At 45.4% G+C, this 1,098,887-nt stretch overlaps 4 protein-coding genes and 2 pseudogenes across 7 annotated transcripts in view; 2 read left to right on the top strand and 4 right to left on the bottom strand.

Annotated features, from left to right (window-relative positions):
* Positions 1-30,291: 30,291 nt before the first annotated feature.
* ADPRH (ADP-ribosylarginine hydrolase) lies at positions 30,292-62,368 on the bottom strand. 3 transcript variants are annotated; one of them, XM_075317581.1, is made up of 4 exons: positions 62,307-62,368; positions 46,881-47,235; positions 42,197-42,557; positions 30,292-36,942 (listed from the first exon to the last, which is right to left on the bottom strand). In XM_075317581.1, exons 1-4 carry the CDS (start codon positions 62,340-62,342, stop codon positions 36,555-36,557), a joined length of 1,140 nt encoding a protein of 379 aa, XP_075173696.1. In that variant the 5' UTR covers positions 62,343-62,368; the 3' UTR covers positions 30,292-36,554. The 3 variants fall into 3 exon arrangements, with proteins under 3 accessions (XP_075173696.1, XP_075173697.1, XP_075173695.1); XM_075317582.1 differs by having other exon boundaries at positions 62,245-62,335; XM_075317580.1 differs by lacking the exon at positions 62,307-62,368 and adding an exon at positions 57,166-57,274.
* Positions 62,369-202,152: 139,784 nt separating this feature from the next.
* On the top strand, positions 202,153-974,039 carry LOC142245158 (voltage-gated delayed rectifier potassium channel KCNH8-like). The gene is made up of 15 exons (XM_075317583.1): positions 202,153-202,599; positions 508,444-508,677; positions 661,493-661,627; positions 754,640-754,776; positions 821,313-821,559; positions 837,627-837,784; positions 838,155-838,347; positions 883,680-883,949; positions 886,025-886,224; positions 888,636-888,885; positions 892,324-892,538; positions 913,887-914,224; positions 963,881-963,987; positions 968,691-968,737; positions 972,401-974,039. The coding sequence occupies exons 1-15, from the start codon at positions 202,524-202,526 to the stop codon at positions 973,124-973,126; spliced, it is 3,333 nt and encodes a 1,110-aa protein (XP_075173698.1). The 5' UTR covers positions 202,153-202,523; the 3' UTR covers positions 973,127-974,039.
* Positions 266,611-272,296, bottom strand: LOC142245961 (transmembrane emp24 domain-containing protein 4-like; annotated as a pseudogene).
* LOC142245745 (uncharacterized) lies at positions 561,331-567,304 on the top strand. Its single transcript, XM_075318704.1, has 4 exons — positions 561,331-561,517; positions 562,217-562,367; positions 562,463-563,511; positions 567,237-567,304. The coding sequence occupies exons 1-4, from the start codon at positions 561,331-561,333 to the stop codon at positions 567,302-567,304; spliced, it is 1,455 nt and encodes a 484-aa protein (XP_075174819.1).
* A 93,541-nt stretch (positions 974,040-1,067,580) lies between the features above and the next one.
* Positions 1,067,581-1,098,887, bottom strand: part of ARMC8 (armadillo repeat containing 8) — a 218,410-nt gene continuing 187,103 nt past the window's right edge. For both annotated transcript variants that reach the window (XM_075317585.1, XM_075317584.1), the window contains 7 exons: positions 1,083,950-1,084,042; positions 1,083,731-1,083,880; positions 1,082,582-1,082,677; positions 1,081,821-1,081,916; positions 1,078,371-1,078,443; positions 1,076,191-1,076,284; positions 1,067,581-1,068,226 (listed from right to left, as the gene is read on the bottom strand). In XM_075317585.1, coding sequence (XP_075173700.1) covers positions 1,068,193-1,068,226; positions 1,076,191-1,076,284; positions 1,078,371-1,078,443; positions 1,081,821-1,081,916; positions 1,082,582-1,082,677; positions 1,083,731-1,083,880; positions 1,083,950-1,084,042 — 636 coding nt within the window. In that variant the 3' untranslated portion in view covers positions 1,067,581-1,068,192. The remainder of the gene's footprint in view (positions 1,068,227-1,076,190; positions 1,076,285-1,078,370; positions 1,078,444-1,081,820; positions 1,081,917-1,082,581; positions 1,082,678-1,083,730; positions 1,083,881-1,083,949; positions 1,084,043-1,098,887) is intronic.
* On the bottom strand, positions 1,097,046-1,097,159 carry LOC142246879 (U6 spliceosomal RNA; annotated as a pseudogene).

Genomic DNA, 1,098,887 nt, shown 5'->3' on the forward strand with positions numbered 1-1,098,887 from the left:
AAAGGGGTGCTGACCTGGTTTTTAGAGGCAGCACCAGGGCTAGGTTTGCTTGGGTGGGTTAAAGCTGAAAAGGACCCGGTCCTGACCCGTCCTGGTTAATAAAAATGTTTTATGCAACGTTTAAGTAACCTGCCTCCCGTTAAGGGAAGAAAGACAAATATTCATATAATGTAAATATGTCGACAGCCTGCGGACGGTCTGTGTTTAACGAAGGGGGAGTGTGACGCCCTGGCCAGCCAGGTAGTCACAAATAGGGCCCCGCATTACACCTTTCCCTCACAGGTAACACACAGCCAACCACAAAACCCTAGTCACCACCCTCAGGGCTTGATAGACACACCAGGGGGCAGAACCAGGCGGTTGGAAGACGCCCACCGAGGAGTTTTAGACAGCCCGAGGGTGGGAAACAGTTCAGTTCAGTTGGAGAGTTGAGTTGCAGAGTTCAAGGAGAATGGAGGTCAGGCCTGTGTCTCAGGCCTGAAGGCAAACTGACAGGTACCAAGGTAGGAGGCCTGGTGCCTTTGGCTAGGAGGCAGACGGTGGTCTCCGTCTGCAGGAGTCGGGAAGACGGCTCGGTGGAACCGAGGTGGACCAGGACAGGTTTGTAGCCTGCCGGTACCGACCCGGGGAACCGACTTGGAAACTGGAGCACACAGGGGGTACTCAGACCCTGAATCTAGGTCCAGAAGCGACTGGAACTAGTTAATTAACTGATTGAGGCCAGCACTAGAGGTCCTGTCCCACCCAAAGTCCCTAATAGAAGACAAGAGCCCACCGAGGGGGATAAAAGGCCACCGCCACGGCTCAGAGATCCCACGGGCCAGTGTCTGCAGGCAAGGGCTCCTTAGGCCACAACCAGCCGGAAGCGGACTCCTGGAGTTGCAAGCAAAGGCAGTCCACCGTTCTAAAACAGGTGCAGAAGAAAGACAGAGACCACCAGCCGGGTGGGGGAACCAGAACGCAGCTGGCTGCGGGCACCGACCACCATCACCTTGGTTTAACAGAGACTCGTGTGTTTTCTTAATAGTGAGTACACCAGCACCCTCCGGTCGCCCATCTCCCTGCACCGCCAAACCCCAACGGGTCCCGGGGCCACCATCCCTGCCCACGGAGGGGTTAACAACTTGCTGCACAACATCTCCCCCGGGTGCCCCGTAACTGCAGCGGTGGTGTCCAAACTCACCACATACCGTGGGTGGCGTCACGAACTCCGTACGGCCCAGCCCGTACATATACGTCCTACATCCATCATCCCATCACCCCCCTTTTTACTTGAAGTGACCACGAGAGCCCCCGGGTCCTAAGACCCTCGAGCTACCCACAGAAGGCCCAGATCTGAACAGCTCGGCTGCCGAGAGCGGGACGGTACATATGCATCTTGTGTAGCATGAAGGAAGGCACGGACGTCAGTCCATGCGAGTTCCACGCTCCTTCGCCAAGGAACTCCCATGTGCATTTATGACTTTGGTGCGACACTTACTTGTCTCTTCAGGTCAGTGTCCATCACCCCGCTGCCGGTCACTGTCAGAGACGAAGCAGTAAAACACGTGACACCAGAGTTCTCTTGGCAAACCAAACTTGTACAGTTTATTCTACACAATACTTTGGCAGACATGGCCTCACTTCTCATGGTACTGATTGTGACAGACATGGCCTCACTTCTCATGGTTCTGCTGTTTCTGTTATTGAGGGGTGCGCTCTCTCTACCTACCCTCTCTATCTTGGATTTCAGCCTCAAGATGCCGGGCCTATGTCTCCATTTCCCCACACCACTTTTCCTCACACCATCTTCTGCTTCTGGGCCACGATGGCTGTCTAGTCATACTACTTCCCTAAGCCCGATGGGGTGAGTCATAGGCCCCGGAGCTCTCAAGGTTATCACAGGGTTCCCTGACTTGCCTAACACCATAGCCATGTCTTTTCTTACTTGAACCCTATCCAGAACTAACTCTCAGCTCTCTCTGTACCCAGGAAGTTTCTCACTCTGCTCAACACTAGTTCCAACCCGCCAGTGAACTGAACTTGGCATTAAATGTTTCTATTACTAACAAAGTCCACCTACATAACATTCCTATGCTTTACATTATTTTCTATAAATGATATCCTAAACTTTCCATTGTCGGAAAATATCTGGGGACGGATTCATCATTAGACACAAACCAGAGGATCCCAACTGTCCCATGGACTATACTGAGGACCGTCAACTTTCTATCAGGGAATCCATTATATTTTACACATAAGTGTTGTTCTGATAAGTCCACACCACCTCCTTAGCGTTCCTCTATGCCCTTAGGCCATCCCCACTATGAAAGAGTTACATACACATAAAAATAGTTTGGTGGGGAAATCCTGCCAAATTTTTCAAATGTGTATTTACAGCAGAATCTACGCTAAAATAATAATAATAATAATAATAATAATAAGGACTTGCTCCCACTTGCGTATGGCATCTGATGTGAGAGCAAGTTGCCGGTCTTCCTCTTCACCTTGTTCCTTCTAGTCTTCCGACCATGATGTCCCCAGCTAAGATCTCGACTTGTTATTGAGTCGAGTTCTCCATCTGTGCGGTCTCCGAGCACCATTTTTTGAAGCCCACACCACTGACAGTTTCTGAGTATAGAAAGGAAAGTTCAGCTCACCGATCCTGCTATTCGCCCCTTGTTTGGACCCAGCGCACGGAAAACTTGGCTTCCAAAAATCCAATGAAACAAGAAGTCCAGCGCAGTCCTCAAGTTGTAAATAAAATCCAATGTTTATTTAGTAAATTTCTGTTAAAAATATAGCAGGACCTCATTTGAACATGACTAAGACTATGTGTCGAAACGCGTAGTTCGATGGGGTAATAGATTGATAATACCACTCTGCACACTGCTATATTTTTAATGGAAATTTACTAAATAAACGTTGGATTTTATTTACAACTTGAGGACTGCACTGGACTTCTTTTACTGACAGTTTCGGGTTGCTCATCCTGCCTCAGTGGCCACAGCGAGCATCTGGGACACCTGCACCGCCCGCGGCATCGCCCCACTCCACCACCGCCCCTGCCTCCTGTGACCCTGCTCCACCACCATTGATGCTGCCCCCTTCCGGTAAGACACCGGTAAGACGGACTCCAAATTTTTTTTTCCATTTTTTTTTCTCTAAATTTGGGGTGTGTTTTATCATCTGGTGCATCTTATAATACAAAAAGTACGCTAAGTCATAGCTTGATGATCCTTTCTTTGAAAGACATGTCTAGCTTGATTTGTTTGTTCCTCTTATCACTCCTTGTAGTGATAACATCCTCCTCCAGCGACAGATTTCGAAGGCGTTGATTCTTCTATCGTTCCTGTATCGTCACAATTTTCATATTTTTTGTTTTGCAATTCAGGCAAGGTATAGTAGTATATGGTATATAGAGGTGTATATTTGTAGGACTGGTAATGCTGGTCTTTGTACAGTTTGTTTTCTTCCGTAGAGGTATCATTCATCCATTATGTAGCAGTGGTAGTGGCTTGCTCACCTGATATCTTAAGACCCTAGCAATGACTCTGCTTCTGAGAAAGACATGTATGCACTCTTTCTGAGACTTAATAAACATTACTTAAAGGGGTCGTCATTGGCGAAATACAATTTTGACCAGTAGTCTGGATACAGTGAAAATTCCAAAATGTGACACACACTCGTCTGCTGTTGCCACCTTGGATCTGGTACCTGTAGATGGTTCTTTGATGATGGACTGTTCAAGTGACCAGACCACTGCAGCCGATCACTGGCCCCTTCTTTTGTGGCAACGGTACATCATCACTTTCACTCCATCAGATCCAAGAGTTGACAGCTGGTCTGTGTGTCTCCTCATTAATTTATTAGTCTTTTCTTGTGGCCATAACTTATAGTGATCACTTGATTAGGACATGGAACATTTACTACTATTTGTATATGACATACTGTTTGCTTTTATGTCAACTTCTAAATAAAAATGTGCAATGTTATTGATTATGTGAAGGGTCTTCATTACTCAGGTCAGATGGCCAGTGTCCAATTTGGGCTGTGGACAGAGGTTGTAATGCTCATGATACACAGAAAAGTGAAGAACTAACAGTCCTCTGCATACTTTACACTGCACATGATGCCAACAGTGTCTGTGGCGTCTGCAAAGGTTTCTCTGGGATGACAGCTGGTAAAGTGAGGTTCACTGAGACACCTGCTGCTCATCGCTTGTACATGTAGCAGAAGCCTATTGCTTTCTGCTGTGAAGTAGCTCTGCCATCTAGTGGCAGATGGCATTATTACACCATTGATAAGAACATATCAAAATCTCTTACTACATTTCTATGGTTATTTTAGTAATATCGAGCCATATAGGCATCTTTGCACCATATAGTGGGATAAAGCCAAGTTAAAACTTTGAATTACAGTGCATCGAAACTGTTTTATGGTTACTGCAGATAAAAAAACTGCAGCAAAAAAATATGCATCATGTTTTTATCGTAATTCTATTTTAGCTGGCATCCAAGTATCTCACATCATGAACGGAATTTCACAACTTGATATTCATATAATTTGCATAACTCAGCAACATTTATAAATCTGTACCTCAAGAACAAACCAAAATGAGCCGTGCAGTGTGAAATTAGACTCAGGCTCACATTGTGCAGTTTTTGATATATCCTTTTAAAGAGGAGCTTTAAAATGGATTTTTGTTTCACTTACACTTAGAACCTTCCTTAATTGGCGCTGCTCCACTGATTCTGAAAACGTCCTTCTCCTTCAATGTCCCTCGAATCCAACGCTATTCTCCCAAGATAATAATGCAGACCATAAAAATTAGCACTGGATAACAAGGACCATATCTCTGGAAATATATATATATTATATATATATATAATTGCCCTATTCTGCCTGTCTTGCTCCAAAATGAAGTCATTACAGTGACAACCGTCGCCACACCGCGCGTGCTAAAGAGCCTGCGACTAACGGCTCAGTTAAGGCTCCCTACACATATAACCAGGGTACACATTGGGTTACTAAGCAAAGCGCTTTGCTTAGTTACCCGATATTTACCCTGGCTACGTGTGCAAGGAGCCTAACTGAACAGCCCGAACAACGGGCCGACAGGACGGCACCCGACACTTTTCCCCGCACCCACACGGAGCCCCGACTCCCTGGTGAGTGCTGCACCCCCGGGAGCCCACACCGGCAACCCAGCCGACACATACCCACCGCTCGCCTCCGCCCCCCACACACATTACCCCACTCGGCTCCACCACCACCCGCACTCTGCCCTCCGCACACATTAGGTTGCTTTCACACTTGCGTTGTGAGGCATCCGTCACAGTGTGTTGTGTGACGCATGTGACAGATGCGTTGCAAAAAGTGTGATATAAAGGCAATGGATTCCTGTAAAAGAACATTTTGCGGGGGGTTTTTTTTGTGTTTTTTTAATGTTTCGCCGGGAAAAGGAGATTTGCGGTCAGGAGGAGAGAGAGAGAGACGTGACCGCACATCCCTTGAGTGACTGCAGTGAGCCACGCGATAAGCGGTGCCATCACTCAGGTGACCCGCGGCCACAGCTGCAGTCCTCCACCCGAGAGCTGTGTCCGCGGATCACCTGAATAAGGGCACAGCTGATCACGCGGCTCACTTCAGTTGCTGCGTGGAGCTGATAGAGAGCAGTCGTGTTCTACTGCCGCTCCTGTCAGCTTCATGTAGCAGAGCTGAAAGCGTCGTGGGACATCTGTGCATTACGTCGGACCTGGAGACGTATTTGGGGGTTTAATAAAGTGGTGAATAGGGGTTTTTCTTTGTCTTTTATTCTAAATAAAGGATTTTTCGGGTGTATGTGTTTAATTTCTTTAACTTACAGGTTAATCATGGAAGGTATCTCGGGGAGACGCCTGCCATGATTAACATAGGACTTAGTGGCAGCTATGGGCTGCTGCCATTAACTCCTTATTACCTCGATTGCCACCGCACCAGGGCAATTCGGGATGAGCAGGGTAGTGGTCCGGGACTGTCGCATCTAATGGATGCGGCAATTCCGGGCGGCTGCTGGCTGATATTGTTAAGCTAGGGGGCTACCCATAATGTGGGGCTCCCCATCCTGAGAATACCAGCCTTCAGCCGTGTGGCTTTATCTTGGCTGGTATCAAAATTGGGGGGGACCGCACGTCGTTTTTTTAAATGATTTTTTTTATTTATTTTACTGCACGATATAGACCCGCACACCGGCGGCTGTGATTGGTTGCAGTGAGACAGCTGTCACTCAGTGTGGGGGCCGGTCTGACTGCAACCAATCATGGGCGCCGGTGGGCGGGGGAAGCAAGGAATACGAGATTGAATAATGAGCGGCCGGCATTTTCAAAAGAGGAAAAGCCGCCGGAGCTTTGTGACAGCCGTGCAGCACCACGCCCATGATTGGTGAGTATGAGAGAGGGGGGAGAGAGACCAGGAGTGATTTTAAAGATTTAGATCATTCTGCTGGACATGCTGAGCATGCTCAGTAGAACGTGACGGAATTTGTCAGCGGATTCCGCCGCTTATTACATAGCGGCGGAATCCGCCACCATAGACAATCATTAGACACCTTGGCTGATTCCAACAGAATCTGTCAAGGTGCGTTATTTTAACGACCCAAAAAACGCTACATGTAGCGTTCCCTCTGCCTGACGCTGCGTCAAAATAACGACCCAGCATCGTCCAGTGGATGCAACGCAGACACTAACGTTACAGTGTGTCGTCAATACAAGTCTATGGAGAATAGCGCAGTGCATTAACGGACTGCGCTATTCTCCATAGCGGCGGATTGCGCTGAACGCAAGTGTGAAAGCGCCCTTACCCCGCAGGATGGGGGCACATGTCAGAGGATGGTGGCTGCACCACGATGGGGGCACATACCAGCATTGGGCCACATCACAGCATCAGCATATTTTTACTTAAGTTTACTCTGTTCATGGCCTTCTTTCATTACAAGCCATGGACATAATTAAACATTAGACTCATCTATTAAAACTGTTCCTTCTGTTGTTTGTCATTTTAAAACCAATAAACAATTATAAGAGTACTAAATTATACCTAACCCATCCAGTCCATTCATTACCTTATTATTCAATCTGCTAACCTACATACACATTCTAGACTACCCGATACGTTAGAATTGGGCCACCTTCTAGTATATGTATATATATATATATATATATATATATATATATATATATATATGCTATAAGCAGTTGAAACCAGAAGTTTACATACACTATCTAAAAAGACACATATGAATGTTTTTCTCACTTCTGACATGACATGGAATCAGAATAAACCTTTGCTGTTTTAGGTCAATTAGGAACCAGAATTATTTATGATTTTCCAAATGCCAGGATAATGAGAGAGAGATTGATTTGAGGAATTTTTATTACTTTCTGCAAAGTCAAAAGTTTACATTCACTAAGAGTACTATGCCTTTAAACAATCTAGGACAGCCCATATGATGATGTCATGTCTTTGGAAGCTTTTGATAAGTTTATTGCCAACATTTGAGTTAATTAGAGACACACCTGTGGATGTATTTTAATGTACACCTGAAACACACTGCTTCTTTGTGTAGCATCATGGAAAGTCAAAATAAATCAGCCAAGATCTCAGGAAGAGAATTGTGGACTTGCACAAGTCTGGTTCATCCTTGGGTGCAATTTCCAGATACCTGAAGGTGCCTCGTTCATCTGTACAAACAATTATACGCAAGTACAAACAAGATGGGAATGTTCAGTTATCATACCGCTCAGGAAGGAGACGGGTTCTGTGTACCAGAGATAAACATGCTTTGGTCAGACATGTGCATATCAACCCAAGAACTAATGCAAAAGACCTTGTGAAGATGCTGGCAGATGCTGGTAAGATTGTGTAATTGTCCACAGTGAAATAAGTACTGTATCAACATGGGCTGAAAGGCCTCTCTGCCAGGAAGAAGCCATTACTCCAAAAGAAACATAAAAAAAGCCAGATTAATGATTGCAAATACGCACAGGAACAATGACCTTACGTTATGGAGACATGTCATGTGGTCTGAGGAAACTAAAATTGAACTGTTTGGCCATAATGACCATCGTTATGTTTGGAGAAAAAAGGGAGAAGATTTGAAGCCTAAGAACACCATCACAACTGTGAAACACGGGGGTGGCAGCATCATGTTGGGGGGTTGTTTTGCTGCAGGAGGGACTAGTGCAATTCACAATATAGATGGCATCATGAGGAAAGAAGATTATGTGGCAATACTGAAGCAACATCTCAAGACATCAGCTAGGAACTTAAGCTTGGGCGGTAATGGGTCTTCCAAATGGATAATGACCCGAAGCATATTGGCAAACTGGTCACAAATTGGTTTAAGGATAACAAAGTCAATGTTTTGGAGTGGCCATCACAAAACCTTGATCTCAATCCTATTGATAATTTATGGGCAAAGCTGAAAAGGCCTACAAACATGGCTCAGTTACACCAGTAGTGTCAGGAGGAATGGGCCCCAAATTGCCACAAACTATTGTGAGAAGCTTGTTGAAGGATATCTAAAACGTTTGACCCAAGTCATACAGTTGAAGGGCAATGGTACCAAATACTAATAAAATGTATGTAAACTAAAAGATAACAAAGTCAATGTTTTGGAGTGGCCATCACAAAGCTCTTATCTCAATACTGTTGAAAATTTATGGGCAAAGCTGAAATGGCCAGTGCGAGCAAGACGACCTACAAACATGGCTCAGTTACACCAGTTCTGACAGGAGAAATTGGCCCAAATTCCTACCAACTATTGTCAGACGCTTGTGGAAGAATATCCAGACAGTGTGACCCAAGTCATACAGTGTAAGGGCAATGGTACCAAATACTAATGAAATGTATGTAAACTTTTGACTTTTCAGAGAGTAATAAAAAAGTACCTTAAAACATTCTCATATGGGCTGTTCCATATAGTTTACAGGCATAGTATTCTTAGTGTATGTAAATAAATATTTAATTCATTTGTGGCTACTTTGGGCCCTGCATACCGTATTCTATTATATTGGCTATTGATTTTTTTATTGTAAAAAAAATTAGGTTTTTGTGATTGTTGGTTAAGTTCTCCTAAAAAAATAAAGTGGTTGGAAACCAAATAGTCCAGCATTAACTGAAATTTATAGTCTTATTCTCTCAAAGAAAATAAGGCTTGGCCCCCAGACAATAAAGTATTTTTATTTATATGTTTTCACACAAAAAACAAACAATCAAATGTTAATATATTGTAATATCAAGTAGCGGATAATGTAGAAACTGTACTGTAGAAAATGCACAATAGGACAAGAGCTGTGGGACTTTTTATAACACAGCAGTTTGGGGTTAATGTCTACGTTTATTTCATCCTGCAGTACAATAATATCACCCAATTATCTAATTCCCAGGATTACAGGTCTCTATAGAGTGCTTAAACCCTTTTGGCTTTGCTCAGTAATTTCTATGTGTTAAATTCTGAGACAAAGCCAAAGGACATTCCAGTCAATGGCAGAGTTGAATCTAAATTCCAGAACCATTCCAGAAAATGCAGAATCCCAGTGTTCAGGCCAGGGCCGTACATAGAAATCACAGACTCAAAAGCAAAGTTCTAAATTGAACCTAAATACAAAAATTACGTATCAGCCACTCTACCACCATCTGCAATTCCTGGTATAGACAAAGGGATGCACGGATCACAGTCCAGCTGGTCATCAAAAGAAGCAATCCAAAAAAATCCAAGAAAAATCCAGCAATCCCAAACGATAAAAAATTCCAAGACTTTATTTAACATTTTAAAATTCCATGGGTAAGACTCCATTAAAAGGGAAACAGGTGATGCGTTTCGGATCCAATAGATCCTTACTCATATCTCAAATGAGTAAGGATCTGTTGGATCTGAAACGTGTTATCTGCTTCCCTTTTAATGGAGCCCTAACCATGGAATTTTAAAATGTGAAATAAAGTTTTGGAATTTTTTATCGTTTGGGATTGCTGGATTTTTCTTGGATTTTTTTTGGATTGCTTCTAAATGGAACCTACCACCTCTCTGTTCAAAAAAGATATTCGAATAAGGCGGGGTCAAATCTCTCAACTTTTATAAACAGTGAGAGGGACATGTATTGTGGCACATACAGAGGAATTATTCCCCTATTGAAGCCCCCAACCACTTTAGTGTTCTCTCCCAAGATACCCTTTTCATGGCTATTAGACTGATGTGCCTGAAATTACCCCACCCACTCACACAGAGTATTATATCCACACTGTGAATCCACCTCCCCACAATTTTACACCACAGTCTTTTCACACGTACAGCATAGTACACCCAAGTGACCTCAACACAGTATAAAATGTTCACGATATGATGTCTCTAAAGTGTGAAACCCCACAGTATGATATCTACATGGTTCCACCACACACAGCATCATGGCCCCCACATAGTATAATGATTGGTAAGTATGATGACCCTACAAGCCCCACACAAATATCATGGTTTCCACATTCCCACACATAGTATGATGCTCCACACAGTCCCTCACTTAGTATGATGCCCTTGCAGCTCACTCCCACTTAATATGTTGGCTCCTACACCTCCCCTCCCAGCCTTGCAACTTGGTATAATGCCCCATGAGTACAGATATTTAAATAAACACTATATACCTAGTCTCGTTCCCCAGGCGTGCTGTTCCAGTCTGTGCAGTGTGAGGACTCCACACACCAGGCGCGATGTAGTGACATAATTGTGAAGCACTCCATGGGGCCTAGGGGAATACGTGTCACCGGGCCGGTGAAGGGTCAGGAGATGTTACGGGTGGCCCTGCCCGGTTTCGTGACCCCGAGGTGTCCACAAAAAGGGATGGATGGATGGGAAGATGGGGATGAAGGATGTTGGGAGTAGTAGTTGTCTCGTGATGCCACCTGCGGTATGCGGCCAGGGATTAGCCGCCACTGCGGTCGCTGTCCTCTGGGGCGGGTGGTGTCGCATCTAGGATAGTTCAGCTTCCCGCAGGTGAAACTAGGCCATTGGCGCCAAAGTGCAGGGTGACGGCAACAGCAATGAAGGCCTGACGCAGCAGTTGTGGTTCCAGGTCTTTACTAACTGTCCGTGGGTTGCCCGGAGGTGCCAGGCTCCGCCGTGATGGGCTACAGCCGATTCCGGATCCTTCAGAGGTCAGAATGGGTGTGGTAGTCTGTGGGCCCTTCCTCCTGGTGCTTTGTGTGCGGGCCACTGGGCATGAAGCTACTCAGGGTCCCCTTTAGTGGTTGTTTAGTTCCCGTCCCATCTGCAGGTAGCGCGAGTCCTTGTCATGGCCCGACCGTAATCGTGACCCCGGTCTCTATTTGCCACTGTGCTCCGGGATCTGTGGTGGCCAGAGGGACCTGCAATCCCCCTGTCTGGTAAATTCTGGTGGTGCAACTTGAAGTATGCACCACTTTAGGGCTCTGTACCCTAGACTGCGCCGGTCCCAAGGGAGCAATCAAGCTCATCCCTCGGCGACCGTATCTCTCCAATGTTCCACAGGAGCTACCAGTAACCAGCTCCTTCACTCTCCACTGCTCTGACTTGACTCCCCAATTATGTGTTATTGCTCCTACTCTCCCTTGGTGGTCACTCTTCCCCTTGAGTCCCACTTGCTAGTGGGTGGAAGCCCCAGTGTTTGGTTGGCAACCTTAAGACCCGACCCTAGGCCAATCCCCAGTGGAGAGGGCAACCTACTGTATGTATTGTATGAATGTATGTAAAACCAGAACTGACCTCCTCTGGACCCAGGATGAGTACTGCACCTTAAGTGAGATACAGTACCCTGTGGTGACTGAAGCCTCAGGGGCACCACAATTGCACCTGCAGCGTGCTGAGCCCAAACACACAGGCAGATTGGTGGATATGTGGTAAATTTAGGTTGATATGTTTTTGCATTTATTTATTAAAATATCTGAAATTGTATGCTTTCAAAATAGAAATCTCACCACAGAAATTCGTTAAAGGGGTTGTCTGGTCTAAATCCTCAAGTCTGCATTACCTCTATGTGTCACTCTGTGACTGCAGCTTTTTGAATCCTCAAATCTCATGCATTGGGTGCTGTGAGGATTCCCTAATGTCAGAGCTGGGAATGACGGTCACAATTATGTGATATACAGACTCCCGGACAGAATCCGACTAGAGGAGTGCGGCCTCGCTCAATACTCTTGCAGTGGGCTAGGCTGCATCCATCTAGTTGGCATGTGGCTGGAAATCTGCATATCACATACTCGCGGCCACATGACCACCCTTCCCGCTGTTCCAATGAGTGAGATGTGAGAAGTCTGCAGTCACAGTGAGTTGTTTTTCCTCTAATTCTACATCTACTGGATGTCATCAGGCCAAATTTCTTGCACATTTCTTTGAATCTAAAAACCATCCTTGGATTTCTCTTCCAAAATTCTCTCCTGCAAATTGGAGTTACCTCATTGCTGACCAAGAAGTGGGATCTTGCAGTTCCTTCACTTTGCCATGCCCTTGTCAGTGAGCAGGCCCTCACAGTCTTCTGTGATCTTAAAGGGGTTGTTCACTACTCAGCATTAGTGTCCATATCACTGTAAAACTCATAGGGAAGTCTTATGTCAAATATCTCATGTAGTACATTCTGCCTCTGAGTGGCGCTATTGCAGTCTGCTCATCCCCATCATGTGACCCTCCCGGACTCCGTGACCTCTGAGATCCGGTGATGTCAGGTCAACTTCCAGTTGACCTGACATCACTGAGGCCAGCCCCAGTCTCCCTAAGTGACTGGGCTGTGGAAGTTGATGTGACATCACCAGATCTCAGAGGTCATGGAGTCTCGGGGATCACTTTATGGGGATGAGCAGACTGCAATAGCACCGCTCAGAGTTAAAAAGAACTACACATGGTATTTAACAAAAGCCTTCCCTATTAGTTTTACAGCAATGGGGCCACTAATGCTGAGTAGTGAACCAACTCTTTAAATTCTAGGGAGAGGAATGCACTGGCTGTGTTCCCAGGCATTACAGAGCAAGCATAAAGCAATGCCATGGACTGACTCCTGTGCCCTTTGGTCTGCTGGGATTACGCCATTGGATTATTATTCTTCCTAGATATTTCCTCAGATTTGCTGGAACAGCAGCTGCGGTACAGGCTGTAGAGGAATGAGGCACTGAGGGTGGAGACGCTACTGAACGTGCTGCGTTGCCTAGTCACCAAGTGCGGTGGCTCCACTCTCCATTGCCAAAACTATGTCAGTAATTCCTGGCGTGCGCAAAATCATTCATGTACAGTCATGGTCAAAAGTTTTGAGAATTACACCAAAATTATATTTTCACATGATCTGTTACCCTCTGTTTTTTAATTGTGTTTGTCTGATGTTTACATCACATACAGAAATATAATTGCAATCATATTATGAGCACGAAAAGTTATATTGACAGTTAGAATGAGTTAATGCAGCAAGTCAATATTTGCAGTGTTGACCCTTCCTCTTCAGGACCTCTGCAATTCTCCCTGGCATGCTCTCAATCAACTTCTGGAGCAAATCCTGACTGATAGCTGTCCATTCTTGCATAAGCAATGCTTGCATTTTGCCAGAATTTGTTGGTTTTTGTTTGTCCACCCGTCTCTTGATGATTGCCCACAAGTTCTCAATGGGATTAAGATCTGGGGAGTTTCCAGGCCATCGACCCAAAATCTCTATGTTTTGTTCCATGAGCCATTTAGTTATCACCTTTGCTTTATGGCAAGGTGCTCCATCATGCTGGAAAAGGCATTGTTGGGCGCCAAACTGCTCTTGGACAGTTGGGAGAAGTTGCTCTTGGAGGACATTCTGGTACCATTGTTTATTCATGGCTGTGTTTTTAGGCAAGACTGTGAGTGAGCCGATTCCCTTGGCTGAGAAGCAACCCCACACATGAATCGTTTCAGGATGCTTAACAGTTGGCATGAGACAAGACTGGTGGTAGCGCTCACCTCTTCTTCTCCTAATAAGCTGTTTTCCAGATGTCCCAAACAATCAAAAAGGGGATTCATCTGAGAAAATGACTTTACAACCAGTCCTCAGAAGTCCTGTACCTTTTGCAAAATATCAGTCGGTCCCTGATGTTTTTTCTGGAGAGAAGTGGCTTCTTTGCTGCACTCCTTGAAACCAGGCCTTGCTCAAGCAGTCTCCGCCTCACAGTGCGTGCAGAAGCACTCACACCAGCCTGCTGCCATTGCTGAGCTAGCTTGGCACTGCTGGAAGTCCGATCCCACAGCTGAAACAGTTTTAAGATACGGTCCTGGCATTTGCTGGTCCTTCTTGGGCGCCCTGGAGCCTTTTTGGCAACAATGGAAGCTCTCTCCTTGAAGTTCTTGATGATGCGATAGATTGTTGACTGAGGTGCAATCTTTGTAGCTGCGATACTCTTCCCTGTTAGGCCATTTTTGTGTAGAGCAATGATGGCTGCACGTGTTTCATTAGAGATAACCATGGTTAACTGAAGAGAAACAATGATACCAAGCACCAGCCTCCTTTTAAAGTGTCCAGTGGTGTCATTCTTACTTAATCATGACTGATTGATCGCCAGCCCTGTCCTCATCAACACCCACACCTGTGTTAATGGAACAATCACTAAAACAATGTTAGCTGCTCCTTTTAATGCAGGAATGCAATGATGTTGAAATGTGTTTTGGGGGTTGAAGTTAATTTTCTTAGCCAATATTGACTTTGCAAGTAATTGCTGTTAAGCTGATCACTCTTTATGACATTCTGGAGTATATGCAAATTGCCATTAGAAAAACTTAAGCAGTAGACTTTGTAAAAATTAATATTTGTAGCATTCTCAAAACTTTTGGCCATGAATGTAAATCCTGAAAAGAATGCATCTGCGATGGGAGGACTTCAAAATCATAAAGGTTATCAAATGAGGCGCATTTGGAGAGGTAAATGAGTAAATGAAAAGTATGGAGAGTATTTACACGATGAAAATCTTCAACAAATGGGAGATGCTCAAAACAGCTGAAATCTCCTGCTTTTATGAAGAACGTAACATGTTGGAGTATGGGGACTGTCAGTGGATCACCTCGTGAGAACTCTTTCTATTTAGTCATAGATTAATACACAGAAGAAGACCTAACACATGACTCTTCCACGATAAAGAGAGGTGCTAAACAAACTACAGATCACATTACTCAACGTATCACCGGGCTCATTGGCCAAAGATTAGCTAAAAGTACTGGCTGAAATCGGCCAGGATCGTCAGCCTTTCATGTGGGAAGATGGATGTGGTTTCCTCTCTCAGTGAATGGTCTTCAAAGCTACGTAACATTAAAAATATAGAAGAGATAGTAGCAAAACAGAATGACTGCTCTGATTTTCACTTTTGGCTCTCATGGCAAATTGTTAAGAATTCTCATGAGTTTAGTCCATTGGTAAGATAGCTCTACATGCTTGTCTATGCTAATGACCAGGGGCGAAACGATTGTAGTCATAGAGGGTGCAATCAGGCCCGTGCTGGAGGGAGTCCACCCACATCAGCGACTATTCCACCTGGATGTGTGTTCAAGGACGCAAATTCAGCTGCAATGTATTACTAAGGAGAGACCATTCTGGTCCCTACACCACAATACACTCCACCGGTCAATCAGAAGTGGCAGCTGACGTCGGCATGCAAGGCATTGGCCATTGTCACATGGCAGTGACATGCGTCGCCCACAGAAAACACACCAATATCAGCTGTTGACCTCTGCACTGGCTACAGAACAGAATGTTCTGCAAGCAGTTTGTATGTTCTCCCCGTGTTTGCGTGGGTTTCCTCCGGGTTCTCCGGTTTCCTCCCACACTCCAAAGACAAACAGATAGGTACTCTAGATTGTGAGCCCCAATGGGGACAGTGTTGCAAATGTATCTAAAGCGCTGTGGAATGAATAGCGCTATATAAATGAATAAAACTAATTATTATTAATTAAGGCTGTGCATCGTGGGAATGGGAGACGTGATAAGAATGTGTGTGTGTTTGTGTGTGTGGAGAGGGTTATGCATTAGAGAAGAGCAGCGGAACGATGGTTGGGGATATGTATACATGGTAGGGGCACAAGATGGAGGACATATATACCTAGAAGAGGTCCAAAATGAGGGACATACAGTATATACATGGGAGGAGCCCAGGATGGGGGACATATATACCTGGAAGAGGCCCAGGAGGAGGGACAGTAATACAGGATGAGGGATATTGCTACAAAATGAAGAAGGGGGGAGTATCACATATATCTTTATAGGAATTTGAATGCAATAAGGCCTCATACATCTGACCAATATGCGAGGCAGGTCTAGGTTTTGCACCAGGGCCCACTGGACTCTCGTTACGCCCCTGTTAATGACCATCACTTTACTATCAGGTGTTGGATGGTTTACTAGATATTCAGTAATAGGATGCTTTTACAGTTGTAATGCTTCACCCGCTCTTTTTTTCATCTTCTTTTAGCTTACCATTCTTTTACTTCTTTTCCTGGTATCTTTTGTATATACATAGAATACGCATATACAGTAAGCATTGATCAAGTTTCAAGTTGACAATTTTGTTCCTTGCGGAATATATGTTTGGTGTCTCTTTGTCTCTTTTAGTAAAATAAAATGTATTTTTGTATCCCCCTGTTTTTCTATGAGAGCACTTGAAAATGCATTAGCAATATTATAGCATCTACATTGCTTCTGTTTGTACTACTAATTAGATAAAATATATATTCATTGTTCTTTCTTAAAAAGAAATAGTGATTATACATAAGCTAGCACAGCAGGTGCGTAATGCCAGAAACAGTGCTCACAAAAAGCTCAAAAGAATCTTCATATTCAATGGATTGGAAACCAATTTGTTGTTCCTATGCTCAGGCTTCTGAGCGTCTTAAGGATCATCTGTCAACAGGTTTTGTTATGCAATCTCACAGCAGCATGAGTAAAAGCCGCTTTACATGCTGCGATATCGTTACCGATATCGCTAGCGTGCGTACCCGCCCCCATCGGTTGTGCAACACGGGCAAATCGCTGCCCGTGGCGCACAACATCGCTCAGACCCGTCACACTACTTACCTGCCCTGCGATGTCGTTGTGACCGGCGAACCGCCTCCTTTCTAAGGGGGCGGTTCGTTCGGCGTCACAGCGACGTCACTAAGCGACCGCCCAATAGAAGCGGAGGGGCGGAGATGAGCAGGACGTAACATCCCGCATACCTCCTTCCTTCCGCATTGCTGGCGGCCGCAGGTAAGGTGAGGTTCCTCGTTCCTGCGGTGTCACATATAGCGATGTGTGCTGCGGCAGGAACGACGAACTACATCGTACACGCAGCAGCAACGATAATTGGGAATAGGGGGGGCATGTCACCGATTAGCGATTTTGCACGTTTTTGCGATGATGCAAAATCGCTCATAGATGTCCCACGCAACGACATCGCTGAAGCGGCCGGATGTGCGTCACAAATTCCGTGACCCCAACGAGATCGCTTGAGAGATATCGTAGCGTGTAAAGTGGCCCGTAGAGACAGAGATCCCCGATTCCAATGTATCACTTAGTTTACTGAGTACAGCATTTGTAATAGATTTCATTTTCTCTGTTGCAAATTTAGTAGAACTGAAATGCTGAGCTGTCTATAACCCCACCCACAACACTGATTGGCAGCTTTTTGTGTACAATGTAATGTCATGATGACTTTGGGATAGCAGGGAACCAGAGCTCCTTTGCTGTCCCTCAAGCTAGAAGGCCCTATGCTATCCTTAACCTCAGGAATACTCCTGATGGTGTAAAGTCCTGAGTCACCTTCCTGGCCCTGCTCCTGACCAGTCCTGATATATATCCTCGTCCCCAGGGATAGCACAGCAGTGTCTTGAAACCACAGAAAAAGACAGACAAGGGAAAACCCAAAACTCTGTCACACAGTACGCACACACAGAATAAGACAATAAGAGTTTCAGGAGGAAAACAAGAGCAGGAAGAAAGTACAAAACAACAGGGGTACACTCCACAACCATATCAAGCAAAAAGTATCACTAAACACAACTTTCGCTAGAGAGGGTCTGGGACACCACACCTTACAGACCAACACATATTGAACTATAGCTGGCATGGGTAGAAGGATTCCAACAGTATAAATATAGCGGACTTTACACGCTACAATAAATCTAACGATGTGTCGGCGGGGTCACGTCGTAAGTGACGCACATACGGCATCGTTAGTGTTGTTGCAGCGTGTGAAACCTACGTGCGATTGCAATTGTACGAAAACACATTGATCGCATACACGTTGTTCAAATTCTAAAAATTGACCGTCCGGTTGCTCAATGTTCCCGAGGCAGCACACATCACTCCGTGTGACACCCCGGGAACGATGAACACATCTTACCTGTGTCCCGCCGGCAATGCTTAAGGAAGGAGATGGGCGGGATATTTATGTCCCGCTCATCTCCGCCCCTCCGCTTCTATTGGCCGGCCGCTGTGTGACGTCGCTGTGACGCCAAATGTGCCTCCCACTCCAGGAAGTGGATGTTCACCGCCCACATCGAGGTCGTATGGAAGGTAAGTATGTGTGACGGGATTTAATCGTTTGTGCGACACGGGCAACAAATTGAACGTACTGCACATACGATGGGGGCGTGTCACATCGCATACGAGATCGCATGTGTAATTGTAACGTGTAAAGCAGGCTTAAGAGCGGAACAAAATGTGATAGGTATCCCCACAACATGTGATTAAAGGAGCAAGCAGACTAGCAGAGAGTAACTCTTGCTAGCCTGCCTATGAATCAGCACACAGTAGTTCGACACCAAAGTCTGCCTGTGTTTATCCCAGAGTACCATAGGGCAGAGTGTGAGAATCTGCAATCTAAACAGAGTCCAATGCCGCCATGACAGTCAGCAAAGTTTGTGCAAAACTCTATGGAATATGTATATTTACGGAGAAGAGAAATACGGGTATAAGCTGCGCTAAAACCACACAATCCAGAAGGTTTGATTAAATCCCTTTTTATTTTCGCAGGTCAACGCGTTTCAGAGATATATCCATCTCCTTTATCAGGACAAACCAAAGGAATCTTAGAAGATTAGAAATAACGGTTGAAAAACTTTTGAAAACTGCTGCATAGACCATTCCAGGAAACAAAAAACTGCAACAAACAAAAATCTCCACAAATAAATCAGTTTTGTAAGCAGTTTCCACTAAAAAACTCAAACATACCCTTAGGTAATATATATGGAAACACATCAGGGACCAGTTTAGGGAATAATCTGAACAATAAGGCGCTTTCAGCATCTCTTGAACAAAATGTTGACTAATTTTACATCAAGTTAATTCTTACGTCTTAAAAATTAAAATGTTGACTGTTTTGCAATGTGTTATTGCTCATCTATAAAAAGGAACTTGAGAAATAGTTGTATGATAGCTGTTAACGATCTGCTAGTAAAATAGAGAAATATAATAGATTATTTTCAAGAGTTTCATTTTTTATATCTATAGCAGTCCTGACGTGTCCCTGAGGGTGTGAGTGCAGCCTTACACAGATTGATGATCGGAGTAATAGATTTTCTATTTAGTTTTTTTTCCTTAAATAAATGTCCCTGAATAAGGAAATATCAATTTGCTATAAACTTCCATGCAGGAACCTGTACCTAGATATACTATAAGGAAAACTAAGATTTTCTTCAGCTATGATTATATTGGTTGTTCTTTGTGGGAAAAGACCAATAACCAATAATCTATTAAATGTTGACCACTCATGTGATATTTTAGGAGGTAGTTTCATGTCCTAGCTGATTATACTGATGTATGGGCACATCATTTTGTTTGATCATCATTTAATAAATAATTTTCAACTCCAAACTGTATAAACGTGAATGCTTATTGTTTGGAGCAGATGAGGTGATGTGTATTTGTGAATGAGGGAGGATGCGGACTAAGGATATCACCAAAATGTGTCAAGGTGTGCAGAATTATTAGGCAGCTTTTATTCCTCAGGCAAAAATGGACCAAAAATTAGATTTACCTAAGGCCGGTTTCAGGTACATGTGACATCCGTTTTTAACACGGATGTCACACGTACCCATGTTATTATTTGCTGTTACTCATATGTCCGTGTTTTCACACGGACCGTGTGACCTCTCATGACCCCGCACACACACACAGAGACATGTCCTTTTTTTTCTCCGGCAGCACTGGTGTCACATGAATCGCACACTGATGTGATCTGTGTGACATCAGTGTGACACGTACTGGAGAAAACACGGGTCTTTTTAATAAAAAGATTTTCTATATTTCCCTGTATCCACTGATGCTGTTTCCGAATCTGCTGCCTCCCGCTCCTGACCCCCGCTCATTATACACTGAATATTCACTGCTCTGTGGAGCTGGAAGCAGCAGCAGAGCTGGGTGAGTATACAGCAGTGAGTGTGTGTGTCTGTCTGTGTGTGTGTGTGTAGTGAGGACCTGGTAGCCGATCATCATGGAGACAGCATCAGGGACTCATCACAGTTCCCAATGAACTCTGATGAACCTGTGAAGCTGTAGCGCGGGTGTTGCGGGGGTGTCATCAGGATGTCATCAGAGTTCATTGGGAACTCCAATGACCTCCTGGATGTCACTGTGTTTGCAGAATACTCACTTGTCCCCATGGTGCTGTCCTCGGTTGTGCTGTACCCAGCGCTGTCCCCACAATGCTCCGGTTTCCAGGTCCTGAGTGCGGTGAATAATCGATGAAAATATTGAGTAGGGGTTGCGAGCCGGAGGCAGCAGAGCCGGAGAAAACAGGTAAATATGGAAAATCTTTTTATTTCACAGACCCGTGTTTTCTCCGGTACCTGTCAAATGTATGCAAACACGTACGTCACACGTGTGACACACGTATCACCTTAACCATGCTTGTGACTGTTACCTGATTAAACACAGACGTCTGAAACCAACCTAACTCTGAAAAGTCAATAATTGTTACAAGTCGTACCGAGGGATGAAGAATTGTTGCTAAGATATTGGTGCATGATCACGGAAGTATCTAACAATGCAAATAGTCAACTGGGTGGCAAAAAATGTGATGAAATAAAAAAAATGCACATTATGTCCAGCGCTCAGAGACATGGCCGAGGTAAGGAAGGCTGAGCCTCAACCACCACTGAGCAAGACATAAGAGAAAAACATCAAGACTGGGCCAAGAAATAACTGCAGACAGATTTTTCCAAAGGTTTTATTGACTGATGAAATAAGGCTATGTTCGCACGTTGCGTTTTTTACCGCGTTTCTGCAGCGTTTTTGGCAGCAGCGTTTTTGGGCAAAAACGCATGCATTTTTGATTTCCAGCAAAGTCTATGGGAAAAGCAGAAATCCTGTCTGCACTTTGCTTTTTTTTCTGCAGCGTTTAATTTGCATATTTGTGGTCAAAAACCATGCTGAAAAAGAAGCAGCATGTCAGTTGTTTTTGCCATTTCTGCAGCGTTTCCTTAACATTGGAGTCAATGAGAAATGGCAAAAAGCAACCAAAATCACAATTCCTGCGTTTTTCATGCTTTTTACCTGCTTTTCAACTGCGTTTTTGGCTCCAAAAACGCATGCTTTTCTGGGCAAAAATAAATGGGTTCTAATGTTCCTTTACACACACACAATAACCGAAAATGTAAATGTAAAAAAATAATAAACTTTAGCCATTTTTCTGTTAAAATGTGCATAACCACTATTATTACATTAAAAATGATAATTTCCCATATAATTTTATTAAAAGTTAATTTTATACTTTTTTTCTCTTTTTTCATTCTTTTTGACTAATTCAACTTTATTTCTCAGTGTCTTGATCTCAAAAACGCATCTGCAGAAACGCAGGTGAAAACGCAGGTAAAAAGCGCTAAAAACGCACTAAAAACGCGGTAAAAACGCATGCGTTTTTAGCGCTAAAAAATGGTCAAAAGCCATTTGGTCAAAAACCAAGGGAAGGAAAACGTGCAGAATAAACTGCAGGTACTCCGACGCAACGTGCGCACATAGCCTAAGAGTGACTCTTGACAGACCAGATGGATGACCTTGTGGCTGGAACTATTAGGAACTCCTCACCCCTGGGTGATTTTCCGTTTTTTGCTCCCCTTCTTCCGAGAGCTTCTTTTTTGCGGGATCAGTTGTACTTTTCAATTAAACTATAAGTTTTACGATATAGTGTACAGCATAATGGGAAAAAAATCCAAGTGCAGTGAACTTGCATAAAAAGTGCAATTGCAACATTGTTTTGGGGTTATTTTATTAACTATGTTCACTTTATGCTAAAACTAATGTGTCAGTATGATGCCTTAGGTCGGTACGAGGTCGTAGATACCAAACATGTATACTTTTATTTTTATCTAAGGGGTTAAAAAAAATCAGAAGTTTGTCCACAAAAAAAAGAATACCGCTTTTGGCGCCATTTTCTGAGACCTGTTCTCATTTTCCGAATCTGGGGCTCAGCGATGGCTTTTTTTTTTTTTTTGCATCTTGAGCTGACGTTTGCATTCACACCATTTTTGTGCAGATGCTACTTTTGATCGCTTGTTATTGCAATTTAAAAAAAAAAAAAAACATTCCGGCAACGAAAAAACGTAATTTTGGAGTTTGAAGTTTTTTGTCGCTATGCCATGTACTGATCAGCTTAACTGATTTTATATTTTGTTAGATCAGGCATGTCTGAACGCGGCGATACCAAACGTGTATATTTTCATGTTTTTTTTAATTGTTCTATTTTGAACGGGGGTGATTTGACCTTTTTAGGGTTTTTTTTATTTTTTTCATATTTTTAAAAACTTTTTTTTTTACATGTTTATTTATTTTACTAGTCCTCTAGGGAACTTTATGGATCAGCAGTCTGATCGCTTGTTCATTTCTGTTGATCAGAGCTACACAGCTCTGATCAGCAGAAATGCAGCATTCCTGTGAGTGCCACCGCTCTGTCGGCTCTCACAATAAATATGTCATGGTCACATCAGGGGTCATCACATGACCCTGAGCTTCCATGGCAACCATTGGCGATCCCTGCTGCGGCCATTTAAATTGCGCTGTCATATTTTGACAAAGCGATCTAAGTGGCAAGCAGGTGCGGATGGATCACGGATCCACACGCGCCTGATAGCCCCACATATCTGCTGTCCAAATCAGCAGAGGTGTGGGCATCACCGTCGCATCACCACAGCAGCTGGCAATGATTACCACGACATGACCTACGACGTACCAGTACGTCATTGGTCGTGAAGGTGTTGAAGATGAGCTAATTGGACCTTTTCGGGTTGAAGATGGACTCAAACTAAACTCCAAAACTTCCAGCCAGACAGTTTTTAGAAGATACCTTCTTCAACCAGTGTCACAGAAAAAAAATCTCTGCATCTTTCAAGAAAACCATAATTTTTATGAATGGAAATGCTCTATCGCATGCATCAAAGTCTACACTGGTCAGCTGCCAGTAAAGACCTTAAAGGGAATTGATCTCCTCATCTGAGAGCAGCATGATGTAGTCAAAGAAACCCTGAATACAACGCTGTATCACCTAGTTTAACCCCATAGCGACGGCCTAACGTCTCAAGACGTCGGAAAAACAGGGTACTTATTCTGTTCCGACGTCTTGAGACGTCAGGCCGGAAAAAGCTTGTAGCGCCCCCCAGTGACGAAAAATCTCGGGGGTTTCAGCTACCGGAGGTAGCTGAGACCCCCAAGATTATGAATCGGGGTGTTTTTTTTGGACCCCGATAATGTGATCGCCGGTATATACCGTATACCGACGTACACATAAAAAAAAAAAAAATGGCAAATAATGCTGATTTCTTTCTCATCTGACATGATCAAACATGTCAGATGATAAAGAAATATAATCCTCTAGTGCCCCCAAGGCCCCCGGTACCGGAGAGTCCCCCCACCACCCCTACCCCGTCTCCGGAGCAGTCAAAATGGCGCCGACTCGCGCCGAAAACTGCAGCCGCCGCCGGCTTTGCATTCATTTCCCTCCGATCTGAAATGATCAAACATTTCAGATCGCAGGGAAATGTCCTCCCCCTGACCTCTCCTCCGGTCCAGCGGAGGCCTCTGGTCCACCGGAGCCCCCTCCGGTTCTCTAGAGCGCTCCCCCTCCCCCCCCCCCCTCCGGAGCATGCAAGATTGCGGCGCGCAGCGCGCGGCCGCATTCATTCTGCTCTTTCTGCCGCATGTGACACGTCACATGCGGCAGAAAAGTCGTCCCCAGGTCCCCCGGTCAGCCCCGTTACCTACCTGCTGCTCTGTCCCCGCGATCACTCCGCCTCCTAGAAAGCTGGCGGCGCATGCGCAGACAGCAGCTGTCAGCTGGATCCTTGTAAGCAGGGACGCTGACCTTGCTGCTGTGCTGTGGACCGGGGGAGAGTGAGTGCAGTAATCTGCAGCCACACTCCTCACATGGAGAGCCTGCTGTTCTAGAAAATGGGGGGTACGTTCTGTGAGCGTGCCCCTCATATTCTGGAATGAGGTTACTGCAGGTCACTCTGCCCTAGGTTGGACCGGGGCAGTGTGAGTGCAGTATTCTCAGATTACTGCACCCACACTGCTCATGGAGAGCTTGCTCTTCCAGAAAATGGGAGATACGTTCCCTGAACGTGCCCCCCATATTCTAGAAGGTCCAGAGTCGCCGAGGGACCTCCAAAATGGATTACAGCGACCGAAATTTATTTATTTTCAATAAATTGGTGAAAAAGGAATGTTTCGGGGAGTTTTTTTTTCAAATAAATTTTTTTTTGTGTGTTTATTTTTTTCTATTACTGACTGGGTTAGTGATGTCGGGTATCTGTTTAGATGCCGTGACATCACTAACCCCAGGACTTGATGCCAGGTGACATTACAGCTGGTATAACCCCGTATATTACCCCGTTTGCCACCGCACCAGGGCGCGGGATGAGCTGGAGCGAAGCGCCAGGATTGGCGCATCTAATCGATGCGCCACTTCTGGGGCGGCTGCGGCCTGCTATTTTTAGGATGGGAAGAGTCCAATAACCATGGCTCTTCCCACCCTGAGAATACCAGACCCCAGCTGTCCGCTTCACCTTGGCTGGTGATCTAATTTGGGGGGGATCCCACGTTTGTTTTTTTTTTAAAAAAAAAAAACGCCTGGGGAACCCTCCAAATTGATCACCAGCCAAGGTGAAGCTGTCAGCTGCGGTTTGCAGGCTACAGCTGTTTGCTTTACCCTAGCTGGCTATCAAAAATAGGGGGGACCCCACGTCGTTTATTTTAATTATTAATTTTTTGGGGGGCTAAATGCAAGGCTAGGCACCCTTTAGTGCCACATGAAAGGCACTAAAGGGCGCCAGCTTAGAATATGCAGGGGGGTGGGACGTTATATATGTTTGACATCTATCCATTCATCCATTGTAGCATTTTACGCTGTGTGCCCACAATCAGGATTTGCAGCGTTTTGGGAGCAGAGTGTTTTCCCTGCATCCATAGCGCTGCGTTGTGCAGTAGAAGCACAGTGGAAGGATTTTTAGAAATCTCATGCCCAATGTGCTTCTTTTCTCCGCAGCATACACTGACCTGTGGTGCAGCTTCCCGAGCCTCAGCATGTCAATTTATGCTGCGGAGACAAGAGTGTTCTCTGCAGGTAGCATAGAGCTCCACAGCAGCCTGAACCCAAATCGTGGGCATGGGCAGCTGCGTTCTCCCTTGGACAACACTCACATCTCTGCAGGAAGGCTGACACTGTGTACTAGACGTCGTGTCGCTGGATCATGGCCACATAGCCTAAAAGTGAGAAATTTGTTGCTACAGCAACATTTTTGTGAAGTACCTGTGGATTCAAAATGCTTACTATACTCCTGAATAAAATCCAGTTTCCAAAATGGGGTCACTTGTGGGGGGTTTCTGCTGTATAGGTACCCAAGGGGCCCTGCTAATGTGACATGGTGCCCGCAATTTATTTCAACTTTTCCAGAATTCAAATGGTGCTCCTTCCATTCCAAGCCCTCCCATTTATCCAAACAGAGGTTTTTGGCCACATGTGGGGTATCCCTGTGCTCATAAGACATTGGATAACAACCTGTGGGGTCCACGGTTTGTTGTTGCCTCTTGAAAAAGTAAGAAATATGATGCTAAAGCAACATTTTTGTGAAAAAAATGAAAATTTTCAATATGGCAACCTAAGCTTATCAAATTCTGTGAAGTACTCTTGGATTCAAACTGCTCAATATACACCTAGATAAAAGCCTTGAGGTGTCTTGTTTCCAGAATGGGGTCACTTGTGGGGGACCTCCACTGTTTAGGCACCTTAGGGGCTTTCCAAATGCAACATAGCATCCGCTAATGATTCCAGCCAATTGTGCAATCAAATGGCGCTCCTTCCCTTCCGAGCCTTGCTGTGCACCCAAACAGTTGATTTTCATCACACATAAGGTATCAGCATACTCAGGAGAAATTGCACAATAAATCTTATGCTGAATTTTTTCCTTTTACACTTGTAAAAAAAAAAGCTACCTGGTTGAAGTAACAATTTTGTAGTAAAAACGTATTTTTTTATTTTCACAGCTCAACATTATAAACTTCTGTGAAGCACCTGAGGGTTCAGGGTACTCACCAAACATCTAGATAAATTCCTTCAGGGGTCTATTTTCCAAAATGGGGCCACATGTTGGGGAGCTTCACTGTATAGACACCTGAGGGGCTCTCCTAATGCAACATAGCGTCCGCTATTGATTCCAGCCAATTTTGCAGTCAAATGGCGCTCCTTCCCTTCCGAGCCATGTCATGCGCCCAAACAGTTGATTTCCACCACATATAAGGTATCGCCAAACTCAGGAGAAATTGCACAATAAATTTCATGGTGATTTTTTTCCTGTTACCCTTGTGAAAAAAAAGCTACCTGGTTGAAATAACAATTTTGTGGTAACATTTTATTTTTTTATTTTCATGGCTCAATGTTATAAAATTCTGTGAAGCACCTGGGGGTTCAGGGTACTCACCAAACATCTAGATAAATTCCTTGAGGGGCCTAGTTTCCAAAACGGGGTCACTTGTGCGGGGTTTCTGCTGTTTAGGTACCTTAGGGGACCTCCAAATGCGACATGGTGCCCGCAATCTTTTTCAGCCAAATTTCCTTTCCAAAATTCAAATATTGTTCTTTCCGTTCCAAGCCCTCCCATTTGTCCAAACAAAGGTTTCAGACCACATGTGAGGTATCACCGCGCTCATAAAAAAGTGGGTAACAAACATTGAGGTCAAATTTTTGGAATTACCTCTTGAAAAAGTGAGAAAATTGATGCTAAAGCAACATTTTTCAGAAAATTATTAAAATTTTCAATATGACAACGTAACGTTAACAAAATCTGTGAAGTACCTGTGGATCCAAAATGCTCACTATACCCCTAGATAGAAGCCTTGAGGGGTCTAGTTTCTAAAATGGCATCACTTGTGAGGGGTTTCTTCTGTTTAGGTACCTTAGCGGACCTGTAAATGCAACATGGTGCCCGCAATCTATTTCAGCCAAATTTGCTTTCCAAAATTCAAATATTGCTCCTTCTGTTCCGAGCCCTCCCATTTGTCCAAACAGAGGTTTCTGACCACATGTGGGGTATCAGTGCGTTCATAACAAAGTGGGGAACAAGTTTTGTGGTCTATTTTGTTGTGTTATTTCTTCTAAAAGTGAATAAATTTGGGTTAGAGCAACATTTTTAGGTAAAATTTAATTTTTGCTTTTTTTGGGGTCACTTTTGGGTATTTTCTGTCATCTAGGCCTATCGAAGTCACTTCAAATATGATGTGGTCCCTAAAAAAATGGTTTTGTAAATTTTGATGTAAAAATGAGAAATCGCTGATAAACTTTGAACTCTTCTAACTTCCTAACAAAAAAAAATTTTGTTTCCAAAATTGTGCTTATGTAAAGAAGACAAGTGGGAAATGTTATTTATTAACTATTTTGTGTCACAGAAATCTCTGGTTTAACGGTATAAAAATTCAAAAGTTGAAAATTGCTAAATTTTCAAAATTTTTGCCAAAATTCAATTTTTTTCATAAATAAACGCAAAAAAATATTGTCCTAAATTTGGTACTAACATGAAGTACAATATGTAATGAAAAAACAATCTCAAAATCACCAGGATCCGTTGAAGCGTTCCAAAGTTATAACCTCGTGAAGTGACACTGGTCAGAATTGCAAAATTTGGTCTGGTCATTAAGGTGAAAATTAGCTCCGTCACTAAGGGATTAATGGAAACAGTGGTTCTGACACAATTAATATTTTTAGATTTAGCAATGCAGCAGAGCTCATGAAGCTGCCCCCACCCACACCAGGCTCTATGTACGATATGTATAGACAGTGAGCTGCTAATCACAGAAGGGGAAAAGTCGGATGAGTGCCCACATGCAAGCTATGATAATCTCCTTGTACTAAAACAAACATTGCAAGTATAAAACACCATGGACTTTGATAAGAGACGCATAGTAGAATTCTGTCTCTTAACTCTTATAGAATGCGGTCTTGAGATTACATAGCAAAAACCTGCTGAAAGATTCCCTTTAAAGATGAAAGAATAATGACATGGCCCCTTCCTCACAGGACCTAAACCTTATAGACTTGTGGGCCCTTCTTAAACAGGAGATTTACAGTGAAAAAAACAGTCACCTGGTTGGTGCTGACCAAAACGTTGATTAAGAACAGATTAAAAAACTGACAAACTTCATGGATGGAAGACTTAGGGCTCATGCGCACGTTACGTAATAGTATGCATTTACGCTGAGTATAACACTGCAGTGTAAATGCATGCGTCCTGCGTCCCCTGCACAATCTATGAAGATTGTGCATGACACGTGCGCATGATGCTTTTATGAACGCAGCGCTTTGGGTGCTAATATTTTGACCCAAATCCGTGTGTACATAAAAGCAGCATGTCAATTATTTGTGCACTATGGATGCAGCTTCCACTCTGTCTATGGTGGGGGCAGCAGCCAGAGAGCTGCAGTAACAAAAATACTGCATTAATTATGCAGTGTTTCTGCAGTGATTGGAAGCGCACATGTGCTGTCAAATCGCTGCGGAAGAATCAGCAGTTACGTGTGCATGAGCCCTTATGACTGTTATTGAAAATAAAGGTGGCTATATTGGTCAGCAATATGTTTTCAACACTACTTTGGCTTAGCCTTTGGTGTAGGCCGGGTTTCGTTCAGATAAGTGGCCTTGACTGTGGCAGATTGTTTCACACATTTTTTAAAAAAGTAGCAATAGTGGAATATGTATAGTTAATATTTTCAGAGCACTACTGCATTGCATGCAATTCAGAATTAAGAATACATAGAGTAAATGACAAGCTACGTTTACACGGCAAGTTTAACTGCAAGCAGAAGATCCAATGCATCTAGTGCCACCAATAGCAAAGCTATCAAAGAGTTGTAAAAGAAATATTAAATCCCTTTGAGCTCCAGTAAAGATGGTGATCGCCTCTACTAGTCTTGGGGTACATTCTGAAAGCAATGAAGTGACCGCTGCAGGCAATCACTAGATGGACTGGGGAACCTCCGGAGTATCAGTGCTGGAGCTACTGAGTATTTTCTTTTTGGGGGGGGAGGGAGGTTATTATCTTTGCTCCTCCATGTTTAACTTCCAAGTTTTGAAAACTCCTTTCATTTGTCGACATATGATAATGGCACAAAAAAACACTATCATTTCATAAGTTTATATTTTATTCTAGTCTGTTAAGCGCTGCCGATCACTGTGGGTCCAGGTCCCAACACTCCGCCATTGATGCCTCAACTCAGGGGTCTGAAGAGCACAGTTCCTGCAGGAGAGCACACAGTGCGGTGTGCAGCTGCAATACCGTGTTTTCCGAAAATAAGTCCTCCCCTGATAATAAGACTTAGCAGGAGTTTTCAGGGATGCTTAAATTTAAGACATCCCCTGAAAATAAGCCCTAGCCGCAGTCCAATAATGAAGTGTCCGTGCAGTGGTAAAAAAGTTTAAGATTCCTGTAGGACTCTTCATTATAGACAGCGGACACCCCCAAAAGAAAGATGAGAAAAGAGAGAAGACCCCCTCAATCATAATCACCAGACGCGGACCGGGAGCAGGTGAGCGCAGAACACACACATCAGATCACATATACAAACACTACAGATCGCATACATACAGAGGGGGTCTGCTTTTTGTGAAGGGTAAACTTACCCTCAACCATGTCTCCTCCAGAATAAGACACCCCCTGAAAATAAGACCTAGTGCTTTTTTCGGGGCAAAAAAAAAAATCTAAGACAGTGTCTTATTTTTGGGGAAACAGGGTAGTAATCCTATGAGTCTGTACACCGCAACACTTTGCAGCTTCTAGGTGAAAAAAGAAAAATTGCACACTTGTGAGATGATTACACTTTAATGATAAAACATCAATTAATATGGATGAAGAATCTGGAGTGAATGTTATAATAAGAAACTCTGGAAGTCTAGGACACAGAGCCCTGTAATTCAGGGCGACTTAAAGTGAATCTGGCACAAGATTCATGCCGCCTGAACCTCGAGGAACCATAAGTTAGATACTGGCCGCAGCGTTTCAGAGAAAAAGTTTGAAAAGCCGGAGATCATAGAGAGACGTTACTAGTCCAGCCGTTTTCTCGCAGCGCTCTAGTTGATTGACAGGTCTCTTCCGTGTGTGGGGGAAACCTTTCAATCACAAAAAGAGAAGAGGGAAGAAGCTGGCCAGAGTGGCGCTGGACTAGTTACGTCTCTCCAAGAGATGAGCGAGTACCGTAATGTTCATAATCACTAGACTCGTAACAAATAGTTGGTAACACTCGTGTATTCATTCTGAATAGCGAGTACAAAGCAAATCAATGGGAAATGTGACTAATTTTCTGCTGGACACAACAAAGAGGTCTGGGGGATGGGAAAATGATGAAACTGAATGGGGAGAGCCTGGAGAATATGCCTGCATATATGCATAATATATATCTCGCTCCTGCTCTTGCGCCAGTGATCAATAAGTATAAAGCACAGCTAGCCAAAGCAATGCAACAACCTAGATAGCTGCGGCATTACTGTGATTGGTTAAGAAGCCCAGCATGTTTAGTGGCTGCAAATCACGCGTCAATTGAGGCAATAGAAGATGAAAAATATATATACATTTTTATTAGGCAATACAATTAAAAATACATAAACACACATACATTTAAATGAACAAAGCGAAAAGATCTCCTGGTGTGCTGGGGGCATGCACATCAAATCAGTGGCAAAAAGGAAAAATGCAATTTTTTAACAATTACCGGTAATACCTTTCATATTATAACAAGTGTACAACTATAGCATGATGAAGCTATCGTGAAACGATCGTTGGGAGTGGTGTGTGGAGCTGCACATCACATTGGTATGGCCTAATTGCTTTAAAATTGTGGTTACATTACCTTTTCTATTACCAATCTGTATCTCATGTTGTTGCAATTATAGCTGTATCCTGTATGTTCCTCCCTAGTATACACATGAGTTACTTTTGATATATTCATGTATATTTCCTTCAGCAAATACTGTGTACTTGGACTGGTTGTATATTATGACATGGATATTTTATCCTAATATGGAAATGTCTTTTATATGGTATAATCCCCTTTGGGATCTATTGCTATGGCTGTACACCTGGATATAATCTTAAGGGAATTATCAGCAATTGCATTCATAGTTGTATCCAGCTCTTTCTAGTATACACAGTAGTTATTTTTTCATACACTTATATATTACACTCTGTGCATCTTGAATCTATTGAGTCATGGATATTCTATCTTGCCATGTAAAGGCCGCTTTACATGCAACGACATCGCTAACGAGATGTCGTTGGGGTCACGGATTCGTGACGCACATCCGGCCTCGTTAGCGATGTCGTTGCGTGTGACACGTACGAGCGATCGCTAACGATGCAAAATACTCACCAAATCGTTGATTGTTGACACAACGTCCATTTCCCAAATGTCGTTGCTTGTTCAAGACGCAGGTTATTCGTTGTTCCTGAGGCAGCACACATCGCTACGTGTGACACCCCGGAAACAATGAACAACACCATACCTGTGTCCTCCGGCAACGAGGTGGGCGTGACTTCCATGCGGCTGCTCTCCGCCCCTCCGCTTCTATTGGATGCCTGCCATGTGACGCCGCACGAACCGCCCCCTTAGAAAAGAGGCGGTTTGCCGGCCACAGTGACGTCGCTAGGAAGGTAAGTCCGTGTGACGTGTACTAGCGATATTGTGCACCATGAGCAGTGATTTGCCCGTGACGCACAAACGACGGGGCGGGTGCTTTCACGAGCGACATCGCTAGCGATGTCACTGTGTGTAAAGCAGCCTTAAAAGTCTGATTATATGCCACAATTCCCTTTTGGCTTTCATACTATAGTTGTACGCTTGTTATAATAAGAAAGGTATTACCGGTAATTATTAAAAATTGCATTTTTGCCACTGATTTGATGTACACGCCCCCCAGCACACCGGGAGATCTTTTCGCTTTGTTCATTTAAAGGTCTGTGTGTTTATGTATTTTTAATTGTATTGTCTAATAAAAATGTATATATATTTTTCATCCTATATTACCCTAATTGAAAACTTTTTTGGGTATATAGATTTTGTCGTATTCGGAAGATATCATGATTCAACTATGGTGTTATTTCCTTCTTGTTGAGAGATTAAATCAGGCGTCAAACTTGCTGGGCAGGACATATGAATATAGCGAGGCGAGTACACAAAAACTCGCAATATATCGAATACCCCGAATACTATCCGTGCGAGTAGCAAATAGTAACGATTACACTCACTCATCAGTAGTCTCTCCCTATGGTCCCTGGCTATGTTTTCTCTAAAACTAAGCAGCCTGCGTCTGATTCATGGCTGAGGTTCAGGAAAATTTTCTCTAGTGCTGGGTTCCCTTTAATAATCAACAAAGGTTTCTACAATTAGTTTTAGCTGTAATTATCATTCAATGGTCAAAGCTTTATACACCTAGTACATGTTTGATATATTATACACATTTTGTTCTCGATAGTAGCTCCAGAATACTATTGTATAGACTGTATGTGTGTTATATAGTCAGTGTATATTCCTATTATGTCTTCAGTAGGCACTTTTTATATGATATATGCCCGAACATCAACAGTCACAGGCGTCCAAGCATGTAGGAGTTGTATTGTCAGCAGGTACGAGATCCCTGACCTAAAGTATAGGCACCTGTGTGTACTTTTAAAAATATAAACATATTTAGTTTATTATAAGTCACATAAAGTTTGAAGTCGCAGAACCTCTAGGGAGCTAGCTTTGCGAATCGTTCATGCTTTGCATTTGGATGCAGTTTTCCTGAATGTATGTATACTGTATAAAGCTTCTTAGCTATACCTTTACTTTTAGTATAAACTGCTGTAAAATGTGTTCTGGGTATTACTATCCCAGGAAGCACTGACATATATATATATACATGAAAAATAAATGTAAACTTTTAAATCTTCTCTCAACAAGAGCGTATATACACAACAGGCGGATATGTACAGCTCTGTGTATACTTGTATATTGGTGGGAATAAACCTCCCCAGTCACATAAAAAACCACTGGCCTTTGCTTTTTGTTTTTACAACCTGGCTGGACTAAAGGAACTGTACAATATAAATTCCTCATTCTGATATTGGTCATAGTTGGCTGTGGTGTTCGCTTGTGCTGTTCTTTGTTCTATTTTATTACCGTGTATACTTGATAAGCTGAGTTTTCAGCCCATTTTTTTATGCTGAAAACACTTCCCTCGGCTTATACTCGAGTAAGGTTCCCATAAAAAAAAATTCTTCTCACCTGTCCTCTGTTCCTGCGGTGTCCCTTAACTGCTTCTTGAAGTCCGCAGGCACATAGACTCCTTGATGATCTCATTTGGTGCACAAGGCCGCTGCCGTCATGGCTTTACTTCAGTTTAAAGCTTTGATGATCGCGTCCGGTGCACGGGGCCGCTGCTGCAGTCATGGCTTTACTGCAGTTCAATGCTTTACAGCGCCACAAAGCATTCAACTGAAGTAAAGCTATGACGTCAGCCTTCAACGGTGGCCCCGTGCACCAGACGTGATTATGGAGGGGTCTATATGCCTGTGGACTGCAAGAAGCAGGTAGGAGGACACTGCGGGAAAGGAGGACAGGTGACAATTGTTTTTGTGTGTAAATAACAGCATAATAGGGGACAAGAAGGGGAACGGAATGAGGACATTACTAAATCATGGGCACATTGCTATGGGGCACATTACTACAAGGGGGGACAAGAATGGGGCACGTTACTATAGGACAGAAAGATGGATACATTACTATAAAGGGAGAACAAGGATGGGCACATCACATTTTATTGGTAAATATTTTAATTTTTGAAATTTTACAGTAGCTGCTGAATTTCCCACCCTAGGCTTATACTCGAGTAAATAAGGTTTCCCAGCTTATTGTGGTGAAATTAGGGGCCTTGGATTATACTCAGGTCGGCTTATACTAGAGTATATATGGTATTTGTTTTTCATTGACTGCTGTTTCCCTACACAATCGTCACATCATTATATAATATATATATATATATATATATATATATATATATATATATATATATATATATAAAATGTGTATTATTGGAAACCTTTGGAAATACAATACATATGGGAGAGAAGGGTTAATGATCCTCACCACCATAAAATAGGAGATCCAAGTAAAAAGTATAAAAAGTACGTTTGACAGCCTCCTATGAAACGCTTTGACAAATAAATCATTCTTTTTATTTAGATAGCCCATTTTATAGTAGCACGGATCGTTAACCCTTTTCTCTCCCCCATATGTATTGTATTTCCATGTTGGGTTCTGCTGCAGCCGTACTTACGCCATTACAGAGTTTCTGATTCTCACAACCGAGCCAGGTGAGTCTACCCCTTACAGTTATCTGCTGACAAATGTATAGGAGAAGACCCTATTTGCGCTTACTGTCTTATTGACCAGGAAATCTTTGGAGATATTTTATCTAGACCTTATTTAAAGGGAATTTGTCACTTGGTTTTTCCTCCCCATCTGAGAGCAGCATAATGTAGACAGAGACCCCGATTCCAGGGATGTGTCACCTACTGAGCTGTTTGCTTGATCTGCAGCAGAGAAAACATTGATTTTATTAAAATGTCAGCAGTTATACAGAGCTCATGAATATGCTGGACTACCTGCAGCACACCAAGTAGTCCTCTAATGATAAGCTACTGCTGATTAATCAGGGATTTTATAAAAGCTACACTACGCATCCCAGTAAGTGACACAGCGCTGGAATCAGGTTCTCTTTTCCTACATTATGCTATTCTCAGGTTATGTGGAAAAAACCTGGTGACAGATTCCCTTTACAAGATAAGACCCAGCATCTCTTTCCCTTTACAGCAAGTGACATGGCTGCTTCCGGTGTTCTACACCGATTAGATTTAGCTGTACACGACACCTCTCTTCACTTTTGCGTTTCTGACTGTCTGAATATCATCCCTCCAGCTGACATATTTACCTGTAGAGCTGCAGAATCTGCAGTGTTCATGGATAGGGCTATAGGAAGACTAGTCTGACGCACTGTCAACAGACAGTCAGTGCAAATGGTTAAGGCATGTAAGAAAAATGAAGTGCATCTTTACAATATAAACTTCCTTTTGCTGAGATCTGGTACATGACATTTAATTTTTTCTTAAATTCTCCTTATAGAGAAAAGTGACACTATGGAGTTTCATGTCTTAGGCTGAGGCCACAAGGGGATTAGTGCGAGTCCTCGCATGACACTCGGCACATGCTCGTAGCACAGCGGGAGCAGAGTGTCATGCGATTGTGGTCCGATCAGACCACAGTTGTGGAGGGGAGGGAGGAATTTATCTCCATATCTCCTCCGTTGCGGCTATTGCCATTCTCGCTCTGCACTCGCGTTATACCGGTGTAACGCGAGTGCAGTGCGATGTTTCTCTCTCCCCATAGACTTGAATGAGTGCGAGTGGAACAGGATCGCATTGCACCCGCAGCATGCTGCCACTGTTTTCTCGGTTCGATTAGGGCTGAGAAAAGAATCGCTCATGGGAGCTGCCCCATAGAGTAACATTCGGCTGAATAGAATGCGATGCTTTATCGCATTCCACTCGCTTCGTATTACTCACTATGTTTGCTGACCCTTACAATAGAAAAGTAAATCTACCGCTAAGTACCGTCTCCCAGATTACCACTAAAATGATCTTGTGACATATATAAACATATGAGAAGATTGCATTGGTGACATCTGTATTATCGGACCACCCTTATTTCCACAATGAAATGGGTCTATGGAGTCACCTTCTGCTCCTCCCAGATTTATAGTGATGGTTCAATGGACCATTTATTTGTTCCAAAGTTGCATCATGTTTCCAGTTACAGAAATCTATGAGCAATACTAAAAGGGATTGAGTGGTGCATAAAGGCCGTTCATTGTAAAGAATCATTGTTGTCTCAGAGCACAGACTTCTCTCAAGTATCGATGACTTATCATATAATCATTTTGACTGGAATTTCACTTATTTTAATGCTATGAATGAAATTTAAGTAAAAAGAACCTAATTCTTTATGGTAAGACTTTTTACAACTGAAGCCCATGATCTATACAAGATGGTAGAGATCCTTTCCCAGCTCTTCCAGTCGATCTCTGTACTCCAATTTCTTGTAGTTGGCTTTGGGGACACCCTTGAATCCATACATGCTTCCAAACCAAGCACCTGCAATGGCTGCAGTAGAATCACTATCCCCACCATGGAAAAATGCACGGTGAGAAAGTTCTGTCCAGTTGTCACCAGAACCAAGGATTGCATCATAAGCGATCATGGGTGCATCATGGCCGCTGCTTCCACCCCATCCACTGTAGCTGACCGATTTGTAAAACTGATCTCGTTCCTCAACATCGTACTTCTCGGGAAACCTCGGCTGAGATGTTCCATCCAGAATTCCTCTTTCTTTAAGATAAGACGTCCACTGATTTTCAAAGTAAGGCCTAGACAACACATAAGATAAATGTTACGTTACCCTATATATATGGTATATAGATGAGTGCATGTTGTCTGCTGGTGTGTGCCAAAACACCATTCCTGACAAGCCATTACATATTAAAACCTTACTGCAAATATCACAGTTCAGATGTGATCTCAGTGACTCTCAATAGCCCATTTATTATTTGTCACACTCAGACATGTCTGGGAAAGACTAGAAGAATATGACTATGAACTATATGTCTTAAGTGTGCCATGAAGGGAACATTGTGCTCATTGGTAACATCCATTCCATAAATAAACAATGAATGAGTAGTTAAAGGAGTAAATATCATTTTGGTGACACTGCAGCACTAATACCATATGAGCCAAGGAAAAAAAAAAAAAATCTCAAAAAGACTGACCCACGCAACCAACAGGTGTGAACAGGGCCCAGCTGAAGACACAATATAACTACAAAACACATACAGCTGGACACTAAAATGCTAACAGTGAATAAGGGAACTCTGGTATTGCATTACTGCTATAGGAATATATATATTAAAAAAAAAAAAAATACTTTGCTTATGTATTGGCCAATGCATGTGAGCCCAGTCACCATAGCAAGGCATATCACTGTATATGGGGAGCCTAACCTGAAATGCCTCTATCTGGGTTAAAAACCTCCATATCTGGACAGTTAGACTTCATTCCCCTTTATAGCTGGAGTGTAGCTCCAATTAGAAATGTAGTATAGTTTTCATGATATAGACATGTGACACACCCACACCGGGGTCTAGGCGGGTTACTAGTTACCAGGCCGCGGTGGCTCTGCTTCGGGGATGACGTGATGGCAGGCCCTGGTTTCGTAACTCCGGTGGTGTCATTAAAAAGGGGACTGAATGAATGATGGGGATGGTATTTCGTGATGACAACTGTGGTATTCGGCCAGAGATAGCCCACACTGCAGGATGGGACCCCTAGGGCAGATGGTGACGCAGCTGGGTTGGTACTGTAGCTCTCCACAGGTAGAGCTGGGCCCCAGGGTGGATGGGGGTGGTAGTAGTCTATGATGGCGGGGGTTACAGGGCAGGAAGTGCAGGTGAATAACAGAGCAACACTGGGATGCAGTCTCAAGGTCTTTATTCACTGTAGCCGATTCCAAGGTTACACACACGCCAGTGACTGCCTTTGGAGTGCCGGGATTCACTATGAAGGGCTCCAGCTGATCCCGGGTAGTTCGGAGGTCAGTCCGGTGCACCTTTCTGAAGTGTACCCTTTCCTGTCCATCTCCTGCACTGGCTTCTCCCTCCTGCTTTGCGCCTTTGCTCACTGAACCCTGTATCAGTGCCCATGAACCCTGTGGGGTGGCGTGAAGCTCTATCCCTTGGTCCTTGAGGGTCACCTTCCAGTGAATTTGTGTGCGGTGGTGGCTTTGGTGTGTGCAGTGACCTCAGCCGTTGGTTTTACTAGTGGAGTACATACAGTAGGTTCTTCTCCTAGCCTAGATACCAGTCCCCGTGTTGCAGCCAAGTCCTTCCAACTGTAGATTGTATGTGGAACAAGGCCACGGGAGAATGTTGCACTACCCGTGGTCCCTAGGACCCCTTCGGTCTGTGCCCGGGCCGAGCAGAACCAACTCCAGGCCGGGGGCTTCAGTCCTTCAACTCACTGACTAAAGCCTGCTTTACACGCTGGAATTAATCGTGCGATCGCACCCACCCCCATCGATTGTGCGGCACGGGCAATTTGTTGCCTGTGTCGCACAATGCAGTAACCCCCGTCACACGTACTTACCTTCCAAACGACCTCGCTGTGGGCGGCGAGCATCCACTTCCTGAAAGGGGAGGGACGTTCGGCGTCACAGCAACGTCACACAGCAGCCGCCCAATAGAAGCCGAGGGGCGGAGATAAGCAGGACTTAAACATCCCGCCCACCTCCTCCCTTCCGCATTGCCGGCGGAATGCAGGTAAGCTGCAGTTCATCGTTCCCGGGGTGTCACATGGAGCGATGTGTGCTGCCTCGGGAACAATGAACTGGACGTTCGATTTTTAGAAAATGAGCGACATGTCAACGATGAACGAGAAGGGGAGTATTTCAGCTCGTTCATAGCTGTCACACACTACGATATCACTAACGATGCCGGATGTGCGTCACTTACGACGCGACCCCGCCGACATCTCGTTAGATATATCGTAGCGTGTAAAGCCCGCTTAACTCCACTCTGTGTTCCCACTTGTACTACTGTGTTCCCACTCCTAAGGCTATACCACCCCCCACCCTGGCTTCGGGTATAATTACGCCCTTGCCATGTCTAATGAGGTGTTTTTGAGCCTGGGTGTTGTGCTTTGGGTGAACCGGTGTTGATCTCCTCCTTACCCAGCAGGAAATACCTCATGTGCTGGGCATTGCAGCTTAGATATCCATGGTTACCTCCTCTCATAGTGACAGTTGTTTGTGGTAGTACCCATGAATACCTAAGCTACAAGGCCCTGCACATGATGTAAGAGATAACTATATCAGGAGAACTATACTACATTTCTAAATGGAGGTATTTACTAATATTAAATCTACTACATATTGTGATAGGATCTTGGAAATGGAAGTACCCAATCCCTTAATGACCCATGACATACTGGGTACGTCATGGATCATGTCACCATCATTGCCGTGGCTTGCCCCAAGCAGGCCTCGCCGATCCGCACACATATCAGCTGATTTCAACAGCTGACATGTGTTCCTGCAAGTAACAAGTAGAATCGCTTTCCACCCGCAACTTTTAACCCCTTACATCTCGCTGCCAAAATCTGGCAGCGAGATGTACAGTATATGCACGCGGCCATTACTTTTACTTACCGCCGCCCCCACCGGAAGTCACGTGCATGATCATGTGACTTCCGATGGTTGCCTTGGTAGCACAGCGTATCTGCAGATCTCAGCTCTGTAGCTGAGATCTACAGATATGGAAGAGCGATCAGATTGCTGATCCACATAGCCCCCTAGGGGAACTAGTAAAATAAAAAAAAAAACAAAAAAAACTAAAAGTTCAAATCACCCCCCTTTTGCCCCATTGAAAATTAAAGGATTAAAAAAAATAAAAAATATACACATATTTGGTATCGCCGCGTTCAGAAATGCCCGATCTATCAAAATATAAAATCAATTAACCTGATTGGTAAACTGTGTAGCGGCAAAAAAATTGAAAACGCCAAAATTGAGTATTTTGGTCGCCACAAGTTTTGCGCAAAATGCAATAACAGGCGATCAAAATGTAGCATCTGCGCAAAATTTGTTTCATTGAAAACGTCAGCTCAAGACCCAAAAAATAAGCAGTCACTGAGCTATAGATCCCGAAAAATGAGAACGCTATGGGTTTCGGAATATAGCGCAAAACGTGAGCCACTTTTTTTGGACAAACTTGTGAATTGTTTTTAAGCCTTTAGATACAAGTAAACCTACACATGTTTTGTGTCTACAAACTCGCACCGACCTCAGGCATCACACTGACACATCAGTTTTACTATATAGTGAACATGGTGAATAACATATTCCAAAAACTATTGTGCGATCACACTTTTTTTTGCAGTTTTTCCACACTTGGAATTTTTTTGCTGTTTTCCAGTACACTATATGGTAAAACTTATGGTTTCATTTAAAAGTACAACTCGTCCTGCAAACAACAAGCCCTCATATGGCAATATTGACAGAAAAATAAAAAACGTTACGGCTCTCGGAAGAAGGGGAGCAAAAAGAAAAAAAAAAAAAACCGTAGTGGATGTTTAAGTAAATTACAAAGTGGATTGTATTTACGAGCATTTAGATATTTTTGCCATGATTGAATATGAGACGGGCCCTTTAAATCTGTCTCATAGTTGATCAATAGGTTTCCACTGACAGAAAATCGAATGTCAAGAATGCCAAAGCCAGGAGAGAAAAATAACTGGACATTGGTATAAGAATTGCATTTTCTCACTTGGCAGTGCTGATAGAATATGGTCCTACATCTTGGCTAAGGGTAAGGGAGAGAGTGCTCCATGTACTGCTACTACAAGTGGTACCGTATTTTTCGGACTATAGGACGCACCGGACCATAAGACGCACCCTAGTTTTAGAGAAGGAAAATAAAATTTTAAGCAAAAAATGTGGTCATGACACACTGTTATGGGGCGAGGATCTGCTGCTGACACTGTTATGGGGTAATGTCCCCAAATTCTCTACTAAAGGTACCCCATCCTGGTAATGATCCTCCTGCCATATATTATACACACATATACATATATATATATATATATATATATACTGCCATCCTGTTATGTACTCCCATCCTACTATATACCTCATCCTCGCATATGGCCGCATCCTGTCCTGCTATATACCCCATCCTGGCATATGGCCGCATCCTGCTATATACCCCCATCCTGGTATGTGCTCCCATCCTGCTCATATGCCATCATCCTGCTCATATGCCCCCTCATCCTGCTCATATACCCCCTCATCCTGCTCATATACCCCCTCATCCTGCTCTATGTCCTGCATCCTGTGGCACACACAGAAAAAAAAAAAAATTATTTATATTCACCTTTCCTCGCTCCACGCAGCATCGCTCCTCCTCCTGTCTGTGCTGGCAGCGCTGTGTGGAGCCGGCCACGATCCCTGCAGCATCGCGATGTCTTCCGGTCTGTGCCGGCGGCGCGGCTGTGTGAACATGTGCGCACAGCGGTGACGTCATCGCTGTGAACACCGCTAGTCTCCACACAGCGCGGCCGGCAGACACGAGGAGATTGCGGTGCTGTAGCGGAACGATGACTGTACTGATTCACTGCACCCCGCACTGATGATGTTGTGCGGGGAGCAGTGAATACAGCTGCACATGATCACTACAGGCTGTAGTTGCCAGGGGTGATCATGCGGACTGGCAGTTTAGTATGCGTGCACCCCACGCCCATCATCCCGCCCACCTGTCAGCGATGGCTTCAGCGCTGAGAGATGGGCGGGATGATGGGTGTGCATATGTAATGAGTGGGCCCACGTGGTCATGGCAGACGCTGCTGCATTCTGCTCGTGCCCCCGGTGACCCGCTCCACCGCAGCACCCTCATTCCCTGCAGCCCTACATTCAGACTATAAGACGCACCCCCTACTTTCCCCCAATATTTGGGGGAAATAAAGTGCGTCTTATAGTCCGAAAAATACGGTATATAGGAGGCGAGCTGTTGTGTCAGTGTCCTACAGACAGTATGGAGATGTATTTTTCTATAGCTATCACGATTCCATACTCACCAGGCATCCAGGTTGTCGGACACCTCTTGACCAGCTTCTATGACATAGTCCTTTGCCAAAGGTAACACCACCAACAATTCCTTACCCCACTCGTGTGGGGGCTTACGATTTATGGCATATGCAGTGAATAATGCGGCTGCCAGTGAACCGAGGTATCCTGTAGGATGATGATGTGTCATCCTACCGCTCTCTATACTGATACGTATCAGGTCATTCAGCTGCTCAGGGCGTGGAAACCTCAATCCTATGCACATAGCCCTCATAGCCGCACCACATCCGCCAGCGTGCCTTTGGAATGGGATCTTCCATCCGTTTGGGACCTCAGGACGTAGCAAACGTGCATTATCTACGCATGTTCCTCCTATATGAACACAGAAAATATACCAGATAAGACAGAAACATGTTATGGAACATTTTTTGTAGCCTTAACTGAACAGTTTGATATATTTTTATTTGATGTTTAGGGTCTTTAAGGAAGTAGTTTTACCTTATTCTCAGTATTTAATATAGCTCCAGTACCGTAACTAACTGTGTTTTCAGATTACTGTTTAACGCCATTATCAGGTTTATTCTGGTCCTCAGCTGAACCTAATGACCCTCACTCCGACTACACAAGTCTATGTGAGTCACATTGTGGCTCTCTTAGGCCTGTTTCACATGTCAGTGATTCTGGTACGTATGGGACAGTTTTTATACGTACCAGAATCACGAAGATACACAGACCCATTAAAATCAATGGGTCTGCGCACATATCAGGATTTCTCACTGACTGTCTCTGTGCGGCATACACGCATGTCCGCACGGAGACATGTCCGTTTTTTTCTGTCATCACTGATGTCCCACGGACCACACTATGGTTTGATCCATGAAACATGTACCAGAAAAACATGGACATTGAAAATAAAAAGCATTTTATACTCACCTTGTCCAGTGAAGCTGGCTGCTGCTTCCGAGCTAGTTATGGTCATGCATGTGCATTTATGCACAACACAGTGACCCGGAAGTAGCTGCAGTGGCTCATCTGCCTTCATGGTCGGTTTGCAAATAAAATATAACAACATGTACAGTTAGATCCAGAAATATTTGGACAGTGACACAATTTTCGCGAGTTGGGCTCTGCATGCCACCACATTGGATTTGAAATGAAACCTCTACAATAGAATTCAAGTGCAGATTGTAACGTTTAATTTGAAGGTTTGAACAAAAATATCTGATAGAAATTGTAGGAATTGTACACATTTCTTTACAAACACTCCACATTTTAGGAGGTCAAAAGTAATTGGACAAATAAACCAAACCCAAACAAAATATTTTTATTTTCAATATTTTGTTGCGAATCCTTTGGAGGCAATCACTGCCTTAAGTCTGGAACCCATGGACATCACCAAACGCTGGATTTCCTCCTTCTTAATGCTTTGCCAGGCCTTTACAGCCGCAGCCTTCAGGTCTTGCTTGTTTGTGGGTCTTTCCATCTTAAGTCTGGATTTCAGCAAGTGAAATGCATGCTCAATTGGGTTAAGATCTGGTGATTGACTTGGCCATTGCAGAATGTTCCACTTTTTTGCACTCATGAACTCCTGGGTAGCTTTGGCTGTATGCTTGGGGTCATTGTCCATCTGTACTATGAAGCGCCGTCCGATCAACTTTGCGGCATTTGGCTGAATCTGGGCTGAAAGTATATCCAGGTACACTTCAGAATTCATCCGGCTACTCTTGTCTGCTGTTATGTCATCAATAAACACAAGTGACCCAGTGCCATTGAAAGCCATGCATGCCCATGCCATCACGTTGCCTCCACCATGTTTTACAGAGGATGTGGTGTGCCTTGGATCATGTGCCGTTCCCTTTCTTCTCCAAACTTTTTTCTTCCCATCATTCTGGTACAGGTTGATCTTGGTCTCATCTGTCCATAGAATACTTTTCCAGAACTGAGCTGGCTTCATGAGGTGTTTTTCAGCAAATTTAACTCTGGCCTGTCTATTTTTGGAATTGATGAATGGTTTGCCTCTAGATGTGAACCCTTTGTATTTACTTTCATGGAGTCTTCTCTTTACTGTTGACTTAGAGACAGATACACCTACTTCACTGAGAGTGTTCTGGACTTCAGTTGATGTTGTGAACGGGTTCTTCTTCACCAAAGAAAGTATGCGGCGATCATCCACCACTGTTGTCATCCGTGGACGCCCAGGCCTTTTTGAGTTCCCAAGCTCACCAGTCAATTCCTTTTTTCTCAGAATGTACCCGACTGTTGATTTTGCTACTCCAAGCATGTCTGCTATCTCTCTGATGGATTTTTTCTTTTTTTTCAGCCTCAGGATGTTCTGCTTCACCTCAATTGAGAGTTCCTTAGACCGCATGTTGTCTGGTCACAGCAACAGCTTCTAAATGCAAAACCACACACCTGTAATCAACCCCAGACCTTTTAACTACTTCATTGATTACAGGTTAACGAGGGAGACGCCTTCAGCGTTAATTGCAGCCCTTAGAGTCCCTTGTCCAATTACTTTTGGTCCCTTGAAAAAGAGGAGGCTATGCATTACAGAGCTATGATTCCTAAACCCTTTCTCCGATTTGGATGTGAAAACTCTCATATTGCAGCTGGGAGTGTGCACTTTCAGCCCATATTATATATATATATATAATTGTATTTCTGAACATGTTTTTGTAAACAGCTAAAATAACAAAACTTGTGTCACTGTCCAAATATTTCTGGACCTAACTGTATGTTTGAATAGTGAGACTATGCATTAACTATCAGATATAATTGTCTAATAACAATTTTCTGATCTATACTTCCTTCCTTTCCTCTTTCATCTTAATATCTCTAATAACAGAAAGTAGTAGATAGGGATGTTAAACCGCGCCACTGACTCAGCCGATCCAGGAGATTAATGGATAGGTGTTGCTTTAATTCATTACACAGATCAGGTCAACGCGTTTCGGGAGTCGCAGCTCCCTTCATCAGGACAGTCTGGCAAGCAAAACAAATGTGTTTTGCTTGCCAGACTGTCCTGATGAAGGGAGCTGCGACTCCCGAAACGCGTTGACCTGATCTGTGTAATGAATTAAAGCAACACCTATCCATTAATCTCCTGGATCGGCTGAGTCAGTGGCGCGGTTTAACATCCCTATCTACTACTTTCTGTTATCTGCTAACCTTGGGTCCGCTGCCGTGGCTTGGATACTTTTATATGCTGGTATAGGCGTTGTGACTTTCACAACCCCTATAGGTGAGTAAGACCACCCTCCTTGATTTTCCCCAATTGTCTGGGGTAAGACCCTATTGCGCTTTCTTTCCACAGTGTTTTTCTCATCTTAATATCTCTAAATGAGGAAATGTATATCATGTGATAGATGAATCTGAGATATAGGCATCATTTGGGGGTTTGTGGAGGAAATGATATCATGTTAATGTATGTCCGCAGGCGTATACTCTGTTGACATTTATATGACTACCCAATTGTGATACTAATTATTATTGTATGTCTATGAGTGTAATTTTAGCTTAAACAATAAAGAGATTTTTACATATATTTAGGGTATTTTGAGATTAAAAAAAAAAAAAAAAAAAAAAAAAAAAATTGTATTGGGACCCCTATACAATATTTCAGAAAGAAGATGTAGCTGCAGCGGGAGCGGAAACACATCAGAGGCGAAGAGTTCAATGTCTATGGCTGCAGCTCAGTGAGCAGACTGTGCTGCATGTGTGCTTGGGTTCCAGTGCCATCTTTCCTGCAGTGTTTGTGGCAGGTACGTGTATGTGGATAGGGCTGTGACAGGCAGGGCCAGGGCGTCGATGCCGGACGCCACAATACGAGTATACTGGTAACGTGGCGCGGTTAGGGCCAGCTCCTGTCCTATTAGTAGATGTGTGTGTGTGTGTGTACCAGTCCTCGGGTGCCCAGTGATGCTAATTGAATATCCCACGCAGTCTGACGTGCCCTCTACGCATGTGACCGGTTCAATGTCTATCCATTAGGTTTCACAGTGACACTAACTGGGTTACCTCTCGGTCTGACGTGTTCCTTCACACTTGACCAATACCTGTGTACTTGTGAAGCTAAAAGGGACATGCTATACGTTGGGGTGTGCCCTTAAACATCCCCTTTGTTCACATTTGGGTTTTCCTTAGTTGCTGTATCCGTCCCCCAGTCCCGTAGCGGCCTTGTCATCTGCCCAGCAGACTTCGGGCGACGATTGGCTTCATTTTATTTTATATCCAATCGTCCCCTCCGTAACACACTTTTAGTTACATAAAACCTATCAACTTTTATTTTATCCTTTTTTTTTTGGAAGGAAGAATACTCTGTATACAATCTGTCAGTTTGTTACAGATGGGCTTATAAGAAGCTGCACCGGAGGCTGATAGTTATCCACTGCCATCTTTCAGCTGTGTCACTGCGGATGGTGGGATGACAGAGGGACCACACATCATCCAAGCATTTAAATGTTCAGCACCTGTGGTGACTCCAATGACACTCCTTGTAGTGGGATGTCAGCTACACATAACAGTCATTACCCCATATGGCTAGACCAGATAGAGATCCTGGGTCATCCAACCGATCTAGCCATGCCTCCATTTAAATGAAGACTCAACTAACATGATCCTACAGTTACCTCCATTTGCGTAAGGTGTTAAATATGACTATTTGCAAAGTTATCTTTTTTTAAGCAAGTATATTACCTGGAGCTCTCCCGTCCATGTCGTCCATACACTCTTGGTATTCTTTCGCCAGTAATGGATATAAATTGGAAGGTTCGATGTTTTTTCCGGCCTTCACCAAAGCTACTGCGGTGGCGATATGCATGACGGTGTCATCACTCACAATCCAGTTCTTGACGTCTATGTTCTCGATGCCTCCTAATTTTGCCAGTGCAGCATGAATCTCCGGCCCTCTCCTGCAGAATTCCCAGCTGCCATTATTGTAACCGAGGGCATCGCCAGCTGCGCTGAGGACCATGGCGGCCACATAATTCTCCACTATTCCAGAACACATGCCAGCTCCAGAAAAAGGTTTACAGAGACCTGTAAACAAGAGCTGGAAACAAAAAGTAACATTTAATGCTCTGCATTTTCTCAGGGTTTTTTTCATGCTTTTTGGAAAATGTGCACATTGGAGTACATCCCTTACATACATGGATATACAAGTGTCTGAAATACCATCTTGTGTGTTCCATTTTCTTTCTACTTCTATACAGCCTGTTTGTTACAGTATACTGCGATCTTGCATAACATATTTATGAAGAGAACCTTCAAGTGAAATAAGTAGTGAACAAGTCGCCAATTTTATAAGAAAATACAAGTTCATGTCAATAAATTAGAATATCAAAGTTAATTTATTTTAGTAATTCAATGCAAAAGGGTTTTAGTAATGTGCGTTACATTCTGGTATCCTCCATTTTTAGTTAAAAGGGAATACAATACAAAAAGGGAAACATATTATATAGATTCATTACACACAGAGTGATCTATTTCAAGTGTTTATTTTTCATAACGTTGAGGATTATGGCTTACAGCCAATGAAAACCCAAAAGTCATTATCTCAGAAAATTAGAATAATTACCATAAAACACCTGCAAAGGCTTCCTAAGCATTTAAAATGGTTCCTTAGTCTGGTTCAGTAGGCTACACAATCTTGGGGAAGACTGCTGACTTGACAGATGTCCAGAAGGCAGTCATTGACACACTCCACAAGGAGAGTAAGCCACAAAAGGTCATTGCTAAAGAAGCTGTCTGTTCAGAGTATTGTATACAAGCATATTAATGAAAAGTTGAGTGAAAGGAAAAAGTGTGGTAGGAAAAGGTGCACAAGCAACCGGGATAACTGCAGCCTTGATAGGATTGTTAAGAAAAGGCCATTCAAAAATGTTGGGGAGATTCACAAGGAGTGGACTGCTGCGGGAGTCAGTGCTTCAAGAGCCATCACACACAGATGTGTCCAGGACGTGGACTACAAGTGTCACATTCCTTGTGTCAAGCCACTCATGACCAATAGACAATGCCAGAAGTGTCTTACCACAGGACTTGGCACCTATCCACACTGCCAAAAGTACCAATACCTGGTTTAATAACCACAGTATCACTGTGCTTGATTGGCCAGCAAACTCGCCTGACCTAAACCCCATAGAGAATCTATGGGGTATTGTCAAGAAGATGAGCAACACTAGACCCAACAATGGAGACGAGCTGAAGGCTGCTATCAAAGCAACCTGGGCTTCCATAACACCTCAGCAGTGCCACAGGCTGATCGCCTTCATGCCACGCCACAATGATGCAGTAATTCATGGAAAAGGAGCCCCGACCAAGTATAGAGGCATTTACTGTACAGACTTTTCAGTAGGCGCCAACATTTCTGAGTTTAAAATAATTTTCTCAGTTGGTCTTATATAATATTCTAATTTTCTGAGATAATGACAATTGGGTTTTCATTGGCTGTAAGCCATAATCATCAACACTAACAGAAATAAACACTTGAAATAGATCACTCTGTGTGTAATGACTAGAGATGAGCGAACCGGTCCCGGTTCGGCTCGAGGTCGGCTTGACGAACGGGGGTCCCGTTCGAGTTCGGTTCGTCGAACCGAACTCGAACGTATAGGCTATAATGGGAGGCAATCACAAACACATAAAAATGCATTATAAATGTACACAAACAGTTAATAAACATTGCCATAACACTTACCGGTCCTCGCGATCCCTTCTGCACTCTGTCTCCTGCCGCTATTCCATCCGATGATCGCTGAATCCTCCCGGTGACCTGCACTGCCAGCAGAGAAGCAGGACCTATCGTGACGTCAAAATAGCCATGTGACCAGTCACGTGGCTATTATCTCATTGGCTACAGACTGGTCACATGACTATGACACGTCATGTAGGACCTGCGAGTGCATCTCTCCGGTACACGGTGCACATATGTGTATCGCCGTGTACCGGCGACATGCTCTAGCACACGGTCGACTCCCCGTTCCGTTAGGGACCGGCTGACACAGCCGGTCATTAACGGAGATCACCGTTGCCATAGCAACGCAGTTAGCGGTGACGTCACCGCTAACCGCGGCTCCGAGAGCACCGTTGCTATGGTAACGCGTCTGTCAGCGTTACCGCTAGCAGCCAGCAGTGATCACTCACGGAGTGAAGGCTGCACACTGCTGCACGATTGTAGTGAGCATTGTAGTGAGGATGGAGGTTCCCCAGCCCCAAGTGATGAGCTGGTGAATCTCATCCTTCCTCACTACAATCGTCACTACTACTACACTAGAAAGAAAGAAGACAGAAGAGCAGGATCGTGGAGGGCTGACAGGGGTAATAAAGATGGAGTCTCTAATGTGTCTGTGTATTTATTTCTATTAAAGTATTTTTTCTCTGTGTGGTGTCTTTTTTTTAACCCTTTATTGGAGATTCTTAATGGCCGGGTCAAACGTGCCTGACATTAAGAATCTCTGGCTTAATACTGGCTGGTAAAACAAAGCCAGTATTAACTCATGATTACCCAACAAGCCACCCGGCTCCAGGGCTGTTGGAAGAGTTGGATACAGCGCCAGATGATGGCGCTTCTATGAGAGCGCCATTTTCTGGGACGGCTGCGGACTGAAATCCGCAGCAGAGGCGCCCACAAACCTCGGGCTAACCTGTGCTGCGGATTCCAATCCCCAGCTGCCTAGTTGTACCCGGCTGGACACAAAAATAGGGCGAAGCCCACGTCATTTGTTTTTTAATTATTTCATGAAATAAGTGAAATAATTAAAAAAAAACGGGCTTCCCTATATTTTTGGTTCCCAGCCGGGTACAAATAGGCAACTGGGGGTTGGAGGCAGCCCGTGGCTGCCAGCTGTACCTGGCTAGCATACAAAAATATGGCGAAGCCCACGTCATTTTTTTGGTGGGCAAAAAACTTCTGCATACAGTCCTGGATGGAGTATGCTGAGCCTTGTAGTTCTGCAGCTGCTGTCTGCTCTTCTCCATACAGACAGACAGAAGCTGCAGAACTACAAGGCTCAGCATACTCCATCCAGGACTGTATGCAGAATTTTTTTGCCCCCTGAAAAAATTATGTGGGCTTCGCCATATTTTTGTATGCTAGCCAGGTACAGCAGGCAGGTACGGCTGCCCCCAACCCCCAGTTGCCTATTTGTACCCGTCTGGGAACCAAAAATAAAGGGAAGCCCTTTTTTTATTATTTCATGAAATAATTAGAAAACAAATGACGTAGGCTTTGCCCCATTTTTGTGTCCAGCCAGGTACAACTAGGCAGCTGGGGATTGGAATCCGCACCACCGGTTGGCCTGAGCTTTCTGGGCCCCACTGCTGCGAATTGCAGTCTGCAGCCACCTCAGAAAATGGCATTTTCATAGAAGCGCCATCTTCTGGCGCTGTATCCAACTCTTCCAGCACCTGCCTGCTATACCTGGCTAGCATACAAAAATATGGCGAAGCTCACGTCCTTTTTTTGTAGTTTTTTGGCAAAAAAAATAAAAAATGCTTCCCTGGATTTTCCATTGCCAGTGAAGGTAACACCAAGCAGTGGGGGTTAGCAGCCAGTAGCTGCTTGGATTACCCTTAGCTAGCAATACAAAAAATGCAGCGGGAGCCCATATACATTTTTTTTAATTATTTATTTAAATAACTAAAAATAAAATGGGCTTCCCTGTATTTTGATTGCTGGACATCACAGTGCTGTAAAAATAAATCTTTAAAAAAAAATGACGTAGCGCTCCGCGGTATTTTTGATTTTCAGCGCAGATAAAGCAGACAGCTATGGGTTGCCACCCCCATCTGCCTGCCGTTACCTTGGTTGTCAATCAAAATACAGGGAAGCCCATTAATTTTTTCTATTTAAAAAAATAGTTAAAAAAAAAAAATTACGTCCCCCAATTTTTGATAGCCAGCTAGGGTAAAGCAGACGGCTGTAGCCTGAAAACCACAGCTGGCAGCTTTACCGTGGTTGGGGATCCAATGTGGAGGTCCCCTCAGGCTCTTTTTTATAGTTATTTTATAAATATTAATAATTACACAATAAAAGTAGGGTCCCCCCCCAAATTGGATCACCAGCCAAGGTAAAGCGGACAGCTGTGGTCTGGTATTCTCAGGGTGGGAAGGTCCATAGTTATTGGGCCTTCACAGCCTAAAAATAGCAGGCCGCAGGCACCCCAGACGTGGCGCATCCACTAGATGCGCCAATCCTGGCGCTTCACCCCAGCTCATCCCGTGCCCTGGTGCAGTGGCAAACGGGGTAATAAATCGGGTTGATACTAGCTGTAAAGTCACCTGAGATCAAGCCCAGCAGTTTGTGATGTCATGGCGTCTATTAGATACCCAACATCATAAACTGTCAGTACTAACAAAAACAAAAAAAAAAAAAAATCGACAAAAGAAATTTATTTGAAAAAAACAGTCCCCAAAACATTTCCTCTTTCACCAATTTATTGTAAGAAAAAAAATAAAGGGGTCCCACGACGACTCTGGACCGTCTAGAATATGGGGGGGGAGACACTCAGGGAACGTATCCCCCATTTTCTAGGAGTGCGGACCCTTCATGTGAGGAGTGTGGGTGCAATGAATCTGCACTCACTCTCCCCGGGTCCACAGCAGCAGAGTCCATGTCGTAATGGTTGCTACCAAAGCTGCAATGCCCTGCTCATGAGGTAAGGGCATGCCTAATCAGGAGAACTACTGTAGAGGAAGCTCTGCTCACTGGTATATAGGTGCTCAGAGGTAATAATAGATAAAATTAGTGAGTAACCTCGGCACTCTAAATCTCCCAGACTAAGTCAGTAAGTCCCAATGGATAGTAATGCAAAATCACTCTTTATTGGTCCGTATTAAGAACATTTTTTTTTCATAAGCATATATGTTTTTGTCCAAAACAAGTTACAAATGACGTTTCGGCCTGAGCCTTCGTCAGATTGGACTTATCTGCATGTAATCATGAAAAATGACAATAATCAGTATCACATAAGAGTGAGAGAACAATAACATAAACTCGAACAATGTAGAGGTACAATTGGGATGCAGCAAAAAAATTGCAACACAGCAAGAAATGAAACACATGATACAAATGTCATAATACAGTACAAGGACAATATAGTAATGACAAATATGGGGTCAGAGTAGGCTTAGACAGCTCTGGTACGAAAGAGATGTCAATCATAAAGTAACATGTGCAGTAGGTGTAGAGCTACAGTATGCATGGCAGAGCTAATGGGTAGACTGACCGGAGAAAAAGTGGAGAAAAAGTGGAGAAAAAGTGGAGAAAAAGTGGAGAAAAAGTGGAGAAAAAGTGGAGAAAAAGTGGAGAAAAAGTGGAGAAAAAGTGGAGAAAAAGTGGAGAAAAAGAGGAGAAAAAGAGGAGAAAAAGAGGAGAAAAAGAGGAGAAAAAGTGGAGCATAAGTGGAGAAAAAGTGGAGAGAAAAATGGAGAAAAAGTGGAGAAAAAGTGGAGAAAAAGTGGAGAAAAAGTGGAACACCCTTTGGTACCTTTCATGTGGCACTAAGGGGTGCTTAGCTTTGTATTTAGCCAAAAAAATGAAAAAAAAATGACGTAGGGTAGCCAGCTAGGGTAAAGCAGACGGCTGCAGCCTGCAGACCACAGCTGGCAACCTCACCTTGGCTGGTAATCCAAAACTGAGGGCACCCCACGCTGTTATTTTAAATTAAATAAATAATTAAAAAAAAAACACGTAGGGGTCCCCCAAAATTGGATCACCAGCCAAGGTAAAGCAGACAGCTGGGGCCTGATATTCTCAGACTAGGGAGGTCCATGGTTATTGGAATCTCCCCAGCCTAAAAATAGCAGGCCGCAGCCGCCCCAGAAGTGGCGCATCCATTAGATGCGCCAATCCTGGTGCTTCGCCCCAGCTCATCCCGCGCCCTGGTGCGGTGGCAAACGGGGTAATATATGGGGTTAATACCAGATGTGTAATGTCACCTGGCATCAAGCCCTGGGGTTGGTGAGGTCAGGCGTCTATCAGATACCCGACATCACCAACCCAGTCAGTAATAAAAAAAAATAGACGACAAACACATTTTTATTTGAAAAAACACTCCCCAAAACATTCCCTCTTTAACCAATTTATTAGAATGAAAAACAAATCCAGGTCTGGTGTAATCCAAGGGGTTGCCATGACGATCCACACTGTCCCAGTCAATGAAGAGCAGGATGTTCCCCATTGGCTGGGAGAGCAATGCAGTGACCTGAGCTAACATCAATGGGTCAGCCCAGGTCACTGCAGGGGATGACAAGTGCTGCTGTCAGCGAGGTACATTACCTGCGCTGATCTCCAGCACTGCCGACAGCACCTGTCACTGAGGTCAATGACCGGCGCCTTCACATCAAGTATCGCGAGAGGTCCGTGACGTCTCGGGTGGGAAGCGAGAGGTGATGTGACAAGCGGCGGCCATGGAGGACAGTGACAGCGCTGAGGTCGGGATGGCGGGACTTCATCACCGCAGGTAAGCCGAGCGGGGGGGGGGGAGGGCGTGTGTGTGTGTGTGTGTGTGTGTGTGTGTGTGTGTGTGTGTGTGTGTGTGTGTGTGTGTGTGTGTGTATGTGTATATGTATGTATACATGCTGCGGGCAGGAGGGGGCTGAGCGAGCTGAGCGGGGAGTGTGGGCTTCCTGCACGTAACTAAGATAAACATCGGGTTACTAACCAAAGCGCTTTGCTTGGATACCCGATGTTTATCTTGGTTACCAGCTTCTGGCAGGCTGCCAGCGATGGCTCCTGCACACTGTAGCTGGGGGTGGGGGGGGGGTGCGTGTGTGAGAGAGTGTGTGTGTGTGTGTGTGTGTGTGTGTGTGTGTGTGTGCATGTATGTATGTATACATGCCGCGGGCAGGAGGGGGCGGATCGAGCTGAGCGGGAAGTGTGGGCTTCCTGCACGTAACTAAGATAAACATCGGGTTACTAACCAAAGCGCTTTGCTTGGATACCCGATGTTTATCTTGGTTACCAGCTTGTGGCAGGCTGCCAGCGATGGCTCCTGCACACTGTAGCTGTAAAAAGCCCTGCTTTTTGCTGCTAGAACCGTTCTCGAACGTATCTAGAACTATCGAGCTTTTGCAAAAAGCTCGAGTTCTAGTTCGATCTCGAACAGCCCCAAAAATCACTCGAGCTTAGAACTGGAGAACCTCGAACCACGAACCGCGCTCAACTCTAGTAATGACTCTATATAATGGGTTTCCCTTTTTGTATTGAATTATTGAAATAAATTGCCTCTTTGATGAGGATATTCTAATTTATTATGCATTTATATATTTCTAAAGTGTCTATTGACATGAATTTCTCATCAGATGTAGATAACAACCCATTCAATGCACACAGGCAAATAAATCAAACAATAGATGTCCATAAATTTAGTGATGTGTAATAATGAGAACTGACACAGGGAAAAAGTATTGAACACACTTGCTGGAATTTATGTAAAGGGAACCTGTCAGGTGCAATATGCAATCTATAAAACAAGGAAGAAACCCCACATAAAATATTACCTTTAATAATACATTTAAAAGGTAAACTGAACCAAAATAAAACAAAAAAAAAAAAACAAAAAAAAAAAACTTTCATGGTGCAGGGGAGAGAGGGAAGGTAACACTAAAATTAGCAATACCGGAAAAAAGGCAGACTACAGACGGCCCTAGTGAACCCTAAGTCTGACCCTACCTAGCAATGGAGGGTATAACGCCATAGGGTTGTGGCGCCCCCATTCACCAACGGGAAACCCTAAGGCCATGTGTCCACGCTGCGGAAAATGCGCGGATTTTGCCGCGGATTTCTCGCGGAAAAGCCGCGGATTTTCCGAAAATCTGCAGCAGCGGCACTTCCAAGCCATTTCAATGGCATTTTGGAAATGCTGTGTCCATGCTGCGGATTTTTCCGCGGCGTATTTGCCGCGGATTTTGATCCGGAAAAATCTGCAGCATGTCCATTATTGTTGTGGATTTTGATCCGGATTTTGGCTATAGAATGGGGAAAAAAAAAAAAAAAAATACGCATCAAAATCCGCGGTAAAAAAAAAGGTGCGGATTTGCCGCGAAAGTCGCGGATTTTCATTCAGAAAAATCCGCAGCAACATTCTACCGTGAAAACATAGCCTTATAGTCCCTAGCTCACCCTGCACTATACACAAGTGAACACCCAAAAATTAGTGAAAAATAATACCAAATAAGGGTACTTTCACACTTGCGTTCAGCGCAGTCCGTCACTATGGAGAACAGCGGCGTCCGTTAGCGCACTGCGCTATTCTCCATAGACTTGTATGGACGACGCACTGTAACGCAAGTGTCAGCATTGCATCCGCTGGATGACGCAGCGTCGTTATTTTGACGCTGCGTCGGGCGGAAGGAACGCAGCATGTAACTTTTTTTTTTCACTGCGCATGCTCATTTTTTTTTTTTTAAAATCACAGAAACTTTATTTTGTTTCTCGGTGGCCGAACATTCAGCTGAGCGCCCGGCCGCCGGCATATGAGAGCTCTCAACTGAGCGCCCGGCCGCCGGCATATGAGAGCTCTCAACTGAGCGCCCGGCCGCCGGCATATGAGAGCTCTCAACTGAGCGCCCGGCCGCCGGCATATGAGAGCTCTCAACTGAGCGCCCGGCCGCCAGCATATGAGAGCTCTCAACTGAGCGCCCGGCCGCCAGCATATGAGAGCTCTCAACTGATCGCCCGGCCGCCAGCATATGAGAGCTCTCAACTGAGTGCCCGGCCACCGGCATGTGGGAGCGCTCAGCTAAGCACCCGGCCGCCGTCTATTGAGAGCGATCAGCTGATCGTTCACAATAGTCTGCTGCCGGTAAAACTGTAACATGGGACTGGTACATGGGACTGGTACATGGGACGCCTCCTGTGGACAGCACCAACAAAATGACAACAAAGGAAAGATAATAAAAGGAGTTGCTATGGGCAACAACACCCGTGCAGACACGACTCCTTATCTGCAAGAGTATAGCAGAGAGACAAAGCAAAGCACCACGTCCTTCCACACAGGCTGTCTCCAGTGAATCTGAATAACCAGCCCTGTGTGGAGGATTCTGGGACTTTTTAAAGGCCCAGACAAATTAGTAATTTACAGCACCTGAGGGAATGCAGCCAAGCAGACTTGCTAGAGAAGCATTAACCCTTCAGGTGCTAAAAGGAAAAAAACCTGTTTAAAGGGAACCTGTCACCAGTTTTATGGCCTATAAGCTGCGGCCACCACCACCAGTCTCTTATATACAGTATTCTAACATGCTGTATATAAGAGCCCAGGCCGCTGTGAGAACATAAAAAACACTTTATAATACTCACCTAAACCGGTCGCTGTGGTGCTGGTTGGCCCGGTGGGCACCCCTGTTCTCCGGTGCCGGCGCCTCCTCTCTCGGCCATCTTGCTCCTCCGTCTTCTGAAGCCTGTGTGCATGATGCGTCCACGTCATACACTCGCCGGCACTGAGGTCCTGAGCAGGCGCACTTTGATCTGACCTGCCCTCCTAACACTGCTATACACCCTACCTGTATGGGGCTTTTCCTACAACAGATATCACTATATCCTATGAATAGGTTTATAAATGTCTGTTTGCTTGGGCAGACATGGTTGGGATTCTCATCCGCAATAAGAAGCCTGAACGAAGAAGAAGAGGTTGAGCATTAGCTGAGCGGGATCTATTAGAAGTTAATGGGGCTGACAAACAGTTTAGTGCTATACTTGGGCCTCTGTCAGCCCCATGGACATAAAAATGGAGGTGCAGAGCCCATGTTTGACCGCTACTGCATTCAAAAGTCCCGTGCCTGTGGTTGAGAAATGAGGAGCAACTTGAGGCTCCGGACCCCTTTCTAATTATCCTATGGGGTCTCCAGCAATCAAAAACGTATCATCTATCCTATCGATAAAGTGATACATATCAATTGCTGGAAACCCACTTTAAAGTTAAAGACGTCAGTCCCGGTCATGTAGTTAGTCATGGTCAGGCACACATTAGACAGAAGAGCTCACAATTACTGCTGCGGTGGTAACCACTCTCCTCTTCATTGTAGCGCTGCACAGTTTCATTGGAAATCCCTGTGTCCTCTAAGTGCTTGTGGTTACAGTCAGCTTACGAACGCCTCACAGAATTGCTAAAATAAGACTGTCCCCTCCTCCATGACACACATGCAGAACGTCCGTAACGTCCCTACAATCACAGCTCCCACCAGTGTCTCAGGACACCGTATACACATGGTTAGCATTTGTCAACGGGCACGTGGTCATCACATCCTTTTATGCTGCTTGTCCATTCTGAGCTGTAAATAACTGGGTGTAAAACAAGGAGAAGTGATATCTTATACAGGTCAGGGCATATGACTCATCAAGACTGGATAAAATCTTGCTATCTAGTAGTGGTCTATTACTAAGAACAAGAGAAAACTGTAAGAAAAGCACATTGGCACCGGCTCCTGTGATATACCCCGCCCTTAGTACATAAATACAAAATCGGGCAGTAATGCGTTCTGTCACAGCTACATTTTAACGGAAGATTTCTTGACAAGGAATAGGATAAATAGGCACTGTCCAATATGTATTACGTACCAGCTACACTTTCCAGGACAAGGCACCTGTGGGTTCAAGGAGTTTATTACACCTTTAAATAAATTCCTTCAGGGGTGTAGTTTCCAATTTGCGGTCACTTGTGGGGGGTTTCTACTGTTTAGGTACATCAGGGGCTCAGCAAACGTAACATGGAGTCTGTTATCTATTTCAGCTCATTTTCCACTCCAATATGGTTCTTCTTCCCTTCTGAGCCCTGCCGTGCGCCCAAACTGTAGATTTCCACCACATATGGGCTATCAACGTACTCAAGGGATATTGCATCGTCAATTTTCTCCTGTTACCCTTGTGAAAATGCAAAATTTGAGCCTTAAGCATTATTTTTGTAGGAAAAAGTAAGTTTAATTTTTTCCTTCCACATTGCTTTAATTTCTGTAAACCACCTGAAGCGATAGTAAACTTCTTGAATGGCTGTGAGCAGTTTGAGGGGCGCATATAGATCCAGATCAGGTGAAGGAATCATATGGCTTCTTTATTCTGCCACCTACCTTTGGATTTATTGTCTTTTTTGGATGTCCTGTTGTGAGTGCTGCGAGCCTTCCTTTGTCACTGATGTAAAGTAGATATGTGGTGAAAGTTACTTATTAATGTTTTTGATTGACATAACTCTGGTTTAAGGGCAAAAACTCCAAAGTTTAAAAACTGCGACATTTTCAAATTTTTAGCTAAAAGTCTATTTACCACCAACATGAAGTACTATGTGACACACAAAAAAAATCACTGGGATCCCTTGAAACATGACAGAATTATTACCGTATAAAGTGACATGTCAGAATTGTATAATTTGGCCGGGGCAGGAAGGTGAAAACAGGCTCAGGGTGAAGGGGTTAATGTTGAGGAGTGTTTGGCAGGGGGTATAGGCTCTAGGTGGCAGGTGCTTATCGTGGTGCCCACCCTAGTTTAGATTATCTGCTTTTAACTTAAAGGGAGTGTGTCACCAGGTTTTTGCCATCTAATCTGAGAGCAGCATAACATAGTGGCAGAGATCCTGATTTTAGCGGTGTGTCACTGACTGGGCTGCTTAGTGTAGTTTTGATAAAATTGCTGTTTAATCAGCAGGAGATTATCATTAGAGGACTACTTGGCGTGCTGCAGGTAGTCCAGAATATACATGAGCTCTGTATAACTGCTAGATCTGCAGCAGAGAAAACAGTGATTTTATCAAAATGACAACAAACAGCAAAGTAAGTGACACATTGCTGGAATCGGGGTCTCTGTCTCTACATTATGCTGCTCTCAGATGGGGAGCAAAAACCTGGTGACTGATTCCCTTTGAGGACCCCTTTACACGTCAGTGATTCTGGTACATGTGACATCCGGTTTCATACGTACGAGAGACATGGACACATCAAACCTATTAAAATCAATGGGTCTACGCACACATCCGGGTTTTTTCACGGACGTGTGGCGCACACGTGTATCCATGTGTTCTTCACGGAGACATGTCTATTTTTCTCTGGCAGCGCTGATGTCACACGGACCACACACTGATGTGATCCGTGTGATATCAGAGTGACATGTACCGGAGAAAACACCGGTCTTTGAAATAAAATTATTGTCTGTACTCACCTGTCTCCAGCGCTGCTGTCACTTGCTTCCAGGCCCGCTCATTATGCTCATGAATATTCACTGCACCGCAGCGCACCGCAGAAGCAACAGTGCCAGAGACAGCAGCACCATGGACAGGTGAGTAAAAAGTTCACGGAGAGCACATGGAGAACACACGTGTGCCAAAATCAGGGCACACGGAAAAGCCATATGCACCTTCAACCGTGCGTTTTTATCACGGATGTGTGAAGGGTGTCTTATGTTTTTGTGCTGTAATATGATAGCAGCATTCTCTGTACTGCATTTTCCTGCCTTTGACACTTCTCAGCCCTATGTGCAGTTTTACAATATTGCATTATCTCGTTTCCACCTCTTTTTTTTTTTTGACACACAAATATAATGGCTTAGACCAGACAAGAAAAAAAAAATAATATTTATATACATACATACATACATACATACATACATAATGAAAGCAGAATGAAAACAGGGGTTCCCTTGCCGGTTTCCCAAGCTGGTACTAACCTGACTTCAAACTGGACCGGCAGCACCTTTACAAGTGTGGACAGGTGCGTATCTGTACATGATACAAAATATATGTAAAAAAGAACAGTCGCACACTGCGAAACCACAAAAATACTCTACCTAATAAAACATTTTTTGGAGGTATTTAGAATATTGTGATGCCCTGGACTAGTCAGGTCGTCCCAGGTAGTCACACACAACACCACACCCCCTCCCGATTAGGTGACTTCAGTCAAACTAAAAACCTTGTCACCACCCATCAGGTTTGAAGTCCACACCAGGGAGCGGAGCCAGGAGGTTGGCTCCGCCCACCAAGGAGTTCACAGGCCTGGAGGCGGGAAAACACAGACATGTTCAAGTTGACAGTGCAGAGTAGTTTTGACAGTGAAGGAGAGAGGTTGAGTTTAAGGGCAGACCTGCGCCCAGGCCTGCTATAGACTACTCCGGTGGCTGGGTCAGAGCCCAGTCACCTCTGGCAAGGAGGCAGACGGTGGTGGCTGCCTGCAGGAGCTGGGATTACAGCCGGTGGAACCGTAGGGGTCGGGGTCGGGCGGTGGCCCGCCGGTACCGAACCGGGGAACCAATTGGAAACCGGAGCACCAGGAGGGGTACTCAGACCCAGACGAAGCCCCGAACCGACAGGGCCGAGTCGAATCAACTGATTGCGGACTGGACTTAAGGACCTATCCCACACAAGTCCCGTTAGAAGACAACAGCCCAACCATACAGGGTAGAGCCACCGCCAAGGCATAGAGACCCAAAGGGCCAGCGTCTGCGGGCAAACAGGCTCCTACGGCATATACAAGTCGGGGAGCGGACTACCGGTGTCTAGGCATAGGAGTCAAACATTTACACACAGAGGTGCAGGAGAAAGGCGGAAACCACCAACCTATTCTGGGAGAAGTTGCAGCCGGCTGCGGGCCCCGTTCATCACCCCATTTGGTTTACCAGAGACTCTGGTGTCTTGTGTCATAGTGAGTACACCAGTGCCTTCGGGCCGCACCCCGCTGCACAGTATCAGCACCCAGCACGCACCCGCTCCCACGCCTCAGCACCTCTCTCGGGCCCCCTGGACCATCGCTCCCCATCCACAGAGGGGTCAACACCAAGCTGCGCAACACTGTCCCCGGGAGGCCTAGTTAACAGCAGCGGTGGTGTCCATCCATTCACCACAACCCATGGGTGGCTTCACGAACTTACAATCCAAACCAAACCAAACGACCGCAGCCCCGGCCGTGGAACTCCTCACCCAAGTCCCTGCGTGTAGCGCCAACTCCCTTGCAGAGCGACGTGAACCCCGGGTCCATGAGAGGCTCGAGCCACCACCTGCAGTACGAGCACGGATCCGAGCGGCTCGGCGGTCGCAGCCGAGCCTGCGGGGCGGTACAATATTAGAATGGCCATTGTAATACTAGCCCAGCGCCCCTTCATGGCACCCTCCTTTGCTGGGTCCTACTCTAAACTGCATCTTTCTGGGCTACTTAAAAGCACACACACATATAATATAATATAATATAATATAATATATATATATATATATATATATATATATATATATATATATATATATATATATATATAGCTCAGTGTATATATATGTGTGTACGTGTGTGTGTCCGCTAAAGGAATCCGCACCGTCGCATTTACAATCATGAAATTTTGCAGACGCTCTGTGACCCAGGGAACGTCATAGACTATGTTTTGACGGGAAAAATTAACCCCGCGCTTTACAGTTACTCTCAAAAATCCTGCCTCCATTAATCTGAATGGAGCTGGGAGATACGGGCTATTAACAGCAACTGTCAGTGGTTGCTATAGAAACAAAATAAACTGTTAGTATAAGAAGCTTGTGTGTGAGTGAGAGACAGGGAAAGAGACAGAGAGATAGAGACAGCCCGGGTAAAGAGACAGCCCGGGCAAAGAGAGACAGACAGACACACACATAGAGACAGACACAGAGAAAGAGAGAGACAGACAGAGAAACTGATACAAACAGAGACAAGACACACAGAGACAGAAACTCGAAGAGGGATAGTTGCTAACCCAGGTACTACAGCTAGTGTGTGTGTGTGTGTGTGTGTGTGTGTGTATATACAAAAATGTGACTCCCGTGGTGTTTCCGCCTGCTCACCTCTGGGTGTCGCTCCCATCTTTATATTATTTACAAATATTCTGATAAGTGAATATTGAGCCATTACAGATCGTTGTTCTTTCCTTCCTGTCTGTGATTTATCACCATTCTTCACTCAGCCCATCCCAACGTAGAGATCGCAGATAGCATAAAACAGTAAATGGTATAGTAATGCACAGTAAACACATGTTAAGACTTTAGAATCAGCATGTGTCCATGAGCCTAGAGGACTGCACACACCTGTCTACAGCAGCCAGCAATGGCCATATTCCCCGGGGTCTTACCTCGTGCTGGACTCGCCCTGTTCCAGGCGCAGCCGGCCTTATATACACTGCAGGTTACTCACCAGAAGCAACTCCCAACTTGTATTTCTGCTGAACATGTAGGAAGTGAGGCACTGCGCATGAGCACAACTGCTGTCAGATTAGTGAGAACGTCAGCGCCACCTGGTGGCAGAAACAGAGTATGATTTAAAGATCTATTCCTTCTATTTTGTCTGTATGGTAAATGCACGAAAATTCCATCTCTAACACACAAATAGTGTGATAAAAATGATCAGGTGAGTGGTCAAAGTTGGACTGTCCTCATGATAAATAGACATAGTGAAATATTTCATACAATTAAGCCAATTTTCCAAATAGTTAATTCTCAGTTTAGTTTTCAGTAAACAATCTATATGTGATAAAAAATATATTTTTTGTTAGTTTTTTTACACAGGTACGAAAGATTCTTAACCCAACACACATTTTCACCCCTTCTCCATGAAGTTACATTATGTTTATACAGTTCCCTATTGCTGGATGTCCATGGTGATCCCTAGTCCAGCTCAATCCGTATCCACATCTACATCACTAGACATATGGTAAGGTTTTAAATATTAGATGCTAGGACCGTCCCGGTATGAGTCACCTTAGTGGATGGCTTTCACATGGTTTTTTTTTTAGCAAAGTAACATCAACTAAGTACCCTATTTTATTTACATGCACTATTGCCATTTATTTACTTATTTTAGGGTATTTGCTCATGTTTTACTTTTTCTTGGGTGCTGCATATGGATGAACACTAGGCACTCAGATTGAAGAGCAAACAAAGGGAGTATTTATTTATACAATCTGAAAACATTTGTTACGTTTCAGTCCTACATATGGACCTTCATCAGAATAAGGCGGATTGCGTGAGAGTAAGTGGATAAGAATAAGTGCACCGAAATGGTGAGCGCGAAGTAAGTCTCTGCATGTTAGGCGCAATCATTGAAATTTCAAAACTGTTTTTGGATTGTATAAATAAATACCACCTTTGCTCATCTGAGAGCCAAGTTCTTATATATACAGTATATACATATATATACAGTACTAGCTGTACTACCCGGCTTCGCCCGGGTTAATAACTGCTGTTAACTAAATAGAATGTATTAACAAAAATGTATTCTGCATACAAAAACCACAAAACAAATAGATAGAAATGTAATTATTAAAAGGCAAAAACTAAGCTAATAGAAGCATTTCACAACATATATTTCAACACCACAGATATTCCACACAGATTTAACTAAATTGGCCAAGTAATGTGCTCCGTCTGTCTCTTTCCAGATCTGTCTCTTTCCCCGTCTGTCTCTTTCCCCATCTGTTTCTGTCTGTCTCTTTCCCTGTCTGTCTCTTTCCAGGTCTGCCTTTTTCCAGGTCTGCCTGTCTCTATCTCTTTCTTTGTCTGTCTCTCTCTGTTTCTTTCCCCATCTGTCTCTTTCCAGGTCTGCCTCTTTCCCAGGTATGTCTCTTTCCCTGTCTGTCTCTATGTCTGTGTCTTTTCCTGTCTGTCTCTTTCCCTGTCTGCCTGTCTTTGTCTGTCTCTATTTCTCTGTCTCTTTCCCCGTCTTTCTCTATCAAGGTCTGTGTCTTTCCCCATCTATCTTTGTCTGTCTGTCTCTCTGGCTGTCTCCTCCTTCCCTGTCTGCCTGTCTCTGTCCCTTCCACTCCTGTTTATTTGTGGCCATCACATTTCCTATGGTTCTTCAATTACTTCTCCTTCCCCATCGGTGGACTCCTTGAAAATCTGCAAAGATTGGATCTACACATGTTTGTTTTTTGCCCTCATGTTATTGTATGATGTACCCCTCTATTATTGGGTTTGTGCCTTCATGTCCTTTTTATCTATACATCGCTTACTACATTCCATATACCGTGTGGCTGCGCGCGTCTGCTGGTAGGCTGATTGCTGGAGGGCGTTTGCATGATGCTGCCCACTCTGGGCGCATGCGCGGGAGCTATGGAGACGTCCCGTCTCCCGCACATGCGCCCTGCTCGGTAGTGGTCCTCTGTCTGCTTCGCCCTCTGGCTTCCGCCCCCGGCGCATGCGCAGTAGCGGCCATGGTAATATCATGATTCACTACACCTGCGCTGACTCCTTATATGGAGTCAGCGCTTTCAAACAGATTACCTTCTTGAAAAAGAGCCTAAGCGAAACGGACGTTGAAGCCTTCCTCCACCTCCCAATAATAAGGAATAACGTTTGGAACACCATTCTAAGTCTGAACTGGGTGCAAAAACCTAGTAGTTTTTCGTTTGTGAACCCTCCCCAACCACACCTATTGCCAATCCATATCATACGCATAAATAGCCTGGGTCTCAGCTTCCCATACACGGTAAGTTTTTTTTAACTGCATGAGAGGACACACACAAGCTAGAGACCCCAACGTAGAGAAATACTTTGGCGTAGTGTTGGGGCTCTATTGCATTGATCAATTCAGTAGCTAAATTTCTCTTGATTCATATGTTCATGGCAGTAATGCAGATTCCATTTTTCACATTTTCACTCTTACATATAGCTATTGGATTTTTCAAGTCAGTATTCACACAGCAGTTTCTGCTATTTCATGTATTCCCCTTACATAGTCACTGGTGTGCATACCTTATCTCCCCATAGTGATGTTTTTTTAGGTTTTTGCACCCAGTTCAGACTTAGGCGGGCTTTGCACACTACGACATCGCAGGCCGATGCTGCGATGCCGAGTGCGATAGTGCCCGCCCCCGTCGCAGCAGCGATATGTGGTGATAGCTGGCGTAGCGAAAGTTATCGCTACGCCAGCTTCACACACACACTCACCTGCCGTGCGACGTCCCTGTGGCCGGCGACCCGCCTTCTTGTTAAGGGGGCGGGTCGTGCGGCGTCACTGCGACGTCACACGGCAGGCGGCCAATCAGAGCGGAGGGGCGGAGATGAGCAGGATGTAAACATCCTGCCCACCTCCTTCCTTCCGCATATCCTACGGAAGCCGCAGTGAGGCCGGTAGGAGACGTTCCTCGCTCCTGCGACTTCACACACAGCGATGTGTGCTGCCGCAGGAGCGAGGAACAACATCGGACCATTGCGTCAGCGTAATCATGGATTACGCCGACGCTGTACCGATGATACGATTACGACGCTTTTGCGCTCGTTAATCGTATCATGGAGCCTTTACACACTGCGATGTCGCATGCGATGCCGGAAGTGCGTCATTTTCAATTTGACCCCACCGACATCGCACCTGCGATGTCGCAGTGTGCAAAGTGCCCCTTAGAATGGTGTTCCAAACGTTATTCCTTATTTGTTAGTAGTTTTTCGTTTGTGAACCCTCCCCAACCACACCTATTGCCAATCCATATCATACGCATATATAGCCTGGGTCTCAGCTTCCCATACATGGTAAGTTTTTTTAACTGCATGAGAGGACACACACAAGCTAGGGACCCCAACGTAGAGAAATACTTTGGCGTAGTGTTGGGGCTCTATTGCATTGATCAATTCAGTAGCTACATTTCTCTTTATTCATATGTTCATGGCAGTAATGCAGATTCCATTTTTCACATTTTCACTCTTACATATAGCTATTGGATTTTTCAAGTCAGTATTCACACAGCAGTTTCTGCTATTTCATGTATTCCCCTTACATAGTCACTGGTGTGCATACCTTACTTTCCTCCACCTCCCCGCCCTGCCTTTCACTAGGTAATCTCTGGCTCCTTGCATTTCCTTGTCAGCGATGCCATCGGCATCTATTCACACCGCCCCCGCTGACACGGTCTCTTACTTATAACTGCTTGTTACATAATCTTTTCTTATACTCTTTCTAGTACCCTACCTTCTCCCCCTCCTTGGATGGTCCGGTTTGCAGTTGCGCCACTGTCCACCATAGCAGCATTTACTTTTTCATCTACCCTTTGGCATTCCCTGTGTCATACAGGCTTATGCATCTGGGCTGTCTACAATTCATTTACCCTTTTACTGCTGTGGTCGGCACCGGTGCTTCTGCTTACCGTATCATCCTACCCCCTCAGCAAGGGGCTGTATTGGTCACGTTGTTTAACTCTTGGCCAATTCCCTACCTTATTTACTATTGGTCTTTATTTTATATTTCCAATTGGGTCATACACCCCCTCTTTTTTGCAGCCTTACTTTTGTGACCTATGGTTATTCTTCTCTTTGTACTATAATCCAAGGGGTTCCTTTAACCATTGGTAGGCTGCATACTTAGTGACTTCTGACCTTATCCTCTTGACTCACGACTATACACACTTTTGTATTATGTACATCTTTTGTGGTTTGGTCATGACACAAGTTCTTTGCAGCCTTACCTCTGTGACCCACGGCTAATTATGGTCTGCTCCCCGACCAGTGGTGGGCTGCACCTGCATTGATTCCCGGCCTTACCCTCGGGATCCATGACTACCTTGCAGCTGTTTGGTTCCATGTAGCCTCACCCTCCTTACCCACGACTAGTTCCCCTTGGTTACTCCCTTCCCTCTCTCCCATTTCACTTCAGCCTCCATTGAGCCCTCCACTTGGCTCTTCTACATTCCTCTCATGTGGCAAGGTTAACAGGGTTGGTGTTTTGGTTTTATCACAATTGTGTTCCCTATTGTATTCAACCTTGTCTTCCATTCACACCTCTGTGGCCTCGATTTTATTATTTTTCTTCCAAAAAATCTTTGTGACTGTTTTCTACCAAAGAATAAATATTTTGATAATTAATATTCCTCAATAAATATAACTTTTTTGCATAATATAAGTGCCATTTTCTTCTTTGTTCTCTTTGTATAACATGTTTTGGTTTGAAGTTGGCACTCCTCCTGTGGGAACCTGCGGAGTGTTTCCCCCAGAGTATTGATTATTTAGCCATGTATGTTTTGTTTACAATCTGTCTCTTTCCCTGTCTGTCTCTGTCTGTCTCTCTCTGTATCTCTGTCTCTCTGTCTGTCTCTCTCTATCCGTCTCCCCACCGACATCTTATTACCTCACATATAAGCTTCTTATAGTATGAATGTCTTTTGTTCCTATAGCAACCAATCACAGCTCCTACTAATAATCTGTAGTTCCAGGCTCCATTTACTTTAATGAAGGCAGGTTTTTTGGAGAGTAACTGTAAAGCGCGGGGTTAAATTTTCCTGTGAAAACATAGTCTACGACGTTCCCTGGGTCACATGAGGTGTCTGTGCAAAATTTTGTGATTGTAAATGCGACGGTGTGGATACACTTTTCGATTCACTTTTTCCCCATTATGTAGATAGGGGCAAAATTGATTGGTAAATTGGAACACGTGGGGTTAAAATTTCGCCTCACAACATAGCCTATGACGCTCTTGGGGTCCAGACATGTGAGTGTGCAAAATTTTGTGGCTGTAGATGTGACGGAGCAGATGCCAATCCCGGACATACATTCACATACACACACATTCAGCTTTATATATTAGATATATATGCCATTTAAATCATTTTACAGTATGATCTAACTTCCAAGCAGGTGCGGGTGGATTGCGGATCCACCTGCGCCTGATAGCTCCACATGTCTGCTGTTCAAATCAGCAGACATGTGCAGGGATCACTGCCAGCTCACCGCAGCAGCCGGTGGTGATTACCGCTACACAACTAAGGATGTACCAGTACATCCTTGGTCATAAAGGAATTAAACAACAGTATGTTACTCAACAATTCATCTTCGTCAACAACTTTATACTCCATATAACCGGCACTTATTTTCTAGTCTACAAAACATATTCAGACACATTCTCAGTTTCCACTGAGTTGATACTCATCATGTGAGTCCCAGCACAACCCAGCCCGATGCTACAGTCCAATTCATGACGGTCACTTTCCCTTTCTGCGGCTCCACGTTCATTCTATTCATAGAGGAGGGGGTATTGCTACTATTGTCTGAGTATAGCCTTGTTCTCCTAGACGTTTATGTATCTATGTCACTTCTCTTCGTAGAGGAGGGGGTAAGGGGTTGCCAGTAGATGTTTGGGGAGACTCCAGCAGGAAAGCTGACTACACTCATGCACCAGTCTGTCTCCACCGGTTACCTTTCAGGCTTGGGGTTTTACAGCCCGAGGCCACTTCTTTAGAAGACTAGTCTCTAGCCTCAGCGTTATCTCACATTCCGTGTCTTGCTTGACACTTCGGGATCTCGCTATCTACCACATGGTCTCCTTTCTCCTGCCACAGGTTACCCACTGCATGCAACCTCAACAACTTACAGACTATATTTAAGTTTCTGTCACGCACTGAGTCTTTAGTAACTTTTCTAGAAGGAACTGTCTCTTTCCCTATGAAGTAACCCCTCCCATTGTGGGCTTCGTACAACACTTAACTATATCTTACCCTATAGTCTGGGAACCAAATATAAAAATGCTATTGTTATGATCCAGGAAAGCTTTTCCCTGCTGCTGGTTGCACCCAGCTCTGGCTTGGTCATGTCATGGGTTAACTTCCCTTGCCTCGTTCTGGATCCCAGGACGCTATATACTGCCTCTCTACCTATGGCTCAGTGCCAGTGATATTTCTGCCTTGCAGTGTATATACTGGCTCTGGTGAGTGTTCCCGATCTGTTCTGCCTCCCTGCTACTGTGTCTTGACTTTGACCCTCCCCCGTTTGCCTGCCTGTCCCAGCCCCTGACTTCCCGCTCCTGTCTGTTGTTTGAGTTTCCCTCTGCATACCTGATCTCCTGGCTTCTGACTCGGTTCTGCTTTCTGACTTTGATATTGATCCTCTCTTTGCAGTGACTCGACTTTTCTGGCTAGACCCTGACTGACTACTCTTTTTCCCCCTGGTGATTCGCCTGTTAACATTGCTGAAGTAACTCTGCTATACTTGAGCTGCCTTTCCATTACAGTGTTTCTTTGTCTCTCCTTCACTACTCTGCTGCCACCTAGTGGGCATTACGCTGTACTGTGTCTTACTAGCCTTTGTACAGCGTGACAGCTATACTTTACATTACCAGTTTACCACATATCACAGGTTATACTAGACAAGCAAACATCACATTATACATTATATTACGATGCACACGGCACAATATTTACAAAAAGATGCAAAACACAATTCCCACTACACTACATGATCGCAATAATCTGATTAGTGTCTACAGGGGAGGAACGTAACAGCAATCAGTCCACCTCCTTACAACATCACCTATACACACGCTAACAACAATACAATTTTACAGTCAGACACAGATGAACCATTTTACAGCTATGCACCCTGTAACACAAACACATTCATTCCACATATATACAGTCATGGCCGAAAGTTTTGGCACACTTGAAATCGTTCTAGAAAATAAAGTATTACACCTTGAAAATTATTGCAATTACAAATGTTTTGTTATACACATGATTATTTTCTATGTGTGTAATGGAGAAACACAAAAAAACAGAGGGGGAAAAAGGCAAATTGAACATAATTTCACACAAAACTCAAAACTAGTAGGTAAACAACTTTGTTTCAAGCATGTGATTCTCATTCAGACTCACCTGTGGCAAATAACAGGTGTGAGCAATATGAAAATCACACCTAAAAGCAGATAAAAAGGGGAGAAGTTGACATATTATTTGCATTGTGTGTCTATGTGTGTCACACTAAGCATTGAGAATAGAAAGAGAAGAGAATTGTCTGAGGGCTTGAGAACCAAACTTAAAAATGTTAAAATGTAAGTGAGTAAGCGAAAATCCTTCTTAGTCCAGTCAAAATACGGTTTGCCAGGAACAAATTCCAAGAAAGCGTTTTATGATTTTTTTTTTATTACTATTATATGTGGGGAACAACATATTAAAAGTTTTCCAAAAATTGATCGCCACAAAGGTCCTAACTATGACGTCATAAGACGATGACAGCCATCGCACTAAAAATAACGAACATTTCCCTATTTCAAAGCTGTAGCTGTAGGTTACAGACAAGTTTGCATTTTTTATACTATATATTTTCATATAACAATTTTTATACAAAGTTTTATACTAACTACATGGACAGGCGAGGTCATGACGTCATCAATGACGTCATGACATACATGTACATTTCTAGAAATTATAGAATTAATACACAGTGCATTTTATTATTATTATTATTATTATTTATTATTATATTTATTATTATTTTATTTATTTATTTTATTATATTTATTATTATTTTAAGACCTACTTCATCACTGAATAACCGTGTCAGGTCAATAGTCACTATTTTCATCATCAGACACTGCTTCCTCACTCATATTGTCACAATGCCCTTCTTGACATGGTCCGCATACCCGTGAACAGGTAAGTCCGTGTCTTTTGCAAGTGCACCGAAGTGTACTACAACCACGAGCACAATTGTAGTGAATTATTTTCAGAAGTGTTTCTGGCGCGGGTGAAGTATCCATCATCACTGGATCTAGACTGTTGTTCTGCAATTCCCATCCCCATTCAGTAGTGTCCATGGCCTCACCATTGTCCATCCAAAGCATCACCTGGAGGTAACTCCGAAGGGCATGATACTTCATTGCAGAGGAGGTCGGTGGCAGTCGTTCAGGTGTAACAAAGATCTTTATCTTTAAACTCCCTTTATCCGAGTAGAAATAAAGCTTGTTGCCATCGCCGGTTGACGAGTGATGAAGTAACAACACCAAAAGATCTGTATCTTCACCAATGAGACTAGTGCTTTTGTTGGATTACATTGACACTGCTGCCTTAACAATCTCCACATCTGCATTCCCCTCTGATTATATTACGTGGCAACCTCTGTCATTCATGCGCTGTGAAACGAGATTGATAAGAGACTGTTTGTTCTCCACATTCGAAAGGAAGTCCTCCTTTTTCCCGACAAATTTCGTTCCTTCAGCAATGTTCACTTTGTTACTTGTTCGATTTTTGCGTCGTCGCTGATGGATAGTGTCCTTAGTGTTTGGTCACCCAATGTAACCATCAAATACTATCGTAGCCTTACCATAATGCTTTACTGTGAAAAATGCATAGTCTTCAGTGATTGAACAATATGTCTTTCCTTCTGACCAATTCAGTCGATGGAGAAGAGAACCTCCGTCAAGAACATAATGTTCCACTTCTGGTACATCCTTGCCAGGGTCTTGGCTTTCATTGACCGCTTGTACTTAACTGAAAACAGTGATTGACCCTCCATTGTTGCCACTATTTCTCTGCCAATGGTGAACAGGTTATGGACATTCACATCCTTATTTGCATTGACACCGGTGATAATGTTGCGAAGAGACACTTCATCAGAGAAAGGTGAAAAGGTCTCTAGTTTATCTGCAATTTTCTCCAGGTCTTCATGATCTCTTCTCATCCTTGATGTTGTCGCCTCCTTGTGTTGTTCACTGGTGACAAAGCTCTGGCGAGTGAAACACTGCATTGCATCACTGTAGGAAGAGGACACTGGCACAGACAGAGTCCACAAGGCTCTTTGATGTTCGGACACTTCCTCTGGTGAGTCCTCCTTCAGTTTTTAGGGAGCGCATGAGAGCTTGCTCGATGACTAGGTTGCAACCCAGGCCTGCCCAGTACGCCTTACAACATGCAAGCCATTCATAAATCTATGGAAGACTGATGGCATATCATCTTCCCTAGTGGTCATAGACTGGAGGTAAAGGTAGGCGGCCTTCACATAGTTCCAATGCCCAGCAGCTGCAAGAATGGGAAAACATTCGGCTACAGCATGAAGGTGCATCAGCCAGGATCCTGTACGATCGGCCTCGATAAGCTCCCTTGCAATTCCTACCATCTTTTGGTAATTCAGCCATAGTTTACTGTTGCGAGAGTGAGCGGATAATCCGTTTCTTTTGGTGGACAAGAGGTGGACAATTTCACTAAGGCAGGTAGAAGTGATGACCTAATTCAAGTCACTCTCCCCTGTCAGTGTCCGAGCATACAACTGCTCAAATTCTTGCAACAGGTCTGCAAAACCGGGATGGTCGCAAAGTACTTTGTTTGCAACTTGCTTTAACATTTTACAGCTTTGGTGGCCATATTCTTTGACGTCACATTTGGACCCTTTGTGGTAACCCTATCTTGGTAAACTTTTAGTATGTTTTTCCCTACATGTATTACTACCAAAAAAAAAACAATAAAACGCTTTCTTGGAATGTGTTCAGGGTAAAGGGTATTTTTTTCATATTTTGACTGGACTATCTGGAAAAGCATCTTGTGAACAGATGAGACCAAGATAGAGCTTTTTGGTAAAGCACATTATTCTACTTTATACTGAAAATGGAATGATGCCTACAAAGAAAATAACACAGTACCTACAGTCAAATATGATGGATTTTCAGAGATGTTTTGGGGTTGTTTTGCTGCCTCTGGCACTGGGTGCCTTGACTGTAGGCAAGGGATCATGAAATCTGAAGATTACCAAAGGATTTTGGGTTGCAATATACCCAATGTACCCAGTGTCAGAAACCTGGGTTTGCATCCTAGATCATGGTTCTTCCAGCAGAACAATGACCCCAAACATACTTCAAGAATCACCCGGAAGTGGGTAGAAACAAAGCACTGGGAAGTTCTGAAGTGGCAGCAATGAGTCCGGATCTATATCCAATTTAACACCTGTGGAGAGATCTTAAAATTGCTGTAGGGAGAAGGCGCCCTTCAAATATGAGAGACCTGGAGCAGTTTGTAAAAGAAGAGGGGTCCGAAATTCCACTTGAGAGGTGTAAAGCGGGCTTTACACGCTACGACATCGCTAATGCGGAGTCGTTGGGGTCACGGAATTCGTGACGCACATCCGGCCGCATTAGCGATGCCGTTGCGTGTGACACCGTTAAGCGATTTTGCATCGTTGCAAAAACGTGCAAAATCGCTAATCGGCAACACGGGGGTCCATTCTCAAATCTCGTTACTGCAGCAGTAACGAGGTTGTTCCTCGTTCCTGCGGCAGCACACATCGCTGCGTGTGACGCCGCAGGAACGAGGAGGCTCCCCTTACCTGCCTCCCGGCCGCTATGCGGAAGGAAGGAGGTGGGCGGGATGTTACGTCCCGCTCATCTCCGCCCCTCCGCTGCTATTGGGCGGCGGTTCAGTGACGCTTCAGTGACGTCGCTGTGACGCCGCACGGACCGCCCCCTTAGAAAGGAGGCGGTTCGCCGGTCACAGCGACGTCGCCGGACAGGTAAGTATGTGTGACGGCTGTGGGCGATGTTGTGCGGCACGGGCAGCGATATGCCCGTGTCGCGCAACAGATGGGGGCGGGTACCCACACTAGTGATATCGGGACCGATATCGCAGTGTGTAAAGTAGCCTTAAGAAGCTTGTTGAGGACTATAGGAAGTGATTGATTGCAGTTATTTATTCTAAAGGGTGTGCATCCGAATATTAAGTTGAGGGTGCCAACAATTTTGTCCAGCTCATTTGTGGAGTTTTTTTGTGAAATTATGTCTAATTTGTCTTTTCTTTCTATTTTTTTTTTGTGTTGTTCCAATGAAGACAAAAGGACTAAACATGTGTATACCACACAGGGTCGGCTCCAGGTATTTGTGGTCCCGGGGCGAAAGAGTCTCAGTGGGCCCCATCCTCAAGTAGACAAGCACATACCAATACGTACACATACAGGCATACGTACATATACATATTAATAACAAACTTCTCATATATGGGCTAACCATAATTTCACCGGACTAGCCTTGGTATAGCTAGGCCAATGTATGCACTACTCGATAATACATATTGAAAACAAAGAGGGCAAGAGTGCTTTGTGCAAAAACAGACAATTTTATTGAGTACACAAACAAGCACTATGTAAAAAAATCTAAAAGAAACCACGGGAGAGTGGGGAAGGGGAGACAGGTGGCCAATTAATAGGAGCAAGAGGTTTCCAAATATTGATGGTATGGTCAGATATTACAAGGCATGGTAAAATATGAAGAGAACAATTCTCTAATTTAAATTTATAAAAACAAATTCACAAAAAATACATATAAACAGACATAAATCTATACACAGTCATATACACTGATATTACATAGATATACACATGTTACGAACCGGCGCCGCCATAGCCGCAAGCAGCCTGCTGCGGTTCCTGTTGCGCCCAGGCGCCGGCTGCCGTTCTTGGCCGTGCCTCGGGTCGTCCAGTTGGCTGTTCCTTCCACCACGTCTAAGTGTGGAGAGGCGGCTAGTGCGCATGCGTGCGCCGATTTACCCCAGCCAGAGTTTAAGCCCGGTGTTTTGCCTAGTGAGCATGCTCAGCCTGATTGTGTTATGTCTGAGACTAAGTCCTCAGTTCAGGCTACTGAGCATGCTCCCACAATTAACCCTAACAGCCTCTTTGCACAGGTACTTGGACTTCGTGCTGTGTCTAAGTTCTGGGATGTGCCTACTGAGCATGCTCAAACTGATAGTCTGCTTTCTGAGCCTGTTGCTCAGGCTACTGGGCATGCTCAGACACTTAGTGCATCAGAGGCTAGGTCCGGTAAGGGCCTCACTGAGCATGTCCGTGAGGTGGCAGGCCCTGATAGGGCAGAGGGTGTCAGGTGTCCTGATGACGTGGCAACTCCGGACTGGCTCGCAGAGGCCCGCCCCTATGATCTGGCACCTCAGTATTGGTCGTCAGACGATGACTGGTGAAGTGTTTGGGGCGTGGCTGCCATGAGGTCATCAATGACGTGGCGGTTCCGGATAGGTCGCATGTGACGTCACTGATGACATGGCACTCTGCTATTGGACCTTGGTGGTTCCACCCTGGGTTTGGGGCGGACCCAGGTTATAAAAGGGGCTGGAGACAACATGGAGGTGCACAGTCTTCACTTTTGCTCAGTCAGAGCACACCTCCATGTTAGAGCCTCATTGCGGCATAAGCCTATGTTGGGAAGCGGTAGGTAGGGTTAGGCGAACGGTGCCTGTCACGCCAAGATTCGTGGCTCGGCACATCAGGGTCAGGCGCCGTGCTTCCCTCCTGCCGTTCCAGTCTTGCTATAGCAGCCCAGTGGCGTTAACTGGGCTGCGGCTGCTTTGCTTCCTGTCTGATTGTGCCCCCTACGCACACGGACTACGCACCTGCTGCGCCACCTGTCCGATTGTGCCCCCTACGCACACGGACAACGCACCTGCTGCGCCACCTGTCCGATTGTGCCCCCTACGCACACGGACAACGCACCTGCTGCGCCACCTGTCCGGTTGTGCCCCCTACGCGCATGGACAGCGTACTCCAGGACCCCTGTGGAGTTAACAGGGTGTTCCTTATTTTCCTCGGCTTCCCGGTCAACGCTACTGGTGTACCCATCTGGCCTGACGTGTCCTACACACACGTGGCCAGTCGAGAGGTGGCCAGAAACGCTAATCGGAGGACCGCTCGGCCTGACGTGTCCTACACACGTGGCCGACAGGGCGCTTTCGTGGCGGTCTTCCGGTCAACGCTACCTGGTTACCACCCGGCCTGACGTGTTTCCTGCACACGTGGTTGGTGTAGCTCTAGGTGCACCAAAACGCTAATCGGGTTGTTGTCCGGTCTGACGTGTCCCAACACACGTGACCAGTTCCCAGAGTTCCTGGGTTATCTCAGAGCCATCCAGCTCTATAGTCTCCGCCTAACCCTCAGGTGCCAGCAGCTCCATTGTCATCTGGAGCACGGTGGGCCCCGACTGGCGATTAGGATATATACTCCCTGGTCCTAATCTGCCGGTCCCCCCGTAACACACATCATACATGCACACACAGACACACATTAGAGATATTATTAATATGGGGAAGCCAGCAGTAGCCACACTTATCTCCCCACTTGTCTCCTGTCCAGCTCCTCCCGGGCATGTGTCTGTGCCGCATTGATTGGTGGCCATTACTAACAGATATGGCCACACACAGAGCACACTGACACTGCTGTATATACATCACAGGAGGGGCTAGGGGCTACAGTATATAAATCACAGGAGCGGCTGGGGGCATATGCATACATGTTACTGAGGTGTATGTGTCATGGGCGGGGAGGACGCCGCCGCTGCTGCACGCTCGCTAACGCTCGGGTCCGGCGCTGGTGCGGCTGCTGCTGCTCGGTGGCTCGAGCGGTGGGCCGGATCCGGGGACTCGAGCGGCGCTCCTCGCCCGTGAGTGAAAGGGGTGGTTGGTTTGGGAGATTTAGTCCGTGACGCCACCCATGGGTCGTGGTGAAGATGGGCACCACCGCTGCTGGTGACGGGGATCCCGGGAGTGATGGTGGGGAGCAGCTGGGATGTTGTTTTCCCCCTCCGTGGGTAGGGGTCGGTGGTCCCGGGGCCCGGTGATGATACGGGGAGGTTGGATGGCTGGGGTGCAGGGTTGCATGGGCAGCGCGGCGCGGTGCCGGATGGCACTGGTTTACTCACTCAGGCAGTCAATGACAGAGTCTCTGGTAAACCAAATGGCTGGATGGACGGGTCCCGCAGCCGGCTGCAGTGTCTCTCCCCGGACAGGTGATGGCGGCTGTCTTTCCCTACACCTTGATGTACTTGATTGACTACTATGGATCCCCAACGGTAGTCCTTTCCCCGGTGGATGGATGCCGGAGGAGCCCGTTTGCCCGCAGGCGCTGGCCCTTGGGTCTCTAGCCTTAGGCGGTAGCTGTATACCCTCACGGTGCGGGCGGTTGCCTTCTATCGGGTCTTTGGTTGTTAGGAAACCCCTGGGGTTCCGGTCACACTCGGATTTGACTATTGTCGGCGGCTCCAAGCCTGGTCGGGGTCCGATGGCCCTGCCTGTGTGTGCTGGCTTCACTTCGCTCCCCGGTCGGTACCGGCGGGCCAACGCCCGACCCCGGTCCTACGGTTCCGCGTTGCTTCACCACTCCTGCAGACGGCCACCACCATCTGCCAACCTTGCTGTCAGTGCCTGGGCCACAAACCCAGACACTCAAGTGCTTACTCCTCTCACTTCAAACTCCTAAACTGTTCTCCCACTTTTCCCGCCTCCAGGCCTGTGAACTCCTTGGTGGGTGGGGCCAACCGCTTGGCTCCGCCCCACCTGGTGTGGCATCAGACACTGGAGGGAAGCAACAAGGGTTTTTGTTTGGCTGATGTCACTGTCTAATGGGGGTGGGGGTGTTTGTATGTTATCTGTGACAACCTGGCTAGTCCAGGGCGCCACCTATGCATATTACTGGGTGCATAGATGTTACTGTGGTAGCATACAACTCTGGGGGGCATACACATTACTGGGGTGGGTGGCATACAACTCTTGGGGCATATTACATAAATCTTAAGTCATATGAAAAGGCTTGTTAAAGGGCCACTTTTGATAGTCAATTAATTTCCCCTATAGTGGGACTGCAGGGAAATTATAAACTTACTACAGGGTTTTACTTCAAATAAGAGAACAATGCTAGAGACATGGGCATAACAATCGCAGTCACAGAGATCGTGACTGCGACCGGGCCCAGGGGGCCCGTCAGCCCTACTGCCTGTTTCATTTGGATGTTCGTCTGAGGGTGCACATTCAGCTGAAATACATCGCAGCACAGAGACCCGTCGGTACCCTGCACTGTGATGTGCCAGCCGCCATTTAAGGCTATAAATATTCACTGCTTCCCACACCCATAATCCAGGGAATGGGGAGCACAGAATATGTTGGCACGGGGCAGCTGACCATGGTGTAAGTGGGTGCACCGCACATGACAGTGATGTCATGCACTGTGCCGCTTACACGCTGATTAGTTGCGGCATACCATCATCAGAGGAGAACACTGGGTGAGCCAAGGGAAGGTAAGTATAATCATTTTTTGTTGTGCAGTTCCAGGGGGTATCATATGTACCAGGATGTGGCCAGGATGAGGACATAAACCAGGTTGCGGCCATTATGGGGACATTTATACAAGGATGGGGCCATTATGAGGACATGTATACTGGGATGGGGTCATTATGGGGATATGTATACCAGAATGGAGCCATTATGGGGATATGTATACAAGGATGGGAGTATTATGGGGACATCTATACCAGGATGTGGCCATTATGGAGACATATATACCAGGATGGGGTGGTTATGGGGATATGTATACCAGTTTAGGGCCATGTATACCAGGATGGGGCCATTATGGAGACATATAGAGCAGGATGGGAGCATTATGGGGACATATATACTGGGATGGGGCTATTATGTGGACATATATACCAGGATAGGGCCATTATGGGGACATATATGCCAGGACGTGGCCATTATGGGGACATCTATACCAAGATGGGGCGACAATAGGGACACATGTACCAGGATGGGGAAATATATACCAGGATGGCGCCATTACGGGGACATATATACCAGGATGGGGCCCTTATAGGGACATATATACCAGGAAAGGACCATTATGGGGACATGTGTACCAGGATGGAACCATTATGGGAACATATATCCACAATGTTGCCATTATGGGGACAGCTATAACAGAATGGCGACAGATATACCAAGATGGGGCTATTATGAAGACATATATACCAGGATGGGGCCATGTTGGAGACATATAAAGCAGGATGGAGACATATATACCAGAATGAGGCCAGGATGTGGACATATACCAGGATGGGCCATGATAGGGACATATATACTATGATATAGCCATAATGGGGTCATACAGCAGAATGTGGCCATGATGGCGACATATACCAGGATGGGTCCATGAAAGAGACATATATACAAGGATAAGCCATATACACCAGGATCGACCATGAAGGGGACACATATACCAGGATGGGGCTATGATGGGGCCATATATACCAGGATGGGGCCATATATCCCAGGATATAGCCATGGTGAGGTCATAAACCAGGATGGGGACATGTTTACCGTGAAGTGGCAAAGGATGGGGGACATTAGTACAGGATGGGGGTCAGTACTACACAATGAAGGGGAGGGGGGCAACTTGAATGTCTTTATAGGATTTAGAACGCTAAGACTGCTCATAAATCTGACCAATATGTGGGGGGAAAGGGGAGGCCAGGCTCAAACTTTGCATCGGGGCCCATCGGACTCTAGTTACGCCACTGGTTAGGGTTACCTAATGGCACACTCTGTGCTTGGGAATCCTTCTGAAAATCCTTCTGAAAAGCCCTTTAAACTGTTACCTCAAATATTTCCATCCCCTCAAATATTTCTTTCAGTGTGAGGGTACAGTTTGAAGAGAGGGCAAAGTATGGATAGTGGGCATTGTGGCGAGTACAGTGTGAAGGTGTAGTGTAAAGATGGGACAGTGAGAAGATAAGGAAAGCATGGCAGTTATTGTTCATAAGGGAAAAGAGTGTATCAGTCACCTAATATGTAAAGCTTACTGTATGTATGTGTGTGTGTGTGTGTGTGTGTGTGTGTGTGTGTGTGTGTGTATGTCTGCTAAAGGAATCCGCACTGTTGCATTTACAATCACAAAATTTTGCACAGACTCTTCATGTGACTCAGGGAACATCATAGACTATGTTTTGATGGGAAAATTTAACACCGCGCTTCTTAGTTACTCTCCAAAAAACCTGCCTCCATTAAAGTCAATGGAGCTGTGAGCCACAGGTTATTAATAGCAGCTCTGATTGGTTGCTATAGGAATGAATGACATTCATAGTATGACAAGCGTATGTGTGAGGTAATATGATGTTGGTGGGGAGACAGAGTGAGACGGAAAGAGACAGACAGACATAGGCACAGACATTGTAAGAGGCAGAGAGGGAAAGAGACAGAGACAGACAGGGAAAGAAAGAAAGAGAGAGACAGACAGACAGACAGTAAAAGAGACAGAGGCAGACAGATACAGACAGGGAAAGAGATAGGCAGGGATAGAGACAGAGACAGGGAAAGAAATAGAGACCAGGAAAAAGACAGGGAAAGACACAGACAAGGAAAGAGACAGACACAAGGGAAAGAGACAGAGACAGTGAAAGACACAGACAGGGATAGAGACAGAGACAGGGAAAGAAATAGAGACAAGGAAAAAGATAGGGAAAGACACAGACAAGGAAAGAGACAGACACAAGGAAATAGACAGGGAAAGAGACAGAGACAAGGAAAGAGACAGGGAAAGAGACAGAGATAGATGGAGAGAGAGACAGTCAAGGAAAGAGACAGAAAAAGACAGACAGGGAAAGAGAGAGAGATAAAGACAGAGAGACAGACAGAGAGACAAAGATAGATGGGGAAAGAGACAGATGGGGAAAGAGACAAATGGGGAAAGAGACAGATGGGGAAAGAGACAGATGGGAAAAAAGACAGACCTGGAAAGAGACACACAAGGAAAGAGACAGAGACATAGAGACAGACATAGACAGGCAAAGCGGGAAAGAGATAGGGAAAGAGACAGACCTGGAAAGAGACAGACCTGGAAAGAGACAGACAGAGCTGGAGAGAGACAGACTTGGGAAGAGAAAGACAAGGAAAGAGACAGACAGAGACAGGCAAACAGGGAAAGAGACAGACAACAAAAGTTACAGAGAGACAGACAAAGACAGACAGGTAAAGAGAAAGTAAAAGAGACGGGGAAAGAAACAGAGAGATAGAGACAGACATAGACAGGCAGACAGGGAAAGAGACAGACAGAGAGACAGACAAAGACAGAAAGGGCAACAGACAGGGAAAGAGACAGACCTGGAAAGAGATAGACAAGGAAAGACAGAGAGATAGAGATAGACAGACACAGGCAGACAGGGAAAGAGAGACATAGCAAAAGAGACAGACAGAGAGACAGACAAAGACAAATGGGGAAAGAGACAGACGGAGAAAGAGACAGACCTGGGAAAGAGACATACCTGGGAAAGATACAGACCTGGGAAAGAGACAGACCTGGGAAAGAGACAGACCTGGGAAAGAGACAGACGGGGAAAGAGACAGATGGGGAAAGAGACCGAGAGATAGAAACAGACAAGGAAAGAGAAATACAGAGACAGGCAGAAAAGGAAAGAGATAGACAGAGAGACAGACAAAGACAGAAGGGGAAAGAGACAGAAGGGGAAGGAGACAGAAGGGGAAAGAGACAGAAGGGGGAAGAGACAGATGGGGAAAGAGACAGATGGGGAAAGAGACAGATGGGGAAAGAGACAGATGGGGAAAGAGACAGATAGGGAAAGAGATAGAGACAGACAGAGAGAGACAGAGAGACTGATGCAGAGACAAACAGAGAGACACATAGATATAAACACAGACAGACACACAGAGACAGACAGGAAAAGAGACAGACACACAGAGACTGGGAGAGAGACAGAGACAGTTACTATCTTGGGAAACGCTGGGTACTACAGCTAGTAGCTCATAAAGTAGGAAAGAAGGGTGTTTTAATTCATATGTTTGGATAGTGTGGCGATCATAGGACATAATAGGGGATGGTGTAGCCACCGTAACACATAGAGCAGAATGATGTGGCAATTATAGTTCATAATGGCGAAATGTTTTATTACAAGTGATAGTGTGGCGGGACAGTGTGGTGGTAATTTTTTGTGCAGGGAGTACAGTGAAGGCAATTATTTTTTCAGGTGCAAAGCGTAGGGCTTATTTAGGGTATGGCATGGTTAAATATTTGCATTCAGGGGGCTTTAGAAAGACGCTATTGTTTTTAATTCTATAGAAATAAAAGCAGCACTCCTCTAGATATGTTTAGGTGCTCGGATAGGCTCCCAATCCATATGTATATACTGTACAAGAAAAAATCTGGCACTCAGATGCATAATATGAATAGAATTTTATTTCTTGTGATCCATCAACCAATAAGTGTGATAGTGTAATGTTTCAGTCTTTTAGGGTACTTTCACACTTGCGTTAATTACCTTCTGGCACAATTCGCCCTTTTGGAAAACAGCGGAATCCGTTAACGGATTCTTCTGTTTCCCATAGACTTGTTTGGATGACGGATTGTGCCAAAAGTACCTGCGTTGTTTCCGCTGGCTGACGCTGCGTTGCTTCCGCCGGGCGGAAGGAATGCAGCATGTAACGTTTTTTGAGCGGCGGAATCCTTTATTTTTCACTGCACATGCTCATCTTTTTTTTTTTTTTAATCACAGAAACTTTATTTTGTCTCTCGTTGGCCGAACGTTCAGCTGAGCGCCCGGCAGCCGACTTTTGAGAGCGCTGAGCTGATCACCCGGCAGCCGGCTTTTGAGAGCGCTCAGCTGATCGTCTGGCAGCCGTCTTTTGAGAGCGATCAGCTGAGCGCCTGACAGCCGGCTTCTGTGAGCAATCAGCTGATCGCCTGGCCGCCGTCTTTTGAGAGCGATCAGCTGAGCGCCTGACAGCCGACTTCTGTAAGCGATCAGATGAGCGCCCGGCAGCCGTCTTTTGAGAGCGATCAGCTGAGCACCTGACAGCCGGCTTCTGTGAGCGATCAGCTGAGCGCCCGGCAGCCGGCTTTTGAGAGTGATCAGCTGAGCTGATCATTCACAATAGTCTGCTGCCGGTAAAACTGTAAAGAAGAAGAAAAAAAAAGTAAGCTTTCCGTTGTTTTGTATGATCCGTTGTGCCATTACTGTATATGCAACGCATCTGTTGCATCCGTCACACAACTCAATGCAATGGATGCCGTTCAACGCAAGTGTGAAACTAGCCTTATAGACCTTTATGAAACTCAAACTGTAAAACTAGAAAATATATGCATATAAGTAAATATACAGGAAAACACAATAATATTTACAGAAGAGATTCTAGACACATGCACAATTCTGATAGCACTTGGCCGAGTTATATGGTTGTGTCAGTGAGCCCTTAAGGTGGTGTCACACACAGCGACGACGACAACGACGTCGCTGCTACGTCACCATTTTCTGTGACGTTGCAGCGACGTCCCGTCGCTGTCGCTGTGTGTGACATCCAGCAACGAGCTGGCCCCTGCTGTGAGGTCGTTGCTCGTTGCTGAATGTCCTGCTTCATTTTTTCGTCGTCGCTCTCCCGCTGTGAAGCACACATCGCTATGTGTGACAGCGAGAGAGCGACGAAAAGAAGCGAGCAGGGAGCAGGAGCCGGCATCTGGCAGCTGCGAAAAGCTGTAACCACTGTAAACATCAGGTAACCAAGGGAAGACCTTTCCCTGGTTACCCGATATTTACCTTCGTTACCAGCCTCCGCCGCTCTTGCTGCTAGTGCCGGCTCCTGCTCTGTGCACATGTAGCTGCAGTACGCATCGGGTAATTAACCCTATGTGTACTGTAGCTAGGAGAGCAAGGAGCCAGCGCTAAGCAGTGTGCGCGGCTCCCTGCACATGTAGCTGCAGTACACATCGGGTTAATTAACCCGATGTGTACTGTAGCTAGGAGAGCAAGGAGCCAGTGCTAAGCAGTGTGCGCGGCTCCCTGCTCTCTGCACATGTAGCGACGTTATGATCGCTGCTGCGTCGCTGTGTTTGACAGCTAAGCAGCGATCATAACAGCGACTTACAAGGTCGCTGTTACGTCACAGAAAATGGTGACGTAACTGCGATGTCGTTGTCGTTGTCGCTGTCGCTTAGTGTGAACCCAGCTTTAGCCGTTCAAAGAGCACCGAGCTTCTGCCTCAGCACACACACGGTATATGGGGTCACTAGAAAGTTTATAATTCTGCACCCTGTTCTCACACAAGACAACTAGTAGAATAAAGTAAAATTCACTAAAAAAAATCAACACTAGTATTGCACAGAAAGTAGCTTTTCAGAGTAAAAGAACTATGATGAATACTGCTATCTCTTGGTGTTAGGTGCTATGTCCATGACCCAACAAATCAGAAGAAGTGGAACAGTATCAGTAAGGTGGTTTTAATGGTGCAGTGTTCACATAATGGTACATACAATACCTAATCTGGTTTATGTTTCATGTTTGCCACTAGATGTCTCCAAATACTTAGCTGTGCATGCTTTTGTCTTTTCATCATTTCAATCCAAGTTTATAAAATTGGAAGTTAAAAAATAAATAATCTGGAGTGAGGTCTATAAGGCAAATATAGAGGTGCAGGACGAGAAGGGTGGACCCCTTAGTGGTAGATAACCCGTAGCCGCTGCGTCCATGCACACATCTCCTGCGGTTGCTTATCCACTCTCACCATCCTGTGCTGCGACTACATAAAAAAGACTCGGGAGAGTCGAAACGTTACATAATTTTGGTCGCCTGCATAAAGAAATGCAACTGTTTATTGATTGTGGAAACAGTGTATTAAAATTAAAAAAATATATTTGCATCTATCCAAGAGTGTGCAATGAAGGCCGGGGCCACACGGGGCACTAGTGCGATGCTCGCATGACTCCCAGCTCACGCTGACAGCACAGCAGGAGCCGAGTGTCATGCAAGTGTCCCTGCTGCTGAGGTCTGACCGTACGAGCGGACCTCAGCTGCGGGGGGCGGGACGGCACTGTGGAAGGGTGGGCCAGCGCTGAGGAGGGTCGGGTCGGCAAGGAGGAGGGGAGGGAGGGATTTATCTCCCTCTCTCCTCCGTAGCCGGTTATTGCGATTCTCGCTCTGCACGCGCGGTACACCGGTGTACCGCGAGTGCAGTGCGATTTTTCTCTCGCCCCATTCACTTGAATGGGTGCGAGAGAAAAGAGTCTCGCATTACAATCGCCGCATGATTAGGGCTGAGAAAATAATCGCTCATGTGCGCTGACACAGGCTTAAATTGGTCCAAGTGGAATGCGATGTTTTATCGCACTCCACTTGTACCGATTTTCTCGCCGTGTGGCTTAGGCCGAACACGATTTCTCCATAATAGTTGAAGAGTTATTTTTAGTTGATTTAGGCTTTTAACATTAGACTCTGTCTTTTATCTGTTCTTTGGATTTCTAATTTACCCTTTGTAAGAAAGCAATGGTATTTTTATATGTTTAATTGTTTATAACTGTAAGCTTACGAGCAGGGCCCTCACTCCTCCTGGTATCTTAATTTTGTTATTTTGTATTGTCTCATATTGTCTGTACATGTCCCTTTCTTAATTGAAAAGCGCTGCGGAATATGTTGGCGCTATAGAAATAAAACTTATATTATTATTATAAATATTGGCAACATACAGTATATTCTGTTACATTAAAATGAAACACAATGAATTTCAGGTCAATGGTAAAGTGGTGGATGTCAGATGTATTATTAAGACTATAAAATTCACTGTTCTTCAGTTATTGAATGCATTTATTTGGTTTGCTCACTGTAAGGCCACGTGCACATGTAGAGTATTTGGTGAGTCTTTTAGCATCAGTATTGGTAGCCAAAACCAGGAGTGGAACAATCAGAGGAAAAGTATAATAGAAACACGTCACCACTTCTGTATTTATCCCCCACTCCTGGTTTTAGATTACAAATACTGATGTAAAAAAACTCACCAATTACTCAACGTGTCCACGTGGCCTAAAACCCATCCCCTTTACTGGAACCGTAATCCCACATGCTCACGTTGAGTATTTAGTACGTTTTTACCTCAGTGTTTGTAGCCAAAACCAGGAGTGGGTAATAAATACAGAAGTGGTGCCGTGTTTCTATTGTACTTTTCCTCTGATTATTCCACTCCTGGTTTTGGCTACAAATACTGAGGTAAAATACTCACGAAATACTGAATGTGTGTAGACGTAGTCGAGTCCCTATGATGTTTTATGTTATATGTTGTCTACCTGTACTGTGAAAGATGTTTTATGCTAAATGTGTTAATGGTGTTGATTGTTATAAATGTGTGTCTACATGTAAATGCTGCTAGCGGAGTGTAGGTTCTCGATGTAGTAGAGCCAGGGCCGTTCGCCAGCGGGCACCACCCAGCGGGTGGGCTGGAGCAGCGATAGATTAGATATCAGATAGGAAAGGGTTAAGACAAAGTAGAGAAGGAGTGACAGATGGCAAGTTCTTTGGCTGATAGTGCGGGCCTCATGGCATGCCAGTTCTGAATAAGGTTCGAATAATAGAAGACGTGGCCACAGTGTCAGAGCCAGTCAGGGAACCCTGAGGTAATCTCGTTAGGTCCAGAGCCTACGGCTCACCCCGGCGGGCTTAGAAAGTCGTGCGACTAGAGAAGGCATTGGGGACAAAAAGAAGACGAGAGTGTACGGAAGAAGGTTGAATGGAGACACAGACGTGGCAGCTTGAGGAAGAGTTCCAAGATTGCGGGGGACACTTCGAGAACGAGTACCCCAAAAACAGTAGAATCAGAACAGTGAGGAGTGAGGTCATGTCTGCCATAATGGAGTGAAGAATAAACTGAACGAGTTTGATTGCCAACTGGACTCTGTTGCATGGGTTACTATTTAGTCTATGACAAGGATCGGTAGCAGGGTGATGGGCACCAACCTGAAGAAACTAGTAAGTGTCGCGCACCCTACCCAATGTCACGGTTTACTTGGCAAAGAAGCGAGGAGCCCTTATGGCCCGGCATCTGTGCCTTCCCTCACGTGTGCGTGTGGCAGGTTCAGCACTGCTTCAATTATTTTTTGTTGACAGATTACATCGATGACATCATAGCTACAGTGAACATGACCGCTGCAGACAATCACTGTGTAACCATGTATTGCAAGATAAATTTCTTCACCTTATGGGATCTTGGGGCTAGGTTCTCTGCAACACGGCAGTCATGGCCATTCCACATAGCAGACATCTAATATTGCAGTTTTCTTTCTTATAGCTAATTGCATTTGTAGTTTTTTGGTGTCTGTTTTAACATTTATATTTTCTAAATTAGTTCTGCAGACCAGAGAATACGTAGATCCACTCGTCCTTAGCAAACATGTATTTGTTTATGCATAAGTGCTGTAAAATATGACAATGGTGACCTTTCAATGGCCAGGTGCTATTACCTCTCCAGCTCCAGACTGCCTGCATGTGCTCATACATTTTTATTACAACCTACTGATTATGCAGCAAACAGTGTAACACAATAGCGCTTTCAGTTTTCTTCGTGCAGGCACTGTCAGGTGTGTGTTCTCCATATTCACATGTACTGTCTGTGGTGTGTTAATAAATGAATGACCCAGATGTTGTGTGTATATATATATATATATATATATATATATATAAATGTGGAATGAAATACTTAACAAAAAAGTGTGAAACAACTGAAAATAGGTCTGAAAATATGGAGAGTGATGGGGTGCTACGCCAGATGACCTGGCCTCCACAGTCACCAGACCTGAACCCAATCGAGATGGTTTGGGGTGAGCTGGACCGCAGAGTGAAGGCAAAAGGCCCAACAAGTGCTAAGCATCTTTGGGAACTCCTTCAAGACTGTTGGAAGACCATTTCCGGTGACTACCTCTTGAAGCTGAAATGGAGATTAGAGGAGTGGAAATCTGTGCTTTGGTCTGATGAGTCCAAATTTGAGATCTTAGGATCCAACTACCGTGTCTCTGTAGAAAAGGTGAACGGATGACCTCTACATGCCTGGTTCCCACTGTGAAGCATGGAGGAGGAGGTGTGATCGTGTGGGGGTGCTTTGCTGGTGACACTGTTGGAATTTATTCAAAATTGAAGGCATACAGAACCAGCATGCCTACCACAGCATTTTGCAGCGGCATGCTATTCCATCCGGTTTGCGTTTAGTTGGATCATAATTTATTTTTCAACAGGACAATGACCCCAAACACACGTCCAGGCTGTGTAAGGGCTATTTGACTAAGAAGGAGAGTGATTGGGTGCTACGCCAGATGACCTGGTCTCCACAGTCACCAGACCTGAACCCAATCGAGATGGTTTGGGGTGAGCTGGACCGCAGAGTGAAGGCAAAAGGGCCAACAAGTGCTAGCCATGTCTGGGAACTCCTTCAAGACTGTTGAAAGACCATTTCCAGTGACTACCTCTTGAAGCTCATTAAGAGAATGCCAAGAGTGTGCAAAGCAGTAATCAAAGCAAAAGGTGGCTACTTTGAAGAATCTAGAATATAAGACATATTTTCAGTTGTTTCACACTTTAAGTATTTCATTCCACATGTTTTAATTCATAGTTTTGATGCCTTCAATGTGAATCTACAATTTTCAGAGTCCTGAAAATAAAGAAAACTCTTTGAATGAGAAGGTGTGTCCAAACTTTTGGTCGGTACTGTATATATATATATATATACACACACATACATACATACATAAATACATGAGGGGCTGCTGATAAGTCTTTGGCTTTACCCAGAAAAAACGAGATAGGATGATGAACCTTTCCATTTATTCCACATACTCTCCACTGATGTCAGCACACTTCTTACATCGTTATTCCAAGTTCTGTAAGGAAGCATTTCGGTTATGCCTCCATCCAGGCGGCCATGGTATCAGAAATGGTGTGACATTTGCTACTCCTGAGGTGTTTCTTCAGGTTTGGAAAGAGATGATAGTCGGAGAGAGCTAGATCTGGTGAATAAGGTGGATGGTCAACCAGCTGGAAGCCCAGCTCTGCCAGTTTTGCCGTGGTCGCTTGTGCAGTGCGAGCGGAGGCATTGTCTTGCAGGAACAAGATTCCTTTGGACAGCTTGCCTCGTCTTTTGGCCTTCAGAGCTGCTTTCAATTGGTCCAAAAGTTCAATGGAATACCTTGCATTGATGGTGGAACCGTTTTGAAGGTAGTTCACTAGCAGCATGCCCTCCTTATCCCAGAATACAGATGCCATCACCTTAGTGGCTGATTTTTGCACCCTGAACTTCTTTGGATTAATAGAATCACTGTGCCTCCACTCTTTTGACTGCTCCTTGTTTTCAGGGTCATACAAATAAATCCAGGTTTCATCCATAGTGACCAGGAAATTCTAATCAGTCCGGAAACACTGACAAATGGACTGGGAAGTTTTCACTCCATGCTTCTCTGATCTGTTGTCAAATATTTGGGGACCCTCTTTGTAGATACCTTCCTCATGTCCAAATGTTCATGGATAATGACACAAACACGTTTACGGGAAATCCCCATGATGTCTGCTATTGCTTTAGCTGAAATTCGTCACTTCTCCAATATGAAGTTGTGCACTGCAGTGACGCTCTCCGGAACAACAACCACTCTCGATCATGTAGGACGTTCCTCATCATTGGTGCTGAAGTGGCCCATTTTTAATTTGGCAACCCAGTTCTTAACTGTGGAATATGAAGGGCATTGATCCCCCAATGTATATATATTTATTTATTTATTAATTGATATATACACAAGTATATATAGTGGAACTTTGGATTAAGAGTAACTCCTTTCACCGCGTTCTGATCCGCTCTGGAGGTAACTTTCTGTACATATGCACTGTTTACTGTACACAGTATACCAATGCACAGTACAGTGTATAATGTATAGCATTTCTATCAATTTGCATTTGTGGATAGAGTATTGTACTTTCTTCTTAAGGCCACTTCACACATAATGTGATTGCTAACGACATCGTTGCTACGTCACAGTTTCTGTGATGAAACAATGACTTCTCCAGCGATCTCGTTATGTTTGACACGTACCAACGATCCGCCCCCTGCTGTGAGATCGATGGTCGTTGCTGAATGTCCTGGGCCATTTTTTGCTCGTTGGAGTCCTGCTGGGCAGGAGGGATCTGTTTGACACCTACCAAAGATCTCGTTAACGACCTAGATGAGAACTTAAAGTGTGACACGTAGGTTGCGTCACCTTTTCCGCACCCTCTCTACACCGAATGGTTGGCGCTGTAAGCAAATACTCAGGAACAAAGGAGGGATGAATCCGGGTGCAGATGCAGCTTCGATCCGAAAAGCAAGCAACCGGGAACAAAGTACGAATGAATCCGGGTGGAGTCGCAGGTTCTATCCTCAAAGCAAGGCTCAAAAAGGGACAAAGGATGAAGTGATACAAAGTTGCCTTCTAGGCCGGCCGCCTAATCAGAACGCAGTATTGGCCACCAATCAGAGCGGAGAGGTGTGGAAATGGTGATGCATATGCACACCTACGTGGCTTACAGCGTCAAACACTACGCCCCTATTCGAGGTCGGAATCGTTACATAGCTTCTGTGCGACAGGGTCCCAACGGCCAACGAGATCGTTATACAGGTCGCTGCATCGTTACTAAAGTCTTTGGGAAAATGACTGTGACATCTCACCAACGATCTCACCAACGATTTAACAACGATCCGGAAACCGTGACGTAGTAACGATCTCGTTAACGATCTCGTTATGTGTGACTGGACCTTATTGATAACCAGTACAGCACATTGCTTGTACTGTACCTCCCACACACAAACAATTCTATTGTAAGCTAATATGCAGTTTAATTTGTTTTACATCTTTTTACTGTACAGTATTTTGTATTAGTGTACTGTAATAATTTTATATGAATACAGTACATTAGTTTGTATTACTGTAATAAGTTTGTATAAATACAGTAAATATTTTTGGGTCGTGGAACAAATTATCTGTGTTTCAATTATTTCCTATTGGAAAATTTGCTTTGATAGAAGAGTAACTTGGTTTAAGAGCACATTCTCGGAACCAATTATCCTCGTAATCCAAGGTTCCACTATATCCTCTTCCTATTCTCTGCATCATCATGTGGTTTAGTTTATCCAACAGGGCCTCCAACTGTCGCAGGTATTTAATAGTTATAATCTTTTCATATGGGTCAAAGTGAGCCCTTATACTCCAGGATCTGGGTGCGATTGCAACCCCTGCACATATTGTAGTTACACACCTGTTCCAGCCCAGTGGATGAAGAGATCCAAGAAGTCTGGAAAGTTTGCTTTGTAACATCACATATCTAATTTTTGTTAACCATTAAAAGGTATCATAAACTACAAGAGTATCAGTTTTTCCCACTTCAGAGAAATCTAGTTACACCCCTGACACATATAGATAAATGTCATTGATTTTTTGAGATTGTACATCTTCAAGGAAACTGCAGTGTATATGTATCAGTTTAGATCTGAGTAGAATTTATTTAGTTAAAAAAATCCACCATTTAGTGCAGTTCATTCTAAAGGGTGGTATAAATAAGGTGACATGATATAATCAGTGTGCCGATACAGTGAGACTCTGCAGTAGAGCAGGGAGACATAGTGTACCTGCACTGCTGCTCTCCACTCTTGAGGCTGTGTGCGTACTTTGCGTTTTTACCTGCGTTTCCGCAGCGTTTTTAACTGCAGCGTTTTAATGCCAAAAGGCATGCGTTTTGATTTTCAAGTAAAGTCTATAGAAAATGGGGATTTCTTGTCCGCACTTTGCTGTTAAAAACGCATCGTTTAATTTGCATACCTTTGGGCAAAAACTCAGCGTTTAAAGAAGCAGCATGTCAATTGTTTTTGCCATTTGGGCAGCGTTTTGCTAACATTGAAGTCAATGAGAAATTGCAAAACTCAATCAACCTCAAAATTCTAGCATTTAACATACTTTTTTGATGCTGTAAACATGCGTTTTGGACCAATTAATTGCATGCGTTTTTGGCAAAATATTAATGGCATGATAAGTCCCTTTACACACACACATAGTCCGACAATTATTTTAAAGAAAATCCATAAATAAATGTATTTTATGCATAATTATTATCACAAATTTATCATTTTAAATTACAAAAGCCATTTTTTGATTGATATTAATCTGGATATTTGTTATCATTTTCTTCCGTTTTATTCATAGTGTTTGAATGTTTAAACTTTATTTAGCAGTGTCTTTGTATTCAAAACGCATGTGACTTTAAGCATTGAAAAAGCAGGTAAATCGCACTAAAAGCGCGGCTAAAACGCAGTAAATACGCACGCATATTTTTCGCGTTTTTGTGGTCAAAACCAACTTTGGCAAAAACCATTTCTGCCAGAGGATGCGTTTAGAACTGCAACTACCTCGACGCAAAGTGCGCACACAGCCTTAGGCCGCAGGTTGCTTTAGGTCTGCGGCCCGCAGAACGGCAAGTCCAGGGCAAAGTGATGTGATGATGTCATCATGCCGGGACTCTGACGTTCTGTGCGTAGCCCAGCTTGATGACATCACTGCGTCTGTCGGCCCGGGATCTGCAGCTGTTTGTCGCTGGACTTTCTGGAGTTAGGCTAAGTTCACATTTCCGCTAAAATCTATCAGTCACAATCCGCTGCTCTTGTAAACAGCGGAATCCGTTTAGCGGATTCCGCTGCTCCCATAGACTTGTATGAGCAGCGGATTGTGACTGATGATGCTGCGTTGCACCCTCCGCCCGACTGATCAGTCGTGGAACGACTGACCGCCGGGCGGGAGGAACGCAGCATGTAACGTTTTTTGAGCAGCGAGATCCGTCGGATTTCGCTGCGCATGCTCTCTGGCTCCCTGCACACGTCACCAGCTTTGGTTGGTTACCCGATATTTACCCTGGTTACGGTGCAAGGAGCCAGCGCTAAGCGGTGTAGGCCCGTAACCAAGGTAAATATCGGGTAACCAAGGTAAACATCGGGTGCTTTGCTGTTACCCGATATTTAGGCTGGTTACGTGTGCAGGGAGGCCGACACTTCCGCGCTCGGCCCCGCCCCCTCCCGCACTCCGCACATGTATGTACACACACACACACCTGTCCCCAGCCATGCAGACAAGCACTGACACCCTCGTCTGGCCCCGCCCCCTGCTCGGCTCCGCCCCCTCCCGCACTTTGCATGTGCACACACACACATACATACATACATACATGCACATACACACACTCACACATACACTCACCTGTCCCCAGCCATGCAGACCGCAGCACTTCTACTGACATCCTCAGCGCCTGGCCCCGCCCCCCGCTCGGCTCCGCCCCCTCCCGCACTTTGCATGTGCACACACATACATACATACATACATACATACATACATACATGCACATACACACACTCACTCACTCACAGATACACTCACCTGTCCCCAGCCATGCAGACCGCAGCACTTCCACTGACATCCTCAGCGCCTGGCCCCGCCCCCCGCTCGGCTCCGCCCCCGAACTCCGCCCCCCGCACACAACGGAATCCGACAAAGAATTCTGTTCTTTGTCATCCGTTGTACAGCGTTGAACAGCGCATCAGTCACATGCGTCAAGCAACGCATGTGACTGATACAAATCAACGGAAATGTGAACTTAGCCTTAGGTGAATATATATAATTATTGTTGTTTTTATTATTTTTCTATTTAACCACAATTCAAAAACAATGTCTGATTTCTATTAGTCACTTCCCCTGCAGATGTAGGCTGAATCATTCAGCCGTCACCTGTCTCTCTGTCTCTAACAGCCCCGGGTGGAGCAGCGCTCTGCCTGCGGCTATTAACCTGTTAAATGCCGCTGCCAATCTCTGACAACAGGAGCTGGGAAGCAATTGACATCGCAATAGGGTCTTAACCAATACCACTAGTGTGGACAGGCAAGGGGGTTCACTTACCTATTTCAGTTGGGTGATACACAACAAACTAAAAGTATATCAGCTGCTGCAGGTCCACAGGTGATGAGATAAAAAAATGGTAACGAAGGAGTGATGACTGGCTTGTATCTCTGCTGCTGTGAAATGTCCCATGAAGGTGCAGGACACACGAGGAAGAAAAAGGCTGTGATTTTATTTTCTACGCGTTTCGAGGTAATCCAATCTCTTCATCAGGAAAAAAAACAACAATACAAGACAGCAAGATAAAGACATCTTATAAAGGAGGTCACAATTAAAAAGGTGCCAAAAATGAACACACGGCAATGGCATGTCAGGGGTCACAGTCAGTTTGGTATGAAAGTGATTGACTGATTGATGCAGTATCCCCTGAAATAAAATCAGAAGTCATGGAAAAAATCTGTATAATCATGAAAGTTGAAATTGAAAAAACTAACATGGCTGTTTCCAACAGAAATTACATATATTAGTTTTATTCTGTTGGGGTTTTTTTAGAGTGAAAAAAAAAGGAAAACGAAAAAAATGTGAGTGCAGTGGGCATTGAGCTTGCAATGGTTAAGGGATGTAGGGATTTCCACCCGATTTAAGAGATGAGGCTCAAGGGAATATATTCTTTAGGGATTTCTACACAGATATTCTAGATCGCTGGACTTTGTTGAGTTCAAAGATGACATGATTAGTAAAAAAAGAAGAATGTTCTGACGTCTAGATGGCACAAGGCGTTCAATAGGGGTTACTCTACTATGCATGCTGTGTCCTATAACAATGTAAAAGAAAAATAGTGTGTGATTACTTTTTTCAGTGCTAAGTTCTTTTTCTTTCTTTCTTTTTCTTTTTTTATTCTTGGACCGGACCAAAAAAAAATAAAGAAAAAAACTATAACCTGCTGATATTAAAAGGTACCGAACCCGAACCTGTATTGTAATACTCATATATTAATATAGTCTAAATACAGTGAGCAAGATCTGAAGAATAAACAAGATGTGGTAAAAGTAAAAGGTAAAAGCAGGTGGGAGAATGAGTGAGAGAAAAAACATTGTGGAAAAACATAATGAAGGAGTGGATTTATATATTCATTGAAATGAGTGTATGCCGTGAGACTAAATCTGTTGAATTAAAGGGAATTAGTCACCAGGTTTTTGCCACCAAACCTGAAAACAGCATAATGTAGGAGCAGAGATCCTGATTCCAGCGATGTGTCACTTACTGGGCTGCTTAGTGTAGTTTTGATAAAATCACTGTATAATCAGCTGTAGATTGTCATTACAGGACTACTTGGCGTGCTGCAGGTAGTCCAGCATATTTATCAGCTCTGTATAACTGCTAGACCTACAGCAGAGAAAACAGTGATTTTATCAAAATGAGAGCAAACAGCTCAGTAAGTGACACATCGCTGGAATCAGGGTCTCTGTCCCTACATTATGCTGCTTTTAGATGAGGTAGCAAAACCCTGGTGACAGATTCCCTTTAATATCAAGGACGTGGTGTCAGCAATCGTGTGAAAAAGCCGGTGTTGTCATGACAACCCGGGGTCTGCTGAAGACCCCAGTGTCTGTTATCTCAGTACTGCTGTGAAAACCAGGCTGTCGTGCATAGGAGACTGTGATTTGTTCTATACACAGCAATGCTGATGCACTGCTATGTGTAGAACAAGTGATCAGACCATTGCAGGTTGAATTCCCCTGAAGAGAATATTAAATACAGTACAAAATAGAAAAAATGTTTTAAAAAATAAAAGTTCAAACTACCCCCGATTTTACCTATTTACCTACTGAAAAAACCTATTTCTTATCTATGCGCTCATAAAGGTCCGATCTATCAAATGACAAAATAAATTAATCCGACGGATAAACAACGTAACTATGAGAAAAAAATCAAAACACCAGAATTGCAGTTTTAGGCCTGTGCAAAAATGTAAAAAAAATGTAATAACAGCCAACCAAAGCATTGTATATACCCTAAAATAATATCAATGAAAAAATCTGATCGGGGCACAAAAAAACAAACCCTAACACAGCTCCAGATCCCAAAAATTGAAAGTGTTACGGCTCAAGAAAAGTAGTGACACAAACAGGATTTTTTTTCTTAAATTTTTTGAACCATTTAAATAAAACAAAAATTATACATGTTTGGTATGTACATAATTGTACTGACCTGGAGAATCATACTAACTGGTCAGTTTTATGGTAAAATGAACACTGTAAAAAGAAAAAACAAAAATAAAAGCAATTTCAGAATTTCACTTTATTTGCTATTTCACCACACTTGGATTTTTTTCTTGCTTATCATTACATCACATAATAAAATGGATAGGGTCATTCAAAACTACAAGTCACTTTGCAAAAAACAAAGCCCTCAGACAACTATATCGACAGAAAAATCTAAAAGTTATGGCTCTTGGAATCAGGGGAGAAAAAAACGAAAGCACGAGAATGCAAAATCGCCCAGTCCTTAAGGGGTTAAAACATGCATGCACTTTATTAATTTAGATTAAAATTCACCAAAATTTGTGTCCACTAGTACTGTAGGCACTGGCTGCCTATTCAATAGCTCTAGCTGTTACACCCTATGTGGCACAGGACGGGGATAAAAGTGAAAAATATCAAAAGAGAGCTAACAAAGAGAAAAATAGCCTCCCCTGAACCATCACCTATTTATCAACTCCTGTCAAAGGTCAACTAACTGTAAAGAAGACATTATTACTATTATTAGTATCAACAATCTGTACAAGATCATGTCAGTGTCTCTATGGCTATGTTATTGCCACATCAGTTATATTCTCAGTAGCTGCATTTAGGGTACCATCACACTTTAGCGACGCACCAGCGATCCCACCAGCGATCTGACCTGGTTAGCATCGCTGGTGCGTTGCTACATGGTCGCTGGTGAGCTGTCAATCAGGCAGATCTCACCAGCGACCAGTGACCAGTCCCCAGCCAGCAGCGATGCGTGGAAGCGATGCTGCACTTGGTAACTAAGGTAAATATCGGGTAACCGCGCTTGGTTACCCAATATTTACGTTGGTTACCAGCGCACACCGCTTAGCGCTGGCTCCATGCACTCCTAGCCACAGTACACATCGGGTTAATAAGCAAACATTTGCTTATTGCCTGATGTGTAACTTCGGCTACGTGTGCAGGAATCGGGGAGCCGGCACTGGCAGCGTGAGAGCGGCGGACGCTAGTAACAAAGGTAAATATCAGGTAACCAAGGAAAGGGCTTGCTTTGGTTACCCGATATTTACCTTGGTTACAGCTTACCGCAGGCTGCCAGACGCCGGCTCCTGCTCCCTGCACATTCAGATCGTTGTTCTCTCGCTATCAAACACAGCGATGTGCGCTTCACAGCGGGAGAGCAACGTCCAAAAATTAACCAGGGCTGTGTGTAACGAGCAGCAATCTCACAGCAGGGGCCAGATCGCTGCTCAGTGTCACACACAGCAAGATCGCTAATGAGGTCACTGCTGCGTCACAAAAAGCGTGACTCAGCAGCGATCTCAATAGTGATCTCGCTATGTGAGAAGCACCCCTTAGACTCAGCGCGTTTCACTCCATGAACCACTCACTGGGTGGGAGACATTAGGTGATGTTTACGGTGCTTAGGTTATGGCACAGACTTGAGAAATACTGAGCACCTGATGGTGGAGCTACTTATCTATGTAATATGCTTGCTTCTGTATGTACACTATACTCATGAGCGTAATGATCACGATCACAGGGATCACGACCATGATGGGCCCCGGGCATATAGGGGGCCCGCTGACCTCAGCGCCTGTTGCAGCCGGATGTGCGTCTGAGGGCACGCCTCCACCTGAAATGCATTTCAGCACACAGACCCTTAATCGGGTCGCTGCACTGCAATGTGTCGGCTGCCTATTAAGGATATGAATTTTAACTACTCCCCACTCCTATAATCCCACCCACCTCTTTGCACTGAAGCCAGTACTGACAAAAGGGCGAGATTATGGGCATAGGGAGCAGTGAAAATTCATGTTCATTGATAGCAGCACACATGAATGCCCAGCCACTAGTTTACTGCAGCTGCTGGGCGATCACGTGTGCCACTATTAAAGAATATGGATATTCACTGCTCTCCATGCCCATAATCCCGGGCGTGTGGAGCAGCGAATTTGCCGGCAACTGATGACGGTGTAAGTGGGCGTGCATGTGTGGCACCCCTGAGGCTTCAGTCGCCACAGGTTACTGCATATCCTTTAAGATGTAGTACTCATCCTGGGTAAGGAGAGGTTAATCGCTGGTGTTTCTCACATTCACACACAAAACACAGTTAGGTGTTTTCCCACCAGGGGTTGGCCTGTGGTAGGGTAGAGCGGGGGTGGCATCACGAAGCATGGGACTCTCCTGGTCACTGGGACAACCACCTGGGGGGTGGGCACCACTTGGGGAAAAGGGAAGGAGCATCTTGACACATAGCCAGTTAGCCTCAGGTACAGCTTGGGGTGAGACAGACACTGGGACCTACATCCAATCTTCTTTTACTTCACACATCTGGGAACGCCATAGGACCTGTGGCTTGGAGCATACAGCTCAGCCCGGGTTTTCCATAGCTACCGGGGATTCCAGGGTCTGGAGAGAGTGCAGGAAACACCCATAGCCCGTTCCGTATTCCACATACACCGGGATTGGAGGGACCCCAACCAGAAAGGACTCACAGTGGGAATACTGGCGGGGGCCTCGAATTGCTCAGGATCGGCTGGGGCCCATCACGGCGGTGACCGGCATCTTCCGGGTAAAGCCAGGACTGTAAGTAAAGAAAACCTTGAACCCGCAGAGACTGTGTCCGCCTGTCCTTGCCAATGCTGATGCCCCGCGCTTCGGCGCCTGCCATTACTACTCCCCTCCTCATCCTCCCCGGGGCCCGCTCCACCTGTGGGGAGCAGAAACATCTTAGCTGCTACTACCATCTGCCCCGGAGAACAGTGACAGCAGTGGCGGCTATTGCCTGGCCGTGTACCGCAGGTGGCGTCACGAAATTAAACCTCCATTACTACCCCCTTCTTTTTTGTACACCTCAGGGCCATGAAACCATGTGAAAGGGCCACCCATGACATCCTCAGACCCGACATCACCAGGCCCGGCGATGAGTAATTTAACCCTTGCCCCATGGATGCAACACATGACAGTGATATCATGCCCTGTGTTGCTTACATGCTGAGGTTAGTTGGATGACAGCATCGGAGGAGGAAACCGAGGGAGCAGAGGGAAAGTGAGTATAATCTATTTTTTTTTACTGTGTGCAGCATGATGGGCAATCATATGTACCAGGATGCTGCCAGCATGAGGACATATGCTAGGATGGGGGCCATGATAGGGACATATACCAGAATGGAGACCACCCCTCCCCCCTCCTCAGTAGCTATGCCACTGCCTGGACTGAACCGTATAGGCATCGTAACATCCTATTTCATCAGTATTCATAAGTTTACATATAACAGTAAACAATGTATTCTTCAGCTCTGTAGGAAAAATAAATTCAAGCATACAGTAAATGTCTATGATTACAATATCTCTTTAACACTAGAAGTCCCAGAGAGGGGTCATTTGACATTTCTACCATTGAAACCCTATGGAGCTCGAAATTCCTGGGACTTCTAGTGTTAAATATCAAAAACCTGCTGACAAATTCCTTTTAACATCTATTGTTGAGCAACTGTGAGAAAGCCCTTATACCTTTTAGATTGTTGACTACTTTGCACCAAGATCAGACAGTTGGGCTGACTCTCATGTAGCGTAAATACCTAGCTTTATACATATGAAAGAAATATATACTGTAAAGTTACACTGTTTAACACTAGAAGTCCCAGGAATTTCGAGCTCCATAGGGTTTCAATGGTAGAAATGTCAAATGACCCCTCTCTGGGACTTCTAGTGTTAATCTGGGAGCAGGATAATACAGGGAAGCAGACCTTAATTCCAGGGATGAGTCACTTATTAGGCTGTGTGCTGTAGTTTCAATGCAATCAGTATTTTCTCAGCAGGAGATTAACACCACTGGAGCTCAGTAGAGATGACCAAACCCAATGTTCGGTGTTCAAAGTTCATACCAAACACAGACTTTTAAAAAAACCCCACATAGTTTGGGTTCAGTGCTTGGGTGATATACGTGTGCAAACCACTGAAGTGAGCAGAGCTGTGCTCGGGTATGCTCTGTGCTCGGCCCAATATGAGCTGCTTACACTATGTGAACGGCTCGCACTGGGGGTAAGAACAACGTGATCGCATGTAGTGTGCACACAAAAAAAAAATGGAAAAACCCTGCCCACCGACCCCCCCGGAAGTGATCTGTTTTTAGTTAGGTGGATGTGGGCGGAGAGTCAAACTGCCAATCACTGACTTCAAATGAAGGTCAGATCATGTCCGGGTCTAGAACTGAACTTTATAAAAAGTTTGGCTGAATTCTCAGAACCCAAACTTCCACAAGTCCACTCATCTCTATAGCTCAGATACAGGCAGGCTAATCTGTGTAACCCCTCCCCCACCACTGATTGTCAGCCTGCTCACAATGTACACTGGAAGCTGCCAGTCTGTGTTGTAGGCAAGGTTATACCCAGTATAACACTTAGCTCTGCTACACCTCTATCAGACAAAACTGGTATTCTATGAAAACTGTACATAGCAGCCCAGTAAGTGACATATCCCTAGTATCAAGCTTTCTTGCTCCATGTTATTGTCGCGGGCGGAGGAGGGGACGCTGCGCTCTCCCACTGCTCGGGTCCGGCTGCCGCTGCTGCTGCGGCTGCTGCCGTTTGGTGGTGGCTCGAGCGATGGGCCGGATCCCGGGGACTCGAGCGGCGCTCCTCGCCCGTGAGTGAAAAGGGGATGGATTTTTGATTGTGGGGGTTTTTGATTATTGTCCGTGACGCCACCCACGGTTGTGGTGATATTAGTGACACCATCGCTGCTCTGGACGGGAATCCCAGGAGCGGTGACAGGGAGCAGCTTTGTTGTTAGTTCTCCCCTCCGTGGATAGGGGGTTGGTTGTCCTGGGGCCCGGTGATGGGGTAGGGATGGATTGCAGGCAGGTTACAGGGCCTGGTGAGGTGCAGGGTCGCGGGGGCAGCGCTGTGCCGCACGGCACGGTGGTACTCACTCAGCCAATGATGAGGACACAGTTCTCGGTAAAACACACGGCTGGATGGACGGGTCCCACAGACGGCTGCGGTGTTGTTTTCTCCCGGCAGGTTGGTGGTGACTGCCTTTCCCTGCACCTAAGTAGTTTGTACAGTTCCAATGGGTTCCCACCGGTAACCCGCTCCCCGGCTTGGATATGGGCCGGAGGAGCCCCTTTTGCCCGCAGGCACTGGCCCTGAGAAACGGTTGCCTTGGCGGTGGCGGTGTCTCTCTCACTTGGTTGGACTGTTGCCTTCTGTCGGGACTTGGCTGTTTGGAAACCCAGGAGGTTCCCTTCACTAACGAATTCGGCAAATTCACAGCGACTCCTAGCCTTGCCGGGGTCCGTAAACCCCTGCCAGATGGTGCTGGCTTCTCTTTGCGTACCGGTCCGGTACCGCCGGGCCACCGCCCGTCCACGGTCCTTACGGTAGACTCCAATCGGCCACTCCTGCAGACGGTCACCACTGTCTGCCAACCTTGCTGGACGTGCCTGGGCTCCAACCCGGACATCTGCAGTAGCTCAGCACACTTTTACTCGCTGCACTTAACTCTGCTCTGCACTCAAGCTCTGCCTGAGCTAAAATGACTACAGTTTCCTGCCTCCAGGACTGTGAACTCCTCGGTGGGCGGGACCAACCGCCTGGCCCACCCCCCTGGTGTGAACATCAGCCCCTGGAGGAAGGCAACAAGGGTTTTGTGTCTGACTTCGGTGTGCCTGCTGGGAGTGTGGGGTGTGTGGTTGTTGTTCTCTGTGGCCCCTGGCTTGTCCAGGGCGCCACATTCCCCCTTAGTTAAATGCAGACCGTCCGCGGGCTGCCCGTCCATCACCGGTTTTATTTTCACCAACTGAAAAATATAAAAAACGGTAACACACATACAATTTTAATAACTTCTTCCCACATCGGGAGGTACTCTTACTTAAACGTTACGGTTACGGCTTCCGCTCTCTCCCACCCAAGCAACCTGGCCCTGATGCTGCCCCTAAGCAACAGGCAGCACCCCTTGACCCCAGTCCAGCACAAGTTGCCTGAGCGGGTTCTGTCCTTTTCAGGGGACCCACGTCCATAGGGAACCCCTGAAACCCCCAGAAGATCGCCACCGGTTCCGGTGGTGGCTGGGCCCCAGCCTGCTCCACTGCGGGCCCTTCCTCCAAGCTGCCTCTCCGGAGGCGGTAACGGTAGAAGCCACAACAACATTTTTATTCACATGCCACAAGTTTGTGGTTGCCCTGCTAGTTCTCGGGCCTATTCATAAGGAGTTCCTTATGCAACTTGGTGAAGGGGGTCCCAACGGGGACCAGTTGCCGGCAACGACCGGTGCAAATCACGTTGACAATCAGGTAACTTTTCATCAATTATTCATTCTTTTTCATTTTCAAACTTTTCAAACGGTACTTTTAACACACAATGTTTCTGGTCCCAACGGGGGACAACTTTTAGGCGGAGGACCGCCGACTTCACTGCGCACTTTCATCATCCTCCGCCGGCCCTGGGTGGAAGAACACAGGTACCAGCCCCTCCAGCGCATAGCAGGCGCGACGGGGATGGGCCGCCCGGTAGCCATTATTTCCGCTCCAGGGAATGTAAGTGGCCTCCATGCCATCCAGGGCGATGACTCCTTCGTCCTCCTCTGAAACAGTCTCTGTGTCAGGACCGGAGTCACTATCATCCGACCCTGCGCCAGGCGGGTTGCCGCCAGCTGCCGCAGCCTCTGGGCTTGCCACTCTTCCGGCTACCGTTACGAGGGGATGTACGCCAGACGGATCAGCATCAGCGGGGTGCATGGGCGGGGAAGATGGGGGCAACATGGGGGCCAGGGGTAGACCGGGTCCCTCAGCCGCAGTGGCCGGTCCCTCAGGGACACAGGGGCGTGGGTCACTCACCAGCTCCTCCATCATTGCTTCCATTCCGTACACCCGGGCGACCGCAGCTACCTCCTCTATCGGGGCGGGATTTAGGCCTTCGCGCCTCCACTACTCGAGGAGATGCTCGAGCGGGAACTCTTCGCGCCCAAAATGGCGGCTTCTGCAAATTTTCGGCCGGATACCTCCGGCGGTTACAAGGTGCACCTCTACCAAACGGCAGAGCGGTAAGATCCTGTTCGTGACGCCAAGTTGTCGCGGGCGGAAGAGGGGACGCTGCGCTCTCCCACTGCTCGGGTCCGGCTGCCGCTGCTGCTGCGGCTGCTGCTGCTCGGTGGTGGCTCGAGCGGTGGGCCAGATCCCGGGGACTCGAGCGGCGCTCCTCGCCCGTGAGTGAAAAGGGGATGGATTTTTGATTGTGGGGGTTTTTGATTATTGTCCGTGACGCCACCCACGGTTGTGGTGATATTAGTGACACCATCGCTGCTCTGGACGGGAATCCCGGGAGCGGTGACAGGGAGCAGCTTTGTTGTTAGTTCTCCCCTGCGTGGGTAGGGGGTTGGTTGTCCCAGGGCCCGGTGATGGGGTAGGGATGGATTGCAGGCGGGTTACAGGGCCTGGTGAGGTGCAGGGTCGCGGGGGCAACGCTGTGCCGCAGGGCACGGTGGTACTTACTCAGCCAATGATGAGGACACAGTTCTCGGTAAAACACACGGCTAGATGGACGGGTCCCACAGACGGCTGCGGTGTTGTTTTCTCCCGGCAGGTTGGAGGTGACTGCCTTTCCCTGCACCTAAGTAGTTTGTACGGTTCCAATGGGTTCCCACCGGTAACCCGCTCCCCGGCTTGGATATGGGCCGGAGGAGCCCCTTTTGCCCGCAGGCGCTGGCCCTGAGAAACGGTTGCCTTGGCGGTGGCGGTGTCTCTCTCACTTGGTTGGACTGTTGCCTTCTGTCGGGACTTGGCTGTTTGGAAACCCAGGAGGTTCCCTTCACTAACGAATTCGGCAAATTCACAGCGACTCCTAGCCTTGCCGGGGTCCGTAAGCCCCTGCCAGATGGTGCTGGCTTCTCTTTGCGTACCGGTCCGGTACCGCCGGGCCACCGCCCGTCCACGGTCCTTACGGTAGACTCCAATCGGCCACTCCTGCAGACGGTCACCACCGTCTGCCAACCTTGCTGGACGTGCCTGGGCTCCAACCCGGACACCTGCAGTAGCTCAGCACACTTTTACTCGCAGCACTTAACTCTGCTCTGCACTAAAGCTCTGCCTGAGCTAAACTGACTACAGTTTCCTGCCTCCAGGACTGTGAACTCCTCGGTGGGCGGGACCAACCGCCTTGCCCACCCCCCTGGTGTGAACATCAGCCCCTGGAGGAAGGCAACAAGGGTTTTGTGTCTGACTTCGGTGTGCCTGCTGGGAGTGTGGGGTGTGTGGTTGTTGTTCTCTGTGGCCCCTGGCTTGTCCAGGGTGCCACATTATGGTGCGTAATAACCTGCTTGGATCTGAAAAATGGCATTGTAAGGACTTACTGAGGCATAAATTTCAGGGTGAGCTCTTCCTTGTTATTTTTTGTTTATCTATTTTTATATGCATTCCTATTTCAGTGTCTTGTGTCTGACAGGATTGGGGGTAGACAATTGTGCCGCCCCCGTGCCAGCAGCCGGCGCTGCTCGGGTCTGGGCCTTCTGGGGTGGTGGCTCGAGGGTCTCCGGACCCAGGGGTCTCGCGGACATGCCAAATAAATGGGGGGGACGTAGATGTACGGGCTAGGCGGTAATAAGTTTGTGACGCCACCCACGGTGTGTGGTGAAGTGGGACACCACCGCTGCTGTTGCAGGGTACCCGGGGGAGATGTTGTGCAGCTAGTTGTTAACCCCTCTGTGGGTAGGGATGGTGGGCCCGGAACCCTGTGACTCCGTGCAGGGGATGGCGACTGCAGGGGATGTTGGTAAAACACACAAGTCTCTGGTAAACCAAGGTGATGGTGGCTGGTGCCGCGGCCGGTGGCGTTCGGGTCCCCCACCCGGCTGGTGGTCTCTATCCTTTTCCTGCACTGCTTTGTGTAAGGTGGACTTTTCTAGTGTGAAACTCAGGAGTCCATTCCCTGCTGGATGTGGCCTAAGGAGCCGTGCCTGCAGACGCTGGCCCATGGGATCTATGGGTCCTGGCGGTGACTTTTTATCACTGGTCGGTGGGCTGTTGTCTTCTATGAGGGACTTTGGGTGGGACAGGACCTCTAGTCCTGACCTCAATTGGTTAATTAACTAGTTCCAGTTGGTTCTGGTCCTGGCTTCAGGGTCCGAGTACCCCCCTTTGTGCTACGGTTTCTGGGTCGGTTCCCCATGTCGGTACCGGTGGGCTACAACCCTGTCCCGGTCCACCTCGGTTCTGCCGAGCCATCTTCCCATCTCCTGCTGACAGAGACCACCATCTGCCTCCTAGCCAGTGGCACCAGGGCTCCTACCCAGGCGCCGTCCAACTTGAACTGCACCGCTGGAGCTACTCTTAGCTCCAGCCCACACTCCTCTCCAAACACTGTCTAAATCTAGACTCGAACTGCTTGTTTTCTCGCCCCCGGCTGTCTAGACCCCTGGGTGGGCGTGTCCCAACCGCCTGGTCACGCCCACTGGTCTGTCTGTCTCTCCCTAAGGGGGGGTGACTTGGGTTTTCTGGTTGGCTGTGTGTTTCCTAGTGAGGGAAGGTGTTATGAAGGGGCCTAACTGTGACTACCTGGATTTTCCAGGGCGTCACACAATCATTGCTGTTCCCTCATTGTTCGCTGATTCAAATAGACTGCATAATTATCCTCCAAATGTAGACTAGTACACCACAAGATGCTGATGTGATGCGTAATCTGCAGACAGTCCACAAATTAACGTGCAGAAAAAGGCACCAAACAATCTGACATGAAACAATGGCTAAAGTTTCTTGATTTACTGAACAAAGGAACAATATGTCTGGCATGATTAACAATAGTTCACCCCTGCGCAAGTGGAAAGATTTACCTTGAGTTGTCACTGCCTATCCTTAAGGCCCCTTTACACACTGAGACTTTCTAGCGATCCCACCAGTGATCCCGACCTGGCCGGGATCGCTGGAAAGTCTCTGGAGAGCTGTCAAATAGGCAAACCTGGCCAACGACGCAGCAGCGATACGGACCTGCAGAACGACCTAGCTGGTCATTGGGGACGTGTCAAAGCAGCTATTTGAAAGGGAAGTCGCTAACGTAGTCATTGTAACGGTGTCAAACACAACGATGCTTGCTGCGCAGCGGGAAACAAAGGACCAAAAAATGGTCCTGAGAGATGTGTAGCGATCAGCGACCTCACAGCGGGGGCCAGGTCGCTGATGCATTTCAATCACTGCAATATCGCTGGGGAGGTCGCTATTACGTCACAAAACCGGTGACGTTACAGCGATATCGCTAGCGATGTTGCAGTGTGTAAAGGAGCCTTTAGGTTAGGCCCTCATTATCTGATAGATGGGGGTGCAACACCTGATAGGGAGCAGTTGGAAGTTCTCGAGTGGTTTCCGAACACAGCAGCTCAGTCATTTCTATAGTGGCTGCAGCTGGGTACAGTAGATCAACTACCTATTCAAGTGAATCAGAAGGGAATCTGTAGTTCTATTGCCACAGCCGCTAAAGTTTTGAAAGAGCTGCTGTGTTCTGTATCTGAGAACTTCCAACTGTCATCACTGCCAATAACAGCAGATCAGCAGATGTCCATGGGGTGTCGCACCCCCACAATCAGATATTGATGGCACATTCTAAGGATAAGCCTTCAATAAACAAGTAGTGGCCAACTTCTTTCAGCAATTAAGAAGCCATTCTCTAGTTGTAGATAAAACCTTTAAGGCTCACTTTTTTAATAACATTGCAAAATAAATACAAAGTTGACTTACAAAATTAATTACTGTTACTGTCACAACAGGGTGAAAAGACGCTTCGCATGTGGCGCAAAAGAAGGGAAGAAACCAGGGAAAAAGGAGGCCCTGAGGGAGAATGGGATAGGGGTGACCCCTAAACACTCACCTGAGACTGAACCTTGCACTCCCTATCGTCCCTAGACAGATCCTAGACTTGGCTAGTCAGCTGATCATCAAGACGCTAGTTTTACTACTACAACAAGACAATGGGAGAGTGACAAATAATGGGAATAAAACAACAAATGGAACTCCACAGCTTTCATAAGGACAATGTGTCATGGGAGGTCAACATAGAAGTATTATAACCGGCATATGGGAGAATAAGAATTGAGTTTAAATAATGAAAGGGAGTGGCAGTAAAGGCCCCATATTCGTGACGCACATCCGGCCTCGTTAGTGACGTCGTTGAGTGTGACACCTACGAGCGACCGCTAACGATCAGATATACTCACCAAATCATTGATTGTTGACACGTCGTTCATTTTCAAAATATCGTTGCTCATGCTGGACGCAGGTTGTTCGTCGTTCCTGAGGGAGCACACATCGCTACGTGTGACACCCCGGGAACGATGAACAACAGTGCTCCTGCGTCCTCCGGCAATGAGGTGGGAGTGACGTTAATGTGGCTGGTCTCCGCCCCTCCACTTCTATTGGTGGCCCGTTGAGTGACGTCGCTGTGATGCCGAACGAACCACTCCCTTAAAAAAGAGGTTGTTCGGCGGCCACAGCGTTGTAACTAGGAAGGTAAGTATGTGTGACGCATACCGGCAATATTGTTTGCCACGGGCAGCAATTTGCCCGTGACGCACAAACGACGCGGGCGGGCGCAATCGCTAGCGGCATCGCTAGCGATGTCGCTGCGTGTAACGCAACCTTAAGGTGCAGCAGCTCAGGTTGGAGCTATATGAAATCTCAGCAGGATTAAAAAGGAACTTTTAACCCCTTGAACACCAAATGAAAATAAATCTAATCGCCCCAACCTAATCCAGATGTCGCAAAGGTCTCAGCCGGACGCAACACACTTGTGACAGTTATCTAGTAAGTAGTAATAATAATAATAATAATAATAATAATAATAATAATAATAATAATAATAATAATATTTTCCTTTTTCAGGTATTAAAAGGGAAATGCCGCAACACAGATCTTCAATAATCCACGCTATTTTGTCTGAATTACAATACAGTCCTACATCTCTGAAGCTTTTAACTTCTTCATCTTTTACTCTCTGGAGAAGTTTGTTGTGTGAGGGTAATTAAGTGTCCTTTTCATATATCCCTGTTTATTCCCATCTCTATATGTGGCAATGGGTTAACACTAGGACTACTGGACTCGTGACACCTACTAAACTACTGAATGTAGTCATTTTGACTACTGACGTGTTTTCGTTTATTTTTAGAGTTTCATTTGTAATAATAATGTATAATAATTATATTTTTTTAATGTATTATTATTGTGAGATCCAACAGTAATGCTTTGGAATGTTTTTTTCTGATTTTCTTTTATATTTTTCTACAGGAAATAACAAAAGTAAACTAAGTAAAATAATAATAATAATAGACGTTTTAAAATAATTTATTATTAAAGTGCACACATATAAATAACAACTCAAGAACAACAAGCAGAGAAAATGTAAGTGAAGGAGAAGAAAAATGAAAATATGGCGCAGAATCTCAATAAAACCGACCAACCGTTATTATGAAGTACAACCAGTAACTTTCTAAACATTTGTTGATTCGCATTTCAGGCATCGTCTTCAATTACAGCGGTACATTGCCCACAATGCATCTAGCTCCTCATCAGAAAGAGTAAACTCTTCATTATTGTTCCGGCGTGCTTCTGCAATAGTACAGTTCTTTATGTGAGTCAAGATAAGTGAATCAAAAAATAATCTCCATGTACTCAAAGGACTATCACTAATTATATTTCTTCTGGCGTATCCTGTAGGGCCGGGTGCTTCTCTAAGAATGTTTTGTTTTTCCCGCCTACCAGGTAAGTTTTCTCCAATCTCAAGAGGTTTCCATTGAATACCATCAGCTGAAACTAGTATTCCTGGAGATTCGCCTTCTGTGGTGTTGGTTGCATCGCCTTCGCCGCCATCGTCTTCTGTTGTGGATACATATCTGGGACGTTTTGCAGATTTTTTCTGTCCACGACCGGGAGGATGGTCGCGAGGCAACATCAACGCATGAGCCTGATCCCCAGTTGATGAGCTTGCAACGTCTGGCAAAAAAGTTGATGAATATTTAGAATTTTTGTTTAGTAACTCAGTGTGTGGAAGAACAAATAAATACACATAACTACTTACCTTCCAGATTTGTTTCTTCTGAGTCTTAAGATTCACTCAAAATGTTTTGGGGATTGAAATCTTCATCACTGTCCGTATCAATTTGAGTATCCTGACATTCGGATTCTGATTCATCCTCTGGTATGGATTGCAAAATAGCCAGAATATCTTCAGGCTTTACCGCACGTCTTCTAGCCATATTAGTAAATTGGAGAAATTCCACTTGAGAGTTCACTGGTTCACTGCTGAAAAATAGAAATGAAATGAAAACTATAAGAAATAATACATGTTCTGCCACCTTCAAACGTAGGTGGGTTGAATCAGTTGACAGACAGCTAAAGTCTTTCCTAAAATAATCGAATAATATGACAATAAAATGTTGTATATACCTGTAACAGTTTTCAGAGCTCTTATGTCTGCATCTGTTGTCTTTGTCTCTCCAAGTGAAATGAAAGTAATTTAGTATCCAGACTTAAGCTGGGTTTACACACTGCAACATCTAAAACGACATCGCTGTAACGTCACCGGTTTTGTGACGCAATAGCGATGTTGTTTGCGATGTTGCAGTGTGTGAAACCTATCAGCGACCTGGCCCCTGCTGTGAAGTTGTAATCGTTACAAATCATTCAGGACCATTCCTAGGTCCTTTGTTTCCCGCTGTGCAGCATGAAGTTTCAGTGTGTGAAGACTTTACAGCGACTTTGTTAGCAACTTCCCTTTCAAAAGGCTGCTTATCAACGTCCCCAACAACCAGCTAGGTCGCTCTGCAGGTCCGGATCGCTGTTGCGTTGTTGGCCAGGTTTTCCTGTTTGAACGCTCACTAGAGACTTAGCAGAGACTTAGGGAGGTCGCTATTGCGTCACCAAACCGGTGACGTTACAGCGATGTCCTTTGCGATGTTGCAGTGTGTAAACCCAGCTTTACTGTCTACTGCTAGGACCAGAGAAAAACACCTCCCTTCGTTAGCATAAGATAAGATAAGAGCCTACAGTTTTACAAAAAAGCTCTATTCACATCAGCATTACACAGTAATACAACCAGGTAACACAATGAAAATGTGAAAAGTTGACATCTGAATTGAACTACATCTATATGAACATCAGGGTAAATAAGATATAGTGAAAAAATTATGCACAAAACTTTACAGCAACTTACAGCAACGTTTAGTGACAAAAGGACAGCAAAATATAGCAGGTAGTCAAAATGACTACCTTTAGTAGTTATAGGTGAATGTTGAAATAAATGCGCAATTTTTGCACCAAAATTATTTATTGCCACAAAATCTTTTTTAACATCCTATTTGAGGAAATGTCACCGAGTCTCAAGCCGGAATTCCACAAAATGTAGTCACAGAGGAGAAATACATAGTGTAAAGTAGTCAAAATGACTACCTCAGTAGTTCTAGTGTTAAAGCTTTCATGCTCCAGTTAACTAGAGCTGACAGTAGATGAATGTCTCGCTGTGTGTATATATCTCCTAAACTGCCATCTTTACTGTGTGCATGAATCACAGTTGTGCACATACGACCTCATGATTGGTGGGCTACATATTCTGTGTACAGCCAACACGTTCATTCAGGACTGGAAAGAACATCAAAGAAGGACCACATCACTCATCCCGATCAGTTTACAGCCATACAACATTACCTCAGATCTATGCATTCCTCTAAATCATCCAGCAAATGATGCTGTATGATGGAGACTTGTGAGACAAGACTGTACGGCTCGGTGACAGAGGGCTTTAATGGTGTATTAGTCTGCGGCAGTTCTTCTATCTTCCTGACACATCCTATGATGGTTACAGCAATATTATACTGGCTCTGTATGGCTGGAATAAAATTGAATCATACTGTGAGGAGTCAGCGTAGAAAAACATGTCAACTGTAAAAGAAAACAGCTAATAAAGTTTATATAAGGGGATATAAAAAATATGTTTAACTTATAACACACATATATACAGTGTTCAGCATAAATGAGTGCACCCACTTTGAATACTAAGATTTTACTCAATATCTCATTGAATACAAGAACAATTTCCAAATTTTTGACAAGACTGAGTTTCATAGAACATCGTTTTAACCCATAACTTTAATAATATAATTGTCATTACAAATTCTGCAATTTAACTCAAATTAGTTGATGAAAAAATGAATATACTTCACATCAAAAATAATTTCATCTATTATTTTGTATGACGTTCATGATTTTTAAGGACAGCAGGAAGTCTTCTAGGCATTGAATGAAAAAGTTGGTGACATATTACATCATCTATCTTCTTCCATTCTTCAAGAACGATCTCTTTAAGAGCCTGGATGTTGGAAGGTGAGGGATGCTCAATTTGTCTCTTCAGGATTCACAGCACATGTTCAAATAAAGGGAACCTGTCACCAGATTTGGCTACTATAGGCTGCAGCCACCACTGGGCTCTTATATACAGCATTCTAACATGCTGTATATAAGAGCCCAGGCCACTGTGTAGAACGTAAAAATTACTTTATAACATTTACCTAAACGGTCAGTACGGTGCAGACAGGTCGGATGGGTGTTTCCGGTTCTGGCGCCTCCTCTTTTGGCCATCTTTGTCCTACTTTTTCTGAAGCCTGGGTCCATGACCCATCCTACATCATCCACACGCGCCGGCATTTAGGTCCTACGCAGGTGCATTACAATACTTTCACCTGCACTGCTCAGGGCAGATCAAAGTGCGCCTGCGCAGGACCTCAATGCCGGCTAGTGTGGATGACGTAGTACACGTCATGCACCCAGGCTTCAGAAGAAGAAGGACAAAGATGGCTGAAAAGAAGGCACCACACCCGGAGAACGGAGACACCCATTTGACCGGTCTGCACCAAACCGACCATTTAGGTGAGTATTATAAAGTCATTTTTACGTTCTACACAGCGGCCTAAGCTCTTATATACAGCATGTTAAAATGTTGTATATAAGAGCCCAGTGGTGGTGGCCGCAGCTTATAGTCACAAAATCTGGTGACAGGTTCCCTTTAACTTAAGCTCAGGAGACATACTTTAACACTTTCACCATGTTCTTCTTCAGAAATGCAATAGATGTGTGTTTTGGATCATTGTTTCATGGTGGAAAAATGCCCGTCTACCAAGGGCACTAAGTGATGATAGCATCTTCTCTTTCAATATAGAGCAGTATGTCTGTGAATTCATAATACCATTTGTGAAGATCTGAGGTTGTGGGTTGTATTAATTGCCTAGGCAGGTTAATGATGCAATTATTTTTATTCTTCTGACCACAGTCTTACAGCAACTCTGGTTAGATGGCCAAAACGAGAATTCTGTCCGGAAGAATCAGCCCAAATTCTTACTAACTATTGTGTGAAGCTTGTGGAAGGAGATCCAAAATGTTTTAACCAAGTCATTCAGTTTAAGGGCAATGGTACCAAATACTAATGAAATGTATTCAAACGTTTGACTTTGCAGAAAGTAATAAAAATGCCTTAAAACAGTTTCTCTCTCATTATTCTGGCATTTGGCAAATATAAATAACTTTGGTTCCTAATTGATCTAAAACGGGAAAGTTTTATTCTGATTTCATGTCAGATAGTGAGAAAAACATGCAGATGTGTCTTTTTAGAAAGTGTATGTTAACTTCGGGTTTCAACTGTATATGTGATTTCAATTGACATATAATTTTGTATCTAACATCAATGTGCCATTTCAAACAGGTTTTTGATGTGTTTCGTTTTTGCATGTATAAATGAAGGTAGAATTTAGCCCAGAATGGGTAAACAAGGGTTAACTGAGGCTGATAATTTCCACCTGTTGAATTGGCTATATATACAGTCATATGAAAACGTTTGGACACCCCTATTAATGTTAACCTTTTGTCAGGTTTCCAGGTTTTCCAGTTCTCTTTTGACTGCCCTTGCCCTCGGTTAACATGGAGGTTACCGTTCTGTTGCCCTACTTCCTGTCCAGCAGCTTAAAAGGCCGCCTCCCAGCCCAGTCCAGTGCCTGAGTATACTGCCTGCTGTGTGCTCCTGCTGTGTTTGCTGCTTATTCCGGATTGCCTCGGGATTCCCCTAAAGGACTACCTACCGATTGTCTCAGGACTGTACCCGGCTCTTAAGGCTGTGCCCGGATTCCGTTTACCATCTTCGGTCAGCACTCCGCCTGGTTCTCTTTTGGTTCGTAACCATCCTGGATAAACATTTCCGTACGGACACTCATTGACTTTACCGCTTGCTCCTTATCCCGGCCGCTGCGCATTTAGGCCTTCCGGGGTAGATTGCCGGACAGTCCCTGTATAGGGGTTCGCTCCGGTGGTCTCCCTGGGGGAGTCCGGTGCGTGGTCCCGGGAATCCCCTGCGCGTCTATTCCGGAAAGTATTGTATGTGTTATTGTATTGTTGTGTTTGTTCTGTTTCTACCGTGGTGACATACTATAAAACATCTTGTACCCGGAACTCGTCTCTGATTGTCATTGCCCTACGCTATCGAAATCCTCAGAATATAGAATAAGTATTACACCTTTTTTCTTTATAACAATTTGGGTTTTTGCAACAGCTATTTCAGTTTCATATATCTAATAACTGATGGATTGAAATGAGGTTTATTGTACTAACAGAAAATGTGCAATCTGCATATAAACTAAATTTGACAGGTGCATAAGTATGGGCACCCTTATCAATTTCTTCTTTTGAACACTCCTAACTACTTTTTACTGACTAAGGGTGCCCTCACACGAGCGTATAACTCGCATGAGTATCGGATCGCATCACCCGGCGCGGCTAGCTTCTCTGCTGACAGGAGCAGCTCAGCTGCATGTATTTCTATGCGGCTGACATGCTCCTGTCCGGAGAGTGTGCGGCCGCACCGAGTGATGCGTTCCGATACTCATGCGAGTTATACGCTCGTGTGAGGGCACCCTTACTGAAGCACTAAATTGGTTTTGTAGCCTCAATGAGCTTTGAACTTCATAGGCAGGTGTATCCAATCATGAGAAAAGGTATTTAAGGTGGCCACTTGCAAGTTGTTCTCCTATTTGAATCTCCTATGAAGAGTGGCATCATGGGCTCCTCAAAACAACTCTCAAATGATCTGCAAACAAAAATTATTCAACATAGTTGTTCAGGGGAAGGATACAAAAAGTTGTCTCAGGGATTTAAACTATCAGTTTCCACTGTGAGGAACATAGTAAGGAAATGGAAGAACACAGGTACAGTTCTTGTTAAGCCCAGAAGTGTCAGGCAAAGAAAAATATCAGAAAGGCAGAGAAGAAGAATGGTGAGAACAGTCAAGGACAATCCACAGACCACCTCCAAAGACTTGCAGCATCATCTTGCTGCAGATGGTGTCACTGTGCATCGGTTAACAATAACACAAGAAGCTGTATGGGAGAGTGATGCAAAAGAAGCCGTTTCTGCAAGCACGCCACAAACAGAGTCGCCTGAGGTATGCAAAAGCACATTTGGACAAGCCAGTTACATTTTGGTCCTGTGGACTGATGAAACAAAGATTGAGTTGTTTGGTCATACAAAAAGGCTTTATGCATGGAGGCAAAAAAACACGGCATTCCAAGAAAAGCACTTTCTACCAACAGTAAAATTTGGTGGAGATTCCATCATGCTTTGGGGCTGTGTGGCCAATGCCGGCACCGGGAGTCTTATTAAAGTTGAGGGTCGCATTGAATTCAACTCAGTATCAGCAGATTCTTGACAATAATGTGCAAGAATCAGTGACGAAGTTGAAGTTACGCAGGGGATGGATATTTCAGCAAGACAATGATCCAAAACACTGCTCCAAATCTACTCAGGCATTCATGCAGAGGAACAATTACAATGTTCTGGAATGGCCATCCCAGTCCCCAGACCTGAATATCATTGAACATTGTGGGATGATTTGAAGCGGCTGTCCATGCTAGGCGACCATCAAACTTAACTGAACTGGAATTGTTTTGTAAACAGGAATGGTCAAATATACCTTCATCCAGGATCCAGGAACTCATTAAAAGCTACAGGAAGCAACTAGAGGCTGTGATTTTTGCAAAAGGAGGATCTACAAAATATTAATGTCACTTTTATGTTGAGGTGCCCATACTTATGCACCGGTCAAATTTTGTTTAAATGCAGATTGCATATTTTCTGTTAGTACAATAAACCTCATTTCAATTCAGAAATATTACTGAGTCCATCAGTTATTAGATATATGAAACTGAAATAGCTGTTGCAAAAAACCCAAATTGTTATAAAGAAAAAAGGTTAACATTAATAGGGGAGCCCAAACTTTTTCATATCACTGTATGTGGTTCGTTTTATTTCTTTGTATACCTGATGAAGAGAGAGGGTCGCTCTTGAAACATGTTGTTTTACAAAAAAATAATTTTCTTCCAATCAAGCCTGAGACAGCGCCTCTCCATTGACAAAGTTTTTTCGTCACCTTTTCATCCCTTCATCCCTGGACTGGGAAAGGCATTGTGCTGCAGTCTCCATTATGCCAGAAACAGAGCTGTGCCTGCCACTGCACAACCCTCCCAAGTGAGCCTCTCCAGCAATCACCTGTCTCTCCCCGTACCTTGCTGATCTGCACCAGGAAAGCGCCTCTGGTCTTTTCGTTCTTTGCAGTTCAATGGAGATTGTGTCTCAGGAGATATTCACCCCAGTTTTGCTTTCTATTCCTTGAGATAACGGCTGTAAAATTACCTGTCAATTTTCTTCAACCTTTCTTATCACAAGATGTTCTTGTTTAGGTGTCAACTTTCATGGTTGGCCTGGACTTCTCTCCAGTCCCATATTTGTAAAAAAAAAATAAAAAAATAAAACATTTATCACTTTTTTCTACAGTAATTGATTGATAAGTAAAGCTTTGCTGATCTCAAGTGTTTTTACATTTCTCTTCTATGTAGTGCTATTGCTGACAACGTGAAATGGGAAGAGGTTTTATTAGTTAAGCAACACATTTTTATAGTCAAGAGAAACCTTAAAAAAAGAGGGTTGTTTGTACAAGTTCAATATATAGAAAATAACTCAAAACCGTACATAAATTCTTATTGCTGCTTTTAACAGAAAAAAGTGCATAGACAATCACAATTACAGTAAGTGGAATAAAATTCATATACAAAAGTAGTAACAATAATAAACCAGAAAAAAGATTTGGAGAAGGAAAAATATCCCACACTGCCTGGAATTGTGCTCCCACCTCTCCTACTAGCAGGTAAGGTCTTCAGATATCACCTTTAACGACCGCATGCAGTAATATTACGTCCTAGTGGTCATAGTGTTACTGCCCGCGGTCTGCTGTCGGCAGCTTGCCGCGATCGGCGCACATCTCAGCTGATTTTCACAGCTGAGATGTGTGCCTGCTAGGCACGAGTAGAATCGTTATCTGCTCATGCCGTTTAACCCCATAAATGGCGCTGTCAATATGTGACAGCGCCATTATAACGGCATCGGCGGTAAACATTTACTTACCGTCCGATACCGGAAGTCACGTGACGTGATCACGTGACTTCTGGTGGTTGTCATGGTAGCACAGGGTCATGTGATAACTCCTGTAGCTCATATGAATTACTTTCAGTTTCACTCGGTCCGGAGCTGAGTGAGGCAGAAAATTAGCATATCTGCTGTTTACCGCTGTATAGCTGTGAACAGCAGATATGGCAGAGCGATCGGATTGTTGATCTATATAGCCCCCTAGGGGGACTAGTAAAATAAAAATAAAAGTGAAAAAAAAGTTTTAAAAAATTAAAAAAAAAACAAAACATAAAAGTTCAAATCACCCTCCTTTCGGCCCATTGAAAATTAAAGGGTTAAAAAAATAAAAAAAATAAAAAATATACACATATTTGGTATTGCCGTGTTCAGAAATGCCCGATCTATCAAAAGATAAAATCAATTAATCTGATCAGTGAACGTCGTAGCGGCAAAAAAAATCCAAATGCCAAAATTACGTTTTTTGGTGGCCACAAATTTTGCGCAAAATGCAATATCAGACGATCAAAATGTATCATCTGCGCAAAAAACATACCGTTAAAAACATCAGTTCGAGATGCAAAAATTGAGTCATCACTAAGCCATAAATCCCGAAAAATGAGAATGCTACGGGTCACGGAATATGGCGTAAAACGTGCGCCACTTTTTCGGACAAACTTTCGATTTTTTTTAACCCTTTATATAAAAGTAAACCTATACATGTTTGGTGTCTACAAACTCACACTGGGCATCACACCCACATTATCAGTTTTACCATATAGTGAACACAGTGAATAAAATATCTCAAAAACAATAGTGCTATTGCACTTTTTTTTGCAATTTTCCCCATTTGGAATTGTTTGCCATTTTCCAGTACACTATATGGTAAAACGTATGGTTTCATTTAAAAGTACAGCTCGTTCCACAAAAAATTAGCCCTCACATGACCAGATTGAGTGAAAAAAAAAAATTCCGTCTCTCGGAAGAAGAATGGCGAAAAAAACCCCGGAAAGCGAAAATCGGCCGATCGAGAAGGGGTTAAATCACCTATTCCCTAATTTACCAGTGCACTTTATGCCTTTCCTATAGCAAGTTATTGATGGGAATATGTGTGTGTATTTTTTCATGCAGTGGCTCTGTACTGACCTGCCTGCTGGTGAGGGCTTTTTTGTGTTTTTTGGCTATTAGGACCAGCTCTTCAGGTTTTGTTAGACCAACTCTATATATGCTGGATCTGTGCCATTTATTTAGGGAGTTTCTTTTTCCTAGCAGCTGGGGATATTTTTCCTTCTCCAAATCTTTTTTTCTGGTTCATTATTTTTGCTACTTTTGTATATGAATTGTATTCCAATTACAGCAATTATGATTGTCTATGCACTTTTTTCTATTAAAAGCAGCAATCAGAATTTATTTACGGTTTTGAGTGATTTTTCTATATATTGAATTTGTACAAACAACCCTCTTTTTTTCGAAGATTTCTCATGCTATATGGGTTTATTGCATCTCTCACTTTATTATGAGGTCTTGTTTTCTTGGTATTTTTTCAACATTTTAATAGTCACCTGTTTGCTGTACACCTGAGTAATGAATAATTAGACTTTCCTGTGGTAGAATTCTTATTTATTAGGATTATATAGTCTAAACGTTCGCTTTGGCATGTACTCATTTTTGTAACATCATCTTGAATTAATTTGTTAGGAAAATTACTTTTTGGGTGTGAAAAATAACAAATCTTATTTGCTATCAATAATCCACATTTGTGGGAGTAATTTATAATATGGTATCCCATGGAAAATATTTATTTTGAAAATAAATTAAAGGTTTTCTGTGAAATCTGTTAGGGAGTACTAATTAAACTCATCTTGAGTCAATTTAGAAAGACACTAATCATCCCATATTATCGACTTTTTGGGGTAGAACGCAAACGCATGTGCACTACAATACACTGATCTTCACTAAGAGGGGCAGAGAGAAGTGTGCGTGCGCAGGAGCGCAGTGGAGGACTCTATGTGGATGATGAAGGCGCATCATCCACATGGAGCAGGGACAGAAGACGATGATGGAAGGAAGATGGGAGGCACTGGACCCAGACCAGTGATGACACCCATCAGACCCGATTGCCCCGCCGGTAAGTATAATAAAAGGTCTTTTTTATGTCATACAGTGCAGCTTGGGCTCTTATATACATTATATATCACTAGAAGGTGGCCCAATTCTAACGCATCGGGTATTCTAGAATTTATTGTGTAGTTAATGAATTATTTGTGTTCTATATATATATATATATATATATATATATATATATATATATATATATATATATATATAGATGTTGTTGTGTGTAGTTGCCAAGTGTTTGTGTAGGGCACTGTAAATGTTCTGGGTGTTGTCTGGGTGTGGGGGTGTGTGAGAGCGGTGTTGTTTGTGTGTTGCGTGTGTTGCATTGCTTGTGGAGCGCTGTGTATCTGCAGCGTTGTGTGTGTGTGTGGAGGATAATAGGAGGAGTAGTCCTGGGGGGAGAGCAGGATAATAGGAGGGGTAGTCCTGGGGAGAGAGGAGGATAAAAGGAGGAGTAGTCCTAGGGGGAGAGGAGTATAATAGGAGGAGTAGTCCTGGGGAGAGAGGAGTATAATAGGAGGAGTAGTCCTGGGGGGAGAGGAGTATAATAGGAGGAGTAGTCCTGGGGGGAGAGGAGTATAATAGGAGGAGTAGTCCTGGAGGTGAGGAGTATAATAGGAGGAGTAGTCCTGGGGAGAGAGGAGGATAATAGGAGGAGTAGTCCTGGGGGGAGAGCAGGATAATAGGAGGGGTAGTCCTGGGGAGAGAGGAGGATAAAAGGAGGAGTAGTCCTAGGGGGAGAGGAGTATAATAGGAGGAGTAGTCCTGGGGAGAGAGGAGTATAATAGGAGGAGTAGTCCTGGGGGGAGAGGAGTATAATAGGAGGAGTAGTCCTGGGGGGAGAGGAGTATAATAAAAGGAGTAGTCCTGGGGAGAGAGTAGGATAATAGGAGAAGTAATCCTGGGGGGAGAGGAGGATAATAGGAGGAGTAGTCCTGGGGGGAAAGGAGTATGATAGGAGGAGGAGTCCTGGAGGTGAGGAGTATAATAGGAGGAGTAGTCCTGGGGAGAGAGGAGGATAATAGGAGGAGTACTCCTGGGGAGAGAGGAGGATAAAAGGAGGAGTAGTCCTAGGGGGAGAGGAGTATAATAGGAGGAGTAGTCCTGGGGAGAGAGGAGTATAATAGGAGGAGTAGTCCTGGGGGGAGAGCAGGATAATAGGAGGGGTAGTCCTGGGGAGAGAGGAGGATAAAAGGAGGAGTAGTCCTAGGGGGAGAGGAGTATAATAGGAGGAGTAGTCCTGGGGAGAGAGGAGTATAATAGGAGGAGTAGTCCTGGGGGGAGAGCAGGATAATAGGAGGGGTAGTCCTGGGGAGAGAGGAGGATAAAAGGAGGAGTAGTCCTAGGGGGAGAGGAGTATAATAGGAGGAGTAGTCCTGGGGAGAGAGGAGTATAATAGGAGGAGTAGTCCTGGGGGGAGAGGAGTATAATAGGAGGAGTAGTCCTGGGGGGAGAGGAGTATAATAGGAGGAGTAGTCCTGGGGGGAGAGGAGTATAATAAAAGGAGTAGTCCTGGGGAGAGAGTAGGATAATAGGAGAAGTAATCCTGGGGGGAGAGGAGGATAATAGGAGGAGTAGTCCTGGGGGGAAAGGAGTATGATAGGAGGAGGAGTCCTGGAGGTGAGGAGTATAATAGGAGGAGTAGTCCTGGGGAGAGAGGAGGATAATAGGAGGAGTAGTCCTGGTGGTGAGGAGTATAATAGGAGGAGTAGTCCTGGGGGAGAGGAGGATAATAGGAGGAGTAGTCCTGGGGAGAGAGGAGTATAATAGGAGGAGTAGTCCTGGGGGGAGAGGAGGAAAATAGGAGGAGTAGTCCTGGAGGTGAGGAGTATAATAGGAGGAGTAGTCCTGGGGGAGAGGAGTATAATAGGAGGAGTAGTCCTGGGGGAGAGGAGGAAAATAGGAGGAGTAGTCCTGGAGGTGAGGAGTATAATAGGAGGAGTAGTCCTGGGGGAGAGGAGTATAATAGGAGGAGTAGTCCTGGGGGAAGAGGAGTATAATAGGAGGAGTAGTCCTGGGGGGAGAGCAGGATAATAGGAGGGGTAGTCCTGGGGAGAGAGGAGGATAAAAGGAGGAGTAGTCCTAGGGGGAGAGGAGTATAATAGGAGGAGTAGTCCTGGGGAGAGAGGAGTATAATAGGAGGAGTAGTCCTGGGGGAAGAGGAGTATAATAGGAGGAGTAGTCATGGGGGAGAGGAGTATAATAGGAGGAGTAGTCCTGGGGGAAGAGGAGTATAATAGGAGGAGTAGTCATGGGGGAGAGGAGTATATTAGGAGGAGTAGTCCTGGAGGTGAGGAGTATAATAGGAGGAGTAGTCCTGGGGGAAGAGGAGTATAATAGGAGGAGTAGTCATGGGGGAGAGGAGTATAATAGGAGGAGTAGTCCTGGGGGGAGAGGAGTATAATAGGAGGAGTAGTCCTGGGGGGAGAGGAGTATAATAGGAGGAGTAGTCCTGGGGGGAGAGGAGTATAATAAAAGGAGTAGTCCTGGGGAGAGAGTAGGATAATAGGAGAAGTAATTGACTCGCCCACCCCAGGGCTATGGGACACCCGGTGCCGGGCCGGACTAGTCCGGTGGTAGTCAGTGGTGGCTGGGCCCGGCTCCGTGGCCCTGGTGGGTGTCAGTTGAATATGTGGCTTGCTTGTTAATGGTTGTGTTCGTGACGCCACCTGTGGCATGCGGCTATTAAGCCGCCGCTGCTGTGTGAGGCCTCCGGGATGATGATATAGCAGCTATGGTAGAACTGCTCCCCACAGGTGGAGCAATGCCCGGGGCACAGTTGGTGCTTGTGAAAGTCTATGGTGCTGTGTGACTAACACGGTGCAGGGCCGACAGGCGAGGAAAGAACCAGGCACAAACAACAGTCTCTTTACCTTTTCCTCTTTTACTCTGGGAACAGTCCAGTCCTGGGAGACCGTTACAGGTGGTGATGGGGATCCGGTCGGCCTGGAAGTACTTGGGGTGATCTTTCTGGCCAGCTGAGTATGAGGCCTACTCCTGTACCTTTCTTGGTGATGATAGGACCCTGCTTCTCTGAATCCAGCAATGGCCCTCTTCGCTGCTGGGACCAATGGCACGTCCCTTCCCTCTGTAGGTGGCTGCGCAGGCCCACTCTCTGGTGCTTCTCCGCTGGGGTCCACACCGGGCCCTGATGCTGCAGCTGTACCTTGGATGTGTCTGGGCCAGGGGCTTGCAGCTCCCCTGCCCTTCGGATTCGGCTACCAGGGACGGATTTTATACCCTGGCAACCACAGACTCCGATGTCCGAGTCTCTCTGCTGCCTCTCAGCTACTCCTGCTTCTCTGGGCCAAACTGCTCCAGCTCTAGGCCTCAGATTCACAGGACAGCTCACTCTGCGTCTGTTCACTTCTGCTGCTCCCTACAGACTAACTAACTCCTCCCCCAGGTCAGGCTTAAGGAAGCTCCCTGAAACTTCAGGTTCAGAGCTCCCCCTACTGGCCTGAGAGAGAAACTGCGGTGGATGTTAACTTACTGGCCAGTAGATTTCCCCATTACCTCCAGGCTCAGCATTAACCCTCAGGAGGGCAATGCCGTTGTGGCGACCAGGTCCTAGGGCGCCACACTCCCCCTTAGTTAAATTCAGTACTCCCGGACTGTAGAAACAAAACATAACATGTCATACATTTCATCCCAATATGGGAGGCACATTCTCTTTAACGTTACAATCTTAAACATTTCTATAAGAGTCCAGTGTGGCTCCCTGCCGGGTGTCCATTACACTGCTCCATGGGGGACCCGCCGCGATCAAACCCCCAACGTAGGCTCTGGGCGTGCGTCAGAGCATTGATGACCCCACTCTATGCACGCCGGACGGGTTTTTCTTCAGGGGTGTTTGAGCACACTGGTGCTAACTATGAACAATTTAGGTGTTGGCCACCCATAGTCCAGTGGCCCAATTGTCCATTTTCGCAATCAAAGAAAAAGAAAACATTTTGTACACAACATGACAGACATTTTGCATAACTATTTACACTCTAATAAGTACTCTTTACTTTATACAGTAGACTCCCTATACCTTAGAGGGGGTTGTCCCCGAGTGCTGCGCTGGGACCTACGTAGCTCTGGTGTTTGCCCCTGACTACGTGGTGCGTCTTCTATCTCAGCACTACAGGTGGGCCTAACCCCAATAGGTAAGCGTGATGGTTGCCTTTGTGGTCTAGGAGTCGCCAAGGGTATGACAGGTTCACCACTGACAGGGGGTTGATCCTCCTGTTCCACTGCTGGCGTGTCATCTCGTGCTGGAGCGGACGATTCTTTAGGTGGATCCGGAAGCTTTTCTGTTTCTGGCTCGACCAACTGCGGAAACGCCAAAACTGGTACCACTATGGCATTGTTGATTCGGGTCCAAGTTTTGGGGAACTTCCCAAGGATGGTTTGAATCATCTCCCCTTCTTTCTCTTGACTTTGGGGACTTCCTTGTACTCCTTCCATTTCTCTTTGGATTCGGCACCGTTCAGGGCACGCTTTCAGGCGGTCTCGGGAAATTGCTTGACAGGTCTTGCCTTCATCTTTGCTTATGAGGCATACCTTACTATTGTCAAAGTTGGAGGGGATAATGGTGTAGGGCTCGTTTTCCCACTGATCATCCAACTTATGCGTCTTCCGCTTCTTCTTGAGGACTTGTTCTCCAGGTGCTAAGGGAGTTGCTGGGGCTGTTTGATTGTAATGCTGTTCTTGTCTCGTTCTTGCTTGAGACAGGCTCCTTTCCACGCACTCCTGGACCTTACGGTACCGCTGCTGCCGTTCTGCATCCCAATCCTCTATTTCTTGAACCGCCTCAGGCGACACAGTCCCCATCTCAAAGTCTACAGGCAACTTGCCTGGTCTGGCTCGCATCAGGTAAGCGGGGCTGCAGTTGGTCGAATTCACTGGGATGTGGTTGTACAAGTCTACCAGATCTGGCAACTTTTCTGGCCATTGGTTCCTCTCTTCCAGCGGTAGGGTCTTCAGCATATCAATAACCACATGGTTCATTTTCTCGCACAGTCCATTGGTCTGGGGGTGGTACGGTGTGGTTCGAATTTTCTTACAACCGTACATGTTACAGAACTCTTGGAACACTTCAGCCTCGAATGCAGGACCCTGATCCGTCAGTACCCTTTCCGGATAGCCGTGCGGTCGACAAAAGGATGCCTGGAACGCTCTAGCTGCCGTCCTGGCTGTCTGGTCCTTCACAGGCACTACTACCAGGAAACGAGAGTAATGGTCCACAATGGTGAGGGCGTACACATAGCCTGACCGGCTTGGTGTTAACTTCACGTGGTCCAGGGCCACCAACTCCAGGGGCTGCTTCGTGACAATTGGCTGTAGGGGAGACCTTTGGCTGGCATCATCCTTCCGCCTCAAGTTACACGGGCCACAGTCTCGGCACCATTTCTCGATCATCTTTCTCATGTGCACCCAGTGGAACCGATCACGGAGTAAGGCCTCCAACTTCTTCCACCCGAAGTGCCCTGCGTTATCATGATACGCTGCTAGGACCATTGGAGCATCCCTCTGCGGAACCACTATCTGCCAGACAAGTTCATTTGTTCGATAGTTGACATATCTCTTGCAGAGCTTGCCCTGGTAGGTGAACAGTCGTCCCCTCTCCTTCCACAGCTGCTGGGCTTCCTCTGGAGCGTCTGGGCCAAGATGGGTCTCAGCTTGCGCTAGCTTCTCTTTGACCAATCGCACGGCCGGGTCACCATTCTGTGTTTCTTCCCAATTATGGTGGAGTAATGGATTGACCGAGACCTCGTGCTGGTTTAAGCGCTTCACTCCCACAGCATGCTCACACTGTGAAACACCCTGGTGATGGAAAGCCGGTAACTCTATCTCTTCGAGTTCATCCAGGTCTTCTCCAGACTCGGGTAAGTGAGGCATTCTGGACAGCGCATCAGCATTGTTATTCTTCTTGCCAGCCCGATACTTGATGGTAAAGTCAAAGTTAGACAGCCGGGCCATCCATCGCTGTTCCATCGCACCTAACTTGGCTGTTGCCAGGTGTGTCAACGGATTGTTGTCCGTGAAGATGGTAAACTTGGCCGATGCCAGATAGTGCTTGAAGCGTTCAGTCACTGCCCACACAATAGCGAGGAACTCCAGCTTGAAGGAACTGTAGTTTTCTGGATTCCTTTCCGTGGGCCGAAGCTTCCTACTGGCGTACGCTATTACCCTCTCTCTGCCTCCCTGTACCTGGGACAGAACTGCTCCCAGTCCCACGTTGCTGGCGTCTGTGTACAGTATAAACGGTTGGCTGTAGTCAGGGTAGGCCAGAATTTCTTCTCCCGTGAGAGCCCCTTTCAGCCGGACAAAGGATGTTTCCAGTTGGCTGCTCCATTCAAATGGAGGGCTCTGCTTCTTAGCCTGCTTCGGCTGGCCCACCAGGAGATCTTGAAGGGGCGCTGCTATCTTGGTGAACCCATCAATGAACCTTCGGTAGTAGCCCACCAGTCCAAGGAACTGCCGCACCTCCTTCACCGTGGTGGGTCTTGGCCAGTCCTTGATTACCGTGACTTTCTCCGGATCAGGTGCCACGCCTTCTGCGCTGACCACATGACCCAGGTACTGTACCTTTGGCTTCAAGAGGTGACATTTGGACGGCTTGATCTTCAGGCCATATTTCGACAAGGACTCAAACACTTCTGCTAAGTGCTTCAGGTGGTCCTCATAAGTCTTGGAGTAGACTATTACGTCATCCAGGTACAGCAGCACGGTTTCGAAGTTGTGGTGGCCCAAGCAGCACTCCATCAACCTTTGGAATGTCCCTGGGGCGTTGCAGAGCCCGAATGGCATACAATTGAACTCACAGAGACCCATTGGTGTCGTGAATGCAGTCTTCTCCTTGTCCGCCTCTGCCACGGGAACCTGCCAATACCCACTGGTGAGATCCAAGGTGGAGAAATAGTTAGCTGACTTTAAGGCTGTTAGTGACTCCTCTATTCTGGGTAGTGGATAGGCATCTTTATGTGTAATGCGGTTAATTTGCCTGTAATCTACACACATTCTCATTGTACCATCTTTTTTCTTTACGAGCACTAGTGGAGCTGCCCAGGGGCTACAACTATCTCTGATAACCCCAGTCTCCTTCATTTCCCGTAACATTTCCTTGGCACACTGATACTGTGCGGGGGGTACAGGGCGGTATCTTTCTTTAATGGGATGATGATCACCCGTGGGGATTTGATGTTGAACCCCTTTCACCTGCCCAAAATCTAGGGGGTGTTTGCTGAAGACCCGCTCGTACTCCTGTACCACCCGGTAAACCCCATGCTTTTGGTGTGAGGGGGTGGAGTCGGTGCCCACATGTAATTTTTGGCACCAGTCTTCCGGCTGCCCCTTGGAGCCATTGTCTTCCGCCTGGTCGGACGGGATCAAGGGTTCCACTGCTTTAATGGTATTGTTGCTGACAGTGTACAATTTTGCCACAGTGGCATACCGGGGCAATTTGGCCTCCTCCTCCCCACAATTCAGGACACGGACGGGCACTCTCCCCTTGCGGACGTCCGCTACCCCTCTGGCTATCAGGACTCCAGGCCTACTGTCTGAATACATTGGTTCTACCAAGGCATGGTAATCCTGACCCTTGAGGCCTATTGCTGCCCGACACCATATCAACATTTCACTTCTTGGGGGTATTACAATGGGGAGGGGGTCACTTACCCTCACACTGCCAATTTCTCCTCCGGCCAGCTCTACCTGCTGCCTCCTCATCAGGGCTCTGATCTCCCTCTGTAGGACACGCTGCTGCCCGGAGCTGGCAGTTTCAGACGCCTGTTGTAACAAAATTATCACTTCGGCAATACAATTTTCTATCACATTTGTACCAAGAGTTAGCAGTGGGTCAGATTCTTTGCGATCAATATCTACAATTATCATCCCCTGACATGGCAATTCCACCCGCCCCACTTTAATGGTTACTTCTTTGTACCCAATCTGAGGTAAGGGCTGACCATTACTGGCCACAATTGTTAAATCATCATCTGGGCCATGGTCAATGTCTGAATCGGCCCAATATCTTTTGTACAGTTTGTGGGGGATGGTTGTTACCTGGGACCCCGTATCCAGGAGGGCATTCAAAGGGATCCCATCCAGCACAATAGGAAGGACCGGTCGTCCTCCCACATACTTGCTGCGGCTGGGGGTTGAGCCGGGCTTCCTTACACCTGGGGGTCGGCTCCTGGCCCCAGGCTCGGCCCATTTAAAGGACAGCGTCGTGCAATGTGGCCCGCCTGGTTGCAGTTGCGGCAGATCGGTTGTCCTGTTGAATCGTACCGGTCTGTGTCTCTGCCTCGGGTCGGCGGAATCCTTCTCTGTCGCATCCATGGGACGTCCTCTGGGCTGGAGGCCAACTCGATTTTCGCAGGCGAGGGGGTCATTTGTAGAGACTGCACGGTCTTGGCAAGGGCAGCCACAGTCTTGGTCAGCTCCTGGACCTGTTGTCTGAGCTCCGCAGTGGGATCCTTATCCAGGGACTGCGCCTCAGCCCCTGCAGTGGCTCGTGTTGCAGGCACCACCCCGGGGTACGTGATAGCAGGAGGCCGGAGGGGTACTGGGTCATTCGGCGTAGATTCTCTCAGTACCCTGATGGCCTGGTCCTTAAACTTGGCAAAGTCCAGAGCAGGGTTCTGCAGGACCAGGATACGCAGCTGGGTCCTGTGGGCATCTGACAGGAGCCCCTCTATGAACTGCTCAGTTAGGAGTTTGTCTTCTTCACGTACACCCTCTGGGTCCACCTGTTTAACTGCTTTCAGGGCCTCTTGCAGGTTTAGGGCATAGTCCCTTATGCTGTCTGTGGCCCGCTGCTTGCACCCAAAGAATCTCATCTTTATCTCTGCTGCGGTGCGGGTGTCAAACGTACTCTTTAGCTTGGCCAGTATCTGGGCTGCTGTCCCTTTATCTGTATCAGGCCATGACTTCGCTTCACGCTGGGCTGCGCCGGCTAGCTGTCCCATTAATATGCCCACCTTCTGGCTCTCAGTCAGCGGATACACCCGGAATAAGCTGTGCAGGCTTTCTCTGAAGTCACTCAAGGTATGGGACTCCCCGGAGTATTGCGGCAGCCATTCTGCTCCCGGTATGTATGGCATGGTGATCGGCATTACCGGCGCTACAGTGGGGGCCGGGGCGACGGCGACTGGGATTGCTTCTGCTGGTGCTGCGGCGTCTCGGGCTATGGCAGCCACCTGCCCTCCCTCTGAGTCGGACATCTTCCTCCCCCTTAGTGAACCTTACCAGGCTCCGTTCACTTTTCAAATTTTCTTCCGGGTCGCGCGGGGTTAACAGCGCTCTGCTCTGATGGCGCGCTCCCTTCGCGCTCTTTGTCAGGCACGCCCCCCTTCTTCCTGCGCTCGGCGAGGCTAATGGCGGCGGTGGTCTGCAGCCAGTACACAGTCTTTTAAGCACAATTCCGGCAGGCGCACAGTACCCGGTGGGACCGGGCACGAAATCCTGTTCGTGACGCCAAAATTGACTCGCCCACCCCAGGGCTATGGGACACCCGGTGCCGGGCCGGACTAGTCCGGTGGTAGTCAGTGGTGGCTGGGCCCGGCTCCGTGGCCCTGGTGGGTGTCAGTTGAATATGTGGCTTGCTTGTTAATGGTTGTGTTCGTGACGCCACCTGTGGCATACGGCTATTAAGCCGCCGCTGCTGTGTGAGGCCTCCGGGATGATGATATAGCAGCTATGGTAGTACTGCTCCCCACAGGTGGAGCAATGCCCGGGGCACAGTTGGTGCTTGTGAAAGTCTATGGTGCTGTGTGACTAACACGGTGCAGGGCCGACAGGCGAGGAAAGAACCAGGCACAAACAACAGTCTCTTTACCTTTTCCTCTTTTACTCTGGGAACAGTCCAGTCCTGGGAGACCGTTACAGGTGGTGATGGGGATCCGGTCGGCCTGGAAGTACTTGGGGTGATCTTTCTGGCCAGCTGAGTATGAGGCCTACTCCTGTACCTTTCTTGGTGATGATAGGACCCTGCTTCTCTGAATCCAGCAATGGCCCTCTTCGCTGCTGGGACCAATGGCACGTCCCTTCCCTCTGTAGGTGGCTGCGCAGGCCCACTCTCTGGTGCTTCTCCGCTGGGGTCCACACCGGGCCCTGATGCTGCAGCTGTACCTTGGATGTGTCTGGGCCAGGGGCTTGCAGCTCCCCTGCCCTTCGGATTCGGCTACCAGGGACGGATTTTATACCCTGGCAACCACAGACTCCGATGTCCGAGTCTCTCTGCTGCCTCTCAGCTACTCCTGCTTCTCTGGGCCAAACTGCTCCAGCTCTAGGCCTCAGATTCACAGGACAGCTCACTCTGCGTCTGTTCACTTCTGCTGCTCCCTACAGACTAACTAACTCCTCCCCCAGGTCAGGCTTAAGGAAGCTCCCTGAAACTTCAGGTTCAGAGCTCCCCCTACTGGCCTGAGAGAGAAACTGCGGTGGATGTTAACTTACTGGCCAGTAGATTTCCCCATTACCTCCAGGCTCAGCATTAACCCTCAGGAGGGCAATGCCGTTGTGGCGACCAGGTCCTAGGGCGCCACATAATCCTGGGGGGAGAGGAGGATAATAGGAGGAGTAGTCCTGGGGGGAAAGGAGTATGATAGGAGGAGGAGTCCTGGAGGTGAGGAGTATAATAGGAGGAGTAGTCCTGGGGAGAGAGGAGGATAATAGGAGGAGTAGTCCTGGGGGGAGAGGCGTATAATAGGAGGAGTAGTCCTGGAGGTGAGGAGTATAATAGGAGGAGTAGTCCTGGGGGAGAGGAGGATAATAGGAGGAGTAGTCCTGAGGAGAGAGGAGTATAATAGGAGGAGTAGTCCTGGGGGGAGAGGAGGAAAATAGGAGGAGTAGTCCTGGAGGTGAGGAGTATAATAGGAGGAGTAGTCCTGGGGGAGAGGAGTATAATAGGAGGAGTAGTCCTGGGGGAGAGGAGGAAAATAGGAGGAGTAGTCCTAGAGGTGAGGAGTATAATAGGAGGAGTAGTCCTGGGGGAAGAGGAGTATAATAGGAGGAGTAGTCCTGGGGGGAGAGCAGGATAATAGGAGGGGTAGTCCTGGGGAGAGAGGAGGATAAAAGGAGGAGTAGTCCTAGGGGGAGAGGAGTATAATAGGAGGAGTAGTCCTGGGGAGAGAGGAGTATAATAGGAGGAGTAGACCTGGGGGGAGAGGAGTATAATAGGAGGAGTAGTCCTGGGGGGAGAGGAGTATAATAGGAGGAGTAGTCCTGGGGGGAGAGGAGTATAATAAAAGGAGTAGTCCTGGGGAGAGAGTAGGATAATAGGAGAAGTAACCCTGGGGGGAGAGGAGGATAATAGGAGGAGTAGTCCTGGGGGGAAAGGCGTATGATAGGAGGAGGAGTCCTGGAGGTGAGGAGTATAATAGGAGGAGTAGTCCTGGGGAGAGAGGAGGATAATAGGAGGAGTAGTCCTGGGGGGAGAGGCGTATAATAGGAGGAGTAGTCCTGGAGGTGAGGAGTATAATAGGAGGAGTAGTCCTGGGGGAGAGGAGGATAATAGGAGGAGTAGTCCTGAGGAGAGAGGAGTATAATAGGAGGAGTAGTCCTGGGGGGAGAGGAGGAAAATAGGAGGAGTAGTCCTGGAGGTGAGGAGTATAATAGGAGGAGTAGTCCTGGGGGAGAGGAGTATAATAGGAGGAGTAGTCCTGGGGGAGAGGAGGAAAATAGGAGGAGTAGTCCTGGAGGTGAGGAGTATAATAGGAGGAGTAGTCCTGGGGGAAGAGGAGTATAATAGGAGGAGTAGTCCTGGGGGGAGAGCAGGATAATAGGAGGGGTAGTCCTGGGGAGAGAGGAGGATAAAAGGAGGAGTAGTCCTAGGGGGAGAGGAGTATAATAGGAGGAGTAGTCCTGGGGAGAGAGGAGTATAATAGGAGGAGTAGACCTGGGGGGAGAGGAGTATAATAGGAGGAGTAGTCCTGGGGGGAGAGGAGTATAATAAAAGGAGTAGTCCTGGGGAGAGAGTAGGATAATAGGAGAAGTAATCCTGGGGGGAGAGGAGGATAATAGGAGGAGTAGTCCTGGGGGGAAAGGAGTATGATAGGAGTAGTAGTCCTGGAGGTGAGGAGTATAATAGGAGGAGTAGTCCTGGGGAGAGAGGAGGATAATAGGAGGAGTAGTCCTGGGGGGAGAGGCGTATAATAGGAGGAGTAGTCCTGGAGGTGAGGAGTATAATAGGAGGAGTAGTCCTGGGGGGAGAGCAGGATAATAGGAGGGGTAGTCCTGGGGAGAGAGGAGGATAAAAGGAGGAGTAGTCCTAGGGGGAGAGGAGTATAATAGGAGGAGTAGTCCTGGGGAGAGAGGAGTATAATAGGAGGAGTAGTCCTGGGGGGAGAGGAGTATAATAGGAGGAGTAGTCCTGGGGGGAGAGGAGTATAATAGGAGGAGTAGTCCTGGGGGGAGAGGAGTATAATAAAAGGAGTAGTCCTGGGGAGAGAGTAGGATAATAGGAGAAGTAATCCTGGGGGGAGAGGAGGATAATAGGAGGAGTAGTCCTGGGGGGAAAGGAGTATGATAGGAGGAGGAGTCCTGGAGGTGAGGAGTATAATAGGAGGAGTAGTCCTGGGGAGAGAGGAGGATAGTAGGAGGAGTAGTCCTGGGGGGAGAGGCGTATAATAGGAGGAGTAGTCCTGGAGGTGAGGAGTATAATAGGAGGAATAGTCCTGGGGGAGAGGAGGATAATAGGAGGAGTAGTCCTGAGGAGAGAGGAGTATAATAGGAGGAGTAGTCCTGGGGGAGAGGAGGAAAATAGGAGGAGTAGTCCTGGAGGTGAGGAGTATAATAGGAGGAGTAGTCCTGGGGGAGAGGAGTATAATAGGAGGAGTAGTCCTGGGGGAGAGGAGGAAAATAGGAGGAGTAGTCCTGGAGGTGAGGAGTATAATAGGAGGAGTAGTCCTGGGGGAGAGGAGTATAATAGGAGGAGTAGTCCTGGGGGAAGAGGAGTATAATAGGAGGAGTAGTCCTGGGGGGAGAGCAGGATAATAGGAGGGGTAGTCCTGGGGAGAGAGGAGGATAAAAGGAGGAGTAGTCCTAGGGGGAGAGGAGGATAATAGGAGGAGTAGTCCTGGGGAGAGAGGAGTATAATAGGAGGAGTAGACCTGGGGGGAGAGGAGTATAATAGGAGGAGTAGTCCTGGGGGGAGAGGAGTATAATAGGAGGAGTAGTCCTGGGGGGAGAGGAGTATAATAAAAGGAGTAGTCCTGGGGAGAGAGTAGGATAATAGGAGAAGTAATCCTGGGGGGAGAGGAGGATAATAGGAGGAGTAGTCCTGGGGGGAAAGGAGTATGATAGGAGTAGTAGTCCTGGAGGTGAGGAGTATAATAGGAGGAGTAGTCCTGGGGAGAGAGGAGGATAATAGGAGGAGTAGTCCTGGGGGGAGAGGCGTATAATAGGAGGAGTAGTCCTGGAGGTGAGGAGTATAATAGGAGGAGTAGTCCTGGGGGAGAGGAGGATAATAGGAGGAGTAGTCCTGGGGAGAGAGGAGTATAATAGGAGGAGTAGTCCTGGGGGGAGAGGAGGAAAATAGGAGGAGTAGTCCTGGAGGTGAGGAGTATAATAGGAGGAGTAGTCCTGGGGGAGAGGAGTATAATAGGAGGAGTAGTCCTGGGGGGAGAGTAGTATAATAGAAGGAATAGTCCTGGGGGAGAGGAGAATAATAGGAGGAATAGTCCTAGGGGGAGAGGAGAATAATAGGAGGAATAGTCCTGGGGAGAGAGGAGAATAATAGGAGGAGTAGTCCTGGAGGGAGAGGAGGATAATAGGAGGAGTAGTCCTGGGGGGAGGAGTCTAATAGTAGGAGTAGTCCTGGGGGAGAGTAGTATAATAGGAGGAGTAGTCCTGGGGTGAGAGGAGTATAATAGGAGGAGTAGTCCTGGGGGAGAGGAGTATAATAGAAGGAGTAGTCCTGGGGGGAGGAGTCTAATAGTAGGAGTAGTCCTGGGGGAGAGGAGTATAATAGAAGGAGTAGTCCTGGGGGAGAGGAGTATAATAGGAGGAGTAGTCCTGGGGGGAGGCATCTAATAGGTGGAGTAGTCCTGGGGGGAGGTGTATAGGTGCCCAATGTGTGTGGGGGGCATGGCCGAGCAGGCAAAGTGTGTGTGGGGCGTGGCTGAGCAGGCAGAGTGTGTGGGGGGCGTGGCTGAGTGAGCAAAGTGTGTGGGGGCGTGGCAGAGCGGGCAACTATGCAAAGTGGTTTACATACTTACCCGATGTGTATCATAGTTACCAGCGTACGCCGACTTCGGGACACGTGTGCCAGAAGCCGGGGTAAGCTAGTAAGCATGATACACATCAGGTAAGTATTCAAAGCGACAGTGCTAGTTCACTTTTTGTTTGTTGGTCTCCTGCTGTGCAGCACGCATCGGCGTGTTTGACAGCGGGAGACCAACGATCTTAATGGGCAGGGAGCCGGCATACGCTAGTAACCATGGTACACAATCGGGTAATTAAGCAAAGTGGCTTCCATGGTTACCCAATGTGTACCATGGTTACCAGTGTACGCCGGCAACCCCAGCAACGCGAGGGTATGTCTCGGCTGGGTTGCCGGTGTGGGCTTCTGGGGGTGCAGCACTCATCTGGGAGTCGGGTCTCTGTGTGGGTTCGGGGAATGCGTGCAGAGGGCGGGGCCAGGCCGAGCGTCCAATGCGGGGGGCGGGGCCAGGCCGAGCGGTAAATCCGTGCGGGGGGGTGGGGCCAGGCCGAGCCCAGCGGCCAATGCGACGGTTGTCACTGTAATGACATCATTTTGGTGACAGACAGACAGAATAAGGCAATTATATATATAGATTCTAGAATGCAATATATAAGAGATTACCGTTGGTGGCCGCAGTTTATAGGGTATAAATCTGACAGTTTCCCTTTAACTTATATGGGTTAACTAGAAGCTATGTATTAATCTATTTTTTTTACATTGAAGAGTTAAACCCATACCAACCATCATGCTCTTACACCAATATTTGCACTCCAGGATCCATTCCTGGCCTCTGTCTAAAGCTCAACATTTCTGACGTTGACTGAACGCTGACATTGTTAACAGCTACTGTCGCTGGCTTGTGGCGCCCCTGACCTGGTCAGGCACCACAGAGTATTGCACCCATGCGGGGACAATGCTTCCAGGTAATTTCCAAAGGCCAGGATGAGGTGCACACACAAACAGATAGTGACCAGGTCTCCCACACCACAAGAAGGGACCCTTGGGTAGCCAGTAAGGGGTTAACTTTCAATTCCCAGCTGGGGGTGTGTTCAGGGGCTGGTTGCTAGGAAGCAGGGCAGAGAGGAAGTGAGAGGAGTCGGGAGCTGGAGGTAAAAGTGTGTGGAAGGGAGCAGAGGAGCTCTCGTGTCAGACAGGTCCTGAGGAGTGCAGTAGCTGAAAGCGGGGGAGAAAGGAGTACCGTGGGTCGGCCTGAAAATCATCCAGAGAGAAGGGTGGCTGAGTACGGAGATCCCGGTATCCGAGCACACAAGGGGAACTAGGTCCCCAGTACAGGCAGCAGATCATCCAGAGCTGCTTAACCTACAGGTGGGGGGGGTACTTCATGCCCTCACCACGACTACACAGAGCTTGAGCCAAGCAGCAATCACCAGGCCCATAAGGGGACAGGGCCAGAAGCCATCCCACCAAGGCCACGCTGCCGGCAGACGAGCCAGAGAGAGGGGAGCAGGGTGGTAACAGCTTCCCTGGAGGGGTCCTACCACGCTTCAAGCAAAGGATCCTCCTAAAACAGAAAGAGTGCAAGGAAGGCGAGTGGACAGCTACCCTCAGAACGGCCTCCTGGAATTCCTGGTTCAACCTGGTTATCACAGTGTCGCCCGGGCATCTCACCGTGACCTCCAAACAGTGAGTAAACACGTTGAAAGACTTCTTGGACTGTGTTTGAGTCATTCTGCGACCTGTGGTCCCACACACATACACCGGGGCCTGGGGCTTGCCTCACTCTCAGGGGGCTAATATACTGACTGCACCCACCATCAGCCCCAGGCATCCCTTAATCTGCAGTGGCGGTCCCCGCTGACCGCAATACTGAGAGTGGCGTCACGACAATCCTAAAAGAAGGTTCCCTACCTGTGACCAGACTGTTCCATCCACGTGGAGTCCCTGAAGGTACTGCACCGACACATACTAGCGGGGCTTCACAACTTCTGGCGTCACGAACAGGATAAGGACTAGACCTGTTCAGACAGGTGACCGTGTGCCTCAGAGGTCCGACCGCAAAAATTGAACCGCCGCCATATTGCCATCTTCAAAAGCGCGCGCTGCAGCCCGCGCGAGGGAGAAGAGCACCGCCCACGAAGAGGTGTGGCCGCCCCAGAACCCCCACAATTCAGAGAGCGTTCTGATCCAGGAAGTGGAAAGGGGGCGCGGGGATTTTTGAAGAAAAATGGACGCTGCAGGAGGTAATGCCCCTGGTCAGGGCGACGCAGCCCAAGCGATGCCAGCCCCCGTCGCGCTGGACGCAGCAGCGCCTGGTGCCGGTGCCGCGGTCGCAGCCGCGCCGGCTGAAATCTCCCCCATAATGCCAGTTTCCTTGCTGTATGTCCCAGGAGCGCAATGGCTGCCCCAATACGCCGGTAAAATAGACACGCTGACCGGGTTTAAGAAGAAGATCAGCACCCTGCTAGACATGCACGCGATGACTGGTAAGCAGAGGGCCGCTGTGGTGCTGGGACAATTGACTGAGGCAGCAGAATTGGAAGCTGAGTCCTGGACCAATGATGACCGGAGCTCTGTTGAGACCATCTTTGCCAAACTAGCAGCTGCTTTTGAACACCGCACCGAGGGAGAGCTGAGGACGGACTTCTATAACTGCCGGCAGAAGCCCCAAGATAGCATAAGAGCCTATGCCCTCAGGCTGCAGGCTGCACTGCGGGCTCTCAAGCTGGTGGACCCTGTCAGTGATCAGGAAGGAAACCGGATGATGAAGGAACAATTCTTGCGGGGCCTGCGTTCTCCTGAGGATGGGAAGCAGATGAAGCTGTGGTCCCTGGAACACCCTGACGTGGACTTTGCCATTCTGAAAGACAGGGCAGTGAAAGCACTCCAACCTCCTGTGGACACAGACCCCGTCGCACCAGCATGGCCTGCCAGTTCCACGGCTGCAGGAGCGGAATCCTCCTCGCAGGCCCTGGTAACTGCAAAAGGACTCAACACGCCAGCAGAGACCATAAATACACTATCCTCCCAGGTGCAACAGCTCACTAAGGACGTCGCACAAATCCTGAAAGCAATACAGTTGCCCTCAGAGACCAAAGTCCCTCATCGGATCCTGCTAGCTGACAACCCAGAGGACGTCCCTTGGATGCGGAGGAGAAGAGGTCCCCCAACCCGAGGCAGGAGCAGTGATCGCTATGACTCATATGGACAACCCATCTGTCGTCGTTGCCAGGAGGCAGGACACTATGCAAGGGCCTGTCCTTTAAACGAGCCAAACCTGGGGCCGGGGGCCAGTCCTCAGGATTAAGAAGATCAGGCCCAAGTCGCTGCTGTGATCAGTACGTGGGTGGACGTCCTGTCCTGTCCATCGTCCTGGACGGGATCCCTACCCCGGCGTTATTGGACACCGGCTCTCAGGTCACCACGATCCCGTATGTCCTTTATCGGAGGTTTTGGTCGGACGACGATCTCCGACCACCGGACCCCTCCCTCACCATCTATGCTGCCAACGGACAACCTATAGACCAGATCGGGGTCAAAGAGGTAACCATAAAGGTGGGAAGGCAGGAAATGAAGGGACAAGGACTGATTGTTGTGGACACTGATATTAGAGAAAGGAACCCGCAAATGATTTTAGGCACTAATGTCATAGAAAATTGCCTAGGGGAAGTGTTGTTGTTGCTTCACCAGATTGTTGAAGGTGCTGAGGGCAGGTCGCAAAGAGCCTTGCAAAAGGAGATCCGAATCATTCTGAGGAAGCAACAGGTAAAACAGGCTGGCGGTGAGATTGGTAGTGTACGGGTGATGGATGCTAACCCCATTGTGATACCCCCACGGAGTGAAATGATGATGTGGTGTAGAGCAGTGGTAGGTCTCAGAGGACAAGATTACCAGGCTGTACTAGAGCCCACTCATTCAGACCACTGGCCCACGATTCTGACAGCCAGGGGGGTAGTTGATGTACACAAGGGACGAGTGCCTGTACGAGTGTTGAACTGTGGGGAGGAGGAAGCCAGACTACCAAGGTACGCTACCATAGCCAAACTGTTTACATGCTCAGATGACGCCATAACACCTGTAGGTCCCCTGACACAAGCTGACTCAAAAGAGGGCGAGACCTCCCAAAAGCAGTTAGAGGATTGGTGCCAGAAACTACACGTGGGGACTGACTCTACACCCGACTACCAGAAACATGGGGTTTACAGGGTCGTGCAGGAATACGAGCAGGTCTTTAGTAAGAACCCACTAGACTTTGGTAGGATCAAAGGGGTGCAACATCACATACCCACAGGCAGTCATCCTCCCATTAAGGAAAGACATAGGCCTATTCCACCAGCCCATTACCAGCGCACAAAGGACATGCTGAAGGACATGAAGGAGGCAGGCGTCATAAGGGACAGTTGTAGCCCCTGGGCGGCTCCCCTGGTCCTGGTAAGAAAGAAGGATGGCACGATGAGGATGTGTGTGGATTACAGACGGATAAATCAGATAACACACAAGGATGCCTACCCTTTGCCAAGGATAGAGGAATCCCTCGCTGCCTTGAAAGCCTCTAACTACTTTTCTACCCTAGATCTTACTAGTGGCTACTGGCAAGTATCTGTAGCAGAAGAAGATCGGGAGAAGACGGCCTTCACCACCCCAATGGGCCTCTGTGAGTTCAACAGCATGCCATTTGGACTCTGCAATGCCCCCGGGACCTTCCAGAGGCTTATGGAATGCTGCCTAGGGCACCTCAACTTTGAAACCGTCCTGCTCTACCTGGATGATGTCATCGTGTACTCCAAGACCTACGAGGACCACCTGAAACACCTGGCTGAAGTCTTTGAAGCACTATCCCGATATGGAATGAAGCTGAAACCATCCAAGTGCCATTTACTGAAGCCAAAGGTCCAGTACCTAGGTCACGTGGTCAGTGCAGAAGGAGTAGCACCGGACCCAGAGAAGGTCACAGTCATCCAGGAATGGTCCACACCTACTACCGTCCGGGAGGTACGTCAGTTCCTTGGCTTGGTAGGCTACTACAGAAGGTTCATCAAGGGTTACACGAAAATGGCAGCGCCTTTGCAAGAGCTCCTGGTAGGCCACCCAAAGAAGAGAGGAAAGATCTCCGGCCCGCCATTTCACTGGGGAGAAGCAGAAGAACACTCCTTCAGACAAATGAAAGGGGCCTTGACGGGTGAAGAGATCCTAGCCTACCCTGACTACGGTCTGCCATTCGTACTGTACACAGATGCCAGTAATGTGGGACTGGGAGCAGTGCTTTCACAGGTGCAGGGAGGCAAAGAGCGTGTGATTGCTTACGCCAGCAGGAAGCTCAGGCCTACTGAAAGAAACCCGGAGAATTATAGCTCATTCAAGCTAGAGTTCCTGGCCATGGTATGGGCTATCACAGAGCGGTTCAAGCACTACCTGGCAGCCACCAAATTCACTGTCTTCACGGACAACAACCCCCTGACCCACTTGGATACTGCTAAATTGGGTGCCATGGAGCAGCGTTGGGTAGCCCGACTGGCGAATTATGACTTTACTGTCAAGTATCGAGCTGGCCGCAAGAACGGCAACGCAGATGCTCTGTCCAGGATGCCTCACCTAGCAGACGAGGGTGAAGATGTAGATGATCTTGAAGAGATTGAGCTGCCAGCGTTCCATCGCCATGGAGCAAAACAGTGTCGGCAGTCGCGTGCCAACCGCCAAGAGGTGACCCTGAACCCACTACCTCACTACAACTGGAAGGAGACCCAGGAAAATGATCCAGCGGTAGGCTTGGTAAAGAAACTGATCAGCCAGCCTGGCGCCAGCCTTGACAAAGGAGCCCCACCTGAGGCACAGTACCTATGGAAGGAGAGGGGTCGATTATTCATCTATCAAGACAAACTTTACAGGAGCATCATTGACCCGAGGACGCATGAGAAGGTGTGGCAAGTGATTGTACCACAGAAGGATACGAGGATGGTGCTAGAAGCCTATCACAATGGTGCAGGCCACTTTGGTTGGAAGAAACTGGAGGCCCTACTTAAAGTAAGATTCTACTGGGTGGGCATGAGATCTGCCCTAGAGAAGTGGTGTCGAAACTGCGGGCCCTGCAATCTTAGAAGAAAAGACCAGCACAGCCAGAGAGCACCACTCCAGCCAATCCAAACTAAACGGCCCCTGGAGATCGTGGCCCTGGACCATGTAAAGTTGGCACCCAGCAGACAAGGCTACAACTACGCTCTCACTATGGTTGACCACTACTCCAGATTCCTGGTGGTAGTACCAGTCAAGGACTTGACAGGTCAAACTGCAGCCAAAGCTTTCCAGACACACTTCTGTCGACCACATGGCTATCCAGATCAAGTGCTCACTGACCAAGGACCAGCCTTTGAAGCTGAAGTGTTTAAGGAGTTTTGTAACCTGTACGGCTGCCAGAAGATCCGTACTACGCCTTACCATCCTCAGACCAATGGCATGTGTGAGAAAATGAACCACATCATTCTCGACCTTCTGAAGACTCTCCCATTAGAAGAACGAAGTCAGTGGCCGGAAAAACTGCCCGATCTAGTGGACATGTATAACAACATCCCTGTGAGTTCCACGAACTGCACACCGGCATACCTGATGAGGGCCAGACCAGGGAGATTGCCAGTAGATCTGGAAATGGGAGTTGAGACCCCTGAAGACCATCTACAAGGTGCTGATTGGGATTCCAACCGCCAAGCCCAATACAAGAAAGTACAAGAGTGTGTGGAGCGAAGCCTGACTCAGCAGCGTGAGAAACAAGAAAAGGCCTACAATCGAAAAGCACCTGCTGTTCCTTTGATGCCAGGAGATATAGTTCTCAAAAGGAAGAGAAGACGTCATAAACTTGACAATCACTGGGAAGAAGAACCCTATACTGTGTTACCATCGACGCTTAGCAATGAAAAGACATGCCGTATCAGCAAGGATGGAGGAAAAACAACAGCTGTCGTTTCTAGAGATCGCTTAAAGAAATGTCCTGAACAACTAAGAATCCCTGAAGAAATTCCCAACCCTTTGCCAGTTCAAGAACCAAAAGAAAAGATGATCCATACTGTACTTGGAGATTTTCCAGCAAGTTGGCCTCAATACAATGGAGCAGTAGTTATTCCGGTTATTACATTCCCTCAATCTGGAGAAGTAAGAGACCCAGAAGAACCTGTTCAGAACCTGGAAGAGCCAAATGTAGCTGAAGCAGAAGACCATGCACTGGTATCAATACCTAGTACACCCATTATTCACATTGAGACACATACATCGGGTGGGAGGACACAACCTCAGACAGATGACAGTATAGTACTGCGTAGATCAACCCGCAGCAACTTTGGTCAGCTCCCATTACGCTATAGAGAAAGTACAGTTTAGTTCAAAGTGACGGTATGAAATGTAATGTTTAACCTGTTTACAGTTAAGTAACGTTTAAGTGAAATGTGCCCACAAGGACTATTGTGAGACCTCTTTAAAATGTTTTCTTTGCACTAGTTTACGTGCACTTTAAAAATGGACCATCGGTTATGAACTGGATTTAACCACAAACTTTTGCATTGTAAAAAGTTACCTCCTTGGTATCAACCACAGAGTCTGCCTGTTGAGGGGCATGGCTCTGCACCAACAAGGGGGCACGCCTGTTTATGGGGCCTGCCCTCCAACACTCGGAAGCGGGTACGCCTGTTTATGGGGCCTACCTTACACCACTCTCCTCAGGAGAGGAAGATTGGAGGAAGGGTCTGGGGAATGTGATGGCCCAGACCTGGTCACCAAAAGGACCGGCGACCTACCTCCTGGAGGTTTTTGGGTGGGGTTTGGACATGTGGGTGGTTGGTGGTGGAATGGTACCTGGTATGTTTAAATGTAAATAATTGCCCCTGCGTGGGAAAAGTTTGTATTTACCTTTTTCTCTTGTCTTTGCAGCCCGAGGACGTGCTGATGATAACTAAGGGGGAATGTGGCGCCCCTGACCTGGTCAGGCACCACAGAGTATTGCACCCATGCGGGGACAATGCTTCCAGGTAATTTCCAAAGGCCAGGATGAGGTGCACACACAAACAGATAGTGACCAGGTCTCCCACACCACAAGAAGGGACCCTTGGGTAGCCAGTAAGGGGTTAACTTTCAATTCCCAGCTGGGGGTGTGTTCAGGGGCTGGTTGCTAGGAAGCAGGGCAGAGAGGAAGTGAGAGGAGTCGGGAGCTGGAGGTAAAAGTGTGTGGAAGGGAGCAGAGGAGCTCTCGTGTCAGACAGGTCCTGAGGAGTGCAGTAGCTGAAAGCGGGGGAGAAAGGAGTACCGTGGGTCGGCCTGAAAATCATCCAGAGAGAAGGGTGGCTGAGTACGGAGATCCCGGTATCCGAGCACACAAGGGGAACTAGGTCCCCAGTACAGGCAGCAGATCATCCAGAGCTGCTTAACCTACAGGTGGGGGGGGTACTTCATGCCCTCACCACGACTACACAGAGCTTGAGCCAAGCAGCAATCACCAGGCCCATAAGGGGACAGGGCCAGAAGCCATCCCACCAAGGCCACGCTGCCGGCAGACGACCCAGAGAGAGGGGAGCAGGGTGGTAACAGCTTCCCTGGAGGGGTCCTACCACGCTTCAAGCAAAGGATCCTCCTAAAACAGAAAGAGTGCAAGGAAGGCGAGTGGACAGCTACCCTCAGAACGGCCTCCTGGAATTCCTGGTTCAACCTGGTTATCACAGTGTCGCCCGGGCATCTCACCGTGACCTCCAAACAGTGAGTAAACACGTTGAAAGACTTCTTGGACTGTGTTTGAGTCATTCTGCGACCTGTGGTCCCACACACATACACCGGGGCCTGGGGCTTGCCTCACTCTCAGGGGGCTAATATACTGACTGCACCCACCATCAGCCCCAGGCATCCCTTAATCTGCAGTGGCGGTCCCCGCTGACCGCAATACTGAGAGTGGCGTCACGACAATCCTAAAAGAAGGTTCCCTACCTGTGACCAGACTGTTCCATCCACGTGGAGTCCCTGAAGGTACTGCACCGACACATACTAGCGGGGCTTCACAGCTTGTATGTGTGCCAGTAATGATATTCTAATGGTTCTCGCATTCACTGGTTTGCTTTTTAAAGTCTGTGTGAATCCTGCTTTATGTGTTGTGATTACTAGCCTGTCAGTATAAGACCGTTTCATGCCTTTAATAGAAAGCTGTCAGCCTCTGACAATTCTTGAGTAGCTTTCAGGGCTATTAGGTGAAAACCGTTCCATAGTAATATCTACAGAAAGAATGTAAAAATGCTACAGTGTCATTAAAGTGCACATTTCACAATCATTACATTGGGGTTTCGGCTGAATGCCTTATTACTTAATTGGCGTTTGAAAAACAGTGGATGCCCCAGGAAACTAGCGGAGTCAAGAAACAAAACCATACTGACTAGAGAGAAGGGGAATAATATAATGGAGTAAATCAGCTCAATATTGGAGGAGCTCCAACCTCGTGTAACTCAATGAACTGAACGAGGATTACTGAATAAATTCATTGTGTTTTGCTAGCCCATAATTATAATTTAGGAGACCCTTTTCTTAACTTATGAAACAAAATAGTTTGATGTATAAATGGAGATATCATATCTAAACTTTGCTTAGTATAAAAACCAAAGTGTGTAACATAATATATAAATCTTGTTAATACTGCTCGTGCCGTATGCCTCTGCTTTCTACTTGTTCTCAGGAAAAAAAAGGCTGGGGTGTTGTCACACAGAGGTTTTTACAAACATTGCCAACTATTATGGCAGTATCGGGATCTGTTCAGACTACAGATTTTGACACTCTGCCTGATAACTTCCCTGATGTCTGTGATCAGCGCGGGTAGACTCGGGCGTTCACAAACAGATTGATAATTCATAGGCAGGCTAGCAAGTTATTCTATACTGACCTGCTTGTTAGTCTCCTTTGATCACATGTTGTGGGGGGATCCAATCACATCTGCTTTCCTCCATTATATGCTGGCTAGTTCCTTCCTTCTATGCCAACTATAGTTTATCTAAGCTGGTTTGGTGAGGTATTGTGATCCAGACTAATTGGTGGTTGTAGTACTTATTGCTGTTGTCTTTTTGTTGCTACTATCCTGTTCTTCCTTTTCTCCTGAGTCTCTCATTGTTTGTTACTGTGAATATTAAGTGTGTCAGAGTTTTCGGTTTTCAGGAGCACAGCCAGGCATGAGACTCAGGCATCGCCACCATTAAGGGTAACCTTGAGGTTGGAGATAGCCTAGGGGCATGAGGGACAGCATAGGAGCCCCTGTCCCTCTCTATCCCACAGTCACATCATGACAGGAGCCCAAAATTCGGGCACACGGGCTACATGACAATATAGAGTGGGGGGAATTAATGGGTTAAAGATTATAAGGGGTCAGCAGACATGGACATGCAGGGTTCTGGATTGGAGAGGGGATAAAGGGGGCAGGGTTATAGGGGATGATAAAAGGTGAGTGAGGGGGTTACTACCTCCTTTGGCGTCTCAGAAACCCACAGCTCACCCACCTTTATTTTGTTAAAAAATGTGTTTGTAGCTGAGTATGTGTATTTATGTATATGTATAAATGTATGTATAGGTAGGCTGTGTGTATATATATGTATATATATATATATATATATATATATATATATATATATATATCTCCTATGTAGCAGCAGGGGTTATGTGCAGCAGGGTTAAGGTCTGGTTCAGTTCAAGATCTATTATCTGTTTACAGCCATTTTATATTTACATTGTTTGTATTGTTCTGTAGTTGTCATTGTTATGGGTGCCCATTTTGTGTGAAATATTTAATAAAAGGTATTCTGGCCATTTTATCCAGTTCATGGCAGTCATGTGTTTATTTTGCATACACCCAAGGGAATATGAGATATACTGGGTAACAGGGATTAAACAACCAGAATCCCCCTTTAAATTGTCAGGCCATGGAGCAATGTTTAGTATGGTATAAGTGGAGTATACTACTGCTTGGTGGTAGATGTGCTCTTTGGAGGAAACAATATGCTACAATGTGGGTAATATATAGCTTTTTGTAGGCAAGGTTTAGCCCCATGAGGAAGTATGACACTGTTTGAGTTTATCTGGGGACTGTATATGAATTTTTAAAGAAAAAGACCATGCATATATGATGTAAACACCAAACAATAATGATATGAATAAACCTTTATTGAAAAAACACCAATTAAAGTATAAAATTAAGCTATTAAAAAAAAGTATAACACACCATGACAATTACTGGTGTGGCTAAAGTGCATGTGGCAACCTGAAAAAAATGACACAAGTAAAATAATATATGTACAAGCCGAATGGTGATGCCTAGTCACATAGTGAATGTATAATAAAATGATGTACCAGTGCAATGATTTACATATACATGCATTGATATTAGCATAAGATTGCAACACCAAACTGCCAAAACTTGTGACTTCTGTAAAAAAATAATGTAGGCAAAAAATGTAGTACCACTGCTGTATGGAGTGAACAGCATAAATAGTGGCTCCACCTGGAGATCAAAACTGTGGGAAAAGGACGCTGCTAGAATAGAAGCAGAACTGAAATGAACAGGCGGAGAGGAGAGCAAACAAGAAAGCAAGATAGCTTACAAAATTAAGGTGCAACCAGGGTGTCAGGTGGGTGAGACCCCACGCATATCACTGTAAATGTGGCGCACCTGAGGCTTCAGTCACCACAGGGTATTGCATCTGCCTTAAGGTGCAGTCCTTATCCCGGGTAAGAGGAGGTTAACAACTGGTGTTCATAGCTTACACAACATCCTGTGCTCATAGCTTACACAATATAGCCAGCCAGCAGATACACAACACAGGTGGTCACCATAGCAATGGGGGTTTTCCCGGGCAGAGTGAGTCATCAGGAAAGTGGGGGCTGACTGGGGAAGTTACAGAACACACAGCAAATAACTCCAGAACAGTCTGAGATGCAGGAGAAGCCAGGTTGCTAAGGGGTGTGGTTCACAGCTCTCCTCAGAGAGACCGCCCAGGATGAGCGATTCTGAGCTATCCCGGGGAAGGAGAAAAGGAGAGTGCCAGGCCATCATGGCCTCGTAGGACCACGGCGGCAGAGGAGCGTGCTTCAGAGCTTCCTCCGTTAGGACCGGGCAGACTGGAAAGGACCGGGCAGACTGGGAGAAACAGGAGACGACCAGGTGGAGCTGGTGAGACAGGGGAGCAACACGGTAGCCGGAGGGTGAGCCCCAAGAATCCCTTCTGGACCGGCGCCGGCAAGGTGCCGAGTCATAGGGTAGAACATACTCCATGTTGGACTACCAGAATCTGCAGGGAAGGGGGATTTCATGTCCCATTGCCCACCACCACAGAGATCCTGGGGCACAGCAGCATATAGAGACAGGAGTCAAGACCACGGTCGGGCCCATAATTGTTTCGTGCTGCCTGCGAACGGGATGGTAACTAAAGCCAAGGACACTGGGGTCCCTCTTATGATTCAGTGATCGAGGAAGATCAAAGGGGTAGAAACTAGGAAACCCAGAGAATCACCAGAGTGGTTGGAAACTCAGCTGACTGCAGACCTTTAACTGACAACACAACTAGAAGTAGCCGTGGGATGTGCCTACGATGACCTGGTCGCTTCGACACAGCCGGAGAGCTAATTGTTCCTAAAGAGAGAAAAACAAGGAAAGCTACTCTGCCTCGGAGCAGTTCCCCAAAGTTTATAGGTAGCCCCCAAACATGTAAAGCCGGTGAGACAAGATGAAACACAGTACACAGGTAGAGAACAGATTCAGCAAAGATGAGGCCCAAACTATCTATATAGGAAAGGACAGAATAGAGCACTGTCTGCAGCTGCGCAAAACCCTAACAAAAAACCAACACACCTGATATGAAAAAACTGAGATCTCTCCCCCACTATATCAGTACTCTGGTGTTACTGGGATCCAAACAAAACACTAATATAGAGGAAGGACTGAAATTAATACAAAGCATGACAAAACAAAAATACATTGCAGAATATGGAGCTGGGTACACAGACATTCCACAGACATTCCAATAATCCAACTCCACCCAGAACTCCACACAAACAGAAACCAGTAAACAAGCCTTAATGCCACAGAAATAAAAAAACAGGAAAGTGGAAACAAACCAGCAACAGGAGACAACATTGATCACCGGCCCAGACCGAGAGAACACTACTCAGTAATATAGGCCCATTCTGAGCAGCCTGATTTCCAATCATCAGCAGCTGTCTGGCTTCTGTTAAGCATACTAACTCTACTACCAGCACTGCCACAAGATGGAGCCCCAAACCGGAACCCAGTCCAAATGTGTTCACAACAGGTCCCCAAGTAGCTTCACGCCACGAGGATCAAGGAGGAAGGTCTCACACTCTCCACAACACCGGTGGTGACCTCTGATTCATCCAGGAACGGCTGGGGCCCAGCACAGCGGTGACCGGTACCCTGAGGGCGGCATTCTAAGAACTGTGAGTAAAAGACCTGGACCCACAACCGCTGCCTCAGCCTTTTATTACCAGCGCCGGAGTCCTGTGCTTAGGTGCCAATGGCCTTTCCCCCATCGCCACCGTCCTCCCTGGGGCTCGTTCCACCTGTGGGGATCTGGACTATGTGAGCTGCGGTAACATCAGCCCTGGAAGAGAGTAACATCTCGCAGCGGTGGCTAATCCCTGGCCACGTACCACAGGTGGCGCTGCAAAGCAAAAACCCCCATCCCCTTGTACCTCTTTTCATGTAGCCAATAGGTCCACGGAGCCGGGTCAGGCCAGTCACAGCAACCTCAAAATACCTCTGGCCTCGTGGGGCACTATATCTACAAACAGCTTAGTCAGGGGAAGGCTCAGTCTATTCACACAGCAGAGAGAGAGGGGAGCCAGCACGATCTGAAAATGGCATGCATCATATAAAAAGTGCAAATTCACAGATTTATTCCAACTGTACTATAATATAAATTGAGATTTTTAGCAAATAATTGATCAATTCTTTGAGCCACCCCTATCAACATCACGGCAAATCTCAATAGGGGGGTCCTACACTATATTATGTATTTCATATGCCATGCGGCCTCCTAGATAAAGTTAAAAGCAGAACCATAATGGAGCACACATACCTGTAACCTGTATATAGCCGCTTCCATGTTGCAAAAAAGACAATTGTGGATAGAGACCAGCCTAGGTCCCAGCATGTGGAGCAAGCTCTACACATACCAGGACTATATCAGAACTGACCCTCCCAGTGCCAGAGAGCAACCATTGATAAAGGCGGACCAGATCCAAGAATGGTGCTTAATTAGCATTGCCTGTGGAAAGGGTGAGGCAACTGAATGTGAACAGCTACCAACAGGAGGAATTCTGACACTCCACCTGATGGTTTTTCTGGTGTCTCTGAACAACACAGGCAGACTCAGGCGTCAACCTGCTGTGTGCTTAGACACAGCCAGGAAAGCAAGAGTTAACCTCTGCTAGCCAGCTTGTTAGGCTCCTTTAATCAAATGTTGTGAGGAAGCCACTGCTCCTCTTATATGTAACCTGGATGAAATATTCTACCCATGCCAGCTATAGGTTATACTATGTTAGTCTGAGTGTTGTGGTATTCCAGACTATCTGGAAAGTGTTGCTTTTTGCTTGGAGTGGTTGTGGAGTTTATCTGTCGTCTTGTTCCTTCCTTTTTGCTCTTGTTTTTCTCTTTATCTTTTATTCTCTTTTACCTCTGTTTGTGTGTGCTGTGTGACAGAGTTTTGGTTTTCCCTTGTCGGTCTATTTTTGTGAGTTTCATCTCACTCCTGTCCTGGTCCCCCATGTGGGAAAGGCTATCAAATCAGGGCTGCTCAGGAGCAGGGCCAGGAAGGAGACTCAGGCATCCCCCACCTTTATGGGTATCCCTGAGACTAGGGATAGCATAAGGCCCCCTAGCCTGAAGGTCAGTTTAGGAGCACTGATTTCCTGCTATCCCCATATTCATCATGACAACCAGCCCCAATGTCTCCAGTGATGCGCATACCAGCCCCAATGTCTCCTGTGATGTATATACTCCAGCTTCAATATCTCTTGTGAAGTATATACTCCAACCCCAATGTCTTCTGTGGAGTATATATTCCAGCCCCAGTGTCTCCTGTGATGCGTGTACCAGCCCCAATGTCTCCTGTGAAGTATATACACCAGGCCCAATGTCTTCTGTAAAGTAAATACACTAACACTAATGTCTCCTGCAAAGTAAATACACCAGCACCAATGTCTCCTTTGAAAAAAAAGTAAAAAAAAAATAAAATTAAAAAAAATATATATATGTATATATATATGTATATATATATATATATATATATATATATATATATAAAAACATTAAGCAGTGGACCAGCTGACCTCAGAGCTCCGGTTTAGTAATACCTGGTCTTGCTTGGTTGCACGGAACAGGACTGGGAACACGTCCAGCAATAGGAGTAATCTTGTGGTTAGTTCCAGCAGGTAAGAAGACTTCAGGTGATAGTGCTAAAATCCAATTTTATTGAGCAAGTTTACAAAATTCCAGAGCTCAATTGGTAAAGTGCAGGATACATGCTGATCAGACTATGCGTTTCGGCGGTAAAAGGAAGCCGCCTTCTTCACGGTCTCAAGCTTGGAGCTAACCACAAGATTACATATATATATATATATATATATATATATATATATATATATATATATATATATACATGTGTGTGTGTATATATATACATATATATATAGTACAGACCAAAGGTTTGGACACACCTTCTCATTCAAAGAGTTTTCTTTATTCTCATGACTCTGAAAGTTGTAGATTCACATTGAAGGCATCAAAACTATGAATTAACACATGTGGAATGAAATACTTAACAAAAAAGTGTGAAACAACTGAAAATATGTCTTATATTCTAGGTTTTTCAAAGTAGCCACCTTTTGCTTTGATTACGGCTTTGCACACTCTTGGCATTCTCTTGATGAGCTTCAAGAGGTAGTCACCAGAAAAGGTCTTCCACCAGTCTTGAAGGAGTTCCCAGAGATGCTTAGCACTTGTTGGCCTTTTTGCCTTCACTCTGTGGTCCAGCTCACCCCAAACCATCTCGATTGGGTTCAGGTCAAGTGACTGTGGAGGCCAGGTCATCTGGCGTAGCACCCCATCACTCTTCTTCTTAGTCAAATAGCCCTTACACAGCCTGGAGGTGTGTTTGGGGTTATTGTCCTGTTGAAAAATAAATGATGGTCCAACTAAACGCAAACTGGATGGAATAGCATGCCGCTGCAAGATGCTGTAGTAGCCATGCTGGTTCAGTATGGCTTCAATTTTTAATAAATTCCCAACAGTGTCACCAGCAAAGCACTCCCACACCATCACACCTCCTCCTCCATGCTTCACAGTGGGAACCAGGCATGTAGCGTCCATCCATTCACCTTTTCTGCGTCACACAAAGACATGGTGGTTGGATCCAAAGATCTCAAATTTGGACTCATCAGACCAAATCACAGATTTCCACTGGTCTAATGTCCATTCCTTGTGTTCTTTAGCCCAAACAAGTCTCTTCTGCTTGTTGCCTGTCCTTAGCAGTCGTTTACTAGCAGCTATTTTACCATGAAGGCCTGCTGCACAAAGTCTCCTCTTAACAGTTGTTCTAGAGATGTGTCTGCTGCTAGAACTCTGTGTGGCATTGACCTGGTCTCTATTCTGATCTGCTGCTAACCAGCGATTTCTGAGGCTGGTAACTCAGATAAACATATCCTCCGCAGCAGAGGTGACTCTTGGTCTTCCTTTCCTGGGGCGGTCCTCATGTGAGCCAGTTTCTTTGTAGTGTTTGATGGTTTTTGCCACTGCACTTGGGGACACTTTTAAAGTTTTCCCAATTTTTCAGACTGACTGACCTTCATTTCTTAAAGTAATGATGGACACTCGTTTTTCTTTACTTAGCTGCTTTTTTCTTGCCATAATACAAATTCTAACAGTCTATTCGGTTGGACTATCAGCTGTTTATCCACCAGACATCTGCACAACACAACTGATGGTCCCAACCCCATTTATATTGCAAGAAATCCCACTTATTAAACCTGACAGGGCCCACCTGTGAAGTGAAAACCATTTCCAGTGACTACCTCTTGAAGCTAATCAAGAGAATGCCAAGAGTGTGCAAAGCAGTGATCAAAGCAAAAGGCGGCTACTTTGCAGAACCTAAAATATAAGACATATTTTCAGTTGTTTCACACTTTTTTCTAAAGTATTTTATTCCACATGTATTAATTCATAGTTTTGATGCCTTCAATGTGAATCTACAATTTTCAGTCATGAAAATAAAGAAAACTGTTTGAATGAGAAGGTGTGTCCAAACCTTTGGTCTGTACTGTATATATAAAATTGAAAATTCTGTTATACTTTCCTTTTAAGACAAAAGATGTTAGTGTATGATTTGTTTTTTCTAACCTAAACCTTAGTATTCAGGTTAAATTACCATGTTGGCACTTATGCAAGAAAACATTTTCCTAATGTTACACATGTCCCATCCCCCATCTAATATTCTCCACCCTTCCCTGTAGTATGTATTAGGTAATTGTTCTATTTTAAAATGCTAAAATAAGATCTACGGTGGAAATACTTCTTTTTTTGACGTGCCTAAAAATACATCCCTGACAATAGTTGTGTCAGATTAAATCAATCTATCAGTAATACTGCAAGTCTTGTGTGCCTAATACTATGTCCTGCACTGCATCTCCAAGCTCATAATGCGGAAAAATAATTATGTGATGCTTTGTATGAAGGACAGGAACGTTGCCGTCATACTTACTGTTTCACTCAGCAAAATGGTGAGGATCCACAAGGTGTAACCTTTTTATTCTGCTGCACCTAAAAAATAAAAATTCAAATGAATACTGTTCTTATCCAATTGCTATTATTAATTTTATGTTATTAGTATTCTAGAAACAAGTGGAAAACTAAAAAGAGCATTAAATTAGCAATTTACACTTTCTCCAAAGTCCAGAGAGCAGCGTAGTGTCTGTATCAACTAGGCCTTTATTACTGCAGACTTTGAGGGTGGTGTAACATTAAAATGATGCCCGTTCCCCCTTGTGCCAATTTGAGAAGTGTATCTTTTCCAGGCTTCAATAATTTAAACTCCTACGATATTTTTTTCTGAGTTCTTGACGCTGTGTATTTTTTCTGCACGAAAATAAATTAACTAAAAGCCTGTAATTATCACACAGAGGTTTTCTCTAACTTCCCCGACTGTCATGGCGATGTCAGGTCCTGTTCATATTGCAGATAGTGGCACTCCGCCTGAGAGATTCTCTGGTTTCTGAGAGCGACACAGATAGACTCAGTCATCGACTGTGGGCTGATTAATAGGCAGGCTAGCAAGAGATAAAGGGGTTGCCCACTACTTTTACATTGATGGCCTATCCTTAAAATAGGTCATCAATGTCTGATAGACTGGGGTCCGACACCCAAAACCCCCGTCAATCAGCTGATTGCAGTCCCAGCGACGGCAGCAGGCGGCCGGAAATGCTCAGTTCCTTAGCTGCTCTGTCTTGTGATAGCTGCCGTGGCTGGGTACTGCACATATGTCTCCCATTCTAATCAATAAGAGGCAGATGTGCAGTACCTGGCTGAGGCCACTATCAGTTGACGGTGCAGCTCCTGAATTGAGCATTTTCCTTCTGCCTACTGCCGGGAGCGAGAACAGCTAATCGTCAGGGGTTTTGGGTGTCGGACCCAGGCCAATCAGACATTGATGACATATCCTAAAGCTGGGTTCACACTAAACGACAGCGACAACGACGTCGCTGTTACGTCACCATTTTCGGTGACGTAACAGCGACCTTGTAAGTCGCTGTTATGATCGCTGCTTAGCTGTCAAACACAGCAGAAGCAGCGATCATAAGGTCGCTGTGCTACATGTTCAGAGAGCAGGGAGCCGCGCTTAGCGCTGGCTCCTTGCTCTCCTGCAGCACACATCGGGTTAATTAACCCGATGTGTGCTGCAGCTACATGTCACAGTTCAGAGAGCAGGGAGCCGCGCTTAGCGCTGGCTCCTTGCTCTCCTGCAGCACACATCGGGTTAATTAACCCGATGTGTGCTGCAGCTACATGTCACAGTTCAGAGAGCAGGGAGCCGCGCGCACTGCTTAGCGCTGGCTCCTTGCTCTCCTTGCTACAGTATACATCGGGTTAATTAACGATGCATACTGCAGCCACATGTCACAGTGCAGGAGCCGGCACTGGCAGCAAGGGCGGCGGAGGCTGGTAACCAGCGTAAACATCGGGTAACCAGGGAAAGGTCTTCCCTTGGTTACCCGATGTTTACGCTGGTTACAGCTTACCGCAGCTGCCAGTGCCGGCTCCTGCTCGCTTCATTTCGTCGCTCTCTCGCTGTCACACACAGCGATGTGTGTGTCACAGCAGGAGAGTGACGACCAAAAAATGAAGCTGGACATTCAGCAACGACCGGCGACCTCACAGCAGGGGCCAGGTCGTTGCTGGATGTCACACACAGCGACAGCGACGGGACGTCGCTGCAACGTCACAGAAAATGGTGACGTAGCAGCGACGTCGTTGTCGTTGTCGCTGTGTGTGACACCAGCTTAAGGATAGGCCATCAGTGTCAAAGTACTGGACAACCTCTTTAATCTCTGCTTGTTTGCTCTCTTTGATCACCTGTTGTGAGAAAGCCTATCACATCTGCTTCCCACATATACCGGTATAAACTAGCTGGGTCCTTCCTCCTATGCCAGCTAAAGCATGTCTTAGTTGGTCTGGGGTGGTGTGGAACCAAGATTTTCTGGTGCTTGTGTCGCGGGCGGGGAGGAGGGTGTCAGCACACCGCGCTCACTCCCTCTGCTCGGGTCCGGCAGCTGCTCAGTGGTGGCTCGAGCTGTGGGCCGGATCCCAGGGTTTCTCGAGCGACACTCCTCGCCCGTGAGTGAAAGGGGATTGTGGTTGGGTGTGGGGGATTGTTATAGTTCGTGACGCCACCCACGGTTGTGGTGATTTCACCACCGCTGCTCAATTCGGGGGTCCCGGGGATGGTGATGCGGAGCAGCCAGGTGTTGTGTTGCCCCTCCGTGGGTAGGGGTTGGTGATCCCGGGGCCCGGTGGTGGAGAAGGAGGTGCGGGGCCTGGTGGGCGCAGGGACGCGGGGGCAGCGCTGTGCCTTGCGGCACTGTGGTACTCACTCAGCCTGAGACTTGGACACAGTTTGTACGGTAAACCAAACGGCTGGTAGGACGGTCCCACAGACGGCTGCACCTGCACTCCCGGTAGTTGACGGTGATGTCCCTCTTCCTTGCACCTATGTTTGACTTGTGGTAGCGGTGGATTCCCTCCGGTTACCCGCTCCCCGACTGCAATCTGGGCCGGAGGAGTTCTACACTTTGCCCGCAGGCGCTGGCCCTGAGAAACTGGTGCCGTGGCGGTGGCGGTGTCTCTCTGCTTCAGGTTGGGCTGTTGCCGTCAATCGGGACTTGGTTGTTGGGGGATCTACGTCCCCTTCACTGACGGATTCGGCAACTTTGGCGACTCCTACCCTTGCCGGGGTCCGAGAGGCCCCTGCCCTGGTGCTGACTGTCCTTCGGAACACTGCTCCAGACCACCAGGCACACAGCCAACGGGGTCCTTCCAGGAACTTCCAAACGGTCCCCCTCCAGACAGTCACCACCGTCGCTGACCTTGCTGTTCTGGCCCTACACAAAGCTGGACCCTTCAGGCTTGCACACTCTCTGCTCTGTCACCACTTCTTGCTCTCCTCCTTTACTACTCTTCCTTCCTCCACTTTCGCTTCTCTGTTGTTTACTCAAGCCCTGCCTGGGCTTAACTCCTTCCTCTTCCTCCTCCCTGACTGTACTCTTGCCCTGCCTGGGCTAATCTGCCTGGTACTTCCCGCCTCCAGAGCTGTGATCTCCTTGGTGGGCGGAGCCAACCGCCTGGCCCACCCCCTGGTGTGAATCATCAGCCTCTGGAGGAAGGCAACAAGGATTTCTGGTTAGCTGTGATGTGCCTACCTGGAGTGTGGGGTGTGGTGGTGTTGTGACCTGTGACCCCTGGCTTGCCCAGGGCGACACACTTGTAGTTCTTGTTGATTTGTACTGTTGTGGAGTTCACCCCAGTTGTCTTTTGTAGTTTCCTTCCTGCTCTTGTTTTCCTCCTGAATCTTTTATTGTTCTAGTGTTTGTGTGTGTGTGTGTGTGTGTTTGTGTTTCTGTGTGTGTGTGTGTGTGCAATGAGTCAGAGTTTTGGTTTTCCCTTGTCTGTATTCATCTGTGTTTAACATCACACTCCTGCCCCATCCTTCCCTGGTGGGAGGGAGAGTGGGAAAATCAGACTAGGTCTAGTCAGGAGCATGGCCAGGAATGGGATTCAGGTGTCTCCACCATTAGGAGTATTCCTGAGGTTAGGGATAGCATAAGGCCCCCGGCGTGAGGGATTTATCCCTCTTTATTAGAGTTGAGCGCGGTTCGTGGTTCTCCAGTTCGCGGTTCAAGTGATTTTGGGCGCTGTTCTAGATCGAACTAGAAATCGAGCTTTTTGCTAAAGCTCGATAGTTCTAGTTGCGTTCGAGAACGGTTCTAGCAGCAAAAAGACAAGCTAATTCCTAGCTGGCTTTCCGCTGTAATAGTGTAAGTCACTCTGTGACTCACACTATTATGAAATTTCAGCGTATAGTGTGCGGGAACAGCGCATTCAGATCACTGCTGTTTGTATAATGGCGATCACCATTTTTTTTTTTTTCCTTGTCTTCCTTCCCTAAGCGCGCGCGTGTAGTGGGGCGGGCCAGCATGTCAGCCAATCCCAGACACACACACAGCTAAGTGGACTTTTAGCCAGAGAAGCAACGGCATGTGTGATAGGATGTCCATGTCACATGTCCCTGCATTATAAAAACGGACATTTTCCTCCAGCACGCCATTATCTGCCTTCTGCATCTTGGTGTCAGTCACCGCTGGCGTAGCTCCTGTCTCCGATACTGCTGTGTACGCTCTATACACAGCGCTATACAGAATAGGTATAGAAGTTTCTATTAGTCCTTGTAAGGGCTAATACCGGCCGAGTCAGAGCCATAGGTGACAGTCAGGTCCGTGAAAACAGATTTTAACAGCTACACAAGATGACAGCGTCTGTGTAGCTAAGGTCAGGGATTTCCTCGCTGCATTTCCCCATTAGGAGGGATAGAAAGTGAGGCTTCCCTTCCTCTACCCAGACCCACAACCCTGCCACTGTACCCTCCTGCCCTTTGCACACTCAAGCTCATTGTTACTAAGCCATTATACTAGCAAACACTGAGTAAACTTAGTGGCATCCTAAAATTGGCTGTTGGACTTCCATTAGTGTCCCACTAGTGCAAATCTATGTGCAGCACCTCTGCATTGCACACTCAAACTCATTGTTACTAAGCCATTATACTAGCAAACACTGAGAATGTGACGCCCTGGGTAAGCCAGGGGTCACAGGTCATAACACCACCACACCCTACACCCCAGATAGGTACACCAAAGCTACACAAAAATCCTTGTTGCCTTCCTCCAGGGGCTGATGTCCACACCAGGGGGTGGGCCAGGCGGTTAGCTCCGCCCATCGAGGAGTTCACAGCCCTGGAGGCGGGAAAACCAGGCAGTTAAGCTAGAGAAGTGAAGGAGTGAAGAGATGAGTTGAGGAGTTGAGTGGTAGAGGAGCAAGAGAGAGGAGTAAAGTGGAAGAGACAGTGTCAGTTAAGGAAGCCTGAAGTTGGTCCGGGTGTGTGCCCCGGACTGAGACAGCAAGGTCAGCAGACGGCGGTGACGGTCTGCAGGAGAGGCTGCTTGGAGGTTACCGGAAGGACTGTGGACGGGTGGTGGCCCGGCGGTACCGGAGCGGTATACGAAGAGCAGTCAGCACCATGGCAGGGGCCTTTCGGATCCCGGCAAGGCTAGGAGTCGCCGTGAATTTGCCAAATCCGTCAGTGAAGGGGACCTCTGGGTCTCCCAACAACCAAGTCCCGATTGAAGGCAACAGTCCAACCATTAGAGAGAGACACCGCCACCACCAAGACACCAGTTTCTCAGGGCCAGCGCCTGCGGGCAAAGTAGGGCTCCTCCGGCCCATAACCAAGTCGGGGAGCGGGTTACCGGTGGGAACCCATCGCTACCATCATCATCTTAGGTGCAGGAAAAGGGACCGTCACCGTCAACTACTGGGGAAAAGCAACTGCAGCCGTCCGTGGGAACCGTCTTTCCAGCCGTGTGTTTTACCGAGAACTGTGTCACCGTCTCAGGCTGACTGAGTACCACAGTGCCGTGAGGCACAGCGCTGCCCCTGCGTCCCTGCACCCCACCAAGCCCTGCACCGGCCCTGCCATCCAGCATCCCCCACCTCATCACTGGGCCCCGGGACAACCACCCCCTATCCACGGAGGGGAGAACTAACAACTTTGCTGCTCCCTGTCACCGCTCCCGGGATCCCCATACAGAGCAGCGGTGGTGTCCATACAATCACCACAACCGTGGGTGGCGTCACGGACAATAAACTATCCCAACAACCAAACCCCTTTCACTCACGGGCGAGGAGCGCCGCTCGAGTCCCCGGGATCCGGCCCATCGCTCGAGCCACCGAGCAGCAGCAGGCCGCAGCAGCAGCGGCAGCCGGGCCCGAGCAGTGGGAGAGCACAGCGTCCCCTCCTCCGCCCGCGACAACTTGGCGTCACGAACAGGATCTTACCGCTCTGCCGTTGGGTAGAGGTGCGCCTTGTGACCGCCGGAGGTGTCCGGCCGGAAAATTTCAGAAGTCGCCATCTTTGGCGCGAAGAGTTCCCGCTCGAGCGTCTTCTCGAGTAGCGGAGGCGCGAAGGCCAAAACCCCGCCCCGATAGAGGAGGGGCCGGAAAAAGGCTAAGGGGGACGAAATGGCGACTGGTCGCATGTAGCCGCGGCTATAAAGGCAGGGACGCCAGGACCCTGTGGCCATTTACTGGTTCCTGGAATAGGCCGCTGCTAAGGATGCTGAGTCCGACCAACAACACCGTGGTCCCCGCGCCTGGCCCCGCAGCGTGGGTGGAAGTCCGGACCGTCCAGCTAAGCAGCCATCTGCAGGTCCGCATGCAGCTCCTCCTGGAGGAGTGGGAGGCCGACATGGCGGAAGTGGTGGCGGCCATACGGAGACGCTAGGTGGAGGGAGTCTTGGAAGGGAGGGTAAGTGACCCACGACCCTGTACCCCTAGTGGGTCGGTCATCGCGGCTGAGGGACCCGGTCCATACCCGCTCGCCCTGCTACCTCCCCCGCTACCTGTGTTGGCTGCTGCTGCCCCGCCACTAGGCCCGCTACCACCACCACCGGTAGCGGTACCCTGCCAATCCGCCCCGGCGGACCGACCTGCAGCCGAAGCCCATGACCACCCTGATCCACTTCCATGGAAGAAGCCGAAGGCTGAGGCCGTCAGCAAAGATGCACCGGAGGCACGGCGGGGATGCAGCTGCCAGGAGGCAGAGCAGGTCATGTCACAGCGGGGTCCCTCATTACTGAAGGTGCCGGTCGTAGCCGACACTGAGGGACTCTGGCTGGGTCCGTCCCCCGCACACGCTGAACCGGAGCAAACAGAAAGTGCTCTCAACTGGGAGCGGCGGCAACAGCAGCTGCGCAGGGAGATCGATGCCCGAGAGGGGTGTAGAGCGGATGTGCATGCCCGCATGTATATGGAAGAAGATCGCCTGCAGCGAGCTACCATTGGGGTCCAGAGCGGTGCACCATGTGAAGGTGGCACTAGAGCCCCACGAGTGAGAATGGACTGTTGAGCCGCAAAAGGCAGCGGAGTGCCGCTGCACAGTCCCCGTTGGGACCACCAGAGAAATGTTAAAAGTTTTGAGAGTCTTTGAAAATGAAAGTGATTAAACCGAGGGTTTACCTGATTACCGTGATTTGGAACCGGCCGTTGCCGGCATTGTTGTCCCCGTGGGGACCCTTCAAAAAGTTGCATAGGGAACTCTCTATGGACAAGCCCATGAACTTGCAGGGCAACCACAAACATTAGTGGCATGTAAATAAAAATGTTTTGTTGCAGCAACCGTTACCGCCTCCGGAGAGGCAGGTTGGAGGGAGGGCCCACAGTGGAGCAGGCTGGGGCCCAGCCACCACCGGAACCGGTGGCTACCCTCTGGAGGGGAAGGACAGATCCCGCTCGGGTAACTGGTTCAGGACTGGGGTCAAGGGGTGCTGCCTGTTTCTTAGGGGCAGCATCAGGGCCAGGTTACTTGGGTGGGAGAGAGCGGCAGTAGCAACCGTTAAAATGTTACCGTAACGTTTAAGAAAAGTGCCTCCCGCTGGGGGATGAAGTTATTTTATTTGTATGTCATGTTTTTATATCTTTTCAGAAAATAAAACCGGTGTTGGACGGGCAGCCTGCGGACGGTCTGCATTTTGCTAAGGGGGAATGTGACGCCCTGGGCAAGCCAGGGGTCGCAGGTAATAACACCACCACACCCTACACCCCAGATAGGTACACCAAAGCTACACAAAAATCCTTGTTGCCTTCCTCCAGGGGCTGATGTCCACACCAGGGGGTGGGCCAGGCGGTTGGCTCCGCCCACCAAGGAGTTCACAGCCCTGGAGGCGGGAAAACCAGGCAGTTAAGCTAGGGAAGTGAAGGAGTGAAGAGATGAGTTGAGGAGTTGAGTGGTAGAGGAGCAAAAGAGAGGAGTAAAGTGGAAGAGACAGGGACAGTTAAGGAAGCCTGAAGTTGGTCCGGGTGTGTGCCCCGGACTGAGACAGCAAGGTCAGCAGACGGCGGTGACTGTCTGCAGGAGAGGCTGCTTGGAGGTTGCCGGAAGGACCGTGGACTGGTGGTGGCCCGGTGGTACCGGAGCGGTATACGAAGAGTAGTCAGCACCATTGGCAGGGGCCTTTCGGATCCCGGCAAGGCTAGGAGTCGCCATGAATTTGCCAAATCCGTCAGTGAAGGGGACCTCTGGGTCTCCCAACAACCAAGTCCCGATTGAAGGCAACAGTCCAACCGTTAGAGAGAGACACCGCCACCGCCAAGGCACCAGTTTCTCAGGGCCAGCGCCTGCGGGCAAAGTAGGGTTCCTCCGGCCCATAACCAAGTCGGGGAGCGGGTTCCCGGTGGGAACTCATCGCTACCATCATCATCTTAGGTGCAGGAAAAGGGACCGTCAACGTCAACTACTGGGGAAAAGCAACTGCAGCCGTCCGTGGGAACCGTCTTTCCAGCCGTGTGTTTTACCGAGAACTGTGTCACCGTCTCAGGCTGAGTGAGTACCACAGTGCCGTGAGGCACAGCGCTGCCCCTGCGTCCCTGCACCCCACCAAGCCATGCACCGGCCCTGCCATCCAGCATCCCCCACCTCATCACTGGGCCCCGGGACAACCACCCCCTACCCACGGAGGGGAGAACTAAAAACTTTGCTGCTCCCTGTCACCGCTCCCGGGATCCCCATACAGAGCAGCGGTGGTGTCCATACAATCACCACAACCGTGGGTGGCGTCACGGACAATAAACTATCCTAACAACCAAACCCCTTTCACTCACGGGCGAGGAGCGCCGCTCGAGTCCCCGGGATCCGGCCCATCGCTCGAGCCACCGAGCAGCAGCAGGCCGCAGCATCAGCGGCAGCCGGACCCGAGCAGTGGGAGAGCGCAGCATCCCCTCCTCCGCCCGCGACAAGTAAACTTAGTGGCATCCTAAAAGTGGCTGTTTTACTCCATTTGTGCCCCACTGGTGCCAAGCTATTTCCAGCACCTCTGCATGACACCCTCCTGCTCTGTTTTTAATAAGCTATAATAATAGCAAAAAATGCTGCCATTTAGTGGCATACAAAAAGTGGCTGTTGTACTCCATTTGTGCCCCACTGGTGCCAAGCTATTTCTAGCACCTCTGCATGACACCCTTATGCACATTTTGCAACGCTATTTTTATAGCAAACTCAGGGAATTCCTTGCTGCATTTCATCATTAGGAGGGATATAAAGTGAGGGTTTCTTTACTGTCCTGGTACACATAGAACACGGCCACTGTACCCACCTGCCCACTTTTGCCACGCCATTTAATTTGCCCAAAGAGCTGACACTTTTTCTGCCATCCTAAAATTGTCTGGAATACTAAGATATTGTTCCTTTGCTGCCAAGCAAGGTATAACACATGTGCATTCAACACTCCTTTCCATTTCTGGAACGCAATAATTAACTGCAGGTAGTCCAGCCAATCTTTCACGAAGGTGTAGGCGTGGATATAATGTTTCCTTCATCCAATGGTGGTTCTCTCGATGTCTGACAGCTCAACAATACCATCTGTTTGCACTTAAAAAACAAATGACGACCTGCCAATCACACTCCCGCTTACAGGTAACGGGGTGGAAGTTCAGTGTGAAAAAGCATGTGTGACTGCTGTCCCCACAGTCACAGAGGATGAAGAGCACGCAGATGCACGTGATGGGGCAGGCGGTGGTTGCACAGCCCTGCTAGGCCGCATTGTAGCACAGTGAAATTCCCATTGCGACTTATGCTTCATTTTAAGTCTTGTATTTGGTGGGATCCACAGTATGCAGCAAAACCACGCAACATGAAAAGCACTGTTTGCAGTTGGGTTCATAAATGATTCTTTCACTTTCCCAAAACAAACAATAAGAACCATGCATTAAATTGAAATAATAGAACAATCTATTCAGTTGCCTACTGCTTGCTAAGCCCTCTGCGTAGCAGCAGTAATTGTGTGTTTGTGTGTGTTTGTGTGTGTTTGTGTGTGTGTGTGTGTGTGTGAAGACAACTTACTAGTGGCGCATCACAAGAGCTTCCCAGTTATCTACCTAAACATAGACAAAACACATCACCCACCCTGAATACCCTTGTTAGCTGAAGCCTCACAGATAAGGCAGATGATAACAGTGTGAATGCAAACCACACAGCTCTGCAACACAGTCATGTAAATATTGAAAAGCAACATTCAATGCAAACATGTGTCGCTGTCCCTCTATGATTTAAACTGTACGTGACAATTTGACAGTGCAGAGGCAGCAAGTGTGATTGTCTATATAGTCGTCCTACCCGGAACAGATATGTGTTTTCATAATAAAACAAAGTGTTGCGTGCACGCATTACTGTCTGGGCACAGCCTACCGTACCCGGGTAATGGGATGTCCAGTTGCCATAAATACAGACTTTACGCTCCTATCATAGTTAACAGTATAGACAGACCCGGAAGAATGTTTGTCTGTGGCACAGGATGCTGCTCACTGGCGTTACGGTACTGTGGCGCCTTGGACAAGCCAGGGGCCACAGAGAACAACACCAACACACCCCACACTCCCAGCAGTCACACCGAAGTCAAACACAAAACCCTTGTTGCCTTCCTTCAGGGGCTGATGTTCACACCAGGGGGTGGGCCAGGAGGTTGGTCCCGCCCACCGAGGAGTTCACAGTCCTGGAGGCGGAAAAAACAGACAGTTTAGTTTTGGAGGTGGAAGTGGAAGGAGGTGAAGTGGTAGTGGAGCAACTAACTGACAGCGTCCGGGTGTGTGGCCCGGGCGAGACAGCAAGGTTGGGAGACGGTGGTGACCGTCTGCAGGAGTGGCCGATTGGAGTCTACCGTAAGGACCGTGGACGGGCGGTGGCCCGGCGGTACCGGACCGGTACACAAAGAGAAGTCAGCACCATCTGGCAGGGGCTTATGGACCCCGGCAAGGCTAGGAGTCGCCATGAATTTGCCAAATTCGTTAGTGAAGGGAACCTCCTGGGTTTCCCAACAGCCAAGTCCCGACAGAAGGCAACAGTCCAACCAAAGTGAGGGAGACACCGCCACCGCCAAGGCAACTGTTTCTCAGGGCCAGAGCCTGCGGGCAAAAGGGGCTCCCCTGGCTCATATCCAAGCTGGGGAGCGGGTTACCGGTGGGAAGCCATTGGAACCATCTACCGTACATAGGTGCAGGGAAAGGCAGTCACCATCAACCTGCCGGGAGAAACAACACCGCAGCCGTCTGTGGGACCCATCCATCCAGCCGTGTGTTTTACCGAGAACTGTGTCCTCATCATTGGCTGAGTTAGTACCACCGTGCCGTGCGGCACAGCGCTGCCCCTGCGACCCTGCACCTCACCAGGCCCTGTAACCCGCCTGCCATCCATCCCTACCCCATCACCGGGTCCCGGGACAACCAACCCCCTACCCACGGAGGGGAGAAATAACAACCAAGCTGCTCCCTGTCACCGCTCCCGGGATCCCCGTCTAGAGCAGTGGTGGTGTCACCAATATCACCACAACCGTGGGTGGCGTCACGGACAATAATCAAAACCCCCACAATCAAAATTCCCCTTTTTCACTCACGGGCGAGGAACGCCGCTCGAGTCCCCGGGATCCGGCCCACCGCTCGAGCCAGCACCGAGCAGCAGCAGCCGCAGCAGCAGCGGCAGCCGGACCCGAGCAGTGGGAGAGCGCAGCGTCCCCTCCTCCGCCCTCGACAATTTGGCGTCACGAACAGGATCCTAACGCTCTACCGACTGGTGGAAGTGCGCCTTGTGTGACCGCCGGAGGTGTCCGGCCGAAAAATTTGCGAAGCCGCCATCTTGGGCGCGAAGAGTTCCCACTCGAGCGTCTCCTTGATTAGTAGAGGCGCGAAGGCCGAAACCCCGGCTATATAGAGGAGGAGCCGGAAAGAGACTAAGGGGGACGCGGATGGAGAAATGGCGGCGTCCTCGAATTGGAACGCGGGAGTACCCGCTACCGGAGCGTCTAAGCTCTGGGGGCACCGAGGAGGGGTTACCTTTGAAGACTGCGGCCCGGGTGAGCTCCCCGCCGGGACCACTGCGTGGCTGGAGCGGGAGCTGGGCTTGTTCTGCTTGAAGGTGAGGGCGTAGAGCCTGCAGCAGCTGCTGGACTGGAAGGCGGAGATGCGCAGGATGGTTGCCGTAGTGGGGGCCCGTGAGCAAGGGGCCGCTGCGGCCGTGCCGCGTCGCGACCAGTCCACCCAAACCCCAGAACCAGCCCTGATTGCATGGGAGCCGAGGGCCGGCACCGCAGCCGGAAGTCCAGAGAGAATATCGCTGATGGAGGAGGGGGTTCCGACCACACTGCCCCCGCCACCGTTCTTAACCACCGTCAGTGGTTCTGGACTGAACTGCCTGTGGAAAGAGAACCCGATGTACCGACCGGTCCCCGAGTGGGCCGACCCCCTGCGGTGGTAGCCGCTCCAAAATCAGCGGAGCCCCATTGCAGTTGTCCCCGTTGGGACTATAAAAGTACCGCTTGAAAGTTTGAGAATGAAAAAGAATAACCAACTGAGATGTCACCTGATTGAAGCCCTGATTTGCAACCTTGATTTGAAACCGGTCGTTGCCGGCAACTGGTCCCCGTTGGGACCCCCTTCACCATTTTGCATAAGGAACTCTTTATGAACAGGCCCGAGAACTAGCAGGGCAACCACAAACTTGTGGCATGTAAATAAATATGTTGTTGTGGCTTTCACCGTGACCGCCTCCGGAGAGGCATATTGGAGGAAGGGCCCGCAGTGGAGCAGGCTGGGGCCCAGCCACCACCAGAACCGGTGGCAATCCTCTGGGGGTTTCAGGGGTTCCCCATGGACGTGGGTCCCCTGAAAAGGACAGAACCCGCTCGGGCAACTTGTGCAGGACTGGGGTCAAGGGGTGCTGCCTGTTGCTTAGGGGCAGCATCAGGGCCAGGTTGCTTGGGTGGGAGAGAGCGGAAGCCGTAACCGTTACGCAACGTTTAAATAAGAGTACCTCCCGATGTGGGAAGATGTTATTATAAATGTAATGTGTTACCGTTTTACCTTTTCTATTTTTCAGTTGTGAAAATAAAACCGGTGATGGACGGGCAGCCCGCGGACGGTCTGCATTTACCTAAGGGGGAATGTGGCACCCTGGACAAGCTAGGGGCCACAGAGAACAACACCAACACACCCCACACTCCCAGCAGGTACACCGAAGTCAAACACAAAACCCTTGTTGCCTTCCTCCAGGGGCTGATGTTGACACCAGGGGGTGGGCCAGGCGGTTGGTCCCGCCCACCGAGGAGTTCACAGTCCTGGAGGCGGAAAAAACAGACAGTTTAGTTTTGGAGGTGAAGTGGAAGGAGGTGAAGTGGTAGTGGAGCAACTAACTGACAGCGTCCGGGTGTGTGGCCCGGGCGAGACAGCAAGGTTGGCAGACGGTGGTGACCGTCTGCAGGAGTGGCTGATTGGAGTCTACCGTAAGGACCGTGGACGGGTGGTGGCCCGGCGGTACCGGACTGGTACACAAAGAGAAGTCAGCACCATCTGGCAGGGGCTTACGGACCCCGGCAAGGCTAGGAGTCGCCGTGAATTTGCCAAATTCGTTAGTGAAGGGAACCTCCTGGGTTTCCCAACAGCCAAGTCCCGACAGAAGGCAACAGTCCAACCAAAGTGAGGGAGACACCGCCACCGCCAAGGCAACTGTTTCTCAGTGCCAGAGCCTGCGGTCAAAAGGGGCTCTTCCGGCTCATATCCAAGCTGGGGAGCGGGTTACCGGTGGGAAGCCATTGGAACCATCTACCGTACATAGGTGCAGGGAAAGGCAGTCACCATCAACCTGCCGGGAGAAACAACACCGCAGCCGTCTGTGGGACCCGTCCATCCAGCCGTGTGTTTTACCGAGAACTGTGTCCTCATCATTGGCTGAGTGAGTACCACCGTGCCGTGCGGCACAGCGCTGCCCCTGCGGCCCTGCACCTCACCAGGCCCTGTAACCCGCTTGCCATCCATCCCTACCCCATCACCGGGCCCCGGGACAACCAACCCCCTACCCACGGAGGGGAGAAATAACAACCAAGCTGCTCCCTGTCACCGCTCCCGGGATCCCCGTCTAGAGCAGCGGTGGTGTCACCAATATCACCACAACCGTGGGTGGCGTTACGGACAATAATCAAAACCCCCACAATCAAAATTCCCCTTTTTCACTCACGGGCGAGGAACGCCGCTCGAGTCCCCGGGATCCGGCCCACCGCTCGAGCCACCACCGAGCAGCAGCAGACGCAGCAGCAGCGGCAGCCGGACCCGAGCAGTGGGAGAGCGCAGCGTCCCCTCCTCCACCCGCGACAGTACTCCTCACCAAACTCCAAAATGACTCCCCTCACAATTGAACGAAGTGTTTCCGCAGTTGCTCCTTCCTGTGTGCCAATTTACCCTAGCCACAGCCTAACTCCAGTGTTTCGCCAACTGAGCATGCTCTGCCTGACTGTGTCATTCCTGAGGCAAAGTCTTAATTTTGGGCTACAGCGCATGCTCGTTTGGACTGTGCCTGAGTCATTCTGCGACCTGCGGCTCAACACACTTACACAGGGCCCTGGTGCTTGACTCACTCTCGGGAGGCCACTACAACTAACTGCACCCAACATTAGCCCCAGGTGTCCCCTTACACTGCAGTGGCGGTCCCCACTGACCGCAATACTGAGAGTGGTATCACGAAAATACATATAAAGAAGCAACCTAAGTGTGACCAGACTCTTCCTCCACGTGGAGTCCCTGAAGGTAATGCACCAACATAACACCTGTGAGGCTTCACACTGACTGAAAAAAGCCTCTTTGCACAGGTACTTGCACTCCGTGCCGGGTCTAAGTCCTGTGTTGTGCCTAGACAGCATGCTGAAGCGGATAGTCTTTTTTTCAGAAACTGTATTTCATGCTACTGAGCATGCTCAGGCACTTACTGAATCAGAGGCTAGGTTGGGTAATGAACTCTTTGGCCCTGCCCCTGATGTGGGGAGCACAGGGAATCAGGTGTCCTGACAATTTGGCCAGGCTACTCCCAACAGGCTTGCAGAGGGCCGCCCCTATGACTTGTCACCTCATTGTTGTTGGTCAGACGATGACTGTTGAGGTGTTTTGGTTGTGGTAGCCATGAGGTCATCATTCAAGTGGTGGTTCAAAATAGGACGCTAGTTATGCCACTCATGACGTGTCACTCTGCTTTTGTCTCCAGGAGGTGCATTGTGGTCCACCCTGGTTTGGGACGGACCCAGGTTATAAAAGGGGCTGGAGCCAAGAAGAAGGTGCCCAGTCTTCTATTATGCTCCGAAAGAGCACATCTCCATGTGTTGAACCCATTGCGGCTTTAGGCCAGAGGTAGGCAGGGATAGGTCATCGATGCAGGCCGCCACCACAGTTGGTAACGCAGAACGTTTAAGACCAGCTCCTGTCCTACCAGTCCTGCTAGTGCAGCCCAGTGGCATAAACAGGCCTGCTGTTGCTGATGCACCTGCTGTCCACAGGTGTGTCCCCTATGCACACGGACTGCGTAACCAATGGCCCCTGTGTTGTTAACAGGGAGTTCCGGGGCTGGGTGGTTGTGTGGACCCTGTCACGCTAACAGGGCTCTAAGTCTCCAGATCCGAGTTGCGTCTAACTCGGTTCAGGCTACTATTTGTTTGAGAGTCAACCTGCTCTGTATCCTCCACCTAACCTTCCAGTTGCCAACCTCTCCTTTTCCATCTGTGAGCATGGTGGACACCGAATGGCGATTGGGATATCTACCTTTCTCTTTCTTTTCTTCTTAATATTTTTGATATAGCGGTAACATAGTATATACCACCTTATCCAAATCTGCCAGTCCCACCATACCAGATGTTGTTTCTTCAGCAAATGTTAATGTTGCTTAACCACCAAACCCACGGACACAAACTTTTTTACCCTTTCCAACACACCTGTTCCCCTTTCCACCAGCATCTGTCCTTTTTCAACTCAGTTTGTATATGACCAAAAGTGCAACTCTGCAGAGACACCGTACTCAACGCCGTCTCAGCAAAGCAGTCAGCCCTCGGTCCCTCAGATGTGGACAAGTAAGACCATTTCCTCCTATCGATGAAAAAGCGTTGAGATTCACTCTGTGCACCACTGGTGTTTAGTGGAAAAGCAGATGTAAGATTGCGTACCACCTTCTGCTGATACTCCTGCATACGTGCGTCCCTTTCTATGGCAGGAGTTATTTCGCAACATTTTGTGTTGTACCGGGGATCTAACAGTGTGGCAACCCAGTAGTCAGCATGACTTGTAATTCGTACATTCCGAGGGTCATGTTGTAGGTAGTGCAGCAAGAAGGCGCTCATGTGTCTTGAGCATCCAGGAGGACAAAGTCCTTGGTGTGTTGGTGGCGGAGAGGTGAGAATCGTGCCTCCTTCCTCTGCCCTCTCCCCACAACCTCGCACAACCAAAATGTGAGCAAGCTCTCACTAATCTGCTGAGTCTTCCATGCCCATCGCCAGTTCGTCCTCCATTTCTTCCTGGGCTCCTGCACCTTCCTCAACTGTTTTGCTGATACTATGTGCCCTTGATAATCCCTCTCCCCCACCGTACCATGACTGCCGCCAAGGTGCTGCTGACAGTCTGGACCTTGTAGATCTTGTTATCCCTTCCGCATATGACTCCTCCAGTACTTCCTCCCTTCCTCTTGGACCAACACCTGACTCCGAATAATACTTACAGTGTGTTCCATCATGTAGATGACCAAAATTGTCACGCTGAGAATGTCATCGCCAGTGTTAAACATCTGCATCGACATTTGTAAACTGTGTAGAACGGTGCATATGTCCTTGATCTGACACCACTCCAGCAGCGTGATCTGCACCACCTCTGGATCAAGTTAGCCCAGGGCATACGTCATAATAACGTATTTCAGCTGGGCTCTGTGGTGCTGCCACAGACGCTGCAACATATGCAGATTAAAATTCCTGCATGTCGGAACATCGCATTTCTGACGTTTAACCGCCAGACCTTAAGACTTCAGGAGTGATGAAAGTTGTTGAGCTACTGGGTGCGAATGATGGAAGTGAGCACATTGTGAGCGTGCCCGCTGTACAAGGCCATGTAGGCCGGGATGTTGTTTTAAAAATTGCTGGAGAATCAGATTAAACACGTGAGCCATACAAGTCATGTGTGTCACATGGGCCTGACGAAGGCACGCTGCCATGTTTGCATCATTGGCGCACACAGCTGTTAAGTCACCACCGTAGTCCGCTACGTCAATTTGTACTCCTGTCGCAAGGTGACAACGTGTTCCTTTCGTGCATAGTGCTGATGATGGGAGAGGAGTCGACACCAGCGGCGCAGGTGGACACAGGTTATGCTCACCCACTGGGATGCGTTACCTTGACAGATGCAGAACCACAGGCTGAATGCAGGTGGTGGGTATCTCACAGATGAAGTACCATCATTCAGCTACAACCAATGGGAAGACACAACACCCTTTTTTAGGCCCCTCCTGTCTGAAGACCACTGCCAGACATAGCTATGAACCTCTGTTTACTGTTACCCCCAGTTTAGTTTTATGAGCTGGTGTGCTTGTTACCTGACTACTTTTCCTGCTTGCTGTTTAGGTACCTCGTTGACCGATTTGCATGTCACCTCTGCTTGTTTTCTGATTAAGTCCTGTCCCTCCCATTCTCTTCCTCTTCCTCAATTAATGTTTTGACCCTGCATGACTACTATTCTCTGGAACTGCAGCCTTCCACAGGTATTGATCAACTTGGGCCCTGTGTCATTCAACATCACTGTATAGGGATTAAAGGGTTTCAGGGTTCTGGGGGTCCAGCTTGGTGAGTGGGTTCCCTCTAGCCTATCCTTTACAGCCCGTCTGAGTGTGTCAATCCAGGCAGGCGTTACACCATGCCCTCGACAGAAGGACATGTAGGCCGGGAAAGTGTTTTAAAAATTGCTGGAGATTCGGATTCAACACGTGAGCCATACAAGGCACGTGTGTCACATTGCCCTGAAGAAGGGCCGCAGACTGTTTAGCATCATTGTCGCACCCGGCATTCCCTGGCTGCTGGTTGAGTGGAGACAACCATTGATGAAACTCGGTCTCACTCTACAGAGCTGTATACGGATAAGGCTGCACATCAAACTTAGATAATAGTATAATGCCTCAAGCATATGGACAAATATTGGAATATACAATGAAAAATGCTACTTGCTAATTTGAACATGTGAATAATGAATTGCATACCTGCCATGAATATTAGGAAAAAGGAGATATTTAGCAATCGCATTGATCAATGTAACTGAGCCCCAAGGCCTCGTCAAGGCATATCTCTATATATTATAATATATATTAGTGCTCACTTCAGTTATCCTAGTTAGGGTCACAGAGCTAGGGACCCCAATATAGAGATATGCCTTGACGAGGCCTTGGGGCTCAGTTACATTGATCAATGCGATTGCTAAATATCTCCTTTTTCCTAATATTCATGGCAGGTATGCAATTCATTATTCACATGTTCAAATTAGCAAGTAGCATTTTTCATTGTATATTCTAATATTTGTCCATATGCTTGAGGCATTATACTATTATCTAAGTTTGATGTGCAGCCTTATCCGTATACAGTATGTAATTTTTGGCTTGCACTCATAATATATATATTAGTGCTCACTTCAGTTATCCTATTCAGTTATATGTAGTTTTTTTTCTGAATGTGAACACAGCTCCGCCCCTTTCGGCCATGTTTTTTCCATCTCCTATATAAGAAAGTCCTTAGTTACCCCTCTCCACCCACAGCAGTTTTTAATTGCAATGAGATGACACACAGTTAGGGTCACAGAGCTAGGGACCCCAATATAGAGATATGCCTTGACGAGGCCTTGGGGCTCAGTTACATTGATCAATGCGATTGCTAAATATCTCCTTTTTCCTAATATTCATGGCAGGTATGCAATTCATTATTCACATGTTCAAATTAGCAAGTAGCATTTTTCATTGTATATTCCAATATTTGTCCATATGCTTGAGGCATTATACTATTATCTAAGTTTGATGTGCAGCCTTATCCGTATACAGTATGTAATTTTTGGCTTGCACTCATAATATATATATTAGTGCTCACTTCAGTTATCCTATTCAGTTATATGTAGTTTTTTTTTCTGAATGTGAACACAGCTCCGCCCCTTTCGGCCATGTTTTTTCCATCTCCTATATAAGAAAGTCCTTAGTTACCCCTCTCCACCCACAGCAGTTTTTAATTGCAATGAGATGACACACAGTTAGGGTCACAGAGCTAGGGACCCCAATATAGAGATATGCCTTGACGAGGCCTTGGGGCTCAGTTACATTGATCAATGCGATTGCTAAATATCTCCTTTTTCCTAATATTCATGGCAGGTATGCAATTCATTATTCAGATGTTCAAATTAGCAAGTAGCATTTTTCATTGTATATTCCAATATTTGTCCATATGCTTGAGGCATTATACTATTATCTAAGTTTGATGTGCAGCCTTATCCGTATACAGTATGTAATTTTTGGCTTGCACTCATAATATATATATTAGTGCTCACTTCAGTTATCCTATTCAGTCACTCTACAGAGCTAACCGTCCACAATTCCTCAGCGGTGTCTCACATTTCCCCTACATTTCAAAGTAAACATTTGACCGCCTGATGGCCTTGAGCTCTGCAGCCAGCATAGTAAGGAGGTGTGTGGGATTCCTTGGCGCAGTTACAAGGAAGGGTGGCCTGACCACACAGGGTTTGGGCTGAGGTGCAGGAACAACACGAGGTTGATGAGGCAGAAGCAGTGGAGGAACTTGTACATACAGAGGAAGGATTTAAACACACAACTCGTGGGGACGGAAAGACTTGTACAGCAGACACTTCTCCATCTATCATCATAGTTACCCAGTGCCCAGTCAGCGACATGTAACGCCCCTGTCCATGCTTACTGTTCCAAGTATCTGTGGTGAAATGCACCCTGTCACACACAGAGTTTCTCAAGGAAGCGGTGATGTTGTGTGCGACCTGCTGTGTTAGCGCGGGCACCCCTTTCTTGGAGAAGGAGTGGCAAATGGCCATCAGATCTTGGGGCACTGCAATGGGCATAAGGTCTCGAAAATCCTCAGTGACAAAAGGGTGTAAAGGCAGCCTTTCTGTAGCTAACAAGTTTGAGATGCCGAAACTAAACCTCTTAGGCATGTCATGCACTTCGAAAATCATGTAAAAAACAGCGAGGGGACTCCAACCACAGTCTCCCTCGTTGCCACTAATTGGGCCACACACACCCCACTTGACTGTCATCAATTGATCCCCCTTTTCAAAATGAAAAAGATGCTTTGCATGAAGCACTCTCAAAAATACACGTGCCTTTCACGTCCCCTGGCTGACCCAGGGGAAGAAAAGTCATCTGAGAGCCATGACTTGTTCATCTTGGTTTTTTTAGAAACACAGCGAGGGGACTCCAACCACAGTCTCCCTCATTGCCACTAATTGGGCCACACACACCCCACTTGACTGGCATCAGTTGATCCCCCTTTTCAAAATGAAAAAGATGCTTTGCATGAAGCACTCTCAAAAATACGCGTGCCTTTCGCGTCCCCTGGCTTACCCAGGGGAAGAAAAGTCCTCTGAGAGCCATGACTTGTTCATCTTGGTTCTTATAGAAACACAGCGAGGGGACTCCAACCACAGTCTCCCTCGTTGCCACTAATTGGGCCACACACACCCCACTTGACTGGCATCAGTTGATCCCCCTTTTCAAAATGAAAAAGATGCTTTGCATGAAGCACTCTCAAAAATACGCGTGCCTTTCATGTCCCCTGGCTGACCCAGGGGAAGAAAAGTCCTCTGAGAGCCATGACTTGTTCATCCTGGTTTTTTTAGAAACACAGCGAGGGGACTCCAACCACAGTCTCCCTCGTTTCCACTAATTGGGCCACACACACCCCACTTGACTGGCATCAGTTGATCCCCCTTTTCAAAATGAAAAAGATGCTTTGCATGAAGTACTCTCAAAAATACGCGTGCCTTTCGCCTCCCCTGGCTGACCCAGGGGAAGAAAAGTCCTCTGAGAGCCATGTCCACATTGTCAGTGGACAGACACGTGTGCTTATCTGCCAGCAGACCCCCAGCAGCACTGAAGACAGGTTCCGAGAGAACGCTGGCTGCAGGACACGACAAGATCCCCAAGGCGTACGTGGCAAGCTCAGGCAATTTATCCAGATTGGAAGCCTAAAATGAGCAGGGCTCAAGTTGCACAGTAATGGCATCGATGTTTCCTTGCATATACTCATATATCTGTGTCTCCTCCTCTTTTTCCTTGTCCAGCTCTTTTGTTTTCGCATGAGTATATGTCCTTGTCACTTTTCCATGTGTTTGTGTTGTGTTGTGAGTTGTTTGTCACCTTTTGGACACCTTTGAGGGTGTTTTCTAGGTGTTTTTATGTGTTTGTGATTGCCTGCCATTGTTTCCTATGCGGTTCGAGTGGTTCGCCGAACCGGTTCGCCGAACCAAACTCGAACGAGACCTCCGTTCGGCGAACCGAACTCGAGCCGAACCGCGGCCGGTTCGCTCATCTCTACTCTTTATCCTACAAGTCACAAAGTCACATCCTGACTCCACTTCACTGTATCAGTTGCCAAAGCAAAATACCAAAAAGTATAAAAAATAAAGTGTCATGATTCATGCATGGTTCATGCCGTTCCTGAGCCGATGCATGTATCGTGCCTCTGAGGTTTAGGATTCTTGGGAGGGGCCTGTTCATTCTGGGCTTGTTCCAGGGCTAATGCCACCATATCTTGGTGCTGCTGCCTCCAGGATGCCACCAGTGATATTTCTGGCTCTGCTGTGTGCTTCGTTTCTGTGAGAAGGTCTCTGTTTCTTGTCCTGTTACCTGGTACTGTTTGTCCTGACCTCCGTTCCCCTTGCCCGACCTAACTTCCGTCTCTCTTGCCCGACCTGACTTGACCTCTGTCCCCCCGACTTGACCCGACCTCTGCTTCCTCAACCTGTCCTGATCTCCGTTCCTCCTACCTATCCCTCCTACCTGACCTTTCCTCCATATCTCCCTGTTGTCACGCTCCCCGGGTCCCCTGCCTCGCTCCCCGGCTCACCTGCCACGCTCCCCGGCTTCCCTGCCTCGCTCCCCGGCTCCTCTATCAGGCGTCCCCCGCTCCACAGCCTCCAGCCCCCATCACCTGCGCTCCCCAGGCGGCTCGGTCCCCGCTCCCGGCGCCCGTCGGCAGCTCTGCTCCAGGCCGGCTCCCCTGCCTCCTGTTCACCGCTCCCTGCCCTGGCTTCTGGCACCCGGGCCTCGCGCATGCGCATTAGGGCGCGCGCGCGGTCATTGACCCTTTCTTAAAGGGCCAGTGTCCTCCAACAGGATACTGAAGGATCAGGTACTGGGTATATAGGGGGATCCTTTCCAAGTGGGCGGGGCCTGTTCTTCGTGTTTTCTAAGCTAGGAGTCAGGTCTCCTTGTGTCTGTGATATACTCACCTATCTCTCTCGTAGAGCCGATCCTGCCTCGCCAACCGGTCCTGACGATACCCGAACCCCGAACGGTGACGGCCTGCCATCCCGTCAGCTCCTGCCATCTCCGATCCCTGTGGTGACCCGTCTTCTCGCTCCATTGGTTCCGGACTCTGCCTGACGACATCTCGGCCTCCGAACCTGAGCTCCGTCACCCGGACTACCATCAGAGACCCCGTGGTCCCAGGGACTTCTTTACTCCACTCCTCTAAACGGACTGTCCTGCTAGTGCTCCGGCTACCGGGCACCTTGCCCTCGGTGAGGTGTTCAGCCCAGTGGATCCACCTCCTGGGTCTGCCCGTCCACCTGGCCCTAACAGTAAGAACAGGCCATGGATCCCGCCGAAGCACTAGCGGCCTTGCAGCAGGAACTCACACGCCAGCGCGAGACCCAGACCCGCATGCTGAACTTCATGTCTTCTGTGGATACCCGCCTGAACACGTTACAAGCAACGGCCACATCCTTGGCATCTCAGATTTCCACTGTACAATCCACGGCCACAGCTCCCGTGGCAGCCTCCTCGGACGCTTCCAGGCTTCGTTTGGCTTCACCACCCCGGTACGCCGGAGATCCCAAGACCTTCAGGGGATTCCTAAACCAGTGCTCCCTTCATTTCAAGCTGCTTCCGCACTTGTTTGCCTCCGACCAAGCCAAGGTGGCGTTTGTGATGTCACATCTAGAGGGTGAGGCACTGGCCTGGATGAACCCCTTGTGGGAAAAGGAGGACCCTGTGACTACCAACATCCAGGACTTCCTGCAGGCATTCAGAAACACCTTTGACGAACCTGGACGTGCCGCTGCATCCGCCTCATCACTCCTCAGGCTACGTCAGGGGACTACGACGGTAGGGCAGTATGCCATCCGCTTCCGCACTTTGGCCTCCGAATTGGGGTGGAACAATGAAGCCCTCACCGCCGCCTTCTGGGAAGGACTCTCCAGCCGTATTACGGACGAGCTGGCAGGCCGCGATGTTCCTTCCACCCTGGATGCCCTGATCGCACTAGCCACCCGCGTGGACCTCAGATTCCAGGAACGATCCAAAGAGGTGTCCCGTGAGAGACATCCGATACGGCATTCCTCTCCTCCGCAGAAGCCCGCCGTACTTCAGTCAGCGTCGTCTGGTGTCTCTGTCCACGAGCCCATGCAGATTGACCGTTTGCGCCAGTCCGAACAACGCCGAGCAGAACGGCTCGCCAAGGGCCTCTGCTTCTACTGCGGAGAGGGCACACACCTTCTACGCTCCTGTCCAGAGAGGCCGGGAAACTCCAAAGGCTAGGGTTGGTAGGAGTCCCGGTTACGTGGACTGTTCAAGTTACAACGGGAGAGACGCGGTTCACGGCCGAGGCGTACCTCGATTCCGGGGCAGCAGGCAATTTCATCCAGCAGGCCACGGTGGACAAGTACCAGGTGCCTGTTACTCCACTCGACAAACCCCTCGTGATTGCCTCTGTAGATGGGAGACCCCTCTCTGACACCATCTCGTGGATCACCAAGCCGGTGGAACTACGTATCGGTGCCCTGCACACCGAGAACATCGCTCTCTACGTCCTCCCACACATGTCCCATCAAATCCTGCTGGGACTCCCCTGGTTACGGACACACGAACCGTCAGTCAGCTGGGGTACTGGTGAAATCACCCGATGGGGCTCCTCTTGCCACGAGAATTGTCTGAAGACTATACAGCCCATCCGACGACCTCCGGTTCCGGAGTCCCTACCAGGACTGCCCTCGGCCTATTGGTCCTTCGCGGACGTCTTTGATAAAAAGGAGTCAGAGGTACTGCCGCCACATCGTCCTTATGACTGTGCCATCGACCTACTCCCGGGAACTACACCACCTCGAGGACGGATATATCCGTTGTCTCCTGCTGAAACTAGGGCCATGTCTGCCTACATCACGGAGAACCAACAAGGGGATTCATTCGGAGGTCCTCCTCTCCTGCTGGAGCAGGCTTCTTCTTCGTTAAGAAGAAAGAGGGCGATCTACGCCCATGCATTGACTACCGGGGATTGAACCAAATCACCGTGAAAAATAAATACCCCCTGCCGCTCATCCCCGAATTGTTTGATCGGCTTAGAGGAGCTCGTGTGTTTACCAAGTTAGATCTTCGGGGTGCCTACAACCTGGTCCGCATCCGCTCTGGGGACGAATGGAAGACCGCATTCAATACTCGCGATGGGCACTATGAATACTGTGTGATGCCCTTCGGCCTCTGTAACGCACTAGCAGTGTTTCAGGAATTGGTGAACGACGTGTTCCGGGACCTTCTCTACGTCTGTGTGGTGGTGTATCTTGACGATATCCTGGTCTTCTCTCCGGACCTCCAGACCCACAGAGAGAACGTGCAGCTGGTACTACAAAGACTGAGAGAGAATCGCCTGTACGCCAAGTACGAGAAGTGTGTATTCGAGCAGTCTTCTCTTCCCTTCTTGGGTTACGTGATCTCCGATACCGGTCTGCAGATGGACCCGGAGAAGGTCTCTTCCATTCTCAACTGGCCCCCTCCTTCCGGACTGAAGGCAATCCAACGCTTTCTGGGATTCGCAAACTATTATCGTCAGTTCATCCCTCACTTCTCTGCTCTGACTGCACCTCTCTCCGCCTTGACCAAGAAGGGGGCTAATCCAAAGGACTGGTCACCTGCGGCCGACGCCGCGTTTGGCTCCCTGAAACAGGCATTTGCTTCTTCCCCTGTGCTCCACCGTCCTGAGTTAAACCGACAGTTTACCTTGGAGGTGGATGCCTCCTCCTCGGGAGCCGGAGCAGTGCTCATGCAGAAGTCCTCCTCCGGAAAGATGGTTACTTGCGGTTTCTTCTCCAAGAGCTTCTCAGCGCCTGAACGCAACTACACCATCGGTGACCGAGAGCTATTGGCAGTCAAACTGGCTCTGGAGGAATGGCGCTACCTTCTGGAGGGAGCAGTGTACCCCGTGATCATTTACACGGACCACAAGAACCTGGAATACCTGCGGTCCGCTCAGCGACTGAACCCACGGCAGGCCAGGTGGTCCTTGTTCTTTGCCAGGTTCGATTTTCAGCTCCATTTTTGACCCGCGGACAAGAATGTAAGAACAGATGCCTTGTCCAGGTCATTCATGCCCATGGAGCAGGAGGAGGAGACATCCCAGCCCATCATCTGTCCTAGTAAGATCATTCCGGTGGCTCCTGTCACCCTGGCCCAGATACCACCTGGGAAGACCTATGTCTCTGAGACTGACAGGAAAAAAGTGTTGCACTGGGGCCATGCCTCGAAAATAGCCGGCCATGCTGGTCAGAAGAAAACATGGAGTACAATTGTACGTCACTACTGGTGGCCATCCCTTCGCACGGACGTCGCTTCTTTTGTCTCAGCCTGCTCCTCTTGTGCCAGGAACAAGACGCCCAAACACCTGCCATATGGTCGTCTTCTGCCTCTGCCTATACCCTCCGTTCCGTGGCAACACATTGCGATGGACTTTATTACGGACTTGCCCCTGTCCTCCGGACACACAGTCATATGGGTCGTGGTGGATCGGTTCTCCAAAATGGCTCATTTCGTCCCTATGGCTGGACTGCCCTCTGCCCAGGAACTCTCTGACGCTTACATACAGCACATCTTCCGGTTGCATGGCTTTCCATCACACATTGTGTCCGATAGAGGAACTCAGTTTACCTCCCGCTTCTGGAGGGCTCTCTGCAAACATCTGGGAGTGACTCTGGTCTTTTCTTCAGCCTATCATCCTCAGTCGAATGGCCAAGTGGAACGAGTCAATCAGATCTTGACCTCCTTCTTACGTCACTACGTCAACGCCCATCACGACGACTGGTCCACGCTTCTTCCTTGGGCTGAATTCTCCCATAACCACCACGTCAGTGAGTCCTCCTCCAGCTCTCCCTTCCATGTCGTTTACGGTCTTCAGCCTTCCGTCCCATTACCTGTATCCTCTTCCTCGGATGTCCCTGCTGCTGATGCTGTAGTCCGTGACTTTTCTACAATTTGGGACTCTGTCAAGACGTCCCTTGGACGTGCTTCCCTGCGGATGAAGAGACACGCAGACAAGAGGCGTCTGGATCCCCCGTGTTTCTCTCCAGGAGATCTGGTCTGGCTTGCTTCCAAATATGTCCGATTGAAGCTACCATCATACAAGCTGGGTCCTCGCTACATCGGGCCGTTTAAGGTCATCAGCAAAATAAATGAGGTCTCCTACAAGCTGCAGCTCCCGGCCACGATGAGAATACCCAACTCCTTCCACGTCTCCCTGCTCAAGCCGGTTGTCCTTGGTCCCTTCTCCGCTGCTGCCAGTTCTGCTCCTCCTATTGCTGATTATGACATTTATGCGGTAAGGGATATCGTGGCCATGAAAACCGTACGAGGCCGACAGTTCTTCCTGGTGGACTGGGCAGGGTATGGTCCTGAGGATAGGTCCTGGGAACCCCGGGAGAATGTGGGTACTCCTCTGATCCGTGCCTTCCTGTCCCGGTTGCGGGGAGGGGGGCGTGGGGGGGTACTGTCACGCTCCCCGGGTCCCCTGCCTCGCTTCCCGGCTCACCTGCCACGCTCCCCGGCTTACCTGCCTCGCTCCCCGGCTCCTCTATCAGGCGTCCCCCGCTCCACAGCCTCCAGCCCCCATCACCTGCGCTCCCCAGGCGGCTCGGTCCCCGCTCCCGGCGCCCGTCGGCAGCTCTGCTCCAGGCCGGCTCCCCTGCCTCCTGTTCACCACTCCCTGCCCTGGCTTCTGGCACCCGGGCCTCGCGCATGCGCATTAGGGCGCGCGCGCGGTCATTGACCCTTTCTTAAAGGGCCAGTGTCCTCCAACAGGATATTGAAGGATCAGGTACTGGGTATATAGGGGGATCCTTTCCAAGTGGGCGGGGCCTGTTCTTCGTGTTTTCTAAGCTAGGAGTCAGGTCTCCTTGTGTCTGTGATATACTCACCTATCTCTCTCGTAGAGCCGATCCTGCCTCGCCAACCGGTCCTGACGATACCCGAACCCCGAACGGTGACGGCCTGCCATCCCGTCAGCTCCTGCCATCTCCGATCCCTGTGGTGACCCGTCTTCTCGCTCCATTGGTTCCGGACTCTGCCTGACGACATCTCGGCCTCCGAACCTGAGCTCCGTCACCCGGACTACCATCAGAGACCCCGTGGTCCCAGGGACTTCTTTACTCCACTCCTCTAAACGGACTGTCCTGCTAGTGCTCCGGCTACCGGGCACCTTGCCCTCGGTGAGGTGTTCAGCCCAGTGGATCCACCTCCTGGGTCTGCCCGTCCACCTGGCCCTAACAGTAAGAACAGGCCATGGATCCCGCCGAAGCACTAGCGGCCTTGCAGCAGGAACTCACACGCCAGCGCGAGACCCAGACCCGCATGCTGAACTTCATGTCTTCTGTGGATACCCGCCTGAACACGTTACAAGCAACGGCCACATCCTTGGCATCTCAGGTTTCCACTGTACAATCCACGGCCACAGCTCCCGTGGCAGCCTCCTCGGACGCTTCCAGACTTCGTTTGGCTTCACCACCCCGGTACGCCGGAGATCCCAAGACCTTCAGGGGATTCCTAAACCAGTGCTCCCTTCATTTCAAGCTGCTTCCGCACTTGTTTGCCTCCGACCAAGCCAAGGTGGCGTTTGTGATGTCACATCTAGAGGGTGAGGCACTGGCCTGGATGAACCCCTTGTGGGAAAAGGAGGACCCTGTGACTACCAACATCCAGGACTTCCTGCAGGCATTCAGAAACACCTTTGACGAACCTGGACGTGCCGCTGCATCCGCCTCATCACTCCTCAGGCTACGTCAGGGGACTACGACGGTAGGGCAGTATGCCATCCGCTTCCGCACTTTGGCCTCCGAATTGGGGTGGAACAATGAAGCCCTCACCGCCGCCTTCTGGGAAGGACTCTCCAGCCGTATTAAGGACGAGCTGGCAGGCCGCGATGTTCCTTCCACCCTGGATGCCCTGATCGCACTAGCCACCCGCGTGGACCTCAGATTCCAGGAACGATCCAAAGAGGTGTCCCGTGAGAGACATCCGATACGGCATTCCTCTCCTCCGCAGAAGCCTGCCGTACTTCAGTCAGCGTCGTCTGGTGTCTCTGTCCACGAGCCCATGCAGATTGACCGTTTGCGGCAGTCCGAACAACGCCGAGCAGAACGGCTCGCCAAGGGCCTCTGCTTCTACTGCGGAGAGGGCACACACCTTCTACGCTCCTGTCCAGAGAGGCCGGGAAACTCCAAAGGCTAGGGTTGGTAGGAGTCCCGGTTACGTGGACTGTTCAAGTTACAACGGGAGAGACGCGGTTCACGGCCGAGGCGTACCTCGATTCCGGGGCAGCAGGCAATTTCATCCAGCAGGCCACGGTGGACAAGTACCAGGTGCCTGTTACTCCACTCGACAAACCCCTCGTGATTGCCTCTGTAGATGGGAGACCCCTCTCTGACACCATCTCGTGGATCACCAAGCCGGTGGAACTACGTATCGGTGCCCTGCACACCGAGAACATCGCTCTCTACGTCCTCCCACACATGTCCCATCAAATCCTGCTGGGACTCCCCTGGTTACGGACACACGAACCGTCAGTCAGCTGGGGTACTGGTGAAATCACCCGATGGGGCTCCTCTTGCCACGAGAATTGTCTGAAGACTATACAGCCCATCCGACGACCTCCGGTTCCGGAGTCCCTACCAGGACTGCCCTCGGCCTATTGGTCCTTCGCGGACGTCTTTGATAAAAAGGAGTCAGAGGTACTGCCGCCACATCGTCCTTATGACTGTGCCATCGACCTACTCCCGGGAACTACACCACCTCGAGGACGGATATATCCGTTGTCTCCTGCTGAAACTAGGGCCATGTCTGCCTACATCACGGAGAACCAACAAGGGGATTCATTCGGAGGTCCTCCTCTCCTGCTGGAGCAGGCTTCTTCTTCGTTAAGAAGAAAGAGGGCGATCTACGCCCATGCATTGACTACCGGGGATTGAACCAAATCACCGTGAAAAATAAATACCCCCTGCCGCTCATCCCCGAATTGTTTGATCGGCTTAGAGGAGCTCGTGTGTTTACCAAGTTAGATCTTCGGGGTGCCTACAACCTGGTCCGCATCCGCTCTGGGGACGAATGGAAGACCGCATTCAATACTCGCGATGGGCACTATGAATACTGTGTGATGCCCTTCGGCCTCTGTAACGCACTAGCAGTGTTTCAGGAATTGGTGAACGACGTGTTCCGGGACCTTCTCTACGTCTGTGTGGTGGTGTATCTTGACGATATCCTGGTCTTCTCTCCGGACCTCCAGACCCACAAAGAGAACGTGCAGCTGGTACTACAAAGACTGAGAGAGAATCGCCTGTACGCCAAGTACGAGAAGTGTGTATTCGAGCAGTCTTCTCTTCCCTTCTTGGGTTACGTGATCTCCGATACCGGTCTGCAGATGGACCCGGAGAAGGTCTCTTCCATTCTCAACTGGCCCCCTCCTTCCGGACTGAAGGCAATCCAACGCTTTCTGGGATTCGCAAACTATTATCGTCAGTTCATCCCTCACTTCTCTGCTCTGACTGCACCTCTCTCCGCCTTGACCAAGAAGGGGGCTAATCCAAAGGACTGGTCACCTGCGGCCGACGCCGCGTTTGGCTCCCTGAAACAGGCATTTGCTTCTTCCCCTGTGCTCCACCGTCCTGAGTTAAACCGACAGTTTACCTTGGAGGTGGATGCCTCCTCCTCGGGAGCCGGAGCAGTGCTCATGCAGAAGTCCTCCTCTGGAAAGATGGTTACTTGCGGTTTCTTCTCCAAGAGCTTCTCAGCGCCTGAACGCAACTACACCATCGGTGACCGAGAGCTATTGGCAGTCAAACTGGCTCTGGAGGAATGGCGCTACCTTCTGGAGGGAGCAGTGTACCCCGTGATCATTTACACGGACCACAAGAACCTGGAATACCTGCGGTCCGCTCAGCGACTGAACCCACGGCAGGCCAGGTGGTCCTTGTTCTTTGCCAGGTTCGATTTTCAGCTCCATTTTCGACCCGCGGACAAGAATGTAAGAACAGATGCCTTGTCCAGGTCATTCATGCCCATGGAGCAGGAGGAGGAGACATCCCAGCCCATCATCTGTCCTAGTAAGATCATTCCGGTGGCTCCTGTCACCCTGGCCCAGATACCACCTGGGAAGACCTATGTCTCTGAGACTGACAGGAAAAAAGTGTTGCACTGGGGCCATGCCTCGAAAATAGCCGGCCATGCTGGTCAGAAGAAAACATGGAGTACAATTGTACGTCACTACTGGTGGCCATCCCTTCGCACGGACGTCGCTTCTTTTGTCTCAGCCTGCTCCTCTTGTGCCAGGAACAAGACGCCCAAACACCTGCCATATGGTCGTCTTCTGCCTCTGCCTATACCCTCCGTTCCGTGGCAACACATTGCGATGGACTTTATTACGGACTTGCCCCTGTCCTCCGGACACACAGTCATATGGGTCGTGGTGGATCGGTTCTCCAAAATGGCTCATTTCGTCCCTATGGCTGGACTGCCCTCTGCCCAGGAACTCGCTGACGCTTACATACAGCACATCTTCCGGTTGCATGGCTTTCCATCACACATTGTGTCCGATAGAGGAACTCAGTTTACCTCCCGCTTCTGGAGGGCTCTCTGCAAACATCTGGGAGTGACTCTGGTCTTTTCTTCAGCCTATCATCCTCAGTCGAATGGCCAAGTGGAACGAGTCAATCAGATCTTGACCTCCTTCTTACGTCACTACGTCAACGCCCATCACGACGACTGGTCCACGCTTCTTCCTTGGGCTGAATTCTCCCATAACCACCACGTCAGTGAGTCCTCCTCCAGCTCTCCCTTCCATGTCGTTTACGGTCTTCAGCCTTCCGTCCCATTACCTGTATCCTCTTCCTCGGATGTCCCTGCTGCTGATGCTGTAGTCCGTGACTTTTCTACAATTTGGGACTCTGTCAAGACGTCCCTTGGACGTGCTTCCCTGCGGATGAAGAGACACGCAGACAAGAGGCGTCTGGATCCCCCGTGTTTCTCTCCAGGAGATCTGGTCTGGCTTGCTTCCAAATATGTCCGATTGAAGCTACCATCATACAAGCTGGGTCCTCGCTACATCGGGCCGTTTAAGGTCATCAGCAAAATAAATGAGGTCTCCTACAAGCTGCAGCTCCCGGCCACGATGAGAATACCCAACTCCTTCCACGTCTCCCTGCTCAAGCCGGTTGTCCTTGGTCCCTTCTCCGCTGCTGCCAGTTCTGCTCCTCCTATTGCTGATTATGACATTTATGCGGTAAGGGATATCGTGGCCATGAAAACCGTACGAGGCCGACAGTTCTTCCTGGTGGACTGGGCAGGGTATGGTCCTGAGGATAGGTCCTGGGAACCCCGGGAGAATGTGGGTACTCCTCTGATCCGTGCCTTCCTGTCCCGGTTGCGGGGAGGGGGGCGTGGGGGGGTACTGTCACGCTCCCCGGGTCCCCTGCCTCGCTTCCCGGCTCACCTGCCACGCTCCCCGGCTTACCTGCCTCGCTCCCCGGCTCCTCTATCAGGCGTCCCCCGCTCCACAGCCTCCAGCCCCCATCACCTGCGCTCCCCAGGCGGCTCGGTCCCCGCTCCCGGCGCCCGTCGGCAGCTCTGCTCCAGGCCGGCTCCCCTGCCTCCTGTTCACCACTCCCTGCCCTGGCTTCTGGCACCCGGGCCTCGCGCATGCGCATTAGGGCGCGCGCGCGGTCATTGACCCTTTCTTAAAGGGCCAGTGTCCTCCAACAGGATATTGAAGGATCAGGTACTGGGTATATAGGGGGATCCTTTCCAAGTGGGCGGGGCCTGTTCTTCGTGTTTTCTAAGCTAGGAGTCAGGTCTCCTTGTGTCTGTGATATACTCACCTATCTCTCTCGTAGAGCCGATCCTGCCTCGCCAACCGGTCCTGACGATACCCGAACCCCGAACGGTGACGGCCTGCCATCCCGTCAGCTCCTGCCATCTCCGATCCCTGTGGTGACCCGTCTTCTCGCTCCATTGGTTCCGGACTCTGCCTGACGACATCTCGGCCTCCGAACCTGAGCTCCGTCACCCGGACTACCATCAGAGACCCCGTGGTCCCAGGGACTTCTTTACTCCACTCCTCTAAACGGACTGTCCTGCTAGTGCTCCGGCTACCGGGCACCTTGCCCTCGGTGAGGTGTTCAGCCCAGTGGATCCACCTCCTGGGTCTGCCCGTCCACCTGGCCCTAACACCTGTCCTCCAATCTCCTGTCCTGTCCTGTGTTCCCCACATCCTCCCTTTTCTTGCTCTCCGGTATCCGACCTCGGCTCTGTTCTTTGACTTTGGATAGTTTTCTCCTCGGTACACTTGTGACATCCCGGCATAGACTCTGACTGATCGACTATCCCTGCTCTTGTGTTAGCGACCTCTAGTGGGATTCTGTCTAACCACACTCAGGAGTTATTTTCCTACTTGAGTTCCTGCACCCCTTAGTGGTAGCTTGAACAAAGCAGCTTTATTTAAAACATGACATACCAAAAAGAAACAAAAAACGCATCATTTAAAAGCATCGCATTACTTCAACAATTCACTGGTTGACTGCAGTGGTCATTTGGACTGACAGCACACAAAGTCTACAAACACCTTGACAGCTGATCATATGCCATAACAAAGGCAGCCACCAGTGATTGACTGCAGCAGTCATGTGACTATACAGTAGAGAGATTGATGGTCGGCCAGGAATTGTTAGAACAGTTCTGGATCAGTGGGGTAAGTATGAAGTCCTTATTTTATAACATTTTAAGCTGTTTTCGGAATTTTTTTCTAGTGGCTAGACAGCTCAGAGAAAGGCAAACCTCTGAGACATAAGCGGGCTTTACACGCTACAATATATCTAACAATGTCTCGATGGGGTCACCTTGTAAGTGACGCACATCCGGCATCGTTAGTGATATTGTAGTGTGTGAAACCTACGTGCGATTGCGATTGAACGAAAAACCGTTGATCGCATACACGTCGTTCAATTACTAAAAATTGAACGTCCGGTTGTTCAATGTTCCCGAGGCAGCACACATCGCAGTGTGTGACACCCCGGGAATGATGAACACATCTTACCTGCATCCCGCCTACAATGCGGAAGGAAAGAGGTGGGCGGGATGTTTACGTCCCGCTCATCTCCGCCCCTCCACTTCTATTGGCCGGCTACCATGTGACGTCGCTGTGACGCCGAACGACCCTCACACTACAGGAAGTGGTTGTTCGCCGCCCACATCGACGTCGTATGGAAGGTAAGTACGTGTGACGGGATTTAATCGTTTGTGTGACACGAGCAACAAATTGAACGTGCCACACATACGATAGGGGCGTGTGCGATCGCATACGAGATTGCATGTGTAATTGTAACGTGTAAAGCAGGCTATAGTCACATCCAAGTATAAGTTTCCAGAAAATGTACTAGCAAGATCTTAAAAAGTGACGTCATTTACCGGACTACTTGCATGACACTATAATATAGAATAATATTGATCATAACTCAAAAACAGTGACAGATGCTCCTTCAATCAGTATAAGGCTTCATTTTGCTATCTTGAAATCTGTCATACTACATAACAGTAATGTGTGTAAGAGCAAATATCATGTACCGCTCATTCTGGAGGGCAGAATTGGCAGTATTTCCTTAGTGCTGTAAGCACCTGCAATTTTTAATATTTGAAAATGATCAATCAGAAACGATCCATTTTACATTTGACAACATTTTCCACCTATAGTCAATGTCAGATTTTGTCTCTACACCGTGTGCAGAATTATTAGGCAAGTTGTATTTTAGAGGATTTTTTTATTATTGATTAACAACTATGTTCTCAATCAACCCAAAAGACTCATATATATCAAAGCTGAATATTTTTGGAAGTTGGAGTGGGGTTTTCTTAGATTTGGCTATCTTAGGAGGATATCTGTTTGTGCAGGTAACTATTACTGTTGTGCAGAATTATTAGGCAACTTAATAAAAACCAAATACATTCCCATCTCAGTTGTTTATTTTCACCAGGTAAACCAATATAACTGCACAAAATTTAGAATAAACATTTCTGACTTTCAAAAACAAAACACCAAAAAATTAGTGACCAATATAGCCACCTTTCTTTATGATGACACTCAAGAGCCTACCATCCATAGATTCTGTCAGTTGCTTGATTTGTTTACGATAAACATTGCGTGCAGCAGCTACTACAGCCTCACAGACACTGTTCCGAGAGGTGTACTGTTTTTCCTCCCTGTAGATCTCACATTTTATGAGGTACTACAGGTTCTCTATGGGGTTCAGATCAGGTGAACAAAGGGGCCATGTCGTTATTTTTTCATCTTTTAGACCTTTACTGGCCAGCCACGCCGTGGAGTAGTTGGATGCATGTGATGGAGCATTGTCCTGCATGAAAATCATGTTTTTCTTGAACGATACCGATTTCTTCCTGTACCTCTGCTTGAAGAAGTTGTCTTCCAGAAACTGGCAGTAGGTCTGGGAGTTGAGCTTCACTCCATCCTCAACCCAAAAAGATCCTACAAGTTCATCTTTGATGATACCAGCCCATACCAGTACCCCACCTCCCCCTTGCTGGCGTCTGAGTCGGAGTGGAGCTCTCTGCCCTTTACTGATCTAGCCTCTGGCCCATCCATCTGTCCCATCAAGAGTCACTCTCATTTCATCAGTCCATAAAACATTTGAAAAAATCAGTCTTAAGATATTTCTTGGCCCAGTCTTGATGTTTTATCTTATGTTTCTTTTTCAAAGGTGGTCGTTTTTCAGCCTTCCTTACCTTGGCCATGTCCCTGAGTATGGTACACCTTGTGCTTTTTGATACTCCAGTAACGTTGCAGCTCTGAAATATGGCCAAACTGGTGGCAAATGGCATCTTGGCAGCTTCACGCTTGATTTTCCTCAATTCATGGGCAGTTATTTTGCGCCTTTTTTGCCCAATATACTTCTTGCGACCTTGTTGGCTATTTGCTATGAAACACTTGATTGTTCGGTGATCACGCTTCAAAAGTTTGGCAATTTCAAGACTGCTGCATCCCTCTGCAAGACATCTCACAATTTTGGACTTTTCAGAGCCTGTCAAATCTCTCTTCTGACCCATTTTGCCAAAGAAAAGGAAGTTGCCTAATAATTAAGCACACCTTATATAGGGTGTTGATGTCATTACACCGCACCCCTCCTCATTACAGAGAAGCACATCACCTGATTTACTTAATTGGTAGTTGGCTCTAAAGCCTAAATAGCTTGGAGTAGGACAACATGTATAAAAATTATCATGTCATCAAAATACTCATTTGCCTAATAATTCTGCACACAGTATACATTGAATTAAAGGGAACCAGTAACTAGGTGTTCCCAATATAAACCAAGGCCACTACCTTTATCGCCTCATTTACAGTAGTATAGCAACCTGTACATAAACCCCCAAGCATACGTCAATAAAATAAGGCCCCAGAAATTTATGGAAACAAAAAAGCGCTGGAGAGTTCTGAAGTGGCAGCAATGAGTTCTGATCTAAATCCAATTAACACCTGTGGAGAGATCTTAAAGTTGCTGTTGGGAGAAGGAGTTTTAAAATATGAGTAGCACTTTTGTTGCCATTTTCCGAGTCCCAAAGCATTCTTATTTTTTGGGATCTGGAGCTCAGTGGGCTTATTTTTTGCTCCTTGAGCTGGCGTCTTTGTGCAGATGATATGTTTTGATCGCCTGTTAAGGTCCCGTTACACGCTATGATTTATCTGCCGATATGTCGTCGGGGTCATGGATTCCGTGACACACATCCGGCATCGTTAGCAATGTCGTTGCGTGTGACACCTACGAGCGACTCCGAACGATCGCAAATAGGTTGAAAATCGTTGATCGTTGACACGTCGTTCAGTTTCAAAATATTGTTCGTCGTTTGGAATGCAGCAGACATATTGGTACGCTTGACACCCTGCCAATGACGAACAACATCCACACGACCGCCTTGGTCAAACGATATATCGCTGAACGATTTAGCGTCGTTTGTGAGATGTGTACGTGTGACCGCTAATAACCGACCTATGAGCGATCTCGGCAAATCGTAACTACGATCTGGGCATGTCACATCGCTAATGAGATCGTCAGATAAATCGTAGCGTGTAACGGGGCCTTTAATGCATTTTAAAAAATTGCTGTAGCCAGTTTGTAGATACCAAACACGTATACTGTATTTTTCGGATTATATTGTGCACTTTTCCTCCCAAAAATTTTGGAAGGAAATGAGGGGTGTGTTTTATAATCCAAATGTAGCTTACCGGGGGTGGTGAAGAATGGTCACAGGAGGCAGGGGCATTGTTGCGGGCTGTGCGCAGTGCTGCGAGCGGTGCGCTGTGCTGTGGGCAGTGCACTGTGCTGCGGGCTGTGTTGCAGCCGGTGAGGCAAGGGCCGCTATCCTGAAAATTTCAGCTGTGTGGGCTTCAAATAATGGTGCCCGAAGTCAACCTGTGTGCAAATGGCGCTCTCGGCTCAAGATCTTATCTGCGCATGCGCCGCCTTGAGTAGTGTCTTCTGTGCTGTGATGGAGCCGGCCATGTACACATTTTAGGGTATAGTACCGGACTGCTGCCTCTAAATCAGCAGGTGATGGGCAGCCTTAACATCTTCTTAGGCAGCGGCCCAGGGGGGCAAGTGCTCCCCTTCCCCTCGACCCTGTGCGCCCCTGGAGACATGGCTATATCTCGATAACAATATTACATTTATAATTGGAGATACAGTATTTGTTAATATTTTTAAAATTACTAAACCTACTACATGTTGCAATAGGATGTTGGAGAGGGGAATACCCTTTTAAGGCCTCATTCAGTCATTTTTTTTTCACATAACTGCTCTATTCATAATTTTCACAAATAGAATACTGACCCATTTTAGCTTATGTCTGTGTTTTTTTGTGAACAGTGTCTCCATGCAAATGACACGCCCGCCCCAAAGCCGGGGGACTCAGAACCGGGCCGGACTAGTGTGGGGACGTCAGCCGTGGCGGGGTCTGGTTCCGTGACCCTGGCGGTGTCTTTTGAAATTAATAAAGAGGGTTTTAAATAAAAGAAAATAAAATAAAAAGAGTTTTTGTCGACTACGCCACTTGCGGTGTGCGGCCAGGTTATTTAGGGCCGCTGCTGCAGTTTCTGCCAGGGTTTGATGGAGTGATACAGCCTGGATGGGTAGAGCCCTCCGCAAGCAGGGACAGGTCCCAGCAGTGGATGATGGGGGTAGTAGTTGGGAACAGTCTATGTGATTGCACACCATCAAGGAAACAGTCCACACCAATATTGTAGTTTAACTTGCCTTTCTTTACTTTGTTGTGGTGGTTCCTGAACCCGCGGGTGCCGATTCCAGGTGTACCCACTCCCCTTGTTCTCCATGCCAGCTGTTACCTGGGTTGGCTGTCCTCCGTGCACACTTGTTCTTGATGGGCTCCCGTGGCCTAGAGCTAGTTGGGAACCCCTCTGTTTCTGTCTTGGTCCTATTGCAGGCAGTCTGGTCTATTTAAGGGGTTCAGTCCCCGGTCCCCTCTTGTGCTGCTTGTGCTGCAGACGTTTTGGGTTGGTGATGGACCCTGGAGATCTTCTCGCCCGGCAAAGTTAACAGCTGACCATAAAGTGTCCCACTGTCCTAGGGTCTGTACCCCGCCTTGTGCTGAGTCCTGTGAGCCCTGGTTCCGAACTTCCACAGGCCCTGCGTGGTACCTGGAGTCTGCTGCTTCCACAGGTAACCCACGGTGCCTGGAGTCCTGTTCCATACTCCACAGTTCTCACTCCTTTTACAGCTCTCCGTTCTCACTGCAGGTCTTTTCAGTACTTTCCACTTTCTACTCCTTCCAACTACTACTCCTCTACTCCTCTCTTTCACTTCCTTCTCCTCAGACTTTCTAACCGACTCTTTCCACTTCCTCCTGCCTTTTCCAACTGACCACTGGCCCCTCCACCTCGCTGGGTCTCTCCCTCAGGTTGGGTGGTGACTATCCAATCAGTGCCCTCCCCTTTTACCAGTTACTAGGCAGTCTTCCAATTTGGTGGCTGTGTGTGTGGCCTAAAGGTGCTGGTGTGTTTGCTCTGGAACGGATATTCCGTGGTTTGTGTTTCACTGGTTACATTTGTGGCACCTGGTATCTCAGGGGTGCTACACAAACATCACAGAGACATGTTTGTATTTTACCGGCATAATGGATAAAAGTACCAACACTAGTCTATGGAGCTGTAAAAATCATGGCTATTAACATGCAGTTCATGTGTTGTCTATGACTAAAGGCTGCTTTACATGTTGCAATTTCATATGCGATCTCGTATGCGATTGCACTCGCCCCCATCGTATGTGCGGCACGGTCAATTTGTTGCCCATGTCGCACAAACGAGTAAACCCTGTCACACGTACTTACCTTCCTAACGACCTCGCTTTGGGCAGCAAACATCCACTTCCTGAAGGGGGATGGACGTTCGGCGTCACAGCGACGTCACACAGCGGCCGGCCAATAGAAGCGGAGGGGCGGAGAAGAGGGGGACGTAAACATTCCGCCCACCTCCTTCCTTCAGCATTGCCGGCGGGACGCAGGTAAGCTGAGTTCATCGTTCCCGGGGTGTCACACGGAGTGATGTGTGCTGCCTCGGGAATATTGAACAACCGGACGTTCAATTTTAAGAAAATGAACGACGTGTATGCGATCAACGTTTTAACGCACAATCACTGTCGCACGTAGATGTCACACACTACAATATCACTAACGATGCCGGATGTGCGTCACTTACGAAGTGACCCCGCTGACACATCATTAGATATATTGTAGCATGTAAAGCCCGCTTAACAATGCAAAAGATAAAAGAAGCTTTGTAACCTATTTATTTATCTATACATCAAAATCACTGATGAAACACTGATAGTAAAAAGTGACACAATGACCAAATTCTGATGAAGAGCAGATCCCAATCACTGAGGACACACATACCATTTTTATGTGCACGTGAACAAACACAGATGTCTGAATGAGGCCTTAGTAATTAAAGCAATTTAATAACTTGAGAACACTCCTTTATTATTATGGCCAATTGTGGCATATTTTATATAGAAGTATATACATAATAAAGTTGGTAATCACAGAACACGTCTGCTTCCAGGTGCCACCACCACTGTTAGCTGCTTTAGATGCTAGCAGTAGTAGGTTTGTGTCTCTAAACTGTAGCTTTTCATAGTAAACTTCAGAAAATAAATACTAAAATGGGATAATGAGATAATCAGAGTAAATAAGATTTAGTAAGTCTGTAAATTACTGAACAACGTGTTCCTTGACCTATAAGATATTGTACTTGTTCTGAAATGAATGCAGTGCGTACTCCATCTGCGATATAATAACAGCTAGCTATTGTGACCATTCTACGCCCGGGTGTCAAACATCTTTATTGGCACATTTTAATTTTATTGAAGCATTACAAAATGTATTTATTGTGCAAAAACATCAGGCCTCTTTCTCACGTCAATGATTCTGGTAGGTATGTGACACGCACATACGCAGACTAATTAAAATCAATGGGTCTGCGCACATGTGGAGCCCCATTACCTTCAGGTCGCCTCAGGGTCTTCAGAGACTTCACGTACTGGAGTTCTTCTGACAACAGGCGGGTCAGGTTAACTTCAATGGGAATCGTGACGCCACTCTCGGTAATTGCGGTCAGGGGGTGACCGCCACTGCGGTTTAAGGAGCGCCTGGGGCTGATGGCAAATGCAGTCTGATGTTATGGCCTCCCGAGAGTGAGGCTGGCCCCAGGGCCCAGTGTAAGTGTGTAGTACCACAGGTCGCAGAAGAACTCACACACAGGCAGCAATGTCTTTCAGGGTTTTTACTCACTTTTCTGATGGTAACGTGAGACAACCGGGGCGATGCTATGATGAACCAGGTGGAACCAGGTATCCCTCCGGCTGATGTAGGGGTGACTGCTGACTCGCCTTCCTAGCCCTTCTTGTTTTGGCTGACCCCTGACTTGTAGTAGTGCGGGAATCACCCAGGGAAGTCGCAATTGCCGTTCTCCCCTTTCTGACCCATTTGCTGACAGCATGGACCAAGGATAAGATGGCTCCAGTCTTGATCCTCCTTATGGGCCCCCTCGTTGCTGTTGATGCTGCGGGTTCTGTGTGGTTTGGTGAGGTACATACAGCACCCTCACCAGCAAGTTTAGCAGGCCGAGTAGATGGGTTCCTGCTCTGGGGACCTGTTTCCCCGTGCGGGCTTGGTCTACCGGTAGTCCCCTTACTCAGCCACCTCTTGCTACTGCCTAGCTGGTTTTCAGGCGGCACCACTGGGTAGCCGTTCTCCCCCGCCAACAGCCACTATAGATGCAGGGTCTGACAGGGTCCTGCTCAACCGCTCTACCCTCCAGATGCGGTTCCTTACTCCTTCTCCTTTGGCTGCCACTGCACAACTCCCTGTCTCCAGTCTCACTACCCACCACTAGCTGGGATGTGAGGGTCACGCCCCCTCCCTGTGACTGCCCAGGGGTCCCCTCTAAGCTGTGTGTGTGTTCCTGGTTCTAAGTGTCTATGTGTCCACACCCTAGTCAGCCTCTGGGATTACCTGTTTTGTACTGACCCAGTATGGGTGCAGTACTCAGTGGTGCCTGACCAGGTCAGGGGCGCCACACACACATCAGTGATTTCTCACTGACTGTGTCTCCGTGCGGTGCACACACGTGTCCGTGATTTCCACAAGGAGACAAGTCCATTTTTTTCTGGCATCACTGATATCCCACGGACCACAGTATGGTGTGATCCATGAAACACGTACCAGAAAAACACATACATAGAAAATAAAAAGCTTTTTATGCTCAACTTCTCCAGCAACGCTGTCTCCAGCCGCTGCTCTCTGCTGTTTCTAAGCTGGCTAATTATTCTCATGCATATGCATTTATGCATGGCACCGTGACCCGGGCGTAGCTGCAGCGGTGAGAGACACAGAAGCCGGACACAGCATCCGGAAGACTTCAGCACCACGGACAGCAGAAGCGGGGACAGGTGAGTTTATCTCCATGTGCTATTACAGTTACGTATCACTGATCACGCATAGCACATATAGAACACACGTGTGTCGTGAATTACGGGATACGGAGGGACATATGCATTTTTTACACGTCAGTGAAAAACGTCCGTGTTTTCCACTGACGTGTGAAACAGGCCTAAACCACATTTTTGGTGTAAACTCTGTGATCTTTTTTAAGTTGCCTTCTTGGTGCAGGACTTTTTGGAAGGGGCTTTTTTTTATGTATTCCGCCCCTGGCTGCTTTCCTTCCCTTTCTTTAAGGGGGTATTCCTATCTCCAATATCTTCTCCTAATATTTAGTAGATATAATAATAGTAATAATAATAATAATATTATCAAAAATTAGTATAGTTCTTCTGAGTCACTGTGTCGCTTACTTCATGTTCAGGGCATTGCAGGATCTTAGGTATCCATGATTATGACCACGAGCAACTAACTAACTGTGACTATATGCTTACTCGTAACCATGGATACCTACAGTAAGGTCTTGCAATGCCCTGAACATGAGGTAAGCGACATAGTGAATCAGGAGAATTATACTACATTTCTAATTGAAGGTAATTGCTAATATTATTGTTTTTACACCTACTACATATTGGGATAGGATCTTGGAAATGGGAATAACCTTTACATTTCGTGCCATGACAGCCACCATTATATCTATGTTCCCGCTGTAGTTGAATCATCCAATAAAATGGCACCAAAGTCAGCACGTTTGCATACCGCTATCTCCGGCTGTAGCACCCAGGACTATGGGGTACTCAGTTCCAGGCAGTGTCTCTACAGGGAATGTCACGATGGTGGCCGTTGCCCAGTTCCGTACCCTTGGCCCTTTTTGTAATGGGGGATATTTACAGGGGATTTGTGATTAAAGTTATTCGTAACACCACTTGCGGTGATGCGGCTAAGTGTAGGGAGCCGCCGCTGCAGGTTTTGCTGGGGCTGATGAAATGTGCAGCACTGATGACTTGGGCCCTCCGCAAGTAGAGTAGGTGTATGGTGCAGTGAGCGGTGGAAGAAGGAGTCCAGACAGGTATTCAGTGCAACTGGTTTTACTCACTTTTCTCAAGATGTTAACTGGTTGCCCAAGGCCGGCTGATTTCATCTCCAGGTCCCCTTCCTCCCAGTGCCAGTCTGGTTCTCTGGTACCTTCTTCCTCTGCACCTGTCTCTGGTAAGTGGGTCCCCGTGGTATGGAACACTGAGTGTCCCCGGTTTGTGGTTTGTCCACCTCTGTCCACCTGACGATAGCGCAAACCCTGTGGTGTTGGAGTCTCTGGTCCTGTCTCCAGCTCTCTCTTTGCTACTGAGTCTTCAGGGTTCTTTAGGGTCAGTAAGGTCCTTGATGGTCCCTTGTGCTGTACATGTGTTAACAGGTCGGCTTGAAGCTCTTTCCTGTCCTAGGATCCTGTATTCCGTCGGTGCGTAGTTCCTGGAGTACTCCACCGTACTCCACCGGCAACCACCTCTCCTGAGTACCAGGTCACTGTCAACCCAAGTCAGGACGTTGCTCAGTCACACCTCTCACTTTCACTGTCTTAGACTTACTACTCTCTACTGTCTTCCTGAGTTCCCGACTACTCTCCACAGTCTGCCCCTCCCACCTGGTCAACTAGTGGACTGGAGTGTCTCCACCTTTAGGCGGCCATCCATGGTCCCACCCCAGCATTGTATGGGGGGTTGTTGGGGAAAATTGGGATTACCTGGGTTTTTGTTGGTACTGGGGTTCTGGGTACCTGAGGGTGTAGGCCCTGCCTCCTGGTGGGGATGCAGAACCTTTTAGCACCCTGATGGTCTCAGGGGTGCTACATTTTATTGAAGACACTGTCTCTGCGTCTACCATCTGAAACAAATTGGAGACTGGTGATATTCGCAGAGACAGTATCTGCAATAAAATGGCGCCGGAGTTTGCAGTATGTGCACGTTCTCACTCTTTTTTTTTTAAAAGGCCCTTTGGCCAATCAAACAGTTCAATCCAGGCTTCAGACAGAGGGACACGTTCAGCATTATATAGTGAATGCCTATCAGGCACTTAGATGTGGAAATTAAGTTTGTTGTTTCTCCCATTTCTGAGAAGGAAAATGCATTGATTGTATGTACAGTACCATACAGTGCTTACTAGAGATGAGAATATCTTTTGAAATTAAAACATGCCGCTTTTGTCGAATTTTCCCAAAAAATTTGATTTGCAGCCAATAAATGTGCACTATTCTCAATGCTAAAAAGTTTGTATTAGCTTAATAAATAGATGTAGAGTAGTAAAAAGAGAGAGAGATCGAGAGATAAGAAGAGCTGACACTCTACAGGAGGGAGAGTGGACCATGCTGATCATAAGAATTAACTCTACAGGAGAGAGAATGAGGACCATGCTGATCATAAGAGCTCACACTCTACAGGAGAGAGAAAGGACCCCACTGATCACAAGTGCTTACACTTTACAGGATAGAGAGAGAGCACCTTGATAACCATAAGAGTTTACACTCTAGAGGAGAGAGAGATAAAGAGAGAGAGAGAGAGAAACCCACTGACCATAAGAGCTTACCCTCTATAGAACTGAGAAAGGATCCTGCTGACCATAAGAGCTGACACTCTACAGATGCGAATGAGAGACAGAGAGAGGACCCTTCTGATAGTTCAGCATTGGGGGGTGCCAAGCAAGTCTTTTTGCATCCTGCAAATCCAATCTTAGAGTATTCAAGTTTGTGTTAAACTGCAAATTTCAGAAAGTTGAACTCGATCTTCCACTGATCGATCCGTACCAACTTTTGCACTGACCCCTATTCATCAATGGGAATTTCCTGACAATCACACTTTTACATTAGAGACAGAATCTAACACCAGTCTCACTGCAGTTCTAAGTAATCATAATAACTTAAAAGACATAACAATTACTGATCTCGGGGAGACCAGCTAGAGAAAACACTGCCGGCAGCCAGCAAAAGCGCTCAACACAGTGAATTCCTAGGCGCATTGCCCCCTGGCAAGTATGCAAATCAAAAGGGTCCGTGGAGCCTCTGTTAGGAGTCTCGACATGGAAAATAGTCAGATATCTTTAAACTCGTCAAGAGCTGGATATTGACTAAAAGGGCCACTTAATATGGTGGTCTCCTAAAAAGAGCCACTCCTTGGCTAGGTCCTTCCCGGAGGGATATCTGGCTATTTTCCGTGTCGAGACTCCTAACAGAGGCTCCACGGACCCTTTTTATTTGCATAATACCTTAAAGGAATTGTCTACTTTTGAATCAGTGTATTCTGCAGAAGCTCCACACAGGAGAGGATCCATTACACAGTGATTAGTAAAGGCCACTTTACACGCACCAATATCTCTATCGATATCGCTAGCGAGCGTACCCGCCCCTGTCTGTTGTGCATCACGGGCAAATTGCTACCCATGGCGCACAACATCGCTTACACCCGTCACACATACTTACCTGCCTAGCGACGTTGCTGTGGCCAGTGAACCGCCTCCTTTCTAAGGCGTCACAGTGACATCACTAATCGACCACCCAATAGAAGCAGAGGGGTGGACATGAGCGGCCGTAACATCCCACCCACCTCCTTCCTTCCTCATTGCCGGCGGCCGCAGGTACGATGTTGTTCCTTGTTCCTGCGGTGTCACACACAGAGATGTGTGCTGCCTCAGGAACGACGAACAACATCGTACCTGCAGCAGCAATGATATTTGAGATTAGAACGACGTGTCAACGATCAACGATATGGTGAGTATTTTTGATCGTTAACGGTCGTTCCTGCGTTTCACACGCAACTACGTCGCTAACGAGGCCGGATGTGCGTCATGAATTTCATGACCCCAACGACATCTCGTCAGTGATATCGTTGCGTGTAAAGTGACCTTAAGACTAACAGGCTTTTTGTGGAGTGCACAGACATATTGGGGCCGATTTATCAATACTATTTAATCCTGAGAAAACACAAACTTACTTTAGATCATCTTAAAATATGACAAATGTATCCTTGTCATAGTGGTTGGTGCTGCTTGGCACATCCTAAAGCGGGCTTTACACGCTGCAATCTCGCTAGCGAGATCGCAAGCGATCGTACCCGCCCCCGTCGGTTGTGAAACACGGGCATATTGCTGCCCGTGTCGCACAACCTTGCTTACCCCCATCACACGCACTTACCTGCCCTGTAACGTCGCTCTGGCCGGCGAACCGCCTCCTTCCTAAAGGGGGGGGTCGTGCGGCGTCACACGGCAGGCGGCCAACAGAAGCAAAGGGGCGGAGATGAGCGGGACATAAAAATCCCGCCCACCTCTTCCTACCGCATTGCCGGTGGAGGCAGGTAAGGAGATGTTCCTTGCTCCTGCGGTGTCACACACAGCGATGTGTGCTGCCGCAGGAATGACGAACAACATCGCTAACATCCTGAAAATGATTTTTTGTTTCAGGATGACCTCTCCACGGCAAACGATTTTGCCCTCTTTTGCGATCGTTTAAGATCGCTCTTAAGTGTTACACGCTGTGATCTCGTTAATGACGTCGGATGTGCGTCACAAACACTGTGACCCCAACGATAATTCATTAATGATATCGTAGCATGTAAAGCCCGCTTTAGACTGTCTTTATAGCAACAATAAGGAATTGTCGGATGGTATTGCATCTTAGGTCACATTCACTTCTTTCTAATTCACTCACGGTTTAGCGCGGATCTCATTAAATTTGGGTTTTAGTGCATTTGTATTGATACATTTTCCTAAGCAATTTATTTTTTGTAAACCAGACACCATGACAACCATAACATTCGAATAGTCAATAACTTGTAAAAACAAGAACCTTTCCATATAGATGAAAGATTTATTCTTCCTCTACTGGAGGAAGCCATCACAGGTGGAATATCACAGCTGTAGCATTGGATGTAATGTTGTCCTTTGACCTTATATCTTTTTAACTGTTTCATCAAAGTGTATATCCATTATAAAATACTATATGTGGGAGTAATTCCTACAGCTGTAAAGTCTCTGCCATATTGGTTTTCTTATTGATTACCACCTACTGTGTTCTTTGAATGCTTCAGTATTTCTTCAGTGATCTTCAGAAATTGTCATTGTATTCCTTCAAATCCTTAGGAATAGACAGTATTGTGGAACATGGCAGGTGGCCCGAAATGCTTAATAGAGGATGGTGGGGTTGAATTGGCCAATCTCACTACAATGAACTCTGGACCACAACCAATGAAAGATTATAATTGAGTATTTGCACAAATCATTCATGAATCCAAACTGATTAAAAGTAAAACTGTGTGCAGAAGCTACCCCAAGGTTGAGTTTGACATTTGGCATAACTTAGTTCATTCTCATTACACTTGCTTTCTAATAATCCATTTAAAACTGCCATGACTTTCAACAATTTCCACACTTTGGACCACATTAGGCATTACCACAGCCATGTTGGTGCCTATCCTCAAGGTGCCACTTTAATTTCACGCAGTGACTACTGGGTTTCCGCTAGGAATAGGATAACCTCCAGTGAGCGCTGCAACAGTGTACGCCAAGAACACGATACAATTGTGGGCCCTGGCACTAAGGAGAGGGGAGCATGGTCAACTCCTACACTCACCTGAGGCTGATCCTTGCACTCCCTAACGTCCCGAAATGGGTTCTCTCACCAAACACCGATGACGTGCCTAGGCCCTCATTTGCCCTGAACTCACCCTGGCTAGCAAGAAGGCTGGTGAGAGCATTAGTCTCACAACTGCAATAATCCAACACATGGGTCGGGAGACAGACAGGGGAAATTAAGGGGGCTTTACACACTACGACATCGCTAATGTGATCTCGTTGGGGTCACGGAATTGGTGACGCACATCCGGCCGCATTAGCGATGCTGTTGCGTGTGACACCTATGAGCGATTTTGCATCGTTGCAAAAACGTACAAAATCGCTCTTCAGGGACATGGGGGTCCATTCTCGATTATCGTAACTGCAGCAGTAACGAAGTTGTTCCTCGTTCCTGCGGCAGCACATATCGGTACGTGTGACGCCGCAGGAACGAGGAACCTCTCCTTACCTGCCTCCCGGCCACAATGCGGAAGGAAGGAGGTGGGCGGGATGTTACGTCCCGCTCATCTCCGCCCCTCCGCTGCTATTGGGCGGCGGTTCAGTGACGCTGCTGTGACGTCGCTGTGACGCCGCACGGACCGCCCCCTTAGAAAGGAGGCGGTTCGCCGGTCACAGCGACGTTGCTAGGCAGGTAAGTATGTGTGACTGCTTTGGGCGATGTTGTGTGCCACGGGCAGTGATTTGCCCGTGTCGCACAACAGATGGGGGCGGGTACCCACACTAGCGATATCGGTACCGATATCGCAGTGTGTAAAGTGGCCTTTAGACACAAAAAGGAAAACACTCGAACTTCATCCAATACAGCTAAACACCACTGCTGCAATTGTCATAACTTCTCAGCTTCTTCCAGAGACTGGCTCCTACAAAGTGGTCAGCAAAAGAATTATGAGATTCTATAAGCGTCATCAGATGGTAAGATATGTGACTACTTATAGCAAAGGGGAGTCATTACAAAGAGCTGCACCTGAGATTAAAGGTCCAAAGGCTAGCTAGATAGGAAAGAGTCCTTAACCCCTACAGCACCAAAAGAAAACAAATACATTTAAGCACAAGCTGCAGGCCTGCACACAATAGAGTGTTGTGACCTTCTGGTTCCAAACTTGCCAGAGGTTCCCCCCCCCCCAGAGCGGGGCACACCCAGGACAATTACACTTTATTAATTGTGGTATAGGAGAGATTTGAGCCCCAAAATCTAAATATAAATTATAGTTCAAGTACTCCCAATTTTCATTGCTAAATGCTCTTCAATCAATAACAACATCTCGTATAAGCCTTCATTTGGAAAGCACATTAATACAGTATTTCTTTCTAATTAATCAACTTATTGCTAATCATTAACTGTAATTAATTATCTCATTAAATATTCTATGTAAGTAAAAGGAATAATTATGGTGAGGAAATAAAATACATTTCACAAAATATAGTGACAGAGAATGGCAATTAAATATATGATCCTTGAATGCAAAAATCCATTGTACTGATTATAACTGTAATGATACTTATCCAGAGAAAACAGTTGAATGGTGAAGTTAGAGATGAGGGGATCTTTTAAAATTTTAAATCGCCAGCTTCTCTAAATTTACCCATGAGATTTGATTTGCGGTAAATAAATTTGCTCGAATCTCTCTCAATACCAGAAAACTTGTAATTGCTGAGAAAATACACATAGGGAAGAGGGGAGAAATAAAGAGAGAGTGATAACCCTGCTGACCATAAGAGCTTACACTCTACACAACAGAAAGAGAGAGAGAGGACCCTACTGATCACAAGAACTTACATTCTACAGAAGAGAAACAGAGAGAGGACCCTGTTGATCATAAGAGCTTACACTGTACAGGAGAGAGAGACCTCACAGAGCATAAGAGCTTACAATCTAGAGCTGAGAGAGCGGACACCGCTGACCATAAGAGCTCAAACTCTACAGAAGAGAGAGAGGACCCTGCTGATCATAAGAGCTCACACTCTACAGGAGAGAGGACACTTCTGACTAAGAGTTTACACTCTACAGAAGAGAGAGAGAGAGAGAGAGACGACCCCACTGACCATAATAGCTTATAATCTACATAAGAGAGTGAACACTACTGACCGTAAGAGCTTACACTCTACGGAAGAGAGAGAGGTTCCTGCTGATTCTAAGAGTTTACACTTTACAGGAGAAAGAGAGAGCACCCTGCTGATCATAAGAGCTCACACTCTACAGGAGAGATAGAGGGAAGACAGCACTGATCATAAGAGCTCACATTCTACAGAAGAGAGAGAGGACCCTGCTGATCATAAGAGCTCACACTCTACAGGAGTGAGGACACTGCTGACTAAGAGTTTACACTCTACAGAAGAGAGAGAGAGAGAGACGACCCCACTGACCATAATAGCTTATATTCTACAGAAGAGAGTGGACACTGCTGACCATAAGAGCTTATACTCTACAGAAGAGAGAGGAGGACCCCACTGACCATAAGAGCTTATACTCTACAGAAGATAGAGGATCCCACTGACCATAAGAGCTTATACTCTACAGAAGAGAGAGGAGGACCCCACTGACCATAAGAGCTTATACTCTACAGAAGAGAGAGGACCCTGCAGATCATAAGAGCTTATACTCTAGAGAAGAGAGATGATCCCACTGACCATAAGAGCTTATACTCTACAGAAGAGAGAGGACCCTATTGACCATAAGAGCTTATACTCTACAGAAGAGAGAGGACCCTGTTGACCATAAGAGCTTATACTCTACAGAAGAGAGAGGACCCTGTTGACCATAAGAGCTTATACTCTACAGAAGAGAGAGGACCCTGTTGACCATAAGAGCTTATACTCTACAGAAGAGAGAGGACCCTGTTGACCATAAGAGCTTATACTCTACAGAAGAGAGAGAGACAGAGAACTCTGCTGATCATAAGAGCTCACACTCTACAGAAAAGAGAGAGGACCATGTTGACCATAAGAGCTTATAATGTACAGAAGGTAGAGAGGACCGTGCTGACTATAAGAGTTTACACTCTACAGAAGAGAGAGATTTATCCAGTGACTCTAGAGATGGAAAACAACACTGCCATACAAACTGTGCTCCATGGGATCCGCTGATGTGTGGTGTCCCTGGCACTGACCATCACTGTACAAGGTATGATAATATTTGCAATAATAGCTTACAATAGGTGCAGGACATTATGTAAGCTCACGTGGCAACACATAAAAACATTGCCCGCTATCAATACTGTATAATTCTTAAACTTAAGGAGCAATTTTTAAAAAAATGTTGTCTCATGCTGTTGCATAATTTGTGATGTTTGACTTTTTGTGGCACTTGTTTGACCCAATTAACGGGAATGCAGTGAAAAGCAAAATTGGCTTTAAAACATCCCCTCATGGTAACCATATTTTGTTTAGAAACTTTAGACAATCTTAAAATGCATCAATGTATCACAGTGGTTCATGCTGTTGATGAATGTGGTCTATCTTTAAGCTATGTTCACACATTGCGTTTTTGCTGAATTTTTTTTCAACCAAAACCTGCTTTCTTGGAAGTAAAAAAGTTGCTTCCAAAAAGCAGATTTTCCTGTTTTTTTGCTACGTTCTTTGTTGTGTTTTTTTCATGTGCTTTTGGTTTGTCATATGTCTACAGTATATATATAAAAAAAGTTAAATTCATTGACCACAAAAGCAGCAAAAATGTAGGAAAAACACAGCTGTGGCCTGTTTTTGAGGCGTTTTTGCACTATTTTATTGCTTTCAATTGTGAAATGATGCTGGAAAAACACTGAAAGAATTGACATGCTGCTTCTTTCAAAAATGCAGCAGTTTTACATTTCTGGCAGTAAAAAAAAAGTGTGTGTGTGTTAATGAGATTTCTGAAATCTCATAGCTTTTGCTGGTACTGTAAAAAGCAGTTTTTATTTTGCATAAAACTCTTGAAAAAAACGCTGCAAAAACGCAACACGTGAACGTATCCTTACACTGACAAGTCTGAGTGTATATCACCTATTAGTTGGTTTATTTGGGGCTATACACAGCACTGAACAAGATACCTATGCAGCTAGGAGGCGGCTATATTTGAAATGTAACTTGGGCCCCAGTTACAGAGGAAATCACACTTCTTTAAAAAAGTATTTAAATGGTGAAATTCCCCTCAAAGGTATGTTATGATCTTATGGAGACACAAATGTGTAAAATAAAAGACTAGTTAAAAAAACCCCAAACAAATAAAGCGTTTAAAAAAAACACTGCCATTCCAAATTGTTATTAGCGCTACCCTCATCGAATAGAAAAAAAACAAGTGTCCAATATATAAAAATAATTGTTACAGAAAGAAGGACAAATTTCAAACTGTATTTCAGTGTTCCTTTGTGGTCATAAAGAAAAATGTAAGAGAACAGACATGTATTTCCCTTATTTTCCTATTGATCATAGCAAAAAAAGAAATAGAGTATGAAAATATAAACATTATGCCCCATGTATCACTATATAAAGATCTAAAAATTATTTTAACATCTGAGTGAGATTTTTATTTTAATCTCTTTAAACTGCATGTATGAAGAATACAGAAAATATGTCTGGTCAGGGTAGATGGAGGGTTAGTGGCCCGGTCCTTAACGGGCTACTCAATAAGGTGCGAATCATGAAAGATCTTGGTGCAAATCGTGTTACAATTCTAGTTTGATAAATGTCTAGTGATTATGACTTGTACACATTATTTAATAATTACCGTTCTTTCATTATTTGGGAGTATTGTAGTCCACCTGCACTTCTAGATCGCTCTGTTTATCTTGTAGGTGACGGGATCACATTGTCAGGACACTATGGTGGCTCATTGTGGTGTGACCTGTGTGATTCTTACACTTGCAGCTGGAATAACATGACTGTGCTGATTCCAAGCGAGCTAGGTGCCTGAGCTCCTGCCCTGCCCATGTATCCAGCTCTCAGACAGGCTGTTACCTGGGAGCTGCCTCTTCATCTCACTCCCATCCTCCTCCTCCTCCTCCTTCTGCTGGAAACCCACGTGATCCTACATCTGCCAGAGAAGAAGAAAAGGAGAGAATGAGCGCACACAAGGGAATGGGAGCGCTTCATCCACAGCCAGGATCAGCACCACAGCACTGGAGAGCCTCCTGAGTAGCAGCAGCTCCTAGAAGAAGACCTGTTGTACTGACCTGCACTGCTCACAATAGACCACACTTGGACTCAACTTTAGCCACTTCCCTCCCTCTACCCAGCTCTGCAAATAAAGACATTGTCAAGGAAGAGCCATGCTTGAGGAGTGGATGTCTTCTTGTCAGCGGAGATCAGGCTGTGGGGGCTGATCTGGACCATCTCTGACTTCTCACCTCTCTGCTACTCCTTTGTCCACCCATCTTCCATCCTCTCTGTGCAGCCGGGCGTGCATGGATTAGCTGCTGAGAAGATGCCTGTAATGAAAGGCTTGCTGGCCCCACAAAACACTTTCTTGGATACAATAGCTACTAGATTCGACGGAACCCGTAAGTGATTTTGCAATGTATGGTCCTTCTAACCCTATATGTACTGCAGCCATAGGTCTCCATGCGGACCCTCCTGTGCTGTGCTATGTGTCTTGCAGCCATAGGTCTTCATGTGGACCTTGCTGTGCTCTACTATGTGTCCTGAAGCCATAGGTTTCCTTGTGGACCCTCCTATGCTCTGCTATGTGTCCTGCAGCCTTAGGTCTCCATATGGACCTTGCTGTGCTCTGCTATGGGTCCTGCAACCATAGGTATCCATCTGGACCTTGCTGTACTATGCTATATATCCTGAAGCCTAGGTCTCCATATGGACCTTACTGTGCTCTGCTATGTGTCCTGAAGCTATAGGTCTCCATATGGACCTTGCTGTGCTCTACTATGTGTCCTGCAGCCACAGGTCTCCATGTGGACCTTGCTGTGCTCTGCTATGGGTCCTGCAGCCATAGGTATCTATGTGTACCTGCGCTCTGCTATGTGTCTTGCAGCCATAGGTCTCCATGTGGACCTTGCTGTGCTCTGCTATGTGTCCTGCAGCCATAGGTCTCCATGTGGACCTTGCTGTGCTCTGCTATGGGTCCTGCAGCCATAGGTATCCATGTGGACCTGCTGTGCTTTGCTATATATCCTGCAGCCATAGGTCTTCATGTGGACCTTGCTGTGCCCTGCTATGTATCCTGCAGCCATGGTCTACATGTAGACCTACTGTACTTTGCTATGACCTGCAGCCATGGTCTCCATGTAGACCTGCTGTACTTTGCTATGACCTGCAGCCATGGTCTCCATGTAGACCTGCTGTGCTTTGGTATGTGTCCTGCAGTTTATGGAGCACTTACAACCTGTAGTCTTCTCTTTGTGTGATGCACAAAGGATGGATCTGCTAATGCCTATTTACCTGAAGTTTTCCTGTAAGATTCTCATCATTTGTGACCTGCTTGCTGAGCCTTCCAGTTACCTTTTAGTGAATACTACATACTCCCTTGTGATACCCATCTCTTTGTCATCACATCTCATTGTAGTAAACCCTAGTGAACATTTTGTCCCTCTTTGGTCTTTAGGAGAAACTCAATCCTCTTTAGTCCATACAATATTTAACATGAGTGACATCACAGGTTTAACCCTTTCTGTCATCACATGCAGTGTTTCCCCATCTAGAGGCTTCTAGATGCAAGAATTGGGAAAGACACTCATTTCTATTTCTGATCCAGGGATAGAATGTGTGCTGGTATGAATGGATAAATGTCACTCCTACACTTGCTGGCAACCATAGTGTTAAATGTTGATTACCCTGTACAATGATAAAGGCTAGATCTCTGGAAGGGGGGAGGATTACGCTTAATGCATAGTTATTTGCTATTTAATAATATAATTGTTGCATTTCATTGCATTACCACATTCTTGATTTAATATATCTCATATGTCTAACCTTCCACCCTGTCCCTTTGCCCGAGGGCTGGCTGCCTGCCAACAATTTTAGCTGCTTTGTAAAGTACATCAGCGCACACAGCCTGTTAAACTATTCTACTTCTAGCTCAGACTACTCCAGGGACCCCTCAATATCCAGCTGGTTAGCAGATTTTACAATGTAATTATTGAAGCAATGATAAATGCCTAGCTGGGAAATGTGATTAATGTGGATAATGTAATAGGAACTAGATCAAACAGATAGCTTGTGATCGTTATTGCATGTGTGTCAAGAAAGAAGAGTGTACATTCTTCAGATAAGTATCCTGGATTGTTCAATTTCATCTCCAAGTAATCCTTTTCTCATGCTCTTGGGTTTTGCTTTTAAGCTGGAAATTCAGCACCATGGACAGAGGCGTAAGCTCTCCTCCCATAGTGTTGATAGCAATGATTTTGGCACTTTGCACTCTAGTGCAATGTAGTAGGAAGGCTGATTTATTCCAACAAATAAGTAACCATAAACCTATAGAACAAATGCAGAAATGCATCATGGCCCTGCTCATGTTAATGAAACTGATTGCATAAGGAAATGATCAACTTATCCTGAGATATCATCAATATACCCAACTCCCCAGGAAGCTGAGCTGTATGGAAATAACATGAAAATTTGACTTTGCTTAGTTTATCTAGCTAAGATTTCCAAATACATTGTTATGTTCTGTGTTTATACAAATCATTGCGCGCCGGGCTCTGAAGATAGAGAACTGAACAATATGCTAAGTTCCTCTGTCCAAAAGGTTCCATGTAAATACATTATTGTCTTGTAGATGGCACAGTTGGATCTCTAACCATTTAGCTGCTTACAGATTAATAGCGTTCTAGGTTGGACATATTTGTTTGGTCCCCGATTAAAACAAATAAATGGGATACGATTGCCTGCAGAAATAGTTGAACAAAGAAATGACAAATCTTAGTGATTTATTCATGCGTACAACCTCAACTTTAAATGAAAAGCAGCCGGAGGGAAAACAAATTAAAATGCAAAAGAAGCTGTGAATTGTACAGAAAAGTATGTGTTATAATTTAGCATTATTCTGAAAATATATTGATGATTGCTTGATATTTTGGACTCACAGAAAACACATACTTGCCAATCTAGCAAGGTCTAAAAGGCCAAGAATGCAGTGAAAACGATTTGTCAGTTGGAGGCAGTGTTCAAATGTTTTATTTCTTCTTGAAGATAAATTGTATCAACAGCTGATTTGTGGATGGGAAACTATGGATTTCGAGTTCTGTATATGGATGGATTATATCAAAGTCACAAAGCAGATAATCTTCAATCACTTATAACAATACCATTGATTCAATGGAAGACAAGTGGCTTCTTACTGTGACACTAAACATACTCGTTACACCCTACAATATGATCCATGAAAAATAGCTGATTTATAATACATACATTATAATATATACAGCTTGGTTTGTAAATCAAAGTTTTCCCTTTCGCTCACAATTCCTAAGCAGATTATTTACGACATGATTTATTTTGTATTCATTTATGCCAAATATTTATTTGAAAAGTGTTGGCTGTTTGTGTAAATAAATAACAAAGAACACCTATGGTACAAAATAAAATTTACTAACCATGGAAGGGTTAAATACGTCTCTAATATTTACATTTTTTAGAATGTCTGATTTGCTTGGACATTATCCGGAAAGGAGTTTGCATACACTTGTTTGCGATCAGAGAGTAAGGTAAATATGGCAGGGTGGGACATAAACCTTATAGAATTCTAATAATATAATAATGGGTGGGTTATAATAAATGGAAAATACTCTTTAATTACCTGCTAAATGGCATACACACCACATGCTAAGCAGCCTCCATATATATATATATATATATATATATATATACACATATTCATTTATATTGCACTGTTAATTCCACAGCGCTCTACATACAATAGCAACACTGTCCCCATTGGGGCTCACAATCTATGTTCTCTATGAGTATATTTTTGAAGTGTGGGAGGAAACCGGAGATCCCGGAGGAAACCGACACAAACACGGGGAGAACATACAAACTCTTTGCAGATGGTGCCCTTGGTGGGATTTGAACCAAAGACCCCAGTGCTGCAAGACTGCAGTGCTAACCACTGAGCCACCGTGCTGCCCTTCATATATTCAGGATATATTCATAAGAGTCTGATTTTTCACCAAAATTCTATCAACTGGAATTCAGCTCTGTTCTTCTGAATAGGGCTGTTTTGGGGCAACCACATGGATTTCTACAAGCCCAGTTTAGATGAATGACATTCCCACAGCAATACTGCTATGTGTTAATACAAACTTACAGTTCCAAACAATACTTGTTTGCAAATAGGAAGGCATGGGAGTAGAAAGTGAATTCCCCTAAAGGGGTAGCAACATCTATTTAGCTTGTTTCAATTTGGCTCAGTAGTAAAAGCCAGCATAGCGAGGCATTGCCAAGAAGCTTTTATAGTCTTCAGCTGGTCAGGAAATATACTACTGGCCTTCGTTTACCAAACATAGTAAAATTTGTCATTTTTAAATTTATATTTCAAATTGAACTCTCCATTATACAATTCATATGTTAAATAATTCACTTTATATTTATTCCGCATAGATTTGTTTATTGATACTGTATATATTGTTCATAAAGTTAGTCACAGATTTGTGACAGGTGTATGTAATGACTTTGAATATTAAATTATTCACTTTATATTTATTCTGCATAGATTTGTTTATTGATAAATATTGTTTAGAAACTTGGTGACAGATTTGTGACATCTGTCTGTACTTCCTTTCACGTTCTGTAACGTTGCAATATTTGCCCTCCCAGTTTAAAGGGAACCTGTCACCAGATTTGGGGCCTATAAGCTGCGGCCACCACCAGTGGGTTCTTATATACAGCATTCTAACATGCTGTATATAAGAGCCCAGGCCGCTGTGTAAAACATAAATATCACTTTATAATACTTACCTAAACGGTCGCTGCGGTGGAGTTGGGTCATATGGGCATCTTCGTTCTCCGGTGTCGGCGCCTCCTTTTTCAGCCATCTTTGTCATCCTTCTAAAGTCGGGGTGCATGACGCGTCCTACATCATCCACACTCGTTGGCATTGAGGTCCTGCGCAGGCGCACTTTGATCTGCCCTGAGTAGGACAGATCAAAGTATTGTAGTGCACCTGCGCGGGACCAGTGAGTGTGTATGACGTAGGACCCGTCATGCACACAGGCTTCAGAAGGTGGACGAAGATGGCCGAAAGAGGAGGCACCGACACCGGAGAATGATGACACCCAAATGACCCAACTCCACCGCAGCGACCGTTTAGGTAAGTATTATAAAGTATTTTTTATGTTTTACACAGCAGCCTGGGCTCTTATATACACATGTTAGAATGCTGTATATAAGAGCCCACTAGTGGTGGCCGCAGCTTATAGTCCCCAAATCTGGTGACAGGTTCCCTTTAACATGAACTTTTTTTCAATTAAATCATATTTTATTTCTTTATCAGAGAAAATATTAAAAAAAATATTAAAATTGCTTTAAACAGTAACCATCATTTTATTTTTTTGTACAAATCAATAGTGCACATGAAAATAAGAAACTTTGTAATTTATCTCATCAGAGAAATCTTTTTCTTTCTCCACCTGTAATGATCAGTCATTTTCAAACTCCTCAGTTCACAGGAAGAATCTGTCTTCAATGAATTCAGACCTTCCCATTACTGAGCTAGGAGATGACAGTTGGTGCTCATAATGTTCTATGGAACTTGCAGCAGAATGTCTGTCTAGAGCTCCTCCTTCCCTGTCTAAAGAACTTTATGAGCACCAACTGTCACCTCCTCAGTAATACAAAAATCTGTCATCATTAAATACAGATTTTACCAATGAATTGAGAGGAAAAGATCTTTACAGGAGGAAGATGAAGCAGATTTGTCTGATAAGATGCATTACAATGTTGCTTATTTTCATGTGTACTATTGATTTATGAAACACTGACTTCTGTCAGCTGTTTTTTGCTACCTCATCTGAGAGCAGCATAATGTAGAGATCCTGAATCCAACAATGTATCACTTAGATTATTGTTCTAGCACAATCAGAATTTTTATTTTTAGCTATGTAGCAGGGCTAAAAGAGCTGTCCCCATCCACACTAGGCTCTCTATAGACATTGTACATTGATAGTGAGATGTCAATCAGAGGTGTGGTGTGCCGGACTGCCATGCGTGTGACATTGTAGTCAGAGCAATGAGAAGTCCTGTTGATAGAACAAACAGCAAATAAACAACAGATTGGACCTTGACAACACAGGCATCCCTGAATTCTATGTTTTAATCCTTGCAGCATGCTGTCTTCAGATTACATAAAAAAAAACTGCTGACAGATTCCCTTTAAGCTCTCAGAACGTAACACAGCATCAGGTTTTCTTCTTCTTAAAGTGACAGAGTCCATTATCGTGAGCTTCAGCTCTTGTTAAGCGAATACTCATATTATCGTGGAAAAGCATACACTCTTTCATGACTGAAACCTCAAATAATAGCATCTGTGTTTTGCCTGAATTGAGCACACAATGTATATTGTACCTAATGTACATATTTATTAAGTTACCATCTGTGCTTGGTAATACAGATGCTCTATGCTAAATCTTTATGCTGAATTACCATTGTTTTGATCACTATATTTTGTAGCTTAGTAACACAATGCTATTTATTTATAAGCATGTATCGCATGTCACATTTCCCTCTATGCCGCTTGTGCCGTGTCTCGCAGCCGCGCTGTTGATTTTTCGTTTATATTCATGTCTGTGTTTTGCATTGCCTACAATGCCTAAATCTCTGACAGATAATATGTATACAGCTTATGAGCAATTTCCATTTCTAGTCTAGTGCCTTGAGAATTGTACATATGCCGTAGGCTGTTATCCTTTGTAGTCCTCCAGTGTGTGGGTTCTCCAGAGATGTACAGGAAGGGATGGGGTTTACAAATCTGTTCTCCAGAAATCGGAGCACAAAGTAGTCAGATTTGGGCATTGCTATAGTATATTTCCACCAATAGCCGGTCTATACGACTGCCAATTAGGTTTAGAGTCTTGCTTGGCAGCTGACCATGTGAAGGCTTCAGGGCACGGGTTATATAAGCCATCACACTGATGCCTACTGAAGACAAAGTTCCTTGTCTGCCTAGGCTGCAGGATGAATGAATGGCAGCTTGCAATGTGACCTTTAAACCTTAGAAAGAAGGCATCCGATATTGAACCTTGTTCCTTCCTAGTTTCTTGGTTTGGCCCTAGACTAAAAATAAGATCAGATCCTTAACAAAATCCAGTTTTAGGTTGTGCCTGGGTAAAGCACTGACGTTAAAATAAAAGATATTTATTAAAAAATGACTTTCCTATTGTGTGCAACAAGTCCTGTGAGCGTGAATGCATCCCCCGGCTAGAAAGCTCTGTTCATTTAGCACATCACAGCAGCAATCCTCTAACTGATATGATTGTAAAAAAATTAAGTCTTTGCAACCATAATTAGGAGGGGAGGACAGATGGCAAAATTAGACATGTTAATTAAATCCACCTAGTTTACTGTGGATTATTCAATATCGTGAGCTTTATTAAAGCCAGAAACTCTCAATGCTGATGCCAGAGCAGTGGTAGAAGATGAGTAGCGGTTGACTGGTAAAAGCCGAGTCTTAAGAACAAATAGTAACATTCTTTTCTGCTGTATTTGTTTTCTAAGAGCAGCTAGTACATACAATGCTATGCAACATGGCAAAGGGACAAGAAAGGAGGCAGGGAATGATAATTAATTCTGAGTGAGTGAGTGAATGAATAGAAAAATAATTAGGTTGAAAATAATTAGCTATAATAAGATATTTAAAGGGGTTTTCCTCTTTCACAAAACTTTTCCACATAAGCTCAGTTAGGCCGGCGTTACATGGGACGATATATCGTGTGATCGCATAAGCGATCGCACCCGCCCCCGTCGTTTGTGCATCACGGCCAATTTGTTGCCCGTGGCACACAATGTCGTTAACCCCCGTCACACGTACTTACCCCCCGAATGACCTCACTGTTGCCGGCGAACATCCTCTTCCTGAAGGGGGAGGGACGTTCGGCGTCACAGCGACGTCACACAGCGGCCAGCCAATAGAAGCGGAGGGGCGGAGATGAGCAGCCAGAACTTGCCGTCCTCCTCCTTCCTTCCTCATTGCCGGCAGGATGCAGGTAAGCTGTGTTCGTCGTTCCCGGAGTGTCACACGTAGCGATGTGTGCTGCCTCGGGAACGACGAACAACTGGCGCGCAGAAGGAGGAAAGACATTACGAAACGATAAGGTGAGTATTTTTGCTCGTTCACAGTCGTTCCTAGCTGTCACACGCTACGATATCTCTAACAATGCCGGATGTGCGTCACGGAATCCGTGACCCCGACGATATATCGCCCGATATATCATAGCGTGTGACGCCAGACTTACCTTCAAAAAGCAAACTGAGTTGTTGAGCCGTTTCTGGGTACATAGGCACAACTTTCTCTACTTACAGCATTGGAGAGTATGCAGTTCAGGCAGGTAGTGAAACCATGTTCTGAGGAGCTGGCTGATGGTTAAAGACTATTGGCCAATGAATGTATAGTGGAACCCAAAGCTCTAAAGCTGGTGTCACACTAAACGACAGCGACAACGACGTCGCTGTTACGTCACCATTTTCGGTGACGTAACAGCGACCTTGTAAGTCGCTGTTATGATCGCTGCTTAGCTGTCAAACACAGCAGAAGCAGCGATCATAAGGTCGCTGTGCTACATGTTCAGAGAGCAGGGAGCCGCGCTTAGCGCTGGCTCCTTGCTCTCCTGCAGCACACATCGGGTTAATTAACCCGATGTGTGCTGCAGCTACATGTCACAGTTCAGAGAGCAGGGAGCCGCGCTTAGCGCTGGCTCCTTGCTCTCCTGCAGCACACATCGGGTTAATTAACCCGATGTGTGCTGCAGCTACATGTCACAGTGCAGAGAGCAGGGAGCCGCGCGCACTGCTTAGCGCTGGCTCCTTGCTCTCCTTGCTACAGTATACATCGGGTTAATTACCCGATGCGTACTGCAGCCACATGTCACAGTGCAGGAGCCGGCACTGGCAGCAAGAGCGGAGGCTGGTAACCAGCGTAAACATCGGGTAACCAGGGAAAGGTCTTCCCTTGGTTACCCGATGTTTACGCTGGTTACAGCTTACCGCAGCTGCCAGTGCCGGCTCCTGATCGCTTCATTTCGTCGCTCTCTCGCTGTCACACACAGCGATGTGTGTGTCACAGCGGGAGAGTGACGACCAAAAAATGAAGCTGGACATTCAGCAACGACCGGCGACCTCACAGCAGGGGCCAGGTCGTTGCTGGATGTCACACACAGCGACAGCGACGGGACGTCGCTGCAACGTCACAGAAAATGGTGACGTAGCAGCGACGTCGTTGTCGTCGTCGTTATGTGTGACACCAGCTTAAGGCAGGGTTCCCCAACTCCAGTCCTCGAGGGCCGCCAACAGTGCATGTTTTCAGGATTTCCTTAGCATTGCATGGGTGTTGGAATCATCAACTGTGCAGGTGATTAAATTATCACCTGTGCAATACTAAGGAAATCCTGAAAACATGCACTATTGGCGGCCCTTGAGGACTGGAATTGAGGACCCATGCTCTAAGGGATTCAGACTTTTTACAGCATGAAGCGCCGGTTACGTCAATCTTATTGTTATGTTTTATTACAGATAGCTTACTCATCAGTTTAAGGTACACAATTTGAAGGGGGAAGGGGTTATATATGTGTGTATCCTAGATTGCCTTCATTGACTTTAATGTAATCAGGCCTGCATTAGAATTCATTGTTTTGCATATGGTAGGGGGTTGTGCAGCTATAGTTCCACTCTGCAGGAGGCCTCGCTGATACACAGTCCTGCAGATTGGCCGGAGACTGCCCTCCTTCATACTTGGAGTTACATGAAACAAATCTTTAAGGGGGTGGGATGTGATCACCTCTTCTCATACAGGTGGCTGATGCCAAAAGAGATAGAAAAGCAAGGAGACACATATTTGGATGTTGTTGGTGCTGTGACTTGGAGGGGCAAGGATCTATTGCAGTGGCCAGGACCTTGTGTACATGAATGCACTATAGGGATTTGAGCTGGATACCCATGTTACGTTTCTGATATCCATCATCTGGATTGAGGAATTATCCTAAGTACTATTGTTGCCAGCTGGAGCTGGATACACTCGCTACAATCATGATATCCATCAACTGGAGAAGCATAAGGACTATGGTTGCTGTAACACCGTGCACGGAAGAAATGAAAATTGTTGGATTGTTAACCTGCCTTGGTGATTATTATAACCCACAACCGCTGATATTCACACATGCACTGGCAAAAATTCTGAATCACTCAGTGGTACAACACCCCCAGTGAGCAGGAATGCGAGAGGTTTGGGAGCAGTGAACTCTAGATAGAACATCAAGATAAAATAACCCATTTAAAGTGGTTGTATATCTTTTTTTAACAAATTAATTAAAGAGGTATTCTGGTTAAAAAAAAAGATTTCACCTATCCTCCTGAGTAGGTAATAACTTCTAAATCAGTGGTGGTTTGACCATTAAGCTCAATAATGACCAGAACAGAGGACTTCTGTATAGCATTTGAAAGAAGAAATCGTGTACATGTTCTACCCTTACTTCATTCATTTCATTTCCTATGGGACTGTCAGATATATCCGGTAGCAGTCCAGCAGAGAATGTACCAAAATGTTCCAGTTGTAGCAATCGTTTCAACATAAGGACTCCATCTAATCTAGAAATTATCACCTACCCTTATCATTCACTTTAGAAATGTCATACTTCTGAAGATGACAGCTTGGGAAGAGGGGCAGCAGAGGGTTTTGCATATGTCTAATCTATGATATTGAGAAAACACCCAAGTCTGAAGTGGTCTAAATTTTTCAGAATTGGCTCTATAGTCATCCTGAGTTAAATGGTCTAGAAAAGGATCAAGAATTGTACATGTGTCCTATGGAGACTCTTATGCGGGCGTCACACGAGACGATCTATCGTGCCATATGTTGTCGGGGTCACGGTTTTCGTGACGCACATCCGGCATCGTTCACGACGTCTTCTCGTGTGACACCTAAGAGCGACTCTTAATCGGTTGTAAATCGTGTATCGTGTACACGTCGCTCATTTTTATAAAATCGTTTAATCTTATTTGCGCAGGTTGTTCATAGTTCTCGAGGCAGCACACATCGCTCCGTGTGACACCCCGGGAACGATGAACACAGCTTACCTGCGGCCGCTGGCAATGCTGAAGGAAGGAGGTTGGCGGGATGTTTACGTCCCGCTCATCTCCGTCCCTCCGCTTCTATTGGGCGGCCACTGTGTGACGTCGCTGTGACGCCGAACAACCCACCCACTTCAGGAAGTGGATGTTCACCGCCCACAGCGACGTCGTTCAGCAGGTAAGTGCGTGTGACGGGGGCTTAACGACTTTGTGCGACACAGGCAGCAATTTGCCCGTGACGTACAAACAACGGGGCGGGTACGATCGCTCGTGCGATCGCACGATAGATCGTATCTTGTGACGCCCCCATTAGAACAATCATGATTCCTGTACTATTTGCCCACCACTGCCCTAGTACTGCCCAGGAACAGTCCTAGAGATTAGTGCTATATTGTTAACATTGCAGCCAAAATAGCCAACATAAGCAATATGTAGAGTTCTTAGAAAAGTGATTTCCAAACGTTTTACCATAAGAGAATCCCTAAAAATGTTTCCCATCTTAGGGAACCACTAATGTCATTTCTGCCTCCAAGAAGCTTCATGAAGGGCAGGTACAGCATTCTGTCATTCATTACCAGTGTTAGAACTTGGCTCAGATATGATCAGTTTTTCAAGCATCTGAAATTTGCTTGCCTTCCCTTCTGTAAATGTGACATGTCTTGTAGCTATGTTTTGGGAATTCTTGATCAAGGTTTCTTCTGGGAGCCCTATTACGGAAATACTGCCTTAGCATGAGCCCAAAAGAAATATAAAGTTGTAATTTAGGAAATGCCATCTGATTGAAAGAGTACTACACTTTTTTTTTAGCTATGTGACAAATGCTGAAAAACTCTGCAGATCAGTGGGGTCCAAGTCCTGAGATCTCCCCAAGGATCACACAATATACTTGTCAGATGTGTTGCTCAGGAAGCAGGAGCATGGTGCTCTTCACAGAGTAGAGTGCAAGCCCTTAGATTTTTTTTATTGAAGAGGTTATCCACTACTTTATAATTGATGGACTATCTTTAAGGTAGGTCATCAATATCTGATCGACTGGTGTCCGACGCCTAGAACTCCCACCAATCAGCTGCTCTCGGTGCCAGAGGCTGCTGCTGGTGGCCAGAAATGTTCAGTTTTGGAGCTGCTCCATCTTCTGATAGTGGTTGCCGCCAGGTACTGCACATCCGCCTCCAATTCAAGTCAATAGGAGGCGGATGTGCAGCACCCAGCCACGGTCACTATCAGAAAATGGATCAGCTCTAGAACTGAGCATTTCCGCCCACCTGCTGCTGCAGCAGCCAGTACCAAGAATAGCTGATGGGTGTTGGACCCCGGCTGATCAGACATTGATGACCGATCCTATAGATAGGTGATCCATGTAAAAGTAGTGGACAACCTCTTTAAGGCCCCCTTCTCCGGTACGTGCTAGGTCCGTGCCCACATGTACCGGAGACACGGGCACACGTAAACCCATTAAAATCAATGGGTTTATGTGCACGCACGTGTTCAGCCATTGGCCCGTGCCTCCGTGTGGAGCACACGTGAGCCCATGTGCTCCATACGGAGGCATGTCCGTTTTACTCCGGCAGCACGGGTGTCACGCGGCCCGCACACGTACCGCACGGATGTAGTGTGGATGAGGTCCCGTGTGACACGCGCCGGAGAAACACGTGTCATTATTTTAAAATAAAAACAACACATACTCACCTCCACCAGCCCTGCAGAATCTTCCGCTGCAAACAGTTGCTGGCGACCGCCGCACATTATGAGCGTGTTAAGGAGGTCACGGCCGCTGATCTCCGCCCCCCCTGTGCTCGGTCGGAAGTAGCATCAGCAGGGAGTGGGCGGGGCTGGAGCCGAAGATCAGTACCCTGGACAGCAGCAAGGACCACGTGAGTATGCAAATTACCGGTTCTCCATGTGTTATCGCGGATAGCACACGTAGAACACACGTGGCCCGCACGTACCTCAGACACATACTTACCAAACGCAACACGCAAGGAAAATACGTGTCTCGCGGCATGTGCGTGTGAAGGGGGCCTAAGCTAGTACACTCATCTTTGCAAGCCAATATAGAACCAGTGTTGAGTGAACAGTGATGTGCTTAATCCTCTTAGAGCAGACCTGGGCAAGGGGCGGCCCGCGGGCCACATCCGGCCCGCCTACTCTCTGTGACCGGCCCGCCTGGCTCAGGGCGTCCTTGCTGGCCGGTCACTGATGAGAGAAATCTGACCTGTTGTCCGGAGCTCCAGGCTCCGGGAGGCGCGTGGTCAGATTGCCCTCATCAGTGCCCGGGCAAATGCCGGGGCCCTGGAGAGCCGGGGGGGCCCACTCGGCCTCGTCAGTCCTGGTGACCCTTGACCAGGACCCACTCGCCTTAGTTCTGCTGCCCCCCGGGCCGAGTAGGAATCTGCAGCGCCGTCCCTTTAAGGAGCAAAGACTTCCTGGCTGAACTTAATCTGTGGGCGGAGCTACTGGCCGGCGTCCTGCTCATCCCACAGATGAGAGTTGCAGTGCCAGCCAGCGACCCCCAGCACAGTGCTTCTTTCCGGCTCTGTGTGGGCCCCTCTCCACCGTGACCTGAGCGGTATGTGCCCTCCCCACCCCCCGATTTATGGGCCCTGGTGAGCTGTATGGGCTCTTCTCCCCCCCTAGGTGTATTCCCTGCAAACCCCCCTCCCCCCCCCCCCCCCCCCCCCGGTGCCGTATGTGCTGGGCCCCAGAGCCGCGTGTGTGTCTGTCTGTCTGTATGTATATATGTAGCAGAGCTATGTGTGTATGTATGTAGCAGAGCTATGTGTGTATGTAGCATAGCAATGTGCAATGTGTATGTATGTATATATGTAGCAGAGCTATGTGTGTCTGTATGTAGCAGTGCTATGTGTGTATGTAGCAGTGCTATGTGTGTATGTATGTAGCAGTGCTATGTGTGTATGTATGTAGCAGAGCTATGTGTGTCTGTATGTAGCAGTGCTATGTGTGTATGTATGTAGCAGAGCTATGTGTGTATGTAGCATAGCAATGTGTATGTATGTATATATGTAGCAGAGCTATGTGTGTCTGTATGTAGCAGTGCTATGTGTGTATGTAGCAGTGCTATGTGTGTATGTAGCAGTGCTATGTGTGTATGTATGTAGCAGTGCTATGTGTGTATGTATGTAGCAGAGCTATGTGTGTCTTTATGTAGCAGTGCTATGTGTGTATGTAGCAGTGCTATGTGTGTATGTAGCAGTGCTATGTGTGTATGTATGTAGCAGTGCTATGTGTGTATGTAGCAGTGCTATGTGTGTATGTAGCAGTGCTATGTGTGTATGTAGCAGTGCTATGTGTGTATGTAGCAGTGCTATGTGTGTATGTAGCAGTGCTATGTGTCTGTATGTAGCAGAGCTATGTGTGTCTGTATGTAGCAGTGCTATGTGTGTATGTACCAGTGCTATGTGTGTATGTATGTAGCAGTGCTATGTGTGTATGTATGTAGCAGAGCTATGTGTGTCTGTATGTAGCAGTGCTATGTGTGTATGTAGCAGTGCTATGTGTGTATGTAGCAGTGCTATGTGTGTATGTATGTAGCAGTGCTATGTGTGTATGTAGCAGTGCTATGTGTGTATGTAGCAGTGCTATGTGTGTATGTATGTAGCAGAGCTATGTGTGTATGTATGTAGCAGTGCTATGTGTGTATGTAGCAGTGCTATGTGTGTATGTATGTAGCAGAGCTATGTATGTAGCAGAGCTATGTGTGTATGTATGTAGCAGAGCTATGTGTGTATGTATGTAGCAGAGCTATGTGTGTATGTATGTAGCAGAGCTATGTGTGTATGTATGTAGCAGAGCTATGTGTGTATGTATGTAGCAGAGCTATGTGTGTATGTATGTAGCAGAGCTATGTGTGTATGTATGTAGCAGAGCTATGTATGTATGTAGCAGAGCTATGTGTGTCTGTAGCAGAGCTATGTGTGTCTGTAGCAGAGCTATGTGTGTATGTATGTAGCAGAGCTATGTATGTAGAAGAGCTATGTGTGTATGTATGTAGTAGAGCTATGTGTGTATGTATGTAGCAGAGCTATGTGTGTATGTATGTAGCAGAGCTATGTGTGTCTGTAGCAGAGCTATGTGTGTCTGTAGCAGAGCTATGTGTGTCTGTATGTATGCAGCAGAGCTGTGTGTCTGTAGGCATGTATAATGTGTATCTATGTATGTCAGTGTATATGGCTGTATAGATGTGTCCGTTCTATATGTATTTTTGTGAGTTTGTCTTTAAATATGTATGTGTACGTATGTGTGTCTGCGTGTTGATGGGGCCCACTGGGACTCTTCCGCCTGGGGCCCACAAAAACCTGGAGCCGGCCCTGACCCTCATCACACGCTGCGTGTCGGGCAGGAAACAGAGGACAGATCCTGAAGCTCCACACAGTGTAGGCAGCGGAACGCAGGAATCTCTCCTCTGTTCCTTGCCCGACACTTTTCTCTGTGACACACGCGCGCCCTGATATCGTCAGTACGGTGCGCGTGTGTCATTTGAAAAGTTCCTGCCCGGAAGGAGAAGCTGCAGAGGCGGGGGCCGTATGGAGAGAGGCAGCGGCGGGGGCTCCTAGGAATACAGCGTCGGCGCAGCCTGGCCATGTGAAGGAGAAGCAGCTCAGCGGGGGGCTCGTACGGAGGTGTCTGAGGACGGGAACGATAAGAAGAGAGGTGAGTGGTTACTAGTAACCTGCGGGGACAATGGGGCCGGGCAGGCGGGGGGCTGGGGGAGAGGGGTAACTTTTGACAAATATTTGGGGTGTAGTGGTTTAGTATATGGGAATGTAGTTTTACAGGTGTGGTATATGGGGGGGGGTGTAGTTTTATAGGTGTGTAGTGGTGTAGTATAATACAGGTGTATATAGGAGTGTAGTATAATACTACACCCCTATATACACCTGTATTATACTACACCACTACACCCCTATATACACCTGTAATATACTACACCCCTATATACACCTGTATTATACTACACCCCTATATACACCTGTATTATACTACACCACTACACCCCTATATACACCTGTATTATACTACACCCCTATATACACCTGTATTATACTACACCCCTATATACACCTGTATTATACTACACCACTATATACACCTGTATTATACAGGTGTATATAGGGGTGTAGTAGTGTAGTATATTACAGGTGTATATAAGGGTGTAGTGGTGTAGTATATTACAGGTGTATATGGGGTGTAGTGGTGTATATTACAGGTGTAGTGGTGTAGTATAATACAGGTGTTTATAGGGGTGTAGTGGTGTAGTATAATACAGGTGTAGTATATAGGAGTGTAGTATAATACAAGTGTAGTATATAGGGGTGTAGTGATGTAGTATAATACAAGTGTAGTATATAGGGGTGTAGTGATGTAGTATAATACAAGTGTAGTATATAGGGGTGTAGTGATGTAGTATAATACAAGTGTAGTATATAGGGGTGTAGTGATGTAGGTTATCACAGGTGTAGTATATAGTGATGTGCTGCAGTTTATTACAGGTGTAGTATATAGTGATGTAGCATATTACAGGTGTATATAGGGGTGTAGTGATGTAATATATAGTGGTATAGTATATAGAGGTGTAGTTTATTACAGGTGTAGTGTATACTGATGTATATTACAGGTGTAGTATGTGGCGGGTGTAGTGATGTTGTATATGGGGATTGTGTGTGTATGTATACATTGTGTGTATGTGTATATATATTATACACGCACAGTATATATGCGTGTTTGTGTGTGTATATATATATATATATATACATATATATGTATATATATATATATATATATATATATATATATAATATATATGTAGAACCGAGTTAATTATATTAGTCCGGCCCTCTAAAACCATCCCAATTTCTCATGCGGCCCCATGGGAAAATTAATTGCCCACCCCTGTCTTAGAGGCTGTAGTTAGGTCTTGTTAAGGGACTGAAGCAGATTCATCCCCTTATGGGTTAGATGAATCCCTACAGTGAGGTCTGTTTGACCTGCATGTCTCAGTTGTGGCTTCGTTGTACAGTCCTGAGCCAGACTATTTGTGTCGGCTTTCTATTGTCCTTCTGCAGATTGACCACTAGTGGCTGTTATTATTCACTTTGAAAATTGTGCTGCATTTCTACTCCTTACCACTGGAGTCCGCTATTGTGTTTCTGCAATTGTCCTTTACAAAGATGGCTGATGTTGAATCTGTGGAAGCCATCTTGTTTCCTGTTTCGGTCTACTTAAAACTGCATGGGAGACTAACTCGTTACTTGAGTATTGTGTCTAGCCTTATGGTGGCTTTACATGCTACGACATCGCTAAAGCGATCTCGTTGGGGTCACGGAATTTGTGACGCACATCCAGCCGCTTTAGCGATGCCATTGTGTGTGACACCTATGAGTGATTTTGAATCGTCGCAAAAATGTTCAAAATCGCTCATCGTGACATCACCCCCTCTTCCCAATTATCGTTGCTGCTGCTTGGACGATGTAGTTCGTCATTCCTGCGGCAGCACACATCGCTACGTATGACACCGCAGGAACGAGGAACCTCACCTTACCTGCAGCCGCCAATGAGGAAGGAAGGAGGTGAGCGGGATGTTACGTCCCTTATCATCTCGGCCCCTCCGCTTTGATTGGGCAGCCGCTTAGTGACATCGCTGTGACGCCGAATGAACTGCCCCCTTAGAAAAGAGGCAGTTCGCCGGTCACAGCGACGTCGCTAGGCAGGTAAGTAGTGTGATGGGTCCGCGCGATTTTGTGCGCCACGGGCAACGATTTGCCTGTGTCGCACAAACGATGGGGGCGGGTACGCACGCTAGCGATCTCGCTAGCGAGATTGCAATGTGTAAAGCCGCCCTTAGGGGTACTTGCACGCTGCGACATCGCAAGCCGATGCTGCGATGCTGAGCGCGATAGTCCCCGCCCCCGTCGCAGCTGCGATATCCTTGTGATAGCTGCCGTAGCGAACATTATCGCTACGGCAGCTTTACATGGACTCGCCTGTCCTGGGACGTCGCTCTGGCCTACGACCCACCTCCTTATTAAGGGGGCGGGTCGTGCGGCGTCACAGCGACGTCACACAGCAGGCGGCCAATAGGAGCAGAGGGGCGGAGATGAGCAACATCCCGCCCACCTCCTTCCTTCCGCATATCCTACGGAAGCCGGTAGGAGATGTTCCTCGCTCCTGCGACTTCACACACAGTGATGTGTGCTGCCGCAGTAGCGAGGAACAACATCAGACCGTCGCGTCAGCGTAATTATGGATTACGCCGACGCTGCACCGATGATACGATTACGACGCTTTTGCGCTCGTTAATCGTATCATCGAACCTTTACACACTACAATGTCGCATGCGATGCCGGAAGTACGTCATTTTCAATTTGACCCCACCGACATCGCACCTGCGATGTCGTAGTGTGCAAAGCCAGCCTTAAGGCTGCTTTACACCAGACAATCTATCGTGCGATAGATCGTCGGGGTCACGGTTTTTGTGACGCACATCCGGCATCGCTGGCGATGCCGGCCTGTGTGACACCTCCTAGCGACGCAGTATCGCTCACAAATCGTGAGTCGTGTACTGCTCGTTAGGTTCCATAATATTGTTTAATTTAGTTGTTCATCATTTCCGGGGTAGCACACATCGCTCCGTGTGACACCCCGGGAACGATGAACAGCAGCTCACCTGCGTCACGCGGCCGCCGCCGGCTATGTGAAGGAAGGAGGTGGGCGGGACGTTTACGTCCCGCTCATCTCCGCCCCTCCGCTTCCATTGGCCAGCGGCCGTGTGACGTCGCTGTGACGCCGAACGTCCCTCCCACTCCAGGAAGTGGACATTCGCCGCCCACAGCGTTGTCGCACGAGAGGTAAGTATGTGTGACGGGGGTTACTGACTTTGTGCGACACGGGCAGTGATTTGCCCGTGACGCAGAAAGGACGGGGGCGGGTACGATCGATTGTGAAATCGCACAATCGGTCGTACCATGTAAAGCAGCCTTTAGTCTAGTTCCAGTCTCCAGCTCCTGAGAACTGTCTCATCCAGACTGTTCCCCCACCTCTTTGGATTATTCCTACAACCCCTATTGCTACAACCAAGAACCCCAACTACCAGTTGCTATTCCCTGCTCATACTCCTCTGGCCATTGGATTCCACCCATGATCCACCAGTATCATAACAGCTTGCTTGGCTGTTTTCAAGCTGTTTTCAGGCTCTAAAAGGCCAAGTCTCTGACCATTGACACTGGGAATTTCATATCGGTGGGAGTCCCAGTAGTTGAACCTCTGCTGATCAGCAAATTATTGTCTTTCATTGTTAGGAATAACCCATTATATGATGTAGGTTGGCTGGGCTGATGAGATGACTTAAATATGTGGTTAAATATGGATGTCATATGATGCAATGAATGCTTGAGAAAGCCCCCTATGTGGGTGGAAATGTTGATGTATATGTTGGAAGCAGCAATAAAGATGGGAATTACTTTCACGTAAATGAATGCACTCAAATTCACATTTCTAGTAACATTTATCAATCTAATGTATGAAAATAGTAAATGGAAACCAACATCTGCCAACATTTGTGTTCCCTATTGTCCTTCTGATCATTGATTGATGTTGGCTTGTAGTCTAATGCAATGTGACGAGTCTAAGTAACATAATTAAAATTGGCCAGAAAGTTGTTATTTCAGAAAGCTCCACAGTTAGACATAATTCTGTTTGAGGTCTTGTGAATGTGACCGCTACTCAGGAACAGACGTCAAATAGTTGTCAAACGTAAGGAAATTGGACCATATAGCAGTGGGTGGCATATACAGGTCTGTCCACTCCACAAAAGCAAAAAATACCGGCTTGTCTTTTAAGACAGTTAGTAGCTGACATGTGAAATGTTCATTAATTCATGTCATTATAGCTTAAAATGTCGGTGCAGCTTAATGGATGTGGCCCAAGAAGGTGGAGGCTGTCAATGATCCTGTCCTCAGATTGAAGAGTGACTGAACACAGCTGCCGGTTTGTTTCATACCTGTTGCTTGTCACAGACACCACTGGGTCTCTTCACACATACTCTACACTTGTTTAGTCTGGAAGTTGTGGAGCCTGTTAAGTATTTCTTACTCAACTCATCACAGATGTACAAACAGATTGAGCTGACACCAGCGTGACGAGGACCACAGCTTTATATACCAGCCCATAATGTGCAACCCTCCTGCAGAAACCATCAAGTTGTGTAACACAATATATTCCTCCTGTTGGGCAATTATGCAACTAATTGCTAAGACGCTGCATGTCCTTCATACAATATTTGAAGGGACAAGAGGTAAATAATGTTTTCCGCAGAGTACAAGCTCATCATGCGCCTAAGGTAATGAAATCATTAAAAAGATCTTACGACATAGAACAGTTTTCCGGTATATAATTAATGTTATCTCATTGTACAGCTTGATAAGACTTCAGCCTATACCCAATGAGACGGGACACTGTTTAGATTGTATTTTCTGATCTAAATGGAGATGAGATACTAGTTTTCTACAGTGGGATTGCCTGACACATGATTAATAGGAATTAATGAAGAAAACTGTGGGGAAATCCCTGGAGATTTCTCGGCAAATGTCCTAACACTGAACATTATAATTGCAGACACTAATTCTTTATTTGCTGGCCAAACACAGTTAATAATACAGCATGGCATCAATTTTAATTTTTAAATACACTATCGCTAGGGTCACGGTGACATATTTGGGTATAGTCAAAGGCAGCCATACAGAGCGGTCAGCATGTTCCTGGCTCTCTATCGAAGACAGGGTAATCCAGGATTTTCTGCCATCAGTTACCTGACTTCAAGACACAGGTGTGTGAGAAGGAAGACATGGGAATGGCTGATCTCCTGGGACATACACAGTATAGAAAAATTATGTTTCTTTTCTTTGTTTTTTTTTTACTATTGATTCCTATTGTATTCGCTTTCTGGTTCATTTTAAATTCCAGAAGCCATTATACACAAGACCCCAGTGCTGATGGTGTCAGTACGCTGTGTGCTTTACTACCAGAATTGAGGAGGAGCTCAGGAGCTTGGCGGATATATATCACTGATGGGCAGCGGGTCAAGAGTATGAGGTGTCGCTAGTAGTTGGCCAGAGTTTTGCACTGTGTTTTAAATGTTAAGTGTGCACTTGGCCACATGGGTCATGGATCACCAATGCCAAAAGGGGACAGACAAGAACTGCCACAGCAGGAGGTTAAAATGAGTGAATGAAAAGTTAACGATCAGTGGTGGGTGAGTAAAGCCCCCCATACACAATAGACTAAGGGTGGTGTCACACACAGCGACGACGAAAACGACGTCGCTGCTACGTCACCATTTTCTGTGACGTTGCAGCGACGTCCCATCGCTGTCGCTGTGTGTGACATCCAGCAACGACCTGGCCCCTGCTGTGAGGTCGCCGGTCGTTCCTGAATGTCCAGCTTCATTTTTTGGTCGTCGCTCTCCCGCTGTGACGCACACATCGCTATGTGTGACAGCGAGAGAGCGACGAAATGAAGCGAGCAGGGAGCAGGAGCCGGCATCTGGCAGCTGCGGTAAGCTGTAACCAGGGTAAACATTGGGTAACCAAGGGAAGACATTTCCCTGGTTACCCAATATTTACCTTCGTTACCAGCATCAGCCGCTCTCGCTGCCAGTGCTGGCTCCTGCTCTCTGCACATGTAGCTAATTACCCGATGTATACTGTAGCTAGGAGTGCAGGGAGCCAGCGCTAAGCAGTGTGCGCGGCTCCCTGCTCTCTGTAGCACAGCGACACGTGTCGTTATGATCGCTGCTGCGTCGCTGTGTTTGACAGCTAAGCAGCAATCATGACAGCGACTTACAAGGTCGCTGTTGCATCACATAAAATGGTGACGTTACAGCAACGTCGTTGTCGCTGTCGCTATGTGTGAACCCAGCTTTAGGTCAACTGAACACACCGATAACAATGGGTTTGGCTGACAGTCTGATGTGTATGGTTGTAACAATAAACAATTGAATGCCAGGAAAGTTAAAGGGAATCTTTCAGATCATTTTTGCTACCTCACCTGAGAGCAGCATGATGTAGATGCAGAGACCCAGAATCCAATGATGTATCATTTAGATTACTGGGTGCAGTGGTTCTGTCACAATCAGAGTTTTTAGATTTAGCAGTGCGACAGAGTTCAGAAGTCCCACACCAGTCTCTGTATGTACATTTCTATAGACAGTGAGCTGCTAATCACAAGAGGGGGCAGAGTCAAACCTAATGGCACAAGACAGCTAGCCACAGCAATAATAATGTCATAGTGATAAAACACTCAGTTTAAGTAAACAACAGCACAGGAGTGTGACATGTGACACATCGTTGAATTCTGTGTGTTTACCCCTACAGCATGCTGTCCTCAGATTCCATTGCAAATACCTGTTGACAGATTTCCTTTAAGGATCTGGCATGTCTGATTTTGGACTGTCAAGTCAATCCTTTTGTTCTACCTAAGCTAAGCTACAGCTGAAGATGTCTGGCAACTATTCTCTCATAGAAAACACAGGAGCACTCTGCTGAGTAATCAGTGTATTGGAAAGATAGATGAGATGGCTGCTGGCTGGCTGATCCGTTGCATCATTGGTCGGCCGATAGCCGACAGCCATGTAATGTGTAGGTCGGAGATTAAAAACTTAGTATTAAGATGTGCTACCCTAAGGGGTACTTCTTACTTAGCGAGATCAATGCTGAGTCACAGATTTTGTGACGTACCAGTGACCTCATCAGCGATTTCGCTGTGTGTGACAACAAGCAGCGACCTGGCCCCTGCTGTGAAATCACTGATCGTTACACACTGTTCTGGTTCATTTTTTGCTCGTTGGTCTCCCGCTGTGCGACACGCATCGCGTGTATGACTGTGGGAGACCAACGAGCACCGACTCTGTGTAAGCAGCATACGCTGGTAACCAGGGTAAATATCGGGTAACTAAGCAAAGCACTTTGCTTAGTAACCTGATGTGTACCCTAGCTACGTATACAGGGAGCCAATGCTGGCAGCCTGTAAGCGGTGTACGCTGGTAACCAGGGTAAATATCGGGTAACCAAGCAAAGGGCTTTGCTTAGTTACCCGATATTTACCCTGGTTACCAAGTGCAGCATCGTTACACGAGTCACTGGTGGATGGTGGCTGGTGGCTGGTCACTGGTGAGATCTGCCTGATTGACAGCTCATCGGTGACCATGTAGCGACGTACCAACGATACCTGCCAGATCGGATCGCTGGTGGGATCGTTGGTGCGTCGCTACGTATGACCCCAGCCTTAGTTAGGGCCACAAAACAGCAATAAAGATGGCAACTGTTAAGGATAGACTGCAAGAGAATGCAAAGTGACCAGGCAGGCTACTGCAAGATATTGCTATCATCAAGGGTTGACCAGAAGAGGGATTGTGACCATCAATCTTGTTGCCTCCATGTAAGTAAAGTTTTTTTAGTCATTATCTGTGTAAATCTGCATCCTTCTACAATCCCAGAGAGGGCAACCACCAAAGGCCACTCTGTCCTATTTACAGTAAGAATCATTCCATCCTATATCTCAATTTATAAAGGGTTCAGCCATCTTGCAATACAATATCAACAACAACCTTTTTACCAGCAGCACGAGGCTTAGGCTAGTTTCACACATCGTGCTTTTCGCCGCTTTGCCGGATTCGGCGCATGCCAGTACAGTGTATACAGTACATTGGCAGTGCGACATGCTCCGGTCACAAGCTGCCATGTGACCGGAGAATGTGACCGGAAGTTACAGCGCTGCCACTGTACTGCATACACTGTACTAGCGTGCGCTGAATCCAGCAAACTGGCGAAAAACTAGCCTTAGGTGTGAAAAAACATGACCCAGAATTGTTATTTCATGTAAATTATAATAAGTTAATACAACAGACATACGAGAGAGGCGACAGATTCCCTTTAAAGTTACTCCAGCATTTTGTCTGGTAAAGTTCTCGTGAGCTCACAGTATTTACTTATTTCTCACCTTACACATTTACTTGAATCTGCATAATCTGCAGTGTCAGAGCATTAAGGTATGTCCACACAATCCGGATGACACTGCATCATAGACACAGCGTCTTCCCTTCTGCGGGGATGTGTGTGCTCTCCTCAAGTGAAGACAGCGGTCCGTGCCCACGATCAGGGTTCCGGGTCCTGCAGACTCTCGCTATCCTTCTGGCTTTAGGCTATGATCAGTATCCGTTGAGTTTTTGACCCTGCAGAATTTCTGCATCATCTCCACACATTAGCTTACTTGTGTTTTTTTCATTATGTTTTTGTGCCCCTTTTTGATGTTACATTTTTATGTTGTTTTTGACTCTGCGTTTTTTGTCTCTGTTTGTTGTGTCATCCTTTAAATAAAGCCATTTTTTATTGAAATTTCCTCTTATTGACATCATTGGGTGTGGATTTCATGTGTTTTTGATGCGTTATCACCTCATAAACTTATTAAAAACTCATGTGTGTTTTTTATGGGTGGAATTTCCACATCTAATACATGTCTATGGTGAAAATACACACAGAAGACTCAGCGTACATGCAAGAGTAATTGACATGCTGTGCCTTGAAAAAATGCAACGCAGGTGAGTTTACTCAATGTAGAAAAGAAACACAGTGGAGATGAGATTTATGCTAATCCTGTCCACCTTGCCTGTACTGTAAAATGCTGCATTTTTTTGACACAGCAAAAAGGCTCAATCACAAAAACATGAGTAAAAATTATTGGGGCACGTATCCCAAATTTCCTGCTATAGGGATAAGCGAACGCGACCTGTAAAGTTCAGCGTTCATACTGGACACCTAGTGTGTGGTACTCGGACCCGAACACGGACTTCCTACATAAGTCCGTGTTTGAGTTTGGAGTTTGGAGTTCGGATGATGATGATGCAACGCAGCAAATCAACAAGCTTATGGGCATAGGAAGGATGCCTGGACACTGCTGAGAACAAAAAAATGACATGGCGTCTCCCACTTTTTGATAAACCAGTGTAGTTAAAGTAGACAGCTGCGAGCTGCAGCCCTCAGGTGTCTGCTTTACTTAGGCTGGTTATCAAAAATAGAGGGGACACCTGGCAGTTTTTTAAAAAAAAAAAAAAAAATATATATATATATATATATTAAAAAAAAAAATAATAATAATAAAAAAAAACAGTATGGGGCACCCCCTTATTTCTGATGACCCACCAAGGTAAAGCAGACAGGCATGAGGCCCAGGTGCTAGTAATAGATAGGCGTCTATCAGATACCCCCATTAGTATTCTGGTAAGTGTAAAGTAAAAAAACACACACATAAGAAAAAAATAGTTTATTTGAATAATGACTCTCTCTCACTCCCTTGTTCACCAATTTATTAATTACAAAAAAAATCCTTGAAGTTCCAACATAATCCAATGGTGTAATGTTCCTCGACATTCATCGAATCCTATGGAGCTTCCCCTGGGCCTCATACCAACTATCAATTCACAGTTGATATCAACCCCAAAAATATTACCCCGATTGCCACCACACCAGGTTCTAATGGATGTGCCACTTCTGCAGCGGCTGTGGACTGCTATTTTTAGACTGGGAAGGGCCAAATACGCTGATAATGCCAGCCCCCAGCTGTCTGATTTACCTTGACTGTTTATCAAAAATAGGGGTTACCCCACGCCATGTTGTAAAATTGATTTATGTGTAAATAATTTTTAAAAAACAGCATGGAGTCCCCTCTATTTTTGATAACCAGACAAGGTAAAGCAGACAGCTGAGGGCTGCAGCCTGCAGCTGCCTGCTTTACCTGCGCTGGTTATCAAAAAAGGGGGAACCCCATGCCATTTTATTTTACATATTCCTATCCACATTTGCTTGCAGGGCAATTGTCCTGCTCGTACCCCCATTTTTCTTCTTTTTACAGCCCCTTAGCCCTTACTACTACCATTTTACAGCACCATTTTATTTGGGGCCTAGGGTCAAGTCCAGGTACCGAACCAAACTTTTAACAAAAGTTCGGCCAAATATGTCAAACCTGAACATCCATGGGTCTGCTATATTCTATGCTGCTGTGATCATGCTGATTATTTTACTTGACTATAGGCTGTTCTAGTTATCCGAAGGATTGAATGGAAGATAAAAATACAACAACCCAACCTAAAACTTGGCCTAATACATCTACAAAGATGACTTACTTGAATATCATCCATGGTTAAAAATATAGTGAATTTCCTCCGTTTGCTTAAAAAATGGAAATGAGCATTTCCTTATTTCCTCTCTTCTGTCACATTATAAAGTATTATTTTCAGCTTTTTCTTCATTATATATGTTCCTGGAAATCCTAGGTGACACCCTGTATGCCTACTTTGGATCCGACAGTGGTTGTCTCCTAGTTCTATCAGACTCCTCAGCAAAATTGCCTGATAATGCTGTCATCCAGGAAATCACTGAATTGACTAATGTGCAAATTTACTATTCAGCATTTCACATAGGCTAAGAGTTCTAGCACCAGAATAATTGGTTGTCACTCACCTTTCCCAAGAGGAGATATCATTTAGAGATGATTAATGTAATTGCATACTGAATGGTAAAAACAAGAGGGATCTTACCATGTCTCCAGTCCAAAATCCTTCCGTGTGGATCACCGGCCTGTCTATACATGATGGGGCATAATACTCGCAGATGGCACTTTGTGCTATTCTTCTCTTATTTTGATACTGTCTTCATATGTGTCAAGTACAATGAAGGCTCCATATACCATACTTCATATTATAGCTTTCTACATTTTGGAGGTATTATGGTTATGTTCATGGGCCCTTATTCATTTCAGACTAAATTCACAATCCATAATCAAAAACGCCGCAAAAGTCACTGTAGTGAAATCAATAATCAATAAATCCCCAATTTATAAGCTAACATGAAACACTCAAAAAAACCAAAACGGAATAGTAACCATGACAACAATATAAAGATAAAATGCAGAATTTTCTTGAAAGAAATATGTTAAAAATACAAATTACATCATATAAAACAATTTATGGACTAAATTTTTCCCTTATTTTTAGTAGCAAAGCAAACAGGACAATATAGTGCTTAGTGCAAAGACCAATCATTAAATATAGCTAGATAATATTCAATAATGTTAAATAATATCCAATGGGTAAGGATTTTAGTAGATTGCTATTAAGTGCTAAGTCGGATCCAAACTACTCGCTGCGACATCGCGAGCAATCTCATTAGCGATGTGGCACGCCAGATCGCAGATGCGATCTGCCGAGATCGCACATAGGTCGGTTTTATGGCGCCGGTCACATGTGCGATCTCGGCAGATCGAATCTGTGATCTGGCGTGCCACATCGCTAACGAGATCGCTAGCGTTGTCGCAGCGTGTAAAGCAGCCTTTAGATATAGTATCAATTGTGTTGAATATCCAATATTTGCAATAAATTATATAAGCAAGGTCTATTACCTTAATGCGTGCTCTAGTGGTCCTGTTTGCCGCATATGAGCGCCCCCTGAGAAAGAAAAATGCACAAAACGCACGTTGGGATATCCAACAAACAGGACCACTAAACCACGCATATAATTTATTGCGAATATTGGATATTCAATACAATTGATACTATATCTAAGTACACTAAGCACTTTATTTTCCTGTTTGTTTTGCTGCTAAAAATAAGGGAATTTTTTTGTCCATAAATTGTTTTATATGAAGTAATTTGTATTTTTAACATATTTTTTTCAATAAAATTCAGTATTTTATCTTTATATATTTGTCATGGGCACTATTCTCTGTTTTTGAGTGTTTCATGTTCGCTCATAAATTGGGGATTTTTTGATTATTAAGTTCACAATCCGATTGTCATTACGAAAAGCATACAATTCTTCATCTGTATTCTCATCCATATGTCCATATTTTACATCCATATGCCATCTATTTCCATACAACAGCAGCTAGTAAAATTTACAAGACCAAATACTCTCTTATGCTAATAATTTATACAATGTATCCGTAAAAATAGTTATTTGGATGATCCATATTGGATCCAATATTTTTTTGCGCACCCGTAGACTTGAATAGGCGATTCTCATTAGTCTGAGTGCTGTAACCTTGCAGTTAATACTATTTTAGGTAGAAAAGAGGTATAGTGTGCTATATAGAGATCTCCGAGCGGTAGGCCATCAAAAGATGACTTCTCTAATTGCTGCAACCTACAAGATGTTTCCATTTTGACCCTATTCACATTAATGTGCTTTTCTGTTCTGTGTTATGTTCTTTTTTTTTACAGTGAGAAACACTTAAGCCTATTATTTCCCCATAAAAACAGCTGGAAACCTGACAGGCCCATTATAAGTCAATGGAATCAAACAGTATTAGTAGGGTTCCCTTTGAAAACTGAAAATGGCTAGAGAACATGACTCTCCAGCTGCGCGTGTGGAGTGTTTTCTAGATCTGCTCTTTAGCTAATAAGTGCTGGAAGACCCAATGTAAAGGTTTGGTGGCCATCAGTCGCTGCCCTTATGGTCCATACATTATCCCCTTGTGTTAGCTTGGAATATACATGGATGTGTTGACCTAGTTAATGCTGAGTAATAAAATCCTTTAATAACCATATTTTATTCAGTATTATATAACAAACATATTAGCAATTTTAGATGACACAGGACATTTATACACACTAGAGATGCGTCATTTTAAAGAATTTCTTAGCCCAGCAATAACATTAATGAATAACGTATGCACTAATTAGTTATCTAAACAGATTCCTTGTTCGTGATAACAGCTGCAATCTGTGAATTTTGTTTAATTCCCAACAGCCCCAACTCAAATATTAAAATAGGACACATTTCAAGTAACTGTGATAAACAGAATGTACTTAAGAAATTCCCAGATTTCAATATTTGCACTAACCATTCAAAAGAAAGGCCAAATTATATTCCTAAAAGAAATGTATGATTATTTCATATTGAACTTCACTAAAAATTGGAAATGTTAATGTTCAAAAATGTAAATATTGCAGGCACTGTAGTTATAAAAGATGTACTGTATTTTTCAGATGTAAGACACACTTTTCCTCCCAAAAATTTGGGAAGAAAATGAGAGGAACGTCTTAGGCTATGTGCCCACGCTGCGGATTTTGCGCGGATTTTGCTGCGGATTTGCCGCGGATTTACCGCGGATTTTCCGAAAATCTGTAGCAGCGGCAATTCCAAGCCATTTCAATGGCATTTTGGAAATGCTGTGTCCATGCTGCGGATTTTTCCGTGGCGGATTTGCCACGGATTTTGATCCGGAAAAATCTGCAGCATGTCAATTATGGTTGCGGATTTTGGTGCGGATTTTGGGTATAGAATGGGGAAAAAAAAAAAATCCGCATCAAAATCCGCGGCAAATTCGCGGTAAATCCGCGGCAAATCCGCGGCAAAAATAAGGTGCGGATTTGCCGCGAAAGTCGCGGATTTTCATGCAGAAAAATCCGCAGGTACATTCTACCGTGGACACATAGCCTTACAATCCAGATGTAGCTTACCGGGAGGTGGTGGAGAGGGTAGTAGGAGGCAGGGGCAATGCTGCGGTGCTGTGCTGCGGTGGCTGGGCTGGGGTGCTGGCGCTGTGCTGCGGCGGCCGTGCTGGGGCTGCGAGCTGCCGTGCTGTGGGCGGTGAGGGCTTCAAATAATGGCTCTTGGCTCAAGATCTCATTTGCGCATGCGTCACCTCTGTCTCATTGATATCCCAGCAGCAGACTTAAGGAAAATGGCACCCGGAGGTGGCACGTGCGCAGATGACATCTCAGCTTGTCATTGAGCAGATAGATCAATCTGTGCATGCACTGACTCCGGGTGCCATTTATTTGAAGCCCATACCACCAACAGTTTCTGGGACAGCATCTGGGACACCTGCCGCACCGCCTGCAGCATCGACCTGCTCCACCACCGCCCCTGCCTCCTGTGACCCCACTCAAGCATCGCTGCTGCCCCCCTGGTAAGACACCACCGGATTACAAGATGGACCCCATTATTCTTTCACTCTTTTTTTCCTCTAAATTTGGGGTGAGTATTATAAATCGAAAAATATGGTATATATAGGCGTTGTGATACGCGGTAAATTGTTACATAATGATGCGTCTTTCTCCACTTATTGTCCTCCTGAAGTCATCATCTGCTCTAAAATAAATCTGCATTGACACATGAGACAGACTTTAAGGCTGTCTGCACACACTGTGTTTTTCATGCATTTTTTATGCAGATTTTTTTACACAAATCTGCATGCCTCTCTTTATGCCAGCTATGCCACCAAAGAGAATTCTGAAGTGTTGTTGCACACGTTGATTATTTTTTTCCTTGCAGAGTTGGTACAAAAAACATTCTGCAGCATGTCATTTGTTGGTACGTTTTTTGCCTGCATTTTTAGTCCTTCCATCCATTGACATCATTAAGAAAAAGACATGACACAAAAAATGCAGAAAATACATGCCTTTTTGGTGCATTTTTTGCCAGAAGGTGCAGATTTGCAAGGAGTTTGTATGTTCTCCCCGTGTTTGCGTGGGTTTCCTCCGGGTTCTCCGGTTTCCTCCCACACGCCAAAAAACATACTGATAGGGGATTTAGATTGTGAGCCCCAATGGGGACAGTGTTGCCAATGTATGTAAAGCGCTGTGGAATCAATAGCGCTATATAAATGAATAAATATTATTATTATTATTATTTTTGCTGTAGAAACTTTCTGCACCAAATCTGCAATGTGTGCACATAGTCTTGTGCTCACAAAGGGATCAATGTACATGCTGTGCACAGAAGCCTCTGGATTGGGGAGTGTGAAAGAATAGAAGGAAGGGAGGGCTTAAAGAGGTTGTCAACTACTTTGACATTGATGGACTATCCTTAGGCGGGCTTTGCACACTACGACATCGCAGGTGCAATGTCGGTGGGGTCAAATCGAAAGTGACGCACATCCGGCGGCACTTGCGATGTCGTAGTGTGCAAATCCTTTTTGATACGATTAACGAGCGCAAAAGCGTCGTTATCGTATCATCAGTGTAGTCTCCGACATTTCCATAATGCCGGTGCTGCGACAGGTACGATGTTGTTCCTCGTTCCTGCGGCAGCACACATCGCTGTGTGAGAAGCCGCAGGAGCGAGGAACATCTCCTTACCTGCGTCCCAGCTGCAATGAGGAAGGAAGGAGGTGGGCGGGATGTTTACATCCTGCTCATCTGCACCCCTCCGTTGCTATTAAATAAATAAGGAATAACGTTTGGAACACCATTCTAAGTCTAAACTGGGTGCAAAAACCTAAAAAAACATCACTATGGGGAGATAAGGTATGCACACCAGTGACTATGTAAGGGGAATACATGCAATAGCAGAAACTGCTGTGTGAATACTGACTTGAAAAATCCAATAGCTATATGTAAGAGTGAAAATGTGAAAAATGGAATCTGCATTACTGCCATGAACATATGAATTAAGAGAAATTTAGCTACTGAATTGATCAATACAATAGAGCCCCAACACTACGCCAAAGTATTTCTCTACATTGGGGTCCCTAGCTTGTGTGTGTCCTCTCATGCAGTTAAAAAACTTACCGTGTATGTGTGTCGCCCTGGACAAGCCAGGGGCCACAAAGAACAACACCACAGCACCCCACACTCCCTGCAGGCACATCAAGGTCAGACACAAAACCCTTGTTGCCTTCCTCCAGGGGCTGATGTCCACACCAGTGGGTGGAGCCAGGTGGTTGGTCTCCACCCACCGAGGAGTTCACAGTCCTGGAGGCGGTAAAACCAGGCAGTTCAGTTTGGAGAGGAGAGAGAGCAGTTGAGTAGTGAAAGTGGAAAGAGAAAAGTGACAGCTAAAGAACCTGAAGTTGGTCCGGGTGTGTGGCCCGGGCGAGACAGCAAGGTTGGCAGACGGTGGTAACCGTCTGCAGGAGTGGCCGATTGAAGTATACCGTAGGGACCGTGGACGGGTGGTGGCCCGGCGGTACTGGACCGGTACACAAAGAGAAGCCAGCACCAGTGGCAGGGGCCTTTCGGACCCCGGCAAGGCTAGGAGTCGCCGTGAAGTTGCCGAATCCGTTAGTGAAGGGGACCTCCGGGTTTCCAAACAGTCAAGTCCCGACAGAAGGCAACAGTCCAACCCAGTGAGAGAGACACCGCCACCGCCAAGGCAACCGTTTCTCAGGGCCAGTGCCTGCGGGCAAAAGGGGCTCCCCCGGCTCACATCCAAGTTGGGAAGCGGTTTACTGGTGGGAACCCATCGAAACCATAAGACAGCGTAGGTGCAGGGAAAAGACAATCACCGCTAACCTGCAGGGAACTACAACACCGCAGCCGTCCGAGGGACCCGTCCATCCAGCCACTTGTTTTACCGTGAACTGTGTCATCATCATTGGGCTGAGTGAGTACCTCCGTGCCGTGCGGCACAGCGCTGCACCTGCGACCCTGCACCTCCACAGGCCCCGCAACCCGCCTGTCATCAACCCTTACCTCATCACCGGGCCCCGGGACAACCAACCCCCTACCCACGGAGGGGAGGATTAACAACCAAAGCTGCTCCCTGTGACCGCTCCCGGGATCCCCATCCAGAGCAGCGGTGGTGTCCACACAATCACCACAACCGTGGTTGGCGTCACGGACAATATCCCCAAAACCCAAACCACCCCTTTTCACTCACGGGCGAGGAGCGCCGCTCGAGTCCCCGGGATCCGGCCCATCGCTCGAGCCACCGAGCAGCAGCAGCCGGACCCAAGCAGTGGGAGAGCGCAGCGTCCCCTCCTCCGCCCGCGACAACTTGGCGTCACAAACAGGATATTACCGCTCTGCCGTTGGGTAGAGGTGCTCCTTGTTACCGCCGGAGGTGTCCGGCCGAAAAATTTGAAAAGCCGCCATCTTGGGCGCGAAGAGTTCCCGCTCGAGCGTCTCCTCGAGTAGTGGAGGCGCGAAGGCCAAGACCCCGCCCCGATAGAGGAGGGGCCGGAAAGAAACTAAGGGGGACGAAATGGCGGCTGGCAGCATGTGAGCGCGGCTATGGAAGCATGGACGCCAGGACCCTGCGGCCATTTACTGGTTCCTGGAAGAGGCCGCTGCTAAGGATGCTGAGTCCGACCGACAACACCGTGGTCCCCGTTTCTGGCACCGCAGCATGGGTGGAAGTCCGGACCGTCCAGCTAAGCAGCCGTCTGCAGGTCCGCATGCAGCACCTCCTGGAGGAGTGGGAGGCCGACATGGCGGAAGTGATGGCGGCCATATGGAGACGCGAGGTGGAGGGAGTCTTGGAAGGGAGGGTAAGTGACCCACGTCCCTGTACCCCTAGTGTGTCGGTCATCGCGGCTGAGGGACCCGGTCCATACCCGCTCGCCCTGCTACCTCCCCCGCTACCCGTGTTGGCTGCTGCTGCCCCGCCACTAGGCCCGCTACCACCACCACCGGTAGCGGTACCCTGCCAATCCGCCCCGGCCGACCGACCTGCAGCAGAAGCTTGTGACCGCCCTGATCCGCTTCAATGGAAGAAGCCGAAGGCTGAGGCTGTCAGCAAAGATGCACTGGAGGCACGGCGGGGATGCAGCTGCCAGGAGGCAGAGCAGGCCATGTCACAGCGGGGTCCCTCATTACTGAAGGTGACGGTCATAGCCGACACGGAGGGACTCTGGCTGGGTCTGTCCCCCGCACACGCTGAACCGGAGCAAGCAAAAAGTACTCCAGACTGGGAGCGGTGGCAACGGCAGCTGCGCAGAGAGATCGATACCCGAGAGGGGTGTAGAGCAGATGTGCATTCCCGCATGTATAGGGAGGAAGATCGCCTGCAGCGAGCTACCATCGGGGTCCAGAGCGGTGCACCATGTGAAGGTGGCACTAGAGCCCCACGAGTGAGAATGGACTGTTGAGCCGCAAAAGGCAGCGGTCCACCGCTGCAAGTTGTCCCCGTTGGGACCACCAGATTATATGTGTGTGTTTAAAGTTTTGAAAGTTTTTGCAAATGATAAATGAATGAAACCGTGGAAAGTCACCTGATTGCAACCGTGATTTGGAACCGGTCGTAGCCGGCAACTGGTCCCCGTTGGGACCCCCTTTACAAGTTCACATAGGAACTCCTATGAACAGGCCCGAAAACTTGCAGGGCAACCACAAACTTAATGGCTTGTAAATAAAAGTGTTGTTATGGCTCCTATCGTTGCCGCTTCCAGAGAGGCAGATTGGAGGAAGGGCCCGCAGTGGAGCAGGCTGGGGCCCAGCCACCACCGAAACCGGTGGCTACCCTCTGGGGGTTCCAGGGGCTCCCCATGGACGTGGGTCCCCTGGAAAGGACAGAACCCGCTCGGGCAATTTGTGCAGGACTGGGGTCAAGGGGTGCTGCCTGTTTGCTTAGGGGCAGCATCAGGGCCAGGTTGCTTTAGTGGGTGAGAGCGGAAGCCGTAACCGTTTACCGTAACGTTTAAGTAAGAGTACCTCCCGATGTGGGAAGATGTTATTATACTCGTATGTCTGTCACCGTTACCTTTTCATATTTTTTTTACAGTTGGTGAAAATAAAACCGGTGTTGGACGGGCAGCCCGAGGACGGTCTGCATTAAACTAAGGGGGAATGTGTCGCCCTGGACAAGCCAGGGGCCACAAAGAACAACACCACAGCACCCCACACTCCCTGCAGTCACATCAAGGTCAGACACAAAACCCTTGTTGCCTTCCTCCAGGGGCTGATGTCCACACCAGGGGGTGGAGCCAGGCGGTTGGTCTCCACCCACCGAGGAGTTCACAGTCCTGGAGGCGGGAAAACCAGGCAGTTCAGTTTGGAGAGGAGAGAGAGCAGTTGAGTAGTGAAAGTGGAAAGAGAAAAGTGACAGCTAAAGAGCCTGAAGTTGGTCCGGGTGTGTGGCCCGGGCGAGACAGCAAGGTTGGCAGACGGTGGTGACCGTCTGCAGGAGTGGCCGATTGAAGTATACCGTAGGGACCGTGGACAGGTGGTGGCCCGGCGGTACCGGACCGGTACACAAAGAGAAGCCTGCACCAGTGGCAGGGGCCTTTCGGACCCCGGCAAGGCTAGGAGTCGCCGTGAAGTTGCCGAATCCGTTAGTGAAGGGGACCTCCGGGTTTCCAAACAGTCAAGTCCCGACAGAAGGTAACAGTCCAACCCAGTGAGAGAGACACCGCCACCGCCAAGGCAACCGTTTCTCAGGGCCAGCGCCTGCGGGCAAAAGGGGCTCCACCGGCTCACATCCAAGTCGGGGAGCGGGTTACTGGTGGGAACCCATCGAAACCGTAAGACAGCGTAGGTGCAGGGACAAGACAGTCACGGCTAACCTGCAGGGAACTACAACACCGCAGCCGTCCGAGGGACCCGTCCATCCAGCCGCTTGTTTTACCGTGAACTGTGTCATCATCATTGGGCTGAGTGAGTACCTCCGTGCCGTGCGGCACAGCGCTGCCCCTGCGACCCTGCACCTCCACAGGCCCTGCAACCTGCCTGTCATCAACCCTTACCCCATCACCGGGCCCCGGGACACCCAACCCCCTACCCACGGAGGGGAGGATTAACAACCAAAGCTGCTCCCTGTGACCGCTCCCGGGATCCCCGTCCAGAGCAGCGGTGGTGTCCACACAATCACCACAACCCTGGGTGGCATCATGGACAATATCCCCAAAACCCAAACCACCCCTTTTCACTCACGGGCGAGGAGCGCCGCTCGAGTCCCCGGGATCCGGCCCAGCAGTGGCAGAGGGCAGCGTCCCCTCCTCCGCCCGCGACATATGGGAAGCTGAGACCCAGGCTATTTACTAGTTTTTTAACTGCATGAGAGGACACACACTAGCTAGGGACCCCAACGTAGAGAAATACTTTGGCGTAGTGTTGGGGCTCTATTGCATTGATCAATTCAGTAGCTAAATTTCTCTTGATTCATATGTTCATGGCAGTAATGCAGATTCCATTTTTCACATTTTCACTCTTACATATACCTATTGGATTTTTCAAGTCAGTATTCACACAGCAGTTTCTGCTATTGCATGTATTCCCCTTACATAGTCACTGGTGTGCATATCTACCTCCGTTGCTATTGGCCACCTGCCGTGTGACGTCGCTGTGACGCCGCACGGCCTGCCCCCTTAGGAAGGAGGCGGGTCACCGGCCAGAGCGACGTTGCAGGACAGGTGAGTGCATTCGAAGCTGCCATAGCGATAATGTTCGCTACGGCAGCTATCACAGGATATCGCACGTACAACGGGGGCGGGGACTATTGCGCTCAACATCGCAGCATCGGCATGCGATGTCGTAATGTGCAAAGTATCCCTTAGGATAGGTCATCAATGTCTGATCGGCTGGGGTCCGACACATCGCACCCCCGCCAATCAACTGATCTTGGTCCCAGCAGCGGCAGCAAGCAGCCGCAAATGCTCAGTTCCAGAGCTGCTGCATTTTCTAATAGCGGCCACAGCCAGGTACTGCACATCCACCTTCTATTGATTAGAATGGCAGACAGACATGCAGTACAGAGGACGGAGCAACGCTGGAACTGAGCATTTTGGGCTGCCTGCTGCCGCTGCCGGGACCAAGAACAGCTGATCGGTGGGGGTGCGAGGTATCGGACCCCGGCCAATCAGATATTGATGACATATCCTGAGGATAGGCAATCAATGTCATGGTAGTGGACAACCCCTTTAAGTCTACTTCTTACCTTCAGTACCTTCTGTGAATAATGATTTATCATACTTTAACATTTGGAGCATCACATTGTAAAGTTTTCTTCTAGGTAGCAATATGCAGTGCTGATTAATTGTTACAATTGCAGGCAGTATTGTGTAGGAAACCTCTTTTACTGTAGATTATTGCGCTTTTCATGCTAACGTATGCACAGAAGTCTTCATTTACTCTGATCACCATGCAGGGAACATGATCGTTTTCTACACTATGTTTATATAGTCACATAGTTTTCAGAAGTTTCTGATATGTTAATAATACAGCAGGAATACAATACCCCATATATAATGTCTAGCTAAATGCGACATCACAATGATGTGTAAACTGTAAGGTGATGGAGTTTGCGTGAGATTCGGCTACAGTCAGATGTTGTTTATGGCGGTATTCATAGACATGTTCTGCCTCATTGGGCCACAGACTCCATCTTTACACTAAAATGCTCCACACCTGTCATTGAAGTGAAAAGGTGAATGGAGATGGCCATGCTAAAAGAAAGCTTATTGTCATTTCCCGATGACCTGTGCTCCAATGCAGCTTTTTCATGTTTAGTTGCTAAAGTCTTTCCTAACAGCCATCTAGAGATACGAAAGTGGAAAAATAATATTTTATATAAATGTGTGAGGTCTGCTTTGGTTCAGTTCTATTCAGAGAAGCTTTGTGTGTTCTATTTACAGAATATTATTCTGAATATAGAGCCACTGCTATTGAATGCTTCCTCCATTACATTCTCATATTTACGATCTTGGCCTTGGTGAAATAGCAGTATCCCACCAGAGTTGTGCATACTCAGCACCACTCTCCAGGGATGAAAGAGTGCACCCAGTAACTAGATTTCTGAAGCTACTAGGTTGTAAACATGAGTTTTCCACTTTAAGGGCGCAGTCAGACAGTAATGAACAGACAATACTCACGTCGAAATGCAAGGACTGGCCGGCAGCTTTCCTGACTCAAGCTATGCGGCTATCATGCTCGGATCGAGAGAGCTGCTGGCCAGTCCGTGCATTGTGATATGTTCGTCATCCACGTTATTGTCATGGTTGTCTCCCTTCTGTTTAGAGACTAGTGACAGGTTTTGGACTGGATCCTCTCTTTTCCATCTAGACATTTCATTTAAACGAAGTTTCCTTTCTTTTGGTATCTCATGAGTTAATGTCGGTTTTGTTGCCATCAGCTCTTAGCAGTGCAGGTCAGCTGTAGCTTCATTTCAGCCCACGCCCCTTTAGGTTTAAATAGTGGGGTTTTCCCAGCAGTCCTTGCTGTTGATAGAATTCATTCTATTCTGGCCATTCTGGTGGAAAGAGTTGCTGGGGAATTGTCCTGTGCCCATCCAACTTCTACTTTGGAGTCTGTCTGCAGATGTAGGTTTGGTGCTTATATCCTTCTGTTTATCCCCGTCTGTCTTTCCTTTTCCCTCTGTGTTTATTAGTGCAGCGGTGGGACTTGTGTCTCCTACCAGCCATCTCACTAGCCAGGGGTTTTTGCAGGGCTGGTGAGGGATTATGTATCTGCCTTGGCGACGGGTTGAAATACCCCATATAGGGATGCTAGGGAGCTCAGGTAACAGTTTGAGTTCAGGAGGTGTCCCCTCACCCCTCTCCCTAGCCATAGGGTCCACTGTTGTTAAAGTGTCCCCCCTTTGTTTGTGGTGATTTTGTAGTGCGTCAGACGCCCGTTGGTCTGAATGCGTGTGTCACGCAGTGCATATGGACTTCTGCTACTCCGTGCATGACAAAACAATCACGGATCTCGGGGAGACCAGACAGAGAAAACACTGCCGGCTACTCCGTGCATGACAGTTATACGACTGTCTGACTGCACCCTTAGAATACAATCTCTAAATGATCAGATGCTATTAAAAATATAGTGCTTTGGCTGCAGTAATGATGTCATATTGACATCTCACATCACCCCTGCAGTCAGCCAGCATGAACTGCCAACATCAGTGATTGAATGGCTGTAGGCGTGATGGGAGCTGGTGACATGGCATTCCTGCTGCAGCCAAAACACTGAGCCCCGAGTAGTGTAGGGGACCCAGCGCTGGACTGTCTATCATTTTTTGTTACCTGTATCTGTTTGTGTTTGGACCACTTTTCTAGAAATGTAAGACCCATAACTCTCAGTGTTTTTAATATCTAATCAACAGGGTAAATAAATAGATTATAGAGGTATCTTGACCTGTCAAAGTACAAAATGACTCTGCGTTGGCCTCAGTTGAATAGAGGAAAACAGGGCTCATTAGCCTTAATTACCAAAGATGTAGCCATACAACAATGTAAAGTAAAAGTAAAGTAACATATCATGTTACTACACTACCGACTATCTGTAATTACCAAAGGATGCTCCTAATGCATAAGTACCCCATATATATTACTATAACATCATCTGAGCCTGCTGATATCAGCTGCATTGATTGACAGCCTAATATATACGTAGATGATATTGGGAGGAGGGAAGGATTCAGCTTAATCAGTTTCAGCAGCTCATTCTTTTGTTCTCCTTGGAGCATAGCTACCACCAGAGGGGTCTGATATTGCCTTTGTGCTTTCTAATCATGCAGGGTGTTAGACCAGTAAATCCAAGATGTTGTCATACATCTCACACACTAAGAAATAAGCTCTAGGCTATAGTGAGGCTGTGCTCTTTTTACCCCTGTATGTTGCTGCCTGCTTATGATTGGTCAGCATCATACCTGGTGAAGAAATACATGCCCCCAGTGAAAAATGTGTGATAACACCCACTTGGACTTTAAAAAAGGTTAACTCATTGGGTGCCAAATACTTTGATTAGTAATATCACTACAACAGAGAAGCAAATTAAATAAATTAAAAAAATGTATTCCATTCTGCAGCCACAATAACATCGTGCTTCCAGTTCAATATGAAAAATTTGGTGAAAGGTGCTCTTTAATTGTTTGTAAACTAATCACTTTGCAGGAAAATACATGTCCCATCCAGGATAATCACTATGCAATTTAGGAATCAATTTCCCAAGTGTTACGACTAAAGAGTGCTTTACATGCTGCGACATCGCTAACGATATATCGTCGGGGTCACGTCGTTAGTGACGCACATCCGGCGCCGTTAGCGACATCGCAGCGTGTGACACCAAGGAGCGACGATCAACGATCGTAAAAACGTCAAAAATCGTTGATCGTTGACACGTCGCTCCTTTTCATAATATCATTGCTGCTGCAGGTACGATGTTGTTCGTCATTCCTGTGGCACCACACATCGCTATGTGTGACACTGCAGGAATGACGAACATCTTCTTACCTGCGTCCACCGTCAATGAGGAAGGAAGGAGGTGGGCGGCATGTTCCAGACACTCATCTCCGCCCCTCCTCTGCTATTGGATGGCTGCCGTGTGACGTCGCTGTGACGCTGCACAAACCGCCCCCTTAGAAAGGAGGCAGATCGCCGGCCACAGCGACATCACAGGGAAGGTAAGTCCGTGTGACGGGTGTTAGCGATGTTGTGTCCCACGGGCAGCGATTTGCCCGTGACGCACAACCGATGGGGGCAGGTACGCTCGCTAGCAATATCGGTAACGATATCGCAGCGTGTAAAGTGGGCTTTAGTCCTTCCACTTACACGGGGACAAACAAACCAAGAGAGATGTAATACCTGTAATCAACAGGTCCTTGGTCATACAATGCCAGCAATAAAGGAGTGTGCATGTTGAGTATAAATAGCTTCTCCCAAGATGTGACACAACAAACAAAACAATGACGTGAAAACAGCCAAATGGAAGTTAAACAGAAGATTAAGGCAAAGGGAAGGGAAGACATAGGATCTATCAGCATTTGGACAGAGACAAAACAGGCTGTCGTCCAGCAAGGAGGTAAACTGACAACACACCGAGAGGTCACCTGATCGAGCCTCAGAGACAAGCCATGGCACCAAGTTACCAGAAAGAAAAAGCAATGAGAAGCTATGCTGTTGATATAATGACTATATGTTCCTTGCTTTGGTGCAAAAGTAATTTTTCAGAGGTAGTAAAGGAACCTGTCAGGTCCTGTATGCACCGAGAATCGAGAGTGGTTCTGGGTGCATATTGCTAGTCCCTGCCTAGCATTCCCAGCCTATAGTAGCATAGATAAAGGGATCTTTAGAAAAAGCATTTCTAAAGATCCTTTATGATATGCTAATGAGGCCAGCGACTATTCAAAAGGCCATTAGTTCCTTTGTCTAGTCAGCCCCCTTAGTGTGTAAGCATGCCCCTGTGGGTGTGCTAACATGCTAATGAATGTGCTTTTGTGAATGTGAATTTTCTAAAGATCTCTTTATGTATGCTACTAGATACAGGGACAGTTAGGCAGGGATTAGCACTATGCACCCAGAACTGCTCGTGGTTCTAGGTGCATATTGGACCTGACAGGTTCCCTTTAATATATTGTCTACAAGAACAATAATTGCATGATCTTTTCATTATCCCTCTGGTATCAGTATTTCTATAAAATGCTCCTTGTTATTTCTTTACTAAAGCATTAGTTATCAGATCTTGTATCTGAGCTTTACTGTCTTCACAAAGGTCACAGGTTCCACGATACATAGTGTGGTGTAGGTCACTTACCACTTACCGAGGGCCATTATTATAAGTCTCAAGGCCGCTTTACACACTGCGATATCGTTACCGATATCGCCAGCGTGCGTACCCGCCCCCATCGGTTGTGCGACACGGGCAAATCTCTGCCCGTGTCGCACAACATTGCCCGGACCCGTCACACTACTTACCTTCCCTGCGACGTCGCTGTGACCGGCGAACCGCCTCCTTTCTAAGGGGGGCGGTTCGTTTAGCATCACAGCGACGTCACAGCAGCGTCACTGAACTGCCGCCCAATAGAAGCGGAGGGGCGGAGATGAGCAGGACGAACATCCCGCCCACCTCCTTCCCTCCACATAGCGGCCGGGAGGCAGGTAAAGAGAGCTTCCTCGTTCCTGCGTTGTCACACGGAGCGATGTGTGCTGCCGCAGGAACGAGGAACAACTTCGTTACTGCTGCAGTAACGATATTTGAGAATGGACCCCCATGTCACCGATGAGCGATTTTGCACGTTTTTGTGACGATGCAAAATCGCTCATAGGTGTTGTGGCGCCCTGGACAAGCCAGGTCGTCACAGAACTGCACCAACACACCCCACACCCCGGATAGGCACACCGAAGTCAAACACAAAAATCCTTGTTGCCTTCCTCCAGGGGCTGATATCCACACCAGGGGGTGGGCCAGGCGGTTGGCCCCACCCACCGAGGAGTTCACAGTCCTGGAGGCGGGAAAAGGAGTCAGATAGAGTTTGAAGTTTGAGATGTGAGGAAGTGAAGTGGTAGAGGAGCAGTCTGACGGCATCCGGGTGTGTGGCCCGGACGGTACAGCAAGGTTGGCAGACGGTGGTGACCGTCTGCAGGAGAGGCTAATTGGTAACTAAGGACCGTGGACGGGCGGTGGCCCGACGGTACCGGATCGGAGAGCAAAGAGAAGCCAGCACCATCCGGCAGGGCTTACAGACCCCGACCAGGCTAGGAGTCGCCGTAAAACTGGTCAAATCCGTTAGCGAAGGGAACCTCCGGGGTTTCCCAGCAGTCAAGACCCGATTGAAGGCAACAGCTCACACCGTATAGGGAAACACAGTCACCGCCAAAACTACAGTTCCCAGGGCCAGAGCCTGCGGGCAAAAGGGGCTCCTTCAGCGTCCATCCAAGCTGGGGAGCGGGTTACCGGTGGGAAGCCATTGGAACCATAACACAACACAGGTGCAGGGAAAGGCAGTCACCATCAACCTACCGGGAGGAGAACAACCGCAGCTGCCTGTGGGACCCGTCCATCCAGCCGTTTGTTTGACCAGAGACTCCGTTTAAATTACTGGCTGAGTGAGTACCACCGTGCCGTGCGGCACAGCGCTGCCTCCGTGACCCTGCACCTCACCAGGCCCCGTAACCCGCCTGTCCTCCCTAACCCTCACCGGGCCCCGGGACAACCAACCCCCCTACCCACGGAGGGGAGAACCAACATCCAAGCTGCTCCCTGTCATCGCTCCCGGGATCCCCGTCCAGAGCAGCGGTTGTGTCACCAATTTCACTACAACCGTGGGTGGCGTCACGGACAATATCCCTACACCCAAACCACCCCCTTTCACTCACGGGCGAGGAACGCCGCTCGAGTCCTCGGGATCCGGCCCACCGCTCGAGCCACCACCGAGCAGCAGCAGCAGCCAGACCCGAGCAGTGGGTGAGCGCAGCGTCCCGTCCTCCGCCCGCGACAGTGTCACACACCACGGCATCGCTACAGCGGCCTGATGTGCGTCACAAAATCCGTGACCCCAACGAGATCGCTGTAGCGATCTCGTAGCGTGTAAAGCCACCTTCAGTTACATTGCAGAACCCTAAGGGAGTAACACAATCTGAGTCATCAGTTTTTTTGATAACCTGTGTTTTCCAAGAAAGTCACAGGACTACAAGAGGCCAAGTCTGTTTTGATGAATGGCAGAAGATATTACACCTCATTCCTTTTAATTATATCAGTGTGGTTCAGATCTGGGGCTTTGCCTGTCATCTCTGATTATAACTCTGTATCTGTCTACTAGGACATGAAGTGATGGCTATAGCAGAATGTGATTGCTCCAACAAAATCAACCAATCACTAAGACAAGATATGTCCTAGTAAAAAGGTTAAGTATTTAACCCTTGAGGAGATGACATATTGCATTTTCTTCAAAAGTGAAATATTCCAGTTATATACAGACCAAAAATATAAACACAACACTTCTGTTTTTGCTCCCATTTTTCATGAGCTGAAATCAAATGTCTATGACTTTTTATGTACACAAAAGGTCTTTTTCTCTCAAATATTGTTCACAAATTTGTCTATATCTGTGTTAGGCCCGTTTCACACATCAGTGAAAAACACAGACGTTTTTCACTGGCGTGTAAAACACGCACATGTCCCTGCGTGTGCCGTGAATCTCGGCACACGTGGGTTGTGTAAGTGCAATCCGGGCTCCGTTCTCCGTGACCCGTGATTGCACTTAGAGATTCACTCACCTGCGCCCGCTCCCGCTCTCCATGGTGCTGATCGCTCCCGCGACGCAACATCCGGCCGGCGCTGACCCCCGCAGCAGCTGTTTCCGGGTCGGCTGTGTCGCGCATAATGAATATGCGCGACAGTAATCAGCCGGCTTAGAAGCAGCAGGGAGAACGGGCTGCAGAGGACATCGCTGGACGCCGGGTGAGTGAAAATGTTTTTTATTTTAAAAGCACATTTTTTTCTGGCACGTGTTTCACAGACCACACCACTGCGTGGTCCGTGGAACATCAGTGATGCCAGAAAAAAATGGACATGCACGGAGACACGTGCAGTGAAAAATCACTGACGTGTGAGCAGACCCATTCATTATAATGGGTCTGCGTATGTCAGTGATTCTGGTACATTTAAAAAAAAGCACAAACGTACCAGAATCACTGACGTGTGAAAGGGGCCTTAGTGAGCGCTTTTCCTTTGCTGACATAATCCATCCATCTCACAGGTGTGGCAGATCAAGATGCTGATTAGACACTATGACTATTGCACAGGTGTACCTAAGGGTACCGTCACACTAAACGACGTACCAGCGATTCCGACCACGATATGACCTGGTCAGGATCGCTGGTGCATCGCTACATGGTCGCTGGTGAGCTGCCAATCAGGCAGATCTCACCACCGACCAGTGACCAGCCACCAGCCAGCAGCGACTCGTGGAAACGCTGCGCTTGGTAACCAAGGTAAATATTGGGTAACTAAGCAAAATGCTTTGCTTGGTTACCCGATATTTACCATGGTTAACAGCGCACACCACTTTGCGCTGGCTCCCTGCACTCGTAGCCAGAGTACACATCGGGTTACTAAGCAAAGTGCTTCGCTTAGTTCTCTGGCTACGTGTGCAGGGAGCCAGTACTGGCAGCCTGAGAGCGGCGTACGCTAGTAGCCAAGGTAAATATCGGGTAACCAAGCAAACCGCTTCGCTTAGTTACCTGATGTGTACCTTTGTACCATCTCTCAATAGATCATTGAGAGAAGTAGGAAAAGTTGCAAGTTTGCACGACTGCAAATATTCTAATTGTATATGAGTGGTCATGTGATGGATGATTGAGCTGGCATGCAGAGAGGAATCGTGATAGTGTGCATAATGCACGCTGTCATATAATAAATATATAAATTCATGGTTAGCTGGGGAAGATCCTTTTAAAGAATATCGAGATATTTGAGAGCATTTTGTTTAATTATTAACATTACTTTAGTTTATATTTTTGAGGGAAAGGCATCTATCCAATATGCATATGTAAAATGTCACCTAAGCCTCTCCTATGTAATGTTCACTATTTCAGAACAATGTCCGCATAAATCCATCAATTGCAGAAACTGAATTGAAATGTATATAAAATTGTATTGGCACAAATTGAACATTAAGACAGCAAATAGTATAAAGATTAGGTATCTCATACAATATGTGTTAGATCATTTTTGTCTGTGTTTATACCCGTACTCTAATGTGATATCACATCACACAGTACCCTGAACTGAAATTTGAACACAACGCTAACTTACAGGGTGAGCGTTACTGTCTCGGGGCTCCTCACGGTTTTTCGCCATCAACCAACTGTAACAATTGTTAAGTTACCCATAAAATCCATGGCTAATATGAACTATCCCAATATTTAGACAGTAAACAAGTGGAGAGTCTATCACACTGTGGTTAATATATAGTTAGAACATTATGGGGTTTATGTTGGCATAACTTATACCTAATGATGAGCGAGCACTACCATGCTTGGTAGCTCAGGACACGTAACAAACAATTTGACGCTTGGACGGGCTCAACTCGTGTACTAAATATAATGGAAGTCTATAGGGAATTGCTTGAGTTCCCCATTGGCTTCCATTATACTCGGTACAAGAGTCAAGCAAGTCTGAGCCTCAAATTGCTCGTTAAGAGTACCGAGCACCCAAACATGGCAGTGCTCGCTCATCACTACTTATATAACACATTATTTTATACTAACAAAAATAGAAAAAAAGCCAGCTTACCATATCATGAGTCCTTGGAATAGATAACTTCCAGTCTGTAGTTATTCGTATGGACAAGGGTCGGAGCTCACCGCACTAGAGGAAGTAAAGTGTATAACAGGAGGACGTCCAGCAAAAAGGCAGGGACTCTCAAATTGATTAAAAAATAACTTTTATTCCATGTAGTAAAAACGTCCAAGAGACAGCAAAAATGTCAGTATAGTCTATAATAACAGGTAAAGTGCTATCCATTAAAACAATGGATAGAACTTGTGCGCAAAAATTGGACCTCTGAATGAGCCCTTACTGTGATAGATACAAACCTACAGGAGCCACAAAAAGAAACATTTTTAATGCAATTCCATTGCAAAAATGGTTTGCAGCCAAAAATACAGGCATTTGATAAAAAAAAAAAAAAAAAGTTGCTCAATAGTGTCATATCTTTTAAATACAGAAATAATAAAAGAGAAAAAAATAGGATAAAAAAGAATGGATGAAATCAAAACAGTTGCCACTTTGGAGGTGTACCATATTAGATACACAAACAGAAGAATGGTATCATTGGTACAAACAGGATATAAACAGATTCATCAATCTATAAATCAGTTCCTGGAACTATCTGCCACTAATATGATTTTATTGCTCCATCCATGCATAATAGGAAAGCAGATGACATTTCATTCATGATCATGAAAGAATTGGTGAATACCATTGTAATGGATGTTTTATTAAATAGTTATTGCCTTAAAAGCCTTAGTGACGTGAAAATGATAAAAAAAAATAGTAATATAGAGAAAAGAAAACAAACAACAAAGGCCCCCTGCAAATGATCAGGGTGGATTTACACTTGGTGAAGAGGGTTTGATTCACTTTTCTAAAATAATGTAACTACTGAACAGTGCAATATCAAAAAGGAAAAGTTGTGTAATTATGAAAATCACAGGATGATGTTAATGTTATGTAAGTGATGAAAAAATGGAAGCAAAATTTTTAAAATATCTCAATTTATTTAGTATTGTGCATGAGCGCCACATGGAGAAATCCCCGCACTTACACGCCTTGCCTGCTATCAGTGAGATTATTAATAGTTGTCTGAGGAATGTTCTCCCACACTTGAATGTGCTTGCGCATGCAAATCATCAGGATCCACTGCTGGCAGCTCCCTTTGCAATTGATGACCAATGTCATCTCAGATGTGCTTGATGGGAGACAAGTCCAGAGATGCTGCAGGCCATGATAGCATTTAGGCCATCTAGGCTGCTCACAGTAGCACAAGCAACATACGTATTTTCGTTTCCTTGAAAAACAAGTTCTGGCACACTTTCATATTCCTTCATGAAGGCCTCTTCATGATGTTACCCAAGTGGTCTGAAGACTAATCTGTGGCTATCGTTGCATCCAAGACAAAAGCGAGAAATTGCTGAAGAAGAAAGACCAGTGTCATTACAAGCGGGGGGATGGGACTAGAGCAGAGCTATGTGCCATTACTAGCACCCCTGCATCTACAGCTCTCATCCCAAGGCACTGTCAGCTTTGCTCTACCCCCTTGGTCTTAGAAAAAATTACAATCTAATCTTTAGTAGTCAATTGAAATGAGAAATATAAAAATTAGGGATGATCGAATACCTCAAATATTCGACTTCGCGAATATTTTCCGAATAGGTCGCCGCTATGTGAATATTCGATGCGCGATGTAAGTCTATGGGAAGCCCGAATAGCTCCGAATAGTTGTTATTCGGATTTCTTATAGACTTACATTGCGCATCGAATATTCGCGAATAATAGAATAGCGGCGACCCATTCGGAAAATATTCTATAAGCCGAATATTTGAGTTATTCGATGATCCCTAATAAAAATCCATTTTTTTTTCCAGTTCTTCACCCACTATTCCATGATGTGGTTTTTCAACATGCTAAAACTGGTGAAAGTTTCTCATTAAGGACCATGAATAAATCAGATAAAATAATCAGATACATAGGTTTGGTCTAAGTGGTCAGGTGCTACATTTATGCTTGGAAGAAGTAAAATAACATCCCTTTTGTATCCAAAAATGGCTGCCAGGGAAGAAAGAAAAGAAAGTAATATGGATTAGCTTACATACATACAAACATATCCATAGGGCTTCAATCACTAAACAGAGGTTAAAAAAGTATCCCTTCAGCTTGTCAAGGTGGTATGTGTTGCTATACCTTTTATTTTTCAGTGGTTTAGTCAAGTTCAACAGACTGTGCTTTTATATACATAGTGCCATTGGAAAACAACATGTACTGTACCTTTATGATGGCACCCTACTGGTGATGTACGCCATTGTATGTTGTACAGTGAGGAAGGTCAGACCCTTTCAATGGAGGTACTTGATGGAAACTTGTCCTGTTACAATGATGGGCGATGCACGGTGAAATTTTTCATATCGCATCATGAAGGGAAGACAAAAATACTCTAGTTGCTAGACAGTAGGTGATGTCAGTGGGAGACATTTGGAAAGTGCTGTATGACGCGCAGTAAGCAGTCGCAGTTTGCATGATAGACTTTCCCATAGAACAAGTAGGATTCTGACATGTCACACTGCTGTTTGCAGTATGGCTGCATCCTTCCTCTGACATCTATTTAGTGGTACTGTGTCGCCCCAGGGACATCGATCTAGCTTCAGGGATGCCACAGGTCTTCTTGTTTAATAAGGCAACAGGTATGTCGGATTTGTATATATGTGTCGTGACGCCACTCACAGTTTGTGGTCAGGGATATGGGTGACCACCACTGCAAATTTAACGAGCGTCTGGGGCTGATGGAGTCTGCAGTTGGATGGTGTGGCCTCCCGTGAGTGAGGCTGGCCCCAGGGGCTCGGGTGTGTAGAACAACAGGTCCCAGAATAATTCAGTCTTAGTCCAGAAAGTCTTTCAACTCTTTTTTACTCACTGCGGATGTTTCTGTGAGGTAACCCGGGTGATACTGTGATAAACCAGGTGAGAACCAGGAGCTCCTTCAGGCCGGGCTGAGGGTAACCATTAACTCGCCTTCCTAGCACTCTTTATTCGGATAACCCCTGACTTTAAGTACCGTGGGGTCTATTTAGGGAGTCGCTACTGCCTTTTCTCCCTTTTTGGACCATTTGCCGGCAGCGAGGACCAGGTGAGATTGCTTCAAGCTTTGTCTCCTTATGGGTCCCTGCGTTGCTGCTGAGGCTCGGACTCTAGATGGTTGGTGAGGTACCTCTAGTCCCCTCACCGGGAGGTTTAGCAGATCAATAAATTGACATCTACTCTAGGGACCTGTACCCCGTACGTGCCTAGTCACCGGTAGTCCCCGTACTCGACTAACACTCTCTCTGTCTTTCTGACTGACTGGTAACCATTCTCCCCCACTAACGGCTACTCCATGTGCAGGGTCTGACTAGTAGCCACGCGCGTCCCCCCTAGCAACTCCCGCACTCACCACTACCAGACTGGCTCGCTCCTCCTACTTTCCTGACAGCCTCTGCACTTTAGCTCCCAGTCCCTTCGCTACACCCATTGATAAGAATTGAAGGCTAGCCCCCTCCAGAGACTACCCAAGGGTCCCATCTAATGGTGTGGGGGACCTGGTTGCTATGTGTCTTTGCGTACACACCTCATTCTGGCCCTTAGGATTACCTGGAAGTACTGTCCCAGCATGGGTGCAGTACTCAGTGGTGCCTGACCAGGTCAGATGCGCCACTGTACCCTTATACAACTCTATAAAAAGCAGACAAAGATGAAGCCTAAAGCTAAGCATTCCAAAATAATGAAGGAAATCTGGTTAGCAATTACGAGATGGGACAATTTTTAGTATGGTGGTGATTTCCTATGACATTAAATAGTCAATTTTAATGGATACTTAGATGTCATTGCACACAATTGGTAGCTCGTCAGACAGCAATAACAGGAGCCCTCTGTGCCGGCTGATTGTTCCGTGACCCATTTTGTTTTCTGTTAAGGACAATAGTGATGTTTGCTCTGCTATCCTACAAAAGCATCACAAGGATTTCCCCTCCAGGACTTGTAGCCTGAGGTATATGTTTATTTTGTGAGTAATAAGCCTAAAAAGCCCACTCATCCAGGAGCCAGCAAATTAATACGTTTACATAGGATCTATTACAGCAAGAGACACAGGACCTGTTTACTTTTCAGAAAATTAAAACTGAAGCAAACAGTGTAGACCATCTTGTAGGTTCAGTCTCCAGCGAAAAGACTTGTATCAATGCATCTCATCTTGGGCATAGCTACTGTTGCGGGCGGGGGCCAGACTTTACGGGGGGCTGCTCGGGGACGTTCAGGTCCGGTGGGTTTGCTGTGGCTCGAGCGGGAGCTGGACCTGGGCTCGAGCAGTGGTCTGCCGCCCACAAGTGAAAAGGGGGGTTTTTGTTTAAAAAGGGAGATTGTCCGCGACGCCACCCACGGTGTGTGCTAAAGTGGGACACCACGACTGCCATTGTGGGACACCCCGGGGGAGATGTATTATCAGCCGGATGTTAACCCCTCCGTGTGTAGGGATGGTTGCCCTGGGGCCCGGTGTCTCTGTGCAGGGTTTGGCGACGGCTGGGGCTTGCGCTCCCTGACGGACCGGGGGATGTTGAGTTACTCACGAGCAAATGAACCACACAAGTCTTTTGGTAAACCAAGGTGCTGGTGGCCGGCCACCGCAGCCGGTTGTACTCTGGTCCCCCACCCGGGCTGATGGTCGCCGTCTTCTCCTCTGCACTGACTGTGTTTGTGTTTTGGACTTCCCGGTCTGGAACATGGGAGTCCGCTCCCGGCTTTTTGTGTGCCTGTGGAGCCGTGCCCACTGACGCTGACCCGTGAGATCTATGGGCCCTGGCGGTTTCCCTAGCCCTCTCTGTGTGTGGTTGTCTGCTTTTGGGACTTTGGTTGGGACAGGACATATAATCCTGCCCTCAATTGGTTGATTAGCTAGGCCATTGGTTCCAGTCCTGGCTTCAGGGTCCGAGTACCCCCTCTGTGCACGGTTTCCGGTCGGGTCTCTGGTGTAGGTACCGGCGGGCTCCAACCCTGTCCCGGTCCACCTCGGTTCTGCCGAGCCGTCTTCCCGTCTCCTGCTGACGGAGACCACTGTCTGCCACCTAGCCAAGGCATCAGGGCTCCGACCCTGGTACCTTTCAACTTGAACTAACTCCTCCGCTGGAGCTACACCTGTCTCCAGCCATACTCCTCTCAACTTGAACTCTACACAGATCTACTGTTTTTCCCGCCCCGGACTGTCTAGACCCCTAGGTGGGAGTTCCCTAACCGCCTGGTCCCGTCCACTGGTGTGCATGTCTTGCCCTGAGGGGGGATGACTAAGGTTTCAGGTCGGCTGTGTGTGACCTAGGTGAGGGAAGGTGTTATGCGGGGGCCTATTGTGTGGCTACCTGGTTTTCCAGGGCGACACACTACCAGCGGTGCAGTCACAGATTCTGTGTTTCGGCACAGTAGTCAATGGGGGATCAGTTCAACTAAGGCCCCTTTTCACACATCCGTTTTTTTTGCCATCAGTTACAATCCGTCGAATTGTGAAAAAAAGGACTGCGACGGATGGCCTCACATTACATCCGTCTTACGACGGATCCATCGAAGAATGTGTGTCTGTTGGACTTAGGGGCACTTTGCACACTACGACATCGCAAGCCGATGCTGCGATGCCGAGCGCGATAGTCCCCGCCCCTGTCGCAACTGCGATATCCTTGTGATAGCTGCCGTAGCGAACATTATCGCTACGGCAGCTTCACATGGACTCACCTGTCCTGCGACCGTCGCTCTGGCAGGCGACCCGCCTCCTTATTAAGGGGGCGGGTCGTGCGGCGTCACTGCGACGTCACACGGCAGGCGGACAATCGGAGCGGAGGGGCGGAGATGAGTGGGATGTAAACATCCCGCCCACCTCCTTCCTTCCGCATATTCTACGGAAGCCGCAGTGACGCCGGTAGGAGATGTTCCTCGCTCCTGCGGCTTCACACACAGCGATGTGTGCTGCCGCAGGAGCGAGGAACAACATCGGACCGTCGCGTCAGCGTAATTAAGGATTACGCCAACGCTGCACCGATGATACAATTACGGCGCTCGTTAATCGTATCATCGAGCCTTTACACACTACGATGTCGCATGCGATGCCGGAAGTACGTCATTTTCAATTTGACCCCACCGACATCGCACCTGCGATGTCGTAGTGTGCAAAGCCCGCCTTAGTCTAAGGGAATATGCACATGACGTGCTTAAAGGGGTTTTGCCATCTCCATGATTCTATCTCAATACATAGTAGGTGTAGTAATAATAATAATAATAATATTAGTAAATACTTTCAGTTAGAAATGTAGTCAAGTTTTCCCAATAAGCTATGTCACTTACCTCATGTGCAGCCATGGCAGTAACTTAGATATCCATGGTTATGACCACTTGCAACTAACTAACTTTGACTATATGCATGGCATGGATATGTGACATCCCAGAACTATGGGATCCTCAGTCCTGGGCCGTATATGTACGGGGATGGTCTGTCACAGTTGTGTAATGGCCGATGCCCGGTTCCGTGATCCTGGGGGTCGCTTTTTAATAGGGAATATGTACAGGGGAGTTAAAAGAGTTTATATTGTGACGCCACTTGCGGGTTGTGGTTATGGTGATGGAACCACCGCTGCACAGTCTTTTATCACTGGGGCTGATGGTGGTGGCAGCCTAGATGGTAGGCCAGGGAGTGGATGGTGGGATCCAGTGCAGAAAGAAGGGAGACCACACGATGGGGATGCAGTGCAGCTTCTGTTTATACTCACGGTAAGGTTGAGTTCAGGCACTGAGGATGACTGGTAAAGGCCCCTGGTCCTCACTGGTTCGTGGGACCCCGTAACTTGGAGCGTTTGTGGGTCCCTTACTGTCTGTCGGCAGTCTCTCGTCAGCATGGCAGGCAGTGCGAACCCTGTAGGGTCGGTGTTTTGTTCCAGGCCCTGGATCAATCTTTACTGCTGGTGCTCCCAGATTCTTGGGTCAGTGAGGTCCGTGAAGGTCCCCTCACTGTGGAGGTATTTGTCAGGTTGCCTAACCTAGGGCCCTGTGCCCCGTCGGTGCTCTGGTTCCAGGGGTACCTGGCTATACCCTCCCTGCAACCACTCTCCTACGCCACCTAGGTCACTGCTACACGACCCCGTCTGGAGACATATCCGTCCCCTTCAACTGTCACTACCGGACTCCACTGTATGTGTCTGTCCCCTCCCACCGGGTTGCCATCTGGTGGACTGGACTGGCTCCACCTCTGGGTGGCCATCCATTGGATCCCTGACTAGTCAGTGATCCCTAATTGGGAGTGGGAAACGGGGGATGTTATGTGTTTTGGTGGTACTGGCACTAGTCTTCCAGGTCCCTGGGAGTAGGCCCTGCATATTTCTCTGGATGCAGTACCTAGTAGTGCCCTGAAGGGTTCAGGGGTTCTACAGATATCTTTGCTACTGCATTGCCCTGCTCATGAGGTAAGTGATATAGCTTTTCAGGAGAACTATACTACATTTCTAATTGGAGGTATTTGCTGATATTCTTATTATTGCTCCTACTACATATTGGGATAGGATCGTGGAGATGGGAAGTCCCTTTTAAGGGCATGTGCACGAATTGAGTATTTGCTGAGTTTTTTACCTCAGTATTTGTAAGCCAAAACCAGGAGTAGGTAAAAAAGTACATACTGTATGTTTTGTTTTATATGTTTATAAGATGCACGCCAAATTTAGAGGAGGAAAATATGACTCCACTAAACCACCACCGCCCCGGTAAGCCAAATCCATTTTGTAAGGTGCACCCCCATTTTACTCCCAGTTGTGGGGAAAAAAAGTGGGTCTTACAATCCAGAAAATACGGTATATGATGACATGTTTCTATTATACTTTTACTCTGATTATTCCACTCCTGGTTTTGGCTACAAATACTGAGGTAAAAAGCTCACCAAATACTCATCATGTGCACGTGGACATATACACTGACAGGTCCGCCAAAGTTTTCCTAGATCGATCCACTGTAGGAAAAGGCCAGTGTTTTTTCTCCCACAGCAGCTTTGTTGGGAGACCTGCTGGTGTTTTTTCTAAATACTCTCAAGTATAAAGCATATTTGACTTCATTTGGAAGAATTAACGTTTTACTTCTTTTATCTGCTGCATGGTTTCTGGCCACTAAAGTGGTTAACATAAGTACTGAAATGTGCACAACAATATCGTGTTGACACTGCTATGCATTATATTCATTTTTTGCTACTTTTGGCGTTTTTTTTAGTTGGATTCCAGGTGGAAAAATATGTTGTGTGCCCATACCTGAAGAGTTCAAAATGTTTCTTTTGTGCTGCGTCCTCACTGGGGATAGGGAGTGCTAAGCAGTAAATCCCCTCCATTATATCAGTGGGTACCTTATGGTGAGGGGTCGTGTTATTGAAATAGCTAAAGATATAACTAGACCAAGAAATTTTGTTCAAAAGTTGAAGCCAAGGCCTCTTTGAGATGTCCGTTGTTTACATACATGTTTTAATCATGTTTTTCATGGATATATAAGGCATATTCTGTGTAGCCAATGGGGCTGGTCACATGCATGGCTTTTATTGTGGACCGAGTGGCCACAAAAAAAATGTGGAAACATGTCCATATTTCATGAATCAAACTCACTGATGCAAGTCAATGGATTGGTGAAAAAAAGAAATAGCACTCTGATGCCATCCATGATTCAGCTCAGTGCTGTCTACCTTAGGCCCCATTGAAGTATGTCAAAGACTGGAATAACAAGTGCATAGGGTCTTACCAGATATAAAGCGATAATAAATAAATAGGTTCACTCACCTATAGGGGTTGTGAGAAAGTCACAACTCCTGTATTTGCATAGCAATGGTTGGAAAAACAGCTGTAGTCCCGAAGAATTGACATGAAGTATAGGTAGGAAGATCGGGTATCACGCCGCACTTATCACCAATCAAGCCGGAATTACGTCTACGCATTTCAGGGGTCACAGCCCCCTTTCTCAGGACAGTATAGCAACGACAAGGAAAGTATCTTTTTAGCCCCTTGTTATAGTGGTCGGTCATAAAATGACTGTAACCTTTGCTGTCAACTTTTTTAAAAAAAGTCCTGGTGATAATTTGTTCATATCTTTGGGATATAGTCAAATCTACAAAATCAATTCTGATCTCATCGACCACTGGAGTAAAAATTAGTCCCCATTCATTATTTTTTATAGATGCGAGAAAAGATTCAATATTGTTTTCTCTGTTGTCCCATATGAGGAAGAGATCATCAATATACTGTATCTTTTGTATACAATAATATATTTGGCAAAAATACTATCCTTGTCATTGCTATACTGTCCTGAGGAAGGGGGCTGCCACCCCTGAAACGCGTAGACTTGACCTAGCTATACAATAAAGACATGGATTTATTAATTCCGGCTTGATTGGTGATAAGCAAGGTGTGATACCCGATTTTCCTACCTATACTTTAGACCCCCTTTACACATGTTAGTCAATGTGTCTGTGTGTTCTGTGTGCTGTTTATGTGCTACCCATGTGACATCCAGATAGCACACGGGCAGCATGAACTTATATACTTACCTGTCCCCGGCGCTGCAGTCTCCGGTGCTGCTCTCACACTTTCTTCTGGTCCCACAGTCAGTGCAGTGAATATTCATGAGCATAATGAGCAGGCTCGGAAGCAAGTGTGACAGCAGTACCGGAGACAAATAAGCATAAAAAATACATTTATTTCTCAGTGACGTGTTTCCTCAGGTACGTGTTACACTGATGTCACACCCGGATCACATTGGTGCTGCCGGCAGAAAAGGGACAGATCACTGTGTGAAGCCCACGGACATACATGTGCTCCACATGGACACACAGTCTGTGTCAAAACATGAAGGTGTGCGCAAGCCCATTGATTTTAATGGGTCTACGTGTGTCCATGTCTCCGCTATCCACATACCAAAAATGAATGAACTTGGATCCAGCTCACTAATTAACACTAGAAGTCCCAGAGAGGGGTCATTTAACATTTCTACCTTTGGAACCCAGAGACGGGTCGAATGACCTGAAGGATTTTAGCTAACTTCCTATAATCACCGTCTTTTGTTCTGTAATTAAGGCCATTACTGTTGCACCACAGGAGGTTGTTGTTTTCCATTGAGTTTAGCCATTTAGTTTCTAGTTAGTTCTATTCATTTTATTGTACGTCATTTGACCCTCTTTCGGGATTTCAGGGGGGAGCTCGAAATTTCTGGGACTTCTAGTGTTAAAAGTCATTCTTTATTTGTCAAATGCAGAAAAGAAGTGATTGCGGATATCTGTAGTTGCTTTATTGGTTGGCCAAAAAAAGGTCACAAAATACAAACATAATAGTAACATAGGCTCGTGCTTTGTACCTGAATCATTGCATAATTTCTGCAAACTCATACTTAACCTTCATTCCTCATCCACTTGTACTACCGACTTGTTCTTTGATATAGAATTTACACAAGAAATGTTTTTTGTATTTACTTTCTTAATCTTTTGTTAGAAAAAATGTCTTCTGTGAAATATCCATTGAGAGATTTGTAAAAGTGAATGATTTCCAGGTTTGAAATGGCAGAGGGTTTTCAATAAAACAGACCCCAGCCGTGGTGCCTATGTTATAATTAGACTGGCCTGGTGCTTTGTAAGCTGGTGTGACCAGCTGAGGATTTTACGGCTGTTAACGTATTTTCATTGAAAGGTCACTTAGCTGGCAATTTACCGCAATCAGAGACAGCAGTTATGTTTCTTCTCTGTGTAAAAGTAAATATTTAAAGGGCACTTCTACTAATTGTACTTTGTGGCTTCATATGGTACACGCTGAAATCCACCATATGATTACACTTGGTATGTTGAAGGTCACTCAAGGTAGGAAACCGCACTCACAAAACCAGTTGTAAATTTCCCAACACTGTTCAGCCGTTTTCAATCAGCCAAGATTTCCATTCACACTTATTTCTGGGAAGGATCTAAATAATATTTTACTGCAACCACTGTTTTTTTCCGAAGCATTGTTAGGATCCAGAATATCCCAGCTTTTTGCTTGTAGGCACCAACAACTTGGCACAAAATTAAGTCATAAAAATAAATAAGTAAAAATATTAGGAAAAAAATATGTGGGATTAAAAGAGTTGTCCTCAGGATAGGTCATCAATATCTGATCGATGGAAGTACAACACCCGGTACCCCTGCCAAACAACTGTTCCCGATGCCGCTGGCTGGAACTACTCAGTTGTAGAACTGCACTGCACAACTCCATCAACAAAATAGTGACCTCGGCTGGGTACTGCACATCCACTCCCTATTGATTCGAATAGGGGCATATATGCAGTACCCAGCCATTTTAACCATGCAGTTGAATGGAACTGTGATTCGCAACTTAGTAGTTGTGACTGGGGTCGGTGGCACCGGGAACAGCTGATGAGCGAGGTATCAGGTGTCACACTCCCACCAATCAGATATTGTTGACTCCTCCTTAGGGTAGGCCATCAATGTTAAAGTCCTGGAAAACCCCTTTAAGGGCTTATGCAGATGCAGAAGTGTACACGCAGAGCCTATGGAGCAGTGCAAAGTGTTCATACAGCATTTTTGAAAAGTGTATACCATTTATTGGGAGTCTGTCAGCACAGAATGACTGCTCAAACCAAGTACAGGCACTCGGTGTACCCTTGGCTTTGTCAAATTTTTAAAAGGACTCTATCAGTACAGAATGACTGTTCAAACCAAGTACATGCGCTTGGTGCATCATGGGGAGGCCAAACAGCTAAGTGCACCTTCTCATCTATTTATTTTCCATCTATCTCCATCCTTCTCTGGTTCTATAAAATCATGGCTGTCAATAAAATATTAGACGAGGAGAAGAAGGAAAATATGCAGGTTGGAAGGTGCATGCCCCGCCATGATGCACTAAGTGCCTGTTTGTTTGAACAGTCATTCTGTACTGACAGAATCCCTTTAAATACTGTTCCTACCTATTGTTTTCTTTATATCACTGCTCATGTCTGGCTTTATAAAACCAGAACTGTCATTTAAAGAAGAGGGGGTGGATGGAGATACAGGGAACACAAGTAGGTGAATAGTTACACTTTAATATTTGGCTATGCAAGGGTCCATTGAGCGAAAATACTTGGTTTGAACATTCATTCTGTGCTCCCAGACTCCCAGACTCCCTCTAAGTGCTGACATTATAGGCTCTATTGGGTGTTAAATGTAATAATAAATAAGTCATGTTACATATAATCCCCAATTAATTCAGACTAGCATTTTCTAGATTGGTCTTAATGAAGGGAGCGTTGGAGTAACGTGCCTAATTCACACAGAGGAGTGCCATGTGCCACCACAGCCTGGTGCTAGTGGATATTTCTGGCGTAATTTACACTTTTGAAGCATAAATTATAATCATTTTTTGAGCACGGTCAGCAAACCTGGACAGCACTTGTGTAAAAATGTGAAAACTTGCAAAATTTCTGTGCAACTTTGAGTTTATCAAAAATTCTGCTAAATTGCCAACAGTTTTACACCAGAATTCTGGAGAAACTTGCTTGATGAATCAGGTCCATGGCTTTCTATGAAGTATGTGTCATTTTTTTTTTTATTACAGTGAAGCACACGTACTGTACGGGCAGATACTGTGGCTTAGTACAAGTGGAGAGCAGTAGCTATTCGAAATTCAGGAATATGTATGAGCACTAAGATCTTACCCTTGAAAAATCACTATAATGTGTCAGTCATTGATGTTAAGGTAATGGATTACAATAAGTGGGGGTGGAGGTTTGTCTTTCTGCTCTTGCTCTCCTGTCTAAAGGCATACAAACATAATATATAGTGGGGCAGGCCTTTACTTTGGGACAGGGAAATTTTTCTGGGAAATTAGCTAAAGCAAAGTTCCAGCACTTACAGTACTGGCAGAATGTTGATGAAGACAAACCATAGACTCAAACACTGTAGATGGCAAGTTCTACAACATAAGAATCAGGATAGTGTCTGGATTTATTAGACTGGCATGTGCACCAAAAGTAGAATTTTAACTAGAGTGAAGCGATCAGGCAAACAAGGCAACATCCTCTAAAGTTTTTTTTCCACAATTTTTTGGGGGAAATATTCAGTGAATAATAAATAAATAAATAAACTATATATATATATATATATATATATATATATATATATATATATTTATTTATTATAATACTGTATATATATGTATATATATATATATATATATATATACACACAGTATTTTTTATATATATATATATATATATATATATATATATATATATATATATATATATACAGTATATCCAGACAAGAAAACAGCTTTTCATATCATAAATATTTCATTTTTTTAGTCGTACATTTCTTTGACTGTATCTGTTTTCCAACAGAACAGAATAACCTATCATTTCGTCCAATCGAAATGGACATTTTCTGTCAATCTCACATGATGTGGTCCAGCACTACCAGTTTGTGTAAAATACACCATTACCAAAGGTTGCTGATCTAGGAAGTCATGTATTTTGACAGAAATATCATTTTATTCTAATTAGGGATAATTTATTAGGGAGAAAGGAGACAGGTGTCTTGAAAAATGATGAAGAATATTTTAGATGCAAAATACTTCTGACAAATTGTGTAGTCAGCAATGTAACAAATCGGGTAATTTTATGTTCTGGAGCAATTTCTTTTTCAAATGGCATAATAATACTGGCATTTATTTTATGTAGCAATCCTGTGTCACTTGGATAAAAAATGTGTTTACCAGGGAGTAATCACAGCGTACATCGGGATGAAACATTATGTCATAAAGTGATTTATTTGAATATTTTGGCTTAAAGTCATATGCCGTTGTAAAAAAAGTTGATCTCAATGTATGTGTTTATTACATGTTATTATGAATTATTACATACATTTTCAGTCTGCTTTTTGCGCATTGTTGTCCAAGAGCACAGATGTAGAAAGAGATGCATCATACGATAAATTGAATTGTGTAGCGCCATAAAATGCATGACCCCCCAATCCATTCAAATAAGTTAATACAAGCTCCTCCAGTGAGCAAACAATTGCAGTATATCTCAAAAGTGACTACAGCCCTCACATTTTTGTAAATATTTTATTATATCTTTTTATGGGACAACACTGAAGATATGACACCTTGATGCTTATTAAGCCATTTTCCCTATCCCGGTGTCATATGACTCAGTGTTACAATATCTCAGGTGTGAATTCTGAGCAGGTGTGTTAAATTTGGTGTTATCGCTCACACACTGGTCACTTGAAGTTCAACATGGCAGCACATGGCAAAGGATTATTTGAGGATCTGAAAAAAAGGTTGTACATAAAGATGGCTTAGGCTATAAGAAGATTGCCAACCCCTTGAAACTGAGCTGCAGCACAGTGGTCAAGACCATACTGCGGTTTAACAAGACAGGTTCCACTCAGAACAGGCCTCGCCATGGTTGACCAAAGGAGTTGAGTGCACATGCTCAGCATCATATCAAGAGGATGTCTTTTCAAAATGCTGTCCGCATTGTTGCAGAGGTTAAAGTGGTGGTGGTGGGGTGGGGGGTCAGCCTGTCAGTGCTCACACCATACGCCACACACTGCATCAAATTGGTTTGCATGGCTGTCATCCCAGAAGGAAGACTTTTCTAAAGATGATGCACAAGATAGCCCACAAACAGTTTGCTGAAGACAAGCAGACTAAGGAGATTACTGGAACCAGTTCCTGTGGTCTAATGAGATCAATATTAATGTATTCCAACATAATTAACAATCCCAAACACACCTCCATGACAACCACTACATTGGTAAAGAAACTGAGGGTAAAGGTGTTGGACTGGCCAAAAGTCTCCAGACCTAAACCCTATTGAACATCTGTGGGGCATCCTGAAATGGAAGGTGGAGGAGTGCAAGGTCTCTAACATCCACCAGCTCCGTGGTGTCATCATGGAGGATGGAAGAGGATTCCAGTGGCTCTTGTGAAGATCCAGTGAACTCAATGCCCAAGAGAGTTAAAGCTGTGCTTGAAAATAATAGTGGCCACACAAAATATTCACACGTTGGGCACAATTTGGCCATTTTCACTTAGGGGTGTACTCATTTTCATTGTCAGCGATTTCAACATTAATAGCTGAGTGTTGAGTTATAGAGGGCACCAAATTTTCCCTGGTATACAAATTGTATACTGACTACTTTACATTGTGTCAAAGTGTCATTTTTTCAGTGTTGACCCATGAAAAATATATATTAAAATATTTACAAAAATGTGACGGGTGCACTCAGTTTTGTGATATACTGTATCACCCCAGTGTTTGAATAGGTGAAATGTTGAGGCTCTCTGAACATCTCTATAAGAGCCTGGGAGAAAGGTAAACATGTCTGAGACTTTTCAAAGACCCCATAACTACCACAATGGCAACTCATGATGACCCCTCTTATTTGCTGTCTTCATTCTATGCATGTGAAGCACAATGTAATAATACTTTGCAATATATTCCCTTCAAGGGGTTTTACAGTAAGATAAAATGTGCACTAGATGTGCTTAACATTGAAATTAATACAACTTACTAATGTAATTTCATTATCAATTCTCAAGTGTTGTCTTTCTATCAGCCGAAACCTCAGATCCGGGCAGCTCTCCTTCCCTTTCTGTATTGACACAGGGCAGAGTTTCCTCCCTTTTAAAGTATTGATGACATTGATATGAAGGAGTCTGGCTATATGACTCATAAAGTAGTAAAATGTCAGGTTCAATAAAAAGGTGCTTCTTTATTTCTTGAATAATTCATACATGGGACATCAAGTAACATATGAGAGACGGTAGATGGACACTTGCATCTACGCGTTTCAGGTGTATACTACCATTAAGCATGGGTTACTTGATGTGCCATGTATGAATTATTCAAGAAATAAAGAATAACCTGTTTGAAGAACCTGACTTTTTCCAACATTATATTATATTCAGGCCCTGTCTGAGCCTCAAACGGCAAGTGATCGACATATATGGTGAGCTGGATTTTTTTTCCAACTTTCCATTTTCTTGAAATTTTCCTTTTTTACAACCATAAAGACAAGAATAACAAAATTACATCAAATATTACACTGTCTCGCGGAATGACTTATGTTAGATATTACCACACTGTTGTCAAAACTAAGTAAGAATCAAGAAGGTCAAGTTATTGGGGATCACATCATGGTCAAACGGGAAGGGGGTATGGGGAGAGTCCATGTCCAAATGAGCTTTTATAGGTGGAATGTTGGCACAAAAAGATTCCAATCTGAAGAAAACTGTCCATAGAATCATGTAGAGTGGCCATGAGCAGTTCCACCTTGTGAATGATCTTAACACGAACATATAGATCCTCCTTGGATGGCGGGGCAACTTTCTTCCATGATAGAGAAATTAGACATTTCGCCTACGTAAGGAGATGTAACAACAGTTTTGTTTCGGCTTTGCCTAAGTATGGTGGGAATACATTTAACAGATAGGTAACCGGGTCTATAGGAAGACTATTGGTCAGGACACTCTCTATCAAGCATGCCACCACCCTCCAAAATCCCACAAGCTGGATTTTCTAATAAAGCTATACTGTAGTTTGAAGAAAAAAAAAGAAGAAAATTCCAAAAATGAAATAAATTCTCAAAACATCATAAAATAATGATTGTATTTCCTAATCTATCAGCAGTGTAAAGCAATAATGTGTGATAGGGCGCCCCGAGGATGGAAAATCCATCATGCTACACTTGCAGAGTTGAGAATGAGCTTTTAGTCAATCGACCACGTAAATTCACTGGCTCTACCAAATTCACTTGATTTGCACCATTTCCAAAATAAGATGGGCAGTGTGTCTATCAGAAATCTTTGCACTTCTTTCGATGCCAATACTACTCATCTTAGCAGCAAGCCTGTACTGCTGAGTGAGAGCGATATGTTATTCCCTAATGAGGGTATGCACACAATGCAAAATCAATGATACCTGATAATTCAGCAGCAACAAGTAACTATGATCCCTTATCTGCCACTACTATCCTCCATCCTTCACTATTTAGCAGCATTTATTGTTACGTGCTCTACAGCAAATCTATAAAGGTTACAATTGGATTGCAATTAGAGTGAACTGAAAGCCGAGCCGTTCTAGCCGAAATGTGATCTTTCAACACTACATAGATCAGATATGATTACGAGACACAAACTTAAAGTGATATACCGTAGTTAACAGACGCAAAAACTCCGTGCCAAAGTTTTAGTGGTCCTCGTAAGACATGTCACCATGGAGGATTAACTACAGCAGTCATGTGTATGCACGTCATCAGTGGCAGAAAGGAAACAAAGACTGTCTGGGTCACCAGGTCATCAGACAACCATTTAAAGGGAACGTCCTACGTCATGCACACGCGCCAGCATTGAGGTCCTGCTCAGGCGCACTGCAATACTTTGATCTACCCTGAGCAGATCAAAGTGCACCTGCACAGGACCTTAATAACGGCACGCATGCATGACGTAGGACGCGTCATGCACCCAGGCTTCAGAAGAAGGAGGACACCAATGGCCGAAAGAGGAGGCGCTGCACCCGGAGAACGGAGACACCCATCTGACCATTCTGCGCCGAACCGACCGCTTAGGTGAGTATTATAAAGTAATTTTTATGTTCTACACAGCGGCCTGGGCTCTTATATACAGTATTCTAGAATGCTGCGTATAAGAGCCCACTGGTGGTGGCCGCAGCTTATAGTCACCAAATCTGGTGACAGGTTCCCTTTAAAGCAATGCCTCTCAAACTGTATGGTGCCCCTTAGTTATTAGTCAAGCACAGCTGTGGCAGTGATTTTCACAGAAGTGATTAAGGCTATGTGCGCACGTGTGCGCTCTGCACTGCACCTAAAAGGTGCGCTTCAGAGTGCAGCTGAAAAGCTCCGTTCTGAAGCGCATGGTGCCGGCAGAGAACGTGCGCTCTGCATGCAGCTCCTGCCATAGACAGAGCAGGGGCTGCCGGCAAAGCACACGGAAGAAGTGACATGTCACTTCTTAGAACGCGCGCTTCGGGCAGCAGCCGAAGCGCTGCGCTCTAAGACTCCACGTGCACATGGCCCATGCACAATCTCCATTGATTGTGCAGGGGACGCAGGATGCATGCAGTTACGCTGCGCTACAAAGCGCAGCGTAACTGCATGTAATTACGCAACGTGCGCACATAGCCTAAAGGTGCACAGGTAAGGGTGGATTGAGGGTAGACAGACTCTCGGGCAGTTCAGACTCTGTGAGCCAATTGACATGTAAGGTGGGAAGATTTCACTTTTATTTGTTACAAAGGATCCTACCCTGTATAGTGACATCATTGGTCAGGAGTGATGGAAATCTATAAATATGACAGCAGGTAGGACATGAGCAACTGGAGCTTTGAACCCACTGCTGGTCTTCATTTAGTTTAGGACTTTTTTAGATATATACATGTAATACTGGCTCGTATTTAGCAGACGGGGATAATGGGAAAACCATTCCTCTTTGTCCAAGTGTGGCAGGTACATAGTAAGTATGGAGAGTTGGGCATGGAAGTAGACACTTCACACTAGTTTCTTGGCCTCGAAAAAGCTCTTTAGGTGTCTCATTTACCAGATGCCAGTGAGGATAAGAATGAGCGTTTGGGCAATAGACCACCACAGGATGCGCTGGTGTGTGCTCTTGCTGGTAAGCCGGAATTGCTCTTCATGGTATCTCTGATAGTTCTGCTGCTTTTGGAGTTCTGCCCCACCTGATCCAGGAGTTGCCTGATGCGTAGCTGTGATTCTGTCAGTTTGTCTATTGCTGCGATCTCTGGGTAATTGTTTGTGTGTTCTCCAATCTGCATGTCAAACTTAACTCTCAGTTTGCCTCCAGCAAGAAAGGAGATTCTAGTGGAGTTGGAGCACAGGCAGATCTGGTATTCTCTGGGGGTGTGAGAGGTGAAGGTAAACTGGCTTTCTGAAGCAGGGAAGATGACCTTGCCGTCAGGGTCTTTCCCCTCCACATGCATGCCCAGACCTGGCGTAGATGGCAGGAAGGTCTCGGCCTGTTTGTCCCATAGCTGAGTCTTGTAATTTTATATCCTCATGGTCTCATCTGGGATCTCTGTGGCGCCCCTGACCTGGTCAGGCACCACTGAGTACTGCACCCATGCTGGGGACAGTACAATACAGGTAATCCAGAAGGCTGACCGGGGTGTGGTACACAGGCGCATAGTGATCAGGTCTCACACATGTACCCATGAGAGGACCCCTGGGGATCCCAGGAGGGGGAAAAGCCTTCACCTCCACTGGAATAGTGGAGGGGGCCAAAAGCCTCCATCTCCTCTCAAGGGGTGTGGTAAGAGAGTCTGGTTGCTAGGTGGCGTAGGCAAGAACAGGAGAGGAGGGGCAGTGAGCCAGGCAGTGCAGAGTCCAGGGAGCTCGAGTGAGGAGCAGATCCCGTGGGCTGCTGTAGTCTGACAGCGTCCGCGCAGTGGCTACCGACGGGGGAGAACGGTCAACTAGGAGTGCTACCCGAAATCCATCTTCAGCTAAAGAGAGAGCACGGAGTGGGAAGTAAGGAGACTGCTAGAGAGTACCAGGCCCAAACGGGCGGCAGATCCCGAAGCGGAGATAGATCCAGCTTTCTTTTGCTAAACCTGCCGGTGTGGGGCTCTCAAAGCCCATGCCACAACACCACAAAAGCCGCAGCCACGTAGCCACAGTTAGGGCCCATAGGTCACAGGAGGCAAGCAGCTGGAGTGGCCTGGTCCAGGCGACAAGCAAACGGCAAACGAAGGGGAGAGAGGCTGCAGCATCTTCCCTGGGTGACCCCCATAGGGACTCAAAGTCGGGGTTACCCCAAACCACCAAGGGCTAAGGAAGGCGAGTTAGTAGTCACCCTCACAAGTCAGCCTGAAGGACACCTGGTTCCCACTTGGTTCATCCCAGCTACGCCCGGGTCACTCACCCTGCCATCTGAAGTGAGTAAAAACCCTGAAAGACATCCTGCCTGTGTTGAGTCATTCTGCGCCTTGTAGTTCTACACATCTACACAGGGCCCTGGGGCTTGCCTCACTCTCAGGAGGCTATTCCAACTAACTGCACTCACCATCAGCCCCAGGCGTCCCTCAACCTGCAGTGGCGGTCCCCACTGACCGCAATACTGAGAGTGGCGTCACGACAAATAGAAGATTCCCTACCTGTGACAGAGATCCAGCCGAGTGGAGTCCCTGAAGGTAATGCACCGACACTGCACATGCGGGGCTTCACATCTGGCGTCACGAACAGGATAAGGACTAGACCTGTTCAGACAGGTGACCATGTGCCTGGGCGGTCCGCTTGAAAAATTGGAAGCGCCGCCATATTGCCACCATGAAAAGCGCGCTGAAAAACAACAGCAGCCCGCGCTGGGAGAAGTTACCGCCCACGAAGAGGCGTGGCTACCCAGAGATCCCCTGCAGAGTTCTGACCTCGCTTGTGAAGAGAGTGGAAGCGTCCAGAGACGGCGGGAAGGAAAGAGAGCCACAAGCCTGCTGCTGCAGAGAGAAGAGATGGAGTCCGGACGTGGATACCCAGAACCAGGCTCTGCTGCCTGGTGGTGCCGGGAGCTTGCTATCTTCTGCGATCAGCTGGAGGCCAGGATTATGCGACAGCTCAGTGAGGGACGCACGGAGCTTCTGGAGATGGCTGCGGCGGTTCGGACCTACGAGGAGGGAGCCGCGCGACGCCTGCCAGATCGAGCGGCGACGACTCAGATCCCGATGGTGCCACCGATGGGTGAGTCCAGAGTTGCCCCGGCCAGCGCAAGTGCTCCGACCCCTGCTGCTACGACCGCGGTCCCAGAAGAGGCGCCCGGCGCGGCGACGCTGAGCGAGGCCGCAGCCGCGCTAGGTGCGGCCCGCCAAATCCAGGCCGCCGCAGCGACACCCCGCCTGGCCCGCAAAGGTCCGACTGCCACGGCGATACTCATCCGTGCCGCAGGTGTGACGCTGACCCAGGCTGCCACCCTGCTGAGCCCAGTCCGCCAAGACCCCACCGCAGCAGCGACGCTCGTTCGAGCCGCAAGTGAGATGCTGAACCAGGCCGCAGCCCCGCCAGGTGCGGCCCGTCAAGCCCCGATCACTGCAGCGACGCCCAGCTCCACCTGCACGGACCCCATCGAGGATGCGACGCCAATTCAGACTGCGGCTGCAATGCCCAGTCCGACCCGCCAAGAACTGGCCGCAACAGCGACGCAGATCCAGGCCGCCGCCACGCCAGGCTCGGCCCGCACAGACCAGGCCGCCGCCATGCCAGGCGCGGCCCGCCAAGACCAGGCCGCCGCCATGCCAGGCGCGGCCCGCCAAGACCAGGCCGCCGCCATGCCAGGCGCGGCCCGCCAAGAAAAGACTACATCACCATTTATCCCGGCCTGCAGGGCCAGAGCAGACACCGCTCCCCAGCCCAAGGAAGTCCCTACTAGGAAATCCCTGGTAGGTGAGGACCCCGCATACTGGCAGCTGAAGGCTGACCTGGAGGCCAAGTTCCCACAGGAGATGGTGGACCGATACATGCTCCCTCCGCACACCCCTAAGGCAACCCCTGCAGCAACCACGCCGAAGAGTCCACCGCCTGGGCCAGCTGAGGAACACTCATCCCCAGCGCTGCCACGACCAGAGTGCAGCGAAGAACTAAGGGGGAGAGGAGGGCAAGAAGCTGAGGAGTTGCCCCCGGAGCCAGCAGCAGTGCTAGTCCCAGAGCCGGAGATGCTGCCATATTCCCGCTGGGACGAGGAAGACCTGACACCTCCTGCGGAAGAAGACCTGCCCAACCGCCCCACCTGGGAGCTTGTAAGCTGCACTTCGCAGAATCCAGCCCGCCAGACACAGCGCCGCAGCAGAACCCAGTTTTCCCCTGCACCGCCATCCCCAGAGCAGAGAGAAGTCACGGCCAGAGACCTACAAGAAAAACGGTTCCTGAGAAGAGCCAAAGCACAGATCAGAGGACCCCTGCGTCGAGGAATTGTCGAAGATTTCAGCCTCAAATCAGGGTACGGCTTTATAGTATCACCTGGTGTGAAGGAAGGGATTTTTGTCAATCGAAGGGATGTGAGAGCCCATTTGCCCAGAGGACACCCTGGAAGAAATTTGAAGATAGGAGACTCAGTGGAGTTCACTATGCATCAGGGAGAAAGAGGCTGGTATGCCCTAGATGTTGCACCATGTCCTAGAAGTCCTTGCAGAAGCCCTGCAGTCACAACAGAAGATGAAGACAGAGACACTGAAGAAGAGGAAAGAAAGGATCAAGAAACAGACGATAAAAGTAACAGATGCCCCAGCCCTACAGGCCCAAGCCCTGGTAAGGAGGAAAAAGGAGCAAAGTTCCCATAAAGTAAAGTACATTAAGTTACTGTTTGACCAGTTTTGAAGTTTGCAACGTTTTACAAGTTCAAGAATGTGCCCACATAAACTATTGTGAGAAATAAACCTTAAGGCTATGAACTGGCTATAGCCACAAACTCTCGCAGTGTAAATAGTTACACCAGAGGGAACCACCACCACCAGAGTCAGCCTGTTTAGGGGCTTGGCTCGTCTGCAACCAGGAGGAGCCCGTCCGTATATAGGGCCTTGGCTCACCTGCGACCAGAGAGCATGCCTGTTTATGGGGCCTGGCTCTCCACCACAAAGAGGGTACCTGGTCAGCACCAACTGTGGAGGCCGCCTCTACATCCTGCCAGAAGTGGCTGAAGGCGCGGATCCACCAGGCCAGGTATACCCTGAAACCACCAGCCCAGGAAAGCCGCCTCAACATCCTGCCAGAAGTGGCTGAAGGCGCGGCCAACGTGAGAGGGTTTTGGGTGGGTTAACGGACTTGTGGGTGGAGGGTGGTGATGTATGGTACCTGGTGCTTTTAAAAATGTTTTACATGTTTTAATGTTTTATGCATTTTAAAATGTTGTCTTGCAGCCCGAGGACGTGCTGGTGATAACTAAGGGGGAATGTGGCGCCCCTGACCTGGTCAGGCACCACTGAGTACTGCACCCATGCTGGGGACAGTACAATACAGGTAATCCAGAAGGCTGACCGGGGTGTGGTACACAGGCGCATAGTGATCAGGTCTCACACATGTACCCATGAGAGGACCCCTGGGGATCCCAGGAGGGGGAAAAGCCTTCACCTCCACTGGAATAGTGGAGGGGGCCAAAAGCCTCCATCTCCTCTCAAGGGGTGTGGTAAGAGAGTCTGGTTGCTAGGTGGCGTAGGCAAGAACAGGAGAGGAGGGGCAGTGAGCCAGGCAGTGCAGAGTCCAGGGAGCTCGAGTGAGGAGCAGATCCCGTGGGCTGCTGTAGTCTGACAGCGTCCGCGCAGTGGCTACCGACGGGGGAGAACGGTCAACTAGGAGTGCTACCCGAAATCCATCTTCAGCTAAAGAGAGAGCACGGAGTGGGAAGTAAGGAGACTGCTAGAGAGTACCAGGCCCAAACGGGCGGCAGATCCCGAAGCGGAGATAGATCCAGCTTTCTTTTGCTAAACCTGCCGGTGTGGGGCTCTCAAAGCCCACGCCACAACACCACAAAAGCCGCAGCCACGTAGCCACAGTTAGGGCCCATAGGTCACAGGAGGCAAGCAGCTGGAGTGGCCTGGTCCAGGCGACAAGCAAACGGCAAACGAAGGGGAGAGAGGCTGCAGCATCTTCCCTGGGTGACCCCCATAGGGACTCAAAGTCGGGGTTACCCCAAACCACCAAGGGCTAAGGAAGGCGAGTTAGTAGTCACCCTCACAAGTCAGCCTGAAGGACACCTGGTTCCCACTTGGTTCATCCCAGCTACGCCCGGGTCACTCACCCTGCCATCTGAAGTGAGTAAAAACCCTGAAAGACATCCTGCCTGTGTTGAGTCATTCTGCGCCTTGTAGTTCTACACATCTACACAGGGCCCTGGGGCTTGCCTCACTCTCAGGAGGCTATTCCAACTAACTGCACTCACCATCAGCCCCAGGCGTCCCTCAACCTGCAGTGGCGGTCCCCACTGACCGCAATACTGAGAGTGGCGTCACGACAAATAGAAGATTCCCTACCTGTGACAGAGATCCAGCCGAGTGGAGTCCCTGAAGGTAATGCACCGACACTGCACATGCGGGGCTTCACATCTCCTCAACGAAACACCGCTTTTCTGTCTCCCCGATGTGAAAGTAGAGACCCCGGGACAGGCCAAGGAGTAGCAGCAGCAAAACAGTGGGGGTAGATTGGGTCTGAGGGACCCACAACCCAGGGCGAGGGGATACATGGCTGACAGTTAACTGAAAGCCGAGCCGATCTAGCCGACATGTGATCTTTCAACACTACGTAAATCAAATATGATTATGAGACACAAACTTAAAGTGATATAGTTAACAGACGCAAAAACTCCGAGCTTTGATGGTTCTCGTAAGACATGTCACCACTGAGGTTAAAAATTAACTACAGCAGTCATGTGTATGCACGTCATCACTGCCAGCAAGAAAACAAGAAAACAAAGACTGTCGGGGTCACCAGATCATCAAACAACCATTTAAAGCAATGCTACTCAAACTGTATGGTATCCCTTAGTTATTGGTGAGATGCAGCTGTGGAGGTGATTTTCACAGGAGTGAAGAAGGTACAGGTAAGGCTGGAGGGTAGACAGGGCCTCTGGCAGTTCAGACTCTGTGAGTCCCACCTAGTCAACTGACCTGTAATGTGGTAGGTCAATATATGGGTGCTGTGGTGCACATTTGGCAAATAATTATATGCATCGGAGAAAGCAGGGAGCCCACGCATACATTTTTTCCTTGTGGACAGTGTTACACATAGTAAGGAGGGACACCATTATAAGGGACAGCACTTTACTTTAATAGTTTAGTACACAATATAATAAGGGATGGCACTATACATAATAAGAGAATACAATATGTAATAAGGGACACCACTATACATATTAAGAAAAATTACTATATAATACAGGATGACACTATAAGTAATAAGAGACGGTGCTAGGTATTCTGTGATGGTAGTAAGAGAAGATTCTATGTCGTGGTGGACACTGCTACTTGTAGTTACATTTTATGGGAGGAGAGTTTTTTTTACATACAGGAATGTTACTCCCATATCTCTGCATGCCATATATACAGTACAGGTACAGAATATTTGCAGCCAGTAACCAGTGATGTCACATATGTTTACAGTCGTCTTATGACTCTTATCCATCTGGTAAAACAATCATGTTGACATTATCCAGCCATTACTCATCTCGGCAGAATTTGCTGTACAGATCCCTGCACTCTTGAAAATAACATGATCACACATATACATACAGTATATGCCTCCTGTATAGAAACACTTCCATGCAGCGCCCCTGAATACAAATATCCCCTTCACTGTTAATATGTAATTAGTCACTGTACACCCCGTATTGAAAGTATAAATTAATAAGCCCCTCACTAAATACAATTAGTAATTTTTCCTGCACCCATTAAAAATTTAAATTAATTAGCCACTGTAGTCTTCCCTCACCTCGTTAGACACGCTATTCTTCCCCCTGACTCATTAACCATTCTGCCTGTCTCACCAGAGTTCATTACAAATCTATGTCCAGTGTCCTCTCCACCCTCTACTGTGGTCCTTTCCTCCCACATCCTTCTTCTGTGTCTTCTCCCTTCCACCACTGTGTTCTTCTTCACCAAAATTCATTACAAGCCAAAAATGAAGGCAAAGTAGATTATATTGGGGACTATCTGGCCATGGGAACCCCAGAAGACTTGATCCTGCCCTATAGCACATCTTCTGTCACCAGTGCCGCCATCATAGTCACACCCAGTCTATTTCCCTGAAATTTATCATCATCACATCATCAGGAGACATTGATAGAAGCAGTGTGAGTGACACCAGCAAAGCGGCACGATGATGAGTGACACCAGCAAAGCGCCACGATGATGAGTGACACCAGCAAAGCGCCACGATGATGATTTGAATGAGGGCAGTGAAAGTAGCTGTGGGCCGGTGCTGCTGTCACTCACTCTACTTCTACCACCGTTATCAAAGGAATTGTCATCAGGGGGCAGTGCTGGTGTCACTCACACTGCTTCTATCACTGCCCCCTGATTGTGATTTGTTTTAGGGAAAGAAGCTTTAGAAGAAGTGTTAGAAGCAAAAGTGTTTGAAGCAGTGATGGTTACAGTGGCGACTGAAGATGTGGTCATTTTTCCGTTACCTCTAATGGACCAGGATGTCATCAGGAGACAGTGGTGACAGAAGCAGGGGTAAGTGACCACAGCGCCACACCTGACATCCTTTTTAATGAAGGGTGATAGATAGGCATTGCAGGAAAGTGAGTGCAGCCCCAGCCTCCTGTGGCATCATGTTTGAGACGTCTCACAAACAAAACATCACAGAAAGTAAAGTAAAACAAAACATATTTAGGAAATAGCAGGATAGGGTGAACTTTAGGGAATTTTATAGTAAAGCTAATTTCAAAAGTGGGGGGAATCCAGAAGCTGCTGGCAGAAAAATGAACCCTGTGAAAAAATAAAGTGCAGAAGTGGTTAGGGCTTAGGCTAGGTTCACACTCCCGTTGTTTTGCATCAGTCACAATCCGTCGCCTTGAGGAATTACGGTATCCCGCAAAATATTTTGCAGGAATCCAGTTTTTCCCCATAGACTTCTATTAGCGACGGATTGTGACTGATGGCCCTTGCGTTGCATCCGCTGCGAATGGATCAGTCGTTTAGTGACTGACCGTCATGCGGGAGCAACGCTGAATGTAACGTTTTTTGGAGCGGCAAAACAACAGACTCCGCAGGTGTTCGTCACAATCTGTCACAAGCTATAATGAATGTCTATGGTGCTTGATTCCGTCGTAATCCGTCACACAACGGAATCCAGTGCTGGATTCCGTCATGCTCTACTGAGCATGCCCAGCATGTTTGGCACACCCAGTGGGCTGTCCCAAACACAAACGGATCACGACGGATCCGTCAAAGAACGGTTGCACAACGGATGTAACGGACCTGTAAACGGAATCCTGCAAAATTACACATCCGTTGCGTCAGTTGACATCTCAAAAACGACGGATCCGTCATTGCGTCACAACAACGGACCTGACGGAAGCACAACAACGGACGTGTGAACCTAGCCTTAAAGATAAGTATTTATAAAAGGCATTATAGGTATTGGACCACTCCTTTATGCTGTATTTTTAATTGTTCTGACTTACACCACAGGTCGTGAGGTCCAGCAAACAATGCTGCTGTCAGTGAGATTGAAGAGGAAACATTTTTAGAAGCATTGCTTAATTTAATTAATAATTTACTAAATTAGAACAGCATGTGTTAATCCAAGGTTTTAATGTAGTAGTTTGTATTAAGGCATTATTTTGGCTACAGGAACCACAATGTGATTGATGGATGAATTTGGATTAATTTATGGTGATATTAATTCTGTCCACCGAGACGATAGATTTATCCCTCCTTTAACTTTGTGCTCCTAGAGGGATACATATATAGGGGCTGCCACATTAGGAAGTAAGTATACGGGTAGGTACTGTAGTTTACGCCAAGCATCTGACAAGTTTATATTCATCAATCAGACTGCTAGATACAGTACAGAAAAGGGGTTCATCAAACCAGTGGTCATATTTCTACTGCTCTGGAATCCGATATATGTGGCTTTACACCAGTTTACACCACTCCAGATGCTTTCACTGATGCAACCTAAACATCATAGGCTGCAAAGCATCATCTCAAACTGGGCTTCACCTGAACCAGTTCTAATTTCTATGGTCTTTTCATACTGGCCAAAGAGATCTTTTGAGCTTTTCATGCTGGAAAGCCCAAGAGCAACTGCAACCCCTGCATCCTCTATAGCTATACCCAGTATTTGTTAATAAGGTAGAAAGAAAAAAAGAAGAAAAAGTTTGTGTTGAGTGTGTCGCCCAGAGAAGGGGGTACTCGGTCCCGGGCAGTGCCCTGAGGGTTTCAGGAGCGCTACATGAACATTATGTTACAAGCGAATGGTAAGAAAAGAGATGGAAGAGAGGTGTGTAAAGAGGAAAAATGTAAGATGTTCTATAAGTGAAAACCCCTGAATGTTTGGCGTTGCAGATGATAATATTAGACTTGGCTGCAGCTTCTTACCATAGAAACCTATTTCATGAAGCTCCTGAGTCCTGACACACAGTTTTACTGCAGAGATCTCTTTCAAAGGCAGTTTGGACTTCAGAAGTAAGAGCTCCTGTGTCGCCCACCTGCAGCGGTCGCCCCAGGGACACCGCTCCACCTCCAGGGACGCCACAGGGTCTTCACTCTGGGTAGATCTGGCTACAGGTATGTCAGGTTTATTTACATGGGAGTCGTGACACCACTCATGCTTTGCGGTCAGTGTTATGGGTGACCGCCACTGCAGGTTTAACAAGCGTCTGGGGCTGATGGAGTCTGCAGTCTGGTGGTATGGCCTCCCGTGAGTGAGGCTGGCCCCAGGGGCTTGGGTGGGTAGAACAACAGGTCCCAGAATAACTCAGTTTCAGTCCAAGATGTCTTTCAACTTGTTTACTCACTTTTGATGGTTTGTGACGTACCCGGGCGATGCTGAGATTAGCCAGGAGGAACCAGGTATTCTTTAGGCTGGTCTAAGAGTAACAGTTAACTCGCCTTCCTAGCACTTCTTGTTTCGGATAAACCCTGACTTGAAGTACCGTGGGATTCATCCAGGGAAGTCGCTACTGCCTTTTCTTCCCTCTTTGGCCCGTTTGCCGGCAGCGTGGACCAAGGAAGATGGCTCCAGGCTCGATCCTCCTTATGGGCCCCCTCGTTGCTGCTGAGGCTCGGACTCTAGTTGGTTGGTGTGGGACTTGTGGTCCTCTCACCGGCAGGTTTAGCAGATCAATAAATGGACGTCTAGTCTAGGGACCTGTTCCCCGTGCGTGCCTAGCCACCAGGAGTCTCCGTACTCAACTAGCTGACTTCCTCAGTGTCCTCCTGACCAACTGACTTCCTCAGCGTCTTTCTGACCGACTTTCTGGTAACCGTTCTCCCCCGCCAATGGCTACTACACGTGCCGGGTCTGACTAGCGTGTCAGCGCGTGTCTCTCCTTCAGCAACCCTTTTCTGCACCTACTGCTACTAGACTGACTAACTCCTCCTACTTTCCTTACAGCCACTACCACTTTAGCTTCCAGCCCCTCCCCTACACCCCTAGCTTTGCTCTAGAATCACTGCGTTGAGAAACTCGTGATGGTGTCTCCGCAGTGGATATGTTGATCTCCCTAAGGTCAACAATGCTTGCTTAACTACACCCCTAGCTGAGATGTGGAGGAACTGCCCAAGTTCTGCCCAAGGGTCCCCTCTATGGTGTAGGAGACCTGGTTGCTATGTGTCTTTGCGTACACACCCTATTCCAGCCTTTGGAATTACCTGAAAGCACTGTCCCAGCATGGGTGCAGTACTCAGTGACGCCTGACCAGCTCAGGGGCGCGACATTTCAACAGAGGATTGATGGTTTGTACAAGTCACATGCTCCAATGATCTGCTTCCTAGATTGTAAACTGTAAATTTGAACCAACTTGTGTCAGAAGTGTTGTCGTATGAAAGTGCTGTCGTATGAAAGTGCCATGAAAATGCACAAAGAATTTTATGTTAAGTTTAGATGAACCTGTAGCTTGGGAGTCAGATGTAGCTGTCGGGCCTGTGATCTGTGGCTTGCGGCTGTCTGCCAGCTTGGTGAATTAGCCTTAGGCGGACTTTACATGTTGCGACATCGGAAACGATATATCGTCGGGGTCACTTTGTTAGTGACGCACATCTGGCACCATTACCGACATCGCAACGTGTAAACCCTAGGAGCGATGATCACTGATCGCAAAAACGTCAAAAATCGTTGATCGGTGACACGTCGCTCCTTTTCATAATATCGCTGCCACTGCCGGTACGATGTTGTTTGTTGTTCCTGCAGCACCACACATCGCTGTGTGTGACACCGCAGGAGCGAAAAACATCTCCTTACCTGCCTCCTTGAAGGAGGGATTGTTCGGCGGTCACAGCGACGTCGCCGACTAGGTATGTGCGTGTGAAGCTGCCGTAGCGATAATGTTCGCTACAGCAGCAATCACCACATATCGCATGTGCGACGGGGGCGGGTGCTATAACGCTCGACACCTCTAGCAATTGCTTGCGATGTCGCAGCGTGTAAAGCCCGCCTTAGGTCTAGCAAACAACTATGAAGAGAAGATGGAGCTGAAGGTGGCTGGTGACCCTCTCTCGGAGCTGAAGGTGGCTCGTGACCCTCTCTTAAAGCTAAAGGTGGCTCATGAGCTTCTCTCAGATATGAACGTGGCTTGTGACACCCTCTTGGAGCTGAAGGTGGCTTGTGACCCTTTCTCGGAGGTGAAGGTGACTTGTGACCCTCTCTCGGAGCTGAAGGTGGCTTGTGACACCCTCTCGGAGCTTAAGGTGGCTCGTGACCCTCCCTTGTAGCTGAATGCGGCTTTCCTGGATTTAAAGGTTGGGGTCCTCTGGTCTATGGTATAACAAATAATAAGCTCAACATTGTGTTTACTTGTATGGACCACATGTAATCTACAAGGTCCGAGCATCTTGCTCTCAGGCAAGTATAAATTCTATATGAAAAGTATATATTGATCCACACCGCTTCTTCTTATAAACTATGCTTCAGTTAGAAAAATAAATTGAGATTTTTCAAAGCTTCACCTACCAACTAGTCAGTTAAAAATGGACAGCATGGATGACACACAGATGGCTTCTGAGTGCTAATATTTTTTCCACTAACTTATTAATTTGATTGGGCAAATTTAATCTGCAAATTGGATCAAAATTGTGCATGTGTCCAGTTTTTATGGACAATCTGTCTGCAAAAAAACATTCCAATAGGCTATAATGGGTACATGTGTTAGCCTTTGGAAAAATAAATTGCTCATATACAAGAAAAACAGACATCTGAATGAGGGTGAAGACACCAAGGCCCACGACAACAGAATTCCCTTCACTGCAATAATTACGCCCTATTGAAATCATTATGAGCATTTCCCTAATTAACAGAGGAGATTCTAGAAAGTAGAATACAGAAACTCTATTTATGTAGCCCGTGTTTCATTGGAAAAAGCAGATGGGCTGCCATGATGGTTCCAGCATAAAAAATTAACAAAATGTGCTGGGTTTATTGTGCTAACAGTTGCATGAGGCCACCAATTGTGGGAGATCTCAATTCCTTTCATTTGCTATAACCTATTAAATGAATTACTCGTATCCTAAATGTGAATTAAGCTATGCAGATAATAAAAATATATGAGATTGCTTAAAGCACATTGCAGATATACAATATATAAAATGCAATTTATAACTAAAGGCAACCTGTCAACTTGGAAATGCAATGTATGGGCAGCAGGTTATAAAGGAAGAGCTGAACACTACATTTGTGGGAAGTAATTCAGGAATCCATGTTCACTCTGGTCATAAGCGGGCTTTACACCCTGCAATCTCGTTAGCAAGATCGCAATCGATTGTGCCCGCCTCCGTCGGTTGTGCGACACAGGCAAATCGCTGCCCGTGCCGCACAACCTCACTTAACCCCGTCACACGGACTTACCTGCCCTGCGACGTCGCTCTGGCCGGCGAACCGCCTCCTTTCTAAGGGGGTGGTTCGTGCGGCTTCACAGCGACGTTATACGGCAGGCGTCCAATAAAGCAGAGGGGCGGAGATGAGCGGGACGTAACATCCCGCCCACCTCCTTCCTTCCGCATTGCCAGTGGAGACAGGTAAGGAGATGTTTGTCGCTCCTGCGATGTCACACACAGCGATGTGTGCTGCCGTAGAAACGACGAACAACATTGCTAATAAGCAGAAAATGATTTTTCGTTTCAGGACGACCTCTCCGCGGCAAACGATTTTGACCGCTTTTTAAGGTCGCTCATAAGTGTCACACACTGCGATATCGTTAATGACGCTGGATGTGCGTCACAAACACCGTGTCCCCGACGATAATTCACTAACGATATCGTAGCGTGTAAACCCCGCTTTAGCAGTCAAGTGAGAATCCTGAATTATAGATTGCCCCCCTACAGAGATAGCTGATAAGGACCACCCACTTGACTATTGTGCCAAGAATAAGGGGAAAATTCAATAGTTAAAATACAACTTATACTGAATTATTTCACACAAACCAACCTACAATATTAGACACAATTCATGGACCAATTGATTATCAAAGAACAGGAGATCCTTCTTACTAATTTTGAATTTCCCATTTACTTTCTAAATTTTTTAAGATTTTTAATGTATTGATCTATAGGCTACAAATGATTCTGTATGTGATTTTACTTGAAAATTTATGTCAGATAATGAACTTGGAGCTCTGAATCTTCTTGTAATGTATTGACTTTGCAAAAGGTGTTTAAGGAGTAACCATAGTTGAAATTTTTATTTCAGAAATCAATAGTGCACATGAATATAAGCAACTTTGCAATATATGTTATCAGACAAATTTGCTTCCTTCTCTGGCAGAATTAATAAGTCATTATCAAAATTCTCAATTGGCTCCTCCCTCTGCCTTTACCTCCTCCCTCTGCCTCTAGACCCTCCCTCTTCCTTTAGCTCCTCCCTCTGCATCTAGCTCCTCCCTCTGCTTCTAGCTCCTCCCTCTGCTTCTAGCTCCTTCCACTGGCTCTAGCTCCTACCTCTGACTCTAGCTTCTCCCACTGCTTCTAGCTCCACCCTCTGTCTATAGCTCCTCCCTCTGTTTCTAACACCTCCCACTGCCTTTACTTCTTCCCTGTCTCCAGCATCTCCCCTGCCTTTAGCTACTCCCTCTGCCTCTAGCCCCTCTCTCATTTTCTAGCCCCTCCTACTGCCTGTAGCTCCTCCCTCAGTGTCTAGCTCTTTCCTCTGCCTCTAGCTTCTCCCACTGCTTCAAGCTGCTCCCCCTGCCTCTAGAACCTCCCACTGCATCTAGTTTCTCCCTCGGCCTCTAGCTCCTCCCTCTGTCTCTAACACCTCCCATTGCCTTTACTTTTTCCCTGTCTCTGGCTTCTCCCATTGCTTCTAGTTTATCCCTCAGTCTCTAGCTCCTCCCTCTGTCTCTAACACCTCCCACTGCCTTTACTTCTTTCCTGTCTGTAGCATCTCCCACTGCTTCGAGCTCCTCCCCCTGCCTCTAGAACCTCCCACTGCATCTAGCTCCTCTCTCTGCCTCTAGCTCCTCCCTCTGCTTCAAGCTCCTCACTAAGCTTATAGCTCCTCCCTCTGTCTCTAACACCTCCCACTGCCTTTAGTTCTTCCCTGTCTCTAGCACCTCCCACTGCATCTATCTCCTCCCTCTGCCTCTAGCTCCTCCCTGTGCTTCAAGCTCCTCTCTAAGCTTCCAGCTCCTCCCTCTTCCCATCCTCATAGGCTCTCATCAGCACCAGCTGTCATCTCCTATCTCAGTAATGGGAAAGTCTTCACTGAATGCAGATTTTACCTCAGAATTGAGAATTTTGATAATGGGTGATCAATTCTGGCAGAGAAAGAAGCAGATTTATCAGATAACATATATTACAAAGTTGCTTATTTTCATGTGTACTATTGATTTATGAAATAATAATGTAAACAATGGCTATGCTTTAAGTGCTGCTGTTTTGTCTTTTAAATTGAATCTAGAAGGCAATTAAACATTAATAACGAGATCAGTGTTTTGAACGATGAAGCTTTCCCTGATATTAAAATCTAAATGCCTTCCATCTTCAATGTTCATTGTTAAGTGGAACTAACGGCTAAAATTATTTTGTATCCGTCAAATTAAATAATAACCATTTATGTACTGTAATGCATCAGCGTCTTTATTAGTAATTAGTAGCAACACTTGGTGATGATCGTATTTGCTTATTTAATCAAGTGTGGATCACTTGCTGATCTGTCATAGCGTTCTACATATAAAAAGTGCTACTCATTCCGTTTAGTTCAGCTACAATGTCCCCAGCCCTACAAACAGCCAATGTCCTTTTTCGGAGCATTTTCCAAAGGCAAACAATTGGATAATTGCCCCAAATCTGGCTCCTTGCTTTCTGGCAATCAACTGATTTTTCTGGTGGAAGTCATCATGGCCAGTCACGCATTTCCCATTGAGTAGCCTCTTCATGAATAACACACAGTAGTATTACATAGTGGCTATTCCAAGGAATGGCTATCCAAGTAACACAAGGGCAGTTCGAGCCTACCAAACAGGAGCTGCTTATGTAGTGCATGGGGGTAGCTCGGGGGAAGCCCTCTTCTATGATACCCCTGACCATATTCCATATTGGGGTTAAAGTCATGTGACAAAATCTTTAAATTTTAAATGATAACCATGAACTACTTGACCATGCCCAATCCTACATGCATGTCTCTCTTCTTTGGTTAATAGAGAGGGGTCAGGTAGTGTAGCATAGGAGACCTGAGAGATCTGCTTTAATATACATAGTTTTTCACGCTAATTAGATCAAAGGTATCAGACCCTGATCACAAAAATTTTTTATATACCTGGTACTTAAAAAGTGTTTAAAATTGTGTATTTTAAAAAATCTGTATAAAGTAAAAAATTATTTTCTTATTCTCATAAATTAATCGTGCACACGGGGAGTTTCAAGTAAGTTCCCTACCAGACAACACACTCTTAAAGTGCAGTGTGATATAAACCTTTCTACTCATATAAACATTGTACAATTTACAAAAAGAGGCAAACATTTTCATCCATCAGAGCTTCATCAGACTCTAAGGCGGGCTTTGCACACTACGACATCGCAGGTGCGATGTCGGAGGGGTCAAATTGAAAATGACGCACTTCCGGCATCGCATGCGACATCGTAGTGTGTAAAGGTTCGATGACACGATTAACGAGTGCAAAAGCGTCATAATCGTATCATCGGTGCAGCGTCGGCGTAATCCATAATTACGCTGACGCAACGCTCCGATGTTGTTCCTCGCTCCTGCGGCAGTACACATCACTGTGTGTGAAGTCGCAGGAGCGAGGAACATCTCCTACCGGCGTCACCGCGGCTTCCGTAAAATATGCGGAAGGAAGGAGGTGGGCGGGATGTTTACATCCCGCTCATCTCCACCCCTCCGCTCCTATTGGCCACCTGCCGTGTGACGTCGCTGTGACGCCGCACGACCCGCCCCCTTAATAAGGAGGCTGGTCGCCGGCCAGAGCGACGTCGCAGGATAGGTGAGTCCATGTGAAGCTGCCGTAGCGATAATGTTCTCTACGGCAGCTATCACAAGGATATCGTACCTGCGAGGGGGGCGGGGACTATCGCGTGCGGCATCGCAGCATCGGCTTGCAAAGCCCGCCTAAGGCCAGTTTCACACATCCTTCTTTTTGCCGGTTTCGCGGATCCGGTGCACTCCCGTACAGTGAATACAGTACAATGACAGCACAACAAGCGCCAGTCACGTGATGTCATGTGACCGGCGCATGTGACCCGGAAGTTACAGCGCTGTCATTGTACTGTATTCACTGTACGGGAGCGCACCGGATCCACGAAACCGGCAAAAAGAAGGATGTGTGAAACTGGCCTAAGATAGTCTACTTGTCACATCATAGAAGTCTGTACCAGCGCTGAGCAGTATGAGGTACCCATAACCATTATAGGCATTGTACATAAGTACTCTATACTGTCTGCCATTCATAATGACTTGATGTGAACAATCTGATGAGATTAGCAAGGCCCTGGTCCATTGTCCATGCTGGTAGTCTGTGGCAGTATGAAGGGAGCCTTGTGCACCCCCTATTTCCCTATTGCGTTACGGTGCTTCATACGCATGGTGTTACTGGAGCTCACTAAGCAAAATGGGAACTGAAGATGCAGCAGATTGTAAGAGATTTGCAAGTAGAAGGAGGTGTGCAGTTAGTGGGATGTCTGCAGGTGATAGGAGGTTTTCAGCTAGTAGGACGTTTTCAGATAATAGGAGGTTTGCATGCACTAAGAGGTTTGTAGGCATAAGATTTTCAAGGTATAGGAGCTTTGCAGGTAGTAGGAGGTTTGCATGTATTAAGAGGTTTTCAGGCATAATATTTTCAAGTTGTAGGAGGTTTTCAGATAGTAGCAGCTTTTCAAGTAGTAGGGGCTTTGGAGGTAGTAGGAGGTATTTAGGTAATAGGAGGTTTACAGGGAGTAGGAGGGTTTCATGCAGGGGCGGATTAAGGGTAACCAGGGCCCCGGGCTGTTCAGGCTCTGTGGGCCCCCTCATCCCTACACAGGTCATGTGACGGGTCCATCATCATACACCTGAAACAGATCATTTCTGAAAAATAGTTGCCAAAGCTATAACCTAAAAAACGTTCAAATACGAAACAGTGCTCAAATGCATGTGAACGCTGGCATGCTGATAAACAGGATCCTGTTTGGCCAGAAACAAGCCTGGCGTGATCAGTCTCTCCTCTTTTCTCTCTCTCTCTTTTCCTCTCTCCTCTCTGCTCTCTCTTCCTCTCTGCTCTCTCTTCCTCTCTGCTCTCTCTTCCTCTCTGCTCTCTCTTCCTTTCTGCTCTCTCTTCCTCTCTGCTCTCTCCTCTCTCTCTTCCTCTCTGCTCTCTCTTTCTCTCTGCTCTCTCTTCCTCTCTGCTCTCTCTTCCTCTATTCTCCATTCTTCTCTATTCTCCTCTCTTCCCTCTCCTCTCTGCTCTCTTCCCTCTCCTCTCTGCTCTCTTCCCTCTCCTCTCTGCTCTCTTCCCTCTCCTCTGTTCTCTCCTCTCAGCTCTCTCCTCTCAGCTCTCTCCTCTCTCTCCCTTTCTCCTCTGTCTCTCTTCTCCTCTCTCTTTTGCCCCAGCTGTGTCTGAATTTCCAGTCTGTCATGTTCAGTTCCCCTCACTCCCGATCACATGACTCCAATGCCCGCCCATGAACTTCGAGTGACAGGATCCTGTAAAATAACACATGCGTTTTTCTTTGCAAAAACAGGATCCGCTTTTGCAGCAAAAAAACGTTCATGAGGCATGTTAAAAAAACGTAGTGTGAAAGCAGCCTAATCACACTAGGCTTCCTTTTAAGACAAAAAAACTCTCTCTCTGATTAAGGCTGCTTTCACACTACGTTTTTTTAACATGCCTCATGAACGTTTTTTTGCTGCAAAAGCGGATCCTGTTTTTGCAAAGAAAAACGCATGTGTTATTTTACAGGATCCTGTCACTCGAAGTTCATGGGCGGGCATTGGAGTCATGTGATCGGGAGTGAGGGGAACTGAACGTGACAGACTGGAAATTCAGACGCAGCTGGGGGCAAAAGAGAGACGAAAGGGGAGGAGAGGAGAGAGAAGAGAGGGAAGGAGAGGAGAGAGAAGAGAGGAGAGGAGAGGAGAGAGAGGAGAGGAGAAGAAGAGAGGGGAGGAGAGAGAAGAGAGGGGAGGGGAGGAGAGAGGAGAGAGGGGAGGAGAGAGAAGAGAGGGGAGGAGAGGAAAGAGAAGAGAGGGGAGGAGAGTAGTGAGGAGAAAGAAGAGAGGAGAGGAGAGAGGAGAGAGAAGAGAGGAGAGAGAAGAGAGGGGAGGAGAGAGAAGAGAGGGGAGGAGAGAGAAGAGAGGGGAGGAGAGAGAAGAGAGGGGAGGAGAGAGAAGAGAGGGGAGGAAAGAGAAGAGAGGGGAGGAGAGGAGAGAGAAGAGAGGGGAGGAGAGGAGAGAGGGGAGAGGAGAGGGGAGAAGAGAGGAGAGGAGGAGGAGAGAGGAGAAGGGAAGAGAGGGGGAGAGGAGAGAAGAGAAGAGAGAGAAGAGAGGGGAGAACAGAGGAGAAGAGAGGAAAGGGGAGAAGAGAGGAGAAGAGAGGAGAAGAGAGGAGAAGAGAGGATAGGAGAGAAGAGAGGAGAAGAGAGGAGAGGAGAGGAGAGAAGAGAGGAGAAGAAAGGAGAGGAGAGAGGAGAGGAGGGGAGAGGAGAGGAGGGGGGGAGGAGAGGAGGGGGAGGAGAGAAGAAAGGAGAGGAGAGGGGAGAGAAGAGAGGAGAGGAGAAGAGAGGAGAGGAGATAGAGAAAGAGAGAGACTGTGATCATGCCAGGCTGATTTCTGGCCAAACAGGATCCTGTCTATCAGCATGCCAGTGTTCACATGCGTTTGCGTGCTGTTTAGTCAGGATCCAGCAATTTGCAGTATTTGGACGCAGCTCAAAGTCGCTACAAGCAGCGTTTTTGAAAAATGTTAAAAAACTGCAAGTCGCTGGATCCTGACAATAAGGCACGCAAACGCATGTGAACGCATGTTGACGCGAGTCCTTTGCAAATGCATTGAAATGAAAACGCATTTGCACTGGATCCGTTTTTGCGTTAAAAAAATGTTCAGGACGCATGTTAAAAAAAACGTAGTGTGAAAGCAGCCTAAAAGGCTGCTTTCACACTAGGATTTTTTAACAAAAAACCCCTCTCTCTCTGATTAAGGCTGCTTTCACACTAGGATTTTTTAACAAAAAAACCCCTCTCTCTCTGATTAAGGCTGCTTTCACACTAGGATTTTTTTTTTTAACAAAACATAGCCACTGTAATGTTCCAACTATTGAAAATGGCTAAAACATTGAAATCCAGCCCTGATCAGTGCAGCTGTAGCACCGATCATTGGCTGGAGCTGGGTTACCTCAGTTTCACCCGCCCACAGCTCTGATTGGAGAAATCGGCCTTGTGACTGATCGGAGAGATCACTGTGGATCTAGGGCCGGTGACCACTCCCCTCAGCTTCACTCCAGCATCTGTGGAAGGTGAGGGGAGCAATCGGTAAGTTTAAAGACACTGTCTCCTTTCAGCCGCCGCCATTGCCCCCAGCCCCCACCCTTCAGCTGCTGGCTGCAGCAGTCACTGCCCCTGATCCAGCAGCACTGAACCCATCTGCTGCGTCCCCTCCATCTGCCGCCACCCCCTCCCCCCTCATCTGTTGCCTCCCCTCCCTCATCTGCTGCCCCCCCTCCCTCATCTGCTGCCCCCTCCCTCATCTGCTGCCCCCCTCCCTCATCTGCTGCCCCTCTCCCTCATCTGCTGCCACTCTCCCACCTCTCACCTTCCTCGATCTGCTGTGATCTCCCCACCTTCTGTGATCCCCCACCTGCTGTGACCCCACCCCCACCTGCTGTGACCCCACCCCCACCTACTGTGACCCCCCACCTGCTGTGACCCCCCCACCTGCTGTGATCTCCCCACCTTCTGTGACCCCACCTGCTGTGAGACCCCCCACCTGCTGTGAGACCCCCCACCTGCTGTGAGACCCCCCACCTGCTGTGAGACTGTGGCGCCCCTGAGGCTTCCGTCGCCACAGGACATTGCACCCCATCCAGCGGTGTGATGTCCATTCTGGGTAAGGAAAGGAGTGAACGCCGGTCCCTTGGCAAATCTACACTACACCCATTGTTAGGAACACACTGGGACCAGGGATAGTGGCAGCAACCCTCCCATGCTGCATGCTGGGAGGGGCAGTAAGACCCATCCCTGCTCCTATAGGGTAGATCAGAGCAACTGGGGAGGTGGGAGGAGCCACCAGAGAGCAGACAGTGAAAGGAAGGTCAAGTTTATTCAGAGAGTGAGTGGAGTTGAAGAGAGAGGGAAGGAGGAGGAGGAGGTCTGCGTGAGGCAGACGAGAAGGGGAAGAAGAAAGAAAGCTCTAGTCAGGCAGGAGCTAAAGAAAGAAAGTAAGTGACGCTTCCTGGTGAAGAACCTGGGACTCAGAGGGTCCAGGTGACACCAAGCAGAGGAAGAGAAGGGATTCCAGGGCCACAGATAGCTGTTGAGCTGTGGTGGCCTGTTCCACAGGAACATCGGTGGAGGGATCAAGCTGCAACAGGGGACGGTCCCTAGAAACCGGAGGAGTGCAAAATCATCTCCAAACAGTAAAAACCGAGGCCCAGGGAAAGTTGTAAACTACCCGGGCCACAGCCCACTGCAGAACCTCTAGAAAGGGGATAAACATCCGACAGGTGACCCCCCAGCCTGGAGGCTGTTGTGGAGGCCGAGCCAGGTTCATCCTACAAAGGCAAGGCTTAAGGAGACAGCTGTAGACAGAGACACTTGAGAGAAGGGTACCGGCTTTTACTCCAGAAATTACCCAGGATCGGCGGAGGTCCCTGACAGTGGGTCTCAGCAGTCCAGAGGCCCCAGTGTACACCTACCAGGAACTGTGAGTAAACAACTTGAACTGCACCCTTGGAGTTGCCTCTGTTATTTCATCTGCATAGACACTCACAAGCACTAACTGTGCCCCGGGGCACCGCTCCACCTGTGGGGAGCAGTACCACCATTGCTGCCATATCATCACCCCGGAGGCCTCATACAGCAGCGGCGGCATAATAGCCGCATACCACAGGTGGCGTCACGAACACAAACTTTATTCATCAAGCCATATTTAACTGACACCCACCAGGGCCACGGAGTCGGGCCCCGCCACCACTGACTACCCCCGGACTAATCCGGCCCGGCACCGGGTGTCCCATAGCCCTGGGGTGGGCGAGTCAAGACCCCCCCACCTGCTGTGAGACCCCCCCACCTTCTTTGAGACCCCCCACCTTCTGTGAGACCCCCCCACCTGCTGTGAGACCCCACCACCTGCTGGGAGACCCCCCCCCACCGTCTATCCGTCCCTCTGTCTATCTGTCCCTCTATCTGTCCCTCTGTCTATCCATCCCTCTGTCTATCCGTCCCTCTGTCTATCCGTCCCTCTGTCTATCCATCCCTCTGTCCCTCCGTCCCGCTGTCCTTCTGTCCCTCTGTTCCTCTGTCCCTCCGTCTCTCATCTATCTGTAGCACCCACGGGGCAGGGGTTAAATGTAACTCATTGCCGGGCCGGTGATGTCGGGTCAGGGGGATGTCACAGGTGGCCCTGCCCGGCTTCATGGCCCTGAGGTGTACAATAAAAGGGGATTTGGGTGATGGTGGGGGAATGATGAGGCTGATAGTCTTGTGACGCCACCTGTGGTACTTGGCCAGGGATTAGCCGCCGCTGCTGTCTCTGTCCTCCGGGACGGATGGTGTTGCAGCAAGGATGGTTCTGCTCCCCACAGGTGGAGCTGGGCCCCGGGGAGGATGATGAGGAGAGTAGTGGCCGTTGGTGCCGAAGCGCGAGGCGACAGCAATCAAAAGGCTGAATCAGCTGCTGTGGTTCAAGCCGTGATGGGCCCCAGCTGATCCCGGATCCGTTGGAGGTTAGAACCGGTACGGTGGTCGATGGACCCTTCCTTCTTGCGCCTTTACAGATGGATTCCCGAGCCTGATGCTGCTTGGGGATCCTGGTTCGTGTAGTGTTAGCTCCTGTCCCATGTGTAGGTGACGCGGGGCCGCTGTGGGGCTTGACTGTAATCACGACTCCGGACCCTATGTGGCAATGTGCTCCGAGATCTTGTGGTGGTCAGAGGGACTTGCAATCCCCCTGTCCTGCAGATTCTGGTGATACAAGGTGAAGTCTGTTCCACCCTAAGGCTCTGCACCCTGAACTGCATCGGTCCCACTCCTGTTCTCTCCTGCTGGAGAACACTCTAACTGTTGTGTAAGCTCCTAACTCCCCCTGGTGGCTGCTCCTCCCCCAGTTCCCTGTCACTAGTGGGTAGCCGCCCTCCATGTTTGGTGACTAGCTTAAGACCCGACCCTAGCCTGGTCCCCAATGGGGAGGGCAACCTGGTTGTGTATATGAGTTTGTGTTGTGGAACTGGTACCGACCTCCTCTAGATCCAGGATGAGTACTGCACCTTAAGTGAGGTGCAGTACCCTGTGGTGACTGAAGCCTCATCTATCTAGCCATCTATCTATCTATCTATCTATCTATCTATCTATCTGCTGAAAGAGCCTTAAAGGGAATCTGTCAGCAGGTTTTTGCTCTCCCATCTGAGACCAGCATAAAGTAGAAGCAGATATCCTGATTCCAGCGGTGTGTCACTTACTGAGCTGTTTTCTTTCATTGTGATAAAATCCATGTTTTCTCTGCTACAGATCTAGCAGTTATACAGAGCTCATGAATATGCCGGACTACCTGCAGCATGACAAGTAGCCCTGTAATGATAATCTCCTGCTGATTAACCAGTGATGTTATCAAAATTACACTAAGCAGCCCAATAAGTGACAATTGCTGGAATCAGGATCTCTTCCCCTATGTTATGCTGCGCTCAGATTAGGTGTTAAAAACCTGGTGACAGATTCCCTTTGAAGGGGTTGTTACTTAGGTCTAAATCCACAAGTCAGCATTATCACAATTTGGTTTCAATTAGTTTAAAAACTGTATGTGACACATTCCCTTAAAGGGGTGGTTCACCCATATTTTTTATTGTCTAGATCGATATTATATTGAGAAACAATGTTTCTCTCAAATACCTTGTGTTGTCAATAGTGCCTGTGAGAGGCGCTATTGCAGACCGCTGCTCCCCGTCCAGTGACGTACCCGTCCAATGCTGCCTCGTCACATCCGTGCAGCCGGCTACAGTCTTCCAGACTCTGAGCTGTGAGCGGTGTTTCACTGCTGTCACAGCCCATTTGCTCCCCCCTCCTCCTCCCTCCTAGCACAGCACGGCGCGTCTCCTGCTCCCCCCTCCCTCCTCCCTCCTCGCAGAACGCTGCAAGCAAGAGACTGCTGTGAGGGAGGAGGGAGGAGGAGCAGGAAGCAGATGGGCTCAGAATGTAGCCGGCTGCACGGATGTGACGAGGCAGCATTGGACGGGTACGTCACTGGACGGGGAGCAGCGGTCTGCAATAGCGCCTCTCACAGGCACTATTGACAACACAAGGTATTTGAGAGAAACATTGTTTCTCAATATAATATCGATCTAGACAATAAAAAATATGGGTGAACCACCCCTTTAAAGAAAAAAATAGGTATACCAAAAATAAATGTATACCAAAGAAGTTAGATTTAAAAAGAAAAAAAAAAAGTTAGAGTAAAGTAGGGCCCGGCCAAAAGAGTCCACCTTGTCGTGGTGGCAGGCTTAAAAAAATCTTTTGGCCAAAACAAAATCTGATGGCTGCGTGTGTGATACGGTGTTCAGTGTAAAGGGTTAATGTGTGATTGGTGAGGCTGTAGTGCAGAAGTGAAGTTTTCCAAGAGTGGCGGTGGGACTGTGGAAGATTCCTGGGGCAAAGGCAGAGCTGGGGCGGAGGCGGAGCTGGGGCGGAGCCTCAAGGGGGCCCCGAACTTTTGCCAGTATGGGGCCCTGAGATTCCTAGTGGCAGCTCTGAGCAGGTTTGCAGGTAGTAGGAGGTTTTCAGGTAGTAGGAGATTTTCAGGTAGTAGGAGGTTTTCAGGTAGTAGGAGGTTTTCAGGTAGTAGGAGGTTTGCAGGTAGTAGGAGGTTTGCATGTATTAAGAGGTTTGCAGGCATAATATTTTCAAGTTGTAGGAGGTTTTCAGGTAGTTGGAGGTTTTCCTGTAGTAGGAGATTTGCAGGTAGTAGTAGATTTGCAGGTAGTAGAGGTAGTAGGAGGGTTGCAGGTAGTAGGAGGTTTTCAGGTAGTAGGAGGTTTTCAGGTAATAGAAGGTTTTTAGGTAGTAGTTGGTTTTCAGGTAGTAGGAGGTTTGCAGGTAGTAGTAGATTTTCAGGTAGTAGGAGATTTGCAGATAGTAAGAGATTTGCAGGTAGTAGGAGGTTTTCAGGTAGTAGGAGGTTTGCAGGTAGTAAAAGATTTGCAGGTAGTAAGAGGTTTTCAGGTAGTAGGAGGTTTTCAGGTAGTAGGAGATTTTCAGGTTGTAGAAGGTTTTCAGGTAGTAGAAGGTTTTCACATAGTAGAAGGTGTACAGGTAATAGGAGGTTTGCAGGTAGTAGGAGGTTTGCATGTATTAAGTGGTTTGCAGGCATAATATTTTCAAGTTGTAGGAGGTTTTCAGATAGTAGCAGCTTTTCAAGTAGTAGGAACTTTGGAGGTAGTAGGAGGTATTTAGGTAATAGGAGGTTTACAGGGAGTAGGAGGTTTTCAGGTAGTAGGAGGTTTGCACATAGTAGGAGGTTTTTAGATAGTAGGAGGTTTGCAGGTAGTAGAAGGTTTTCAGGTAGTAGGAGGTTTTCAGGTAGTAGGAGGTTTGCAGGTAGTAGGAGGTTTGCAGGTAGTAGGAGGTTTTCAAGTAGTAGGAGGTTTTCAGGTAGTAGGAGGTTTGCAGGTAGTAGGAGGTTTGCAGGTAGTAGGAGGTTTGCAGGTAGTAGGAGGTTTTCAGGTAGTAGGAGGTTTTCAGGTAGTAGGAGGTTTTCAGGTAGTAGGAGGTTTGCAGGTAGTAGGAGGTTTTCAGGTAGTAGAAGGTTTTCAGATAGTAGGAGGTTTGCAGGTAGTAGGAGGTTTTCAGGTAGTAGAAGGTTTTCAGATAGTAGGATGTTTTCAGATAGTAGGAGGTTTTCAGGTAGTAGGAGGTTTTCAGGTAGTAGGAGGTTTGCAGGTAGTAGGAGGTTTTGAGGTAGTAGAAGGTTTTCAGATAGTAGGATGTTTTCAGATAGTAGGAGGTTTTCAGGTAGTAGGAGGTTTTCAGGTAGTAGGAGGTTTGCAGGTAGTAGGAGGTTTTCAGGTAGTAGGAGATTTGCAGGCAGTAAGAGATTTGCAGGTAGTAGGAGGTTTTCAGGTAGTAAGAGGTTTTCAGGTAGTAGGAGGTTTGCAGGTAGTAGGAGGTTTTCAGGTAGTAGAAGGTTTTCAGATAGTAGGATGTTTTCAGATAGTAGGAGGTTTGCAGGTAGTAGGAGGTTTTCAGGTAGTAGAAGGTTTTCAGGTAGTAGAAGGTTTGCAGGTCGTAGGAGGTTTTCAGGTAGTAGGAGATTTTCAGGTTGTAGAAGGTTTTCAGGTAATAGAAGGTTTTCAGATAGTAGAAGGTGTGCAGGTAATAGGAGGTTTGCATGTATTAAGTGGTTTGCAGGCATAATATTTTCAAGTTGTAGGAGGTTTTCAGATAGTAGCAGCTTTTCAAGTAGTAGGAGCTTTGGAGGTAGTAGGAGGTATTTAGGTAAAAGGAGGTTTACAGGGAGTAGGAGGTTTTTGGATAGTAGGAGGTTTTCAGGTAGTAGGAGGTTTTCAGATAGTAGGAGGTTTGCAGGTAGTAGAAGGTTTTCAGGTAGTAGGAGGTTTTCAGGTAGTAGAAGGTTTTCAGGTAGTAGAAGGTTTTCAGGTAGTAGAAGGTTTTCAGGTAGTAGGAGGTTTTCAGGTAGTAGGAGGTTTGCACGTAGTAGGAGGTTTTCAGGTAGTAGAATGTTTTCAGGTAGTAGTAGGTTTTCAGGTAGTAGGAGGTTTTCAGGTAGTAGAAGGTTTTCAGGTAGTAGAAGGTTTTCAGGTAGTAGAAGGTTTGCAGGTAGTAGTAGATTTTCAGGTAGTAGGAGCTTTGCAGGTAGTAGAAGATTTGCAGGTAGTAGGAGGTTTGCAGGTAGTAGGAAGTTTGCAGGTAGTAGAAGGTTTTCACATAGTAGAAGGTTTGCAGGTAGTAGAAGATTTTCAGGTAGTAGGAGATTTGCAGGTAGTAGGAGGTTTGCAGGTAGTAGGAGGTTTGCAGGTAGTAGAAGGTTTTCACATAGTAGAAGGTTTGCAGGTAGTAGGAGGTTTTCATGTACTAAGAGATTTGCAGGCATAAGCTTTTCAAGTTGTAGGAGGTTTTCAGGTAGTAGAAGATATTAAGGTAATTGGAGGTTTGCAGGTAATAGGTGGTTTGCAGCTAAGCACCACAAAGAAGGAAACCCAGTGTTTGGGGACGTCCATGGCTTCCCAACTTCAGGCAGTCATTGCCTGCAAAGGTTTCTCTACAAAGTATTAAAAAAGAACATTTTATTTATGCTAAAGTTAATTTGTCCAATTACTTTTGGGTTCCTGAAATGAGGATTTGTAGAAAAATAGTTGCAATTCCTAAACATTTCACAGGATATTTTCAATGACTTTAAACCTGAACATCTACACTTCAATTGGATCTCAGTTGTTTCATCCTAAAAAAATAATGGCACGTAGAGCCCATTCAGGAAGATTCAGTCACTGCCCAAATATTTCTGGACTATACTGTACATGTAACAACATTCTTAATAAGCTTAATTTCATAAGGTTACTTCTTTTATTAATGTGAGATTATGTATAGAGAAACAGTACATGCAGTCACAGGTTGGAGAGGTTCATTCATTGTTCTGCTATCCTTTGATGCCATTCTTTCAGTACCTGTGCTGTTTTCCTTCCATTGTGATGAGTGGGTTGTTGTACCCACCCTGCTAATGTTCCTATGAATAGTTTTCTTTCAAGTAGCTCGTCATAAGATCTTGGAAGTAGGATTCATTCAGGAGATATTAAGTGATTGTGGATACATGTTCATCCGTGATACTTGGGTTGCTCAGGATAAAAGTCTGACTTCAAAAGCTACAAGTTGATAGTGCTCAGAAAATGAATGAATGTTGTAGATCAATGAATACTTTAGAAGCCACTCTAAAATCATAGAAGTGATCTCATAAAGTAGGTGATTATATTATAGAAGAATATCAGTGTGAGTAATCCATCAAATGGAGAGTGTTTCCGACATTAAGAATAATCAACTCTATAATATAGCACAGCATGAGGCAATCCTATGATGTGTGTAGTAATATAGTGTTTGATTAATACATCCTCTTATGTCTTTAATCATGTAATGACTTGTCCTTACAGTTTTTCATCAGAATTTCCGACTATATTTGCATTATGGACTCCATATATTAAAGAAATACCTAACACGACACTGCATCTGCTTCATAAATAGTAAAATAAAGTTTAAAAAATGATCTGAGCTTACCAGAGCACGGAATTATGGACTAAACTCCAAGGTATAGATTCCGAATAGTGAAACCCATTCACAATTGTTGTGCCCATCCATTTTGTGCTAGTATCAAATACTTTTTGTAATTCAAATTTGCCACAGGCTCCAGGTGGTAGCACCTCTTCTTAAGTTTGATCACTCCAAAGGTGTTACGGTTGCTGTGGCACTGGAGACTATGTTCGGATTTCTTGCTACTGCACATGTGCGAGCACTGGAGACTATGTTCGGATTTCTTGCTACTGCACATGTGCGAGCACTGGAGACTATGTTCGGATTTCTTGCTACTGCACATGTGCGAGCGCTGGAGACTAAGTCCTATCTTGGAGCCATTGCACATGTGCGGGTGACATCAGCGCTGACACGAGGTCACATGTCTCTGACACCTTCTATGCCAATTGGTCGCAGGTCATGTGCTTGTGACACTTTGCTCGGTGATAGGCCAGCGTGACGTCATTGGTGTCATTCTGGCAGCGGATTGGCTCTGGTGTCCTCCATCTTGGATGAGGCACAGAGTCTATATAAGACCCTGACGCATGCCGCCCAGCGCTCAGTCTTCTTGGTTCCTGCATAGGAGAAGACGCTCTGTGCATGTCCCTTGCGGCACCTATTCTATCTAGGTGAGCGTTATCGGTAGGGTAACGCTCTTGTACCTTGCAGCTTATGCTGTGGTCCATATCCTCGCACCTTAGTGGAGCGGACATAGGCAGGTGCTTGCTGCACATGATCTGACTGGGCCTTGTGGTTCTATTCTGAGGTGAGCGCTATCGGTAGGGTAGCACTCCTGTACCTTTCAGCCGTACTGTTGCCCGTGTCCTCGCACCTTAGTGGAGCGGACATAGGTAGGTTAGGTGGTCGTTGCCTTCTAGGGTAATGCTCCACTACGCTGCCTCCTGCAGCAGTCCGTATCCTCGCACACTAGGGGAGTGGTCATAGGCAGGAGTTTCAAGCTAGCAGCCTTGCTGTTGTCCGTATCCTTGCACCACAAGTGGAGCGGACAAAGGTAGGTGCCATATTGCACACACTACACCTAGTCTCTGTGACTGTTAACTGAGACAGGTGTTTTCACGCTCACAGACTGTGAGACTTCTATGCACTTTTATGTTGTATTCCTCACTCTTTTGCATTTCCACTCCTATCTTATTCTAATAAGGTAGTCGCTGTGACTTAAACAGTATACGCCGCTATTGGTCTTGGGGACACTGTGACACAACAGTGTCAGTACCGCTTTGGTGGTACAGGTTTCCCCTATCCTCTGCCATACTCTACAGCAGAGCTCTGCACGGTGGACCCTGATTGTTGGATAGCCTTACATTCCCTTATTATCCGACAGCCCCCGTAACAAAAGGGTTGTATAAAATATGTTTTCATTAAAATTGAGAATTTTCATATTATAACATGTGTAGATGTATGATATGCTAATTAAACTGTCCCGGGAGGTAAGGGATAATAGGGGCTCCTAGACTGGTCCTCAGGTTAGGGGGCCCTAGCTGTCACTAATCACAGAGATACCTCTAGTGATGACGATGTCTGGGCTGCCTTACATGATCTGCTCCTGGCAAGCTCTGGTCTTATACCCCCACTTTCCCGCCTCAGGGGAGGACCGGAACAGGAGTGGTTGAACCCACAGATATAGGCAAACGGGAAAACCAATAACTCTTATCACACAGCTAGCACACATGGATATATAAGAAAATACGTGATAAGGAGGAAATTAAGAGCAGGGAGGAAGTAACCAGGCAACGAGAGGATTTCCACAGTGCACCAAGCAACACACAATAAATTACCAGCAACTGGGACACAACTGCACATGGACTGGTTTAGAAAAAGCTATAGTTAGCATGGGAAGACAGGCTCCACCATCTTAAAAAGGCAGGGAGTAACTGTGATAGGTTTACCACAACATGTGATCCAAGAAGTAACCAGCAGGCTAGCAGGGATTAACTCCTGCAAGCCCGATCACTAATGAGCACACAGCTGGCTGGTGCGCAAGCCTGCCTGTGCAACTGAGAAGCACCAGAGAAGGCATAGCGTGGAGTGTCATTCTGCAGTGTGAAAAACATCATATGCTGCCATGACACTCTGCAAGTTTAGAGCCAAACACCATGTGACATAAACAATCCACAAATTACTTTATTCATAAATTATGTTGTCTTAAGGCCCATGTACACGCAACAACATCGCTAATGAGATTCGGAATTCGTGACGTACATCCGGCCTCATTAGCAACGTCTTTGCATGTGTAAGGGGTGGGTAGACCCCTCACCAGGAAGCCTAGTTAACCCGGAAACGTTATTAATAAAAATGTTTTATATTGTATGCATGTATGTTGTTGTTAGGGTACCCGCTAGTGGCCGGGTGGGACGGCTGTCACCACAGTAGGGAGGAGGAGCCAGCAGGTTAGGAGGGAAGAAAGTGTGTAAGACGGGGTAGTAGTCTCTGGGACAGAAAAGAGGAAGGAACAGCCAGGGGCAGAGTGTGGCAGCTGAAGTACAGGGGAGCCGGAGAAGACAGGAGCGGGCGGAACCTCGTAGGGTGAAGCAGTCCGGTGTGGGTCCGGGCTGTGGGTAGCCAGAAGTGGGAGCCGGGCGAAGTGAAGTAGTCAGGCACGTCGCCCACTTGAGGGAACGCTATAGTAGACTTCCCCTCAGCTGAAGGAAGCGCCATAGCATTGTGCTTTATTACTGCCAAGTGTGAAGAACTGCGGAGAATAAAAGATGTTTGTTGTTTGCATTGACCCACGCCTGAAGAGTATTTGTGCGCCGGACAACACCCGCACCACCACACTCTGCCCCACCAAGGCACCTCCTGTTCCCCCAGTGACGGCGACGCCAGGGGTAAGTCTGACAGAAGGGGCCACGACTACAAGCCCAGAGGCGCCCCTGGCTCCCCGTTACAATTGGCGTAGTCGGCAGGATCCGGATCATATGCAAGGGGACCCGCTCCAAGAAGATGGAGACCAAGTGGTGCCAAGGGCCCCTGATCCGGACTCTCAGCGAAGATTTACAGTCCCATGGTGGGAAGAAGAAACAGTGCCTGAGGTGAAGGACCGGGCACAAGATGGCGGCAAGGTGGCCGTCGTCTGTGAAGAAACAGAAAGCGCGCGGAGAATTGGCGCCAAAAGAAGAGCCTGGGGCTGGCCGGTGCCGAAAAAGAAGTTCGGAGTACTCCGCCCAAAGAGGGGAGGTGCCGGTCCCAGGGCACGAACAGAGACATGTACAGTGGACGGTGTTGTAAGAAGAAAGAAGTGCCGTCGCGGAGGGGTCGATCTGTGGTGCGAGGCTAAGGGTGGAGTATCCTCAAGAGCGGGAAAAGTGAGCCCGCCTCCACTTCCTCTAGTCTCGCCACTGACCCTGACGCCATTACTGAGAACTAGTGTTGCCGAGAATATGGAGAAATTGGACGAGAGCCGTCTGAAGCAGGTGGTGTCTGCGGAGGGATTCCCTACCTACTTGCCGGCTGTACCCGGAGGACCGGGGCAAGCCAGTAGGGTGACTTGGCTCACAACGTGGGATGCGGAGACCGGTGCGACCACAACCGAGGTCCGGGCGACCTACGCCGCCCAACTGCCGTCGGGGAGCCGGATGTTGGGAGCCCCATATCCCTGCCCAGAGAGACCCCCGCCAGCCGCGGTGGGGTCTGGAGCACCTAGCCAAACTCCGGCAGAAACCTACGCCCCGAAATTAGAGAGAGACGACTGGGGTTTCTATTGGGACCCGGTGCTGCCGTCTCCCCTACCAACCCGAAGATCCCCGTCACCCGAGCCGGACCCAGTGCAAGAGCGGCTGCTTGTTGAAACCGTCGCCCGGGAGATCATGGCGGGTCCCCATGGCGAAGAGCTTGAGCGTCAGTATACCACCGGAGTGGTCGTCAAGTTCAACCAGAGAGAAGGGTATGGCTTCATCCGGGATGGCGAAACCGGCGACGACTACTTTTATAATCGCGTCAACTTGGATACAGAAGGCCTCCCGCAGCAGCTGCATACCCTATACCCAGGGGAAAAAGTACGATTCCTGAGGGAAATGGGCTGCCGGGGCTTGTTTGCGGTGGGGGTGCATCGTACGCCTACCGAGCAGGAGGCTGCCCAATGGCAGCAGGAGGTAGAATGGGAAGAGCACCAGGCCCGGCGACAAGTGCAACGAAGACCGGTGCTGGCTGAAGCCTCCCGACCCCGACATACCGTAGCTGTAGCTCCGGCAGTCATGCCCGTGCAAAGTACCGACCCGGAGAAGGGAACCTCGCCGGTACTGGCGATTAACCAGAACATTATTACTCACCCGACGATTGTTATGGGCAGTCCGCCACCGTCCCGCGCAGCGACCCCCTCACCTCCGTCAGAGACTGAGGAGCCCAAGCCGGGGGCTGCAGCAGCGGAGCAGCTCATCAGTCAGGAGCCTTTCCGGCGGCTGCGCCGACTACCCGGGCAGTCCCTATCGGAATACATCCAGGCTCAGAGGGCTGAGTGGCAACGGGCCTTCCACCCGGAATGAGTATCGAGACCGGAGGATGGCGGGACTGTTTTGTTTGAAGCCGGCGTGTTTAAGCCGGAGAAAGTTTTATGTTTGAGTTGCATATTCCGGAGTGAGCCTGCTTGCTGGACTGAGCCAGGGGCTCCTTCGCGTTATTGAGAGAAAAGCTTCCGTGTTCCTGCGGTGATCGCCAAAGACCGGGAGCGCTGCCAAGCCTCCGGGCACACCAAAGACCGGGAGTGCTGCTAAGCCTCCGGGCACACCAAAGACCGGGAGCGCTGCCAAGCCTCCGGGCGCTGGACAGGTTCGCAGTTGATTGAACATGTTTTATGTGGTTTTAACAGTTGTAATTTTAGATTGGAGCCTGGCCGGGAGGCTCAGGTTAAAGAGGGGAGGAGTGTAAGGGGTGGGTAGACCCCTCACCAGGAAGCCTAGTTAACCCGGAAACGTTATTAATAAAAATGTTTTATATTGTATGCATGTACAGTTAGGTCCAGAAATATTTGGAAAGTGACACAATTTTCGCGAGTTGGGCTCTGCATGCCACCACATTGGATTTGAAATCAAACCTCTACAACAGAATTCAAGTGCAGATTGTAACGTTTAATTTGAAGGTTTGAACAAAAATATCTGATAGAAATTGTAGGAATTGTACACATTTCTTTACAAACACTCCACATTTTAGGAGGTCAAAAGTAATTGGACAAATAAACCAAACCCAAACAAAATATTTTTATTTTCAATATTTTATTGTGAATCCTTTGGAGGCAATCACTGCCTTAAGTCTGGAACCCATGGACATCAACAAACGCTGGGTTTCCTCCTTCTTAATGCTTTGCCAGGCCTTTACAGCCGCAGCCTTCAGGTCTTGCTTGTTTGTGGGTATTTCCGTCTTAAGTCTGGATTTGAGCAAGTGAAATGCATGCTCAATTGGGTTAAGATCTGGTGATTGACTTGGCCATTGCAGAATGTTCCACTTTTTTGCACTCATGAACTCCTGGGTAGCTTTGGCTGTATGCTTGGGGTCATTGTCCATCTGTACTATGAAGCGCCATCCGATCAACTTTGCGGCATTTGGCTGAATCTGGGCTGAAAGTATATCCCGGTACACTTCAGAATTCATCCGGCTACTCTTGTCTGCTGTTATGTCATCAATAAACACAAGTGACCCAGTGCCATTGAAAGCCATGCATTCCCATGCCATCAAGTTGCCTCCACCATGTTTTACAGAGGATGTGGTGTGCCTTGGATCATGTGCCGTTCCCTTTCTTCTCCAAACTTTTTTCTTCCCATCATTCTGGTACAGGTTGATCTTTGTCTCATCTGTCCATAGAATACTTTTCCAGAACTGAGCTGGCTTCATGAGGTGTTTTTCAGCAAATTTAACTCTGGCCTGTCTATTTTTGGAATTGATGAATGCTTTGCATCTAGATGTGAACCCTTTGTATTTACTTTCATGGAGTTTTCTCTTTACTGTTGACTTAGAGACAGATACACCTACTTCACTGAGAGTGTTCTGGACTTCAGTTGATGTTGTGAATGGGTTCTTCTTCACCAAAGAAAGTATGCGGCGATCATCCACCGCTGTTGTCATCCGTGGACGCCCAGGCCTTTTTGAGTTCCCAAGCTCACCAGTCAATTCCTTTTTTCTCAGAATGTACCCGACTGTTGATTTTGCTACTCCAAGCATGTCTGCTATCTCTCTGATGATTTTTTTCTTTTTTTTCAGCCTCAGGATGTTCTGCTTCACCTCAATTGAGAGTTCCTTAGACCGCATGTTGTCTGGTCACAGCAACAGCTTCCAAATGCAAAACCACACACCTGTAATCAACCCCAGACCTTTTAACTACTTCATTGATTACAGGTTAACGAGGGAGACGCCTTCAGAGTTAATTGCAGCCCTTAGAGTCCCTTGTCCAATTACTTTTGGTCCCTTGAAAAAGAGGAGGCTATGCATTACAGAGCTATGATTCCTAAACCCTTTCTCCGATTTGGATGTGAAAACTCTCATACTGCAGCTGGGAGTGTGAACTTTCAGCCCATATTATATATATAATTGTATTTCTGAACATGTTTTTGTAAACAGCTAAAATAACAAAACTTGTGTCACTGTCCAAATATTTCTGGCCCTGACTGTATGTTGTTGTTAGGGTACCCTCTAGTGGCCGGGTGGGACGGCTGTCACCACAGTAGGGAGGAGGAGCCGGCAGGTTAGGAGGGAAGAAAGTGTGTAAGACGGGGTAGTAGTCTCTGGGACAGAAAAGAGGAAGGAACAGCCAGGGGCAGAGTGTGGCAGCTGAAGTACAGGGGAGCCGGAGAAGACAGGAGCGGGCGGAACCTCGTAGGGTGAAGCAGTCCGGTGTGGGTCCGGGCTGTGGGTAGCCAGAAGTGGGAGCCAGGCGAAGTGAAGTAGTCAGGCACGTCGCCCACTTGAGGGAACGCTATAGTAGACTTCCCCTCAGCTGAAGGAAGCGCCATAGCATTGTGCTTTATTACTGCCAAGTGTGAAGAACTGCGGAGAATAAAAGATGTTTGTTGTTTGCATTGACCCACGCCTGAAGAGTATTTGTGCGCCGGACAACACCCGCACCACCACACTCTGCCCCACCAAGGCACCTCCTGTTCCCCCAGTGACGGCGACGCCAGGGGTAAGTCTGACAGAAGGGGCCACGACTAAAAGCCCAGAGGCGCCCCTGGCTCCCCGTTACACATGTAACACCTACGAGCGAGTGTTAATGATCAAAAATACTCACCTAATTGTTGATCATTGACACATCGTTTATTTTCAAAATCTCGTTGGTCGTTGTGGACGCAGGTTGTTCGTCGTTCCTGATGCAGCACACATCGCTACATGTGACACCCCGGGAATGACGAACAACACCGTACCTGCGTCCTCCGACAACGAGGTGGTCGTGACTTTCATGCGGCTGCTCTCCGCCCCTCCGCTTCTATTGGACGCCTGCTGTGTGACATCGCTGTGACGCCGCACGAACCGCCCCCCTTAGAAAGGAGGCAGTTCGTCGGCCACAGCAACGTCACTAGGAAGGTAAGTCTGTGTGACGGGGCCTAGCGATATTGTGCGCCACGGGCAGCGATTTGCCCGTGACACACAAACGACGGGGGCGGGTGCTTTCACGAGCAGTATCGCTAACGATGTCACTGCGTGTGAAGCAGCCTTTACACCTGAACAATAAGATCAAAGGTGGCTGGCCTTCTCTTGCTCTTCAGTCTGCCAGGTGGCATATAAGTACAACACAGAGTTAATTTTACAGTATTAGGCAGCCAAGCCATTGGACAATGACAGGTGCAATGCATATAAGAAATGGAGAGACAGAAAGTCCCAGAACATATAATGCTGGCAGAATGCTGATAAAGTGGATTTGACCACTCAAAAAGAGTGGAAAACAAGTTACAGGAGAGTAAGGTCAGTTTTTCTTGACTGATATGTGCACCAAAAGTAAGTTTAGATTTGTCTTTTTGGGGGGGGGGGGGCAGCAAGGCTTTTGCACAGGTTTGTGAGAGAACAGGAATGCTTTAAGCTTCTAATTTTAATACAGTAAATGACTGAGAATGCCATGGGAACAGTCTCATAAAATCAAAGAAGAGAGAAGAAACTGAGAATGCCATTGGTTGGCACTAGCGATGTGATAAGAGATAAGGACTTTTTATGGGCTGTCTTTCAAACAGTCCTAATTTAATCTACGGGGCCGTGTGTGATATTACAAATGAATTGTGCTAAGCTGCAATAGAAGATAAAGGTCATCCTCAAGAGTGAAGTGTTTCCGTAAAGAAAGCGCAGCCGCATGCTTAATCTTACAAAATCAAATCCTATTCGAGACGCTTGGCTCAGACTTTTCACCATAGTTAGTGATAGGCACATCACTGTGTTGGTTTGTTCATCCAATCTATACAGTACATAATTGCAATACTTAGTAAGGATTATTTATTTTTCAGGGATCAACAAACAGCTTGACTCCAGTATTTGTAAAACTATAACATCTGGAGTCATTCAGAGAGCGTGTTTTTTGGGATCCCCTTGATGGGAAGAATGGGGGGAGGGGTGTCAGGAGAACCTACAGAGAAAAAAACAGTGCTGATGTAAGTGGTAGTGTTGGGAATCTATTGGTTGGATCAACCCTCCTAAGCCATCTATATGGGCATGTAGGTAATAGTACACTGCGTAAAATACTTTATCTGCAATCCAATGTTTTATTCGAGACAAATTCACACTTTTCTTATATGTAAATGAGGTCTTCCAGGCTATGGGGGATGATGCTGCCTGGAAGATAATTCTGTCTCTAGAGCTTATTGTACATAACAGGAGGAATTACCAGTGTGGGACAAGGAACTGTCACTCTACAAGAGAACTGAACTTTGTCTCCTTACAAATACATTTGCTACAGCTGCCACAGCTCTGCTGTATTGCAAACACTGACTACGTGTGATGGAGGCTGAAGCTGAGAGGAACCTGTGTCAGATATAATCACACATGGCTCTGTTGGGAGAACAGGCAAGCCGAGAGCGGCCATCACATATCACACTGGTAACACCCCTTTTATTTAAAATAATCTCTGGAGGCGGAGTTATATTCCAGGCAGCATCCTCACCATGGCCTGGAAGAGCTCATGAACAGTATATGAAGTGATAAAAGAGGATTTATCCACAACAAAACATCTGATATGAAACAGATAGGTAGGACATTTTTCAGCAATCTATAATCTTTATGGCCATATTAACCCCTTAATGACCGCGGGTGTTAAAATTATGTCCTAGCAGTCATAGTGTTAATGATTTATACAACTGAGATGTGTATCTGCTAAGCATGAGCAGAATCGTTATATACCTGTGCCGTTTAACCCCTTAAATAGCGCTGTCAATAATCGATTACTCACCGCCGAAACTGGAAGTCACGTGACGTGATGATGTGACTTCCGGTGGTTGTCATGGTAGCACAGGATCATGTGATGACTCCTGTAGCTCACATGACTCACTTACTGTTGCTTTTCACCCGGAGGAACACTGTCATCTTTCTATTTTGGTATGTGACACCAAGTGATCCCTTGGTTATAGACGTGTGTTCCTGAGTTGCTGATTGTGTTTTTTGCACAGGCAACATAGTAAGTGACCAAGGTGCTGTGGATTATTTCCTTTTATTTTCTCACTTACTGTTTCACCTGGCCGAGAGCTGGGTGAGACAGGAAATGAGCATATCTGCTGTTCACAGCAGTGTAGCTGTGATCAGCAGATATGGCAGAGCGATCAGACTGCTGATCCTTATAGTCCCCTAAGGGACCTAGTAAAATAAAAAAAAAAACTAAAAGTTCAAATCACCCTCTTTTCACTCCATTGAAAATTAAAGGGTTAAAAAAATAAAAAATATACACACATTTGGTATCACTGTGTTTAGAAATGCCCGATCTATCAACATATAAAATCAATTAACCTGATTGGTAAACAGCGTAGTAGCAAAAAAAAATCCAAATGCCAAAATTATGTTTTTTAGTCGCCACAAATTTGGGCTACATGCAATTAAAGGCGACCAAATCGTAGCATCTGTGCAAAAGTGCGCCTGACACAAGAAATAAGCTATCACTGAGCCATAGATCCCGAAAATTGAGACCGCTATGGGTCACGGAATATGGCGTAAAATGCATGCCACTTTTTTCGGACAAACTTCGGATTTTTTTTAACCCCTTAGATAAAAGTAAATCTATTCATGTTTGGTGTCTACGAACTCGCATCAACCTGAGGCATCACAACAACACATCAGTTATACCATATAGTTAACACAGTGAATAAAATATTTCAAAAACAATAGTGCTATCACACTTTTTTTGCAATTTTTCCGCATTTGGATATTTTTCACATTTTCCAGTACACTATATGGTAAAACTCATGGTTTCATTTAAAAGTACTACTCGTTCCGCAAAAAACCCTCACGTGACCAGATTGACTGAAAAATAAAAAAAGTTACGTCTCTCGGAAGAAGAATGGCAAAAAAAAAAACGGAACGCACAAAATCGGCCGGTCGTACAGAGGTTAATAGTTCAGATAGGTCAAATGTGGTGACAGATTCCCTTTAAATTCTTTTGACACAGCCAGTATTCAGAACATATCATTCATCTTTCCGGATTGTTTGTTTAACTTTTAGAAAGGTTTCTTATAATACCTGTCACTTCTCAAGCAAAAGTAAAATTCTGCTTAGGAAAATTCTAACATTTCGTAAATGTTAATTACTTCGTTATTACTTCATTACGACTTTGCTGAAAACATTTACAGATCATATGTAGCGTATATAGTTATGGTAATTTAAAAGTATTTTGCAAGAATTTTGCATTTTTACAGTTCTTTTATCTTAGCTGGAGCTTCATTCTGTGCACTTAGGTGCATTCAGGCAAGCGGTGAATTCAGGTCAGTGGGCCAGGGAAATGTGTCTTAAGCTCAGCCATTAACAATTTTCACTGAAAAGAACTCATGAATATATAGCGACTGTGTGTGCTAGCACAAATCTCTGCTTTCTCAAGAGAGCTGAAAGAAGAAGACATTTTGTGACAACTTAAATGCCATTCCATGACAAGCTTGGTTATAGGCTTTACTTACAAGCTGTTAAATCCAACTGTGGTAGAATTAGAGAACCTCACTTTCATCAATTACTTACATCAGCTTTATACTGATTTCTAGGAATGTTTAGTAGGAGAAGAGGTGTCACAGGTCTTGTCTCCTTAAGGTCCAGTCACACTAAGCAACTTACCAGCGATCCCAACAACGATAGGGATCGCTGGTAAGTTGCTAGGAGGTTGCTGGTGAGATGTCACACTGCGACGCTCCAGCGATCCGACCAGCAACCTGACCTGGCAGGGATCGCTGGAGCGTCGCTACACGAGTTGCTGGTGAGCTCACCAGCAACCAGTGACCAGTCCCCCAGCGCCGCGTGGAAGATGCTGCGCTTGGTAACTAAGGTAAATATCGGGTAACCAACCCGATATTTACCCTGGTTACCAGTGCACGCAGCTACACGTGCAGAGAGCAGGGAGCAGCGCACACTGAGCGCTGGCTCCCTGCTCTCCTAGTTACAGCACACATCGGGTTAATTACCCGATGTGTGCTGCAGCTACATGTGCACAGAGCAGGAGCCGGCACTGACAGTGACAGCGGCGGAGGCTGGTAACAAAGGTAAATATCGGGTAACCAAGGACAGGGCTTCTTGGTTACCCGATGTTTACCGTGGTTACCAGCCTCCGCAGAAGCCGGCTCCTGCTGCCTGCACATTTAGTTGTTGCTGTCTCGCTGTCACACACAGCGATCTGTGCTTCACAGCGGGACAGCAACAACTAAAAAATGGCCCAGGACATTCAGCAACAACCAACGACCTCACAGCAGGGGCCAGGTTGATGCTGGATGTCACACACAGCAACATCGCTAGCAACGTCACAAAAGTTGTTCGTTAGCAGCGATGTTGCTAGCGATGTTGCTTAGTGTGACGGGGCCTTTAGACCGAAGTTATCACTCCTTTCTGGTTATACACTACTCAAAAAAAGTTAGAGTTATTTGACTTTCGGGTGAAATTTCAGGATGATCCTAAATGCTCTCTAACCTTTTCAAGTGAGCCTAATGTGACCTTCTCTACACTTTTGGATGCACATGTCCAACTGTTCAGTGTTTCACCATTTTTTGTACAACTTGCTGTTATCTAACAAGGAGCTTAATGGCAAAATATACAACAGGTGTTTTATCCATGAATCGCCCAACAAATTTGGGGGTTCATCATGTTGTTCACATTTTGACATCATGAGACCAAGACAATACCTAACAATTGATCAACAGTATTTTCCTATTGCGAGGCTTCAAGCAGGATGTTTTCAAACAGAAGTGGCTACTGAGTTTAGAGTTTCACAGAGTGTCATCAGCAGGTTGCAAGAGAAATACAGAGAGACTAGAAAAGTCACAGAAAGGCATAACAGGCAATGTCTTTTGGCCATATCCCACACTGATGATGGCTTCATTATGAACAATGTCCTTAGACCTGAATAATGAATGCCACACAACTCCAGGCACATTTAAGGGAGGTGAAGGCACCCAATTGTCACATCAGACCATTTGAAAAAACTTTTACATCAGAGTAGTTTACATACTAGATGACCTGCAAGGGTAAATGACCACACCACCAGGCACAGGTGTAATTTATGCTGGATGAGGGACCAGTGGGCCTCCGTGCTCTTCACTGATAAAAGTCCATTCGTGCTGAGCACTAATAATAATAACATCGATGTTGGAGACATCAAAGAGAGTACTATGCATCAGCCACTGTTGTCACTAGACGAGGCTTTGGTGATGGTGGTGTTACAGTGGGGGCAGCTGTGTGTAGTCAATACAGAACTGCCCTACAGTACAGTGGTACACTGTACTGTAGGTACTGTACTGTGTACTGTGGTACACTGGTAAACTGGTACAGTGACAAGCCCCTACTACTGCAATAATATCATTAATTCACTCATTGTACCTCTGCATGAACAACACAGGCCAAATTTTATCTTTATGGAAGATAATGCTCTAGTTTATCAAGGTCGCATCATTAGGGAACAGCTGCTAGAGACTGGAGTACCTCAAATGGAGCGGCCTTCACTTTCTCCATACCTGAATCCCATAGAAAGCCTATGGGATCAGCTGAGTCACCATATAGACGCTCGTAGCTCTGTACCACAGAACCTCAATGACCTGAGGGCCGCACTTCAAGAAGAATATGATGCCTCGGCAGACAATACAGTCATATGAAAAAGTTTGGGCACCCCTATTAATGTTAACCTTTTTTCTTTATAACAATTTGGGTTTTTGCAACAGCTATTTCAGTTTCATATATCTAATAACTGATGGACTGAGTAATATTTCTGGATTGAAATGAGGTCTATTGTACTAACAGAAAATGTGCAATCCGCATTTAAACAAAATTTGTCCGGTGTAAAAGTATGGGCACCCTTATCAATTTCTTGATTTGAACACTCCTAACTACTTTTTACTGACTTACTAAAGCACTAAATTGGTTTTGTAACCTCATTGAGCTTTGAACTTCATAGGCAGGTGTATCCAATCATGAGAAAAGGTATTTAAGGTGGCCACTTGCAAGTTGTTCTCCTATTTGAATCTCCTATGAAGAGTGGCATCATGGGCTCCTCAAAACAACTCTCAAATGATCTGAAAACAAAGATTATTCAACATAGTTGTTCAGGGGAAGGATACAAAAAGTTGTCTCACAGATTTAAACTGTCAGTTTCCGCTGTGAGGAACATAGTAAGGAAATGGAAGGACACAGGTACAGTTCTTGTTAAGCCCAGAAGTGGCAGGCCCAAAAAAATCAGAAAGGCAGAGAAGAAGAATGGTGAGAACAGTCAAGGACAATCCACAGACCACCTCCAAAGACCTGCAGCTTCATCTTGCTGCAGATGGTGTCAATGTGTATCGGTCAACAATACAGCGCACGTTGCACAAGGAGAAGCTGTATGGGAGAGTGATGCGAAAGAAGCCGTTTCTGCAAGCACGCCACAAACAGAGTCACCTGAGGTATGCAAAAGCACATTTGAACAAGCCAGTTACAGTTTGGAAGAAGGTCCTGTGGACTGATGAAACAAAGATTGAGTTGTTTGGTCATACAAAAAGGCATTATGCATGGTGGCAAAAAAACACGGCATTCCAAGAAAAGCACTTGCTACCCACAGTAAAATTTGGTGGAGGTTCCATCATGCTTTGGGGCTGTGTGGCTAATGCTGGCACCGGGAATCTTGTTAAAGTTGAGGGTCGCATGGATTCAACTCAGTATCAGCAGATTCTTGACAATAATGTGCAAGAATCAGTGACGAAGTTGAAGTTACGCAGGGGATGGATATTTCAGCAAGACAATGATCCAAAACACCGCTCCAAGTCTACTCAGGCATTCATGCAGAGGAACAATTACAATGTTCTGGAATGGCCATCCCAGTCCCCAGACCTGAATATCATTGAACATCTGTGGGATGATGTGAAGCGTGCTGTCCATGCTCGGCGACCATCAAACTTAACTGAACTGGAATTGTTTTGTAAACAGGAATGGTCAAATATACCTTCATCCAGGATCCAGGAACTCATTAAAAGCTACAGGAAGTGACTAGAGGCTGTTATTTTTGCAAAAGGAGGATCTACAAAATATTAATGTCACTTTTATGTTGAGGTGCCCATACTTTTGCACTGGTCAAATTTTGTTTAAATGCGGATTTCACACTTTCTGTTAGTACAATAAACCTCATTTCAATCCAGAAATATTACTCAGTCCATCAGTTATTAGATATATGAAACGGAAATAGCTGTTGCAAAAACCCAAATTGTTATAAAGAAAAAAGGTTAACATTAATAGGGGTGCCCAAACTTTTTCATATGACTGTAACTCCACTTGTGAACAGCATGAGACATCGTTATCAAGCAGTAATTGATGCTCAAAGCCACATGACAAGTTAATGAGACTTTGACATTTTTAGTGTGTATACTCATAACTGTTGTTGGCTTTTGTTTCAATATATTGTTTGAGATGAGGAAATCACCATTGTGTGCTTCTACTTAAAAGTCCTACTCTCATGATAAATTATCACTGTAGTGTGAACTTTTTACGTTTAACATAAATTTCACCTTTAAGTCAAATATCCCTAACTTTTTGTGAGTAGTGTATAAGCATTTATACGTAGTAACTTTAATCAGAGAAAACCTAGCAGCTTAGAAATGCTGTGATGTCCATGAGATAGAGCAGGAAAAGCTGAGAAGATTGATATAGTGCATAATGCGAAAAGATTCAGTATAAGATGTATTCTTTTCTGCTTACCTAGGGCTTAGGAGTCCGGAGGGTGGTAATAATCATTTTCTCACATATTTCGCTGTATAAATTTGTATACATAGATAGCAGTGAATCATTATTTAGGCCATCTCTGAATTTTAAAAAATAAGGAATAACGTTTGGAACACCATTCTAAGTCTGAACTGGGTGCAAAAACCTAAAAAAACATCACTATGGGGAGATAAGGTATGCACACCAGTGACTATGTAAGGGGAATACATGGAATAGCAGAAACTGCTGTGTGAATACTGACTTGAAAAATCCAATAGCTATATGTAAGAGTGAAAATGTGAAAAATGGAGTCTGCATTACTGCCATGAACATATGAATCAAGAGAAATTTAGCTACTGAATTGATCAATGCAATAGAGCCCCAACACTACGCCAAAGTATTTCTCTACGTTGGGGTCCCTAGCTTGTGTGTGTCCTCTCATGCAATAAATGCTATTTCATGTATTCCCCTTACATAGTCACTGGTGTGCATACCTTATCTCCCCATAGTGATGTTTTTTTAGGTTTTTGCACCCAGTTCAGACTTAGAATGGTGTTCCAAGCGTTATTCCTTATTGTTAGTATTTTTTCGTTTGTGAACCCTCCCCAACCACACCTATTGCCAATCCATATCATACGCATAAATAGCCTGGGTCTCAGCTTCCCATACACGGTAAGTTTTTTAACTGCATGAGAGGACACACACAAGCTAGGGACCCCAACGTAGAGAAATACTTTGGCGTAGTGTTGGGGCTCTATTGCATTGATCAATTCAGTAGCTAAATTTCTCTTGATTCATATGTTCATGGCAGTAATGCAGATTCCATTTTTCACATTTTCACTCTTACATATAGCTATTGAATTTTTCAAGTCAGTATTCACACAGCAGTTTCTGCTATTTCATGTATTCCCCTTACATAGTCACTGGTGTGCATACCTTATCTCTGAATTTTAAACTCAAAATGAGTTTCCATGATTAAAATGCAAGTTATGCTGAATATTTTTTCACCAAAGTATTTATCAATCTGCTCCGCTCCTCATGCTTTATCTCAGTCATGCTACATGTTCAATATGATAGTTTCCTTTCAATTCCTTCCCAACATAGAACAGGCTATTATGTCCTATAATGAGTGCAAGTTTTTGGAGTGGACTCGGAGCTGATGCCACTCCATAAATGGCAAGTGCAGGCTGTATTATACAGTTGGCATCTGCCACAAATACCAGCAACCATCGCTAGCTCCAAATGCTGTTGTTTCAATCCAAAAATTCTCTGATAGTGGAATGTAAGTGGTTCAGTTCTTGCAGTATTTGGGGTGAACATCATGATGTCATAGTGCTAATAGCTTGACATTGCAGCCAATGACTTGGGTAAAGGTGCCCATCACTGCCATCTTGGTACACCATTCATTTCTCTATTTACTGTAATATTGTAGTATATAGAGCAAGTGGTAACATTATTGTAAATTCAAGTCCAATAAAGACAATACAAAATCTAATAAAAATAACAGAAATGTGTTTAGAAATATAAAGAAAGGTAAAATTACAGTATAAAAGTTTGATCCCCCTCCTTTTAAAAATAAAATCCTATAGTGACATATCTGTTACTATATAAATTCTGAAACTTGTTAGGTATATTTTGTAAAGCTTAAAAACAGAAATGTCTGAACGCCTGTGTTTTCATTGCTGCACCTCCATCTAAAAATGAAATTAGTGATTATAATGTTATACTTACCCCCAAATGGTATCAGTTAAAACAACTCGGAACACAAAAAAAAACAAACTCTCATACAGGTTCATTGACAAAGCATTTTAAAAAATTATGAATCTCAGAAATGGTGACATAAACCAAACATTTTTTTTTTTTTGCAACATTCAGATTTTTTAGCCATTAAAATATATAAAAACTAAACAAGTTTCATATCACCTTAATCATACTGACCTAAAGAATCTTATTGTCAGGTCATTTTTATAGTGCAGCATATGCTATAAAAATTAAATTAGAAAACCCTCTACAGATATTTTTGTGAAAGTGCTGCTTTGTTGATGCAATTAGCAGAGGATTATCTTTTGCCATATGCATCATCAGAACAGTATTTGCAGTTTCACATCACTGATTTGTCTGCAGCAGAGAAACACAGCTAACAAATTATGTAAAACATACAGGCAGCTATAATGATGTGAATGACAGAAAATAAAATCCACTAGGGAGAGTACTATAGAGGAGCAGAGAGTGCACAGTCCTGAGTAGCTTGACCATATACTGCCATGTAATGTTCACATACTCAGTACATACTGTACAATGAATGCATATTTTGCTATGTAGCTATCGTCTATCTAAACAACATTCATAATGAACAGATAGAGCAACAAGTTGCCCAGTTAGTGCTTTATATTCACAGACAGCTACACTGTTTGTCCTCACTAGGATTTTGCAAGCGCTCCCCAGTGGGATAGATTTTGTAGTTTACAAGGTCAATGGCAATGGACTTGGCCACACCCTGCATAATAATAAGTTTAACTTGAAAAAAAAATCTATAATATATTAGGTATTGGTTGATATTTTGGCCAAAAAATGCGAGCTTGCAACCCACGTCAAGGGTCCTCATTGTTTTGAGGTGTGGTGCACTTATATAGTGTTGGACAGCCTGCCTAGTCTAACAGTATGGGTGTCTCTAGGACCACATGCTCACATTGAGTGTTTGGGGAGTTTTTTACCTCAGTAGTTGTAAACCAAAACCAGGAGTGGGTTATAAATACAGAAGTGGTGATGTGTTTCTATTATACTTTTCCTCTGATTCTTCCACCCCTAATTTTGGCTACAAATACTGAGGTAAAAAAAACAAACACTAAATACTCACTTGGCCTAATACACTGTGCACTACATGTGTGTGACCAGTGTTCTATACAACCCTTTTTTGTATGCAGTCTCAATATTAGTTAATCATACCCTCTATGAATTGGTAGGTTGTGAGTGGTCGTCTCATCAGTATTTTGTACCGATAGTGCTTTCTTCTTTATCAAGGAGGAGCTGCTGCATCTTGTTACTGCATTAGTTTCTGTGTGAGCAGGTAAATACTGTTGCCCTTTTATTTTATTTTTTTTGCTATGTTGTGTTTGGAATTTTTGGGAAAATTTTAATTCCTTTTTCTGTGGCTTTGTCTTTAATTTTAATATTTTATGTTATGTATATATACTGTATATACAGTACAGACCAAACGTTTGGACACATCTTCTCATTTAAAGAGTTTTCTTTATTTTCAGGACTCTGAAAATTGTAGATTCACATTGAAGGCATCAAAACTATGAATTAAAACATGCGGAATAAAATACTTAAAAAAGTGTGAAACAACTGAAAATATGTCTTATATTCTAGGTTCTTCAAAGTAGCCACCTTTTGCTTTGATTACTGCTTTGCACACTCTTGGCATTCTCTTGATGAGCTTCAAGAGGTAGTCACCGGAAATGGTTTTCCAACAGTCTTGAAGGAGTTCCCAGAGATGCTTAGCACTTGTTGCCCCTTTTGCCTTCACTCTGTGGTCCAGCTCACCCCCAAACCATCTCGATTGGGTTCAGGTCTGGTGACTGTGGAGACCAGGTCATCTGGTGTAGCACCCCATCACTCTCCTTCTTAGTCAAATAGCCCTTACACAGCCCGGAGGTGTGTTTGGGGTCATTGTCCCGTTGAAAAATAAATGATGGTCCAACTAAACGCAAACTGGATGGAATAGCACGCCGCTGCAAGATGCTGTGGTAGCCATGCTGGTTCTGTATGCCTTCAATTTTTAATAAATCCCCAACAGTGTCACCAGCAAAGCACCCCTACACCATCACACCTCCTCCTCCATGCTTTACGATGGGAACCAGCCATGTAGAATCCATCCGTTCACCTTTTCTACAAAGACACGGTGGTTGGATCCAAAGATCTCAAATTTGGACTCATCAGACCAAAGCACAGATTTCCACTGGTCTAACGTTCATTCCTTGTGTTCTTTAGCCCAAACAAGTCTCTTCTGCTTGTTGCCTGTCCTTAGCAGTGGTTTCCTAGCAGCTATTTTACCATGAAGGCCTGCTGCACAAAGTCTCCTCTTAACACTGTTCTAGGGATGAGAAGGTGTGTCCAAACTTTTGGTCTTTACTGTATATATTATATTATTTTCTATATGCAATTAAATAAAGATTTTATGTTACTGTGTGTATTCTATTTGCTATTTATGCACATTTTCTTAGCGGTTTATCAGCAATTTGTGATGCTTAGCTGTACATTTACTTATGCTTTGGTGATACACTAGGGCAATTATGTGATCTTGTGTCGCACTGATGCCACATACGCCTTTGGACACTTGCAGACTATAATCACTGATAATTTGCTCAATGAGGAAAAAGAAGGTGAAGATTTAGCAGCAGATAAAATTCAAAGTTTCTTCTTTATTTCATCATTTAAAATCAGGGGGAAACAGGGGGATAGACCATCTCCAATAAAACCGTGACTCAGAAAATGCGTTTCAAACACATTTCATCAGGCATGCCTTATCCATTAACTTATATATATCTTTTCCATTGTAAGATGCATTACATATGACCAAGAACACCAATGTGTTCGAAACGCGTGTTGCGAGTCACGTTTTTATTGGAGATGGTGTATCCCCCTTTTTTCCCCTGATTTTAAAAGATGAAATAAAGAAGAAACTTTGAATTTGATATGGTGCTGGATCTAATAGTATGTACATTACACACTGTGATGGTGGAATATGGGGGGTTGTGTGTGGTTTTGTGTGGGTTCGTATTTTTAGCGTGGTGCTCTGTCCATTCTGTGTACATTGTCCTGTTTGACGGTTACTCCCTCCCCTGCCGGGCTTTTGTTCCTAAGTCTGGGGGAGGTGGGCCTGGGATCCACCTAAACTCTCTGTTTACCTGGGAGATTGGTCATTCTTCAAGAGAGAAGGAAGAAGATTGATCCACTGGGCTGAAACTGCGGCTTCTCAGAGAGACCTGGACATTTCTCGCTTTCTGGACTATATTTGTGTTTCTGGACTACTTTACCCTCTGTATGGTGGATTATTGTATGGACCGTTTGATTTGCTTGGAATAAATGTTCTTTGGAATGTTCATCCTTCTCTCGCTCTGTTGATTGTGTGATATCGGAGAAGAACCCCGTGACACACACCATTACGATTCAACAAGCTTGCCAAAAATGTATTTGGATGAACAATCCCTTTAAATGATTATTTCCATTGCAGCCTTTTATGGCTGAGAATAACTTTGCATAGACGCCAAGATTTGGAGGTAAGGCCAAAGAAACAGCTGAAAACAACTGAGATATTCTGTCTCTCATAGAGATGAATAGGAATTATAAAAACAGGGTAGCCCAGCAAGCTATGATGCTACATAACTCAAGATATACAGTAATTAAAGAGTTAAGGAAACAGTGTAGCTCGCCGTGTTACGTTGTTTTAGGTTATTCCCATTCATTTCCATGGAAAATATGGAAACAACATATCTCAGCGGCTCCCAGTGGTAAGTTCTGGATAAAGCTATTCCGATGTCAGCATTGAAAGGCTTAGATGGAAATAAGCCTCTAATGGGCTCAGTGTGAGCAATGCAGAGCTGCCATCATTTGTGTGGCCGACCACAAAACCCCTTTGCATAGGAGGCTCTGCATGCTGGATTCTGTATTATAACACAATGTTCTTTCCTACCCGATGGTTGTTGTTTCTGTGCACCTGCTACTTGTCAATGTCCCGAGCTCATGTCTAGGTTTTGTGCCGTCTATTTTTTTCCTGTATTTGGAAACGGCTTTTGCATTGCAAAGTGGATCAGGAGAGGCTAGACTGGTTTTCTTCCCGTCTCTATTTATCTATAATATGAAAGGTAAAGAACGATAGATCCAACCGGTTATGGATAATAGGAAAACGCGAATCCTTCCATGAACTGTGGCTTTTCCTTGTCAATCATTCAGCGCTAGATTCCATTTAACATGTGAATTAATTGCTTCTCTGTTGCCGTTGCTATTAGGATATATTCACTCGTGGAAGATTTATTGCATAATTTTCTGTGACCGTCCCATTTTTCTGAATTGGGCTTTTAGAAATCCATTTGCTTTCTGTTGAAATAACCGAGTTTAGATGAATGTACCGGAACTGATTTTCTATTAAATGTAGCAGTCTGCAAAAGAAATGTGTTTGTTGACCATTTCCAATTATGTAAATAGCGCAGACTTATAAAAGTGCAATTATTGATTTACGGACTCTGCATAAAAAAGGAAAACAGATGATGTCTTGAACAAACTACTGTGGGTCAGACAGCGTAAGCTATCCATGTGATAGCTGCCAGGGGAATGCCACATCTACAGTGGTTCTAAGTATTGAGCTTTCCTAATTTTCATTGGATTAGCTCTTGATTGCTTACCTGCAATTATGGATGCATATATATTTTTAGAAAAATATGGATTTCAGCTCACCCGTGTGATGTCCTTCAGGCTGGAGTGGATGCTCGTAGTCCCCCGGACAGGCAGGTCCGTGACCCAAGGCAACAGCAGGAAAAGAGGGATGGGACTCAGCACCAATTCTGTATGATAAAACTTGGAATCTTTATTTCAAAAATTAAAACGATCACAGGTCATCCAGAAAAAAACGCCATGCGGCTTGCCATGCGGCTTAGACCTTAGTTAATGGGTTATTGCCAAAAAATCATCTTGCTGATCACTGGGTGTCTGTCTACTGGGATCTCAAGTTTGGGACTTCAAACCCAGATAATAGGACATACTGTTATGCAGTGGAGGTGCACATACTCATCCTCCAATCCATTCATTGTCAATAGGAGTGTTGGAGAAAGCTCAGTACTGTGCTTTGCTCCATTAACAATGAATTGAGTGGAGGCAAAGAATGCACACGCCTCATCCATTCAGAACAGGGAGGAAGAGCCCAAACTCAAGATACTTGTCACACTAGGTATGGGGAAATATCATGCGACTGGCGAAAAGGAAGGGAAACTCTTTGTCTAGGGAAAGAAAGATGGTGACCCCTGACAGAACCTACTGCTGGTTCCTGGGGTCCTCAGCACCCTAGATAGGTTCCATACCTATGCGCTGACCTTGATACCTGACCCTGGGTATCCCTAGTGCTGGGCCCTAAATAGGGAACAGATGGGATGAGCTCTTCATCAACCACACTAAACCCTAAAGACAGCAAAAGAAGGGCACACAGGGAGAAAATGCATGAACCCTTAACTACAGATGACACAGGTAGAAGTTCAGCAAGGTTTTCAGCAACAATACCACAGAAGAGTACAAGCCGCCTGCTTGCAAACAAGGCTTGAATGAACTGAAAATATCACCAGTCCCAGTCCAAGGAAGGAAGGTGTATTTAAGCACCAAGAAAATACTGGTGATCAGAAGCTGGGTGGAAGTCGAGCTCCTGCTGGGTCTAAAAGGGAGAGAAATGAATCCAGCAGGTAAGCTTCCTAGGTGAAACTGAGAGGTTACTTCCAGGATAAAGTGGGCCACGAACAAGGAACAAGACCAGACTAGTTTTAACTGCAAACTATAACCTGGTAAGGGAAACAGGAGGTGAAACTCAATATGCGAAGTGAGTATGGACACCAATAAATGTACAAACACGCGGTTACTAAACCACGATCAGCATGCTGGGGTAGAGACCGATTCCAGTGGGACAGGAACTGGCAGGAACAATTTACCTAATCGGGAACTCCAGGAAGGAACAAGGTGGTGTAAATGTGATGCCCCTGCACTAGTCAGGGTGTCACAGGGAACTGCACTCCTTTTCTTATAGTGTAGAACCCACCCTCCATGGTTCTGGGATCCTAACCTTTGGTGTTGCTTCTATCAGCATTCAAATGCTAGTCACCTTATACCACACCCTGTCAGACACACCAGTGGGTGGTCTAGCTGGAATAGGCCCACCTGCCTAGGGGTCAGGCACACTGGTGGGAGGGACTTAGGTCAGTTCAGTGTCAGCTTTCAGTGAGAGAGAAATAAATAAGGAATAACGTTTGGAACACCATTCTAAGTCTGAACTGGGTGCAAAAACCTAAAAAAAATCACTATGGGGAGATAAGGTATGCACACCAGTGACTATGTAAGGGGAATACATGAAATAGCAGAAACTGCTGTGTGAATACTGACTTGAAAAATCCAATAGCTATATGTAAGAGTGAAAATGTGAAAAATGGAATCTGCATTACTGCCATGAACATATGAATTAAGAGAAATTTAGCTACTGAATTGATCAATGCAATAGAGCCCCAACACTACGCCAAAGTATTTCTCTACGTTGGGGTCCCTAGCTAGTGTGTGTCCTCTCATGCAGTTAAAAAACTTACCGTGTATGGGAAGCTGAGACCCAGGCTATTTATGCGTATGATATGGATTGGCAATAGGTGTGGTTGGGGAGGGTTCACAAACGAAAAACTACTAACAAATAAGGAATAGGAATCAGTGAGAGAGAAGCTGAAGTGACAACTCCTGGGGAGCTGGGAGAGGAGTTGAGTGGTAGCCCTCAGGGAGTGAGGATCTAGGGGAGTTGGAGCTCCCTGGGAGACATTGGCTAGGTCGCTGACGGTGGTCTGGGACTGGAGGAGTCAGAGACCCGGTTGCAGGGTATTGGAGAAAGGAGCCAGGCTTAGTTTTGGAGAACGGTCGGCACCGGAATATCTAGTAACCGGACTGGTACCAAGCACAGCAGGCTACTGGACCCTAGATCAGGGAGTAGCTTCACGCAACCTGATAATTAACCTGTGGAGGATAGTTTATGAACTGTCCCTAAGAGCTCAGAGATTTAAGGCACCAACACAATGATGGGGATAGGGCTTTCCAACCCATGCAGCCCACTGAAATCCCAAGTGTAAGCCATCGGGTATAGGGAGCGGGACCCCGAAAGCTTCAAGCCGAGGACTCACTCACAACCATCTACAATTAAGTGCAAGGAGGCAGGTCAAGACCACCAGCAACATCAAAGGGAGCTGATTCCCAGACAAGCTTCACTGAGGCAGTAGTGCTCAGAGACTTGGTTTACTTATGTGTTGGAGTCTGTTTAATGGTCGCACCAACACCCACACGGCCTGCTGGAGTACGCTGCATTTTCCCCACTGCATCCGGCATGCTGAGAGGCCTGCAGCCCGCATCCCTTCACCACCACCATCAGGAGTCCCGGGGCCTTCCTCTACCCGTGGAGGGAATGTCATCTGGCTGCCCCCGCTCCATCTCCCCCGGGTATTCCCATCGGCAGCGGCGCTACTCCCATTTACCGCGAACCACGGGTGGCATCACGAACAATAACTAATCCCCTGTAAATATAGCCAGGCCTTTTCATTTTCAAGTGGCCGCGAGCCCCCAGGTCTGGAGACCCTCAAACTACGGTAAATCCCGGATCTGAGCAGTCCGACTGCTGCAGGAGCAGTACATAAATCACTATGTGTAATAAGGAGCTGTCTCTGGACCAGCACACCAATTAACAATCTTAATTAAAACTAAAATTTTCCGCCCTTCCCCCACACGATAAGTAAACAGAAAATTACCTCGGGGTTAAACACATGCTAGCGGGATCCCGCAATCCATAAGGTTCAGTACTGCAGGCCTGACTGCTGCATATTATGTTTTAAACCTAGTTTGACACTAAAACCGTTACTGAAAGTGTGCACACTCGTCCACAAAATCAAAAAGATATAGGCAGTGCCTGAGCTCAGGACTTACAGTACCAATGGATTTATCCAAGAAAGTCTCTGGTACAAGGGGGTATCCGCTCCACTTCCATTTCCGCAGCAGCTCTCTAGGGCATTGGCAATCCCGAGGACAGATCACCTCAGGGCTTGGCTCTGCAGCAGTAAGAAGTGCTCAGATGCAGATCACCTCAGGGCTCAGCACGGCAGCAATAGGAAGGCCTCAGATGCAGATAACCTTATTTCAGGGTCTCTCTCAGTCTGTCTCTCTTTCCCCTGCCCACTTTCTGTCTCTTGCCCCTCACAGAATCCTCCCCTAAGGTTGAGCAGTGATCCCTATGGTGGATGCGAGCAGACACTGCAGCTGTGCAGACACCCCTCTGGTGGACAGAAGGAGACACTGCAGCTGTGCAGACACTCCTCTGGTGGACAGAAGGAGACACTGCAGCTGTGCAGACACCCCTCTGGTGGACAGAAGGAGACATTGCAGCTGTGCAGTCACCCCTCTGATGGACAGGAGGAGACATTGCAACTGTGCAGTGACCCCTCTGATGGACAGGAGGAGACATTGCGGCTGTGCAGACACCACTATGGTAGAGAGGAGGAGACATTGTAGCTGTACAGACATCCCTCTGGTAGACAGGAGGAGACATTGCAGCTGTGCAGCACCCCTCTGCTGGACAGGAGGAGACACTGCAGCTGGAATATCAGCAATATCACCACTGTCATACCTATACCAATGAGTATTGTCAGTAGGAACAATGGAAAGTCAAGGAACATTCTGCGCAGCCAGACGCCATGACCTTATATTGACAGAAACCAAATGACTGTCTGTGGTTATGGTGGTCTCCTAAAATGAGTCACCCCTTGGCTGGGCCCTTCCCGGAGGGATATCTGGCTAGTTTCTGTGTTGAGACTCCTAACAGAGGCTCCACGGACCTTTTTGATTTGTCTGTCATCCATGACACACCCGTGACAGTGCTCTAGTCTGTTCCCCAGCTATAGGGGATAACTTCATTTTTTAGAAATAACCCTTTAAGTGTAGGACACATATAGTTACAAATATTATAGCAGGAGCATCTATGGGATGTCTACAATAGGTCAATTTAATGGAATCGAGGGACAATGTATTGTTAGTGGTGAGAAAAGCGCACATACTTATCATAAGGAACAGGGCCACCATCAATATGACAGATTTACAATCCCTAAAGGTTGAAAGTGGTGAAAAGTTTGTACAAATGTTCATCTCATACGAGGACGTAAAAAAGAGGAACATTCATTTCACCAACACATTTCAGTTTATTATTGCAATATCAAATGTCAGTCTTGTTTAATTCCCTCAAGGAGCATCCAAAATATGTCTTCCTCCATCTAGATAAGGAAATCATCAGTAAATCCGGTCTCTCGGCAGTCAACAAAAGTATGTGGTTGCTCTATAGCTAGTGACTACTGGATTAACTGTTGATATGTTCCATTAAATTATGTGATCTGTAAAGAAAGGGGTTAAAACAATCTTCTAATGTAGTAAAAACCACTATGGCTCCAATAAGTGCTTGTAGGGTTTGGATTATTCTCGGACAGCGCAGTGTTTAGGCATTGTGTCACCAGCACATTACATATTGTTTAATAATGCAGAACATTTGTTTACATTTATTTGAACTTCTTTTTTTTTTAATCCATTCACCCTTCTATTAATAATCTATGGTAAGAAAAGTACCGAAATCACTGACAATAGGCTGACACTTGCTGTTCTATAGAGATGACTCTTCAGCAGTCCTCACATTATCATCATTGAAAGGTAACATCATTATATGAATAACACAGAATCAGCCTTTCACAATAGATGATGTTCACAGCTCACCTCCTCCTCCTCCCTGCACAGTAGCCTTTGAACAATTCGCAGAGCATGCCTAGAAAATTCTGTTATAGAAGTTAGTGAACATACTCAGCGTATTGTTTCCTGGGGTCGATAAAGGGTATGTAAAGCAAACCTATGAATGGTATCAACAGCAGCTTTCTCAGGAAGGCAGCCCCATCATTATGCACAGTACGTTTCAGGCCACCGCTCTCATATCACACTGCATATTTTACCTGAATATCTTTCAGACTTTTCGGAGGTATCTCAATATCTGGGCGGATAGTCCTCAAGGTTTGAAAGAGTGTGGTCGCCATCTATTCAGATACAAATTGTATGTACCCCCTTATAAGGTTTAGAGATGGCCCAATTTAATCTAATTATCAAAGGAATTATGTGACATAACCCATCGAGTCTCTAGGTCTGAGATTTAACGTGTGATTGTAAATTTGATTTCAGTCCTATCCCCACAACAGCATTATTTTATCATTGGTGGGAGCAGAGACTGCAGGGAGGAGCGGGGAGCTGCGGAACACCTTCATCAAGGAGCGGAGCTCAAACTTTATAACACCTTTGAATATAAAAACGTCCACTGATGCCTCCTCACAATTGTGTGTACGGCTCTTTCTATATATCCATTTAGAACAGACGCACAGAACAGATACATTGAATTAGCATCCTGTGCATTCCTATTTTACACATATTGATTTATATGGGGATCGCTTGGTTTCCATTTCTTTCTTAGTTTTAAAAAAGAAAAAAAGTGTTTTCCATTATAAGATTTTTTTCTATAAGTTATATATATGAAGTTTAACAAAAAGATCAAGATTATTCACTAATTGTTAATAATATTCATACCTGATCTCCTGGGGTTCACGTGACACATTGTTATGCCACATGTGAGCTGCAACCCATCAGCGGTCACTGATGGGCTGCCTCCCTCACACGTCACATGGATGAACCTCGGAAGTCCAAAGGAAGTGTGAGAACTGCAGTCCATTAGCGATCACTGATTGTCCATGGTGGTCACATAGCATAACAATGTCACGCAAACCCCAGGAGATTCACCACTGGCATCACTGGAACAGTGCCAGTGCGGGAGATGAGCAGTGTGGGAGATGAGAATATGTTTGTTTTTTTTATTTTACACTGGGGAATATAGTATTTGAGAAGGGGTTGTCCAAATAGTAAATTAGCCCTTTAAAATAAAATAAGGTCTATAAGTAAAAAAAAAAAAGGAAATTTTATTTTAGGCCAAGTCATCCATCAATAGGTGATACATAAATATTATGGTAGTTTCAAAAAGAACTGTGGTACCAGCCTTTACCATGTCTGCGGAGTGTTAATAAATGAATAGAGGTCAGAAGTCAGAGGCTGAGGAGTCAAGGATTCATTTCTGCACATGATAGCAGCTTTTTAATGGCTGTCATGTTGTTTTGAACAATGCTATATTGGCAGAAATACAGTATATACATGCAGTGGGGTTATATATACAGGTGATAGCAATAAATATTTTGTAATCGGCTTATTACAAAATTTTTGTTAATACAGTTTTACTGAAGATGCATTGTGGAGTAGGATGCGTTGAATTCATAAAGAGGAATACATCAATGAATAAATTTGGTGCATTTTTCTCAGTAGCGTACGCCTTCACATGCTGCGCAATGCAATACTCAGACCGCCTGTCAGTTCTCCTGACCCCAGCATGACAGCTTCATACTTATACATGCTATCATGCTCGGGTCAGGAGAGCTGCCAGCCAATTCGAGCATTGCAATAAGATCCTCGGACATCTTATAAAATTTTGTTTCCTTAGACCTCAGTAGAGCTTCTCATATAGCCAGATCAAATCTCATACTTTGCACTGACGAGGGACAATCATCGCGAAACACCGTGTCTGCAAATTGGGGTTCTGATCTGGTATAAATCCTAGGTCATAAGAAAAGGCTCGTTAAAGAGTCACTGTTGACTTTTAGGATTGCTACTTCCAATAGGTGGCGCTAGAGTTCGCCTCCTTCCTCTTTGAATAGACAATTTGAATATTTTGCTGTCCTCACTGGGCATCTTTTTTTGTCTGCATTTTTGAAGATGCAGCATGTCAATTCTTTTTGTGTTTTTTCTAGCGTTTTTGAGCCCTTCCAGTCAATAGATTTGACTTAAAAAATGCATTGGGCAAAATGCGGTAAAAAGGCATCAAAAACACGTGCGTTTTTGCCGCTGGTGCAGTTTTTGGGGCCAAAAAAGCTGCATCTTTGTGGTTAGGAAAAGATTCAGTGTGTGAACATAGCCTTAAGGCGGCGTTACATGCTACGATTTATCTGACGATATGTCGGCGGGGTCACGGTTTTTGTGACGCATATCCGGCATCGTTAGCGATGTCGTTGCATGTGCCACCTACATGTGACTCCGAACGATCGCAAATAGGTTGAAAATCGTTAATCGTTAACATGTCGTTCATTTTCAAAATATTGCTCGTCGTTTGGACCGCAGCAGACATATTGATACGTTTGACACCCTGCCAACGACGAACAACATCCACACGACCGCCTTGGTCAAACAATATATCGCTGAACAATTTGGCGTAGCTTGTGAGATCGTTACGTGTGACCGCTAATAAACGACCTATGTGCCATCTTGGCAAAATTGTAACTAAAATCTGGGCGTGTCACATCACTACTGAGATCATCAGATAAATCGTAGCATGTAAAGTGGCCTTTAGTGGTGCTGTTTGACCTGTATTCCTGTGCTCTGTTTGATTGATCTATTGTTGCCTGACCTTGGACCTCTTCTGACCACTCATTGTTTAGATTTTTTGTGCTTTTAAGGCCTAGTCACACTAAACAACTTACCAGCGATCCCAACAACGATACAACCTGATAGGGATCGCTGGTAAGTTGCTAGGAGGTCGCTGGTGAGATGTCACACTAAGCAATGCTCCAGCGATCCCACCAGCAACCTGACCTGGCAGGGATCGCTGGAGCGTCGCTACATGTGGAAGCATGCTGCTTACTAAGGTAAATATCGGGTAACCAACCCGATATTTACCTTGGTTACCAGCGCACATCGCTTAGCGCTGGCTCCCTGCACACCTAGCCACAGTACACATCGGGTTAATTACCCGATGTGTACTCTGCTACGTGTGCAGGCAGCAGGAGCCAGCTTCTGCAGACGCTGGTAACCACGGTAAACATCGGGTAACCAAGAAGCCCTTACCTTGGTTACCCGATATTTACCTTCGTTACCAGCGTCCGCCGCTCTCACGCTGTCAGTGCCGTCTCCTGCAACTGCACATTCAGTTGTTGCTGTCTTGCTGTCACACACATCGATATGTGCTTCACAGCGGGAGAGCAACAACTAAAAAATGGTCCAGGACATTCAGCAACAACCAACGACCTCACAGCAGGGGCCAGGTTGTTGCTGGATATCACACACAGCAACATCACTAGCAAGTTGTGCCTCAGCAGCGATGTTGCTAGCGATGTTGCTTAGTGTGACGGTACCTTTATCCGCTACTCTCCAGTTATTCTAACATATTAAACCAAAACTAAAAAAAAAAAAATGCACACTTTAGTCTGATTTGCTACTAATTTATCCTGGGAAGATCAGTAGATTGTGGATGTGTCCTAAAATGGGACTTCTACTAATTGATCCTATTATATTTTTTTATTTATAAGAAATGGAGATTTTTTTTTGTCAATCCCTTCTTCAAAATGCAAAAAACAATTTTGAAAATATCAAACCCAGTGTTTCCATCATCAATGTCACCTGTAATTTCAATGTTTTGAAATTTGCTAAAAAATGGAGCAGAATGTGGAGACAAATAGGATATAAAGCGCTGGAGCAAGATACTGATGGTCCCGGGGTCTACATCCACTGCGGAAGTAGAGCAAGAGATGCCAATGAGCTCCTATTACTTTCCCGTAGTGATAATTACAGAAATGTGGTTACTGTTTGTCTTTTTCATTTAGGAGAATATAGCTTTGGGCTTCACATTCAATTTTCTTTTGCACCGTTGTTCACACAGAAGCCCCTCAGTAAACAAACTCCTGCAGCTTCATTTCTATCCAGTTACAGGTTTCCAAGAAAAATCATTCGAACGTCTTGTTTGTTGTCTGTCCAGATTCATCAGTTGAAGTAATTCATGCAAATCCCAATCATCGCCTCTGGTAAAAGATATTGGAGTTTCGCTGTGCGTGTAGCAAATACTAGCTAGCAGACAGAGGCACTGCATTCCTTCAGAAGAAATTCTGCAGACATCCATCTTCTGCTTCCAGGTGTCTCCTGATCATTTCTTCTTACCGGGAATCTACAACAAAGATTCTATACAAAAGTGATAATTGATCTCTTTCTTAAACACTTCCCTACTATTCCAAATAGCTCAAAGTATCTTGAGATGAGTGGTGCGAGAGGACCAGCTTTGAAGAAATAAAAAAAAGTGATACTTTGATGGTAGATGTTTATGCTATATGTGTCTATATGTGGCCACCCGATGGTTGTAATGTGAATTGCCTCCTATCGATGCTATTGCAGGCATGTCACAATAATGTATTGAATTTATAAGAAAAAGGTTTTTATTTAATTTTATCATAATTTGTGCAAAAGGAATCAAACCTTTATTGGCACCTTATTAGTAGCTCAACCAATATATTGTATATTGACATTGCATATATATGTTCCTTATCTGCGCTACATGAAATTAGAAAATGAGGTTCTGCTTTTTTCCCACAGAAACATGCTCGGCTGGTATTATATGGCCTGTGTTTGGGGCTACAATACTATACACATGGGCAACATGCATCTGTCATATCCTCATGGTGGCCGAGCTTACTGTCATGGTAGCCAAGTTACACACACACATGCGCGCGCACACGCACACACACACACACACGCGCACACACACACACATACGCGCGCACACACAAAGTCCCCCAATAAAAATAGAATGAAAATTATAGTGGGATATAGTGTTTTTGCACCATAGCTGTCCCTTTAGCATTTGATGGTGGTGGTAGTTGTTGGTGCAATTAATCTTAAATAATGAGAATAAAAAACCTCAGGCATTCAGTGATACCAAAATCCCAGGGATTTTTCATGTGATTTAATTCATCAGTAGAAATGTGATGTTTTGACCTACAAATGGGCTTTTTCTTGCTTGAAAATACCCCCTGGGATGCTGTGTGCTATGCTGGTATGATTTGGCCAAGTGTATCCCTTGGATTGACCTGCAACCCTACCTGATGAAAGGTGTTTTTACCTGTGGTGCTGTGGACACACCTGTATACTGTATCCCCCACAAGTGATGTCACTTGTGGGGGTGGCGATAAACTCTGAACGGCGCTCTGACTGTCTGCTTTGCTCTTTTCCGGCTCATTATAGCTGATCTGAGCTGGCAACATAGAGTACACTGTCGATGTGCACATCACAAATTGACAGCGTGCACTGACAGAGCAGGGTCCAGGTCAGCCCTAAAACAAGCGTCACTGATGACGCTTCATTTCAGGTAAGGGGCAGAGGCTGTGGCAGGGACTGCAGCTGCTGCTCCTGATAATACTTTGTTTCAGAATCCCAGCATGCACTGGAATTCTCAAACTAAGTCATAGACAAGAAGTAGGAAACAAAAATTGATATCAGTTAGAAAGTATAGTTAGTGAACAGTTTGGAATTTTTCAGGCAAGCATATTAATAGGTAGTTTAGATTAAACTATTAAATAGATTGGGATTTGGCTGAAAATTTGTTTAGCCTCTAGAGTCTAGATCATCACTTTAAGGCACACCTTACTGATGTAGTAGCTCTGAGATTTTAAACAAGTGGCACGCGATGGTGCAGGGTTATTAACAGGTTTAAAATTGACTTAATCTATATATGACGCTTTTCATTATATTTTTTTGCAAACTTGAAACCCCATGATTATCTAACTCTCTCTTAACGGGTTAAAATTAAATAAAAAATTAGAAATGCAACCCCTTTGTCTTATATGGGAGAAATACCATCACCATCACCAAACTGATATCTGCAGAAAAGGTGAATTTACACAGTTCTGCTATTTCAGTTGCTAGAACAGGTTTACAGAGGGGACTGGTTTTATTTCAGAAAACAAATATAATTCTGTGAAAAATAAATCATCTCACAGCTCAAGATCAGTCTCCCTGCAGTCCTGATAAAAATACAAGGCTCTCTGTTTGTTGTTACAGATGCTTCAATGTAGATATTTCACACTCATTTAAATAAGCGAAAAACTAGTTGAAAGGAAAATAACACAAACTAAACAAGTCACATGAAATAATTCTGTATAATGTTGTAACTAGTGATGGATGGATCCGAGCTGTTAAGTTGGGAGTCTGTACCTAGGTGCCTGTGTATGGACCCCGAAGATGGACGTCTCAGGGAAGTCCACGTTAGTGTTCAGGTTTGGCCTCCCGGATAAAAAAAGGATGATTAAATCAGGATAATTATACTTACCGAGTTTCCACACAGCTGTCACACTGCTTCCGGATCCGCTCATTAAATTTTATGAATATTCACTCCATCCCCCACCAACCCTCTGTGACAGCATCTATGATTGGTTGCAGTCAGACTGCACCCCCACCCTCTTTGCCAGCATCTGTGATTGGTTGCCCTCACACTGTGTGGGTCCCCAAAGTGGAGTGCAAAAGTAAATAAATAATTGGAAAAAAGGGCATAGGGTGTCCTGTATTTTGATACCCAGCACAGATAAAGCTGATAGCTGGAGGCTGCAGAGTCCAGCTATGTGCTTTATCTTGGCTGTGTATCGAAATACGAGGAACCCCAGAAAGCTTTTTTTTCTTATATTATTTAAATAAATAATTTAAAAAAATTACATAGCATCCCTCCCAATTTTGATACCCAGGCAAGATAAATCAGACAGGTAGGGGGTTCTATTATCACACTAGAGAAGCCCATGGTTAGTGGGCCCTCCCCAGCCTAAAAATAGCAGCCCACAGGCACCTCAGAATAGGTGCATCCATTAGATGTTCTAAACTTGGCACTTACCCGGCTCATCCCAACTGCCCTGGTGCACTCTTTTTTCCAATTACTTATTTTTTTTTACACACTACGTTGGGGAGCCAGACAGCTAGTGTGAGGGCAATCAATCACAAATGCCAGCACAGAGGGTGGGGCCAAAGTCTGACTGCAAACAATCAAAGACTCTGTCACAGAGGGTGGGTGGGGGAAGCAGTGAATATTCATAAGATTTAATGAGTGGACCTGGAAGCAGTGTGACAGCCACGCAAAAACTTGGTATATATAATTGTCCTGCTTTAATCTCCATTTTGCTTCCTTTTGCAGCCACCTAGCTCTTAGTCTCACCATTTTATAGCACTTATGCTCGGATCCACATAGACTTATATGCGGTTTGGTGGCTCAAGTTCAGGTTCATGACAACACACATCTGGTGTACTTTTGAAGAAGAACAGGGTGAACGTAGCCAAGTGTCTCTTGATCTATACCCAGTCGAACAGCTATGGGAATTCTGAAGAGACAAGTTATCATCAGTCTCCATCCAGCATCCAGTCTCTAAAAGAGGTCGTTTTTGAAGAACGGAAAAAGATAGATATTGCGATATGTCACCAACTTGTTCATTCTATACCTACAAGACTTGGTGTTGTCCTTAAAAATCATGGAGGTCATATAAAATACTAAGTGTTGTAGTTTTGCTGTGGGGGTGTACTCATTTACACTGAACAATGTATATGTGACATCCTGCAACATGCTTTATAATGTGGCATGTTATCATGTGATGCTCCATATCACTGTGTTTCTGATGCGCTGTCTCTCAGCCTTGGATAAGATATATCTGGCAGTAAGTCAAGGTGTCATTTTAGTGACATAATTCTAACAATGTCCTGTCTTCTGTGCGGCTGAATGTATGAATAGTCCCTTCTTTCACAATGCTTCCAAGGTTGTATGCTTAGTTTTGCCTTGATGTTCTCATTGAAATTCTGTTCTGTATGGCTTATGAGAGGATATTATGTATTTATCACAGCAGTGAATACTGTATGCCAGCAATTCAGAAGATCCCACTATAATCTATATCTACATCTATCTGATATTTCCCATAGGCAGGACGCTATCTAAATAGCAAGTAGTTCTGGACTGCAGAATTACATTTGTATGTATGATTTAACATATTACAGTACATCACAAAAGTGAGTACACCCCTCACACTTTTGTAAATATTTTATTTTTGATATCTTTTCATGGGACAACACTGAAGTATGACACTTTAATACAACATAATGTAGTCAGTGTACAGCTTTTATAACTGGGTAAATTTGGTACCCTCTAAATAGCTCTACACAGCCATTAATGTCAAAAGCCGTTGGCAACAAAAACGAATACACCCCTAAGTGATTATGGCCAAATTGTGCACAAAATGTCATTATTTTGTGTGGCCACCATTATTTTCAAGCACTGCCTTAACTCTCTTGGGCATAGAGTCCACTAGAGCGTCAGAAGAGCCAGTGGACCCTCTTAAACCCCTCCATAGCGGCATCACAGAGCTGGTGGATGTTAGAGACCTTGCGCTCCTCAACCTCCTTTTTGAGGAGGCCTCACAGATGCTCAATAGGGTTTAGTTCTGGAGACATGCTTGGCCAGTCCAGAACCTTTACCCTCGGATTCTCTAACAAGACAGTGGTTGTCTTGGAGGAGTGTTTTGGGTCATTATCATGTTGGAATACTACCTTGCAGCCCAGTTTCTAAAGGGAGGGGATCATGCTCTGCTTCAGCATGTCACAGTACATTTTGGCATTCATGGTTCTCTCAATGATCTCTAGCTCCCCATATCCGGCAGCACTCATACAGCCCCAAACCATGACACTCCCAACACCATGCTTGACTGTAACCAAGACATACTTGTCTTTGGACTCCTCACCTGGTTGCTGCACATGCTTGACACCATCTGAACCAAAGAAGTTTATCTTGTTCTCATCAGATCACAGGACATGTTTCCAGTAATCCATATTCTTAATCTGCATGTCTTCAGCAAACTGTATGCGGGCTTTCTATAGTGCATTTTCTTTAGAAGAGGCTTCCTTCTGGGACGATATCCATGCAGACCAATTTGCATTATGCGTCGTATAGTTTGAGCCCTGACAGGATGACCCCCCCCAACCCTTTAACCTCTGCAGCAATGCTGGCAGCACTCATACATCTATTTTGAAAAGACAACCTCTGGAAATGATGCTGAGCACGTGCACTCAACTTCTTTGGTGGACCATGGCGAGGCCTGTTCTGAATGCAACCTGTCTTGTTAAACCTCTTTATGATCTTGGCCACCGTGCTGCAGCTCAGTTTCAGTGTGTTGTCAATCTTCCTATAGTCTCGGCTATCTTTTTGTAGATCGACAATTCTTTTTTTCAGATCCTCAGAGAATTCTTTGCCATGAGGTGCCCTGTTTAACTTCCACTGACCAGTATGAGAGAGTGTGTGAGTGAAAACACCAAATTTACCACATTCACACCTGAGAACCTCATAACACTAATCCATCACAGGAGTTAAAATGGCTACTTGGGCATATTTTGGACATTTTCAGTTAAGGTTGCACTCACGTTTGTTACCAGTGGTTTAGACATTAATGGTTATGTGCTGAGTTATTTAGAGAACACCAAATTTACCCTGTTATACAAGCTGCACACTGACTACTTTACATTGTATCAAAGTGACATATCTTCAGTATTGTCCCATGGAAAGATATACTAAAATATTTACAAAAATGTAAGGGGTGTACTCACTTTTGTAATGTAAACAAAGGAACAGGTGCGGCCCTGCACCACCAGTATTACCTGATCCTGCGCTGTGAGTGGAGAGGTGAGGTCGGATACTCCTAGGTGGATGGTGGTTCTCGCTCTCAACAGGAATTGAGTCCGAAGTAAGTCCAAGCACAGAAGAAAGGAGAGCTGCACCCACCGTTGCATTAAACCGTGCGGGTCCACGGCCGGATACAGGCACTCGGGACGACACCTGCATCCGGCCACGGATCTGCACGGTTTTATGCACACCTTGCAATAAGGTTGGATTTTATGCAACGATGGGTGCAGCTCTCCTTTCTTCTGTGCTTGGACTCACTTTTGTAATATACTGTATATGTTGCTTACATAGTTAGAAAATGTTACTATAGATGGCATTTTATGAAAATCTATATGTACAAAAGACTTATTAGTCTAATGTTTTTTTTTTACAAAAAAAATCTCCATTCTTTGTGTTATAGATCAAGATTGAATATGGTAGAAACAATGTTTACATAAATATGTACCGTAAATAAACGATCAGAAAACCATAGCTATGTGTATTCTTATCGAGCCATCCCACAAGCCAGGTCAGTGTCCTAAGGGCCCATCGTCTTCACAGAGATGCAGGTTGTAGAGGTGGGCAGCCATTCCTGTGGATATGCTACATATGAATATGCTAAGAATGTTAATCTGGGAATATCCATTCATTTTGTATACAGAATTCGACCCACCTCAGTCCCTGATGTTCAACATAACTTTCAACTTCAGACATTAATTCAATTCAGAAATTCTTTTTTCCCTATAAGACCTCGCATTTTGGAGATTCTTTGACCCCCCATTGTGTAACCATTACAATTTGGTCAATTTAGATCAAATCCTTTCGTGTGACCATTTTTTCTGCTTCTGACACCTCAACTTTCAGAACTAACTGGACACAGTATCAAATTGGTTTTGAATGGTGGAATCTTCTAATCGTTGGTATTTCATTCTTGTGATGATGACACTTGTTTTGTAGTCGCTTTGATTATGCAATTTTTTTATGTAGTGTAGAATTTACAGGCATTGTGTGAAATGAGCACCAAAGACAACATGTGCCAGGAGTTTACATGTTCTCCCCTTGTTTGCGTGGGTTTCCTCCGTGTTCTCTTGTTTCCTCCCACTGATAGGGAATTTAGACTGTGAGCCCCAATTGGGACAGTAATAATGATGATGTGTGTAGAAATTAAAAGTGCTATATATGTAATAAATAAATAAATGAAGGTATAGTATAGAAACTTATATTAGTCTACTTGGAAAAGAAACAATAATATTTACAAAAATCATTCGTAAATGTAGCCATTTTAGTAATGGTATTGTGTAGAATGTCTAGGCATTCCGAGAAACTTGAAGGCAATGTATAAATAAAAATAGTTTCGACATAAAAAATATAATCGTTACACATTTCCTAGGCATTCTGTAATTTATCCATTTTGTTTTAGGCAAAATGTTAAAGCAAATTGCTTTTTAAAACCACAAGAAAATGAGTAAAGGAGTTGACCTGTAATTAAAAAGTTCAGAATAGTTTACGAAAATAAAAGAGGTGGTGCTCACCTTCATTAATCTCCCGCAGCCTTCTGCATACTTACCCAATCCCTTCTCAAATATGATTCAAAATACCCATCACTTTTATGGAAAACCTCTGCATTCAAGAAAAACTGGTAAATAAATATGGTCAAAATTCAATAACTTTTTGTTAGGAATTCTATCCAATACCTTCATATCACAAGAACCTGTATCATGGACTCAATTAATATTAATGTCAATTCTTTCTATTATTTAATGTGATCAATGTGCATTAAATATGGATTTCGATATCCAGCGTAAATTTTGATATGACACTTTGTTTCTATATGCTGCCTGCAGTTATGAATAAGGAGAGATGTTCATTAATATTTATGTATCTTGAGCTTATAGTTTGATATATACATTCATGGCCGAAAGTGTTGGCAACATTGAAATTGTTACAGAAAAGGAAGTATTTCTCCCAGAAAATTATTGCAATTACACTTTCTGTCATACTTGTTTATTTCTTTGCGTATATTAGAACAAGACAAGAAAAATAGAGAAAAAAAGGCAAATTGGACATAGTTACACACAAAAGCCCAGAAATGGGCTGGACAAATTTGTTGACATCTTCCCAAAATTGTGGATACACAACTTTTGTTTCAAGCATGTGATGTTCTTTCAAACTCATCTATGGCAAGTAATAAGCGTGTGCAGTATGAAAATCACACCAGGAACTTGATAAAAAGGGGAGAAGTTGACTGAATCTTTGCAGTGTGTCTGTGTGTGCCACACTAAATATAGAGAGCAGAAATAGGATAAGAAAACTGTCTGAGGTCTTGAGATTCAAAATTGTTGAAAGTATCAACATTCTCAAGGATACAAATCCATCTACAGAGATCTTGATGTTCCTTTGTTCATAATGCGCAGCCTATTCAAGAAGTTTACATCCCATGGCACTGTAGCTAATCTCCCTGGATGGAAACAACAGAGAAAAATTAATGAAAGGTAACAATGAAGGATAGTCCGGATGGTGGATGTGCAGCCCCAATCAAGTTACAAAGAAATTCAAACTGTCCTCCAGACTCAGGGGCCATCAGTGTCAGCACAAACTATCTGCTGACATTTGAATGAAATGGATTGCTATGGCAGGAGACCGAGGAGGACTCAAATGCTGACATAGCAACATAAAAAACCCAGCCTGCAGTTTGCCAAAAGGGACGCGAGCAAGCAACAATCCTAATGGAAAAGTGTCTTGTGGACCGATGAGACCAAGATAGAGCTTTTAAGTACAACACATCATTCTACTCTTTACAGAAAACGGAATGAAGCTTAGAAAGAACAGAGCACAGTACCTACAGTCAAATATGGTGGAGGTTCAAAGATGTTTTGGGTTTGTTTTGCTGCCTTTTGTGCTGGGTACCTTAACTGTGTGCAAGGCATCCTGCTTCATGAAATCTGAAGATGACCAAAGTATTTTGGGTTACAAGGTAGTGCCCAGTGTAACAAAGATGAGCTTGCATCCTAGGTCATGGGTCTTCTAAGAGAACAATGACCTCAAACATACTTCAAGAAGCCCCCAGAAATAGATGGAAACAAAGCGCTGGAGAGTTCTGAAGTGGCAGCAATGAGTCCAGATCTAAATCCCATTGACACCTGTGGAGAGATCTTAAAATTGCAGTTGGGAGAAGGCATCTATAAGAGATCTGGAGAAGTTTGCAAAAGAAGAGTGGTCCACAATTCTAGTTGAGAGGTGCAAGAAGCTTGTTGATGGTTATAGGAAGTGATTTATTGCAGTCATTTATTCCAAAGGGTGTCCAACCAAGTATTAAGTTGAGGATGCCAACTATTTTGTCCTACCCATTCTAGGACTTTTGTGTGAAATTGTGTAAAATTTGCATTTTTTCTCAGTTTTTTTTCTGTTATTCCAATACACAGAAATAAAAAAATGTGTTATTGTAGTCATATTCTGGGAGAAACACTTCATTTTTTATAACAATTTCAAGGGTGCCAACACTTTTGGCCTTGACTGAATGTATAGTACATCTGCTCCCTCCACATAGTGCTCCCATAAATCAGCTCAAGGGGAAATGTATAAGCTAATGAGAGCACTATTTTTTTTCAGATTAAACATTTAAGCTCAATTTAATAAAAATGTAAGCCCATTTTACATTTGTAGTATTATTTTTAGATAATTACAACCACATATAACCTTTATAATTTATAGATTTTTAGATTTGTCTATTTTAGAAATCTCTTTGAGAACACGTATATGCGGTATTTGTTTTAGATCCAACTTAAAGTGTATATATTATTATGGGATGAGATAAAGTCAGGTATAATAACAGAAAAGGACCTGTTAGGTATTGAACATTAGGGCCCTTTATAGATTTCATAGATCAAAGGCATACTCTGTGTGCAGCCCGTGCAGTTCCAGGTCCCAATATATAAAAGGATCCATCACAATCAGAGATCACATGTTAAGCGCCATGGACTAAATGGCCTTATAATAATAAATAATAATAATATATGGTTCATAATAGCATCTAATAGTTTTCATAGGGGAGAACTGTTTTTTAAGTTATTTATTTTACTTACTCATTTAGCCCCATTGCATTCTACAGCTCTTTACAGACATCATCATCACTGTCCCCATTGGGGCACAAAATCTAAGTTGCCTATCAGTATGTCTTTGGCGTGTGGGAGGAAAACGGAAAACTTGGAGGAAATCCACGCAAACACGGGAGAACATTCAAATTCCTTGGAGATGTCCTGGGTGGGATCTGCCTGCAGTGCTAACCACTAATCCATGTGCTGCCCTATTAAAAAACAATTACACATCAATGAAGCACTGAGAAAAGCAATGACCACTACTGCTATGAATATTAGCTACCATGTTTCCCCGAAAATAAGCCCTACCTCGAAAATAAGCCCTACCTCGAAAATAAGCCCTAGCATGAATTTTCTGCCTTTTCAGTGTACGGCTTATAAGCCCTAACCCGAAAATAAGCCCTATTTGCGGTTCAATAATGAAGCGTCCATGTAGCTAAAAATGTTAAAGAATACTGCACAACACTTCATTAAATAAAGCAGACACCCCCAAAAGAGAGAAGACAGAAGACCCTGCCATCATACTCACCAGACCCATTACAGGACACTGTGGAACGCCAGGACCTGTGGTGGAATGAATCAAGGACTTGTGGTGGGACGCACGCACACACACACACACACACACACACGCATCTGTCTGGTGATACCGTACTGCACTTGGGACCAGAGATGCAGTGGAACTCGAGGACCTGTGGTGGAAAGCACACGCACACACACATCCATCTGGTGATACCGTACTGATCCGGGGACCTGGGACACTGTGGAACACAAGAACCTGTGGTGGAATGCATCAAGGACCTGTGCTGGAATGCACAAGCACACACACAAATCCGTCTGGTGATACTGTACTGCTCTGGGGACCTGGGACACAGTGGAACTCAAGGACCTGTGGTGGAATGCATCGAGGACCTGTAGTGGAAAGCACACACACACATCCATCTGGTAATACCATACTGCTCCGGGGACCTAGGACACTGTGAAATGTGAGGACCTGTGGTGGAATGCATAGAGGACCTGCAGTGGAGCACACACGCACACACACATCCGTCTGGTGATACCATACTGCTCCGGATATCTGGCACTCTGCGGAACGTGAGGACCTGCAGTGAAATACATCAAGGACCTGCAGTGGAACGCATCGATGCATTCCATCTCAGGTCCACCATCAGCTCCACCGCAGGTCCTTGCATTCCACAGCGCTGGCGGCCGGAAGTAGTACGGTATCACCGTATTGTGTGTGTGTGAGTGTGTATATGACATTCCTGCGATCCGATATGTGTGTGAGTGCCGCCCGGAAGCAGGGGAGGACACAAGGACCTGCTGGGAGTGCTCGCTGGGGATCACAGGAGGATCTGGGAGTGACGCAGATGTCCGGGGTCTGTTAACTATGATTCTCCTAGGGGGTATCTGTTTTTTTGGGGGGGGCAAACTTACCTCCAACCAATGTTTCCCCAAAAATAAGCCTTAAGGCCACTTTACACACTGCGATATCGGTCCCGATATCGCTAGTGTGGGTACCCGCCCCCATCTGTTGTGCGACACGGGCAAATCACTGCCCGTGGCGCACAACATCGCCCAGAGCAGTCACACATACTTACCTGTCTAGCGCCGTCGCTGTAACCGGCGAACCGCATCCTTTCTAAGGGGGCGGTCCGTGAGGCGTCACAGCGACGTCACAGCAGCGTCACTGAACCGCCGCCTAATAGCAGCGGAGGGGCGGAGGTAAGCGGGACGTAACATCCCGCCCACCTCCTTCCTTCCGCATTGTGGCCGGGAGGCAGGTGAGGAGAGCTTCCTCGTTCCTGCGGCGTCACATGCAGCGAAGTGTGCTGCCGCAGGAACGAGGAACAACTTCGTTTCTGCTGCAGTAACGATTTTTGAGAATGGACCCCCATGTCACCGATGAGCGATTTTGCACTTTTTTGCAACGATGCAAAATCGCTCATCGGTGTCACACGCAACGGCATCGCTAATGCGGCCGGATGTGCGTCACCAATTCCGTGACCCCAACGAGTTCGCATTAGCGATGTCGTAGCGTGTAAAGCCCCCTTTACTCCAAAAATAAGCCCTAGCACATTTTTTGGGTCAAAAAACAATATAAGACAGTGTCATATTTTCAGCCAAACACGTCTTCACAACATACTGCATACAATACATCCATAGTTTTAAACCTGACAGCCAGCTGCATTCTTGCCCATTGTCACCCCTTCACTTATGGGGCGGCCTCTAACCACAGCAAACAAATAGCAATCACCTGATTGATGTACACGTCTGCAAACATTCTGATGACTGTTGAATATTGTAATACCTCTGCTGGCAACCAGATAATTATCCAGAAATGCTCTAGGTTTCAGCGAGCAGACTGTACAGAGATCACATTGTTGATGGACCATGTGTACATGAGAGGGATCCTGACGAGGATTTACAAAAGACTTTGCTCCTTTGTACTGCCAGCAACACCGATCGTCCCTTTTGATGTGTGTATGAGTATGCGTCCCAACGGCCGCGCCTGCAGGGACCCAACTGATGTTTGATGTTCCAGTGATCCTGCCTCAGTCACCTCTGTATTTCCAGGCTGTGTGTATCTAATGATAAGGCTGCAGATTTTCTAGTTTATTTTATCTTACATGTCATCAATCTTGTTTTTTCTATCTGTAGCTGAATGAAGCAAGGCTATTTAGTTATGGGGGTCTAGGCAGGGCCGGCTCCAGGTTTTTGTGGGCCCTGGGCGGAAGAGTCCCGGTGGGCCCCATCCACACGCAGACACACACATACATATACATATTTAAAGACAAACTCACAAAAATATGTATAGAACTGACATATCTATACAGTCATATACACTGACATACATAGATACACATCATACATGCATACAGACACACACAACACAACTCTGCTAGATACATACACACATAGCTCTGCTGCATACATACACACATAGCTCTGCTGCATACATACACACATAGCTCTGCTACATACATACACACATAGCTCTGCTACATACATACACACATAGCTCTGCTACATACATACACGCATAGCTCTGCTACATACACGCATAGCTCTGCTACATACATACACACATAGCTCTGCTACATACACGCATAGCTCTGCTACATACACGCATAGCTCTGCTACATACATGCATAGCTCTGCTACATACACGCATAGCTCTGCTACATACATACACACATAGCTCTGCTACATACATACACGCATAGCTCTGCTACATACATACACGCATAGCTCTGCTACATACACGCATAGCTCTGCTACATACACGCATAGCTCTGCTACATACATGCATAGCTCTGCTACATACACGCATAGCTCTGCTACATACATACACACATAGCTCTGCTGCATACATACACACATAGCTCTGCTACATACATACACACATAGCTCTGCTACATACATACACACATAGCTCTGCTACATACATACACACATAGCTCTGCTATATACATACACATAGCTCTGCTACATACATACACACATAGCTCTGCTGCATACATACACACATAGCTCTGCTACATACATACACACATAGCTCTGCTGCATACATACACACATAGCTCTGCTATATACATACACACATAGCTCTGCTACATACATACACACATAGCTCTGCTATATACATACACATAGCTCTGCTACAAACATACACACATAGCTCTGCTGCATACATACAGACACACACGTGGCTCTGGGGGGCCCACACATGCGGCTCTGGGGGGCGCACACACAGCTCCGGGGGCCAGCACATACAGCACCGGGGGGGCAGGGCATACACCTAAGGGGGGAGAAGCCCATACAGCTCACCAGGGCCCATAAATCGGGGGGCGGGGAGGGCACATACCGCTCAGGTCACGGTGGAGAGGGGGCCCACACAGCGCCGGAGGGACGCGCTGTGCTGGGGGTCGCTGGCTGGCACTGCAACTCCTTCATCTGTAGGACTGAGCAGGCCGGTCGGTAGCTCCGCCCACAGATGAAGTTCAAACCAGGAAGTCTGCGCGCCTTAAAGGGACGGCGCTGCAGATTCCTGCCGAGGACTGCGGTCCCTGGAACTCGGCCCGGGGGCAGCAGAACTAAGGCGAGGGGGCCCCAGCCAAGGGCCCCGGCATTTGCCCGGGTATGCCGCGTGCTGACGCCGGCCCTGGGTCTAGGCAAGCACTTTTAGTGAAATATGGATCCGTCCTTATAACTGTAATCAATGTATAATCAGGATCATGTCCTTGACCCAAAAAGCTGTCAATTTTTATTTTCAGCTATTTTTGGAGATTCAAACTTTTCAAGTTCTAAAAAATAAAAAGCAAAATTAAACTATTAGGGACTTAACATAATAGATCACTACTGTATACTGATAACTTACTAATATCTTGGGGCCTCATAGCTGAGACACAAAGAAATTTTGACAACAGAGTTCTGTATTTGCAAAGTCCATTCTTAAAGAGAATCTGTCACCAGGGTTTTGACACCTAATCTAGGAGCAGCATAATGTAGGGGCAGAGATCCTGATTCCAACGATGTATCACTTACTGGGATGCTTAGTGTAGTATTGATAAAATCACTGATTAATCAGCGTAGATTATCATTACAGGACTACTTGACCTGCTGCCAGGTAGTCCAGCATATTCATGAGCTCTGTATAACTGCTAGATCTGCAGCAGAGAAAACATTGATTTTATCAAAATGATGGCAAACAGCTCAGTAAGTGACACATAGCTGGAATCAGGGTCTCTGTCTCTACAATTATGCTGCTCTCAGATGGGAGCAAAAACTGCTGACAGAGTACCATTTAAATGGATCACAGGAGTACGTACATGCTTGACCTCCGTTCCATTCGTTGTTTGTGGGACTGCCAGAAATAGCTGAATGCTTGGCTTGACGTTCTACTGCAGTCACATATACATTGAATGGAGCATGTCTGCTCAACCTCCATTCATAGGATCCAAACCCCCATCCAAGCGTTTGAATGGTCAGCGATCACTAAGGGGTACTTTGTACGCTGCGACATCGCAAGCCGATGCTGCGATGCCGAGCGCGATAGTCCCCGCCCCCGTCGCAGCTGCGATATCCTTGTGATAGCTGCCGTAGCGAACATTATCGCTTCGGCAGTTCCACATGGACTCACCTGTCCTGGGACGTCGCTCTGGCCAGCGACCCGCCTCCTTATTAAGGGGGCAGGTCGTACGGCGTCACTGCGACGTCACACGGCAGGCGGCCAATAGGAGCGGAGGGGCGGAGATGAGCGGGATGTAAACATCCCGCCCACCTCCTTCCTTCCACATATCCTACGGAAGCCGCGGTGACGCCGGTAGGAGATGTTCCTCGCTCCTGCACCTTCACACACAGCGATGTGTGCTGCCGCAGGAACGAGGAACAACATCGGACCGTCGCGTCAGCGTAATTATGGATTACGCCGACGCTGCACCGATGATACGATTACGACCCTTTTGCGCTCGTTAATCGAATCATCGAGCCTTTACACACTACGATATCGCATGCGATGCCGGAAGTACGTAATTTTCAATTTGACCCCACCGACATCGCACCTGCGATGTCGTAGTGTGCAAAGCCCGCCTAAGTTATAACTTTCAATCCTGAGAATACAACTTTAGAACTTGACATTACAGATATTCTGCTCATCCCATCACCTGCAGGCACTCTTCCCATATCTAATATATAAAGCTGAGTGTATATATGTATGTATGTGTGTATGTCCGCTAAAGGAATCCGCACCGTCGCATTTAAAATCACGAAATTTTGCACAGACACTTCATGTGACCCAGGGAATGTCATAGACTTTGTTTTGACAGGAAAATTTAACCCCACGCTTTACAGTAACTCTCCAAAAAACATGCCTCTATTAAAGTAAATGGAGCCTGGAACTACTGGTTTTAATAGCAGTTGTGATTGGTTGCTATAGGAACAAAATACATTGTCAGTATAAGAAGCTTATGTGTGAGGTAATATGATGTCGGTGGGGAGACGGCTAGAGAGAGAAAGAGACAGAAAGAGACAGAGACACAGACAGAGTAAGAGGCAGACAAGGAAAGAAACAGACAGAGACAGACAGGGAAAGAGACAGAGACATACAGACAGACAGACAGACAGTGAAACAGATGGTGAAAGAGACAGACAGAGACAGACATAGACAGACGCGGAAAGAGACAGACGCGGAAAGAGACAGACACAGAAAGAGACAGACGGGGAAAGAGACAGACGGGGAAAGAGACAGACGGGGAAAGAGAAAGATGGGGAAAGAAACAGAAGGGGAAAGAGACAGATGGGGAAAGAGACAGACAGGGAAAGAAACAGACAGGGAAAGAGACAGACAGGGAAAGAGAAAAACCGGGAAAGAGACAGACCGGAAAAGAGACAGACCGGGAAAGAGACAGACAGACAGGGACAGAGACAGGCAGACAGGGAAAGAGCAGACAGACAAAGATAGATGCGGAAAGAGACAGACCTTGATAGAGACAGACGGGGAAAGAGATAAAGAAATAGAGACAGACAAGGAAAGAGACAGACAGAGACAGGCAGACAGGGAAAGAGACAGACAGGAAAAGACACAGACAAAGAGATGGATAAAGACAGACATGGAAAAAGACAGAAAAAGAGACGGGGAGACAGACGGATAAAGTGACAGACGAGGAAAGAGACAGATGAGGAAAGAGACAGGGAAAGAGACAGACTGGGAAAGAGACTGATGGGGAAAGAGACAGACGGGGAAAGAGACAGATGGGGAAAGAGACAGATGGGGAAAGAGACAGACAGACACAGACATAGAGACAGGCAGACACAGAGATATAGAGATAGAGACAGACTGATAGAAAGACAGACAGAGATAGAAATAGACAGACAGAGACATAGACACAGACAGACAATGAAAGAGACAGACAGAGACATAGACACAGACAGACAAGGAAAGAGACAGACAGAGACTGGGAGAGAGACAGAGAGACAGTTACTATCCCGGGCATCGCCCGGGTACTACAGCTAGTTACTGATAATAAAGAGCAGATAATGTCCCCTATTTTGTGATTGAATAGCATTCCCATTATGCTTCTTTCACACATCTGTGTTTCTGGTATGTGTGACGTCCGTTTTCACACATACTGAAGACACAGACACACGTAGACCCATTACATTCAATGGGTTTGTGCACACGTCAGTGTTTTCACACGGACAGCGTGTCCGTGTGGAACACACGCGTGTCCATGTGCTCTTCACGGTGACATGTCAGTTTTTCTCCAGCAGCACAGGTGTCGCACGGCCTGCACACTGATGTGATCTGTGTGACAATCAGAGTGACACGTACAGAGGTCACATAAAAATAAATAATTTTTATACTTACCTGTCTCCAGTGCTGCTGTTTCTGCCTCCGCTGTTGCTTCCGGGCCCGCTCATTATGCTCATTGCATATTCACCACACTCACCGCAGACAGGAAAGTAGCAGCAGTGCCGTTGGTAAGTATACAAGTTCATGCGGTCTGTGTGCTATCTGGATGTCACACAGATAGCACATGTAGAACACTCACACTTACAAGTGCACACACAAATGCACCTTCACCACGGACCATGAAACACGTGTGTGTTTTCCGCAGACGTCGGAACGAGGTATTAAACTGGAGAAGATGCTGTAACACCAATGTATAGCTTCCAACCCTCCTGGATGGAGCGGCACTGTTCCGATTTGAGGAGGGCTGACCTGCTGCCCTAAGGAGTCAAGGTTATGTCCCAATTTCCACTCACTCTGTACGATGTCTTCTCTCCTGCCGTCTTCATTGCTCTATAGCTCATTGTGAAGATCTGAGGTTGTGGGTTGTATTAATCACCTAGGTAGGTTACCGATGCAATTATTGTAAGTTATTCCGTCCACAATCTTCCAGTAACTCCAAGTAGATGGCCAAAAGGAGATGTCCGCAATCCACGAGATCCCAAATCTGGGCTGGTAGTTCCACCTTCCCCGGTAGTTCTGTCGCGGGCAGGGAGGACGCCGCTGCGCTCGCTAACGCTCGGGTCCGGCGCTGCTGCGATGGCTGCTCGGTGGCTCAAGCGGTGGGCCGGATCCGGGGACTCGAGCGGCGCTCCTCGCCCGTGAGTGAAAGGAGGTAGTTTGGTTTGGGGATTTGGTCCGTGACGCCACCCACGGGTTGTGGTGAGGTTGGTGCTGCTGATGACGGGTATCCCGAGAGCGATGGCAGGGAGCAGCTGGGATGTTGTTCTCCCCCTCCGTGGGTAGGGGTTGGTGGTCCCGGGGCCCGGTGAGGTGACGGGGAGGCAGGGTTGGCAAGGTGCAGGGTCGCCTGGACTGCGCAGCGCGGTGCCGGATGGCACGGTTGTACTCACTCAGCCACAAATGTACGCAAAGTCTCTGGTAAACCAAACAGCTGGATGCACGGGTCCCGCAGCCGGCTGCTGTGACTTCTCCCGGACGGTTGGTGGTGGCTGCCTTTCCCTGCACCTTTGTGTATGTTTGGTCCCGATGGATTCCCACCGGTAACCCACTCCCAAGCGTGTATATGTGCCGGAGGAGCCCCTTTTACCCGCAGGCTCTGGCCCTTGGAACTCTAGCTGTGGCGGTAGCTGCATTTCCTTTTGCTGGTCGGACGGTTGCCTTCAATCGGGTCTTGGCTGTTAGGAAACCCCTGGGGTTCCAGTCACTGACGGATTTGACCTCTAATGGCGACTCCAAGCCTGGTCGGGGTCCGCAGGCCCTGCCTGTGTGTGCTGGCTTCACTTCGCTCCCTGGTTCGGTACCGGCGGGCCACCGCCTGTCCCCGTTCCTACGGTTCCGCGTTGATTCGCCTCTCCTGCAGACGGCCACCACCGTCTGCAAATCTTGCTCTTAGTGCCTGGGCCACACTCCCAGACATGGTCAGTTTGCTCCTCACTTCTACTTCACTCCTCTCACTTGCACTTCCCTAACTGATCTGACTTCCTTTTCCCGCCTCCAGGACTGTGAACTCCTCAGTGGATGGGGCCAACCGCCTGGCTCCACCCCACCTGGTGTAGACATCAGCCCCTGGAGGGAGGCAACAAGGATTTTGTGTCTGGCTGATGTGCCTGTCTCAGGGTGGGGGTGTGTGTTGCAGTACCTGTGACGACCTGGCTAGTCCAGGGCGCCACAGTTCCACCTCCCCCATACCCACAATCTCCCAACTTTTGGTTGCTCCACAGCTCTTGTATCTGTGGCGCCCCTGAGGCTTCCGTCGCCACAGAGACATTGCACCTCAGCCAGAGATGTGATGTCCCATCCTGGGTAAGGACAAGGGTACATGCCGGTTCACAGGCAAATTCACACTACACCTATTGTTAGGCATATTTTGGGACCGGAGATAGTGCCAGCTACCCCCATGCTGTAGGCTGGGGGGCTGTAAGACCCATCTCTTCTCCCATAGGGTGGGGCCTAGCAACCAGGAAAGTGGGAGGAGCCAACCGAAAGTAAGAGTAGGAACAGGAAGTTCAAGGTCAGTGAGTGGTTGGTAGTGAGTCGTGGAGAGGGAGAAGGAGAGGGAGGTAGTTACCTCAGAAGAGTGAAGGAGAGAAAGTGACAGAGAGAGAAGTTTCCTGGTAGAGATCCTGGGGCCCAGCTAGGCCCAGGTGACACCACAGACTGAGAAGAAAGGATTCCAGGGCCACAGAAGGCTTTTAAGCTCATGGCCTGTTCCACTAAAACATCGGGTGGAGGGATCAGGCTGCAATTCTGGACGGTCCACAGTCAGAGGGAAGAAAAACATTTCATCAGAAAGTGACACCGAGGCCCAGGGTGGTTGCAAGCGCCCCGGGCCACAACCTGCCGTAGATCCCCTGGGAAGAGGGCAAGATTTCAGCCAGGCAAGCCCTCTTGACCAGACTCTATGGTGGAGGCCGAGACAAGTTTATCTATAAAGGTCAAGGCTCTGAAGTCAGTCGAGGAAGGAGACACAAACAAGGGTGTACCGGCATTTACCTTAAGAGCTACCTGAGACCGGCGGAGGTCCCTGACAGTGAATTTCAGCACTCCAAAGGCAACCAGTCTGCTGTAGCCCTGGCAACAGTGAGTAAAGAACTTGAACTGCACCCCCTGGTGTTGCTTCCTTTATTCCGTCTGCACCGCATCATTCACAAAACCATCATAGCACCAACGGTTGCCCCGGGGTACCGCTCCACCTGTGGGGAGCAGAACCATCCCAGCTGCCATTACATCAGCCCCGGAGGCCCTATCCAGCAGCGGCGGCTCCATAGCAGCAATCCACAGGTGGCGTCATGAATATAATTCTACAAACTTTAATTAAAGTTACCACCCCCACTACTGCCATATTAGTTGACTCCGCCAGGGTCACGGAGTCGGGTGCCGCCACCACTGACTACCCCCGGACTAGTCCGGCCCGACACCGGGTGTCCCAAAGCCCTGGGGAGGGCGAGTCATATCTCCCGCCAAAGATTGTTATTGTGTTATGTGATGCGGACACTTAAACAAAATATGCAGAAAAAAGCATTTGAAAAAAACGCAGCATGTACTCTACATGTGAATATAGCTTTAGCATTACATTTTTATTACTTTTTTATGGGTTTATTAGGGAAAAAGAAACAATCATGCCATGTTTTTACATCACTTACCAATCACCATGAATAATCTGATAGCTGTGTTGTGTGGGCCGTTACGATTACAGCGACACCAAATTTGTCTCTTATTTGCTGATATGTGATGCAAATTATTGTTATTATTCTTTTTTTAAAAAAAAAGCTCATTAAAAATGTCATTATTTTAATTATTGTCAAGTATTTTGTTAAGAATAAAAAAGTCTTTCTTTTATTCTATCTTTAGAATAAAGGGACATAGAAATACACTGGTACACATAATGTATCGCTATGTATCAGTATAAACTGTCTATGTAGTCAGTGCCTGCAATGCAGCTTCAAATCTACCAAAAACCCCCACTGACATCACTGGATCCTTTGGCTGTAGGGTTTATCTCCTGCCAGCAAGTGTAGAGGTTGTTGGTTTAAGTCTCAGGGACACTCAGGCAAAAAGAGAAATCATGTTTTGCAAGTAGAAAGAAATTAACATTTTTTGCAATTTATTTTTATTTTTATTATTTTTAGTAGTTTTATAGGAAAAAAATCTGATCAGTTCGTCACCTGTAAAATACAGGGACATATAAATACACTGCTATGTACAGATGTATCTCTACATACCTGTATAATCTGCTTCTAGGTTCGCTGCCTGCAATATAATTCAAGTATCCTAAATTCTCCTATCTCTCATTGGTTGAGTTGATGCCGATAGACAAGGAGTTCACAAGTTTGAGTCTCAGGAAAGACCAGAAAAAGTAAACTGTTTATATAAATGATGTATGCTTGTGTGCAGATAGATGCAAGATGAGCTATGCAGCTGGCAAGGAGAGGTGAGAGGAAGTTGGAACAAAAGCTCTTGACTGCTGGGACAGCGGGACTGAGCCCTCAAATCGGGATTCTGGACAGTCCCACTGAATCTGGGAGCTATACTAAATGTGAAGAAATACCATGTTACAACATACAAGTCTGATGGGGCCACAGAGTGTCCTGGATCTTCCCTTAAAAAGTCTTCAGCAGCAGCGCAGAGTGAACACGTATTCTGTCCTTTTAATACAGCATCATAGCACAACTCCTCCTGCTTTGGAGGTAGAAATTGACCCCCTTATCTCTTGAGCTCCTGAACATGTTGCACCAATATGTCCACCCCTGCTTCCATATTATTGTTATCATTCACCTGCTTTCATGCCCCATGTAATTAAGAGTCTGTTATCTAACCCTTTGTACAGGCTAAATGCATAGCTGCTTTCAGGGGTTTGAAGAATATTTCTTTTTCACACGCTTAAGGGTACTTTACACGCTGCGATCTCGCTAGCAAGATCGCAAGCAAGCGTACCCGCCCCCGTCGGTTGTGTGACACGGGCAAATCGCTGACCGTGGCGCACAACCTCGTTAGTCACCGTCACACGGACTTACCTGCCCTGCCACATCGCTCTGGCCGGCGAACTGCCTCCTTTCTAAGGGGGCGGTTCATGTGGCGTCACAGCGACGTCACACTGCAGGTGCCCAATAGAAGCGGAGGGAGCGGAGATGAGCGGGACGTAACATTCAGCCCACCTCCTTCCTTCCGCATTGCCGGTGGGCGCAGGTAAGGAGATGTTCGTCACTCCTGCGGTGTCACACACAGTGATGTGTGCTGCCGCAGGAACGAGGAACAACATCGCCAATAAGCAGAAAACGATTTTTTGTTTCAGGACGACCTCTCCACGACAAACGATTTTGGCCGCTTTTGCGATCATTTAAGGTCGCTCATAAGTGTCACACACTGTGATGTTGTTAATGACGCCGGATGTGTGTCACAAACACCGTGACCCCGACTATAATTCATTAACAATATCGTAGTGTGTAAAGCCCGCTTATGTGTCCATGTTGCAGATTTAGTTGCATACATTTCTGCACCATTTTCTTATCTCTTGGCAGGAAAAAAAACAACAGCAACAAGAGTTTTGTTTTTTTTTTATTTTCTAACTTTTCATTGTGTTTTTCCACGTGTTTTTTTTCATTGCTTTCAATGAAAAACGCAGCCAAAAATGTCAAAAGAATTGACATGATGGAGATTATTTTCTGCACCAAATCTGCAAGGAGAAAATCCTAATCGTGTGCACTACACTCCAGGATTGTCATTGACTTTGCTGCCATCAGGATTTGCTTGCAGTTTTGTGACAAATGTGCACAGAGCCTAAGGGGTACTTTGCACGTTGCAACATCGCTACTGCGATATCGTCGAGGTCAAATCGAAAGTGACGCACATCTGGCGCCGGTAACGATGTCGCAACATGTAAAGCCTAGATGCGCCGATAAACGATTGCAAAAGCGTCGTAAATCGGTGATCTGTGTAGTGTCGGACATTTTCATAATGTCGCACCAATAGGAGATACGATGTTGTTCCTCATTCCTGTGGCAGCACACATCGCTGTGTGTGAAGCCGCAGGAGCGAGGAACATCTCCTTACCTGCCTCCACCGCCAATGTGGAAGGAAAGAGGTGGGCGGGATGTTTACGTCCCGCTCATCTCCGCCCCTCCGCTTCTATTGGCCGCCTGCCGTGTGACGTCGCTGTGACGCCCCATAGGAAGGAAGCGGGTCGCCGGCCAGAGCGGCGTCGCAGGGCAGGTAAGTGCCTGTGAAGCTGCCATAGCGATAATGTTCCCTACGGCAGCTATCACAAGATATCGCATGTGCGACGGGGGCACGTAATATCGTGCTCGGCATCGCTAGCCGATGCTGGCGATGTCGCAGCATTCAAAGTACACCTAAATGTCTTCTTTCCATAATGATGCTAAATTCACTTTGACTTTTACCGCAATCCATTTTATCATTGAAAATGTCTACCAGCACTTTACAGGATTTCAGAAAAACCCCAAACACTTTCCTACAATATATTTTCCACTCGCTAGTGTATGGGATTTAGACAGGACGAAAGATGCTCCAATATTTGCTTCTGTTAGCGCAGATGTTTAGTATGTACTATAGTTAAATAAATTGACATGGACAGCCTCTGTATGTTAGCACTGTCACCGTTATTGATCACTTCATTTGTCTTCTTTGCTAAATATTTCATTACATTTCCGGGATTGCTCGTTGCATAAAGCTGCTGTATGTCCTGACAGACAATAATGACACTTGAGTGCAATAATTAAGTTTCCGTACATAGCCTGTGGCTCAAGAAAAAGACTTCAGAGATCAATAATCAGTTAATTACTTGGTTTTTTTTCCTGAAACTTAAATAGATTGGCAGAGTTAAAGTTCTTATGTGTAAAAATCAACCCTTGAATCCATGTGATATGCTCAATTAAATCAAAATTTCCAATAAATTTGTACAGACAACTAAGTTTGCTTCAGTATAAGACTTGGCTCTTACAATCATGGCGATGGCTCTATGTATTTTAAGAAGCCTTCAATTGATCTTTTTAAAGGGAATCTGTCACCTACTTACCTGTGGGGTGGTCCGATACTGTCACGCTCCCCGGGTCCTCGGCTTCCCTCCCCGGGTCCTCTGCTCCGCTCCCCGGGTCCTCTGCTCCGCTCCCCGGGTCCTCAGCTCCGCTCCCCGGCTCACCTGCCATGCTCCCCGCTCTCCAACCTCCGGTGCCCGTCCTTCCCAGGCCCCCTGGTCTCCGCTCCCGGCGCCCGACGGCTTCCCAGGTCCTGGCCGGCTCCCCTGCGCCCTCCTCTCAGCTTCCTTCCCTGGCTTCTGGCACCCGCGCCGCGCGCATGCGCATTAGGGCGCGCGCGCGGTCACTGACCCTTTCTTAAAGGGCCAGTGTCAAATTACAGGAAATGATGCACATAGGTACAGGGTATATAAGGGGTTAATGTCCAAGGGAGCGGGGCCTGTTCTTCGTGTTTTCCCAAGCTAGGAGTCAGGTCTCCTTGTGTTTTGTGAGATACTTACCTCTCTATCTTCTAGAGCCGATCCTGCATCGCCATCCGGTTCTGCGGTACCTCGAACCCCGAACGCTGTCCATCTGCCATCCTGACAGTCCGTACCATCTCGGATCCCTGCGGTGACCCGTCATCTCGCTCCAACGGTTCCGGACCCCGCCTGACACCATCACGGCTTCCGAACCTGAGCTCCGTCACCCGGACCACCATCAGTGACCTCGTGGTCCCAGGGACTTCTCCATTTTCTCCCAGTGCACGGACTGTCCTGCTACCTACAGTGCTCCGGCTACCGGACTCCTTTCCCTCATCCGGGAGTTCGGCCCAGTGGATCCACCTCCAGGGTCTACCCGTCCATCTGGCCCTAACAGGAAGAACAGGCCATGGATCCCGCCGAAGCACTAGCGGCCTTGCATGAGGAACTCCAACGCCAGCGTGAAGTTCAGACCCGCATGCTGAACTTTATGACTTCCGTGGACACCCGCCTGACCACCCTACAAGCGGCAGTCACGTCTTCAACATCCCGAGCCTCCACTAGTCAAGCCACGACCCCCGCTCCCGTGGCTGCCTCTTCGGATGCTTCCAGACTGCGTTTGGCCACACCACCCCGGTACGCCGGAGATCCCAAGACCTGCAGGGGGTTTATAAACCAATGCTCCCTCCATTTCACGCAGCTGCCACATCTGTTTGCCTCCGACCAAGCCAAGGTCGCCTTCATCATGTCTCACCTAGAGGGCGAGGCACTGGCGTGGATGAACCCCTTGTGGGAGAAGGAGGAACCTATGACCAAGAACCTCCAGGAGTTCCTGCAGGCCCTTCGCAGCACCTTTGACGAACCCGGACGCGCCTCCGCGTCTGCGTCATCACTTCTCCGGTTACGTCAGGGAACACTGACGGTGGGTCAATACGCCATCCGTTTCCGCACCTTGGCTTCAGAACTCAGGTGGAATAACGAGGCCCTAACCGCCGCCTTCTGGGAAGGACTATCGGGTCGAATCAAAGATGAGCTGGCTGGACGTGATGTACCGTCCACCCTGGACGCCCTGATTACCCTAGCGACTCGAGTGGACATACGCTTTCAGGAGCGGTCCAAAGAGGTATCCCGTGAGAGACGCCAGGTACGGCATTCCTCTCCTCCACGGAAGCCCGCCGTACTCCAGTCAATGGCCTCTGGTGTCTCCGTCCATGAGCCCATGCAGATCGACCGTGTGCGACAGTCTGAACAACGTCGAGCAGAGCGGCTCGCCAAGGGTCTCTGCTTTTACTGCGGAGAGGGCACACACCTGCTACGCGCCTGTCCAGAGAGGCCGGGAAACTCCAAAGCCTAGGGTTGGTAGGAGAGGCCACCCTAGGTGCTGGGACTCTCTCAGACCCAGTCACATGGACTGTGCAAGTAACAACGGGAGAGACGCGGTTTACGGCTGAGGCGTACCTCGATTCTGGGGCAGCAGGCAATTTCATCCAGCAGGCCACGGTGGACAAGTACCAGGTGCCTGTTACTCCACTCGACAAGCCCCTCGTGATTGCCTCTGTGGATGGGAGACCTCTCTCTGACACCATCTCCTGGATCACCAAGCCGCTTGAACTGCGTATCGGTGCTCTGCACACCGAGAACATCGCTCTCTACGTCCTCCCACATATGTCACATCAAATTCTGCTGGGTCTTCCCTGGTTGCGGACACACGAGCCTTCAGTCAGCTGGGGCACTGGTGATATTACTCGATGGGGGCCTTCTTGCCATGAGAGGTGTCTGAAGACCATACAACCCATCCGGCGACCTCCGGTTCCCGAGTCCCTACCGGGACTGCCCTCAGCCTATTGGTCCTTCGTGGACGTCTTTGACAAGAAGGAGTCCGAAGTACTTCCGCCACATCGTCCTTACGATTGTGCCATTGACCTGCTCCCGGGAACTACACCACCTCGAGGACGGATATATCCACTGTCTCCAGCCGAAACAAGGGCCATGTCTACGTACATCACAGAGAGCCTGGCTAAGGGATTCATCCGGAGATCCTCCTCTCCTGCTGGAGCAGGCTTCTTCTTCGTAAAGAAGAAAGAGGGTGACCTACGCCCATGTATAGACTACCGGGGTTTGAACCTAATCACCGTGAAAAACAAGTACCCCCTGCCGCTCATCCCCGAATTGTTTGATCGGCTCAGAGGAGCCCGTGTGTTCACCAAGTTGGATCTTCGGGGTGCCTACAACCTGGTCCGTATCCGCTCAGGGGATGAATGGAAGACCGCGTTCAACACTCGCGATGGGCACTATGAATACTGCGTGATGCCCTTCGGCCTGTGTAACGCACCAGCTGTCTTCCAAGAATTAGTGAACGATGTGTTTCGGGACCTTCTCTACGTCTGTGTGGTGGTATATCTGGACGACATCCTTGTCTTCTCTCCGGACCTCCAGACCCACCGAGAGAACGTGCAACTGGTTCTACAACGACTGAGAGAGAATCGTCTGTACGCCAAGTACGAGAAGTGCGTCTTCGAACAGTCTTCTCTCCCCTTCCTGGGGTACCTCATCACCGATACCGGACTGCAGATGGATCCCCAGAAGGTCTCCTCCATTCTCAACTGGCCTCCTCCTTCTGGACTGAAGGCAATCCAACGCTTTCTCGGATTCGCTAACTATTACCGCCAGTTCATTCCTCACTTCTCGGCTCTGACTGCTCCTCTCTCCGCTTTGACCAAGAAGGGGGCTAATCCAAAGGACTGGTCACCTGCGGCCGACGCCGCGTTTGGCGCTCTAAAACGAGCCTTTGCCTCCTCTCCTGTACTCCACCGTCCAGAGTTAAACCGCCAGTTCACCTTGGAGGTGGATGCCTCCTCCTCGGGAGCCGGAGCAGTGCTCATGCAGAAGTCCTCCTCCGGGAAGATGGTGACGTGCGGTTTCTTCTCCAAGAGCTTCTCCGCGCCTGAACGCAATTACACCATCGGTGACCGAGAGCTATTGGCGGTCAAACTGGCTCTGGAGGAATGGCGCTATCTTCTGGAAGGAGCAGTGTACCCTGTCATTGTTTACACGGACCACAAAAACCTGGAATACCTGCGGACTGCTCAGCGACTGAACCCACGGCAAGCCAGGTGGTCCTTGTTCTTTGCCCGGTTCGACTTCCAGCTTCATTTCCGACCCGCAAACAAGAATGTACGCGCTGATGCCTTGTCTAGGTCTTTCGTGCCCATGGAACAGGAGGAAGAGACATCTCAACCCATCATCTGTCCAAGCAAGATTATTCCGGTGGCTCCTGTCACCCTGGCCCAGATACCGCCCGGGAAGACCTATGTCTCTGAGACTGACAGGCAAAAAGTGTTACACTGGGGCCATGCCTCGAAAATAGCCGGTCATGCAGGTCAGAAGAAAACATGGAGCTCTATTGTACGTCATTACTGGTGGCCATCCCTGCGCACGGACGTCGCCTCTTTTGTCTCTGCCTGCTCCTCCTGTGCCAGGAACAAGACACCCAAACACCTGCCATACGGCCGTCTTCTGCCTCTGCCCATACCCTCAGTTCCCTGGCAGCACATAGCGATGGACTTTATTAAGGACTTGCCATTGTCTCCGGACACACAGTCATATGGGTCGTGGTGGATCGATTCTCTAAAATGGCCCATTTCGTTCCTATGGCTGGACTGCCCTCTGCTCAGGAACTCGCGGACGCCTATATACATCACATCTTCCGCTTGCATGGCTTTCCATCACACATAGTGTCCGACAGAGGAACTCAGTTCACCTCCCGCTTCTGGAGGGCTCTCTGCAAACATCTGGGAGTGACTCTAGACTTTTCATCTGCCTACCATCCTCAGTCTAATGGCCAAGTGGAGAGGGTCAATCAGATATTGACCTCTTTCTTACGTCACTACGTGAACGCCCATCATGACGATTGGTCCACGCTACTTCCTTGGGCAGAATTCTCCCATAATCACCACGTCAGTGAGTCCTCCTCCAGTTCTCCCTTCCATGTCGTCTACGGACTTCAGCCGTCTGTCCCATTGCCTGTATCCTCGTCCTCGGACATCCCTGCTGCTGATGCAGTACTCCGTGACTTTACTACCATTTGGGACTCAGTTAAGGCGTCCCTTGCACGGGCAACCCTGCGGATGAAGAGACACGCGGACAAGAGACGCCTAGATCCTCCGTGTTTCTCTCCGGGAGATCTCGTCTGGCTTGCTTCCAAGTACATCCGACTGAAGATACCATCCTACAAGCTGGGACCTCGCTACATCGGGCCGTTTAAAGTCCTCGGCAAGATCAATGAGGTTTCCTACAAACTACAGCTCCCGGCCACAATGAGAATACCCAACTCCTTCCACGTCTCTCTGCTCAAGCCGGTTGTCCTTGGTCCCTTCTCCGCTGCCGTCAGCCCGGCTCCTCCTCCTATTGCTGAGGACGACATCTATGCGGTAAGGGATATCGTGGCCATGAAGACCGTACGTGGTCGGCAATTCTTCCTGGTGGACTGGGAGGGGTATGGTCCTGAGGATAGGTCCTGGGAGCCCAGGGAGAACGTGGGCACTCCTCTGATCTGTGGCTTCATGTCCCGGTTGCGGGGAGGGGGGCGTGGGGGGGGGTACTGTCACGCTCCCCGGGTCCTTGGCTTCCCTCCCCGGGTCCTCTGCTCCGCTCCCCGGGTCCTCTGCTCCGCTCCCCGGCTCACCTGCCATGCTCCCCGCTCTCCAACCTCCGGTGCCCGTCCTTCCCAGGCCCCCTGGTCTCCGCTCCCGGCGCCCGACGGCTTCCCAGGTCCTGGCCGGCTCCCCTGCGCCCTCCTCTCAGCTTCCTTCCCTGGCTTCTGGCACCCGCGCCGCGCGCATGCGCATTAGGGCGCGCGCGCGGTCACTGACCCTTTCTTAAAGGGCCAGTGTCAAATTACAGGAAATGATGCACATAGGTACAGGGTATATAAGGGGTTAATGTCCAAGGGAGCGGGGCCTGTTCTTCGTGTTTTCCCAAGCTAGGAGTCAGGTCTCCTTGTGTTTTGTGAGATACTTACCTCTCTATCTTCTAGAGCCGATCCTGCATCGCCATCCGGTTCTGCGGTACCTCGAACCCCGAACGCTGTCCATCTGCCATCCTGACAGTCCGTACCATCTCGGATCCCTGCGGTGACCCGTCATCTCGCTCCAACGGTTCCGGACCCCGCCTGACACCATCACGGCTTCCGAACCTGAGCTCCGTCACCCGGACCACCATCAGTGACCTCGTGGTCCCAGGGACTTCTCCATTTTCTCCCAGTGCACGGACTGTCCTGCTACCTACAGTGCTCCGGCTACCGGACTCCTTTCCCTCATCCGGGAGTTCGGCCCAGTGGATCCACCTCCAGGGTCTACCCGTCCATCTGGCCCTAACAGATACGTTCCGGTCCGATGGGCCTCCCTGATCTTGACCCGTTGCTTCCTCTATCCTTGTAATCGCCGTCCTCCTTCCTGCGTTGTGTGGATGATGGTGCATTCTACGTCATTCAAAAAGGGTTCTCTGTTGCTTGATAACATGGAAAAAGGGCCATCAGGCGTGGGGACACAGCACACCTTCGTCTAGTCAAGGCCTTAATTAGCATAGGAAAGCAAGGGTTATAAGTCATTTTTTTAAACATTCATACTAGTGAATAGCATTATACACGGCTGGTTAAGGAGGGAATATGGTCATACAGGTATTAATACTGCTGGGTTGGAGGCCATAGCGGACCTGACAGGTTCCCTTTAATCAAGTCCACCCACTGGACTTCTAGGTTCATAGTGAGCAAAAATGTAAAGGGATAAAATAAGTTAATAAATATTTTGTTACAAAACTATATAGTAATCTGATCAACTCCTTTTGTTCTTGTATCCTGCTGCTCATAGATAACACTGTATGTTCAACGTGAAAGGTTTGCTTTAAAAACACACTTGAATGAATGAGCAAAACAAATTATAAAGTTATACCAGATTTCTTGATTTAGATAGTAGCTTTACTTTTGTACTCTCTTTTTATAATCAGCAGTACAAATGAAGGTACAAAACTTTCTAAGAACTTTCTATTAGAGAAATATGTTTCTTCCCCCTTTATCAGTTACTTGTTCTCTCCCTGCAGTGATCATTCAATCTGAACTGCTCTAATCTGTCTACAAATCTGTCTTCAGCGATTGATGAAATTACACTTTCTGCTTATAAAACTTAATGGAGAGGGAAGGATGAGATAGAGGGGAAAAAAACAAATGGCACATGGAAAAACTACTAAGGCTCCTAGTGAAGAGGGCAAAATTACAGGATACAAGTCATATAATGGCCAGAAATAGTGTTTTTATAGTGTAAATACATAGGACAACTTATTCAGAAAGTGCCTTTACATTTCAAGCATCAATCATGCCAAGATCTAAAGGAAAACTTAACCTGGCTCATAGAGAGGTAGCAGATAGCAAGTTCCATGGCTTTTACAGTAATGCTGAGCAGCAGGGGTCCCCAACCCTTTTAGTTCAGAATGAAACCAGTTGTGATGAGCCACAATAGGTGTAAAAAATAGAACAAAAATGAGGTGAAATGTAAGATCACAATATAGGGAAGCATCTAAGTCCGCTAGAATGGGTAGCACTCTGACAGATAGGGGCTCTTTTAAGTTTGATAAAAGTTTTAGAAAGCAAAGATAAAGCAGGACCTATAGGTCATGGGTTTGGTAGACACTGATATTTTCAGGTCCCAGCGTACAATTCTAGTTTAGTAGTTTAAAGGGAACCTGTCATCTTGATATTTTTTTTATATTAAACCACCCCCAATGTGTTTTAAATGATGATATGTGCATCACTAACTTGGTTTAAAAAAATAGATGCATTTATCTTAAAAAATAGTTTATATGCTTAGGTGAATGTGAACCCATCAGGGCACTATTAGATACTGCATCCTGACAAAGATGCATGGCCTACCCCCAGGGACCTGGAAGACCAGTGCCGGTACCACCAAAACACATAACATTCCCAGTGCCCACTCCCAATTAGGGATGACTGACTAGTCCAGGACCCAATGGATGGCCACCCAGAGGGGAAGCCAGTCCAGTCCACTAGCTGACAACCCAGTGGGAGGGGACAGGGACAGAACGACAGAGGAGTCCGGTAGTGACAGGTGAAGGGGACGGATGTGTCTCCAGACGGGGTCATGTAGCAGTGATCTAGGTGGCGTAGGAGAGTGGTTGCCAGGGAGGGTACAGCCAGGTACCCCTAGAACCAGAGCACCGACGGGGCACAGGGCCCTAGGTCAGGCAACAGCTTCAGGCAACCTGACCTCACTGACCCAAAGAATCCGGAGGCACCAGCAGTAAAGATTGAGCCAGGGACCGGAACAGAACACCGATCCAACAGGGTTCGCACTGCCCGCCATAAGGATGAGAGACTGCCAACAGACAGTAAGGGACCCACAACCGTGCCAAGCTACGGGGTCCCACCAACCAGTGAGAGGTGCCGGGGAAAGAAACTACCAGATCACCAAACTGACACTGGGACAAAAGGGACCAGAGGTCTGTACCAGTCATCCTCAGAGCCACAGTTCAACATCACTGTAAAACAGAAGTTGTACTGCATTCACCAACGTGTGGTCTCCCTTCTTTCTGCTCCGGATCCTACCATTCACTCCCTGGGGCCCGGCCCTGATTGAGGAGGGCCTACCATCCAGGCTGCCATCACCATCAGCCCCAGCGGTAACCGACTTGCAGTGGCGGTTCCATCACCATAACCGCAACCCGCAAGTGGCGTCACAATATGAACTTTTTCATCTCCCCTGTATATATTCCCTTTTAAAAAGTGTCCTCAGGGTCATGGAACCGGGCATCGACCGTTACAGAACCGTGACACAGCATCCCCATACATATATGGCCTGGGACCGAGTACCCTATAGCCCTGGCCGACACAAATGCAGTAAATACCATAGGCTTTGGTCAAAGGGGTGGTACTTTTGCTGGGATTAGTCACTGTCACTCAAGTTCAAACAGGATTATTTCTTTAACTTAGTCATGCCCCCCATTGTAATTGATTACACCACAGGTCCTTCACCAGCACTTCTCTGCTAAGCTCCACCCATTATGGTTACATGGTCGTGACATCACCACAGGTCCTTCACCATCACTTCTCCTCTGCTGAGTTCCACTCATTACGGTCATATGGTCGTGACATCACCACAGGTCCTTCACTACCACTTCTCCTTTGCTGAGCTCTGCTCATTACGGTCATATGGTTTTGACTAAGAGACAAAAAGATTACATAGTTTGTTGTCTCTACTATCGTTTACCCAAGATAGTGCTTGGAACAGAACTATAACTATACGCACAGTACACGATTCCTAATATATAATGGTACTATGCAAAAATATTTGGTTCACTGACCAGAATGTGTTCAACCCTAAATCTATAGCTGTAGGCGATCCTTGATTGATTAATACCTGTCATTATAATTACGTGTGGACCCAGGAGATTGAGGCAGAATTAATAAATCCCTCAGTGGCTTGTTTAAGTTGTGGTTAATAAAAGCTTTGATTCTTCAAACTGTGACGTTTACTGGAGACCAAGAGAGTTAATGTGTGATTTCAAGGTGACGACAAATGACTGGAAGGTCAAGCTTTCTAAATCAGAGCATCATATCTATATGAAAGCTATCTGAATATGTGCTATGGAAGGAGAATATTAAAGCTGATTTTCTTTCATCGATATGGTATCTTGATGTATTTACCCTCCAATTAAAAAAGGAGATGCACTTTTCTATTGAAGTCGTGTTGTCCTGGCCTACCCTAGTTTTGGAAAGTTTTTGCTATAGTTGATTACTGAGGACGTGTTCACACTACAAAGGTGAGCTAACTAAGCATTCATGACTTTCTACGCCAAGTTCTTTCTCCTAAAATGATGTCTGCTCTCTATTTTTCAATGTTGGGTAAAATGTAATGAACTACCTGCATGAATTTAGTGATTTCATAACTTTCCATTCTGGGCAGAATTATTAAAGAGTAATAACGTTTAGTGACTCTTTAAAAATTTAAAAGGAAACTTTAAACTTGACAAATCCCAAATAAAAGTAAGTTTTAGCTTCCGTGAGGAAATAGATAAATCATGTGATAACTTTCCAGGAGACATCAGGTATGAATCTGAAGACACTTTTTATAATTTTGGAGGGGTTTTTGTGTTAGGCTTCTGTTCCACTGGCGTATTGCACAGACGAGTGCAATCCGATAAAACATCGGAATGTCCTAACTCTAATGCAAAATTATCGGGCAGTGTCCATCTACAATTGATTTCTCATGCCATAGCGGCATGTGGAATGAATCGCAACATGCTGCATTTGGCAGCGAGTCTCGGGTCACACACACCCATATAAGTCTATGGGAGCGTGTGAAACATCGCACTGCACTCACTTGTCATCCGACCGCAGTAGGATGTACGAGAGACAGGCAGCGGAGGAGATGGGGAGAAAGTGCTCCCTTCCTCTTCTCCGGGGCTGTGATCCGATCTCAAGAACCTCGGCTCACACTTGCAGCAGAGGGCCATTAGCATATCACTTCTGATGATGTGGCATCGGAAGCTATGCGCAAGTGGAAACGAGGCCGTAAAATGACAATACCTGGGGACTATCCTGCACAGGTGGAATTTCAGTAGACAAGATCCTCTATCTGGATGTCGCAATATTCACGGATATAGAAAGAGTTGTCAACATACAATAAGGGTATGTGTGCACGCTAAGTTTTTGGTGCATTTCTGCACCAAAAAACACACTTTGTGGCAGAAAAACGCACCAAAAAGCGCATGCATTTTTTGGTGTGTTTTTTTCCCTGCGTTTTTTTGTGAAGTTAATGCCTAGAGGGAAAAAATAAGCAATGTGCGCAAACTTCAGAATTCTCATAGACTTTAATCCAGATGTGGGAACAATCTGCACCAAAATAAACTTCACCAAATCTGCATAGAAAAACTCAGCGTGCTCATACAGCCTAAGGCCGTCGCTGTGTCTGAAGTATCCTGTATTAACTGTACTCTGAGCAGAAGTAAAGCCAATTCTGAACATGGCAATGTAACTTTATCCTCATTTACAAGTCATAAGGTAAAATTAGGAGAGTCTTATCTTTACTTAATTTAAGGGAATCTGTCACCAGGTTTTTGCCACCTAATCTGAGAGCAGCATAATGTAAGGACAGAGACCCTGATTATAGCAGTGTGGGACTTACTGGGCTGTTTGCTGTAGTTTGGATAAAATAACAGTTTTACCAGCAGGAGATTAGAAGACTAGTAAACATCTTGCCATGTAGTCCATCGTATTCATGAGCTGTGTATAAACCGCCCCCACCACTGATTGTTAGCTTTCTGCCTATGCACAGTATACACAGATAACTGTCATTTAGTGCACCACCAGATTATGGGTGTCAGGTCTGAGTATTCTTACATGAACAGTGTCCTGGAAAGGGGATTGGTCATCGTGGGCCAGTTGAATGGTCACCAAGGTCTCCAGATCTGACCCCCTTAGAATTTTATCCCTGATGTCATCTGAAGGGAATTGTCTATGCTGTGAAGATACAAGATGTGCAGCATCTGATACAACGGATACTGGAAGTCTGTGCTATCATTTCTTCTGCAGTGTTGCTATCAGTGTCTCAAGAATGGGAGAGGAGGGTTGCATTGACAATCCAACACAATGGGCAGCACTTTGAACACATTTTATAAGTGGTCATAAAATTGTAAATAACTAATTAACGAATAAAGTTACATTAAAAAACAAGCACACCATTGATTTTCTTGTGACATTCTCAATACGTTTGATGTGTTACATGACCCTCTTCCCACTGGAAAAAATAAAGTTAGATCCAAAGTGGCTGACTTCAAAATGGCCGCCATGGTCACCACCCATCTTGAAAAGTTTCCCCCTCCCATATACTAATGAGCCACAAACAAGAAGTTGATATCACCAACCAGTCCCATTTTATTTAGGTGTATCCATATAAATGGACTACCCTGTATATATATATATACAGTCAGGGCCAGAAATATTTGGACAGTGACACAAGTTTTGTTATTTTAGCTGTTTACAAAAACATGTTCAGAAATACAATTATATATATAATATGGGCTGAAAGTGCACACTCCCAGCTGCAATATGAGAGTTTTCACATCCAAATCGGAGAAAGGGTTTAGGAATCATAGCTCTGTAATGCATAGCCTCCTCTTTTTCAAGGGAACAAAAGTAATTGGACAAGGGACTCTAAGGGCTGCAATTAACTCTGAAGGCGTCTCCCTCGTTAACCTGTAATCAATGAAGTAGTTAAAAGGTCTGGGGTTGATTACAGGTGTGTGGTTTTGCATTTGGAAGCTGTTGCTGTGACCAGACAACATGCGGTCTAAGGAACTCTCAATTGAGGTGAAGCAGAACATCCTGAGGCTGAAAAAAAAGAAAAAATCCATCAGAGAGATAGCAGACATGCTTGGAGTAGCAAAATCAACAGTCGGGTACATTCTGAGAAAAAAGGAATTGACTGGTGAGCTTGGGAACTCAAAAAGGCCTGGGCGTCCACGGATGACAACAGTGGTGGATGATCGCCGCATACTTTCTTTGGTGAAGAAGAACCCGTTCACAACATCAACTGAAGTCCAGAACACTCTCAGTGAAGTAGGTGTATCTGTCTCTAAGTCAACAGTAAAGAGAAGACTCCATGAAAGTAAATACAAAGGGTTCACATCTAGATGCAAACCATTCATCAATTCCAAAAATAGACAGGCCAGAGTTAAATTTGCTGAAAAACACCTCATGAAGCCAGCTCAGTTCTGGAAAAGTATTCTATGGACAGATGAGACAAAGATCAACCTGTACCAGAATGATGGGAAAAAAAAAGTTTGGAGAAGAAAGGGAACGGCACATGATCCAAGGCACACCACATCCTCTGTAAAACATGGTGGAGGCAACGTGATGGCATGGACATGCATGGCTTTCAATGGCACTGGGTCACTTGTGTTTATTGATGACATAACAGCAGACAAGAGTAGCCGGATGAATTCTGAAGTGTACAGGGATATACTTTCAGCCCAGATTCAGCCAAATGCCGCAAAGTTGATCGGACGGCGCTTCATAGTACAGATGGACAATGACCCCAAGCATACAGCCAAAGCTACCCAGGAGTTCATGAGTGCAAAAAAGTAGAACATTCTGCAATGGCCAAGTCAATCACCAGATCTTAACCCAATTGAGCATGCATTTCACTTGCTCAAATCCAGACTTAAGATGGAAAGACCCACAAACAAGCAAGACCTGAAGGCTGCGGCTGTAAAGGCCTGGCAAAGCATTAAGAAGGAGGAAACCCAGCGTTTGGTGATGTCCATGGGTTCCAGACTTAAGGCAGTGATTGCCTCCAAAGGATTCGCAACAAAATATTGAAAATAAAATTATTTTGTTTGGGTTTGGTTTATTTGTCCAATTACTTTTGACCTCTTAAAATGTGGAGTGTTTGTAAAGAAATGTGTACAATTCCTACAATTTCTATCAGATATTTTTGTTCAAACCTTCAAATTAAATGTTACAATCTGCACTTGAATTCTGTTGTAGAGGTTTCATTTCAAATCCAATGTGGTGGCATGCAGAGCCCAACTCGCGAAAATTGTGTCACTGTCCAAATATTTCTGGACCTAACTGCATATATATATATATATATATAAAAATATATATAGAGATGGACATAGGTAAATTGATCAATAAAAGCAATTCACAGTGATGGATAGATGGATATGTGCAGGACACCAAAATTCACTATAAAAACAATACAGGTCTACAATTTATGGTCTGACAATGGACTGCTATCAAAATATTCGTTATGTCAGTAGTAAGGCCCCGTCACACACAGAGATAAATCTTTGGCAGATCTGTGGTTGCAGTGAAATCATGGACATATTGTTCCATTTGTACACGGCCACAAACCTGACACTGATTGTCCACAATTTCACTGCAACCACAGATCTACCACAGATCTGACACAGATTTATCTCTGTGTGTAACAGGGCCGTTAGTGAAAAATTGTGTGGGACATAAAAACCAAAATAAATATCATAGCCAAAACGATCTCACCCAAGTGTCAAAGAACCAGGAATCACGATCCTCAGATCTCCCAGATCACATTCACCACTGGGATACTGGTACACCGGGATGTTCTCGTTTTGTTTTCTTGTGCATTGCCATCCCTTGATGACGCTGAGAAGGAGAAGTGTGTCGGGAGGCACCCAATGCAGGTGTAGGGCATTATTCAAAATATGAGCAGAAATTAAAAGTGCTTGACATTAGACTGACGTTGATACGATTTTTCAACAGTAATCTGCTATCATTGAGTCATTCCAAACACCCTGGCAGTGGTGTTCCTTTACTTTAATGTCTTGGTGAAAACGCTCGCCTTGTTCATCTCTTACATCTCCAAGACTTTGACTTAAGAAATCTAAATGTGAATGCAATAAGTGCATTTTCAGAGACATGCGACATCCAAGATACTGGTATGCATTTAGCCGTTCCTCAACACCTTCAACATATTCTGGAGAATTATTTTTTCCTAAGAAGTTTTCACAGATCTACTTGAAGCTTTTCCACGATCTTAATTCCTTATCATTTAGGCGGGCTTTGCATGTTGCGACATCGCAAGCCGATGCTGCGATGTCACACGCGATAGTCCCCGCCCCCTTCGCAGGTACGATATCTTGTGATAGCTGGTGTAGCGAAAATTATCGCTACGGCAGCTTCACATGCGCTCACCTGTCCTGCAACCATCGCTCTGGCCGGCGACCCGCCTCCTTCCTAAGAGGGCGGGCCGTGCGGCGTCACAGCGACGTCACATGGCAGGTGACCAATAGCGGCGGAGGGGCGGAGATGAGCAGGATGTAAACATCCCGCCCACCTCCTTCCTTCCGTATAGCCGGCGGCGGCAGGTAAAGAGATGTTCCTCGCTCCTGCGGCTTCACACACAGCGATGTGTGGTGCCGCAGGAACGAGGAACAGCATCGTACCTGTCGCGGCAGCGTAATTATGAAAAAGTCGGGGCCTGCACCGATGATACGATAACAACGCTTTTGCACTCATTAATCGTATCATCTAGGATTTACACACAACGATGTTGAAAGTGACGCCGGATGTGCGTCACTTTCGATTTGACCCCACCGACATCGCACGTGTGATGTTGCAACATGCAAAGCCGCCCTTAGAGTTCCTTCAAACACATCATCTCTCATAAGCTCTCTAATCTGAGGAACAACAAATACCCCTTCCTCCAGTTTTGCTGGTAAAATGCTGGAGAATTTATGTGAAATGTACTGGTACCCTTGCAAATTCGTCTTTGCCATGGCTTTCACAATGTTTTTATTCAATCCCAACTTTATATCTAGTGGATGAAGAAAGATTTTTGTTTGAGCAACTAAAGGATTATGCTGAACATTGTCTTTACCTGGAGCATTAGATGTTTCTCTATCCCAAATCACAATGAACATAATGCTATACTGTATTTCTACTGTCCCACAAACACAAGAAGCAACAATATTTTGTGAAACCTCCTTGCATTCCCATTAGCAAACCAATCACTTTAAAAAAAACTAAGTTTTTTTTCTCTGGCGATACACCACGGACTTGAGGATTATTTCAAAATCGCGCTTTTATTAAATAACAATCATTCCATCGGTCAACAGTAAAAAACCCAATCCACGCAGGTATATGGACACGTGCTATGGGTTTCAACCACCGTAATGGTCTTAGTCATGAACTTGTTATTTAATAAAAGCGCAATTTTGAAATAATCCTCAAGTCCGTGGTGCATCGTCGGAAAAAAAAATTTAGTTTGTTTTTCCGATTGCCACATGACACACAATGTGTACCTCTGAGCTGGAGCAGGAACGAAATGCAAGAGCATACAAGGGTGAGATGACGCAAACTGTGTTTTTCGCAATCATTTTCAAATCTCCAGTTATTCCATTGATGATGCTTATATTGTATAGCATCCAAAACAACTGACAGATTTTCATAACTTTATTTTAGATTACATGAGTAAGCAATAGGGATTGATGATTTCATATTTCCATTGTGAAGCAACACTGCTTTCAAACTTATTTGGGATAAGTCAATAAACAATCCCCAATCTGCAACAAAATACTCTTGATTCAGTTCTTCAGAGGCCATTCATATTCTTACAGTACACCATTAATCCATCAACTGTGAAAAATTATGTTAAAGTGTTACTTCTGTTTTGGTAATAACACACTTTGACATCATCATGAAGAAAATTCTTCTGTCTCAACCTAGATTCAAGAAGTTCAGCTTTATCTTTTGACAATGAAAGGTCTCTGATGAGATCATTTAATTCATGTTGAGCAAACCGTTCTGGCTGCTCGGCTGCTTCATCAGGTACATAGTCATCTTGAGTTGAGGTCTCCATGTCTTCACCAGTAGCTTCAGCTCCATAGTCTTCATATTCTACTTCATTTTCATCCAATCCAAACAACAGTGGTACAGGAACTGGCAAGGTACCATCATGGGGAACTGGCCTAATCGCAAATTCAGGTTCAGGGTAATTAATCTTATGTTTGTTCTTTGTAGAAAAGCCTTTCAGTTTGACAAGACAAAAGTAGCCGTCATCACTAGGATTTTTGGCTTCTCTCCAAATCATGGGAACAGTAAATGGCATAGCTACTTTCCTCATATTTAACTAGTCACAAAGACCATTTGAACAACTTGAGCATATCATATGAGGGGCCCAGCATACATTGAAAATGCAGAAATAACAAAAATACTTCTATCTCAGAAACTTTATGTGATAGAGCAAAACTAAGCATATTTTTGGAATCAGCACATCAAACTCCATAAGGCCTCCGACACACATCCGTGCCGCCAGTACGTGTTTGGTACGTTTTTACACGTACCGGTGGCACGGAGACACGTAGACCAATGCTACCCTATGGTAGCAGGCACACACACGTAAAACCACACGGAACGTGTGTCCGTGTCGTTTGTACGTGTGTGCGTTTTCCCACACAGTCGACATGTCCGTTTTTCTCCGGGATCACGCAGGCACGGACCCGCTAAAGTCAATGGGTCCGTGCCTGCATGGACGGCACATGTAGCATGTCCGTGTGCTACATGCACCGTCCGTGTGCGTTTTTTAATAAGCGATGTCAGTAAATCTATTTTAAATTAGGTTGTCAGTCAATTAACCCTTTTTCTGTGTTTGTCAGTCAATATCCCTATGTCTGTCCGTCTCTATCTCCCCCTGTCCATTACTTACCAATCCCCGATCACCAGCACGGCGAAGAACAGCTGTGTAAAAGATACAGCGCCTTTAATTTTTTGAAAATGCCGGCCGCTCATTATTCAATCTACTATTCCCTGCTTCCCCCGCCTATGATTGGTTGGAGTAAGACACGCCCCCACGTCTATATTGTGCCGTAAAATAAATAAATAAATTGTTAAAAAAATGGCGTGCGGTCCCCCCCAATTTTGATACCAGTAAAGTAAAGTCACACGGCTGAAGGCTGGTATTCTTAGGATGGGGAACATGGCAGCCGTCTCCCCAAGATAGCTTCCATGATCAACCTGTTATTAAAATTAAATAAACACACACATTCCAAAAATCCTTTATTTAGAATAATTAAAACAAACACCCTCGTTCACCAATTTAATAAAACCAAAAAACCGATCCAGGTCCGCCGTAATCCATGGATGTCCCACTACGCTCTCAGCTCTGCTACCTGAAGGTGACAGTAGCGGCCACACACAATGACCGCTCTCTATCACCTCCAAGCAGCAACTGAAGTAAGCCGTGTGATCACCAATAACGTCAGTCAGGTTACTCGCGGCCACCGCTGGATCCTCCACCTGTGACAGCGAGTCACCCAAGTGACTGAAGTGAGCTGCGCGATCAGCGAACAAGTCACAGGTGAGTTGTGGTGTCGGGTGGGTGACTACAGCTAGCCGCAGGTAGCCTGAGTGGCGGCAGCGCTAATGTCGCTGCTAACTTCAGTTACTCAGGGGATTAGCGGACACCGGTGATTCCATCTCGGTTGTCCACTAATCAGGATGCCACACACAGACAGAGCCGTGATATGACAATGAAGTCAGGTGAGGTTCACCCGAGTTTATTCTCATCGCTTGTCTCTGTCTGTGTCGGCTGTCAGTGGGTATGTAGCAACGACATTTTACAACACACACAGATCTACAAATACTGATACCACACGGACATGACACGTACGCATACACGGACATTCCAAACGCACACACGGCAAGCATACGCCATCACGCAGATGTCACACGTACCGGAGAAACGCCCATAAAAAAACGGAACACGGCGAAAAACGGAACGTGAGACACGTACGTTTTTTATGCAGAAGTGTGTTTCAGGCCTAAAACAGACATATTACCTTTGCTGATGATTTTTTTTGTGTTGACCAGTGTACTAGATGATTCCTTAGCCAAGCTGGACGTCTGTCTGAGGATCATGCGTCCTGCATCTTTGACACGTGGGTGAGACCGTTTCAGTTTTAATATTTATTTTGGGTGTTATTGCCCACACATTTTTCCTCACTTATACTGGTTGCTGTAGGTCCTAGCGCCAGATCAAAATAAGGTGCATGAAATGCACAAATGATATCCGTTTTGTACAGTTTAAAGGTTACCTGTCACCGGATGTTTATAATACTCCCCTAACAGTCGGTGTGGAGCAGACTGGTCGAATGGACGTCTCCGTACTCCGGGTCCGTGCCTCCTCTTTTGGCCATCTTTGTCCTTCTTCTTCTGAAGCTAGTGTGGATGACGCATTCTACGTCATCTAAACTAGCCAACATTGAGGTCCCGCGCAGGCGTACTACAATACTTTGATATGCCCTATGCAGGGCAGATCAAAGTGCGCCTGTGCAGGACCTCAATGTCAGCTAGTGTAGATGACGTAGAGCCGAAAGAGAGGGCACAGACCCGGAAAACGGAGACATACATCTGACTAGTCTGCTCTGCACCGACCGTTAGGTGAGTATTATAAACATCCGGTGCCAGGTTCCCTTTAAGCATAAAACAACTGTCAGGATACAACATATATTTTTTATAAAGTATAAGTAGCATCCCATCAAGTAAGAAACGGTCATTTTTCTACCACAAAATAATTTATAATTTATTGATGATTTGCAAATTGTGTTATTTTCTTACAAAAATTTACATTTCTCTTTATTTTGAGCTGATCCCTTTGCTTTGAAATTATCTTGCTGAAGTTTAATCCTAACACATACGGTAAATTACATTTTGGAAACTCCTCTCAATTACTCTTTGTCTCCCCTCCCTGCAACTTGGTGTTCATGGTGCTAAATTTATCCATTCTTTATGCTGCTTGATGGCACACAATCAAGACAAGCACCGAGCTAATTAGCTTCCTTTGGGTAATGAATTCTGACTGTAAATTGGCGCATTGCTCCTACATGACCTTAATTGTATTTGATAGGCAGGGCTTGAACCACACACCTGTCATATGCCTATACATTCTCTAGCTTGTAGCTCCGGAGATGCAGGCGCCACTCACACTTTATAATTGTTCGCTCTGACAATTCGTTTGTTCTCAATGTTGGTCCTTTCTCTTGTCTCATAATGATAATGAAAGATAATTATAGCATTTAGGAAGAAAATGTTATAGAATTGAAAACTAAAAACATATTATTTGTAGAATGCGTCTATTACAAACATGCTGATATTATATATGATGCAAAAAATTTAGGCAGCATCCAAGTTATTAAGGATCAATACTTATCCTTTAGATAATACTCCAAACCGTCAACGTAAAATAATACAAATCGGCAGCACTCCAAAATTAGTTTTTTGAAGAAGTTAATTAGCTTTTTTACCCAAATGTTCATATCCAACATTACAAATCATGGCCCTAAAGACCACTTTACACACAGCGACATCGCTAGCGATGTCGCTGTTTACAGCACCCACCCCCGTCGGTTGTGCGTCATGGGCAAATCGCTGCCCGTAGCGCACGACATCGCTAGGACCCGTCACACGTACTTACCTGCCTAGCAACATCGCTGTGGCCGGAGAAGAGCCTCCTTTCTAAGGGGGAGGTTTGTTCGGCGTCACTAAGCGACCACCCAATAGAATTGGAGGGGCGGAGATGAGTGGCCGGAATATCCCGCCCACCTCCTTCCTTCCTCATTGCCGGCGACCGCAGGTACGATGTTGTCCCTCGTTCCTGCAGTGTCACACATAGCGATGTGTGCTGCCGCAGGAACGACGAACAACCTGCGTCCTGCAACAGCAACGATATTTGGGATTAGAACGACGTGTCAACGATCAACGATTAGGTGAGTAATTTTGATCGTTAGCAGTCGTTCGTGCGTTTCACACGCAACGACGTCACTAACGAGGCCGGATGTGCGTCATGAATTCCGTTACCCCAACGATGCAGCGATGTCGTTGCGTGTAAAGCCCCCTTAAGCCTTTCTCCAGCAGAAAAAAAGGCAAAAATGAAAGAGGCACTTTCATGTGCAGGAGAGTGGTACAAGCAAAGTTGTTGCAAATCTATACGCACCTGGAGTCTTTCTTACAGCTTTGCAAGGTAATACATTGAAAATTACGCTTCCCTAGCCCAGTTTTGGATACCCAATGACTGCACAAGTGAAACACACTGGAAGTAGTTTCAGACACTGTAATAAAAATACTTGAATTGTGTAAGCAAAGAGAATACAGTTGTGCAGATGATTATTGGCTAAATGTCATAGCTAATGATGGACGAACTTGCAGATATCCGGGATCAGCAGGACTAACCGGACTTAAAAAAAACCCAAAAAAATCGTGCAGAGGATACATAGTTTAATTATTTTATGACAGCGCTTTGAACTATTTTTGTAGACGTCTAAGTTGAGCTACTGAAATGCAGCACATTTCGTGAAGCTAATTTACTTTTTCTTTGTTGTGGATTGCTGCTGATTTTTCTTACTTTGCATTGTTTATATAATTTATTTGCTTATATAGAGCCATTAATTCCACAGCGCTTTACAGACATTATCATCACTGACACATCAACTGTGCATGCAACTGCTCTAACCACACACTTAGGGGTACTTTGCACGTTGCGCGATTGCTACTGCGATGTCGTTGGGGTCAAATCGAAAGTGACGCACATCCGGCGCCAGTAACGACGTCGCAACGTGTAAAGCCTAGATGCACAATAAACGATCTCAAAAGCGTTGTAAATCGGTGATCTGTGTAGTGTCGGTCATTTCCATAATTTCGCTGCAGCGACAGGTTCGATGTTGTTCCTCGTTCCTGCGGCAGCACACATCGCGCTGTGTATGAAGCCACAGGAGTGAGGAACATCTCATTACCTGCGTCCCGCTTGCAATCATGAAGGAAGGAGGTGGGCGGGATGTTTACGTCCCACTCATCTCCGCGCCTCCACTTCTATTGGCCGCCTGCCAAGTGACGTCACTGTGATGCCGCACGACCCGCCCCCTTAGGAAGGAAACGGGTCGCCGGCCAGAGTGACGTCGCAGGGCAGGTAAGTGCGTGTGAAGCTGCCGTAGCAATAATGTTCGCTACGGCAGCTATCACAAGATATCGCATCTGCGACGGGGGCGGGGACTATCGCGCTCGGCATCGCTACAATTGGCTAACGATGTCGCAGTGTGCAAAGTACCCCTTAGTTCAGTGCTCGTGCAGAGGTTGACGGCACGTGCTACTGAGCTGAATGAACTCAGTGACTGTCTGGCTAGAGTGCTAGAGCGGAGACTTCACTACTGTAGTCAGTAACTGAGCTCAGCATAATGTGCCTTCAACCTCTGCACAACTACTGAGCTCAGTATTTGGCTAGAGCAGTGTCACGCACTATTTATGTAACTTCACTGATCTAGTCACCACACCAAAACTGCAGCAGTGGTAGGACGTGAGCGCTGGAACCAGGGAGCTGAATACTTGATGAGTTTGTTGTTTTCTGTACTTTACATACTTTAAGAACTTTATTAAAAGTGAAAATCCCCGTTAAGGCAATGAAAATGAGTGCAGAAAAAGAAGCAACATGTCAATTGTTGGTGCGTTTTTGACCTGTGTTTTGCCATTGAATACAATAAAAAAAACGCATTGGCATAAACACGCCTAAAAAAGCACCAAAACACGGCAAAAACACATGCATTTTTTGGATGCGTTTTTTGGCCAGAGGTGTTGTTTTAAGGTGCAGAAATTTTCTGCAGCATGTGCATATAGCCTTATAAGGAAACTGTCACCAGTATATTTCCCTATAAGCTGCGTGGGCTCTTGTATACAGCATTCTAACATGCCGTATATAAGAGCCCAGGCCGCTGTGTAGAACATAAAAAACACTTTATAATACTCACCTAAACCGGTCGCTGTGATGGAAGTGGCTCAAATGGGCGTCTCCGTTCTCCGGTGCCGGCACCGCCTCTTTCAGCCATCTACGTCCTCCTTCTGAAGTCTGTGTGCATGACACGTCTACGTCATCCACACTCGCCAGTCCCGCGCATGCGCACTACAATACTTTGATCTACATGTTAGAATGCTGTAAATAAGAGCCTACTGGTGGTGGCCGCAGCTTATAGGGCAAAAAACTGGTGACAGGTTCCCTTTAAGGTGTTTTTGATAGAAATGACATAATATATATTTTCATGAATAAAAATACAAGTATTAAACAAATACCACTGGTGCTATCATTGGTGTATAGTTTACCAGGAAGATTAATGAAGTTGAGCCTTAAAGGGCCACCTGCATCTATCACCTAAGAACCCATGTAAATCTTAAGCTGGCCCTTGACCAACAGGTCAAGAATACTTCAAACCAGGACCAGCAGATTTGTCAGGTGTTAAAACCTTAATTAATTAATTGTGTTAAAACCTATACAGCCAATCTTTCCTACATAACAAATTATGTTTATATTTTATGTTACAGATTAAGTATGTTTACATTAAAACGTTATTTAAAAAAAAAAAATAATAGTAAATAGAATGTTTTCAAATATTTTATTGTATGACAACCTAATGTGAAATTTTGGTAAAAACAAAATAGATTTTTCCAACTAATGCTGTCCAGTCAGAGACATACAGAGTATTGTGCCGACCCATGAAGCATATGGACCTATTAGCAATAAAAAAAGACTATCAACCTGAAATGATATTGTAGGGAATGTTCACCCAAAATATTCAAAATATATTAAATCTGTTATGAAGAATTTCCAAGCATGGCAATCTGGCATGCAAATATTCTTAGCTTGTTCCCTGCTGAATGTGTGTTGCTGGCTTGAGTTCCAGGACATGAGTTAAGTCAGTTTTTATCTACAAAAAAAGTATATTAAAATATGAGATAATACTTAAATGCAAATTTAAAGTTGTACACAAAAATAAAAATAAAGCGGCAGGTGCCCGTGCAATTTCATTATACATTGATGTATACTTTAACTAAAAAGGATTTAAAAAAGTTATGGTCTCATTCAAATAAGGAAATAGTATCACTAGTTCTACACCTGCATTTATAAGGAGTCGGTCAATATGGAGGTATATCATCTGGAATTTGGTATTTCACTGTGTGTGATGACATACCAACGTAATTGTCTCCTTTTTGTTCTGATTTTGATGACTTCAGGAGACAGATTAGGCAAAAATCAAATTATATTTTAATTTTGGAATGGACCTTGTAAGAAATTAGGATAAGGTGAGGACACAGGAGAGCAAAGGTGATATTTTCTCTAAATCTCACATAAAGAATTGTTCTTCTAGTACCAGTAGACTGTCAGATATCCAGGCGTGAACATATCATTGGTGCAGCCAGGATCGGACTGGCCCACAGGAGAACAGGAGAATCCTCCGGTGGGCCGCTTTTCAGTATTAGGCCACTTACCCCCCCAAACATGATCAGACGTGGGTATAATACACTTGTTTCACTATGTACAGGCAATGGAAGCATCTCATCATTCATTTTACAAACTACCCAATATATTATTATAAAGAAGCTTATGTAAACTTGTGAATGTAATTTTTGCATATAGTTGATCAGTGGGCCCCAGAGTTAATGTTACTGGTGGGCCCCTGACACCCCTGTCTGACACTGGGAGCAGCCTGTACAGCTGCACTGGGGTCCAGGAGGTTGGGGGGACCATTTCTACCTCCAAAGCAGGTGGAATTGTGTATGTTGATGACCTCTGGGTGGCAAAGGGCTCATATATTGTTCTTGCACAGGGGCCCTTTTCTGTTTGTGTCTACCAGTGCAGGTATCATTATGTAGCAAAACCTGAAAGTATACTGTCTATAAATTGTATAATATTGTTGGTCTAGTCTAGTTAAGTTTTAATAACAGCTAGATATATGAACTGGTGGACTCTCTACCTCCCTTAAGAGCTCATTAATGTCAAGTCTTCATATATTGCATTTATTTATTTATAATCCTAAGTATCGTGCACCTGTTATGAATACTCACTGAGATCCCACGTCTTGAAGCCTAGCATTTACCTAGTATTGATGCATACTGCTGATCAACATTCAGATGGCACTGGTACCCAGTGTGCTGGTATGAATATTAGTTCAGAAGTTGGCTCTTATACTTATGTAAGCGGCAGATGTCTTCCATGTATAGAGGGGAGGGGGACATCAGTAATGTAATAAGAACACTCCTAAAAATAACCAGCTACAATTCTGTTGTGTAAAGTTAAAGAATATTGACACTTTAGTTGAATATTTTTTCCCACATAAAGGCTTTTCCTGGAAAAGAAAAAAAAAAAAGTACATTTCATGACAAATAAATTCCTAAATACATTTAATTAGGAAATCACAATATATTTTCCTAGGGTGGTAATCACCATTAAATAACAAGGTCTGCCGTTCTGTTATACTGACAGAAATCTGTCCTCAAATGTTAATGAGACAGGAGACTGTGAGCATGTGCAGTAGGAAGCGCCGCTGCAGTCACGTAGAGATAACTTATTCCATATAGTGTCATTCAGAAAGATATGGTAGACAGCAGTGTGACAGCCTCTTCTTTCATCAGCATCCCTGGTATCTCTAGTACTAGATCAGAAAGACATGGTGGTCTGCAATGTGAGCAGCCTCTACTTACCTCAGCACTCTTCGTATCTCCAATATTAGGCTAGATAGTTAGGGTAAACAACAGTATAAGCAGCCTCTTCTTACCTCAGCAGCTCTTGCAACACCAGTATTAGATCAGAAAGACATGAAGGACATCAGTGCGAGCAGTATCTTCTTACCACAGCACTCCTGATAACTCCAGTATTAGATTACATAGACAGGGTGGACAGCAGTGCTAGCAGCCTCTTCTTACCACTGTACTCCTGATACCTCCAGTATTAGATCGGGTGGACTGAAATGTCTGCAGTCCCTTCTTATCTCAGAATCCCTGTTGTCTCTAGTGTTAGATCAGAAGAAAGGGTAGACAGCAGTGTGATCGGCCTCTTCTAATCTCAACATACCTGGTATCCCAAGTATTAGATCAGAAAGACAGGATGGACTGCAGTGTGAGCAGCGTAAGAATACATATATTTGAAAATACATTAAATTATGGCATTAAAAAGATTGGCATTCAGGATGAAGATTCATTTGTGTTTTGGACCACCCCTTTAACTTCCTTCTCCCTGACTTTCTTCTATGCTGTATTCTGATAATATTAAAGGTTGTCTCGGAGGCTATATTTAGCCATTGATTTTAATTGCACCTCATTTTTTTGGCTTACACTTTTATCAAGACAAAGTTTTGCATTTATTCCCTTTCATACCAAGATACAATATATTATATCTAGTACAGTAGGTTATATCTAGTCTAATTGAAGTAATAACAACATTGCAAAATGATAACAGTAAAGACACATACACACTTTCATTAGACAGGCATACCAACTACATAGAGGCATGCTTACTTATGCACATCCATTACATACATACTGTACTACTGTACATACACATGTACATTTACTAACAATAAAGTGCATCAATCACCAGGAGTTTCCTGTGTAACCTAAAGCCAGAGCTATACTGGCACTAACAGGCTGATCCTATACATAGCTATAGTTGTCAGCTAGTATGTATAGGTTTTGAAACACAAGCAACTAAAGTTTGTAAAATGAGCAGCTTTTTGAATAGCAGCAACTGTCGATCAGCTGATAGCTGGGGTGGGCAGACAAAGTGATTCCTGCCCCACTGCCTGTCCGTCCCCCCTGTTATTTACTCTAATTCTATTATAGAATTGTTTTACTAAGTGACTAGAAGGACCTGTGCTGATGTCATACCCATGTGACCAGAAGGGGCAGAGCCTCAGGCAACATAGCTGATACCAGGAGGCAACATTATTTTTCTGTTTGCTGAGGCCCCACGCCTTCTGGTCACATGGGTATGACATCAACACAGGTCCTTCTAGTGAGTTAGTAAAACAATTATATAATAGAATTAGCATAAATAACAGATAGGGGGAGGACGGACAGGCCAGGGGGTGAGAATCACTATGAATACCCACTGCAGCTATCAGGTGAACTGCAGCTGCTGTTATTCAAAAAGCAGCTAATTTTACAAACTTTGCTTGCTTGTGTTTCAAAACCTATACATCCTAGCTGATAACTAAAGGTATGTATAGAATTAGCCTGTTAGTGCCAGTATAGCACTGGCTTTAGGTTATATTGGAAAATCATGGTGATTGGTGCACTTTAAAGTAAGCAAACAAACTGTTATGAGATGCAGTTATTTAAAAACAAATAAATAAATATGCTGTTATTATAGCACTGCCCTATAAATTCTGCTGCCCTAGGCACTTGCCCTCATGCATCAGTGTCAAATGCAGCCCTGGTTGTGTCATCACAGTCATTTATGGCATTTCCTCATACCCTGTGCCATAAGTGACTGAGATGACAGATTCCCTTTAATGGTGTATCTGGCTAGCCCCACATTAATATCTATTATGGCATCATTTTCGACTCCATAGATCACAGACTGACCTTTCTCAGTTTGTTGTCATTATAAAAGTGTCACCTGTGATGTCTCTTCTTGTGTCCACAATGCGTATTCTCTGATGTATTCTTCATGCTTTGTGGCTGGTGACAGGTAGTGGAGAGGGAGCTTTTCATGAGGAGAAGAAAATTGTCAATCCTGTGAGTAGAAGACATTCTGTTCGGATAAAGTGACTACTTAAAGTGTTTGATCTAACAGATAAAATGATGAGGTGACTTCTGAATATGTCTCCTCAGTCCTATTCATGGAAGCAAATCTTCCTTACAACAGTCTTGTAAATAATCAAGTGTGAAGGAGCGAGGATTTTAATCTTTTGAAATTCAAATTTAAAAGCTAAGGCAAGTTTTATGAAAAAAATTGATTTGTGGCCGATTGACTTGCAATGAATGCACCACTTGCCCTAAAAAAGCGTGTGTAAGATACTGAGGTCCCCTAGGACTGTATCCAACCCCTTTCAAGATTTTTAATAGAAATACAGTCTTAGTAATGTCAAAATGACCACAGCATACTGTATATGGCTACTGGTAAGTAGATTGTAGCTGTATGTTGTGCTGTCACGCACTATCTGTACAGTTTATTCAGTGTTTTATGTCTTTCTCTCCCTATCACTATTGTTAAGCAGTGACTTCCACTCATAATCCAGATACACCACATAATGACTGCTTTACTGACTGCCTTGGCTTTTATACAGACTATAAAAGTCCCTCCTGATTGGCTGTGCTAGACCGTCTGATGTGTTCGTTAGAAGACATTATGGAAAAGCCTTCTCGACCAACTCAGATGTCATGTGAGCATTCTCTGAATGATGCAATCTCCTGCAATGTGGAAAATGACTGCAGTTAAATTGAATTACAAACTGTTCAAATTCATTGAATTCCTAAAAATGTAACTTTAATTCGATTTGCATTGAATTTTTTATTTTTAATAAAGGATCATTATCTGACTGTGTGAAAGGGGTTGCAGTGGCATTGGAGTGGACACTCCACCAGGATCGCACCACTAGATTAACAGCAGCATTTAAGTGGTTAAACAGCAGCAATTGTAGTTTGCTCCTTTCACTGCCGTTACTGTCAGTAGCCGGCTGTATACCACGCTAAGGGCTAGGACACACGGCGAGTAAAACGGACCGAGTGGAATACAATAAAAAATCGCATTCCACCTGGACCCATGTTACTCTATGGGGCCGTTGCCATCTGCAATTATTTTCTCAGCTCTAATCGGACCGAGAAAACAGTCGCAGTATGCTGCGTGTGGAATCCGATCCATATTCACTCGCATCCATACAAGTGCGCACTGCACTTGGATGAAACCGGAGTGCAGTGCGATAATCACATCAGCTGGCAATGGAGGAGATAGGGGGATTAATCCCTCCCTCTCCTCCACAGCTGTGATCTGATCGCAGGATCAGATCACAGTGGCATGACACTTGGCTTACACTTGCAGCACAGTGGGAGCTTGCTATTTAATTTGATGCACTCGCATCAGATACCATACGCTCATATGGCCCCAGCCTAATATGTCATGTGGTGAGAAGAAGCAAAATAAATGATGTGGACATTAAAAATGAGAACAAGATTTTTATTTTAATGCAAACTGCTTTATATTTCTGAACTAATACATAATATATTTAGCTCAACTCCCAACAATACTGCAAAAATGTCTCTTTTTCAAAGCCAACACCAATGCAGCTGGAACAGCTTGGAACCTGACAGCAATACAGATCTGCATGTGGGAGCCCATCCACCTTCAAAACTTGCCAATTGTAATTGCTTGGGATCTGGGGAGTGTGTTTTGGGTTTTTTTTGGGAGGGGTCTACTTTCTTTTCGCGGTGTCTGCTTACTTTTGGGGGTGTCTGCTTTCTTTTGGGGGTGTTGGCTTACTTTTGGGGGTGTCTGCTTTCTTTTCGGAGTGTCTGCTTTCTTTGATGTAGAGTCCTGCTGTATTATTTAATTTTTCTAGCTGTTTGGACATTTCCTTATGGAACTGCAACTAATGCTTATTTTTGGGGTAGGTCTTATTTTCAGGGAAACAGGGTAGTTCTTCTTTGTTTAACCAAACTAAAATAAAGATTTAGCTGACACGTCTCTTCATTCTCCCTATGTGAAAATCCATTAGACCCGCAACACACATCCGTTTTTTTGTACGTCTGCGGTATGTATTTGCACGTACCGGAGACACGTACACACGGAGACCCATGTTATTCAATGGTAGATGGCACACACACGTAAAATCACACGGAATGTGTGTCCGTGTGATAAGTATGTGTGTGCGCTTTTCGGCACGGACGACATGTCCGTTTTTGGCCGGCAGCATGCAGGCACGGACCCGCTAAAGTCTATGGGTCCGTGCCTGCACAGACCGCACACGGAGTATGTCCGTGTTCAGCACGTTTCGTGCATGTGCGTTTTTACACTATCGATCTTATTTTTATTTTTTTTTAAATTAAATTCAGTATACTTACCTTTTTTTTGCTGTTCTCAGTCATACTTACATTGGCGCTCGTTTTTTTTCTTCCCCGGCTCATACCACTCCCCGATCACCAGCACGGCAAGGAACAGCTGTGCAGAGAATACGCGGCTCTGTATGTGTGCCGCATACTGATTAGCGGTCACCGGGCGGCTGCTGACTGATATTGTTAGGCTGGGGGGCTCCCCATAACGTGGGGCTCCCCATCCTGAGAATACCAGCCTTCAGCCATATGGCTTTATCTGGCTGGTATTAAAATTGGGGGGGACCGCACGCCGTTTTTTTTTAATTATTTATTTATTTATTTTACTGCACAGTATAGACACGCCCACCGGCTGCTGTGATTGGGTGCAGTGAGACAGCTGTCACTCAGCGTGGGAGGCGTGTCTGACTGCAACCAATCACAGGCATCTGTGGGTGGGGAAAGCAGGGAATACGAGATTGATTAATGAGCGGCCGGCATATTCAAAGTAATTGTTGCCGCGTATTCTCTGCACAGCTGTTCCTCGCCGCGCTGGTGATCGAGGAGCGGTAAGTATGAGAGAGGGCTGCTCACTTCAGTCACTCGGGGGATTAGCGGTCACTGGTGAATCCTTCACAGGTGACCGCTAATCAGTACGCGGCACACAGACAGAGCCGCGGCATGACAATGAAGTCGGGTGAAGTTCACCCGAGTTCATTCTCATCGCGCAACTCTGTCTGCTGTCAGCCGACATGTATCAACGACATTGTGCAACACACACACGGACATTCCACACGGACATTCCACGTACACATACACGGGCATTTTACACACAAACACGGACATTTTACACGTACACACGGCTCGCATACGCCATCACACGGATGCCATACGTACCGGAGAAGCGCCCCAAAAAAATGGAACACGGACCCGAAAAACGTACCGTCACACGGACGTTTTTTATGCGGAAGTGTGTTTTAGGCCTTACTGGCTCTCAATTGTACGGCAGCGTTACGGATGTCTTTCAGATTTGATGCACTGCTCCCATTTAATATGATGTTTCTTTAAAGCTTCTGAATAAATGAAGTTCATTTGCAGTTATATGGCATGTAACTAATACCCAGGGCTTACAGGCTGCGTGACACAATGTTAGAATGAGCCAGCTGATAAATACAACTAAAATCTCTGTTCAGGAAAGATTAATTCAGATCCTTGTGGCTTTTCTCTCTGTGATCAGGCTGTGTACTCAGGAAGGAGGGGGATTTCAGTCTGTTCAACTCATCATCTAAGTCACAGTCCCAGAACGAGCGAGTCTTTGGTGAGAGCGCAGAACAGGTCACAAAACGTAATGAATGGAAGTCTTACCCAGGATTCTGCTACACTTGAACACATTCTCCCGCACTTTACAGTCAGGGGTAAATGTTATACAGCTCATTTTTATTAAAGTCCTTTAGCTGCTATATCACTCATTTTTCCCTGCTGTATTATACTTGAGTTTGTAACTCATGGGAGATTTTAATCCCTCATTGTGTTTGAAAAATATGAATTGCTTTGTTGCTACTAGTTTAGCTTTTACAAGTTTTTAATGAAGAGGGATTAATTTATAAGACACAAATATCTCATAAACCTACTCCTACACATCAGTTCCGCCTGATGTGGTGAACAGTGTTTGTCTTTAGCCTCCGACAACACAAAACCGGATTAAATTAATTATTTTCTATTTAAAGAATGTTTATTAAATAGTGTTCCGAAGATGGAAAGATACATTCAATATGTCAGTCTCTGCGCAATCGTACTAGATATTACAAGAGTACTAACGGGGCCCTACATCTTAAGATGATTGTACACATGAGAAAGAAGTTGTTCGAGTCTACCGATTTTGGTGTGATCCGTCAGTTATATTATGCGCATGAATGGTCTACCACAGTGTCTATTGGTAGTGTCGCGCATGGAGTAGGAGATGTCCACATCTAACAAGTCACATGCGATCAGACCAACGGGCATCTGGCACTCTACAAAAACATCACAAACAAAAGGGGAGACACCGGGGTCACAATACAACATAGGTCCCTGCCGCTAGGGAGATGGGTGAGGGAGCTCCCTAGCATCCCTATACAGGTTCTTTTAACCTGTCGGCGAGCAGGACCCTCAGATGGCCTTAAACTCACCCTGCCTAGTGAGTAGGCCGACGAGTACACTAGACTCGCCACTACACTAATAAACACGTAAAGACAGACGTAGGAATAAACAGAAGGATACAAACACCAAACTTCAAAGCAGGCTCTAAAGTAGCAGGTGGATGGGCACAAGACAATTCCTCAGCAACTTCTTCCACCAGGCTGGCCAGAGTAGAGATGAATTCTAACAGCAGCAAGGTCTGTTGGGAAAGCTCCAGTATTTAAACCTAAATGGGGGTGGGCTCACAGCAGCTACAGCTGACCTGCACTGCTATGAGCTGCTGGCAACAAAACTGAAATTAAGTTATGAGACGCCAAAGGAAAGGAAATTTGTTTAAATGAGGACTCTAGATGGAGATGGGAGGCTCCAGTCCTAAGGCTGTCACCAGTCTCAAAACAGCAGGGAAACGACCGTGACAGGTAGATGTTGGGAGAATAAGAGATCATGATTATTGAATTTTAAGATGTTAGAAACTTTTTTTCCCATTAGACATAAGATGAAGCAGCTTATTTTGCCATTCCCTATTAAAAGGAAATTCAAATTATAATGAGTACTCACCAATCAATAGGATAGGTGACAACTACTAGATCGGTGGAGGTTGCATAGTGAAACCACTACTAATCAACCAGAGTTGGAGACGTGTGTTCCCCGTTTGAATGGAGGGACAATTCTGCATGCATGCTACCACTCCATGCAAACTCATTGATAATGATAACCGAGCACTGAATTCTTCTTAGGTTCATCACTCTGGTAGACATTGAATGGGCACGTGCATTTAATTCCCTATTCAAACAGGAGACACAAGTTACGTCTTCAAGTCATCTTTTCATTGGTTAGACAGCCACTGAGCTAGTAGTTACCACATATATTGTAGAAAAGTGATAATTGAGATAATATAACCGGAATACCCCTGTAAATAAATATGCAAGTTCTGCTCTGCACGATATTACAAAACCTCAAAACCTCTTGATCATTAGTTAAGAAGTTCCTCAAAATGGTTGTCTTTGATTAACTTATTGATTGCTTACAGTGGCAAGCAAAAGTTTGTTATTGAGAACAGTTAAGCAAGTTGAAGATTAAATGATCTCTAGAGGCCCCTTTACACACTGCAACATCGCTAACGATATCGCTGTAACGTCACCGGTTTTGTGACGCAATAGCGACCTCCGCAGTGAGGTTGCTGATCGCTACAAATCTTTCAGGACCATTTTTTGGTCCTTTGTTTCCCGCTGAGCAGCATGCATCGGTGTGTTTGACACCGTTACAACGACTTCGTTAGCGACTTCCCTTTCAAATAGCTGCTTTAACACGTCCCTAATGACCAGCTAGGTCGTTCTGCAGGTCCGCATCGCTGCTGCGTTGTTGGCCAGGTCTGCCTGTTTGACAGCTCACCAGCGACTCAAAAGAGACTTTGTAGCGATCCCGGCCAGGTTGGGATCGCTGGTGGGATCGCTAGAAAGTCTCAATGTGTAAAGGGGCCTTAAGGCTATGTGCACACAATGTGTTGTTGTAATGCCTGCCTGGATCTACAGACTCAGATGGGCTGTAATGCACAGGCTAGAGGGAAGCCACTCACCAAGCAGGACCCCCAGAACCCTGAAACTCTTTAACCCCTATACAGGGATTTGGAATTACACAGGGCCCAAGGTGATCACTACCTGTGAAAGGCTGCAGTCCGGAGAGCAGTAGTCAGGCAGGGTCAAACCAGGAATAGCAGAACAGGGACAGAATCGGCAGGCAAGGACGTAATCAGAAAACATAGCAGAGGTCAAATCCGGATCGGGCAGTGTGGTACATAAACAGCAGGCAGGAGGGTAGTCAGGAAACAAGCAGAAGTCAGAACACCAGAATCACTAAACAGAACAGGGTGGAACAGGAACCAAAATATTAGAACTATCTCTGGCAGTGGTCAGCAGACAGGAGGGGAATTAAGATGGGTGTGGTGTCTTCCCATTGGTTGTAGATGAATGATGATAACTTCAGCTGGAAGACACACGCCACCTATAGTCAACCAGTGGTACTGCAGATCCCAAGAAAACCCAGCCCAGTGAATGAGTGGAGCCTGCGCCCACCGGCGACGCTGGCATCGACTCCTCTCCTATCACCAGCACTATCCACGGTAGGAACACGGCGTCGCCTGGCGATCGGAGTAGAAGTCGCTGCAGCGGATTCCGGTGGTGACGTAACAGTTGTTTTATCATTTCTTGACGTCTTTTTGAGTGCAGTTATGTCACAAAACTGCATACAAATTCTTATGCCAACAAAGTCAATGATAATTCTAAAGTTTTGTAAACATGTTGCTTTTTTCCCCTTGCAGATTTGCAGCAAAAAAAATAAACTGCAGCATGCCAATTTTTTCAGCATTTTTGCTGCGTTTTCCCTCCCCAAATGCATGAATAATGCATTGGGAAAAAACGCATGCAAAAAACGCAGCAAAAATGCACTGAAAAAACACAGCGTTTTTCCTGCTATGCGATGCAGATTTGGTACAGAAATTTCTGCAACCAAATGCTCAGCGTGTGTAGATACCCTAAAAGTCATAAAATTAAAGATGACACATTTCCTTTGTGTTTCAGCCAAAGAAAAAGATTTTCATCTTTTACAGTTTAAAAATTGCAAAAAAAAAAGGAAAATGGGCCTATGCAAAAGTTTGAGCACCCTTGGAGATTTGTGCGCTCAGATAACTTTTACCAAGGTTTCAGACCTTAATCAGCCTGTTAGGGTTATAGTTTGTTCACTATCAGCATTAGGAAAGGCCGTGTGATGCAAATTTCACAGCTTTATAAAAACTAAGCCTCCTCTAACCTTGTGGCTAAAATATCAGCCATGGGTTCTTTCTAAGCAGCTGCCTAGCACTCTGAAAATGAAAATAGTCGAGGCCCATAAAACAAGAGAAGGCTATGAAAAGATAGCAAATCATTTTCAAGTTGCCCTCTCCTCATATCAAAATGTAATTGTCACAGGGTGTAACATGATCACTAGGGACAGGGGAGCCTAAACTGGCCCTCAGACTATCGAAACCCTTGCTGACCCTGATCCCAAAGATACAACTGAAGGTGATGATGTTTGGGCTGCCTTCCTAACCCTAGCTGCTGAAAAACCCTGGTCTAGTAGACCTCCTCCCTCAACCCACGGGACCAGGAGAGGGTCGGGATAGAAATGATTAATCCCACACAAATAAACAGATGGAATAAAAAACAAACTCAAACTCACAGGAATCACTCACAGAGGTATAGACAATATGTGATCAAGAGGAAACTAAAGGAAGGGAGAAAATAATCAGACAACTAGAGTATTTCCACAACGCACCAAACCACATGCAGAGGTTCGCCAGCAACTGGATATCAAAGCACAAGGATTGGGATTGCAAAAACTATCATTAGCATGGGAGACAAGGCCCCACCATCTTAAAAAGGACAGAAATGACAGGTCTCCTGCAACATGTGACTCCAGCAGTAGTCTACAGGCTAGTAGAAATTAACTTTTGCAAGCCCAATTACTAACAAGAGCACAGCTGGTCGATGCCTGAGCCCGTCTGTGCAACTCAAAAGTAGCATCGTGTGGTCTGTCCATCTCTGCTATACAAACAGCATCAGAAATAGGCCTGACACTCGGTGAGTTTTAAGCCCTACACCGTGTGAGAGTAATTAAGAAATGGCAGTTAACAGGAACAGTGGAGGTCAAGATAAGGTCTGAAATACCAAGCAAAATTTCTGTGAGAGCTGCTCATAGGATTGCAGAGAAGCAAATCAGAAACCCTTCTTGACTGCAAAAGACCTCCAGGAAGATTTAGCAGACTCTGGAGTTGTGGTACATTATTCTACTGTTCAGAGACACCTGCACAAAATGGCCTTCATGGAAGAGTCATCAGAAGAAAACATCTCCAATGCCCTCACCATAAAATTAGCATCAGAAGTATGCAAAAGAACATCTAAACAAGCCTGAGGCATTTTGGAAACAAATCTTGTGGACTTCCAAGGAAGATTGGATGAAAATCCCTCAAACAACAATTAAAAGCCACTTGACTGGCTACAAAAATCGTTTAACTGCTGTTATACTTGCCAAAAGGGGTGCTACTAGGAACTTACCATTCAGTGTGCCCAAACTTTTGCATGGGCCCATTTTACTTTTTTGTTAATTTAAAAATGTAAAAGATTACTTTTTTTTGCCTAAAATACAAAGGAAATGTGTCATCTTTAACTTTATGCCTTTTAGATAATTTAATCTTCAACTTGTTTAACTATTCACAATAACAGTCATTTTGAACAGGGATGCCCAAACATTTGCATGCTGTATCTATAGGCCACTAACCAATGTGCGGAGCTGTGGTGCTGACATCCAACTACTCTGATTGATGGTGTTAGACACCCACCGATCTCATGTTAATGACCTATCTTAAATATAGGCCATTATTCTGTTAAGGCCGCTTTACACGCAACGACATCGCTAACGAGATGTTGTTGGGATCATGGAATTCGTGACGCACATCTAGCCCCGTTAGCGACGTCGTTGCGTATGAAACGTACGAGCGACCGCTAACGATCAAAAATACTCACTTAATCGTTGATCGATGACACGTCGTTCTAATCTCAAACATTGTTGCTGTTGCAGGACGCAAGTTGTTCGTCGTTCCTGAGGCAGCACAAATCGCTACGTGTGACACCCCAGGAACGAGGAACAACAGCTTAACTGTGTCCTCCGGCTACGAGGTGGATGTCACTTTCTTTCGGCCGCTTTCCGCCCCTCCGATTCTATTGAAAGGCTGCTGTGTGACGTTGCTGTGACGCCGTACGAACCGCCCCCTTAGAAAGGAGGCGGTTCGCCGGCGACAGTGACGTCGCTAGGCAGGTAAGTACGTGTGATGGGTCCTAGCGATGTTTTTTGCCACGGGCAGCGATTTGCTCGTGACGCACAACCGACGGGGGCGGGTGCGTTCACCAGCGACATCACTAGCGATGTCGCTGTGTGTAAAGTGGCCTTTAGTCGCAGATAACTGTTTTAAGAGCAAAAATGGCCTTCTTGTTCTAATTGGAAGCCAACAATTGGGTAGTATTTTTAAATAGTGGTAGAAATGTCAAATTTTAAGATGAGGGACATTTATTGTTTTCATACATTGTCCCTATCCATGATATTTGTTAAAAAATATAGCACATATTTAATAATGAAATGTGAAATAGGAACACAGGAAAGCTCATGGAGGGATTTATCATAAGACAAACTGAATAAAAGAAGAGATAAACAGCAATTTACACTAATCCTTAAATCACTTCCATTGACTTTCATTGGGGTATAATTTGGGAAATTTATAGTAAAAGCATATCATGTACTTTATAATTATTTATTTAAGAATGTCTCCCTTCTTCCTCTGTCCTTCTCTATCCTCCTCCAGCCAATTTCATTCTAAAGATAACATGTAATAACTTTTTGGGCCAATTTTCTGGATCTGTTTAGTTAGGGATGAGTATTCAGATAATTATTAAAAGGAAATGAATGAGTCCGTGACAGTGATGATATCTGGTGTTACAAATCTGCAGCTGAAGCACACTCCGTTGTGCCAGTATAAAATGGGACTTCATGCTTTCTCTAACAGTAAGCACCAGAGACAGGTTGTTGAAAACAATCTTTCATCTAGACATTGTCACTATACCAGTAGTAGGATTAACCACTTTATTGCTGCACAGTTGTGAGGTGACAACGCTAATTATGAAAGTTTTTATCATAGATGTTTATCATAGATGTTTAACTTTAAAAAATGTAATATTAATATTGTTCAGATTTCATAAAACTTAGCTACAAACTCCATCTTTTTTAAGACAAACAGTAGCTGCAGACGACTTCTTTCTTAAAACATACCTGCAGACTCCTTCTTTCTTAAAGGGAATCTGTCAGCAGGTTTTTGCTTTGTAATCTGAGGACAGCATACCACTGTGTGTCTACCCATATCCTGTCCACCGCCATTAACTTGAGAACAGTGGCAGCTATAGGCATAGAAGTGGTGTCTAGGTATAGTAAAGTAGCCATGCGCTACACAATGAAACCACCTATAGTGCCACCTGATGGAAAACAACAGGGTTAGCATTTTTATCTCGAAAACGGAATGAGATAGAGAAAAAAAGTGAACTACAAAGTTGTATGGCAACATCAATTCAATACGAATCGATAACTTGCATACAGAAATGCTATGATTAGAACGTGTAAAACTCATAAGGCTGCGGACATGAAGCGATACCTCATGGAGACCTTCCTACAAGTCATTGGGTATGGTGGCTGCATGGTGTGGCCTCCACGCTCACCTGACCTGACCCCATTGGACTTGTTTCTGTGAAGTCACATCAAACAGCAGGTGTATGCGACCCCTCCACCAACATTGCAGGACCTACGACGACGTATCACAGATGCTTGTGCTTGTGCAAATGTGCCACCTACCATATTGCACAACGTGCAGCAAGATACAGTATGCTGTCCAGAGTCCAGATGTGCATTGCAGCTGACGGTGGCCACTTTGAGCATCAAAGTGAAATGAGCACCATATGTGTGACCAACATTCAATGTTTTGGGGGGAGTCATGGGTTTCATATCGTAGCATTTCTGTATGCAAGGTGTTGATTCGTATTGAATTGATGATGCCCAACAATTTTTTAATCCACATTTTTTCTCTATCTCGTTCCGTTTTCAAGATAAAAATGCTAACTCCGTTGTTTTCCACCAGGTGGCGCTATTGGTGGTTTCATTGCGTAGCGCATGGCTTCTTTACTATAGCTAGATACCACTTCTATGCCTATAGCTGCCGCCGTTCTCAAGTTAATGGCGGTGAACAGGATATGGGTGGACACACTGTATAGGGGTTAACACAGATCTAGGCATTGATTCTCTTACCATGCTGCATGGTTTTGTTTACTTGTAAATTTGTTTTTTTTTTGCACCAGGACATTATCATTGCTAGACTACATCAGCCACACCAGCTCATGAGCCCTAGTACAACACCCCCCCCCTTTTCTGATAAGCAGTTCACTGTCTATAGACATATTACATACAGAGCCTGGTGTGGGTGGGGTTAGCTTTCTCAGCTCTGCTTCATTGCTAAATCTAAAAATTGTGATTGTGTCAGAACTGCTGCACCCAGTGAACTAAGTGATACATCATTGGATTCAGGGTCTCTTTGCCTACATCATGCTATTGTCAGATGAAGTAGCAAAAACCTGCTGACAGACTCCCTTTAAAACATAGCAGCAGACTCCCTGTTTTTTAATACATAGCTGCAGACTTTTTCTTTCTTAAAATATAATTGCAGACTCCTGTCTTAAAATATAGCTACAGACTCTCTGTTTCTTAAAACATTGCTGCAGACTTCTTGATTCTTAAAACAGCTGCAGACTCGGTTTCTTAAAACATAGCTACACACTCCTCTTTTAAATTATAGCTGCAGATGCCCACTGTTGTAAATCATAGCAGGCAAATCTGTTTCTTTAAACAAAACTACAGACTCCCACTTTTTTTAAAACATAGCTGCAAGCTCTGTGTTTCTTAAAACAGCTGCAGACTCCCTGTTTCTTAAAACAGCTGCAGACTCCCTGTTTCTTAAAACAGCTGCAGACTCCCTTTTTCTTAAGACAAAGCTGCAGACTCCCGCTTTCTTAATACATAGCTGCAGACTCCCTGTATCTTAAAACATAGCTACCGACTCCTTTCTGAAAACATAGCTGCAAATTCCTTTCTTGAAACATAGCTACAGACTTCATATTTCTTAAAACATAGCTACAGATGCCTTCTTTTTTATAACATAGCTGCAGCCTCCCTCTTTCTTAAAACATAGCTGCAGACTCCCTCTTTTCTAAAACATAGCTGCAGCCTCCCTCTTTCTTAAAACATAGCTGCAGACTCCCTCTTTTCTAAAACATAGCTGCAGACTCCCTCTTTATTAAAACATAGCTGCAGATTCCCTCTTATTTTAAAACAGCTGCAGATTCCCTCTTTCGTAAAACATAGCTGCAGATTCCCTCTTTCTTAAAACATAGCTACAGACTCCTTTTTCAAAGCATAGCTGTAGATTCTATTTTGCAGCTCAGCCCAGTTATATTAAAAATAACTATATCACAACACCATACATACCATGATACTGTATCTCTAAAATACTTAATTTTGTTCTAATTTTACATGTCCTATCTTAGAGAAAAGAGCAAGAGGTTGAATGTATTTGAGACATATAGATATTATCGTAGAAATCTTGAAAAAAAGGCAGAATATAAGATATGTCAGTCAAACCCTTTTAGTACTATCTTCAGGAGGTAAATATTGTAAATTGTCCTTTATAATATATACACACTCGCACTTACATTTGCGAACTACCACTCAGTCAACACATACAGTGTGTCCACCCATATCCTGTTCACCGCCATTAACTTGAAAATGGCGGCAGCTATAGGCATAGAAGTGGTGTCTAGGTATAGTAAACTAGCCATGCGTTTCGCAATGAAACCACCTATAGCACCACCTGGTGGAAAACAACTGAGTTAGCATTTTCAACTCACTTTTTTTCTCTATCTCGTTCAGTTTCCAAGATAAAAATGCTAACTCCGTTGTTTTCCACCACGTGGCGTAATAGGTGGTTTTATTGCGTAGCGCATAGCTACTTTAGTATACCTAGACACCACTTCTATGCCTATAGCTGCCGCCATTTTCAAGTTAATGGCGGTGAACAGGATATGGGTGGACACAATGTATATACAAACATATTCCCCATCTCCCCCAGTGTTTCCATGTTGCGCAGCCCTACCAGATTAACATATATGTGAATATTAAATAAATCTGTTCTTCCATTTTTCCAGTCACAATATGCAAATTCATCTCAGTGAGACAAATTGAAACAAATGGTTGTAATCAATGGCACTGCTCCACAGAGACCCTACCCCGATACACATGAAGCTAAAATTCAAGCACATTATTTGCTTGCTGTTAAGTATTTGTTCTGTCTCCAGCAAGAACTTGGGGTGTTGCCTATTTCATTACAAAGTGTTGTGATCTGCAGCTTGAGCCTCCATCTGTTTAAAGTCCCAAGAGTTCTCTTAATATCGTTCATGGAGAAAATCTGTGTATGTGTTTAAAACTCAGAATGAAGGTTAGGATGGTTTAACTAATGTGTGCAGAAAGCTCAGCTCTACCAATACATGCATAATAGGATATTAGGGGCAGCTTATAACATTGTGAACATTGAGTAATTTCCAATATTAGGCACATTCTTATAAAAAAAGGTGTGAAATAAAACACTATACTACAGTAAGCAACACCGATAATTTACAGAAAACTAAAACAAATACAGTTAAAATACATCTCTTTAATAACGTAAAAAAAAATAGAAAACAAAAACAAAAAAGGATGAAATCAGAAGATGGCATTAAAAGGAGCAAAGTTGGTAAAAAAAGGGGGCAAATGATGCTTATACTCTGAGTGGCATCAAAGGCACTAACTTAATAGAGCCTCCATTATTGGGATCAGCCTGCAGCTTCCACACCGGATACCCTGGGTCTCAGACACCATAATCAAGAATCAAGCTACAAAGGGAGAAAAGGAAAATGCCAACCACCACCACATGGGGAAAATCCATATAACAATGGTGTTATTTTTTTTTCCTGGTGACCTGTTCAGCTCCTGCAACATATCACATTTGTTTTGTGATTACTTAATGTTGGATATTGTTTGCATTTTAGGCTGGTTGCATTGTTGGTGGAGGCCATGGGTATCGTAGCCCCGCTGGTGGAGACTGTGGGTATCGTAGCCCTGCTGGTGGAGACTGTGGGTATCGTAGCAGTGCTGGTGTAGACTGTGGGTATCGTAGCCCTGCCGGTGGAGACTGTGGGTATCCGTAGCAGTGCTGGTGTAGGCCGTGGGTATCGTAGCAGTGCTGGTGGAGGCCGTGGGTATTGTAGCCCTGCTGGTGGAGACTGTGGGTATCGTAGGAGTGCTGGTGGAGGCTGTGGGTATCGTAGCAGTGCTGGTAGAGACTGTGGGTATCGTAGCAGTGCTGGTGTAGGCCGTGGGTATCATAGCAGTGCTGGTGGAGGCCATGGGTATTGTAGCAGTGCTGGTGGAGACTGTAGGTATTGTAGCCCTGCTGGTGGAGACTGTGGGTATTGTAGCAGTGCTGGTGGAGGCCGTGGGTATCATAGCCCTGCTGGTGGAGACTGTGGGTATCGTAGCAGTGCTGGTGGAAGCCGTGGATATTGTAGCAGTGCTGGTGGAGGCCGTGGATATCGTAGCAGTGCTGGTGGAGGCCGTGGATATCGTAGCAGTGCTGGTGGAAGCCGTGGGTATCATAGCCCTGCTGGTGGAGACTGTGGGTATCGTAGCAGTGCTGGTGGAGGCCGTGGGTATCGTAGCAGTGCTGGTGGAGGCCGTGGATATCGTAGCAGTGCTGGTGGAAGCCGTGGATATTGTAGCAGTGCTGGTGGAGGCCGTGGATATCGTAGCAGAGCTGGTGGAGGCCGTGGATATCGTAGCAGTGCTGGTGGAAGCCGTGGATATCGTAGCAGTGCTGGTGGAGGCTGTGGATATCGTAGCAGTGCTGGTGGAAGCCGTGGATATCGTAGCAGTGCTGGTGGAGGCCGTGGATATCGTAGCAGTGCTGGTGGAAGCCGTTGGTTCACTTTATTTAGAATGTTCTTGGATCCTGTGGACAATGGCTGCCGCTCCATCATCTCTGGGTGTTACTTCTCTTTCTTCAATATATGGGCTGACCAGTGATTTTCCCAACTCCTCCATAAAAATTCTTCTTTTATATAGTTTATTTTTGCTCCAATTTGGGTCTATTTCACGCCATAACACGAAGGCATTGTTTGCCGACACATCAAGAATGTTGTAAAAACAACCATGGGGCATTGTGCTCATCAGAATGACCTGTTTTTTGGGAACGTAAGACACTACTTGGACTGGGTCTCAGTTCATAGTGGGGTACCACAGGGGTCAGTATTGGGCCCGCTTCTTTTCAACATATTTATTAATGACCTTGTTGGGGGCATGCGGAGTAGAATTTCAATATTTGCAGATGATACTAAACTCTGCAGGGTAATCAATACAGAGGAGGATAATTTTATATTACAGGGAGATTTATGTAAATTGGAGGATTGGGCTGAGAAGTGGCAATTGAAGTTTAATGTAGATAAATGTAAGGTCATGCACTTGGGTAGAGGAAATAAAATGTATGATTATGTACTTAATTGTAGAACACTGGGTAAAACAGACACAGAAAAAGACTTGGGTGTATAGGTGGATGGTAAACTTCACTTTAGTGGACAGTGTCAGGCAGCTGCTGCCAGGGCTAATAAAATAATGGGATGTATTAAAAGAGGTATAAGTGTTCATGAAAAAAATATAGTTCTACCTCTGTACAAGTCACTAGTGCGACCGCACTTAGAATACTGTGTACAATTCTGGTCACCGATATATAAGAAGGACATAGCTGAACTGGAGAGGGTGCAGAGAAGAGCGACCAAGATTATTAGAGGAATGGGTGGGCTGCAATACCAAGACAGGTTATTAAACTTGGGGTTATTTAGTCTGGAAAAACGAAGGCTTAGGGGGGATCTAATCACAATGTATAAATATATGAGGGGACAGTACAGAGACCTTTCCAAAGATCTTTTTACACCTAGGCCTGCGACTGGAACACGGGGGCATCCGCTACGTCTTGAGGAAAGAACACACCCGAAAAAATCCTTTATTAGAAATAAAAACACAAACATATACCCTGGTTCACCACTTTAATCAGCCCCAAAAAGCCCTCCTTGTCCGGCGTAATCCAGGATGCTCCAGCGTCGCTTCCAGCGCTGCTGCATGGAGGTGACCGGAGCTGCAGAAGACACCGCCGCTCCGGTCACCTCCACGCAGGTAATGAAGACAGCCGCGCGATCAGCTGCTGTCACTGAGGTTACCCGCTGTCACTGGATCCAGCGGTGGCCGCGGGTAACCTCAGTGACAGCTCAGCTGATCGCGCTACTCACCGCCGCTCCTATCACCTCCACGCAGCAACTGAGGTGAGTAGTGCGATCAGCTGAGCTGTCACTGAGGTTACCCGCGGCCACCGCTGGATCCAGTGACAGCGGGTAACCTCAGTGACAGCAGCTGATCGCGCGGCTGTCTTTATTACCTGCGTGGAGGTGACCGGAGCGGCTGTGTCTGCTGCAGCTCCGGTCACCTCCATGCAGCAGCGCTGGAAGCGACGCTGGAGCATCCTGGAGTACGCCGGACAAGGAGGGCTTTTTGGGGCTGATTAAAGTGGTGAACCAGGGTATATGTTTGTGTTTTTATTTCTAATAAAGGATTTTTTCGGGTGTGTGTGTTTATTTACTGTAATTTACAGATTAATCATGGAGGGTGTCTCATAGACGCCTGACATGATTAATCTAGGACTTATTGGCAGCTATGGGCTGCCAATAACTCCTTATTACCCCGATTTGCCAACGCACCAGGGCAAATCGGGAAGAGCCGGGTACAGTCCCAGAACTGTCGCATATAATGTATGCGGCAATTCTGGGCAGCTGTTGGCTGATATTGTTAGGCTGGGGGGCTCCCCATAACGTGGAGCTCCCCATCCTGAGAATACCAGCCTTCAGCCGTATGGCTTTATCTGGCTGGTTTTAAAATTGGGGGGAACCGCACGCCGTTTTTTTTAATTATTTAATTATTTTTTTCACTACACAGTATAGACCCGCCCACCGGCTGCTGTGATTGGGTGCAGTGTGACACCTGTCACTCAGCGTGGGGGCGTGTCTCACTGCAACCAATCATAGGCGCCGGTGGGCGGGTAAAGCAGGGAATACGAGATTGTTTAATGGGCGGCCGGCTTTTACAAAACAGTAAAAGCCGCCGGAGCAGTGTGAACGCCGTGCAGCGCCGGGGATCGGGGATCGGTGAGTATATAGACTGACATGGACAGAGAGTGAGGGACAGAGATAGTGACCGACTGACAGAGATTAGTGACTGACAGACATTGTGAGGCGCTTCAGAACGCAGCTTTTCAGCTGCGCTCTGAAGCGGACCTTTTTTAAGCTGCGGTGCAGAGCGCACACCTGCGCACATAGCATCAGACACCAAATTCGTATGAGGGATGTCACACGTTACAATTGACTAGGTTCGTGCAACAAAATGCTCAATTCTAGAGAATGATACGATGTGTTTGCGATCAACGGTTTTGCGTTCAATCCTGATCGCAAGTAGATGTCACACGCAGATACCTCACAAACGATGCCGGATGTGCGTCACTTACAACTTGACCCCAACGACGGATTGTGAGATATATTGAAGCGTGTGTAGCGGGCTTTAGAGTCTCCATTCAACCTTAAAAACTATGAAACTACTGTTGTATCCTCAGTAAAATAAATCATAGAACTATAAACGTCTCTCTTACTGAGGATACCTTGCGGCAGTTCTGGCTTATTTTTTCTAACAGTACCCAGCATGGTCATTTTTCTTTTCAGCAATATCTGCCCCAGTTGGTAGGATGTGAAAAAATTGTCACATGTAACATTTTGTCCTTTGAGTTTGTGTGTCCAATCAAAAACTACTCGCATACCTTGATTTTTTACAGCCCTTTCTCCAGTGTTTTTTCCTATGTATACATGAGCGTTTACAGCGTATGAACTTTTACGGTTGCATAGAGTCCATAATAGAACCAGCTAACACTAGGAAAATAAGAAAATCTTTTCATTTACAATGTGAAATGTTGACAACTGAATTGAGCTAATTCTGTATCAAAAGCTGGGAAATAAGATACAGTGAAAACATTTTGCACATAACTATACTGCAAGCGAATCCATCTGCAGTATCGTAATTTGAAAAGGTATGTATGTGTAAAACTGCACAGAAAAAAAGGACATAGATAAATTGATAAATAGTAGTGGATGCAATATATAGTCCAAAATGAGATTATAACTCCTTTATTTTACTCACAAAATGGCTGGAGATTAGTATAAAAGGACATTTTTGACCGAACAGTACAAGTGTAAAAAAAAACGTGGAGCAAAAATTAAACAAAAAGAAAACTACCTTTAGACCCGCAACACACATCCGTTTTTTTTGTACGTGTATAGTACGTATTTGCACGTACCGGAGACACGTACACACGGAGGCCCATGTTATTCAATGGTAGATGGCACACGCACGTAAAATCACACGGAACGTGTGTCCGTGTCGTAAGTACGTGTGTGCGCTTTTCTACACGGATGACATGTCCGTTTTTTGCCGGCAACACGCAGGCATGGACCCGCTTTAGTCTATGGGTCCGTGCCTGCACGGACCGCACACGTAGTATGTCCGGGTTCAGCACGTATCGTCCGTGTCCGTTTTTCATCACAAAATCTGAAACACTTGTTTCCAATCTATCAGGTCAATTGTAGGCAAACAACAACACCAGGATCTCATGATGAATGATTAACAACGTTAATTGGGTAAGAATGTGGACCTTTAAAAACGGACAGCACACGGACAGCACACGTGCGTATTTTATGTCACTACGGACATTCCACACGCACACACGGCTCGCATACGCCATCACACGGATGCCATACGTACCGGAGAAACGCCCCAAAAATACGGAACACGGACCCGAAAAACGAACCGTATCATACGGACGTTTTTTTTGCGGAAGTGTGTTTTAGGCCTTAGAAAGAGGAAATGTCAATTAACTACAAGTTTTACAACCACATAATGAATATTTAAAAAAATATCAACTTTCAAATTAGGTCATTTTTGACCGAACAGAACAGTTAAATATGTTTGAGTAACTTTTTTTTTTTTTTTTAAATGTTTTCTAGTTTTTTTTTAGTATAATTATTTTGAGTTTTTATAAAATTAATCTATAAGGAAATGTATCTTCCAGTAGATGAGGGAGGGTATTTATAAGAGAATCAATTGAACACTGATAATTCATGAGGAAGGGTTCATCCAGAAACGCATAGTTGCGGTGTTTTATACATATTTTTTTGCAATGCTAAATTAATCTTTCTCATCTAACATGCATGGAATCCATTATACTTATGGAAACATGGTTTTGGTGATTACCCAAACTGATGAAGAGGAGAGATCGAGTTGGGAGATCTTAGCCACCTTGTCCAGGAGGGTGAGTGATTCACAGAGCAGAGAAATACTAAGACAGCATGCATCGGGTGTGTGGTCTCCAATCACAGTGAGGAGCTGAGCAGGTCTCGAGAAGAAGGGGAGAGAGGGGGGGGAGTATATTTGCTTTGTTAAATTCTTCCCCTTCCCCATAGTGTAAAGGCCCAGTCACACTAAACAACTTACCAGCGATCCCAACAACGATACAGCCTGATAGGGATCGCTGGTAAGTTGCTAGGAGGTCGCTGGTGAGATGTCACACTAAGCGACGCTCCAGCGATCCCACCAGCAACCTGACCTGGCAGGGATCGCTGGAGCGTCGCTACACGGGTTGCTGGTGAGCTGTCACACAGGCAGATCTCACCAGCAACCAGTGACCAGTCCCCAGCCAGCAGCGACGCGTGGAAGCATGCTGCGCTTGGTAACTAAGGTAAATATCGGGTAACCAACCCGATATTTACCTTGATTACCAGCGCACACCGCTTAGCGCTGGCTCCCTGCACACCTAGCCACAGTACACATCGGGTTAATTACCCGATGTGTACTCTGCTACGTGTGCAGGCAGCAGGGAGCCGGCTTCTGCGGACGCTGGTAACCACGGTAAACTTCGGGTAACCAAGAAGCCCTTACCTTGGTTACCCGATATTTACCTTCGTTACCAGCGTCCGCCGGTCTCACACTGCCAGTGCCGGCTCCCTGTTCCCTGCACTCCTAGCCACAGTATACATCGGGTTAATTACCCAATGTGTACTCCGGCTACGTGTGCAGAGAGCAGGAAGCCGAGCCGGCACTGACAGCTGAGAGCGGCGGACGCTGGTAACGAAGGTAAATATCGGGTAACCAAGGTAAGGGCTTCTTGGTTACCCAATGTTTACCGTGGTTACCAGCGTCCACAGAAGCCGGCTCCTGCTGCCTGCACATTCAGTTGTTGCTCTCTCGCTGTCACACACAGCGATTTGTGCTTATCAGCGGGAGAGCAACAATAAAAAAACGAACCAGGGCTGTGTGTAACGAGCGGGAGAGCAACAACTAAAAAATGGCCCAGGACATTCAGCAATAACCAACAACCTCACAGCAGGGGTCAGGTTGTTGCTGGATGTCACACACAGCAACATCCCTAGCAACATCGCTGCTACGTCACAAAAGACGTGCCTCAGCAGCGATGTTGCTAGCCATGTTGCTTAGTGTGACGTGGCCTTAAAGGTCCAGTCACACTAAGCAACTTACCAGCGATCCCAACAGCGATAGGGATCGCTGGTAAGTTGCTAGGAGGTTGCTGGTGAGATGTCACACTGCAACGCTCCAGCGATCCCACCAGCAACCTGACCTGGCAGGGATCGCTGGAGCGTGGCTACACAAGTTGCTGGTGAGCTCACCAGCAACCAGTGACAAGCCCCCAGCGCTAACCAACCCGATATTTACCTTGGTTACCACCGCACGGAGCTACACGTGCAGGGAGCAGCGCACACTGAGCGCTGGCTCCCTGCTCTCCTAGTTACAGCACACATCGGGTTAATTACACGATGTGTGCTGCAGCTAAATGTGCAGAGAGCAGGGAGCAGCGCACAATGCTTAGCGCTGGCTCCTTGCTCTCCTAGTTACAGCACACATCGGGTTAATTAACCCGATGTGTGCTGCAGCTACATGTGCACACAGCAGGAGCCGGCAGCACAGGCAGTGAGAGCGGCGGAGGCTGGTATCAAAGGTAAATATCGGGTAACCAAGGACAGGGCTTCTTGGTTACCCGATGTTTACATTGGTTACCAGCCTCTGCAGAAGCCGGCTCCTGCTGCCTGCACATTTAGTTGTTGCTGTCTCGCTGTCACACACAGCGATCTGTGCTTCACAGCAGGACAGCAACAACTAAAAAATGGCCCAGGACATTCAGCAACAACCAACGACCTCACAGCAGGGGCCAGGTTGTTGCTGGATGTCACACACAGCAACATCGCTAGCAACGTCACAAAAGTTGTTCGTTAGCAGCGATGTTGCTAGCGATGTTGCTTAGTGTGACGGGGCCTTTAGTAACAAAGTTAACATTATTGTTATCTGGATTGGATTATCTACATCTGTTGGTGTTGGCTGGCTCTTTCCTTTTTTTCCTTTTGTAGCTGGATTTTTGAAAAAATGTGATTAATAAAATTCTGTTTTGTGTATCCAGCTCTTATGCAGACCTATGTATCGCAGTGGTTACTGACAATCTCTGTGGTGCAGTTTGGTAGAAATGTGGAGGAAGCATTAAATGGGGTTTTCTTATCATCATTTCACTTGCAAAATTGATTTTCCTTCTCTTTGTGCAGTATTAAGTTACAATTTCTGAAACTTCTTGCTGGCTGTTGTAACTTGATGGAGAAGAGAGCATTGGATGGAGTGTAAAGACAGCAGCTTAAAGGGAACCTATCACCACATTTTTGGCGTATAAGCTGTGGCCACCACCACTGGGCTCTTATATACAGCATTCTAACATGCTGTATATAAGAGCCAAGGCCGCAGTGAGAACATAAAAAACACTTTAAAATACTTACCAAATGGTCGCGCGGTTGGCCATATGAGCGTCTCTGTTCTCCGGTGCTGGCGCCTCCTCTTTCGGCAATCTTCATCCTCTTTCTGAAGCCTGTGTGCATGACACGTCTACGCCATAGACACTCGCCGTTCCTGCGCAGATGCACTACAATACTTTGATCTGCCCTGCTCAGGACCTGAATGCCGGCGAGTGTGTGTGACGTAGACGCGTCATGCACCGCAACTAGAGAAAGAGAACAGAGATGGCGGCGCCGGCACTGGACAACGGAGATGCCCATATGGCCAACCGCGCGACCGTTAGGTGAGTATTATACAGTGTTTTTTATGTTCTCACAGTGGCCTGGGCTCTTATATACAGCATGTTAGAATGCTGTATATAAGAGCCCAATGGTGGTGGCTGCCGCTTATAGGCCAAAAAAGTAGTGACAGGTTCCCTTTAATAAGGGCACTTCACACTTTGCCTTCTCATTGATATAAACTTGTGGCTTCTTATCCACTGCTGTCTAGGGATTGCACAGTTTTAGCAGAGAAGACGTGTGTGCAAAGTGTATTTATCAGTGTGTAATGTGTATGTAAATATTTTTGTGTAATGACTGAATATGTGTAATGTAATGTGTTTGTATGCATAAATGTGGGCATTATAGAAGTTTTATTTCTGCATATCGTACAGAGGTGTTATTTATGTATACTGTATAACAATACTACCTATGGGTATGGTATATAAGTTTTTATGTAAACTCAGCTAAGTTAGAACTTAGATTATAGCCTTGATAGGGCACTACACTAAATATTTTCTCAGCGTTAAAGGGAATCTGTCAGCAGGTTTTTGCTAACTTATCTGACAGCAACATAATGCAGGCAAGAGGATTCTGAATCCAACATTGTATCACATAGATTACTGACTGCAACCGTTCTCATATAATAATATAATTGAGTTTTAGGCATGTAGCTGGGCCTAGGGAGCTTTCCCAGTCATACCAGACTGTCAATAGAGATTGTGCATGCATTTCTAGTCCTGCAATGTTAATCACAGGGTAAAAAAGCCATTACTATAAGTAAACAATAGCACACACACAGATAAGAGAGGCATGGTTGCTTTTTGTTTTGTAACCCCTACATCATACTGTTCTCAGCTTACATAGCAAAAACCTGCTCACAGATTCCCTTTAAGAAATGAGTTATGAGCTCCCTATCACTTCCTCACTCTTTTAGCTATTTAACATTTAGTAAGTGAAAGAGGTAAAAAATGGGGTAACACATGAATGCAGTATAGGACTACACAGCATTTGTTAACTGTCTGTAACTAAAGAAAATATGGGTCTGAATGGAAACTAGACACAAGGCAGCTGGGAGTCTTTAATGAAATGTATCTGATAAATTTGAAAAATTAAAATGAGTTGTATAATTTGTGATGTTTTAACGATCTTCAAAACTGCAAGCCGTCAACTGTAAGCAGTTATTACATGAACAAGCATGATCAAAATAATTAACGTGGAATATTTCTGTTAATGAAATCCCTAAACAACTTGCAATCAAACAAGCAATGTCCAAACCATGCATATTCATGTCAAAACAGCATGCATTATTTGGAATGTACTTTGCGGTTTAATAGTTGCTGTTTTGTCTTCACTACTTTCTTTAAATGAAGTCATATTGTATTGTCTTAAAATGAAAGTGGTTGTCTGACAGTAGATTTTTTTTCTTTTTTATGCGTGGATTTATTAAAAATGATAAACATACTCACCTTCCAGTGCTCCCACCGATCCAGCGTGGCAGGTTGCTCCAAAGGTGGATGGCTCTAGATTTGGAAGTCACAGCCTGTAATTGGCAGCAAAGGTCAGGAGGAGCATGTCAAAGAAACGTCCAATGGTGCACTCTTCTAGACACTTATCTGCTGCAGCCGATTACTGGCTGCAGTGGTGCTGTGACTTCCAAATGAGCCCGAAACTGCTTCTAGAGCAAGTGGACACCTCTGAAGCGGTCTGTGCTGAATCTGCAGGGGCACTAGGAGGATAGTATGCCTTTGTTTACACTATTTAACCACTCCATCCCAAATAAAAATTATTTTACTGTCATGCAACTTCTTTAAAGGGAACCTTTCAGCAGATTTGTTGACTATAACCTGTGTCCACCACCAGTGAGCTCTTATATACGGTATTTCAGAATACTGTATATAAGAGCCCAGGCCTTGCTGTAGATAGAACGTAAAAACGCTTTTATAATACTCACCTAGAGGGCAGGGGGTGTTGCTGCTCTCTGGTCCGGTGCCTCCTCTCTTCGGTTTGGCGCCTCCACTCTCCGATCCAGCGCCTCTTCTCTCCGGTCCGGTGCCTATTCTCTGCGCCATTCGCCATCCTCTTTTGACCCAGCCCAGTATGTATGATGTGTCCTATGTCATCCACACAAGCCGGCATTGCGGTCCTGTGCAGGGACACTTTGATCTGCCCTGCTCAGAGCAGATCAAAGTACTGTAATGCACAGGCCCAAGGAAATGTGAAGGATTGCCCACGCATGAGCAGTACAATACTATATATAAGGACTCACTGGTGGTGGCCGCAGGTTATAGTCGCAAAATTTGGTGACAGGTTCTCTTTAAGCGCATGTGTCGCGGGCGGGGAGGAGGGTGTCAGCACACCGCGCTCACCCCTTCTGCTCGGGTCCGGCAGCTGCTCAGTGGTGGCTCGAGCCGTAGGCCGGATCCCGGGGGTTTTCCTCGAGCGGCACTCCTCGCCCATGAGTGAAAGGGGGGTTTTGGGATGTTGGGATAATGTCCGTGACGCCACCCACGGTTGTGGTGATGTGTAGCACCACCGCTGCTCTATGCGGGGATCCCGGGGATGGTGATGGGGAGCAGCCAGGTGTTGTGTTGCCCCTCCGTGGGTAGGGGTTGGTGATCCCGGGACCCGGTGATAGCTTGTGAGGTGCAGGGCCTGGTGGGCGCAGGGACGCGGGGGCAGCGCTGTGCCTTGCGGCACTATGGTACTCACTCAGCCTGAGACTTGGACACAGTTTGTACGGTAAACCAAACGGCTGGTAGGACGGTCCCACAGACGGCTGCTTTGCTTCCCCGGTAGGTGACGGTGATGTCCCTCTTCCTTGCACCTGTATGTACGGATGGTTGCGATGGGTCCCCACCGGTAACCCGCTCCCCGGCTTCAAGCTGGGCCGGAGGAGCACTACACTTTGCCCGCAGGCGCTGGCCCTCAGAGACTGGTGCCCTGGCGGTGGCGGTGCCTCTGTTGTACGGGTTGGGCTGTTGCCTTCAATCGGGACTTGGTTGTTGGGGGAATCTACGTCCCCTTCACTGACGGATTCGGCAAATTTGGCGACTCCTAGCCTTGCCGGGGTCCGAGAGGCCCCTGCCCTGGTGCTGACTGTCCTTCGGAACACTGCTCCAGACCACCGGGCACACAGCCAACGGGGTCCTTCCAGGAACTTCCAAACGGTCCCCCCTCCGGACAGTCACCGCCGTCGCTGACCTTGCTGTACTGGCCCTACACAAAGCTGGGCTCTCAGGCTTTGCACACTCTCTGCTCTGTCACCACTTCTTGCTTTCCTCCTTTACTACTCTTCTTTCCTCCACTTTCACTTCTTTGTTGTTTACTCTAGCCCTCAGCTAGACTTCACTCTTGCCCTGCCCGGGCTAATCTGCCTGACACTTCCTGCCTCCAGAGCTGTGAGCTCCTTGGTGGGCGGAGCCAACCGCCTGGCCCACCCCCTGGTGTGCATCATCAGACTCCTGGAGGAAGGCAACAAGGATTTTTGGTTCAGCTTAGGTGTACCTACCTGGGATATGGGGTGTGGTGGTGTTGTGACCTGTGTCCCCTGGCTTGCCCAGGGCGACACACATGTACGACAGGTGCGACTAGATGTATTGTTGGTGTATGTTCTAATTAAATGCAGCTGCAGTCAAGCAGGCTGATTGCCACTCCATACAACACCTATGGGTGTAAAAGAGAAAGCCGAGAGCTGTACTGTGGGTCTTTGATTATGATTATAATGAAATCCCTTTTAACAATATCATTCTTGCACATTTTTAACATTGTTTTCTCTTATCTGCTCAGTAATTCCCAGTAGTTACCCAGCACTAGATATATATTGTGCCTTGACTGCCCTATTGCAGATGCTTCCTTACCCTCTTATGTAACCACACTAACTTCCATTCAACTCTCATTCTCGATTCCCTTGAATGAACACATAACACCTCTTTTTGGATAAATTGGCCAGATTGGCCCTGTTATTAACAAACATGACATTAATAACAAATAACTATTTACACGCAAGGGAGGTTCTTGGAGCCTCAAACGCCTGATGGACAACCAAAGATTATTTAACAAACATCTACCGTTTTGCCCCCAGCCGTGACCACATGCTCGGGGGCACCTGTGTTGTTGGAAAACCTTATCTCTAACACTGACTCTCATGGAATCCCACCCTGGAGAGCCCCAAAGTCTGCCAGGCAATTACCAGTCCAAAATAACCAGGGAAGGTGGTCACCATCCACCCGATGTACCACCCCCTCAACCCAACATTTCCACCAACTCCAAGAAACACCCTCACCACCACTCAACGAAATGACCTAAGTGAAACAATTCTACAAATCATAACCCTTGCTACTCCCCCAAGAGATTAACCACAGAGCGGGACCCTCTCTGTTGGTGCTAATGCACCATTGTGGTGCCCCCCCTCATCACCTTAACCTATAAATATTCCCACCCTTTCTACCCACCCCCTTAACATTATAACCTACCCCTTTAAACTATTGACCCCACAAAAGCCCGCTCTGCTCCCTGCAGCTATATTAACCCTATGTTGGCCTGCAAAGGAGAGTCATGGGTCACTATGGATCTGCTTTGGCTCCGTTCTGCCTATAACTGGAATGATGGACACTTTAGTAGCTAAATGAACTTACAAGGTAAATGGCTGATTTCATAGCTGCTTGTGTTTTATGTTCATCTCACAAACCAGAGGGCACAGCATTAGGTTTCATTAACTGTAATAGCGGGAAATAAAAGTTGGGAGCACTGCTTTGAATTAGTAATTGAAAGAGCAAACTGGTAAGGCTTGTGATTTCAGATTAGGCTGACCCTCATGCTAATAAATACTAGGAAGAGGTGCACTTTTCCTTTACTGAGAAATATAGAAAAGAATCACGGTTGTCTACTCTAACCTTAATTTGGCAAGACAAGCTGATTGCACAGAGCTACATTAAAAATTCTATTTTGATAAGAAATGAAGGTTAAATAAAAGTTTTATGAACTGTACATTGTTGCAAAAACCAAGATTTCCATTATCAAATTTTACATCTGGATTGGATGATTATAATTTTATATCATTTGATGTTCAGTAGCAGGGGTATAATCAAGTCTCCTGTCATGTCACTGCTCATGAACACTGACATAATACAAGCCATACATCGGACTAAAGGGGGATTTACACGCTGCGACATCGCTAATGCGGAGTCGTTGGGGTCACGGAATTTGTGACGCACATCCGGCCGCATTAGCGATGTTGCTGCGTGTGACACCGATGAGCGATTTTGCATCGTTGCAAAAACGTGCAAAATCGCTCATCGGTGACATGGGGGTCCATTCTCGATTATCGTTACTGCAGCAGTAACGATGTAGTTCGTCGCTCCTGCGGCAGCACACATCGCTATGTGTGACGCCGCAGGAACGAGAAAGCTCTCCTTACCTGCCTCCTGGCCGCTATGAGGTAGGAAGGAGGTGGGCGGGATGTTCCGGCCACTCATCTCCGCCCCTCCGCTTCTATTGGGCGGCCGCTCAGTGACGTCACTGTGACACAGCACGGACCGCCCCCTTAGAAAGGAGGCGGTTCGCCGGTCACAGCGACGTCGCCGGGTAGGTAAGTATGTGTGACGGGTCTGCGCGATATTGTGCGGCACGGGCAGCGATTTGCCCGTGTCGCACAACAGATGGGGGCGGGTACCCACGCTAGCGATATCGGGACCGATATCACAGCGTGTAAAGTAGCCTTTAGTCTCCAATGCTCCTGAAAATGCTAATATGCATGTTTACACACTTTGTTTCATGCAGATTCAAACTATATATGTGCATGCCTTAAGACTTAAGGTCGCTTTACACGCTACGACATCGCTCAAGCGATCTCGTTGTGATCACGGAATTTGTGACGTTTTAGCGATGTCATTGCGTGTGACACCTATGAGCGATTTTGAATTGTCGCAAAAACGTTCAAAATCGCTAATCGGTGACATGCTCCCCTATTCCCAATTATCGTTGCTGCTGAGTGTACGATGTAGTTCATTGTTCCTGCGTCAGCACATATCGCTACGTGTGACACCGCAGGAACGAGGAACATCACCTTACCTGCGGCCGCCCGCAATGAGGAAGGAAGGAGGTGGGCGGGATGTTACGTCCCGCTCATCCTCCGCCCCTCCGCTTCTATTGGGTGCCCACTTAGTGACGTCGCTGTGACGCCGAACGAACCGCCCCCTTAGAAATGAGGCGGATCGCCGGTCACAGCGACGTCGCTAGGCAGGTAAGTAGTGTGACTGGTCTGAGCAATGTTGTGCGCCACGGGCAGCGATTTGCCCATGTCGCACAACCAATGGGGGCTGGTACGCATGCTAGCGATATCGGTAACGATATCGCAGCGTATAAAGCGGCCTTTAATCTTTCAAGTGTTTTGTAGGTTATTGCTGCGCATGTCTTAAGACTTTATTTCAATAGTATACATAGTCATTTATGATCATAATAACAGAAATAGCCTTGGAGACAAATATAAAAGCACTACTGCGCATATATCAAAACTCTGTGTTAAAAGAAAGAGACAAATTAGAAGTACCGCTATGGGTGCGGCTTGTATGCCCACCTTCGTAAATCTTTTATTTAGGCTGGTGGGAAGATCTTCTTGTATTCTGTGAGGATTTATTGTTTTACACTAGTCACATTTTATTTTGGGGTAGGTACATCGATGATGTACTTATCCTTTGGAACAGTGATGTGAATATTTTTCTATTCTAAATAATAATGAGATTGGAATGTTTTTTACCCATGAAAAAGGCCCAAAAATGATCAATTTTCTTGAGCTGAATATATCCATTAACTCTGATAGGAATGTTTTGACAAGCACGTATGGAAAACCTCCTGCCATTAATAATTTATTGCATTGGGAAAGCTGGCACACACCGTCTTCAAAGGCAGGGACCCCAAGAGGACAATATTTACAAGCACAGCATAACTGTTCAGGTGACAGGGCTTTTGGAAAAGAAAGTCAGAACCTCTTTAGATAATTTTCTATGAGGGCTATCTCAAGAAGGTGCTGAACAGAGCATTTAAAAGTAAAAATTGGGACAGTCTGTTAATATTGACATGAAAGAGCAAAGGGGAAAATATCATAAGGTTAGTAGGCACATATGATGACAGTTCCACTGATGTCTATAATATCCTATGGAAATACTGGCCCATTTTAAGGGCAAATGTCAATCATGGAACCTCAATTGGTATTCTTCCTGGTGTTACATACGAAAGAGAAAAATATCTATGGGAGCAGCCTACACATAATCACTTTGCATGTTACACACAATGTCAGGTGTCCAAGAACTGATTGTGTAAGCTGCAAGAAGGATGGAATCTTTGTGGATAGTGCTCTTTCTGCAAATGTACAAAAGGCCAAAGAATTTAAGACAACCTATGGTACAAATGATGCTATAAAGACAGGATTAACAGTACTTGTCCATGCTCGAGAGTATATGTGGGAAAAACGATACAAGAATTTAGGATGAGAATATCTAAACACATAAGTTCTATATATACTGAAACTGATACACCTCTGTCTAGACATATGAGGTTTTTCAAACAGAAAATCCCTTAGGCTATGTGCCCACGCTGCGGATTTACCGTGGATTTTGCCGCGGATTTGCCGCGGATTTACCGCGGATTTTCCGAAAATCTGCAGCAGCGGCACTTCCAAGCCATTTCAATGGCATTTTGGAAATGCTGTGTCCATGCTGCGGATTTTTCCGCGGCGGATTTGCCGCGGATTTTGATCCGGAAAAATCTGCAGCATGTCAATTATTGTTGCGGATTTTGGTGCGGATTTTGGGTATAGAATGGGGAAAAAAAAAAAAATCCGCATCAAAATCCGCGCCAAATTCGCGGTAATCCGCGGTAAATCCGCGGCAAATCCGCGGCAAAAATAAGGTGCGGATTTGCCGCGAAAGTCGCAGATTTTCATGCAGAAAAATCCGCAGGTACATTCTACCGTGGACACATAGCCTTAGAATTAATATTCTGGGTGTTAACACAAGTAACATTGGGATCAAGAGGGGGTAATCTGTATACTACAAGAAGAAGCGAGGTGGATCTTTAAGTTGAATTCATGAAGCCTATTTTGGTGTCAATGAGGGCTTTACTTTTCCGGCCTTCATTTAATGGTACCCAGTGAGACCTCTATAGCAATATAATGTACAGTATGTATATACAAATAATAATTATTTTTGTTGGAATAAAATGAAAAACTGCTTTGAAAACTCGTATATATCAAAAAAAGAAACAAGAGGAGGGATTTTAGTTTGGATATTTAGTGCCAAAAAAGTCGATGCTTTAGTTTTGCCATGATAAGTCAATGGAGTAGACAGAATTATCTGTGTATACGGTAAATAACTAAGATATAGATGGTATGGTTTAGTCCTTAAAATAAATAATACACACATCCAGCTGAAGTATGCCATGGGGTAGGTGGGCCTCATACACCAGTAATAACAGTAATGACCTGACGGCGGCCCTGTGTGTCTCATATGTCTGATTTTTTTCCTGCATAAGGCCCTGTGCGCAGATTGCAGTTTTGCTGTGGTTTTGGGTGCAGAATTGGTACAGTTTTTGTTCATAAACTTCATGCAGTCCTTCCCCAGCAAAGTCTAGGAGAAATCCAAAATATTGTGCACGCGTTGCATCTTTTTCCCTACAGGTTTTGCTGCAGAATTTCTGCAGCAAAAAAAGTAGCATTTCACTTTTTTTTTCTGCATTTTTCTGCGTTTTTCCCTGTTTTGTTATTGCCAATGTTAATAACCACAGGGACAAAACCGTAGGCAAATGACTCGCCCACCCCAGGGCTATGGGACACCCGGTGCCGGGCCGGACTAGTCCGGTGGTAGTCAGTGGTGGCTGGGCCCGGCTCCGTGGCCCTGGTGGGTGTCAGTTGAATATGTGGCGGATGACTTTAAGTTTGTATTCGTGACGCCACCTGTGGTCTGCGGCTATTAAGCCGCCGCTGCTGTGTGAGGCCACCGGGATGATGTTATAGCAGCAATGGTGGTACTGCTCCCCACAGGTGGAGCAATGCCCGGGGCACAGTTGGTGCTTGTGGAAGTCTATGGTGCTGTGTGACTAACACGGTGCAGGGCCGACAAGCAATGAAAGAAACAGGCACAAACAGTAGTCTCTTTACCTTCTCCTCTTTTACTCGGCAGAAACTTAGTCCAGGGAGACCGTCACAGATGGTAAAGATGATCCGGCCGGCCTGGAAGTGCCTGGGGTGATCTTTGGCCAGTTGAGTATGAGGCCTACTCCTTAATCTTTCTCTGCTGTTTTAGGACACTGCACTTTAGGTTTGCAATTGCCCTCTTGCTGCTGGGACTTGTTGTTCGTCCCCTTTTCTGTGTGGTAGACTGCGCAGGCCCTCTCTGGTGCTTCTCTGCTGGAGCCCACACCAGGCCCTTGGGATGCAGTTGTACCTTCAGATTGCTTCTGGGACAGGGGGCTTGCAGCTCTCCTGCCCTCCGGATTCAGCTACCAGGGATGGATTTTATGCCCTGGCAACTACAGACTCCGATGTCCGAGTCTCTGCTGTGCCTCTCTGCTCCCCTTGCTTCACTGGGCCAAGCTATCCAAGCTCTAGGCCCCAGTTTCACAAGGCAGCACTACCCTGCGTCTGCACTCTTTCACTCCTGTCTCCAGACTAAAACCACTACTTCCTCCCTTCAGCCAGACTTAAGGAATCCTCCCTGAAGTTCCAGGTTCAGAGCTCCCTCTGCTGGCCGGAGGGAGAATTGTGTTGAGTGTTAACTTACTGGCCAATAGATCTCCCAATTACCTCCAGGCTCAGCATTAACCCTTTGGGAGGGCAATGCTGTTGTGGCGACCAGGTCCTGGGGCGCCACACTCCCCCTTAGTTAAATTCAGTACTCCCGGACTGTAGAAACAAACATGACATGTTAGAACATTTCATCCCATTATGGGAGGCACAAATACTTTAACGTTACAAACTTAAACATTACTATAAGAGTCCAGTGTGGCTCCCTGCCGGGTGTCCATTACACTGCTCCATGGGGGACCCGCCGCGATCAAACCCCCAACGTAGGCTCTGGGCGTGCGTCAGAGCATTGATGACCCCACTCTATGCACGCCGGACGGGTTTTTCTTCAGGGGTGTCGAGCACACTGGTGCTAACTATGAACAATTTAGGTGTTGGCCACCCATAGTCCAGTGGCCCAATTGTCCATTTTCGCAATCAAAGAAAAGAAAAACATTTTGTACACAACCTTACAGACATTTTGCATAACTATGTACATTCTAATAAATACTCCTTCTTTTTCCCTTATACAGTTGACTCTCTATACCTTGGAGGGGGTTGTCCCCGAGTGCTGCGCTGGGACCTACGTAGCTCTGGTGTTTGCCCCTGACTACGTGGTGCGTCTTCTATCTCAGCACTACAGGTGGGCCTAACCCCAATAGGTAAGCGTGATGGTTGCCTTTGTGGGCTAAGAGTCGCCAAGGGTATGACAGGTTCACCACTGACAGGGGGTTGATCCTCCTGTTCCACTGCTGGCGTGTCATCTCGTGCTGGCGCGGACGGTTCTTTAGGTGGATCCGGAACCTCTTCTGTTTCTGGCTCGACCAACTGCGGAAACGTCAAAACTGGTACCACTATAGCATTGTTTATTCGGGTCCAAGTTTTGGGGAACTTTCCAAGGATGGTTTGAATCATCTCCCCTTCTTTCTCTTGACTTTGGGGACTTCCTTGTACTCCTTCCATTTCTCTTTGGATTCTGCACCGTTCAGGGCACGCTTTCAGGCGGTCTCGGGAAATTGCTTGATAGGTCTTGCCTTCATCCTTGCTTATGAGGCATACCTTACTATTGTCAAAGTTGGAGGGGATAATGGTGTAGGGCTCGTTTTCCCACTGATCATCCAATTTATGCGTCCTCCGCTTCTTCTTGAGGACTTGTTCTCCAGGTGCTAAGGGAGTTGCTGGGGCTGTTTGATTGTAATGCTGCTCTTGTCTCGTTCTTGCTTGAGACAGGCTCCTCTCTACGCACTCCTGGACCTTACGGTACTGCTGCTGCCGTTCTGTATCCCAATCCTCTATTTCTTGAACCGCCTCAGGCGACACAGTCCCCATCTCAAAGTCTACAGGCAACTTGCCAGGCCTGGCTCGCATCAGGTAAGCGGGGCTGCAGTTGGTCGAATTCACTGGGATATGGTTGTACAGGTCTACCAGATCTGGCAACTTTTCTGGCCATTGGTTCCTTTCCTCCAGCGGTAGGGTCTTCAGCATATCAATAACCACATGGTTCATTTTCTCGCACAGTCCATTGGTTTGGGGGTGGTACGGTGTGGTTCGGATTTTCTTACAACCGTACATGTTACAGAACTCTTGGAACACTTCAGCCTCGAATGCAGGACCCTGATCAGTCAGTACCCTTTCCGGATAGCCGTGAGGTCGACAAAAGGATGCCTGGAACGCTCTAGCTGCTGTCCTGGCTGTCTGGTCCTTCACAGGCACTACCACCAGGAAACGAGAGTAATGGTCCACAATGGTGAGGGCGTACACATAGCCTGACCGGCTTGGTGTTAGCTTCACGTGGTCCAGGGCCACCAACTCCAGGGGCTGCTTCGTGACAATTGGCTGTAGGGGAGACCTTTGGCTGGCATCATCCTTCCGCCTCAGGTTACACGGGCCACAGTCTCGGCACCACTTCTCGATCATCTTTCTCATGTGCACCCAATAGAACCGATCACGGAGTAGGGCCTCCAACTTCTTCCACCCGAAGTGTCCTGCGTTATCATGATACGCTGCTAGGACCATTGGAGCATCCCTCTGCGGAACCACTATCTGCCAGACAAGTTCATTTGTTCGCCAGTTGACATATCTCTTGCAGAGCTTGCCTTGGTAGGTGAACAGTCGTCCCCTCTCCTTCCACAGCTGCTGGGCTTCCTCTGGAGCGTCTGGGCCAAGATGGGTCTCAGCTTGCGCAAGCTTCTCTTTGACCAATCGCACGGCCGGGTCACCATTCTGTGTTTCTTCCCAATTATGGTGGAGTAATGGGTTGACCGAGACCTCGTGCTGGCTTGAGCGCTTCACTCCCACAGCATGCTCACACTGGGAAACACCTTGGTGATGGAAAGCCGGTAACTCTATCTCTTCGAGTTCATCCAGGTCTTCTCCAGACTCGGGTAAGTGAGGCATTCTGGACAGCGCATCAGCATTGTTATTCTTCTTGCCAGCCCGATACTTGATGGTAAAGTCAAAGTTAGACAGCCGGGCCATCCATCGCTGTTCCATCGCACCTAACTTGGCTGTTGCCAGGTGTGTCAACGGATTGTTGTCCGTGAAGATGGTGAACTTGGCCGATGCCAGATAGTGCTTGAAGCGTTCAGTCACTGCCCAAACAATAGCGAGGAACTCCAGCTTGAAGGAACTGTAGTTTTCTGGATTCCTTTCTGTGGGCCGAAGCTTCCTACTGGCGTACGCTATCACCCTCTCTCTGCCTCCCTGTACCTGGGACAGAACTGCTCCCAGTCCCACGTTGCTGGCGTCTGTATACAGTACAAACGGTTGGCTGTAGTCAGGGTAGGCCAGAATTTCTTCTCCCGTGAGAGCCCCTTTCAGCCGGACAAAGGATGTTTCCAGTTGGCTGCTCCATTCAAATGGAGGGCTCTGCTTCTTAGCCTGCTTTGGCTGGCCCACCAGGAGATCTTGAAGGGGTGCTGCTATCTTGGTGAAACCATCAATGAACCTTCGGTAGTAGCCCACCAGTCCAAGGAACTGCCGCACCTCCTTCACTGTGGTGGGTCTTGGCCAGTCCTTGATTACAGTGACTTTCTCCGGATCAGGTGCCACACCTTCTGCGCTGACCACATGACCCAGGTACTGTACCTTTGGCTTCAAGAGGTGACATTTGGACGGCTTGATCTTCAGGCCATATTTCGACAAGGACTCAAACACTTCTGCTAAGTGCTTCAGGTGGTCCTCATAAGTCTTGGAGTAGACTATGACGTCATCCAGGTACAACAGCACGGTTTCAAAGTTGTGGTGGCCCAAGCAGCACTCCATCAACCTTTGGAATGTCCCTGGGGCGTTGCAGAGCCCGAATGGCATACAATTGAACTCACAGAGGCCCATTGGTGTCGTGAATGCAGTCTTCTCCTTGTCCGCCTCTGCCACGGGAACCTGCCAATACCCACTGGTGAGATCCAAGGTGGAGAAATAGTTAGCTGACTTTAAGGCTGTTAGTGACTCCTCTATTCTGGGCAGTGGATAAGCATCTTTATGTGTAATGCGGTTAATTTGCCTGTAATCTACACACATTCTCATCGTACCATCTTTTTTCTTTACGAGCACTAGTGGAGCTGCCCAGGGGCTACAACTATCTCTGATAACCCCAGCCTCCTTCATTTCCCGTAACATTTCCTTGGCACACTGATACTGTGCGGGGGGTACAGGGCGGTATCTCTCTTTAATGGGATGATGATCACCCGTGGGGATTTGATGTTTAACCCCTTTCACCTGCCCAAAATCTAGGGGGTGTTTGCTGAAGACCCGCTCGTACTCCTGTACCACCCGGTAAACCCCATGCTTTTGGTGCGAGGGGGTGGAGTCGGTGCCTACATGTAATTTTTGGCACCAGTCTTCCGGCTGCCCCTTGGAGCCATTGTCTTCCGCCTGGTCGGACGGGATCAAGGGTTCCACTGCTTTAATGGTATTGTTGCTGACAGTGTACAGTTTTGCTACAGTGGCGTACCGGGGCAATTTGGCCTCCTCCTCCCCACAATTCAAGACACGGACGGGCACTCTCCCCTTGCGGACGTCCGCTACCCCTCTGGCTATCAGGACTCCAGGCCTACTGTCTGAATACACCGGTTCTACCAAGGCATGGTAATCCTGACCCTTGAGGCCTATTGCTGCCCGACACCATATCAACATTTCACTTCTTGGGGGTATTACAATGGGGAGGGGGTCACTTACCCTCACACTGCCAATTTCTCCTCCGGCCAGCTCTACCTGCTGCCTCCTCATCAGGGCTCTGATCTCCCTCTGTAGGACACGCTGCTGCCCGGAGCTGGCAGTTTCAGACGCCTGTTGCAACAAAATTATCACTTCGGCAATACAATTTTCTATCACATTTGTACCAATGGTTAGCAGTGGGTCAGATTCTTTGCGATCAATATCTACAATTATCATCCCCTGACATGGCAATTCCACCCGCCCCACTTTAATGGTTACTTCTTTGTACCCAATTTGAGGTAAGGGCTGACCATTACTGGCCACAATTGTTAAATCATCATCTGGGCCATGGTCAATGTCTGAATCAGCCCAATATCTTTTGTACAGTTTGTGGGGGATGGTTGTTACCTGGGACCCCGTATCCAGGAGGGCATTCAAAGGGATCCCATCCAGCACAATGGGAAGGACCGGTCGTCCTCCCACATACTTGCTGCGGCTGGGGTTTGAGCCGGGCTTCCTTACACCTGGGGGTTGGCTCCTGGCCCCAGGCTCAGCCCATTTAAAGGACAGCATCGTGCAATGTGGCCCGCCTGGTTGCAGTGGCGGCAGATCGGTTGTCCTGTTGAATCATACCGGTCTGTGTCTCTGCCTCGGGTCGGCGGAATCCTCCTCTGTCGCATCCATGGGACGTCCTCTGGGCTGGAGGCCAACTCGATTTTTGCAGGCGAGGGGGTCATTTGTAGAGACTGCACGGTCTTGGCAAGGGCAGCCACAGTCTTGGTCAGCTCCTGGAACTGCTGTCTGAGCTCTGCAGTGGGATCCTTATCCAGGGACTGCGCCTCAGCCCCTGCAGTGGCTCGGGTTGCAGGCACCACCCCGGGGTACGTGATAGCAAGAGGCCGGAGGGGTACTGGGTCATTCGGTGTAGATTCTCTCAGTACCCTGATGGCCTGGTCCTTAAACTTGGCAAAGTCCAGAGCAGGGTTCTGCAGGACCAGGATACGCAGCTGGGTCCTGTGGGCATCTGACAGGAGCCCCTCTATGAACTGCTCAGTTAGGAGTTTGTCTTCTTCACGTACACTCTCTGGATCCACCTGTTTAACTGCTTTCAGGGCCTCCTGCAAGTTTAAGGCATAGTCCCTTATGCTGTCTGTGGCCCGCTGCTTGCACCCAAAGAATCTCATCTTTATCTCTGCTGCGGTGCGGGTGTCAAACGTACTCTTTAGCTTGGCCAGTATCTGGGCTGCTGTCCCTTTATCTGTATCAGGCCAGGACTTCGCTTCACGCTGGGCTGCGCCGGCTAGCTGCCCCATTACTATGCCCACCTTCTGGCTCTCAGTCAGCGGATATGTGGCGCCCTAGGACCTGGTCGCCACAACGGCATTGCCCTCCTGAGGGTTAATGCTGAGCCTGGAGGTAATGGGGAAATCTACTGGCCAGTAAGTTAACATCCACCGCAGTTTCTCCCTCAGGCCAGTAGGGGGAGCTCTGAACCTGAAGTTTCAGGGAGCTTCCTTAAGCCTGACCTGGGGGAGGAGTGAGTTAGTCTGTAGGGAGCAGCAGAAGTGAACAGACACAGAGTGAGCTGTCCTGTGAATCTGGGGCCTAGAGCTGGAGCAGTTTGGCCCAGAGAAGCAGGAGTAGCTGAGAGGCAGCAGAGAGACTCGGACATCGGAGTCTGTGGTTGCCAGGGTATAAAATCCGTCCCTGGTAGCCGAATCCGAAGGGCAGGGGAGCTGCAAGCCCCTGGCCCAGACACATCCAAGGTACAGCTGCAGCATCAGGGCCCGGTGTGGACCCCAGCGGAGAAGCACCAGGGAGTGGGCCTGCGCAGCCACCTACAGAGGGAAGGGACGTGCTATTGGTCCCAGCAGCGAAGAGGGCCATTGCTGGATTCAGAGAAGCAGGGTCCTATCATCACCAAGAAAGGTACAGGAGTAGGCCTCATACTCAGCTGGCCAGAAAGATCACCCCAAGTACTTCCAGGCCGACCGGATCCCCATCACCACCTGTAACGGTCTCCCAGGACTGGACTGTTCCCAGAGTAAAAGAGGAAAAGGTAAAGAGACTGTTGTTTGTGCCTGGTTCTTCCTCGCCTGTCGGCCCTGCACCGTGTTAGTCACACAGCACCATAGACTTTCACAAGCACCAACTGTGCCCCGGGCATTGCTCCACCTGTGGGGAGCAGTACCATCATAGCTGCCATAATATCATCCCGGAGGCCTCACACAGCAGCGGCGGCTTATTAGCCGCATACCACAGGTGGCGTCACGAACACAACCATTAACAAGCAAGCCACATATTCTACTGACACCCACCAGGGCCACGGAGCCGGGCCCAGCCACCACTGACTACCACCGGACTAGTCCAGCCCGGCACCGGGTGTCCCATAGCCCTGGGGTGGGCGAGTCAACTTTTGGCGTCACGAACAGGATTTCGTGCCCGGTCCCACCGGGTACTGTGCGCCTGCCGCAATTGTGCTTAAAAGATTGTGTACTGGCTGCAGACCACCGCCGCCATTAGCCTCGCCGAGCGCAGGAAGAAGGGGGGCGTGCCTGACAAAGCGCGCGAAGGGAGCGCGCCATCAGAGCAGAGCGCTGTTAACCCCGCGCGACCCGGAAGAAAATTTGAAAAGTGAACGGAGCCTGGTAAGGTTCACTAAGGGGGAGGAAGATGTCCGACTCAGAGGGAGGGCAGGTGGCTGCCATAGCCCGAGACGCCGCAGCACCAGCAGAAGCAATCCCAGTCGCCGTCGCCCCGGCCCCCACTGTAGCGCCGGTAATGCCGATCACCATGCCATACATACCGGGAGCAGAATGGCTGCCGCAATACTCCGGGGAGTCCCATACCTTGAGTGACTTCAGAGAAAGCCTGCACAGCTTATTCCGGGTGTATCCGCTGACTGAGAGCCAGAAGGTGGGCATATTAATGGGACAGCTAGCCGGCGCAGCCCAGCGTGAAGCGAAGTCATGGCCTGATACAGATAAAGGGACAGCAGCCCAGATACTGGCCAAGCTAAAGAGTACGTTTGACACTCGCACCGCAGCAGAGATAAAGATGAGATTCTTTGGGTGCAAGCAGCGGGCCACAGACAGCATAAGGGACTATGCCTTAAACCTGCAAGAGGCCCTGAAAGCAGTTAAACAGGTGGACCCAGAGAGTGTACGTGAAGAAGACAAACTCCTAACTGAGCAGTTCATAGAGGGGCTCCTGTCAGATGCCCACAGGACCCAGCTGCGTATCCTGGTCCTGCAGAACCCTGCTCTGGACTTTGCCAAGTTTAAGGACCAGGCCATCAGGGTACTGAGAGAATCTACGCCGAATGACCCAGTACCCCTCCGGCCTCCTGCTATCACGTACCCCGGGGTGGTGCCTGCAACACGAGCCACTGCAGGGGCTGAGGCGCAGTCCCTGGATAAGGATCCCACTGCGGAGCTCAGACAACAGGTCCAGGAGCTGACCAAGACTGTGGCTGCCCTTGCCAAGACCGTGCAGTCTCTACAAATGACCCCCTCGCCTGCGAAAATCGAGTTGGCCTCCAGCCCAGAGGACGTCCCATGGATGCGACAGAGAAGGATTCCGCCGACCCGAGGCAGAGACACAGACCGGTACGATTCAACAGGACAACCGATCTGCCGCAACTGCAACCAGGCGGGCCACATTGCACGACGCTGTCCTTTAAATGGGCCGAGCCTGGGGCCAGGAGCCGACCCCCAGGTGTAAGGAAGCCCGGCTCAACCCCCAGCCGCAGCAAGTATGTGGGAGGACGACCGGTCCTTCCTATTGTGCTGGATGGAATCCCTTTGAATGCCCTCCTGGATACGGGGTCCCAGGTAACAACCATCCCCCACAAACTGTACAAAAGATATTGGGCCGATTCAGACATTGACCATGGCCCAGATGATGATTTAACAATTGTGGCCAGTAATGGTCAGCCCTTACCTCAGATTGGGTACAAAGAAGTAACCATTAAAGTGGGGCGGGTGGAATTGCCATGTCAGGGGATGATAATTGTAGATATTGATCGCAAAGAATCTGACCCACTGCTAACTCTTGGTACAAATGTGATAGAAAATTGTATTGCCGAAGTGATAATTTTGTTACAGCAGGCGTCTGAAACTGCCAGCTCCGGGCAGCAGCGTGTCCTACAGAGGGAGATCAGAGCCCTGATGAGGAGGCAGCAGGTAGAGCTGGCCGGAGGAGAAATTGGCAGTGTGAGGGTAAGTGACCCCCTCCCCATTGTAATACCCCCAAGAAGTGAAATGTTGATATGGTGTCGGGCAGCAATAGGCCTCAAGGGTCAGGATTACCATGCCTTGGTAGAACCAATGTATTCAGACAGTAGGCCTGGAGTCCTGATAGCCAGAGGGGTAGCGGACGTCCGCAAGGGGAGAGTGCCCGTCCGTGTCCTGAATTGTGGGGAGGAGGAGGCCAAATTGCCCCGGTATGCCACTGTGGCAAAATTGTACACTGTCAGCAACAATACCATTAAAGCAGTGGAACCCTTGATCCCGTCCGACCAGGCGGAAGACAATGGCTCCAAGGGGCAGCCGGAAGACTGGTGCCAAAAATTACATGTGGGCACCGACTCCACCCCCTCACACCAAAAGCATGGGGTTTACCGGGTGGTACAGGAGTACGAGCGGGTCTTCAGCAAACACCCCCTAGATTTTGGGCAGGTGAAAGGGGTTCAACATCAAATCCCCACGGGTGATCATCATCCCATTAAAGAAAGATACCGCCCTGTACCCCCCGCACAGTATCAGTGTGCCAAGGAAATGTTACGGGAAATGAAGGAGGCTGGGGTTATCAGAGATAGTTGTAGCCCCTGGGCAGCTCCACTAGTGCTCGTAAAGAAAAAAGATGGTACAATGAGAATGTGTGTAGATTACAGGCAAATTAACCGCATTACACATAAAGATGCCTATCCACTACCCAGAATAGAGGAGTCACTAACAGCCTTAAAGTCAGCTAACTATTTCTCCACCTTGGATCTCACCAGTGGGTATTGGCAGGTTCCCGTGGCAGAGGCGGACAAGGAGAAGACTGCATTCACGACACCAATGGGTCTCTGTGAGTTCAATTGTATGCCATTCGGGCTCTGCAACGCCCCAGGGACATTCCAAAGGTTGATGGAGTGCTGCTTGGGCCACCACAACTTCGAAACCGTGCTGCTGTACCTGGATGACGTAATAGTCTACTCCAAGACTTATGAGGACCACCTGAAGCACTTAGCAGAAGTGTTTGAGTCCTTGTCGAAATATGGCCTGAAGATCAAGCCGTCCAAATGTCACCTCTTGAAGCCAAAGGTACAGTACCTGGGTCATGTGGTCAGCGCAGAAGGCGTGGCACCTGATCCGGAGAAAGTCACGGTAATTAAGGACTGGCCAAGACCCACCACGGTGAAGGAGGTGCGGCAGTTCCTTGGACTGGTGGGCTACTACCGAAGGTTCATTGATGGGTTCACCAAGATAGCAGCGCCCCTTCAAGATCTCCTGGTGGGCCAGCCGAAGCAGGCTAAGAAGCAGAGCCCTCCATTTGAATGGGGCAGCCAACTGGAAACATCCTTTGTCCGGCTGAAAGGGGCTCTCACGGGAGAAGAAATTCTGGCCTACCCTGACTACAGCCAACCGTTTATACTGTACACAGACGCCAGCAACGTGGGACTGGGAGCAGTTCTGTCCCAGGTACAGGGAGGCAGAGAGAGGGTAATAGCGTACGCCAGTAGGAAGCTTCGGCCCACGGAAAGGAATCCAGAAAACTACAGTTCCTTCAAGCTGGAGTTCCTCGCTATTGTGTGGGCAGTGACTGAACGCTTTAAGCACTATCTGGCATCGGCCAAGTTTACCATCTTCACGGACAACAATCCGTTGACACACCTGGCAACAGCCAAGTTAGGTGCGATGGAACAGCGATGGATGGCCCGGCTGTCTAACTTTGACTTTACCATCAAGTATCGGGCTGGCAAGAAGAATAACAATGCTGATGCGCTGTCCAGAATGCCTCACTTACCCGAGTCTGGAGAAGACCTGGATGAACTCGAAGAGATAGAGTTACCGGCTTTCCATCACCAGGGTGTTTCACAGTGTGAGCATGCTGTGGGAGTGAAGCGCTTAAACCAGCACGAGGTCTCGGTCAATCCATTACTCCACCATAATTGGGAAGAAACACAGAATGGTGACCCGGCCGTGCGATTGGTCAAAGAGAAGCTAGCGCAAGCTGAGACCCATCTTGGCCCAGACGCTCCAGAGGAAGCCCAGCAGCTGTGGAAGGAGAGGGGACGACTGTTCACCTACCAGGGTAAGCTCTGCAAGAGATATGTCAACTATCGAACAAATGAACTTGTCTGGCAGATAGTGGTTCCGCAGAGGGATGCTCCAATGGTCCTAGCAGCGTATCATGATAACGCCGGGCACTTCGGGTGGAAGAAGTTGGAGGCCTTACTCCGTGATCGGTTCTACTGGGTGCACATGAGAAAGATGATCGAGAAATGGTGCCGAGACTGTGGCCCGTGTAACTTGAGGCGGAAGGATGATGCCAGCCAAAGGTCTCCCCTACAGCCAATTGTCACGAAGCAGCCCCTGGAGTTGGTGGCCCTGGACCACGTGAAGTTAACACCCAGCCGGTCAGGCTATGTGTACGCCCTCACCATTGTGGACCATTACTCTCGTTTCCTGGTAGTAGTGCCTGTGAAGGACCAGACAGCCAGGACGGCAGCTAGAGCGTTCCAGGCATCCTTTTGTCGACCGCACGGCTATCCGGAAAGGGTACTGACGGATCAGGGTCCTGCATTCGAGGCTGAAGTGTTCCAAGAGTTCTGTAACATGTACGGTTGTAAGAAAATTCGAACCACACCGTACCACCCTCAGACCAATGGACTGTGCGAGAAAATGAACCATGTGGTTATTGATATGCTGAAGACCCTACCGCTGGAAGAGAGGAACCAATGGCCAGAAAAGTTGCCAGATCTGGTAGACTTGTACAACCACATCCCAGTGAATTCGACCAACTGCAGCCCCGCTTACCTGATGCGAGCCAGACCAGGCAAGTTGCCTGTAGACTTTGAGATGGGGACTGTGTCGCCTGAGGCGGTTCAAGAAATAGAGGATTGGGATGCAGAACGGCAGCAGCGGTACCGTAAGGTCCAGGAGTGTGTGGAAAGGAGCCTGTCTCAAGCAAGAACGAGACAAGAACAGCATTACAATCAAACAGCCCCAGCAACTCCCTTAGCACCTGGAGAACAAGTCCTCAAGAAGAAGCGGAAGACGCATAAGTTGGATGATCAGTGGGAAAACGAGCCCTACACCATTATCCCCTCCAACTTTGACAATAGTAAGGTATGCCTCATAAGCAAAGATGAAGGCAAGACCTGTCAAGCAATTTCCCGAGACCGCCTGAAAGCGTGCCCTGAACGGTGCCGAATCCAAAGAGAAATGGAAGGAGTACAAGGAAGTCCCCAAAGTCAAGAGAAAGAAGGGGAGATGATTCAAACCATCCTTGGGAAGTTCCCCAAAACTTGGACCCGAATCAACAATGCCATAGTGGTACCAGTTTTGGCGTTTCCGCAGTTGGTCGAGCCAGAAACAGAAAAGGTTCCGGATCCACCTAAAGAATCGTCCGCTCCAGCACGAGATGACACGCCAGCAGTGGAACAGGAGGATAAACCCCCTGTCAGTGGTGAACCTGTCATACCCTTGGCGACTCCTGGACCACAAAGGCAACCATCACGCTTACCTATTGGGGTTAGGCCCACCTGTAGTGCTGAGATAGAAGACGTACCACGTAGTCAGGGGCAAACACCAGAGCTACGTAGGTCCCAGCGCAGCTCTCGGGGACAACCCCCTCTAAGGTATAGGGAGTCTACTGTATAAAGTAAAGAGTACTTATTAGAGTGTAAATAGTTATGCAAAATGTCTGTCATGTTGTGCACAAAATGTTTTCTTTTTCTTTGATTGCGAAAATGGACAATTGGGCCACTGGACTATGGGTGGCCAACACCTAAATTGTTCATAGTTAGCACCAGTGTGCTCAAACACCCCTGAAGAAAAACCCGTCCGGCGTGCATAGAGTGGGGTCATCAATGCTCTGACGCACGCCCAGAGCCTACGTTGGGGGTTTGATCGCGGCGGGTCCCCCATGGAGCAGTGTAATGGACACCCGGCAGGGAGCCACACTGGACTCTTATAGAAATGTTTAAGATTGTAACGTTAAAGAGAATGTGCCTCCCATATTGGGATGAAATGTATGACATGTTATGTTTTGTTTCTACAGTCCGGGAGTACTGAATTTAACTAAGGGGGAGTGTGGCGCCCTAGGACCTGGTCGCCACAACGGCATTGCCCTCCTGAGGGTTAATGCTGAGCCTGGAGGTAATGGGGAAATCTACTGGCCAGTAAGTTAACATCCACCGCAGTTTCTCCCTCAGGCCAGTAGGGGGAGCTCTGAACCTGAAGTTTCAGGGAGCTTCCTTAAGCCTGACCTGGGGGAGGAGTGAGTTAGTCTGTAGGGAGCAGCAGAAGTGAACAGACACAGAGTGAGCTGTCCTGTGAATCTGGGGCCTAGAGCTGGAGCAGTTTGGCCCAGAGAAGCAGGAGTAGCTGAGAGGCAGCAGAGAGACTCGGACATCGGAGTCTGTGGTTGCCAGGGTATAAAATCCGTCCCTGGTAGCCGAATCCGAAGGGCAGGGGAGCTGCAAGCCCCTGGCCCAGACACATCCAAGGTACAGCTGCAGCATCAGGGCCCGGTGTGGACCCCAGCGGAGAAGCACCAGGGAGTGGGCCTGCGCAGCCACCTACAGAGGGAAGGGACGTGCTATTGGTCCCAGCAGCGAAGAGGGCCATTGCTGGATTCAGAGAAGCAGGGTCCTATCATCACCAAGAAAGGTACAGGAGTAGGCCTCATACTCAGCTGGCCAGAAAGATCACCCCAAGTACTTCCAGGCCGACCGGATCCCCATCACCACCTGTAACGGTCTCCCAGGACTGGACTGTTCCCAGAGTAAAAGAGGAAAAGGTAAAGAGACTGTTGTTTGTGCCTGGTTCTTTCCTCGCCTGTCGGCCCTGCACCGTGTTAGTCACACAGCACCATAGACTTTCACAAGCACCAACTGTGCCCCGGGCATTGCTCCACCTGTGGGGAGCAGTACCATCATAGCTGCCATAATATCATCCCGGAGGCCTCACACAGCAGCGGCGGCTTATTAGCCGCATACCACAGGTGGCGTCACGAACACAACCATTAACAAGCAAGCCACATATTCTACTGACACCCACCAGGGCCACGGAGCCGGGCCCAGCCACCACTGACTACCACCGGACTAGTCCAGCCCGGCACCGGGTGTCCCATAGCCCTGGGGTGGGCGAGTCAGATACACCCGGAATAAGCTGTGCAGGCTTTCTCTGAAGTCACTCAAGGTATGGGACTCCCCGGAGTACTGCGGCAGCCATTCTGCTCCCGGGATGTACGGCATGGTGATCGGCATTACCGGCGCTACAGTGGGGGCCGGGGCGACGGCGACTGGGACTGCTTCGGCCGGTGCTGCGGCGCCTTGGGCGATGGCAGCCACCTGCTCTCCCTCTGAGTCGGACATCTTCCTCCCCCTTAGTGAACCTTACCAGGCTCCGTTCACTTTTCAAATTTCCTTCTGGGTCGCGCGGGGTTAACAGCGCTCTGCTCTGATGGCGCGCTCCCTTCGCGCTCTTTTTCAGGCACGCCCCCCTTCTTCCTGCGCTCGGCGAGGCTAATGGCGGCGGCGGTTTACAGACAGTACACAGTCTTTTAAGCACAATTCCTGCAGGCGCACAGTACCCGGTGTGACCGGGCACGAAATCCTGTTCGTGACGCCAAACGTGACTCGCCCACCCCAGGGCTATGGGACACCCGGTGCCGGGCCGGACTAGTCCGGTGGTAGTCAGTGGTGGCTGGGCCCGGCTCCGTGGCCCTGGTGGGTGTCAGTTGAATATGTGGCGGATGACTTTAAGTTTGTATTCGTGACGCCACCTGTGGTCTGCGGCTATTAAGCCGCCGCTGCTGTGTGAGGCCACCGGGATGATGTTATAGCAGCAATGGTGGTACTGCTCCCCACAGGTGGAGCAATGCCCGGGGCACAGTTGGTGCTTGTGGAAGTCTATGGTGCTGTGTGACTAACACGGTGCAGGGCCGACAAGCAATGAAAGAAACAGGCACAAACAGTAGTCTCTTTACCTTCTCCTCTTTTACTCGGCAGAAACTTAGTCCAGGGAGACCGTCACAGATGGTAAAGATGATCCGGCCGGCCTGGAAGTGCCTGGGGTGATCTTTGGCCAGTTGAGTATGAGGCCTACTCCTTAATCTTTCTCTGCTGTTTTAGGACACTGCACTTTAGGTTTGCAATTGCCCTCTTGCTGCTGGGACTTGTTGTTCGTCCCCTTTTCTGTGTGGTAGACTGCGCAGGCCCTCTCTGGTGCTTCTCTGCTGGAGCCCACACCAGGCCCTTGGGATGCAGTTGTACCTTCAGATTGCTTCTGGGACAGGGGGCTTGCAGCTCTCCTGCCCTCCGGATTCAGCTACCAGGGATGGATTTTATGCCCTGGCAACTACAGACTCCGATGTCCGAGTCTCTGCTGTGCCTCTCTGCTCCCCTTGCTTCACTGGGCCAAGCTATCCAAGCTCTAGGCCCCAGTTTCACAAGGCAGCACTACCCTGCGTCTGCACTCTTTCACTCCTGTCTCCAGACTAAAACCACTACTTCCTCCCTTCAGCCAGACTTAAGGAATCCTCCCTGAAGTTCCAGGTTCAGAGCTCCCTCTGCTGGCCGGAGGGAGAATTGTGTTGAGTGTTAACTTACTGGCCAATAGATCTCCCAATTACCTCCAGGCTCAGCATTAACCCTTTGGGAGGGCAATGCTGTTGTGGCGACCAGGTCCTGGGGCGCCACACAAAAACATGGTAAATATCCACCAAAAATGCACCAAACCTGCATAAAAATGGATGCACTTTGGTGCAGTAATTCTGCAGGTAGGTGCGTTTTTCTGTCAGAAGGTGCATTTTTTTGCTGGAGAAAGAAATCCGCAGTGTACGCAAATAGCCTAAGTTAGTTTTTTCTGTACGTAGCCTAACATTTCATTGTGATGCTAAACCATTTACTATGGCCTACTTGATGTCTTAAAGGGGCATGTGATCGTTTTTCTGTCATCCAAGAAAATCGGTCTGATTATGCTAATCACACTTAGATCAGAATGATCTGGTTTTTCTCACATGTGAAGATGGAAAAAATGTGTCTCCATCTTCTCCATTCTGTTAGTCCATGAAAATCTGACCCATAGACCTGAATGGCTGAGTGAGAACTGATTTACAGACGCAAATTGTGCATGCTGCAATTTTTTTTATCCTCGGACAGACTTGCGCCAAAGAAAATGTGCATTGCCCCATAGAATTACACATTGGGACAAGTGTGATCTGTCAAAATAAGGCCTAAGCCATATGGCGAGAAAATCGTTGCGAATTGAGTGCAATAAAACATCGTATTCCACTCGTACCAATTTTAGCCTGTGTGTCAGCGCACATGAGTGATTATTTTCTCAGCCCTAATCAGACCGAGAAACCAATCCCAGCATGCTGCGACTGTAATGCGAGACTCTTTCTCTCGCACCCATTCAAGTGAATGGGGCGAGAGAAAAATCGCACTGCACTCGTGGTACACTGGTACTGTGCGTGCAGAGCGAGAATCGCAATAGCCAGCTACGGAGAAGAGAGGATGAGAAATCCCTCCCCTCCTCAGTGCCAGCCCGCCCCTCCGCAGCGCCGGCCCGCGCCCAGCAGCTGAGGTCCGCTCGCACAGTCGGACCTCAGTCGCATGGATACTATCATGACACTCGGCTCCTGCTGTACTGCCAGCGCGAGCCGAGTGTCATGCGAGCATCGCACTAGTGCCCCGTGTGGCCCCGCCCGGCCTAACCGATAGCACTTGTCCAATTTTTAAGGTCATGTGTACGAGCCCTCACAAGGCTCTGTTCAGAAAAATGTAGAAATAATTTTGCAAATGTGCTTAGGTCATAAGCACACGTTCAGTATTTGGTGAGTTTTATACCTCAGTATTTGTAGCCAAAACCAGGAGTGGAACAATCAGAGGAAAAGTATAATAGAAATACGGCACCACTTCTGTATTTATTACCCATTCTTAGATTTAGCTTACAAATACTGAGGTAAAAAACTCACCAAATACTCAATGTGTGACTGTGGCCTTATAGTTCAATGGGACATTATTCTTAACGTTGAGTATCCAAAACACTGTAGCTGATTTACTTGAACACATGTCCACATTTAATATGACTCGATTGAACAGAAAAATGAATGTTCCTGGTAGTGAAGAGGTTAAGAAGATACATAGAAGCTAATATAACCAGCAGGAAAGGGAAAGAGTGGTGGATTTACTTAGTATACTGAATTTAATTATTTTCCATTTCCACAATTACATTATTATATTACTCTGCTCGCTGACATGCTGGGAGTCATGTTACTGCCAGTTTGAGATCATATGTTATCTAACACTTGAATAGGGATTTGATAAGCATAGAAGCAAGATACAATAGCCTCCTGCATGACACCTAGACCCGCAAACAGATACCCTGTGCTTGTAAAACATGAGCAATGGAGTGTAATTCAGTTTGACTCGAGCAACTGAATTCATCTTTATTTTTTTGCAGCAGCCTACAATAAAACAGATCCCATTGTAATATCAGTTTCTATAGAAAATATTCTTTTAACATACAGCTTTATATAAAAAGAGAGCTGATATTATTATTACATTAACTATTATGATTTTTTTTTTATTCCCTTGCTGCTTTATCATTCACAATTATGTTACCCTAGGTGTTAGTACCCGGCGTTGCCCGGAATAGTAACTAAGTCTCTCTCTGTTTCTCTGTCTCTCTCCCACTCTCCCTTTCTCCCACTCTCCCTCTCCCCCTCTCTCCCACTCTCCCTCTCTCCCTCTCTCCCACTCTCCCTCTCTCCCACTATCTCTATCTCCCTTGCTAGCACTCTCCCTCTCGCCCACCCTCCCTGTCTCCCTCTCTCCCACTATCCCACTCTCCTTTTCTCACACTATCCCTCTCTCGAACCCTCCCGGTCTCTCTCTGTCACTCTCTCGCTTTCCAACTCTCCCTCTCTCTCACTCTCCCTCTCTCCTTCTCCTCCACTCTCCGTCTCTCCTTCTCTTCCACTCTCCCTCTCACCCACCCTCCCTGTCTCCCTCTCTCCCACTCTCCTTTTCTCACACCCTCCCTGTCTCCCTCTCTCCCACTATCCCACTCTCCTTTTCTCACACCCTCCTTGTCTCTCTCTCCCACTCTCTCGCTTTCCCACTCTCCCTCTCTGTCACTCTCCCTCTCTCCTTCTCCCCGACTCTCCGTCTCTCCTTCACTTCCACTCTCCCTTTCTCCCAATCTCTCTCTCTCCCTCTCTGTCACTCTCCCTCTCTCCTTCTCCCCCACTCTCCGTCTCTCCTTCACTTCCACTCTCCCTCTCTCCTTCTCCCCCACTCTCCGTCTCTCCTTCACTTCCACTCCCCTCTCTCCCAATCTCCCTCTCTCTCCCATTCTTCCTCTCTCCAACTCTCCGCCTCTCTCCCACTCCCCCACTCTCCCTCTCTCCCATATAAGCTTCTTATACTAAGAATGTCCTTCGTTGCCTATAGCAACTAATCAGAGCTCTTATTAATAACCTGTAGCAAAATAGCAGCAGAACTGTGATTGGTTGCTATAGGCTAGCTGATAAATATCCTGGTTAACTGTCAAAACAGCCAATGTATTACGTCACACTACCAAATAGTAAGTAAGAGGGGTTTTTTGGTGAATAAATGAGTCACATGAGGCGTCTGTGCAACATTTCGTGATTGTACATGCGACATTGTGGATTCCTTTAGTGGACATACACACACACACTCAGCTTTATATATCAGATAGCTTTCTTTCTATAGCACTTGTCAACTCATAATAACTATTATTCTTATTATTAATAATAATAATTATTGCGCCATTTATTCCATGGCGCTTTACATGTGAAAGAGGGTATACAAAATAGGTACGGACAGGTACAACTAGAAATATACTGTAGTGATCGTTTTAGCTATATTGAAGATTTTCATCTTTTTTAATGCTATGTTCCTACGATGACTTCTTGGTGAGTTTTTTTATACTGCATATTTTCAAAAAATGCAAGTAACCTATTTTTACTTAATGGGTGCAGAAAAATCATGGAGTAAATCTGCAACATCAAAAATTCACCAAACACTCATAGGAACATTGTCTTAATGTTTATATATTTATGGGGCTTCATATTGTAATAAAGGACTAAAAGGAACCTTGATAAATACCTAACAGCACTGTATAGCAAGTTTCACGCAAGCAAGTAAAAAATCATCTGATTTTCATCCAGATAAAATTGACAATATTTAATTAATATTGTCTTTTGTATGCAATCCATAAGACATGCGTTTTTTATACTTCAGATATTATTATAATTCACATGCCTACATTTCCAAATTTCCTTATGTTAGGGACAGGGTATGTGCACATGGTGTCTTTTTCAGGCTGAAAAAGCAGTTACAGTATGCGAAACAAAAATTAACACATGCAAAGCAAGACAACCTGCTGGGTACATGTTCAGTCTTTTTTAGCATTTTTTAATGGCCTCGAAAGCTGTGAAGAAGCAGAAAAAAGTGACCTGTCTAGAAATGAGCGGACTGTGGAAATTCAGGTTCTGTGGGTTCAGCCGGACTTTGGATAAAGTTTTCTTCTGGACCCGGACTCGACCCGAACCTCATTGGAAGTCACTAATTGGGCAGTCGGGCTCTCCGCCCACATACAGCCAGCCATGAACAGAGCACTTCTGGGGGAGGGTGAAGTTTTTTATTTTTTGAGCACACTACATCCGATAACACTGATTTTACCTCAAGTGTGAGCCATTAAAACACTGCAAGAGGCTCGCCCTGGGCTGAGCACCGAGTGTACCGGAGCACAGCGATGTTCGCTTCAGTGGTTTGCATACGTAAAGCACCCGAACTCCAAACTTGAACACTGAATTTTCGTAAAGTAAATATTTTGGACGAATGCCAAACTCCAAACTTTAAATTTTGGTTCCTCTCATCTCTAGACATGGCCATTCTTCAGGCAACTTCTCCTTGAAAGCCACTCACTATAAATATATATATATATATTGTCACAGTAGGAATGAATTTGTGAATTTTACACTTTTTACTTTCTCATTGTTGCATGCCACTCATAGGCAGTGCTGGCTCCCCTCCTTTTTGCATATATATATATATATATATATATATATATATATATATATATATATATATATATGTACATAGAAAAAAACAGCTAAAAAGACAATTCAGGAAAAATACCATGATGTTCACATAGCCTTAAAGAATTTAAATGTATCCTTAACCCCTTCAAGCCTGGCCGATTTGTCGCTTTCCGTTTTTTGGTTTTTTTCGCCATTCTTCCGAGAGTTGTAACTTTTTTATTTTTCAGCCAATATGGTCATGTGAGGGCTCATGTTTTGTGGAATGAGCTGTACTTTTAAATGAAACTATAATTTTTACCATATAGTGTACTGGAGAACGTCAAAAAATTCCAAATGCAGAAAAATTGCAAAAAAAGTGCGATAGCACTATAGTTTTTGAGATATTTTATTCACTGTGTTCACTATTTGGTAAAACTGCAGTGTGGGTGTGATGCCTCAGGTCAGTGTGAGTTCGTAGACACCAAACATGTATAGGCTTACTTTTATATAAGGAGTTAAAAAAGTCAGAAGTTTGTCCAAAAAAAGGAGCGCACATTTTACGCCATATTCTGTGACCCATAGCGTTCTCATCTTTCGGGAGCTATGGCTCAGTGATGGCTTATTGTTTGCGTCTCGAGGTGACGTTTTTAACGGTAGCATTTTTGGGCAGATGCTTTGTTTTGATCGCCTGTTATTGCATTTTGTGCAAAAGTTGTGGCGACAAAAAAAACGTAATTTTGGCGTTTGGAATTTTTTTGCCGCTACGCCGTTTACTGATCAGATTAATTGATTTTATATTTTGATAGATCAGGCGTTTCTGAACGCGACGATACCAAATATGTGTATATTTTTTATTTTTTTAACCCTTTAATTTTCAATGGGGCAGAAGGGGGGGTGATTTGAACTTTTAGGGTTTTTTTTAAAAATTTTTAAAACTTTTTTTTACTTTTTTTTTATTTTACTAGTCCCCCTAGGGGGCTATATAGATCAACAATCCGATCGCTCTGCCATATCTGCTGATCACAGCTATACAGCTGTAAACAGTAGATATGCTCACTTTCTGCTTCACTCGGCTACGGGCCGAGTGAAACCGAAAGTAATTCCTGTCAGCTACAGGAGTCATCACATGACCCTGTGCTACCATGACAACCACCAGAAATCACGTGATCACGTCACGTGACTTCCAGTATTGGGCAGTAAGTAAATGTTTACCACTGATGCCGTTATAATGGCACTGTCACATATTGACAGCGCCATTTAAGGGGTTAAATGGCACGAGCAGATAACAATTCTGCTCCTACCTAGCAGGCACACATCTCAGCTGTGAAAATCAGCTGAGATGTGCGCCGATCGTTGCATAATGCCGGCGTCAGACCATGGGCAGTAATACTATGACCGCTAGGACGTAATATTTCTGCCCACGGTCGTTAAGGGGTTAAGAATCGGATGCTATATATTATCTGTAAGGGATCCAATTTTTTTTTTTTTTTTTTTACACACCCTTAGGCCTTCTTCACACGTCAGTGATTCTGGTACGTATGTTGCAGTTTTTATACATACCAGATTCACGGACATACGCAGACCTATTAAAATCAATTGTTCTGCGCACACATCAGTGATGTCCGTGTGTTCCACGCGGAGACAAGTCCGTTTTTTTCTGGCATCACTGATGTCCCACGGACCACACTATCAGGGCCGGCGTCAGCACCCGGCATACCCGGGCAAATGCCGGGGCCCTGGAGAGCCGGGGGGGCCCACTCGGCCTCGTCAGCTCTGGTGCACCTTGGCCGGGGCCCACTCTCCTTAGTTCTGCGGTCCCCGGGCCGAGTTCCGGGGACCGTAGTCCTCGGCAGGAATCTGCGGCGCCGTCTCTTTAAGGCGCGCAGACTTCCTGGTTTGAACTTCATCTGTGGGCGGAGCTACAGACCGGCATCCTGCTCAGTCCCACAGATGAGAGTTGCAGTGCCAGCCAGCGACCCCCAGCACAGCGTGTCCCTCCGGCGCTGTGTGGGCCCCCTCTCCACCGTGACCTGAGCGGTATGTGCCCTCCCCAACCCCGATTTATGCCCCCCCCCGGAGCCGCGCATGTCTGTCTCTGTCTGTATGTAGCAGAGCTAGGTGTGTATGTATATAGCAGAGCTATGTGTGTATGTATATAGCAGAGCTAGGTGTGTATGTATATAGCAGAGCTAGGTGTGTATGTATATAGCAGAGCTATGTGTATGTATATAGCAGAGCTATGTGTGTATGTATATAGCAGAGCTAGGTGTGTATGTATATAGCAGAGCTAGGTGTGTATGTATATAGCAGAGCTAGGTGTGTATGTATATAGCAGAGCTATGTGTGCATGTATATAGCAGAGCTAGGTGTGTATGTATATAGCAGAGCTATGTGTGCATGTATATAGCAGAGCTATGTGTGTATGTATATAGCAGAGCTATGTGTGTATGTATATAGCAGAGCTATGTGTGTATGTATATAGCAGAGCTAGGTGTGTATGTATATAGCAGAGCTATGTGTATGTATATAGCAGAGCTATGTGTGTATGTATATAGCAGAGCTATGTGTGTATGTATATAGCAGAGCTAGGTGTGTATGTATATAGCAGAGCTATGTGTGTATGTATATAGCAGAGCTAGGTGTGTATGTATATAGCAGAGCTATGTGTGTATGTATATAGCAGAGCTATGTGTGTATGTATGTAGCAGAGCTATGTGTGTATGTATATAGCAGAGCTATGTGTGTATGTATATAGCAGAGCTATGTGTGTATGTATATAGCAGAGCTAGGTGTGTATGTATGTAGCAGAGCTAGGTGTGTATGTATATAGCAGAGCTATGTGTGTATGTATATAGCAGAGCTAGGTGTGTATGTATATAGCAGAGCTAGGTGTGTATGTATATAGCAGAGCTAGGTGTGTATGTATATAGCAGAGCTATGTGTGCATGTATATAGCAGAGCTAGGTGTGTATGTATATAGCAGAGCTATGTGTGTATGTATATAGCAGAGCTATGTGTGTATGTATATAGCAGAGCTATGTGTGTATGTATATAGCAGAGCTAGGTGTGTATGTATATAGCAGAGCTATGTGTGTATGTATATAGCAGAGCTAGGTGTGTATGTATATAGCAGAGCTATGTGTGTATGTATATAGCAGAGCTATGTGTGTATGTATGTAGCAGAGCTATGTGTGTATGTATATAGCAGAGCTATGTGTGTATGTATATAGCAGAGCTATGTGTGTATGTATATAGCAGAGCTATGTGTGTATGTATATAGCAGAGCTATGTGTGTATGTATATAGCAGAGCTAGGTGTGTATGTATATAGCAGAGCTAGGTGTGTATGTATATAGCAGAGCTATGTGTGCATGTATATAGCAGAGCTAGGTGTGTATGTATATAGCAGAGCTATGTGTGTATGTATATAGCAGAGCTATGTGTGTATGTATGTAGCAGAGCTATGTGTGTATGTATATAGCAGAGCTATGTGTGTATGTATATAGCAGAGCTATGTGTGTATGTATATAGCAGAGCTATGTGTGTATGTATATAGCAGAGCTATGTGTGTATGTATATAGCAGAGCTATGTGTGTATGTATATAGCAGAGCTATGTGTGTATGTATATAGCAGAGCTATGTGTGTATGTATATAGCAGAGCTATGTGTGTATGTATATAGCAGAGCTATGTGTGTATGTATATAGCAGAGCTATGTGTGCATGTATATAGCAGAGCTAGGTGTGTATGTATATAGCAGAGCTAGGTGTGTATGTATATAGCAGAGCTAGGTGTGTATGTATATAGCAGAGCTAGGTGTGTATGTATATAGCAGAGCTATGTGTGCATGTATATAGCAGAGCTAGGTGTGTATGTATATAGCAGAGCTAGGTGTGTATATAGCAGAGCTATGTGTGTATGTATATAGCAGAGCTAGGTGTGTATGTATATAGCAGAGCTAGGTGTGTATGTATATAGCAGAGCTAGGTGTGTATGTATATAGCAGAGCTATGTGTGCATGTATATAGCAGAGCTATGTGTGCATGTATATAGCAGAGCTAGGTGTGTATGTATATAGCAGAGCTATGTGTGTATGTATATAGCAGAGCTAGGTGTGTATGTATATAGCAGAGCTATGTGTGCATGTATATAGCAGAGCTAGGTGTGTATGTATATAGCAGAGCTATGTGTGCATGTATATAGCAGAGCTATGTGTATGTATATAGCAGAGCTAGGTGTGTATGTATATAGCAGAGCTATGTGTGTATGTATATAGCAGAGCTATGTGTGTATGTATATAGCAGAGCTATGTGTGTATGTATATAGCAGTGCTATGTGTGTATGTATATAGCAGAGCTAGGTGTGTATGTATATAGCAGAGCTAGGTGTGTATGTATATAGCAGAGCTAGGTGTGTATGTATATAGCAGAGCTATGTGTGTATGTATATAGCAGAGCTATGTGTGTATGTATATAGCAGAGCTAGGTGTGTATGTATATAGCAGAGCTAGGTGTGTATGTATATAGCAGAGCTATGTGTGTATGTATATAGCAGAGCTAGGTGTGCATGTATATAGCAGAGCTAGGTGTGTATGTATATAGCAGTGCTATGTGTGTATGTATATAGCAGAGCTAGGTGTGTATGTATATAGCAGAGCTAGGTGTGTATGTATATAGCAGAGCTATGTGTGTATGTATATAGCAGAGCTAGGTGTGTATGTATATAGCAGAGCTATGTGTGCATGTATATAGCAGAGCTATGTGTGTATGTAGCAGAGCTATGTGTGTATGTAGCAGAGCTATGTGTGTATGTAGCAGAGCTATGTGTGTATGTATATAGCAGAGCTATGTGTGTATGTATGTGGCAGAGCTATGTGTGTATGTATATAGCAGAGCTATGTGTGTATGTATGTGGCAGAGCTATGTGTGTATGTATATAGCAGAGCTATGTGTGTATGTATGTGGCAGAGCTATGTGTGTATGTATGTAGCAGCGCTGTGTCTGTATGTATGTATCCAGCAGAGCTGTGTGTGTTTGTCTGTATGCATGTATGATGTGTATCTATGTATGTCAGTGTATATGACTGCATAGATGTGTCAGTTCTATATGTATTTTTGTGAGTTTGTCGTTAAATATGTATATGTATCTGTGTACGTATGTGTGTCTGCGTGTGGATGGGGCCCACTGGGACTCTTCCGCCCGGGGCCCACAAAAACCTGGAGCCGGCCCTGCACACTATGCTCTCTTCAGCCGCTGCTCTCTCCTGCCTCCAGGCCGGCTACTTGTGCTCATGCATATGCACTGCACAGCCGACCCAGAAGTAGCTGCAGCGGTGAGACAGTGGCGGCTGGACACAGCATCTCAGGAGATATCAGCACCACAGACAGTAGGCGCATGGACAGGTGAGTATAAGTGCCTGATCTCCGTATATTATCATGGATGGCACATGTGTGCCAAAATCACGGTACATGGAGGGATATGCGCACCTTTGTCACTTCAGTGAAAAACGTGTGTGTTTTTCCCTGACGTGTAAAAGAGGCCTTAGCTCGGCGAGTCTCATCCAAAATACAGAAACTAAAGCATGCTGTGATTTTTTAAGCTGACATTGTCATCTGTACAGCACTATTGCATAACATCAGTCTGATTGCTGTCAGTCTATTCTATGCTGACCCAAAGTACCTTCATGTTGATGTAACCTAAGTCTGCTGTTACATAAGTACTGTAGCTCCCTGTTGTAAAAACATAGTAGTGGAGTCTTTTAACGACTCCCATAGACTAGTGATGTCCAACTGGTGTCATAGGAACACATTCATCCATATGTGCCTAATCAGCGGCCCCCAGGAGAAGGCAGATTGATGTGGCACAGCTGCGTTCCTCGGGCTGATGATCAGGCATGAGTGCTCCTGGATGCTGAATACTAAGTTCAAACACGACAATGTATATGTTCTACGTATCATTATTTTATGTGCCAACAGTCCATGTTCCCTCTATATGTATTTTGAAAAAAAAGGAGAACAGATCTAGAATGATCTTTTTTAAAGTACGTTCACCCATTTGTGGCTAAGAACGTTTGTGAAAACAGCTTCTGTGGAAAGTGATGGCACTACATAAGCATGTATAATACCGTAGATAGGCAATCTCTTAGAGCAGGATAATGTAACCTGCCAAAAAATTGCTGAGAGAAGGCTTGATGAATATAATACAGAATTTAATTTATTGATTCGGCCTCCAAATTCTCCAGAGCATATTCTGGTCAAGAATCTGTAAGATGTGCTGGAAAGTCCACTGACCCTGCTGTGTGTTATATGCTGCCCGAAGAGCCAGTGCCGTCAGTAAATATCGTCTGTGCACCGAATTTCTATTGATGCTTGGGTAGGTGTTGGTGCCATCTGTTCCCTTGGTAAACTACTGTATGTACATTAATTATGTAAAAGAAATTGTGATTCATCAGACCAGATTTATTGCTCCATGATTAATTTGTAATGCTCTGACCAGTCTGCAGCTATTCAGCCCCATACACAGCAAGCCTTGATCTGACACCATTCTCGGATAGTCAACATTATCTTTTCAGCAATTTGGTATGTAGCGCCCCTAAGACCCTCAGGGCACTTCAGGGAACTGCATCCTCTAGGGGATGCAGGACCTAACCCTTGGGACCTGGAGTACCAGTGCTGATACCACCAAAGCGCAACCAAAATCCTAGTTCTCCACTCCACACCGGGCATAGAGGGTTAACCATGTAAGGGGATGGTCGCCATGGAAAGGAATGAGTCCCTGGGATTAGCCAGCCTGGTGGGAGGGGTCAGCAGTCAGTAGAGAGTAGAGAGAAGTGTGGCCCAGAGAAGAGGTGTGTGGATGTGCCTCAGCTGGGACCGTGCAGTGGTGACCCGGGGGCACAGGAGAGAGGTCGCCAGGCCGGGTACCGGAGATACCGCTGGGACTGGAGCACACACGGGGCACAGGGCCCTAGATCAGGTGCCAGTTCTACACAGTTCCATAAATACCTGCCCGGTGAGGACACCTTCACGGACTTCACCAAGCCAAATTATCCGGGGGAATCAGCAGTAAACTAGGATCGGGATTCGGACACTTACCTCCCCTCAGGGTTCGCACTACGAGCCCAAAACGCTCCACGCTACGAGGACCCAACCAACAGAGAGTGACGGGGACAGAGCAACCTGGGTCACTACATTGGCATTGATACTCCATGGGACCTGAACCAGCAACTCCTGGGTCCTAGTGAGTAGATACTGTTAAAGACAACCTGGTGTGGTCTCCATTATTATCCCTCATCATCTCCCAGGCACAGCCCTACCTGCGGAGGGCCTAACACCATTGCTGCAAGCAATTACTTTACCTCCCCCTTCCCTCTCCTTTCTTTTTTCCTATACCTATCCCCCCCAGATAAAAAAGTTTTATTCATACAATAGATCCCCACATGTATTCAAATAATGGTATGCTACGCATAATAATATCTTGATTATGTGGATTTGATATATTATTCTGTTAACCTTATCTTAATAAAAATATATGAAAACACCATTGCTGCAATCACCACCAGCTCTGGGAGTACCCACATTTAGCAGCGGTGGTTCTCTATCCTTAACCGCAACCCACAGGTGGCATCACATGACATTAACTCTATTCACCCCTGTAAATATCTCCCCTTACAAAAAGGGGCCCAGGGCACAGGACCGGGCAAATGCCACCAGAGTGACATTACCATTTGTTACCGCCCGTGATTGAGTACTCCCTTCCCTGGGCGCTACAGGTACAGTACACATTCTGGGGAATAGCCTGAGATGTTTTAGTTAATTCCTAAATGCATCAAAGAGACACTTATTACCCTTCAATGGGCTAGTGTTTGATCTACAAATGCCCTATGGCTAGAGATGAATGCACCCGTAGATGTTTGGGTTAGCCGGGTTCAGACAGACTTTAGTTAAAAGTTTGTTTCGAGAACCAGACTTGACCTGAAATTGTTCCAAGACCCCAAACTCCATATAAGTCAATGGGGACTTGACCTAACGGGCTTGACTTGAGTAACAAGTATAATAAAAGTCAATGATTGCGCAGCTTGGCTCTCTGCCCACATGTGGATAGCTTTAAACAGAGGATTTACGGGGGAGGGAGGAAGGTTTTTTTATTTGGACACTACATCCGAAAATGTTGCTTTTACCCTCAGTTAGAGCCATTCAGAAACAGCAAGTGGCTTTCACTCTTCAGAGCACATAGCATACCCGAACACCCTGATGCACGATTAAGTGATTACAATACAAAGAGCACCCGAACTCGGATACAGACGTTTTTAAAAAATACCCATGTTCGAGCCCCGGACACCCAGTGTTCAGTATGAGCCCCAACCTCTACAGTTTAGGTTCGCTCATCTCTACCTATGTCCATTTGACCCTCTTTCTAGTTTAGCATTTGTCCTTTTTTGGAACACTTATTAGATACTAACCACTGCTTACTGAGAACACCAAACAAAATGTTCTATTTTAGGGATCCAGTTGTCTAGCCATCACAATTTTGTCTTCATAAGAGCTGCTCCTTGCTAATTTTTCCAGTTTACAAAACATCAATTAAAAAAAACTGTCTGCTAACTTGCTGCCTAATATAATCCATCCCTTGACAGGTGCCATTTAAATGAGTAAGTGGTATTAATCTTACAGTGATCAGTATTTTGACATAATTTTGACAATATGACCTCTAGACACCAATATTAAGGATCTGAAAGAAGACCATCACAATGTGATTGAAGTGGAGACCTTCAGCTTTAATCCTGGGAGATATACAGTGGAGATCAAAATTAGAGAACAACACACAGTTTCCTAAATGTTAAGGTCATTGTCTCATCCTATGTGATTATATCCATGAGTAACCTAGCAGTATTTCATTTAATACATTGAATTTATTGTAAAGCACATAATAAAAATGTAAATTAGATAAATGAAAAAGAACACTGATCAAAATTAGAGAACACTTTCAGATTCCTGCAAGTTATTGGTGTTAATCTGGCACCTGGTGCTAATTTACTTATCTAACAAACCATATTTAACTGGCAGCCTAATTTTATAGTTTGCACTGACTTTGCAAAAATGATGTGCCATTTCAAAGTGACTGAAACACTCCAGCAGCAGATTGTCCAGATGAAGGCCAAAGGGGTGACCCTATCAGCCATAACAAGAGAAGTTGGTTGTTCCAAGTGTGTGATTTCAAAAATATTTAATCTTTGCAACATCACAAACTCCCTCAAGACGTTTGGTCGCCCTCGAAAGACAAATGCAAGACAGGACAGGATAATCTTCCTCGGTAATCATTTTAATACTGCCGCTGGAACTGCTTTCCAGTTTGCACTGAACATGGTAAGGATCTGTCTCGTCATACACTGTCACAATGTTTAAGAGCATTTGGACTGAAAGCTCACTCTGCTGTGATCAAACCTCTCAGCAGAAAGAATCAAAAGGCTAGACTCACCTTTGGTGAGAAGCATGTTGTGTAGACAGAGGAAAAGTGGTCCACAGTTCACTTTCACACATCAGTTTTTTGCCATCAGGTTCAATCCGGAAAAAAACGGGTAAAACGGATCCGGTACCGCATCCGTTTTTTCCCCATAGACTTGCATTGGTACCGGATTGTACCGGATGGCTTTGCGGTGCATCCGTTTTTTTCCGGATGCGGCAAAATTTATCAAAGCGGCGGCCGGAGGCAACGTATCTTGCAACGTTTTTTTGTCCGGCAAAAAAACCGCATCGCGCCGGATCCGGCGCGATACGGCGTGTTTTACAATGAAAGCCTATGGACGCCGGATCCGGCGCAATGCGGTAAAAAATGGATGCGGCTACCGGATCCGTTTTGTAAACTGCGCATGCACCAAATTAATTAAAAAAGCTGATCCTTCAAAAAAAAGGACAAACCGGATGCAAAAACGGATGCAAACCGTATCCACCGGATCCGGTTTTGTACGCATCCGGCATAACGGATCCGTTAAAAACCGGATCCGGTGGATACAGTTTGCATCCGTTTTTGCCGGATCCTTTGCATCAGGAAAAAAAAGGATTGTGCCTGAATGCAGAAAACTGATGTGTGAAAGTAGCCTAAGTGATGAAAACAAGTTTGAGGAAAGACTGAACCCAAAGTGTGTTAAGAAGTCAGTGAAAGGTGGTGGAGGAAGTGTCCTGGTTTGGGGAATGTTTTATGCAGCAGGAGGTGGACCTCTCACACAGCTACATTGCAGAGTGAATGCAAGTGTGTATGAGAACCTTCTACAACAACACTTTGTTCCTTACTTGCATTAATCACTCAATCAGCCATCATTTTTCATGCAGTAAACCCCCACCATCACACAGTAAAATGGGCAAAGCAATTCATTGAAACAGAAAACAATGAAATGTCCAGCCCAGAGTCCTGATCTAAACCCAATAGAAAACATCTGGAAAATCCTTGGTGACAAAGATATCGCCAAGAAACCCACAGCAGTCAAAAAATTGTGGAAGGGACTGGAAGAAAAGTGGACCAAAATCACACCAGAGCAGTGTGAGAGACTAGTGGTGTCCTATGGCCGCAGATTTGCTGAAGTTATTCAAAGCAGAGACCTGTACACTTCCTACTGATTGGTGACTGTTGCTACCTTCAGAAAATGTACTAATAATTTTTCTCTGTGCTCCTGTGACGCCCTGGACTAGCCAGGTAGTCACAGGTAGACCCAAAAAGGTGTAACCAGCCAACCTAAAAACCCTGAGTCATCCCTCTCAGGTCTTGACGTTCACACCCGGGGGCGGAGCCAGGCAGTTGGCCATGCCCTCTGAGGAGTTCGGATAGCCTGAGGCGGGAAAACACAAACAGATCAGTTAGGGAGTAGAGGAGAGTAGTAGCACTGTGTCAACGTCTGTCAGGGATCTGGGTAGGAGCCCAGATACCCTGTGACCAGGAGGCAGATGGTGGTTGCCGCCTGCAGGAGCTGGGAAGACAGCTGGTGGAACCGTAAGGGACTGGGACAGGGTAGTGGCCTGCCGGTACCGAACCGGGGAGCCAACTGGAAACCGGAGTACCAGGAGGGGTACTCAGACCCAAAACGAGATCCAGAAGCCACTGGATCACGTCAAATTCACTGATTGAGGTCTGGACCTTAGGTCCTTTCCCATCCCAAGACCCGAAAGACGGCAACAGCCCACTGAGGGGGATAGAAAGCCACCGCACAGGCAGAGAGATCTTACGGGCCAGCGCTTGTGGGCAAACGGGTTCCCCGACACACATAAAGCCGGGGAGCGGACTACCGTTGCTGAAGCATAGGCAGTCAAGTTCTACCACAGAGGTGCAGGAGAAAGGTGGGAACCACCAACCTGAGAAAGGGGCAAAGCGCAGCCGGCTGCGGGCACCGACCACCATCCTTTTTGGTTTATCCGAGACTTCGGTGTATCTGTCATAGTGAGTACAACAGTGCCCTTGGGCCGCACACCGCACCACACCATCTTGTCCGCACCTCACAACCACCAGGCCCCGGGACCATCACCCCCTGCCCATGGAGGGGTCAACACCAGGCTGCATAACACCATCCCCGGGAGCCTAGTTAATGGCAGCGGTGGTGTCCACATTCACCACAACCCGTGGGTGGCGTTACAAACTTACACCCCTAAACGCCACGGCCTCGGCCGTGAACCTTCCCCACCGAAATCCCTACACGTAGCGCCAGCTTCCCTTCAGTGCGACGTAACCCCCAAGTCCGGGAGGAGCTCGAGCCACCCACCGACGAGCACGGATCCGAGCGGCCCAGGGCGGTACACTCCAGTCATTGTTGTTCTCTAATTATGATCATCACATTTTAGGCAAAAGAAAGGTTTACTGTTGATAAAGTTTGGATATTTTGTAAAACACTGTTTTACAAAAAACCTTCAAATGTTGATCAATGTAGATTACATTATTTCTGAAAAAAGCAAGTGATCATACATTGTTCTCTAATTTTGATCTCCTGTGTATAAAAATATTGTGTTAACCATTAAATAATCATCGCCGCCTCAACAAGCTTTGAAAAAAATCAATTACAAGTGCAATTAAATAACTTTGTAATATAGCTAATCAGAGAATTCTTCTTCTTTCTTCATTCATAAGCCACTTCTTCCCCTCCCCCTGCCTACTGAACTCAACATTTACTATTATATGTTTATTATGATTACACTTTTGTATCACACTCCAAGTCTCTTGCATTTAGCACCTTCACATATCACATTTTCAACTATTTCACATTTAAAATATATTTATCGTATGACAGAGACTTCACAGTCTCTATTATGCGGTAGTTTATTTACATATATTTTGGAAATCATACTTTTTCTCTTGTTTTTCTTATCTCTTTTTTTTCCTTTTTCTTTTTTTTTATTGTTTGGTCGTCCAACTTCTCCTGACTATATTGCACTTTTTATTAATGTTTTATCATCTTACCCATAATGTGTTCCAGGTTAGAACACAACTGGTTATAATATTGCGTGATTCTTGGTGGCCACCATGAAATCTCCATATTGGGTTCCATTGTGACACACTAGTTGTCAATCTGTTCTCTTATTTCCTCCCCCACATTGGTGGTAAGGACCAGCATTACACGCACGCCATCTTTGTTTCCGGTTTTACTCTTGGCACTCCTCATCATTGCGGCCCAGCGTGACGTCACTTCTTTTCAGCCATGCCTTTCGCAGTGCGGCCCAGAGTGATATGCACACCGTCGCCATTTCCAGTATCCATTTTAACAGTCCTGCTTAATGTGGTTGATATGATACACATACTGCAATCTATTATCACTAGAGCGTACCCGTTGAAGTTCAGATCTACAGCTAAATTCGAAGTTTAGATAAAGATTGGGTTGAAAATTGGATTTGACCTGAACCCCAATTGAACTTCACTAATTGGGCAGTTCTGGTCAGCTAGCCATAAAAAGAACACTTCCGGGAACAGGTGGGCAGCGTATTTCCAATTTTTTTTTTGGCGCACACTACATCCGATCATGCTGTTGTTACCACCAGTGTGAACCATTCAAACACTGCAAGCATCTCCCACTGGGCTGAGCCTTGAGCATACCCATACACAGCGATGCTCGTGTGAGTGGTGTTCATACGTAAATCACCTGTACTCCAAATGTTGTTTTGTAAAGTCTGTGTTTAGTACAAACACCGAACCTCGGGTTGACATATCTCTCATTACCACCGTTGACTTGTGTGATTGGCATTTCCGGTGGTGCGCTCCATTGTGAAGCGCACCAGACTCCTCAAACAGTAATGCAGTTTATCATGATCAGCACACCTCTGACCTGAATTCCTCCTCATCCAAGCATGCAAATTACAGGTGTTTTATTTGTCTTTAATCATAGGACATATAAAGCTCTACAGCTGCACAGATAAATATGTATATTGACTGAACATCATTAACGTATTTAAGTGATTATAAATACTGACCAATTTTTACTTCCTATAGCCCTTTTTGCGTAACATGTGGGGCACACACCTTATCCATTTACTCTTTAGGTTGCACCACCTGTTCACGTGCCTCTTAGGATCTGGTGTTTATTCTGTCTTACTGATTTATTACATATCTTATGAAGGATGTTATACTAAGGACATCATACTGGTTGAATCTGTCCCCTTGTTGGGGTTTCCAAGTGGTATATTGGGACTATTATCTATACATGTCTTTGCTTTTTATTATTGCAGACACTGACCCATTTTTTATTGCTACATATTATTATGGATTAAAGTAGGTTCTCTATGTCAGGCTACCACCAGGGGGTGCAGGTACACAGGAGAGATGTGGTGCTTCTAGTTATAATGCGGCGTCTGCCCACTAGATGTTACCGGTAGTAGATGGAGAGGTAGCAGAATGTTCGAACACACCGAGAGTCAGAGCCGGGAGGTAACGTCAGTGCAAGGGAGAAAGAGGAGCCAAAGTCAAGTAGAAGCCTAAGGTCAGTAGCCAGGAGGTAACGTCAGGTACAGATGGGGAGCAGAACCATAGTCAGAGAGCAAGCCGGAGTCAGAAGCCGAAGGTTGAACATCAGTACAGTGGGGAAGAGGGATTGAGTGAACAAGACAAGAGCAGAGTCAGGGAGTCAGGGAGCAGAGACAGAATGGACGGAGCAGTAAACAGGAAAGAGGAGTCAGGGTAGGGGGACGAGGATCAGAACAAACTCACAAGAACCAGAAGTGCACACTGCAGAGCAGGAACTATCACTGGCGATGCTTTGTGACAAACAGCCCAAAGATAAGGCAAGGCGATTACTAAAACGAAGCACAGAGTAAGCCCCGCCCACCGGCAATGACCCGGAGAACACAAACAACATCGCAATAGACAAAACCCAATGGCTCTGCAGGAAGCAGAGCCAAAGTTGAATCGTGACACTCTACATGTGTTATCTTGTAGATACCTAGTTATGCATTTTGCCTTGTAAATGTTTTTTACTCTTCTCTGTACAATTTGCATTTTATAAAATACTAGCTGTACTACCCGGCTTCGCCCGGGTTAATAACTGTTGTTAACAAAATAGAATGTATTAACAAAAATGTATTCTGCACACAAAAACCACAAAACAAATAGAAATGTAATTATTAAAAGGCAAAAACTAAGCTAATAGAAGCATTTCACAACATATATTTCAACACCACAGATATTCCACACAGATTTAACTAAATTGGCCAAGCAATGTGCTCCGTCTGTCTCTTTCCAGGTCTGTCTCTTTCCAGGTCTGTTTCTTTCCAGCTCTGTCTCTTTCTCTGTCTGTCTCTTTCCCCGTCTGCCTGTCTCTACCTGTCTCTTTTTTTCTCTGTCTATCTCTCTATTTCTTTCCCCATCTGTCTCTTTCTAGGTCTGTCTCTTTCCCAGGTCTGTCTCTTTCACCGTCTGTCTCCCCGTCTCTTTGTCTGTGTCTTTTCCTGTCTGTCTCTTTCCCTTTCTGCCTGTCTCTGTCTGTCTCTTTCCTTGTCTGTCTCTATTTCTCTGTCTCTTTCCCCGTCTGTCTCTATCAAGGTCTGTGTCTTTCCCCATCTATCTTTGTCTGTCTCTCTGGCTGTCTCCTCCTTCCCTGTCTACCTGTCTCTGTCCCTGTCTGCATATCTGTCTGTCTCTTTCCCCATCTGTCTGTTTCCCCATCTGTCTGTTTCCCCATCTGTCTGTTTCCAGGTCTGTCTCTTTCCAGGTCTGTCTCTTTTCAGGTCTGTCTCTTTTCAGGTCTGTCTCTGTCTGTCTCTTTCCCCGTCTGTCTCTGTCTGTCTCTTTCACCGTCTGTCTCTGTCTGTCTCTTTCAGCATCTGTCTCTGTCTGTCTCTTTCACCGTTTGTCTCTGTCTGTCTCTTTCCCTGTCTGTCTCTATCTCTCTGTCTCTTTCCCTGTCTCTTTCTCTGTCTGTCTCTGTCTGTCTCTCTGTCTGTCTCTGTCTGTCTCTCTCTATCCGTCTCCCCACCAACATCTTATTACCTCACATATAAGCTTCTTATACTATGAATGTCTTTTGTTCCTATAGCAACCAATCACAGCTCCTACTAATAACCTGTAGTTCCAGGCTCCATTTACTTTAATGGAGGCATGTTTTTTGGAGAGTAACTGTAAAGCGCGGGGTTAAATTTTCAGATGGGGAGCAGAACCATAGTCAGAGAGCAAGCCGGGGTCAGAAGCCGAAGGTTGAACATCAGTACAGGGGGGAAGAGGGACTGAGTGAACAAGACAAGAGCAGAGTCAGGGAGTCAGGGAGCAGAGACAGAATGGACGGAGCAGTAGACAGGAAAGAGGAGTCAGGGTAGTGGGACGAGGATCAGAACAAACTCACAAGAACAAGAAGTGCACACTGCAGAGCAGGAACTATCACTGGCGATGCTTCGTGACAAACAGCCCAAAGATAAGGCAAGGCGATTACTAGAACAAAGCACAGAGCAAGCCCCGCCCACCGGCAAGGACCCGGAGAACACAAACAACAGCGCAATAGACAAAACCCAATGGCTCTGCAGGAAGCAGAGCCAGAGCCAAAGGTGAATTGTGACACTCTACATGTGTTATCTTGTAGATACCTAGTTATGCATTTTGCCCTGTCTGCACACTTTGCATTTTATAAAATATTGTCATTTTATAAGCTATATAGAGTATATATATATATATATATATATATATATATTGCTTTTCAGTCATCTGTTTGGGTCTTGCTGCCTTTCCTACTACCTGTCAAGTCTATCTATGGTTCGCTGTGGTCTCCCAGCTCATTATATGATATGTTAAGAAGGTAAATTAATCTACAGTTGATTCCAAGTGTTGAATTTGCATGTAATATCTGTTCACGGGAACTCTGAATATGGGATCCAAACAGGAGTCAGTACAAGCGAAGGAGACCACCACTTAGCTGAGGAAGAGCAAAACCAACCTATGGGAGACATAGCAGAGACTGGAACAGTTGCTACATTTTTCATCCTGCTACACCCAGTGGTTTTCACCTTGAGATTAGATTGATTCTCTGGATATCAAAGAAGTCTGTTACTCCTAAAATTTGATTTAAACTGTTAACAAAATCGTATAGAGGATTTCACCTTTATAAACATCATACCTGAAGAGAATATTGAATTAGTTTAGTTCTGTGGGAAAAAAAAGCGTTTTATTTCATATGTCCCACAGTGCACCATCGGCATGGCCACAGGCTCAGAATTGTTCTGCCCCCTCAATCAACATGCTGTGCATCACCCCTTGGTTTTATTGATAGTGCTAACTTGTCCAAACATGTGTGCATCTGTGCTGACACTGCAGGAGCTCAGCGAGCAGAGTAAACACAATGTCAGTGCACACTGCACAGAGGATCAAAAAGTAATAAGCAGCCCCAGCAGACAAGCAACCCCTCTTCTGGCCTGTCAATCAAGCGAAGGAGAGGTGCGCAGCATGCTAATTAAGATGGCGGAATGGTGCAGTGAGCCTTTGGCCTCACCAATGGTGCAATGAGGAGATGAATATGAAATAAAACATTTTTTTTTCAGAAAAACTAATAAGAGAAATCTATTAGTATGATGTATAACAAAGCTAAGTCTCATATGGCTTAAGTTAATATTTTAAATTGAATTTTGGGGGTGATAATCTCCCTTTAAATTCATGAAGGATCACACACTTTGACAATGATAAAGCTCATATACTCACCTGTTTGAGTGTCTTTACTTGGCCAGATATTGTGAAGGGTTTTGTTTGTTTCTGTATTATTCACTTTAGCTGTCTTAGAGGGTTTTCCAGGCCTCTTGCTCCTCTCGGCCTCTCCAATGCTTTCCTTCTTGAACCAAGTTATTGATTTGACTACTTATAGAGTTTTATTTTCAGCCTAATGATTTTTTTAGACTGTAAAAATGGAGGGACTAGTTTGTAAGACTCCTTAATTAAAGCCGAATATTTACACATCAATCACTTCTTGAAGGCTTTGTTTTTAATCCATTGTCAGCAGTCGAAATGATGAACACTCTATCACTGTCCAAGTCCTCCTCGACCCCACTGTACGAATTGTGATCTGTATAGTTTTATATTTCACTGTGAAGTCATCTTAGAATTGTCTAAGAACGTCTCTATCCTGTGAACCACGGTCCTTGCAGCTTTAATAAGTGTTAATGGATACAATCTGGAATACAGGGGGGCAGCTTGGGTTTAATACTCTGCACTCAATGCGTAATTCTTAACATACATCAAATCCATGAGAATGTGCAAATAGACTTTCATCTATGAATGAATTATGTTTGCCTGTAGTCAAGATTTATTCAGCAAGCGCTGAACATCTCCATTCCCTTCCTGGAGGGAAGGTAAACTGTGCGCATATTAATGCTTCTGTGTAGCACAATATAGTCAGGTTATTGTGGTATGTCAGAACGTGTTCTACTTAATATTTTATTGTAGAAGTCAATCATTAAAATATCATAGCAATAATTAATATGGGCTTCCCATTATAAAGCCAGGTTGTGTCACCAAAGATGGGTTATGTGTTTGCTTTCTAAACTCTTTGATGACCCATGGGGCAATTTCCTTCCCCCTCCATTTCTATAATTGCAGAGAGAGGGGCAATTGGGCTGCCAGTGTATCCATGTTGGGGGAGACCTCCAGGGGGTCTCTCTCAGGGTCATGGAGTAGGATTGCAAATCAGAACTGCGCAGATGTATATGAATCAGGAAAATAACCACACAGAGAAATAAGTCTCTATTTGGGAGAAGTGGAGGTCTTCTGCCTGTGTATTCAAAAGTATAACATTTTATACAGCTTTTTGGACAGTCCTGTAAAACAACATTCCTTTAAGTCATTCAGGTGTGTCTGGGAACAGACGAGAGTCTACTCAAGAATATTGCTTATTCATGAGTCTAACCAGTTTTCAAAGAACCTGTTCTATTGAAGAATGTCAGTTTACTTATTTATGAGACTACAAACTCATTACTTAGCTCTAAGCATAGTTTGTTTACATATACAATCCTTGCAACATTTCAGTCAGGTATATGTAGAAAGCAATACATAAAACATTCAAAATACAGATTAATCTTATTATATTATAATATTATTATACCGGACAAACAATTCATAGCCTAGGCCTTCACATCCGGGCCCCCCTGTGTGCTTCTGCTCACTGGGTGCGCCCTCTGATGTGTATCTCCCCTCTCCAAGCCCCCCCGCCCCCTCTGCTCCATTGACCTGTTCTCCAGTCCAGCACATGACTAATTTGCCTGCTCCACTCCTTCGCATGCAAATTATCCATCTATAGTAGCCAAAGCGACACTGCCGGATGCCTTTGCTGCGACTGTGACTGGGGCCCTGTGAAGAGGGGGGCTGGCCGGCCCGGGGCTTACTGCAACTAAGTAATTACCCCAGGCTTGGCCGGGCCATCCTACATGGTTGTAATGCCCTGATGGCGGCCCTACATAGATGTCAATTTTTTTAAATGGGAAGATACAGCAAATATTGATGTTTTCACGGAAATATAATGTTTTTTCTTGCGTGCTCCATAGTAGCTGCGTGGTCTGTGTCCATTGTGCACATGTTTTTGGTAGTAATGTACATTGTGTACAGGATCTACACTTTCCTCAATATGATGCAAGCTTCAAGACAAATGGTACTTTCTGCCTTCAAAAAGCAAACGCCAGGAGCATCCTGACCAGATTTGACTAGCCGTAGCTTGCTGCATATGTTGCAATAAGACCCATTTAGAGAGGCCATTAATAGGAAAGGAAAGTTGCAAGTCAAATATATGTATGAGATAGCCTATGAGATAGCCAAGATGATTGTGTATAAAATAAAGATAGTCACAGGCTCACAGCTGTAATGGCTGGTGAGATATGTAGACTGAAAGTCAAAAGTTCAATGCATTATTACCCTTTTGCTTCTTACTGTACTTCTATCAATAATTCCCTACCGTTCTCTATCTACACTATCTAACTGTTAATCTATTTTTTTTCTATTTCCTGTCTGATGACAATTTGTTTGAGAATCTCATTGCACACTGGGATATTCAAACAAAGTGTCATCAGGGGGCTGAGTCTGTGGCAGTCACTGGCTCTGCCTCCTCCCTGAAACAAAGCGTCATCATGACACTTTTCAGGAGATGGTCTGTTCCTTTGTGTCCATCCTAGTTCTTTCGAATGCAGCAGGCCCCAATGATAAAGGCTAGTATTAGACATGCACACAGATAGGGTTTGCATAGGATGTCATTCATACAGGTACATATATTGTATAGTGTCCGTTAGGATCAGTGGCGTAACTAGAGTTTGATGGACCCTGGTGCAAAATTTGGACCGGAGCCCCCCTCCATGTACACTGACACTTAGGGTACGGGATAATGACACTGACACTCGGGGTACAGGATAATGACGCTGACACTTGGCTCTTACCCACAGCACCCAGATTTCCCATGATCTGAAATCCCTCTTTCAGCACTCAGCTTTCCCATGTTCTGATTTCCATCTTGTCCTCGGCACCCAGCTTTCCCGTGCTCTGCTATACATTATTCCCTCAGCACCCAGCTTTCCCATATCAGAGCATGGGAAATCTGGGTACTGAGAGATGTATAGCAGAGCATGGGAAAGCTGGGTGCTAAGGGAAAGAGCCTTTTCCCTCAGCACAAAACATTCCCATCCCATGCTTGTATCTTTGTCCCCCCTCATATATAGTTCTCCAACTACTATTATAGCCCCCACATAGCCTTCCAAATAGTATAAAGGGTCCCACATAACCCTTCATATATTAGAATACACTTCCATAGTCCTCCATGTATTATAATGCATTTCCCATAGTCCTCCATGTATTATAATTCACTCCATAATACTCCATATATTATACTGCACCACATAGTCCTCCATATAATATACTGCACCACATAGTCCTCCATATATTATACTGCACCACATAGTCCTCCATATATTATATTGCACCACATAGTCCTCCATATATTATACTGCACCACATAGTCCTCCATATAATATACTGCATCACATAGTCCTCCATATATTATACTGCACCACATAGTCCTCCATATAATATACTGCACCACATAGTCCTCCATATATTATACTGCACCACATAGTCATCCATATATTATACTGCACCACATAGTCCTCCATATAATATACTGCACCACATAGTCCTCCATATATTATATTGCACCACATAGTCCTCCATATATTATACTGCACCACATAGTCCTCCATATATTATACTGCACCACATAGTCCTCCATATATTATACTGCACCACATAGTCCTCCATATATTATACTGCACCACATAGTCCTCCATATATTATACTGCATCACATAGTCCTCCATATATTATACTGCACCACATAGTCCTCCATATATTATACTGCATCACATAGTCCTCCATATATTATACTGCACCACATAGTCATCCATATATTATACTGCACCACATAGTCCTCCATATAATATACTGCACCACATAGTCCTCCATATATTATATTGCACCACATAGTCCTCCATATAATATACTGCACCACATAGTCCTCCATATAATATACTGCACCACATAGTCCTCCATATATTATACTGCACCACATAGTCCTCCATATATTATACTGCATCACATAGTCCTCCATATATTATACTGCACCACATAGTCCTCCATATATTATACTGCATCACATAGTCCTCCATATATTATACTGCATCACATAGTCCTCCATATATTATACTGCACCACATAGTCTTCCATATATTATACTGCACCACATAGTCCTCCATATATTATACTGCACCACATAGTCATCCATATATTATACTGCACCACATAGTCCTCCATATAATATACTGCACCACATAGTCCTCCATATATTATACTGCACCACATAGTCCTCCATATAATATACTGCACCACATAGTCTTCCATATAATATACTGCACCACATAGTCCTCCATATAATATACTGCACCACATAGTCCTCCATATATTATATTGCACCACATAGTCCTCCATATAATATACTGCACCACATAGTCCTCCATATATTATACTGCACCACATAGTCTTCCATATAATATACTGCACCACATAGTCCTCCATATATTATATTGCACCACATAGTCCTCCATATATTATACTGCACCACATAGTCCTCCATATATTATACTGCACCACATAGTCCTCCATATATTATACTGCACCACATAGTCCTCCATATATTATACTGCACCACATAGTCCTCCATATATTATACTGCATCACATAGTCCTCCATATATTATACTGCACCACATAGTCCTCCATATATTATACTGCACCACATAGTCTTCCATATATTATACTGCACCACATAGTCCTCCATATATTATACTGCACCACATAGTCTTCCATATATTATACTGCACCACATAGTCCTCCATATATTATACTGCACCACATAGTCCTCCATATATTATACTGCACCACATAGTCCTCCATATATTATACTGCACCACATAGTCCTCCATATATTATACTGCACCACATAGTCCTCCATATATTATACTGCATCACATAGTCCTCCATATATTATACTGCACCACATAGTCCTCCATATATTATACTGCACCACATAGTCTTCCATATATTATACTGCACCACATAGTCCTCCATATATTATACTGCACCACATAGTCTTCCATATAATATGCTGCACCACATAGTCCTCCATATATTATATTGCACCACATAGTCCTCCATATATTATACTGCACCACATAGTCCTCCATATATTATACTGCACCACATAGTCCTCCATATATTATACTGCACCACATAGTCCTCCATATATTATACTGCACCACATAGTCCTCCATATATTATACTGCATCACATAGTCCTCCATATATTATACTGCACCACATAGTCCTCCATATATTATACTGCACCACATAGTCTTCCATATATTATACTGCACCACATAGTCCTCCATATATTATACTGCACCACATAGTCATCCATATATTATACTGCACCACATAGTCCTCCATATAATATACTGCACCACATAGTCCTCCATATATTATACTGCACCACATAGTCCTCCATATAATATACTGCACCACATAGTCCTCCATATAATATACTGCACCACATAGTCCTCCATATAATATACTGCACCACATAGTCCTCCATATAATATACTGCACCACATAGTCCTCCATATAATATACTGCACCACATAGTCCTCCATATAATATACTGCACCACATAGTCCTCCATATATTATACTGCACCACATAGTCCTCCATGTATAAAGTAGCCCTTCAATTATTATAATTAATTTCTCATAGTTCTCCATATATTATACTACACCACATAGTCCTCCATATATAATATATAATGCATATATCCATATATAGTATATAATCCAGCCAGCCTCCCGAGGCCTCCATGTATAATAATGCAGCCAGCCTCCCCCGGCCTCCATGTATAATATAGTAGCCAGCCTCTCCAGCCCTCCATGTATAATAGTGCAGCCAGCCTCCCCAGGCATACATGTATAATAATGCAGCCAGCCTCCCCAGGCCTCCATGTATAATAATGCAGCCAGCCTCCCCAGGCATACATGTATAATAATGCAGCCAGCTTCCCCAGGCCATCATGTATAATAATGCAGCCAGCCTCTCCAGGCCTCCATGTGTAATATAGCAGCCAGCCTCTCCAGGCCTCCATGTGTAATATAGCAGCCAGCCTCTCCAGGCCTCCATGTGTAATATAGCAGCCAGGCTCTCCAGGCCTCCATGTATAATATAGCAGCCAGACTCTCCAGGTCTCCATGTATAATATAGCAGCCAGCCTCCCCAGGCCTCCATGTATAATGCAGCCTCCCCAAGCCTCTGACCACCGTGTACTCACTAATTTATATTAAAAAAAAGAACAAGTTCGCACCCTCTCTCTTCACGTCTCCTCGTTCCCCCGACGCTGCTTTGTCCTCACCGATCTCCTCGTTCCCCCGCCGCTGCTGTCCTCCCTGCTGCTCTGTCCTCACCGCTCTCCTCGTTCCCCCGCCGCTGCTGTCCTCCCTGCTGCTCTGTCCTCACCGCTCTCCTCGTTCCCCCGCTGCTGTCCTCCCCACTGCTCTGTCCTCACTGCTCTCCTCGTTCCCTCGACGCTGCTCTGTCCTCGCCGCTGCTCGTACTCCCCGCTGCTTGCTCTCCCTTTGCTGCGGTCGGCGTCCTCCTGTCCTGCGCTCTGTGCATTCAGCACAGCAGTCTCACAGGAGTGATGTCACGGCGCAGGCACAGGGGGAGAATGAGTATGTATAGCGCGGCACCGGCCGCGCTATGCTTCATCATTACTGTGCGCGGTGACGGGGGAGCCGCGGCAGCCGCTGACACCAGGCAGGGGGTCCCGGTGCCGCCGCTGACACCAGGCAGGGGGGCCCAGTGTCATCGGCGGCAGCGGGTCAAATAGCGGCCGCGTGGTCTGCGGCAGAACAATGCAGCTCCCCTCTCACTGACAGGAGCTGGCTGCTGATCTGCCGGGCGGTCGCCGGGCCCCTATGGCGACCGCTGCGACCGCAGTAGTTACGCCCCTGGTTAGGATGAATTGGAGTGTCTGTGCTATAGGGTGAACTTATGTAGTGCTTGGCAGCCCGCCTGATCTAATAGTATGGGCATCATCAATAGGCTGTAGGCCGGACACTGTGCATTACACATACCTGGGTGACTGGCGCCCTATGCAAGCTGTGCATGTATAATACTAACAGCCACCTCCTCCATGAATTGGTAGGTTGTGAGTGGTTGTTTCATCAGTATTTTGCACCTGTGCTGCCCCCACCTTTATAATGGTTGCCTGCTGCATCCTGCTAATTGATTGGTAATCTGACCTTGTGTTGGTAATGGCTGCTTCTTCTTATGTGATGTTTATGGGGCGTTATACACAGCTCAGTTTTCTGACCACTTCTACATCTAGAGAAACAGAAATCCTATCCAAGCTACACTAAGCTGCCCAGTAAGTGACACATCGCTGGAATCAGGATCTCTGCCCCTACATTATGCGGTCTCAGATTCCATTGCAAAAACCTGGTGACAAATTCTCTTTAATTTAGGGCATAACTATTTAAGAATTGACTTAAAAAGGTTGTCCTATACCCTAAGTCAGCTACTGGTCATTTTTTCTATACTTACCTACCTAACTAACTAAAACAAGAGAGCAGGAGTTCACAGGAGCTCCATGCCTTTTCATAAGTATCTAATTTACAGAATTAAAACAGAATTTCATTGACTGTGTAGCGTCCCTGAAACCATCAGGGTGTTACAAGGTTCAGCATCCCCACAAGGATGCAGGGCCTACCCCCTTAGGGACCCAGAACCCCAGTGCCGGTAACACCAAAAACCCAGGTATTCCCAGTTTTCGACAACAATCCTCCATACAATGGTACCTAGCTAGAGTGGGACCAATGGATGGCTGCCTAGAGGTGGAGCCACTCCAGTCCACTAGTTGACCACGTGGGAGGGGCAGACTGTGGACAGAGAGAACACAGGAAGTCAATAGTCAGAAGGGAGAGTAGGGAGTTGAGTAGTGACAGTAGAGGTGTGAAGGTGGAACTGAAGTGACATCCTGACTCGGGTTAATGGTGACCTTGTACCCAGGAGAAGTGGTTGCCGGTGGAGTACTCCCAGAACTACGCACCACCGGGGTACAGGACCCTAGAACAGGAAAGAGCTTCAAGCCGACTTGTTAACACCTGCACAACAAAGGGGACCATGAAGGACCTTGCTGACCCTAAAGAATCCGAAGACTCAGTAGCAAAGAGAGAACCGGGGACAGGACCAGAGATTCCAACCCCACAGGGTTCACGCTATCATCAGGCGGACAGAAGTGGACAAACCACAGAATGGGGACCCCCAGTGTTCTATACCACGGGGACCCACTTACCAGAGACAGGTGCAGGGGAAGAAGGTACCAGAGAACCAGGCTGGCACTGGGATGAAGGGAACCTGGAGGCGAAACCAGCCGGCCTCGGGCAACCAGTTAATATCTCGAGCAAGTAAACCAGTTGCACTGAATACCTGTCTGGACTCTTTCTTCCAATGCCCACTGCACCATACACCCGCTGGGGCAATACCCTATTTGCTAAGGGAGTACCATACTAGCTGCCAATACCATAGCCCCAGTAGAGACATTTTGCAGCGGCGGCTCCCTATACTTAGCCGCAACACCGCAAGTGGCCTCACATATAAACTTTATCCAATAATCCCCTGTAAACATCCCCATTACAAAAAGGGTCCAGGGCACGGAACGGGGTAACGGCCACCACTGTGACATTCCCCAGACGTACACTGCCCGGAACCGAGTACCCCATATCCCTGGCTGCTACAACTTCACTTGCCAATGATCCCATATATAAAGTGCCAATATGCTAATATTTACTCATACGATTTCTATGGACAGTATAGATAATTATTAACAGCTCTCCTGTCCAGACCTTCTTGTTAGGATGCCTTCCATTGTGGGCAGTACTGGCTGTGTAGATACAAACTGCTGAATGGTCAAGTCTATTTTTGCTCTATTGGCAATATAATGAAACAAGCTTCTAGTACTTAAAGTACAAATAGTGGCACCTTAGTTGCGGTATGTCACATTTCGGGTTTTTCTATAAATATATTATTCATACATATAGCTCTTGGTGTGTTATTTTATAGAATTACCGATCGCTCACCGTTGTATTTCCTGCCAGGCAGAAACAAAGCCAAGAAGTTGGAACTAATGGTAGAGTCAGATCAAACTCTTAGTGCAAACATCGTATTACCGTCACTCACATTTATCATTCGCTGTTTACTGCTCTTTGTTTGTTCTGATGACATTTTTATTTCACATTTTCTTTTTTTTTTGTACTATATTTTACAAGGAGCATTGTTGAAGTAGAGGCTTTTGGAAACAATTGTGCAACCCTGACTGTAGAGATTAGCAATTCACTGGCAGAATGCTTTATTGGAAATATGACAGCCGTGGTCCTTGAAAATATTCCAGACTGCAAGTTCTAGGTGAAAAGGACTGAGTGATGAAAGAATGGCAGCAGAGGGAATTGGACATTCTTTTAGTTGCTTTGCTATAGTATTGGTACATGTCTGATTATCAAACGCCAAAGTAGATACTTAAGGAAATACTAATTATTCTTTATTTTTTTTCCTGTCAAAATGTTTTTAATTTTGTAAAGCAGAACTTAAAGGGGGTTTTCCCACGAACAAAATTGATTTTAAAGTTGATTTTAATCAATAGATCTTGGAATAATAATAATTTCCACAATTGGATGTGTTTAAAAAAAAAATTCCTGTGCTGAGATAATGTTATATATGTGTCCCTGCTGTGTACTGTGTAATGGCTGTGTATGACCGTACAGGTGTTATGGACAAGATTATGAGTATATAGGAGTATATATGAAGATATCCATAAAGAACAGGATTTAAGATGCCAAATGACAATGATTTAACAATGATTCACCCCACCACCAAAACTGATTTGTATGGGCTCACCCAGATTAAAGCTGGGGATTCTTTCTGGCCAGTGATGGAGCCAGGTTTGCAGGTTTACAGTGAGGGTGCGTGTACCTTATCACCCAAGTGACACTGGAAGATGTTTTATGTATAATGTACGCAGTTTGTGGTGTGAAACACCGTAGGAGAGTTGAAATTGGGAAAAAAAAAATAATAAGAGAAGTGTTATTTCATCTTCAGTGAAAATGAATTGTAAGTGACACACGTATGTCGAAAAGGGAAATGGAGAATTCTCCCAAGGGGGGAGATTAGATGAGAATTGATGAGTAATTCTGAATCTAGCAACTACACTATGTGTATTTTACCTGTCTGTGAAAATAAGAAACATAAGCTGATATATAGGGTGGACTTGTGTGCTGTCTGTGGAGCACTGTGTCCACGTAAGCCCACCCCATTATTTTCTGTCCTGAATGCAGATTGCTTTCTGTCACTCTTTGTTTTGCCCAGCCCTGGGGCGGGGTACGGTATGGGGATAGTTATCAGGGTCTGACAGGAGATAGGGATTCGCTGGAGGCTCGGCCCTGACCACCATCAGGTCTACCGTCGAGATGAGGGCAAGCACAGGGTCCCTAGTTACAGGGTCAGCCCTGGGGTCCCTATATAATCCATATTCCCAGTGACAGATTGAATACCTCCTGAATGTAGATGTCACAATACATGTCACTCCCTCCCAGGCCTCTTCAGACGCCATTTTTGGCCAACACCTACTTCCTCTTTTAGCGGCTGTTTCTTATCGGTAATTATTTTCAGTGGACGTTTTAACTCAGACACTACATAGTTCATCTTTTGACGCCATTTTAGTCCAGCCGACACCCAGTTCCCCATTTTTGTTTCAGCAGTCAAAGCCACTGCTCTGTTTATTGCTGACATAGCAGGGACTGCAGAGGGGGGATATAGGGACCTGAAACACACACTCCGTTTTTGGTCATATATGCAGTTGTTCCCCATTGTGTTCCCACTCATGAACCTTAGCAGAGGTTATTGCTGATAGTCCTGTGGAAACCTTTTCCCTTCACTTTTGCATGTTTGTTTTTGCTGTATCTAGCTAGTATACAGTTTAGTAGACCATATAGACTGCTCACTATTAGTACTGGTGGACAGTGAATATTTTTCTGCCTATGGCAGTTGCTGCTTAGCCTAGTTTGAGATATTTTCACTTGTATGTTATCCTGCCTGGTATCCTGCACAAGAGTTCCCTGATAGAGAGGGTGGAGGTTCATGTGGTCCCAAGGGGACATTAATCATCAGGAGTTGGCATATATTAGGGTGTTTCTTGGCAGCACCCAGTAATCCTTTGTGTCTTAGTTTGCAGGGTCTGACAGGAGAGAGGGATACGCTGGAGGCCCGACCCTGACCACCATCAGGTCTACCGTCGGGATGAGGGAGAGTGCAGGGCCCCCAGTTACAGGGTCAGCACAGGAGAGGTAGAGTAGATACGCTCCACTGCTTTTTCCTAGTTGTGTATATGTAGTCAGGGGGTGCTGCTTGGTAGTTTCCAAACCCTCTTGTGCTCTTTTCTCTTTCCCCGGGATTTTAGGGGATCTTAGTTTTTAGAATTTCAGTGGTCTCCTGACCCCAAAGTTACACCCATTGCTCTTTCTTACAAACCTGGGTATAGTCTTTTGTATCAGGTCTCCAAGAGCCCACATGCAAACTACAGCTGGTAAGGACCAAGACACCCTCCTTCAAATGGCAAGACGTATGGAGATGAATCTAGCAGCTTACAAGATCACCCCACATACAGATGTGCAGCAGTCACAGTCACCTGAGTTACAGTCACGGTCACCTGAAGAGTATCATCACGTCATCTCCAGCCCAGAAGTCATTCTACCTGTTTGCCATGGAGGAAGACAGCATCCCCAGACATCTAAGGGACAGCAGCCCTTTGAACACTACTCAGCCAGATTGAACACCTACCTAAAGCACCAGTTGAAAATCAGTGCCCGTATGACATCACTGCTCCCTGACAAAGTCACCAATTCCTGGTGTCCGGTCCTTAATCCTGCTATACTTCTCCCTCTTCCAAGGGAGGAGTGTTCCACCTCTGACACCTTGGTGGAAGAGGTAGTCGACTCTGGCATAGCTGAGGAAACTCTGGATTCGATACAGTGACGGATACACCTTTGGAACCTGACTTAACCCCTTTGCGGATGGATCAAGATGTGCATCAAGAAGACGGTTCCACATGGGTATGGTGCTGGTAGCAGAAGACGCTGTGCTGATAGAGCAGTCGCTACCCGCATGCCTGTCTGTGAAGAAGCAGATGTATGTGCTCTCGCTGAAGCCTGCAAGATGGCAGCCAGCATCTACTCTGTGGAGGACAAGAGACTTGATCACTGCCAATGGAACTGTACGTCGCCATGAGGCCATAGAAGAATGGATGGAAGCTTTGCTATTGCCAGACAGAGTCGCGGTGAGCAGGGTTGAGGCCTACATTGGAGGAGTCAAGGGAAGCAGTAAGAAGTGTCCTCACTGACAGAACATCCAAAGAAGCCCCAAGACCACTTACCAAAGAAACAGTCAGTCAATCTGTGCTTTTTGAATGACCCCGATGTGAAGAAGAAAGGAAAGATGGAAAGTCTGGAGAAAACATTGTCCTGACCCTACAAGAGCAAGTCTCAGAAGAAGAAGAGGACTGAGATGGGGTGCAGCTGTGGGCTCCCGGAGACCATAGAAAGTGGGTAGTGACCTGCTTTCACTGCCAGCCAGAGATATGGCAGGCCTTAGACACAGAACTGACTCTACACACCCCATACCAGTCACAGAATAGAGGAAGGTTGGGAGGATGGGGCAGTGTAGAAGGCAAGGGCATGAGAGTCTTCCCCTTGAATTGTTCAGTGTCAGACACACCCCAGCAGGGACCACTAGGTTGAGACCCTATGAAATCCTGTTTAGAAGTACCCCCAGATACTTCAACTAAGCTTGTTGTTTGTTTCAACATTTGCCTAATACACGTTTTTGAGTTTTCTCCTCCAGATCCAACCAGATCTAGATTTTTCTCTCTTTTCTTTTTCTCTCTCCTCTTTTCCTCTCTCTTTTCCTCTCTTTCTCTCTCTCTTCTCAATCTTTCTCTCTCTCTCTTTCTCTCTCTCCTCTCACTCTTTTTCTTTCGGACGAAGATCCATGCATTCCACTACAAAGAGATGTCGGACCTGCCTGGGACCAGGAGATGGCTGTCTTCCCTCTTCTACCCGATACTTTGTGCCAGGACGATGATATCTAAGCATATGGACCAGAAGACGACTGTGCATCCCACCTTTGATGATGTCCCACCATTACCGCCTGAGGACTGAGGAGCATGAGACTTTGAGTGAAACCAACCCTGATAAATATTAGCCCATTAGAGGACTACTGCCACGTTCCCCCTTCCTGAATAATGTGTTCCAGCGGAACATAGCCATGAGGACAGTCTAGAGAATACGGTCAGGATATGGCTTCCTATGCATAGTCTGTTGGGTGGGGAGATTCATCCACAAGGGATGGGTTATCTCGTATGTGAGTGAGGTAACCATCGGTATTAGGACAGATCAATAGACTCGGGACAAGTAAGGAAAGACTTTTTGGCTATCTCCAAAGGGGGGACTGTTATGGACAAGATTATGAGTATATAGGAGTATATATGAAGATATCCATAAAGAACAGGATTTAAGATGCTGTTTCAGACTGTGTACCCCACCTAGTTCTGCATTTGGACATAAGACTCAGATAGTCTGGGCTTTCATGTGATGAGTGAATCATGCTGACATTGCTTAATATAAATGAGGAAGCAAGCACATTACAGTAAATTGTATATCACAGAATAAGCTGTTCTACTTTATCCAATGGGAGACGTGTTACGTATTCTTGGCATCTAGCCAAGAATACCGGTTAAATATCCGTACAACTTCCGTATTAAAGTCAGTCTTACTTTCTATTCATATCTGAGTACGTCTCTGGTGTGGGTGAAAGAGAGTGGAATGCATGCTACCACGAGTGACTCATAATTTGGACTGCAGACAGTTTAAGAGGGATGCATGACTAGATTGCATCAACCTAAATTAAGGCCTTATCACAGGGACATGGTGTCACGGACATACTGGGTCTGAGTGTCACTTGTTCTTGTGGGACTCTGCTTATTAAATGAATTCTCTTTCCTTTGAGGAGGATAGGGTTAATGCTAGGTTTCCTTCTAACAGTTTCAGACTAGAATTAAGCTATTACCTAACTATTTGTACTTGCTATACTTATAATGAATACTGTCTAATACTCATGTATTAATTCCGAATAGCGTGTGCAATGCACGTCAATGGGGAAGGCTCACAAAGTAACAAGTAACCCGAATGCCGCACTATTTGTTACTCACATGACTAGTACGGGATTCGGGTTACTCGTTACTTTGCAAGTTTTCCCCCATTGACTTGTATTGCACACGCTTTTCGGAATGAATACACGAGTATTAGACAGTACTCGTTATGAGTATAGCGAGTACAAATAGTTAGGTACTTGCTCAACTCTATTTCAGACTCCTGGTCAGGTGTTTCTGGTTAGGACCACTCCCAGGTCCTATATATACCCTCTCCTTCCACCAGAGGGGCCAGTTATTTTCCTATCATTTGGAAGGTGAGCCAGGAGGTGGAAGGAGCTGTTGTCTCTCACTCTCAGTTATGCTTTGGGCTGCAGCATTGATGTTTTGCTACAGCACTTTCCAGATGTTTGTTTATCATACGATAGTCTCTGAGTAGTCTGCTTTCTTCTCCCTTTTATGTTATTTTCCCTCGTACACTTTTAGTTGCTTCTTTGTGTGTGGTTGCCATTGTACAAGTAGTCCTTGTTTTTGTTGTTACCCATTTGTCCATTTTTGTTGGTGGGGTGGTTGTCTTTTGTTCTTGCCCATTCCCCCCGGGTGGTGGGTTTTGGATGGGGTTCATCATAACATCATGGACAAGGACAGGAGATAGAGCCTAGGTTGGAGGTCCGGACCTCCCTACCATTAAGGGTACCTCCAGGTATTATAGGGTGAGAGGAGGGTCCCCCAGCCTTAGGGCCAGTATAGGCTTCCCTGGGTTCACTAAAGGTACCCATGACACATGGTCTGATCGTACCACAACTTCTGGGCAGGGAGGATGCAAAAGAGTGTAAAGACATTACAGCACAGAATCACAGATGATTCTTTTTGTGAGGTAAAATATTTCTCTGCCTGTTTTTTAAAACTTTTTACCTCAGACACAGTAATAATTTGCGATCCTGTCCTATAATGTCTGTATACTATCTTTTGTGTCCTCCCCCGCCCAGGACCTGTGGTATGATCAGACCATGTCTCTGTACAGTCAGACACAGCTATTACACAGTACACAGCAGGGATACATATATAAGATTATCTCAGCACAGGAACATTTCTTTTAAATGCATCCAATTGTGGAAATGTTTATTATTCTAAGATCTATTGTTTAAAATTAACTTTGTTCATGGAGACAACCCCTTTAATCACTAATGTTCCCATATATTTTAGTAATATTTTATATACTTATATAACTTCAACCAAGTGGATATTTTTATTTCTCCAGTATTCAAGATGTTGATAAAAAGTTACAATTTTATATTGAGATGTGGGTAAAAACTTTAGAAAATGTACTGTATTTAATGCACACATTATATTATTTCTTCCATACAGATAAGATTTTATCATTTATCCCTCTGGTGCTTCAGAATGTATCGTGAACAGGCTGTGAAGCAAATAATAAAATAAGAATTCAGTGTATGTCTGAGGTTAAAATTTATGAGACTACAATTGTATTATCAACGCATGTGTAATGCCATGGACAGATTATCTCATTTGCCCATAGGTGCATATTGAAACAATTGAATTATAAAGAGAGTGCACAGAACAAGTCACCAAGCTAAAAAAAAACAAAGCATTAAACCCGAAGAAGGTGTTTTCCTACAGTATAGTGCAGCAAAAGAATTCTTTGGATTGGTGTTTTCATTGGTAAATTGATCTTGGTCAATACGTAAAGTAACATAATGTTACAAGCTCTGCAGAATATATTGGTGTTTTATACATATTCTTCTTATTATTCATCAAGCTTTCTATTCATCAGTGAGTCCCACATTTACAGTGATTACAATTCTGCTGATACTTTGTGTTCTGTCACTTTTTGAAAATTCTCAGGAGGCCATGCTCAAGAGATCTTCCACCCATGACAGCTCGTGCTGACTGGTAGGAAGCTTTTCCCTTATTACTTATCACAGTAAAGCTCAACGGGGTTGATATTAGGCGATTGTGCTGACAGATCAAAGTTCTGCAGCTGCTTGTTTCTTCTCCATTTATGCAAAGCATAGAAGTATCATTTGCATGGTCTGTTGTCGTGTTGCTTGGAGAAAATTTCCTCTAATCCAAAATTGACCTCAAATTCATTGTAATCTGATAAACATCTGTCATGAATCAGTTTGGACTCTGCTGTTGCAGAGTTGTATTTGTCACCTATCCTGCCGTGCCTCGTTCCCAGGATCACGCCACTTTATAAGGATGTCTCCTCCATCGGTGCGGCACCAGTTATAGCCCAGCAGCATGCGCGCTAGGTCCCTGTAAGTGTTCTTGATTCTGCCCGCTACCTCGTCTGACCTTCCTGACCTCGGTCTTCCCTGTCCTGCCCGACCTCCCTGACTTCAGTCCTCCCCATTCCGTCCGACCTCCTTGTGTCCGGTCCCCTCTGTTTTTGTCTTACTTCCGATCTTCCTCTCCTGTTCCCTGTTTGTTGTCCCATCCCTGCATCCCCTCCTCCTTTGCTTGCTCTCCCGGTTTCCGACCTCCGGCCTGCTCCTGACACTGACACTGCCTACTCCCTCGTACTGCGTGACCTCCCGGCTCTGACCCAGCTTGTACGACTTCTCATAGTAATCTATCTGTGATTACTCATGTGACACCTTGTGGTTTCATAGTCCTGTTTCTCACTCCAGTGTTCCAGTTCCCCCTAGTGGTGACTTTATAACATCATCTTCTCTAGATTGCTTTTTTATATTGTAAGCTCACATACATTTTACTGTTTGATTCAGACACCTTAGAGTAATGGCTCCAATAGACCTTTATATTTTATGTGTATTGCTCCCACTTATGGCTCCAAGACTTCTCCCGAGCTGCACCAATCCTCTGGAATGCTCTAAACCAAGAAACTAGGATGATTCACAACTTGCACAGTTTCAGACACTCCCCAAAAACACATCCTGTTAGGTTGGCCTTTCACCCTCCTTAATTGAAGTCAATTCATATATATCACCTCCACTATTTCTCAGAACATAATTCTCCCTCAGTCTCCACTGCACCCAAAAGCATCACAAAGATTGGCTGGTGACTAATTCATGCAGCATTTATCTATCCTCCATTTCTTTGAGATGGCTGGACCGTCGCTGTAAATAAGCACTTGAACCTTATGTCACCCCCCCACCTCACCCCATTGTAGATTGTAAGCTCTTACCAGCAGGGTTGACTTTATTTTGCTTTAATTATTGTATCTTCTATGACAGTTACTTATGTTTGTTTGTACATGGACCACTGAATTGTAAAGTGCTGCGGAATATGTTGACGCTATAGAAATAAAGATTATAATTATTATTATTTTTACATAGTTACACAGGTTGAAAAAAGACCTAGGTCCATCTAGTTGAACTTTCCTCCACCAATTCTACATTTCATCACTAAATCATTAATAACCGATAATGTTGTGTGTACTGAGGAAATCATCCAGCCCTTTTTTAAAAGCTGTTATAGTGTCTGCCATTACTACCTCTTGTGGTAGGGCATTCCACAGTCTGACTGCTCTAACTGTAAAGAACCCTTTCTTATTTAGCTGCCGGACTCGCCTTATAGTTACAACCCTTGACCCTAGAATTATTTTCTATTATTGTTATTATTATTATTATTTCTATTGGTGCCTGCTGACCAGTGTTGTCTTAATTTTTTACTCTTTCTGGATTTATTAGCAAAAAAAAAATCACATGCAGACAAGATTTTTTACAGACATATTGGAAAATAATAATAAATCGTTATGACTATAAGTGATCCATGTCTGCAGCCCATAATTCTGTTCTGAAGACATTGGCTGCATTTACTTTAAATGGTAAAATGATGATAATTACAGTCATAATTATCTGTACAAGTTTCTTCAGCGTCAAAGAAATCAAGGATGCCTGAAGTTTCTAGATACAGGGCAAAAAAGTGCCCTATTTTACCGGACTGACCTGGAATTTTTACACATTTGGCAGCCCAGCTCCTGGCTGTCTCCCTAAAGAGGATAGAAATTGGAGATGAAGGGATAAAAACTGCGCTGCTGTCCACAAGGAGAATACTGGTGCTTGATAGAGTGATTTTTATTCAACGCATTTTGGAGTTGACAACTCCATCAGGATGATCAACTTCATCAGGTGAAGATCCTGATGAAGGAGTTTTTAACTCCGAATCGCGTTGAATAAAATCACTTTTTCAAGCACCATGATTTTTCTTGTGGACAACAGTGCGACTCCTTCATCCCCAATTTCTACACTTAACGCTTTGGGGGCTGCAGCACCTGTCCTGGCTTCAATAGTGTTTGTGTCTCACACAACCCCTCCAGGTGAGCAGGCTATTTGTCATCCGATTTTGTTTCTTCACTGTCTTCTCAGATAAGACCCTATTTGTGCTTGTCACTTACTAAGCTAATGCATTCCCTAAAGAGGATGTCAGAGGAAAAGAGGATCTGACACTTTAAATTTAAGGGGTAAACTTTTCTCTATGCGGAGACCTGACAAACCAGTCTGGCTGCCAGTGAGGGGTCTTATAGCTGCAATACCCCTCTGGGAAATATTCAAATTATCTCTCTAGGGAGGAAGATGATGAACTCCAGCGCCACCTATTGGAAGTAGGAATCCTAAAAGTCAAAATTGACCGTTTAACAAGCCTTTTCATATGACTTAAGATTTATACCAGATCAGAACCCCAATTTGCAGACACGGGGTAATTGCCCCTCGTCAGTTCAAAGTATGAGATCTGATCTGGCTTTTGAGAAGCTATAGTTTGGACCACGGGGATAGACACCTAATCATTATGTCTGGTAAACTGGCAGACACAGACAGAATAGGACCCCTATGCAAGAATACTAATTGGGCCCTTTGCAGTCCAATAACGGATCATAATGCACAATTTTACCTACTGTAGAGGTGGAAATGGACCCCTTTATTTACTGGACTCTTGTGCAATTGCACAAGCTGCTCGTCTGGTGGCTGCTCACACCCCTGTACCCATACATGTTCATATGTATGGGGAGTGCGAGAGATAGCTGTCAGCCACAAATCAGTCCGTGGACAGCTATCCAAGGTGTATAGATGTGTTTAGACTCATCCGCTCTCTTTTATTGGTAATCTAGTTTGCCCATTCTTTGTATTTTGTTCTGTGAGACCACATTTGAGATTTCTGTTCTTGCTGAGCAGATTACGTTGGTATCTGGTGTGAATATTTTATGACAATACTAGTTTTGGACACCTTAAAAAGTCTGTTTCGCAAACTGCAGGCTCTGATTTATATTTTCTGCTAGTTGTACCTCTGGGCCTTCTGCTTCATTTTCTAAGTTGGTTAGATTCCGGTGAACCTCTCTGCATGAAATATTCAGTTACATGTATCTAAATTGTCTCAGAAAAGTCTAGTTGTCGATACCAGTCACAAGAGTTCACATTTTGGTTTTCCATACTGAGAGATCTCTTTTAATTTGACTTTACTTTATCCATAAACATTGAAATTTATAGACAATGAACATTTTCTGAACCATTATTCATTTCTGTACTCGAGATCCGCAGAGATGAATAACAATCTAGAGACTTGTGCACTTTCAGCGGCGTGCTTTAATCAGCAGTCTAGTCACAGCAAAGGCGCTATTAGCAGCTTTGTACTGATAATTGTAGTAAAAAAAGTTTCTGTTATTTCATTATAGTTTCTGGGAAAAATCTAAAGCTTTCAAAGATGGTATTGCCAAATTATCAAAAGAGGCATGAATAAAGGACATCTGCGGTTGTTTGTCTTATTAGAGTTCATAGGTTATAGGTTGATCTTCATAGACTTACGTCTTGGATCTTAAAAATTAGGGATGATCGAATACTTTGATTATTCGGCTTTGCGAATATTTTCCGAATACCTCGCCGCTATTCGACTATTCGATGCGCAATGTAAGTCTATGGGAAGCCCGAATAGTTCCGAATAGTTATTATTCGGGTTTCCCATAGACTTACATTGTGCATTGAATATTCGCGAATAGTCGAATAGCGGCAAGGTATTTGAAAAATATTCGGAAAGCCGGATAATCAAAGTATTTAATCATCCCTATTAAAAATTGACATGTTGATCCACAAGAAGGCACGACTCCCATAAAGTAGATGGGATGGGAAAAAATTCCTTCCTGACTTCATTTACGGCTATCAGACTAGTTCCCAGAATCAACGTCCCATCACAGAATCTAGTGCATATAACCTGTAATATTACAGTACATTACATTGTAATATTACTTTTGAAATGAATCAACCATTTGAACATCATATGGCTGAGAGTTCCAAAGTCTCACTCAAGGCCGGCGTCAGCAACCGGCAACCCCGGGCAAGTGCAGGGGTCATGGCTGGCTCACTCACCGTCTGCAGAGGCAGTGATATATTCTGTGGTGCCCAGGCCAAGTTCTGGGGATCGCAGTGCTCGGTACTGCAGCCGGGCCTTTAGGCTGAGGCCACACGGCGATTTGTGCGAGTTCTCGCATGACACTCGTCTTACGCTCGCACACAGCGGGAGCCAAGTGTCATGCGAGTGTCATGCGACTGTGGTCCAATCGTGCGATCAGACCAGAGTCCTCGCATTGCTCTCACAGCATGCTGTGACTGTTTTCTCGGTCTGATTAGGGCTGAGAAAATAATTGCTCATGGGTGCTGCCCCATAGAGTAATATTGGTCCGAGTGGAATGCGATTTTTTTTATTGCATTACCACTCACACCATTTTTCTCGCCGTGTGTCCTAGGCCTTAAATACAAACTTACACCCAGCGGTCACTGGGAGTGAGGGCTTGGCTGAATCACGAGGTATAGGACACGTTCACACAGCATGCTGTGCGTGGCCACGTCATATCACACAGCGCACCAGTTTACAGAGGATTCTCGGCTGTTCCTCCAGGACCTGCGGTGCTCAGTGCCGGCTCCACCTCCCTCTTCCTCTGCTGCCTCAGTAATTCTCTTGTGCTGCACAGGGAGATCGGGCTGGTGGTAAGATGCAGATATCATCTGAGATTGTGTACAGTGAGGAGAGTTACTGTGGAGGCAGGTGGCAGTGTCCATTACTGTGCAGTGTGGGGGCCTGATAGCCTGTATGTAATGAGGTGATGTATGTGTGTTTGTGCGGGAGGAGGCATATTAGACTGTGCACTGTTATGGTCTGTACTGTGTGTTGCACTGTATACACTGTTTACTTACTTTGTGGTGTTGGTGGGTGTTATACTGTCAGGGAGGGAATATTTATTAAAGTACATTTAAAAAAGTTATTTAAATATTGTAAAGATATACATTATATATAAATACAAATTTGGTTTTGGACCACCCCTGTAATCCGAGAGGTCCAGTATCGGTCTCCTGAATGGCCCATCATACTGTCATCTGTATAGATATATAGGGGAGTTATAGGCTCATCATACTGTGTATAGGGGGAGCTGTGGGGACATCATATTGTTTATAATACAGCTGTGGGCCCATCATACTGTGTAGGGGCATAATACTGTGTATAGACGAGCTGTACCTGGGAGACTCAGAAGGCATTGTTAAATATTAAGTGGACATTTAAAGTGAACCTGTCAGGTGCATTATGCACCCAGAAGCACGAGCAGTTCTGAGTGCATAGTACTAAGCCCTGCCTAACTGTCCTTGTAATTAGTAGCATACATAAATAGATCTTTAGAAAAGTATTTCTAAAGATACTTTATGATATGCTAATGAGCTCAGGGACTAGTCATGAGAGAATTACTTCCCCGGACTGGTCCACCCTCTTAGCATGTTAGTTTGCCCACAGGGGCGTGCTAACATGCTATGCAATGCCTAGTACTTCTTTACTCTAGACATAATGGATGCCCCCTTGTTCCTATCCCACGCCTATGTGTAAAAAGATCATTAGAGAGAGCTCTGCACGGTCCTCTCATATATTTGTACATTGCAATAAGATCGCCCCTAACCCTTCATTTTTCTAAACTGAATAACTGTCATGATGTAATCGTAGGAATGCGAGGGACAGGGGCTTCTATGATGTCCCTCATGCTAGGAGTCCCTAGGCTATCCATAGCCTCAGGGGTATCCCTAATAGGGGAGATGGCTTAGTTCCGTTCCTGGCTGTGCTCCTGACCAGAGCTAATCTGATTCCCCCCTCCCTCAAGGGAAGGAAGATTCATAAATGAGATGGAAACAGAGATAAAGAGAGGCAGGGGAAAACCAAAACTCTGACATAGATTGCAGACTTACAGGAACAAACAATGAGAAACTCAGGAGAAAAAGCAAGAGATGGAAGGTATAAACAAAAAGGCAATAAGGGTTAACTCCATAACCACACACAGCAACAAATACTACAACCCCCAGTTAGTCTGGATCACAACACCTCAACAGTCCAGCTAAGATAAACTATAGCTGGCATAGAAGGAAGGATCTAGCTAGCATATATAGGAGGGGAGCAGTTGTGATTGGCTCCCACACAACATGTGATCAAAGGAGACTCACAAGCACGCCAGTAGAGATTAACTATTGCTAGTCTGCCTATGAACTACCAATCTGTTGGTTGACGCCCGAGTCTGCCTGCACTGATCCCAGACATCAGAGAAGTTATTAAGCATAGTGTCAGAATTTGCAGTGTGAACAGATCCCGACGTCGTCATGAAAGTTGGCGATGTTTGTAAAAATGTCTGTGTGACAATAACTCCAAGTTCGATAACCTGTCTTGGTACTGGAGTTCACCCATTCCCTTAATAGCCTCGGCTCGTAGTTATGTTCCATATGCCACTATAAAGGTGTATGACAGAGTAGTCAGGATTTAAGAATCACTCATTATTGTCGTGTCTCCAGTATCTCTTATTTATTTTTGTGTGAATGTAAGCCTAGCTGTGGAAACTTCTGGTAATAACTGATCTAAACCATTTACTACTCGAGGGATTTATTTCAGAGGAAATTCTGCACCATATGTGTCCTATAAAATATCGCTCCATCTGTCCTGGTTTTCTAGGGACAGGCCTTTATGGTTTGGGCAAACTTTAACCAGGAAACTAAAACATTTAGATAACATTTTTTACAGACAATGCAGTCATTATAATTCAGACACTAAGAAACTGTATTTATAGAGAAAGTTCTGAAGAGATATACTGGAAATGTCCCCATGTTTCTTGGCTTTATTTTGAATGTGTAACCTTACATTTCTCTTTATTTAACATTTTATAGATGAATAAAAAAAATTAACCCAAATTTCAAAGGATTCCCTAGTTTTTACATTTTCTTATGTTTTAATGTCTGCTAATGCCAAACACAGTTATAGGTGTCCTCACAGTGTCAGCTGCAGAGCTGTGCCTGTCTATAACTAACACTTGTTTATCTTCCATCTCACAGGCAACCCATATGGGGCATCGGGAGCTGCCGGCTTTCAGTCATGCAGGCGTGATCGGAACAATTACATTCACCGCTCACAGCACTGAGAGCCGTGGTTGTATGCATTGACTGACAACCAACCTTTCAGTGCATCAGTACAGTACTAGCTGACAGTCAGTGCCAGGGCGTGCTTTCAGTCACCTCTCTCAGGGCTGAGGATGGTCCGGACATGGCTGCATGACTCAAAGCTGCTGCCACCCATGAGAAAATACAGTTTATTTTTTCCCAGGTGCCACACTTTCAGTACTGTGATTGGACACCATCATAATGCTATTAACCTGCAGATTAACCTTATATCTGCAGCTTAATAGTGTTATCAATAATATAGCTACTGGATCAGGGCGAAATTCACCACAACTTAGACATAAACAAAACACAGCTAGGTGAAAATAAAATATACCTCTAAATAGATATGCCTTATAAAAGTCACAAATTTATGACCCATTAAAAACACTGAATGTTCACGGCTTCTAAAAGAACAAGCATTATGTGTCATATCTGGTACACAGAACACTGTTGCCACCAACTGCCAAACCGGCCAACAATTATTACCTTTAAAGGAACAATACCTTTTGACCATTTCTCACTGGAGGCTAACAACTCTTATTGCCCCAATAGTGTAAACCACAAAAACAGAAGCAAAAAAAGGACCTCTCTCACCCAATTGCAGACAGTTACTGATCACGGAGTATCCGGTTCTTAAGGCAGAAGACTGACCCTTAAATCATGGCTCAGGATCCCCAATTTTTCAGCCGGTTTCTCCTCAGCATACCCCTTCTCCCAATGCATTTCTCGTCAAAATCATCAGGAGAGTATTGATAAGAGGTTTATGGTCACCGAAGTCCAGGTAAACCGGACACACACCACAATGTGTGCGGTAGCAGTGGACAAACAAGCGTGGCATCACCCGCACGGCCGCACCCTCTCTGGACAGTAGTATCTCAGCTACATAGAAATACATGCAGCCGACCTGCTCCTTTCAGGAGAGTGTGCGGCCATGCCAGGTGATGCCAATGTGAGACTCGTGCAAGTCACTTGCAAGTGTGACTCCAGCCTAACACTTACACTTTTACCTAAATATTATTGAAGAACAAGTACCAAGCAGTGGCTCGTGGACCTGCTGCCTATAGGCAAAGAGTTCACGAGCTCTAGTCCTAGCAAGACCAGAGAAGAATGCTTAACTTAATTATATAGTCAATGCAGTGGCTCAATGGTAGAGCTTCTGCCTATAGATGAAGAGTTCACAAGCTCATGAGGTCTAGTCCTTGGGAGAGCAGAGGAGAATATTTATTCTTTGATGATTATATAGGAAGTATAAGAAGCAATGGGAAAAAACTGAAAGGAAAGAGATACATATTAGACATAATGATGGGCGAATAGTAACATGTTTGGACTATTCACAATAAATACCAAAGTACTATTCTGGTATCCATCACGAATAACTTACCTACTGCAAGTCAATGGAGAACCCGAATAATAATTTTCTGGGAAATTTTCATGAAAAATGTTTGGGGTCCCCCTTAACTTGCAATAGGTTTATTATTCGTGATGAATACCAAAATAGTACTTTGGGATTTGTTACGAATAGTCACTGTTATAGTTACTGTTCCCTCATCACTAATTAGACTTTAGTAAAAACTTTCTGACAGTGGGGCAGTCAGAGAGTGGAACAGGCAATCATGGGAGGTGGTGAGCTCTCCATCAATGGAAATCTTTAAACAAAAGCTGGATAAACATAGAGTGGGATGATTTAGGAATACCTGTACTCGCAGGGGGTTGGATATGATGGCCCTTGAGGTCCCTTCCAACTCTACCATTCTATGATTCTCTTCATGGAAGCAGTATTCCTGAGTAGAAGTGATCACTTTTTAGTGGAATTACGCCTCTGGCTTTACTACAAAAATTTTCAGGAATGGTTTTAGTAACATTACAGACAGGTCAAGGTGTTGACCTTCAAACAATGCACATCTAAATGAAATAGGATAAGGCATCTGTGGCATGCACCAAAAAAGCCCACGCCTGATGCATGGGGATCCTACCTCACAATTTACAAGGCTTAAAGGATCTGCTGCAAATTTCTCTCTATTATCTTCAGATGTATTGAGGAGATTATGGTTTGATAGCTCAGAACTGTTAGGGCATCTTTGGGAAGACTCATACACTGGGGCCTACTTGTCGGGAGCAGTCTAAGGTAGCATTGTGTGCCAACCTGTTCCTGAGATGTACCATAGATATTGTAGCCAACATTGCATATTACACATAGGATGGATGTATGTAGGTAGTATGTTATTTTTTTTTAACTTAGACTCTTAGGCAAACTAATAGTGATGGGCGGACTCACAGATAACTAGGACCGGACTTTAAAAAAAAATCTGGTTCAGTCTCTGCCTGAAGTCCAGAGCAGGCAGTCATGTTCCATGATCGCGCGTTGTGACTTCAGATGCAGCAGAGCGGGAATCGTCATGGGACCTCGTGTGGATTACGTTGGACCTGCAGGGGTATTTGGGGGGTTAATAAAATGGTGAAAGAGGGTGGCTTTTGTATTTTATTCCGAATAAAGTATTTTTTCAGTGTTTCTGTTTATTTAACTTCCCTTGCAGATTAGTAATGGGGTGATGTTTCATAAATACCTTCCATTACTAATGTAGGGCTTAGTGGCAGCTGTGAGCTGCGATTAACCCCATATTACCGTGATTGCCACCACACCAAGGCAATCGGAAAGAGCCAGAAAAAGTGCTGGGATTGCCGCATCTAATGGATGCGACAATTCTAGATGGCTGCAGGCTGCTATTTTTAGGCTGGGGGGGCCAATAACCATGGGTCTCCCCAGCCTGAGAGCACCAGCCCCCAGCTGGGTATCAAAATTAGGGAGGACCACACACATTTTTTAAAATTGTTTATTTAAATAATTAAAAAAAAGCTGCATGTGGTTCTTCTTATTTTGATACACAGCCTAGATAAGTGCAGGGCTGGGGGCTGCATCCTGTAGCTGTATGCTTTATTTGTGCTGAGTATCATAATATGGGAGGATGAATCCAGGAGAAGAAAGAATAGCGGCAGCTCACAATGGGGTAAAGGCGGACAACAGCCGTTTCGCGCCTGCCGTTACCGCACTCCCCTCTCCCCCATCCGATGTAATCTGTTTGCACAGAATAAACGCTGCATTTACCCCATCGTGAGCTGCCACTATTCTTTCTTCTCCTGGATTCGTTTGAACCTTCATCTTGCTATGAGCTGAGCACCACCTGGGGCAGCAGTGAAGTCCTGTTACAGCTGAAAGTCTAAGTCTGTGAGTACGACTCCACTATACAGCATTGTGCTGTGGTGCCCAATTTTCCTTTTTTTGTTGCTTGCATAATGTGGGAGGACCATAAGCCAATTTTTTATTTATTTCTACTGTACTATATAGATACGCAGACAGGGTCTGTGATTGGAAGCGTCAGACACGCTGTCACTCAGCGTGGGGGCGCCTCTGACTGCAATCAATCACAGATGCCAGTAGATAGGGGAAGCAGTGCATATGCTGTGAAGGTAATGAGCGACCCCAGAAGTGAATGAGAGGCCACAGAAGCAGTTACAGCCTCATCGGAGACTCGGTAAGTATAGTATGCTTGCGTTATTATTTTTTCTTTATTTTTTTGTGTTACCCAAGTGCTGGACCCAAGTGAATCTTTAGCCGGAGTTCCCTGAGAATTCCGGGCCCAGCACTCAGGTACATTTGAAACCATAATCCCTATAAACTAACAGTTTATTACATTTGTTCAGCTAAAATCTCATCCTCATAGACAGCAAAATACAGAAAGAGAACTATAAGGGACCTTTTGACTTATTCCACCTCCCATTCTTGATCAAAATCTGTATGAGCTTGATTAAAGTTTTTTTTAGGTCCACCTCTTAAAACTAATTTTCTTTGTACATATATAAGCGGTAAATACAATATAGCTCCATGGGAGATAATGACACTAATTATCATTCACAAAGTGTTATTATAATCACAAGATTTCTTAGTCTAATTCTGCAAAAATCCTCTTACTAACAGTTATTAATGACAGACTAGACCAAGAAAATTACTTGACTTAATTGTCTTTAAATAATCCATTGTTATTTCATTCCCAAATTCTGTAGATCCAGTTATGGTTGTTCTAAGTAAGGAAGCATCGAAACAATGGAATTAAATATGAAATACATTCTTTAGATTTCTAGTAGAATGCGTACAATTAAAAGACGTGGGATGCAGATTTAGAAGTAGTGAGGTTTATCTGCAGTGTCTATCTGGTAAGACATATTTAGATGACAGTTTTGTGACATAGACTTCAAGGGGCCCCTGTGCGAAAATCCTGTCTGGGCCCCTCCATACCGCAGGAAAGTTATCTAAACATACTATGTACTTTTTATTACTAGTTTAGAATGCAGCGATCAAACCTTTATCCCCAACAATCACAAGTCATTTGTCATGTCTATCAAAAATAAAAATAATAACATCTGCTTAGATAAGACCCGATGCCTGCATCAACGCAAGAGAGGTACGGGGCCTGTACCAGCATCATCTGTAGCGGGCAGCAGAATGGGCACTATCTGTCTGCAAATGATCCTGGAACAGGCCCTGCTTCTCCTGTTGGAGATGATGCTGCCACCATATCAATGATGGACAAAGGAGTTTTATTAATTGTTTGCCCCCTCCACTCTTACTTCCAGGCGGCATTGCACCCCTGAGATCTAGAACCATTCTGCATAAGCATCTTGTGCATACAGTTAGGAAAATAAGTATTTGATACACTGCTGATTTTGCACTCTTTCTCACCTACAAAGAATGGAGAGGTCTGTAATTTTTCTTGTAGGTACATTTCGATTGTGACACAAGGGCCAAGAAAAAAATATCCCAGAAAATCACATTGTATGATTTTTAAATAATTAATTTGTATTTTATTGCATGAAATAAGTATTTGGTCACCTACCAACCAGCAACAATTCTGGCTTTCACAAATCTGTTATTTTTTCTTTAAGAAGCCCTCCTACTCTGCACTCATTAACTGAATTAATTGCACCTGTTTGAACTTGTTACCTGTATAAAAGACATAAATCCACACACTCAATCACTCTCCAACCGCTCCACCATGACCAAGAACTGTTTAGACTCCAAGGACAAAATTGTAGATCTGCAGAAGGCTAGGATGGGCTACAGGGCAATAGTCAAGCAGCTTGTTGAGAAGGCAACAACTGTTGGCACAATTCTTAGAAAATGTAAGAAACACAACATGAGTGTCATTCTTACTCAGTCTGGGGCTCCATTCAGGATCTCCCCTTGTGGGGTAAGGATGATTTTGAGAAAGGTCAGGAATCAGCCCTGAACTATAACAGGAAGTCCTGGTTAATGACTTGAATAGAGCTGGGACCACAGTCTCAAAGATTACCGTTAGTAACACACTACACCTTCATGGATTAAAATCCTGCAAGGTCCCCCTACTCACACCAGCACATATCCAGGCCCGTTTGAAGTGCACCAATGAATAGCTGGATAATCCAGAGGAAGCATGTGGTCAGAAGAGACCAAAATAGAACTTTTTGGTATCAACTCCACACGCCTTTTTTGGAGGAAGAAAAACTATTGGTAGTAGTTGGGTCTTTCGGCACATTAATGACCCAAAAAACACAGCCAGGGCAACTAAGGAGTGGCTACGTAAGAAGCATTTCAAGGTCCTGGAGGAGTGGCCTACCCAGTTTTCAGACCTGAACCTAATATAAAAACTTTGTAGGGAGCTGAAACTCAATGTTGCCCAGTGACAGCCCCGAAACCTGAAAGATCTAGAGAAGATCTGTATGGAAGAGTGGGCCAAATCAATGTTTTAATGTGTGCAAACTTGGTCGAGAACTACAGGAAACGTCTGACCTCTGTAATTGCAAACAAAAGTTTCTGTACCAAATATTAAGTTCTGTTTTTCTATTGTATTAAATACTTAATTTATGCAATAAAATGCAAATTAATTATTAAAAATCATACATGGGGGGGGGGGTTCTGTCTGTCACAGTTGAAGTCTACCTACAATAAAAATTACAGACCTCTCCTTTTTTTGTAGGTGGAAAATCTTGCAAAATCAGATACTTATTTTCCATACTGTACTTCCTTTCCTTCCTTCCTTCCTTCCTTCCTTCCTTCCTTCCTTCCTTCCTTCCTTCTGTCCTTTTTCCTTCCTTCCTTCTTTCCTTCCTGCTTTCCTTCCTGTCTTTCCTGTGTAACCCCTCCATTACTACTGATTGGCGAATTGCTGACAATGTACAGGGTACACAGTAAGCTGCTATTCAGTGTTGTGGGAAGAGGTTATATACATCTCAGCAATCTCACCTCTACTATATTTACAGCAAAAATAACAGGGATTCTAACAAAATGGCACCAAGCTGTCCAGTAAATGATTTAGGCTTTCTGCCCCTATATCATGATTCCATATTAATACACTTGGTCCAGTTCCCTGTCCCTGAAAATGGAAAAGATCAGCAGAAAAAAACTCCTGAGTCCCAACAGAAGATACAAAATGATAAAAAATAAAACAATTCAAATTTAATAAAAAAAAACTGTAAGCAACAAAATTCCATATTCACACCACAGATATATTGCCAGTAAATTGACTTCCCTAAGGGACGTGTAATTATCTTACAAATAGTATGGTCTTGTATATGTTTTTGAGAACAGGCTTTGGGGACATATCATTGCAATAGGCCATTATACAGACAACACTGTAAGTACAGCGGCACTGTTCCCCCTATGCTGTTGTGTAAGACACAGCGCTAATAGAGCTTCAGGATATTCGGCTGCGGCAACTCCCTGTGTTGAAAAATCCGACATAATATTGAAATAATTGGAGTTGTGGGTGTCCTGCTGGTTCTGGAATCATGGAAATCCAATTCATGGCATGTGAGGAACAGTGCAGCTTAATCTCTACATGTTTCGAAGTAATGTGACTTCATCAGGAGTATTGCAATACTGTACATAGTAGTAAGAAAAGATTTAAATAGCTCCAAATTTGGGAAGAGGGCGCCAAAAAAAAAAACGACACTCAGAGGGCGTGGAAAATGTATCTTCTTTCTGTACAAATAACTCTGAATCAGAGAAAAAGTGTGTGCGAAAAAACCTCAAAACATTTTATAGGTACAAAATTCTGTAAAAAAATCTGTAACTGATATACATGTAGATGCGGAGTAATTGGTGACCAGAAAAATGCCCACAGGAATATTGCCCACAGGAAAAATGCCCACAGGAAAATTGCCCACAGGAAAATTGCCCACATGGAAAATTGCCCACATGGAAAATTGCCCACATGGAAAATTGCCCACAGGAAAATTGCCCACATGGAAAATTGCCCACATGGAAAATTGCCCACATGGAAAATTGCCCACATGGAAAATTGCCCACACGGAAAATTGCCCACATGGAAAATTGCCCACACAGAAAATTGCCCACACTGAAAATTGCCCACACGGAAAATTACCCACATGGAAAATCGCCAATTGCAGCATCACAAAGTTTCAGATCTATGATATTTGAAGTGCAAGGTGAGGATGTTCACATAATAGGTGATCAACTTGTGATTTACAGTTGACCTAGTGTAAAACTGCAAAAATGCTGAAGATCTGTGGTTTGTAGCAACAGTCTGTCATTATCAGCGATAGATAGATACAGTCTGCTCTAATCTCACTGATTCTGCCTTACTCCTTCCACCAGCCCAAAACAGCAGCACATGCAGAACCAGCAGCAGTGTGATCAAGAGGAGCAATCTCTACTATCTGTACTCACAAAAGTATCACTGTATTATCTGTTGAGTTACATGTGACTGCAGGTCACATCTAATACATTATCATCTCAGGGGAGCCCACCAAAAGCAGGGTGCTGCTGGCAGAGATAGGGTACTTTCACACTTGCGTTCATCGCAATCCGCCACTATGGAAAATAGCGCAGTCCGTTAACGGACTGTGCTATTCTCCATAGACTTATATTGACGACGCACTGTGATGCAGTGTCTGTGTTTCATCCGCTAGCCGACGCTGAGTCGTTATTTTGACTGAGCACCGGGAGGAGGGAATGCAGCATGTAGCGTTTTTGGTGTCGTTAACACAACTCACCTTGGCGGATTCCGTTGGAATCCGCCAAAGTGTCTAATGATCGTCTATGGTGGCGGATTCCGCCGCTATGCGCTAAGCAGCGGAATCCGCTGATGGATTCCATCACATTCTACTGAGCATATGTACCGCCCTGGGGCTTGGCCGGCTGCCGAGCCTCTCGGATCCGGGCTCATGGGTGGGTGGCTCGAGCTCCTCCCGGACCCGAGGGTCACGTCACTCTGAAGGGATGCTGATGCTACGTGAGGGGTGGTGTTCGGTGGGGAGGTCCATGGCCGAGGCCGCGGTTGTTTTTGGGGGTTAAGTTCGTGACGCCACCCACGGGTTGTGGTGAATGGATGGACACCACCGCTGGCGTTGACTAGGCTCCCGGGGATGGTGTTGCGCAGCTTAATGTTGACCCCTCCGTGGGTAGGGGGTGATGGTCCCAGGGGCCCGAGGGTGCTGAGGAGGGGGGATTTGTGCTGGCTTGTTGGTGCGATGCGGTGCGCGGCCCGAGGGAACTGTTGTACTCACTATTACAGACACACTGGAGTCTCTGGTAAACCAAACAAGATGGTGGACGATGCCAGCAGCCGGCTGCGCTTCTCCCCTTTTTTCAGGTTGGTGGTTTCCGCCTTTCTCCTTCACCTCACTTTTAGTAGAATGGTGACTCCTATGTCTGAGCAACAGTAGTCCGCTCCCCAGCTTTGTGTGTGCCGGTCGAGCCCGTTTGCCCGCAGACGCTGGCCCGTGGGATCTCGATGCCTGGGCGGTGGCTTTCTATCCCTCTGGTTGGGCTGTTTTCTTCAGTCAGGTCTTGGGTGAGAAAGGACCTAAAGTCCAGACCCCAACCAGTGAATTCAACTCGGTCCAGTGGCTTCTTCTCCTCGTACTGGGTCTGAGTACCCCTCCTGGTGCTCTGGTTTCCAATCGGTTCCCCGGTTCGGTACCGACGGGTCACTACCCGGTCCCGGTCCCTTACGGTTCCACCGGCTGTAATCCCTGCTCCTGTAGGCGGCCACCACCGTCTGCCCCCTGGCCACAGGGTATCCAGGCTCCAACCCAGATCCCTGACAGACGTACACACTTTGCTACCACTCTCCTCCACTCCTGCCATTGAACTCTCTGTTTTTCCCGCCTCAGGCTCTCCGAACTCCTTGGTGGGCGTGGCCAACCGCCTGGCTCCACCCCCCGGGTGTGAACGTCAAGTCCTGAGGTGGGTGACTTAGGGATTTAAGGTTGCTGGTACCTTTTTAGGGGAAAGTGTTTGTGCAGGAAAATTGCCCACAGGAAAAATGCCCACATGAATATTGCCCACAGGAAAAATGCCCACAGGAAAATTGCCCACATGGAAAATTGCCCACACGGAAAATTGCCAATTGCAGCATCAGAAAGTTTCAGATCTATGATATTTGAGGTGCAAGGTGAGGATGTTCACATGATATGTGAAAAATGTCCACAGAAAATTGCCAACAGACATGAATGCCCACTAGGATTGGGGACCATGTAAGTCAGGATGGGAACATATATACAAGGATGGAGACAACGTGGACCATACATACCAGAATGAGGACCTTATATACCAGCATTGGGTCATATACACCAGGATGAGGACATATTCACCAGGATGATGGGCATATATACCAGGACGGAGGACATTACTACATAATGAAGGGGGAGGGGAGGCAGTTGATAAGTCTTGATAGAAGTTAGAACACTACAAGGGCCTGTACATGTGAGAACATGTGTGAGTAGGGGGGGGGGGCAGGTCCAAATATCACACTGGGGCCCATTGGACTCTAGTTACACCACTGCAAAAACATATCATACATTCCCAGCACGAACACAAGGTGGTACAAGCGACAGAGTCTCACCTCTCTGCTGTGCCTTTGGGGCTTTCAGGACCAGCTATGGCTACTTTCACACTTGCGTTGTTTGGCATCCGTCACAATGCGTTGTGTGACGCATGTGACGGATGCCTTGCAAATAGTGTGATAATAAAGGCAACAGATTCCTGTAAAATAACACGTTGCATTAGTTTTCTTTAGCCGAGAGAGAGCCCCCATCATCACCGCACACACACAGGCACTACCGCCCCCATCATCACCGCACACACGCAGGTACTACCGCCCCCATCATTAATGTACACACCAGCACTACCTCAGTGACATCCCCGCTGACAGCGCGATTCACTTCAGTTGCTGTGTGGAGCTGACAGAGAGCGGTAATGGTCTGTGGCCGCTCCTGTCAGCTTCATGTAGCAGAGCTGATAGCGTCATGGGACCTCTGTGGATCACGTCGGATCTGGAGGGGTATTTGGGGATTTTAATAAAGTGGTGAAAAAGGGTGTATTTTTGTCTTTTATTTCAAATAAAGGATTCTTTTGGGTGTATGTGTTTATTTACTTTCACTTACAGGTTAATCATGGGGGGTTTCTCATAGACACCTGCCATGATTAACCTAGGACTTAGTGGCAGCTATGGGCTGCAATTAACTCCTAATTACCCCGATTGCCACCGCACCAGGGCAATTTGGGATGAGCCGGGTAGAGTCCCGGGACTATCGCATCTAATGGATGCGGCAATTTCGAGCAGCTGCTGGCTGATATTTTTAGGCTGGGGGACTCCCCATAACGTGGGGCTCCCCATCCTGAGAATACCAGCCTTCAGCTGTGTAGCTTTATCTTGGCTGGTATCAAAATTGGGGGGGACCGCACGCCGTTTTTTTAAAATTATTTATTTATTGTACTGCATGATATAGACCCGCCCACCCGCAGCTGTGATTGGTTGCAGTGAGACAGCTGTCACTCAGCGTGGGGGCGCATCTGACTGCAACCAATCATAGGTACCGGTGGGCGGGGGAAGCAGGGAATACGAGATGGAATAATGAGCGGCCGACATTTTCAAAAGAGGAGAAGCCACCAGAGCATGGTGACAGCTGTGCAGTGCTGCGCCCATGATTGGTGAGTATGAGAGAGGGGGTGAGAGGGAGAGACCGACCGACAGAGAGCAATAGAGAGACCAGGAGTGATTTTAAACAATTTAGATCGTTCTGCTGGACATGCTGAGCATGTGTAACGCCCTGGATTAGCCAGGTAGTCACAGGTAGGTCCTTGCACAAACACCTTCCCCTAAAAAGGTACCAGCAGCCAACCTTAAATCCCTAAGTCACCCACCTCAGGACTTGACGTTCACACCCGGGGGGTGGAGCCAGGAGGTTGGCCACGCCCACCAAGGAGTTCGGAGCGCCTGAGGCGGGAAAAATAGAGAGTTCAGTGACTTGAGTGGAGGAGAGTGGTAGCAAAGTGTGTACGTCTGTCAGGAATCTGGGTTGGAGCCCGGATACCCTGTGGCCAGGGGGCAGACGGTGGTGGTCGCCTACAGGAGCAGGGATTACAGCCGGTGGAACCGTAAGGGACCGGGACCGGGTAGTTACCCGTCGGTACCGAACCGGGGAACCGATTGGAAACCAGAGCACCAGGAGGGGTACTCAGACCCAGTACGAGGCCCAGAAGCCACTGGACCGAGTTGAATTCACTGGTTGGGGTCTGGACTTTAGGCCCTTTCCCACCCAAGACCCGACTGAAGACAACAGCCCAACCAGAGAGATAGAAAGCCACCGCCCAGGCATCGAGATCCCACGGGCCAGCGTCTGCGGGCAAACGGGCTCTACCGGCACACACAAAGCTGGGGAGCGGACTACTGTTGCTCAGGCATAGGAGTCACCATTCTACTAAAAGTGAGGTGAAGGAGAAAGGCGGAAACCACCAACCTGAAAAAAGGGGAGAAGCGCAGCCGGCTGCTGGCATCGTCCACCATCTTGTTTGGTTTACCAGAGACTCCAGTGTGTCTGTAATAGTGAGTACAACAGTTCCCTCGGGCCGCGCACCGCATCGCACCAACAAGCCAGCACACATCCCCCCTCCTCAGCACCCTCGGGCCCTGGGACCATCACCCCCTACCCACGGAGGAGTCAACATTAAGCTGCGCAACACCATCCCCGGGAGCCTAGTCAACGGCAGCGGTGGTGTACTGTCCATCCATTCACCACAACCCGTGGGTGGCGTCACGAACTTAACCCCCAAAAACAACCGCGGCCTCGGCCATGGACCTCCCCACCGAACACCACCCCTCACGTAGCATCAGCATCCCTTCTGAGTGACGGGACCCCCGGGTCCGGGAGGAGCTCGAGCCACCCACCCATGAGCCCGGATCCGAGAGGCTCGGCAGCCGGCCAAGCCCCGGGGCGGTACATATGCTCAGTAGAATGTGATGGAATCCATCAGCAGATTCCGCTGCTTAGCGCATAGCGGCGGAATCCGCCACCATAGACGATCATTAGACACTTTGGCGGATTCCAACGGAATCCGCCAAGGTGAGTTGTTTTTAACGGACTGCGCTATTTTCCATAGTGGCGGATTGCGATGAACGCAAGTGTGAAAGTACCCTATCTCTGCCAGCAGCACCCTGCTTTTGGTGGGCTCCCCTGAGATGATAATGTATTAGATGTGACCTGCAGTCACATGTAACTCAACAGATAATACAGTGATACTTTTGTGAGTACAGATAGTAGAGATTGCTCCTCTTGATCACACTGCTGCTGGTTCTGCATGTGCTGCTGTTTTGGGCTGGTGGAAGGAGTAAGGCAGAATCAGTGAGATTAGAGCAGACAGAAAGCCACGGACCCACTTGGGGGGAGGGGCGACATGACCAAGGGGGAGGTAGGGAGTGATGGGTTAATAGGGACAGTGGTATATGCCTAATATGGCTTTGGGGGATGGTTTTAGCCGGGGAGGAAGAGGAGGAGCAGGGAAAGGGTTAGCTGGGAGAGGAAGGAGTTACCTCCTCTTCTGTTTCCGGACGCCGAACGATCTGCACGTGCACCTCCATGGCAGATCTTCAGGAGCTCCAGCGTCTGATTCAGGCGGCGGTCGCAGCGCACGGGCCCCTGGCAGTGCAGACCCACATCAGGGCTGCCGGGGTTAACCCGTCGGCGCTTGCCCCTCGTCCCCCCAGCAGCGGCGGGCGCCAGTCGCGGCCCCCCCGCAGGTATTCCCCGGGCGCGGGGGGGGGCGAGGAGGAGATGTAAGAGCCCCTCCAGGGACCCTCCGCAGAGTGCAGCGCAGCAGCAGCGTCTGGCTGCTGCAGAGGCCGGCGGGAGGAATCTTCGTTCCAGCCGCGGCGGTCGGGAGGTGGGAGTGGCCAGCACGGGGCCTGCTTCCGGTCCCGGCCTCCGGGCTGGAGTTACTGAGACTGCAGCGGCTCCAGGCCGGGAGCGCGCTCGGCGCAGGAGAGAGGCCAGCAGATCCCCCTGCAGTCGGCGGGGGGACCGCGGGGCTGCACGTGGCGGTAGGTCCGGCGCCGGGGGGGGGTCTGCGGTGCCTGACCCCGGTGCGGCTGAGAGAAGGAGTGACGGCGGGAGCCCTGCGGCAACCGCCGGGTCACTCAGTACCGCTGTGCAGCCCCCGGATGTGGCAGTCTCCCGTGGGAGCGGGAGGACTCGGCGGATGGAGGCCTGCAATAGCCCAGGAGGGCCAGAGGCGACGACGGCTGAGATCCGGAGCCGGGCGTCCGGTCGTCCGCGCCCAGAGGCCCCTTGCAGTCGGCAGGGGGGCGGGCGCAAGAGGTCGAGGCCCGGGGTGCCGGCGCGGGGGACAGGACGGTCTCCTGGGTTGTCACCCCGGGGCAAGAGATGGAGCGGGGATGACTCTGCCCACGCGGCGGCCCTGTCTGGCGGCCGTGGTGGGGGGGGTGCTGCGGCGGCGCCCCCCGGATGTCGGATGGAAGATGAGGCCAGCGGCGAGGAGGGGGAAGAGGCTTTCGGTTCGGAGGAGTCGGATGGACGACAGACGGAGGACAGCGAGGCGGCGGTCTCGGGAGACGCCGAGCGGCGGTCGGGTGAGACGGCCGCGGAGGCGGCAGGGGCTGCGCTGGCGGGGGGCTTCGGGGGGGGGGCGGCTGCGGCTACGGCAGCGCCCGCTGGTTTCGCAGTGTGGAGTCAATTGTTGGGGCTGTTGCAGGGGCTGGCGGCGGCTTCGGGAGCGGGGGGGGGAGGGGGCCCAGGCGCCGGTGGCGGCGTGGGTGGGTGCAGCCGGTTTAGGGGCCTCGGCGGCGACGGGGGGTGACGGAGCGGGTGCGAGTAGAGGGGGGGGCGAAGGGGGGAGTGAGACGGGGGGGGGAAAGGAGAAGGAAAAGGAGAAGGAAAAGGAGAAGGAAAAGGAGAAGGAGGATGAGGTGGTGCGCTTAGATGATAGGGCTAAAAGCGAAGTTTATGTTTGTTTTGAGGGCCCGCTGGGGGCCCATTTAAAGAAGGAGGTGCGGGAAAAAATTTGGAAAGGGGAATATGTGGAGATATTTTCTCTGCTTCCCCTGGAGAAATTTAATTTGGATAGGGTTAAGCCGAGTGATTCCAAAAAGGAGAAGGACGAGGAGGAAAAGCGCCGTTATAGGCTTATTCCTCGGACTTTTGCCAACTGGCTACAGGCATTTGCGATTTTGGCGAGCGTGGTCGGGGAGAAGGAGCCGGAGCATTGTTCGGCTTTGTTCGGCTACATGGATGCGATAGGGGAGGCTTATCGAGTTTATGGCGGACTGGCGTGGCTGCGCTACGACGAGCAATTTAGGCAGCGGAAGGCATTGCGGCCAGATATGCGTTGGGACCATAAGGATATTTCCTTATGGATGCGATTGATGTCGGCACCGGCTCAGCCCTTTCGGGGGGGCGCCGGGGGTTCGGGGGGGGCCGGGTCCCCGGCAAGTTTCAAGAAAGGTTTGTGTTGGCAGTACAATGAAGGGCAGTGCAGGTTTGGAGCGGCGTGCCGTTTTAAGCATGAATGCTCCGGATGTGGGGGGGGACATAGCTTGTCCAAATGTTTTAAAAAAGGAAAAGGAAAGGCTGGTGATGGGGCTGGTAAGAGGGACGACGCCGGTGAAGGTAGAAGTGATGGTTCCGTTTTTAAATAGGTATCCGGACAAGGAGGCGGCGGCGTTGTTAAGTTCTGGTTTTTCGGATGGTTTTCATATTCCGTCGGTTGTTAATGCATCGGTTCCGCCGTATCGTAATTTGCGTTCCGCTCGGGATCACCCGGAAGTGGTGGATGAGAAGCTGGAAAGGGAGGTGGCTTTGGGCAGGATGGGCGGCCCTTATGTCGCCCCGCCGTGCGGGAATTTGGTGGTGTCACCGTTGGGGGTGGTACCAAAGAAGGAGCGGAATAAATTTCGGCTGATTCATCATTTGTCTTACCCGGAAGGGTTATCGGTGAATGATGGCATTGCGCCGGAGTTGTCGGCGGTATATTATGTGTCGTTCGATAAGGCGTTGGACCTGGTTAGGGCGGCGGGGCGGGGTGCATTGATGGCAAAGGCGGATGTGGAAGCAGCGTTTCGGTTGTTACCGGTTCATCCAGATAGTCAGCATTTGTTGGGTTGCTGGTGGGATGGCAGTTATTATGTTGATCGTTGTTTGCCAATGGGCTGTTCCATTTCGTGTTCGTACTTTGAGGCATTTAGTTCGTTTGTTGAGTGGGTGGTTCGGGACGTGTCCGGGCTTACGTCCATCATTCATTACTTGGATGATTTCCTGTGTGTCGGGCCGGCGGGTTCGATGGTTTGTGCGGGTTTGCTATTTGCGTTGCAAAAAGTTGCGGCCAGTTTCGGGATTCCTTTGGCGCCGGATAAGACGGAAGGCCCGGCGCCGGTGATGTGTTTTCTGGGAATTGAAATTGACACCATTGCTATGGAATGCAGGTTGCCGGCGGAGAAGGTCCGTGATTTGAGGTCCGCAGTGTCAGGGGTAAAAGCGGCGAAGAAGGTGCGGCTTAAGGCGGTGCAGTCTTTGCTTGGAAAATTGAATTTTGCTTGCAGAATTGTGCCAATGGGGAGAGTGTTTGCGAGGCGTTTGGCGACGGCGACGGCCGGGGTACGGTTGCCGGCGCATTTTGTGCGGATCACAAAGGCGATCAGGGACGATTTGGAAGTATGGGATCAATTTTTGCAGCATTTCAACGGCCGGACGCTGGTGATGGAGAGGGTGGCGTCTAACGGGGCGTTGCAGCTGTTTACGGATGCGGCGGGGTCGGCCGGGTTTGGGGCTGTCTTCAGAGGTCATTGGTGTGTCGGGCAGTGGCCACAGGCGTGGCGGGAGAGCGGCTTGGTTAGGAATTTGGCTCTGTTAGAGCTATTCCCCATTGTAGTGGCAGTGGAGCTATGGGGGTCGCACTTTGCCGGAAGGAAAGTGTGTTTTCATTGTGATAACCAGGCGGTGGTGCACGCGATTAACAACTTGTCTGCTAAGTCGGAGCCGGTGGTGGTGTATTTGCGGCATTTAGTGTTGAGATGTCTGCAGTTGAATGTGCAGGTAGTGGCAAGGCACGTTCCGGGTGTTGACAACGAGGTGGCTGATGCTTTGTCTCGTTTTCAGTTCAGCAGGTTTCGGGCGCTGTTGCCGTGGGCGGACGAAGTTGGAGTGGAGTGCCCCGAGGATTTGTGGCATCTGGTGAGGCGGTGATCTCAGACTTGATTCGGAACTCGGTGACCGAGGTGACTTGGTGCCGGTATGCTAAGGTGTGGGCTGAATGGGAGGAGTTGTTGCGTCTGATGTTTGGTGGGGAAAGCGTGGATTACTTGGTGGCTTTGTTGTCATTGGTGAGTACGGATTTTTCAGCCGGGCGATCGGCATCGGCTGTGGCACATCGGGTGTCGGCAGTGGCATTTTGGTTAAAAATGAGAGGGGAGCGTGATGTTTCACAGGATTTTCGGGTTCGTCAGGCTTTGCGGGGCTTTCGCCGTGGCGTACGGGAGAGGGACAAGAGGCGCCCTGTATCGTTTGGTTTGTTGAGACGGATGGTGGGTGGCCTGAGCGGCATTTGTGAGTCTGTGTACGAGACGGTTCTATTTACAACGGCTTTCGGTCTCGCTTTTTATGGGGCGTTCCGGATAGGCGAGCTGGTGAGCCCGTCCAGGGTGACGGGTGGTGGTTTGATGTTTGAGGGCGTGCAAGTGAGCAGTAGTCAGGTGGAGTGCCGGATTCGCCGGTCAAAAATGGATCAGCTGGGCCGTGGTAGATTGGTGGGTTATATGCGGTTCCAGGAGAGGAATTGTGCCCTGTGCGTTTAGTCGAGAGATTTATGGCCGTGAGGGGAGGCTTACCTGGCCCGTTGTTGCGGCATTTGAATGGGTCGTTTTTGTCGAGGTTTCAGTTTGTGGCGGTGCTGCGGCTAAGTCTACGTAACGCGGGGGAGCGCCCGGAGGAATTCGGGTCGCATTCATTCCGAATTGGTGCAGCAACGGAGGCAGCCCGTTGGGGGCTTGGAGATGAGGTGGTAAAGCGTATTGGTAGATGGGAATCTTCTTGTTTTCGGCGGTATGTGAGACCGCAGTTGTTGTAGCATCATGGGACTTTGGTTACGTGCGGAAGGTTTGAGGAAAGGGGTGTTTTTTGATGTGTTGGTGGTTGTGCTGTTATTGGTTTTGATATTTTCGTTTTGTTTTATTTGTTATAGGGAAGTGCCTGATCTGGATCTTGGGGCACTCCTTCGTATTTTGGGGTGCCCGTCGGGCGGAGGTCCGCCCGAATGGTCGACAGCTGGGTTTGGATCGTGTGCAGGCGACTGTTCGATGGATCGGAGTTCGGGGCATGGAGTGGGGCAGGGTGGTCCCGGAATTTCGTTTCCATTGTAAAGTTGAGCGGCCCCCGGATGTGCTGGTATTGCATGTGGGGGGTAATGATCTTGGTGCCAGGGCGTCGCGGGATTTGATCCGAGACATAAAGATTGATTTACTGCAGTTGTGGAAGCGGTATCCTGGTTTGCTGGTCGTATGGTCTGACATAGTGACCAGGTTGGCATGGAGAGGGGCTCGGTCGGTGGAGAAGGTTAATAAGGCCAGGGCCCAGGTGAATAGGGTAGTGGCTAGGTTTGTGACCAGGAATGGTGGGATTGTGGTACGGCACAGGGATTTGGAGCCGGCTGATTGGCGATTTCGGAGGGGTGATGGTGTGCACCTCAACGAGGTCGGTCTGGATTTATGGGCGTTGGGTCTGCAGGATGGTGTGGAGCGTGCTTTTGGTGTGTGGCGGGTCCAGGCCACGTAAGGTGTCACGTGGTCTGTCCTGTGGCGGTGGGGGTAGGTCTGGTCCAGAGGTTTGGAAGTGATTGGTGGCTGGACCGGGAGTCATTGTCTTGGTATGGTGGCTCTCGGTTTCCGGGATGTGGCAGGCACGGGGTTCTGCCAAAGTGTGGGGGTCAATCCGTGGGTGATTGGCACCTCGTCTCTGGGTCGGTGTGTTGCGGCCGGGGACAGGGGGAGTAGTAGTAGTGGACTGGGCCTACCCCGGGGGGTATTGTAAATGTTATTGTCTATTGTTACCGTTATGTGGTTGTTTTGGGTCGCCCGTTGGACGGCGTCCCTAAGGTACTAGTCTGTAAAACAATAGGCAATAAAAAGGCTGCTGTGGCCATTTGAACCAAGTCGCATGCAGTCCGTGTGTTTAATTTTAGAGGATAAGGGGGTTTGGTTACACAGACATCATGACCGGAGAATCCTCCCTCAGCTGGTCAAGAAAGCCACGGACCCACTTGGGGGGAGGGGCGACATGACCAAGGGGGAGGTAGGGAGTGATGGGTTAATAGGGACAGTGGTATATGCCTAATATGGCTTTGGGGGATGGTTTTAGCCGGGGAGGAAGAGGAGGAGCAGGGAAAGGGTTAGCTGGGAGAGGAAGGAGTTACCTCCTCTTCTGTTTCCGGACGCCGAACGATCCCCGCCCACCCTCCCTTTGTGTTGTCATGTGGGAGATGTTTTTGGGTAGTTGGGATACCTTTTGTCACAGTAGCGGTGGGGGTAGGTCTGGTCCAGAGGTTTGGAAGTGATTGGTGGCTGGACCGGGAGTCATTGTCTTGGTATGGTGGCTCTCGGTTTCCGGGATGTGGCAGGCACGGGGTTCTGCCAAAGTGTGGGGGTCAATCCGTGGGTGATTGGCACCTCGTCTCTGGGTCGGTGTGTTGCGGCCGGGGACAGGGGGAGTAGTAGTAGTGGACTGGGCCTACCCCGGGGGGTATTGTAAATGTTATTGTCTATTGTTACCGTTATGTGGTTGTTTTGGGTCGCCCGTTGGACGGCGTCCCTAAGGTACTAGTCTGTAAAACAATAGGCAATAAAAAGGCTGCTGTGGCCATTTGAACCAAGTCGCATGCAGTCCGTGTGTTTAATTTTAGAGGATAAGGGGGTTTGGTTACACAGACATCATGACCGGAGAATCCTCCCTCAGCTGGTCATGTATCTATCTATCGCTGATAATGACAGACTGTTGCTACAAACCACAGATCTTCAGCATTTTTGCAGTTTTACACTAGGTCAACTGTAAATCACAAGTTGATCACCTATTATGTGAACATCCTCACCTTGCACTTCAAATATCATAGATCTGAAACTTTGTGATGCTGCAATTGGCGATTTTCTGTGTGGGCAATTTTCAGTGTGGGCAATTTTCAGTGTGGGCAATTTTCAGTGTGGGCAATTTTCCATGTGGGCAATGTTCAGTGTGGGCAATTTTCCATGTGGGCAATTTTCCGTGTGGGCAATTTTCCATGTGGGCAATTTTCCATGTGGGCAATTTTCCTGTGGGCAATTTTCCTGTGGGCATTTTTCCTGTGGGCAATTTTCCTGTGGGCAATTTTCCTGTGGGCATTTTTCCTGTGGGCAAATTTCCTGTGGGCATTTTTCCTGTGGGCAATTTTCCTGTGGGCATTTTTCCTGTGGGCATTTTTCCTGTGGGTAATTTTCCTGTGGGCAATTTTCCTGTGGGCATTTTTCCTGTGGGCAATTTTCCTGTGGGCAATTTTCCTGTGGGCATTTTTCCTGTGGGCAAATTTCCTGTGGGCATTTTTCCTGTGGGCAATTTTCCTGTGGGCATTTTTCAGGGAACCGGAGGAATTATTCATTAATGTGAAACATTAACAATAATGTATTTAATTAAAAAATGAGTTAGAAGAAATTAAAAAAGTAATCGAGTGTGAAAATATTGCTAAAAAAATACTGTTAAAGCTGAGAGAGAAGTGTGAGAAGGGAAAAATGTGTGTAGGTTTTCAGCTGTTTTTAATGTGTGCGATCAATATTAATGGTTATGTAATGTTTTTATCTATGGCAAGGCAGTGTAGGAGTATGTTTTGGTATGTCAGTTTTAATTACTTAGGATTAATAATATACGTTACAGAAGTTTCCTGCACGGGGCTCATTAACAGGGGCACACACCGTCCAATTCACCTCTGTTGTTTAATGCTCACAATTTTGGATATTTTTATAATTTAAAGGGGATATGCAAGATTTGTAATTTAATGGCCTATTAGATCCTTGGCGGTCTGACACTCTGTACCCACAACAATCAGATGTATAAAAAAGCTTCAGCCTCCTAAAAGCCTTATTGATTATCAGACATTATTCTGTCCCAATACTATTCTTTTCAATGGGTTAAAGTTGTACTAAACTGGAATGCATAGCACACCATTAGGCCCCCTTCACACATCCGTGTCTCTGGTATGTGTGATGTCCATTTTCACATGTACCGGAGTACACTGACTCAACTAGAACCATTAAAATAAATGGGCTTGGTAACACATCTGTGTTTTCAGATGGACTGTGTGTACATGTACAGCACATGAGTGTCCGTGCTCCAGTGACACGTCCGTTTTCTGCCGGCAGCACGGGTGTCACACGGACCGCACACTGATGTGATCCGTGTGACACGTACCGGAGAAAACACTTGTGACATAAACATAAAGACTTTTTATACTTACCTGTCTCCGGCGCTGCTGTCTCTACCTCTGCTGTTGCTTTTGGTTCCCGCTCATTATGCTCATTAATATTCACTGCACTCACCGCGGACCCGGAAGTAACAGCAGCGCAGGAGACAGGTAAGTATACAAGTTCATACTGTCCGTGTGCTATCTAGATGTCACACAGATAGCACAAAGACAGCACACGTAAAACACACAGGAACACGCACACACCTTCACCACAGACCGTGAAAATTGTTTGTGTTTTGCACAGACATGTGAAGGAGGCTTTACTAAAGGTATAGAAGCTGTGCCTCGTAGAGGCCTTGTGCACACTGCATTTTGTTTTGCATTTTGTTAGTGCAGATTCTTACCCAAATTTGCATGTGTAGCACCCAGGGGGCAGGGGAATTCAGGCACGGGGTCTCGTACTTGAGTTACTCGTCACCGGGCCGGTGTGATGGTCTGGGATGTTGCGCTGGCCTGCCCGACTTCGTGCCCGGAGGTGTACACCAATAATCAGGGGGTAGTAGTATATGTATAAATGTCATGACACCACCAGTGGTACGCGGCAAGGGATTAGGTTCCACTGCTGTCGTTGTCCTCCGGGGCAGATGGTAATAGCAGCAGAGATGGTGTCGCTCACCACAGGTGGAGCAGGCCCAAGGCGGCGGCGCTGGTAATAAGAGTTCAAGTCAGATGCTGCGGTTCCAGGTGTCTTTACCCACTCTTTGTGCTGCTCACCCGGGTAGTACTGGTCACTCGCTTTGATGGGCCCCGTCGAACCCGGATTCCTTTGGAGGTCAGTGTGATGTGATGCTCGGTGGGCCCCTTCCTCCTAGCACCCTGTGTGTTGGATCCCCGTGGATTAAAGCTACTTGGGGACCCCAGTCCGTCTCAAGTAGTACTCTTGTCCCTATTTGCAGTTACCGTGGCTCCGCAATGGGGCCTGGTGCTGTCCAAAGCCCCGGATCCTATCTGGCACTGTGCTTTTGCACTCTTTGTGGCCAGGGAAGATTGAAACCTCTTCGTCCCGGCAGATTCTGGAAAACCAACTTGAAGTGTGATCTTCCTTAGGGTCCTGCACCCTGCGTGGCGTCAGTTCCGAGGGAGCAACAAAGCTCACACCTCGGCAACCGCAAGAACAACTCCTGTGTCCCACTGGAGCATCGGTAAGACATGTCTGCTCCTGTGCTCTCCTGCTGGAGAACTCCTAACTGTTGTGTTGGCTCCTGACTCCCCCTGGTGGCTGCTCCTTCCCCGGGTCTCTGTCACTAGTGGGTGGTGTCCACCATATTTGAAGGCTACCTTAAGACCCTACCCTAGCCCTGTCCCCAGTGGGGAGGGCAACCTGGTGGTGTATTTGAGTGTGTAAGTGGTGAAACCAGTACCAACCTCCTCCGGATCCGGGTTAAGTATTACACCTTAAATGAGGTGCAGTACTCTGTGGCGACTGAAGCCTCAGGGGCACCACACATGTCTATTCTTATGCCAGAAAAGTCAATGAGAATTCTGAAGTGCTGTGTGCATGTTGCTTCTTTTTTTTCTTTTAGTTTTGGGTGCAGAAAAAAGAAGCAGCATGTCAATTGTTGGTGCGTTTTTTTTCCTGCGTTTTTATTTTTTTTTAGCCCTCTCACCCATTGATTTCACAAAAAAAACACATGGCACAAAAACGCACCAAAAAACATGTTTTTTAGTGTGATTTTCATCTACAAGGTACAGTTTTTAGTGCAGAAAATTTCTGCAATCAAAAACTCAGAATGCGCAAATAGCCTTAGGCCATATGCACACGTTGAGTATTTGGTGAGGTTTTCACATCAGTATTTGGAAGCCAAAACTAGGAGTGGGTAAAAAATACAGACATGATGGTGACGTGTTTCTATTATACTTTTCCTCTGATTGTTAAACTCCTGGTTTTGGCTACAAATACTGAGGTAAAAAAAATCACCAAATACTCACCATGTGCACGTGGCTTAAAAGGAATATTGGCAGGAACTCCATGGCTCCATCAAACAGCAATTGGCAACACTAATCTAATTTTGATGGCCTATCCCAAGGGCACAAAAATCCACTGTACAAATTTGATACTACATTTGCTATGACAACTCTGTGTATGCCTCCATATATTTCTACATAAAATTCACAGACATAGACAGAGAATGATACAAATCATGTTCTCCTACCTTAGAAAATATATAATGCCCCTTACAGGGGTTGTCCCTTTTTCTGGAAATCTTCATCCCCTGGCTCCGTTTGGTAAAAGAATAGAAACCGCGCAATACTGGTGAATCTTCGCGGCTCTCCCTGGTGTCTGGCATTGACTGTGGCATGGACGTCATGTTGACAGTCCAGAAGCCAATCAGTGAGCTCAGCGTCTCTGCCAGTATAGATGGACTGCCCTGCTCAAAGCCACTGAGCTCACTGATTGGTTGCCACTTTGTCCATGTGACATCAGGGCGCAGCCAATGCCAGAAACCGGAGTCGGACAGCTGGACCTGGTGATGGTATGTAAAGCATGGTTTATTTTTTATATCAAACTGTGCTCCGATATGAAGATTTGCTAACAGGACACAAGCCCTTCATCTGTCGTCTTCAATGCCAGTGCACTCAGGTTCTCCACTCACACATTATACATCTATAACTTGTCTTTTTTCAGTGGTATACTTTTTAAATTATAATGTATATAAGAAACAGAATATAAATCAGTTCCTGGGACTTTACTCACAGAAGAGAACAGAAGCGCTGATGTCTGTGACTTTCCACATATTTTACCCAGGATAGCTGCAAATATATTCAGCTTACGACCACCAGATGAAAAAGAGGTATCGGCAGAGCAAATGAATAACTGATCAATATACGTCTATTGTGCGCTGTTTCTCAAGAAATCGCTTTTTTATATTCAGTCGGAAAAGCAAAAAAAAAAAAAAAGGAAGAAGACACACAGACCCCAGACACTGGAGAGATCTGACTTTTTTTACTTGCTCATAACTTCAGATCTTTCTATGTGTATATCGCTGTGAGTAGAAAGGAAGGAGTTAATCTGTGCTGTCATGTAATACAGAAATGATGAGACCAGGTTCCTGGATGAGGGATTTATTAACGCGTTTCGAAGTTAGTAGATCTGCTTCATCAGGGCAAATCACAAAGATGTCAATTGTGATTTGTCCTAATGAAGGGTGCTACTAACTCCGAAACGTGTTGGCAATAAATCACTCATCCAGCATTGTGGTTTCATTGTTTTCTCGTAATACGGCAGTGCGGATTAACGGCTTCATTTCCACACACAGCCTTTTCTTCTGTCTGGGACCACTGCAGTCAGTTCATGCAATTAGGCCGCTTTCACACCGTATTATTACCTACGTTCACTGGTCCCATTGGAGCTTCCGTCCTAACCTCCCCACAAAATGGGTTTCAGGTGCATGTGTTGACAGGGCCATTTACTGTAATGGAGCAGACAGTCACCATGCTTTCTGTTTTGCACCATTTTCGGGCGTATACGCTTTCTGCAGGTGGATACCCAGATGCAGTCTACTACTTCTGGGTGTCCACCTGCAGAAAGCGTATATGTCCGAAAATGGTGCAAGACCGAGCACATGGTGACTCCATCTGATAAATTAAAGTCAATGGCCCCGTCGGCACATGTGGCTGAAACCTGTTTTGTGGGGGGGGTTCAGACAGAAGCCCAACGGTGAACGTAAGTCATAATGCAATTTGATAGCAGTCTTACAGTGGTTGTGACTTACACAACCACGCAAGGTGAGCACATGTACCCATATACATTGGTTTCAGTACCTGTTACCCGGATGAGACCCTATTGGCATTTTATTGTTTTTCCAGCCTCTACTGCTAATATGTATACATGAGACTCTAATCCATGTGGTGAATAGACTTTTTAAAAATGTTTTAAACCCCTTCATGACATGCAACGGTAAATCCTTGGCTATGTCTGTGCCCGCATTTGATCAGATCAGCAGACATGCGTGGCTAAGAGGCACGGGTGGATCGGATCAAACACTGACAGCACAATCTAAAGCTTTCTGGTGGGGATTATGCCGTTCCCCGCCGCCATCGGTGGCCCCGTGACACGATCACAGAGCACCAATGGGTTGGTATGGCAGCATGGGGTCAGATGATGACCCCTGTCGCTGCCATAACATGTTTCCTGTGAATGCCGGCACTCACAGGAGAGTAGCATTTCTCCTGATCATAGCAATACCCCATCGGGGGACTAGTAACATGAATAAAAAATGTTAAAAAAAAGTTTTAAAAAACGTGAAACAAATCTAAAAGTTAAAATCACCCCCCTTTTGCCCCATTGAAAATAAAACAATAATAAAATAAAAAAACGCACATTTAATATCGCTGCTTAAAGAAATGTCCGATCTATCAAAATATAAAATCAATTAAATCAATGAAAAAAATTTCAACACCAAAATTACATTTTTTGGTTGCCACAACATTGCATTAAAAGGCCATAATAGGCGATCAACACATAGCATCTACACAAAAATGTTATTAAAATATGCCAGCTCAAGACACAAAAAGTAAGCCATCCCTGAGCCCCAGATCCTGAAAAATGAGAACGCTGTGGGTCTTGGAAAATGGAAACAAAAGTGCAATTCTTTTTTTTGCAAACGTCTGAATTTCTTTCACCACTTAGATAAAAGTAAAAGTATACATGTTTGGTATCTATAAACTCGTCCTGACCTGGGAACTTATATTGTCAGGTAAATTTTGCAAAATAGTGCACAGTAAATAAAAATAACAAAACAAACATGTAATTGCACTTCTTTTGCAATTTCACCAAACTTGGAGTTTTTTTCGCTTTTTCAAGTACCGTATAATATGAAGAATGCTGTCATTCAAAAGTACAACTCGTCCTGCAAAGAAATGACTATATTGACAGAAAAATAAAAAAGTTATGGATCTTGGAAGAAAGGGAGGAAAAATGAAAAACAGAAAATTTCCTGGGGTGAAGGGGTTAAATACTTTATATTTAGTATTCAAGAAATGGTGAAAATATTAAGTTAAAATAGAATGGTCATGGCATAACACGAGGAATAGACTACCTTAAAAACTTGAGTGAGTAAAATATAAATGTACATAAATATATTAAATGCAACATGGTTTTGAATACCAAAAATCATGAGCTTATCGGTCCACCAGGGAATATAAAGTACTCTTCAAACAGTGCTTATCAGCTCACTGGCTTACTTAACTTCGTATGATATCAATATAAATGTTCTTTCAGTTCTTGTTACCATAAATCAATAAAAGAAGTAAAAAAGGAAAAAGGAAAAAAACATGTTTTTCACTTACCAAACTATCCACCAAAAATGAAGACAGAATAACACCTTTACTGAGTGATTAGGTTACAGTGGCTGCCCATAAAAGTCTATGGAGAATGAAGGAGGAGCTGTAGAGGGAGGCAGAGATACGGACCCCGCTGCTAAGTGTTTGCTACTTCTCCCATGTCTGAATTCATAGTATCATTAACCAGTTCTGCTCCATGATGTCCTCATTGCTGCTGCTTCAGGGCATGTAAAGCAAAGTTAGGATAAACAACTATAGTCATCCTGTGAAGCCAGTTGTCATACTTAATGCCATGATTTTGATTATGTATCTCTTATTAAATCTTTATGCTGATTGTTCATAGCTCTCTTTTTATTCAATGTACCTCTGAATCTCCTGCATTGATATATGTTTAACCATTCATTAAGATTTTTAGGATTAATGACCAAACAGTTTTTTTGTTCACCTTTCTGAATTTGTCAGCCTAAAGGCTGCTTTACTAGCTAGCGATGTCGCTCGTGAAAGCACCCGCCCACGTCGTTTGTGAGTCACGGGCAAATCGCTGCCCGTGGCGCACAATATCACTAGTACCCATCACCTGGACCTACCTTGCCAGCGACATCGCTGTGGCCGGCGAACAGCCTCTTTTCTAAGGGGGCGGTTCGTGCAGGGCGTCACAGCGACATCACGCGGCAGGCGTCCAATAGAAGCGGAGAGACAGAGAGCAGCCGCATGAAAGACACGCCGACCTCGTTGCTGGAGGACACAGGTACGGTGCTGTTTGTCATTCCTGGGGTGTCACACGTAGCAAGATGTGCTGCCTCAGGAACGACGAACAACCTGCGTCCAAAAGCAGCAACAACATTTGGGAAATGGACAACGTGACAACGATCAACGATTTGGTGAGTATTTTATATCGTTAGCTTTCGCTCGTACGTGTCACACACAACAACGTCGCTAACAAGGCCGGATGTGCGTCACAAATTCCGTGACCCCAACGACATCTCGTTAGCGATGTCGTTGAGTGTAAAGCCCCCTTTATACAAAATATGCTCCATAGTTTAGATGTTAAAATGTGATTCTCTAAATAACATTAATGATTGTGGAATTTTTCAGTTGCCAAACAAAATCCAGCAGACACTGAAACCTCTTCTAAGAACATAAAGGGTTAAAATTAACAATAACTTTCCTTTTGATGAATGAATCAGATTCACATGCAGATAGAGTGGGTGAAATAAGTATTGAAAACTTCACCAATTTTCTAAGTAAATATATTTATAAAGGTGCTATTGGTATGATATTTTTACAGATGTTGGTAACAGCCCATCCAATCCACACAGGCAAAGAAATCACATTATAGTTGTCCATAAATTTCTTAAAGCAAGGAAGCCACGGCACATGCACAGACTGACATGGTCTTCAGCAAAATGGCACTGGTGGTGGCATATGTACAGATTGAATTCTCATCTTGTCTTTGAGTCAAGGTCGAAATCTGTACTTGCGCCACCCACGTTGCCATTTTGCTGAAGACCATTGAATGTCAGTCCGCGCATGCGCCGCCATTTCTGTAGGCAATGCTAGTGTCAAATTAAAAAAAAAGGCTAGTACAAATGCAGCAGAGCTGAAGACCCTACCCCCAGTCCTGTTCGTTCCATGAATAAAAAGGATATTGCACCAAAATCAAAAATTAAACAAGAAACAGGCAACAGATTTTATCACTACAGGTATCTAATAAATCCATATAACAGGGCCATTATGACCTTACCTTTACTTTAAAGTGCACCAATCACCAGGATTTTCCTATATAACCTAAAGCCAGTGCTATACTGCCACTATCAGGTGGATTCTATACATACCTTTAGTAGTCAGCTCGGATGTATAGGTTTTGAAACACAAGCAAGTAAAGTTTGTAAAATGATCAGCTTTTTGAATGACAGCAGCTGTCAATAAGCTGATAGCTGGTGTGAGTTTTCATAGTGATTCCTGCCACCCTGCCTGTCCATCCTCCCTGTTATTTATGCTAATCCTATTATAGAATCCTTTTAGTAAGTGACTAGAAGGACCTGTGCTGATGTCATATCCATATGACCATAAGGGGATGGGACTCATCCAACAGAAAAATAATATTGCTTCCTGGTAATCAGCTATGTTGGCTGAGGCCCTGCCCTTTTTGGTCACATGGTATGACATCAGCACAGGTCCTTCTAGTCACTTAGTAAAACAATTCTATAATAGAATTAGCATAAATAACGGGGAGGATGGACAAGCAGGGGGCGGGAATCACTATGAATACCTATCCCAGCTATCAGCTGATCGGCAGCTGCTGTCATTCAAAAAGCTGCTCATTTTACAAACTTTACTTGCTTGTGTTTCAAAACCTATACATCATAGCTGACAACTGAAGATATGTTTAGAATCAGACTGATAGCGCCAGTATAGCACTGGCTTTAGGTTATATAGGAAAATCCTAGTGATTGATGCGCTTTAACATATTAAATTGTGATGACATGCTCTCGTTAATACATTTCCCCTATTGTCTCCATTATATTTTGTGTCTATTTCATTTTAAGCATGGAAATAATGCATACATTTTACTCATACTTCACATATTAAGGCACTGGACGTAGAGATCTTACTGTTAAAGATTTATCCAACCTAAAAAGAAAATTAAAGTCATCATCCAACGTTACATAAGAAAATAAATGAACAATATTTATCTTCTTCCCCTTTAATTTTGCCATGATGCTCATCGGTTGTACTAGACTTTGCTTACAGCCGTTCTACCGGCATGATGGTTATGTGCTGAGCGCTGATGTCACCTTGTAATAACTATGAACCACTGTCAGTCATGGGACATTAATGCACCAACATATTTCCAAAATCCATGATTGTATAATAATTTGAAATGTAACTAAATTTTGTATGAATAGTTAAGGTATTACTGGTATAGTCACATAAAGTATCCTATAGTTGCATTTGGTAGTGTACGGTGTACCTTTGCCATGGAGGCTCCTGTACAGAGTTCTACATTTTCAGCATGGTCATATATTATGTACTGAGCTTCATTTGGTCACGGTGACATCTGGAAATTGCTCCCAACCATATCATCTCATTAGTGCGCGAAGATTAGAGATTCTATGCTAAATGTGTGTTCCACAGCAGGTCACTGTGTCCCATCTAAGCAAGGACATCAATAAACTGGTCAACACTCTGGGAATGCCTCTTGTAGCCAGCTTATTAAAACATATTTCATCCAGTGGGGAAAAAACATTTTGTAGACTAGATATATATCACAGAGTCTGTAAACCTCCTCCAAAATCCATGCCCAGAATAACGAAAAAAATGCTGAAAGTAGTAAACAACACTAGATGCTGATGCACAATCTACTCAGAAGGCTATATCGTTAATTAAAGCAGTTAGAATAAAGGTATTTGTCTTTATTGTCAATTCAGAGGTCAAAAATACAGTGGCTTCAAGGGAACCGGCTGCCAAAAATGAGCTATTTGGATTTTAAAGGGAATCTGTCACCAGGTTTTACTACTATAAAGTCCTTTGTGGTATTGCTACGCTCAGAAAAGTCATCCGATGTATGAAAATATAAAAATAATTAACTAGGTTGGTAAACACTGTAAAAAAAAAATTAAAGAACGACAAAATTAATTTTGGGTGGGTTATTGCAATTCCACAAAAAATGCTGCAACAAGCAGTCAAATCATAATATATATCCCAACACAGTAAAATAAGCCATGACACAGCTACGTCAACCAAAAAATGAAAACATTACAGGTTTGGAAAAAAAGCAACATAACTCCTAAAATGTATTTATTACAAACTTCTGATTTTTTTTTGTGCTTAGTGTATACACATGTGTGTATGTGCTTGGTGTATACGTGTGTGTGTGTGTGTGTGTGTGTGTGTGCTATTTGTGCATACACATATGTGTGTGTTTGTATGTGCTTAATGTGCTGTCTGTATACATACATGTGTATGTGCTTAGTGTATACATGTGTGTGCTACAGTATGTGTGTATATACATATGTGTATATGTGCTTGGTGTATTCATGTGTGTGGGCTATGTGTGTATATACATATGTGTGTGTTTGTATGTGTGCTCAGTGTACGTATGTGTGTATGTGCTTAATGTGCTGTGTGTATACATATGTGTGTATGTGCTTGGTGTATATGTGTGTGTGTGCTATTGTTAGGTCCGGGTGATGGTGGATCCTCTGGGCCGTGTACCGGACTCCCCCAGTGAGGCAACCTGGAGCTAACCCCTATACGGGGACTGTCCAGTCACCCCACCAGAGGGCCTAGGTACACGGTAGCCGGAGTACTAGCCGGGATAGCGTCCCTCAGGGAACGGGTAGAATGGAGTCTTTGGAGCCACAGAGTTCTTGGAGACAATTACAGGAGTCCGGTACGGGTGCCAGTTAGGAAGCTCAGGCGGGATCCGGGTTAGCTGGATGTGACGGGGAGGCAGCCGGGTGAAGCCGGGGACCACAGATGGGCACAGGCAGACGTAACGGTGGTGGGATTCCCCGCTGACGGACACCGGAGGACCTCTTGGCAATCCCGGATTCAGGAGCCGGTTACGGAGGCAGAGCAGGCTCTATGGAAGAGACAATATTAACACAGGTAAGGCACATGGGGACCTGGACTCCTAGCTTGCAGAACTCGTAGAACAGGCGACGCCCTCCAGACAGGAAGCTCCTAATATACCTGACCCTGACTGATGCAATATCCTGTTAGGGAGTGCTGGGCCTTTAAGAGGAGGTCAGTGACCGCGCGCGCGCCCTAATGCGCATGCGCGACGCCCGAGTGCCAGAGGCCAGAGCAGGGAGTGGTGCCGAGGAGGACGTGTGGCTGGAGGCAGGGAACCCGGGGACCGGAGCGGTGAGTGAGGAACGACGCCGGGACCCGGGGAGCGTGACAGTTATGTGTGTAGAAAGATATGTGTGTGTGTGTGTTTGTATGTATTCTCAATGTATATATGTGTGTATGTGCCTAATGTGTACATATGTGTGTGTAACATATAGTGTTTGTGTGACATACTGTGTGTACATTGTATCCATTTATAAATCACAGATACAAAGACGAGAGTGCATAGATGTAAACAGGTCGGACTCGGCAGTCGCCCAACGATCGAGCAAAATGCTGCTCATTCACCGGGTGATTGGATTGTTTATGGTTCTCGGCAGCATTTTGCCCGCTGCGGACTGCAGATGTGCTGCTGATAACATGATACTATAGGGGACAGATTGATCTACTAGTGATCGTCCTGGCCCCAGTATTTTCCGCTAACTTGTGTAAAAAGGCCGGGAAACAAGCACTGAACAATTTCAAAATTGTCGCTCGCACTTGTTTAACGATTTTGTTTCATGGTCTGAACTCAGCTCATGCAAATGTTGCCTATGCCATATGTGGGCATATAGGGCCCCACTTTAATCTTTTGCCCAGGGTCCCACTTTGTGTAAAACCAGCCCTGGTTACAAGCTCACCACTAAATGAATCCTCATCCTATCCTATCATCTGATCCTCATCCAACCTTAAAGTTTTATAACTGTAACTTCAATACTTAAACTCAAGTTCCCATGATATGAGCTTTAATATGAGAAAAGCAATTTTCGGATGGTAACCGAACACAGAGAACAACTATTTGTATATTTACAATGTTCTTCACTGAATACCAAATAATAGGGTGTGCAGTAATACATTCAAGCACTTTTATCCATGAACAAAAAGGATTATACACCGCCAAAGCAATTTACAGATACAATTCATCTAATATTGTACCTCTTTAAAATAGGCTGCACTTCAAATTGCATTAACATTGTGCTGCTTCTGACTAAAGCAATAGGAAAAAGCTTTTAAAATTTCTTCTATCAACCATATTTGCTTCTGATCTTTAAAATGGCCGAGTATCTACTTACACCATGAATACAAATATAGAAAGTATTTGTGAGATTTTTATTTACTGTTGCTGATATCTTTTTAGTTATAAACAAGAGCTTACATTTTTCAAAATGAACCTTCGCTCCTTTTATATTTTACAAAGGTTGTTCAAGGCTTATGTATTCATGACCTAATTTTAGAATAGGTCAGTAATATCAGATCGATGGGTACTTGACACCCGGCACCCCCACAGATCAGCTGTCAGCAGGTAGTATAAGGCCTTGTGCATATAGTGCATTTTTGATGCAGATTTGGTGCAGATTGTGGCCCAATTCTGCATGTGTTCCTTCATGGCAGCTATGCCAGCAAAGTCAAAGAGGCTTCTAAAGTGCTTACTTTTTACTACTATTCTGCAGCATGTCAATTTTTAGTGCATTTTTTTTCCTGTGTCTTTAGCCTTTCCACCCAGTGACTTCATAAAAGGAAAAATGGATGGCACAAAAAACACCAAAACAGATATGTTTTCTGGTGCGTTTTTCTGCCAGAAGGTGCAGATTTGATGCAGAAAAAATCTGCAATTTGCACTCCCTGAAGAAGTATTGACATGAAACGTACGTTGGGGCAGCAGAACCTGACAGATTCATACTTATAGCCCATATATACTCATATTATTATTATCCCTTCAATCAGCATTTCCCTTAATAGTCCTCTTATGCACTTATGCGGTTATTAACAAGTCCATTGTACTTTTATGTCCACATTAACTATGTTTGATACTGTGCACTGAGCTGTTACTTATTATTTATGTCCCCAGCTAACCATGCTTGATATTGTGCACTGAGCTGTTATTTTGTCTATCTATGCACTTTTGCTGGGCCAAGTGCAATAGCCCTATTTAACTATTTAATTCAACATAGGATTGAGGATCTATTTTGCCTAAATTTTGGGATAATATTTATTCTTCCCAGCTTATCTGAAATTAAATCTATATCTTAATTATTTATTCTTTTATGCTGGGATTTTGCAATAATGATAGTTTGCAATTTTAACATATTCCAAAATTTGGTATTATTGTTATAATTCATATTAATTCTTTGGGCACAATGAGATAATTTATTGATTATTTATTAAAAATTATAATAAATTAAGATACTGTAATCACTGTACATATACATTGGGCTTTACCTCGTGGCTTTGACTTAATTATTAATTTCTGGATATGGAATTTTTTCACATGCACTTGGCACTTTTACTATGTGATATATATTTTTTATCCTAACATATTGTAAATCATTATATATTATCGGCATTGTCCACTCTTTTCTGTCAAGTCCTGATACCTTTACTACCACTATCTTTAATGTTGTTTAAAATTTTATGAATAAATATACTTTTGTTAGTGTTGTTGTTGTTTATAATGTGCACACATAGCCTAAAAAGGCGTAACATTACAGTTCCATACACCATGTAGTGGCCATTCTGAGGTACTGCAGCTCAGCTTCAATTCACTTCAATGGGATCTGAACTTACAGCATCTAAAAAAAGCAACTTCACAGTGTATGGTGCCATGCTGTTCCAGGTCTGGTTGCAGAAGTGACAACCAACAGATTGATTGGGGTGCCAGGTATTGGACCCATCCCCATTGTTTAACCTAAAGACAGTGTATGTGACTGCTCTCTGCATCTATTTTTTCATTTTGGGGTTTTGGTTCAATTACAACTCCAAGAGTTGCGTTTGTCTATAGAAAACGTTAAAGATTCTGTTTTTTCCAACTCTTTTCTTCCACCTTTTATAAATCGCATGGGTGTTCTAGCTATTCAACAACGGTTAGAACACTCCCAACAATTTCCATGTAGTGGATAAAAAAGAAAAGGGTGAAAAGTGCCCTTCACTTCTATTGTATTAGCGAGGCTCGTTGTACACATCAGCTTTAACTGGCGCGCAGTGACCCTAGAAATGTACACCCGTCAAGGTCATGAGTAGTGATGGGCAGATCCGGACTGTAAAAGTCCAGATCCGCGTGGTTTCAAAAGTTTCCAAATACCGGATCTAGGCCTGGAGTTCTTAGGGAGCGTCAGCTAACGATCGGTGGCCGGGAAGTCGGAAACTAAATAAAAAAAAGGAAAAATGAAAATAAAACAAGCACACTATACTTACGGCGTTTCCAGCGCAGCTGTAACTACTTCCGGGTCGCTCACTTTTCTTTCAGGGCCCCTTATTAGCCTCATACATATTCACTGCTTCCCAATTCATTGGCCATCCTGGTGTCTGTGAATGGTTGCAGTCAGAGGTGCCCCCAGCCTGTGGGACAGCATCTGACTGCTTGCAATCATAGACCCTGTCTGCAGGTCACTATTGTAGTATAATAATAAATAAATAAATAAATCAACAAACTGGCATAGGGCCCCCCTATTATGATACCCAGCACAGATAAAGCATACGGCTACAAGCTGCAGCCCCCAGCCGTGCGCTTATCTTGGCTGTCTATCAAAATGAGAGGAACCACATGCAGTTTTTTTTAATTTTTTTAATTTTTTAAATTTATTAAATAATTTTAAAAAACAGCACGTGCCCCCCACCCCCACCCATTTTGATTCCCAGCCATGATAAAGCCTGGCAGCTGGGGGCTGGTATTCTCAGGCTGCTGGGACCCATGCTTATTGCCCCCCCCAGCTTAAAAACAGCAACCTGCAAGCCCCGGATTGTCGCATCCGTTAGATGTAACATTCCCAGAACTTTACCTGGCTCTTCCTGATTGCCCTTTTGCGGTGGCAGTTGGGGTAATAAGGGGTTAATAACAGCACACAGCTATCACTAAGCCCTAGATTAGTAATGGGAGGCATCTATGAGATCCTCCCATTACTAATTTGTAAGAGAAAAGAAATAAACACAAACACCACTCTCTTTTACCACTTTATTAACCCCCCAAAACACCCAGGTCTGCCGTAATCCACCATTTTTAAGTGCCGGATTATGGTCCCCATGTGCCGGATTATGGTCCCCATAGACTTATATGGGCTTCGGTGTCCCTCCAGATATCCGGGATCAATTCCAGAGCTGATTTTTTTAATTTTAAGTCCAGTTAGTCCCGCCGATTCCGGATATCTGTGAGTTTGCCCATCACTAGTCTTGAGTCTATTACTGGTTAAAATTACTCCACCAAAGTGGCATCAATTTTGATAAATTAGACTGGCGGACTTATCCGTATGCCATCCCACCCATGTCCTTCCCATTTTAGTGAAGCTGTCTCGTAATGGCATGAACTGTCAATAGTTGCAAACTTTTTGTAGAGTTTCTGAATCGAGCCCTTATGCCAGCGTCACACGGTATGATCTATCGTGCAATCGCACAAGCGATCGTACCTGCCCCCATCGTTTGTGCATCACGGGCAATTAGTTGCCCGTGGCGTACAAAGTCGTTAAACCCCCGTCACACGCACTTACCTGTTGAGCGACATGAACTGTCAATAGTTGCAAACTTTTTGTAGAGTTTCTGAATCGAGCCCTTATGCCAGCGTCACACGGTATGATCTCTCGTGCAATCGCACGAGCGATCGTACCTGCCCCCATCGTTTGTGCATCACGGGCAATTAGTTGCCCGTGGCGTACAAAGTCGTTAAACCCCCGTCACACGCACTTACCTGTTGAGCGACATGAACTGTCAATAGTTGCAAACTTTTTGTAGAGTTTCTGAATCGAGCCCTTATGCCAGCGTCACACGGTATGATCTCTCGTGCAATCGCACGAGCGATCGTACCTGCCCCCATCGTTTGTGCATCACGGGCAATTAGTTGACCGTGGTGTACAAAGTCGTTAAACCCCCGTCACACGCACTTACCTGTTGAGCGACGTCGCTGTGGGCGGCGAACATCCTCTTACCGAAGGGGGAGGGACGTTCGGCGTCACAGCGATGTCACACAGCGGCCGGCCAATAGAAGCGGAGGGCCGGAGATGAGCGTGACGTAACATCCCGCCCATCTTCTTCCTTCCGCATTAACGGCGGGACGCAGGTAAGCTGTGTTCGTTGTTCCCGGGGTGTCACACGGAGCGACGTGTGCTGCCTGGGGAACGATGAACAACCGGCGCGCAGAAGGAGGACCGACATTTTGAAAATGAACAACGTGTCAACGAGCAACGATAAGGTGAGTATTTTTGCTCGTTCACAGTCGTTCGGAGGTGTCACACGGTACGATATGTCAAACGATGCCGGATGTGTGTCACTAGCGACGTGACCCCGACGACATATCGCCCGATATATCATACCGTGTGACGCCGGCATTAGAGTTGTTGACATAAAGGCCCAGATTCCATAAGATTTGCGGTGTGCTAATAAATTGGCCACTAGAGTAAGATGTGCCAAATTTAGTAAGAGGTGCACGCTACATAATGAATCTGGCGTATCTAACAAGTGCTGTCCACCTCCCCCAGAAATATACTCCAGTCAGGAAGCAGAGTACATTTCAGCACTAAGTTATGTCTCCAAAGTGGCATAACTTTTTTATGAATTTGGCCTGGGGCAGAGCCATGACCTGTTTTCCCCAGGCTTTGCCTATATTGACGCAGCTGGTGGGGGCTGGCATGAAAATGCCAAAACTTCCTAGTTGTGCATAAATTTTGTTATTTATTAAGTTGTTTAAAAATTCTGGAATAAACACTTTAATGAATCAGCCCTTAAATATATAACATTAACTTTTATTTAACAGTTTAAATAAACTGCAATTTCTATGAAAAGCGCAGTAGATATGCGAGATAGAAGCACGTTTTAAGCCGATAATAATGATTATTACTACTCTACAGCCTAAATATATAATGGCGTATGTCCAAGTAGGCAATTACATTTTAGGTTTCAATAGTTGAATAATTGAAAAGCATTTTAGTTGTTTTTTTCAAAATGCAATATAGTAATAGACAAGAAAAACATTACAAATGTTTGCCAGCAAAAACACATTATCAACCAGAGGGGAGGAATTATCATAAAGCAAATGCATAGAATCTAATTATTTTGGAAACTACTAAAGAAAATGGCAATGTTCCTGCAAAAGCTGTATTGATGACCTTAAGAAAGTGAATAAGCTAGAAAGAAATAATAAAACAGCCTTAATCTGTCCTGGTGAAGGGGAATAAAAGTGGGGGGAAACCTTGTGGAATGAACCGTTTTATTGTTCCAATTTATCAGAAGAAAAAAAAGAATCCTGATTTAAAGTATTATGCTATTATATGTTTATATATCTCATTACCAAACCCGTGTGTATCCATGGTAACAGACTACAAAATAAACCCTGTGCAGTCTGGTTCTCCAGTAATATTATCTTCTAGCTGTTCCCCCTATTCTTACTAAAATACATTACAAGGGCGGACATAGCATTGGTGCAACCCAGGAAGCCACACAGGGGCCCGAGAGGTAAGGGGCCACTTCTGCCTCCAAAGGTGGTGGTTGTCTCGTGTGTGTCACGAGTGAAAGGCAGTCATGTGGTTTCAGGCAATAGAAGGTCATAGCGTTTGGGTGCACAAAATGCTCCCTGACGTTCTGTTGTTCCTGTTGTTATAATTCATTGTACTAGGTAACTTTCCTGCTGGATTTTCATTGGTTCCCCTTTAGGACCCTGAGGAGATAAACATATGTCTAGCTGCTGATTATTAGTATTCCCCTTGTGCTTAAATACTCCTATCTTCTCTTGACTTGTGCTTGTGATATTCAGTTCATTCAGTACTGGTTGCAAGCAGGTGGCTTGTACTCATCTGTGGTATGATTGCTGCAACTTTGTTGAACGTCTGCCTGAGTCATCTGTGGATAAGTAGTTCATGCATTTCCCCCCCGTGTGTCCTCCTTGTGTCTTCCTTTAGCATTTAGTGATGTTGACGAAGAGCTCATCCCACCCGTTCCATATTTAGGGTCCAGCACTAGGAATACCAAGGGTCAGGTGTCTGGCTCGGCGCATAGGTGCGGAACCTATCTAAGGTGGTGAGAGACCCCAGAGACCAGCGGTAGATTTGGTCACCATCGCCCCCTTCCCTAGACACAGGGATCACCTTCCCTTTCGTTGCTTGCTTGGTACTTCCCCATACCTAGTGTGACAGTGGTATTATGTATTACAAAAAGCTAGTGGACTGCAAATGGCCCATGTACTGTTCTTTCACAGGGACCCTCTTCTGTCTGTGTCTGCTCCTGATACATTTAGTAGCTTACCTAGAAATAGGGGACAGATGTAGGTGAGCATGAAGACATGTAGAGATGAAACTTTGCAAAGCTTAGATAGAAGCTGTATAAAGATGTTCGAATATGTGTACATTGTACATACAGTAAACTTGTTTTTTTTATATATATATATATATATATATATATACATATATATATATATATATATAAATTATTTATCGCATACTTGATTTTCAATAAGGTAAAAACATTGCAAACATAAGGAATAATAAACCACAATACCAATACAGAAATAAAAAATGCAAAAATGAATATGGTTAATAAGCCCCAACCCAACCTTTACCATTCACTTCTGGAGATACAATCAATGTGTGTTTGTAGTATTACAGAAGAGCTGTGGTGCATAACCCTTAATGAAAACAGAAAATGAAAAAAAAGAACAGTAAGAGAATCAAAATTGGATTAGAAGGAGCAGTGAGAGGGTCACGTTGCTATGACATGACAACTGTACATTGATTTAAAGAGAATGTGTCACCAAATCCACTAAATCTGAGAGCAGCATCATTTGGAAACAGATACCAGCAACTCTCACTTATTGGAATACCTGCTTTAGTTTTGATAAAATCACTGTTTTATCATCAGGAGATGCTGCTATTTAGTGCTACATGTTCATGAGTTCTGTGTAACTCTGCCCCACCACTGATTATCAGCTTTCTGCATATGCAGTGTGTACAGTAAGCTGCCAATCAGTGGTGTGGGCGAGGCTATTCAGAACTCAGCGTTCAGAGATCTGGTAGATCTGTAGCAGATAAAACAGAGATTTTAACAAAACTACAGCAACCAGCTACATAAGTGACACATTACTGGAATCAGGGTCTCTACCCCTAAATCATGCTGCTCTCACATGATGAGAGATTCCATTTAATAACACGTTCACTTAGTTTGTCATATATTGTTAGTAAATAAAAGTTGTAGGTAGAGAATCAGGGGGTAAATAATCTAAAGGATGAGATTTTCTATTATTAGCAGTGATGCCTTACTTGTCATTGTCATATGTTGCCTGTTGTAAGAAGGTTATAATAATGAGTAGAAAATGGATTAAAACAATGATAATCTGATACTTGCTGATTATTGTTCTGATCAGTTTTTTAGATATTTGCAGTGAATAATTATAAAACATCTATTCAAATTATCTCATCAGAGAGGAAGGAGACAAACTCTAGCGCCACCTATTGGAGGTAGCAATCCTAAAAGTCAAAAGTGGCTCTTTAACGAGCTTTGTCATATGACCTTGGATTTATGCTAGATCAGAAGCTCAATTTGCAGACACTGTGTTTCAGGATGATTGTCCCTCGTCAGTGCAAAGTATGAGATCTGATTTGGCTGTTTGGCTGGGTTCTAAGGGGAAAACATTTCTCCTTGCGGAGACTGACAAACCAATCTGGCTGTCAGTGGTGAGGAGTCTTATAGCTGCAATGCTCCTCTGGGAAATATTCAAATTGTCTCTTCAGGGAGGAAGGAGACAAACTCTAGCGCCACCTATTGGAAGTAGCAATCCTAGGTCATATTAAAAGGCTTGTTCAAGAGTTACTTTTGACGTTGAGGATTGCTACTTCCAATTGGTGACGCTAGAGTTTGTGTCCTTCCTCCATGAAGAGACAATTTGAATATTTCCCAGGGGAGCATTGCAGCTATAAGACTCCTCACCACTGACAGCCAGACTGGTTTGTCAGTCAGTGATGAGGAGACATAGCTTTTTTCATATGACCTAGGATTGATGCCCGATCAGAACCTCAATTTGCAGACACAGTGTTTTCGGATGAAAAGACTTGTTAAAGAGACACTTAGGACTTTTAGGATTGCTACTTCCAATAGGTGGCACTAGAGTTTGTCTCCTTCCTCCCTGAAGAGACAATTTGAAAATATCCCAGAGGAGCATTGCAGCTATAAGTCTCCTCACCAATGACAGCCAGATTGGTTTGTCAGTCTCCGCAAGGCGAAAAGTTCTCCCCTTATAAAACATGTAAACTGGAAAATGACTGATCACGATTTTCTTGTCTTTTTTTCAGACAGCAATTTTGTCTTGGGGAACGCTCAGGTGCTGAACTTGTTCCCCATAGTCTATTGCTCCGATGGGTTCTGTGACTTGACTGGATTTGCCCGGGCTGAAGTGATGCAGAAGAGCTGTGCCTGTAAGTTTCTCTATGGCCAAGAAACCAGCGAGCAACTAAAGGTTCAGATTCAGAAAGCTCTGGACGAGAAAAGGGAGTTCAAGACCGAAATCATTCTCTATCGGAAGACTGGTGAGTAATGACTTGCTTCTCCCATCGAGAAGATCTGTACCGGTGTGTCTGCAGGCGTACCTACCTTTATCCATGGGCTTGGAAGGTGTATTTCACATACACAATATTTTATTTCACTGTATTGTTTTAAGATAAAATAGTTAATTAGCCAAAGGTCAGTAAGACTAATGTTATTGATGAGCCTACTCCATGATACAATAGGAAAAAACAGTTTGTATGTCCCTATAATGTTCTAGGTGTAAGAAAATATTGCAATATATCTTAATATATACACCAATAAGGCTACTGAAAGGGACTGAAAATAAATGAATGGATTAATAATTAACAGCCAGAATCCATCGGGGATGTACCGGCTTACTTTATTTTAATGTGTTTCCATTTCAGACAGTCGTTACCTAGCATAATACCTATTCTTCATAGTTGGCCATTCTGCTTGTTGGCCACGACTTTCTGTCATTCAGTAATTAGATACCTTAAAGGGAACCTGTCACCAGATTTGTCCCATATAAGCTACAGACACTACCAGTGAGCTCTTATATACTGCATTCTAGGATCCTGTATATAAGAGCCCAGGCTGCGCTGTATATATAAAAGATCTTTTTATTATACTCACCTGTGGGGAGGTCCAATCCGATGGGCATCACTGGTCTCAGTCCAGAGCCTCCTATCTTCCGTCCATCATCGTCCTCCTTCCCAGCTCTGTGTAGATGACATGTCCTACATCATCCACACAGAGGCCTCTATTTTGCTCCTGCGCATGCGCACTTCTCTTTGCCCTGCTGTGGGCAGAGCATAATACTGTAATGTATAGGCGTGGGGAAAGGTCGAAGATCACCAGCGCACGCGCACTACAATACTCTGGTCTGCCCCCAGCAGAGCAGAGAGAAGTGCGCATGTACAGGAGCACAATGGAGGACACTGTGTGGATGACGTAGGAAACGTCATCTACACGGAGCTGGCAAGGGGGACAGCAACTGCAGAGGATAGAGGTGGCGCCGGACCTGAGACCAGCAATGCCCATCGGACCTGACCGGTTTGGTGAGTATAATGAAAGCTGTTTTTACGTTATATAGAGCGGCCTGGGCTCTAATATACAGTATTCTAGAATGCTGTATACAAGGGTTTACTAGTGGTGGCTGCAGATTATAAGGGACCAACCTGGTGACAGGTTCCTTTTAATGTTCACAACCTGCCACTTGAAATATGATGCCCAAACTACAGGTAGCATACATCAGAGACCGGTTCTGTTATTACAAGGACCCAGGCTAAGGACAAGGAGACAAAGAAGACTAGTCATGGAGGCAGGACTTCTAGTCTCTGCTTAACTAACAGATCTCAGGCTGTGAGGTATAGAGGGGGACCTGTCAATTAAGACGTGTCATGGAGGAAAAAACAGAGAGGATCAACTCCTTTGACTAGCCTTAATCACCGTATCTCTGGTCCAATTTACGCTATGTTTTCTCTAAAATATTGCAGCATAGATGTTTATAATGAGGAATCGGGCTCTAATTCATGCAGCCTATTGGTTCAAGCTGCGTGACTCACAAGACAGGCTTCCTTTAAAGTGGATGTGTCTACAGATTTCACAACACAAACTACATACATTATTAAGTAGATCTCTTAAATCTGATGAGGCTGGTGTACTTACTTTAAAACATCAAGTCAGAGTGGCTGTATAATCATTTATTGAGTCCAGCAGTTTTTTCAATTCTGGAAGCACTTTGATAGGTTGTAGGACCATATCCATCAATGTAGAACATGCTTCATAACTATGAAAAATTGTGTATTTTATGGCTTCAAACTCCCACCACCAAGTGCTACGAAGCCTTTATATATAGCGCTTAGCATAAATGAGTACACCCCTCTTGCAATTAAAACTGTAATCATAATCTGACTGAACACAAGAACAATTTCCAATATTTTGACAAGATTGAGTTTCATTGAACATTTTTTTAACATGAAGGAAAAGATAATATAACTTTCATTACAAAATCTTCAATTTTACTCAAATTAGTTGATGCAATAATGAATACACCCAACCATTAAAAACATACTAGGTCTAGTATTTTGTATGATCTCCATGAAGAACAGCACAAAGTCTTCTAGGCATGAAGTGAACAAGTTGGTGAATTATTGCAACATATATTTATCTTCTATTCCTCAATAACGACCTCCATTAGAGCCTGGATTTTGAATGGAGAGTGATGACAACTCGTCTCTTCCCCATTGGTGATTTGAATGGGTTCAGATCAGGAGACACCTGGCCACTTAATCACTTTCACCTTGTTCTTTTTCATAAATTAAACAGATGTATATTTGGATTATTGTCATGTTAGAAAAGTGCACGTCTACCAAGGGCACTGAGTGATAACAGTATCTTCTCTTTCAATATAGAGCATGTGTGAATTTATGATACCATAAATGAAATGTAGCTCCTGACACCAGCAGTGCTCATGCAGCCGCACATAAGGAGACGATCACCACCATATTTCACTGTAGGCACCATGCATCTAAAATTTGTATTCCTCACCTTTGTGACACCATCAGTTTCAAAAACCTTTATCTTGGTCTCATCACTCCAGAGTACAGAGTCCTAGTGGTCTTCATATTTTTCAGCATTGGCCCTGGCAAATTGTAGGTGGCTTTTTTGTGCATGGGATTTAGGAGAGGCTTCCTCGTTGATGACAGCCCCCTGCAGTCTATGCCATATTGTATCACAGGAAACACTCACCCCAGATTGGCTTTCTATTTCATTACATAACTGCAGTGAACTTGCATGTCAACTTTCTTCAACCATTCTCATTAAAAGACACTCCTGTATAGGTGTTAGCTTCCATAGTTGGCCTGGACGTATTTGTGACATGACTGTAATTACATTTTCTATCACCTTTGCTACATTATTCTGACTGATAACTAAAGCTTTGATTATCTTCTTGGAGCTTTCAAATTTCTTGTGTAAATTATTTTCTTTCTCTGGTCTTGTGACATTTCTCTTCCATGTGGTGCCATTGCTGACAGCATGAAATGGCAAGGGGTATTTTTTGTTAAGTAACACACCTTTTTATAGCCACCTTTTGTTGCACACCTGTTTAGTGAATAGACTTGTGGTTGGATTGTTGTTAATTAGAATTGTGTAATGTAAAATTGAGCTTTGCTCTTAAAACTTTATTGGGGTGTACTTATTTTTTCAACATGGTTTTAAACTAATTTGTTAGGAAAATAGCTTTTTGGGCTATGCAAAATACCAAATATTGCTTGCAATCAATAGCCCACATTTGTGGGAGTATTTTGTCATAAGGTATCCCATAGAAAATGTTGATTATGAAAGGAAACTACAGGTTTTCTGACAAATCTGTTGGGCTGTGCTCATTTATTCCTAGTACTGTACCATCAGACTGTTTTGTTGGGCTATATTGTCCCACTATATGCTTCTGATTTCATTGTGTAGAACTCAGAGATTGTACATTGCTATATGGTCACGATGCAGTGCCGTTGGCATACGGAGCTGTTACCATTGTGTGCGGGCTCTATATGCCAATGTACATGCACATGGCTCTGCTTGAGATTTATCTCATATCCAAAGTGTTTGTGAATAAGTTGGCGCTATATGAATAAAAAAGAATTGAATACCGTGTGTTTCACAGAGACAAGCCAATCGAGCTTTTCTACCTAGAGACGCTATTTGATGAATCACTTAGTTACTTGTTATATGCACTAGAAAGAAACGCATACGCGACAAGGTTGACCCACCTTAGCTCCACCATAACTATTGTACATTGTTCCTTCTGGTCTAGCAGATGTACGAGTGAGGCCGCAGCACTGTATGTGTTAGTTACTGACTGGATTTGGTTCACGCTGTGCTTTGATGCTCTATATCACACAAACTGGCAGTGAGCATTAGCAAAGCTTCCAATTTCTCTTCCAATGTCTGCAGTTCAGTGAATCCTTCCCTCGGTGGTTTCAGGCTTGGATGTTTGTACAAATTAGTCATTATACACAGATGGGATGTCTTCTGGGGTTAAATATCTTTTTCAGTTTCCCAATATTTGAGAGAGTTTATCTCCGTCCTGTTAGATATGGAATCTCTGTGTTTACTCTAGATTGCCTATTTTTTTATACCGTTGTCATTATGTGCAGAAATGACACTATGTCCACACTGGGAGGCTCTTTGGGCGTTCTCTATTCCGCTCACACTTCAGCCATACTGGTCCATCCATCTATTCATTACGTTTTTTTTAATTAAAGGGAACCAACCATCAGGATTTTCATATATAAAGTAAAACCAGTGCTATACTAGCGCTAGGATGCTGAATGTAAGCATAGCTTTTATTTAGAGATTGGATGTTTTATTTCAGAAATATATGCAAGTAAAGTTCCAGCAATGCACTGTTATTTGATTGACAGGTGCAACAGGAAGGGAATATGTAGGTCGAGTCTTGTTATCTATTCGCCCCTGTCTGCCTGCCTGGCCTTCTGCGCCACTGTCACCATCACACACGTTAATTCCGGCACCAGTGACGCACCCAGGGCTGGCGGGGTACTCGGTCCCAGGCCTTGAATCATGGGGACATGTCACTGGGATGGCTGGTGCCCGCTTCCATGGCCCTGGGGGGTCACTTACAAAAGGGGAAATTAAGGAGAATGAAAATAAAAAAATGTTTTTCGTTACATCACTTGTGGTATGCGGCTATCTGGGGAAAGCCGCTGCTGCAATTTCTCTCACTGCTGGGACTGGTGGAATTGAGCAGCTTGAATGTTATGGCCCTCCGCAAGTAGAGCTAAGCCCCAGGGGAAAATGATACTGGTTGTAGTATGGTGAAAGTTGGTGATGCAGGGGTGTAGCAAGAATTCAGACAACACAGGATTACGGTTCAACTTGTGCTTTACTCACTGGTTCTATGAAGCTGCAACTCGGCTGGTGCTGGTCTCTACCAATCTGGGCCTCAGGTAATCCAGTTTTTCCTTGATCTCAATGCCGGTGTGGTGACCTGGTGAGATTTACTTCCATGTACCCATCTGCAGTTGGTCAGTCCCCGTGGCCTGAAGCGTTTTGGGGTCCCCTCCTGTTGTCACAGTCCTGGCGCATATGGCAGGCAGCTTGAACCTATCTTGGGTTGGACCTATGTCCAAGTTCCTGGGTTCCCTCTTTGCTGCTGTGCCCCGGACACTAACATTGGTGAGGAACCTTGATGATTCCCTCACCGGGCTGTTTGGCCATAATGACCATCGTTACATTTGGAGGGAAAATCGAGAAGCTTTGAAGCCTTAGAACACCATCCCAACTATGAAACATTGGGATGGCAGCATCATGTTGTGGGGTTGTTTTGCCGCAGAAGGGACTGGTGCACTTCACAATATAGATGGCATCATAAGGAAAGAAGATTATGTGGCAATACTGAAACAACAGCTCAAGACATCAGTCAGGAACAAATTAGTCTTCCAAATGGACAATGACCCAAATCGTACTGTCAAACTGGTAACAAAGTCGCTTAAAAATAACAAAGTCAATGTTTTGGAGGGGCCATCAGAAAGTCCTGATCTCAATCCTATTAAAAATTTATGGGCAAAGCTAAAAAAGGAAGTGAGAGCAAGGCGATCTACAAACATGGCTCAGTTACACCAGTTCTGTCAGGAAGAATGGGCCCAAATTTATACCAACTAATGTGAGAAGCTTGTGGAAGGATATCCAAAACGTTTGACCCAAGTCATAAAGTTTAAGGCAGGGGTCTCAAACTCGACTGGGTATAAGGGCCGCACATAGAAAAAAATAATTTGAGGGGCTGCATTCTTTTCAGGACAAAGTGACATTTTTATTCGTACCATACTTTTTTTTTCTGTACACCTATGGGTCAGTGTTTTTGAATATTTTTAGTTTGTTTATTATATTTCTAAACATTCTTGCTGGTAAAAAAAAATTCATGCTTTATTTTGATGGGGTTTTTTTTACATTTTATCCCCTTTTTGTAAGTAATGCAGTTTTACAATTAGCACCATATAGTAATCTTGGCCAATATATTGTAGTAATGTTCCCATCCTGGTCCTCATCTTTTAGTAATGTCCCTCATCCTGTTCCCCTTCTTGTAGCAATGTGCACCATCCTGGTTCCCATTCTGTAGTGATGTACCTATTTTTGTCTCCTTGTAGTAATGTGCACATCGTTATTTCCATCCTGTAGTAATGTGCCAATCCTTGTCCCCGTCCTGTAATAATGTGCTCATCCTTGTCCCCTTCTTGTAGTAATGCACCCCATTCTTATCCCCATCCTGTAGTAATGTCCCCATCCTGGTCCTCATCCTGTAGTAATCTGCCCCATCCTTGTCCCCATACTGTAGTAATGTCCTCAGGGCCACCACTAGGATTTCAGGGCCCCATACTGAAAAACTTTTGGGGCCCCCTTGAGGCTCCGCCCAGGCTCCACCCCTCAAACTTTCCTCAGTCTGCTGATGCTCTTGGAAAACCATATATATATATACAGTACAGACCAAAAGTCTGGACATACCTTCTCATTCAAAGAGTTTTCTTTATTTTCAGGACTCTGAAAATTGTATATTCACATTGAAGGCATCAAAACTATGAATTAAAACATGTGGAATGAAATACTTAAAAAAGTGTGAAATAACTGAAAATATGTCTTATATTCTAGGTTCTTGAAAGTAGCCACCTTTTGCTTTGATTACTGCTTTGCACACTCTTGGCATTCTCTTGATGAGCTTCAAGAGGTAGTCACCGGAAATGGTTTTCCAACAGTCTTGAAGGAGTTCCCAGAGATGCTTAGCACTTGTTGGCCCTTTTGCCTTCACTCTGCAGTCCAGCTCACCCCAAACTATCTCGATTGAGTTCAGGTCTGGTGACTGTGGAGACCAGGTCATCTGGCGTAGTACCCCATCACTGTCCTTCTTAGTCAAATAGCCCTTACACAGCCTGGAGGTGTGTTTGGGGTCATTGTCCTATTGAAAAATAAATGATGGTCCAACTAAACGCATACCGGATGGAATAGCTCACTGCTGCAAGATGTTGTGGTAGCCATGCTGGTTCAGTATGCCTTCAATTTTGAATAAATCCCCAACAGTGTAACCAGCAAAGCACCTCCATACCATCACACCTCCTCCTCCATGCTTCACGGTGGGAACCAGCCATGAAGAGTCCATCCGTTCACCTTTTCTATAAAGACACGGTGGTTGGATCCAAAAATCTCAAATTTGGTCTCATCAGACCAAAGCACAGATCACCACTGGTCTAATGTCCATTCCTTGGGTTCTTTAGCCCAAACAAGTCTTTTCTGCTTGTTGCCTGTCCTTAGCAGGGGTTTCCTAGCAGCTATTTTACCATGAAGGCCTGCTGCACAAAGTCTCCTCTTAACAGTTGTTCTAGAGATGAGAAGGTGTGTCCAAACTTTTGGTCTGTACTGTGTGTGTGTGTGTATATATATATATATATATATATATATATAAACACAACGTCTACAGTGTCTACAGTGTCACCTTATAAATATTGAAGAAAAATGGAGATGATAAACACTTAAAGAGCACATGTAAATTATATTGTGGGAGATTTTTTTCAATATGTTGTAGGATCTGTTATTCTGAGCAGATTTGTAGGTGTCTCAGAACCCGGATCTCTACCGATTTGCTCAGAATGAAAAGGCCTAACACAAATAAAAAAAATCTCCCAAAAGTTTACTAAGGCTATTTTCAGCTTCTGTTGGGTCTTGTGGCCAAGCAAAACAGGATTGGGGAGAATGTACTTACGGGCCCATTCACAGTAATGGTGCTGAGTCACAGTGTGATGTCAGACAATATTTTCAGCCATATATCCGTAGCTGAGGCGGGCAGCAAGACACACACTTTATGTGACTGCAAACTGACGAGTTGTAGAGTGTGTAATGTGCACATTATCACGATTCCCCGTCTGAGCCGGCGGTCACATGACCTCATACATGTGATTTGCATACTTACAGTCACACGCCTTACAAGATTCAGCTGGCTTCCCTCAATTCCCATTTATTGTGAGAAGCTGAACACCTTTAGCCGGCAGGTGATTGCAAGTATGGAAATCGCACTCACAAGGTCACCACTTTCCTGCGTCAGAAAATCATAATAGTTTGCACACCACAAGCTGTCACGATTTGGCAGTCATATAAAGCGAATGCAAACTCTTGTTCCGAGTCTGGACAACCCCTTTAAGGACATTAGCGGTATGTTTGGTCTTGTTGTCCTGCTGCAAAATAAATTTGGAGCCAATAAGACACATCCTTGATCATCTTACGGACAAAAATAATATCCGACACAGTACACGGTGACTCCATCTGCATCATCATACTCAATGACCCCATCAGCGTTTACGCACAAACGCTGTTTTTCAGGGGTTCGAACATACATCCCAAGGGTGCCCCTGAATGAATGATCAAATGTTGTGAAAATAGCCTTAAGGCTGCTTTACACGCTGCGACATCACTCAAGCGATCTCGTTGGGGTCACGGAATTTGTGACGCACATCCGGTTGCTTTAGCGATGTCTTTGCGTGTGACACCTATGAGCGATTTTGAATCGTCACAAAAACGGTCAAAATCGCTCATCGGTGACATGCCCCCCTATTCTCGAATATTGCTGCTGCTCGGTGTACGAAGTAGTTCATTGCTCCTGCGGCAGCACACATCGCTATGTGTGACACTGCAGGAACGAGGAACCTCACCTTACCGGCAACCGCCCGCAATGAGGAAGGAAGGAGGTGGGCGGGATGTTACGTCCCGCTCATCTCCGCCCCTCCGCTTCTATTGGGCGGCGGTTCGGTGACGCTGCTGTGACATCACTGTGACGCTGAACGAACCACCCCCTTAGAAAGGAGGCGGTTCGCCGGTCACAGCGACGTCGCTAGGTAGGTAAGTAGTGTGACGGGTCAGCGCGATGTTGTGCGCCACGGGCAACGATTTGCCAGTGTCGCACAACCGATGGGGGCGGGTACGCACGCTAGCGATATCGGTCACGATATCTCAGCGTGTAAAGCGACCTTTAGTCTTTATAGTGCATTTACACAAAACAAGGCCGTCAATCACCCAATGCATGAGTAAAACGTTCGGCCATTCAGTGAGCTAAGTTATAAGATTGCTGCTTAAATATCATTCTTCTCGACAGCAGATAGTCCTGCATAAATATGTGCTGCCGAAAACAGTTATAACATGTGCGCCCCTTCAGCCCCCGGGCACTTTCCGTTTTTGCGTTTTTGTTTTTTGCTCCCCTTCTTCCGAGAGGCGTAACTTTTTTATTTTTCCATCAATCTTGCCATATGAGGGCTTGTTTTTTGCGGGACGAGTTGTACTTTTAAAAGAAATCATAAGTTTTACCATATAGTGTACTGGAAAACGGCAAAAAAATTCCAAGTGCGGAAAAATTGCAAAAAAAGTGGGATTGTACAATAGTTTTTGGGATATTTTATTCACCGCGTTCACTATATGGTAAAACTGATGTGTGGGTATGATGCCTCAGGTTGGTGCGAGTTTGTAGACACCAAACATGTATAGGTTTACTTGTATATAAGGGGTTAAAAAAAATTCACAAGCTTGTCCAAAAAACGTGGCGCACGTTTTGCGCCATTTTCCAAAACCCGTAGCGTTCTCATTTTTGAGGATCTGAGGCTCAGTGATGGCTTATTTTTTGCGTCTCGACCTGACATTCTTAACGGTACCATTTTTGCGCAGATGCTACGTTTTGATCGCCTGTTATTGCATTTTGCGCAAAATTTGCGGCGACCAAAAAACGTAATTTTGGCGTTTGGAATTTTTTTGCCGCTACGCCGTTTACTGATCAGATTCATTGATTTTATATTTTGATAGATCGGGCATTTCTGAACGCGGCGATACCAAATATGTGTGTATTTTTTATTTTTTTAACCCTTTAATTTTCAATGGGGTGAAAGGGGGGTGATTTGAACTTTTAGGTTTTTTTATTTTTTTTTTAATTTTTTAAAACTTTTTTTTTTACTTTTTTTTTTATTTTACTAGTCCGATCGCTCTGCACTATCTGCAGATCTCAGCTACAGAGCTGAGAACTGCAGATTTGCTGCTTCACTTTCAATGCCGGCTGTATTCCGGCATTGAGAGGAAGTGACTCATGTTAGCTACAGGCGTCATCACATGACCCTGTGCTACCATGGCAACCGCCGAAAGTCACGTGATCATGTCACGTGACTTCCGGTGGGGGCGGGGTAAGTCACTGTCATGGCGGCGCCCATGTACATATCGCTGCCAAGACTTTGGCAGCGAAATGTAAGGGGTTAATGGCCGCGGGTGGAAGCGATTCCACCCGCGGCTAGCAGGCACACATATCAGCTGTTGATAACAGCTGATATGTGCGCCGATCGCCGCCGCCCGCCGGCGGCAGGGGGCGGGGCTTAGCGGCACACGATCCATGACGTATCTAGTACGTCATGGGTCGTTAAGGGGTTAAAGGGGTTGTCCAGGTTTACCAGGTGATGCAAGTGTACTGAGCAAGGCCGCACACATCTATTGGAATGTGGCCAGATATGTGCAAATTGCAGACATGTGATCACATGACAGCCGCTCTCACCACCGTCACTGGAAAACCCTGACAGCACGCGGTGCATCCCACGAGGATTCACATGTCTGTAGTCACCGTCCATTAAACGACTAACGATCAGTTTCATATAACCAAGCGGTCGAAAGTCATTTAAAGGCGGCAATTGTCCAGTATAAATGCACCTTAGATCCAGGTACCTTATTGGTGACTTCTTCTCTGATTGGTTTTGTCTCACTCAATTTTTCTTCATCTGGTCCAGACGCCATGATGACTTTTCACATCCACAGCTCATCTCCGCAGACTTCCATTGTTATGGACTCTAATTTGAATGCAGACAGATTTAAGGTAGATGCACAATTAGATTGCATCACAGTAAATTTATGACCGCCTTGACACCATCTTCTCCAGTCTTCTGCTGCACATCGCAATGCGATGCCCTAAAAAAATACCCATGTCATTATAATTACACCCAAATAAAAAATATACGCACATGCTGTGCAGTAAATAACCCATATACTGTGCACCTGAAAAATATATGTGCCCCACTATGCTCCCTGCCTAAAAAGTGACCCCACACTGTCCCCCTTATGATACATGGCCTCCACACTGTCCTCTTCATATACTGACCACTACACCATCCCTCCACCATGAATTATGGCTGCCACACTGTCTTTCCTTGTGTAAAGTATCGTTCAAACAATTGTCACTCATTAACCATGGCCTATATGCTGTCCATACAACATAATGTACCTGAGATATTATTATTATTATTATTATTATTTATTATAGCGCCATTAATTCAATGGCGCTTTACAAGTGATATGAAAAATGGCCTCCACAGTCCATATCTTCTGTGCCCCTGACCACACTGAACCCTCTCCATACTGTGTGCCCCCTTTCCTGACACCTGTACAGCCTCCATAATGTGCCGACTTGTATACTCCTCCCCTCACACTGTCCTTACTGCCATATTGCACCGTCACTTTGTATACTGAGTGAACACCCCTATTCCCCCTCCCACACTTTACTGTAAATGATCCTCACATCTTCAGCTCCACAGTGGGGCACTTACCTTGTCCCTCATGTTCACCTCTTTTGTGGTGCTCTATCTCACACATGCTGCATCCCCATATCTCACACACGCTGCATTCCAATATCTTACACACCCTGCACCACTCATATCGCATACACCCTGCACCACTCATATCCCACACACTCTGCTCTCCAATATCCCTCAAACCTTACAATTCAATATCCTCTAAAGACCTTGCACCCCAAAATCCCATAGCCTGCACCCCAGTTCCTACAGACCCTGCACCTCCATATCCCTCACACATTACACTCCCATATCCCCTACAGAGCCTGCACCCCCATACCCCACACACTCTGCCCCTGTCTTACACATAGTGCCCCCATAGCCCACACATCCTACCCCCATCTTACACACTGCCCCATTATACCACGCACCCTGCACCTCCCTTACACCTCTCTCAAACTCTGTGTCACCTCCCATTTGGGTCACGTGTTAATGACATCATTGCAGGTCCTTTACCAATACCAGGTATTGTCTTCCGTTTTGACAGGAGCTGATTATTTCTTCTCTGCCCCTGCAGCGCTCGCACAGCGAATTGCTCCAGTTCAGTCCTGAGTAGCAATAGCTTCGTGTGGGCCCCTCCAGGTCTGGGGTAGCTACACTACTGTGCAGTAGTGTGGTGAGGTCTCAGAGTGATCCTCTCATCACACTGCTGCAGCTGCATGCAGAGCCCTGCTCTTCCCCACTGACCTTGCCTCCAGCACATGTGGCTAATTTGCATGCGATGCAAATTAGCAATGTGTAGTGGCAGAAGCAACACTGCTGGGCCCCTCTGCTGCAGCTGTGAATTGGGTCAGTGAAGGGGGGCCCCACAGACCCAGGCTTAATAAACCTGAGTAATTACCCCAGGCCTGGCCAGGCCCCTCCCTCTTCACTGGGCCCCATGCACCAGTCACGGTGTATTGCCCAGATGGAGGCCCTGAATATCCGCATCCTGTAATAATGTCCCCATTCTGTAGTATTGTGCCCCATCCTTGTTTTCATCCTGTAGTAATGTCCCCATCCTGGTCCTCATCCTGTAGTAATGTGCCCCATCCTGGTCCTCATCATGTAGTAATGTGCCCATTCCATTCCTCATCATGTAGTACCCATCCTTGTCTCCATCTTGTAGTAATGTGCCCCATCCTTGTCCCCATCTTGTAGTAAAGTGCCCATTTTGTCCCCATCTTGTAGTAATATTCCAATCCTTCTTCCCATCCTGTACTGTTCTGATCATCCTTGTCCCCATCATGTAGTAATGTGCCCCATCGTGGTCCTCATCCTGTAGTAATGTGCCCATCCTTGTCCCCTTCTTAAAGTAAGGTGCACATCCTTTTACCAATCTTGACGTAATATGCCTATCCTTGTGCCCATCCTGTAGTAATGTGCCCATCCTTGTCCTCATCTTGAAGTAATATGTCTATCCTTGTCTCCATTCTGAAGTAATGTGCCCCATCCTTGTCCCCATCCTGTAGTAATGTGCCCCATCCTTGTCCCCATCCTGTAGTAATGTGCCCATCCTGGTCCCCATCCTGAAGTAATATGCCCATCCTTGTCCCCATTCTGAAGTAATGTGCCTCATCCTTGTCCCCATTCTGAAGTAATATGCCTCATCCTTGTCCTCTTCTGTAATAATGTGCTCATCCTCGTCCCCTGTAGTAATGTGCCCATCCTTGTCGCCATCCTGTAGTAATGTGTCCATCCTTGTCCCCATTCTGTAGTAATGTCCCCATCCTGTAGTGATGTCCCCATCCTGGTCCTCATCCTCTAGTAATGTCCCCATACTGGTCCTCATCCTGTAGTAATTTGCACCATCCCTGTCCTCTTCTTAAAGTAATGTGCCCATCCTTATACCAATCCTGAAGTAATATGCCCATCCTTGTCCCCATCCTGTAGTAATGTACCCATCCTTGTCCCCATCCTGAAGTAATATGCCCATCCTTGTCCCCATTATGAAGTCATGTTCCACATCCTTGTCCACATTGTGTAGTAATGTGCCCGTCCTTGTCTCCATTCTGAAGTAATGTGCTCCATCCTTGTGCAGATCCTGTAGTAATGTGCCCATTCTTATGCCCGTGCTGTGGTAATGTGCCCTTATGCATAAATTAATGACAAGCATACAACCTGCAGTAACCCTCAGTTCAATATCCCGCTGCATGACACTCTCCACCCTCACCTACTGTATCCTCACTCATCCCCTGTAGACTGTGAGCCCTCGCTGGCAGAGTCCTCTTTCCTCCTGGACCAGTATGTGGCTTGTATTGTTCATGATTATTGTATTTGTCCCTATTATGTAAAGTGCCATGGAATAAATGTTGCTATAATAAATAATAATAATATTAATAATAATAATGATAATATTCCGTGAAAAGCATATAATGGAAAAGCCTCTCTAACTTCTTGATCCCAATACTTCCAAAAATGATCATTTGCCTTTCATAGTAATAATTTTTGCCTCTCAGACTATCTGCAAATCTATTAATTGCTGCCCATTAAACTAACCATAATTTAGTGTTTTCCGGCTGACTGCATTCATGAGAAATGGAGAATAGTTACAAGCTGCGTTGTCAATATCTGCTCTGTCGGCTTTTGTTTCATGGAGCTACAGAATCTACTTGGAGTTATTTGAGGACACTAATGGTGTAATAATGATTTTATTTTCACTATATTCACATACTGTTATGGTAAGATTAATAGAGGCACATTATATAGAAATATTTTTACAATTTTCGAACAAAGTGACATCCTGCAAAATTATAGATGCAAATATGAAGGATTTCAAATATGCTTCAATTTACATAGATCAAGACAGTGTTGTTTGGATGAGTCTTTATTCGATTTAGAACTTTATACTAAGCAAGAACATGTGTTATTGCTGCCATTTTGATTATATATACCACCAAAAGTCAACCACACGTTGCTCATTTTTTCCTAAATTGACTTTGGTCCTTGCCCCGTTTTAACAAGAGACGATTTATTACTTTGGTGGTCTCCTTCATGGACAATGAGTTATTGACAAACTAAAGTGAAATTGTCAATTCTGACTCCGCAATTTCTTCCTTTTCGTAAGATTCCATCTCTGAACGACAGCAGCTATCAGGAAGACACCTCCTCACGGTCTTTGAAACCTCTAGAGCAGTGTTTCTCAACTCTAGTCCTCAAGACCCATCAACAGATCATGTTTTCAGGTTTTCCTCAATATTAGACAAAGAATAATTTCATCACCTGTGCAACATTAATGAAAGCCTGAAAACCTGAAAGAGGAAAACCTGAAAACATGATCTGTTGATGGGTTTTGAGGACTGGAGTTGAGAAACACTGCTCTAGAGAATATTTGTCTGTGTCCTTTAAGCAGATTGTGATGTCATTCATGGAGACGTTGATAACTGATAAAACAGCTCCTTATTATTGAAAATGAACAGTGAATAACTGAAACCGCTAAACTCTTTTGCAGGCAGATATCCAAGGTTGATTTCTTTCTCACTGCTGTAAAATTAATGCATCTATGGTAGACATGTTTACTGCTGAGAATTTAGGCTATGGTTACTCACACCAGTCAGACCTGCCAACTGCTGCTTCTAAACAACCAATTCTCAGATATATCCAAGCAGATCGCCAATTATTCAATGGCTGTTTATGCATATTGACCTGAATTTTGTCTGTGAAGGAAGGTATGGACTCCGGGCCATACGGGCTATGCACTCCTTCACCAGAGAGGGTCAGTGTGTGTGTATATGACTCTGGGCGAGGTGTGCAACACTTACTGGTTTCTTCAGGCTGGTGTCCATCACTCCAGTGCTGGTCACCGTCGTAGGTGAAGTAGTCAAACACATGACACTGGAGTTCTCTTTGCAAACCAAACTTGAACAGTTTATTCTTTTCACCATGATGACAGACATGCCCTCACTATACACGCTTCTGCTGTTACTGTATTTTGGGGTACTGTCACTCTACCTTTCCATGCTATCTTAGATCTCATCCTGGGTCTCCATTTCCCTACTGTTCTACTCACCACTGTCCAATTCTGGGCCTCGACGGCTGTCTAGTATCACGATTTCTCTAAGCCCACCGGGGTGAGTGGTAGGCTTTGGATATTTCAAGGTTACCTCAGGGTTCCCTCACCAGCCCTTACTCCATGCCACACCTTTACTCCTCAAACCCTCCCGCAGAACTGCCTATCACAAAGTCCATCTCTCTAACCAACTCACTGGCCATCTGTCACTCCTCCTTTCATTGACTCTACCCTATCGTATCTTATCCACTGCTGCTCTGTGTAGGTAGTGCCGCCTGCTACACGGTCCCGGCTCTGATACATCAGGGACCTACACCTCACTAGTAACAGTACCTCTTACCACACACATTTATAACACTCAACAACATATACATTATGCTTGGTATAAAACACATTCTGCACAGCACAGGAAAATAGAAAACCCTCCTCCTATATCTGCACAGAGAAAGAAAAGTCTTGTGCACGTAGAATATTATCGTTATCGGCAGCACATCATCTCACTTTGAAAAAGAATGATATGCTGCCAATAGAGACGATATTAATGCTGTCATGAATGATCCAATAACCCGATGAATAAACGTTCTACACAAGCCAATATTAATGCACAAGTGTGCTAAAAAATACTTATACATGATTATCAGCTGGTCTAAATGCATTTTAAATCAGTTTTATTGAAAATATTTGCTATTTTTTAATTTTTTTAATTGGTTTGTTATTACCTGTGCTGACTAGCTTCTTATTCAATTCACTAAATTCTGCTAGTTAGAGAGGTGGATGAGAATCTAGTCTACACATGACCACAACTATAAAAATCACATACTTGCAGTCACGTGACTACCCACTCATAATGGAGATAGATGGGAATCCTGACAGTATGTGCATTGCACACTTTCACTACAGTATTCTGCATTTGTAATGACTGCATCACTATATGTATAATTAATTACTGTATGACTGTATTGGTACTGGAAGGCTGCATTTTCAATGGATGACCATGAGTGTTTAGTAGCCTGTTTAGAAAGGCCAACTGCATACCTAGAAAGATTGTTAATATGATCATTCTGTATGCATTGAATATTATTGTTCCCTTTAGGATGTCTTGTATACATAGGACAATGTGCTAAACCAAACTTAAATTCTTTGTCACCCAACTATCAACATTTTGTTTGTTTATTGGGTGATTGGCACTTTGTTTATCTCAGAATGATCATTGCCCTGATTTTGGCTTATCAGCCAGTGTAAATGTTCTTTATAAAAAACTATGATCTTTAAGGCTCAATTACACAAGCGTATAAATCGGATGAGTGCAATCCGGGAAAAAAAGGGAGTTATTCAATGAGGCAGTGCAGATCTGCTTTTCTTTTACTGAGCTGTATTCGGTAAGAGAAACAAAGCGCACCATGATGCAATTTTATTTTGAGATTGGTGCAGTATGAGAAAAAAACTGGATGACAAAGAGACCATCAGTATAGAATCCAATTTTTATGGATACACTACAATTCTCTAAGGTGGGAAACAGTGAGTGGTCCCATAAATTACTGTTGATGCGCAAACCCGCAGATACCCAGGATCAACGGGACCAACCAGATTTAAAAAAAAAACCTTGTTTGGGTCCGGAATTGTTCCCGGATATTTAGCCAGACAATGGTCCCCATTAGAGATGAGCGAACTGGTCCCGGTTCGGCTCGAGGCCGGTTCGCCGAACGGGGGTCCCGTTCGAGTTCGGTTCGTCGAACGTTCGACGAACCGAACTCGAACGTATAGGCTAGAATGGGAGGCAATCACAAACACATAAAAATGCATGATAAATGTACACAAACAGTTAATAAACATTGCCATAACACTTACCGGTCCCCGCGATCCCTTCTGCACTCTGTCTCCTGCCGCTATTCCATCCGATGATCGCTGAATCCTCCCGGTGACCTGCACTGCCAGCAGAGATGCAGGACCTATCGTGACATCAAAATAGCCATGTGACCAGTCACGTGGCTATTATCTCATTGGCTACAGACTGGTCACATGACTATGACACGTCATGTAGGACCTGCGAGTGCATCTCTCCGGTACACGGTGCACATATGTGTATCGCCGTGTACTGGCGACATGCTCTAGCACACGGTCGACTCCCCATTCCGTTAGGGACCGGCTGACACAGCCGGTCATTAACAGAGATCACCGTTGCCATAGCAACGCAGTTAGCGGTGACGTCACCGCTAACCGCGGCTCCGAGAGCACCGTTGCTATGGTAACGCGTCTGTCAGCGTTACCGCTAGCAGCCAGCAGTGATCACTCACGGAGTGAAGGCTGCACGCTGCTTCCCGATTGTAGTGATGATTGTAGTGAGGATGGAGGTTCCCCAGCCCCAAGTGATGAGCTGGTGAATCTCATCCTCACTACAATCGTCACTACTACTACACTAGAAAGAAAGAAGACAGAAGAGCAGGATCGTGGAGGGCTGACAGGGGGTAATAAAGATGGAGTCTCTAATGTGTCTGTGTATTTATTTCTATTAAAGTATTTTTTCTCTGTGTGGTGTCTTTTTTTTAACCCTTTATTGGAGATTCTTAATGGCCGGGTCAAACGTGCCTGACATTAAGAATCTCTGGCTTAATACTGGCTGGTAAAACAAAGCCAGTATTAACTCATGATTACCCAACAAGCCACCCGGCTCCAGGGCTGTTGGAAGAGTTGGATACAGCGCCAGATGATGGCGCTTCTATGAGAGCGCCATTTTCTGGGACGGCTGCGGACTGAAATCCGCAGCAGAGGCGCCCACAAACCTCGGGCTAACCTGTGCTGCGGATTCCAATCCCCAGCTGCCTAGTTGTACCCGGCTGGACACAAAAATGGGGCGAAGCCCACGTCATTTGTTTTTTAATTATTTCATGAAATAAGTGAAATAATTAAAAAAAACGGGCTTCCCTATATTTTTGGTTCCCAGCCGGGTACAAATAGGCAACTGGGGGTTGGGGGCAGCCCGTGGCTGCTAGCTGTACCTGGCTAGCATACAAAAATATGGCGAAGCCCACGTCATTTTTTTGGTGGGCAAAAAACTTCTGCATACAGTCCTGGATGGAGTATGCTGAGCCTTGTAGTTCTGCAGCTGCTGTCTGCTCTTCTCCATACAGACAGACAGCAGCTGCAGAACTACAAGGCTCAGCATACTCCATCCAGGACTGTATGCAGAAGTTTTTTGCCCCCTGAAAAAATTATGTGGGCTTCGCCATATTTTTGTATGCTAGCCAGGTACAGCAGGCAGGTACGGCTGCCCCCAACCCCCAGTTGCCTATTTGTACCTGGCTGGGAACCAAAAATAAAGGGAAGCCCTTTTTTTATTATTTCATGAATTTCATGAAATAATTAGAAAACAAATGACGTAGGCTTTGCCCCATTTTTGTGTCCAGCCAGGTACAACTAGGCAGCTGGGGATTGGAATCCGCACCACAGGTTGGCCTGAGCTTTCTGGGCCCCACTGCTGCGAATTGCAGTCTGCAGCCACCTCAGAAAATGGCATTTTCATAGAAGCGCCATCTTCTGGCGCTGTATCCAACTCTTCCAGCACCTGCCTGCTATACCTGGCTAGCATACAAAAATATGGCGAAGCTCACGTCCTTTTTTTGTAGTTTTTTGGCAAAAAAAATAAAAAATGCTTCCCTGGATTTTCCATTGCCAGTGAAGGTAACACCAAGCAGTGGGGGTTAGCAGCCAGTAGCTGCTTGGATTACCCTTAGCTAGCAATACAAAAAATGCAGCGGGAGCCCATATATATTTTTTTTAATTATTTATTTAAATAACTAAAAATAAAATGGGCTTCCCTGTATTTTGATTGCTGGACATCACAGTGCTGTAAAAATAAATCTTTAAAAAAATGACGTAGCGCTCCGCGGTATTTTTGATTCTCAGCGCAGATAAAGCAGACAGCTATGGGTTGCCACCCCCATCTGCCTGCCGTTACCTTGGTTGGCAATCAAAATATAGGGAAGCCCATTAATTTTTTCTATTTAAAAAATAGTTAAAAAAAAAAATGACGTTGGGTCCCCCCATTTTTGATAGCCAGCTAGGGTAAAGCAGACGGCTGTAGCTTGAAAACCACAGCTGGCAGCTTTACCGTGGTTGGGGATCCAATGTGGAGGTCCCCTCAGGCTCTTTTTTATAATTATTTTATAAATATTAATAATTACACAATAAAAGTAGGGTCCCCCCAAATTGGATCACCAGCCAAGGTAAAGCGGACAGCTGTGGTCTGGTATTCTCAGGGTGGGAAGGTCCATAGTTATTGGGCCTTCACAGCCTAAAAATAGCAGGCCGCAGGCACCCCAGACGTGGCGCATCCACTAGATGCGCCAATCCTGGCGCTTCACCCCAGCTCATCCCGTGCCCTGGTGCAGTGGCAAACGGGGTAATAAATCGGGTTGATACTAGCTGTAAAGTCACCTGAGATCAAGCCCAGCAGTTTGTGATGTCATGGCGTCTATTAGATACCCAACATCATAAACTGTCAGTACTAACAAAAACAAAAAATCGACAAAAGAAATTTATTTGAAAAAAGTCCCCAAAACATTTCCTCTTTCACCAATTTATTGTAAGAAAAAAAATAAAGGGGTCCCACGACGACTCTGGACCGTCTAGAATATGGGGGGGAGACACTCAGGGAACGTATCCCCCATTTTCTAGGAGTGCGGACCCTTCATGTGAGGAGTGTGGGTGCAATGAATCTGCACTCACTCTCCCCGGGTCCACAGCAGCAGAGTCCATGTCGTAATGGTTGCTACCAAAGCTGCAATGCCCTGCTCATGAGGTAAGGGCATGCCTAATCAGGAGAACTACTGTAGAGGAAACTCTGCTCACTGGTATATAGGTGCTCAGAGGTAATGATAGATAAAATTAGTGAGTAACCTCGGCACTCTAAATCTCCCAGACTAAGTCAGTAAGTCACAATGGATAGTAATGCAAAATCACTCTTTATTGGTCCATATTAAGAAAAAAAAATTTTTCATAAGCATATATGTTTTTGTCCAAAACAAGTTACAAATGACGTTTCGGCCTGAGCCTTCGTCAGATTGGACTTATCTGCATGTAATCATGAAAAATGACAATAATCAGTATCACATAAGAGTGAGAGAACAATAACATAAACTCGAACAATGTAGAGGTGCAATTGGGATGCAGCAAAAAAATTGCAACACAGCAAGAAATGAAACACATGATACAAATGTCATAATACAGTTCAAGGACAATATAGTAATGACAAATATGGGGTCAGAGTAGGCTTAGACAGCTCTGGTACGAAAGAGATGTCAATCATAAAGTAACATGTGCAGTAGGTGTAGAGCTACAGTATGCATGGCAGAGCTAATGGGTAGACCGACCATAGAAAAAGAACGGAGAAAAAGTGGAGCATAAGAGGAGAAAAAGTGGAGAAAAAGTGGAGAAAAAGTGGAGAAAAAAGTGGAGAAAAAGTGGAGAAAAAGTGGAGAAAAGTGGAGCATAAGAGGAGAAAAAGGGGAGAAAAAGTGGAGAAAAAGTGGAGAAAAAGTGGAGCATAAGAGGAGAAAAAGTGGAGAAAAAAGTGGAGAAAAAGTGGAGAAAAGGTGGAGAAAAAGTGGAGAAAAAGTGGAGCATAAGAGGAGAAAAAGTGGAGAAAAAAGTGGAGAAAAAGTGGAGAAAAAAGTGGAGAAAAAGTGGAGAAAAAGTGGAGATTAAGAGGAGAAAAAGTGGAGAAAAAGTGGAGCATAAGAGGAGAAAAAGTGGAGAAAAAGTGGAGAAAAAGTGGAGAAAAAGTGGAGAAAAAGTGGAGCATAAGAGGAGAAAAAGTGGAGAAAAAAGTGGAGAAAAAGTGGAGCATAAGAGGAGAAAAAGTGGAGAAAAAGTGGAGAAAAAGTGGAGAAAAAGGGGAGCATGAGATGAGAAAAAGTGGAGAAAAAGTGGAGCATAAGAGGAGAAAAAGTGGAGAAAAAGTGGAGCATAAGAGGAGAAAAAGTGGAGAAAAAGTGGAGAAAAAGTGGAGCATAAGAGGAGAAAAAGTGGAGATTAAGAGGAGAAAAAGTGGAGAAAAAGTGGAGCATAAGAGGAGAAAAAGTGGAGAAAAAGTGGAGAAAAAGTGGAGAAAAAGTGGAGCATAAGAGGAGAAAAAGTGGAGAAAAAAGTGGAGAAAAAGTGGAGAAAAAGTGGAGAAAAAGTGGAGAAAAAGTGGAGCATAAGAGGAGAAAAAGTGGAGAAAAAGTGGAGAAAAAGTGGAGCATAAGAGGAGAAAAAGTGGAGAAAAAGTGGAGAAAAAGTGGAGAAAAAAGTGGAGAAAAAGTGGAGAAAAAGTGGAAAAAAAGTGGAGAAAAAGTGGAGAAAAAGTGGAGATTAAGAGGAGAAAAAGTGGAGAAAAAGTGGAGCATAAGAGGAGAAAAAGTGGAGAAAAAGTGGAGAAAAAGTGGAGCATAAGAGGAGAAAAAGTGGAGAAAAAAGTGGAGAAAAAGTGGAGAAAAAGTGGAGCATAAGAGGAGAAAAAGTGAAGAAAAAAGTGGAGAAAAAGTGGAGAAAAAGTGGAGCATAAGAGGAGAAAAAGTGGAGAAAAAAGTGGAGAAAAAGTGGAGAAAAAGTGGAGAAAAAGTGGAGAAAAAGTGGAGAAAAAAATGGAGAAAAAGTGGAGAAAAAGTGGAGAAAAAGTGGAGAAAAAGTGGAGATTAAGAGGAGAAAAAGTGGAGAAAAAGTGGAGCATAAGAGGAGAAAAAGTGGAGAAAAAGTGGAGAAAAAGTGGAGCATAAGAGGAGAAAAAAGTGGAGAAAAAGTGGAGCATAAGAGGAGAAAAAGTGGAGAAAAAGTGGAGAAAAAGTGGAGAAAAAGTGGAGCATAAGAGGAGAAAAAGTGGAGAAAAAGTGGAGCATAAGAGGAGAAAAAGTGGAGAAAAAGTGGAGAAAAAGTGGAGAAAAAGTGGAGAAAATGTGGAGCATAAGGGGAGAAAAAGTGGAGAAAAAGTGGAGAAAAAGTGGAGCATAAGAGGAGAAAAAGTGGAGATTAAGAGGAGAAAAAGTGGAGAAAAAGTGGAGCATAAGAGGAGAAAAAGTGGAGAAAAAGTGGAGAAAAAGTGGAGAAAAAGTGGAGCATAAGAGGAGAAAAAGTGGAGAAAAAAGTGGAGAAAAAGTGGAGAAAAAGTGGAGAAAAAGTGGAGAAAAAGTGGAGATTAAGAGGAGAAAAAGTGGAGAAAAAGTAGAGCATAAGAGGAGAAAAAGTGGAGAAAAAGTGGAGAAAAAGTGGAGCATAAGAGGAGAAAAAGTGGAGAAAAAAGTGGAGAAAAAGTGGAGAAAAAAGTGGAGAAAAAGTGGAAAAAAAGTGGAGAAAAAGTGGAGAAAAAGTGGAGATTAAGAGGAGAAAAAGTGGAGAAAAAGTGGAGCATAAGAGGAGAAAAAGTGGAGAAAAAGTGGAGAAAAAGTGGAGAAAAAGTGGAGCATAAGAGGAGAAAAAGTGGAGAAAAAAGTGGAGAAAAAGTGGAGAAAAAGTGGAGCATAAGAGGAGAAAAAGTGGAGAAAAAGTGGAGAAAAAGTGGAGAAAAAGTGGAGCATAAGAGGAGAAAAAGTGGAGAAAAAAGTGGAGAAAAAAGTGGAGCATAAGAGGAGAAAAAGTGGAGAAAAAAGTGGAGAAAAAGTGGAGAAAAAGTGGAGCATAAGAGGAGAAAAAGTGGAGAAAAAAGTGGAGAAAAAAGTGGAGAAAAAGTGGAGAAAAAAATGGAGAAAAAGTGGAGCACCCTTTGGTGCCTTTCATGTGGCACAAAGGGGTGCTTAGCTTTGTTTTTAGCCAAAAAAATGAAAAAAAAATGACGTAGGGTTCCCCCTAGTTTTGTAGCCAGCTAGGGTAAAGCAGACGGCTGCAGCCTGCAGACCACAGCTGGCAACCTCACCTTGGCTGGTAATCCAAAACTGAGGGCACCCCACGCTGTTATTTTAAATTAAATAAATAATTAAAAAAAAAAACACGTAGGGGTCCCCCAAAATTGGATCACCAGCCAAGGTAAAGCAGACAGCTGGGGCCTGATATTCTCAGACTAGGGAGGTCCATGGTTATTGGAATCTCCCCAGCCTAAAAATAGCAGGCCGCAGCCGCCCCAGAAGTGGCGCATCCATTAGATGCGCCAATCCTGGTGCTTCGCCCCAGCTCATCCCGCGCCCTGGTGCAGTGGCAAACGGGGTAATATATGGGGTTAATACCAGATGTGTAATGTCACCTGGCATCAAGCCCTGGGGTTGGTGAGGTCAGGCGTCTATCAGATACCCAACATCACCAACCCAGTCAGTAATAAAAAAAAAATAGACGACAAACACATTTTTATTTGAAAAAACACTCCCCAAAACATTCCCTCTTTAACCAATTTATTAGATTGAAAAAAAAATCCAGGTCTGCTGTAATCCAAGGGGTTGCCATGACGATCCACACTGTCCCAGTCAATGAAGAGCAGGATGTTCCCCATTGGCTGGGAGAGCAATGCAGTGACCTGAGCTAACATCAATGGGTCAGCCCAGGTCACTGCAGGGGGGTGACAAGTGCTGCTGTCAGCGAGGTACATTACCTGCGCTGATCTCCAGCACACTGACAGCCCCTGTCACTGAGGTCAATGACCGGCGCCTTCACATCAAGTATCGCGAGAGGTCCGTGACGTCACCGCCAGTGTCAGTCTCGGGTCGGAAGCGATAGGTGATGTGACAAGCGGCGGCCATGGAGGAAAGTGACAGCGCTGAGGTCGGGATGGCGGGACTTCATCACCGCAGGTAAGCCGAGCGGGGGGGGGGGGTGAGAGTGTGTGTGTGTGTGTGTATGTGTATGTATGTGTACATGCCGCGGGCAGGAGGGGGCGGAGCGAGCTGAGCGGGAAGTGTGGGCTTCCTGCACGTAACTAAGATAAATATAGGGTTACTAACCAAAGCGCTTTGCTTGGATACCCGATGTTTATCTTGGTTACCAGCTTGTGGCAGGCTGCCAGCGATGGCTCCTGCACACTGTAGCTGGGAGGGGGGGGGTGTGCGTGAGTGAGAGTGTGTGTGTGTGTGTATATGTATGTATACATGCCGCGGGCAGTAGGGGGCGGAGTGAGCTGAGCGGGGAAGTGTGGGCTTCCTGCACGTAACTAAGATAAACATCGGGTTACTAACCAAAGCGCTTTGGTTGGATACCCGATGTTTATCTTGGTTACCAGCTTCTGGCAGGCTGCCAGCGATGGCTCCTGCACACTGTAGCTGTAAAAAGCCCTGCTTTTTGCTGCTAGAACCGTTCTCGAACGTATCTAGAACTATCGAGCTTTTGCAAAAAGCTCGAGTTCTAGTTCGATCTCGAACAGCCCCAAAAATCACTCGAGCCTAGAACTGGAGAACCTCGAACCGCGAACCGCGCTCAACTCTAGTCCCCATATAAGTTTATGCGGGGCCTGAATCGTTCGCTTTATAATGGTGGTAGAAGGGTTAGGGGGATGAGAGCAAGCACTTTACACTTACCAGTCTCCCGCATAGCTGTAAAACTACTTCCGGGCCACTCATTAACCTTACGCATATGCACTGCTTTCCCTGCCCACCAGCAGTCTTTCAGGTGACATCATTAAACTTTGTGACTTCATCTCAGGTTGGGGGTGGACCACACATCATTTTTTTAATTGTTTATGTCAAGTAAAGGATTTTTGGGTATTTGTGTTTATTTCTATTCAAAAACAGATTAAAAATGGGGGGTCTCATAAACACCTCCCATTTCTAATCTAGGGCTTAGTGGCAGCTGTGAGCTGTCATTAACCCCTTATTACCCTGATTGTCACCATACCAGGGCAATCAGGATGAGTCTGGTAAAGTTCTGGGATTCTTGCTTCTAATGGATGCGGTAATTCTGGATTGCTGCAGGCTGCTATTTTTAGGCTGGGAGAGTCCCAGTAATCATGGGTCTCCCCAGAGAATACCAGCCCCCAGCTGTCGGCTTTATTATGGCTGGGTATCAAAATCGGGGGGACCTCACACCATTTCTTAAAATTATTTATGTAAATAGTTAAAAAAAAAAAAGCCGTATGGTGTCTCTCTTATTTTGATACACAGCCAAAATAAGCTACAGTCTGTAGTCATATGCTTTATATGTGCTGGGTATGATAATATGGGGGACCCTACACCAATTTATTTATTTGTTTAATTTTACACCAATATATACACATACACCACCTGTGATTGCAAGCAGTCAGACATGCTGTCACCAGGGTGGGGCACGTTCTGACTGCAACTAATCACAGATACTGGGACTGCCGGTGGGTGGGGGAAGCAGTGCATATATATGAAGGATAATGAGCACCCCCGGAAGTAGTAAGAGCAGCCCCAGAAGTAATGAAGTAATGTTATTGTGAGAGCCTGGTAAGTATAATGTCGCGGGCGGGGAGGAGGGTGTCAACGCTGTGCTCTCCCACTGCTCGGGTCCGGCCGCCGTTGCTCTGCGGCTACTGCTGCTCGGTGGCTCGAGCGATAGGCCGGATCCCGGGGACTCGAGCGGCGCTCCTCGCTCGTGAGTGAAAGGGGTGATTTGTTGGTGGGGGATTTGATTAATGTCCGTGACGCCACCCACGGTTGTGGTGATTGTGTGGACACCACCGCTGCTCTGTCTGGGGATCCCGGGAGTGGTGATATGGAGCAGCTAAATGTTGGTTTGCCCCTCCGTGGGTAGGGGTTGTGGTGGTCCCGGGGCCAGATGATGGGAGGGGTTAGGGTGGTGGACAGGCGGGTTATGGGGCCTGTGGAGGTGCAGGGACGCAGGGGCAGCGCTGTGCCACACGGCACGGAGGTACTCACTCAGCCCAAGGATGATGACACAGTTCACGATAAACAAACGGCTGGTTGGACGGGTCCCTCGGACGGCTGCGGTGTAGATGTTCCCTGCAAGTTAGCGGTGACTGTCTCTTCCCTGCACCTAGAAACGGTTGTTGGTAGCAATGGATTCCCACCGGTAACCCGCTCCCCAGCTTGGATATGAGCCGGAGGAGCCCCTCTCTTGCCCGCAGGCGCTAGCCTTGGGAAACTGGTGCCTTGGCGGTGGCGGTGTCTCCCCTTCACGGTTGGACTGTTGCCTTCAATCGGGACTTTGCTGCTGGGAGACCCGGAGGTCCCCTTCACTGATGGATTTGGCAAATTATGGCGACTCCTAGCCTTGCCGGGATCCGAAAGGCCCCTGCCAATGGTGCTGGCTTCTCTTTGTATACCGCTCCGGTACCGCCGGGCCACCACCAGTCCACGGTCCTTTCGGCAACCTCCGATCAGCCTCTCCTGCAGACGGTCACCGCCGTCTGCCAACCTTGCTGTCTCAGTCCGGGGCACACACCCGGACCAACTTCAGGCTCTGTTGCTGTCACTTTCCTTCACTTCCACTACTGTCACTTGCTCCTCTACCACTTCCTTCTACTCTCCACTCACACTTCAACTGAACTAACTGGTTTTCCCGCCTCCAGGGCTTTGAACTCCTCGGTGGGCGGAGCCAACCGCCTGGCCCACCCTCTGGTGTGAACATCAGCCCCTGGAGGAGGGCAACAAGGATTTGTGTTCTGACCTTGGTGTGCCTGCAGGGAATGTAAGGTGTGTGGTGGTGTCATGATCTGTGACCCCTTGCTTGCCCAGGGCGTCACAATAACATACCTGCTGTTCCCTATTTTCTTTCTTTTGCCTTTATTTTATTTAATTACCCAGGTGGCCGGATACTTATAGTTCCTGGAGTTCCCTGAGAACTCGGAGCACGGGATCAGTGCACGGGTACTTGGGAACCTGAGCAGAACCGGATTTTTACAGTTTGGGTCCGCCCATCACAACTGTTTAGTAAAAAAAAATAAAAATGGATTGCACACAGACAGGACACAGATGACAAGTGAGAAAATATCATCCCACTTTTCTGGATGAGAATGGGACTGATTTTCTACACGCCCTTGTGACCCCAGTCTAACTCTATTACTCCTGTACTTTGCTATTTGAACTTTGTTGAACTTGTATGGATGATGTCTTAATGCCTGCCATCCATGAAGGGTTTTTCTCCTAATGGCTAAAGTTCTCCACTTGGACTCCTCTACAGTGGGGAAAAAAAGTAGTCAGCCACCAATTCTGCAAGTTTTCCTCACTTAAAAAGATGAGAGAGGCCTGTAATTGACATCATAGGTAGACCACAACTGTGAGAGACAAAATGAGAAAAAAAATCAAGATCACCTTGTCTAATTTGTCAAGATTTTTTTTGCAAATTATTGTGGAAAATCAGTGTTTAGTCATCTAAAAACGTGCAAGATTTCTGGCTCTCACAGAGCTGTAACTTCTTCTTTACAAGGCTCCTCTGTCCTCCACTCATTACCTGTAGTAATGGCACCTGTTTGAATTTGTTATCATTATAATAGACACCTGTCCACAACCTCAAACAGTCACACTCCAAACTCCACTATGGTGAAGACCAAAGAGTTGTCGAAGGACACCAGAAACAAAATTGTAGCCCTGCACTAGGCTGGGAAGACTGAACCTACAATAGGCAAGCAGCTTGATGTGATGAAATCAACTGTGGGAGCAATTATTAGAAAATGGAAGACATACAAGATCACTGCTAATCTCCCACGATCTGGGGCTCCATGCAAGCTCTCACCCTGTGGGGTCAAAGTGAGCAAAAATCCCCGAACCTCACGGAGGGACCTAGTGAATGACCTGCATAGAGCTGGGACCACCATAACAAAGGCTACCTTCAGTAACACACTACGCCGCCAGAGACTCAGATCCTGCAGTACCAGACATGTTCCCCTGCTTAAGCCAGTACATGTCCGGGCCCGTCTGAAGTTTGCTAGAGAGCATTTGGATTATCAAGAAGAGTATTGGGAGAATGTCATATGGTCTGGTGAAACCAAAGTAGAACTCTTTGGTAGAAACACAACTCGTCATATTTGGAGGGGACAGAATGCTGAGTTGCATCCAAAGAACACTATACCTACTGTGAAGCATGGGGGTGGCAACATCATGCTTTGGGACTGTTTCTCTGCAAAGGGACCAGGATGACTGATCTGTGTACATGAAAGAATAAATGGAGTCATGTATCCTTCCATCAGCAAGGGCATTGAAGATGAAACGTTGCTTGGTCTTTCAGCATGCTCATGATCCCAAGCACACCACCAGGGTAACAAAGGAGTGGCTTCGTAAGAAGCATATGAAGGCCTCCAGATCTCAACCCCATAGAAAACCTTTGGAGGGAGTTGAAAGTCCGTGTTGCCCAGTGACAGTCTCAAAACATCACTGCTCTAGAGGAGATCTGCATGGAGAAATGGGCCAACATACCACCAACAGTGTGTGCCAACCTTGTGAACACTTACAGAAAACGTTTGACCTCTGTCATTGCCAACAAAGGATATATAACAAAATATTGAGATGAACTTTTGTTATTGACCAAATTCTTATTTTCCACCATAATTTGCAAAAAAAAATCTTGCCAAATCAGACGCGGTGATTTTCTGGATTTGTTTTCTCATTTTGTCTCTCATAGTTGTGGTCACCTATGATGTTAATTACAGGCCTCGCTCATCTTTATAAGTGGGAGAACTTGGACAATTAGTGGCTGACTAAACACTTTTTTCCCCACTGTATATTAGCCAGAATCCAGGTATAAAAGCTATTTTTATTTTACATTCAAATTACTAGCATTTATTATTTTTTCCCAGGGAAAAATGATTGTCGGAGAAACAAGTATTTCTCTGTATTTCTCTCAGTCTTGTTTTTTAGTGCTATTTTTATTCTCTAAAAGTACATTTCCACTGAAGGATTATCATAAACGAACTTTCCTAGGAACGCTCGTTTCCCGGTAATCTTGCAGTGTAAAGCAAGTTACATCCTCGTTCATCAGGTGAAATGATCACTTGTGATGCACAAAGATCACCGTTTTCTGTATAGCATTGTCCTGTACAAACAGAACTCACAATGTCAAGAACAATGGCAACCTATATGAGCAATTTGTTTACAGATTGTGTACATCCTTTACAGTAGGCTTCTTGTGTAAACTGGCTGCTGAACAACCACCGATCAGTAAAGTGCTGGGGAATAGAATGGCGCTATATTAGTAAAATATTAGATAAATATGTATAGGTATGTTCGGCTGCGGAAAATGCTGCAGATTTCCCGCAGCCGCACGTAACTGCATGTCAATTATTCACGAGGAATTATCTGCGAAATTCCTGCCTTTCCGCTATAGAGATACAGGAAGGGAAATCCGCAGAAATTCTGCACGAAATCCGCACGGTTTCCGCAGGTTTACCGCAACAGTTCCGCAGAACTACTGCAGCAATGGATAGCTGCGGATTCCAGGGAGTTGCTGCGTGAACCTGTGGAAATACCCGCAGAAAAGTCTGCAGGTACGATCTCCCGTGGGCACATGTCCTAATAATACATTTCATCTGTGATTTCCCACAATTCCCTACATCTCAAGGTTAATTAAGTATTTGATCAACAATATAGCGCCATCACTTCACCACTTTACAGGTGTGATCATCACTGTTCTATTGAGGCTCACAATCTACATTCCCTATCAGTAAGTCTACTATGTTTTGACATTTATAGAAGCAATGATTACTATGTAACACTAGTCATTTGTTTTTACTCTTGTTATGCAACTTGTGTATTATTATGTTTCACTTTTTAACTTGGAGTATAGTAGCTTTGCATCTTTGTAGTGCTTTTTAATTCATTTGTAATTGCACATCAATAACTTGTGGCGCTTGAGTGGATCAAGATAATAGGAGAAATGAGAAAACATGGAAGGAAGCGTGAAACACATCTGGTATGGCGCCCAATATACTGTGGTTCCTGCACTGCTTTTTATCCAGGCTGTGATGTTTGCATGTTCTATTCATTTATCTCCTTGATTATGTCTCCGAAGACATTTTTAAGTGTGCAATGCTAATCAGATTACAATGTTTCTTACCTCTGTTGGGACCGTATTATGTGTGTTTTCCGCACTCATTTGCATGTCATTATATTACCTAGAATGCCTCATTGAATTCACTGCCGTTTTCTGTTTTGTAATTGCACAGCATAGCAAGGAAAGGTCAGCCTTGGAATATTTTTTTCTGTATTTGATGTATTGATGATGGGGCAAGATACGACACATCCCATTTAAAGATTCCTAGCATAAAGGTGCATAAAGGTTAAACAATGATCCAAATCAGAGCGATACAAGCCTGAGCAGCGGTCATTAGGTTCACCTCCATTTTTGCTCCTGTTAAGGAGATATGAGTGCTCATTAGGAGATCATTGCTCTGTCTTACCGTGATTCATTTTTCTGCAGTTATCTCATGCTAATTGTTTCCTTGTACCATTAAGTGATCAAATGAATGTGATACATAACGTCTCTCCGGTTTTCATTCTTTGAGATTTTTTCATAGAAATGAATATGATAAATAAATGAACAATAGAACTGGAGTAATTAATGTTTATTTAATATTACAAGTAGAAAAAATAAAGGGAAGAGAACTGATGAAATAAGGTTTTGAAGCTTGCAAGCCACAGAAGACGCACTGTATTACACAGTTTTCCTGAAATGTATGGCTCTCAGGCTAGGATGTCAGAAAAGAGCATCTCTAGACAAGCAAGAATCTAAAACAATATTCTATATTATATGTATAGTGGACTCGCAGATAACTGGGACTAGCGGATCTAACCGAGTTAAAAAATCAACCCGCATCCGGCATGGGATTGATCCCGGATATCTGGCCGGACACCGGTCCCTATATAAATCTATGGGGACCAGAATCCGGCAATTAAAAATGGTGGTAGAAGGGATGGGGGATAGGAACAATCAGGCTGTACTTACCAAGGCTCCAGTGCGGCTGTAACTGCTTCTATACCGTTCATTCACTTCCAAGACCGATCATTACTTTCATTGCATACGCACTGCTTTCCCTTCCCACCAGCATCTGTGATTGTAAGCAGTCAGATATCGCGGGCGGAGGAGGGGACGCTGCTCTCTCCCACTGCTCGGGTCCGGCTGCTGCTGCTCGGTGGTGGCTCGAGCGGTGGGCCGGATCCCGGGGACTCAAGCGGCGTTCCTCGCCCGTGAGTGAAAAGGGGGAATTGATTGTGGGGATTTGATATTGTCCGTGACGCCACCCACGGTTGTGGTGAGATTGGTGACACCACCGCTGCTCTGGACGGGGATCCCGGGAGCGATGGCAGGAAGCAGCCTGGATGTTAGTTCTCCCCTCCGTGGGTAGGGGGTTGGTTGTCCCGGGGCCCGGTGATGGGGTAGGGATGGATGGCAGGCGGGTTACGGAGCCTGGCGAGGTGCAGGGTTGCGGGGGCAGCGCTGTGCCGCACGGCATGGTGGTACTCACTCAGCCAATGATGTACACAGAGTCTCCGGTAAAACAAATGGCTGGATGGACGGGTCCCACAGACGGCTGCGGTGTTTCTCCTCCCAGCAGGTTGATGGTGACTGCTTTTCCCTGCACCTGTGTAGTGTGTACGGTTCCAATGGGTTCCCACCGGTAACCCGCTCCCCAGCTTGGATATGTGCTGAAGGAGCCCCTTTTGCCCGCAGGCTCTGGCCCTGGGAACTTTAGCCTTGGCGGTGACTGTGTTTCCCTCTCTCGGTTGGACTGTTGCCTTCTGTCGGGACTTGGCTGCTGGGAAACCCAGGAGGTTCCCTTCGCTAACAGATTTTACATATTCAACGGCGACTCCTAGCCTTGTCGGGGTCCGTAAGCCCCTGCCGGATGGTGCTGGCTTCTCTTTGCGTACCGGTCCGGTACCGCCGGGCCACCGCCCGTCCACGGTCCTTACGGCTAGCTCCAATAGGCCACTCCTGCAGACGGTCACCACCGTCTGCCAACCTTGCTGATCCGTCCGGGCCACACACCCAGACCAACTTCAGGCTTCTCAACTGCTACTTCCCTCCTTCCACTTTCACTTCCAACTCTAATCTAGACTGACTGCTTTTCCCGCCTCCAGGACTGTGAACTCCTCGGTGGGCGGGACCAACCGCCTGGCCCACCCCCTGGTGTGGACATCAGCCCCTGGAAGAAGGCAACAAGGGTTTTTGTCTGACTTTGGTGTGCCTGACCGGGAGTGTGGGGTGTGTTGGTGTAGTACCTGTGACGTCCTGGCTTGCCCAGGACGCCACACAGACACTGTCACACAGGCTGGGGGTGCGTCTGACTTCAACTAATCACAGATGGCGGTAGGTAAGGAAAGCAGTGCATATGCAATCAAGGTAATGAGAGGCCCCAGAAGAGAATGAGCAGCCACAGAAGCGTTGCAGCTGCACTGGAGACTCGGTAAGAACAACCTGCATGCTTTATTATTTTTTTTTTTATTTTTCCTTTTATTTTTTTGTATGAGTGCCGGATCCAGATCAATACCTGGAATACAACGAGAATTCCGGGCCCGGGTCCTACACTCGGGTGCCTTTGAACTCTCGCGGGTCCGGACTTTTACAGTCTGAGTCCGCCCATCACTAGTAGTAACTATGAGCAGCCTTTTAATTCAAAGCTGCAATATTTATGGTCTTTCCTCTGCCATTAATTTCTGATACAGAAAAAAAGCTACCAGACAGCTACCAGTGTCAGCCATATTAGCATGTAAATTATTTGGCCCAGAGTTATTTCTCCTGATTAGCCTATAAACATTCAGGCGTAGATTGCTTATGCATATACATGAGAGAGAGAGAGAAATACTTTAAGCTGCTATCATACCCTAGCAGCTTTGAATTATCTCCAATGAAAGCAAAGGACCCCAAATGGCAGTTTACTTTTCTTAAACATCTGATTGCACTAATATTATATTGTAAGGGGATCCCACTTTATTTTTGCGGGTAAGTATAAGCAGTGGTGCATCTCCTGAATGAAATTCAAATATGGCTAATTCACTCACATTCAGACTGGAAATTTAAATTTGTGTTGGTTTAATCTTGTACCAATCGAATTTGCTGGGAATGGGTAAAAAAAATCAACAACTTGTACTCACCTGTCTTCTTGCCTCCTCATTGATCTCCACAGGCTTCTGATCTGCTCCACTGTCTTCACTCTTCTGTTTTCCATCTACTACTTCTGCTTCTGGGCCTTCGGTGCTACCATTCTTCACTGGGTCATTGATATTAATGATGTTTTTCGCACCGTTTGTGGTCAGGAGTGGCACAATGCATGTGACTGCATGGGGCCTAGTGAAGAATGTCAGCACTGAAGGCTGGGAAACAGAAGAAGATAGAAGAGAAAAAATACTGTAGAGAAGCCAGAGGAACAGCTGGAGAGGATTGGGGGAAGAAGTGAGTGTAAGATTTTTTTTAATCTCTTACTAGTTCTCAGAATCATGCAAAATGGCAACCGGCTGGCCACCCTCTTTCTGGAATTTTCAAAAAACATAAACATTTAAAAAATGTAAGATTTTGGAGAATCCAAATTTGAATGGAAATTCATAGGGATTTGATTTGTTACAAATCAATTTGCTCATCTTTCTAGGTGGGTCATTTATATTATCTCAGTTGAGTATGACACATTTAGTGTGCTTACACCAGTGTGCTTACAACTGGTTACTAAACCAGTTACCCAGAGGATCCTCTCTTTCCTAGCACCTTGCCCATGCATGGCCTGGTTGACAGTTCTTCCTTTATAGAAACTCACATTAGCTGCAAATGGAACAAGTACTAAATACAATTTAAAGGCCTTAGCTCCAAAGGGTACCAGGACCAGAAGCATCCACTTTATGGCTGATATGTATTAAGCAGTGGTTCAAGCTGAGAAATAAAACAAATAGCAGCACTCACTGTACCAAAAGCTAGATTTATTGTGGCATAAATCTAGTTTCTCAAAAACTCTAGTTCCTGTGATGTTGAGTGTTGCTATTTTTCCTTTCTCATCTTGAACTACTTTTACACTTGCATAGTGTGCACCATCAATGCCCTAAAGGTCTATGTCCTCTCCTGGTCTCTAACGGGTGTGCGGTTTTTTTTGTTTTTTTTATTTCAATATTTTAAGCAGTGGGTTTGATTATTCTGAAAATTACAAGATTGACAGAGCAGACCATTGATTCGTGAGTGCATACGTAAAGTGAGGCAGGGCGGTAGTCGTAGGGGAAGGATTGACGCCTCAACATGTTACATGAAGATGATCCTGGCTGGGTGTTGAGTGCGCAAACTTGTGTCATGTAGGCTGTTCCCCTGTGTAGGCCGGATGTTGCCATTGGCATCGGCTGGCCAGGATCAAATGGCAACTCGCTTACGCAAGGTAATCACCAGTTCAGTTTCAACAACAACTTCATCTTCATCAACTTTATACACAATATAGCGGCACACATCTTCCAGCACGTTTCAGTTGTACAAAGCATTCTCAGACATATTTACACATCCCTCCAGATTGTTTCTATTCTCGCTGTTCCTCTGCGTCCCAGCACAACCCAACCTAATGCTACAGTCCAATTTGTGATAGTTACTTTCCCTTTCTCCACGTCTATTCTCCTCATGATGGTGAGAGTCAGAGGTTTGGCCACTATGGTAAGAGTAGAGCCTTGTACTCCCAGATTCTTCAGAATCCATGTCTCTTTTCCTTGTAGAGGAGGGGGTACGGAGGTAGACAAGAGTGTCTCCTCTCCCCTTCTTTTGCCACAGGTAATTCAATGCATGTGGCCTTTATGACCTATAGACTATACATCTGTTTCTGTCACACGGTGAGTCTTAACTAACTTTATTTAAGGAACCATCTCTTTCCCTATGAGATAACTCCTCCCCTTGTGGGCTATTCAGGACACTTAACTACTTCCTGCTGTACAGTTGGGCAACTAGATAACTACATATAAAAGCGCTGTACATTATATGAGAAAATATTATGACACATTACATTACTACCTTACATCACAATTCACATAGCACAATATTTACAAAGCCGCAGGACACAATTCACATTACACAACATAACAATACAATAATGCGATAAGTTTCTTCAGGGAAAAGAATGCCACCACAACCAGTCCACCACCTTACACGTACGGCATCATAGGGTAAGGCTAAGGCTGTAGAGCACCTTTTTTCATCTAACACCAAAATCTCAAGGTAGTTTTTTTTGGATCGATATTTATCTATGTAGGTACCATTATAGTGGAGATTTGTCTTCCTTGATCAGTAACATTTACTGGATGCATTATTCATATGACTACACTACAAATACAGTATCAATCCAGATGTGAGTGAAATACCTATAATTTCTCAAGTAGCCATTTTGCTATCTGTACTGATTCCGATGGACGGCTCATTGACCTAGGCTATGGATCCAACAGCTAGAATATAAGGTAACTAAAATAATTCTACTGGTTCATGTAGTAGATTTGACTATAAATGGTGGTGTGACCTCTAAAAAAGGATGCAGTGTATATATAAAATCTATTTATAAAATCTAGAACATTCAGCGGCAAAGAACAGATGAAGCCATGGTGATATAACAGGTTGACAGTTCTCTGTGTTCTCTGTGAGTAGTTCACATTTTACCGCAATTCTCATGATCAGTCCCCCGAGTCCTCCTTTGTGTGAAGACGTAGATCAACGCTTACAAAGCTAATAGACAGGGCTGGGATTATTACTACTTCACCCAACAAGACACAGATGAAAGTCCAAGCCACCAGGAGTGAAGATTAAAACTTTGCGCAACCACAGCGTTGAGAGCCCTCCATGTTCTTTTATGTGCCAGGATCTACATCTCCATGACGGCTCACACTCTCAGCTTTGATTTCTGTTGCAAATCCTTCATCATTGGTTGAAATATTTAGAAGTGTGACTCAATCTGCCAACAAAGCCTGTGTCTGTTAATAATTCACTGCCTGCCAATCATAGGAATAGACATGTTACATTCAGGAACATTCAGTTGCTGTATGTGGTTGCTTGTAAAGTTGTTCTTTCTCTAGCTAATTTGAATTGCGATGGTTTTTGGGTCATTGTGCATTCATCTGGACTAGTCAGTGATGACCATTTAAAGGGAACCGGTCAGGTGCAATATGCACTCAGAACCACGGGCAGTTCTGCGTGCATATTGTATCTAGTAGCATAGATAAAGAGATCTTTAGAAAAATCATTTCTAAATATCCCATATAAGATGCTAATGAGGCCAGCGACTAGTCGCAAGGGCGTTACTTCCCTTGGCTAGTCAGCCCCCTTAGCATGTTAGCACACCCCTGTAGGAGTACTAACATGCTAATGAACGTGGAGCATCAGAGGATGGTCGCACTCACCTCTCCGCTGGCATCGCGTCCAACTCCTGGATTTTGGCTCAGTGCGCATGATCCCAGACTTTCGGTCATGCGCACTATGAACCCAGGTATACACGTCCTGGCTTCAAACTCGTGTAGTGCACATGACCAAAGTTCAGCGTCGGATGCGATGGCAGCGGAGAGGTGAGCGACCATGCCTCTGACGCTGAGCATTCATTAGCATGTTAGTACGCTCACAGGGGGGTGCTTACATGCTAAGGGGGCCATCTAGCCAAGGAAACTAACGCCCTTGCGACTAGTCGCTGGCCTCATTAGCATATCATATGGATCTTTAGAAATACTTTTTCTAAAGAGCCCTTTATCTATGCTACTATAGGCTGGAACAGTTAGGCACAGATTAGCAATATGCACCCAGAACTGCTTGTGGGTCTGGGTGCATATTACACCTGACAGGGTCACTTTAATATCATAAAAGCCTTTTTAATAATGCACCACAATATTTGTCCAACAATATACATCACTACTACAAAAATTCAAGATGTTATTTGAAACTCCCCAACCACAAACCCCAATCTCTGTACAAGCTTTGGTTTAATTTTACGTAGTGAAACGGACGTATGAGTCCCCGAATGCACCCACGTTGGGGGAAATCTGCTGCTTCTGCACACCTTATAATTAGTCCTCTGATAAAGCATAGCCAAATGTATAAAGTAATTACAGTACATCAAAAAATTAGCAAGAGCTATGTGAACCTCCTTCTACTTGCAGCATCATGCATATGTCATCCCATAATGATGGCATTGCATTGGATCTATTAATCAGAAGAAGAACAGTACATATGTAGCATATGTAGCACTCATGGGGCAAGGGGTTACATTTACACTTCGCCGGGCCAGGTGATGTCGGGTCTGGGGATGTCACAGGTGGCCCTGTCCGGTTTCATGGCCCTGAGGCGTACAATAAAAGGGAGGCTGATGATGGCTGCTTGTCTCGTGACGCTACCTGTAGTGTGCAGCCAGGGATTAGCTGCCGCTGCGGGTGCTGTCCTCTGGGGTGGATGGTGTCGCAGCTGGAATGGTTTACCTTAACACAGGTGGAGCGGGCCCCAGAGATGGTGATAGGGTGGTACTCTATGGTGTTGTACACTGGGAAGCGGGACTGAGGATGCGACAGTAACTGGACACAACACAGGCCGGTAGTTTCCTTTACCTTTTACTGGTCAGTTTTTATGGTCCCAGGTTACAGTGGTCCAGTCAGCTGGGAAGCAGTGAGGAATACCTTCTCTGCCAAGTAGGTTGGAGGCCTTCCTTAGTGCGCTCTGACTGTGGATCGCTGTGGCCTGGAGCAGCACAGCGTCCCTCTTCCTAGATGTGATTTTCCTTCTCCCCTGTGGCGGGCAGTGTGAGCCGGTATTTCTGTGGACCCGGGCTCTATTATGCTACTGTGCCTTGGGAGTCTCTGTTGGGCCAGGCGGTGTGGAACCTTCTGCCCTCCGGGTTTTACTGCTGGGCCATTAGTACCTGACAGTCGACTACCCCGGTGTCCTGATTCAGTGCTCGGTGCTGGAAAGCTTCAGCCAGCTCTCTTACAGCGACCGTTCTTTCACTGCTACTAGAGTTCTGAGTTTTCTCTTCCTGTTCCTCTCTCTAACCCCTCCCCAGCCCAGGATGCATAGGGAAGCTCGCCCCAAACAGGACTTGAGCTCCCCCTTCTGGCCTGGATTAGGAAGTGTTGCGTGTGTGATTGTACCTGGCATAGACGTCTCCTCGCTGCTTCCAGGCATAGCATTGCCCTCTGGTGAGGAGAACAATGCCACAGTGTTTCCCATGACTTCTGGGGTGTCACACATATGTATTCTGTGCTCTCCATCATACTATGCCCTCATACTGATCACCATGCTGCCCTGTCTAAACAGTACCCCCTCCTTACATTGCCCCCACACAGCCCCCATATATCAGGGTCATCAGAGCCCCTTCCCCTCCATACAGTAAAATGTCTATCACAGCCTCCCATACAGGATAATGTCTTCACAGAGCCTACCATACACTATAATGTTACCCAAACCCCCCATACAGTATAATGTCCCTTACAGCCCTTCATACTGTATCATGGCCGTGACAGCCCCCATATAAGGGCCAAATAATATACTAAAACTATAAAAAACGTATACTTTCCTAATACAGGCTCCCTGTCCACCTCACCATCCTCTTCTATTCTGTGTAACAAGGTGCACTGGTGTGCCGATCCCACGTCAGCAGCAGCCGGGCTGCTCGGATCCGGATCCACAGTGTGGCTCGAGTGATTCTCCGGACCCGGGGGTTGCGCGGACACTTCAAATAAAAGGGGACGTATATGTACGGGGATTGCTGTAAGCACTTTGTGACGCTACCCACGGTGTGTGGTGAGATGTAGCACCACCGCTGCTGTTGGGGAGCACCCGAGGGCGATGGGGGAGCAGCTGGATATTAACCCATCCGTGGGTAAGGATGGATGCCCCGGGGCCCAGTGGCTCTGTGCTGAGGATGGTGATTGCTGGGGCCGGCGCGCCCGGTCAGACCGGGGATATTGGTGTACTCACAGTCAAATGAATCACACAAGTCCAACGGTAAACCAAGGTGCTGGTGGCCGGCCGCCGCGGCCAGGTGTATTCTGGTCCCTCACCTGGGGTGATGGTCTGTGTCACTTTCCTCTGCACTATTCTTAGTTCTCCTTGGACTTCTCGGTATAGAACACGGGAGTCCACCCCCAGAACTACAGGTGGGAGCCTTGCCCGCAGACGCTGAGCCGTGGGATCTAAAGGGGCCCTATCTCCCGGGTTGGGCTGCCGGTCTGCTTGTTGGGACTTTGGGTGGGACAGGACCTGTAATCCTGTCCTCAACTGGTTAATTAACCAAGCTGGTGGTTCCAGTCTCTGCTTCAGGGTCCAGGTACCCCCTTTGAGCACGGTTTCCGGGTCGGTTCTCCGGTGTCGGTTCTGGCGGGCTCCAACCCTGTCCCAGTCCACTCCGGGAGCCGTCTTCCCGTCTCCTGACAAACACAGACTACCATCTGCCACCTAGCCAGCACGCCGGGGCTCCAACCCCGACGCTTTTCCTCACTGACTTTCAATTCAACCACCACTTCACTTTCTCCTCTCACTTCCACTCTGAAATTCAACTGCAACTAGAACTACTACTTTTCCTGCCCCTGGTTCTCTAGACCCCTAGGTGGGCATTTCCTTCCACCTGGTTCAGCCCACTGGTGTGCCTTTCCTACCCTGGGGGGGTGACTAGGGTTTTGTCGGCTTGGTGTAACCCTGTGAGGGAAGGTGTTATGTGGGGGCCTATTTTGTGTGTGACCACCTGGCGGTGCCAGGGCGTCACACTGGCAGCACAATGCAGACACATTATTGAGATGCCCGACATGTGTATCAAAGGCCTCTGACTGCTGACTACTTCAACTCTGTGGCCTACTGGAGCTGAATGGAGCTCCTTTGCTGCTGTACTAGCTCATACACTTACAATTGTATTTGCATCCGTAGACTAATGCCGGCGTCATACGGTACGATCTATCGTGCGATCGCACGAGCGATCGTACCCGCCCCCGTTGTTTGTGCGTCACGGGCAATTAGTTGCCCGTGGCGCACAAAATCGTTAAACCCCCGCCACATGCACTTACCTCCCTGATGACGTCGCTGTGGGCGGCGAACATCCTCTTCCTTAAGGGGGAGGGACGTTCGGCGTCACAGCGACGTCACACAGCGGCAGCCCAATAGAAGCGGAGGGGCGGAGATGAGCGGGACGTAACATCCCGCGCACCTCCTTCCTTCCGCATTGCCAGCGGCCGCAGGTAAGGTGAGGTTCCTTGTTCCTGCGGTGTCACACATAGCGATGTGTGCTGCCGCAGGAACGACGAACAACATCGGGACGCAGGTAAGCTGTGTTCTTCATTCCCGGGTTGTCACACGGAGCGGCGTGTGCTGCCTCGGGAACGATGAACAACCGGAGCACAGAAGGAGGACCGACATTTTGAAAATGAACGACGTGTCAACGAGCAACGATAAGGTGAGTATTTTTGCTCGTTCACAGTCGTTCAGAGGTGTCACACGGTACGATATGTCAAACGATGCCGGATGTGCGTCACTAACGACGTGACCCAGACAACATATCGCCCGATATATCGTACCGTGTGTGGCCGACATAAGCTCACACAGGGCATCTTTTGGTGGTTTTTGGTGCGTTTTTGAGGTCACAATGATGCACTAAAATGCATGCATTTCCTTCTCCCAGCAAAGTCTATGAGATTTTTACTTTGCTGTCTACGCTAGGCATCTTTTTTTGGCTGCATCTTGGCTGCATTTTTCAAGAGGCAGCATGTCAATTCTTTTTGCATTTTTACCGTGTTTTTGAGCCCTCCAGTCAATAGATTTTACTTACATAACGCATTGGGCAAAACACGGTAAAAACACGTTGCGTTTTCAGAAAATGAGATGCACTCTCAAGATGCACTCAAAATGCACATAACAAAAGATTCCCTGTGTGAACACAGTCTAAAGACGCTAATACAATAAAATGCTGGACTATAAGATGTACTTTTTACCAAGAAAAACTCCTGCTTTAAGGCTAAGATTGCACTTTGCGTTTCCACCTGCGTTTCAGCTGCTTTTTAGGTCAGTTTTGAACTGCACCTTTTTCATGCCAAAAGGCATGCGTATTGATTTTACAGCAAAGTCAATGGTAAATGTTGATTTTCAGACCGCACTTTGCGTTTCTAAACGCTGCGTTTAATTTGCATATTTTGTGGCAAAAACCACGCGTTCAAAGAAGCAGCATGTCAATTGTTTTTGCCATTTCTGCAGCGTTTTGCTAACATTGAAGTCAATGAGAAATGTCAAAAAGCAGCAAACATCAAAATTCCAGCGTTTTACCTGCTTTTTAGGTGCTGAAAACATGCGTTTTTAACTTCAAAAACGCATGCTTTTCACACATTAAAATAATGGAATAATATGTCCCTTTACACACACACATAGTCCGACAATTAAATTAGTGAAAAATGTTGTTTTTATTCCTATTTTTGCAATAAATTTTATTAATACGCAATATTTTCAAGAAATTTAACAAATTTCATTGTTAATTTATAAATTATGTTTCTTATTTTTTTCTCTTTTTTCAGTCTGTTTGACTATTTAATCTTTATTTAGCAGTGTCTTGATGTTCAAAACACATATGTCAACACGCAAGGGGAAATGCATGTAAAAAGTGCTGAAAACGCATCTTAAACGCGGTAAATACGCATGCGTTTTCAGCGCTAAAGTTCTGAAAAAGGCAACTTTGGACAAATCAATTAAGCCCAAAACGTGCGTTTAGAACTGCAAGTAGGAGAATGCAAAGTGCGGTCTTAGCCAAAGGGTGCATTTAAAGTGCACATTTTGTGGTGTCTCGGTCAAGAAAATTGATCGATGAGCTGGATGATGCTGCTTCTCTTTTCTTGGGAAATCTTCATGGCTGCTCCTCAATTCAAACCAGTGACCTTTCACTTGGGAATCAACCTAATAACACACTGAGCTATTAAAAAATGTGAGAACAGGTTGTAATTTGTACTATGCAGGAAAAAAAAAAGAATTCTTCACCATCAGAAGCAAAACAGTAACAATGCAGTGACATTACAAGAATCTGCATAGCTAATCATATGCTAAATAGTGGCAACTCAAATTTATATATGAGACAGCCAAGATGATTGCCTATAAAATGATGGTAGTCTCACATTCAAAGCTGGAGTAAATGGGGAGATGAGGAGCCTGAAAGTCAAAAGTTCAAATTATTGTTACTCTTTTGCTCTTCAGTATATTACCTCATTATTCTACCCTAGTACACACTAAAATTAGTGATAATTACCCCTCTACACCGTTAGGGAAGTTTTAATTAACAAGCAAAATGTTTTTCCTATTTTGTGCTGTCTAAACCTAAGGTGCATCTTACGTTAAGGAGCATCTTAGGGTATGTGCACATGTTGGCTATTCGGATGCAGAAATTTCTGCACCATTTCTGCATCTCTTGGAGGAAAATGCAGTAGAAAAATGTGTGTTTTTTGCCATGTTTTCAATGCATGGACAGATAGATAGATAGATAGATAGATAATAGATAAATATATAGACAGACAGACATACAGACATATAATTGCACAAAAAACCTATGCGGGGTCCTCCCATTATTTTTGTCGATCATCAAAGGTAAAGCAGACAGCTATTATTACCAGGTTGGGAAGATCCATAGGTTTTGGGCCCTTCCTAGCCTAAAAATAGCAGCCCGCAGTTGCTCCAGAAATAGCGCATCACATTAGATGCCCCAATTCTGGCACTTCGCCTCTGCTCTTCCCAATTGCCCTGGTGCATTGGCAATTGTGGAAATGGTAGCTGGGGTTGATGTCAGCTGTGTGGTGTCCGATTAACATCAAGGCCAGGTGTTAGTAATGGAGAGGTGTCTATCATTACTATCCTAGTAAATAAAAAAACCACAAACACAAAAATACTTCCCCTTGTTCACGATTTAATTATAAAAAAAAACTTATGCAAGTCCAACAAAGTGCAGGGGTTCTGACGTAGTCCAGGGAATCCATCGTAGTCCAGAAATGGTAGCCTGAAAGACATAAAAAGAGGAAAAGAAAAACAAGACACTGTCCCTTGTTCACCATTTTAGAGTATTAGAAATCAACTTTTCCACGCAAGTTCAACATAGTCTAGTGTGTCCCACAGTGTTCCTTGATTACTTAGATCAAAGGCTGTGGACCCTCAGAACGAGGCGTCATATACTTTTGAGCAGAAGCCACTCTTGACTCACATTGCACTCCGCGAGACCCGAGATTCTGATGAGCGGTGACGTCACCATCAGGTCTCATGGAGAACAGCTACTTCTCAAAGTCGCTGCTGCTTAAAGTCTATGTAATCAAGGAACGTTGTGGGAAGCGCTGGACTATGTTGGACCTACGTGGGAACCTTGCTTTTTAATAAATTGGTGAATGAGGGACAGTGTCTTGTTTTTTTTTCTCTCTTCTCTCTTTTTATGTTTTTCAGGTTTCCATCTGCGGTCTATGTTAGATTCTCAGGACTGTGTCGTAATCCCTGGTCTGTGTTGGACGTGCATGTTGTTTTTTGTTTCTGTTTTTTTTTTTTTTTTATATTCGCAAACCAGGGAAAAAAGCCAGGGAGTGTTTTTCAAATAAAATATTTTTGTGTGTGTGTTTTTTTTCTTTTTTACTTCCTGGGTTAGTAATGGGTGTGTCTGATAAATACTTCTTCATTACTAGCACTGGGGGAAACATCACTGAGGACACCAATATGAAGTCATATGAAAGCAATATATTTTATTAGAAAACAATAAAATTCATGACAAAACATGGTGTTAATCCGACAGAAAGAATAAAAGGAGCATGCATGTTGTAGGGTAAAATGTAGAATCACAGATGCACAGATGAAAATAATAAGATGGTAAAAAATATATATGTGAAGATATGATGGTAGCAGAATAATGGTACAAAATAGTAATAGAAATTGTAAGGGGAAGACAATTGGTATGTATGAAGTTATTAAATGCCAACTGCTATATATCACATTTACATATCATAATTGGAGTGAGAAGTCAGTATACATCGAAAGGTAATATAACCAGTATCAGATAATAGTAAGGATCAATAGTGCATATAAAGTGTGGGTGTAATATGAGGTCACTGTGTTGTATAATAAAGTGACATGCAGTCTAATGCAGTAAGTGTGATCTGTTGGAGAAAATCACTGACTTTTCTGCCTCTATAAGACATGTGAATATGCTACCATTATCAAGCTAAGATAAAGTGCTGCACATAGTGCTGTGCCAAGTGTTACCTGCTGATGGGATTCAGAAGTGTGTGCCAACCACCCTGACGCACGTTTCGGCTATTTTTTTCCCACGGTTTGATGCCAGCTGACACTCCACAGCTGACATCAACCCCAAGTACCATTACCCTGATTACCAATGCATCAGGGCAATTGGAAGAGCCGAGGTTAAGTTCCAGAATTGGTGCATCTAATGGATGCGCCACTTCTCGAGCTGCTGCAAGCTGTTATTTTTAGGCTTGTAAGGGCCAAATAGCCATAGACTTTTTCAGCCTGATAATATCAGCCTGCTGCTGTCTGTTGTACCATTGCTGTTAACAAAAGTTGGGGGGACCTCACGGAATTTTTTTTAATTTATTTTTTTCCTTTATCATAAAAAGCTGTCCAATAAGCTCCACAGGGTGCAATTTTATAATATGTCAGTTGCTCTCTTTCACTCTCTCTCTATCTATTTCTATCTATTATCTATCTCTATTTATCCAACAGAAAAAGAGAGACTTTCTTCTCCAATTATTAATTTAAAAATCCTTTATTTTTACATCAATTCAAAGGGATATACATATTAAAACCATTTAAAAAGAGAAAATTGGGGAATGTGTAAGATGCAAAAAAAAACAGACCCAGGACACAATATAAAAACATTGTTGTCTGAATTAAACCATATCATAGGTTGTAAGTATAACATGCAAAAGTATACACAGAATATAATGGATGGTAGTGCGATGCATAGGGTCACTAGGTAAACATGTATATGTTAAGATAAAATAAAAATAAACTGTGTGGGTGAATATTGGCTCCAAGGTGTGAAAGTATGGGAGTCTCACAAAGCGAGAACTAAGCCAGTGCAAACAAATGAGCAGACCAAGGTGCAAAATAAAATAACAACCACACATAACCATTACAATATGTTTAATACACCTGTAAGCAATGCAGGAAAATAGTTACCATATGAATGTGCTCCTAGAACATGCAGTGCGCATTTCACACCCATATTAAAGGGAACCTGTCACCACTTTTTTGGCGTATAAGCTGCAGCCACCACCACCGAGCTCCTATATACAGAATTCTAACATGCTGTATATAAGAGCCCTGGCCGCTGTGAGAACATAAAAAACACTTTATAATACTTACCTAACGGTCGCGCGGTGGGCCTAATGGGTGTCTCTGTTCTCCGGTGCCGGCGCCGCCTCTTTTTGCCATCTTTGTGCTCCTTCTTCTCTAGCCGTGGTGCATGACGGGTCCGTCGTCATCCACACTCGCCGACATTCAGGTCCTGACTAGGTGCACTTTTATTTGCCCTGATCAGGGCAGATCAAAGTATTGTAGTGCGCCTGCACAGGACCGGCGAGTGTGTATGACGTAGACACGTCATGCACACAGGCTTCAGAAGAAGGACGAAGATGGCCGAAATAGGCTTCGCCGGCACTGGAGAACGGAGACGCCCATTAGGCCCACCGAGCGACCGTTAGGTAAGTTTTATAAAGTGCTTTTTATGTTCTCACAGCGGCCTGGGCTCTTATATACAGCATGTTAGAATACTGTATATAAGAGCCCGGTGGTGGTGGCCCAGCTTATAGGGCAAAAAAGTGGTAACAGGTTCCCTTTAACACTGAGGCCAAATCGTTTTTTATTATCTATCTCGGTAGCATTCACTACTTTGCTGGCATCAAGATTCCATTCAGGTTTTGTGATAAATCTGAACTCAAAAATGCATAAAAAATGTGATAAAAACACAATATAGCCTTATTGTCCGAAAAATATGGTAGGTTATTGTATTATATGAAAAAATACTGTAGCTGTATTCTTATGTAGGATATAGCCCTTCCCTGACTAATAAATATGCTGTGCTTGGAAATTCCTTAAAGTTGCCATTGCCAATTCTGTTTGAAGCAAGGCTGTTTCCACCACTGTCTACAACAAAAAGATCTACATCATGAAATATTAAAAAAATGTATGCCGTGGGAATCATTCCTATAGTTATTTTACTGTAGAACATCCATGCATAAATCTAGTGGAGAGAAAATTATCAGCTCCTTTAAGTGTAATCTCATTCCTCCCTATGGACAATTATGTAACAAGTTCATTGTCACTGTTGGCAATGTGAGATGGCATGTCTGTAAATTTACACAACCCACAGTACGCTGGAATTCCCTGGAATATTTTGACCTTGTCCTACGGGTTACATTACCATACTGTAAGAAGGAATTTATTCAAAAGATGGAAACAAAAGAAACATTTTGTCATTGCCGGGGGCAGTGTAAGCCGGCCACAGCTCCTAACGCTCAACTTATAGAAGCATTCCACCCTAAATGCAGTTCGTAAAATGTCCTATGACATTGATGAATCAATTGCAAAGAATAGTTAGGATTTTGTGGTGAAAAGAGAGCCATAATTGCAGACTGGAATGGTTCATAAATACATTTCCTAAACAGTATGTTGGCTTATACCTCCTTGGCTAATGTCTACATGAATAAAAAACAGTAGAGCAATATAAAAGGAAGCCTGTCATGTCTGAAATGCAAATTAAACTAATTAAACAGTTATGTATAAAACTTATTATACAAGCAGTATTCATTTCATTACTGTATTTACTTTTAAAACTCGTTTTATTCCATATGCAAATGTAGGGGCTTCGGCGCAAGCCGGTGTAGCTAAGTCCTATGTGCACCATTATTCCACCTCAATTAGCAGAGCGATCGCTGTGAAGACCTTAACCACAGCGCTGTGCATACATACTGTCTATGAAGGAGTCAGCGGTGATCACACAGTATGGGAGAAGGCCTCCTTTCTGCATTATCATCTATCAGCATGTAAGAGGAAGGACTATGCCTGTGCACCCCTACCCTGAAGACACTGATCGCCTTTGAATCGCGATAATGTGACCTGTGTTTATGTATGCAATTTATTTGTGCTAAAAGTTTGTGTGGCCATCTAGTGGGTTTAGGTACTACTCCATCGTAAAGAGAATAGGTCCTGCCTAGCAACAAGAGGACTTAGGCAGGGAATAGTTAAGTTCTGTGGGTTGCACACAGGAGAAGGAGCCAGCTTCAGGGTACAGCCTGACTCTATCTGGTTTAGTAGTAGTAGTAGTAGTTGGAGTGTGTAAAGCAATACTAATAGGTAGTATAGCAAGTAGGAGTAGTGTGCAAGCCTGACAGAAAGCTTAGGCCTTAGAAAGAGGGTGTGGTATCTGTGACCTGATCATCACGGTCAAACTGGAAACAGAGCATGGGGTAACAACTCCTCCTGGGGACGGGTATAGGGTCACCTCTGTCCCACAGTTGTTAGTACCATGCCTGAAATCTACATGGTTTTCCTGGTCAGTGGACTGACTCCAGTGGTACCAGACTTCAAATGGAAGCTTGGCATAGACCTAGGCAAACACGTCGGAATTGAAACTATGGTAGACAAGGTGAGTCCAAAGGCTGTCGACACCATTATAGAGAATGGGTCTCTGTGGTTGGGACAAGACACTGGCCAGTGTGGACTAAATGACTTTATCATGTGGGACTGTGGTGTCAGAGAGTAAGGAGAAGGAGGAACAAACAGCAGCAGTAGTACCAGGAGTGATGCAGCAGTCTAACGTGAAAGTTTGGGTTAAAATCGATTATGCTGTGTGGAGACACGGGAGTCAGTGGGTGCTCTCATCCACTGACCTGGTCACCTTCAGAAAGACAGCATGGCCCAGGGCTCATCCCAACTGAACGCCCAACTTCCTTGACCATGGGTGGAACACTACTCAGACAACACAGGATGAGGGAATCACAATATTAAGACTTTATTGGATCCCCAAACAATTATCAGCATATAGCACATAACCAGCAAAACCACAGAATGTAACAACAGTTTCTCACCCTTCCGCTGGCTCACCAGGGATTAGAATGTCCATGCCTCAGAGCTTCCAGGGCTACTTACTCCAAACCAGCAGCACCCCGCTTTTGGCGGGCACCCACCGAGAATGGAATAACGCCAGATTTAGGAAGCTGGCTGAGGGCCGCAAAGCCTGTAGTCAGGTGACAGGATTGTTCTGAGCTGGATTCCTTACTTAGGTAGTCCTTGATATCTCAGCCGAATCCTTGCATTCGATGCTGAAGTCCATGTAGTATTATAATCCAGGTTCGGTTATGGCTTGCCAATCGGATCTGCAGATCCTAGATTGGTATCATGTAGCAAGAGTATTGCTGGGCAATGGACAGTCCTCCTTCTTATACCCCTGAGCTCTCCATTTAGGCCATTGGTGGATAAGACTGGGCTCTTATTGGCTAGATTTCAAGCCATGTACAAAATATCCCTAGTAGTAATGGTCTCTGGCAGAGACGAGGGAGAGACAACTAAGTTACATCGTATATAGCAATACACATAGTAATACAATGGGAGGTTCACATAATTGATTTGTCTGGGTATCTGACCTTCACTGGTCAAGGTAATTACATGAGTCAACAAGAACTATAACACTAGACTCCTAAGAGTCTTGTAGAAACAATGAGGGGCTTATCCCCCGTTCATAAACAAACTATCATCATGTCTGGCTGAATTTTAAGAAACTTAACCCATGCTAGGCACTGACAGAGTCCATGTCGTCACATGCTGTACTAAATGTTTTCAAATATTGTGCACACAGTATGGATCTGTTGGAAGTACTGTGTGAAACCTATAGTAAAAGATTGTTAAAAAAGGATCCCGAGTGTGTGTCAATGACTCCCCAGCAGAAGAATCCTGGTCAGCACGAGGGCCTAATCACAGGTGTGGCTTGCACACACAAAGACCACACGCCCAGCCAGGATCACCCCAAACAATCCCTTCGCCCTTGCTCTGTGCAGTAGTCTGTGGAATTTACCACCAAAGAAGGACTGTTGAGAAGCCCCTCGTCCACCGCCCTGCACTGCCACCACAAGCGGCCTCTTATAGATCCTTATTTATTAGTCTGAGCAGACAGTTGTCAAAAAAGTTTCTCTTGTTCTTGAAGACCCGACATATCTGCCCATCCTGTGGATAACTATTTGATTTTAATGAGAACAATGTATTGGTTCCCTTGTCCCATGGAGGCGCTGCAGGCGAATTGTACTGTTGTTGTCAGATAATCGCTGCAGATTCCAGATTATTATCAGTGTATGTTTCAGCAAAAAGCTATTGTTTAATGGGGGTATGCGTTTTATTAGTTTGCTACTTATAGTCTGATAGTGTAAGAAAATATTTTAGGTTACTTAGGAGTCAGTGATAAATATTGCACTTAGGGGCCCTTTGCACACTACGACATTGCAGGTACGATGTCGGTGGGGTCAAATCGAAAGTGACGCACATCCGGCGTCGCTCTCGACATCGTAGTGTGTAAATCGTTTTAACTACGATTACCGAGCGCAAAAGCGTCGGTATCGTATGATCGGTGTAGTGTCGGTCATTTTCATTATTTTGGCTACAGCTACGGTACGATGTTGTTCCTCGTTCCTGCGGCAGCACACATCGCTGTGTATGAAGTTGCAGGAGCGAGGAACATCTCCTACCTGCGTCCCGTCTGCAATGCGGAAGGAAAGAGGTAGGCGGGATGTTTACGCCCTGCTCATCTCCGCCCCTCCGCTTCTATTGGCCGCCTGCCGTGTGATGTCGCTGTGATGCCACACGACCCTCCCCCTTAGGAAGGAGGCGGGTCGCCGGCCAGAGCGACGTCGCAGGGCAGGTAAGTGCATGTGAAGCTGCTGCAGCGATAATATTCGCTACGGCAGCTATCACGAAATATCGCAGCTGCGACGGGGGTGGGGACTATCACACTCAGCATCGCAGCATTGGCTTGCGATATCGTAGTGTGCAAAGGGCCCCTAAGACTGTGATCATTAAGTCCAATATTTGGATTGTGTTGTTCAGGTTACTTTAAACAATAGAAAGGGAAGAACTCAAACTACAAAACAACCTAGAGTATAAATAGGTTTCTGCAGTCAGCGGACACAGATCGCCTGTTCCCCCCATACAAATCTCCCCCATAAGCAACTTCTGAAAGCATCTTTGAGTATCTGGTGTAAAGTGGGGTTTTTCCTTTGGCCATCCCTCTTTACTACAGTTTTTCCTTTTTTTCTTTCAGTTGTATATTTACCTAACATAGTATTGCTAATTGCTATTGTTACTAAATACGTGTAACTGAATAGTGAGAATGTGATTGTTTTTTCATTGCTTACAGTACACAGTTACAGTGTAGCCCATTTTTCTGGGAACATCTTGTTTATAACTTAAACTTTAAATTAAACCGCAATGTTCCGTCATTATTTAGAAAAAGAAAAACGTCCTTTTAATTGAACAGAAAGTAACTTTGGTCAAGAAAGCTGACACAATAGTGCAAGGCTCCTATGACCCAGAAGAAACTGTTTCTCATCATTATAAAATCACTAAATCATTTCAGAAAAATAGGCGAAATTCTGCTGTGTCCCACTTATAGACATGTATTGTCAGTTCAAAATGTTTAGTGCCGAGTACCGCAATACAGTGCTCAAAAAAATACCAACATACTATGACAAAATAACAGTTCAACATATAATGTAATTTGGTTATAGTACTATATAATGTCTAATTATTGTTTCTATAGATTAGTTTTCTGGCTTCACATTCTTGCAGGTTATTGGCAAACCTGTGTTAAAGGGAACCTGTCAACTTTTTTGGGGCCTATGAGCTGTGGCAATCACCAGAGGGCTCTTATATACAGCATTCTAACATTCTGTATATAACAGCCCAGGCCGCTGTGTAAAATGTAAAAATCACTTTATAATGCTTACCTAAACGGTCGCTGCGGTGGTTGGGCCATGTGGACATCTCCGTTCTCCGGGTCCGGCGCCTCCTCTTTTGACCGTCTTTGACGTCCTTCTTCTGAAGCTGGGGAGCATGACGCATCCTATGTCATCCACACTTGCCGGCATTGAGGTCCTGCGCAGGCGCACTTTGATCTGCCCTGAGCAGGGCAGATCAAAGTATTGTAGTGCGCCTGCGCGGGACCGGTGAGTGTGTATGACGTAGGATGCGTCCTGCACACAGGCTCCGGAAGGAGGACGGAGATGGCCGAAAGAGGAGGCACCGGACCCGGAGAACGAAGACGCCCTTATGGCCCAACTCCACCGCAGCGACTGTTATTTCTGCACACTGTCAGGATTCCTCTCTGTATGCCTTCTCTAGTGGCCATTATGTGACCACTGATATGGTTCCCTTTAAAGATTAAAAGATCAATACTTTCATTGGGTCCAAAACGAATTTTTTGGTGCTGTTCCAATTTCCGCTAATCGCCTGCAGCAGTACTATCATATCAACATATTCAGCCAATCACTGGGCTCAGCTCTATATAACAGCATTGATAATGTAGGAATATATCTCTGATGAAAGATAATGTAGCCAATGTTACATGCAGTCCTATGTAACACCACAATAATACTATGTGACTCTACTATTACTACCATATAGTCACATATGCCAATTTTACACAATGAGTTACAGGTGTTGTCTCCTGTAATCATAATCGATCATTTTTCCTTTTTCTTCTACATTTAGTCAATACTAATGATGTATCTAAGGCCTGCGCCACACATCCGTGCCTCCGGTACGTTTTTGGCATTTTTTGCACGTACCGGAGACACGTGCTGATGTTGACATACTATTTTTAATCTAAAAAGCCTCACGTCAGTGTTTGCGCACGGAGCGTGTGTCCGTTCCGTGCGTACGTTTGTGCGTGTCGAAAAAGCGCTGACATGTCCGTTTTCCACCGGCATCACGTCCTCACGGATCCATTAAATCCTATGGGTCCGTGTTTACACGTACGTGATACGGATGGCCTCCGTATGCTATCCGTGTGGTCCGTGTCCGTGTTTTAATTAGAAAGTTTGTTACACTCTGAAATACTTTCAGGTGGCGTAGCTAACATATTTTTTTGCACAAAACTAACTGTGCATTTGCAGAAGGAGTGATCAAGCAAGAAGTTGTAGTTCTGTGTATTGCAAGATCTATTTTGAGCAAACTTTCGTCTTCGAAATATAATAATGGCACCACGGGTGGACACGGAGAAACTTATAACAGCTGTCGAGACTCACCCACCATTATGGGATACACGTGTAGATGGTTACCATGACCGACTGACTGTTGATCGCCATTGGAATCAAGTAGCTGAGGAAGTGTACCCCAATAATGCATGGTCTAGATGTTCTCCTGCAAAGCGTGCTAAATATGGTAAGTTGTTGTATTTTTTTATAGTTATTTATTTAATATCTATATTTGGATTTGTTCATACTTTCAAACGGTGATTGTTTTGGCATAGTTATGTTGTCTTTTAGTGTAAAATCCTATGAGAAGAATTGGTCTATGTACTACTCAATATATTGAGTTCCTGTACACTTTTTTCATAGTATCACCAAACTTTCATCAGTGTCAAAAATCAAAGTATACTTAAATTTGTAATCTGACTTGGAATTCTTCATGAATTTACTTAATTAACTGATTAAACTGTCATGTTTTTTAAAATTCCCTGTTGTATTAGTCTAAATTTAGTATCACACTTGAAAATGTTGGTTTTTTTTTTTTTTTAAAATAAAATTGTTTAAAATGACATGTCAATATCATTACCTACATGTATCAAATAATATTTCGAGTAATTTATAGCCAAATGTCATTGCAAAAACACCAAATTATAATTTAAATATAGATGACAATTACTTAAAATATAATTATTCAGAAATATTATTTGGTTATGTGTGAATGTCTAAACATGTTTTTGAATGATGAATATCTAAATAAATTATATTTCATCCTAAGTATTTGACCAACATAATTGTGTTAAATTGTATATTAAATTTCGCAAACATTATTTAAATTAATGTGTGCAGAATTATGGAGAATGTTGCAAGTGACATATTTGTAAATTTTCCACAGTTGACTTGGTAAAAAGGCGTTGGCGTTCAGCCCGTGATCAGTACCGAAGGGAGTACAACCCTATGCCATCCTCATCCAGCCAAGGCCGCAAACGCAGATATGTCTACTATGAACAAATAAGCTTCCTAGCACCCATCTTAGAAGTTACACAGTAAGTTTTTTTTTTTCTGAAAAAAAAAAAAACCCTGAAGATAATTGGACAAAGATAAATGTTAAGATTGTAATATGTTTTTTCATTTCTTATAGAACGGAGGATAATCTTGACGAATCAGATGATGAACCAACAGCAGGTCCCTCTGCTACAGCCACCTCAGCATCAGAACAAGAACCTGCCAGAGAAGACATTGAAATTCCTGAGACTCAACAAGATGCAGCAAATGAATCACATGAGGGTGGGACAGAGAGTGCACAAACCAACACCCAAGGCTCATCAACGCAACAAACAACCACACCAGCTACACAATCAACACAAACAAATGTACTTCCACGTTTTGCACCACAACCTCTACGTGCAAGAAGAATCCGCAGACCTGAGGAAATGAGATCCTTACCGGAAATAATTGACACACGCATTATTCACATAATGAACACTTTAATTCCAGAAACAGATGCCGAGCGTTTTTGTCGCTCTTTATCAACTAGCTTAACCAAAATTCCTTCAGATAGGCAGGAACGTGTAAGAGCTGCTATGCTGACCCTACTGTCAGCTAGTCAGGCAGAACAGGAACCAGTGAGAGTGTATGAGGCCATAGAAAATTGGCGTACCATTATGCAACAACATACAGTCCCAAACACAACAGACAATCAAAATACAATTTCAACACAAACAACAATGGCAACTGTAATAGTCAATAATCCACTATTACAACAATCTGGACAACCTTCAATTGCTTCAAGTACGTTATTCCCAACACCAATTAGACAAGGGTATGTTGCAACCAATACTGGTGCCTTAAGCACAGTACAAAGTGCTACCTCTCAGCAACCCATGAACTATATGAATTTACAACCAACTCAAACTACTAGTTACTTTACTCAACCCACAAATATTGGTGGTTTACCTAATTTGTTTCCAGGTTCAACATACCCACAATCATTCATGATGCCTCATTATCCAATCTCAACTATGTTACCTACACCACACTTACAAACATCAGTCAACTATCCTCAAGGTCAACAACATACACACACACAATACCCAATTACCCATGTAGATCCACAGGTGTACTCAACCACAGGCAATGTGTTGGGACAAACCAGCATGCAACAGACTGTTCCACACACTACTGTAGCTAGTAATAGGAATGTTGTTCAGCAAACAACTGTTTCCATTCCTGAAAATACCATTTCTGAGGCCACACAAAACAACATACTCAGCAACACTCAGGTTACTTCACTAGAAGATCTTGTTGACTTGTGATGCACATTTTTGTTAATCTTAACAATCAAACAACAAATCTGATGAATGTGTCAAAATGTTAAAAAAGAGGGATTTCCAAAAATGTGCTAACTCAAAGTTGAAAAGATTTTAAAAACATGTGTGATTATACTTAGTGACGGATCACATATATGTTTTATGGCCTTTATTTTTGGAAATTTAATAACACATTTTTACCCAACCAATTTGATGGTTAGATTATTTCTAATATTCTGAAAACACAGTTTACAATTTTTTGGTCTATGACAATGTCCAACATGATAGCAACTTTATTGGCCGACATTTTTCAACATTGTAAGCAATGCACACATTTTCTTTACAATTACTCTTGTATGTAAAGTATATTTTGTATGTTATGAAGAATACCATCAAAATTTACATTTAGAAAAATTTAACACAAGATGAACAATATGTACATTTTTAATGTGGATGTGAAAAAATAACATCCTTACTTTATGGATTAATATGCTTATTCTTAATAAAACATTCTGTTTTTGAAGAAAAGAAACATGTTTATTATTGATATTTATTAATAATATTGCATTTTTTCAATAGACGATTAACATTATTAATGTTGTAAGTTTAAAATAAGTTTCCTAAAACATGATAGTAACACAGAAATGTACATACACATACATACAACATTCAGAAAACCATGTTGCTAACAGAAATGTCAGTTTATGATTAACGCATTTGCCCTTTAATACTAGTTTGATTTAAGCTCTTAGATGTTGAGAAAATTTAACCAAGTTCCTATAATAAAAAAAATTTATATTTTTATCAACACAAAACCATCACAATCTTAACAATCATCACTATTATTAGTATCATCAAAACAATTAAAGTAATCAGTAAATAAATTTCTAATTTGTAAACCAGATGTCACGGAATTATGAGACATAGGTTCACCTGTGGGATTGATAACATGGTTTATCTGAAATTCATCATCCACATAAGTTCCTCCTTCATGTATCCGACAGAAATTGTGAAGCACTATGGTAGCCTTGAGTACAGATGTGACAAAGGTTGGCTGCAACTGAATCGTTGTCTGATAAATGCGCCATTTGTTAGCTAAAATACCAAATGCACACTCCACATAACGTCTTGCTTTAGTTAGCCGATTATTAAAGTACTGTTTCCTGTCATCAATGGATCTCCTTGGATATGGTCGCATAACATGTTTGGATAATGCAAATCCTGCATCTGCTACCATCACATATGGTGCCAACGGTCCAGATGTACCAGGTAGGGCAACTGGAGGGGGGATCAATAATGAATTTTCTTGCAGGCGTTGGGCTAATCTTGATGAACGGAAAATACGGGCATCTGAGGCACTACCATAGGCCCCAATGTCTGCATAAATAAATCGGTATTCTGTGTCAACCAATGCCAAAATAACAACGGAAAAAAACTTATGAAAATTGAAATAACGTGACCCAGAGTTTGGTGGCTTTTTTACTCTGAAATGCTTGCCATCCAAAGCTCCTATGCAGTTAGGAAAGTCAACAGAGTCCTTGAAGCCCTTAGAGATTTTCAACCAATCTTCTCTGTTTGGCTGAGGCATCATTTGTTCTTTTAAATGTTGCCATATCATGTCGCATGTGTGACGTACTATAACGGCAATGGTTGATCGCCCCAACAAAAAATCAAAATGTAAAGCACTAAAAGATTGACCAGTCGCCAAGAATCTATGAAAACAAGACAAACAATGATTTACAATTAACACTATGTTTTTTTAAATTAAAACAATCATAAGAAAACACAAACATTGAATCGAAAATGAGATTACATCAATAAAGATCAATTACACATTTCACTGTGAAAAATAACACATTTACACAAATTACAAAAATAACAAATATATTACCTCAGAGTCACCATAAATCTCTCCTCTGGGGAAATGGAAAGCCGCATCCAAGTGTCCTGATGTTGCAAATGAGGTCGTAAAATATTTAGTAAGTAATCAAAACTCTCAACTGACAACCGGCAGTATGAAAAAAACTTATCTGGGAAATTCCGTAACTCAATAAATAAAGTATGGAAATGACCATGCATAGGCCGCATCATCATTAGTGGATGCACCCACAATCTGGTTCTTCTTACATTATCATAATGCAACATGTGCCGTCTAACGCCAAAACGACGAGATATAATCCAACATAAAAACACTAAGGCCTCCGTGGATAATGGCATTGCCACTATTTTGTCTCAACACATAGGTGCTCCAAGGCATAATACAAGCAGGAAACAGTTTATAGTTAACTTATATTTATGTCCTAATCACATACACCTATGTGTCATTTAATTCCAAGTAATCACCATTATCTCAATGTGTGAAACATGTGAAACACGCACAAAAAACGGACTGCACACGGAACACACACTGACGTATTTCACGCACAGGAAAACGCACACACGTACACACGTATGACACACGATATGCATACGGACACCACACGGAGGGGAAAAACGGACTGCAAATACGGAACACGGACACAAAAAACGGACTACACCAAACGTACGTTTTTTACACGTGAGTGTGGCAGAGGCCTAAAGCTGTGGAATTAATGGAGAAATATAAGTGGGTAACATAAATAAATAAAATTAATGAGACTGCTTTGAAGACTTCCATCTACAACTTTTTACCGCATTAATGCATAGACCTCTTTTTCGTTCATGCGCTCTGCACACACTTACCCACCTTTCCATAAAATCTATAGCAGTGTTTCTCAACTCCAGTCCTCAAGGCCCACCAACAGATCATGTTTTCAGGTTTTCCTCAATTAGGTTTTCAGGATTTCCTTAATGTTGCACAGGTGATGGAATTATTCCCTGTCTAATATTGAGGAAAACCCCTGAAAACGTGATCTATTAGTGGGCTTGAGGACTGGAGTTGAGAAACACTTATGAATAGTGTGGTAATCATCCAAAGTGTCCAGGTAATAAAAATGCCCCGCTAGTGCTGAGCACACTTATTATACCCTCCTTTTTTACCCCCAACAGTACTAGTGCCCCTAAAATTAACAGTTCCTCCACTGTTTCTCTACATAGTAATAGTGTCCCCTTTGTGATATAGTAACCATGCGTCCTTTCTTATTTCACACAGTAATAATGCCCCCGTGGTGCCTCTACACAATAATAGTGCCCCCTCTGTGCCTCCATAAAATGATCGGTTCCCTACATGGTAATGGTACCTTCTATCTGCCTCCACATGGTAATATTGCCCCACCCGTGCCTCTACACATGGTGCCATCTCTTTGTGGCCACATAGTGATAGTTCCTTATATTGTCTATGTTAGAGTCTTCATAGGGCCAGCAGCAGAGGAGGGAGGAGAACTATGTACAGATGAATGCTCCTCTGTCTCTTCCAAAATGACTATAATTACTCAAAGGCTGTATTTCATAATGCCAACATCAGACTTGTGTCTCTTCCAGAATGATTCAGGTGGTGCAATGATATCGTCATCAAGCTTCCTACACATGGAAGCACACTGTTCATTCCTTAAAGGTCAGGATCCAGATCACCAAGCATCCAGGCTTCTCTCCGATTTGCTGAACCTTTTATTATTTTTACTGGTTCAGAAGAATCCTGGATGAATCCCACTAGAGATGAGCCATTCGATCCACAAAGGATCAAGTTTGAGATTTGATTTGTGGTTCGAAAAAAAATATGTGTCCGACACCATCTCCCACACTGCTAAAACCTCAGAGAGCAGGCTAATGTCTTTTTGGGTGGCTGCACAGGCTTCCCCATAATGCTCTGCAGCTATGATATGTAGAGGATTATCATACCTTGTACAGTGGTTGTCAATACCTGGGCCATCACAGATCAGAGATTCCCAGTGAGGAACATTTTGTACAGTTTTCCATCTCCAGAGTTACTGGGTAAGTCTCTCCCTTCTCTAGTGTGAGCTGTTATAGTCACCGGGGTCCTCTCTCTCCTGTAGAGTATGAGCTTTTATGGTCATTGGGGTCCTCTCTCTAGTTTTTAGTGTGAAAGCTCTTATGATGAGTGGGGTCCGCTCTATTGTATAGAGTGTAAGCTCTTATGGTAAGCGGAGTCCTCTATCTCTCTTGTAGAGTGTAAACTCTTATGGTCAACAGTGTCCTCTCTCCTGTAGAGTGTAAGCTCGTATGGTCAGTGAGGTCCTCTCTCTCCTTTAGAGTGTAAGATCTTGTGGCCATCAGAGTTCTCTCTATTTCCCCTATAGACTCTAAGCTCTTATGATTAGTGTAGTCATCTCGCGCTCTCTTTTATAAAATGTAAGATCTTATAGTTAGTGGGGTCCTCTCTCTCTTTCCTATAGAGTTTAAAGAGGTTGTCCCCTACTTTTACATTGATAGTCTATCCTTAGAATAGGTCATTAATGTCTGGCTGAGGTTTGACACTCACACTCCCACCGATCAGCTCTTCTTGGTGCCGGTGGCGGCAACAGGCAGCTGGAAATGCTCAGTTTTGTCTTTAAGTAAATGCTTTATGAACACACAGCACTGCTACTTCCAGATGCTGTGCAAGGTATGATAATCCTCTAGATGTCATAACTGTAGGACATTATGGGGAAGCTGCAAAGCAAGGCAAAAAGATATCTGCTTGCTGTCTGATTCTTAAGTAGTGTGGGAAATGATCCTCCGAATAAGTTTTTTCTTTGTGAACCTTAATTGAATTTTAAAGTGTTTGAATTAACGTGAAACCACAAATTTCAGGAAATTCACCGAGAGACTTATCCAGTTACTCTGGAGATTAAAACTTAAGGGCCATTTACACGATGCAAATTACTCGCTAACGATTTATCATCGGGGTCACGGTGTTTGTGACGCACATCCGGCGCCGTTAGCGACATCGCAGCGTGTAACACGTACGAGCAACCTTCAACGATTGCAAAAGTGGTAAAAATCGTTGGTTTTGGAGAGGTTGTTCATTGACCAAAAATCGTTGTATGTGCAGTAACGACTAACAAGGTTGTTCGTCGTTCCTGCGGCAACACACATCGCTATGTGTGACACTGCAGGAACGAGGAATATCTCCTTACCTGTGTCCACCGGCAATGAGGAAGGAAGGAGGTGGGCGTCATGTTCAGCCCGCTCATCTCCGCCCCTCCGCTTCTATTGGGCGGCCGCTCAGTGACATCGTCATGACGCCGAACAAACCGCCCCCTTAGAAAGGAGGTGGTTCGCCGGTAACAGCTTCCTCGCTAGGCAGGTATGTGTGACTGTTCCTGGCGATGTTGTGCGCCTTGGGCAGCAATGTGCCCGTGACGCACAACCGACGGGGGCGGATACGCTCGCTAGCGATATCGGTAACGATATCGCCGCATGCAAAGTACCCTTTACTCTGCCATACAAACTTTGCTGGGCAGTGCTGATCTGAGATGACCCGGATACTGACTTCCCCTATACACAGTGTGCTTATCTGAGATGACCCGGGTACTGACTTCCCCTATACACGGTGTGCTGATCTGAGATGACCCGGGTACTGACTTCCCCTATACACGGTGTGCTGATCTGAGATGACCCGGGTACTGACTTCCCCTATACACGGTGTGCTGATCTGAGATGACCCGGGTACTGACTTCCCCTATACACGGTGTGCTGATCTGAGATGACCCGGGTACTGACTTCCCCTATACACGGTGTGCTGATCTGAGATGACCCGGGTACTGACTTCCCCTATACACGGTGTGCTGATCTGAGATGACCCTTGTACTGACTTCCCCTATACACAGTGTACTGATCTGAGATGACCCGGGTACTGACTTCCCCTAAACACAGTGTGCTGATCTGAGATGACCCGGGTACTGACTTCCCCTATACACAGTGTGCTGATCAGAGATGACCCAGGTACTGACTTCCCCTATACACGGTGTGCTGATCTGAGATGACCCGGGTACTGACTTCCCCTATACACGGTGTGCTGATCTGAGATGACCCGGGTACTGACTTCCCCTATACATGGTGTGCTGATCTGAGATGACCCGGGTACTGACTTCCCCTATACACGGTGTGCTGATCTGAGATGACCCAGGTACTGACTTCCCCTATACACGGTGTGCTGATCTGAGATGACCCGGGTACTGACTTCCCCTATACACAGTGTGCTGATCAGAGATGACCCAGGTACTGACTTCCCCTATACACGGTGTGCTGATCTGAGATGACCCGAGTACTGACTTCCCCTATACACGGTGTGCTGATCTGAGATGACCCGGGTACTGACTTCCTCTATACACAGTGTGCTGATCTGTGATGACCCGGGTACTGACTTCCCCTGTACACAGTGTGCTGATCTGAGATGACCCGGGTACTGACTTCCTCTATACACGGTGTGCTGATCTGAGATGACCCGGGTACTGACTTCCTCTATACACGGTGTGCTGATCTGAGATGACCCGGGTACAGACTTCCTCTATATACGGTGTGCTGATCTGAGATGACCCGGGTACTGACTTCCTCTATACACGGTGTGCTGATCTGAGATGACCCGGGTACTGACTTCCTCTATACACGGTGTGCTGATCTGAGATGACCCGGGTACTGACTTCCTCTATACACGGTGTGCTGATCTGTGATGACCCGGGTACTGACTTCCTCTATACACGGTGTGCTGATCTGTGATGACCCGGGTACTGACTTCCTCTATACACGGTGTGCTGATCTGAGATGACCCGGGTACTGACTTCCCCTATACACGGTGTGCTGATCTGTGATGACCCGGGTACTGACTTCCCCTATACACGGTGTGCTGATCTGTGATGACCCGGGTACTGACTTCCTCTATACACAGTGTGCTGATCTGAGATGACCCGGGTACTGACTTCCTCTATACACGGTGTGCTGATCTGAGATGACCCGGGTACTGACTTCCCCTATACACGGTGTGCTGATCTGAGATGACCCGGGTACTGACTTCCTCTATACACGGTGTGCTGATCTGAGATGACCCGGGTACTGACTTCCTCTATACACGGTGTGCTGATCTGAGATGACCCGGGTACTGACTTCCTCTATACACGGTGTGCTGATCTGTGATGACCCGGGTACTGACTTCCCCTGTACACGGTGTGCTGATCTGTGATGACCCGGGTACTGACTTCCTATATACACGGTGTGCTGATCTGAGATGACCCGGGTACTGACTTCCCCTATACACGGTGTGCTGATCTGAGATGACCCGGGTACTGACTTCCCCTATACACGGTGTGCTGATCTGTGATGACCCGGGTACTGACTTCCCCTATACACGGTGTGCTGATCTGTGATGACCCGGGTACTGACTTCCCCTATACACGGTGTGCTGATCTGTGATGACCCGGGTACTGACTTCCCCTATACACGGTGTGCTGATCTGTAAAATGTGATAGCTGCAGAGCATTATCGGGAAGCCAACACAGCAATTTAAATTGGCATGTGCTTGCTCTCTGATGCTTCAACAGTGTGGTAAATAGTGTTGGGCAAGTTTGTTTTTTTCTTTTTGCTAACTGCAAATTGAAGATCAAAATGTTCAGATTCATATGAATCTGCAAATGTCAGGAAATTCAACTCAATCTTGATCCTCCGTGAATCAATCCGCTTACCTCTACTCCTGGAACACTAGAGAAATGCATCATTTTCATATTGTTAACTTGTGTAACGATCCTATGATCTCCACAATTCCAGTTTTTCTTCTCGGTGTTGCATTTTCAATATTGAGGTGTATAGTTTAATAAGAATTATTTAGTGATTTTTTTTGTCAATAGGTGGGATTTGTTCATTGCAACTGTAGCTGACATTATCATTACATTTCTTCACATTTAGTATGTGCTTGCATTCAAATAGAGGGGAGTGGCTATAAGCCCCTGTACCCCTGATGAAGCCAGATTAAAAGGTGAAACATATTGCAAGGATCAAGCGGGCTTGTGTGATAGGTTCTTAACAACTGTAGTGGCTGATCATGGCACAAGGATGGTGTGTGTACTGCAGACACACTATCAGTCCAATTATTGCAGTAATACGAGAGCTGAAGATTAGTTCTTTCAGTTTGACAGCAATATTTGAAAAGCCACATATTAAGGACATAGGGACATAATGTCCTGCTACGTACAGAGAAGTACCAAGCGAACGGGAAGGGAAGAGAAATCCTGTGTCTAGGGAAGAAGAAGATAGTGACCGCTGACCAAATCTACTGCTGGTCCCTGGGTCCCTCACCACCCTAGATAGGTTTTTCACCAATGCGCCAAGCCAGATATCTGACTCTAGGTACCCCTAGTGCTGGGCCCTAAATAGTAAACTGATGGGATGAGCTCTGCATCAACTACACTAAACACTATAGAAGACACAACGAGGACACAAAGAGGAAAAGGCATGAACTACTTACTGATCATTAGATGACTCAGGTACAGGTTCAGCAGAGCTTTCAGCAACAATACCACAGAGGAGTACAAACCACCTGCTTGCATCTTCGGCTTGAAGGAACTGAAAATATCACCAGCACAGTCCAAAGGAAGGAAGGGGTATTTAAGCACCAAGAGAATACTGATGATCAGTAGCTGGGTGGAAGGTGAGCTCTTGCTAGGTCCAAAAGGGGAGAGATGAAAATCCAGGAGAGCTACCTATACTAATGAATACTGACAGCAGGAACAATGGAAAGCCAGGGAGCATTCTGTGCAGCCAAACGCTGTGACCTTCTGTGGCCAGAAACCACATGACTGTCTATCACCCGTGACACACCTGTGACACATGTTCCATCAGTAGTATTTTCATAATTTTAGTCAGTATTGGATTTATCCCATTATTGATTTTAAATAATATGCAATAAAATTTATATTTTAATAATGTTACTGGACATGGTGGAAAAGGGTAACGGTTTCCTGTCCATGCAAACAATTAAATATGAATCTTGTATATTCCACCAACATTCTGGAGGCTAAACTATGTAGATATTGTACAAGTTGAGATGAATAGAACAAACTGTAACCAGACTTCAAGAACTATGTATTTCAGGAGGATTAAACTAATCTTGTTAGGGGTAGTGTTCTTGAAAAATTGTACACGAGCTCTGAAATTCACTCTTTGCAAGGAAAAGAGGGCCATTGTCATGGTTCGCCTCCCCGTCCACATGGCTAGGGGGCGGAGCCTTCTCTCGGGCCTCACTTCCGGACCCTGGATGCCTTAAAAGCTGACATTTCCAGTGAACCAGCACTGGCTATAAGCTTAGCACTGCTTTGCCTGTGATTGCTGGTCCTGTGAGTGATATCCTGATCTGTCTGTTCCTGTGCCCCCGTGCCCTTGTCTGTTTTCCATCCCCTGGTCGTCCCTCCTGTCCTCTGTCCCCTCTCCTATTTCCCCACTCGGTTACCTCCTCCGGTACTGACCTTGGCCTGAATTTGACTCCGCTTCTTCTCATTCCTCCGGTCCTGCTTCTGCCCATACGATGTTTGACCCAGCCTGCCTGACCATTTCTCACATGCCCTGCCCTGCTTCTCAGCTGTGCTGTGAGGTAGTGTATGAGAACGCTGTGTATTCACTTCCTGGTTCTCATTGCTCTGTGTAGTGTCTTCTGCTGCAGAGCTCTGGCTCCCCCTGGTGGCAGCATTACAGCCATAAAGTAATGTTAATGCTTCGAATCAATTTACAAAAAAAAACAAAGAAATGAGTTAGCAGCACAAATAGAAATGGAACACTACCCCTTTAAAAGTACATAGGCTTCCTATATGGCCAGAAGACAAAAAAATTAAGGACACATCCCCATTGTACCACTTTGCCAGTCAGAGAGGGTGTAGCTCCAAAGGACCCCGACGCGCGTTTTGTGTGGGCTTCTTTGATGGTGGGGTCACAAAAACACTTCCCTCTATTTGTGCTGCTATTACTCATTGCTGCTATTGCACTTCAGCACTTTATATGTGATAGATCCTGCCCTTGCACTGTGGAACTTTATTAACTTTATATATATATATGTTTATCCCCTTAAAGGGAACCTATCACCAGTTTTATGGCCTATAAGCTGTGGCCACCACCAGTGGGCTCATATAGACAGCATTCTAACATGCTGTATATAAGAACGCAAGCCGCTGTGAGAATATAAAAAACACTTTATAGTACACACCTAAGGCTAGTTTCACACTTGCGTTGAACGGGATCCGTAGCATTGCATTGTGTGACGCATGCAACGGATGCGTTGCATATAGTGGCACAACGCATGCTACAGATCGTACAAAATAACGCAGTCCGTTGTAGTTTTTTTTCCTTGACTTTACACATCTGAGCATGCGCAGTTGTGTAAAGTCAGGTGCGTTAACGGAATCCGTCAAATGACGCATTCTAATGGAATCCGCCACCATAGGCGTCCATTATAAAAACAACGGACGCCTAACGGATTTCTGCAGATTGCGTTTTTTTGACACTCCGCCAAGCGCAGAAAAACGTTATATGCTGCGTTCCATCCGCCCGACGCAGCGTCAAAATAACGACGCTGCGTTGTCCAGCGGATGCAACGCAGACACTTGCGTTACAGTGCGTCGTCCATACAAGTCTATGGAGAATAGCGCAGTGCGTTAACGGACTGCGCTATTCTCCATAGTGACGGACTGCGCTGAACGCAAGTGTGAAACTAGCCTTAACCGTGGTGCTGATTTGCCTGCACAGGCGCACTACAATACTTTGATCTTTCCTGAGCAGGGCAGATCAAAGTGCGCCTGCGCAGGACCTCAGTGCCGGCGAGTGTGTATGACGTGGACGCGTCATGCATACAGGCTTCAGAAGACGAAGGAGCAAGATGGCCAAGAGAGGAGGCGCCGGTCCCGGAGAACAGCGCCGCCCACCGGGCCAACCAGCACCGCAGCGACTGGTTTAGGTGAGTATTATAAAGTGTTTTTTATGTTCTCACAGCGGCCTGGGCTCTTATTTACAGCATGTTAGAATGCTGTATATAAGAGCCCACTGGTGGTGGCCGCAGGTTATAGGCCATAAAACTGGTGACAGGTTCCCTTTAATACCATATCTAGTGCTGCTTTACCTATATAGACACTGTTTTGCCCACCACCATACATGCGGTTTTGCACGTTGCCAGCAATTTGGTGCTAACTCCCGTATTTTGTATCCTTACCAGCACCTCTTGTTCTCTTTATTTTTGTGTAATTGATATTTTCTACTGATGTGTTAATAAATATTTAGACTTTTTTCATCAAGGTAGTATTTTGACTTGTTTCTTTGTTTTTTTGTACATAACTGCTGAGTCTCTACCAGTTATTGGTATTTATTCTGTCCATTGGTGGGGTTTTGGTGGTCACTTGGTGGCTATCATAGACATTCCCCATATTACGGTTTTCAGATGTTGTTGATGCTTCCAATCAATGTTGGGTAAGGAGATCATGAGACGTTGTGAGGATGAACCAGGAGGAACAGTGTAATTACTGTAGACCTCAAGATTACTTTCCATTTTTAAGTTTAATTTTTCTTTTGATACCAAAATATTCTCTAGATAGATAAAAAGAATTTTCTTTAGTTATCCTCTTAACAGTTGAGCGAGCCCCGTAACGTATAAAGACGTAGAACTGAACAATGGAGACTATTGTTGACTTGAGCAAATGCATTTTGTGGAAAATACATTGGCATAAAAATACTGACTGTGCCTAATATTACAAAAGGCCAAATCATGCATTTCTAATTAGATGATTCAGTGTATCAATGTTTCAGAAACTGATCAGGTGGCAGATGGTGACACAGATCCTTGCAGACCAACACCTTTTGTCTGCCTCCCAGATGCCGTTTCCTTTGCTCTTGTGAAACATTTTCTGTAAGTGTTGACTTTGCTATCACTGGATATATGTTCTCAAATCTCTGGGAGCAGCAGGAATGCCACTCTGGTCTTTAGAGGACACCAATGTATTATGCATGTGAAAGCCTCACAAATTAAGAATCCTTCAAATGCATTGCCATCTGGAAACCAGAAGCCAATGGAACGAGTAATACAGTATTTTTGTCTTGCGATACCATATGTCTTTTCTGGATTCATTTGATGTGCACTTTCTAACCCAATCCCATGACCCATAAAATATCCAAGGGTCATGTCCCATTCACAGTATATTTGAGGTTCCTGGTTTTTCGCTTTGCTGCTGTCATATTTTTTGGTATAGAATTGTAGGAATAAAGCCCTTGTTCTAAAGTTTTATCATTAAAATCCTTTACTTATTGTTACATGAGATTTCTTTTTTTTTAGATTGAGACCTTCTTCTCCAAAATAAAAGATGTAATGTTAAAATATGTGGCCAATACTGTTATATTAATTATTTATTGAGTTCATTGCTTAACGCGTTCCCTGTGCAAAGCGAACAAAAACCCTGGCAATATTCCTAGATATTTGTTACAGCTTTATCTATCGTACATGCAGCACATAGAGCAATCTGCAGAAAGTACAAAGTATACTTTAGACATTTTTCCTTAAGAAAACCTATATTTTGTGCAATTTCCTAGATTTCTACTTTATTCAATTCAATTCAAATAAGCATAGGGATTCGGCTCTTAAAAATGCAAATTTTCTTTATATCAATTTCCTTAGAGTGCATCAAGTAGTAGAAATGAATGGCGTAATCAATGCGTTTCTAGGGGGCCGTATGTTATCCCTAAACTTAGGGATACTCCTAATGGTAGAGAATCCTGAGTCCCTTTCCTGGCCCTGCTCCTGACCAGACCTAGTCTGATTTCCCCCTCTCCACTAGGGAAAGACGGGGCAGACGTGTGATGTTAACCGCAGAAAAAAACAGACAGGAGAAAACCAAAAATCTGGTACACTGCGCACACACACATGCGCACACACATACACAAACACACACAGGTTTAGACAATAAGAGATTCAGGAGGAAAACAAGAGCAGGAAGGTAGCTACAAAAGACAACAGGGGTAAACTCCACAACTGTACCAAGCAATAAGCACTACTTCCACCAGATAGTCTGGAACACCACCATTCATCAGACCAACTAATATAAACTATAGCAGGCATAGGTGGAAGGATTCAGCCAGCATAAATTGGAGGGGAGCAGATATGATTGGCTTCCTCACAACATTTGATCAAAGGAGACTAACAACAGACTAGCAGAGATCGACGCCCAAGTTTGCCTGTGTTGATCCCAGACACCAGAAAATTTCTCAGGCAGAGTGTCAGAATCTGTAATCTGAACAGAACCTGACTCCGCCATGACAGCCGTCAAAGTTTATGAAAATCTCTGTGTGACACTCTTTTGGCGTGAAGTATAATATATCTAGAAATGCATTTCTATGTAAAAGTTGCATATTTTAGACAGGTAATATCTGTCTTAAAAATTATTATTATCATAATACATGTATCTTGCAGCCTTAAATAGTAACTCACATTTTTTATATATATATATATATATATATATATATATATATATATATATATATATATTTATAGTACAGACCAAAAGTTTGGACACACCTTCTCATCTCTAGAACAACTGTTAAGAGGAGACTTTGTGCAGCAGGCCTTCATGGTAAAATAGCTGCTAGGAAACCACTGCTAAGCACAGGCAACAAGCAGAAGAGACTTGTTTGGGCTAAAGAACACAAGGAATGGACATTAGACCAGTGGAAATCTGTGCTTTGGTCTGATGAGTCCAAATTTGAGATCTTTGGATCCAACCACCGTGTCTTTGTAGAAAAGGTGAACGGATAGACTCTACATGCCTGGTTCCCACCGTGAAGCATGGAGGAGGAGGTGTGATGGTGTGGGGGTGCTTTGCTGCTGACACTGTTGGGGATTTATTCAAAATTGAAGGCACACAGAACCAGCATGGCTACCACAGCATCTTGCAGCGGTATGCTATTCCATCCGGTTTGCATTTAGTTGGACCATCATTTATTTTTCAACAGGACAATGACCCCAAACACACCTCCAGGCTGTGTAAGGGCTATTTGACTAAGAAGGAGAGTGATGGGGTGCTACGCCAGATGACCTGGCCTCCACAGTCACCAGACCTGAACCCAATCGAAATGGTTTGGGGGGAGCTGGACCGCAGAGTGAAGGCAAAAGGACCAACAAGTGCTAAGCATCTCTGGGAACTCCTTCAAGACTGTTGGAAAACCATTTCCGGTGACTACCTCTTGAAGCTCATCAAGAGAATGCCAAGAGTGTGCAAAGTAGTAATCAAAGCAAAAGGTGGCTACTTTGAAGAACCTAGAATACAAGACATATTATCAGATGTTTCACACTTTAAGTATTCCATTCCTCATGTTTTAATTCCTAGTTTTGATGCCTTCAATGTGAATCTACAATTTTCAGAGTCATGAAAATAAAGAAAACTCTTTGAATGAGAAGGTGTGTCTAAATTTTTGGTCTGTACTGTATGTATATATATATATATATATATATATATATACTGTATGTACTTTTTTTTACAGGAATACAGACAAATCCCATAATGAAGTGTTTTGCAGAGTTTGAGAATTTTCAATGCTGGACAAAATTACCGTATATATATACATATATATATATATATAAATGTTTAGTTACGCTTTAATTTTTCCCATACATGAAAAGTCACACTTGAGAAATGACACAGTAGCCTCACCTTTATTTTTTTTTTTTACATTGGGAATTGTGCTAATTTACAGACGCAAAGTCGCAATATATGAAACATTTATTACCATCCAACATTTGTCATGCTGGACTGCTGCACTTTTCTAGCACAGAAGTATACCAAACATGCTTAACCCCTTCATGACCATAACCCCTTCATGACCCTGCAGTTTTTATGTTTTTGTCTTTTCCTCCCTTTCTTCCAAGAGTTGTAGCCTTTTTATTTTTCCATGAGTTTAGCCATATAAGAGCTTGGGTTTTTTTTCAGGAGAAGTTGATTTTTTTCAAATAAACCATTAATGTTACCACATAGTGTACTGGAAAACAGGGAAAAAATTCCAAGTGTGGTGAAATTGCTAAAAAAGAAGTGCAATTACACGATTTGTTATTTATTTATCTACCATGTTCACTATATGGTTAAATTGACCAGCAGTATGATTCTCCAGGTCAGTACGAGTACGTACATACCAAACATATATAGTCTTCTTTTTTGATTTAAGTGGTGAAAAAAATGTAGTAGTTTGTTAAAAAAAAATGTGCTTATGGCGCCATTTTCCGAGAACCATAACATGTTTATTTTCAGGATATGGGGCTGTGTGATGGCCTAAGCTGACATTTTACTGATACCATTTTTGGGTAAAACAATGTTTTGATCGCTTCTTATTGTATATTATTGCAAGGTTGCGATGGCCAAAAAAACATTGTTCTGGAGTTTTAAATTTTTTTTCATTACTTTGTTTACCGATCAGATTAATTTATTTTATATTTTGATAGATCAGACATTACTTAACGCAGCATTACCAAATATGTGTATTTATTTTTTTTTTAATCGATTTGTTTTCAGCTGGGAAAAAGAAGGGCAATTTGAACTTTTGAGTTTTTGTTTAATTTTTTCATACTTTTTAATTTTTTTTCACTTTTATTGTATTAACTAAGCTGGGATCATCTGATCGCTTGTGCTATACAGAGCAGGGCACCAGCATCAGAACTGCTCTGTATAGCAGAGATCATGATCTCGTATGAATGGCAGCTCACAGCCGGCGTTCACAGGAAGATCGTCATGGTAGACACAGTGACACCAATAAATGTTAATTAACAGCCAACCAGGAAATATCAATTCTTACACCAGAAATCATATGGGGCATGAAGCCCAACAGAATCTGACAATGAGATATAGTAAATACCCAGCAGGGGTCATGTATGTAAGTATCGTCACCTAAACGGGAAGAATGATGGAGGTGGAGGTATCTTTAGGCCATAATGATATAATACCCAGTTGTAGAGCATGGATAGGAGGTCATGGCAATGCCAGAGGGAACGTTTCAGGCCCCACGCGTATCGCTGCGGACAGCTTCATCAGCGATATTATGGCCTAAAGATACCTCCACCTCCATCATTCTTCCCGTTTAGGTGACGATACTTACATACATGACCCCTGCTGGGTATTTACTATATCTTATTGTCAGATTCTGTTGGGCTTCATGCCCCATATGATTTCTGGTGTAAGAATTGATATTTCCTGGTTGGCTGTTAATTAACATTTATTGGTGTCACTGTGCAGTTTTCATCACCAGGGACATGTCCTTTTTGCATACTCATGTGCCCATGGTTTGATATTGTACTGCAATTATTGAGGTACATGCGCTGTGTGCTCTTTTTGCCATTTTTTATGTTATAAACCCTGTGGGTTATGCTAACCCCATTTAATTAAATAGGAGGTATTGATAACCATTACTGTTGATTATTGTGCATAGTACCTTGTATGACTTCATGTGTGGTAATACCTTTTCCATCTGGTCATAGGGGGAACGTGTTTTGCACCTGTGCTATTCCTGCACATGTTAATTGGTTTTATGTATACTTGTGTGTTGTGTGCTTTTTTTGGACCGAATAAAAACTGTATTTATATAAAGTATATGGACCAGCATTGGTTATTTATATAATTGGGTTGCGCGCCCATTATGCATGAGCTTTTTCTCCCCTTTATCACTTATGTTGTTTCATGCAGGACGCAGCACCCTTGTCTTAATTACCATACCATCCGAGCTGTGCATTCGGTATTTTGTCTTAAGTTTATCATTGAGACACAACCTTTGATAAATATGGAGAGGCAGAATTGAAGTGAGTACACTAAAAATTTGGTAAAACATTCAATTTCTAAAAAATGTATTTACATTGTTGCTATTTTGTAGCAGTAGAAGAACCAAGCAAGTCAGGAAACCTCTGTATCTCAAGACAAAGCACACACTCATTTCCCAATACCATGCTCCCAATATTCCTTTCTATAGCATAGATATATCCACTGAACCTCAGAACTGTTCAATAATTCAGACCGTTTTCTCTAGGTTTTGTAAGAAAACGTCCAAATTCTAAGAGCAGTTTCCTTGAAGGTCAATTTAAAGAATGATATTTAGCATTGACAGATGATAAGACTGGTACGTTCCAGCTTATTGTGATACGTAAAAATCATCCCATAGGAAATGTCTGTCTTTAGGAGCGCACATTTTTCCTTAAACGTAGGTTCCTGTTTGCCAGGGGGCCGTCTACTGATGATTAATTGACAGTTTCGAGAAACTGCATGGTTGTCTGCCCAAACTGGACCTCCTCGAACGGTGAAAACAACTTTGCATCTGCGACATTGGAGGAGCACAGAGACACTACAGCTAATCGAAGTCAGCATTCCAACAAAAGCTTGTAAGCGCTGAACTCATTGCCTAGGAGGCTGACTATAACTGAGGCTGCAGATGTGGCCAGAAACCTAGGCAATTTGCAGTAAACTTTAGCATTAATAATCTCCCTGCTCTTGTTTTTACAAACAATTTGCAATGTTACACATTTAAGAAGTTAAATAATTCCTTTAAGGCAACATTAGTTCTATTCATTAGTCCCCTAAGCGAAAATTCATTCAACAGAGATTTTTTAGGATGAACAATGTCACTGATAATTTCACTCTTACTCTGTAATTAGAAACTAATGAACTGCTATTAATTAAGAAGTATCTTGAGGAAAGCAGCAGAAAAGGATGAAAAATAAACAGGAATGCAACAATCACAGTCACCGAGGGTGCGACCACAATCAGGCCCATGTGGGAGGAGGGCTCGCCAACACCAGCGGGCGTCCGAGGATTCACATTCAGTTGAAATGTATTGTGGAGCAAAGTCCCACTGGCTCCCTACACAGCAATACACAACAGCATGCCCATCCCAGGTGGCATTTAGAAGTAATGTCATGAGCCTTAGTGGGCAAGCCGAAGTCAGCATCAGCTGCCGGCTCCTGTGCCAGCTATAGAAGAGGACGCTGCATGTCGTGGGAGTGGGGTAAATTAAGAAGGACATTATTGCTGGAAAGGACCCAGTATGGGAAACATTTTACCAGGACGAGGCTCAGAATGGGGAACATTAAACCAGGAAGGAGTCTAGGATGGGGGACATTATACTAGAAAGGGGCCCAGGAATAGGAAAATTATACCAGGAAGGGGCACAAGATGGGGAACATTATTATAGGATGGGCCCCAGGATTGAGGGACATTATACTAGGAAACTGCATAGAATAGGGGACATTATTATAGGATGGAGCCCAGGATTAGGGGACATTATACCAGGAAGGGGCTCAGAATTGGGGACATTACATTCTGATAGGGACTTTAGATTGTGAGCCCCAATGGGGACAGTGTTGCCAATATATGTAAAGTGCTGTGGAATTAATGGAGCTAAATAACTGAATAAACATTATTATTATTATTATTACCGATGAAGCCTAAGATAGAAACAAAATGAGCATATACCCTGATCCAGATAAATAGTAATAGTACAAATAAATAACATAGGGTACTTCGTAACACTGTTTTTGATCAAAAAAGCATAAAAGCCATCCCACCCCAATTGGGACGGTCCTGTCATCCAGTTTTAAAATCTTACTTTGTGTCAGACGATATCAATATAGTTGGGGGCAGAGCAGGAATAGAGCCTGACTCTTTGGACACCTGGCCATGGGAGCTATATAAACAAAATGCCTTGTCAAAAAGGGTGACATGCCCTTATTGTACAGACTACAAGAAACTATAGAAAAACTAAAGATATAAACTGGATCATAAGTTAGTGTACATAGGAGCATGTTCACACTGTGGCCATTTATCAGAAGAAAACTAAGATAGAAACAAAACAAGCTTTTACCCTGCTGTAAGTAAATGGTAATAGTACAGATAAATAACATAGAGCACTTAGTAAAACAGTTTTTGATCAAAAAAGCTTAAAAGCCATCCCAGAGAGACAAGATGTACCCCAATCAGGATGGTACTATCATTTGATATTAAAACCTCATCATGTGTCAGACAACCTCGAGCAGGACTGGAGCCCGACTGTTTGGACACCAAGCCATCAGTAGCTATATAAATGAAATGCCAAGCTCAAAGAGGGGGGTTCCCATGCCCTTGTTTGTACACAGTACAACAATCTATACCAAAGTAAGGAAGGGGCTTGGAATTGGGGACATAATTACTGGAAGGGGTTCTGGATGGCAAACATTATATCAGTAAGAAGCCCAGGATGGGGAACATTATACCAGGAAGGGGCACTTAAGGTGGGACATTATACCAGGAAGGGGCACAGGATGATGGACTGATGGACATTATACCAGGAACGGGCACAGGAACCAGGACATTGTAGCAGGAAGGGGCACAGGATGGAAATAGACAAATTATTATTCTTACCTTCTCCCACTCCCACGACATTTAGTATCCTCCTTTATAGCTGGCTCAGAAACTGTCAGCTGGCTGCGGCGTGCCAGCATGGGCAGCACATGACGTCACTGCCATGCACTGCTCGTAACGGGCAAGCCAACATATTCTGCCGGCTTCTGTTTGGCGGGCAGAGTGTATTGCAGTGCAGGGAGCCAGAAGTTCTCCATGCCACCATAAATTTCACCTAAATGTGTGTCCAAGGACACTCATCCAAGTGAACTAAGAGCTGGCACTGGTGGTCCTAATTCTCGCACAGGTCCCATCACAATTGCACTTTATGTGTCCCTGCATATAACTTTTATGTTGAATGGCAAACCAAACTATGTATAATTTTTATATACCTCCATTTCAAGAAAAAAGAACAGGTTTAGCTGCAATTGCATATTTATACATACAGTATATGATAAGTTCTTCTAAGGAATTAATATAGATATATTTTTTTAAAGACTTGGCTCTTCAAAGAGCCATTGATCTAGCCAGCTAATAGAAGATCTGTTCTTCCATAACTCAGTTCAAAGCCGCCTGGTACCCTGCTGGGCTTAGATTGATCAGGGTAAGCTGCATCTTGCAGTTATTGCTTTATGTACACTATTTCTTTTGCAATGACCATACTAATTCTATTATCTGCTGATTTTTTTCAGCCTAGTGATTGCCAGTTTGCAAGCACAATGAAATAATGTTTAACCCTTTCTTACTTTTTCCTTCACTGTGTAGCTGCCTGACTTGTCTGCTACTTTTAACTACTATGTAAATAATGGGGTTTTATTTTCACCATGGATAGTGGAAGGGTAGTCAGGGCCCTAAGAAGTTCACATTGTGTGGGCCATCTGATCACTTGTGTTATGTGAGTGGTCATCTGACACAGAGGTCATAATTCTGGTGAAATGTCAAATTTCGGGTTACATAATGAACACAGGTGGCACTTACATTTTTCGCAGCACTTTACAATTGAGAGGTGACAAAATAAGAAAATACAGAATAACACATAAGTCAACAAATACCAAGAGGAGTGAGAGTCCTGATCGAAAATGTACAAACTATAAGGAATCTGTGGCATGTAACTCCTCAAACTGAATAAAGACCACGCCCTAGCTAAGGGTAGAAATTCTATGTAATAAGGGTTTTCACTAAGCATAACAAGGGAGGACAGTATTTAATAAAGGATGGTACTATACATAATAATTAAGGATACAACATAATAATGAATAGAGGCCACACCCTAGCTAAATGTATCAATTTTTATATGTAGTGAGGAAGGAGACTATGGAATAACATATGCCGCCATACATAATAAAAGAGGGACTCTATGTAATAAGGAATTTCACTATGCATAACAAAGAGTAAAGGAGGAAGGTGTTCACTTGCTGCGCCAAAGAGATCACTCCAGCAGATGTTCAGATTAATGTCACTTTATTAATCATATGGGTCAACGCGTTTCTGGAGCTTCTGCCCCCTTCATCAGGACCATCAAGAACAAGAAACATCAAGATTTGATGTTTCTTGTTCTTGATGGTCCTGATGAAGGGGGCAGAAGCTCCAGAAACGCGTTGACCCATATGATTAATAAAGTGACATTAATCTGAACATCTGCTGGAGTGATCTCTTTGGCGCAGCAAGTGAACACCTTCCTCCTTTACTCTCTGTGATCTGCTGTCTGCTGGTGGCTGCTGCCTGGGATCCGCAAAATACATGCTTTTATAGTAGTTGTGGCTTGCACAACTACATTTGGTGAGTACCTTGACTCCCCCCTCCCCACCCCGTACATATTGGGGTAAAACCCTATTGCGCTTGGTTTTTCCACAGTCTTCTCCACTATGCATAACAAAGGAGGACAGTATTTAATAAAGGATGGCACTATACATAATAATTGATTGACGATACAACATAATAATGAATAAAGACCACATCCTAGATAGGTGTATCAATTATTATATGCAGTGAGGAAGGACACTAATGGAGTAACATATGCCACCATACATAATAAAAGAGGAACTCTATGTAATAACGGATTTCACTATGCATTACAAGGGAGGACAGTATTTAATAAAGGATGGTAGTGTACATAATAATTGAGGATACAACATAATAATGAATAGAGGCCACACCCTAGCTAAATGTATCAATTTTTATATGTAGTGAGGAAGGAGACTATGGAGTAACATATGCCACCATACATAATAAAAGAGGAACTCTATGGAATAACAGATTTCACTACGCATTACAAGGGAGGACAGTATTTAATAAAGGATGGTACTATACATAATAATTGAGGATACAACATAATGATGAATTGATTGTACATAATAAAGGAGAATTACTGTAATAATGGGAGGCTCTATAAATAAGTGCAAATACAATGTCATAGTTGACAGATCATACATACTAGTAGCGCATCATATGTAATAATGTATGCATCATCTAAAATATAAAACTGAATGTGTGTATGTGTGTGTGTGTGTGTGTGTGTGTGTGTGTGTGTATGTATGTGTGTATGTCCGAGATTGGCATCTGCACCGTCGCAGCTACAGCCACAAAATTTTGCACACTCACACGTCTGGACCCTGAGAGCGTCATAGGCTATGTTGTGAGGCGAAATTTTAACCCTGCGCGTTCCAATTTACCAATCAATTTTGCCCCTATCTACATAATTAGGAAAAAGTGAAATGAAAAGTGTATCCGCACCGTCGCATTTACAATTACGAAATTTTGCACAGACACCTCATGTGACCAAGGGAACGTCGTAGACTATGTTTTGACAGGAAAATTTAATCCCGTGCTTTACAGTTACTCTCCAAAAAACATGCCTCCATTAAAGTAAATGGAGCCTGGAACTACAGATTATTAGTAGGAGCTGTGATTGGTTGCTATAGGAACAAAAGTCATTCATACTATAAGAAGCTTATATGTGAGGTAATAAGATGTCGGTGGGGAGACGGATAGAGAGAGACAGAGAGAGACAGACTGAGAGAGACAGACAGAGACAGACAGGGAAAGAGACAGACAGAAAGAGACAGACCTGGAAAGAATCAGACCTGGAAAGAGACAGACATGGAAAGAGACAGATGGGGAAAGAGACAGACAGACATGCAGACAGGGACAGAGACAGGCAGACAGGGAAGGAGGAGACAGGCAGAGAGACAGAAAAAGATAGATGGGGAAAGACACAGACCTTGATATAGACAGATGGGGAAAGAGACAGACAGAGACAGGCAGACAGGGAAAGAGACAGACAGGAAAAAACACAGACAAAGAGACGGGGAGACAGACGGGGAAAGAGACAGACCTGGAAAAGAGACAGATGGGGAAAGAAACAGAGAGAGACATACAAAGAAAGAGACAGACAGAGACAGGCAGATGGGAAAAGAGACAGACGGGGAAAGAGACAGACAGAGAAAGACAGACAGGGATAGAGACAGACGGAGAATGAGACAGACAGAGAAAGAGACAGACGGGGAAAGAGACAGACGGGGAAAGAGACAGACGGGGAAAGAGACAGATGAGGAAAGAGGCAGACCTGGAAAGAGACAGACCTGGAAAGACACACCTGAAAAGAGACTGACGGGGAAAGAGACAGACGGGGAAAGAGACAGACGGAGAAAGAGACAGACCTGGAAAGAGACAGATCTGGAAAGAGACAGACGGAGCACATTACTTGGCCAATTTAGTTAAATCTGTGTGGAATATCTGTGGTTTTGAAATATATGTTGTGAAATGCTTCTATTAGCTTAGTTTTTGCCTTTTAATAATTACATTTCTATCTATTTGTTTTGTGGTTTTTGTGTGCACAATACATTTTTGTTAATACATTCTATTCTGATAACAGCAGTTATTAACCCGGTCGAAGCCGGGTAGTACAGCTAGTATATATATATACAATTAATTATTCATGGTACCTTAGCCATTCCAATTTATAATCCATCATGCTCTTCTCCAATTCATTACACACTCGACAAGCCGGGCATGCGAGTGACTCAACACAAGGTGTCAAGGGGTACACCAGGGAAACAATACAATGGATGGCCCTGGCGCTAGGCAGAGGGGAGAGGGGGTCACACACTCGCTGGAGGCTGATCCCTGCACTCCCTAACGTCCCTGGATGGGTCCTTCTACCCGTGCACTATCACGTGCCTATGCCCTTGCTGGCCCTGAAGTCACTCTGACTAATGCCAAGGCCAGTAAGATATTATTCTTGTCACTACAATAGAAAAAGCACGAGGAAGGTAAGGCAAACAGGGGAAAGATACAACAAATAGTTCTCCACAGCTGCTCAGGCAGGAAGCTTCACAGCTGCAAAAGAAACACCTCAGCTCCTCCACAGCCTGGCTCCTACAAAATGGTCAGTTATAGAATGAGCTATAGCCAGCATAGGAGAGAGTGAGGAGTGAGCTTATATAGTGGAAGGGAGTGACTGCAGCAGAGATTTAAGAGCTACAAGTCAATGTCAGCAGGATAGAAAAGAGACCTTATGCCCTTCAGCACCAAATGGAAGTAAATGCGCTCCTACTGAGGTTAAATGATGAGTGGATTCTAAAACAGATCTGAGATCAACCAAACGTTGATACCCGCCGAGGTCTCAGCAGTGCACATAACACTCATGACAACGCTGTACTCTACGTCAATATTTTATTGTGCCTTTTTTTCTCATTCAATTATCCACTGTGCCTTTCCCTCCACTTATTCAATGCCCACTGTCGCTTGGCACCAAACCCAAAATCAGTCATCTCCTGATATTCCCACTACGCTCATACTCAGTGTGCACCATAGACCTCATTTGGTAGGGATCCCGCTGAATGGCACAGGCACCACAATGGTGGTGGGCAGGGAGCATTTGCAAAGTTCAGAATTTTTGTAATATACTTCAATCCCTTATTTTGCTTTCTTCTTTCCGTAACACCATGCTGCAGTGTTGTTTCAATGTCCTTTCAATGCACAGTTCAAGCTCTTTAAAAAAACTCCATTTAACTTCTGCTCATCAAAATGTCTACCTCATTCGAGCAATCTGTGCACAGAACGTTCCTTCTCCGATCCTCTCTGCATTCCTCCCGATTTGAGAGTCTGTATACATACAAAATATAGATACCATATAGATACAGAATAAATGTTTTTATCCAGTGACTTATCGGTGATGGACTAGATACGTAGTTACAGATGTAGACACCTTTTTAGGCTAAGCTCTACTGTGCCAAGAAGACGTAGGTGCTAGTTTCTCATACAAATAAATATGGTGTTTTGACTACTCGAACATTATTTTTGTGTTAACTCACAATAAAAACAATTCTGAGGTTTTCGTGTTCTTTTTTTTTCTTGTAGTTTTACAAAAACATGCATACTTCCAGCTGTATACAACTCTCAACAAACTCTCCAAGACTTCTTTTATTATGATCCTTCAATGTAGTCCATGCTGGGAAATGTAGTTTAACAACAGCTGGAGAACCGTGGGTATCTACTGTCATTCACTTCACAAAAGTACATACTGGCAAGAACAATCATCAATAAGACATGAAACAAATGAAGTAACCGTATCCCAATGAGACAATGGGGCTAAGGTCTACCTTGTTTTACACCATCCATATAAACATACGTATATCTTGCATGATATTTGCTTGTTGCTGCTTTCTTCAAGAAAGCAGTTTGAAAAAAAAATGGTGTTCTGTTCTCTGCTTGTGCTCCAGCTCCGAAACAACTTGAACAAAACAAGTCATCCATCAGTTTTATACCTGCGACTTGTGTGCTTCAAAACTATGCCAGCATTTATAAGCTACATTTATACACTACAATGCCACCAAGTGCACGCATATTATCCCCATTCTGCTTGTCCACCTCTTTTTTTTTATCTTTTATGTGACATAATCATTTGGAGTTTTTCAAGCTGTTTCCACTTTATAGCTTTTCTCTCCTTTCGCTTTTTGTTAGCTAGTCCTTCATTGATTTGATATATTGTGAAGAAATGAAGAATACTTAATAGGAAGTCACAGAGCTTGCACATCTTCAGACTGCCTGTGAGTTCATGTAAAGTATCGACTAATTCCATGATACATAAAAGATATTTATAACTCTGGTGTAGTGGGGGTTTGATGTATTGTTGGATGCTAAAACACTGGCAAAATTTGTGGATAACAATAAGTAGGGCACTGCGGTAGGCACTATATGGAAGGGTACACTGTGGCAAACCTCACTTATACAGTGGTATGTAAAACTTTGGGCACCCCTGGTCAGAATTACTGTTATTGTGAACAGTTAATTAAAATTTGAAGATGAAATTATCTCTAATGGAAAATGGGCAAATGCAAAGGTTTTGGCACCTTTGGAGATTTGTGTGCTCAGATAAATTTGACCAAGATTTCAGATCTTAAATTAGCCTGTTAGGGTTATGGCTTTTTCACTATTATCATTAGGAAAGGCCAGGTGATGCAAACTTCAAAGCTTTATAAAAACCCAGCCTCCTATTACCTTGTGACAAAAAAAAACAGCAGCCATGGGTTCTTCTAAGCAGCTGCCTAGCACTCTGAAAATGAAAATGGTGACGGACTACAAAGCAGGAGAAGGCTATAGAAAGATAGCAAAGTGTTTCCAAGTTACCTCAGGTTGAAATGTAATTAAAGCATTGCAGCTATCAAGAACAATGGAAGTCAAGATCAGGTGTTGGAGGCCAATCAAAATTTCTATAAGAGCTGCTCATAGGATTGGCAGATCAGAACCACTGTTGACTGCAAAAGACCTTAAGGAAGATTTAGCAGACTCTGGAGTTGTGATATATTGTTCTACTGTTCAAAGACACCTGCATAAATATGGTCTTCATGGAAAAATCCTCAGAAGAAAATCTCTCCTGCGTCCTCACCATAAAATTCAGCATCAGAAGTATGTGAAAAAACATCTATACAAGCCTATTGCATTTTAAAAGCAAGTCCTGTTGACAGATGAGGTTAAAATAGAAATCTTTGGCCATAATGATCAAAGGTATGTGTAGAGGAAAAAAGAGCACAGAATTTCAGGAAATGAGTATCTTGCCAACCATTAAGCATGGGGGTGGCTCAATAATGCTTTTGGGTTATGTTACAGCCAGTGGCACAAAGAACATTTCACGGGGAGAGGGAAGAATGGACTCAATGAAATTTCAACACATTCTTGATGCAAACATAACACCATCTGTAAAAATTCAGAAGTTGAAAAGAGGATGGCTTCTACAAGTTGATAATGATCTTAAACACATGTCAAAATCCACAATAGACTACCTCAAAAGGAGGAAGGTGAAGGTTTTACAATGGCCGTCACTTTCCCCTGACCTGAACATCATTGAAAATCTGTGTCTAGACCTCAAAAGAGCAGTGCATGCAAGACAACCAAGAAATCTCACAGAACTGGAAGACTTTTCCAAGGAAGATTGGATGAAAATCCAGTACAAGAATAGAAAGAATCTTGACTGGCTACTAATAGCATTTACAAGCTGGGATACTTGCCAAAGGGGGTGCTACTAGGTACTAATCATGTACGGTGCATCTGTTTATTTTTCTATTTTGTTAATTTACAAATGTAAAAGATGAAAATATATTTTTTGCGCCTAAAATACAAAAGTAATGTGTCATCTTTAGCTTCATGTCTTTTAGAGATAATTTCATTTTCAACTTGCTAAACTGTTTACAAACAGTAATTTTGACCAGCAATCCCCAAACGTTTACATGTGTATTCTCATCTCTACTGCCTTGTTTTAAGGCCACTTCACACATAACGAGATCGCTAACAACATCATTGCTACGTCACAGTTTCTGTGACGAAACAACGACTTCACCAGCGATCTCGTTATGTTTGACACGTACCAACGATCCGCCCCCTGCTGTGAGATCGTTGGTTGTTGCTGAATGTCCAGGGCCATTTTTGGCTCATTGGAGTCCTGCTGGGCAGGAGGGATCTGTATGTTTGACACCTACCAACAATCTCGTTAACGACCTAGATGAAAACTTAAAGTGTGACACGTAGGCGTGTAGTTGCGTCACCTTTTCCGCGCCCCCTCTGCACCGATTGGTTGGCACTGAGAACAGTACTGCATTCTGATTGGGTATCGCTTCATGCTTTGTTCCTTTTTGAGCCTTGCTTTGAGGATACAACGAAGGAGGGATAAATCCGGGTGCAGATGCAGCTTCAATCCGAAAAGCAAGCAAGCAACCGGGAACAAAGTACGAATGAATCCGGGTGGAGTCGCAGGTTCTATCCTCAAAGCAAGGCTCAAAAAGGGACAAAGGATGAAGCGATACAAAGTTGCCTTCTAGGCCGGCAGCCTAATCAGAATGCAGTATTGGCCACCAATCAGAGCGGAGAGGTGTGGAAAAGGCGACGCATATGCATGGCAACGTGGCTTACAGCGTCAAACACTACGCCCCTATTCGAGGTCAGAATCGTTACATAGCTGCTGTGTGACAGGGTCCCAACGATCAATGAGATCGTTATACAGGTCGCTGCATCGTTACTAAAGTCGTTGGGAAAATGACTGTGTGACATCTCACCAACGATCTCACCAACAATTTAACAACGATCCGGAAACTGTGACGTAGTAATGATCTCGTTATGTGTGACTGGACCTTTAAAGAAGCCTCTCATATTATTATATCAGTGATTTACAACTAGTTGCCACGTCCTCTCCAAAAGAGACTTTGCAACAGAAAAATTATAAATAATATACCCACATTCAATAAATCATTGATAACTGTAAATAATTAAGTTATCTCAGAGCATCGTGACTGGTATCACCTCATTGTTTTGTGATTTGGTATACAGAGGGAACTACTCATTGACAAGTTTTGACTCTTCAATATAAGGGTTTGCTCTTTAATATAAGTCTCGACTCCATTCCTTCAAACCTTTTTTAAACTGTTTCCATTGATGTATAAATTTTGCAGAAACCTTCAACCTCTCTTCTCTGATTATGAATTTTCTTCTTTTCTTTGAAATTCGTACGGATTACAACTATCCGTAAAGTACAACACCAGCTATGAACATTTTGTTTCTAAACCCAACATTTCATATGATATTCATAGGGAAAAAAGGTCATGGGGTTTTTTTTGTTGTTTTTTTTTTTTTTATAAAAAATTCATATCCACTGCATAAGAATCCTGCAGCCAACAGCAGGGGAAGCTAGCAAGAAGATCTGAACCTCTATATAAACAGTATATATACAGTGGGTAGGGAAAGTATTAAGACCCCTTTAAATTTTTCACTCCTTGTTTCATTGCAGCCATTTGGTAAATTCAAAAAAGTTCATTTTTTTTTCCATTAAAGTACACTCTGCACCCCATCTTGACAGAAAAAAACAGAAATTTAGACATTTTTGAAAATGTATTAAACAAGAAAAGCTGAAATATCATATGGTCATAAGTATTCAGACCCTTTGCCCAGACACTCTTTTCCTTGTCATCCTCCTTGAGATGGTTCTATTCTTTCATTGGAGTCCAGCTGTGTTTAATCAAACTGATAGGACTTTATTTGCAAAGGTGCACAACTGTCTATATAAAACCTCACAGCGCATCTCAGACCAAATGAGAATCATGAAGTCAAAGGAACTGCACAAGGAGCTCAGAGACAGAATTGTGGCAAAGCACAGATCTGGCTACGGTTCCAAAACAACGTCTGCAGTACTCAAGGTTCCTAAGAGCACAGTGGCCTCCATAATCCTTAAATAGAAGAAGTTTGGAACCACCAGAACTCTTCCTAGACCTGGCTATCCAGCCAAACTAAGCAATCGTGAGAGAAATGCCTTGCTGAGAGGTAAAGAACCCCAAGATCACTGTGGCTGAGCTCCAGAGATGCAGTAGGGAGATGGGGGAAAGTTCCACAAAGTCAACTATCATTGCAGCCCTTCCCCAGTCCGGCCTTTATTGAAGAGTGGTCCGACGGAAGCCTCTCCTCCTCAGTGCAAGACATATGTAGTCCACATAGGGTTTGCAAAAAAAACACATGAAGGCCTCCTAGACTATGAGAAATAAGATTCTCTGGTCTGATGAGATGAAGATAGAATGTTTTGGCGATAATTCTAAGCGGTATATGTGGAGAAAACCAGGCGCTGCTCATCACCTGCCCAATACAATCCCAACACTGAAACATGGGGGTGGCAGCAATATGCTATGGGGGTGTTTTTCAGCTGCAGGGACAGGACGACAGGTTGTAATTGAAGGAAAGATGAATGCGGCCAAATACAGAGATATCCAGGAAGAAAACCTCTTCCAGAGTGCTCTGGACCTCAAACTTGGCTGAAGGTTCACCTTCCAACAAGACAATGACCCTAAGCACACAGCTAAAATAACAAAGGAGTGCTTTCAGAACAACTCTGTGACCATTCTTGACTGGTGTAGCCACAGCCCTGACCTAAACCCAATTGAGCATCTCTGTACAGACCTCAAAATGGCTGTCCACCAACGTTCACCATCCAACCTGATGGAACTGGAGAGGATCTGCAAGGAAGAATGTCAGAGGATCCCTAAATCCAGGTGTGAAAAACTAGTTACATCATTCCCAAGCAGACTGATGGCTGTACTAGCTCAAAAGGTGCTTCTACTCAATACTGAGCAAAGGGTCTGAATACTTATGACCATGTGATATTTGATGTTTTTCTTTTTAAAACATTTGCAAAAATTTCTACATTTCTGTTTTTTCTGTCAAGATGGGGTGCAGACTATACATTTATCGGAAAAAAAAGAACTTTTTTGAATTTACCAAATGGCTACAATGAAACAAAATTTACAGAAATACCAGTACAATAGTAATATATAGTGTGCATCTCTATGATTGCCAGTAGGGGGTCTGGAAGGATTTTTCCACTATTTGGTATATTGATTTATGCCATTCAGGGATGATTTTTGCCTTCATTTGAGTAAACTGGTCTCAGCATAAATGGGAGAACCTTGAAGGACTTGGGTCTTCTTTACAATCTCCAACGCTTGTTAAAAGAAATATTTTTCGGCCATATATTTTTACAAGGTAAATAAGAAGAAAGTTGATATTTTAATGAATGGTTGGTTTTGTCTTTCCCTAAAGCCAAAATTTAAGATGCAAGTGTGAAGCAAAGTGAAAAAGCAATTACCATTGTTGTTATTTGCTGAGCTCAAGGAGCTAAATTAGCAGTTCTACTTCATTAAAACCCATGACCTAAATGATTACCACTGCTTGTAAATAGATTCCCGCAGTTTTAAATTCCCAATAGGCCAATGCACTGATATTAAAGGTTAATTACAAAATTTCAGAACATGGAGGTGTTTAGAGCTTTATTTTGTGCAAATGTGCATGCTTGGGCCAATAATTAACAATCTAAATGTTCTTCATAGCCAATATGCCTAAACAACCAATTTGTAGGTTTGTAAGAAGGGAAGTCCTGACCACTAGTGATGGGCACTTTTGCTTGGCACTGCTCCTCAGTACTCGTTTGATCATTGGGGTGCTTGAGGTGCTCGATACTCGATTGAGTATTCTGTTACTCGGGCACCATGCTTGAATCCCCGCTCTACATATTTTGCTGTTTTTTCCAGCCCAAAAACATGTCGACTACTGGCATTACGGTCATTACCTGGCCGGATACCGTCATTGTGTCTATACAAGACCCTAGAGTAGATAAAGCCTGCCTCTACTGCATGTTGGTGCTGCTCAGAAGTAAAAACGTAGACAAGTAAACAGCAATAAATTTCGGGACTCTTGTGAGAAAATAGGAAAAAAGAGTAATGTCTTCATGCAATTCAATTTTTGTTGTAGTATAGGCTGAAATTAACAAATCCGACATACAGTATCTGCTCTAGGATGAGCCTTTATCAAGGAAGTAGAATCTAATAGAAAAGTGACTGAGCAAAAATGTGTTTGTAGGAAATTTGTTTCAAGATCTATACATGTGCCCTCTGGGTTGTTATATGGGAATGACCGTCACTATTAGGGTTAAGTGACGTATGAGCCATATCCTTGATTATCTTAATAGAGGACTAAACATAATTATGGTCCCAGAGGTGTATTAAGAAACCTCTATATACCTAGTGGGGTGTGATACTAGCATGGTAACTCCCTATGTGGTAGACCTATAGGTATACAGAGTTAGGGTAGCCAATTAACACATTTATGTGTTATATAACCTTTGCACTGGTGGCCTCTCTTTGGAAAAGCCTAAAGCGAGCTTTACATGCTACAATATATCTTACGAGATGTCGGCGGGTTCACGTCGTAAGTGACGCACATCCAGCATCGCAAGTGATATCGTAGCATGTGACACCTACGTGCGACCCTGATTGTGCGCAAAAACATTGATCGCATACACGTCGTTCATTTTCTAAATATTGTTCGCTTTGTTGAACGAAACTGGTATATTGATACGTGTGACACCCTAACAACGACGAGCCTCATCGTTATTATGTATGTCATATGCGACGCGGGCTTGTCTCTCCACGCCATGCCTCACGCCCACCACTATGATTGGTGGTACCAACTGTGTTACAAATTGTTATTCGTGCTTTATAAGGCACACGCAACTCGTGTAATGTTAATTATTTATCCCTGTCTGCGGTCCGGTAGATCTAACGAGATATTGATTGATGTGGCATCGTATAGAATATGCACGTGTGACGGCTCAGAGACGACCTATGTAAGATCTCTTCAGATCGTATATACGACCTGGGCGTGTCGCATCACAAACGAGTTTGCATATGAAATCGTAGAGTGTAAAGCAGCCTTAATAGAAAAATATTGAGTGAGCGCTCTCGTAATATGCCAAATGCGCGCAGGGAGGAATCTTGGGATGAACAGCGGTGAGAAGGTGACCAAAGGTTGTATAACACATAAACATGTTAATTGGCTACCCTGGCTCTGTATACCAATAGGTTTAAATCTATTGTATCTATTCTATTTTATTATGATACCGCTCTTGTCTGCATTTAGTGTAGGGCAAGCTGTTAGAGAATGGATAGTGTATTAGAGGCATGTAGGCAGTGATTCTAGCTTTACAGACTTTGTTGCTGCATCCTAAAACCCAAAGTACTTTTCAGGCCTAAATCTATTTTATTCCCTATTAATACCTCTATTAGCTGCATTGAGGATAGGGATAGCTGCTGGAGGAGGGATAGCTTGGGGTTAGAGGCATACAGTCTGGGTATATAGCTTTTTAGTCCTTCTGCTGCTGCAACCTAACTGCGTTGTAAAATATGTCCCATATTTTCTTCAGTTTGGTATGTTTTATTGTTAGTCCATACAAGTAGCGTAATATTCTGACAATATTGTTCCCAGTAACAACCTGGGAGTTAGAGATGTGTCCAGACATCTTACCCATGCTGATCCTATTCCATTTGAGAACTTTTTCCATCCATTCCAGCAATTTCACTGCTCCCCAGACCTCCTGGGTGAATCTGCTGAAGAAATTATCTAATTTCCCATTGATTTCCATTATACTTGTTACTTGAGATGAGCACCTAAGCATTCTAACTAGCTTGATTCGAGTACTTAGCACCCAAGCATTTTAATGCTTGCCAATCACTATTCACCACCATTAGTGTGCGTCTCTACTTGGTGTCACATCCCGTCCACACATACACCCCAAGCTAATGCTGTGTTTCTTAAACTGTGCTCGGTATGAAGGAGGTTACAATACTAAGTAAGTCACATATTAAGGAAGAATCTGTGATTTTCTAAGCTAATTAGGTTCCGTCTGCCCCCTGTGCATTGCAGGCAATCACTGGCCTCAATTGACCCATTACATCCTATGATTATGCAGTGGTTACAAGGTAGATGTCGCATAATCAGCTATAGAGAATGACAGTGACTAGAGATAAGTAGATAAATTGGAATAGATTTGAATTCAAGCCTACAACAAGCTTGAAACAAGCCTACAACCTACAATAGCCCTCAGTCAGTACACCACTGTGCAACCAGCTCTGTCCTTACCTATTGTACCATCACCCATTCCCTGTAGACTGTGAGCTCTCGCGGGCAGGGTCCTCTCTCCTCCTATACCAGTCTGTTTTGTATTGTTAATGATTGTTGTACGTATACCCTCTTTCACTTGTAAAGCGCCATGGAATAAATGGCGCTATAATAATAATAAATAATAATAATTCAAATCCAATTTTAAAAAAATCTGCATTCATCAAAGTGCAATTTTTTTTGTTATTTGCTTTGTGCGGATTCAACAAATGTTTTTGTAAACCATAGAAGGTCCATCAAAAACTTAAAAAACCCCTATAGCAGATGCTATAACAGCTTTTAAAAAAGGGCTGGATGATTTCCTCAGTACAAAACATTGTTGGTTATAAATGACTTGGTGACCAGGTGTAGAACTGGTGGAGGAAGGTTGAACTAGATGGACCTAGGTCTTTTTTCAACCTTAGTAACTATGTAACTATGTAACTTATATTGACTTCACCACTCACCTCTCCGCACCCTCCGCTCCTCACCATTACCCATGTGGACCTTGTCACTTCTTTTGATCACCGTCCTTCACACTGAAATCCCCAGGCCTCTCACATATGAACTTCTGGACCTGACAGGTTCCCTTTAAGTATTATGTGTTGCTCTCTCTTAATTGCTGGACTTTTTCCATGTTTGGAATTGAAAGTCTTTGGATCCAGGCAAGTGTCCATGCAAACTCTAAACCTTAAAACCTATTATCTACCAATGTCCTATTTTTGGGCCGCCTAATGTTTTGCTTCTAGAAACTAAGATTTTACAATTAGGTCCAATTTTTTGTGTTGTGTTTGTAAAATGAATGTTGTCAAAACAGGAAATCATGTCATTGTCATTTTTAATTGAATATTCTTCCACCCAGAGAGCTTTCAAAACACCTATTTTCGAGTTTTTTTCAAAATTAGGATCATAAGCTGAAATTATTATTTAAAATCACAGTTCTGTGATCACAAAATTATTAGAACTATTGTTTATACTTGAAGGAAGGTATATAATGCAATAGCATTGATGTAGATTTACCAAGGCCAGAGTTATATTCAAGTGAAATTGCCGTCCCATTTTTGGGACATTGTCAGAATGCACAATCTATTTTCGATGTTTTTTTTTACATGGAAATATTTGTTTGATTCACTAGTTTTTATACATAACCCTAAATCATTTACAACTGATATGGCAGGCAGAGGTCTTTTAGTTTCATTTCTTCCTTCTTACAAGATAGTCTGGATATCCCTGGAATGGGGATATGGAAATGGAAGGATAATAAGGTTGTCACATTTGGCACGAACTTCAGCACAATAGAACCTTTGTCAACAGCTCGTAGGTACTCTCAAAACCAGAACAAACATGTCCAAATCTCAATGCCGCTGATGGTTCAGGAATATAATTCCCATATGGGGGGAGTTGATTTATTGGACAACCAAATCTCCCTGTACCGTGTCAGAATCTGTTCCAAAAAGTGGTGGTGGCCCCTTTTCACTCAAATGATAGACATTGCCGTTGTCAACACCTGGAGGGCATATCAAAAGGCAAATCCAGAAGAAAGTGTGCCACTGCTAAGTGTAAGGCGGGCTTTGCACACTACGACATCGCAGGTGCGATGTCGGTGGGGTCAAATTGAAAATGACGCACTTCCGGCATCGCATGCGACATCGTAGTGTGTAAAGGCTCGATGATACAATTAACGAGCGCAAAATCGTCATAATCGTATCATCCATGATTACACTGACGCGACAGTCCGATGTTGTTCCTCGCTCCTGCGGCAGCACACATCGCTGTGCATGAAGCCGCAGGAGCGAGGAACATCTCCTACCGGCGTCACTGCGGCTTCCGTAGGATATGCGGAAGGAAGGAGATGGGCGGGATGTTTACATCCCACTCATCTCCGCCCCTCCGCTCCGATTGGCCGCCTGGCGTGTGACGTCGCTATGACGCCGCACGACCCGCCCCCTTAACAAGGAGGCGGGTTGCCGGCAAGAGCGACGGTCGCAGGACAGGTGAGTCCATGTGAAGCTGCCGTAGCGATAATGTTCGCTACGGCAGCTATCACAAGGAAATCGCTGCTGCGACGGGGGCGGGGACTATCGCGCTCGGCATCGCAGCATCGGCCTGCGATGTCGCAGCGTGCAAAGTACCACTAAGGAGGAGGATTGCATTGGCCTATCTAAGCAAAAGAACACAATCAACCCCAAAGCGATGTGGACCTCAACGGAGTTAACTATTAGGTGGCCGAGTTAGTGATGACGTCAGATTTGATCATGGTAATCAATTGATAGAGCCAAAGAAGGTGTGCTTTATGTAAGAAAAAAACAACCAGAATTTGCAAACGGTGTGATGTTCCCCTTCATGCTAAGTGTTTTGCTGTATTCCATTCCCCTAACTGAGTTATTTGGAGAATTTTGTAATATAATATTTTGAAACAAAGTGCATACACATATTGTTTGCACAATAGTTTGTAAGCAAAAAATGCAAAAAAATAAAGTTGAATAAGTTCTATCTTTTCTGAGTTTTTGCTATCACTTTCTGCCAATGAATGAATGAAAAAACATCCTTGTAAAAATTTGGCAAATTATGTTTCTGATTCATTAGGACCCAAATCATTAAAAATCTGTCATTTAATAAAAAAAAAAATGAAAATTACTAATTTGGCAAGTAATGAGTTAACAAACGCTGGTTGTGAGCTGCCTTTTCTTAAATGTTCAAGAGAAAGGAAAGGTAACTTTCACATCTCATAGGATTGTTAGTCCTTATGAAGTCCAGCAACATGCATTTTCACAGCAGTACCAATGAACCGAAATTAGATCACTATGATAATTTGGTTCAAGCGAATGATGGGCAGTCCATTGTAATAACATGTGCTTTATTATCATGCATCACTCATGTATCGTGAAATGTCATGTCAAATGTCATTTTTATAATGTACTTTCTCTATATGCATTCCAGGAGGAAAATAAATAATCCCCAAATCTACATTGCACTATAGACTGTGGAGGTTGGTTCTAACAATTGTACGGAGCATATGTCGAAGTATGACAACCACGTCTCTCGTTTTCCACTGCCAAGTAGTATCATTGTCCCGTTGTATTTATACTCAATCTCACATGAATTGCTTTGTGACATATGGTTTGGGACTGTGTGACACAATAGAAAACAATTATTAAGATATCAGCTGTTATCAGAATACAATTTATGCTACAAAACTAAGGGTACCGTCACACTTTAGCGACGCAGCAGCGTTCTGACCAGCGATCTGACCTGGTCAGGATCGCTGCTGCATCGCTACATGGTCGCTGGTGAGCTGTCAAACAGGCAGATCTCACCAGCGACCAGTGACCAGCCCCCAGCCAGCAGCGACGTGCAAGCGACGCTGCGCTTGCACGGAGCCGGCGTCTGGAAGCTGCAGACACTGGTAACTAAGGTAAACATCGGGTATGGTTACCCGATGTTTACCTTAGTTACCAGCGCACACCGCTTAACTTAGCGTGTGCAGGGAGCAGGAGCCGGCACTGGCAGCGTGAGAGCTGCGGAGGCTGGTAACGAAGGTAAATATCGGGTAACCACCTTGGTTACCCGATGTTTACCTTGGTTACAGCTTACCGCAGGCTGTCAGACGCCGGCTCCTGCTCCCTGCACATTCAGGATTGTTGCTCTCTCGCTGTCACACACAGCGATGTGTGCTTATCAGCGGGAGAGCAACAATAAAAAACGAACCAGGGCTGTGTGTAACGAGCAGCAGCACAGCAGGGGCCAGATCGCTGCTCAGTGTCACACACAGCGAGATCGCTAATGAGGTCACAAAAAACGTGACTCAGCAGCGATCTCAGTAGCGATCTCGCTGTGTGTGAAGTACCCCTAAGGGCATAGTTATTACAGAGAACTTTTGCTAGTGTTGACTTAAGCTTATGCCAAGGTGTAACTAAAGGCTTATGTATCATGGTGCAGAAGATCAGCTTGGGCCATCTCTTCCCCATTACCTATGAGAAAAAAAAATGTTACCCTGTACATATTTTATGAACATGCATACAGTTGAAACCAGAATTCTACATTCACTATCTAAAAAGACCCATCTGCATGGTTTAATCACTATCAATAAATCAGAATAAACCTTTCCCATTTTAGGTCAATTAGAAACCAAAATTATTTGCCAAATGCCAGAATAATGAGAGCGAGAGAATGTTTTAAGGCATTTTTATTACTTTCTGCAAAGTAAATAAAATTACATACACTAGGAGTACTATGCCTTTAAACAATATGGGACAGCCCATATGATGATGTCCTGTTTTGGAAGCTTCTGATAGGTTTATTGGCAACATCTGAGTTAATTAGAGACACACCTGTGGATGTATTTTAATGCCCACCAGAAATACACTGCTTCTTTGTGTATTATCATGGGAAGGTCAAAACAAATCAGCCAAGATCTCAGGAAGAGAATTGTGAACTTGCACAAGTCTGGTTCATCCTTAGGTGCAATTTCCAGATACCTGAAGGTTCCTCATTCATCTGTGCAACAATTATACGCAAGTACAAACAAGATGGGAATGTCCAGCCAACATGCCGCTCAGGAAGGAGACGGGTTCTGTGTACCAGAGATGAACAAGCTTTGGTCAGACATGAGTATATCAACCCAAGAACAAATCAAAATACCTTATGAAGATGCTGGTGGAAGCTGGGAAGATTGTGTGATTATCCACAGTGAAATGAGTACTGTTGCAACATGGGCTGAAAGATCACTCTGCCAGGAAGAAGCCATTACTCCAAAAGAAACATAAAAAAGCCAGATCAATATTTGCAAATGCACAGAGGAGCAAAAACCTTAATTTTTGGAGACCTGACCTGTGGTCTAACGAAACTAAAATTGAACTGTTTGGCCATATGACCATCGTTATATTTGGAATAAAAAGGGAGAAGCTTTGAAGCCTAAGAACAACATCCCAACTGTGAAACACAGGGGTGGCAGCATCATGTTGTGGGGCTGTTTTGCTGCAGGAGGGACTGGTGCACTTCACAAAATAGATGGCATCATGAGGAAAGAAGATTATGTGGCAATACTGAAGAAACATCTCAAGACATCAGCCAGGAACTTAAAGCTTGGGCTGAAAAGGGTCTTCCAAATGGGCAATGACTTGAAGCTACTGCCAAACTGGTTACAAAGTGGTTCTTCTACTTAACCATGTAACTATGCTACTGAGCCTATGGCATAGAATTCATAATATATATAACATCTTTTACTGTTTATTTTTAGAATTTGTTTATTTTTTGGTGCTTGTATATTGCCAGCATATTCTGCAGTCATATCCTTTCAGGGCTTGGTCATAACCGTAACAGTTATTACCCTGTAACTACATAAATGAGCTTATGCCATAATGTTTATATAACAAAGTGTTAAACTGTTGTTTATTTTTATCTTTTTATTTCTTCCTACTTGTAGATCACTTTAATATTTTCTAGCACTGTACTGTGACTGTTGTCATTCACTTCCTAACCTAAGTAGGGTTATAGTGATAATCCAAGAAACTGGAACAGGGTGTGAGTAATCCAAGGAATGGCAGTAGTTCCATAAAAAATATTTTTAACACACAAGGTGTGTAACAATTAAACAATTGTTTTAAAAAAATTACAGTTACATTAATTACAATGCGTTTCGGCTATGGAATAAGCCTTGTTCAGGTATGCATATATCTATTAGACCTATAAGGATATGGAGCCATATAATCACCAAAGGGTAAGATAACACATATATAACCTTTATTAAACAGTAACACAGACAAACCAAATCAATACAAATATAATGAAAGTGCATGGTGCAGGACTACAAAACAGCTAGGGTGCCTGAGACAAATACCAAAATTCATAGGGGGAGGATTGTATCTCCATTGGGGTGTGCACATAGATGGTATTTAGCCTAGAGTAGTTATATCAATGCGACTAATATAAGGCGATATAATGCAAAAAAAATGTTCAGCACACTCACCAATAGTATTCTTATTTGGTATGTGGCACCAGTAAAACCCGAAACCTTTGGTATTGATATGGCTTCATATTTTTATAAGTCTAATATTTGCAGAGGAGCTTTTCACAGCTGTATCAGCAATTGTAATGATCCTAGTCCCCGATTTTGCCAGTGGTTACTTGGGAATATTCTATAGGTTTTGAGTTGCATCTCACATACATAGATCTTTGCATCACTCTATTACTTTAGTTTATTTGCGGAGTTCCACTGGAGGACACATCCACAATCACCGGAGGAGCAGCACTCCCTGCAGAATATTATAACGATTTTCAATGCCTCACCTTATTTGTATTATTAGATTTACTACACTCAGATAACGCTGCTATCGTCTCCTTTTTTATAGTTTTATCCAGTTTACTTATTCTCAGTAGGGTTATAGTCTCATACACAGTAGGTTAATTGTATACAAAATATAAAATGAGATAAAAGAGAATATGTAAATACATTAAAATCATCTCAAAGGTTCTGAGATTAAAAAACAGCCATAGGCTATTATTAATGAAGAAGAATAGCCTAGGGTTTCCTGACCCACAGGTCAGAACTCAAAAAATTTTGCCTCACTTTTCTTGCCTAATAACCTTCTCTTTACAGTACTACAATATATATTGGCAACTTTAAAGGGAACCTGTCAGCAGATTTGGGGCCTATAAGTTGCAGCCCCCACCAGTAGGCTCTTATATACAGCATTCTAACATGCTGTATATAAGAGCCCAGGCCGCTCCTAAACAGCCGCTGCGGTGGAGTTGGGTCATATGGGCGTCTCTGTTCTCCGGTGCAGGTGCCTTCTCTTTCGGCTATCTTTGTCGTCCTTCTTCTGTCGCCGGAGTGCATGACACATCCTACATCATCTACACTTGCCGGCATCAAGGTCCTACGCAGGCGCACTTTGATCTGCACTAAGCAGGGCATATCAAAGTATTGTAGTGCACCTGTGCGGGACCAGCGAGTGTGTATGACGTAGGACGCGTCATGCACACAGGCTTCAGAAGGAGGACAAAGATGGCTGAAAGAGTAGGCACCGGCACCAGAGAAAGGAGATGCCCATATGACCCAACTCCACCGCAGCGACCATTTAGGTAAGTATTACAAAGTGATTTTAAGGTTCTATACAGCGGCCTGGGCTCTTATATACAGCATGTTAGAATGCTGTATATAAGAGCCCACTGGTGGGGGCCGCAGCTTATAGGCCCCAAATCTGCTGACAGGTTCACTTTAACGTAGATGTGAAAATCAACTGTTTCGGTATTGTCACTCCTGGTTTTGATCCGCAGCTCTTATCTCACTCTTCCTCCCGTTTTTATGCCACATGTTCACACATTTATCCTGGGACACATTTAAGCTGGAACTTCCTCTGTGATTTCAGAATGCATGATCTAATTTACAAGAGATTTATAGCTGGCGTCTTGCACAGTATGACCACTGCCAGTAATCCTTGACATGTATATTAAGACAATGCTCAGCATACAGATTATTGAACGCAGCATGATAGAATCAGAGAAAGATTCATAGAGCTGCAAACTAAAAATAGAGATATATTTGAAGATAGATATGATATCAAGAGCTGCATTTGTAAAACATAGGATGAGTTTAATAAAAGGGGTTGCTAGGATTTCAAAAATGGATTTATTATCCAAAAACAGAGCCACATCTGTCATTGTGGTAAGTCTTGTATTAGATTTCATCCTCGTTCATGTGAATAGGAATGAGCTGCAGTACTTTGCACCACACACTGATCTAATTTTTTACACATGGAAAAAAATGTCCAAGTATCATCAGTGTCTTTTTATCTGATTTTCATTAGTGTTTCGTTGGTGTGTTAGTTTATACCATCAATGTTTCATCAGTGGAAAAAAAATGAATAAATAGCTTCTTCTATCCATTACATTATTTTTTACAGACAGCATACAGGTTGCAGACTGGTGCCACCCATGTGCTGTCTGCAATTTTGACAGACGCATACAATTATATCGATAATTTTGATCCATAAGTCCGATCAAAAACAGATATGTCTGCTTAACCACAAAAAAACCATGGACATGTTAAAAAGAATCTGTCAGCAGGTTTTTGCTATCTCATCTGAGGGTAGCATGATTTAGGCAAAGAGATCCCGAGTTCAGTAATGTATCACTTAGATTATTGGGTGCAGTCGTTCTAACACAGTGAAAAATTTGAGATTTTGAATGTAGTAGTGCTGGGAGAGCTGTCCCCGCCTACACCAGGCTTTCAGTGTACATTTCCATAGAAAGAAGCTGCTAATCACAGATGGAGTCAGAGTCAGACTACAACTCACCTGCCACTGAGATGCACTAATGATAAAGATAAGAGGCTTAAGGTCCAGTCACACTAAGCAACTTACCAGCGATCCCAACAACGATAGGGATCGCTGGTAAGTTGCTAGGAGGTTGCTGGTGAGATGTCACACTGCAACGCTCCAGCGATCCCACCAGCAACCTGACCTGGCAGGGATCGCTGGAGCGTCGCTACACAAGTTGCTGGTGAGCTCACCAGCAACCAGTGACCAGCCCCCAGCGCCGCGTGGAAGCTGCTGCGCTTGGTAACTAAGATAAATATCGGGTAACCAACCCGATATTTACCTTGGTTACCAGCGCACAGAGCTACACGTGCAGAGAGCAGGGAGCAGCGCACACTGAGCGCTGGCTCCCTGCTCTCCTAGTTACAGCACACATGGGGTTAATTTCCCGATGTGTGCTGTAGCTACATGTGCACAGAGCAGGGAGCAGCGCACAATGCTTAGCGCTGGCTCCTTGCTCTCCTAGTTACAGCACACATCGGGTTAATTACCCGATGTGTCCTGCAGCTACATGTGCACAGAGCAGGAGCCGGCAGCACAGGCAGTGAGAGCGGCGGAGGCTGGTATCAAAGGTAAATATCGGGTAACCAAGGACAGGGCTTCTTGGTTACCCGATGTTTACATTGGTTACCAGCCTCCACAGAAGCCGGCTCCTGCTGCCTGCACATTTAGTTGTTGCTGTCTCGCTGTCACACACAGCGATCTGTGCTTCACAGCGGGAGAGCAACAACTAAAAAATGGCCCAGGACATTCAGCAACAACCAACGACCTCACAGCAGGGGCCAGGTTGTTGCTGGATGTCACACACAGCAACATCGCTAGCAACGTCACAAAAGTTGTTCGTTAGCAGCGATGTTGCTAGCGATGTTGCTTAGTGTGACGGGGCCTTTAAACTAAGATTGCAGGTAAACTAAACCAGACTGAGATAAGACATGCAGGGCTGAATTTTCTGTTTTAACTCTTACAGCATGCTATTGTAAGGTGGTCTAGGGCTCTGCCACCTCCATAAATAAAAGCACTGTGATGTGCTGGATAAAGAACTGTGTTATGTTTGGTACGGCCACTAGATAGCCATGATGTAGTAATCGCTTACCTGGTACCTTCTGGGTAGAAAAGGGTTAATCGCAGGGAGGAGTGTAGTTAATAAAAAGGCAAGTAAGTAGGAAGTGGCCCAGTGAGGAGAAAGGAATAAGTAGCTGCATCTGCAGGAGACGCAGCAGGCCAGGAGCCCGTTAACCATAATTTGGCTGGACCTTTGGGTCAGACTTGTACCCCGAACATGCAGGGTTAGCGTGGGAAGGACTGATTGCAACTGCGTCCCTGTGAGTGGGTTAAATCTGTGCGGTCTGAGTGTCATCCATTTCCCTGGAAGGATACCTGAAGAACTCCCTCAAAAGACAGACGGTTAGTGTGACCCTAAAGAGAGGGTGGATACTAAACGTGAGAGCAGAGGAGTGTTGTTGTACTAGGCCCCTTCACTGGTGAAAGCTAAATCCCTGTGGGTGGGACGAAGTGTGCTAAAAGGACTTTTTGAATCTGCTATCATACAATGACGTCCTTAGAGGAGATGAGGGGCTTAGACATCTAGTAGACTCAAGTACCAGGGAAGCGGTTGGATTGCAAATTGTATACAGTAATCGTTGCCATTGGAAACCCCTTCGGGGGTCTATTCTGTGCCCGAATACTGCGTGATGAAGATATCTGTTTGATGCCACAAGGTATAGTTTCAGTGACCAAAAGAATATTGCGTGTCTGTGTGTCAATGTGTCAGCAAGTAAATGGCCTTATATTGTTTTATTGCATTCGAGAGGCGACTGGGGCGCAAGGTGTTAACATCGGGCTGCGCTGCAGCCAAGAAGCCTCTACTGCGAATATAATGGCCCCCGTTTGCCCCTCCAACACTATCTTCAGATTACATTGCAGAAATCTGCTGACAGAGACCCTTTAACAGCTCCATAGATTATAATTTAAAGGCAATCTATTTGTGAAAAACACTGATAGAAACTATACGTGACACGGGCTTCTCATTGAGGCCTAAATAATTCCAGTATTACTTACACATTCAGATTCAATTACATATATTTTACTTTTAAAATGATATTACTACTCTTTTCAAGTTTCCAATATTGATATCTCCAAAGCTTTACAAAGAATACAATTATAGCTATATGCACTAATATTGAGACTATACAGTGTCCCTCAAAATTAATTCTGGAGATACCATTATAAATTGAGAAAATTGTAACTGGAGAACATAACGGCTTGGATATCTCCCTGAACATAGTTGAGATTAGGATAGGCTTGATAAATACGGTGTAAACGTCAATAATATTTTATTATCATGTCAATAAAGGTTATATATTAATATATTGATCAACTTTAAGCCAGTGAAATTTTGAACATAACTGCTTGGACAATTATTTATTAGTTCCATAACTCCAAAATGTTAACCTAAAAATAAAACAGACAAAAAGAGAATTAAAGACAAATAGAGGATTAGTTCAGATAAAGCAAAGATCTTGAAGACAAAAACTTCTTGATCTTGTACATTACACATGTAGCACCCACGGGGGAGGGGTTAAATTTACTTGTTGCCGGGCCGGTGATGTTATGTCAGGTGTATGTCACGGTTGTAGACCCTGGAATTCCCGGTAGCTGTAGAGAACCCGGGCTGAGCTGCCTGCTCCAAGCCATGGGTCTTTTAGTGCTCCCAGAAGTATGAAGGTAGATAGAATATGCCTGGGCCGAAGTCCCGACTGTGCTCCTCACCCCAAGCTGTGCCCGGGGCTAACTAACTATGTATGAAGATGCTCCTTCCTTTTCACCAAGTGGTGCCCGCCCCCCAGGTGGTTTTCCTAGTGACCGGGAAAGTCCCATGCTTCGTGATGGCGACCCCTCTATCTACCCCAGGCCAACCCCGGTGGGAAAGCACCTGACCGTTTGTGGTTTGTGAATGTGAGAAACACCAGCAATTAACCTCTTCCTTATCCGGGATAAGTACTGCGCCTTAAGTGAGGTGCAGCACCCTGTGGCGACTGAAGCCTCAGGGATGCCACACACACAGTGTACCAAAAAATTTATATAGAGCCACCCTCACTTGGTGTCTAAAAGAGCAAGTCCTCCTAGCACAGGTAAAGCACAGTACAGGACCTGGTGCTGTTCTGTAGAGAGGCACTACTAGGCAGCCTATAAATGCACACTCCTCAGTAATTCAGCTGTTTTATTAATAAAATGCTCCTGCTGATTGGTTGGATTTTGTGAACACTTCCATTTCCATAGATTGATAGAATCTGTGGTGCTGTAAATTGAATGAGTGTTCAAATAATTATCCCTGAAAATCTATTATAGGTTCCATTTATAGTATCTTGAAGTCTTTGTTATTCTTGACGAATACTGGAATAGTTATTTGGGATTTGTTTTGAACAATCCAAATAGGTACTATCGCTTATCACTACATATTAATAAAGTGACTAAAAAACCACGGGGTTTCTCCTCTCCAACAGAGTCAACTGTGATCTATAGCACTGGTTAAAGGATATATCTGTGCTCGTCACTTCAGTTTGAATTTGTAATATTTGGCAGAATTCTTTTCAACCCTTATGCAAATAAAAATCTTGAGATGCAAAAGCAGTGACAGAGGGATATAACCCCTGCAGACAGTGTCTAGAAATGGAGACCGAGCTCTGATTGTAGAGAGACCTGACCTGTCGAATGGTATGAATTGAGAGTGAGTGAGATATCTCCCAATGCTTGGTAATGCAGTGAGTATGATCTCTGTGAAAACAGCTGAGACCTGAAAGTGACCTGAACCTGAGAAGTGTTAGGCTTTTTTTTTATTATTGCATTTTACCTTCTTATCATTGGCTTCATTAGGACTTTCACCTAAAGGCCTGGAAAATTATGCCTGAGGGAGCACACAGTGACTGTCTACATCATTAAAGTCAATGGCCCCATCAATGCATATGCTCGAATCCCATTTTCTAGGGCTTTAGACGTAATAACCAACAGAGCCACTGACGTGAGTGTAAATCAAGGTGAGAGCATAGTCTTATACAAATTTGTGATTCTTCGTTCCATTTGTTTATTCTGCAACATTCAAGCATAATCCCTCATACAAGTGTTGTAACCAAGAAGCCTAGTAAGGTGACAGACAGAGTTGCATACTGTGGCATCTGCTCCTACATTTAGTCATCAAGAATCTTTCTTCATGTTCTAACACAGTGTTCGTCAACTCCAGTCCTCAAGACTCACCAGCAGTTCATATTTTCAGAAGTTTCTTAGTATTGCACAGATGATAACTTAATCACATGCATAGGTGATAATTCCATCCCTTGTGCATTGCTAAGGAAATTCTGAATCATGCAATGTTGGTGGGTTTTGAGGACTGGAGTTGAGGAACACTATTCTAAAGGGGGCTTTACACGCTACGATATCGTTAATGTTTTATCGTCGGGGTCACCTCGTTAGTGACGCACATCCGGCGTCATTAACGGTATCGCAGCGTGTAACACTTACCAGCGACCTTAAACGTCCTCCAAAGTGGTGAAAAACGTTCACCATGGAGAGGTCGTCCTAAAACCAAAAATTGTTAATGGTTGTTTATAGATGTTGTTCCTCGTTCCTGCGGCAGCACACATCGCTGTGTGTGAAAGCGCAGGAGCGAGGAACCTCACCTTACCTGCGTCCCGTCCGCAATGAGGAAGGAAGGAGGTGGGCGGAATTTTCGTCCCACTCATCTCCGCCCCGCCGCTTTGATTGGCCGGCCGCTTAGTGACGTCGCCGTGACGTCGCCGTGACGCCGAACGCACCTCCCCCTTGAGGGAGGGATTGTTCGGCAGTCACAGCAACGCCGCCGACCAGGAAAGTGCGTGTGACGCTGCAGTAGCGATAATGTTCGCTATGGCAGCGATCACACGATATCACATGCATAACGGGGGTGGGTGCTTTTGTGTACGATATTGCTAGCAATTGCTAGAAATATCGTAGCATGTAAAGCCCGCTTAACAGATTAGTACAAGCTGTCATGGTCTTCTCTCCATTGCAGTGTTTAGTGACAAGTTCTGGGTCAGAGTCTCACTTTACCTTGTGAGACTCTGCTGATTAAGTGGATTCCCTTTCCTTTGGGGAGGAGAGGGATAATGGCAGTTTATATTCCAGCAGCTCCTGACTCCTGGTCAGGTGTTTCTGGTTTGGACCATTCCCAAGTCCTATAAATACCCTCTACTTTCAGCAAAGGGTGTCGGTTATTTTCATTCATTTGGAAGCTTGGCCAGGAGGAGTAAGGAGCTGGAGAAACCTTCTCTGTGCTTTTTGTTGGCTGCAGCATTGGTGCTTGCTGCACCAGTTCATGGTGTGCTGGTTCTATGGTTTGGAAGTTACCCAGTAATCTCTTTACTTCCACCATTTTATGTTGTTTCCCCTTGTGCATTTTTAGTGGCTCCTTAGTGTGTGGTTGCCGTGTGTACAAGTTGTCGTTGTTACCTCTGTTAGTCTTTATTTGTCGGTGGGGTTGCTGTATTCTTGCCCATTCCCTCAGGGTGGTGGGTTGTGGGGGAGGTCCTACCATTAGGGACAAGGACGGGGTCCCGGACCTCCCTACCTTTAAGGGTACCTCCGAGTGTGAGGGTGAGCACAGGGGCTCCAGCCTTAGGGCCAGCATAGGTTACCCTGTGTTTCCTGGGCATCCGTGACACAAGCATGGGTATCACTATAGGTGTGACGCCCTGGCCGGGCCAGGTAGTCACAGATAGGCCCCTGCACGACACTTTTCCCTCACAGGTGACATCAGCCAATCTAAAAACCCTAGTAACCCCTCTCAGGGCTAGATGGACACACCAGGGGCCAGAACCAGGTGGTTGGAAGACGCCCACCAAGGAGTCTGGACAGCCCAGGGCGGGATAGTAGTCAGACAAGTGTTAGCGTTCAAGTTGGAGAGGAGTGTGGGCTGGAGCTGTGTGCAGCTCCAGCAGAGGCGTATACCCCAAATTGAACGGCGCCAGGGAAGGAGCCCTGGTGCCTTTAGCTAGGAGGCAGACGGCGGTCTCCGTCTTCAGGAGCCGGGAAGACAGCTCGCTGGAACCGAGGTGGACTGGGACAGGGTAGTGGCCCATCGGTACCGACCCGGGGAACCGACTCGGAAACCGGAGCACACAGGGGGGGTACTCGGACCCTGAAGCCAAGTCCAGAATCTACTGGAGCTGGTTAATTCATCGATTGAGGCCAGGACTAGAGGTCCTGTTCCACCCAAAGTCCCGATAGAAGACAACAGCCCACCGAGGGGGATAAAAGGCCACCGCCAGGGCTCAGAGATCCCACGGGCCAACATCTGCGGGCAAGGGCTCCTTAGGCCACATCCAGCCGGGAGCGGACTCCTGAAGTTGCAAGCACAGGCAGTCCACCATTACACAAAGGTGCAGGAGAAAGACAGAGACCATCAGCCGGGTGGGGGATCAGAATGCAGCCGGCTGCGGGCACCGACCACCATAACCTTGGTTTACCAGAGACTCGTGTGTTTCCTTCAATAGTGAGTACACCAGCACCCTGCGGTCACCCATCTCCCTGCACCAAAAATCCCCAACTGGTCCCGGGGCCACCATCTCTGCCCACGGAGGGGTTAACAAGTTGCTGCATAACATCTCCCCCGGGTGCCCCGTCACAGCAGCGGTCGTGTCCAACCTCACTACATACCGTGGGTGGCGTCACGAACTTAATACGGCTCAGCCCGTACATATACGTCCTACATCCACCACTATAAACCCCCCTTTTTGATCGAAGTGACCGCGAGACCCCCGGCTCCGGAAACCCACGAGCCACCCACAGAAGGTTCGGATCTGAGCAGCTCGGCTGCTGCGAGCGGGGCGGCACATAGGGATAGCAGAAGTAGATTTCCATGAAGATTTCTGTATAAATGAGAACTGGAAAGATGTTGGGTTGCATAAAAAAAAGGGGGCAACTGTCACCTTATTTTCTACCTCCATTTCCAAAGGCAAGTTAAATTATCCGATGTGTCACATCACATGGCTACGATTTTATACCCATGTACAGAAAGTTATGTAATAATCAATAGCTATTAAGAATTTAGATTAAAAAAATATTGCAATATTACTTTAATACATCTGTTATTTCTGCTCCTGTAATATATTTCTTTTTGTAAAGAGCAGTGAACATAGAGTCAGAAAGATCTCCCAGCCATAGCCTTGTTCTTGCGAAAATTGGAAAAGCTATTAAGTCTTATAATAAGACCCTTTGCTGACTCAGTTCTACAATGAAAACTGTTCTTGTAATCATCAAATACAAATAGCCAAAAAAATGGCCAAGTAATTTTGGGAAATAAGTCTGGTGGGACAGAATGAATTCATAGAGGTGGCATTAGCCTATGATAATGACCACCTGCGACTATAGAGTGGCTCATCACTGTCACTTTGTAGCCCACATTTATCAGAGTGGCATAATTTTAGATAATGTCTTAGTTAAGTCATAGCCAATATATAACTGCATTTGCTAAATTTATCTCAAATTCACTGCCTTACATTAAGTAAAAATGCAGCACAATTTCTATACCATGGTTAATGTACATAGAATAGATATCCAAATGTTTCTAATTTGCAAAGCTTTGTGCAATTATTCAGGCTTTGTGTGGTCTTGTTGTGCTATAGCCATGTCTGGTGAAAAACCTTATGGTTCTCTCATTCAATATGCCGGAGTAGGATGTTCTTTAGACCCATTTATCACAGAAATCTTCTACATTAGAAGTAATAAAAAGGCTTCACCATAACTGTAACGATAGTCCTGGAAGTGGACCCACTGGACCGTGCACCGGACTCCCCTGTAGCGCTGCCTCGAGTGAACCCCTATACAGGGACTGTCGGCGTAACCCCAGATGGCCTAGATGCACGGAACCCGGGATCAGCAGGATTCGCAGGATAGCATCTTATAGAGTCTGTGGTGGATACAGGATGAGATCTGGGCCAGGTACAGATTAAGGGGATCAGACTGAAGTCCAGAATCGAAGACTGGTGTAGGTTAACGGGATCAGGCTGAAGTCCAGAATCGGAGACTGGTGCAGGTTAAAGGGAACAGGCTGGGAAGCTTGCTCAAGAAGGTACTCAGGATCTGTAGGCACAGATTTACTCCAAGCACATTGCATAGAGGGGCCAGAACAACTGGTACAAGAGACAAAATACAGGGACGCATTGAACAAGCACCGTACAAGGGAAATAGGAAGTCTTAAATACCCAAAGCTAATTAGTAGTCAGATGCCGGACAGCTGTGCTGGCCCTTTAGGCCTAGGTGAGTGCACGCGCGCGCCCTCTAGAGTGCATGTGTGAAGCCCGAAACCCGAAAGTCAGAGCTGAACCCACAGGAGGAGAGGCAGGACGCTGGAGCACAGGTGGCTGCAGTGGGAGTGCGGCATGGGGCCGGGACCGACGGGGGAAAGGTATGGACGAGGTAGCAGGACAGCGAGGACCCCAGGGGGCAACGCGATGGGTGGTAGGCGGTGCAGTCGGACCAGGAGCGTGACAATAACTCTGTGTTCCTCTGCTTTTATACAGTGGAATACAGTGATACAGAGTTTTTTCTTTCCAATTCCATATAAAACCAAAAAAATATTTCAAACCTGCTCCACGACATGCCATATTATGTATTAACCCATCACTGTGCTTGTTATTACTTCATGGATCTCTGTATGCTTTATCGTATGTCATCTCCTGTTGTGTCCAATGCCTTTCATACTGTTTCGTTTGTTCTTTGACCTGTTTTTGTTTTACCTAATACAGTCTCTTGTAATAACTATTTTTGTTATGGGTTTGTCACAATTTGTTTTTCAATTTTGTGTTTGCTTTTTGGGTTGCGCTATATTCAGTCCTTAACCCTTTACATATAAATTCCTGATTCTCCTTTATACACCAAGGTTAACTCTCATAGGATATATTTTACAGTAAATTTATTTGATTATTCAACAAACAAAACAATAATAGTTGCATACAGGTTGGTGTGATCTCTGAGACTCACCCACTTAAGGTGGCTTTACACACTGTAACATCGCAAACGACATCGCTGTAACGTCACCAGTTTTGTGACGTAATAGTGACCTCCCCAGGAAGGGAACCTGAGGCCGACCGGGACAGGGTTGTAGCTCGCCGGTGCCGAGAGAGAGGGGATCCGGTCTGGAGGCCATTCAAGCGGACTAGTCCAGACAAGAAAGAGACAGACAGAGGGTGTGGAAGAAAGGGCCCCTGGCTGTATATCTGGGTGTGGGACCCGAAGACACCTGCCAAAGATGACCGGCCATTGGTAATTTGGTTTACAATACAGACTCTGTGTTTACTGACCATCCACATCAGTACAGCCTCATCCAGCACCACGACTACCAACTGTAAGTTTCCTACTTCCTGCCTCTTAAAGAATGCTCCCTGCAACCCCTAACAACACCCTGGGCCCCGGGACTACACCTCCCCTACCCGTGGAGGGGATCCCACCTTGCTACCCCGCTCCATCAGCCCCGGGCGCCCCGATATCCAGGCAGCGGCGGTGTCACCATCCCTCACCGCAACCCACGGGTGGCGTCACAGACAATCTCCTGTGAATATCCCCTTTTCACTCATGGGCGATGGACGGCTGCGTGAGCCCCAGATCCAGCTGCCACTCAAGCAACAGCCACTGCCCGGATCCGAGTGTCTCAAGCACCCCCCCGGTTGTGATCTGTCCCCTGCCCGCGACACTATCATTCTTGATAGAATAATTGTGGGAAATATAAATGTGTTCTAGGGGCTGAACCAATAACTACCTTTCTTACGAAGAAAAGCTTGTTTTTTTTTTTCTGGAGTGTATCTTATTAAGAAAAGGGCTAAAGGAAAACATACAGTCCATGGATTCCTAGTCTCCTCCTATGCTTTTGGATTTTTAACTTTAAAGTCATTCAAGTTTTCTATCTTCCCACTTCTTTGTGGATGGTAAGAAGTATGGAAAGCCTGTAACAGACTGCAAAACTATAACTTTCTATCACTTCAGGAACCCCATAATTATATACCATGTTTTTATGAGCTTTTGAGCAGTACCCTAGTTGAAGCTTTCTTCACCGGACATGCTTCATGTCAATCTCAGAAGAGATCAACAAAAAGAAGCACAGGCTCATGTACACCTACTTGTGGTAGTTGTATATAGTAAATCTACAATCTCTGGAATGAGTAGGGCGGATGAGGGGTGTGTTTCTGTCGGGTCTTTACAGTTTTTACAATGTTGTGTCAGGCACATGTCATACAAGATTTGGTGTTCCTGTCACTTAGGTACTGAATAGAGATGAGCGAATCCAGGGAAGTTCAGTTTTGGAGGCAGCAGCCAAACCATACTTACACTGTTTTGGACTTGGCCGCCCGAACTCTAATGTAAGTCACTGATTGGCAGTTCGAAATTCCACCCATTTACAGCCAGCCATGAGCAGAATACTTCTAGGAGAGGGTGTGTTTTTCCATTTTTTGGAGGTGGCCCACTACAACCGATCACACTGTTGGTACCCCCAGTGTGAGCCTTTCAAACACTGCAAGCGGCTTGCACCAGGCTGAGCACCAAAAATACCTGAGCACAGTGATGCTCATGCGAGTGGTCAGCATACATAAAGCATACCAACCCGAACTCTGTTTTTTTCTTAAAGTCGATGTTAGGCCTGAAAACTGAACATCGAACAGGTTTGCTCATCTCTAGTACTGAATACTGACACCATCCATATTTTGTTCAGGCAAAGCACACATAGCTGTTTTTGTTTGTTCATAGCTTTTTGTCCAAATATGTTTGTTCATAGGTTCTCTAAGTAAACATGGAGAAGAGAGCTCGTGGTAGGCAAAGCTTACTGCTCTTTTTCCACAGACCTTCCTCAGTCAGCTGGATTACCTGCGTTTTCCTCTCGTTTTCCAGCCAAGTCACTTGCTTCTGTAGAGATTTCAGAATATCAGAAGTGACTAGTGCCACAGAGGTCATTTTCTCTATTGGTATTAAACTCTTGGTGGGTGCATCTGCACAAGCATTTCTTTTGGCTGAATCAGTGTTAAGTATGATCTTTTATCTTCAGTAAGCTAAGCTTAATCTGAAAAAAGAGAGCGTCCAACAAGACTACACCATGTGCAGAATTTTTAGGCAAATGAATATTTTGATCACATGATACTTTTTATAGATGTTGTCCTACTCCAAGCTGTATAGGCCTGAAAGCCAATTACCATTTAAGTAAATCAGGTGATGTGTGTCTCTGTAATGAGGAGGGGTGTGGTGTAATGACATCAACACCCTATATAAGGTGTGCTTAATTATTAGGCACCTTCCTTTCCTTTGGCAAAATGGGTAAGAAGAGAGATTTGACGGGCTCCAAAAGGCCAAAATTGTGAGATGTCTTGCAGAGGGATGCAGTAGTCTTGAAATTGCCAAACTTTTGAAGCGTGATCACCGAACAATCAAGCGTTTCATGGCAAATAGTCAACAGGGTCACAAGAAGCGTGTTGGGCAAAAAAAGCACAAAATAACTGCCCATGAATTGAGGAAAATCAAGCGTGAAGTTGCCAAGATGCCATTTGCCACCAGTTTGGCCATGTTTCAGAGCTGCAATGTTACTGGAGTATCAAAAAGCAGAAGGTATGCCATACTCAGGGACATGACCAAGGTAAGGAAGGCTGAAAAATGACCACCTTTGAACAAGAAACATAAGATAAAACGTCAAGACTGGGCCAAGAAATATCTTAAGACTGATTTTTCAAAGGTTTTATGGACTGATGAAATGAGAGTGACTCTTCATCTCTTCATGGGCCAGATGGATGGGCCAGAAGCTGGATCAGTAAATGGCAGAGAGCTCCACTCCGACTCAGACGCCAGCAAGGTGGAGGTGGGGTACTGGTATGAGCTACTATTATCAAAGATGAACTTGTAGGACCTTGTCAGGTTGAGGATGGACTGAAGTTCAACTCCCAGACCTACTGCCAGTTTTTGGAAGACAACTTCTTCAAGCAGTGGTACAGGAAGAAGTTGGTATCATTCAAGAAAAACATGATTTTCATGCAGGACAATGCTCCATCACATGCATCCAACTACTCCACAGCGTGGCTAGCCAGTAAAGGTCTAAAAGATGAAATAACAATGACATGGCCCCATTGTTCACCTGATTTGAACTCAATAGAGAACCTGTGGTCCCTCATAAAATGTGAGATATACAGGGAGGGAAAACAGTACACCTCTCGGAACAGTGTCTGGGAGGCTGTGGTGGCTGCTGCACGCAATTTTGATTGTAAACAGATCAACCAACTGACAGAATCTATGGATAGTAGGCTGTTGAGTGTCATCATAAAGAAAGGTGGCTATATTGTCACTAATTTTTTTGGGTTTGTTTTTGCATGTCAGAAATGTTTATTTCTAAATTTTATGCAGTTATATTGGTTTACCTGGTGAAACTAAACAAGCGAGATGGGAATATATTTTGTTTTTATTAAGTTGCCTAATAATTCTGCACAGTAATAGTTACCTGCAAAAACAGATATCCTCCTAAGATAGCCAAATCTAAAAAAAAAAAAAATACCCACTCCAACTTCCAAAAATATTAAGCTTTGATATTTATGAGTCTTTTGGGTTGATTGAGAACATAGTTGTTGATCAATAATAAAAAAAATCCTCTAAAATACAACTTGACTAATAATTCTGCACACGGTGTAGTATGCTCACTCTAGTTTTCAATATTGGACCATAATCATGAGAAATACCAAAAGCATATCTACTTTCTGTAAACACATTGGCTGTTTTACCTTTTGCTACTCTACACGCCCTACTAAGTTCCTTTAGCTCCGCTTCCTGTGCTGACAGATGAGGAGGCAATTATTCTTATTTTAATACACCATGTTGTGTAACCACAGCCTATCTTTAGTTGACCAGCATTTTCGTATCAAGATCCATTCACACAAAAATCAAATCTGTTAGCATTAGTGTGGGTGGATGTGTAGACAAACAATCATACAAGGGCTGCATAAACTGTGATATAGATGATATCCATGGTCTGCTGTATGACACTGGACTCAGGCTCTGAGTCTTAATGTTTTGGGGAAATTTAAACTGTTGTATTGTGACCTTCTTTTTCTCTGTGAAATGTTTGATGCCTTGTGAAAGGCAGTATACTAAGTGAAAGGCAGTATCCTAAGTATGCTATCTTCTGCTGACAAAACTATAACATATAAACACTGGCATGCATAACATATTTGGCTGCCCCAGTTTCTATTAAGAAATCTAAAATTCTTTCTCCAGGCAGCGCTAATTTATCCATTGAATTAGGAATGTTAAAATTATAAACCACTATGACACTCATGCTAGCTACTGAATTGCCAGCTTTCTAGAATGAGAAAGGATAATGCACAGCTATCTGTTTAGTTCATGGGGGCTTCAGTGTGCAATCTTGTTTTATGTGATATTGTTGTAGCAGACAATAGGGCCAGCCTCCTGCCATGTTTCCTCTCCCTCCCTGATAAGATATCATTCCCTTCATCATCTGAGCCTAAATCAATTCCAACCCCAACTCTTTAGCTACTTGCAACAGGTCTTTTGGGTCCTTCCCTCTCCACTCAGGTCATGCTTTCACAAGTCTCTGTATAATGGGTTTCTTTAGTGCAACCATAAAAGCAGTTCTCATCTTTCTCTTGAGTTATGTCTAAGTTATACATTGTTCATTCCAATTTTTCCAGAGCACAACACTGCAGGACTTTATAGTATTTCTCCCTGAGTCTAATGTCTTTAAAAACTCTGTTCCATATCTTATGTTTTAGCATTTTTTTTTATCGGTCCATTTCCTGCCTTATTTGTGCAATCATGTCTTACTCATTTGCATCTACTGATTCTTCAAAGTATTGACATGGACAGTTGTACACAACCTGTACTATTGAACCTGTCTGAAGAAAGGAACAGACTTTTTCTTGTAGTTATGAAGCTGTTTCAATATAGCACCCTTTGAGGAGGGACAATCACCCGTTCCTGAGGCATACTATTTAATGGCCCCTCCTGCATCATTAATAATTCTTGGGGTTGCCCTCCATCAATCCCACCTATTTTGCTACTCTCATCACCACTCCATGTTGACAGATGTGGACTAGGTGGGGTTTTGTCTCCTACAGGTATTATATGTGTTTAATCAGCACAGGCATTTTTGGAGTATTTGGGACATTGGGATTAGGCCTTGGCACATCTTAAACAATTGTCTTTCAGTTCTAGATTCTATACTCTACATACACTGATTAGCAAAGGGTAACAATGGTTTTTACTTTTGAATTTCAGGCTCCATAGCTCACCATAAACTACAGCTTTAAGGGTGAACTTACCTTTTTATTGACAATCATCTTGGCTATTTCATACACAAATTTGACTATTTAGTATATGATTATGTAGCGTCCTGGAAAACCAGGTAGTGGCACATACAGGCCCTCGCAGAACACCAATTCTACAAAGGGTTACAGCAGCCGACCTGAAACCCTAGTCACCCCCCTCAGGGAAGGACAGACACACCAGTGGGCGATGTTTAGGGATTTCAGGCTCTACCACGCACTAGAGGTGCTTTGGGGATAAAGAATCATATATAATAAACTAAACCCCAGCACTCAAATGAAGACAAAAAGGGGATATATGCGTAAGTGAATTTATTGACTGACACACTGCAAAAGGAACCTAACCAGTGCAACAGCACCAACGTTTCGGCATAGAGCCTTTCTCAAGGATGTTGCCTGAAAAGGTGTGAAAACAATAACAATAGTGAGTGCATTATGTACAGGTGATACACAGAATATTTACACAAATAATACAAATATACATGAAAGGTATACTGCGGATGGAACGTACATCACTGGTCAGAGTAAGGAAACACGGGTCTCGGAGGACAACCGAACACCAGTGGGCGGAACCAGGCGGATAGGGAACGCCCACCCAGGGGTCTAGAGAGCCTGGGGCAGGAAAACAGTTAGTTTAGATTAAGTTCAAGTTCGGAGTGGAGGTGCCAAACTGACAGGTGCCAGGGTCAGAGCCCTGACACCTTGGCTAGGTGACAGACGGTAACCAGGGTCTGCAGGAGATGGGAAGACGGCTGCGGGGATCTAAGGTGGACTGGGACAGGGTTGTAGCCCGCCGGTACCAACAACAGAGAACCGAGTGCACAGAGGGGGTACTTGGACCCTGAAGCCAGGACCGGCACCGACGGCCTAGCTAATTAACCAATTGAGGGCAGGATTATAGGTCCTGTCCCAACTTAAGTCCCGAAAAGTAGACAACCACCCACCGAGAGGGATAGGGCAACTGCCAGGGCCCGTAGATCCCAAGGGTCAGCGTCAGACGGGCACGGCTCCCAACCAGAGGACCGGGAGCAGATTCCTGCGTTTCGCACCAGGAAGTCCTATCTGGAAAAAGGTGCAGAGGAGAGAGACTTTGACTACCAAACCCGGGTGTGGGATCAGATACACCCGTCTGCGGCAGCCGGCCACTATCACCTTGGTTTACCACAGGACTCATGTGCTTTATTCCACCGTGAGTACCATCCTCGGCCTGACTGGGCATGCCGGCCCCTGCAATCACAATCCTCAGCACAGAGACACTGGGCCCCGGGGCATACATCCCTACCCACGGAGGGGTTAACATCCCGCTGCCATCACATCTGCCCGGGTCTACCATAAAAGCAGCACTGGTGCCATACCTCACCACACACCATGGGTGGCGTCACAGACAACTTACAACCAATTCCGTACAAATACGTCCCATTTTATTCAGAGTGTCCGCGCGACCACCGGGTCCGGAGAACTCCTCGAGCCGTACCGTAGATCCGGATCCAAGCAGCGGCGGCTTTTTTAGTTTTGCAGAACCTTGTTATGTCACCACATTGTTACTGTTTTGGTCATAAAAATCTAAATTTTAATTATTATTTTTGGTAATTTTTTATAAATCTACCTTTGGTTTTCAACACTTCCTGAATCCCTCTGGGCATGCGCTCAGTCAGATTAAGGCATGTCCCTACTGAAATCTGATCCCAGGTATCTTCTTCATTTTCCCAATGTTGGTGCATACTGGTCGTCTCAACCCTACCCATAAGTGTTCAATTGGGTTTAGATCTGGGGACTATGAGGGACAATCCAGCACCTCTACTTAATTGTCATTGAACCATTTCTTTGTCAATCTCAAAGTATGCTCCGAGCTGTTGTCCTGCTTGAACACTATCTTGACCTTTTCATATCCATCGTACTATAGTACTCAAGTGTATGAAGTAACTCGTTTTGTAGGATACTCACATATAGCTCAGCATTGAGACCCCCATCGATCCTGCTCACCATTGAGCCTTTTGCTGTGAAACAGCCTCATATCATCAGGCTTCCTCCACTGAATTTGACAGTTCCTTCAATTTCTTGATCTGTTAGCACCTTTTTCCCTTGTTTCTTCTAGACCAGGGGTGGGGACCATTTTTCTGCCAAGGACCAGTTGGATATTTCTACCATCATTCAGGAGCCACACAAAAATATGAACTAGAAAATTAACCAGCTATATTTAGTCAAACAAGTAATTAACTCACCCCTACTGTGATGGCTGGAGCGGCTTCTCTTTGGTGCGGCTGTGATGTTATGTGGTATTGATCATGCTTCTCACAACTGCTTTTCCAGGTTTGCGTAGGTGTGGAACGCAGCCAACTCTTTGTGATAATACGTTTTGTAAAGCATATACATCACATAGGAGACCCTGGGACTGCTGTATATATTCTATTGCTATGTTTGTATGAGATCCTTTGTTTGAGTGTCTCCCACAAGTGCAACCTTCCCTCACTTCCTCCTTTCCCAGATCAGCTGCACAATAGACCAGCGAAGGGAAAGTAGGGTGAGTCCTCGTTGAGCGGGGGCGCCACAGCGCTTAGGTCTAGGGTGCCAACCTCTGCGGTAAGGCAGGGCCACTATAGGGATTTAGTGGCCATACCCTGGTTGCACTGACTAATATTGACTCTGGTACTCATACACATTGCTTGATTATTTAATAGGCAGTATTAACCGTGTGGTTGAAAGGGACAGTTTAGTTCCCTCCTTTTCGCTACTGTGACCTCTTATTTGTACAGAGGGGTCTCGTTGCATATTGGCGAATTTGGGATTGGTTGTCCCAGATATGTGTTTTGTTTGTTTGGGGTTTGTTTTAACTGTATGAATAAAATTTGAATTTTTAAGGGGTTTGGTTTTTTTGGTCCATATATGTCCCTAAATAGAGGCAGGTTGTCACAGGTGTGTCACGTGTGACAGACAGTCATGTTGTTTCTGACCATCAAAAGTCACAGCGTCTGGCTACTCAGAATGCTCCCTGACTTTCCATTCTTCCTTGCAGTCAGTATTCATTGCTTTAGGTAGTTTTACTGCTGGATACATCTCTCTCCCTTCTGAACTCAAAAGGAGCTCACCTTCCATCCAGCTATTGTCATCAGTATTCCCTTGGTATTTACATACCCCTTCCTTCCTTTGGACTGTGCTGGTGATATTTTCAGTTCCTTCAAGCCTTGGTTGCAAGCAGGTGGTTTGTACTCCTTTGTGGTATCGTTGCTGAAAGCTCTGCTGAACTTTTACCTGAGTCATCTAATGATAAGTAGTTCATGCTTTTCCACGTTGTCCCCCTTGTGTGTTCTATAGTTGTTTATTCCCTATTTAGGGCCCAGCACTAGGGATACCTATGGTCAGGTATCCAGCTCGATGCATAGGTGCGGAACCTATCTAGGGTGGTGAGGGACCCCAGGGATCAGCAGTAGGTTCCGTCAGGGGTCACCATCTTCCCTCTCCCTAGACACAGGGTTTCCCTTCCCTTTTACTGTGTCCTTGGTACTTCCCCCTACCTAGTGTGACATAGGTTCTCTTGGTGGGACTCAGATCAACTATACTGTTATGGTATGCCATAATTATATGAGATAGGAATACTCCTTTAAAGCAATATTCTTTACTCGTAATTTGTTCAATGTCAACTTGGAACATTTTTTTTAGTAGCAAGACTCATATAAAATGGCAAGATCATCTGCTCTCTCTAATATATATTACATGGCAAACTGGTGCTGAGATCAACTACAAATGAAAAATAAAACTGTGAAATTCTCCAAGAGACCTTAAAACTTTGATTTCTTTTGGCTACTGTCTGACAAGGAAATTAATAAATAATGCCGTTATGTATAAAGGAAAACTTAAGGGAATTTCATGTTTCAAAGGCGCGCAATGAATGAGCTAGTTATCTTTTATAAACATTGGGAATTTAACAAGGATGGGGAAGCACATGATGGCAAAACCTTCAATAATATAAAAAATAACAGTAGCACAAATTGTCTTGGATCAATCGGACATTCCCAAGAGTGAATCCTTCTGTGAAATGTAACATCTGAACATGCAGATTGCTGAAGTTCAAACAAAGGCGTATTAACAATACCTCAAGTTAAGGGAAATGCAGAAATCTCATAGAGAAACACATTGCAGAACATGAACTGCCAGTCAGAATGTGGAGAGCATGGCATTATCTAGAGTATTCACTTGAGTTGCAATTGCGGACTCCTCCAGAATCTCTCCTGAGGTCCTGCCGTGATGCCATCGGGAAGATCCTTTGCTGTATGTAAAACATTATTGTAAACCTACTGTTATTATTATCATTGTACTCTAGATTTTAAAAAATATCCTCTAAAATCACATATGTCTATGCTGAGACCATGTGCCAACACCAAAATGTGAGTCTAAAATATTGATTTTGTTCTGGAGATGCTGGCAGATTCTGTGCAGATTGTAATTTCTCTTCTCCAAAACGCAGCACTTTTCAGTTTACGGCTTAACAATAATCATGCTCAGCCTTGTCAAGAGTCTTTGATGGACTTTAAGGAACCCATAAAATTGAACGTGAAGGCACAGTTATGCCGGCGTCACACAATACATCGGGCGATATGTCGGCGGGGTCACGTCGTAAGTGACGCACATCCGGCATCGTTTGATATATCGTAGCGTGTGACAGCTACTTAAACGGTGAACGAGCAGAAATACTCACCTTATCGTTGCTCGTTGACACGTCGCTCATTTTCATAAAGTTGTTTCTTCTTCTCTGCGCCGGTTGTTCATTGTACCCGGGGCAGCACACATCACTCCGTGTGACACCCGGGAACGATGAACACAGCTTACTTGCATCCCGCCGGCTATGCGGAAGGAAGGAGGTGTGCGGGATGTTTATGTTCCGCTCATCTCCGCCCCTCCGCTAATATTGTGTGGCCGCTGTGTGACGTCGCTGTGATGCCGAACGTCCCTCCCCCTTCAGGAAGTGGATGTTCGCCACCCACAGCGAGGTCGTCCGGGAGGTAAGTGCGTGTGACAGGGGGTTAATGACTTTGTGCGCCACGGGCAACTAATTGTCCGTGATGCACAAACGACGGGGCGGGTACAATCGCTCATGCGATCGCACGATAGATCGTCCCGTGTGACGCCGGCCTTAGTCCTATCATATGCCATCTAGCAAAGGGATCTGCACAGTAAAACTTTTAGGGTGCGTGCACACAATCAGGACCCGCTGCATCCTGGATGTGGCGGTACCTGACCTGCGGTCCGCGAGTCTCCTCCACAGGAGAATCCAGGAGACCGCAGCGGCCCATGCCTACGATCAGGGTTCAGGACGCTGCTGTCTCTTGCTTGTGTTCTCCCTACGGAGGAAGCTTGTCACTCCGCAGCAAAAAATTTAAAAAGTCACACCACAGGCCAGTCTTCGATGCGGGCCATACACACACAGTGGGCATGGAATTTCTAGAAATCCTGTCCAATGTGCTTGTACTGTACATCGCAGAGTGTTGGATGCAGCTGAAGAATGCTGGATCCAAAATCCTGTGAATGCTGATCATGGGCAGGTACCCTTATGTCTGACTGTTGTCTGTGAGAAAAATGGACCTCACACACAGCACTTGGACAAATGTTATTCAATTGGTCTGTTCCGATGACCGCCTGAAAAAAATTGCACTAGTCTATTCTGTATTTCATATGAGATGAGACTCACCTATTTATATCTATGGTGTGGAAATAAAATCAGATCCCATACAGTATTCGACATTTATGGATATATTGCAGTTCTTTAACATGGGAAACTGTATTTGGTATTGCAAATTTTATTAACTGCTGATTTGTTATGGCTCCTTTCTGGCGTCCAAACCAATGATCTCTGGTTGTTGGTCAGTTTCCCTCTTGGTTGGACCATGGTCAAAGATCTGCTGAAGGATCTCTTGTCTTTTTAATGCTCTGTCTTCCTGTTTCAATTCTATTCTGGTGTGTGAACTTTCTCGTTTGGTTTGCCCAATCACATTTTGTGAGGGGCTAGTTATACTTACTACTCACATTTCTCAGTGCTGGCTATATTTCTGGATGGATTATTGTCTGGACTCCCAACTCCTAAAGGGGGCTTTACACACTGTGATATCGGTAACGATATATCGTCGGGGTCACGTCGTTAGTGACGCAGATCCGGCGCCGTTACCAACATCGCAGCGTGTAACACAAATGCGCGACGATCAACGAGCACAAAACCGTGAAAAATCGTTGCTCGTTGACACGTCGCTCATTTCCTTAATATTGTTGCTGCTGCCGTTGCGATGTTGTTCGTCATTCCTGCGGCACCACAGATCGCTATGTGTGACACCGCAGGAGCAACGAACATCTCCTTACCTGCCTCCACCGGCAATGCGGAAGGAAGGAGGTGGGCGGGATGTTACGTTCCGCTCATCTCCGCCCTTCCACTTCTATTGGTCGGCCGCTTAGTGACATCGCTGTGACGTCGCTGTGACTCCGAACGCACCTCCCCCTTGAGGGAGGGATCGTTCGGCTGTCACATCGATGTCGCTGCACAGGTATGTGCATGTGATGCTGCCGTAGCGATAATGTTCGCTACGGCAGCGATCACCAAATGTCGCATGTACGACGGGGGCGGGTGCTATCATGCTCGACATCGCTAGCAATCGCTAGCGATGTCGCAGCGTGTAAAGCACCCTTTAGTTAAGGTTTTCTTACTGAGACATTTCTATTGCTATTCATTGTAGTTTGTTTATGTGAATCCATTCCCTGTCATATCCAATTTTGTTTCATTTAGGTTTGTCAGGGTTTCCACGTATTTTGTTATTTTGTTGTTTGTTGTACTCCATTGTTCCTGTATGACTGTGTTTGCACATTCCTAGCCTTACGTCTCCCTCTTTGCCTATGTGCACTTCACTACGTTTATTGTTTCTTTTTCTGTTACACTTGGTTTATAGCTTAGAGTACAGTTAAGGACACTCAGGGTCAGCCATCGACAAGTGGGGGCACCATTACGTTATCTTAGGGTGCCAACATCCGCTGTCAGGCAGGGACAAATCAGGGTTAGGCCTCGGGCACGTACTAGGCTGTTTTGGGACCTGTGGATTTCTAGTTTTACATCTCACCTGGTTTGTGCATCCCTGTGAGAATGTTATGGTTCAGATGTAACACTGATGTCTAAAAGTTAATGCCACACAGATGCCAAACAGATGACATATATATCCCATTACTGTTGAAAAATCATTAATTTTATTGGATTAAAAGTGCCCTTTTTTACACAGCCTGAGGCTACATGTACACAACAGTATTTTCAGTATAAATACTCTCCATGGATAAACTGGACATTACAGAGATAGCACTAAGACCAACGTTATTCATTTGGGCTGTTCAGCTGAGCATATTGTTATTCTGACCTATTGTCCGCTTAAAAAAATCACAGCATGCACTGGTCTCTTCAGTATTTCATTTGAGACTGGCCTATTCAAGTCTTTATACACAAAAAATATCAGATCAACCATATACCATCTGATTTTTATGAATTCATTGCCGTTATTAACATAAAAAACTGTATTTGGACTTGTAAATTTTTATTAACTGTTGATGTAGAATAGTGAATACCGTATCGGTAACAATGTAAATGAGAAATCGCCTGTTCTTTCTGCAAGACAATCTGGCAAGTTTTTTATATGATCATGTGAACTAAGCCGGAAGGAGATAAAAGTAAGAGGACCAAGTCCAGGCACACGTGCACTCAGTGCACTCTGTATTCACACATCAGTATGCCATATTGCAGTGCTGTCTGATTTATCCTACTGCACTCGAACCCATGGAATAGAAAAGATGTAGTCACACCTGCTAAAATCACTGATCTGAGAGTGAGATTCGTGAGACTTAAGGGTGCTTTACACGCTGCGACATCGCTAGCGATTGCTAGCAATGTTGCGAGCGATAGCACCCGCCCCCGTCGTTCGTGCGAAATTTGGTGATCGCTGCCGTAATGAACAATATCACTACGGCAGCGTCACACTCACATACCTGTTCAGCGACGTCGCTGTGACCGCCGAACAATCCCTCCTTCAAGGGGGAGGTGTGTTCGGCGTCACAGCAACTTCACTGCGGCGTCACAGTGGCGTCACTAAGCGGCCACCCAATAGCAGAGGAGGGGCGGAGATGAGTGGCCGGAACATGCCGCCCACTTCCTTCCTTCCTCATTGCCGGTGGAAGCAGGTAAGGAGATGTTCGTCGTTCCAGCGGTTTCACACATAGCGATGTGTGATGCCGCAGGAATGACGAACGACCAGCGGCATGCACCACCAACGATATTATGAAAAGGAGCGAAGTGTTAACGATCAACAATTTTTGACGTTTTTTGCGAACGTTGATCGTCGCTCCTTTTAGTCACACACAGCGATATCGCTAATGAGGCTGGATGTGCGTCATGAACACCGTGACCCCAACGATATATCGTTAGCGATATCATTGTGTGTAAAGCACCCTTAGGCTATGTGTTCACTTTGCGTTTCCACCTGCATTTCTGGTGCTTTTTAGGTCCGTTTTTAACTGCAGCCTTTTCATGCCAAAAACGCATGCGTTTTGATTTTCCAGCAAAGTCAATGGAAAATGGGGATTTCCTGTCCGCACTTTGCGTTTTTATACACTGCGTTTAATTTGCATAATTTGTGGCAAAAACCATGCGTTCAAAGAAGCATCAATTCAATTGTTTTTGCCATTTGTGGTGCGTTTTGCTAACATTGAAGTCAATGAGAAGTAGCAAAACGCAATAAACATCAAATTTCAAGCGTTTTACATGCTTTTTAGCAGCAGAAACACAGCGTTTTGGAATTCCAAAACGCAAACTTTTATGACATTTAAATAATGGAATAATATGTCCCTTTACACACACACATAATCCGACAATTAAATTAGTGAAAAATATAAATTTGATGCTATCTTACCACTAAATATTATAATACCGCTATAATTATTTGAAATATAACTATTTTCTTTATATTTCATATATATGTTCCTTCCCCCCCACCTTTTTTCATTGTTTTTGACTGTTTAAACTTTATTTAGCAGTGTCTTTATGTTCAAACCTCATCTTTACAAACGCAATGGAAAAGCATGTAAAAAGCACTACAAACGCGGCTAAAACGCGGTAAACACGCATGTGTTTTTAGCGCTATTTTGTGGTCAAAAGCAATTTCTGCCAAAGGATGCATTTAGAACTGCAACTAGGGTGACGCAAACTGCGCACATAGCCTAAGAGCAGGTCCTATTCTTATCCATTTTGTGGAACATACTCAGCCATTAAAATTTAAGGGAATAAAACATATGACACACAAAAGACAGACTTTGTACTTGTTAAGAGGCAATGGATAAAAAAAATACAGACTTCAGTCTACCAAATTTTATGGGGAAAAATTGGAAAAAAAAACAAAAATGCCAGATTTGACCAGAAAGTGAGAGGCACTACTGGAGACTTTACTTGCTGAAAACATAGGATATTTGCTTCAGTATGGTTAGAATTTTGTTTAAAAAAACTATTTAAATTGTGTGATTCTAAGAACATTTCAATTGAAAAAGATTAAATTGATCCTATGCCTTAAATTAAAGTCTATATGTCACCAGATTTCACAATAAAAACTGTACATTATCAAATGGATCTCTTAGATTTAATGAGACTAGTGTATTTCCTGTGAAAATCTGTCAAAATGGCTAAATATTAAGAAGACTATTTTAGGGGTATAGCTTTTCAGTGAAATAGCTCATAAGTCCAAATATATTCAATCTTCACCTATCCGGTATGACTGTCAGACAACTGCAGCCTGTACTGAGCAGTGTGAGATTTCAGCAGGGAGGAGGGACACTGAGGAGCTGTTACTCAGCAGGAGATTGCATTCAACTTTCACAAAGGATTATAGAGCCAATCCAAAAACAAAAAAAAGCATCCTTATAAGATCTAAGAGATCTATATACAGTAGTAATATGCAGACTGTATTTTGAAATAAGGCAACAGATTCACTTAAGGCCGTCAACATCACTGATCCATCTTGGTGATGAAAACATATGGACTCTACGTCAGGGTTGGACTGACCATCTGGCCGTTTTGGCAAATGCCAGATGGGCTGGTGCCTGCAGTGGGAGGCACATGCAGTTCTCTGCACTGTCGTCCCATTTAGATCCCTGCACTGTGCAGGGATAAACTGCAGTAAGGGGTAGGCTTACCCTGCGGTCAGAGGGGCATTTTTTTTGTGACCAAAACCTGATCTTGTGGCAGGAAATCTCCTTTGGGCCATGTGCGTTTTTTGGTGAGGATTTGGTACATTTTTTAGTGGCATTTTTGCTGCAGATTTGGTGAGGATTTGCTGCATTTTTTCTACAAAATTGGTGGTATTAATGAAAAATAGTTGCAAAAATGCTGCAAAGAATTGCTGAAGGCTATGTTCATACAGGGCTTTTTTGGTGCATTTTTTCCTGACCAAAACCTGATCTTGTGGCAGGAAATCTCCTTCAAGTCATGTGCGTTTTTAGTGCGTTTTTGGTGTGTGTTTTTGTGGTGTATTTGCTGTGGATTTGCTGCGTTTTTTCTGCAAAATGGGTTGTATCAATGAAAAAACACTTCAAAGAATTGACATGCTCCTTCTTTCACATCTGCAGCACAAATACAGGTATTTGAGAAAACAGTCAGTAAAAATTCTCCAGGTGTTTGTGTGTGTGTGCATGAGATTTCAGAAATCTCATAGACTTTGCTGAGACTGTAAAAGCAGCTTTTTATTGACATGAATTTGCATAAAGCCAAGACAAATCCGAAGCTAAAAACGCACCAAAAACACACGGAAAAAGCCGTGTGAACATAGCCTAAGGCTGTGTGCACAAATTGTTTGTTGATTTTTTTATGCATTTTTTCAGTGCAGATTTGTCACAAAACCCAAAAGGTTTCCTATTGCCAGCAAAGTGATTGAGAATCCTGCAATCTCATGACATTGACAATGTTTTCCTTGCAGATTTGGGGCAGATTGAAATCTGCAGAATGTCTATTCTTTCAGCATTTTTGCTGCAGACAGGGGTGTAACAATCACGGTCGCATGGGTCGCCACTGCGACCGGGCCCGGGGCTTCAAAGGGCCCGTCCTGGACCTCAGCACTTGGTTCAGCTGGATGTGAACCCAAGTACCACATCCAGCTGAAATGTATTGCAGCACTGAGCTCAGTCTGGACCCTGTGCTGCAAACTGCGGCGGAACATGGTCACTGCAGCCAAATCTGGGGTAACACATGTCCCGGCTATGTAAAAAATGCATATGCACTTCTCTCTCCGCCCATAATCCCGCCCATCTCTTTCCACTGAAGCCGGTGCTGAGAGGTGAGAGCGTTTATGGGCGTAGCGTGCTCCATTATAGCCAGTGGCCCTGTCGGCGCATGTGTCCGAAACCCGTTTTGCAGGGTGGGGGAGGGGTGGTTCGGACGGATGCCCTGACGGGACCACTGAACATAAGGCAAAACGCAGTGTGAAAGTAGCCTATGGCTCTGGACCCAGCTTCTGCATGTTTTGCTATATATTTGTCCCTGAGCCCCACTTTCCCATGCTCTACTAAACATCTTTCCCTCAACACCCAGCTTTCCCATGTTCTATAACACATCTTTCACTCAGCATGCAGCTTTCCCATGCTCTGCTATACATTTTTTCTTCAGTACCCATCTTTCCCATGCTCTGATATCAAGGGCAAGCTGGGTACTAAGGTAAAGATGTACAGCAGAGCATCGGAAAGCTCGATGCTGAGGTAAAGATGCATAGCAGAACATTGGAAAGCTGGGTGCTGAGGAAAATATGTATAGAAGACCATGGGAGGGCAGGGTGCTGAGGGAAAGATCTGAGTGTCAGAATAATTATCCTGTACTCCGAGCTGGGGATAGGTTAGAGGAGACAAGGGGGGGGCAGGTCCAAATTTTGCACCTGGGCCCATTGAACTCTAGTTACGCCACTGCCTGCAGATATCACCCATGCTAATGAGTGGGGAAAAATCTGCAGCAAAAATACATGACAAGAACACAAGTATTGTATGCTGCATTTTTCCTGCCAGGAGATGCAGAAGTGGTGCCGAAATTTCTGCACCAAATACTTAACATGTGCACAAACTCTAAGAATAAAATAATCCCCTAAATTTTCTGTAGGGCACCTTAAATTCCACATTGTGTAACTCTGTTTTCCCAGCAGTTTGGACGCTGTAATGTGCTAAACACCTCGAGCAATCCACAAATCGAGGAATATATTTTACATTATCTTCCATATCAGGTGTTCCTGGCTGCTCTCATGCCAGGGCTGATCTTCAGTCCCAGTCCGGCCCTGCTCCACATCTTATAAATGATAAATAATATGCAGTAAATAATGGAACAATGCAATGTTTAGAATGTTTTTTCAAGGTAGTATATACCTAGCAGGTCTGAGTATTTTCATCTAAAAATCCTGCATTTACGAGAGCAGTGGTCAGTATGTAACCTAAATCCCTGTAGTCAGCAATCTGCAAGCAGGCAATGAATATGACAGAGGAACAGGGATGGAGTTTTCCTTCTTTTCCACATCCATTACTCATCTATGACCTCCAGCACTGATACAATTTATAAATGTGAATCCATACAGTGAATAATGAAATAGAATCCCAGTAGACTGTACAGAAGACACCACAATTTAAGCTTTACAAGGTGCCCTCAAGTCACTGAACGATGCTGAAGTTGGTCTCTTATTCAGCATTTTTTTCTATATTTTTTACAGGTTTAACAACAAAAATAGAAAAAAAAGCAATGCGCCCTGATATGAATACACTTAAAAGCAGCTATAAAAAAGGTAAAAGTGGCATAAAAATGGGCATCAAAGTGGGCACCGAAGGGCTTTTTTGAAAGGGTCAAATGACTATTGGCCAAGGCCACTCATATCATATCACATCACATAGATAGTGACGCCACGTATCAAATTCAGGTCACTCCAGCCTGGCCCAAATGGGTTCTGGGCATCAGAACAGGCATCAAAGTGGGAAAATAGCCAACTCAGAGAGGTAACTGGCCAGGACGGAACAGAGAACATGAGACGAGAGAGTGTCCCGGGCAGGAGTTCCAGGGCATCAGAAGTAGAGAAGCTAAGTACCGGCCATATTGGCAAACTAGTTTTGTGATGGTGTCACGGCCGGGCGGTCGGGTAGACCCAGGAGGTGGATCCACTGGACCGGACTCTAAGATGGTGGTAAGGAGTCCGGCAGCTGAAGCACTGAAGGGCGGCAGAACAGTCCGTGCAAGTGAGGGCAGCGGAGGAGTCCCTGGGACCACGGAGTCACAGATGGTGGTACTGGTGACGTAGCTCAGGTTCGGAAGCCGAGATGATAGTAGGCGGGGTCCGGAACCTCTGGAGCGGGATGACGGGTCACCGCAGGGATCCGAGATGGTACGGACTGTCAGCTGGCAGACGGACAGCGTGCGGGGTTCAGGACACGGCAGACCGGATGGCGCGGCAGGTACGGCTCTACAAAGAGAGATAGGTGAGTATAGGCACATAAACACCAGGAGACCTGACTCCTAGCTCAGGGAACACGAAGATCAGGCCCCGCCCCCTTGGACAATGACCCCCTATATACCCTGTACCTGTGCAACCTCATTTCCTGTTAATGGACGCTGGCCCTTTAAGAAAGGGTCAGTGACCGCGCGCGCGCCCTAATGCGCATGCGCGCCGCCCGAGTGCCAGAAGCCAGGGAAGGAGGCTGCGAGGAGGACGCAGGGGAGCCGGCCAGGTCCAGGGAAGCTGTCGGGCGCCGGGATCGGGGTCCAGGGACCCTGGGACGGACGGGATCCGGTGGCTGGAGAGCGGGGAGCGTGGCAGGTGAGCCGGGGAGCGGGGGTGAGGACCCGGGGAGCGTGACAGTACCCCCCCCCCCACGCCCCCCTCCCCGCAACCGGGACATGAAGGCACGGATAAGAGGAGTGCCCACGTTTTCCCTGGGCTCCCAAGACCTATCCTCAGGACCATACCCCTCCCAGTCCACCAGGAAGAACTGCCGACCTCGTACGGTCTTCATGGCCACGATATCCCTTACCGCATAGATGTCATCATCGGCAATAGGTGGAGGAGCCGGACTGGCAGCAGCGGAGAAAGGACCAAGGACAACCGGCTTGAGCAGGGAGACGTGGAATGAGTTGGGTATCCTCATCGTGGCCGGGAGCTGTAGCTTGTAGGATACCTCATTGATCTTGCGGAGGACCTTAAACGGCCCGATGTAGCGAGGACCCAGCTTGTAGGACGGTATCTTCAATCGGATGTACTGGGAAGCAAGCCAGACCAGGTCACCAGGAGAGAAACACGGAGGATCCAGACGTCTCTTGTCAGCGTGTTTCTTCATCCGCTGGGAAGCGCGCCCAAGGGACGCCTTGACAGAGTCCCAAATGGTAGCAAAGTCACGGACAGCAGTATCAGCAGCCGGGACATCCGATGAAGGGGATATAGGCAGCGGGACGGCGGGCTGAAGTCCGTAAACAACATGGAAGGGTGATTTGGAGGATGACTCACTGACGTGGTGGTTATGGGCGAATTCAGCCCAAGGCAGAAGCGAGGACCAGTCGTCGTGATGGGCGTTGACATAGTGACGTAGGTATGAGGTCAAGATTTGATTGACCCTCTCCACTTGGCCATTAGACTGAGGATGGTAAGCAGAGGAAAAGTCCAGAGTCACTCCCAGATGTTTGCATAGAGCCCTCCAGAAGCGGGAGGTGAACTGGGTTCCTCTGTCGGACACGATGTGGGATGGAAAGCCATGCAAGCGAAAGATGTGATGTATATAGGCTTCCGCGAGTTCCTGAGCAGAGGGCAGTCCGGCCATAGGAACGAAGTGGGCCATTTTGGAGAATCGATCAACCACGACCCATATGACTGTGTGCCCGGAGGATAATGGCAAGTCCGTAATAAAGTCCATAGCTATGTGTTGCCACGGGACTGAGGGTATCGGCAGAGGCAGAAGACGGCCATGGGGCAAGTGGTTGGGCGTCTTGTTCCTGGCACAGGAGGAGCAGGCAGAGACAAAAGCAGCGACGTCCGTGCGAAGGGATGGCCACCAGTAATGGCGTACAATCGCACCCCATGTTCTCTTCTGGCCTGCATGGCCGGCTGTTTTTGAGGCATGACCCCAGTGTAACACTTTTTGCCTGTCGGTCTCAGAGACATAGGTCTTCCCGGGCGGTATCTGGGCTAGAGTGACAGGGGCCACCGGAATGATGTTGCTAGGACAGATGATGGGTTGGGTAGTCGCTTCCTCCTGCTCCATGGGCATGAAAGACCTGGACAAGGCATCAGCGCGTACATTCTTGTCCGCGGGTCGGAAGTGAAGCTGAAAGTCAAACCTGGCAAAGAATAAAGACCACCTGGCTTGCCGTGGGTTCAGTCGCTGAGCGGACCGCAGGTATTCCAAGTTCTTGTGGTCAGTGTAAATTATCACGGGATACACTGCACCTTCCAGGAGGTAGCGCCATTCCTCCAGTGCCAGTTTGACTGCCAAGAGCTCTCGGTCCCCGATGGTGTAGTTGCGTTCAGACGCTGAGAAGCCCTTGGAGAAGAATCCGCAAGTCACCATCTTCCCGGAGGAGGATTTCTGCATGAGCACTGCTCCGGCTCCTGAGGAGGAGGCATCCACCTCCAAGGTGAACTGGCGGTTTAACTCCGGACGGTGGAGTACAGGAGAGGAAGCAAAAGCCCGCTTCAATGAGCCAAACGCGGCGTCGGCCGCAGGAGACCAGTCCTTTGGATTTGCCTCTTTCTTAGTCAAAGCGGAAAGTGGAGCAGTCAGAGCAGAGAAGTGAGGGATGAATTGGCGGTAGTAGTTGGCGAATCCCAGGAAGCGTTGGATTGCTTTCAGTCCAGAAGGGGGAGGCCAGTTGAGAATGGCGGAGACCTTCTTGGGATCCATCTGCAGTCCAGTCTCAGAGATGACGTACCCCAAAAAGGGGAGTGTAGACTGCTCAAAGACACACTTCTCATACTTTGCGTACAGGCGATTCTCTCTCAATCTTCGTAGAACCAGCTGTACGTGCTCTCTGTGGGTTGAGAGGTCCGGAGAGAAGACAAGGATGTCATCTAGATATACTACCACACAGGTGTAGAGGAGGTCTCGGAACACGTCGTTCACCAGTTCTTGGAAGACGGCAGGAGCATTACACAGGCCGAAGGGCATCACGCAGTACTCATAATGTCCATCGCGCGTATTGAACGCGGTCTTCCATTCGTCACCAGAGCGGATGCGCACCAGATTGTAAGCACCCCGAAGGTCCAGCTTGGTGAACACACGAGCCCCCCTAAGTCGGTCAAACAATTCGGGGATGAGCGGCAGAGGGTACTTGTTTTTGACTGTGATCTGATTCAGACCCCGGTAGTCGATGCAGGGGCGTAAATCGCCCTCTTTTTTCTTGACAAAGAAGAAACCTGCTCCAGCAGGAGAGGAGGACCTCCGAATGAATCCCCTTGCCAGGCTCTCTGAGATGTAAGCAGACATAGCCCTTGTTTCGGCTGGAGATAAAGGATATATCCGTCCTCGTGGTGGCGTTGTTCCAGGGAGCAGGTCGATGGCACAATCGTATGGACGATGTGGCGGCAGTACCTCGGATTCCTTTTTATCAAAGACATCCGCAAAGGTCCAATAGGCCGAGGGCAGCCCCGGTAGGTTCTCAGGAACCAGAGGTTGTCGGATGGGTTGTGTGGATTTTAGACATCTCTCATGACACGAAGAACCCCAGCGGGTGATATCGCCTGTACCCCAGCTGACTGATGGTTCGTGGGCCCGTAACCATGGAAGACCCAGCAGGATCTGATGGGACATGTGAGGAAGGACGTAGAAGGCGATGGTCTCGGTGTGAAGAGCACCGATCCGCAGTTCAACCGGCCTGGTGGTCCAGGAGATGGTGTCAGAAAGGGGTCTCCCATCTACAGAAGCAATCACCAGGGGCTTGTTGAGTGGAATAACAGGCACTTGGTATTTGTCCACGGTGGCTTGCTGGATGAAATTGCCTGCTGCCCCGGAATCGAGGTAGGCCTCAGCCGTGAACCGCGTCTCTCCCGTTGTCACTTGCACGGTCCATGTGACCGGATCAGAGAGAGTCCCAGCACCTAGGGTGGCCTCTCCTACCAACCCTAGGCTTTGGAGTTTCCCGGCCTTTCCGGGCAGGAACGGAGGAGGTGTGTGTCCTCACCGCAGTAAAAGCAGAGGCCCTTAGCGAGCCGCTCTGCTCGTCGTTGTTCGGACTGCCGTATCCGGTCAATCTGCATGGGCTCGTGGACGGGAATCCCAGCGGTAGAAGACTGAGGTACGGAGGTCTTCTGTGGAGGAGAGGGATGCCGGACTGGACGTCTCTCCCGAGACAGCTCTTTGGAGCGCTCCTGAAAACGGATGTCTACTCGAGTTGCTAGGGCAATCAGGGCATCTAGGGTGGAGGGCACGTCACGGCCCGCCAACTCGTCTTTGATGCGGCTTGAGAGACCCTCCCAGAAGGCGGCTGTTAGGGCCTCATTATTCCAGCTGAGTTCTGAAGCCAACGTGCGGAAACGAATGGCGTATTGGCCCACCGTCAGTGTTCCTTGACGCAAGCGGAGAAGGGATGAAGCAGACGCAGAGGCGCGTCCCGGCTCGTCAAAAGTGCTGCGAAAGGCCTGCAGGAACTCTTGAAGATCCTTGGTCATAGGGTCCTCCTTTTCCCACAAGGGGTTCATCCACGCCAGCGCCTCGCCCTCCAGGTGAGACATTATAAAGGCGACCTTGGCTTGGTCAGAGGCGAACAGATGTGGCAGCTGCGTGAAATGAAGGGAACACTGGTTAATGAAGCCCCTGCAGGTCTTGGGATCTCCAGCATAACGAGGTGGTGAAGCCAACCGGAGTTGGGAAGCACCCGACGAGGCTGCCACTGGTGCGGGAGCCGTGGATTGTCCATTGGAGGACCTGGGTGCCGCAGGCGTCATGGATGCTTGTAACGTGTACAGGCGGGTGTCCACGGAGGTCATAAATTGCAGCATGCGGGTCTGGACTTCACGCTGGCGTTGGAGTTCCTCTTGCAGGGCCAATAGTGCTGCAGCGGGATCCATGGCCTGATCTTTCTGTCACGGCCGGGCGGTCGGGTAGACCCAGGAGGTGGATCCACTGGACCGGACTCTAAGATGGTGGTAAGGAGTCCGGCAGCTGAAGCACTGAAGGGCGGCAGAACAGTCCGTGCAAGTGAGGGCAGCGGAGGAGTCCCTGGGACCACGGAGTCACAGATGGTGGTACTGGTGACGTAGCTCAGGTTCGGAAGCCGAGATGATAGTAGGCGGGGTCCGGAACCTCTGGAGCGGGATGACGGGTCACCGCAGGGATCCGAGATGGTACGGACTGTCAGCTGGCAGACGGACAGCGTGCGGGGTTCAGGACACGGCAGACCGGATGGCGCGGCAGGTACGGCTCTACAAAGAGAGATAGGTGAGTATAGGCACATAAACACCAGGAGACCTGACTCCTAGCTCAGGGAACACGAAGATCAGGCCCCGCCCCCTTGGACAATGACCCCCTATATACCCTGTACCTGTGCAACCTCATTTCCTGTTAATGGACGCTGGCCCTTTAAGAAAGGGTCAGTGACCGCGCGCGCGCCCTAATGCGCATGCGCGCCGCCCGAGTGCCAGAAGCCAGGGAAGGAGGCTGCGAGGAGGACGCAGGGGAGCCGGCCAGGTCCAGGGAAGCTGTCGGGCGCCGGGATCGGGGTCCAGGGACCCTGGGACGGACGGGATCCGGTGGCTGGAGAGCGGGGAGCGTGGCAGGTGAGCCGGGGAGCGGGGGTGAGGACCCGGGGAGCGTGACAGATGGTCATGTGAGATCAGTGGCCCAAAGTCATTTAACCTCTGAAAAACACCCATTACTTATTGAAATCTGTGAAAATTGGCTACTTGCCCACTTTGATGACATTTCTGATGCCCAAAACCCATTTAAGCCAGGCTAGAGTGACAGGAATTTGGTGCGGGATATCACTGCCATTGGAATAGTGCTGTGACATCAGTGGCCCAAAGTGATTTAACCTCTTAAAAACACTAGTTGCTTTTTGAACTCTCAAAACAATGACCATATTTCCACTTTGATGCCAGTTCTGATGCCCACAACCCATTTGAACCAGGCTAGAGATGCCAGGCAACACTATTTTTGTGGTGGTCATATATGCTCAGTGTCCCAAAGTGATTTAACCTGTTGAAAACACCGGTTACTTAGTGGAATCTAGGAAAATGTGCTATTTGCTCACTTTGATGCCAGTTCTGATGCCCAGAACCCATTTGGGCCAGGCAGGAGTCAAAGTAATTTGATGCAGAATATCACTATCTATGTAATGGGGGTGTGAAATGAGTGGCCCAAAGTCATTTAACCCCTTAAAAAAACCTGTTACTTATTCAAATCGTTAAAATCAACTGTCCGCCCACGTTGATGCCCAGGACCCATTTGGGCCAGGCTGGAGAGATCTGATTTAGATGTGAGGCATCTCTCTGTGTGTCTGCATTGTGAAATCAGTAGCCAAAAGTCATTTAAAGGGAACCTGTCAGATCCCATATGCGTTCTGACCTACAAGCATGGTGATGTGTGGCCTAGTAGCCCCTTCCTACCCATCCCTGCATTCTAATATTGTGTAATATGAATTTATAATTTTTTTTTTATAACTTACGTGTTCCCTATGTAAATAAGTGTAGGGGCTAGTCCCCTGGGCGTCGCTTCGCCCCGTGGGAGTTTGCATGCTTTACGTGGTATCACACCCCTTTGGGCGTGATATCATGGATTTACATGAGCGGTGTCATCATCAACTCCTGCAGATCCATCGCGTGCGCACTTCTCATTCACGTGACCTTCTTATCTGGATGTTTACTTGCTTTAGACACGGTCTGCGCATGGTCGGAACCGCAGGAGTCTTCTGATCATGCGCAGTGCACTTGTGAAACCGCCAAGCAAACACCCAGATAAGAAGGCTGCGCAAACGGTAAGCGCGCACGCGCAAGATCTTTAGGAGCTGACGGTGACGTCACTCATGGAAATCCATAGTATCATGTCCACAGGGGCGTTATACCATGGAAAGCATGCATGTGCCCATGGGGCAATGCAACGCCAAGGGGACTAGACCCTCTGATTACTTACTTACTAGACGTAAGTTATAAAACTTTTTTTATACATTCATATTACATAATATTACAACACAGGGATGGGTAGGAAGGGGTTACTAGGCCACACATCACCCTGCTTGTAGTTCAGAACGCATATGGACCTGACAGGTTCCCTTTAACCCTGTGAACAACGCCCTTTGGTGCCCACTTTGATGCCAGTTTTATCATTTTTGTAGCTGCTTTTATCTGTATTCACATCACGGCATCTTGCTGAATTGTGTTTTATTATTGTGATTTTTTTTTTTGCTGTTAAATCTATAAAAAAAACAGAAAAAAAAAAACTGAAAAAAAATTGACTAATAAGAAACTGCCGAATAAGAAACCAACTGCAGCATCGTAGTCACTAAACAGCTTATTCCCAAGGCTTCTTGGCTGGAATTCACTAACACTATTGACACAGTAGCTGGCTGGTTAATGATAACATGAAGGCAATCTTCAGCTTACTCACAGCATTGTCACAGCTTGTCAACTTGTCAACCTAAACAAATACACGTGTAAAATGGTAACTTTTATCTGCATCGTAAAAAAAAAAGAAAGAAAATGCCATATTAAAAAAAAGTATATTTTAATCTTTAAAGGGGTTTAATCATTAGGATAGGTGTCATCAATATCTGATCTTGAGGGTGCGACATCCGGCACCGGATCAGCTGTTCATGATGTAGAAGATGCTCAATTGCAAAGCAGCACAGCTCCATCAACTGCATAGTGGCCATGACTGGGTACTACACATCGAATCAATAGTGGGCCAATGTGAAGTATCTGGCCACAACCCCTATACAGTGTCTTGATAAAGATAAAATAAAATAAATTAATTTGGGGGGCCGCATTCTTTGCGGGACAAAGTGATATTTTTATTGGTACCATATATTTATTTTTTTACACACCTTTGGATCACTGATTTTGAACATTTTTCACTTGTTTATTATAACAAATGTGCACATTCTTTGTTTAAATATATATAAAAAAAATTTGATGCTAAAAAAAAGTCATGCCTTATTCTGTTTTTTGTTTTTTTTTTTACATTTTATCCCTTTCTTGTAACTAATAGTGTTATAATTATCACTATATAGAAATTTTGGCCAACATCTTTTAGCAATGTTCCACATCTTGTAGTAATGTGCCCATCCTTGTCCCCTTGTAGTATTGTGCCCCATCCTAGTCCCCATCCTACAGTAATGTGCTCATCCTTGTCCCCATCCTAAAGTAATGTCCCCAGCCTTGTCCCCATCTTATCGTAATGTGCCCATCCTGTAGTAATGTCCCCAGCCTTGTCCCCATCTTATAGTAATGTTCCCCATCCTTGTCCCCTGTAGCAATCTCCCTATCCTGTAGTACTGTCTCTATCATATAGTTGTCCCACTCTATAGTAATGTGCCCATCCTACAGTAATGTCCCTATCCTATAGTAATGTGCCAACCTTGTCCCCCATCTTATAGTAATGTCCCTATCCTATAATAATGTGCCAACCTTGTCCCCATCCTATAGTAATGTCCCTATCCTATAGTAATGTTCCAGAGGTCACCCAGCTCCAGCCAATGATCGGTGCTATAGCTGCACTAATCATGGCTGGATTTCAATGTTTCAACCATTTTCAATGGCTGAAACAGTACAGTGGCTGTCATTGGCTGAGCGGCATTCGTCAGCCAATCGCAGCCTCCATAGGTCCGGGGAGGAGACACCACCCCTCCTTAGGTCCCCTCCTCCCCGAATCTAAGGTCTTTGCAATGCAAAGCGATCGCAGCCACCGGGGCATCGGGGCAGCGATTTCGCCATGACGTACTGGGTACGTCATGGGTCCTTAAGTACCAGGGAGCCATGACGTACCCAGTACGTCATAGGTCGCTAAGGAGTTAATGTGCCGTCCTTCACATACACACACAAAAAAACCCCAAAAACCCACACCATTCTTCTCACCTGTCCCGCATTCCTGAGGCTGCCTCATCTCTGTTTCTTGCGGCCCCCAGGCCCGTGCCCCCGGTGACTATCGCGGCCGGTGCAGGGGCCGCAGCCATTGTCAGTGATTTATGTCAGATGATTGTTTTTCCGGCACTGCACGCACAGAGCCCTTGACTCAGGGAGTGCACGCCAGCAAAACATTCATCTAACAAAGTGCAGACAGTGGCTGCAGCCCCTGCACCGGCCGCGATAGTTAACAGGGGCACGGGCCTGGGGGCCACACGAAGCAGCCGGAGGGGCCACATGCAGCCCGTGGGCCACGTGTTTGAGACCTCTGATCTAAACCATCCCATTGTGGCTTTGGCAGGATGTTTAGGGTCGTTGTCCTACTGGAAGGTGAACCTAACAGGTTTTCTTCCAGGATTGCTCTGTATTTAACTCAATCCATCTTCCCATCAACTCTGACCAGCTTACCTGTCCTTGCTGGAAAAAAAAAACTCACCACAGCATGGTGCTGCCACCACCATGTGTGACAGTGGGGATGGTGTTTTCAGGGAGATGTACAGTGTTAGTTTTCCACCACACATAGCGTTTTGTGTTTAGCCCTAAAAGTTTATTAAATTGATTTGTTGAGAAGGAAATTCTCATTACAAACCTTTTTTATTGCAAAAAATATTAGTTGTATTTTTCTTTCATTTTTAAGGTTTGCTGCTTCATGTGTGATGTCATGAAGTATGGTGTATTTTTTAAAAAAAGCATATCTTTACATATATGAAAAAAATTGTGAACAATTACTTAGTCAAAAAAGGGGGTCAAAACCTTAAGATCTTTTTTTGTAAAGAGGATATTCCCATCTTATAAATGGATGGCATAATGCTAGAACTAGAGTTCAGCGAGTACCTAACTATTTGTACTCACCACCATACTCATAATGAGTACTGTCTAATACTCGTGTATTCATTCCGAATAGCGTGTGCAATGCAAGTCATCGGGGGAACTCACAATGTAACGAGTAACCAGAATGCCGTACTATTCATGCGAGTAGTGAATAGTGCGGAATTTGGGTTACTCATTACATTCCGAGTAGTCCCCATTGACTTGCATTGCACACACTATTTGGAATGAATATGTGAGTATTAGACAGTACTTGTTAAGAGTATGGTGAGTACAAATAGTTAGGTACTCGCTCAACTCTAGCTAGAACATGTCACTACTTAAAGGGAACCTGTTGTGTCAGATAATGCTATTACCCTACAAATATATTATTAATCTGCTAGTTAATAGTGTACTGAAGTTGCCTGGCCACTGTAATGAAAGTGTAGCATCGAGGAGAAAATGTACTTTACTTCTTTCACAGCACCGATTAACAGTGCATCTGGCACGAATGTGTCACGTCCGCAGGCTACCTCTGTGGGATCTGCGATCAGGAGGTCTCAATGCATAATTGATGGCAGGTCCTGTGTGGAATCCACCTATCTATTATGTTGTATTGGAGTGGATTTACTTTAATTTGATGCTGAAGGGGTTAAGGACCCTTTCTTTTCTGGCTGAGATTACTCATAGCCTTAACAGCTGCAGCATCTCATCATCACTCCCTTCCACTATATTTACTCACTCCTGGCTTCACTCCATGCTGGTAATAAATGTTCTATACTGACCATTTTGAAAGAGCCTGTCTCTGGAAAAGCTGAGATGTTCTCTTCAGTTGCAACTGTAAAGTTTCCTTCTGGGGAAACTCAGGAGAGCTGTTTGTTGTCTTTACCCATCCATTTGTCTTACCTTTCTCATGCTGTTTTATTGCGATAGCGAGACTAGTGTCTCACTGGCCTGCACACTAGTCAGGGTGGGTCTAGAGCCAACAAGGGCCAAGGCCCGAGATGGTGTAATTTAAGATTGAACTTTATTCCTGTACTGTCTGTCATTGCTAACCACCTGCACATATTTCATCATATGTTTATGCACAAAATATAGGCATGCCTAAAAGTTTTGAGACACACAAGTTTTGTTTGCAACTTCAGAGTTTTTAGGTTTTTTTAGACAAACGTTTCTATGGTTACTGAAGTACAATTATAATCATTTCACAAGTTTTTAATCTTGTATTGACAAATACATTGTTTATGCAGATTTCATAGTTACAGTGTTGACCCTTATTTCTCTGCAGTTCACCCTGGCATGTTGAATTATCAGCTTCTGAGCCAAATCCTAGTTGATGACAACATATTTTTGGTTAATCAGATCTTGGAGTTTATCACAATTTCTGTGTTTTTGTTTGTCCACCCACTTCTTGAAGATTGACCACAATTTCTCAATAACATTGAGATCTGTAGATTTTCCTGGCCATGGACCCAAAATTTAAATGTCTTCTCCACTGAAACAATTAAGTATCACTTTTACCTTGTTACATGGTCTCCATCATGCTAAGAAAAAACATTGTTCATCACCAAATTAATCCTGGTTCGTTGGGAGAACTTGCTCTTGCAAGGTGTTTAGATACCATTTTTTTTATTCATGGCAGTGTTCTTAAGGAAAATTGAGAGTGACGCCACTCCAAAGAGAGCAACCCCATATATGAGTAGTCTCAGGATGCTTTAGGCTGCTTTCACACATTTTGTCATCAGGCACGATCCAGCAAAAAACTGATGTGTTGGATCCGGTGAAAAAACGGATCAGTTGCATCAGTTTTTTCCATCAGTTCCTTCAGTTTTATGATGGATCTGTTGTGATAATGAGCATGCTCAGTTAAAAAAAATGGTGTCCATAGGCTTCCATTATAAAACATGCCATACGGCGCCGGAACGATACGGTTTTTCACCGGAGACAAAAAAAGTTCCCCTAAGCGTGCCATCCTGCCGCCGGACAAGCAAATTTTGCCGGATCCGGCAAAAGCCGGATGAAACGCAAGGCCATCTGGCATAATCCGGCGCTAATAGAAGTCTATGTGGGAAAAAACGCATCCGGCGGCAACAGATGCCGGATCCGTTTTTTCATGTTTTTACTGGATTGTGCCTGTTGGCAAAAAACTAATGTGAGAAAGCAGCCTTACTGTTGTGATGCACTCACCACTTTTTCTCCGGACAACAATTCTTCTAAATGTCCCAGACAATGGAAGGGGGCTTCAGTAGAGAAGATGCCTTCATGACAGTCCTCCTCAGTCCCATCCATGTGCTTCCTGCAATTTAACCTATTACATTTCCCTGAATCTTCTCCTTTATGTGATCATTATGCAATAATTGCAGTTTTTGCTGTGATACTCTACTTTATAAGTTAGCACCAATTCTCTTCTCACCAAAACTGCTATTCTAATAATTTGCTATTTGCAGATTATATGGCTAAAATCTAAAACCATATTTTGAGTAAAATTGCACTATATCACTGTTAATAATGTAGCATATAAATGTTTTCTTTCTACCCATTTCTGTACTTTGAAGTCATTCGAGTATTGCAAAAGCTTATCTTTCAACCGCATATATTAAATAAAACTGACACGGAAAAATAAGGAGTCTGTTAAATATGTAATTCTGTCACCCGGGAGATCCAAAATTCACATTTACATGAGACTGATTCTCCATCGGATTATATTAGCATTGCATTTGCTTAACATTTGTAGTAACATGCAAAATTGCTAGCGATAATCCATCCCCTGGCGCTGATTGAAGTGGGACCATTTTTTTTAAATATTGGAAAAGTAAAAAAACAAAATACTGAATTTTATGAGGTTGTATGAACACCACTAAATCATTTATTTTGTTAAAGTGAAGACTTTGTGTAGCCAGAATTGGGCTAATATTGGCATCTTTAGGAATGATGTGGGGATAGCTTTCTTCAAAGTAAATGGGGCTCTATGAGATTCTAATTGCTTCTTATAAACGTTCCTTACTAAAATTTGAATGGCTGCTCTTGCCTGTATTCTGCTTTTCTGGGAAAAAGAAACTACCTGTCCCTCCATCTCATTATGGAGGGTGGTGGAGGATTTCATCTCTTCCATCCAAAATGACTATACAAAGTTTTGTAATATCTGATTCTACTGACTGGAATTTCAACACACCACTGAATACCTAGACCTGCTTCCATGTTCTCCTTGAGATTTATATTGGATCTTACTTCTGGAACTCCCAATGTGCATCCTAGATTTGGGCTTTCACTTATTTACCAGCTTGTACCCCCCCCACCACCACCACCGCTATCACATCTCCAACCCCGTCTTCCGACACCCCTTCCTCCTTTCCCTTTTTTTCCTTCTCTCATCATATTTTCCTTTGTTACATTTCTGCAAAATTAAAACTTGGATTCATGGATATGACTAATGGTTTTCTTATTTTTCAATCACAATCATTAATAGGTTTATTAATATTCATATATAATAAACTAGAAGGTGGCCCGATTCTAACGCATCGGGTATTCTACAATTTACGTATTGTGTAGTTAATGTATGATTTTTGTTATATATATATAGATGTTGTTGTCTGTAGTTGCCAAGTGTTTGTGTAGGGCGCTGTAAATGTTCTGGGTGTTGTCTGGGTGTGTCGGGGGTGAGAACGGTGTTGTTTGTGTGTTGCGTTGTGTGTTGCATTGTTTGTGGAGCGCTGTGTGTCTGTAGCGTTGTGTGTGTGCGGTGCTGTGTGTGTTGCGCGGTTTGTTTGTGTGTGTGTGTGTGTGGGGTGCGTGTGTGTGTTTTGGGGGGAGGTATGTTTTGTGCAATGTGTGTGTTGCGCGGTATGTGCATATATTTGTGTGTGCCGCTGTGTTTGTGTGTTGTGTGTGTGCAGCATTGTCTGTGTGTGTTTGGGTGTCTGTGTAGGGCGGTGTTTGTGGTTCCCAGTGTATGTGTGTGGTGTGTTGTGCGGTGCGTGTGTGGCGGTGTGTGTGTGTTTTGGGGGGAGGTGTGCACCCCCCATCGTGGTCCACCTCCCATGCTTCACCCACCATCGTGCTCCTTCCCCCATGCTGCGCATCCCCCATCATGCTCCATCCCCCATGCTGCGCACCCCCCATCGTGCTCCATCCCCCATGCTGCGCACCCCCCATCGTGCTCCATCCCCCATGCTGCGCACCCCCATCGTGCTCCATCCCCCATGCTGCACACCCCTCATCGTGTTTCATCCCCCCATTCTGGGCACCCCCCATCGTGGTCCACCCCCATGCTGCACCCCCCATCGTGCTCCATCCCCCATGCTGCACCCCCCATCGTGCTCCATCCCCCATGCTGCGCACCCCCATCGTGCTCCATCCCCCATGCTGCACACCCCTCATCGTGTTTCATCCCCTCATTCTGGGCACCCCCCATCGTGGTCCACCCCCATGCTGCACCCCCCATCGTGCTCCATCCCCCATGCTGCACCCCCCATCGTGCTCCATCCCCCATGCTGCACTCCCCATCGTGCTCCATCCCCCATGCTGCACTCCCCATTGTGCTCCATCCCCCATGCTGCGCACCCCCATTGTGCTCCATCCCCCATGCTGCGCACCCCCCATCATGTTTCATCCCCCCATTCTGGGCACCCCCCATCGTGCTCCATCCCCCATGCTGCACCCCCTATCGTGCTCCATCCCCCATGCTGCGCACCCCCCATCCTGTTTCATCCCCCCATTCTGGGCACCCCCCATCGTGGTCCACCCCCCATGCAGCACCCCCCATCGTGCTCCATCCCCCATGCTGCACTCCCCATCATGCTCCATCCCCCATGCTGCGAACCCCTCAGAGAGGAGTATAATAGGAGGATTATAATAGGAGGAGTATAATGGGAGGAGTAGTCCTGGGGAAAGAGGAGTATAATGGGAGGAGTTGTCCTGGGGGGAGGTGTACAGGTGCCCAACGTGTGCGGGGGGCGTGGCCGAGCGGGCATAGTGTGAGGGGGGCGTGGCCGAGCGGGTATAGTGTGAGGGGGCATGGCCTAGCGGGCATAGTGTGAGGGGGACGTGGCCGAGCGGGCATAGTGTGAGGGAGGCGTGGCCTAGCGGGCATAGTGTGAGGGGGCGAGCCTGGCCAAATGGTTAATCCATGCGGGGGCGGGGCCAGGCCGAGCCGAGCAGCCAATCCGTGTGGAGGGGCGGGGCCAGGCCAAGCACAGCGGCCAATCTGATGGTTGTCACTGTAACGACACAATTTTGGAGCAAGACAGACAGACAGACAGAATAAGGCAATTATATTTATAGATAGTGATGGGCAAAAAGTGAAATATTTGTGTTCGGATAATTCTTACCGAGTACTATTCCAGTATTCATCATGAATAATGAACTAATGCAAATCCATGGGGAACCCAAACACCTTTCCTAAAGTTTTCCCAGAAAAATGCTCGGGTTCCCTATTGACTTGCATTAGGTTCATTATTTGTGACAAATACTGGAATATTAATAGGCATTTGGTAAGAATTATCCAAACAGAAATATTTAACTATTTACCCATCACTAATAATAATCTATTGTTTATTATACAGTATATACCATTAACTTGCTTAGACCTTGTGACATTGTCTGACTTGTACTGTTTCCTTGTTTATCTCTTTAAAGGGAATCTACCAAATTTTTTATCACCTAATTAGTTATGGGTGGACCCGGACTGTAAAAGTCTGGATCCGCGCTGGTTCAAAAGATCCTGAGCACCGACCCAAGGACGGAGCCGGCCATCTGAGTAATAAAAAAAAATCAAATCTGGAATCAGTTCAGGGAGACTTGTAGGAGGAAGATGATATATTAGAGCAGGGTTTGGACAGTTGTATCCTTAAGTGCCTTTCATAAGGCAATAATGATTGTTTTTAGCCTTGTTTTACCTAATCCTATTTTTGATAACCAGCCAAGGTAATGCAGACAGTTATGGGCTGGTATTCTCAGGCTGGAAAGGTCCATGGTTATTGGGCCCTTCCCAGGCTAAAAATATCAGCCCGCAGCTGTCTCAAAATTGGCGCATCACATTGGATGCGCCATTTCTGGCTCTTTACTTTGGCTCTTCCCAATTGCCCTCATGGGATGGCAATCAGGGCAATATTTTTGTGGGTTGATGTCAACAGTGTAGTGTCAGATGGCATCAAGCCCTGGGGTTAGTAGTACACAGGCATCTATCAGATGACCCCATTACTTACCCAATAAGTATAAAAGCATAGAACAAAGGCAAAAACATGTTTATTTTAAGAAACACTCCTTGATTCTTGCCCTAGTTCACCAATTTATTAAAAAGAAAGCCAAGAAGATCCAAAGTACTCCAACGAAGTCCACAAAAGGGAACCTGAAAGACATAAAAAGAGAAGTAAAGAAATAAAAACAAGAGACAGTTCCTTGTTCACCAATTTGTTATTAAAAAAAAAAATCCCTGCAGCTCTGATGTAGTTCATGGCATCCACCGATTCTGTAGTACAATCTATGGTGCCATTTTTTGAGAACAACACATCATAGGTCATTTCCGGTCAGGCTGCGCGCTGCGATATCCGGCAACTGTGCAGGGCGGTGATAAGATCAGTAATGTTACCGCTCATCATTTTGCTCACTGAGTCACACAGTAGGCAGCGCAGTACTTGGAATGTCTCACAAGCCGTGATGTCAGTAACTCCCATTTGTGGACTATGTCAGATTTGGTGGGCTACGTCAAAGCTGCTTGGCTTTTTTTTCAGTTTTATAAGTTGACGAACCAGGGCAAGAGTCGGGGAGTGTTATTTAAAATAACATTGTTTTGTGTGTTTATTTTCTTTATAATTACTGGGTTGGTAATGGGGGTGTTTGATAGATGCCTTTCTTTTACTAACATGTGCGCTTAATGCCAGCTGACATTAATTGCAAAAACAAATACCCTGATTGGCAGCACACCAGGGTACTTGGGAAGAGCCAAAGTGAAGCGCCAGAATAGGGGGATCTGATGTCATGCACCACTTTTAGGGTGCTACAGGCTGGTATTTTTAGGCTGGGAAGGCCCAATAACCTTGGACCTTCCCAGCTTTACAGTATCAGGCCCCATCTGTGTGCTTTACCTTTGCTGGTTATCAAAAATAGGGGAGACCTCATATTCTTTTTTAAATTATTTATTTATTAGGATAAACATGGCTAAAAATTCATGTGGCACTACAAAGTGTTTGGGGTTGATGTCAGCAAGCAGTCGAACCCAGAATTGGCGCATGCATTGGATTGCACTTTTCCCTGCTCTTCCGGCAAGCTCTGGTGCAGTGGCAATCAGCATAATATTTTTTTGGGGGGGGGTTGATGTCAGCTGGTCGATGTCGCTGGCCTAAGCAGGGCAGATCAAAGTATTGTAGTGCGCCTGCATGGGACCTCAATGCCGGATAGTGTGCATGACGTAGGACCCAGGCTTCAGAAGAAGGAGGACAAAGATGGCTGAAAGAGGAGGCGCCGGACCCAGAGAATGGAGACGCCTATCCGACTGGTCTGCACTGCACAGTCCGTTAGCTGAGTATTATAAAATGATTTTTATGATCTACACAGCAGCCGGGGTTCTTATATACAGCATGTTAGAATGCTGTATATAAGATCCCACTGGTGGTGGCCCCAACTTATAGTCACCAAATCTGGTGACAGGTTCCCTTTAATTCGGCTAGAGAGTGTAATAGGCCACCCTAAAGTGATGTGTTTTTAGGGAGTGTGTGAAGCTAAGTTGTGATTCGTCCTAGCTGTTTCTCATATAAGGTGCTCCAAAGTGCAAGAAGAGCTAAATCCCCCCTCAAGTGTCCACATTTTGCAAATTATACCCATCTGTGAATTAATTCACAGTTGTAGTGACTATTTGGACTCCATGGGTGTTTTCCATAAGCAAGCAGCAATGGATTTTGCTAAGTGAAAGTTGCAAATCTGCCATTGTAGTTCCCGTACATTGTAGTGCCCATAGATTATGCCCAGCTCATGCTTCTGGATACCTGCACCTGGAAATTAAGCAGGCTCTCCTCACTACAGCAAATAAAACATGTAAACACCAGATGTGGTTTAGGCACATTGTGGGTCTCAAAAGAGAGGGGGGCATTTGGATTTGGGTGTGCATATTTTGCTGGATTTCCTTTTGGAGGAAGCCATGGCGCTTTTTCAGAGTCTTTGTTTTACTAGTAATATGGAAGCTTCCTATATTTCCCTTGATAAATAATGGACCTGAGTGTAGGCTTGATTTTTTTGTGTAAAGAGTTGAAGCTTTTATTTGAAACATTTTACATGACATTTTGGATCACATCCTGTGCTCTACGCTGAGCACTTTCTTTAGGGTTTACATCTAAATATCTGAATGATGTGATTCAGATAACACCCCTAAGGGATCCATTCACTATAATGAGGCGGTAGAGTTGCTCTGAACTCTATCTGGTCTCTGTTCAGTGGTGTTCAATTTTTAAGAAGTGGAAAAAACTGAGGCCGACTGGGCTTTAACAACCGTGGGCGGTAAAATTACGTCCTAAACCACCATAGTGTAATCCCCGCCGGCTGCTGCTGGCAGCCAGCAGGGATCTGCGAACATGTCAGCTGATTTGTACAGCTGACATGTGTGCCTCGCTGGCACAAGTGAATCCGTGTTCCACCCGTGCTTGTTTACCCCTTAAATGGTGTTGTCAAAATGTAACAGCGCCATTTAAATGCCGGTCATAGTACCCGGCCCCATCGGCAGCACTGTGACGTGATCACTGAGCTAATGGTTGTCATGGTAACACAGGGTCATGTGATGACTCCTGTAGCTCACATGACTTACTTCCTGTAACAGGCAGCTGAGTGCTGCAGGTAACAAGAAATCAGTATTTCTGCTGATCTCAGCTGTGTAGCTGTGATCAACAGAAATGAACGAGCGATCAGACTGCCGATCGTTATAGTCCCCTAGGGAGTCTAGTAAAAAAAAAAAAAGTTTAAAAAAAGCCTAAAAGTTCAAATAACCCTCCTTTCACCCCATTGAAAATTAAAGGGATTAAAAAATACACATAATTGGCATCGCTGCATTCAGAAATGCCCAATCTATCACAATATAAAATCAATCCATCTGATCGGTAAATGGCGTCGCTGCAAAAAAATCCAAATGTCAAAATTACGTTTTTTGGCCGCCACAAATTTTGTGCAAAATGCAATAACAGGCGATCAAAGCATAGCATCTACACAAAAATGTTACTGTTAACATCAGTTTGAGATGCAAAAAGTAAGCTGTCACTGAGCCATAGATCCCAAAAAATTAAAATGCTACGGGTTGCGAAATATGGCGCAAAAAGCGCCACTTTTTTTGTACAAACTTCTGATTTTTTTTAGCTCCTTAGATAAAAGTAAATCTATACGTACATGTTTAGTGTCTACAAACATGTATTGACCTGAGACATCACACCGACACATCAGTTTTACCATAAAGTGAACACGGTGAATAAAATGTCTCAAAAACAATCATGCAATCACACTTTTTTTGCATATTTTCCGCACTTGGTTTTTTTTTTGCTCTTTTCCAGTACACTAAATGGTAAAACTTATAGTTTAGTTTAAAAATACAACTTGTTTCATAAAAAACAAGCCGTCATATGGCAAGATTGACGGAAAATTGAAAAAGTTACAGCTCTCGGAAGAAGGGGAGCAAAAAAACACCAAAACAAAAAATGGAAAATCGGCCGCAGCTGAAGGGGTTAATGAATGCTTCAGACATCGCTGGATTATAGACCAGAGATAGACCACAGTGTCTCCATTATAGGGAATCTTCTGTTGGGAGTTCCATCTGAATCACTTATTTCAGAGATTTATACTCACACGTAAACCGGTATAAGCACTCACTGTAGAGCGCAGGATAAATATGATCTGCGCCTTACTGCGATCTTTGTGAGGCACAATAAACAAATCGAGAGCAATTAAAAAATTTATTTTATTCATTTTTTATGCCATTCACCATGCGGCATCAGTGATAAGACGGTTTTATTTTTCGGATCGGAGTGATTACAGTGATACCAGGTTTATATCGGGTTTTTTGTTTGGCTACTATAACACATTAAAACAATGCTTTAAAAAAAGTTTTTGCATCACCACATTTTGAAAGCTATCTTTTTTTTTATCTTTCTGCCAACAGAGTCAGGTTAAGGCTTGTATTTTGTGGGATGAGTTCACATTTTTATTGGTACCATTATCGGGCACATATTTTTTGATTGCTTTCATTACGATTTTTAGAAAGCAGAATGAACAAAAACCAGCAATTCAGAAATTGCTTTTTGTTTTCAGTTTGTTCCCTGTTTGGTAGATGTGATAATACAGCTTTATTCCTTGGATTACTATGATTACAGCAATACTACATTCAAATGTTTTTTTTCTGTTTTACCTCCTTCACACAATAAAAAAATTTTGTAGAAAAAAAAATGATTTTGCATCGCTATATTCTGACAGCTATAGCTTTTTTATTTTTGTGCTGACTATATTGTATAGCATCTTGTTCTCTGTGGGATGAGATGCCATTTTCAGGCATACCATAATTATTTATATTTGAGTTCTGGATTTTTTTTTCCATTTGCGTCAACACACTGCAAAATAGGAGGTACCGGTATGTTCGGTGTTGGGAAGGGGTTAAACATGCTTCCATACCCCAAATTTGGTTTGGGTCGACCTCTTTTCATTTACGCCTTCTCCTCCTCTGTCTGGTTTTCCCATGTCTTTTTTTGTGTTATTGGGTTTTATTTCCATGAAGATTTATAGTGGAATGTAGTGCTGTATAGTGTTTTTTTTTAGTTTTGTTTGTAGTGTTTTCTATGTTTCTTTATATATATTTTTATACAAATATAAGGCTGGGTTCACACATAGCGACAGCGACAACGACGTCGCTGTTACGTCACCATTTTCTGTGACGTAACAGCGACCTTGTATGTCGCTGTTATGATCGCTGCTTAGCTGTCAAACACAGCAACGCAGCAGCGATCATAACATGTGCAGAGAGCAGGGAGCCGCGCACACTGCTTAGCGCTGGCTCACTGCTCTCCTAGCTACAGTACACATCGGGTTAATTAACCCGATGTGTCCTGCAGCTACATGTGCAGAGAGCAGGAGCTGGCAGCACAGGCACCGTGAGAGCGGCGGAGGCTGGTAACGAAGGTAAATATCGGGTAACCACCTTGGTTACCCAATGTTTACCCTGGTTACAGCTTACCGCAGCTGTCAGACGCTGGCTCCTTCTCCCTGCTCGCTTCATTTCGTTGCTCTCTCGCTGTCACACACAGCGATCTGTGCGTCACAGCGGGAGAGCAACAATAAAAAAAAACGAACCAGGGCTGTGTGTAACGAGTAGCGATCTCACAGCAGGGGCCAGATTGCTGCTCAGTGTCACACACAGCGAGATCACTAATGACGTCACTGCTGCGTCACAAAAAACGTGACTCAGCAGCGATCTCAACAGCGATCTCGCTGTGTGTGAAGCACCCCTAAGTGCATCTCAATTCATTAGCAATTTAGCAATGACCTTTTGTGGCTTACCCTCCTTGTGGAGTGTGTCAATGACTGCCTTCTGGACATCTGTCAAGTCAACAGTGTTCCCCATGATTGTGTAGCCTACTGATCCAGACTAAGGGACCATTATAAATAGGGTTGATCAAATACCTCAAATATTCGGCTTTGCGAATATTTGCCGAATAGGTCGCCGCTATTCGACTATTCGCGAATATTCGATGCGAAATGTAAGTCTATGGGAAACCCGAATAACAACTATTCTGAACTACTTGGGCTTTCCATAGACTTACATTGCGCATTGAATATTCGCATAGTGACGACCTATTCGTTGGATATTCGTGAAGCCAAATATTTGAGGTATTCGATCATCCCTAATTATAAACACTTAGGAAGCTTTTGCAGGTGTTTTGTGGTAATTATTCTAATTTTCTGAGATAATGACTTGGCTTTTCATTGGCTGTAAGCCATAATCATCAACATAACAGATATAAACACTTGAAATTGATCACTCTAACTCTGTGTGTAATGACTCTGTATAATATATGTGTTTCCCTTTTTGTATTGAATTAGTGAAATAAATTAACTTTTTGATGATAATCTAATTTATTCAGATGTACTAGTATGTATTATTGTTTATTTTTCCATGAAGATCTATAGTGAGATGTAGTACTGTATAGTTATATATGTGGTAGGGTTTTTTTGTTTTGCCTGTTGTGTTTTCTATGTTTCTTTATGTATATTTTTATACGAATATATAGTTCTTCAGTTCATAAAGATTGTGTGATTACATCGTCATTGTTCTTTACCTTTATAAAGCTCAGTAAGGGTAAGTTCACACAGTGCATTATTCGTGGCGTTTTTGCGCGTTTTTCGGGTGCGTTTTTGGCCTCAAAACTGCATGACTTTGCTTCCCCAGCAAAGTCTATGAGTTTTCATTTTTGCTGTCCGCACACAACTTTCTTTTTAAGCTGCGTTTTTGAGCTTAAAAAAAAAATGGACATGTTAATTCTTTCCTGCGTTTTTCTGTGTTTTCCCCCCATTCAATGCATTGGGAAAATGCAGAAAAACGCAGAGATCAAAAACGCAGCAAAATGCATCCAAAACCGCACTAAATCGCGGTAAAAATGCATGCGTTTTTTGCCGCTTGTTTTGCCGCGGGTTTGTTTTTGTGCGTTTTTAGCGGCGAAAAACGCACAAAAACGCAGCGTCAAAAAAACGCAGCGTGTGCACATAGCCTAATAGTCCATTTTACCTTACCTGATGAAATAGTCAGACCGACTTTGAAATGTGTCACTGTTAAAATAAAACATTGCTTTTTCTTGACTTAAAGGGAACCTGTCACCAGATTTGGGGCCTATAAGCTGCGGCCACCACCACTGTGGGCTCTTATATACAGCATTCTAACATGCTGTATATAAGAGCCCAGGCCGTTGTGTTTAGCGTAAAAATGACTTTATAATTCTCACTGAAACGGTCAGATGGGTCAGATGTTGACTCCGTTCTCCAGGTATGGCTCCTTCTCTTTCAGCCATCTTTGTCCTCCTTCTTCTGAAGTGTCCTGCATCATGCACACAGGCTGGCATTGAGTTCCTGATCATGCGCACTACAATACTTTGATCTGCCCTGCTGAGGGCAGATCAAAGTGCGCCAGTGCAGGACCTCAATGCCGGCCTGTGTGCATGACGTAGGACACATCTTGCACACAGGCTTCAGAAGAAGGAGGACAATGAGGAGGCGCCGGCACCGGAGAACGGAGACACCCATCTGACCAATCTGCACTGCACCGACTGTTTAGGTGAGTATTATAAAGTCATTTTTATGCTCTACGCAGCGGCCTAAGCTCTTATATACAGCATGTTAGAATACTGTATATAGAGCCCACTGGTGGTGACTACAGCTTATAGTCACCAAATCTGGTGACAGGTTCCCTTTACCAGATGTTTTTGAATGACAGCACCTACATTACAACCACAATTTATCTTTATATAAGTGTAAACATAGTCTAACGCTCAAGAACATCATTAGACACAATCTAAACACACTTTTTTAAAGGAGTTATCCAGTGATATAAAGTTTGTGACATCCAGAGAAAATAATACTTTATCCTATTACAAGATATATATTAAATAAACCGGGACTCAATTATATAAATTGTGAATGTTTTATTTATCTATACCAATACACAGTCTGTAGCTAGGGTTTTCTATGCTTCTTTGTCTTGTTAATTATAGTAGTACATAATTGTGATTCAGATTTTAATGCACAGTTATATAATCTGCCTATAGAAACAAATAATGAAATGTGACAGTGTTGTATAAATCTTACTAATATATCCTACCGCTGTACCCATCTACAGAGAGCATGAAGGGTAATCATTTTCTACAAACCTCCATAATTTCAGAGCTAAGAGAACACTGAATTATAGAAACTGGTCCTTTTCTGGCCAAAATACATTAGTGAGATTGATTGGAGTGCTATGAAATAGGCAGAGTTATAGAAGTTTGATTAAATGGAAACATTTATGAGTGATGTTCATATTTTCATACACTGTGTTCCCAGTTACTGTTTTCTGGTTCTCAGTTGTGTATTGCTGGAATTGAAAAGAACATAGTACACTAATATCTGTCTAGGGCTGTTCAAGATAAACTGTCATCTGTATGGACATGATTAATAACGCTATTCATGACCACTATATGCCTTGTGTCCTGCATTTGTCACCAATTTTTCCCCTTTTTCAGTTTTATCTCTAATTTTCTGTTGTCTCAGAGCTAGGGGGTGGAGAATAGTTGCTGCGATGTCTCCAATACACGGCACATGCAGATAGGAGGGAGTCTTGCTCTTTGGTGTCCATGAAGCCCATGTGTTTGAAAATATTTTTATTTGCAATAATTAAGAAGGGGAAAAGGGGAGGAGGAATTTGATACTATTTCATAGTTGAATTTGATTGACTACAACATAGATAACAAAAGACTTCTATATCTTAAAACTTCTATTAAGGGTTAGGTATAAGATAGGGTTGGGAAGGAAGTAGGGAAGGTTGGGCTGTGGAACGTCGTGTAATTTAATTGGGGAAACAGGGACAGGAGGAAGGAAAAATTTGGGTAGAGGGTAAGGGAGAACAAGGCTTAATCAATCATTAAATATAACTAAAACATATACAGTGTGTCCACCCATATCCTGTCCACCGCCATTAACTTGAGAACGCAATGAAACCACCTATAGCGCCACCTGGTGGAAAACAACGGAGTTAGCATTTTTATCTCGAAAACGGAACGAGATAGAGAAAAAAAGTGAATTGCAAAGTTTTAGGGCATCCTCAAATGGAAGGTGGAGGTGCGCAAGTCCTCTAACATCCACCAGCTCCGTGATGTTATCATGGAGAAGTGGAAGAGGATCCAGGATGCTCGACAGAAGTCCAATAGGGTTTAAGCATGGAGACATGCTTGGCCAGTCCAGAACCTTTACCCTCAGTTTCTTTAGCAAAGGCAGTGGTCATTTCAGAGTGTGTTTGGGGTCGTTATCATGTTGGAATACTACCCTGTGACCCAGTTTTCCAAGGGAGGCGATCATGCTCTTCTCCAGGATGTCACAGTACATGTTGGTATTCACGGTTCCCTCAATGAACTGTAGCTCCCCCCAGCTCTCAGCACTCATGCAACCCCAAACCATGACAGTCCCACCACCATTTTTGACTGTAGGCAAAACACACTTGCCTTTGTACTCCTCACCTAGTTGCTCACACACATGCTTGACACCATCTGAACCAAGTAAAGTTATCTTGGTTTCATTAAACCACAGGGCATGGTTCCAGTAATCCATGTCCTTAGTCTGCTTATCTTCACCAAACTGTTTGCTGGCATTCTTGTGCATCATCTTTAGTGGAGACATCTTTCTCCGACAATAGCCATGCATACCAATTTGATGCAGTGATGTGGCATATCGTTTGAGCACCAACAGGCTGACCCCCCCACCCTTTTAACCTCTGCAGCACTCATATGTTTATTTTGAAAAGACAACCTTTGGATATGATGCTGAGCATGTGCACTCAGCTTATTTGGTCGACCATGGTGAGACCTGTTCTGAGTGGAACCTGTCTTGTTAAACTGCTGTATGGTCTTGGCCACTATGCTGCACCTCAGTTTCAGTGAGTTGGCAATCTTCTTATAGCCTAGGCCATCTTTATGTAGAGCAACAATTATTTTTTTCAGATCCTCAGAGAATTCTTTGTCATGAGGAGCCATGTTGAACTTCTAGTGACCAGTATGAGAGCGTGTGTAAGCGATAACACCAAATGTAACACACCTGCTCCCCATTCACACCTTAGACCTTGTAACACTAATGAGGGAAAATTGCTAACTGGGTACAATTTGGCCATTCTCACTTAGGGGTGTACTCATTTTTGTTGGCAGCTGCTTAGACATTAATGGCTGTGTATTGAGTTATTTAGAGGGCACCAAATTTACACTGTTATACAAGCTGGACACTGACTACTTTACATTGTATCAAAGTGTCATATCTTCAGTGTTGGCCCATCAAAAAATGTAATGAAGTATTTACAAAAATGTGAGGGATTCATTCACTTTTGTGATATGCGGTATGTGTATATACTGTATATATACTGTATATATATATACATATATATATATATATATATTAAGCAATAGTTGATGAGTTGTGGCTACTCTTTGAAGTAATAGAGAATTCCAGTAGTGCCTAAATGAATTCTCTATAGGTAGTGGACACTATTGCATCTACACTATATAGCATCCTTTTGGTTCTGAAAATCAGTGGCAGCCAAGCAATACAGGCTGCAGACATAAGTCACAATCTTTGGCTACAGGGAGAAATGAGTGAATTTTTTGGATCATTTATTTGCACAGGTTCGCAATTTGTCAATCTTTGATTCTTATTATATAACCACATTAGGACAGCTGGGAGGAATTTGCAGTCTGTTTTTACATGACTTACAACGTCTATATGCATTTTAAGAAAAATTCCAGATTGTACTTATTTAAGCTTTTATATTAGAGGATTTCATAATATAACAGTATTATTAGAATTGCTATTGTTACAAGTAGGAAGTATCCAATGAAAATTCTGCAAAGCTACAAGAAATTCATATAATCTGCAAGCATCATCATAATACAAATGTGATTTACAGCCGCCTATGTTTAGTCAATGCATTAAAATAAATGCTATAGCTGTGTGCTGACAGACATGACAGGTCCTTAAAGTTATGAATGGTTATTTTTTTAGAGCACTCGTTCATGTAAAGAGAGCAGTTCCAATTATGTGCAATGTCTACCTCTGCCTTTCCATTATCATAATGTGTCTCAGGCGGATTTTTTTCGGGTCATCTGAGACAAACCCTGTGTATATTCAGGATTCTAAAAATTAGGGCATATAAAATAATAGAAGGAATTCCACACCTAACCTCCAGTTAATTTAATAAAAGCAAATCGCTAAGTATCAGTGGCTAACAATTTCACAGAACCGCTCTGTCCATGTATAGATATAGCGTTTCTTAAAGGGAACCTGTCACATATAAAAATGCTGTTAACCTGCAGATATGGGGTTTATCTGCAGGTTAATAGCATTTGAAACCTGCCTGGCTCCTGTATATTAAACCCCGCTGCCGGCAGGAAATTAACTTTTATCCTCCGAGCAGCGTTTCAGTTTCAGTCACGGGGGCAGCACTGATTTAGTAATCACTCTGTGTATGGAAAGCAATGATTGTAACCACACCTCCTGCACTGATTGACAGCTGGGTGTAATGTAGTCAGTATGGGGTGTGGTTACAGCCTCTTCACACACACACACACAGTGGTGACTGAAACAGAACTGGTGCCGCCCCATGACTGAAACCGGAATGCTGAGGGTTTCGTGATGTCCATGGCTTCTAGACATCAGGCTGTCATTACCTGCAAAGGATTCTCTTCAAAGTATAAAAAAATGAACATTTTATTCATGGTAAAGTAAATTTGTTCAATTACGTTTGAGCCCCTGAAATGATGAGGCTTTGTAGAAAAATGGTTAAATAAACCTGAAAGTCTCCACTTTAATGGCATCTCAGCTGTTTCATATTAAGCAAAACAACTGTCATGCAGAGGCCAAATCTCTAAGTCACTGCCCAAAGATTTCTGGACCTATCTGTATACATTGCAACATTGTTTCTCTTCACATCATAATCTTTATTTAAAGGGAAGCTGTCAGCAGGTTTTTGCTATGTAATCTGAGGACAGCATGCTGTAGGTGTTAAAAAACAAAAATCAACTATACCTCTCTTATCAGTCTGTGTGCTTTTGTTTACTTAAACTAAAACCTTTATGACCTAGTGATTCTCATTGCTGGACTACAATATCATGCGCACAACACCCTGACACGCTCTGATTGACACCTCACTGTCAAGGTATAATCTTATAGAGAGCCTAGTGTGGGAAATGACAGCTGTCTCAGCTCTGCTGCTTTGCTAAATCTAAAAGCACTGATTGTGTCAGAACAGCTGCAGCCAGTAATCTAAGTGATACATTGCTAGAATCAGGGTATCTTTGTCTATATTATGCTGCTCTAAGATGAGGTAGAAGAAAACCTGCTTACTAAGGGGGTGGGGGGACTACCTGGGACGACCTGGCTAGTCCAGGGCGTCACAATAGCTTCCCTTTTCTGTATCGTGTTTTTTTTTTTTATGGGCTAGTTTTAGAAATGCTACATTAGTATATATCTGAATAATCAAAAACTCCACAGAGAGTCACTTTAGTGAGATAAACAATCAAAATATCCCAAATCATAAGCCAGCATGAAACACTCAAAAAAAGGGGATAGTGAGCATAAAGATAATGTAAGAGTAAAATGCTAAATTTTATTAATGAAATATATAAAAATTCAAAGTGCATTATAAAAAAACAATTAATTGACAAAAATGTCCCCTAATAATAGCAGCAACAATACAGGAAAATAAAGTGCACCGTGCAGAGACTAATCATTAGATATTATCTGATAATAAGTTATTTTTTATCAAAAAATAAATATTCTGAGGGAATGTTATAAGGTGCTAGATCAAGTCAAAGTTATTTCTGAGTATAAAATTATTCATATTATATATCCTATGTATACAATGAACTGAATGCAATAAATTATATAAGAGACATTCTCTACCTTAATGCTTGCTGCATACCCCAACATGCGTTTCGTGCGGTAGTCTTCCTCAGGGGGTGCTCCGTGCATTAATCTTCTCCAGGGGGGCGCTCATATTTGTATATATCTATTTAATACCAACATATAGGCTACAGGATGGAAAATGTATGGTTGTCACAATTTCTACTGCCCACTTAACACTTACAGCAAAAACCTCAGAAAACAACAAAAAGTTAATAGAACATATGTTATAAAGTTGGATTCAACAAAATAGCTGTGACAAGAACATGAAAATCATTTTGGTCATCTGCAAAAAGGGTGTACATGAACATCTGCTTCTAGAGAAACTGTCGCATCTGTTTGTGTAAAGAATCTGTCTACCAGAAGAATTTCTCACATCTTTTCTGTCATTTGTAGGTGGCTCATTCTGGTGTCTCCTTGATATTGTTCCAATAAAGAATGAGAAAGGTGAAGTGGTTCTTTTCTTGGCTTCTCATAAAGACATCTCAGACACTAAGAGCACGCTCTCACCAGATGACTGCCGGCCCACAGGTGAGTAATAAAGATAAAATAAATGTACAAGTGTTTATAATCTGTCTTTATAGAATATTCCCTCTGGATAGAAGAATCTGAAGTCATCAAAATTCTCTGTGTTCAGTTAAATTAAATTATATCAACTTCGCTGCCAACTAATGAAAAAAAAACAGAACTTAATCTTAGTTGCCAAATGGTGAATCTGGCAGCCCTCCTGAATTTCTTATTAAAATTGCATCAATTGCTGTAGAAAAACAAAGTAATGTAATTCCATCAGTTATATTGTCAGATTTCTCACTGAAATGGCCACAAAGATGAAATTAGTACATTGTGTTGTTATTTCCAAAATAGATATGTTTTATTTAGTATGCTGTTAAATAAAGTGTTATGTATGATATTGGAAAAATGGTGACATAAAGGGGTATTCTCAAGTTCTTAAATGACTTATTTGTTAGACAGTATGAAAATCAGCAAGTTTGCAATTCACTTGCTTTTTCTATCTGCTGGCATTCTCCTGCAGTGTACAGCGTGTTTCCATGAAGCACAGTCTCTAGATTCTGGCCAAGAGCTTTCATTAGCTACATTCCTGAAAAGGGGTTAGCTCATAATATCCGAAACAGCTGACTAGCCTATTTATTTGTATACAGCAGTTATCTGCTCACCTTTCTCATCTCCCTCTCAATTTCTGAAGAGATGCAGCTATAAATCACCGGCTTACAGCTTTGAAAGTATGTCTGCTAATCATGGAGCTCAGCTCTGGCTGTCTGGAGCTGTGTGTTTGTTCAAATGCCCTGTTATCTCTATGTGTGTATATACAGTGATAACAGTACACACAGAAAAAAACAAACCATTGGTACATGAATGTGTTGTAGCAGAACTTGTGCTGAGCTTTATAATTCTACTAAAACTACAACTCTACTGCTCACCAGAATTGTCAATCAAGGAGAAGAACCCTCCCCGCCAGAAATAAGGAAGTGAATAAGACTAAAAAGCTGTGCCCCACTCAAGATACAACTTGTGAATACCCTTTTAATGTTTATAAATATGTTTTCTTAGATTGGGGCTACATAGCAACTTTGACCATGACACCTGTTGCATGACCAAAGTTTGCTGTCGTTGATACATTTCCATGCAATTGAAGTGAATGGGGAAAAAATCTGAGTTAAATACTTCCCTGCCAGAGCTTTAATCCCTCCCTCCCAGATGCTGCCAATCACAGCTTGGCAGAGCCTTAAGGCCACTTCACACATAACATTGTTGCTACGTCACAGTTTCTGTGACGAAACAACGACTTCACCAGCAATCTCGCTATGTTTGACACATACCAACAATCCGCCCCCTGCTGTGAGATCGTTGGTCGTTGCTGAATGTCCTGGGCCATTTTTTGCTCGTTGGAGTCCTTCTGGGCAGGAGGGATCTGTATGTTTGACACCTACCAACGATCTCGTTAACGACCTAGATGAGAACTTAAAGTGTGACACGTAGGCGTGTAGTTGCGTCACCTTTTCCGCGCCCCCTCTGCACCGATTGGTTGGCGCTGAGAACAGTAAGCAAACACTCGGGAACGAAGGAGGGATGAATCCGGGTGCAGATGCAGCTTCGATCCGAAAAGCAAACAAGCAACCGGGAACAAAGTAAGAATGAATCCGGGTGGAGTTGCAGGTTCTATCCTCAAAGCAAGGCTCAAAAAGGGACAAAGGATGAAGCGATACAAAGTTGCCTTCTAGGCCGGCCGCCTAATCAGAACGCAGTATTGACCACGAATCGGAGCGGAGGGGTGTGGAAAAGGCGACGCATATGCATGCCTACGTGGCTTACCACATCAAACACAACGCCCCTATTCGAAGTCAGAATCGTTACATAGATGCTGTGTGACAGGGTCCCAATGACCAACGAGATCGTTATACAGGTCTCTGCATCGTTACTAAAGTCGTTGGGAAAATGACTGTGTGACATCTCACCAACAATCTCTCCGATGATTTAACGATCCGGAAACTGTGACGTAGTAACGATCTCGTTATGTGTGACTGGACCTTAAGTCTGCTACTTTACTTAATCAGCTGCTGTGCTATAATTGGTGGAAGGGAGCGAGTTGTGAAAGTGCACCGTGTCAGATAAGACTTTAAGCAAACGTCCAGTTGGACTGCAAGAAGAGATTTCACATACTGCGCTCCAAAAGCAACAAATCTGAATATCTCCCCTCACTCAAAAATGGTCCAACAAACGATCATCAACGAAAATAAAACTTTCACACCACTTGGGCCATGTTGGATTTTTTCAAACGATGGAGCCTGTGCTTATCATCAGCCAAAAGAATCCAACATGCCCAATTGGTCGATAACGAACTTTAGTTCGTTAAGGTAATAATCAGCCAACTAGGACAACTATTTCTTTATGTGAATTCGCTGTGGAATTAATAGCGCTATATAAATGAATAAAATTATTATTATTATATTAAGGCTTTAAAGAGGTATTCCCATCTTCACGTTCCTATCCCAATATGTAGTAGGTGTAGTAATAATAATAATAATAATAATAATAATAATATTAGCAAATACCTCCAATTAGAAATATAGTACAGTTTTCCTGATATAGTCATGTCTCTTACCTCATGTGCAGGGCATTACAGCTTAGGTATCCATGGTTATGACCATGAGCAACTAACTGATTAAAGGGGTTGTCCACTACTTTTACGTTGATGGCCTATCCTTATGCGGGCTTTAAACAAGACGACTGATCGTGCGATGCATTGTCGGGGTCATGGTTTTTGTGACACACATCCGGCATCGTACACGATGTCGTCTCATGTAACACCTCCTAGCGACGCAGTATCGCTCACAAATCGTGAGTCGTGTACTCGTCGTTAGGTTTCATAAAATTGTTTAATTAAAATGGCGCCGGTTGTTCATTGTTTCCGTGGCATCACACATTGCTCCGTGTGACACCACGGGAACGATGAACAGCAGCTTACCTGCGTCCCGCGGCACCCGCCGGCTATGTGGAAGGAAGAAGGTGGGCGGGATGTTTACATCCCGCTCATCTCCGCCCCTCCGCTTCTATTGGCCGGCTGCCGTGTGACGTCGCTGTGACGCCGAACGTCCCTCCCACTCCATGAAGTGGACGTTCATCGCCCACAGCGAGGTTGTCCGGAAGGTAAGTACGTGTGATGGGGGTTAAACGAGTTTGTGTGACACGGGCAGCGATTTGCCCGTGACGCACACACGACGGGGGCGGGTACGATCGATCATGAAATTGCACGATCGGTCGTCCCGTGTAAAGCATGCATTAGGATAGGTCATCAATGTCTGATCGGCTGGGGTCCAACGTCCCGCACCCCCGCCGATCAGCGTTCTTGGTTTCGGCGGTGGCAGCATGCAGCTAGAAATGCTAAGTTCCGGAGCTAATCCATCTTCTGATAGTGGCCGTGGCCGGGTACTGCACATCTGCCTCTAATTGATTAGAATGGAAAGCAGATGTATTACCCAGCTACGACCAATATCAGAAGGCAGTGCAGCACCGGAACTGAGCATTTCAACTGTCTGCAGCCAGTGCTTGGAATGATAACTGCTAATCGGTGAGGGTGTGGGGTGCCAGATTAGACATTGATGATGTATCCTAAGGATAGGCTACCAATGTAAAAGTAGTGGACAACCCTTTTAACTAAAGGCCGCTTTACACGCTGCGACATCGCTAGCATTTGCTGGCGATGTCGAGCGCGATAGCACCCGCCCCGTCGTATGGCCGATATGTGGTGATCGCTGCCGTAGCGAACATTATCGCTACGGCAGCGTCACACGCACATACCTGCTCTGGGATGTCGCTGTGACCAGCGAAATGCCTCCTTTCTAAGGGGGCGGTTCGTTCAACGTAACAGCGACGTCACAGCAGCGTCACTGAACTGCCACCCAATAGAAAAGGAGAGGCGGAGATGAGCGGCCGGAACATGCCGCCCACCTCCTTCCTTCCTCATTGCCGGCGGACGTAGGTAAGGTGAGGTTCCTCGTTCCTGCGGTGTCACACATAGCGATGTGTGCTGCTGCAGGAACGACGAACAACATCGTTACTGCAGCAGCAACGATAATTGGGAATAGGGGGGCATGTCACCGATTAGCGATTTTGAACGTTTTTGCGACGATTCAAAATCGCTCATAGGTGTCACACGCAACGACATCGCTAACGCGGCCGGATGTGAGTCACAAAATCCGTGACCCCAACGACATCGCTTTAGCGATGTCGTAGCGTGTAAAGCGGCCTTAACTGTCACTATATGAGTTGATGTAGCTGCAATGCTCTGCACATGAGGTAAGAGACATGGCTATATCAAGAGAACTCAACTAAATTTCTAGTTGGAGGTATTTGCTAATATTATCATTATTACACCTACTACATATTGGGATAGGATCTTTGAGATGGGAATACCTTTTTAAGGATCCACTAACTTTGAAGACTGCACCAAATGGGATTATTTTCCCCTAGACTTTTAAGGCCATGATCTCTCTGGACTTATCGCTGCATTCTCTAGTGCATTGGAAAGCCAATATATTATTCAACCATAGAAAGTACAGATTTGACAGCATTAAATTAACAAAACTGCCAATTAAAACATGTATTTTTCCCTTTTTGACAAACATATCAAGTTAAAATTATGTTGTCATATAATTTATTACACCAGCCGATTGTTTTCTATGGCTTGAATTACTTCTCCATGGCGTCTCACTGTTCTTTGATTATGATAATATTTTAGTAAATGTTTACTTTCTTTCCACATTATTAATGAATTGTAAACGGTTTGAAATCATTTACATGCAGATAAAAGGTTGAAATATGTGAGCGATTAGCACAGAATAACAAGCAATGTAATTATCTGTTTATTGTAGCTCTTACGCGGACAGATCGTTAGTTTTGTGTACTAAATGCACATATTCTCTATGTATACCCTGACTATGGCTGAAGAATCCACACTTTGACCATCAACTTAACTCTATAACATGGGTTACATAGGATGGAGAATTTTGGGCAGGACTTCACAATATAATGCTATGAATACACTATTAGTGCATTGCAAGTTACACTAAAGAAACAGTATAGTAGTGCCATTAACCCCTTCGCGACCTATGACATACTCGTACGTCATAGGTCATGTTCCCTGCTTTGATGCGGGCTCACATGCTGAGTCTGCATCTTTTCCAGCACATATAACTACAAAAATACATACAACTGCACTCTAGAATCCTAACAATGAATAAGGGAACTCTGGTATTGCATTACAGCTATAGGAATTTTTTAAAAAAAAGAGATATTTAACTTATGTATCGGCCAATGCATGTGAGCCCAGTAAAGCAAAAGTAAAAAGTAAAAGTGATGTCTCATCTATCGGGACTGTAACTTGAAATGCCTCTATCTTGTTTAAAAACCTACCTGTCTAAGCAGAAAGGATCCAGCTATAAAGGAGGATGGACACAGCCTGGTTATAGGGCGGAGTGCTCAATCAGAAAGAAACATACTACAAATATATCAAAAAGCCTCACCTGCACATCCAACAGGTGTGAACAGGTGCTAGCTGAAAACACAATATAAATACAAAATACATATAGCTGCACTCTAGAATGCTTACAATAAATAGGGGAATTCTGGTATTGCATTACTGCTATAGAAATATTGGAAAAATGAAAAAATGAGATACTTAGCTTATTTTTTGGGCAATGCATGTTAGCCCAGTAGCCAACAACAAAGTGATCTCTTATATATTGGGACCCTGACCAGCTATAAAGGAAGATGAATATATTTGTAGTGCGTTTCTTTCTGACTGAACACTCTGCCCTATAACCAGGCTGTGTCCACCTACATTTATAGCTGGATCCTTTCTGCCCAGACATGTAGGTTTTTAACCCAGATAGCGGCATTTCAAGTTAGAGTCCCAGGATACAAGAGATCACTTTGTGGTTGGTTACTGGGCTCACATGTATTGGCCAATACATAAGCTAAGTATCTCTTTTTTCAAACATTCCTATAGCAGTAATGCAATACCAGAGTTCCCTTATTCAATGTTAGCATTCTAGAGTGCAGCTGTATGCATTTTTGTAGTTATTTTGTGTTTTCAGCTGGCACCTGTTCACACCAGTTGAATGTGCAGGTCAGTCTTTTTGATATCTTTCCCTGTACATGTCGGCTGATCTGTTCATGTGCCTCTAACAATCTCTGACAGCGGGATATAACGCACACTGGCTGGGAACTCAGCTGATGACCCCTGTCTCTGTCATGATGTAATTCCTGTAAACGCCGGCTGAGCGCCGATGTTCATAGGAAGACAGCATTGGTGCTTTACAGAGCAATGCTGATGCCCTGGTTTGTACAGCACAAGCAATCTGAAGATCGCAGCTTCAATTAGTAAAAACAATAAAAAGTAAAATAAAAAGTTCGAAAAAATATGAAAAAAAAAAATAACACAAAAGTTCAAATCACCCCCATTTTGCCCTTTTGAAAATAAAGCAATTAAAAAAATACACATTTGGCATTGCCACGTTCAGAAATGCCCGATCTATCAAAATATAAAATAAATTAATCTGATCGGTAAAAAGGATAACGAGAAAAATAATCAAAACTCTAGAATTATGTCTTTTTGGTGGCCACAACATTGCAATAAAATGCAACAAGAAACGATCAAAACATCACATGTACATCAAAATTGTCAGAACGCAAAAAAATAAGCCATCGCTGAGCCCTAGATCCTGAAAAACTAGAATGTTACAGGTTGTGTTGGGGTTTTTTTTTTGTTTTGGTTTTTTTTTTTTACAAATTTCAGAATTTTTTTTACCACTTAAATAAAAAACTATACATGATTGGTGTCAACGAACTTGTAATGATCTGGGGAATCATAATGCCAGGTCAGTTTTACCATATAGTGAACCTGGTAAATAAAAACCCCAGAAAACAATTGCGGAATTGCACTTTTTTGCGAGTTCACCGCACTTGAAATTTTTCCTATTTTCCAGTACAATATGGGGCAGAATGAATGGTGTCATTCAAAAGTACAACTCGTCCTGCAAAAAACAAGCCCGCATTTGGCTATGAGGGTGAAAAATAAAAAAGGTTATGGCTTTGAGAAGAAAGGAAGGAAAAAATTAGAAGAAAAAAAACTGAAAATGCCTGACTGGTGAAGGGGTTAAAAGAGAAGTATAGTGGAAACGGCTTCTTTCCAGAATATTCTGTAATCAGATTAGTACCTTAGCTTGTTTGTCCTAAGTCCTCCTTCTCTGAATGCTGAAGATAGCGCTATAGCTATAGCCCCAGCTCTGTATTCTGTACTGGATGTAGATAAATCTTTTCCATAGAGAATTCACACAGAAAAATGAACACAGTCCATAATCTGACAAGGCACATAGATGTGACTGCCTGGAATCCTCTTGGCACTTATCTCTATCTTTTATAAAACACACTTGTAAATGTCGGAGACTGTGTCTGTCAAAGTATGGTCCAATTCCCTGATGAGCTCATCTGTCATAGCAGGACATTCATCTTTTACACAAACTGGTTACGGTGGTGTTACGCTGAGTCAATCATGTTTGTGGCACATGTGTAAATCAATTTCTTGCAAAGAATACTCTGGTGGACATGACAGTACAGCTATTGACTTACATACTAAATGTACAAAGGGCTGTGAAGTTATAGAGATGTCAGAGCAAGACATGATCAGAATAGGTCCCAATAGTATCCGTGTGATACACAACACTTTGGTCAGAATAGATTTTTTCTTTTCAAACCACCTAGCCTGTGGTTAGCCAAAACCGAGCAACAATGCTTGGCATGGAACAATAGAGATGGCAAAATCAAGGTGCTTGACAAAGATGCTGGTCCAGAGTGTCAGTCAAGCAGGAAGCCACAAATAACAAGAGATAAGCTATCATGGTGCCGTAGGCACAACAGAAATGTGCGACTCCTACCGCTAGGCAACTTTGTTGAATTTTACTTATTGTTGTTATGCAATGTTTTTTCCCCATTGACAAGGTTTCCAAATCAACTAGGGTTTTCAAGTAGTGTGTAAACTGAGATGAGTATATGTGAAAAATTTTAAAGGTGTTCCCATAAATACAATGGCAAAAGTTGACTAAGGCAGTCCAAAAAGTAACGCCACCACAATTAACTGGACCCAATTCATCAAAGCAATTCTGTCATGGTAATGCACAGGTAGTGATAAGATGATCGGACTGCAGGGCAGAAAATGCAGTATGCCAGACACAATTTGCACTAGCCATCATGCAGCTGTACACCTTAGAGGGCCGGGGTACTTTTCATCTGCCTTCCGGTCCTGGAGGAGGGGACTTTGGAAGAACCCTTCCCAGGGGACAATAGCAGTGTGGTTGGTGGCTGGGCACACAGGCCACAGTCAAATTAAATGCAAATGCACCAATACCAGCAGGAAAAGTAGTAACCACTAAACAGATATTAGGGGAAGCTAAGGACAAAGCCAAAACCAAAACCAAAAATAACAGAGCAGAGAGCAATCCAACTGAAACTGAAAGTAATCAGCCCTGACCCAGAGGATGTGCGGTTTAAATATCCCTCTCAACAGCTGACACTGCTGAGGTAACGCCAAGTCTTCACCTTCAACCTAGAGTGGCAATGGAGGGGGTGAGGAAGTTTGAATGGAAGAACCCTCCCACCACCTTGCTGAACCAGAACACATGATGTCCCATTATCCCCTAGCAACACCTGATACTAGAGGACCCGGTGTCCCGGGACCCCTGCACCGCATAATCACTGGGAGCAATGGCGCCTCGCCTCCCAGCAATGCCATAACCTAAAGTGAGTCTCTTAGAGCACAAAAACAGAGTGAGCACCTGCACTATCTCCACCCCCCGGAGGCGATACACCACGACGGAGAGCTGGAAAATGACCAGGAGTGCAAGGGACTCACTTGGGTATAGAGGTAAGAGAAGGATTAACCCCCTTGACCCCCAGAGACCTGCCATGACACCCACGACCTGACAGTCGTAAATAGTTTTGAAAAGTTGCTCAAAAAATGTGCAGCTTTTAATGTTTTCACGCCAATTTCTCCCTGCTCCATTAAAGTGTGTAAAGCTGGGGTGTGCCAGTGGAGCCCTGATACCATAGATTTTCTAATTCTTGCCAAGCTCTGATGTTACTACAGAAATCTTACAACAGTGAGATACTAATCTAAGATTCTTATGTAGCATCCAGTGATATGGGGTACTTGGTTCCGGGCAGTACAGGTTTTGGGGAAGTCACGGTGGTGGCCGGTACCCGGTTCCGTGCCCTGGGCCCTTTTTGTAATGGGGATATTTACAGGGGAGAATAAGATAATGTTGACATGTGACACCACTTGCGGTGTTGTGGCTAAGTGTAGGGAGCTGCCGCTGTAGAATGTCTCTACTGGGGCTGGTGGTATTGGCAGCTAGAATGGTAGACCCTCCGCAAGTAGGGATTTGCTCCAGAGGGTGTATGGTGTAGTGGACGTCGGAAGAAGGTAGTCCACACAGGTGTTCAGTGCAACTGGTTTACTCACTGCTGGTATATGTTGACCGGCTGCCCGAGGCCGGCTGATTTCGCCTTCAGGTCCCCGTCGTTCCAGTGCCAGTCTGGTTCTCTGGTACCTTCTTCCCCTGCACCTGTCTCTGGTAAGTCGGTGCCCATGGTATGGAACAACTGGGGGTCCCCGTTCTGTGGTTTATCCACTTCTGTCCGCCTGACGGTAGCGTGAACCCTGTGGGGTTGGAGTCTCTGGTCCTGTCCCCGGTTCTCCCGTTGCTACTGAGTCTTCGAATTCTTTAGGGTCAGCGAGGTCCTTGATGGTCCCCTTGCTGTGCAGGTGTTAACAGGTCAGCCTGAGCTATTTCCGCTCCTACGGTCCTGTACCCCATCGGTGAGTAGTTCCGGGAGTACTCCACCGTACTCCACCGGCAACCACTTCTCCTGGGTACCAGATCACCGTTGACCTGCGTCAGACCATCTCCTCTGTCAACTCTCTACCGACTACTCTGTTTATTTTCTCTGTCTCCTCTCAACTCCCTCTCTGTGTCTGCTCCCTTTCACTGCAGACTCCCTTCTCACTACTGTCTTCCTGTGTTCTGACTCTCCACAGTCCGCCTCTCCCACCTGATCAGCTAGTGGACTGGATTGGCTCCACCTAAAGGCAGCCATCCATTGGTCCCACCCTAGCTGGGTACCATTCTATGGGGGATTGTTGGTGAAAACTGGGATTACCTGGGTTTTTGTTGGTACCGGCACTGGGGTTCTGGGTTTCTAACGGGGTAGGCACTGCATCTTTGTGGGGATGCAGAACCTTGTAGCACCCTGATGGTTTCAGGGGCACTACACGTACACATACACAGTGAATCAGCACACTGGGATTGATGAATTCATGATCTCCAATATTGCTGTAAACGTTAGTGTTTTTTGATCAAAGAGTGCAAAAGCCATCTAACCAAGTCAAGGTGTATCTTTTAATTTGGATGGACCTTATTACTAAATGTCCTACCTTTGCTCATGCCAATCCAGCCTCATCTGAATGGAGAGTGAAAAGTGAACCAGACACACAGTGTGTGGCAAATGTTGAGTGGATAAGGATGCTAAGCCCTGGAGGGGGCCAAGCCCACTCTTATCTAATATATAAAGCTGAGTGTGTGTGTGTGTGTGTATGTATGTATGTATGTGTGTGTGTGTGTATGTATGTGTGTGTGTGTGTATGTATGTGTGTGTGTGTGTGTGTGTGTGTGTGTGTGTGTGTGTGTGTGCGTGTGTATGTCCGCTAAAGGAATCCACACCGTTACATTTAGAATCGTGAAATTTTTCCCATGTGACTCAGGGAACATCATAGACTATGTTTTGACAGGAAAATGTAACCCCGCACTTTACAGTTACCCTCCAAAAAAACTGCCTCCATTAAAGTCAATGGAGCTGGGAGCTACAGGTCATTAATAGGAGCTGGTGATTGGTTGCTATAGGAACAAAAGAAATTCATAGTATAAGAAGCTTCTGTGTGAGGTAATATAATTTCTGAGGAGAGACGTATGGAGAGAGAGACAGACAGGGAAAGAGACAGGGAAAGAGAAAGACAAAGGCAGACAGACAGGCACAGACAGACATAGGCACAGAAAGACAGAGACAGGCAGACAGTAAAAGAGACAGACAGGGAAAGAGACAGACAGGGAAAGAGACAGATAGACAGGGAAAGAGACAGATAGAGATAGACAAAGGCAAATGGAGAGAGACAGACAGACACAGCGAAAGAGGCAGACAGGCAGGGAAAGAATCAGACAGACAGGGAAAGAGACAGACAGAGAGACAGGGAAAGAGGCCAACATGGAAACAGACAGACAGGGAAATATACAGACAGAGACAGACGGACAGAGGCAGACAGGGAAAGAGGATGACAGAGGAAAACAGGGAAAGAGACAGACAAAGAGACAGAAGAAGACAGACAGAGGCAGACAGGGAAAGAGACAGACATGGTAAGAGACAGACAGAAAGAGAAAGAAAGAAACAGATAGATAGATAAAGACAGACAGAGAGAGACAGACAGAGAGACAGCTAGAGAGAGACAAACCGAGACAGACAGAGAGATAGAGAAATAGACAGACAGGCAGTGAAAGAGACAAACAGAAACACAGAGACAGGCACACAGAGACAGACAGACAGACACAAAGACAGACAAAGAGATAGACAGACAAAGATAGACAGACAAACAGATATAGAGAGACAGACAGAGACTGATAAAGAGACAGACAGACAGAGATAGACAGACAGGCAGGCAGAGGCAGACAGACACAGACAAACACACAGATAGACAGACAAGGAAAGAGACAGATAGATAGACAGACAAAGAGATACACTAACAGATAGGTAAAGAGACAAACACAGATAGACAGAGACAGACAGGGAAAGAGACAGAGAGAGACAGAGACAGACAGAGAGACAGAGACAGACAGGGAAAGAGACAGAGAGACAGACAAAGAGAGACAGAGACAGGGAGAGGGACAGAGAGACAGTTACTATCCCGGGCAATGCCGGGTACTACAGCTAGTGTACTATAAAAGAGAAAAAATAGGGTCCACACAACTTTAGCATTAAATTAGTGTACAAGTGCACAGGTAGATAGTGAGGTTGGACTTTAAGTGACGGTGTGGCTCTGTGGTCAAAAACGCTAAGTACCTAACATTTTTAGCATCTACAGGAGTATTGAAGTTCATATATGCATTAATTGCAGTCTGCTGACGCACCGTGTATGTGTATGTCTGTATATTGACCACATAGTGTATTTGTGCATCTGTACAATAATTTAATACTAAAGGCTTACGGGCCCTATTTTTCTCTGAACTAGTCTAAAATTAAGTCAGGGAGCACAGAGGTGCATGTCTCTTCATGAATCAGGAGCGTTTGATTCGTCCACACCATCTCATCAACACCGGCAGGAAAATCGTCAAGTCTGAATGAATCTTTGCCATTGTTTTGTTGCCGAGAGCTCTGCAACATATTTTCAGCAAAAATAAGAGTATAATGCATGCAGTGTTATTTTTAGTTTGAAAATGACGGAATCACAAAGGAATTCTGATCTCCACTGTAGATGAATGCAGTTTGTCAGGCCCTATTACACAACTGTAATCACTCTGTGGTGAGGTCAGAGCTGTCATTACATCTCACACAGGAGTAACCTGCCTGTGCTGGACTACTCCTGTGTGAGATGTAATGACACACTGCTCCGGTCTCCCCGCAGAGCGATTACAAGTTGCCTGAGCACCTCAGACATTAGTGTGATTACTGGCACATCTCTGGACAAGCAGTGTAGGGGGAGGGGCAGTACAGCAGAGATGACCGCAGAGGAGGAAAATTGATAGAAGATATTGTAATATGACACAGCTAAACTCAGCTGTGCTGCTCCTTTCCCCACAGGTGTTAGTGAGGCAGTTAGACCAATGTAAGTGTAAAATCACTACTGGATATTCATATTTCACCATTATGCTCCCTAAGTAGCCAGCATGGCATTGCTATTAACTTCAGCATATGTTTTTCTATTCAGCTATTTATTTTTTATTTATTTTACTCCCTTGTTTAGCGCTATTAATTACACAGTGCTTTACAGACATGATCATCACTGCCCTTATTGGAGATCACAATCTAAACTCCCTATCAGTATATGTTTTTGGAATGTGGGAGGAAACCCACACAAACACGGGGAGAACATACAAACTTGGATTTAAACCCAGAATCCCAGCACTTCAAGACTGCAGTGCTGCTAATCACTGAGCTACCGTGCTATTTTCATTCTTCCCTTCTTTGTGCATAGTATTTTTAAGTGCTTGTACATCTGATTTTGTTGTTCAATGAATCTGGGTACATTTCATCTGAAGTAGCTACACAGGAGTTCCCAAACTTACATCTCAGCTCAAAGTAAAATCCACAGAGGTCCTTCGATAAAATGCACTCAAAAGAATGTACGGCTCCTAGGCTAGTGTATCTCATTTTGCACAGATTTTTATGTGGTTTTGTTTGAAGTAGAAAAAAATTGTGTTTTTGTTACATTAGGCTACTGGATATATTAGTAAAAATTATACTCAAAGTCAAAAGTCCAATATTCGTAGTTGAGACCTTTACTGTAAGTTCTGTAAACAAATAGGGACAATGTAAAGGTGACGTTAAATTTGGATGGATCTGTGTCGCCCTGGGCAAGCCAGGGGACACAGATAACAACACCACCACACCCCACACTCCAGGTAGGCACACCTGCTAACCAGAAATCCTTGTTGCCTCCCTCCAAGAGTCTGTTGATGCACACCAGGGGGTGGGCCAGGCGGTTGGCTCCGCCCACCAAGGAGCTCACAACTCTGGAGGCAGGAAGTAACCAGGCAGATCAGCCCGGGGAGGGCAAGAGTGAAGTCCAGTGAAGGGCTAGAGTAAACAACCAGAAGTGAAAGTAAGGAAAGGAAAGTGGAAAAGGAGGAAAGCAAGAAGTGGAGAGAGCGCAGAGAGTGCGCAGAGCCTGAGAGCCCAGCTGTGTGTAGGGCTAGAACAGCAAGGTCAGCGACGGCGGTGACTGTCCGGAGGGAGACCGTTTGGAAGTTCCTGGAAGGACCCCGTTGGCTGTGTGCCCGGTGGTCTGGAGCAGTGTTCCGAAGGACAGTCAGCACCAGGGCAGGGGCCTCTCGGACCCCGGCAAGGCTAGGAGTCGCCCAATTTGCCGAATCCGTCAGTGAAGGGGACGCAGATCCCCCAGCAACAAAGTCCCGATTGACGGCAACAGCCCGACCATTACCGGGGAGACACCGCCACCGCCAAGGCACCAGTTTCCCCAGGGCCAGCGCCTGCGGGCAAAGTGTAGAGCTCCTCCGGCCCAGATTGCAGTCGGGGAGCGGGTAACCGGAGGGAATCCACCGCTACCATCAGTCAAACAGGTGCAAGGAAGAGAGACGTCACCGTCACCTACCGGGAGTGCAGGTGCAACCGTCTGTGGGACCGTCCTACCAGCCGTTGGTTTACCGTACAAACTGTGTCCGTGTCTCAGGCTGAGTGAGTACCACAGTGCCGCAAGGCACAGCGCTGCCCCCGCGTCCCTGCGCCCTCCAGGCCCTACACTTCACATCTCTTCACCGGGCCCCGGGATCACCAACCCCTACCCACGGAGGGGCAACACAACACCTGGCTGCTCCCATCACCATCCCCGGGATCCCTATCCAGAGCAGCGGTGGTGCAATCACCACAACCGTGGGTGGCGTCACGAACTATAACAATCCCCTCACCCAACAAACCCCTTTCACTCACGGGCGAGGAGTGTCGCTCGAGACACCCCGGGTTCCGGCCCACAGCTCGAGCCACCACTGAGCAGCTGCCGGACCCGAGCAGAAGGGGTGAGCGCGGTGTGCTGACACCCTCCTCCCCGCCCGCGACAACTTGGCGTCACGAACAGGATCTTACCGCTCTGCCGTCTGGTAGAGGTGCGCCTTGTTACCGCCGGAGGTATCCGGCAGAAAAATTTCAGAAGCCGCCATCTTTGGCGCGAAAAGTTCCCGCTCGAGCATCTTCTCGAGCAGTAGAGGCGCGAAGGCCAAAACTCCGCCCCGAGAGAGGAGGGGCCGGAAAGAGCTAGGGGGGATGCGATGGCGGCTGGCGGCATGTAGTCGTCGCTATAAAAGCAGGGACACCAGGACTCTGCAAACATCCCGTTCCTGGAAACAAACGAACCAGCCGTCATGTGGATGCCGTCCCGCGACACCGTGCCCCCCGCGCCTGGAACCGCGGCGTGGGTAGAGATCCGGACCGCGCAGCTCTACCAACGGCTGCAGGTGAAGATGCAGCTCCTCATGGAGGAGTGGGAGGCCGACATGGCGGACGTTGTAGCCACCGTGCGGAGACGCGAGGAGGAAGCGGAGAAAGGGAGGGTGAGTGACCCACGTCCCGACGCCCTTGAGGGGCCGGTCATCGCGGCTGTGGGGCCCGGTCCAAGCCCTCTCCCTTCGCTGCCTCCCTCGCCACCCGTCCCGGAGGCCGTGACCCCGCCACTAGGCCTGCTACCACCGCAACCGGTAGCAGTACCCAGCGTCCCCGCCCAAGCGGGCCAACCTGTAGCCGGAGCTCGCAGCAGGTCAGCGGTGTTGCCGTGGAAAACTCCGAAGACCGAACCGGAGGCATCCCCTGAGAAACTCCCCGAACCGGAGCCGAAGACCCGCTCCGAGCCGAAGGCCCGGCAGTGGAAAGCCCCTAAGCCCATCCCCCACACCTTGGCTGAGGTAGCGCCGGGTTGCTGCTGCAAGGCAGCGCCCAAGGCCATGACACCGCGGGATACGCCGCCCACCTTCCTGACGGTGGGTAACGTTCTGGATGTCCCGCGGGGCCCGACCCGTGCGCCGGTGCTGGCAGCAGCGCCGTACTGGGATAGGGAGCCGGTACCGCTGGGCCTGGAGATCGCCGAGAGAGAGAGGAAGAAGGCCGAGCTGGTGGCCAGAGCGATCCGTGAGAAAGAAAATCTCCGGCAAGCGACCTTCCGTGACCGGGGACTGCTGTACGAGGGACAGGTGAGGCGGTTTGATGTCCGCCGGGGCTACGGGTTCATCTATGAGCCGGGCCTGGAGGACGAGGTGTTTGTAGCCCGGCGGGACGTGCATGCTCACCTGCCCGAAGAACATCCCGGCCGTAATCTGATGCCGGGAGATATTGTGCAGTATACCCGGCACTTTGGGGAGCGAGGCTGGCTTGCGCTGGACGTTAACCTCAGGAGGGGCCCGGAGGCCCGAGCGAGCGCAGACCTCTACCCCTTGCCAGCAGCCCCAGCGCTTGAAAGACCGGAGTAGGGCAATGGATGCCCGCAGCACCGTCCCCGTTGGGACCACCTGCTTGTTTGAAAGTTTGTTGAAAGTTTTGAAAAATGAAAAACACTGATTGAACCGAGTTTTCACCTGATTGTCAGCTGTGATTAGCAACCGGCTGGAGCCGGCACCGTTGTCCCCGTGGGGACCGTTTAAAGTTTAAAAATGCATGGGAACTAGCCATGGACAAGCCCGTGAACTCTGCAGGGCAACCACAAACGTTAGTGGCTTGTAAATATGTTGGGTACCGTTACCGTTTCCGCAATGCCGCCTCTGGAGAGGCAGGTTGGAGGGAGGGCCCTGAGCAGAGCAGGCCAGGGCCCAGCCACCAAAGGGACCGGTGGCTACCCTCTGGAGGGAAGGACAGATCCCGCTCGGGTGACTTGTGCTGGACTGTGGGTCAAGGGGTGCTGCCTGGGTTTTAGGGGCAGCATCAGGGCCAGGTTGCTTGGGTGGGAGAGAGCGGAAACCGTGACCGTACACCGTTGAAACGTTAAAAGTAAAATGTGCCTCCCGTCTTGGGAAGAGTTGATTAAAAATGTTATGCATGTTATGTTTAACCCTGTTATCCCCTTTTTACAGAAAAATAAAACCGGTGTAGGACGGCAGCCCGCGGACGGTCTGCATTTTGCTAAGGGGGAATGTGTCACCCTGGGCAAGCCAGGGGACACAGATAACAACACCACCACACCCCACACTCCAGGTAGGCACACCTGCTAACCAGAAATCCTTGTTGCCTCCCTCCAAGAGTCTGTTGATGCACACCAGGGGGTGGGCCAGGCGGTTGGCTCCGCCCACCAAGGAGCTCACAACTCTGGAGGCAGGAAGTAACCAGGCAGATCAGCCCGGGGAGGGCAAGAGTGAAGTCCAGTGAAGGGCTAGAGTAAACAACCAGAAGTGAAAGTAAGGAAAGGAAAGTGGAAAAGGAGGAAAGCAAGAAGTGGAGAGAGCGCAGAGAGTGCGCAGAGCCTGAGAGCCCAGCTGTGTGTAGGGCTAGAACAGCAAGGTCAGCGACGGCGGTGACTGTCCGGAGGGAGACCGTTTGGAAGTTCCTGGAAGGACCCCGTTGGCTGTGTGCCCGGTGGTCTGGAGCAGTGTTCCGAAGGACAGTCAGCACCAGGGCAGGGGCCTCTCGGACCCCGGCAAGGCTAGGAGTCGCCCAATTTGCCGAATCCGTCAGTGAAGGGGACGCAGATCCCCCAGCAACAAAGTCCCGATTGACGGCAACAGCCCGACCATTACCGGGGAGACACCGCCACCGCCAAGGCACCAGTTTCCCCAGGGCCAGCGCCTGCGGGCAAAGTGTAGAGCTCCTCCGGCCCAGATTGCAGTCGGGGAGCGGGTAACCGGAGGGAATCCACCGCTACCATCAGTCAAACAGGTGCAAGGAAGAGAGACGTCACCGTCACCTACCGGGAGTGCAGGTGCAACCGTCTGTGGGACCGTCCTACCAGCCGTTGGTTTACCGTACAAACTGTGTCCGTGTCTCAGGCTGAGTGAGTACCACAGTGCCGCAAGGCACAGCGCTGCCCCCGCGTCCCTGCGCCCTCCAGGCCCTACACTTCACATCTCTTCACCGGGCCCCGGGATCACCAACCCCTACCCACGGAGGGGCAACACAACACCTGGCTGCTCCCATCACCATCCCCGGGATCCCCATCCAGAGCAGCGGTGGTGCAATCACCACAACCGTGGGTGGCGTCACGAACTATAACAATCCCCTCACCCAACAAACCCCTTTCACTCACGGGCGAGGAGTGTCGCTCGAGACACCCCGGGATCCGGCCCACAGCTCGAGCCACCACTGAGCAGCTGCCGGACCCGAGCAGAAGGGGTGAGCGCGGTGTGCTGACACCCTCCTCCCCGCCCGCGACAGATCTGTTCTCAGTTTAGTAAAAATGTCCACCACATCCAAACTAAAATATCAATATCTGTGAGTAAGAAGAAACAAATTAACAAAGTTTTGTCGCTGAAATAAATTATATTTTACTAACACAGTCGTGGGCAAAGTTTTTCAATCTGATACGACTTTTTGGTTTTCACAAAGTTTGCTGCTTCAGGGTTTTAGGATCTTATAGTTAGATGTTTCTATGGTTACTCAAGTACAATTATAAAGATTTCATAAGTTTTTACATTTTTAAATACATCAAGTTTATGCACAGACTCAATATTTAATGTTGACCCTTGTTTTTCAGGACCTCTATAATTGACCCTGGATGCTGGACATCAGCTTCTGGGCCAAACCCTGACTGAGGATTGTCTATAGGTTCTCAATGCGATTGAGATCTGGGGAGTTTTTTGGTCTCTTCAATGTTTTGTGTACCAAGCTGTTTAGTTATCACTTTTGACTTGTGACACCTTGCTAGAAGAAGCATTGTTCATAATTGAAATGCTTATGCATCATTGGGTGGTGTTGCTCTTCGAGAGTGTTTGGATACCATTCCTAGTCATGACAGTGTACTTTCGCGACATTGTGACTGAGCCCACATCCCTGGATGAAAAGCAACCCCACACATGAATGGTCTCAGGATGCTTTACAGTTGTCATGACACAGTGCTTAGAGTTGTGCTCAATGTTTCTTCTCTTGACAATCATTCTTCTAGATATCACAAACAGTCTCAAGGGGGCTTCCTAAGAGAAAATCACTTTAACTCAGTCTTCTGTTATTCAATCCCTGTACTTTCTGCCAAATATCAGTCTGTCCTTGATGCTTTTCTTGGCAAGACGTGGCTTCTTTGTTGCCCTTCTTGATGGCAGGCTAGCTCCCAAAAGCCTTTGCCTCACTGTCTGCAGATGCACTACCTGCTGCCATTCCTGAGCAAGCTATACACTACACTGGTGTTGAACTGGTCCCATAGTCGAATGATGGTCCTGTCAATTCCTGGAATTTTTTTGGGTTCCCTGAAGTTTTCTTCACAGCAGTTGAACCTCTCTCTTTAAAGGTTTGATGATCCAATAAATGGTTGATTTAGGAAAAATCTTAGAATCAGCAATATCATTGCCTGTAAATCATAACTGAATGTGAATAAAACAATGATTTCAAGCACCAGCCTCTTTTCAAAGCAACTAGTCTGTTCTTATAATTCAATCAGTATGACCACTGTCACTGGATACAGCGGTGGATACAGCGGTGGATGCAGCGTTGGCCGCGGCTAACCTCAGTGACAGTTCAGCTGATCGCGCTACTCACCGCCGCTCCGGTCAGCTCCACGCAGCAACTGAGGTGAGTAGCGCGATCAGCTGAGCTGTCACTGAGGTTACCCGCGGCCACCGCTGGATCCAGTGACAGCGGGTAACCTCAGTGACAGCTCAGCCGATCGCGCGGCTGTCTTCATTAGCTGCGTGGAGCTGACAGGAGCGGCGGTGTCTGCTGCAGCTCCTGTCACCTGCATGCAGCTGAGCTGGAAGCGACGCTGGAGGTCCGTGGATTACGCCGGACATGGAGGGCTTTTTGGGGCTGATTAAATTGGTGATGAGGGAATGTGTTTGTGATTTTTATTTCTAATAAATGATTTTTTCAGTTGTGTGTGTTTGTTTACTGTAATTTACAGATTAATCATGGAAGGTTTCTCGGGGAGACGCCTGACATGATTAATCTAGGACTTATTGGCAGCTATGGGCTGCCAATAACTCCTTATTACCCCGATTTGCCAACGCACCAGGGCAAATCGGGAAGAGTCGGGTACAGTCCCAGAACTGTCGCATATAATGTATGCGGCAATTCTGGGCGGCTGCTGACTGATATTGTTAGGCTGGGGGGCTCCCCATAACGTGGCGCTCCCCATCCTGAGAATACCAGCCTTCAGCCGTATGGCTTTATCTGGCTGGTATTAAAATTGGGGGGGACCGCACGCTGTTTTTTTAAATTATTTAATTATTTATTTCACTGCACAGTATAGACCCGCCCACCGGCTGCTGTGATTGGTTGCAGTGAGACACCTGTCACTCAGTGTGGAGGCGTGTCTCACTGCAACCAATCATAGGCGCCTGTGGGCGGGGAAAGTAGGGAATACGAAATTGTTTAATGAGCGGCTGGCTTTTTCAAAATAGTAAAAGCCGCCGCAGCAGTGTGAATGCCGTGCAGCGCCGCGTCGGGGATCAGTGAGTATGAGAGAGGAGGGGAAAATGACCGACAGACTGTGAGAGAGGGACAGAGATAGTGACGAACCGACAGAGAGAGAATAGAGACCGAGAGGGAGAGACCGACTGACAGAATAGTGATTTACAGATATTGTGACACATCACTCGTTTCCAGTGTTTGACTAGCTAGGTCGTTCTGCAGGTCCGGATCGCTGTTGCGTCGTTGGCCAGGTTTGCCTGTTTGACAGCTCACCAGAAACTCACCAGAGACTTTGTTTATGGCACACGGGTGTTCTCCATGTGTTATCTGTGATAACACACGGAGAACGGGAACTTTCTGCTCACCTGTCCGCTGTCCGTGGTGCTGATCTTCGGTCTCCGGTCCTGCTGACTCCCCGCTGCTGCTGCTTCCGGCTGCAGTGAAGTGAATATTCAATGAGCATAATGAGCAGCGGTTGGAAGCAAGTGACAGCAGCGGCAGAGCCTGCAGGGCTGGAGAAGATGAGTAATGTTTTGGGTTTTTTTTCTCGCAGACACATGTGACTTCTCAGGTGCGTGTCACACGGAACACATCCGTGTGGTCCGTTTGCGTTACGTGCGACCCGTTTGCGTTCCGTGTGACACCCGTGATGCCGGACAAAAACTGACATGTTGCCGTGAGAAACACATGGATATACGTATGTATGGAACGGACACACGTTCCGTGCGTAAATACATACGTGTGTCAAACTCCATTTGAAAACATAGGTCTACGTATGTACGTGTCTCTGGTACGTGAGGAAATGCACCAAACACGTACCAGAGGCACGTACATGTGAAAGAGGCCTAAAGCAAAAATTATAGGAGAAAGGGGGCATCCCTGGCGGGTCTCATTAGTCAGATCAAATCTATCAGAATAGAAGCCTGCTGCACAGACCAAAGCATTCGTTTTTTTGTATAAGGCCATAATAATAGCATTCTTTATATTACCAGAGAAACCAAATGTGTCCAAAACGGCGTCCACATAGCCCCAGTGTACCCTGTCAAATGCTTTTTCCGCATCTAGAGACAGGAATACACCGATGGTACCACTGGACTCAAGAAAATCCATCAAATCAATCACTCTTCTAGTGCCATCTCTAGCCTGCCTCTCTGGAATAAATCCCACTTGGTCAGGGGAGACCAGGGCCGGCAAAACCGAGAGGAGTCTATTAGCCCAAACTTTTGCGTGTAACTTCACATCACAATTCAAAAGCGAGATAGGTCTGAAGTTACCAGAAGAGGTTGGAGGCTTCCCCGGTTTAGGAATAGTAGTGATTGACGCAGCAAAGCTTTCAGATTGGATATCAGAAGAATCCCTCCATAGTGAGAACGTTCTAACCAAAAAATGAGCCAAAATGTGCGCAAACTAGAGGTAGTAAGAATTAGAAAAACCATCTGGCCCGGGGGCAGAAAGTCTCTTAGAGGAGTTAATAACCCAAACTACTTCCTCCCCAGTAAGGGGGGCATTAAGAGCGGCCAGAGCCATGGGGGAAAGTTTGGGCAAATTTAGTTTAGCAAGGAAAGAAGAAATTTCACCCTTTGTGGGCTGGTGGGTTTTAGGATCTGACTTGAGATTATATAGTTGGGAATAGTATTCTTTAAACTCACTAGCTATATGTGTAGGGTTTAAAACTTTGGACCTGTCTTGCTTAATCAAAAAGGGAATGGTCATCCGAGCCTCCCTTTTCTTCACACGACTTGTTAGAACCCTACCGGCTCTATCACCCAAGCTATAGAATTTGTATTTAAGCTTTTTTTAAAACTTTTTCATAGGAATACAGCATAAATGATCTCAGCTGATCTCTCAGACCTCTAATAGAGTCAAGGAAAATGTCAGAGGGGTGGGCCTTGTTTGCCCTTTCCAGGAGTTGGAGTTTAGACAAAATATCATTGAATGTCTTTAACCTTTTCCTTTTCTCCATTACTGCAATTTTGATGAGGACACCTCTAGCAAAGGCCTTAAGGGTACTTTACACGCTGCGATATCGGTACCGATATTGCTATCGAGCGTACCCACCCCCGTCGGTTGTGCGACATGGGCAAATCGCTGCCCGTGGCACACAACATCGCTTACACCTGTCACACTACTTATGTAACGCCTGCCTGGATCCACAGACTCAGATGGGCTGTAATGGGGAGGCTAAAGGGAAGTCACTCACCAAGCATGACCCACAGAACCCTGAAACCCTTTAATCCCTATACAGGGATTTGGAATTACACAGGGCCCTGGTGATCTGATCACTACCTGTGGAAGGCTGCAGTCCGATGAGAGTAGTAGTCAGGCAGGGTCAAACCAGGAATTGCGGAACAGGGACAGAATCGTCAGGCAACAACGTAGTCAGCAAACACGCAGAAGTCAGCACACAGGAATAACCAAACAGAATAGGACGTAACAGGAGCAAGGGAAATCAGAACTATCTCTGGCAGTGGTCATGTGACAGGAGGTGGAATAAGAAGGGTGTGGTGTCTTCCCATTGGCTGTAGCTGAATGCTGGCAACTTCAGCTGGAAGACACATGCCACCCACAGTCAGCCAGTGGTACTGCAGATCCCAAGATAACCCAGCCCAGTGGATGATCGGAGCCAGCGCCCACTGGTGCTGCTGGCATCGACTCCTCTCCCATCACCAGAACCATCCACGGCAGGAACACGGCGTCGCCTGGCGATCGGAGCAGAAGTCGCTGGAGCAGACTCTGGCGGTGATGTAACAACTTACCTGCCTAGCGATGTCGCTGTGACCGGCATACCACCTCCTTTCTAAGGGGGCGGTTCGTTCGGCGTCATAGCGACGTCACTAAGTGGCCGCCCAATAGCAGAGGAGGGGCGGAGATGAGCGGGCCAAACATCCTGCCCACCTTCTTCCTTCCTCATTGCCGGTGGGATGCAGGTACGGTGAGTTTCCTTGTTCCTGCGGTGTCACACATAGCGATGTGTGCTGCCACAGGAATGACAAACAACCTCGCTACTCACCTGTCAATGATTTTTGGTGTTGGAGCTACCTCTCCAATACCAATGATTTTTACCTCTTTTGCGATCGTTTTAGGTCGCTCAGAGGTGTTACATGCTGCGATGTCGCTAACGACACCGGATGTGCGTCACAAACATCGTGACCCCAACGATATATCGTTAGCGATGTCACAGCATGTAAAGCACCCTTTATGAGCCGCCCAAAGAGTTTCATCTGAGAGAATTTGATTGTCATTAATGGCAAAAAATTCTGTTAATTGCCGAGCGATTTCATCGCTGGTATCTTGGTTAGTGAGGAGATAATCATTCAGTTTCCATTTGGCAGGAGACCGGGTAGGACCCTCGTTTGAAATTGTTAACATAACGGGCGTGTGGTCTGACCACGTAATGCGGCCAATGTTGATCTGGTCACAACCCGGCAGTAACGAATCATCCACTAAGATATAATCTATTCTAGAGTAAGTATTAAACCTTAGGCAGTGAAAAGAATAGTCTCTCTCTCCTGCATGAGCATATCGCCATATATCATGAAAACGAAACTCGCGGATCAGGTGTCCCATCTCCTTTCTGGCCGGGGCTTGGTGGGAACAATCTAGGGATTTACACATAGGGACATTAAAGTCTCCGCATACCACCGAGGAACCCTTTGCCACTCCCCTAAAGGTCTCCAAAAATTTACGTATCAATTTTAATTGGCCCACATTGGGGGCGTACAATGAAGCAATTGTGAATTGTACATTGTTTAGTAGACAGATTAAAATGACATATCTCCCCTCAATATCCCCCACCACCCTCTCAAGCTGGAAGGCTACAGAGCTTTTAATGAGGATTCCCACACCCGCCCTTTTGTGGACACTATTGGCAAAAAACTGATGAGGATAATTAACATTTTTCATTCTACCATTATCCTGGGCTAATAAATGTGATTCTTGAATGCACAAAACATCACTACTCGCCTTCCTTGCCTCCTTCCAGATCCATGATCTTTTTTGCGGAGAATTTAATCCCTTTACATTTAGAGACAATACCTTTAAACCCATGGTATGTAAGGCCAAAAGTGGCTGTGATAGCCGAGAATCTGCTTCCTTTGGAGTAGTAACCCTGCAGAAAGAAAAGGTATAAACAGGCAAAACCTAGCAACAAATAACATGACATAATTAAAGAAAAACTGAGAAACAGGTTGCTCCTCACACAACATGACGGAGCTGCACAAGGACTGACAAGCAGTCAGAACAGAAAGAGCGAAAAAAAAACGCTCGTGGGGCAGGAGCTGCATGTAGGCTGGATGTGGCCAAAAAATGTAGCAGTCAGCACCCTCTGCAGAAACAGAAAAAGTCCAAAAAATGGAGCTCACGACCTCAAAAGGCGAAAGTTATGGGAACTTCAAGCTTTAAACCATTCAGGGTTAATTCTCCTGTTTTGGGGTGAACCTTTATCCATGGTAGCAGAGGGGGTGGAATATCTCAGTCCTCAAACAATTTCCCAAGTTGCGTAGTAGAGAAGCAAACCCAAGTATTACCATTTTTACTGACAATGAGCTTGATTAGGAAACCCCAATGATATATAATGCCTTTATCCCATAGAATCTTTGTAAAAGGGGTGAATTCTCTCCTCCTCGGAAGCGTGGCAGCTGAGAGATCTGGGAACACCGAAAGGCGAGCAAATCTGTCTGGCAAGGAAGGTTTCTTTTTTAATCCCAGCAGGAAGGCCTCCTTTGTTTTATAGAAGTGAATGCGGGCAATAGTATCTCTGGGAATCAAAGGGTTAAGTCCTTGAGGCTTAGGGATTCTGTGGATCCGGTCCACTAAGATATCTCTCCCTTTTGCTTCTGGCACAAGTTGAATAAAGTCCTGTAACAGGGGGAGCAAATCTTTATCATGTACTTCTTCTGGTATTCCTCTTATCCTAACATTCTTCCTCCTGGATCTATCCTCCAGGTCCAGCATTTTAGATGTTAACTTGCAGACTTCAGCTTTAAGCTCCTCATGTTCATCTATCAGGGCATTGAGAGACCCTGTTAACTCCTCCATTTTGTTCTCCAAATGATATGCGCGGATCCCTATGGCTCCAACTTCCTCCTTCAGCTCTGCTGACATACTCTTTATATAATTTTGCATAGATTTCCTGAAAGCTGCAATGAGGGATTTCATCTCCTCTTTTGTGACAGGCTGGTGATCAGGGCTTACCATTTCCACAGTGCCCGCAGTCTCCATGGAGCTTCTTCTGCTTGAGGTGGAGGAAGTAGCAGAGCGTGCAGGCCTTGCAGACTTTGCAGCATGAGGGGAGGCAGCAGCCATCTTAGAAATCCTCTCCAGCCCAGAGCCTCTGGCAAAGAAGTCAGATACCTTTCTGGGGGAGCTCCGGAGTTTGGTTTTGGACCGCCTCATCTGATCCCTGGATGATACTAAGTGCCTGGTGGAAAATTCACCGCTGAGGGAACCGCCGGTAAGATGTGTGAGCCACTTCACCACCTGATGTCGTCGAAGCTCCTGAATTATGTGACCGGCACCATGCTCTGCTTGGCCATGCCCCCCGACTATTATGGATTTCGACGTGTTTAGGATCATTATCCATTTGTAGAAGAAATCATCTCTTCAACCTCATCTTTTTTACAGATGGTTTTACGTTTGCATCAAGAATTTGTTGAAATTTCATTGAATCCATTCTTCTTTCTACCCATGAAATTTTCCCTGTGCCATTGGCTGCAACACAACTCCAAAGCATAATTGGTCCACCCCCATGCTTAATGGTTGGTGAAATGTTCTTTTCCTGAAATTTTGTGGCCTTTTTATCTCCACACATACTTTTGATCATTGTGGTCAAAGATTTCTATTTTACCCTCATTGGTCCACAGGACTTGTTTCCAAAATGTATCAGGCTTGTGAAGATGTTCTTTTGCACACTTTTGATGCTGAATTTTTGGTTAGGATGCAGGAGAGGTTTTCTTCTGATGACTCTTCCATGAAGACCAGAGAGACACCTCTCTGAACAGTAGAAAAATGTACAAATCCAGAGTATGCTAAATCTTCCTGAAGGTCTTTTGCAGGCACATATGGGTGCTGATTTTCCTCTCTAGCAATACTACAAGCAGCTCTAACAGAAATTTTGCTTGGTCTTCCAAACCTTATCTTGACCTCCACTATTCCTATTCTTTGACATTTCTTAATTACATTTTGAACTGAGGAAAGGGCAACTTGAATTGCTTTGCTATCTTCTGCTTTGTGGGCCTCCACCATTTTCATTTTGCAGAATGCTAGGCAGCTGCTTAAAATAACCTATGGCTACTATTTTTTGGCACAAGGCTAGAGGAGTCTGGGTTTATATAAAGCTGTGAAATTTGCATCACCTGGTCTTTCCTAGCGACGATGGTGAACAAACCATAACCCTAATAGGCTAATTAAGGTTTGAAACTTTGGTAAAAGTTATTTGAGCGTACAAATCTCCATGGGTGCCCAAACGTTTGCATTGGCCCATTTTCAATTTTGTAATTTTTTAATGTAAATGATGAAAATTTGTTTTTTGCCTAAAATACAAAGGAAATGTGTCATCTTTACCTTTATACCTTTTTAGAGATCACTTCATCTTCAACTTACTTAACTGTTCACAATAACAGTAATTTTTACCAGGGGTGCCAAGCTTTTTTATGCCATTGTACAATATATGCTAAGTAACTTTACTAAGCTTTCCAGTGCAGTTGAATAAGACTACATTGGAAGTGCTGTTCAGCACAATACTCTTTTGATGTATGACCAGTCCCTTAAAGACTATAGCTACTCATAGCAAATATACTAGAAAATTTAATTGCGTATAACACAAATGTGCACATCAAATTGTGCTCAAATATAGCATAAACCATGTGTAAGCAAAACTATGTTATAAATTGAAAAGTCAATGAGGTAGTCCCAGCTTTGCAGTCACTTTCACCTACTGGTTTCTGGAGTGTAGGGGTAGGTACAACTCCTTGAGTGACTGTTCTGGTCAGTAGCCAAACTGTAGTATTAGCACAATGTTTCCTTAACCTTAACCCCTTCACGACCATGGACGGATATATCCGTCATGGAGCATGTCCCGTTAATCCCCGCCCCCTGCCGCGGGCAGGCGGCGGCGGTTGGCACATATATCAGCTGTTTTTAACAGCTGACATGTGTGCCTGCTAGCCGCGGGTGGAATCGCTTCCACCCGCGGCCATTAACACCTTAAATCTTGCTGCCAAAGTCTGGCAGCAAGATCTAAATGCCATGTTTTTTACTTACCGCCGCTCCCACCGGAAGTCACGTGCGTGATCACGTGACTATCGGTGGTTGCCATCGTAGCACAGGGTCATGTGATGACGCCTGCAGCTACAAAGTTTCACTTTCGTTTTTCCTCGGCCGGGAGCAGAGGGAAAAAGAAAGAGACTATTTCTGCTGTTTACAGCTGTATAGCTGTGATCAGCAGATAGCGATCAGCGATCGGATTGCTGATCGCTATAGCCCCCTAGGGAGACTAGAAAAATAAAAAAAAACCAAAAACCTAAAAGTTCAAATCACCCCCTTTTCCCCCCATTGAAAATTAAAGGGTTAAAAAATAAATAAATACCGTATTTTTCGCTTTATAAGACGCACCTGATTATAAGACGCACCCCCAAATTTGGTGAAGGAATAGAGAATTTTTTAATAAATGGGGTCCGTCTTATAATGCCAGTGTCCGTCTAACAAATCATATAGGGTATATGTCCCTCATAGCCCCCCCATCCTAAAATTAGCCCTCTGAATCTGGATATGGCCCAGTGATGCCACATGTCCCCTATGCCTGGCACACATCCTTTATGGCTAGCACACAGCCCACTGTGGCTGGCACACGGCCCACTGTGGCGGCACACGGCCCCATGTGGTGGCACACGGCCCCATGTGGCTGCACACGGCCCCATGTGGCTGCACACGGCCCCATGTGGCGGCACACGGCCCCATGTGGCGGCACATGACCCACTATTGCTGGCACATGGCCCCATGTGGCGGCGGCCCACTATTGCTGGCACATGGCCCCATGTGGCGGCACACGGCCCCATGTGGCTGCACATGGCCCACTAGTGCTGGCACATGGCCTCATGTGGCTGCACACGGCCCACTATTGCTGGCACATGGCCCCATGTGGCGGCACACGGCCCCATGTGGCTGCACACGGCCCACTATTGCTGGCACATGGCCCCATGTGGCGGCACACGGCCCCATGTGGCGGCACACGGCCCCAAGTGGCGGCACATGGCCCACTATTGCTGGCACATGGCCCCATGTGGCGGCACACGGCCCACTATTGCTGGCACACAGCTCCCTGTGTTAGATATCGCCCCATGCTGCTGCTTTTAGTAAAATAATGTGATGCCACATGTCCCCTATGCCTGGCACACATCCTTTATGGCTAACACACGGCCCACTATTGCTGGCACATGGCCCCATGTGGCGGCACACAGCCCCATGTGGCGGAACATGACCCACTATTGCTGGCACATGGCCCCATGTGGCGGCACACGGCCCCATGTGGCTACACATGGCCCACTATTGCTGGCACATGGCCTCATGTGGCTGCACACGGCCCACTATTGCTGGCACATGGCCCCATGTGGCGGCACACGGCCCCATGTGGCTGCACATGGCCCACTATTGCTGGCACATGGCCTCATGTGGCTGCACACGGCCCACTATTGCTGGCACATGGCCCCATGTGGCGGCACACAGCCCCATGTGGCTGCACACGGCCCACTATTGCTGGCACATGGCCCCATGTGGCGGCACACGGCCCCATGTGGCGGCACACGGCCCCATGTGGCGGCACATGGCCCACTATTGCTGGCACACGGCCCACTATTGCTGGCACACAGCTCCCTGTGTTAGATATCGCCCCATGCTGCTGCTTTTAGTAAAATAAACTTTCCTTACCTTCTCCAGCATTGTCCTGTCTGTGTCCCCCTCCTCGGGGTTGAGCTCCGGCCTCCTGCATTTCCTGGTTCTCGGCTGGTCATGTGATCGGCACGGCAGAGTGAAATCTCTTGTGCCTTATCACAGCAGCAGGAGGGAGGCCAGGCAGACACACTGGAGGAGGTGAGTAAAAAGTTTATTATTTTACCGTTTGCAGCAGCATGGGGGCCATAGCTAACACGGGGGAGGGGGCATGTGCAATCAAAGAAGGGCGCAGGCAGATATAATATACACTGCTGCCCCAGCCCATCGCCGAGGTGCACTTTCAGCACCATGGTGGTGGACAGCGGCTGTGCATATTATATGAGCGGGAGCAGGAGATCAAACGCTGCTGCTCCCAGCTTTCACAAGTCCCCCAGCAGAGCTCCAGAGCTGCCCGCACCTCCCCTGGACTCTGTAGTGTGTGTATATATATATACACCCCCCCCCCCGTATATTCGGATTATAAGACGCACCCCCTACTTTCCCCCAAAATTTGGGGGAACAAAAGTGCGTCTTATAAAGCGAAAAATACGGTATACACATATTTGGTATCGCCGCATTCAGAAATGCCCGATCTATCAAAATATAAAATCAATTAATCTGATTGGTAAACCGCGTAGTGGCAAAAAAATTCCAAATGCCAAAATTACGTTTTTTGGTCGCCGCAAGTTTTACACAAAATGCAATAACAGGCGATCAAAACATAGCATCTGCGCAAAAATGGTACCATTAGAAATGTCAGCTCGAGACGCAAAAAATTAGCCATCACTGAGCCATAGATCCCAAAAAATAAGAACGCTACGTGTTTCGGAAAATGGCGCAAAACGTGCGCCACTTTTATTGGACAAATTTGTGAATTTTTTTAACCCCTTAGATACAAGTAAACCTATACATGTTTGGTGTCTACAAACTCGCACCGACTTCAGGCATCATACCCACACATCAGTTTTACCATATAGTGAACACTGTGAATAAAACATCCCAAAAACTATTGTGCATCACACTTTTTTTGCAATTTTTCGCATTTGGAATTTTTTTGCTGTTTTCCAGTACACCATATGGTAAAACTTATGGTTTCATTTAAAATTACAACTTGTCCCGCAAAAAACAAGCCCTCATATGACAAGATTGACAGGAAAATAAAAAAGTTACGGCTCTCGGAAGAAGGGGAGCAAAAAACAAAAACGGAAAAACGGAAAGTGCCCCGGGGCTGAAGGGGTTAAACATCTATTTTGCTACTTTAATGAATTCAGCTATCCGTGGTTTGTTCTGAAGTCTACGCTGTTATTTTATTTGCATACAGCTGTAATAGGGCCTTTTGAACAAGCACACAGCTCAGAAAAATTAGAGCTCTGACTAGGAGGCATGATTTGGAAGCTACCAATGCTGGGGGCCAGTGGCTGGTAATTTTGCAAGTTTTATAACAGCAGCTGGTCAGGAGCTGGTTGAGAGGAAGTGGGAAAGAGGTTAACACCTAACTGCTGTTCAGAAATTAATGGGCTGGAAAAAGTTGACTTGGATGTTAGGAGTTAACTCCTCAGCCTGGAATGTAGCTACTGCGCACACTTGGCCAGGATCTGGTGGATCCTTGGCAGCAAACATGACACTTTTTAAGATAAAGGCTCTGACAGAAGGAAAGCCCTCAAGATAGAAAAAGCAAGTCAATTGCAAATTTGTTTATTTTCATGCCGTCTAACTAATTAAAACAGTTCAGTAACATAAAAATACTCCTTTAACTTCTACCATTTCATTTTCTCCTTGTGTAACCAAGTGCTGTGACCCCTGCCATTCCTAGAAGAAAGTGGCTGAATCGTGAGGCTGAGCATTTTGTTGATTCAGCTTTAATTGGCTCTCTTGGAAGATATAGGGTTAGTAGGTTAAGGACCTTAGATTTCCATGAGCCCAAGCATTGGATGAAGGGTCACATTCCTTCTGCCCTTCGTTCCAGGGAATAAAGAACGTCTGAGCACCAGGACCTCCACCATCAAAACTGAATGTAGCAGGTTCCTTAAATTATCTGGATTGCAGAGTTATATCACTGATGCCAGGAGCTGTTTACTGCACAGTATCTAAATTCATTTTTGTTGTCTTTTAAGTTGAAAGACAATTGGGACATGTTTTTATGCTTGATATATCTTTGATATGTTATATTTTTTGCAATCCTATGTTTTATTCATGTGGTTTTATTTTCCTGTTTATTGGTGGTTATTCATGGAATCACTTTAATGCTGATCAAAATAAATAAAAACATGAATACTCGCATTTTACACTAGATTGATGTAACGCTATCCTTTAAGACATTTTTTGATAGACAAGCTTTACCTCATATAGTAAAGGAGTTAAGATAAGTGGAAGTGACACTAATAATTTAGAATGATGTCATCATGTGAAATTCTCCCTGAGGACTATGTGCCAGGAGAGACAGAAGTCACTTAGACTATGAAGGTCATACCCTTGCTAGGGACATTACACACAAGCCTTTAATCAGCACATGAGTCATCTCTCCATTCACTTTGATGGATGGATTGACGATTTCCTGAAAAGTAAATATTCTGTATTTTTGGATCCTTGTTTAATCACAAGTGATTGCTAGGAGACTGGAATTTTACAGAATTCAACCTGCTCTCTGGAACCAATCCAGAGAAATGTGAGTGGGGATATGCAAACACAATGTTTTGCATTCACAAAGCAGATGAAATCATCCCAATGCACAGTACAGCATAAAACAAAAGAAAAGTAATGCGCGGCTATGGGCACATGATGCTTTCTTTGCAGCAGCAGGTTGCTGAGCTCTTAGGTAAAGACACTTGAGGAAAACCGTGGCAGTCTTTTTCCTGAAGCAGCTTCAATGACAACATTGCTATGCCGCACCGATATATTTATATATATATATATATATATATATATATATATATATATATATATATATATACAGTGCCTACAAGTAGTATTCAACCCCCTGCAGATTTAGCAGGTTACACATTCGGAATTAACTTGGCATTGTGACATTTGGACTGTAGATCAGCCTGGAAGTGTGAAATGCACTGCAGCAAAAAAGAATGTTATTTCTTTTTTTTTTTAAATTGTGAACAGTTTATTCAGAGGGTCATTTATTATTCAACCCCTCAAACCACCAGAATTCTGTTTGGTTCCCCTAAAGTATTAAGAAGTATTTCAGGCACAAAGAACAATGAGCTTCACATGTTTGGATTAATTATCTCTTTTTCCAGCCTTTTGTGACTAATTAAGACCCTCCCCAAACTTGTGAACAGCACTCATACTTGGTCAACATGGGAAAGACAAAGGAGCATTCCAAGGCCATCAGAGACAAGATCGTGGAGGGTCACAAGGCTGGCAAGGGGTACAAAACCCTTTCCAAGGAGTTGGGCCTACCTGTCTCCACTGTTGGGAGCATGATCCGGAAGTGGAAGGCTTATGGAACTACTGTTAGCCTTCCACGGCCTGGACAGCCTTTGAAAGTTTCCACCTGTGCCGAGGCCAGGCTTGTCCGAAGAGTCAAGGCTAACCCAAGGACAACAAGGAAGGAGCTCCAGGAAGATCTCATGGCAGTGGGGACATTGGTTTCAGTCAATACTATAAGTAACGTACTCCACCGCAATGGTCTCCGTTCCAGACGAGCCCGTAAGGTACCTTTACTTTCAAAGCGTCATGTCAAGGCTCGTCTACAGTTTGCTCATGATCACTTAGAGGACTCTGAGACAGACTGGTTCAAGGTTCTCTGATCTGATGAAACCAAGATCGAGATCTTTGGTGCCAACCACACACGTGACGTTTGGAGACTGGATGGCACTGCATATGACCCCAAGAATACCATCCCTACAGTCAAGCATGGTGGTGGCAGCATCATGCTGTGGGGCTGTTTCTCAGCCAAGGGGCCTGGCCATCTGGTCCACATCCATGGGAAGATGGATAGCACGGCCTACCTGGAGATTTTGGACAAGAACCTCCGCTCCTCCATCAAGGATCTTAAGATGGGTCGTCATTTCATCTTCCAACAAGACAACGACCCAAAGCACACAGCCAAGAAAACCAAGGCCTGGTTCAAGAGGGAAAAAATCAAGGTGTTGCAGTGGCCTAGTCAGTCTCCTGACCTTAACCCAATTGAAAACTTGTGGAAGGAGCTCAAGATTAAAGTCCACATGAGACACCCAAAGAACCTAGATAACTTGGAGAAGATCTGCATGGAGGAGTGGGCCAAGATAACTCCAGAGACCTGTGCCGGCCTGATCAGGTCTTATAAAAGACGATTATTAGCTGTAATTGCAAACAAGGGTTATTCCACAAAATATTAAACCTAGGGGTTGAATAATAATTGACCCACACTTTTATGTTGAAAATTTATTAAAATTTAACTGAGCAACATAACTTGTTGGTTTGTAAGATTTATGCATCTGTTAATAAATCCTGCTCTTGTTTGAAGTTTGCAGGCTCTAACTTATTTGCATCTTATCAAACCTGCTAAATCTGCAGGGGGTTTAATACTACTTGTAGGCACTGTATATATATATATATATATATATATATATGTATATACAGGGTGGGTATAAGTATATAAGCCATAAGTATTGATACGCCCTGATAAAATAGAGGTGGCTGCTGACATCACCTTACCATTTGTGGCATATTAGTCCATGGGTGGGGCCGGGTGACGCCCATGGCGGCCATTTGCAAAGCCGACATTTTGAATTCAACTTTAATTTTTTCAATGTGAAGGGGGTCATGTGACACATCAAACACATAGAGAGTTGCACAAGAAAAACAACGGGGTGCTCATTTTTAATGTAGCTTTATTCATTATCGAGTTATTAACATGTTTCTGACATGGAACAACGACAGTAAACCACTAAAGGATGTGCTCAAAGTGCTGCCCATTGTATTGAATTGTCAACGCGATTCTCTTCTCCCACTCTTGACACACCGAGATCTATACCGCAGATGCAGGATCCAGGATGTGGGGCACCTGACACAACGGATACAGGAGACCTGTGGTAGAATTTCTTCTGCGGTATTGGGAGAAGAGAATGATGGGAGCTTCCCTGCTCCTTTGCATCAGTCCCAGTGCAATAGTGCTCAAATGTATTCGCATCTGAGAGCAGGGAGTGGCGTCTGCCAGACAGGTCTGTGGGCCGTAGACAACCCTTTTGCAGGTCACATGTGGCCCACGGGCATACGTTGTGAAAGCCTGTATTAGAGGATGCGTTACTTCCGTCAAGAGCTTGTGTATCTAAAATTATGAGCAAACTGGACTTAAAGAGGACCTACCACCATATTATAAGTGCCCAGATTCTGCTCTTATTTTATTCCTGCTGTTCCTCTGAGCATCCTGGTTTTTTTTTTGTTATATACATCACACAGTTCCTGCTCAGTGCTACTTTTTATGGTCTTTACCATGGGGTGTTGCTGACAGGATAACAATGCAGGGACACACCTATAAAATTCTGAGACCAACCCCTGCTTAGTAAAGACCATAAAAAGTAGCGCTGAACAAAAAGCCCATATCTCTGGAACCGTATGATGAATTTAAAATAAATGGAATACTCAGGTGAGCAGAAGGAATAACAAAAGCGCTAAAATTGGCCATTTTTGAGTTGTGACAGGTCCACTTTACATTTGGGAAATTTTGATCTCAGTTTTGATTAAGCAGCCCTCTTTGTATTTTGGTCCATCCAATGTTCTTCAGGTGCCCCTGCTACTCTTGGTACACAGCACATTACGTTTTCAGTTACAGTATATGATTAGAATGCTTTTCCAAACAGAAAAGTAAAAAAAAATCTTAATTTATTCATAACTCTGTTGTATCAATAGCTTTACACGCCACTAACCCTGAGGTCTCTGAGTGATTGGATCACTTTTGGCAAGCTATTGGAAATGGAATAACAATTTAGACTGACATCTGAGTATTAGTGATGAGCGAGCATGCTTGTCACTACTCGGTACTCACACGAGTATCGCTGTACTCGGGCTGCTCGGCGGGGACCGAGTAATCTCGCGATACTCGTGCTGTACTCGTGGTCTTCATTTCTGCATGTTGGCGCTCTTTTGAGAGCCAGCCCTCATGCAGGGATTGGCTGGCAGACCACTGCAATGCCACAGCCCTGTTAGTTGTGGAATTGCAGTGATTGGCCGGCCTGCACAGCGTGACCGAGCCTTCATATCGGCCGGCGCGCTGTGCTCTGCTCACAGCTATTCAGACAGTCAGTGTAGGGAGAGTGTCGCTGATTCAGGGAAAGCTTTGCGGCCCTTTATAGTTAGTTCCGGAGCAGGGCTGCAAACAGTGTGACCAGAAGTCCTTCTCAGGACTATTCTAGTTGTATACAGGCAGGCAGGGTATAGCCAGGTCGGAGTACAGTAGCAGAGTCCTTCTCAGGACTATTGTTGCTATATACAGGCAGGGTATAGCCAGGTCGGAATACAGGCTAGTGACCAGAAGAGTCCTTGTCAGGACTATTGTAGCAGTATACAGGCAGGCAGGCAGGCAGGGTATATAGCCATTCCTAGTGGTGACCGTATACCAGCCTTCATCATATCTGGGGCTGGTGTACACAGTGTAAAACAGTCCAGATAGTGTCAGACTTCTCAGTAATTGTCGCTCCTAAAAACCAGTTAGGTTCTTATTGCGTCCGTGCTTGCATTTAAAAACAGCACGTGTGTGGCAGTCGGTGGCAGGGTACAGGTGCGCGTTTTGCACAAACTATTATATAACGCACAAGTCTAGTGTATAATACACGTCAGTCAGCAGTGTCTGATAGTGTCAGACTTCTCAGTAATTGTCGCTCCTAAAAACCAGTTAGGTTCTTATTGCGTCCGTGCTTGCATTTAAAAACAGCACGTGTGTGGCAGTCGGTGGCAGGGTACAGGTGCGCGTTTTGCACAAACTATTATATAACGCACAAGTCTAGTGTATAATACACGTCAGTCAGCAGTGTCTGATAGTGTCAGACTTCTCAGTAATTGTCGCTCCTAAAAACCAGTTAGGTTCTTATTGCGTCCGTGCTTGCATTTAAAAACAGCACGTGTGTGGCAGTCGGTGGCAGGGTACAGGTGCGCGTTTTGCACAAACTATTATATAACGCACAAGTCTAGTGTATAATACACGTCAGTCAGCAGTGTCTGATAGTGTCAGACTTCTCAGTAATTGTCGCTCCTAAAAACCAGTTAGGTTCTTATTGCGTCCGTGCTTGCATTTAAAAACAGCACGTGTGTGGCAGTCGGTGGCAGCGTACAGGTGCGCGTTTTGCACAAACTATTATATAACGCACAAGTCTAGTGTATAATACACGTCAGTCAGCAGTGTCTGATAGTGTCAGACTTCTCAGTAATTGTCGCTCCTAAAAACCAGTTAGGTTCTTATTGCGTCCGTGCTTGCATTTAAAAACAGCACGTGTGTGGCAGTCGGTGGCAGGGTACAGGTGCGCGTTTTGCACAAACTATTATATAACGCACAAGTCTAGTGTATAATACACGTCAGTCAGCAGTGTCTGATAGTGTCAGACTTCTCAGTAATTGTCGCTCCTAAAAACCAGTTAGGTTCTTATTGCGTCCGTGCTTGCATTTAAAAACAGCACGTGTGTGGCAGTCGGTGGCAGGGTACAGGTGCGCGTTTTGCACAAACTATTATATAACGCACAAGTCTAGTGTATAATACACGTCAGTCAGCAGTGTCTGATAGTGTCAGACTTCTCAGTAATTGTCGCTCCTAAAAACCAGTTAGGTTCTTATTGCGTCCGTGCTTGCATTTAAAAACAGCACGTGTGTGGCAGTCGGTAGCAGCGTACAGGTGCGCGTTTTGCACAAACTATTATATAACGCACAAGTCTAGTGTATAATACACGTCAGTCAGCAGTGTCTGATAGTGTCAGACTTCTCAGTAATTGTCGCTCCTAAAAACCAGTTAGGTTCTTATTGCGTCCGTGCTTGCATTTAAAAACAGCACGTGTGTGGCAGTCGGTGGCAGCGTCAGGCTCCATATTGTCCCTGGATAGAGACGTGCATGATGGCCTGTAAACATGAAGTGCCCATTGTAAGGAAGTGGGTCTATTGTAGTATTATTATTATTAAGGAATAACGTTTGGAACTCCATTCTATGTCTGAACTGGGTGCAAAAAACATCACTATGGGGAGATAAGGTATGCACACCAGTGACTATGGAAGGGGAATACATGGAATAGCAGAAACTGCTGTGTGAATACTGACATGAAAAATTCAATAGCTATTTGTAAGAATGAAATGTGAAAAATGGAACCTGCATTACTGCCATGAATATATGAATAAAGAGAAATTTAGCTACTGAATTGATCAATGCAGAAGAGCCCCAACACTACGCCAAAGTATTTCTCTACGTTGGGGTCCCTAGCTTGTGTGTGTCCTCTCATGCAGTTAAAAAACTTACCGTGTATGGGACGCTGAGACCCAGGCTATATATGCGTATAATGTGGATTGGCAATAGGTGTGTATGGGGAGGGTTCACAAACGAAAAAACTACTAACATTAAGGAATAACGTTTGGAACTCCATTCTATGTCTGAACTGGGTGCAAAAAACCTAAAAAACATCACTATGGGGAGATAAGGTATGCACACCAGTGACTATGGAAGGGGAATACATGGAATAGCAGAAACTGCTGTGTGAATACTGACATGAAAAATTCAATAGCTATTTGTAAGAATGAAATGTGAAAAATGGAACCTGCATTACTGCCATGAATATATGAATAAAGAGAAATTTAGCTACTGAATTGATCAATGCAGAAGAGCCCCAACACTACGCCAAAGTATTTCTCTACGTTGGGGTCCCTAGCTTGTGTGTGTCCTCTCATGCAGTTAAAAAACTTACCGTGTATGGGACGCTGAGACCCAGGCTATATATGCGTATAATGTGGATTGGCAATAGGTGTGTATGGGGAGGGTTCACAAACGAAAAAACTACTAACATTAAGGAATAACGTTTGGAACTCCATTCTATGTCTGAACTGGGTGCAAAAAACCTAAAAAACATCACTATGGGGAGATAAGGTATGCACACCAGTGACTATGGAAGGGGAATACATGGAATAGCAGAAACTGCTGTGTGAATACTGACATGAAAAATTCAATAGCTATTTGTAAGAATGAAATGTGAAAAATGGAACCTGCATTACTGCCATGAATATATGAATAAAGAGAAATTTAGCTACTGAATTGATCAATGCAGAAGAGCCCCAACACTACGCCAAAGTATTTCTCTACGTTGGGGTCCCTAGCTTGTGTGTGTCCTCTCATGCAGTTAAAAAACTTACCGTGTATGGGACGCTGAGACCCAGGCTATATATGCGTATAATGTGGATTGGCAATAGGTGTGTATGGGGAGGGTTCACAAACGAAAAAACTACTAACATTAAGGAATAACGTTTGGAACTCCATTCTATGTCTGAACTGGGTGCAAAAAACCTAAAAAACATCACTATGGGGAGATAAGGTATGCACACCAGTGACTATGGAAGGGGAATACATGGAATAGCAGAAACTGCTGTGTGAATACTGACATGAAAAATTCAATAGCTATTTGTAAGAATGAAATGTGAAAAATGGAACCTGCATTACTGCCATGAATATATGAATAAAGAGAAATTTAGCTACTGAATTGATCAATGCAGAAGAGCCCCAACACTACACCAAAGTATTTCTCTACGTTGGGGTCCCTAGCTTGTGTGTGTCCTCTCATGCAGTTAAAAAACTTACCGTGTATGGGACGCTGAGACCCAGGCTATATATGCGTATAATGTGGATTGGCAATAGGTGTGTATGGGGAGGGTTCACAAACGAAAAAACTACTAACATTAAGGAATAACGTTTGGAACTCCATTCTATGTCTGAACTGGGTGCAAAAAACCTAAAAAACATCACTATGGGGAGATAAGGTATGCACACCAGTGACTATGGAAGGGGAATACATGGAATAGCAGAAACTGCTGTGTGAATACTGACATGAAAAATTCAATAGCTATTTGTAAGAATGAAATGTGAAAAATGGAACCTGCATTACTGCCATGAATATATGAATAAAGAGAAATTTAGCTACTGAATTGATCAATGCAGAAGAGCCCCAACACTACGCCAAAGTATTTCTCTACGTTGGGGTCCCTAGCTTGTGTGTGTCCTCTCATGCAGTTAAAAAACTTACCGTGTATGGGACGCTGAGACCCAGGCTATATATGCGTATAATGTGGATTGGCAATAGGTGTGTATGGGGAGGGTTCACAAACGAAAAAACTACTAACATTAAGGAATAACGTTTGGAACTCCATTCTATGTCTGAACTGGGTGCAAAAAACCTAAAAAACATCACTATGGGGAGATAAGGTATGCACACCAGTGACTATGGAAGGGGAATACATGGAATAGCAGAAACTGCTGTGTGAATACTGACATGAAAAATTCAATAGCTATTTGTAAGAATGAAATGTGAAAAATGGAACCTGCATTACTGCCATGAATATATGAATAAAGAGAAATTTAGCTACTGAATTGATCAATGCAGAAGAGCCCCAACACTACGCCAAAGTATTTCTCTACGTTGGGGTCCCTAGCTTGTGTGTGTCCTCTCATGCAGTTAAAAAACTTACCGTGTATGGGACGCTGAGACCCAGGCTATATATGCGTATAATGTGGATTGGCAATAGGTGTGTATGGGGAGGGTTCACAAACGAAAAAACTACTAACATTAAGGAATAACGTTTTGCACCCAGTTCAGACATAGAATGGAGTTCCAAACGTTATTCCTTAATGTTAGTAGTTTTTTCGTTTGTGAACCCTCCCCATACACACCTATTGCCAATCCACATTATACGCATATATAGCCTGGGTCTCAGCGTCCCATACACGGTAAGTTTTTTAACTGCATGAGAGGACACACACAAGCTAGGGACCCCAACGTAGAGAAATACTTTGGCGTAGTGTTGGGGCTCTTCTGCATTGATCAATTCAGTAGCTAAATTTCTCTTTATTCATATATTCATGGCAGTAATGCAGGTTCCATTTTTCACATTTCATTCTTACAAATAGCTATTGAATTTTTCATGTCAGTATTCACACAGCAGTTTCTGCTATTCCATGTATTCCCCTTCCATAGTCACTGGTGTGCATACCTTATCTCCCCATAGGTCTATTGTAGTATAGCCCTTAGGCAGGGCAGCCAAAAATTGGGAGGCTCCATATTGTCCCTGGATAGAGACGTGCATGATGGCCTGTAAACATGAAGTGCCCATTGTAAGGAAGTGGGTCTATTGTAGTATAGCCCTTAGGCAGGGCAGCCAAAAATTGGGAGGCTCCACATTGTCCCTGGATAGAGATGTGCATGAGGGCCTCAAAACATTGTTCCCATTGCAAAGGAGCGGGTCTCCTGTCGTTGTAATGCCCATTCAGAAAGAATGGGCGAAAAAATTTACCACTGGGGGTATACCTGAAACAACGGCTTAACTATTGTAACGGTCACCATGATGGCGCATGAGGAGAAGGAGGAGCAGTCCAGCGATTAGCCAAAGTCCAGAAGTGTGTTACCATGGGTGAGTGGAGGTACATGGCAAATTCCCGTTACAAACTTTAAATTCCGCTGTAATTTGCTGTTGGTGTGTGTGGTGAAGTCTGGCCAAATCCAACCCTTGTTCATCTTGATCAGAGTCAGCCTGTCAGCATTTACAGTTGACAGGCGGGTGCGTTTATCTGTAATGATTCCACCTGCGGCACTAAAAACACGCTCTGACAAAACGCTAGCGGCAGGGCAGGCCAGGACTTCCAAGGCGTAGAGAGCCAATTCATGCCACGTGTCCAGCTTGGATACACATTAATTGTAAGGCACAGAGGAATGTCGGAGTACAGTTGTTTGATCTGCAAGGTACTCCTTGAGCATCTGGGCAAACTTAGGATTTCTTGTGGCACTACCCCTCACCTCAGGGGCTGTGGTATGTGAGGGGCTGAGGAAACTGTCCCACATCTTAAAGACTGTTCCCCTACCTCTGGCGGATTGGACTTGTGCCCCTCTCGGCTGTACGCCTTGGTTGTCCACTGATTCCTGACCTATGCCGCTAGCGTTTTGTGAGGGGAATGCTTTGCCTACTTCCGTGACTATGGCCTTCTGGAACTGCTGCATTTTGCCTGACCTCTCCGCCTCGGGAATAAGAGACATAAAGTTGTCCTTTTAGCGTGGGTCTAACAGTGTTACCAACCAGTAATGATTGTCGGCCAAGATGTTCTTAACGCGAGGGTCACGAGACAGGCAGCTTACCATAAAGTCAGCCATGTGTGCCAGACTCTTAACAGCCATCACTTCAGTATCCTGACCAACACGATGACTGAACATGCTGTCCTCCTCCTCCTCCTCCTCCTCATCATCTACCCTGTCCTCTGGCCAGCCACGCTGAACCGAGGATATGATTGCATGTCATATCCTCAATTTGGCCAGAGAGTTGCTCCATGTCTTCATCCTCCTCCTCGTCATAGTCCTCCACTGCACGTTGTGATGAGACGAGGCTGGGCTGTGTGTTATCATCACCCACACCCACTACTGTTTCTTGCTCAAACTCATCGCGCTCCGCCTGCAATGCATCATGGTTGTTTTTTGAGCAGAGACCATTTTAGAAGGCAGAGAAGCGGTATGGTGACGCTAATAATGTCGTCATCGCCGCTCACCATCTTGGTGGAGTCCTCAAAGTTTTGGCGGATGGTGCATAGGTCGGACATCCCTCTCCACTCCTCAGGTGTTATGTGTGGAGTTTGACCCATTTCCCGACGGCTTAGGTGATGCAGGTACTCAACAACTGCCCTCTTCTGCTCACATATCCTGACCAACATGTGCAGAGTTGAATTCCAAAGCGTGGGGACATCACACACCAGTCTGTGTGCCGGAAGATGCAAACGGCGTCTTAAGCCGGCAAGGCCGGCTGAAGCAGTAGGTGACTTTCGAAAATGTGCAGACAGGCGGCGAACTTTTATCAGCAGATCAGACAGCTCTGAGTATGACTTTAGAAACCGCTGAACCACGAGGTTGAGCACATGGGCCACGCATGGAACATGTGTCAGCTGGCCTCGCCTCAAAGCCGCCACCAGGTTCCGGCCATTGTCACACACGACCTTTCCTGGCTTTAGGTTCAGAGTTGTGAGCCAGTGATCTGCCTGCTGTTTCAGAGCTGTCCACACCTCTTCTGCATTGTGGGGTTTGTCACCTATGCAGATTAGCTTCAGCACTGCCTGTTGCCGCTTCGCCGAGGCAGTGCTGCAGTGCTTCTGTGTCGCCCTGGACAAGCCAGGGGCCACAGAGCACAACACTTAAACACCCCACACTCCCTGCAGGCATATCATAGTCAAAACACAAAATCCTAGTTGCCTTCCCCAGGGGCTGTTGTCCACACCAGGGTGTGGAGCCAGGCGGTTGGTCTCCACCCACCGAGGAGGAGGGAAAACACAGGCAGTGAGAGTTAAGCTAAGGAAGTGGAAGGAGGAAAGTAGTAGAGAGGAGAAAAGTGACAGCAAAGAGCCTGAAGTTGGTCCGGGTGTGTGGACCGGACAGGACAGCAAGGTTGGCAGGATGTGGTGACCGTCTGCAGTTGAGGCCGATTGGAGTCTGCCGTAAGGACCGTGGACGGGTGGTGACCCGGCCGTACCGGACCGGTATACAAAGAGAAGCCAGCACCATTGGCAGAGGACTTTTGGATCCCGGCAAGGCTTGGTGTCGCCGTGAATTTGCCAAATCCGTTAGTGAAGGGAACCTCAGGGTTTCCAAACAGCCAAGTCCAGATAGAAGGCAACCGTACAACCGTGAAGGGGAGACACCGCCACCGCCAAGGGCAACCGTCTCCCAGGGCCAGCGCCTGTGGGCAAAAGGGGCTCCTCCGGCCCATATCCAGGTCGGGGAGCGGGTTACCGTTGGGAAACCATCACTACCAACACTTAACTTAGGTGCAGGGAGAGACAGTCATCACTAACCTGCAGGGAGGAACAACCGCAGCCGTCCGAGTGACCCGTCCATCCAGCCACTTGTTTTACCGTGAACTGTGTCATCATCTTTGGGCTGAGTGAGTACCTCCATGCCGTGCGGCACAGCGCTGCCCCTGCGACCCTGCACCTCATCAGGCCCCGCAACCCGCCTGTCATCCATCTCTACCCCATCACCAGGCCCCGGGACAACCAACCCCCCTACCCACGGAGGGGAGAAATAACAACAAAGCTGCTCCCTGTCACAGGCTCCCGGGATCCCCGTCCAGAGCAGCGGTGGTGTCCACACAATCACCACAACCGTGGGTGGCGTCACGGACAATATCCCCAAAACCCAAACCACCCCTTTTCACTCACGGGCGAGTAGCGCCGCTCGAGTCCCCGGGATCCGGCCATCGCTCGAGCCAACGAGCGATAGCAGCAGCCGTAGAGCAGCGTCAGCCGGACCCGAGCAGTGGGAGAGCGCACCGTCCCCTCCTCCGCCCGCGACACTTCCAGCTTGGGACTGGTGTGGAGGGTAAAGTGGATGAGGATGCGCAGGAGGAGGAGGAGGCTGAGGAGCATGACATTCCGGAGCTGTAGAGTGTGTGTGAAACCCTGACTGAGGTAGGGCCTGCAAAACTTGGTGTGTGAAGGACGTGTTCCGTCCCTCGCTCAGACTGGGTCCCAGCTTGCACAATATTAACCCAGTGTGACGTCAACGAGATGTAGCGGCCTTGCCCACATGCACTTGTCCACGTGTCTGTGGTTAGGTGGACTTTGGCTGAAACAGCGTTGTTCAGGGCACGTGTGATGTTTTGTGACACGTGGTGGTTATGCAATGCGGGGACGGCACACCGGGAGAAATAGTGGCGGCTGTGGACCGAGTAACGTGGGACAGCTGCCACCATCATGTCGCGGAATGCTTCTGTCTCAACCAGCCTAAAAAGCAACATTTCCAGCGCAAGCAGTCGCGAAATGTTAGCATTTAGAACTGTGGCATGTGGGGTGTTGGCAGTGTATTTGCGCCTGCATTCAAAGGTTTGCTGAATGGATAACTGAACGCTGCGCTGGGACAAGGACGTGCTTGATGATGGTGTTCTTTCTGCGTAGGCAACTGCAGGTGCAGGAGTGGAGGAGGCTTGTTCTCAGGCAGCATGGACAGGGGATTGGCTCGCATGCACAACCAGCGAAGACGTAGCAGTGACATCAGCAAGCACTGCTCCTCGACTCTGTTGTACTTCCCACAAAGTCGGGTGCTTGGCTGACATGTGCCTGATCATGCTGGTGGTGGTCAGGCTGCTAGTTTTGGTACCCCTGCTGATGCTGGCATGGCAGGTGTTGCAAATGGCCTTTTTAGAATCATCTGGAGCCAACTTAAAAAACTGCCAGTGTCAGAGTTCCGGGTTTTCCAGTTTTCTTTTGAAAGAGCTTGCCCTTTGTTAACATGGAGTTTTCTGTTCTGTTGCCCTACTTCCTGTCCATCTGTTTAAAAGCCGCCCCTAAAGCTTAGTCCAGTGCCTGAGTATACTGCTTCCTGTGTGCTCCTGCCCTGCTGCTTTTGGTTCCTGATTGTTATTCGGATCCTCTTGGAAAACAACCGACACCGACTCTGGACTTCATCTGGTATCATCTAGCTGTGCCCGGACTCCGTTTGCCGTCTTTGGTCGGCACTTCTGCCCGGTTCCTTCCGTTTAATACCACTCTGGACTCACATCACGTACGGACATTTTTGGACTTACCTATTGCCCTTTTGTGTCCCGGCTGCTGCGCATTTAGGGCTTCTGGGGTGATTGCCAGACAGTCCCTGTATAGGGGTTCGCTCTTGGTGGTCTCCCTGGGGGAGTCCGGTGCGCGGTCCCGGGAATTCCCTTTCGCTCCGTCCCTGGAAGGTATTTCCTGTATTTATGTTCTACTGTGTTTTTGTTCCGTTTATGTACATATTTGCTGGTTGCATATTATAAACGTCTTGCACCAAGAACTCGTCTCTGGTTGTCATTGCCCTAACGCAATCGAAATCCTCAATACATACAATAGTATTATAGCCAGACTCAGGAAGACCTAACATTTGTACAGGCACCTTGTGTCGTGTTGTTCCGGGGAACAGTTGCCTGACGTCTGCCTGGGGCCACCACTCTGCTTCTTACTGCCTGTTGGGATGCTACGCCTCCCTCCCCCTGTGCACTGCTGTCCTCGCTCTGCATATCCTCCTGCCAGGTTGGGTCAGTTACTGGATCATCCACCACGTCGTCTTCCTCTTCCGCACCCTGCTCCTCCTCCTGACTTCCTGACAATTGTGTCTCATCATCGTCCACCCCTTGTTGAGACACGTTGCCAACTTCGTGAGAACGTGGCTGCTCAAATATTTGGGCATCTGTACATACAATCTCGTCATGGCCCACTTCAACAGGAGCTGGCGAGAGGCCAGAATTTGTGAATGGAAACGTGAACGAACAGCTCTTCCGAGTGTACAAGTGTGGGATCAGTAATGTCCGTGGACGTGTACTCGGCCTGGTGGTAGGAAGGAGGATCAGGTTCTGAAATGTGCGGTGCAGTATCACGGCTACTGACACTTGACCGTGTGGAAGACAGAGTGTTTGTGGTGGTGCCAATCTGACTAGAAGCATTATCCGCTATCCAACTAACAACCTGTTGACACTGGTCTTGGTTCAAGAGCGGTGTACTGCTGCGGTCCCCAAGAATTTGGGACAGGACGTGCGAGCGACTAGATGTGGCCCTTTGTTGTGGCGAAATTAGAGCTTGCACACAACCTCGGTCTCTGCCTGCACCACCATCACGTCCACTTCCTTGTTCGTTGACAACGCCCTTGCGCATTTTGCAATGCTGTGCTGATGTGTATTATTCACTAGACTTGTGCGTTATATCCAAGTTTTTGCAAAACTCACACAAATGCAGCGGAAAGCTGCCACCAACAGGCACACACGTGCGGTTTTTAAATGCAAGCACGGAGGCTCTAAGAACCTAACAGGTCTCTATCCAGGGACAACGTGGAGCCTCCCAATTTTTGGCTGCCCTGCCTAAGGGCTATACTACAATAGACCCACTTCCTTCCAATGGGCACTTCAGGTTTACAGGCCCTCATGCACGTCTGTATGCAGGGGCATTGGTGAACCTCACAATTTTGGACTGCCCTGGCAAAGGAAAATACTACAAAGACTCACTTCCTCAAAATGGGCACATTAGACTCAAGAGGCCTTCATGTACGTCTCTTCTCAGGGACATCGGAGTGCCACACAATGTTTTCACGTAAAATCTTTCATGTATTAATCTCAAAAAGTAACATACACCAGCTCTATCTCACTATTGCGTATGTGCCCTTAACATTTCTGCCATGAAAAATCATTTTGGGGTCATTTTGGAAGGTTTTCTGGTGAGTCCGTAAAAATGGCGTGAAACGCGGACAAAATTGTTCACAGCTGTGACTTTTGAGTGATAAATGCTTCAAGGGGTCTTCCCCATGCTGTTGCCATGTCATTTGAGCACTCTTCTGAGACTTTTGTGACATTTTTAGGGTTTCTCCATGCTGCCGGGGGGTCATTTCACAAAAATACTCGGGTCTCCCATAGGATAACATTGGGCTCGTTGCTCGGCCCGAGTACACGAGTATCTTGGGAGGCTCGGCCCGAGCTTCGAGCACCCGAGCTTTTTAGTACTCGCTCATCACTACTGAGTATCTATATTCATCAAGAAAGACTAAATATAATATAGTTTCCTGTTCAAAGGTGGTTAGATCCATAAATATAGTTACCTGTTCTGGCACTAGTTCATATCCTTTGTACACTAAGTTAACGTGGATTGATAGTTTTAATCACTGTATATTTCCCTAAATAGCTTATTGTATTCATACTGGTTGATGATGGTTCTTGTTCACATAAGCACATCATTATGCAGAAGGTTCCTACTTTTAAATCCAATAATTCCTGTTGTGAAATGCAACAATAAGGTGGCAATTAGTGAAGTGTTAGAGTATCCAAAAACACGTCTGTTGGCCAAGCTTAAAATTGCAGTTGGGAATTATATAATATACAGTCATGGTCAAAATGTTGGCACTCTTAAAATTGTTTCAAAAAATGAAAATTGCAATTACACATTTTGTTCTACACATGTTATTTCCTTTGTGTGTATTGGAACAAGACTAAATAAAACAGAGAGGCAAATCGGACATAATTTACACAAAACTCCCTAAATAACCTAGACAAAATTGTTGCCACTTTTCCAAAATTGTGGGGAAACAACTTTGTTTCACGTATGTGATGCTTGTTGAAACTCACCTAAGGCAAGTAACAGCTGTGGGCAATATGAAAATCACACCTGAAACCAGATAAAAAAGGGAGAAGTTGTGTGTCTTTGTGTTCTACACTAAGCATGGAGAACAGAAAGAGGAGGTGAAAACTATCTGAGGACTTGAGAATCAAAACTGTTGAAAAATATTAACCAGTCCATCTACAGAGATTTTAATATTTCTTTGTCCACGGTGTGCAACATAATCAAGAGGTTTACAACCCATGGCATTATAGCTAATTTCGCTGGATTTGGCCGGCACAGAAAAATTTATGAAAAGTTGGAACATGGGACAGTTTGGCTGGTGGATAAGCAGCCCTAATCAAGTTCCAAATACATTCAAGCTGTCCTGCAGGCTCAGAGTGCATCAGTTTGAGCGCAAACTATCAATCGACATTTGAATTAAATGAAACGCTATGGTAGGAGACCTAGGGGGACCCCACTGCTGACACAGAGACATAAAAAAGCTATACTGCAGTTTGCCAAACTGTACATCAGTAAACCAAAATCCTTCTGTGAAAGCATCTTGTGGACAGATGAGACCAAGATAGAGCTTTTTAGTAAAGCACTTTATTCTACTGTTTACCGAAAACAGAATGAGGCCTACAAAGGAAAGAACACAGTATCTACAGTCAAATATGGTGGAGGTTCAAAGATGGTTTAGGGTTGTTGTTCTGCCTCTGGCACTGAGTGCCTTGACTATATGCAAGGCATCATGAAATCTGAAGATTACCAAAGAATTTTGGGTCACAATGTAGTGCCCAGTGTTAGAAAACTTGGTTCCTGTTCTAGGTCATAGATCTTCTAGCAGCACAATACCCCAAACATACTTCAAGAAGCATGTGAAATGAAATGAATGGAGCAAAGCGCTGGAGAGTTACGAAGTAGCAGCAATGAATTTGGATGTAAATCCCATTGAACACCAATGGATAAATCTTAAAATTACTGTTGGGAGAAGGCGCCTTCAAATATGAAAGACCTGGAGCAGTGTGCAAAAGGAGAGTGATCCAGAATTCCAGTTGAGAGGAGTAAAAAGCTTGATGATGGTTATAGGAAGCGATTAATTTCAGTTGTTTATTCCAAAGGGCAATATTAACTTAAAGGTTTCAACAATTTTGTCCTGCTCATTTTGGGGTTTTCTGAGAATTTATGTCTATTTTTCCTTTTTTTCTCAGTTTTTTTCTTTTGTTCCAATACACACAAAGGATACATAACATGTGAATAACAAAATGTGTAATTGCACTAATTTTATGGGAGAAATACTTCATTTTCTGGAACAATTTCATGGGTGGCAACATTTTCGGCAATGACTGTATAATATGATGGCTTAAAAGCACTTTATTTTTACCTTTATTTCCTCATACATTGTAAGCTTGGGAGCAGGGCCCTCATTCCTCTTGGTATGCGTTGGACTGTGTGTTTGAGTGGAATTTTTAAAATTTCAGTGAAGCCAGCTAATGTGAACTGCATGAGAGTCTCTTTATTTGAATCACATAAATAGTCGACCACCATTTTAGATCTTGCAGAAGATTTCATGAGCCTAAGGAGGATCATATGACCTTGCTTGCAGCCAGGCAGGCTTCCCCATAATTCCTAGCAGCTATCACATTACATAGTATAGCACAGCCAATCAGGAGGGATTATTATAGCCAGATTAAAAGCACAGGCAGGAAATGCAGCAGCCATTGTGCGATTACAGCGTTTTGTGTTAGAGATAGGAGGATATGGCCATACAAAAAATGGAACAAATTGTTCAGATAATGTGAAAAAATACAGCAGGAAAGAAAAATAATTTGTAAGAACAAGAGAATAATACAGAATTAATTGATAGGGAGATATAGGACAGTCTCTATGTCTGATACTCTGTGAGGCCGAGCCAGAAAGGGACACGGAATTGGTTGCTGATACTGTTTGCTTGATCAGTGTGGTTATAGTGTTGCTCAAATTCAATAACATTTATGTTTGTTCTTGCGGGGGATTTTTGCAGAAGCAAGCCATAAATGTTGCGAAAGAAGAAAAAACCCAAGAACATTTAACTCTGGCTGGTTGACGTTTTCTTCTCAGACAGATATTGATTTTTGCACACTTGCTTTATTAATCTAATCTGAAGTCCTTACATGCTACAATAATACTGCTGTCTGCAGCTTCTCATTGATATTTTTTTACCATCTTTCCTAGCATTTTTTGGTTATTCCTTTTTGAGAAAGGAAGAGTTGTGTTAAAAAAAAAAAAGTTGAAAAAAATTGTAAGAAGTATATAAAGTCTTAAAGAGCATTGTGTTATTAAACAGGCTGTATTTTGCTACAGGTTATCATCTGTTTGCTCCTTGCCGTATATGTTTACTTCACTTTTATGTCACTAAGGGTACCGTCTCACTAAACGACGTACCAGCGATTCCGACCATGATTTGAGCTAGTCAGAATCGCTGGTGCATCGCTACATGGTCCCTGGTGAGCTGTCAATCAGGCAGATCTCACCAGCGACCAGTGACCAGCTCCCAGCGACTCTGCGCTTGGTAACCAAGGTACACATCGGGTTACTAAGCAAAAAGCTTTGCTTAGTTACCCGATATTTTCCCTGGCTACGTGTGCAGGGAGCCAGCGCTGCCAGCCTGTAAGCGTGTATGCTGGTAACCAGGGTAAATATCGGGTAACCAAGCAAAGCGCTTTGCCTAGTTACCCAATATTTACCCTAGTTACCAGTGTACACCGCTTACACAGAGTCAGTGCTCGTTGGTTTCCCGCCGTCAAACACGCCGATGTGTGCTGCACAGCAGGAGACCAACGAGCAAAAAATGAACCAGAACAGTGTGTAATGATCATTGATTTTACAGCAGCGGCCAGGTCGCTGCGTAGTGTCACAAACAGCGAGATCGCTGATGAGGTCACTGATACGTCACAAAACCTGTGACTCAGCAGCGATCTCGCTATGTGAAAAGTACTCCTTAGGCTGTCTTTAAAGAGGTGTTCCCATCTCAAAGATCCTATCACAATATGTAGTAGGTGTCATAATAATAATATTAGCAAATACCTCCAATTAGAAATGTAGTATAGTTCTCCTGATTCACTGTGTCTCTTACCTCATGTTCAGGGCATTGCAGGACCTTAGTGGTTATGACCACTAGCAACTAACTGTAACGATATGCATGGTGGTAACCATGGATACCTAAGGTAATGCAATGCCCTGCCCATGAGGTAAGTGCCATAGTGAATCAGAAGAACTATACAACATTTCTAATTGGAGGTATTTGCTAATATTAATATGATTATTAGACCTAATACATGTTGGGAAAGGATCTTGGCGATAGGAATAAGCCTTTAAGTTAAAGAATTATAAATAAGTTGGATAGCTTCAGACGCGCAGAGTGTTATACATTTATTTTCAAGTTGTATGCATTGTATTCCTTTCAATTTGCTGTATATTGATTTGCTGTGAATCAGTTTTTCTGGCCAGCTTCATCTAAGCTGGCAAATTATAGATTTCCAGAAGATTCATTCATCTCCTTATATAGATTCATTCATCTCCTTATATAGATTCATTCATCTTCTTATATACACTTTTCAAAACTGACATTGTAAGACCAAATTAGAAAAGTCGTGGAATAATAGAAATCACAGGATCGATAGACATGTTAATGAGGAAAATAAAGAAACAACATTTTCAAAACATTTTGTTTTATCCAGTATCAAGTATGAGCGCCACAGACAGATATACATGCACTTACACACTGAAGCAGCCATCATTAATGGTATTAATGGTTGTCTGAAGTATGTTCTGCCATACTGACTGCACTTGGGCAACTCATCAAAATCCACTACTCAAGTAGTAATACTGTGGCAAAAGTAAGCGCAATAGGGTCTTACCCGGTAAGGAATTCACATCCCGCAAGGGGTAAGATACACTCACCTTATCAGGTTGTGAAAGTCACAACCCCTAAGAAACACATGCAATGATGGTATCAGCAGCAGCCCCAAAGTGTAGAACGTGTAATACAGTGATAAAGGAAATTGGGTACATACCGCGTTAATGCTCCAATTGAATATTATTAAAATATTTCTTTATTGTTGTACAGGTCGACACGTTTCAGAGATATCCATCTCCTACATCAGGACATAAAAAGGAACAGTCTGTCAGATGAAGGAGATGGATATCTCTGAAATGCGTCGACCTGTACAACAATAAAGAAATATTTTAATAATATTCAATTGGAGTATTAGCACGGTATTTAACCGATTTCCTCTTCTACTGTATTACAAACTCCACTACTGGCAGCTCTCTTTGCAATTGCTGACTAATGACGTCCCATATGTGCTTGATGGGAGACAAGACCAAAGACGTTATAGGCCATGGCAGCACATTTAGGCCAAGCAGACTACTCCCAGTAGCATAAGCAACATGTGGCCTGGCTTTGTTGGCATGAAAAAATATTGAGAAACTTTGGAGAAATGACTGAGCTATTAGAGTAGCTGGAAAGTAGACCATGGTAAAATTCCTTTGTGAAGGCATCTTCATAGCATTGCACACATGATCTCCAGATGGAGACTGGAGGCTGTAATGAAGCAAAGTCGGTTGCAATGGAGGTCTATCCACTTAGCAATGAGTCCAGCTTTTGTCTTGTGTGCAGTGAGTCAGAAATGATCTACTGTCGATGTGGGCAATACCATGAAGAGGACTTCATAAAGGGCTGCTAATAACGAATATTGTTGATTTACATGCTAAAGTACATTCAGCATTGAAAAACATTCCTCAGACAACTGTTCATTTCTTCATTGACAGTATGTCAAGCCATGTAAGTGCATGTATTTCTGTGCATGGAGTTGCGTTTATCATTTGCATCATCATGTCTGTCAAAGGCAAACATCTCTGATATCATTATCCAAGGCTGACTCCAGTTGCCATGAGTGGACTGAGTATTCATGAAGTAAAGCAAATAGCTTCAATGTGCTTTTGTAGGTAGGTGTTAACCTCATTTTCCAATACACTGCACCAGCGAGGTGGGGTCATGTCTGTCAGAGGCCACAGGCTCAAAAAAACTCCTTTGGACAGACTTGACACAAGCCACTGCGTCTGGCAGAGTCCAGATGAACCCTGACCTTCACCTTTCAAACCCTGTTTAGGGATCTGGTCTTACAACAAGATCTGCTGCATTTCTTCTACAGAAGGGTTGCCATGTAGAGCAGCCAAGCAGAGGCAAGAAGGGGTCACCAAGGAGGGTTAAAGCCAAAAGGTTCCATCTGGAATTCAATTGCATAACAAGTGCATAGTCAAATTTTCCAGCCTAGGTAAAAATAACAAACAACAGGATAAATCAGGGCTAAAGGACTAAAGGCCCCGTCACACACAGAGAGAAATCTTTGGCAGATCTGTGGTTGCAGTGAAATCATGGACATATTGTTCCATTTGTACACAGCCACAAACCTGGCACTGATTGTCCACAATTTCCCTGCAACCACAGATCTGCCGCAGATTTATCTCTGTGTGTAAAGTGGCCTTAACGACAGGAGCACAGAACAGATCTTGTATGCAGGATAGAGCTATTGACAGTGGAAGTCAGATCTTCAGGGGTTAAATTGTTGATTGCCCACCCAAAGCTCTCAGGAAGGAGTGATCAAAAAACCTAGGTCAAAATTAACACTGTAGCTTCCTGATTAAGCAGCACCAAATGCCCCAGGGAAAATATAGAACTGTCACCTTTATGTGTTGCAAACAATATAGGACTGACACTGGCAACTGGGCCAAAGCAGGAACAAAGGAGATAAGAATCAGCACAGATAATCCTTCCTGCAACTCCTGTCTGCTTTCCTGCATTCTACTACTTACTATCTCAGTCTAGTCAATCCTGTTGCTATTGCTTTGTCATATCTGCTGTGGTAAGCTAAAAACTACAAATTTATATTAAGCTTTACTGAGTCAAGCTACAAGTTTCTAACTCAGTTGCTGTCAAGGTACATGATTAATTATTCATTACTACTTTATTGGTTCTAACCATATCTCTGCTGCAAGATATCTGATTACATATACACATCTGCTATTCTTATTATTTTTAGCAATACTGGACAAAGTGAATAATTGGTTTTGCCAATTGTTGAATAACATAACAAAAATGTAAATAACTAAAAATAGAGATGAGCAAACCTAACCGAACACCAAATTTAAAACTCAAGGTTCGGGTTCGGCGCTCAGGTGCTTTATGTGTGAACAAAACGTGTACGTGCAAAGCTGTGCCCAGATACGCTTGGTGATCAGCTCAGTGCGAGCCGCTTATGTGACGCCTCCGTGCCAGCGGCCGGCGCTACCCGTAACCGGGCCTGCTGGGGTAGTGGCTCGAGGGTCTCTGGACCCGGGGGTCTTGCGGACACGCCGAATAAATGGGGGGACGTAGATGTACGGGCTAGGCCGTATTAAGTTTGTGACGCCACCCACGGTATGTGATGAGTTGGTACACCACCGCTGCTGTTATGGGGCACCTGGGGGACATGTAGTGGCAGCTCGATGTTAACTCCTCCGTGGGTAGGGATCATTGCCCCGGGACCCAGTGTCTGGTGCAGGGTATAGCGACGGCAAGAGGGATGTTTGATTACTCACAGTCAGTAAATCACACAAGTCTCTGGTAAACCAAGGTGCTGGTGGCCGGTGCCGCAGCCGATTGCATTCGGGTCCCCCCCCAGGGCTGGTGGTCTCTATCCTTTTCCTCTGCACTGTTTTGTGTAAGGTGGACTTCCTTGTCTGGAGCTCAGGAGTCCGCTCCCGGCTGGATGTGGCTTAAGGAGCCATGCCCGCAGACGCTGGCCCGTGGGATCTATGGGCCCTGGCGGTGACCTCTTATCCCTATCGGTGGGCTGTTGTCTTCTATGAGGGACTTTGGGTGGGACAGGACCTATAATCCTGCCCTCAATTGGTTAATTAACCAGGCCGTTGGTTTCCGGTTCTGACTTAAGGGTCCGAGTACCCTCCTTTGTGCTCCAGTTTCCAGGTTGGTTTCCCGTGTCGGTACCGGCGGGCTACAACTCTGTCCCGGACCACCTCGGTTCTGCCGAGTCACCTTCCCGTCTTTTGCTGACGGAGACCACTGTCTGCCTCCTAGCCAGTGGCACCAGGGCTCCTACCCTTGTACCGTCCAACTTGAACTTTTCCTGCTGGAGCTACACTTAGCTCCAGCCCACACTCCTCTCCAAACTAAACTACAAACTTCACTGCCTGTTTTCCTGCCCCGGGCTGTCTAGACCCCTGGGTGGGCTTGTCCAACCACCTGGTCCCGCCCACTGGTATCTGTCTTTCCTTAGGGAAAGGAAAGGTGGGTGGTGACTAGGGTTTTTAGGTTGGCTGTGTGTTTCCTAAGTGGGGGAAGGTGTTATGCAGGGGCCTATCTGTGACTACCTGGTTTTTCCAGGGCATCACACTTGCAGTGTTTGACCAGGGCACAGTGGGGGTAACAACAGCATGATCAGATATAGTGTGCAACAACAACAAAAACATTTGAAAAAGTCCGCCCACCCTGCTTATGGCTGACTTTATGTGGGCGAAGACTCAAACTGCCAATCAGTGACTTGACGGGGTTCGGGTCAAGCTCGAGCCTGTGGTGCTAGGTTCATTTACTGCTGGCGAGCCGAACCTCCAAAGGTTCGCCCATGGCTAACTAAAAAAATTCACTTATGAAGTTTTGCCAACCAAGCCAGTTCTGCTGGCATGTAATAGCACTATGCAGATTTCACACTACCTAGCTGCTGGGTTATATAAGGGTATTCCTAATGCCCACTACTTTGGCCACTTATGAATGAATACTGAAGATGGTATCTGTCTATGAACAGTATGTGTAGCCCCAGCAGCTCTTTTGCAAGATGTCTGTCATGCCAGTTTCTCAGGTAAATCACAAGAAAATGATTAACACAGTCCTGTACATCTACTCAAGGAAAAACTGTAGTTGGTGTTTGGTTGTGGCCTCCATTACTAATGAGACTCTGTTTAGTGTGAGTGGGTGCACAGGCAGTATGTCCACCCTTGCCATGAATAATAAATGACAGACACCATGATGTGATATGATGTTGCCATTTTTGTTTTATCATTCTGCTTCCGTGCCAGAGCAAAACAATACAAATAACAATGAAGATGTGAGTGAATAATGATTATGTAAAAATCCTTGTGCATCCATTCATAAGGTGTGTTGTATTTGGATAATAGCACAATGGCTGTGGTCATCATTTGTAGGAGGTGTTCTTTTGTGATTATTTCCCTTTATTCAAAGGCTTTGTTTTATTGTAGTGTTATCTCAATAGCCTTTTATAATCCCAGTAGTGTTTATATCCCAGTAAGGGGTGCTTCACACACAGCGAGCTCGCTGCCGAGATCGCTGCTGAGTCACGCTTTTTGTGACGCAGCAGTGACCTCATTAGCGATCTCGCTGTGTGTGACACTGAGCAGCGATCTGGCCCCTGCTGCGAGATCGCTGCTCGTTACACACAGCCCTGGTTCGTTTTCTTCAAAGCCGCTCTCCCGCTGTGACACACAGATCGCTGTGTGTGACAGCGAGAGAGCGACAAATGAAGCGAGCAGGGAGCAGGAGCCGGCGTCTGGCAGCTGAGGTAAGCTTGTAACCAAGATAAACATCGGGTAACCAAGGTGGTTACCCGATATTTACCTTAGTTACCAGCCTCCGCAGCTCTCACGCTGCCTGTGCTGCCGGCTCCGGCTCTCTTCACATGTAGCTGCTGTACACATCGGGTTAATTAACCCGATGTGTACAGCAGCTAGGAGAGCAAGGAGCCAGCGCTAAGCAGTGTGCGCGGCTCCGGCTCTCTGCACATGTAGCTGCATTACACATCGGGTTAATTAACCCGATGTGTACAGCAGCTAGGAGAGCAAGGAGCCAGCGCTCAGTGTGCGCGGCTCCCTGCTCCCTGCACACACAGTTAAGCGGTGTGCGCTGGTAACTAATGTAAACATTGGGTAACCATACCCGATGTTTACCTTAGTTACCAGTCTCCGCAGCTTCCAGACAGCGGCTCCGTGCAAGCGCAGCGTCGCTTGCACGTCGCTGCTGGCTGGGGGCTGTTCACTGGTCGCTGGTGAGATCTGCCTGTTTGACAGCTCACCAGCGACCATGTAGCGATGCAGCAGCGATCCTGACCAGGTCAGATCGCTGGTCGGATCGCTGCTGCATCGCTAATAAGTGAGAAGGTACCCTAAGTCTTTATCTTCATTGATTAGATGTGTTTTATTGTGGGGATATCACAATGGCTTGGGTCTTGGACTGGTTAATAAGCTGTGATATCACATGTTTATCTAGTTTATCTCTATACCTAGGCTGTATTTCACTCTGTCACAACATTAATTGTCTCTATTGATTGATTGTGCTATATTAGGCCTGTGCCACACATCCGTGCCTCCGGCACGTGTTTGTCATTTTTTACACGTACCGGCGGCACGGAGACACTTTAACCAATGCTACCCTATTGTAGCAGGCACACACACGTAAAACCACACGGAACGTGTGTCCGTGTGCGTTTGTACGTGTGTGCGTTTTTGAAAGCGCTGACATGTCCGTTTTTTCACCGGCAGCACGGGTGTCACACGGCCCGCACCCGCACCACACGGGTGTAGTGTGGATGCGGTCCCGTGTGACACGCGCCGGAGAAAACACACATGTCAGTGAAAAAAAAACAAAACATTTACTCACCTTCTCCAGCCCTCCTGTCTCTGCCGCTGCTGCCTCTTGCTGCCGACCGCCGCTCATTATTCTCATTGAATATTCACTTCACTGGCTGGCAGCAGCAGCAGCGGGGAGACGGGAGGGCTGGAGACCGAGGATCAGCACCATGGACAGCAGCGCGGACAGCAGGGAGAACCAGGTGAGTATAATAATTACTGATTCTACGTGTGCTATCGCGGATAGCACACGTAGAACACACGTGTCACGCACGTACCAGAGACACGTACTTACCTGCACACAACACGCAGGGAAAATACGTGTCTCTCGGCACGTGCGTGAAATTCACGTGAGTGTGGCAGAGGCCTTATAGATATTGTTCTATTGCATTCCTAGGCTGTGTACTACATTGATGATCACACATTAGAGTTTATTTGTAGGCCGTGTTCTATACTTCTCAAGATTCTCTCATGGGTTGAACTCGATGGACCTAAAGGTACCATCACACATAACGAGATCGCTAGCGTGATCGCTGCTGAGTCACGGTTTCTGTGGCGCAGTAGCGATCCCGTTAGCAATCTCGTTATGTGTGACACCTACCAGTGATCAGGCCCCTGCTGTGAGATCGCTAGTCGTTGCAGAATGGTCCAGGCCATTTTCTTCAAAGGCGATGTCCTGCTGGGCAGGACACATCGCTGTGTTTGACACTGTGTGACAGGGTCACAGTGACTGCTGAGATCGTTATACAGGTCGCTACTGCGACCTGTATTGTTCTATATCGTTGGTAAGGTCTGACTGTGTGACATCTCACCTGCGACCTCCCAGCGACTTACCTGCGATCCCTATCAGGTCGCCTCGTTTTCGGGATCGCTGGTAAGTCGTTGTGTGTGACTGGGCCTTAAGTCTATCTTCAACCTTAAACACAATGAAGCATTGAAATTGCAGCAGAAAAAGGAGAGTCATGGAATTATGGAAATCACAGGATCAGTAGACATGTTAATGAGATGAAAAAATGGAAACAAAATTTTCAAAATATCTTAAATGCCCTTTGATAAAGCAACAAGAAAAGCATCAAGAACCAGTGCTGGCAGACTCAGGAGGGTAGAGTGGAAAAATGGAGTTTGAAATTGAGTCCAGCTTTTGTCTTGGATGCAGGGAAAGCCAGTGATGGTCTGGAGACCACATGGGTAGTAGCACTACGGAGATATCTTCACAAAGGAATGTTTCACTGGTCTTACTATAAATATACAAAAATACTGACCCGCACATCCAACGGGTGTGAGCCGGTGTTAGCTAGCTGAAAACACATAACTACAAAACATATACATCTGCACTCTGAAATGCTAACAATGAATAAGGGAACTCTGGCATTGCATTACTGCTATAGGAATGTTTGAAAAAAAGAGAGATATTTAGCTTATGTATTGGCTAACGCATGTGAGTCCGGTACCAAACGACAAGGTAATCTCTGTATACCTGGAACCTAACCTGTAATGCAACTATCTGGGTTGAAAACCTCCATGTCTGGGCAGTTAGACTAAAAACCTAACTTGGAATGCCACTATCTGGTTTAAAACCACCATGTCTATGACATTACACGTTAGGTTCCCGGTAAACAGAGAAATACCTTGCCGTTGGTTACCGGGCTCACATGCATTGGCTAATACATATGCTAAATATCTCTCTTTTTTTCAAACATTCCTATAGCAGTAATGCAATACCGGAGTTACACTGGTCTTACTCCCATTAATAGTGATTAGGATTGTGGTGTATGGTGGCATAATGTATGGAAGTTGGACCCTCTAGTTCATTCCAGAACATTGATTTGATGGTGGAAACAGTGGTACGGCTGTCGCGGGCGGAGGAGGGGACGCTGCACTCTCCCACTGCTCGGGTCCGGCTGCCGCTGCTGCTGCGGCCTCTGCTGCTCGGTGGCTCGAGCGATGGGCCGGATCCCGGGGACTCGAGCAACGCTCCTCGCCCGTGAGTGAAAAGGGGTTTGGTTTAGGGGATTTATTGTCCGTGACGCCACCCACGGTTGTGGTGATTGTGTGGACACCACCGCTGCTCTGTATGGGGATCCCGGGAGCGGTGACAGGGAGCAGCAGAGTTGTTAATTCTCCCCTCCATGGGTAGGGGGTGGTTGTCCCGGGGCCCAGTGATGAGGTGGGGGATGAGGGATGGCAGGGTCGGTGCAGGGCTGGGTGAAGTGCAGGGTTGCGGGGGCAGCGCTGTGCCTTACGGCACGGTGGTACTCACTCAGCCTGAGACGATGACACAGTTCTCGGTAAAACACACGGCTGGAAAGACGGTTCCCACGGACGGCTGCTGTTGCTTTTCCCCGGTAATTAACGGTGACTGTCACTTTTCCTGCACCTAAGTTCACTGTTGGTAGCGATGGATTCCCACCGGTAACCCGCTCCCCGACCTGGATATGGCCGGAGGAGCCCCTCTTTGCCCGCAGGCGCTGGCCCTGAGAAATTGGTGCCCTGGCGGTGGCGGTGTCTCTCTCCTACGGTTGGACTGTTGCCTTCAATCGGGACTTAGTTGTTTGGAGACCCAGGAGGTCCCCTTCACTGACGGATTTGGCAAAATCACGGCGACTCCAAGCCTTGCCGGGATCCGAAAAGCCCCTACCAATGGTGCTGGCTTCTCCTTGTATACCGGTCCGGTACCGCCGGGCCACCACCCGTTCACGGTCCTTTCGGCAACCTCCGATCAGCCACTCCTGCAGACGGTCACCGCCGTCTGCTAACCTTGCTGTCTCAGTCCGGGGCACACACCCGGACCAACTTCAGGCTCTTTGCTGTCACTTTGCTCCTCTCTACTCCTTTCCTCCTTCCACTTCCTCCTCCAAACTCTAACTGCCTGGTTTTCCTGCCTCCAGGACTGTGAACTCCTTGGTGGGCGGAGCCAACCGCCTGACCCACCCCCTGGTGTGGACATCAGCCCCTGGAGGAAGGCAACAAGGATTTTTAGGTTTAGCTAAGGTGTACCTATCCGGGGTGTAGGGTGTGTGGTGGTGTCATTACCTGTGACCCCTGGCTGGTCCAGGGCGTCACAATCCCCCTTAGCAAAATGCAGACCGTCCGCGGGCTGCCCGTCCAACACCGGTTTTATTTTTCTGAAAAAGATAAAAAAAACAAGACATACAAGTATAGTAACATCATCCCACAGCGGGAGGCACTTTGCTTAAACGTTACGGTAACATTTCAAACGGTTGCTGCTGCCGCTCTCTCCCACACAAGTAACCTGGCCCTGATGCTGCCTCTAAGAAACAGGCAGCACCCCTTGACCCCAGTCCTGCACCAAGTCACCCGAGCGGGATCTGTCCTTCCCCTCCAGAGGGTAGCCACCGGTTCCGGTGGTGGCTGGGCCCCAGCCTGCTCCACTGCGGGCCCTCCCTCCAAACTGCCTCTCCGGAGGCGGTAACGGTTTGCTGCACCAAAACATATTTACATCCCACTAACGTTTGTGGTTGCCCTGCAAGTTCACGGGCTTGTTCATAGAGAGTTCCCTATGCATAAAATGTGGATGGTCCCCACGGGGACAACGGTGCCGGCAACGGCCGGTTCAATCACGGTGCTGACAATCAGGTTACTGTTCGGTAATCATTTACTTTCATTTTCAACTTGCACAACTTGAAACTCTCAACACACAGATGGTCCCAGCGGGGACTGTGACAACGGTGCTCCGCTGCCTTTACTGTGCACTTTCGTCCTCCCCACCCGGCTCTGGGTGGAAGAACATGGGCACCAGCCCCTCCAGTGCATAGCAAGCACGGCGAGGAAGGGCCGCCCGATACCCGTTATTTCCACTTCGGGGGATATATGTGGCCTCCATGCCATGCAGGGCGGTGACTCCTTCATCGTCTTCCGAAACGGGCTCGGTATCAGGCCCGGAATCACTATCGTCCGTCCCTGCGTCAGGCGGGTTGCCGCCAGCTGCCGCAGCTTCCAGGCTTGCCACTCTCTCCGCCACTGTCACGGAGGGGTATACGCCCGACGGGCCAGGCGCAGTGCGGTGCACGGGCAAGGAGGACGGAGGTGGCATGGGGGCCAGGGGTAGACCGGGTCCCTCAGCCGCAGCGGCCGGTCCCTCGGGGACACAGGGGCGTGGGTCACTCACCAGCTCCTCCATCATGGCCTGAATTCCATACACTCGTGCAACTGCAGCTGCATCCTCCACCTCCGCGGTCCACTGTTCCATCAGCCTGCAGATCTGGCTCCGGTAGTGTCGGCCGATCCCTGCCGTTCGGGCCCTCAGCCATGCCGCTGTCCCGGGCACCGGCTCGGTAGCCTCCGCGTAGCTAGGTGGAACAGACATCTTTTTGCAAGACTCAGCAAATCTCAGGGTCCCAGCGTCCTTGCTTGTATAGCCGCGCGCTACATACGTCCAGTCGCCATTTCGTCCCCCTTAGCCTTTTTCCGGCTCCTCCTCTATCGGGGCGGGATTTTGGCCTTCGCGCCTCCACTACTCGAGAAGACGCTCGAGCGGGAACTTTTCGCGCCAAAGATGGCGGCTTCTGAAATTTTCTGGCCGGACACCTCCGGCGATAACAAGGTGCACCTCTACCAGTCGGCAGAGCGGTAAGATCCTGTTCGTGACGCCAAGTTGTCAAGTTGTCGCGGGCGGAGGAGGGGACGCTGCGCTCTCCCACTGCTCGGGTCCGGCTGCCGCTGCTGCTGCGGCCTCTGCTGCTCGGTGGCTCGAGCGATGGGCCGGATCCCGGGGACTCGAGCGACGCTCCTCGCCCGTGAGTGAAAAGGGGTTTGGTTTAGGGGATTTATTGTCCGTGATGCCACCCACGGTTGTGGTGATTGTGTGGACACCACCACTGCTCTGTATGGGGATCCCGGGAGCGGTGACAGGGAGCAGCAGAGTTGTTAATTCTCCCCTCCGTGGGTAGGGGGTGGTTGTCCCGGGGCCCAGTGATGAGGTGGGTGATGAGGGATGGCAGGGTCGGTGCAGGGCTGGGTGAAGTGCAGGGTTGCGGGGGCAGCGCTGTGCCTTACAGCACGGTGGTACTCACTCAGCCTGAGACGATGACACAGTTCTCGGTAAAACACACGGCTGGAAAGACGGTTCCCACGGACGGCTGCTGTTGCTTTTCCCCGGTAGTTAACGGTGACTGTCACTTTTCCTGCACCTAAGTTCACTGTTGGTAGCGATGGATTCCCACCGGTAACCCGCTCCCCGACCTGGATATGGCCGGAGGAGCCCCTCTTTGCCCGCAGGCGCTGGCCCTTAGAAACTGTTGCCCTGGCAGTGGCGGTGTCTCTCTCCTACGGTTGGACTGTTGCCTTCAATCGGGACTTAGTTGTTTGGAGACCCAGGAGGTCCCCTTTACTGACGGATTTGGCAAATTCACGGCGACTCCAAGCCTTGCCGGGATCCGAAAGGCCCCCGCCAATGGTGCTGGCTTCTCCTTGTATACCGGTACGGTACCGCCGGGCCACCACCCGTCCACGGTCCTTTCGGCAACCTCCAATCAGCCTCTCCTGCAGACGGTCACCGCCGTCTGCCAACCTTGCTGTCTCAGTCCGGGGCACACACCCGGACCAACTTCAGGCTCTTTGCTGTCACTTTTCTCCTCTCTACTCCTTTCCTCCTTCCACTTCCTCCTCCAAACTCTAACTGCCTGGTTTTCCTGCCTCCAGGACTGTGAACTCCTTGGTGGGCGGAGCCAACCGCCTGGCCCACACCCTGGTGTGGACATCAGCCCCTGGAGGAAGGCAACAAGGATTTTTAGGTTTAGCTAAGGTGTACCTATCCGGGGTGTAGGGTGTGTGGTGGTGTCATTACCTGTGACCCCTGGCTGGTCCAGGGCGTCACATTCCCCCTTAGCAAAATGCAGACCGTCCGCAGGCTGCCCGTCCAACACCGGTTTTATTTTTCTGAAAAAGATAAAAAAAACAAGACATACAAGTATAGTAACATCATCCCACAGCGGGAGGCACTTTGCTTAAACGTTACGGTAACATTTCAAACGGTTGCTGCTGCCGCTCTCTCCCACACAAGTAACCTGGCCCTGATGCTGCCTCTAAGAAACAGGCAGCACCCCTTGACCCCAGTCCTGCACCAAGTCACCCGAGCGGGATCTGTCCTTCCCTTCCAGAGGGTAGCCACCGCTGGGCCCCAGCCTGCTCCACTGCGGGCCCTCCCTCCAAACTGCTCACGGCCATTTGTCCAAAGGGTCCCAGGAACCATTTTTCCACATGACAAAGTCAGGCTGCATGTTGCTCATAATACAGTGAGTCACCTACATTGCCTAAATGTGCTGCATGACCTGCATCATCATCAAACTTGTCTTACATCCAGCTCATCTGGGGCATAATTGGTCGGCAGTTGCCAAGAGAGCTGTCAGCAGCGGATCTCAAAGATTTGTGTATCAAATTACATTTGGCATTACGTAGTTACATAATTACATAGTTACAAAGGTTGAAAAAAAAACCTAAGTCCAACTAGTTCAACCTTCCTCCACCTATTATATATATATTTTGTGATTAAATCATTCCTTAGACAGCATTAATAAACTCATTAGTAGCATGCCAAGGAATTTAAGTGTATTTCTACATGTGCCACTCAATACTGAATACATTCAAATGGTTTGAAATTTTTGTTTGTATTTTTTTTATCATTTGCATATCATTAACATATCTATCCATCCTGTGACTTCCATTATTCCACATCTTTTCCTTCTTAGTATTGCGATATAAACATTGAGGAGTGTATATTCATATGAAACTAGTGTTTGTTTGTATTCATTCCCAAGCTTTGTTTTTATTGATGTCAAAGCAATATAGCAGCCATTTTCTTTATTCCTACACTGTGCTTTTTTGTGCAGATATCACATTAGGTGTTTGTCTTTATTACTAGGTGGCTTTGCTGTATTGTGTGTTGGTCAAGATTATTATATATATTTTTGATAGCCTTTGTTTTACTGTGATGATTCACAGTAATTCAAAAATTATTGTATTTCTGTTAAAAGGCATGACAAAGAAAGGGTTAAACCAACACCACGCTGCCGCAAAAGTGGAATCCAGTCCAAATCTTGTTAAAAGGAGTGATTTTATTTGTCTACACGTTTCAGAGGTTAGTCTCCTTCTTCAGGACAAAAACCACATTCTTTAAATGTGATTTTCTTCTGAAGAAGGAGACAAATCTCCGAAATGCATATACAAATAAAATCACTCCTTTTAACAAGCTTTGAAGTGGATTCCACTTTTGCAGCAGTGCTGTGTTGGTTTAACCCTTTCTTTGTCCTGCCTTTTATATCATACATCGGGTTACTGCAGCAGCCGCTATATGTGGCCTACAGTGGCTGTGACTCTCACAACCCCCACAAGTGAGCCTTCTAGATCTCACTTCACCCACTGCTCCTCTTGAATAAGACCCTATCTGTGCTTTGTGTCCCATTTTTTTGATTTATGACTGTATTTCTTGGCTGTTTTGTTATACTAATGTTGCAGCAGTTTGTGTCATGATAACTTGTGTTGTGTTTTGATGTTGTCAGTGTCTTGTAGACATCAATGCTTGAATTGTACCTTTTTTATGATCTGTGCCCTTTAAGCTTGTTTGTAATTTATGATATAAAATTAAATATATCTACAATAAAAGAAGTCATACAAATTCCCAACTCTTTTGTAAAGCTGTCTCTAGATCAGCGCTCAGACATGCCTGAAAACACGTCCTTCTCATTTGATGCTCAGTGTGACCGGTATCTCTAGCAGAATTTTCCCGCTGGGCCCTGCCCTCCACTCCTCTATTCAAACAGCAGAAGCCCCATCCTGTAGCTTGATACTAATGTACTGTTACAGCTATCGATTCTCTACAGACTCCAAGATGCTGTTCACCCAGTGTTTGCTTTTTTTAATAAGGAGCTAGTCTTGTTTTGGCATTGTCTGTCACTGCTAGTATTAGCAGAAGAGAGGGTTTGCTCTTGGCCTCAGTGACTAAACAAATGTAATCCTAGACAGTAAAATCAAATCTGCCGGAAGATTCATCATGCAGCCTTTGAATTTAAATAGTAGATTCACTAGGGACATTGAAAATGGAGGAAATATCTATTCAGATGATCCATAGAACACAAATCTGTTTCAGCTCCTATGAATTATCACATCAGCTATTCTGTGTGATAACCAGTGACAGATTTTAAGACTTTTAAAGAGAACATGTCCCGTTGTTTTCACTATAATAGCCATATCCACCAATTTTTAGACCTCTTAAATAGCATTGCTGAAACCCCTTCATAAGAGTCCTGTTGTCCAGCATGTCTTGGAAAATCTTTTTATAATTGTCCAATGCTGTATGCTATTCAACGCCAATCCATCGAATGAACGTTCATGATTCGGCGCCTTTTCTGTCCTCGCAGTTGCAACCTCACTGTAACGCTCGCCGCCGGAGATCGTGCTGTGGTGAGCAGAATTGGACCCACTGCCCACAGGGGAACCTCGGGCCTACCGTTACGTGTGGTAGAGGATTGGGACTGTGGCAGCTGACCCACAGGACAGGCGCAGACACAGGAGCAGGCAGGACAGAGTCTCAAGTGCAGACTGGGACCACCACCAGGGTGGCTCAAGGCAGACAGCACAGGCACGACGGACAGGCAGAGTCTCTAGCACCAACAGAGCAGGATGGATAGGCAGAGTCACTAGCAAGGCAGATGGCATGGCTAGGACGGATAGGCACAGTCTCTAGTACCAACAAGGCAGGACAAACAGGCAGCAGGTACAGGCAGGACAGACTGGACCATGTGCCAAAAGGCAGGACGGGCTGGTAGCCAGGTACGGGCAGGTCAGGACTGGGACCAGGTGCCAACAGGCAGCATAGGCTGATAGCCAGGTACAAGCAGCACAGGGCTGGAAGCAGGTGCCAACAGGCAAGACGGGCTGGTAGCCTGGTATGAGCAGAACAGGATTGGAACCAGGTGCCAACAGGCAGGATGGGCTGGGACCAGGTACAAAGAGAACAGAACAAGCAGGACGGGATGGGACAGGTGACCTGACAACTGACTAGACAGAATCAACTGAAAGGACTGAGGGTGTTGAATAGGCAACTCCCCTAGTGGGAGCTTGCCTTAAATACACACTACCTCTCAGCGATAGCTTGAGAGGAACTTCCTAGGAGTGGCATGCTGGCCTTTAAGAGGAGGTCAGCAGCGTGTGCATGCCCTAGAAGCACTCTCTGAGGCCTTGTGCGGTGCACACAGACTTCGGGAGGCAGGAGGAGGAACCATGTGAAGGAGAGCAGGAACACTGTGCACCGTGGATTAAGCCTGCCACGGCAGTGAGAGACAGAGTATCCCTGAATTAGGGGAGAGGCAGGGACACAACATTACACTCTTCTTCCTCAATTTATGAGAATGCTGTCTCCTACATCATCCAAATAGCCTAATCTGCCTACAAAGGTCCTGTTCCCTACAGCACAGGTGCGAGAGTTTAATAGGCTGTGCATCAAGGCAATAAGAGATAGCAGTGGAATTCCAAGCCTGGTTGACAATTTGGTCATTTAAAGGGAACCTGTCACTAGAATTTTCGCTATGAAACTAAAAGAATCCCCTTCTGCAGCTCCTGGGCTGCATTCTAGAAAGGTTCCTCTTGCTACTGGACCCCTTTCAGACCTAAATAAGCACTTTATATAATCTTACCTTTTGGTATGCTAATGAGCTTTTCTGGGCACGGGGGCGGGCTGTATTGCGTCCGTTATTCCCTCTCCTGCCGCGCTGTTCGCCGTCCCCCAGTGTTGCTTGACACATAGATGAGGCCGCCGCCCACATCTTCCACAGTGCTCCTGAAGTCTCGCGCATGCCAAGTGGCACTATCATGGGACTGAGCACTGTTCAAATCACCAGCGCCGGTGATGTTATTGCACAGGCGTGAGATTATGGGCGGGTACTGGATGATGCTGGTGATGACATTGTCATCACCTGCATCATCCAAGTAGCCGCCCATAATCTCGCGCTTGCGCAATAAGATCACTGGTGCTGGCGATTTGAAAAGTGCTGTCCAGTGATAGTGCCACTGTGCATGCGCGAGATTATTGGCGGGCACTTGGATGACGCTGGTGATGACATTGTCATCACTAGCGTCATCCAAGTAGCTGCCCATAATCTCGCGCATGCACAATAAGATCACCGGCGCTCTCGATTTGAAAAGTGTTGTCCAGCGATAGTACCATTGCTCATGTGCGAGATTATGGGCGGCTACTTGGATGACGCTGGTGATGAAAATGTCATCACCAGTGTCATCCAAGTATCCGCCCATAATCTCGTGCCTGCGCAATAAGATCATCGGCACTGGCGATTTGAACAGTGCTCCGTCCCGTGATACTGCCACTGGGCATGCGCAAGACTTCAGGAGCACTGTGGAAGATGTGGGCGGCGGCCTCATCTATGTGTTAATCAACACTGGGGGACAGCGAACAGCGCGGCAGGAGAGGGAATAACGGACGCAATACAGCCCGCCCCCGTGGCCAGAAAAGCTCATTAGCATACCCAAAGGTAAGATTTTATAAAGTGTTTATTTAGGTCTGAAAGGGGGGCCAGTAGCAAGATGAACCTTTCTAGAATGCAGCCCAGGAGCTGCAGAAGGGGATTCTTTTAGTTTCATAGTGAAAATTCTAGTGACAGGTTCCCTTTAAAATTAATGAATGAATTAAAGTTGGTTTTAAAGTGTATGAAAAAGTAAAATATTCATGGTACTGTTGCAGGTTAAAATGTGTTAAACAGTAGCAAAGTTTAATGTGGAAAGAAATGATTGTGTCAGAATGGCAGAATGAGGAGAGAAATGGCCCATGGGACCCAACTTCACAGCTAGGGTGTATATAAATCCTATCTAATTTGTCTACAAAACAGAATAAGGGCATGTGTTCTATTACGAGGAACATGACAAGATAAAAGAAGTGTGCTTTAGATTAATTACAGGAGGGTTTTGTTCTCAAGATGAGAGAAACATATCTGCCAGCAAAGGAAGAACTCTCTCTCCGTGTACTTTACTGAGAAAGTGAGCAAAATTAAGTTGAAGACATATTTCTGAAGTATCTTGGCATCGTTTTTTCTTTTTTGTTTCTATACAAAAATATATAAAGGGAATCACGAGTTCGTTTTTGTATGTGGAAGAGAATCAATTAGGCTACTTTCACACATCAGGTTTTTGCCATCAGGTACAATCCGGAAAAAAACGGGTAAATCGGATCCGGTACCGCATCCGGTTTATCCCCATAGACTTGCATTGTAACCGGATTGTACCTGATGGCTTTGCGTTGCATCCGTTTTTTTCCGGATGCGGCAAAATTTATCAAAGCGGCGGCCGGAGGCAACGTGTCTTGCAACGTTTTTTTGTCCGGCAAAAAAACCGCATCGCGCCGGATCCGGCGCGATACGGCGTGTTTTACAATGAAAGCCTATGGACGCCGGATCCGGCGCAATGCGGTAAAAAATGGATGCGGCTACCGGATCCGTTTTTGTAAACTTCGCATGCACCAAATTAATTAAAAAAGCTGATCCTTCAAAAAAAAGGACAAACCGGATGCAAAAACGGATGCAAACCGTATCCACCGGATCCGGTTTTGTACGCATCCGGCATAACGGATCCGTTAAAAATCGGATCCGGTGGATACGGTTTTACATTTTTTTGCCGGATCCTTTGGATCAGGAAAAAAAAGGATTGTGCCTGAATGCAGAAAACTGATGTGTGAAAGTAGCCTTAAAGAGAAAATCAGTCGTAAACAGTAGGAAGAGCAGACAAACTAACGAGCTGGGTAGATGCCAAATGAAACTGGAACAATACAACTTTTCTTGGTAGAGGAACTAAATGGATCTTATTGCTCAGGTCAAGAGTGATGAGCTGGGTCTCCTATAAAACCTGGGGCACCAGGGTGTTTGTGGATGCCAGTTGTAATTGGTGTTACTGGCCAGAAGCCTGAAGGTCCACCTATTGTCTTGTTCTACTCCATGCCTGATCTGTCCTCACCTTCGCTGCCTTTTCTCTACTCATCATTCCTTCTTTTTGCTTTTTGTAAGTGTCTTGATGTGTATTTTTCATTCGTATTAAGGTGGGCAGCTTATTTTCCAGGCATTATTTCTGATGTATGAAATTGGGCCCCTTGAACCTTTCAATATCTTGCTCTTCCACCTGATGTGTTAAAGGGAATCTGTCACCAGGATTTTGCCACCTAATCTGAGAGCAGCATAACGTAGGAGCAGAGATCCTGATTCCAGCAATGTCTCACTTACTGGGCTGCTTAGTGTAGTTTTGATAAAATCACAGTTTAATTAGCAGTAGATTATCATTAGAGGACTGTCGTCAATGAATAGAGCTGGCAGAATTCACTTGATCCAACGTTGCTTTATTGCAGAAGTGTATACATCAAACAGGCAAACAGGGGGAGGTGCGGGAGAGGGGGCACGCTGGACGACGGCACCATTTCGCACCACTGAGGGCGCTTCCACGAGTCCACCTCAGTGGTGTGAAGTGGTGCCGTCGTCCAGCATGCCCCCTCCCCCGCACCTCCCCCTGTTTGCCTGTTTGATGTATACACTTCTGCAATAAAGCAACGTTGGATCAAGTGAGTGCTGTCAGCTCTATTCATTGACGAACATTTGGATCTTATCCTATGGCGAGAGCACCCTGGATCTTTGCAATCCTCCTAGCGGTTAATGAAATGGGAGTGGGAAGCAGTGGACTACAAGTGATTCCTTTCAAGTAAAGACTAGAGTTGAGCGCGGTTCGAGGTTCGAGGTTCTCCAGTTCGCGGCTCGAGTGATTTTTGGGGCTGTTCGAGATCGAACTAGAACTCGAGCTTTTTGCAAAAGCTCGATAGTTCTAGATACGTTCGAGAACGGTTCTAGCAGCAAAAAGCAGGGCTTTTTACAGCTACAGTGTGCAGGAGCCATCACTGGCAGCCTGCCAGAAGCTGGTAACCAAGATAAACATCGGGTATCCAAGCAAAGCGCTTTGGTTAGTAACCCGATGTTTATCTTAGTTACGTGCAGGAAGCCCACACTTCCCCGCTCAGCTCACTACGCCCCCTCCTGCCCGCGGCATGTATACATACATACACACACACACCCCCCACCCCCTCTCACTCACGCACCCCCCCCCCTCCCAGCTACAGTGTGCAGGAGCCATCGCTGGCAGCCTGCCACAAGCTGGTAACCAAGATAAACATCGGGTATCCAAGCAAAGCGCTTTGGTTAGTAACCCGATGTTTATCTTAGTTACGTGCAGGAAGCCCACACTTCCCGCTCAGCTCGCTCCGCCCCCTCCTGCCCGCGGCATGTATACATACATATACACACACGCACACACACACACACACGCACCCCCTCCCCCCCCCCCCGCTCGGCTTACCTGCGGTGATGAAGTCCCGCCATCCCGACCTCAGCGCTGTCACTGTCCTCCATGGCCGCCGCTTGTCACATCACCTATCGCTTCCGACCCGAGACTGACACTGGCGGTGACGTCACGGACCTCTCGCGATACTTGATGTGAAGGCGCCGGTCATTGACCTCAGTGACAGGGGCTGTCAGTGTGCTGGAGATCAGCGCAGGAAATGTACCTCGCTGACAGCAGCACTTGTCATGCCCTGCAGTGACCTGGGCTGACCCATTGATGTTAGCTCAGGTCACTGCATTGCTCTCCCAGCCAATGGGGAACATCCTGCTCTTCATTGACTGGGACAGTGTGGATCGTCATGGCAACCCCTTGGATTACACCAGACCTGGATTTGGTTTTCTTTCTAATAAATTGGTTAAAGAGGGAATGTTTTGGGGAGTGTTTTTTCAAATAAAAATGTGTTTGTCGTCTATTTTTTTTTATTACTGACTGGGTTGGTGATGTTGGGTATCTGATAGACGCCTGACCTCACCAACCCCAGGGCTTGATGCCAGGTGACATTACACATCTGGTATTAACCCCATATATTACCCCGTTTGCCACCGCACCAGGGCGCGGGATGAGCTGGGGCGAAGCACCAGGATTGGCGCATCTAATGGATGCGCCACTTCTGGGGCGGCTGCGGCCTGCTATTTTTAGGCTTGGGAGAGTCCAATAACCATGGACCTCCCTAGTCTGAGAATATCAGGCCCCAGCTGTCTGCTTTACCTTGGCTGGTGATCCAATTTTGGGGGACCCCTACGTGTTTATTTTTTTAAAATTATTTATTTAATTTAAAATAACAGCGTGGGGTGCCCTCAGTTTTGGATTACCAGCCAAGGTGAGGTTGCCAGCTGTGGTCTGCAGGCTGCAGCCGTCTGCTTTACCCTAGCTGGCTACAAAACTAGGGGGAACCCTACGTCTTTTTTTTTTTTCATTTTTTTGGCTAAATACAAAGCTAAGCACCCCTTAGTGCCACATGAAAGGCACCAAAGGGTGCTCCACTTTTTCTCCATTTTTTTCTCCACTTTTTCTCCACTTTTTCTCCACTTTTTCTCCACTTATTCTCCACTTTTTCTCCACTTTTTCTCCATTTATTCTCCACTTTTTCTCCACTTTTTCTCCATTTTTTTCTCCACTTTTTCTCCACTTTTTCTCCACTTATTCTCCACTTATTCTCCACTTTTTCTCCACTTTTTCTCCACTTTTTCTCCACTTTTTCTCCATTTTTTTCTCCACTTTTTCTCCACTTTTTCTCCACTTTTTCTCCACTTATTCTCCACTTTTTCTCCATTTTTTTCTCCACTTTTTCTCCACTTTTTCTCCACTTATTCTCCACTTTTTCTCCACTTTTTCTCCATTTATTCTCCACTTTTTCTCCACTTTTTCTCCATTTTTTCTCCACTTTTTCTCCACTTTTTCTCCATTTATTCTCCACTTTTTCTCCACTTTTTCTCCATTTTTTTCTCCACTTTTTCTCCACTTTTTCTCCATTTATTCTCCACTTTTTCTCCACTTTTTCTCCATTTTTTTCTCCACTTTTTCTCCACTTTTTCTCCACTTATTCTCCACTTTTTCTCCATTTATTCTCCACTTTTTCTCCACTTTTTCTCCACTTATTCTCCACTTTTTCTCCATTTATTCTCCACTTTTTCTCCATTTTTTTCTCCACTTTTTCTCCATTTTTTCTCCACTTATTCTCCACTTATTCTCCATTTTTTCTCCACTTTTTCTTCATTTTTTTCTCCACTTTTTCTCCACTTTTTCTCCACTTATTCTCCACTTTTTCTCCATTTATTCTCCACTTTTTCTCCATTTTTTTCTCCACTTTTTCTCCACTTTTTCTCCACTTATTCTCCACTTTTTCTCCACTTTTTCTCCATTTATTCTCCACTTTTTCTCCACTTTTTCTCCATTTTTTTCTCCACTTTTTCTCCACTTTTTCTCCACTTTTTCTCCACTTATTCTCCACTTATTCTCCACTTTTTCTCCACTTTTTCTCCACTTTTTCTCCACTTTTTCTCCACTTTTTCTCCATTTTTTTCTCCACTTTTTCTCCACTTTTTCTCCATTTTTTTCTCCACTTTTTCTCCACTTTTTCTCCACTTTTTCTCCACTTATTCTCCACTTTTTCTCCATTTTTTTCTCCACTTTTTCTCCACTTTTTCTCCACTTATTCTCCACTTTTTCTCCACTTTTTCTCCATTTATTCTCCACTTTTTCTCCACTTTTTCTCCATTTTTTTCTCCACTTTTTCTCCACTTTTTCTCCATTTATTCTCCACTTTTTCTCCACTTTTTCTCCATTTTTTTCTCCACTTTTTCTCCACTTTTTCTCCATTTATTCTCCACTTTTTCTCCACTTTTTCTCCATTTTTTCTCCACTTTTTCTCCACTTATTCTCCACTTTTTCTCCATTTATTCTCCACTTTCTCTCCATTTTTTTCTCCACTTTTTCTCCACTTTTTCTCCACTTATTCTCCATTTTTTCTCCACTTTTTCTTCATTTTTTTCTCCACTTTTTCTCCACTTATTCTCCACTTTTTCTCCATTTATTCTCCACTTTTTCTCCACTTTTTCTCCATTTTTTTCTCCACTTTTTCTCCACTTTTTCTCCACTTATTCTCCACTTTTTCTCCACTTATTCTCCACTTTTTCTCCACTTTTTCTCCACTTTTTCTCCATTTGTTCTCCACTTATTCTCCACTTTTTCTCCACTTTTTCTCCATTTTTTTCTCCATTTATTCTCCACTTTTTCTCCACTTTTTCTCCATTTTTTTCTCCACTTATTCTCCACTTTTTCTCCATTTATTCTCCACTTTTTCTCCACTTTTTCTCCATTTTTTCTCCACTTTTTCTCCACTTTTTCTCCACTTATTCTCCACTTTTTCTGCACTTTTTCTCCACTTTTTCTCCACTTTTTCTCCACTTTTTCTCCAATTATTCTCCACTTTTTCTCCATTTTTTTCTCCACTTTTTCTCCACTTTTTCTCCACTTTTTCTCCACTTATTCTCCACTTTTTCTCCACTTATTCTCCACTTTTTCTCCACTTTTTCTCCATTTTTTTCTCCACTTTTTCTCCACTTTTTCTCCATTTATTCTCCACTTTTTCTCCACTTTTTCTCCACTTTTTCTCCACTTTTTCTCCACTTTTTCTCCACTTTTTCTCCATTTATTCTCCACTTTTTCTCCACTTTTTCTCCACTTTTTCTCCACTTTTTCTCCACTTTTTCTCCACTTTTTCTCCACTTTTTCTCCATTTATTCTCCACTTTTTCTCCACTTTTTCTCCATTTTCTTCTCCACTTTTTCTCCACTTTTTCTCCACTTTTTCTCCATTTATTCTCCACTTTTTCTCCACTTTTTCTCCATTTTTTTCTCCACTTTTTCTCCACTTTTTCTCCATTTATTCTCCACTTTTTCTCCACTTTTTCTCCATTTTTTTCTCCACTTTTTCTCTACTTTTTCTCCATTTATTCTCCACTTTTTCTCCACTTTTTCTCCATTTTTTTCTCCACTTTTTCTCCACTTTTTCTCCACTTATTCTCCACTTATTCTCCACTTTTTCTTCATTTTTTTCTCCACTTTTTCTCCACTTTTTCTCCACTTATTCTCCACTTTTTCTCCATTTATTCTCCACTTTTTCTCCACTTTTTCTCCATTTTTTTCTCCACTTTTTCTCCATTTATTCTCCACTTATTCTCCACTTTTTCTCCACTTTTTCTCCATTTTTTTCTCCATTTATTCTCCACTTTTTCTCCACTTTTTCTCCATTTTTTTCTCCACTTATTCTCCACTTTTTCTCCATTTATTCTCCACTTTTTCTCCACTTTTTCTCCATTTTTTTCTCCACTTTTTCTCCACTTTTTCTCCACTTATTCTCCACTTTTTCTCCACTTTTTCTCCACTTTTTCTCCAATTATTCTCCACTTTTTCTCCATTTTTTTCTCCACTTTTTCTCCACTTTTTCTCCACTTTTTCTCCACTTATTCTCCACTTTTTCTCCACTTATTCTCCACTTTTTCTCCACTTTTTCTCCATTTTTTTCTCCACTTTTTCTCCACTTTTTCTCCATTTATTCTCCACTTTTTCTCCACTTTTTCTCCACTTTTACTTTTTCTCCACTTTTTCTCCATTTATTCTCCACTTTTTCTCCACTTTTTCTCCACTTTTTCTCCACTTTTTCTCCACTTATTCTCCACTTTTTCTCCATTTACTCTCCACTTTTTCTCCACTTTTTCTCCATTTTTTTCTCCACTTTTTCTCCACTTTTTCTCCATTTATTCTCCACTTTTTCTCCACTTTTTCTCCACTTTTTCTCCACTTCTTCTCCACTTTTTCTCCACTTATTCTCCACTTTTTCTCCATTTATTCTCCACTTTTTTCTCCACTTTTTCTCCATTTTCTTCTCCACTTTTTCTCCACTTTTTCTCCACTTATTCTCCACTTTTTCTCCACTTATTCTCCACTTTTTCTCCACTTTTTCTCCATTTATTCTCCACTTATTCTCCACTTATTCTCCACTTTTTCTCCACTTTTTCTCCATTTTTTCTCCACTTTTTCTCCACTTTTTCTCCATTTATTCTCCACTTTTTCTCCACTTTTTCTCCATTTTTTTCTCCACTTTTTCTCCACTTTTTCTCCATTTATTCTCCACTTTTTCTCCACTTTTTCTCCACTTTTTCTCCACTTTTTCTCCACTTATTCTCCACTTTTTCTCCACTTATTCTCCACTTTTTCTCCATTTATTCTCCACTTATTCTCCACTTATTCTCCACTTTTTCTCCACTTTTTCTCCATTTTTTTCTCCACTTTTTCTCCACTTTTTCTCCATTTATTCTCCACTTTTTCTCCACTTTTTCTCCATTTTTTCTCCACTTTTTCTCCACTTTTTCTCCATTTATTCTCCACTTTTTCTCCACTTTTTCTCCATTTTTTTCTCCACTTTTTCTCCACTTTTTCTCCACTTATTCTCCACTTTTTCTCCACTTATTCTCCACTTTTTCTCCACTTTTTCTCCACTTTTTCTCCACTTTTTCTCCACTTATTCTCCACTTATTCTCCACTTATTCTCCACTTTTTCTCCACTTTTTCTCCACTTTTTCTCCACTTTTTCTCCATTTATTCTCCACTTTTTCTCCACTTTTTCTCCATTTTTTTCTCCACTTTTTCTCCACTTTTTCTCCACTTATTCTCCACTTTTTCTCCACTTTTTCTCCACTTTTTCTCCAATTATTCTCCACTTTTTCTCCATTTTTTTCTCCACTTTTTCTCCACTTTTTCTCCACTTTTTCTCCACTTATTCTCCACTTTTTCTCCACTTATTCTCCACTTTTTCTCCACTTTTTCTCCATTTTTTTCTCCACTTTTTCTCCACTTTTTCTCCATTTATTCTCCACTTTTTCTCCACTTTTTCTCCACTTTTACTTTTTCTCCACTTTTTCTCCATTTATTCTCCACTTTTTCTCCACTTTTTCTCCACTTTTTCTCCACTTTTTCTCCACTTATTCTCCACTTTTTCTCCATTTACTCTCCACTTTTTCTCCACTTTTTCTCCATTTTTTTCTCCACTTTTTCTCCACTTTTTCTCCATTTATTCTCCACTTTTTCTCCACTTTTTCTCCACTTTTTCTCCACTTCTTCTCCACTTTTTCTCCACTTATTCTCCACTTTTTCTCCATTTATTCTCCACTTATTCTCCACTTTTTCTCCACTTTTTCTCCATTTATTCTCCACTTATTCTCCACTTATTCTCCACTTTTTCTCCACTTTTTCTCCATTTTTTCTCCACTTTTTCTCCACTTTTTCTCCATTTATTCTCCACTTTTTCTCCACTTTTTCTCCATTTTTTTCTCCACTTTTTCTCCACTTTTTCTCCATTTATTCTCCACTTTTTCTCCACTTTTTCTCCACTTTTTCTCCACTTTTTCTCCACTTATTCTCCACTTTTTCTCCACTTATTCTCCACTTTTTCTCCATTTATTCTCCACTTATTCTCCACTTATTCTCCACTTTTTCTCCACTTTTTCTCCATTTTTTTCTCCACTTTTTCTCCACTTTTTCTCCATTTATTCTCCACTTTTTCTCCACTTTTTCTCCATTTTTTTCTCCACTTTTTCTCCACTTTTTCTCCATTTATTCTCCACTTTTTCTCCACTTTTTCTCCATTTTTTTCTCCACTTTTTCTCCACTTTTTCTCCACTTATTCTCCACTTTTTCTCCACTTATTCTCCACTTTTTCTCCACTTTTTCTCCACTTTTTCTCCACTTTTTCTCCACTTATTCTCCACTTATTCTCCACTTTTTCTCCACTTTTTCTCCACTTTTTCTCCACTTTTTCTCCATTTATTCTCCACTTTTTCTCCATTTTTTTCTCCACTTTTTCTCCACTTTTTCTCCACTTTTTCTCCACTTATTCTCCACTTATTCTCCACTTTTTCTCCACTTTTTCTCCACTTTTTCTCCGTTCTTTTTCTATGGTCGGTCTACCCATTAGCTCTGCCATGCATACTGTAGCTCTACACCTACTGCACATGTTACTTTATGATTGACATCTCTTTCGTACCAGAGCTGTCTAAGTCTACTCTGACCCCATATTTGTCATTACTATATTGTCCTTGTACTGTATTATGACATTTGTATCATGTGTTTCATTTCTTGCTGTGTTGCAATTTTTTTGCTGCATGCCAATTGTACCTCTACATTGTTCGAGTTTATGTTATTGTTCTCTCACTCTTATGTGATACTGATTATTGTCATTTTTCATGATTACATGCAGATAAGTCCAATCTGACGAAGGCTCAGGCCGAAACGTCAATTGTAACTTGTTTTGGACAAAAACATATATGATTATGAAAAAAAAAATGTTCTTAATACGGACCAATAAAGAGTGATTTTGCATTACTATCCATTGGGACTTACTGACTTAGTCTGGGAGATTTAGAGTGCCAAGGTTACTCACTAATTTTATCTATTATTACCTCTGAGCACCTATATACCAGTGAGCAGAGCTTCCTCTACAGTAGTTCTCCTGATTAGGCATGCCCTTACCTCATGAGCAGGGCATTGCAGCTTTGGTAGCAACCATTACGACATGGACTCTGCTGCTGTGGACCCGGGGAGAGTGAGTGCAGATTCATTGCACCCACACTCCTCACATGAAGGGTCCGCACTCCTAGAAAATGGGGGATACGTTCCCTGAGTGTCTCCCCCCCATATTCTAGACGGTCCAGAGTCGTCGTGGAACCCCTTTATTTTTTTTCTTACAATAAATTGGTGAAAGAGGAAATGTTTTGGGGACTGTTTTTTCAAACAAATTTCTTTTGTCGATTTTTTGTTTTTGTTAGTACTGACAGTTTATGATGTTGGGTATCTAATAGACGTCATGACATCACAAACTGCTGGGCTTGATCTCAGGTGACTTTACAGCTAGTATCAACCCGATTTATTACCCCGTTTGCCACTGCACCAGGGCACGGGATGAGCTGGGGTGAAGCGCCAGGATTGGCGCATCTAGTGGATGCGCCACGTCTGGGGTGCCTGCGGCCTGCTATTTTTAGGCTGTGAAGGCCCAATAACTATGGACCTTCCCACCCTGAGAATACCAGACCACAGCTGTCCGCTTTACCTTGGCTGGTGATCCAATTTGGAGGGGACCCTACTTTTTTTGTGTAATTATTAATATTTATAAAATAATTATAAAAAAGAGTCTGAGGGGACCTCCACATTGGATCCCCAACCACGGTAAAGCTGCCAGCTGTGGTTTTAAGGCTACAGCCGTCTGCTTTACCCTAGCTGGCTATCAAAAATGGGGGGACCCAACGTCATTTTTTTTTTTTAACTATTTTTTAAATAGAAAAAATTAATGGGCTTCCCTGTATTTTGATTGCCAACCAAGGTAACGGCAGGCAGATGGGGGTGGCAACCCATAGCTGTCTGCTTTATCTGCGCTGAGAATCAAAAATACCGCGGAGCGCTACGTCATTTTTTTAAAGATTTATTTTTACAGCACTGTGATGTCCAGCAATCAAAATACAGGGAAGCCCATTTTATTTTTAGTTATTTATATAAATAATTAAAAAAAATAAATATGGGCTCCCGCTGCATTTTTTGTATTGCTAGCTAAGGGTAATCCAAGCAGCTACTGGCTGCTAACCCCCACTGCTTGGTGTTACCTTCACTGGCAATGGAAAATCCAGGGAAGCATTTTTTATTTTTTTTGCCAAAAAACTACAAAAAAAGGACGTGAGCTTCGCCATATTTTTGTATGCTAGCCAGGTATAGCAGGCAGGTGCTGGAAGAGTTGGATACAGCGCCAGAATATGGCGCTTCTATGAAAATGCCATTTTCTGAGGCGGCTGCAGACTGCAATTCGCAGCAGTGGGGCCCAGAAAGCTCAGGCCAACCTGTGCTGCGGATTCCAATCCCCAGCTGCCTAGTTGTACCTGGCTGGACACAAAAATGGGGCGAAGCCTACGTCATTTGTTTTCTAATTATTTCATGAAATTCATGAAATAATAAAAAAAGGGCTTCCCTTTATTTTTGGTTCCCAGCCGGGTACAAATAGGCAACTGGGGGTTGGGGGCAGCCGTACCTGCCTGCTGTACCTGGCTAGCATACAAAAATATGGCGAAGCCCACATAATTTTTTCAGGGGGCAAAAAACTTCTGCATACAGTCCTGGATGGAGTATGCTGAGCCTTGTAGTTCTGCAGCTGCTGTCTGTCTGTATGGAGAAGAGCAGACAGCAGCTGCAGAACTACAAGGCTCAGCATACTCCATCCAGGACTGTATGCAGAATTTTTTTGCCCACCAAAAAAATGACGTGGGCTTCGCCATATTTTTGTATGCTAGCCAGGTACAGCTGGCAGCCACGGGCTGCCTCCAACCCCCAGCTGCCTATTTGTACCCGGCTGGGAACCAAAAATATAGGGAAGCCCGTTTTTTTTTAATTATTTCACTTATTTCATGAAATAATTAAAAAACAAATGACGTGGGCTTCGCCCTATTTTTGTGTCCAGCCGGGTACAACTAGGCAGCTGGGGATTGGAATCCGCAGCACAGGTTAGCCCGAGGTTTGTGGGCGCCTCTGCTGCGGATTTCAGTCCGCAGCCGTCCCAGAAAATGGCGCTCTCATAGAAGCGCCATCATCTGGCGCTGTATCCAACTCTTCCAACAGCCCTGGAGCCGGGTGGCTTGTTGGGTAATCATGAGTTAATACTGGCTTTGTTTTACCAGCCAGTATTAAGCCAGAGATTCTTAATGTCAGGCACGTTTGACCCGGCCATTAAGAATCTCCAATAAGGGGTTAAAAAAAAGACACCACACATAGAAAAAATACTTTAATAGAAATAAATACACAGACACATTAGAGACTCCATCTTTATTACCCCCTGTCAGCCCTCCACGATCCTGCTCTTCTGTCTTCTTTCTTTCTAGTGTAGTAGTAGTGACGATTGTAGTGAGGATGAGATTCACCAGCTCATCACTTGGGGCTGGGGAACCTCCATCCTCACTACAATCCTCACTAGTGTAGTAGTAGTGACGATTGTAGTGAGGAAGGATGAGATTCACCAGCTCATCACTTGGGGCTGGGGAACCTCCATCCTCACTACAATCCTCACTAGTGTAGTAGTAGTGACGATTGTAGTGAGGAAGGATGAGTTTCACCAGCTCATCACTTGGGGCTGGGGAACCTCCATCCTCACTACAATCATCACTACAATCGGGAAGCAGCGTGCAGCCTTCACTCCGTGAGTGATCAGTGCTGGCTGCTAGCGGTAACGCTGACAGACGCGTTACCATAGCAACGGTGCTCTCGGAGCCGCGGTTAGCGGTGACGTCACCGCTAACTGCGTTGCTATGGCAACGGTGATCTCCGTTAATGACCGGCTGTGTCAGCCGGGCCCTAACGGAACGGGGAGTCGACCGTGTGCTAGAGCATGTCGCCGGTACACGGCGATACACATATGTGCACCGTGTACCGGAGAGATGCACTCGCAGGTCCTACATGACGTGTCATAGTCATGTGACCAGTCTGTAGCCAATGAGATAATAGCCACGTGACTGGTCACATGGCTATTTTGACGTCACGATAGGTCCTGCATCTCTGCTGGCAGTGCAGGTCACCGGGAGGATTCAGCGATCATCGGATGGAATAGCGGCAGGAGACAGAGTGCAGAAGGGATCGCGAGGACCGGTAAGTGTTATGGCAATGTTTATTAACTGTTTGTGTACATTTATAATGCATTTTTATGTGTTTGTGATTGCCTCCCATTCTAGCCTATACGTTCGAGTTCGGTTCGTCGAACGTTCGACGAACCGAACTCGAACGGGACCCCCGTTCGGCGAACCGGCCTCGAGCCGAACCGGGACCGGTTCGCTCATCTCTAGTAAAGACGGACTGTTCCTCAGTGATAATACATCGGCGTTACACGTGGTAAGAAGTGCCCGGTATTCATCCTTATTTTATTTGCTATCATTAGAGGACTACTTTGCGTGCTGCAGGTAGTCCAGCGTATTCATGAGCTCTGTATAATTGCTAGATTTGCAGAAAACATTGATTTTATTAAAATGACAGCAAACAGCTCAGTAAGTGACACATTGCTGAAATCAGGGTCTCTGTCTCTACATTATGCTGCTCTTAGATGGGGGAGCAAAAACCTGCTGACAGATTCCCTTTAATGATGATGTGAATAATGTTTCCTGTTCAACTGGTTATTTATACTCTGCAGGTTGTATTTGTATTTTTGCATTGATTCAATACATCAAACTAAACAGAAGAAACTCGCATTCTGCCAGCAATCCACATGAATGTGTCACTTGTGTTTTGTTACAGTGCATCGATTAGACTGTGGCTACATGACACCATATGTTGCAGGATAGTAATTCTCAGAAAAGTCATGCAAAATAAAATTAATGCCTAAAAGTCACATGACTATTTTAGAATTCTGATTTTGTTGGAATTCCACAACCTATTTGCAAATAAGGCTCATGCAATTTGCATTAAAATCTGTGGCAAGTGTGTCACTTGCGATATGCAACCGGCAACAGGAAATTCAACACCCCCAACGGGAGTGTATGGATGGAACAAAGGCTCCTAGGCTGACCCTAAAACTGGGGCCCCTGCGCTGTCCCTTTGTTACGGTTGCTGCGAGCACTGGAGACTATGTCCAGATTTCTTGCTACTGCACATGTGCGAGCGCTGGAGACTAAGTCCAGATTTCTTGCTACTGCACATGTGCGAGCGCTGGAGACTAAGTCCAGATTTCTTGCTACTGCACATGTGCGAGCGCTGGAGACTAAGTCCAGATTTCTTGCTACTGCACATGTGCGAGCGCTGGAGACTAAGTCCAGATTTGTTGCTACTGCACATGTGCGAGCGCCGGAGACTAAGTCCAATCTTGGAGCCATTGCACATGTGCGGGTGACATCATCGCTGACACGAGGTCACATGTCTCTGACACCTTCTATGCCGATTGGTCGCTGGTCATGTGCTTGTGACGTCTTGCTCGGTGATAGGCCAGCATGATGTCACTCCTGTCGTTCTGGCAGCGGATTGGCTCTGGTGTCCTCCATCTTGGATGAGGCACAGAGTCTATATAAGACCCTGACACACGCCACATGGTGCTCAGTCCTCTTGGTTCATGCATATGAGTAGACGCTCTGTGCGCGTTCCTCTAGGCATTCCTCTGTCTATGCTAGGTGAGCGCTACCGGCAGGGTAGCGTTCTTATACCTTACAGCTTCGGCTGCTGTCCGTATCCTTACCTCTTAGGGGAGCGGACATAGGCAGGAGCCTGAGGCACATGGTCTGGCTGGGCCTTGTGATTCTACTCGTAGGTGGACGTTGCCGCTAGGGTAACGTTCCTTATACTGCATCTGGCAGTTGTTCGTATCCTCGCACACTAGGGGAGCGAACAGAGGTAGGAGCTTTGTGCGGCTTGCGCTGCTGTTCGTCTCTTTTGCACCACTAGAAGAGCGGACCTAGGCAGGTGCCATATCTAGTGGTTCGTGTCCTCGCACACTAGTGGAGCGAACGCAGGTAGGAGCTTTGTGCGGCTTACGCTGCTGTTCGTCTCTTTTGCACCACTAGAAGAGCGGACCTAGGTAGGTGCCATTTCGCACACATTGCCTTTGTCTCTGTGATTATTAACAGAGATCATTCCACACACCCTCCAAGTAAGGGAGGAATTGCTTTACTTACTTATTATATCCTTCTGTGAGTTAACAGAGGTATTGCACTCTGCCATAGTCTGCAGCAAAGTCTTTGCACGGTGGACCCTGACTGTCTGATACTCCTTTCGGTTATTATCAGACAGCCCCCCGTAACACCCTTATCTCGAATGTAGACTTGATTTTAGCCAGGTTCGAGCCTCCAACGTGGCCCTGTCTCCTCTCCAAGCCCTGATACTACTTCCCCTCACCCAGGGAGCGGGCCGGACACCCAGTAACCAAAACCACACAAATAATCAGACAAGGGTAAATGAAAAATCGTGCACACAAAGGAGGGACAGCATGTGAACTGGGGAGTAATGCAAAAGAGGTAGGAATTAACTACACAACTGGAGAACTCACACACTACGCAGAACCGCAACTTGTACATCTACATACAACTGCATAGTGCATAGTTTCAACACAATTACATAGTGGTGATAACTGTAATTGTTGAATTTCATTAAGGAATTGTGTCTGTTTGTGATTCTGTGAAAAGGGAAAAAAAAAAAAAAAGTTAGTCTTGTGATTTAATTAGTAGGATTAGTCACACCTGTTTCTAGAAGCTTCCAGCAGCTTCTGATAGTCACTGTACATCTATATAAACCAGCTAGTACTAGCGAGGCTCTGAGCGAGCGAGGTGCTGAATTGAAGTAAAGCGCTGAAATTAAGATAAGTGCATAGTTTCAACACAATTACATAGTGGTGATAACTGTAATTGTTGAATTTCATTAGGGAATTGTGTGTCTGTTTGTGATTCTGTGAAAAGGGAAAAAAAAAAAAAAAGTTAGTCTTGTGATTTAATTAGTAGGATTAGTCACACCTATTTCTAGAAGCTTCCAGCAGCTTCTGATAGTCACTGTACATCTATATAAACCAGCTAGTACTAGCGAGGCTCTGAGCGAGCGAGGTGCTGAATTGAAGTAAAGTGCTGAAATTAAGATAAGTGCATAGTTTCAACACAATTACATAGTGGTGATAACTGTAATTGTTGAATTTCATTAGGGAATTGTGTGTCTGTTTGTGATTCTGTGAAAAGGGAAAAAAAAAAGTTAGTCTTGTGATTTAATTAGTAGGATTAGTCACACCTGTTTCTAGAAGCTTCCAGCAGCTTCTGATAGTCACTGTACATCTATATAAACCAGCCAGTACTAGCGAGGCTCTGAGCGAGCGAGGTGCTGAATTGAAGTAAAGTGCTGAAATTAAGATAAGTGCATAGTTTCAACACAATTACATAGTGGTGATAACTGTAATTGTTGAATTTCATTAGGGAATTGTGTGTCTGTTTGTGATTCTGTGAAAAAAAAAAAAAAAAAAAAAGTTAGTCTTGTGATTTAATTAGTAGGATTAGTCACACCTGTTTCTAGAAGCTTCCAGCAGCTTCTGATAGTCACTGTACATCTATATAAACCAGCCAGTACTAGCGAGGCTCTGAGCGAGCGAGGTGCTGAATTGAAGTAAAGTGCTGAAATTAAGATAAGTGCATAGTTTCAACACAATTACATAGTGGTGATAACTGTAATTGTTGAATTTCATTAGGGAATTGTGTGTCTGTTTGTGATTCTGTGAAAAGGGAAAAAAAAAAAAAAAAGTTAGTCTTGTGATTTAATTAGTAGGATTAGTCACACCTGTTTCTAGAAGCTTCCAGCAGCTTCTGATAGTCACTGTACATCTATATAAACCAGCCAGTACTAGCGAGGCTCTGAGCGAGCGAGGTGCTGAATTGAAGTAAAGTGCTGAAATTAAGATAAGTGCATAGTTTCAACACAATTACATAGTGGTGATAACTGTAATTGTTGAATTTCATTAGGGAATTGTGTGTCTGTTTGTGATTCTGTGAAAAGGGAAAAAAAAAAAGTTAGTCTTGTGATTTAATTAGTAGGATTAGTCACACCTGTTTCTAGAAGCTTCCAGCAGCTTCTGATAGTCACTGTACATCTATATAAACCAGCCAGTACTAGCGAGGCTCTGAGCGAGCGAGGTGCTGAATTGAAGTAAAGTGCTGAAATTAAGATAAGTGCATAGTTTCAACACAATTACATAGTGGTGATAACTGTAATTGTTGAATTTCATTAGGGAATTGTGTGTCTGTTTGTGATTCTGTGAAAAGGGAAAAAAAAAAAAAAAGTTAGTCTTGTGATTTAATTAGTAGGATTAGTCACGCCTGTTTCTAGAAGCTTCCAGCAGCTTCTGATAGTCACTGTACATCTATATAAACCAGCCAGTACTAGCGAGGCTCTGAGCGAGCGAGGTGCTGAATTGAAGTAAAGTGCTGAAATTAAGATAAGTGCACAGTTTCAACACAATTACATAGTGGTGATAACTGTAATTGTTGAATTTCATTAGGGAATTGTGTGTCTGTTTGTGATTCTGTGAAAAGGGAAAAAAAAAAAAAAAAAAAAAGTTAGTCTTGTGATTTAATTAGTAGGATTAGTCACACCTGTTTCTAGAAGCTTCCAGCAGCTTCTGATAGTCACTGTACATCTATATAAACCAGCCAGTACTAGCGAGGCTCTGAGCGAGCGAGGTGCTGAATTGAAGTAAAGTGCTGAAATTAAGATAAGTGCATAGTTTCAACACAATTACATAGTGGTGATAACTGTAATTGTTGAATTTCATTAGGGAATTGTGTGTCTGTTTGTGATTCTGTGAAAAGGGAAAAAAAAAAAAAAAAAAGTTAGTCTTGTGATTTAATTAGTAGGATTAGTCACACCTGTTTCTAGAAGCTTCCAGCAGCTTCTGATAGTCACTGTACATCTATATAAACCAGCCAGTACTAGCGAGGCTCTGAGCGAGCGAGGTGCTGAATTGAAGTAAAGTGCTGAAATTAAGATAAGTGCATAGTTTCAACACAATTACATAGTGGTGATAACTGTAATTGTTGAATTTCATTAGGGAATTGTGTGTCTATTTGTGATTCTGTGAAAAGGGAAAAAAAAAAAAAAAAAAGTTAGTCTTGTGATTTAATTAGTAGGATTAGTCACACCTGTTTCTAGAAGCTTCCAGCAGCTTCTGATAGTCACTGTACATCTATATAAACCAGCCAGTACTAGCGAGGCTCTGAGCGAGCGAGGTGCTGAATTGAAGTAAAGTGCTGAAATTAAGATAAGTGCATAGTTTCAACACAATTACATAGTGGTGATAACTGTAATTGTTGAATTTCATTAGGGAATTGTGTGTCTGTTTGTGATTCTGTGAAAAGGGAAAAAAAAAAAAAAAAAGTTAGTCTTGTGATTTAATTAGTAGGATTAGTCACACCTGTTTCTAGAAGCTTCCAGCAGCTTCTGATAGTCACTGTACATCTATATAAACCAGCCAGTACTAGCGAGGCTCTGAGCGAGCGAGGTGCTGAATTGAAGTAAAGTGCTGAAATTAAGATAAGTGCATAGTTTCAACACAATTACATAGTGGTGATAACTGTAATTGTTGAATTTCATTAGGGAATTGTGTGTCTATTTGTGATTCTGTGAAAAGGGAAAAAAAAAAAAAAAAAAGTTAGTCTTGTGATTTAATTAGTAGGATTAGTCACACCTGTTTCTAGAAGCTTCCAGCAGCTTCTGATAGTCACTGTACATCTATATAAACCAGCCAGTACTAGCGAGGCTCTGAGCGAGCGAGGTGCTGAATTGAAGTAAAGTGCTGAAATTAAGATAAGTGCATAGTTTCAACACAATTACATAGTGGTGATAACTGTAATTGTTGAATTTCATTAGGGAATTGTGTGTCTGTTTGTGATTCTGTGAAAAGGGAAAAAAAAAAAAAAAAAAGTTAGTCTTGTGATTTAATTAGTAGGATTAGTCACACCTGTTTCTAGAAGCTTCCAGCAGCTTCTGATAGTCACTGTACATCTATATAAACCAGCCAGTACTAGCGAGGCTCTGAGCGAGCGAGGTGCTGAATTGAAGTAAAGTGCTGAAATTAAGATAAGTGCATAGTTTCAACACAATTACATAGTGGTGATAACTGTAATTGTTGAATTTCATTAGGGAATTGTGTGTCTGTTTGTGATTCTGTGAAAAGGGAAAAAAAAAAAAAAAAGTTAGTCTTGTGATTTAATTAGTAGGATTAGTCACACCTGTTTCTAGAAGCTTCCAGCAGCTTCTGATAGTCACTGTACATCTATATAAACCAGCCAGTACTAGCGAGGCTCTGAGCGAGCGAGGTGCTGAATTGAAGTAAAGTGCTGAAATTAAGATAAGTGCATAGTTTCAACACAATTACATAGTGGTGATAACTGTAATTGTTGAATTTCATTAGGGAATTGTGTGTCTGTTTGTGATTCTGTGAAAAGGGAAAAAAAAAAAAAAAAAAAGTTAGTCTTGTGATTTAATTAGTAGGATTAGTCACACCTGTTTCTAGAAGCTTCCAGCAGCTTCTGATAGTCACTGTACATCTATATAAACCAGCCAGTACTAGCGAGGCTCTGAGCGAGCGAGGTGCTGAATTGAAGTAAAGTGCTGAAATTAAGATAAGTGCATAGTTTCAACACAATTACATAGTGGTGATAACTGTAATTGTTGAATTTCATTAGGGAATTGTGTGTCTGTTTGTGATTCTGTGAAAAGGGAAAAAAAAAAAAAAAAAGTTAGTCTTGTGATTTAATTAGTAGGATTAGTCACACCTGTTTCTAGAAGCTTCCAGCAGCTTCTGATAGTCACTGTACATCTATATAAACCAGCCAGTACTAGCGAGGCTCTGAGCGAGCGAGGTGCTGAATTGAAGTAAAGTGCTGAAATTAAGATAAGTGCATAGTTTCAACACAATTACATAGTGGTGATAACTGTAATTGTTGAATTTCATTAGGGAATTGTGTGTCTGTTTGTGATTCTGTGAAAAGGGAAAAAAAAAAAAAAAAAGTTAGTCTTGTGATTTAATTAGTAGGATTAGTCACACCTGTTTCTAGAAGCTTCCAGCAGCTTCTGATAGTCACTGTACATCTATATAAACCAGCCAGTACTAGCGAGGCTCTGAGCGAGCGAGGTGCTGAATTGAAGTAAAGTGCTGAAATTAAGATAAGTGCATAGTTTCAACACAATTACATAGTGGTGATAACTGTAATTGTTGAATTTCATTAGGGAATTGTGTGTCTGTTTGTGATTCTGTGAAAAGGGAAAAAAAAAAAAAAAAGTTAGTCTTGTGATTTAATTAGTAGGATTAGTCACACCTGTTTCTAGAAGCTTCCAGCAGCTTCTGATAGTCACTGTACATCTATATAAACCAGCCAGTACTAGCGAGGCTCTGAGCGAGCGAGGTGCTGAATTGAAGTAAAGTGCTGAAATTAAGATAAGTGCATAGTTTCAATACAATTACATAGTGGTGATAACTGTAATTGTTGAATTTCATTAGGGAATTGTGTGTCTGTTTGTGATTCTGTGAAAAGGGAAAAAAAAAAAAAAAAAAAAAAAATTAGTCTTGTGATTTAATTAGTAGGATTAGTCACACCTGTTTCTAGAAGCTTCCAGCAGCTTCTGATAGTCACTGTACATCTATATAAACCAGCAAGTACTAGCGAGGCTCTGAGCGAGCGAGGTGCTGAATTGAAGTAAAGTACTGAAATTAAGATAAGTGCATATTTTCAACACAATTACATAGTTTGACACAAGAACATAGTTTGAATTTATCCTTATACTTTTTCCATTGGGTTTCTTTAGTTTTTTTCTCTTTGTTTTTCTACTTTACTGTTGATACCCATTTGATAGGTGCTCCATGGACAATGCTACCAGGTGTGTATCTTGTCAGATGTATGCATGCCTTGAGCAGCCGTTCGAGGGTGAATATGTCTGCACTCGATGCAAGCATGTTGTGTATTTGGAAGCCAAGGTAACTGATCTAAATAAGCAGCTTGCAACACTAAGGGGCATTGCAAACCTGGAGAGGAGTTTAGAGCTCACTGAGCTTTCTCTGGCTGGGGCCAGTGATATGGAGGAGGGTGGAAGTGGGGAAGATCAGGACCCAGAGGTAGGTAGCTGGGTAACAGTTAGAAGAAGAGGTAGGGGGAAAAGTGTCAGGGAGCCTAGTCCTGACCTGGCACAACCTAGTAAATATGCCTGTTTGGCTGATATTAGGAATGAAGGGCCAGGACTAGGGTCACTACAGCAGGATGTTGCTCCTAGCAACCAGGAAAACAACTGCTGTAGGAAGGTGGGAAATAGGAGTGCAGCAAAGCCCAGACAGATGTTGGTGGTAGGGGACTCTATAATTAGGCGGACAGACAGGGTCATCTGTCGCCGAGACCGTGAATGCCGAACAGTGTGTTGTCTGCCGGGTGATCGGGTTCGGCATATTGTGGATCGGATAGACAGATTGCTGGGTGGGGCTGGGAAAAACCCAGCGGTCATGGTGCACATTGGTACTAATGACAAAGTTAGAGGCAGGTGGAAGGTCCTTAAAAATGATTACAGGGAACTAGGAGAGAAGCTGAAGTCCAGGACCTCCAAGGTGGTGTTTTCAGAAATACTACCGGTGCCACGAGCGTCACTAGAAAGACAGCGGGAGCTTAGGGAGATAAATATGTGGCTTAGAAATTGGTGCAGGAAGGAAGGGTTCGGGTTCATGGAGAACTGGGCCGACTTCTCAGTCGGCTACAGGCTCTACGGTAGGGACGGGCTGCACCTCAATGGGGAAGGTGCAGCTGTGCTGGGGGAGAAAATGGTCAGACGGATGGAGGAGCTTTTAAACTAGGATCGGGGAGGAGGGAGGGTAGTGGAGCAAATAAGGGGATAGATAGAGCAGATAGAGACAGGGAAACGGTAGGGGTCAATGAAGGATTAGGGGGGATGGGACATACAAGGAATGTAGGGAGGCTAGGAGTAATAAAGGTGTTAATAGGATTAAATGTCTACTGGCAAATGCAAGAAGTCTTGCAAACAAAATGAATGAATTGGAGACTCTTATGTCAACCATGGATTATGATGTGGTGGGCATTACGGAAACCTGGCTGGATGAAAGCCATGACTGGGTGACAAACATACAGGGTTATAGTACATTTAGGAAGGACAGGAAAGGCCAAAAAGGTGGTGGGGTGTGTATATTTATCAAATCTAACCTAAAACCTGTGTTGTATGATGACATTGAGGGGAACAGCAACAATGTAGAGTCAGTATGGGTAAATGTACATGGGGAGGGGAATAATGGAAAAATGCTAATTGGAGTTTGCTATAAGCCTCCAAACATACCTGAACAAATAGAGGGTGAAATGCTGGAACAAATTGAAAAGGCAGCTAATAATAATAATCGGGTTCTTATTATGGGGGATTTCAACTATCCAGACATACAGTGGGACATAGAATCTTCTGGTTCTGCTAAAAGCTGTAAGTTCTTATCTACCATTCAAGACCATTTCCTCTCTCATATGGTAGGTGAACCGACCAGGGGAGATAATTTGCTAGATCTGGTCCTGTCAAATAGACCGGATACAATTTCAGACCTACAGGTCCGGGAGCACTTGGGCACCAGCGATCATAATATGGTAAGCTTCGACGTAATATTCAATAGAACATTTCAAAGGGGGAATGCTAAAACCTGGAATTTTAGGAAAGCTGATTTCAACAAATTAAGGGAAGAGCTTAAATGTGTAGATTGGGACAGAGTCATGGTAACTGGGGATACCGAACATAAATGGGGTAAGTTTAAGGATATACTACTAGAGTCCTGTAAAAAACGTATACCCTCTGGTAATAAAATGTCCAGGAATAAAAAGAAACCACTATGGATAAATAAGACTGTACAAAGTATAATAAAACAAAAACAAAGGGCGTTTAAAATCTTAAAGGCTGAGAATACAGAAATAGCATTGCAGGAGTATAAAGATATCAATAGGCAATGCAAAAAAGAAATCAAACAAGCAAAACTAGCTACTGAAACAAAAATCGCCAATGACATTAAAATAAATCCCAAAATCTTTTATAAATACATTAATGCCAAAAGGAAAACAAAGGATAGTATCGGACCCTTAAAATATAATAACAAGTTAGTTATAGAGGACAAACAAAAGACTGAGATATTAAATAGGCATTTCTCATCTGTATTCACCAAGGAACTGACTGTACCAGGGATCATTCAACAAGTGAAAAATCAAAGTCCACCACCCGATATAATTAATTTAACACAAGATGAAGTACGCCTACGTCTGAGTAAATTAAACATTGACAAATCCCCAGGGTCAGATGGCATTCATCCACGAATATTGAGGGAATTGAGCTCCGTAATCGACAGACCGCTGTATCTCATCTTTTTAGACTCACTTGTAATGGGGTTGGTGCCTCAGGATTGGAGGATTGCTGATGTGGTACCGATATTTAAGAAAGGTAAGAGGGTAGATCCAGGCAACTACCGTCCAGTAAGCCTGACATCAGTAGTATGCAAAGTTTTTGAGGGCATTTTAAGGGATGACATGCAAAAATATATTGCAGAAAATAATATGATAACTGACAAACAGCATGGATTCATGAAAGATAAGTCGTGTCTAACCAACCTGTTGGGGTTCTATGAGGGGGTAAGTTCAAACCTGGATATTGGTAATGCAGCTGATGTGATTTATTTGGACTTTGCAAAGGCATTTGATACTGTACCACATAATAGCCTTATACTAAAGCTCCAGAAGCAAGGACTAGGGGACACAATATGCAACTGGGTAAGGAATTGGCTAAGAGATAGGAAACAAAGAGTAGTCATAAATGGTACATTCTCTAAATGGGCTATAGTCAGCAGTGGGGTGCCGCAGGGATCTGTGCTTGGACCGATTCTTTTTACTCTCTTTATTAATGACCTTGTGGATGGGATTGATAGTACAGTGTCAGTCTTTGCCGATGACACCAAACTATGTAGGATATTAAAAACTGACCTGGATAGTACAATATTACAAAAAGATCTGGATAAGATGTCAGAATGGGCAGATACTTGGCAAATGAGATTTAATGTTGATAAATGTAAAGTAATGCACCTAGGACGGAGTAATCCTATAGCTGCGTATACATTAAATGGAAGTAAACTCGGGACTACAGAACAGGAGAAGGACTTGGGTATTCTCCTTACAAATAAGCTGAGCAGCAGCACTCAATGTCAAGCAGCAGCTGCTAAAGCAAACAAGATTTTAGGGTGTATAAAAAGAGAGATTAGATCCCGTGATCCCAACGTATTGTTACCCCTCTATAAATCACTTGTAAGACCACATCTGGAATACGGGATCCAGTTTTGGGCTCCACATTTTAAAAAGGACATTCAGAAGTTAGAGTCAGTTCAAAGGCGGGCAACTAGACTATTACAAGGAATGGAAGGCCTCCCATATGATGGCAGGTTGAAAAAGTTAGATATGTTTAGCTTAGAAAAAAGACGTCTCAGAGGAGATCTCATTTATATGTATAAATACATGTGTGGTCAATATAAAGGACTGGCACATGACTTATTTCTTCCAAAAACAATACTAAGGACCAGGGGGCACTCACTGCGAGTGGAAGAAAAGCGATTCCGAAACCTAAATAGGAAAGGGTTCTTTACAGTTAGAGCGGTCAGACTGTGGAATACACTACCACAAGAGGTAGTAATGGCAGATACTATAACAGCTTTTAAAAAAGGGCTGGATGATTTCCTCAGTACACAAAACATTGTTGGTTATAAATGACTTAGTGACTAAATGTAGAACTGGTGGAGGAAGGTTGAACTAGATGGACCTAGGTCTTTTTTCAACCTAAGTAACTATGTAACTATGTAACTGTATAACCACAGGAACCAAGGAAGCAAAAAGCTATATCCGGCACTCAGCCCCAGAATCCAGAAGCTTATGGAGGGTGAGGCTGGCTGGTGGTGATCAGCAGCCTGAGCTCCCAGCAGATGATCACAAGCCAGCAGGGATTAACTCCTGCTGTACTGGAGAGAAGTGAAACCAGAACTCATGACAGGCTGTGCAACTAAGTGATCGCAGACTGTTTGTCAGACTCTGCAGTGTGAACAGAGACCGACACCGCCATGACACCTAACGAATGCAATGCTGAACACTGTACAATACAAATGCATTTGGAAATATTTGAAACTCTGTGTTGCAGTTGCAGTACATCGCAGGTCACAATGCAACATCATTGGAAATCATTGCATCCAATGTTGCAATATGTTGTTTGATACATATGGCATGTAGCCCTAACTAAAGCTAATAAATAGGAAAAAAGAATTCTGTGAACTTGGTTATCTCTTTATATTACTTTACTCATAAGTGCCTTTCCTCACAGATGATGATGAATTAGAGGTTTATACTGACACCAGACCGCCTGGGTTCAATGCCAACCGCAGGAGAAGCAGAGCAGTGCTGTATCACCTCTCCGGACATCTGCAAAAGCAAGATAAGAGCAAGCTCAAGCTGAATAATGTAAGTGTTAACCAAGAACTTGTCAATTGATCAATGTGGGAAGGATCAGTTGTATTATAAAAATGAATGTATATTTTACATTATGATCCATAAGGGCTAAATGTCTTCGTAGTCTAATTGGCAAGTCCTAATAGCAAGCAAGCTTATTGCTATGTGCATGAGTTATATATTTGCAGCTGAACATTCTGCTGTGAAAACGCTGGACCGAATTGTTTCTGAAATCTCAGACACGCGCTGCTTATTTCTTCCTTGAAGATTTGAAGTAGGTTCAAATCTGCAGTCATTCAATTTTTGCAGCATTATTACAGCGTTTTTCACCCATTCATATCATGGAGAAAAAAAGCATCAAAGCACACTTCTTTTAAGCATCACTTTTCATGCCAATAAAAGTGTTTTTAGTGTTAAATGTCTACTGCAAATATTGAACGTGTGAACATACTTTGTCTTGGAATCTCAGTTTCATAAACAGACTGATATATATATATTATATACTGGGACAGAATTTTCCATGACGGACCAGTGGCCTCTGACACAGTAATGAGCCCAATGAACCAAAAGAAGAAAACCTCATTTGGTGATGACTATGAAGCCAACTACTGCAATTATTGTCTGTTTTTTATTGGGTATTTCAAAAATAACTCAATAGATCTTGTTAAAGACATCATGAAAATTGGCATGAACAACGCTGGTATTGACGAATCGGGCCCTTAGCCCCTATAAATTCATTCCTGTAGTATAGAGTTACCTTCTTTAGTCAGAGAGAAAAAAATATTATATATATATTTATATATATATATATATATATATATATATATATATATATATATATATGTGTGTGTGTAAATGAGGGCTTCAATTGCTCTGCATGTAAAACAATCGTAATATTTAAGGTATAGAGCTGACTAAGGGCTTGTTTTTTGCAAATAGAGTAGTTCTTTAAATTGATACTATACCACTCTTTAATAACCTTTAGCAAACATTTTTGGAGGCAAGGGATCACCCAGAATGAATTTTAGGGGTATCAGGCTACAGGGGGTTGAATATAATTTTCAATTTAAAATTGCAATAAAATACATTTAAGTTTATGGGTGTAATGTGAAAAATGTGGTAAAGTTCACAAGGTATGAATATTTTTTCAAGGCACTGTATGAGGCTACCGAGTTTGGGCCAGGAGACCCGCCGACAGTCCGTCAATTGCCATCCGTGTTTGGACCGATTTTCACCCATGCCTGACTAAGCCCTTAAAGGGGTAGTCCACTACACAGCCTAGTGGCTACATCGATGTAAAGCTGTGGCAGAAGGATTTTTCTAAACACATTTCTGTTGGCAATTCAGTCTGTGAGCGGCTTTATCACTGTCTACTCATCCCCATCACGTGTCCCGGGCTGCAGTGACCTCTGATGTCCAGTGATGTTACGTCAACTTCTGGAATTGGAAGTTGACCTGACATCACCATGGTGGGACCCAGTCTTCATGAGTGACTGGTCTGTGGGTGGAATTTCATTGCACATCACAGCCCAGCATCACTCATGCTTACGGCGCTCTGCAGTGAAGGAGAGAACATGCGAGATGATGGGCTGTGATGTGCGATGAAACTCTGCCCACAGCCCAGTCACTCAGGGAGACTGGGTTCCACCTTGGTGATGTTGGGTCAACTTCCAATTCCAGAAGTTGAAGTGACATCACCGGATATCAGAAGTCACTGCAGCCTGGGTTCATGTGATGGGGGATGATCAGACAGTGATAGCACCACTCACAGGCTGAATTGACAACAGAAGGTATTTATAAAAAACCTTCTGTCACAGCTTTACACCAATGTGGCCACAATGCTTTGTAGTGGACCACCTCTTTAAACCACAATGCAGACCATGACATAATAAATAAACAGGCTCATAGTTTTGAGTCTGATGTATTAATGAAGAGAACACTCCAATGTAGTACAAATATATAAACTGTAAGTCAAATCATATGACTGATTCATAGTGGATGTAAGGACAAAAAATTGTACATTTTTTCCTTGTACGTATTTTATTATTCACAGTTCACTTAAGATCCACATAAGCCTAATTAAAATAGCGCTATAGAGGGTTAAAAGTAGCTCCTGCCTAACTTGCTTCTGAATTATTCACCAATAAATTATCCAGTTCAGCCTTGTTAAATAATGGAAGTAACTTTTTTTGTGAGAGATATTTTAGGCACAGGGCTTTTAGGAGGGTGCTTGTTTTGGGCTTTTAGGCACTTACCGTACTTTTTGTGTTTTATTATACTTTTATATCTTATTCTTAATGTAAAGTGGAACCTTCACATTATTTACACAGGTCAAATATATATATTTTTTTAATTTAAATGATATTTTTCATAGTAATACACAATCGTTAGTATAAACTTTTTTGCTGGTTAGATATGTGTACGCTTCCATTAATATTAAAGGGGTGCAAAAAATTAATAACTAATTTAGCGTCATTATAAATAAATCCCTAATTACACTCAATTAGCAAATCACATTGTTTTATTTATAAAGGTAATCACTATAGAATTAAAATGTGTGTCACCTTGTTACACTGGCAGGATATATCCTAGAATATTAGTACAGATCCTGAGAGCATGTGCAGTAGGAAGCTCCTCTCCCGTGACCTGGAGATACTGATATTGTTAATCAGATAGACAGGGAACACAGCAGTGTGAGCAGCCTCTTCTTACCTCAGCACCTCTGCTATCTCCAGTCGTATTAGTGGAGCACATGTTCATATATATTTTTTATATAATATATATATATATATATTATAGAATAGAAAAAAACAGAATGAAACAGGGGTTCCCTTACTGGTATCCCACGCTGGTACTAACCTGACTTCAAACCGTACTCTGGCAGCACTTTTACAATGTGAACAGGTGCGTATCTGGATGGTGTGTAAATATGAGAACAAATTCCAGCTGCACACTGTGAAAGCAGAGCAAACAGAGCATCACTCCCTGTTATATGCATTATACAATATAACAGGGAGTGGTGCTCTGTTTGCTGGATTTGCACCCCAGCTTCTGGCTGCTTCATTGGCCTCCTTTTTGTTCAGCAGCTGATCTTGTAGGTTTTTATAGCCCAGAGAAGATGCAGTGTAGTGTAGGACCCAGCAAAGGAGGGTGCTGTGAAGGGGCACTGGGCTGGTATTACAATGGCCATTATAATATTCTAAATACCTCCATTTATGTTATAAGGTAGAATTTATTTTGTTTTTTCCCAGTGTGCGGCTGGAATGTTTTCTCACACACACACACACACACACATATATATATATATATATATACACCCATTGGTTCCTGTCCTAACTTTCTAGTACTGGTATCTCTCAGTAAAATACAATGGTGATCATTTTAGTTCTATAGTGATTATGTCCCTAGATAAAATGATTGTGATTTGCTAATTAAATTTATTTAAGAAATTATTTATACTGGCATTTCCTTTAATTCTTTTTCTATTCCTGGAAAACCCCTCTTAGGCCCCCTTCACACGTCCGTGAAACACGTGCGTGTTTGGTCCGTTTCCGTATATAACGGAGACACGGCCAAACGTGCACCAATGTTAATCTATGATTGTGGTCACACGTCCGTTATTTCATTATGTCCGTGTGTGCGTGTCCGTGATCCGTATGTGTTTGCGTTTTGCACGGATGCATGTCCGTTATCTGCACGGAGCACGCACACGTGGACACAATGAAAGTCTATGGGTATGTGCACACACGTTAGTAAACACGTATGCATCTACCTATAGTCCGTGTCCGTTTGGTGTTTTTATTTCTAGTGATGTCGGCTATTCTTTCTATTTCTGTGTATGTCGGTCAATCTCCCTGAGTCCGTCGGTCGGTCTCTCTGTCTCTCTGTCGGTCTCTCTGTCTGTCTGTCCCTCTCTCACAGTCTGTCGGTCAGTTTCCCCCCCTCTCTCATACTTACCGTTCCCCGATCTCCGGCGCAGCGCTGCACGGCATTCACACTGCTGCGGCGGCTTTTACTGGATCCAGTGACAGCGGGTAACCTCAGTGACAGCTCAGCTGATCGCACGGCTGTCTTCATTAGCTGCGTGGAGGTGACCGGAGCGGCGGTGTCTTCTGCAGCTCCTGTCACCTCCATGCAGCAGCGCTGGATGCGACGCTGGACCATCCTGGATTACGCCGGACATGGAGGGCTTTTTGGGGCTGATTAAAGTGGTGAACCAGGGTATATGTTTGTGTTTTTTATTTCTAATAAAGGATTTTTTCTGGTGTGTGTGTGTTTATTTACTGTAATTTACAGATTAATCATGGAAGGTATCTCATAGACGCCTGACATGATTAATCTAGGACTTATTGGCAGCTATGGGCTGCCAATAACTCCTTATTACCCCGATTTGCCAAAGCACCAGGGCAAATCGGGAAGAGCCGGGTACAGCCCCAGAACTGTCGCATATAATGTATGCGGCAATTCTGGGCGGCTGCTGACTGATATTGTTAGGCTGGGGGGCTCCCCATAACGTGGAGCTCCCCATCCTGAGAATACCAGCCTTCAGCCGTATGGCTTTATCTGGCTGGCATTAAAATTGGGGGGAACCGCACGCCGTTTTTTTTTAATTATTTATTTATTTATTTTACTGCACAGTATAGACACGCCCACCGGCTGCTGTGATTGGGTGCAGTGTGACACCTGTCACTCAGCGTGGGGGCGTGTCTCACTGCAACCAATCATAGGCGCCGGTGGGCGGGGAAAGCAGGGAATAGGAGATTGTTTAATGAGCGGCCGGCTTTTTCAAAATAGTAAAAGCCGCCGCAGCAGTGTGAATGCCGTGCAGGGCTGCGCCGGGGATCGAGGAACGGTGAGTATGAGAGAGGGGGGGAAACTTCAGTCACTCGGGGGATTAGCGGTCACCGGTGAATCCTTCACAGGTGACCGCTAATCAGTACTCGACACAGACAGAGCCGCGGTATGAGGATGAAGTCGGGTGAAGTTCACCCGAGTTCATTCTCATCGCGCAACTCTGTCTGCTGTCAGCCGACATTTATAAACGACATTGTGCATCACACACACGGACATTCCACACGGACATTCCACGTACACATACACGTTAATTCCACACGCACACACGGACGTTCTGCACACAAACACGGCTAGCATACGCAATTCACACAGGTGCCACACGGACCATAAAAACGGACACAAAAACGGGACACGGACCCGAAAAACGGCCCGTAACACACGTGCGTGTTTTTCACGGACGTGTGAAGGGGGCCTAAGAGACAACAGACATGGCTGTGAAGTGTAGCTCCTGGCTAGCATGTAGCATTTAAGTGCATTTGGGGTGCATCGATACACTCAAAAAGCATTGACTAACCCCCAGTGTACTTACAGGCTAATTTGCTTGTAGTTTAAAAGTTTGATTCCTCAGCTCTAGCACATCGAATTACAACAAAACAAGTAACTTTTATATTATTGTATTAAGAGCTGTACAGTCATAGCATTAGTTTCTATAGTAGAATCGTCCTGACAGTTTCCCTTAAAGGGAACCTGTCACCAGATTTGGTGACTATAAGCTGCAGCCACCACCTCTGAGCTCTTATATACAGCATTCCAGAATACTATATATCAGCCCAGGCCACATTGTATAACTTAAAAAATACTTTTATAATACTCACCTATGGTGGGCGGTCCGATCCGGCACCTCCTCTCTGCTGCTATCTCTGTCCTCCTTCTACCAAGCCCAGTGTGGATAACGCACGTACGTCATCCACAGAAGCCAACACTGCGGTCCTGCGCAGGTGCACTTTGATCTGCCCTGCTGAGGGGAGATCAAAGTACTGTACTGCGCAGGCGTGAGGAAAGGTTAAAGACCGCTTGTGCATGTGCACTACAATACTTTGATTTGCCCTCAGCAGGGCAGATCAAAATGCGCCTGCACAGGACCGCAATGTTAGCTAGTGTAGTGTGTATAACCTGTCATATAGGACACATCATGCACACGGGCCTCAGAAAAAGGAGGACGGCAATCGCCACAGAGAGGAGTTGCCGGACCGGAGAGAGGAGGCAACGGATCAGAGAGCAGCGATACCCATCTGACTGAATCGCCTCTTAGGTGAGTATTATAAAAGTGATTTTTACATTCTACACAGCGGCCTGGGCTTTTATATACAGTATTCTGGAATGCTGTATATAAGGGCTTACTGGTGGTGGCCGCAGCTTTTAGTCGCCAAATCTGGTGACAGGTTCCCTTTAAGGGCTTCCTCTGACGTCCATAAAAATTGGTCTGTGCGTGGACTGCAATGCAAAGACTAGTCATAGGCAGTGGCGTAGCAACTGCTTTTGCCGCTTGGGGAGGTCGTCAAATTTGCCACCCCCCTCCATTGGCCATCGATAATCCAGAATATATATTACTTGGCTATCTTGGGTATTGGGTGACGGATGGAGGGGGGCAGCGGCTGATGGGGAGAGCGGTGGCATATGAAGGGGAGCAGCGGCTGATGCGGAGAGCGGTGGTGGATTTAGGGAGGCAGCGGCTGATGGGGAGAGTGGTGGCATATGAAGGGAGGCAGCGGCTGATGGGGAGAGCGGTGGCAGATTTAGGGGGGCAGCGGCTGATGGGGAGAGCGGTGGTGGATGCAGAGAGGCAGTGGCTGATAAGGAGAGCGGTGGCGGATGGAGGGGGGCAGCAAATGGAGGAGGGCGGTGGCAGATCGGAGGCAGTAGCGGCGGAAGATTGGGGGCGGGGACTGCTGCTGCTGTGGCGGCGGCGCGGCTGAAAGGGGGCAGTGGCGGGAGCAATGGTGGATCGGGGGCTGAGCGGGGGCAGCAGTGGATCGGGAGCACTTACCAAATGGCACTTGCAGGGATCACTCTCCTCAGGTTTCACGGATGAAGTTAAGCTGATTGGAGTGGTCACCTACAGGTCACCGGCCCCAGATCCCAGGTGATTGGAGAGATCGTCACAAGGGCGATCTCTCCAATCAGAGATGGGGGTGGGTGAAACAAAGTTCACCCAGCTCCAGCCAGTGATCAGTGCTATAGCTGCACTGATCATGGCTGGATTTCAATGTTTCAGCCATTTTCAATGGCTGAAATATCACAGTGGCTGTGATTGGCTGAGCGGCGTTCATCAGCCAATCACAGTCTCCGAAGGTCCAGGGGGGAGACACCACCCCTCCTGAGGTCAGGCAGAGGTCTCCTCCTCCCTGAATCTAAGGTTTTTGCACACTGATCGCAGCCACCGAGGCTCCCGGGCCGCGATTTTGCCATGACGTACTGGGTACGTCATGGTTCCTTAAGTACCAGGTCACCATGACGTACCCAGTATGTCATGGGTCGTTAAGAGGTAATCAAGAATTATTATTTCTTCTATGTTTTCTATTTTTTATTTTTTACCTCCAAAATGCCGCCCCCCTGACACGTGTCGCCTGGGGCGGACCGCCACCTCCGCCTCCCCCTTTGATACGCCACTGGTCATAGGTCTCCTCCTCTGAAATCAGCAACTTCATGAGCATATATGTGGATGCTGAGTTTGGGACAGTAAACCCTCAGACAGTCCGTGGATTGCGGTCCATGCGTGGAACGATTTTCATGGACGTCTGAATGAGCCCTAAAGAGAGCCTGTAACCAGGTCAGAAGTGACCAGTTTTTGCTCTTCTTTTGTGTCTGCTACTCTCCTGAATCTTCCTTTTTGTATTTTGTAAATACAATATACAGTTCCAGAGATATGGACCTTTTTAATTTAGTCCTTAGTTTATAGTGTTTGCCAAGGAGGCGTGTCTCACAAGATTCTCCGGGGGCATGTCTTAAGGGCGCCTCTACAATATTACTCTGTGAGCCACGCCCTCTTGTAAAGACCAGAAAAATTAGTACCAAATAAAAAGTCCCATATATCTATCTGGAATCATATGGCAGATTTATAAAAATACCAAAAACCTGGATACTCAGCGCGAATAAAATATGAACAAAAATGTAGACACTTTTGACTTTGTGATAGGTCCTTTTTGGAAAACTGGAAGAAGAAAAAGAAGAAGAATAAGGGCATATACTCGTAAAATCACAAGTATGCCATGCCGGTATATTACGACATCCGTTCTAAATTCTGCTTGCATCCATGTCTTTCTGTATTTTCCTGTAAAATACCCAACCCACCAGAGAAATGCAAACTACGGTGGAAGAGTGAAGCCGGAGCCGCCGGTGGTCCCCTCTCACCTGCTTATTTTACGTTAACATTAATAACATTCTGACGATGACTTTGTATGGCTCAGTCAGAGGTATAAAGTTTTAACTGTTGCTCAGTGGTTAAAAAACAGCCAAGATGACAGCTCATCCCCTCTCAACTCTGCGGGAACTGATGCAGCACTTAAAAACACAGCTGAAAGGCCAGCATCGTGCTCTGGAAATTAAAATGTAAGATGACCTCCCCTTTGAATATTACATGAAGGAAAATTTCTAGTGTGTTTTCAACAGTTGGAACTGCACAGACAGACACTTCATATTAATGCAGGGGGTTGATTTATGCAGAAGTATAAAACATCATGGCAGAATACGAAATAATTGCTTCTTTTACCACTAATATATTTCTGCACCTGTAAAAGCTGAATACAGTTTTAGTAAAATAGAAAAACATCAGATGGTACCATTGATACCAGCTACACAATACACTAGTGCCATTAAAGAGGTTTTCCTACTATTGGGTATATTTTACATCATGTAACCTATTTTAGACAATGAAGTCCACAAGTAAGGATATTTTTTACCATATTTCTACTTTAAGGCTATGTGCGCACATTGCGTCCTGACCAGTGCAGAAATAAATGCACCCTCTGCTAGACGTGACACTGCGTGTTGACAAAAAGAATGCATCCAAAACGCATGTATTTTGGATACATTTTACATGCGTTTTGGATGCATTTTTGTCAGTGCGTTCCCCCGGCAATTCAGCTCTGCTACATGTCCGCTGACAGCACACACAGACAGAGTCGGGCGATGAGAATGAACTAGGATGAACTGCACCCGACTTCATTGTCATCCCGCGGCTCTGTCTCTGTGTGCTGTCATGAACTCAGATGAACCTCCGAGGTCAGTGCCAGGACACAGGAGTCCGCAGCAGTGACGTCAGAGCTTCACCCGATTTCACTGACATCGCGTGGCTCTCTCTGTGTGGCAGCCTGATTTGCGGTCACACATGAAGGACTCATGTATGATCGCAAATCCCTTGAGTGACTGCAGTGAGCCGCGCAATCAGCTGTGCTTTCACTCAGGTTACTCGCGGCCACAGCTGCAGTCCTCCACCTGAGACCGGTGGCCGCAGGTAACCTCAGTGACAGCACAGCTGATCGCGCGACTCACTTAAGTTGCTGCAAGGAGCTAACAGGAACGGTCGTGTTCTACTGCCGCTCCCGTCAGCTTTCGATGTAGCAGAGCTGGAAGCTTCGTGGGAACTTGCGTGGATTACGTCGGACCTAGAAGTGTTTTTGAGGGATTAATAAAGTGGTGAAAGAGGGGGTGTTTTTGTCTTTCATTACAAATATAGGATTTTTTGGATGTGTGTGTTTATTGTCTTTAACTTACAGGTTAATCATGGAAGGTATCTCGGGAAGACACCTGCCATGATTAACCTCGGACTTAGTGGCAGCTATGGGCTGCTGGCATTAACTCCTTATTACCCCGTTTGCCACCGCACCAGGGCAATTCGGGATGAGCTGGGTAGAGTCCTGGGACTGTTGCATGTAATGGATGAGGCAATGAGGCAATTCCGGGTGGCTGCTGGCTGATATTGTTAGGCTGGGGGGCTCCCCATAACGTGGAGCTCCCCATCCTGAGAAAACCAGCCTTCAGCCGTGTGGCTTTACCCTGGCTGGTATCCAAATTGGGGGGGACCGCATGTCTTTTTTTTTTTAACTATTTATTTATTTTTTTAACTGCTCGATATAAAAACGCCCACTGGTGGCTGTGATTGGTTGCAGTCAGACAGCTGTCACTCAGCATAGGAGAGTGTCTGACTGCAACCAATCATAGGCGCTGGTGGGCGGAGGAAGCAGGGAATACGTGATGGATTAATGAGTGGCCGGCATTTTCAAAAGACGAGAAGCCGCCACAGTGTGAACGCCGTGCAGCGCAGCGGTGGTGATCGTGGATCGGTGAGTATGAGAGAGGGGGTGGGAGGGAGAGATCGACATGGACATAGAGAAAGACAGAGACAGAGACCGACCGACAGAGAGAGAGAGACCGAAAGACCTGCGTTTATTATGTCAAAAACACATGCAGATCGATAGTAAAAAGCAAGTGAAACGCATTCTTTCTTGAAAAATATACGTTTACACATTTCACATTGACTTCAATGTTATTAAAACGCTGCCAAAATGGCAAAAACAATTGACATGTTGCTTCTTCAAACGCAGGGATTTTGACAAATTTTCCGCAACTAAAATGCAATGTTTTTAAATGCATCGTACGCACAAGAAAACCCTATTTTCCATAGACTTTGCTTGGAAATCAAAACGCATGCAATTTTGCATTAAAACGCTGCAGCTCAAAACGCTGCTGAAACGCATGAAAAAAGCAAAGTGCGCACATAGCCTAAATATCTTACAGTGCCTACAAGTAGTATTCAACCCCCTGCAGATTTAGCAGGTTTGATAAGATGCAAATAAGTTAGAGCCTGCAAACTTCAAACAAGAGCAGGATTTATTAACAGATGCATAAATCTTACAAACCAACAAGTTATGTTGCTCAGTTAAATTTTAATAAATTTTCAACATAAAAGTGTGGGTCAATTATTATTCAACCCCTAGGTTTAATATTTTGTGGAATAACCCTTGTTTGCAATTACAGCTAATAATCGTCTTTTATAAGACCTGATCAGGCCGGCACAGGTCTCTGGAGTTATCTTGGCCCACTCCTCCATGCAGATCTTCTCCAAGTTATCTAGGTTCTTTGGGTGTCTCATGTGGACTTTAATCTTAAGCTCCTTCCACAAGTTTTCAATTAGGTTAAGGTCAGGAGACTGACTAGGCCACTGCAACACCTTGATTTTTTCCCTCTTGAACCAGGCCTTGGTTTTCTTGGCTGTGTGCTTTGGGTCATTGTCTTGTTGGAAAATGAAATGACGACCCATCTTAAGATCCTTGATGGAGGAGCGGAGGTTCTTGGCCAAAATCTCCAGGTAGGCCGTGCTATCCATCTTCCCATGAATGCGGACCAGATGGCCAGTCCCCTTGGCTGAGAAACAGCCCCACAGCATGATGCTGCCACCACCATGCTTGACTGTAGGGATGGTATTCTTGGGGTCGTATGCAGTGCCATCCAGTCTCCAAACGTCACGTGTGTGGTTGGCACCAAAGTTCTCGATCTTGGTCTCATCAGACCAGAGAACCTTGAACCAGTCTGTCTCAGAGTCCACCAAATGATCATGAGCAAACTGTAGACGAGCCTTGACATGACGCTTTGAAAGTAAAGGTACCTTACGGGCTCGTCTGGAACAGAGACCATTGCGGTGGAGTACGTTACTTATGGTATTGACTGAAACCAATGTCCCCACTGCCATGAGATCTTCCCGGAGCTCCTTCCTTGTTGTCCTTGGGTTAGCCTTGACTCTTCGGACAAGCCTGGGCTTGGCACGGGTGGAAACTTTCAAAGGCTGTCTAGGCCGTGGAAGGCTAACAGTAGTTCCATAAGCCTTCCACTTCTGGATGATGCTCCCAACAGTGGAGACAGGAAGGCCCAACTCCTTGGAAAGGGTTTTGTACCCCTTGCCAGCCTTGTGACCCTCCACGATCTTGTCTCTGATGGCCTTGGAATGCTCCTTTGTCTTTCCCATGTTGACTAAGTATGAGTGCTGTTCACAAGTTTGGGGAGGGTCTTAATTAGTCAGAAAAGGCTGGAAAAAGAGATAATTAATCCAAACATGTGAAGCTCATTGTTCTTTGTGCCTGAAATACTTCTTAATACTTTAGGGGAACCAAACAAAATTCTTGTGGTTTGAGGGGTTGAATAATAAATGACCCTCTGAATAAACTTTTCACAATTTAAAAAAAAAATAAAAAAAGAAATAACATTCTTTTTTGCTGCAGTGCATTTCACACTTCCAGGCTGATCTACAGTCCAAATGTCACAATGCCAAGTTAATTCCGAATGTGTAAACCTGCTAAATCTGCAGGGGGTTGAATACTACTTGTAGGCACTGTATATAAGGGAATTAAGACATCATAATATGAAATCTGATCTTTTTAGTCAGTGGCTAACCACATAGAAGCTTGTGAAAAAACGTAAGTGAGGTGGACAAGTGGGGTGTTCTGACGTTGAGCTAACTTTTTCCTATTTGCTTAACTCACATTGGACAGTCCCTATACAACTTAAATTAATGTCTGCTGAACCAACCAATTTCAGCAGGACTGGCCAACGAACTGATATATAGTGAATAGTGATGGTCCAGCACTACCATGCTTGGGTGCTCGGTACTCGTAATGAAAAGTTGGATGCTCAGAACTCGCTTACCGAGTATAATGTAAATCAATGGGAACTTGAGATTTTCTGGAAAATGACTGAGTTCCCCTTTGACTCCCATTATACTCGAGTCATGCCTATCCAAGCATCCAACTGCTCCTTATTAGTGATGAGCGAGTATGCTTGTTACTATTCGGTACTCGCACGCGTATCACTGTACTCGGGCTACTCGGCGGGTACCGAGTAATTTCGCGATACTCGTGCTGTACTTGTGGTCTTCATCCCTGCATGTTGGCGCTCTTTTGAGAGCCAGCCCTCATGCAGGGATTGGCTGGCAGACCACTGCAATGCCACAGCCCTGTTAGTTGTGGAATTGCAGTGATTGGCCGGCCTGCACAGCGTGACCGAGCTTTTATACCGGCGGGCGCGCTGTGCTCTGCACACAGCCATCTCATATTCCATGCTTTCCACGCCCACAGGCGCCTATGATTGGTTGCAGTGAGACACGCCCCCACGCTGAGTGACAGGTGTCTCACTGCACCCAATCACAGCAGCCGGTGGGCGTGTCTATATTGTGCAGTAAAATAAATAAATAAATAATTAAAAAAAAACGGCGTGCGGTCCCCCCAATTTTAATACCAGCCAGATAAAGCCATACGGCTGAAGGCTGGTATTCTCAGGATGGGGAGCCCCACGTTATGGGGAGCCCCCAACCCTAACAATATCAGTCAGCAGCCGCCCAGAATTGCCACATACATTAGATGCGACAGTTCTGGGACTGTACCCGGCTCTTCCCGATTTACCCTAGTGTGTTGGCAAATCGGGGTAATAAGGAGTTAATGGCAGCCCATAGCTGCCACTAAATCCTAGATTAATCATGTCAGGCGTCTCCCCGAGATTCCTTCCATGATTAATCTGTAAATTACAGTTAAAAAACACACACACCCGAAAAATCCTTTATTAGAAATAAAAAACACTAACAAAGTCCCTCATCACCAATTTATTAACCCCGACAAACCCTCCATGTCCGGCGTACTCCACAGTCCTCCAGCGTCGCATCCAGCTCTGCTACATTCAGGTGACAGGAGCTGCAGAATAAACCGCCGCTCCGGTCAGCTTCACACAGCAACTGAGGTGAGTAGCGCGATCAGCTGCTGTCAGTCAGGTAACTCACGGCCACCGCTGGATCCAGCGGTGCCGCGATTAACCTCAGTGACAGCAGCTGATCGCTATACTCACCTCAATTGCTGCATGGAGCTGACCGGAGCGGCGGTGAGTAGCGCGATCAGCTGAGCTGTCACTGAGGTTACCCGTGGCCACCGCTGCATCCACCGCTGGATCCAGGTAACCTCAGTCACAGCTCAGCTGATCGCTATACTCACCTCAGTTGCTGTGTGAAGCTGACCGGAGCGGCGGTGTATTCTGCAGCTCCTGTCACCTTCATGCAGCACAGCTGGACGCGACGCTGGAGGTCCGTGGATTACGCCGGACATGGTGGGTTTGTCGGGGTTAATAAATTGGTGATGAGGGACTTTGTTAGTGTTTTTTATTTCTAATAAAGGATTTTTCGGGTGTGTTTTTTAACTGTAATTTAGAGATTAATCATGGAAGGAATCTCGGGGAGACGCCTGACATGATTAATCTAGGATTTAGTGGCAGCTATGGGCAGCCATTAACTCCTTATTACCCCGATTTGCCAACGCACTAGGGTAAATCGGGAAGAGCCGCGTACAGTCCCAGAACTGTCGCATCTAATGTATGCGGCAATTCTGGGCGGCTGCTGACTGATATTGTTAGGCTGGGGGGCTCCCCATAACGTGGAGCTCCCCATCCTGAGAATACCAGCCTTCAGCCGTATGGCTTTATCTGGCTGGTATTAAAATTGGGGGGACCGCACGCCGTTTTTTTTAATTATTTAATTATTTTTTTCACTGCACAGTATACACACACACACCGGCTGCTGTGTTTGGGTGCAGTGAGACACCTGTCACTCAGCGTGGGGGCGTGTCTCACTGCAACCAATCATAGGCACCGAAAAGCAGGAAAGCAGGGAATACGAGATTGTTTAATCTCCGGCTTTTTCAAAAGAGGAAAAGCCACCGGAGTTTAGTGAACACAGCTGTGCAGCGCTGCGGCAGTGATCGGGGAACGGTAAGTAAGAGAGAGGGGGGAGAATGACCGACAGACTGTGAGAGGGGGACAGATAAGACAGAGAGAGACCGACAGAGCGAGACCGACCGACGGGAGATAGAATGAAAAAAAAAATGACCGACATCGCTAGTAAAAAGCACAAAACGTGCGTTTTGGACATCGGAGTGCCACACAATGTTTTACGTAAAATCTTTCATGTATTAATCTCAAAAAGTAACATACACCAGCTCTATCTCACTATTGGGTATGTGCCCTTAACATTTCCGCCATGAAAATTCATTTTGGTGTCATTTTGGAAGGTTTTCTGGTGAGTCCGTAAAAATGGCGTAAAACGCGGACAAAATTGTTCACAGCTGTGACTTTTGAGTGATAAATGCTTCAAGGGGTCTTCCCCATGCTGTTGCCATGTCATTTGAGCACTCTTCTGAGACTTTTGTGACATTTTTAGGGTTTCTACATGCTGCCGGGGGTCATTTCAGAAAAATACTCGGGTCTCCCATAGGATAACATTGGGCTCGGTGCTCGGGCCGAGTACACGAGTATCTTGGGATGCTCGGCCCGAGCCTCGAGCACCCGAGCTTTTTAGTACTCGCTCATCACTACTCCTTATGACTATCGAGCACCCAAGTATGGTAGTGCTCGATCATCACTAGTACTGACATCTCCCAACCCTCTCCCAACAAATGTCTGGGATGGGATTGTACATATTGAATTAGTCTACATTAATACATCTTCCATAAAAAATAGGCTGTTTTTCATCCATTTGCTTCCTTTTTCCATCAGTTTGTAAATTTGTTTTCTTTCTTTTTTTTTTAATTGTTTTTTTCAATTGATACTAAGCAATGGATCAGTGAAAAATGGCTGGGAAACTGTTGTAGAATTGATGGCTTCAGTTTTTCACCTTGATTTGGTTGGTCAAGCATGATCTGCCATCAGGAGAAACCAAGGGAAAAATTGTGAAAACATACCCTGCTGTAACTAAATAAAAGCATAGTGCACATAAACATAGGGTACTTAGTAAACACTGTTTTTGATCAAAAAAAGCATAAAGCTATCCCACCAAACGTCAAGGTGTACCCAGTTGGGACAGTACCTACGCTCTCTAATATTAAAACCTTACCATGGGTCTAAAACAGGCCTCAATGTGACTAAGGGCTGAGAGTGACCGGGTCACCAGGGTATTCAGTACAAATAGGGTGTGGCCCTCCCTCTTAGTGAGCTGGGCATTTCATTCTGTGCATCCCCTGACTGTGTGTCCTGTTGGGACCCGGTCACTCTCAGCCCTTAGTCCCATTGAGACCTATTTTACACCCATGGTAAGGTTTTAATATTAGAGAGTGTAGGTACTATCCCAACTGGGTACACCTTGTCGTTGGTGGGATAGCTTTATGCTTTTTTTAATCAAAAACAGTGTTTACTAAGTACCCTATGTTTATATGCACTATGCTTTTATTTAGTTACAGCAGGGTATGTTTTCACATTTTTTTCCTTGGTTTCTCTTTGTCTTATGGCCAGTGTGAACATGAGCTCACAAGCTCCATGTATACCATCTCATAATCTGCCATCAGTAGCAGCTCTCACCTCCTATCGTGGTTATGGAAACGTTTTTACTGAATACAGATTTTACTTCAGAATTGAGAATTTTTTAATAATGACTGATCCATTTTGGCAGAGAAAGAAGCAGATTTGCCTGATAAGCTATACAGTGGGTACGGAAAGTATTCAGACTCCTTTAAATTTTTCACTCTTTGTTTCATTGCTAAAGAAGTGGGTGTTGGAGCGCACCACTGATACTGGAAAAAGTATGTTGTTTGGGTGCACACCAGTGCGGAAGAAAGGAATCAATGTAAAGGGGGAGAAGAAGATTCCGCACATGCAAGCAGAGGCACACCAAAAAGATTTTTTGTACTGTATAAAATAACACACCTTTATTTATTGCACAAAGAACATGTTAAAATCAATTAAAAAACATACAAGGGGACAAGAAAACACCTGCTGAGCACAGCCAAGCACCCCCAATCCCATAATATATATGTGACCATACAAATATCAAAGTACAGTGTAATATCAAAAGAGAGGTCAAAGGCAGACCAATCACCTGGGTGATGCAATATCAGATATCAGGTGTCCCTGCTTAGAACATTGTCTTGTGGCTAGCGTAGGCACAAGCACAAACAAAATGGGTGATAATCATTAGTTACGGCATAGGTAAATGCACATATCATGCTATAGACTTATCCCTATAATACCACTCCGTAAAGATGTAAGACAGTGTATTGGTAGATATACGTCACTTAATGGTAGTCTATAAAGAAGACATACAACATGTAAAGTGCATATCAAGTGACCATACGGACCATATAAGATGTTGAATAAAGTGGACCCTGTATGGATATCACAAGAACAATAGCCTACAGATGGCACTTGGTGTAACCTAAGGTAGTTACTACAATGTAGAGAACAATACCAATATCCAATCTTCAATTAATGGTGGTATATAGTATATAGACAGCTATGATCCAACCGTTAGGATCACAGTCAAGTCGGATGCTCCGGTGCAATAGTCAGACCATGCAAACCAAGTTGCAGCCGATGGCCGCAGCACTCTGAAATTGTGTGTCCAGTTAACCAGACATGAAACACGCAACAGAGTAACAACCAATATTCACCCTCATAATAGATAGATAGATAGTAAAAAATATATATCAAGAGGATGCAAGTCAGGGCAACCTCAACTACCAAAGGCCAAGGCCATGTTCTTAGGGAGCAGGGTACAATAGATCTGAATAGTCACCAATCATGAACCCAGGGATGGTCAGTCAAGTCAGTGGAGCATGGGGGCAGTCAGGCGTAGTGCTCAGTTGTAGGTGGCCGACGCGTGTCGCCGCAGCAGCGGCTTCATCAGGGCAGGTAACGCAAATGCAATAGAGGGCGGTATATATACATGTGAGAATTTAATTAGTAGAAAAAGCGTACACACACCTGTGAAGTCATACGATCACCTGGGGCCATGCGATGCGGCGCCATTTTGCGCATGCGCATTGTGACCCGACAGCGATTTCTATTAACCTAGTGAGACATCACAGCGCATGCGTGAAGTCAGGCGGACGGAAGAGCCCGGTGACCAAACCTCTGCAGAAAGCAAAGTAGTACCAAACGTATGTACAGGGTATCATTTGTGCAACATGACCAGGGCTTAGATCCCAGAGGGGGCCAATCGCACGACACCACAGAGGTAGAGACCCATCTTGGTCTAGTGACCATATGCAACATGGATGAAACGCCAAGATGAGGGACAAACACGCCCTCATCCTACACGGATGTTTACTGGATAGTATACACAGTTTGCCCAAACAAGCGGACCAATCACAGACATTCATTCCCTTATCACAGTTTTAAATGCTAATAAGCATATTGGGATAAGATGTATTGCCTAGAAGTCGTATGTATAAATGTATAAACACATATGTTGATCCCAAAAAGGACCAATCGCAGAACCACAAGTACAAAAGAAGGGAGGGGAGGGTTTCCTCTGTGTCATGAATTCATGACCGGCCGTTACAAAAGGTGGCCTGAGAGTAATCGCTGGGGATACACAGGTCAAAAGACATCTCCTATATAGAGTGTATCCAAATCTTGGATGCATAGCTAAACAGGAACTAAAGCCCACAAAAGATACACATACATGTGCATGTGACAGTAAAGGTGCCCTACATGAAAAGGAGAGAGGGCCTACACTCCTGTTGGGCCGATATTTGCTGGGTAGTTGACACCCTTTGCCCAGAGTCGCCAACCAAGCATAGACGGTAGTTCCAAAGGGTACATATATGTATATCTATTATGACCCTAAATACCGCTGGGCATGTTGGAGTAAAATATTTCACCAAGGAAACCCGTATGTATAAGCATAGGAATATAAACATCTCCTATAGGGCCCCCAGATCAGTTGTTGCGTACTACACCCCAAAACTGTCCACATCGGAGTAGGAGGGGGAGGGGGGGGGGGTTTGGGGTGGGAGAGGAGAGGGAGGGGAGGGAAGGGGGAAGGAGGAAAGAGAGGAACGGTTTCTTTGGGGTTTTTTTAAATCCAACATACCCAGTTGAGGCTAAGTAGCAAACGTTATGGAACCATTATACAGATATCTGATATTGCACCAAAAGTAATGTACATTAGAATGGACTAATAGAGAAGTATTCATATAATGTAATTTTATACAAAGGCGCATTACAAAGTCAGACAGTTTTTCGGTTGCAAAGATCACAGATAGCCAGCCCAAAAAGAGGCTTTAAGCCATATGTGTCTCTAAAGTTATTTAATAGAGTCATAATGTGTAGAAAAGGAGTTTGCTATAAACACAAGGCACAGATGTAGGAGGTCCATCCTGGATCCAAAAGGTTGATAGACGATTGTAATAAATGGCGAAGAATAGTAGTTGGTCATATGTAGTGATAATCCCATAAGACACTTGGTCGTAGGGTCCAACCATTAGACGTATCCATGTGTACAGGAGATGTCAAGGGGTAAAATTCCACCTACAGTAAAAGAGAGGTACATAGGGCAGTTATTATGGCATGAATAAAAAAAGTGATTGGAGTATAGACCCACATGAAAGGGAAGGAGGGGCAAAAGGTTGTATCAACCAAGGAACCCAGTAAAGAGGAGTTCCTCGTTGAGGCCCAATGGACTCAAGGAGTGTAATTGAAAAATCCATCTGGATTCATTCTGGAGGAGCCATCTGGTACATGAGCCTCCCCTGGCGCTGGTATGGCACCTCTGTAATCCAAAAATGCGGGTGCCACGCGGGCTGCCATGGTGAAAGGATAAGAAGTGGGCTGCCACAGGTGTCAGTGGTTTACCTTTTAGGGTATCAGAGGACGCCAAATTGATCGTCGAAAAGTGTTTTTGGATCCTTTTTCTTAATTCCTGTGTTGTTTGGCCAACATAAACTTTATCACACAGGCAGATCATACAATATATCACGTTCCTCGTCTTGCAGTTGATGTAGGACTTAATGAGATGGTTCGTGGAGTCCTGAGGATTAAAAAAGGTGTTATAGGTCACTTGCATAAAGCCACAGATATTGCAATCACCGCATGGGAAGGAGCCCCTAAGGTTGACACCGCGCTGTAGTTTAGTTGTAGGTCTAACAAAATGGCTGCAGGTCAACAGATCTCTTAAGTTGGGGGCACGTCGAGCAGTGAGCATGGGCTGAGAGGAGACCGCTGCGGAGGTTTGCACGTCCGTGGTCAAGATGGGCCAGTGTCTCTGCAAGATGCTTCTCACCTGTTGCCATTCGTTATTGAAGGTGGTGATGAACCTCACGTAGTTGTCTTTACATCTTGGCTGTGGTCGAATGAGAGACTCCTGTGTTTCACCTCTAGCCCTCTGAAATGCTTTAGATACAATTTTCCTAGGATAACCACAATTCACGAACCTAGAGGTAAGTTGAGAAGCTTGTTGGCCAAAATCCCTGTTGTCACTGCAGTTGCGCCGCACCCGCAGAAATTGCCCGGTAGGTATACCTGCTCGGATGTGTCGAGGGTGGAAGCTCGAGAAATGCAGTAGGGCTTTGGTTGCTGTAGCCTTTCTGTAAAGATTAGTCGCAAGGCTGCCATCTTTGATGGAGATTTCCAGATCCAAGAAAGAGACAGCTGTAGAGGAAATGTAATGGGAGAGAAAAATATTTAGAGTGTTGATATTTAGGCCGGAAATGAATGAGTGGCAGTCTTCCTCCGTACCCTCCCAGATGAAAAAGATATCATCAATGTAACGATGCCAATGCGAGGTGGCCTGAGAGTAATCGCTGGGGATACACAGGTCAAAAGACATCTCCTATATAGAGTGTATCCAAATCTTGGATGCATAGCTAAACAGGAACTAAAGCCCACAAAAGATACACATACATGTGCATGTGACAGTAAAGGTGCCCTACATGAAAAGGAGAGAGGGCCTACACTCCTGTTGGGCCGATATTTGCTGGGTAGTTGACACCCTTTGCCCAGAGTCGCCAACCAAGCATAGACGGTAGTTCCAAAGGGTACATATATGTATATCTATTATGACCCTAAATACCGCTGGGCATGTTGGAGTAAAATATTTCACCAAGGAAACCCGTATGTATAAGCATAGGAATATAAACATCTCCTATAGGGCCCCCAGATCAGTTGTTGCGTACTACACCCCAAAACTGTCCACATCGGAGTAGGAGGGGGAGGGGGGGGGGTTTGGGGTGGGAGAGGAGAGGGAGGGGAGGGAAGGGGGAAGGAGGAAAGAGAGGAACGGTTTCTTTGGGGTTTTTTTAAATCCAACATACCCAGTTGAGGCTAAGTAGCAAACGTTATGGAACCATTATACAGATATCTGATATTGCACCAAAAGTAATGTACATTAGAATGGACTAATAGAGAAGTATTCATATAATGTAATTTTATACAAAGGCGCATTACAAAGTCAGACAGTTTTTCGGTTGCAAAGATCACAGATAGCCAGCCCAAAAAGAGGCTTTAAGCCATATGTGTCTCTAAAGTTATTTAATAGAGTCATAATGTGTAGAAAAGGAGTTTGCTATAAACACAAGGCACAGATGTAGGAGGTCCATCCTGGATCCAAAAGGTTGATAGACGATTGTAATAAATGGCGAAGAATAGTAGTTGGTCATATGTAGTGATAATCCCATAAGACACTTGGTCGTAGGGTCCAACCATTAGACGTATCCATGTGTACAGGAGATGTCAAGGGGTAAAATTCCACCTACAGTAAAAGAGAGGTACATAGGGCAGTTATTATGGCATGAATAAAAAAAGTGATTGGAGTATAGACCCACATGAAAGGGAAGGAGGGGCAAAAGGTTGTATCAACCAAGGAACCCAGTAAAGAGGAGTTCCTCGTTGAGGCCCAATGGACTCAAGGAGTGTAATTGAAAAATCCATCTGGATTCATTCTGGAGGAGCCATCTGGTACATGAGCCTCCCCTGGCGCTGGTATGGCACCTCTGTAATCCAAAAATGCGGGTGCCACGCGGGCTGCCATGGTGAAAGGATAAGAAGTGGGCTGCCACAGGTGTCAGTGGTTTACCTTTTAGGGTATCAGAGGACGCCAAATTGATCGTCGAAAAGTGTTTTTGGATCCTTTTTCTTAATTCCTGTGTTGTTTGGCCAACATAAACTTTATCACACAGGCAGATCATACAATATATCACGTTCCTCGTCTTGCAGTTGATGTAGGACTTAATGAGATGGTTCGTGGAGTCCTGAGGATTAAAAAAGGTGTTATAGGTCACTTGCATAAAGCCACAGATATTGCAATCACCGCATGGGAAGGAGCCCCTAAGGTTGACACCGCGCTGTAGTTTAGTTGTAGGTCTAACAAAATGGCTGCAGGTCAACAGATCTCTTAAGTTGGGGGCACGTCGAGCAGTGAGCATGGGCTGAGAGGAGACCGCTGCGGAGGTTTGCACGTCCGTGGTCAAGATGGGCCAGTGTCTCTGCAAGATGCTTCTCACCTGTTGCCATTCGTTATTGAAGGTGGTGATGAACCTCACGTAGTTGTCTTTACATCTTGGCTGTGGTCGAATGAGAGACTCCTGTGTTTCACCTCTAGCCCTCTGAAATGCTTTAGATACAATTTTCCTAGGATAACCACAATTCACGAACCTAGAGGTAAGTTGAGAAGCTTGTTGGCCAAAATCCCTGTTGTCACTGCAGTTGCGCCGCACCCGCAGAAATTGCCCGGTAGGTATACCTGCTCGGATGTGTCGAGGGTGGAAGCTCGAGAAATGCAGTAGGGCTTTGGTTGCTGTAGCCTTTCTGTAAAGATTAGTCGCAAGGCTGCCATCTTTGATGGAGATTTCCAGATCCAAGAAAGAGACAGCTGTAGAGGAAATGTAATGGGAGAGAAAAATATTTAGAGTGTTGATATTTAGGCCGGAAATGAATGAGTGGCAGTCTTCCTCCGTACCCTCCCAGATGAAAAAGATATCATCAATGTAACGATGCCAATGCGAGACCCCCTTCTTAAATTCCTGGGTTTGAAAGACTATGGTGGATTCCCACCAACCTAAAAAAAGGTTGGCGAAAGATGGGGCACACCGTACACCCATAGCCACTCCAGAGATCTGTCTATAGTATGTCCTATCAAATAAGAAGAAGTTGTGGCGTAGGACAAAATCCAGGAGGTCCACCAGGAAAGAGTCATGCATGCGGTCTGAACGATGTTGTAAGTCCAAGAAGTGAGTGACCGCATGCATGCCATCTGGATGCCGGATATTGGTGTACAGTGACTCGACGTCACATGTTACCAAAAATGCACCAGGGGGCACAGTGACATCCTTACAGATCTTGATAAAGTTGACTGTATCCTGAACAAAGGAGGGGAGTCGGCTCACCAATGGTTGGAGGAAGAAGTCCACATAGGTACCAGCTTTTTCACAGAGACTGCCTATACTGGCCACAATGGGGCTACCCGGGGGTCTAGTAACAGATTTGTGGACCTTGGGAAGCAGGTAAAATGTGGGAACAATGGGATCTGGAACCCACATGTACTTGAGCTCTTTATCGGTAATAATACCGTGGCGCTGTGCAGACTGTAGAAGTAGTTGAAATTTGGATTTGAACACTTGTGTTGGATCGGATGGCAGCTTGGTATAAAAATCCGTATTGTCCAGCTGTCTATGAGCCTCCTCCAAGTACATGTCGATAGGCCAGATCACCACGTTCCCACCCTTGTCCGCTTCTTTGATGAGGAATTTATTATTCCCCCTGAGTTTGGAAATGGCCTGCCTTTCCTGTATTGACAGGTTAGGAGCCCTGGGAGTGCCGGATGTCAATTTGGCAATGTCTGCTCTAGCCAGTTCGAAAAATATTTTTATGGCTGGCACCAGGGCGAAAGATGGAACTGCCACAGATTTATTCCTCAGGGGGAAGTGTCTCCTACCTGGACCATCCGTATTCTCCTCCAGCAGTTCCAGCAGGTCCTGAAAGGTCTGTTGTTCATCCGGCATCATGTTGTCCATAATTTGGGGTCTTCTGTAAATGACCTGGAAAATGAGATTCCGGCAGAAAAGGTATAGGTCTTTAGTCAAGGAAAATTTATCAACGGCATGGGTCGGTGAGAAAGTCAATCCACGTTCCAGCACAGAGGTCTCTTGCGGAGAGAGAGTGTAAGTAGATAAATTAATGATCTGCAAGGAGTCGCCTACCTCAACCTCGGTTTTCGTGCCGGTGCCCTCAATGGCCGGATCTAGAATCGATACCTCGCCTGCCGGAATGGCATTTGACGGTGGCTATATCCCTGTTTTCTTCTGGTTTTTCCTCTTGCGGCCATCCCTTCTAATCCTACGTCGGGATCGCTGCTTGTTGATAAAAAATCGCTAGAACTACTTTCTTGTGGTAGGGAGGAGGTATTACTGGTATTGGCGAAAGGTCTGTTGGTACCCTGGCCCCTGCTATTCCCTCTGTGTCTCCATCTAAATGCCGTTTTATTCTCAAAATCGGACCTGTCCCTCTGAAACTTCCCACACTTCCTATCTATAATTTCTTTCTCATACTTGTCCATCTGCTCCTTCAGTTTGGCCTGAAAGGGTCCAACTTGTGAGCGATCTTCAAGTTTGGCCATTTTGGCCTCTAGGTCTTTAATGTTAGTCTTGGTGGTCGCTAGCAATGTTCTGTCGTGCTCAAGCAACATATTTATAAGTATGCTTGAGCACCGAAGGAGGCCCTGCTCCCAAGTGTCCTGGAAAGCGGCGGAGGGTTCCCAGGCGGGGAAGATGTTGACCCGAAGGCCTCGTGGAACAATACCAGCCCTGAGGTATTCCTCAAGGCTGCGTATGTTCCACCAGAGACGTATGCCTGTCTTGTGGGCAGAGGTCAGGTCCGATGTGAGGATAGAAAACTTATCGGAAACCCTAGTTCGTGGTGCAGAGGAGAAGACATTATCCGAATGCTGTTGCCAGGCAGCTTCACGTGAATCCCAGTCCATCCTGAAAGTGATATAAATAGGCACAGCCACAGGGGCCTGCAACCCAGGAGTCCTATGCTAAGAGATGTGTGTACACAATTAAATATATGTTGTGTAACCAGTCGTTTCTAATGCAAAACGGTGTGCAGCTCCAGGATTGTTACCCCAAGGAGGGGAAACAGAGGGAAGCAACTAAAGAAGTGGGTGTTGGAGCGCACCACTGATACTGGAAAAAGTATGTTGTTTGGGTGCACACCAGTGCGGAAGAAAGGAATCAATGTAAAGGGGGAGAAGAAGATTCCGCACATGCAAGCAGAGGCACACCAAAAAGATTTTTTGTACTGTATAAAATAACACACCTTTATTTATTGCACAAAGAACATGTTAAAATCAATTAAAAAACATACAAGGGGACAAGAAAACACCTGCTGAGCACAGCCAAGCGCCCCCAATCCCATAATATATATGTGACCATACAAATATCAAAGTACAGTGTAATATCAAAAGAGAGGTCAAAGGCAGACCAATCACCTGGGTGATGCAATATCAGATATCAGGTGTCCCTGCTTAGAACATTGTCTTGTGGCTAGCGTAGGCACAAGCACAAACAAAATGGGTGATAATCATTAGTTACGGCATAGGTAAATGCACATATCATGCTATAGACTTATCCCTATAATACCACTCCGTAAAGATGTAAGACAGTGTATTGGTAGATATACGTCACTTAATGGTAGCCTATAAAGAAGACATACAACATGTAAAGTGCATATCAAGTGACCATACGGACCATATAAGATGTTGAATAAAGTGGACCCTGTATGTATATCACAAGAACAATAGCCTACAGATGGCACTTGGTGTACCCTAAGGTAGTTACTACAATGTAGAGAACAATACCAATATCCAATCTTCAATTAATGGTGGTATATAGTATATAGACAGCTATGATCCAACCGTTAGGATCACAGTCAAGTCGGATGCTCCGGTGCAATAGTCAGACCATGCAAACCAAGTTGCAGCCGATGGCCGCAGCACTCTGAAATTGTGTGTCCAGTTAACCAGACATGAAACACGCAACAGAGTAACAACCAATATTCACCCTCATAATAGATAGATAGATAGTAAAAAATATATATCAAGAGGATGCAAGTCAGGGCAACCTCAACTACCAAAGGCCAAGGCCATGTTCTTAGGGAGCAGGGTACAATAGATCTGAATAGTCACCAATCATGAACCCAGGGATGGTCAGTCAAGTCAGTGGAGCATGGGGGCAGTCAGGCGTAGTGCTCAGCTGTAGGTGGCCGACGCGTGTCGCCGCAGCAGCGGCTTCATCAGGGCGGGTAACGCAAATGCAATAGAGGGCGGTATATATACATGTGAGAATTTAATTAGTAGAAAAAGCGTACACACACCTGTGAAGTCATACGATCACCTGGGGCCATGCGATGCGGCGCCATTTTGCGCATGCGCATTGTGACCCGACAGCGATTTCTATTAACCTAGTGAGACATCACAGCGCATGCGTGAAGTCAGGCGGACGGAAGAGCCCGGTGACCAAACCTCTGCAGAAAGCAGAGGCGTTTCATCCATGTTGCATATGGTCACTAGACCAAGATGGGTCTCTACCTCCGTGGTGTCGTGCGATTGGCCCCCTCTGGGATCTAAGCCCTGGTCATGTTGCACAAATGATACCCTGTACATACGTTTGGTACTACTTTGCTTTCTGCAGAGGTTTGGTCACTGGGCTCTTCCGTCCGCCTGACTTCACGCATGCGCTGTGATGTCTCACTAGGTTAATAGAAATCGCTGTCGGGTCACAATGCGAATGCGCAAAATGGCGCTGCATCGCATGGCCCCAGGTGATCGTATGACTTCACAGGTGTGTGTACGCTTTTTCTACTAATTCAATTCTCACATGTATATATACCGCCCTCTATTGCATTTGCGTTACCCGCCCTGATGAAGCCGCTGCTGCGGCGACACGCGTCGGCCACCTACAGCTGAGCACTACGCCTGACTGCCCCCATGCTCCACTGACTTGACTGACCATCCCTGGGTTCATGATTGGTGACTATTCAGATCTATTGTACCCTGCTCCCTAAGAACATGGCCTTGGCCTTTGGTAGTTGAGGTTGCCCTGACTTGCATCCTCTTGATATATATTTTTTACTATCTATCTATCTATTATGAGGGTGAATATTGGTTGTTACTCTGTTGCGTGTTTCATGTCTGGTTAACTGGACACACAATTTCAGAGTGCTGCGGCCATCGGCTGCAACTTGGTTTGCATGGTCTGACTATTGCACCGGAGCATCCGACTTGACTGTGATCCTAACGGTTGGATCATAGCTGTCTATATACTATATACCACCATTAATTGAAGATTGGATATTGGTATTGTTCTCTACATTGTAGTAACTACCTTAGGGTACACCAAGTGCCATCTGTAGGCTATTGTTCTTGTGATATCCATACAGGGTCCACTTTATTCAACATCTTATATGGTCCGTATGGTCACTTGATATGCACTTTACATGTTGTATGTCTTCTTTATAGGCTACCATTAAGTGACGTATATCTACCAATACACTGTCTTACATCTTTACGGAGTGGTATTATAGGGATAAGTCTATAACATGATATGTGCATTTACCTATGCCGTAACTAATGATTATCACCCATTTTGTTTGTGCTTGTGCCTACGCTAGCCACAAGACAATGTTCTAAGCAGGGACACCTGATATCTGATATTGCATCACCCAGGTGATTGGTCTGCCTTTGACCTCTCTTTTGATATTACACTGTACTTTGATATTTGTATGGTCACATATATATTATGGGATTGGGGGCGCTTGGCTGTGCTCAGCAGGTGTTTTCTTGTCCCCTTGTATGTTTTTAATTGATTTTAACATGTTCTTTGTGCAATAAATAAAGGTGTGTTATTTTATACAGTACAAAAAATCTCTTTGTTTCATTGCAGCTATTTGTTAAATTCAAATAAGTTCATTTTTGTTCTCATTAATGTACACTCTGCACCCCGTCTTGACAGAAAAAAACAGAAATGTAGAAATTTTTGCAACTGTATTAAACAAGAAAAACTGAAATATCACATGGTCATAAGTATTCAGACTCTTTGCTCAGACACTCATATTTAAGTCTAGTTTCACACTTGCGTTGAACGTCATCCGTTGCATTGTGTGACGGATGCAACGGATCGTACAAAACAACGGAAAGCTTTTTTTTTGTTTGTTTTTATTTCCTTTTTTTTCTTCTTTACAGTTTTACCGGCAGCAGACTATTGTGAATGATCAGCTGATCACCCGGCGGCCAGGCGATCAGCTGAGCACTCTCACATGTCGGCTGCCGGGCGCTCAGCTGAACGCTCTAACATGGCGGCGGCCGGGCACTCAGCTGAACGTTCGGCCACCGAGAAACAAAATTAAGTTTCTGTGATTTAAAAAAAATAAATAAATGAGCATGCGCAGTGAAAAATAAAGGTTTCTGCTGCTCAAAAAACGTTACATGCTACGTTCCCTCGGCAGTGTCAAAATAACAACGCTGCGTCATCCAGCGGATGCAACGCTGACACTTGCATTACAGTGCGTCGTCCATACAAGTCTATGGAGAATAGCGCAGTGTGTTAACGGACTCCATAGTGACTGCGCTGAACGCAAGTGTGAAAGTACCCTAAGTCACCTGCTGTCCATTTCCTTGTGATCCTCCTTGAGATGGTTCTACTCCTTCATTGGAGTCCAGCTGTGTTTAATTAAACTGATAGGACTTGATTTGGAAAGGCACACACCTGTCTATATAAAGCTGGGTTCATGTGGCGCCCTGGACAAGCCAGGACGTCACAGGTACTGCAACAACACACCCCACACCCCGGCTAGGCACATCTAGGTCAAACACAAATCCTTGTTGCCTCCCTCCAGGGGCTGATGTCCACACCAGGGGGTGGGCCAGGCGGTTGGCCCCGCCCACCGAGGAGTTCACAGTCCTGGAGGTGGGAAAAGAAAAGCAGATCAGTTAGGAAGTTGGGAAGTGAAGTGGTAGTAGAGGAGACTGACCGTGTCCGGGTGCGTGGCCCGGGCACATACAGAAAGGTTGGCAGACGGTGGTGACCGTCTGCAGGAGAGGCTGATTGAAGTGAACCGTAAGGACTGGGGACGGGCAGTGGCCCGCCGGTACCGGATCAGGGAGCGAAGAGAAGCCAGCACCATTCGGCAAGGCCTACGGACCCTAACCAGGCTAGGAGTCGCCGTAAAACCGGTCAAATCCGTTAGCGAAGGGAACCTCCGGGGTTTCCCAGCAGTCAAGACCCGATTGAAGGCAACCGCTCAAACCGTGAAGGGAAATACAGTCACCGCCAAGGCTACAGTTCCCAGGGCCAGAGCCTGCGGGCAAAAGGGGCTCCCTCAGCATCCACCCAAGCTGGGGAGCGGGTTACCGGTGGGAAGCCATTGGAACCGTGAACACAACACAGGTGCAGGGAAAGGCAGTCACCACCAACCTACCGGGAGAGCTACCGCAGCCGTCTGTGGGACCCGTCCATCCAGCCATTTGTTTTACCAGAGACTTTGCATTCATCATTGGCTGAGTGAGTACCACCGTGCCGTGCGGCACAGCGCTGCCCCCGCACCTCACCAGGCCCCGTAGCCCGCCTGCCATCCCTCCCTCACCAGGCCCCGGGACAACCAACCCCCCTACCCACGGAGGGGAGGAACAACATCCAAGCTGCTCCCTGTCATCGCTCCCGGGATCCCCGTCCAGAGCAGCGGTGGTGTCACAACCTCACCACAACCGTGGGTGGCGTCACGGACAATATCCCTAAACCAAACTACCCCCTTTCACTCACGGGCGAGGAGCGCCGCTCGAGTCCCCGGGATCCGGCCCACCGCTTGAGCCACCGAGCAGCAGCAGCAGCAGTCGGACCCGAGCAGTGGGTGAGCGCAGCGTCCCCTCCTCCGCCTGCGACATTCACACATAGCGACAACGAACTGAAGCGAGCAGGGAGCCGGCGTCTGGCAGCCTGCGGTAAGCTGTAACCACGGTAAACATTGGGTAGCCAAGAAGCCCTTTCCTTGGTTACCCAATATTTACATTAGTTACTAGCACCGCCGCTCTCACGCTGCCAGTGCTGCCGGCTCCCTCCTCCCTGCACACAGCCAGAGTACACATCGGGAAATAAGCAAAGGTTTGCTTATTAACCTGATGTGTACTGTGGCTATGAGTGCAGGGAGCCAGCGCTAAGCGGTGTGCGCTTGTAACCAAGGTAAATATCGGGTAACCAGAGAAGCACTTTGGTTGGTTACCCGATATTTACCTTAGTTACTAAGCGCAGCATCGCTTCCACAGCGATGCGTGTCGTTATGATCGCTGCTGCGTCTGCTGTATTTGACAGTTAAGCAGCGATCATAACAGCGAATTACAAGGTCGCTGTTGCGTCACAGAAAATGGTGACATAACAGCGACGTCGTTGTTGTTGTCGCTATGTGTGAACCCAGCTTAAGACCTCACAGCTCAAAGTGCATGTCAGACCAAATTAGATTCAAGAGGTCAAAGGAACTGCCCATGGAACTTAGAGACAGAATTGTGGCAAGGCACATATTTACTCAAGGTTACAAAATAATTTCTGTAGTACTCAAGGTTTCTAAGAGCACAGTGGCCTCCATAATCCTTAAATGGAAGAAGTTTGTTACCACCAGAACTCTTCCTAGACCTAGCTGTCCAGCCAAATTGAGCAATCGTTGGAGAAGAGCCTTGGTCAGAGAAGTAATGAAGAACCCCAGATAGGGTCTACAAAAAAAATCCCATTACTTGTGTTGGTTCAAGGACATTGAGGATAGGGTCTATAAAAAAAATACCATTACATGTGTTGGTTCAAGGACATTGAGGATAGGGTCTACAAAAAAAATCCCTTTACTTTGAATGAAAGCTATTTTGTTGCTGATTGTCATGTACAAATAGGATCTTTTTTTAGGACCACCACCACTTTTCTCTATTGTCTATGTCTAGTATTATCATACTTTGCTGCTTGTCCTAACTGAAAAAAGCTACCGTAATCACTGAAATTCTTTAATTTACGTAAAAAAAGATAAATGCAACTGTTTCTAAGAAAATGACTGATATTAAGACACAAGGTTAAGTTCAACTTGCACTTTTCCATATCCAACTTTATATCTTATTTCTTTGTTTATCATTATGCTACATCATGAATTTACTTTTGAAGCTTCTGGTGAGGAAAGGGGAAAGAAAATTGGTTTCTGTGAAGAAAAAAAACAACAAAAAAAAACAATTCTCCCAGTTCCCAATTAGTGAGTAATAAAGGAAATGTGAATGTAGTGGTGAAAAGCAGGTGTTATAATGTCTGTATCTGGCCTCTGTCTACATTATACACCTGACGCCACTCAAGCACTGACATTGCACCTTTTTGCTCTTGCAAAATCTAATGTCACCACCTTGTGCTTGATTGATGCAAAGAATAACACTGATTATTCTTTATCAGCTACAAGTGTAATATTATAAGGTCACCAAGGTCGAACTGTGATGAGTGTCACTGTAAAATATTAGTAGTTATGTCTATTTTATTTCTGATTTTCTGAAGTTTTATCAATTTGAACCATAAGAGTCACTGTGAAAGTATCATTCCTTACACGTCTTCAATATAAAGCTGCAGCGATGATATAGTATAGTAAGTTATGCTATAGTTATCCTATCTTACAAAGTCTTATGTTTCTTCAAAGAATATATGAAGAAGTTTCCACCTTGTGTGCCACCGTATGGTGCCTCCATATGCCACCGTATCATAAAGATATTCTCACCTAGATGCAGAGAATGCCTACATCTGTTGGAAAATAGCTGAATTCTCTTACTGTCATAGTGATGTGGAATCTGACAGAAAAATCGTCTCTGATACTGTGTATGAAATTGATGGCAGATAGAAATACATTAGGAACCCATAGACATCTAACATTTCAGGCAACGTTCGAAGCCCAACAAAGTAAGTAGATGAGGTCTACTCACTGTTAGTGGCTGGTTTTCTGGAGCCACTAGGAATAATATAAAATGGACTTCTAGAATGCATTAATCACTTTTTTATCATATCCATAAGTAAACTTTATAAAAACCATTTGATACGCATCATGTTTTCTCTTGTCATTAATTGGGTGTTTGCTACCACTGACCCTTGTTATTGGGCTCAGGGAAGTAAAACAAAAAAAAAAAAAGAAATACTCATCTCCTGGACTAGTACTACTCCTCTGTACTCAGTGATATCACATCAATCGGTCCTCAGTGATTCAGTGGTGATGAGCGAGCACTACCATGCTCTGGTGCTTGGTACTCGTAACTAGTGAGGAATGACCACTACCATGCTCGGGTGCTTGGTACTCATAACTAGTGAGGAGTAACCACTACCATGCTCTGGTGCTTGGTACTCGTAACTAGTGAGGAGTGACCACTACCATGCTCGGGTGCTTGGTACTCGTAACTAGTGAGGAGTAACCACTACCATGTTCGGGTGCTTGGTACTCGTAACTAGTGAGGAGTAACCACTACCATGTTCGGGTGCTTGGTACTCGTAACTAGTGAGGAGTGACCACTACCATGCTCGGGTGCTTGGTACTCGTAACTAGTGAGGAGTGACCACTACCATGCTCGGGTGCTTGGTACTCGTAACTAGTGAGGAGTAACCACTACCATGTTCGGGTGCTTGGTACTCGTAACTAGTGAGGAGTGACCACTACCATGCTCGGGGGGTTGGTACTCGTAACTAGTGAGGAGTGACCACTACCATGCTCGGGTGCTTGGTACTCGTAACTAGTGAGGAATGACCACTACCATGCTCGGGTGCTTGGTACTCGTAACTAGTGAGGAGTAACCACTACCATGTTCGGGTGCTTGGTACTCGTAACTAGTGAGGAGTGACCACTACCATGCTCGGGTGCTTGGTACTCGTAACTAGTGAGGAATGACCACTACCATGCTCGGGTGCTTGGTACTCGTAACTAGTGAGGAGTAACCACTACCATGCTCGGGTGCTTGGTACTCATAACTAGTGAGGAGTGACCACTACCATGCTCTGGTGCTCAGTACTCGTAACTAGTGATGATTGAGCACTACTATGCTCAGCTGCTTGGTACTCGTAACCAGCAGATGGATGGGTGCTTGAGTACTTGAGTATAGTAAAAGTGAATGGGAGCTCAAGCATTTGTCCTGAATATTAGCAGGAAAAATGCTGGAGTCCCTCATTGGCTTCCATTATACTCGGGTACTCGAGTCACACAAATCTGAGCATACATCTGCTTGTTACGAGTAGAGTTGAGCGCGGTGCGCGGTTCGAGGTTCTCCAGTTCGGGGCTCGAGTGATTTTGGGGGCTGTTCGAGATCGAACTAGAACTCGAGCTTTTTGCAAAAGCTCGATAGTTCTAGATACGTTCGAGAACGGTTCTAGCAGCAAAAAGCAGGGCTTTTTACAGCTACAGTGTGCAGGAGCCATCGCTGGCAGCCTGCCACAAGCTGGTAACCAAGATAAACATCGGGTATCCAACCAAAGCGCTTTGGTTAGTATCCCGATTTTTATCCTAGTTACGTGAAGGAAGCCGACACTTCCCCGCTCAGCTCACTCCGCCCCTCCTGCCCGCGGCATGTACACACGTACACACACACACACACACACACACACACATGGTCCCGCTCGGCTTACCTGCGGTGATGAAGTCCCGCCATCCCGACCTCAGCGCTGTCACTGTCCTCCATGGCCGCCGCTTGTCACATCACCTTCTCTCGCTTCCGACCCGAGACTGACTAGTGGTGACGTCACGGGCCTCTCGCGATACTTGGTGTGAAGGCGCCGATCATTGAACTCAGTGACAGGTGCTGTCAGTGTGCTGGAGATCAGCGCAGGTAATGTACCTCACTGACAGCAGCACTTGTCATCCCCTGCAGTGACCTGGGCTGACCAATTGATGTTAGCTCAGGTCACTGCACTGCTCTCCCAGCCAATGGGGAACATCCTGCTCTTCATTGACTGGGACAGTGTGGATCGTCATGGCAACCCCTTGGATTACACCAGACCTGGATTTGTTTTTCTTTCTAATAAATTGGTTAAAGAGGGAATGTTTTGGGGAGTGTTTTTTCAAATAAAAATGTGTTTGTCGTCTATTTTTTTTTTTATTACTGACTGGGTTGGTGATGTCGGGTATCTGATAGACGCCTGACCTCACCAACCCCAGGGCTTGATGCCAGGTGACATTACACATCTGGTATTAACCCCATATATTACCCCGTTTGCCACCGCACCAGGGCGCGGGATGAGCTGGGGCGAAGCACCAGGATTGGCACATCTAATGGATGCGCCACTTCTGGGGCGGCTGCGGCCTGCTATTTTTAGGCTGGGGAGAGTCCAATAACCATGGACCTCCCTAGTCTGAGAATATCAGACCCCAGCTGTCTGCTTTACCTTGGCTGGTGATCCAATTTTGGGGGGACCCCTACGTGTTTTTTTTTTTAAATTATTTATTTAATTTAAAATAACAGCGTGGGGTGCCTTCAGTTTTGGATTACCAGCCAAGGTGAGGTTGCCAGCTGTGGTCTGCAGGCTGCAGCCGTCTGCTTTACCCTAGCTGGCTACAAAACTAGGGGGAACCCTACGACATTTTTTTTTTTCATTTTTTTGGCTAAATACAAAGCTAAGCACCCCTTAGTGCCACATGAAAGGCACCAAAGGGTGCAAAATTACAAAATGCAGGAGAGTGGGACATTATGTGTCTTTCTGCCATTATAATGACAGAAAAGACTGATATGAAGTGCACAAGCACAGGAAAATCACCAGAGCGCTCTACGCTGTGAAAAGCAGTAGAAAATGGCACTGGAGTGAACATGTGACCGCCTCATGTAGGATGAAGCTATGGATCCTGGGTAAATTTATGCATTTACCCTCATTCAGTTTTTTTGCAGTACACAAAAAAAACGGAAGGCACACGGATGACAAACAGATGACATACGGACCGTCTACGGAACGGAAACGGATGCCACATGGATGCACCCGTGAAAAAAAACGGACTGTTTTTTGCAGACCACAAAAATAGATCGGTCGTGTTAATGTAGCCTTATTCTGATCTGCCGTTTATAAACAGCAGGCAGAAATAAGTGAATAACGCCCCCCAGCGTCAGAAAATCTCCGGGGTTTCAGGGCTAGCTGAGACCCTGGAGATCATGATTCAGGATGGTTTTTCCAGTCCCCGCTCACGTGATCACAGGTATACACCGTACACCGATGATCACGTTACAGTAAATGACAGCGCCGGTAAAAAATTATTTATCTCCCATCTGGCATGAACAAACACTTCTCCACTTCTTCTCCACTTCTTCTCCACTTCTCCACTTCTTCTCCACTTTTTCTCCACTTTTTCTCCACATTTTCTCCATTTTTTCTCCACTTTTTCTCCACTTTTTCTCCACTTTTTCTCCACTTTTTCTACATTTTTTCTCCACTTTTTCTCCATTTTTTCTCCATTTTTTCTACATTTTTTCTCCACTTTTTCTCCACTTTTTCTACACTTTTTCTACACTTTTTCTACACTTTTTCTCCACTTTTTCTCCATTTTTTCTCCACTTTTTCTACACTTTTTCTACATTTTTTCTCTACTTTTTCTCCACTTTTTCTCCACTTTTTCTCCATTTTTTCTCCATTTTTTCCTCCACTTTTTCTCCACTTTTTCTCCACTTTTTCTCCACTTTTTCTACATTTTTGCTCCACTTTTTCTACACTTTTTCTACACTTTTTCTACACTTTTTCTACACTTTTTCTCCACTTTTTCTACACTTTTTCTACACTTTTTCTCCATTTTTTCTCCACTTTTTCTCCACTTTTTCTCCACTTTTTCTCCGTTCTTTTTCTATGGTCGGTCTACCCATTAGCTCTGCCATGCATAGTGTAGCTCTACACCTACTGCACATGTTACTTTATGATTGACATCTCTTTCGTACCAGAGCTGTCTAAGCCTACTCTGACCCCATATTTGTCATTACTATATTGTCCTTGTACTGTATTATGATATTTGTTTCATGTGTTTCATTTCTTGCTGTGTTGCAATTTTTTTGCTGCATCCCAATTGTACCTCTACATTGTTCGAGTTTATGTTATTGTTCTCTCACTCTTATATGATACTGATTATTGTCATTTTTCATGATTACATGCAGATAAGTCCAATCTGACGAAGGCTCAGTCCGAAACGTCATTTGTAACTTGTTTTGGACAAAAACATATATGCTTATGAAAAAAATTTTTTTCTTAATACGGACCAATAAAGAGTGATTTTGCATTACTATCCGTTGTGACTTACTGACTTAGTCTGGGAGATTTAGAGTGCCGAGGTTACTCACTAATTTTATCTATTATTACCTCTGAGCACCTATATACCAGTGAGCAGAGCTTCCTCTACAGTAGTTCTCCTGATTAGGCATGCCCTTACCTCATGAGCAGGGCATTGCAGCTTTGGTAGCAACCATTACGACATGGACTCTGCTGCTGTGGACCCGGGGAGAGTGAGTGCAGATTCATTGCACCCACACTCCTCACATGAAGGGTCCGCACTCCTAGAAAATGGGGGATACGTTCCCTGAGTGTCTCCCCCCCATATTCTAGACGGTCCAGAGTCGTCGTGGGACCCCTTTATTTTTTTTCTTACAATAAATTGGTGAAAGAGGAAATGTTTTGGGGACTGTTTTTTCAAATACATTTTTTTTGTCGATTTTTTTTGTTAGTACTGACAGTTTATGATGTTGGGTATCTAATAGACGCCATGACATCACAAACTGCTGGGCTTGATCTCAGGTGACTTTACAGCTAGTATCAACCCGATTTATTACCCCGTTTGCCACTGCACCAGGGCACGGGATGAGCTGGAGTGAAGCGCCAGGATTGGCGCATCTAGTGGATGCGCCATGTCTGGGGTGCCTGCGGCCTGCTATTTTTAGGCTGTGAAGGCCCAATAACTATGGACCTTCCCACCCTGAGAATACCAGACCACAGCTGTCCACTTTACCTTGGCTGGTGATCCAATTTGGAGGGGACCCTACTTTTTTTGTGTAATTATTAATATTTATAAAATAATTATAAAAAAAGAGCCTGGGGGGACCTCCACATTGGATCCCCAACCACGGTAAAGCTGCCAGCTGTGGTTTTCAGGCTACAGACGTCTGCTTTACCCTAGCTGGCTATCAAAAATGGGGGGACCCAACGTCATTTTTTTTTTAACTATTTTTTAAATAGAAAAAATTAATGGGCTTCCCTGTATTTTGTTTGCCAACCAAGGTAACGACAGGCAGATGGGGGTGGCAACCCATAGCTGTTTGCTTTATCTGCACTGAGAATCAAAAATACCGCGGAGCGCTATGTCATTTTTTTTAAAGATTTCTTTTTACAGCACTGTGATGTCCAGCAATCAAAATACAGGGAAGCCCATTTTGTTTTTAGTTATTTAAATAAATAATTAAAAAAAATATATATGGGCTCCCGCTGCATTTTTTGTATTGCTAGCTAAGGGTAATCCAAGCAGCTACTGGCTGCTAACCCCCACTGCTTGGTGTTACCTTCACTGGCAATGGAAAATCCAGGGAAGCATTTTTTAATTTTTTGGCCAAAAAACTACAAAAAAAGGACGTGAGCTTCGCCATATTTTTGTATGCTAGCCAGGTATAGCAGTCAGGTGCTGGAAGAGTTGGATACAGCGCCAGAAGATGGCGCTTCTATGAAAGTGCCATTTTCTGAGGTGGCTGCAGACTGCAATTCGCAGCAGTGGGGCCCAGAAAGCTCAGGCCAACCTGTGCTGCGTATTCCAATCCCCAGCTGCCTAGATGTACCTGGCTGGACACAAAAATGGAGCGAAGCCTACGTCATTTGTTTTCTAATTATTTCATGAAATTCATGAAATAATAAAAAAAGGGCTTCCCTTTATTTTTGGTTCCCAGCCGGGTACAAATAGGCAACTGGGGGTTGGGGGCAGCCGTACCTGCCTGCTGTACCTGGCTAGCATACAAAAATATAGCGAAGCACACATAATTTTTTCAGCAAAAAACTCCTGCATACAATCCTGGATGGAGTATGCTGAGTATGCTGAGCCTTGTAGTTCTGCAGCTGCTGTGTGTCTGTATGGAGAAGAGCAGACAGCAGCTGCAGAACTACAAGGCTCAGCATACTCCATCCAGGACTGTATGCAGAAGTTTTTTGCCCACCAAAAAAATGACGTGGGCTTCGCCATATTTTTGTATGCTAGCCAGGTACAGCAGGCAGCCACGGGCTGCCTCCAACCCCCAGTTGCCTATTTGTACCTGGCTGGGAACCAAAAATATAGGGAAGCCCTTTTTTTTTAATTATTTCACTTATTTCATGAAATAATTAAAAAACAAATGACGTGGGCTTCGCCCCATTTTTGTGTCCAGCCGGGTACAACTAGGCAGCTGGGGATTGGAATTCGCAGCACAGGTTAGCCCGAGGTTTCTGGGCACCTCTGCTGCGAATTTCAGTCCGCAGCCATCCCAGAAAATGGCGCTCTCATAGAAGCGCCATCATCTGGCGCTGTATCCAACTCTTCCAACAGCCCTGGAGCCGGGTGGCTTGTTGGGTAATCATGAGTTAATACTGGCTTTGTTTTACTAGCCAGTATTAAGCCAGAGATTCTTAATGTCAGGCACGTTTGACCCGGACATTAAGAATCTCCAATAAAGGGTTAAAAAAAAGACACCACACAGAGAAAAAATACTTTAATAGAAATAAATACACAGACACATTAGAGACTCCATCTTTATTACCCCCTGTCAGCCCTCCACGATCCATGGTCTTCTGTCTTTCTTGTTCAACAAATGCAGCTCTGCTCCATCACTGCTGCATGGGGTAAGACGCTGCTTCCCGTGGAGCATTCACTCCGTGAAAGCTGCACGAGAAGCAGCGTGCAGCCTTCACTCCGTGAGTGATCAGTGCTGCTGGCTGTCAGCGGTAACGCTGACAGACACGTTACCATAGCAACGGTGCTCTCGGAGCCGCGGTTAGCGGAGACGTCACCGCTAACTGCGTTGCTACGGCAACGGTGATCTCCGTTAATGACCGGCTGTGTCAGCCGGTCCCTAACGGAACGGGGAGTCGACCGTGTGCTAGAGCATGTCGCTGGTACACGGCGATACACAAATGTGCACCGTGTACCGGAGAGATGCACTCGCAGGTCCTACATGACGCGTCATAGTCATGTGACCAGTCTGTAGCCAATGAGATAATAGCCGCGCGACTGGTCACATGGCTATTTTGACGTCACGATAGGTCCTGCATCACTGCTTGCAGTGCCGGTCACCAGGAGGATTCAGCGATCATCGGATGGAATAGCGGCAGGAGACAGAGTGCAGGAGGGATCGCGGGGACCGGTAAGTGTTATGGCAATGTTTATTAACTGTTTGTGTACATTTATCATGCATTTTTATGTGTTTGTGATTGCCTCCCATTATAGCCTATTAGTTCGAGTTCGGTTCGTCGAACATTCGACGAGCCGAACTAGAACGGGACCCCCGTTCGGCGAACCGACCTCGAGCCGAACCGCGACCGGTTCGCTCATCTCTAGTTACGAGTACTAAGCACCCAAGCATGGTAGTGTTCGCTCATCACTAGCCCTCAGGCATCCAATGAGAGCATCACATGAGCTAACTGGCTGCAGTGTTCAATTTTGTACAAGCTTGTTAGTTCGGCTTGGACAAATTGTGAAGGCTGCAGCCGCTGATTGGCTACAGCGTTCACGTAATGCTCCGTATTGGACGTTGATGCTGAGGGACAGACGGAGGAATGCAGCAGTGAACATAGAGGAATTCTGCCAATCTAGGAGGAAAGTATTTTTTCCATTTTTTTTCATCTTCTTGGATCCAGTAATAAGCGCTTGTCCAGCAGTAAACATCCCCTTTAATAGTTCTCATAATTAGCCAGTTATTTTCTTACACAGGGGCAGAGATATAGCCTGTGACATCTGCACAGGGCCCTGGATTTAACAGGGTGCACTAAATCATGTATCCGATTTATCTCCTCGCTCACACTCTCCGTGGTGCTCTGACAGATTACACAGACACTGCTTGTTGCCACAAGGCTTCAGTTATCAAACAGCCTAAAATGAAAACTGCCTCTGTTTCCCGTAGCAACAGAGCAAAGCTTAGTTTTCATTTTGTCAAACTGCCCTTTTGACATAAAAGCTTTGCTATAATTGGTTGCTATGGGCAACAAAGACCAGTCTTACTTCGGACGGTTTTAATAAACTCGGCCCAATGTCTAATAACTGTGGAAGCTGTAGTGAGTTTGACTGAAAGCTCAAAATAATAAAAAATCTGTGTATATGTTCAGTCTATAGACAACTCCCTCCATTCCCTTGGACCACCTGGGTCATTATTGACTCCTTCACTCCTCATGGCCATCAGGGATGTTATCATTAGGCCCAAGGGCGGACATATCACTGGTTCAAACTTCGCAGACGCACAGGGGTCCAAGACCTAAAAGGGCCCATTTCTACCTCCAAAGCAGGTGTAATTGTGCATTATGAGGGGCTATTGGGCTGTAAAGGGCCCATATAGTGTTCTTGCACCAGGGCCCTTTACTGTCTGGGTCCACCAGTCAATTTAGGCCTATTATTTCCTTAACCCAATAGGGAAGTTACAATTAACCCATTTCTTTCCTAGACCAGCAGGGATGTTTCCACTGCATGTTACTGTCCAAGACTACCAGGGATTTAACCATCATTGCTGATGAATAAAGATTATCCTTTCAATAAAAAATACATTTTGAACAAGGGTCCTATTCCTCTGGGTTGTCTGTGACTACTGTGTTATTGATATTCTATAAATGAAAATATAAAGGGGTGATTCATTAAGATTGGCATAGTGCACGCCAGTTTTAATGAAACAGTCGCTGAAGTACACTGACCTGATTCATTAAGTGGCGTGAGCCACTTAATGAATCAGATGTGCTGGATACTCAACGTGCGCTACTGCCAGAAATATGTGCCAGCTGTGGGTTGGTGTATGTGTCTTGATTAAGTTACACCACGTTAGTGTCATAACTTATGATTAATTTGACAGGCGGGCATGACCATGCTCTGTCTCACCCACGCTACACCCATATTGTTGTAGCTGGCCGGTACTGGCATTTAACACTAGAAGTCCCAGGAATTTCGAGCTCCATAGATTTCCAATGGTAGAAATGTCAAATGACCCCTCTCTGGGACTTTTAGTGTTAAACACCAAAAGTCACAATATTTTTGAACAGCTGCCTAGTTGTGTAAAACTATTATGATTTATTAAGGTCTTTGCTTCAGATTTCTAACATAAGCACCTTATTGAATTTGCCACATAGTGTGTTAAATGTTTAATTTCTTTTACTTTACTTTTTATTTCTACTAGACCATGTTCACATATTGGAAATGTTTTTTTTGGGGTTTTTTTTAAATAAAGTCCTAAAAATCTGCAACAAATCTGTGAGCAGGGGGTTGGACTAGATGACCCATGAGGTCCATTGCAACTCTAATATTCTATGAAATGATTGACCTCCTCTCTATTCCTCGGTTTTCGGGATAGGTGAGTGTCTCAGTAATTGGCAACTTTCAAATTTGAGAATTTGATATTGGAATATCAAATACATCCATATCATGACTCTTGAAGATCACACTTAGGGGTACTTTGCACACTACGACAACGCAAGTGCGATGTCGGTGGGGTCAAATCGAAAGTGACGCACATCCGGCGTCGCTGTCGACATCGGAGTATGTGAATCGTTTTTACTACGATTAACGAGCGCAAAAGCGTCGAAATCGTATGATCGGTGTAGCATCAGTCATTTCTATAATTTCGGAAGGACCGATGTTACGATGTTGTTCCTCGTTCCTGCAGCAGCACGCATCGCTGCCGCAGGAGCAAGGAACATCGCCTTACCTGCGTCCCGGCTGCAATGGAGAAGGAAGGAGATGGGCGGGATGTTTACATCCCACTCAGCTGATCTCCACCCCCCTGCTTCTATTGGCTGCCTGCCGTCTGACATCGCTGTGACACCGCACGACCCGCCCCCTTAGGAAGGAGGCGGGTCGCTGGCCAGAGCAACGTAAGGGCAGGGCAGGTAAGTGCATGTGAAGCTGCTGAAGCAATAATTTTCGCTACGGCAGCTATCACAAGATATCGCAGCTGCGACGGGGGCGGGGACTATCACGCTCGGCATCGCTACCATCGGCTAGCAATGTTGTAGTGTGAAAAGTACCCCTTACTTTCCTATTGCCAGTTTTGACAAAAAAATTAGGTTTCTTACTTTCATAGGGGACTCTAGATGTCCTACAAACATGGATAGAATTTGACTTTAGCAGATATCTCTCCAGCATCGAAACATTTAGAAATGTAGGCAATTTCGACAGTATGAGTACTTTTTTATGAACTGTGGAAAAGATGTAGCAAAAGTTTAAAAATTGTCAAGCATGACTCATTTGCTCAAAAGATTGCAATTTTTTCTTACTTTGCTCTCAACACTTTAAAAAGTGAAATGGAGCTAGTTGGAGAGGGCATAACAAATTTGTATAATTTGTATCAGAAATTTGTTTAAATTATAAGACACATTTACACTAGCCCATAGCTGGCCTGGATATGAGTTTCTGATGCATTGAAAAATGCCACCTAATAGATTAGGAACATCATACTTCAACAGTGTACAGATTAAAGAGGAATCCATAACTTTAAAAGTCACCTCTGCCCATAATGATGGGGATAACTTCTCGATCACTGGGGATCTCACTGCTGGAACCACCACCGATTCTGAGAACTGGAGCTCTGAAGAGTCCCGTGTGAATGGAAGAGATGTCAATCCCTTCCAATGGCCCTTGAGGTCCCTTCCAACTCTATCATTCTATGATTCTATAATCTTCAAGAGGAAACTGGATAAACATATAGCTGGGATGATTTAGGAAAGCCTGCACTCGCAGGGGGTTGGACCCGATGGGCCTTGAGGTCCCTTCCAACTCTATCATTCTATGATTCTATGATTCTATGTACCCTACTGGTACATTAATTCTCTGTGGGAAAGCAGGAGATTGCCAAGCACTGTTCTCTGCTGGTCTTTGGTACTACCATAATAATACATGATCAACCTCCTCCCCAATCTTTTTTTCCGAAGTACCGATTGTCGGGATCGGTGAGGGTTCCAGCTATTGGCAACGTTAAATGAGAATACACCTTTATGTCTTAATACAGTCTCCCGAGATTATTAAAACTGAAAAATATTGAAACAATGTAAGATATGGAACATTGATTACTCTAGAGTAGGATTTGGATTGTACCCAAGAGTTCATCCACCAGAAATATAGTGAGTTGGCTTAGGAAACGTGCAAAAACGATATTATAAATTATTCATTGTGTCTGAGTTTTCTTACAGCGTGAGGTATTTACATTCTCATAGTTACTATATAACAACCACAACAACCTCTATCCCTTAGGAGTGTAAAAGGAAAATGTGTGTGGGTTTAGGTTTGGTATAAATCAATTATGACAACTTGTATATGTTTTATTCACATGACAAACTTATACTGAGTAAATAAAGATTTTTAAAAGTTCCCATATAGATGTGTTTATATTAATTGTCTCTGACCTTAATTTTATTTATTCTGGATAAATCAATAATGATCAACAATTTGATCAACTCCTGCTAATGATTTATTTGTTCAGAATTTTTTTGTTATTGATTTTGTAATTAGTAAATGAACATTTAGTTCAATAAATTCTTAAATCTGCCCTAATACCGAAAAGTCCAGATCTATTAAAAAAAAAATATTCCTTGCCTTTAGGCCTCTTTCACATGTCAGTGATTCTGGTACGTATGTGCTAGTTTTTATACATACCAGAATCATGGACATAAGCAGACCCATTAAAATCAATGGGTCTGCGCACACATCAGTGATTTTTCACTGACCGTGTCTTTGTGCGGCATACACGCGTGTCCATGATTGCCACATGGAGACATGTCCGTTTTTTTCTGGCATCACTGTTGTCCAACGGACCACACTATGCTGTCATCCTTGAAACACGTACCAGAAAAACACGGACATTGAAAATAAAAAGCACCTTCTCCAGCGACGATGTGTTCTGCCTCTGCTGGCTGCTGCTTCAGAGCCGGCTGCTTATTCTCATGCATATTCATGTATGCAGGCACAGCTGACCCAGAAGTAGCTGCAGCGGGGGCGGAAACACTGCAGAGCTGAAGAGTTCAGCACCGCGGACAGCAGGAGCATGGACAGGTGAGTTTATCTCCATTTACAATCACATATCATGGACACGGATCACGGATTGCACATGGACAACCCACGTGTGCCGTGAATCACGGCGTACGGAGGGACATATGCGTTTTTAACACGGCAGTGAAAATGTCTGTTTTTCACTGACGTGTGAAACAGGCCTTAAAGAAGTGATCCACTACAAAGTATAGTGGCCACATCGGTGTAAAGCTGTGACAGAAGGCATTTTATAAATACCTTCTGTTGTCCATTCTACCTGTGAGCGGTGCTATCGCTGTCCGCTTATCCCTATCTCGTGACCCAGGCTGCAGTGACCTTTGATGTCCGGTGATGTCATATCAACTTTTGGAGTTGGAAGTTGATCCGGCATCACCGAGGCGGGACCCAGTCTCCATGAGTGATTGGGCTGTGTAGTGGAGTTTCATCGCACGTCACAGCTCATCATTTTGCGCGTTCTGTCCTTCACCACAGAGTGCCGCAAGCAAGAGTGATGCTGGACTGTGATGTGCTGTGAAACTCTGCTAGCAGCCCAGTCACTCACAGAGACTGATTTGAATTCCATCAGAGATGGTGCTATTCCTGGGAGCGTTTATGGACTCCCTCTGGTGGCTAGTGCTGGTAGTGAGTCTGATTCTGCATCTGTTGCTCAGACAGATGTAGAAGATGATTGTTGTTTCAGGTAGCCTATTGAGTCAGCCTGGGGGTATAAAGGAAAGCTGTCTCTGTCTAACCTTTGCCGGTGATAATTGTTTTCGCCTTATGGGAAGATGTCCTGAATCCTTGTCCTCTAGCCTTTGGGCTTTGTGCCTGCCTCTTTAGGTTTTTGTTTTACCTTTTGAGCCTTTTTTGGATTTTCCAGGAATGCTTTCAACAGCGGTTTTTCATTCCTTTCTATCGGTTCTGTTCCCATGTCATCCTGACTCTGCAACAATGCCTGATAAGTATTTTGCTCTCTTGGTCTGGGCTTGGTTTGGGCTGAATTTGCACTGAGGGGCTTTTCTGCTTAATTTATGCCTTTCCCTGGACCTGTGTTTGAGAATATTATCTTGTGTTTCTTCCTGGTGAATAGGTGCTTTTCCTGCACCATTTTTGGAGGGCAATTTGTTCCGAGCAAGAAAGGGAGTTGTTACTTCCTGTCTGATCAGGATTTGTATTTTTGTATCTCATGTGTTTTTAGTTATGATCTTTTTTGTTGCAATTGTATTTTCAATTTGAATGTATTTGCACAAGAGTTCCTGATGTAGTGAGAGGAAAATTGTGTGATCTTTAAATATTTTTATTATCAGGTGTTGGTATTTTTTCAGGGTTTTTGCTGGCTGCAACCAGTAATCTATCCTATCCTTTTGTATCTAGCTAGCAGGGCCTCACTTTGCTCATTCTATATTAACTATCTGTGTGTTGTTTTTTCTTACATCACCGTCGTTATATGTTGGGGGCTTTTTACTTTCCTTTGGGGCTCTTCCGAGGCAAGTCAGGATTCCTCATTTCATCTTTGAGGTTAGCTAGTTCTCCGGCGGTGACGAGGCATCTAGGTTGGTTAGGAACGCTCCACCGCTACTTCTAGTTGTTTTGTTGTAGTCAGGGGATTGCAACCAGCCTAAGTTTCCGACTACTCTTTGTGCATTATCATCAACATTTTAACGGGATTTTGTAGATCTTTTTGCGGTCTCCTGACCATAACAGACTGAGTCCCGCCTCGGTGATGCTGGGTCAACTGCCAATTCCAAAAGTTGATGTGACATCACCGGACATCAGAGGTCACTGCAGCCCGGGTCATGTGATGGGGGATGAGCAGACAGCAATAACGCCACTCACAGGTAGAATGAACAACAGAAGGTATTTAGAAAATGCCTTCTGTCACAGCTTTATACTGATGTGGCCACTATGCTTTGTAGTGGACTACCCCTTTAAGTCTTTATAGTGGATATTTGATATTTATTTTGATTTATCTAATTTGAAGCCTGAAAAATTACATTTCTCTACAAAGTTTTCACGTGAATAAAATAAAAATGAATTTTGCCCCATCTATCACCAACTATAAAAATTGCAAGCAGTTCCAACCCAAGAGAAAGGAACAGAGAAAAAAATGGATATCCTTGACTGGTCCTTCCTAACAAGTAAATCTATGAAAAAAAAATGCACCATTAGATTTGACCTGAGTGTTTAATGTAAAGTAAGTTTTGCCATAAGGAACTCTCCTTTCACCTTATTCACCTCCTTTATTACATCGCGCCGGTGACCTAAATGCGCAGGCGCGAGATTATGGGCAGGTCTGAGGATGGCGCTGGTGAGGTCATGCACAGCACCGACCATAATCTCGCGGCTGCACATTTGGCTCACCGGCGCGAGCAAGGGCAGCTATATTTTCTGCTCTGCCCGTGATATGGCAGAGTGAACTGCGCCTGCGCGAGCCGCCATAACTGCACAGGCGTGAGATTTGAAAATGTGACGAGGATGATGACGGAAGCGTCATCGCGTCAATCAAGAAAGTAGGACGGCGATCAGCGGCAGGAGGGGGACAGGAGCAGAAAATAAGCCCGCCCATCTGGCCAACACAGGTAATTAGCATACCTAACGGCCAGGTTTTATAAAGTTATTTTTGGGGTCTGGATGGGGAGTCAGGGCCAAGGTGCACCTTCATAGAATGCTGCCCAGGAGCTGCAGAAGGTGATTCTTTTAGTTTAATAGCGAAAATTCTGGTGACAGGTTCCCTTTAAGGTCTTTTATGTGAAATAAATAAATAGAAAGCAGGGAAGAAAATAGAACAAAGAAAACGGTGAAAACAGGTACTTTTTTGCTTTACCTTCTAACATTGCCTCATATCATATTATAATATCTGAATGCGAAAAAAAATTTACAGCTCTTTCAACCATGTATAAAAAAGAAGAAAATGTGCCTGGTCAGGAATGTAGGTAAATGGCCAGATTTGAATTGGTTAATAAAAAGATTGGACAGTATTATTTTACACATAGAGAGTCATTACTGGACTTAGGAATCAATACAATAGTAGCCTCTTATAAAACTAGGACGGGTGTCAGTGGCATATTCTATTACTCTAGATATTCTGTTTGGCATTATCCCCTCAAATCTTCTGTACAGTTCAAGTGGAAAATTGTCAGTATCTTGGGCTGAGATTGCACTTGGTGATTTTAGAGTCTTTCTTTGTTTTACTAGGAATCCATTACATTGAAGAAGCCTTTGGTCCTGGTGCTAGCCACTCCGCTTAGCAGGTGCAAAAGAGTGCTTTAAGCTGGGTTTACACACTGCAACATCTCAAACGACATCGCTGTAACGTCACCGGTTTTGTGACGCAATAGCGATGTTGTTTGCGATGTTGCAGTGTGTGAAACCTATCAGCGACCCGGCCCCTGCTGTGAAGTTGTAATCGTTACAAATCGTTCAGGACCATTCCTAGGTCCTTTGTTTCCCGCTGTGCAGCATGCATCGCTACAAAGTTTCAGTGTGTGAAAGACTTTGCAGAGACTTTGTTAGCAACTTCCCTTTCAAAAGGCTGCTTATCAACGTCCCCAACAACCAGCTAGGTCGCTCTGCAGGTCCAGATCGCTGTTGAGTTGTTGGCCAGGTTTGCCTGTTTGACAGCTCACCAGCGACTTAGCAGAGACTTAGGGAGGTCGCTGTTACGTCACAAAACCGGTGACGTTACAGCGATGTCCTTTGCGATGTTGCAGTGTGTAAACCCAGCTTTAGATATTGACAAAATTAAAGCCAGTAGTGTCTTCAAGGGTTCAATTGGGGTCAGGTAATATCAACATGTAGACAGTTAAGTCAGGCTGTCCAGGGGTCATATCTAGTAAAGCTTCCAAAGGTTAATCAGAAAAAAACGTAACAATAGCCATTCAGAAAATAAATATTAAGCCCACCGTGGTAGTATAATAATACAGTAACTATCAACTGTGGTGAGTAATGTGGGAATACAAACCAGTCCTGTAACAGTTGTATTGACCGGGCTCAGTGCCTGGCAGACTAGTAAGACTTGGACTAACAGCCAGATTAATTACATCTTTGTTTGGCCGACATGTGGCACCCACCAGACGTGTGAACTTCTCCTGCGGAGGAGCTGCATATTGTACTTACTAGATGGTGAGCATATTGCCCATTACAGGAGAGTCCATCCTCTTTCCATCATCAGTGCTGCCCCAGAATTATAGTTCTGGTGTTTGACAAGGGTGTAGGTGGCTAGTAAGGGAGCAGGACTAGTAAAACAGGTTCAAGGCATATTTACAGCGATCTAATTTTTCACAGTCATAGAATGAGATGAGTAATCGTATACTTGTAATGCACATCCATCCAGTTCCCATCTTATAGACGCCCAATGAGGGAGAAGAGGAGGAGCAAAGTAGTAGCAAAAGATGAAGATAATTATGTGGGGAAAAAAGTAAATATATTCTATTGTGACAATTGGCGTAGCTGTTGGTGGATAACTGGGGCCCTATGGGAGGAGTGGCCACATTTCGATTGGTCTAGTCCCATTTTTAATGGTTGGTGAAAACCTGGACAGTCACAAATGAAAATATTAGTAAATTTTATTTGAAAATTACATGGGGATAACGGGATCTCCTTTCTAAAGTGATTGTGTGGCGATGTCAAACTGCATGTTACACGGGTGACAATAGAAAGTATGACGTACGAGACAACACTCAACACAAGGGGTACACTGGGGACAAGGGTTGGTCCTAGTGCTAGTGAGGGGGAAGATGGGACACCTTCTTCACTCACATGTAGCTGTACCCTACACTCCTAGCTAGTCCCTTTATAGGTTCCGCACCTGTCATTGAATATGATACCTGAGACCCTAACAGACCCTGTAATAGCCCAGGCTAGGGAGCTGGCAGGTTAGGGATGTAGAGGAGAGGAGGTGCCCAATCTGTTGGTGTGTTTCCCCCTATCTGCTTTTCCACCACCATTGGGTGGTGGAAAAGCAGATAGGGTGAAACACACCAACAGATTGCTGCAGTCAGCACCAAGAGTGTAGCCTACACACCCAGACACACATGCCTCCTGCCTATTCCTCTGGGACCCTGTCCCGATTCCATGTGCTCCTAAGGCACCTCCTCTACTCCTCCACTAGCCTTTCACGTCTCCCTGACTCTGGCGAACTACTCCTACTCCCTACCCGTGGTACTATCCTCGGACGTTTAACCCGTCCATATCCACTTGTCTCATACAACGCAAGACCTTGACAAAGACCTAATACAGGCCGAAACGTTGGCTTGGCTTAACTCTATTGGTAGTGGCATTTTTTCTTTTTGCTAGTAATCCACAAATAATAAAAAAAACACTTTTTGCATTACCTTTGTGTCTGAGTGCTTGGGATTTATCATATCATCTGAAGATTTTTTTCCTTTGAGCACCTCCCTTATACAACAGTTGAGCCTAGCTTTACCCCTACAAATGTAGCCTACACACCAACTTGTAGAGAGGGCTCCACCAGCCCTCTTCCACCTTCAGGCCAAGCATCGATATGGGTAAGAATAACCGGCACCCTCTACTGGGGGCAGAGGGTAAATATAGGGGCTGGGAGTGGTCCAAACCAGAAACACCTGGGAAGGAAATGAGAATGCTTGCTGGTAAGGAATACTGACATTAACCCCAAAGGAAAGGGAGTACATTTAATCTGCAGAGTCATAAGACAAAGAGACTCTGGCCCAGAATCGGTCATTAGTCTCTACAACAGAAAGACGACCGTGACACTGCACCTGAAATGGACCTATTCATAAATTTGCTCTGGAGCCACAAGTTCTCTATAGAAACCACTCAGTTTGGCATTTCCAAGACATGATTATCGTACAGAATATAATAATATCATACAGATAATATTCACATACACATCAATGTATTCATTTCAATGAAGTGTATCATAATTAGTACAATAAATTGGATTTTAATGCCGAGGCATTTTAATGATTGCTGTGGTTATCTGCCATCTTACAGATGATAATCAATGCGACTATTAAAGAGGATAATGATGAATTACAAAATTCCAATTACTAATTCACTGCAAGTAACTTTACGGTACAATACCTTCATGTAACGAGACATATTCCTTGTCTATGACAACGTGAGAATTCAGTGATAATCGCACATACCGTGGACTTCTCATATCATGCGAAGTAATATAATACTTAGAATGTTCTACTGTGTAACTATTAGAAAATAAAACTGTCCAGACATAAATATCAAGACGCTGTGTTACAGTGAAGATTCAATTTGCAGTTATACATTAGTATCAGCCCAATGATCGATATATACCTGGCAGATAAAGTTTACGGCTTCATGCAAACTTGCTGTTTAAGTACACCGAGTCTAGACAATAACGCTCAGATTACTTGTAATGCTGTGATATCGATTGTTATCTCAAAAGTGTCTTACAACCATCACAACTACTCGTAGGCTTCAAGATTTATCCGTTAATCTCACCTCTCGTTTTATGTTCTGACATGAAATATTTTTCTACTTTAGATTTCAGAAGATCTTTGGATTGCAGAAAATACTCCGCTACCCACGCATTTCACTGCTTCCCCGACACAAGATTTTATCGCTGAGAAGTTTAATGAACACGATCCAACATTAAGATCCATTATTAGGCATTAACACAGACCTCTGCAGGGAGAGTATGTAACCCAGTAAGCAGCAGATAATTACTTCAGGCTTAACATGTAATGTCTCGCTATACATTATAACCCCATATAATTCGATTGCTTCTATGCGTTCTATAGTTTCATTTCCACACATACATTTCCAGGTTATTAGGTGGATGTGTAATTACACTGTAGCTATTACCTAGGTGTTCTCAGTTGTTTTTTTTTATCAGGGTCACCTGCAAATTACTCACTTATCCTAAAAGGTCAAGAAATACTATTGTAAGCCAATAGGACTGAAGACGAGAAGCATTTTGTTTCTCCCACCTCATATTTGTTAACACAGCAAATGGTATGCAGCCACATTATAGGAATAAAAAAGCATTCTAAAATCTATTCTTAATGTTAAAAATGCAATAAAATAATACTAGAAATGTTCCAAAATAATGTTCCAAAATTTGGAACCATTAGTGTGGCATCAAAAAAACACCAAAGATCAGTGGACATGGTTTTCACAACAAATTTAGGATATGCCCAAGATAGAATTATTTTTCATTTCTTCTTTTTAAAAAAAAAAAAAAGAAAAACAGAAGAAGGATTCTGAAATGTGTGTAACAAAATATATGCTAAGATAGACCAATATAGTTGAACATTAGTGATATGTAAATAGTAAGGGCACACATCCGGCATCGTTTGAGATATCGTAGCGTGTGACAGCTACGAACGACTGTGAATGAGCAAAAATACTCACCTTATCGTTGCTCGTTGACACGTCGTTCATTTTCATAATATCATCCCACCTTCTCTGCGCTGGTTGTTCGTCGTTCCTGTGGCAGCACACATGTGACACCACGGAAATGACGAACACAGCTTACCTGCATCCCGCCGGCAATGTGGAAGGAAGGCGGTGGGCGGGATGTTAAGTTCCGCTCATCTCCGCCCCTCCGCTTCTATTGGGCGACCGCTGTGTGACGTCGCTGTGACGCTGAATGTCCCTCCCCCTTCAGGAAGAGGATGTTCGCCGCCCACAGCGAGGTCGTTCGGGAGGTAAGTACGTGTGACGGGGGTAAACGACTTTGTGCGCCAGGGGCAACAAATTTCCCGTGACGCACAAACAACGGGAGCGGGTGCAATCGCTCATGCGATCGCACGATATATCGTCTCGTGTAACACCGCCCTTACTATTCATGTGCGGTGTTACGTCACCACCGGAGTCCGCTTCAGCGACTTCTGCTCCGATCGCCAGGCGACACCATGTTCCTGCCGTGGATGGTGCTGGTGATGGGAGAGGAGTCGATGCCAGTGGCACCGGTGGTTGCAGGCTCCGATCATCCACTGGGCTGGGTTATCTTGGGAACACACCACACCTTTCTTAGTTCCCCTCCTGTCTGCTGACCTCTGCCAGAGATAGTTCTGATTTCCTGGCTCCTGATTCGCCCTATTCTGTTTTGTGATTCCTGTGTGCTGACTTCTGCATGTTTTCTGACTACCCTTCTGCCTGCTGTTTTTGTACCTCGCTGCCTGATCCAGATTTGACCTCTGCTTTCTGATTACGTCCTTGCCTGCTGATTCTGTCCCTGTTCTGCTATTCCTGGTTTGACCCTGCCTGACGACTACTCTCATCGGACTGCAGCCTTCCACAGGTAGTGATCTCCAGGGCCCTGTGTAATTCCAAATCCCTGTATAGGGGTTAAAGGGTTTCAGGGTTCTGGGGGTCCTGCTTGGTGAGTGGCTCCCTCTAGCCTGTCCATTACATCCCATCTGAGTCTGTTGATCCAGGCAGGCGTTACATGCGGACAATGCTTACCGATTACTGAGTACTATTCCAGTATTCGTCACTACAAGAAAAATGCTCAGGTTTCCCATTGACTTGCATTAGGTTTGTTATTCTGACGAATACTGGAATAGTACTTTTGGATTTGCTACGAATAATCCAAACACGACTGGTTACTATTCTCTCATCACTATTTACTATATATAACACTGTTATGAACAACCACATTTTGTGGAAAAAAAGACCCCTAAAAATAAGCTAATCACAGGGAATCAAGTGATATGATTGCCACAAAAAGGCAAAAATTGAGAATTACATGGTCAAAACCAATGGGCTTTCCATCTAATACATTAATGTGTTAGGTACTCCAAACAAGAGAGGCTGTTTGTAGCCTCTGTTCAGGTTAAAAGAGTTGTTGCATCTCCCGGAGCACACCTACCGCTCAGCTTCCTGCTTGGCGGGGGCACTGTCTAAACTGTACGCACTCCCAAGCTACAAGCAGATGCAGCTTTGTTACTGCAGTATCATAGGGACACAGGGATACTGAAGCTGGCAGGATCTAGCCATTCACAAGATCCAATGCAGTGCTTACAAGCTCTATAGCAAACAACTAACAAGTACTGCACTCCTTGCTTAGCAGCGGTAACATGTGCAACAAGGAGTACACAATAAATGTAAAAATTCCTTTATTCTTCAGAGTGGAAAGAATTTTAAATAAGTAAATTGCAAAGTTTCTTATTTTTACCAAAATTTGCAATTTTACCCATTTAAAAGGAATCTGTCAGCAGGTTTTTGCTACTCATGTGAGAGCAGTTTAATGTAGGCAAGGATATTCTGAAACTAACCATGTTTAACTTAAATCCCTGTGTGCAGCCATTCTGATTTTATCTCAGAATTGAGTGTAGCAGAGCTGTGAGCTATCACCGCCAACACCAGGAACTCAATAGAGATTGTGCATTAACTTTGAGGTGTCAATCAGAGGAGGGGGCTTGCTGGACAAGATGGCACAAGACCTAATAATCCTCTAATGATAATCACAGAGCAATAAACCCTTTAGTTTAGGTAAACATAGCTCCACACAGATAAGAGAACCACAGTTGTTTTTTCTTTTTTAACCCTTGCAGCATGCTGTCCTCAGCTTACATTGCAAAATCCTGCTGACAGATTCCCTTTAATAGGATGTGACAACCCCTTTAATTAATGGTGGTTATGAATGGAATACCCACAAGTATAAAGTCAGAATGCTCTATTGGACAATTTGAAAATGGGTTTTCTATAAATGTAGGTTATTCTTCAGGACAGTACATATAAAAGGGTTATCTGTTATAAGATAAAATTTGGGTCAAGGCTGTTAATGCTTTCAGACAATTAAATTAGGCTTGTGTCATGTCCCGGGGTAGCCGAGCTGCTCGGATCCGGGCGTCTGTGGCTCGAGGGGTCCCGGATCAGTTTTAAATAAAAGGAAAATAGTAAAAACATAGTCCGACTACGCCACTCGCAGTGCGCGGCCAGGGATGGTATAGCCACTGCTGCCGGTACTCTCTGGGGATAATGGATGGGGCAGCGTGGATGGTGAAGCCCTTCGCGAGTAGGGCTTTTCCCCAGGGATAGGTAAGGGTTAATATGGAGGCGCAGGAAAATAACTCAGTCCAAACAGGGGAACGCAGTTTGGTCGCTTTACTTACAGCTGGGTTCGCACCCTGGGGACGTGCTGGATCCCAGGTGTGCCCGAGTCCTGTGTCCCTGTGTCAGCTGAACTGGTGCCACTCGTGCACCGATGCACTTGTGTGTGTGTGAGTGTGTGTGTAAGGGTCCTCCCTGGCTTGAAGCACCCGGAGGTCTGGTGTGTGGGTCCTGCCGCAGGCAGCTTGGACTATTTAAGGGAATATGTCCTGGTCCTCCCTTTGCTGCTGATGCCTTGGACGTTAGTGGTGGCAGATGAGTCTTGGAAGCCCACCCGCCTGGCAGAGTTAACAGATGGCTTGAAGTCCCGGTCTGTTCTGGGATCTGCACCCCCTCTACGTGCAAAGTACTGGGAGCCCTGGATTTCCACCCCCACAGGATTCCACTGTCCTTGGAGCTTGATCTCCCGCTTTCCAGCTACTTTCTCCCTTGAGTGGCTGAAGTTTCTCCTAAGGTCCTGGTGGTGTCTTTACTACTACTCCTCCGGCTTTCTTACTCCTCACTTTTCTTGCAGTTTCCTTCCTCTTCCTCTGTGTCTCAAGATTCCTTTGTCTGTCTTGACACCTGTTCTGTCAACTCTCTCTCTTCCTTATGACTGCTCACTACCGACTCCTTTCAACCACCCTCCTTCTTCTGTCTTTCTTCTCCCTACTCTAGTTCCGCTGTCTACCCACCCCCAACCCCCCAAGGCCACTCGTTCCTCCGCCAGGTGGCTGCCTGTTCGCTAACAGTGCCCAGCCCTGTCACCTGGTTCTAAGTGTAAGTGTCCTGGTGTGCTGGTATGTGTACGTACTGACTGGCACAGTTATGTAGGACTCGAGCTGTTACAGTGATGTTACCTTGTTTTGTGACACCTGGTTACCACAAGGGTGTCACATTTGCTTGTTTAGGCCGTCTCACTAGTTCCAGGGTCCATCATTGTTATTGTGTCCCCGGTGTTTCTCCCTTGTCTGTGGTGTTTTCTGGGTGTGTTTTTCGTTGCCAGTCGGCAAAAGCCTTGTAAAGGATTAAACCCAGTGTTTAGTGACGTCCATGGCTTCCAGACTTCAGGCAGTCATTCCCTGCAAAGGATTCTCTACAAAGTATTAAAAATGAACATTTTATTTATGGTCAAGTAAATTTGTTCTGAGCATTTGAAATGAGTAGGCTTTGTAGGAAAATAGCAGCAATTCCTAAAAGTTTCACAGGATATTTTTGTTCAACCACTTTAGGTGTACTCTTCAATGTTATCTCAGTTGTTTCATTAAAAATAAAAAATAGTGGTATACAGAGCACAAATCACGAAGATTCAGTCACTGTCCAAATATTTCTGGACCTAACTGTAGTCAACAAATACGTTTATATATAGATTTATTCCTAAATGGATTAACTATAACTATTGTTGTTCGGCTGTTCCTCCTTGCTCCTCCGTATTGCGAGCAGCATAGTTTTGCCCTAATTGGCGCGGCTGAATGTGAGTATGATGTTTGTGTTGTGTGTGAGCTGTGCTATTCTAGGGAGCTCATTACCATCAAGGGAGCTTTCCTCTTTCAAGCGCATGCATTTCCTCTTTGTTAATTCAGTTACATCCTGACAAGTGTGCTGATTGCTTAAAAATTTCGTAGGAAATATTTTTATACTCCTGAACTCATCGCCTGACTCATCATTTCTCCAATTCCCAATGTGATGACAAAGACCTAGCTGAACTGTTACACATGCTTTCTATGATGTTTTACATCTACATAATGTGTGTCCATTATTGTGGGCTCAACACATTACATAAAAATAACCACGGCAATATCAAATGAGAAAATATTTTTTTTTTTAAATCCTATTATTTTTCAAACTTTTAGTTACGGCCTTTTCACTGAAAATGTTTCAATATATAGCGCTAGTTCATTCCATACCCACAAATTGATTATTAACTTTGGAGCAATATCATCACCAAGACCATAGAAATAGTAGGAGAAAAATCTAGATGAGTTTCACTCCATGTGTGGCCATCTAGTGCCTCAATGAGTAGATAATATCTGTCTGATGCATCATGCATTTATCCATTTATCACATATTAGATATTCTGTAGCAGCTATCAATCAAATAGCAATGTGAAGGAACCGGTGGGGGTTCTGCCGCGGGTGGGGGTTGTATTAGTCGTGCTACCCCCAACCGGTTTGCTCCTTGAAAAAGGGGAAATGTCTGTATAGGTGGTAAGATAATGCCGTCTCTCAGAGGGGTAGTATTGTTTACCTCTGAGTCAGGCTTCAGTCCCATTAAAAGAGAGGCAGACTCTGGATTTCTATTCAACATCTTCTCTTTATTTAGGGGATAGACCTCTTCTTCCTCTGAGACAGGACACTTCTTCTTTCCCAGACATATCCATTTTCTTGCTATTCTCACTATTCTGGCTGTCAGAGTTTTCTATCGGCCTCCTGGTTTACCGGTCCCTTTCCCTGCGAATACGGGTGCTCTGGCTATGCTGACCTCTCTCTTCCCGGGGATCTTGAGCAACATTCTTTCCTGCCTGTCCTCAAACAACAGGGCGACCTTCTATGCTTCAGGATCCGACTACTCTCCACTCTGTGTTACTCTGCAGCCTCCTCCTTCCTTGTCTGCTTCACTACTCTGACCTTGTTCACTTGTTCCCCTCCCCTTTTCCATTGTCTGGGCTGTGTTCATCCACTTACCCCTAACCCAACTATGGGGATACTGTGCCATCTATTGGTGGAAGGCAAAACTAAACCCAAACCATTAGATCTCACACCAAAGAGGCCAGGTCTTCGGGGATGTTAGTGAGGCTCCTGTCACCCCCTTACAAGTGCATTTCACAAACTTTACTTGCCCATATTTCTGAAATAAAACCTCCAATCTCAGAATAATAGCTATACTTACATTCAGCATCCTAGCATTAGTATAGCACTGGTTTACTTTATATATGAAAATCCTGCTGGTTGGTTCTCTTTAGCACGAATTGTGTTATAACTTCTGTTTCATTAACAAAAAAGGAGACGGCTAGGGCAGACAAAAACAGTGCAATAGGGTTTAAACCAGTATAATGGAGGTGACAAGATGAGGTAAGCTTCTCACCTGATGTAGTTATGTGAGACACAACTACTGATAAACAGAGATAGCTGCTATAGACTCACAGGTGAAGTCACCAAGGAAATGCTGGATGGAGTGTTAAGTGGTTCCTCTGTGCTGCCGTGAATAACCAGACAAGACATGGGAGACATTAAAGCTGGAAAATTTGTGAAATAATTCCTCTTGGCATGATTTTATTACATGATAAAAACCTGGCATTTTAACAGGGGTTTCTAAAATTTATTTTACTGTAGTTGTGTATAATCACATTTACTCGTGTTCGCTTATTATTTAAACTGTTTGTTGTTTCTCAAGCAAAAATGCTGTAAAATCACTCAAAATGTTACATATACATCTCACAGGGCGTCTTTTGAACGTTCCCATTGACTTGTATTGAAAATGTAGTGTCTTCACAACGAAAAATGCCTGGAGAATAGTCAGCTCACATATTTTAATTGCTTGGTATCTCTACAAACCTGAAACGCTTAAAAGATGCTTTAAAGACAGAACATTTGAACAGTGTCACAAAGTATATGGAGATAGGACAGGGACCTCTGGGCTGACCCTAAGACTTGTGACCCTGCGCTGTGCCTTATCTCAAAGGTTGGTTTGATGGTAACTAGGTTCGTGCCCCCATCGGGACCTTAACTCCTGTCCGGACCTTGATCTTACTCTCCCTCTCCCACTACCTCGGTGGTGGTCTGGAAAACACAAAGACCAAACCCCACAAAATTACATTGTCAAGGGAGACCGGAAAACTCGTGCACACAGCACTCAAAACACACAGGAGAGACAATATGTGTAATGGGGGGGGCAACACAAAAGTGGAGGAAGTAATGCACAATAGGGGAACACTCACACCACTCAGAAGCGCAGCTCGGATCACAATACACAGGAAAAGCACAAAAACTGGGATCGCTGGAGTAAAAACTGAAGCTATCATCGGCACCTCTTGGAAGTAGGCAGTGCCTTAAATAAAGAAGTGACAGCTGCACTTGGCAATCAGCAACATGAGCACAATATGAGGTCCTACTCAACAGTCTGCAGGAATTAACTCCACATTGCTTCAATTCTTTTTAAAGTTTTAAAAAATGGCTACCACAACTTAACAGAAACATGTCAATATACAGTATTTTTAAATGGACTGTCTAGTGAAAACAAAGAATAGGTGATACTTGCTGATCGGTGTTGAGACCTCCAGCATTCAGTAGATTGGGGAAGTTTTATCCCCATAGGGGGAACTTGATCACTGCTTCTAAATGGAGCTAGAGATCGGATGCTCGGCTACCCGTCCATTCATTCTCTGAGACTCAAAAAATCTGAATGTAGTGCTCGTTAGCCCCATAATATCTGGCATACATTAGTAAAGTGATCCAGGCTGGATACATATTACATATTTGTGGGACATCGGGTATCATGCAGTCCTGTCTAAGGGACCACCTTGTGTACAAGTGTAAGCAGAGGGTAAAGACCGGACATAATATACACCTGACTAAAGTCCAAAGTTATGAGTCAGTGAAAGCTTTTCTATCCATCACTCTGTAGGAGGTGAACTTGCCCTTATACTGGTTATGTTATGTATTCTATGTGTTATAACAATTGTATTGTATATGTAATATGTTATATTGCTAGATAGATGCTGGTTCCAGATGCAGTAGAGCAGGACTACACTGAGCGAAAGAAAGGGAAAAAAGGTCATGTCTGTCAAAACGGTGTGCAGAATAAAAGTGAACGATTCTGGTTGGCCAAATGAACTCTAGTGTTGTGTGTGTTACTAACTGTCCACGACAATGACTGCCAGTGGGGTGATGAACACCAGCTTGAAGAAACCATTAAGTGTCATGCACCCAAACCCGAAGTTACATCCGCTCACGGGGTCTCCTTGGCAAAGGAGTGTGGTGTGCAAGCACCCCGGCGCCCCCCTCATTCAACTCTTTCCCCATAATTCTAAAGCAATGACTCACAGGGTTTTTTTGTACTATTGTTGAAGCCCTGAACAAGTTCCCACTCCTAATGAAGCCCTACATCCATTTGAAGGCGCTTACAGTAAAGGTGGATAAAGCATTTTTTCTAATTGTTATATGGCGCTATATTCCAGTTTGGATATGTTGGCTGTTTTACCAAACTACTTTGTAAGATTTACATAAATTTACCATTTTACTCAATCATGGTTGGAAAAAATGTGTTCTAAGGCATGTGTCTAGGTACATAAAGACTTTTTATCACTCAGTAAATGTGCACTAAAGAAAGGACATTAAAGAGGTAGATCATATTTATAGCATACTTGCCAAGTCTTGTATAATCACGCCATTTCTTATAAGACCATGGCATAGCCATACCCTTACCAATCCTATCCTTCGCTGTGCGTCTAGACTAATGACACAGCATTCAGCGGGAAACCTACAGCTAAAACTCTACTAATGATAAATCAATGTAAATAATAGATTACAACTGACAGGATAACATTCCTATGAGTCATTTGCTAAATGAAACAGCAGTAAAAAGGAAAAATTCTGTATTAATGTTTTACAATTTTTTAGATTTTTGCTTGCCGTCATTCACTGGTAACCTTCATTCTTTACTTCCAAGGTATTAACATCTGTACATCTGTGTATAAAAAGAGAGATTAGATCCTGTGATCCCAACATATTGTTACCCCTCTATAAATCACTTGTAAGGCCACATCTGGAATATGGGATCCAGTTTTGGGCTCCACATTTTAAAAAGGACATTCAGAAGTTAGAGTCAGTTCAAAGGCGGGCAACTAGACTACTACAAGGAATGGAAGGCCTCCCATATGATGAGAGGTTGAAAAAGTTAGATATGTTTAGCTTAGAAAAAAGACATCTCAGAGGAGATCTCATTTATATGTATAAATACATGTGTGGTCAATATAAAGGACTGGCACATGACTTATTTCTTCCAAAGACAGTACTAAGGACCAGGGGGCACTCACTGCGAGTGGAAGAAAAGCGATTCCGACACCTAAATAGGAAAGGGTTCTTTACAGTTAGAGCAGTCAGACTGTGGAATGCACTACCACAAGAGGTAGTAATGGCAGATACTATAACAGATTTTAAAAAAGGGCTGGATGATTTCCTCAGTGCACACAACATTGTTGGTTATAAATGACTTAGTGACCAAATGTAGAACTGGTGGAGGAAGGTGAACTAGATGGACCTAGGTCTTTTTTCAACCTTAGTAACTATATAACTGTGTACCTGTCACACAGGTGCTCTGCTCAAAACTTCTACAGTTATGAGTTTCTCTTATGTATATATTATTATGTGCCACAAAATAGTGCCGCTATATAAGTAGAATGATAATAGTGTTATCTTTCAGCAGATTAAGGTGAGTACTGTATATATAAAAATTAAAGTTTGCTGGTTTACACACTATAAGTATCAGGTAAGCACATAAGAGTCACATGGAGACATGAGACAGGACTTATCAGACTGTGCAAATTGCTCTTATAAAAAGAATCATTTCACGCTGGTGAGAAGCGCACAACACGCTGGGCTTAATTATCATGTGTGTACACCAGCTTAACCCATCCACCGCAAGAGGGCTTTTCTAATCTTAGCAGGGTAAGCACAGGGTAAACTTTATGCTTGCTGAATTGTCTGAAGTTGTTTAGAGACTTGTAAAATGAAGCAATATTGAGTTAATGTCTTCTCCAAAGAAGTACACAGTAGTATATACCTCTAAGGCTATGTGCTTGGGTTTTCATTTGGTCAGAAAACACTTGTCCTTGACGCGTTTTGTGTGTTTTTGTCTAGGATTTTTGGTGCAGGTTTTTCCCGTTCATTAGAATTGGTGAAATCTGGAGCAAAAATGTTGCAAGAATTGCACCAAATCTTTAAGGAGAAAACAACCAACATGTGCATGAGATTACAGGATTCTCATTGACTTTGCTGGCAACAGGATTCCCTTCATATTTTGTGACAAATCTGCACTGAAAAAGGTATTAAAAAAACGCAATGAAAATGCAACATATGCACACATCCTTTCAAAGGTCTAAATATACAAGTGCATCTCAATAAAGTAGAATATCATCAAAAAGTTTAATTTATTTCAGTTATTCAATACAAAAAGGGAAACGCATATATATTATATAGAGTTATTACACACAGAGTGATCTATTTCAAGTGTTTATTTCTGTTAATGTTGATGATTGAAAAACAAAAAGTCATTATCTCAGAAAATTAAAATAATTACCACAAAACACCTGCAAAGGCTTCCTAAGCATTTAAAATGGTCCCTTAGGGGTACTTTGCACGCTGCGACATCGGTAACAATGTGTTACCGACGCTGCAGCAATAGTCCCCACCCCCGTCGCAGATGCGATCTCTTGTGATTGCTGCCGTAGCGAACGTTATCGCTACGCCAGCTTCACATGCACTCACCAGCCCTGCAACGTAGCTCTTGCCACCGAACTGCCTCCTTACTAAGGGGGCGGGTCATGCGGCGTCATTGCGATGTCACACAGCAGGCAGCCAATAGAAGCTAAGGGGTGGAGATGAGCGGGACGTAAACATCCCGCCCACCTCCTTCCTTCTGTATAGCCGGCCGGGACGCAGGTAGGACATGTTCCTCGCTCCAGCGGCTTCACACACAGCGATGTGTGCTGCCGCAGGAACGAGGAACAACATCGTACCGTCGCAGCAGCGGCCTTATGGAAATGTCGGACCCTACACCGATCATACGATAACGACGCTTTTGCGCTCGTTAATCATATGTAAAAGACTTTACACACTACGATGTTGACAGCGACACCGGATGGGCGTCACTTTCGATTTGACCCCACCGACATCGCACCTGCGATATCGTAGTGTGCAAAGTACCCCTTAGTCTTGTTCAGTAAGACACACAATCATGGGGAAGACTGCTGATTTGACAGATGTCCAGAAGGCAATCATTGGCACAATCCACAAGGAGGGTAAGCGTCTAAAGGTCATTGGTAAAGAAGCTGGCTGTTCACAGAGTGCTGTATCCAAGCATATTAATGGAAGATTGAGTGGAAGGAAAAGTGTGGTAGAAAAAGGTGCACAAACAACTGGGATAATCGCAGCCTTGATAGGATTGGTAAGAAAAGGCCATTCAAAAATTTGGGGGAGATTCACAAGGAGTGGACTGCTGCTGGAGTCAGTGCTTCAAGAGCCACCACACACAGACGTATCCAGGACATGGGCTACAAGTGACGCATTCTTTGAGTTTCCCTTTTTGTATTGAATTACTGAAATAAATTAACTTTTTGATGATATTCTAATTTATTGAGACGCACTTGTAGATATGAATGGTCTGTGTAGAAAGTCATACTCTCCTGATAGAAATCCATATGTACAGTACAGTGTAGTATTAGTTCTAATAGTGTCCCACTCAAAAAATACTTTCATTTTCTGTAAGATTTCTGTCTTGGCCTTATTGTTAAATTGGATGCTCAGTCGGCTGCTTGTCCCCATCCCATATGTATGTGGGATGCCCTGCCAAGAATACAAAGCAAGTATTTTTCCTAGTATGTCAGGTTCCTTCTAGATTGTACGCTCTTACAAGCAGATCCCTCCCTGGTTTGAATTGTTGATTAGTTTGTTTTGCAGAATAGGTTGTCTCTGTATATATACAAAACATTTATATTATTATTATTGTGATATATTGTTATGACCTCAAAACTTATAGTTTCCAACCCTGTTGATCTAAACATGCAATTTTATTTATTATTTTGCATACAATTAGATTGGTTGCACACCATTGTAGTGTAAAGCATGCTTTTCAGTACTTCATACTTTTGGCAGCCGTCTGGCAAATAGTAGTCTTTTGGGCAGGTTAGATCTATATAGTGGGTGAATTTCCCATAGTACATAGTATGAGTACCTTACAAAATGTTAGACAAGGACTGAATGGAAGCAGAAGGAGAAGGGCTCGCTCACATGGGTGTATATTCTCTCATGCAATTACAGTGCTGGCCAAAAGTATTGGCACCCCTGCAATTCTGTCAGATAATACTCAGTTTCTTCTTGAAAATGATTGCAATCACAAATTCTTTGGTATTATTATCTTCATTTATTTTGCTTGCAATGAAAAAACACAAAAGAGAATGAAACACAAATCAAATCATTGATCATTTCACACAAAACTCCAAAAATGGGCCAGACAAAAGTATTGGTACCCTTAGGGGCACTTTGCACGCTGCGACATCGCAGGCCGATGCTGCGATGCCGAGCGCGATAGTCCCCGCCCCCGTCGCAGCTGCGATATCCTTGTGATAGCTGCCGTAGCGAACATTATCGCTACGGCAGCTTCACATGGACTCACCTGTCCTGCGACCGTCGCTCTGGCCGGCGACCCGCCTCCTTATTAAGGGAGCGGGTCGTATGGCGTCACTGCGACGTCACACGGCAGGCGGCCAATAGGAGCGGAGGGGCGGAGATGAGCGGGATGTAAACATCCCGCCCACCTCCTTCCTTCTGTATATCCTACGGTAGCCGCAGTGATGCCGGTAGGAGATGTTCCTCGCTCCTGCGGCTTCACACACAGCGATGTGTGCTGCCGCAGGAACGAGGAACAACATCGGACCGTCGCGTCAGCGTAATCATGGATTACGCCAACGCTGCACCGATGATACGATTACGACGCTTTTGCGCTCGTTAATCGTATCATCGAGCCTTTACACACTACGATGTCGCATGCGATGCCGGAAGTACGTCATTTTCAATTTGACCCCACCGACATCGCACCTGCGATGTCGTAGTGTGCAAAGCCCGCCTAACCCTAATACTTGGTTGCACAACCTTTAGCCAAAATAACTGCAAACAGCTGCTTCTGGTAACCATCAATGAGTTTCTTACAATGCTCTGCTGGAATTTTAGACCATTCTTCTTTGGCAAACTGCTCCAGGTCCCTGAGATTTGAAGGGTGCCTTCTCCAAACTGCCATTTTGAGGTCTCTCCACAGGTGTTCTATGAGATTCAGGTCTGGACTCATTGCTGGCCACTTTAGTGGTCTCCAGTGCTTTCTATCAAACCATTTTCAAGTGCTTTTTGAAGTGTGTTTTGGGTCATTTTCCTGCTGGAAGACCCATGACCTCTGAGGGAGACCAAGCTTTCTCACACTGGGCCCTATATTATGGTGCAAAATTTGTTGGTAGTCTTCAGACTTCATAATGCCATGCACACGACAAAGCAGTCCAGTGCCAAAGGCAGTAAAGCAACCCCAAAACATCAGGGAACCTCTGCCATGTTTGACTGTAGGGACCGTGTTCTTTTCTTTGAATGCCTCTTTTTTTTTTTTCCTGTAAACTCTATGTTGATGGCTTTTCCCAAAAAGCTCTACTTTTGTCTCATCTGACCAGAGAACATTCTTCCAAAATGTTTTAGGCTTTCTCAGGTAAGTTTTGGCAAACTCCAGCCTGGCTTTTTTATGTCTCGGGGTAAGAAGTGGGGTCTTCCTGGGTATCCGACCATACAGTCCCTTTTCATTCAGACGCCGACGGATAGTATGGGTTGACACTGTTGTACCCTCGGACTGCAGGGCAGCTTGAACTTGTTTGGATGTTAGTCGATGTTCTTTATCCACCATCCGCACAATCTTGCGTTGAAATCTCTCGACAATTTTTCTTTTCCTTCCACATCTAGGGAGGTTAGCCACAGTGCCATGGGCTTTAAACTTCTTGATGACACTGTGCAGCGAAGACACAGGAACTTTCAGGTCTTTGGAGATGGACTTGTAGCCTTGAGATTGCTCATGCTTCCTCACAATTTGGATTCTCAAGTCCTCAGATAGTTCTTTGGTCTTCTTTCTTTTCTCCATGTCAACTGGCTGCAAGTGTGATTTAGTTATTGCCAACACCTGTTAGGTGCCACAGGTAAGTTAAAGGTGCAGTTAATTACACAAATTAGAGAAGCATCACATGATTTTTCAAACAGTGCCAATACTTTTGTCCACCCCCTTTTTTATGTTTGGTGTGGAATTATATCCAATTTGGCTTTATGACATTTTTTTTTTTCATTGAAGACAAATTAAATGAAGTTAATAATACCAAAGAATTTGTGATTGCAATAATTTTCAAGAAGAAACTGAGCATTATCTGACAGATTTTCAGGGGTGCCAATACTTTTGGCCAGCACTGTATGTTAAAGAGGTTATTCACTACTTTTATATTGATGGCCTATCCTTAGGATAGGCCATCAATGTCTGATCGGCCAAGGTCCCACACTCAGCACCATGCCGATCAGCTGATTTCAGTACCGGTAGTGGCAGCGTGCGGCCAGAAATGCTGAGCTTGTCTTCTGATAGCGGCCGCAGCCGGGTACTGCACATCCGCCTCCTATTAATTTGAATGGGAGGCGGAGGTGCAGTACCTGGCTGTGGCCGCTATTAGAAGATGGAGCAGCTTTGGAAATGAGCATGTCCGGCCACTTGCTCCCAACACCGTGAACAACTGATCAGCAGGGATGCCTGGTATTGGACCCCGGGCGATCAGACATTGATGACCTATCCTAAAGATAAGCCATCAATATAAAAGTAGTGGAGAACCTCTTTAAGGACACTTGGCTCCCAACTCTGATTAGAGACTGATCCGAGTGTCATTTACTGTGATCTGATTCTCTCGCTTGCAAGAATCGGAGCACATTTGGGGAGAAGATGGAGTACTCAATTTCTCCATCTTCTCCCTTCCCTGTGTCGGCGTATATGAGACTGCATTCAGCTTATATCCGAGTGCAGTCTGTTAATTTCCACGCACCAATAGACTTGTACGGGTGCATGTCATGCCATTATCAGATGCATTTGAGTCGGCATGAGAAAAAAGGCGCAAGTTGGCACTGCCTCATAGTATAACATAGGGTCAAGTGCTAACAGACAAAACATCGGACAGCACTCGTGTGAGTGAGCCCAAAGAGGCAGCTACTCAACCTGCTGGACTATTAGTATTGTCTTAATAGGCATAAATATCGTAAACCACAAGACGATTGTCTTCAGTGTTAGGAAATTTATAACTCAACCTTATTATTAAATAAATTGTCACTTTTGTTATATTTAATAAACTATGAAATGTGCAATTTTCTTTCAGACAGTGTATTAACTATCTTCTACTGATTATGTAATAGACTGTCATTTACAATTTACTTCTACAGAGTTTATTATCTTTCTGATTACGTAGACATCTCCAATTTACTCCTCAGAGTTTATGAATTATTCTCTTCTTTCTGACTATTCATTGTCTGTGTTTTATATTATTATTGTCATTTTCAGCAGAAAAAAACCCTGTGTGATGTCAGAGACTTATTTTCTATGTGATAGTCATTCTCCAGAGGTTTCCAGACTCAATAACTGGCTCTACGGAATTGTCTATAAGTCTTAAAAATGAAGATTGTTTAATTTAGATGCTGGATAGTGGCGGTCCGGACTCATTTTCTAGGTTGGACATGGCAGTCTTTGAACTTGTTCCCATTTGTGTCTCGTAGTTCATGTCTGATGGTGATTTTGCTGTTTCAGAAAATGGATTTGAGATGTATGGTAATCCATTTTCAGCACAGTCTTTTTTATTATGTCTGTAAAATGTTACAAGAATATGACCTGTTCTATTTTCTCATCCATAGAACGTTTTTGGAGAGAAGCCCACAATTCCTGAATACAAAGTTGCTGCAATTCAGAAATCACGCTTCATTCTACTGCACTATGGCACTTTCAAGGCAGGCTGGGACTGGCTCATCCTTTTGGCTACCTTCTACGTTGCTGTGACGGTTCCTTACAATGTCTGCTTCGCCATCACTCGAGATGACCTCATTTCATCACGTAGCCCACCGAGTGTTAGCGATATCTTTGTTGAAATCCTTTTCATGCTTGGTACGATACTTACTAGTTCTAATTTTCTTTCATTGAAAAGTGCTTTTAAGTTTTATCCTTGGAAAAGCATTGTCACTTTCTAAACTGGATTTTTAGATTGATACATTACTATAGCCGCACCGCTATGTAAGCAGGACTAGAAAAGAATAGAAACATTTACATTAACTGATAACAGAGACTTTGAAAGTGGAGGGTCATTAAAACGCAAAGTATTAACAAAGTGGTTAAATGGAAATAAAAAAACTTGTTTATTGTATCACAACATTTTCAAAATCTCTGCTTACTGTTAAAGGGAATCTGTCAGCAGTTTTTTGCTATGTAATCTGAAGACAGCATGCTGCAAGGGTTAAAACATAGAATTCAGGGATGTCTGTCTTGTCATGGTCCAATCGGTTGTTTATTTGCTATGATTGTTTAAGCAGCAGGGCACTTATCATTGCAAGACTATAAAGTCACTTGCAGGACATTCCGGGACACTCCCTCCTGTGATTGACACCTCATTGTCAATGTACATTCTCTATTTAGAAAAAACAAAAAGCCAGCACTAAATGTGCACTTCAGCACTAAAAATTCCAAACTGTACTTATTATAAGAAATTTGAGATTTTTGGCAAAAAATTGCAATTTCTTGAGCTACCTCGCCACGTCACGGCAAATCTCATTTGAGGCAGTCCTACACTAAAATATTTTTATAAAATGTGCCATACGGCCTCACATATGAATAGTAGAATTGCTCTTAGCAGCACTCACCTGGTCTATTTCAATCCCGTACTCATGACTGAGTCATGGCTGTGGGCGGGACAGGTCCAAGCAAATGCTGCATGAAGTAAATAGCCTGTGGACAAGGCCTGATGACTGAATGTGAACAGTCACCAACGGCCAAAATCTAGACAGGTGGAATACATCCCACCATGCTATGCACCCCAATTTGGGATGTATTCCATCTGTCTAGATTTTGGCGGTCGGTGACTGTTCACATTAAGTCATCAGGCCTTGTCCACAGGCTAGTTACTTCATGCAGCATTTGCTTGGACCTGTCCCGCCCACAGCCATGACTCAGTCATGGGTACGGGATTGAAATAGACCAGGTGAGTGCTGCTAAGAGCAATTCTACTATTCATATGTGAGGCCGTATGGCACTTTTTATAAAAATATTTTAGTGTAGGACTGCCTCAAATGAGATTTGCCGTGACGTGGCGAGGCAGCTCAAGAAATTGCAATTTTTTCCAAAAATCTCAAAATTTTTATAATAAGTACAGTTTGGAATTTTTAGTGCTGAAGTGCACATTTAGTGCTGGCTTTTTGTTTTTCTTCATTGAATTGGTCGGTGGCTGACCCCACCATGCTATGCACCCCAATTTGGGATGTATTCCTTCTGTCTAGATTTTGGCGGGTGGTGACTGTTCACATTGTCATCAGGCCTTGTCCACAGGCTATTTACTTCATGCAGCATTTGCTTGGACCTGTCCCGCCCACAGCCATGACTCAGTCATGGGTACGGGATTGAAATAGACCTGGTGAGTGCTTCTGAGAGCAGTTCTTCTATTCATATGTGAGGCCGTATGGCACATTTTATAAAAATATTTTAGTGTAGGACTGCCTCAAATGAGATTTGCCGTGACGCGGCGAGGCAGCTCAAGAAATTGCAATTTTTTTGCCAAAAATCTCAAAATTTTTATAATAAGTACAGTTTGGAATTTTTAGTGCTGAAGTGCACATTTAGTGCTGGCTTTTTGTTTTTATTCTCTATTTAGAGCCTGGTGTGGGTGAGACGTCTCACTTAGCTCTACAAATGAGTGAACCTTAGGCTCGAGGCTCAGGGTTCGGGCTCAGAAAATGACGTGATAATCCCCACAGTGATTATCGCGCTGTGCTTCTGTCTGTCTGATGCCCCGCATTGTCCACACTGCGGGCAGTGTTTATTCATCTCAAATTTGACGGCTGTAGCCAGTAATCTAAGTGAAACATCGTTCAGAATCTCTTTGCCTACATTATGCTGCTCTCAGATGAGGTAGGAAAAACCATGTGACAGATTCCCATTAATGAGTGGAAGCATTCATTATAAAACAAATAAGATTTTAACATAAAAATTATTAACCCCTTTATTCCTTTTTTGTATATAGCTTATTTTTCATTTTGTTGTTGTTCTGATTCGTTCAATCTTTTTTAAGTTTCCCCACAACCGATATATATATATATATATATATATATATTTATATATACTAGCTGTACTACCCGGCTTCGCCCGGGTTAATAACTGCTGTTAACAAAATAGAATGTATTAACAAAAATGTATTCTGCACACAAAAAACACAAAACAAATAGATATAAATGTAATTATAATGCCTGTCTCCCCCTTTGTATATATCTCTCTGTCTCTCTCTCTATCTCTTTGTCTGTCTGTCTCTTTCCCTGTCTGTCTCTGACTGTCTCTGTCTCTTTCTCCGTCTGTCTCAATCTCTTTCCCTGTCTGTCTATCTATCTCTTTCCCTGTCTGTCTATCTGTCTCTTTCTCTGTCTGTCTCTTTCCCTGTCTGTCTCTTTCCCTCTCTTTCCCTCTCTTTCCCTGTCTGTCTCTTTCCCTCTCTTTCCCTGTCTGTCTCTTTCCCTCTCTTTCCCTGTCTGTCTCTTTCCCTCTCTTTCCCTGTCTGTCTCTTTCCCTCTCTTTCCCTGTCTGTCTCTTTCCCTCTCTTTCCCTGTCTGTCTCTTTCCCTCTTTCCCTCTGTCTCTTTCCCTGTGTCTGTCTCTTTGTCTATCTCTTTACCTGTCTTTGTCTGTCTCTTACCCTGTCTGTCTCTTTCCCTGTCTGTCTGTTTCCCTGTGTCTGTCTCTGTCTCTTTGTCTGTGTCTGTCTCTTTACCTGTCTGTGTCTGTCTGTTAACCTGTCTCTCTCTTTCCCTGTCTGTCTCTTTCCCTGTCAGTCTGTCTCTTTGTCTGTCTCTTTGTGTCTGTCTCTTACCCTGTCTATGTCTGTTTCTTACCCTGTCTGTGTCTGTCTCTTTCCCTGGCTGCATTGTGACACGCCAACATTCCATATAAGGGCGTGGCTGCGCATTCTTCTGAAGTTCTGGCTGCACTGTGGCTCCCAGCTCCATTCGCTTTAATGGAGGCAGGTTTTTTGGTGAATAACTGTAAAGCGTGGGGTTAACATTTCCCCTCAAAACAGAGCCTATGGTGCTCTCGGGGTCCAAAAGTGTGAGTGTGCAAAATTTTGTGGCTGTAGCTGCGACGGTGCAGATGCCAATCCCAGACACACACACACACAACACACACTCAGCTTTATATATTAGATTCCTGTAATTGACAAATTAATTCATGGGACATTCCTCTTTGGATTATTTTTTATTATTGTATTAGGTTTGAGAATATATACATTTTTAGGCAGAGCCATAGTAAGGCACATAGCATCTCTGTCTTTATGCTTTAGAGCCATAGACTCTCAGTGTGGCGCCATATGGTGTAACGTTCTGGCTGCTTATTAAGCATATATTCTGCCCTAAGGCAGTGCTGCTGGAGATAAATACCACCATGATATGGAGTCCATTGTAAAATGGCACAACTTTTGAATTGAATCAAATAGAATTTAACATAAAAACCATATAAAATATGAGGCTTGTAAAATCCAGTAAGTGCCAAATGACAAATACATACAACTCGTGTACGTGATCTAAATCTTATCCGTCAATTCACTCTACAAGTGACACTTTGCTGCCAATGTGTCTTTCATTCCACTGTGTAGAATAATTGTGCAGAATGTAAAGCGTTCTTGCTCTGATACTGGAAGCTAAGCTTTTGGCAGTCCTTGTAAACACATGTACAGGTTTTACATATTCTTCCAACAACTGTCTTAATATATCACATCCAACAGCTTGCTTGGATGTTTATCAATTCCTGGGCATCCTTCCTAATGAAAGCTAGAAATGCCGTCCTGCTCATTTCACTCTATTTTGTAAAAACAAACAGTATTATCATTTATTAAATATCTGTTCCATGGACATTCTGGAACCCCGTTGAGCTGTCCTTTTAGCTTGTCAGGATAAGCGCTGGGTTAGGAGTCGGTAGACGTTCATTCACAAAAGATGTAGGATCTAAATATTTAAGCGAGCTGTGGAACCAATGTCCTGGTGAGGAAAATGTATTGAAGATTTTCCTGTTATTATTCACAGACGAGGTAATGGTAGAGTCCGTGCTTCATGTTCAGACATCTTGTTAATTATTTACTAGGGCGAATTGCATTTATAGAAATCAGTGGGAGGAAGAAACTGACTTTGGGTTAAGAAAAAGTGTTGCACATATAATAGCATAGAGAAAAAAACAGCATATGGCTTTAGGGAAAACTGAAGGGTTCATGGTGGATTATGTTGGCATGTATTTGTACTACCATGGTATCTGAAGCTTTCTTTGTAAACTACATTTGATGTATGAACTTCAACTTGCAGGGATTCATAGGTAAAATCGGAACCTTCTCTCTGCTGCCTGAGAGATCTTTAAAGGAGATGTCCACTAGTTGGACAACCCCTTCTCATCCCCCATGTTTGGCCTCATTAAAATAAAAAAGCTTCTACTCACCTCCCGTGCCAGCAATGTTCCAGCGGTGTCGGCACTCCTGTTCCAGCAGTTCCGGTGCGCTTGTTCCAGTGGTGACGGTGCTCCCATTCCAGTGGTGCTGATGCTCCTGTTCCATCAGTGCTAAATATAAAGAAAAAGGTCTTTGTCAAGGATATCTGTGTATTAGGAGCCAGGCTGTAGAAAGAAAGATACTAGAGAGAGTGCTAGGTGGGGTATGGCAGCATAGGCTGCAGGGGATCCATCGGTGCTGGCGCTCCCGTTCCAGTGGTGCCCATACTCCCATTCCAGCAGTGTCAGCACTCCCATTCCAGTGGTGCCAGTTCTCCCGCTCCAGTTGTGCTGGCACTCCTGTTCCAGTGGTCCAAGTGCTCCCATTCCAGTGGTTCCGGTGCTCCCATTACAGTGGTGCCAGCGCTCCCATTCCAGTGCTGCTGGTGCTCCCATTCCTGGGGCTCACGTGATGGTCTTACATCATGCAAGCCCCACACTCAATCACATTGGGTTCTCTCTTCCTGCCTTTGGATAAAAGATCAGGAAGTGAGCTGCGGCTATCGTGGACAACCCCTTTAAATGTCTCCCTGCCACAAAAGAAGACACTTTGGATTGACTATTACCAATTGATTAAGATAGCATATGGTAGGAAATAAATTGGTTAATCCTTTTCAGATCTGAAATTATAAAATGATTTAGACTTCAATCACGGATCATTGTTCATCAGTATTTTGGATCCAATTTTCCTCACTGTTTGGTCAGATTCTACCATATTATGTTCCATAAGTGATTATAACTGATTGAAAAAAAACTGCAAAACTTCTCCTATCCATTATGGACAGCACACATACTATACAACAATGCCATCCATGAGTTGTCTGTTACATTCCCAAACCCATAGGCTTATGTAGGTAATTGTGATCCCTGTCTTAAAAACGAACTTGTCTCCATGATTTTTTGCAGAAGTATTGTCCACAAAAACCATGGACATGTGAACAGCCCCAAAGACTATATTGGGTACATGTTCTACCAGTGAAAAACACAGAACATGTATGTGACTCAAAGACATCTGAATGAGGCATAAAATTGACAGTACATATTAGAAACACATCAGCTAAACTCTTCAATTTCATCAAGCTAGCCAACTATCTGAACTGTACGGTGGTTTCCCATCTATCCCTTGATGATAGATGCTGTGGGAAAGACGACCGGACTGTTGGATTTTACCATCCTTCTTCTAGTGGGAGATGAGCTTCCAACAGAAGTTTCTGATATGTCACCTTTCTTCATTAATAAGCATTAATAAGCAGGTGTCTAAAGTGTATGGCCAGTTTTATAGCTTGGACAGAGCTGCATTTGTCCCCGTTAGGAAGTGGAGGAAAAAAAGACCAGATGCAAAAAGCAATTGAGGCAGAGTGAAAAAAGTACTAGTCTCTTGTCGATTTTGTTTTCATCCAAAACACCTGAAAAACTCTATAGTGTACAGACAGGCCATCAGGTTCAATCGGATTTGTTCCAACACTACAGATAGAGACAATCACCTTGAGGGCCTCAGAAAGACCTTTTTGAATTAAGGCTTCCACCCAAGAACAATTAAAAACCAGATTACAAGAGCCACCAGAATATCAAGAAACCATCTCCTACATTATAAGGCTATGTGCACATGTCGCGGGCGGGGAGGAGGGTGTCAGCACACCGCGCTCACCCCTTCTGCTCGGGTCCAGCAGCTGCTCCTGGTGGCTCGAGCTGTGGGCCGGATCCCGGGGTTTCTCGAGCGACACTCCTCGCCCGTGAGTGAAAGGGGGTGTTTGTTGGGTGTGGGGATTGTTATAGTTCGTGACGCCACCCACGGTTGTGGTGATTGCACCACCGCTGCTCAGTGTGGGGGTCCCGGGGATGGTGATGCGGAGCAGCCAGGTGTTGTGTTGCCCCTCCATGGGTAGGGGTTGGTGATCCCGGGGCCCGGTGATGAGATGTGAAGTGTAGGGCCTGGAGGGCGCAGGGACGCGGGGGCAGCGCTGTGCCTTGCGGCACTATGGTACTCACTCAGCCTGACACACGGACACAGTTTGTACGGTAAACCAACGGCTGGTAGGACGGTCCCACAGACGGCTGCACCTGCACTCCCGGTAGGTGACGGTGATGTCCCTCTTCCTTGCACCTGTGTTGACTGATGGTAGCGGTGGATTCCCTCCGGTTACCCGCTCCCCGACTGCAATCTGGGCCGGAGGAGCTCTACACTTTGCCCGCAGGCGCTGGCCCTGAGAAACTTGTGCCGTGGCGGTGGCGGTGTCTCTCCAATACGGGTTGGGCTGTTGCCTTCAATCGGGACTTGGTTGTTGGGGGATCTGCGTCCCCGTCACTGGCGGATTTGGCAAATCTGGCGACTCCTAGCCTTGCCGGGGTCCGAGAGGCCCCTGCCCTGGTGCTGACTGTCCTTCGGAACACTGCTCCAGACCACCGGGCACACAGCCAACGGGGTCCTTCCAGGAACTTCCAAACGGTCCCCCTCCAGACAGTCACCGCCGTTGCTGACCTTGCTGTTCTGGCCCTCACAAAGCTGGACCCTTCAGGCTGTCTTTCTCTTCTGTCACTTTACTTGCTTTTTCCTCTTTTACTACCTTCACTTTCACTTTCTTAGCTCCTCTCCTCCCTGAGCTGAACTCTGTTGTTTACTTAAGTTCATCCCTGAGCTATCTGCCCGGTTACTTCCTGCCTCCAGAGCTGTGAGCTCCTTGGTGGGCGGAGCCAACCGCCTGGCCCACCCCCTGGTGTGCATCATCAACCTCTGGAGGAAGGCAACAAGGATTTGTGGTTAGCTGTGATGTGCCTACCTGGAGTGTGAGGTGTGGTGGTGTTGTGACCTGTGTCCCCTGGCTTGCCCAGGGCGACACATTCCCCCTTAGCAAAATGCAGACCGTCCGCGGGCTGCCGTCCTACACCGGTTTTATTTTTCTGTAAAAAGGGGATAACAGGGTTAAGCAAAACATGAATACATTTTTAATCAAAACTCTTCCCAAGACGGGAGGCACATTTACTTGAACGTTGCAACGGTATATGGTCACGGTTTCCGCTCTCTCCCACCCAAGCAACCTGGCCCTGATGCTGCCCCTAAAACCCAGGCAGCACCCCTTGACCCACAGTCCAGCACAAGTTACCCGAGCGGGATCTGTCCTTCCCCTCCAGTGGGTGGCCACCGGTTCCTTTGGTGGCTGGGCCCTGGCCTGCTCTGCTCAGGGCCCTCCCTCCAACCTGCCTCTCCGGAGGCGGCATTGCGGAAACGGTAACGGTACCCAACATATTTACAAGCCACTTAACGTTTGTGGTGCCCTGCTAGTTCACGGGCTTGTCCATGGATAGTTCCCATGCCAAACAAACTTTAAACGGTCCCCACGGGGACAACGGTGCCGGCTCCTGCCGGTTCTAATCACTGCAGACAATCAGGTGACAAACTCGGTATAATCATTTATCATCATTTTTCAAAACTTTCTAAACTTTTTCAAACAAACAGCAACACTCTTTTACATTTGCGGACCCCTTTCACTCATAGAACGGTCTCCCTGTACCTAAGTGGGGGTCTACCTAGGTTGGAACGGGTGGACCTTCGGGGCCCGGTGTCAGTGGTGCTAGACAGCGGGGTAGAGGGAACAATAGGTTCCTCCTCCCTGCTATAGTGTGGAGCAGGTGGAGGTGCAGGGGGGCTGGGTACAGGTTCATCCCTGGGCACTGGCACTGGTTCTGGCTCACGGTTAACCGCTTCCATTACTTCTTCATCCACGGGTTGTGGGAACAGTATCACTGGAAGAATCACCGCGCCGTTCTGTGTAGGCCAGTCTGCTGGGAAGTCACCCATTACAGTGTGGATTACCTCTGCTGCCTTCTCCACTGGTGGAGGAACCGGTACTTCAGCCTCTGCCTTCAGCGCTGGGGGGCATTTCTTTAGGTGGTCCCGGGAAACTGTGGCTAGGGTGTCCCCTTGGTCACGACTGATCTGGTAGGTCTTCCCATCTCCCCATTCTGTGGGCTGTATGACATAAGGGACTTGCTCCCACTGATCATCCAACTTGTGGGTTTTTCTCTTCCGTTTCAGCACCACATCTCCTGGCTGGAAAGGACCTGCAGGCGCCTTCTGGTTGAACCGGTGCTCTTGCTGCTCTCGACTTCGACTGAGGTTTTTCTCCACATACTCCTGGATTTGCCCTCCTCCGACTTTCCCACTCTGCCGTTAAGGGGAGTGCTTCCGGGGCTTCCAACCCCATCTCCAGATCCACCGGCAGGCGGCCAGGCCGAGCCCTCATCAGATACGCTGGGGTGCACTTCGTCGAGCTGGACGGGATATTATTATACATGTCGACCAAGTCAGGTAGCTTTTCCGGCCACATGTTCCGTTCTTCCAGCGGTAGCGTCTTGAGGAGCCCCAGGACCAAGTGATTCATTTTCTCGCACATGCCGTTGGTTTGGGCGTGGTACGGAGTGGTCCGGATCTTCTTGCAGCCGTACAACTGGCAGAATTCGTGAAACACCTCTGCTTCAAAAGCCGGGCCTTGGTCAGTCAGCACCTTCTCGGGGTACCCATGGGGTCGGCAGAAATAAGCCTGGAACGCTCGAGCAGCGGTTCGACCAGTTAGGTCCTTAACGGGGACTACCACCATGAATCTTGAGTAGTGGTCTACCATGGTCAATGCGTAGGTGTACCCACTTCGGCTAGGGGTGAGCTTGACATGGTCCAGGGCGACCAGCTCCAGCGGCTGATGGGTGACTATGGGATGTAACGGTGCCCTCTGGCTAGTCTCGTCCTTTCTCCTCAGTGTACAAGGACCACACTCTCGACACCAGGCTTCCACCGATTCACGCATCCCACTCCAATAGAACCGCTCCCTCAACAGCATCTCCAGCTTCTTCCACCCGAAATGGCCAGCACCATCATGGTATGCCCGCAGGACAGTAGCGACCTCAGCTTGAGGAACGATCAACTGGCATATCTTCTCATGGGTCTTCGGGTTGATCAGCTCACGGTACAGCCTCCCTTGGTGTAGGTAAAGCCGTTTTCGTTCTTTCCACAAGCGTTGAGCTTCGGCTGGAGCGGCAGGGTCTATTCCCATAGCCCCTTGTTCCACCAGAGTCTTGACAAGGCGGACAGCCGGCGCTTGGTCCTGGACGTCCTGCCACTCTTGACTGGGCCGCGGGCCCAGATCCACCCTTTGCTGACAGACTTGTACCCTCTCAGTAGGCAGCTGGTGAAACGCAGGCAACTCGATCTCCTCGAGGTCGTCATCCTCGCACCCCTCTTCTGACAAATGGGGCATCCGGGAGAGTGCATCAGCATTTATGTTGACACGACCAGCTCGGTACTTTATGGTGAAATCATAGTTGGCTAGCCGGGCTACCCACCGCTGCTCCAGCGCGCCCAACTTGGCCGTGTTCAGGTGAGTCAGCGGGTTGTTGTCCGTAAACGCTGTGAATTTGGCTGCCGCCAAGTAGTGGCGGAACCGCTCCGTGATAGCCCACACCAACGCCAATAGCTCAAGCTTGAAGGAGCTATAGTTCTCAGGGTTCCTTTCGGTCGGCCGGAGTTTTCGGCTAGCGTAGGCAATCACCTTCTCCTTTCCATCCTGGACCTGGGATAGGACCGCTCCTAGCCCCACATTACTGGCGTCTGTGTGGAGGATGAACGGGCTCCCATAGTCAGGGTACGCCAGGACCTCTTCTCCGGTCAAGGCCGCCTTCAACTGGCAAAAGGACTCCTCATGCTTGTCCTCCCACGACAGTGGGGCCCCAATGGGTCTACCACCTTTGGTCTGTCCCACGAGGAGATCTTGCATGGGGGCAGCCATCTTCGTGTATCCCTTTATAAAGCGCCGATAGTACCCCACCAGACCCAGGAACTGCCTTACTTCCCTCACTGTAGTTGGTCTCGGCCAGCTCTGGATGGCAGTAATCTTCTCAGGGTCGGGGGCGACACCATCCGCACTCACCACATGCCCTAGATACTGCACTCTGGGTTTCAGCAGGTGGCATTTTGAGGGCTTCAACTTCATCCCGTACTGGGTAAGGGACGCGAACACCTCGGCCAGGTGCTCCAGATGGGCTTCATACGTCTGGGAATAAACAATCACATCATCCAAATACAGCAGGACGGTCTCGAAGTTTAAATGTCCCAGACAGCACTCCATCAACCGTTGGAAGGTCCCAGGGGCATTGCACAGCCCAAACGGCATGCTATTCTTCTGGGGCCACGGCCACTTGCCAGTATCCGCTGGTGAGGTCAAGGGTCGAGAAGTAGTTTGCGGTTCTCAGTGCAGCCAAAGACTCTTCAATACGAGGTAAGGGATAGGCATCTTTATGGGTTATCTGGTTGATCTTCCGGTAGTCCACACACATCCGTATGGTACCATCCTTCTTCTTGACCAGTACCAACGGAGCGGCCCAGGGACTACAGCTGTCCCGAATAACCCCTGCCTCCTTCATATTCCTCAACATATCTTTGGCACACTGGTAATGTGCAGGGGGAATAGGTCTATACCTCTCTTTGATAGGGGGATGTTCACCTGTGGGAATGTGGTGTTGAACCCCCTTGATCCGCCCACAGTCTAGGGGGTGCTTACTGAAAACCTGTTCGTACTCCTGCACCACCCGGTGTACCCCGGCCCTGTGATGTGTAGGGGTATCATCAGTGCCTACATGTAGCTGTTGGTGCCACTCCTCTGTGTCCCCCTGGGGTGGGGAAGTGCTGGGGGTAGGTGGGAGTGTGGATGGACTGGCTTCCTGGATAGTGTGAGGGTCCAGTGTGAGCAGCTTGGCAATGGTGGCATACCGGGGGAGCCTGACTTCTTCCTCCCCACAGTTCAACACTCTCACGGGCACTCTCCCTTTCTTCACATCTACCACCCCTCGGGCGGCCACTACAGTGGGCCAGTGCTCGGAGGGCATGGGCTCCATCATCGCAGGGTAGTCACGCCCCTGAGGCCCTACTGCTGCCCTACACCAGATCATCATCTCACTCCTAGGGGGCACAGTCAATGGAGCAACATCCATCACTCTCACTCCACCAATCTCCCCTCCTGTTGAGCTTACATGCTGGCGGTACATCAGGGCGCGGATCTCACGCTGCACAGCCCTCTGCCGGCTCCCCGCCGCTGTGGCGGCTAGCTGTTGCAATAGGTTCAACACATAAGCCATGCAGTGTTCCATCACATTGGCTCCCAGCACTATTTTCGGGTTATGATCACTGGGTTCATTCATGATCACAATCATACCCTGGTGTTGCAGTTCAGCTTGCCCCACTGTCATAGCCACTTGTTTATACCCCACCTGGGTCAATGGAAGTCCATTAGCGGCAATCAAATTTATACTATTGTCTGGAGGCGCCAGCTCGTCTGTGGCCCAATACTGCCGATACAACGTGTACGGTATGGTGGTTACCTGTGATCCAGTGTCCAAGAGAGCCATCACCGGTATGCCGTCCACAGCCACGGGGATGATAGGGCGGGCCCCGACATATCGGTCTCGCCAGTCCGGGGGGCCACGGTGTTCTACTCCTGAGGATTGGCCCGGGGCCCCAGGGGTTGCTCGTTTAACGGGCACTGTCGGTAAATATGGCCCGGCTTACGGCACTTGTAGCAGATTGGGGGTCTGCTCCGCGGGTTGTTAGCGCTTCTCCGCTGCATCCAGGGAACATCTTCGGGACTGTCAGCAAGCTGTATCTGCGCTGGAGGCTGAGATCTGGTCAGAGGTTGTAGCGCAGCAAGGATCTTGGCAAGGTCTCCGTCCAGGCGACGGACCTGGGCTGCCAGTTCTTCCACGGTGCTGCTCGGGGCTGCAGGTATTAAGGAGGTTGGTTTGGCGGAGGCCGCCACAACGGGAGCTGTCTCGACGGGCCACGGGACGGGTTCCAGGACTTCAGCAGCTGGGGGCTGTAGTGCCTTGATAGCCCGCTCCTTTAACACAGCAAAGTCCACATCAGGGTGTTCCAGGGCCCACAGCCGGAGTTGTTTACGATCCTCAGGGGACCTCATCCCCTGCGCAAATTGCTCCACTAACATCTTGTTGCTATCCGCCTCATTAATAGAGTTCACCCGCTTCAGCGTGCGGAGGGCGGTCTGCAGACGTAGAGCATAGTCCCGAATGCTATCTCCAGCTCGTTGCCGGCACTGGTAAAACTGCATCCTCAGCTCAGCTTCAGTCCGGGTCTCAAAGGCAGTCTGTAGCTTCTCGAAGATGGTGGCTACAGAGAGCCGGTCCCCCTCGGTCCAGGTCTCCGCTTCCTGCTCCGCCGCGCCGGTTAGCTGGCCTAGCACTATCGCTGCTCGTTGCTTATCGGTCAGGGGGTACAGCTCTAGCAACGGGTTAAGCTTTTTCCGGAAGGCCTGTAGGGCATCCGGTTTCCCGTCATACTGCGGTAGCCAGGCAGCTCCGGGCGCGTAGGGCAAGGAAAACGGCATGACCGGAGCAAGCGCGGGGGCCGCGGCACCTCCCGCCGGTACGACCGGGACCTGGGCAGGCCCATTCCCATCCGCGGGTGCCGCTGCGGCTGCGACCACCGCTCCTCCAGCGGCTCCGTCGGGCGCAGACATCTTGTTTCCGTCCCCCTTAGCTCTTTCCGGCCCCTCCTCTCTCGGGGCGGGGTTTTGGCCTTCGCGCCTCTACTGCTCGAGAAGACGCTCGAGCGGGAACTTTTCGCGCCAAAGATGGCGGCTTCTGAAATTTTTCTGCCGGATGCCTCCGGCGGTAACAAGGCGCACCTCTACCTGACGGCAGAGCGGTAAGATCCTGTTCGTGACGCCAAGTTGTCGCGGGCGGGGAGGAGGGTGTCAGCACACCGCGCTCACCCCTTCTGCTCGGGTCCGGCAGCTGCTCCTGGTGGCTCGAGCTGTGGGCCGGATCCCGGGGTTTCTCGAGCGACACTCCTCGCCCGTGAGTGAAAGGGGGTGTTTGTTGGGTGTGGGGATTGTTATAGTTCGTGACGCCACCCACGGTTGTGGTGATTGCACCACCGCTGCTCAGTGTGGGGGTCCCGGGGATGGTGATGCGGAGCAGCCAGATGTTGTGTTGCCCCTCCGTGGGTAGGGGTTGGTGATCCCGGGGCCCGGTGATGAGATGTGAAGTGTAGGGCCTGGAGGGCGCAGGGACGCGGGGGCAGCGCTGTGCCTTGCGGCACTATGGTACTCACTCAGCCTGACACACGGACACAGTTTGTACGGTAAACCAACGGCTGGTAGGACGGTCCCACAGACGGCTGCACCTGCACTCCCGGTAGGTGACGGTGATGTCCCTCTTCCTTGCACCTGTGTTGACTGATGGTAGCGGTGGATTCCCTCCGGTTACCCGCTCCCCGACTGCAATCTGGGCCGGAGGAGCTCTACACTTTGCCCGCAGGCGCTGGCCCTGAGAAACTTGTGCCGTGGCGGTGGCGGTGTCTCTCCAATATGGGTTGGGCTGTTGCCTTCAATCGGGACTTGGTTGTTGGGGGATCTGCGTCCCCGTCACTGACGGATTTGGCAAATCTGGCGACTCCTAGCCTTGCCGGGGTCCGAGAGGCCCCTGCCCTGGTGCTGACTGTCCTTCGGAACACTGCTCCAGACCACCGGGCACACAGCCAACGGGGTCCTTCCAGGAACTTCCAAACGGTCCCCCTCCAGACAGTCACCGCCGTTGCTGACCTTGCTGTTCTGGCCCTCACAAAGCTGGACCCTTCAGGCTGTCTTTCTCTTCTGTCACTTTACTTGCTTTTTCCTCTTTTACTACCTTCACTTTCACTTTCTTAGCTCCTCTCCTCCCTGAGCTGAACTCTGTTGTTTACTTAAGCTCGTCCCTGAGCTATCTGCCCGGTTACTTCCTGCCTCCAGAGCTGTGAGCTCCTTGGTGGGCGGAGCCAACCGCCTGGCCCACCCCCTGGTGTGCATCATCAACCTCTGGAGGAAGGCAACAAGGATTTGTGGTTAGCTGTGATGTGCCTACCTGGAGTGTGGGGTGTGGTGGTGTTGTGACCTGTGTCCCCTGGCTTGCCCAGGGCGACACACACACAGTGCGTTTTTTCATGGCGTTTTTGCGCATTTTTCGGGTGCGTTTTTGGCCTCAAAACTGCATGACTTTGCTTCCCCAGCAAAGTCTATGAGTTTTCATTTTTGCTGTCCGCACACAACTTTTTGTTTAAGCTGCGTTTTTGAGCTTAAAGAAAAAAATGGACATGTCAATTCTTTCCTGCGTTTTTCTGCGTTTTCCCCTCCATGCAATGCATTGGAAAAACGCAAAAAAATGCAGAGATCCAAAACGCAGCCAAAAACGCACCAAATCGCGGTAAAAACGAATGCGTTTTTTGCCGCCTTTTTTTGCCGCGGGTGCGTTTTTGTGCGTTTTTAGCGGCCAAAAACGCAGCGTCAAAAAAACACATAGCCTAAAACTAAAGAAGAAAACAACCGGGTACCTCTTGTAATCACCTACAATCCAAATCTGGAGGTGTTAAGAGGAGCTGCACGGAAATTAAAACCATTACTGAAAAATGATGCCCGATTAAAATCTATTTTTCCAGACCACCCACTTCTATGTTTTAGACAGCCCCCGAATCTAAGAAGCATCATTGTCAGAAGCTCCCTGTCCTCTCCAACAACAATAGGAAAATTCCCCTGCAACCAAAAAAAATGTAAGACCTGTCCATTTAAATTAACAACAGACAAGATAAAGATTCCCAGATCAAATCAGGATTACAAGATCCCAGGTACCTTTAGCTGCACCACAACCAATGTGGTGTACTTAATTACTGTATATGTACCAAATGTTCAACTGTGGGTCTGTATGTAGGGGAGACAGGACAACAGCTCAGGACAAGAATGAATTCTCACCGCCACACAATTAAAGAAAAAAGGATAGATCTACCTATGGCGAAACAGTCACCCAGGTAACCCAGAGCAGAGCATCATGAACATGAAATTGCTGGTATTGAAAGGAACCTTCAAATCACAGAGAGACAGGAGCCTCTGGGAATACAAACTTATGATGACTTTTGACACACTCAGAGCAGGAATGAATGTGTCACATGGATTTATGTCTTTTTACATCAATTAAGAAAGGTGCTCCTCAGAGCATCTGGGGGCATCACAACTCTGGATCAGAGCTCAATCAGAGGTCAATAAAAGTTTCCCACTCCTTATCTATGAACTGCTGCAATTTTTACTGCCACAACTCAATGTCCCCTTGCCATACTGATAGTTCTGCTTTACATAACTTGTCTTATTTACTGCTCCATTCTATCTCCTATTGTGTATAAATGTGACTCTTCAGATTTTGTGTCTTACTGAGCCTGATGAGGAGACCAGAGTAGTCTCAAAAGCTTGCTATGTATTACCATCTTTTCAGTTAGCCATTAAAAGGTGTCAACCACTGAGGATTCTCAGATCTTTTAAACAATTTTCTCTTGTCAGCATAGGTACTACATGAAAAGTAATGTGATATTAGGGGATTAGAAATTTGGGGGAAAAAATCTAATCACATATTTTCTTGATTTATTCACAGATATCCTTTTAAATTTCCGAACAACATATGTCAGCAAGTCTGGCCAGGTTGTGTACGATCCCCGCTCTATTTGTGTGCACTATGCAACCACATGGTTCTTTGTGGACCTCATTGCTGCCCTTCCCTTTGACCTGCTCTATGCATTTAGTGTTAATGTGGTAAGTGAAAATATTCATCTTTGCTAACTGTTACAAAATACATCCAAAGAGTTTTTCTTGTCTGGGTGGCCGGTTTCTGACATAAGTAAGTAGCTCTTAAAAATAAGACACTACATTTTTCTTAACTTTCTTTCACGACAGTTTGCTTATTTCAAATTTCTCTCCCCAATGACAAACTGTACAATTTTCATCCACCGGAATTTGTACAATAGATATTTTGAAAACTTCTGTGACTAATCTGAAATAATTGGCAAATTATTATATTATGTATAGGTTGTAGTTAGATCATTTCTATAGTTATATAGTTTATTTTTTTAGTTTGTATTGTAACTGTATATTTTACATGATTTCTCTTGTTTTTGTTTCTCAGTATTTTGGAGTCCATCTCCTAAAGACAGTGCGTCTACTCCGACTTCTTCGCTTGCTGCAAAAGTTGGATCGTTACTCCCAGTACAGCGCAGTTGTGTTAACCCTACTTATGTCTATGTTTGCATTGCTTGCCCATTGGATGGGCTGCGTTTGGTACTTTATTGGGCAGAAGGAAATTGAAGTCAATGAGATTGGTAAGTGGAAGTAAAAAGTACAGGAAATACATTTTAGACCACTAAGAAGGGCAGTAAGTGATGTACAGAGGACAAAAATTGAGTGACATCAAATTTACTGGTCGGCGGTGTTGAAATGTCTGTTCAGCCAGACTGAAGCAAGCATTTTACTCGTTCATCAGCCAATCAGCAGCCTGTATCTAATAATGGTCGTTCACGATTAAATGCCCCTTAAGTTAGAATTCTACCCGATCAAAAGACGGAAGTCATTATGTGGATTTTAAAGGCTATTTATCTTGATAATGTCTAAAATGGAACTCATGTAATCAGGTGTTTAAAGGGAACCTGTCACCAGGTTTTTCCTCTATAAGCTGCAGCCACCACCAGTGAGCTCTTATATACTGCATTCTAGAATACTGTGTATAAGTGCCCAAACCACACTTTATAGTGTAAAAAAGACCTTTATTATACTCACCTGGGTGGTGGTCGGGTCCGGTGGGCATCACTTGTCTTGGGTCTGACGCCTCCTCTCTTCCGTCCATCGCCTTCCTCCTTCTCAGATCTGTGTGGATGTTACATCCTACGTCATCCACACAGATGTCTCAATGGAGCTCCAGCATAAGCTCACTTTTATATGCTCTGCTAAAGCCAGATCAAAGAATTGTAGTGCGCATGCGCTGGCGGTCATTAACCTTTCCTCTCACCTGCGCATTACAGTACTCCTCAGTGCCCCCTCCCCTTACCTCCCCTATGTCGTCTCACCTGTTTGCATGAAACAACATTAAAACTTTTCACACTGCAGAGTGCTGCCGATCTTAATTTTTTGCATTACAGTACTTTGCTCTGCCCTCAGCATGGCAGATCAAAGTGTGCATGCGCGCCATCGAGGCCTCTGTGTGGATGATGTAGGACACATCATCCACACAGAGCAGGGAAGGAGGACGGCGATGAACGGAAGAGAGCAGCGACGCCCATCGGACCCAACCGCACCCAGGTGAGTATAATACAGGTCTTTTTCACAATATACAGAGCGGCCTGGGCTCTTATATACAGTATTCTAGAATACTGTATATAAGAACTCACTGATAGTGGCTGCAGGTTATAAAGGAAAATCTTTTTGATAGGTTCCCTTTAAAGATTTAAAAAACACCAAACTGTAATATAAATAGTTCAATACAATAGTACATTCCTGTAAAAGTTCATGGATGTTTTCTAGCAAACTTTTTTCATAGTAGGTCAGTTGACTTTGCACAAAGTCTTTTGTGCATAAAATCAGTACATCTTCAGTTAATAGCTATGGAGAGAAAGCATGAGTAAGTGCCATTTGTTAGGGCCTAAAAGACCAGATTCATTTTTACATATTTTCAATACATTGTAATATAGTCATCAATTTATAAGCACAAACAATAATGGCAGAGATAGTCTAATTCCCAGGCAATAACACGACCAACTGTTTTATGTTCTTACAGTGAAGAAGTTACATTAGCAAAGGTAAGCATATTACCATAGTTCTGTAAATTACTGGATCATACTGCTCTAAAAGCAACCAATTATTTCACTTTAATGGATTCTTCCAACACATATTACAGTGATAATATTTTTATGCTTTTTTTTAATACGTAAAGTCCCAAACCCATCTCTGGCACTGATGCATGACGTATGAATAAAATATCCTCCAAGATCCTGCTGCCCAGTGTGAAGTCAATAACAGTGTGATTTTATGGTCCAGCTCTGCAATAACTTGAAAGTAGAACAAAGTCACAAATTAAAAAGGGCTGGGAAAAAAGGCCGAAGATATATTTTAATGGCCGAGATAATCCTAGTCCCTAATAACAGAGCAGCTATCACTGCCGCTCACACAGCTGCACAGTGTTTGCAATTACGCCGAAATCAGCTTCAAACAGATGAAAAAAGCCGAGGCTGTTATCTTTGAAGGTCCTCGGGGAGGGCACAGCGGAAGATGACCGAATGCGAATACTCCAATCCCCGTATTGTTGCTAGCTGGATGCTGTACATCCTGCGCGGCCGTGATGTTAGATGCAGTGGAAGGGGACACTGGTACTGTTAATGTATTGTTTGGATTTAGATGAAGTTCCATGCTCATAATGATAATCATGTTTTTATGTAAATTTCTGTTTTAATTGATAGAAAACACATTCATTCTTGGCACTTCCAGAAACATGACATTACCATGATGGTAAACATAATTCTCTATATCTGTAATAAATCTCCATTTCTCTAGAACTAAAAATTCTTAAAATAAAATACAGGTGACTTCTGAGATTAGACTGTCTTGTCTGCGCCATTATTAGAGTTAGTGCTCATTGGTTCACAGGACCCAGTTGATCGGCCACAGTTGATAAATGTAGGGTAATGCTCCTAGGATGCAATCCTATAGCTGCGTATACATTAACCCTAGAACGCATACCTGGGGCCTCGGAGGCCTGCTAGGTTACTTGTTTTCTATTGTAGATTTCTATAGTTGCGCGTTCTAGGGTTAAATGGAAGTAAAGTCGGGACTACATGTTAATATCAAGCAGCGGCTGCAAAAACAAACAAGATTTTAGGGTGTATAATAAGAAACATTAGACCCGGTGATCCCAACGTATTGTTACCCCTCTATAAATCACTTGTAAGGCCACATCTGGAATATGGGATCCAGTTTTGGGCTCCACATTTTAAAAATGATATTCAGAAGTTAGAGTCAGTTCAAAGACGGCTAACTAGACTACTACAAGGAATGGAAGGCCTCCCATATGATGAGAGGTTGGAAAAGTTGGGCTTGTTTAGCTTAGAAAATAGACGTCTCAGAGGAGATCTCATTTATATATATAAATACATGTGTGGTCAATATAAAGGACTGGCACATGACTTATTCCTTCCAAAGACAATATTGAGGACCAGGGAACATACACTGCGAGATGAAAAAAGGCAATTCCGACAGCTAATTAGGAAAGGGTTCTTTACAGTTAGAGCAGTCAGACTGTGGAATGCCCTACCACAAGAGTTAGTGATGACAGACAGTATAACAACTTTTAAAAAAGTACTAACTGATTTCCTCAGAACACACAACATTGTCGGTTATAAATGATTTAGTGACAAAATGTATAATTGTTGGAGGAAGTTTGAACTAGATGGATCTAGGTTTTTCTTTCAACCTATGTAATGATGTAATATACAATGGCTGCAGGACGGGAACCCTGAGAACCAACTCCTACCTGATGGCATTCACCACTCCTCTTTTCATTAGCCGGCCTGGTGACTTGTCATTGTTCTGATGTGACACACACCAGGTCAGCTAATCAGATTAAAAGCTGCAGATGCTAGGAGGTTGGAGGTGGGTCTTGTGGCTCCTGTCCAGCGGTCACAGATTGATGATGGGAGCAATGCATCTGGTCTTGTGAATCGATTCATACCAACTCTAGCCATTATATTACTTGTATCCTGCATTTTTCACAAGCTTTACCCTCTTGCAATCTCTATCTCTGAATTTCCAGTCTTTGGACAAGTAGGTGGAGATTAGCTGTCATGATGTCTCCCATACACAGTACATACAGGGACGTGAAGGTTTTGTGCTTGCCTATCCCTCATGAAGCAATCCGTCAGATGTAGCAGCGTCATTGAGCACATTATATATGAAGTATAGCGTTGTGGGCTTAGATGAACACTTAATAGGCCGGGGTCTGTGTGTATCTGTGCCTCACTCTTGTACTCTGCTTCTGACTTTGTGTCTCCCCCCTCCCCTTTCTTCATAGACTTCAATAGGCAGTTGTATCCCGACTCCTTAGTGAGCAGGTAGTCCTTCTTGTCCTGAGCATGATGGATTGTATCAGTTTTTCATCGTGAATGATCAGTTAAAGAGGTTGCTTGGAATTAATATATGGATAACCTATCCATAGCAGAGCCGATCAATATTAGATTTGTGGGGCTCTGACACTCTGCACCCCCTCTGTAATTAGCTCTGGCAGTCAACAAAATGTTGATCTAGAACAACGCGGCTCCATACATTATTGTCCGTTCAATCTCATGTGACGACAGGCGAAAATCAGATTTGACTTTTTAGAGACAGACGCATCATGGTTATGATATGTTGATGTTGGAATTTGACATTGCCATCTTCATATAATGCAACATAAGTCGCCATGTAAGCCCAACTAAGTATGCCATAAGGTTAGACATTCCCTTTGCCTTACCCTAAGTATGCCAAGAAAGTATTCTTCTGGCCTTCAAAGAGGGACATTCATTTAAGACTTCCCTCATACTGTGCCTCCATTGATAGACTCTTACAGAATTTACTTAATTTTTGAGCAGCCAGATAAGTAAATCATGAGAGGGAACAGTTACTCTTGGCATAACTTTCAGGGATAGTTGTGACCCGTTCCAGTTCAGTAAATAAGTCCATAGTCCAAACATCAACTTTTCTCATTACACTGGATAAAGATGATACCGGAATCCCAGATTGTCAAGATTCCTCCACCCCACCTTGCTTTGGGTCATTCTATGATATGGCACATTTTACTTTTCATAGAAAGTTAAGACTCAAATATAGTTGTGGCAGCTGAATATGCAAAACCATTGTTAAATTTTGGATGTTATAGGAGTAAATATATTTACATTTTAGTAGCTTTATACATTTATTTGCACAATGACAATCTTTTAATAAATATCTTTTGCATAACTTATGGACTATCATATTGGACCAGCAAAACTGCCGCACAATAGGGTCCCATAAGAAGCAAATGTAGAATGCCCTCTCCCTGCCACAGAAGATACTCAGATATTCTGCAATGGGTGCTATAAATTACTAAGAAGACAACAAAGATACCTAGGTTGCATTGTAATTTAATGTTACCTGGAGAGACCTTTTATGTTTACAGAAGGTCCACATTATTCATATTTGATCCAAGTCACTCTTTGTCTTTGACACTGTCCATGAGGACGGACAGTACCAGACAGTGTAGGGACAAACTATATATTACGAAGGAAATGGTTCTGTCCGGTTTGCAATTCATTCATCTAAATTAATATTTCCTCGAGGAACGGCAAAATGGATAGATCTAAGAAATATGCATCAGAATTGTTATTTTGAGTAATGCAAGTATTTACCATTACAGACATGTTAAAAAAAACTTGTCCGCTTTAATTCCAGGGACTGCTACTGTGGTTAAGATGTCATATTACCTTTATTCTAAACCTGTCAGTAATCAAGACTCCACTATTCTTTATAAGTTTATCCATAGCTCCCAATGTCCCAGACTATAAGTTTATCCATAGCTCCCAATGTCCCAGACTCAGTGGGACTGTCCCGATTTGAGGGATCAGTTCCGTCAGTCAGGACTTTTGTCGCGACTTCCTCTTACCTTTCCTCACGGGCTCTGTAGCTCCTCTTTCTCCTTGTGGGGCAGGGCCAGCATCTGCCTGCATGCAGATAAATTATATAAACAGCTATCTTCTCTGGTCTCCAGGACTCAAATGCGTTAATTCCTTAGCTGTAGGTAGCAGCTCTATCAATGAGCCACCACCCAGACTAAGGCGGGCTTTGCACTTTGCGACATCGCAAGCCGATGCTGCGATGTCGCGCGCGATAGTCCCCGCCCCCGTCACAGCAGCGATATCTTGTGATTCCTGGCGTAGCGAACATTATCTCTACGCCAGCTTCACATACACTTACCTGGCCTGCGACGTCGCTGTGGCCAGCGTCCTGCCTCCTTCCTAAGGGGGCGGGTCGTACAATGTCACAGCGATGGCCAATCAAAGCGGAGGGGCGGAGATGAGCAGGATGTAAACATCCCGCCCACCTTCTTCCTTCCGTATAGGCGCTGGCTGCAGGTAAGGTGATGTTCCTCGCTCCTTCGGCTTCACACACAGCGATGTGTGCTGCCGCAGGAACGAGGAACAACATCGTACCTGTTGTGGCAGCGTAATTATGGAAAAGTCGGAGCCTACACCGATGATACGATAACGACGCTTTTGTGCTCGTTAATTGTATCATCTAGGATTTACACACTACGATGTCGAAAGTGACGCCGGATGTGCGTCACTTTCGATTTGACCCCACCGACATCGCACGTGCGATGTTGCAACGTGCAAAGCCGCCCTAAGAAAGAAAGGATGATTCTATATACTTTTCCTATAGTCTGGGAAGGGAACCCAGAAGCCGATTATACAGGTACATAGAGATAACTGTACATATCAACGTATATCTATGTTCCTATATTCTAGAGGTGAAGAAATAGTCAATTTATTTTGTTTCTATAAGATTACTAAAAAATAATCCAAAAACATTTGCAAAAATGTCAATTTCTTTCTAAAATGTCATTTTCTCATATGTTTGTGAGTGTCCCTGGGACTTGAAATGGCAAAATTACAGGAGCAAGCAGCAGTTAAACCATTGAGACGCAGGTTTTGGTGATGTCACTAAGAGAATTTTATAATCTTGAAGCTGCATTGCAGGCTTTGACTCTACAAGCAGATTATACTGATGCATTGTACCTAGCTTTGTATTTCTATGTCCCTGTATTTTAGAGGAAGAATAAAGAGATATTTTATTTTCTCCCTATAGAATTACTAAAAAAGAATAATGAAACTATTAAAATAACAACATTTTAATGCATTTTTTTTAAAAGAATAATAAACATCCCAAATCAGGAAATAACATGGACATTTTAGCAACCCGTGCAACGCAGAGATCAGATACTGTAATTTATGATGATTAGTAAATGATTTAAAAACATGGCATGATTGATTATTCTCTCTATTAAAACAATAAAAAATGAAATTAAATATAATGCTAATGTCCTGTGAACACAGGGTTAATGCTGTGTTTTTTTCTATTGGTTTTTACTACCTGTTTTCTGCAGGTACCCGCACAACACGACACAATAACAATCTTCTATGATTTTTGCGTTTTTTCTTTTCGGCGTTTTAACCCTTATTTGATGCATTTTTGGTGCAGATATGAAGCTGTGTTTTTTATACTACAGAAAAGCTTTGATTCTTCCCGTAAAAATGGCGTGTTTTTTATTTACCTGCAGTTTTTTCAGGTTCCACATAGAAAAAAAAAGCTATATAGAGAAAAAAACACAGTTCAGCAGCATCTTTAGATGAATGGTGGTTGGAGATTTCATGCACTATGCGGTTTGGGGTGTTTTTTTCTCTCTAGAGGTTTTTATGGGGAGCCTAAAAAAATGCATGTATAAAACTGCAGTTACTTTTTTAAGTGCAGAATCAGCTTTTCTGTACTAAAAAAATAATTAAAAACTCGGCTTCACATCTGCACCAAAACGCATCAAATAAGGGAGAAAAGGCATACTATTGAAACCAGAAGTTTACATACTCTCTATAAAGACACATCTGCAGGTTTTTCTCACTATCTGACATGAAATCAGAATAAACCTTTACCATTTTAGGTCAATTAGGAACCAAAATTATTTATATTTGCCAGATGCTAGTATAATGAGAGTGAGAATGTTTTAAGGCATTTTTATTATTTTCTGCAAAGTCAAACATTTACATACATTTCATTAGTATTTGATCCCATTGCCCTTAAACTGTATGACATGGGTTAAACGTTTTGTATCTCCTTCCACAAGCTTCTCACAATAGTTGGTAGGAATTTGGACCCTTTCCTGACAGAACTAGTGTAACTGAGCCATGTTTGTAGGTCGCCTTGCTCGCACCTACCTTTTCATCTTTACCCATAAATTTTCAATAGGATTAAGATCAGCGTTTTGTGATGGCCACTCCAAAACATTGGCTTTGTGGCCATAATCTTTTTTCCTCATGAAAGATATCATGTCAGATAGGAGAAAAACATGCAGATGTGTCTTTTTAGAGAGTGAATGTAAACTTCTGGTTTCACCTGTAAAAAATGCACCATGAATGCAATAAACAGAGGAGGTTGTTCTTGTAAAGTTTGGTGCAGACATCTGCAGAAAACAGAAAACAGAAAATTTATACAACGTGTGAACATGGCCTTACAGAAATTAAAAATAGTGATGAGCAAATATCTGGGATTGGCGGGACTAATCAGACTTAAAAATAAAATCGGCCCTGACCCGGAATTGATCTTGAATATCTGGCTGGACGCCATTTCCCACATAAGTCAATGGGGACCAGAATCCAGTGCTTAAAAATGGTGGTAGAAGGGATAGGGGGATTAGAGCAAGTGCACTATACTTACTGAGTCTCCAGTGTGACTGTAACTGCTTCCAGGCTACTCACTCTTCTTCCGGGGCCGCTCATTATTGCTCATCCATATGCACTGCTTCCCCTACCCACTGGCATTCCTGGCATCTGTGATTGGTTTCAGTCAGACGTGCGCCCCAGCCTGTGTGACAATGTCAAGTGTGCACCCAGTTCAGACTCAGAATGGTGTTCCAGACGTTATTTCTTGATTGATTTGTAGTCTTTCGTCTGTGAACCCGGCCCCACCCACACCTATTGCCAGTCCACATTATACGCATATATAGCCTGGGTCTCAGCTTCCCATACACGGTAAGTTTTTTAACTGCATGAGAGGACACACACAAGCTAGGGACCCCAACGTAGAGAAATACTTTGGCGTAGTGTTGGGGCTCTATTGCATTGATCAATTCAATAGCTAAATTTCTCTTTATTCATATGTTCATGGCAGTAAAAGGTTCCATTTTTCACATTTTCATTCTTACACATAGCTATTGTATTTTTCATGTTAGTATTCACACAGCAGTTTCTGCTTTTCATATATTCCCCTTACATAGTCACTGGTGTGCACTTCTCTCCATATAGTGTAGATTTTTTAGGTTTTTGCACCCAGTTCAGACTCAGAATGGTGTTCCAGACGTTATTTCTTGATTGTGTGACAATGTCTGGCTGCTTGTTTGCTTGCATCATGCGGTTCCTCTAATTTTGTTACACAGTCAAGTTAAGATTATATATATATATCATTATATAAAAATGAGAAAGTTCTGGATGCTATGACTATGAATGAATGAATAAACAAAAAATAAATACACAGGGCCCAATTAGAGATGAGCATGATACACAGATGATGTTGCACCAGTCCTGGAATATCAAACGCCGGAAGGGAAGAGATTTGGGGCCTCCCGTCCAGCTGCTGGGTACCACTGACCTGGACACTGGATCAGAGTCCCGTGAGTCAATCCACTCATCTTTAGTCCCAACCGTCCTGATACAGCGGGACAGTCCTGGATTTAGGTCTACACCCTGTAGTCTTTTCCATCTGCTGAATGTCTCTAACTGTCACCGCCCCTCTGACATCTCCGGCCAGGATAGAAAAAAATGGCTTAGGATGTGTCTAGGGACATGGTCAAAATTTGCTGTGGTGCATTACACATGCTGCATAATTTGACCCGCTTTATGTTCTTCAAGGGTTGGGAGGTATGCTGATCTGTCCTCAGATTTTAACCTACTTGATGCTTCAGTTGCATTTATACAGTAGAGAACAAGCTGTCACTAACTTCTTGTAACTAATATCTTTTGGAAATTAGAACTCACAGTTAGGTCCTGAGATATCTGGATGGTGATTGAATCTTCGTGATTTGGGCTCTGCAGGCCACTATTTTTGTTCTAAAATGAAACAACTGAGATGCAATTGAAGTGTAGACTTTCAGGTTTGAAGAGAAGCTGTCAGCAGGATTTAGCACTATAAAGTAAGGCTATGGCCATAATAGCACTGTGATGCTGATTAAACTAATACATGCAGTGAAGGAATCCAATCTGTGGTTGTTGAATAATCATAATCTAAAGTTTTCATCTAATGACATACATCTTCTGTATATTTGTGTGCATCGGGGCTGGACTTGGTGGTAGGGTCTTCTTCTGCTTCTCCGTCCTTCCGTTTACTTCCTCTGTTTCTTTTACAGACCATTCATTCAGTGACCTTCCTCCTTTTTTTTATATTTCACGCCACTGTCACCATTGGGGTGGGCAACATGTGCATAATATGATTCCACAGACAATTTTAGAAAAAATGGCGCCAGAGGCAGCACATGCGCAGGACAAGATTAATTCTTCATGATGAAGTCATTGAGCTGAAATCTCGATCTGTGCATGTGTGGTCTCTGCAGACATTTTATTGATGACATGCAGACCGGCTGTAGAATCACACTGCACATGAGCCACACATCCCAATGATGGCAGCAGTGCGGAATTTAATTAAGGAGGTAGTTAACTGAATAATCAGTAATCTGTAAAAGAAACAGAAGAGGCAGGCAGAAGGACAGAGAAGCAGAAGAAGACCGTACCCTCAAGTCCCGCCAAGATGCACACCGATACACAGAAGACATCATTAGATGACAACTATAGAGAATGATTATTCAACAACCTCCGATCGGATTCCTTCACCACAGGTATCAGTTTAATCAGCATTTACTTTATAGTGCTAAATCTTGCTGACAGGTTCTCTTTATTTAAAAGGGTTAAACAAAAATATCTGTGAAACGTTTAGGTATTTAAACCATCTTTCTACAAATCCTCCTCATTTCAGGGGCTCAAAAGTAATTGGACAAATTTGTTTGACTGTAAGTAAAATGTTCATGTTTAGTACTTCATAGAGAATCCTGTGCAGACAATGAATGCTCGGTTTCCTCTTTCGTGATTCATTGTTGGACTTTCTGCCTTAAGTTTTATCTTAAGCATGTAAAATACCGCTTGATGGGGTTGAGATCTAATGATTGATTCTGCCTTTGCAGAAAATTTACTTTGTTGGCCTTAAAAACTCCTAGTTTGCTTTCAATCATGAGCTCATCAAAGCCTTCTCCATATTTCTTCTTACTATTATTCTGGTACAGGTTAATCTTAGTTCCATTTGTCCAAAGAATACTTTTCCAGAACGTAGATGTTTTTTGGCAAGTCTAATCTGGCCTCTTTATTTTTAAGGCTGATCAATGGTTTGCACCTTGTGGTGACTCTCTTGAAGGATTTTCTCTCTTGAAGGATTTTCTTTATAGAAGACTTAGATACTAAAACACATAATTCCTGGAGAGTCCTCTTCACTTGGGTGGCTGTTGTGAAGGGGTTTTTCTTCACCATGGAAAGGGTTCTCGATCATACACCACTGTTGTCTTCTATGAACATCCAGGCCTTTTTGAGTTCCTAAGCTCACCAATGCACTCTTATTTTTTTGCAGAATGTACCAAACTGTTGATTGGTCACTCCTGACATTTCTGCTATATTTCTGATGGATTTCTTCTTTTTTTTTTTAGCCTAATGAATGTTGGTTTATTTTCTATTGAGACCACCTTTGATCGCATCTTGTGAGGTCAAAGCAACAGCTTCCAAATGCAAATGCCACACCTGGAATCAGCTCAAGACATTTTACTCCTTTAATTGAGGATGGATTAATGAGGGAATAGCCCATGCAGCTCATTAAAGGGCTTTTGAGTTAAGTGACCAATTTTCTTTTGGTCCCCAGAAAAAGATGCTGCTACATATTAAAGAGTTGTAATTCCTAAACGCTTACTCCAATTAGGTGAATATCCTCAAATTAAAGCTGTGTGTCTGCACTTTAAGGCCATATTTATTATATACAGTAACTGTGTCATGAATATGTTTTGGTAAACCACTAAAAAGACAAAATTTGTGTTATTGTTTAAATATTTCTGGGCCTAAATGTATGTCCTAAAATGATTTCGTTTTCTCTAATTCTGCAGCCTACTGAAATTATCATGCAGAATATTCTCTTCAATCCTCTTCAGTTTGAAGAGGTTGTCAGGGATTTTAACATTGATGGTCTACTCTTAGGGCGGCTTTGCACGTTGCGACATCGCAAGCCGATGCTGCGATGTCGCACACGATAGTCCCCGCCCCCGTCGCAGGTACGATATCGTGTGATAGCTGGCGTAGCAAAAATTATCACTACGCCAGCTTCACATGCACTCACCTGCCCTGCGACCGTCGCTTCCAAAGGGGGCGGGTCGTGCAGTGTCATAGCGACGTCACACGGCAGGCGGCCAATAGCGGCTGAGGGGCGGAGATGAGCAGGATGTAAACATCCCGCCCACCTCCTTCCTTACGCATATCCTACGGAAGCCGCGGTGACGCTGGTAGGAGATGTTCCTCGCTCCTGCGACTTCACACACAGCGATGTGTGCTGCCGCAGGAACGAGGAACATTGGACCGTCGCGTCAGTGTAATTATGGATTACGCCGACGCTGCACTGATGATACGATTACGACGATTTTGCGCTCGTTAATCGTATCATCTAGGCTTTACACACTACGATGTCGCATGCGATGCCGGATGTGCGTCACTTTCAATTTGACCCCACCGACATCACACCTGCGATGTCGTAGTGTGCAAAGCCCGCCTTATGATAGGTCATCAATGTCTGATCGATAGAGATCAGCTGTTCCCAGTGTCAGTGGTAGCCGCTACTGCTTAGTTGCAGAGTTGTACTGCACAGCTCCGGCAAATTGTATAGTGGCCATGGTTGGTTATTGCATAACATCCCCTATTCAAATCAATAGGATGTGCAGTACCTGGCCGCTGCCACTATTTCTCCAACAGAGCTGTTCAATGCAACTCCGAAACTAACATAGGAGGGGAAGGTGGTTAGGGAAAAGCTCACCATTGATTCTGCAGACCCACATAGATGTGGCTGGCAACTACAGACCAAAAAAGAAAAAGAAGAAAGTCCAGCACTGCTAATTTCTATAAAATGTTCATGTCGTCTTGAAAAATCACATACATGATAAAATCAGTTATAACCTATGATGTGGACCCTATAAGGCCCCCGCCTTACGCGTTTCGAAAACAACTCAATCAAACTAGATAGGCTGTTGCTGGACGGGGAAACAACCTTAAGAATCAGGGACTCATGAAGTGCTCTGCCATGCCCAGAGCACTTCACACCTAATTTGCATATGAAGGAAAATGCGGATTTTTGGGGGGAATGCAGCAACAGATATAAGGTATAAACGTCTTGATGAATTTACATTTTAAAGACCTGCAGGTCCGAATATCTGGTTTGGAAGGTTGATCTTATTGACATTCCCTTTATGTTTTCAAATTCAAAAGTTTTCAAATTCTTTAGCTATCAGATACCGGGACGGTATTTTTCTTCACAGACTTATTGAAATATATTAGCGATCTTTCTGCAAAGTTAAACCTCATGGGGCCATGTAAGCAGGCTCTAACTGCCTAATTAAGTGCAGCGATTCTCAACATGTTGTTGGAGGGAAGCCCAGGCAGGTTGTAGAAAGTGTGTATCATTGTAAATCAAGTGTATTATAACACTAAGGGAGCATGTGGTGAACGTATTACTGGCTGGTGCAGAAACAGATGTTCCAGCCCTGTTACCAGTTTCATAAATCTGGGGATATTATTATAATAATGGATAGTAAGTAAATTGTTCGGAAATTATTATGAAATCTTGACTTTAAGTAATTATGAAGAGCTACTGGAGATGAAATGAACTACAGCTTCATAAGATATTCCATCTTAATGGACAGACCTCAAATATTGCAGCCCATCCTGTATGTTCCAGTGCCTATCTAGCCTCTCAGGCAAGAGATACATTGTGATCACCAATAATGATGATAATGATGATGATGTTGGAGTAAGATATATAGTTTGTGTATAAGAGAAGGCAGTAGGTAATAGAATAAAGCGTTCTGAGAGCACTTGGAAAGATTAAAAACAAGACAGTAAAGCTTATAGTAATAACCCTCCGATTTCTTGAATTTAATTGAGGATGTTCTTAAAGGGAATCTTTCAGCAGGTTTTTGCTATGAAATCTGAGAGCAGTGTTGTGTCAGAATGAGTACAACAGTGCCATCAGGCACCGCACTGCAACACTTCACCCTGCACCCCGGCCCTCGCCAACCGGGCCCCGGGACCAACACCCCCTACCCACGGAGGGGTCAACACCTAGCTGCGCCATTACACCGCTCCCAGGAGTCCCCATACCTTCACCGCAGCGGTGGTGTCTACAATCACCACAACCCGGGGGTGGCGTCACGAACTTACATTCCAAACTAACCCACCGCGGCCCCGGCCGTGGAACTCCTCACCCAAATCTGCGCGTGTAGCGCCAACTCCCTTGCAGAGCGACGTGACCCCTAGGTCCGTGAGAGGCTCGAGCCACCACCCGCAGTACGAGCACAGATCCGAGCGGCTCGGCGGTCGCAGCCGAGCCCGCGGGACGGTACACACACACCCTGCACCCCCAAATCACACACATCCTGCGCCCCCCAAATCACACATATCTCTCACAGCCTGGCTGTACCCCAAATTACCCCTCTCTCAAACACACTGAAACCCCATAATCCACACACCCTGTATCCCTTAACACCCCTATGTCACAGTCTGGACCCCTCATATGCCACTCACCCTGCACCCCCCTATTCCTCATTACCAGGCACATCTCCTTCAGTGTCTCCTCCCACACGGTCACATGGGCATGAGTCATCACAGGTCCTGACTGCTGAACCACTAAATGCATTTTCTTCCTCTGTGATGAAGCTTCTGTTCTGCCCCTGCCGCGCTGACAGCTTATAAGCTCCGTGTGCACCTCCAGGTCAGGACCGCCCCCTCTGCCCCAACTGTAGCTACTGGTGGTATCATCTGACTGCTACATACAATATCATCACCTGCCGTGACCACAGATCATGTTAATACACCCGGTGGGGGCCCCTGCAGGCTGCCAGAGACAGCTTAGATTGAAGACAAGGTCGGGGCCTACGGGGGTTTCCCCAATACCTCGGCAAGCCAGATCGACGCTGTATGCTAGTGTATAAATTAACGGTTAGGCAGCGATTAGCAGTCTGCACCCAGAACTGCTCATGGTTCTGGCTGCATATTGGACCTGACAGATTCCCTTTAAAAACAGGCGTGAGTCAGCCATGCTAATCACTGCACGGGCTCAAGAATACGTCCAGAAATCATTCGCTGTGAACACAGTTCGCCGTGCAGTCCACAATGGTAAGGTAAAGCTCGATCATGCACAAAAAAACAAACATAGCACAATCCAGAAATGCTGATGTCTTCTCTGGGCCAAAGCTTATTTCAGATGGGCTGAGGTTGAAATGGAAAACTATTCTGTTGTCAGACGAAAATGTGAAATTCTTTATGGAAACCTCGGGCACTGTGTGCTGCGAACTGAGGAGTTGAGGGACCATCTAGCTTGTTCTCAGCGCACAGTTCAAAATCCGCCATCTTTGATGGTATGGGGTTACATTAGTGTCCACAGCAGCGAACGGCGCACACATAAAAAACACCATCAATGCTGAGCACAATATGGAGGGTTTCTTTACATTTTAGACAACGTCCCAACTTTTTTTGGAACTGTTGTATTTCAAGGGTCACAAATAGGGATGGGCAAACCCGAACTGTAAAGTTCGGGTCCGTACCGAACACATGGTGTTCGTGCACACGACCCCGTACACGAGCTTTCCTGGGAAGCTCGTGTTGGGCTATATTGCCATTTTTTGTGACTACAAAGATGCAGCGTTTTTGCCGTGTTTCGGTGCGTTTTTGATCTCTATGTTTTGCTGCGTTTTTCCAATGCATTGCATGGGTGGAAAATGTAGAAAAGAATTGACATGACCATTTTTTTTTCAGCTCAAAAACGCAGCTATAAAAAAAAAGTTGTGTGCGACAACAAAAATGAAAACTCGTAGACTTAACTGGGGAAGTAAAGTCATGCAGTTTTGGGTCGAAAAATGCACCCAAAAAACGAGCAAAACGCTGCTAAAAACGCACTGTACGCACTTAGCCCTGCAGTTCGGGTCCAGAAGCTGTAAAAAAAAAAGCATGTTATTAAAAAACATTCTGATCATACTTACAGGTCCTGCGATGCGTCATGCAGACTCTGCCTCCCACCGCTTCCGTGTCTGTCTGAATATTGCTGTGCCACCCGGTGAGCACCTCTGACTAAAAGGACCTGCCGTGACCGTGACATCATACCAATGTGACCAGTCACGTGTGAATCTTGTATTACCTCATTGGCTACAGACTGGTCACGTGAGTATGATCATCAAAGGTCCTGGTGTGCTGTGATGCAAGTGTCATCGCATCACGCCGCACAATCTCCCGACAGCAGCGGGTCATCTGCGTTTATTTCCATGCAGCTGAGGCGCTCCTGTTGGGAGAATGGGGTGATGCAATGCGAGACGCAAGTGCAATCATCCCCTCACTGTCAGCCTCTGCTTCATCGCTCTGTGCAGAGTGATGTAGCAGAACTCATATGAGTCTCTTTGCTTCTCACTATGTATAGACACTGTCTGTGTACAGTGATGAAGCAGAGTTGATATTGCTTTTTGTTTGCTTCTCACTGTGTATAGACTGTATCTGTACAGAGTGATGAAGCAGAGTTAACATTGCTGTCCCAGTGGATTATGTCGGACTAAGGATTTTTTTTATAGTAAAGATGGAGTCTCTAAATGTTTTTTTTGTTTTATTTCTAATAAAAAAAAATTTGTTGTGTTTTTTTTTAACTGTTTCCTAGAAATTCATGGTGGCCATGTCTAATTTGGCATGACACCATGAATTTCGGGCTTAGTACCATCTGAGAATACAAAACTGGTATTAACCCTTTTATTACCCAGCGTGCCACCCGGCACCAGGGCCGCTGAAAGTGTCAGGTAGCATGACTGGAAATGGCGCTAAGAAACAATGCACCATTTCCAGGGGCGGCTGCGGGCTGCCGAGAATCCCAGCCCCCAGCTGCCTGGTTTTTCCTGACTGGCGATCAAAATACGGCGGGAGCCCATGCATTTTTTTTTTAAATTAGTTTTTGAAATAAATAAAAATTAATGGGATTCCCTGTATTTTGATTGCCAGCCAGGTAACGCCAGGCAGATGGGGGTGGCAGCCCATAGCCGTCTGCTTTATCTACGTTGAGAATCAAAAATACTGCGGAGCATCTTTTTTTTAATGATTTATTTATTTTTACAGTATTGTGATGTCAGGCAATCACAGTCCGACACAGAGAATGTGTGTTTGTGATTGTCTGTTAGAGGAGGGGACAGCTATGTAGTCTTGTAAATTTCTCTTTTATTCTATAAAATATTGACAACCTGTCTCCAAATTTCCAAGCAAAAAATTTTGTATTTATTTTCTGAAATAAAGAGAGAAAAAGAGGGCGCTCCTGTGTGGAACCGTAAAATCACAGTGGATAGGGGTGTATATTACACACTCACCTGATATTGTTGTATGACATGTACAACGCTGTTAAAGGTGCTGAAGGGGAATTAGATGGTTCACCGTTCCTCATCAGCGGGGAACCCGTCCTGTCACACCCGCAGTCCTGCTTCAGCGGTCGCTCACACGATCGGTATCCAAAACCACATGCAGCACACAGCCGTCAGACCGGCGTCAGGCAGCAGTTCCTCCTCCGGGTCAGATGGTCCCGTGATCACGGTAACGGTGATGAACCAATCCCTTAGTATAGCATTGATATTCCAATTCTAGCTGCAGCGGCCCCGTGAGCTCCCAGAGGGAGATGCAGATAATGGGATTAGTAAAAAAAAAATACGGTACCGGCCGTGCTGCTAAGAATGGAGATGGTGAAATATAATGAAGGATTTATTGAATAAGATTAATATGCCACAATGCGTTTCGGGGACACATCCTCCCCCTTCCTCAGGTAGCAGTGAATAAGCAGGATAATCAACCTTAAATACATAAAAAAAAAATTCCACAATCAAATTAGATTCCCCATCAAGGTGGAATCATTAGAATAATTAATTAAAACGACTCCCCATGCAGGGTTAATACTGGTCCATAGAGTATAGGGAATGACTACATAAATAAATTCATAATAAAAGGTAATAATAAATAATAAAATACACAAATGGTACTGGTATGATAAAATTACTATAATACAGCTGTAAAAAGAATTGAATGTTGTCATCATATAAATGGCTAATAAAAAACTAGATGGTCACTAAGGATTAATATTGTCAAGGTCCCACTCTATTCCCTTTAAAACTTCTGTAGTCCAACAGGAATTGATTAAAAATATGTTAATATAACAAGGTTTTTTATATAAGGGGATTTTTTATATGGGGATTTTTTATATAGAAAAATTGTTCAAAGGACTATAATTATAAGATTAACTGTGACACATTTAGGAAGTTAGTAATACGAATGTATCAAGGTTTTTTATATGATAAATAGTGATGAGCGAGTACTAAAAAGCTCGGGTGCTCGAGGCTCGGGCCGAGCATCCCAAGATACTCGTGTACTCGGCCCGAGCACCGAGCCCAATGTTATCCTATGGGAGACCCGAGTATTTTTGTGAAATGACCCCCCGGCAGCATGTAAAAACCCCTAAAAATGGCACAAAAGTCTCAGAAGAGTGCTCAAATGACATGGCAACAGCATGGGGAAGACCCCTTGAAGCATATATCACTCAAAAGTCACAGCTGTGAACAATTTTGTCCGCGTTTTACGCCATTTTTTACGGACTCACCAGAAAACCTTCCAAAATGACACCAAAATGAATTTTCATGGCGGAAATGTTAAGGGCACATACACAATAGTGAGATAGAGCTGGTGTATGTTACTTTTTGAGATTAATACATGAAAGATTTTACGTAAAACATTGTGTGGCACTCCGATGTCCAAAACGCACGTTTTGTGCTTTTTACTAACGATGTCGGTCATTTTTTTTTTTCATTCTATCTCCCGTCGGTCGGTCTCGCTCTGTCTGTCTCTCTCTGTCTTGTCTGTCCCCCTCTCACAGTCTGTCGGTCATTCTCCCCCCTCTCTCTTACTTACCGTTCCCCGATCACTGCTGCGGCGCTGCACGGCTGGATCCAGCGGTGCCACGATTAACCTCAGTGACAGCAGCTGATCGCTATACTCACCTCATTAGCTGCGTGGAGCTGACCTGTGCGGCGGTGAGTAGCGCGAGCAGCTGAGCTGTCACTGAGGTTACCCGCGGCCACCGCTGCATCCACCGCTGCATCCAGGTAACCTCAGTGACAGCTCAGCTGATCGCTATACTCACCTCATTAGCTGCGTGGAGGTGACCGGAGCGGCGGTGTATTCTGCAGCTCCTGTCACCTCAATGTAGCAAAGCTGGACGCGACGCTGGAGGACCGTGGATTACGCCGGACAAGGAGGGTTTGTCGGGGTTAATAAATTGGTGATGAGGGACTTTGTTAGTGTTTTTTATTTCTAATAAAGGATTTTTCGGGTGTGTGTGTTTTTTAACTGTAATTTACAGATTAATCATGGAGGGTGTCTCATAGACGCCTGACATGATTAATCTAGGATTTAGTGGCAGCTATGGACTGCCATTAACTCCTTATTACCCCGATTTGCCAACGCACTAGGGTAAATCGGGAAGAGCCGGGTACAGTCCCAGATCTGTCGCATATAATGTATGCGGCAATTCTGGGCGGCTGCTGACTGATATTGTTAGGGTGGGGGGCCCCCCATAACGTGGAGCTCCCCATCCTGAGAATACCAGCCTTCAGCCGTATGGCTTTATCTGGCTGGTATTAAAATTGGGGGGACCGCACGCCGTTTTTTTTAATTATTTATTTATTTATTTTACTGCACAGTATAGACACGCCCACCGGCTGCTGTGATTGGGTGCAGTGAGACACCTGTCACTCAGCGTGGGGGCGTGTCTCACTGCAACCAATCATAGGCGCCTGTGGGCGGGGATAGCAGGGAATATGAGATGGCTGTGTGCAGAGCACAGCGCGCCCGCCGGTATAAAGGCTCGGTCACGCTCTGCAGGCCGGCCAATCACTGCAATTCCACAACTAACAGGGCTGTGGCATTGCAGTGGTCTGCCAGCCAATCCCTGCATGAGGGCTGGCTCTCAAAAGAGCGCCAACATGCAGGGATGAAGACCACGAGTACAGCACGAGTATTGCAAAATTACTCGGTCCCCGCCGAGTAGCCCGAGTACAGTGATACTCGTGCGAGTACCGAGTAGTAACAAGCATACTCGCTCATCACTAATGATAAACATTTTTAAAACAGAAAAAACATTGTTTATATATAAGAAAGAAAAAAAAAAAAAGACACAGGCATTATTGAAACATCCAGTTACCTGGAATTTTCCAGTAGCCACCTCCCTAACTGGATTAGGAACATCCCCTATGGCCATTATTGGCGTATTAGAAAGAACTGTACCAATATAGAATCATTTAGAGCTGAAGCAAAAACACTACGTAATAGATTTGTGAGTAAAGGTTACCCCAAAAAAATACTAGTTGATGCCTTTCAAAAAAGTCTAAAACTGGATCAGGAGAAATGTTTGGCTAAGATTGAAGAAAAAAAGAAAAAAATGGTTTCTGAGGAGGGAAAGACTAATACTGGTTATGAAAGTTGCTTAGTGACCACCTATAGTGACTCTTACAAACAGGTAAAGGAATTAAGGGGGCTTTACACGGTAGCGATATCGCTAGCAATTTGTAGCGATAGCGAGCGTGTAAGTACCCGCCCCCATCGCGCATGCAATTGTTTGTGATCACTGCCGTAGTGAACATTATCGCTACGGCAGCGTCACACATACTTACCTGGTCGGCGTCGTCGCTGTGACTGCCGAACAATCCCTCCTTCAAGGGGGAGGGACGTTCAGCATCACACGTCACTAAGCGGCCGGCCAATCAAAGCGGAGGGGCGGAGATGAGCAGGACGTAACATCCCGCCCACCTCCTTCCTTCCGCATTGTGGCCGGCGTCAGGTAAGGAGACCTTCCTCGCTCCTACGGTGTCACACACAGTGATGTGTGCTGTCGCATAAGCAATGATCCACCTGGATAAACAACCCTTACCGATTTTTGAGTTTGGGACGACCTCTCCATGGTGAACAATTTTCACCATTTTTGAGGTCGCTTAAGGTCAGTGTCACACACTGCGATATCGTTAATGACGCCAGATGACGTCACTAACAACTTGACCCCGACGACAAAACATTAACGATATCGTAGCGTGTAAAGCCCCCTTTAGTGGGAAGACACTGGTATATCCTGAGAAGTGATAGATTTCTTTCAGGAATCTTATCCACTAAACCCCAGGTTATATTTAGAAGGAGCAGGAACCTAAAAAATATGATTGCTCCCAGTAAAATACCAAATGACAGATCTTTCATATCCGAAAATGGGTCAGGCACCACGAAACCCACAGGCAACTACTGTTGTGGCCAATCTAGGTGTTTGTGCTGTAAATCACTAAGTCAGGGCACACATTCATTTAAATCTAATATTACGGGTGAGGAATTCTCAATAAAACAGTATCTTACTTGTAACACCTCCTATGTAATTTATCTACTGGAATGCCCCTGCGGCCTACAGTATGTAGGTCGCACAACGCAAATGCTACACAATAGACTAAATAGTCATAGATACAATATCCGCCATGGTACACTCACCCATAGTCTATCAAAACATTTTTTATGTGAACATGACAAAGATAGAGATACTTTTAAGGCCTCTGCCACACTCACGTGAAAATCACGCATGTGCCGAGAGACTCGTATTTTCCCTGCGTGTTGCGTGCAGGTAAGTACGTGTCTCTGGTACGTGTGGGCCACGTGTGTTCTACGTGTGCTATCCGCGATAGCACACGTAGAACCGGTAATTTACATACTCACCTGGTCCTTCCTGCTGTCCGTAGTGCTGATCTTCGGCTCCAGCCCTGCCATCTCCCCGCTGCTGCTGCTGCCAGGCAGTGAAGTGAATATTAAATGAGAATAATGAGCGGCGGTCGGCAGCAAGTGGCAGCAGCGGCAGAGACAGGAGGGCTGGAGAAGGTGAGTTAATGTTTTGGGTTTTTTTCACTGACACGTCTGTTTTCTCCGGCGCGTGTCACACGGGACCGCATCCACACTACACCCGTGTGGTACGGGTGCGGGCCGTGTGACACCCGTGCTGCCGGAGAAAACACTGACATGTCAGCGCTTTGAAAAACGCACACACGTACAAACGCACACGGACACACGTTCCGTGTGGTTTTATATGTGTTTGCCTGCTACAATAGGGTAGCATTGCTGAACGTGTCTCCGTGCTGCCGGTACGTGTAAAAAATGACAAACACGTGCTGGCGGCACGGATGTGTGTCGCAGGCCTAAAACAGTAATTGTTGAACAAATCATGGCGGATGAAAATGGTAGATATTGGAAGCTGGTTGAACGGGAATCCTTCTGGATCTTTAAATTAGCCACACTACATCCAGAAGGCTTAAATATCATGACAGAGCGAATTAAATAGAATAAAAACATAAAGTAGAATAAATAAATATAACCATAATTGTCTTTTAAAAAGAAAAAAAGAAGAAAAAAAATTCCCTTTTGCTTTTTTATAAGATATTTCAGCTAACGAGTAATGGATAGGGGGATATAACAGCTCAGTTACGATCTGTACCTGTCTCTCAAATCGTTTGGTGTGTCACAGCCAATCATATAACTATAGTCCCATGAACAAATTATTTTTATAAAAACTAATCTCATTTTTTTCTTTTTTATATATAATTTTTTTTTCTGTTTTAAAAAATGTTATCATGTAAAAAAAACCTTGATACAGTCTTATTACTAACTTCCTAAATGTGTCACAGTTAATCATATAATTATAGTCCTTTGAACAATTTTTCTATATAAAAAATCCCCTTATATATAAAAAAAACCTTGTTATATTAACATATTTTTAATCAATTCCTGTTGAACTACAAAGGTTTTAAAGGGAATAGTGTGGCACCTTGGCAATATAATCCTTAGTGACCATCTAGTGTTGTATTAGCAATTTATATGATGACAACATTCAATTCTTTTTACAGCTGTATTATAGTAATTTTATCATACCAGTACCATTTGTGTATTTTATTATTTATTATTACGTTTTATTATGAATTTATCTATGTAGTCGTTCCCTATACTCTATGGACAAGTATTAACCCTCCATGGGGAGTCGTTTTAATTAATTGATTGATTATTCTAATGATTCCACCTTGATGGGGAATCTAATTTGATTGTTGACATTTTTTTTTTTTATGTATATAAGGTTGATTATCCTGCTTATTCACTGCTACCTGAGGAAGGGGGAGGATGTGTCCCTGAAACGCGTTGTGGCATATTAATCTTATTCAATAAAATTATTCATTATATTTCACCATCTCCATTCTTAGCAGCGTGGCCGGTACCGTGATTTTTTTTTTACTAATCCCAGTATTTATTTTCTGAAAATAGTAGTTTATAGAATAAAATAATAATTTCACATTTTACTCAAAAATATACCTGTAAAGAGAAAAATCAGAAAAACTGAAAATTTTGCAGAGGTCTCTTAATTTTTGCCAGAGCTGTGTGTATATATACATATATATATATATATATATATATATATATATATATATATATATATATATATATATATATATACATATATGATTATATATATATATAGATAGATAGATAGATAGAGTACAGACTAAAAGTTTGGACACACCTTCTCATTCAATGAGTTGTCTTTATTTTCATGACTCTGAAAATTGTAGATTCACATTGAAGGCATCAAAACTATGAATTAAAACATGTGGAACTTAAAAAAATGTGAAACAACTGAAAATATGTCTTATATTCTAGGTTCTTCAAAGTAGCTACCTTTTGCTTTCATTACTACTTTGCACACTCTTGGCATTTTCTTGATGAGCTTCAAAAGGTAGTCACCGGAAATGGTTTTCCAACAGTCTTGAAGGAGTTCCCAGAGATGCTTAGCACTTGTTGGCCCTATTGCCTTCACTCTGCGGTCCAGCTGACCCCAAACCATCTCGATTGGGTTCAGGTCTGCTGACTGTGGAGACCAGGTCATCTGGCGTAGCACCCCATCACTCTCCTTCTTAGTCAAATATCCCTTACACAGCCTGGAGGTGTGTTTGGGGTCATTGTCCTGTTGAAAAATAAATGATGGTCCAACTAAACGCAAACCGGATAGAATAGCATGCCGCTGCAAGATGCTGTGGTAGCCATGCTGGTTCTGTATGCCTTCAATTTTGAATAAATCCCCAACAGTGTCACCAGCAAAGCACTCCCACACCATCACACCTCCTCCTCCATGCTTCACGGTGGGAACCAGCCATGTAGAGTCCATCCGTTCACCTTTTCTATAAAGACATGGTGGTTGGATCCAAAGATCTCAAATTTGGACTCATCAGAGCAAAGCACAGATTTCCACTGGTCTAATGTCCATTCCTTGTGTTCTTTAGCCCAAACAAGTCTCTTCTGCTTGCTGCCTGTCCTTAGCAGTGGTTTCCTAGCGGCTATTGTACCATGAAGGCCTGCTGCACAAAGTCTCCTCTTATCAGTTGTTCTAGAGATGAGAAGGTGTGTCCAAACTTTTGGTATATATATATATATATATATATATATATATATATATATATATATATATATTGTACATAATATTTAGTTATATAGAAGTAGATAATTTAAAAAATGACGTAGCCCTCCGTGGTATTTTTGATTCTCAGCGCAATTAAAGCAGATGGCTACAGGCTGCCACCCCCATCTGCCTGGCTTTTAATCAAAATACAAGGAAGCCCATTTTTTTTTTTTTTTTAGTTATTTAAAAAAATAATTTAAAAAAAGTGTGGGCTCCCGCTGCATTATCTATTGTTAGCTAAGGGTAATCCAAGCAGCTACTGGCTGCTAACCCCCACTGATTGTGTCGCGGGCGGGGAGGACGCCGTCGCTGCTGCGCTCTCACTAACACTCGGGTCCGGCGCTGCTGTGGCTGCTGCTGCTCGGTGGCTCGAGAGGTGGGCCGGACCCGGGGACTCGAGCGGTGCTCCTCGCCCGTGAGTGAAAGGGGTGGTTGGTTTGGGGGATTTAGTCCATGACACCACCCACGGGTCGTGGTGAAGATGGGCACCACCGCTGCTGGTGACGGGAATCCCGGGAGCGATGGTAGGGAGCAGCTGGGATGTTGTTTTCCCCCTCCGTGGGTAGGGGTCGGTGGTCCCGGGGCCCGATGATGTGACGGGGAGGCAGGGTTGGTGAGGTGCAGGGTTGCAGGGATAGCGCGGTGCGGTGCCGGATGGCAGGGGTGTACTCACTCAGCAAGAAAGGTACAAAGTCCTCGGTAAACCAAACAGCTGGATGGACGGGTCCCGCAGCCAGCTGCAGTGTCTCTCCCCGGACAGGTGATGGCAGCTGTCTTTCCCTGCACCTTGATGTTCTTCTTCTGACTACTATGGATTCCCAACGGTAGTCCGCTCCCCGGTGTATGGGTACCGGAGGAGCCCGTTTGCCCGCAGGCGCTGGCCCTTGGGTCTCTAGCCTTAGGCGGTAGCTGTATACCCTCACGGTGTGGGCGGTTGCCTTCAATCGGGACTTTTGCTGTTATGAAACCCCTAGGGTTCCAGTCACATTCGGATCTGACTATTGACGGCGGTTCCAAGCCCGGTCGGGGTCCGATGGCCCTGCCTGTGTGTGCTGGCTTCACTTCACTCCCCGGTTCGGTACCAGCGGGCCACCGCCCGTCCCTGGTCCTATGCTTCCGCGTTGATCTTCCTCTCCTGTAGACGGCCACCACCGTCTGCCAACCTTGCTCTTGGTGCCCGGGCCACACACCCAGACACGGTCAATTTACTCCTCACTTCTCCTCTCTCTTCCACTTCCCTAACTGATCTCCACTGACTTCCTTTTTCCGCCTCCAGGACTGTGAACTCCACAGTGGGTGGGGCCAACCGCCTGGCTCCACCCCACCTGGTGAGGACATCAGCCCCTGGAGGGAGGCAACAAGGATTTTGTGTCTGGCTGATGTGCCTGTCTCAGGGTGGGGGTGTGTGTTGTAGTACCTGTGACGACCTGGCTAGTCCAGGGCTCCACAATTGGTGTTCCCTTCACTGGCAATAGAAAATCCAGGGAAACCCTTATTTTTTTAAAGTTTTTTACCAAAAAACTAAACACCATATTGTTGTATGCTAGCCAGGTACAGACGCCAGGTACGGGCTGCCTTCATCCCCCAGCTGCCTTTTTATACCTGGCTGGGAACCAAAAATATAGGGAAGCCCTTTTTTTAAGTATTTCATGAAATAATTTTAAAAAAATGACGTGGGCTTCACCCAATTTTTGTGTCCAGCCAGGTACAACTAGGCAGCTGGGGATTGCAATCCACAGCGCAGGGTGGCCGAAGCTTTCTGGGCACCCCACGCTGCGAATTAGAGTCCGCAGCCACCTCAGAAAATGGCGCTTTTGTAGAAGTGCTATCTTTTGGCTCTGTATCCAATCCCTCCAGCAGCCCTGGTGCTGGGTAATAAGGGGTTAATACCAGCTTTGTTTTACCAGCTGTTATAAAGCCTGAGATTCTTTATGTCAGGGCAAGTTTGACCTGGCCATTAAGAATCTCCAATAAAGGGTTAAAAAAACACCACACACAGAAAAAACACTTTATTATAAATAAATACACAGTCACACTTGGGGAATCCATCTTTATTACTCCCTCTCACGCCTCCACGATCCTGGTCTTCTTTGTTCTTCAACTGATCTAGCTCTGCTATATCAGACAGCACAGGGGGGAGGAAGACGCTTCTGCTCCCCGTGCGGGGTAATCGATCAGAGGCTGCGGGTTGATAAGCAGTGATGTCACCGTTGCCATCGTTGACATAGTAACGTAACAAGCGGGTTACTATAGCTACGATGATCTCCGATCACCTGATTCCCAGCGCCGCTATTAATCGGCTGTGGCATGAGTGTGTGGCAGCCAATCCCTGCATGTGGGCTGACTCTGTAAAGAGAGCTGACATGCAGGGAGGGGGAGCTGAGCATTTGCCCGAGCATCTCGCCGGTATTCGTCGCTCTCCGAGTATATCGAGTACTGAGATGCTCGGGCGAGCACCTAGTAGCGGCGAGTACCGAAACACTGACACGGCAGGACCTTGCATTATGTCATAGTCATGTGACCAGTCTGTAGCCAATGAGATATTATAACATTCACACGTGACTGGTCACATTGCTATGACGTCACAGAAGGTCCTATCGTCAGTGCTGGTCACCGGGAGGGCACAGCGATGATCGGAAGCAGAAGCAGTGGGAGACAGAATCTGCAGGATGCGTCGCGGGACCTGTAATTATCATGACTATGTTTATTATTAACTGTATTCTTTATTTTACAGCCCTCTCCCCGCCCCATCCCATAACTGTAAAGTCCAAGTTCAGGGTTCGGATGCAAGTTCGCGTTATCTCAGTACAAGAACTAGAACTTTACAAAACATTTGGGCGAGTCTCCCGAACACTGAACATTGGGTGGGGGTCGCCCATCACTAGTCACAAATAATCCTTTATACAATACAGCAGCATGGCAGTTACACAGAAAGGGCAAAAAAGCTAAATTTGGCTGAACTTAAAAACACTGTAAGGCCATGTGCACACTTTGCTTTCTTGTTGCTTTTTTCATGCGTATTTCTTTGCAGATTTTAATCAATACTGCAAGAAAAAACGCATGCCAGCAAAGTGTATGACAATCCTGACTTGCTGTTCCCATGTCACTTCTTGCAGATTTTGTTGCAGAAAAAATTAGCAGCATGTCAATTGTTTCTGCGTTTTCTCCTGCATCTGATATAATCCCCTGCAGAGCTCAAGCTCGATCACTACAATAGATTATATCCATCAGGGCAGCACTTGCAGCACTGATGCTTCACCTCACACACCATGAATACGATATGATTTGTCAGGCTCTCCGTAGTTCGGTAACCCGGGATCATCATGGTAACGACCCAGGGTTGCCATGGCAGCAATCGGGTCCCTGTGATCACATAACAGGGACCCGATCGCCAGGGAGAGGTAGGCGATCACTCTCCCTGCTTCCTGAATGCTGCTATCGCATTGATTGCAGCATTCAGGGGGTTAAACTGCCAGGAGCAGCGCAGGCACCGCTCCGGGCACTAAGAGTTGGGTCCCTGCTGTAACATCAGCCAGAGACCTGGTGGCAATCACGTGGCTACAGTGCCAGAACCCCCGCAATCACCAAGACAAAAAAAATCCTGAAAAACACATGAAAAAACTCGCAAACGATAAAAAAATTTGCATTTTTTTCTGCTGCCTGTCTTTTCCCTACTAAAACATGTTTTTTTATGTATAGAAAATCTGCACACAAAGAAGTAACCTGTGCACATAGCCTCAGATGAGTATCATACGTAGAGGAGAAAGTTTGCTACTAAAACACCAATCCTCACACTGTGAATATTGGGGGTTGTGAGCCTGTATCTGCGTAGAGGGGGAATAGTGATGAAGGGACAACACGACTACTGAGAGCGGAGCGTGAAGGTGGCTGCACGCAGAGTAATGTGTATGTATGTACAAGTCTGGAATACAGTAATATCTGCTCTTCACTTAGTATTTTATTAGAATGGATACAACGGAGGACAATTATCACCAGAACACAGGAGGCACTGATGGAGTGATCTTTATTTCCAAGGTCTAAAAATGAATTCAGTGATCTGTCAGTTCTGAGCTCGGTGGTGAACTACTTGTGCCAGCCGGTGTGCGTGATGTCTGATGACCCACACTGTAAGGTGCTGGGCTCCATTACATGGTAAAGAGCTGGTGGGCAGCAGCAGTACAACAAACAGCCGCAGAGCAGTCGGAGAACTCTGACAGGTATCCAATTAGGTCTGTGTCGCGTTCAAATAGGAGGAGTACGATAGTAGTCATGGGAGTCTTAGCAATCCACTAGCACCTGCAATCTCAACACTGGGAGTCATTGAGTGTAGAGAAAGCCCTCTCCTGACCAACCACCTATATGTGGACTTCAGCATATGAGGGGTTAAGCTGCCATTATCTCTACATAGATGCTATATTTTCTATACAAATACATGTGAGGTTCTTGGCGCACAATGTGATCAAATTGTGCGAGCCCATCTGCCAACATCAAGGCGACCTCTTCAGATGGGTCCCTACAACTTATCACTAAATTACTAACTAACTGGGGCTAGGACAAATCTGAGATTATTTCTACCATTTTTATTATTACGGCACTATTACTTTTTATATGTTCACCTATTGATTTTTTTTTTTTTCTTACCCTTGTTGTTCTAAGTGTTGTATTAAAATCTCCTAATAAATCATTCCTAATGTTTTTGATCCAGAAGAAGGCAAAAAAAACCATGACACCTTCAGCCAATCTGTGCCACAGGGGAAAAATTCCTTCTCGACCCCGAGAAAATGACCCTGGATCAAAACTAATGATGCTATGTGTAGTGAATTAATATTACAGAGCTAATTATACTGGTCCTATAGTGTGTACAGAGAGTAGCTATTATACTATTCTTATCCTGCTCTCTTATTACAGTGTTATTCTAAATTATTTTTTTCTAATTTAGTGATTTCTAAAACTACTAAAACTAAACTATCCCCAAGATGTTGATCCAGAAGAAGGCAAAAACCCCCATGACACCTTCAGCAAATTTGTGTCACAGGGGGAAAAATCCTTCTCGACCCCGAGAAAAAGCGATCAGTCCTAGGACCCTGGATCAATCATCTGTTCTACCTACTACTATCACTACCCTTATTTCATTATTAATTGTACAACTTTTTTATTATTACTCATGTTATTACTATTATTTTTATTTCTAGTTTTTTATTAATACTCACCACCGCCGTTCATTCGAGAGGTCCCAGCAGCATGGTCCATATGAGGTTTCTTCTTCCTCCCAGGAACCTGTTCACATTTTGGCGGTTGTTGTCCTGCTGGATTCTTCTTTCTGTTGTCGTCCTTCTCTTAGGCGGGCTTTGCACATTGCGACATCGCAGGTGCGATGTCGGTGGGGTCAAATTTAAAGTGACGCACATCCGGCATCGCATGCGACATCGCAATGTGTGAAGCCTAGATGATACGATTAACGAACGCAAAAGCGTCGTAATCGTATCATCGGTGCAGCGTCAGCGTAATCTATAATTACGCTGACGCGACGGTCCGATGTTGTTCCTCGCTCCTGCGGCAGCACACATCGCTGTGTGTAAAGTCGCAGGAGCGAGGAACATCTCCTACCAGCGTCACCGCGGCTCCCGTCGGCTATGCGGAAGGAAGGAGGTGGGCGGGATGTTTACATCCTGCTCATCTCCGCCCCTCCGCTCCTATTGGCCGCCTGCCGTGTGACGTCGCAGTGACGCCGCACGACACGCCCCCTTAATAAGGAGGCGGGTCGCCGGCCAGAGTGACGGTCGCAGGGCAGGTGAGTCCATGTGAAGCTGCCGTAGTGATAATGTTCGCTACGGCAGCTATCACAAGGATATCGCAGCTGCGACGGGGGCGGGGACTATCGCGTGCGACATCGCAGCATCGGCTTGCAATGTCGCAACGTGCAAAGTACCCCTTAGGAATCTGTAGATTCAATCTGTCCAATTTCAGTTTTTTTACTGATGGCTTTTTCACTTGTTCTTCTTCATCCAGGTCTGTGCAGGGGTCTCTCATGGTCTTTATTTCTTCTTCTCTCTTTCTCTTCTCTCTGGTCTGGATGGGTTTGGATGGTCCTGGATTTTCTTCTTGCCTGACTTGATATCTCCTTTGGGCCATTGGATTAGTCGGCGCTGGGAAGACAAGAGGTTAAGTTAGAAAGATGAATATGAACATCCAAATACACAACCCCCTTATAAAAAAAAGACAGTGATGTTGCCCTCAGTTTTGTCACTGACCTCCTTCTTGAAGAGGGGTGATGGCAGCATCATCATACAATGGGACAATCTTCTCAGCTTCTCCTCAGGTGTGACCAGGGCCGGATTAAGGTTGGTGGGGGCCCCTGGGCAGAAAATCTGGTGGGGGCCCCATAACGTTAACATTTTTAGCTATAACAGTAGAGCGCAAACCGTAACATTTAGATATAAATCCAATGAACATTTATCTTCTCCTGTTCTGCCACATTCAGATTTACAGTACTACAATACAGACACAGTCCAGGATCACTCACAGCTGTCACTTATACACAGAAAGTAGAGTTAGGCTATGTGCGCACGTTGCGTTTGTCTCTGCAGAAATTTCTGCAGCAATTTGAACAGCACATGTGCACTTCAAATCGCTACAGAAAGAGTCTGCAATGAAAAGCCAATTTCATGCGCTCTGAGTGCAGCCCCTCCCATAGACAGAGCAGGGGCTGCATCCAAAGCACATGAAAGAAGTGACACGTCACTTCTTAGAACGCAGCACTTCAGGCAGCAGCCGAATCGCTACACTCTAATACGCCACGTGCGCACGGCTCCTGCATAATCTTCATAGATTGTGCTGGGGACGCAGGACGCATGCAGTTACGCTGCGGTGCAGATCGCAGAGTAACTGCATGCAAATACGCAACGTGCGTACAGAACCTTACTCACATATTTTTTATTGATCCCAATGTTAAGGCAGCCAGGGCCGGCTCCAGGTTTTTGTGGCCTCCGGGTGAAAGAGTCTCAGTGTGCCCCATCCACACACAGACACACACATACACATACAGGCATACGTATATATACATATTTGAAGACAAATTCAGAAAAATACATATAAAAAGACAAATATATGCACAGTCATATACACTGACATACATGCAGACACAGACGCATTAGGGCTCGTGCGCACGTTGCGTAATTCCATGCATTTATGCTGCGTATAGCACTGCAGTGTAAATGCATGCGTCCTGCGTCCCCTATACAAGCTATGTAGATTGTGCATGACACGTGCACACGTTGCTTTTATGAACGCAGCGATTTGGGTGCTAAAATGTTGACCCAAATCTGTGAGTTCATAAAATGAGCATGTCAATTATTCCGTGCGCTATGGATGCAGCTCCCGCTCTGTCTATGGTGGGGGAAGCAGCCAGAGCGCATGAAATCGGCATTTTTTGTAAAGAAAAACTGCATCCATTATGCAGTGTTTCTGCAGCGATTTGACGCGCACATGTGCTGTCAAATCGCTGCAGAATATTCAGTAGTTACGTGCGCATGAGCCCTTACAGGTATTAATATGGGGAAATCGCCAGCAGCCTCACTCTCCTCTCCCGCTTGTTTCCGTCCAGCTCCTTTAGGACATGTGGCTGTGTTTCACGATGGCTGTCACTAACAGACATGACTGCACACTGACAGCACTGCTGTATATACATCACAGGAGGGGCTGGGGGCTACAATATATACATTACAAGAGGGGCAGGGGGCATAGACGTTACTGGAGTGGCAAACAGCTCTGGTGGTGTACTCATTACTGGGATGGGTGACATAGCGCTCTGGGGGACCCATATAGTTCTGGGGGGCTGCACAGACTGATTCTTACACACACAGCTCTGACACACACACACACAACTCTGACACACACACAGCTCTGACACACACACACACACAGCTCTGACACACACACACACAGCTCTGACACACACACAGCTCTGACACACACACACAGCTCTGACACACACACACACAGCTCTGACACACACAGCTCTGACACACACACACAGCTCTGACACACACACACAGCTCTGACACACACACACACAGCTCTGACACACACACACACAGCTCTAACACACACACACAGCTCTGACACACACACACACAGCTCTGACACACACACACAGCTCTGACACACACACACAGCTCTGACACACACACACACACACAGCTCTGACACACACACACACACACACACACACACACACACATAGCTCTGACACACACACACACACACACAGCTCTGACACACACACACACACAGCTCTGACACACACACACAGCTCTGACACACACACACACACACACAGCTCTGACACACACACACACACACAGCTCTGACACACACACAGCTCTGACACACACACACACACAGCTCTGACACACACAGCTCTGACACACACACACAGCTCTGACACACACACACAGCTCTGACACACACACACAGCTCTGACACACACACACACACAGCTCTGACACACACACACATACACACAGCTCTGACACACACACAGCTCTGACACACACACACACAGCTCTGACACACACAGCTCTGACACACACACACAGCTCTGACACACACAGCTCTGACACACACACAGCTCTGACACACACACAGCTCTGACACACACACACAGCTCTGACACACACACACACACACAGCTCTGACACACACACACAGCTCTGACACACACACACAGCTCTGACACACACACACAGTTCTGACACACACACAGCTCTGACACACACACACACAGCTCTGACACACACAGCTCTGACATACACACGCACACAGCTCTGACACACACAGCTCTGACACACACACAGCTCTGACACACACACACACAGCTCTGACACACACACAGCTCTGACACACACACACAGCTCTGACACACACACAGCTCTGACACACACACACACAGCTCTGACACACACACACAGCTCTGACACACACACAGCTCTGACACACACACACACACAGCTCTGACACACACACAGCTCTGACACACACACACACATCTCTGACACACACACACAGCTCTGACACACACACACAGCTCTGACACACACACACACAGCTCTGACACACACACACAGCTCTGACACACACACAGCTCTGACACACACACGCACAGCTCTGACACACACACGCACAGCTCTGACACACACACACAGCTCTGACACACACACACAGCTCTGACACACATACACACACACAGCTCTGACACACATACACAGCTCTGACACACACACACACAGCTCTGACACACATACACACAGCTCTGACACACACACACACACAGCTCTGACACACACACAGCTCTGACACACACACACACACAGCTCTGACACACACACACACACATACAGCTCTGACACACACACACACATACAGCTCTGACACACACACACACACAGCTCTGACACACACTCACAGCTCTGACAAACACACACACAGCTCTGACACACACACAGCTCTGACACACACACACAGCTCTGACACACACACACAGCTCTGACACACACACACAGCTCTGACACACACACAGCTCTGACACACACACACAGCTCAGACACACACAGCTCTGACACACACACACAGCTCTGACACACACAGCTCTGACACACACACACAGCTCTGACACACACAATGCACCCACCCATCACCCCCTACACACACACACAATGCACCCCCCCATCACCTCTACACACACACACACAATGCACCCCCCATTACCCCTCCCCCCATACACAATACAATGCAACCCTCATCACCCCCTACACACACAAATCACACTGCCCCATCCCTACACACTCCTGCCTCCCCCCTCCCTCGGAATACAGTACTCCCCCTCTGCCTGTCACAAAGCTGTGTTCCACTTCCTTCACAGATGTTCCCCGTTATGTGTCCTCAGCCCCTCTCCACTCATCATCATTAATTAAACCTGTCTCTTCAGCTCCTTCATGGAGCGCTTACCATCTGATCTCCCCTGTGTGCCGGCGCCCGCAGCACTGTGATGACGTCAGCAAGGTGCTGATCTCATCACGTTGCTGCACGTCGGGGGCGGGGCCCAGTCCCAGCGCGCTGTTCAAATGTATTTACATCTGAAAGACGCAAATACATTTGAATAGGAAGAAGGAGGAAGCTGCGAGCACCGGCTCCGGCTCCGCTGCGCTCCTCTGCATTGTGTGCATGCCGGGCACACAGCACACAGCAGAGCCGGCACAGCACAGCGCTGCCTCCTGCTGCAGCTAGTGTGTCGGGCCTGCATGCACACACTGCGGAGGAGCGTGGCTGCACATACAGCGGCCCATTACACCGTGCCCCTGCTTCTAGGAAGGGGGGGGCAGGTGTCCCCCCGCCCCTCGCTGGGTACGCCCATGACGGCCGCAGCACATAGCAGGGAGCTCATTGGCACACCTCTGACCCCGGAAGTACAATCGCTGGTACTTCCGAGGTCATTCAACGTCCTGTGCCCGCAGTTTGTTTTTGGGTCTTAAAGACGCAGATACAAATAAATGCCGGTGCACCGCCCCCCCCCCTCTCCCCCTCCGAAAACACAGCTGATTTATTAAACTGTCTTTACGGAGGGGGAGAGGGTGTGAAGAAAAAAAAAAATGCTGACAAGTATGGCCCTGGTGGTGGGGGCCCCCTTAGAAGCTCTTTTGGTGGGGGCCCCTGGGCTGGAGCCCCGCTTGCCCCGCCTATAATCCGGCCCTGGGTGTGACGTAAGCTGAAGGAAACACAACCAGAAATTAGGATCAGTCCTAACCGTATAATAAAGACTGTGATATGGATGAAAAAAAAAACAATGACAAATTTTATTATTAAAAAATACATTATACACAAAAACTTGATATAAATAATAGGCCGATTTCTGATGACATTTACTTTTTAAGCTTTTTGTTACTTTTTTAATGCTGACCCGTCCTCCCCGTCAGTAGTCCTGTCCATGTAGGCAGGACCCTCGCACAGCAAACTGTTTGGGTCAGTACTGGAATATCGTTATCTTGGCCATCTTTGGTGTTTACTAGGCCCATGCAATTATTATTGATGGATCCCATTAAACTAGCAGTAAATTAAAGGGGCTATCTGGGGCTATTTTAATTTTCTTTACTATGGGCCTGAGAAGTAACAGGCAGGGAGTCGGCATCTACCTGCCTGATAGGTTCTAGGCCCAAAGTCTAGCAAAGAAATATTCCTGGAAACCCTAAATCTAGGGAGCATTCGCCCTCCCAGACTGATGATACTACCTGATCCTCCGCTGTCACCATATGCAGTCCAATCCATGGGTTCCTCTGCCATTGTCGCTCCTTGTAATGTATACAAATCTCTCGCTGATTGCTGTGTCTGTCTTCACTCTCAGATGAGGCGTAACAAACTGAGAATAAACGGCTTTTTTTTTTTCATTTCAATTCAAACTGAGCAATTCTATTGGCTGTTTCAATTCGGTTACCATGGTTACAGAGGTAGCTACAGATTTAAAGGGACAGAACGCAGTCATTGCACTATGGTACATTTTACCATGAATGTCATATATCCCTGTATATTTCATGGAGCTGCTCAGATAATGTGTGGGCAGATGCTCCTGTATCGCTCATATATTACATAGATTTGCTTAGAGGCGCTGTAGAGAAATCTGGGGTGAAATTATTTGAGTTGTCAATAGTACATGAATAAAGAAGGCCTGGTAGTGTCTGTAATGGGCCGAAAAATGGGGTTTTATGTTCAGAACAAATCTCAGTATTAACACTAGAACTACTGAGGTTGTCATTTTGACTACTTTGCACTATGTATTTCTATATAGGTGTCACGAGTCCAGTAATTCTAGTGTTAATCAGACATCACCGGCTGCTATTGAAGGATTTTTTTCAATATTCTTATCAACTTTCTAGTGTATTTCCATCACAGAATGCTGTTATATATAGGAGACGCCATAGCTATCAGATCATAGGACTGCAATCTGGGGGCAAAGCAGTCCACCCCCCCGGACATTATACAGTATGTGACAAAAGTGAGTACACCCTTCACGTTTTTGCAAATATTGTGTTATATCTTTCCATGAGACAAAACTGAAGATATGACACTGTCACACAGTGACTACCGGGGTTCTCAGGTATAAGGGAACCCCTGCTGAGCACGGCAACACACAGGGTACACCGGTAACACGATACAATGCTGGGCCCTGGAGGTAGGGATATATGCCGCCCCTGCAGCAGTCGAACTGCTCGGATCCGGGGTCGCTGTGGCTCGAGGGTCTTTCAGACCCGGGGGCTTGCGGCCACTTCGAAGTGTAAAAGGGGGGAATATTTACAAGGGACAGTTTGTGACGCCACCCGTGGTTCATGGTAAGGGGAGTACCGCCGCTGCTGATGGAAGTACCCGGGGGAGATGGAGCAGGGCAGCCAGATGATGTTCCCTTCACGGGTAGGGGAGACCCCGGGACTCTAGAGAATATGGAGGATGGCGAGGTGCGGGCAGTGTGGGCAGGCAGGACGCAGTGAGAGCAGTGTACTGAGACTGTGTGGATGTTGGTGCAACCATTAAGCAGACTCTGACACAGAAGTAAACCAAGTCTCTCGGTGCCACTGCCACTCTGGGGAGCTCGTCCGGGAATCTGTCCCCGCTGGTATTGTTAGTGGTCTGGAGCCTGCCTCCATGCACAATTGTAGAAGTTCCTAAATGACCCTTCAGCCTGAAGCTGTCAGGGTCCCGCTCCCTATATTAGAATAGTGGAGCTATGCTCTCGATGGCTGACACTTGGGATTTCTGTAGGCCGCAGAAGCTGGAGAGCCCTATCCCCCTTGTTGTGTTGGTGCCTTCAATCTCTGAGCTCTTGGGGAAAGTTCATAAAGAGACTATCCTCCACAGGTGAATTACCAGGTTGCGTGAAGCTAATCCCTGACCTAGGGTCCTGTACCCTGCCATGTTCTGGACTTTTCGGTGCCGACCGTTCTCCAAAACTAAGTCTGGGCACCCTTCTCTAATACCCTGCGACCGGGTCTCCGACTCCTCCGGTCCCAGACCACCGTCTGCGACCTAACCAAAGTCTCCAAGGGAGCTACAACTCCCTCCGCTCCTCACTCTCTGAGGGCTACTACTAAACTGACTATATCCCTCCCACCAGTCTGCCTGACCCCTAGGCGGGTGGCCCTTTTCCAGCTAGACCACCCACTGGTGTGCTTGACAGGGTGTGGTGTGAGGTGTGGTTAGGATTTGAGTGCTGATGGGAACAATACCAGAGTTAGGATCCCAGAACCATAGAGGATGAGTTCTGCACCATAAGAGAAAGGAGTGCAGTTCTCTGTGACACCCTGATAAGGTGAGGGGCGTCACAGATACACTCACCTGAGGCTGATGCCTGCACTCTCTAACATCCTTACACGCAGGGGCGTAATGACCGCGGTCGCAGAGGTCGCCACTGCGACCGGGCCCGCAGGGTTATAGGGGCCCGTCATATGCTCTGCAGAGTCGGCTCCTCTCTGTAAGAGAGGAGATGCGCTGTGTAGTGGCCGAGTATCTGGCCTGTGAGTCAGGGGGGCCCTGTGTCAGTAGAGGAGCCCCTGACCTGCGGCAGAGCAGAAGTGCTGCTGCACAGAAGACGGAATCCATCCTGACAGGACCTGCAATGATGTCACACCCATGTGACAGTGTGGGAGGAGACACAGGTTTGCCGGCAGAAAGCAAAGATACTGATTCCTGAATGAGATTTGGACACATGACTGGGGGGTGCAGGGTGAGTGGCATATGAGGGGTGCAGACTGTGACAGAAGGATGTGAAGGGGTGCAGAGTGTTTGAGAGGGGTAAATTGGGGTACAGGCTGGGTGAGATATGTGGGGCAGGGTGTGTGACATATGGGGGTGTAGTGTGTGTGATATGGGGGGTGCAGCCTGTATGGGGAGCGGGGTGTGTGACATATGGGGGTGCAGGCTGTATGGGGAGCAGGGTGTGTGACGTATGGGGGTGTAGTGTGTGTGATATGGGGGTGCAGACTCCATGGGGAGCAGGGTGTGTGACATATGGGGGTGCAGGCTGTATGGGGAGCAGGGTGTGTGACATATGGGGGTGTAGTGTGTGTGATATGGGGGGTGCAGCCTGTATGGGGAGCAGGGTGTGTGACATATGGGTGTGTAGTGTGTGTGATATGGGGGGTGCAGGCTGTATGGTGAGCAGGGTGTGTGACATATGAGGGCAGGGGCGTAACTACCGAGGTCGCAGGGGTCAGAAGGAGAAGAGAGGTACTTGTTTTTTTATTTTGCTGGCTGCATGACACATAGAGGCCCTGGAGAGGCTGGCTGCATGATACATGGAAGCCCTGGGGGGGCTGCATGACACATGGAGGCCCTGGAGGGGCTGGCTACATGATGCCTGGAAGCCCTGGAGGGGCTGGCTGCATGACACATGGAGGCCCTGGAGGGGCTGGCTGCATGACACATAGAGGCCCTGGAGGGGCTGGCTGCATGACACATGGAGGCCCTGGGGGGCTGGCTGCATGACACATGGAGGCCCTGGAGGGGCTGGCTGCATGATACATGGAAGCCCTGGAGGGGCTGGCTGCATGATACATGGAAGCACTGGGTGGGCTGGCTGCATGACACATGGAGGCCCTGGGAGGGCTGGCTGCATGACAAATGGAGGCCCTGGAGGGGCTGGCTGCATGACACATGGAGGCCCTGGGGGGCTGGCTGCATGACACATGGAAGCCCTGGGGGGGCTGGCTGCATGACACATGGAGGCCCTGGAGGGGCTGGCTGCATGATACATGGAAGCCCTGGGGGGGCTGGCTGCATGACACATGGAGGCCCTGGAGGGGGTGGCTGCATGACACATGGATGCCCTGGGGTGGCTGGCTGCATGACACATGGAGGCCCTGGAGGGGCTGGCTGCATGACACATGGAAGCCCTGGGGGGGCTGGCTGCATGACACATGGAGGCCCTGGGGGGGACTGGCTGCATGACACATGGAAGCCCTGGGGGGGCTGGCTGCATAACACATGGTGAGCAGGGTGTGTGACATATGAGGGCAGGGGCACAACTACCGAGGTCGCAGGGGTCAGAAGGAGAAGAGAGGTACTTGTTTTTTTATTTTGCTGGCTGCATGACACATGGAAGTCCTGGGGGGGCTGGCTGCATGACACATGGAAGCCCTGGGGGGCTGGCTGCATGATACATGGAGGCCCTGGGGGGGCTGGCTGCATGATACATGGAAGTCTATGGGACTGCATAATAAACATTAAGGACACCTGTGTGTGATATGGGGGGTGCAGGCTGTATGGTGAGCAGGGTGTGTGACATATGAGGGCAGGGGCGTAACTATCGAGGTCGCAGGGGTCAGAAGGAGAAGAGAGGTACTTGTTTTTTTATTTTGCTGGCTGCATGACACATAGAGGCCCTGGAGAGGCTGGCTGCATGATACATGGAAGCCCTGGGGGGGGGCTGCATGACACATGGAAGCCCTGGGGGGCTGGCTGCATGACACATGGAGGCCCTGGAGGGGCTTGGTACATGATTCCTGGAAGCCCTGGAGGGGCTGGCTGCATGACACATGGAGGCCCTGGAGGGGCTGGCTGCATGACACATGGAGGCCCTGGAGGGGCTGGCTGCATGATACATGGAAGCCCTGGGGGGGCTGGCTGCATGACACATGGAAGCCCAGGGGGGGCTGGCTGCATGACACATGGAGGCCCTGGAGGGGCTGGCTGCATGATACATGGAAGCCCTGGGGGGGCTGGCTGCATGACATATGGAGGCCCTGGAGGGGGTGGCTGCATGACACATGGAAGCCCTGGGGGGGCTGGCTGCATGACACATGGAGGCCCTGGAGGGGCTGGCTGCATGATACATGGAAGCCCTGGGGGGGCTGGCTGCATGACACATGGAGGCCCTGGAGGGGGTGGCTGCATGACACATGGAAGCCCTGGGGTGGCTGGCTGCATGACACATGGAGGCCCTGGAGGGGCTGGCTGCATGACACATGGAAGCCCTGGGGGGGCTGGCTGCATGACACATGGAGGCCCTGGGGGGGACTAGCTGCATGACACATGGAGGCCCTGGGGTGCTGACTGCATGACACATGGAGGCCCTGGGGGGGCTGGCTGCATGACACATGGAAGCCCTGGGGGGGCTGGCTGCATGACACATGGAAGCCCTGGGGGGGCTGGCTGCATGACACATGGAAGCCCTGGGGGGCTGGCTGCATGATACATGGAGGCCCTGGGGGGGCTGGCTGCATGATACATGGAAGTCTATGGGACTGCATAATAAACATGAAGGACACCTTATACATGGACTATAGGGGTGTATTATACATGGAGGTCTATGGGGATGCATTATACAACATGAAGGACACCTTATACATGGGTTAGGGGTGTATTATACATGGAGGAGTATGGGGCTGCATAATACAATATGAAGATTTATGGGGCTGCATTATAATACATATAGGACTATGGGGGCTGCATTATAATATATGGAGGACTATGGAGGCTACCTTACACACGGACTATAGGGGTGCGTTATAAAACATGGAGAACTATGTGGTGCAGTATAAAATATGGAGAACTATGGGGTGAATTATAATATATGGAGGACTATGGGAAATGCATTATAATACATGGAGGACTATGGGGGTGCATTACATTATATGAAGGATTATGTGGGACCCTTTATACTATATAGAAGGCTATGTGGGGGCCATTATAGTATTTGGAGAACTATATACTAGGGGGGACAAAGATACAAGCATGGGATGGAAATAGTTTGTGCTGAGCTAAAAAGGCTCTTTTCCTCAGCACCCAGCTTTCCCATGCTCTGCTGTACATCTTTCCCCTCAGCACCCAGCTTTCCCATGTTCTGCTATACATCTTCTCTCAGCACCCAGCTTTCCCATGCTCTGTTATGGTAAATCTGGGTGCTGAGAGAAAGCTGTATGGCAGAGCATGGGGAAGCTGGGTGATGATGACAAGATGGATATCAGATTATGGGAAAACTGGGTGCTGATAGAGGGATTTCAGATCATGGGAAACCTGGGTCCTGAAGGTAAAAGCCAAGTGTCAGCGTCATTATTCTGTACCGCGAGTGTCAGTGTCATTATCCCGTACCCTAAGGGGCACTTTGCACACTACAACATCGCAAGCCGATGCTTGTGATGCCGAGCCCGATAGTCCCCGCCCCCGTCGCAGCTGCGATATCATGGTGATAGCTGGTGTAGCGAACATTATCGCTACGCCAGCTTCACATGCACTCACCTGCCCTGCGACGTCGCTCTGGCCGGCGACCCGCCTCCTTATTAAGGGGGTGGGTCGTGCGGCGTCATAGCGTCATCACACAGCAGGCGGCCAATAGAAGCGGAGGGGCGGAGATGAGTGGGACGTAAGCATCCCGCCCACCTCCTTCCTTCCGCATAGCTGGCGTGAGCCGCAGGACGCAGGTAGGAAATGTTCCTCGCTCCTGCGGCTTCACACACAGTGATGTGTGATGCCGCTGGAATGAGGAACAACATCGTAACATCAGTCATTTCCAAATTATGGAAATGACCAACGCTACACCGATGATACGATTACGTCGATTTTACGCTCGTTAATCGTATCAAAAAGGCTTTACACACTACGATATCGCCTGCGATGCCGGATGTGTGTCACTTTCAATTTGACCCCACCGACATCGCACCTGCGATGTCGTAGTGTGCAAAGTGCCCCTTAGTGTCGGTGTACGTGGAGGAGGGGCCCCGGTCCAAATTTTGCACCAGGGCCCATCAAACTCTAGTTACGCCACTGGCTCAGAAGTATCTTTTTTTTTAATGTTCATTTTGACAGTAAGTGTCCATGCTATTTATTGCCAATTAGCTAGAAAGGGTCGTATAATAGGAAGTGCAGACGATCATTATTATGAATGCTTATCCTGACCTTTAATTTTGATGGATAGATAAGCATTAGCATTCCGTGCAGTATCACAGAACTCATTCTAAAGTGCACCGACATCCTATTTATAGACGTAGAGGAAGAGAAAAAGTCTGTTTCTTTAAAGGAAATCAGGAAAATCTATAAATCAGAATGTTATGTTTGTGCATGTGGCTTAAATATAAATTGACTTTGCTGTTTCTTTCTATGTACGTCTGGTAATTAAATGGAGGATACAGATTCCTGCCGCATTATTACAAATTTTAAATGAATGTCTACATGTTCTGTTCTATCGAGCGCATCAACAACGAATTTGTATTAATGTAATAATGAAAGGCTCAGAAATCTGTTGTCATCTTGACAAGATGATGGAAAAAACACAGCAAAATAATTTCTTTTGTGGAGTAGTTTGGAACTGGGAATAAAAAGACAAGATAAACTATGTGTAAATGATATTTTATGTGGTTTGTATTTTTGCTATACCTCTGTTTATGTTGTATTTGTAGTGGCCATTGATGTTTACTGTCGGGGATTAACCAGCTGATATTGCATAACTATAGTGTGAATATTTTTAGTGAATCATCCATTGTAATATAATGTGGCAGACAGTTCCATATTTATCCTGTGCGCAGAATAGACGATCGCCATCTGTGATTATGATTAGGCTTTCTTTTCTCTAGACCCGAAACACTAATCCTCAGGGCCCCCAACAGATCACGATTTCAGGATTTCCCTAGTATTACACAGGTGATGGCATTATTATCAGGATATCAGATAATGTCACAGGTTCTCTCCCCGGCACCATACTAAGGAAATGGCATTTCACCCATTCCCTTAATAATCTTGGTCGCTCTTCTCTGCACCCCTGTACGCACTATTTCTATTATTTCCTTCTTATACAATGGAGCACAAACTTGTACGCTGTATTCTAAGGGGTACTTTGCACGTTGCGACATCGCTACTGCGATATCGTTGGGGTCAAATCGAAAGTGACGCACATCCGGGGCCGATAACGACGTCGCAACGTGTAAAGCCTAGAAGCACCGATAAACGATCTCAAAAGCGTCGAAAATCGGTGATCTGTGTAGTGTTGGTCATTTCCATAATTTCGCTGCAACGACAGGTACGATGTTGTTCCTCGTTCCTGCAGCAGCACACATCGCTGTGTATGAAGCCGCAGGAGTGAGGAACATCTCCTTACCTGCGTCCCGCCTGCAATGAGGAAGGAAGGAGGTGGGCGGGATGTTCACATCCCGCTCATCTCCGCCCCTCCGCTTCTATTGGTCGCCTGCCGTGTGACGTCACTGTGACGCCGCACGACCCGCCCCCTTAGGAAGGAGGCGGGTCGCTGGCCAGAGCGATGTCGCAGGGCAGGTAAGTGCGTGTGAAACTGCCGTAGCAATAATGTTCCCTACGGCAGCTATCACAAGAGATCTGCGACGGGGGCGGGGACTATCTCGCTCGGCATCGCTACAATCGGCTAGCGATGTCGCAGCGTGCAAAGTACCCCTAAGTGTAGTCAGTAGTCACTTGTTAGGGGCAAAACTTTTCTTGTCATGAACATCTATGCCTCTTTTAATGCCTTCCATAATTTTATTTTCCTTGGCAGCAGCTGCCTGACACTAGTCACTCAAGTTGAGTTTGCCGTTCACCCAAAGGCTTTTTCAGTGGGCGATTTACCATTTAGTACACAATTGTAAATTTTATTTCATTTTATTGCATGACCTTACATTTATCTACACTAAATTTCAATAGCCGTTTCTCAGCCCTGACCTCCAGCTTACAATTTTAAATTATCCCTTTTGTTTAACTACCTTGCGGAAAATGTGTCTCACCCATAGCAACCAATGAGAACTTAGCTTTAATTTTCTAAACTGCTCTAGTAAAAGAAAGATTGCTCTGATTGGTTGCTACATGCAACAAAGCCTGGGTCTTTAGGCAGCTTTGATAAATCTGCTTCAATGTATGTGGGGACAATCCGTGTCTGTCTGCCACTATCTATATGGGATACTCTGTGCGTGGCACTATGAATATGGATACTCTGTGTTTGGCACTATGTATATGGATACTCTGTGCTTGGTACTATGTATATGGATACTCTGTGCTTGGCACTATGTAAATGGGTACTCTGTGCTTGGCACAATGTGCATGGATACTCTGTGCTTGGCACTATGTATATGGATACTCTGTGCTTGGCACTATGTAAATTGGTACTCTGTGCTTGGCACAATGTGTATGGATACTCTGTGCTTCGCACTATGTATATAGATACTCTGTGCTTGGCACTATGTAAATGGGTACTCTGTGCTTTGCACTATTTATATGGATACTCTGTGCTTGTCACTAAACTTATAGATAGTCTGTGTTTGTCTCTAAACTTATAGATAGTCTGTGTTTGGAACTATGTATGGGGATAATTTGTGCTTGGCACTATGTATGGAATACTATGCGCTTGACACTATGTATGGAGTCACTCTCTACTTGTCACTATGTATGGGGTACCCTCTGTTTGGCACAATGTGTGGGAATACTCTGTCCTTGGCACTATGTATGAGGATATTCTGTACTTGAAACTATGTATGGGGATACTCTGTGCTTGGCACTAGCATGGGGTCACTCTTTGTTTGTTACTATGCATGGGGTACTCTGTGTTAGTACTATGTTTGTGCATACTCTATGCTTGGCACAATGTATGAAGATACTCTGTGCTTGACACTATGTATGAGGATACTCTGTCCATAGCATTATTCATGGGGATCCTTTGTGCTTGGCACTATACATGGGATACTCTATCCTTGGTACTATGTATATGCATACTCTGTGCTTGGTACTATGTATATAGATACCCTGTGCTTGGAATTATGTATATCGATACTCTGTGCTTTGCACTATGTATATGGATACTCTGTGCTTTGCACTATGTATATGGATACTCTGTACTTGGCAGTATACATAGGTCACTCTCTGCTTGGCAACAAATAGGATAAAACCACTTAAATGCATTATTCACTTGAATTTATGCATGTTTAGTACATTACAATCCGGATTCTGGACTGACTATATCCTGTTTTTTATTCTCTTTCATCAGGATGGTTACACGAGTTTTCCAAACGTCTCGGAACGCCATATCAATCAGTAGAAAGATTTGATACATTTTCCAATGGTAGCACACACTCCAATGGTAGTCATGGGGTAAATCAATCAGGATTGGAATTAGCTGGTGGACCTTCTCTCCGGAGTTCTTATATCACGTCTTTATATTTTGCTCTCAGCAGCCTTACTAGTGTAGGATTTGGGAATGTGTCTGCCAACACAGATGCCGAAAAGATCTTCTCTATCTGCACCATGCTGATTGGAGGTAAGATGAGATCCTGTTGACATGTATAGGAAGTCAAAATATATACTAGTGCTATTTTCATTGTAGATGCTAAAATGAATTAACAGTTAGTACATTATTGGACCCTAGAAGACATCTTTAAGAAACTAGCCAACATAATCCCATAAACAAACAATATAGTGTGGCAGAATTTTTAGACTGTAGATGGCTTTTCGCCTTTTCAAAATATATCCGATATGCATAGAACTTGGGTCTAGACTTTAAAATAATGTAACTATCAGCAATGAGATGGTGCAGGCTCTTGTATAAGCCCATCTAGCGAAATATCTCCAACTATATTTTTTAGAGTTTGAGTTTCAGAATAATTTATCATGAACATTAATGTTCCTCCACTTGTGACAACGTACGCATCCATTTCATGGAATTTTTCCCATTGTAAAGTTCTACAGTGAATAACAATTGAGAACCTGACTACGGTTTCCAATGTGCAATTTAGAGGGCTTCAAATCCTATTGTATGTAATGTAAATGCAGAAATTGTTCCTTCAGCGCCTGCAGCAATTTCAGCTCCCGCTATTTTCATGTCAGACGTTCACAATGTTTTGAAACAGTAAAAGTGGTTACATTGTGTTCTCCTAAACAGTTTGTAGGCATCACCTGAGAAACATCTCAGGTTTTTGATTTTTTCATCTCAGCAGGGCCTCCAAGTTGTTTTGGTAGGACGTACATAATTGCTCCATCAGCATGCAAAATAGAGATCAGCGCAAAACTCTGTTTAGAACTTATGGGTGCTTTTTGTGAAGCTCTCCAAACTAATTAAAAACTAGAACTCTAAAAACACAAAATCTAATATACTTTGCGAAGGATTAGTCAAAAGGTTGTCCTTTTGGATCTGCCTAAGACCCTTAAAGGGGTGGTTCACTAGTTAGCATTACTGGCCACATCGATATAATGTTGAGAAACAAGGTTTTTCTCAAATACCTTGTGTTGGCAATAGGGCTTGTGAGTGGTGCTATTGCGGTCTGCTCATCCTCATCATGTGACCCCTGGGCTCTGTGATCTCTGATGTCCGGTGATGTTACATCAACTTCCAGTTGACACCACCAAGGCCAGCCCCAGTTCTTTGTGAGTGACTGGGCTGTGGACGGTGTTTCACTACTCATCACAACCCAACGTCACAGCCCAGCCTCTCCCTGCTGCCTCCTTCACTGCAGAGCGCCGCAAGCAGGAGTGATGCTTGGCTGTGATGAGAAACGGTGCCCACATCCCAGTCATTCACGGAGACTGGGTCCCGCCTCGGTGATGTCAGGTCAACTGGAAGTTGACGTGACATCACCAGACATCAGAGGTCACGGAGCCAGGGAGTCATGCGATGGGCATGAGCGGACCGCAGTAGCGCCGCTCACAGGCACCATTGCTAACACAAGGTATTTGAGAGAAGCCTTGTTTCTCAATTTTATATTGATGTGGCTTGGAAAACTGAGGGTGAACCATCCCTTTAAGGGACTGCCCAGTTTAGAAAATACATTTGCATACACTTTTAGAATTATGAGTCAATAGAACTTTGCTCAGGGTCCTAATTTTTGGTTACAAACGGCGTCTCTTGCCTTGGAGGACCTTGTCCTACATTATAGTCAACCTATTTGTACAATTAGACCTATGTAATGTTAAATTTCCCCTTTTCTTGGTTCTGTAGGGACATTTTACACTTACTGTTAGGTTTCCCTACAGAGAGATTTTTATTTTGGTCTCTTTTATGTACTTGCTAGTCTGCTTCTCTATAATTTCAGTGTTATGTTCAGTAATACAGAAAAAAAGGAGAATTGTAGGGTCCATTATTACATTTTATTCCAGAACTCTTTATTTTTTTACTCAAAGGGCTGCTAAGCTTAACAGTAAAGGAAAAATATATACACAATATAGATAGTAATGTTTTATATAAATGCACTAAAAAGGCAATGTAAAAAAAATGCATGAAAAGGTCAAATTGATAGTCCCAATTTCTATTTTCACTGGGTCTCAGGCAGGTTAGGTTACTTTGTGTTGTTGACTCATTATTTTTCCATTGAATTATTTTGGTCTTGCTCTTTTGTTCAGCACTTATGCATGCAGTGGTATTTGGCAATGTGACTGCCATCATTCAGAGGATGTATTCTCGACGGTCTCTTTACCACACCCGTACTAAGGACCTGAAGGATTTTATACGAGTGCATCGTATGCCCAAGCCACTTAAGCAGAGGATGCTGGAGTGTTTCCAAACTACATGGTCAGTCAACAATGGCATTGATGCCAATGAGGTATGTGAGATGGATGTGGTGAGAGCCATTTAGTAGTGCAATATGGGTAATGCTTCAGTAGGTACTTGGCAATGACACATGGGTGGCTACCAGACTGTTCCTTATGTCACTGATGGACCAACTATTATGAAAAATGAAGAGGTGTATAGTATAACTTTAGACTAAGTTTAGTAAAAATTTATCCATCCCAAAGTGATAATGGGTGTACTAAAATAATGAGCCATTGAAACTCTATTAAAACTTCAAAATGGCAGGATGAATATTTAGATGCAACCAGTGTTGGCACTAATAGAAATTGCTGGAAACAGTAAATTACCATCAAGACAGACATCCAGATGTCTTACTTAGGGTACCTTCACACTTAGCGATGCAGCAGCGATCCGACCAGCGATCTGACCTGGTCAGGATCGCTGCTGCATCGCTACATGGTCGCTGGTGAGCTGTCAAACAGGCAGATCTCACCAGCGACCAGTGAACAGCCCCCAGCCAGCAGCGACGTGCAAGCGACGCTGCGCTTGCACGGAGCCGCCGTCTGGAAGCTGCGGAGACTGGTAACTAAGGTAAACATCGGGTATGGTTACCCGATGTTTACATTAGTTACCAGCGCACACCGCTTAGCTGTGTGTGCAGGGAGCAGGGAGCCGCGCACACTGAGCGCTGGCTCCTTGCTCTCCTAGCTACAGTACACATCGGGTTAATTAACCCGATGTGTACAGCAGCTACATGTGCAGAGAGCCGGAGCCGGCAGCACAGGCAGCGTGAGAGCTGCAGAGGCTGGTAACTAAGGTAAATATCGGGTAACCACCTTGGTTACCCGATGTTTATCTTGGTTACAAGCTTACCTCAGCTGCCAGACGCCGGCTCCTGCTCCTCTGCTAGCTTCATTTGTCGCTCTCTCGCTGTCACACACCGTGATCTGTGTGTCACAGCGGGAGAGCGCCTTTGAAGAAAACGAACCAGGGCTGTGTGTAACGAGCAGCGATCTCGCAGCAGGGGCCAGATCGCTGCTCAGTGTCACACACAGCGAGATCGCTAATGAGGTCACTGCTGCGTCACAAAAAGCGTGACTCAGCAGCGATCTCGGCAGTGAGCTCGCTGTGTGTGAAGCACCCCTTATTATAGTTGACAGATCTAAGCACAATGATATGTAAATGAAGGATACATTGAAACAAGTCACCAGTAGAGATGAGCGAACCTGAGGTTCAGTGTTTGTACCAAACACAGACTTTACAACAAAAACAGAGTTCGGGTGCTTTACCTATGCAAACCACCCTCATGAGCATCACTGTGCTCGGGGTACGCTGAGTACGTAGCCCAGTGTGAGCCGCTTGCAGTGTCCAAACGGCTCACACTGGGGGTAACAACAGCGTGATTGGATGTAGTGTGCAGCAAACAAAAAAAATATAAAAACCTTGCCAACCCTCCCCCGGAACTGATCTGTTTATGGCTGGTTGCATGTGGTTGGAGAGTCGAAGTGCCCAATTAGTGACTTCCATTGGGGGTTTAGGTCATGTCCGGGTCCCAAACGAAATTTTACTTAAAGTCTTCCTGAAACCGCCGAACCAAACTTTCACGGGTCCGCACATCTTTAGTCAGCAGATTTGGCAATTTTTTGGTTTGAAAACCAAACAAAAAAATGGTTGGTGGACCTCTCAGGATTCCTGTTTTGTTAATTCACATAATCGTGGTTGGGGTCTTATTATAATTGTAACAGGCATAAAATATTTGTTTTGAGCACTTCTTTGATCTTCAGAAAGACTTTCATGTAGCTTCACAATTCCAGCTGTGTGCTACAAACACTTTTGGAAATTTATCCCACTGCCCAAATCGATTGTGGTCTCTCTCGCAGATTATTATTGAAGACTTTGTTTTACTGGAGAAGATGAATCTTTTTCTTATTCACAGAAGACTCCTATTGTCAGATAAAAAGAAAAGCTTTGCACACTGAGGCCATGTAATTCCACCACGTGGATTCGAGATGACATAATAGCATCTCCCGTTGCCGGAGGCTGCTTGTATCTGCGGAGAGCCCAGCACAATAGAAACAACCATTGTCACTCTCAGGACATACATTGATACAGAGCAGTCTACACTGTCATCGACTGGTGTATTGGCTATAATTATCCCAAAGAGGCCAATAGACCTGTCACATCTCTTTTATATGTTATATTTATACTAAACTACTTTTCTGCAATAGTGTTTATGGAGTTTTATTTGCTTTTCAGCATAGCATATAAACATATATATTACAATTTTATGGTCCCCATGTTACATTGAAATATATACATTTGGCATTTTTATTACTTTCTAGGTTGTCTTTTATGAGAATATTGATTGCATTACTGGCTAGGATGTATGGTAGACCTTTTTCAAATCTGTACCGACCCTTGTTTTTTTGTTTTCCTGTTTAGCTTCTTAGGGATTTTCCTGACGAACTGAGAGCTGACATAGCGATGCATCTTAACAAGGAAATCCTCCAGCTGCCAATATTCGAGTCTGCCAGTCGAGGCTGTCTGCGTTCTCTATCTCTTAGCATTAAAACCTCTTTTTGCGCCCCAGGAGAATATCTGATCAGGCAAGGGGATGCTTTACAAGCCATATATTTTGTTTGCTCGGGATCTATGGAGGTGCTGAAGGACAATACTGTTCTTGCCATCTTAGGTGAGAACAATGAGGCATTCTTCTTTGCAAAGACCAACTATTAGATTGGAAAGCATGATAACATTTTTAGGAATAAATGAGTTACAACAATAACCATAAAGATTGCTCTGGGGATGGGTGATTTTATAGAAAATATCACGGAATGACAAAAACAACAATTTTATAACCGAGTTTATGGAACTGACCTACAAGTAAAGCAGATTGCCTGTCGGCAGTCTATGGGTTTTATGTGACAATCTGCATATAACTTGTAAATTCTAGTAGTAAGTAAATGGTTGCAGCTTTGTAAAAGGCATATTTAGGGTGACTCTGCTGAATGTGAATTTTTCATAGTGACCTTGCTTTGTATTTTTGGATCCCTCTTGTATGAACACATTCATTAGAGCAGTCTCAGCTCAACTAATAATATGTAAAGCAGAGCATTCACTTAGCATTTCCAGGCTGCTTATAATGGAAGTTCCAGCTGCTTTTCTCTGCCAGACGGAGGGCTAGCTTTCTTCGCTGCCTTTGTAACCCTACTGTTCTCCCGAGAACCCTATAATGAAAACATAACCTGGATCTGTAATGTATTTTCTTTTTGATACATGGAAGGGATGGATAAAGCTGTGCATTTGTGAGCAGGATAATGTTGCTGAAGGTTCAATAACTGGCACTTCACTCTGATCACTCTTGCTACATTATTGTTGAGGAGGGAATTGAGGGGCGAGGGAGCATGGAGGAAAATATGCAGTGCTTGGGACACTAGGGTGAAGGCAGGGAGTATGATGTAAGCTACATTCCCACCATGAGTACTGTATTTGGTGAGTTTTTGATGTTGCAGAATTTCTGCACCTTTAGACCCCACTATAGCTTTTTATACAGCCTGATCAGATCTCATAGTTTGCACTGACGAGGGACAATCATCCTGAATCACTGTGTCTGCAAATTGAGGTTCTGATCTGGCATAAATCCTAAGACTTGTTAAAGGGTTACTTTTGACTTTTGAAATTGCTACCTCCAATAGGTGGTACCAGAATTTGTCTTCTTCCTCCCTGAAGAGACATCTTGCACCTATTACTTAAATTAAGCTACTTGTTTTTATTGTTTTTTTAACACATTTTTTACTCTTGCTGTGGTTTTTGTCTCTTGTTGGTATGTCATGCTTTAAATAAAGCTTTTTTTTATACTTCCTGGTATTTGCTTTTGATAAAACTTTATTGATATACTTAGGTGCGGATTACATATGTTTTTGATGCTTTCCCACAATGGAAAATATATGCGGGTTTTTAACATTTGGAATTTCAGCATCTAATGCAAGTCTATGGGTAATATTTGCACAGAAAACTCAGCATATCAGAAAGAGAAATTGACAAGTTGCGGATTTGAAACACCGCAGGTCAGATTACGCTGAGTAGAATAGAAGCACAGAGGGCGGGAGATTTCTATAAATCCCATCCACTTTGCTGGCTGCGTTTTTGATGCAGCATCAAAAACTCACCAAAGACTCACCGTACACAACCTAAGGCCCCCTCCACAGTTCTGTGCTTCCAGTATTTGTTGTATCCATTCTTTTCGCGAACACCACACGTACCCATTATAATCTATGGGGCAGCTCACATATCCGTGTTATTACAGTCTGCGTGTCCATGAAAAACACATGGAGATATGTCCATTTTTTTCTGGCAGCACGGATGACAAGGGCCAATACAAATCTATGTGTCCGTGAAAAATCCATAGAGCACATGAATGGCATCAGTGCACAGTCCGTATGCTGTAAGCGTTTAACATTGCAAAGTATAGGAGAAGCCTTCAAATGTATTTATCCATCCGTGAAAAACACAGATTACATACTGATGGTAAAAAATGGACAGACGGATAACAAAACGATGCAAAACACTGATGACATTGGTACCATTTTTTATCCTACATGTTTTATACAAACGTGTGAAGTATTCTTAAAGCATAGCTTTCGTTTTAATTTTTATTTCATAGATCATTATTGCAGATGAAAATAAGTAACTTTGCAATATTTCTTATCAGACAAATCTGCTTCTTTCTCTGCCAGAATTGACCAGTCATTATCAAAATTCTCAATTTTGAGATAAAATCTGTATTCAGTGAAGACTTTCCCATTACTGAGATAGGAGATGGCAGCTGGTGCTGATGAGATTCTATGTAGTTAAAAAAGGGCAAAGCCCTGCCTCTAGCTCCTCCCTCTGCATCTAGCTCCTGCCCCTCCCCTCATCATAGACTTTCCTCAGTAACAGATTTTACCCCAGAATTGAGAATTTTGATAATGACTGATCAATTCTGGCAGAGCAAGAAGCAAATTTGTCTGATAAGATTTATTACAGAGTTGCATATTTTCATGTGTACTATTAATTTATGAAATAAAAATTAAAAAGATGGTTATGATTTAAGGAAAAGAGAGGTGTTAATAATGGTTCTGAAAGGCGTGGCTGCTCATCAATCACAATTGGAACAACTGGCAGAAATGAGGAGAGAAAAGTGGGAAGATTTTATGCATACTGATTAATTCAGCCAATACTTTTTTTTGCCTGCCGCTATCCTCTTAAGAAAGTTTGAACATTACTGTTTAGCCATTCTTATAAATTACTACCGTACCTATAAACAAAATAAAATGAAAAAAAAAATAATAAAATAAAATAAAGAGAAAAAAATGCTAACGGAGAAGATAGAATAATATAATATATTTTGTAACAGTTTTTTATCAAGATATAGGAACATTTTTATTACATGGATATGTAATATGGAGCTTATAAGATATGACTTATAAATTAAAGGGATTGTCCACTACTTGAACAACCCCTTCTCATTCCCCTTGTTCGCCCCCGTAAAAGTAAATAAGCTTATACTCACCTCTGGTGCGGCCGTAGTTCCAGCTGCGTTCCCGAGGCGAATGTGACATTGTTATGACATGCGAGTCCCGCGACTAACCAGTGCCGGCTTCCTTCTCCCGGACATTTCAGCAGGAGGTCAGTGCAACACTTACAACCTGCTCAAATGTCCAAAGGCAGTGAGAAGGAAGCCAAGAGCTGATTGGACGGTGGCTCATGTGTCATAACACTGTCACGTGGGAACGAGACTTTAGACATCGCTTGTTCCGCGGCCGCCCCAGAGGTGAGTATAGGCTTATTTATTTTTATGTGGGCGAACAAGGGGAATGAGAAGGGGTTGTCCAAGTGGACAACCCCTTTAATGCTTTGCATCGATTTCCTGACCAAATGTTATCATATCCTTCATTTTTAAAGTATAACAGTCAAAGCATTTCATGCAAGGTCTTCTCTAGTTTTGTCTCTAGCAAACTTATGAATTCAGTAAGGGGTATAGTAAAAATGTTGTACAAATTTATCACGACACAATAAAAGCAACTGTGTTGTCCATGAATACTTTGGTGATAAAAAACAAAATATGACTCTGTCTCTCTGATCTTTCCAGGAAAAGGAGATTTGATCGGTTCAGACAATCTCAACAAGAACTGGGTGATTAAGACCAATGCTAATGTGAAAGCCTTAACCTACTGTGATCTGCAGTACATCAGTCTGAAGGGTCTTCGGGAGGTCTTAGAGCTCTATCCAGAATACTCCCAAAAATTTATCTCTGAAATCCAGCATGACCTCACCTACAATCTCCGGGAAGGCAGTGAGGCAGACGTAAGTTTAGCTGTTTTGTTCTGGTGGTAATATTATAGTTTTCAATAACATCAATCATTACAATTCTTTTTGGGAAATAAAAAAGGAAGAACTGCGACAACAACGCCAATGAATGAAAGTGGTAAGCTTTATTGAACACAGGGTAGGTGAGTGGCGGCACAATACAAGTGAGACTACAGGTCACAGTAAGTCCAGAATCTATTGGTCAATAAAATATCAGTAGAAAAATGCTCAAAAAATGAATAAGCATAATAATATCCCTAAACCACAATTGATATAGGGGACAACAAGGTACACCAACCAAAAGGAGCTATGTGAATGTCACATGATGGGAGTGGGAGTCAGTAATGAGGAGCATGGTATAAGGATTTACTAGTTACCAGATGCTCATGAGATATAAACAAACCTCAAAGGGCACAGACTGGGCCACACCAACCCCCACCAAGGTAATATAAGTGAGTAGACCACATTGCTAGAGAGACTAAGATGGTGACATACCTTGAGGGAAAATCCTGGAACACGCTGGGACCTGCGTCTGCCCCATGTAGGGGGTGGGCAGACCCCTTACAAAGGAGCCTGGAATGTTGATGCTGTTGAATAAAAATGTTTTTATTGTATTGTATGTATATTGGGTTAGGGTACCCCCTAGTGGCCGGGTGGGACGGCTGTCACCACAGTGGAGAGGAGGAGCCGGCAGAAGCAAGGGGAGGGACAAGAAGTGTTGCGGAGAAAAGTGTGAGAGGAGAAGGCAGTTGGTTGTGGGACGGGAGAGAAGAAGCAGAGCAGGGGCAGAGTGTGGGAGCTGGATAAAGGAGAAGCCGGAGAGTGAAGGAGCGGGCGGAATCTCAAGCGCGAAGCAGACCGGTGTGGGTCCGGTTTGTGAGTAGCCATAGTGGGAGCCGGGTGAAGCAAAGTAGCCGGGCACATCCCCACTGGAGAGGACGTCAAGGGCAGGTTTCCCCCAGCTAAAGCAGTGTACAACCATCTATATCTGCATGTCTGCCGGTTGTGTGAAGAAGCTGTGAACAATAAAGCTGCTTTCTGATTTCACTGGAACACGTCTGAAGAGTGTTTTGTTACGTCGGACAACCGTTGCACCACCACACTCTGCCCCCACCATGACATCTCCTGTCCTCAAAGTGACGGCGGAACCAGGGGTAAGCCTGATAGCAAGGGCCACGACTACAAGCCCGGAGGCACCCCTGGCACCCCGTTACATGTGGCGTAGTCGGCAGGATGCGAATTCCATGCGAAGGGCCCCGACCCGGGAAGACGGAGACCAAGTGGTGCCTAGGGCACAGGATCCGGATTATTGGAAAAGAGTCCCGATCCCATGGTGGGAAGAAGAAGCAGTGCCTGCAGCGTTGGACCGGTCACAAGATGGCGGCAAGATGGCCGTCGTCTTCAAGGACGCAGAAAGCGCGCGAAAAGTTGGTGCCAAAAGAAGAGCCTGGGGCTGGCCGGTGCCGAAAAAGAAGTTCGGAGTACTCCGCCCATAGAGGGGAGGTGCCGGTCCCAGGGCACGAAGGAAGACATGGGAAGTGGGCGGTGTTCCAGAGAAAAAGAAGAACCGCCGCGGAGGGGTCGACCTAATGTGTGAGACTGGGGGTGGAGTATACCCAAGAGCGGGAAAAACAGGCCCGCCTCCACTTCCTCCAGCATCTCCACCGACCCTGACGCCCTTACTTCTGACTTGTGCTACAGGCAAGATGGAGAATCCTGAGGGACAACACGATGCATCGGTTGCGCCTGGTCTGGAGAGAAGCTACCAGAAGCAGATTGCGGCTGTGTCTGCGGAGGGATTTCCCGCTCACTTGCTGGCTGTACCCGGAGGACCGGGACGGGCCACAAAAGTGACCTGGGTGACAACGTGGGACGCTGTGACCGGAGAGACCACGACTGAGGTCAGAGCGACATACACCGCTCAGCTGCCATCAGGAAACCGGCTCTTGGGAACCCCATACCTGGAGACACCCCCGCCCGTCGCGGTGAGACCCTCGACACCCGTTCCAGTCCCGGCTCCGGAAGAAGAACACGCCCGGAAGCTAGAAAGGGACAACTGGGGCTTCTTTTGGGACCCAATACAGCCGTCACCCCTACCTCAACGGAAGTCCCCGTCACCAGAACCGGACCCGGTACAGGAGCGACTGCTTGCCGAGACCGTGGCCCGGGAAATGATGGCTGGTTCCCGGAGCGAGGAGTTCGAGCAGCAGTGCACCACAGGAATTGTGGTGAAGTTTAATCAGAAGGAGGGTTACGGCTTCATCAAGGATGAAGAAACCGGCGATGACTACTTTTATAACAGAGTGAAGGCCTACCCCAGCGCCTGCATACGTTATATCCGGGGGAAAAGGTCTGGTTTATGCGAGAGGTGGGATGCCGAGGCCTCTTTGCCGTCGGCGTAACCCGGATGCCTACCTCACAAGAGGCTGCTCAATGGCAGCAAGAATTGGAGTGGGAGGAATGCCAGTACCGGTGGCGGTCGCAGCCAAGACCGGTGCTAGCTGAAACTTCCCACCCGAGACGCACCTTGGCCGTAACTCCTGAAGTGAAGCCCAGACTGACCGCTGACCCGGAGAAGGGAACCCCGGCGGTGCTGGCTATTAACCAGAACATCAACATGCATCCGGTAATTGTCATGGACATACCTCAGCCGCCTTGTGCAGCGACCCCGGCACCCCCATCGGGGGTTGAGGAGACCAAGGCACCGGAGCCCACTGTCGGTTATGAGCCCTTCCAGAGGCTGCGCCGGCTACCCGGCCAGTCCTTGTCGGACTATGTGAGGGCCCAACGAGCGGAATGGAAACGGGCTCTGCACCCGGAGTGAAGTGTTTTGATCGGCTTGTTTGAAGACTGGCGTTGTTTTGAACCGGAAGAAGTTTTATTGTTTATCACCGTTTAAGCTGCTGAGCCCAGAGAGAGCCTGCTGCTGGACTGAGCCAGGGGCTCCCTCCGCGTCATTAAGAAGAAGTTCTTGCTGAGTTGTATTCCTGCCGTTTACCATCTAAGACCGGGAGTGCTGCAAAAGCCTCCAGGCGGAAAACTCCACTAAGACCGGGAGTGCCAGCCGACGGCCTCCGGGCACGACAAAGACCGGGAGCTTCCAGGAGGAACTCCGGGCGCCGGACTGGTGCGCCCCTTGCGGTTGCCCAAAGGTGACCTTGGTTGTAATTTTATGGAAATGATGTTGTTTCCTTTTTATGTGTGGTTTTGGATGCATGCCTTGCCGGGAGGCTCAGGCTTTAAGAGGGGAGGTATGTAGGGGGTGGGCAGACCCCTTACAAAGGAGCCCGGAATGTTGATGCTGTTGAATAAAAATGTTTTTATTGTATTGTATGTATATTGGGTTAGGGTACCCCCTAGTGGCCGGGTGGGACGGCTGTCACCACAGTGGAGAGGAGGAGCCGGCAGAAGCAAGGGGAGGGACAAGAAGTGTTGCGGAGAAAAGTGTGAGAGGAGAAGGCAGTTGGTTGTGGGACGGGAGAGAAGAAGCAGAGCAGGGGCAGAGTGTGGGAGCTGGATAAAGGAGAAGCCGGAGAGTGAAGGAGCGGGCGGAATCTCAAGCGCGAAGCAGACCGGTGTGGGTCCGGTTTGTGAGTAGCCATAGTGGGAGCCGGGTGAAGCAGAGTAGCCGGGCACATCCCCACTGGAGAGGACGTCAAGGGCAGGTTTCCCCCAGCTAAAGCAGTGTACAACCATCTATATCTGCATGTCTGCCGGTTGTGTGAAGAAGCTGTGAACAATAAAGCTGCTTTCTGATTTCACTGGAACACGTCTGAAGAGTGTTTTGTTACGTCGGACAACCGTTGCACCACCACACTCTGCCCCCACCATGACATCTCCTGTCCCCAAAGTGACGGCGGAACCAGGGGTAAGCCTGATAGCAAGGGCCACGACTACAAGCTCGGAGGCACCCCTGGCACCCCATTACACCCATTTGGGAAATGTAGATTGCCATGGAAGGAGTATGAGAAAAGTGATTCAAATAGCCGATATCTGTGTAGTCAATTTTCCTTGTCAATTTTGTGCGAAAACCATCTGTGGATGGAAAATGTGTGACTATACAAAGAATTTGTGATTTTAGCGTCAGGTCAGGTCTAAAGTGTATTTTATGTATGTGAACATTCTGTGTTATGCTGGAATCTTACTTTGAAAGTACAGCAATTATAGAAGTGAGACAAAAGAAATCAATGAAAGTTGGTTCTTTCTCGGGAAGAAAATGATACTTGTTCAATGATTATAATGATGTTCAGTCCATGATAAAAGTATTGATAGAAAAGACTTCTATTATGTAGTTGCCTATAATTCCCATTGTAATGCTCATTGTAGACGTGTTCATTTTTTATCCTCTTCCTTGCTTCTTTTCTAAGTTAGTAGCTTGGGATTTTAAGGCAATTAAAGTTCTCAAAAATCCTCTTGGGTTCATATCTTGTGGCCGCAGTGTGTTTCTTGCAGTAATCACTCCATTGTTTTTATTGCCGTTTTTGAAAACCATGGGAAGTCGATGCACCTTTGCCGCGATTGGCTTAAAAAAAAAATACATGGCAGCTGCAACGTGTGAACACAGCCGTAGGCAACGTTCCCATGAAAATGTTTAAATTGATTTGTTCAGATTTGTATATTCGGCCATTGTGCTGTGTGTTCAACAGTCAACGCACTGATCCATCAATAACCTGTACCTAGCAATATTTCATATGGACCAATAGTCCATGTAAATAAATTGCAGTATGCACTAGTTTGTCCATTTTACATTTTCTACTAGGCTTAGTGCAGGCTAACAGGAGGTAGCGCCTGCACCTGTGCTCTATGCAGATGAGCATACAGGGCTTGTCACATCTGCAATTTGTGCATGTGACTGGCCTGAATCTTAGTAGAGCAGTGTCAGACCAGCCTTTTTGCTTACACATAGTGGTACAAAAATTCCCAGCAAAATACCGCTGCAAATTATCTTAATAAGATTGTGATTAAAGGGGTACATAAATTAGTAATAAGTAAATTAGTAATTAGTAATAAGTAAATTGTAATAAGTAAATAAATTGCTTTGATTAGTTAGGCAGCATGAAAATAAGCAAGTTTGCAATTGACTTGATTTTTCTATCTACTGTACTGTCATTCTAATGAAATGGAAGCTTTTATCTTCCATAGTGTACAGCTGGTTTCCATGCAGCAATGCCTTTACTGCTTGCCCAGAATCTTTGCAAAGTAGCTATATTCTAGGAGAGAATTTAACTGTTACGTAGCATCCACTTCTCCGCAGACAATTGATTTCTATACAGCAGTCAGCTCCTCGCTTCTCTCCCTATCACTGTTAGCTTCTGACCAAACGTCTGCAATAAATCTCGCTCTTTTCAGTCCTATTGCTTCACAACCCCTGCCCTCAGCATCACAGCTGGGTTCTCACTGTCCCGTGGGCATTCTTTCAAGGGAAGGTATCATCAAAAAAAAAAAAATAATAACTGAAAAAATGTAAAGTAATAATGTTTAAATGTTTTGTTTAAATATTATTATTTTTTTTAATTGTGCAAAATATAAAAAAAAAAAATTAAAAAGTTTGATATATTCCACTGTTAAACACTAGGGGAAGCAGCTTCTGAAATCCTACTGAATTTCCACTGTATAAAAAGCTCAGATTACAGCCTACCGTAAAGTGGGCGGAGTCTGCTCTCCTGTGTGGGATGGCACACCTCCCTCTCCTAATCTGAGTGTTTACAACAGATAACAGAGAATGACATGTGACAATGACACAGTGCACAGCCATTTTCCTGGTGACCAGAAATGTCTAAAGTGTCACCAAGGACAGCAGGAGTATCACACAGGATAGGATTAGATACACTGCTCTGCAGACAGTATCACACAGGATAGGATTAGATACACAGCTCAGCAGACAGTATCACACAGGATAGGATTAGATACACAGCTGTGCAGACAGTATCACACAGGATAGGATTAGATACACAGCTGTGCAGACAGTATCACACAGGATAGGATTAGATACACTGCTCTGCAGACAGTATCACACAGGATAGGATTAGATACACAGCTCAGCAGACAGTATCACACAGGATAGGATTAGATACACAGCTGTGCAGACAGTATCACACAGGATAGGATTAGATACACAGCTGTGCAGACAGTATCACACAGGATAGGATTAGATACACAGCTCAGCAGACAGTATCACACAGGAGAGGATTAGATACACAGCTCAGCAGACAGTATCACACAGGATAGGATTAGATACACAGCTCAGCAGACAGTATCACACAGGATAGGATTAGATACACAGCCCTGCAGACAGTATCACACAGGATAGGATTAGATACACAGCTCAGCAGACAGTATCACACAACATAGGATTAGATACACAGCCCTGCAGACAGTATCACAGGATAGGATTAGATACACAGCTCAGCAGACAGTATCACACAGGAGAGGATTAGATACACAGCCCTACAGACAGTATCAGACAACATAGGATTAGATACACGGCTGAGCAGACAGTATCACACGACAGGATTAGATACACAGCTCAGCAGACAGTATCACACGACAGGATTAGATACACAGCCGTACAGACAGTATCACACAGGAGAGGATTAAATACACAACCCTGCAGACAGTATCACTGGTACACACACAGGTACTCACATGCAGTGGCGCGCGCACACACACACACAATCACCCCTGATGGGGACCTTGTGCCACACACACACACACAATCACCCCTGATGGGGACCTTGTGCTACACACACACACACACACACACACACAATCACCCCTGATGGGGACCTTGTGCCACACACACACAATCACCCCTGATGGGGACCTTGTGCTACACACACACACACACACACACACACAATCACCCCTGATGGGGACCTTGTGCTACACACACACACACACACACACACACACAATCACCCCTGATGGGGACCATGTGCCACACACACACACACACACACAATGATCCCTGATGGGGACCTTGTGCCACACCCACACACACACACATACACAATCACCCCTGATGGGGACCTTGTGCTACACACACACACACACACAATCACCCCTGATGGGGACCTTGTGCCACACACACACACACAATCACCCCTGATGGGGACCTTGTGCCACACACACACACACCTTTCACATCATTCCTCCCTGTGACCTCCGGTGGGCGATCCAGGCAGCTGTGCTGCATGCCATCCTCCCCTGCGTCCGGCCGACATTTCACACATCCGATTGCATACACTCACACACACTCACGACATCGCACATACCTATACAATCGCGCACACACTCACAATATCCGGAGATATCACATGCTTCCCATGTGATCCTCTCGCAGGTCCTGGAAGCTCACTGCACAGCATCGCAAGCACCGACACACACTCACAATCACCCCTGATGGGGACCTTGTGACAGACAAACAGACAGACACACACACACACACCAGCGGCGGGCAGAGCGGGGACTTGGGAGAATGGAGGGAGAGGGGTGTCATTGGAGACGGTAACGGCGGGGGGGAGGGGCGGTGTCAGTAGCTGGGGCAGAGCAGGGGCTGGGGAGAAAGGAGGGATGGGATGTCATCGGAGACAGTAACGAGGGGAGGGGAGGCGGCCCGTACTCACACATCCCGGCGGGTGACAGGGGTAAAGTGGAGCAAACACCACACGCTGTGAGCTCCACAATAATGGCACTGAACTCCTCCCTCTGTTGTGTTCTGGACAGCCCAGGGGGCGCATCCAGGTCACAGCAGACGCCCACTGTAACGTATGGCATGGGGTCGGAGCCCGACTATCAGAGTCTATGCACAGGGGCTGCCATAAAGGAAGGAGTTACTGTCGTTACACACACAGCAAATCCAGCATGGCAGCCCCCAGTGCCTCCAGTAAAATAAGAATTACATAAAAACTAAATAAGCTGCGATTTTCATTTTGTATTAGAAATACTTGATTTCATAATTACTATTTTTAATACAAAAATAAAAAACCGCGACACCTTCCCTTTAAATGTCCTGTCATCTCTATGTATAATTGTAGTGCTAAAAGTGTAGACTCAGAACAAATCACTGATAAGATGAATGTGTTACAGCAAAACTTGTGCTGAGCTTTATAGTTCCTTTATCACTCAAGGAGGAATACCCACCCTGCCAGATACGAGGAAGTGAGGAGACTGTAAAGAGATTTCATAGCTCTGAGCTACATAAATGATAACTTGAGAATACCTCTTTAAGAGTAAGGACTTATTCACATGATCAATGTCAAATTTGTACAATTTTGATTGTGAGAAATCTCAGATTTTTCAATTAGTTTATATTAATTTTTCATGTATATTTCCTTGTAAGTCTGTATGGCCTTTTTAGTTCCTTCTTTATCCTTCTTACACCATCTTCTCTATTCATATTAATTGATTATCTTAAAATTAGATCCATTAAATGCAACACATAAAGTATGAATGCATTTGATGTCTTGATGAATCGAGGCTTAGCTGTGTAAATTCCTAACCATATTCAGAATTGTTTGTTTTTTTATGTACTATAAAAAAAACCTCTGCAATTGCTTGTGCAGGTCATGGTCCAAACAGGTTTTAAGAATTTTGAATGTCTATGATGAATGTTTCTATTTGCTGTCAGGAAATATCTTGAAAGTGGGTTTAGATTGGTGACTATGAGCTGCGGCCACCACCACTGGGTTCTTATATACAGTATTCTAACATGCTGTATATAAGAGCCCAGGCCGCTGTGTAGAACGTTAAAAATCACTTTATAATACTCAACTAAACGGTTGGTGCGGTACAGACTGGTCGGATAGGTATCTACGTTCTCCGGGTCCAGTGCCTCCTCTTTCGGCCATCTTTGTCCTCCTTCTTCTGAAGCCTGGGTGCATGACGCATCCTATGTTATGCACACAGGCTGGCATTAATGTCCCACTCATGCGCACTGTAATACTTTGACCAGTCTTGCTCAGGGCAGATCAAAGTGCGCCTGGGCGGGATCTCAATGCCGGCCTGTGTGCATGACATAGGATGCATCATGCACCCAGGCTTCAGAAGAAGGAGGACAAAGAAGGCCGAAAGAGGAGGCACTCGACCCGAAGAACGAAGACACACATCCGACTGGTTTGCACTGCACCAACCGTTAGGTGAGCATTATAATGTGATTTTTACGTTCTACACAGCGGCCTGGGCTATTATATACAGCATGTTAGAATGCTGTATATAGGAGCCCACTGGTGGTGACCGCAGCTTATAGGCCCCAAATCTTGTGACAGGTTCCCTTTAAAAATGTGAAAGTTGCAGAACTCATTAGGCGGCGACTAGATTCTCATCCGCTTCTCATAACACTTTATTAATGATCTTTTGAGAGGAGCAGAAGAGAATTAAGTCAACACCTGACCACAAGATTGCATACTGGTTGTCATGTGACTTTAACTTGATCTGGTAACATAGGGGAATCCTGACAGTGTGCACAATTCACACTGTCAGGATCCTCCAATCTGCAGTCAGATAAAGTCACTGCGGAAATGTAACTGAAGCCATAAAACCTCTTTAACCTGATTAAGAAAATAAAACAAAAACAAACTGTTCAAAATATGTATTAATACTTCTGACTCTTATTGTTTCATTTTGTCTGTGGGGTACAGTAAACAGAGTGAATATTGGGCAGACAGTCTTCAATTGAAAGATCACACAATAGGATTTTCCATCATACGGTATTTGAAAGTCTCTGAGCTATAAAGCAATCCTTTCCTCAGACTGCACCGTGCATACGGCACTAGAGGACGCAAGGTTTACAGACATGAAAGATGCCTGAAGCAGCATAGGTGTCAGCAAAAATCTCATCTGTGTGATCAGTGGTGTAATTACTATATTTGGATCAGTCTTCATTCATTATCATTACCCATCTGTTCTCGTGAATTTTCAGTACACTATTAAAGCCAGGGATAGTAGTTTATATTATTCGCTGCACAGGGTAATCCATGAATATACCTTATGTGTGACTGCATATTATTAGTTGATTATTGAAAGGATTCATTAGATTAGAAAATCATCAAATTATTTATTACAGTAGTCTGAGTTGTTAGAAGTATCCCACAGTTAAAGATCCTCACATATTAGCTTAAAAGGAAAGTATTCACAAAGGGTAATGTTTACTCTAAACGACCCAATGCATTAATGTACCAAACAGATATTTAATTAAAGGGAATCTGTTAACAGGTTTTTGATATGTAATCTGAGAGCTGCATGATGTAGGGGCTGAGCTTGATTAAATCAGTATTTTATCAGCACTAGATTATCAATACAGGACAAGGCGTGCAGAGCCGTCAGGCTAATATATGTAACCTCGCCTCCACAAATGATTGGCAGTTTTCTGACAATTTAGTGTACACAGTGCAGGCAGGGGTATGGGTGGAGTTATACACACCCCAGAGTTATCAACTCTGCTACATCTACATCAGACAAAACAAGGATTCTATAAAAAAAATGCACCAAACAATCCAGTAAGTGACACATCCCTGTAGTCAAGGTCACTGTCTCTACATTATGCCGATGTCAGACTCTATATAATAAACACCAGCTTACAGATTCACTTTAAAGGGAACCTGTCAGGTGCAATATGCACCCAGAACCACAAGCAGTTTTGGCTGCAAATTGCTAATCCCTGCCTAACTGTCCCTGTATCTAGTAGCATTATTTCAGTATTTCTCAAGATCTTTTATGATATGCTAATGAGGCCAGCAACTAGTCGCGCGTACCTGTGTTCACTGTCATGCGTAGTAAACCTCTATGAAGCCAGGATGCGTACAGCCGACTTCATTGTGTGCATTACCGGAAGTGCCTGGACTTCTGATCAGCGAATACAGGTATGTGTGTCACCGCTGGTGATGCTGTATTGACTAACATGTTAGCATGCCCCTGTGGGCGTACTAACATGCTGAGGGTGGACTAGTCGGGGAATATAACACCCTTGGGACTGGTCGCTGGCCTCATTAATATGTGATAAAAGATCTTTAGAAATACATTTTCTAAAGATCCCTTTATCTATGCTAGTGTATACAGGGATGGTTAGGCAGGGATTAGCAATATGCACCCAGAACTGCTCCTGGTTCTGAATGCATATTGCACCTGACAGGTTCACTTTAAAGATTGTGTAACACTTTATGACACCCACGGTGGCACTGCATGGAAATGGAATATATAATCGTCTTTATATGGATCCACTACTGGACAGGTCTGTGTGTGTATGTATGTGTGTATGTATGTATGTATGTATGTATGTATGTGTGTGTGTGTGTGTGTGTGTGTGTGTGTGTGTGTGTGTATGTATGTGTGTGTGTGTGTGTGTGTGTGTGTGTGTGTGTGCATATATATATATATATATACATGTATATATATATTATATATATATATATATATATATATATATATATATATATATATATATAAATATATATATATATATATACATACATACATACAATGAATTGATATATACACACACACACACACACACACACAATGCATGCTTATGCATGCAATATAGATTTTTTCAAAATAAATCTTTTTATTAATATATAGAAGCACATTTACCATTTCTATTTATAAATATATTTAGCATTATTATTTAGCAAAATAATTTAACATTTATATTTATATAGAAAAACATGATCCATATACAACTTATTTATATATGGAACGATACAACTTCCTTGGTCTGTAATCTTTCACACAAGAGAATCTGCAAGTCTTATTTTGCATGAATTTCCATTATCACTATTGCCTAATGTGATCTTCCACATTCCGTTGCCCGCAGTCTGTATATCCCCCACTGTTGTGCTGTTTATTCCAGATGCCACTGTGTGCATGCAGCATATAGAGACAGCACGAAGCATGAACCTGAATTAGCACTCCTCGGAGGACGGGGGCTTGGAGTCTCAGAGATGTCTTCTGATCCTATATATAGCTCTCAGATCTATTCATAGCTGCACTGAGCGGCTGCCTCTGTTTGTGTAGTCCCCCTGGGGGAAGACGCTATAAATAAAACTTGCTGTGCTGGATTTCCTCTTCGACTACCTAATTAACTGACTTAAGACTGCATAAAGCATAGATACGAGAGAGAAAATGAGACTTGGCAGGTGCCACTTAGTCCGGCATATAGTGAGAAATTAATAGTTGCATGCCTGGATAATTAACATGAATATTCAGATTGATAGACCTTTCATTCTGATTACACATTTATGTAAAGATATGAAAATTCATTGGGGGCAACAAGGTGGCTCAGTGGTTAGCGCTGTTGCTATGTAGCACTGGGGTCCTGGGTTCAAATCCCATCAAGGACAACATCAGCAAGGAGTTTGTATGTTCTCCCTGTATTTGTGTGGGTTTACTCCGGATACCCCAATTTTCCTCCTAACTCTAAAGACATACTGCCAGGGAACTTAGATTGTGAGCCCCAATGGAGACATTGTTGATAGTGTCTGTAAAGGGCTGAGGAATATGATGGCGCTATATATGCAAAGTATAATAAATAATGCAGTAATAGAGAAGTAATCGATAAAGGGGCCATAGGAGTGAACACTTCCCACAAATAGTAAGCTGCTGTTTGGTATTTTAGAATTCTTCTAAAATTGTATCTAGGCCCAAATTTACCAGTAGATACCGGAGGTTGGTGGATCATGAGGAATGGCACTAGGGTCAAGATTTTTTTTTTTTAAATCTTCTCTCCCCTACCCCAGACTCTATGCTAAACCGGAGTCATTACAGGGGGGTAATAGTGTTCCTGTATTCATTTGTATTACCATCTTTAAGATGCTAATATAAATAAACAGTCCGTAACGGAACTTGCAGGTTCAGTGGAGTTCCAGTCAGATCCCTGACCCGACATGTGGCGGCTTGCTTCGATCCTGGTGTCACGGTAATTTACCTCATCATTTCGCCGGCATCTCTAGAGAATACCACAGAGGACAAGATGGCACCAGAGGCGGGTGCAGGTGAGCGCTTATTGAGCCATCAATACTGGGGTAGCCTGGGGGGTGGGCTCAATGTACATAAGCAGCAAACAAGTATGGAAAAGGGAGCAGCTGTGATACAATCACTGTGGAAAAGGGGCAACGCAGGGTGGGCTCACTATGGAAAAAGGAGTAGCGTGGAATGGGATCACTATGGAAAAAGGGGCAGTGTGCTGTGGGCTCAGTATGGAAAAGGAGTGAGCATGGGGTGTGTCAGTGTGGAAAAGGGGTCAGCATGGAGTCTGCCCATTGTGGAAAAGGGTCAGTGTGGGGTGAGATCAGTATAAATAAAAAGGGTCAGCGTGGGATGGGATCACTATGGCAAAGGGGGCATTGTGTGGTGGGGTCAGTATGGAAAAGGGGGCAGTGCAGTGTGGGGTTAGAATGGAAAAGGAAGCAGCATTGGGCAGGCTCAGTATGAAAAATGGGCAGCATGAGGTAGGCTTTGTATTGTAAAGGGTGCAGTATGAGGTCGGCTCAGTATGATAAAAAGGGCAGCATGAAGTGAACTCAGAAAAGAAAAGGGGGCAGCCTGGGGTGGGCTCAACCCACACTGTTAACTAGTTAAATCCTGCTGTCAATTTCTAACAGTGGGATTTAACGCGTTTTAGCGGGGAGTGTGTCATTCCTTGTCTTCATCTGTGGCTCCGTGACATGATCAAGGGGTATCGATGGGTTGTCATGATGACAGCTGAGGATCAGCGGATCACCCCTGTCATTTTCTTGACGTAGTTACTCAGCTCAGCTAGCGTTCACAGGAGATTAGCATTTCTGCTGTTCAGAGAGGTGCTGGAGCATCACTCTGTACAGTACAAGCGATTGGAAAACTGCAGCTTCAAGTCTCCTAATGGGAACTAGTAAAAGAATAAAAAGTGTAAAAAAGTTAAAGAAAATAGGAAAAATTAAAAAAAAACCACAAAAGTTCAAATTGCCATATTGAAAATAAAATTAAAAAAGAAATGATTTCCAGTGGAAAAAAAAATAGTTTTATAATCCAAGGTTCTTGAATAAAAAATAACTTTTATTTACACATATAAAAATATGCTACACCATAAAATTGGCAGGGAATGAGTGCTGACAGTGGCATTTAAGGAGTCTGCTGAAACAAGTTATCGCCCAAAAGATTAAAGGGTGATCCAAAGGCAAAGTAATTTTCATTCTAAATCCCTATATATTTAGTACCATAATCCAATTTTTTTTATATATATATATATATATATATATATATATATATATATATATATATACTTGCATTAAAAATTCCCTATTGTTCCCTAACTACACTATCTAATTTCTTTTTTGCTTTTTTCCCTACGTCCTTTTGCTGACGCTTCATGTAAGAAGCGCAGTGCATGCTGGAATACGCAAAAGAAGCAAAGTGTCATCACAGGCAGAGGCTGTGGTGACTATTGCAGCCTTTGCCCTTCCCAGAAATGAAGTGCCATCAGTGACAATCATTTCAGGGGCTGGGCTAGTCTCTGTGTGCTGTCCAATGTTCACAATGACTGTGCCCGCTCTGTTGCCGGTTCTGATCAGTGACATCACCTGTGGGGGCTGCGCTGGTCACTGCACCTTGGGTATTGTGACACTGCTCCGGTGCCGGCTCGTTACTGCTGATTAGAGTTGGCAGCAGAGCTGACTCTGTCATTGTGAACATCGGATAGCTAACAAAGACTAGCCCAGCCCTTGAAATGAGTGTCAATGATGACGCTTCATTTCAGGGAGGGGGCATAGGCTCCGGCAATGACCGTAGCCCCTGCCCCCTAATGGCATCTCGTTCGAGTATCACACTGTGATCGTTATACACCTGCAAGTCATACACCCCTTGAAGAGTCAGTCATTTGCTTTCTGCAAGTCCGTTTAAAGCTCCATGCTAATGGTCGATTTTTACCTATGTGATCTGACTTGCATATCAATCCCCGTCAAGAACATCCAGAACATCAATGCCTTCAGACAGATTAGGTACAGGTTGCTCAGCCCTCTAATTCAAGAAAAAAGGCAGATGCTTAGAGCAGACCACACTGCTTCTCTACTAGTAAATATTTCAACAACACTTGGAGGAACTGAAGATGTTTCAAATACTTTTTACTGATTTATTTTTCTGAAATCCATGATCCACACCACATTAAGTGGAATAAACTAACTTGACGTGCAGTCAAAAACAACCTCTCGCGTATTGTACCCTTCATCAGATTCTCTTTTCTGAAAATTATCTTAGCTGTATTGAGATGTCCAGTATCAGCAGTGGTATCCCTCAAAAAAGCTGTGATATACATAGTGTCTGGCTGGTTTTAGACAATGTGTCGCTTGTGCAAAAATTAAAAGTGGGACCCATTACGCTAACATATTGCACCATCCTACAAAGGTATGTATGATGCATTTACCGGTACATGAGCATTTTCAGACTGTTAAGCAAGTGACAATTGCCTATATTCCAGCCATTCAGCACTTGTTTACAGGACCTTAGTACACAGGCTGATTAAAAATTAAGGGGATTCGTACAATAGCTAATAGGTCATTGTGTCCCCATTCTATATCATGTTATTAACAACACATATCCTCTTTACACTGGGAGATGTGCTGCCAAGAACCATGATTTTTTTCTGGCATAAACCATCCAATTACCCAATTAATGTTAGTTTGTTAAGTGATAGTCAATATGTTTACACCTGTGAACTCTCATCTTCACTGCCAATATCTTTATTTGTGGATGCTACACCCACATTATATGTTACATATATTGTATAGTACGCTCTCATATACACTACATATTACACACACACACACAGTATGTTTACGTACACTCGCTGCTTCTGACACATGTACAGACTGCATGTTACATACACACTGCACATGCAAAGAGTTGGGTTCAATATTCTCTGTGTAACATTATTATTGTTATAATTATTTATAAAGTACCATTGATTCTTATGCTGGACATAAGACGTTATATACAAAATGCATATATAAATTACAGTAAACAAACTAACAATGACAGACTAGTACAGAGGAGAGAGGGCCCTGCCCTTACATTCTATAGCATGAGGCAGAAGAAGACAGTAGGTTGGAGTTTGCGGAAATTCCACTAGTCATGAGGTGGCAAGGGGTAATTGCGGGCTCTAAGCTTTCGTGAAGAGGTGGGTTTTGAAATCCTGAATGAGGCAAATAATCGGACGTGTTGTGGCACAGAATTTCAGAGGATGAGGCATACTCAGGAAAAGTCTTGACGATCATTGGGTAAGGAACAAAGGAGGTCTGGGAAAGACCAGAGATTACTTGTTGGAAGATATCGGGAGACTTGTTTGAAGATAAACGGAGGAAACAATTATGGATGGCTATGTAGAAGAGTAGGGATCCCATCAGAGAGCCTTGAGGTACACCAACAGAGAGAGGGCAAGATGAGGAAGTAGTTTGGAAGTTGGAGATGTTAAATATGCGGTTGGAAAGGTATGAGGAGATCCAAGAGAGGGCAAAGGTTTTGATGCCAAGGGAAGAGAGGATCTGTAGTAGTAAGGAATGATCAACTGTCTGAAGGCAGAGGACAAGTCTAGAAGCAAGAGTATAGAGAACTGTCTGTTAGCTTTGGCAGCAAGTTGTTAGTAAATTTGGTAAGGGCAGTTTCATTGGAATGGTGGGGACAGAAGCCAGATTGCCAGTTGTCGAAGAGTGAGTTAGATGAGAGGAAGGAGGAAAGTTCAGCATGGACACGTTGCTCGAGGTGTTTGTAGGTGAACGGGAGCAGCGATATTGGGCGATAACTGGACGTAGAGATCAGTACATGGAATGGCTTCTTCAGGATAAACATTATTGTGTCATGTTTTAAAGCAAAAGGGAAGGTACCAGAAGTTAACAATAGGTTAAAGAGCGTTGCCCAGCGTTGCTCTCTCCGGCGCTGCCTCTGGGGCTGCGGTGCAGTATGCATGAGCATAATGAACAGGCCCGAAAGCAAGTGAAAGCAGCACCGAAGACAGCAGGGCTGGAGACCGGTGAGTATGGAAAATAATTTTATTTCAAAGACACATGTTTTCTCCGGTATGTGTCACACAGATTACATCTGTGTGTGGTCTGTGTGACAACCGTGCTGCCGGAGAAAAATGGACATGTCGCTGTGTGGAGCACATGGACACGCATGTATACACGTCCGTGAGAAAACAAAGATGTGTGCGCATGTTCATATCTCCAGTACGTATGAAAACGGACATCATACGTACCGGAATCATGGACATGTGAAGGGGGGCCTTACATAGGTGTGCCGTTCATTTTCAATAACTATTGCTAGATGAACTTTGGTGAAAGTCTATTAGCTTTTTTTCTCTTATGGTACGTACAAATGCACGTGTCGTCCCTCCTGCGGAGATGCGAGTGTTCTCCTTAGCAGAAGGCAGTGGTCCGTGCCGATGATCAGGGTTCTGGGCGCTGCAGACTGTTGCTGTGTTCTCCCCACTGAGAACACTCACGTCTCTACAAGCATAAATTGACATGCTGCCGCGCTGCATGTCAGTTTACGCTACGGAAGAAGAAGCACAGAGGGCGTGGGATTTCTGTAACTCCATCCACTGTGCTTGTACTGTACAATGCAGTGTCTTGGACTCAGCGGAAATACACTACCTCCAAAACGCTGCTAATCCTGAGTCTTATGAGGAACCGAGTCTTATGAGGATATCTGACATGCAGTTGTTAAAAATGGATACAAATTGGATCCAACAGACTTCTAAAAAAGGTCATTTTTTTTACATACAAGGAATAAACTGTTGTGTGAATTTGGCTTAATTTGTAGTCACTAATGAGAAACAGTCAGTGGGCGATGTTATTGCAACCTCCAAGTTACTGAATGCCATTTTTTCAATATTTCCGTTATATCATTGATAGCCTTCCTGGCTAATTGGATGGGTAGTTGCTTAAAAGGAACCTGCTCATTTAAAAGTATGAGAATGAACTGCTTGTGATATATTGACTTGCAAGAAAGTAATCATGAGACAGTTATTTGGCATTGCAAGCTTCCCTGTGACCTGCTGGGCATGAGCAGGAGGCCGCTGAGATAGCGCAATCAGTGGTTACGGCCATACTTGCTACTTTCCTTCACAATCAAGCAGCTGTATTATTGGAGTTAGCTCCTTAAACGAAGATATGGATCCACTGCCAGAATGAAGCACAAAGGGCTGGCGGGGATGTAATTGCTCGATACAGAATGACTCTGCTCAGAGAATTGTTTGAGCAGAGCCTGCAGGGAGCTATGTTAGGAAGGTAATTGTACAGATACGATTAGGCCCTATTTAGTGACACATCAACTGATGCAATAAATATTCTCTAATCAAGAAGGCAGAGAGGTTAGAAAGGTGCCAACTTAGGCATTCTCTTTTAGCGTGTTTATGGCACACCACATAGATGAGCTCCACTGATTATTGTACTATTTGGTGCCAAATCTGTGCTACCAAGATTGGCTATGCATTATTTAATATTTCTTCCAAAGCTTAGCTTTCATACTTGAGTCTATAAACTTCTATGTTAATTTAAAGGAATTTTGCTCGAATTTTGTCGTAAATTGCTTTGAAAAGTTAAAGTTTTTGCGCAACTCGGAGCGCACACAAAATGTTGCGACTTTTGGAATTTTCATGGTGGTTTCTTCTAGTTCAGCCACAATAGGCAGAGGTAGGGTGGGACGGGAGCGCAGCGGGAGCGTGACGCCACAACTCACCTAATTCACAATCAGCTGTGGCATTCCTTTTGGCCTGGAGTAATCCACAAAGACACAGCACTCGTCTGGTGCTCCTGATTGATTAAGAGGTGTGCTCCTCTTAATAAATCAATCGTGTGAGCAAATTGCCGGTGTTGATGAATTAGCGCCATTGTTCTTTGTATATTGAAAAGGTTTTTCTAATATACTTTCTGTATTAATTAGCTTATGATTCCATAGGAATCTTCATTGTTTACACGGCCCCTTTGCAGAAACAGCTTTTGGGCTTTTTGATTTCTAATTGTAAATTTGATGGCTTGTATCATGGTATGCCAGGCCCCGAGCAGCCTGAAACTGCAGCCTGGTGAGACGTCATAGCAATTACATCACATGAGAAGCATGGGACGTCACATTAGCTTATCTGACTACAACTAGTGGTGATCTCACAGTAGCTTAGCTAAATTATATGCATGTGTGATAACAATTGATGCTACCCGTTTGGAACCCCCTTGTGATGTCACAACAATGGTTTTCTGATATCATAAAAGCTTTCACAAACTGAAACAAGTCTGATGGCACAATAGTTTACCTGAGTGAAACAATTATGTCACAGCTTACCTGCCTGAAACTTGTGATGTCACAACAGCTTACCTGACTAAAACCCACTTGTTATGTCACAACAGCTTACCTGACTAAAACCCACTTGTTATGTCACAACAGCTTACCTGACTAAAACCCACTTGTGATGTCACAGCAGCTTACCTGACTAAAACCCACTTGTGATGTCACAGCAGCTTACCTGACTAAAACCCACTTGTGATGTCACAGCAGCTTACCTGCCTGAAACCTACTTGTGATGTCACAGCAGCTTACCTGCCTGAAACCTACTTGTGATGTCACAGCAGCTTACCTGCCTGAAACCTACTTGTGATGTCACAGCAGCTTACCTGACTAAAACCCACTTGTTATGTCACAACAGCTTACCTGACTAAAACCCACTTGTTATGTCACAACAGCTTACCTGACTAAAACCCACTTGTGATGTCACAGCAGCTTACCTGACTAAAACCCACTTGTGATGTCACAGCAGCTTACCTGACTAAAACCCACTTGTGATGTCACAGCAGCTTACCTGCCTGAAACCTACTTGTGATGTCACAGCAGCTTACCTGCCTGAAACCTACTTGTGATGTCACAGCAGCTTACATGACTAAAACCTACTTGTGATGTCACAGCAGCTTACATGACTAAAACCTACTTGTGATGTCCCAGCAGCTTACCTCAATAAAACCCACTTGTGATGTCACAGCAGCTTACCTGAATAAAACCCACTTGTGATGTCACAGCAGCTTACTTAACTGAATCTGCTTGTGATGCCACAGCAGTTTACCTCACTGAACCCACCTGTGATGTCACAATTACCTGAATAAAACCTACCTGTGATGTCACAGCAGCTTACCTACCTGACTGAAATCTGCTTGTGATGTCACACCAGCTTACCTGAATGAACCCAAAATGTGATGTCAGAGCAGCTTATCTGACTGAAACCTACTTGGTCCCCACTCTTTTTTTACAAATGAACATTAGCAGCAATAGACTGACTCAGGCCCTGAATTGTATTTAACAACATGCCCTAAAGGTTATTTTGAAGGAAGGGGAGCAGGGGAACTGTAACATCAAGTATTGTGAATGGTGGATCATGGCCTTCTACATTTTCATTGTAAGCCTGTCTGTGATGATAAAGAGGCTGCAGAGAATTCCTCTGTACAGAACTGGAAGTGTAAATCTAATATCAGACTTAGTGCCAGTGTGAAATTTGCAAGATTTTATTTATATGGCCATACATATATTAGTGAGAGTAGAGTTCAAGCCATAGGCCAAATGATTTATGAGAAATCCTAAAGACTTTGAGAAATTAATATTTTCATTAAATTTGAATTTAGCAATAACATTTATTTGCTGAAATTGTAATATATCCTTAATGAAAACCTGGCAACATAAAATGTACCTTATTCTGACATCAGGTTATTGAGCAGGAGGAGTGAAACAGATTGATATATAGGTTTATGTGAAAATATTCAGTACATATTGTATTTTTTCATTTGCCTCCCTATTCATTCTTGGCTCAGTGGGTGGTCCTATAAGTGACTGACAACTTATCCTACATAAACATGCCTATGGAGAGATCTGTCAGTATCGGATGAGGACTACCCACCAAGAATGACGGATTTAAATGAATAAAATGGAAGTTATGCTGAATCTTTTCACATTTAACGTATCTGTTCAGCTCCGAGCATAAGGATCAAACTACTTCTTCAATGGGACTTTTTCCCTTTAAAGCCCTTGGTTTGAGTAAGTTGCATGTTATGCCAATTAAATATAAAGATAAATTTGTTTCCATATTTAGAGGTAATAAGAATATCCTCCAACTAGAAACCCAAGTGAAATATGTTCATGTCCAGTATTTAAGAAATATCACATTATATGATTACAGTAGATAGCAGGGCAAGTGGGCAATTATATAGGATAGATAATAGGTACAATGCAAATAGGATGTTCACATTTTGGCAATAATAGTAATAAGAGTAATTTTTGTTTACAATATACTATTGTAGTAATTAACGCTATACCTAAAAATTGTTATGTTGTTCAATATCTTTTTATCAGCTTGATCATGAGAGCAATGGAGGTGTGATTCAGAAGCTTCCATCCATCCTGGAAGATGATGAATTTGAAGATGATGAAAAATGTCCCTTGCCGCTAAGTCCAAGAGGAGTGAGTCCAGTTGAGTCCTCTCTAAAGGTGCCTAAACCATATAGCTCTCCAATGCTATCTCCTCTGACGCCACGTGCTTTTAAAACTCCCACTAAGAGAGTAGACAAGAGCTTTGGAGACATCCTTGGATCAAGTGAAAAGGGGAAGTTTCCAGCTGGTGAAGGGGGAAGACCTTGTAAACTGCAGCTTCCTGCTTTCAGTCTCAATGTCCCACCCATGCTGAGTCCAAGGTAAGTCGAATATGCTGTACTGTCATGTGAATTAGGTCTTATTTCACATCCCATTTTTTAGGCTGTAAACTAGAAATCAAGGCTGGTACTGCTTCATGGGCCCCATGCTTTCTGAACAAGTATGGGAACTGGATAGTGTTTACAAAGCAGTATCTGACCTACCCACTGGTGAAAAAAGAAAAAGGTCTTCAAAAAGAATTCCCCTGAAATGTTTTATTCCTTAAACCAGTCTAAATGTATATGTAATGAAGTGTAAGGGCAGCGTCACACGCTACGATATATCGGGCGATATGTCGTCGGGGTCACGGATTCCGTGACGCACATCCGACATCGGTAGAGATATTGTAGCGTGTGACAGCTACGAACTACTGTGAACGAGCAAAAATTCTCACCTTATCGTTGCTCGTTGACACGTCGTTCATTTTCATAAAGTCGTTCCTCCTTCTACGCGCCGGTTGTTCGTCATTCCCGAGGCAGCACACATCGCTCCGTATGACACCCCGGGAACGACGAACACAGCTTACCTGCGTCCCGCCGGCAATGCGGAAGGAAAGAGGTGGGCGGGATGTTACGTCCCGCTCATCTCCGCCCCTCCGCTTCTATTGGGCGGCCGCTGTGTGACATCGCTGTGACGCCGAACGTCCCTCCCCCTTCAGGAAGAGGATGTTCTCCGCCCACAGCGAGGTCGTTTGGGAGGTAAATACGTGTGACGGGGATAAACGACTTTGTGCGCCACGGGCAACAAATTGCCCGTGACGCACAAACGACGGGGGCGGGTGAGATCGCACGATAAATCGGTGCGTGTAACGCCACCCTAAGTGTGCCATTATGCTCACTGATGGCCATCTTCCCCGGTTTCAGGCACTGCCTCGGTGATTAAATTCTGACCTGCAGAATAAACACTTGGGTTCATGTTTAGGCTGGAAGTCATTTTCATAATGTAAGTCATTGGAGTGTTAGAATGAGGCTATTAGGAAAAAAATAACAGTACAAAATTGATTTAAAGGGTTATTCCCAAGACAGTAAGCTATCCCCTATCCCAAGAGCAGGGCTCTGAAACCACCACCATGCTTGGCTGTAGGCAGTGGATGAAGCACATATCGAGCATTGCTTCTGCAGATTTTCACTGTAGATTCTATCCATTGCAATATACAGTCATATGAAAAAGTTTGGGCACCCCTATTAATGTTAACCTTTTTTCTTTATAACAATTTGGGTTTTTGCAACAGCTACTTCAGTTTCATATATCTAATAACTGATGGATTCAGTAATATTTCTGGATTGAAATGAGGTTTATTGTACTAACAGAAAATGTGCTATCCGCATTTAAACAAAATTTGACCAGTGCAAAACTATGGGCACCTCAACAAGTGACATTAATATTTTGTAGATCCTCCTTTTCCAAAAATAACAGCCTCTAGTCGCTTCCTGTAGCTTTTAATGAGTTCCTGGATCCTGGATGAAGGTATATTTGACCATTCCTGTTTACAAAACAATTCCAGTTCAGTTAAGTTTGATGGTCGCCGAGCATGGACAGCACGCTTCAAATCATCCCACAGATTTTCAATGATATTCAGGTCTGGGGACTGGGATGGCCATTCCAGAACATTGTAATTGTTCCTCTGCATGAATGCCTGAGTAGATTTGGAGCGGTGTTTTGGAACATTGTCTTGCTGAAATATCCATCCCCTGCGTAACGTCAACTTCGTCACTGATTATTGCACATTATTGTCAAGAATCTGCTGATCGTGAGTTGAATCCATACGACCCTCAACTTTAACAAGATTCCCGGTGCCGGCATTGGCCACACAGCCCCAAAGCATGATGGAACCTCCACCAAATTTTTCTGTGGGTAGCAAGTGCTTTTCTTGGAATGCCGTGGTTTTTTGCCTCCATGCATAACGCCTTTTTGTATGACCAAACAACTCAATCTTTGTTTCATCAGTCCACAGGACCTTCTTCCAAATGTAACTGGCTTGTCCAAATGTGCTTTTGCATACCTCAGGCGACTCTGTTTGTGGCATGCTTGCAGAAACGGCTTCTTTCGCATCACTCTCCCATACAGCTTCTCCTTGTGCAACGTGCGCTGTATTGTTGACCGATGCACATTGACACCATCTGCAGCAAGATGATGCTGCAGGTCTTTGGAGGTGGTCTGTAGATTGTCCTTGACTGTTCTCACCATTCTTCTTCTCTGTCTTTCTGATATTTTTCTTGGCCTGCCACTTCTGGGCTTAACAAGAACTGTACCTGTGTTCTTCCATTTCCTTACTATGTTCCTCACAGTGGAAACTGACAGTTTAAATCTCTGAGACAACTTTTTGTATCCTTCCCCTGAACAACTATGTTGAATAATCTTTGTTTTCAGATCATTTGAGAGTTGTTTTGAGGAGCCCATGATGCCACTCTTCATAGGAGATTCAAATAGGAGAACAACTTACAAGTGGCCACCTTAAATACCTTTTCTCATGATTGGATACACCTGCCTATAAAGTTCAAAGCTCAATGAGGTTACAAAACCAATTTAGTGCTTTAGTAAGTCAGTAAAAAGTAGTTAGGAGTGTTCAAATCAAGAAATTGATAAGGGTGCCCATACTTTTGCACCGGTCAAATTTTGTTTAAATGCAGATTGTACATTTTCCGTTAGTACAATAAACCTCATTTCAATCCAGAAATATTACTCAGTCCTTTAGTTATTAGATATATGAAACTGAAATAGCTGTTGCAAAAACCCAAATTGTTATAAAGAAAAAAGGTTAACATTAATAGGGGTGCCCAAACTTTTTCATATGACTGTATATAGTGATATCCTCATCAGACCTGATACAAAATCTGCATAGGAATGCACAACAGATTTTATTTTTACTTATATGTGAATATACCCTAAAGATTACTATAAGCAGCATTTAAATCATAAACCTCAGAACTGTGCGGTTTTGGTGCTGTTTTCTATACTATAAAAAACACTTAAAACCCGCAGCTTCACATCTGCACCAAAAATGTATGAAATAAGGGGGAAAAAGCATAAAATATTTAGCAAAAATGCAATAATCAGATAACATTTTTATGGTGTAGTTTGGTGTGGACACCATTAAAAAACAAAAAAGCACAGTATTCAGACAACGTGTGAACACGGCCTTAAAGACACAGAAAATCAACATGTCAGATGGTGAAATTACATAAAGATGAGAAAGTACTGGCTACCCCGACTAAGAAGGAATGAACAAAAATATAAATCCACAGATCCCAGCTAGAGATGAGCATGATGTACAGATGATGTTGCGCCAGTCCTGGAATATGAAAAGCCACACTAGGAAAGTTGGAAGGTAAGATATTTGGGGCCTCCCATCCAGCCGCCGGGTACTGCGGAACTGGTGCTGGACAGGAGTCCCATGAATGGATCCAGTCATCTCTAGTCCCAACTGTCCTGGATACAGCGTACAGTCTTGAATTTGGGTCTACGCCCTGCAGTCTCTGGCATCTGCTGAATGTCACTCACTGCCACCGTCACCCCCTGACATCTCCTCCTGCCAGGGAAGAAAGAAATGGCATATTGGTGTGGCTGGGGGAGTGGTCAACATTTGTCACAGCACTGTCACGAGTGTATACTGTCCTTGGGAGACCTTTGACAGGTCTGGGATCTGAGGTTTACATTGCCTCTTAAAACTCTGAGTGTTAAATGTATATACTTTCTTTTGGTGTAGCAAGGGTTAAGGACTTTCCTTGCTGGTAGTTCCTTGTTATTCCAATCTCAGAGTGGCCAGTTTGTGACTACTCCCCTTCACATTAAATAGTCACATGTTTCATCACCTATGCTGGTTATAGAATTAATTTCCAAACTGACCACCATGTAGGGAGGACGTATCTGGAAGCTGCTGGAGTCCATTCAGTTGCAGCCCTGGAGTTAGGTTGCAACTTTGGTGTTGGTGTATGTACTTTTGTCTGTGTTCCTCTGTCTGTATTCCTTCTTCTGTATATGACAATTGCCGTGGTGAAATCTTGTGCACTCACCAGCATTTGCACTATTCAGGGTGCGTGGAGGGACAGCTAGGGACTAGGCACGCAACGGAGGAAGGACCCATATAGGTATATTAGGGAGCTCAGGGTTCAGACACAGGTTAGTGTGAGGAGGTGATCCGTCTCCTCTATCCCGATTGTAACCACCGTGTTGCACCATGTGTCAGACTTTCCCTTGCCTGAGCATGACAAGCGCACTATGCGTGCCACCTAATTTGTACCTCTTCCTGTTCTTCTAAAGTTGGGAGGTATGCATAGCCTATTATGGCAACCTTGAAATGTAACTGTTTTTTTTACAGGATAGTGTAGTAGGGAACGGTATTCTGGTACACTGTTCCATATCATTTTTTAACATATACTGTTGTGTATTGACTAAATTAAAATTAAAAGAATACTTGTAATGAAATGCTATGGAGACATTTAGTACATACTGTACATTGAGAGTTTTACAGGCTGAGAACAGAGCCCTAGCTGGAGTCTGACTGCACAAAATAAATGACATATAATTAAAATATGATGTTTTATAATGCCAAATCTCTGCCTCTTTGCAGAGCTAATGCTAATTAAGGATATTCAGATACTCAGACCACACATAAAATGAATAGAGAAACTTGTATAAGACATGATTTGACATTTGCTTTACGAAGCAGAATACTCAGTCATACCAACAAAAGTCTGTACTATGAGCCCTGCTAATGATCTGTAAAGGGAAGTTATCATCAAAAATGACCTATTGTTTAAATCAGGATCTTGAGTTCTTACATGAATTTTTTTTATTTTTTTTTGTTATTGCATGTTTTATATATATATGTATATATATATATATATATATATATATATATATATATATATTATATATATCATACAATCATCACCGAGGCTATTTTGAAAATTTTCCCCAAAAAATTCTGTCTTCTTTATTGAGAAATCACATTCATGATAAAAATCAAAAATGTCCCATGGTGTGGACCTAATAAGGCCCCTGCCTTACGCGTTTCAGAGATGACTCCTTACTCATAGGCATACACAGATAAATAAAAACAAATCCATATATAAAGCCAACCTAGTAAAAAACACACATGAATGTGATCAATTAACAACATTTCAAACATTAATCCTTTTGCAAAAAAACACCCAACTACCTAATTCTATAAAGTCGCACTATTTGTATACCTAAAAAGTTGCTTAATGATCAGAGTAACAAATTCAACAGATTAAATACATATTTTCCCATATGAGGCAGATTACATAATATGCAACCATAAACATTTCTTCTGCCTACATACCATACATGTTTTTATATACATATATAATTTTATTATTAAATAATTTTATTTCAGTCTTTGTTACCCCCTCCCTGAATTTATAATGTACATACTGTATATCCCACTACTGCACTCAATAGGAAATATTCCTCAATTACATATCCATTTTGTTAACAGCCATGGGTGGAGCGTCGCTGTTAAAGGCAGATGAAGGCTGAATTATTCAGCCATCATCTGGAGGGAAAGATGAAGATTCCGTGTGCGAGCCGACATCAAAGGTCGGGACACGACTTATGATGTACATAGTATGTGATAAATTGTTAAGGGGTTAAAGTTCAATTTCGGTAGAAAGGAGACAGTGATTAGAACATAAAGCTGCACTCATACGAGTCTATAACTGTTGATGTATCAGATAGCACTAGGTTCAATGTTATACTAGGGAGCAATGCAAATCAACCCTTTTTTTCTCATGCCATTTCAGCATAGGAAAAAAGAGCAGCATGCTGCGTTTCGCAGCACAAATCCGATGGCACGCACCCATACAAGTCTATAGTTGTGTGGAAATCTTTGGACTGCAGTTGGATGACATCCGAGTGCAGTCCAATTTCCGCGGACTTGCAGAATGGAGAAATTTTGTTCTCCATCTTCTCCTTACCTGTGATACGATTCTCTCCATTGAGAGGATCACACTAAGCTGACACTGATCAAACTCTGATCAGAGCGTGATCCCGAGTGTCATTAATCCCTTTACAACCAAAGACATACTGGTACGACCTTGGTAGCCTCCCTCCGGTTACCGCAGGCTCCTTTGTCAATCCCGCTGTATTCCCCACACATGTCTGCTGATCTGATCACCAGACATGTGTGGCTAACAGGTGTGGGTGGATCAGAGCTCCACCCAGACCTGTTAACCCCTTAGATTGCGCTGTCAAACACTGACAGCGAGATTTAAATGGTCGCTGCGGTAATCGCGCCGTTCCACGTCACCACCGGTGGCCCCATCAGGCGATGACCTTAACGCTACCATGACTCATTTACTGTGAGAACTGACAGAGCGTCGACACTCACATGAAATCAGCATTTCTGCTGATCAGAGTGATGCTGCTCTTATCAGCAGAAATGCACAAGTAATCGGGTTGTGCAGTCATAAAGTCCCCTACGGGGACTAGGAAAATAAATAAAAATATATAGGTTTGGTATCTACGAACTCGTACCGACGTGAGGCATCATATGGACACATCATTTTTACCATATAGTGAACGTGGTAAAAAAAGACACCAAAACCAATCGTGCAATTGTACTTTTTTTGCAATTATACCTCACTTGGAATTTTTTTCCCTGTTTTCCAGTACCCGAGATGGTAAAACTAATGGTTTCATTCAACAGTACAACTCGTCCCTCAAGAAAATAAGCCTCATATGGCAATATTGATGGAAAAATAGAAAAAGTTATGGCTCTTGGAAGAAGGGGAGAAGAAAATGAAAAATTGAAAGTCGCCCAGAGATGAAGCATAACATATAACATAACATATTTTCAGATAACATAATAAAACCACTTCTCACGCATGAGAGAACATAAATGTTTAACCCCCTAGCTTAAAAGTGTGATTTTTATAGGGTCTATATCCCCTAAAAGGCTATGTGCTTAGTTCACATTGTGGGGTTGACTCGCTTTAAAACTGTCAAATGATATTATTGACCATGAAAAAATGCAACAGGTAATTCTGCCAAAAATAGATAATATACACACAGGAGGTATGACAATGGGGATATATAGAAAAACTTAAAATAGGCCCTTTCAGTTGGATGATCCCATAGGCTCATGGGCCACTGAGACACGTAATTACAGCTAGAAGTACTGAAGTTTTGTAGCCATGTCCCTCATTGCCTGAATTAATGGCAGCCCCTAAAGACTCCATTTGGTTAATTTTAGGTCCCTTTGATACCAGCTGTTGAACACTCTATGGAGAGCCACTACAGTATATTGAATTTCAGTCATGTTATAATATAAAAATGAAGTGTATTTCCTAGAGGATGTTGACAAATTGAGATGCTTTTTATTGTTATCTAAGACAAGTCCTGAAAATCAGCGATGAAAGAAACATGCACTCTACTGTTACCGACAAGACTCACAGAATACAAATCAGTCACACAACAAAGCTTCTGATACATTGTAATCTGTGCAAAGAATAAAAAAAATGAGTGTATTATCTGCACAGCTTGATACTATTCTATTCTACTACCGTATGATACTATTTCTTGCTTTTATGTGCTGCAGAATGTGCGCTCCTCACAGACATTACATTGTGGAAGGAGGGGATGCTTAGCACGTGTTGTGATACCAAATTACACTCACCTGTAACTAAGACGAACATGGCATTCTAAGACACTTTCAATTAATCTCTAAATGGAATAGGTTTTCCGAAAATGTAAATCGGGCTTTTGATTAATACATTTTTTTTCTTTTTTATTATGATTTCTATTAAAAATAGCATTAGGGTTCTTACATTTTTCAAACTGTCCACAGGGAGTATTTTAAATTTATACCTCTTGCTCTTTATTGAAGATTTTTCCGAAGTTTCATTATTAGGGATGATCGAATACCTCAAATATTCGACAACGCCCATATTCGCCGAATAAGTCGCCACTATTCGAGCATTTGCGAATATTGGATGCGCAATGTAAGTCTATGGGAAACCCGAATAGTTGCCGAATAGCAACTATTCGGGCTTCCTATAGACTTACATTGCGCATCGAATATTCGCATAGCAGCGACCTATTCGTCGGATATTCGCAAAGCCAAATATTTGTGATATTCGATCAGCCCTATTCGTTATCATCACAGGCAGGATTACAAGGGTAGGTAACACCTATATTCACCGCTGGTATCACAGGATTTAGTAATCCCAGCAGGTGATGTGATATGAGCCTGTCCTGAAATCAGATCCCAGGTCTCTTTTACACATGCCCAATGTTGGTACATACTGGTCGACTCACTTGGGTATGTATACAGCTTTTTTATTCAAATCTACCCACAACTGTTGGATTGGGTTGAGGTCTGTGGATTGTTGGGGTCAATCCAGCACCTCTACTTCATAGTTATTGATTAATTTCTTCACCAATCTCATTATCCTGCTGGACCACTATATTGTCCTTTTCATATCGATAGTACTCGAGAGTATGAAGTAACTCATCTTGTAGAATACTCACATATAGCTCAGCATTGAGTCCACCATCAATCCTGTGAAAACAACCTCATATCATCAGGTTTCCTCCACTAAACTTGACAGTTCCTTCAATTTTGGAATCCGTTAGCCCCTTTCCCCCTTCTTTCTCCCAGACCCATATGCACCCAGCTAAGCCTAGTCTATTGACTTTCATCTCGTCGCTCCAAATAACCTGTTTCCAATCTTCTACTGTCTTTTTTTCAAATGCTTCTTATGATGATATTGAAGTTGTGTCTTCACCTTTTTGGGCCACCATTCCAGACTTCTGTATTGTGCATCGCACGGTGCTTGCATGGACGTCTGTGATCTCCCTATTTTGAAGCATATGAGCTACCTCCTCTACCGTGTTTGTTGCACCAGAACTGATGGACCTTATGGTGAGCGATTTGTTGACACCAATATTTTGCCTTAACATTCCTCTCTTGACTTTTGAATGCACGGACAAACTTAGTTTTGTATACTTCCATCTATCATGGCACTTACATGATGCACTTTGGCTATTTTCTTGGCCAAGAGACCACTGATGAACTGGATGATGCTGTTTCTATTTTCTTGGGAAATCTTCTTCATGGCTGCTCCTCAATTTGAACCAGCGACCTTTCACTTGGGAATCAACCTCATAACACGCTGAGCTATTAGGGAATGTCAGAACAGGTTGTAATTTGTCGTATACAGGAAGAAAAAGATTTTTTAGACACCAGGATCAAAACAGTAATAATGCAGTGACATGACAAGAATTTGCATAACTAATCATATGCTAAATAGTTACAAGTCAAATTTAAGTATGAGATAGCCAAGATGATTGTCTATAAAATGAAGGTAGTTTCACGTTTGAAGCTGTAGTGAATGGTGAGATATGGAGCCTGAAAGTCAAAAGTTCAAAACATTGTTACCCTTTTGCTCATCACTGTAATGCAGATCATGATATGGGAAAAGTCATCAAATGTTTTTAAAACACGTAAAATATAAATTTGATTTAAACAGGAAGTCATTTCCAGATGACACTTCTCATGTTATATTGCTTGTTTCAGTCTGTCATTTAATTCTTGGAGACCTATTACTTTCCATACATCTGATATATGCACATGCTCATTCTACTTGCTATATGCCAGGATATTTGGCACATTACAATTATTAATTTGACAAATATAGTTAGCCATGGTATGAATGTTTTATTCAGACACTATGCGGGGATTTTTTAATAAACAGGTTACAACTAGAGCAGGCAGAAGATTCACCCAAACTAATCACCATAGTTAATATTGTGTGAAGTATTGATGTATTTTGCTAGACATACTGGTTACTTTTCTTCCTTATTCCACCACTTGTTGATGTTGGTGTAAAACCCTCACCGTGGCCCTGATCCACTCTCGCCTTGACTACTGTAACTCTCTATTAATTGGTCTCCCCCTAACTAGACTCTCTCCTCTACAGTCCATCCTTAATGCAGCAGCCAGGGTCACCTACCTAGCTAACCGCTACTCGGATGCCTCTGCTCTGTGCCAGTCATTGCACTGGCTGCCCATATATCACAGGATACAATTCAAACTGCTTGTTCTCACCCACAAAGCTCTCCACAGTGCAGCAACCCCCTACATCTCCACCCTCCTCTCTGTCTATCACCGCTCTGCAAGCGACTTTCGATTAACATCCACACTAATTCGAACCTCCCACTCCCGGATCCAAGACTTCTTCCGAGCTGCACCAACCCTCTGGAACTCTCTACCCCAAGAAGTTAGGACAATTCCCAACTTACTCAGCTTCAGACGCACCCTAAAGACGCATCTTTTTAGGGCGGCCTATCACACTCCCTAATCAGATTTGATTCACATAGTCCCTCTACAACTTCTCACAACATAACTCCACATCAAACTCCATGGCACCCAAAGGCATCTCAAGGCTCTGGCCCACTGGTCGAGGAAACCATTATCTATCCCCCATGTCCGTGAGATGGCTGGATTGTCATTGTAAATAAACACTTGAACCTTGCCTCTCCCCCCCATCTCATTATAGATTGTAAGCTCTCACGAGCAGGGTTGTGTTTTTTTCTTTTTTTTCCTCTAAATATTGTATTTCTATAACTGTTACTTGTTTGTATATGATCCTCCTGAATTGTAAAGCACTGCGGAATATGTTGGCGCTATAGAAATAAAGATTATTATTATTATTATTATTACTTTGGACCAGCATGTTGCAATTTTAGCACAAATTTTGTTGCCTCCTGCAAATTTGGCACAATGAGGAATTGTAACTGTCATCATTTAGTCTCCTTCCAAATGGAGGTTTCGAATTAGTAGCAAGTCAACTGTGAAGCCGAGAAATACCTTAGGTTGAGTGCTGAAATGCATCACCCGTTGATATTCCAATAAAATCCAACTTTTACTCGTTATATCCTGGGTAAAACACTTCTTTGGCACAGACGTAAACCGCAGAATATACCTGCAGCACCAAAGGAGCTTCTTGTCTCTGTGTCGAATTTCTATTTTAAGAGCCTGTAATTGGTACTGTTAAGCAGACACAGAAAGGGGGAATTTTATAATATATCATACACAAGCTCCATATACTTGGTGCAGGAGCCTGTGCAGTAGGTTATACTAATATTTAACATCCTGTTTGTGTGTGATCTTCAGCACCATCCATAGAATTGATAAAGACCAGCTTTTGGTCAACATGTCCCTCTTGCTCTATAATGGAATACATTTTTCACCCACTATCAACACTCAATGTAGCCTGGTGCAATGGTGTATTATTGTTGTACCTCCTCTTTATGGGTATCTTTAGATTGCGTGACAATATCAGGGGCAAATCTAGAGGGGTACAGAGATTGCAGTCCTGACCCATCTCTAAAGTGTGAGAAGGCCAAAAACCTCTCTCTGCCCAATATGGTGGATCATTACTATAATCAGTGAGAAATAATAGAGAATATCATTACAAGATACTGTTATGTGACAGTGCTTATATTAATTTTATCTATTGTCTAGTGGTAATTTGAGTGTGGTCAGTAAGTGTCAGTAGACACACCAGATGTGCAAATTCTGCAGCTGCATCCCCCTTTAATTGTAATACTCTAGATAAAATTTTAGTGACCAGTGACATTTTTGAACATTAAGGCTATGTTCACGCGTTGCGATTTTATCACATTTCTTATGTATTTTTGAGTGCAGATTTGTCACACAACCTGAAGGGGATCCCGATGCCAGGAAAGTGACGTGTAGTGCAGATCTTGAGTATTTTCTCCTAGTATATTTGCTGCAGATTTAAATCTTGAGCATGTCAATTCTTGCAGCGTTTTTGCTGCAGGTTTCGCCCATTCTAATAAATGGCAAACATATGCACCAAAAACATGTAGTTAAAACGCAGCAAAAAAAATGTGCCTTTTTGCCATTGCCTTTTCCTGCCAATAGATGCAGAAATGGTGCAGAAAGTTCTGCATCAAATGCCAAAGATATGCACATACCCTTACAAAGAAACAAGAACAAGGAAAAGAGAATTCAGATTTCAAGAAAGTAAGGAAAATGCCATGCAAAGGGAATCTGTCACCCTTTTTGAGGTTTTTGAGTAATTAATGTGGCCATACCAGTTGTACACAGCTGAAAATAATGTTACTTGAATACCTCCTGGATGATGGCTTGTTCAGTAAAAACCATCTTGTATAGCTGTGATCTTCCAGGCTATGGGGTATGCGCTGCCCGGTCTTCAGTATAAAAGGATTCTCCTCCTCTTCTCTTCCTTAGGGTACATTCACACTTGCGTTTTTTTCCTTCCGTCACAATCCGCCCTTTTGGAAAACAGCGGAATCCGTTAACGGATTCCTCTGTTTCCCATAGACTTGTATGGATGACGAATTGTGCCAAAAGGACCTGCGCTGCTTCCGCTGGGCGACGCTGCGTTGCTTCCGCCTGGCGGAAGAAACGCAGCATGTAACTTTTTTGAGCAGCGGAATCCTTAGGATTTCACTGCGCATGCTCTCTCTGGCTCCCAGTGCACACGTAACCAGGGTATACATCGGGTAACCAAGCAAAGCGCTTTGCTTAGTAACCCGATATTTACCCAGGCTACGTGTGCAGGGAGCCCAACACTTCCCCGCTTGGCTCCGCCCCCTCCCGCACACCACTCCGCATGTACACACATGCGCGCACGCACACACACACAAACACACACACACACACTCACCTGTCCTCAGCGCCATGGCCCCGCTCGGCTCCACCCACCCCGCACTCCGCCCCCCGCACACATTCTCGGTGGCCGAACGATTAGCTGATAACCTGGCGACCGGCTGCTGTGAGCGATCAGCTGATCACCTGGCGACTGGCTGCTGTGAGCTGAGCTGAGCGCCCGGCAGCCAGGTGACCAGCTGATCGTTCACAATAGTCTGCCGCCAGTAAGACTGTAAAAATAAAAAAAAAAAAAAAAGCTGATTCCGTTGTTTTGTATGATCCATTGCATCCGTTGTGCCACGATATGTAACACATCCATTGCATCCGTCACACAACGCAATGCAACGGATGCCATTCAACGCAAGTGTGAAACTAGTCTTAAGGGGGCTTTACACGCTGCGACATCGCTAATGCGGAGTCGTTGGGGTCACGGAATTTGTGACGCACATCCGGCCGCATTAGCGATGCCGTTGCATGTGACAACGATAAGCGATTTTGCATCGTTGCAAAAACGTGCAAAATCGCTAATCGGCGACATGGGGGTCCATTCTTAAAAATCGTTACTGCAGCAGTAACGAAGTTGTTCCTCGTTCCTGCGGCAGCATACATCGCTCCGTGTGACGCCGCAGGAACGAGGAAGCTCTCCTTACCTGCCTCCCGGCTGCTATGCGGAGGGAAGGAGGTGGGCGGGATGTTACGTCCCGCTCATCTCCGCCCCTCCGCTGCTATTGGGCGGCGGTTCAGTGACGCTTCAGTGACGTCGCTGTGACGCCGCACGGACCGCCCCCTTAGAAAGGAGGCGGTTCGCCGGTCACAGCGATGTCGCCGGGCAGGTAAGTATGTGTGACGGCTCTGGGCGATGTTGTGCGGCACGGGCAGCGATTTGCCCGTGTCGCGCAACAGATGGGGGCGGGTACCCACACTAGCGATATCGGGACCGATATCGCAGTGTGTAAAGTAGCCTTAAGGCTATGTGTCCACAATGCGTTTTGACATGCTTTTCTGCAGCGTTTTCAAGTGCATCTTTTTAATGCCAAAATGCATGCGTTGTGATTTCCCAGCAAAGTCTATGAGAAATAGGGATTTCTTGTGCCCACCATGCAGTTCAAAACGCTGCGTTTAATTTGCATAATTTTGGACAAAAACTCAGCATTTAAAGAAGCAGCATGTAATTGTTTTTGCCATTTGGGCTGCGTTTTGATAACATTGAAGTCAATGAGAAGTTGCAAAAAGTAAGCAACATCAAAATTCCTGCTTTTTACATGATTTTTAGGTGCAGAAAACATGCTTTTTGGACATCAAAATAAAGATTTGATATGTCCCTTTACACACACATATAGTCCGACAATTAAATTAATGAAAAATATCAATTTATTGCTATTTTACCGCTAAATAGTATAAAACCGCTAGAATTATATGAAATATAACGATTTTATTTTTTTTTTAAAATAAATTATATGTTGTTCTTTTTTTTCTCTTTTTTCATTATGTTTGACTGTTTAATCTATATTTAGCAGTGTCTTTATGTTCAAAACGCATCTGTCAAAACGCTATTGAAAAGCATGTGAAAAGCGCTAAAAACGCACCTAAATCGCGGTAAATACGCATGAGTTTTTAGCACTATTTTATGGTAAAAAGCAACTTTGGCAAAATCAATTACTGCCAGAGGGTGCGTTTAGAACTGCACCTAGCTCGACGCATCGTGGACATATAGCCTAAAGGGGGCTTTACACGCTACGACATCGCTAATGCGAACTCGTTGGGGTCAGGGAATTGGTGACGCACATCCGGCCGCATTAGCGATGCCGTTGCGTGTGACAACGATAAGCGATTTTGCATCGTTGCAAAAACGTGCAAAATCGCTAATCGGCGACATGGGGGTCCATTCTTAAAAATCGTTACTGCAGCAGTAACGAAGTTGTTCCTCGTTCCTGCGGCAGCATACATCGCTCCATGTGACGCCGCAGGAACGAGGAAGCTCTCCTTACCTGCCTCCCGGCTGCTATGCGGAGGGAAGGAGGTGGGCGGGATGTTACGTCCCGCTCATCTCCGCCCCTCCGCTGCTATTGGGCGGCGGTTCAGTGACGCTTCAGTGACGTCGCTGTGACGCCGCACGGACCGCCCCCTTAGAAAGGAGGCAGTTCGCCGGTCACAGCGGCGCTGCCGGGCAGGTAAGTATGTGTGACGGCTCTGGGCGATGTTGTGCGGCACGGGCAGCGATTTGCCCGTGTCGCGCAACAGATGGGGGCGGGTACCCACACTAGCGATATCGGGACCGATATCGCAGTGTGTAAAGTAGCCTTAAGGCTATGTGTCCACAATGCGTTTTGACATGCTTTTCTGCAGCGTTTTCAAGTGCATCTTTTTAATGCCAAAATGCATGCGTTGTGATTTCCCAGCAAAGTCTATGAGAAATAGGGATTTCTTGTGCCCACCATGCAGTTCAAAACGCTGCGTTTAATTTGCATAATTTTGGACAAAAACTCAGCATTTAAAGAAGCAGCATGTAATTGTTTTTGCCATTTGGGCTGCGTTTTGATAACATTGAAGTCAATGAGAAGTTGCAAAAAGTAAGCAACATCAAAATTCCTGCTTTTTACATGATTTTTAGGTGCAGAAAACATGCTTTTTGGACATCAAAATAAAGATTTGATATGTCCCTTTACACACACATATAGTCCGACAATTAAATTAATGAAAAATATCAATTTATTGCTATTTTACCGCTAAATAGTATAAAACCGCTAGAATTATATGAAATATAACGATTTTATTTTTTTTTTAAAATAAATTATATGTTGTCCTTTTTTTTCTCTTTTTTCATTATGTTTGACTGTTTAATCTATATTTAGCAGTGTCTTTATGTTCAAAACGCATCTGTCAAAACGCTATTGAAAAGCATGTGAAAAGCGCTAAAAACGCACCTAAATCGCGGTAAATACGCATGAGTTTTTAGCACTATTTTATGGTAAAAAGCAACTTTGGCAAAATCAATTACTGCCAGAGGGTGCGTTTAGAACTGCACCTAGCTCGACGCATCGTGGACACATAGCCTAAAGGGGGCTTTACACGCTACGACATCGCTAATGCGAACTCGTTGGGGTCAGGGAATTGGTGACGCACATCCGGCCGCATTAGCGATGCCGTTGCGTGTGACAACGATAAGCGATTTTGCATCGTTGCAAAAACGTGCAAAATCGCTAATCGGCGACATGGGGGTCCATTCTTAAAAATCGTTACTGCAGCAGTAACGAAGTTGTTCCTCGTTCCTGCGGCAGCATACATCGCTCCGTGTGACGCCGCAGGAACGAGGAAGCTCTCCTTACCTGCCTCCCGGCTGCTATGCGGAGGGAAGGAGGTGGGCGGGATGTTACGTCCCGCTCATCTCCGCCCCTCCGCTGCTATTGGGCGGAGGTTCAGTGACGCTTCAGTGACGTCGCTGTGACGCCGCACGGACCGCCCCCTTAGAAAGGAGGCAGTTCGCCGGTCACAGCGGCGCTGCCGGACAGGTAAGTATGTGTGACGGCTCTGGGCGATGTTGTGCGGCACGGGCAGCGATTTGCCCGTGTCGCGCAACAGATGGGGGCGGGTACCCACACTAGCGATATCGGGACCGATATCGCAGTGTGTAAAGTAGCCTTAAGGCTATGTGTCCACAATGCGTTTTGACATGCTTTTCTGCAGCGTTTTCAAGTGCATCTTTTTAATGCCAAAATGCATGCGTTGTGATTTCCCAGCAAAGTCTATGAGAAATAGGGATTTCTTGTGCCCACCATGCAGTTCAAAACGCTGCGTTTAATTTGCATAATTTTGGACAAAAACTCAGCATTTAAAGAAGCAGCATGTAATTGTTTTTGCCATTTGGGCTGCGTTTTGATAACATTGAAGTCAATGAGAAGTTGCAAAAAGTAAGCAACATCAAAATTCCTGCTTTTTACATGATTTTTAGGTGCAGAAAACATGCTTTTTGGACATCAAAATAAAGATTTGATATGTCCCTTTACACACACATATAGTCCGACAATTAAATTAATGAAAAATATCAATTTATTGCTATTTTACCGCTAAATAGTATAAAACCGCTAGAATTATATGAAATATAACGATTTTAATTTTTTTTTAAAATAAATTATATGTTGTCCTTTTTTTTCTCTTTTTTCATTATGTTTGACTGTTTAATCTATATTTAGCAGTGTCTTTATGTTCAAAACGCATCTGTCAAAACGCTATTGAAAAGCATGTGAAAAGCGCTAAAAACGCACCTAAATCGCGGTAAATACGCATGAGTTTTTAGCACTATTTTATGGTAAAAAGCAACTTTGGCAAAATCAATTACTGCCAGAGGGTGCGTTTAGAACTGCACCTAGCTCGACGCATCGTGGACACATAGCCTAAAGGGGGCTTTACACGCTACGACATCGCTAATGCGAACTCGTTGGGGTCAGGGAATTGGTGACGCACATCCGGCCGCATTAGCGATGCCGTTGCGTGTGACAACGATAAGCGATTTTGCATCGTTGCAAAAACGTGCAAAATCGCTAATCGGCGACATGGGGGTCCATTCTTAAAAATCGTTACTGCAGCAGTAACGAAGTTGTTCCTCGTTCCTGCGGCAGCATACATCGCTCCGTGTGACGCCGCAGGAACGAGGAAGCTCTCCTTACCTGCCTCCCGGCTGCTATGCGGAGGGAAGGAGGTGGGCGGGATGTTACGTCCCGCTCATCTCCGCCCCTCCGCTGCTATTGGGCGGAGGTTCAGTGACGCTTCAGTGACGTCGCTGTGACGCCGCACGGACCGCCCCCTTAGAAAGGAGGCAGTTCGCCGGTCACAGCGGCGCTGCCGGACAGGTAAGTATGTGTGACGGCTCTGGGCGATGTTGTGCGGCACGGGCAGCGATTTGCCCGTGTCGCGCAACAGATGGGGGCGGGTACCCACACTAGCGATATCGGGACCGATATCGCAGTGTGTAAAGTAGCCTTAAGGCTATGTGTCCACAATGCGTTTTGACATGCTTTTCTGCAGCGTTTTCAAGTGCATCTTTTTAATGCCAAAATGCATGCGTTGTGATTTCCCAGCAAAGTCTATGAGAAATAGGGATTTCTTGTGCCCACCATGCAGTTCAAAACGCTGCGTTTAATTTGCATAATTTTGGACAAAAACTCAGCATTTAAAGAAGCAGCATGTAATTGTTTTTGCCATTTGGGCTGCGTTTTGATAACATTGAAGTCAATGAGAAGTTGCAAAAAGTAAGCAACATCAAAATTCCTGCTTTTTACATGATTTTTAGGTGCAGAAAACATGCTTTTTGGACATCAAAATAAAGATTTGATATGTCCCTTTACACACACATATAGTCCGACAATTAAATTAATGAAAAATATCAATTTATTGCTATTTTACCGCTAAATAGTATAAAACCGCTAGAATTATATGAAATATAACGATTTTAATTTTTTTTAAAATAAATTATATGTTGTCCTTTTTTTTCTCTTTTTTCATTATGTTTGACTGTTTAATCTATATTTAGCAGTGTCTTTATGTTCAAAACGCATCTGTCAAAACGCTATTGAAAAGCATGTGAAAAGCGCTAAAAACGCACCTAAATCGCGGTAAATACGCATGAGTTTTTAGCACTATTTTATGGTAAAAAGCAACTTTGGCAAAATCAATTACTGCCAGAGGGTGCGTTTAGAACTGCACCTAGCTCGACGCATCGTGGACACATAGCCTAAAGGGGGCTTTACACGCTACGACATCGCTAATGCGAACTCGTTGGGGTCAGGGAATTGGTGACGCACATCTGGCCGCATTAGCGATGCCGTTGCGTGTGACACCGATGAGCGATTTTGCATCGTTGCAAAAACGTGCAAAATCGCTCATCGGTGACATGGGGGTCCATTCTCAAAAATCGTTACTGCAGCAGTAACGAGGTTGTTCCTCGTTCCTGCGGCAGCACACATCGCTCCATGTGACACCGCAGGAACAAGGAAGCTCTCCTTACCTGCCTCCCGGCCGCTATGCGGAAGGAAGGAGGTGGGCGGGATGTTACGTCCCGTTCAGCTCCGCCCCTCCACTGCTATTGGGCGGCCACTCAGTGACGTCGCTGTGACACCGCACAGACCGCCCCCTTAGAAAGGAGGCGGTTCGCCGGTCACAGCAATGTCGCCGGGCAGGTAAGTATGTGTGACGGGTCTTGGCGATGTTGTGCGGCACGGGCAGCAATTTGCCCGTGTCGCGCAACAGATGGGGGCAGGTACCCACACTAGCGATATCGGGACCGATATCGCAGTGTGTAAAGCCCGCTTAAGTGTCCTGGCTGTGACGTCAGGTGCACAGCCTGAAATCCCATGACTGCACAGTCTGTCTCTCCCCTGCACTTTTCCGCCCATCTGTGGTTGTCTTTAAAAGAGCTACCATATATGCGTATATAAATAGTTTGTGGTATGAAATCCTGCTAACAAATTGCCTTTAACTATTATTATTTATTTACATATAGAACTGATTTTAATTTTATATGTTAAATCACAGAAATAAAATACATACTGTACAGTGGGGAGAATAAGTATTTAATACACTGTCAATTTTTCAAGTTTTCCCACCTACAAAGAATAGAGAGGTCTGTAATTTTTATCGTAGGTACACTTCAACTTTTACAGACAGAATTCCCCGAAATCCAGAAAATCACATTGCATGATTTTTAAATAATTATTTGCATTGTATTTGATTAAATAAGTATTTGATTACCTGCCAACCAGCAAGAATTCTAGCTATGACAGACCTGTTATTTTTTTTTTTAAGATGCCTCCTACACTGCACTCATTACCTGTATTCATTGCACTTGTTTGAACCCATTACCTGTATAAAAGACACCTGTCCACGCACTCCAACCTCTTCACCATGGCCATGACCAAAGAGGTGTCTAAGGACACCAGGGACTAAATTGTAGACCTGCACAAAGCTGGGATGGGCTACAGGACAATAGGCAAGCAGCTTGGTGAGAAGGCAACAACTGTTGGTGCAATTATTTGAAAATGGAAGAAACACAAGATGACTGTCAATCTTACTAAGGCCTCTTTCACACGTCTGTGCCACCGGTACGTGTATGGTCAGTTTTCTCACATACCGGAGACACGGGGACACGAAGACCCATTAAAATCAATGGGTCTGCGTTCACGTGCGTATTCTGCCATGGACCGTGTGTACATGTGGAGCATACATGTGCCCGTGTGCTCCACACGTAGACATGTCCACGTTTTCTCTGGCATCACGGGTGTCACACAGAACACAAACGGGTCACACGTAACACAAACGGACCATACTATGTTCCGTGTGACATGCACCGGAGAAAACACATGCATCTGCGAGAAAAAAAAACAACTTTACTCACCTTCTCCAGCCCCCCTGTCTCTGCCACAGCTGTCACTTGCTTCTGACCGCCGCTCATTATGCTCATTGCATATTCACTTCACTGCGGCCGGAAGCAGCAACAGCGGGGAGTCAGCAGGACCTTTAGACCGAAGATCAGCACCGTGGACAGCGAAGCCAGGGACCGTTGAGTAGAAAGTTTCCGTTCTTAATAACACCCGGAGAACACACGTGAGCCATAAACACGGCTCACGGAGGGCAAAACGCACCTTTGACACGTCCGTGAAAAACGTTCGTGGTTTTTAACGGACGTGTGAAAGAGGTCTAAGACTGGGGCTCCCTTCAAGATCTTGCCTCATGAAGTAAGGATGATTCTGAGACAGATCAGTAATCAGCCTCGAACCACACAAAACAACCTGGTCATTGACCTAAAGAGAGCTGGGCCCACAGTCTCAAAGATTATTATTAGTAACATATTACGCTGTCATGGATTAAAATCTTGTATGGCAGGCAAGGTCCTCATGCTCACGCCAGCACATGTCCAGGCCCATTTGAAGTTCACTAGTGACCATCTGGATGACCCAGAGAAGGCATAGGAGAAGGTCATTTGGTCAGATGAGATAAAAAATAGAACTTTTTGGTATCAACTCCACTCGTCATGTTTGGAGGAAGAAGAAGGATGAATACAGCCCAAAAAACACCATTCCAAACATGAAGCATGGGGTGGAAACATCATACTTTGCGGGTGCTTTTCTACAGAGGGGACAGAACGATTGCACCGTACTGAAGAGATGATGGATGGGATCATGTATTGTGAGAATTTGGTCAACAACCTCCTTTTCTTCAGTAAGAGTATTGAAGATGGGTTGTGGCTGGGTCTTCCAGTATGACAATTACCCAAAACACACAGCCAGGGCAACAAAGTAGTGGATCCGTACATTTCAAGGTCCTGGAGTTCCCTACCCGGGCCCCAGACCTGTACCCAATAGAAAATCTTTGGAGGGAGCTGAAAGTCAATGTTGTCCAGCAGCAGCCTCGAAACCTGAAAGATCTGGAAAAGATCTGTATGGAGGAGTGGGCCAAAATCCCTGCTGCAGACTGTGTAAACCTGGTCAAGAAATACAGGAAACCTCTGTAATTGTAAACAAAGGTTTCTGTACCAAAAATTAAATTCTGTTTTTCTATGATATCAAATAATTAGTTTGCACTTTATGGCCCAAAATAAGTATTTAAAAATCATACAATGTGAAGCTTGGGTTTATTTGTATTCTGTCTTTCACGGTTGAAGTGTAATAAAAAAAAATATCTATATATATTTTTTCAGCTCATGTCTATGATTAAGAGTGTTTTTTTCGCTTGAAACGCTTAAGATGTTTTTATTCTCACCTGTTTTTTAACATGCATCAATAAAGAATCCCTTTTATTTAAGAAGATTTTGGTATTCATATGACAAGAATTGGATTGTGCTGGACCCATCAATTATTATTCACAGTTGCAGTGTACCTATGATAAAAATTACAGACCTCTCCATTCTTTCTAGGTGGGAAAACGTGCAAAATCGGGAGCGTATCAAACACTTTTATTGCCTACTGTATCTCCAATGAAAATAAGTGAATAAGTAAAACACATGTATACCAGGGTGTAGTGCAAATAATCCAATTAATATATTACCTTGAAAGTTAAATCTTTGATGGCGATTGTGAAGATGTTAATAACAAAACACTACTTTCTGAGTTAACCTATAAACTTTCTGCATTATTTAGCCATGAAAAGCAGCCGCCATGACTCAATGTACATGAAGAGAGAACAATGGCTGCTCAGTGTAAACTCGGAGAGATAGAATAGGCTTGTGCAATGTTTAATGAAATCTGCTGCAGTGTTTGAGCAGCAAAATCACATATATACAGGAGAGTCTCTTCACATACAAACAAGCTCCTGTATATTGACACCACCTTGCCCCGATAAGTCACTTATCCATCCTGAGCACTTGGATCCTGCATCTTGATATCTTAATTGCTGCACTTGGATGCTACTCACGGCTCTGAGAATGTAAACCCGAGAGCAGAGATGGAGCAGGGGAAGCCGAGACCCCCACTCACACCCCTATCAGCTCCTGTGCAGAATACTGAAGCTATTACGGTATATTATTGCTCGGTTATTAAAACTGTGCAAATGGTTATTGTAATTAATAGACCATTGTAAATGTTTCTGTGGGTATCAGAAATAGAAATGATCATTACTAGGCGCATCTTCTATTTTTAGCGGATAGAGATGTACAGTAGCAGAACAGGGGACCATTATCGGTGGCACGGCTTTCACCTATACTGAGCCTGCCAGAATCTTCTAAATTATTCAAGTGATCAGAGAGAAAAAGCTTGCAACAGATAAAGAACCTTGGATCTAGCGAGGATCAGCATGTACACGGTGCAGCCGGGCATCGTCCGTAAGGAGGAAGCCGCATGCCTAAGCAAACATGAATATTTATACTTGTTTGTGTATGTTCTTTCCAGTTTCCATAGCCTCTGACATAAAAAGCGCTCAGATATGTGACGTTGAAGAAAGGCCTAGGAAAGTACAAACAATTGCGTTAAATCAGAGCGCCTTATTAATTATGATACAAATTGAGTTTGAATTTCCTACATCAGGGCATTATTACTGGTGTGTGCATGCTGTACTTTACACCTGAAGCATATGTATTTCATAAGTCTGGTTCTATGAAAGACAACTCTGAGCTCTAGTCCACATATTGTAGCTAATAATATTATGTGCCGCCCCCGTGTCAGCAGCCGGGCTGCTCGGATCCGGATCCGCGGTGGCTCAAGGTGTCTCCGGACTCGGGGGTCGTGTGGCCACTCAAATGAAGGGGGTATTTACAGGGCATTGTGTTAGAGTTCGTGACGCCACCCGTGGTTTGTGGTAATTTAAAGTACCACCGCTGCAGTTAGGAGTACCCGGGGTTGATGGAATGGGGCAGCGAAGTGTTGGAACCCTCCACAGGTAGGGGGGGAATGCCCCGGGACTCGGTGATGGTGTTTGGGGAGTGCAGTTCAGTGTGAAGGGGTCACTTGCGTACTCACTCAGTCCATTAAGCGGACACCGACAACTGGATAAACCAAAGTTCTGGATACCGCTGCCGCTGAGGGGAGCTAGTTCGGGTCCCGTCCCTAATGGTGGTGCCTGGTGATCCATGACCTTCCTCCTGGCACTAAGTTTACTTCTCTGTTGGTCCTGGTGTCGCGGGCGGAGGAGGGGACGCCGCGCTCTCCCACTGCTGCTCGGGTCCGGCTGCCGCGGCTGCTGCAGCCTGCTGCTGCTCGGTGGCTCGAGCGATGAGCCGGATCCCGGGGACTCTAGCGGCGCTCCTCGCCCGTGAGTGAAAAGGGGGTTGTTGGGTGTGGGGATGGTTTATTTTCCGTGACGCCACCCACGGTTGTGGTGATTTGGTTGACACCACCGCTGCGCTGTATGGGGATCCCGGGAAGGATGGTATGGAGCAGCCAGTTGTTATGTTGCCCCTCCGTGGGTAGGGGTTGGTGATCCCGGGCCCAGTGATGAGGTGGGAGATGCAGGGCTTGGTGGGCGTAGGGACGCGGGGGCAGCGCGGTGCCTTGCGGCACTGTGGTACTCACTCAGCCTGAGACGTTGACACAGTTTTACGGTAAACCACAAGGCTGGAAAGACGGTTCCCACGGACGGCTGCACTTGCTCTCCCAGTAGGTAACGGTGATGTCCCTTTGACCTGCACCTAGTGTTTCTGTGTTGGTAGCGATGGGTTCCCACCGGTAACCCGCTCCCCAGCTTGGGTATGGGCCGGAGGAGCCCTGCTTTGCCCGCAGACGCTGGCCCCGAGGAACTGGTGCCCTGGCGGTGGCGGTGTTCCTCCTTAATGGTTGGACTTTTGCCTTCAGTCGGGACTTGGTTGTTGGGGGATCGACGTCCCCTTCACTGATGGATTTGGCAAATTATGGCGACTCCTAGCCTTGCCGGGGTCCGAGAGGCCCCTGCCCTGGTGCTGACTGTCCTTCGTATACTGCTCCAGACCGCCGGACCACTACCCGTCCGCGGTCCTTCCAGCAACCTCCGAGCAGTCCCCCTCCAGACGATCACCGCTGTTGCTGACCTTGCTGACACTGTCCTGCACTTAGCCGGACCAACTTCAGGTCTTTCTACGCTCACTTTTACTCCTTTCTTCTTTGCTCCACTACCACTTCACTTTCACTTAGCTCCTCTACCACTTCCTTCTACTTCACTAGCGAGGTGCTGAATTGAAGTAAAGTGCTGAATTTAAGATAAGTGCATAGTTTCAACACAATTACATAGTTTGACACAAGAACATAGTTTGAATTTATCCTTATACGTTTCCCATTGGGTTTCTTTAGTTTTTTTCTCTTTGTTTTTCTACTTTACTGTTGATCCCCATTTGATAGGTGCTCCATGGACAATGCTACCAGGTGTGTATCTTGTCAGATGTATGCATGCCTTGAGCAGCCGCTCGAGGGTGACTATGTCTGCACTAGATGCGAGCATGTTGCGTATTTGGAAGCCAAGGTAACTGATCTAAATAAGCAGCTTGCAACACTCAGGGGCATTGCAAACCTGGAGAGGAGTTTAGAGCTCACTGAGCTTTCTCTGGCTGGGGCCAGTGATATGGAGGAGGGTGGAGGTGGGGAAGATCAGGACCCAGAGGTAGGTAGCTAGGTAACAGTTAGAAGAAGAGGTAGGGGGAAAAGTGTCAGGGAGCCTAGTCCTGACCTGGCACAACCTAGTAAATATGCCTGTTTGGCTGATATTAGGAATGAAGGGCCTGGACTAGGGTCACTACAGCAGGATGTTGCTCCTAGCAACCAGGAAAACAACTGCTGTAGGAAGGAGGGAAATAGGAGTGCAGCAAAGCCCAGACAGATGTTGGTGGTAGGGGACTCTATAATTAGGCGGACAGACAGGGTCATCTGTCGCCGAGACCGTGAATGCCGAACAGTGTGTTGTCTGCCGGGTGCTCGGGTTCGGCATATTGTGGATCGGATAGACAGATTGCTGGGTGGGGCTGGGGAAAACCCAGCGGTCATGGTGCACATTGGTACTAATGACAAAGTTAGAGGCAGGTGGAAGGTCCTTAAAAATGATTACAGGGAACTAGGAGAGAAGCTGAAGTCCAGGACCTCCAAGGTGGTGTTTTCAGAAATACTACCGGTGCCACGAGCGTCACTAGAAAGACAGCGGGAGCTTAGGGAGATAAATATGTGGCTTAGAAATTGGTGCAGGAAGGAAGGGTTCGGGTTCATGGAGAACTGGGCCGACTTCTCAGTCGGCTACAGGCTCTACGGTAGGGACGGGCTGCACCTCAATGGGGAAGGTGCAGCTGTGCTGGGGGAGAAAATGGTCAGACGGATGGAGGAGCTTTTAAACTAGGATCGGGGGGGAGGGAGGGTAGTGGAGCAAATAAGGGGATAGATAGAGCAGATAGAGACAGGGAAACGGTAGGGGTCAATGAAGGATTAGGGGGGATGGGACATACAAGGAACGTAGGGAGGCTAGGAGTAATAAAGGTGTTAATAGGATTAAATGTCTACTGGCAAATGCAAGAAGTCTTGCAAACAAAATGAATGAATTGGAGACTCTTATGTCAACCATGGATTATGATGTGGTGGGCATTACGGAAACCTGGCTGGATGAAAGCCATGACTGGGTGACAAACATACAGGGTTATAGTACATTTAGGAAGGACAGGAAAGGCCAAAAAGGTGGTGGGGTGTGTATATTTATCAAATCTAACCTAAAACCTGTGTTGTATGATGACATTGAGGGGAACAGCAACAATGTAGAGTCAGTATGGGTAAATGTACATGGGGAGGGGAATAATGGAAAAATGCTAATTGGAGTTTGCTATAAGCCTCCTAACATACCTGAACAAATAGAGGGTGAAATGCTGGAACAAATTGAAAAGGCAGCTAATAATAATAATCGGGTTCTTATTATGGGGGATTTCAACTATCCAGACATACAGTGGGACATAGAATCTTCTGGTTCTGCTAAAAGCTGTAAGTTCTTATCTACCATTCAAGACCATTTCCTCTCTCAGATGGTAGGTGAACCGACCAGGGGAGATAATTTGCTAGATCTGGTCCTGTCAAATAGACCGGATACAATTTCAGATCTACAGGTCCGGGAGCACTTGGGCACCAGCGATCATAATATGGTAAGCTTCGACATAATATTCAATAGAACATTTCAAAGGGGGAATGCTAAAACCTGGAATTTTAGGAAAGCTGATTTCAACAAATTAAGGGAAGAGCTTAAATGTGTAGATTGGGACAGAGTCATGGTAACTGGGGATACCGAACATAAATGGGGTAAGTTTAAGGATATACTACTAGAGTCCTGTAAAAAACGTATACCCTCTGGTAATAAAATGTCCAGGAATAAAAAGAAACCACTATGGATAAATAAGACTGTACAAAGTATAATAAAACAAAAACAAAGGGCGTTTAAAATCTTAAAGGCTGAGAATACAGAAATAGCATTGCAGGAGTATAAAGATATCAATAGGCAATGCAAAAAAGAAATCAAACAAGCAAAACTAGCTACTGAAACAAAAATCGCCAAGGACATTAAAATAAATCCCAAAATCTTTTATAAATACATTAATGCCAAAAGGAAAACAAAGGATAGTATCGGACCCTTAAAATATAATAACAAGTTAGTTATAGAGGACAAACAAAAGACTGAGATATTAAATAGGCATTTCTCATCTGTATTCACCAAGGAACTGACTGTACCAGGGATCATTCAACAAGTGAAAAATCAAAGTCCACCACCCGATATAATTAATTTAACACAAGATGAAGTACGCCTACGTCTGAGTAAATTAAACATTGACAAATCCCCAGGGCCAGAAGGCATTCATCCACGAATATTGAGGGAATTGAGCTCCGTAATCGACATACCGCTGTATCTCATCTTTTTAGACTCACTTGTAACGGGGTTGGTGCCTCAGGATTGGAGGATTGCTGATGTGGTACCGATATTTAAAAAAGGTAAGAGGGTAGATCCAGGCAACTACCGTCCAGTAAGCCTGACATCAGTAGTATGCAAAGTTTTTGAGGGCATTTTAAGGGATGACATGCAAAAATATATTGCAGAAAATAATATGATAACTGACAAACAGCATGGATTCATGAAAGATAAGTCGTGTCTAACCAACCTGTTGGGGTTCTATGAGGGGGTAAGTTCAAACCTGGATATTAGTAATGCAGCTGATGTGATTTATTTGGACTTTGCAAAGGCATTTGATACTGTACCACATAATAGCCTTATACTAAAGCTCCAGAAGCAAGGACTAGGGGACACAATATGCAACTGGGTAAGGAATTGGCTAAAAGATAGGAAACAAAGAGTAGTCATAAATGGTACATTCTCTAAATGGGCTATAGTCAGCAGTGGGGTGCCGCAGGGATCTGTGCTTGGACCGATTCTTTTTACTCTCTTTATTAATGACCTTGTGGATGGGATTGATAGTACAGTGTCAGTCTTTGCCGATGACACCAAACTATGTAGGATATTAAAAACTGACCTGGATAGTACAATATTACAAAAAGATCTGGATAAGATGTCAGAATGGGCAGATACTTGGAAAATGAGATTTAATGTTGATAAATGTAAAGTAATGCACCTAGGACGGAGTAATCCTATAGCTGCGTATACATTAAATGGAAGTAAACTCGGGACTACAGAACAGGAGAAGGACTTGGGTATTCTCATTACAAATAAGCTGAGCAGCAGCACTCAATGTCAAGCAGCAGCTGCTAAAGCAAACAAGATTTTAGGGTGTATAAAAAGAGAGATTAGATCCCGTGATCCCAACGTATTGTTACCCCTCTATAAATCACTTGTAAGGCCACATCTGGAATACGGGATCCAGTTTTGGGCTCCACATTTTAAAAAGGACATTCAGAAGTTAGAGTCAGTTCAAAGGCGGGCAACTAGACTATTACAAGGAATGGAAGGCCTGCCATATGATGGCAGGTTGAAAAAGTTAGATATGTTTAGCTTAGAAAAAAGACGTCTCAGAGGAGATCTCATTTATATGTATAAATACATGTGTGGTCAATATAAAGGACTGGCACATGATTTATTTCTTCCAAAAACAATATTAAGGACCAGGGGGCACTCACTGCGAGTGGAAGAAAAGCGATTCCGACACCTAAATAGGAAAGGGTTCTTTACAGTTAGAGTGGTCAGACTGTGGAATACACTACCACAAGAGGTAGTAATGGCAGATACTATAACAGCTTTTAAAAAAGGGCTGGATGATTTCCTCAGTACACAAAACATTGTTGGTTATAAATGACTTAGTGACTAAATGTAGAACTGGTGGAGGAAGGTTGAACTAGATGGACCTAGGTCTTTTTTCAACCTAAGTAACTATGTAACTATGTAACTCCCCTAGCTTAACTGAGCTCGTTCTTCCCGCCTCCAGAGCTGTGGACTCCTCGGTGGGCGGAGCCAACCGCCTGGCCCACCCCCTGGTGTGAACATCAGCCCCTGGAGGAAGGCAACAAGGATTTTAGTAGCTTTGGTGTTCCTAACTGGGATGTAGGGTGTAGTGGTGTGATGACCTGTGACCCCTGGCTTGCCCAGGGCGTCACATTCCCCCTTAGCAAAATGCAGACCGTCCACGAGCTGCCCGTCCAACACCGGTTTTATTTTCTGTAAATGTATAAAAGTAAACGGTAACATATAAAGCATAACATCATCCCACAACGGGAGGCACATTTCTTAAACGTTACTAAACGGTTTTACGGGTACAGTTTCCGCTCTCTCCCACCCAAGCAACCTGGCCCTGATGCTGCCCCTAAAGCCCAGGCAGCACCCCTTGACCCACAGTCCAGCACAAGTTACCCGAGCGGGATCTGTCCTTTCCCTCCAGAGGGTAGCCACCGGTTCCTTTGGTGGCTGGGTCCCAGCCTGCTCTGCTGAGGGCCCTCCCTCCAACCTGCCTCTCCGGAGGCGGCAACTGCGGAAAACGGTACGGTAAAACAACATATTTACAAGCCACTTAACGTTTGTGGTTGCCCTGCAAGTTCACGGGCTTGTCCATGGATAGTTCCCATGCTAACCTTTTTTTAAACGGTCCCCACGGGGACAACGGTGCCGGCAACGGCCGGTTTTCTCTCAATCACAGTTAGACAATCAGGTTACTTCTCGGTTTTATCTTCTTTTATCATTTGCAACTTTTTCAAACACAAACACACTGACTGGTGGTCCCAACGGGGACTGTGCAGCGGCACTCGCCTGCCTTTTGCGGCTCAACAGTCCATTCTCACTCATGGGGCTCTAGTGCCACATTCACATGGTGCACCGCTGTGGACCCCAATGTTAGCTCGCTGCAGGCGATCTTCTTCCATATACATGCGGGCATGCACATCCGCTCTACACCCCTCTCGGGCATCGATCTCCCTGCGCAGCTGCTGTTGCCGCCACTCCCAGCCGGGAGCACTTTCTGTTTGCTCCGGTTCAGTGTGTGCAGGGGACGGACCCAGCCAGAGTCCCTCCGTGTCGGCTACGACCGGCACCTTCAGTAATAAGGGACCCCGCTGCGACATGGCCTGCTCTGCCTCCTGGCAGCTGCATCCCCGCCGTGCCTCCGATGCATCTTTGCTGACGGCCTCAGCCTCCGGCTTCTTCCATTGAAGCGGATCAGGGTGGTCACGATCTTCTGCTGCAGGTCTGTCCGCCGGGGCGGATTGGCAGGGTACCGCTACCGGTGGTGGTAGTAGCGGGCCTAGTGGCGGGGCAGCAGCAGCCAACACGGGTAGCGGGGGAGGTAGCAGGGCGAGTGGGTATGGACCGGGTCCCTCAGCCGCGATGACCGACCCACTAGGGGCACAGGGGCGTGGGTCACTTACCCTCCCTTCCAAGACTCCCTCCATCTCGCGTCTCCGTATGGCCGCCACCACTTCCGCCATGTCGGCCTCCCACTCCTCCATGAGGAGCTGCATGCGGACCTGCAGACGGCTGCTTAGCTGGACGGTCCGGACTTCCACCCACGCTGCGGGGCCAGGCGCGGGGGCCACGGTGTTGTCGGTCGGACTCAGCATCTTTAGCAGCGGCCCCTTCCAGGAACCAGTCAATGGCCGCAGGGTCCTGGCGTCCCTGCTTCTATAGCTGCGTTCACATGCAGCCAGCCGCCATCGCGTACCCCTTAGCTTCTTTCCGGCCCCTCTTTTATTGGGGCGGAGTTTTGGCCTTCGCGCCTCTGCTACTTGAGAAGACGCTTGAGCAGGAACTTTTCGCGCCAAAGATGGCGACTTCTGGAAATTTTCAGTCGGACATCTCCGGCGGTCACAAGGCGCACCTCTACCCAACGGCAGAGCGGTAAGATCCTGTTCGTGACGCCAAGTTGTCGCGGGCGGAGGAGGGGACTCCGCGCTCTCCCACTGCTGCTCGGGTCCGGCTGCCGCGGCTGCTGCGGCCTGCTGCTGCTCAGTGGCTCGAGCGATGAGCCAGATCCCGGGGACTCTAGCGGCGCTCCTCGCCCGTGAGTGAAAAGGGGGTTGTTGGGTGTGGGGATGGTTTATTGTCCGTGACGCCACCCACGGTTGTGGTGATTTGGTTGACACCACCGCTGCTCTGTATGGGGATCCCAGGAAGGATGGTATGGAGCAGCCAGTTGTTATGTTGCCCCTCCGTGGGTAGGGGTTGGTGATCCCGGGGCCCAGTGATGAGGTGGGAGATGCAGGGCTTGGTGGGCGAAGGGACGCGGGGGCAGCGCGGTGCCTTGCGGCACTGTGGTACTCACTCAGCCTGAGACGTTGACACAGTTTTACGGTAAACCACACGGCTGGAAAGACGGTTCCCACGGACGGCTGCACTTGCTCTCCCAGTAGGTAACGGTGATGTCCCTTTGACCTGCACCTAGTGTTTCTGTGTTGATAGCGATGGGTTCCCACCGTTAACCCGCTCCCCGGCTTGGGTATGGGCCGGAGGAGCCCTGCTTTGCCCGCAGACGCTGGCCCCGAGGAACTGGTGCCCTGGCGGTGGCGGTGTTCCTCCTTAATGGTTGGACTTTTGCCTTCAGTCGGGACTTGGTTGTTGGGGGATCGACGTCCCCTTCACTGACGGATTTGGCAAATTATGGCGACTCCTAGCCTTGCCGGGGTCCGAGAGGCCCCTGCCCTGGTGCTGACTGTCCTTCGTATACTGCTCCAGACCGCCGGGCCTCTACCCGTCCGCGGTCCTTCCAGCAACCTCCGAGCAGTCCCCCTCCAGACGATCACCGCTGTTGCTGACCTTGCTGACACTGTCCTGCACTTAGCCGGACCAACTTCAGGTCTTTCTACGCTCACTTTTACTCCTTTCTTCTTTGCTCCACTACCACTTCACTTTCACTTAGCTCCTCTACCACTTCCTTCTACTTCACTCCCAGGGTGTGGTGGTGTGATGACCTGTGACCCCTGGCTTGCCCAGGGCGTCACACTGGTAGTATGGAACTTGCCGGGTCCCGCTCCCCACTATGGCTAAGTGTGGGAGCTTGCTCTCAGGGTTCACGCTTGGGATATTCTAGACCGTTTTTGTGGAAAGTCCTATCCCCCTCGTTGCGCTAGTACCCCGATTTTGGAGCGGGTGGAAAGCAGATCTTGAAGGCTTCATTCTCATCAGGTAAATTGTCAGGTTGCCTGAAGCTACTCCCTGACCTAGGGTCTACGTACCCGCCATGTGTGCCGCTGCCTCACATTCTGCCAACTAGTCATCACTGCCAACGTTCTGCCAGCTGGGCGCCGCTACTTCACATTCTGCCATGTGTTCCACTGCTTCACATTCTGTCATGTGGCCACTGCTTCAAGTTCTGCCATGTGTGCTGCTGCCTCACATTCTGCCAACTAGGCATAACTGCTTCACATTCTGTCAGCTGGGTGCCGCTGCTGCACATTCTGCCATGTGTGCTGCTGCCTCACATTCTGCCATCTGGGCGTCGCTGCCAGTGTTGCTATAGTGTAGCGCGGTGTGCTGCAATTTCATCATAAATAGGGAGGAACCAATATCAAATACTAGAAAGAAAAAAAAAAACGGCACTTGCAACCGTCCATAAAATCCAAAAATGTATTCAAAATAGATTAAAATCCAAAATATACACGGCGGTACTGATCATGGCTAGGAATACATGCAATGCATTTCTGACCCTTCTGGTCCTTAGTCAATGCTGAGGCCAGAGGATCAGAAACACCTTTTTGCTGCCTTTACATAGAGAACACGTGTACCGTTAGGCTATGTGCACACGTTGCAGATTTTTTTCATTGCTTTTAATGATAAAAACGCAGTTAAAAATGCAGAAAGAATTGACATGCAACAAAATCTACAAAAAAAAAATCCTGAACACTTAAGGATTCTCACAGACTTGGCTGGCATAAGGATATCCTATAACAAACATAGCAAAAAAAAAAAAACAAGGTAAAAACTCACCCTGTGCAGAAAGCCTTAAATAGGTTGTCCACCTTTGGGGAGATTTTATTCTTTTTTTTTTAGTTAAAATCATGTATTAGAGGCTAAAAATCATTTTTTCAATCGGGTTTTATGAAAAATGTTGCACCGTGGGCCATCAACAACATTGCTTATGACTCATACACCACTATTCTATGTGACTGACAGACAAAGCCAAGAATGAGGATACGTTCAATGGGAAGTGTGTGATGCTTCATTTCCCCGTGGTGGTGCTATCAGGTTCTCCAACATTAGGCGGCGGTCCCAAAGCAGTGCACTCTATGGTGAGCTTATCATGAATTCTACAAGAACTTCAGGAGACGCAGATGAAGAAATGTGAAGATGTACAAAACATAGATTAAGATAACAGGCCGAAAAAGATGCAATGAACATGAATTGTGTGAAAGTTAGGATCGCTGCTGGATGGTCAAGATGTTCCTCAAAAAAAAATTCTCCCTAGAAATGACAACCTGTGTTGGGTGTTGGGAAGCCATGACAGACATGTGGACTCACTTCAGATCTTGTGTCACTACTTCATTAACAGTAAAGTACCTGACACGTCAAGCACTATCCACAGCGTAATCATACCAACCAGGAACCCGGACGTGTTAGGCTAAGCCATTAATTATATAGACAGCTAATAGCTTCTTTTTTTTTTCCTTGCCTTGATTAATCCAGTTAGAGGACGTGTCCAGTCAGAAGATATTGATGACCTATGCCTATGTGCAATGCAGTTTATGCAATGATTACATACAGTTAGGTCCAGAAATATTTGGACAGTGACACAAGTTTTGTTATTTTAGCTGTTTACAAAAACATGTTCAGAAATACAATTATATATATAATATGGGCTGAAAGTGCACACTCCCAGCTGCAATATGAGAGTTTTCACATCCAAATCGGAGAAAGGGTTTAGGAATCATAGCTCTGTAATGCATAGCCTCCTCTTTTTCAAGGGACCAAAAGTAATTGGACAAGGGACTCTAAGGGCTGCAATTAACTCTGAAGGCGTCTCCCTCGTTAACCTGTAATCAATGAAGTAGTTAAAATGTCTGGGGTTGATTACAGGTGTGTGGTTTTGCATTTGGAAGCTGTTGCTGTGACCAGACAACATGCGGTCTAAGGAACTCTCAATTGAGGTGAAGCAGAACATCCTAAGGCTGAAAAAAAAGAAAAAAATCATCAGAGAGATAGCAGACATGCTTGGAGTAGCAAAATCAACAGTCGGGTACATTCTGAGAAAAAAGGAATTGACTGGTGAGCTTGGGAACTCAAAAAGGCTTGGGCGTCCACGGATGACAACAGTGGTGGATGATCGCCGCATACTTTCTTTGGTGAAGAAGAACCCGTTCACAACATAAACTGAAGTCCAGAACACTCTCAGTGAAGTAGGTGTATCTGTCTCTAAGTCAACAGTAAAGAGAAGACTCCATGAAAGTAAATACAAAGGGTTCACATCTAGATGCAAACCATTCATCAATTCCAAAAATAGACAGGCCAGAGTTAAATTTGCTGAAAAACACCTCATGAAGCCAGCTCAGTTCTGGAAAAGTATTCTATGGACAGATGAGACAAAGATCAACCTGTACCAGAATGATGGGAAGAAAAAAGTTTGGAGAAGAAAGGGAACGGCACATGATCCAAGGCACACCACATCCTCTGTAAAACATGGTGGAGGCAACGTGATGGCATGGGCATGCATGGCTTTCAATGGCACTGGGTCACTTGTGTTTATTGATGACATAACAGCAGACAAGAGTAGCCAGATGAATTCTGAAGTGTACCGGGATATACTTTCAGCCCAGATTCAACCAAATGCCGCAAAGTTGATCGGACGGCGCGTCATAGTACAGATGGACAATGACCCCAAGCATACAGCCAAAGCTACCCAGTAGTTCATGAGTGCAAAAAAGTGGAACATTCTGCAATGGCCAAGTCAATCACCAGATCTTAACCCAATTGAGCATGTATTTCACTTGCTCAAATCCAGACTTAAGACGGAAAGACCCACAAACAAGCAAGACCTGAAGGCTGCGGCTGTAAAGGCCTGGCAAAGCATTAAGAAGGAGGAAACCCAGCGTTTGGTGATGTCCATGGGTTCTAGACATAAGGCAGTGATTGCCTCCAAAGGATTCGCAACAAAATATTGAAAATAAAAATATTTTGTTTGGGTTGGGTTTATTTGTCCAATTACTTTTGACCTCCTAAAATGTGGAGTGTTTGTAAAGAAATGTGTACAATTCCTACAATTTCTATCAGATATTTTTGTTCAAACCTTCAAATTAAACGTTACAATCTGCACTTGAATTCTGTTGTAGAGGTTTCATTTCAAATCCAATGTGGTGGCATGCAGAGCCCAACTCACGAAAATTGTGTCACTGTCCAAATATTTCTGGACCTAACTGTATGGCTGAAAACAATTGAGGTGCAGTCTGATACTGTGTGTGCACACTGCACTACAGTGTCAGTGTGTTTGCGTTCTCATCCCCCTCTACTGTCAGCATTGGCCGCCCGCTACTGTATGGCCCGAGTGCAGCATGCGCCAGCTGCTGACAAGACAGGGGGATGAGAATGGACCTGTACACTGACACTGCGTGAGCGCTCTGCTTTTCCAGTGTCAATTAGCATAATGTGGCGCCCCTGACCTGGTCAGGCGCCACTGAGTACTGCACCCATGCTGGGTGAGTGCAAACAGGTAATCCTGAAGGCTGGAATAGGGTGTGTACGCACAAACACATAGTGACCAGGTCTCCCACACCTTTAAGGAGAACCCTAGGCAGACCCAGGAGGGGGCGTGCCTCCACATCCAATCAAGGGGTGCGGTAGAGAGGCTGGAAGCTAGGTTGCAATGGCAGTCGGAAAAGTAAGAGGAGGTAGCCAGTCTGATAGTGGAGATGCAGGAGAGCTGACACGCTAGTCAGACCCTGCACATGTAGTGGCCGTTGGCGGGGGAGAACGGTCACCAGAAGTTGGACAGAAAGACGCTGAGGAAGTCAGCTGGTCATGTACGGAGACTCCAGGTGACTAGGCACACACAGGGAACAGGTCCCTAGAGTAGATGTCCATTTATTTGGTCTGCTAAACCTGCCGGTGGGGGGAACCACAAGTCCCACACCAACCAACTAGGGTCCGAGCATCCGCAGCAACGAGGGGGCCCATAAGGAGGATCGAGCCTGGAGCCATCTTCCTTGGTCCATGCTGCCAAGGAGGGGAGAAAAGGCAGTTGCGACTTCTCTGGATGAATCCCACGGTACTTCAAGTCAGGGGTTATCCGAAACAAGAAGTGCTAGGAAGGCAAGTTAACGGTTATCCTTAGACCAGACTGAAGGATACCTGGTTCCACCTGGTTTATCTCAGCATTGCCCGGGTTACCTCACAAAACCATCTGAAAGTGAGAAAACAAGTTGAAAGACACTTTGGACTGAGACTGAGTTATTCTGGAACCTGTTGTTCTACACACACACCCGAGCCCTTGGGGCCAGCCTCCCTCTCGGGAGGCCACACCATCCGACTGCAGATTCCATCAGCCCCAGACGCTCGTTAAAAACTGCAGTGGTGGTCACCCATAACCCTGACCGCAACCGAGAATGGCGTCATGACTCAGATGTAAATAACCTGACATACCTGTTACCAGAAGATCCAAAAGAGAAGACCCTGTGGCGTCCCTGGAGGTGGAGTGGTGTCCCTGGGGCGACCGCCGCAGCGGTGGGCTCCTTATCAACAGGAGATGCACAGAGGATTATAATTAAGTATGCAGAATGGGGCACTGAGCAATTGGCCACACCAAGGACCCATCACTTACATATCCAATATAATGGTTTTTATGTAAAACAGCATTAGTAAAATCTGTGCTACAAGTATAATTGTTTGAGGGGCTACTTCCCCTGTATGAATGTATAAATGGTTTCATGGTTTTGGGGGGTGGCAGACTCAATTTAAGAATAGTTCATTAATATAATTTAACTGGAAAACGCCTTTAAGTACCAAAAACACCCCTATTCTTCTTAATACCCTCTACAACACAATATGTTTCGGTGTAAGCAGTTTGCTGATTAGGTTTTTTTTTGTCTTCTATGAATCTTCACTATTGCACCCGGACATTAAAGAAGATGCACTGCATGGGAAAAGCTTCTACTACTACCTGATTATTCAGGCACCTGGCAAATTTAGAATTTCACTGCCAAGTAATAAACTTACTCTTTAAATCTAATTTTGTATACATATTTTTGGGCCACACAACCCCTCTAAATAATACCCTTCCAATTGATTTTCATATAAACTGTATTACATCTGTATGCATTAATTGAATCATGAGTCTTTATATACCAAGCATGTTTTCATCAATGGGGGACAGCACCATATAATTAAATATATCCACTTTTCAATGAAGAAAGAAAAAAAGTGCTAAAAAAACTGATAAAATTAAATTTATTAAATATTATAATAAAATATCATATCATTACATTTAAAAATAAGCAAGGGGTCCAATTAGACACAGGGACAACGCGCATTTCACCTGTCTTCTTGAGGAGACTGCAGACTTATCATTTTAGACCAGACAACCCTTTTAAGTCCAAATCCTGCTTTTTCTGTGTCGCTCCAGTCCAGTGGTGCTATCTCGTGACTGTAACTTCTGACTGGAAGTCAAAAGTTACATCAGAAGGTCTCATTACAAGTCTATGAGAGCCAGAACAAGGCTCTCATAGAGTTGTATTGAGTTGTGACCTCCGGCGCACTCAATGAAACACTGGAGCTGCTGGCAGGTCACAAATCAACAAAGACCGGAAGGAATGTTGGAGGATAAATATAAGATAGGGGGAAGGGGACTTAGATTTAAAGCATCACTCCAACAGTGCAATTAAAAAACACTGGAGTAGTGCTTTAAATGGGCATTTCAGGTTTATAAAAAAGGGCTACATATTGCAAGATGAACTGTTTATACAATTTTCCAATGTACATAATACAAGTATATCAATTTAACTACACCAAACCACGCACCTTCGTGCATCACTTGAGTGGGGCAGATCTATCTGCTGGTGGTAAGGGCTCATGGTTTTCGTTTTCACAGGTAGCACTTGTACCTGTGATACTCTATGGGGCCATTCACTTGTTCATGACCAAGGGTCGGCGGACAACTTTGGAGACAAGTCTGATTTTGAGGGTTTGGCAATGCAAGTCTATAAGTCTGTAAAAAAAATCTGTTTTTTTATGGACCGCCAGAATAGAGAAGGTGGAGAATTTTTTAGTTGTTTCTCCACATACGAGATAAATGGACCATGCTTGTATCAAAGTCTGATCAGAATTATTCTTGTAGTGGAAAAATCGGACGTCTGAATGAAGATACCCAATTAATTGTTGCAATCATAGATCTAGGAGCTGGCAGAAATCTGTTTACCATCCCCCTCCAGTTCAGGCGCCCTAACCATCTTGCCTTTTTATTTGCCTGTGGTTTGATTACATTGATCAGTAATAATAAAGACCTCGTTAGTCTCTTTATTAGAAGCTCATTGTAATGTTGGGGTTAAGTGTTTCTTTCACGTGGGGATGTCATTTTAAGGAGTCAGATCTTCAACACTAATTATACAAAGCTCTTCAGCCTGATTCCGAAATATACAATATTCTGCCGATGTCTAATTACTCAATGCAAAAACATAAACTCTAATTACTCAAGCGGCAGAGTAAGCCTGAACTCATTGTACATGGTTACCATAACTACCATCCAGAAAATCCTTCTGTGGGTAACAGCAGAGCAATTCCAGGGTAGAGAGACTGCGAGCCGCGATCACAGGGAGGGCCGGCTACATAGGACCAATGCCCCCGTCATGTACGGACTGGAAATATAGCTTGTAAATTGGCATCCACCATGACAGAAATAAGAAAATGCATCACTTGCATCCAAGACTGCTGGAGATTCTGTCTGTGACTTGACCATGTCTCCAAATTAAAGGGGCTTTCTAGGATCATAATATTGATGGCTTTTACTTAAACATTCACAGGGGCAGAAGTACTTCAGATTTTACAATTAGGCAGGTCAATTCTGGAGCAGAGTCTAGTACAAGGCAAAGGGATAGATTTTTATTAAAGGGACTCTGTCAGTAAGATAAAATCTTACTGGACATGTGAAGTAAGATGTCGGCTCCAGGCTGCTCGGGTGCCGCGCTGCATTGCTAAGGAGCCACTGTCTGTGGATGGGACCTTGGTTCTAGGTCACGACATTTACGTAAGTCACCCTGCTGGTGATTTTCATCGTAGACAGTAACACACACGACACCGGTGCTCACTTAGCCAACCATAAAGTTTATCCTTGACACTGTTATGACATACATGACCTCCCTTTGCTTCCTTCCTCGCAGTGTGGGGTACTCCCTCTCAACTAGTCCCCCTCTGCTATCTTGGATGTCGTCCTCAAGCTCCGGGTTCTGTGTCTCCTTTCCCCCTCAATCCGCTCACCTTGTCCAATTCTGGGCCCCAGCAGCTCTCTAGCCGGACAACTCTTTAAGCCCGCCAAGGTGAGCCGTAGTCTTCGGACTTTTTAAGCACACCTAAGGGTTTCCTGACACATTATAGTGTGCCGCCCCCACATCAGCAGCCTGCCGCTGTTGCTCGGATCCGGATTCGCGGTGGCTCGAGAAGATCTCCAGACCCGGGGTCGTGGTCATGCGGCCACTCGGAATAAAGGGGGGATATTTACAGGGGATTGTATGGACAGTTCATGATGCCACCTGTGGTGCGTGGTAAGATGGTGTACCACCGCTGCAATGGGGAGTACTCGGTGGCGATGGTGTGGGCAGCCAGATGTTTAACCACTCCACGGGTAGGGGGGATGCCCCGGGACTCTGTGTAGGAGACAGGGAGGTGCTTTTGGGACAGTCAGGGATGACTTAAGTACTCACTCAGTCCAATAACGCTGACACTGACAACCGTGGTAAACCAAAGTTCTTGATATCGCTACAGCAGGGAGGGAGCACGCCTGGATTCCGTGCCCATTGGTGTTGCTTGTTAGCCTGTGGCCTTTTCCATGGCACCTTACTTCTGGTCCCTTTAGCATAGAACTATCGGGTCCCGCTCACCAGTGTGGCTAACTGGATGAGCTTGCTCTCAGGGTTCACGCTTGGCATTTCCTGGACTATATATTGGGAAAGTCCTATCCCCCTCGTTGCTCTAGTACCCCGATTTTGGAGCGGGTGGAGAACGGATGTTGAAGGCTCCGTCCTCATCAGGTAAATTGCCAGGACGCCTGAAGCTCCTTCCTGACCTAGGGTCCATGTACCCTGTCGTGCCCTGGCCCCTGCCCGGTGATGGCACAAGGCCGCCGGCTATACTCCTCGACAGTCCGTGCCCCTTGTCACGATCCCCTGCGACTGGGGTCCAGCTCCTACCAGGCCCAGACCAACGTCTGCCACCTAGTAGTCTCAAGGAGCCCAGCTCACGACCTCCTCTCACTTTCACCTCCAACACTAGACTGTCCTGCTCCGAACACTCCTGACCTCTACTTAATTAACCCCCCAAGTGGGTGACCCTATTCCCTTCAAGTCAGCCACTGGTGTGTATGGTGGGTGTGGTGCAGAGTGTTCCTAGGATTTTGATTAGCTTGTTCTTGGCAACACCAAAGGTCAGAGACCCGTAACCAAGGAGGAGGAGGATATTGTACAGAAGGGCAGATTGCACAAGACCCTGTGACGACCTGATAGGCCAGGGTGTCACAATAGCACTGAGGACACGTCTTCTCACACTTGAACTGGCTCCTCTCGAGACCTGCAAACCAACCTCTTTCCCGCATCTGTCACATCCACTCTAACCCTATCTCTTCCATTGTGCCGCTATCTCAGCCCAACCACAAGGTGGCACAACATATTAACATATGCAATCGGTACTTAGACTAACACATAGAGTACATGACATAACCGGTACAGGGCAAGCCCATCTTCTATACATGCAGATCTTTGACAGCTAAATGCATTGGCACTCTTATATCTTCTATCAATTGCTGTATTCCCGAGAAATCAGCATTTTAAATTATATGCAAATGATTATTAAACATTCTGGGCGTAGATAGGGCACTTCCTGAGCCTCGACCTCTGGAGGTGGTTTCGCCGGCCAGCTCCAGCCTCTTTGGCATGAGCAATAACCCATTGTTTGTGTGACATCAGGCTCCAGGCAAGGTAATCAGTTTGGAAGGGGATGTGGAGGAGATGAGAGGTTGTGATGATCTTACTGACAGATTCCCAATCTAAAATCCACACCAATTTAAAATCCACATCATGTCAAATTTGTTGTGGATTATTCAAAGATTTGTTAGATTTTCAATATTGCCTTCAATGGGGAAGAAAAAGTTTTAAATCAAATCCACAAGTAATTTATTGCTGCAGATTTTGCTGTGGATATGAAGCAAAATTCAATTGATGCAGATTTTAAAACCAATTACTTTTTTTTAACCTTTTTGCATCTTCCACAGGCAAAAAACACAACAAATCCATATTAAAATCACAAATCATATTCAAATCTGTGTAGATGTCCTTTATAATTTAGAGAAAATCTGACAAATGTGGACTTAACCCACAAGTTCATGGCTTGCTTGATTTTTCCTGTTTGCAGCATCAGCTTGTTCCTTTTTGCTGCCCTCTGCTGGCCTAGCCATGTAATCACGCACTATTCTGGAATTTTCGCAATGGGTCGGTCTTTATTTATAGTATGCGGTCATAATTAGGAAAAGTCTGGCCAATTGTGCTAGCTCAACAAAGTAATGTATTGTGCTCAGTCCAATACATTTGAATGGGTTGAGCCGTATTACCTTGCATAGAACCATTAAAAGCATTGCAAAATCATCAAATGACATAAAAAGAGACCAGGATCTCTACCCATGATACCACCACACAGTGTATAATATATTGGATGGACACTTTGTCATACTTATACTGCAGATCAAATATTAAAACCACAATGGAGACACTGGAATAACGCTATGTAGAAAATAGACAATAAACACTATTTTTCTATAGTACTATTCCATTTTGTCTATATTTACTTTGTGATCTTTGGGCTCTTGTTTACAAGTAAAATATATCTTTGTACCGTGTTAGGCTCTTGTTTAGTCATTTGACAATTTTTTTTAGATATTTTTAATGTGTGTCGCCCATTCCTGTTATTTTGTTCTGTTTGGTAATAAATCATAATGTTTCCTACATTGTGCTGTGTGGCCTGCAATGTGTCCGTCATCCATCTTCTTTTGTTGTTTTCCGGACCTTATTGTAACTTACTCGATTTTGTACACAACATCGGTAGCGATGGCCTTGATAAGTACTTTTACAGAACATCAAACTTTTACCGCTGCAAATCATTATTACTTTTATGTTATTTCCCAACCCTCAGCAATAAAATACACTGAAATCTGTCTATATCTACAGAATATTTTTTTTTTACAATTCTGTAGTAGAACAATAAACTAAATGTACCGCTAAAATAAAGAGCATATAATAGTTCTGTAATAAATTTCCATGATGATCCTTTCAATGACCCATTTAGACATATGCGGAGTTTGCCTTCATATTGCTATAATTGGTGGTGCATATGGGTCAGAGGATACAAAAATAAAAATGTCATCAATCTAAGAATACATTAATGTAACCGTACATCCCTGACACATAAATAATATACATATTATTGACCTGTTATCTATGCTCGAATTACTGCTGTGCTGAATTAGTGCCATGTATGCACATAGGGGTTCTATATTTATACGGAACGATTGACAGAACTGAGCTTTCAGTTATATTATTCTTTGTTTAAAGAGGGCCAACCACCAGGATTTTCATATATAAACTAAAGCCAGTGCTATAGTGGCGCTATCATCCTGATTCTATACATACCTTTAGTTGTGAGATCGGATCTATAGTTTCCGAAATACAGGCAAGTAAAGTTTGTGCAATGCACTGTGATTTGATGAGAGGTGCAACGGAATATCTAAGAGGTGGGCCGGGTTTTGCTAGTCATTCCCGCACCTGTCTGCTGCCTAACCTTCCTCCTCGTGTCCTTCCTCCTCCTATAAAAACAGAGACAGGGGGAGGAAGGACAGACAGGCAGACAGGGGCGGAAATAACTAGCAAAACCCAACTAAAGGTATGTATAGAAGTAGCATGATAGCGCCAGTACAGCACTGGCTTTAGTTTATATAGGAAAATCCTGGTCGTTGGTCCTCTTTAAAGGGAATGCATCCCGTAATTAATTTTAAACAATTTCCATATGTGCTACACCATTATGTAATTAAATATATTTTTTCTAAATGCATGTCAACGTAGTTACATGCCAAAAAATATCAAAAGACAACCCAAAATTACTATTTTTTCAGGATTTTAAAATACAGATTTTGGCAAGAAAAAAAAAGTTAATCTTGATTTAAATAATAAATCGTTTAATGAGATTTAGATTTTCTGAAAACAGTTTCCCAAACATTTCAAGAGTTTTCTCATGTATAAAGGAAAATTAGGACCCGTTACTAACCGCTCGTTTCTAATTACTGGCGTGTCTAAGGCTGGGAATCATCTGATGTATGAGTAAAATGCCTGCTCATCGGGTGATGTGATTTTTAAACAAGCCTAAAATTCTTTGTTCTCGGTGGGTTAGTATACTGCACCATGAGATATTTATTTGTCAACAGTAATCCCTTTTCTGTTTTTCGTGAATGGAAAAGATTAAGGGTGTGTTCACACTCAGCCATTTTATTGCCAATTGTTTAACACCAAAAACTGGAGTGTTGGCATGAAAAATGTGGCGTGCAATCCAAATGTTTTTTACACTTTTATGCATTTTTACTGTATTTTTTATTCATTTAAATGGGTCAAAAATGATACAAAAACACTAAGAATTAACATGCTTCAGATTTCAAAAAACACCCAGCAGCTTAAAAATCATAAGAGAAAAATCACAGAATGTGATTGAGATTTCATAAATCTCATTTACTTTGCTGGTATTGTAAAACGCAGTGTTTTTTGCCGCACTAAAAATTGCACTGAAAAAAAGGCTGCAAAAATGCCACTTGTCAACATACCTTTAAGAAACTGCATGCATAAGGAGGAAGAAATTTTGCTCTTTGTAATTTAAGTTACACCTGTGTTTCCCAACTCCTCAAGAGCCACCAACTAATCAAGTGTTCAGAATATCCCTAATATTGCACAAGTGGTGGAATTATAGCCTGGGCAACACTTAAGGGGGCTTTACATGCAGCAACATCGCTAGCGATGCCGCTCGTGAAAGCACCCGCCCCCGTCAGTTGTGCGTCACGCACAATATCGCTAGGCCCCGTCACACGGACTTGCCTTCCCTGCGACGTCGCTGTGGCCGGTTCGTGCGGCGTCACAGCGACGTCACACGGCAGGCGTCCAATAGAAGCGGAGGGGCGGAGACCAGCCGCATTATCGACATACCCACCTCGTTGCCGGAGGATGCAGGTAAGCTGTTGTTCGCCGTTCCCAGGGTGTCACATGTAGCAATGTGTGCTGCCTCAGGAACGACCAACAACCTGCGTCCTGAACGAGCAACGAGATTTTGAAAATGAACGACGTGTCAATGATCAAAGATAAGGTGAGTATTTTTGATCGTTAACAGTCGCTCAGAGCTGTTACACACAATGACGTCGCTAACTACGTCAGATGTGCGTCACGAATTCCTTGATCCCGACGACATATCGTTAGATACGTTGTTGCGTGTAAAGCCCCTTATAAAGAATCATGATCTGTTGGTGGTAGAGATGAGCTGACCCGTTGAAATTTGGTTCAGCAGGATCAGCTAGACTTTAAATAAAGGTCATTTTGGGACCCGGACTTGACCTGAACCACAATGGAAGTCACTGATTGGGAAGTTGGAATGTCCGCCCACATGCAGCCAGCCATAAACAGATCACTAGGCTTTTTCCATTTTTTTTTGTTTGTTGCACACTATATCCAATCTCGCTGTTGTTACCTTCAGCGAGAGCTGTTCAAACACTACAAGTGTCTTTCACTTGACCGAGCACCGAGTGTACCCAAGCACAGTGATGCTCGAGTGGTTGGCATACATAAAGCATCCAAACTGATTTTTTTTTGTAAAGTCCGTGTTTGATACGAACTGCTCTTTTCAGGTTCTCTCATCTCTAGTTGGTGGCTCTTAATGATTGGAGTTGGGGAACATTCACTTACACAATACTATCTACACCCCAATTTGCAGAAACCACATCTGAATGTACTGGAAACATTTAGTGACCGGCAGCAAAGACTTAATCTACCTAATACGTTTTGACTTGAATTAATGTTATATACAGATATATTCCCAAGACTCAAAGAATCCAATTTGGTAAAGTGTTTTTGATTTTTTGCCAATACTAGAAGTAACAGTACAAATGCAAATGCATTATGGAAAAGGCTTATGATTCTGAATGTAATTTTTGGCTAGTATAATATTTAGCAAGGAGGCAACATATCATGGAACTACATCCACAGCATTATTGTACTCAGTTACTCAGTATTTATATATGCAGTGACTGCAGTGACATGATGGTGCTTGACCAAGAGGCAACATTATTAAAAGGGAACCTGTCACATCCAACAATGCTATTAGCCTCCAGATGTGTGCCTCATCTGTAGATATGTTTTTAAATATATATATACTGTATATAATAGATAATAGCGTTTCAAAGTTGCTTTGCCGCCACACTGAAGGCTCAGCTTCCTGTAGGAAATGAAGTGTATTATTTGCGGCCAGTTTCTGGCTTTCAGTTATAAAGGGGCGGCTGGCACAGTTTCAGTCACTGCTTGGCTGACTGACAGCCGGCTCTGTACTGCCACACTGCTGAGCGAGCTGTCATTCAGTATCAGGATGATGTTACAGCCGACGCTCACTGATATACTGATAGGTGACTGAAACCGCACAAGCCGCACATCTATGACGGAAAGCCAAAGACAAACCGCGAAGAATAAACTTAATTTCCTCCTGCTTTCAGTGCAGTGGCTGGGTAGCTTTAAAACACTATTAACCTGCAGATTAGACCCATATCTGCAGGTTAATAGCATTCTTGGACTTGACGGGTTCTCTTTTAATACATTGTCTGTTTCGCATCTGTAGTTAATAGGGCATTCTAGAAGTTGTAGTTTTCCAACAGCTGGGGAGACACAGATTGGGGAACAATGTTATAGAGCATCTACTAGATGCACAACTCTAAATTCTATTTTCAAGGCATAATACCGCATGCAATTCTCCACGGCTCTAGAACCTCCTTCAGGGGATTATTTCAATAGCAGTCATTTTCCAGGAAAAGCTTTCTTCTCCATTTAGAAGTTTCCTGTTTATGTTCTACAAATAATGTCAGACACCTTTTCTTTTGTGGCAGAATGATATGAATGAGTTACTGTAGCATTAATATACACATTAACCTTTTTCTAACAATGGAACAAAAGAGGTTTGACAGATTTTAACCAGTAGGGGTGTCTGCACCATTATAAGGAGCTTAGGCTGGTTTCACACTACGTCTTTTTAACATCCGTTGAAAACGTTATTTTAGCGGAAGTACGGATCCTGCTTTTACAGCAAATAACGTATGCAAACGCATCTGTTATTTTGCAGGATCCTGCACTGGATGTTTAGGGGCGGGCATTGGAGTCATGTGATCGGGAGTGAGGGGAACTAGACTGGGAGCCGGCTTCTGACAGCTGCAGACGCTGGTAACCAAGGTAAACATCGGCCTTGGATACCCGATATTTATCTTGGTTACGAGTGTCTGCAGCTGCTAGGAGCCGGGCTGCCTGCACACGTAACCAACGTAAACATCGGGTAACTAAGAGAAGTGGTTACGCGATATTTACCTTGGTTACGAGTGTCCGCAGCTCTCAGGTGGGAGAGAGAGGAAGGGGAGGAAGGGGGAAAGACAGAGATAGAGATAGAGAGGGTGAGGGAGGGAGTAGAGAGAGAGACAGATCACGCGAGACTGGTTCTGGGCATGCTCAGTACTTTCTGGGCATGCTCAGTACAAAAGCAGGATCCTGTCTATCAGCACGCCAGTGTTCACCTGCGTTCGCGTGCGTTATAGTGCGGATCCGGTGACTTGCAGTATTTTGACGCAGCTCAAAAACGCTACAAGTAGCGTTTTTGAAACATGTTAAAAAACTGCAAGTCACCGGATCCGCACTATAACGCACGCAAACGCAGGTGAACGCAGGTGGACGCGAGTCCATTGCAAATGCATTGAAATGAAAACGCATTTGCACTGGATCCGTACTTCCGCTAAAATAACGTTTTCAACGGATGTTAAAAAGACGTAGTGTGAAACCAGCCTTAGCTTTATGAATACAGTAAGGCATAATATAGTTTGCAGGATTGCGCCAGAGCATGACATAAACCAGAACCTGTACATGGAATATTTGTCATTATGTAGTTATATTGGGTTGTATTATTACACTACACTATAATAATATTATACTATTATAATACTATATTTCCACCCAAAGAAAAAATGTGCTCCAGCAATGTAGTAAGGAAATATTCAGCCTCTATTTTGAGCATGTATTAATAATAATCCATAGCAGACAAATATAAAATGACTGCTGACGCTTTTCAATAATGAGTTTCAAATGAGTTGAGCCACAACTAAGAACATTAGGGCATTATTCGAAACGCATCAGCATTATTTCATATTTGTCTGCTATGGACTTTTTATACGGCCCCTAATAAAAGCTGAAGATTTTCTTACTACTTTATTGATGGAGCAAATCTTTATTACTTTGATTATTATCTGGTGTACCGGGGTTGCCCTGTGCATCCTGGTGGAGGTAAGCTGGCTAATTGTCATGAGTGTATCTCGCTCGGGGGAGACCCTGGGTGAATCTGTTTTCAGAGATCACAGCGCCTTGTCGCTGTCAGATTCACTACTGTTATTTGATAACATCTCCTTGCTTGTGGTGCTGTAAGGGTTAAGCACCCTTTCCTGCCTGGATACTAGCTGTAGCTTCCAATCTCAGGTGCGGCTCTTTGAGATCACTCCCCTTCACTATTTAAGTCATGAGATCTAATCACATGATGTCTGTGATAGAAACTAAATCACTCATTTCTATGTGGTCTATTTTTGAAGGTGCCTGCTCTGAAAGGAGTTTGTTTTGTGTACAGTTGTGATGTTTGCTGCACTGAAGCCGCCTGGAGTGTTTTTTCTTTTTATGTTTATTTCCCCTTTCTGTTTTCCTACCCTTGTGTTTCTGTATTGTAGTGGTGAGACTGGTGATCTTGTCAGCCTACTCACTAGCCAGGGTGAGTGCAGGGCTAGCTGAGGACTTAAGGTATCGGCTCGGCAACAGGTTGCAAGATCTTGTATAGGGATGCTGGAGAGCTCAGGAATCAGCTTGAGATGAGTTCAGGAGGTGTCGCCTCACCCCTCTCCGTAGCGGCAGGGACCTCCATTGTATTGTGACCCCTGTGTTCCCTGTGTGTTGTTACATCTTTTGGGGGTTTACCAGGTTACCAGGTAAATCCTGCTAGTAACATGCATGACACAAATATCCCCATTTTCCCAAACCATATTTTCTGGAGTCCTGTGACACTATAGAAAGTTTCTTTTATCAAATATACAGGCATTTTATGGAGTTTGTAGTTCAAGAGAAGTTAATTGTCATGGCTGGTTAAAGGTGTTTCTTCCACTTGAAAACATGTGAACACTGCAGCCGATCAGCAGCCTCTGATTGGCTGCAGCGCACACATAATTCCCTCGTTGACTGTTAGATATGCAGCAATAAGTACAGAGGAGGCCCAGGAGGTGGGTATCATTTGTCTTTTCTCATTATTCGCTTCTATGCGCCCATTATTAAAGGGAACCTGTCACCACTTTTTTGCCATATAAGCTGTGGCCACCACCACTGGGCTCTAATATACAGTATTCTAACATGCTGTATATAAGAGCCCAGGCCGCTGTGTAGAACATAAAAAACATTTTATAATACTCACCTAAACCACTCACTGTGGTGGATGGGGGTCAAATGGGCGTCTTCGTCCTCCGGTGCCGGCGCCTCCTCTTTCGGCCATCTTTGTCCTCCTTCTTCTGAAGCTGGGGTGCATGACGCATTCCGACGTCATACATACTCACCGACATTCAGGTCCTGAGCAGGCGCATTTTGATGTGCCCTGAGCAGGGCAGATCAAAGTATTGTAGTGCACATGCACGGGACCGGCAAGTGTGTATGACGTCGGACAAGTCATGCACCACGGCTTCACAAGATGGAGGACGAAGATGGCCGAAAGAGGAGGCGCCGAAACCGCCCATTTGAGCTACATCCACCGCAGCGACAGTTTAGGTGAGTATTATAAAGTGTTTTTTATGTTTTACACAGCGGCCTGGGCTCTTATATACAGCATGTTAAAATGCTGTATACAAGAGCCCACTGGTGTTGGCCGCAGCTTATAGGGCAAAAAAGTGATTACAGATTCCCTTTAAGGGTTCATTCAGTACTTAACAACCCTTTTAAGGACTGCTTTGATTGCATATAGTTATTAGATATTAATAAGTTAAGAAAAGTATTAAATTAGTATAAGTAGCTGCTGGATTTAAGCAAGACAGCCACATGAGTTTTCGAATTATGGAAGGCAAGTAGGGATTTCAAAATGGTAAGAACTTAATGAAACATTAAATATTACACAGTTGAAATAGTTTATATTTGCTACTGAAGGGGTATTCACTTCACAGAAATCAATGGCATAATGCTATGATAGAATATTTTGATGTGTGAACTTTTTTAGGTGACCTATATCTGAAAGGACCCATAGGCCATGTACACACGTTGAGTATTTGGTGAGTATTTATAGGCAAAACTCAGGAGTGGGCAAAAAATACAGAAGTGGTGCCGTGTTTCTATGATACTTTTCCTATGATTGTTCCGCTCCTGATTTTAGCTTATAAATACTGAGGTGAAAAACTCACCAAAAACTCAACGTGTGCACGTGGCCTAATGCTGGTGTAATGCCGCACCCTTTTACAGTTTCTACTTGTAGCCATATAATATGATGTGTTCAAGCAGCCATCGGGCTAATTCAGCACTGTGACTCCTATCATAGCAGAATCCCAGTGACCATCATCACTTTCTATAATAGGTTTAACCCTTTAATTCAAGTAAAATAAAGTGTAATAAATGCCTTCTCTACACAGGTTTGTGGATGGCATTGAGACTGACTGCAGCTCTCCCACAACTCAGACGTTTGACTTCAATACCAAACAGCTAAGCCAGGAAAACTTACCAAGATGTTCTAACTCAGGTACGATAAAAAGCACAAGTGTAACGGCTAATGCTCATTTTTAGTCAATATCTTATAAACCTGAGGTTATTACTTATCTAAGAAAGTACATTTAGTAATGTGTACCGCCCCGGTGTTGGTCGGGCTGCTCGGATCCGGGATCGTTGTGGCTCAAGGGGTCTGGCTTGGTGGACACTTTCATCCGTATAAAGGGGACATTTACAGGGGAGAAGTTTGTGACGCCATCTGTGGGTTCCGGTAATGGCAGTACCGCCGCTGCTGTAAGGAATACCGGGACAGATGGAGTTAAGCAGCCTGATGTTAGTCCCTCCACAAGTAGGGAAGGCCCCGGGCTCAGGGTGTTGGTAGTTATTCGCTATTCAGGTGCGCTACAAATGCAACATCAATCCATGGGTAAATATCAACAGCTGAGAGGCCCATGTAACAACGGTATGTGGACCTCTTGCTCTCTAACAGCTAAACGTAAAGCACTTTCCATAGATGTCTTTAACAATCCACCAGAAATAGCAAACTACACGCCTCAACATTAAAATTGCAGCAACAAGAAGGAACATTTTTGAAATTATGGAAATCACAGGATGCATATACATGTTATTGATATGGAAAGATTAAAAAAAGAAACAAAAGGTTTACATTTTTACTTAAAAAATATTAAGCATGAGCTTCACACACAGAAATCCCCACACTTACACACCTTAGCTGCTATTAGTAACTTTATTAATGGCTGTCTGAGGAATGTTCTGCCATGCTGAATGCACTCAGAGACAGAAATCATCAAGATCCATTGCTGGCAGCTACTTTTGCAATTGTCGATCAAATGACGTCTCAAATGTGCTTGGTGGGAGATAATTCCCAAGGCGCTGCAAATCATGATAGCCTATTTAAGCCACACAGGCTGCTCACAGTAGCTCATACAACATGCTCCATAGATATTTTCACTTTCGCTCATGAAGGCCTTTTCATGGTGTTGCCCATGTGGTCTCCATTAAAATTTCCAGCTATCATTGCATTTGACTCATCGCTAAAGAAGATAGACCTCCATTCCAGCCACCTCCATTACCATCTTGCACTTCATAATGATAGCTTTTTTTTTTTTAGATAACTGAGTATTTATTGATTTTACAACAGAACCTTACAGGGATAGATCACACCAAAAATAGAGTGCATACAGAAAATCATGAGAGCTTTTAAGAGCAGTGGCATGCATTAAATTGATATTCAGCTCTTAGCCCAAAATTGTGCAAACACCTTCCGGTAGTTTGTGTAGACATTGTATAATGCTTTAGACTTGGTATGTGACGTCTAGTTTCACCTGTAGCACTGAATGGATCATTACACGACATTCTTTGAATCTGGTAAGACCACATAGACAGTGCCATGAAGAGGCCTTCTAAAAGGAAAGCCACACCAGTCCTACTCTTAGGATTATGGTGTGGGGTAGTGTGGCGCCCCTGAGGCTTCAGGCACCAAAGGATACTGCACCTGACTTAAGGTGAGGTTTCCATCCCGGGTTCGGAGGAGGTCAGTATTTATTGATTTTACAACAGAACCTTACAGGGATAGATCACACCAAAAATAGAGTGCATACAGAAAATCATGAGAGCTTTTAAGAGCAGTGGCATGCATTAAATTGATATTCAGCTCTTAGCCCAAAATTGTGCAAACACCTTCCGGTAGTTTGTGTAGACATTGTATAATGCTTTAGACTTGGTATGTGACGTCTAGTTTCACCTGTAGCACTGAATGGATCATTACATGACATTCTTTGAATCTGGTAAGACCACATAGACAGTGCCATGAAGAGGCCTTCTAAAAGGAAAGCCACACCAGTCCTACTCTTAGGATTATGGTGTGGGGTAGTGTGGCGCCCCTGAGGCTTCAGGCACCAAAGGATACTGCACCTGACTTAAGGTGAGGTTTCCATCCCGGGTTCGGAGGAGGTCAGTGCTGGTTCCACACCACTCAATTCATATATACATCATTGCCCTTTTTCTAACTGGGGAACAGGCTAGGGTCGGGTCACATGGATGGCCACCTAATGGTAAGGGCCTTTGCACCTACTAGTCTAGGGACCTGGGAAATGGAGGGTGATGTCCAGGGAGGGAGAGAAGTCAAGACAGTCAGTGAGGGTCAGGAGCCAGCCTGAGACAGACACAGGCTGGTGGAGTGCAGTTCCAAACAGAAAAACAGCAATACCGGTGGATCTGGTGGGACAAGGGAGAACACGGTCGCTGAGGGGATACAGAGTCAGTTCCCCCAGGACCAGCCCTAACGGGGTGTAGGGGTGTAGAGCCCTAGATTAAGGGGAACTTCAAGTTCTTTTAATAATTCTGCCAGGCAGAGGATTTCAAGCTTTCTGGCTCACAACAGCGCCTGGGGCAAGCAGCATATAGAGCCAGGAGTCGTGACTATAGGGCAGCCCACCAAAGGACTCATGCTGCCTGCTAGATGGGACGGTACCTAAAAACTACAGAGTGGGGACCATGTGTAGCTATAAGCCACGGGGACCCATTACAAACTCGCAAGGTGGAAGGGTTCACCATCCACAACACCAGCACTGGCTTCCCAATTATCCGGGATTGACTGGAGCCCATCTTGGTGAACACCGCCACTCGAGGGACGTTAATCTGATAGTGAGTAAAGAACTTGAACTGCAGACCCTGTGTCGTCCCTTTTATTACCAGCGCCGTCGCCCCTGCGCTCCAGCGCTATAGACTACCATCCTCGTTATCCTACCTGGGGCCATAGCTCTACCTGTGGAGAGCTGGAACACCCGAGCTACAGTACAGACCAAAAGTTTGGACACACCTTCTCATCTCTAGAACAACTGTTAAGAGGAGACTTTGTGCAGCAGGCCTTCATGGTAAAATAGCTGTTAGGAAACCAATGCTAAGGACAGGCAACAAGCAGAAGAGACTTGTTTGGGCTTAAGAACACAAGGAATGGACATTAGACCAGTGGAAATCTGTGCTTCGGTCTGATGAGTCCAAATTTGAGATCTTTGGATCCAACCACCGTGTCTTTGTAGAAAAGGTGAACGGATGGACTCTACATGGCTGGTTCCTACCGTGAAGCATGGAGGAGGTGTAATGGTTTGGGGGGCTTTTCTGGTGACACTGTTGGTGATTTATTCAAAATTGAAGGCATACAGAACCATTATGCCTAGCACAGCATCTTGCAGCGGTATGCTATTCCATCTGGTTTGCGTTTAGTTGGACCATCATTTATTTTTCAACAGGATAATGACCCCAAACACACCTCCAGGCTGTGTAAGGGCTATTTGACTAAGAAGGAGAGTGATGGGGTGCTACGCCAGATGACCTGGTCTCCACAGTCAGCAAACCTGAACCCAATCGAGATGGTTTGGGGTGAGCTGGACCGCAGAGTGAAGGCAAAAGGGCCAACAAGTGCTAAGCATCTCTGGGAACTCCTTCAAGACTGTTGGAAAACCATTTCCAGTGACTACCTCTTGAAGCTCATCAAGAGAATGCCAAGAGTGTGCAAAGCAGTAATCAAAGCAAAAGGTGGCTACTTTGAAGAACCTAGAATATAAGACATATTTTCAGTTGTTTCACAGTTTTTTAAGTATTTCATTCCACATGCTTTAATTCATAGTTTTGATGCCTTCAGAGTCCTGAAAATAAAGAAAACTATTTGAATGAGGCGTGTCCAAACTTTTGGAGTCGGATCCGCACGGTTTCAAAGTTGTCCAGGTTCTGGGCCCGGGATTCCGGGTGTTTGATCCGGCACTCGAGAAATTAAAAAAAATAAAGAAAATAAGAATGAAGCGAATGCTTCATACTTGCTAGGACTCTGGCCCGGCTGTACGCTGCTCCTGCAGCCTCCCTGGGCCGCTCATTATCACTTATTTCATATGCACTGCTTTCCCCGCCCACCAGTTGGCCTGGCCTTTGTGATTGGTTGCAGTCAGATACGCCCCCAGCCTGTGTGACGGCGTCTGCCTGCAGTCATCTATTGCTCATCGTAGCTCATTTATTCTCTGGAACTCACAGCCAGACACTCAGGGTGGGAGCTGACACTCAGGGTGGGGGTGCATCTGACTGCAACCAATTACACGCATCGGTGGGTGGGGAAAGCAGTGAATATTCAATAAGGGATAATTGTAGGCTCCGGAAGGGAATGCATGATCTGGAAGCAGCTTGCCGCCATGATGGATCTTCGATGAATACACCACGCACACTCCTACCCCCCTATCCCTTCTATCAACATTTTTAATCTCCGAATTTTGGTCCCCATAGACAGACTTATATAGGTACTGGATTCCGGACCGGATCCAGATTTTTTGCGAGTCCGCCCAGTTCTAGCTTCTATACAATGCTGCATTATGGAGATTTTCTTGAGGATACCTTTATAATACGCCATCTGGTGGAAGATTGCATAATATAGAATGATACCACAGAGATAAAGAGATGCTGTAACATACAATACAAATCTATTGGCTCTGTCATATGGCTCCGCACTATTCTATGAATGATCCCTGACATTATATGAGCACATAGTTTTGGAAGGTTGAATTCGCACCCACAGCAACAATAGAGATTATTTTGTAAGAATCCGGATAAAGATTTCATGGTCTATGTTGCTACACATACAGCAAAGTTTGCTCTTTAGTGATACATCCCTGAGATTCACTATCATGTTGTAATTCGTTGGCTAAATTTAACTTTTCATTTTTTTTAAAGCGGAAAATGTGGAGACCAGGAAAAGCATTGTGAAATTAAATCAGGAGGTGAGATCACTTTAATATTCTCTGAAGTATATGCAATCTGTCTTGTATGATACGCCAGTACTGACAATGTTGTACCTTGCTAATCAGCTTTTTTGAAAAATTAAAAGGTGTTTTGCCATTTGCTCCATTCACGATGGACCTTTATATGTGACTGAGTTTTCAAAAAGATGATAAACAAAGAAAGTAGAAAAATATTCAAAAAGGAGTTCGGCACTCAAGGCTATGTAATTTATTCAATCAGTAAAATGTGAAGCCGAAATAAATGACGTTTCGGTCTCACCAACCTTCATCAAATATACCCATGTAGTTAAGAAAAGCGGAATTCTACATAATATGTGGCGATTTGGAGCCATTCATCACCTGGAGAAACGCATTTCACACATAGCTTCTCATTGCCGTGTAATATGCTGAACTCCGCTCTTCTGAACTTCATGTCAGGATCACTCCCTGCCCGGTGAACTGCTTATCATAGATGAGGGCAGTTTGGTTATGGGCCCCCAGGAGCCTCGGGCTCCAAATAACTGGCCAGATTGCCCTCATTACTAACTGCCCTGCATGGGCCCCCTTCACCTCTGGGCCCCGGCGTTATGTCCGCCACTGCTTCATATGTATATCTGATGAAGGTTGGTGAAGCTGAAATGTCATTCATCTATACACAGTTTACTGAGTGAATAAACTACATTACCTTGAGAATCTGATTCCTTTTTGAATATATTTTGAAACGTAAGGACACTATCCGTGCATCTAAAAATTGGTGGAGTACCGTACTTCCCTTTCCTTAAAAATAAGTAGTAAATTCAAATTTACAACCCCTTTTAACAACGATAAAAATGTTTTAATAGTATTAGACTTAGAATGTTTTAATATTCAAATTGTCTCTCCAGGGAGGAAGGAGACAAACTCTAGCGCTACCTATTGGAAGTAGCAATCCTACAAGTCAAAAGTGGCCTTTTAACAAGCCTTTTCATATCACTTAGGATTTATACCAGATCAGAACCCCAATTTGCAGACATGGTGTTTCGGGGTGATTGCCACTCGTCAGTGCAAAGTATGGGAACTTATCTGGCTTATGAGAAGCTATAGTGGGGACCACGGGGAAGACTATTCTCTTTGCGGAGACCTGACAAACCAGTCTGGCTGCCAGTGAGGGGATTTATAGCTGCAATGCCCCTCTGGGAAATATTCAAATTGTCTCTCCAGGGAGGAAGGAGACAAATTCTAGCACCACCTATTGGAAGTAGCATTTTAGGATTGCTATTTCCAATAGGTGGTGCTAGAGTTTATCTCCTTCCTCCCTGGAGAGACAATTTGAATATTTCCGAGAGGAGCATTGCAGCTTTAAGTCCCCTCACTGGCAGCCAGACTAGCTTGTCAGGTCTCCGCAAAGAGAATAATCTTCCTCAATGTTTTAATGTGCATTTATCAATAATGAAATATATTACCTACCAATTTTATAGGGAATACCTTTACAAGGTTTTTGGCTTTTAATAAGAGAGCAGCATGATGTAGGGGCAGAAACCCAGACTCCAGCACTGTGTCACTTACTGGGCAGCGCACTGTAGTTTTGATAAAATCATCGTTTTATCATCAGAAGAATATCACAAAAGGATAGACTGTGAGCCCTCGCGGGCAGGGTCCTCTCTCCTCCTATACCAGTCTGTCTTGTACTGTTAATGATTGTTGTACGTATACCCTCTTTCACTTGTAAAGCGCCATGGAATAAATGGCGCTATAATAATAAATAATAATAATAATAATAATAATAATAAACCTGCTGCCATGTAGTCCTACATATTCATTTTCTCTGTATAACCCAGCCCCACCACTGATTGGCAGCTTTATGGCTATGCAGAGTGTACATAGAAAGCTGACAATCAGTGGTGAGGGCGAGGTTATACAGAGCTCAACATTCGAAGAACTGGTAGAACTGAAGCAGCTAAAACAAAGATCATATCAAAACTGCAACAAGCAGCCCAATAAGTGACATATCACTGGAATCAGGGTCTCTCCTCCTATATCATGCTTCTCTAAGATGGAGCAGAAAAATCTGGTGGCAGATTCAATTTAAGAAATGAAAATGCAATTCTAAGAAAATATTTTAATGGGTAGACTGATAAGTGAAACCAAGTCTCAACAAAGAAGCTTTTATCGAGGTTAAAGGGATATTTAAAAAGAAAAAGCTATAGGTAAAGAGGTTTCAGTCATGAAATTTCTGATTTTTTTTTTCTTATATTATATAATGTAAATTTGAAAATAAGAACTTTATCACTAATTTGCTTAAGGGGCTCCAAGGGTTCTTGTGGCTCATATGAGAAAAGATATACTATTAAAGTGCGGTGATAGGTGAGGGACCTGGTGGAGGTTTTGCATTGTGGCCCACGAGCTTCAAGTTAAGCCTCTTGGTGTTACCATTGTAGGTATCGCCCTCTGTTCAGAACCCATATAGACATTTATGGTGTACACTAAAGTATATGGAGAGTACATTGTGCACGAACTGTAGAAAAGGGATCACCACATATCACATTCTCCTCATAGACAAGGGCCCTAGTCTTGCGTTCTATAATGGACACTCTTAAGGCTGCTTTACATGGTACGACCGATTGTGCGATTTCACAATCGATCGTACCCGCCCCCGTCCTTTTTGCGTCACGGGCAAATCGCTGCCTGTGTAGCACAAAGTCAGTAACCCCCGTCACACATACTTACCTCTCGTGCGACCTCGCTGTGGGCGGCGAACGTCCACTTCCTGGAGTGGGAGGGACGTTCGGCGTCACAGCGACGTCACACGGCCGCCGGCCAATGGAAGCGGAGGGGCGGAGATGAGCGGGACGTAAACATCCCGCCCACCTCCTTCCTTCACATAGCCGGCGGCGGCCGCGTGACGCAGGTGAGCTGCTGTTCATCGTTCCCGGGGTGTCACACGGAGCGACGTGTGCTACCCCGGAAACGATGAACAACTAAATTAAACGATATTATGGAACCTAGCGAGCAGTACACGACTCAAGATTTGTGAGCGATACTGCGTCGCTAGTAGGTGTCACACAGGCCGGCATCGCCAGCGATGCCAGATGTGCGTCACAAAAACCGTGACCCCGACGATCTATCGCACGATAGATTGTCTGGTGTAAAGCAGCCTTTAGGCTATGTGTCCACGGTAGAATGTTGCTGCGGATTTTTCTGCATGAAAATCCACGGCTTTCCCGCAAAATCCGCACCTTTTCAAAGGTGCGGATTTGCTGCGGATTTTGGTGCGGATTTTTTTTTTTCTTCCCAATTCTGAAGCCAAAATCCGGATCAAAATCCGCAACAATAATTGACATGTTGCAGATTTTTCCGCATCAAAATCCGCACCAAATCCGCCGCGGAAAAATCCGCAGCATGGGCACAGCATTTCCAAAAAGCCATAGAAATGGCTGGGAAGTGCCGCTGCTGCAGATTTTCGGGAAATCCGTGGCTTTTCCGCGAGAAATCCGCGGCAAAATCCGTGCATTTTCCGCAGCGTGGGCACATAGCCTTAGGCATATATAGCTTGTTCTTTGGATATACCATATATTCCTAATATAGAAATAACCACTTTAAGGAAATGTAGAGATTATAGATATTTCTGTTCTTGATAAATTGCTGTATATACTCCTAACATGTTGTTGTATGTCATTTTTGTAGATGACCGTCCTTTCTCAACAAGTTACGCAGCTAAGTAAGGACCTAAATGAAATGCTTCAGCTTATGAGGCCTGTTCTCCTAAACCAGAGCTACATGCAATCTCCCTCTGCCGGCCTCCTTACCCCAACCCTGAATAACACCTACAGCAACAGCAGTGGGTTTTGCAGTGGACAGCAGTCCCAAATTACCATTCCTAGCCTTGTTGGAACATCCTGTCCTGGTCAGACACGGGCAGATGTAGCACAACCTAACACAGCTTGGATGGAGGCCTTAAATCAGCCTACAAAGGCTGCCCAGCCAGAGAATTCATGCAGGAAAAATGTCCACCCTGCCCTTTCTCTGGATTCATTCCTCAGACATTCATGTTCTCACCACAGACAGCACAAGAGTTGTGGCCCTATGACTGTGAACCAAACACTGTCCCCTTGCCATAGCCATTTCCCCCAGACACAAATGAACCATGTGAGCCAGGTAATGCATAGTAATTCATCCCCAGTGATGGCTTCTCATCAATCATCCAGCAAACAAAATGAAGTGCAGAAGTCCAGCCCTAGTTTCACATCCAGCAGATCATTCTGTAGCCCTCAAGACGCTGACCTCTTGGGATTGATGTCAAGTGACTATAGAGAACCATCTTCACCAGCTCTGGAACTGGTCCGTAGTTCTTCTGGAGAATCACAAGGGGACATCATCAGGTTTATAGATGATGAGGGCACAAATGTGTAATACTGGAGATTGTGAAGCCAAAGCACTGACCATGGGGATACTTACCAAAGTGAAGCTCTCCAAGACTGGACCAAGCTAGTGTAGGATACTATTATCCTGTTGACAAGAGAATGTCTAACTACTGCCAGATTTTATTCTCCTTGCCGCAATACTGTTAAGCAGGCAACGAGAAAAAACTATTTCCATCAGTTTTATTCTGTTTGTTGTTTTTTTCGTTTGTTTTATTTTTTACAAAACTTGCAATTTATAATGAAAAAAAACATCACTTTCTAAACTTGGTTCTTTTGGCTGCTATTAACTCCAATCGCATCATTTGAGCACTTTGTGCACATGGACTTTAACAGATTTACTTGTAGCGACTATAGATGGATTTTCTGATGGGGCCAGATCCAGTACACAAATGGTTAACGGGAACAAAGGTGTCGACACGCATGGAACTTAAGCCTAAAACTGTTTCTTTATACGCATGATCTTACTATTGTTAATACTAACACTTATTAGAACACGGACTACAAATTTGAGCCAAATATTTTAAAAGGGAACATTTCTGGATGGTTTTCGTTTCTTTAGCTTTTTTTCTGTTTTTGAGTATAAAAGGACCTTATTTTTCTATATTTGCTACTTGAAGGTTTATACTGAACTTTTTTTTTTGTTCTGATTTTTCTTTGTCATTCCAAAGCAGAGAGGTTTATTTAACTCTTTCATTGCTAGAGGGGACTTAAAAAAAAAAAAGCACATTGATTTGTTATGCGACTGGACCCTCTGGCAGGGAAACATATACAAAATAAAAAGGGATCAAATTAAAGGTGCATGCTGTGCAACGCATGGAGCATTTTCTGGGAAGAGGTATACCTGAGCAACTGGAAGAATCTATTTATTTTGCTTTAATAAAGATAATGTATTACAAAGAAAACTGTTTCTTGTTGACATTCAACAGAAATGCAAGTATGAAATAAATATTCGTTGAGCTCAGCATTCATTTACAGTCAGACATGCGTCTATGTTTCATCATTCTCAGCTAGCAGATTGTTATTTACTGCAGAAATTGTGCATCCTAATGCTTGAGTAAAGTTGTCCACCCCTGGTAAAATCTTCAGTATCATAATGAATCCTGAGAATGTGTAATGCACACACTGTTAGGATTCCTCTCCGTTTGCTGATTCCAGTGTTTATCATGGTGCACCCAGGGATATGGGGTACTCGGTTCCGGGCAGTACAGGTTTTGGGGAAGTCACGGTCGTGGCCGTTACCCGGTTCCGTGCCCTGGGCCCTTTTTGTAATGGGGATATTTACAGTGGAGAATAAGATAATGTTCACATGTGATATCACTTGCGGTGTTGCAGCTAAGTGCAGGGAGCCGCCGCTGCAGAATGTCTCTACTGGGGCTGGTGATATTGGCAGCTAGAATGGTAGACCCTCCGCAAGTAGTGTTTTGCCCCAGCAGGTGTATGGTGCAGTGGGCGTCGGAAGAAAGTAGTCCACACAGGTGTTCAGTGCAACTGGTTTACTCACTGCTGGTAGATGTTAACTGGTTGCCCGAGACAGACTGGTTTCGCCTCCAGGTCCCCTTCTTCCCAGTGCCAGTCTGGTTCTCTGGTACCTTCTTCCCCAGCACATGTCTCTGGTAAGTGGGTCCCCGTGATATGGAACAACTGTGAGTCCTCGTTCTGTGGTTTGTCCACTTCTGTCCGCCTGATGGTAGGGTGAACCCTGTGAGGTTGGAGTCTCTGGTCCTGTCTCCGGTTCTCCCGTTACTACTGAGTCTTCGGATTCTTTAGGGTTAGCAAGGTCCTTGATGGTCCCCTTTGCTGTGCAGGTGTTAAAAGGTCGGCCTGGAGCTCTTTCCTGTCCTAGGGTCCTGTATCCAGTCGGTGTGTAGTTCTGGGAGTACTCCACCGGCAACCACTTCTCCGGGGCACCAGGTCACTGTTAACCCGCGACAGACCGTTTCCTCTGTCAACTCTCTCCTTTCCATCCGACCGACGACTGTCAACTCTCTCACTCTACACTGTACTGACTACTGTCTTCCTCTGTTCTGACTCCTCAGTCCATACCTCCCACCTGGTCAACTAGTGGACAGGATTGGCTCCACCTCTAGGCAGCCTTCCATTGGTCCCACCCTAGCTGGGTACCATTGTATGGGGAATTGTTGGGGAAAACTGGGATTACCTGGATTTTTGTTGGTACCGGCACTGGGGTTCTGGGTCTCAAAGGGGGTAGGCCCTGCATCCTTGTGGGGATGCAGAACCTTCTAGCACCCTGATGGTTTCAGGGGCGCTACACTCACATCACTGCAAGTTCTCAGTAGAACATTGTGAGACACCAGCTGAGGCTATAGTTGGAACATAACCGCAAGTTTCTATATTGCACACTTGTGGTGACATGATGATCACTGGAACCCAGTATGCAGATCCGAATGCAAACAGGTGGTGTATTACACACCTGAATTCAGCAAGGTGCAGCGCTTACCAATGATTTCACCACCGGTGGACCTTTAAGGTCTCCTACTCACTTTTTAAAGTGTTTTTTTTGTTTGAAAATAAACCAACACTTTGATTTTCAAGTGTTTTATAATTGCCATTCAGTTTATTTAGACATTTTTACATTCCTCTTTCCTAGAGAGAAGCCTATGGAAAAAAAAACACACCTAGAGTGTGCTATATTTGGGGAAAAAAATTGTTGTGCTTCAAAAACTGCACCAAAATGAGCAAAAACACCACTGTTTGTACTTCTGTCTTCACTTAAAGGGATAATCTGGGACTTTTTTCTTTTCTATGGAGCTAAGAATTTACTACCTACCTGCCTTTTCTGCCTTGCAGAGATCTCTTCTGGCTCAAGTGATGACTCTCCTGCTTCCTTTGACCAACAGAGCAGTAAAGAGCAGCTCTTCTCCCTCCTCTGTGTCCTGTCCACGTCATGCTAATTGACAGTCGGCTCCCAGCAGTTACGTTGCAGGTAGCCGACTGTCAATCAACCAGAGTGGTGCACCATTGACAGTACAAAGCAAAAGAGAAGGATCTGCTTTGTTGATGTGACGTCAACGGGAAGCGGACGAATCGCCAGCAGGTGTGGTCCACGACTGTATTGAGCAGAAGAGATTTTCATTTGGCAGAATATGCAGTTTGTTAGCAATGGCCAGTCAGTAAGTCCTTAGGCCGGATAACCCTTTTAAAGCTAACATCAGGCCCTGGACGCATCACTGAAAGGATATAAAATAGAAGTACTTTTTCTTTGTTTGGAACCACTTTAAGGTCCACTTTTATCTGGTACAAGTAGATTGCAGGTAGGGTATTTACACTTTTAAACCCACACCGCCATTTCACTGCTATCATCAGTACTCCAAATAAGCATGTCCTGATTTACAGTGGCTTGAAAAGTATTCATAACCCATTAACTTTTCCATGTTTTTTCACGTTTCACCCACAAGCTTAAATATATTTTATTTGATTGTTATGTGATATGCCAACACTAAGTAGCAAGTATTTGTGAAGTGAAAATTATACATGGTTTACTTAATATTTTAAAAATAGAAATCTAACTTTGTGACATGGATTTATATTCAGCCCCCCTGAGTACATACTTTATGCCTTTCCCTGCAATTACTGCTGCAAGTCTCTTGGGGGATGTCTCTACCTGCTTTGCACATCCAACGATTGAAATTTTTGCCCACTCTTCATTGCAAAATAGCTCTGTCTCAATGAGATTGGATGGAGGCATCTGTGCACAGCAATTTTCAAGTCTTCTCATCGATTCTTAACGTGATTTATGTCTGGATGGTGACTGGGTCATTCACACACATGAATATGCTTTGATCTAAACCATTCCATTGTAGCTCTGGCAGTATGTTCAGGGTTGTTGTCTTGCTGGAAGGTGAACCTACACCCCAGTAGCAAGCCTTTTGCAACCTCTAGCATGTTTTTCCTCCAGGATGGCCTTGTCTTTAGCTCCATCCATCAACTCTGACCAGCTTCCCTGTCTCTGCTGAAGAAAAGTATCCCCACAGCCACCACCAAGCTGCCACCACCATGTTTGATGGTGGGGATGGTGTTTTGAGGGTGATATGCAGTGTTAGTTTTCCATCACACATAGCGTTTTGCATTTAGCCCAAAAAGTTCTATTTTGGTCTCATCTGACCAGAGCATTTTCTTCCTCATGCTTTGTTGGGTACACAGTGAACATGTGGAAGAAAGTGATCCAATCTCACAGAGCAAATGCTATTTTGCAAATTTGCATTTTGCAAAGAGGAATGGCCAAAATTTTCAGTCTCCAGATGTGCAAAACTGGCAGAGACATAGCCAAAAAGACTTCCAGCCGTAATTGCAGAGAACGGTGATCCTACAAAGCATTGACTGAAGGGGGGCTGAGTACAGATGCATATCACAATTTTCAAATTCATATATTTCAAATATTTAGAAAAAACTGCATCATTTCTGTCACAAACCACCGGGGGGGTCACTCAGAAATCCCCCGCGCTGGCTACCAGTACGTCACAATCGGGGGGTAACAAGTGGGGGTCACCCCTCCTTTATACCTCCCGACCGACAGACAGAGCACGTGACGCGCTCTCTAGCGCCCCTCTTATAGTCAGGCCAATTATGGAATTGCCCGACAATAAGCAAGGAGGCCGCTATACTACTTATGCCGATTATTGAAGGGTCCCCAGTGAGAGTAGGGTATATATTCCCCCGACCTCCGCGGGCGGAATATATAAAACCTCCCCGGATCTCACTGGCCTCCCCACAATAATCCTTGGCACAACTCGCTGCCACCAACCGCTTCACGGTAACTATTAGCCGAACACACAGACGTGGGATTCAAGATCGAGATAACAGAACAGCCCAAGATTAATTATATAATTTAATCAGCCTAAAGCACACTAGAAACTACAATATATACAATAGGGAATCTACAGAATATACATATGTCAGAGTACAGTTACAGATAAAGCATGGTTTACAAACAGGTATGCAATTCAATCAGTTACCTTGTGCGTCTGGCCACAGGGGGGCGCTGTAGACCAGGTTTCTAGGAACTCCCACAGATGTTTCCTGCACGTGACCCCCAGCGAAAGAACACTGGAAAATGGCCGAAGTAGGGTTATCAACCTGGGCAAATCCAGGTCCCCTCCTACCTTAGTGACCTCAGAGGGAGCACTGCTCCACCCCTGGCTGGAGTTATGGACAAAATCCACAACATGGAATATGGCCATAACTTGGCCTGGGAGCGTCGTAGGCGGACGCCAACGCTCTCATTGTGACAGCTATGAATTTAGCTACAGAATGAGAGGACTCGTGACTTGTCTACTAGTTCCACATTGGCTGATATCACGCCTGGGGTATTTCCCAAGCTCCCGCTCCCATAAAAAGGGTGTGCCAGCATCGTCCGCATGCGGAGACACCATTTTTATGGTTGCCATATTTATCGGAAATATGGCTTGCGAGATATGAACCATTTTTTACTGGAGTCGTTCTGTCTGGATACTTCCAAGCTTGCTAATGAGATAGCAGCTCCTACCACAGGGTCACGGCAGGGAGTCATCCTGTGTCCATTGTTCCCACATCACCTAATTTCCATATCATAGGAGATGGCCATGGGATGTGACACCTTCACAGATGCTGGACATTGAGGACAAGAAGGGAGGGGGGCACTGCCAGGGAGTGATGAGCGATTATGACTGGAAGTCATAATTCATCTTCATATCCCGGGATTTGCCTCACACCTCCCCCCTTTTGAGGGCGCTAGGGGGCAGCACACTCCGGTGTTCCCCCGTGCGCCCGTCCGCGACCTCTCCTTGTCGGGACAGCCCGTCTGCGTTACCGTGGTCACGGCCCCTTTTGTGGCGAATGGTGAAGTTGTATTGCTGGAGCGCAAGGCTCCATCGCAACAATCGCCCATTCGTCCCAGAGACGGTGTGCAACCAGCTGAGGGGATTGTGGTCCGTCTCCACGATGAAGTGGCGCCCGTATAGATAGGGTTGCAGACGCTGCAGGGCCCACACTATGGCCAGGCACTCCTTCTCCATCGTGGAATAGGCCACTTCCCTTGGTAACAGCTTCCTGCTCAGGTACAAGACTGGGTGCTCTTGGCTCGCAGAGTCCACCTGGCTGAGCACCGCACCGAGGCCGAAGTCACTGGCGTCGGTCTGTACTACAAACGGCCGCGTGAAGTCGGCTGCCTGTAGCACGGGCGGGCTGGACAGGGCGTCCTTTAGGGCCTGGAAGGCTGTCTCGCAGTCCATTGTCCAATCGACTGCAGAGGGCAGCTTCTTCTTGGTGAGGTCCGTCAAGGGCTTTGCCAGGCTACTATAGCGTGGAACAAACCTCCTATAGTACCCGGCGGTCCCTAAGAAGGACATCACCTGCTTCTTGGTCCTGGGGGTGGGCCAGGATGCGATGGCCTCCACTTTCTCAGGCTCGGGCTTCAGTGTTCTCCCGCCTACCCGGTGACCGAGGTACTGGACCTCGCTCATGGCCAGCTGACACTTTCCCGGCTTGATGGTCAAACCTGCCCGGTGGATCCGCCTGAGCACCTGTGCTAGATGCTCTAGGTGGTCCTCCCAGGTGGGACTGAAGACGGCAATGTCATCCAGGTACGCGGCCGCGTACCCTTCAAGTCCCTTGAGCAGGGTGTTGACCATCCGCTGGAAAGTGGCAGGGGCATTCCTCATCCCGAATGGCATCACCGTGGACTCGTATAGTCCAAATGGGGTAATAAAGGCAGAGCGTTCCCTGGCCTTGCGAGTCAGGGGGATCTGCCAATATCCCCGGCTCAGGTCCATGATGGTCAGGTACTGAGCCCCGGCCAACTGATCGAGCAGGTCATCGATGCGTGGCATTGGGTACGCATCGGCGACCGTGACAGCATTGAGCCCCCTGTAGTCCACGCAGAACCGAGTGGTTCGGTCCTTCTTAGGGACGAGGACTACAGGCGAGGCCCAAGCGCTGTTGGATGCCTGGATCACCCCCAGCTTCAGCATCTCGTCAATCTCCTGGCGCATGTGTTGCTGCACCTCCAGGGAGACCCGATATGCTGAACGCCGGATCGGGGGATGATCCCCAGTGTCCACGTGATGGACAGCCAAGTCAGTCCTTCCGGGCTGGTTGGTAAACAACCCCCGGAAGGGGAGGAGGGTGGCCCACAGCTGGGACCGTTGGTCCTCCAAGAGCTGGTGGCCAACCTCCACATCCTCAATGGATCCGCCTGCCCTAACCTGGGCTAGCATATCCAAGAGGGTTTCCGCTTCTCCCTCCTCGGGCAGGTTGCACACGGGGAGCGCACATGCCTCCCGCTCATGATGTGCCTTCATCATGTTCACATGGAAGGGCTTCCGCCTTCCACGGGCAGGGTCCAGGGTGACCAGGTACGTCACAGGGTTGAGCTGCTGGTACACGAGGTATGGGCCTTCCCAGGCTGCCTGAAGCTTGTCCTGTGGTACGGGGACCAGTACCCACACCTTTTGACCCACTTGGTAGGTCCTCTCACAAGCGTTCTGGTCGTACCAACGCTTCTGATCGGCCTGGGCTTGAGCCATATTGTCGTGTACCAGTTGCGTCAAGGCCTGCATTTTGTCCCGGAAGCGCATGACATACTCGATAACCGACACTCCAGGGGTGGCCAAATCCCCTTCCCAAGCCTCTTTCACCAGAGCCAGGGGGCCCCGCACACGTCGCCCGTACAGGAGCTCAAACGGTGAGAATCCTGTTGAGGCCTGTGGAACCTCCCGGTAAGCAAATAACAGGTGTGGGAGATACCGCTCCCAGTCACGCCCATGGGAGTCGACCAACATCTTAAGCATCTGCTTTAAGGTGCCATTAAACCGCTCGCACAGGCCATTAGTCTGTGGATGGTACGGGCTGGCCACCAGATGTCGCACCTGGACTTGCTTACAGAGGGCCTCCATCAGCTGGGACATGAATTGGGTCCCCCGGTCAGTGAGCATTTCCTGGGGAAAACCCACTCGGGAGAAAATCTCCAGCAATGCGGTGGCCACCTTGTCAGCCCGAATGGACGACAAGGCCACTGCTTCTGGGTACCGGGTGGCATAGTCCACTACCGTCAGTATGAAGCGTTTCCCGGAGCTGCTGGGGATGGCCAGCGGGCCGACCAGATCCACAGCCACCCTCCTGAAAGGCTCATCGATGATGGGCAGAGATACCAGTGGGGCTTTGGGGCGTGGCCCCGCCTTCCCCACTCTCTGACAGGTTTCACACGAACGGCAGTAGGCAGCCACATCGGCCCCCATTTTTGGCCAGTAGAAATGCTGGTTTAACCTGGCCTTGGTCTTAGCGATCCCTAGGTGTCCGGCCATCGGAATCTCATGTGCGATCCGCAACAACTCCGTCCGGAACGGATAGGGTACCACCAACTGTCGGTCCCTGGGCCACGCCTCCGGTGAACCCTGCTGGACCGTGGCCCGGTACAGCCGTCCTTGGTCCCAGACCACTCGCTCCGGGTCCGAGTCCGAGGGAGGCTGTGCCGCCTGCTCCTTAAGAGCTTTCAGGCTGTCGTCAGCTTCTAACGCTGCCTGAAACCCCTGACTAGATGTGGCCAGAATCGACGAGACTGTCACATCTTCGGTCAGTACCCCGGGACCTGTGTCCTGGCCTCCACCTGACTCGGCTGCCACTTGGTCAGAAGGGGAAGAGCTATCGGACCTCCGGGAGGCCCCTTGGCTTCCAGCACTCCCACTGCGGGTGACAGCGGCCACAGCCGCTGCGACCGTGGGTCGTGCCTGCTCCTCCTCCGTTCCTGACCAAGTCGCCGGTTCAGGCAGACCGACCTGGCTTCCTGACACCCCGGTTGTGGGGGAACCATGCACCGAGATCTTACCTGGGAGCACTTCCGCTCCTGGACCGGCCCCAATCTCACCTGCCTGTTCCCCTCCTGCAGCAACAGAACCCCGCTGTGAAATCTCTGGGGACCCCACATTTGCTGTGGTAGCCCCCACCCCACACACTGGTCCTCCCCCTGCAGCACCCTGCTCTCTGCTTATCCCTGCAGAGGGCAGCAGATCCCAGCTCACAGGCTGATTACTTGTAGAGGCATTGTCACACCTTTCTCTGACCCCCTCCCCTGTCACAGCTGCAGCTGTGTGTGTGTCTATGGTGTCTGTGCAAGCAGAAATATCAGAGTTCACTCCCCCCTCTCTCACATCATTCATAGATAACACATTAACATTGTCAGGAGTCATGTCCGTACTGGCTGAAGGTTCAGCCCTTGGTGGGGGCCCAAACTGGGAGGTTATCTGCCCCAAATCTGTCCCAAGTAGCACGTTTGCAGGGATCCGATCAGTTACCCCCACCTCCCTCAACCCTCGCCCTGCGCCCCAGTCCACATAAATGTCAGCAACAGGCAGCGCCGGGTCAATGCCTCCAATCCCGGAGACAGCGAGGGTTTTTCCAGGGATCAAGTCTTGGGGGGACACCATCTCAGGCCGCACCAGAGTCACCTCCGAGGCGCTGTCTCGCAGTCCTATGGTCACAGACCGGCCGACGGTGACAGGTTGGAAGCTGTCCAGGGACCTACCACCACCCCCACCCACACAATACACCTTGGGCGGCCCTTGGGACGGGGACGGAGCCGGGGCCTTGGGACGCTGAGGGCACATGGCCTTGAAGTGTCCAGGTAAGTTGCACTGGTGGCACCGTCTTGGTTCTGCCACGGGCCTGGAGAGGGGAGTTGAGGGGGACACCCCCTGCAGTCTAGGGGCAGGTGGGGCAGTCGCAGAGTTCATCTTACCCCCTCTCCAGGTGCTGCTGGTGGCCGCTCTCCTGGCCTCAGGAGCCCGATTGTTGGTGTAGTCATCGGCCAGGGCAGCTGTAGCCGTGGACCCCTTTGGCTTCTGGTCTCGGATGAACTGGCGGAGATCCTCAGGGCAGTTCCACAAGAGTTGCTCCGTGATGAACAAGTCCAGGATCTCCGGTCCGGTGGAAAGCTGCAGGCCTTGGGTCCAGTGGTCGGCAGCTCGGGCAAGTGCCCGCCGGTGGTCAGCCCAGGAGTCCTTTGGTCCCTTTTGCAGGGTCCGGAACTTCTTGCGGTAGGACTCTGGAGTGAGGTTGTACTGTTGGATCAGGGCCCGCTTGATGGTGTCGTAGCCCTGATCTGCCTCAGCAGGCAAGTCCCCAAGGATATCCAGGGCCTTACCCCTTAGACGGGGGGTCAGGTATTTGGCCCACTGATCCTTGTCCAGATGGTGCTGCAAGCAAGTCCGTTCAAAAGCAGTCAGGAAAGAGTCCAAGTCTCCATCCTTCTCCAGCACTGGGAAGTCCTCAACACGGACCTTTGGAAGTTTGGTGTTTTGAAGGTCACATGTGGCTGATGAGGGCCGGAGCTGAGCTAGCTGCAGCTGGTAGTCACGGTCTGCCTGTCGCTCTCGCTCTTCACGCGCTGCCTGCCGCTCCGCAGCCTCACGCGCTGCTTGCCGCTCCGCAGCCTCAGCGTCACGCGCTGCCTGTCGCCCACGCTCGGCCATGAGTATCTCGTAGGTATCCCGGTCTCCAGCCATAAGCCTGGCCAAGGCAGCTTGAAGGAGGGCCTCTGCACCTCTCAGGCCGGAGGGATTGGCAAGTGGTGATCTGCGGCACGCTGCAGAGCCAGGTGATTCACTGTCCATTTCAGAGCGGAGGGCTGGCATCTGGCTCGTTGAGGACCCTTGGGCGAGCTCCTCCTCATTTTGTCCAGCAGTGCCAGGTTGTGCGATGTCCTCTGCAGAGCTGTTCTCTGGCGTCTGGCTCCTGGAGGACTCGTGGACAACCTCCTCATCGTCTCTGGCCTTAGCATCGGCCATTCCTTTGGCTTTGCTCCTGGTGCTCTCAGCCATTCTTGCAGACTTTTGGTCACTGACACAGAACTGACACCTGATGCCTCCACACACCTTACAGTATCTGCACTCTGACACTCTAGTGTTGAGCTAGTCTGAAGACCCCAGCAGCCGCAGCTGCTGCAGGCAGTCTTTAGTGTCTGGGAGTATGGGTCTCACACTCACACACACTATTATCTCGATCCCACCGCTATGCCACCAATATGTCACAAACCACCGGGGGGGTCACTCAGAAATCCCCCGCGCTGGCTACCAGTACGTCACAATCGGGGGGTAACAAGTGGGGGTCACCCCTCCTTTATACCTCCCGACCGACAGACAGAGCACGTGACGCGCTCTCTAGCGCCCCTCTTATAGTCAGGCCAAATATGGAATTGCCCGACAATAAGCAAGGAGGCCGCTATACTACTTATGCCGATTATTGAAGGGTCCCCAGTGAGAGTAGGGTATATATTCCCCCGACCTCCGCGGGCGGAATATATAAAACCTCCCCGGATCTCACTGGCCTCCCCACAATAATCCTTGGCACAACTCGCTGCCACCAACCGCTTCACGGTAACTATTAGCCGAACACACAGACGTGGGATTCAAGATCGAGATAACAGAACAGCCCAAGATTAATTATATAATTTAATCAGCCTAAAGCACACTAGAAACTACAATATATACAATAGGGAATCTACAGAATATACATATGTCAGAGTACAGTTACAGATAAAGCATGGTTTACAAACAGGTATGCAATTCAATCAGTTACCTTGTGCGTCTGGCCACAGGGGGGCGCTGTAGACCAGGTTTCTAGGAACTCCCACAGATGTTTCCTGCACGTGACCCCCAGCGAAAGAACACTGGAAAATGGCCGAAGTAGGGTTATCAACCTGGGCAAATCCAGGTCCCCTCCTACCTTAGTGACCTCAGAGGGAGCACTGCTCCACCCCTGGCTGGAGTTATGGACAAAATCCACAACATGGAATATGGCCATAACTTGGCCTGGGAGCGTCGTAGGCGGACGCCAACGCTCTCATTGTGACAGCTATGAATTTAGCTACAGAATGAGAGGACTCGTGACTTGTCTACTAGTTCCACATTGGCTGATATCACGCCTGGGGTATTTCCCAAGCTCCCGCTCCCATAAAAAGGGTGTGCCAGCATCGTCCGCATGCGGAGACACCATTTTTATGGTTGCCATATTTATCGGAAATATGGCTTGCGAGATATGAACCATTTTTTACTGGAGTCGTTCTGTCTGGATACTTCCAAGCTTGCTAATGAGATAGCAGCTCCTACCACAGGGTCACGGCAGGGAGTCATCCTGTGTCCATTGTTCCCACATCACCTAATTTCCATATCATAGGAGATGGCCATGGGATGTGACACCTTCACAGATGCTGGACATTGAGGACAAGAAGGGAGGGGGGCACTGCCAGGGAGTGATGAGCGATTATGACTGGAAGTCATAATTCATCTTCATATCCCGGGATTTGCCTCACAATTTCCTTTACAGTTCACAAATACTCGCCACTTTGTGTTGGTATATCACATAAAATCCCAATAAAATACATTTAAGTTTGTGGGTGTAACATGAAAAGATATGGAAAAGTTCAAGGGGAATTAATACTTTTTGAAGAGACTAAGTGTAGCTGAAAGCACTGGGAAACGCCGGAGTTTGGAACTTACTTATTTGCATTTTGTTGCAAAACAAATCTCATAAATTGGTTTGCAAAGTTAAAGGGAATCTGTCAGCAGGTTTAAGCTGATGTATGTAAAGCGCTGCGGAATATGTTAGCGCTATATAAAAATAAAGATTTGATTTTTTTTTTTTTTTTTAAGCTACCTCATCTGAGAACAGCATAATGTGGGCAAAGAGATCCTGAATCCAACGATATATCACTTAGATTACTGCCTGCAGCCATTCTGAGACAATCAGAATTTTTAGTTTTAGCCATGTAGCAGAGCTGAGAGAGCTGACCCGCCCACACCAGGATCTCTATAGAAATTGTACTGTACATTGATAATGAGGTGTCAATCAGAGGAGGGAGCGTGCCAGACTACCGTCCACATGACATTGTAGTCCAAGCAATGAGAAGTCCTGCATAGCAAATAAAAAACAGATTGGACCTTGACAACACACGTATCCCTGAATTCTAGGTTTTAACCATTGCAGCATGCTGTCTTCAGCTTACATAGCAAAAACACGCTGACAAATTCCCTTTAACTTTCCATGCTGGACAAAATTCTAAAAAATAAAATTAAAGATAGTTACTCAAAGTGTTTTACCGAATTCTGTGATGGGAACAATTCAAACAAAATATGTTAATTGTGTCTCTTTGAATTCTAAAAGCTTTTGCTCCATTCCAATGTACAGATAATAGTCTAAAATAACAAACACAAAGGTGTCATTATTTTGAGATGCTACAAAGTAGAGGGTAAAAATACATAGAATACTTAGTAAACAAATAAAAAAAATATGGTACAGAACACGCATGATCTTCTTAAAAGATAGTCATTTGGAGAGGTTTCCCTCTATAGTCACTGTATTTCGTTTTAACCGTCGCTGCTGGAGGTTTTTTCTATATATAAATTTCGTTGTCACACTCTTAAATGATTCCAGGTTTTACTAAAAGAAATTATTTAAGACGTACAACTAATAAGGTGCAGCTGAGCTCCAGTAAACTTGGGCTCATGCTAAGCCGTGGAGCTAAATGCTGTCATTACAACAAACTGATTTAAGAAGACTCAGAAAATTCCCCCAGGGAGAAACGCTTGGCTGCCTTTCCTCCTCTATTTATATTTAATACGAATCTCCTAGAGAGCTGAAGATTGACAGGATACACTGTGATGTGAAGAAATTAGACCAATTTAATAAATATCCACTTTGAAGGTGTCAGACAGGTCTGCAGTGAGTTGCTGAGCACGAGTTGCTAATTTAGGTTTTAATTACTCTAGCTCTCTAAAGTTCTTCATAGATAGAGAATGTAAGCTAACCCTCTAACTGCTAGGAGAAGCTTGTTTTCTAATTATTTTCCTATCCTCTGTGTTCTATGGACACATATAGAGTTTTTATTGTCATATGTTAATCTGCATCGACCATGGCACACTCCATCGCGTGCTATAATGTGGAGATATTAGAGTTACAGCAATGCATCTAGGAGAGAATATCTATTGCCTTATGAAAGCACCAATTGGGGCACAGAAAGTTTCTATGTGTGTGGCGAACTGCCACTAGGTGGCACCAGAAGTACTTAGTGAGGGGGAAGTCCAACAAACCGGAGGTCAGGAGCCAGGAGGTCACGTTTCGAACAAAGGGTTGAAGCAAAGACGAAGTCAGAGCACAAGCCATAGGTCAGAAGCTAGGAAGTCACGTATGGTACACGGGGGGAAGCAGAGCCAAGGTCAGGGTACAAGACGGAGGTCAGAAGCCAGGAAGTCGTGTAAGGTACACTGGAGAAAAGCAGAGCAGAGGTCAGGGTATAAACCGGAGGTCAGAAGCTGGGGAACAAGGTCAGAGTCAGGGACATGGGAGGAGAAGGAAAACAATAGGTCGGGGCTAGGAGGAAAGGATCAAAGCACAAACAGGAGCCAGAGCACTTACTGCAGGCAGGAACTACGACTGGCGGCGTTCCAGTTGAGGTTGCTCCTTAATGAAGCCAAGCAATCATCCGGAATGAGGCAACTGGAAAGAGGCCTATCCCAACATCAGCGCAGGAATCGAGGACAGGAAACCTGGAGAGCAGAGCACCACGGATCAGGACATGACAATGTGGACTCTGTGTGCCATTGCACGGAGTGTACGTAACTTGTGCTGACTGGCACAAAAGAAGCAGCTGGTTTCAGAAAGAAAGCACTGGGTTCCAAGAAACAGATGAAAAAGTGGTGTCAGGTAAAAGATGCCAAAAAGAGGGGACTCTATGTTTTATGTATAGCTACCCCCTGGCGGTACATTTCTTGTAATTATACTTGTAGGCCAGTAAAATAAAATACTTTTACAGACAACAGCAAGTGTCTGTGTTTTCGTATTATCAAACAGTTTGCGAGGGAGGTGGAGATAGAGGGAAAAAGAACATTTGGGAAGGTGCACTTAAATGTCTGACCACGCCTTGATGCTGTCACACTAGGTATTGGGGAATACCAGACGAACGGCGATAGGGGGGGGGACATAAACCCTTCTCTAGGGAAGGGGGAAGATGGTACCGCTGTTAAAACCTACCACTGGCTCTTGGCTCCCCTGATGTCCCAAAATAATTTCCGCACCTATACACCAATCAGGATACTTAGGCCCTGGCTGACCCTGAAAAAGGACACAAGGATGAGCACTAGTCAACCCCACTAAGACCTAAACAACACACAGGGAAAACAAACAGGGAAATGTGAACGGACAATTTATCTGCAAGATGAGTTTGGGAGAATAAATATGAGAATTCAATGTGTTACAACAGGAGATTTCAAGCTTGCAATCTGGACAGCATAGGAGTAAACTCTATCACTGGCAACAAACCAAGAGGTAATGCAGGCATATATAGACACAGGGAATGGGTATAACAATTTGCAGCTGAACTGTCAAGAGATCTGCAGGGTCCAAAAGGTAAAGAGTTAACCCTAACAGAGAAGATACTTAGATCTCCATTCACTCAAAGTAAGAATGGCATATTATGGAGCAGTTTGTGCAGCCAAACACAGCGACCTTCTGCAGCCGGACACCACAGGGTTTTCTGTCAATTGTGACACACTCGAGACAGATGCACTGACCGCCTGTACTTTGTTTTAACTGTCATTTTGTGCTGACAAGGTCCCTATAAGAGTACCATCCTGCTTGCTTGTTTTCCCTCTATCTCGGCCCTTGCCTCTTCTTTGATAGACAGGTCTTGCTTTATAACACCAGACAAGGGTGGAGACAGATGGAAAACAAGCAGACGGGAAGGTATACTTAAATTGTGGCCTCACCAAGGGTGCACCAAACAACTATACTTGGTTTGAACAGTCATTATGTGCTGACAGACTGCCTTTAAGGTAATTTCATGCTATGCTTTGCTGGGTCTGAGGGCTGAATACATTTTAGATTATCACTAGTATTTATTTTACTACCATATGAAGAAGCAAAGTGGTATTTTGTTTTGTTTTCACCAAATGTGTAAAAACAAATCACCTAAAACAGCATAAGAAAATCACCCTGGACCGGGAGAATATTTCAGGTGGAATAGGTGGCAACCCAATATATAAACGGACTACATTTACTGACAATACGTAATTCATAAATCAAAGTGTAAAGTAACACTCCATATTATGCCTAACGTTTTTTTATCTTGCACAGCATTTTTGGGTTAAAAATCTGACAATGATAAGTGTATGGGAAAATATAGAGCAAAGCTGGAATGAGGCTGATTGAAAGATGACAGAGCTAACTGAGAAATGGAGGGTCCCGTAGAGTGGAACATGGCGTCCGTGGCCTCCTGGTTCTGTTGGGGAGCAACTGTATTCTGCAAAGCTCATGGTTAGCTAGGTCAGTCTGCTTTCTCTCTTGGGGCTCAGTCAGACAGCAACGATTACCGTGTGATAGTGAGAGTGAACACGGCCGACAACGCTCAATACCCAAAAAGAGAAGGAAGGAGTAGAGCAAGGAGAGCACTCAATGTGGAGGCGTGATTGAGCCTGTAAGTTACAAGCACAGACTAATAATTACGGCACTTAGTATCCACATTCAACAGATCAAGTGAGTTACATTTAGGAGATCAAGATAAATATTGTTCCAGTAGGAAGAGCTGTGCTTACCATACTATTGTAGTCTGATTATAAGTATGCTGCTTACCTTGTTACTAAACTGCTGCTGAGTCTGCAAAAAAAGCCAGAGGTAGCCACCATTGGGATTGGAGCGCCAGATACTTTGTGAGCCGAGACAGTGGACATTATGTTCTAGAAAGGGTTTTCCCTTCATTCCCATAGAGGCACTTATGTGGTGATAGACAGTGTCTAGGCTTGGCTGACTGGCTGGACTACACTTACTATTTAAATAAAAGTTAATCAGCAAAGCATCAAAAGCAAGCTCCACTTCCCATTACATGAGCACCCTTGAAATTGTTCAAGAAAATTAAGTATTTCCCCCAGAAACGTGTTACAATTAAACATATTATAATACACGTTTATTTTCTGGGGGTTTTTTGGAACAGCACAAAAAACAACAGAGACAAAAAGAAAATTGCACGTAATTTCACACAAAGTCCCCAAATTGGTCCAGACAAAATTGTTGGCACCCTCAACACCCCTTATAAATAAATGTAATCAATCACTTCCTATAATCATCAACAAGCTTCTTACACCTCTCACCTGGAATTTTGGACCATTCTATCTTTGCACACTGCTCCTGGTCTCTCATATGTGAAGGCGTCTTCTCCCAACAGCAATTTTAATATCTTTTCACAGGTGTTCAATGGAATTTACATCCAGACTCATTGCTGCCACTTCAGAACTCTCCAGTGCTTTGTTTCCTTCCATTTCTGGGGGCTTCTTTAAGCTTATTTGAGGTCATTGTTCTACTGGAAGACCCATGACCTATGACATAAACCCAGCTTTCTGACACTGGACACAACATTGTGACCCAAATTCTTTGGTAATCTTCAGATTTCATTATGCCTTGCACACAGTCAAAACACCCAGTGCCAGAGACAGTAAAACAACCCCCAAAATATCTTTGAACCTCCACCTTATGTGACTGTAGGTACAGTGTTCTTTTCTATGCAGTCCTTATTCCATTTTCGGTTAACAGTAGAATGATGTGCTTTACTAAAGAGCTCAATCTTGGTCTCATCTTGGCCACAAGGCGCTTTCCCAGAAGGATTTTGTCTTACATACATTTTGGCAAACTGCAGTCTAGCTTTTGTACGTCACTGTGTTAGCAGTGGGGTCCTCCTGGGTCTCCTGCCATATCATTTCATTTCATTCAAATGTCGACAGAAAGTTTGCACTGACACTAATGTCCCCTGAGCCTGCAGGATAGCTAGAATGTCCTTGGAACTTGATTGGGGCTGCTTATCCACCATCCGGACTATCCTGTGTTGCAACCTTTCATAAATTCTTGTCTGACAGGAACTCTAGTGCCACCTTTTGAACGTAACAATCCAAAAGTCAATCTCTACAGCTTTTATGCACCTATTAGATAAATTAGGATACTGTTTTTATTGTGTTTTTAATGCATTTTTTTACATGCACTTTTATTACGTTTTTAATGATGCAGTTTTTTGTCTCCTTTTGGCATGTCATCTTGTAAATAAAGCTATTTTGCTCTTGATGTTTTCTGGTATTTGACTTTGACAACACTTTATTGATATTTATGTGTTGATTATATGCATTTTTACGTGCGTATTTTCACATATAATGCATTTTTTGTGGCCTCTTCTTCTCAGCTATATGCATAGTGTAGTCCATTAAAATAGCAATCACTGTCTTCTCAGGTTTCCAGCTCCATTCTGGTCCTGTTCTGAATCAAGTGAAAGCTCTTCAGCTCTGTTGGCTCACCCAGGGTCTGCTGTGCGTGGCAGCGCTGCTTTCCCACTGTAAGGGGCACTTTGCACACTAAGACATCGCAGCTGCGATGTCGGTGGGGTCAAATCGAAAGTGACGCACATCCAGTGTCGCAGTCGATATCGTAGTGTGTAAATCCTTTTTGATACGATTAAGGAGCACAAAAACGTCCAAATCGTATCATCGGTGTAGCGTCTGTCATTTCCATAATTTGGAAATGACCGATGTTACGATGTTGTTCCTTGTTCCTGCGGCAGCACACATCGCTGTGTGTGAAGCCGCAGGAGCGAGGAACATCACCTTACCTGCGTCCTGCGGCTCACGCCGGCTATGCGGAAGGACGGAGGTGGGCAGGATGTTTACGTCCCGCTCAGCCTCTCAGCTTCTATTGGCCGCCTGCCGTGTGACGTCACACGACCTGCCCCCTTAATAAGGAGGTGGTTCGCCGGCCAGAGCGATGTCGCAGGGCAGGTGAGTGCATGTGAAGGTGCCGTAGCGATAATGTTCGCTATGGCAGCTATCACCATGATATCGTAGCTGCGACGCGGGCGGGGACTATCGCGCTCGGCATCGCAAGCATGAGCTTGCGATGTCGTAGTGTGCAAAGTGCCCCTAAGACTATGGGACTCAGAACGAGGTTCCATAGAATTACATTGACAAAGCGGCATCCATTCCACACATAAACCCCTGTGTGATTTGACTAGTCTGATTTAAGGTCACACGGTCCAGAAGACAATGAGACATGGAAACTGGAGGAGATGGCAAACTGTAAGTATGCATTTACACTAGACTACCCACATATTTAGAAGGAATTACAAATTTCTTTGAAGTGATTCTTATATTAGAATTTCTTACCCTTTTTTGACAATAGAGTGTTTCTTTGAAAACACTGTTGTACATATATTCGAAAGTTGTCAGATTCAGTTTTGAAGTGAGCTCTATCTTAACAAATTTTGACCTCCTAAATTCACATCTGACAATCTGACAATGAAAATTTTTGGTTGCCTTTTGTTTCTATGATATCAAACAGTTTTTGTTTTACTGCTACAAAAAGTTTCAGTACTTTGAAACATTATTATTTTTGCAAATATAAAGATGCAGAATATTCTGTTATGCAAATCCTGTGATAATTATTCAGAGGAAACTTAGCAACAAATGAAGTAACTAAAAATTGTCTAAACACTATTGCAAATTATGAACAGTTATTGGTATTACACTACAAAATTTGGTCCTCCTTTAGTGGCAACTCTTTTTTTGTTTGTCTATTGCACTACTGCTTCGGATCATCTCTTACAATTGTCCAACGTTATTTTCTGCGAGCATTGATGGATTCCATTTTCCTTGATATCTTTTCTCCATAGCCGCAATATCAACATCTTGGTGAAAACTCTCAACGTGCACGACACTCACTTCCCCGCAGTTTGGTGGAAAAAAGTATACCAAAGATGCAAATATGAAAATTAATCTTTAAGGACATGTTACAGCCAAGGTCCTTACATGTTTTGAGATTTTCCACCAACTTTTCATAAAGTATATCACAAAGTGAGTACACTCCTCACACTTTTGTAAATATTTTATTAAACTTTTTCATGAGACAACACTGAAGATATGACACTTTGATTCAATGTAAAGTAGTCAGTGTGCAGCTTGTAGAACACTGTAAAATTGGTGTGTCCTCTAAATAACTAAATAAACAACACATGTCAAAACCACTGGCAACTTAAGTAAGTACACCCCTAAGTGAAAATGGCCAAATTATGCCCAATGTGACAATATTTTGCGTGGCCACTATGATTTTCAAGCACTGACTTAACTCTCTTGGACATTAAAGTCAGTAGAGTTTCACAGGAGCCACTGGAATTCTCTTCCATCCTTCATGATAATATCACAGACCTGCTGGATGTTAGAGACCTTGTACTCCACCTTGTGTTTGAAGATGCCCCACAGATGCTCAATAGGGTTTTGGTCTGGAGACACTTGGCCAGTCCAGAACCATTACCCTTAGTTTCTTTAGCAAAGCAGTGGTGGTCTTGGAGGTGTGTTTGGAGTTGTTATTAAGTTGGAATTCTGTCCTGCAGCCCAGTTTCTGAAGGGAGGGGTTCATGCTCTGCTTCAGTATTTCACAGTACATGTTGGCATCCATGGTTTCCTCCATGAACTGTAACTTCTCACAGTCGGTAGAACTCATACAACCCCAAACCATACAATCCCACCACCATGTTTGACTGTAGGCAAGACAAACTTGTGTTTGTACCCCTCATCTGGTTACCACCACACATCTTAACCAAATAGGTTTATCTTGGTCTCATCAGACCACACAACATTGTTCCAGTAATCCATGTTCTTCGTCTGCATGTTTGCAGGCTTGTTTGCTGTTTGCAGGCTTTCTTGTGCATCATCTTTAGAATGGACTTCTCTCAGGGACGACAACCATGCCGACCAATTGGATGCAGTGTGCGGCGATTGGTTTGAGCAATGACAGGCGGACCCCTCACCCCTTTAAGCTCTGCAGCAATGCTGGCAGCAGTCATACATCTATTTTGAAAAACAACCTCTGGATATGACGCTGAGCATGTGCACTCAACTTGTTTGGTAGACCATGGCGAAGCCTGTTCTGAGTGGGTCCTGTCTTGTTAAACCACTGTATAGTCTTGGCCACCATGCTGCAGGTCAGTTTCAGGGTGTTGGCAATCTTGTTAAATCCTAGGCCATCTTTATGTAGGGCAACAATTATTTTCTTCAGATCCTCAAAGAATTCTTTGCCATTGTCACGTCCTCACCAGAGTCCACTCCTGCGACTTCTGCTTCAGTCACCAGGTGCCGCCGTATTCCTGATGTGGACTGTGCTGGTGATGGGGGAGGAGTCGGTGCCGGTGGCTCTGGTGGGCGCAGGCTCCGCTCATCCACTAGGCTGAGATGTAGGTGGCATGTTTCTTCCAGCTGAGGTTGCTACAATTCAGTTACAGCCAATGGTTAGACACCACACCCTTTTTATTCCCTCTTCTGTCTGCTGGCCATTGCCAGATATAGATTGTATTCCTGCTAGACTCTGGTTCTCCATACTTTGATTATTTGATTCCTGCTTTGACCCGGGCCTCCTCTGTGACTACTCTACTGCCTAGCATATTTGTACCTCTCTGCCTGATCCGGATTTGACCTCTGCTTTGTTTTTCTGATTACGTCCTTGCCTGCCTGATTCTGTCCCTGTTTTGCATTTCCCAATTGGATCCTGCCTGGTTACTACTCTTAACGGACTGCAGCCTACCACAGGTAGTGATCTCCAGGGCCCTGTGTAATTCCAAATCCATGTATAGGGGTTAAGCGTTTCAGGTTCTTAGAGTCCTGCTTTATGAGCGGCTTTCCTCTAGCCTGTCCATTACAGGCAATCTGAGCCTGTGGTTCTAGGCAGTTGTTATGTCGCGGGCGGGGAGGAGGGTGTCAGCACACCGCGCTCACCCCTTCTGCTCGGGTCCGGCAGTTGCTCCTGGTGGCTCGAGCTGTGGGCCGGATCCCGGGGTGTCTCGAGCGACACTCCTCGCCCGTGAGTGAAAAAGGGGGTGTTTGTTGGGGTTATAGTTCGTGACGCCACCCACGGTTGTGGTGATTGCACCACCGCTGCTTTGGATGGGGATCCCGGGGATGGTGATGGGAGCAGCCAGGTGTTGTGTTGCCCCTCCGTGGGTAGGGGTTGGTGATCCCGGGGCCCAGTGGGGTGCAGGGGCGCAGGGGCAGCGCTGTGCCTTGCGGCACTGAGGTACTCACTCAGCCAGTAAACACGACACAGTTCTCGGTAAACAAACGGCTGGTTGGACGGGTCCCTCGGACGGTTCACGGTGCTGCGGTTCCCTGCAGTTAGCGGTGACGGTCTCTTCCCTGCACCTTTGAAATGTCTTGTGGTATCGGTGGATTCCCTCCGGTTACCCGCTCCCCGGCTGCAATCTGGGCCGGAGGAGCTCTACACTTTGCCCGCAGGCGCCGGCCCTGGGAAACTGGTGCCTTGGCGGTGGCGGTGTTTCCCCGTTGTGGTTGGACCTTTGCCGTCAATCAGGACTTGCTTGTTGGGAGATCTACGTCCCCTTCACTAACGGATTTAGCAATTTACAGCGACTCCAAGCCTTGCTGGGATCCGAAAGCCCCTGCTCTGGTACTGACTGCCCTTTGTATACTGCTCCAGGCCCTGGATACACACAGCCTCCGCGGCCCTTCCAGCAACCTCCAGACAGTCCCACTGCAGATCTTCACCGCTGTCTGCTGACCTTGCTGTTCTGGCCCTACACAAAGCTGGGCTCTCAGGCTTTCTTTCCTTCTGTCACTTTACTGGCTTCTCTCCTTTACACTTCTCTACTTTCACCACTTTCACTTCTCTGTTTACTCTAGCCCTCTGCTAGACTTCACTCTTCCCCTCCCTGGGCTAATCTAATCTCTGTTGTTACTCCTTCCACTTCCTCCTCCTGGACTCAACTCTGTCTTCACTCTTGCCCTTCCTGGGCTAATCTGCCTGGTTTACTTCCTGCCTCCAGAGTTGTGAGCTCCTAGGTGGGCGGAGCCAACCACCTGGCCCACCCCCTGGTGTGCATCATCAACCTCTGGAGGAAGGCAACAAGGATTTATGGGTTAGCTGGTGTACCTGCAGGGAATGTGGGGTGCGTGTGTGTTGTTATCTGTGTCCCCTGGCTTGCCCAGGGCGACACATTCCCCCTTAGCAAAACGCAGACCGTCCTCGGGCTGCCCGTCCAACACCAGTTTTATTTCCCTTTTTGTTTTTCTGAAAAGGTAAAACGGTATAACATTATCAACGGTAAATAATATACATTTTTAATCAAAAACTCTTCCCAAGACGGGAGGCACATTTACTTAAACGTTTCAACGGTATACGGTCACGGTTTCCGCTCTCTCCCACCCAAGCAACCTGGCCCTGATGCTGCCCCTAAAACCCAGGCAGCACCCCTTGACCCACAGTCCAGCACAAGTTACCCGAGCGGGATCTGTCCTTGCCCTCCAGAGGGTGGCCACCGGTTCCTTTGGTGGCTGGGCCCTGGCCTGCTCTGCTCAGGGCCCTCCCTCCAACCTGCCTCTCCGGAGGCGGCATTGCGGAAACGGTAACGGTACCCAACATATTTACATGCCACTAACGTTTGTGGTTGCCCTGCAGAGTTCACGGGCTTGTCCATTGATAGTTCCCATGCATTTTAAACGGTCCCCACGGGGACAACGGTGCCGGCTCCAGCCGGTTGCAAATCACACGGTAAATCAGGTGAAGTACTCGGTCATTTTCATTTATCATTTCCAGAACTTTTTCAAACAACAACTTCAATGATGGTCCCAACGGGGACGGTGCAGCGGGCATCCGCTGCCCTGGAGGCGGCTACCACCGCATGGTGTCGGCCCACTTTGCGACCGAGCGGTACATGGGATTTTCCTCCCACTGGCAGTTCAACCCCGCACCGCTGACAGCCGTTAGGAATGGCGGCGGAGGCGGCATACTTGGGACCTCTTCCTCCATCAACGACATCCCCTTCGGACCTCCAGCCGCGGTGCTGATGTCTGTCTCCCACTCAATCAGGGCCGGCTCTGGGGTTTGGGTGGACTGATCGCGACGCGGCACGGCTGCAGCGGCCCCTTGCTCACGGGCCCCTACTACGGCAACCATCCTTCGCATCTCTGCTTTCCAATCCATCAACTGCTGCAGGCTCTGCGCCCTCACCTTCACGCAGAATCGGCCCAGCTCCCGCTCCAGCCACGCAGCGGTCCCGGCGGGGAGCTCACCCGGGCCGCAGTCTTCAAAAGCTACTCCGCCTCGTTTCCCCCAGAGCTTGGGTACTCCGGTGGCGGGCATTCCCGCACTCCAATTCGAGGACGCTGCCATTTCTCCATTCGTGTCCCCGTCTTTTTAGCTGCGTTGTTACACGCGTCCAGCCGCCATCGCGTCCCCCTTAGCTCTTTCCGGCCCCTCCTCTCTCGGGGCGGGGTTTTGGCCTTCGCGCCTCTACTGCTCGAGAAGACGCTCGAGCGGGAACTTTTCGCGCCAAAGATGGCGGCTTCTGAAATTTTTCTGCCGGATGCCTCCGGCGGTAACAAGGCGCACCTCTACCTGACGGCAGAGCGGTAAGATCCTGTTCGTGACGCCAAGTTGTCGCGGGCGGGGAGGAGGGTGTCAGCACACCGCGCTCACCCCTTCTGCTCGGGTCCGGCAGTTGCTCCTGGTGGCTCGAGCTGTGGGCCGGATCCCGGGGTGTCTCGAGCGACACTCCTCGCCCGTGAGTGAAAAAGGGGGTGTTTGTTGGGGTTATAGTTCGTGACGCCACCCACGGTTGTGGTGATTGCACCACCGCTGCTTTGGATGGGGATCCCGGGGATGGTGATGGGAGCAGCCAGGTATTGTGTTGCCCCTCCGTGGGTAGGGGTTGGTGATCCCGGGGCCCAGTGGGGTGCAGGGGCGCAGGGGCAGCGCTGTGCCTTGCGGCACTGAGGTACTCACTCAGCCAGTAAACACGACACAGTTCTCGGTAAACAAACGGCTGGTTGGACGGGTCCCTCGGACGGTTCACGGTGCTGCGGTTCCCTGCAGTTAGCGGTGACGGTCTCTTCCCTGCACCTTTGAAATGTCTTGTGGTATCGGTGGATTCCCTCCGGTTACCCGCTCCCCGGCTGCAATCTGGGCCGGAGGAGCTCTACACTTTGCCCGCAGGCGCCGGCCCTGGGAAACTGGTGCCTTGGCGGTGGCGGTGTTTCCCCGTTGTGGTTGGACCTTTGCCGTCAATCAGGACTTGCTTGTTGGGAGATCTACGTCCCCTTCACTAACGGATTTAGCAATTTACAGCGACTCCAAGCCTTGCTGGGATCCGAAAGCCCCTGCTCTGGTACTGACTGCCCTTTGTATACTGCTCCAGGCCCTGGATACACACAGCCTCCGCGGCCCTTCCAGCAACCTCCAGACAGTCCCACTGCAGATCTTCACCGCTGTCTGCTGACCTTGCTGTTCTGGCCCTACACAAAGCTGGGCTCTCAGGCTTTCTTTCCTTCTGTCACTTTACTGGCTTCTCTCCTTTACACTTCTCTACTTTCACCACTTTCACTTCTCTGTTTACTCTAGCCCTCTGCTAGACTTCACTCTTCCCCTCCCTGGGCTAATCTAATCTCTGTTGTTACTCCTTCCACTTCCTCCTCGTGGACTCAACTCTGTCTTCACTCTTGCCCTTCCTGGGCTAATCTGCCTGGTTTACTTCCTGCCTCCAGAGTTGTGAGCTCCTAGGTGGGCGGAGCCAACCGCCTGGCCCACCCCCTGGTGTGCATCATCAACCTCTGGAGGAAGGCAACAAGGATTTATGGGTTAGCTGGTGTACCTGCAGGGAATGTGGGGTGCGTGTGTGTTGTTATCTGTGTCCCCTGGCTTGCCCAGGGCGACACAGTTACAGCCATGATGTGCCATGTTGATCTTCCAGTGACCAGTGTGAGAATGTGTGAGCGATAACACCACATTTAACACACCTGCTCCCCATTCACACTTGAGACCTTGTAATACTAATGAATCACATGACACCGGGGAGGGAAGATGACTAATGGGGCACAATGTGGCTATCTACAACTAGGGGTGTACTCACTTTTGCTGCCAGTGGTTTAGACATTAATGGCTTAGAGGTTGAGCTTAGAGGCCACACCAAATTGACAAGCTGTACACTGACTACTTTACATTGTATCAAAGTGTCATATCTTCAGTGTTGTCCCATATAAAGATATAAAAAATATTTACAAAAACGTGAGAGGGGTACTTAATTTTGTAATATACTGTGGTTATATGCTCTTGAGTTTCCCAAAAAATTAGGCAGCCTTTATCTTTGCTTCACTCAACCTTGGAAATGTATCAGATACTTGAATGCTTCTGCAGTTTTATCCATTATCTTTAACCCCTTCACGACCATGGACGGATCTTTCCGTCATGGATCGTGTCCCGGTAAGCCCCGCCCCCTGCCACGGGCAGGTGGCGTGGATCGGCACACATATCAGCTGTTTTCAACAGCTGACATGTGTGCCTACATGTTCCGAGTGGAATCGCATTCCACCCGGAACATTAACCCCTTAGATCTCGCTGCCAAAGTCTAGCAGCGAGATCTATATGCGCGCTGCCATGTTTTCTACTTACCGCCGCCCCCATCGGAAGTCACGTGAGTGATCACGTGACGTTCGGTGGTTGCCATCGTAGCACAGGGTGATGACGCCTGCTGCTATGAAGTTTCACTTTCCTTTTTCCTCGGCACGGAGCAGAGGAAAAAAGAAAGTGACTATTTCTGCTGTTTACAGCGGTATAGCTGTGATCAGCAGATAGCGATCAGCGATCGGATTGCTGATCGCTATAGCCCCCTAGGAGGACTAGTAAAATAAAATAAAAAAAGTAAAAAAAAAAGTTTAGAAAAATTAAAAAAAAAACAAAAAACCTAAAAGTTCAAATCACCCCACTTTCCCCCCATTGAAAATTAAAGGGTTAAAAAATAAATAAATATACACATATTTGGTATCGCCGCGTTCAGAAATGCCCGATCTATCAAAATATAAAATCAATTAATCTGATTGGTAAACGGCGTAGTGGCAAAAAAATTCCAAACGCCAAAATTACGTTTTTTGGTCGCCGCAAGTTTTACGCAAAATGCAATAACAGGCGATCAAAACGTAGCATCTGCGCAAAAATGCTACCATTAGAAACATCAGCTCGAGACGCAAAAAATAAGCCGTCACTGAGCCATAGATCCCAAAAAATGAGAACTCTACGGGTTTTGGAAAATGGCGCAAAACGTACGCCACTTTTATTGGACAAGCTTGTGAATTTTTTTTAACCCCTTAGATACAAGTAAACCTATACATGTTTGGTGTCTACAAACTCGCACCGACCTCAGGCATCATACCCACATATCAGTTTTACCATATAGTGAACACCGTGAATAAAACATCCCAAAAACTATTGTGCCATCACACTTTTTTTGCAATTTTTCCACACTTGGAATTTTTTTTGCTGCTTTCCAGTACACCATATGGTAAAACTTATGGTTTCATTTAAAAGTACAACCTGTCCCGCAAAAACCAAGCCCTTATATGGCAAGATTGACGGAAAAATAAAAAAGTTACGGCTCTCGGAAGAAGGGGAGCAAAAAACAAAAACGCAAAAACGGAAAGTGCCCCGGGGCTGAAGGGGTTAAAAAGTTCTTCATTGGCCCAACTTGATAAGCAACGGTAACAAAGTCTTATGTGGGAAAACAAGTGCTGGATGCAGGATATATTTACTCCCTGACTGAAGAGAATGACAGACAGGCGAGTCTCTGTTATTGTAGTGATATTCTCTTGCATGACTATTCCACTCCCACAGAAAGCAGCAGTATTTTGTGTATCCACTCTGGAGACCAAGTTAAAAAACAACCACCTTTAAGTCACCACAGAGAGGCCACAAATGTTGGTCATAGCTCAGGCATCTCAACAGCATTTTTATGTTGTCATATGTTTCCCTGGTTTCACTTGATTTCTTTGGGGGGGAGCCATAGCGCTTATCCATTGCCTTTGTGCTACCAGTAATGTGGAAGGCCCGTATATTTATGTTAACAGATGATGAACCTGAATGGGGACTTGTTTTTTTGTGGGTTTAGTAGAGGCTTTTCTTGGTGGCATTTTGGAGTACACAACATCCTGTGCTCTACACTGAGCACATACATTGAGATTTCCGTCTAAATCTACAAAATATGTGATTCAGATGAAACCCCCTATGGATCTGAAGCAATCGCTGGGGGCTCTGCCAGGGCTGAGGTTTGTAGTAGTCGTGGTACCCCCAACCGGCTCACTTCATGAAAAAGGGATGAGGGTTGCAGGGGCGGCAGGAGGATGCCAGCCCCCAGGGATGCTGAGGAGTTTACCTCTGGATAAGTATACAGTCCCAACAAAGAAAAGGCAGACTCTGGATTCCCATTCAACATCTTCACTTTATTTAGTTGGTAGAGATCTTCTTCCTTTGAGACAGGGCACTTCTTCTTTCCCAGACATATCCATTTTCTTGCTATTCTCACTATCTAGGCCAGGGGTCCCCAAACTACGGCCCGCGGGCCGCATTCGGCCCCCGGAGGCCATTTACCCGGCCCGTGTCACAATTTCCTTGTGTTATTTCAATTGTAAGCGCACAGGCGCTTACAATTGAAATAACCCACCGAGCGCTACACGGGAAGTCTCGTTCCTGTGTAGACGCTCGGCGCTCGTCGTCCAGACCTAGAATGATCACATCATGACGCACGACGTGCTCATCTAGGCCTTACAGCCGAAGACAGAGGAGCCGGGACCACAGCGCGGGAGCGGCTGCAGTGCTAGGTAAAGTCTATTTTCACTTTTTTTTACTGGGCATGGAGGAGGATCAGAGAGCTGGATCTATATGGGGGATTGATGGGACCTATATGGGGAAGAGCTGGACATATATGAGAGAGACTGCATGGGACCTATATGGGGGAAGAGCATGGGACCTATATGGGGGAGACTGCATGGGACCTATATGAGGGAGACTGCATGGGACCTATACGGGGGAGAGAGCATGGGACCTATATGAGGGAAAGAGCTGGACCTATATGAGTGAGACCGCATGGGACCTATATGAGGGAGACTGCATGGGACCTATACAGTGCCTACAAGTAGTATTCAACCCCCTGCAGATTTACCAGGTTTGATAAGATGCAAATAAGTTAGAGCCTGCAAACTTCAAACAAGAGCAGGATTTATTAACAGATGCATAAATCTTACAAACCAACAAGTTATGTTGCTCCGTTAAATTTTAATAAATTTTCAACATAAAAGTGTGGGTCAATTATTATTCAACCCCTAGGTTTAATATTTTGTGGAATAACCCTTGTTTGCAATTACATCTAATAATCGTCTTTTATAAGACCTGATCAGGCCGGCACAGGTCTCTGGAGTTATCTTGGCCCACTCCTCCATGCAGATCTTCTCCAAGTTATCTAGGTTCTTTGGGTGTCTCATGTGGACTTTAATCTTGAGCTCCTTCCACAAGTTTTCAATTGGGTTAAGGTCAGGAGACTGACTAGGCCACTGCAACACCTTGATTTTTTCCCTCTTGAACCAGGCCTTGGTTTTCTTGGCTGTGTGCTTTGGGTCGTTGTCTTGTTGGAAGATGAAATGACGACCCATCTTAAGATCCTTGATGGAGGAGCGGAGGTTCTTGGCCAAAATCTCCAGGTAGGCCGTGCTATCCATCTTCCCATGGATGCGGACCAGATGGCCAGGCCCTTTGGCTGAGAAACAGCCTCACAGCATGATGCTGCCACCACCATGCTTGACTGTAGGGATGGTATTCTTGGGGTCGTATGAAGTGCCATCCAGTCTCCAAACGTCACGTGTGTGGTTGGCACCAAAGATCTCGATCTTGGTCTCATCAGACCAGAGAACCTTGAACCAGTCTTTCTCAGAGTCCTCCAAGTGATCATGAGCAAACTGTAGACGAGCCTTGACATGACGCTTTGAAAGTAAAAGGTACCTTACGGGCTCGTCTGGAACGGAGACCATTGCGGTGGAGTACGTTACTTATGGTATTGACTGAAACCAATGTCCCCACTGCCATGAGATCTTCCCGGAGCTCCTTCCTTGTTGTCCTTGGGTTAGCCTTGACTCTTCGGACAAGCCTGGCCTCGGCACGGGTGGAAACTTTCCAAGGCTGTCCAGGCCGTGGAAGGCTAACAGTAGTTCCATAAGCCTTCCACTTCCGGATGATGCTCCCAACAGTGGAGACAGGTAGGCCCAACTCCTTGTAAAGGGTTTTGTACCCCTTGCCAGCCTTGTGACCCTCCACGATCTTGTCTCTGATGGCCTTGGAATGCTCCTTTGTCTTTCCCATGTTGACCAAGTATGAGTGCTGTTCACAAGTTTGGGGAGGGTCTTAATTAGTCAGAAAAGGCTGGAAAAAGAGATAATTAATCCAAACATGTGAAGCTCATTGTTCTTTGTGCCTGAAATACTTCTTGTTTGTTTTAATGTTTTGTTTATTGAAGCAAAAAATAAAAATACATATTCATCAGAAATCACAGTCTTAATCAATATTAATGCAACTGTATTCTAATCTTCCCATCACATTGTTAACACTCAGATTCCTTGTGTATTATCTGAGCTCATCCATATGATAATATTAGCCTTTCCGACTTTTGGGAAAGACCGCTCCAGATTGTCAGCCTGGATTCTGTATTAACCTGGAATAATTTTTAACAGTAACTATCATAAGAATTCGGTATAAGGGGGGGGAAGCAAGAATCTAGCAGAACAGAGTTATAACCCTTGGAACTCCATTAAGGGATTGGAGGTAGTAGGTTCAAGAGGCGAAAAGGAAAGGAAAGAGAAAGGAAAGAAAGGAGAGAGGGGAAAAAATTGGTCCTAGGTCCATTCTTCTCGTGGCTGGTAAATTCTGACTTCTGTCCTTCATCTCAATGGGGGGAGGAGGGTGGGTAGGGTGACTCACATGTCTCTATGTTGTCGTCTGAGATGTTACTACTGAAAATTGGGGCTTTGCCTTATAGGTCTGCCAGGCCTTCCAAACCTGGTGGAAAGAGAGCACATTCTGACGTGAAAGGGCTGAAAGTTCTTCTACGTGATATAATTGATCTAACTTCAGCAATAGCTGCGTAAGGGTGGGAATTTTCGTTGTGCGCCACATTTGGGCAATGAGAAGCTTACAAGCTGAGCCTACAAATAGCGCTAGCTTCGAGTTGGCTTTGTCTTTAGGCCACAATGGGAAGTTCAGAAGCATTTGTCTAGGGTCCAAGACCCCTTTTTTGCCTGTGAGGTCGTATATTAACTTTGATGCCATCCGCCAGAAGGTCTGGATAATCGGACACTCCCACCACACATGTAGATATGTTCCCATGTCCCTCTCGCATCGCCAGCATTGGTCCGAGGTGGCAGAGCTCCACGTACTAGACGAGGTAGGGACAATGTACCATCTCGTAATCACTTTAAAAGAATTCTCTTGAACTCTCACACAACACGACGGGCCGTGTGAAGCATTATAAATTTGGTTCGTCTGAAGATCGGTGAATGTGGTTTTCAGATCCCTTTCCCATCGTAGTATATATGCTCTCTTCACCACCAGTTTTTTGGTAAGCAGGGTATGGTACAGATTAGAAAGAACTTTCCTGGGTGCCCGGGTTTGCATGCAGAAAGATTCAAACTTAGTTAAAGGTCTATCGAGATGGGCGTGGGGTAATAGAGGGTGTATCACATGTTTTAATTTCGTATGATGTAGGAATGTGAGCCTAGCGAGGAGAGGGTTCACCTCCATCTCCTGTTTAGATATCAAAGAGCCATCCACCATAAGATCAGCCAGCGGAACCTTCACTTTGGTCAAGAATGTGGCCTTCGTGGACGCAGGTTGATTGACATCAGCGTCTAATATGTCTGCAACTTGGGTTAGAGGGGAAAGAGGTGGGGCCAGTAGCTCTCTATTTTCCTTCCATTTATGCATGAGGGTTCTCGTTAGCTCATTCGGAATGGTTCTTTTGTGCCTGAAATACTTCTTAATACTTTAGGGGAACCAAACAGAATTCTGGTGGTTTGAGGGGTTGAATAATAAATGATCCTCTGAATAAACTTTTCACAATTTAAAAAAAAAAATAAATAATGACATAACATTCTTTTTTGCTGCAGTGCATTTCACACTTCCAGGCTGATCTACAGTCCAAATGTCACAATGCCAAGTTAATTCCGAATGTGTAAACCTGCTTAATCTGCATGGGGTTGAATACTACTTGTAGGCACTGTATATGAGGGAGAGAGCTGGACCTATTTGCGGGAAGAGAGAAGCACATTTCAGAGGTACACTGTGCTGTATTTGGGGAGTACAGTGTATGTAAGTGTTATAATCTGAGGTACAGCGTGTGTACAGTATTATTGTTGGCATATATTGTTTTTGTAGGGCTGTATATATATTTATTGGTATTTTACTAATGGCAATTTGGAATCCCTAGGAAACAATGACGTCAAAAAAGAGAAAAATTGACTCGGAGTGTAGGATATTCAATTATTTTCGATTATTTTGAATGTTGTATTTGTTCCCTTTTTGTTTTACTTTAAAATGAGATACGTGTAGTGTGCATAGGGATTTTCATAGTTTTTCTCATAGTCCGGCCCTCCAACGGTCTGAGGGACCGTGAACTGGCCCCCTGTGGAAAAAGTTTGGGGACCCCTGATCTAGGCTGTCAGAGTTTTCCATCGACCTCCTGGTTTACTGGTCCCTTTCCCTGCAATTATGGGTGCTGATGTGACACCCTGGCCTATCAGGTCTTCACAAAGGTGCTGTGCAATCTTCCCTTTTGCATGGTACCTACTCCTCCTTGGTTATGGGTCCTGTCCCTTTGGTGTTGCTAAGAACAGGTATACACAAATCCTGAGGATCACTCTGCACCACACCCACCAGACACCTATTGGGCAGCCTGAGGGGAATAGGGCCGCCCAGATGGAGGAATGGTAGAAGGAGGGCCAGAAGTGTCAGTCAGTAGTCAGTTCGAGTACAGCAGTGACAGTGAAAGGTCACACTGTGGAGCTGGGCTCCTGTACTCGTTCCAGGTGCCGGACATTGGCATGGCCTGGAAGGAGCTGGAACCCTGGTCGCAGGGGGTAGTGGTAAGGGGCACGGTACTGCCACGGAGGGCAGTTCGGCGGCCTTGTGCTACAACCGGGCAGGGGCCAGGGCACGATGGGGTACGTGGATCCTAGGCTGGGAAGTAGCTTCATGCAGCCCAGTAATTTACCCGATGAGGACGGAGTCTTCATGAGCCGTTCTCCACCCACTCCAAAATCGGGGTACTAGTGCAACGAGGGGGATAGGACTTCCCAAAACCGTCCAGAAAATCACAAACGTGAACCCTGACAGCAAGCTCACTCAGTTAGCCACACGGGTGAGCGGGACCTGAGTAGTTTCAGGCAAAAGGGATCCACAAAGAGTAAACACAGTGCCAAGGGACAAGGCTTCAGACCAACCAGCAACGCCAAAAGGATATGGATCCAGCGTGCTCCAACAACATCTGCAGGGCATTCAGGACTTTGGTTTACCCGTTGTCGGTGTCAGAATTCCTGGACTGTGTGAGTACGTTATGCCCCTCTCCTCCCGACGGATCCCCATCCTTCCACTACTGAGCCCCGAGACACCTTCCCCCTGCCCACGGCGGGGTTAAAATCACAAGCTGCCATCCCATCGCTCCCAGGCGCTCCCCCAAATGCAGCAGCCGTGGTATCCCATATTACCACGACCCATGGGTGGCGTCACGAACTTTATTGTTCACCCCTTGTAAATACCCCCCTTTTTCATTTTGAGTGGCCGCGTGGCCCTGCCTCGGGTCCGGAGAGCCCTCGAGCCACTGTGGATCCGGATCCGAGCAGCCCGCCGGCTGTCGCAGGGGCGGCCCACCTCACTGACTTCCCTCTTCTCAGGGAACCTCAGCAACATTCTTTCCTGCCAGTCCTCAAACAACAGGGCAACCTTCTATGCTTCAGGATCTGACTCAATTCCACTCTGTGTTACTCTGCAGCCTCCTGCTTCCTTGTCTGCTTCACTTCTCTGTCGTTGCTCACTTGTTCCCCTCCCCTTTTCCACTGTCTGGGCTGTGTTCATCGACTTCCCCCCAAGCAAACTATGGGGATTTTGTGCCATCTAGTGGTGGAAGGCAAAACTAAATTCCAACCCAAACCATTACATACTGTCAATTAACTAGTCACCCATATGTTTCTCACACCAAAGAGGCCAGGTCATCGAGGAGGTTAGTGAGGCTCCTGTCCCCCCCTTTTAGATCCATTCACTAATGAAGCAGCTGAGACACTCTGGACTCTGTGTGGTTTCTGTTCAGAGGTATCCGGCTTTTAAGATGTGCGCAAAAGAGGTGGCGGACCTCACTTTTATGCACGCCTAAAAAGACTGGCTGGGTAGGATCTATAAGGTTCAAAGCCACAGAAAGTCCAAAGTGTTTCCATCTGCCTGATCATAGGGAATTTTCTGTCTGGGGTTTCGTCTGAATCATGTATTTCAGAGACTTACACAAAAACCTTGATGTGAGCGCTAAGCATAGAGCGCAGGATAAATGTGAGCCAAGCCTTTCTGTAATCTTTGGGAGGCAGACAAAAAATATATTTGTTGCGCTGTTCACTTTGCAGAATAAATGATTAGATGGTTTTATTCTTCGGTGTGGTGCGATTGCAGCGCTACCACATTTATATCGTTATTTCTTATGCTTGGAAAATATCACAAACTAAAAAATGGGTTTTAAAAAAAATGAAATGAAAAAGGAGAGGGCGCTCCTGTGTTGAACCTTAAAAGCACAAGATTTAAGTGGTGTGAGATACACACTCACCTGATAGTGTTGTACAGCAGGTACAACACTGTATGATGCTGAAGGGGGAATCCTGGTTCACCACTCCTCATCAGCGGGGATCCCGTCCTCTATGACCCGCAGGAATCTGCTCACACGATCGGAACTTCCACGTGTAGTGTGAAGCCGCCAGACCGGCGTCTGACAGCAGCTCTTCCTCCGAGACGGAAGGTCCCGTGATCCCGGTAGCAGTGATTCACCAGCCCCTTGCATACACATCAAATGGATCGCAGGATCCTGATCTGGCTGCAGCAGCCCCGTGAGCTCCCAAAGGGAGATAATTTAGTGGAGAGCAAACAAAAAAAAAAACAAAAAAAAAAAAAAACACGGTATCGGCCGCGCTGCTCAGAAGAAGGTAGTGATAAGATTATTGATGAAGATTTATTAAGGATCAATATGCCACTACGCGTTACGGGGGTACATCCTCCCCCTTCCTCAGGTACCAATAAAAAGGCAGGATATTGGATCTTATATACATGAATTGGGAGAAAAAAAAAAAAAAAAAAGGTTCAAACCTTTTCCCACAATTAGATTAAATCCCCAACAGGGTGAAATCATTTGATCAATTAAGAACATTTCCTCATACAGGGTACTAGTATACATACATTCATGGTGAGAGACAATTGCATACATAGGTTCATAAAAACTATAGTTCATACTAAAATGTGTATTAAAAATAATAATGATAAATCAATTTACTGCAGCTATAAAAGAAGTGTGTTACCAACATAATTATATGTACATATTACCATATTGTCATTATAAAAAGTGCTAACAAGCAAAATGATGAATAAATAAAAAAATGGATTAAAAATATGATTAGTGTAAAAAATGATAGGTATAAAAAATTATTAATATAAATCCCCACTCCCTTCCCATGGGAGTTTGTATGCCTAATGGGAATAAATTATTGGTAAACTGATCAGTGGAAGAATTACGGAAGTTTCCCGTGGGAGAATAAAATGACATAACTTACATAACTAAATGTGAAACACTGGAGATATTGAATTAAATAATTCTCTTTTTTTTTTCCTTTCTTTCCTCCTATACAAATATACATACACATACATATATACACATACACACATACATATATATATATATATATATATATATATATATATATACATATATATACACACCATACAATAAAATGGGATACATGATAAAAAATCGGTGGAGCCATGATCATGTGATAGACCATGACGAGCCGATCAATTGTAAATTGGGTGAAAATTAAGAGGAACCATTTGATTGGAATAAATATGGAAGAATTAAATAAATTACAATAGATTGATGACCAGGGGAATCAATATACATACAAGGGGGAATCTAGTGGTTTCAAAAATAAATTATCAATTTGTTGATTCTCAAGTCTATTACATGATAATACTATTCTATTTCATTTTATTTAATTCGCTCTGTCATAATATTTAGACCTTCTGGATATAGGGTAGCCAATTTAAATATCCAGAAGGATTCCCGTTCCACTAGTTTCCAGTATCTGTGTTACGGGGGGCTGTCTGATAACCTAAAGGAGTATCAGACAGTCAGGGTCCACCGTGCAAAGACTCTGCTGCAGACTATGGCAGAGTGCAATACCTCTGTTAACTCACAGAAGGATATAATAAGTAAGTAAAGCAATTCCTCCCTTACTTGGAGGGTGTGTGGAATGATCTCTGTTAATAATCACAGAGACAAAGGCAATGTGTGCGAAATGGCACCTACCTAGGTCCGCTCTTCTAGTGGTGCAAAAGAGACGAACAGCAGCGTAAGCCGCACAAAGCTCCTACCTGCGTTCGCTCCACTAGTGTGCGAGGACACGAACCACTAGATATGGCACCTGCCTAGGTCCGCTCTTCTAGTGGTGCAAAAGAGACGAACAGCAGCGTAAGCCGCACAAAGCTCCTACCTCTGTTCGCTCCCCTAGTGTGTGAGGATACGAACAACTGCCAGACGCAGTATAAGGAACGTTACCCTAGCGGCAACGTCCACCTACGAGTCGAACCACAAGGCCCAGCCAGACCATGTGCCTCAGGCACCTGCCTATGTCCGCTCCCCTAAGAGGTAAGGATACGGACAGCAGCCGAAGCTGTAAGGTATAAGAACGCTACCCTGCCGGTAGCGCTCACCTAGCATAGACAGAGGAATGCCTAGAGGAACGCGCACAGAGCGTCTACTCTTATGCATGAACCAAGAGGACTGAGCGCCATGCGGCGTGTGTCAGGGTCTTATATAGACTCTGTGCCTCATCCAAGATGGAGGACACCAGAGCCAATCCGCTGCCAGAACGACAGGAGTGACGTCATGCTGGCCTATCACCGAGCAAGGCATCACAAGCACATGACCAGCGACCAATCGGCATAGAAGGTGTCAGAGACATGTGACCTCGTGTCAGCGATGATGTCACCCGCACATGTGCAATGGCTCCAAGATAGGACTTAGTCTCCGGCGCTCGCACATGTGCAGTAGCAAGAAATCTGGACTTAGTCTCCAGTGCTCGCAGCAACCGTAACAATCTGTCTATATCATCTGCCATAATTTGTTCAATGATCACTGTTTTGAACGTGTCCCTATCTTTATTGTGTTCGCATAAAAAATGTTTCGATAAACTATGGGTAACTGTACCATGACGGATGTTATATCTATGACCGTTTAACCTATTGTGTAGCATTTGTGTTGTGCGACCTACGTATTGTAGGCCACAAGGGCATTCCAACAAATAAATCACGTAGGAGGTGGTACAAGTAAGATATTGTTTTATAAAAAATTCCTCCCCCGTAATGTTGGACTTGAATGATTGTATACCCTGTTTTAAAGTTTCACAGCACAGACACCTAGATTGGCCACAACGATAATTACCTATTGGTTTCATGGTATCTGACCCCTTTTGCAGCACAACAGATTTATCATTCGGTATTTTACTGGGAGCAATCATATTTTTCAAATTTCTGCTTCTTCGAAATACAACCTTAGCTTTATTAGGTAAGATCCCTGAGACGATTTTATCACTTCTCAAGATGTGCCAGTATCTACCCACCAATTCCTTTACCTTTTTGTAGGAATCACTATAGGTGGTGACTAGGTGGCTTTCATATCCAATATTTGTCTTTCCCTCCTCCAAAGCCATTCCTTCAATTTTGGCCAAGCATTTGTCCTGGTCCAATTTTAGACTTTTCTGGAAGGCATCAGCCAGTATTTTTCCAGGATAGCCTTTGCTCATAAATCTACTCTGCAATATTTTTGCTTCGGCTCTGAAGGATTTTGCATTGGTACAATTCTTCCTAATGCGCCAATATTGGCCATAGGGAATGTTTCTGATCCAGGTGGGGAGATGACTACTGGAGAACTCTAAGTAGCTGTTTACATCAACCTTTTTGAAGAAGGTTGATGTTTCAATGATGGCTCTCTCGTTGAATTTTATATTAAGATCTAAAAACTGAATAGATTCTCGGGATAAGGTTGCTGTAAAACTTAATCCCCATTTGTTTTGGTTTAAGGAGTTAATTAAGGTTATCGCGCTCTCTTCAGACCCTGACCAAATAAAAAACAGGTCATCTATGAACCTGCGGTAGAGGACCACATTCTCCACAGCTAAAGGGGACTGTGCGATGTATAGGGACTCGAAGCACCCCATGTACAGATTAGCATAACTTGGGGCAAATCTCGTCCCCATCGCACAGCCCCTCAGCTGGCGGTATATATTGTCCTCAAATGTAAAGATGTTATGATTTAGAATGAAATCAATAGATTGCATGATAAAATCCCTCTGTAGATTTGGAAGGATGTCATCTGCAGCCAGGTAAGAGTCCACACTTTTTAACCCTAGTTCATGATCTATATTTGAGTAAAGTGCGGATACATCCAAAGTAAAGAAAAGGCAGTTTGGGGTTGCGGGAAGTTTTTTTAGGAGACTGATAAGATGGGAGGAGTCTCTGAGATGGGAATCTAACCTGCCAACATATTTTTGCAGAAAAAGATCAATATAATGTGATAGGTTGGCCGTGATAGAGTTAATTCCCGAGATGATCGGTCTACCAGGTGGATTGGTTAGGGATTTATGGATTTTTGGGAGGAAATAATAATGGGATAGAGAGTAATGTTTGATATCAAGATATTGTTTCTCTCTCTTATTTAGAATTTTCTCCTCACATGCTTTTTTAATCATAATTTTGTATAGATTATAATACTCAGAGGACGGGTCATTGATTAAGGCTTCATAGTACTTGTTATCCTTCAATTGTTTTGTCCCCTCATTAACATACCAATCCCTATCCATCAACACCACACCCCCCCTTTATCCGCACTTTTTATTACTAAATTACGATTGTTTTTAAGGGATTTTATGGCCAGCCTCTCTTCCCCTGATAAGTTGTCTTGTTTGTAGTTGCAGCGGAATTCCCTAATGTCTTTCAGCAGCAGCTGATGATATGTATCTATACTGTTGCCTCTATGGTGGTGAGGATAAAAATTCTTATTCCCTTTTACCTGTACATGTACAAAGGTGTCCAATGTTTCACCGTCTGTGTTTGCCTTATTTAGGCCCTTTTGTTTGGATAGGATCATAAAATGTCTCTGTAGGGTGAGTTTCCGTACAAACTCATTTATATCCAAAAAAAGGCGGAATGTATTAGTATTACTGGATGGACAGAATGATAGACCCCGCTTCAGTAATGCAATTTCCCCTTGGTTTAACCGATAACCGGAAAGGTTAAAGATTCCAATGTCCTGTTGCTCTGAGTTGGTTGGATTGCTGATTTTTTCAATGGGGTTGGATTTATCCCTATTTCCACCCCTCCCTCCCCCTCGGCAGCCTCTTCTCTTATTTTTCTTTTTAGTCGAGCTTTTGAAGGTACTACTTGAAAAAACTCTGTGATTTTTTTCTCCGTGGCTCCCTGGGAGGTCATAGATGGATTTGTGATCTGTTTAGTGGCTTCTACCCCTACGTTAGTTTGGGGTGGTTCCCTGATAGTGTGATTTATTTCCCTCCGCACCTGAATGGGACCTTCTGAAGATAAAGGGGATGTGACCCTATTACTGGATGTTAGATCTCCCTGGGAAGTTGAGGAATCAAATCTAATTATTTCTTGGGTGTCATGAAGAGTTAAAATGGAGGAGTTCATTAAATCCATAATCTCAGGGTCAGGACCAGCCTCACCTAATTCTGGCGTATTTAGTGACTCCTTTGCTATATTATTATGGGTGGATCTTACAGGTGCATCAGGGTTCCTCAGATTTTTATGTTTATTGGAATTTATAAACACTCTAGTTGTAACAGGTGTATTCTCCTCACCCCCATTGGTCGGTTTAGAAGCCGTGGTTGTCCCAGAGATCCTAGAGGATAGAGTACCCTGGGGAACCCTGGGGGTTCGGGCTCTGTTCAATATAAGTTCTGAGTTATTGAAGTTATAATTTCGGGAGTTTAAACTTGGTGGCTGATGAGGACCATTTTGTTTAAAATGGTTCTTAGATTGACCCCTCCTATTCCCTGCCTGTGGTCCATGGGGATGGTCATTCTGGGTTGGATCATTGGGGACCTTATCGGCCCCTTGTCCAACCCTGGGATTAATTTTGGTATACTTCCTACTGTGGTCCCATGAGGGAGCCTGGGGGGAGTTGTAGTCCTGCCTGTCCCTGCTGAGTTTTTTTGCTTTTCTTGAGATCAGATCCCCCTCAAATTTAGTTAGCCTCTCTGTTAGGGCTAGATTCATACCCTTATATTCAGATGCGTCTGAGTATTCAGTTAATTCTTCTTTAATTTTTAGGATATTGGACATTGCAGCCCCAGCCAGTTTATCTCTTTTGGAAATCAAAAGTTTCAACATACGACTAGAACATTCTAGCATAAATCCATCCCATTCCCTAGTGAAACACTCATCATGGGGAAATGATGACGTGAAGGGCATTCTTAGCCCCCTGGGTATAATTTTTTCCTTTAGATACTGTTTGAGAAATAATGTATCGATTTTTTGAATTATTTCAATTTTAGATTGATCCTCAAACCTGAGAAATAAATCAGTCATGGTATTGAGGGATGCTTTAGAAAGACCAGAGTTCGTTGAAATAAGTCTATCCTGTGGCTCAGGATCACAGGACCCGATAAATTTAGATATAAGCACATGTCTGATGGTATCTCGATTGTTGGAGAATTCCATACCGAAGAAAGTTTATCACAGTTCACTGACCGCTTTAAGGTCAATCAATATCCTCTGAAATGGTCACACTTAGTATATTAATACACTCCACACAGTTTGCTGCTCCTCCAAAAATTTTGGATACCAAGATCCTCAGGCAAAGCCCGTAGCTGAAATGAAATGAAAAAGGAGAGGGCGCTCCTGTGTTGAACCTTAAAAGCACAAGATTTAAGTGGTGTGAGATACACACTCACCTGATAGTGTTGTACAGCAGGTACAACACTGTATGATGCTGAAGGGGGAATCCTGGTTCACCGCTCCTCATCAGCGGGGATCCCGTCCTCTATGACCCGCAGGAATCTGCTCACACGATCGGAACTTCCACGTGTAGTGTGAAGCCGCCAGACCGGCGTCTGACAGCAGCTCTTCCTCCGAGACGGAAGGTCCCGTGATCCCGGTAGCAGTGATTCACCAGCCCCTTGCATACACATCAAATGGATCGCAGGATCCTGATCTGGCTGCAGCAGCCCCGTGAGCTCCCAAAGGGAGATAATTTAGTGGAGAGCAAACAAAAAAAAAAAAAAAAAAACACGGTATCGGCCGCGCTGCTCAGAAGAAGGTAGTGATAAGATTATTGATGAAGATTTATTAAGGATTAATATGCCACTACGCGTTACGGGGGTACATCCTCCCCCTTCCTCAGGTAGCAATAAAAAGGCAGGATATTGGATCTTATATACATGAATTGTGAGAAAAAAAAAAGGTTCAAACCTTTTCCCACAATTAGATTAAATCCCCAACAGGGTGAAATCATTTGATCAATTAAGAACATTTCCCCATACAGGGTACTAGTATACATACATTCATGGTGAGAGACAATTGCATACATAGGTTCATAAAAACTATAGTTCATACTAAAATGTGTATCCAGTGTTTCACATTTAGTTATGTAAGTTATGTCATTTTATTCTCCCACGGGAAACTTCCGTAATTCTTCCACTGATCAGTTTACCAATAATGTATTCCCATTAGGCATACAAACTCCCATGGGAAGGGAGTGGGGATTTATATTAATAATTTTTTATACCTATCATTTTTTACACTAATCATATTTTTAATCCATTTTTTTATTTATTCATCATTTTGCTTGTTAGCACTTTTTATAATGACAATATGGTAATATGTACATATAATTATGTTGGTAACACACTTCTTTTATAGCTGCAGTAAATTGATTTATCATTATTTTTAATACACATTTTAGTATGAACTATAGTTTTTATGAACCTATGTATGCAATTGTCTCTCACCATGAATGTATGTATACTAGTACCCTGTATGGGGAAATGTTCTTAATTGATCAAATGATTTCACCCTGTTGGGGATTTAATCTAATTCTGGGAAAAGGTTTGAACCTTTTTTTTTTTTCTCCCAATTCATGTATATAAGATCCAATATCCTGCCTTTTTATTGGTACCTGAGGAAGGGGGAGGATGTAACCCCGTAACGCGTAGTGGCATATTAATCCTTAATAAATCTTCATCAATAATCTTATCACTACCTTCTTCTGAGCAGCGCGGCCGATACCGGGTTTTAAAAAAAAGTCTTTGCATCGCCTTATTTTTGAGAGCTATAATATTTCTATATTTCTGGCGTCAGGGTCATGTAAGGGCTTGTTTTTTTGCAGGATGAGTTGATATGTCTTTTGCTACAATTTTCGAGCACATACCATTTTCTGGTCACTTTGTATTCTGATTTTTAGGGTACACAATGAAAAAAAACAGCAATTCAGAAATTGGTTCTTTTATGCCTTTTTCCATGTGGCAAAAATGAAAAGACAGCTTTATTCTTCAGGTCAGTACTAGAGATGAGAAAATCCGACGTTCGGAGTTCATACCAAACACAAACTTTACAAAAAATGGTAAAGTTGGAGGGCCATGGGAACCTCTAGTTGTGCCCACAACTAACCTGAGTGATGTCACTGCTGATCGCGCAGCTTTTATTCATTCTCTGCCTGAAGTCCACGCAGGCGGTCATGTTCCACGATCACGCTCTGTGACTTCAGATATGTAGCAGAGCTGTATTTGTCATGGGACCTCATATGGATTACAACAGACTTGCAGGGGTGTTTTGGGGGATAATAAAGTGGTGAAAGAGGGTGTTTTTTTTTAATTTATTTCAAATAAAGGATTTTTTCAGTGTTTGTGTTTATTTACTTTCATTTACAGATTAGTAATGGGGGGCTCTCACAGACCCTCTTCATTACTAATCTAGGGCTTAGTGGCAACTGTGAGCTGCAATTAACCTCTTATTAACCCGATTGCCACCACACCAGGGCAATCAGAAGAGCTGGATAAAGTTCTGAGACTGTTGCATCTAATGAATGCAAGGCTACTGGGCAGCTGCAGGCTTCTATTTTTAGGCTTGGGGGCCTAATTATTTATTTTTACTGTATGATAGACTCGCAGACAGCATCTGTGATTGGTTGCAGTCAGAAACTGTTACACAGGCTGGGGCACATCTAACCGCAACCAATCACAGACGCCAGGACTGCTGGTGGGTGGGAAAAGTAGTGCATATAGATGATCAAAAATGAGCGGCCCCACAGGTGAATGAGCGGCCATAAGGGCAGTTACAGCCACGCCGGTGTCTTGGTAAGTATAGTGCGCCTGCTTCATTCTTGTTTTCTTTATATTTTTTTTTTTATTTCCAGAGTTGCTGGATTCAGATCAACACCCGGACGTCCGGGCCCAGGCTCGGCACTTGGGTACCTTTGAAACCGTGTGGATCAAGACTCTTAAGGGGGCTTTACACGCTACGACATCGCTAATGCGAACTCGTTGGGGTCACGGAATTGGTGACGCACATCCGGCCGCATTAGCGATGCCGTTGCGTGTGACACCGATGAGCGATTTTGCATCGTTGCAAAAACGTGCAAAATCGCTCATTGGTGACATGGGGGTACATTCTCAAAAATCGTTACTGCAGCAGTAACGAGATTGTTCCTCGTTCCTGTGGCAGCACACATCGCTCCGTGTGACACCGCAGGAACGAGGAAGCTCTCCTTACCTGCCTCCTGGCCGCTATGCGGAAGGAAGGAGGTGGGCGGGATGTTACGTCCCGCTCAGCTCCGCCCCTCCGCTGCTATTGGGCGGCCGCTCAGTGACATCACTGTGACGCCGCACGGACCGCCTCCTTAGAAAGGAGGCGGTTCACCGGTCACAGCGACGTCGCCAGGCAGGTGAGTATGTGTGACGGGTCTGGGCGATGTTGTGCGGCACGGGCAGTGATTTGCCCGTGTCGCGCAACAGATGGGGGCGGGTACCCACACTAGCGATTTTGGGACCGATATCACAGTGTGTAAAGCCCGCTTTACAGTCCGGGTACGCCCATCACTAATCGCAACATATAGAGTGTTTATCAGCTAGAGGTGGTGCGGGCAATGTCCCTGGCTGTTATTGTAGGAGCTTGGCTGTCAGTTGTGATACTTCAGTGCCTCCTACACAATCACAGCAATTTGAGTGAGGGGACTGATGAAATGGGTCTCCGCAACTCTTCCCGTGCAGTAAGCGGACAGTGACAGATGTCGGCAAGCAGCAGTCACTGTGTGTTTTCACAGAGTGACGATTTAAATCCATGACTGACATAGCAAGTCATGATGCGGGAATTTACATCAGCTCATGACCTGCTATGTCCGTCATTGGTTGTTAAGGGGTTATAACTGGATTTTAGCAAATGTGAAGAACAAAAATAAAAAGTCTTGGAGACAAGAGTAGGAGGTTTAGATAACCAAAGATATTAGTCTTAGATTGTTGGCAGAGCATACAGCATGAGTAGGGTGGTAGACAGACATGATAAAATAGATGTAGGAGTAGTAGTGCGGAGAACTCGGAGAGTGCGGGTAGGTTCACAACAGTGTATACAAACAATTGTGCGAGTTTTGTCCAGAAAACTTGTATGATTTTTATTCTCCTTTTTGATTCACATGACATCCATGTTAATATATCAGCAGCTATTAAAAATTTACAAGACTAAACGCAGTTTCCTAAGTTAAAGACTTGCAATGTATCTGCAAAAATTGGGTACTATACGGTGGCTCAGTATGAAACTTGATTTTTTTTTTGTACACCCATAGAGAAGAATGGGCAAGTCTCATCCGACACACAGAAGAAAATTATTTTTCATGAGATTTGGTTTAAGGAAAAAAAAATGAGAGAGGTCCGTTTTTTCACTGGCCAAGTTCACATAACCATGTTTTAGATCCGAAAATGATTCTAAAGTGAATGGCACTGGCACAGGTTATAGGCACCGGTATGGAGGTTGGATTGAAAGATAAGCATGGCCACCGCATTCAGTGTAGACTGGAGGGGAAGAGTTTAGAAAGGGGAGACAGTAGTAAGCATCAAGAAGGGTTTACGTCATTTCCAATGTGGTTACAAGATTGTCACCTGTCTTGAGTGGAAAGAGACAGACAGGGAAAGAGACAGACAGGGAAAGAGACAGACAGGGAAAGAGACAGACAGGGAAATAGACAGACAGGGAAATAGACAGACAGGGAAATAGACAGACAGAAAAATAGACAGACAGAAAAATAGACAGACAGGGAAATAGACAGACAGGGAAATAGACAGACAGGGAAATAGACAGACAGGGAAATAGACAGACAGGGAAATAGACAGACAGGGAAACAGACAGACAGGGAAACAGACAGACAGGGAAACAGACAGACAGGGAAACAGACAGACAGGGAAACAGACAGACAGGGAAACAGACAGACAGGGAAACAGACAGACAGAGAAATAGACAGACACAGACAGACAGACAGACAGAGACAAACAGGGAAAAAGACTGACAGAGACAAACAGGGAAAGAGACAGACATGGAAAGAGACAGACAGGGAAAGAGACAGACACAAACAGGGAAAGATACAGACACAGATAGAGACAGACAGACAAGGAAAGAAAGAGACAACCAGGTAGACAAAGAGACAGACAGACACACAGAGACAGACAGGAAAGAGACAGACAGGGAAAGGAACAGACAGGGAAAGGGACAGACAGGAAGCTAGAGAGAGCGAGAGACAGACAGACAGAAACATAGAGAAGTAGAGAGAGATACAGACAGACATAGTGAGGGAGAGAAACAGAGAGACAGTTACTATCCCGGGCAACACCGGGTACTACAGCTAGTCAAGACATAAAATGAAAAAAATAATCCATGGTTGGTAGCCTATGAACAAAACGCGATTTATTCATAGGCTACGTACGATGGATTATGTTTTGGATTTTATGTCTTGATGTTACAAGTTTTTTTATGACATTTTTGATAAATAAATGATGAGTTTTTAAGAAGTCGATGATTGCCGGATATCCCTATTCCTTTGTGCTCCTGCTGACACCCAGTTTCCGCTGCAATGGACATCTTCTCTTGCTGGTGAACTGACCCCTTTCTTCTTGGTGCTGCTGTATTTGCCCCTATTACTTCACCAGCTGTGTGGCACAAAACTGTGCTTCTCTTACTGCCCCATATAGTAATGTCAGCACTGTGCCCCTTACATGGTAAAAACTATTAATTGGGGAAAATATTACTGCCCTGTGCAAGTGCCCTAGAAAAGTGTCCACATTTTGCTCCTAGAAAGTAATAATGCCCCCTGAGTGCCCCTATAACAATAATGATTAAGTGCTTTCTTAATATTTAAAAATGTCTCCCCATGTACAGCTCCTCTATACACAGTATGATGGGTCTACAGCTCCCCCAAAAACAATAGACCACCACACACTGAATAACAAAACAAATTTAAAAAAAAAGCAGCCGGCTTACACATTGGCCAGAGGCTTATGTCCAGATGAACAATGCGATCAGCAGTCCCAAATCGGACATGTCCAATCGACATCACCCTTGGCCATCAGCCGGCCAGCGGACCATGCACATTAGACTGTCAGTTGAACCTATAGAAATCAACGGATTCGCCCACCTAATGTGTATGGGTTTTCAGGGTTCCTTTTACGCTGTCTAACTGGCAGCACTAAGGGTTTGTCCGCACGTTGCGTTTTTTCTTGCGTTTTGGTTGTGTTTTAAACTGCACTGTGTCATTGACAAACTGCATGCTTTTGTTTCCCCAGCAAAGTCTATGAAAAAATCACAATTTCCATCCGCACGTTTTGTTTGACAAATATTTGTCAAAATCTTTGAGGAAAAAAAAGCAGCATGTTCATTCTTTTTGCGTTTTGGTCCAGTTTTCTCACCCATTGAAATGAATGAGGTGTGTCAAAATGCAACCAAAATGTTAGCTGTGCGTTTGCACTGCGTATTGGTTGCGTTTTGGATGCATTTTTGTCAACAAAAACGCAGGTCACCAACTTTTCTCCATTCTCTCTCCCTCTCTCTCTGTCTCTCTTCGCTTCATACTCACCGATCACCGGTGCAGCGTGCCTGTCACACTACTCCCGTGGCCTCTTCTGCTTCTGGAAGTGCCGGACGCTCATTAGGCTCATTTCATATTCACTGCTTCTCCCACCCACCGGCACCTATGATTGGTTGCAGTCAGATGCGCCCCCATGCTGAGTGACAGCTGCCTGACTGCAACCAATCACAGACGCCGGTGGGCGGATTTATATTGTACAATAAAATACATAAATAAATAGTTTTTTTTTTAAACGGCATGCAATCCCCCTCAATTTAATACCCAGCCAAGATAAAGCTTCACAGCTGGGGGCTGGTACTCTCAGGCTGGTGAGACCCACATTATTGGGAGCCCCCCAGCCTAAAAATATCAGCCAGCAGCAACCTGGAATTGCCACATCCATTAGCTGTGACAGTCCCGGACTGTACCCAGCTCATCCCGATTGCCCTGATGTGGTGGCAATCGGGGTAATAAAGAGTTAATGGCAGTCAATAGCAGCCACTAAGTTCTAGATTAGTCATGGCAGGCGTTAATGATCCAGCATGTCTAATTTTGGACTGCCATTCCTTTTGTTGCTAGTGAGATAAGCCAACACCAAAGTTGTTCGGAAGTGGCTGTCTCATGTAAACCACAGGACAGTTCAATTGAGCAAGTTATCCTGTGTGTGAGAGTCTGGAGAGATAACTGGCAACTGTCATTCGGCCAACAGCTACCCTGTTTCCCTGAAAATAAGACCTACCCCAAAAATAAGCGTGGTGCCCTGGACTAGCCAGGTCGTCACAGGTACTACAACATACACCCCCCACCCTGAGACAGGCACATCAGCCAGACACAAAATCCTTGTTGCCTCCCTCCAGGGGCTGATGTCCACACCAGGTGGGGTGGAGCCAGGCGGTTGGCCCCACCCACTGAGGAGTTCACAGTCCTGGAGGCGGGAAAAGGAAGTCAGTTGAGATCAGTTAGGAAAGTGAAGGAGTGAGGGAAGTGGTAGGAGAGGAGCAGACTGACCGTGTCCGGGTGTGTGGCCCGGGCACCAAGAACAAGGTTGGCAGACGGTGGTGGCCGTCTGCAGGAGAGGCAGATCAATGCGGAACCATAAGACCGGGGACGGGCGGTGGCCCACCGGTACCGAACCGGGGAGCGAAGTGAAGCCAGCACACTCAGGCAGGGCCTGCGGACCCCGACCAGGCTTGGAGCCGCCATTAGAGGTCAAATCCATCAGTGACCGGAACCCCAGGGGTTTCCTAACAGCCAAGACCCGATTGAAGGCAACCGTCCAACCAACAGAAGGAAATACAGCTACCGCCACAGCTAGAGTTCCAAGGGCCAGAGCCTGCGGGCAGAAGGGCTCCTCTGACACATATAAACTCTGGGGAGCGGGTTACCGGTGGGAATCCATCGGGACCGAACATACACAAAGGTGCAGGGAAAGGCAGCCACCACTAACCATCCAGGAGAAGCCACCCAAAGCAGCCGGCTGCAGGACCCGTCCATCCAGCCGTTTGGTTTACCAGAGACTTTGCGTACCTTTATGGCTGAGTGAGTACTACCGTGCCATCTGGCACCGCGCTGCGCAGTCCAAGCGACCCTGCACCCATACAACCCTGCCTCCCTGTCATTTCACCGGGTCCCAGGACCACCAACCCCTACCCACGGAGGGGGAAAACAACATCCCAGCTGCTCCCTGCCATCGCTCCCGGGATCCCCGTCATCAGCAGCGGTGGTGCCCAATCTCACCACAACCCGTGGGTGGCGTCACGGCGCCGCTTGAGTCCCCGGATCCGGCCCACCGCTCGAGCCACCGAGCAGCCATCGCAGCAGCGCCGGACCCGAGCGTTAGTGAGCGCAGCGCAGCGGCGTCCATCCCCGCCCGCGACATAAGCTATAGAAGGATTTGGCCGCAGTAGCAGAGGGGCGCGCTGTCAGGCACTGCAGCAGAGTGGTGTGCTGCCAGAGAGTGCCAGGCGCAGGAACAAAGGGGCAAGCTGCAAGGTGCAGTAGCAGAGGTGCATGTTACCAGGTACAGTAGCAGAGGGGTGAGGAGCAAGCTGTCAGATGCAGTATCAGAGGGGCATGTTGCCAGGCGTAGTAGCAGAGGGGCGAGGCACATGCTGCAGGTGCAGTAGCAGAGAGGCAAGGAGCGTGCTGCCAAGCAAAAGTAACAGAGGATGAGGAGTGCTCTAGTATGCACCCCAGCGGAGGAGCATGTTGTCAGGTGCTGCAGCAGAGGGGCACACTGCCAGGCATAGTAAAAGAGGGGTGAGGAGCGCCAGGCACCGCAGCAGGGGGGAGCGCTGCAGCTGGGGGGGGGGAATTGCCAGGCGCACTGCCAGGCGCCCCAACAGATGGGTGTGCTGCCAGGTGCCAAAGCAGAGGGGTGCACTGTCAGGCACCACAGCAGTTGGGTACACTGCCAAGCACAACAGCAGAGGGGTGAGGGGCAAGCCGCCAGGTGCACTAGCAGATGGGCAAGGGGGACTCTGCCTGCTGCACTAGCATAGAGGCGTGCTGCCAAGGGCAAATAGCAAGGGGGGAAAGGGGCCCAATGTCAGGCGCAGTAGCAGAGGGGAAAGAGGCAGAATGCCAGGCATTGTTGCAGAGGGGCAAAAGACACATTGCAAGGCACAGTTGCTGAGGGGTGTGCTGCCAGGCGAAACAAGCAAAGGGGCACAAGGCTAGATGCAGTTGCAGAGGGCGATGGGCACAATGCCATGCACAGTAGCAGAGGGGCACATTGCCAGTCACAAATGCAGAGGGATGAGGGGACACATTGCCAGAGACAGTTGCAGGCGGGCGAGGCACTGCTGTGAATTCAGGGGAACCATTGATTGCACATCTGCTTTTTAACTAGACAAGAAAACTGAACACTGACATCTGTGCGTCGCAGTCATGAATGGTTCAGATGAGGATTACAGCCGGGACCCAAATGCAATGTTCATGTCTGTTCTCATTGTAGTCTTTTACTATAGAGGCAGGACGATAAAGCCGAACTATGGCAGCCAGAAAGACGTAAGTGGAGCTCTGGGAATATAAACTTGGAGCCCTGCAACAATATTACTTTCTTATATAGGACAAAGGACAAGAACGAGCCTTAGGATTAGAAACCGTGGAGCCCTGCACCCTTATTGCCTTTTTGGAGAGAAATAGGATAAGAATGCTACATCTTCATCAGAATGAAAAAAGGACCATGGACGACCTAGGACGACCTAGGACCATGATGTGAACCTGGTGACGTATACCACTCCCCTGCTCTGTATCTGCTGATGTCTTGTAACCCTTTTGTGGCGTTTTAATCAAGGCTGGTGTTTTTGTGAAGCCCCGCAAGTATTGTGTCGGTGCATTACCTTCAAGGACTCCACGCAGCTGGATCTGGTCACAGGTAGGAGATCTTCTATCTAGGATTGTCGTGACGCCACTCTCAGAATTGCGGTCAATGGGGACCGCCACTGCAGATTAAGGGACGCCTGGGGCTGATGGTGGGTGCAGTCAGTTGTAATAGCCTCCTGAGAGTGAGGCAAGCCCCAGGGCCCTGTGTAAGTGTGTGGAACTACAAGTCGCAGAATGACTCACACGCACAAGCAGGATGTCTTTCAGGGGTTTTACTCACTGATGGTGGCAGGGTGAGTAACCCGGGCGTAGCTGGGATGAACCAGGCTGGAACCAGGTGTCCTTTAGGCTGACTGATGAGGGTGGCTACCGACTCGCCTTCCTTAGCCCTTTCCGTTTTGGGGTAACACCTGCTTGAAGCCCTGCTGGGGTCGCCCAGGGAAGTTGCTGGTGCCTCTCTCCCCTTCTTTTTGGCCCGTTTGCTTGTAGCCTGGACCAGATCACTCCAGCTGCTTGCCTCCTGTGAACTATGGGCCCTAACTGTGGCTACGTGGCTGCGGACTCTGTAGTGTTGTCTTGGGGGTGTAAAGTGCCCCCTCATGCAGGTTTGGCAAGGGAAAGGTGGATCTATCCCTGCACTGGGACCTGCTACCCGTTGGGCCTGGTATCTCCCTGACAGTCTCCTTACTTTCCACTCCGTTGCTCTATCTTTAGCTGTGTGTGGATTTCGGGCAGCACTCCCAGGTGACCGTTCTTCCCCGTCAGTAGTCACTGCGCGGACGCTGTTAGACTGCAACAGCTCCAGGGTCCGCTTCTGCTCTCCCTGAGCTGCTCACTAAACCGGCTCACTCGTGGGACCTGCAATGCTGCTCCTGTCTGAGCTCCACTTCCATGCTCCTCACTCCTCCACACTCTGCTTCAGACTGCTCCTCTCCTCCTCCTTCCTCTTTTCCCTTTTGTGCCTGCCTACGCCACCTAGCAACCAGGCTCTCTACCACACCCCTTGAGTGGAGATGGAGGCTTCGCCCCCTCCACCCCTCGAGTGGAGATGGAGGCTTCGCCCCCTCCTGGGATCCCCAGGGGTCCTCTCAAAGGTAAATGTGTGAGACCTGATCACTATGCGCCTGTGTAGTCACACCTCGGTCAGCCTTCTGGATTACCTGTATTGTACTGTCCCCAGCATGGGTGCAGTACTCAGTGGTGCCTGACCAGGTCAGGGGCGCCACATTCCCCCTTAGTTATCACCAGCACGTCCTCGGGCTGCAAGACAACATTTTAAAATGCATAAAACAGTAAAACATTAAAACATGGTAAAACGTTTTAAAACCACCAGGTACCATACATCACCACCCTCCACCCACAAGGCCGTTAACCCACCCTAAACCCTCTCTCGTTGGCCGCGCCTTCAGCCACTTCTGGCAGGATGTAGAGGCGGCTTTCATGGTCTGGTGGTTTCAGGGTATACCTGGCCTGGTGGAGCCGCGCCCTCAGCCTCTTCTGGCAGGATGTAGAGGCGGCCTCCACAGTTGGTGCTGACCAGGTACCCTTTTTGTGGTGGAGAGCCAGGCCCCATAAACAGGCATGCTCCCTGGTTGCAGGCGAGCCAGGCCCCTAAACAGGCTGGCTCTGGTGGTGGTACCTCTGGGGTAACTATAAACACTGCGAGAGTTTGTGGCTATAGCCAGTTCATAGCCTTAAGGTTCATTTTTCAAAGTGCAAAAAGAGGTTTCTCACATTAGTTCATGTGGGCACATTTCTTGAACATGTAAACGTTGCAAAACTTCAAACTTTAACTTCTGTACTTTACTTTACATGCTTTACACAGATTCCTCCTTACCAGGGCTTGGGCCTGTAGGGCTGCGGCACCTGTTGGTTTCTTGATCTCTTTCATCGTCCGTAGTGGTCTCATCAGTGGGTTCTTTGTCTGTTCTTTCTTCCTCGTCCCAGCGGGAGTAGGGCAACATCTCTGGCTCGGGGTATGAATCCACTGCTGATGGCTCCGGAGTCAGCTCCTCAGCCTTCTGGCCTCCTCTCCCCCTTAGTTCTTCTGAGCACTCCTGTTGTGGCAGCGCTGGGGATGGGTGTTCATCAGCCGGCCAGGGCAGTGGACTTTTTGGCGTGGATATTGCCGGAATCTTCCTGGGGGTGTGCGGAGGGAGCAGATACCGGTCCACCATCTCCTGTGGGAACTGGGCCTCTAGGTCAGCCTTCAGCTTCCAGTATTCGGGGTCCTCCCCCAGCAGGGACTTCCTAGCAGGGACTTCCTTAGACTGGGGAGCGGTGTCTGCTCTGGCCTTGCAGGCCGGGGTAAACAGTGGTACAGTCTTGTCTTGGCGGGCCGCGCCTGACATGGCGGCGGCCTGGTCTTGGCGGGCCGCGCCTGACATGGCGGCGGCCTGGTCTTGGCGGGCCGCGCCCTGCATGGCGGCGGCCTGGATCAGCGTCGCTGTCGCAGTCTCAATCAGGGTCGCAGCTGGAGTCTTAGCGGGCATCACTACTGTGGCCGGTTCTTGGCGGGCCGGGCAGGGCATCGCTGCGGCGGCCTGAATTGGCGTCGCAGCTGCGATGGGATCTGTGCAGGCTGGACTGGGCGTCACTGCAGCGATCTGGGCTTGGCGGGCCGCACCTGACGTGGCTGCGGCCTGGTTCAGCGCCTCACTTGCGGCGCGGACGAGCGTCGCTGCTGCGGTGGGGTCTTGGCGGGCCGGGCCTAGCATGGCGGCGGCCTGGGTCAGCGTCACACCTGCGGCGTGGATGAGGGTCGCGGCGGCAGCCGGATCTTTGCGGGCCGGGCAGGGCATCGTTGCGGCGGCCTGGGCTTGGCGGGCCGCACCTGGCGTGGCTGCGGCCTGATTCAGCGTCGCCGCGCCGGGCGCCTCTTCAGGGACCGCGGGCGTGGCAGCGGGGGTCGGGGCACTCGCGCTGGCAGGGGCAACACTGGACTCACCCATCGGTGGCATCATCGGGGTCTGAGTCGTCGCCGCTCGGTCTGGCACTCGTCGTGCGGTTCTTCTCTCGTAGGCCTGAACCGCTGCAGCCATCTCCAGAAGCTCCGTGCGTCCCTCGCTGATCTGCCGTATAACCCTGGCCTCCAGTTGGTCACTGAACTGGGCAAGCTCCCGGGCCCACCAGGCAGGGGAACCCGGCTCTGGGCTCCTATCTTCAGACGCCATCTTCACCGCGTCGTCGCTGCTCTCCAGGTCTTCTCTCAGCAGCAGACTTCTGGCTTCTTCTTGCAGCCGAAGTGCCAATTCCTTCACTTCCTGCAACTCCTCTCCCAGCAGCAGGCTTCTGGCTCCCTTTCTGTCCCGACGTCTCTGAACGCCTCCGCTCTCATCACTTGCGAGGTCAGGACTCTGCAGGGGATCTCTGGGTAGCCACACCTCTTCGTGGGCGGTAACTTCTCCCAGCGCGGGCTGCTGTTGTTTTTCAGCGCGCTTTTCATGGTGGCAATATGGTGGCGCTTCCAATTTTCCAAGCGGACCGCCCAGGCACATGGTCACCTCTCTGAACAGGTCTAGTCCTTATCCTGTTCGTGACGCCAGATGTGAAGCCCTGCAAGTATTGTGTCGGTGCATTACCTTCAGGGACTCCACGCAGCTGGATCTGGTCACAGGTAGGAGATCTTCTATCTAGGATTGTCGTGACGCCACTCTCAGAATTGCGGTCAATGGGGACCGCCACTGCAGATTAAGGGACGCCTGGGGCTGATGGTGGGTGCAGTCAGTTGTAATAGCCTCCTGAGAGTGAGGCAAGCCCCAGGGCCCTGTGTAAGTGTGTGGAACTACAAGTCGCAGAATGACTCACACGCACAAGCAGGATGTCTTTCAGGGGTTTTACTCACTGATGGTGGCAGGGTGAGTAACCCGGGCGTAGCTGGGATGAACCAGGCTGGAACCAGGTGTCCTTTAGGCTGGCTGATGAGGGTGGCTACCGACTCGCCTTCCTTAGCCCTTTCCGTTTTGGGGTAACACCTGCTTGAAGCCCTGCTGGGGTCGCCCAGGGAAGTTGCTGGTGCCTCTCTCCCCTTCTTTTTGGCCCGTTTGCTTGTAGCCTGGACCAGATCACTCCAGCTGCTTGCCTCCTGTGAACTATGGGCCCTAACTGTGGCTACGTGGCTGCGGACTCTGTAGTGTTGTCTTGGGGGTGTAAAGTGCCCCCTCATGCAGGTTTGGCAAGGGAAAGGTGGATCTATCCCTGCACTGGGACCTGCTACCCGTTGGGCCTGGTATCTCCCTGACAGTCTCCTTACTTTCCACTCCGTTGCTCTATCTTTAGCTGTGTGTGGATTTCGGGCAGCACTCCCAGGTGACCGTTCTTCCCCGTCAGTAGTCACTGCGCGGACGCTGTTAGACTGCAACAGCTCCAGGGTCCGCTTCTGCTCTCCCTGAGCTGCTCACTAAACCGGCTCACTCGTGGGACCTGCAATGCTGCTCCTGTCTGAGCTCCACTTCCATGCTCCTCACTCCTCCACACTCTGCTTCAGACTGCTCCTCTCCTCCTCCTTCCTCTTTTCCCTTTTGTGCCTGCCTACGCCACCTAGCAACCAGGCTCTCTACCACACCCCTTGAGTGGAGATGGAGGCTTCGCCCCCTCCACCCCTCGAGTGGAGATGGAGGCTTCGCCCCCTCCTGGGATCCCCAGGGGTCCTCTCAAAGGTAAATGTGTGAGACCTGATCACTATGCGCCTGTGTAGTCACACCTCGGTCAGCCTTCTGGATTACCTGTATTGTACTGTCCCCAGCATGGGTGCAGTACTCAGTGGTGCCTGACCAGGTCAGGGGCGCCACATTTTTCTATACCAACCTTCATGAAGCGCCCGTTGGAGTACGATGCACGAAATTCATTTCCTCTAAATTAATTTGACTAATCTTTTAAAGAGAATCTATCAGGAGGTTTTTGCCACCTAATCTGCATAACGTAGGGGCAGAAATGCTGATTCCAGTGATGTGTCAGTTACTGGGCTACTTAGTGAAGTTTTGATAAAATCACTGTGTAATCAGCAGGAGATTATCATTACAGGACTACTTGGCATGCTACCAGGTAGTCCAGCATATACATGAGCTCTGTATAACTGCTAGATCTGCAGCAGAGAAAACCTTATTTTTATCAAAATGACAGCAAACAGCTCAGTAAGTGACACATCGCTGGAAACAGGGTCTCTTGTGACTTCTCCCTGTATCTTCCGCTCCTTGGGAGACTCATGTACAGGGTTGCAGTGTAAAATATGCAAAACAATTAGCAATTTTTTTATGAGCTTTCTGGTTATAAGTCCTGTGAAAAATCTGTGTAAATATTTTTTTTTCAGAATTATAATTCAGGTTTGTTAAAGGGGTTTTCCAGACTTGAGGTAAAAGTCTGCAGTTGCTCTAGATGTCAGCACCTGAACGCATGTATGCAAGTTACATACTTGTGGTCACGACTGCCCAATACAGGCGAATCCCCACAGCGTACAGAGCAGTTACTGTTAGGATTCAAAAGTCTGTCGTTAACCTCAAGCCTGGACATCCCCTTTAAAGGGAACCTGTCACCAGATTTTTCCATATGCAACTAAAACTACCACCTTCTGCAGCTCCTGGGCTGCATTCTATGAAGGTGTGCCTTGTATCTGGCCCCCTTTTCAGACCGCAAAAACAACTTTATAAATATTACCTTTTCGTATGTAATTTTTTTAGTAGGGCCTAAAGGGTGGGCACTCTTAATCCTTCATTCCCCCCTCCTGCCGAGCCGCTGTACGCCGTCCCCTGTGTTGATTTGAATTGATGACGACGGTCCCGTCATCCTCCATGCTGTGCAAAAGTGTTGCGCATGCGCCGTTATTGTAGACCACTATCGTGGACCTGTGCACAAACTATCCCTCGCGCGCGCCCAGGCTGTATTTGCTCAGACACGAGATTAATGGCGGCGCTGTGCATGACCTCACCAGCGTCATGCTAGTACCCGACCATAATCTCGTGCTTGCGCGTTTAGCTCTACCTCAAACTATATGCGCAGGCACTGTCCACAGATTCTGTTTTTCTTTCACAGCAACTAGTACCCACCTTTCCCTGGAGCAAGAAATTGATGCCTTCTATGCCCGCCGCGTTCTCACATCACGTCTCGCGGGCGGCCCGAGACTATCACTAGCGGTGACATCATGGGTTCCCGCGATACTGCTGAGAACGCGGCGGGCATAGAAGTCAGTGACAGCGCTGATGTCAGGAATACAGGACATCGTCACAGCAGGTAATGATCTCATCTAACCTCCTGAAGTCAGCGCTCGTCATCCTCTGCAGTGACCTGGGCTGACCTATTGATCTTAGCTCAGGTCACTGCACTACTCTCCCAGCCAATGGGGAACATTCTGTTCTTCATTGACTGGGACAGTGACTATGGTATGGATCGTCGTGGGACCCCCCTTATTGGATTATGCTGGACCCGGATTTGATTGTTCTTTTCAATAAATTGGTGAAAGAGGGAATGTTTTGGGGAGTGTTTTTTCAAATAAAACTTTTTTGTTGGCTATTTTTTTTTATTACTTACTGGGTTGGTGATGTCAGGTATCTGTAGACACGTGACATCCCTAACCCCAGGGCTTGATGCCAGGTGACATTATACATCTGGCATCAACCCCATATATTACCCCGTTTGCCACCGCACCAGGGCAATGGGATGAGTTGGGGCGAAGCACCAGGATTGGCACATTCAATGGATGCGCCACTTCTGGGGCGGCTGTAGCCTGCTATTTTTAGGCTGGGAAGTGTCAAATAATGGTGGACCTCCCTAGTCTGAGAATACCAGACCACAGCTGTGCGCTTTACCTTGGCTGATGATCCAATTTGGGGGGGACCCCACATTTTTTGTTTTAAATTATTTATTTAATTTCAAATAACAGCGTGTGGTGCCCTTTGTTTTGGATTACCAGCCAAGGTGAAGCTGCCAGCTGTGGTCTGCAGGCTGCAGCCGTCTGCTTTACCCTAGCTGGCTACAAAAGATAGGGGGGAGCCCACGTCATTTTTTTTTTAAATTATTTATTTTTTGGCTAAATACAAGGCTAAGCACGCTTTAGTGCCACATGTCACTAAAGGGTGCCGTGCCAGCTTAGAATATGCAGGGGGGTGGGACATTATATATGTCTTTCTCATCTATTATCCATCTATCCATCCATTTATCTATCTATCTATCTATCTATCCCTCCATTCATTCATTCATTCATTCATCCATCTATCCCTCTATCTCTCTGTCTCTATATCTAGCTATCCATCTTTATATCTACACATATATTTATCTTTCTAGCTGCTTCTGTTTTTTGCAGTCCGCAAAAAAACGGAAGGCACACGGACCACAAAAACGGAACGGTCTTGTGAATGTAGCCATATTCTGCTGTGAAGTGATAATCACTAAATGTTTTTTTCCAATCTCTTTATTATCTTTGTATTCCCCATCCATACCTTATTCATTCTAGCAATGTATAACTGTATCCAGGGCTGTATTTTGCCTTCGTGCTGCCCTAGGCACTTTAAGTGGTCGCGCCCCTTAGTGACAACGTAAAACTGAGTTTTCGCACACGACATCTGTTTAAGGCAGATCTACTCTGTAGCACACTTTAAAAAGTATCAATAAGAAACGAACCCCCCCCCCCAATGGGAATCACCACAGGCACATCAAAACATAGCATGAGTATAAAATATTCCCACCACACCGTCCCCACTTATATACTGTGACTGTGACACTGCCCCTAATAAACACCACACTGCCCTCCCTTATAAACTACTGTATATCCACCACACCTTCCTCGATTATGAAATATGATCTGTACATTGTGAGGAGGGAGCAGCATGATGTGAGGACAATGTCCCATGCATGCTGCCCCCTCCTCACAATGTCCCATGCATGCTGCCCCCTCCTCACAATGTCCCATGCATGCTGCCCCCTCCTCACAATGTCCCATGCATGCTGCCCCCTCCTCACAATGTCCCATGCATGCTGCCCCCTCCTCACAGTGTCCCATGCATGCTGCCCCCTCCTCACAATGTCCCATGCATGCTGCCCCCTCCTCACAATGTCCCATGCATGCTGCCCCCTCCTCACAATGTCCCATGCATGCTGCCCCCTCCTCACAATGTCCCATGCATGCTGCTCCCTCGTCACAATGTCCCATGCATGCTGCTCCCTCCTCACAATGTCCCATGCTTGCTGCCCCCTCCTCACAATGTCCCATGCATGCTGCCCCCTCCTCACAATGTCCCATGAATGCTGCCCCCTCCTCACAATGTCCCTTGCATGCTGCCCCCTCCTCACAATGTCCCATGCATGCTGCCCCCTCCTCACAATGTCCCATGCATGCTGCTCCCTCCTCACAATGTCCCTTGCATGCTGCCCCCTCCTCACAATGTCCCTTGCATGCTGCCCCCTCCTCACAATGTCTTATGCATGCTTCCCCCTCCTCACAATGTCCCATGCATGCTGCCCCCTCCTCACAATGTCCCATGCATGCTGCCCCCTCCTCACAATGTCCCATGCATGCTGCTCTCTCCTCACAATGTCCCATGCATGCTGCCCCCTCTTCACAATGTCCCATGCATGCTGCTCCCTCCTCACAATGTCCCATGCATGCTGCCCCTCCTCACAATGTCCCATGCATGCTGCTCCCTCCTCACAATGTCCCATGAATGCTGCTCCCTCCTCACAATGTCTCATGCATGCTGCCCCCTCCTCACAATGTCTCATGTATGCTGCTCCCACCTCACAATGTCCCATGCATGCTGCTCCCTCCTCACAATGTCCCATGAATGCTGCTCCCTCCTCACAATGTCTCATGCATGCTGCCCCCTCCTCACAATGTCTCATGTATGCTGCTCCCGCCTCACAATGTCCCATGCATGCTGCTCCCTCCTCACAATGTCCCATGCATGCTGCTCCCTCCGCACAATGTCTCATGCTTGATGCTCCCTCCTCACAATGTCCCATGCATGCTGCTCCTTCCTCACAATGTCCCATGCATGCTGCTCCCTCCTCACAATGTCTCATGCATGCTGCCCCCTCCTCACAATGTCCCATGCATGCTGCCCCCTCCTCACAATGTCCCATGAATGCTGCCCCCTCCTCACAATGTCCCTTGCATGCTGCCCCCTCCTCACAATGTCCCATGCATGCTGCCCCCTCCTCACAATGTCCCATGCATGCTGCTCCCTCCTCACAATGTCCCTTGCATGCTGCCCCCTCCTCACAATGTCCCTTGCATGCTGCCCCCTTCTCACAATGTCTCATGCATGCTGCCCCCTCCTCAGTGTCCCATGCATGCTGCCCCCTTCTCACAATGTCCCATGCATGCTGTCCCTCTCCATGAGCTCCTAATGCTGCCTTCCTCTTTTCCATAATGAGACCTTCATGTTGCCCCACTCATGCTAAGACCACCACACTAACGCTTATGCTGAGACCCCCCCCACACACACTACCCCACTCTTGATATTGACTCCCCTACATTGCTCCACTCCATACTGATCCCACACATGCTGCCCCTTCTTCACAATGAGCTCCCAATGCTGCCCCCTCTTATTCTGAGTCCTTACACTCCCCCCACCCAATCGATTTTGTCATTGCACTATCCCTCATCCCTTGTCCTCTGTCTCTAGCATTAGCCCCTCTCTCCCACTCCCCCAGCATCAGCCTCTCTCCCCCAGCATCAGCCTCTATCTTCCCTCAGCATCAGCCTCTCTTCCCCAGTCTCAGCCTTTGCCTCCCCCCCAGCCTCAGCCTGCCCCAGTCTCCGCCTCAGCCTCCCTCCAGCCTCCCTCCAGTCTCAGCCTCAGCCTCCCTCAAGTCTCAGCCTCAGCCTCCCTCCAGTCTCAGCCTCAGCCTCCCTCCAGCCTCCCCCCAGTCTCTGCCTCTGCCTCCCTCCAGCCTCCCCCCAGTCTCTGCCTCCCTCCAGCCTCCCCCCAGTCTCAGCCTCAGCCTCCCTTCAGTCTCAGCCTCAGCCTCCCTCCAGCCTCCCCCCAGTCTCAGCCTCAGTCTCCCTCCAGCCTCCCCCCAGTCTCAGCCTCCCTCCAGTCTCAGCCTCTGCCTCCCTCCAGCCTCCCCCCAGTCTCTGCCTCCCTCCAGCCTGCCCCCAGTCTCTGACTCTGCCTCCCTCCAGCCTCCCCCCAGTCTCTGCCTCTGCGTCCCTCCAGCCTCCCCCCCAGTCTCTGCCTCTGCCTCCCTCCAGCCTCCCTCCAGTCTCAGCCTCAGCCTCCCTCAAGTCTCAGCCTCAGCCTCCCCCCAGTCTCTGCCTCTGCCTCCCTCCAGCCTCCCCCAGTCTCAGCCTCTGCCTCCCTCCAGCCTCCCCACAGTCTCAGCCTCTGCCTCTCTCCAGTCTCAGCCTCTGCCTCCCTCCAGCCTCCCCCCAGTCTCAGCCTCTGCCTCTCTCCAGTCTCAGCCTCTGCCTCCCTCCAGCCTCCCCACAGTCTCAGCCTCTGCCTCTCTCCAGTCTCAGCCTCTGCCTCCCTCCAGCCTCCCCCCAGTCTCAGCCTCTGCCTCCCTCCAGTCTCAGCCTCTGCCTCCCTCCAGTCTCTGCCTCTGCCTCCCTCCAGCCTCCCCCCAGTCTCTGCCTCTGCCTCCCTCCAGCCTCCCCCCAGTCTCAGCCTCTGCCTCCCTCCAGCCTCCCCCCAGTCTCTGCCTCTGCCTCCCTCCAGCCTCCCCCCAGTCTCTTCCTCTGCCTCCCTCCAGCCTCCCCCCAGTCTCTGCCTCTGCCTCCCTCCAGCCTCCCCCAGTCTCTGCCTCTGCCTCCCTCCAGCCTCCCCCCAGTCTCAGCCTCTGCCTCTCTCCAGCCTCCCCCCAGTCTCAGCCTCTGCCTCCCTCCAGCCTCCCCCCAGTCTCTGCCTCTGCCTCCCTCCAGCCTCCCCCCAGTCTCTGCCTCTGCCTCCCTCCAGCCTCCCCCCAGTCTCAGCCTCTGCCTCTCTCCAGCCTCCCCCAGTCTCAGCCTCTGCCTCCCTCCAGCCTCCCCCCAGTCTCTGCCTCTGCCTCCCTCCAGCCCCCCCCCAGTCTCTGCCTCTGCCTCCCTCCAGCCTCCCCCAGTCTCAGCCTCTGCCTCCCTCCAGTCTCAGCCTCTGCCTCCCTCCAGCCTCCCCCCAGTCTCAGCCTCTGCCTCTCTCCAGTCTCAGCCTCTGCCTCCCTCCAGCCTCCCCCCAGTCTCAGCCACTGCCTCCCTCCAGTCTCAGCCTCTGCCTCCCTCCAGCCTCCCCCCAGTCTCAGCCTCTGCCTCCCTCCAGCCTCCCCCCAGTCTCAGCCTCTGCCTCCCTCCAGCCTCCCCCCAGTCTCAGCCTCTGCCTCCCTCCAGTATCTGCCTTTGCCGCCTCCCCCCCCGCATGCGCAGATCTCTGGTCTGCATTAGAGACACTCCCACGCTCCTTATGAATCCACTTACCTGCTCCAGTGCCCGCCGCCATCTTCCTGGCTCACGTGAGTATCCTCTTCTGACACCGGCTTCCATCACGGCGTCCTCCGCGGCGTCCTGCTGTGAGCTCTGCATGTGACGTCCACACAGCAGTGGACGCAGCACAGAGGAAGGAGCTGATTGGCGCGCGCCTTTGACCCCGGAAGTGCAGGCGCCGGCAGTTCCGGGGTCAATCAGCTCCCTGTGCTCGGCGGCCACAAAAAAAAAATGTAAAAAAAAAAAAAAAAAAAATTTTTTTTTTTTTTTTTTTTTTTTGCTGCCAGAAGGTGCCGCCCCTCACAATCTGCCGCCCTAGGCACCGGACCACGGGTGCCTAATGGTAAATACGGCCCTGACTGTATCTATCTCTCTTTGTCTCTCCTTCTGTGTCAGTCATTGTCTCTCTACCTCTCTCTCTCTCTCTCTCTATTTCTCTCTCTCTTTCTCTCTAGAGGAGAAAAGAGAGACAAAGAGAGAGATACAGTTATACATTGTTAGCATTAATAAGGTATGGATGGGGAATACATAGATAATAAAGAGATTGGAAAAAAAATAAAAAATTAGTGATTATTACTTCACAGCAGAATATGGCTACATTCACATGACTGTTCCGTTTTTGCGGTCCGTGTGTCATCCGTGTGCCTTCTGATTTTTTTGCAGAGCACAAAAAACGGAAGCAGCTAGAAAGATAAATAGATGGGTAAATAGATGGATAGATAGCTATACAGACAGATAGATAGATGGATGAATGAATGAATGAATGAATGAATGAATGGAGGGAGGGATAGATAGATAGATAATAGATGAGAAAGACATATATAATGTCCCACCCCCCTGCATATTCTAAGCTGGCACCCTTTAGTGACTTTCATGTGGCACTAAAGGGTGCTTATCCTTGTATTTAGCCAAAAAATAAATAGATAATAATAAAAAAGACAACGTGGGGTCCCCCTATCTTTTGTAGCCAGCTAGGGTAAAGCAGATGGCTGCAGCCTGTAGACCACAGCTGGCAGCTTCACCTTGGCTGGTAATCCAAAACAGAAGGCACCCCACGCTGTTATTTTAAATTAAATAAATAATTTAAAACAAAAAACGTGGGGTCCCCCCAAATTGGATCACCAGCCAAGGTAAGGCGGACAGCTGTGGTCTGGTATTCTCAGACTAGGGAGGTCCACCGTTATTTGACACTCCCCAGCCTAAAAATAGATGCCAGGTGATGTAATGTCACCTGGCATCAGGCCCTGGGGTTAGTGATGTCACGCGTCTATCAGATACCTGACATCACCAACCCAGTCAGTAAGAAATAAAAAATAGACAACAAAAAAAGTGTTATTTGAAAAAACACTCCCCAAAACATTCCCTCTTTCACCAATTTATTGAAAAGAACAATCAAATCCGGGTCCGGCGTAATCCAATAAGGGGGTCCCATGACGATCCCTATCATAGTCACTGTCCCAGTCAATGAAGAACAGAATGTTCCCCATTGGCTGGGAGAGTAGTGCAGTGACCTGAGCTATCATCAATAGGTCAGCCCATCTCACTGCAGGGGATGATGAGCGCTGCCATCAGGAGGTTAGATGAGATCATTACCTACTGTGACGATCTCCTGTACTCCTAACGTCAGCGCTGTCACTGACTTCTATGCCCGCCGCGTTCTCAGCAGTATCGCGGGAACCCGTGACGTCACCGCTAGTGACAGTCTCGGGCCACCCGCGAGACTTGATGTGAGAACACGGCAGGCATAGAAGGTATCAATTTCTTGCTCCAGGGAAAGGTGGGTACTAGTTGCCGTGAAAGAAAAACAGAAGCTGTGGACAGTGCCTGCGCATATAGTTTGATGCAGAGCTAAACGCGCAAGCACGAGATTATGGGCGAGTACTAGCATGACGCTGGTGAGGTCATGCACAGCGCCGCCCAAAATCTCGTGCCTGAGCAAATACATCCTGGGCGCGCACGAGGGATAGTTTGTGCACAGGTAGTGGTCTACAATAAAGGCGCATGCGTGAGACTTCGGCACAGCGTGGAGGATGACGGGACCGTCGTCATCAATTCAAATCAACACAGGGGATGGCGTACAGTGGCAGGAGGGGGGAACAAAGGAGAAATAGAGCCCGCCCTTTAGACCCTACTAAAAAATATACATACAAAAAGGTAATATTTATAAAGTTGTTTTTGCGGTCTGAAAAGGGGGCCAGATACAAGGCACACCTTTATAGAATGCAGCCCAGGAGCTGCAGAAGGTGGTAGTTTTAGTTGCATATGGAAAAATCTGGTGATAGGTTCCCTTTAAGAAAAAAATTACATTTTATGATATATTAAATATATTAAAATGATTGTCAACGACGGGAAATCCCTTTTAAAGTAAATAGTTCCCCTTGTAAAATTTCTGGTGCAAACTGCTTGAGGAGTGAACTCTTAGGCTGCGTGCCCACGATCAGGGTTAGCAGTGTTTTGGATGCAGCGTGCTCCAAAACGCTGCGATATACAGTACAAGCACAGTGGATGGGATTTCTAGACATCTCGTGCCCACTGTGCGTCCCTCAGTAAAAACTGACCTGCAGTGCGGCTTTCCTGAGCCGCATCATGTGAATTTTTTACTGCGGAGTCGCAAGTGTCCTCCGTAGGGAGAACACAAGCGAAAGACCGCAGTGCCCTGAACCCTGATTGTGGGCATGGGCCGCTGCGGTCTCCTGCGTTCTTCTACAGAGGAGACACTCTGCCCCGCACGTCAGGACATGCTAAGTCCAGGACACAGCGGGTCCTGATTGGCGGCACGTACCCTTATGTTATTACAGTACAACAGGAGTATATATTATATAACCTGCAGACTAATAATGGGTGATGTCAGCTATGTAACCAAAAAAACATAATACTAATTAAGAAACCCAAAATAAGGTGAATTTTTATATATTTTATTCCGGTACCTTGTTGGATTTTATCTTCTGTACTTTATTGGATTTTGTCTCCTGGTAATTTGTATAATTTCCATTTGACCGTCTTTTAAAATTGTAAAATTAAAATGCCATAAATATCTGTTTTATGTTACAATGAGGCTCCTTGAATGGAAACTTGAGTGAATGTATACGGATTACATATAAAATCATGATTGTGTATAAGGGAGTCCAACTAGGTGTGGTCAATAGTCATTTGTGGACTGAAGACAAATGATAGGGTATTATACACTACACCCCAGGTACACACCCCCTGATCCCCTTTAGATAATATTTCTTGTCTTATATATCTTTTTAGGAGTTGTTATATGTGAATTTCTATTAATAACACTGAGTGACAAACCTCCACGTTTCAAAAGTGGACGCAGGGTCAGACTTGTGGCGGTCAAGTGGGACCTTGTCACGATCACTGTGGAGTTAGTAGAGTCCGTCCTGGTGTGCTCTGAATACCTGATTTTAAAAACGGGAACGTCTCTGGCTATAAAGAGGCGGTGTCGTTGGACTTTATCTCAGCACTTCAGGTCTAGGAGTGTGAGGGAACTTTTATCTCATCTTGTCTTGTACATTCTCCTTCTCTGTTGTTGGAGACATTGTTTTAACTACTGAAGTAAATTACCCTTGAGTGCTAATATCAACAGATATCTTATATCTTATACTAAATTGCAAGGTACCGGATTAAAATATTTCACAAGTTCTAATGTTGTATTGGCTAAAGGTCCAGTCACACTAAGCAACTTACCAGCGATCCCAACAACGATAGGGATCGCTGGTAAGTTGCTAGGAGGTTGCTGGTGAGATGTCACACTGCGACACTCCAGCGATCCCACCAGCAACCTGACCTGGCAGGGATCGCTGGAGCGTCGCTACACGAGTTGCTGGTGAGCTCACCAGCAACCAGTGACCAGCCCCCAGCGCCGCGTGGAAGATGCTGCGCTTGGTAACTAAGGTAAATATCGGGTAACCAACCCGATATTTACCTTGGTTACCAGTGCACGCAGCTACACGTGCAGAGAGCAGGGAGCAGCGCACACTGAGCGCTGGCTCCTTGCTCTCCTAGTTACAGCACACATCGGGTTAATTACCCGATGTGTGCTGCAGCTACATGTGCACATAGCAGGGAGCAGCGCACACCGCTTAGCGCTGGCTCCTTGCTCTCCTACTTACAGCACACATCGGGTTAATTACCCGATGTGTGCTGCAACTAAATGTGCACAGAGCAGGGAGCAGCGCACAATGCTTAGCGCTGGCTCCCTGCTCTCCTGGCTACAGCACACATCGGGTTAATTAACCCGATGTGTCCTGCAGCTACATGTGCACAGAGCAGGAGCCGGCACTGACAGTGAGAGCGGCGGAGGCTGGTAACAAAGGTAAATATCGGGTAACCAAGGACAGGGCTTCTTGGTTACCCGATGTTTACTGTGGTTACCAGCCTCCGCAGAAGCCGGCTCCTGCTGCCTGCACATTTAGTTGTTGCTGTCTCGCTGTCACACACAGCGATCTGTGCTTCACAGCGGGAGAGCAACAACTAAAAAATGGCCCAGGACATTCAGCAACAACCAACGACCTCACAGCAGGGGCCAGGTTGTTGCTGGATGTCACACACAGCAACATCGCTAGCAACGTCACAAAAGTTGTTCGTTAGCAGCGATGTTGCTAGCGATGTTGCTTAGTGTGACGGGGCCTTAAGTGTCTGCAAGTCAATTATAATATATTGTGTTATGATTGGAGATGAGCGAACCTGAACTGTAAAGTTTGGGATTCACACCAGACACTGGGTGTTCAGGGCTCGAACTCCAACACAAACGTTTTTAAAAAAAAAGTCCGAGGACTGTGTCCGAGTTTGAATGCTGTTTGTTTGCTGATAAAAGGTTGTTGAAAGGCTGCAGTGCAACCAATTAGCAAACTTTATTGCATGGGGAAGATGCCTGTATCCTGCTGTGAACAAAATAAATAAATGTAAAAAAATGGAGAGGGATCTCCCTATGTTTATAGGTAGCCAAGGCGAAGCAGACAGCGGGGGTTGGTATAATCAGGCTTGGAATGCTCATGGTTATTTTGCCCTTCCCAACCTAAAAATAGCAGCCCCCAGCCACTTCAGAAGTGGCACATGCATTAGGTGCACCAATTCTGGTGCTTTGCCCAGCTTTTCCTGATTGCCCTTGTGTGGTGGCAATGAGATTAATACTTTTGGGGCTGATGTCAGCTGTCATCAACCCCAGGGGTTAGTAATGGAGAGGTGTCTATCACACACCTCCATCACTACCCCGGCTGAACAAAAAAGTTCATCAATGGCATAAATGTGCCTTTTGTGAATAATAGAATATTGCAGACTATTATTACTAGATTTTGTTATGGGATGTTGATCCAGGGAACTAGTCTGATTGCCATATGTGGAGTCGGGAAGGAATTTTTCCCCTAATGTGGGGAAATTAGCATCTGCCTCATGGGGTTTTTGCCTTCCTCTGGATCAGCACATTAGCTTTTAGAAGGAACTTGATGGACTTGTGTCATTCAACCTTAAATCTTTAAAACTGTCTTTGTATTGAGGCTCAAGGGTGTAGGCTGGGGTTTCTTTGGGACCAGCATTAATGGAGTGTATTGCTCCAAGTCTATCCCAGGAAGCCTTTTGCGCTGCTGTCCTTAGACAGATCCCAACATTTAGGGGGAAAAAGCTTTAGTTAGTTAAAGGGGTTTTCCCATGAGCAAACTTAATTTTAACATAAATTTAAATCAATAGATCTTGGAATAATAATAATTTCCAGAATTGGATGTAATTAAAAAAAATGTTCCTGTGGTGAGATAATCCTATATATGTGCCCTTAAAAGCAAGTAGTGAAATGTTTTACCTCACAAAAGGAATCAGCTGTGATCCTGTTCAATTGATTAAGTTTAACTTTATTCGTGGGGAAACCCTTTTAAGGGTGAATTAAAAGCAAAGCCACAGAAATATTTAGGGTTTTTTTTCTTGCTATGTTGAACTTTCGAGGAATTTTAATTCCTTTTTCTGAGGCTTTGCATTTAATTTTAGGTAGGGACTCGCAAGATAATGAGGACCCTTGACGTGGGTTGCGAGCTTGTGTATTTTGGCCAAAATATTGACCCATGCCACATAAATTTATTATATATTTTTTGAACATTACATCTCATTTTATGCAGGATGCAGCCAAGCTCATCTATATTGGCCTTGTAAACTAGGGTGTCTGTGATTGTGGGGTGCACTAATAGAGTGCTGGGCAGACCACCTAATATAATACTATGGGTGTCACTAATAGGCTGTAAGCCGGGCACTGTGCACTTCATGTGTGTGACCAGCACCCTCACAAGCCTTATCTGTATGCAATGTTAATACTGAGCAATCACCCTCTGCATGATTTGGCAGCTTGTGAGTGGTTGTCTCCTCAGTGTTTTCTACCTAAGTTACCTACATAGTTATCAGGGAGGGCTGCTCCGTCCGGTTAGTGCATTACATTCTGTGAACTGGGCAGGTAAATACAACAGGATTTTTTTGCTAAATTGAACTTAGGAAATTTTGGGAAATTTTATTATTTTTTTGAGGCTTTGCTTATATTTTTAGTATAGGGACTCACAAAACAATGAGGACCCTTGACGTTGGGTTGTGAGCTTGCGGATTTTGGCCAAAATATTAACCAATACCTCATTTATTTATATTTTTATGTACACGATTCTCAATTACAGCCAATCCTATCTATGTTGGTCTTGTAAACTAGGGTGTCTTTCCCAGTGGAGTGCAATGATGGAGTTCTGGATAGGGTGCCTGTCCCAATGGAGTGCAATGATAGGGTGCTGGGTAGTCTGTTTGATCTAATAGTAGGGGCTTCAGTAATAGGCTGTAAGCCAGGTGCACTGTGCACTAAATTACCCACCCCGTGGGTATAATGCATAATGCCTGTGCAATTTTAACACTGAGCAATCACCCCCTCCAGGAATTGGTAGGTTGTGAGTGGTTGTCTCATCAGTGTTTTGCCCCTGTGCTGCCTTCATCTTTATTAAGGAGGGCTGATGTATCCTGTTCGTGCATCAGTTTCTGTGACCTGGGCAGATAAATACTGTTGCCTTTTCGTTTGCTATGTTTAACTTATTGTTGAATCAACCACTGGCCTCAAGCTCGCTCCTCCGGCCAGCAGCTACTTTGCGGATGCAACCCATTGCCTATGGTAAGTCTCTATCTCTGTACAGGGGTGTAAAAGTGAAGGCCAGGGTTCCTTTGGATCCTGTAGGATAGAGTGGCTAGTGTCAAGTCTGTCCTAGGAAGCCTTTTTGAGCCGATGGCCTCAGACAGGTCCTAACAAGAGAGTCGCAGTAGACAGTTTTTTCATTTAGGGTTGATTCAGCCACTCTAGTCTCAAGCTCGCTCTTCTGGCCAGCAGCTACACTGTAGATGCAGCCCTGGACCTGTGGTACGTCGCAGTAGCAGAGGGGTGTGGGCTGCACTGCCAGGCTCAAGCAGCAGAGGGAAAGGGGACCATTGCCAGGGGCAAGTGGTGTGCTGCCAGGTGCAGTAGGAGAAGGGTAAGGGGCGATGGGGGCGCTGTCAGGCACTGCAGCAGAGTGGTGTGTGGCTAGGTGCTACAGCAGAGAGGCACGCTGTCTAGTGCAGTAGCAAAGGAGCATGTTCTCAGGTGCAGAGAGGCAAGGGACACGCCGCCCAGCGCACTAGCAGAGACATGCTGTCAGTTGCCACACCAGAGCGAAGGGGTGAGGGGAATGCTGCCTGGCGCAAATAGCGCAGGGGCGAGGGACGCAATACCATACGTAAGTAGCAGAGGGGCACCCTGCCAGGCGCAAGTAGTGAAAGACTGTCACATTGCCAGGTGCAGTAGCAGAGGGGCAAGGAACACAATGCAATGCGTAGTAGCAAAGGGGTAAGGGTCACAATGCCAGGTGCAGCAGCAATGGTACAAGTAGCACAATGCCGGGGACAGTATTAGAGAAGCAAAGGGGCACAATATCAGGCCCAGTAGCAAAGGGACACAATGCCAGGAACTGTAATCAGGGCCAAACTGGCCATCTAGCAACTCTGGCAAATGCCAAATGCAGGGCCGGCTCCAGGTTTTTGTGGGCCCTGTGGGAAAGATTCCCAGTGGGCCCCTTTAATAGATACCACGATTCATGATTAGAATATAGAGTTACAGTGCCTACAAGTAGTATTCAGCCCCCTGCAGATTTAGCTGGTTTACACATTCGGAATTAACTTGGCATTGTGACATTTGGACTGTAGATCAGCCTGGAAATGTGAAATGCAGCAAAAAAGAATGTTATTTCTTTTTTTTTTTTTTTTAAATTGTGAAAAGTTTATTCAAAGGGTCATTTATTATTCAACCCCTCAAACCACCAGAATTCTGTTTGGTTCCCCTAAAGTATTAAGAAGTATTTCAGGCACAAAGAACAATGAGCTTCACATGTTTGGATTAATTATCTCTTTTTCCAGCCTTTTCTGACTAATTAAGACCCTCCCCAAACTTGTGAACAGCACTCATACTTGGTCAACATGGGAAAGACAAAGGAGCATTCCAAGGCCATCAGAGACATGATCGTGGAGGTTTACAAGGCTGGCAAGGGGTACAAAACCCTTTCCAAGGAGTTGGGCCTACCTGTCTCCACTGTTGGGAGCATCATCCGGAAGTGGAAGGCTTATGGAACTACTGTTAGCCTTCCACGGCCTGGACAGCCTTTGAAAGTTTCCACCTGTGCCGAGGCCAGGCTTGTCCGAAGAGTCAAGGCTAACCCAAGGACAACAAGGAAGGAGCTTCGGGAAGATCTCATGGCAGTGGGGACATTGGTTTCAGTCAATACCATAAGTAACGTACTCCACCGCAATGGTCTCCGTTCCAGACGAGCCCGTAAGGTACCTTTACTTTCAAAGCGTCATGTCAAGGCTCGTCTACAGTTTGCTCATGATCACTTGGAGGACTCTGAGACAGACTGGTTCAAGGTTCTCTGGTCTGATGAGACCAAGATCGAGATCTTTGGTGCCAACCACACACGTGACGTTTGGAGACTGGATGGCACTGCATACGACCCCAAGAATACCATCCCTACAGTCAAGCATGGTGGTGGCAGCATCATGCTGTTGGGCTGTTTCTCAGCCAAGGGGCCTGGCCATCTGGTCCGCATCCATGGGAAGATGGATAGCACGGCCTACCTGGAGATTTTGGCCAAGAACCTCCACTCCTCCATCAAGGATCTTAAGATGGGTCGTCATTTCATCTTCCAACAAGACAATGACCCAAAGCACACAGCCAAGAAAACCAAGGCCTGGTTCAAGAGGGAAAAAATCAAGGTGTTGCAGTGGCCTAGTCAGTCTCCTGACCTTAACCCAATTGAAAACTTGTGGAAGGAGCTCAAGATTAAAGTCCACATGAAACACCCAAAGAACCTAGATAACTTGGAGAAGATCTGCATGGAGGAGTGAGCCAAGATAACTCCAGAGACCTGTGCCGGCCTGATCAGGTCTTATAAAAGACGATTATTAGCTGTAATTGCAAACAAGGGTTATTCCACAAAATATTAAACCTAGGGGTTGAATAATAACTGACCCACACTTTTATGTTGAAAATTTATTAAAATTTAACTGAGCAACATAACTTGTTGATTTGTAAGATTTATGCATCTGTTAATAAATCCTGCTCTTGTTTGAAGTTTGCAGGCTCTAACTTATTTGCATCTTATCAAACCCGCTAAATCTGCAGGGGGTTGAATACTACTTGTAGGCACTGTAGCTAGGGGTTCAGCTCAAGGGGGTAAAACATCAGAGTGGGCCCCTAACCAGGTAACCATGATTACTACAGTAGCGCAGCCTAATCGTGGGTATAGTGGAACCTCAGCAGATGACACTGATATTACGGCTATATGGTGACTATATAGTGGTACATATCGGTGCTGCAGCACATACAAGAGATCACAGTGCAGTTATAGATGGTGACTTACAGCTGATGTTCTTTCGGATGGAATTGTTCACTTTTCCCATCTTTTCCATCTGATCCAGACTGAAATAACTTCTTCCAGGAACAACTCATCTGCAGAGATTACAAAAAAAGACACATTTGACTTCACATTTCTGACCCCGTCCCATCGATTCCCAACCTGCACAAACTCCTCATTCTCCTGATACCCCAATACTGAGCCGCTGCTGCCGCATGTGGCCTTATTACTGCACCAGCTGTGTGGCACAAAAAACGTGCTCCTCTTACAGCCCCACATACCGTGTTTCCCCGAAAATAAGACACTGTCTTATATTTTTTTTTGCCCCGAAAAAAGCACTAGGTCTTATATTCGGGGAGACTTGGTTTGGGGTAAGTTTACCCCCCAGGAAATGCAGATCCCCTTCCCAGTTATGCAGTGTAATGGGGACTTATACAGTGTAATGGGCACTTATAGAGGATGGGAGCTAATATGTGGGGCTGTCATATACTGTGGGGACTACTTTGAGGGTTCTCATACAGTGTGGGGACTACTGTAGAAGCCATTATACAATGTGGGGACTACTGTTAGGACAATCAGTGTGTCAGCTACTGTGCTGGCCATTATACAGTGTGTGGACTATTGTTTTTGGGGGAGCTGTGGACCCATCATACTGTCAATAGTGGAGGTGTAGTTGCATCATACTGTGGATAGGGGAGCTATACATGGGGAGACTTTTATTAAATGTTAAGAAGGCACTTAAGAACCATTACTTTTATAGGGGCACTCAGGCTATTGTAACCATCAAAGGAGCAAATGGGGCATTATTATCATTTTCCTAGGAGCAAAATGTGGACACTTTTCTAGGGCACTTGCTCAGGGCATTAATATTTTCTACCATTAATATTTTTTACCATATAGAGGACAAAAAGGAGGCATTTTACCATGAAAGGGGCACAGTGGTGGTATTACCATGTTTCCCTGAAAATAAGACCTCCCCGAAAATAAGACCTAGCAGGAATTTTCAGCAAGGCCTAAATATAAGACAGCCCCTGAAAATAAGACCTAGTTGTGGTTCAATAATGAAGTGTCCGTGCAGCTAAAAATAGTTAAAGAATCCTGCAGGACACTTCATAATAGAAAGCAGACACCCCCAAAACAAAAGAAGACCCAGCGATCATACTCACAAGACACCAACCGGGAGCAGTGGAACGCATCTGGACCTGCGGCGGAACATACACATCAGATCACACACACACTCACCACATCCAGCGATATTGATTGCTTCTGGGCGGCTTAAGGACCTGTGACGCTGTGCAATGTGTAGTGGAGCTTCCAGGACCTGTGGGTGGAACGCATCATGTGACCCTGTGCACTGTGCAGTGGAGGTTCTAGAACCTGCTGGCCAGAAGCAAGTGGTATCACTGGATGTGGTGAGTGTGTGCTGGTGCGATTGTATGAGCAATATGTGGTGTATGTGATCTGATGTGTGAGTGTATGCAATCTGATGTGTGACTAGCCTACTCATCCTAGTATGTAGCCCTGCACTGCGCTGCACAAAGTAAAAAAAATAAAATAAACGATTGTACTATGTGTTCACTTTCTTAATGAGGCATATGGAATTTTGTATAGATAGATAGGATGGATGGATAGATAGAAAGATAAATCTACAGACAGTCAGATAGGATGGATAGATAGGATAGACAAACAGGATGGATGTACAGACAGACAGTATACACAGACAGATAGTATACACAGACATACAGTACACACAGACAGACAGCTACATAGTGCACACTATACAGGACACACATACCTTATACATAACACATACAGGAAGCATGTAACACGATTCACATTATACTCCACTCCTTGGCCTCCTTGAGTTCAGTGGGTCTTTAGAAGCAGCTTCTCTGGCCGCAGCAGTGCAGGCGCGCCCCCCCCCCCCCACTCTCTGTGTGGTGAAGACGGGAGCAGACAGGACACAGAGCAAACAGGAGGGGAGGGCGCCCTGTGCTGGAGCCTGTGCACAGCAGGAGCAGCAAATGACAGTGATCTGCTGCTCCCTGCGGGGCCTCATCTGCTGTCTGCTGTAAGGGGCCCTGTGCAACTGGAGGCCATGGTGCTCACCTACCCTGTGCTCCCCTGGCATCCTCCTGCGATGCTGGCATGCCGGTACCGACACACGTCTATCTGGATCAGGGGCTGCGGCCAGCGGGCCCCCTGCACCCGAACATAGTGGCGACCTCTGCGACCGCGGTCGTAACGCCCCTGCTTGCACCTTGTTGACACCATTGGCGTTCCAGACGTACATTCTTTAATTAGATTCCCTTTAAAGGCATTTGAATAGCAACACCTGACTGCTACTTACCATTTTATTTCCTATGGAAGCATATATGGCTTCTGCCTTTTCGCCTAGTTTTTGTTGAATATTTGACATGCTGTGATTTGACTTTTGCAGTTGGTCATCTGAGGATGTATCTACCCAATTTTAAAACTCTCTAGATAATTATTTTTCGTTTCGTCCCGATATGTAAAACTATAGAATAACAAAGATGATGTTCGTTTTCCCCATATGTGTTCAAATGAATGTGTGTTGCTAGTAATTATACCTAAGAGGCATCAAAGAACATTGTTCACCTTTAAACTCATTCACTTCAAAAAGCGAATGCTCTTCAGTTACTCAGCAAATCTGTACAAAACACACATTGGTGTACTTAATAGATATGTATCCCTCGCAGAATGGCTTGTGCATTGACTGAACAGCTCCACCTGCAGGGTAGATACAATACTGCATACAGCTCCATACATATTACATACCTGATGGAAGATCACATAACCTGTTCCTTAAACATACACCATAATCACGGTCTCCCACATAACAATATTCACCTGCAGACTGCACGTTATTTGCATAGGCTTAGGTTAGAATAGCCACTGTCTATGCTGCCCAGGTGCACTCACAAAATCTGGCAATTTGCCTGATGAAACAGATTGCTGTATGCTGATAAAGCTATTACACAGAATTAACAATCACAAACATGAAGGGATGATACTGTGTATTTACAGGACATCTGGCAGAAAAGAAAGTTCAACATAGATAACAGCAGACTATAAAAAAATTAACCTTTTCACAGCAAGGAGTTTTTGGACAGTGTTCACACTTCTGACATACAAAAATAAAACTGGAGTTATGAATTTAAGAAAAACATTGTATCCCCAGGTCCACATAAATGTTATAAAGCAGGGATGTCAAACTCAACACACAGAGGGCCAAGGTTAAAAACGTGGGCAAAGTCGTGGGCCAACTTAGTTGCGGGTCCCACATAGTCCTCCATACAGAATAATGGGCTCCACATAATCCTCTATACAGAATAATGGGTCCCACATAGTCCTCTATACAGAATAATGGGCCCCACATAGTCCTCCATACAAAATAATGGACCCACATAGTCCTCTATACAGAACAATGAGCCCCACATAGTCCTCTATACAGAACAATGAGCCCCACATAGTCCTCTATACAGAACAATGAGCCCCACATAGCCTTCCATACAAAATAATGAGCCCCACATAGTCCTCTATACAGAACAATGAGCCCCACATAGTCCTCCATACAAAATAATGAGCCCCACATAGTCCTCCATACAAAATAATGAGCCCCACATAGTCCTCTATACAGAACAATGAGCCTCACATAGTCCTCCATGCAGAACAATGAGCCCCACATAGTCCTCTATACAGAACAATGAGCCCCACATAGTCCTCTATACAGAACAATGAGCTCCACATAGCCCTCCATACAAAATAATGAGCCCCACATAGTCCTCGATACAGAACAAAGAGCCCCGCATAGCCCTCCATACAGAACAATGAGCCCCACATAGTCCTCCAAACAGAACAATGAGCCCCGCATAGCCCTCCATACAGAACAATGAGCCCCACATAGCCCTCCATACAGAACAATGAGCCCCACATAGCCCTCCATACAGAACAATGAGCCCCACATAGCCCTCCATACAGAACATTGAGCCCTGCATAGTCCTCTATACAGAACAATGAGCCCCGCATAGTCCTCTATACAGAACAATGAGCCCCACATAGTCCTCTATACAGAACAATGAGCCCCTCATAGTCCTCTATACAGAACAATGAGCCCCTCATAGTCCACACCCTAGGAGACTCTGCTAAAGTCAGAGTGGGTGAGATCCTGCAGACAGATTTACTTTAATTGGAACACAGATTTTGGTGTTATTTATTCCCTGAGCCTTAGTTTTTAAGTACACTGTGCATGGATTATAATACTTAACTATCAGTGCCTTCTTCCATTCCCAGTGCCATTCTGGTTTTTTTTTTTAGCACCAAATGACCACGATTCAAACTACCCGGATCACGCAGTATCTTTTCGGTATAAAACTGAAGTTTATTTAGTGTAAACAACTTATTCAAACTTCAAGGATTTTTCTTGTTCACAAAAAACGGTCTCATTTTCAGGACTATTTCAGATAACCACTCCTGTAGTAGGTAGCTGGGTAACAGAAGAAGGGGGAGGGTGAAAAGTGTCAGGGAGTCTAGTCCAGAACTGGCCCAACCAAGTAAATATGCCTGTTTGGCTGATATTGGAGATGAAGGTCCAGGACTAGGATCACTACAGCAGGATGTTGCTTCTATCAACCAGGAAAACCTGCTGTAAGGCCTAAGACACACGGCATGAAAATCAGAGCGAGTGGAATGCGATAAAACATCGCATTCCACTCGGACCAATATTACTCTATGTGTCAGCACCCATGAGCCATTATTTTCTCGGCCTCATTCGGTTCAAGAAAACAATCCAAGCATGCTGCGATTGCAATGCGAGTCTCTTTCTCGCACCCATTCAAGTCTATGGGCGAAAGAAATATTGCACTGCACTCGCAAGTACACCAGTGTACCGCAAGTGCAGGGCAAGAATGGCAATAGCCAGCTATGGAGGAGGGAGATAAATCCCTCCCTCCCCTCCGCAGCGCCGGCCCACCCCTCCTGAGTGCCGGCCTGCCCCCCGCAGCTGAGGTCAGATCGCACGACCGGACCTCAGTCGCAGGGACACTCGCATGACACTCTGCTCCTGCTGTGCTGCCAGCTTGAGCAGAGTGTCATGCGAGGATCACATTAGTCCCCGTGTGGTCTAAGAAGGAGGGAAATAGGAGAGCAGGAAAGGCCAGACATGGTGGTAGGGGACTCTATAATTAGGTGGGCAGACAGGGTCAACTGCCACTGAGACCGTGAATGCCGAACAGTGTGTTGTCTGCCGGGTGCTCGGGTTCGTCATATTGTGGATCGGATAGGCAGATTGCTGGGTGGGGCTGGAGAAAACCTAAGTCTAACATCAGTGGTGGGCAATGTTTTTGAGGACATTATAAGAGATGACTTGCAGAAATATATTGCAGGGAATAATATAATATTAGACAACCAGCATGGATTCGTGAAAGGTAAGTCGTGTCTAACCAACCTGTTGGGGTTCTATGAGGGGGTAAGTGCAAACCTGGATATTGGTAATGCAGCTGATGTGATTTATTTGAACTTTGCAAAGGCATTTGATACTGTACCACACAATAGCCTTATACTTACACTCCAGAAGCATGGACTAGGGGAAACGAAGAGTCGCTATAAATGGTACATTCTCTAAATATAGTCAGCAGTGGGGTGCCGCAGGGATCTGTGCTAGGACCGATTCTTTTTAATCTCTTTATTAATGACCTTGTGGATGGCATTAGGAGTCTTTGCTAACACTAAACTATGTAGGATATGAAAAACAAACCTTGATAGTACAATATTACAAAACGATCTGGACAAGATGTCGGAATGGGCAGATACTTGGCAAATGAGATTTAATGTTGATAAATGTAAAGTAATGCACCTAGGACGGAGTAATCCTATAACTGCGTATACATTAAATGGAAGTAAACTCGGGACTACAGAACAGGAGAAGGACTTTGGTATTCTGGTTACAAGTAAGCTGAGCAGCAGCACTCAATGTCAAGCAGCGGCTGCAAAAGCAAACAAGATTTTAGGTTGTGTTAAAAAAGATAAAATATCCCACGATCCCAATGTTTTGTTACTGCTCTACAATGACTTGTAAGGCCACATCTGGAATATGGAATCCAGTTTTGGGCTCCACATTTTAAAAAGGACATTCAGAAGTTAGAATAAGTTTCAAGGCGGGCAACTAGATTATTACAAGAAGGCCTTCCATACGATGAGAGGTTGAAAAAGTTGGATTTGTTAAGGTTTGAAACAAGCATCTCAGAGGAGATCTCATTTATATGTATAAATACATGTGTGGTCAATAAAAAGAACTGGTACATGACTTATTCCTTCCAAAGACCATACTAAAGACCAGGGGGCACTCATTACAGGTTGAAGAAATAAAATTCTGGCAACTTAATAGGAAAGGGTTCTTTACAGTTAGAGCAGTCAGACTGTGGAATGCCCTTCCACAAGAGGTAGTAATGGCTGACACTATGACAGCTTTTAACAAAGGGCTGGATTTCTTCTGTGCACATAAGATTGTGGGGTAATTGTTAGCACCTTTCCAAAATTGTAGATAAACAACTTTGTTTCAAGCACGTGATGTTAATAGGAGAAGAGAACTGTCTGAGGACTTGAAAACCAAAATTGTTGAAAAATATCAACTCTCAAGACTTCAAGTCCATCTCCAGAGATCTTGAAGTTCCTTTGTCCACAATGCTCACCATAATCAAAGAAATTTACAACGCATGGCATTATAGCTAATCTCCTGCACATGGACGGCAGAGAAAAAGTGATGAAAGGTTGCAACACAGGATAGTCTGGATGGTGGGTAAGCAGCCCCAATCAAATTCCAAAGAAATTCAAACTGTCCTGCAGGCTCAGGGGGCATTAGTGTTAGCGCAAACTATCATCATTTGAATCAAAAGAAACGCTATAGCAGGAAACCCAGGAGGACCTCTCTGCTGACACAGAGGAAAAAAAACCGCTAGTGTGCAGTTTACCAAAATATAAGTAAGCCAAAATCCTTCTGGGAAAGCATCCTGTGGACAGTTGAGACCAAGATACAGCTTTTTGGTAAAGCACAGCATTCTACTGTTTACCAAAAACAGAATGAGGCCTACAAAGAATACAGTACCTACAGTCAAATGTGGTGGCGGTTCAAAGATGTTTTGGGGTTGTTTTGCTGCCTCTGGCACTGGGTGCCTGAATTGTGTGCAAGGCATCATGAAATCTGAAGTTGCCAAAGGATTTTGGGTCACAATGTACTGGCCAGTATCAGAAAGCTGGGTTTGTGTCCTAGATCATGGGTCTTCCATCAGTTAATGAAGAAATTAATGGAAACAAAGTGCTGGAGAGTTCTGAAGTGTTCAGCAATGAGTCCAGATCTAAAGCCCATTGAGCTCTTGTGGAGAGATCTTAAAATTATTGTTGGGAGAAGGCGCCCTTCACAGGAGACCTGGAGTAGTTTGCAAAAGAAAAGTGGTTCAAATTTTCAGTTGAGAGGTATAAGAAGCATGTTGATGGTTATGATGGTTATAGTCAGTGACTGATTGCAGTTATTTACCAAAGGGTGTGCAACCGAACATTAATTTGAGAGTGCCAACAATTTTGTTGAGCACATTTTTGGCGTTATATGTGACATTTTGCCTTTTTCCCCCCTCTGTATTTTTTGTGCTGTTCCAATACACAAAGGAAATACATGTTTTGTTATGCACATGTTAATAATGCTCTGTGAGAAATAACTCATTTTCTGGAACAATTTCAAGGGTTCCAACATTTTGGTCATGACTGTATAACTGGTAGAGGAAGGTTGAACTTGATGGACCGGATACTTTTTTCAACCTATGTAACTATGCAGCTCTGGAACAAAAAGGTGAAGTGGTGCTTTAAGCATGTGAAATACATGCTCCATGGGGTTGAGATCTGGTGATTGACTCAAACATTGCAGAATATTCCACTTCTTTGCGTTAATAAACTCCTGAATTGCTTTAGCAGTATGCTTTGGGTCTTTGTCTAGCTGTACTGTGAAGTGCTGTCAAATCAACCTTGCTACATTTGGTTGACTTAGAGCAGACAGTATCACCATGTACACTTCAGAATTCATCCGGCTGTTTCTATCTGGAGTCACTTCATCAACAATTACTAGTGACCCAGTACCATTGAAAGCCATGCATGCCCGGCCATCACACTGACTCCACCATGTGTTGCAGAGATTGTGCTGTGCTTTGGATCATGAGCTGTTACAAGCCTTCTCCATACATACGTCTTCCCATCATTCTGGTACAGGTTAATCTTAGTTTAGTCTCTCCAAAGAATGCTTTTCCAGAACTGGGCGGCTTCTTTAGATGTTTTCTAACAAAGTTAATTTTGGCCTTTCTATTTTTATGGCTCATTAATGGTTTGCCCCAAGGTGAACCCTTTGTATTTTCGCTCATAAAGTCTTCTCTTTATGGTAGACTTAAGGCTACTTTACACACTGCGATATCGGTCCCGATATCGCTAGTGTGGGAACCCGCCCCCATCTGTTGCGCGACACGGGCATATCGCTGCCCGTGTGTCTTGCTAAATTCTACTAAAAAGGGGGCTGAAAGCCCGTACTTACGAAGCGCTCACTGATATCCTAATCAGGCACGAATACTAATATTCTTTATAGCAAGATACTATTTATTTTAATAGCACATGAATATAATCAATGGTACATAGGCATAAGAACTATAGTCATAGAAACTTATACAATAACAGAAATATGCATCAACATTACCGTTATGTTGTAGCAATCCTTTCACATCGGAGGGAACTCGAGTTAATGGTAAGGAATCAACATGGCATCTTGCATCACAGGATCAGTGCGTACGTACACTTCAATGTCCTGGAAGGCTTCCCTAACATTAAGCGAGTTCGGTGTATTTTTTATAGGAAAATATTGTAGGTTGGGTTTACATGGTCACCAGCATATGACAGCTGAGTCATGTTCATGTAACTTGACCACAAGCTGCTGTGGGCACCGGCAGCTTCCTGCACATTTCCTGCACATTTAGCCAGTGGTCAACTGGCCGACCACAGTTGACCATTGTGTTAGTGAAATATTGCAATGAGCCGTAAATTTCATATGCAAGCTTCCTTAAACCTGTCTTTAAGCTAACCACAAGTTTCCGGCAAGTGGAACGGTGAATGTTACTTCCTTTATCTTGAAAACTGCTTCAAGACATGTATTCTTTGGTCATCATATTGGCCCTCCAAAGGACATCTCTTTGATACTGAATTATTGATAGGTCAAATAATATCTGGGATCACTCCTATCTTTTATGATTATGATCCCTATCTAATAGTCATTCAAACTTCAGTCATATCACATTGGTATCACAATCGGTCCTTGATCCCAGGGATTATTTTCCATCATCAGTATTCCACTAGAAGAAGATCACTCGGAATATACCATACCATGACCAAGAAATATTGTTTGCCACAAATTTTGTTTTCTTGGTTTGTTTAGATAAACGTTGAATCACAAATATAAATCACTTTCACTACTTTTGTACAGTATATTAAAACTAAAAGCAATATTATCTGAAAAGCTCCCTTGAATATCATGTGTTTTGGCATTTGCTCGATATTCAAAGGAATCATTACACATTACATTTCCCGATATGTTACTACAAGTTTCACTAGACGCATTTATGAACATATTGGCATAAGGCCATAACATATCATGAATTGTCTTTTCCACTAAGCTGGGTTTAAAGGCATCTACAGTATTTATAGCTGTCCCAAAACTTTTTTTTTTATATTCCCCATAGGGATGAATTCCAGGTTAGTCAGTCCAGTCTTATTTCTTAGTACCCAAGTTCCTCCCTTAAAAGCCAGATATTGCAAATTGGTGACTGTTGCATTCAAATTGCCTTGCCACCATGGAAGATTGATCCATCCCACTATGGAAATGGGTACTGTAGTATTCTATAGATGAACACATCGAGTGTCTTTATCAGCAAGATGATCAGAACAACTTTTCCACGTTAAGATTTCCTCCATCGATACCGGGACATCCAGATAAGGGATACTGGTGGCTGTAACCGAAGAATGTGTACAGATCCAGCAATCTGTGTGTTGAAAATGTGATGGTGCATCAGAAATTCATTCGCCACAGGTTCCTCCTGATGTAGACTTGTCCATCCAACGACCAGAGAGGCAAACATCAAACACAGGAATTTCTCCATCTCATCACTATCGAGCTCTTCCCAGTAACCGATACCATGGATTCCGCTTATTTACCACACCTTCTGCAAATAAAGATACACTATTATTCTCGTAAATAACATTTTTCTTGTGGGACATATTCCCACTTCTCCACTCCTGGTCTCATTATCAGGAGAGTACGATCTTTTCCGACCGCTATTACCTCTGTCTCTGAGGGCGGTCCTTGGAGGTTTTGAATCCATATTTTTGCTAATATTAGAGGATCCAAAACCTTTAGTACCCCGTATTGTTAATTCTGCCGGGGCAGTTCCTTCTCTTATTTCAGACAAGTTTATTGGAATTATTAACATCTGAGCCACCTTCTGGTGTTTCATCAAGATCAAAGGTTCATTTCCCAAATTTAGCATCAGTACCTTGATTTCTCCCTGATAATCTGCCTCTATTACCCCTCCCACCACTATGGTTCCTTTTAACACTAAACTAGAACGAGTGGCTATTTGACCATAATGATCCTTTGGTATCTGGCAACCCAATCCTGTTGAAATTGGTTTTACCTTACCTGGGGGTACCACGACAGTTTCCAATGTACTGAGGTCTAAACCTGCTGAATAAGGTGTCGCTCTTTCTGGTGTGCCCAAACAGCTGTACCTTGCCTTGTCAACTGTTGGACTGACTTGTCTGATGGCTGCTGCTTTATCTGCTTCTGAATTAAACAAACGTTCAAGTGAGTTAGTAGGGACATGAGCATCGACATGAAATACAGTGGTCTTGGTAGATTGAATAATCCCTTCAATGTCTTGCCACACTTCCCTGACCATCTCAAACGCATTTTGCTGTTCCTCTCCCCATTGGAACTCATATTTTTTACTCGTTACTTTGTACAAATGAGCCAACATTTGTCCCAAACGAGGGATATGTTGTCTCCAAAAATCAAACAATCCAATATAAGACTGAGTCTCCTGTTTGGATTTAGGGACCAGAAAATTAATAATTTTCTGTCTGGCATTGGGCAAGATCTCTCTGTGCCCCTTGTTCCACTGAATTCCTAGACATGTTACCACCTGAGACGGTCCTTGAACCTTAGCATCACTGATTTCCCATCCTTTACTCCACATATGAGCAATCAGTTTTGTCAATTGATCTTTCACACTTTGCTCATCTTGTCCTTGTATCATTATATCATTGATATAATGTGAGATCTGCATTTCCTTATGACAAGACATAACCCCAAAGGAGAATTTTCCTTTGGTTAGATTAAGAGTCATCCATTTTAGGATATCAATTCCCAAAATATATTCTGGTATAGGAACTACCAGCACCGTGTACTTCTTGATAGGTAATTTACCTATCTTCAAAGCTACCTGTGTCTGAACCCCGATGATCACTTGACCACCTAGTCCAGCAATTTTTACTCTAGGTCCTTTTATTTTTTCTGGGTTTCCATGAATTAAAGTAGCCTCCGCCCCCGTGTCAATCAAAGCTGGGACTCTTTGAATATTTCCCCCTTTCCAATGTATGCTAAGATTGACGTAGGGACGTTCGTCCCTTTTTATCAATAGGGGGGCTTGGCTGGCTACCTATAGTAAATCACTTCCTTCTGAACTTTCATTTACACAGACTTCAGTCTGTGTATTAGCCCTTCCTTCCGTGACCTTTGTGGCCACGGCTGCAGCCAGTTCTTCCCATGGATAAACTGACTGAAAATCTTCCCAAGACACTTTCTTTGGGGGTTTTTCCCCTTTTTCCTCTGATTTCTTTACCTTGGGGGTTTTTGAACCCCCTTCCATATTTGTAGTGGTCACTTTCTTTGCAGATAGAACTTTCTGTTTGTACAACTTCCATAATTCTCCTGTCTCCTTTCCATCAATCCTATCCTTATTGATCCCGGCTTTAAGCAAAGCCTGGAACATGTCTTTGCGAGACACCCGTGGGGCCTCCCCTACTGATTTCTTTTTCCAATCAGGATTGTTTGGCTTACTGTTGCCAACATGGCCTCCAGGGGATGATTTATCCCACTGTCCCATATCCTGTAACTCCCTCATCCTCCCTAGAACTACACCGATTGATTCTCCAGTCAGCGCTACAGTTAAGGTTAAAATAACTGTTTTGTATGCTGGGGGAGCATGTTTAACCAGCCTATTTCTTATGCTGGCTGTTAATGGGTACTGGAGATAATCATCATCCATTCCCAAAAGAGGAAGAGCATTCCTCATTGCTTCTTCCTTCAGCCTTTCCATACCATCTTTTAAGGTATACCAAGGTTTATCATTGATAGGAAAGTCTGCTTCTGATGGATATTTGTCCAGAAAAGCATGGGCTAAGATCATGATTAAGTTTTGAGTACCATGCTCATTATGATCAACAAAATAATTTTTTATTGATCTCTGAATTACCGGGTCCCGAGACATGGTGACAAATTTTGCCACGTCTCCAGCGTCAAAGTGCACTCCACCTCCTCCGAGATCGTGCACCCTGACCAACCAGGGAATGTCTCCTTCTCCTGGTTTTTGTCTAAACTGTGTTAAAATGCTATCAACTTCTCCCTGAGAGTAATCTTCAATGGTTACTTGATTTTTTACATGAGGGATCGTTCTCTCATTTGTGATGGCATTACCATCTTCGTCATATTGCAGATTCCCCTGACCATCCCGGACATGTTCCCGGATGATCTCATTCTCTGTCCTCTCTAGGCGCCTCCTTACGGGATTAGCCTGAATCTTCCCTTTATGGTAATCCTCCTCATCAGATGATGAAGATGAATCCCACACATCCCCATCCCAAGTATCGGGATCCCAGTTTACAGAAGCTGAGGCGATACTTTTATGTACTTTGGTTTTATTTACTTTTCCTCTTCTTTTCTTGTACTTATTTTGAGCAATTTTTACGGCAGCTTTTTCTGCCACATTCTGATAATGTTCCAATTTATCCTTCAACAGTCTGGTATTACATTCCAGAACTGTTTTCAGGCCACCTAATTCTATCATCTTTTGTTCCATTTGGGAACATTTCTTCTGCATCTTTAGATTACGCTCATGCATTTCGCGATATGCACTTGCCAAAATCCAGATGCGCCGTCCTAAAGACACTACATCACCTGCTTTCACAGGGACACCACTGAGTACATTAACAACATCAGTAATCTCACTACCCTTGAGCTTATTCTGCCATTGTTCTGCCAATCCACAATTGACCAATTCATATGCTATAAGATTGTAGGGAGCCTCAGTCCAGCCGGGGATCTCCACAACAACCTCCTTAACATTATCCTTACGTTTTCTGAACATTTTGACACTATGCAAAAAGATGGAAAAATATCTGGAAATTTGCCAAATATATGTTTTTAACTTCTAAATTACAAAAATTCGTTAATTACTTCTTATAGAAGTAATCCTGCCGACTACGCCAATTTATGTCTTGCTAAATTCTACTAAAAAGGGGGCTGAAAGCCCGTACTTACGAAGCGCTCACTGATATCCTAATCAGGCACGAATACTAATATTCTTTATAGCAAGATACTATTTATTTTAATAGCACATGAATATAATCAATGGTACATAGGCATAAGAACTATAGTCATAGAAACTTATACAATAACAGAAATATGCATCAACATTACCGTTATGTTGTAGCAATCCTTTCACATCGGAGGGAACTCGAGTTAATGGTAAGGAATCAACATGGCATCTTGCATCACAGGATCAGTGCGTACGTACACTTCAATGTCCTGGAAGGCTTCCCTAACATTAAGCGAGTTCGGTGTATTTTTTATAGGAAAATATTGTAGGTTGGGTTTACATGGTCACCAGCATATGACAGCTGAGTCATGTTCATGTAACTTGACCACAAGCTGCTGTGGGCACCGGCAGCTTCCTGCACATTTCCTGCACATTTAGCCAGTGGTCAACTGGCCGACCACAGTTGACCATTGTGTTAGTGAAATATTGCAATGAGCCGTAAATTTCATATGCAAGCTTCCTTAAACCTGTCTTTAAGCTAACCACAAGTTTCCGGCAAGTGGAACTGTGAATGTTACTTCCTTTATCTTGAAAACTGCTTCAAGACATGTATTCTTTGGTCATCATATTGGCCCTCCAAAGGACATCTCTTTGATACTGAATTATTGATAGGTCAAATAATATCTGAGATCACTCCTATCTTTTATGATTATGATCCCTATCTAATAGTCATTCAAACTTCAGTCATATCACATTGGTATCACACCGTGCCGCACAACATCGCCCACAGCCGTCACACATACTTACCTGTCCGGCGACGTCGCTGTGACCGGCGAACCGCCTCCTTTCTAAGGGGGCGGTCCGTGCGGCGTCACAGCGACGTCACTGAACCGCCGCCCAATAGCAGCAGAGGGGCGGAGATGAGCGGGACGTAACATCCCATCCACCTCCTTCCTTCCGCATAGCGGCCGGGAGGCAGGTAAGGGGAGCTTCCTCGTTCCTGCGGCGTCACACGCAGCGATGTGTGCTGCCGCAGGAGCGAGGAACAACCTCGTTACTGCTGCAGTAACGAGATTTGAGAATGGACCCCCGTGTCGCCGATTAGCGATTTTGCAACGATGCAAAATCGCTTATCGATGTCACACGCAACGGCATCGCTAATGCGGCCGGATGTGCGTCACGTATTCCGTGACCCCAACGACTCCGCATTAGCGATGTCGTAGCGTGTAAAGCCCGCTTAAGATAATCACCTACTTTCTGGAGAGCGTTTTTTACTTGGCTGGATGTTGTAATGTGTTTTTTTTTTTTCACCATGGAAAGGATTCTGGAATCATCCACTTCTGTTATCTGCTGTGACCATCCATTCTTCCATTAAGAGCTTCTTTGACCGCGTGGTTTGAGTTCACTGGAACAGCTTCCAAATGTAGATGCCACACCTAGATTCAGCGCCAAACCTTTTACCTACTTACTTGATGATGGATTATCAACAGAATAGCCCATTAAAAAAAGCGGTTGAGATAATTGTCCAATTACCTTTTGTCTCTTGAAAAAGAGGACGCTACATATTAAGGTGCTGTATTTCCTAAATTATTACTCCAATTAGGATTTTAATACCCTCAAATTAACGGCTCGCTCACATGAGCGTGTAACTCTGACAAGTGCTATCCGATGTTTGGTCGGATCACACTCAGTGAAGTATTATACTACGGGGCAGTGCCGATCGGCACTTTTTTATCATGCCAACTTGGCATGAGACTATAGAGTGCAGTATGCTGCAAGTGGCAGCGCAAGTCAGACGGTGCGCATCTATTCAAATCTATGGGTGTGTGGAAATCATCAGGCTGCACTTGAATACAGTCTGATTTCCACAGACTGGAGATGTTTTGTTCTCCATCTTTTCCGCACCTATGCTAGGATTCTCTCATGCAAGAGAATCGGATCACATTAAGCGGACACACCGATCAAAATCAGAGGGTCTTAGCATAATCAGCCTGATTTTCCCACATGAGAGAATCTATGGCTGTCTCACTGAAGACTAAGCTGAAAGTCTGCACTTTAAGCACATATTGGTTATATAACTGTATCTTGATTATGTATAGGTAAACCAATAAAATGCCAAAACTTGTGTCACTGTCCAAATACATTTTTACCTAACTGTACATGTCACACTATGTCCAGATAAGTGTCATTCGGCGTCAATATAAATGTCCCGTAGAAGTGCTCTGCTGAAGAGCGAAACGGCCGTTTGTCCGGCGTGCCAGCACACCCACATGCTGTAACCTGTACTTCTACAGAAAATAAAGCCGCAGATTCCCATCGGGAGTGCCCTCTTTTTTTTTTTTTTTTTTTTTTAAATCAGATAAATTTTTATTGCATTTTAAAAACTTTCATAAACAAATTGTGAGGGTAGTCCTCACACATACCCCCTCCTCCCCCCACCCTCTTCCGGTCGACAGTCTCACCCCTCCACTCTCTACATCCCCCTTTATTCACATAATGACCTGCCCTCCTTATTTCTCAGCCACTGCGATCTTTCCTTTCCTACTAGTCTAAATATCCTATCTTTCAGTAGATCAAATGACGCTAATCCTGGAAAGTCCAGCCACTTGCTCCAGATCTTCTCATATTGAGTTCTCCTTCCCCTTTTAATATAAACATTTTTCTCCATATAAATAATATAATTCACTTTTTCAACAAATTCCTTACGTGTCGGTGCTTTTTCAGATAGCCAATACAAGGCAATTAGTTTCCTTGTTGCATACAACAATCGTGCCACTGCCAGTTTCTCTTGTTCATCCACCCCCACTTCTTCCACATAGCCCAGCACACACACCAGCGGGTTTCTGGGTAGGTCCACTTGCATCACTGATTGAATTAAATTTAACACTGTGATCCAGAACCCTTGTAAACACGGGCATTCCCACAACATGTGCATGATCCCTGCTTCTTCCACAGTACATTTTGGACACTTGGAATCTGTTCTCACTCCTATTTTCTTCATCCACACGGGGGTTCTATATACTCTGTATATAACATATAATTGCGATAGCCGTTTTGCCTCGCTCAGAGATATTTTGATGACATATTGCAAAATAGACTCCCATTTCTCCTCCCCAATTTCTCCCAAATCTTCCACCCACCTTGCATATGCCCCAATTTGTTGCCTCCCAACCGACATGGACAGAAGTCCCCCGTAGACCATCGATATACATCCTGCCGTCCCTCTCTGCGTCCCTAATATATTAATTACACTATATGATTGTATAACAATTGGTGTTATTCTGTTCTGTGATTCAAATGCGTGACATAGTATGTTTTATAAATACCTGCAGCTATGTCTCAGTGGGAAGTCTTTTAGCAGTACTTCAAAAGTCTTAAATATGTTTCCATCCATCACTTGGGAGAGGTACCAGATACCAATTCTCCTTCATTGCCCAAATTCTTTAAGGGATAAAAATTCCGGAATGTTGGGGGTTGTCCCACATGGGGGTATATCTAGTGAACCAGGTTACCTGTCTCACCTGTTTGATCTTACCCCATACTTTATCTATCAACTGTATAGTAGGATATGATGCAGAGTGTGGACGAAACTTTCCCGCCTCCAGACTTGCCAGCAGAGGACCTTTTCCGATCACATACTGTAATTTTTTCCCCGCCGAGGTCTCCAAACCTGTCACACCCCACCCCACCATGTGTTGGCTCTGGGCAGCTAAGTAATAGCATCAAGGATTAGGTAGAGCCAGTCCCTCTTCGTCTTTTGGTCTCTGTAAATATTCTAACCTCATCCGTGGGCGCTTCCTTCCCCAGATTAAGCCTCGGAAAATAGAATTTATTTTATAAAACCTATTTTGTGGTAGCCATAACGGGGCGTTATGGAGAACATAGAGCAGTTGGGGCATTAGTATCATTTTAGCTAAGTTGACTCTCCCCACCACCGAAAGGTACAGTTTCGACCAGGCCAGAATCTTTTGTTTGAACTTAAGTAAAAGGGGGGTGAGATTAAGACATTCATACTCAGCCAGTTTATTGGATATCATAATTCCCAGATATTTAAACTCTGACACCACCTGAACCGGAGCACAAGTCCCCACTACATTGGAAGGCGTTTCATCTAGTGGCATCAAAACCGATTTGTCCCAATTTATCGTGAGCCCTGATATCCTTCCAAAGTTAGATATGACCCTCATTACCGCCTCCAAGAAACTCCCTGCATCTGCCAGAAACAATAATAAATCGTCCGCATATAAGGCCACTTTCTCCTCCACAATCCCATATCGGTAACCCACACCAGGATCCCGCCGCATCACCGCCGCCAGTGGTTCGATAGCGATAGCAAACAGGGGGGGCAGTGGGCACCCCTGCCTTGTGCCCCTATAGAGAGAAAATCTATCTGACATGCTGCCATTTGCCCTAATTCTTGCCGTAGGAGCAGAGTACAACAACTGCACCCACCTAATATACACTTCCCCAAACCCCATTGATCGCATCGTAGCCCATATGTACCCCCACTCTACGCTGTCAAAAGCTTTGCCGCGTCTAGGGAGAGAATAACCCGCCTCCCCTTATTTTCCGCCGGTATCTGCATATTCAGGTACAGTCCCCTAAGGTTAGTTGCCGTGGATTTGTTGGGCATAAACCCTGCTTGATCTGGGTGTATTAGGGATGTAATGACTTTGGTGAGCCGATTTGCAAGCATCTTAGCCAGGAGCTGTACATCTACCGTCAATAGTGAAATCGGTCTGTAAGAGGCTGGCAAACCCGGGTCTTTGCCTTCTTTAGGGAGTACCACAATTATTGCCTCCTGCATAGACGGCATAAGCTCTCTTTCCAGACATGAATTATATTCCTTAAGCAGCACCGGCAATAAAACCTCCCTATGTTGCTTATATACTTCAGCCGGAAACCCATCTACCCCTGGCGCCTTATCATTCGCCATATCACTCAGAGCTAGCTCCAACTCCTCTAAGTCAAATAGCTTGTCTAGTAACTCTCTAGATTCCCTTGAGAGGACTGGCACCTGAGCTCTGCCTAGAAATTCATCCACCTCCCCCGCCTCCGGGTGCACCTTGACTGAGTATAGATCAGAGTAGAAAGTTTCTAGTACTTTTAGGATCCCCGAGGTGTCCGTGAAAACTGCCCCATCTACTGACTGTAACCGTGCAATATATGTCGATTCCCTCTGTGCCGCAGCTATCACTGATAATAGGTGACCCGCCCGTTCTCCATTCTCAAAGGATTGCATGGTTTGGAACATTTTCTTTCTCTCCGCTGCCTGTATGGTCAATCTATTAACCATCTTTTGAGCTGCCTTCATCCTAGCTTTTGCTGCCGGCGTGGGGTCTGATATTAAAGCATCTTCCGCCTCCCCCAATTCCTGAAACGCAAGCTGATTCTGCCTTCTTGCCTCCGACTTTAGGTCAGGTTTTTCTGTGCGTAAAAATTGAAATACTGCTTGCCTTTTGATGCTAGAGGCTAAGCTCCTAACATTCCAACTAATTAGCTTAATGCGTCCCGCCATATGATTAATTGACCAATTCTCGTTCTCCCAGAGCACCTTAATAGGCCAAATGAGACTGTTGACCGGCCCACCCTCCCCCTACCCCCCCAATATAAACACCCCCCACAACAATAAACATAGTAACATCGTTGCCACTAGTCCTCTTTGTATCACGGACGGAGGGCATATGTTTGCCTTGGGAAAGAAGAAAGAAGGGAAAAAAAAAGGGAGAAAGAAAGGGGGAGGGGAAGTGGGTAAAACAAAGAAGAGAAAGAGAAAAGTAGTATAAGAAGACAGAGGGTGGAATAAGAGGAGCGAGAGGGGAGAAAATGAAAAAAAAAAAAAGGAGGGGGGGGAGAATAAAAATGAATTCAGTATTTATGCATTGCGAGTCCAGTATGAGTTGGAAAGTCCCTTTCCATAGCCAGGATTCCATTTCCTCCCATCCTCAGTTGTGCTTGCAGACCCCTTTCCTCTAGAGTCCATTAAATGTAGATTTAAATTTAGATTGCCGAGGTAAACAAAAAAAAAAAATGTTTTTTAAAATTTTCAAACAGGAACTCGTCCCCGGCAACCGTAACATAGTATTTTTCCTCTACACCACTGCATGCGATGAGAGGTAGGGTGTCCCCAAAAGTCAGTCTCCAGCTTCCCCTTCACGACCCTCCCGCCGCAAGCGTTGTTCATTGCTATCCAGCCATCTTAGCGCTTCCTTAGTATCCAGGAAAAAGTGCACTATTCCTCCAGCTACCACTCTGAGTTTCGCTGGGTACATCATGGAGTATACCAGATTCAGTTGTCTCAGCCTTCTCTTGATGTCAATTAACTTGGCTCTTTGCTTTTGCACTTCTATGGAGTAATCTGGAAAAATGGATATCTTGGAGCCATTGATGATCAGGTCCGGGTGTCCTCTGGCATGCTTCAAGATATTATCCCTGTCTCTGTAGTGCAGTATTTTGGCCAGGACAGGTCGCGGTGGGTGTCCAGGAGGCAGGGGGTGGGTGGGAACCCTATGGGCTCTTTCCACCGCATATAGAGGGGTGAGATGCTCAGATCCAATTTTACTTTTCAGCCATTCCTCAAAAAAATTCAGTTGGGGATGTACCTTCCACTTTCTCTGGAATGCCAATTATTCTCAGGTTGTTACGCCTTGATCTATTTTCAAGGTCATCCGTTTTTGCTAGAAGTGCTGCTATTTGCTGTGCTGCACGCTGCCCGTCTGTCAGATCCTGCCATGCGGTCCTCCATGATACTGGCACTCTGCTCAACTTCTCCTTTTCTCTCTTTCACTTCATGAAGCTTGTGCCGCATTGGATGCTAGGTCTTCTCTCAGGCTCCCCAGCTGCAGGGTCACCTCAGTAATAGATGCTCTGCATAGCATTACTGCTGTGAGGATGTCTCTCAGTGTGGGCTCTTCAGGGATATTCTGTGTCAGCTCCCCTAGCTGTGCTGCCTGAGATCTGGGATTTGTCTCTGCCATGCAGGCCTGAGCTCCCTCATTGCTCTCACCCCTCCCCCCTCCTTCACTCAGGACCATGCTGTCTGCAAGTCCCATATTCATCTGCAGCTCACCTCTCACTGTCTCTCTGTGATGGGCACCGCTCTCCTGCTTGGCAAAACGCTTCAGCCGTGTTGCAGCCTGTCTTCTGGTCGCCTCAGCGTCTGCACCATTATCTTTTCTCTGCTCCATGCTGCCCACGGCACCATCTTGATTCTGCTCCTCCACTTCTCCCACCTGCTTTTTCGGCCCCCTCCTTGTCATATCTGTGCCAGTAAGCAATGCAATCAGGTCAGGGGGGTCAGAGAGTCGTCCAGCTGCAGCCTGTGACTTCTGAGAGTGTTTTTTTGGGTTTCTTCCCTAGGGATTTTCTAGATGCTTGGCAGGAGCTACAGGATCTGCTTCCACTCACATACTGAGCTAGGCCACGCCCACGGGAGTGCCCTCTTAATCTTCTTCTGGGAATATTTGTCAATATAATGTTAATTATTAATAAAAAAAAAAAAAAAAGTCTAAAAACACTTGACCCAAGGTTCTCCTCTTTTGTAATGTATTGCAATACTTTATTTCAGTGTTTTGAATTATTTTGCATAACCTTTAAAAGGGTGGTAATAATGGTGGCCATTGCAGAACCAGTTTTCTGCATGGTTTAAAACCCCATTCACTTGTACTGTAGTGGACAATTGGGTTTATATTGGTGACAGCTGAGAGGTTTTTCACAATAATACATAAACTCTGCATCTTCCATTCACCTGTGTCTTATCCTCTATTGCTTCGCTTGTTAAAGGCAATTCTTCCATTATATTCCAAAGACATAAAACTCAAGATGACCAGTACTACAGGTACCTTAAACGAGAGATCGATATATGTGAATTTAAATACAAGACTAAAGATTGAAATGCTGCATTTATCTCTATTGATTGACCATGACTATTTCCAAACCACCTGTCATCAGTACTGCAAGAAAGCATAAAATCGCATAATGCACGGTAATGACACATTGTGCATAAGTCCTAAATTGGTCTTAGTCTAGTGAAGATGATAAGACTTCAGGGTATAAAGTCTATAAAATGAGTCGATAACTCACCATTTATTTTAAAACCAGTTATGTATCACATCACAAATGTTCAGTATATAGGAAAGTATGATTAAGATAGTCATCCTAATCTGATTGTTTCAGCCAATATCATGCCAGAACAGAAACCATAGGATTCATATCAAGGTTCTTATTACTGCAGGTCTAAGGCAAACTGCTAAAAATAGTGTAGTCCAATAAAAAAAAAAAAACAAAAAAAAAAAAAAACCACTTTGTATTGTGAATTAAATAATTTGCAAGATAATAAAGATAAAGTAGCAATGTACTGAAAATAAAATGTCATGTGCAACGCCAAGCATCAACCTAACTCTGGCACATGCATGATAGTAACTGCCTTAGCTCTAGCTCTAATTTTAGGAAGTGGATTAAAAAAAAAAAAGCACAAAGTTTTTACCCAGATGGCGAGTGCAGCTGACGCTTTTGGATTCCTGACTTAGGGTTTCGCCATCTCTGCTTCTTCTGGGGTATGTGGGAAGAAGAAGTTTAGTTTTTTGGGATCAGACTGACTACACTAGATCTGCAGAAAAAAAAAAAATATGTTGTGGGATGTATCTCCGTTCGTCTGTGCTCAAATGAGGTGGATAGAGACGGTTTATATAGGGATTCGGAAAACTATTCTGTAGTACCTTTGCAAATACTAGAATTTTGTGACATGGTCCGTAAGTGGATAAAATACAGTTTTTCTATGTGTTTATCCATCGTAAATATATAATCAAAAATTAGAACCAGACACATTAAAGATCTTTACAAGCTTAAAAAGAAAATAATTAAAAAAAAGACCTTAAAGAAATTTTTTTTTAATGAATTCAACAGGCAAACAGTCACCCATTTATCTGTAGAAAACCAAAAATATATACAAAGACTCACTTCAGAAATGCATATAGTTTACTTACAAATATCTGTACGCTCAAAAATTTAACATAAACTTTAGGGGCACTTATTGTCCTGCACGTCTGTGCATGAATATATTTATATATATATATATTTATATTTTTACATTTCTTTTTTTCTTTAAATAACATTTTACAAACTGTATAGAACTTAAAAGGTCTTTTTGTACAGCAAATTCTTTGCCCTGGTAAATTAAATTGTAAAACTAAAATGATGAGAGGGTCCATGTTTCCTGTATGTTAGGTCTCAGGAAGTGTGCAAGTAGAAATAAGAAATTAAAGGGTTGAGGTATTTAGCCACGCCAAAAAGATTGCAGCAACAGCATTAAAAATCCGTAGCTCTGAAAATCCCAAAATATAAAAGAAAAAGAAATTAATACTAATAACCCACTCGGGGCAGGGTGGTTATATATATGAAGTAGTCCATTCCGCTGAGACAGCTTATATCCACTTTACATGCTGCATAGAGCAGTCCAAGGTGACTGTGTGCACTAGAGACAGACTAGTTTCTTGCTCATCCATAGGTGAAAAAGTGAAACGGAGGCGATGTAAGAAAAAAAAGTCAAATGACGACAATTCTTGTCCAAGATCATGCAAAATATTGCTGTAGTGCAGTTTTTGCCCTACAAGAAGAGAAAAAAAAATAAATCATAATTTATATATAAATTTCATATAAAAATCACACAAAACTTAGATTCAAGAATTTAGGCTATGCTGATACACAAGCTATAATGGATGTTCCCATCCTTTGCAATCCTAATGGATTAAGTAGTCCTTTTCCTTTTTTCTTGTTTTTCAGTACATTATATGGTAACGTGAATAGTGTCATTCAAATCTACTTAAAAAAAAACAAAACCAAAAAACAAAACTGGTGTCAGTTGCCCTATTTTGAGATATACTGTATTTTTGTTTTAGACGCACCCCAAGTTTAAAGGCGGAAAATAGGAAAAAATATTTTTTAATGTTAAAGAAGGGAATTTTGTTTACTTACCGTAAATTCCTTTTCTTCTAGCTCCAATTGGGAGACCCAGACAGTGGTGTATAGCTACTGCCTCTGGAGGCCGCACAAAGAACTACACTTAAAAGTGTAAGGCCCCTCCCCTTCTGGCTATACACCCTCCCGTAGGAGTACGGATTCCTCAGTTTTAGTACCAAAGCAAGAAGGAGGAAAGCCAATAACAGTTTCAAAAACAAATTCAATCCGATAACAAGATCGGAGAACTTAAGAAACAACATGAACAACATGTGCACCCGAAAAACGAAACCCTAAGAACAAATAGGGCGGGTGCTGGGTCTCCCAATTGGAGCTAGAAGAAAAGGAATTTACGGTAAGTAAACAAAATTCCCTTCTTCTTTTTCGCTCCTAATTGGGAGACCCAGACAGTGGGACGTCCAAAAGCAGTCCCTGGGTGGGTAAAAAGATACCACATGAACGGGCTGTCAGACAGCCTCTTCCTACAGGTGGGCCACCGCCGCCTGAAGGACCTGTCTACCTAGGCTGGCATCTGCCGAAGCGTAGGTATGCACTTGATAGTGTTTGGTAAACGTGTGCAGACTCGACCAGGTAGCCGCCTGGCACACTTGCTGAGCCGTAGCCTGATGCCGCAATGCCCAGGACGCACCCACGGCTCTGGTAGAATGGGCCTTCAGTCCAGATGGAATCGGAAGCCCAGCAGAACGGTATGTGTGAAGAATTGGTTCCTTGATCCACCGCGCCAGGGTGGATTTGGAAGCTTGCGATCCCTTATGCTGACCAGCGACTAGGACAAAGAGCGCATCAGAACGGCGTAGAGACGCCGTGCGAGAAATGTAAATCCTGAGTGCTCTCACCAGGTCCAACAGATGTAAACCCTTTTCAAATTGGTGAACTGGATGCGGACACAAAGATGGCAAAGTGATATCCTGATTGAGATGAAAGGAAGAAACCACCTTGGGAGAAAAACTCTGGAATTGGACGCAGTACTACCTTGTCTTGGTGAAACACCAGGAAGGGAGATTTGCAAGATAACGCCGCTAGCTCGGACACTCTTCGAAGAGACGTGACCGCCACAAGAAAAACTACCTTTTGTGAAAGCCGAGAAAGGGAAACCTCTTTCAAAGGCTCGAAAGGCGGCTTCTGGAGAGCAATGAGAACCTTGTTCAGATCCCAGGGATCCAATGGCCGTCTGTAAGGAGGAACGATATGAGAAACTCCTTGGAGAAACGTGCGTACTTTAGAAAGCCGTGCCAAGCGCTTCTGAAAGAATACGGATAGCGCGGAGACTTGACCCTTAAGAGAGCTAAGCGACAAACCTTTTTCCAACCCAGACTGCAGGAAGGAAAGAAAAATTGGCAATGCAAATGGCCAGGGAGAAAACCCTTGAGCCAAGCACCACGCTAAGAATATCTTCCACGTCCTGTGATAGATCTTAGCTGAGGATGGTTTTCTAGCCTGTCTCATTGTGGCAACAACTTCATGAGATAAACCTGAGGCCGCTAGGATCCAGGACTCAATGGCCACACAGTCAGGTTCAGGGCCGCAGAATTCAGATGGAAAAACGGCCCTTGAGACAGCAAATCTGGACGGTCTGGTAGTGTCCACGGTTGGCCTACCGTGAGATGCCACAGATCCGGGTACCACGACCTTCTTGGCCAATCTGGAGCGACGAGTATGGCTCGATGGCAGTCGGACCTGATTTTCCGGAGAACTCTGGGTAACAATGCTAGAGGTGGGAACACATAGGGGAGTCGGAATTGCGACCAATCCTGAACCAAGGCGTCTGCCGCCAGTGCTCGGTGATCGTGAGACCGTGCCATGAAAACTGGGACCTTGTTGTTGTGCCGTGACGCCATCAGATCGACGTCCGGCGTCCCCCAGCGGCAACAGATCTGCTGAAACACGTCCGGGTGAAGGGACCATTCTCCTGCGTCCATGCCCTGGCGACTGAGAAAGTCTGCTTCCCAGTTTTCCACGCCTGGGATGTGAACTGCGGATATGGTGGACGCTCTGCTTTCCACCCACGTCAAAATCCGCTGGACTTCTTGAAAAGCTTGGCGACTGCGTGTTCCCCCTTGGTGGTTGATGTACGCCACCGCCGTGGAATTGTCCGACTGAATCCGAATCTGCTTGCCTTCCAGCCATTGTTGGAAGGCTCGCAGGGCAAGATAGATTGCTCTGATTTCCAGAACATCGATCTGCAGGGTGGACTCTTCCTGAGTCCACGTCCCCTGAGCCCTGTGGTGGAGAAACACCGCTCCCCACCCTGATAGGCTCGCATCCGTCGTGACCACTGCCCAGGACGGGGGAAGGAACGACTTTCCCTGTGACAATGAGGTGGGGAGAAGCCACCAACGCAGAGAGTCCTTGGCAGTCTGAGAGAGGGAGACAGTCCTGTCGAGGGACGTCGATTTCCCATCCCATTGGCGTAGAATGTCCCATTGTAGAGGGCGCAGATGAAACTGCGCGAACGGGACTGCCTCCATTGCTGCTACCATCTTTCCTAGGAAATGCATGAGGCGCCTCAGTGAGTGCGACTGGCTCTGAAGGAGAGATTGCACTCCAGTCCGTAGCGAGCACTGCTTGTCCAGTGGAAGCTTCACTATCGCTGAGAGAGTATGAAACTCCATGCCAAGATAAGTCAGAGATTGGGTCGGGGTTAGATGAGACTTTGGAAAGTTGATAATCCACCCGAAACTCTGGAGAGTGTCTAGTGCCACCTTCAGACTGTGCTGGCATGCCTCTTGAGAGGGTGCCTTTATAAGCAGGTCGTCTAGATACGGGATGACCGAGTGACCCTGCGAGTGCAGAACAGCTACTACTGCTGCCATGACTTTGGTGAAGACCCGGGGGGCTGTTGCCAGACGGAAAGGTAACGCTACGAACTGCAGGTGTTCGTCGTGTATGACGAAGCGTAGGAAACGCTGATGCTCTGGTGCAATCGGCACGTGGAGATACGCATCTTTGATATCTATTGATGCTAGAAAATCTCCTTGAGACATTGAGGCTATGACGGAGCGTAGGGATTCCATCCGGAACCTCCTGACTTTTACGTGTCTGTTGAGCAACTTTAGATCCAGGACGGGTCGATACGATCCGTCCTTTTTTGGGACCACAAACAGATTGGAGTAAAAACCGTGACCTTGTTCCTGAAGAGGGACGGAGGTCACCACTCCTTCCGCCTTTAGAGCGGCCACCGCCTGTAACAGAGCATCGGCTCGGTCTGGTGGTGGAGAAGTTCTGAAGAAACGAGTTGGCGGACGAGAACTGAACTCTATCCTGTACCCGTGAGACAGAATATCCCTCACCCAACGGTCTTTGACGCGTGACAGCCAAATGTCGCCAAAGTGGGAAAGCCTCCCACCGACCGCGGGTGTGGGAATCGGAGACTGCAAGTCAGGAGGACGCCGTCTTGGCAACGGTTCCTCCGGCTGTCCTTTTTGGGCGTGACTGAGACCTCCAAGAATCTGAGCGTCTCTGGTCTTTTTGAGTCTTTTTTGACGAGGCGAATTGGGACCTGCCCGGTCCTCGAAAGGACCGATAACCAGACTGACCCTTCCTCTGTTGGGGTTTGTTTTGTCTGTGTTGCGGTAAGGATGAGTCCTTACCCTTGGAGTGTTTGATGATTTCATCCAAACGCTCTCCAAACAAATCGGTCACGAGAAAAAGGCAAATTGGTTAAGCACTTCTTGGAATGAGAATCTGCTTTCCAATGTCTCAACCACAGGGCCCTACGCAAAACAACGGAGTTGGCTGACGCCACTGCCGTGCGGCTTGTAGCGTCAAGAACAGCATTAATCGCGTACGACGCGAATGCCGCCATTTGCAAGGTCAATGGTGCTACCTGCGGGGCAAATGCACGTGTGACTGAGTCGACTTGCGCAAGCCCGGCTGAGATAGCTTGGAGTGCCCATACGGCCGCAAAAGATGGCGCTAACGACGCTCCAATCGCTTCATAGATGGATTTCAGCCAGAGCTCCATCTGCCTGTCAGTGGCATCTTTAAGTGCCGCTCCATCTTCAACTGCAACCAAGGATCTAGCTGCAAGCCTGGAAATTGGAGGATCCACTTTTGGACACTGGGTCCAACCCTTGACCACCTCAGGGGGAAAAGGATAGCGTGTATCTTTAAGCCGTTTAGAAAAACGCCTTTCAGGATAAGCGTGGGGTTTCTGGATTGCGTCTCTAAAGTCAGCGTGGTCCAGAAAAGTGCTTAATGTACGCTTAGGGTATCTGAAATGGATTCTCTCGTGCTGCGAAGCTGACTCCTCTACAAGAGGAGCTGGTGGGGAAATATTTAACATCTTATTGATGTTAAATATAAGATCATTAACTATGGCGTCACCATCTGGTGTATCTAGATTGAGAGCGGTCCCAGGATCAGAATCCTGATCAGTTACGTCCGCCTCATCACCCATAGATTCATCTCGCTGGGATCCTGACCATTGAGATGAATGTGAAGGCCCGTCATAGCGAGCCCGCTTAGGCTGCCCGGGGCCATCGTCCGAGTCAGAGTCTTCACCCTGAGGTGTATGTGCCCGTCCCGGAGCTTGGAGGTAATTCAGCTGAGGGGGACCAGGGGGCAATGATTGCACAGTGTCCGTGGCCTGAAGTACAGGCCTAGCTCGCAATGTGTCAAGAATTTGTGACATAGTGAGAGACATTCTGTCAGCAAAAGCTGCAAACTCAGTTCCTGTCACCTGGACAGCATTCACAGGTGGTACACCCTGGGTCACGTCCAGCAGAGGTCCCGACTGTGCAAGCGCCGCAGGGGCCGAGCACTGCACACAATGGGGGTCCGTGGAGCCTGCCGGTAGAAAAGTCCCACATGCGGTGCAGGAAGCATATAATGTCTGTGCCTTGGCACCCTTGCGTTTTACGGACGACATGCTGCTGGCTCTCTGCAATGTGAGAGAGTCTATAGCCAAAGGGCGACCAGCGCTATGCAATACAAAGTATTTGTAGAAACAAAATACTAAGAATACTACTGGCACAAGAGGGGGTGAGCCCTGAGGGCTGCTTACCGCCCGCTGAATAGCGGGTAAGAGGCGCAGAATTCCTTGTCTGGGTCTCCCCGGCTCCCCTCTGCAGCTCAGCGTGTCAGCAGGAATGGCTGCCGGCGTCTGTGGAGAGGGGCGGTCCGTGGGAGTTCCTAAACAAAAGTGCGGGAAACAGTGTCCCCTCTGTGCCGATTGTGAGGGCTGGAGTATGTAAAAACGACTCCAGCCCTCGGCGCTGATGCACTGACCAGCGTCCCGCCCCTCTCCTGACTGGCAGGTCTGGGGGCGGGAACGAACGGAAGCAGGCCGCAAAAGCCGGGGACTCGAGTTATCAGCGCGGCCGCCGTAAAAGCGCGGCCCGCGCTGAAGTCCCCGGCGCACCACAAGTGCCAGCCGCGCCGCAGTCCCAGCGGCCGGCGCGACCGATTCCCAGAAGTGTGCCTGCTTCAGCGAAGCTGAATGAGGCCATGGCACAAGCGCCGCAGCGCTGATGTCCCCGGCGCACTACAACACCCAGCATGCTGCGGTGTGAGCGCCAAATGCACGGGGACACAGAGTACCTTGAGGAAGCAGGGCCATGTCCCTGATGTACTCCGCTCCATCCAGCATCTTCTCCAGGGGCTGTAGATGGAGCACGGTCTCAGTGCCTGGAGACCAGTAAATCCCACTTCACCCAGAGCCCTGTAAAAAGGGATGGGGAAGGAATCAGCATGTGGGCTCCTGCCGCCGTACCCGCAATGGGTACCTCAACCTTACAAACACCTCCGACATACAGTGGGGTGAGAAGGGAGCATGCTGGGAGCCCTGTATGGGCCCTCTTTTCTTCCATCCGACATAGTCAGCAGCTGCTGCTGACTAAAAACAATGGAGCTATGCGTGCGTGTCTGACCTCCTGCGCACAAAGCTAAAACTGAGGAATCCGTACTCCTACGGGAGGGTGTATAGCCAGAAGGGGAGGGGCCTTACACTTTTAAGTGTAGTTCTTTGTGCGGCCTCCAGAGGCAGTAGCTATACACCACTGTCTGGGTCTCCCAATTAGGAGCGAAAAAGAAATAGGGGGCAGTCTTATAATCTCTCACCAGGGGGAACGGCGGTGGTGAGGCAGCTCAGGAAAGTCACAGGAGGCAAGGTCAGCAATGCTGTGGGCTCGGAGGAGGGGGTGTTGCTGCACAGTAGGGTTAGTGATATTGCGGGATCGGGGTCATCACAGCAGCATGTGCCATTGATCTGCCGGAGCGCTGCAGGCTCCATTGATCTGCCGATGGGCTAAGGGCTCCATTGAACTGTAGGTTCCATTGAACTGTCGGTTGACGAGATGGACTTGAAAACAATGGCCATGAAGACTGTGCATGCGCATATCGTCCTCCGCTGCCATTTTCTTGAACTTGATTGCGTACTGCTAGCAGATCAATGGAGTCCGTAGCCTGCCAGCAGATCAATGGCTCCAGCTCCTGCGATACTCCCGAACTTGCAGTATCGCTGACCCTTTATCCTGTAACCAACCTGACCTGCTCTACTGCAGTGACACCCCCTCCTTTGAACCCTCAGTATTGCCGATCCTGCCTCCCTGTGATCTTGCTCCACCACCACTGCCGCGCTAAGCCATATCCGGTTTATAAAATGCACCCACATTTTCCACCCAGTTTTGGGGGGAAAAAAAGTGCATCTTATAATATGGAAAATACAGTAACTTTTATTTTCTTCTTTTCAAGGGACTGTGTTGTAATGAGAACTTATCTTTCGAGGGCCAAGCTGCAGTTTTTATTGGTATCACTTTGGGGTTCATATGTCTTACTAATCACGGTTTCATTATGTTGGAGAGTCAAATTAAAATATTCTTTTAATTATCGTTTTCTGTTTTGGCATTCACCGTATGTAATAAATAAATATTGTGTCTATCAATTAGGCACAAAGTGATGCAAAAAATATACTATTTTTTATAAATTTACCCATTTTACGTTTGGGGAAAAAGGGGACTGATTTGCAATGTTTTATATTATTATTTTTTACATTTTTAACTAGAACCTGCAAGATCTTGATTGCCTTTATGCAGCATATTGCAATTGTAAAATTGACAAGGTCCTTCATGGGTGCAATCACATGGAATACACAGTGGCCTTCAGTAGACCCCAATATTAAATTGCAGTTGCTCACAGGTACTGGCTGTATGACACAGCTGGCATCTGTGCTGTATGGAGCACACTCCGCTCCAGAGCCCACTTCATGCATGCAGTACACTCGTGGTGCAATGATGCGAATGGGATTAACAAAACAAAGCCTCCAGAGCAGCAATCAGGCAATGGTGCTCCTCTTTAATATATTCCCTGGCCTACAACAAAAACGTAGAGACTTCCAGAAGGACAGTCCCATCAGTGACTGACGGCTTTCATTGTATAAGTGTACATACAGCGACAGCTTTCAGTCACTAAAAGACCGCCTTCTAGACTGAAAATCTCAGAACGAGCAAAGGTTTAAATAATGAAAACACAAATCAACTCCTTCCCTCAGCTCTATAACAAGGTGCCTGCAGACTGGACGGCATTTTTATGGTGACAGGTTAAGATGAATGCTTGGCTATGTATTACACACTTGACTATACCAGGGCTACTTACTTGTCACATAGGTTTGGATCTGTTGACTGACTCAACTTGTGGAGGATTTCTACAATTCCGATTTCCCGAAGCTTGTCTTGTCGTTCTTGTGAACCTTCAAGTGCAAAAATACAATACACAGTCATAAATGAGATTAAGAGATATGCTGCACACTTATGGGGTCCTGTGACTTAATGGGGGAACAATGAAAGAACAGATCTTTGCACTTTGCACTTCCCTGCTGCGGGCAGAGTCTGAAATACCATTTTACATGACACTGAATGACTGCACAGTACACAGGAACCTTCCATGCTCCAGGTTTAGGTTTATGCAGCAAGACTTTAGGGTATAAAAAAACCCAAACAAAAACTATTTGTGTGTCTTTGGCTCTCAGGAACTAAATAAAATTTTTAGGACATATACAGTTAGGTCCAGAAATATTTGGACAGTGACAAGTTTTGTTATTTTAGCGGTCTACAAAAACATGTTCAGAAATACAAATATATATATAATATGGGCTGAAAGTGCACACTCCCAGCTGCAATATGAGAGTTTTCACATCCAAATCGGAGAAAGGGTTTAGGAATCGTAGTTCTGTAATGCATAGCCTCCTCTTTTTCAAGGGACCAAAAGTAATTGGACAAGGGACTCCAAGGGCTGCAATTAACTCTGAAGGCGTCTCCCTCGTTAACCTGTAATCAATGAAGTAGTTAAAAGGTCTGGGGTTGATTACAGGTGTGTGGTTTTGCATTTGGAAGCTGTTGCTGTGACCAGACAACATGCGGTCTAAGGAACTCTCAATTGAGGTGAAGCAGAACATCCTGAGGCTGAAAAAAAAGAAAAAAATCCATCAGAGAGATAGCAGACATGCTTGGAGTAGCAAAATCAACAGTCGGGTACATTCTGAGAAAAAAGGAATTGACTGGTGAGCTTGGGAACTCAAAAAGGCCTGGGAGTCCACGGATGACAACAGTGGTGGATGATCGCCGCATACTTTCTTTGATGAAGACGAACCCGTTCACAACATCAACTGAAGTCCAGAACACTCTCGGTGAAGTAGGTGTATCTGTCTCTAAGTCAACAGTAAAGAGAAGACTCCATGAAAGTAAATACAAAGGGTTCACATCTAGATGCAAACCATTCATCAATTCCAAAAATAGACAGGCCAGAGTTAAATTTGCTGAAAAACACCTCATGAAGCCAGCTCAGTTCTGGAAAAGTATTCTATGAACAGATGAGACAAAGATCAACCTGTACCAGAATGATGGGAAGAAAAAAGTTTGGAGAACAAAGGGAACGGCACATGATCCAAGGCACACCACATCCTCTGTAAAACATGGTGGAGGCAACGTGATGGCATGGGCATGCATGGCTTTCAATGGCACTGGGTCACTTGTGTTTATTGATGACATAACAGCAGACAAGAGTAGCCGGATGAATTCTGAAGTGTACCGGGATATACTTTCAGCCCAGATTCAGCCAAATGCCGCAAAGTTGATGGGACGGCGCTTCATAGTACAGATGGATAATGACCCCAAGCATACAGCCAAAGCTACCCAGGAGTTCATGAGTGCAAAAAAGTGGAACATTCTGCAATGGCCAAGTCAATCACCAGATCTTAACCCAATTGAGCATGCATTTCACTTGCTCAAATCCAGACTTAAGATGGAAAGACCCACAAACAAGCAAGACCTGAAGGCTGCGGCTGTAAAGGCCTGGCAAAGCATTAAGAAGGAGAAAACCCAGCGTTTGGTGATGTCCATGGGTTCCAGACTTAAGGCAGTGATTGCCTCCAAAGGATTTGCAACAAAATATTGAAAATAAAAATATTTTGTTTGGGTTTGGTTTATTTGTCCAATTACTTTTGACCTCCTAAAATGTGGAGTGTTTGTAAAGAAATGTGTACAATTCCTACAATTTCTATCAGATATTTTTGTTCAAACCTTCAAATTAAACGTTACAATCTGCACTTGAATTCTGTTGTAGAGGTTTCATTTCAAATCCAATGTGGTGGCATGCAGAGCCCAACTCGCGAAAATTGTGTCACTGTCCAAATATTTCTGGACCTAAGTGTACAGTCACCATCCAGAGTGACTAAAATGCTGAGTGGTGCAAATATCAGGTCCCTATATAAACTCATTAGGTTTTAATTTACTGAAGCCTTTTGTAAGGCAGCGTGAGGATGACCGTGGTCTTCTTACCTTCCTCTTCATTCCACGTGAGGTTTGCTATGCAGAACATTGCAGCCAGTTGAAGTTTCAGGTTGGAATGACCCTGACAGGAGGGAACAGATAAGAGAATGTGATAAACCTCTCAGCATCCACTTTAAAAGGTTCCCAATATTTCATAAACTTCTCTTTAGAGTGGACTGAGAGCTGCCCAGAGAGCTAAATATTAAAATCAAAAATACAAATCATACACAGTATGGTCTCCTAATAAAACTGAAAATCACAATACTTAACCAATTCACCACCCAGCGGTTTTCAGTTTTTCCCCTCCACTTTTCTTGTTTTTGTAACATAGCTGTATGAGGGCTTGTTTTTTGTGGGACGAGTTGTACTTTTGAATTAAAACTATTAATTTTACTAAATAGTGTACTGGAAAATTGGTGGGAAAAAAAAAAAAAAGTGCAATTCCACAATTGTTTGTTTATTTACCATGTTCACTATATGGCAAAACTGACCTGGCAATTTGATTTCCCAGGTCAGTATGAGTTTGCAGACACCAAACATTTATAGTTTTTTGTTTTGTTTTCTTTATTTAATTGGTGAACAAAAAAAATCTGAAAATTTGTAAAAAAGAATAAAAAGATGCTTTCGTAGCCCTTTTCCAAGAACCACAATGTTTTCATTTTTCAGGATCTGTGGCTGTGTGATGGCTTATTTTTCGCACCCTTAGTAACCATTTTTGGGTAGATGCGATATTTTGATTGCCTCTTATTGCAATGCTGCCCCCAAAATATGTAATTCTGGAGTTTTAATTTTTTGGGGTGTTTGTGATTATTTACTTTCACTTACAGATTAGTAATGTGGAGGTCTCAATGACTCTCACCATTACTAATCTAGGGCTTAGTGGCAGCTGTGATTAACCCTTTATTACCCTGATTGCCACCGCACCAGGGCAATCGGGACAAGCCAGGTAAAGTGCTGAGATTATCACATCTAAAGGATGTGTAATCTTGAGCAGCTGCACGCTGCTACTTTTAGGCGGGAGGGGGCAATAACTATGGGCCTCCCCAGCCTGAGTATACTAGCCCCCAGCTGTTGGCTTTATCATGGCTGAGTATCAAAATTGTGTATGGGGGGGGGCGCACTGCCACTGTTTTATGGTTTTTTTTTACTTTATTTAAATAATTGAAAAAAAAATAAATGCCGCATGTGGTTCCTCCTATTTTGATACACAGCCACGATAAGCGCATGGCTGGGGGCTGCAGCCATATGCTTTATCTGTGCTAAGTACCATAATATGGGGGGACCTAACGCCAATTTATTTATTTTTACTGTACAATATAGACCTGCAGAAAGGGTTTGTGATTGGAAGAGTCGAGTCATTGGCAGAGTCCCTGAATTGCCAGAACAGCAGAATCCTCCACAAGTGACCCAATTTTACTAACTACACCTATCAATGAATTCCTCTAGGGGTGCAGTGAATATATTGATGTCACAGGTGCTTCAATGAATTTTATACAATTGGGCAGGAAAGGAAACAATAACATTTTTACCACTAAAATTTTGTTTTAGCCCCAGATTTTACTTTTTCACAACAGGTAGAAATGGCACCAAATTTTATTTAATTTAATTTCTGTTAAATTTGGCAATACTCCATATGTGGCTCTATAGTACTGCTTGGCCACACGGCAGGGCTTGGGAGGGAAGGAGCGCTATTTGAGTTTTGGAGAGCAGATTTTCCTAGAATACATAGGGGCTCTGCAAATGGAGTCTGCTAAATGCCAGAAAAGAGGAATCCCCCCAAATTACACCCCTCTGGGAAGTCACCTATGGGTGTAGGGAATATTTTGACTATGGGTGATTTTCAGAGACAAATAGGGGATGTTGGAAAATGAAAATTGTAAATATGCCATTGTAGAGGCTGTTGACTGTGCCTAGCTTGTGCTTCTGGAGACATGCAGGCAGTAATTAAGTGGTTTTCTGCACTACTGTACTGAGAAACATGATTATGCCATCTGCATTTTAGGCATACAGTGGGGCTCAGAAGGGAGGAGGAATTTTGGATTTGGAAGTGCATGTTTAACCGGATTTCTTTTGAGGGGTTGGCGAAAGATGAGCCATGGAGCTCTTCCAGAGCCTTTGTGTTACTAGCAGCGTGAAATACCCTGCATTTCATTTAACAAACAGAGTGGGGATTTGCTTTCTTTTTGTGGAATGAGTTGAAGTTTTTGCAGGGAACATTTCCTATGACATTTTAAATCACATTTATCCTGTGCTCTACACTCAGCACTTACATTGCGGTTTACATCTAAATTTCTGAATGACAAGATTCAGATAACACCCACGATGGATCCATTCATTATAATGATGCAGCGGTGGTTGGAAACAAATTAAAATGTGCCTCCTCTGAAATACAGGAATGATTCAGAGAAAAATGTATTCATGCAGTCAAGCTCTAATTTCTGCTGTCTACAGGTTGGGCAGCATGAATCGTATGGTTCTCTTTAAGGCGAAACCCAGGTGCATCACTAAAAGTTCATTACTTTCAGTATATTTATGGAAGTTGCCTAAATCCTCTTTTCCTCATTGCTGGTTTATACAGGTATAAACCTGTCCTATCTGTAAGGACGTTTATTAGCCCATTTAGATAGGACAACTTGACTTCCATGCACAGAATGATTGTTCATGGAATCGTTCTGTGCACATAAATTGACGTTATATCTAGATAGGCCAGTTATTTGGAATGAGTGCTCCTAGGCTCCTTGTTCTCGATTACATTCTATATGGCCCTTAGTTATAATCTTTATTGAGCTAGTGCTATTATGCAAAGAACGCACAATAATTTCAGCCTCTAGATGTGCCAATTTGGTAGAGAAATACCCCAAAAAAGACTTGCAGCAGTAATCGCAGTGAAAGGTGGTCCTACAGGGGGGCTGAATACAAATGCACATCACAATTATCAGATTTAAATTTTAAAAATAAATTTAGAAAACCATGTATCATTTCCTTTACACTTCACAAATTCTAGGTACTTCGTGTTGGTTTTCACATAGACAGTATTAATCACACGGAGACATGTCTATTTTTTTCTGGCAGCACAGATGACAAGGGCCAATAAAAGTCTACGGGTCTGTGTAAAGACGTATATCGCACTGATGGCATCCATGTGCTGTATGTGAACGTTGAAAGTGTAGGAGAAGCTTTGTAATTTCAATTTCTAGATTCATACTGGAAAAACACAGATGGCACGTTTTTATAAACATACATTCGAACAGGTGATAAAAATGAACACGGATGGTCAAAACGGACCGCACCACATGTAATTGTTTTTATACAGAATTGTGAAGGGGCCTTAGTGGATTTTTTGGGCACTGATGATCCGGTTTGTGGCTTGTGCTATAATTGCCAGTCACACTATAAATCTGAACAGAGCACTACTGTTATGATGAAGAGCTTTGTATCGAGATTATTAAAGTATCTTACCACGTAATACTTGATTTTCTGTAGGATATCATCGTTTGTCATGATGAGGTCCTTAGCCGTTGTTCCATCTGCTATATTTGCAAGGATGCATAATGTCTGAAACACAAACAATGCAGTTAAAAGGTATAAGTTTTGCCACTTTTTCACTTTGAAGGGTTGTTCTTGAGATTTTATCTTCAGGAGCACACTGACCCCCCAAAGGAGGCAGGGGAGCAGTGCGCTCCTGAATGATCGATTGTCATGCTGCCGGCCTGAATGGTACGCTCTCATATGCTCCTAGAGGAGGCAGCTTTGATTTTTCAGCAATAGGGAAGCACAGGCACACTGTATCTATAAGGATCCAGCAATTTGGACAGCTTCAGAGCTGCATTTACAAGCTTGGTGGCAAAGAGCTTAAATGCAGGAAACTGACCACCAATGACAGCTTGCAGGTTAGCTGGTAATATAGGCAAAGAGCTGTACACAGTAGAATTAAAAAGTCCACCAACCTTGAGAATGGAGGATTTTTGGTAAATTGCAAAGTTGATTTTTCTTTTTGAAGAGCAGATTTTATAAATGTATGATAGTAAGTAAACCTCTTTACTGTCAAAAGGTCTGAACTGAAAAATCCTAGCCAGTGGTCAAGAGCCACGACTACTGTTATTACCACTGCCAGGGAAATTAAGTCCTCCCTGTCATTTTTACTCTATATTAAATTCCATGATCTTAAAAGGTCTTCATAGTTTAGCATAGAACGCGCTGGCAGGAAACTGATGACTTACCTGCTCCTTGACCTCTATATTATGCTCCCCTTCTAGAATGAAGGTCACCGCTTGCATTATCTGCTTCCCATGCGTGCTCATTATCTGGTCTATATGCTTAAAATTCACAAAAAGGGAAAAAAAAAAAAAGAAGACAATGTTACGACTAAGAAAAAAAAAGCCTGTAGGTGCTAGGGTTACATTATATCCATAGCCTAGCAGAACTAGCTATAATGACTGAAATAATTAGAAAAGACACTACATGCATGAAAACACACAGATACCCTCAGGTTAAGAGATGACATCCTCCGAAATAATGAAATCCATTGTTAATATACATAGTGTTAATTGTTGTACGGATGCAATCTGCTTGGGATTAGGTTTTTGGTGCATTAATATTTACAAGATATTTAATTATAGGTTAAAAGGAAAAAAGAAAAAGACAGAAAAGCTCCATACTTAAAAAAAAAAAAAATAAATAAAAATGCCAAATTGATCAGTAATTAACCCACTCTTCAGGGTCAATGTAGGAGTTATGTTGTTAAGGTGTTCAATGTGCAGAAAAAAAAAAAAAAAGAAGGAGCTGGTAATAGGATTCTGCAGATTAATATAATTACAGACATCCCAAACTTGTAAAGTATGTATATGTGTGTGTATGTATATATTATATACATATGTATGTATGCATGCATGTATGCATATACACACACGTACGTACGTACGTATATATATACACATATATATATACATAAATACACACACACATACATATATTATATATATATTATATATATTTTTTTTTTTTAAACACACATTTTATAAAACTTTGTAAACAAATAAATTAAACAATAAAAATAATTATTGGGCTACAGTCGCTATTTGGGTTTCCGCTTATGTTTTTTATCTTTTTACTTCTCCTATCAATGCAGATTTGTGCTTGGAAATACTGTGGTTTTTTTTGGGCAGGGATGACAATGTACATTAGGATCTCCCGATTAAATAGTTTCTCATTCTATAGTGTCAACATGTTCCGCAGCACTTTCCAATTCAATCACGTATGACATTGTACAGACACCCTTTACTCAGGGACTAGGTCACTCAGAGTGCCACTGGCAGCTAAGGGGTTACACAGCAGCGATCTGAGCTTGGTTACTGGGTTAGCAGACTTACTGGACGTGTAGATAACAAGTTTCGGAGAAGTCCTAATGTTTTCATCAACACATTTACATCCGAGTCAGAGAGTAGTCGAAACAATTGTTCTGTGCTCAAACCTCTTAAAATGTCGGATTTAATCTTCTGGTCGGCTTGAAACGCCATGTTCTAGAAGACACAACACACTGTTGGCCAAATGCAAAGATTTGTCAATCACTTCTAGTGAGAAACGCTTACCATTAAAGCCCAGATACCATTGACCCGCAGAGCTGGATTCTCACTAAGCGTAAGACTACATAGCAGTTCTATAGCTCCAGATTCCAGAATCGGCTGCAAACAGAAAAATACAGAAATATTTCAGTGTACAAAACATCTTGCAATACCTCCATTATTCAGCACTGTTACATGGGTGTGTGCTTTGTGAAGGGGGCTGGCTGACTGTTCATTGCAGAAGCTAAGACAGCCCCCTTCTCTGTATATACGTTGGCTGTGACAGAAAAGGGGGATGGCTTTGTTAATGAAATGAACAGTAAGCCGGCCCCTATTACACAGCTACAGTCCTGTGCCAATTTAGGACAGCAGGACACAAACCAGAAGATGCGGAGACTGAAGCTTGTATCTAAGGTCAGGGCACTTTTAGAACGTACAGTCGAACTGTGTAATTCATTGAGATTTAAATAGTAAATTAAACAACATTGTTTTAGGGCAACAAGACATTTAATTTGCTTATCTGCATAATAATGCTTACTTGGAAATAAAATGCAAAGTTAAGAACTAGCTTTCCAGTAATTCTGCTTCACATATACTGCACTGATTCAGTAGGAGTCCCTTTAGCCGAGCTCACATTTCACAGCTTTTCTTGAATCAATCAACAACAAAAAAACCCTGTGTTTTCCTGCAGCCATAGTTGTAATGTGAATATAAATCATATTTTTTTTATTAAAAAATACCATATTTTTCAGACTAAGACGCACCGGACCATAAGACGCACCCTGGTTTTAGAGGAGGAAAATAGGAAAATAAAATTTTAAGCAAAAAATGTGGTCATGACACACGTTTATGGGAGGATCTGCTGCTGACACTGTTATGGGGTAATGTCCTGCTCACATACTCCCCGGCCTGCTCATATACCCCCATCCTACTCATATACTCTCCATGCTGCTCATAATATACCCCTATCCTGCTATATACTCTCATCCTGCTCATATACTCCCCATGCTTCTCATAATATACCCCTATTTGCTATATACCCTCATGCTGCTCATATACTCCCCATGCTGCTATATACCCTCATCCTGCTCATATACTCCCCATGCTGCTCATAATATACACCTATCGTGCTATATGCCCTCATCCTGTGGCACATAAAAAAAATAAACGTTCATACTCACCTTACCTCACCTCACTCCCTGCAGCACCGCTCCTCTTACCGTCTATGTCAGCGGCAGCGCCGCTAATTGGAGCCGTCCCCGTTCCCCTGCAGCATTGCGATGTCCTCCGGTGGTCTGTGCCGGCAGCTGCGTGTGGACACGTGCGCACAGCGATTAAGTCATCGCTGTGCGCGCCGCTAGTCTCCACGCAAGTCAGCTGACCGGCACAGACAGGACATCGCGGTGCTGCAGGGGAACGGTGAGTACTATACATTGATTCACTGCCCCCCGCACTGATAATGATATGCGGGGGGCAGTGAATACAGCCGCACATGATCACTCCAGGCTGCTGTTGCCATGGGTGATCATGCGGGCCGGCTGTTTATCCCTGCCCATCACCCCGCCCACCTGTCAGCGCCGAGTTCAGCGCTGAGAGATGGGTGGGAGGATGGGCGTGCATATTAAATGAGCGGGCCCACGTGGTCACGGCAGGCTGCTACAGCCTGCTCGTGCCCCCGATGACCCGCTCCACCGCAGCACCCTCATTCCCCGCAGCCACAGTCAGACCATAAGACGCACCCCCCACTTTCCCCCAACATTTGGGGGAAAAAAAAAGTGCGTCTTATGGTCCGAAAAATACGGTAAAGTGTGGCTATCTGGAAGTGCAGCTGCAGGAGGAAAATTAAGTTAGATTCTCTCTGCAGCTGCTCGTTTCCAGTCACTGAGGTGGCACCGATAAGGTGAACAGTCCTCATATTCCTTGACTCATATTCCCTCCTGTGTGCACATCAGGATCTAACTACAATATCTCCCTGCACACAGACGTCCAGCTGGACTGCTGCACATGTTTAATTAACCCCTTGTCAACATGGCAATTTTCCATTTTGGTGCTTTTGGGTTTTTCTTCTTTTTACCAGGAGCCATAACCTTTTTATTTCTCTATAAATATAACTATTAGAGGGTCTGTTTTGTTGCCTAGTTGTTCTTTTACATGACACTTAATTTTACCTTCAGATATACTGGAAATTAGGGGAAAAAAATGTTAATGTGTAGCAAAAATATGAAAAAAATGTGCATTTCTGCAATTGTTTATACAGCATTCATATTAAGAATATGATGGAAAAAAAATATCAGAATTTCATAAAGAAAAATGAAATAAAAATTTGCTTGTGTTGACAGTTTGAGGCGTGTAATGTTTTCATTTTTCAGTTGATGGTACTGTGAGGCCCTGTTTTTTGCGCTGTAAGCTGACTTTTTTTAATTCCATTTTGAGGTAGATATAATGTTGCTTTGATCACTACTTGCATTTTTGGGGGGGTGTTTCGGCAACATGAAAAAAAAAAAAATCTAGCTTTCTGATTTTTGTTTATTGATTGGGTTACTTTAATATTTTGATAAATCGGACTTTTATGGATGTAGCGATAAACACATATAATTTTTTTGAATAGGGAAAAAATAGGATGATTCATATCTTTATAAACAATTTTTCTTTTACTTTTTACTGTATCTTATAGTCTATTAGTGGACCTGAACCTGCGATCGTGCAATTGCTTGTGCTATACAGCAACATAATAGCAGTGCTGCATATACTAAAAATCATATACTGAACAGAAGTATGGTCATGTATGACTGTTCTTTATGGCAATCCATCAGCACCTCGTGATGAAGTCTACCGACGGTCAGAACATCACGCTCCACTCCATTTGTGGGTGATGATGACTCCATTACACACAGCCATTATCATCATTACAGCGCGATCAGCTCCTAAGCCCGCATCAAAGAAGGAGACCAATATGTGGTGAACCAGTACATCATATGTCTAGTAGGGGTAAAACTGGATTTACTAGCAGATTAACACTACAGCTACAGGTATTGGTTTTTTTTTGCCAACAGGTTATCTTTAACGGTTTCACTTTAATTTAAAGTATCTATACAAAGGCAGAAAAATATTAAAACAAAGTGCAATGCACAACTTGACAATGCCTTGTAAGGGTCTAAGCCAAGCTGTAGGGTTGTTACTGATGGATACATTGCGGTGACAGAGAATACAATTCTGGATTAGAATTATTGGTAGAAAACAAAGATTTTCAAATTTACTCATTAAAAAATTCCCATGTTTAAAGATGATATCTAAATACATATCCACATGTAACCTGTAAAATTAAGCCACACTTCCATACACTAGTGCATGACCGCATCATCTCCCGCATAGACTACTGCAACCTCCTGCTCTGTGGCCTCCCTTATAGTACTCTTGCACCCCTGCAATTTATTCTAAACTGTTAATCCTCGTCAGTGCACCTCTCCCCATTACTCCCTGGCTTCTCCTCTCTGCCAATCCCTTCACTGGCTTCCCATTGCCCACAGACTCCAGTTCAAAACCCTAACCATGACCTACCCCAAGAAATTAGGACAAATCACAACTTACTCAGTTTCAGATGCTCCCTAAAACACATCTTTTTAGGGTGGCCTATCACACTCCCTAATCGAATTCAATTCACATAGTCCCTCCATGCCTTCTCAGAACGTAACTCCCCGTCAAACTCCATCGCACCCGATAGCATCTCAAAGTTTTGGCTGACTAGTTCAGGCAGCCTTTATCGATCGCCTATTTTTTTTTTTTCCCAATGGCTGGATTGTCGTAAATAAGCACTTGTACCTTATCCCCCCACCCCACCTTATTGTAGATATTATATAATATATACTTATTGTATAAGTTCTCACGAGCAGGGCTGTTTTTTTTAGCTAAGCATTGTATTTTCTATAACTTACTTTTTTATGTATGAACCTCCTGAATTGTAAAGCGCTGCGGAATATGCTGGTGCTATAGAAATAAAGATTATTAATTATTCTTATATACAAAACCAGCCGGAAACTGTCTCCGCCATACATCTGTGACCTAGTCTCCTGGTACCTATCTGCACATAGCCTCCGATCCTCACAAGATCTCCTCCTCTCCTCCCTTCTTCCCACAATCGCATGCTAGATTTCTTCTGTGCCTTCCCCCATACTCGAACTTTCTACCCCAAGACATCAGACTCATCTACCGTGGAAATCTTCAAAAGGAACCTGAAGATCTACCTCTTCTGACAAGCCTACAACCTGCAGTAGCCCTCGTTTCACTATACCACTCCATGACCCGCTCTACCCTCACCTACTGTATCCTCACCCATCCCCTGTAGACTGAGCCCTCCTCTCCTGGACCAGTCTGTGCCTTGTATTGTTTAGGAGTATTGTACTTTATTTATTATGTATACTGGTTTACACATGGAAAGCGCCATGGAATACATATAATAATAATAATAATAATAATAATAATAATAATAATAATAATAAAGTAGGATAAAAGTATTAGAAATTGTTCTGGAATGAATATAATGAGCATTATCCAATTTGTGAGCACGCTGCATTGTATGAATGGTCGTTCTTCAGATATGTGTGTGTGAGATGTAACGAGGTTACCATCCATCTAATGGTTTTATTGGATTGGTCATCAATGATGAAAGAAAGTATTTATTGCAAAGTGAATAGAATATACAATGCAAAAATGTTATCTTTCTATGCAGCATTGATTTATCAGAGCAGCAGCACAGGGTGGAGACTATAGTATATGAACACACACTAATGAAAGGGTTAAATTGGAAACGGCTGACTCACGCAGATGGCTTCCATTAATTTTCCCTACCCAATTCACTAATTTAATTTCTGATAAAAACAAAAAGTACAGGATGTTTCATGATGAATGTTACTCGTAATAATGGAAAACAAGATGGTGATGCAGTCATAGTGCTCATTGGGGAGTCATTAGAGGTCTCTACACACGTCATTGCTGCAGCTCCTTCCCAAAAAGCAGAGGGATATGTGGTTCACCTAGGCTGTGATTTATTTATTTTTTTTATACTGTCAAATCCATTTTCCTCCAGATGCTTTTGTAATATTCAGAAAATAAGATTTGGATTTCATAGGAGTTTTATCGAACAAAAATGGCTTTTTGTATGAAGTTTAAAAATAAATAAATAAATAAAAATAAAATAAATCAGAAAAACCTCACGTTCCCACAAAGCAAAACTTGCAACTCACAAACTCAAGTACAGTATACCTTCAATAGTATACTTCCAGTTGACCTAACATCACCAATCCCGGCCCCAGTCTTCCTGAGTGACTGGGCTGTGGACAGTGTTTCGCCACTTGTCACAGCTCAGCATCGCTCCTGCTTGCGGTGCTCTACAATGAAGGAGAGATCGTGTGACGTCCTGGGCTGTGACGCTGGGCTGTGGGGGCGTTCTGCTGCTTGTCACAGCCCAGCACGTCACAGCCCAGTCACTCAGGAAGACTGGAGACAAGCTTTGTGATGTCGTAAACTGGAAGTTGACGTGACATCACCGGATCCCAGAGGTCACAGAGCCCGGGGGAGGGTGGGGGGGGGGGGTGGGGTCTCCTGATGGGGACCTCTTGATGGGAATGAGTGGACTGCAACAGCGCCGCTAACAGGCAGAATTGGCTGACCAAGGTATTTAGAAAAAGCCTTCCCTATCAGTTTTACAGGGATGTGGTCCCTATTGCAGAGTAGTAAACCACCCCTTTAACAAAAGGTAATCACATATGAAAAACAAACAAGCAATAAGAATATTTTTTTAGAAATGTTATTTTCTAAATATTACTTTTTCTCCAATCTTCTTCTATTACAAGCAAAATGTAAGAATGTTATGCTCCTCCAAAGGATCTTTGTAGCCGCCTGTGAACATGTTGTCTTCTTTAGCATAATATTATACATCCTTTGTGTTCTATAAGGAATCACAAGGAATATTAGCAGAATGCATCTCATTTGTAAGCACTATGGCACCACATGGGAAGTCGACTTTATTTGTGCTAAAATAATGGCACGATTTATTACGGTAGTATGATAATGGGGTGGGCTTCCACCGGGACATGTTAATCTAACACATGGAATGTGTGTAATGGTCTAATGAAAACACTGAAGGCAGCAATACGATTTTTCCCTTTAGTGTAGCTGCAGGGAAACATATTTTGGCAATCTCCACGTTATACATCGTAGCCACAGCAGTGATCAGTGCAAGCGTCAGGTAGTGCGGCCTCATTTACTTGCAATGCAATTATGTAGTCTTCATTTCTCATACAGATAAGCAGCTGAACATTAATTTGGTTTCCAAAGGAAATATTAGAGGGGAAGAAAAAAATAATCTTTCCATAAGATTCCAACCCACAATCAGAGCAGACACATTCATTTAAGAAGACACTGTGTCAAGGGCACATAACGGGCGGATAGGATACTTATCGGCATGCTGGCATTATACCTACAGGGCTGATATTAAGTCTCATATAGCCATTGTGAATAAGAGAACGGGTCACACTTTTTTCCTAATTAAAAATGTGTCACCGATTGGAAAATTTTTTCTATTCTATTTTCTAGGGAGGCTTTTTTTTTCGCCTCAGCTGCTAACAGCATTTACTGTAGACAAAAATCTGGAAAAGAGAAAAGGCGTAAATGATGTATTATCCCACTAGAATGGAGAAAAATGAGCTTGGAAAAACTCACCTTGAGGAGTTGCGAGGGTCACAACTACCATTAAAGCCTATTACTGAACCACGAAGGCTGCCATGTACCCAGTAGATACAAGGTAATAGCAAGAAGAAAAAGAAAAGGGTTAACAGCGCTGCCGTGGAGACAAATGGGAGATGAATCCAAGGGTTAAACTTTGTGATTTTTATTATTCAATGCGTTTCAGAGCCTAAAATGACCCCTTCATCAGGAATCAAAAAACACTGATGTATGTCAAGATATAGTGCACAAGACATCCTTATATACAAGATGCCGGATTTGAAAAAAGGCACGCAGGTAATGGACAGGTGACTGACCGGTAACCAATAGGTGACTGTCAGTTACCTGCGCGCCTTTTTACAAATCCTGCATCTTTCAAATCCGCCATCTTATATATAAGGACGTCTGGTGCCTTGTGCACTATACATTGACGTACATCAGTGGTTTTTGATTCCCGACGAAGGGGTCATTTTAGACTCTGAAACGCGTTGTATAATAAAAATCACGAAGATTAACCCTTGGATTCATCTCCACGGCAGCGCGGTTAACCCTTTCCCCCTTCTTGCTAAACAGCATTTACTGCAGAGTAACTACTAGAAATAGCTTTCATTGCTGCAAACCACTTACTGTAATGAGAATGACTAAGCATGTGTGACTAGAAACTTTCAGCGAAAATTGGTGACCCTACACATTACAACAAGCCAAATATCAAAAGGCACCATATTTAGAGAAGAGCGGACCCATTGAAAATCGGTTTGGCTGGTTCAGCCAGACTTTAGATAAATATCAGTTCTGGACCTGAACCGCAATTAAAGTCACTAATTGGGAAGTTCGGGTCTCTGCGCACATGCAGCCAGCCATAAACAGATCACTTCCGGGGGGGGGGGGGGGGGGGGGGGGAAGAGGACTTTTTCCATTTTTTTGGTAACTACATGCAATCACACGTTACCCCCAGTGTGAACCAAACACTGCAAGTGGCTTGCACTGGGCTGAGCACCGAGCGACCCACACAGTGATGCTTGAGCGAGCAATTTGCATACATAAAGCTCCTGAACTTCAAACTCAAACACTAATTTTTCGGGGAAAAATTTGTGTTCAGTATGTACAAACCTTCCTTTTCAGGATCACTCATCTCTAACCATATTATGTAACCTTGTTGTAAAGGGCAGGCAATTATCAAATATTGTCCAATTTTGTGAGCTATATAGACAATGTGATATTTAAAAAGGGGGTGTGATGCTGATCGCCTATTTTTATAACAAGCTTTTCGGCAGCGGACTCTACAGTGATTGTAACCATGCTGTTCTAACGCCCAGTTCCAGTCCCCAGCTTCCAGATGCAGTGGTGGTGTGGACCCTGGGGAGAAGACAAGTTTATGACAGCTTCTGTCTTCACTTTTTCTTGATACAAAAATGCTCAATAAGCCTAAATGTACTTAATAGAAGATCGGCAAAGGCAGCTCAGCTCTACAAGTCTCCTGTGTCACTGTAGTAGTCGGTTTTCCCCTGTAACGGACTCCTCCAGATACCACAGTTACAGTAGAAAATAAGAGCTTTAAAAGAAAAAAATGTCCATCAGAGATCTTATGATCACTTGGAGGACACATTATGTATAAAAACACAAAACAAAAAAACAAAATAAATAAGTGTTAAAAAAAAAAAATAGTCCCAAGTGCAAAAAAAAATTAATTTTTTCCCCATATAAAAAACGGATTTTTGTGTACTCGCCGTAAAATAGTTTTCTCTTAGCCATCACTGGGGGACACAGGACCATGGGTGTTATGCTGCTTATCCATAGGACGACACTAAGTAGATGCAAAGATGTTAGCTCCTCCCCTGCAGTATACATCCCCTGGCTCAGCCAGGCTGCTTCAGTTTTAGTACACAAGCAGTAACGTGAGTGAATACTCATAAAAAAGTACTGAGACAGAAAAAAGCTAAGGCCCAACAGGGCAAGAGGGAGGGTGCTGTGTCCCCCAATGATGGCTAAGAGAAAACAATTTTACAGTGAGTACACAAAAATCCGTTTTTCTCTGACGCCTCATTGGGGGACAGAGGACCATGGGACGTCCTAAAGCAGTCCATGGGTGGGTAAACAAACAATGCAACTCAAGAACTAAGAACCAGTCCCAGATAGCCAGGAGCGCCTACCGAGATAGGTACTCCCCTATCGTTTGCAGAATTTTCCTACCTAGGTTCGCCTCAGCCTGGGTATGGACTCAGTAATGCTCTGAAACAGTATGTAGGCAAGACCAGGTCGCAGCCTTACACCTCTGTTCCACTGAAGCCGGATGCCTAATGGCCCAAGAGGCGCCAACTGTTCTCGTGGAATGAGTCCGCAGCCCACTAGGAATGGGCTTGAGTTACAAGCGGTAGACCTCCTGGATCACAGAGCGAATCCAGCGAGCCAGCGTTGCCTATAAAGCTGCCTCTCCTTTCTTAGGCCTTTCAAGAATGACGAACAAGGAGTCTATGTTCCTAAAGGGGCTGTCCTAGGTACGTAATATCTGAGAGCCCTCACAAGGTCTAGCGAATATAGAACCCTTTCCACCCCAAGGACTGGGTGTGGACAAAAAGAAGGCAGAACAATGTCCTCGTTCATATGAAACGGGGAAGTAACCTTCGAAAAAAAATCCAGAAGGGGGCGTAGAACCACCTTGTCCTGATGAAAGATCAGAAAGGGTTCGCGGCAAGAGAGTGCTGCCGGTTCCGAAACTTGTCTGATGGACGTAATCGCCACTAAGAATGTTACCTTCCGGGAGAGAAGAGCAAGAGAAGATTCCTTAAGAGGTTCAAAAGGGGACCTCTGGATACCGTCCAAAACAAGATTGAGGTCCCATGGGTCCAGCGACCATTTATACAGGGAAACTAGATGGGAAACACCCTTGAGGACAGTCTTGACATGCGGATTGCAAGCTAGGCGGTATTGATAGAATATCGAGAGAGATGAAACCTACCCCTTTTGCAACCTGACTGCCAAAAAAAAAAAAAAAAATCAAGAATTCTGGGGATCACCAGAGGCATAGGTTTGACATTAGATTCCCTGCACTGGGAAAGGAAGGTTTTTCACGTACGGTGGTAAAAACGGGATGAAGGCCGGCTTTCGGGAACTGTACATGGTGGAGATAACCGCAGGAGAGAATCTCGCTCTTGTTAATGTCCAGGTCTCAATGGCCAGGCCGTCAGCTTCAGGGCTCTGGAGTTCTGATGGGAAATGGGCCCTTGGGTCAGCAAGTCTGGTATGCTTACGAGGCGCCATGAGCAATTGCACTAATTCAGCATACCAGGCGCACCTGGGCTAGTCTGGTGATATTAGCATCACCGGGACTCCTTCTGCCTTGATCTTCCTGATTACTCGCGGCAGCAGGGGCAGAGGCGAAAAACATGTAAGGCAGACTGAAACGACTTCAGGAGACTAGAGCATCCGCGCCAATGGACTGTGGATCACGTGACCTTGCTAAGAACGCGGGTACCTTTGCGTTCAACCTTGAGGCCATTAGATCCACGTCTGGTGTACTCCAGTGAGTGCAGATGTGTGGGAACACTTCTGGGTGGAGAAAACCACTCTCCGGCAGCCAGTCCTTGGCGACTTAGAATGTCCGCCGCCCAGTTCTCTACTCCCGGTATGTGTAACGCTGAAAACACAGACCCCCGTCGATTCGGCCCAGGTGAGGATCCTGAGGACCTCGAGATAAGCTGTCTTGCTGCCGGCACCTCTCTGCCGATTGACCTACGCCACAGCTGTTGCATTGTCCAATTGGACCCGAATCAAACGACCTGCTAGCAGAAGGGGGGAATGACCTGAGCGCGAGAAGATCGCGCTGATTTTCAGGATGATTTCTGGGAAGGGAAGACTCCTGGGGTGTCCAACGTCCCGAAGCAGTGTGGAGCCAGTACGCTGCTCCCCAGACTAAGAGGCTGACGTCCGTGGTCAGGAGTAGCCAGTCCACTTGGGGGAGAAAAACTCCTTCTCGATATGGAAGAGGACTGAAGCCACCAGCAAAGCGCATAACTGACTGAAGGTGTCAGGTGAAAAGTTCGTCCAAGGAAAAGGGGCTCTTGTCCCAGGCAGCTAGAAGCGCAAGCTGCAGTGGGCGGTGGTGTGGCTAAGCGAGCAGCACTGCCTCTATAGCCGCCGCTATCCTACCTAGCACTCTCATACTGAATTGTATGGAGCGAGAGGAGTACGTAGAGGGCAGTGTACCGCTTGTTGTAGAGCAGTCGCTTTGTCTTGAACGTAAAATATCAAGCCCCGAAGAGTGTCCAGGGACATGGCCAGGGAGGTGATGGATTTTGACGGGACCGGGGATGATTTGACTGGAGTCAGAAGCCGCCCTGAGCGGGATAGGGTGCCCACAGAGATCTGCACGCTGGTTGAGCCCTTGATGAGGAGGTCATCCAAGCAAGGCAGAACAGCCACTCTCCTGGCGTGATGGGCACGCATGGCGGCCACCATGACCTTAGTTAAGACCCTTGGTGCTGTGGCAGAGCCGAGGGTAGGGCCACAAATGAGAAAAAAAAAAAAAAAAAAGAAAAAAAAAAAGTCCTGAACCGTGAAGCGGAGGAACATTTGGTGAGCTGGAGCGATGGGTATGTGCAGGTACGCGTCCCTGAGCTAGGGAGGCAACGAATTCTCCTTCGACCATAAAGGTAATAATGGACCCTAGGAAGTCCATTCTGAATCTCCTTACGTGCACGTTTGCTCAGGTGTTAGAAGATTGGACGAACTGACCCGTCCTTTGAGGACCACGAGAGGTTGGAATAGAAGGTCTTGAACCTCTCACCGTCCGGAACAGGTACCATCACCCCTGCCGTTTGGAGGGAGTGGATTGCTGAGGAGAAGGCCTCGTGGTGTTTTGGAGCCTTTGGGGGAGTTTGAGAGAAAAGACTGACCAGGGGATCGGGTCCAGAATTCAACGTGGTAACCGGAAGACACAAGGTATCACACCCATTTGTGGTCTGAGGCGGCGGCCCAGATGGAGGAGGACGAGACTCCTCGGTCTTTGTCTAGACTGCCAGGACGAGGTGGACTCGAGGAGGGCTGAGAAGGTCGGGCCCTGCGTGTCTAGTAAAAAACATCCTGAGCTAGAGTTGGGGGAGGGAGGTACTCTTTTCCTCCCGTGGCGTCAGACAAAAAAAAAAGAAAGAGCCTGTCCAGATGATCGGCAAACCATCGGTCTGGAAAGGAGTACTGTAAGAGGCTTCTTAGAGACAGAGTCCGCTCTCCATTATCGGAACCAGAGGGCCTTACGGATGGCTATGGTATTTGAGGCGGCAATAACTGCGCAGGTAGCAGCGCCGAGGGAGGCCTGCATGAGGTACTCTGCCGCCGTAGCAATGTGAACGGTTACATCTGTGAGGGTCTGAGGGAAACTGGTAGTCCTGGTGCCTGTGCGACCCACACGGAAGGGGAGAGGGACCCGCGGCCTCGAGGCAGAGCGATCGAGCTGCTCCACTTGTCTGTCTGTCGGGTCCTTGAAAGAGGATCCATCAAGTAAAAGACAGGAGTGGTCCTTCAGGCAGGCGGAAGCTGGGTGAGGGTCCACCGAGGCCGGATCAGCCCAGCCCTTAGAGACAGCTAAGCCAAAGGGGTACCGGGACTCCATGAGTTTACGGATACCGAAGCGACGTTAAAATCCCTTTTTTTTTTTTTTTTAAGGTTTCTTCACCCTTTTAAAAAGGAGACCGCAGGGTCAGTAGTAGTGGATGGGAGATCTTCCACATGCAGAGTTTTGGTTGATTGCTGAAATAAGTCCATCGCAGCTTGATCGCTCGGGGAGCTTGAAACCAAGGAATCATCCCGGTACAAACATCATTCCCCTTCCTCCGGCTCCTCAGAGACCGCAGAACATGTGGGAGAACCCCATCTGTGTACCCCAGAGGGAGAACCATGGGGGTCATGCCCTTTTTCTGATCTGCAACCGGTGAAGCAGAGGGCTGATTCTTATCAGAAGGACCCTCTATAGAGGTGTCATCAGGCTGCGTTCTGTCCAGGGGCCCCGAGGGGTGTGAGGACGATGTTGCATAGCCAGCACCAGGTTCTGGGAACTGTGCCCATTCCGGGGGACTGGGAGCCGTAGGCTCTAGGCTGGCAGCGGTTGCTGCGGTGGAGGCGGGGGGGGGGTGGGGGCGGATGGGGTGAGGGATTGGTAAGCTACAGGGGCACTGGACTCACAGAAGGAAGAGGTGCTATCATCCCCCTAGTAGCTAATCGTCTTATAGTTGTTGCTGTAGTTGTGCAGGGCATAAAACATGTGACTGCAGCCCCTGGCTGATGAGCCACAAACTGATTGTAATGAGGAAGCAATGCTCTGCATAGCTAATATGCAAGTGAGGCTATAACTCACCCAGAACACGGATAGCCCTTCCCCCCCCTCCTCCTGTGTCACAGTTCCTGTGGGAAGGAGGATGTTGAATGTTTCACGAATTTCCATGTAATCCTTGGCCTGCTGTGCAGGGGCTATGCTAATCTTCTGTGTAGCTCTGCATTTGAGCATATGTGCTGCCGAAGCTAGCACCCTGTGTGAGGGGGGGGCGTGGCTTATCGAGTGTTGGAGGGGACGGGGCTTAGCTCTGACAAGAAGGCATGAGAAAATATAATAAACAAAAAAACAAAAATGGTGGGAAGGGACTCCCCTTCCCTCCTCCGGCCCTGCACAACAATGGTGGACAGAAAAACCTCTATAAGTGTACCACAGCTGCGGCTGCATTGAGTCCTGGGAGCTCTCCCCTCCCCCCGCCACAGGTGGAATGCTATGTAGGAGTCTGAAATCACAGCCCATGTGCATCCAGTCAGTGTGACGTTTGCTCCAATTTCCTGTCAGTGTGCAGATTCTGACGCCTGCTGTGCTGGCAGAACTTGTATCAACTCAGACCCTGCCAGAGGGAGTGAGGAAGTTTTCATCTGCTCTGTAAAAATCAGAATGATCTCACCTCAGCTCCAGTGGAGATGGCAGTCTGATGCCTGGTCACACTTGGTGCAGAACTTGTATCAACTCAGAGCCTGCAAGAGGGGCTGAGGAAGTTTTCATCTGCTCTGAGCTCTGTAAAATCAGTGCCATGAGACCTGTCATCCAGTGAGTAACAGCCCAGGATCCAGCGTCGCAGGAGGGGGTACGGGGAGGCGATACTCCGCGTTCCCGCCTGTTGATGGTTTTGGGAAAAAAAAAAAAAAAAAAAAAAATCGGTCCCCGAAGGAACAGTTGCCCTCTAAAAACAAAAAATTCTTGCTGCAGTAATGTGCCTCCTAAAGACACTAAGCTAAAACTGAAGTAGCCTGGCAGAGCCAGGGGGTGTATACTGCAGGGGAGGAGCTAACATCTTTGCATCTACTTAGTGTCCTCCTATGGATAAGCAGCATAAACACCCATGGTCCTGTGTTCCCCAATGAGGCGTCAGAGAAACACATTTTATTATATACAAGAAAAATAAAAACCCTGCAAAGAGTAAAACATCCATGCCAACAAAGACCTTCAGAAGAATTCATTCAACGGGTTTAGTGTGAAAAAATACATATATACACACATTATATATATATATATATATATATATATATATATATATATATATATATATATATATATATATATATATATATATATATATATATATATATATATATATATATATATATATATATATATATATATATATATATATATATATATATATATATATATATATATATATATATATATATATATAAAATATATTATATATATATATATATATAATATATATATATATATATATATAATATATACACACAAGTAAAATATATCTTTGTACCGTGTTAGCCAGTAGGGATAAAAAAATTGTTTAAAAGAACTGAGAGTCCTCAGTGGTTGATACCTTTTAATGGCTAACTGAAAAGATGGTAATAATTGCAAGCTTTCGAGATTACTCAGGTCTCTTCATCAGGCATGGTATAACACAAAATCTGAAGAGTCACATATTTATACACAACAGGACATAGAAAAGTGCAGTAAAAAAACAAACAAAAACAAGTTATATAAAACAGAACTATCTCTATGGCAGGGGGGCAAACTGTTGTGGCCATAAATTTTGCTGCAGTTCAGTGTGAAAGTTTTATTGTCCTTTGATAAGGGTCTGGTCCAGGCTGTGACACGCTCGGATGGTCAGAGGAGCACATCTTTTAACTGATGTAAAAAGACATGAATCCATGAGACACATTCATTCCTGCTCTGAATGTGCCAAAGGTCATCATAAGTTTGTATTCCCATAGT

Source organism: Anomaloglossus baeobatrachus, chromosome 7, assembly GCF_048569485.1.
Source record: "Anomaloglossus baeobatrachus isolate aAnoBae1 chromosome 7, aAnoBae1.hap1, whole genome shotgun sequence".
In the NCBI taxonomy this organism is placed as follows: Eukaryota; Metazoa; Chordata; class Amphibia; order Anura; family Aromobatidae; genus Anomaloglossus; species Anomaloglossus baeobatrachus.

Bases quoted from the DNA above. Each gene is read 5' to 3' on its own strand.
- LOC142245745 (XM_075318704.1), top strand. From the start codon at position 561,331: ATGGCACCACGGGTGGACACGGAGAAACTTATAACAGCTGTCGAGACT. The intron at 562,368-562,462 runs GTAAGTTTTTTT...CATTTCTTATAG, and splicing joins CCCATCTTAGAAGTTACACA to AACGGAGGATAATCTTGACG. The intron at 563,512-567,236 runs GTAATAGGAATG...TTACTGGTTCAG, and splicing joins TCCACACACTACTGTAGCTA to AAGAATCCTGGATGAATCCC.
- ADPRH (XM_075317580.1), bottom strand. From the start codon at position 57,222: ATGAAACTGTGCAGCGCTACAATGAAGAGGAGAGTGGTTACCACCGCA. The intron at 47,236-57,165 runs GTGAGCTCTTCT...TTTTGTTTCCAG, and splicing joins TTACCACCGCAGCAGTAATT to CTCTTGTTTACAGGTCTCTG. The intron at 36,943-42,196 runs GTGAGTATGGAA...TGTGTTGTCTAG, and splicing joins TCCGACAACCTGGATGCCTG to GCCTTACTTTGAAAATCAGT.
- LOC142245158 (XM_075317583.1), top strand. From the start codon at position 202,524: ATGCCTGTAATGAAAGGCTTGCTGGCCCCACAAAACACTTTCTTGGAT. The intron at 508,678-661,492 runs GTGAGTAATGAC...TGTCATTTGTAG, and splicing joins CATTCTCTATCGGAAGACTG to GTGGCTCATTCTGGTGTCTC. The intron at 968,738-972,400 runs GTGAGATCACTT...TCATTTTTGTAG, and splicing joins TTGTGAAATTAAATCAGGAG to ATGACCGTCCTTTCTCAACA.